The sequence below is a fragment of the Malaclemys terrapin genome, chromosome 16, assembly GCF_027887155.1.
Source record: "Malaclemys terrapin pileata isolate rMalTer1 chromosome 16, rMalTer1.hap1, whole genome shotgun sequence".
Classification (NCBI taxonomy): domain Eukaryota; kingdom Metazoa; phylum Chordata; order Testudines; family Emydidae; genus Malaclemys; species Malaclemys terrapin.
The window spans coordinates 17,827,137-18,980,569 of NC_071520.1; the positions used below are offsets into that span (position 1 = coordinate 17,827,137).

Here is a 1,153,433-nt window from a genome sequence, read left to right on the forward strand (position 1 = left end):
CTATCTTACTCTAGAAACAGAGTAATTGTTTTGTATGTTTATCCTGAATGAAGGGCAGCTATTGCGCCCCCCAGCTTCAATGAGGTTTCACCCAACCCCCAATATACATAACATTAAAACATAAGATATTTTAGGCCCCAATCCTGCAAACACACATGTACTTTACACACATGAGCAGTTCCAGTGAGCGCAGTTTGACTACCCACATTCAGAAAGTTAATCATGAGCATTAACAGAATTAGATAGATAGTTTGCAATAAAAAAATGTCTTTGCTTATCAGTATTTTAGTAAAGCAACAGAGAATAGGAAAGTTGGCGTGTTCGTCACTAGAAAAGACTCTTCAACCTAGCTACCGATAGGTGATGAGAGCAACTCCCTTTCTTAGCGCCTAATAATGAGGTGGCTCCATTCTTTCAACCATTATCTCCCATGAGGTGGGAGGGAGCATCTCGTCTCTCCCCCACCCCTTCAGGAGGCCTTTCCCAGCATCTCTCACCCCTTGATGGAACACACTTCTGTCTGTTGTTCTTGAGCTCAGTTGCAGGAGCTTTCTCTTTTCTTTGAGCCAGGGTAAGGAGCACTGAGCAGAATAGATCAGGCAATGTGGTTGCTGCCTGTTTCCTTTCAGGCCACAACATTAATTTTGGCAACCACCTAGGGCACACATCAGCTCAGTCTAGATAAGGTAAATTTGGGCTCTTTCCCTCCTTGCAGTAATTTTCTTTGTTAATGTAGGATTTCTTTTGAATGCTGGGTTACATAAGAGCATAAGAACGGCCATACTGGGTCAGACCAAAGGTCCATCTAGCCCAGTATCCTGTCTACCGACAGTGGCCAATGCCCGGTGCTTCAGAGGGAATGAACAGAACAGATAATCATCAAGTGATCCATTCCCTGTTGCCCATTCCCAGCTTCTAGCAAACAAAGGCTAGGGACACCATCCCTGCCCATCCTGGCTAAAAGCCACTGATCGGCCTATCTTCCATGAATTTATCTGGTTCTTTTTTGAACCCTGTTATTAGGGTTATCAACTGCTGTCACTGATTATCATGGAAGACTGATGGTGAAAAAAATCTACCCTCTTATCAAGCACATCTCCCTGCCAATGCAGGATTGTTCCCCATAGTACACTTTCCAGAGTCTTGTCCAGTTGTAAATGTCCCAGGCACTGGGCTTCCATTACATTCCTAAGAAGTTGTTCCTTAGCCTAATGTCAATATCTGTCACAAAGATTTCCTGGATAGTTGGCCTACATTTTCTTTCTTAATTTCATCCCATTACTTCTAGTAAAAAGATCTGTTTACTTCAAATTTCATATAAAATTGCTTTCATCCTTCCTATTTTTGTGCTGCAGCAGTGCCTACAATTTCCACTTGGGTCCACATTAGACTGGGAGCTATATACATGCATAATAATGGACAGTCTCTGTCCTGAAGAACTTGCTGTGTGATTTGAAACAAGATGCAACAAGTGAGTTTAACAAAGAAAAGAAAAGAAAAGAAAAGAAAAGAAAAGAAAAGAAAAGAAAAGAAGGGAGGATGAGAGTAGAAAAAGAGGATCATATGGTTGGATAGTTAAGAAATTGCACACTTCTTGGTTCCAAATCATAAAAAAAAGTCCTAAATGAGGTATTGCTGATGGACACACACCTCACTACAGTGGCTGGATGGTCTCTTCTAAGCAATACAGTAAACTGGGGCCTGAGGAAGGATTTGAAGGAGGGTAGAGTAGTTGTCTTCAGACTAGTTCAGGAAAGGGATTCAGGGATATCCTCTATAGTGGACAAGGTCACAAATACAATACTGTATTGATGGGGGACCATAAGAGTACCTAAATAAACTAGACTTAAGTCCAAGGAATAGCAGCTTCCTCCAATTCCCGTAACTTTTTCTAGAGTAGATGGATGGTAAGATGGAAAAGACCTAATATATATAGAAATTGTTCCATTTCAGATTAATTGGTTTTCTGCTTTCTTACCAGTAGATCATTTTATTCTGTAGATGTCTAACAAACACATGATGGACCAATTTTATATAAAATCAGCAGAACTACAATTCTCAGTGCTCTGTCCCAGATGCTTATAAGCCCTGTAATCTAATTCCTTTTGTGAGGTGTGTCCACCAAGTAGGAACTGCAGTCTGTCTGTGTGCAAATATTTAACAAACAATTTGTAAACCATAAAAGTGGGCTTACATGCTTGAATAAGAAAATGCTCAGCAAACTTGAGCCTGGATTAACAAATAAATTCTCAATGAATTTGAGAAGAGCCTTTGAGAAACTGAAGATATGGGAATTTGTTTCAAATTCTTTGGGAGTGATCTCTGATGGATGTCTGTCCACAAAAGATGTCAAGGAACTTATGGTGGGAAAAACTCAAACATCTAGTTCTTTGATTTATCTATTTTTGTAAGAATGTAAAAGAATTGTTGCCTTCCTCCAGAGAACTCAAAGTAACAAAAATTAAGACCTGGAGGTAGGCACTAAGGTAGCATTCCAGTTTCAGTATTTGCCAGTGTCTGCCTATTGGCTTTGAGCCGTCTTCTCTGAGACAGTTAATTGCTTGAGTAAAGCTCTGACTAGTTCAGATTTTACGTTTTGGTCTGTCATGTGGCACTGAGAACCCCGGCCACAAAAATAACCATTTGCTTGGAGACAATACATATTGTCACAATTAAACAGTACACAGTAGCATGTAGCTGCAATGAACTTAACAGTCTATTAAAACAGGAAGAGAATTTTTCATATGGAAAAATATTTATTAGTAATATAGGTTGTACCAACATACTCTGACAAGTTAGCTGTTTAAAAAGCTAGGGGAAGTCCAGGGCTCGTACAAAACAGGAGTCAAAGTGCAGAGATTCCTCAAAATCAGAAGTGGAAAAGACCTGTTGGGTCACTTCGTTCATTTCTCTGTGCTACTGCAGCATGTCTCCTTGTGACATCAAATTCAAGGCGTGAGCTCCCAGTGCTGACAGGGGCTGGCATCCTCTAGAGACCAGATATTTAGTTCCTGAAAGAGGGAACATTTCAAATCATTTTCAAATGAACCTGAATAGGCAAAGTTTAATGTGATATTGACAGGCTACTCTGTGGATTGTGTTCAGCGATCCTCAGACAGAGACAGTCATGCTGCAGAGCCTATGAGGGTGGGGACAGATGGAAAATTGAGATTCTGCAGGAGTCCCACTACTAAAGAACATAGACTGCATGCAATAGCTCACTCTTACAATATTTAGGCAGTTACCAGGTAACTGGTATGATGCTACCATACAAGTAATGCAGTGGTTTTTGGGTACTTGAAATAGCTCCCCTTAGCAGCCCCAATAATTGGAGAAACACCTGCTCCCTCATTAAAATTCCAATGGTACACAGCTGCATCTTCCTCTAGCACTCCCCAGGGTCCAATTGTTTTGTATATGTAACATTCATAGTATTTTAATCACAAATGGATTAATCTTTAGAGCACTCTTATCGGGTAGTTAACTATCCCAGTGGTTCATTCTATCTGTTCAAAATTGCAAATTTATTATTTAATCTGATAACTCGGAGTCTGAGCCTCATACTGCAAGGTGCCAAGAGTGGTCTGCAGGATGTTAGGCATGTGTTAGATGCCCAATGTGTTAGATAAGACTTTGGAAAGTCAATAGGACTTTGTATATATTTCTATGTCCAAGTGAATGAACAATGGGAATAAAAGGCCTAGATTCCTACTGTGACTCGGGAAGCTGTTAGAACTGGCAGAGAGCGCAGGGGGTTCATAGGGTTTTACAGGGATCCCCTGGGTCAGATATATGCATAATAGTTTACCAAAGGGTGGCATGTGAAAGCTCTACCGAGAGACAGTAGCCCACTGGTCATCATAATTATTGTGAAATGTATGTAAACACAATATTTAAGGAGTGATGTGTCTATACTAAAAATTATGTTCCTACGGTCTTGGAATTAAGGCAGATCACCAGGAGGTAACATACCTCGGATATGTTCTTTTCAGGGAGGAGGTAACAGATACTTATATCTCTGTCTGGTCATGTGTGTATTATGCATTGTCTGCCTCACAATGGAGACCTATCTGCAGACAGTGCCATGTGCCAGTCAAGAGATTGCAAAATCTGCCAGAAAGAAAATCTCCATGAAGAAACAAAACAGCAGGGTGGTGTCCTATTTATGAAAAAGACAAATAATGGAACTTGTATATCTTGGGAGGCAAAGGAACACACTGGGTCCTACACTAAGCAGGCAAGCTAAAAGTGTGTTTGTCTTATGAAAGGAGGCACTCAGACAGCCTGGCTGTTACACACTGCAATGATTTTGGGTGAGCAATATTCTACACAGATGAAAGTATTATGTTAATGATGTCTGGGCTCTAGGATGCATGTTATAATTTTGTTTTATATGTAATCATTTGTTTCCAATACTTCTACTTGCTATTTCTTGAAATCCTGTGCTTTGTTAAATAAATTTATACTTGATTTCACTATAAACATATCTAAGTGCTGTGTGTTAAGTGGAGCGGTGATCTGAGGGGGAACTGGTAAGCAGGGGTGTACTGTTTCTTTGGCAACAGCAAATCTGTGAATACTGCGAGTATCCAGTGGAAGAGGGGTGGGACACTCCAGGGTGATACTCGATGGGCTTGAGAGTTGGAGTGTGCCTATAGCTAACTTGTGTAGAGGGCCTCTGGGCCTGTGAGGCCTACAGGGAAGAACTTATGTTGCCTCTGGCAGTGGAGTTGGGAAGCTGACCCCTAGCAGGAACAAACAAGGCTTCCTCATGCAAAGGGCAGTGGTAGTGAGATGCCTCAGAGCCCTGGGTACCCCTGGGAAGCGTCACACCTACCGTCAGATTACATGTATCTATGTGGTGCAATAGATTGTTGCAGATTAAATGCATTTGTTAAAAGTCAGATTATCCTTTTAAATAACTATTTGATTTGCAGCACATTTGTGGATCATTTTTGTTCTTTGAGCAGGTATTGGTCTGAAGGTTTCCTCTTCGTATTTTCTAGAACAAATTCAGGCACTCTAGTTCTGCTTTTCTGCCATCTGATATGGTAGAGATCCTTGGTCTATAGAACCACAATAAATCACTTTAAAAGGAATTTCTGGTCAACTTTGTAGTGGGGAAGGAAACTATAGTTTCCCAATCCTGCATAAATTTTTATGTAAGTGTTTGGGGCTGCCTTTTATAGAAAAATACTTTATGAGACATAAGGTAACAATATAATATATATACAAGTGCAACTCACCAGGAACAGGATAGGAAGAAAATTCTTGAAATACCTCGGCAAGTTAAAATGTTAGTACAGTCTAACTACTTAGTTCATTAATGATGTGTCTCAATCATGAATATGGGGTAAATAAAATTTAAACCCAGTTATTGGACAAAACATGGTGCACAGGTCAAAGTCTTGTAAATTTACAATAGTAATATATGCAATTATTACTAAATTAATCCATTGAACATAATAGGGGTGTGGGACAGTAACCCATTTAGAGAGATTACAGATTACAAAAATTAGGAATGTGCATATAAGACCAGAGGAGCACGACACTCCAAATAATATCTATCTTTAGTAAAAGGTATTGACCTAGTCACAAAACTTTGAAGTATTCCTATTATAAGATATAAGGGTAGGAAATTGTTTTCTGGGAAATTGTTTCTCTAGCTGCCATTCAGTGGTCTTACCCCTCTGCAGAAAAATAAATTATAGTACCAAAATTTGGAACAACATATGGAGGAAACTCTGAATCCATAACATAGAGGGATGATGTGTGGCCCCTTGTGGGACATGCACTATAGCTTTACAATAGTCTTCTGACCTGTAGAAATATCACCAGAATGCCAGTGGAGGGCAGTCTCTTCCCAAAACCTATTCCAAGTGCTAATATGGTTTACTTTGTAAAACTTGATTACTTTATTCTGGAAAGCAACCTTCTAGCCTTAAAGAACCCTCACGTTTAACTGAATAGAACTAGTAAAGTGCATCCAAAGTGAATAAATATCTCTTCTTTGTACAGAGTAAACTGGTAACTTTTATGTGACATTTCTTGACTTAAATGTCAAGGGTGGGGTGGGTTGTAACTCACTGCAGTAATCTCAGTTGAAAACCTCTCTTCTTTACTTACTACTATTTGTCCTTTTCCCTATTACTTCAGGAACTGACCCTGCAAAAAACTAGGGAGGTGAGCAGTCCCATTAAGTTCAATAGGACTATTCACATGTGTTAGTCTTTGCAGGATTGCAGTCTAGATCTATAAACACGTTATTAAAACCATGTAAAGCATTTTAAGATATAATCTGTTTGAACATATTTGCACCATATCTTTATTTTGTATTTATACTCAAAATTGCACTAGTAAAGAAGGGAATGGGAGATCTTGCAAGTGATAGGCCCTGGATGATAAACAGTTTGTGTTTGGCCACAGTCATGATTCTCACAGGACAAAAGATCATAAATATTTCATTTTCCGCCCAGCTCCTCATCAAAAAAAGCTAAGTAAAATGCAATGGAAAAACTACATACCCCTCAGAGCCAGTAGGTGGCTCTCTCTGTGTACAATCCAATAGACATTGTGTGTATTGTCCAGTTACAGAAGTGGATTTGTTTTCCTAATTATTTTCTTAACAGAGATCTTGTTCTCTTACCACCAACAACACTATGTGCATGCTTCAGTCCCCTGAGCTTATTAGATTTATTTTCCCCTTACACATTCCTCTTATTTGCTTCTATTCAGTCTCCAAGACCCTTTCCCCTCATTATGTATTGGAAAGAAAAACCTGCCCTGACCACCCACAAAACACAAATGGTTAAGTAACTAACCAGCAGCCTGGCACATTGTATTAGCCTCAGGCATCCAGTTCCCCATCACATCTCAGTAAGGGGAAAATATTTATTTTGTACTAAATGTGGAAAATAAAAACCAATTCATTAAAATCTTTAGGAACTTCATCCTCAATGATCAATCATCAATCATTATGGCTGTTCTCATGAGTGCTTACATATCTGAAGAAGTATACTCGCAAAGTTCTTTCTCCATTCCGCAGGCCATAGGAATCATTTTTTTTTAACCATTATTTGGCCTCCCCTTCTAACAATAAAGAGTTTTTACATTTAGTTCTGTGAGTACTAGTCTACTGTTCATGATCATTCCAATCTCTTTTAAAAGTGAATTTCACAGTGGTGGGCCACTTGTTGAGCATATTTGGCTGTGTGTGTGTGTGTGTGTGTGTGTGTGTGTGTGTGTGTGTTGAGGCTGACAGTGCCATTGTTCCAGGCAAACATAGCTGCCATGGGAGCTCATGAACCTCCTAGGAAAGGTGGTTCCTTAGGTAATTCAGGACAGTCCTGTGAAGGGGTTTCACAATGAACATGGAAGCCTCCATTAAGACTCAGTAGTTAATGGGGAGCCAGTGCAGACAGCAGAGTACTTTTGTTACTAGGTACAGTGGGCTACAGTAGATAGGAGAAGAATTTTAGGACTTAATCTTATAAACTATTCTGAATGGAAAGCACTCTAGGGTCCCACTGTACATCTGGAGGTGCACTGACTTTACTCACATGGAAAAAGAAGAACAGGAGTACTTGTGGCACCTTAGAGACTAACAAATTTATTAGAGCATAAGCTTTCGTGGACTACAGCCCACTTCTTCGGATGCATATAGAATGGAACATATATTGAGGAGATATATATACACACATACAGAGAGCATAAACAGGTGGGAGTTGTCTTACCAACTCTGAGAGGCCAATTAATTAACCCTACGCTACCAGCACTCCCAGCTATCTTCGAGACACCACTGACTTCCTGAGGAAACTACAATCCATTGGTGATCTTCCAGAAAACACCATCCTGGCCACTGTGGACGTAGAAGCCCTCTACACCAATATTCCACACAAAGATGGACTACAAGCTATCAGGAACAGTATCCCTGATAATGTCACAGCTAACCTGGTGGCTGAACTTTGTGATTTTGTCCTCACCCACAACTATTTCACATTTGGGGACAATATATACCTTCAAGTCAGCGGCACTGCTATGGGTACCCGCATGGCCCCACAATATGCCAACATTTTTATGGCTGACTTAGAACAACGCTTCCTTAGCTCTCGTCCCCTAACGCCCCTACTCTACTTGCGCTACATTGATGACATCTTCATCATCTGGACCCATGGAAAAGAAGCCCTTGAGGAATTTCACCATGATTTCAATAATTTCCATCCTACCATCAACCTCAGCCTAGATCAATCCACACAAGCGGTCCATTTCCTGGACACTACTGTGCTAATAAGCGATGGTCACATCAATACCACCCTATACCGGAAACCTACTGACCGCTACACTTACCTACATGCCTCCAGCTTCCATCCAGGACACACCACACGATCCATTGTCTACAGCCAAGCTCTAAGATATAACCGCATTTGCTCCAATCCCTCGGATAGAGACAAGCACCTACAAGATCTCTATCAAGCATTCTTAAAACTACAATACCCACCTGCTGAAGTGAAAAAACAGATTGACAGAGCCAGACGAGTACCCAGAAGTCACCTCCTACAAGACAGGCCCAACAAAGAAAATAACAGAACACCACTAGCTGTCACCTTCAGCCCCCAACTAAAACCTCTCCAGCGCATCATCAGAGATCTACAACCTATCCTGAAAGATGATCCTTTACTCTCACAGATCTTGGGAGACAGACCTGTCCTCGCTTACAGACAACCCCCCAACCTAAAGCAAATACTCACCAGCAACCACACATCACTGAACAAAACCACTAACCCAGGAACCTATCCTTGTAACAAACCCCGATGCCAACTCTGTCCACATATCTATTCAAGTGACATCATCATAGGACCTAATCACATCAGCCATACCATCAGGGGCTCGTTCACCTGCACATCTACCAATGTGATATATGCCATCATGTGCCAGCAATGCCCCTCTGCCATGTACATTGGCCAAACCGGACAGTCTCTACGCAAAAGAATTAATGGACACAAATCTGACATCAGGAATCAAAATACTCAAAAACCAGTGGGAGAACACTTTAACCTGTCTGGTCATTCAGTGACAGACCTGCGGGTGGCTATATTACAACAGAAAAACTTCAAAAACAGACTCCAAAGAGAGACTGCTGAGCTAGAATTGATATGCAAACTAGACACAATCAACTCCGGCTTGAATAAGGACTGGGAATGGCTGAGCCATTACAAACATTGACTCTATCTCCCCTTGTAAGTATTCTCACACTTCTTATCACACTGTCTGTACTGGGCTAGCTTGATTATCACTTCAAAAGTTTTTTTTTTCTCTTAATTAATTGGCCTCTCAGAGTTGGTAAGACAACTCCCACCTGTTTATGCTCTCTGTATGTGTGTATATATATCTCCTCAATATATGTTCCATTCTATATGCATCCGAAGAAGTGGGCTGTAGTCCACGAAAGCTTATGCTCTAATAAATTTGTTAGTCTCTAAGGTGCCACAAGTACTCCTGTTCTTCTTTTTGCGGATACAGACTAACACGGCTGTTACTCTGAAACCTGTCATTTACTCACATGGGATAACTTGCAGTAGGAGTGCTAAGGAGGGTGTTCAAGTGTGGACATTGGGCATGCCAAGGATTTTCTTTGGCTAGAAAAAAAATTTACTCGGTTGTGTAGGAGGAGTTTATAAACTTGAACATAGAAAAGAAAATCTTCAGAGATTCACCAGTCCTACCTAGATGAAACTACTAACTTCAGATTTGTAATTCTGAGTATTTAGTAATTAGGAAGTTACAGTACAAAGTGCAGTGGAGACAGATCTGTGCTGCAGAGGGATGGTGGGAAGAGCAAAGAAATAATGAAGGGAATGGAGGAGTAGATGGGTCTGAATACAGCTTAAGCAAGAAACGAGAAAGCAAACGTTAGTGTGTGTGGTATAAGTTAGAGGTCTACTTTCTGAAACTACAGCACAGTCCACATGGCAGCCTATTCACCGTGAAAGGCTTATGGGTGCCTGCACTCAGATAACCCAGGGAAAGGAATCCAACTAACAAGGAAGTAAGATCCTTAAAAAAGAGCTAGACTTGGGCATGTTCTCCCTTTCCTTTAGATATTTTTTGTAATATTATTCCAGTCCTGTCAAAACGAAGAAAAATCACTCTTCTGATACCCCTTTTTGCTAGCCCTTGACTTACATGCTCAGCAACTGCACCTAAGCGTAAGCAAGCACTAGATAGAATTTCTTTTATTTACTTCTGTCACACTGAGCCTCATGTGGAAAATATATTCTTTGTTTGAGGGATTTTTGAAAGCTTAACATGTATTTATGTTGACAGCTGAGACTTAATCGTGAGTGTTAGAAAAGCAATGCATCTCAGTCCTATGCTATAAACAACAGACTATGCTTTGAGCAGGAGAGCTCTGTTGTAAAAAATATGCTGCAAGACTGCCAATTGACAGGGAGTGTATTTATCCAGAATAGGTCCTATATAGTAATACAATACATTGTAACTGACAGGTAACTCATGGGAACATTACACAGAAGGAGGAAGATCTAAAGTTCAGACATAAACCAACATGGATCTGGAACAAATGACTGACAACATCGTAGCTCATGAACCAAAATATCAGCTTCACAGAATCCTTCTAAAAATAAAACAGTGAAATAATAATTCTCTGCACGTAGAAGTCTTGCAATTGCCAATCTTAAGGCAGGCAGGCAGGCAAACCAATTTATCTATCAAGGTGTTTCTAATGTTCCCATCACCAGGATATCTGGGTACCAACAAATGCAAATCCCCACTCCTCCTCAGGGAGGCAACACAGTCTAGTAGAAGAATGAGCACAGATTAAACAGTCAGAGTTCTGATTCATAACTATGGCTCTGCCACTGACACTCTCCATGGCCTTGGGCAGCTCATGTCATTGTTCTTCCCAAATTCCCCTCATCTGCAAAACAGGGTGGGGGAATACTACAGCTACATCTCAGAGATGTTGTGATGGTTAAGTAGGTGGTGTCTGTACAGCTCTTTGGAACATGTCAGTGCTAAGTGCTAATTTTTCTTTTTTTTTTTTTATGATGGCACATCTCAAGCACAGAGATGTTAAGTAACTTGTCCCAGGTGACACAGCAAGTCAGAGTCGGAGCTAGGATTAGAACCCATATCTGCTGACACCAGTCCTGTGCCTAATTCAAGTCCCGCTAAAAGGATAGTCTCATTTAAAAAAAATATTTTTAAGAAATTACCTTTTTTATTTACACAGTGAAGGATTTGGGTATTTATGCAGAGAAAGAAATATAATGTCACGGGAGTACATTTTATATTAATACATTTTACTTTTATGATAAAGATAAATTAACTTTATTTGGCTCCTGTCCTACCTTGTGTACGGAACCTTGCACTCATGCAGAGCCCTGTTAACTTTATTGTCTATTCATTGCTCCATTGAGTCCACTCTTGTCTGAGGAACATATTTATTCTTGTTCTTCCAGGAACATAGGAATTGCCATACCAGACGAGACCAATGGTCCCTTTAGTCCAGAGTCCTATCTCCAATATTGACCAATACTAGAGCTTTCAGGGGAAAGTCCAAGAAACCTCCTACTGGACAGTTATGGAATAATGTTCCTATGGGTGGAAGCTTTTCCCCTAAAACCAGCTATTTAGTGCCTGGATCTCTGCAGTCTCCACATGCTGTTTCTTATAAGAAGGTAATTCAAAATACCAAAAAACAAAACAAAAAACAAAAAAGCCCACCACCACCACCACCAACAACCCACAAATTCTTCTAAGAGTTTAATTTCTAAGGAAATTTGTTTGAACTCTTTCTAGAGACAATTACCATCAACTCTAGCTATCAGCAAAAACAACGAGGTGTCCTTGTGGCACCTTAGAAACTAACAAATTTATTTGGGCATAAGCTTTCGTGGGCTAGAATCCACTTCATTAGATGCATGAAGTGGAAAATACAGGAGCAGGTATAAATACATGAAAGGATGGGAGATGCCTTACCAAGTGTGAAATCAGTCTAACAAGACAATTCACTTAACAACAGGATACCAAGGGAGGAAAGATAACTTTTGAAGTGGTAATGACAGTGGTCCATTTCAGACAGTTGACAAGAAGGTGTGAATAGCAGTAAGGGGAAACTAGTATTGGGGAAAATAGGTTTAGGTTTTGTAATGACCCAACCACTCCCAGTCTTTATTCAGGCCTAATCTGATGGTGTCCAGTTTGCAAATTAATTCCAGTTCTGCAGTTTCACATTGGAGTCTGTTTCTGAGGTTTTTTTGTTGAAGAATTGCCACTTTTAGGTCTGTTATTGAGTGACCAGAGAGATTGAAGTGTTCTCCTATGGGTTTTTGAATGTTATGATTCCTGATGTCAGATTTGTGTCTATTTATTCTTTTGCGTAGAGACTGTCCAGTTAACTCTCTCCTAGGGGGTGGAGAATCTTTGGCTCTATGGAGATGTCTACACTGTAAATGAAGGTGTGATTATAGCACGGTTAGGCTTACTTATGCTAACTTTAATCTAGATATCACAGATAATAATAGCAGTGTAGATGGCATGGACTTCAGATTGCCCAAGCAACCAGAGTACAAGCCTGCCAGGAATATTAGGTACGTACTCTGGTTGCTAGCCAGTGCTGAAGTCCATGCCACCACGTCTACACTGCTACTGCTACTTGTGCTAGCTACATTAGTGGCTCTTATGTACCCTGTCTGCATTATGGGAGCAAGGAGAAAATACAGTGGAAAACAGAAAATAATTACCTCAAACATAAAAACACTATATGTTTTAAAACTCTCCTCTGCTGTGATGCCTACAACAAATTTGACAATGGTTATGCAGCTGGTGTGTGATAACACTGCTTTTCAGGCAGTTTTATCTTATTGTTTCTTTGTGCTCCACATATCTATTCTGTTGTATCTGCCTGTTGCCTCTTGTTTTATACTTGACTGTAAGCTTCTGGAGGCAGGAACTGACTTTTTACTTTGTGTAGCATCTAGCACAATAGGATTCTGGTCTATCATCCGGGTCCCTAGATCCTAGTGCAATGTTACTACTGCTGCTAGGTGTTTGGTGGAAGACTATTTTATATTCTCTTTTTTTAAGAAAACATAGGGGTGTGGTGGTGTAATGGAAAAGTTTGTGCTTGCTTGATTCTCCTATTCCTCAAAGAGCTTGCCATCGTATTCCACTTCAGAGAGCAGGGAAGGAGCAGAACATCAGCAATCCGAGATCTACACAACCCCCTTGTTAGTAGATTATTCCCATATACAGAAATTGGGCAGCACTTGTAGGGTCAGAGGAGTCTCTGCCCAACAGCAACAATGACCTACCAGAAAAATACCTTTCCCTGCTAAGCCCCAGGGTCCATAGGCACCCCCTCCCCTAACAGGCTCTCAGCGCACCAGGATTTGGTTTGGCTGGGGTGGCTGTACCTACTCTTAAGTATGTTTTATTGACAAATCAGAATTTGTTAGTGCTCTCCCTAGGGTGACCAGATATCCTGATTTTATAGGGACAGTCCCAAGTGTAGGGGCTTTGTCTTATATAGGTGCCTATTACCCCCTACCCCGTCTGCAATTTTCACACTTGCTATCTGATTGCCCTAGCTCCCCCACCCCTGAACTGTCAATCAGTTAAATTACCCCCAAAGAACCGCGTGTGTACCAAGGGGGGGGGGGGGGCAGGAGAACATCCGTGCATCTCTCTCTCTCTCCCTCTCCCACATACATGATACCCTCCTCCCTGCTTTCAACCCTAGTAGCCCCCTGTGAGTCTCCCCCAGAGCTGGAAAAATCAGGCTCGGTTTCTCACAGGCTGAAATTCCGCTTCGTTTCCATCCTGCTGCTTTGGGGGGCACAGGGCAATGTGTGGGGAGGAAAACGCAAGACCTCTCTCTCTTGCCCCAAACACCACCCCCTTCCAGCCTTCCCCCCTCCACCTCCTCTGCTGCAGGTGACTCCCTGGAGGAGAGGGGGAGGGGGAGAAGTACAGCGCAGGAGGAGGGAGGGAGTTGAGGAGTGGGACAGAGGCAGGGAGGAAAAGGAGGGAGGTCCAGGCTTGGGGGGGGGGGGGTAGGTATTAGGAACAGCTGCTCCAGCCTCCGCTCGCTGCAGCCAACGCACAACACGCAACAGCAGCAGCGCACAGAGCATCAGGATCCAGCCAGCATGGATAAAACTTTCGCCCAGTACAGCTCGGGGTGGCTGTTCCTGACAGCAGCGGCGCTCTGCCTATGGGGTGCCAAAGGCAAGGTAAACGGGGCTGGTCCTCCCCTCTCCCCTAGGGGCCTGCCCTGCTCCCCGCTCCCCCAGGCTTTGGGGGTACACCTGCGGCTCTGTGGCTGCTGGGGCGGGAGCGGGTCTGGGGTTGGAGCAGGGGCTGATTTCGCTGGACGGGGCGGGTGTGGGTAGGTGCTGTTGCCCGGGCATGTCTGGCTGGTGTTGTTGTTAAAGGGGCTAGATGGGTTATTGGTGGCTCTGGGAGGAGGGAAATGCTTTGATGTGTAAATGGAGCCCATGGGTGGGAGGGGGGGGGGAAGCCGCTGCCGCTTTGTCAAGGCTTTGTCACCGATGGGGGATATTTAACGTATTCCCTTTCTGTAAGGCTAGGTCTACACTACCTGCCTGAATCGGCGGGTAGAAATCGATCTCTCGGGGATCGAATTATTGCGTCTCGTCGGGACACGACAATCGATCCCCGAATCGACGCTCTTACTCCACCAGCGGAGGTGGGAGTAAGCGCCGTCGACGGGCAGCCGCGGAGGTCGATTTTGCCGCCGTCCTCACAGCGGGGTAAGTCGGCTCTGATAGGTCGAATTCAGCTACGCGAATAGCGTAGCTGAATTTGCGTATCTTAAATCGACCCCCTCCCCGTAGTGAAGACCTGCCCTAATGTAATAACACCAGCCTCTTCCCCCAGCCCACCCCATCTGACTGCCTCGCCTCGGTGCTAAACTGCGCTGGGGTGTGCGAAAAGTTCCTTTTTTTCTTTTAATTAAGTTGGAAGTGCTTGACCACATCTCAGATCTAATAGGCTTTTCACACCTTGCAGCCAGTGCAGTCCTTGGAAAGCCCGATTAGTGCTCAGTAGGAGGGACTGGTAAGATGACAGTGAACTGCTGGAGCCAATTAATTAGTTCTGAAACTGACCGAGAGCTCCTGGCTCTTGGCTGTGTCTTGAGAGGCCCTTGGAGACAAAAGTCATGCCACGTACAAGCTCCCAGGGCTCTCAAGCTAATGATCAAACTACATATTAGAAAATCATAGAATACAGGGTTGGAAGGGACCTTGGGAGGTCATCTAGTCCAACCCCCTGCTCAAACCAGGACCAATCCCCAGACAGATTTTTGTCCCAGATCCCTAAATGGCCCCCTCAAGGATTTCCAAGAGCTGCACTACTCACCCTAATCCTTTGGAATGGCATCAAGAGTTGTTATCCCCATTGTAGAGATGGGGGACCTGAGGTAGAGAGGCTGTAGGTTATCCCCGGTCACAGGAGTGTGACAGAGCCAGAACTAGAACGCTGGTGTTCTGACTCCAAGCGCTCATGCTGCTGAGGTGGGGGTGCCACACAGGAGAGCCATTTGTGGCTTTCTGAAGCTGAGAGCAAGCAGAGGGCTAGCTCACCTCTCAACCACCCTAGGAGCCAATCTGCCAACCCGGGATTGCCAGTGCAGTACAAAGGGGTCATAGCAGGGCTCAGCACTGAGCCTAAAGACTTGTTTCAACCACTGTACTACACAATTGTACTTCTTTTTCTGGTTAATTTTAAAAATATTTTGATGTCTCTGTTTGCTTGTGTTACTGTAGTGCCCAAAACATGCTTGGTGCTCTAGAGAAAAATAGAAAGCAAAAGTCCTTGTCCCAAAGACTTTACCTATTATGTGGCTTGCTTTTCAAACTGTGTATTCTCTACTGTGAATACTATCATTCTCAACAATTCATTGTTTTATATTCAAATTTGCCCAGGCCCACATCTAGCTTGTAATATCTTGCTTTCATGTCTGAATTATTGACCTCAGAAATGCCGAGTGGTGAAATTTGAGATAGTAGAGAGCACAATGTATACGAAGGTAACGTAATCCCTTACTGTAATGTATCTTGTACTCATTTTTGTATTTATATCCCATATTTGTGCCTTAGCAGGCTGAAGAGTGCAGGAAACAGTAAGGGTTTGTTTACATAAGGTAGGGTATGAATTTAAACTGCTATAGTTACACCTGTATAATTCCCCATCAGGAGTTATTCTAAAATAAGAGTGCCTCTTTCCAGTTTAGTTTGTCACTTTGGATGGGTTTAAGTGAACTGCAAAAAGTCACTTGTATTTTGGAATAAGTGTGTCCACATGCAGAAATTATAGTGGTTTCATTATAACTAGAATAATAGTAAGTATAACTAGAAAAATCTCCCAGGTACACAAGCCTTAAGGCTGAGGATTCAGATATTTCATACAGTTTCCCCTTATCTATAGTTTGGAGATGACTTGAGGAGAAGGATTACTAGTTTATGATAATATATTGTGTATAAAATAGGCCAGAAAAAATAATTTGGCTAATGCAGACTCTGGATTGTGAGGGTATTACACACACACACACACACACACACACACACACACACACACACACACACACACACACACACACAGTTACCAAAAAAATAGCCCCAAACATATAAAAGCAATAACATGAAATGAAGTTTACAATAGAAATAACGGAACCTAACCAGTAGAATTAACCTACCCTTTGATTTAGTGCTTTATAAAGCCCTTGAGACATATGGGTAGCCTGGTGTAATCACTTGCCTTGCTATCTATTATTACTTCCCTAATTGTGTGCATAAAATCCAGAATATGAACAGGGTTTAAACAATGTGACTGGCTATGTGTGGCACCTCCCCTAAAGGGACACTGGGATATATTAAATAGGTAGGGCCAGAAAAGCATCAGTTCTCTGGTTCCTTGGGGGAGCTTGAATATGTACATATCCTTTTCCAATGTACAGTCATTTGCACAAGAAATGGTCACTAACCATTTTGATGAAATAATAGGCAATCCTGGTCCCACTGAAGTCAACAAGACTTTTGCCCTTGACTTCAGTAGGAGCAGGAATAGTGTGGAATCTTCATCCTCTGTCCCAACCACTTTGTTATAAGAAAAGTTGCATGTAAAGCTCTGTCTTCACTACTTAAAAAAATTCTGCTTTTTAAATTTAGGATAACTAACACATGTTAGCTAGCCCGCTGTAAAATCCCAGTAGAGATAAGGCACCTTAATTTTACCACAGGATTGACCTTGCCTGGTTAACCATGGGTGGGAGGGTATAGCATTGACTCACCTAACAGATGCTTTGTCTCTACACTCTCTAATAGGATTTTATAGCAAGATAACTAATGTATGGTAGTTATTGTTCTGTAAAAATTAATTGGATACTCATATGGAATTGCATCATTTACTAAACAAGGTACATAGTTTATTATCTGTTTTGTTAATGTGGATGCATACCTCTCTGGTCCAACTGCATGCTTCTCTTAATGAGCTGCATAATTCACTAGTTGTCTGATTTTTTTTTTTACATATTTCTGAACTAGTTTGGCATTGTAATTTCTTCCATATATTAGATGGAATTAGTGTTAGCTGAGTTACATGCTTCTGCGTGTGGGTGGGGCATGGAAGAATGTTTGTATATTTTGGTAGATGGAAAACAGCTTTGCTGATCAACTTCCATTGTTCACACGCTTTGAAATCTAGCAGTTTGATTTCCTTTCAGGTGTTTAACCTAGCTATGTACTGATTTTTAAAGAAGCCCCCTTTTTAATGGCAGCACACTGAATCCAGTTGCAGCTTCCTGCATAGATATTACATCTTGTGAAGTCAACTTACCTTTTTTGATCGCATATAGTCTGTAAATTTGCATGACAGTACAGGATAATTTTCTTCAGAACAATAGCTATGCATCTATTCAAGTCTCACTAACCTCAGCTGGCATCCTGTAATGGAATCTCAGCACAGGCCTTTGAAAACTGTCTTGCAGCATGTGTGTATGTGAGATAGCTGAGCTTGCTTGGTATTATCAAGGATTGTGCTATGGTCCTCAAACAGGAAGTCTCATTGTTTTTTATCCTTTTTGGTTGGATTCGGATTCTTAAAGAGTGGGACTTGTAGATTTCCTCTAGGCTGATGGTTCAAATCCAATTCAGGTTAGCAGAGAGAAAAACTCTTTCCATCTGGAAACTGTATAATATCCTGCAAGAAATGAATTGTTGTTAGGTGGCGTCTAGTTCACATCATTAAAAATTATGACCAAAATTGATACTAACTGGTCCCCATGTTGGTTTCAGTACAGAGGTCAAGGATTGTGTGGGCCAGAGAGACTGAACTGCCCTTTCACCCTTGGAGGTGCTCTGTCCAGGTCAAAGTTGAGGCACATTGGCAAACCCATGTGGAGAAACTTAGACTGTTTGAAGCCTGTATCTGATTTGTGGATACATAGAATTCTGTCTCCAGGAATGTGAACCAAGCACTACATTAACAAGAAAAAAATAAGTTAAAGATCAAATGAAGGATAAACTGAAGACGTGGTGGAGATTGTTGTTCCTGTTTGTCTACAGCAAGTGGAACAAGATCTGAAGATCAATGGATTGTTTATCCTGGAGAAAATATAACTTTGAAGCCAAACAGATAGCAGGGCAGTCAAAATTCCTATTCTGTGTGAAGTACAGTTCTGGTAATAAAATCCTGAAAGAGAAGATCTCTATTTATCCAAACATAAACCCTCCTATGATATACTGCTATTCGCTTGCTGCATTCAAAAAGAGTGTTTAATTAAAAAAAAAAAAAAAAGTGAAAGCGGTCTTCTGCTATCCCAGACTCTCTAGCTAGGGACTTGATCCCGCCCCCATTGAAACCAGTGGGAATTTTGCCGTAGTCTTCAGTGGGAGCAGAATCCTTCCCAAGACCAGTCAAGTATGAAAAAGTTCAACTACTAAAATATGCACCCCAATTAGCAAAGAATGTGGCCTGATTAGTAAAGTGTATGAAATTTCAGCTATTAAAGTCTGCAGCTGATCAACAAAGCGTGCTCGACAATTGGCAATGGATCCGGAATCTCAACTACTGAACTACAGCATCCTGCCAGATCAACCAAGCATGCATCTGAATTAGTAAATTATGCAACTGGAGCAGCAAAATATTCACCTTAGACAGTAGAGTATATAAAACCTGAAACACTTAAAAGAATGCACAATAGTTAAAGTTTATTGCAATGCAACCACTGCAGTAGGAAAAATAGGTAGCTCATTCAAGTATCTCCTGATGTGTCCTGTACTCCAGGAATGCCCCTAGCTAAAATAACAGCTAACTATTGGATAGTGGAAGTGATAAAGAATAGGGCTACTACTACTAATCTGGTTTTCAGCCAGGTGTATTCTGTTCTGCCTTGTATTTAGCTGTGATACTGAGTACATTTCCCAGACCTGAGAAGAGCTCTGTAAGCTCTCTCACCGACAGAAGTTGTTCCAATAAAAGATATTACTTCACCCACCTTGTCTCTCTAGGTGTATGCTGAGTTATTTTAGTGACACTTTAACTGGCTTTTCAGTTTCATATAATTATTACTTTATTAGTCACTGCATGAGTACAGAGAACTTTAGAAATACACAAAAGACTGGTTGCCAGCTGAGACAAGACATCTTCAAAGAGGCTAAAGATTTCACTAGCAATGAGCTTAAGGACCATTAATCTCTCCATTATCTGTGCAACTGTGTAGTAGGAATAGAATATTATAAAGTTTAAATAAAACTGGTAATATTTTTACTGCAGTAGCTTTCCTCTTTGTTTACAATACTCTCAAATCTGCTAGCATTGCATTGGCTCGTATTTGCTGCATGGAGTATTGGGATACCCAGCCTATCTTGGTAGCTAACATACAGGTCTGGAGTATTGTCCTGCTTCCCAAATCCACAGGGGGAATTCCATAACATCCTAAAGCCAGAAACTTGATTACCCCAATCTTAGTGTGTACATATAATTAATTTAATAAAATATTCTAGCTACAGTATTTGATTCTGATCTCCTGTAGTTGCTTCTTAAATTTTAAATTTTCCTCTCAACTCCTTGTAAATTAAATCACTTATTTTTGCATATACACAACGAATGTGGGTTGTCTTGATTAATCAAAATGTATGGTTTCAAAGTCCCTATTAACGACTTGTTTATATTTGGAAGTCAATTTTTCTATACTGTCCATCTTCAGGAATGGAATGTGTAACACTTGTTTTGTTGTGGCAGTGGTAACTTTTACTATACTGTTCACTTCTGTACACCACAAATTTGGACCATTATTTCATTTGTTATATAATCTCTGCTTTTTTTAACCCACTCCAACTGATATATACAACTGGTTTGCAATGAACTTCTTATTTACAAAATTTCTGCTTCATTTCCAGGTCAGTTCAATGAATGATCCCATTTAGTTCTTTTTTCCTGTCTAAAATATTTCCTACTGAGTCCAAATCAGTGCCCTTAAAACATAATTGATTTAGGTCATTGAACTCTTATTTTTCATTCATGTTAGTCTGCATCTTGCCACTGGTCTGACTGGTATTTCAATTAGAATAATATAGGGAGGTTTTCTCTTAGAGGATAAAGTTCATGTGGAGGTTCTGAAGAAATAAGACCCTGGAGTTTGCATGCCTAGTTCCTGGCACTTTTATGTGTGAGAGAATATTTTGAGTCTAGTTCTTTCTCTTTAACATCTCACTGATCAACAATGTGATCCAAAAACGTTTTAAGCATTGAAGAGGCAGAAAATGGGAAAGACTTGCAAAGTTGACTTCAAGTCTTGCATATCACACGGGACTCTCTTTAGAGTTGGACCATGATTTTTTTTTTCCCACCAAGACCCTGATGTAGATCAAGAGGCCAAGGAATGTAACTTAGCAGTGGAGGAATCATGAAATTATATGGAATCACTTACATTATAGAAGTTAATGGGGTCCTGCGCCACTGGAGATACAAACTGTCCTTGGGATGAAAACTGTAACCAAAGTCCTTTCTGACTCTCTGGTAGTTGTCCAGCTTGAAGCAAATGATCCCATAGCACTATCTGAAAAGAGAAGGGGACTCTTTCTCTTCTCCTGTGGTAACCAAGAAATAATAGTAGTGTGTGGTTTTTTTTTTCTTCTTCTTTCACATGACAGACATGGGGGCATTAAGGTTTTTGTTTTGCCTTTAAAATATTGGGTGCCAAATACTACCAGAAGATGGATACCAAACACTGGCCTAAATGGAACAATGACTAGGTCTAGCATAGCACCTCCTAGAATCACAGAATGTAAGGCTGGTGGGGACCTCGAGAAATCCTCTAGTCCATCCCATCCCCTCCCATGCTGAGGCAGAACAAAGTACCTCGACCAACCCTGAAAGGTGTTTATCAAATCTGTTCTGAAAAGCCTCCAATGACTGGGATTCCACAACCTCCGTTGGTGACCTATTCCAGTACTTAATTATCCTTAAAGTTAGGAAAAACTTTCTAATAGCTAATCTAAATCTCCTTGCTACAGATTAAGTCAATTACTTCTTGTTCTACTTTCAGTGGCCATGAAGACCAGTTGATCACCATCCTTTTTAGAATATTCCTTAACATACTTGAAGACTGTTCTCAGATCCCCCCTCCTATGTCTTTTTCCATGTTGAGCATACCTTATTTGCCTATATGATTGCTCTGCTACTATGGTTTAACTTGTGAATTTTTAAAGCCCTGTAGGAATTTTTTTCAAAGCTAAAATGCTGCAGTAGTACATGGCTCTGCATTGGCTCCTTAGGACTATGAACACTAAACATTAAATGTCAATTTTACTGATATTGCTGCCTATAATTAGTACTTGAGTCTTAATTAGATGGGAGGAAGGGGTTAGGCTGTGCCTTGAGTATGAAAGGTGCTAATAGAACAAAATTATTTTCTGCTTGGACAAGTCCTTGAATATTACTGGTGGGTCTATAGCATCTTGAGTTATGTGTAGACTAGTTATACAAAAGTTATCCTGTCAAATTATTTACTAGTACCTTCATCTCTTGAAATCACTTAGACTCCATCTGAGAACACCTTAATCCTTGTTAAAGCTTGTAGTAGTGAATTGTCTAGTCTAGCATTCTGCAATAAGGTGCATCCCTACTCATTCCATCCCCAATAAAACATACATGAAACATAGTGAGAAGTGATCCAAGTGGTGTGTGTGTGTGTGGTGGGGGCGCATGGATCAGCATTCACGTTGCAGTCCCCGTCAGTACCCGGCCCAAGCCAGGGAAGCTAATGATCCAACCAGCGGACCAAATTTGGTGATAAATCCTGGTCATGTGCCACCTGAGGCACATTGCACATATGCTAAGAAGAAGAAGAAGAAGTGTGAGACGAAAAAGCCACGTTCCCTTTGTGTGCTTCTTTTCTTTCTAGGAGCCAGTTCCAAAGCCCACTGAAGTCAATTACAGTCCTCTCCTGGATGTCAGTGAGTTGGGATCAGGCTGTAGGTGCTGCTGACTATTGTTAGTAGAGGGACACTGAAGAAGTGGGGCACTCAGCCCTGCATCTGTACTCAGTGTTAGGTGGAGACCTTTAATGGCAGAACAGTCATTAATACTTTGCTTTCACGGCACCTTTATTTTAGGATTTCAAAGAGCTTTACAAATATCTAATTAAACTAAGAGAAGCCCATAGTTTTGGGGAGCATGTGGATCACCATTACTTCTTAAGTATAAGGTGTGGGTGGGAATCAAAGCTCCAAACAAAGGCAAGTTAATTAGATGCAAGAAATTGATGAATCAGCCATAACCTGTTACTCTGTCTGCATTTTCATCCAATTTTCTTCTCATTCTTTTTATTAGCTACCAGATTGCAACATCAGACCAAAAGGGAACATGGGTCTCCATTCAGAGCTAATGCAGAGTTAAGGGTGTCTTTCTAAAGTGGACTGATTGAAGATAAGTAAGGGACTGGCAATTTACCTGATGGGCAAGAGCCCTCCTGGGTTAATTGCCTGTACATGTTCCACTTAGCAGGGCTCCGAGCTGCTTCGGTTACCAAACTCTTCAGCCCAGAGTGATAGTTCAGGCCCTTTTAAAGGGATAATTTTCAGGGTTTGCATAATATGTGGGACCTCAAGCTGCTGGAACTGAGGATCAAGCCATGAGTTGCTAGTCCTCTGGTCTGCTGCCAACAGCATAGGTCTGTGCATATGTGTGGTGGGGAGAGGGTATCTGACTGACTGGGAGTTGTGTTTTCAAATGGAGTTAAGACCTGCCTGTTTGAGTTTCAGGGCCCCATGTAGCTGTTTGTTTTTAAGGCTGGCCTTGACGATATCAAGCCTGGTAGGCTGAAGGTTTTGACTTGCTTCTAAAAGTAACAGTAACTTATTCCAAGGTTCCTGGTAACTTGAAAGGGAGAGAAGAAAGGGCATCTGCAAAGCAGATTTATTAGGAAAAATAAACTGCTCTCTGGTTGGGACCCTATAATAACAAATTCAATGTCAGTTTTTCCTCTGGCTGCAGTGCCCCTGAGGCTTCCTCATTTTCCATCTCTCTCTCTCCCTACCCCCGCCCAAAATAGTCTGTCCTTGTGTCTAAGCTGTAAAGTGAAATTTACAAGCATCCTGCTCTCTGAAGTCCTGGCAGAGCAGGAGTCTTGTAAATTTCCCTTTACAGCACACACAAGAAGCGATTAGCCCAGGCACAGTGAGGTAGAGAAAAGAGCTGTCATTTATACTCCCACCATCTGAACTATAACAGATTTTTGGATACCTAGTGAATTTTCAAATGTAGTTATAAACAAAACATTATTTCCAAAATTGTGTTTGAAAGTATTAAAGAATCATTATAAATGTCCTCTCTGTAAGGGCCCCTCATCCCTATTTCCTTACCTTGAACTTGTTTCCTTGAATGACAACAAGAGTATCTGAGGGGGCACAGTAATGATTCTGTGGTGCAAGTGGTGAGATGGAATGTTTGCAGATGAGCTTTCACATGTGGAATGTTTTCTTCTCCATATGGTTTTACAACATAAACACCCAACATGTGAAACCTCCAAAGTGCCGTGATGAGGAACAATCGCTTCATGTGGTTGAAAAAGAAATCCAAGCTCAAACCAGCCTTTATTGATTTGCAAGGCACTTTTATGTGTGTATAGCTGTGGATTATTTTTTAAAGCTCAAAACCTTTTTTGGCCATGAAACAGAGTGGGTGGGTGTTTTGTTGACTATGTGGTAAAGGCTTGAAAGAGACTTACCCAGGTAGTCTGTTTCTGCTTTGATAATTTTTTTTATTTTAAATTTTGGACAGTGGAGAAGTATGTGGATTAGTGATTTGAATTTTCTTTTAAGAAATGACTTCCATAACAAAAAACTACTTTTTAAAAACAAACAAACAAACAACCTATCCAAATGTATCTTCGTGGACATACACAGCATATATTGACCTATACTGGACTACAAACAAGATTCTTTTACTGCAACTCTATAGGTTTTGGTTGGTGTACATTTTTCTTTGTTGCTGAGAAGTTCAAACACATTCTGACCATGTTCCCTTACTCTTTAATTTGAGCTGCTTTGGCCTGTTCAGTTTCTAGAAAATGAAAACCAGATTGACCTTCTGAGAGTTCCTTCTCCACCCCCACCAATTTCCACCAGCCATATCGTTTACTATTACATTTTTCTATGGTGTGTTGTATAAATTTTGTTAATTGGAGCTCAGTCTAGTAGGAAAAGAACCTATATTGACCTATTAAAGCCCTGAAGCAAATGATCATGGCATCTTGAACTCTTCATTACAACAGTTTACTTTTGTTATTTATGGTGCTCCCATCAAATTCATGATTATTTGCCTGAGGAGACTCTTTAAATGATGCCTTTGTTTCTCTTTCTGAGGCATTAATTTTTTTTATTTTTTCCGAATGAGAGCACTTGGCATTGCATTTGCTTCAAAAAGTGGGGAAAAACAGGATGGCGGCTTTGTATGAAGGTAGGATCTTGTTTGATATGGCATTTTGCATCCAAACCACAGAACCTCTCTAAAGAAAGCAATGCACACTTCAGCAATTCCCAGCCCTAATAGGGTTTGAACCTATTGCATTTACGGTCACACAAGAACTAGTTTTCCCAAGGATCAGCCATTAATTTTGGGACTTAGAAAAAAATCTATGAGAAGACAACAGTTGTTTTTGTGAACTCCACCTCTCCATGGTGTCTGTTATCTTACGTATATTGTAGCTTCTTTATAGCTGTCAAAAGTTTGTGTAAAGATGAGAGGAAAAAACAGTGAGCAAAGACTATTTGCATCTGCACTGAACTTATTGTATGACCCTGGAAGTTTATACCATAGGGTAACACTAGTTTGTGTGAGCTACTAATGAGAGACAGATTTCTGCTTTTAATACAGATCTTGTTTGCTAGTTAAAAGTCCTGTCCTCCCCCACCCTCTAAGAATGGATTTGGAAATTCTGCTTCTAATGTAATACATTAATCCAGAAGTGGGAAAGACCCACTGCACCAAGGGTTCTCAACATCCTTTTTCTTCCTGGATAGATTTAGGAAGAGGAGTGGATTCTGAACCTTCAAATTGTAACATGGGGTTGCAGTATGGAGGAAAAGTTGAGAACCACAGATCTAGTCCACTTCTCTGCCAGTGCAGAACTCTTATCTATATTGTACACTTGTACTAGTGTTTTCTCTAGTTTATAAATGTTTCCAGTATTGGGGCTTCCACACTTGCCTTGGGAGACTATTCAACAACCTAATAGCTCTCACTGCAGGAATATTCTGCTAATATCCAGTCTAAACTTTGTCTCTTAACTTCATCCCATTACTACCTGTTGTACCATCAAGTATTTATATAGATTGCAGTAGTGCACATAATGAGCTAGTCTCTTTCCAAACACAGAGGGAAAACTTTGGTTCCTGTCACAAAGGCCAACAAAACAAAATGGTAGAATGTTTCCCCAGCCCCTTGTCTTTTTGCTTAGCGAAACTATATGTATTTAATCTCCCATCCATCTCAATTTTTGTTGCTCTTCTCAGAACTATTTCCAATTTGTCAGTTTCTCCCCTATAACAAAGGGATCCAGAAATGACCAGTATTCCAGGCATGGTCTCACCAATAGGTCTACTGTTGCCCCCTCCAGGGTGCTTCAGATTTGTCTACATAGGGAAATCTGCCAGCATAACTATACTGGTATAATTATAGTGCTATGACTCCCTGTAAGGACCCTCTTATTCTGGAATAAGAATGCCTTTTCCTGGTTTAGCTTACATCATTTTTTGAAGGGGTTTAAGGTAAACCCGGAAAAAGCATTCTTATACTGGAACGGGAGTGTTTATGTGGAGTTATAGCAGTAAAATTAGGTCAGTAAATCTCCCTTTATTTGCTGGGTCTTCTCCTTTCTGCTCTTGCTCTTAGCTAGAGGGTAAAGGCTGTATAGTAAAGTGAAAGCTACTATATTGTTGAGCTGTCTTGGTGAAGAATAGGAGTTTTGTTAGATGCATATGAAAAGGTCTATATATATATAGGACAATCCCGAAGAAGTAAAACATCGTTGCATTTTGCTATGGTTGCTGAAGTTGCTTTTATGAAAGATTCAGGGTGCCTCCATTTTTGGGAGCCCATCGTGATACCTTGGTTCTTATATTCAAAGCAATGAGCATCTACATGTCCTACTAAAGTAAATAAGACCTACAGGTGCTCATCCTCTCTAAAAATCAGGCCCAAGGTGTCTAAAATTGGCAGCCAAAATCTGTGACTATTCCTGAAAATTCTGCCCAAATATCATGTTTATATAGTAGTTTACAGTCAAGACCCATCTCTAAATGATGCTAGAGATGCTGAAGTTTTGGTTCCTCATCTGAGCTTCTCCAAATAACATAGATGTTCAGTTCTGGGATTTTGGTTTAGTGTATCTGTACTTGCACTGTACACAAATACAAATTGTGATGTGAAATGTTGTACAGATGCTGATTATGTTGCTGTTAAAGAGCTGCTGATTATATCATGGACAGCTGTAGTGTTCAGTGAGTAACTGTTCGAAAATAGCCTCTGTTTGTGCGTCTGGGAACAAGCATTTGTTTGTAAGCTGGAAAACGCTTACAGATAAATGAAAACCAGTTCTGTTGTTCTCTGTAGAAGCCGGAGAGCCTTGTTGTTCTGCCTGATGGTCGTCGGCGTGCCCATGTTTATTCTGTAATTTCTTCCTCCAGAGAAAATCGAATGTGGGGGAGAGGAGGGACAGTGACTTCATGGTACAATTATGCAATCTGCTTGAGACTAGGTATCAAAATACATTAGTCTGCAGCTGTGAAGCTGGCCAGGTGGTGGGGGGATACCAAGGGCCTCTGTAATGAGACTGCTGATCTTATCGTGCCTCTGCTGCGGCTGCTTTGATTGATGCATACTTGGGGGGATGGCCTGCCTAACAGTCCAGCAGGCTGGTGAAGAACATGTGACTGCTTCCACATCTACAGCCAGTTGTGCAGACCCGCTGTAACGGGGCTCACTCACCACTCTGGCGCCTCCTGCCTGGCTGTATTGAGAATTCGCTCTGTGTGTTAGTGCGCCCTCTTCGGGTCATGCCTTGCTGCCATCACTCTTGCTCTAGGACCCACATCTCTCCAAGGACCGCAGTGTCCTCTTCAGCGACACAGCCCTCCGGCCATGCCACACACTGTGCTCCCCCATTCCAGGGGACCTGCAGTCTGCTGTTCAGCCACTTCCCTTAGTGGCTACTGCAGCAAATTGTCTGGCCACTTCCTCCTGGCCCCAGCATCCTTTTTGCCCTTGCCTCAGGGCCACCACCTGCAAACCCCAGCAGCCAGCCAGGAGCTGTCTCTCGCTCCCCCGGTCCCTGCTAGCAGCACTGCTCTATCCAGGGTGCTAGCAGTTCTCTCAGCCCTCCAGAGACACAGTCCTTTCTCCCTGGGCTCCCAGCAGAGAACTGAACTCCTGTTTTGTGGTTCGTGTGCATTCTGTATAAAAGTAGTGTCATGTTACAACCTTCTAGCAAGAAGGTTTATTATCTAATTTGTTTGTATGCTGTGAAACAAAGAGTCCAAAATGCAGCCTGGTATCAGAAGGGCTATACTGCAATAAAGTAGTGTCATGTTACAACCTTCTAGCAAGAAGGTTTATTATCTAATTTGTTTGTATGCTGTGAAACAAAGAGTCCAAAATGCAGCCTAGTATCAGAAGGGCCTTTGTTTGTGGATGTCTCCCCTGACTGAGAGACAGTACTCGCAGGCTTATGCAGTAAAATGTAAGTGTCTCCTAAGCCCTCCAGAATTATGAATTCAGCTTCACAGTCTCCCTGTGAGGTGTGTAAATAGTATCCCTATTTTACAGATGGAAAGATTGAGGCACAGAGAGGTTAAGTGCCTGCCTAAACTTACACAGCAAATTAGTAGCAGGTTTTAGACTGGACCCCAGGAGTACAGACATCTAGTTCTTTGCTCTACCCACTAGACTTTAGTCCTTCCCTTCCTTTACTCTAAATAATCTTATTGCCCTCCTTGACTTTGGTAGCAACAGGCTTTTATAATCTTCCCTTACTTAGGAGTCCTACTTGCATTTTTCATTCTCCTGTAAACTGGAGAAAATATAGTAGAAAGTTTAGTGATACACAAGAAAACAGGGTCCTGTAAAGCTGTCAGGTGTGTGCCAGGAAGGATTATGAAGAGACTTGGACCCTTTCCTAGAAATGGGATTTTCAGAGTGGAAATGTCACATCCCATAATCACTTTCTTGTAGTGGAACTGCTGTTCCCTACCAAAATAACAAGAGCATCTGTTCAAAAATGCAGTGTTGGTTTTTCCTCAAATCCCAAAGGAAAATGTTACCCATTGCTGAAAACACATGTCCGCAATAGGCACAGATGAATGGGAGCTGGAAATGGCTTTAACTGCAGTCTGTAGACAGCACTAAAGTCTGTTCATCCCTGCTTCAGAAACCCAAGATTGAATCCTGTGAGCAGCAGTGTGGGTGAATTTACTAGTGTAGCAGGAAGAAGAACTGTGTGTATGTCCCTGATCAAATAAAATGTGGAGTGCTGTGGTTTGAAACTGACAAGAATTTTTCCAAGGCCAGTCCAACTAAATCCTAGTTGAGAATCTGAAAAGGAATGAGACCTCTTTCCCTGCCTCTACCAGAGCAGCAATTCATTATTTATAGCCAGATAGTCGCATATCCTGACAAACATCTGTGGATAGGCATTAATCTGTCTCTTATCCCAGGGAGTCTCAGCCTTTTTCTTTCTGAGCCCCCTCCTCTCCCAACATGCTATAAAAACTAGTGCCACAACAACTGTTTTTCTGCATATAAAAGCCAGGGCCAGCGTTAGAGGGTAGCAAGCAGGACAACTGCCCGGGCCCCACACCACCAGGGCGCCCACAAAACTACGTTGCTCAGGCTTCGGCTTAAGACTCAGGTGGCAGGGTTCAGGGCCCCAGGAGTCAGCCCTGCACAGCGGCACTTTGGCTTTCTGCCCCGGGCTCCAGCAAGTCTAACATTGGCCCTGCTTAGTGCGCTCCCCTGAAACCTGCTTGTGGCCCCTCAGGAGGCCCCAAACCCTTGGTTGAGAACCACTGTCTTATCCAACCTATAAAGGTTTCTACATTTAACACCTCCCTGTCTCAGAAATGGACTATCCGACACCTCCCACATGTGACACAGAGTTTGAATGCAATGTGATATTATAAGTTGTTAGGGACAGGGCTCTTGTTATCTTCATGCCTATCTGTAAAGCACCGAGGGCACCATAGTGTCATACACAGTGGTAACAACATGGTTCGCTACTTTTTTAGGATCGAGTCTGTATTACCTTTGCCTGTAATACATCTAACATCAAATGTCCTACACCCATGAGCAGTCACCTTTTTAAAAATAATAAAGTGTAAGGCCTATGGCTCGATGCTCCAGAGGGGAAAAAGCTCTCTACTTCCTCTATGACAAGTGCTGCTGAATAGAGCTTCACGTACATAGCCAGCTACTCACAATTCTCTTAGTGACACTGGTTAGTGGCCATAATAATATGTGAACATAGATTTTGCAGAGGGTAGTGGGCTCCTAAGGAGAGGAAAGAGCTCATTCCCAGGCATCCAGGATTCTGCTCAAAAGTCTCAGGTGCTCTTGGCTCCTCTCCAGCAGGGACTCCACAGTGAGGGACAACAGAGCACAGCCGCAGAGCTGAGTGGATTCTGGCAAGGCTCTGCTCACCCAGCACCTTATATAAAGCTGAATCACTAAACTGGGTTAGGTAATGGCACTTCCGCGTGAGACTAGCAAGCTGCTTCCTTGGTACTGGAGAGAGGCCTACAAAGAGACACGTGGGTTATTGACTCACTGATCCAAACCATGAGTGGGATTTGGTAGATGGGTGAGATGGTACCTGTGGGACATTGTCATGAGCAGGTGGGAAGGCAGTTAAATGAACAATTGTCGAAGTTACTGGGAAAGGGAGTGGGTTTTACTCTTTATTTGCTGTTGTGTTTTAAATATATATTTTGTTGTTGTGTTTTCCCAATTTTACGACTGTTCCCTTTCCCCAGTAAAGATTTTGTTTGTTTGAATCTACACAGACCCTAAATACTTGCCAGTGGGGAAGTTCTACCTGTTAAGGGCACCCAGGAGGGTGTTTAGTTTTCCCAGATTTCTGGGTGGGGGCTTGGGCTGGCTTAGTTATTTATCAAGAAAGACCTTGGATTGGTGTTTCCCAAACTTGGGATGCCGCTTGTGTAGGGAAAGCCCCTGGCGGGCCGGGCCGGTTTGTTTACCTGCTGCGTCCGCAGGTCTGGCCGATCGCGGCTCCCACTGGCCACGGTTCGCTGCTCCAGGCCAATGGGGGATGCAGGAAGCGGCGGCCAGTACGTCCCTCGGCCTGGCTCCAGAAACCAGAGGGAGCTTGTCCACACTTAAAACTTCAAGCCGCTGCAATGTAAACACCTCCCATTGGCATAGGTAATCCCCCTCTCTGAAAGGTGGTACGTAGGCCAAAGGAAGATTCTTCCATCGACCTAACACGGTATATGCAGGTACTTACATTGGCTTAACTATATCATGCAAGAGTGTGGATTTTTCACACCTCTGAGAAACCTAATTTTCTGTGTAGACATGGTCTGAGACTCTCCAGCTGTTTCTACACTAACTTCTTGGTGTAGATATAGGCCACTAGATTGGGGTTTAAAGACATAGAAGACCAACCTGGTGAGAGTGTAATGCAAGACATGCTAGAGACTTTGTGTTTTGGTCTTGGTGTGGCACAATCTGGGACCTGAGAAGCATCCTAAAGCTCAGACTTCTTCAGCCTAGAAATCCCTATGAGAAAAGGACATTGGGTTTCAGCTGGGAACCACACTATACTTTTGGGAGAGTTGCAGCTAATGCCAGGTCAGCAAGAAAGACCTCTACAAACAATGAACACATTTTTTTCTTATTTTGTAAATGTCAAAGTTCTGTGTTTGTTTCCAGTTTTGGCTGAAGGTTCAGGCCACACATCATTTCATTCCAGTTGGTTGGTTTTGTTCTAATAGTCCAGTGAGTTCCAGAGATCCTTAATTCAGAATGAACTCCCTCTGCTCCAAGAGGGAGGGATCTCTAATCAAGACACTGCACCTTGCTCTGCACAGTTTGAGTCATCCCAGAATTTATTGGTAGACCTGAGATTTGTAAAGAGGTCCCTGAGGGAGAATGAAAGGAGAGGGAGCTGGTGAGGTGGTCTTAAGTCCTGCCAACACTTTCAAACCTGTGATTTTAAAATTGAACATTTAAAGAAAATTGTGCGGGGGTGGGGGAGAAGTGTTTAAGACAGTGTGCTGAGCATCTGCAGCGTCTATGGGAGCTGGAGGTTCCCATACCTCAAGTGAGGTGCCTAAAGTTAGCCATCAAAGCTTGAAAACCTTGGCCCCCAAGATAGGTTTTTCTGACAGCAGTCGATCCTAATTGCACCCTCCTATGGCACTTCTTGAGCTAGCTGCAGTATGAGTAAGGCTCCAATAGATCTCTGAAAAGGTATCGTATTGAGATAGGATCAGGCTGCTGTTCCTGGAAGAGGCACTTTTAAAAACAACAACAATAAAAACCCCCATGCAATATTCCCTGCCCTCACTGTGGAAAAATTACCAAAATTTCAAAGAAGTGACGCCTCCTCCAGAAAAGGATAGGACAGCACAGGGTAATAGCTGAATTTCTGAGTTGGACCTTAAGAATATTGTGTACCTCAGTCTGTGCATGTGTATCTTCTCTTTGCCCCTTCCTACCCCTAATGTTAAGTCTTCTTTGTACGCTGTTCAAAACAAAGCAATGAAAATCATTGCCTTGAAGGGGAGGTAATAACACACCATTATGAAAAGTTAGAGGGAGTGATCAGTATTAGAGCTATATTCCTCCCCCTATGAAATTTAGATGGGTCGAGGTTTGAGAAGGGGGTTCATTTATTTAGCTTATTCAGGGCCAGAACTGAGAGTGACATTTCAGTCTATTTGCTCAGTCTGAAACTGGGAACTGGGAACAAACAACAGAAAGGTGAGACCTTTGCTGTAAAGCTAGAATGTATGTGGTAGCACTTCTATGGCCTAAAGGAAAAAATAGTTTTTTGGGACTTCCAGGTTTTTGGTTGCATGGCAAAGACTAGATTATCATTATCAACAGCTTGGATTGCCTCATATGTGTTTGTTTAAAACTGTAGTAGATTGTGTGTCTTGTTTTCTCTATGGGGAATTTCATTCTGCTTCTTGGTGCTTTTCCAAGGGAGCTGATATTTCCTGGGTGAGTAAATATAAAAGAAAACAAACTACATTGGATAGGTCCCAAGCTGGTGAATCTGAAATTCTGAATGTGAGGAGTTACACAAACCTCAAGATGACAGGATGAGGGGACTCTCTTGTCTCTTCCTCCCTCCCTCTTTAAAATAAATATTTTTGGATCCTGCCTGCAGTGCTGGGACAACTGTGCAGCGAGGCTGCTGCAGATAGCAGCCCCCTGTGTCTAATGTAGATAAGGAAAACAGGTTGGCACCTTTCTTTTGAATTGTGCTCAAACATGGTTCTTGCTAGAAATGAGCTAATAGCTTACCTTCCTTTATGTCTCCCCCTCGTCAGCTGGATTTCCCTTTGGAACTTACACCTTAAATAAATGCGCTTCTTTGCACATCCCTCCCTCTTACTAGGTATATGCTACAGGGCCCTCTTGTTATTCCTTCTGTGTCCACTGCACTACCTCATGCCAGCCGTTTTCTCTCTTGTGGGTGGGCAGAGCTCATGTTCCCAAGCTCCTTCACCCTGCCTCCTTTTGATTGACCTTGTTTGTAAGCCAAAGGTTGTCACCCAGTGCCGGCTGAGGACATCTTAAAGGGTCCATTCCCTTTAGCTAAGTGGAGGCTGCTGGCCCACTTGCAGGTTTTTGCAAGTATTTCTTGCAGGTTTGCATGGTGCTGTGGATGTCTCATGGAAGGAGAGAATGTGAGGTTGGTGGTGGCACTAATCCCAGGCCCTTTCAAAGGGTTTTAGTTATGTGGTTCCCATTAACATCAACGGGAGTGGTTCAGCTAGAGTCCCACGCGGCGCCTGGAAATGTAGGCATTAATAATCTCAGATTGAACTATCTGCTACAGAGAATATGAAATACGCTTTGTCGTCATGAGTTAGAGATGAGTGACCAGGCACAAACCACTTGGTCTTTTGCTTCACTCTGACACTTGTCTGCTTCGTGATCATTCAGAACTTGTGAAAATGGAAAGTGTTCATACGGTCTGCTGCATTATACTGGCCCAGAAAGGGCTTCTGCACAGTTCTGTCAGAACCATAGTTACTATACACAACTACATTGATGTCAACTGCTCATTTTGGGCCTCTGTCTGAACAAGAACTGCAGGATTTGGCCTATGAGTAGTAAAGTTATAGAAATCACAGTAGAGTTTTGTTTATAGTAATTTATTTCTTCTAGAGATCATTCAGCTTAGTCAAATCTTACTTTCCATAAGCCATTTCCGACTGTTGCATGGCATTTTTGCTTATTCTCACTGATCACTGGGGCAATTTTGATTTTAGGAACTGGATTGGAATTTTTGGGGTAAAAAAATAAGTAAATTCCAAAGTTAGGGGAAAAATTCACAGCAATGTTGAAGAGCCATTTGAGTTCAGGTAAAAAAGTTATGGCTTGTGGGTGTGTCAGTTAGAGATAATACTAATAATTGGAGTGACCTGGCTTCCACATGAAAAATGCCTAGCGGGATTCATTCTGTCTTAGCAAGATGGAGATTTGGCTTCTGTACATTTCTGATGCATGCATCTCTCTCTAGTGACTTATTTTACTAGAGCTATCGAAGCCTGAGTGTTGTACAAATTGATCTTAAGGTAGGGAATTCTACTATAATATGCTTCATTGACTGACAATAGTTTTCTTGCTGGTGTGATGCAAGTGTAGGGTAGATGATATTTGCAGCTCTCATTCAAATGGAGAACAGTGGTGGTGTCTTATTAGCCCCATTCAGTGACTTGTGGCACCCCTGAAAGCATTGTTCTGGTGGGAATCACTAGGTGGCACTGCTGCACATAGTTTTACAAGTTATTTACTAGCATGAGCACAGCTTCCAGTCTTTGAAGAAACATTGACTGTCAGAGCTGTTGAAGAACAGCTGACTTTACTCTCTACCTAAGTCCCTTTAAGTAGAGGTCATTCTTGGGGCAGAGTTGCACCCTGGGAATCTGACACTGTTATTCAGACTGAGATTTCTGAAAGAGATTGATTATTTGTCATTTGTGACCACCTCTGTTCCAGGACTGGTGTAACTAAATCAGATTACATGGAGAAGACACACAGACTCTGTGTCACTGATTTTTCTCCTGCAATGGGAAACACACACCCCCATTCATGTCTCTGAAATTTGTGGCAGTTTGGCAGATGGGCAGCTATTGTACATTCAGGACTTAGTTCTCTGTTTCTTTGACATTTTATCTCCTTTTCCAATGCGACTTAAGCACTGAGGTATGAGCAGTATACCTTGTGTTAGGTTTTTGTTCTGTAATAGCTTTAACAGTTTGGAGCAATCCTACATCTTCAGAATGTAGGACAGTCAATTGGGAGGATTCCTCTAGTCCAGACAATGTTATTAGAGTGGCTTATTCAAGGCAGCAGGGTGTTAGATTTGTTCTATCTCATATTACACAAAACTGTATCCAGTTGTAGAGTCCATATGAATCCTTACACCTGTGTCTATAACTCAAAACAAAGGCCTCAACCTCCTCATTCCTCTTGGGCCAAAAGTCAGTAAGCCACTCTTGAGCAGCCCAGAATAAGACCTTATACATGTATGATGGAGAAAGATGGATTTATTTATTTTTTAGTAAGGGAAGAGATTTCTGCTTCCAAGGGGTCTCTATAAAGTGGAATAGGGAAATACATCATCATGGAGTCTTAGGACACTGCCATCGCAACCGGTGGTTTACTTCTACCCAAGAAACATGGAGTCCTGATAATACCATTTGTAGAAGACTGCACTCAGCACTGGATTGCCTCCTCACAGCTGGATGTGGCATAGTAGGTTCTCCTTTTTTAGCACCCTCTACCCACAGCTGTTCCGGCCTTGCAGTGCTATGTCTCTTTTCTCATGACTCAGCCCTTTGCCCAGGACATGTTCAGTGCCACCCCTTCCAGAGGGGCAGAAAGTCCAACAGAAACATCAGATCCCTCCATTTGGTCTGTTGCCCTCAGTTATAGGCCCAGTGGTCCATACACTCCTTGAGGGCTGTCAAAAGTCTTTGCCCCCTTATGTCAAGGGTTTCACACTACCTTCTCTGGGTGGCAGGTAGGCGAACTGAGGCCTGCCCTCTGCATTGAGTTCCAGTCCAGGGACTCTAGGAAAGGCCATCAGGGTTCACTTCACCAGACTCCTTACTGCCACTTTCCTACCAAGCCTTTCCTTGGGCTGTCTCCTCACCCGTCAAGGAACTTCTTTGTTCCCTACAGCGCTCTTCACTTGCTACTACCAGGAAAGCCCCTTCTGCACTAAACTTCCTCTGCTTATAGCACCACAAAGCCTCTGCCCAGCTGGGTTTCATCATTAATTAGGTCTGGCAGACCCTCCAGGTGCACCCAGGTGGGTTAATTAGCCTCTCCAGCCCACATTTATACTTTCATCACCTGTGTGGGATAGCTGTCTGAGATTGGGAGGTAAGCAGGGTAATACCTGACCACAGTGAACTGGGAATTGGCCATTCAATGGAGTTTTAAAAACAATTGAGAGTCCTAGTCAAACTTACAAGCAGTGAACAACCCATGACACTCTGGTAGCCTTCTCTATGATTGTGTTTATTGATGCTCTATACCTCTATCATGGTATGGGGTATCTTCATATTCTCCTTTTCTCTGTCCTCCTTTCATTTCTTTCTCTATTTACAGGATCTCCAATAACTGGAGCCTAGAAACCATCAAACCATTCACTGACCCCTGATGCCTTCTCTTCTCCTCACCTCATCCCTTGGAACCTTCATCTGTCTGAGCAGGTCATTCAGTTTCATGTGCTGGTGGGGATAAGCACTCCCAATTGTGACCTTTCCATGCTCATTGTGTTAAGGTATCTTTTGATGGCACGTTGTTGCAATAGTGCTCCTTCTGTATAAAATTCTTCATGATATCTCAGAAGACTGATGTGAGAGCCCCCTGCCCAGTCTCTGACCATCTGTTAAAATCTTCTTATGAGATGCAGAAGATTAGCCTTCCCCATGATTTATCTGAGTGATGTTGGCATATTTTACCACTTTAAAAAAATTCCTATAATTTGGAAAGATTAAAAATAAAATGTGTCAAACAAATTCTCTGCCTAAATGCATGTTTCCGCAAGTCTATGAATCTATACATTGGTAAATGTGGTGAAAATCTGAATAGATGATATTCAGCCTCTGTAACAGATGACTCAAATTCACTGGATGTTTTTTCAATCATTCAATTGTGGATTATAAATTCATCAGTCCTGTCTCTTCTTCAGGAATCTTTTTTTCTCAGCTGTCTTGCATATTCTGTCTCTTGTTGTCCTTCCTCTGGGATAAAGTTTTGAATCCAAACTCTCAAGCTATAATAAATAAATGATTGCACAATTGAGGTGACCGTTCTAGCCTAATTTTGCAATTTGCAGTATACAATTCACCCACCCTTGCTCTCTTTGAGAGAAGCATTTTACCTGCTGGCATTCAGCAGTCTTTCAGCTAGATATTGGAGCCAACTGGCAATCCTCTGGTGGTTCTGGGAATCAAAAGGAATCTGTCTGGTCATCTGCTTTTGAATCTGAGATTTCACGGACGGGGGTTTCTACTAAGGAGATATACATAATCCACCCAGAATGGCACATGCAAGCCAAAACTAAGGATAGAAAAAGGGATGAACTTGTCAAAAGTGCTGGATGGACTGTACTGGACTGAAAGTCCTGGATCTGTTGAACTGTTATAGCATAAGTAACAGTGTGCAAGGCTCCCCCTGCCACCTTTTTGGGGTCAGAAGACACCTGTGAACCAGGCCATTTGTAGTGGTGGTTCTGGTGATGACCAAGTTGTTCAGCAGAACCTGGACGGAGACCATTAGCTCACTTCACATAGACACACAGCAACTTCCAGTCACTGTGAACTTGAGTAGACTTAGGCCAGTGCTCTTACCCCCCATCACATCCAAGGTAAATACTATTTGCTTCTAGCAATTTTCATACAAGTTTCATATACATTTAAATAAAAAATAAATTCATGTCAGAGCTCTACTAAAGAATGTCCAACTCAGGTGACACTTGTAGAACACTCCAGTGACTGGGATGTAAGAAGAATGATTTTGTTTCCAAATTAACACATGACTTTTCCCATGTAAATAACTTTACAGTAATAAAAGTTCGAACAGAAGACCAGGCCTGCAGAGGTAAATCTGCATGATTTTGACTTCCTTCTAATGTAGAACATAGAAGCCCTCTTCCATTACCCAACAAAGGAAACCATACTATACACTCTGTTGCCTTGTCTTCACTAGGTAAAAAGGTGTGTTCTTAACTTGAATTAGCTAATTTGAGTTAAACTCATAGTGAAGACAAGGCTCTCAGACAGGTTATCAGGTAAAATTAGAGCAGTAGTGGGCAACCTGTGGCCCATCAGGGTAATCTGATTCTGGGCCGCAAGACATTTTGACATGCTGGCCGCTGCTTCCCACAGCTCCCATTGGCCAGGAACGGTGAACTATGGCCACTGTGAGCTGCGGGGGGCCGAGCCTGTGGATGGTCAACGTCAGCAAAACGTCTCGCAGACGGCAATCAGATTACCCTGATGGGCTGCAGGTTGCCCACCACTGAATTAGAGACTATCAGACCGTAGGCTTTAACTCTACTAGGCTCTCCTATAGTTTCTAACTCCACCTGTTAACCTGCATGTGAACTGCCCTGTCTTCAGTAGGATTTTACCTCAAGTTAGCTAACTTAGGTTAAGAATGCACCTCCCAAGTGAAGACAAGGCCTGCATGTGTATGCAGGAATTGTAGTTTCTTTACCATTTGAGTATGAAACACAGTGTTTGACAGTGAATTATAGTCTCCTGATAAGATGGAGATGTGAAGAATTTAATTTCCATAGATAAACTAATTACCGGTACTTGAGACTTGATGCTTTAACCTAACTCATGCCCCCAAAACACCAAAATGGCCTGTTGCTTATTTCATTAGACCTAGGATAACAACGGTTATCTAAATCTGGCCATGCAGTAATTTAATTCCAGCATAAAATAGTCTCTCTCTCTCGTCCCCACCTGCCACCCCTACTCCCCTCTGCCAAAAAAATGGAAAGCATCTGCAGAAAATCACTTATTCATGTTCTGGAAATCTGCAAAGGAGAGCAAATCTGGCCACTGTTTGAGGACATTTAATAATTCTTTGAGTTTCAAAGCAATTCTTTTTTAATTTTAATGAACCCAGGGAGGGAGAAAGAGAATAAAAATCTGGACTGTTTTGACCTCATGGCTATATACAGACTTGTCTGTTGTTCTGCCAAGCTTCTTTTGTGTTTTAACAGATAACAGACCAAGATGACTAACGATTTTAAATAAAAAAAAATCCTTTTTCTCCAACTAACACTGGTGAACACATGGCTCCTAGACAGGGGCTGGTGACCTAATTATTTATGGATTTTCTTCCTTTAAAGAATATTGCCCAAGGCAGAGGTGTGATTTACTTTCCCCGTGTCTATGGAGGAATCTTGCATGAAAGTTCTGTGAAAGAGCAGTCTCTTCACCTTCTCTCAAGTGCAAGCACTGATACTATGAAAGCTTTTGCCATCTGAAACTTGTGTCATGTAAAGAAAGGGAGACTGGGCATGCAACATACACGTCCAAAAAGTGATCATATGTTTTAAATATTAATGCTCCAAATGGTGAATGTAGAAGATTGGCTTTTTAAAAGCTTTATGAATTTTAATTTCCTAAGGGATGTTCTATGTCAACCAACTGAAGATGGATACTTTAAGATAGTAGATGTAAAAGGCCTAGACCTCTGAATACTATCTCCTTAGTTTACAGCACTAACATACATCCATTTTAAAAAAGGTGATTTTTAAATTTTAATTTGCTTTTTATTTGTCTGTCTGTTTCCCTCCAGGTATATTATTCCTGTGGTGCAGTATTGGACTCCATGGAAAGAGGTCTTATTTTATCACCAGGCTTTCCAAATAACTACTACCCAGGGACACACTGTGTGTGGCAGTTTTTCATTCCTGTTAGAACCCATCTTATCCTGGAAATTCTTGACTTTGATGTATTTGAGAGCTCAAATGAAACTCCAGACCCTTGGGATGGCTTTTTTTCTTCTTCTAAAAGAAAAAATTTGGAGATGTTTCCTACTGAAGAAAACTCTGACCTTCCCATCACTCTTGCTCCTACAAAATCCTCTGTTCTGGCGGGGATGTCAAAGGCAACCCAGAAACATAGCAGCCCAGGAGCTCAGTCAAAGGGTCTTGCTGGCCGCTACGATGGATTCCCAGTAACTACCTCCAAAAAAGAAGAATACAAACGAACATCTGAAGAAAAACAGTTCAGACAGATGGAAGAACCCAAAGAAATAGCTAAGGCTCAGCCAGATGGACTGCCATTCACTGTGGCTGGCAATACCACTACGCAGCGGCAAAATATCAGTGGCCTAGAGATGAACAGAGATTTGAAAGGGAAAGTCCTGCTTGCCCACCTCACTGCTAGAAGGAGAGATGAGGTCATGGGAGAGAGTCAGACTCTCTCCACAACAGTCTTACCAAAAGAAAGCTCCACCACCCAGCAGTCTTCAGCAGATGTGTGTCCCCATGATGTCTTGTATGTTTCTGACCTCATCACATTTTCCTCTCGCTTCTGTGGGGCAAACTTGCCTTTAAACAAGACCCTGGTCTTCAATTCATCTCTGGAGATGGTGGAGGTGATTATGGAGCTGATCACGACCACAGATCGTGGGAGGGGCTTTGCGATGCTCTTTGAATATAAGAACATCACAGAACCTAATGCCATGGATGTGGTGAGGCAGGATGGAATGGAAAACACGATGATGCTGGCAATAATAACTGGAATTGTCTTCTTTGCACTTGTTCTTCTGTCTACCCTCTGCATAACTTGCAGGTAAGATATTTTTAATGATCTAAGCTCCTGAAACTAAGCCTGCCATGAAATCTGGAGTATAACTGATGCCATGGTGAAAAGGACAGTGAGGGTTTTTTTTCTACTTTATTTAATTCAGAATCAAACCTGATTAGATAAATTGTCCACCAGAATAAAATCTGGCTAAATTCCACTCTGATGTATTTGTTAATACTACATATAATTTACTATTATTATTTGGTAGTATGTTATGTCTCAAAAAAATGATGGTCTTGGCTTTGAATTCTTTTGGCAGCTGACTTGCAATGTCCGTTTTGATATGTTTTAATGGGGTCACCAGGGGTGGCATTAGATTTGCTAGGGCGGGAGCTGAAGCCAGAGCCCCCCTGTCCAGAGCTGAAGCCAAAGCCCAAGGGCTTTAGCCCTGGGTGGCAGGGCTCAGGTGACAAGCCCCCCTGCCAGGGGCTGAAGCCTTTGGACTTTGGCTTTGTCCCCCTGGCCGAGGTGGTGGGGCTTGGGCTTTGGCGGGGCTTGGATGGGCTCAGGTTTCGGTCCCCTCTCCTGGGGTTGTGTAGTAATTTTTGTTGTCAGAAGTGGGTTGCGGAGCAATGAAGTTTGAGAACCCCTGCTTTATATGTGTCCTTCAAACCTTTTACCCATCCCTCCTCCATCAAGTAGGCGGGACACTAGTGTTGCCCTATAACAAGCAGCATATTCTAGTGGTCTAATGTTGTTCCATGCCCTGCAGGATAATGTTTCTTCTTTTGCTGCATATTGAAGTTGAAAAATCAAGTCTTATTTCTGCTTTTCCACAAAATCTCTTCATTCAAAAACTTTTTTTCTTAACAAATTGAAAATGAAACAATATTTCTATATGATTTCCCCCCTACCCCCCAATCAAACTTAGCTGAAACCTAGCTGTTTTTGCCAGACATTTTGATTGTGACAGAAGAACTTTCAACAAACTGTACTCCATGTACAGATCCTCTGCAGCAACAGAATCCAGTTTTCCAGGGCAGCATTCAACTCTTTTAACCAACATTTTTTCCCCTTCCCTTGCAATCTCCTCCCTGATTCATGAGGCTATATCTTCCAATGTCTGCAACAAATGAAGCAGGGGTGCTACAGGCAACAGCCGCCTTTACTGAACACCCCTGAATCATCACCAGAGCAAGCCTATCCTGAGCACTGACTGATGCAGCAATCTATGTAAAAAACTGTTATTCACTCATGTAATTAAAAATTGTATCATCATCATGCATATGACCCAGGGGGCAAAATTACAGTTGTACGGGCTTCCTTAATTCTGGCATTTCCTAACTTTTGAGTGCTTGACTTCACAACATTTAATGTTCTTTTAACCTTTTGTGTGTGTCTGTGTGTGTAATGTCTCCTCAAGGTTGCAAAATTTTCGAACAGCTCTTGGTAATATTCAAGAATATTTTGATAAGACTTATTTTTCTTGTGGTCCTGTTGGAAGGTAAATCCCTGGACATGCTGAATAGATACAAAGTATATTCTATAACCAAGGTGGTTAGGTTTAAACATAATTTTCTCTGCTATACATGGAAGTTCCTGACTTCAAAATCCAGCTGTTATTTTGTATTGCTTAGCAAACTAAACCTTGCAAAACTTTAAGAGTTAAACACGTGTTTGTATCTAACCATTGTCCTTCTTGATGGACCCTGATAAATAGATAATTTGGATTACGAAGTTTTGCCTGCTCTAAAATGGTTCAAATCTGATGGAAAATATCTACTAGATTCTAAATATTTTTTATTTTTAAGCTCTTGCCAATTTTTTTTTGTAAATGCTTCCTCTGCTATAGTAACAGTTATGGCCAAATCCTGCTCATAGTGGGCCAGATTCTAATACTCTTTCATGTTGAGTAGCATGTTACTACTCAAATACTCCCAGTAATTTCAGTGGAATGTCTCATAGCACAAAGTAATACTCAACACAAATGGGGGTGTTGCAAACCATGAATTTGGCTTCCAGCCCACTTAAAAACACCAAGCCCATTTTGAAAGGCAACCTTACTTTTAAAGTTGCTACGGATATTGTTTTGCTGATAAGAGGCAGGATTTGTTTTAATTGGCTTTTACAACCGGGATGTTTTTAAAATGGGGAACTAGTTGGGTGTTAACACATGGACTAGAATTGCAGGAAATGATTGTCCCTGGTAGCTTGACTCCTGGATCTTTGCATTGGTGTGGTTTCAGGGAAGATTACCTGCTTTAAGTTAGGCTGCATGTTTGTATTGCGTTTTTGGGTTTTTTTAAAGGCCATTTCCTATCCCGCTTGCGTATACTCATGTGCAAGCCTCCCTGTCTTTCCAGGGATAGGTTATTTTGGGCATATGTTGATTTCTTGCCAAACTTGTATGCATGAGTGAAACGCGATGCTTGTGAAAGTGAAGGCCCCACTGTGCTGAGTAAGCCAGTTTATATAGTACTGGCAGATGCTACGTTAGTTTTTTTCTTGCTGTTCTGTCTATGCACCTCCAGGCTATTAGTCTGAGACCTCTTTTGATAAGAGCTTGCCAATGCTACTCAACTGTGTTGGCTTATGCAGACTAGGAGTAAAATTAGGTGATATCCATTAACCACATCAAAAATTTGCCTCAGAATGAGACCATCAAACTCACTTCTAATTTTGTGTGGCCTAAGTAAGGATTTGAATTCAGAGATGCATTAGCCCCCTCTTGTCCTCCTTGCAGGAAACCTTAATTAGTCAAATCTAGGAGAGAGGCGCTGACTCCAGATCAAGTATGGGAGAATAAGGAAGGAGAATGCTCTCACTGTAAAGTTTGGGGAAAGGTCAGATCTGGATCCATTACGAAGGTGGCTTTGAAATTCAGAGTCCTACCTGGGCCCATTACAGGGAGAAGTGCCTGCTCTGAAGTACAGATATGGGTTATAGGGATTTGATCTGGGATTTGAGTTCAGGCCTGCCTATCTTCTATAATGAAGCTGGCCACAGCATTACATCAGGAGTGCTGGAACAATTTGTATAGTGGGGGTGCTAAGAGCCATTGAACCCAACTGTAAACCCTGTATATGATGGAGACCACTACAAGCCAGAACCCCTACTTCCAGCACCTATGCATTACGTAGAGCATAAGAAGTTCAAAATTAAGGACAAAGGGGGCACTTGCTGAAATGACACCAATGTCCAGTGGAGCCCATGACGGCAGGTCCTGTCCCCTGAGAACATCCCGTGAGTCAGAGAGTACTCTAGGAGGAATGAAGATACTCTAATGAGGCAGTACATTCAGCAACAGGTCCAGTTCTCTGAGGAATAACACTTGCTAAGACTGGAATGTGCTGTTGCAGAGGAAACCTCAACAGAAGATACTAATAATAACCTTCAGACTGTTTGCTAAACTTGTCCTCCACCTCCCTTTCTCTCCATTCCACCTGCTCCTCTGATATCTGAGCAAGTTGAAGCTTAGCTGTGCTATGCTTCCCCCCCACTCCTCCTCCTTTTTTTTTTTTTTTTTTTTTTTTTTTTTTTTTTTAAGCTGCCCCTGTTGCTCAGCTAGAAGTAGCAGCTCTGCCTCGCCAGTGGTAGAAATGGCACAGGACAGGCCTGGCACCCAGCACCATCTAATAAATGGAGTCATCCTGGGCAGGCATTGCGGTTTATTCCATTGAGCCAAAGTGAAGCTCTCTGGGGAGACTCCAAGTTTCTGCCACACTGTTGCTTTTGTTTAGTGTTTGGGGAGGGAATGAAAGCATCAGTTGTTAGATGGCCAATAATTCTAATTACTTTTGGCCATGAGGCCTGGCTTGAGTAACAGAGGTTTTTATTTTCTTTCCCAAGCCCCCAAGAACAAGAGACACGTTCACCTTATTTAATTTTAATCATGCCCAGTGCAATCAGACTTTTACTCGATGGTTGCAACTCATGGGGAAGAGACATTTTACATCTTCGCACCCTGCCAAGGAACTGATTCTTATTACAATCCCTCAGTTTACAAGAATTTCACGTGAAGGGAAGCCTCTTATTTCCAAACACCCCCCTCCCCTATACATTAATTTAAAAGTTAATACCCTCCCTGTATTTCCACTTGGTGGGCAGAAATGATGTAGCAATGTTTCATCCAACACAAGACCCAAAGAATAGTGAGTGGGCAGGATATAGAGCAGGACTGACCAACTGGTTGCCAGGTGGCAATTCTTACTGCTGTAATACATTTCTGGGGAATCTGACTGACCTCTGAGAGTGTGCTAAAAACAGACTGGTTATCTGCTAATTGCTGCAGCTCCATGCTGAGTACTGTACAGACTCCAAGAAGCCCCTCGCTCCTTGCCTGCATGCCTCAATGCCCTCCATCTTTGTTTAGCCCATAGCCCTGCACATTAGTTCTTTCCATTTAAATGGAGCTGTTGCTACTTCAGCAAAGTCTTGCTGGGCTGGAAAAAAGTTGCCTTTGTCAAAAGCTTCCACCCCCAATTTTTCAGCTAAAAACTTCAATTCAGAAATGTCATTGTGGTGCCTCACATGAGCTGAAATCTGGGGGCATGGGGCACCCATTCTCCTTTGTGGATGGGGCTGCCTGTCCAGACTAAGTCTACCATGATACACCATGGTCTCCCTGTATGCTGAGCTGCTGCAGTGCATCATGGGAGTCGTAATTTCACTGGATACCCAGGCCCAAAAACAAGAATGGGGGTATAAGGATCTGTGGCAGCATTTCTGAATTGAAAAAAATTTCTTCTGGAAGTTTTTGACTTTTGGTCAAAAGATGACTTTTTTCAGGTGTTCATTTTATTTTATTCTCCCCTTTTAAAAAAAGAGAGTTTGCACAGAAACACTTCAGCCAGCTCTAGTTAGTATTTTGCCCGTGATACATAAGTACTTTAAGTCTTGGGAAGCACAGTGGCACTCATTTTCTTAGTTACCTGCTGGATACCCAGTTCCCAGCCTTGTACCTCAGGAATATACCATCTTGCACTGCTCAAGACGAGCAGCGCAAATTTATTGATTGGTTCACCACTTCAACAATGGAAAGTGGATATACACTGGCCTTTGTACCCTGAGCAGATTTGTCCCACACTTCATACAAACTCACTGTTAAAAATAAACAAATGTATTGACTATAAAAGGTAGATTTTAAGTGATATTAAGTGATAGGCAAAAAGTCAGAAAAGCAAATATAACTATGCAGTCTAAACTCTCAACCCTATTAGACTGAGCAACATCTAAATTACGCAGTTTCTCACCCCACTGGATATTGCAGTTAATAATACACAGATTTCAGCTTTGAAACCTGGGCCTGTCTCCTTTGTTGGAGTCTTGTCTTCTTCTACTCAGTGCCTTTGTTGCTTGCAGCATAGGTGGGGACAGGAGAAAGGGCCCAGTATGTGTCCACTGTCTGTTTTATACCTTCAGTCCATGTGTTTGGAAAACAAGTCCAGGCATGTCTGGGGCATTGTTGAGTTTCCAGGCAAGGTTGAACAATTCCCCTGGTGTGGCCTCATGCGGGTGAGTCATTGCATTGTAGCTCCCTTGCTAGACAATGGTTGTTGACGGGTTGACTGACACCCCGTCCGGGCGTTGGTTACTTTCTTTGCCGAGCTAATATCTTGCTGATGCCCCAACTTACAGCATGTTTTAGTGACAACCATACCACATAATTCTCATAACTTCATACACACATAACTACATATATGGATAGAGAAATGACTTTCAGCAGATCATAACCTTTCCCCTGATACCTTACAAGGCATGCTTTATATGAAAGATCACGATTATATAAAAATGAGGAATATGGGGGTTCCAGGACACTCCCCCCAAGGTATAGAATGTCACACCAGCCAAGTAACTGAGATTTTTGTATTCAGTATTAATATATGCCTTTTACTCAACATTATGCAAGAGAATACTAATAAACTGTGAGTTGTTCTAAATTTACTTATATTCATTTGCATCCCACTGAATATTATTATATATATGAATTTTAAGAGGCCATAACTCAAGAGACCCATATAGGTGACTTCCTTTGGATCTTGGAGGGGTTTTTTTGTGGGGGGAGAAGGGGAGTTGTTTTAAAATCATGGTGGATGTTCAAAAACACTCCAAGTAATGTAATCCTGATAATGCTAACCAGATTGGGTTGTTCATGGTTGTAGAAGGGTGGACTCACTGCTAGAGCATCTCCTTATGGCTGGGTTTGGCACAGCATCTCTCTCCTGTTGAGTGACTCTTACCAATAGTTGCAGTGGTCTGAGTCTTTTCATGACTTGGCCCTCCACCCAAGTAACATTCAGTCCTATCCCATTCAGGGTAAATAAAAAGTCCAATAAACTAAATTCTCCACCCCATCTGAGCTCACGCCTCAGCTGGGTCATCACCGCTTCCCCAGGTTCTGTAAGGTTGTCTGCCACTCTAATGCAGACCAACACTGCTCAGGGCTTTTTCCCTGATGGCCTGACTCCAAATTCTACAGTCTGTCTCCCTTTCTGCATCACCTTTCTCAGTGGTCGGTAGGGAAACCCAGGCTTTCCTTCTACTCTGAGTTCTAGTCCAGGGACCCTGGAATCAGCAGGTAAAATCTGCTCTCTTAGACTTCACTGTCTCCCTGGACTTCTTCCTACCTTGACCTGCCTTCAGACCCTTTCCCTCATCTCTTCCCTGGGTTTATAGTATATCTGCTTCTCTCTAATTGCTTCCTTTGCTCTCCAGCAGTTAGAAAGTGACTGCAGAGTTCTCACTCTGTCTCTCTAAAGCCCCTGTGTGCTCTAGGCTTCTTTCTTTATATAAATCACCCATTTCCTTACCCAGCTGGTACTCATCTTTAATTGGGCCTCGCCCACCCCACCCTCTTAGTCCCACATTAACCCTTTCATCACATGGTGTGGAGTAAACACCCATCACACTGGCCCATGTTCATGGTTATAGAAGAGTGTCCCAGGTTTTGATTTTTGAAGGTGAATGTTGCTTCACACGCTCTCTTCATCCTAGTTTCCAGCCTGTCTAGAGAGAGATATTCCAATCAATACCCAGTGAAGACAAGTTCATTCTTCTGGGAGGCTTTAATGCCAGAGTTGGAAAAGATAGTGAGGCTTGGAGCGCTGTAATAAAGACCAATGGAGTCAGAAAAATGAAAAATGGTCTCCTCCGACTCTGCAAGTGGGCTACTCATGAGCTCGTTGTCACCAGCCCAACCTTCAGGCAAGCTAACAAATACAAAACTTCTTTGGTGCATGCAAGATGAAAGCACTGGCACCTATACAGCAAAGGGCTATTAAGTTCACCAGAGCAATGCAAGGGGCAAACTGTTGGACTGACCACAGGATGATTAGAGCCATTTTTAATTTACATGCTGTTGCCCCTCAGTGAAATAATGCTGAACAGATTAAACCAAAATTGAACATAGCAAAGCCATTTCTCCAAGAAAAGCTGAGGGAAAACTTAGAGGAAAAAATGGATGGCATTTTACATCATCACCCAAGATTGCACTTCACATATGGACTATATTCAAATTAGCCATTCTTCAAGCCCCAGAAGAAACTCTAGGTAAAAATGAATGTTGGCCCCAGGATTGGTTTGGTGAAAATGACAATGAAATCAAAAAGATCCTCAAGGAAAAGAATGCTGGGTTTCTGTCTTGGCAAAATAACAACAAATCAGCATCAAAGGAAAATAAATTCAAGTATTTGCAAGAGATGGCTCAAGGACAGCTTTGTGTCCTACACGATAAATGATTGGAAGAGAAAGCAGAAGAAATGCTGATACTAACAACACAAAAATGTTTTATGATTCCCTGAAGGAATCAAATTTGAATCATGAAAAACAGGAACAGCTCCACTAACAAGTTCAAATGGATCTACCTTAATCAAGGACAAAAGATTGAAAGATGGGTGTAGCACTTTACTGAGCTACTCAACTGTTAGGGGGCTTATTCCTTTACCCTCTCACTTCCCTGGTCCTTCTCCCATGAACAGAGAGCAACGATACCCGAAGTCCAAAGGTGCAAACAACTCAATGTTTATTGGGGTGAACTTCCAGCAAGCATGATTCCAATTTCCTTCCTCAGTGTCCCCCTTCCCAGCTCTGACACCACAGAGCCTTGCCTGTGTCCCTGTTCCCATTCCCTGTTCCCATTAGCGAAACTTGATTTCAATTCCCACTCCCCCATTCTCTGTTCCCATTCCCCCCTTACTTCCTGATTGACTGCAGACTATATAGTAAAACTTGAGTTCTGCTTAGCTATACCTTAACCCAAGGGTCCCCAACGCAGTGCCCGTGGGCACCATGGCGCCCGCCGGAGCGTCTAAGTGCGCCCGCATACTGGCTGGCGGACGAGCATCTACTGAAATGCCGCCGAGAAGCAGTGTCATCCAGAGGCGTCACCGCCGAAATGCCGCCAATTTTTGGCGGCATTTCGGCGGCAATGCCTCTGGATGCTGCTGCTTCTCAGCAGCATTTTGGTGGCGACACCTATTGACGTTGCTGCTTGTTGGCGGCATTTCGGCGGATGCTCGTCTGCTGCCACGGTCCTCCTTGGCTCGTTGTCTGGTGCCTGCCAGACGAAAAAGGTTGGGGACCACTGCCTTAACCAATCATTTTACTGAAATTTAACTCACCAATCCTAACATATTGTAACATGATTATTTAACCAATTATATCCCATCACCTTAATTGGTTTACACCCAACAAAATTAATTATACAGCAGACAGAAACAATCACAGAACCAAACAGAGATTATACAGACAAACAATAGGGAAATGGAGACTACAGTGATAGAACAATACAGAAATAAGGATTTCACATCCCAGCTATTAATAAGTGAGTTCTTGCCAGACAGGATGCTATCAAACTAAGTTTCTTTTTACATGTTCTAGGCTCTTCCCTTTCTCTGAAGGTGATAGGAATATCAGGACAGGATTATAATCCTAACAGCCCAATAGCACCTTATTTCAATGTGACTAGTTTGGAATGTAAGAATGTGACCATACACTTCCCAGTTTATGGCTGGCCTCTGCTATTTAGCCGAAGGCCTTAGCCTAAGAACAGGTTCAGACTGTCACAGTAAGAGAAAGCCCTTACACAGCTTAGTGATAAGAATACACCTAAATTCTTAAAGTATAGGCCTTTGCAGACAGGTCTGAATATCTATAGCCTAACATGAACCATCTCTCTAACTATCAAGCTATAGGCGCTAAAGGAACTGACCCAGCACTCCATAGATGAAGAAATTGCACAGCCATCTACCATTGAGGAAATGCAATAAGCTATCAAACAAATGAAGTCAGGTAAATCCCTGGCAAAGAGAATATACCAGCTGAAATCTTTAAACTTGCAGGCCCCAAAACTGTCAACTCTCTATATGAAATCAATAAGGATAACTAGGAAGCCAAGGAAATTCCACAGGATTGTAAAGATGTAGTCAAAAATAAAAACGCAAAATAAATGCAAAAACGGTGACAGTGGTAACTACCAGAGTATCTCCTAGCTATGAGACCTGGCTCATATTTTGCTCAATTGGGTAGTAAAAACAGTGTTGGAGAAGTTTCTACCAGAGACCCAATGTGGATTTAGATCAGGTCAGAGCAACACAGACCTGATTTTCATTGTGAGACAGATTCAGAAAAAATGTATTGAACAAAACATAGACCTGTATGCTGTCTTCACTGATCTAAAAAAAGCATTTGACACTGTGAGCAGAAATGGGCTCTGGAAAATTTTAGAAAAGTTTGGCAGACCTATCAAATTATTTAATATCGTACATCAATTCCATGAAGAAATGACTGGTCAGGTAATCTCAGATGGTGCCATTCTAAACCACTTCCCATATCTAATGGGGTGAAACAAGGCTGTGTGCTGGCACTGTCCCCTTTTGTTCTCTTCTTTGTAGCTTTTCTGAATTATACAATGGACAAGCTTCAAAAGGGCATCTACATAATGTACAGAACTGATGGGAAACTCTTTAGTCTCTAAAGGCTTACTGGAAGGACAAAAGTTCTTGAGGAACTACTATGTGAAGTCCTTTCTGAAGATGACTGTGCTCTACTTAGTCATAGTGAAAGTGACCTATAGTTTATCTTTGGCAGGTTTTTCAGAGGCAACTAAATAGTTTAGACTTACTATGAGCCTTGAAAAAACTGAAGTCCTCTTCCAACCAGCTCCATCAACAATTACTACCGAGCCAAACATCACCATCGATGGTATAGAACTAAAGATTGTCAACCAATTTATACACCTTGGCAATACCAAGTGACAGTTCACTGGATCAAGAAATGGCAAATAAATATGAAAGGCAAACAGGCCTTTGAAAGACTTTTTTCCATAGGATACTCAGCCAATGCACCATCAAACAGTCAAGAAAACTGATGATATACAATGCAGTGGTGACAGCAGCCTATTTAAAATGGGTGTGAAACATGGACAGTTTACTGCAGACACACTAAACAACTTGAAAAAATTTCACATGTGCTATCTTGGCTCAATCCTGAAGGTCCACTGGCGAGACAAAGTCTCAACAATTAACATTCTTGAAAAGATCAAAAACAACCAGCATTGAGGCACTGATCATGAAAGCTCATCTTAGATGGACAGGTCATATTATCAGAATGGGCTATGATAGAGTCCCAAAAAAGTTTTCTGTGATGAATTGAAACTCTGAAAGCCTGGGGGAGAGGGGAGGATGTCAATGAAAACACTTCAGACATCCTTAAGCAGAATTTCACCTCATGCAGCATAAATATTGATAACTTTGAAGACATAGCCAGGGACAGATCTGACTAGAAAGCAAGTGTCAATAAACACTTTGAAGAAGACAGCCATGAAAAATGGATTGATTGAAAAAAGAGCCAAGCTTCATGTAAAATCTTCAGTGGGAACCTGCATATTCCTGTGTGATATCACATTGATCTTGTCCTCACAGATCGGACTATACAGGCACATGGGAACATGTGATACTGCCGTGACAACGGGCACCCATGCCATTCCGAGCACTTTTTTTTTTCCCTTGTAAGACTTTTTAAAGGTGCTGGGTTGAGGAAGAATGTCCCCCTACTTCCATGAGTTCATCTGAGAAACCAAAGTAAGATACGTGGCATGTGATATGTGATGTAATGGTATGAAGTGGGTATGGGGGGGTGGAACTCTTCTGGATTGCATCCTTGGCTGCAAACTTTCTGGACATACACTGCTTCCCCTTTAGTCTCGGTGGGGATAACAATTGCTCCCTAGCACACAGGCATTGATACAAAAAAAGCTGTAAAGGCTCATGGATAGAAGTGCTATGCACAGTTGTTCTGTTGTGTTTTTTCCTATTAAAATGAACACGGATGAGGACTTTCCTCCTATGGAAAACTAATACATGGGCTTGTTGCTGTCTTTTCCTCAGGCAGAAAATGTGCCCCAAAAGGAACCCTTCCAATGTACACAGTGACCAGGAGGTTAGTGCTAATGTTTTTGGTGATTTTGTTTCTCTTGCACATTGGCTGTTACACTGTCTGTCTGTAGATGTTTACTGGGGCATGTTCTGAGTTGTAGAATGGGATCCAGAACTCCGCCATAGATATCAATGAGCTCCAACTTGTGGTGCCAACTCGAGAGAATGAAAACAACAATCACACTGTCAGCCGGGACCAAGCTGGTAAGCTGGAGAGTATGTTGTTTCAACCCATAGCTCCTTGCCCATTAAGTCAAGTCAGTCTCTCTCCCTGAATCTTCCTCTTCAGCTGTGTTTGTGGAGATGCAGTGCGAGCTGTCACATATTAGAAAGTGTTTGGTGTGGAATTACCCCCTTTTGCCCTCCCTCTTGCTGGTAGAGTAATTCCCTGGCAAGGAATACTCGTAAGTGTCATTTCTGAACTCTGCCAACAGAAACTGTCATATCCAGTGGCACAGTGCATACACTTGGTTAGCAGGGCAAATGTGGTTTTGGTTCATTCTATCATATTGCTGGCTTAAAAACACCTGTGAAATCTTCAAGAGTTGTGTTTTTTTCTCCCTACCATCCTCCCCTTTGTGTCACCTGGAGAGCATGGCTGTCTAAGCACTGGGTTTGGAACACTCAGATTCCCTGGAGCAGTCACAGGTCCAAAGTTTTTTTCATATTAACGTGGCTAAAATTGCTCTGATCCAGCGTGAGCCATCTACAGAACCCCAGGGAGTGACAGTAGTAAGTACTGGGATGCTTTGACTACAACTCATAGGTCCTTCATGGCTGGTAAAAGTCAATACAGAAGTACTGGGTCTAATGTCGGTGGAGATTGTCCATCAACGTTTCCCTCCAGAGAGACAAAGTGGCTGAGGTAATACTGTTTATGGGACCAACTTGTGTTGGTGAGAGAGACAAGCTTACACAGAGCTCTTCTTCAGGTCTGGGAAACATACTCCAAGTATCTCTGGCTATGGCTACACTGGAGCTTTACAGCGCTGCAACTTTCTCGCTCGGGGTGTGAAAAAACACCCCCCTGAGCGCAGTAAGTTACAGCGCTGTAAAGCGCCAGTGTAGACAGTGCGCGGCTCCCAGCGCTGTAAGCTAATCCCCTCGTGGAGGTGGAGTACCTGCAGCGCTGGGAGAGCTCTGTTCCAGCGCTGGTGCGCAACCACACTCGCACTTCAAAGCGCTGCCGTGGGAGCGCTCTCGCAGCAGTGCTTTGACGTTTCGAGTGTCGCCACGGTCACAGCTAAATACAAAGTGGGATAGATTGTTTAGCATAAGTAGTTAACACATATTTCAAGGGACCATTCAATGTGAAATAGCCCACTTATGGTCCCTTGAAATATGTGTTAACTACTTGTGCTGAGTTGAGTTTGTCAGGCCTGTCAGGAGCTGCTGTTACAGACCAGTGAACCCTTTGCCAACTGGCACCAAGCCACCTGTGTGTCACAGAAGTTCTTGTGAGATCCCAGCTCAAAATCCCAACTCTGTGCTGACAATCTTGCTAACAGTTTCCAATCTCCCTTTGTTGGGAAAGGTCACTGAGAGGATTGTGGCCAGACAGCTCTGGCAGTCCCCAAAGCTCTTTGACCCTGATCAGTGAGGTATAACATGAACACAACTTTGGGGGTTCTTCAAAGTTTAGGATTTGAGTTCGGGGAGGGAAGGTTATCAGGGGTGGAGGCCAGAACTGCCTTCTTATCGCCATAGAATATCCTACTTGCCACCCAGAGATGTTTATATGCATATAAAAATGAGATGGGTTGAGCCAGCCTGCAAAGTTTTGATCCAGAGCTGAACTTTTCCCAAGGGTGGCTGGATTTACAACTTTGATTTGGTCCCATCTCTAAAAGGCTTTGGTTTTAAGTCCTTCTGGTTTCCTAGCCAAATTTCAGCCTATTAGGACAAGGCAAGTGGTTGAATGGTTGCATTTTTTTTCAGATCTGTGTGGCAGCCAAGGGCTGATTTTTTTTTAGGCTGGGTTAGAATGGGAAGAGGAAGGTGGGCTATTTGCCCAGCCTAAACAAAAAGAGACCGTCACTTAAAAAAATCTTTCTATGTCTTTCCTTCCCTTAGTCACTTCCTCTGGAGGCAGCACAGAACACTCTTCTCGGCATACTGACCCAGACGTGCCCTCTTCTATGTCTGCCGTGACCACTGAAACGGGGAGCGATGAAGTATTTATTATTTCAGCCGGCCCTGGTGCCAGTGGGTTGAGTTTTACCACATACAGAGTACAGGTAGACACACAGATTTCTAGTAGTTGGAGGAAGGAACTGAGAGTCAAAACTCCCAGATTCCATTCCTGAATCTGTCACTAACTTGCTGTGGGCAAGTCATATAACCACACAGTTCCTCAATCCGTCAGTAATATTATTTACCTACCTTGCAGCACTGTTGTTGTTGTGGTTGATTTGTGTTACTGTAGCTCCTACGTTGTGAAGCTTAATAAATGTTTGCCAATAAATTGGGTGCTTTATGTGTCAGGGCTCTTTACAAATGTTTATTTTTTAATTTTATTTTTAAAATTTAAATACTGTAACATGGCTTCCCTAGGGTTTTTTTTTTTTTTTTTTTTGGAGGGGGTGGGATGGGGGGGGGGTTATCTTAGCTTACTCCCTTGAAGCGCTTAGTGATGTTTCTTTAGAAACACATGTGGTTCAAAAATCCTTTTGCTTGCATTTCCCTTGAGCACCCAGGGTGGTGATTAACATATGTTTTTGTAATCGTTCTGGAGTCAACACTTGCTATCTAAGTGTAGAAGCATGGAATAGTGCAAAGGCATACCAGTCCTTCATGTAGCTCATGTGACTTTATCCCTGGGGTACAAAGTATTGGGTGTCTGCATCCCTGGCCTTGATTGGAGGCCAGTGAGGTCCGCTAGGATACAATATCAATTAGGATTTTCCTAGAGTCTTAATAATGTACATGGACCTCTATAGAATTATGTCCATTAATGAAAAACAGCCAGCCTATAGAACAGTGAAAACTTAAATGAATATGGGCCACTGCTATTTTTCTTAAACTAGCTTTCTATATGATGGGCAGTGATTTATTATCTAAGACTAATTAAAAATGTTCTAATGCTCTAATTCAGTGTTTCTTAATCTTTTAAATATCAGGGAACAGCTTCCTGCCTCCCTCCCTACCCTGTGTCAGGAAGATCTCAGGGACAAGCCCCGGTCCACAGAGCAGTCGTTGAGAAACACCGCTCTAATCTACCATTCTGTAGCTGCATTAAATCTTAAAATATTTAAGGTGTAAAAGAGAAGAAATAGTTTGCATAGGCAGAAGTCAAATTTTTTCAAAGTTTTGCATAGCTTTAAAATTCTTACATTATCTAACATCTCCTTTCCACCTGCATCATCATCTGTGGCACGATTTCACAGAGGTGGATAGGAAGATAGAGTGGAAATTGGCAAGATTTGTGCTTTCTCGCCAAGCATGACTCTGTTGGTCAGAGCTCTATCAGGTGCTGATGAGATGAAACCTCAGTTTGTTGTGGATTGATGGAAAATCCATATGCTCTTTCATCCCATTTAAAAAAAAATGATGAGCATCCACAAATCCCATAGAAATCATTGAGCTGTGAATGCTCACCTTTCAAAATCAGGCTATTATTTCCTCCCCTCTCCACCCCGCAGCTGCTAGAAGAGATATAAAATGTGAAAATAATATTACGCTTGATCTTGGACAGAAGGCTTAGAAGGAGCGATCTGATGTTACTGCTAAGAAGTGCTTCCCACAGCGTGTTGTTAGCTAGGTAGCTAAAGAATCTGGATTAGGGCTTTATGGATCCATACTTGTTGCCTGATAATGGTGGTAGGCCTGGATAGGAAGAGGCTACGAAATCCTTCTAAATGCTAGATTTTCAGCATGTTTGAGACCCATCCTCTCTGTTTTGGAAGAAAAATGTACCTACGAAATGGCTTGCAGCAGGCCCATATCTAAACAGCGGTACTTCAAACAAGCTGATTTGCACCCTCATTCTAGGAGTTAGAAGTGCAGCTACTCAGGTTTGCACTCACGATTGAAATGCACCCGCTGCACATTGTTGGGGGTACAAATTGCATCTGCAGAAAGGAGGCGGTCCTGAAAAATGTCCTCTCTAATCCTCATTTATATTGCTCTGAATAGGTGGGCTCCTACTCTGTCTTCCCCTCTCTAATATGGTTTGCATGTGCTAGCTTCTGTAGGACAGCCTAGGCAAATGGTGCATGTTGTTATCCACTGGTATGCAGCTACTTTCTTGGCTCTTACTCTGACATTATCCTAATGTTTATGGAGGTGTGAAAGCTTGAGCCTTTACAGTAGACAAGGATTCCAGACTCACTCACCTCAACCGAAATGCTTGTCTAGACAAAGTGAATCGTAAGAAGCTTTACACAAAGATTATCTAAATCCTTTTACTGAGACATAGTAGTTGGCCAGCAGCTCCCAAGCCTCCCACTGAGTGTGAGCCTGAGTTTTGCTGGGGAGGGGCCAATAATAGGTTATTTTAAACACACACCCCAGAAGCTAATCCGCTGTTGGGAGTCAAGGGTACATCCAGGCAATGTGCTGGGGGAGCAAACAAACTTCTCTGCTGTGTCTCAGTATTTTTGTTAAGATGTAGGGAGGGTAGAGGAACTACTCTGCAGGCCCTGAGGGAGAGAACTGATAAAGAGTGGAGAAAATGAATCCTGTACATGTGTTCCAGGGGAAAATATAGGGCATGTAGACAACTTCTATAGAAAATGGAAACCATGTGACTGCTTTATTTATATAACCACTTTTAGCCCTATGCCAATTGCCTTCACTCCACCATCCCTTCTCATGCATTGTACTCTCTAGAATCTTATTTGTTTAATTCTGCCTATAAACTGAGTAGATCTTACAATGTGGATCTGCCCCCCTCTATTGGCTAGACCAGTGTTTCTCAACCTTTTTGATACCAGGGACTGGCTTGCTGTCTTCCTAAAATGTGTCAGGGTGGGGATATCTCAGAGACCAGTGCCAAACATTGGGGAAGACTACAGAAGCCTTTGTCTAAAAAACTTAAGACTTTTAGCTCAGGTCATTAAGGTTCATGGTTTTAGATCAAGAGACCTGTGAGAACCAAAGACTGATTGAGGGGAGCTGGTCAGGCCTTTAGGTTGACTAGTTGATATCCATCAGGTCCTCAAAGGTTCTGGACTCGCACTGCTTAATGAAAGAAATCCAACTCCATATTTTTTTTGTATAAATCTTATTAAAACTCTTAATAATGACATCAATAAAACACAGTGCCAAAGCTAAGCTGATATTACTCATATTAAAATGAAAATAAAGCAATGCAACTACCAACAAATTAGTCTTATTATAGAAATTAGATTATTATAGAAATAATCAGTCCTTAAAAGGTCTGAGGAGGATTCTGAGAAGGTGGCTGTTTGGTAACTATCCCCATGGAGAGATGTAAACAAGCCCTAATGTGTTTGCTTGAGAGGACTGTGGGAGTCTCTCTGGTATGTAAGGGTTTTCTAGCTGAGTGGGGGATATTTTGAAACTGGCTAATAAAGGTAAAACTTTTCTTGTGTGGGCAGGGCGAGGCAATGGTGAACCTGGTGGGTTTAATGCTTTCTGTTCTGGCATACTTTAAGCAGGTGCTGTACAAGCTGCCCACTGACCTATCTTGTCCCAAGGAAAGATGTGTTTAAAGAACCAGAGTCACTTTCACAGATAGCTCAGTGTTTCTAAGTGCCACTAGGGCCTTTGCATGTAAAGTACTTTTGAGACCTTTGGCTGAAGACGTTGGAAAATTTCTCTATTTTTCAGGACAAAAACCTAAAGAGAAGTGTCACAAGTCCAGCTTCTGTGTCAGACTGGCTGACTTCTGATCATGTGGCTCCAGGAGCAGGTACTGTGGATAAAGGGAACACACAGGCAGAGAACCATCATCCAAGGCAACGGACATGGAGTGCCCGCACATTTCATGACTTACTGACTCCATTACCTCAGTTACAGAAAAAATGGTATAGCTGGAGCACTAACAGCCCCTTCACTAAACTGGTAGACAGCAGTGTAAGTATCCACAAGAAGGGAAGGTGTGGGATTCAGGCATCATGCTCCTAACATTAAAGACTACTTCCAAAGGGGCACTTTGTGCAATATAAAGACCCACCTACTTTTTGATGTGAACTCCTCGTCCCGCTCTTCTGCCTTTCCCTTGTGCATGTGTTGAGCATGTCAGCTGAAAAGGTCCAAGGCCGTGAATGTGTGTGTGCACACATGTGAGAGAGATGGAGACTGTTAGTTCACATTACCATAATATACTTCATCTGGGGCTTGATTCTGCAGCACTGAGAAGCTGCAACTCCCGGGGCTAAGCATCTGGATAAAGGATTATTTTCCCTTAAACTTACAAATTATTTCTTCAGAATGGATCATCTTGAGTCATTCTGCATAATTTTTATGGTTATATTTTAGGTTTCTTTTAATTGACATGTAAGTATTGTACTGCAAAGAATCCATAGACCCATAATAACTAGCTGTCTCTCTGATTGACTCTGCAGATGTCAAACCAAGAGTGCTTGTTAGAAAGTTAACATGATGCTTCCGTATATTCCCATGCACAAAGTTCTGCTTTTTGGGAAGGGAAGGAAGCATGTAGCCTCTTGATCATGACAAGTGCACTATGGAATTTCAATTCTAAATTCCCTAAGGTTTAAAGTTTTCTAGACTGCTGCTTTTCAAAGTATGTTTATTAACTTTATTATTATTTTGGTAGGGTCTTTCTACAGCCACAAGAAACCAGTGTGTAACAACCAGAAAAGTAATTTCAGCTACTGAGATAGAGGGAATCTCAGATATTGTTTATTCTGACTCGTCCACCAGCACCGCATCATACCCGCTAACCCAATCTGCGCAAAGGCAGGGGAAACTGAGCTCCTCTAGCTTGAAGAAATCCAGGTTTGGGAACCCTTACTTTGGGTTTTTAACCAGCTCCCCTGATTGCAAAGAGGTGAGGCCCTTGGATCCCTCAAGACACGTGGGGGTGACACCTCCACTTGATAACCAAAGCCATGGCCCCGCTGGCCTCAAAAGCAACTTAATCAACTGTTCGAAAACCAAGGAGCTCTCAATAGAAATGGACAAATCCAAACCAGCTTTTGTTATTTCTGAAGAAGGGGATGACCAGCAGCCTCTGGTCCTCGCAGAGCACTTTAGTCAGTGTAGAGATACTCTGTCTGAGCAAAATGTTGTATATGCTTCAGTGAAGGCTAAGCCTGATAAACAACCAGTGGTCTTGACTGTTCAAGGAGACAGCTCAGCCAGGCCTCCCAATTTCACATTGGATCTCCCCATTTGGGAAAAGTCTCCCAATTTATATAGCAATCACATGAAGACTGATAGCTCTTCCAAGGGCCAGTGCAGCTTGCCTAGTGCAGATACCAATACACTTGAGTCACCATGGAATTTTGATTCCTTAACTGCTCATACACTCTGTCCAACATCGGTTCAATGAGGCTTCCAGAGCGACTAAAGGAATGTGTCTGTGAGAACAGATGCAATAAGGACCATAGCTGTTCACTTTTCTGCTGGAGAAGCAGCTGCTGTGCCTATGGAGGGTAGCAAGTGTGGACAGAGGCAACTTTTTTTTCTTCCCATCAGCAGATTGGAGTTATGGGAAAGCACAAAACAAAGTCATCTTTTCTCATGCTCAGTTGGGCCTAATAACGTGCACGATATGGTCTTGTTCTCAGTTCCATTCTTCCACATGGAATTTTAATTGTGGCTTATGGAAGAGTGATAAAGTGACTCCTCTAAAAAGGTGTCTACTACTGAGTAACTGTGTTCTGGTACACTACAGGAAAATAAATGATCTGAGGGATTACTTTATGGCACATGGTGTGGAATGTAGACCAGTCCTCAGGGACACTGTAGTGTCACTTTGTTCTTTGCTACATGTTATGAACCAAATTCTGCTCTCAGGTACTCTTGCGTAATCCCTACTGATGTCAACTGAAATTGCCTCCAGCTATCCAAGAGTAGAATTTGGACTTGCATGTTTATGTGTGTGTATAGTTAAATAGTTACCAACTATTTATATATATAAAAAGTAAAATGTTTTAAATAGTTGGTAACCTCTCCACTTTAGTACAAAGTCTTGTTCATATCAGTCTTTGCTGTTTCCTTAGCATTAAAGGGCACGAGTAGACCTTAGTCTAACACTTTAGAGAGGTAAAAGCACAATATGAGAGCACACTCAGCCTGATGCTATCAAAATAATTAATACTAATTTCCAATATTAACGCTGTTAAACTTTCTACACTCTTGGCTAGCACTGTGTAGGTCTGAAGAATTAAGGGAGCACCCCTCATGGCAATAGGAGGGTGTATACAAAAAATACTATTCACTAGCAATAAAGTCTTCAGCATCCTGATGCTTGCAGCTGCTATTGTTTTAATACCGTAACAACCAGCTATTGCTGGTAATGCACACTGACTGCAGAATTACTTCCTTTAGCAGGCAAGCTTTAAAAAAAAACAAAAAACAAGCAAACTAAGTGGGGCAGACTTCATAGCCCTCTTTTGAAATGAACTCCTTAGTAGCTATGCCACACTGATTACAAATCCAGCGCATGAAATGGATGACTGAACCAAAGGGAAGTCTGGTAATTCGATTGCCTTTAATAACCCAATCCATATTTTAATTGCCTCCCACTGTTATTTTCCTGTCTTAGCAAGAAATGTCTCCATACTTACCCCGCAACTAAAAGCATTTCACTTTCCTAATTGAAAGAATTGTGTCACATGGAGCTATGTGACTGCAGCTGGTTTAAGCTGTTCTAAAAATGGATAGAGGGCTCCAAATATGTGATAAACAGATGCCAAAGGTGGGAAAAATCTTCATGCAGTCTACTCTGTGTCCACTACACTAGGAGTCAAATGAGTGATCTTAATATTTCTATGCCCAGACATCTAAGCCTGCCTCTTGAAATAGTTAACCCCAGTTTAGCCCTGATTTATTTAAGATTTCACCTGCTACTCCAGCTTCCATCTACCACCTATTAATGTCTGAGCTGTACAACACATGGTCTTAGTTTTGCCTAGCATGTTTTATGTGTAGAAATAGAAGCATTGCATCTAGTAATGGTTCAGGAGGAAAAGAGAGTATCCCATAGTAACTTATTTTTTTTAAACAGAACTACACAAGCAGGTTTCTGTTAATTCTTATTACTGCCAGCCTGCATCGAGCTGAATTTTAAAGTATAAAATTCTGGCTTCAGCTTTTTAAAATTAATGTTACAAGAACTAAAGGGAAGAGCTAATATATTTAGAGAAATCTGCAGTGCTCTATATATTTTAATTAACTCTTTCCCTATGTATTGAGTTTCACATGTAACACTTACATTGTAATGCAGAGTCATTATGCTTTGTTGTTTTTAGACTTCAACTTGCAAAATAAATATCAAAGTATTTAAAAAATTACTTTTGGAAAACGCTTAAGTGACCAGTTATCTTTGGTAATTGCTTGGGTGAGGAGTGGGAGAATGAAGGTTTTTTTTTCCAATGAGTGTTTGTTAATGTATGAATTTCTTTAGTTGAATAAACTGTCTTGGCACTATTGCTTGCTTTTTGTGTTGTAAGACTGAACTGAATGACTTGTGCTCCACTGAGTAACTGGGAACTACTATACTGCCTCAGACAGAGGGAATATGGCTAGAAGTGGGAGCTGAACAAATTCAGACTAGAAATAGGGCATACTTTGGACAGTGAGAGCACTTAACCATTGGGACAGTTTATCAAGAGTCATGGTGGATTTTCCATCTCTGGCAATTTTTTAAGCAAGACTGGATGTTTTTACTAAAAATAATGATCTCAGAATTATTTTGGGGAAGTTCTATGGCCTGTGTGATACAGGAGGTCAGACTAGATGATCACAATGGTCCCTTCTGACCTTGGAATCTATGAATATCTATGCTAGTATCATGTCTTCAACAGGACCAGAGCCTGTAGAGAAATCAGCAAGAACTATTATGATGAATCATACTTGCATAATGTGCTCATCACAGAAGCTTTTCCCCAGCCCCCTTGAGTTAATGCCCTGATGCAAGAGGATTTATATCCTTACATCTTGTTTATCCAATTACATTACTTAAGATGAGGTTATTGCCCACATTCTCCACACTGACTTCCTGTCCTAGCTATCCTTGTAGCCAAAGAGTAGACAGTCTGCCTTCTCCTAAGCCTTTCACCACAGCTAGCAAAGAGGGAAAGTGTCACACTTGCATCTTGCTGTATAAAATATACCCCTCATGTTTATTGAGAGCATGTGCTACCTCCATAATACCTCCTACAATGGTACACAGCCAGGGGCAGCTCCAGGCACCAGCACACCAAGCGCGTGCTTGGGGCGGCAAGCCGCGGGGGGCGGCCTGCCAGTCACCATGAGGGCGACAGTCAGGCGGCCTTCGACGGCATGCCTGCGGGAGGTCCGCCAGTCCCGCGGTTTCGGCGGCAATTCGGCGGCGGGTACACCAAAGGCGGGGGACCGGTGGACCTCCCACAGGCATGCCGCCAAATCTGTGTTAGCAGCAGACCTCCCGCAGGCATGCCGCCAAAGCCTACCTGACTGCCGTGCTTGGGGTGGCAAAATACATAGAGCCACCCCTGTACACAGCCACTAACCGCCTGGGAACAGACTAGGGTGGGATGCAGGGCAGGTCTCCAGCATGGACAGTATACATACTAGACTTTCCCTTTCTTGAAGATTGTGATACAAGTTTAAATATATATTTATTTTCAGACTAGCTGTAGCTGCTGCTGCAAACTTTAGAATTGCCAGACACCCTATTACAGTGGGATATAGAAAAAAAAAGCTAGAATAGGAAACAGTTCCACAATATACAGATTCTTATATTAAACTTGGTTTCAAAAGAATGGCTGCATCTTTGCTTTCCTACTAAAAACCAAACCCACTGTTATTGGACTGTAGGATTTCCCTCAGGCAACATTCCCACATGTTTCTGTTGAAAAACTATTTGAACATCACAGGGGTAGCACTTAACTAGAAAAGTATGCATGTTGCTGGTGGAGGAAAGTTGTATAGTGTTCTCCGCTGTACCTATGAACGAGGATTAGTAAAAGACAAAAGTCTACATGGAACACAGACTGAAGAGTTTGTGTACGATATACATAACTTGGCCCTTCCTCTTACCAACTCTAAAAAAAATTAGTCTTTGACAGCTCACTTAGACAGATGTTACTCCACTTTGTAAATGAGGAAACCGAGGCACAGCAAGGACAAGGAAGTGGCAGAGGCGGGCTAAAACAAAGGTGCCTGCCCCAAAAACTAGCTTCCAGATCCTTATGGTAGATTACCTCTGACATAGCTACAGCTAGCCTATTCTAAAAGCATACATGTCTGCTTTGCAAAGCTGCCTGTTCTATTCATATTCTTATGCTGCACCCATCAGCATGGTATCTGAAAGTGTATCAGACTAGACACAAAACACCAGAAGCATCCAAACTCTCACTCAGCTGAGCAAACTAACAGCATACAGCGCAGCTAGGCAAGACAGAAAAAAAAAAAAGAGAAAATTAATGCACTTTTAAAAGAAATTCTTACAAAAGCATTATTAAAGTCCTATATTTTAAAAAAAGGCCAGGGTTCAAAAACGCACTCAACTATTGTATTTAAACCTGTCCCGTCACCCATTTTACTTTTAAAACAAGCTCATCAGTTTGCAGTTGTAATTAATGTTCTTATTTATATAGAACTCTTCTTAGGTACAGTAGGTTAAAAGCTGCTAACAGGAAGAGGGAAGTAATTTAACAATTATGTGGAAAAAAGTATCAAGAGATTATGAATCTAAAACCTTGAAAAGCACAATAGAACCTCAGTTCCGAACACCTCAGGAATGGAGAATCTTCATAACTCTGAAATGTTCATAACTCTGAACAAAACATTATGGTTGTGCTTTCAAAAGTTTACAACTGAACATTGACTTAATACAGCTTTGAAACTTTACTATGCAGAAGAAAAATGTTGCTTTTAACCATCTTAATTTAAATGAAACAAGCACCGAAAGTTTCCTTACTTTGTCAATCCCTGCCCCCTTGTTTTTAGTAGTTTTCATTTAACACAGTACTGAACTGCATTTCCTTTTTGGGGGGGGTCTCTGCTGCTACCTGATTGTGTGCTTCCGGTTCAAAATGAGGTGTGTGGTTGACTGGTCAGTTCATAACACTGATTTCATAACTTGGGGATTCTACTGTAGTGTGTAAAACTGGATATGAAAGCCTTTCTATATTTCACTTCATATTTGATTAGAAATATCTTTGGGCTGTGTTATAGCTATAGTGTCTGTATCAGAAACGCAGTAAGATGGTAGTTCATGAGACTGAGGTATTCCGTCCACCTTTCCCCCTCACCCACAATGTTAGCTAATTGGTAGTAACAGGATTTCAAAAGAAGGCATGGGCCCAGTTTTGCTCATTGGTAGTAAGAGCAAGCTAGCATCAGTTCTTTGAAGCGACCCTACCACCATATAGCAGAACCAGGTTGCAGGGCACTGGTTTTCTTCAGAAGCAATCAACTACTCATAGGTAGCTAAAATGGCAAGGAGAAGTTTAAGGGAATTAAACACCAAGCAGGGTCAAATATGCGGTTATTGGTGTACTAAAACTTGAAGATTTAGATTTGTGTTTTAAACAAGCATTTAATACTTATATCCACTACAGTTAGTATGTAGAATTTTTAATACAGGGAGCTGGTTGGGCAGGAAGATGCAGTCAGTTTGTTAGCAGAAACCTACTTTCCTTTCAGTCATTTTATAAAATCCAGTCAATTAACCAATGTTAATTTTGTTGCTTATATTTGCTTCCTCCCCCCCACCCCAGGTAGAAAAACAGTTTGCAGCAAGATGGTTGTCTGGCCTGATCTCACTTATCAAAACATTTGAAATATTCTAATAAATTCACACAGTTTGTTAAAAAGCTAGAATGAATTGTCTGGATAAAATGTAAACAATTAAAGGGGAGAGAAAGGTGACGAGACCCAAGCCAATGGAGTCACTTAACCCATCCAAGCAGTTGTAACATCAACATTGAAAGGAATAGCTGACTGGGAGATTAAAATTTCAAAAAACATTCATGGCCTTTCTGGAAATGTATGATGTTAAATCTCGTATGGCACCCTTAGAAAATGAATTACAAAAAATGCTATAGCAACTAATGAGCTTAGGGATGAAATTACCTCATTGAAAGTCAGAGCAGCCAACCATAAAAAAAAAAAAAACATGATCTGAAATATAGATTTAGAAACAATCTTTGCATATTAGGCATTGCCAAAGGAAATAACTTAGTTAGTTTTCTTCAGAAGCTGGTCCCTGACATTGTAATTGGGGCCTCTGTTCCCAAACTTGATACAGAAAGACTGTCAGACAAAAAAGGCGGGAAAATAACTCAGGCAAAAAAAGTGGGGAAACTACCCAGACACATGCTCTGAACTGCTGAAATACAACGATACTGAAAGCAGGGAATAAGCAAACAGTCCTTGTGCTGCATATTCCCCCCCTCCCCCCCTCAAGAGGACAGACAGCATGAAGTAACACCTCTTTCCAGAAAAGTTTTGTCAGGAAGCATAAATAAAAGATTTGATTGTGGTTTGGTGGTGATCCTCTTCTCACAGAGCGAACTCCTCCAATTCCCACTTCAAAAAGAAAAAAAATTCAAAAGGACTAGTTTAAGCCATCTAAACTAAAGCCTCCATTTAAAAGTTGAAAACTACTGCACTAACAGTTACAGTGTGTGTTTTTACTAGTATAGCCATCTCACTATTTATTACTCATAGCCAAAGACAACCTCATTGACTTTAAGGGGAGCACGATCTCACCTTAGGTGTAAATTACTGAGGCCTAGATGGCTCAGAGAACTGTAATGGAAGCTACCCACTCACTGACTGAAGTCCAGCCCACAGTAAGGATGACCAAGAGTAACAATGACTGCAAGTGCTTCGTGGACAGATGTGAACACTGTAAAACCTAAAATTTAATGCTGCTCTTTTCTTTCACTCCACTTCACAAGCTACTCCCTCCACAATGGATAAGCAGTAAAGCACAGCTGCTTGCATGATGCTACAGCTGTTCAAGTGACAGGACTTCACTCTGGAAAGACCAAAAATTGACTGCTTCCTTTTAAATTGTGTTAGATACAAGACAGTCTATGCTAAAATAAAGTACACAGTACTTAAACCCACCAATGCTGGTAGAACATCCAAAGCAGTTACAGGTCTGAATGTCTACAAGTCCCTTGTTCTTACAGCTCACAGAGCAGGATTATACTTTCACTTTATATTGCTTAAAGTTTGGGTTTTAATGTTTTTTCAATTTAGTTTGAAGACTGACTGACAGCTGGCTTAAAAAACAGCAGTAAGGATTAGCTACAACATTAAAGGATTTCAATTTCCATCTTAGTGTGAGAACTGTAAGAATTCAGAAATCTTAAGATCCTAACTCATAAAAACTTGAAACTATAACAAGTTTGACTGGCTTTACTATTTTCACCAAATAGTCAAATGAAGTCTGGTATGAATAAAAGTTTTTCCAAGTTGGTAAGTATGCAACTTTCTACAGCAGACTTAACTTCTCCATCTGTAGTAGCCATTCAGAATCTTTACATGTGTACATATAAACTAGACTATCTATACTGGCTTCTAATACTGCAATATTCATTTTCTGTAGCCTGCTGTTAAACCTTATTCTAATACGGTCAGCAGTTTTAGAAAGACAGTGATCACAGCAATACAACTGAACATTAGAAGGTGATGTGTACAATATCATCTATGCACAGTTTGTGGTGAGGAGAGATTGAACAGCACAGATTAAATGGAAACAGACAGCTTCAGTGGGTAATTTTTTTAATAACTTTTTAATCCAGGAAATCACAAAAAGAATTGGAAGAACTGCATTCCACCTTCTTTATAAAAGAACCTTCTCACAGAAGGAGACTGTATCTTATTCACCACTACATTAAACCCTATCATAATCACCCTTGTTTTCACAACATCTATTCTACAAGGTTCCATGCTCAGCTCCCAAATGTCTCTTATAAAGAGGGTGGGGGTATGCTTTAGACAGGTTAAAAATATGGTGCACCTTTACAGTATTTAAACAATTACACCAAGTATAGTTTATACAGTTATCACATTATCTAAATATCACCTGGCAACCATACATTTTAAAAGGACTAATGTATAAGAGTATGTAATACCCATGACAGATGCTCTTAGTTACTTAAGAGCATATAAAGATCAGGATTTATTCACCCTCCCCATTTGCAAGTTAATCTCTCAGCTCTTCCAAGTACAATATAATCACAAAAAACTTCTCATTCCATTGCACTACTTCAACCCCCTATGCATAGAAAGGCATATTTATTCTCTATTGGGGAGGGGGGAAGAGAGGGGTACATAAAAGGTATATAAGGAACCTCTACTATACAGGTAGTTTGGATGTCAAGTACTTGAGAATGTTGTAGATTTTTAACATGTCACATAATATGTCACATATGTCCCAACAGCTTGTGCAGGTGCAAGAGAAGTTGTACATAGGGTTGTAGACGTTATTCTTACTCCACAAAAATTCAGCACATTTGGGACTTGAACATTAGCATAGTGACAAGCCTATGCTAAAAGCCAATGTGGGGCATGGAAAGTACTGAGTGAGAACGCAAATCACATTTCTACATGTAATGTGCAAAGGCTCTCTTTCCACAAATACATGCAATTTGCTTACATGCACAGCCAGAGTTGAAATTGAGACCAAACAGCTGGGAATGGCTGTCCTGAGAAGATATAGTAACCATTAAAAAAATCAATCTTTCTAAACATAAAATATGAATACAGATGCAACAGAACATTGTTAGTAATAATAAAAGGTAGACAGAAAGTTTTGTTAACAAGTTTCAAGTATTATTCCAGATCTGATTTCAACCCTACTCACAGGAGGAAATGCCCAGAGATTAGGAAGAGAAGTCCACACCCAAGTGTACTTTTAACAGCATTATGGATATTACCAACAGACCCATCACTGCTGCAGCTACTTTTAAAATTAAAATATGAACAGAAATCCATTATTTTTAATTAGCATTTATATTAACATGTGCAGTATTGTATTTTTTTAATTAATTGACTAACAGATACAATGTGCTACATCATCCTGTTTGGCTATAACACATAGCATAGAGTGGTTTTTTTTATGTTGACGTATAAATCTTGCTTGCAAAAGAAGGCATACGTAAAACATGATATATACAGAGGTAACTTTGTACTCTTTCTGCCCATTCTACTTTGCTCTCCTGGGTATGATACTTATGAAAAGCTGGTCCAAGTCAAGCATGTGAATGTTAGTTGACAGATGACTAGGAAATATTTATGACTACATCACATTTTTATGATGCTCAGGAAATGTTCTGAACATAATTAAGCAAAAAACAGATGAGTGAAAAATTAAGTCTACATACTCAACGTTAGAGACACCAGTGTTCCCCTTAAAATCTCTCCCACATCAAAAGAATTTCTCCATATTGCTAAAGTTCATCTGTGGTGGACCTTTTCATAGGTAACATTTGTTCTTTCTTGTAAATCTGTTATATTCTGTAGAACTGGCAGCTTTTCTATGCTTTTACCGATGTGCACACGTTAGAGCACAGCTGCAAGATAAAAACTACATGCCTAGCTAACGTACGACATCACACCAAAAAATAAATTTAAAAAATTGCACCAACTTGTCTTACTGTCTGCTCTATGTCAATAATGGTTTAGTTTGATATAAAATTGCTAAACAGTTATTAAAAGCAGAAGCTTATTCATAAGCAATTACTATCCCAAATTTGAGTCTGATTTGTAAATGTTTGTGCAACTGTTTGAGTTATTTAATTCTAATGGTAAAAAAACATCAATATTACTAAACTAAAAAAAAAATGTTTTCCTTTATAGCGTTCCTGCAAAGCACTGTTCTGATTTGGAGCTGTAAGCTGAAGCTGTTGTTTGTTTAATGAATAGGGAAAAAAAATTAATAAAAAACCATTCTGATGGAATGTATACCAGATCACCGTACTGTTTTGTGAAAGTGAACTTTAATAGATTTCCATCCTAACTGCAATGCTAATGACAAGATAGCAGTGGACAAGTCTGAACATGTGCTGAGTTTCCTCCTTTGATATTAAGTTACCGGTACAGAGCATTTCCATTTTAATTTAAAGGTTTCTCTTATTTTCAGACACATTTAGTGCAAATACACTCCTTACTGATTATTGTTAGGACCTCCAATGTATGGCTGCTATTACTTGATTTAAGTATAGTGAAATAGTAACACTGTAATAATGAGGATGGAATGCAATGCTTGTCAGATTTTCTTTCAAAAGGTTCTCGCTTACTCATATATAAACTGTTAAACTCTACAAATTAAAAAGGTCACACCAGAGTACCTGATGAAAAAGTTATTAACTCCCTGCTGTGAGGGAATAATGAAAATCCCCTGAAAACATTTCCTATGTGATCAGTATTTCGGGCTTTCATCCCCTCTCTAAAGACTACAAATATTCAGACAGCTTCAATTTCAGAAAGTTCAGTTCTTGAAACGTGTTTGTTCACAAATGTGATTGAATTTCCTGAAATAAAAACAAAAAAGTTTAAAATTGCTCTCAGAAGTACACCACCATGAAAGAGTCAAACCTGCTTTAGGATATTTTAAAGTCAAACAAAAGTTTAAAGCAGCACATATACATGTTAATGCTATCAGAACCTGAAGACAATGAGGCCTGTTATTTTAGGTTGACTCCTATCCTCCATAAAGTTTTTCATAATGGAATTCTCAGTATTTCTACTACCCAACAACTGTTAATTACATTATGTACTCTGAAAACCTGTTAACTGTATTCCTCTCTACCACTGCATACTATAAATCTAGGAGTCAATTAAGACAGGACACATAAGCAGAAGTAATCTTGCCCTGACAGACACTGGTAATTTTCAGCAGTCAGCATTAGGAGTCTCACTGGGAACTGAAGTTATTAGACAACCTTCAGGACATATTAACCTGGCTAAATAATAAATTTCAACATAAACATTCTTTGATTTCTGAGATCCAAGATGAGTTTGGAATCTCTTTCTGGAAATAAAGGAGAATGGAAAACTTTCCCACTTTAGGGAGGAAGGCTGCATCTTCCCAAGTGACTTGGGTTCCATGGAAGTGACATACTGATCATCCTGGATTAGACAGGTAACACAGAATTCTATAAATGTACTACTTTCTTACTGTCAAGTATTTGTCTGTTCTTGTGTTCTCCCTGATGGGTTCAGTGCCCCAACATGTATTTAAGGCACAAGTTGAGAGTTGAGCGTGTAGATGTTTGCAGGAGATGAGTAGAAGGCCTGAGGCTCTCAGCCCTCTTATTTAATAAGAATCTGGTCTCAAACCCACACCAGTTAGCAGACTAGCTCTGCCTCATGCAGAAGGTGTGTGGTGTGTAAGAGTGGTGTGTCAGGACTGTTTTGTTTCATGGGTTTCTGGAACTAGAAGCTTGTCCAAAGTTCTATGTACAGCTAACGCTTGAAGAAAGAGCACTGAATTATCACTAAAGCTTCCTTCAATTCCTATTCCAGAGGGATACAAAAAACCCAACTTCAATCTGAATAGGAAAGTCTGGCAGTTGTTTTGACACTGAATCAGCTCCCAAGTGCATCAAAATGCCCCCTAGCAACAACAATGCAGCCCAGTGCTACAGATAACTCTCGCAGATGTACATCAAAGCACCTAAACTAAATCTATAAGAAAGAGAAAGAAAATTAGTTTGTGGAGTTTATTCTGCAAAATCTTTACCCTTGGAAGAGATTGGCAGATGAATATTTTTTAATATCTTTCTAATGATCTGGCTGTATAAGCTGCACAGATGGATGATTTTCAGACCACAGTAGTCTGAATTAAAGGAAAATTATGATAACTGCATAGTCTTCTCAGAGAATTAGGTAGATAGAGCAGGATCTTCCGCTCATTAAAGCAATCTCTCAATAGAGGGAAAGTGACAGCTCCTCTTTAGGCACTGAGAACATGGATCATTATTCATAAAGTGAGGAACAGTATTTCTGCCTACCCTCAGCCTGCTTAATGGAGTCAATCAATTCTGAGCTAAGCAAGCTGTTAAGTCCTTTAACTTTTGGCCAAATTTAGGCTTGGAGTGAGTGCAACTCCTTTGAATAGAGTGGAGCTACACTAGTTTACGCTAGGTCTGAATCCAGCCCTTTGTGGGGAAAACAGATCTTTTTAATTCTATAGATAGGCATTTCTAACTTCTAGTTAGTTCTCGTGCATGATCACGTACCTTGAGAAGCCGGAGACTGTCCTCCGCTAACTAACTGACTGGAGTCTCTTTTTCTAACAAAAGAAGATACGACCAAGAAATTCCCACCCAGCTGCCTAGTGTTTAAAGGAATCAAACCCTTCTTTTTAAATATATCACACATGCAGTCTTATGCAAATCACCCACTGGCAGCTGCATAGGTCTGTCTTTCACACGTGGATTTGGAGTCTATACTCCCTAGAATTGTTATACACTTGAAAAGCGAAGGATCCTCCTCCTGTCTTCAAGCTTAGTTCTTTATTTTCACCAGGAGCCCAAGCTGAACTAATCCAGGGAATGAAACTCTTGGAACCACTCTGGCGACAAAGAATGGCAGGCCACATCAGACTCCTAAAGCTACAGGTTCTCAACCGGTTTCGAACAGGGAAATGTCAGATAACCACTTTCAACAAGAGTAATCTTGTCCTCAGATGCATCCCAGTATCCTTGGAATCCCATGGCACTTCAAAATAGGGACCAGAATAGGGTTTATGTAGTGCATCTGAGGAGAGCCCAGGCACAAAGAACTTAGAAAGTCTGATTCAGTGGTAAGTGATGACTAGGCTTGGGAAGTCAGGATCAAAAGTGTGCCAAACTTGGCTATTTCATATCACAGGTGCTTGTGTGACCTGTTTCCTTTGTTTCTACATGGATGGAACTCTAACTTCGAGTTTCAGGTTTGTACAAAATCTCTACATATCATGTGGTTTCTACCTGGAACCATAAATCAGAGCAGGCTCACTTGAAACTGGACCAACAGATGTTCCATGGTCCATGAACCTAGGAATAAATTTCAATTCTGGAAGAGAAACCAGAAAAATCATGCAGTTTTGGTTTGTGCTGCAAAAATAGTTTCTCAGAGTTCTAGACAGGACCCACCACTTGAGAACTACTCCATTAAGCCTGATTTTTTTTTTAATATAGTTTTAAGTTCAATCTTAAAAAGAAAAACAAAACAAAAAACCACCAACTCACATAGCATGGTGTGCTTTAACCTGAGTCCGGCAATTGCGCCCCCAGTAACAATCAGGACGTGATGTGACAGTCACTATAAAATAAACCACCATAATATCACATTTATTGCATAAAGTAATGAATAAAGATGTAGCAGATGACAAAAGTCAATGTAGCTGAAATACATTAGGATCCACTGCAGTAAATGGCTTTGCTTAGGTGTTGCTGGGGTCAGAAAAGACCTCTTGCAAGAAACTGCTTTAAGTAATATCAGTTTCCTGTCATTTTTACAAAATACATATTGAAGCACAGAAAAACCCATCATGCATTGGGGGCAAACATGGACCAGCCCTCTGCATAATGACTTGATCCTGCACCATTGAAGCCACTTGGAGTTTTGCCACTGACTTCAGTGGAAACAGGATCGGGCCTTAAATACATAAGACATCATGCACCAGTTACAGTTTAGATATACGTCAAAACAGAATATGTAGTGATTATTTTTGTTTCTGTAGTTTTGCCACAGCTATAATGAATGTATAGCTGAGCAGTCAAACATGCCTCCCTAAGCAGATAAAATGTTACTTATAAAAATTAAACATACTAGGCTGGCCCGTCTGCCCCATGCTGTGTTGAAACTCGCAACATACTTAGCGGATAATTGAGTGGAGAAGCTGTTGCTAACAACAAGGACTGTTTGGAAAAAAAAGAGTTGCAGTGCATAACTGAGTTAAAAGTAGACTCATAGACTCATAGACTTTAAGGTCAGAAGGGACCATTATGATCATCTGGTCTGACCCCCTGCATGCTGCAGGCCACAAAACCCTTCCCTGGACTCTGCCGTTGAAGTCCCCAATCCTGTGTTTTAGTGACTTCAATCGGCAGAGACCCTCCTGCTAGTGATCCCTGCCCCATGCTGCGGAGGAAGGCGAAAAACCTCCAGAGGCTCAGCCAATCTACCCTGAAGGAAAATTCCTTCCCGACCCCAAATATGGCGATCAGTAAGACCCCGAGCATGTAGGCAAGAGTCTCCAGCCTGACCCCTGTTGGCCATTATACTATTTACGTACCATTGAGTGGTTAGATTAATGGAAGGGCTCATCTGCCCCCAACAGACTGTGGACACATTGGAATTGAAGGAGATACAATTGCCCCTACTATCTTATAATGAAGCTCTATACTGCTCAGCAGTTTTAGAATGCAGGTTGGAAGGAACTCTTGTAACCAACTAATAACATGAGCCAATATAGTCAGATATCATTCAGAAAATATCAGCACCTGATTTGCATTTAAATGTGCAAAGAATTTATGATAGCTAAATTATAGTCAACAGCGAGTTGTTCTTATATATTATGCTTTAATTCTGAAGTATTTTAGTATGCCCTTTAGTCCTCATAAATATTAAATTTTTTTTAAAGTAACAAGCCATATTGGAGGCGAAGAATCCCCAATGAAGGTTTTGGCACTAGCCGCTCTTTGAACTGGTAACACACAAGCTTTATAACAACTCGTGAGTAAGGCAACCAATGTAAGACCTCACTCCTGCAAAGGGAACCACTGACTGCCTGCAACAGGACTACACCTAGGTGAAAGGACCTGCCTGGGAGGATCCATTTAACTGAAAGAGGTTTGACCCTGAGTTCCCAGGCCTGCACAGTCACGGACCAAATTAATTTTTCCCCATTCCTCACCTGGCAATTCAGCAGCAGGAATATTCTGCCTATACTGGTAGGCGAGCTCTCGGAAGCTGCGGAGGCCACAACAATAACAAAGCACTGTGTTCCCAGTAATTCTGTAATCTGGAGAACAAGCCAGTTTGTACACAGCATTAACTTAAGTCTCATTTAATCTAACGTCTCAAAAAAATGCAGTGACCGCTCTGAGCATGTACACAGACAGCTTAGGAAAGCAGGATAGGTTTAGCACAATCCACTATTACTTATTGAAATGCATGCCACTCAAAATAAACATAAGAATGAAGAGACTTACCTGACAGCATAAAAACTTCTCTTTGAAGAGCTAAGAGACTTTCATTTAACATGTTTTTCCATGTAAAACCCCTGAATGCCAGGTAATCCTGAAACATGGAATTTAAAAATGTGTATTTAGAAGAGGCTAAGAGATATCAATGTAACAAAAATGTAAGTCTAAATAGGTTTTCAAAATGCATTTCATTGTATATTTTTAATCCAAATTATTGATATTTCTTTAACCCGACTACCAACATTACCATTGTCAGATCACCGATACTTATAGTCAATACTCTATGTTCACCATGACCCTTCTCCTGCAAAGACTAATGTAGGTATTTAGCTTTAAGCATTCAAGTAGTCCCACTGCAAGTAAGCGTGTGTGTAAGACTTCACAGGATTGAAGCTTAATCATGCTAGGCAAGGTCCTGGTCCATTAGAGTCAATGGCAAAATTTCCATTGACTTCAGCAGGGCCAGGATTTTACCCAGTGTCCTTAGCTAAAGACAACATGGATCATGGTCAGGTACATAATATTTGGCATATACTTTAAGTTAAAATTAACTTGAGTGGAGGAAAAAATTGTAATAAGCGTAATTTTCTTTGCAGATTTTTTTCCATTATTAAGCTTTTGGACATTACACTTTTTATAGACCTTAGGAACCGGTTTTCTTAGCAAGTCATCATTGATATGTATAAAGCTGTAACACCGGTTTGCTAGATGCATCTGAATTCCAGAAGGTGTCTTTCAGTCATTTAATTTCAACGTGATTTCTCTGGTGTTTAATCATTGCTACACCTGCGCCAGAAGTGCAAGTTGGAGAAATAAATCTCCACGATTATGGAAAAGTAATTTTTCAGCTTGTTTTGGGGAGAAAGAGCAGGGGGAGGGGAGTGCTCAGGATAGCTTGGAGGGAATTCTAGTTCAAATCGTTACACTTCCTCTGGTACAGAAATTGAAATGGCTAAAAGATGACCCAGAAATAAATACAATACTTCCGGCTGGCCATTTGCTCAATGAGGTAAGTTTTACACTTGGTCGGCTCTGCTGAAAGCTGAAGAACTATTTAGTTTGCCTTTCAGAGACCCACTGTTGGCACACCTAAAACTGCCAACCAGGACACAGCCCTATTGTAAAGATCACCACATGCAACATTGCTAGTGAACACCTTTCCCCCACCCTTACAGAAAGGATGTTTAGTAACATCAGTTTAGTGCTGGTGCAGAGCAGATGATACCACAGTGAGACACTGAGCCAAAATCCATCATCCAGGAACTGAGTACACTTTAGGCTTAACAGACCACAATATAAAATCCCTATGTGTATGTGTGTGTACAGGTATGTATACATAAACACACACTGGATAGTAATTACACTCTACTGGATGAACACTCTGTCTAAATCCTTAAATATGTATTTATACACAATCTAAGCATGTAGATTATTTCATGCCACTGGCCTGCTGGGTGACTTTGGGAAAGCCACTTCATCTTACTATTCCCATTTTACAGATGGGGAAACTATCACACTACATCAGAGCAAGGTATTATTATATACAGTAGAAGCCTGACTCATTAACAGCTCAGAGCAGTTACTGTCCATTGTGTCTTCTCCTGCACTCTTCTCAAAGAGATGTACCAACATGAAAGACTGAACACATTCTTGATGTCTTTATTCAGTCTTCTAAACTCACTCTGTCTTTGAAAAGAATATTTGCCTGAGTAAGAGTTAATGGATTAGGCTAATGGTGTTAAAATGACGCTGAGTTTGGGAGTGAGGATGGAGTGATTAAATGTAAAACAAAATATAACTCATGGAATTTGAGATAAAGATAATGTTAGTTGTGCCTAGACACTACCTGCATCTCCAGATAGTGAATGAACAAACATCACTCAATTGCTGCTGGACCTACCCACAATGGGATGGAAAAAAGGAGAAGAGTGTCTCCTTCTGGATTTCTTGCTTTAAACACCTGGTATGTCACAGTCTCAGTGTTGCATGTTCTCATGCTCATATCCAACATATAGTGATTTTTAAACATACCTTTAGAATATCCGACTCATAATGATTGTTGTTTAGGATTCCATCTAAACACTTGTCACCAAGATTTATTTCTGTTAAGAAGAGGAGAAATTATCTTTGTTTTGCAATTTCTAAATAAGTTTTTCTTATTCTCTAACAAAGATGGACTTTTATGAACACAGTATATGAGTTTATGCAAACACATATTGAAGCATATCATGTAACATCCCAACTTTAGGAACTGATCCAAGATTAGGTACTAAGCAGTCCACAGGAGCCACTGTTGCTCAGTACCAATTAACAATACAATAACCCATTAATTGTGACTTCTACTACCAATTTTAAAGGTATAGTCTAAAAGTTTTTGAAGTGGGTAAGTGTCTTCTCTAACATCTTAAGATCTGGCTCTCAATGTTCTTATGTTGATTTGTATGTTTTTCTCCTTAGTCTGAAATGTTGCAAGATTCTCTTTAATACCCAAGGTGCTATTTATAGTCACAAAAGTAATTTGATCGCTTGATCTGATAGGACGTCAGTGTTAAAGCATGTCAAAGCTAAGGATTATACATTTAAAGGGTTACATGTATTTGGAACATGACAACATAGATTCCCCTCTCTTTTTCTGTGCCATGACTGTGATTGAGCTAAAGCCTAATTTGAACTACAACATTACATTTACATTAGAAAATTAAGCTTGGTAAAATCCAAGTAACCGAGACACTATTGTATGCAAAGTAATTATAGCTGATACAGTGATTCTCCTGCCATACCACAGAATGGTGCCAAGCAGCCAAAACATGCCATCCGAGTGCAGCCCCAGTACAAGTGACAGAACGGCTGTAGACAAACTGTGCCTGTGAACACAAAGAAAAGCCACAATCAACCCAAGGCAGTCACCACTGTCTGGGTATTTTGGTCTTACAAAGCAGCATAACAACCCAAAGCTCATAGGGCTTTACACAAAACACTGCTCCGCTGTACAACTAACCTGACATAAATGGTGGCTATATGAGAAATGTTACAATACAAAAAAAAAAAAAAAAAAAAACAGTCAGCTAATGCATTTTGCTGTATCACTATGACAAAGATATACAAGTCTTTCCATCCACACTATTGTTGAAAAATGCTAATATATTTCAAAACAATTTGCATTAATTGTGCTTAGAGTAGAGATATAGGAGAACAACCTCCCTCTCTTAATTAAACCCCACAGAAGCAGGAAAACCCTCTCTTGTAACAGCACATGATCTGCTATAGTTAGAATGTCTTTCAAATAGACCTAGGATGAGCAATCAGAATTACATTTGTTTTTAGGATAATAAAGTTTACTCACATTGCTGAGGGGCAATATTGGGATTCTGTTCACGCTCTGCTCTTCGGTCTGGCATTGGTTGAAAACAGCACGTGCATATTACATGACTTCCTTGAGAAGGACAAACATACTCCTGGACAGCTAGATTGAAAAAAATAAACCCCCAAAGAATTATATAATATGGAATCACAGTACCAATGAGTGTTAGACACACACATCAGCATCCAAAGAGCAGAGGAACTTGATACTTAAGCAATATCACTAAAGTTTTTAGAAGGCTATAAGAAAAATAGGGAAATTGGCATTAAGGCTTCTAAACAATATACCTTTTTACACTATTAAACTACAAGACTTTTATTTAATACAGGGAAATAGCTTAAGAAAGTAAAAGAACCAATTGCTCCTAAACAGTGTATTTTGGGCAATACAGCTGTAAGTTTTCTCCTAGTTTTCTGCTTGTACATTTCTCTCTCATCACACATATACATGCAGACTCTAGAGTTGACAAGTCAAAGCCAATGAATGATTTTTTCAATCCGCTTTGAAACAGCAGGAGAAAAAGCTTGAAAACCTTTTGATACCACTTTGATTTTGATGAAACCTTCACAATTTTATCCACCACCAGCAAAATCAAGACTGTCAACCCACAAGATGAAGAATGGAGAACAATTATTTCAGATGACCCTCATCAGTTGATGTTCTACAACTTATTCCCCTCCCTGGGAAATCCAACTAAACCCTAGTAGTTAGTGGATTATTTATTACCCCGAGTAGAGTCATCTACACTCACCCTGTAAGCACTACAAATCCTGTAAGCTTTTGAACCTACACCACTGATAACTCCAATATGGAGTGTTGTAAATCTGCTTTTGTAGTAAGGGTTTGACTTTTGCTGAAATTCACACAGACACAGATTATTCTATACTCCCACAAGGGTGACAGAAAATGGTTCGACTCAGCTATAATGTATAGCTATTTAAAGACAGAGCACATAGTATTTGTTAAATAAATAGGAAAGGCTTGACTTATCCCCCAGTAACCCAGGAAAGTCATCTTCACATCTCAAGACTCTAGGGAAGATGCTGACTTTCACAACACCCCAAGAACGTGTCCTTTCCTCATAAGTGACATGTGTTTCTTAGTGTCCCAGTACCATGTTAACAACAAGCTTTTCATCACACTGACTTGCAGGAAAGTTAGCAGACGTTGATGGTGCATCTCCCAATGCTTGCAATCCTCCTGCTTCCCCCTCTTGGCCTGGGCAAGGAAGTGGCGGAATGGAGTGTCGCCGATATCCTGGGCACTGTCTGCACACTATATAAGGCTGACTGAAAGGAAAGACACAATCAGGTTATTGGATTTTATATGTATAGTTTCCAGAGTGGATTCAACTAGCTATTTGTTTCTGGTTTTATGAAGTGTTAGCCTAAGCCCAGTAGATAAAATCTGGATATGGAAGCTTACGAGTTCAGCAACACAGATCACGTGAAACTAAGTATTGAACTCCTAGTTCCTTTCAAAGTAGAAAGGGTAAAATAAAAAGACACAATTATTTCAGAAGCATTTAAAGTTTTTTAGTTCCAGAAGTGAGAGCAAGTAGCCCTAGATGATTGTTATTTACACTGAGCCCACAAGTGAGCTGACGCTTTCCAAGACCTACAAATGACACAATGCTTGCCTTGGCTTCCAGTCCAAGAAGCCGTAGGATGGGAGGAAAAGGAGGACAAAAAGTTACAACAGTATGTGGTGATTTAGGGCCAGATCCACCATTCTGTTCCACTCCATCCCCTTGGCACCAGAAACTTGGCTTAGCCAACCAGCTGGAAATCCTCCTCATATCTGGGAATCCTTCAGGAAAGCACTCGCTGCTCAACTTCACCCACTACTGGACCTCTGGTGGAGAGGGAATGCCCGGGGCAGAAGGCAGCATGGCTGGAGCTGTTCACTGATGATCTTGGGCTACTTTAGCTTGTGCCATGACCTGGATCAGCTCCCTGCTGCCTTTATAAATAGCACTTTACCTATCGGTTTTGAGATTATTATAGAGGTTCCAAAACTGAACTTGAAAACAAAAATTAAATCAAAACCGAATCCGGACAATGATCATGAAAACATACTGCCAGGGCTTCAAAATGAAGGACGCAATAAAGATTAAACCCCAGTTTTGCAAATGGCTGCAGATAACAACACAGTACTCTAGCCTGGTTTGAGACTGCCAGCACTCAGACCCAAACAAAAGCTAAGCCAATGCACATACCTGATATCTGAGGATTCACTATCTACATCCGACAGTTCCAGCAGATCCTCAGAACTTCCTTCTTCATCTGAAAATGACCTTCGCACCTTAGGCTGCAGCATGTCTTGAGTGATTTTGTTTCTGGCATCCATACTACGTACATCCTCTTCATTGCGACACTTATCTGCAAAAGAAACACAAATATGAACATGAAGAAAGAGATAGCTGTAAATCATCAAATCGACTACTCCAGAGCAAAATCATCTCCATCACCTTGCAAGTTTTTAAACCATGTACATAGTATTTATGAATATGTGACTACAGTATTTGTAGCTATGCAATACATCCTAGAATGTTCACGTAGCTGACATTTTATAAAGTCACAAGCACAAGACTGAAGCCTGGAATTCGTAATTCTAGTTCCAGCTCTGCCAATGGCAGTGTATGACCTTGGATAAGTCAGTTAGGATGAAATTTTCAGGAGTGGGTGCTTAAAGTTAAACAATTAAATCCAAATTTGAGCATCTTAGTGGTTTGTTTTTTCAGAAGTATCGAACTTCAGGAAGCCTCATCTCTCAATGCCTCTCTTTGACAATACCTCCCTCCCTCTCATAATGAATTTAGCTTCACATTTGTTAAGTGCCTTCAGGTCTAGTATTATAAAAAGGTTCCTGTAATAAATTGCTTCCAATTCTCAAGTATTTGAATATTACACTTTATTCTGACATACTAACTGGCTGTTGGTTCTTTTTCTCTTATGGCAACATGAGAGCAACAGGCAAAATAGTAGGAAAGGCACAGAAGGTTTGATGGGTAAAGATCTTTTTCTCTGTTTATACACCTATTTCACACTTAATATCTGAAACATGCTGTATATGTAAGTATATTAAATACACTTCCAACTTGCCTGGATGTTGGATTAGATAGGCTTCAACCAAGTTATTCAGTATATGGTTCTTACAGATACGTTCAACTGGACAACGGCAAGTTGGACAGAGAGAAGACCGTTCCATCCACCCTGAGTAGCAGGCAGCACAGAAGGTGTGCATGCAGGGCTGCAAGCTGGAAACACAAACAGGTTTACATCAGAAGGACAATGAGAAATCTCAAGACTCAAAACAGGCCTTTTACATAAGCTTTAAATACAAAAGTATTTAAAAAGCATGGTCCTTTGATATCTGTTTAGATAATCAAGAAATATCAAATAACTTTATGTAATGATTTGTATGGAAGTCTGTTTTTCCACAGTGAAGATCTGTTTCACAAGAGGCCAGGACTACACAGGAGATTTGAATTGGTGACCACATTTCCATTACCAATCAGCTGACAGATGTTTAGCAGTCTATTGGATATTAGTGGATAATCTCAGGATTTACTAGATTGTAGAAAGCATATCTACAATATAAAGTAACTCACATTCACAATTAGCGTCATATTATTGTAAGTCTTGTCAGAGACCAAGGATTTAATATAGACTGGAGCTGGAATCACTCTACTCTCTTCATCCACACTTCCCGGACTGCTGTGCTATTAATCTAGCACCTTTGATTACTGAAGGACACTGCTTCATTTTTTAAATTAACTTTAATAATTGTTCAATTACTTATAATCCCCTATCATTTTGAGCCTTTTCCAAATATATACTTGAGGCAAAGATGCTCACCTTTCCCATATCGAGATGGGAAAGCATCCATTAAAAACCACACACTTCAACTCGCATCTCATGTTCAGTTTGATCTGCTTTTCTGGCTAAGCTACCTGATACACTCCACTTCACTTCACTTCGGCTGGATAGTAGTTTTCCCATCATAAAATGGTAATGTTGATTAAAGAAGAGTCAAAGCCTTGTTTAACCGGCCACTGGCCAAGTGAACTAGAATTCATCATGAGATTTGCTATACCAGATTGACTCAATGGTCCATTAAATCCTGTATCATGCCTCTGACTGTGGTCTATGCCCAAGGCTTTGTAGGATGGTGAACACTTCTACCATTTAAGCTTCTTTGAAAGTCCCAGCCTAAAGCAGCTAGCAAATTGTTCAATACTGTACGGTGGGGGAAGTGTACATGTTGAAATCCTGGTATATACACTGCATAAAAAGAGAAAATCTTACCAACTCTCAAGAGAAACTAATAGTTTACAAAAGACAAACCTCCACTACCCCAAACAGCAGTTATTGCATTCTTTGTATTAAGTCCCATGTAATTACAGAAGCTTCTTTTTAACTATAAGTACCTGACACAGTCATGCAGCAATTCCTGGCAGATAATGCAAGTGAGTGTTTCTTCCATTTTGTCTGGTTTCACATTTGTTGTTTTTGCACCTTCAGATCCAGCTTTAATTATACATTGATTTGGAGCAGTCATCTGAAGGTATGGACTAGCATTCTCATCTGCAGAGAAGATATATCTCAGTGTTATAACAATCGATTACATTGACCATGGATGTCAGAGCCTGCCTATTTAATGTTACTCAATTAAGCCAAAAAGCTAAGCATTATGATTCATATCTGCTTCCATCACTAGTGTTGTCACAAAGCTGATGTCCTTGCTTTGCAGACGGATCTCTGCACAGTCTTACAGCCACAGCCATTATTTTCACTGAGCCAGCAACAGAATACCAGGAAGCCTGGAGAAGGTCTGAAATCAGCAGTATTTGGTCCCTTTAAGTCAGCGGTTCTCAAACTTTTGTACTGGTGACCCCTTTCACATAGCAAGCCTCTGAGTGCGACCTCCCCACCCCAATAAAATTAAAAAACACTTTATATATTTAACACCATTATAAATGCTGGCTGCAAAGTGGGGTTTGGGATGGAGGCTGACACTTCGTGACCCCCTGAGGGGTCCCGACCCCCAGTTTGAGAACCCCTGCTTTAAGTCATACTTTGCGAAAAGTAAACATATTTGCCCTCATGTAATAGAAGCCCGAGGGCACGTGTTTTTAAAAACCAGATTGCAATACCTATATTATATCTATATAGATATATATTATTCAGAACACAATAAGGTTTTATATACCATTTAAACAAATCCTTTAAAGCCCTTCTAGGTTATAGGAGTGCATTTTGGACTCATTTCACTTCAGCAGAGAAAAAAGTAATAATAGTCTTAAACTTTCATAAGATATAGTTAGAGTCTTGGATTCTAATCTAGACTGAACCCACTGAACTGCCTACTGAGCCCTGGTAAGTCATTTCAGATCCCTGTGTTTCACTTAACCCAAATGGAATTCTGTGAAAAATTAACAAGCCACCCATGTACGTAATTGGAAGCTTCTGATTCCATTACAGAGTGAGTGTCAGTCTTCTTTCAAATCATTTTAACAAAAGATTAAATAGAAGACTACATCTTATGTCACATAATACTGTAATATACTAGCCTCCTTTTATTTTCTTCTTTGCAGGCTCCAAGTCCTCCTCCTCTTCCCTTTGAGGCTCTGATGTAGAACTTTCATTTTTTTCTTTATCAATGATATTTGAAGTGACAGTGGAAGTTTCACTATTTGCATACAGCTGTCCTTGTTCTTCATGTGATGCTCCAGGACACCTAGGTTCTAGAGTGGGGAAAGCAGGCACAGGAATGAAAACAGAGGACTGTGATCCTGTAAAATGAAAGCAGAGATTATTAACAGATGTGTACAAAGAGGGAACACTGAAGAAAAGCTATATTTCCCCGGACACATGCCCATCCCAATTCAAAGATCATTTGAATGAGAAAAGGCCATGTCAAACAACAAGTGTGCTGGCATGGTTTGCACGATTATATGGTATATCATCTGTCCTAGTTTTCCTAATATACCTGATTATTTGGAGAATCTGTAAAGAAACTGGTACAGAATCTGTAAACACTCCCCATCTAAATAGAAGTGCTTATAATTCATTCATAAAAAATATGCTCCAGGCCAGTACTTAGTAATAAAGATTCAGTCTTGGAGTGATTTTATTCTCTCTCTCTCTCTCACATGCGCACACACACTCAGCCCCCCCCTCCTTCCACATATGCAGCCTACCACAGAAGTGGTTGAAGAGTCTGGAGCACAAATACTACGCAGAGTACATCAAGGCTAAGGCACATTTTGAACAATACTTAGGAAGGAGCCAGTATGGGCAGGCAGGGCCAGATTTGCGATCGGATGTTGCAGTATTTGAAGCGTTTAAGCAATCTGGGGATGGAGTAAGGTCATGAAACAGGATGCAGTATAGGTGCACAAAAGATTGAGGGTACGTTGAAGGTCAGGAGGCAGCCTGCCGTGATCATGTAATTTGGTAAATTGGAACGACAGCATGAGTGGATTTTCACTTGGTTAAACTGGGTGGCAGGTGGGTAGCTGGAAAGAATCCCCAGAGGAACTGGGGATCACTGCTGGGAACATCATTTACATCTTCTAAATAATTGTCTTTTGTCCTATTTGTCAGATTAAATGATCAATGTGGTCCCTTCTAACCTTAAAAATCTCTGAATGGGAGAAAGTGGACTGGTGAATGGCAGCAGCAACAGTGAGGATTAGAATGCATGCAAATATTCAGTTGTAGTTAGCTTTGTGATGTGATCTGTATAGTTTCAATAAGTTTACATGCCAGCTTGGTGAGGGGAAAAAAATCCCCAACAGCTGCATCTAAGTTCCATGGTGAAGGCTGCAAAATTAAAACACTTAATGATTGAAATGCATCATCTGTGTCCTTGAATACACACAATTCTCACAATTGCCTCTCTGAGCCACTAGGACTAAGCCTATGATTTTCTTATGGAACAAGTTATTAAATTAACTACCGATCAGGTGCTTTGACTTGAACTTTTGCAGGGATTTTGATCATTATCATTTTATCCTCTACAGTAAGAGATTCATTTCTTAGGATTCAACAGAAGAGTCATAATTTCTGAGGCACCAAGCTTACAAACACTGCACACAATACCTTACCAGATGTTGAAGGATTATCCTGCTCAGCAGATGCCCGCTCGATAAGAGAGGTAGAAGAAGCATTAAAGAGGTTAGATGTAGAAGTAGATGGCTGTGGTTCCTCATAGCAAGACTGAGTGGCTGGCAGTGATGAGGTAATTTGGGTTCCATCATCACTTCTTCCTATATGTGAGGTATCTTTGGTCAGATGGCAAGTATTTTCTACATTAGCTTCTGTAACAGAAAAGGGAGTGGAAAGAATATCTCTCTGATAGGCAACCTCAAAAGGTCATGGCTTCAACAGAGTCAATTAACAGGATTTGAAGGAATCAAGCTCTCTTAAAACAGCTACAATTAGTCACAACCACTCATCTCCCTTTCTTTAGTCTTGAACTAATAGTTTTACTTACCTACTGGTTCTTGTGTTACATCTTGTTTTGCATTGAAGGATTCATAGAGATAAGCAACATCTGAAAGGAGAGAAAATGGCAGAAATTTTATTATAAAAGTGTTTTTATTTCTCTCCCTCTTACTCTCACCAACTCCTACCCACAGGTGGCTGCTTCTCATACGTTTCCTACAATGGAGAGGGCAAACAGGAGATTTCTGTTATAGCCAACGTTAATGCTGCTACTTAGGAGGTAATTAGGAACAGAACAGCTAGATCTATTCTTCTCAGACCAAGCCGAATGGCTGTGTGTGAAATTTAGCTTGTGCCAACCATAGAAATTGAGGCTTAAACACTTCCTAACTATAAATTCTGCTGTGTCAAGATAAGCTGTGACTACTCTTACTAATACAACTGTACTGAATGTTCTCTGCAGAAGGCTGAGAGGTGAGCTCTAACTGTTCATAAGTTCAATTTTTTATATAATTTTCCTTAGAGTTTATTGTAAAAAAGTTTAAAGTTAACAATCAAATTCCATACAACAGTTTAAGCCACTACCCAAATGCTATTCACCGACTAATCCAAAACCTACTTATGAAGCAAATCAGAGCAAATTCTTTTCTTCCCCAGCCTATGGGAACCCTCCAGCTTCCTGACAGAACTCCACAGATCCCATTGTGTCTCCTTGCTTTTTATCCTCAACCATTTAGGTCCTTCCAACACCCTCTACATTTGCACTGTGATCAATCTTACTAGCAAAGAACTATGCAGGATTCTTTTTAGACTGTTTCAGAATTGCTTAAATAAGACAACTATACGTGCCAAAGCTAAGCTCACTCTCAGTCCTTCAAGGCACAGGGGATGAAAAAAAATCAGGACTCAGAACATTAACTGAATGATAGGTACTAAGGCACTAAGCAGCCCTGTTCAAATACATTTTAACTAAAAAAAATTAATACCTCAGAACATCTCAATCTATCGTGGAACAACGGGATAAATGAATTCCTCAACTAGTATTGACTGCTACAGTGAAATCCCCAAAAGAGGATCAACAAAAGAGATAGTGGATATAAAGATACAGATTTAGAGTGTGTGCACATGTGTCATTGCTTTCCTGTAAAACTGACATCACAAATTGATAAATCCAGATTCTAAAAACTGATGGTGAGGTTACAAAAGGGAATTCAGGTTCCAACAGTTACATGCATCTAAAATAAACTGTGGACAAACAGCTTATAAATTTTCCTGTCGTGGCATAGTTGCAAACATAAATTCTAAGACATTTAGACTTTCTTACACTTTAGACAAATCTGAGGCACCAAATTCATCAGGGGCTTCAGTTTTATCTGGGGTTTTAATACCACACTCATCACAGTGGTATTTATCTCTTCATAATAATTCCTGATCATATGACAGTGTAATAACTCATTACACTCCCAATCTGCTCACTATAAAATTTCATTTCAGAGATTTACATTCCTGTTTTGGACGTAGTAGCTAAAATGTAGTATTTAAAATACCTATACCTTTAATCTATTATAAAGGAAACTTCAGAAAACTGAACATTTTTTTACTGAAGTAACAAATGCTAAATACTTTATAACTAATTTCATGGCACTGGGTTGGACCCAGGAGATCCGGCTTCTATTTCTGGCTCTGCTAATGACATACTGCATGACCTTTAGCTTGTCTCGCCACCTCTCTTTGCCTCCATTTCTCCTCCAAGCCTTCATCTATCTTGCCTCATTAGACTGTAGGTTTCGTAGGGCAGGGGCTATTTCCTACTATGTGTTTATAGAGTATCTAGCAGAATGAGGCCCCAATTTCAACCAATGACTATAGGCGCTACCATAATACAAATAAGAGAGGATGATGACGATGGCTAGAGAAGGCCCCCAGAATCATGAAAAAGTTTGGTTTTAATATTAAAAAGTGACTTGCTCTAGCATTCACTGAGTAGCTCTATTCTCACCATCTGATATTCCCTTGTATCCCTTATGACTAGCCAACGCCATTTAAAAAAAAAAAAAAAGATATCTGCTTACTGTTTTCTGGCTCATTCTTCCTGTAAACAACATAGATCACATCCCCAGTCTGCAAAGAGCATGTCTGCTTCTTAACCACTTTCAGTTTATTAATTACTGTTCCATTAGTGCTGCAAAGAGAAAGATCGTTATTTAGCCCAAATGCTTTCATAATTATCATGGGGGTTTATTGGGAGAGGAAGAAGGGGGGGGGGGGGAGATTAGCAGAGAAAATCGTTGGTACCCACCCCCCACCTCCAAAAAAAAAAAAAAAAAAAAAAAATGTAGCCAAGATTAAGAGAAGCCAGATAACTGAATGGGAAAAATCTGCCGTGCAGGCCTGTTCTGTAGAGTTGCTGAGGACTTCATTGCTAGTTTGTGGCTCCTGGTAAGGAAACATGTGGCTAATAGACAGACAGACAGACAATGATCCCTTACATTTGGAGAATGGCTCAAAATAATTAGAGAATTGCTCCCTATGGAATGAGCTCAGCTAAGATAAACGGAAGACAGAAAGGGACAGAAGTAGTAGAACATCTCAGGCATCTATCTGAAAGTGCTAAATTGTAGTGTTGGGATTAACATTGATAGGAAGGACTCTCTTATAAACTGTTTATGGGGTGGAAGACCCCATTTTCTGTACAACTAGGGACCTCATGCTGGCCTCTCTCTCCTTCCTCCTCCTCTCAGATGTTGAAAGTTTAAAATGCCAAAGGTTGCAGATGGTAAATGATTCTGGTCATTGATGACTCTAGTCAGCTATTTTATTCTTATCTGAGTTAGAAAATGAATTGCTGGTACGACTTCTATAGACCTTTAAAAAAAAAAAAAAAAAGAAGTTTGCAACATCATACTCTCAAGCTACTACCTGTAGATTACTGACAAAAGGAAGTATCTATTTTTCCAATTATGTTTACCTCAACTATTTTGGGTTGACAACTTTCCAGTCACACAAAACCGAAGACCCCTGCCCTGCCCCTCCTCCGAGGCCCCACCCTGCTCACTTCATTTCCCCTCCTTCCATCACTCGCTCTCCCCCACCCTCACTCACTCGCTCATTTTCAGCGGACAGGGGAAGGTCCCTTTTCAATCGGGTGTTCTGGTTGAAAACCAGACATCTGGCAACCCTAAGAAAGTTAATAGGGGGAAAGAACATGTACATGCAGTTACATGGAGTTAAAAGCCAAGCTAGATGGAATCATTTTGAAGTGGAAACAAACTTCAAAAAACCACCAGCTACTGACTAAATATCTAATTATATTGATCTTCACTCATTCTTTTTGGGATGTACCACTTTATACAGTCGCTATAAGTGTTTTAAAATCAAGTCAAATTACACTGAAATGAGTAATTTCAGCTCTGTTGCAATATGAGCATTTTTTAAATGCCTCATAGAACTAAAGGAGTTCAGATTTCTGCCATCCAAGAACCTCAGCAACTAATACCATATGTATAAAGATGCCCAACGAACATTGGGGCTTTTTTGTTGTTGTCTATGCCAACCTTTGGTACTATAAATCTTTACTGCCATCTTGTGGCTGAATTTAGTTACTCACCCAGACCACAGCCCAGATTTTCCCAAACGTACGTACCATAGTTAATTTTCCACCATGAAATAAAATCTGGAAACAAATCCCATCCTTCTCGTCTCATTATTTACCCTTTTAAACAAAAACGGCTCCTATTACCCCCTACCCTGTCCTTATTTTTTACACTTGCTATCTGGTCACCCTAAGGAGAAATCACTTTTGAGGTAGCACTAAGTGATTTCTCAGTCAAGAAATATATTTCTTCCCTCTCATCAGATGTACTTTTACAGTGTACATGGAGAAGTCAACCAACACAGTGCAAACTGCAAAAAATGCTGTTTTGAAGGTCCCCGGCAGAGGGGAGGAAAAACGTTGGACTCTTTTCCTTCTTTGCTCCTTTATAAAAACAATTTTTTTTTTTAAAGAGGGTAGAAAATTGAAATAAATATTTTCTCCTTGTCTTTTTACATTAGAAATACAGATCCTGTCTAGGCAGGAAGACTCTGATGACCGGAGAAACAGCAAAGTGCATCACCAAAGTCAAGAGAATGAAAGTTGAGCAATTAGGAGGGGAAGGGAATTTTAGTCAAACTGTTAAAAAAAACCATTTTTGATTTGTTATTATTTACCCATGTTAAATGACAAAAATATTTTGAATCAAGGAAACCATTGTTAAAGATTCAAAAAACTGACTAAACTTCTTCAATCAAGTGTTACTGCTCACAATGACCTTTGAGACCTGCTGGAGGTCCGCCAGCAAAACTCCAGAAAAAACAAACACAAAAACCCCCAAATCTTTTGGGCCTTCTTCATTATAGTAAAACAGCAAAAAAAAAAGGGGAAATGCCCAATTTTTAAAGAAACCTTACAAGTCTCCTTTAAGTAATGCAGAAGAATTTTCAGGGATTATTTTATACAATGACAATTGCACTAATTTGGATTACAGTTATATCATGGGCTGGCTACTCATGCAAAATATCAAAGGGAACAACTCTGCTTGCAACATTACCCATCTGGACAAGTTTCAACAGGAGGACACAACCACTACTCTAATGAAATAAGAGTCATAGCTAAGTGTTTAAGCAGTGGTCTATGTGCGCTATGATCAGGGACGGCTCTGGTTTTTTGGCCGCCCCAAGCAAAAAAACAAACAAACAAACCAAAACAAAACAGGGGGGGAGAAACAGCTCAATCTGACAAAATAAAGAAGGTCTTTTAGTGATCTTCAGGAGGTTTCTGGCCCCAAGACTTATTGCCATAATGAGGGCAAATATATGAACTTAAAAAAATTTCAATACAAAGGGTTTTATAAGTACCTTTAACATAATTATTAAGCAGTTACTGTCAAATCCCAAGATGGGCATAAGGGACTTTACTGTGTTTTAGTTAAATGCTTATTAGAAAAATGTGCACTCTTGGATATCAAACAGTGAAGTTTGCTACTGGGAGGGAAAAAAATGCCAAAACTGCTGCCAAATCAACACCAAGGGTTGAATCCCACACACATTTCCATGCAGGTGAATCTCTGTGCTCCTGCAGAGTTCCATTGACTTGAACAAAGCTCTGACTACACCAGTCATTTGGAGAATCAGGGCCCAAAGCATCATCCTTAAAGCCAAATGAGGAAATTGGTAGGGCAGCAGATGAGCAATCTTTGGGCAAAGTTTCTCCCCGTCCAGCAGCACAGAGATTCATTCGTTTAATAGAAAGAGAAAGAAAAAAGTCACATCGCTCAAAGAAAAGCACCCAAGATTTTGCTAAGCACTAAAGAAAACTGAATGTGGTTAAAATTAGATCTTAGCCAATAATATAGGAAATTGTAACATTCCTTTGTGTGTCATATCCAGTTTCAGGGCTCTAACCAGGGAAGTCTAACATACACTTTGTGGAGTGTCAGGCTATCACAAAATGGATATTTTACATACTAACATGGAAAATGGCTAAATTTATGTATTTATGAGGCATTACAAATCATTGCACTCTAAGTGAAGAAGAAAGTAAGTCTAACAGACATTCCTTGTGATTCAGTACTAAACCAATGCCAACCTGCTATATTGTTTTGGAGGGAGATGAGAAGGAAACTCTGCTATCAGAGGTATAATTTGGATGAAATGTGAATCCAGGTCATAAAAGATCCCTCATCACTTTTCTTAAGACTAGAGATATAAATCTCTGTATCCTGACCCAATTCCCGTTTGGGTAGGGTGTAGTGGTGCAAGTTATCCCATACTATTCTGTCAATGTGCCTCTTGGCTTTGGAAGGGCCAATCCTCAAGTTAAGAGTGTAATTTGGAAAAAGAACAGGAGTACTTGAGGCACCTTAGAGACTAACAAATTTATTTGAGCATAAGCTTTCGTGGGCTACAGCCCACTTCTTCAGATGCATAGACTGGAACATATATTGAGGAGATATATATACACATACAGAGAGCATGAAAAGGTGGGAGTTGTCTTACCAACTCTGAGAGGCCAATTAAGTAAAAAGGAAAAAAAACTTTTGAAGTGATAATCAAGATAGCCCAGTACAGACAGTTTGATAAGAAGTGTGAGAATACTTACACACAAAAACTGCCCAATGGAGGACAGGGAAAGGTCCTTCAACTCATGAGATTGAGGTCAACTTTTGCATTTGAATTTTTGTTTTTAAGAAAGAATTAATTGCTTTTCCCTGGGACAAGCCAACTGTTCCGTGAATGTAACTGATTAAGTCATCTAATACAGTATTATTTCTTCTAGTAAACACTAAGGGCTTGTCTACACTAGCAACTTACAGCGCTGCAACTTTCTTGCTCAGGGGTGTGAAAAAGCCACACCCCTGAGTGCAGCACATTTCAGCGCTATAAAGCGCTAGTGTAGACAGTGCACCAGCGCTGGTAACTATGCCCCTCATGGAGCTGGGTTTTTCAGAGTGCTGTGAGAGCTCTCTCAAAGCACTGCGCCGCAACCACACAAGCCAGTGCCAGTGCCAACTAGCCCTAAGAGACTAACCAAGGCACTTTCTGGGGAGAAAAAGAAGGAACCAGCTCTTGAAGCAGATTCTACTGAGCCAGACAGGTATCAACACTTGCTCTCTTACCTGTTTATTCAAGTAGTTGTAAAGTTCTCAATTCATCACCTCGCAGGGTGAGGAGAAGTCTAAATGCTTTCTAAACTGTGTCAGGATTGCTCTGTCTCCAATAACTCAGCATGTCAGCAAACAGGTATGGAGCTAATGCCACATACTGTTTGATATTTTATGATTTATCTGCAATACAGGAAGAGAGTGTACCCACCTGAACTGCCCCAAACCAGCTGCCTCCCGCAATGTATTTGTTTTCAACAGAAAAATCTGAGCTTGACCAGAGCAATGTTTCTAGAACTGCCTTCCCCTTTACAGTAGGCTCACAATAACAATTCTGAGTAATGGAACACAGTTCAGCAGGTTTTCAAACCTAGCCAATTATAACAGTAAATGGGGGAATGACAGTGTTATCTACATGAGCTTCATGCCCTTGTTGGCTCTTGAGCTTAGGTTTATATCTTCTTACAGCCAGTTTGACTCTATGAAGCTCAGCTGATATTGACAGCAGGCCTTGAATATCAGAGGTCTCAGACAAATTCTGAGAGAAGAGAAGCTTAATCTTCTACAAGTAGTAGGACTGTCTCCCTATTCCATGTGTGGTTAAAGTGCTTTACGTCAACTCTCACTCATGCACAGACAGAATATATAAAAGGCCTTTTTCCTTTTTGTCAGATATGTGAAAATATAACCTGCCATGTTCTCAATTGCAGAAGAGAGGCATTACTTAGGGTTGCAGCCTTTCTGTGGGGCTAACAGTGCATCTAGCCCCACCCTTCCACAAACTACACTCTTGCGATGTTGACAGCAAAGTTTTATTTAGCTCAGCTACTCTCTTCTACTGGCTGCCCCTTTTTGTTAGCTAGCCATCTGAGCTCTCCTACTCCATGACTGTCTGGAGAGCAAGCCGTATATGTGTGTGTGTAGGAGCCGGCATGTGAGTAGAGGGGTCAGAGGAAATTTATATTATGGCAGGAGGGTAGGAAGAGAAGACTTGGACTTTGTCTACACTAGCACTTTTGTCAGTCAGGGGTGTGAAAAAAACATCCCCCGACGAACATAAGTTTCACCTACAAAGCACCGCTGTGGAAAGCGCTATGTCAGTGGGAGACACTCTCCTGCCGACATAGCTACTGCCACTTCTTGGGGGTGGCTTAATTATGCCAGTGGGAGAGCTCTCTCCCGTCCGCATAGAGCAGCTACACGGGAGACTTTAGCCTTAGAAGAGGAAACTGCCGACTAGGCCCCTCCATACATCCTGCGACAGGCAAGAAAGATTATACATCCCAACTAACTTAAACAACGCCACAATAACTACGTGGGTGAAACCAGTAAATCACTACATTCTTCAGTAGTGATTAGAAAATGATACAAGACAAAAACATCCTATTACCTGTGGGTAAACATTTTTCACAAAGCGATCACTCTATATCTGACCTATCAGTCCTCCTCCTCAAAGGAAACCTGAACAATAACACTTTCAAAAGATAAGCCTGGGAGCTTAAATGCATTACTCTGCTAGACACTAAAAATCATGGACTGAACAGAGAGAGTGGATTTATGGCTCATTACAACAAGCTGTAAAGCACTAACCCCCTCTTTTTGTTCTATGACTATAGAGGTGTCAATGGGCCATTCTACCTTGAACAGTCTCTTACAATATATGCTAATTACTTATGCCAAACAATCTGTTCCACCTTGCATTTAACTGTGATGCTGAGAGTACCTTTCCCAGACCTGAAGAGCTCTGTGTATCTCAAAACTTGTCTCTCACCAACAGCAGTTGGTCCAATTAAAGATATTGCCTCATCCATCTTGTCTCTCCAATATCCTGGGACCAACATGGCTAGAACAACACTGCATAAGCTCTCATCAGCATTCTTGTAACCCAGCAGGAAATAACCTCTCCCAGAAGAGCAAGTTTGTTGGCTCTGATCGTTCAAAAACTTATGTGCTGAACTTTATGCACTATGGAGTAGTTCCATTGACTTCATTGGGATTGCTCATCGTGAGCTAAGTTAAGCACATACATGAGTCTTTCCAGGATTAGGGCCTTTAAGCATTATATCACTACATAATACTCCCTGAAATACTGATTAGAGGAAAGAAGTAAAAAAAAAAATTCTGATAGACAAATGACTAATGGCAACATCAAGAGCTACAATGTTGTATTGAGCGATTTCAATTATTTAATTGAGTTTATTGACTTATATTTTTACTTATTAGGCCCCTCTCTCCTCTCCACCTGAAATGCTTGAGGAGACAAAATAATTTCGAAACATAATACAATAGGCATAAGTATGTATACGGTGCTCATTACTATAGATCCAAAAGGGAGCTCAAACTATAAATAAAGCCAAAATCCAGACAACCCTTCAAGCCCCAAAGGTCCTATGAAATACAAGCTACCTTCAGAGATATTTTAAACACCAAAAGGAATAACAAATATGAATCTCTATTCCTATCCACTACACGTTTTTAAAGTTATCAGTGCAAATGTATTTCCTCCCCAACCCAAGGAGCTGGGGATGGAGGTAGGGAAGAGAGCTAGTATAACGAATGAGTGTGCCATATACTAATTCACTATGAACAGTTTTTAAAAACTCCTAAAGTCACTGATAATTTTTTTCACAATGCTATAATTGCAATCACATAATAAGACACACAGTATACAAAACTACCAGGCACTCCCCACCATCAGTCTGTTTTTCATCCAGTAAGCTACGCATTCCGTGGGGGAGAGAGAGGAGATGTTTTAGGGATTGTTGGAAAAAATTAACACTTAAAAATAAGAGACTTACTCTGTGATATGTACAGCTAACTCCTTTCATGAGCACTAAACAGAATTTTACTCCAGCAAACCAGTAATAAAAGTTTAAAGCAGGGCTAACCTGGTATCCTCCAATGATACTTGTCCAGATTCTTCATCCACTGTAATCTTACAGTGATCTCCAGACACCAGTTTGTTGCCAGGAAAGGACAAGTCACAACCTTAAAGAGAAAATGTTTATGATCAATATGTTTATAAATATCTCATGAATATTTACACAGGCAGATCCCATCACAGAGACTGATCAGTCCACTTACAACTCTTCTTTTAAAAACAAGATTTTCTTACATGTGTTAGCACCATTTTTAGATTATTAAAGGCAGAAAATTTAAAATCTAGTGCAGTTCACTGCCATTAGGCAGGAGTATTAATGATTTGGGGGATGATGGGAACCTGCCCACCCATTCTAGGGTTCTGAGCAACCATCACCATTTTGACACTACCTTAATCCCTCCTTCCCAACCATATTCAAGGCTTCACACATAAGACACTATTCCATCTTGCAACAACACTTCCCTTGTAAGAGGGGCCATAATAAGGAACATGATTCATATCCTCCCATTCATAGCCTGGTCCTGGATTACTTCCCAGCACATTCAATCCTCCCTAGACAGGGCAGAGAGACATCTGGGTGTAGTAGATCAAGAAATAAATAAGTCACCCACCACACCCCCTGATAATAGTTTACTGCTATTTTTCCACAACTGATGTCCATGGGACAACTAACAGCTACAGAGTAGAACTTGTGCTGCACAACTTCATGATCGTGTGATTCTTGCTGAAAGTGACTAGAACTCCGTAGTTTCACTCAGAAGTAGTTCAGCACTTCCGCACTGGTGTACCCCATCTACTCTTTGCGGCTCTTGGAATATAGTGTAAGGGCCAGGAAGAAGAGGGGAACGGCATGGACTAAATGAGTTTTTCCAGAACCTCACATATTTTTCTAATAGGATAATGGTGCCAACAATATTTTGCTGAGGAGTAGATGGCAAATTTTGGTTATGTATTTTTCTAACTGAACACTTTAGTAATCTAACTGTTAAATGATTATGAGAGCAATTCAGCAGGCAAAAGTCAATCTTTATCTGCCATGTAGGCCCACTGAAATTCAACTAGAAGATTTCCTAGTGTGGACATCTTGTTTGTTACTAGTCATATTTAGCAATACAGTCATCAAAAAGGGCAATAAATATATGGTACTGAATTTAACAGACAAAAGATACTTAGATTTTCCCTATAATATGGTCCATGAATTCCATTTTGACTGACCATATAGAGTCTATAAACTATAATATAGTTTCATTGATGCTGGGTGCTACAACATGATATGCACTGAGTTGATGGATAGGCAACCTAAAGTTAGTGCCAGATGGCACAGTGCAAGGTTAAGTGAATAATTTGCCTTAAACATGGAATTCCCTTAAAATAAAATCAAATAGTCAACACTTTTAGACACAGAAACACTTGCATTTCAAATCAACTCTCATAGAAATTATTTTAATATGTTCGCAACCGTCATGCAGCCAGAAGAATTAAGGCTTTTTGGATTGTAGGTGTGTGTTAAAGTGTGAAAATGTTGCATTGCAGATCCTCCCCCCCACACACACTTTTTTTTTTTTTTTAAATCACAAGAGCTAAAGGAAAGAGTGGTGACAAAATGGGTATGACATGACAAAACTTGGTTTGAAATGCAGTGCTTTTTTATTTGCACAGAAACAATCAGGGAAATCATCAAGACAAATTCACGGGATTGGGTGTTTGTGATATCACCAGGAACCCCATTAAAAAAGAAAGCCAAAGACAGGGAGAGAGCACAACTTTTTTCTCTCATGGAAATGCTAGAGTAGAGAACAAGGGATTTTGTGGCAAGCATTGAGGTGGGCCTCTTCTATCCTACCTCCACCTTATCCTCCCACCAGATACTAACATACCTGTCATGTTTCAGAGTCCATCTTCATATATTTTTAAGGCCAGAATGACCACTATGATCACCTAGTCCGACCTCTTGCAAATCACACACCATCTTACCTTTTTTCCGCCCAATTGTCCATTCTCTTTTCAGCAGTAAGACATGGGGCTCTGCTTCATCAGCACCTAACCGGATCAGCTTCCCCCAAGGCTGTTGCTGCTGGTTTTGGTCTCCTCCTTCAGAATGCTCCATTTGGATTCACATCTGATTTTAAAAAAAAATAATCACAAGACACACGAGAAAAGTTTCACTTGGAAACAGTACAGTTTCTCTCCCCAGCCCTCCTACCTTTCTCCCCCATCTGTTCTTCCTCTCGCAGCTTTCACTACCGATTATCTTTCTCTTTCCCCGCCTTCTCTCCTCGCCCCATCCCTCTCCCCCTTCTTGTCTGTTCTCTGTCCCAAGCCATCACTTCCCCTCTCATCTCTTTATTTCCAGACCGACCTCTCCCTCCCTCGCAGCAGCAGCAGCCGCCCCTCAGACACCTGCACACACACCAGCCCCAGCTCTCCTGCATTGCTCTAGTGTGTGGGCTGAAGTCCCTGCAGTCTACTCCCCGCTCCTTCCCTCTCTAGGGCAAGCAGGGCCCCCCTCGGAGCCTGGCCCTCCCAGGCCTCTCACAGCCCTGAGGGTGAGACATACAGGAGCCAGGCTGGGGCTGCTGCCAGGGCCCCGTCCTTCCTCTCCTCCCTCCCCAACGTCCCTCCCGCTCACCGCCCTTCCCCCAGCCCAGGGGGACTTGGGGGGTTCGCAGCGATCCACTCCCCCCGCGCCAGCCTCTTACACCCAGTCCTGCCGCGCAGGCTGCTGCTGTCAACAGACATTGCCAGCCATCAGCTGATCAGGCTCTGGGCGGGGCCTCGAGTTCCCCCACGCCTCCTATTGGAGACCAGAGCAGGGTAATCATAGAGAACCCAGAGGGCGGGGAGGCACGGAAAGAAAAGGCTTCCGCTCCCACCACAGAGCTGGCCGCGCTAGAGCGCCGCTTTCCTCCGCGCTGGGCAGCCATCTTGGATTGGGGAAGCCAACCGACTATTGAGGCGGAGGAAGAACGCGCGGCGGCCATCTTAGAGGTGGGCACCAGTGGCGAGGGTGTGTCGGGCATTTTGGATTTGGGCACTGTTCCCTTTTGAGGTAATATATTAATCACAGAGCACGCTGGCGCCCATCTTTGTCATGGGCAAAATGAATGTCCTATAACAATTGCCCTCAAAGAGTAATAATGCTGTAATAACAGACATCGACCTCTGTTATCTGTGATACCTTCATTTCTGTTAAATATCGAGTAATTAAGCTACAGTTAATTTGACTACAGCAAAATCAATAGAGTTTAGCTGACACAGAATGAACCAGCAGCGCTGCCTTCCCAGGGAATTGCTCCAGCTATAATGCTGCGCCGAAAGGGAAAAACTAAATATTGATTTTGGGCCCAGTCTTTCTAGTTTTAAATACTTGAGAGATACTTAAATCCAAGCATGGGGTGGGACTCAGAAATACATAGTTGGCAGTATTGCCAGCTCCAAATATTAGAAAAGCATGAGTCAGGCGTGTCGTTCCTCCTCCCTCCCCGCTACAGTTGCCAGTTTTGGTTGGACGTATTCCTGGAGGTTTCATCATATGACATAATCTATAATTAAAGATTGATCTTTAATTCCTGGAGACTCAAGGAAAATCCTGGAGGGCGGGTAACCCAAATTCCCCCCACCCCCAAGTCATGCCCAGTTTTAAAATATGTTTTAAATATAATAATACATTTGCGGTTCTTTGTTTGCTTTTTGGTATGGTCAGGCAGGGGGCATGGCCGGGGCTGGGTGAGGGCAGGGCCGGCGCAACACATTAGGTGAGCTAGGCGGTCGCCTAGGGCGCTACAATTTGGGGGGCGGCGACCGTGGCAGTATTTCAGCGGCAGGACCTTCTGCTGCCTCTGTGGGGGGCGGCATTTCAGGGTGGGCTCTTCCGCCGCGTAGGGCAGCAGAAAATCTGGCGGCGCTCCTGGGTGAGGGGGAGCGAGCTTGTTCATGCAGCCCTGCCGGAGAGCTCCTGCCAGCAGGAAAGGCAAAGTAGCCCCCTGTGGCTTGGAAGGAGCTCAGTCGGCAGCCTGCTGCTTCCGCTCCCTCCCGCCCGTGTCTCCCTGTGCTGCAAGAACACACTGTCAGGTATCCAGTTAACACTGGTGACCGGACACTAAAAATCCGGTTACCATGGGAAGATCTGACTTGGGTGTAGTTTGAGCAGGCATTGTCCCCGCCCCCAGTACCCTCCACCCCTGATTTCCCCAAAGCTCTGCTTAGCTGTCAGGGAGGGAAGAAGCTCCCTCTATCCCTCTCCTGGGCTGAGGCTGGCAGGCAGCTCCAGGATGCTGCCTCCTGGATCCTAGTGCCCATAACCGTCATCTTCTATGTGTGCTGGGTCCCGTTTCTGGACAACTGGTGAGTGCCTGGGGGTGGCAGGGCAAGGGAGTGGCAGGGGAAGAGGCAGTACCAGAGCGGTAGGGTGAGAAGCTTGCACAGAACCTGCCCACATTCTGTCCAGCTCCAGCAAGAACTCTTGCTTCTCCCATGTATAAGTAATGAATTCCCACACATCTGTAGAGAAAACAAAACAAAACATCTCATTTTGGATACCAGTACTTTAACTTTTATAGTACTTTCCATCGAGGGTCTTCAGATTGATGATGCACTGTGTTCAATACTGTATTGAACTGTTCTAAAAATCAAAGAAATTAAATTTTTTTCTTGGATGTATTTTTCTGTACTGGGATGCACAGGCAACCATGTTCTTTCCTTATGCTCAGCCTAGTTCCACAGGCCAGTGCATCTCTGTACTTTTAAGGGGCTGCAAAAGCACTGGAGGAAGCTCAACACACAATGTTGTCCGTTTCTCCCTCCCCTCTCCCTCAAGGATTTTAAATCCACTTCTTAGCAGGCTATGATAGAAATACTGGCTGAATAAGCAAAAGGCAGGTTCTGTCTATTTGCTGGTTCTCCAGCAGTTCAATCCATCATAAAAGCACCTCACATTTGATTTCTTTTGAGTTTCATTCCAAATACTTAAAGCTAAATAAACCTGAAGTAGTCCTCATTTTTCTGCCCCAATTCAAACTAACTTCTTTCCCAAGTGGAAAATGTTGGGTAAGCATTGAAGTGTGTGATTTGAGAAGGGAATGAGAACACAGGCCAATTTCTGCTGACAGTTACACCTGTGTAGCCTTATTGACTTCAGGGAGAACAGATTTTTGCACAAGAATAGATTTTGGTCCCTTATGCTTTTTCACACCTGGTATAGCAGAATCTCATTCACTTTCCTCCCCTAAACTTTGAGCATTTTAAGAAAGAAAGAAAAAAAAAAAAAAAAAAAAGGTCTGCTTGATTTACACATGCAAACAAAACAGGAAGCTCTCCCTTCATTCTACACCAGCCTTAAACAAACACTAGACCTGATGTAACAAGGGTATCACTACAGCAGCCTTGGTTGGACTGTTCTTTTGAAAGCTCCTTAATGGTTCTTTCAAGATGCTGATTTTCAAGTAAGTCTTTTTGTTCAGGGGGGAAGAGAACACAACAGGGAATAGCTCTGTTTTGTCAACTGATAGTCATTCAAAAGCTGAAAGCCTTTAGATTACGTTTGTTTAATATTTGTACAGTGATTTTGAAGAGCTAACATAGTACAGAAGTGCTAATTTTGATGACTGGGCAACCATCTAAAGATCCGTGTCACTTCTACATGTTACCTTTTTCTTACAGAAAGCTTAAAACAAACAAATGCAAACCATAGGGGGCTGGTGCACACAGATCTCATGCTTTAAAAACCTCATGTCAGAGCTGCTTATCACACATTCTAGAATAGATAATACTTAGTCCTGCCATGAGTGCAGGGGACCGACTAGATGACCTCTCGAACTCTAATTGTGGAAGAGTTTGGTGACAGAATGGCCTAATGTGGTGAATCACTGGAGATTAACTACACAAACTGGGTGTGACGTTATTGATATAATCTGGGACCATATAGATCATTGTTGCAACCAAGGTCCTGTAGTGGCACGCAAATCTTGTATAAAGGGGGTCAAATGGGGTGTCTAAGACAAGGTTATGGTTTACTGGTTATGATTATGCTGTCTATATGTGTGTATCAATTTTGTAGTTGGAGTTATGAATATTGGCTCTATACTGTCTGTATTTCAAATTTATGCTATGCTGCTGGGTGACATCCCAGACAAGCTGGTGTTAGCTCTGCCTAGCCTGCTTGATGGCCCATTAAGGACCATCAGCTATACAATGGACCCATTGAGAGAAGGCAAATATGCCTTGAGACTCAGCAAAGTATGCAGGAACTTGCCCATGTGACTCCAGACTCCATTTTGCTGTAATTTTCCACAGTAAGAACAAAGAGGTGTTCTTACACCTGGAAAAGACTATATAAGGCTGATGCCTCATCTCCATCTGGTCTTCAATCCTGCTTCATACCTCTGGAGGAACTTTGCTACAAGCTGAAGCTTTGAACAAAGGACTGAGGACCCATCCCAGCGGGGGATGTATTCCAGAGACTTGATTTGAACCTGCAGTTTATTCTATCGCTGCTGCAAGCCTGAACCAAGAACTTTGCCATTACTGTATGTAATTGATTCCATTTAACCAATTCTAACTCTCATCTCTATCTTTTTCCTTTTATGAATAAACCTTTAGATTTTAGATTCTAAAGGATTGGCAACAGCGTGATTTGTGGGTAAGATCTGATTTGTATATTGACCTGGATCTGGGGCTTGGTCCTTTGGGATCAGGAGAACCTTTTTCTTTTACTTGGGTATTGGTTTTCATAACCATTTGTCCCCATAACGAGTGGCACTGGTGGTAATACTGGGAAACTGGAGTGTCTAAAGAGATTGCTTCTGAGACTTGCGGTTAGCCAGTGGGGTGAGACCGAAGTCCTCTTAGTCTGGCTGGTTTGGTTTGCCTTAGAGGTGGAAAAAACCCCAGCCTTGGGCTGTAACTGCCCTGTTTGAGCAATTTGTCTTGAGTTGGCACTCTCAGTGTACATCTACACTACAGGGGGGAGTCGATTTAAGGTACGCAAATTCAGCTACGTGAATAGCGTAGCTGAATTCGACGTATCGCAGCCGACTTACCCCACTGTGAGGACGGCGGCAAAATCGACTTCTGCGGCTTTCTGTCGACGGCGCTTACTCCCACCTCCGCTGGTGGAGTAAGAGCGCCGATTTGGGGATCGATTGTCGCGTCCCAACGGGACGCGATAAATCGATCCCCGAGAGGTCGATTTCTACCCGCCGATTCAGGCGGGTAGTGTAGACCTAGCCCCTGTTGGGTTCCGCCAGAACTGCATTGTCACACTGGGTATCATTCCACAAATAATATTTTGGTTCAATGTGAAAACAGTAATTCATTGTCCTCAGCCAGTGCAACAGTGGGAGGCAGCTTTCAGAGCAAGACAGCCTAAAATGCAATGCCACCCAATGTAATTTTCCCACTACTACTTCCTCTACTTCAGTGGATTTTACACCTCAGTGGTTTTCTTTTACATAATAAAAGCTGGCTGCCTCCCAGACTGCAGTCAGAGTGAGGCAGGGTATGTGGTGTAGAGGCCATGGCTTGGTGGACACATACCTGCAGGGCTTGGCTTTGCACTGTGCCATGTGGAGAGCTGAGGGTAGAAGCACAAGGCTGAAAGAGGTGAGCAGGATGGAGAATGTTGCAGTGTTCATCCTCATACAGATGAGCCATCCACTACTTCGGAGGAAGGAGGCCTAAGAGAAGGACAGCATAGCGTCCCTCATGCTACCTCTTACTCTGAAGTATCTGTTTGAAGAATTGAGCGTAGTGAGAATAGAATAAACTTGTTAATTTTACATAAATATATAAATACATATGTAGATAAATGTTTGATGACTTCATAATTTTTTTTTGCAATATTTAATTCATACTTAGGCCCTTCCCTCCCATTAGCCTTAGGCCCCTCATAACCTTAATCTGGCCCTAGTGACCACACAGGTTTTGACTCCTGCCTGGGTTCTGTCGGAACTTCATCAAAATAGAACAATCCCTGCAGAAGGTTTCTGTTTTGATAAACTGGCAAATTCTGACAAAAAAACATGTTCAGTCAGAATTCTTCCAACTGGATCTAGTATTCACACAAGTTGGCACTTTAAGAGCAATTATTGCAAGACTCATGAAAGTTGGCAACGCTGAAGCAGCTAGATGGCTGTACCCACAAGAGTCATTCTTTGATTTCAACAGGGATGCTCAGGTGAATAAACATTGCAGGACTGGGCCCCAGATTTACAAGCCAGACTGTGTTCCTGGTCAGGTGCATACTGGGCTCTTTTGAAGTCATTGTTGTACAGGACTCAGTTTTGGAAGCCTCCCTCCCATCTGAGCACCCTTGCTCACGTGTGTTTGCACCCTTGCTCACGTGTGTTTACAGACTTGGATTCTTAGGGGGATCCTGGGAGTTTTAGGTGTGCAAGGAGGGATTTCAGTCTGTCATTTATTAGGGCCTGAACCTGTGAGGTGATCAGCCTCTATCAAAGTGTACATAGTACCCACAGCAGCATCACTCTTGGCACAACACATTGAAGGACTGAGCCCTAATACACCACACACAGGCAAAATTCTCACTGGCACCTTCCCACTCCCGCTGGCTATATGGATGAAAGAGGACTTCAGAGGGACTACTCACATGGGCAAAGTTATTCAGGTGCATAAGTGTTTTCAGGACCAAGGACCATAATCAGCATTTAGAGTACAAAGTCTTTATTGACACACATTTACCATGTAGCCTTAGTATTTCTGAGCCTTGAGTCATGAAAGTCAGCTTGCATCACTCAGAAAGGATTTGTTTATAAATGTAATCCTTCTGCCCATCAGAGTTGGCAGCAACAAGGGCCAGGTTCAGTATCTAGAGGTTCTGTTTCAATAACACCATGCAAAACCAGCTCAAGCCCCCAGCCAGTGACCTGGGACAATTACATACCCCCCCCCCCCCCGGGCGCCTCTAAAAGGCAATACCTCCCCTCTCGCAAGCACAGAGTCTGAGTGTAGCAAAAGCCTTTTAATAAAGGAGGCAAATAATTTGGCATTATGTTAGGGAAACACCACAAACAGGATTCATAACACAAACCATGAGCAAAAGACCCACCCCCAAGTAAGTTTGGCAGTGTCCTTTTCCCCTCAGAGTCTTAAGTCCAGCAACCCAACAATCACCCCACCCACAGTTTCTGTCCTTGGTCAGTGCAGCCCCAGAGTGGTTCTTGAATCCAGCAACCCAAAAGTCACTCCTCCCACAGTTTCTGTCCTTGGTCAGTGCAGCCCCCAGAGTTCAGAACTTCATCTGCAGAGTTTACCTCCCAACCTCGGTGGAAGTGGGGAGAAGGTATGAGGGCATCTTTGCCACACCTCTCTGTAAGGTTCTGCTGCAGTCTTCACCACCAGCTGCTCCTCTCCACCATCCACTCCTATCTACTAGCCACTCACCAACTTGTCTTCAGGGCCCCCCCACTTAACCCAGCACTCAGTGATTTCAGCTCTGCAGCACCTAACAAGTCCCCTAACTGAGTCAAAATTAGCTCTATTATTACACCATGGAGAAAGGAGGAATCAAATTGGTGTTGGGGGACCCTCAGAAAGGACCAACACTACCAAATACACATGCCTATCCTCCCCTTCTCTCAATTCACCAGGCTTTGGAACCCATGTCCCTTGCCTAGCGAGTGCTACTTAGTTGAGGGCAAGTCTCTCCGTCATAAAATGCCAAGTACAGTTCTACTGTCCTTGATTCACATAACCAGGATAACAACAGTTTATTACTCCTGCCCCAATAACAAAGAGACTGGGGATCCCACAGCAGCCAAAGTGACCATTTGGGCAAGCAGTCCATCATGCTAGGCAGGGTGGGTGTGCCCATGCAAACGAGATCAGCCCCTGACGTGCTTTTCCACAGCTCACCACCAGATGTCAGGGTAGAGCTCATTCTGACTCTGCTTACATCAACTTCAAGCTTACTTTGGACTTAGTCCTTACTGCAGGCTGGTGCCTTTAACACTTGTTATCTCTGCGTAACAGAAGAAAATGCCAGCATATCCTGTACATGTTAACTACCTGAAGGGGATACAGCTAGAAGCACTATATCCAAATCTTTTTTGTAAACAATAGCATTAGTAGAGGGAGAAAGTTGTTTCTTTGTATTGTGGCTTTGAGAAAACACATTTTCCAAATGTTCCTGCAGAGAGATCCCCGACTATCACACTAAGGAATTACTGCACCTTGGTGATAGCACAGAGCAAGTGGTTTCATTCAACTCCTACAGCATCTATGCAGAAAGATGGCAAGTGAAATGTACAGCTAGCTTAGTGAGTCACGTGTTTATGGGAGATTCAATTAAAATTAAATTATACAACAAATTAGGTTTTAAATGCTATGCTGCGTAGCCAGACAGATAAATAATAATTAGAGATGTACTGATTCAGCACTATGTGCATTTGAACACTACACTACCATTATTGCTTTTCATGTATGTTGACACTACTTCCACTCCCTCACACACACCATGAGCTGTTCCTTATGGAACCCCAAATATCTTATCCTTCCCCATATCTACAACACTCCCCATATCTAGCCATCATCATCTAGCCATGGTGGAATGGATAGAACTCCTTCTAGAGCTCATCCACCGAACTATTCAATCAATCAGTAATGGCTCTTGAGGGATTTGTGTCACTCTCTTGCTCTTTCCGGTGGCAGGAAGTCAAGATATTATTGAATTTCAGTCTCTAAATCTTTTGTTGGTTGCATGTGCATATAAAATTCTGAAGTGAAGGAAGCTGAAGATTAGTTCTTTGCTTTTCTCTTCCCCTTCTCTTTTTGCTGTTGATCAATACACAGCTCAGACAAATTGGAAAGGACTTTGAAGGCAGCAGCTCACACCCCAATGCACACATCATATATTTATTATTTATAGTGCAGTAGCACCTGGAGGCATTTGAGAGTTCTATCCCGAGATCATGAGTGAGGCTTAATTTTACTTAGAAATTGCATCTCTCGCGATAAATTCATGAGAGTTGGCATGTCTGGGTTACTGGGGAAGGAACCATGCTGTTGGAGCAAAAAAGGGAGGCAACAACGTGGAGCAACTGCCATGTCACACAGAATATTTGCCCATAGTCCCTCCCTGCAACCTCCAAACTCTTTCATCCCCTTATCTTCTGTATGTTGCGGCAAACTACTCCTGCCTTGCCATGTTTCAGCACATTTTCCCCTCCCATAATTCTTTTTTATGCGTTTGGGGGGTGATGTAATCTTAAAAGTACATTTCATAACCATAATAACAGAAATAAGAGTTTATAGTTTATGTATATATTTAAAAAAACTGACAAGACACAGGTCTATGCCCAAATATCAATCATACATAAGCCAAAGATTATTCAATTACTGCTCACACTTTACAGGTCAGAGTGACTGTATACAACACTGAAGTGTGGAGTACCCAGGGTGACAAACCCTTTATATATGTAATCAGGCATTTGAAGCCTGCCACTGCACAATGACCTTTTTAAACCACCAGTTGCACGTTTGCCATCATGTCGCCCATTATGATCTCATCCGCCACGCCAGGATGTTAGGGAGGAAAACTCTGAGGAGAGGAATGGATAGCTGTTATAATCCCCAACCAGTCCCTCGTCGCCAGCCTCACAATCTGCCCGCCTGGTTTTGACCTGCTCTATTGCCAATGGTGCCTGTTGAACAGGTTCCGGACAGGGCAAGGTCTCTGTGCAGCAAACCAGTATCGTTGGGGCCTTCGTGACAACCCTTTGTGCAGCTGCGGCACGACACAGACGATGACGCACATTGTCGATGAATGCCTGCTGACTAGGTTCAGCGGTGGCCTAGAAGAACTGCATCATGCCACTGAAGATGCTATCACTTGGCTAGATGACTATGCAAACGCTAAAAACATTAGTTCCTTCCTGAAGTTACTATCGCCAACTTTATTAAGTTATATTCAAAGTGGATTTTTTAAAAATGTTTACAATTTTTTCACTGTTTATGCCCTTTATTTATTTTTCTTTCTACTTGGAAATGAAAATAAGTGAAGTCAGTTTTGCTTTTCTTTAGAGTCACTTTCAAGATCTCAATGCTGCAGTCTTTGGCTTGCAAACACTGTGTGAGAATGCTTGTCTAAAAACAAATGTTTCCATTGGGATTACAAAGTAATAATGAAAACACTTCTATTGGTCTTAGTTTTTTTGTATGTTTCCCCCACAGAGGCCATTCCTAACTCACATTAGCTGTCTTCCTCACAAAGTAAATTTTAATCATGTGCACAAGGGTTGTAGACTGATCCTTACATCTTGGGACAAATTTGAGTTTGACCAGCTCTCTTTAAAGATACTTCTTTCAATTTACATGTGATATACCATATTTTCCTTATATGAAATGACATTACATAAATTCCCCAGCACTTCCCTAGTCAGATTCTTAGATTTATATCTTTTGTCTAGAGGGAGGAAAACTAGCATTTATTATTTGACGATTAAGAAAGACACATAGAAAGATTACATTATTATTTCTACAAACCTTCACCTCCATTGAGAATTGGGAGATTTATAATTTGGTTTAAGAACGGTTAGCACTTGGGTTTTTTTTTTAATTGCTTTTCTTTAAATGTTTTTGAACATTGTTCTTATGAAAGGTGCCAAATTGATAACACTGGAGTGTAAAATTCCGTATTTATCCACACAACAGGCATGGCCACTGTCCATGCCATACTGTCAACATACTTCCCCGCCAATGCATCCCTCAAATCTGAGTTAAAGGGATTGACACTAGAATTCAGATAATTTACAGCCCATTCAGTCCTTTGCCTCTTTTGAGACTGCAAAAGGAGTGCCAATTTGTACCACTGCTAATTTTAGATACTTCCCCTGCTGGGTTAAGTTAGGTTGGGTTGCCTCACTTGGCAGGTAGCTTAAGGATGGCAGTGTAGAAGACAAGAGTCCATCCTGGATTTTAGGAGAAAAGGACTTTGTTTGTGGGAAAAGGCTGAAATTGTAGTGAAATTGGCTAAATAGGGTCCTAAATTCACCCTTGCTTATGAATAATGGTAACGGTTTAAATGCAAAAACAAAAAATATAAAATACATTGGATTCATAGCTCTTGTTCTAAAGAAAATCAGGGCAGCCAATAGTGCCACATTTTCCCATAGGTCTAAGAGGTGTGTTTGGACTGATAGTACACGCAGCCCAAAGTAAGCATGCTGGTTATACAAGTCACTTCAGTGCAGTGAAGGAATTCATCTACCCCAGGGAGAAGAGCCCTATTGACTAGAATAAGAGACTGCTTCAAACAATGAATGAATGAATGAATGTTTTTCTCCAAATCTCTCAACTCTTTCTACTTAGTAAGACAAGCCATTTAAAAAATGATAAAATGCAGTTTATAGCTGCTTGCCGATTAAGGAGCAGGAGAAAGATTTAAGAAGATTGTTGGGGAAAATATATAATATATTACATTACTCATATCTTACTTTTATCTGCACACAAATTAACATAATTTCTCAGTCCAAACAGCCTGGATTCTTTATCCATCATCATTTAAAAGTACTCCTGAAAGAGTAGTTAGTTATCTTCTTGTACTTGATAGTAATATCTCTCTGCTGGAAAATTATTTAAGTGGAAAACTTCTAGTAGACTCCTATATTAAAAGAAAAAAACATATACTTATCTCATCTTTCTCACATTCAAACGACAGTTCTCATCTTACTCACAGAGGTTAGCAGTGAAAACCAACATAATTAGATCATAACGAAGGATCTGATTCTGTCATGGAGGTCACAGAGATCACGGATTCCATGACTTTAATGGACCTCTGTGACTTCTTCGGCTTCAGCCTCTTGCAACAGCAGAGCTGGAGCAACTGTCAGCCCCCATCCCCAGAAGCAACAGAGAGACTGGAGCAGTGGCCAGCAGTCAGCCCCTGGGGCTAGAGCAGCAGCTGGTTAGCCCCCACTGCAGGAACAGTGGCTGGGGCCAGAGCAGCCCCCAGGGCAAGCGCAGCCCCTGGGGCAAGAGCAGCAGGGTGCTCTAACTGTTAGTCCCCCCACTCAGGATATTTTTAGTAAAAGTCACAGACAAGTCATGGGCTTCTATTCATTTTTGTTTTTTGCCCACAACTTGTTCGTGAATATACTAAAAACACCCATGACAAAATCTTAACCTTCACCATAACATAATGTGAACTGTGAAGGTAACTGAATAGACTGTCAGCATTCAGACACCTGCGTAGGTTTAATTAAGAAAATCTTGGACCAGATGGAGTACCCTGCACTGCAACCTAGGAGATATGGCCACAATTCTAACAATTGCACTGCTGGATGCTCATTTTATGTGAATTGGTGGAATTCCATTGAAATCAGTGAAGTCACACCAATTTTCACCAGCTAAGAATATTGCCTCTTGTCTCTTGCTGTCTGGACTGGCAAGAGTTGGAAGTACTGTAGAGACAGCAGCATATGATCTTACCAACTGAAGCCTTGCAACACTAACTGTGACCCCTCTGGCCAATTTAGGAGCTGTGCCAATGCACTCCATGGGGATCCTATACACATCTTCCAGTGGTAAAAATGATGAGAATAGGGTTTCCACCTGTCCAGGGTTTCCCAGGATTGTCCCTTTTTTGAGGTAGCAATCCCAGGAAATCTGTAAGTGTGCTCAATACATGATGCCATATGTTTAGTTTTGTGGTCTCAGGATTCCCGGCTGTCCTAGTTTTTTATACCTCAGAAATGGCAAACCTAGCTGATAGTGGTCTTACATTTTTCTTCACAGGATTTTGTTTCCTCCACATAACAGTGAGAAGGGAAGCTGTCTTTCCATTCAGGAACCACGCCCAGCACAGATGCCATCTCAGTTACCAGTGACAAGTGTTACAAGACTTTGCAATGCATTGTGCTATTGATAGAGTGATTAAAATGTTTCCTTTTTACTGAGTAAGAAGAGTAAGAAGGCTGGAAGAAGAGACCTATTCAGGATCAGAATCTATTCGAGCTGTATCCTCTCCACACTGTTGTACGCTTAAAAGAATGAGGAGTACTTGTGGCACCTTAGAGACTAACAAATTTATTTGGTCAGAAGCTTTCGTGGGCTTTTCGTGTACAGTTGTGAAACATGGAACTCTACTGCTCAGACTGGGCAAAGCTGGAGGCTTTTCCACACAAAATGCCAGCGCCGTATATTGGGCATAAAGTGGAATGACTTCATTTGTAATGCAGATGTTTATGGTCACTCTGGTCTACAGACTATTGGGGACATTGGCCGCAGATGGTGTCTTATGCTTTTCGTACATATCACGAGAATGCCACAAGACGGTCTGGCGAATGCCATTTTCCGAGTGGCTTGTAACATCCGGGATAAAATTCTACCAACCGAGGGGTGAAGGCGGCCCAGAGGCAGACGTCCTATCACATGGGTTCATCAAGTCTTTCTGATGTTGGACTCCTGGGCTGTCAAGCCCTTGCGTCCACACAGGAACGGACCAAATGGCGAATGATCATTACAGCCAACTGTTCGGCAAAGCATTGAAGAAGAAGAAGAGACTGCTAGAGAAACAGGGCAAGATGGACTGATTTAGTGCTACTAAATAAAAGCAGTGCCTCCTCGCAAGTTGCAGGTATAGATCCATGAGCACCCATGGGCTGGAGCAGCTGGCCTAGTGGAAATACAACGAAGATGTTTGTCTTGCATTAGTGTTTGAGTTAATCTATAGTGATCTAAAAAATTGTCATGGACACTGAACTAGGGGCCTGAGAGGATAACGGAGTGGGATACCACCATAAGAACGGCGATACTGGGTCAGACCAATGGTCCATCTAGCCCAGTATCCTGTCTTCCGACAGTGGCCAATGCAAGTGCCCCAGAGGGAATGAACAGAACAGGTAAACATCAAGTGATCCATTCCCTGTTGCCCAGCTTCTGGCAAACAGAGGCTAGGGACACCATCCCTGCCCATCCTGGCTAATAGGTCCATCAATGGCTATCCTCCATGAACTTATCTAGTTCGTTTTTTAACCTTGTTATAGTCTTGGCCTTCACAACATCCTCTGGCAAGGAGTTCCATGGGTTGACTGTGTGGTGTGTGAAAAAATACTTACTTTTGTTTGTTTTAAACCTGCTACCTATTAATTTCATTTGGTGACCCCTAGTTCTTGTGTTATGAGAAGGAGTAAATGACACTTCCTTATTTACTTTCTCCACACCAGTCATGATTTTATAGACCTCAATCATATCCCCCCTTAGTCATCTCTTTGCCAAGTTGAAAAGTCCCAGTCTAATTAATCTCTCCTCATATGGCAGCTGTTCGCTACCCCTAACATTTTTGTTTCCCTTTTCTGAACCTTTTCCAATTCCAATATATCTTTTTTGAGATGGGGTGACCACATCAGCAGGCAGCATTCAAGATGTGGGCGTACCATGGATTTATATAGAGGCAATATGATATTTTATGTCTTATCCTTTTCTTAATGATTCCAAACATTGTTTGCTTTTTTGACTGACGCTGCACACTGAGAGGATGTTTCCTGAGAACTATCCATAGTGACTCCAAGATCTCTTTCTTGTGTGGTAACAGCTAATTTAGACCCCGTCATTTTATATGTATAGTTGGGATTATGTTTTGCAATGTACATTATTTTGCATTTATCAATATTGAATTTCGTCTGCCATTTTGTTGCCCAGTCACCCAGTTTTGAAAGATCCTTTTGTAGCTCTTCACAGTCTGCTTGGGACTTAACTATCGCAAGTAGTTTTGTATCACCTGCAATTTTTGCCACCTCACTGTTTATCCCTTTTTCCAGATAATTTATGAATATGTTGAATCGGATTGGTTCCAGTACAGAACCCTGGGGGACACCACTATTTACTGCTCTCCATTCTGAAAACTGACCATTTATTCCTACCCTTTGTTTCCTATCTTTTAACCAGTTACCAATCTATGAGAGGACCTTCCCTCTTATCCCATGACAACTTACTTTGCTTAAGAGTCTTTGGTGAGGGCCCTTGTCAAAGGCTTTCTGAAAATCTAAATACACTATATCCACTGGATCACCCTTGTCCACATGCTTGTTGAGTCTCCTCAAAGAATTCTAGTAGATTGGTGAGGCATGATTTCCCTTTACAAAAACCATGTTGACTTTTCCTCAACAAATTATGTTCATCTATGTGTCTGACAATTTTGTTCTTTACTATAGTTTCAACCAGTTTGCCTGGTACTGAAGTCAGACTTACTGACCTGTAATTGCTGGGATGACCTCTGGAGCCCTTTTTAAAAATTGGCATCACATTAGCTATCATCCAGTCATTTGGTATAGAAGCTGATTTAAATGATAGGTTACGAACTACAGTTAGTAGTTCTGCAATTTCACATTTGAGTTCCTTCAGCATTCTTGGGTGAATACCATCTGGTCCTGGTGACTTATTACTGTTTAGTTTATCAATTTGTTCCAAAACCTCCTTTAATGGTACCTCAATATGTGACAGTTCCTCAGATTTGTCACCTAAAAAGAATGTCTCATGTTTGGGAATCTCCCTCACATCCTCAGCAATGAAAACCGATGCAAAGAATTCATTTAGTTTCTCCACAATGGCCTTATCATCCTTGAGTGCTCCTTTAGCATCTCAATCGTCCAGTGGCCCCACTGGTTGTTTAGCATGCTTCCTGCTTCTGAAGTACTTAAAATTTTTTTGTACTATTACTTTTTGAGTCTTTGGCTAGTTGTTCTTCAAATTCTTTTTTGGCCTTCCTACTTATATTTTTACATTTCATTTGCCAGAGTTTATGCTCCTTTCTATTTTCCTCACTAGGATTTAACTTCCACTTTTTAAAGGATGTCTTTTTGTCTCTCACTGCTTCTTTTACTTTGTTGTTTAGCCACGGTGGCATTTTAATTTCTGTTTCACTAACTTCCTCATTTCTGTGTAGTCTCCCTTTCTGAAATTAAATGCTGCTGTGGTGTTTTCCCCGCCACAGGGATGTTCAATTTAATTATATTATGGTCACTATTACCACGTGGTCCAGCTATATTCATCTCTTGGACCAGATCCTGTGCTTCACTTAGGACTAAATCAAGAATTGCCTCTTCTCTTGTGGGTTCCAGGTCTAGCTGCTCCATCAGTACTTAATTCATAGGAGTTAACAAAAAAAAGTTGATAAAATGCCCTAAATTGCATCATCTTTAAACTAAAAAGCCCTTCAGAATGGATACAGAGATTAAGGAAATGTCTTACTCCATTATTGGCTTCTTCAAATGTCAAGTTCTAGAAACCCCATTGCAATTTTTTTAAGCATAGTTAGGTGATATAAGCTCATGTTCTTCACTGATTTGGATTGGGCTGTCTCTAGGAGAAGACAGGAAGCAGGTTTCTATGTCTAGTGCAAAGTTAAGGATTCCAGTGCTGCTCTGTCTGGTTTATTGCTGAGACAAGGTGGGTGAGGTAATATATTTTATTTAACCAACTTCTGTTGGTGAGAGAGACAAGCTTTTGAGCTACACAGAGTTCTTCCTCAGGTCTGGGAAAGTTACTTAGAGTGTCACAACCAAACACAAGATCAGACATAGGTTAGCTTAGTTTATTGGTGTCAGGGAACTAGGAGACCCATCAGCCCTGGAGGATGGAGACTCAGAAGCCTTTTTGGATTGTTTATAAATCCCTGCTCTGGACATTAAAAGAAAACTGACCATAATTCAGGAGCCTGTGGCTTTCAGGGATAGTAAGATGGGAGGTTTCCTATAAAAGCCCAAATTGAAAATCTAGAGGTATCAGCTGATGGGCAATACACATTCATTACACAGAATACCAAGCTCTGTAAACCTCTTGGGGGTATGTGACACCCCCCAGGATGCAATCTGGACTGTGGAACTACTGTGACCCCTTTAACTCTCCTCCCTGCCCCAGGCTGTCTCCTCCACTGGTATGCTAGTGAACAGCAGACGCCTCCAGGCTCTGTTCAGTCAGCCATCAACGTGCAGAAACATACCCAGCAAAGTACATGAATGCTCTCCCCAGCCACTCATGAACTATATACAGGAAGACACCAGGAAATCTCCCTCGCAGCCCCAGCCTTGCAAGCTCATTAATTAGGTCACCACTCCATCAAAGGATAGTGGACATGCACCAGACTTTGTAACCTGAGTAGAATTCCCAAACTTCAATCAAAAACACACTGGCTTAGATAAAACATTAAAATAAGTTTATTAATTACAGAAAGCTAGGTTTTAAGTGGCATAGACATAAAAGTTCAGATTTGGTTACAAAAAGAAATAAAAGATAAAATCACAGTCTAATGCCTAAACTTTATCAAGCTAAGTCAAATTTGAAGCAGTAAGGTTTCTCTGGCCCAAAAATCAACAGTCTAAGCTAACTGGAGAGCTTTTCCAGTTAGAACCACTCTCCCCAGTTCAAATGTTTCTTTGTCTTCCAAATGATCTTGTTGCCTTCAGTGTAGGTGGGGGAGGAAAGGTGAGATGGTGATGTCATTGTCCCTTATTTTATACTCTCCTCCAGGTGCTGGAAAGTTCCTTGCTATGTCACGGAGGTTAGGCAGCCTCACGGTGTATGTGCTCCAGCAACTGTCTTTCATGTGAATTGTAAATCTGTTGTTTACAACTCCAGTGCTGGCAAATGGCCAGTGATGGTCACTTAACACCTGGCTGGGTGTTGGCCACTCCTTTGTTGTTACTGAAGAGCTAGTCTGTGGGCGTTTCCCAGACTCACAACATGTTTCAGTAACCAAAATATATCAAAATCTCATAACTTCATATACAAGGATTTAGATAAGAGGAATCAGGGAACGAGGTTTTTAAACCTGGCCTTAGTCTGCGGGAAAGATTTTGGTGACACTGACTTGGAGTAAGATTATTATAAAGCCACAGAAAATGTATCACTAGATCACTTTAAAAAGCTTACAGAGATTTATCCTGCTAATGAATTTTCTGGAATTCTACCAAATTCCAAATTTGGTACTAATAGCTACCAAAGCATCTTAGGTAATAGTAAAGCACCAGAGGTTAACTCGACATCTTCATGTGTTACTTGTACATGTCTGTTAAATGTAGGTAATTTGAAACATGATGAGACCAGAAGAATGAAGTATTGAAGATTATGATATTACATCAATAAATTTAACAGAGAGCTTTGTTGGTCATCTCATGACATCATCATCCATCATGGCAGCATGTGCTGAGGTGTAATAATAGAATTAATCTTGACCTGTCTCCAGTGGTAGCATGTGGTCAATAGCTATAGCATGAGAACTCCCTGTGTGTTGAAATAACATAATACTCATGAAGCAAAACTGCTGCAGTTTCTGAAAGATGAGAATGGAAGGGAATGCAGGAGACACATCCTTGTTTAGCTAAGGGCTTGGCTACATTTGCGAGTTAGAGCGCATTAAAGCAGCCCTGGGCACCCTAGCTCACTACCCGTCCACACTGGCAAGGCACATAGAGCGCTCTGACTCCAGGGCTAGAGCGCTCCTGGTACTCCACCTAGGTGAGAAGATTAACACTTGGTGCACATTGGCTGAAACGCCCGGGCGTCAATGTGAATGAGGTGTTGCATTACTGCACTCTGATCAGCCTCCTGAAACGTCCCATAATCCCCTTAAGTCAAGTGGCCATTCTTGCCATTGTTTTGTAATAGCTGCAGGAATGCGGATATGCCCTTTGAAAGCTCCGTTTCTGACAGCCAGCATGCTTATCTGCTCAGAGACAAAGCAACCATTACTATGGAATGCTGTGTGAGAGAGAGGCGGGGGAGAGAGGCGGGTCTGCTGCTGTCTGAACTTACAAGACAGCATGCTGACATGTTCTCAGCCCCCCAAAAACCCACTCTCTCTCCCCCCACATACACACAACACACTCCCTGTCACACTCCACCCCACCCCCCACCCCCCATTTGAAAAGCACATTGCAGCCACTTGCATGCTGGGATAACTACCACAATCCACTGCTCTCTGTGGCCATTGCAAGAGCTGCTAATGTGGTCACGCCAGTGCACTTGCAGCTGTCAGTGTGGACAGATTGCAGCGCTTTCCCTACCGCGCTCTACGAAGGCTTATTTAACTCAAAGCACTCTACATCTGCAAGTGTAGTCATGCCCTTATACATTTTTGTATGTGGATTAGGGTTAAAACTGTCTCAGAGAATACAAATGAAAGGAGTCAAGGAATGGCCCATCTCAATGCTAACTAAAGTAATCCTGACTAGGAGTCACTTGTGTGCAACAGGTTTACAGATAGATGTGGTCCTGGAACAGACTGGTCATTTCAGGCTCTGAATCCTTACTAAGCTTAAAAATAAGATCAGGATGATTAAACAAAAAGGCATTTATTTTAAGAGATTGGCTGGAAATAAACTTATGTCTGTGCTAATTTTTCTTTTGGCAGAACCAATTCATTCTTGGCCTTCACAAGATAGTCTTTTACATTTGATTTAAAATTGGATTTGGGCCTCTGGGGATATCTTATGTCAGCCTCTCTAATATAGTATCTGCAGGAAGACAGAGATAAAAAGTCACTTTCACTTAAAGGCAGAGTATCTTTTCTCCGGAATCTAATCTGGATTTTCACATTCTCATTCCTCTTGTACTTTAGATCACTGTATCTACTTTTCTTAAGTCACATTAGACAGGGCAAGTGACCCCTCTTTGTTTACAGTTAGGGTCAGTGACACAGCTGGGCGGGGGGGAGGCAAACTCATACTTGACAGTATCTGCTCTTAAAATGATCAAGGTTGCCAGGCAAGTTTAAGACCTGCATGTGAAGAGCAGGAACTCTGAGGGTCATTGTAAAATATGCCAGTGTTCCAATTTAGCAGGGACCTATGACAGGAATATTCTTCCACACAGGGCCGGCTCTAGGCACCAGCAAAACAAGCTGGTGCTTGGGGCGGCCGGAGCACATTTTTAGGGGCGGCATTCTGGCGTGGGCCATGCCGCCCCTAAAAATGTGCCCCGGCCGCCCTAACTCACCTCCGCTGCTGCCGCTCGCACGCCGCTGCTCGCCCTCCCTCCCAGGCTCTCAAACCCAGGAGGGAGGGGGAGATCCCAAGCGGCCGCGGCGTACGAAACAGCTGATTCGTGCGCCGCTGCTCCTCCTCCCTCCCAGGTTTGAGAGCCTGGAAGGGAGGGGGAGACCCTGAGTGGCCGGGGCACACGCGCTGCTTCTCCCCCTCCCTCCTAGGCTTGAGAGCCTGGGGGGAGGAGGCAGGACTGGGGATTTGGGGAAGGGGCGGAGTTGAGGCGGGGCCGAGGCGGGGCCAGGGGGTGGGGTAAGAAAAAAACGGTGGCGGGGGCGGCCAAAATTGATTTTGCTTGGGGCGGCAAAAATCCTAGAGCCGGCCCTGCTTCCACACCTAGAGAAATGGTAAAAGTAGGATACACAGAGAGATCCATTGAAATTCACTTCGCTATAAGTGACCAACTACTAGCATTTCAGCAGAAAATGCCAAGAAACCTGCTCAGCAAATACAGAATGCATCTTCCTATTTCCTGATTAGGCCAGGAAAATTTATTACATCCGTGCTCTGTGCTGGCTGCCAGTTACTACCTACAAAACCCTACATGACCTAATGTGTGTGTCTGTCTCTCTCTTTCTGACCCATCACACTCGGTGCTCATTTGGCACATATGGGTTCATCAACGCAAATGCAAGGCTCAGTGGGGAGCTAGGACATTAGCATACAACAGGCCCCTGGTGGGGGAAAAAAACACACAAGGGGGCTGAATCAAAGTTGTCTGGGCAACCTTAATTCTAGATGTTCCTGATCTGAACCCCTGACTTTACAACAATAATGTCCTTTTACCAGTTTTTTTTAAATGAAGTATTATACGTATATTCTGTTATTTTAGTACAACTGAGGTTACTCATACTTCCTACCAGTACAAACATAAGTGGCTTCTCTCATCATTTAAGCAAAATGGCTTTTGTATAACCTTACTTAAGCATCACTTGGCAAAGATGGTGACAGCAAGTGCACTTGGCTAGAAAAGTTCAGACTTTATTTCTGTAAAGTATACGGAGTAGATTAATAATATAGCACAGGGTTTTAAGTGGGGGGTGCAGGCTTTCCAATCCACACAGTTATTCAGCACTTCTTCATGCTTCAAACATGAGTACTAGCAGCTACACCATCTATCGTGTTCTGTTCTTGGCACTAAATTCTATGTTTGTATGGTATGATACTAGACCAGTTCTACAACCCAAGATGCCTCCCCTTCATGCATCATCACAAAACCTATCAAAATGACTGCTAAACAGGACTGCATTTCCCAGCCCACATTGCTCTCAGAGAGAGGCTGGGTAGGCACAAATCTAACTGAGTTTCACAGCAACTTACACAGTAGTTCAGGAAACACCAGCAAAACTTTAGGGAACTGCGCACCCTCATTCATTTAGCAGCTAAAATCATGACCTGTATCAGCAGCATAAAGCACATTTTGTCCCATATCTCAGTAATAATCATACCATACAAACATAGAATTTAGTGCCAAGAACAGAACACGATAGATGGTGTAGGCATTCTCCTGTACTTTTCATACAGTAGTCCTTCATCTCCCTGAAACCATAAAGAGAATCCTCCCTTACAGGCAGGCTATGCTACAACCTAGGGTGGCAAAAGCATAAAAAACCTTTTCCGTGAGGCAGTTTTCTCCTCTGCTTACATCAAGGTCCAGCCTATACATTCATGTTCTCATTTTCTCTCTGCTATCTGAGCAGACACTGTCCAATATCACATCCCTCCCTGCAGCAGCTTCCTCCCACCGAGTCCCTGGTAAATAGCTGATTGAACAAAGCTGGTTCGGCCTAGGCGGCAGCTAGATCAGGCAGAGCCAGCTGAATGCAATTTCAGTGTACCCAGAGTGGAGACCAAATCACTTCTTCTCCAGAAAGGAAAATGGGGATAGGAGATATGGATTCAAGTACTTTCTCTGAATCAGGCATTGAGAACCTTTGAAAATCCAGAAAGGGAAAAAAGAAACCGCCCTTTTCCATAGTGGTCACCTTTGAGTGTGTATCTGGAGGGATCAAATGAGTTTGAGTGGACATTTATGCAGGCTGGGTCAAGGGAATGGAGGTGCATGCCTGAGGGGAAATATTGGAAAGAAATGAACAATTGCATAAGTTTGTAGGGGTAGAGAGTGTGAATAGTGTGAGAAAAAATAGAGAGGAAGAAAAGAAAGGGGAGAAGGGAAAGATTGGGATTTAAAAAAAATCCCAGTGAGGAAAAAGAAAAGGAAAGAGCCGGAAAGATGGAAGAGTGATACAAGAAAATAACCAAGTGGCAGAAAAAGAAGGCAGAAGAGATACTCCAACATGTGCAGTCACCAGAAAAAGGAACCACTGGAGACATAGTAAGTTTTTTAAACTGTTAACAGAAAGTTTACCGATGATGTGTTAAATTAAACCTGTAGAAAGTACAGTACACCACGGGATGGGTTATAAAAGATGGAAGGTGAGGGGAAGACAGGGGCTCAGATGCATTTTATCCACCTGAATGTCTCTGATAGGCTTTCTATGGAATATGAATGCTCAGTTTAGAGATGCTCTTACTGCAGAAAATTCTCATTGCCTTGGGCTCTGCTTTCCGTGTAGTTGCAGAAATATCGCATAGTAGTTTAGATGCTGAGATTTTCTACAGGGCAAATGCTGAAGAGACTGGTAACTAGAGAACAGATGTTCACTGGCTTGTGTGCTTGGCTGAATGTTAATATGTTCTGCACAGCACTAGTAAATAAGCCTTCTGCATTCACCACAAAGAACCATGAACTTAATGAGCCAAATTCACCCCCAGTGTAAATCTATGGGCTTACATGGCGTTACCTTGCGGAAGAATTTGACCCATGATGTGCAGCATAGCATCTGGGCTTAAACTCTTGTAGGTAAATTGAAATCTTTTATACAAGATGCGAAAATTAATGCTAAAATTAAAACCTGTCTCTTTCCAAAAGTGAGGTACAGCTCCTGTTACGTCACAGCAGATCTGCACCAGATAGATTTCACTGAGATATGGATATATATGAATACAGTTGCTCTAATGACTAAGATAATGTCTTGGCTCCTGTGTTAGTAAAAGGATGTTGCTTATTAGAGGGAATCTAATTCAATGGACTCCATCCTGCCAGGCAGCAGGAATTTAAGGGCTGAATTGTAGCGGAGATGCTCTTTCAGCTCCAATTATATCTTCTTGATGTACATGTAAACTCCCCTTGTTTGTACATTAGAGTCAGAATCTGACCATTAGAATCTGTTTATTTCAGGTTTTTGGGTGACTGAGGGTTCAGAGGAGAGGTGCCTTCTGATTATGACCGGAGGAGATTTTTTGTTCAAGTTTGTCTGATATCTATAGATTGCAGATTGGGATTTGCTGCTAGCAATTTATTTTATTTTATTTTAAATGTAAATGTACCTAGAGGCTTGGGAAATGGGTGTTTTTCTTTATAAATATGAATAAACTGATGATCATGGTGTTTGCATAAAGGACCACAGTGAAAGATGGCGAAGATCTACACTTCATATGGTACAAGCTAAATACCATGCTGTATTTTCAGGCTGCTCAGCATAGTTTTATAAAGTATTAACACTTCCAGCCAAGCGCATCTATTATCAGTTTCTTTACCAAGTGGTGTTGCATCCTTCCTCAGTTACAGCTGTGAGAAAGTGGTTTTGTTCAAATGGACAACAACCTAATAGATTCTCTTATCTCTCATCTTTCTTTTGCAAGCAGATACTCCAATGATACAAGTGGTTTATCAATGGGCTTGTGTAGCTATGAAGGGGACACTTTTCTGGGAGCCCTTTTGTTAAACTATTAGCAGCATATAGTTAGTCCAATGATTACTGACAAAAAGTATTGTAAATGGAGTAGCCTTGACTTTCTGGTAGTAGATAGGGTGGGAGTCAGGAGAGCTGAACTGCTGTGTGACCTTGGGCAAATCACTTCACCTACCTATGCCTCTGTTTCCCCTCCCATGCTTGGTCTTTCACTAATTAGATTGTAAACTCTTGGAAACAAGGATTGTCTCTTGATGAGTATATGTACAGTGCCAAGCAAAATGGGGTTCCTGGTCTCATTTGAGGCTTCTAGGTGCTACTTTAATACAAATAATAATACTCAGTACACTTTGTACTGGTAGGAAGTCCTTGGAAAGAACTTGAAAAGCATTTGTTAGTAGGGGTCTTTCTATATAGCTACAGTATCTATTATGTCAAAAGCCTTTCCGTATACAATCTATACATCTGGATCATGACATCACTAGTGTAATGTTGTCACATCTAGGGAGGAAGGTAACTGTTCAAAACTGCCCAGCAATATAACTAAGCTTGGCAGAATCCAGGTTTTTATATAATTGTGACAGATAATTAATATTGATTTTTAAAATTTTTACAGTTGTACAAAATTATGGGTTTTAAGCATTTTTTTAGATGATCAGTTTAAATTTTCACAGTTGGGGAAATTATGGAGGGGTCAGACAATTATTTAATGAGTAGATGCTGAGATTCAAAAAGTTAAAGTTTTATAACAAACGCAGACTGTCATACCTCAATTTTAGCTTTAAATCAAACTCTAATAAGTTCTCAAGCAGCATTTTTCTTACTTTGCCAATTTGTAAATTTCTGTTATCAATGGAACTATTTTTTTATTGGTTGGTGTGAATTGATGAATGTTGATTTCACCACAATTACTGATAACTGAAAATCTAATCTTTCCAATTCTAAATATAATACAATATTCTCAGGGACAAAATATCAGAAATCTATATTTAGTTGGGAAGTACAAAGCAAACTTAGTCAGGTAGGCAGAAAGCAATTAATTCAGTTTTGCAAAATTCCATTTGCCCTCTTCCCTCAGGCAAATTATATTTGGCCAGGCTGAATTAACTGATCTGGAATCTGACCAACATAGTAAGGTTAACACCCTGATTCTTACTGAGAATGTCAAGAGGTTATCAAAAACCCTTGCTGCACCTAGATATTCCTTAAGTCTCTTACCCAAGTATTCACCTTGCTTAGTATATCGGACAAAACAGCACATAGGCTGCCAGCCATGTAGGTACTGGTGGTAGTTCAGAAAGCTCTAAGGCACTATATAAATATTAGGTCCTTTTTAATAATTAATTGGGGGACTGTAACAGCAGGTTATACCTTTTTTGGAGATGGTCATTAGTAATTATTTTAAAAGCTCATACAAAGCAAATTACCTGAGGCCCAAGTGTCTCTGGAGTTTGTGATAGATTCTTCCAGAAGGGACTCTGGAGTATTTCATGTTTCAGTTAGTGTTGCTGGGGTTTGTAGAAATCAGGGCAAGATTTGCTTCTTCCTCTGGTACTGTTGTGGTAGAAGGAACTTGTGAATTGCAAAGTCAGAGAAGATTCTTAAGTTATGAGATCCCAAACTGTTGCTTATATTGCATGTGCCTAAAGTACAATTTATACTACAGGTATACCTAAATTAGGGGGACCAAGCTACTGCACAGTTGTTGCCTGACCTAGGTAAGCTACTGTAGTGTAAATGGGCACCTAATCATGTTCCTCATAACTGCGTTAAAACCTTGGCTTTAGCCCAGATATTAGATTCCTCTCTACAATTATGGGTTTTGAGCTGTTTCTTCTGTCTCATTTTCATTTGGATGTGTGAACAGAGCTTTGTTCAGAGGCCAGATGTTGACATAGTTGTGAAGTAAAGACCATTGAGTTGTTCTCAGGCTGGAAGAGCTGGTTGCAAAGCATGATTGTTTAAGCCTTCAGTTTGCTCCTTTGGCACTAGATGGCACTGTTGCTCTTTAGCAGTACTTGAAAATGACAATTCTCTCTCAGAAAGGTTGGTACAAGCGGATAGCTTGGAGATTTCAGTTAGTGGTTTGTGCATTGCTGCTGTTATCTTTAAGCTTACCGCCCCCCCCCATCCAACTCCCTCCACCCGCACTCTTGTAAACTCTTTGTAAGCCCTCCGGCTGTTTTATAGATAAAATGTGAAAAGAAAAACCACGGCGATCTCTCCAGTGGCTTTCATTATCGCACCTCTCTAACAACTGCAGAATTCGCCTTTCGTTTCAAATTGGATTTCACTGATCTTTGGAAAATAAAGCTGCAGCCTCCAGACTGACAACTGGACTGATGTGTCTTAACAATGAGTTATAACACACATTCCAGTAAATGAAGAACGTAAGAAGAGTGGCACATCTGCTTGCAGTCAAAACCTCCCACTGCTGGAGAGTTGCAGCAGGCAATGGAGCTGGTGCAGGCCTGGAAAACTCATTTGTATACAATGAAACTTGTTTACATTGTGCTAGTGCCCAAACTGTGCTAGGTGTGGTGCAGACAGATGATTTCAGGAATTCAATCACTTTGTATGAAGAACAGGTCATCTGTTCTCCAAAATTACAGCACTGGGATGATTTAGTTGGGGTTGGTTCTGTTTTGAACAAGGGATTGGACTAGATGACCTCCTGAGGTCTCTTCCAGCCCTAATCTTCTATCAGGGTCAGCTTTAAGCCCATTCGGCCGATTCCCTGGAATGGGGCCCCATGCCTAAGAAGGCCCCGCAACGTCCGGGGCTGTCGGCGGAGCGGAGGAAAAAAAAAAAAAAAAATAGATGCGTCCTGCTTCTCCCCCCTCTCTCCAGCGCTTGTGCTGCCATACAGCTGATCAGCACAAGCCTGAGAGGGAGGGGTGAGGAGGAGGAATGCGGCATGCTTGGGGAAGACGCGGGGCCAGGGCGGGGATTTGGGGAGGGATCCAATGGGGCAGGGAGAGGGCGGGGATTTGGGGGAGGGATCTACTGGGGCAGGGAAGGGGCGGAGTCGGGGCGGGGGAGGGGGCGCAAGACAATTTGCGTCCCATCGTGGGGCCCTGCACCTGCTAAAGCCGGCCCGGTCTTCTATGATTCACTTACTCTTTGAATGTGGAAAAAACGTTGAGAATTTACAAGTCAATCTGTTAATTAGCTTTGGTTAAAATTAATTTATAAAATGGGCCCTTAGGGCGCTAAATTTCTTACGTCTTTTGTCTTGCGCAGGCATTTGTCGGTCTATCCCAAAAATTGGCAGACAGTTAAGCCTTGGTTAAATAGTGTGACATGGATAGATTTTGAAAAGCCTTCTAGGATTAATGATAAGACTAGACCTAGGCCATCTAGTCCATTGGCCCTTTCCAATGCAGGATTGTTAATATCATTACATAGTTTTGATTTTAGTTCAGTTTTAAAACTCCTAAACACTGGGACTGCTGTTGGGGGGGGGGGGGGAGTTCTAGAGCCTAGTAGAGCTTACAGTGAGACAATGTACCTGCCATTCAAATTAAAGTTTCCTTTTCTTAATTTCATCCAGTTTATGCTAATTAAATAATCTGTAGCACCCAAAATAATGCCTCTCACTTGGAGGCGTGTTAAACCCTTCCAAATATTTGCAGGCCTTATCTTCCTCTTTAGTTTTCACTTAAGCCAAATTGTACACACTATGCTCTGCTGTCTTCCTCTTTCCCCAATGAGCTAATCATTGCAGCCCCATAATAATTTTGTTTCACTTCTTAGAACTCTCTCCAGTTTATCTATATCATCCTGGTAAGTGCCCAGAACTAGCTATAGTTTACTAGCGAGAGCTCATACCAGAGCTGTATAGAAAAGGAGCATGCAGCCTAACATTGTGTACTTGTCCTTTCAGCGGCCCTATTACATTGGGGACTCATGTATCATTTGCTGTCCACTCATGCCTCGATCTCCTTTAGTTACTGCCTTCCAGATTTCTCCCTCGAGTTGAACATCTGTGTTTTGGATAATTTTCCTCCAGATGCACTAGCTTGCAGTTTTTCCATGCTGAATCTCATTGTTGTTTTCTGCTCATAATTCTAAACTCTCACGATCGCTTTGTAGTATTCCTCTGATGTGTTCAAAGGGTCCCAATTCAGTATTATCTGCAAATTTCATCACTGTCCTGGTTTACCCCTTGTGGTAGAACATACATGAAAACTAGAAGCAAGCCAAATGCTGATTCTCATGATACATTGTTGGACACCTACTGCCTTTTAACATGTCCTTTGTTTATAGTCCTTCCGACATTCTTCTATGTGGATTATGTGCACATATCCAAGCAAATTGAATTAATGTTGTTCTTAAGTGCTGTAAAACCCATATGGTTTTTATCAATTGTGGTTATGTTATCTTCTGGATGATAAAAGAATTTTCTCTATCATTTTACAAGAGAGAGGAGTTAAGCTTATGGTAACTCCCACAGTCACACTTTCCTGTTTGAAGAGCTGTACCATATTTACTTTTCTTCCATTTTTTGTTTCCTTCCACCTCCCTAGTTTTGCAGGATTCAACTGCATGGTAAGGAGAATATTTGTTAAATGTTGTGCTATTAAATCCATGCCCCAGCACCGTGAATATGCCTGTGAAAGGGCAAGTAGATTTGATTTCAAAGCATAACTTTGCAAAAACTTCTGTGATTTACAATTACACATTTAAAACTGGATTAAATGAGCTTTAAGTGAATTTAGCTTTGTATCCTGGGGCTTATCTGTACATGAAACCTGTGGGGTAGGAATGTGTGTTTGAAGATGCACAAAAAAGGGTTCCCATGACATCCCCTTGCCAACATTACTGCATTTTACACAAAATCCCTTCAACCCTAGCTTCCTAGTGGTTAGTATTGCACAACACCTCTTGAGGGAGTGGTGGGGCTGGAGTCTAGGGCTATGTCTACACTGCTGTGTGGCCGTTCTTTGTCCCGGCAACAAAATAAAATCAACCCGAATGAGGGGTAGTCGCTTCATTGCTGGGACAGCATCTCCCACCAACGAAGCGCTGTCCACACCGGCGCTTTTTGTCGTTAACATTTTTGTTGTGGCGGGGGGGGGGGGGTTTTCCACACACATTGCTGGAGGAGGGAGAGGACTGTAAGCTCAAGGGAACAAGATCTCATAGTAATTAGACTGCTGCTAGGTGGTCTGTAGTGGCTTGATCTACTGTCCATTAAAGCCACCCATTGACTTCAGTGGGTTTAGATCAGTCTAGAAGTGAGAGAGAAACCAAAGATGGGAATGCATAGCTAAGCATCATATTGGCATGATGTTCTTGTTTGAGCCCAAATTGCCTTGGGATATTTCTATTCTCTGACCCTCACAAATTCCCCCTCTATTTTTACCCAGCAGGAATGTAAGGCACTTGGAATTCATTAATAATCATTGCAGATGACCATGTCTAATGCTTAACTACTTTTTTTTTTTTTTTTTGCACCACCCACAAATGCTGTGCTGGAGCACAACCCCCTAGTGCACTCTATTGCATGCTGCATGAGGATTTGTAAGATATGGGCTTGAAAATCTCCTTCATTCAGAGTCACAGTTTAGCATTCCTGGTGGACAGACAGAGAGGAGAGCATTTCCATCAAAGATCCCCACTCTCACAGCTCCCCTTCCATACTACTCCAACTGTGTGGATTAAACTGTGTTACAGCTTTGTGTGTTTTGGCATCCTCCCCATTCATCATTGCACTGATAACTGATAGAGACAGTATTAGTTAAAGAACCGACTGCTGCAGTACCAAAATAAACAGGAGATGAAAGATAAGGCAGAGTCTCCTCGGTGCATACTAACCTTAAATAAAGGTCTGTTTGATAATTCTGCTGTTTTGACGTGCTAAATAGATCTGTCTTAATGTCCTAGTGGATAATAAATCAAACATACATCCCAATGATGTCATGCCAAGATTATCAAGATTGGCAGCCGGCAAAGGGGGGAGGATACCCCACAAAGAAGTTGTGCATGGAGAATGTTCTCAAGTCATCTGTTGTGGCAGGCAGCAAGCCTGTCTTCACAGCCTGTTCCTCTGTCAACATGCATTTTAAATCTCATCCAGTGATGCTTCCAGGCAGGCTGACGGTTCTTTCAAAGTCACCTTCCCCTTGTTGTAAATAACGTTTCTCTCGGTTGTTTGTATGGAGATGGAGGTCTTTCAGGTACAGGGTTTGCAACTCTCCACATGGCAGAGCCCACTCCCCATTCCTTCCAGTTCTAGGGGAGCTCTCTTCAAAGATAGCCTTGAAGCGACAGAGGGAAAGGAGCTGCAGACGTTGTTCAGATGGTATTACTACCTAGGGTGCATGCATTAGCCAAGCTGCATTTGTTGAACACTTTCTCTCTTTTAAATTGTCCTTCAGGAAGCTCCTTGTGACCTAATTATGCCTGCAGTTGTATCACTTAACTTGTCCCGCACTACAAGTGGCACGTGGAAGCAGGGAGCTCTGAGCACACATGCTCGCAGAACTTAACTAATAGAGAATGACAGGAGTTGGTGAGGGGTTTTTGTTTTAGAATAAGAAATCTCCTGGAGTGTTACTGATCCTCTAGAGGTACCATTAGCTCATGATAACCAAACCTTTGAAATGGCTTTATTGTCTTAATAATACAGTGGTGAAAGAAAATAGGGAATATGCCACATTTATTATTTATGCTGGTAAAATATGAACATTGGCAATTAGAATCTTTAAACCATGGGTTCAGCAGAACTACATTGCTCATTTATTCCTGTTTGGAATATCCATCATGGCATCGGAATGCCCCTGGTGTCCATGTCTGACCACACAAGCTTGCTAAAACAGTAAGCTTATCCTATAAAATACTGCAAAGCAGCAGGCCATCCGAATATATATATTGAAGGATGGAGACATAGTTTAACTGTAGGGACGGATGGGCTTTCCCTATTGTGGGTGATGTTGGAAATGAATGGTGCTTTACGCTGTCTGATCTAATCTTACCTTAGGAAAAAAATTCTGCCTTGGTTAAGAGCACACAGCATCTCTGTGTTGCATAGTCATGCTGTGGCATCTGCTGTGTGCATCTGATCTGAACATGCTGCTTCCCTGCACACTTAATTGGTAAAATTGCCACCTATTGTTTATAAAAAACACAGAACAAACAATTCTGGTCCCTGAGACTGTAGCAGCAGTCTCTCTCTCTCTCTCTCTCTCTTTCCCCTGAGGTGTGGTTGGGAATCATGCTCTGCCAACACAAGGCAGCATGGCGGAGATGCATGTTGAAACGTATGCATCATGACATCTACATCTGGATGGAGTATTCCACATTGAAATTTAAGGAGAACATGCAGCTAGTGAGAGAGAGCACTGTATTTTACAAGTCCTTTCCACACCGCTACATTCTACCCCCAGAGTGTACTTTTCTTTTATTCTTGGTGCCTAGAGTGTGGCCGGGGGCAGGGGGGAGGAGGAGGGGAGGAAAAGAAGCTTTCACAACAGAGGAAAATGGAAGGTGAGAAGGAGAAAGTTAAGGCATACATAAAATAAATTTGCCAAGCCATCATATGACCACACTGCTTTCACTCCAATGGAAGCTATTTCAGTAATCTGCCTGACAGCCCACTTTCTCATTCTGTGTGATCCATCCATTAGGTTGCAAATTTTTGGATCACTTTATCTTAGGAAGTGGGCAATAAGAGTAGGGTTAGCTGGATGTTGTATCTGCAGTAACTGTCAACGGAGACTGGAGGGGAGAGTGAGAACAAGTGAACTTTTATTAATAGATTTATTCAATCCAATTTTAATTGGACTTGCAGAACAGATGAAGTGCCAACGTTTGAGGATCACACACACAACATGCAAGGGTGTCCTACACTAAGTATGCTCCTTGTCTTGAGCTGTGATGATTGATACTTGTGCGCTTTGACTAGTCTAGGCAGTTCTACTTGAGTTGTCAGAGAATCTACCCCAATCGATCCCCTTCTGCATGATATTCAATTACAAAATGTTACATTATCAAACTCACTTATTGCTCAATAGTGTGTGTGATGCTAGTGCCTCTTGCATCCCTATATGCCCCACCTGGAGTTTACCTCAACTAGCTATGTGGAGGTAAAAAGTATCTGCACCTTGTCTCAGTAGGATTTTACATTAAGATAACTAATGATGTAAAACACACTTAGCCACTCTGGGCTGCGAGGGAGATAAGTCAGTGGATGAACACACAGTGTTACTAATTTAACAAAACACAATATTAGCATGAGTATGTATAGGGTTAGTATGTCTGAAATCTTTCTCCAACATGAAAGATCCCCCTTTAAAAGGCCAAAATGCAAAACAAAAGGGCTGTTGTGCTGTGATTCATATTATGCTGAGGGTTAAGGGTGCAATTTGTTTTAGGGCAGAGGGCCAGCTCACAGGCCTCTACATCAATTAAGCCCATAACATGGAGTGTAAATGGAGACATAGGTGGTGCAGAGACCATTGCATAGGCCCATTGCACTGGAGTAAGTTTCTCTACAATTTCAGTATAATTAATACTAATGTGTTAGGCTGGGCTGTTGGTATCCTGACCACTGTTGGGCAATAACAAACCCACCCCGTGACTGGTAGTGTGGAGGCACACTCCAGCTGACTATGGGAAATATACAAAGCCCTGTGCTTTTGCACAGAGGAGTGGTGCTGGGTTATAGCTGTTGGGCATATGAACTGCCTCAGAACAGAAGGGAGATGTAGCACATGCTGTCACTCATGATATTTCTGCAAAAGCTCTGTTTAAGTCTGAATTTCTTTTAAAATCTAAACCCAGTAACACTTGCTGAGATCATTAGCTGGCAGCCCGAGGCAGCTAAGAGTTTATGGTTGCTTCAAAAATGAATTCCCCTCATTGGTTCTAGTTGAATCCAAACCCTTGAAATATCTAGTGTGCCCTTGTCTCTCTCTCATATAATTTTATACCTGTTGGCACGTCTTTCATTTGGATCCATGTGCTCCCACTGGAGACTTGATTCAAACTGTTTATTAATCCACAGTAATGCACAGAAGGTGTTCACAATGCATCCTGGATCTCCACATTTACAACCTGTCCCCAGGTATTCATATTACACGGGCAAAAGGAAAAAGTCAATCTCCTTCCCAGTGCTGATATTCTCTCCGTGAATGAATAAACCGAGTCAGTTTCTTTCGAGCGAGTTTAAGGCCTCTTGGCCCTGTACATCCCTCCTTGGTGAAAGTATGTGTGACCCCAGTTGGGCTGTCAGTAGGATTTGAACTTGGTACCTTCAGCACTAAAAGCATGAGACTCTACCACTGCATTAAAGAATTAAGAACTGTAGCTAGCATCTGTAGGAGATTCATTAATTTCCTGTGTGAGCTAGCCACTAGAGTAGGGTTACCATATTTTGTGCCTCCTAATGGAGGACACTCCCGGGGGGCCTGGCCCCGCCCCCAGCCCCGCCCACGCCCCCGCCCCAACTCCGCCCCCTCCCAAAGTCTCCGCCCCCTCCCCTGCTTGAAGCCTGAAGCAGGTAAGGGAAGGGGGGGGGGGGGGGAGAAGGAGGCGCGGCCCAGGCTGGCCCCCGGCGGCTCCAGCCTGGGTCGGCTCGGGCCCTGGCCGACCACCCCCGGCGCACCCCCCGGCTCCCAGCCCCGCGGCCCGGCTCCCGGCTCCCCGACCCCGGCCCGGCTCCCAGCCCCGCGGCCCGGCTCCCGGCTCCCCGACCCCGGCCCGGCTCCCAGCCCCGCGGCCCGGCTCCCGGCTCCCCGACCCCGGCCCGGCTCCCAGCCCCGCGGCCCGGCTCCCAGCCCCGCGGCCCGGCTCCCGGCTCCCCGACCCCGGCCCGGCTCCCAGCCCCGCGGCCCGGCTCCCGGCTCCCCGACCCCGGCCCGGCTCCCAGCCCCGCGGGCCCGGCCCCCGGCTCCCAGCCCCGCGGGCCCGGCCCCCGGCTCCCAGCCCCGCGGGCCCGGCCCCCGGCTCCCAGCCCCGCGGGCCCGGCCCCCGGCTCCCAGCCCCGCGGGCCCGGCCCCCGGCTCCCAGCCCCGCGGGCCCGGCCCCGCGGGCCCGGACCGGCCCAGCACTGCGACCCCGGCCCGGCTCCCGGCCGGGCACCATGCCCCCGGCCCCGCACAAAGAGGCCCCGGCCGAGCCTCCCGATTTTCCCGGACATGCCCGGCTTTGGGGGATTTCCCCCCGGACGGGGATTTGAGCCCCCAAAAGCCGGACATGTCCGGGAAAATCCGGACGTATGGTAACCCTACACTAGAGCAACCAGGAATTTTTAGCTGCCCTCAGACTGCCAGCTATGATCTCAGCAAGTGTTACTGGGTTTAGAGGGGGACAAAGCCTACACTTAGTGCAGGCTACACAAGTGTGACTAGAATTTACAGATGAGTGCAAAGTTAAGTGCTGAGCAACAGTAAATCTCATATGTCCTTGCTTTCAAGAATGCAAGGTAAGAGAGTTGGGGGCATGGACAGAGAATTGATTTAAGCGCAATCCTCAGCATGCAAAACAAGCCACTTAAGTATGTTTCCCTTTTAAGCATTGCCTACTAGTTAATGCAGGCCTGGGGTCCCTGCTACTCCTTATCTTGCTTATCACTTTCTGCCTTGTATATACACGTGCAACATTCTGTGCCTGCATTACTCAGGATCAAGCCCTGGGATCTCACAAGCGTGGAACAACAAGAGTGTGTGGAGAGAGCTGGGTAACCCCTCTACATAAAACACTCATACAAGCTGCCTGTGCAGCATCCACAGTTCCCCATAGTCCTGACTTCTTCAGGACCCTCTGCTGTTCCAGGCTTAGGCCCTTCCTCAGCAGTAGTCATTGTATAACAAATAGTTAGGGTAGAAGCTACGCAGCACTTTAAATCTTCTAAACTATATGCTCCAAATGAAATAAATAGGAAAAGGCCCCAGCAAGATTAGACCTATTAACAAAAGGCCAAATTTTGGTGGCTGAGGGTGCAGAAGAGAGCAGGGATTCTCTCCTGACCAATGTCCTTGTGCAGGATGTGTCTGTAGTGTGGCTGTGTGCTTTCTTTGGGCACAAAGCAGAATGGGAGGGTTGCCTGTTGGTGATCCGGCCAGGGTTAATAGGCCAAAGATGATATGTTAGTGTTGGCTGGAGTTATGTTTGGGGCCCTACCCTACCCACCAGCTAAAGACAGTCAGGCAGTGCTGGAGGAGTTCATGCCATATATTTTGTAGTAAATACCTTTTCCTGAGTACACACCACCCTCCTGCCCCAGGTGCTCCTAGAGGAGTTATGCTTATGCAGGCTGAGTGCCTTCCCTCTACTATTGCTCATTTTCCACAGCTGCTTACAGCCCAGTGACTGAGCCATAATTTATCCCTGAGCATCTCTATGAGCTGATACACTTAGCTTGCCACTGCTCATAAATTATAGGCAGGATGTGCCTCTGCCGGCCCTGTCACCCTCTGACTTTTTTTCTCTGAGGGCAGGTCTGCCTCTGACTGCTGCATTTTAATTCAGACTGTCAGATAACCAGTGGTGATCCCCCAAAACCTAGGCACCTTGCCCATCAGCTCTAGTCTGGACACCCCAGAACAGGATTCCACTGTGTTAGGGGAAATGCTTCTGACTCCTCTCTCACATGTTTCTGGAGGAGAAGGAAAGTGTAGTTTGGATCAGAGCACTGCAGCTTTATCAGTGTAGGCGTTCTGCTCCATGTGGCATAACAGCCTCGAGTCCTTTTAAACCTTGACATAAATATGTAGTGATAAGATAAGCCTGGTTATCCTGTACCGGTTATTCCAGATAAGATAAAGCCTTTTATGCTTTAAAACAGGACTCAAAGTTTCTGCCTTTTTTTTTTTAATTTTTTATTTTATTTTGGGCAACCTCCAGAAATGGTTTTGTTTACAAGGGGAATGGTCGTGTGGGAGCAACAGGGCTTATAAACATGGCTTTCAAAACCTACACAAAGCCTCTTGTTCTCAGACCAAACAGAATTAATCTGGTGGATGGCCCATTTCAATCTCAAAGAGCTGTTGGGCTAGTAAGAGGCAACATTATTGCAGTGCATGGGTTTGCCTACGGTTAGTTTGCTAGAACTCTGTGCACACTGTTAGTATTTCAGTGATTACAGAGGCCAGTTCTAGGATAGTTAACTACCATATTATGCAGGCACTGGTTGAGACTCCATAATTAAGGCTGAGTTTCATTTTGCACTTAAAGGAAGGATTCACCCTCTTTGTTGTGTATGAAAAATACAGTGTCTCCTCACCAAACTTAAACATTTAGCCTTTGAGTAGAGGATGAATTTTCTGAGAACATACAGGAAGCCCATCAGAGTTAATTTTAAATGGGTCCTTTACAAAATTTAGCATGTTAATTTTTGTTCCAAATGATCTTAAACAGAATAACGCAGACTGCAAATTTTCCATATAGTTAAAATAAATTAATCTTGTGCCTAGGCTATATCTGAAGAAATTAAGTAAGTTTGTTAATGGTGGCTGTACCTAATTGCTATGATTATATAGCAGCTAGACAGGCTCAAGTAACTCTTACATTTGGCCATTCTGACATCTGAGAACTCAACCAATTGTCCTCCTTCTATAGCTAATTTGCATGTTAGTTGTAAAAAGTCAGTGGTACAACTGCAAGATATCTCAGTGATAGATTACTTGGTCCAGCTGTCCCTGCTCTTGAAGAAATATTCCAGGCCTGCATACTAGCTTGAGCATCGGTGTGTGAAAGGCTCCCCGTGGCACTGTTGTGTCAGTACTGAGACAGCACTGCTGGAGGAACTGAGACACAAATGCAAAGGAAAATCCTTAAAGCACAGAGCCATTTGGACTCTGGGACTGGGTTCTCCCTGCCTCCTCTTTACCTAGGCAGACTGGTGTTGGCATAGCCTTCTAAACCAGTAAGTTAATTGCAAAATAAATTCCAGATCCACCAGTACACTTTCTGCCTGCTTTGCACCTGTAACTTGCTAGTGAATGTGTGTTACCCGTCCTCTCTGTGCCCAATCTATAGAGGATGGGAATCTGTGACCGCCCCAAATAGAGCGCATTGGCTCTTTAGCTTGAGCTGAAGAGGATCATGGTTTTAGTTCTGAAGGTCCCTTGTCCATTGACCAAGCTGGCAGCTGTCACACTCAGTGTTCCAGTGAGGCAAAGTGGCCATAAATCCAATTTAACTGGCTAGTGTGCTCTGGCTGTTTGGGCTGCAATGGTGTACCACGGAAGCTGCTGTACAGTAATGCAACAAACAGGGAATGGAGGGGGGGGTGTCCTTAAAAATTAGTTTAATCTAAAATCTAGGATTACAAATGTTAAATGCTTTAATCACAATTCTATGATTACTGCAGGATGCTGTCACAGGGTAGCATTATGATGGTTCTGGGTGCCTTAGCTGTTCATTTCTTATCTCAGTATGTCTGAGTTTTGTTCTTTAAGCACAACCTAAAGTCTGGATTTACAATGCTTGGTTTTAGGATAACTACAGCATCCCTGAAACTACTTTCACTCTTTAGTTACTGATATGTACTCTCAAGCTTAACCCCCTCTGAATGTAGGGGTTTTGTTTGTGTGGTGTTATTTGGTCTGGGAATAGGACTATGGTATTGATATTACTGTAATTGAGCGTGGCTGAATCCTTTGTCTTGGTCTGCAGCGGATTCCTGTGTGTGAGAGAATCAACAGGGAATGTGGCACTGCGTAGTGTCCTGCAGTATGTTTGGCAACTGCGCACTCTAGCATGGAGCTCAGACCTTTCATTGCACACACGAGCAAGTGGACTTCTTGCCAACTGCAAACATTTTGGTGCCCATTTCACAAGTGAGCAGAGGCTGACAGTAACAGCTATGCTGGGGACAGTGTGTGGGGTACATGGCACACAAGAAGGCGGCTAAAGCTTAAAATACCACAGTCATATGTTACAGTTCTTAACTGCCACAAATGTGTTTGAAATGCACTGAATAGAGTTAGAAATGATCTTGTTGATCACTCTAAGTTCACTCTAAAATTTTATGTTTTGTAGCAAAATGTAACCCTTCGCTTTTCCTGTTACTTATAAGGAGTATTGTGGACAGAGCAGGTAACTTCTAGGGTGTATTTTTCCAAATCTGTCACTGATTTGGGTCCTGGCTCCACTGTGACCAGTCCACTGGAGTTGCATCATAGACTCTCGATCAGGGGATCACATATGGGTGTCAGGAAGTTGTGACCATCCTACCCTTCTAATATTGCTAGATTGAAAAGGTTGAGAGCCACTGAATTATAGCAAAATAGTGCCAGGTGCAGTTCAAACAATATTTGGTCTCTCCAATACAGATGGGACCAACTGGGTCTTAATGGTGTTACTAACTATCATGATGGCCCTGGCCCTGCAGAGTCCAAGGTTGCCACACAACTCAGGAATATTGTTAGTGCTGAATCCCACCTGTGCAGATGATGCTTAGTCACATATAACACAATTATTTTGTAACCAGGTCCCCCAACATGGTGTTTTCCTATAAGGTAGATGAGACCTGGCAAGTCATTTAGGCAAAAGTTTTCAAACTTAAGTGCCTGTAGAAGAGGACTCAGCACAGGTGAGCCCTCTCATTGCTGAGGGTACATCTACACTACAGCGGGGAGTCGATTTAAGATACGCAAATTCAGCTACGTGAATAGCGTAGCTGAATTCGACATATTGCAGCCGACTTACCCCGTTGTGAGGATGGCGGCAAAATCGACTTCTGCCGCTTTTTGTCGGCGGCGCTTACTACCACCTCCGCTGGTGGAGTTAGAGCGCCGATTTGGGGATCGATTGTCGCGTCCCAACGGGACGCAATAAATCGATCCCCGAGAGGTCGATTTCTACCCGCCGATTCAGGCGGGTAGTATAGACCAGACCTAAGTGTGGCTTAGCAGTTTTCCTCTTTAGCATCCCCTGCTGACCTTTGCTCTGGTGCTGGGTGGTCTGCCTTTTCCCATGACTTGACCCCCCAGCCCAGTCATGTCAAAGTCTCTCCCCTTCCAGGGCACTCCAAGTCCACATAAAACAATACCCAAAGTTCCAGTCTCCTCTGCCCCCTTTTCTGGGTGTTACTAAGACCCATGGTTCCTCACCCCAGACATTCAATGTATACCACTCAAAGAAATCCTTACTCAAGTACTTGTTACCACACTCAACTCCCAGTACTTTACTGAACCTGTCCTGAGTTGGCCACAGTGAGAACCCCTCTTCTCCCAACCTCTTGGTAGGTCTCAGTTCTGTATTGAGCCCCCTTTCAGGCCTGTTGCAGTGAGAATCACCATCTCCTGTAGCCTTTGCCTTTTAACTGTCTGTACCCAGGATTTTCCCTGCCTCTAGCAGCCTTCCTTGACACCCTCAGCTTCCCAAGTTTCCTCTCCAGATCCCATTCCTCTTCTTCATCAGAGCTTCCCGCTTAATGTCTCAAGCTCAGCTTAATGTCTGCAAAGTTCTTTCTTACTCATTTCATAGCATGGCTTCTTCCTGGCTCCGGCTTCAAGCTTCTCTCAGCTTTTAGCTCGAGAGAGAACTCCCAGCTACCTCTCATCAGGTTCTCCTTTCTGGGCCACTGCCACTGCCTTTTACTCCTTCCTCTATGAAGATCCAGCTGGGTTAGATTACCAGTTATTCCTGATACCCCTCCAGGTGCCACTCAATGGCCTAATTGGGCTCAAGCTCATGTTAATCCCTGGTTAATCACTGCACAGGGTTTATACACTCCATTACAGTGCCTCATGTTAGACAGCTATATGCTCACCTAACTGATGAGATAGCACCCACAGCTCTCGTTAACTCTGAAAATCAGGCCACTTTTATTTAGGATGCTAAATGTGGCCTTAGCCTTGATGCATCCAGATTGCAACAGATTGGCCTTAGCTTCTCTGTGGCTCAGTTAACCTCCTTATAAAATAAAGATATCTTCCTTGCAGGGATGCTAAATGATCTAATGTTGGGATGTCATGTTATCCTCAAATTAAAAGGCACAGTGTACAGTCAAAGTATTAATATTACTGCAAGATATTACAGAGTGTTTATAATCTCTGAATCCCATTAAAGGATTTATGTCCCCGTTTACAAGTGACCCTCTTTCCCACAGTTGTGGAAGTCTGGCTGGCCATCTTCCATGTTGTTCTGACCACTCAGACTATGTTGACAATTGAGGACTTTAAGGGGCAATCTCCCACCATCCAGTGTAGGTCTCGATGACCCAATGGTAAAAATGCAGGCTGTCACTGTGGGCTAGCACTAGTGGAACTACACCAATGTTACAATAGTGTGGGAGGCTCAGACTTCCTTAAAATCCTTCAAGGCTATAGTATCCGGGGATGTGTGAGGGGAGAAATATTCCTGGAAATTCCCATCGTAAACTTTTGATAAAAGTTCCTTATACCCCTGAAGCTAATAGTCATAACAAGCACAACTCTTGTTTTGTTGTATTTGAAGGGAATTTGGCCAAAAGGTAAAAGTTACTTTTCTGTGTAATTAAATAGAGTAGATTTGGCTACAAAGAGTAATCAGCTGATCAGACAATGGAAAAATGTCTTAAATGGAGGATGGTCAGAGAGACCAGGTTCAAACGTGGAAAACAATGTCATGATTCCAAACCTATTTAATGAGCAGTTAACAATGTGTATCTGAGATAGAGAGTATCTGAGGTGAGTTCAACAGGACAAAACAAGATCATCTCATCCATTGGACACTTGAGGGACATGCCATATATTCCCATTTGACAGAGTTCAGGTCAGCACATATACACAAGATCCCATCAATAATCTTTTTTGACTTGCACAATTCGCGTTCTCCAGTTTTCATCCATTGTTGTTTTGTTTAACGAACTCAAGTCATGCAAACTAAGAAGTAAAATGTTGAAGTAGGATTGGAAGAGTTTTGCTGAACTTTGCCATTTTCCTCCTAAATAAAACACACATTTGGAAATCAGGCTCCGATCCCATGCCACTGAAGGCAATTCCAAGTTTAACATTTGTGACTGAACTTGGTTAAAACAATTGTGAACCTACTTTTCATAGGGCTTTGTTGATCAGCAGGCTAGGGTCAACTCATTACTAGATTTTGATTTTAAAATCAGCTTCAGTCCAGGTAGTGATCCAGACTACAGCACTTAAGCACAACTAACACTGGCCAATCAATCTGCGTTACAACCTGGTCCGGCTCCATGGTTTAAATGTAGTCATTTCTATAGTGCAGAGAAAGCATTTGGTCATACACGTTTTAATGATTGCTGCACTGGGAGGGCGTTACCAATACAGTAGAAATGGCTACAGCAACCAGTTTGAGTAGCACAATAATCTAGATAAGAAGATTCCAGGATAGTCACTCTAAAGCCTAGAATGTCTGTAGAGTCAGGGTATGTCTACACTTACCCGGGATTCACGCTGCGGCAATCGATCCACTGGGGGTTGATTTTAATGGGTCTAGTGAAGACCCACTAAATCAACTGCTGATCGATCTCCCGTTGACTCCGTTACTCCACTGGAACAAGAAGTGTAAGGTAAGTCGACAGGAGAGTTTCTCCCGTCGACCCAGTGCGGCGTAGACACCGCAATAAGTTGACCTAAGCTACGTCGACTCCAGCTACGTTATTCACGTATCTGGAGTTGCATAACTTAGGTCGACTTAACCCCGTAGTGTAGACCTGCCCTCAGTATGAGGCAATGGAAACAGCCATAAGCATGGTTGAGACAGAGCTCCTTTGATTCAGAATATCACCAGGCTTGAATAATCACTGGGTTTCACAATCTGTTACCGTCCAATTTAAGTTCTCAGCCATTTTGACTTTACAAATTACACCCATGAGACGTACAGCTAGAGTGAGTCACGTATCTATGCCATGCCAATAGTTTTAGACCATTGGTGGTGCTACCTCTGATTTCACAATCACCACTCTTACTCTACAGAGAATTTGCATGCAACAAGTGTCATTAATTGTAAGAGAGACTGCACAGAGGGTGGATTACTTGGCTCAACTGCCCCAGTTCTTCAAAGCCACCCAAAGCAAGACAAATCTCCCTGCAGCCTCCCTCAAACGGTGGAAATGCCCCCCCTCTCTTGTTTGGTGGGGCCCACAGTCTCTACAAGGATTGGGAACTTCCTGAGCAGAAGATGGAAAGGAAGATAGGGCCTGCCAGTGCTCTGGCTGCTGCTGGTACATGTGGGGTGGACCCCTGAAGAACAATGCTCTATGCTGTTACACGTGCCTAAAACCACCTGTGACTGTTCACAGATTAGCTAGGAGGGGGGTACATAGTTATATACACTACTGGCTGTTCAAGAGCTCACAGCCATTTTAGAGTGGGAAGTAAAGAAAAACACTGAGTTTGCAGGGGTGGGATTCAGTATGGCCATGAGTAATTAAAAATGGAAGTTGAGCCAGGACACTGAGTTTAACACACCCCTACAGAAAGATTAAGTGTGGGGCGTGGGAGGAGACTGGCAACAATTCAGCATCTGTACTTTGCTACAATAAAAACTTGCCATAATAATAAAAAAAACCCAACCTTGTAGCTTCATTGCCTGTTGGCCTACACAATGATAAATTGGGCGTGAGAGGTGTGCCAGTGTTTAATCTGCGAGTAAGACAAAAAAAATGGGGCACTGTGCAGTCTGTACATGATACTCATCACTCTGGGGTTCTGTCCAATAAACCATTTATACCTCCATATTCACATACGATGCCAGAAGGGGATTGCATGAGGCAAATGCACGGACTGCACCAGCAGCAAACAAACTGAACTACTTTTAGAAGAACCCAACTTAGCCAAGCACTTTTGCTGACGGGGATCAGCAGCCCTGCAGCTGCAAGAGCAAATATGAAAGGAATGGGGGAGGTTAGGAGGGAGAGGAAAAAGAGGCAGAAGGTATTTTGGGGGCTCTGCAGAACATGTAAAGAGAAATCTTTGGGATTCAGGTGCGTAGGGGGAGCAGGGTTACCTTCCACTTGTTCCTAATTACAAAAGCAGTTAGGAAATTTTTAATTAACTTTAACTGCGAATGATTTGATGTGAGTTGGAGGAAACATTTTTGGAATTCATTTTACTGTAACCAATTTAAGAAGCTTGATTGTGTCTAGAAAGCACAAACTTAAATCAACAGCATAAGACATCTAAAAAAGCCCCTTTCAAGTCTGGATCCCTTAAATACCTCTACCAGTTATTCAGATTTTATACCCATTTTAGTGTTTGATAACTAGCTACATTTTAAAAGCGTCCATTTTATCAAACACTCTAATGACCGTGCTAATTATTTTCAGATGGATTTTTAAAAAAAATTTAAAATGTACTTTAAGAACGTCTGCCTTTTAGCATGTGGGCTCCCTGTAATGCTCCATACGCCCCAACCAAACACTCCCTAACCCAAGAGCATAAACTAGAAACCACAGCCACTGCTCCTGCCAGAAAATCATTGCACACCACTTTAAAACTTTAGGTCCATGGAGTAATAGAGGTGGAAGACATTAAAATGAGAAAATATCCTTGAAATTTCACCCATGTCCTATAACTTACAAACTAATAACAAATAACTAATAAATTTGTTAGTCTCTAAGGTGCCACAAGTACTCCTGTTCTTCCTATAACTTACAGGATTCCATATATACAGAGACAGCTTATCCAGCATCTATATTGTATCTTATAAACAATTTTAGGACTAGCAGTCTGACTTACATTTGCTTTTGATCACATCTTTGCAAAACAGTGCTAGAGAGCAGGACCTCTGCTTGCTCCCATTTTTGCTTACTGTTGAACACAAATTCTGCTGTTAGAGGAAAACACCTAACCATCCCATGAACTGGATCGAAGGGAGTCTATTCCCTGTAAGATATGCTCATGTAATACCTATTAACCTATGAAGGGAAAGGTAGTCTACTTGATCCTGACTTGTTATTCCCCAACTTCAAAGGACATACCTGAAAGGGAGCAGATGCCTGGCTAGTGTCCCATTGTAAGAATGTTATGACCATTATTTGCAGGCCTTTGCAGCCAATACCAGCCATCAGTGGTAGAAGATGCGTGGCTGGAGCCTCCTTATCTGTCTAGCTATTTTTATATGGTGCTTATCACCTTAGGATTCAAGTAGCATAAATGCAGAGAGGGGCCCCTGATCCTACAAACTGTTCTACATGGGGCCTGTGTCTACCTGGAGCCCCACCCTGCTTGGGCACAGGGTTTTGCCCTTGCAGAGCAGTATGCACGATTGGGACTTAAAGACAGACAAGCTTCAGGTTGATATTGGTCCAGAGGATTGGAAAAAGTTACCAAGATGTTCACAAGGGAGCTCTAGCCTCACAGCTGCTCCTCCCTTTGGTAGGCATGTTCAGTTTAACAGAGACCTGGAAATGCACAGGTTTTGGGAAAGAAGTGTTCTTGGTCTCCTTTTTCTTATTGCCTGTAAAATGGCAGGAGACTTTCAAAGCAACACCAAATCCTGTTTAGTTTTTAATTTTCTTTTTTAAAGAAAAGTTTCTTGTCTAGATGCAGCCCTTTTCACCTTAACTTTCCATCACACCACATAAAACTCTTGTATATTTTGGCACTCAACAAGAAATAAGCTTTTTTTTCTCCTTTTCTTTTTTGAACACAAAACAGGAGCTCGCGTGCGCTCTCTCTCAGCTTTGGAATGTAGTTCTGCACAAACACGGAATGTGCAAATAATGGAGCAAGAAAACAGCATTAAATTTTGTAGACAATCAAATTTATTCTATGCACAGCAGCTAGTTTCTCTTGCCCTCTGCCGAAGTAAAGATTTACTAGTGTTCTGGGAAGGGATATAGAACCAAACACCTCCCTACAAAATCCAGCACAAACAGCTTGGAAATGACCCTGTGCTACATCACTTCCTGAAAAGGTCTATTTCACTCCTACATGATGGTGCAGGCAAATTGATAGGCCCCCAAACGAATCTACCCTGAGAAGTCAATGTAAGGGTTCTGGATTTTTGTGATCACAGGGTTGGGCGCGCATACGAGCATGTGCCCAGGAAGGTGTGCCTCTGTTCTTATGAATCATCTAATCAAAGGCCCTGTCTGCATTAAGGAATTGTTACCTAACTACAATGTAGTTAAATTCCATAATGTAGGCAGGACCTGAGGCATTTCTTAAGATCCCATCACCTTAGTATATTGGCATCAGGTAAGCCGGTTATGTTAACTAAATTCTTGTTTGTAGTCCCATTGATGTAGTATTTGATAGGAATGGAATGGAATGGAAGGATACTGTGACATGCACATCTCACACAGGCCTGTGGCTGCAATAAACCATGTGTTTGGGTTGATTGGTGGTGGGTTGTCTCCCTGTTGAGAGCTGGGATTTCAGTCTGACTTTGAAAGAAGATTGTTCTTTTAAATATCTCTCAAACAAAGATCAGATTCCCTTTTAAGGCAGGTTAATTTTGGGGTGTATCAACCTTGATAGTGTTTTCTGCAATCCTAAGAACAATAGTAAGAAGCTCTTGCAAAGTAGCATGTAGAATTGAGATGTGTATATGGACCATTTCAGCAGGGAAAACCTGTCTCTCCTTTCCTGCAGAGAAGTCTGGTTCAGAGCCTACGATACTCTGGCATCCCAGAGGGAAGAAGGAAAAAAAACCACACAAGAATTTAAGAGCAAGGGGAATCTACCTGCAACGGGAATGGGTACTATTGAAAATAAGGAAGTGAGGATAAAAAAATAAAATAAAATAAAATCAACCATACCTTCTTAGGGAACGTGCACACACAGTGACCCTATTGGGCTTGCCTGCCCATCTTCAGGCTCCTCTGCTAGGTCCTTGCACCCTGCTAATATATTGTATGTAATGTTCCAAGCATAGTGAATATTGCTGTTCCATTAAGGCACTGTTTTTAATGAGGCACAACGTTTATGTCCCAAGGAAGCTTCCTGGAACCTAACCTTATTCTCCTCCCTTCCTCTTAGCCTCCCTCCCTCAAAGATTGTTGCCTCCAGCAAGGAGGGTTTGATTGGGCTCCCTTTGGAGCTCATTAGCACTGTTGTTTCAGCCAGGCAATAGGACTAAGAGAGAAATGTGCAGCATTCGCTCCCCACCCAGGACTCAGCCTGCTGCCCAGGTAGTGAACACCCAAACTCAGATGCCCTGCATAGCTATACACTAGACAGCCAGCCCTAAACAGAATGCTGCCTACTACTGATTTTTATAGACCCCTAAATGTCCCAATATGTAGGCAGGATGCCAAACTTAATGGAACAGTAGTAGCTAGGAGGGCAAATCCTATGTTTGCAAGCATTATATAAATGCAAAGCTAACACTAATTAAGCTTCACAATAACCCAGTGAAGTAGGTGGTGTTATCCCTGTTTTACAGTTGAGGAAATTGAGGCATGGAGTAATTAGTTTTCTCATAGTCACTATTGCAGCCGGGAACCAGAATCCAGGCATCTGGACTTCTAGTCCCCTCTAACACCTAAAATCACTCTTGTAAAAAGAGGGCATCTCACTAGCTGGGCTGGAGTTTCCACCATAGGGTTGGCGGTTGGCCTAGTACAAGCCACAGACTCTTAGTCCTAGTAGTGGTCCCACCCTTGTGTCCTTGCTTACTTTACTTCAGGGGAAGGGAGGGAAAACAAAAGTTCAGGTCAATACAAACCAAGCCCCTGCAGGGGTTGATAACCAGGCCAAACAAAAAATGCCTGAGGCACCACCTTGTTTCGGGTGTGCCTGGGTAGCAGCTTTGTTGGAGTTTTTGGGTAGCTGCGTCAGCCCCTCCCTACCTTACCCTGGGATGGTTGAACTCCTCCTAGAGCTGGCAGGCTTCTAGCAGAAAGGATCCTCTGGCTGTTCTAGGATCTACTCTAGTTGCTCCCTTCTCAGTGTTTCCTTTCTTGGGTACTGCTGCTTCCTCCTTTTAAAACCTACCTTTCTACCATGCCTGATTGACAGGCCGAGGGGTGGGGTGCACACAGCCTCCCAGCCTGTTAGGGTGGCATTTGTACACCCCATTACAGCTCTTAGATTCCAAGACATACTGAAATAATTGTCACAGGAATTGGGTAAGGTAGGCAACTGAAGAAGTCTTCTTCCAGGTGTTTAACTCCTTAAGCAAATACATTCTAACTTCTGCATCTCTTGTTCAGGCAGCAAGAGTGTATGTGTCTGAGACTGGCTGCTTAAAAGCCAATACATTTTTTTCCCCCTGCAGTAAGGATATTTTCTATATAAAATGTCAAAGAGAAAACATCACCAAATTTGTTTCTTCTTGCAGCAAGTGGCATCCACTGATGGGTCCTTACTATGTGATAGCTGAATTCGTACCTGCATCCCAATCCTGTGTCCATTTGTCACTAAAAGACCCAAGATAGAATGCCAAAACTCCCATAGACTTCAGTGAGGATAGGACTGTGTTCTTCGGAGTTAATTGCACCAGCTCAGTGTTTAACCTGAAACATCCCAAGGCCTGTTATTAATCATGGATCCAATCCTGATATATAGGGTATATGAACTAGGCTCTCAACTGCACTCTTGAAAGTGCCAATAAGAATTAGCCATTCCTATATATGGTGCTAAGTAAAATCTGTTGTGTCCTGTTACATAGAATAAAAATTGGAATCTCTGAGCATGAGGATTGTTCAGAAGCATAAAAGAAAGACTTAAAACTGTCACTCTCAGGTGTAAATGGCTCATTAAAGCCTTTCTTTGGAGTGCAATGATGAGGGGGAATTGCTCTTCTCTGATGAGAGATTGTGTTTTCTTCTCTAGGAGAATGCTGCTCTCTTCCTCCCCCCAATTTAATAATGCACTAAATTGGTGGGCCTGTTAGCAAGTGATTCAAGTCAACTTCAGTATCTATTTGCAATCACATGTGCTTGGAGAAGCCCACTTATGCCTCTATTTGAGAGACCAGAGGAAAGTTAGAAGAGATGAATGTATTACTGCACCCCATTAGCACTCTAGAAAACGCATTGAAATGAATCCCTGATGGCTGAATGTACAAGATTTATATAATGAAATACCATTTAAAAAAAAAATCAGGGCTCTCATTCAAGCAAAGTTGCTCAGGCTAAGTGTACAACCTGTACTCCACCCTCAACTAAATTACTCTCTTAGCAACTGAGGGTAGGGATTGGGAATGTATCCAGGGATAGGAGGGTGGAGGAGAGCTAGGGCAATAGCAGATGGTGGTTTCCCACATGAAAAGGAGGACAAGGGACTCCTTGGTTGTGCCCCAGACAAGGCAGAGATCAAAGATGAGACAGCCAGATTCCCCAAGATTTGACTTTTTCTGTAGAGGGTTCAGTAATTTGTGCTTTCCAACCTGTAGTTCTGGAGCTGATGCAATAATCACCATGCATTATTGCAATTTTTTGTACCCCTCCCCCCCCCCCCAACAAAAAAAAGAGAACTGTGTTGTCTGAACTGGCCTGGGGAAGATGGTTACCAGATGCTGAGCGCACCTTGTTTTTATTTATTCTGTCTAGCACATGAAATTTACAGAAAGGCAATAATTACTGAAAACGTTGCACATGAGACCTATCTTATTCTCTTTACAGAAATAATAGGAGCCAGGTGGGGGAAAAAGAGGGAAAAGTGTGAAAGCAGCCATTTAGAAAGGTAAGGGGAAGTGGCCTGTTGTCCCTCCTTGTGCTACAATCCCATGTAATTTCATAAGCTAAGCAGTGTGGGTCTGTTTCAGTATTTGCATAGGAGATCTGCAAGGAGCACTATCGCTATGCTGTAGATTAGAAAGTGGTAGTGATGACTCAGCAGCATGCACTCTTCCCTCCGATTTGCTGTTGAACCAGTGACCCAGCATGTAGTGTGTGTCTGTCTGTCTCTCTCTGAAGTCCTGGTCATGAGTGCGTAGCGCCAGGGTTCTCAAACTGGGAGTCGGGACCTCTCAGGGGGTTGCGAGCTGTCAACCTCCACCCCAAACCCCACTTTGCCTCCAGCATTTCTAGGGGTTAAATATATAAAAAGTGTTTTTTAATTTTTAAGGGGTGGGGAGTCACCAGAGGCTTGCTATGTGAAAGGGGTCACCAGTAAAAAAAAGTTTGAGAGCCACTGGTGTAGAGCTTTTTATCAGGTGGTGGTGGAGCTTGTCCTTGGTGACCTGGCCAAATTTCTTCTTGGGATAATGTCCTTCTGCTTAGCTAAAATATACCCAGAACTTTCAACTGGATACAATGGGTTTTTTCCCTTCACTTCCTGTCTCAAAACTGTTGCGTAGTATAAAGATCAATTCAACAACTGCTGCATCTCAGGGTGTGCTGAAATGCACTCTGGATATCCCTTCCCTATCTCACAGGGTATTGTGAGACTCTTAAAATTAAATCATGGATGGAAAGGTGGTGGAATCTCCATCCTTAGAGGTTTTTAAGGCCCATCTTGACAAAGCCTTGGCTGGGATGATTTAGTTGGTGTTGGTCCTGCCTTGAGCAGGGGGTTGGACTGGATGACCTCCTGAGGTCTCTTCCAACCTTTATCTTCTATGATTCTATGAAAGCCCAATAGAAGTGGCAAGTATTAATACTTGTTCCCTACTTCATAGACATTTATCATGCAGTTCTGTGTTGTCAGGAGGCATAGGGCCTAATTTAACATGTGCTGGACTTTGGCTACTCTGCTGCTAAAGTAGAGGCAGAAGCAGACTAAGGGCTCCATTCAAATCAAAATGGGTTTTCTGGTCATGGTTCCTCTCTGGCACTTCCTGTTTAGGAGCCAAAGCTTGCAGGGTATTGTTCCCACAGAGACAAGGTCTTTAGCAAAACTTCGTGACTGGTGCAGAGTAAGAAGTCAAAGTCCTACCTCTGTATATTTTACACACACACACTGATGTAAGAGAATGCAACTGAGCATTTTCAGAGAAGAAGTCAATATTTATACCTGGGGGCGAATCCTCAGAAGCAGATTGGTGGTTACACTGGTGCTGGATTAACCTCTTTTTAAAAAAAATTACGATTGGCTTCTACAGTGCTCATTATTTGGCTGCCTGGAATCGTATATAGAGGAGGGAGGGAAAAAATCATGCTGTTCATCTCTGCAAGATAGGACCAGCCACACCACTAACTAGTCCGACCCTCCAACCCTAAATGTGTGGTGCAGCCAAGTCATTTTCAGGTTGCATTAGGAGAATATCATTTATAGACTCATAGACTTTAAAGTCAGAAGAGAGCATCGTGATCATCTAGTCTGACCTCCTGCACATTGCAGGCCACAGAACCTCACCCACCCATAGGCCCACAACCTCTGGCTGAGTTACTGAAGTCCTCAAATCATGGTTTAAAGATTTAAAGTGACAGAGAATTCACCGTTTACACTAGTTTAAACCTGCAAGTGACCCATGCCCCATGCTGCAGAGGAAGGTGAAAAAAAACCCCAGGGTCTCTGCCAATCTGACCCGGAGGGAAATTCCTTCCCAACCCCAAAAATGGCAGTCAGTTAGACCCTGAGCATGTGGGCAAGACCCTCCAGGCAGATACCTGGGAAAGCGTTCTCTGTAGTAACTCAGAGCCCGCCCCAACCTGTGTCCCGTCTCCGGCCATTGGGGATCTGGCAGTTGCCGATAGGCCACATGCCATTGTAGGCAGTCCCATCATACCATCCCCTCTATAAATTTATCAAGCTCAGTCTTGAAGCCAGTTAGATTTTTTGCCCCCACTTCTCTCCTTGGAAGACTGTTCCAGAACTTCACTTCTCTGATGGTTAGAAATCTTCATCTAATTTTGAACCTAAACTTGTTGATGGCCAGTTTATATCAATTTTTTCTTGTGTCTACATTGACGCTTAACTTAAATGACTCCTCTCCCTCCCTCTGATGTATTTATAGAAAGCAATCAGTCTTCTTTTGGGTAGGTTCAACAAGCCAAGCTCTTTAGCTGTCATAAGGTAGGTTTTCCATTCCTCGGATCATTCTAGTAGTCTTTCTCTGCACCTTTCAGTTTGAATTCATCTTTCTTAAACACTGGACACCAGAATTGCACACAGTATTCCAGATGAGGTCTCATCAGTGCCTTGGATAATGGTACTAATTCTTCCCTGTCTCTACTGGAAATACCTTGCCTGATGCATCCTGGGACTGCATTAGTCTTTTTCATGGCACATCACATTGACGGCTTATAGTCATCCTGCAACCAATAGACCCAGGTCTTCTCCTCCTCTGTCACTTCCAACCAATAAGTCCCTAGGTTATAGCAAAAATTCTTGTTGTTAGTTCCTAAATGCATGACCGTGCACTATTAAATTTCATCCCTTTTCTATTCCTCCAGTTTACAAGGTCATCCAGATCTTCTTGATGATATTCCGGTCCTCCTCTGTATTGGCAATACCTCCCAACTTTTTGTCACAAGCACATTTTATTAGCACAATCCCACTTTTTGTGCCAAGGTCAATAATAAAAATGTTAAATAAGATTGCTCCCAAGACCGATCCCTGAGGAACTCCACTAGTAACCTCCCTCAAGCCTGACAGTTCACCTTTCAGCATGAACTGTTGTAGTCTTCCCTGTAACCAGTTCCTTATCCACCTTTCAGTTCTCATATTAATCCCCATCTTTTCCAATTTAACTAATGATTTCCCATGTGGAACTGTATCAAATGCCTTACTGAAATCCAGGTCGATTAGATCTACTGCATTTCCTTTGTCCATTTCTGCACCACTTAATTTTTGTGCCTAGAATCCTAAAGCCCTGATTCTCTAGAGCGTCAGCACAGGTCCTTATTTTTGTGCCTGTAAGTAATAGTTGGTGCATTTTATAGTACTTGGACCTCTATCTGATCTTCAGACAAAATCAGTTATTTAAACATTCTTGGGGTTCTAAAGTGCCTGCAGTTACTTGTGGATATAAGAATTGGAGGCCTTCTGGAAAATAGGTTTGGATTTTTTAAAATATTCCTCCTTTTCTTTTAAATTGAAACTCCCCTCTGCAGGAACACTTCCCCATATTCATATGCTCTAAAGGAGGCCAAACGCTTGTTAGACACCTGCGACATGGGTAAAATGGCTGTGCACAAAAGTTTCACCAGAGGGAAATGTGTTCCTTGGAGTGAGTAATTGGTTTGTCAGACAGTACAATGGCTTCCCCCTTCTGTAAATACACAGCATTCATTAAGGTGGGTGGCTGCCTTTTTTTTTTTTTTTTTTAAAGTATGGAAAAGTCTGTCCAAGTCCAGTAATGTTAGAGGTCTCACCTGTAGAGACTGGCTTATACAGTAGCAGAGTGAGGAAAATGGTAGTTATTTGACAGGACGTCTCAAGGCTAAAATGCATAAAACACAGCAGATTGCAGCTGCCTTTGTCACCTTTAATATGAAGATCCCAGCATGCGTTTCTCCACTCTGATCTACACAAAAGTTGCTCAGCTCAAGATAGGGGCTTATGTCATGTCCATGGTAACATGTGTCTCTATTAAAGATGAGGGTCACAGGTGACCACCTGACTTGAGACAGAACATTGCCTGATGAGACCTGTAGTCTCAGAGAGCCACACCTAAATTCTAAACGTGTGAGTGCCTTGTAGAACTCCGCATGCAAACAAGCCTCATGCTGGACAACCTGGTTTTGTAATGGCAGTTTCTGTGCAGAGCTATAGTCTTTGTTTGCCTCTTCTCTCCTAAATTCCTAATCTCCCTGAGTGCTGTTCTCCTCCAGTATATTCCATCAAGTGTTTCTAATATCTAATTGCATATGACTGATGAGCCTGAACTACACGACAGTGTTGCCAAGAACCACTTTTTAGAGCCTGCTCAGCCAGTCATAACACACTGCATGACTGTTAAGAGTTTATAGTTTGTGTACATAACACCCTCTGAGTACTGGAGCGTGGTTTATCCAAATAGAAAAGAATGGAGATGAATGAATGAATGTAGGAATGACTTTTGGCCAGGAAATACTTTAATTTTAATTAGGGGAAAGGGGGTGAGAGGGGCATGTGGTGTCTTTCTTCTCTCACAAAAGACAAGACTAATGAGTTTACAGCTGTGGGCTCGACCTCAGAGCATCCCACATAATGCTAGCGCTGAAATGTTTTGATTTGTTAGAAGTGTGATGTTAGACCTGATAACCTTACATTAAAAACAGTGAAATAAAGGGAAACATCTGACTAGGGAGGAATCCATTTTTTTCTTTGTTTATCCCCCCCCCCCTTCCCTTTCAGCTGCCTTCATAGAGAAACAAGTTCAGACAGCTGCCGAGCCCATTCACGCAGGCCCCATCTCTTTGCAGAAAGATTGGTCTATTACTGTAGTTTTCCCGCATCACCATAGCTTTCTCTCACCTCTCCACTGAGTGCCCATTTCAGGAAATAAGCGATGGAGCCAATTGATCACCACCACTGCTATTAAAACGGGGGGCTCCCAGTCCTGAGAGTCACATTAAGGGACCCGTATCGCACTGTGAATGAGGACTTGTCAGATCTAGGCATTTTGTTCAATAGCCTGTTTGTGCAAGAGCATTCCCATCACCATTAAGAAAGTGATAATCATTGTTTAGAAATGATGATTTCTCCCTCCGCAGGGCAACAAAATGTTTAAATCCTTATTGCCATCTGTGTTATTCCTGATCAGTCTCAGTAAATCGGGTCTGTAGAGAAAGGATGTTTTGAGAAAGACTGAAGCAAAATAGGTCAGCCTTCTTGATGTCACTGGCTCTTTCCTGCTAAGTAGTGAACATATACATTCCTTCATCTTTCTCTTATTAGTAATGTAAGTATAGAACCTCTTCTTATTGCCTACTGTCTTGTACTCCTGCTTAGCAATTTGTCCATGTTTCCACTTTTTATAGTATTCCTTTTTGATTTTCAGGTATTTAAAGAGCTCCTCTTACTGTTCTTCCTATCGTTTCTTGGCATTGGGATAGTTTAAAGTTGTACCTTTTAATATATAGTCTCTGAGAAAGTGTTAGCTCTTCTGAACTCCTTTGTCTCTTGGGTTTTCTTCCCATGGGACCTTACCTACCAGTTCTCTGAGTTGGTTAAACTCTGCTTTTTTGAAGTCCATTGTCCTTATTCTGCTGTTCTCACTCTTTTCTTTCCTTAGAATAATGAAATATATCATTTCATGGTCACTTTCCCAAGTGGCATTCTATCTTCTCATTCACAACTAATTCCTCCTTGTTAGTCTGAATCAAGTCTAAAATGGGTGCCTCCCCCAAATTATTTCCTTCTCCTTCTGCAACAAGAATTTGTCCCCAATACATTCCAAGAACGTATTGAACATTTTGTGTTTCACTGTATTACTTTTCCAACAGAGGTCTGGGTAGTTAAGTCCAGTGGCGTAGCCAGGGTTGCTGCCAAGGAGGAGCAGTGGAGAAAAAAGGTGCATGTCCTTCGGCGGCATTTCGGCGGCCTTGCACATGCGCTGAAATGCCACCGAAAGACGGAGCGGCGCATGCGCAGGGCCGCTGAAAAATAATTATTTCCGCGGCCCTGTCCATGTGCCAAAATGCCGCCAAAAGATGGAGCGGCGCATGCGCAAGGCCACCGAAAGACGGAGCGCCACACCACTGAAATCACGGACGAGTGGAAAAGGCGCCACTTGGGGAATTCTGGGCTCGGGGGGAGCAGGCACTCCCTCTGTTCCCCCCCTAGCTATGCTACTGGTTAAGTCCCCCATTACTATCAGGTCTTGTGTTTGGGCTATTTGTTGTTTGTTCTATAAATGCCTCATCCACCTCCTCTTCCTGGTTTGGTGGTCCATAGTAGACCTTTATGATGACATTGCCCCTGTTTTTGTCACCCCTTTTTATTTTTACCCAGTGACTTTCAACTGGTCCGCTTCTAACCTCCTTCTGGACCTCAAATGTATAAATTCTTGGTGTACAATGCAATACCTCCTCCCTTTTGAACCTGTCCTTCCTGAACAAGCTATACCCTTCAATATCAATATTCTAGACATGCGATTTATCCCACCAAGTCTTTTTGTGATGCTAATAACATTTTGCATGTGTACTAAGACATCCAGTTCTTCCTGCTTATTCCCCACACTCCTTGCATTTGTCTATCAACATCTAATAAATTGAATAAATTCCCCCACTGTTTTCCCTTGTTCCTCCTTTGCCCTTATTGTAATTTTCCCTCCCCCACCTCCAACTTCCTGACTTCGGTGTAGGTCACCGTTTTTTATACTTGCCTGTGGGCTTTTGTCACCTGACCTCTTTGAACCTAATTTAAAGTCCTCCTCTCTAGGTAAGATGCTCTTCCCCTTCTTTGTCAGGTGGACTGCCATCTCTTCCCACCAGTCCTCCTTCACAAAACAGCATCTGTGTTCCCACCAGTCAGATTTTGAAGCTCTCTTTTTACATTGTGAAGTTGTTCTGAGCCATTGTGGCTGTCAAGCCAGTCTCCCACTCTGGTGATCAACACCACCGGGCCTGCTGAGTCGACAGCCAGCCAGGCTGAAACAATAGAGCAAGTTAATGGAGCAAAATAACCATCAGTGTTTCCCATTAAAAGTAATTTTTTATATAGTGGCTGTAATTTTCTCCCAGCTCACTCAAACACCTCACAGAATAAACAGTTTCTGTATTATCCCCTTGTAAATGAGACCACAGGATCATAAACTTTAATTTGTTGCTTTTGGCTGCTCTCAGGTTTGGCAGACAATTAAACCAATTCATTAGTGAGTTCAGAGGCACATTTTTGGCCATGCCTTGCTTCAAGGGCTATGTGAGGTAATCCAATGAGCTCATCCACTGCAGGGTGCAAAAAATGTCCACTATCTTTGTCACATGATGCCTCAATACTGTATAATTTCCTAGATGCATTCTGGGTGGTTTTTTTGCCCTTCACATTGGTTTGCAACATCCAGAAGATGCATTGCTGTTGGAGGCTGGGTAGCCCACTGGCCTGATGTGTTGGACAAAGTCTATGTTGATCAGTAGGATGAATATCACTTGTGATAGATGGGGCTTAAGGTTTCATTTAGGGAGTGGGCCAATAAACTGCCCCAGAACAGTTCACACCTGAGGTTTGGGGAATTCTGATTTGTATATGAGCTTTAGAGCTCTCTCCACAAGATGTAAATAATTCATCAACAATTCCTTGGATGTCCAAACTAATTTCAGAATCTCCAATTCCAGATGGAGAATCAAGGCTAGACTGTCAACCCAGCTAGATTGTCTCTCTGATTTTAACCTTTTGTTGCTATCAGTTTAATATATAATGAGGATAGAGGTTGCTTTTAAAACAAAAAACTTAATATTATTTTTATAAAGGCAATAGGGCCCAGATCTGACCAGTCTTAAAACTGCAATCTGTTGGGGATGCGCTCTGGATATTTTTAATTTCTCAGAAACTGTAGTGTTGTTTTTAAATAGCTCCTAGTTTTGTAACCTCTACAAACTCCCCATGGTTTTGTTCTTCTCCCTCCTGACTGTAGCTGCATTTTACTTTTCTCAGAGCAGTGATGTCCATCAGCATTCTCATTAGTTTAAGAAGGCAGATGATCTCTTTAGTGGTCTCTGGGGTAAGTATGAACATTTATGAGGGGCGAAACCTCTTTGATTGTGTCTCTCTCATATTTCTTTGCTGACACAGAGAAATTACCACATGGCTTCCTGTATCTGACTGGATTAATTCATTTGGGACAAGTGCATGCTTAATTTGTCCCAGAGCTTGCCAGGGCTGAGCCCTGGCACCTCTAGGGGTTTGGCATTTCATAGCCTCGGCACCTCTGGGCTTGTCACATCAGCTATGAATGTAAAAAGAATTGCTTGAGTCCCAGCACCTAATTGTTTGAGCCCTGGCAACTCTTTCATTACAAATTACACACTGGTTAAGTGCTAGCTGTGGTAGCCCTTACACAAGGTGTTGGATACATTCTTAGATGCAGGTGTGGCATTATTAGCAGATAGTAAATACTGGGAGAGGAAGGAAATAACCTTACTTTCAGGAAGGGGCCTGAAATGCTTTAGGTCAGTTTTCCTCCAATTTTCCTTCTACAAACCAGATGCTCTTAAACATCATCTTCCTCCCCCTCCAAGAAGGATAATGCCCCACTGCCTGGTTCTCTAACCCAACAAACCACCAAGAAAGGTTTTGTGGTCCACAGAGCCCAGGCTGAGATCCACTCTAGAAGAAAGTATCTTACGTGATGTGTGTTAGGCATGAGAAAGGAGTTGACCTCATGCTACAACAGAAAAAAAGTTCCAGGATCTCAACTCCCATCTAGTCATAAAGAAAGGGGGGTCATGCCCCCCTGAGACCTGGTTACAACTCACCCAGCTTCCAGAATTTATGGCTTCTTTGCTGAGATCATTTAAGCCCAATTCTCTCCCAAGGCAAGATTTTTTGTGTGTGCAAAGCCTTCTCTGAGTATAGTACTTAAGAAAAGAGTTTTCAAGGGAAAATAAAATTGCACCCAATATAAACACTATGAATGAAATGTTTTGAGCAATGAAACCAAACAGCATATCAAACTCCATTTTTCTGACTGGTGTCTTGAGCTTGTACTGGCTTAGCATACAAAAAGTTTTCCTGTAATTTTTACTTTAAGTGAAGGGGTTGTCAAGAGCAAAGCTGGGAAACGTCTTTCAGGAGTTGGCGCTCCAGCTCTCTCTTCCTTAGCTTGTAATCCTTGTGACATTTGTCAGGAGGCTGCTCACCACCACAGTAACATGGATCCCACAGGGTGGAGGAGGGAGATCCAAACCCTTCTCTGTCATCTACTTGAAACTGCTGACAAAGCAAAAGTTTCAAGTAGCAAAGCAAAAACCAAGAAGCCTTGTTTATAGAGAGCGAGCTCCCTCCGTTTTGAGCACAACTAGTGCAATCAAAAACGTGTCCCACCATTCTCAGTAAGAAGCAAAGTAAACAGACATGACAGGTGTGGGTGAAGATCCTCTTTTTCATTGGTTATGTAAACACTGAGATACAGCCTAGGCTATTCTCATGTGAACACTTCAGGTAGCTCACAATTGAGAAGAGAGGACTAAGTCTTTACCTGACCTCTGTTGTGTGTGGCAGGGGATGTGTAAATAGACATTTCTTAATTTAGGAAAAGAATGAGAGTTTTGTGGATAAAATGTAGACCTGTGCCTGGGGAAATCTGGGTTCAATTTCCCATGCTGCCACCGCCTTCCTGTATGACCTTGGGCAAGTCACCTTGCTCCAACTTTTCCAGGTAGGGTGCCTAACCGTGAACAAATAGAAGTGGCCTTGTTTCTGAACTGATTTCAGTGGGCATTCAACACCTGAAAATCTGGCAACCTATTAGGTGCCTACATTTGTTTCCCCCTGCTGCAAAATGGGGATGATATTTACTTCATAAGTGCTTAGAGATCTAGGAAAGAAAAATGCTACATAGAGCTAGATATTGCTATAAGGGTAACTTTACATTATTTGCTTATCGTCAGAGGCTCCAGTTTGAAAATGTTCTTGATCTCAGTGTGTAACAGTGTTCCTGGTATTTGTAAAATGCAGATGAGATGACCAGGCTCCTGCTTCCAGATGGAAAATGGAGGGATAGGGGGTGAGAGGAAGGAAAAGTGTGGTTTTCTCCCAATTATTCTGTTGGGGCAGGTGAAGAGAGTAGAGGGGAAGCCACCTTCTCCCACCCTGAAACCCTGCAGGTGCTCTGTGCCACCTCATCAGCTGTGGAGCTCCCTAACCTCCGTGCAGCTCCATTATCTTTGCTGGAGGAAGGCTGCTTTCTCTCAAAGTTGCATGGCTTTGGCCTGGCTTTTGTAAAGTTCTCTTGCAGACTAGCCACTTGAAGGAACTCATGAAAACTACAGGGTGGTCAAGTGCATGTGTGAATAGAAGATCTGTCTCTGGGCCAGTCACACGTTGACACCCAACCCTCTTCAAAACTCTTAGTAAGCACCCCTTACTTCCACTCCAGTTCTTGAACTAGTTGTTCCCTGCATGTACATTTGGATCCACAGGTGGATAGCAGGTGTGGGGAGGGACACCCCTTCACCCCTTATTCCTAAGGAACTACCTCCATTCACATGGATCCAACTATCGACTTTCTGCTGCAGGTTGCCTTGAAAGGCTTGGGGGAGGGGAGGGGGGAAATCCTGTGGATTATGCTCAGACCACCGTTTGGCTTTTCATTATGTTCAGCAATGGTAGTCTTTAATTTAGGCTTGTAAATTAGGCTTCTAAATCTGTAATTTATAGAGTCCCCTGGCCCTCAGGCTTTTATTTCTTCTATTTCATGTAATACAGTGTTACCAGAAATGGCATATTCCAGATAAAATATTGATTTCTGTGGCATCTAAGTAGGGATGATGGCACTTCAGTGCTCTGATATCTTTCAGGAGGAGCAGAAAGGAGCTAACTCGGTATGGAGTGTTACCTTGGCCTTCAAGAACTCTGTTAAAAGTGGAATCCATCACCTACCATATTGTTCCTTAGGAGGGAGGTGGATGTTGATGCTATTTGAGAACTAATATCAGGGCTAATAGCTCCAGAAAACGTGTGTGTATCTGATAAAGCCACTTGCCAAAATCTGACTTACCTTTATTTCCCAGGTTAAACGCCTCCCGACCACAAAGAGAAATCTACCTTTAAGAACCCAAGTAAGTGAGGTGATAGTGCAAGGGGATAATCAATTTCACCTAAGAAATTTGGATACCAGATCTTGATTCATGGGTGGGCAAGCATCTACCAGCATAAAGCACTATCGAGATCCCATGCACAATAATAAGGAATAACAATACAGCAATCAAAAATCCTCACTGCCTGTGCTCCATGCATTCTGCTGAGAATTCAAAGCAAGTGTCCTATCAGCAGCTCTTTCTGTGAAGCATTGACAGTGATATAACATCTGTCACAAAGCAAGCGGTTGCTTTCCAAATCAGGGGCTGGAATTAGCTGCATGAATTCATTGAAGATCATGGGAATGTCAAGCATTTCCTTTCGTATTAAGCTTCACTCTGGCAAGGGGAAGGATTACTCTACTTCCAGCAGGTGAGGCTTGGGGGATGCTCATGTAGCTATTTCTGGCTCAAGATAATATACAATTTGTCCCTCTCTTTGAGGGCAATCGAGAATAAAAAGGGATTGCTTCCTTCAATGAGTGGCTGCAAAGCCTCTCAAAATTAATGCAAAAGGTAGATTCTACATAGCTGCCACCCCTCCCTCAAAGTTACATGTATTTTAGTTTTATTACTGAATCTGCCCAGGCATAAACAACAGGGGATGAATCACTTGATGATTACCTGTTCTGTCTGTTCCCTCTAAAGCACCTGGATTGGCTACTGTCAGAAGACAGGATACTGGGCTAGATGGACCATTGGTCTGACCCAGAATGGCTGTTCTTATGTTCTTAAGTACTCACTGCCAGATGAGCCAGGGAGATAGCTTTAGTGTTCTGGATGGAAGGCAAGTGTGTATGAAGGAGGCTGCGGGAATCAAGGCAGGGGATAACTAGAGGATGGACCAGTGCTTTTTTTAATTTTTATTTCTTTCAGCAGTCGGCACAAAGGAAGAGCCAGATTTTTAAAATGTGAAAAGTGGTTTCAAGCTTTGAAGAGAGTCTGGGTATGTGGGGCGAAGGGAGAAATACAAAACATGATCCCAAGTGTAGGAGCCTAAATTATGGGAATAAAATGGTAGTGTGTGCAGCTATGGAGAGAGGAAGAATTAAGGTGCTTTTGTTAGGTCATGTTTGTATTCAGCCATCCATCCAGGATGACCTCGCAGAGAGACAGTTGGATATGTGGCATTGCGCAGAGACAGAGTTGAGCCATCAGCAGAAAGTCGATAGTTGGATCTATGTGAATGGAGGTAGTTCCTTAGGAATAAGGGGTGAAGGAAGGAAGAACAGATCCCTTTCACAAATGCATTAATTACTAGAAGAAATAGTGCGTGTGAGACTATGTATTTGCTGGCTACACCTGAATGCATTAGAAACCTCAAGGCCAGCACAACAGACTATATACTTAGTTTATTTTGGGTTTAGCTAAAGGCTCCGCCCGAGTGCCAGCTACTTCTCAGGAAAGCTATTACAGCTAACTGACTTTATCGGAGCGTTTTAAGTTTCCCTGCCCTTTGCTCAATAGAATTCTACAGGCCAACTCTGCTACGGAGATTATTTTCCCTGAGAACTTAGAAGCTAATGTGGTCTGATTCAAGCAAACGACCTAGATTGGAACATCTGAATTCACATGCTGTCTAGTATAGCGGAATAGGGGTGGGTTCATACAGTATTGTAACATCTATAGTCTTGTGGCTTTGGCAAGATGAACTTTTCTAAAGGAGCTATCAGAGTTCCTCTTTTTTGTTGTTCAGTCTAAGTTGATGAAAATGTGCTCTTGATTTCCCTTTGTCCCTTTTTTTCCCTAGAACAGGCATCCACTTTTGTCTGACTCAAGGAGTCTGACTCATAATTTGTTCATTTTCCCCCCTGCTGGTTCAGACATGAGGTTGACCTAGGAGATGGATGTAAGACTCTCCGATCAAAAGCCTGACATGATTCTTGAGTGCTGGGGTCTCCCTTTCCTTCTGAAACTGTTTGGACATTCCATTTCTGCTTATTTTGGCTTCTCTAATTTCTTTCCTTTGCTCCTTCTGTAAACTAATGAATGATAATGAGGCCCAAAGATGATGCTGTACATATTCAAAATCTGAGAATTCCTGCTATGACAGCCTGGACAACTGAGGGGTTCTAGAGGGTGTAGCTACACTACACTTTTTTTGTTTTAATCTTTGAAGTTAATGTGGATGCTTCCAAGATGTTTGTTCTTTAGCTGAGGGATCAGCAGATTTGCCTTATTGTCAAATTATTTAATGCTTATTTTTTTGCCATGTAAATTTGAGGATTCCAACAATCCCCTATTTAGGAATTAGCTTTAGCCTATAATCCACTGTCTCCACCCAACCAGTCAGATGGATATTCAGTACAGTTTTTCATTATTTGACCATTCAATTAAAAAAAAAAAGATGCCTATAACTGTTTATGAACAGAAGATAGTACATTCATAATTATAAACCTCATGCCAGGAAGCCAACTGTATTCCAGTCGGTACATAAACGCTCCTGGTGTCTCAGATAAAAGGAGAGTTAATGTAGACAAGAGCTTATTTCCCTCTCCTTGTTCTTTCTGTAAATAGACCTTCCAGTGAAAGCAATGAGATTGCTGAATTCCACGCACTTCCTTCAGAAGTTGCCAATACCACTGCTATTTTTCCACGAAGTTCCACCTCTACCAGCGAGTGGGGGAAAATCTCCCAGATGACGGCTGAAAATGGAAGAATCAAAAGTGAGGGTGGGAAACTGAAAGAGCATAAATGAAGCAGAAGTTTTTAACAACCAGAAAGATCTGTGTAGTACTCCCCTCTAGTAAGAGAAGGCTCAGCTGGGGTAGCTAAAGGAGTAAAGCTGAGTTAATTTCTCTGTTTAGTGTAATAATATGATTAATCATGATGAACTGTTTTGCTATGGAAGTTGATGAACAGTACTGTATAATTCCATAGGAATTCCATTGTGATGCCGCATTAATGAACCATTGCTGTTACACTTTCACATAATGCTTCACAATACAGTAAACGGCAAATCACAGACTTCCTTTGCTGTTGTGACAGATTGAATACCATTCATGATGAATTCTTCTGGCACTCACGAGGGTGCAATATGTAATTCTTTAGGAATTCCATTGTAGCTGGCCACTAAATTAATGCCCACTTATTAAGTATTACATGTTACTGTACAGTAGGCTTTTAACTGGATTGCATACAATCTTGTTGACATTTCTGAGCATTCAAAAGATATAGCTATACAATCTTTTTAATGGACACTAAGGTTGTAACATGCTGAGTTTGCCTCGGGCTCTACTGTAAAAGTGTTGTCAAACAAGATGGCCCATTGCACAATGGTGGTGGAAGAGAATTTCAATGCCAACATTATCCATGAGCCAAGATTACTAATAGCTCTTTGTGCTGAGGCCAACACACTTTTCACTTCCACCATGTGTTATACATTTCTCCAATTTCTGGTGGGGTAGCAGGTGCTGATTTTTAATGCCTATTTTATTTTGTCTCCTTTCACATCAGCCTAAAGACCATGCTTTTTTTTTTTTTTTTTTACACTGAGTAATTTAGTCACACACAAACTTAAAAACAGAAGCTGTAACAGGCTGTTAAAACAGCCTTGCCCACTGTTAAATAAGTTAGTTATTGATAGGAAGGAGGTAAGGGGAATTCAGAGTGCCCCCACTCCCTGCAGATGTCTGCTATCAGCCTAAGGGGGAAATACATGAAATGCATGTGATGAACCGACCTTCGGGGCTGTAACCTTCCTATTCTCCCCATAGCTATGCCAGCAGCATTGTTCTTTAAGCAAGCTGATGCACAGAGGGTGCCCATGAAACTACTACATTTTTACTCCCCCCCCCCCCCTCCACTCCAAAAGGTGGCATAAACCTGTATGTGCTACAGAGACATCTATAACTTGTAGTTACGGTTTTTGTAGGAGGAAGTGCCACTCTTTGCACAGGGTAAAACTTGAGCTGCTTCATATGCCATTTATTCTAGCAGCTGTCAAAGTTCTTAGTTCTGATACCTTTGATATTGTGTCTGAAGTGCTAAGAGCTAAATCCTTGGCGAATGGGCAAGGTTCTTAGGGTAAGGGGATGCTAATCAAGGAAAGATTTTTAAACAAACCCCTCAACCTCTTCATCACACGGTGGCTGGGCCATCAAAGCACCTGAAGCACTATTGGTATTAAAGGGCTCAGCACATCTGTCGATAAACCATTAGCTTCAAAGTCAAGAGGACTAGCTATGACACACAAACACTCAACTACCTTTTTTCATCCAAAATCAATGTTGTATTTATCTTCATTGATCTACAAGGAAACTGAATGTTTAAAATTACAGGGGTGCAGGGGGGAGGTTGGGAGGGGGAGGGAGGGAAACGAGATACAGAGTCAAGGAAAGAAAATAGTAACAGATGGCTGAATTAACTAGAGAGTAAAAGCCCAGGATATATAAAACATGGATACTGAAAAATAAAATAAAGGATGGGGAAATGGTACAGCAAGTAAAACATGGCAAAATTTACATATGAATGAAAAGTAAAATTTGAAATAAAAATAAAAATCATTCCAAAAAGCCAGTTCAAGGCAGAACCACACTGCAACAAACATTTGCTTATGGTCTTCATGTAATAGAGATAATACATCAGAATTTCTTTTTTTAAAATCAACCATTAGACTTTTTTGCACTCCTAAAATTCTACTTTGTCTTGTATACAGATTCCAATAAGAACACTGCACAATTAGCACAAGGGGTCCACGGAAAATTGTCCTTGCTTGCCAGCGAGCCTGCCCACAACACAAAAAAAAAAAAAAAGAGAGAAAAAAAAAAAAAAAAGAGGAAAAAAGAAAAAAAAATTAAAGGGTCTGCCGCATGGGTACTGTGCCAGTTCCATCTGTTTTTGCCATCTTGAAAAGTAGGAAACCAAAATCTCCTCCCAGGAGCGTCTCTTCCTTGGTGAACTGTCCCTTGTGTTTGTACAAAAAAAATGCAGTCTTTTTTTTTTTTTTGTTAAACACAAGCATCCTTCTTTCTGTTCACATGCCATTTCCATTCTGTCTCCAGAGTTGCAAGTTGTTTTGTTTTTTCGGGTGTTTTTTTTTTTTTTTTTTAAATCTTCCTCCCCCCAACATCCACTAAGACCTGCCTCCAAGTTCTTGCATAGTTGAAGTATATATGCTGCACTTAGCTTTCTGAGTGTGTATTTCTGACTGTGACAAGAATGAGTTGTAACCATGTTAACAAATAACCAGAGTGGTTCTAGAAACCTTTTTTTTATAAAGTCTACCTATGTTAAGAATTTAATATTGGTGTACATTTATATTAACAGAATATTTACAGTTTGTTTTCTTTGTTTGTTTTGTTTAAAACAAGAAGTCAAAAAAAATTCCTCTTAAATTTCTGCATAATATTATAAGGCAAAAAACAAACAGTTTTGTACATTATTATTATTAATAATAATATTTTAATATATATCTGTAACTTCGGTTCCAAAGTACCAAGATAAGTGATCGATTGGCCTCAGTTAGGGAACCTCACAGTGGACTGTAAGAAACTACAGTATTTCCATAAATAATACTTTAAGAAACCCTGGGTAATTTTCTTAAGGATCTGAGGCATTTTAAATGCAAATTTAACTAAAAGCAAAATTTCTCTTTTTTTAAGTGAATAAAGAGCACAGAATTAAAAAAAATACAAATCCATTAAAAATGTTTCTCACATTTGGGAAAAAATGTACAAACTTGATATTTTTAATAACTAATTTTAGCACAGAAACAAAAAAAAAATCAATACCTATATATATTAAATTCCCATTCTTAGCAACCTTCTTGTTGGAAAGTTTGAAACCCCATACCCCATTATTTATGGAACTGTGCTTAACTTCTATAAATTTTACATTAAAAAAAAAAAAAAAAAGGTTACAGCAGTGCATTTTGTAAAAGATTTTTGTTGTTCTATATACAGCCAAGTTTAAAATTCACCCTGTTGGGGACTATCGTGCCTCTACTTCTTTGGGGTTCCTAGAGGGGGAATAGTCCCTGGACTCTGAGTTTGTGAGTGGGGTAGTCCTGCGTGGGGAGGCAGGTCTAGTACTGCTTGCTGGTACCAAAGGGGGCGGGGCACTCAACGCTGCGGTTGGTGGGTTCCTATTTAAAATTCCATTGTGCATGGCAGTGGATGGACTGAGTCTGGGGTAATGCATCCCGCTTAAGTGAGGCATGAACGATGGCATGTGTGCCAGATGACTTTCGATAGGGGACGAGTGCAGGTGGTGCATTCTGGCACGTTCAAGTTCTTCCCGTAAGTGCAAGCGCTCCCTCTCCTCCACTTGCCGCAACCGCTCCTGCTCTCGGCGGGCTTCAAGAAGGTTTTCATGGTTATAGTCGTGCGGTTCTCTGTCTCTGTAAGAACGCTCATGGTCATAAAATCCAGAGGTGGTAGGGAACCTGTGGATGGGATCTGTCCGGAGCTGGAAGTCCATTCGACGATGCAAGTCTAAGCTCCGGTAGGCATCTCGCAGTGGGTCCCTCACTGGGTCCCAAGAAAATCCAGGATGTGGCAGTCTCTCTCTTCCTGACAAAGGATTCATGCCCATGAGAGGGGTCATCATTCTGCTGCGGTCTAGAACATTCATGTTGTTCATCTGGTGAACGCTACTCATGGAGAGAGGCATTGTGGCGGCCATAGAATGGGGCAATGGTAATCCATGCAAAGAAGGTGGTGGCGGATGTTCCACTGTTCTGGAATGCTGTGAAGGTTCAGATCCCACCACCAGCACATCACTGTCCTCCTTGCGCTCCTCTTTGACCTTGATGTCATTTTTAATCTTCTGGAGGTCACTTGGAAGCTCTGGCTTTCTCTCTATATCTTTGTTCATTAAATTGCTAAGTTTCAAGCTCTCGCTTAGTGCAGGTTTGCTGTAGGGAGATACAGACTGAATTACTGGCTTCGTGTTGTCCTCAGAGGGTCTCTTATCATGGCTTGGAGTTTCCTTCACGGGGGAACGGCTCTCTTTTATCTTGTGTTCTGTTATGGGTGGCTCTCTCAGTCGGTCAGGGTGCTCTCTCTCTGGTTCTTTGGACCTTTCCCTTTCACCAATGCTAACCTGCCTGATGGGATCGCTGGAGGTCTGACTGTTGCTGCGGATGAGGTTGCTGATCTGATGGGTCACAGGAGCTGATGCCGGTGAGGATCTATTTGAATGTCTGTTTTTATCCATGAGATCCCTGTGTAAAGAGAAAATACCTTATTGTTGGTGAGTGCTTGTTTACAACAAACACCTACACCAACAATGAACAGAACTATATTCTAGTCAATAAAGTATATGTTACTATTAAAATTGTGAGCCAACATAGACCTTCTGAAAATGAGGGACTAACAGCTTTGGCTAGCAGCAGGTATAGTAGCGTTCAATGCTGAGCACTATCTTGCAGCCGGCTAGTCCAGCTATGGACTGCACATGAGCACTTGTTTGGTGACTTGCAAAATGGAACATGAATATGAGAACACCAAAGTCACCTTTCACAGGTGACCTTATCTCAATTTAAACTTTAGTCTCCTTAAAAGACAGGCTAGTGGAGGGCCAAAAGGGTCAATAGATTATTTAAAAAATATTTTTCTAGACTGTGCCAGCCATTGATCATTATGCTATCAATCAATAAATACAATTTATTACCTAAGGATATTAGAAAATTAATGGCTAAGATCTGCTTGAGTTACCTCGATGGCTGCACTGATGCCATGTGACATGGATCTAAGACAGACACTGCATCTGTTGGCAACTTAGCCTTGAGTTCTATGCACATTTACTCTAAATACTTCATAAAACAAATCCATCTTCAACTCTCCTATCTTGGGGCTTGAGCAGCCTGGACATGAGGTAACATTTTTCTTAGGGAGCAGCAGATCTGCTTTTTAGTTCAGTTTAACTGAGCTCAGTGTTGCAATTTCAGCAGTTATAGAAGCTGATAAGAAAAAATGCCAGGCACAGGAGATATATGCACATGAAACTGATTGATCAGACTGCCTTTCAAGAAGGGCTGCTGTGAGGCACAGACAGTTCAATGCACTGGTGCTGCCTAAATGAGGCAGGTCTCTCACAAGCAGGGATGATATCCAATGTTTAGAGTGGGAATGGGAGGCAGGAGAGTGGGGTTGTATTCCCAGCTGTGCCACAGATGTGTTGTTTGACCTTGGGCAAATCAATTAACCTCACTGTACCTCAGTTTCCCCTATCTCTAAAAGGGGAGGAAGGCAAGTAATGCTCACCCTTTTCAAAGCACTTCGTGATCTTTGGGTAAAAGGTACGCTAACCGCAAAGTATGAGACAACTGAGAAACTTAATGGTGCCCAAGCTTTTTGTTGGGTTACTGTCATGGGCTGAATGACTCTTGGTGAAAACTAGTAGGTGCTGTTGGAGTTTTGTGAACATTTATCTCCATTTGTTTATTTTTCAGGGCACTGAATTTTGGCAAACCTTTGGTATTGGTTCAGCAAAAGGTATTAGATGCTGTGGTAGACAGACCTGGTGATGTTTTTAGGTCAGTTAAGCTGATTTACTAATGGCCTGCCTACATTACGGACCCTATGGCACACCCCCATAGTGTAGACATAGCCTACACGGACAGAAAGGGCTTTTCTATTGGAGTAGGAACACCGCCTCCCCAAATGATGGTAGCTACATTGACACAAACATTCTTTCGCAACATAGCAGCCTCTGCAGTGGGGATTAGGTTGATTTAGATGTGTCAATCATGGGTGTGTTTCTTTCAAACCTTGGACCAACGTAGTTGTTGGCCTAATTTTAAAGTTTAAGCAAATTAAACCCCTTTCTCGATGGTCTCACTCTGAAGTAAAGTGAACTTTGTTCGCTTTAGTGAAGTGAATTAAGCTAACGTGACCTAATGCCACTTTACTTTGAAATGAATGTCCAGATAGGGGTTTAATGCCCTTTAACTAACGCACTTTGAAATTCATACCTTTAGTTAATTTGTCTTAATTTCTTCCCATGCAGACAAGCTCTAAGTTTATATGCAAAGGGGTTCTTCTTTCCCCTTACAAAAAGGTGTGTCTGTAAATTGTATCAAAGACTATAACTCTATGCTATTTAGGATTCTGGGACAATTACTCCTATACAATCTTCCTGACTTTGGTGCATGGGAGTAAGAGGTCAGAATTTAACCTCGCCACTGGTGAGATCAGATCACAGTATCACAATGCAGTTTGCAAACCTTTATCTGAGATGTTTTGAAAGACAGAAAACACTGTAGCCCACAGCAGCTTTCATTCACCATGCCTGTGTATGAGAGCTGTCTAATGAGAGACACTTTGGGAATAGAGTCTACCTGACAAATGGCCTAGTGGCAGGAGAGGACGGACTGGTTCACTACGTTGCCACAGAGAGTATTGCCAAAACATGCCTATGGCAGTGCGGAGTGGAGCAGAAGGCCTGTTGACAGCTTCAGAGAGGATTTGCTCACATCACTCAGCAGCAGATTTACAATTATACCGAAATCAAGGCCACTGGAGGGGGAGTTGAAGATTAAGGGGTACAAGAAAGTGCCCAATGCGTGCCTGCCACGTACCTCTCTTTCTCTCTGTTGTCTTTATTCAGTGAAAGATCCCTCTTCTCTGACTCCCGCTCCCGGTCTCTGTCGTGGTTGGTTACTGAGGAGCTTCGTTCGGAATCCCCTGGTTTAGGCCACTGTGGAGGTGTCGGGAAGGAAGGTGGGGTTCGATGGAGTCTATTCCATGGCTCGTGGGGATTATTAAAGCTCTGTAGGTTTGGACCGTCTTTGTGAGCAAATATGCTGTTGTGAGCTAGAACAGTGGGGGGCAAAAGGGAACAGATTTTTTTCTTTCTTTTGAACAAGAGTTAAAAAATAATTCACACCAAATTATCCCAAATAAATTCTGTGAAGTGCCAATTATAACCATAACTATCTTTTCAAGGCTTCTCATTTTGGGGTCAGGGAAAGCTCTTAGCAGGAAGTTTCAACCACCTCTGATAACTGGTGAAAGACACAGCAGCTCTTAAGACTGTTTGCGGGGGAAGCTTTAACTACAGATCTGAGTAACTCCTGTAAGGTAATGAGACCATTAACGCCACGAGAGATGCTTCAGAATTGCCCAGCTTCTCTTTCTCTCCCCGCCACCATGGGATCCATCACAACCAGTACTCACTAGCTCCGTCACTGACATAAACTAAAAGGTTGCAGGTAGTTACAGAAAATCAGCTGCCTGCAGTGAGGACTCAGGGCCCTATTTGTTAAGGAAAGCATAGGTGATGTGTAGCTGTATTTTTTATTTTTTTTAAACGGAGCTTGTCCGTGGTTCACACGCTCCTTTTAGTATGATCAGTCACTTGATTTTTGTCCACCAATCCAGAATTCATCCCGTTCTGCATGAGATGCACATGCATGCTCCCCTACGTGTGTCTGCCAAGCATGCCTCACCTGCCAGTAATGTACTTTTAAAGGAAAATCCTTCTATATGTGGAACTTAACATTCAAACCATGGGCATTGGCGGGAGGGGGTAAGTCTGCACAGTGATTTAGGAGAGATATCAATGGCTGTTGTACTGCAAGTCTTCGCTGTTGAAGGGTGTCACTTCACACGCCAGTAGGGTAGCAGAGCTCAGTGGAGTTTCACGGCTCTGGCACCTCTAAGAGCACACAAGGCAACAATCTTGAGCGGTGAAGAGATGCAGAAGCACAGCTACTGATAACACGCGACATGCAGAAAAGCTCCCACTGCAGAGACCTGGAAATCTTAGGTGCAGTGTTTTCAGATAGGATAATGGAGGTTAGGAAATGACTTTTTTAAAAACTACCACCAACTGCTGTAAATATTAGCATGTGGCTTTTTTGGAAGGGATGTTTGTCTGCAGTAACCCAGCCAGTACTTACTCAGAGCATGACTGCCTAATCCTCCAAAGGCATTGCTGCCTAAGTTCCCAAGGCCGCTGAAGGTGCTTGACCTGCTAAATGGATCTGGAAAGGCAAACAGGGATTTAGCAGGCATTTAGCCAAGAATGTTGGAGAATGAAACGCACCCCTCCCCTTTTGAATGCTCTGAATCCAAGTAGGATTAGGTCAGACTTTAAGCTGATCCTCCTTATTGCAAGGTTCTTTGCACAGAAAATTCCCAGCATGTTAAAAAATGGAGAAGGGATTCAGTGCTTACTACACAAACAGATGCTGTCAACTTTTGTATGCCAGTCAGAGGGGAGCTAGAAGTTAAGTTCTAATAGCTGAAATTGGGGTGGCAGCTACTAAGCTACACGTGGCAGTGAAGAGCTGTAAACTGTCTTCTGGCATGAGTGGGCCTTGCAAATAACCTTTTCAGGACATAAGACGACTCTGATACACTTTTTGCTCTCCAGCTCCTTTCGGAGCCTACTCTAGGTTCTGCGCCATGTCACAGCGTAGACATCAATATAAAATAAAGCTCTGACAAAACCCAGCAGCCCTGGTATAGAATAACAAAAGGCTCCTGCATTAGTAACCCTACACCTGAGAAAGGGTGAGGCCAGACACAAACACCACACTGCTGCTAGCTGATATTTCGGCAGCATTAGCCAGTTAGTGGAGGAACTAACCACAAAACCATTCTAGCAAGCAGGGGGTTGACGGCTTATTATGACAATGCTTTTTGATACAGATGAACTTTCTTTGCTCACTACTATTATATTTCAGTTGCCTTGAAACGGGAACTGCAGGCACTTTGGTGAATGGCCTGAGAGGTTGTCTTGTTTCACTATCGCTTTTGTATGCACCTCTGTATTGTCTGCTGTGTAACCTTTTCACAGACATAATCCTAAGCGAATCACTACAGACATCCATCCCTATAGCAACTATACACCTGGGACTTTTGCACTAAAATTCCTTGTACAGAGCCTCTAGTCACAGTGACACTGGGAGGGCTAGTGTAGACTAGGGGCTATTGAGTGTGAGCCACCTGGTGTTTTAGACCTGCTCTGAGTCAGGTTAGATGAGCGGTTGGCTAAAATGCCAGAGAGGGTCTGTACTACCGCTACAATTAGGGTGGTAACCATAGTTGGGAAATGTTAGAGAGAAAAGGCTGGTGTAGAGTCAGCCTCGGAGGATTGTTTATCCTCACTCACTAGTGTGAAAGGAAACCACAGTCATAAGGCCTTGCTAAGCCAGAGCACTAAGTTACCTCACCATAAGCAACGACTTTCCCTCTGCCCCGTGGGTGCTCAAACTCCCCCGCACCCCGGCCCTGCCCCACCCTCACCCCACCCCAATTCCACCCCCGAGCGTACTACATCCCCATGCCTCCCCCTCCCTCCCAGAAAGTCCTAAGTGCCGCTGTTAGGTGGTGGGCAGGAAGCGCTGGGAGGCGGAGGAGCAGGGATACGGCACGCTCGGGGGAGGAGGAGGCAAGGAGGGGGTGGAGGTGGGGGGAGCTTGGCTGCCGGTGGGTGCTGAGCACCTGCTAATTTTTCCCCGTGGGTGCTGCAGCCCCACAGCACCCATGGAGTCGGCGCCTATGTCCCTCACCACACTGCTACCATTAAATTCTGACCAGACCTAAAACACCTTAAATAACATACAAGAGCTGGGTGAACACTACAAAGTTTTCCACAAATACATCAATTAGAATTTTTACGCTAATTGACTCTGTGTTTGCACCCTACTCTTGTTATGAATATTAGAGTGACTCGTTTGCAGAAACAGTGAATTTTAATTGAGTGTTGGAGAAAATTCAAAGAAAACAGGTTCCCATGGGGTTTTTGCCCTGGAAATTGAATTCAAACAGGTCATCATAGGGCATATTCTGTTCACTGACTGGATGAGAGTAAGGGCTTGACAACACATGACAGTTGGTACAGAATAAGGTAGGATGTGAATTTAAAGTGGAATGGCCATTCCTGAATAACTCTGATTCTGAAATACAAATGCCTTTTTTCCCCAAATTATCTTAATCCACTTTGGAAGCGGATTACGCAAAATACAGAAAGACACACTTATTCCTGAATAACTCCACGTGTAGAAAAACCCTTATTACCAAAACTAACCAACACAGCTTGAACGTTGAGTGATATCATGAACTGCTCGTGAGCACTATGTCGAACAAGAAAAACTAATTTTGTGTATAATTTAGAATGAAGAAATTTTAGAAAATCAGGGTCTGCTTACAGCCAATTAGGGAACAGAAAAGCAAGCAAAATGTATTGGACAACTGTTCATCCAGCTCTAATAAAAAACCCAGCCAAGAACTTAATAGGTGGGAAGGGATGTGGGAGAAACATTTTAAATTATGCTTTGTTTGAGATATATTTTGCCAATGATTGGAAGTGCTAAATTATCCTTTTTCTTTTGATCACCTTTTGATAAGCCTCCTAATTTCTAAGTATTTATCCATCTAATAGCACAAATTCTTATAGTTTCTTTCACCACACACACATTTAACTACAGAATGGAATAAACCTTTACATCTAAGATGTAAGTGAGCGTGCACAGTGGCTTATCACTCATGGAGTTCCACCTTTCTGAGACTCTCCATCCATTGGCAGTGGAGGGATCTACTAAGCCTGCTGACCTTAGGAAGTAATTTGGAGGTGGAAAAACAAAGGGTATGTTGGGGGAAGATTCCTACATAGCTTCTGTTTCCTGTGGGGGGGTTAAGCCTCCCCCCCGCCCAGTCTCTGAGACACTGCTGATCCATGGAGTCAGGGAATGAATTAAATAGAACAATAAATGTGAAAGCAATGTTTACTTACACTTACCTGCCAAATGGCTAGTAGGCAGGAAGCTGCTGTGATGAGGCGAGGGTCCAAAAGGGGTGGTGGCTGGATGTGCAGCACCTGTGACAACAAGGGAGTGATATGTTTTTAGTCCAGCGATGGGTAAGTGTTTAATATGAAAAGCTGAAGCTCCTGTCCATCAGGTAGATAACAAAGGTATGGGACATACTTAAGCACCACAGAGGTGGCATCTGAAACCTAGCAACGGGTAGAATTTCTTTCCCTAAATCAGGGCAAGAGAAAGGGTGAATGTAAGATCATGCATCAAAACGTACTAACTCTCTGTAAAACTCTGATCTTGATGCCTTTTTATAAAAGATTCATGTAGCATGGTCATTTATTTCACTGCATTTAAATTGGGCTGGGTCACCCAAGGTCACAGAGCAAGACAGAGACCATTCTGAAGTGGGACCGCTGCTGGCAAGGATGCATGTGAAGCAGCTCTTTGTGACGGGCACATCAGGAACACAACACCAATCATCCCTATCCCAGGGTATTTTCCCTGAGGTTCCCTGAATGCATGGTGTGTTGCATTTTGAGACTGGCATTAAATCACATGAGGTCGCCCTGCCCATTTGTTGTCGAGTTTGGTGACATTCACTGCCAGCTGTGGAGCACCACGCCAGACTTTGCTGAGTTGCTGGGATTCAAGACTTCTGGGGCCTTGTCTATGGTAGAAAATCTTCCCTAAAATTTCCCATCATGGCTAATGGTTAATTCAGCTCAACTGGTGGTCTCAGTGGTGGGAAACCTAGCTTATATAAAGGCCTGGGTGGCTGCCAGCATTTTAAACACTAGGTTGGGTAGACCAGCTCCATGCAGGGATAGATGACACGCTGTTTAAAATGCTGGTGACCAGTTGGAGGCCCTGCCTGTGCTAATATTCCCCTTATTGCAGCTGAAATGCTGGGAAATTCTTAAGACAGTGGTTTAATGTAAATATACCCTCCTGCCTTGCTCAAAGGAAACAAAAACATATCTACCTCTAAAAACAAGCTGCCCCCATCTCCACATTTTATTATGAACTAATGGGACTCCATCAGGCAATGACAGAACCGGCACTTTCTTGAGACCAGGCTTAGCTGTGCCCCAAATTGACCAAGAACTTAGTACAGCCTTCAGGTGCAGTGCTTTATTGCTTGCTTTTCTCAAGTTGCATTGTAAACGTAATCAGTAAAAAGTTAACTTTCCCACCTCCATTAAGACTGGAATAAGAAGTAGGGTCTGCTGCAGCACTTGCTACCAACATGGCCCCACAGGGATGTGGTACTACTAAGAGTTACAATGGGTAGTAATTAAGACTTCAGAGCAGAAACTGCTACTCAAACATGGCCAATCCTCACCACCCTAAAGTGAATATGACTCAGTCCAAACCAGGACATGGATGTACCTATACATTATCTGTGGCAGGAACTGGTGCACAGAAGGTCAGTGTTAAACAGAGTGATGTCCCAGGAACATGAGCAGACTTTAAAGCCCCAGAGAAAGACACGAGTCCCACACCAACTTGGCCACTGCAAACCTAAGCAGCCAGAAAATGAATTAAGGAAACTTAAGAGAGACCACAGCAACGAAACCTGAGGTTATCTATAAACATTCCAACTGCTCCACTGCTTCAAGATGGATGGAGACTGTCATCTATCTAATCCTTTAAGATTTCAGAAGATGTATAACGGATGGGAGATTTCTTCAAAGGAGATGGCTTACAAACTCAACTACATGGGCTGATAATAAAAAATCCTCTGGAGAAAGCCAGGAGCAGCACTGTGGGCTGTCAGGTAGTTATTAAATATAACGTCTGCCAGGCAGCTGAACATTCGTCCTGAAGACAGGTGGCCCTAAGATAACTTATGTCTCCCACGGTAACAAGGCAATGCAGCAGAACCAATGATTCACACCAACTACGCACTTGTTCAATCAGGTGAAAAGAATGCCTCAGATATTGTAGAGTAAAAGATTTATTTATCCCTATATTACTGCTGCAATGTTTGTTCACTCTGCTGTTCTCTGATAGCACACTTTACCTAGATTTACGGTGTGATGGCTGTTGTGATTAATATACTCACAGACTAGTTGCTCTAAGTTATTTATCTCCAGTTGAAGTAAAGGATTCTATTAATTTGCCTTCCTTAAACAAATCTATTCTATGCTACTTCTCTTCTTGCTTTCGTTAAGAGATAAGCTTGTCGTTATTAAATCATTAGAGATCTAGATATTTCTCAAGCATGTTTGCTTCCTTTCAAGAAATGTTAAAGATACTAACTGGACAGCACTTTTGCTGCAATAGACCATTTCTGTTTCTGACCGCAAACTGTACTATAATACAGACCTCCGCAGCAAAACCAGAGATCATGTGGGCATCTTTAAAAACAACAAGGGTTTGATTTGAAGATAGTGGGAGGAAAAGCAGCTCCTATAGTTAAAGTAATCATTATGTATACACATTCACACATAAAGACATCACCATAGGATCTGGGCACCTGTATAGACACATACATATGCAGTTTGGCATCATACAGCATAAAAATTGTATGATGGGCACATTGCTTACGTGCGGTGAAGTCACCAGTCACTCCTCCTTTGTAATTCACGTCCACAAATCATTGCAGACAGACAAACAGGTCCCAGTTATGCAGGTTGAAGGCTACCTAAAGCCAGTATTAGAATCTCAGCTTGATGCTGGATTAGTTTTCTTTTTAGGATTTTGGCAAAAATTCATGCTACTTTTAACCACATGAATTTTAATGGGGTTACACTGGGAATGAATTTGATTAAATTGGTCACAAATATACACAAGTGATACTGCAATCCTTTGCTCTTGGGGGAAATTCTGTGCCAAAAAATAAACATTTTTGCACACATTTTAAAATTCTGCAAATTTTTACATATTTTATTTGTCAAAATAAAACAATATAATCACACCAGTTTCAATTATTTTGGTAATTTATTTCAAAATACCTGTCAGCAAGTATGTCTGCAACAATACAGACAATAAAAAAAATTCCACCAGAAGTAGAGATAACGACACCTCTACGACAACCCAGTTCCTGTTTCTCTGTTATGCTTTTGTTGGGTGCCTCAGTCTGTGTCTCATGTGCCAGCTGGGCATATCTTGGGGGAAAACTACCCCACAGCCCCCAGACACCCCCAATCCCAGAAACATGCACCCCCCAGAGCCCAGAGATCCAGAGAGAGAAGCAGCCTGATGCTGGGTCCTGGGCTTGTATGCAGTTTCCTGCACGCCGCCTCCTTCTTTTAGTACGTGCTGGGAACCCCAGTTACCCGGAACCCTCCAGCTCTCACTTCCTCCTCCCCCCGCCCCAGGCAGTGTCCTGTATTTGCAAGCTAGAGAGCCAGGCTCTGCTGGGTCCAGCAGCCCCTAGTGGCGGCCAGCAGCTCTGCAGCACCAATTCTGCAGGGAAAAATGAAATTCTGCACAGAACATTAATTCTGCACAAATTCTGTATTGTGCAGTGGCACAGAATCCCCCCAGGAGTAATCCTAAAAATAGAGTAAGGTGAGGGAAGAAAAACACCATGTAAATTACCCACTAGTTAATTATATAAACTAAAATTATATATTGTCATCCTATCTAAGTGCACAACTTTCACTGACTGCAGCTAGAAACTGCATGCCTAGCTCTGAGGGCAGACAGATATATAACATACGGAAATAGTCAGAAGTGGGTTGGGGGAAAGAAGGACCGTAGGGGGAGAAGAGAGAGAGTATTCTGCAGCTGGAAATATTCCTGAATATAAAACAATAACCATACACAGTAGAACATCAGAGTTGCAGACTGTTTCAATCAGAGCTAGTAGGAAGAATTCAATGTGGATTATATCAATGTGAATTATATGGTGTTTTGGTTTAGGGGAAAAAAAAGATTTTAATAAAAAATTGTCAACATTGAATTTTTTTTGTTTTCTGTGAATTTTTGTAATCAATTGTTACTGAAACTTTCTGTTCTCAGAAAACTGTGTTTTTGACAGACAAAAAACAAAAATGTGGGGGAGTATAATACAGCATGGACAATTAAAAAAAAAAACAACAACAGAAAATGGATCCATTTCAAACCCTCTGCAATGGAAACAACTTTGAATTTTTTTGTAAAATCATTTTTTGAGCAGCTCCACAGAGCATGTTAATCCGGCGTGTGGAAAACTAAACTGAAAGCCAGCTAGATAGACTCAAATTCAAGAAGCAATTCCTATCGGAGTTTACTGTAATTTGTCATCATCTCTTGTCTTGTGGGGTAACGTAGTTCCCTCTGGATTAAAATATGAAGACCCAGCAGAACAGACGGCTCTGTTCTAAAAGCACAGTTTACCAATATTCTCTAATATTTTCAAACCATTATGAAGACTAACATTGTACTGCTTTAATTTTTGATACCTAATAGTAAAAGGGGAAAACATATGAAATCAATTTCTGCAAAAATGATAATTCTCTCCTTACCTGTCGTGGAAAACAGAGGCCTGGCAAGGTCTTGTGGGTAATGGAATCCTGGAAAAATTCCAGGGGCAGGAGGTCTGCTGAACAGGTCAAGTTTACCGCCTATGTCTAGCTTGTGGGGATCCAGCTGCATCTGCTGTCAAATGATACAAGAACAATCTCATTATACATTTCCTTTCTTTATGGGGGAAAAGAGAGCGTTCAGGCTCACTGCTGCTTAGTACTGCCAGGGAGAGTTAGTGAGTGTGACGGCAGTGTCTCTGGTCAGATACCGTAGTCATAGTCTGACAACATCTATAAGGCCATTTCACTCCACAGCTTCTGAGCTGCCTGCCTCATTCACATGAATAAGGTCTGAAGTGAGCTCTTAGCCCCACAGCATACACAGCGGAGCATGCAACATGATACACTAAGTGCACTGCACCCTAGGATCAGTCTGCAGTCTTGACCTGACAAAAAACATTCCACAGGCTGAAAGCTACAGACAGAACCAGAAGCCTTAAGAGTCGACAACAGAGTTCTGTGCTTTGTTGCTCCAGTTCAGAGAGAGCGAGAGAGAGACTTTCGCAGACTTTTCTACAGCTAGTAAGCGCCAAATGAAAGGGGTAGGGAGAGAGAAGAGATGTGGAGGAATGAAGAAAACTGCCTCTGAGACTCTGGATGAGATTCTTAACCTTCTCCTAGAGTATGCCAGGCTTCTAGCAAAGAGCCAGACGGATACATTGACAAACTTCACCTATGCTGAGAAAATAAGTCTTTTTCTAAATGTACAGCTGAAATGATATTTTCACTTACTAAAATTTACATTTGCCATTTTAATGGCATTAATTAAAAAGCTCCAAGTGAAAGTAGTAAATATTCATTATTAACTGGATAAAAACTACAGTGGGAGCCATGAAAAAAAAAATCACTAGAGATTGTTTTACTGTGGTATCTGCTATTCTAAGTGTAGGCACCTGGCATGGGGAATGTTGAGTTTGTAATGGCACCCAATGTACCTAATCTTGTTATCTCTTCAGTTTTTAAATTCCCTCCCATCCCCCCACAGAATCAAAGAAGAAAACCCATCCACCTCTAACACAGTAACTATCATTCTACTCGCCTGCTCTATGTTTTGTAAAATGTCCTTCACCGTATCGGTCATTTCATTCTGAATAGGATAATACTCCATATTCCACAGGAGGTACTAGTGCAGAAGGGAAATGATATTAAACATGTATGCTTCGTAAAAAGCTGGATCTTGGGCAAAATTACCCTCCCCCTCCCCCTCTTCTGAACTTCCTCTGGCTTCATACTTAATATCTGCTGTGTGTTTTTCCTACCATTCAACCCAATTTCCGTGCCCTCAGATAAACGTAACAGTTTCTGCCACAGATGTTAAAAGTTTGAAAGCCTTAGTTAATCTATACATCACAAGCTGAAGCATCATCACTAGTATTCTGCTTCCTACTCATTAGTCACTAGAATTTAGCTTATAATAAGCCAGAAGACTTGGCTTCATTGACTAAACTGGCTCTGTTACCTTTATCTTCTGCTGGTGATGGTAGATCTGCCAGGCAATCTGTACGTGAACTGCACACCACTTCCCAGGCTTCTGTAATCGAAAGGATAAGAATGTAGCTTACTTTAGCGCTTACGGTCTACGAATATCTGATATAACCACTTATTTCCCTTTCTTTAAAACAGTTAAAAATGAGAGAGACTAATTGCTAAGATGGCAGAGGGAGGTGATCAACATTTTTTGGTGTCCTGAAATTGATTGACATTTTTATTTATTTTTTAATAAAGGGGAATTGAGAAGCAAGGTGTAATATTTTTCTAGTTTCACTACTCCTATTGGGAGTGGTGGACATCAGCATTCAGAGTTGACACCCTGGGCTCAGAGAGCCATGCTTCGTTCTTTCTGACTTACATATCATCACCCTAAAAAGCCACAATAAATGGCATGAAGAATATTATTACGTCTATTAACTATACGTTTCACTTTATCACAGTTCCATGCAAAACAAGACTGGGTTTTAACCTGAATGATATTCCTCAGATGCAGCTGAGAGCTAACTATATTACATGTTTCTTCAAGTAAAGGATGAACATAAGACTTACGCTGTACATGTTAAGTTTCAAAAGCATGTGAACTGTACTTAATAAAAATGTACACCCTCCCCCTAACCCTTACTTACTCTTACTGGCGGTCTATAGGGGTCCGACACCTATGAAGAAAGCAGAAATAAAAATTAGAGATTTTTCTGAAACTGACCAATATATGGAAGGGTAGGGAACTTCCTTCCTCTGAACAAATGAAAACATAAAGGAAGGCATTGTTCTAGAGAAGTCCCTTGTGGCATAGGAATCCCCAAGCGGCTTAAGAGAGGAGTTTTATTAAAACTTGTGTCTTTCATTTCTTGCACCAAACACAACAGGATTTTATGATAGATAAAGCAGTTGCATGCCAGCAACCAGACAGTGCCAAGGTTTTTCAGAACCAAGTAATCCTCCTACAATAGAGTGCATTAAGAACTGCTTCTCTCTAAACAAGGCTAAGAGGAAAGAGCTTAAAGGGTTTCCCACTCCACTTCCGGTGGACTTTGTTTAAATGAGTCCATAAATCCCCCTGCATTGATGAACTGTTGGAGGTTATTGCCATAACAGCACATTCAATCTGCAAAGCTAGTTCTCTCTTGAATGGTATTCTCTTTATTATAAACAATCAAACTGTTTACTGGAATTAAAGGAAGAGTAAAAGAAAGGTTGCAAATTGTTGCTTTACCCCCGGAGTCTTCTGCAGAAGAGTGTGGTGGACTGTGCCAGGTCTACCTGCTACATCAATTGGATTTGAAGTCTAAAAGAAAAGAAAATAGCATGAGTGACACTGTACTGTACCAACAGCACACTTAATATTTCTAGCTGTAGTAAATGGCATTAATTAGTCAATGTTTGTACTGTGCTTTGACCTGCATATTGCTATATTAGTGCTAAATGTTCTCTCTCATTGGCTCCCAACTATGTTTAATCTTCATGTCATCTATTAGTATTTAGCAGTGGTCGCACCTGCAGACCCCCTGAGATCACAGCTCTATTGTGCTGGGTGCTGTACAATCACACAGTAAGAGAGTCCCCACCCCAAAGAGTGTACAGTCCAACTAGACAAAAGGTGGAAGAGGAAACAGAGGCATGGAGAGGTGAAGTGACATGCCCAAGGTCACACACCGCTTGTCAATATCATAGCCAGGAACAAAACCCAGGTTTCCTGAGTCCGTGTCTAGTGTTCTGTCCACTGTGTCAGCCTGCCTCTCTGAGCTGCTAGAAGACACAATGGCTAAAATGCAGACAGCCCACCTATACTAGCATTGCCATGGGTAGAAATGTACGGGTGGGCAATTTTATGAAAAAGAGCCTAGTGCAGACATAGCTTTAGAAGTAGGCATGGGTAAACCCTAGAATGAGCATAGTAGGTACTTTATAATAATACTTTCCCAACTTATTTTCAATTGTTTATTCTATTGTTTCCCCAAGGAGGATTAAACACTTGGGAGTGTAGAATCCCAGTTACTACTCCTCCATGCTGCCATTTGGATTTTCTCAGTTCTAGACTAGCTCACAGAACCCTCCCTTGGCTGGCTGCAAGAGAAGCCCAAGACCTGGAATTATACGTAAACAATCAATCTTTAACTCCCCAAACAACTTCACCTGTTGCCCCCAAAAAGCTGAGTGCAGAGAGCTTAGGGCTAATTCCCTGGTTGGCTGTTTTACTCAGAATTTAGGTCATGTGACTGTAGATTCCAAACAGCCAGATTTCAGGAGCAATCAGTAAACAGTTTTTTTTTTTTTTGGTTTGTTTGTTTAGTTTAATTTTCTCAGGTCAAGTTGTTAAAACTGTAATATTTATTTTAAAGACAATTCTGAATTGTCTAAGTGAAGAAGCACTCCACTGACAGACCTGCATTCAAAGGCTCCTAGGGTCTCTGTCAGCTGAGGTTTAGGGAGGAAACGAAAGTCACAGCTATGATACAGTCAAGAGTCTTGAGATCACAATGCATTAATGATGGAGTGTCATTCTGTCCTCCTTTCCCCTGAGGACAGATGTGAATGCTTCTCCCAGCAAAGGAAATTGAATACTTTTGACCTTTTCAAGTCCTTAGCTTGTGAGAATGGCTTTTGGGAAACTCACTGAGAAGTTTATAGTCAGCCTGGATTTATGTGAGTGGCTTTATACACCAGGCCTAAGGCAAGTGACATGAGAGGGATGGAGGGAGAAACATGGACAAAAGCAAACCCTTTGCTTTGTAGGACAGGGAATGCTGAATTCATTGTGCCAGAATCAAGCCACTGGTCTGTCCTAATTATCTAGCTTGGGAGGAAGGGGGGGAGAGGGAAAGGAGGTGACAGTATCTTGTGTGGCTTCACCTAGAGGCTCAGCTTCGGCTCCTCTAGGAGACTGGAAAAGAATGTGACAAGTTGAAGATCAATTTTTCATCTCATTCATGTCCCTCCAGATGTTAGCTTCCATGTAAATACAGCACAGGCCAGTGCCCACACCATGTTCCTGATTAACCACTGCAGCAGAATGTGATCTTGTGCAGTTTAACCTTGAACTAGTGAGTGTTCTATGTATTTATCTCTAAAATAAATTAAAATCTAGTTACAAAGTACTTGGAACTCCTTAGAAATGTGAAAAGCCTGTGCTCACTCCTTCCTTCTTATTGCAGAACAGTTTCTCTGTAGGTCTCACGGTATTTTACAGCAAGATGGTATTATAAAGTTTGGTAATGAAGATGGAAACCGGAAGAACACACTATCAGTGCATCAGAGGTTGTCTCATTACAGGCAGCCTTGTAGCAGAACGGTACTATCTTTTGATGACAGAGGTATTCTACAACAGTGATAGTTCAATAGGGTTTGTGCATCTCTTTCAGATGAGATGTAAAACTGAGGTCCTGACCACTTGTGGTCATTAGAGATCCTTTGGAGTTCTTCACAAGAATAGGAACATTAACCGTGGTGTTCTGGCCAAATTCCAAGCTAGGTAATTACATAATTCCTTCCTAAATTCCACCCCCTGCCCACCCTTCTGCCTGGATTTAACTGGAGAACTTATTCTTCCATTCCTGTACTTAATTTGTATAATCTTCTAGTTGAGATAGTGTAGAATCCATAATAAATGACCTATTTACAAAAAAAAAGGCTCACAGAGGCTTGATAAACCACTGAAAAGTTCCTTTAGCTTCCATTAAAATATCTTGTGAAGTCCTTAATCACAATGGTAAGTAGTTATTCACTCCCATCGACTTCATGTGAGTGACTGCTCATGTGAGTAACTGCTCACCAGTGCGAGTAAATGCACACCCTGGCCCCAAGTTTCTTGCTGATTTGTTGCAAAACTTATCTTCCCAATGCAAACAGTGCATAACTGACACAGTGCTGGTTCCTGAAGCCCTTTAATAAACAGTGATTCCGCAGATCACTGTTTCTTATCTCTCTGCAGAGATGTGTTTAGAAATGACAGGAGATCTATAAAACCACGTCACTTAGGAAGGTATAAACTCGCTTTATCACAACAAGACCGAGTGTCACTTTTATAAGAATGTCATCAATAATCTCTGTGTATTATGGATTTTTTTCTGTTAGAATGGATGTAAACATTTTCAGCACACTTTCTAAATTTAAAAAAAGAACGTTATGTTTGAAAAAAGTATGTGCCACGGAGTTTTTTTTAAAGTTAAAATGGTGAAATTTGCAAATTTGCAATCTGCACTAGTTATAATAATACTCTGCAGCTGTACTCTGTCTTTCATCCAAGCATCTGAAAGCACTTTACAGACATTAAATAAACCTCAGAAAACCACGGCATGGTAAGTATGTAATTATCCTCATTTTATAGATGAAGAAGTTGAGGCGCAGAGGGGTAAGTGACTTGCTGGAGGTCAGAAAGCGAATCAGTGGCAGAACTGGGAACTGAACACCTCACTCCTGTTCTACCCACTAAAAAGCATTCCTCTCTATTGTTCCTGTGCTTTGATAGTCAGTTTCATCCCCACAGCTGGCTGTTATCTAGCTGGGGGAGTGACCCCTGTGTATCAGTCTGTTTAATTTGCAAAGTGCTTTGGGATTCATCAGTCTGTATTAGAACTAAATAATTTATTTGACTCCGAGTTTCTACTTAGCTAGCTTTGACTTAATCTACACTACAAAATTATGTCAACCTAAGTTATGTTGGCATACAGCTGCCGCAGTAATTAAATCACTTTTGCATGTCCACACTATGCTCCTTGTGTCATTGGTGTGCGTCCTCATCAGCAGCGCTCGTACAGATTGTGCTGTCAGCATTGAGCACTGGGGGATGGCTTCTGAAAGCCAGTAACAGTCGATGTAAGCAATGCAGTGTCAGTGTCGATCTCATTACATCAACATTGACTCTACGCCTCTCACAGAGGTGGCATTATTAAGTCGGTGTAGCGGGGCAGTTATGTCGGCAAGAGTGAAATTTTAGTGTAGACACTTACATCGTTAGGTCGACGTAAGCTATCTTGCGTCGATCTAACGCTGTACTGTAGACCAGGCCTTAGACTTCCATGTGAACAACTGCACTCCTCTCTAAAGAACAATCCCTGGGCCCCAAAAGCATCTGAGCTAGTCAAAAAGGTTATTCATATAATCATCATGCGTACAATTCTGATTACAGTCTCCCACTGAAGAACAAAGCCTGTGCTAATGCAATAACAATAAATTTGTACCTTCGGTTGAAATGCTCCCTGAAGTGACCCAAAAGGTCCTGAATGTGGAAGCATTGGTGGCATTCCAGGCATTGCTGGAGGATAGGTTGGAAAGAACTACAAAAAAAGAAGACAAAATGAACAACAGCTGAGGCAGGAGCTAAGCCTGTCAAACATTGTTACAAAATTTTTAAAAGCCAAAATAAAACGTGAAAATTTGCAGATCCGATGCACTTTATTGTTAATTTCGAACAGGTTGGACTATACAATTTGCTGTATTTTTGAAACCGACAAAGGCTCACCTCCACCCCATTCTCTAGAAATGGTGAAAGCACTGTATTAAGATTTGCTTGGGCCTCCTGCTCTCCTGAACGCAGACTGTACACCAAATACCAAAAATGTATGCAGTTTTGGTGCTGTGGAGAAATGGGGAGCAGGATGAAGCCACTAGTCCCACTTTGGATATGTCTACACTGCAATTTTTAGCCCTGCAGCCGGAGCCCCATGAGCCCGAGTCAGTTGACCTGGGCCAGCCACTGCTGTGCCACGGGTCTTTCATTGCCATGTAGCTGTACCCTTTGTCTTGTGAAAGGACCATGTGCTCTTTGGCACTGCATTGTGTGAAGCTCTGATTGCACCGGGACTGCAGTAATCCACACTATGAGAAATCTATGTGCACTCCCCACCTTCCCAGGCACAGCAATTTAAAAGGAAAGTGAAGAAAACGCAGAAGACAAAGTTGAAAAGTACAAGATTTTACATTTACAAACAATTCAAACAAGAACAGGAAAACTTTATGGACAGATGAATCGAAACCGCCACCTGTATCAATTAAAGACATCTGAGCAATGCACTAGTAAGCGGAAGTATAAACAGTGGAACTGTCTCAAAATATCAGCACTCACGTTGGAATGTCGAAAGTAAGGGTTGTCTAATTTGGGAGCGTACTTGTCAAACTGGAAGTAAAAGAGAAAAGAAAAGTTGAGTTTGCGTTCCACAACACATAATGAACCCAGATTTCTACATACATAAGTGAATCATGGCCCCTTTGTACAGCATTTAACAGAACATGGGAGACTGACTATTCCACACTCATTCAGGAGGGAGTGACCAGTTCTCCCGAAGTTGATTAGTAGCGATAAAATTATAGCACCTGGTTGTGTACCAGCCCCCGAAGTACCTCTCTGAGTAACAAATTTCGCACAAATTGGTCCCCTCCTTATTATCAAGAGAGACCTCTGATTGGAACACTCGCTCCATCCAAAAAAATGTAGGGAAGTTGTTCCCAGATCCAAATCTGGCATCTCTACTTAATGAGCTGAATTGCAGCGCTAAGTTAGAATGCTGGGGAAGTTTGGATTCTAATCCAGATCTTACTTCTACAACGTTGGCCCAGCTCTAATTACCAAGCTAATACAAAAACAAAATATCTAGTGCAACCAGCAATTTCCCCCTCCCTGTTGTATGGGCAATGCCAATATGGTTAAGATAGCTTTTTGGAAAGGGCCCCAGGCATAGAAATCATTATATTAACCCCCCCCCCCTCCCAAAAAAGGAGAGGTTCAGTGCTCACGGGAGAAAGCCTGACTCTGAACGCCCCCATCACAGGGTTTTAACACCTCCACGCATGTGACCCGGGTCCCATATTTATTTTCACCAGCATTGGTCCTGAATATCTTTTGAAGAAAATAATGTATATGTTTCATCTTTGAACAATAAGTATTGTTGGGGACCAAGGAGGGCGAGGGACAGGGAGCAAGGACCCCCCCCCCTCAGAATGCTGTTCATTCGGCAAGTCAGCTGCTGTTACACGCTATCCTACGTGCAGGAGAGCAGATTTGTAATTTCATTAATTACAGTTATTACTGGAGCCATGTACCCGCCAGTGTAAATACCATAAATTACTAAACACATGCAGCTGGAGATTTCAACACTCCTCTCTGGCATTAGGGTTAATAAACCTTATTTAGTGAAATATAAGAAGATGTGAGTAAAATACAACAAAAGAGCCTTGCAAGCTGTTTTCACTAGAAAGTCTGACATCAACAGGGCGTGGGTGGGCGGGGAGGGAGCTGTCAGCGGGATCAGATATCAGGGTTCTCAAATAACACACCAGGTTTCAAGGAATGTTTAGAGGGTTGTTTTACACAGCAGAAGAAAAGAGAAGAAGGTATTTGCACATGGCTACGCTGTGCAAGCACCTGGGGCTCAATTTGGGGCGGGAGATATTGCTTTCATTGTTCTGTCGCTAAGCGGATTATCACCGAACAATGGCGTCCTGTAACTCACACCAAGGAAGAAAAACGAGAAATATTATTTCCCATGAATCCTTGATAGTTTTCTCCAAATGCTGCCTTTAATGGTTATTGCTCAATTTTGCCGGTCCTGGTCGAAGAGGACTCTGTACGTTTTAGATATGGCATGCAACCGAGGAAGAAAAAGCTGAAGCTTGCTTTTTCAACCTAACAAAATAATAATTGCCAGGGATGTACGGAGAGTGTGCTTAAAAGAACTGACAAAGCTGGTTTATGCCAGATACCCTTAGATTTTGTTAACAGCAGCAGAAAGCACGGTCAGTGACGAAATGACAAAGCTTATTCGATGGCCAGAAGGTTTTGTCCCATAAGAGCCAGCCCCATTTAAATTAGTGTTTGCTGACCAAATCAAATAATAAATACCCAGATTGTCTACAGGACACAGTGTGGGGAAGCAGAAAATAAAACAGACAGGACAACACTGAACTCAAACAGTGCAAGTACTGTGTTACAGTAAGAACAGCAAGCAGACCCGCATTATATGCTCCAGTATAGAGAGCCAAATATATCGTTCCACAAAACCTTTCTTGACATTTTAGTTTATATTAGAAACCTCTATTCTTCTGGCATCTCTGTGCATGTGTGTGCGGGTGTGTCAAGGAGCTGAGCCAGCTGATGCAGCTCCAAGGATGGGTTGTTAATCTAAACAAAAGTACAGAGCTGACAGTTTACCATGAAGGAGAGATAAAGAGGCCTGAGAACCACACAGTGTATCTGTTTATTGGTAGGAGCACAAGGGAACCGGGATGATAAATGTTCTTGGTTCTGAATGGGAAGGAGAGCATCCTTCAAGAATGGAGGGGCTTAATTAAGTCAGGAGCAGGGCTTCTTGGGGGATGGGAGAGAGAGAAGCCAGTCTGAAATAAAGAGGACTGATTTTGGTACGGTGGGTTATGCTTTTGCCCCAAGATTCTTTACTTATCCTCACATTTTGGGCTGGGGTACGCACCATGGGAGGTGCAGAGGGTGGCATGAGCGGCGTCTGGGGTAAGCTGGATGGAAAAGGAGTGAATGTGTGTTGGTGGGTGTGTTGGTGCTGGTGGGTATGTTGGTGCTGGTGAAACTCTGCCCTCAGCAATGGCACCGGGCCAAGAGAGGCACCGGCCCGGTCCGAACTCTGAACCAGAAACCGGTTGTTCAGCTCTTGCCTGAGCAGCTCATGATCTAGAGGAGAGAGAGAGAGAAAAAAAAAAAAAAAAAAAAAGACACAAAGGCCCATTGGCCTGTGAGTTTCACAAAGATATAGAAGAGAGTCAGATATTCACCTGGCATTCCCTGTTTCTGCAGGTCATGCTGTGGTGGTTTTCTACGTGAGGACTCATTGGTGGAGGTAAGAGAGATGCCTGTGACAAAGTACCAATCAGAATCCCCGAATGAGGCTGGCAATACATGATTGGTTGGTTGAATGATATCAACAGGCTGGTATCTAAAGACAAGAGAGAACACCATGAGTCATCACAGCAGAAAACACAGTGGGGCTTCATAAAGCATAAACAAGCTTGCCCCTCCCCGCTCCCCCAACCCAGCCATGAATACTGAGGTTAGGACACTTTAAAAGGGACATTATCAAATTAAAAAACAAAACTGGAATGACTCCCTTTCCTCCCAACCCACAACAGACTCCGCTTCCCTAGGCTACAACCCCACTTTACATTATCAATACTGGAAGAATTATAAACATCTCCCCTTTTTCTGTTTTTGGTGCATTAGCCTCAGCTGTGACAGTGAAAATAAACTAGTCAGTCTCACATCCAGCTTTTTCCTGCACTAGAAAAAGGCTGCAATGTTTGTGTTGGGAGCACTGCACAGGAGTATTGGTTGGTTTTAAAATAAGCAAGACAAACCTGTTCCCACTGAAATTAAAAAAAAGGTTGGGGAACATTTGCATTGGTCTTAAGTTTGTTAAATTCTCTTTTTTGGTCACATTTGACCTCTCGGTGTCCCTTTGAAAAAGGCACTTTAAAAACCACAGCAAAGGTGATGGGATGGAGAAATGACAGCATATAAACTTCACCATCCCTTCAAGGAAAACAATGGTTAATCCACAGAGATACACAAACGGTCTAACATGACTGGCTTCACTGGGTTCTCTGTGTGTGGGAAGCAGCCAGGTTAGTGCCTGATCACAAGACAGCATTTTTAAGTGGCTCTTTTTGCCAGGAGGCAACTCCACAGGCCTCACTTCAGCTGGCAGGATTTGATCCACAGTACAGTGAGGCTCAAACTCTGGGCTGTGGCTGAGTTTGCTGCCTTCACTTTACTCCCTGGCCTGGGAGGTGAAAAACAAAGCTCAGGAATCAAGCTGGGGCATACCAGGTGACTAATGGTAACCATCAACCAACCAACCAAGACGGGCTGAAAATTCCACCAAATTTACACATTTCATTGGTTGATTTGTATTTAAGCACATGGGCCTGTGAGTTCAGGCTGATGTTCCATAGTAGCGCCCACGGGCTTGGACATAACTCCCCTCCTTTTGATATAACCAGTGGGGGGAGCATGAACTGTGCACCCGAGAACACTTGGGCTGAGGACTCGGAAGCCTGAGATATCTGTTCCAAATAATGTACCAATTCTGGGAGAGGTTCAACACCTTTAATACTATATTTCTAAACATTCCATCTTTTTTATCAGATAGTAATTGACATTTCTCTCTCCTCCGCCTCCAGTTTATTTTCCCATGCGAAAACTGGGGGGGAAGAGAGGGGGAGAAGAAGGAGGAGACACATTTCATTTCACTGGGTCAAGATCTGAAGAAGGTTGCAGCTGCTATAAAAAGAAAAATGTTCTATCAGCTGATACAGGGTCTCCCTTCAGTATCAATATGGGAGGGTAACTGGCCCTTGGTCCCCAGATGGGGACAGATTTTCAACAGCGCTAAGCACTCTATGTGCTGAGCTCTTCTGAAAATCAGGCCCTTAGCCCAGCATGACATATTTTTTATTCAGTGTAATAGTTGTCTCCCCCTTTCTTAGCTAGCACCACTTTTGCAAAGAGACCCTGACACAGTGATTGATCCCGTGAGGCACAGAGTATCGTCCGCTCCCATTCATTCCAACACAAGGAGCCTAGGGCACTCTGCATTTTGCAGGATCAGGCCCATAATAAGGAAAACAACATTAGTTACAAAAAGGCCCTCCTAGAATGGAATAAATGTTTATAGCTTTTAAATTGCATTGAAAAACTAGTTTCTTGATAGGGCACTTGTAAGTGACACCTTAGCTAGGTGTCTGATGTTTCTTAGTTGTAATTAATTTGGGCCATGCATAGGTCATGAGCTAGATTTTTTGTTGTTGAGGCACTATGGGTGAAACTCACAAGGTCTATGTCCCCTGAAATCTTCAATGCCGGATTAACATGGCCCTCTGCAAAGGAATGAATTTCACCCACTATGAAAATTTCATGAGTTTACCCTGAAATATTTGAGGTGGTCTGGATATGGGTGGGAGGTAATAGGGAGTGGAATCAGTTTTAGCAGATTTGTCTCTCTTAATTTCCTATGAAGTTTCTTTATGCATTTGAAACGTGCTTCCTTTTCCATGATGTGTGTGTGATATTAGCATTATCCCAAATTTATAACTTCTGCATCTGAAAAGTCTATGAAGTGGTTTCCATGGAACAAATGGCTTTAGATGAAACAGGTTCAACAATATTCAATTTGTAATGAATAACTCAATTAAACCTTTATCTTTTTGTTTTTGGAAGGGGGAATGAACAGGATTCATCTCAGATTTTAAATCAGATTTACCATTAATCCAGGAGATTCCTGATTATTTCTTATTTAAATTTTGTCTAGAATTGTAGAGAGCAAGTGGGGAGATAATACCTTTTATTGGACCAACATCTTTTTGGTGAAAGAGACAAACTTTTGAGCTTACACAGAGCTCTTCTTTGGGTCTTTTAGAATTATGGAAGATACTGAAATGTTATAAATCATCTGCAGTAAATAGAATACTGAGAGCAAGTATCCTCTTCATCTGCTATGTGCTATGGTAAGTATGTCTGACAGGCATACTATAGTTATTCATTCTTTCCATTGCAGGAGCACCTGAGAGCCCCAGCTCTGGATCAGGACTCCATTGTGCTAGGTGCTGTACACACACAGAACAGCTGCTGTCCTAATATCAAGAATGCTGATAACACACACACACACGCTGCTGAAGAGACTTGTATCCTGATGTTCCATTGGTTTCAAGAAAACATCCCATTTAAGATGCAGCAGAATCACAGAGAGGGGAAAATGAACCTTTTGACGTTCTAGTTCACCTGCAAGGGTCAAATGTTCAAAAGTACCCATAAGTGACGTAGGTTCCTAAGTCACTTTTTAAAATGGGACTTAAGAACTAAGCCTCGTTGAAAGTCAATGGGAATTTGGCTGTTAAATGCTAAATAACTTTTGAAAATAGGACTTAGACGCCTAAGTCATTGTAGGATACTTTAAAAAAATTTATCCTAAGAGTCTAGGAGCAAGTGCAATATCTTTTTAAAGCACCATTTACATGCTACAAGAATATTAAATAAGAATAATAGATTAACACATGGGCAGAAATGGAGAGAAACAAAATAAAACTACTTGTAATATTCAAGACTTTGGTACTTGAATGTAAAGAACCTACAAGTGAGATTTTCTTTGGATGAGCACTAAAATATACTGCAAATAACTATAATTAAAATCTAACCTCTTTAAAGACAATGTAGTTTGTTGAAAATAAAATACATTATTTTTTTTAAATCTGGGCATGACTCAAAGAAACTGGATATCTCTGTTAGCATCAAGATAATCCACTTCATGTTTTTTTTGGAAGGAGGGATAAAAGAGAGCTGGCAGCTGTAAGTGCCTCAATATCCAATTTCTTTAAGAGACTTGAAGTCAGTCTGGTGGATCTGTGGTTGGCTCCAGACTTTAGCCCTATACCGCAACTTTGCCTTTGTCAGTAAAAGAATAGACACTGAAGAGTCTGGAGGAGGAGCAGGTTGGCACGCATTAAGAAGCTTTCTAAAAGAGACTATCACACAGTGGGGATACAAGCAGTGTCCCAGTTGCAAATTGGGCTTTAGAGAGTGGGATCAGGACTAGCTATTTGTGCCTATCAGTGATGCCTGTTACAATGGGTTTAGCCACACAATAACACAGCTAGCTATCAGGGCCGGCTCCAGGCACCAAGCTTACCAAGCAGGTGCTTGGGACGGCCACTCCGGAGAGGGGTGGCACGTGCGGCAATTCCTGCTCGGAGCGAAGAACCTTCCGCCGAATTGCCGCCGCAGATCGCGATTGCGGCTTTTTGTTTTTGTTTGGCTGCTTGGGGCGGCCAAAACCCTGGAGCCGGCCCTGCTAGCTATGCAGTCACTTGTATTACCACTAAGTCCCTAGCACCCAATAATTAGTGTCTCCTGCGTGTGAGTACACTTATGGCTGGGATAGGGAGAGAAGAACACAAACGGCTGCCATTTTGTTTTGCTAATGTTGTTAGTACCCCCTAAAACTCAAAAGGGAGGACAGAAAGCTTTGGCTAGCATATATCAGGGTCAGCCATGGAGCTCCTGACAAGCAACTCGTGTGGGGGTCACTAGTAAGTTATCTACTCAAGCTTTGGGTTTCCAGAGAAAAAGATGCTAGTAGAAGCATATCATTTCCTTGTTACAATGATATGCACAGACCTAACTTATTAGCATCACTGACATGCAAATACTGGAAGCCAACGTGAACTCTGCCTCCCTGCCTAGGAACTTGAGCAGAAGTGCCAAAGGGCAGCGGTTACTTTAAATTTAAAGGGACAAAAGCAAGCAGGTCTTTTTCTAGATGGGGAAAAGAAAGAAGAACCCAAAGGGCCCATGGTTCCCTCTGAGTGTCTCTTCTAACCTGGTGCTTTTATTGAGTGCACACGTGCGACCAGGGCCGGCTCTGGCTTTTTTGCCGCCCTAGGCAAAAAACCCTCCCGCTGCCCCCTCCCCGCCCCCCGGTGGGGAGAGCAGCAGGGGAGGGCGGCAAGCCCGGCCGTGGGCCCGCTCTCCTCGGCCAGCCGGAGCGCCGGGGGGAGGGTGGTGAGCCCGGCCGGGGCCCCGCTCTCCCGACCGGCCGGAGCGCCGAGAGCCCGGCCGCGGCCCCGCTCTCCCTGGGTGAGCACCGCCCCCCTCCAGGTGCCGCCCCAAGCACATGCTTGGTAGGCTGGTGCCTGGAGCCAGCCCTGTGTGTGACCAAGCAACATGACACCATACTAAGGACAACACAGCTGGTAGGAGTTTGAACCTAGCACTCCAGAGTTGATTGGCAAACCCACTGCATCACTTATTTGTTAGTAGCAGAGCTCTTGTCTTTTGTTAACAAAGTATTATATACGAGCAGGCCACTTCATCTTGCTCTTACTGAAGTCAATAGTGAAAACTCCACTTGAGTTCACGGGTGGATGCAGGACTAGCTTGTCAGTGACAACATTCTAATTTCCTCCTCTCAGGATCTGTCTGCACTATGGCCAAATTCAGATTGTAAGTCTCTTTGCCTTAAACAGGGGAAGAAGAATAAATCCCCACTGTGATGCCCAGTGTGTCCCCAGTCATGTGGCTGAATTTCTAGACAGGGCCAGGTCCTTGAAAGCAGGCATCTACTAGGAAAGACCTGGTTGGGATCCAGAATATTTTGGTCTAATGTTGTTTTGAGAGTTCATTTGGGGGCAATTCTCATTTCCACCCCTTTAAAAGAGTTATTCTAAATAATGGGATATTGAGCCCCTGAAAATGAAAGCGGGATGCCAAGTCATCAGAGTTTCTGGCAGTAGATCTTCCATCTCCTTACTCTCGTTAACTGGCTTTATAGGAAACAGAAGGGTACATTTTTGTCAGTCCTTGTCCTCATTAATCCCTGTTGAGTTAGTTATAGAGTCAAATGCCAGATCAAAAGGAGGCCCAGCAAGTCAGAGTTTCAGGGAAGTCTCCATCTGCCAGGCTCTCCCACAGGAACAGCTACAGGCTAATGGAGGAACTATCAACGGGGCATTTAGAGCGGAAGTGACAATAGGGACGGAGGGGGGAACAAAGTAAACTTCTCAAAAAGACTGCAAAAATAACAATAAAAAGTCTAACGGCAGAGCTCGGAGACTTTAACAGTGGGGAGGGGGATGTCTCACTTGCCAATCTATTTTATTATTCTGCCGCTCACCAGAAAAAATGTATTCAACTAAGGTCTAAACTGCAGCTTCTTCCAATGCAGGGGTTGAGTACCAGTCCTTATTAAATAAATAAATAAAGGCACAGCTCAGCATATCTGGCAAAACCTAAGTGATGGTGGAAATGTATGATTGGACAATCTGCTCCCTCTAGGAAGTAACTAATTTTTAGCAAACCATCCTAAAGCTTATTACAAAGAGCACGTGCTCCCCTCCCCATGCTGGGTAACAAAGGCAGCAGCAAAAACACAGACTGCAACGTGTTTAAATGAGAACATAAATTTAGGCTGGGAGTTTCGAGAGTGCCTAAGGGATCGTGATGCCCAAATCCAGTTGGGAGCCCAACTCCCTTAAGCTCCATGGAAAATCCCAGCTTAAATAGTTTATATTCAGATTCACCTCCTCTCCCCCTCTTCCTTTTGTCAGAGAATGAGGAACATACAGCACTTGTCCTGCAGGTTAACTTAGGCCACAGCATGCAGGGCCAATTTAGTGTCTCTCACCTGTAATAATACTACTCTTGACTATTTCAGGAGATGTTTGCATTGGTTTTTTTTTTGCTTGCACACCCCCTAACCCCACTGTAAATACTGTGCATGCACAGGAGACCAGCCCTGGTGAAAAGAAGAGGACCTACCTGCAGGGTGTCCTGGTATCACAAGGCTGTTGGTGGGTAACGCTGGTGGTGGTGGTAGCGTGGGTGGGGTGGCGAACATGGCCGGATGGTGCTGGTGTTGGGTCTGCGATCTGAGAGGGAAGTGCGAGGTAGCAAGATTAGAGATGGAGAGGGGCAGGGCTGGGCCGGAAGAGTGGTGAGGAGGGATCTGGGGGGAAAGGGGAAGGTGTTTGGGGAGGCTGATGCTTGTTGCACTGCTGGCGCTGCTGCTCCTGCTGTGGGGAGAGAAAAGTGGAGACGAGAGAAAAAAAGTGTGTTACAATACAAGAGTCATAATGGCACAGTGTCCGAGACAGCCAGGCTCTATAACAATGCACAGAGGCATGAAACCACGGCCCTTTATGCCCATTTTGGGGAGCCGTCGAGGTGGGAGTTAAAGATCTCAATGACCTTTCCCAACAGGGCAGGGTATGGCTCGGGTTCTTCTGGGTGACACTCCCTTTCATGACTGAACAGGTGGCAGCTCCAGAGCTGTGTGTGAGCTGACTGAGGTGCTGTAATGGCAGCTGTATTTGCACCTTTATTTAGCCTGTGATGACCTTCCAATGGCAACACATTCCCTTGTGATCACAAGGCTCGGTGACGGTTACTCTGTATGTTCCGAGTGCCTTGGTATGAGCTATGGCAATCATATTATGCCTGCCCTGCATTCTGTACAGTGGTATTGCACATAATCAATATGATATATCAGTATATATTGTATTATTTTAATTATGTTATTTTTAAAAGATTTTTATTATTCTGTTGCACAGCACCTTAAGAGCTTTGTTGGGGGTGGTGGAAGGGTAATGTCAATGCAATTATTATTATTTACCCTATTCTCCCACAATACCCATGTCTTGCGATTATCTAAGCACTCTGAGATACTTGTGTGTTTGTTTGAATAGTGCCAATGTGATGTTGTTATTAAATATTTATATTGCGGTAGCACTTAAAGGCCACAACCAGGGAGGGGCCCCACTGTGCGAGGTGCTAGACAAACTGGTCGTAAATGACAGTCCTGTATCTTGTTCTTTATGCAGCTAAAAGGTTACAAAATGATGCAAACATTGTTCACTGAATTAATCTAATTCAACAGGCTGATTTGAGGGGAATGGTGTGTTTTTTGCACCATCAAAGGGACTGTCCATGTCCCTGTTTATTCCTGTAACATTGACTCCTCTCTCGCCGAGCTCACCCCCATTTTATTTCTACTCAAGAAATATGAATCTTTACATCTTACCTACTGGATGAAAATTATTTGAAGGACAAACTGAGTCTCATGCTAGCCCTACAGCTATGGTGAACATATTACTTTGCAATATCTTTTTTGCTCTATACCGAGAGTCGTACTCTGAGGCTGCTGTTAGGTGATGCATCCTCAGTTTGAACCGTGCTTCCTGCAAAAAGGTCCAAATGGGACATGGAATTTGTTTTTTTTCCAATACCCCATATCCCACTAGCTCTGGTGAACCAATTAAACTGCACCAATGTCATATGAACACACGTGTCCATGCCAAATCCAAAGACTGCCTATGGGTTTACAATTGGAGTCCACCGGGGCGGGAAATGGTTTTGTTCAAACTCAAACTGTTTCCCAATTACTAAATCCTTTGCTGACCTGTTCTGATGGGAAAAATTGCAAATGCATTGGAAGCCGGACCTAGAAAGTTTTGCACCACAGCCATACAACCCCTGTTGGTTGGGGAAGCTCCAGTCACAATCTCTTTCATGCAGCTACCCAACACAGCTGGAAATACATGGCTATGTGGTGTTGGCCTAGAGGAATACAATACCTCTCCCAAGCAGAGCACCTTTCCCAGGAAATGAGAAAGCCTATGGCCTATTCTACAGAGATGTTAATACCTTTTCAATTAACTGTACCCTGGAAGTAGGGTTTGAGTGCTTCACAAAGAAGCAATGCAAGCACCCCTTTCCCCTACCTGATATTGAGTCCGTTCTGGGCCACCTGGTGATGCACTTGGTAGCTGAGAGGGGGAGGGATGTGACTCTGAGGCTGGGTCCGAAGCTCAGGTATGAGCTGAGGCTGAGACTGTGGTCGAGGCTGAGGTTGTGACTGTGGTCGAGGCTGTGGCTGGGGTGTGAGCCTTGGCGGTGCTGGTGCAGAGATCACTGGCTCCTTCTTCAACAGCGGGCTTGCCCTGGCGCTCGACGTGGGCGCAGAAGAAGTGGAAGTCACAACAGCAGCAACTGGCTGGGGGCTGGGAATAGGCAGCACGAAGGGCACGTCGGTGCTCAGTTCCCGGCTGCGCTCTAGCCCTGACACCTTTGGGATGGTTGCTGCTTTAGCTTCAGGTTTATCATTCAAGGTTGGACCTTACACAAAAAGAAGAAGAAGAATTACATACTGAAGCATCCCTGTTTATTTTCCAATTTTGCAGAATATTTGCTTGGTAAGAACAAAGTCATATTTAGCTTGTGGGAGTATCATCACAACACGATGGTATGTTCGTCTGTCAGTCTGTCCAGTACATGGCCCTTGTTCAAGTGTGTCTAAAAGATCAAAGTGTTGTCTAGGGGGTGCTTGACGCAAAACACATATAACCTTACTACGACTACAGAACACTAAATACAGCAGGAATGCTTCTCAAGTTACTGCTAATGCATTTCCCACCAAATTTAATTTCCTGGAATAGATGATAAATCCACAACCGTAAATCCGATCACAAGAGTTTTGGTTCATTTATTTTCTCCATGGTCTTTCAGGGTAACCTGCCTGGCATATCTTGCCATTCATAGCTATGGGGATGGTAATTAATCACTGACAAGAGCATGCTTTAACACCCATCAGCATGCTTTCTGAGATGAATACCAAGGCCTTTTATGAGAGAGAAGATGTCACAATGATTGTTCATTGGATGCACATTCACATATGAAGATGGAACATAAGCAGCCTTGGAAAACCTACAATGGGCACAGTAGGGCAGCGCTGTTCACCCTAAATGTTCTGTGGATATCAAAGAACATACTAACTGCTGTAACATATGCCAAAATCATAAGTAATACGGTAATGAATGGCTAATAGGTACCAATCAAAATGAGTTTCTTTAATGTGTTAAATTCCTCACAGATTTTTTCCAAGTAAAATGCTGAGTCTTCATTTTTCCAATGAAGTTTGAAGCTCAAGCCAGTAGAAGGGATTAAATAGCAGCAACAACAACAAAAAATCAGACCAAGGACTACAAAAAAAAAGACCTAAAATAAGAAGAGAAACCACATGCAACATGCTGAACACTCAATTCCCAGAGATAACTCCCTTTTAACATTATGTACATATTCCTGAAGTGCAGGAACGCTCCATAATTCATCTCAAGAGGAGCCTTCCATTGACTGAGTCTGTCGTTCATTTGCTTCTCCAACACACATGCATCCCATTAGATGTATAAGTGTTAGGTTTACTGTACATGTTTTTATATCAAAATAATTTTAGGGTTTTATTTATTATAATCTTCAGCCTACCCAAGTGTCGGAGAGAATACGACAGAGAAACATGTGAGAAAGGAACATGGACACTCACCTACGCATGCTCCCAACACTAACATGGACAAATTCCACTTATGAAATTACCTTAACTCTTAACCTTAAAAAGGGCCGGGTAGCACTGAAATATATTCATGATGTATGAAGTGTGGGAACAGCAGCACACAACATGCAGCAATTTCTGCATTACTTATTCTACTCTGTGTCTGATTCATCAGTGTCTGGCTTCAGTGACTTCACTGGAGTTACACTGGCATGAAACCAGAAGGAGGCAGTATTGAATCAAGCTCTCTGCTTCCCTGTAATATGCCAAATCATTTTGTATTTTTAAAACATACATCCAATGGCAGGGTGATGTCAAATTATTTTCCTCCTTTCTTTGGTAAAAGCCAATTTCACACACACAGACCTCCAGAATACAGTGGGAGAAAGGCACTGAAATAAACAAGCTATTTTCATGACCTTGGGAAGAGTTGTGACTGTGTAACGCACGAGTGGCAGAAATGAGTGGGAATTCCAAAGAAATTCCAGTGCTTTGAGTGGATCAAATGGTAGTTCAACCCCCTGTCAGTTGATCCCCATTCTGAGACAATCTAGAGATGTCCCAAATCAATTACTATATAAAGTTTTATACATAGTCAGTTTCACTGTATTTTTCAGATGTGATTTGGTTTATGGACTTAAAGATAATGAATGGTAAATAGATTTTATTGTAGTTAATACTTAAAGTGATTGTAATTATTTCTGAAAATCTAACAGTTCATCGATTTTTATTAATACATCTAAATCCAATGGGTGACATCCTGGCTAAATTTAAGTCAATGGGAGTTTTGCCACTGATATCAACATGCCACTCAATATGCTTTTCAAAGGAAGCATATTCACAATTATAGATCCCATGGTTATCTAGAAGCATCCCATAAAAAATACTCAGGTTCCATTCCTTACCATAGGTTCTAAGAAATCCTATTAGCTCATTCCATCCAATAGGCCTATTCAGAGTTAAACTTTAGACAGTGTAATTACAGGCAATATAGACTAATGAACACATTGGCACCATAAAAGTTAAAACAGCTGCGTTAAAAAATAAATCAATTGGATCCAAAACAAATCAATGAGGTGTTATATTAAAAGCAGCTGTCCGACCAGTTTTATATACAACTATTGATTCCCTGTGGTTCCAGCATTAGCTCTCGTTTGCAAGTTTCTCAAAGCAAAAGCCTATAGTTCCTTGCTGACTGAAATGACCAATCAGCTGTAGAATATAGCGGGCCACATGTCTAATTCTTACTGGAAACTCACATCTCTCAAATTGCAACACTGAAATGCTTCTCTGTGTTCAGTTTTTGACTGATAACAATTCGAGACCTAATGAAAACACTAGGATACATATTTGTTTGCAGCAGGAAAGCACCAGGCATGAGAGAGGAGACTCTCCTTCCCCTCACCCCTATGTCAAGTACGAACATATAAGTATTTAGAAAGGAAAGATCTGGTGTGAGTTACAGAGAGAAACCCATATAGATGGGTCTAATAGAATTGGTTATCACCATTCCCATTTTTTAATAACTGCAGTCAGAGGTGACAGTAAGGCAGTACGGTATGATACGGTGTACCAGCAAGACCCGGTACGCCGTGCCGGACTGGACCGGCTTCTCCGGCAGTGATTTAAAGGGCCCAAGAAAATTCCTGGCCAAAACTCCCCCTTCCATTCTTGATCTACATGTGTGTTCATGTACATTTAGGTGGCACAGTAGAACTAAATCAGCTTTGTTCCAACTTCATTGAGCTCTACTAGAAAACTGTGTTTTTATTCTTGTAAGTGATTTCATTGTCCATCCAGAACAATATCCAGACCTTCAGAGCTTTCCTCCGCAAAACACCTAAAAGACCTTCCACCTCACGCTCTCTTGGCTAAGAGATTTTTTACCTCTTCTACACAAGTTGCCTTCACTTGATCAGAGATGACTGCTGTTCACATGTGGAATTGTTCCTTGGGCCTGTTATATCTTCTTTCAGACTTTCTGCAAGGGGTCACATACCTCAGCCCCCTCTGATCATACAGACCTGCATAACCAAGCCCACCCGGCCTCCCATAACAAGACCTGGATTCACCATAGCACACTGGAACATTCTAGCAACAAAAATGTGTTTATTTTTACCAAGTCCTAGAGTAGTTAATTTTCATGCTTAATGATAACAGGCTGAGCCAATTTGCCTAAGACTTGACAGTCAGCTCCAATAACTCAAGCTTAATTAAAGCTGAACGCATGTCAGTTCAGCTCTTCCTTTCACAGGAAATCTGACATTTACAATGATTCATGTTTCAGCCATGCTATGTAAAGGCTGGAACGCATCTGCCATTCCCCACCGTGCACAACGTTACCTCTTTTCAGTATGCCAACTTTGTTTATTTTCTAACCACGCACACGGGACTTCTGCCACGAAGAGCGTTTTCTTCTGTTAATAAGACAGTTAAACACACCTTGCTTCTTGTGGGGTGAGTGGAGAAAAAGAGGAGGACGACACGATTGAAACTGGTCTAACGAAGGAAATAAAAATACTCTCATTTTCAGTAACTCTTGTCTGCCTGATTACCTGCAACTGTTACTTGCAATGTTGCAAAATATCAACAGTTTGCTAACCTCACTATTCAGATTTGACTTGGCTAAGAAGAAAATGTCTGTATTTTTAAACAGTAGTGAGGGCTTATGCTATTGCTTTCAGGAAATCTGTGAGCACATACAGGATTATCGATTTAAGATTCAAAAGTCCTAGAGGGACAGTCGACCAACACACACAACTGATTGTGCAGTGGAAAGTAAATTCCTGAAGGGTTTATCTGAGCCCAAATGAACCTGCTGCACACACTTGATGTAAAATCTGATTGGATTTAAAATCTATTATGAGAATAAATTTTTTTTTAAAATTGCCTCTCCACCCAACCCCACTTGTTGGTATACACCATTACAGACTAAATACAATACAAAAAGTCCCAAACACAAATTAAACCTGTTCTATTACAGGAATTTGCTTTCAAGCTGATTAAGTGTTGCTCAAGTGCAGGGGATTAAATCTGCAAAGTCTGCTTTGAGGACTCCAACAGGTGGCTGCTGTTATACAAACAGTACTTCGGGCAATAGCATTTCCAGACCGGCTGCCCTGCCTCTTGCTCTTTGTGGCTGCGGAACTTGTCAGCACATATATGATATGACTGGAAATTATCTCATCTCGTTTGCGCATCTTTCCTTTGTTTCTTGAAATAAGAAAGTGGTGTCATTTGGACGCGCTCTCTAGCCCTCTGCACTTGCTTTCTATGTGTTCCAAACAAAGATGGTGGGATAACGTGAGAGAGAAGTCTCCAATCCTCTCCATTCCAGGGCATTTTATAAAAAAAATCCAACAGCAACCTATTTTAACCTAACCGCACACCCATCACTCCACTCCCATCATTCCTGTAGAGCACAGACCTAACCCATGCTATTACTAATCCTGAACCATACAAACACCATGGTTACTGTAACTGAAGCAAGCAATGTGTGGAAGCATAGCAACCAGAGTTAATGGGACATAGATATTGAAATGAGTTCATGAGCCACAGAGGTGAGCTTTTGAACTCATTGAATTAGGAATCAGTCAAGTAAAAACAAGATTTTCAGCAACTGGAATGAACAAAGAAAATATCCAAAGGACGAGCTTATTTAATCAAGCTACACCACAATTTTTAATTAGTGCTTTGTATGTGTACAGCATTATGTATGGTGGATATGTAACATCATCAGCATAAATATATACTTATAAGTGTGTGGTGTGGTGGTGCAACGCATTTTGCTTTGGCGTTGGGACACAATACAGTAGCTGATGTTTGTAAAGTGCGTAGAAGGTAAGAAGAGCTATGTAAGTGATAGCTCTGGATAATGAAGTGACTTTTGCTCTTGTTTCTATATTTCCCCCCCAAGGCTACTGAAGATAGCACTAATTAAAATACCAGACATACCATGGATTAACCTGCTTGGTCTGTATATTTCAGGCTACCAGAGCAAATGTATGGAAGTTGTCCAACTTAAATGGCCCTTCATATATCTCTAATAACAGCAACTCACTGTTAAGAAAATAAAGACTTGCAACTTGTATCTAAAAATACAGATTTTTTTTCTTAATGGTATCACATATGGAAAATGTATTTAATATAGAAATATAAGCAAGGATTATGAGCCAATAACAGAGAAGTGACCTGTAGGAAAACTGCACACTACTACTCAGGTACTAAGTCTATGCAGTAACAAAACCTATATGCTCTCGCACCTTGAGATAACATCTCATCTTTTTCATAATATCATTGAGTTTAACTGAGGAAACGTGTCCTCATGGTTACAGCACAAAGTTATGAGTCAAGAGATCTGGGTGCAGTATGATTAACTTTGTGACTAACTCACTGTGTTACTGTGAGCACCCTCTCTATGCCTCAGGCTTTCCAGCTGTAAAAATGGGGTGATCTTGTTTTCCCTCAGTGGGGCCATGCAGATTAATTCATTAATGCTGATCCTTGGATGGGAGGCGCCATAGAATGTGAATCGTTACTATCACGATGCAAAGACTAAATCTCCCCTGTGACTCTAATGATCTGCTCCACAGGCTAGTTGGTGTATCCCATGCCATTATGCAAAGAGTGTTCTTCCAAGGTGCATGCTCTTCTGAACACAACAGAGTGAACGTTCAACAGATAATAATATGAAAGTCTTTTCTCATAGGGGAAAATGGGCCAAATATAAGCACAAATCGCCATGCCTTGCTTTGAGCTTGCATCACTGGAACGAAGGCGCGAGGGAAGCTTTTTTGTTGTTGTCACTGATTCCCAAAGTTCATCTCTGGTGAATGAGTTTTGCTGCTGTCTTTCAATAGGAAGTTCCTTTTGCAATCAAGCTGGATTCAGCCCCTATCACTCAGTTCATTTGTACAGAGCTGTCTGTCAAGTCAAATCGTCTTGCAACAATCTAAAACACCCTCAGAACAGCTGCCACTATCAATTACTCTTGCAGACAGCCTTGACTATCAGGAAAAGAACTGGAGCGAGCACTTGCCAGTTTTAATAAACTGTGTTGCCCAAGTCATTTAACCTGCTAGATTGCTGTATGCTGGGGCTGTAACAAGCCTTCAGCTTCTCAAACTGGAAGAAAGCAACAGTGGCAAAAAGCCGTCAGCTCAGTCCTCAGAATTAACTTTCAAGCGTACCGTTTTTTCTGAAGCACCCAAGTTTAAAAGCAAGATCATTTAAAGTCATTTGCAGTATGGTATGATAAGGAAAGCATCTCAAAGTCTTAACACAGAGCTGATGACTCTCAAGTGTGAGAGTAGCGATTCTCCAACATTTTCATTCAAAACTGGATAGACCACCTCCCTCAGGAGCATAACAGTTTTCCTTGCCTACATAGTCACTGCATTACCAGCACGGAAATACTAACTCAGCAAAGTGGTTTAGGAAATAGTGAATATCATATGCACTATATACACTGCAATCTAGTCTAATTTCCTGATAGGTTTTACCTTCTTAACAGCGAACAATTAAATGCCCGTGCATGCTGAATTTATTCCATTAGCATTATCAGATTATTAGTTATGTGAAAGATTTCCTTGAGAAATATTTATATCAAATCAAACCATTTTCTGCTGAATATTTTTGCTTCCTAACCAGCTGTGTGGATTTTGGGAAAAACTTCCAGAACAAAGGAGTATTTCTTTTTCTTTTCAGAAATGGTTTCTAACAGCATTAAGATCTATGGACTTGATGCTGATTTGCTGCTTTATGGTTCTTTAATGGGGTGTTTTATTCCTGGATATTTCAAGCTTGTGGTGCTATATCCAGGCATGTTAGTTGCAAGCATGCATGACGACACTCTGAAGCTGCAAAAGCTGACTGGAAATGGGCACCAAACGTAAGGATTGAGGCCAGGGCATAAAGAACAAGGAACATCATTCAAATCCTCAGAAAAGTAAGTCACACTGCACTTTCATAGTAAAGTCGCTTTTGGCACGGATTCAATGCAAAGCTGAAGCTGTATTTGCAGCCCAGGCACCTACTGCGAATGCTGGGGTTGTAATGAGATTGGAAGTTTCATGCTGTCTTTTAATCCAGGACTATAACACTGGATCAAACACTGCAAGGTTAAATCCCTTCAGTCCTGCTCCTAAGCGGATGCCGGCTAGCTGAAAAGCAATGACGTAAGGGGCATTTTACTGCCCTGACCACAAAACAATACAAGCATCTTGTGTTTACTAGGTAAGGGTTTTTTGCAGCGGATACTGTATTGTAGGAACAATCTTACTTTGAAGTGATAGACAAGAAGCAGGATATATAGGTTATTAAGGAGCCTACCAAATCCCAAGCAAACAAATATTCACCTCAAACCCAAGCATTCACCTAAATAAGTTGAAGCTTTTAAAAAGACAAAAACCCTGCTGTATTGTATATCAAGGAATCTTGTGGTTTTAATTAGTCTAGCAAGTGCAAATAACAAACTATCAGCTGCTACACTATATGGGAAAACGTACTACTTTTGCTGTTTGAAATCCATATTGATTCCCATCTGGCCCTGTGAGTGAGTTATTAATCACTCCAATTAAATCATGAACACAGGTCTTTACACTGAAATTAAACCCCCACCAATAGATCAATAGCTCAAACCTCCAAGAGCAATTCCTGTTCGGCATACTAGAACAGCTTGTTATCTAGAGCTCCTTTCAGGCCTCAGTTCTCTAAATTGTATCTTTCACATGCCGTTCATATGTATATAATATGAAGTATTATTTTCAAAACAGACATCTGTTTAGGATCACCTAATCTCTCTCGCATCCCAGAAGAAAGCAGATTTGCCAAGGTCACATTGGAAACATGATTACACTTTTTCACAATTTGTTATTATAGCAAAGCCCTGATAAGATTGAGCTATTGAAGTTCACACTGGTTTAATTTCAAGAGGTTAAATGCCAAATCCTTTTCTTATTGCTACAAGGAAAGGATCTGCCAGGTTATAGAATATCCTGTTTAGACAGACACTGCATGTGCAGCTAGCACAGGTATAAACAGCGGTGCGGACAGTGAGGCCCTGCCTAGACAAGCAGAGTAGCATAGTGTGCCCTGAACTCTAAGGTATATATCCTACAAGGCTCTCTCTCTGTATGCCCAACAGCGCCTCCCAGGTCTAAAATACTATTTTTAGCCCCATAGTGTCCCAACTGCCTCCTTACTGCTGGAGCCTTTCCCCGCTCCACACCGCAGCGAGTGTAGATGCAGCCTGCCTTTCACTGCAGCGTGTAGTTACATGTACCCTTCATGTCACCGCAAGTGTAGACAAGGTCTGAGAAAGAGCACTCATAGACCAAGAAAAAGAACTCTGTCAAACGGTCTCTTTTATGCTGGGAATGGGGCAAGATTTCCAGAACCCTTCCCGTATCCAGCCAACCAGGCACAGGGTCAAGGCCATTCCACTTTCTTTGACCAGGAAGATCACTGATGCTTCTTTCCTCTCTGGCACCTCTGCCCAAAAGAGGTAACAGTGCTGAAACATACAAACCTACTTTCTTACTCCCTCTACCTGCTCATCATCTCGTATTGCTCCTGATTTGTTATAATTTCTCCATGCCACTCTGGTTCCTGTCCAAATCTGGTTTGACAGATCCAAGAGAGAGAGCCCACAAGGGGGAAGAAAAAGTAATGTGACATTCCTCATTGGCGACAGCCAGCCATTCGCAGCCTGAAGGTTACTATACGAACTCGTTTTGATTAGTTTCATGGCTTGGGTCCATCGCCACTTAATTAACTGCCAATAGCTTTCCTAATGAAGGATGATAGATTGAGCAACTCAGGGGCCTCCTGGAAGGGATGCGCCAATAAGAATCATGCACCCATGCAGCAATATTGCTCTCACCTGAAAATGGACAGGGCAACTAAGTAGTGAGGCACAGCAATCTGTGTGTCTTAGCATGGATGGTTCCTCTTTTCATGCCATTCCGGGTAAGCGCAGTTTTACAAGGGAGAGAGTTTATTGATCTCACTGCCACACAGAGAACTGAAAGAACAAGGCAGGTATCTTTTCCCCCAGAAGGTTGGCGGTGGAGAACAGAGCTGGGAAGATCAAATAAGGCTATTATCTCTTTTCCAGAATGTGGCATGCACTATGCATATGAAATGTCAGTTCATGCTTCAGCTTATTGTACACCATCATCACAGTGTGTATTGTACACAACACCACAATGCTTATGGAAGTGCCCATCCCCTTGTACCTGGGCTGTATTGAGAACAATGGTCATTCATAGGAGCAAATTCTGTGTTCTGAGATGGCTAGTCTATCATTTCTTAAACCCATTAGAAACCTACAGCAAAACAGAGGACTTTAATATGTAAGGCCAAATTCTGCCTTCAGATGCATGTACATGGCTCCAAATGGGCTTAAATCCAAGGGAAGAGTTTTGCCCTACATAAGTAACCAAAATGTCAAAGCAAAGAGCACCCTCTCTCCTTTCCATGCCCGGGTGATCATGAGTTCACCAAATGGGATATTGTTTTATACTGTTCCATTTAGATCTTAAATAATGAATGAGTTAGCTGTAATACAGTGACTCAGTAGGCAAACTGAGTACCCATTATGCATCCCAGATCACACTCAAGCGAAGGATAAGAACTAGTTATGTGTAGGAAACCAATGTTTTCAGTTTGCAGAAATCGTAGGAATCTTTTCTTCTGGTGGGGAGTGGAGGGAGGGCTCAACACACTATGAGTTTCAACTTGATACAGACCCAGCGTTCAAAAAGAAACTCAGTTAAAGCGGTACGTACTGCTGGGTGTTGAGTTGATACATGTGAAATCAATGACTTGCATGCAATTTCCACCTGGAATGTAACTGGACCCAGGTTTGCTTGAAACTGGGTGCAGTGGACCTGGCTTAAATTGTGAGTTTATCAAAATCTGAAACTAGGGGTAAAATGTTCCAAAGCACCTAAATGACAAAGGCGCCTACATTCAATTTTCAAAAGGGATTTATGCATGTGCAGGAGCCTGCTCTTCAGTGAAACTTAGGCCCCTAAGTCACGTAAGTGCTTTGGAAAATTTTACCCAGGGTGAGTTTGACCTGGTTATAGGGCCTTTATTACTAAGAAGATTTTCACTGCTCTAATTAAGACAGATCCTTGAACAGGTCAAGAGGATTATTTCCTACCTTTTTAAAGAAAATGATATGGAATGCCATGGAATCATTAATTTCTACCTGGTTACTCACCAGAGATGGGCAGAAGGGCTCTCACTTTAAGATCTAACAGGAAGAACGCGATCAGTGGAGAATCCCAGCTTTCACCACAATAATGCAGCATTACTCCCCTACTGATTTACCTTCAGTCTGAATACATCGATATTCAGTACAGGACTTGAGTCCACAAACTCTCCTCCTTCTCCTGGCTGTTCATGCAGCGATTTCAAAATGCAGCGCCTGAAGCTGCAGCATCAGCTCTACAGCAATGAATTGTGACACTGCCAATGCTGGATCGCGACATCGCTGAATGAACTGGGCAGGAGGTGGCGGCTCGCCCTGCTGGGAAGCAATGATGGGAAAGGAAATACAGGGGAGGGACAAGGCAATTTAAAAGACTTTCGGTAAAATATTCTTCAAATAAACAATACAGGATCACTACCACCCCTTTACAATTCCTCAAAGATTTGGATAAATTGTGCCTATATTTATGCTGGGCATTTATTTTCAAGTTAAATAACCACCATCTAATCCTGGACCCCAACATTTCTCCAGGAAAAAAAAATATACAAGGAGCAAGGCATGTTTGCTCAGCTGTGTAACAGCACCTGAAGCTGAAAGCAGCCTCTGTGCAGTGCTCCCCAGTTTACCATTCGGGAGCTGCTTTTTTTCTGTAAATGCAAATGTATGATAGTTAAAAATGAACTGTTTTACACCTTATCAATTGTTCAGCAGAGAGCAAAGTTTTAACAGTTTGTTCTGTAGGGTAAGGACAAGGTCCCGCTCTGGGTGGGTGAGCAAAGTGAGCAAAACCAGCTTCTCTCTCCACTGTAAGTGACAGGGCAGGTTCTCTCTTTGATGCACAAGACATGGCTGGAGAGACACCTAGCCAGCACTGTAAACCCCAAGCATGAGGTTGGCTTAAAAATCATGAGATCTTCTAAGAATATTGTATTTGGGGCTCTTTTTCTTTACTTTATGGTTTCTGGGCCTTTTGGGTTCACCCCGCTCATCTTTACAAAGTTCTACACAACCAAGAAGGCTACAAACTTACTTTCCCTTTAACATGAAAGCAGAGATTCTCCTGTATTCACATGGCTGCTTTAAGAACACCACCGAACATTGCAGGATTCATTGTGAAATTACGTGAGTTGGCAACGTTGCCTTGCTAATGTAATAACAGTAATACTTAGCTAGTATATAGCCCCTGGTTTTGTAAGGAGATGTGGTCTGCCAGCCTGGGGGCTTGTCCATCCCCATCCCCATAAGCCTCAATTGGCTAGTGTGCATGCTGCAGTCAGCGACCTGCACTAGCTGGAGCACGTGTTTGCTTTTAAAGGCAATGCAATGCAATGCATGCAGGGTACCTCTAGTGTAAGCTGAGTGACACCACTGTTTCACTCTGTTCTCCCCACACATGGATAACTCTAAAACAAGGATGAGATTTTGCCCTGAATATGCTGCATTCATTTATCATTGCAATGGCTTTAGGCAAGTATTTATTTCTAACCTCACAGCCCACAATGCATTGCCTTAATTAGATTTGATTAATTCAAAATGATTGTGCCTGATTCTATAAATTGCACTGGACCATGCCTAGATATTTCTTGTGTTTATGCACCATGTGATAGAGGCTTTTTTTTCAACTAAAGTACACAGTAAATTATGAAGGATAAAGCAATTCACGCTGGAGAAATGGAATAGGCCATTACATGGAGATCATGAATACCCAGAATTATTACAATTAATGATAACAAAAATGTTGTGGAAAGATATCAAATCCCACTTCAGGACAATCTCTAGCTATTATAGATCAGGAACAGACCAATTCTGGGGGGCAGATTCTCCTATGTCTGTCTACTATGGGGCTTTTAGTCCTTCCTCTGAGGCATCTTGTGCTGGCCCCTGCCAGAGATAAGATACTGACTAGATGGAGTTGGGGTCTGATCTAGTATGGCAATTCTATGTACCAAAAAGACACTGTAGAACATTTGACAATTATTTCTTAAAGAGCCAGTGTCAAAGTTGACAGGCCCAAAATTTAGTCTGCCTTGAAATTAATTTGTTTTAAAACAATCCTCTTGATTACAAAAACGAGAGCAGCAATGCTGCTGAGATGCCGACCTTTCAGCTCACCTCAGTAATCCAGTCTGCGTAATCTTGATCTGCTTCCTTTAGCTAATGAGGGCAACATGCATGTCACACATGAAAGACTGATATTCTAAGAGGGTCATTAGTAGAGACTTCTTGTGGTACTTCACTGTACATAGAGAGGAGGAGATGTACTGGCAGGGAAAATTTTGATTAGGGAATGCAAGTGGTTTCAGTTACTAGTTCTATCACTGGTATATCTTTCTGTCAAGTTTGTCTTTAGCCCAGTGGAAATTCCAATTAAAATGCTCACTTGTTTCCTGCTGATCCTTAGTTAGCCAACAAGGTTTTGGTACAATTCAGTATATCTACAGCATTGGGCTACTCGCCCTCCAAGCTTAAAACAAGAGCCCACTAAAACCCAACAAAGACCATCAGAAACCGAGAAACTAGTAGGAAAGTTCTAATGGGAATTTCTACTAGGGAGGGTCCTGTATTATGTTATGATACTACTAAAGCTAACTAAACAATGGCATTCAAAGTGACACTGCACAAAGTCTGCCTGGGAAAATGGCATCCAAAATGTGAGCTTACTTCTCATAACGAGGAACAGTTCAGAGGGACGTACATAGAGTAAACTTCTGAGTGAACTTTAAGCTTCTGGTATGGAAGAGTGCACGCACTAGTGAGGAAAGCTTACCTATGGAGCTGTGATAAGGCTAATAGGCTACATTAATTGGTGATTTCCCATGTGCCTTGTCTCTATCAGAATTCCTGTTCCAGCACATTGCACTTTTGTCTAGGGGACTCCGTGCTGAATTCTGTAGTTTCTATTCTCAAAGAAAACAAGAGTGTGACAATTGTTTCTAACGGGTTTAAATCTGCAGTGGTCTTTGTTGGATATCAGGGGATTGCAGAAAAAGACCTGTATTGTGTTTGCATGCTATCATTGCCAGGGAACTCAGAACAAGAAGGCAAAAGGGGAGCTGTCAGGAAGGAAAGGAAAGGTTTAGGTTTAGGAATCATCTTGATTTGGAAAAGGGATATAAGCTCAGTAACTTGCCTGACTTTCTTAATCAATGATATGCAGGGACTTTATGGCTTTGGTTATAGCTGGTATTGTGAAAATGGGAAACTGTGCTGGAAGGCGACTTTGTCTTTGCCAAACAGGAACCAAAAGGAGTGATTTATCATGTAGAAATTAGCAAAATCCTGTCTTATTTGCTTGCTAAGCCAGCCCTCATGGTTCGATAATTGCTGTCACGTTAGTGCTAATATATTTATAATTTGGGAAAACACTGCTTGAGATTCAGCAGTAGCTGAGAGTGACACATTTCCCTTCCAGAGCTGCCAAGCGCACTCACCGTACCCCCATCCCTGCACAGACTCAGTTGCAGCCAAGCTGCATTCAGTCATTCCCCTCACTCAGATTTAATAAGAGCCACACAATTCTCCTCCCTATATTCAGTAGCAGCCAAACACCACTTGTTTGGCTGTTAACGAATCTGTGACCATCATCTGTCTGTGCCTTCTCTGATGCGGTGGTAGCTCTTCCTCTACCTCTCATTATATTTGGGGATGTAGATTGTTCTGTGTGAACCAAAGCCATAACATCTCTGCATATCATAACTGCACTGTGATAACCCAGCTTTAGACCCTATCGGACTCACGTCCTAAGAAAATTGGGATATTGAGAGAAATAGACTGAATACATACAACATTTCAAGTTGCATCAAGGATAATTAAAATATTTAAGGGACAAGCTGCACATTGTTAATCACGGAGCATTTATTTGAATGGTGTGTGCCCTTTGGATTTGGTCCCTATGGCAACCAAATATTCGCTCCAAAAGGATGTGCTGGAAGGAACATGTCAAGAGCTGCCTCAACATTTTAGTTCACTGAGTAAGCAATGAATAAATGCAGCTATTGACAAGCAGAGCAGAAGCAGAAAAGGTTTGTAAACAGCATTAGGAAGCCACAGATGGCCTTTTGCTATCTAAGTCTGCAACGGGTACATTTTCCCTTTAAAAGCATCTGCCACGAAGATTAACAAGATGCTATTGTGTTGTGTGCCGGGTGTTGTGCCACATGTACCGGCTGCAGATAACATGTACTCTGTGGTGCTTGAGCTTACTTTCAGTTTCTAACAGCTAAATCCTGATGGATTGTGATCACATGCTGGAATTCTCCCTTTTGGCACATGCTGGTTGGAGAGCTTCTTCAGGAAAATCTGCCCTTTTCCATTCACTTGTTCCCATCTTTGCTGGCCCTGCACGAGACCAACCTTTGAAATAGCTCCAAAGCATCCTCATAAAAGGAAGAGGAGTATGGTGCAGTGACAGAAAGAGGCACCTATTCTTGGTTTATATCCAGCATTGTGGTAGCACCCAAAGTCTCTCATCATGATCAAAGCCTAGTGCATACATAGGAGACACATTATAGGCAGTTTGGAGAGCTCCTTCCATATGGCCCCTTTTATGCAGGGTGGTGTACTCAAGGGGCTATGGTAATGCTGGAAATACTGCCACCAGAAAGCAGCACAGTACAAGAGACCCTATATATTCCACAGCCACGGAGTTATCCCTTGATGCAGAGTCACACTCCTGAATCTCAGCTTCCATTAAAAAAAAGTTTCCAGCCTTTATGGGTCTTGAGCAAAACCTCAAAAATGTCAACATAACTGATGCCCTGAAGCTGGCCTGAATCTACAGAGAGCCTGAAACAATAACTCTAAGAGCAGCGAACTGCCTCATTTATCTCAAATACGCTCTTCTCCACACTAATCTCTGCTGTCTTGCCTTGAGGCCAGATTCCATAGTAGCAGCTCTTACAGGGACCTCTGGACTGCAAGCTCTACAGGAACTGCTGGTTTGGGATTGATTCCTATTCTGGGGGTACTTAAAAGCATTTGGAGGATATCTGTGCTGTTTGTGTGGATGAAGAGCATTTGTTTTCTAACCACTGTTAATGACCCGCTGGGGTCATTAAATGGAATATTCACTGGCTAACCCACGGTACTGAACCCCTGACTTATTTGGCTTTCCTTTTCAATGGCTGACAGGAGACGGGAGAGATTCCAGAAGACTGGAAAAGGGCAAATATAGTGCCCATCTATAAAAAGGGAAATAAAAACAACCCAGGTAACTACAGACCAGTTAGTTTAACTTCTGTGCCAGGGAAGATAATGGAGCAAGTAATTAAGGAAATCATCTGCAAACACTTGGAAGGTGGTAAGGTGATAGGGAACAGCCAGCATGGATTTGTGAAGAACAAATCATGTCAAACCAATCTGATAGCTTTCTTTGATAGGATAACGAGCCTTGTGGATAAGGGTGAAGCGGTGGATGTGGTATACCTAGACTTTAGTAAGGCATTTGATACGGTCTCGCATGATATTCTTATCGATAAACTAGGCAAATACAAATTAGATGGGGCTACTATAGGGTGGGTGCATAACTGGCTGGATAACCGTACTCAGAGAGTTGTTATTAATGGTTCCCAATCCTGCTGGAAAGGCGTAACGAGTGGGGTTCCGCAGGGGTCTGTTTTGGGACCGGCTCTGTTCAATATCTTCATCAACGACTTAGATATTGGCATAGAAAGTACGCTTATTAAGTTTGCGGATGATACCAAACTGGGAGGGATTGCAACTACTTTGGAGGACAGGGTCATAATTCAAAATGATCTGGACAAATTGGAGAAATGGGCTGAGGTAAACAGGATGAAGTTTAACAAAGACAAATGCAAAGTGCTCCACTTAGGAAGGAAAAATCAATTTCACACATACAGAATGGGAAAAGACTGTCTAGGAAGGAGTACGGCAGAAAGGGATCTAGGGGTTATAGTGGACCACAAGCTAAATATGAGTCAACAGTGTGATGCTGTTGCAAAAAAAGCAAACATGATTCTGGGATGCATTAACAGGTGTGTTGTGAGCAAGACACGAGAAGTCATTCTTCCGCTCTACTCTGCTCTGGTTAGGCCTCAGCTGGAGTATTGTGTCCAGTTCTGGGCACCGCATTTTAAAAAAGATGTGGAGAAATTGGAAAGGGTCCAAAGAAGAGCAACAAGAATGATTAAAGGTCTTGAGAACATGACCTATGAAGGAAGGCTGAAAGAACTGGGTTTGTTTAGTTTGGAAAAGAGAAGACTGAGAGGGGACATGATAGCAGTTTTCAGGTATCTAAAAGGGTGTCATAAGGAGGAGGGAGAGAACTTGTTCACCTTAGCCTCTAAGGATAGAACCAGAAACAATGGGTTTAAACTGCAGCAAGGGAGGTCTAGGTTGGACATTAGGAAAAAGTTCCTAACTGTCAGGGTGGTTAAACACTGGAACAAATTGCCTAGGGAGGTTGTGGAATCTCCGTCTCTGGAGATATTTAAGAGTAGGTTAGATAAATGTCTATCAGGGATGGTCTAGACAGTATTTGGTCCTGCCATGCGGGCAGGGGACTGGACTCGATGACCTCTCGAGGTCCCTTCCAGTCCTATAATCTATTAATCTATAAATGGCTGTTGCCGGAACGCACTTCGCCCAACTAATCCCTGAAATTAGCAAACAGCAGTCTTAAAAATGTCAATAATCTCTCTCCTATTTCAAACTACACATTCTGAACTGTAATTAGGCAGGAGCTCAATGATACTAACCATGTTCCCAACTGGTAAACCAAGTAAAAATACAGTACATTAGTGAACACTGTAAATAGAGGTTTCTAGCTAAAGTATAATCATAGCGAGCACTTCAACTTAAATTGATGCATAGTTATTTATTTAATTATGGGTGAAAGGAAGGAACAGGAAACCAGTTGTTCTGGCCCCTTAAGCCTTTTCCAAGATAATAATTTCAGAGTAATTTGAAAGTTTGCTCTCAGCTGTTTGCCTTGTGAACGAAGAGACTATTATTGGTATAAACCCTCCCACTGTCACACACATGTTTTCCTAACCCTACAAAAACTTAGATGGTCTCATGGTAGGCAGCTGCTCTGATTTCAACAAGGATGCTGCATCCTGGATTCTTGCACCCTGTGAGAAAACGAATGGAGTCACTGTACAATCACAGATTGTAAGCCAATGTCAGCACCCAAGACAGCAGTTTTCACTCACTGTGTCTCCATTTTTTTTTTTTTAAGGTAGTTTTCTCTGAAGTGAAGGTGGAACTGACATTCATGTACTCCAACCTATCCTGAGACTGGGAAGAACTAATTCTTCAGAAATATCCCAGGCAGGAATCAAATCCAAATCGCAAACATAGAAGCGAGCGCTAGAATTACTGAGCCATCTCATCTCTTATGGCCGATCCTTGCGCTCCAATTTTAGGATTCATTTGGCGATATACTGCAAAAGTGCTGCCCTCTAAATTAGTAAGGGTTCTTAGGTAATAAACATTTGTGATGGTTAAAAAACCACCACACAATTAGACACAATTTACTGTATAGTCTCCACCTAGGATAGGCCCAGATATAGAACAACAGTGGTGTTACAGTCAGGCATGACTTGTATTGGTAGAACTTTTCTATGGAAATCTAACAGTGTATTGCTTGTACTGTGACTGCCTCTGGCCAGTTCCTCATATTCTTAAAGTTTAAGTTCACTTAATCACATTAAAAAGATTTAAGAGCGACTGCCTGCATTAATTTAAATGGAGATTAAACCCTAAATACTAGGCATCAGGATTCCTTTGTGTGAAATACACATGCACTAATGAACCCAAAAGGGTTAATAACGCCAGCGACTATGAATAAAATGCTTTCTCGCTCGGTCCAGATTCATGGTGCCATTGTGCATGTGGTTTTGTTTTGCAGATGATACTGAAGGTTGCTTGTGGTTTGCTCCAGCAAATAAAATCTAAGCCATTCTTCTGACTCCTAATAAGGGGCAGAGTATTAGTTTAGTATTAGGGCCCTACCAAATTCATGGTCCGTTTTGATCAATTTCACGGTCATAGGATTTTAAAAATCTGAAATTTCATTATTTCAGCTATTTAAATCTGAAATTTCATGATGTTATAACTGTAGGGGTCCTGACCCAGACAGGAGTGGGGTTTTTTTGTGAGCAAGGTTATTGTAGGGGGGAGTTGAGGTATTGTTACCCTGTGCTGCTGCTGGCACTGCCTTCAGAGTTGGGCAGCTGGAGAGCGGCTCTCCGGCCGCCCAGCTCTAAAGGCAGCAGCACAGAAGTAAGGGTGGCATCGTATGGCATTGCCATCTTTACTTCTGCACTGCTGCTGGTGGGGTGCTGCCTTCAGCGCTGGGCAGCCAGCCAACAGCTGCCACTCTCCGGGTGCCCAGCTCTGAAGTCAGTGCAGAAGTAAGGGTGGCAATGCTGCCACCCTCCTAAAATACTCTTGGTAACCCCCCTGCAACTCCCTTTTGGGTCAGGATCCCCTATTTGAGAAACACTGGTCTCCTCTGTGAAAACTGTATAATATATATAGGGTAAAAGCACACAAAAGACCAGATTTCACGGTCCGTGACGGGTTTTCATGGCCATGAATTTGGTAGGGCCCTACTTGTTATATTAGCCAATTGAAAAGCAGCAAGGAAAACTATAAAATAATTAATTTGTGAGATCTGGTATTTATTCCCTTCTTTTCTTTAATATTTGCATTCTCAGGCTTCTGTAACAGAATATCCCCAGACTTAGCCTAAACTCCCAAGTGCTCTCAGAGATCGTTGGGTGGAAAGAACCATTCTGCAGCAGCTGTCATGTACTGGACACTTATTATTACTATTTATTTTTATTAAAATCAAGACTGGTCCCCCATTGTGGTAGGTGACGTATATACACAGGATAAAACAGTCCCAGCCTGGCTTTTACAATCTAAAAAGAGACAAGATAAAGGGTGGAAGAAAGGAAGTATCATTGTTGCTGTTTTACAGGTGGGGCATTGAGGCAGAGAGAGATTAAATGACTTGTCACAAGGTCACACAGTAGAATTCAACCCAGGGTCTAAAACACTGCCTTAACTGCTAGACAGTTCTCCCTCTCCTTCCATATTAATGCAGAACAAGACATTCCCTGTTTACCAGTGTTGGATGCTCAGTGTGTGTCAGTTTAAGGTCCCTTTCCCTCTTAGTATTAGGCATCCACTCTGCCCCCCACCTTCATTTTATAAAATACCAGCACAGACATTTAAATGTTCAAGGGTAATTCGAATGCAGCATTCATGCCTTGGGCATTTTTACGCTCTACAAGCAAAGAAACAAAAGGGCCTCATTTAATACCTCTCTATAGTATTTTGTTCTTGCTCTTCCCTCATGAATCCAAAACACCAATCCTTCTTGGTATAATGCGCTGCATCTCCTTTTTTCCCTTTCTTTCTTTGTAAGACCAAGACTGGCTTTTCAAACAAACCTCACTGAGCAATTGGAACAGGTGGCAGAGTCCTTTAAAGGGCAGAAAAATCATCTTTAATAAAAAAAGGGGAGGAATTCTCATTCCTGCAGCTCTATTAAGAACCAGGGGGAGTAATTCCGGACGCTAGGCACATCTGTCGCTTCTATGTGCTTCAGCAGACCCCTCAGCGCAGGAACTGTGAAGCTGCAGGGCTGAGAGAATAAACTCCCTTCATGCAGCTGCACTCTCTGCTTCTCAGAGACTTCTCAGCTTGCACACTGATGTGGAGTTTTATGAAATCAGTATCAGCTCCAAATCATGATGGGATATGGATGGTCCCCATCTTCTCCAATAGGTCCTTTTATCCAGAAGGCCTGAGATTTAATTTTACAGAAGCTTCAGAAGTTTCTAGGGGCTTGTCCACATACAAAAGCAGTATCGCTTTAACTATACTTTCATCAACATAGCTTTGTCTTTGCCAGGGGTTAGGTTGGCAAAGTTATGTCAGTCAGGGGTGTAGTTTTTTCTCACCCCGACCAATGTTGCTATGCCAACATAAATTTTCCGCATTAACAAGGCTTAAGAACTGTGAGCAGGCCAGGCCTAAGAAACATTTCTTGAGGTTTTATTTTATTGCTTTTTTAAAAATCTATCTCTGCTTTTCCGGTCCTCCTTTCAGGAGGGAAGCAACCCAATATAACGAAGCAAACAACTTAGTATAATCTATAGCATTACGATTAACATGTGAAGACGTTTAATTAGGAAATAACCTCTGGGGCACAGCTGCAGCTGGGTTTGCTATGATGAACTTCAAGACTGAACGTTTCCTAAAGATGGGGAGAGAACTGTCGCATTTTAATAGGCTAGCCCCAACTCCTTCCCCAAGCTATAGCTATGGTACAGAAGTATCTCTCTTCTTTACTGCCAGCGTAGCACTTCCAAGAAAAGAAAGAAGACACGAGGGAAAGTAATGGCCAAGACCAAAGATCAAGAACTAAAAGGACTCCTGCCAAACCCCAAACAACGTTTTATGATCCTTCTATGCAGGGAGCAAGAATATGTGTAGGGAGTAAGATATGTTCCCTATCCTAGCCAAGTGTGAGGGCACCCAAGCCTCTACTAGGAATACTTGAGAGAATCCAGGTTGTTGTCCAGCTCCTGGGCCAAGAGCAAATGTTAGAATGCAGACTTATCTGAATGTGATCTCCTATGATGTGGCCACTGTAGTTGTTTGTTCAAGAGTTAAAAGGAAGCAATATTTCCTCCTATGAAATGAAACCTGGAAAGGACTCCAGTCTCTCCCCTTTTTCATGATGGGTTTCTCTCCACAGGGGAGGGACTTGAATTTCCTCCAAATGCAACTTCCTTTTCCTGCAGAGGTAATTCATAAAGAAAAGGGTTTGAAGGAAACCGCCACACATAGCTTCCAGCTCACAGGCCTTTTAGAAATATGCAACATCCCTCAAGCATTTCATTTTTTGCCCCACTGCAGCCTGCCATGAAGTGGTTCAACACACATGCACAAATGCCAACTGCTCCATTACTCTTACATGCTTCTGATAAGCACCTTTCGGGATCCAGCCCTAAATTAGTATCACTATAATCCAGAAACAAAAGAACGTCAGTTTACAGAGGAAGGGTAGAAAATCTGTGGCATGTTCGTACCCAGTGGTCTGATATTTCATGTCAATAATTTCCCTGAGACAAGCCCAGAACTATAGTGGCACAAACCCACCTCATTAACCTAGGTTTAAGACAATAGAGTAAATAAGCCTCAATCTCATGTGTGTTTGGTATATTTATCATCTTGGGGCTGAATGGAATTTGTCTCAGAGGTGCTTAGCACCCAAAGCTGGGGCTAGACTTTCAAAAGGGCTCAGCTCTCATTCAGACACACAAATGAAGCGGTCCCACTTCTAAACATGCTCAGAGCCCCCAGCAGCTCCCATTGTTTCAATAAACATTAATAATACCATATAGTGCAATTCAGGGCTCTATTTTATTAATCCTTTACGGTACCATATAACTCATCCTTGTGGCTGTGATCTAGTGAAGTACCAATTTAACATCTGATCGGTCTTCTCTTGAGGGGGATAAAGCTTAAAATATCTAATGGGCCCTTTTCCATTTCTTTTACTACTATGATCCTATGACAACAGAAATATTAACAGGTGAAGGCATTGGAAACAAATACAACATATTCTGCGACATCTGCCAATCCAAAACTTTTACGGAACACAAGGCTGAAGGAAGAATGGTCTAGGGACAGTCACGGAACAGTGAACTGGGAATCAGAAGATCTGGCTTCCCCACTCCCCTAAGATCACAAACAAGTTGCAGCCTGTTTCCCCATCTGAAAAATGCAGATACTAAGCCTTACTGACCTTTCTAAAGTGCTTTGAGATTCTCAGGTGCTGTAAGTGCCAAGTATTATTAATCAGTGAGATTTTCAAAGGCACAAAGGGCAGTTAGTTGCCCAACTCCTACTGAAAAGCCAGTGGGACATGGGTACCTGACTTTTATTTGGGCTTTGGAAAATCTCCCACATAAAGTTTAAGAGATAGGCTTAGCCCTGTTCTACAAACAAGCAAGGTAACTCCATTCACTTCACTGTCATCTTCACCGGTGTACCCTGGGAGCTTTTCATAAGCAGATGCAGGGATGACAGGCATTTGTTGTTTGATTGAATACGCCCCATTAGTACATTGGAAAGTAATCAGCTATACCCATTACTGGCTTGTTCAGTCTCTTATGGCTTCTTGTATCCCAGGCGCATGGCAAGAGGAAAGCCTCTTTAATAGCTTCCCTTCCTCTTCTCCTGCATTTGTCTTTGGCCCAGAGACAATTTCCTGCTTTAAAATGTGATGCATACAAAGAAATAGCACTTCAATGCAACCTGAATGTTAGAATCCATAGATAGAAGAAAATGGAGCTTTACTGGAGGGGGAAGGAGAGGATTGTATTATGCAGAAAACCAAGCCCTGCAATCCCATGTTCCTCTCTGAAATCCAAAGAGAATAGATGAGCAGCATATCTGAAATTAATTACTGTAAAATCCAACTGGACTGTTGTCCCTGCCTCCATCTCCCCCTCTCCAAAAGCCTTCACTGAACTTTCTGTGCTGTGTGTATATTTTCTTAAAGTCACCAGGGCCAAAACAGTACAGCTGAAGTCAAAGAAAGTGCAGAGAAGTTTTTGTGTGTGGGTACAATAGTTCCTTAAGAGCATGCCCTCCCTCTCCCCCCGTCTCTAATGAAGGTTTGGTGTCTGTCCACAAAAAACAAACATCAATCAGGCAACAGGCTGTTCCTTTCCCCCAGTTGCTGGTCTGAAATAACAGTCATCCCCCCGCTGGGCTGAGAACACCACTTCCCTGTCCAGCACACATACGGAAGAATAGAGGAGGGAAGAAAACTCGCTCTTAGGTGCCAGAATACACTGTGAGCTGTGCTTTTTGGAGCCAGAGAAAACTTTGGCACACAACAGCTTTTGCTTTCCTCCATCCCATTGGGCACATTAATTATTTAATAGTCGGCTTGCGAATGGAGGGGGAGGGGGGTAGAGGAACACAAAGATCTCTCACCTTCTCCCCACCTAGCAGAATGTGTGTATGTGTCTCACTATCAGACAAGACAGAAGGCTGCTTAGAGCTTTCTGACAAGGACCCCCTTGTTGGCTTGTGACAACAGCAGCTTTTGACAGCATGCGACAGCATCTGGAGCAAACGAGTTACGGAGCAGGGAAAAAACAACTGCCCTGTGTGTGCTCCCTAAGGAAGCCAACATTTTTATGCATTATAATTGGAGGGGGGCTGGTGTGTTTATCCTGGGTTTCAATGTACTTGGAAGTGGCGATGCAACCCCACGGCTTATGGTTTGCAATAGTGGTCATCTGCGTCAAAAAGTTATTTAACGTGTTTTGCAGCAGTGTCATGTAACATTTTTGGGAGTGTGTGGAGAGGGGAGGTAATTAAGTCTAATTTGGACACAGATGACTCGCAGATGTTAAGAATCTTTTGGATCAACAGCTCTTCTGGCACCATGGAATCCATAACCTTGATTGCTAGCTGAGTAAGAAAGAGCTGGCAGCTCCTGCCTGTGTGTAGGAGAATCATAGCGCTGCCAGTCAATACTTCAGCGACGACAAAATCAGAGCAATCATATTAAAATATGGGAGGGGGGAAATTCAAATAGAATCTGAGCCTTTCCCCTTTGCAGAACTTCTAATACTGCCTGATGGGAAAACCCTCCCAAATCACAACGCACCAACTCTGTTTATTTAAAATTAACACACTGTGGTGGGAGAGTCTGGTCATGAGCACGGTAGGGTAAGCCTGCCAGCAGCAACAGAAGCAGACTCAGCGAGAAGCAGCTTGACACAGGGGCACCTGGGTGGCATGTTTAGTAAAGGCCCACAGGAAATGATGCAGAAAAAGAAGGTTATCGTAGCTGCCTCCATTCAGTGACGGAAATGTTTGCAGCAGGCATGGGTTTGAACCAAAAACCTGGATCCAATGCTCCCGAATTACTGGGGCTGCTGGGGTGTTTCCAAATTCAGATTTTGCAGTACGGGCGGATCTGAAAGCAATATAGGTCCCTGAAGAAAAAGTGAGCAGCGCAAACAATTCAGTACTTTTAGCTGCACCAGGGCTCACCTCCAGACCTTAGTGTAATTTAAAGCAGCTCTAAATTACGCCTGGCTGCAGTGCCCTGCAATGAGCCTTTATGCTGCTGGAATGGCATGAAGGGGCCAGAGTGTGGGACAGGATCTGGCCTCTAACACAGAAGCCTTCCAACCAAAATGTCCAGTGTGCCCGCAGAATTGGTTATAAAAAGTATCAAATAATCTACTTTACCGTGTCCATTCAATCAATCAGTACAGATTTTAACTATCACATTCTAGCTGTCTGTTTCGGGTTTCTATCTAGCTTTAATCACTGGTTCAATACTAAAAATAACAACGTTCAATGTTCACACAATTGTTACGCTCATTCAATCAGGATGCTTTGTAGGACCCCCACCCCTGGAGCCCATCACTAGTTTTTGGAGAAGGCCAGCCACATAAAAGGTCAACTGAACAAAGCCAGCCCTTCAATTTGGAAGCCAAGCCCCATAGAACAGAAAGAACTAAAATGCTGCCTACTTGCCTGGATGAGGTTGGCCCTCTCCTATCAAACGTGCTTTGTGGACAGGTTCCCAGAGTGCAGGTTTATTTATAGCAGCTTGGCGTACAAATAGCAACCCATTGCAAAGCCTGTTGAACTTTAATCTCAATCTAATTTGGTTGGTGCTGCCTGCTTCTAAATTTCTTCCTCATCTGTCCCAAACCAAGTCACAGGAGAAAGGAATCAAGTGCCAGAACGGACAAGCCGTCCCCTTTAGGAGACACTGTCAGGCTGCCATGAGCAGGAAATACAGTCCCTCAGTACTGGATCATCAGTGAATGCAAACAGATGCATACGCAGTGAGCAGAGACTACAGCAGCAGATGCAGTTTCATAGATGTCTGGCTACCACCAAAACCATGTGAGCTGAGATCTAAATAGCCTTCCTTATGCAAAATGAAAGAGAGAATGAAACTGAAGGAAACTGGCAATTACATAATTTTACTTCTTTTCCAGCCCACTCACCTGTCATTGGGTGGCTCTGGGCTTGCACATGAAAGATACAAGCAGCAAGATGCATGCATACACAAAGCCGTTTTCATTTAATTAGATAAAAATTCCAATGTTAATGCCTGGATGGATTGGACCAGCACAGCTGGCTTTTTCAGGGGTCCTGGAACATGTGAACTATCACTACACAATATCTTAAAAATACAGTTTTTCACCATGCTGAAAACCTCCCCTTAATTCCAGTAGTGCAACTACTACAAACAAGGTTACTTTCAGCACCGACGGCTGGGGAGGAGTGGGAAGGGGGTTATAAAACCAACAGTGGGAGTAATGATATGATGTTTTAAAAATAACATTTCTTTAACCCAACCAAGATGCAGGGACTGTGATGGGGGCCTATCATTTAACAATACTAGTAAATGTACTTTTTCTATCTGAGCTTTCTTTGATTTGTAGCTCACCCTGCTCTTACATTTCAACAGAGCAAAAAGTTAATGCCCATTTCACTGGAGAAAGAGATCCACAAGTCTATTTCCTTATGGATAAGCCCTATAGCCTTTATTAGTGATTAAACCAATAGGTTTCTTCAGAAACATAATAAGGGGTCTATAAAAATTAGTCTAAAAACCCTTAAATTGAATGAAGGATGAGAAACTTTCCACAAGCTTTGGAACCATCCTACAGAATCCCATAGCAGGAATATGATTCTCTAATAAGCTCTACAAAACAGTTTTTAAAACCCTTATAGAAAGTTTATATTCCTATTAATTTCTGTAGGACTTTTCCATAAAGTGCATTAAAATGAATGGGGCTGGAGATAGAGAGTTAAATGCTAAACAGCACAAACACTGGCCAAGTTTAGAAACAGTCATTGTGAAGAACAGGGCAAAAAACAAACAAAAAAATACCAGGTCAAATTCCAGTCTCAGCTATACTGCTATAAATCCAAGTGAGGTCAACGGCATTACTATGGGTTTACACTGGAGTAACTGAAAACAGATTCTAGCCCACAGTCCACAGGAAAAGTCCAAGTTCTGAGTGGTGGGGAGGGGAGGGAAGACCTGGTGCTGCAATTCATCTGACCAGCTGAGGAACAGCATTAAAAGGTTCTGCAGGGAACAGTGTCCAGCCCTTGTTAACCAGAACGGGGCGGCTGGGGGAGAGGGAGAGGACGACAGAGAGAGAGGGAGAGTGTGTGCGTGTCTAGGATAACTTAAAGGAGAAATAAAGTGGCAGGAACCTTCAAGGCTTGAAGGATGCCCCCTCAATATTGCCTCATTCTCTCGAGATAGGACAGGCCAGGCTGCTGTTCGTGATTCAGAGATTTACACATTTCAAATGAAGCTAATATGAAAATCAATTACCGAAACATACAGCATGTCAACTCCAGAACTGCTGTGGAGAATGAACTATTACTGCTTGCCACACAGATTGATCAGGATAGCAAGCATCCTACTCACCAACCTCATGCCCTGTGCCTCCCCAGATTAGGAGGGGGCCTTAAATCTCCAGGGGGAAGGGGCGAAGCAGCAGCTTGCTAATGGTATTCTCTGCTCATGATGAAGACCCTGTTGCTGGAGGTCGGTGACTCACGGGGAATTACAGACCACACCAGCTTTGTGCACAAAAGAGCAACCAGATCCATTTGCAATTAAAGAACACACGGTGGTCTCATTGATCACTTTCATTGATTGCTCAGAGGGAAACGCAGGATGACCTCAGGGTCAGTTCCAGCTTCCCCCATGCACCCACCTCCTTACCCTCCTGCTGACTTGTCAAATTACTTGCCAATTGTCGGTCTGGCCTCTGCTATGCTAGTGACCTGCAGGAAGCACACAGTTACTGTGTCTGCAGGATTCCCTAATGAGCTATTATACAACCCAGGACAGCTTAATATTGGTCACCTGTCAAACTGCTTCTCCCAAATAGAAGTATGAAGCATGAGGGTGGAGGGGAACAGAGAAAGGAACATCAGAGAGCTATAAAAAGATCATAAACACATGGTGCAGCACGCAGAGAGAATGCACACACATTGTATCAAGGCAGTACAGAAGGATGACACTATTTTACTAGGAACAGATCTGAATTGGATCAGGATTTTCCTCAGAAGGCCAAAATCATCCATACCCGACACATTGGTTCCAGACAGTCTCACCCTGATTAGGCACTAGTTAATGTAAAGGGGCATGGTGGATTTAGACCCAACATTTAGTTTTCTGGTTAACAAAAGCTTTACAAAATTTAATACAAATAGTGTTTTCAAAGTTAAAAAAAATATCATGGAAAAAATTATTAAAATGGATATTGTGTTTGGGTGGCAGTGCTTGGATTTAAACATTAGCACCCTATTAATAGGTCAGAATCAGAACGGGAAATCAACTGGGAACAATAGCGGAAACTGACCTGTTTGGTTTTTCATTGCCCCACCAGAGAGAAATGCAAGAAGTAACCAAACAGAGGAAAGGATGCAAAGAATACCTGATTTTTAAAAAAATCTTTTAGTTTCAGTAATTTGTTACTAGTAGCCAGTAGGAATTATTTTTTTAAATGTATGATTTATAATCTGATGGTCTCTTTAGCTACTTTTACATGAACTCGGAAAGTTAAAATGTGCCTAGTGAATCACTACAGTTTATGTATGAATATGCCAGTTATATTTTCTTTGCTGTTAAAAGTTTTTTTATTTTAAATAAAAACTATAATTAAAGAAAATAAACCATCCTTTTCATAACATTTATACAACCAGACTTTGTTTATTTTATTTTTCTTGGTAAGGCTCTGCGTGCAGTTAGCTCGCCATAATAGTAAACAAAGCTGCATTTAAAATTTAAAATATTTAAGGAAATGAACAAATCCTGCGGAGGAAGGGCAGTCGAGCAAATAGACTTTTACATTACCCTAGGCAATTGTGTGTGCGCGCATGTGTATGTGTCTCTCTGTCTCTACTCCAAAAATATATCCATGGCTTGTATGCTTTAAATCAAAAAGCAATTTCAGTCTGTAATACTCAAATAAATAATTAAACACGTTTTATCTCTCACAGTATTGCTTCTATTCATTCTAATCCCACTGACAGGAACACAGCTACAGACCCCCATAACCTTAAAACAGCAAAACAACACACATGACACCAACCAGCAGGCCTAGAAATGTTTGTAATTCAACTTTTCATCTCTTGGCTGTAGCCCGACAGTACAAAGGAAGCTTTATCCTGACAGACTACAGTGGAGGTGGCTGTCTTAAGTGACCAGGGGATGGGGGTGGGGAGAAATGGTACTAGCAGAATCTGCCTACTTGTGTTAGACAACAGTAAATTTGTGTCGATATTAAAATCGTAAATTGCCCTTCTTCGTAGCCCACTCGCCTGATGATATTTCTGGATGATGTAAGTCGAGCTTTACTAAGCTAATTGAACAGTGGCGGTTGGAAAATGGTCTCTTCCATGTTATTGTGACATTTTCCTTGGACCCACTATAGAGAGAGATCACAGTGTAGACAGCTATTAAATAAGCCTTACATACACCCCCCCCACCTCCGCGCAGATGCATTATCAGTTATAAAGAGACTGCAGAGTGCCTTCCAGCGCCTGAGCAATGCAAGGATTCCTGTAGAACCCCACTTTTAACGGCTGTTATTCTTACTCTGTTTTCAAAAAATGTAACTAAGTAGCTCTGACCTGTGGGATTGTCATGGTTACCTAGATGGTTTTTGAAAAAACAAGAGTCCTCCTTCTTTCTAGACCACTATATATTATATATGCATGCACATTCAAGGAAGCCCGATTGTAGGGTGACCAGAGAGCAATTGTGAAAAATCGGGACGGGGGTGGGGGGTAATAGGAGCCTATAAAAGAAAAAGACCCAAAAATCAGGACAGTGCCTATAAAATTGGGACATCTGGTCACCCTACCCGATAGCTAATGTATTAATTAATCCAAGGAGTGGTTAGATTAGATTAGAAATTTTAGAGAAGGAAAGAGGCAGGAGGCCACAGATGGTTCAGGTCCTGGATCCAATTATATCCCAGATCCTGGTGTGTCCCCAGTATTGCCACCCCAAAGCATTCAAAAATCGTAAGATGGGCTTAAAAATGAGGTTTTCAAAGATAATACATATGAGGTTCTTTTTAACTTCCATCTGGTTTTTGACTGTTTGGTGGAGTGTCACATTATCAAACTTTTCTTTATAACCAAGCAAGCTAGAAACTATTTTTAAAAATCAAAATAGTGTCTCATGTAATCACATGACTCCAGGAGCCGGGGCTTTAAAAACACCAAATAATGTGAGATTTGTGACAAAAGAGTTGAGAATACTGGTGGGGAGGGGCTTTATGAGCAGTCTGGCCATCTAGTGCATATTAAGAGCTATACTACTAGTAATGCTTCTGTTAAAAGATTTCCTTCCTTGCCTGTGATTAAAGTGGCCTCTCATTTGCAGATGTGGCTCTAAATCATCATCTTTAAATTCAGTCTGCAAACATCATTGGACTAGGTTTAACAGGCATCATAGAAAAAAATGCTGACTCTGGAATTTCATCAAAGCCTGGGTACATTACAAAATAGGAAACAGGAAGTTGGAGGAATCAGTGGCAGAGCCCTTAGTATCTGTATTCTTGGCTCTTCCATTGAATTGGTGTATGACCATGAACAAGTTTACTACACTTCTCTGGGCCTCCGTTTACACACACATACACACACACACACACACACAATTCTGCTACTTACCTCCCTGAAAAGGGTATTGGGAGACTTACTTAATGCCTATAGATCACATCAAGATCTTCTGGTGAAAAGCTCTATAGTGTATTATTACTATTACCTAGTAGCACCTAGAGATGCCAAGTGAGATTGGGGCCCCAATGGAAAAGGCTTTATATAATCACATAATAAGAGACAGTCTCTGTCCCAAAGAGTTTACAACAAAAACAAAACGAAAAGTGGGAGCAGAAAGAGATGAAGTGACTTGTTCAAGGTCACACAGCATATCAGTGGCAAAGCTGGGATAGAACCCAGGTCTCCTGAGTCCCAGTTCAGTGCCTTATCCATTAGATAACAACGCCTCACAACGGTGTAAAGCATCTTACTTCAAGAGCAGCCCTGCTAGGGCTGGTTTCCAATTCACTGGCTCACACAGACTCTCTCAGCAAAGAAACCATCTGTTTCCAACCCTGGTCCCTCACCCCACCCCAGCTCCCACCCCCTCTTGCAATAATAAGCATCAGTTTTTAACAGCATGTCCTACTCTGGAGATTTTGTATTTCTAGCTTCTAAAATGATTTAGTGTGACAGTTTAGTGCAGAAGGAAAAAAAACAAGAAAAGAAAAGAGAAGAGAAAAAGGAGAGACAGTCCCCTTAAGGCAACAATATTATGCAGCACTGATCTCAGAGGAACAGGGGTTCTTTTTTCTGGTTCAGATGCGCTCGTCAGGACTCTGAGTTGTCTTTTAACAAGAAATCTCTCTTGCTGGCCCATGGCACACTTCTGTGGTCAAGAGGACAAAATATAAAAGAAGGAAACTTCAAAGAATTATAAATTGCATTAATCCACGGGGGCGGGTGGTCGTGGTGCATCCCAGGGCTGACAATTATGGCCTGCGTGCCAAGCAACCCTCTTGTCAAAGGGTTAAGGCACAGACTGTATGCTTTAGAGCTTTGGGGACACGTACAGTTCACGATGAAAGAGAGCACTTCAGAGTTCTATGCCTATATGTTCAATGAAAAGTTAGAGTGTATGGTAAGCATTTTTTTAACTCGAGGAAAAAAATGGATAAAAGAAAAACAAAACCAAAACCAAAGCGATTTTTACTTATTATTACAGTGAGAACAATGCTTTATATACTATACTCTCCATAAAACCTCTCAACAAAGAATCTCAAAGCACTTTATGAACATTAATTAATTAAGTCTACCAACATGCTGGTGTGGCAAGTATTATCCCTCATTTTGTAGATGTGGAAACTGAGGCACAGATGTTAAGTGATCACCCAGCAAGCACGTAGCACAGCTGGACAAAGATCTTAGGAACGTGGCTTCCCAGTCAGGTACTCTATGCGTCAGACAACATTGCCTGCCTAATTCAAAGTTTGGGCCTGCGCCCAGCAGATGTTGAGCACCCACAGCTCATATTGACTTCCTAGCCATCCCTGATGCCTGTTCCGGGCCCTGTCCAAAGTTGTGGTGCTACGGTCAGTCTGGTTCCTCGTGGATAGGTGGTCATCTTACAAAACCACATCTGGCAACCTTGCTGGAAGCTTTGGAAGAGGTGCCAAGGATTCAGTGGACAATGACACTGAATTCCCATTTCGCTTCTACAAGTTATTGCTCCAGGTCAGGACTGAAGCACATTGGCAGAAGTTAGTATGGAGAGCTTGCACTGAAGCTGCCCATGCGCCGCTTGCGCTGGGGATAGAGGATTTCACTCTTCAGGACCATTAACCTGGAACCTTTCACCAGTATTAAATCCACTGAAGAAACATCTATTTTAAGAAGCCCATTCATACTGCAGTACTCCCAGTGGCTGAGGAAGGAGCTAGGTTCAAGAGAGAACTCAGATCTCCACAAATTTTCTCAGCATTAGGATCTCGGTTTCAAGGCTTTTGGTAATAAAAGCTCTCCTTGTTCCTCTGGCACCTTACTGGTTATCTCACTGAAAGAAATGGCACAGGGCTGGCACTGCATGGACTGGTACCACTGGGGATCACCAAGAAGAAAAGCCTTTAGGATATCTGCACATAGCATGGGGCATAATCATTTCCTTCCAATGAAATGGGAACAGGGGACTTGCCTAAAAGTGAATCAGTAGTTGCAGTGAGTGCACCAGGATAGCCTTAAAAAACTCAACACCCCAAATGTCAATACACCAGCCAGATTGAGGTCCCTTTAGGTGTTTAATGGGCAAATGCTACTCTGGCCTGCTGCAGGCTGACAGACAAATCTGAATTTGTATCAGAAGCTCTTGATCTTTTTCCTCTTTTCAGTCTCTCCTATCCCTCTGGCTAGCATGGAGCTTTGATCTAGCTTGCCTTTGGCACTTCGGTTTTTCAGGTTCCTCCAAGCTCCCCCCCTCCCCCCCCCCCCGACTGGCTGGGAGAACCCTGCATGAAAAAAACAGGGTATCAGAACAAATGGGCCTCAATGCTTTTTATTTTTAATTACTATTTTCTTGTATAGGGTGTTTAATCTCTCTCTCGCTCTCTCTCCAGGAAGCTCAAAGTCCTCTAATTCAGTCTATTTCACAGCTGTGACCACTGAGGTCACTTTGGGTCAAGACACCTCCTCTCCCCTGCATAATGGCAAATGTTCCAGGGAAGCTGTCTGCTGCATAGTACATCTGTTGTCACACATCAACTTGTGTCAAAAGAGGGGCACAGCAGCAATGGCCTTCTGTTGTAAGGAGGTGAAGACAAATGTAACACAGGGAACATTAAACAAAAGATTCAGCATCTAAGACCTTTTGAGAAGGTAAGCAGCGTGGTAAAAAGTTACATTTTACAACTATTCCAGACATGGAAAAGTAAAAGTTGCCCACCTTAATACTTCATTGCATTGTTAATCTGTTGGTAAACTAGAATGATATTAATAAATTCACTGCACCAAATGCATCCTTCATGTAATTCTATAAAAGTCAATGGTGTTACACCAAGAATGAATCTGACATACCGTGTTTAACACCCCGCCCCCCAAAAAACAACAGTCATGGAAAAAAGGCCAACAATGCAGACAACATAGAACTTGCTAACTAAGAAATTAACCTCTACAGAATTCTGGATGATTGTCAAGAAGAAAAAATGGAATGATAATATACTAAAATAAAAACTTTACTGAGAATTTATAAGCAGTGAGTGCATAAAGTGGTCTGAAAAAAGAGGGCGCTCTCCCATAATTTGAGCAGCACAAGCTTTGGCAAAACAATGCTTGAAGTGCATCCCCTCAGTGATGTGGCTTGATTTTTAATTATTGCTTTTTGCTGGACCTGTAATCCCTTGCAATGCCCCCTTCCCCCCAACTGAAGCACAGATTTTCAAAGAAGGGCACAATGTGAATGACAGCAAAAGTGTGTACTCGTTACACCATTTATGCGTGCAAATCAGGAAACTGTGTATTTAACTAATCATTTGCCTGCAAAATTGCTGACACCTTTGAAAACTTAGGACTTAAGTCAATTTTGGTATCTTATTAATGGAGTTTGAAATGTCAGTCCTTGAAGGTCACCTTCTCTCTCCCCATATGGCATCACAAAGGCTTCATCATTTAACAGTGCCTTTAATTTGCATATGTGTGAGATAAAACTCTGGTGTAATCACATAGCAGGACTTGTAAAATTAACCAGCGTCCGAATTTAGTGCCGTTCAAGCTTCTCCATATAGATCTACCAATGCTACTCAGCCTGGCCTTGCAATACAACTGCTATGCTATGCCATGCCAATCCTAAGGTAGTCCTGAGCAGAGTCTGCCCACACAGTCTCAGTCTTTGGCAAACAGCATGGTAGACATGTGTCTACTCCAAGATCTATGCAGAAGCTAAAGATGAGCCACAAAATTCATATCTGGATTGAAACTTTCCCAAAGCCTGGTGATATCTGGATCCATGGCAAACTAAAACGGTAATAATTTTCAGCTGCAGTGATGTAAACACCAGTGAGTAGATGACTCCAAGCTGTCAAGTTCACTGCCATCGGCACATGATGGACAGCAATCTGAAAACTCATGTTGCCGAGTGGCTCTGAGATATCAAGGTGAAAAAAACCATCAGACTTCAATTAACTGCAGGAGCCAAAAAGCTGCTAATACTTGAATGTAATCCTCTAGACTAGATCACTGGGCCACATTTTCACTCGTGCTCCTGGAGTTTTGTTTTGTTTTTGAGAGCGAGCGAGCTCTATGGGATTTGGGCTTACCAAGATTTGGCACCTAAGGTACGCAATAGGGTGGAGAGATGACAAATGGTGTCTGTCCCCCTTCCCCGCAGTCCTTTGCTATTTTTTTCTGATGGAACTGCATAATTTTGTGAAAACATCTGCAAACGTACTAATGTCACACACTCACCATCAGTTTTCACATTTACCATTTAAAGTTTGCAGGACTTGGAAGGAAAGAATTTCTAGCACTTACAGCCTCTAAAAAAGCTGGCCCAGTGGTGCCTGGAACCAGCCTGAGACACACACAACAAGTAATAACCAAAAAGCCTTTCCTTGGCTAACTCCTATTCCTATACAGTAGTGAGGTAAACGAATCCCCTCTTGGTCCTCTTGAAATAACCTTTTCACGCTATAATTTCTTATTAATGAGCCTCATTTTCCCCCTACAAGGCATTTGTGTCTCCCTAGTAGTCATTATTGCTCTGAAATGGTTTTTATTCTGTAGTTCAATACAAGGAACACTGCAGAATAGCGTTACTTACTGGCAGTGTATACAAAGCCATAATGTCAGCCTTCTTGCACGACAGAGCAGAGCCATTCATAGCATAATGCTTTCAATTGTACACAACACTCTTCTCTACAAGGCTGTTCCTTAAATATTTTTTGTCCACAGCATTCAACCAAGAGTGAGATTATCCAAAAGAAGCTGAGCAACAAGCCAGAGTAGCCTTGTATTACCGACAGACAGTAAAGGGAGGGCGTGGTATATTTAAAAGTGTATTACTACAATTCCCAAAGGAAATCTGAACAGGCCACGTCTCTTAGCAACACCCAGTGTGGATCACAGGTAACTCTCATTAATACTAATGGAAGCTATGGGTTAGAATCCTGCAATATACTGAGCACCTTAAACTTCACTTTGGAGGATTGAGACCTATAGATATAAATGTTCTGTACGCTGGTGGGTGAAAAGATATTTGAATCCTTGAGAGAATAATATAGATACACAAATATTTCTTAGGGTTTTTTTAAAAAAATGAAGATTTGCTTGTGGCAGCTCTGCTATAGTTAAAGTTGATTCCTGCTTCATCAACAAGCCCTCTCGTTAAGACATTTGCTACAAATCTACCATCTGGAAGGGGAAAAAAACCCAGCCTCATCCTAATACAAGGTGGCTGTGAAAATTAACATAACCATTGCAATCCTGTGACAATGTGAGGTTGTTCTTTTTGACAACACTACGGGGCAAGATTGCAGTCACTGGCTTCCTGTTAAATTCAATTCCTGTTACACACACAAGGTTTTTGGTAGTTTCATACACTGAAGGAGTTTCTTGTTCTAACGGTAAGATAAGAAAAGGAAAGTGTTTTTCCAAAGCACCTACCTTTATTTGCTGCAGGGGAAAACAGCTTCTCGGAGCCTAAAGAAGCCTGAAAACAAAACAGAAAGAGGGTTACTGATTCTGAAAAGAGAATATAGGAGTCTCTACCAAAAATACACAGTCCTTACAGAACGAATCAATCATCATAACTGCAGTTACACACTGCACCTGGAGGGTGCAATGTTGTGCTATTTAAGAATAAGCAGGAGTCTTGAGCAGAGGAAAGAAAAGCACATAAAAGCACTGTCCTGTTCTCACTCAAGTACATCCTCCTGTCTCTTTTATTCAGGCACCCATACAACACACAAGCTATTTTATTCATGATTCTTCATATGAAAATACAAATGAATTGGCTATCAAGCTGAAGTAACAACATTTCAAAGTCTCTCTTGTTGAAAATAAACCTCTTCTCTTACTGAATACACAAATGGTAGTTGTGTAGTGACAGTGCAAGCTACAGCTATATTCATCTGCACAAATAGAGGTGTTACATATATCATACCAAATCACAGACACAGCTGCTATGCAAGGAGCTGGTTATGAAACAAAGCAACTTCTTTCTATAGGAAGCCTGTCGCTTCGTAAACGGGGCTGCGTTATACTATTTGAACTTCATCATACTGTACTTGTGCTCCTCACAGCTCTGGGAAGTAGTTAAGAAATCCAATTAACCTAAACCTTGTAAACAGCTTCATGATAATCGGGGTCACTGTGTTGCAACCAGGATGATAATGACAGACATTTAAAAAACCCTTCATGGTAAATAAAGCTTTTATTAGCTAATTTGATGACTTTTTTTCCAGCTATCAAAGTACGTCTACTTCAGCATAAGCAAATTTATCGTTTATCACTAGCTGATTATTATCTGGTCAATAAAGGGTCCATAGAGAATGACAAGCTAATTTTTGGACAGGTGGGCATTATCAACATGTTACTAATCTCAGTGTGATAATTATCAATATCTTCTCCAAGTTTGCATCAAACTGAATAAAAATGTGATAGAGAGAGAAAAAAGCTGGAGAAGCTAAATATATATAAATATATAAAAAAAACCAACCCCAACACTGCTTTAAAAAATAATTAATTCAACTCAGGGCTGAACTAAGTTGATTTTCTTTTTGATTTTACTCTAAGGTGCCCTGGGAGGTTTGCATGATAAGTGTGCTATGACGCTGCTATTTTAGACAGCGATTTAGAAAGAGACAGTAAAAATGCAGGAAGATCCGCAGCAGATATACATCTCTACCCCGATATAACGCTGTCCTTGGGAGCCAAAAAATCTTACTGTGTTATAGGTGAAACTGCGTTATATCGAACTTGCTTTGATCCGCCGGAGTGCACAGCCCCCCCCCCCGGAGCGCTGCTTTACAGCACTATATCTGGATTTGTGTTATATCGGGGGAGAGGTGTAATAAGAAAGAAGAAAGAGTCATCTCTACCACTATTATTTCTAAGGAACACAAAATCACAATCTGGAGTGATCATATTGAATGCTATAAAAAATAGAGAGGGAAGACAACATGAAATAATGCTGAAGTTGAGACATCAACCCACAAAATAAGCAAGGAAATTCTGACTTGAGCTTGCCTCTTCAGTCTTGGTGTGTATGGTCACGGCATACCTTCTATCAAAATGATCCAAGATGATGGACCAAATTCTTCCTTGAATTACACTTGTATCACCTTTGCTGCATGGGTGAAGCTGAGGGCAGAATTTACTCCTTGACTTTGGCTAGTTATTTACTGCTACACAGTAATGCTGCAATGGCAGCTGTGTATAAAATAGTTTAGAGCCATCTCTGAATTTATTATCCATAGACCTTCTTCCATATATTGTCAAACAACATCCACCACCATCAGACAGAAAATAGGAATGCATCTGAATCAAAACCCTGCATCTACACACGAGGATGTTTGAAATTTGGGCTGAATATTGTAGCTCAGTCACTTCTCCTAAAACCAACAACTTACATACATCTGTGATTTGGCCTCAAAGCGCTTCATAAACTTTAGGCAACATCATGATCCCTGGAGGTGGGTAAATAATATTACCCCACTTTACAGATAGGGAAACTGACAAAAAGAAGCCACTGACTTGCAGCAAGTCGGCACCAGAGCCAGGAATCTTGAAGCTCAAGTCCCTGCTCCAACCATAAGGATGGCACCTTTCCACAGAATTCAGCAAAGAACGATGATACGGACTCTCACTGTCGCCAGAAAATCATCAGCTAAAGAGCTCATCAATATAGTTTAAAATGACGCCAGAATTTAAGAGAAACAAGCAAGAAATTTCAGGGTTAAAGAGCAAATATAAGACCTGTGGATTAAGACAGGGAGAATGACACAGAAAAACAAGCTTTAACATTCAAGAGTCAGCATTTACAGAACAGGGTTTTCAGCATCACAGCCACAGTTTATAGACATAAACCTTCATACCTAGTGTTTACATTAAGTTTGCATGAATTTATAGAGAGCTTTGTCTCCAGATCAGTACTGTTTTTGGCTTAAGGGCCGTTTCTGAAACGCCTCCACTACAGTTTATTCAAGGAATTACTCTAAAGTCAGTGAGGAAGTTGGGGAAGGCAGACATGAGACAGAATTTGAATACATCATTCAATTCCATTACTCACCCTTTAAAGAAAATGGACACAAAAAACCTATGGATTTGAGCAAGTCACTAATGAGTGCAAAAATCTAGCAAACCAAAGCATATGCTAAAGCAATTGCCCTCCCACATTTTCTGCTGTTTCAAGCAATTAATTTGCATATGTTTCAGAAGGAATTTAAAAAAAAAAAAAAAAAAAAGCGGAATTCCTCCCCTGAGAGCAATTCAGCCAGTTAAGAGCCCTTTACATGGATGGCTCAAGCCATTCAGGAATTCATGTGTGCGAGTGTTTGGTTTAGGAGCATGAAGCTAAGGGATTTCCTTTCTTCCTCTCCCTGCCCACCTGAAGCAAAGTCTTAGGAACGGGGGAGGACAGTCACAGGGTTACAGAGCAAAATGATTTGTGTACCCCTGGAGTCTTTTGCTCCTTACAAGATTTTATTTTCATCACTGGATGATGCAGGCAGACATTCTCAGCCTGAAGCCTACAGACTGAAGACACTTTTAGTCTTGCTTGTGCATTTGGTGCTTGTCCTCCTCTTAACTACTCTTCTCTTTCATTTGCACTGGATACAGCACAGCCAGAGGAAGATATGTTTTATTAAAGCTGTCGCTTTGGTAAGACCTCTTTCTCTAGGAGATAGAGTGCTCTATATTTTTCATGTGTTGCACACTTTTTCCCTGACTCTTTTTCCCCAAAATAAGCATGCACGTGCGCAAACACACAATTTCACAGGATAGTAAAGCGTCTTCAAGGTGGTTCACACAGCTGAATCACATAAAACTTTTTAAGATCCTTCCAGCCTCCATTTTAAGGGAGCATGCAGATTTGTACCATGCCTTTTTTTGGGGGGTGTGGGTGGAGTAGAGGGGCCTTATTCATCAGGGTTGCTGACAACTGCCAATTCACCGCTACTGTTTTGATTTTATTTCCTTCTTCCCCTCCAACGTCCTACTTTCCCCAGTTCTAAAGAGGAAAAGCATCCACCCAGCTCTGTGGCTTAACTTTAAATGGTGTTGAAACTACTACACATATAACTACTCTTCCTCCCCCACCCCACCCAGAAATAAAAAAAGAAAACCCATGCACTGTTTCCTCATTGTATTGCTCCTTGTGCACACAAACTAATAGCAAACAGAACACATTGTGTCTCACATTTTCATCTCCTGCTAACAGAAGCCCCAGCAAAGGCAGTTTTTGCTTTAATAATGGAAGGTGGAAACCACAAATGACGCAGCGCACCCTTTCTCCCTAAAGACAAATACTGAGGTATAATAAAATCCATGCCTCATTTATCCAGATTCCTGCTAACACAGGACATCTGAAAGGTGTAGCCCTTTTACAGATTAATAATTTAAGGATTATATATAACAAAGAACAATAACATCGCACAAAAGATAGCACAATAAAACTATGTCAGGCCTCCCAGTAGTTACTGATTTTTCACCCCAGCCTAAAAAAATTGTTAACAGGGAATCAATCATTGCTTGGCATTGAAAATAAAGGCCATATAGATCTTCCTGGAGCAGAAAACACCAGTTTCCCAATCCAGAATTGATTCATCAGACAACATAGCTCTGCTATACACGGCCCCAGTCCTGCCGCTTCAAGCATCTGACTACAAGGCACTTTTCTGCTAGCTAGCTCCAATTTTTGGGTTCACAAAGAGCAAAACTGTATGGTGACAAGGGCCAGGTGGATTGGTTCTGTATACGTAAAGAACCAAATCTTTGCCCCACACTCAGCCCCATTTCCCTTTGGGGGAGAGAAGAAAGAAGGTTGTAAAATGTAGCTTAATTTTCATTTTTGGAAAGGCTGCACACCTTCTGTTGCAGCTACAATCCAATCTCAAGAAAGGCTATTCTCACAACAATACTCACCCAGCTGAAACCAACGAGTGCTAGAAATCTCACAAAAAAGGCCTCTTCTTGGGAGGCTTCCAAACTAAAAAGGATGGATATGTTCCGAGAAGCCTCCAGAGCAGACCTGCAAGGCTTTGGAGGTTCACCAATTACTAGGCTGTCTTTTATTGCTTTTCATCCTTCTCTTGCTCTCTTTCCTCTGATTTTACCCACCTCTTCTGAGCTGCTGTGGCTGCTATGTGGCTTGTTCAGTGGAGAATTTCACCATATGTGGGTGGCTAACGCTTTTGCTCAATGCAAGTTGTTTCTGGAAGTCCCTTTTTCCTGCTTTATACCAAATTCCTTCCTTCAGTGCTAGGAGCAGACAACTAACTAGTTTTTCTAAAGTAAATGGAAATTGATACACATGGGAAGATGCAAAAGTAGCCTGGGGTTCCCCCAAACCGCCCAGTAAACAAGGAAGCATCAAACACAGGAAAGGGTACAGAAGAAATGTAATGATCTATGGACAGCATTGCATATATTTTGAGGGGACATGTAACATTTGAAGAAGCTGTTAGAACTTTGAATCTTTCAATAACAGCATCAGCATCTGACAAACTTCTGATGCATTAAGACAACAAATAAAATAAACAGAATAAAGTCAGCTAGAAAAACGATGAGAACTGCAAGTTGATCATTTCGCACAACATCACAAGAGAAACCAATCTGAGGTGCGAAGCATGTGACTGATCTTTTCTTGAAATCTTCTAGGAAGCATTATTGCTGATGGGGACAGGGCTAATTAACTGACCAACAGGGAATATTAGACAGCTGTGCTGAGGGATTAAGCAAGAAGAAACAGGATACACTACACACACTCCAGCTATCTTTTGCTTTTTGATCATCCTTGGACTGTGAAGACACTGTCCCCATGTGACCTTTACATAGAATTTATGGTCTAGATTTTGAAAAGGGCTCAGCACCCAACAGCTCCCACTTGGGGACCTAAATAATGGGAACCACTGGGCATGGGGCACTTCTGAAAATCTTTTTTAGGTGCCTAAATGGGAAATAAGCTCTTCTGAACGTGTAACTCCAGTTGCTGAAATGGAGGAGAACTTTTGAAAATCTGGCCACTCATCTCCAAGCCAAAGGCTGGATCTATTTAAATGCCAAGCTCACTAATAATAAATGATAACCCTTAAGCAAGAAAGGACTCCAGATTTGGGCAATACTGGCAAAACAATGAATTGTGCTGATCTATCTAAAACACAAAACAAAAACTTTTGCTGTGCTGCAGTCATCTGATAACACATTGTGGTGAAATCTGCACTATGAACTACACTCAACAGGCAACTCCTTGATAAAGTGACCGCCTTAAAATAGCCTAAAGGTTTCCAGTACAATTCTGACCTTTCATTAAAGACCTTTGTATGAGCAACTGATAGGTGTTGGGCACTGGGGGTGCAGGTTCACTTTAACAGAGGTTTCACTAGTAATAGGAAGCTTCTTGGACTATATTCTGTTCCTGCCAAATGTCAGGCAAAGCCCCAATGTCAAGTGAATTGACATAAGTAGTGTATGCACTCCGTAATATTGCTGTCATGGAAAAGGGCACTTCACAGCACACCTTTTTTCTATTCAAAAAAGCATCACCTCTGCCCCTTTTCCACTTGAACGTTTTTATTTCTCAGTAGCCCCAGAACTTCAGTGAGCATGGATTTCTTGTGTTTACCTTCTTTGTCCTTGGCCCAGCATCCTCAATGTTGGCACAGTTCTGGGACTAGTCAGCTGCACTAGGCTGTGGGGAGCCTGAAAGCACAGGACATGGGGCAGTTCACTGCTGCACTGCACTGTGTATACCACATACCATGTCCATACCAGTGCGAAGTGGACCTGATCAGAATAGCAAGGTAACATTTTACACCCAGGTTGCACTTACGTACACGAGTGCATAAGCTGCAGGACTATGGTGAATCAAGCCCATCATTTTCAAATTTAGGTCCTATATTTATGGCTATTTTTTCACCCTACTCTCTTGGCAACAGAATGGTGTGTTGTATAGAAAAACAAAACAACATTTTTGAATCCAGAGCACTTTCCCCACCACTTTACAATCATTTTGAAGGAGGTTAAATTATTTTGGATTAATCAGTAACTGTAATTGTACAACACGTGCCACTCAGATCTCTCGGTTGCACAGACATGCCCTCCTTTCCGTGCTGGAAGAGAAGTCTTTGCTGACATGATGCTCTGGAAGCAGCAGGATGCCTGACCTACAAGCATGTCTGTTATCAGAGCCTCAGGGCAGAGGCCTGCTAACTCCTCTTCCCTCCCTGCTCCCTTCTGTCGTCTCCCCCACAAACCCACCCCCTAGAGAGCATCTACAGCCTACTGTTTCCCTTTCCTATTCCCTCTATTAGCCATGCTTTGTGATTCAGCTTCCTCTCAGCAATTGCTACCTCCAGGAGGAAAAGGCCAAACTCCTCCTCCTCCCCAGCCTCGCTCCACAGCACTAGCTTTGTCTCTGGACAATATAAGTAAATAAATAAATGCATTTTTTTAAAAGGTCAGAAAGTTCATGGGGCCTCGACAAGACTGGTCCTGCAGCTGTGGAAGGCCCCTTAAGCTGTTCTCAGAGACACTGAGCAGAGAGAAGCATTTCCAGCTGTCCTTGTTAAACACAGCCCAGAAGCTTCACGTTACCTTTTAGCCTGCGTGTCCTTAGTTACTTTAAATGAAATTGCACTATGGGGTAATAGTCTCTCTCATCTCAGTACTCTTCTCGCTGAGACTACCTCTAAAAGTGCTGCTGGGGCTCATCACAGTTTTACACTCCTCTTTTCCTTTCCTAATTGGCACGGGTATTTTCTTTATCACGTGCCCATCCACTGTGTCTTTCAGATCTTCCACACCAAAGACATGCCAGATAATCAGCGGAAAAGCCAATAGTTCCGGAGGTGAAACAGAAATTGCTTTCTTTTCTCCTCCAACTCTTTCTAGTAGGAAATTATTTTAAATTGTGATAAATGGCAAGATTACACTTGGCTCTTCTTTAGGCTCTCTTCTTAATTCCTTCCCAGTGGCTAAGAGCACCCGCTTTGTCTCTGGACAATATTTGTCTATGAATTATAAGAAGGGGAGAGCAACAGAGGGTCCTGTGGGTGCCACAGGACCCGCCGTTGCTTTTTACAGATGCAGACTAACATGGCTACCCCTCTGATACTTGACAATAAGGGGAGAGTTTTCTGGACATCTCATTTGACCAGGTTGTGTCCTCTCCCTGTAGATTAGTGATGGGAAAGACTCACTATGTTAAGGTCAGCTAATCCGCCCCACAGCCAGTGCAGAAATATTCTTTCTGGTGCATTTTTCCAGTGTTCTGCCCAGCCTACTTTGAAACATCTCAAATTATAGTGCTTTCAAACCTTCTCCCGAAAGGCTACTGTACTCCATGACAAGAGCTCACTATCAGGAAGGTTTTTCTGATATTCAGCCTGTATTTGCAGTCAAAATTTTATTGCATGACCCCCATGATGCTGATATATAGCCATAGAGTTGGCTATTGTTTCAGCTTTCATTACAAAATATAGGAGGAAACTTGTCTATAACTAGGAACGGTTGGGAACATTGTAATAACACACCACTACACTAGTTTGTATTATTGTCATTACAGCTTGCAACTATCCAGCCAGGCTATCATTTGGTCGGGACACAGATTTTATTTGCGTTAAATCAAAGGAATGGAAAGTTCTCTCTGTAGAATTACCTAAAACTTCTTATAATTCAAAGGCTGCATCACGGAGAGGAGCAATGGGGGGAGGGCAGGAAATGTCTTGCAAATGACAGGTGGCAGACTGTTGTTAGATACCCACCAAATTACTCTGCTGCTCCCAGGGCTGAGTTGGCATTTCATTATCCCAGCTCTTCTGGAAGGATGCAGACATAAATTCACACCTCATGTCCTGGTTTCCATCAAACTGAGTAAGAATGCAAATGCTGGCACCGATGGGGAATGCCAAGCAAGGTTTGGCACACTAGAATAAACTCCTAACTGTGGTCCTTGCCAGCTACCTGCATTTATCATTGTAATGGCCTGCCAGACAGGACTTGGCAACCAAGGGAAAAAACGGGTGGGAGGGGGAAGAAGAGGAAGGGCCAGATCTACACTGCCAAGCAATTCATTTCTGTACCTCATGCCATCATTGTAAGGGCAACTTTAATTTTATTTTCCTCTTTTAACCAATTATGGGTCACCCAAATCCCGCCTGGAACCTTCAGCAACACAAACTGCTGCAAATCACATTCCGGAGGCCAAGAGGATTTTGCAAGACATCTGATTTCATAGAAAGGTTACGGTCTGAGAACGGCTGCAATTCAAAAAGGCTCCAAGTAACAATCTGCATTGGCAGGCAACGAAGGAACAGCTTCTGTGATCTGTCACATGTTGTCATCTGTCCTCAGATAACAGGAGTATTATCAATGAGGTCTACAATGGAAGAGTTATTGGGATTCAGATGAACTAAAGAGCTGAAACAAATTCAATAAAATATTCCTCCCCTCAATTTTTAGGAATATATCCTTGATTACATAAAAAATAAAATTAATATATGTTAAATCAATGGGACTGTTTGACTGTAATCACCCTCGCCTCATAAGCAAAGTAAATGCTTCTCATTTTGTCCTTGACTCACTCCAACTTGCCTAGTTATCTTACGTGGAATGGAAGATCATGCCTAGCTCCTTCAGAGATTGCGGCAATACTTCATGGTTCTGAATTTTCTGGCTTTTGAAGTTAGAGGAAAAGTTATCTTTACATGGTTTGTGTAGAGGCTGGACACATACTCACATATAGTCTGGCATTTTATATACGTGCACTCACACATACATTATCTATATTTCAGGAACACACAACCTTACTTATTGGTACCCCCTCAGATATTTTGAATTCCCTTTGCATCCAGCCACTTTGTGCAAGTTACACTTCCTGCTAAACAGTCTCATACTGAGTTAACGCCAAATCCACATCTAAAGAATCAGGCTAACTGCAGTAAAAATTGGTTAGTGGAATTTGTGTGATGCATGAAAGGATTTGTGTAGTTCTACTAGCCATTATCATGGTGTATGAAATGTTCATACCTTAAGACACACATACTTCTGGCAGAAGCTCCATTGTCTTTTACATTTGTGAGATCTGATTGTTATCTGGCTTATTCTGGGTTAGGAGGTCATGGAGTTTATAAGGGGAAAGGTTATTGAAATCTGCTATATTATCTGCACCATCCCAAAAGGAGCTTCTTTGCAGAAGGCTCTTGTTGTTTCTAATTCACTGCTCCAAAATATTTCTTGGCTGTATCCCAGGGCTGTAGCCTTATCTGCCCATCCCCCATGGCAGACGTACAGCAGCTGTTGAGGCTTATCACGGCTGCCTGTCCACCGAGTTTACAAATTAACACCCTATCGAGGCTGCACAAGGGCTGATTAATCAGAGAGAGGCAGTCTGAGGGCCTTTATCACGTTAAGCGGCTGCTGGGAGAGAAGTCACAAATCTCTCTGGAGGCCAGAGATGCCTTACAAATGAAAGAGCAGGGGGAGGAAGAGAAGGAAGATGCAATAGTAAGGGAAGCAGATATTTTAGAGATAGTGATGGCGGAGGCAATGGATTAGGGGGAGGGGGTGGGCTGGAGGGGAACACCAGTACATTATGACAGCTAAAAAAAGATAATTAACAGCCTATACCTCATGATTCTAGCTTTCCCTCTCCAGGCTATAATTTAGCCTATTGCTCCTTTGCTCCAGAGGACAATAAACATTTATTATGTTAAACACATAACTGTGCTGCACAAAAGCACCGTTCTTTCTGGGGTCCACTCCTTTCACAGCTGTTCAAACCAAAGAAAGGGGCATTTAAAAGGGGGGTGGGGGAGGCGCCACTTGTGTATAGAAAATAATTCAGTTTGGTCACAAAAAGTGTGTCCAATGTTGAGGCAGGTTGGGTGGGTTTCTAGACAACTGTGAGCATGTCCCAGACAATCCTCCAGGGATGAAGAACGCTAACCCTTAAGAGGGTGATCTGACATTGCATTTTGCCTTTGATACAGGAGGTTTTTCAGACTGAGCAGAGATCCTGAGTTGCTAAGCTCAGGCCCATAGCTGAACTTTCCCTCAAATTTGTGGTGTTCAGATTCAGTTTTTGGTTTGGCCCACTCTCGACATAAAAGCCCAGTGACAACATTCAGACCCATCCCTATAATTAAAATACAGTGGCCCAATTTTCAAACACGGATGACCCAACAGGATGCTGAAATCCCACGCTGCACGGTTCGTGGCTTAAGAGACAAAACTCCTTTCCCCTTGGGGTTTGCCCATTTCCATATCTGTACATTTCATTCAGGGCAAAGAGAATACGCGCTTCATCAGTGCTTAACATATACACAATGCATTCTTGGAACCATGCTGGAAGCTATGTTCTGGACATACGCTAAGCCCCCTTGCCAAGCACAAAGGGTACATCTTTATAAAGGTGTGACCAGAGTGCTGGGATGAACACCCACCATGTTCCTTTCTCGCTCTTGGAGTTGCTGGCAGCAGCTGCAACCATGAACTGCAGTGAGAGAGTCACTCAGGTAGCTTTTGCTGCATATGTAATTTTTCCTTCTTTTCATTTCAGCAACTTCTAAGCATTCCTAGTTAAGAGGTTTATTGGGAAGTTCCCAATCCCACCAACAGAGCGTGTAGAAGAGATTCTTATTACAATGAGCATACTATGACACCATAAATCATACTAGAGTAGTGCTGGCCCTACCCATTCTGAGCATTTCATTTATTGTGTCCTGGCAGAGGGCTGGAACAGTGGCAGATCTGATTATTCTAAGTGGCCAGTGGTTACAGGTCTTTTCTTTCTTTACATCAAAGTTACTGGTAGCGCGTTCAGTAGCCCCCATCTCCATCCCTGTCCTAAAACAATACCAACACTCTAAAATCACCAGTTAGGCTCCCACAAATCAATGAGTTTGGTTCAAAAACCATGAGATTTTAAAAATAAAATGTTGGATTCAATTTCCCTTTATTTTCCTCAGAGTTTTGAGCCTTTAGGGAGTATATTTTCAAGCTTTTCTCTATAACCATGAGGGCTAGGAACTTATATTTAAAAAAAAAAAAAAAAGTGAGTTGAGATTCTCATGCAATAACATGACTCCAGGAGTTGTGACTTTAAGAAAAACAAAAAATAATATCATAAGTCATGATAAAATCGTGAGACGTGGCAACGCTGATTTTCCTGGGTCCTTTTTATTAAACAAACAAACCAACAAAAACCAAAACCCAAATAATTTCTGGATGAGAAATTTCTTTCAGCACTGCAGACTCCTGCAGATTTAACACCAATGGGATAATTTTGATGAGCAACCCCCTTCATCTTGTTCTAAGGATCTGTAAGGTCAGCATGCATTAAGTCCCTTGACCATTTTGAACCTCAAGGCTAGGTATTTCCAAACAATACAGGATGAAGCAAAACAAAAAGGAAACGAGGACTGTATATTGCAGTGAAATATATAGAACAAAATAAAGAGCATGAGCAGCTATCTTCTCATCCTCTTTAACCCATATGCAGAACCAGCCTGCTTACGTTGCTACCGATTACTGTAGGAATCAAGATTTATATGTAATGAACTAAGCTAACTGGGAGTGGGAAGGGGAGAGCCGGTTGTGATTAGCAGCACAGGAAAAAGAAGACAGCGTCTCTGCTCTAGAGCTCTCTCTCTCTCTGCCATAAGGAGAAGCCAGGTGTGTAAAGATCTCTAACAGTTCTGCTCCACAAACTGAAAAGAAAATGGATTTCGGCGACGCTGGACCACCATGCTTGGTATTCAGAAGACCCTTGGGTAATTAAACTAATAAGCCACAAAACCACTGCTACCTCCCGTCACACCAATCAGATAACATTGGCTCTACACGTGAATACAGCAGAAACTATTCAATATGTAAACAATATGTATGTTTTAATCTTGAAACATGGTGAAACAGCACAACCAGTCTCTCTCTCAGTTATTTTATGAGATACCTATATAAATTTTATCATCTACCATGCAGGTCAATAAGCAACAGACATTTCACTTCCTGGTATGTTACTCAGTCTCTAAAGCCTTTGTTCTAAATGCTGCAGTCTCTTTCACCAACAGAAGTTGGTCCAATAAAAGATATTACCTTACCCACCTTGCCTCGTTAATATCCCAGGACCAACACAGCTACAACACTACAGTTCAAACACACAAATATCCTGGCCACTAGAGGCACTTGGATATAACAGGGACAGGACTGGGATTAAAAACCTACTAGAAAAGACCGAAAAGATTAGAAACTCCTGAAAAAGAGCAAAGGCCAGAAAATGTACAGTAGCTCCCTCCATATCAAAACTGTGTAGGCAAACGGGAAGGTGCACAGACTATGTGCCTGGATAAGAGAAATCACCCTCCTCAAGAAGGTCAGGGCAGAGACATGATACAGTGATCTGAATAGACAGGGAGTCCCGAACTCCTGAGTCCTAGTTCAGGCTTTGACTTTGACTACTCCTTGGCCAAGGCCTGAAAGATCTCTACCTCAGTCTTTCTATCTGGAATTTGGATTAAATATTTAGCTACTTCTCTGGAACGTCAGGAGGATTCATTACTGTTTGTGAGCCTTTCTGGAGACAAAAAGCCCTGCATCAGTGGTAAACATTTTTATAATTGGAAGTGTGTTATCAGTGTCATACTGGGATTCAGAGAGTAGCAGTTTGGAAGGCTGTCTCTTTGGAGTTACGGTTGCAAAGCACAACTGAGTGAAGTACAATGTGTGTAGGAGTACAAGGAGGAGGACACAGGCACCGTGCACTTCTCAATGTGCTAAATAACAGGAACTGGGAAGGTACTGCCCATGACAATTCGATTAAATATGGAATTTCCTGACTTCATCTTTTGGATAGGATAGAGGATTGAGGGGAGGGGAGATGACTTTTTCTCCTTCTCTTTAAAGCAGACATATATAATCTGTCTTCTCCAATTAGGCATGCTTTGCAACAAGTGTGGTGGATCCATTTATTTTTGTACTGTAATAATGCAGATAAATCCAACTTTGGCTCCAATCCCATTGCTTTCAGAGCTGGGGCTCCGCATTTCCAATTCCTGCCCTTATTTTTTTTTCCCCTTCTGCTGCAAAATGTCACCAATTTACTTTAGCCTGGGGGCCCATTTTGAGTTTTACCGCTAATATACGAGAAATGCATTTTTCAAGCTGTTACCACTTAACTGTACTGATATCAGCCACTCAAGGGACACAATATTGTTTACACATCCTGCTCTATGGAATAAGCATGGATGCCAAAACTCTGCCTGGGCTGTGAAGGAGACGTTTACTCTCTGTTTTATGAGATTTCCTCGATTTGTGGCTGTCTCAACGGTCGTAAAAACAGCTGTAAATCAAAAGAGCACCACAAAATTGCAATAACAACTGTCGAACTCAGCTCTAAAGAGCATAACTCCCAGCAACAGAAGGTGGAAGGCTTTTTGCTGATTTAATACCAGGTGTGAGGGAGCCCTGGCAGGTCTGTGTATAGCGCAGTGTCTCTTAAATGATACCCACGCTTATCTGCATGCCAGCTCAGATGGAATGTGCATCACTTTCTCTCCTCTTTCTTTAAAAAAACAAACAAAAAAAACCTAACACCAGGAGTTCTCTTTAGAAAGGCTTTTCAAATACCATGGAGAATGCTTAAATAAATAACTGCTAAACACATAACCCTGTTTAAAGCATTAAAAAAGGGAAAGTCAACCCAGTGTCCAAACATGATTGTGCTTTGAACTGTGGATGCCTTGCAAAATGGCAATAGCTTTAGCAGATCACTTCAGCCACCACATGGTACAGGCCAGTTCCATGGCTACTGGCTTATCCTAGAGGGCCCCAAATTCTTGTACAGCCTTGATGCCCAGTTCTTGGGGCGCGGAGGGAGAAAGAGGAGGGTTGGTGTGAGGTGAGTTATTAACTGTCTTCAGGGAGCTGACTCTAGCTAAGATGGTTCCAAACCAGACAGCTCCATTTTGCTCCATTTGACAGTTTCTGGTGAGAACCAGCCAAAGGAGCGGACGCATAGGTCTGGAAGCTACTGTTACTGCTACATTGGTGGCTTATTTCCAAACCAGATGTGGGAGGGATTTTCTCCCAGTGGCGGAAGCAAGCCTCCTGTATTTTATTCTTGCCCCCTTCCAATTCCTTCCTCATCAAATTTAAGCGCCTCATCCTTGCCTTCAAGGACCTAAACCAGCAGTTCTCAAACTGAGGGTTGCGACCCTGTTTTAAAGGGGTCTCCAGGGCTGGCGTTAGACTGGCTGGGGCCCGGGGCCAAAGCCCGAACCCCACCACCTGAGGCCCAAGCCTAAGCTCCACTGCCAGGCGGTAGGGCTCAGGTTATAGGCCCCCTGCCCAGGGATGAAGCCCTTGGGCTTGGCCTCTCTGCCCGGGGTGGTAGGGCTAAGGCTTTGGCCCCCCAGCCCGGGGTGGGGGGGCTCAGGCAGGCTCAGGCTTCGGTCCCCCCTTCTGGGGTCATGTAGTAATTTTTGTTGTCAGAAGGGGGTTGCGGTGCAGTGAATTTTAAAAGCCCCTGACCTAAACTATACTTAGTCCCCTCCCCGCTTTCACTCTCCACATCCCCTATTCTCACCTCTTCTCCCCCCAACACACACACACATCCAGCAAGTCTAACAACCAATCCCTTTTATTGCCTTCTCATCTCCATGTGCTCAGTTGCCATGGTAATGAACTGAGGCATAAAACTCTAGGTAGATAAATTAGCTTGGCCTCCTCCTGCACAGCATCCAAAGCATGAAACCCCTTACTGGCCTCTACCCACCAGGCCTTCATCCTCTCTTCCTTCAAGTGTCTCCTTAAATCAAACTTCTTTCATGAGGCCTAAACAATCTAACCCTCCTCTTAGCAGCTGAAAGTGTCTGTATGTGCATATGCCAGACTACACAAAGAAAGGCAGAAGGAAAGTGAAGAAAAATCAGATGACGCCTTATAGTGCCTGCATTGATATCCTTCACAACTATCTTGTCATCCTACCAGCACTCCACCTCCGGTGTTTGTTTACATCCCTCATGCATATTGTTTTAACCTGCTTGCAAAATCTTTATTGCAGGGGTCATGTGTTCTCTCTCTGTAAAGCTATATACACACAAAGTGCAAAAGAATTAATACTCTTTCTGACTTTGCAGTTGACTTACTGTGTCAAATCACAACAACTGGGATTTTCAAAGGAGCCTAAAGGGAGTTAGGTGCTCAAATCCCACTAAATTTCCTTTAAAGGAGTCTTTTCAACTCCTTTGAAAACCCTAGTCCCTCACTTCCCCATGCCCCAGTTTATCCATCTGTAAAATGGATAAAAATAATACCTGCTTCACAGGGGTGTTGTGAGGGGGTCAAATGATTTAGTGTTTGAAGATACAAAGATGAGAGATACTACAGAAGAGTAAAAGTGAGAGAGATTAGAAATTAACACATTGCATATTGGTGTTATACTGCAAGTGGTAGCTGGGGAGGCAATATGTTCCTGCCAATTTTACTTCTAATACATTTCCAAGGAGATGGACACAAAGATTTATTTGGTGCCTATTTTTTGGGGGAGGGTGGAGATGGGGGAGGCAAGAAGCCCTCTCAGACCTTTCCTTCATTTGAGCTCTCTCCTCTGCTATATTACGCATCACATGACACCAGTGACAATTCCTCCTTTGTCATAATGCTGAACGAAGCATAATTCCAGCTTCTAAGGGGTTTGCTCACCTGAAAATATCAGCTGCACCTTCCACTGCCACTGTTTAACATGTGACAGCCTGGCATGGCCTTGTCTCCTTCTTCAAGAACCACTGATTTATTTTTAAACATGGTGTATATTTTAAATACCACTTGTGGTTTTACATCTGCTCCTTTGCGCCTTTTTTCAGCAATGGGGTATATAAAAAAAAGGTCTTTTGCTTCCAATAGGCTACTCATCTCTCTTTGGCAGATACATTGCTGTCGCCACCACTGCTTCTTCCCACCAAGAGTTGAGGGAGGAGAATATACAACTAGGAACTGGGACACCAAGGGTGGGGAGTAAGAGAGAACTTCTGACATAGAGCACTTCAGAACTCCTGGCCCAAAGGGAATCAAGGGAGGGATAGCCACTTAATTCTCTCCAAATGTCGTGCTGCTCATGTCTATAGAACAGACATAAGGACAAATGCCTTCATTTGGAAGTAGCCAGATTTGGAGGCTCTGAAGCATCTCATTAATCTTCCTGGGAAATCAAATGCTGCCTTCCCTCCGGGAGTTAAAGTAGACGAAGCTGACCATATCCTAATCTGCCCCCAGACTGCCACACAGATGGGGGGAGCTGATTGATACAGCCTCCTGAATGGGTGTATGCAAGTGTAACACTCTGGAGCTTGGTCTCTTTTCCATCCGTAATAGATTGAAATACCACTCTACGCATCTCTTTTAGTTTTTTGATGTCTATCATTGAATCTTCTCAGCTTGCCTCACATTACAGGCTGTCCCCTCCCCCTTATCACTGTCTTCAAGAACATTGTAGTGCCCATGAATACTCCAGATTGACTAAACTGGAAAGTGAAGTTATCTTTTTAATCTACAGAACAGGAACAACACAGGCGGTGGAAAACCAAGTTTCTTCACAATAACCGTCAATTCCCCAACACCCCACAATCCAGTGCAGCAGGGAACTCCTCTAATCTGAGAGGACAGTTTAATTTCCATGGCCCACTTACTCTAGAGGGAAAAGACTCTACGACCCTCCTTTCTTCTAGTCTCTTTGCTGGTAGTATCCACTCCCCAGACTCCTGACTTTAGAAAACTGTCCATAGGTTGAATGGTCTTTTGCTTCCAATAGGCTACTCATCTCTGTAATAAACACTTCCTTTACCTGTGATGCCTGCTGCATTTCCTGTGTCAATCCAACTCAAAAGAAAACTGACCAAAGAAAGAAGGCCCTAAACCTTTAAGAATTATGTTACCGGCAAGTTCAAGTGGGAAAGCCTTCTATATTCTTTAACGCAGACATGATATGGAGAATATCACGCTATGCTTTAAAAAGCTGTGTGAGATGGATGTTCTGGATATAGGAATTATAGTAGACAAAGCAAGGTTTATGGGGTGGATATTTGACCAATTACACCCAGACTGCTCTTCCCAAACATAGTGATTTATTTCCTTTGTACCACACCCACCGTGATTGTCTGGGTGTGGATACAAAAATTAAAAAACAAAACCAAAAACAGTCTATATTTCCAATGCCACGCACCAGCCACAAAAAAAGACTATTCCTCCATGCAGTGGCCATAAGCAACTCCGCTAGCCATCAACCCAAATCCCTAACCAACCAGTTTAAACAGATGCACCTCATACTGTGTTCTAAAGCCTGCCACCTTTGGGTCTGGTGAGCCTCCAGAGAGTGAATTCTAGAGAGGGAGCCCTCCACTGCTGCCACTCCCACGATTTCAAGACAAGGGAATCCCCACCTAATGACAATTGCCATGACAGGGCACAGGGGTTCTCTTATTTCTGTGTAAGGCATTTTGCTCTTCACACAGCTTTACCTGGCTGAGCCAAACACACCTTGTAAACTTATGATAAGGCTCAATTTCCAGGAGCGTTTCTAACTCCATGTACTTCCGACACAGCTTGAAAAATGCAGGGTGCCTGCCCATCAGTTTGTTGTCTTTAAAAGTAAATATACCACGTATTCTAAAATGCTCTGCAATGTTTGCACTTGGCCTGTTAATAGTGTCAGTGACCTGGCTTTGCTCTTCTCCCTTTGTGCTGATGTCAGAGGCAGACAGGCTCATATGAGTCAGCAGCTAATGCTTTCCATGCTCAGCCACCTCTTGGAAAATGTCCAGAGTACTCACAGGCGTGGCTTTCCAAAGCGCCGAGTCAGCTGTAGAGCAGAAGAAACCTGACCCAGCAGCATCAGCATGCTTGGTGCACATGTCCAGCCTGCAGTTTTGCACAGGTGATGCCCACGCTAAGGGACAGAACAGCAAGATGTACATGGTCTCCGTTTAGCAGACTGGATGCACTCGTTTGCTGACATATCAATAATGTTGACAAGCAATTAAGGGGTTAACTTCTATTTAAACAATAACATCTTCAGAAGTTGGATAGTCCCTGGGAAGTGTGAAAGCTGCTCAGCTCTGACTGTTTTATCCCGGTTGATTTTCTTGTGGCCTCTGTTAATGGTAAAGGGCTGAAGTTTATGCCCTTTTCCATATGTATCTACAGAAGCTGTACAATACCTAAAGCCACATTTAGCTGCAGTTTCCTGAGCTGAAGAAGGTGCAAGTGCATGTGGTTAGGCTTTGAGACCTCAGCACAGACGAGACCCTCCCTATCTGCTCAGTAAAGAGATGAAAAGGATGTAATGAAACTAAAGGGCTTAACAATCCTTCACGTTAAAACACACCAACTAACACCTTCCCAAAAATGATATCCATGTACGGGACGCAGAGGGATTTGGGTAATGAATCTCCACCGACATTTTAAAATGCACAGCAGACTTTCAGAGAGCACCCCCATTCAGGAAAGAACTTAAGCCGATGCTTAGCTTTAAACGTGATTAAATCATACTGAAGCCCAAGATGCTTAAGTGTTTTCCAGAATTGGGTTCTTGTTTTCTACTTCTATTAAAAATAAAATTAAGGAGGAGAAGTCTCCAAACTAAAACCCCAGATCTGAACAGTACAAAGTTTAGGAAAATTCTGATCTGGGTTTGAATTTCTGTGGTTTCAGCTCAACTGTAATATAAACTAGAAGTGTTGACTTTGGCAACAGAAGGGAGGAGGAAAGAAATCTGGAGAACCACAATGGACTAATCTGCTATGTTTTATCAAAATCCTAGTCCAAATTTATCCAACACAAATGTGTACGCTTTACATTTTAAAACAAAATAATTTCATAGTTGGCCATGAAACCATTAAAGACAAGGATACCATTCAAAGGATTCTACCTATATACATGGAAGTCATGATTCTACGCTGGGCTTTTGCTGTGTTCAAGATGTAATCCTAGGAGGAGGAGGAAATTAAAAGCATAAAGCAGTAGACATGTGTGCATTCCTGATGTTGGTAATCATGACTGTTATATTAAATCAAATGTCTTGCTCATTACATTGCAGTTTTTTCTATTTTTCTGGTGAGGGGGAGGAAAAAATCATTATACTACACATTTTAAAATAATTTGTATAAAGTTGTAGCTACCTCCAGTAATAGGGAGGGAATCCATTTGTAGGGGTTTTGGAACTTACATTGGACCCAAAGAAACCCAGCACAGTAGCTTGGCAGACTCAAGGATCACAAACACAAACTACTACTAACTACTGTAATACGAAGTCAGGCTTGCTTCCAAACTAATGACCTCCATAACTCAGTGTTCCCTCTGGAATTCTAGATAGCGTCAAGTAAAAATCAAAACCCATTTCTGCTTTCCTAAAATAATGCCAGACACACCTTGACAAAGTTGGCGCAGTGCAGCAAACCCACCTGTTTCTCAGTGTTGGACAGAGTGCAGAAAATAGGATTCGTCTTTTCCCATTTGCCTCCCCTTCCCATTCCTGCTCCCCACTCACATGCTTTCTGATTCCTTCCCCCCTTCTTCCCTGGCTGGTGACTGATTGTTGGTCTTAGAGCAAATGGAAGATGGAATCAGGACTGCTATTCCTTGTGCACTCCAATGGTTTCAGTCATACCCCTGCATCTCCTGACTAGCTTAGCAAGAACGCTAAGTAGAAGGTACAGCAATTTTGTATCTAATGAGCAAAAGCCACTTTTTTAACTCATTTAAAATATATTTGTATTGGATATTTCACAATATAGACACATGCACGAGCAAAGGGGAGGAAGAAGGGAAAACAATCTAAGCCTTTATTTGGTTGGTTTCAGACCAAACAGATGGAGTGAACCTGATTTCTGCTGATTATCCCTACAAAGCACTAGAACTCTGTAGAGGAAACCCACTGGTGGTGGTGTTAGGTTTGTTTGTTTCTTTAAACACATTCATAATCCAATTTTGCAGTCTGGCTCTTTTGGAAAATATGGTTTTGTAAAAGATCACATACAACTATACAAGACAAGCTGGACTGGCCTTCAGTACAATAAAGCAACTGTTTGGGGCTTCATGTTTTATGGGATTCATTGCATCCTGCTCTTGTTGTCTGGAGCAGAAATGGAAAAAAAGAGGTCTCTCTCGATCTAGAATACCCTTCCATCAATGGGACCAGACAGCAAGGCAATTCACTGCTCAGCAGCTTTGGGCACATATTAAGGCTGCCTCTGAATAGATACATGCAATGAACGTTCTTCTTGTTATCTGTAACTTTTTTTCCCACTTGACTGTAAACTCTTCAGGGCAGGGATTGCCTTTAATTTGTGTCTTGAACAAGAAAAGCACATCGGAGCTTAACAAATAATAGTGACACCTTTGCTTGTGTCCTTAAGATTTTTCTTTTTAAGTAACTTTATAAATCAATTATGGTTTAAATTGTTGATAACAAGCACACACACCAAAGAATAACAATGCTATTCCGTTCTATTCTATAAGACACTAAGGCTTCTCAAAGAACAGTCCACCAATGTTCTTTACCTTGCGAAACAACATTTTCCCCTAGCCTCGTTCTCGGAAAAAGCTGAACAGTTTTGGTTGAAACTTTACTACAAAAATATTCAGCCTGAGGAAGAGATCCGGTATGCAAAGTTTCAACCCAAACAGGTAAGGTTTGGCAAAGCAACTGAAAATAGGTCTTATAATGGGAAGCATTCGGCAACCCTAAAAATATGTGGTGTTACCAGCTCCGTTTATAACAAATACAACGTTAACTACAACTTTCACTACCGCTCTACCATAAATTGTATTATTTCTATATATTTTTCTCTATGTAATAAACATCTCATTTGGACATATTTTTCATTTTCAGTACAAAAAATGAGACAGGTGGTAGAAGATAGTGGAATTTGATATAAGCAAGGTGGGATTTTTTTTCATTTATTCCCTACAGTGATTCTTATCCTCACTGACCTGGGGGGTGGTTTTATTTTATTTATTTATTTTTTTTGATAGCACAGTGCTAGCTAATAAATACAAATACAAGCATAATCACTTGTATACATCTATCATCAAAGAGCCCTTCTTGTCTTCACTTCCCACAAAGTTGATTAATGATTGTGTGTTTAACACATACATTATACGTGTGTGTGGGGGGGGGGGTTAGAGCCACATCCCTTGGATATATTTACATACATTTACATATGCACATAAAGAAAGCAGAGAGGAAGGCATGAAAAATCTGTTTTTGTAAGTCCTCCTCCTCACCCTCCTTTCTAAAAATATAAAAGACAGGAAGGCTCCACCTCGGGCGTCAGTCACATTTCAGCAAGATGATCTGATGGCCAGAGAAAAACAAGATAAAATATGCACTGAAACTGGCAGCGCCAACCAGATTTGAAATTTGTAATAATTCTCTATGATCAGCTACATTATTAGTGAATGTAAATTAACATCAACATTAACTTTTAAGAGAAAGAAAAGGGGTTAAGATTTAAAAGCACTGTTGGTCTGTACTATCAGCTTACACAGCTCCTAGAACCATAGTTAAGCAGGCAATTAAACCAGATAATTAGCCCAATTAAGTTTCCCCTTTGTGTAAAAAAGAAAAAAAAAATCTATCTTGTCATATCCATCAATACTGGAGGCTTTGGGGACACAGGAGAGCGTTGCCCCCGGAGACTGGGAAACTGACATCTTGTCTACTCAATACCCAAGGTAATCACAAATCAACCAGAGCAGGAAATGGGCCCAATCCTTGACTCCAGCTGAGAATGGCTTGGTGCAGATGGGGATAAGAGAGGAAATACTCTCTTTGCACAGTACGGGGCCATCCAGGGGCTTGGGTGTTTCCCTGTGTAAAACAGAGCAGCCTGAGGGCTTCATTGAGTACGCTGGGACAGCTGGGGATCATCACTCGGTCAAAAGGCAATTCCAGCATGCTCTTTGTATTGGTAGCTAGGAGGGCGTGGCCTAGCAGCTGGTAGTATGGCTCTCTGCTATTCAAGGAGCTCTTAATCTTCCAGCGATCCACCATGCTGAGTTTTTAGGCATCTTTGCAAGATACAGATTTAATACTGTTCTATAGCAGGGGCTCTAGCAGCATGCTGCACACAATAACATCTTGCACTACTCTATGTGGACCACTAGGGTTGTGTCCACAGTAGCTTTGCACTGATTGAGTTCCCCCAGGAGCAGAAAGTGGCAGGCCTGCAGGTGAAGACGAGACTCAAAGCAGCTGCAAACATCACAGTGATTAAAACGTACTTGGCCACCAGCAGCTTGGCAATCACCATTAATACTGTGGGGCTGAAGCAATGGTGTGAAATGTCAGAAGAGAAATCTAGGGAGAGTGGGACTAGTTGGGGTTCTCAAAAAGAAGAACAGGAGTACTTGTGGCACCTTAGAGACTAACAAATTTATTAGAGCATAAGCTTTCGTGGACTACAGCCCACTTCTATACGGTGGCTTTAAGGGGTCACACAATTACTAGGGTACTTTTTTGTGCAATCTCCTACAACACGGTTTGATTTTATCTGTGACCTTTGTGGGTTAGGCAACCCCGCACTAGTGCATGAGAACCAGACAATGAAACCCAGATCATCAAGCTGAGTGAAGTGCAAACAGGAAATAAACAGCACAAATGGTGGAAAAGTAAATTAGATTCATAAAATGCTTCAAGTCTAAAGAAGCTAAACTGTTATTAGCAACACAGGTAAGGACTAATTTATTTATTAAAAAAACATGTGCTTCATCCACTTTTGAGGTAAGTGGGTTTTTTTTTTTTTTTTTAAAGCCCCACCTCCTGGATTTCTGTGCTTCTGTGAGAATTTCAGCTTATCTTTCAGAAAGGTTCTAGCCCTCATGGTTGCAGGGGAAAGTCAGAAAACATAAACCTAAAGACTCAAAAGCCAGACGGCAAATAAAAAGAACCCCAAATGTATTATATTTTACAATCTCAGATTTTTGGGGCCAGGCTCCTAATTTTTGAACGGTTGGGGTTAGCAATACCGTTTACCTCAACAATGATCATTTTATAAAGCAAAGAGAGAGAATGAAGGAAAGAAGAGTCACAGTCTTCCACCCCTGGCTCTCCTTTTTTAAATATGAATGAGAAAATGGCATTCAAAATGCAGAGATCTACCTCAACATTAAAATAAAGGTTACGGTTTGCCTTAAACCCACAAAATGGGGAAATTCACAACACAACAGGGAGTGGTAGCCTGGATTGAAATTCAGATGAGTTAATGTGTACAATTGTCTCTTTCCTGCCCTTTTCCTTTACTGTCCAATACCATCAGCTCTGTACACCATGCTGTTTCGGAGCACTTCAGAATTCTTTTGAAGCACCAGGCCCTGAACTGAAATGGATGAGGATCATTGCCACAAACACCTCATAACGTAAATCTGCTAGAGCCATTCTGATGTATTAAATCAATTTGCAGTGACCAGAAGCAGTCCAGGAGGGAATTAATGACATGATATATGGCATCATATCCTTTCAGGGGTGCTAGGCCGCATCATACCAGTGCCAATTGTGGACTGATCCATCCCATTATGGATATTTTGGTTTTCACATTTTGTCACAGTGACATCTTGCTACAGATATTTTTTTCTTGAAAGGTCTTTAGATGGATATTTTGGCCTCACTTGTGCATACACCTTTAAAATCGTGGGTTTATAATTCCAAAATGAACCCGCAACTAATGAGGAAGAAATACTACCCCGCCAAAACATTACTTGTTCATCTCCTAGCGTAGTGATCTTGTATCCCATCCCCATTAGTGCATGCCTTCTTATAAACCTAACATCTTAATCAGAGAGAGAACAATGAAGTAGCCCTGTCCTCCTTCCCGAATCCCAGGCTCATTGATATTCACTGCATCTATCTAGCCTCTGACACAGAGTTCTTCTGAGAGACTTGGGTCTATATCCAAGTTCTGATACAGAAGAGGGAAAGGAATTACCACAGTTAGAAGTGTAACTGTTCAGCTGGGATGTTAACCTCAGCTCCCTTCCACCGCTCTTTGGCAGGTGTCCAGGTGGAAGTTACAGTGGTATTTTTTAAAAATACGTAATACTGCACAATATTGACTCACTCAATAAAATGGGTTCCAGTGACAAAACTATTGCTCGGTGCAAAATGGCTGCTCCGTTTTCCTGCACACATTTGGGTGCATTTGGCGTTTGAAAACTGCCACAGTAAAATCCAGTTCTATCTTCAGCGGTTTTGGATTTACATTATTTTATTTTCAAACTAATAAAATGAGGAAGACAGTCACCCTGAGACTGTTCAGCAACACACAGCTGGAGGTGATCAGCAGTCACTACGGAATGCCTCACCCACAGGTCCACTCCAGCTAGAAAGTGACAACAGGCAGACTTGTGCAATGGCCTTATGAGAATGAAGAAACCGACAAACTGAATATGGAAAACTGAACACACTGTATGCCAGTTTAGGCACAGAGACACTATGGAACCAAAATCAAAAAGCCAGAGAGAAACTCATAACTACTGTGACAAAGTTCCTCCTCTATCTTGGTGGGTCCTGCTCTTATTGGCAGATTTTCTTGCCTCAGAGATTCACCATGTGGATTGGGGAACAGCCCAGAGACCTTCTCTTCTGGAAGAACCCACAGTCCAGGTCAATTGGGAGGTTTGGGGGGAACCCGGGCCTGCCCTGTACTCTGGGTTCCAGCCCAGGGCCCTGTGGACTGCAGCTGTCTATACTGCCTCCTGTAACAGCTGCATGACAGCTACAACTCCCTGGGCTACTTCCCCATGGCCTCCTCCAAACATCTTCCTTAATCTCACCACAGGACCTTTCTCCTGGTGTCTGATAACGCTTGTGCTCCTCAGTCCTCCAGCAGCACACTCTCTCACTCTCAGCTCCTTGCACCTCTTGCTCCCAGCTCCTCACACTCGCACCACAAACTGAAGTGAGCTCCTTTTAAAACCCAGGTGCCCTGATTAGCCTGCCTTAATTGATTCTAGCAGCTTCTTCTTAATTGGCTCCAGGTGTCCTAATTAGCCTGCCTGCCTGAACTGGTTCTAGAAGATTCCTGATTACTCTACTGCAACCCCTGCTCTGGTCACTCAGGGAACAGAAAACTACTCATCCAGTGACCAGTATATTTGCCCTCTACCAGACTCCTGTACCCCACTGGTCTGGGTCTGTCACACTACCTACAATGTGCGCAACAAAGGACGCTCCAGAAGTTGATGGACTTACTGATTGAAACACCTGCTACTGTTATTGAACCTGAGTCAAGACAAGATGACTGCCCCAGTTCAAGAGAAATGGAAATTTCAAGCTCTCTTAAAATACAAATGCAATGAGAACATGAGGAGTAAATGTGAGACCATAAAATACCATTTGACATGAACATTTCACTTTGAAATTTCAAGGCAACTGATACCTTTCACATTTAATCATGCCAAAGCATAAAGGCAGAGGTGAAAGTAAGCCGGTCCGGTCCAGTCCGGCGTACCGGTAAGAGCCAGTACACCGTGCCGGATCGCACCAGCTTCCGCGGCGGGGATTTAAAGGGCTGTGGGTGGCCGGGCTGGGGACGGGATTTAAAGGGCCCGGAGCTCCACGGTGGCCGGAGCCCCAGAACCTTTAATTTGCCCCTGAGCCCCGGGGGCTCCCAGCCACCTCTGCAGCTGGGAGCCTCAGGCTGATTTAAAGGCCCTGGGGCTCCCAGCCACAGCCCCAGGGCCTTTAAATCTTGAGAGGCCCTGCCTCTTCCGGCTCAGGCCACGCCTCTTCTGGATGAGGCCACGCCCCCTTAGGACTCCTGCAGTACCGGTAAGTCCTGTAAATTACTCTCACCCCTGCACTTTCACTCAGTGAAAGGCTACTTTCACTCAGCATTCTGATCAGAAGCGGAGTAGGATGGCAGCCATCTCTGAACTGTTCCTCTTGTTGGGAGGAGGTGGTAGAGACAGAGTGAGAAAATATCTTCGTATTTACACATGTATACATTTCTTTTTGTGATGAGGATGAGAAAGGATAGGAAAGAGGTGCAAACAGAAGGGAAAAAAGGAAGGAGATGCAGCAAATGATGGAAGAAAGAAGTGTCTATGGTTTGTGAATACTTTACCTTGGATAGCGAAAGAGTCTTCTGTTAAATGCATAGAATGTGGGTAGGCCACACCTACGGATACAACCATGCGGATGAACCACAAGGTAACTCACAGAAAGGTGTATTTAACCCTGCACCTGATGCCTGTCCCTGTGCTTCACGGGGATATGCCAATGAATACAGAAATAGCATGCAGCTATGCTGCAGGGACATACTTGCCAGTGTGGTGTGTCCCCCGCCTTCAAATGCATTAGCCAAAGCCTTAACGAACGTGACTAAGAGGTGGCTCTGGCCTGCACAAAGACTGAAGTTTGCCAAATGGAAGCGTATTAGCATATCAGTTGGGAGCAGCAGCAACTGAGTCAGCCTTCTCCATTCATTGCAGGGTGCCACAGATCACAGCAAATTCCAGTGTATGAGTTCATGTGTGTAATATATCAAATTAAATCAATGGTAGTACAGGGGGAATAAAGTGCTACTTCCACCAATGCATATCTTTGTGCATAAAGTAGAAGATGAGTCAAGGTTTATCACAACCTACAGGAAAATGGAGTATGCTACACATTCCAAGTTTCACCTGCTCAACTGTGATTCCCAAACTTAAATAATTCTCTCATTTTTCTCTGAAAATATTGCTTGCTCTACTTCTAGGGCTACCAAGGCAATGACAAAAATACATCCAAACCCCAACATTAATGTAGTAAAATCGCATACAAGAAGATGCAGTAAAAACCATCATCCCCTATATTGTAACTACATAGAAAACCAGCCAACAAACCTGCCATAACATTTCAAGAGTATATATATGGGAACCTTAAACGTTTTGTAAAGTTTGGTTCAGATAAACATCCAGAAATTTCTATGCTTATTCTGATATAGAGGTCTCTGGTTGGTCTTCCAGCCCTCCAACCAACACAACTCTTAAGGACTGGGGAAAGAGCTGCTTAAAATATACCTTCAGAATGAAAAGTTAGAAATCCTGTCTGAGACTGCAAAAGCTGCTTTAAGGTACCTGGATGACCCATTCCTACTGGGTAAAACTTAGCCATTATCTAATCCCCTTTCCTCCAATAGCAAAAAGCATCAAATTAAGGATAACAACGCTCCTAAAATATTTCTCCTTTGACTGTAAGCTCTTTGGGGCAGAGATTGTCTTTTTTCTCTGTGTTTTTACAGCACCTAGCACAACGAAGTCCTGCTCCATGACTTGGGCTCCTAGGTGCTATGGGACAAATGATAGTAATTATTCAAATTCTTAAAATTGATGGAGCATTCTACCTCCGACCATTCCTCCTAGCAGATATCTCCAAGAAAATCTGAATTTGAGGCTAAAATTTCACCTAAACTTTAAAATCACAACAAGAGGTATAGGAAATATTTAACTGGAATATCGATGCATCTTTAGTTTTATTAATATTCTGGAGATGCTATTGTTCTGGCATTTTGAATAATGCCACAATTTAACATCAATGTGTCTGTAGTGGTGTGTTTCACGCACTCATGGAGGATACACACAATGCCATCATTGGTGAGGCAAGAGTGCATGTCCTGGATTTGGAAATTGCATTGCAACTGATGCAACGATCATGTCACTGAATTGCACCGCTTAGAATTTTTAATTTTTTAATGTCTGAAGAGATTAAAATGAGAACTGGCAGTATGTGCAAGGGATACTGCACTTTGAATGTGTTATCTATAGTGATCCAGGCTTCCCAGAGCTTCAGCTGAAGCTGGAAGGAGCAGGCTTTTCGCCACGGAAGAAACTACATTACATTGCTCCCTAGGAAATGAAACAAAACAATAAAGGACGGTTAATCTCTTCTCTAATTCTGCTCTGTGGGACAACTCCTTCAGCAAGCAGCGCCTGGCTGTATCTACCTGGGAGGGGGTCATTTTCCTTCGGCTTCCTCTTCTGCTTCCCTCTATCCCTGGGAGCGCTCTGTCTCCCTGCTGCATCTTTCAATGGCTTTATCAGAGCTTGCACCAACTCAAGCGTGAAAAGTAGCTCTGGGCCCAGCAGGGAGAGGTGGGGGAGTGTGTATCTGTGTGTGTTTTAGTAGGGAGAGGGGGAGACGAGGGAGGAAATGTTATTCTGTCTTTTGTCTTTTCAACAATTTCTTTTTAATGCAACTTGCAGAGCAGCCTATAATTAGGGGGCTTGTGGAGCAGGCTTAAACTCAGGAGTAACCCTTCTAACGACCTCAGCAATGGATAATCAGGTGCGCGGCTGTGGGGCACAGCACGCCTCCCCACCCGCCGTGCATCTCGGCCTCGTAATTAGAAGCCTCCACACTCCGCTGCATAAAGGCAGATTGCAAGGACAGCGTGAAGTCCTTGTTTGAAGCTGGGGGCACAAAGATTGCAGTGCCTGTGATGGATAGAGACAAAGCCTCCAACACTGGAAAGCTTTCAACAGCCTCAGAATACTTGCAGCATTTCTGATGGACGTTTTAAGGCTTTCTTTGAGCCGTGAGGTTTATTCTCTTGCACTCCTCTTAAAATTCCTTCACAGCCCTGCAAGTGAGGGGCACAGATGTAACCATTGTTTACACAAACCCTCTGATATTTCCAATATTTTAACCAGGAAAACATATTTTTCCTCCACCTTCAATTTTTATTACCCCTCATTCCTAACGAGAGGGAAGATGACTGTGCAATTAGAGATAACAGAAACATCTTGGCATAGTGACATATTGTAATCCTAAGGATGTGAGAATCAACCCCGCAGAAAAGTTCCCAAGGGGCACAAACCAAAGCCCGTATGGTATTGTTACCAGACTTTGTTCATACTGGTTTGAAACTGTGGCAGCAGCAACCATAAATAAACGTGGCTGCTGTTAGCACAGTTTCCCTAACCACTCTGGACCTCAAATTAGGATAATGCACAAAAAGTAAAGAAAGTCCCCTTTTAAAAACACATGAAAAATCTCCTTTACTGATCAGAACCTATTTTTATATGTACTTATATGTGTGCAAACATACATGGCTATGACGACTTACGTGACAAAATACAGAGGCTACAGGGAGAGGGGAGAAAACAGGGAAACCCAGGGGTGAAGAAACTGAAAGAGCAGTGCTAGAGGAGGGGGCAATAGTGGTAGTGAACTGTGTGATGTATTCTCTTGGGCTTTGTCTACACTGGCACTTTCGTCGCTAAAATATCTGTCGCTCAGGGGTGTGAAAAAACACCCCTCTGAATGACAAAAGTTTTAGCGATGAAAAGCGCTGGTATGGACAGCACTTCGTCGGTGGGAGCTGTGCTCCCGGCGATTAACCTACCACCCCTCATTGGAGGTGGTTTTACTTTGTCACCGGGAGAGAGCTCTCCTGGCGATAAAGAGCAGCCACACAGCGCACCTGACGACGCCGTGGCTGCAGTGGCACAACCGCACCATTGTAAGGTGTGCAGTGTACACATAGCCTTAGAAAACGCTCTTCGACTAGCAGCATTAGGCTCTCTATTTTATTCTATTCTGTTGAGCCTTTCCACAAAACTATTTTCATGTTCTGGTAAAGTCCGCATCTCAGGCCTCAGCCACACCTGGTTTGCTAGTTTCTAAAGTCCTTGGATTTGCCTCTCAAAGCAGCTCCGGTTCTCCCCAATTGCTCTGGGGCTCCTGATGCTCACAGCCAGAAGTAGAGCAACAAAGCATCTGGGGAGAAAACCAGGCAGCTCGAGAAGAGCCGAGCAATACTGCAGAAAAGAGCAAAGCCAAAAGGGGGGTGGTGGTAATAAATAAATAAAATAATAATAATAAATGCAAGGAGCAAAATCGTTAGAGCTGCTCACAGCTCTGTAGCAGAGGTTGGCTGTTTCCATAGGGATTAGCCCCTTGGAAAAACTATGGGGGGAGGCTATCATCCCTTCTGAACGTACTTAGTGGAATAAAATAGCTGTTTTTCTCAGCATGTAAATGACATTTACAGGAACTGGGAAGGCAAATAACATGGAAAGTGTCTCCAGTAGAATCTTGGGTGGCTCTACTGCAAGGCTGCAATTTGTCCGTCCCGCCGCCCGCTTTTGAATACACATTTGTAAATATTTAAAGCCTTGGAAGATCATTAACAGACTATTAGAACCACCAGCAAAGGAACCCTAACTTGGACTCACTAATGTGTCTCATTCCTGAATAATGAAAGGGCAAAAGTATCCACAGACGCCTATCTGGCTATAACTGAAAACGCTATCACAGGAGAAACTGCAATTTGAGTCGTCTCTCCTACCTACCCCCCTTCCACACCACCACCACTAATACTGTACAGTACAAGCGAGTCATTCTCAATTCTATTTCCCATTTCGCCTTCTCTGCACTCTCCCCTCTGCTTGGAAGCACAGTAATTTCATAAATGCCACACTGTCCAACAGGAAAGCAAATTACTGACAAACTCTACAAGGTTTCCTATTTAAAAAAACGCTGTAGCCTCTTTGAACAAGGAGCCGCAGAACCACTTGGGACAGGAATATTTTCTACATTGAATCCAAAATGATCCATGGCCCTTGTGAAATCTGAAAACTTAAAAACACCCCACTCACAAAGAGCAAATAGCCATGGACGGAGAGGGATGCAGTATAGAAAACAACACATCCTACACATATTCAAAATTACAGCTCTCCGGGGACACATTTACCCTGGTTCCATTCACCTCACCACGAAGTTCCTATTATTCTCCTATCCTTCCCCAACTCACCAGGCCCTTTATTGTTCACAAAGAAAAATGTCAAATTAAAACTGCAACATGGAACTTTTTTTTGAAACAACTGGCACTACAGAGCATCCCTGGTTTAATGATATCCTATTCTCTCTCCTTTCCTTTTGTTGGTGTTTGTCACTTTTGACACCTGATTAATTACTTATTTCTTTTTATTAGGTAATGACTTTGTGGTGCTAATATTCTCTCTCCTGCCCCCCTCCCCTCCGCCAAACCAGGCTATGTTTTCACTGTAAAAAAAGAAAGAAAAGTGTGTGTTTAAATCAAGAGAGCTAACCTGAGACAACTCACTTGATGTAAAATCCTAGTGGATAGAAGGCAGAGGTAGGTATTACCTCAATGTAACTAGCCCAGCTCAACCCTAAATTCCGCACCCCCCCCCCAACCCTGGGAATGACCTTGATTAGCTAAATTGAAGGTAAAAACTATTGGTACCGTGGCTTCCCTAGGATTTTATATTAAGAAAGCTATCTCAAGTTAGCTGTCTTGATGGAAATACTCTCTCCCCCCCCCCCCCCCCCCCCCAGGGAAGACATAGGCTATGTCTACACTCCACAGCTTTTAGCAACACAGCTGTGCTGCTACAGCCGTACTGCTAAAAGGGGCACAGTGTAGCCGCTGTTTGTCGGCAGGAGAGAGTTCACTATCATGAACAAATAATTAATTATTACAATGCAGTGGCCACTGTACAGAAACATAAAATCCAAGCCATAAGTCTAGCTTTTATGCAGGGATGCGTTTACACGTCAGAATGAAGTAGCATAACTTCACCATAATGCAAATCTGCTTGCTCTATGCTGTAGCAAGGTGTGTATTTACTTGCATGGAATCTTTTCCTAAGAGCTTACTGGAAAACAGAAATATAAATAAAAATAAGGAGAATGGAAGGAGGGAAGCTTTAATGAGTTTCTGAAGTTTTTAAAGTGTTATGCAGATCCTTGGCATTTGGAAATGTACCATAAAATGGACCCATCTCTATTTCTCTTCAGTTATCATGCACATTCCTGTTGCAGAGATAGTTGCCTCAAACTACTTCATACATGCCTGAAATTACTTAAGAAAACATCTCTGATAGCACTTCTCTTTCAGCCCAATTTAGAGCCATCACAAATAGTTTTCTACAGCTTTCATCTTGGGAGGACACACACTGAATTCTATTATCCTGGTGTGAATTCACAGCAATTCCACCCAGGCACTGTATTTTCTGAACACCCTAAGAAAGGACCGGATTTTCAGAGACACCTTCTGTTGTAAACTATTATGCGGAATTCGATGATACTGGACAAGGAGTTTAATAAAGAGGAAGCAAAAGATTCCAGAAGGCTCTTCTGCTACGGAAGTCATGTTATCATTGCCTCCTTCATTGTGATTAACTCCTTGACATCCTCCTCCCATGACAACTGGGGAAGGACAGACTGAACTTGGTGATTAATTTACCAGCATACCTCCCTCTTCCCGAACCCACCCTCCTCCTGCCCCAGTTCTGTATACAGCCACATTTTCTCTGCAAGAGCCAATGTTTGAGGCATTTTGTGTCCTTTTGCTAGTCACCACATTAACAACATTTGAGTTTAAACACATCCCCCCAACTTTTGTGCTGGGAACGGACTCCCCTGAGACCTCATTCAAATGATGCTGATTAGACAATCTCATAATTCCAGGCATGGAACAGGGAGGAAGGGTACCGTCTTAGTAATAGGAAACACTAGATAAAGCAACATTAAATCACTTTCTTGCAGTCATGTTCCTGCGATTTTTAATATTTGACGCTGCTGGAGAAGCTCATGTGGCCAACTGGGGGTAGTGCAGTACATTTTAAAAAAGGAAGGAGGGAAAACCCTCAGAAAGGAAATAGGAGTGAAAAATCTATCGGTGTTCTCCAGGCTTATGCCGAGCCAAGAGCCCTGTTCTAAAAAAGCTGTAACTTCCCAGTCATCCGCTCTGCCGGACACTCTGGGGACCCCAGCACAGCAAACTACAATTTCTAGTAAATATATCCCAGGGACACAATTAGTTTTTCAGCTGGGGGCATGATAAATTGGTCATGCATAATTCAAGGCCAGAGCAGGCTGGAATATAAACTGCTCCATGGCGGCTTCCAACTCCCCGACAGAAGAATGCAAATAGGCTGGCTGGCACAGAGGTTGATGGACGCTGCTAACACTGCTGGTTTCATTTTACATCTTTGCTTGTTCCTGTGTCCATCAGCATGCACAACAACCACCATTTTAGCCTCTCCTGGCTATTATACTTTCACAGCGATATATCCATCACTGTCCAAATATCTTTTGGGATTGTACATTGTTGTGATAACATACATTGTTATCACAACAAATGCAGAGCAGTGCCTGCCCTTCTCTGCTTTATTTTTCACATCCAGATAGAAAGAGGTAAAGTCTCAACATACAACTGAGGGCCAGGGTCTTCTGTGTTCTATTCTCAACTCTGACATTAGCCCATGGGCAAGTCACTTAACCTTTGCTTCAATTCCCCTATCCATAAAATGGAGTGAGAATTACAACCACATGTTTGTGGGGATTAGTTTATGCTTGTAGAATGCATTCAAATGGCATTTGTGCTATAGGTTTGTCAAAAATTATGGAGGAGACTGAAGGTACACTTCCTAGATGATGATGGGGCAGAAAGGAGTTTTTGTAGGTGGCTGCTGGGTTCCTGTTAAAGTGATTATCTTAATGCTGCTAAGATTTAATGGTATTGTTAGTGTATATTAGGGTGCCTAAAAGTACAGGATATGTGCGTCTTAGATATTTCAATCTAAAGAAATAAATGAAATAATCAGTCTTAAGTGACCACCCCCACGGAACAGGAAAAACATATTGCCTAGCAGAAGTTGATCTAACGACAGGTGAAACAAAATGGCACTGGAAACTTTGAGGATACTTTAAAATGACATCTTGAGAGCAAAGGTTTTTAATGCAGCTTCACGGTCTACCCTGTGTACTTGGGTCATGAGCGCATGACATATCCATTGGAAATCTCTTACATAAAGTAATTGAAGTGGAGATTCATTTTATGATGCAGGACAACAATTAAATGTTTTTCATTCTACTTCATGAGCCACAGAGTTTTACTAACTCCAAGATGCAAAATTCTAAAGACAATTTACCAGTTTAGTTGCCATATTTCTCTCTTTCAGGAATGGAATAAGCATTTTGGCCCACTCTGCAGAAGACATTTTAAAAAAGTATGTCATGCTTAAATTTGTGTTCGTTCTGGAAAGATTTTGAGGGAGGAAATAAAGGCTTATTTTGTTACATTTTTGGAAATAGATATGCAGACAGTGCAGCCCATTAATTTTCTGCAGGATCATTTCCCCCACATGTTCAAATAGGTTGTTTTGGTTTTTGCTGAATCTTTAATGAAAATAACCCAGAAACTATTATTATTATTTTAAACAATACAATTTTTTTCTGAACATGGCTGCATCTTTCCTGGGAGAAGCTGGGATTCCCTAGAAGGCCAGCCTCACTGGTGGAGAAATCCTGACATAGGAATATGGGGTATCAATAAAGCAGGTGCTAAAGTTACCTTCATGAGACAGAATGTCCCCATCAGACACAACTGATGTAGTGCTACAAGACTCAAGGGAATCCTGAATCCTATCAAATCAAGATAGATTTGTTGTCCTTAGTATAGTCATGTCATATTTGATTTTCAAAATTCCTCATGTACACCTCTACCCCGATATAATGCTGTCCTCAGGAGCCAAAAAATCTTACGTTATAGGTGAAACCGCGTTATATCGAACTTGCTTTGATCCACTGGAATGAGCAGCCACGCCCCCCTGGAGCACTGCTTTACCGCGATATATCTGAATTCGTGTTATATCGGGGTAGAGGTGTAGTGCTTTTCTGTATCTACATGGAGCTGACTTGGCTGTCTCTCTCAAACCCTGGAGCCATGGCCCTCCATTCTTTTGGCATGATGACCTAGGAGCTGGTCTCACAGGAGAATGACATACATGAAGTGAGAATAGTTTGATTTTCTCACTCCATATTCATTAGGTATTTAAATATCTAAGGAACTACCGTTATAGTAGTCGTAGAAATTTACACTTACAAATCACATACATTATTACACGATACTTCTACATTTCTACCTAAGCTTCAGGCCTTCTAGAATGTTCTTCTCTACACCTGAGAACATGGAAAGAGCATCTTTCCCTTCTAATTTCGAATTCAAGTTGATAACTTACTTCTTTCAATAATCCTTCCTACCACCTTCTGATCAATAACCTGCATAGCCTCCAGTGACATGGAGTATCTGGCGTTTATTTGTCTTAGGCCTTGTCTACATGAGAAAGCAGCATTGGTCTTTAAGCCAGATTTGTTACATTGGGGCAAACCTTTTATTTTGGTTTAAGAGGGACTTATTTTGGTTGAGTTTAAACCAGTGTTTCTGAGCTGGTGGGCCGTGATTCCCAGGGGAGAGGTCACAAAAAGCAACCAGGGAGACCAAGAGTCACTGAAAACTGTATTTGCAATCTAAAGCAAAGAAAATCTTGCTCCCCAACTCACTGTTCTTCAAAGTCAAGTATTCTCGGTCAACTGCTCAAAACACTCACAACAATAAATTATATGAGCTTATCCTTAACAATACTTTTATAGTATACATAAGGGGGAGCATAATTTTTTTTTTTACTTAGAATAAGGGGTTGCCCAAAAGTTGAAAAATACTGGCTTAGCACAATTCCTAAATGACTTATGCTAAGCCTGGTGCAAACCAAAATAAGAATGTCCACACAGCCTTTTCTGCTGGTTTAACTAAAGCAGTTTAAATCACAACTTTCTTATAGAAAGGTGTTATTAGAGCAAAGAGCACATCTTTTCCTAGGGCCTGTTCCTGCAAATACTTAAACTACTGAGCATGAGTTATGTCATAGGCACATGAGTAATTTTACTTATGAAGTTAATGTTTTTGCAGGACCAGGATCTCTGTCTGCATTTTTGACATAGCAGTCCTTTAAAATATATATATATATCCTTTGACCTTTGTAAACTTTGTGTGTGAGAGCTGGTGGATGAACTGATGCAATTTCATTGAGAACCCTAAATGCTGCCAAGTTAAACTCTGGGCTGCATGAGAGGCTATTAGACAGCAGGAGCTGAGCAACACCACTGCAGCTACACAAAAGAACCAGACCAGTGAACTCTCAACAAGTGCTTTAATTCCTCTGGGGTGGTAAGTACCCTCCTTTCCACAAATTAAAATCTTTTAACAGCATTTGGAGAGTTAAGCAGGGTTTAGCAACGGTCAACTGTGTCCTGATCAGCCCACTGTTATGATTGCACAAAGCCTGGTTTAATTTTATTCTCACTTCAGTGACAAGCTGAATTTTATGTATCAGAGGGGTAGCCATGTTAGTCTGGATCTGTAAAAAGCAACAAAAAGTCCTGTGGCACCTTATAGACTAATAGATGTATTGGAGCAGAAGCTTTCGTGGGTGAATACCCACTTCGTATTTCGTGTATTGGGGGGGGGGGGGACAAAGTCGGTGAAAGGTTTTTTTTTTTTTTTTTTAAATAAATATATTTCCACAACTTTTGATCTTTTCACCATTTTGATCTCATGACTTCTCAATTTTTAAAAATTTATTTTCCAGTTTATACAGTCCAAATAGTTGTTCTGGCCTGTCTCGGAGTTGTAGGTTGGGGGATGCGTGAGTTTCATGACAATTCTAACTTTCTAGTCTGGGGAAAATGCTGTAGGGGTATGCGGGCATGTGGATGGAGAGAATATGTATGGGTTTAGTAGACTGGACTTGTTTAAATGTCCCTGTGATGAAGAGTATGTGTGTGTGTGTTGTACTTTTAAGGAGGATGGGAAGCAGGTCTCTTACTCACAGCTTTACATACATGGTAAACAAAAACACACACTTCCACACCCAGAAAGCTATCCTGACAGTGCAGTGTGTGTGTGTGTGTGTGTGTGTGTGTGTGTGTAAGGAGCATGTGTCAGTGTAATACGTGTGTCTGATTTATACATACAAACATAAATACGCATACACGCATACTATAGATTTATGTGTATATGCACACACACGGAGTACATTGTATAACAATGAAAAGCATTTTAAGAAAAGTCATGGGGAATCATATTGAAAAGAGAAAGACATGAGTGTAAAGCTCAAAATAAATAAATACATAAATAAAATCACTGTCCCACCTATTTTTTTGAACTCCCAAATGACAATCTCTCTAGACGCAGAAAGAAAAAAAACCATTTAAAATCACAAGCAAAAATATTACTGCAAATTAAGACAATGTCAGATAAGGCACATAAACCCCCTAATCCTCCATTAAAAGAAAAGCTGGCCTGTCCCCATCCCCTCATGGAAAAAAAAAAGGAGTAAGTAGGTCGAGTTATAGGGCCTGAAGGCCAGCAATCCTTGGCTCTGGCTGGACCAAGTTGGAGAAGATAATTTTTGAGTCAAGGACCCTCTGCGGAGAATACACTTCTGTTAGTCCTAAAAATCTAGAGGTGGTCAGCAACAGTGTTCCAGATGTTCTCAACTGGTAAGGTAAAGCATGAGGAAACAGGCTGCTCCAAAATGCGAGGGCAAAACAACTTCCCTGTTGGATAAACAATATAGAAGAAATTCCATAGATAAATTTATTTATATCTCCAGGCTTTTCTACACTGTGGGACAATGTGAACTACGGGGATGAAATTTCTAGAGCACACTAATGTGTTGCGCATTAATTGGCCTGTGTAGACCCTGCTGGTAGGCACTAAAGGTTCCCTAGTGCGCTTTAACGCAGTGCTCATTAAAGTGCACCAGGGAACCTTTAGTGTGTATCAGCAGGATCTACACAGCCCAATTAATGCACGAAGTTAATGCACTTCAGAAGTCACACCCCTGAAGTGCAAATTGCCCCACCATGTAGACAGGTCCTCTGCATCAAGAGATGTAGCCACATACATATATTGTGTGTGGACATATCCAGAGTGAAGGAGGGAGTATTCTATAGAAGTACAGTACACAAACAACACACTCTTGCACAGAGATTTTAAAAAAATATTTAAACAAATCATATTCACAGCACACCACAAGCGCAGCCCCATGGGCAAATTTACAAGACTGGAAAATGAGAACTGCAGTTTTGTCAAAAATATCAAAAAAACGGAGGCAGCCACCAAGCCAAAATCATCCCCTAGCTGAGGCTGAAACAGTAATTACTTCCTGGATTCTCACTGCGGACCATTAGGAGCATATTAGATATAATACACCCCCACATGTTTAAAAAAGGCAATAGGAACTTCCCCTCCAGAATATTAAAAGTAACAAAGTTTTTTTTTTTTTTTAAATTTATTAACAAACACTAATCTCAGATCATTAGCCAACTTGGCAACGGACCAGAGAAAATTTATAGCCGACGTGTTGCAACATCAGCTTTCATCCAGAAATGCTAATTTCAGTAAAATGAATAGTGTGTGGGCTTTTCATACTGCTTTGCATTTGGCTCCTCACAACCCTGTTTAAAGCCTGGGAACCGGCCATATAGTTAAACTGCACAGATGTTCAACAATCTGTACTTGTGTTAATTACCCTAATGTGAGCAGAAACTCAACAGATCCCTGCTAATGAAGGAGAAAGTTTTCCAGTGTGACTACCGTATGTTTCATTGTCACTGTATTACTAAGCTTCCCCCTCCCCCCACAACACCCCCTCTATTCTCTCCAGCTCCTTTGCATTCACATTGCCCGCCTACCTCGGTGTGCATGAATTAGACCAACTAATGACTGCGTTCTCGCAACATGGCAGACGCCATTAGGCTGATCGGAGGTGCGGCGGCTGAATTTTAACAGGCGATTTTAAACAAGGTAAGGGAAACAGATTTATCAGGCTCCTGAGTGTCTCATCCCCACCCATCTTCCATACCTCTGCCCTCGTCACTGCTGAAAAAGCACCAGTATGATGCAAATATGCTTCCCACACTGTAAAACATAAGCATATAAAGTGATGAAAATCAATATTGCTGGGTGGTATTACTGAAGATGGAAGCCTGACATCCAGTTATATCTGGGAGGATAGACTAACAAGCCAGCTTTGTAGTGAGGGTGAAGTATATTCTTGTGGCTGTGTGCAATTCTGTGCTGGCAGTCAGCACTGTAGCTATAATATGCCTTGGGAGATCTCATCTGCTAAGCCTGCTGCTCCCATATTAAGAGGCTTGAGTCACTGAATTTCATAATGGTTGGGAATTACAAGAGCGGTAGCGTGTGCACATGGGTATGGGAAGGGAAGATAGGGCTTCTAAAGAATGAGTTTTACACACACACACACAGTATCAGCTTTACTAATATCAATGAAACAATGCTGCATCCCCACTTAACCCAGCATTAAAACACACTCGACCTCTAAAGGACTGTTTCTCCCACTGAGGATCTCACTTCTCTTCCTGCTTCTTTTCCCCAGCTCCCAGTTGCAATCATCACCTTCTATGATTTCTTCTAAAGCAATCAGCTCAGCAAGCAGAAGGCCTGGGAGGCTATATAAGGGGAACTTGCTTTCACCCTGAAAGCACCAGGTCACCTCTAGGCTGAGTTAGATCATCTCACAGGTGCTGCGCCACTTGACCATTAAGCCAGGTTTAATGTTAAATTGCATTACAGGTGTGAAGAGACTGACTTACCTTGCTGGACCTGACCATGCCAGCCTGGTCCTTCCTTCCTAATCCACCTTCCTAGATGCAGCAGCTTGGTCAACAGAATAATTCTTCCATTGACCTAGCGCTGTCTACACCAGAGATTAGGTCGACATAACTATGTCTCTGAGCTGGATGGATTTTTCACACCCCGGCGAGACGTAACTATGCCAATGTAAGTTCCCAGTGTAGACCAGCCCTTAGTTCCTACCTTGTACTCTTCATGCTAGGAAAGCTTCTTGTGTTTTTCACAGAGCCAAGAATTTGTAAACTCACAGTCAACAAGCATTTCCCTTTGGAGATGCAGCTGCTCCTTTGGATAACTCAGCTACCTTGCCACGTACTTCACATGCTAACTTTCAACAACAGCGCTCCTTGTTTTGGGTAAGTGTACTTCCAATTCTCTGCTTGCAGAAGCTCGAATTCACGTTCAAAAACGATATTAGTCATGAAGTGTGCAGAAGGGGAGAAAGAAGCACCACATGAAAAGGTGGGGAAAAGGTAGGGGGAGGGAGCTGGCATAACCTAGAAAAGAGTTGAAAATTATTTAGAGAGCACTTGGGCTCTTTTCTGCCTACCTCTTCATCATTAGCACTGGAAGCAACACAGCTGTCTAATGGCAACTTCAGGCGCCCATGGGCCAGCGAAGCGACATTTTCCACACTTAAATAACACCGAGCTGATTTAATTACTGCACTTAATAGTAACAAAAGATGTCTCAATTTAATCTTCAAACGGCCCTCCAAGATCAAAACACAGCTGGCTGGATAACAAGATGGCCTAGGCCAGCAAACAAGGAGGGCCAATTTGTTCAAGAGCCACATCCACTCCTTAGCATAAAAGGCCAAGGAACACTTGCGCTGCTGAACAAATCAAAGACAGCTCCACTCCTTCCCCCTCCTCTCCCCTCCCTCCTTCCCACTTTTGTTATATAGAAAAAGACAGCGGATTCATTGGTGAAGAAATGCAACATGATAAAAGAACAAATGATGTCTGTGAGAGAAAAAAAGAATTAAGAACCAAATTTTTAAGAGGTTTGTTTTTATAATCCTCAGAGATTATTAAGAAAGAGTGAATCAGATTAAAATTGCACAGGGACAAAGGAAAGTCTCTACCTCTATTATTTTCCTTTCTGTGCTGGACAGAAGGAGACAGCTCATTAATGAAAGCCCTCAGGATATGCCTCTTGTAAGGAACTCCCAAGTGTGTGTGTGCGCGCGTGCGTGTGTTGGGGGGAGGGGAGGTTGTTGGGGGGTTTTTTGTGCACGTCTGTTTGGGGTTTAAAGAAGAGAGAGAACTTTGGATAAAATAACCATTTACCTCTCTGAAATTTTCCAATAATCCCTAATAGGGGGTGGCCTTTATTAAGAGGGAAGTGTTTTTGTGAAATGCTTTTCTTTTCATTAGTTTTTAAGCCAAGTTCTCCTGCTGATCTATTAACCCTGTGACACAGTGGTTAGTTCTCTCTACTCCCTCTTCAGGAACATTAAGACTCTGTGCAGTTTCCATCAGGTTGTGTCTACACTACGGACCTTACAGCGCCACAGCTGTACCGCTGCAGCTGCGCTGCTGTAAGGTCTCCTGTGTAGTTGCCCTGTGCCGGCAGGAGAAAGCTCTCCTGCCAGCATAATTAAACCATGCCTAATGAGCGGCGGTAGCTATGTCAGCGGGAGAGCATCTCCCGCTGACATAGTGCAGTCCCCACTGGCGCTTTGGTCAGCGAAACTTTTGTTCATCGGGGTGTGTTTTTTCACACCTCTGACCGACAAAAGTTTTACCGACGAAAGTGCTAGTGTACACGTAGCCTTAGAGTTTAGCACAGAAGCATTCTGAAAGGTTAACTATGAAAACTAACTTGCCAGCCATTGCAACATTCCTGCAAGCATCTGAACAACAACAACAAAAGCCCAAACACACTTTTATTTACTCATGATGTAGTTTTTCCAAAAGACCCATCTAACAACTGCAGGTAACTAGACACATCTGGCCCAGTTTTTTTATCTCACTTACGCTGGTATAAACTGATAGTAATTCTAGTGCAGTCAACTCCACTGATGTCAATCTGTTGACTTCTGTGGAGTTCCTCTGGATTTACACCATTACAAGGGAGATTACAGTCTGGTCCATTTGTAGGTTCTTCTCTGAATGGAGAGTTGTGACTGTGTGAGTTTACACGCCCACTCTTTCCCAGGCTTTGTCTACATTAGGCTTTCTTCCTTAAAATTTCCCACTGTTGCAGCAACAGTGGGACCTCTTGTGTAAGACAATGCTGGCCACCAGCGTTTTAGCCACTGTGTCATCTAGAACTCTTCTGAGCAGGGTTAGACGAGATGATGGTTAAAATGCTGGCAGACACCTGTCTCTTTATGTAAATTAGTACTGCCACCACAGCTAATTCTGATGGAGTTGTGCAAATTATGCACCAAATCCTACTGTTCATGGAAGTACCTGCAACTCCCAGTAACTCTGATGGGAGCTGCATGTGTTGCATCCAAGGGAAGAAATGGGACTTTTAAAACCCAGTGGATAGCCACCACGTTGGTATGAGTGAGCATTACACAGTTTTTAATTTATACTACAACCTTGTTTCAGAATTGTGTTCAGACCTTGCTAGGGGATGCATGATTCCGTTTAGAGTGGCTGAGCCATCTGACTTTGCTTGCAGAGCGGAAATGTGGGTGCTCCAATACAGTTTTCAAATTGATTTAATTTAATATGCTTAAGCCAAATGTGCAACCATTTCCCCAGTCAGTATGAGCTCTGTGCTAGCGTGGAGATGCCTTTGAGAGGTCCTGCAGCTGAAGTTCAAACAAGCTAACTTTTACAAATCTGTTTTGTTTTTAAAATGACAAAGATGGGTGGATCATGGGCAACTTCTTTAATTATAATTTACAAGTGCAATCAACTAGAAAATAACTCCCCTGCTTGCTAGCAAACGTATTCAAAGACTGAAAACCAGCTTTGCTCAGTGGACACTGGCACGCAAAGAAACTTTGGTTCAGTTTTAAACACCAAAGCATCAAGGGGTGAAATTCTGTCCCCATTGCAGTCAGCAGCAAAACTCCCATTAACTTCAATGGGGCCAGGGTGTTTGAGCCTGTTTAGACAATTCATTAACTATTATTTCAAAGACACACCTTTTCGTGGGATTCCCAAAGGCCTTTTGAATTTTGACTTAAATGCTTGGATTATTTTTACAATTCCAGTTATGGGTTCTTTGTTCGGAGGGAGTTAAGCAACACAAAGCACACAGAAAGAGAACAATGGATGGTATTACCATGCATGATTTGCCTTAAAAAAAAATCCTCTCTCTTTTCACAAAGTTATAGATCCAATTTCAGTCTTTATTATTACTTTGCCATTTAAGAAAGTGGCTCTTCATTTTAATAAAGGAAATGGAGCTTCATATTTCATCAAGTGCTAAAATACTCCCAGTAATACAGGAGGCAAAAAAAATAAACCAAACCAAACAAACAGGGAAAGGCTGTTTTGTTAGATCCTCTTGCTGCCCCAAGTTCAAAGGGAGAGGAACAAAATCATATTTTCCACACTTAGAAAACCCTATTCATTTTTGGGATTGATCCAATTGATGCTAGGCTGGATAGCACAAGTGCACCTAATCACATCTAGTGAGAACATGGGAAGACTGTTTCGCTCCTTACGAGAACCCAAGAGAATGCCTCATCAAAGCCATATTATGTTTCACTCCCCACCAAACTCATGAAACTCCTAGGCCAAATTCAGAGCAACACTTAACTTAGATGCCAAGTAAGTGCGTGTAAGTCAGTCTGAGTCTAAACTGCCTTAGACTCCTGATCTTGCGCCATTGAGATCCATAAGACTTTTGCCATTGACTTCAACAGGAGCAGGTTTTTAAATTACATGCTGAATAGCCTGAACACAGCGTAAGAAGTGTGCATGTGTGTGTACCTACCCTTTTCCACATCCAGCTCCTAGTAGCTTTTTCTGCTACCTTCCTCTTTTCTGACTCCGTACTGTATAAGTTATACTGATTTAAGACTTCCTTGGACCCTGTAATTTACACCACTGTAGGCATCAGCTCTGAAATTGGCCCTCTGTATCCACTGACAAAATACAGCATCTACCTCGAACTCTCTCCCTATGAGTCACTCCATCTCTTGTTACAATCTTTGTGTTTACCTTAGCATATGACTAACTCTACTCTCTTCCCCTCCTTACTGCATCATCATAACGAGTTCTGCAGCAACAGCCATACTGGCAACTTTATTGCCCTTTACTGTACAGTTGGCTTTGTTAAGCATTTTGGCTCCCTGGTCTACTTCTCTCTTTAAAGGATTTTGTGGTGTATCTAAAAAGATTGCCCTAAAAAATTAACTGTATCATATTTGATGTTGAGGGGGACAAGTTAAATCCAATCTCTGAATCAAAACTAAATAAACAAAAGATTCAGAGAGTGTTGTGAAGTTTACCTTTGAAAAAATTATTATTAAAGGCCTGCATTGCCACAACAGTTCACTGTTACAGTGAAGTTACTGTATTCACTTCAAAATGGAAATTCTAATTAGTTTTGTTGGCTGGAACTTCTGATATATGGCAGTTTAAACAGCATTACTGAAATTGCATTTCTTGTCTAAGCTGACCAACAGCTCTATTACTTGACAGCTTTTTCTATTAGGCCCTGTCTACACGCCTGCTGGAGCCAAATTAACAAGATCCATGTTTACACATGGTTCTTGCTGGCATGGAGTGAACACGGTTTTGTAAAATGGTTTATAACACCACTCCATCCCTGTGCATTCTGGCCAGGGAAACCAAGGTAGTTGCAACCTGAGACCACACATCATGTTTAAACATGGATCAAATGCTAGCATGGGCAGGGATTTACAACATGCACTGAGTGGCAGATCTTTTTGTTTAGAATTCTTGTTTATGGCATCCATGCTGCAAAACATGATATTGCATTAAGCAGATCCTCGCAAAACCAGGCAGCTCTGCTGTGGAGGCCATGGGGAGAGCTAAGAAAAATCTTAGGAGGCTCTCAGGCCTACACTGCGCAGTGGAAGACACATTCACCTGTTTCTGAATTCTCAATTCAATGCTGGCAAATGCAAAGTTTCCAGTTGCAAATGCTCGGTCTTTTAAACCAGAAAAATTATAGTCGCCCTGACAATGCTGTTTCTTAATAGCAGTCTCTGAAAATCATGCCCTTTTAAGGCATCTCAAGCTGGGCACCCAAGAGCAAGTCACTTTTGAAAGACCTGGCCGAGGATCCTGTTATAACAGGACATGATTATGAAGGGTGCCTTTTGTGTTATTTTCTATGCTTGGAAAAGACACTCAATCAAGGCTCACTAAGTGCTCTCTCCTACATTCCAAAACATCCACCTGAACTGTACATGCAGCTTGTTTGTGTCTTTGCCTTTCCAAGCTCTTGGGGGCAGGGACTAAGTTATGTTTTGAACACTAATACCTGGCCCTGGCTATATTATAGGACTTGGTCACCTATAGATCTCAAACAATTTTGAATACAAAGATAAGTTGTGTTATCCCCATTTTACAGATGGGAAGACTGAGGCACAGAGAGCTGAAGTGACTTGCCCTGCATCACATGGCAGGCCAGTGGCACAGCTAACAGAACCCAGGTCTCTTGACTCTCAGGTCCACTGGATAATGCTGCTTGTGTCTTTTTACAGATGCACAAAGCTGTGTAGTAGATCTCTGGTTAGTGTAAAGCGAGACAATGTGCTAATTCTGAGATTTTTTAAAATACATTACATTCTGAATCTTGCTAAAAGTAAAAATAATAGTAAATAATAGTAAATGGAGCTTGTAGCCACATAGGAGAGAGATTTATACTGAAACACCAGAATCTTGAAAATCGGGAGGACATTTCCAGACAAATTTCAAACCAGATCAAAAAGAAAAAGAAAAAGGAAAAAAAAAGAATTCAATACAAAAAAAAAAAAAAAAGCAAAAGAGCTTCTTAAACTGCCATTTAAATCTCTCAATTCTCTTGCATGCTATTTCTAGGAAAGGGTTTTAGCTGTGATGAAGGGAGTTGTGAGACACGGAAGCACGATATGCTATGTTTTCATGATTCTTTTCATGTAGCAGAGAGTAAAATCCTTGCCCTTCTCTCTCTCCTTGGGCCATTCAGCTTTCCCAGGTAATGTAAAGCCATTCTCGCACCGGGTGGCCCTACTCTCCCAGGATCTTAATGTTTAATTGTCACAAATCAATTCCAGCCTCGATCCTCACACTGCTATTCCTCCCCTCCCCCTGTCCCTCCTTCTTTAAACTGATCGTAGCCTGGGATCCTTTCATGTTGCTCAATTCATCTTCGGACACACTGCCAAGATAACAAAGAGGTGGCAACACGCACTGCTTGTTGCAACCACTCTGATGAGTCGACACCTTGCCAGAAGGCTGGTCTAAAAATTGTAATTGTATATGTGTGCGTTCATGCCTCCTATTTTATTTTATATTTTTGTTCAGCTGGAATTAATCAAGAATGATAAACACTGTTTGTCTCCCGGAAGCAGCAATGGGGGAGATGAAATATGCCTTTTAAGCTTATCAGCTTCAGTGCCACTGACGAGAAAGCTGGCTTCTAAGCCCTGGGATAATGGGCGTCCTTTCAGGAAGGTATCAGAGGTCTCAGGAGGGGAGACAACACAATGGTGTGACCTTCAGCTAATAAAGCCAACCCTAGAGTCCAAAGAAGCTTGGGGAATATTGACAAAAGTTCATATTTACAACAGCCTGGATTCCTTCTAGACACCATTACCAATTTAGACAGCCAAAGCCAACACACACACACACACAAAGCCCATCTCTTTTCCTCTCTCCCTTTCTCCCCCATGCTAGCTGCAAAAATGAGTTGGAGCATGGCAATTCTTCACTAACAAGGCACTGAAATCACAACCCTCCCTCTCCCCCATCAACATCTTTTATAATGGAGTTATTTTTTTGACACAAAATAAAATAAAAATTTGCTTTCCACCTCACTACATGGTATTGTCCTCTACATAAGAGGGGGAAAGAGGGCCCCTGTAATGGATTCTCAGTGCACCATCGTATCAGCATGTCTGCTGATATGTTTATAATGATCTAAAGAAAAGACAGCCAACTTATTTTAAAACAAGAACAATTTTTTTTAAAATGGGCTCTAGCAATAAATGCAATCACCATTAGAATTAAGAAGCCAAAGCTCTTGGGGGCAGGGACTGACTTTTGTTCTGTATTTGAACAGTGTCGAGCACAGTCGGGTCCAGATTCATGACTGGGTCTCCTTAGTGCTACTGCAATTCAAATAACTAATATTAATAATAATACAGACCTTGTCCACGCTGAAGATGGAACTGTGCTAGCCTGGCTGTTTCTGGCATCTCTCTAAAATTTCACAACAGCACGAGGGATTTCGATTCTGTTCCACCACCGTGAAAAACATGTTACCCTAACTGTTCTATTGATACTCTCTACTCCCCTAACAATCAGGTAGCCTGCCAAAGTTTTATCTTTGATCTCATAATTATCATAGAAGCTGTGACCAAGTCCATTCACCTGCAAATCCAGAACCTTATTCCCTTGATAAAGGATCTACCAGACATTAAAACCAATATAAAATTAATCTTAGCCATTTTTTAATTTCAGCATATCACCAGTAAAAGAGAGAGAAAATAAAAGCCACTTAAACATCTTTCCAAATATTTTTCTATCACAAAGGTGACTTTATATCTCTGGTGGTCTCATTAACAGCTTCAATATGTAATAGGAGACATCACTACACAAGTGTCTGGAAGATGGAAGAAGAAAACTCATGACAGCTCCACAGAGCTAATAAAATGGCTCATTTCTATTTCTTTCCTTCCCAGATGGGATCTATTTAATTAACATCTACACAAATAACACTTCTTCTCTGTTTACTATGGACTGGACAGCTCACAAATAGTCTTCCAAATCCCTCTAGTCATTGCATGGTAACCTCTGTATAGTCTCCTTAGCCATTCAATATACACTTGTTCTCAAGAGAGTTCAGGAGATAGAGCTGGGCTGTATTAAAAGCGGCCCAATTATACATTTATGCTGTGTTTATTGTTGTCCCACAAACAAGGTGACTGGTTGCATGAAGACTCCAATAGAAGATGGCATACGTGGGCGCTAGAGAGCTCAGGGGATCGATAATTGGAGAAAAAAATACCATTTAAAGTCACTGTTTCAAATCTGGCCTGGTTCTATACTGGCGTAGCATAAATCTAGTTCCCAGCAGATAGTTATCCATATCCCCAGCGTAGAAGCGCTGGCAATGCTGTAGTTGCACTGGCACTCGAAACAATGACCAGATTAGCTGCCCTCCATCCTCACTCTCAACATTTGCTCCAGAATTATTTGTACTGTTGACAAACAGAGGTGAGGTGACAAAATCCACGATAATACTAATTTAGGAGGAGCCGCACATACCAGTGAGGATGGAGAAGTAATACCAAGAAAGCTAGCAAGTCAAACATCAGGAGAAAAATAAAATCATATTCATCTTGGTAAAATGCAAGTTTAAATAGCTGGGAAAAAATAATCCAAAGCCATTATATTCAATGTGAAGAAGAAACTTGGAAGAGTGAGATGTATTAGGTTGTGGAATAGTCTCCTGTGTGAAGCAGGGAGTATTTCCTTGGGACGATTAGAACCGGACTGGAGAAGGCACTAGATGATTATGATATAGCAGACAACCCTGCATTAGTAGGGGGATAAACTGAATGGCCTTTGAGGTCTTTTAAATTAATAACTTCTATGACTGAAAGGAGATGTTGCAGCAGCTGGTATAAAGGATTCAGACCCCACTCCACACACTTGTCAATGTCACCTCATTATACATTGCTCCAAATATGAGGTCTTTTTTCTTTTTATACCGCTCCTATTACTGAGGCACTACGCCATATTCCTCCCTCTCCCCAGGTTTTAGAACCAAATTGTTTATTTTATTTATTTTTAGGGCTTGCTGTCATGGGTGGGACAATGGTGGAAAGGATGAAATGCTGCCAGAGCAAGTGCTATCACCACTGTGAAGACAAAGTAGACCTGGCCTTTGGATATCACAAGGATACCGTTCTGCCAGTGCTCTGCAAGCAGTGTATCTAGACCTACATCTTTGTTAGGATACGGACAGCCAGCATGTGCACATGGTTTATTTCAGCACTAAACGAGAGTCCCATGCTACCCAGGAAATACACCTCCCAAATAATGTGGCACAATTACAAAATGCAGCAATATCTAAGTCATCTTTGAGACAAGAAAGGAAATAGTTTAGGATTCAGGGATTGTTAAGAATAATGGATTTAATATCGGCCAAGACCAAGCTTGGAATCCAGAGGCAACTATTTCCCTCAGAGTTTCTCCTGACTGACTGCTAGGCATTTTACTAAAGATTTCTCTTGTGCAACTGCCTGACTAAAATACAGCACACCCTTACCATAAAGCCCTTTGTTACAACATCTTTGCTATAAAGCTGTAAAACCTTGGCTCCCAAGTACATTAAATCCTTATAAACCTGCCTTCATTTTAACCGTGCAATATTTCAACACACAAAGCGTTTCTTCTGAAAGATAGCACTTTAATGAGGAGAGGGGTAAAATATATAAACCAAACCTCATTATAGCCTAATTTCTGGGAGATAAGCAAGCTGTTATAAAACGAAGCCATGGCAATCGCATTTCATACGTCTTGACGGTTTAACTCTCTTAAAGAGCCCTGGCCACATTGAGGATGAGGTTTTTTTTTTTTTTTTTTTTAATGTATTGGGCCACAACCAGAATTTCGCTCTGCTGTCAGCTACGTATTATGTGTTTTGTATACGGTCACAAATTGTGATGTCAAACACTACTGAAGCTTAACAAAATGACCTGTCCACTGGAAGTTAGGAGGCTGATTACAAGTTATTATAGACACACATACCCTTAAGCCTTGTCCACATGCGGCTTTAACTATGCTGGTACAGTTAAAGTGGCAACTCCCCCCTGAGTATATACACAATTATATCAGTATAAAAGGTCAGTGAAGTAAAATAAACTTTGTCAGGTATAAAGTGCCCTTATACCAGTATAACTGTGTCTATGCTAGGGCTTTTACTGGCATAACTATATTGGCTAAAACTAACCCCCTCAAATCACACACTTTGTTGACAATACTTATACCAGTAACATTTTTAAAGTTTTAGGCCTTAGACTGTGAGCTTCTCCAGCCAGAGACTGTCTCTTCTAGAATGTCTGGATCGTGCCTAGCACATGGATTCTCAATGTGAGGCTCATAAACAGGCGTTAAGGAATATGACCATCCTGCCCTTTTCTTATTGCTAAGTGGAAGGAGATGGAGGAGGGAGTGCCAATGTGAGAAAGGTTGAACATACTGCGAGTGCTACCACGGACCAATACATAATAATAAATATCTAGGCATTTGAATATTAGACAGCTGTGCTAATTATATACACACCCCTCCATCTTGATAACCAACAAGAATGGTGAAAAGACAGAAAAAAAGTCTACGACCTTTTAAAAATGGGTTTCTGGCATATTAGGATGGTTATAAAAATGTTTACTGAATGTGGAAGTTTTTTTTTTTTTTTAAATAGGAAAATTCAATTATTTTCCATAAAACATCAAAAAGAAAAAAACAACTGAGCAAGCAAACATAATAGGACAAAATCTTCTTTCAGAGAATGAGCTATTTGCCTACCACAAAGAACACCATGAACTAGAATGGTTTAGAGGACTCCAACCTTTTTGCAGTCTTAATTTAATCAAGAAACCATCATTGATTATAATTCTTCTAGCCCAGCCTGCTGGCTCTCACAGCTGAAAAGAAAGCTTAGCAATGATTAGGTATTTACTACAATCGATAAAGAAAATAGTGAAAGATTAGTGTAAAGGTAACTGGAGAGGAGAATGGCTTAAAAAAAACCACACAGCCAGGAAAGGCACTTCATTCTGTCTTTGATTTGCAAAGTCCATTTATCATCAGAAAATGGGAACGTTAGTTGAGGCACAATCAGAAAATTAAACCAAACAAACAATGAAACCCATGAGGTTCTTTTGCTCCTGGATGTTCTGTTTTGGACAGTAATGTAAGAGGATCAGAATTTCGGCAAAGTATAGTCTTGGCTGCTATCACATGATCTGGGTCAACAGCAGGGTGAAACCCTGCCACTGTTACTATAACCAGGTTAAGATAATTATTTCCCCTTATCTCCTTGCTATAGCTCATAATAAATGAAATTCTGGACTGAAGGGAACATATTTTTCCTGACTGATCATTAATACAGGTTTCAGCACTAAATACACAGCTCTCTCTACTGTAACAGACAAGTTTTTGCAATTGCAGATTTTAGAGAAGACCTCCTAGGGGGACATAAGACCCCCAATACTCGAGCTATAGAATTAGAAGCAATAACCTGGCTTTGAATCCAGTCCCCATATACTTTCCCATCTTCAAATTTTACTGACAAGATTATCTCTTCAAAGCCTACAGTGAAGGAACAAGAGATTTTTTTCCCCCTTAAGTCACACAAGACTTATCCAGCTCATAATGACATTGCCACAGGAAAAGACTGTGGGTTGGACAAGTTTGAATCAGTCTGTCAGTGAAACTGACAAAAAAAATCACAGAAAGCCTAGTGTTAAAGTACACTAGCATGTGTCTTCTATTAACTCAACGTTTCTGTTTACTTTCATAAATTTTTCCCCTTAACCATACAATTAAATTGGTAAAAACTATTATTGGGTGCAGACACCACTTCATTTTACAGCATTCCATTTTCGTTTGTTAATGACGGAGAAATTGGAGTTTTGGAAGGCTGACCTGGGGCACGTGACAAGCCTGTAACAAGGCCCTGAGCTAACAAGTTAGCCTTTAGCTGCCATGGAACTGTCAACAGAGCACTGGCTTGGAGACAGACAGAAAGAAAGAGCAAAAGACAGAGAAAAAGACCAATTCAGCTGAGAGAAACCAAGCTAAATCAGTCCCAAGTGCTCATGTTGGAGAGACTTGATCTCATACCTTGCTTGTTATCAAGCCACTCCTGATACGAGGCAGCTCCAGTTCCGTTGAGGTCTACAGACAAAACAAAAAGTTTCATTCATATCAAACACAAATAGTAGAAACCTTGTTTAAATGGCAACCTTCCTGGAGCAGTATATTATCTGTGCATGGCCCTAGTGGTTTAAATAGGCAGTGCTGTTTCGCATCAACCCAGGGTGGCGAGTTTCTTTGTCCTTAGGAGTAAGTGCATGGCACTGTTCCTCCAACTCTGCCCATCTGGTTCCATGCTGGTGAGGGGCTAGGGGATGGAAATACTGAAGGAGAGAAGAGGGGTAGGGAAATGCCATACTGGGTAGGTTCCCCAACCAAAGGAACACTGGCATACAAAATTTGTACAGAGTGTCCCTTTAAGGCCCACAAACATAATAAATCAGTGGTTCTCAAACAGTGGTCTGGAGAACACTTGCTTATAGTTTGTGGAAAGATGGCTGGTCCCAGGGTGCTGACTCTCCTTTTGGTTTCTAGCCACTGTGTCACATTAAAGAAACTAAAAATACATTACCATATTTTCCTAACATTACTTTTCCCCATAAGCAATTGCTGTAGTTGCCAAAGACGTTATTTGATCATCAGTGGGAGGGGAGATGGTCCATGAGACACTTCTCTATTAAGAGCTGCCTCACACAATGAAAAAAAATGGTGGAATCTCTGTTATTAACTGCAGTAACAACCAATCTTTGAAATAATCATTATTAGCAAGGTTCTAAAGGCGCTCCTATATCAGCATGCAAAGTGACAGAACCCCTGTATACATGGGGATTTTGACTATATTTAATAACATGGTTTAAACTCCTTTATAGCAGAACCAGGTTCCAACATCGCTTGGACATAGTGTGAACAGATTCAAGTAGGGTTAAAAAACCCGATATCTTTTTCCACCTGGACATAAAATTGTTTGGCATTCACGCCAGCAATCTAAACCATATTATAATCCAATTCAGCCACAATATAGTTTGGATAGTCCTTAAAGCAAGGTTGTAAAACACACCCAAAAAACCTGTGTAAATTAAGGTTTTTTTGAGGCCTGTATGCACTGGACACCTAGTTACTAAATATAGATAGTAACAAGGTTGAGTCCAGACATGGTGCACAGCAGGATTCCTCACAGTGTGAATGCTCCATGTTTAAATCTTGCTCATGAGCAGGACTGTAACATGATTATCAGGCTGTAGCTGGGATTTAACTCAGCTCTGCTGTGCAAATGGGGCCATCTAAGCATGTCAATTGTCTCAACCTGGTTACGCTTAATGTGGCTCTCCCTGCATTGGTGACAGGACCTCCACTAGCATAGTTTTAACTGTAGTCATTAAATGATTGCATACATAGGATTTGACGTTAACACCCCATTCATCCCTACTATTTCAGTCTAGTTGTCGGTAGATACACAAGACAGCAGTGGGCAAATCTGTTTATGAAGACAACCTTCACCGTGCAGAAGGAATAGGAGGGCTGCGCTCCTAGACAATGATTCTCAAACATCAATTACATTTCTGTCCCTACAAAATTGGAACAGCTCCTTAAAAACATAACGCTCTGCTATTCCTTGTGTGTATTGCAAGTGCAATTCCACAAAAGCTGGCCTTGTATCTTTGCTTAGCAAACAGCTGGCAATGGCTCCTGGCGCACACACAGAGATTCAGACTGGATTTATAAGGTTTCACATTCAGCAATACTATTTAATGAACAAAAAGGAAAAATTTAAAGTTGCCCCAATGTTTATGTTGTGTAAATCTGAGATAATAGATCTTCTCCCTAATCCTAATGAGGTCTTCCCATTAAAATCTTTATTAGCTTCTAGCTCAGCATATTGCCAAAAGGCTCGTCACAGTTTCCCTATCGCTCAGTACCAAGATCTGCTTTAACTTTTACAAATAGCTCTGAGATATTTCCTAGCTTATCAGCATTGCCAAGCAGGCTGTCTTATCATTACTATTGCAGATAAAATAAATGAGCTCGGGATGATATGAATAATGGCATTTTCTGTAGGCTGGTTTCCCATTACATTTTCAACAGATTGTAGATTTAAACTTGAGCACACAAAAAAAGGAGAGGGAGAGGATTTATTTTAAAATTTACCTTTGTTGCCTTAGTGTCTAGCATGTATTTTTAAGCTCACATGAAAAGAGCAGGCAATTAATTTTGAAAGGAACTAGAAAAGCCTCAATTCTCCTTCTCTGAAAATCCCCAAATGCACAATTACTTCTGGGACGTTTCTTCAGCTGCATTTGGTGGATAGTGGCAAGGACAACACTGCACACTGCCTAATGAAGCCATCTTCATTAGTATCTTCCTTTCTCTAGCTGCTACGTGTATCAATCAGACTGGGAATTGAAATCACAAAAAGCAACAGAATTGTATCTGAATAAAAAGACTGGGCGACAGAGGTCTCCATAGCCTTCTTGTGTCTGATTAGACTGTGCACATGTGGCATATTAATAGTACAGAGAGAGTTTAACACATCAAAAACTAGGGCAATAAAGAGACCAGAAAGCTGAAAGACCAATACATCTCTCAGTTTTCATGCCAACAAGCAGGGAGGTCATATTCTGATAACCACTTTTCGTCTGGAAATCACTACAGGGTTAAATGCTTTCCCGTTCCCCAAATTTCTAGCCCTGTCACAGCATCAAGGTTATCTATTATTGGCAGTGACAGGTGAAAATTAATCTCCTAATTATTTCTTGCTGCATAATCTGCACTGAAGAAGTAACATAAAAGGATTACAGTGCACCATCTATGGAAGACTTTTCTAGGGAACCAATCATATAGTGGGATAGGAGGCAGGTGTTAAAGAGGTATTTGAGAAAGATTTCCAACTATTCCGCAGACAAACTACATTACAGCTTTATTACCTAGAGCTTTGGAGTGAGGATCCACTTGTAGGTGACTTAATGGCACAGTCTTTATTCTGTTGTTGATTACTTAGGGAAGAATAATGATTTGTACATAACGTGTCTTCTGGGCAGGAGGGCGTTGTGTATCAAGTGCTAGAAAACTATTACAGCAAGCATAACTAGTCACTGCAGGAGTGTAGTCCAAGTAGAGATTTAATTTTCCCCACAGAAGCACTATGAAATTACCAGCCTTTGGCTGCAAATAACCATCCTTTCTCCCACACCACTTAATACAAGATAAAAATTCTTGTAGCTACTTGGAACTACAATCTAAGTCAATGATGAGATGAGGCTGGTAAAGGTTTGCCAGCCACATTTTCAATAATGCATAAATGATCCTTTGTAACACGCTTTACACAAAAACACAAACTAAACTGTGTGCTTTTAAACGTAAACATTTTTTTAAAAATCTTCACTTTACAAGCTAGACAGGAACATCTTTGACTTCAATGTAAAAATCTCAGTTTTCTTGAAATGATGGAGTTACAGTAAACTCCATCACTTCAACTCACTTTGCATGTGCACAAAAGCAGGCTTTATTTTTAAAAGACCAAATGTTGTATTAAGCTTTAGCCTTTTCAAAGCAGCCTTAAAAGCAGAACAGGGGGGTTTTTTTAGCTTACTTTCTTTGTATTGCAATTTATGCCCTAATAAAAATACTCATATTTAAATAAGGAAACAAACAAACAAACAGCACCTTTTTACAACCATCAAGAAACATTATAATGTAATCTTTTGACTTCTCCACGTTGGTGACACATGACTGTGGTTCTGATTACCATTCCTAAGCATTGTCAAGTTCCTTCTCCAGCTGATAACACTAAGATTTCGAACCTCTCTGATGGTGGTGGTGTACTTCTTGACCTTTCCTACAGGCTTCAGAAACTGCAGTAAGTCCTTCGTGTAACCTCTCAATGTTGAAGCCTGGCACTAATTTGCATCTTTTCAGAAAAACCAAATCCTGTCCCAGCTTGGAAAAGAATGTATTGATACAACAAGCATAACCGCACTAATTTAAGTTTGAATCACCTAACTTAGGACATGATAGGTAGTTCTGAACAGACTGTTGGCACTTTAAAGAAACACAAAATAAAACTATCATAGTATAGTAAAGTTATCAGCTCCTTGAAACTGGGAGTCATGCCTGAATGAAATATTGTACTGTACTTTAATAACCACAAGGTGGCATACAAAATATGAAAAAACATTATCAATAAAGTGTTGTAAGCAGGGTCTGGACTTGAAATAAGACAACTGTGACTTTATTTCTAGTAAAAATTGTTTAACTACACAAATCACATAATGACCAAAATCACCACTAGGGGTCACTATACTGCCTTCACTGCTTAGAATTAGCAAGGTAACATTGGTGGTTGTTTTTGAAATAAAAATAACACTTTAATGTGTTTTTATCTGCAGGAAAAATACCTGTTACTTTTTTTAAAAAACAAGCTATTTAAAAACCTATTGGAATTGCCAGTATGAGTAGAGATGTTAAATTAACACTCAAATGAAAGGACTTCCCCATTAGCTATAGAGTATCAGGGGGTAGCCGTGTTAGTCTGTATCTACAAAAACAACAAAGAGTCTGGTGGCACCTTAAAGACTAACAGATTTATTTGGGCATAAGCTTTCGTGAGTAAAAACCTCACTTCTTCGGATGCATAGAATGAAAGCTACAGATGCAGGCATTATATCATTATTGCATCCGAAGAAGTGAGGTTTTTACTCACGAAAGCTTATGCCCAAATAAATCTGTTAGTCTTTAAGGTGCCACCAGACTCTTTGTTATTAGCTATAGAGTTCTTCTGATTCTTCATTCTGTTGATCTGCAGATTTAAAAAACTTTAAATCCACATGTAATAGCATATATAACATTATGATAGTCTAGATTTTCAGGTTCCAAGAGTTAAAAGCTCTATTTAGAATCTGAATATAAACATCTTGAACTGGTGAGAATGGGGAAAGGTAGAAATGAATAATTTCCCTGTTAAAGCAATTGGCAGTGAAACTTTAAAAATATTTAATTATTTTAACAATTATTTTATTCCATGGGTGAAATTCAAGTCTTTGGAGGTCCTGACTACTAGGAGTCTGAAAACACACATCCAGCTAACTAGGCGTATTAAATCAAACAAGATTATGCATACATATGTTTGATTTAAAGATGTATTAAAATTTTGTCCCTATATGGGTAAAACCATTTGAGTTTACATTACTAAGGTTAGAGATTATCTTTTCATTCAGATCGATCTAACTCACATAAACAGAAATAACTTAATGAGGGCTGTAATAGAAGTAGAACCTTTTAATGTTTAATCTTTGGCATTAAATATGTCACACAAAATTAATGACTGTCGTTTCATATTTTTTGAAACTTTTAATTTCTTAGTAAGTTACCAAACCTCTGTAAATGTAATTACTAAAAAGAGAGATACCCCCCCCAAAAAATCACAAAGTAATATGCCAATTTTACTATCTCTGCCAATTTTTTACAGTATTGTGTCCTGTTTACAGAAGTCTGAAGTGTAAATTATTATGCACAGGCATTTCAGGAATATGCTCCATAGCAACTTCATTATGTGATGTACAAATTCTCCCAAGGGATACTATGTAATGGCAATTTCTCCTTCCTCTCCCTAAGGATTATATTTCTCATTACATCTCCTGGTAATTGATCAGCCTAGGAAACAATTTCTGGTAAATCCATACGTTTCCCTACCTGGTTCACTGTTTCCATCCCATACTCAGCATCACAAAAGATTGCAAGAAACAATAAAATATTCTTCTATTTGTGATACCAAAGTGTTTTCCCTAATTTACCAGTAATATCTGTTGACCAATGCTATTTGGTGAGAGAGAACACATTCTGGTAAACAGCATGTCAGACTGACTTCAAGTCATTTTGTAATTTCACACAGTCATTGAAGTTAACCAGGATGTGTATTCTATTCTGATTATACAAGTAATTTAACTTTGAAAGAATCTTCTGTGACTACTTAAAATCTGTGAGAGAGAGTGTGACCAATTTCTGCCTCATATCCAGATTGTATTATGGGTCATTCAATGCGAGGATGCTGAAAAGCAAGCCTATTTAAGGTATAAAACGAAGTATACACCTATGCTTTCGCAATGTATTATACAGCAAATGTTAGCTCACTAAGGAATTAATTCCTTCAAGTGTAATTTTTGTCAACATATACTCCACTAAATCTCCTGCAGTTCTTTTGGTTAGGAAATAATCTAATATTTCCATTCTTTACCAAAGTTCAGTACTTCACCTCATATTCAACCTATGTACAAATTCAAGGTCAGCAAATACCAATTCATATTAAATACCTATAGGTTAGCAACAGACTTCTAAAGTATACACTGACACCTTTCCTACATTAGGGTACTGGACTTATTTGTCTTGCTGCTATTATGTTGGGCAAACATGTACTACCAGTTCTAATGGATTGTCTCTCTTTATGCAACGCCAGCTGATAGAATAACATGGGAATATATTTTGCTCATTTCATTCACTGCTGTTCATTTACAAAAATAGACTCAGCGTCCCTTGCAAAAATAAGTCTTACAATTTCACTTAATGTAATCCACCTTTAAAATAACATTTTTTAGAAATAATGGGGCAGCTGTTTTAGAGAACCGATGTTAATGCAGGACATTCTTCAAAAGAACATGAAAAAGTGTATCATTTATAAGAAGTTAATGCTGTGTGTTGAAATCAAGCTTCCCTTCCTTGCAAGTCTGCATGTGGGGAAAATCGGATTTATACATATACATAAACCACTGAAGTAAACTCTGATCAGGGATGACCAGAGATTTAACTCCTTAGGAATAAGAACAGGAAGGTTCTGTTTCCATGTAATACCTTAACAGTCTTTTCCAGTTGAGCTAGACTTACTTTCAGGGGTGGATAATGAAGCAAATAAATCCAGCAGGTATTGTGGAGGGTAGACCAGCTGAGGAGTCTTGTGTTAGACAATCTCCAGGACCCAAAGCAATCATTAAGAACAGTAAGTAACTTAGATATCTAGACATATTTGTTCTACACGATGAAGTCAAAAGGATCTCTGATACTATAATCTTTCAGGAAATAAGGACATGTATAGAGGCTAATTATTTATCAGCCTGATGATATACATACACAACTCTTCTGTAAGATTTTGCCATTAGTTCAGAGTTTAAAAATGAATTCAAATACCCTTTTTTCCAAATTCCTTTTTCAAGACTGGTAATCTTTGATTACCCACTGATTTCATCCCTAAAAAATTGATAATTTTTAAAGATTCAATCCTGAATTTTTAATTGGATTAAATATTTCTTTCCTATTAAGTAGATGGTGGGTAAAAGTAGACACACTGACAATAACATCCATCCAAGCAGTCAACTCAAACCCTGTATTTCAATTTTGCCAACACAATTCATTAGGCTTTCGAATGCTGTTGGGGTGTTTGTTCAGCCAAATGACACCATGTTAAAATGGACAGATTCTTAAAGACCATTTTTAACTTCTTATCCTTTGTGACGAAGGAATTTTAACTGCACTGAATGAGTTAACTATCGGCTACTTTATACAGTTAAAATTTCTAACAGAAGTTTAACTTTATTTTTGTTATAATTAATTAACAGTATTCTTGGACAAATATATCTGCTACATAGTATTCTGGGACAAGGACAAAACTGCCAAGAAAATACCCAAAAGAGAGAAGCTGTGGATATTGTACTGAAGTGTTCTACATATGTATGAACAGATTTGGTTTGGGTGGGTGGAATAAATAGGAGGTCATTTTGAGATCATGTTACTACTTTCATTCCTTCCTTACTTGCATATGAGGGCGTTTATATGACACTTTAATAGGTTCAGTTTCCCTGGTTAGTTATGCTTGGAATTGTTGATTCTAAGAAGTTTCTCAGTCATTATGCACGCCTTCCTTTGAGATGTTGAAGATCCCTTGTAAATTACAAGAAGGTGTGTGCCTTGGGGCTCTGCTAATATTACTTTATTGCTTGGATTTAATATGGTTCTCTACTTATGTGTTGTTTTAACCATTCCTGTTTTACATGGGCTATGTGTGGAACCCTCAACATTTACCTTCCTTTCCCTGTTGTACATCCTTCTGCAGACAGGGAAACTAGGCAGTGAAACACATGCACCCCTTTCCTTCTTGTACACAATCACTACATCTGCAAGAGAAATCTCCTCCCCTGTCCCTTCTGTGAAGGCAAAGTTTCAGATGTTGTATCATTCCCAGATCCCTGATTCCGGCAGCCCTGGTCTGGAAATACAGCCCTGTGTTTGCTGATGAAGGCAACAATTCACTATTTATTATTTCCCCCTTCTTAAACTGAGGGGGAATATGTGGTTTGCACAGAAGGAGCGTGCAAAACAGATTGAAAAACAGGCTGCCTATGAAAAAGCTATTCACTTCCCAGCACATCTCAGAAGGCTCTTCCATGCTAAATCTGGTTTAAACATTAAAAAAAAATAGCCCTCCATAAATCTGCATTGAGGATTTTTTGTTTTTGTCTGTTTGTTTCAAAGCAGCCGGACGCAGTTTCTCATTATTTGTGCTTTTACAACGGATGCATCTGGAAAATTCACTCAAAGAAAAGAAAAAGAAACCCCATGGAAAACAGTAGGACATAATGAGAAGGACAAAACCTGTGATAAGATTCAGAAAATTAAACAACCTCGTCGATTTCACTGAAAGAGACAAAACAACACACACACACACACACACACAACCAACCACCATGCACCAGGCGGAAAACAGGGCGATTTCCTTCTCCTGTCTGACCGCAAAGCCACTTAACTCATCATCTCCTGGGGCAAGGGGAAAAATATTTCTAACCCTACTCACCCTCCCAGACAAGGGTGCAAAAACGAAACAATGCATGACGCCTACATGCTCTGAACTGGCCCTAGAGCGAAGACTGGGGTAGGGGCAAAGGGGTGGGGAGGGGGACAATGCATCTTCCCCAACCTTCCCCCCCAAAATGTGCTTTTACTTACCCCAGCTGCAACGCTGCCCGAGAGCCGCTACAATACAATCACAAGCACAGTTGGGCAACTTCAGGAAGAAGCGATAATCCACAATGCGAAAAAGGAATAGATATATGTATATACACATACACACATGTGTGTGTAAACACACACCCCAGGGGTGTTCGGGCGGGAATCCAGATCAGTCTTAATCCATAGACAAAATGCGCTGATCCGCTCCGGCCGGTGCTACAGGGGGGAGGCGAGCCTTGCTCTGTTTGCACAAAGAAGCATAAAAAAAAAAAGAGGGAGATGCCCTAGGATCCCGTCTCCCCCGCACAGCCTCCGCTCTCTGCAGCCGCCGCGTCTTCCCTGTCCTCGCTGCAATCCTGGCCCCGGGAGCGGAGCGCTTCGGTGCCAAGCAGGGATTCCGTGCGCGGGGGTGCAAAAGGAAAGGGGGCAAAGCCGCTTTTTTATTATTTATTTCCTGTCCCGTCGTCGTCCCCCGCCCCCCGCAAAAAATCGGAGATTTTTTTTTAAACTCAAAGTTTGTGCCCCCCCCTTCCCCGACTGTTGGGGGGGTTGTTTGATTTCCCTCCCCCCCCACCCCTCGCTTGTATCCAGAAACTCAGCTCAGGAGCCGAAGCGGGCACATGGTCCTGACCCAGACAGCGGCGCTCATTGCAAAACCAGCCCGGTTCCGATCGGCATCAGCAGGCGGCGAAGGAGCGGGGGGGCGAGGAGAGAAGAACCCGGGCGCCCCCCGCGCATCTAGGGACTCCCCGCGGCTGGAGATTTCTTCCGCTCCTTCTTGCTGGCCGTCAGGTCCTGGGAGCCATTCTTCCCACGCATGGAAGGGCCAGGGACCCCGGACAAGCAGCGGCAGCAGCCCCCTGGCGGAGGCGGCGGCGCCCGGGCAAGCAGAACCCGCGCTGGCTTCTCCTCCGGCGAGCGCTGCTTCGGCGACGCCGCTCCGGAGGCAACTGCGAGCGGCTCGGTGGCAGCACTCGCTGTGGTGGCAGCGCAGCGCAGCAGGAGCCAGGCTAGACTAATCCAGGCACGAGAGACAGATCTCGCCTTCCCAGCGCCGGCTGGGGCACTCAGCCGCCCTCCTGCGAGGCGGGCTGTGCATAGAAACCTTCCCCCCCACTCGCAGCCGCTTCGTCCTCCCCTTCTCCCCCAGCCCCCTCCCCAGGAGAGCAGGGGGGGTTGTCCTCCGCAGAGCTGGAAGGGGAAAGCGTTTTGCAACCTCGATTGCCCAAATGGCACCGGGGGACACTGGATAAATTCGGATCAAGAGGAGAGAGGGGAAATAAAAAATAAAAAATCAAGGGGATTTCTAAGGACTTATGGTCCCCTTGAAATGAAGGTTCCGTTGATAAATGAATGGTAATCGGGATATTAAATATATAATCATTGCATGATTGATATATTTTAATAAACGGTTACTCAACTGTTAAGAGTCTGATAGGCAGGTTGCTTATAACCAACAGCAATGCTTATAACTGCCGGTAACACTTACTATTCATGTCTGCAACATCTATTAAACATTTATTAACCCTTTCTCAGTGGAAAGTGTGACATAACTAACAGCCATTGGGGGATGTAACCCCATTTTGGAAGAGAGTATATATGAAGGGGTTTCAGATCTCTGAGGTTCAGACCATGGAAGTTATAAGTAACTAGATAGATATCGTACTCAAAAAAAGATGACAGTCATTATTATATATTATAAAGGGGTGTATTATAACCCTTTCCCCTACCCTTCACCTGTCCTACTTCATTATAAGATCTTCAGGGCAGGGACATTTACTCCTCCCTGTTTGTACAATGGCTAGCACAATAGGGCCAGATCTTGGTTTGTCCCTACCATAATAAACATGATTAATAACTAATAGAGATGTTATCTCCAGTATCTGCCAAATTCTGTCTTGTGTAATTATGTACTCACACCTAAATTCATCCTGCAGTTTCACTCTGTGGATTACACTGAGAGTGCCTTGAGGCAGGAATGGTATCTGTCTAATGCTTTATAGAGAACACTCTTGGAATACCAGACTATTTTATACTTCTACCCTAAAACTATTGTTATGCACATTAAAGGAATAGCTGTGTTCCACCCTAGAACTGGCTGCATTTCAGTGCTGGAGGAAGTGTTCTTTACATATAATGTGAATAGTGGAGTGCTCTGAGAGCCTTCTGGTTCAAATGTAGTAAATATATGTAAATTACTGGTATACTATTACATCATTAGGTGTGCGCATTTTATAAGTATTAGTATATTATATTTCTGTGTATAATTATTGTGACTATTATATTATTACATCATTATGTATGATTGTAGATACAATAAGATGCAACATTTCCAGGGATTTCTATTGACATTTAGAAATTCACAGATCATTATTATTATTATTAAACCAAATGGAACAAAGGATTGCGCATACAGATTATGGGACCCTAGATGCATGAAGTTTCATTATTTCTTGTGATTCTTAGCTAGGTTGGCTTGTCTCCTTCCCCCTTCTTAAGTAAAGACTCTCTGCTATGCTGGGGTTAATTTTTAAAAGCATCAGATGCAGATGAGCTAACTAACATAAGCTGCAAAGAAACCTGTTGGACAAGGATTTTCAAACCTGGCTGATAAGATGGAACCACAGAAAGAATATACACTTCAGGCCATATCTTGATACTGTTCCACACACAGAACACCCACATGCAGAGCACTCATTGAAGTCAAAGGGAGATTTGCATAAAAATAGATGGCAGAATATGGCCCTGGACCAACATCCTGATATTGAATCTGTGGTTTTCTTGTGCAACCTGGCTCCACTGCAGGTAATAATCACAGACAGGTTCTCAAATTCTGCTGCTTGTGCTGCGGGGCAGTAAAAGCGTCTCAACCCCTTACCCCGACCCTAGGTCACTAGGGTTCCTGAATTTATGGTACAGTTTCTCATGAAAGAGCAGATGTTGGAGAGAATATACATCTGTATCTTTTCAGCAAGAGAACTGGATGCCAATCAGGGTTAATTTGGGATACATTTACAAGAGTGCACAGCATGACCTGAGGTACCTCTTTATTGCCCTGCTACAGGCCTGCTAAATAGATTGGCCTACTACTACACATTAAACCTGCATGAACTTACAAATTCCAAGTTAATTTTACAGGAAGACACAGGGATAGAAAAAGGAAGAAACTTGATGTCACAAATGACATCCAGATGTGAGAACATTGTAAATAAATATCAAAAAGCTCTTCCTCCTTACTTATATTTCTTAAGGGAAAATACAGGGGAAAAGACTTATTTCTGAATTTTTAAATATAAATCATCAGTAAGGAATCTGATGATCCTGTTGTCCCTGTGCACACCAATGCCTACTGACTTTAATGGGAATTATGCATACATAAAAACACATGGATCTGGTCCCAAGTACATATCACACTATCATCCCATACACCCAACTTGTGATAAAACGGGGTATGTGTCTGAATGGTAGGGAAGTAATTAAGTATGAAGAACAAAAGTTTAATTCTAATAACTCAGGTCAAGAGCACTGAAAATTGCACTACCAAAAAGGATGTATATAAAAATGTAGATTTAGATAAAATCTCTACAGCTATTACAAATTTCTGAGTGAAATCAATACACAAACAGTGGTGCCTCTAAAACTCGTCAGTTGCCTTAAAACAGCTAAATAACGATATGCAGTTAGACTGCCTTGGTATTTGCAGCATTAAAGGTATTTCCTTATATCAACTATACCAGTACAGTACAAGTGCAAATTCTGGAGACCATGAGGCAACCTCATCATCATCAGAAAAGCTGGTGAGTTTTAAGGCCCCTCCTAAAAATTGGGGAGGGGGCAGGAGGAGGTGTGTAGTAACGGGCAAAATAGGGAAAGATCCACTGTGAAGGATCTGCAGATTTTCCCTTTGTAGTCTCCTGACTGCCGAGAGGAAAAAATGAGAGAGAAAACTGGTTTAAAATGAGAAGGTAGGAATGTGAAGTAGAAGCAGAAGGCAGTAGAATCCACATATCACTTTTCCACAAAGAAAGGGGGATTGAAGGATAAGTGGTGCATACAGGTTGCAACCCCAGAGATTTATTTAGCATTCTCAGATCAGCCCCTAATGTACAAATCCAGATGATAAAATTGGGTGGTATTTGCTTAACCTTCCACCTCAAAGCAGGGTGGTCAGGCATCAGGTTGGAGGTGCAGTGTGAAAACTGAGCTGAGATGAAGACATGTACTGTTGTTTGTTTTCTTCATACAACATTGCCCTTCCAGGAATACCTTTTACTTATAGTAGCAAAGTATCAGACTAACTAGACCACATGAGGGACTTCATACCATGCCTGTTATAATTTCCAAGGTGCTCATATATGATATCGAGGAGCGGGTATACATGATCAGCTAGATATTAGATGGCTATGACGATCATTTTTACTCAGATTGATCTGACACGGGCTTCAGCCTACAACAGCACGGCCTGCATCAAGACTGCTGAATCTGAGCCCTCAATTCTAAAAATGACACTCGTCCTAAATAGAAAACATTTTCCATAGAAAAGACTCTATCACACTAAAATAGTTCCTTTAAAGATAGCATGCAGCCTGTATTTTGGGGCTAAAAGCTTCCAGGGGTTGACATTCAGAGTACTGACTATAGAAAGAGAAAGCACTTAACCACAGTGTTACATAAAGACGCCATATCATGAGGAAATCAGGACTTTACATCTTTCTGTTTTACAGTCATTGGCAGGGGAGGGGTAGGAAAACACTCAGGAAGGGCCAGGTTCAATTTAAAACAACAGCAGCAGCAACAAACCAACCTCTGTCTACCTTCTGCACTGTGTGAGCCCCTCACATGAGCTTCTGCTGTGCTGAAGCGAGAGTGAGGTTTTATTGGATCTTTTACAGAATCTGTCTCTAAGCTTGTAACTGTGCTATGCATTCTCATCAGAGCCTAAAAATATAAATGAAGTGACACATAGATGTGCAGTTAACTTGTTAAAATATGCACTAATTATTTTATTTTAAAAAATTTGTACTCTGGTAGAGCAAAAAAAAGTCATTGGAGTTCCGGAATGCTATATAAATACCTGAAGTTATCAGTGCTGCTACTACAAGGCATACCATGGCCCTGAGTTCCTGAGCGTGCAACCTCAGCTCCCAGGCCTAGTGTTTTCTGGTTTTGTGTAGTTGCTTTCTTAGGCTTAAAAATATACATGTAGCAAATCCATTTTAGCATTAGAGTATCATACTACATTCAAAATGTATAGCAGCCAGGCAGCTTAATTTCAACATAGAACACTCAGTTGCCAAATGGGAAATGGGGGGAGGACCTGAAACTGTCTAAACAAAAGATTTTTTCCCCACTGCGCTTTAAAACCTTCATAAGCAGGCACTCAGCCTCAGGGCATCCAAAGCTATGGCTCCAATTAAAGAGAACAAGGATACGGGAGGTGGTACCTCCAGTTTGATTGCTCTTGCCTGGGGTAGCTAAGTCTCAAGATGAAAGAGTGTTCCCTCTAACTCCCAACAAAACAATTACAACACATTTGTTTTTAAGACTATATTTCTTTAGCCTTTCCACTCACAATTTTTGTTATTATAAACTAGCCAGGATAGGAATAGATATCCTTGTCATTCTCTAAATGTCCTTGTAATTCCTCATGAACTTATATCTCTGCAGATGAAAAGATTCCAAATGATATGAAGAAATGTATCTGAAATATATTTAGATTATTTGCAGTTAATTATGATAGAAAAAAATCTTCATCTGTACATACCGCCAGATACTAGAGTGAAAGTCCCAAGGGTAAATTCTGTTATCTTGGAATAATGGAGGCAGAACTAGATGTTGTATCTAACATTTCAGCATATCATATGCAGTGCAATGAAACCTGTATTTATGACCACCTGCTATTCATGGTCACCTGAATAAGTCAGCCCCTGCAATATTTATCATTTCCATACTAGCTCACACTCTCGCAAGCAGTCACATGCCTACTGTGTTTCCAGCTACCCTTAGACCTGCCCAACTGTGCAACCTGCATTGCACCCAACCTGCTAATGGTGGCCAAAAAGGGAACAGTCTTCGAGATAAGGGATTTGTCTTTAGACATGAAAAACACTAGCTACAATTGTTTAACATCCAACCTGGGAATGGACAATTAGAGTATATTAGGCCATTTTAATTTTTATGTTATTGGATGAGCCTAAGTGAAAGTGAGCTGGATGGTCCCTTTTTATTTTTTCTTGGTCACACTGTATAAAGCAACAGTTAAAAAAACCCTGGAATGTCAAGAAAGGCCATTATTAACACATTAATCATGATTGAAGGGAAAATGCCCCAACTTCGTCTTATTTTGTTAAAATTTTAGCAAGATAAGTACACATGCAAAAACAAAAGAAAACCCCAACTTCCCTCTAACAATGACAATGGAATTAATGGCTTATTGGGCCTTCCAAGAACATAATCATTTCCCCCCCCCCACCCCCCCGATAATCAACACAAACATATGTGAATGTTTAATAATGATCAGTCATTCTAAAATATCAAACCCTAAACTGCACTTTTTGCAATTAGTACAAAACATTCTGGAAGAGATGTCCCTTGACCAGATTATTGTCCTCCTTCTCATCACTGTTATAACAAAGAGAAAATGTAGAATGTGAGAATATCTAAGAGATTCTATTAGACTGAACACACAACATTCTGGTTGTACACCTGGGAGTGACTAAGCAACAGATTAGTTACTGGTGTTATTATACATAAGAGGTGAGGTGGTGTGTAATATCCCATGCTATTCTATTCTATTAAACAACAATGTGTACGGGGAGCTTGGGTACAAAAATATCAGATGTGACAAGATATTAAAACACAGTATGGCATAGCACAAGAAAGATAAAGGACTATGTATAGGCTCTGTAGGAGTGTTTCTGCTGGATTGCGTAATTGGTTCTACAGCCTCTTCATCTTAAACTATAGAGCATGGGTATCTTTATGCGTTGCATAAGTAACATATACAACTTTAAACATCAAAAATTGCCTTTTGCATTCGGGTTTGGCATAAGGAAATATGTACTGCAAAAGCCAAGATATTAACAGAAGCCCCTCCTCAGTTCTTTGTTGCCAAAATGACATATTTCAAAATCAAGCTGAGCATGCTAATGATCTGTAAGGTATTTTAAAACTGAAACATCAAAGGCAATCTTTTAATTTGGAGGAAAGTCTTTAGGACAGATTTACCTACTTGCACCCAATAATGTTGGTTGTGAATTTGCTAAGGAATTACTTTATGCACGTTTCATTTTGCAGAACCTGCTGGTTGTGACTAATATTTTCTCTAAACAAAACTAAAAATGTATACAACAAATGGAAACTGACTTTCTTTTTAATATGTATACCTCAAAAAAGTATTTTATCTAACTGTATAGAAAGTGTGAGGGTTAAGATCCTGTGATTTCTACAAATTTCCACTTTAAACCAATATTGTGAGCGTGTACTAAAAGGGTCTGAATGGGCTGGTAATTTTGAAAGTGCTATTTTGGCATCGTAATATATCTGCATTCCTTTTAAGGATGTTTTTGTTAAAATACAAAATACAGACTATTTACAAAAAGTCTGAGCTGAAATCTACAGTTTGTGAAGCCATAATTTGTGGTTGCAATTGTGGTTAATTTAACAAAGAAAGTCTTTTGGTTCCCAGTGTACCATACTTACTATTTTTCATAAACTATTGGAGCAAAGCAACTTCATCATGTCAGATATATGATGATCCAGCAATGTTGTATTTTCCCAACTCCTATTTTGTGGTATACCATACTATATGCACAGGAATGCTACATAATTTATTCTGGAGCACAACCCTGTAATTATTGCTGGCAAACTACTAATTACATACCACCATCAAATCTAACAATTTTCCCAACAGCAGCAACAACAAAAAAATTACTTTAATGTGGAATGCACCAAATACATGTGTGTGTGTTTTGTTTTTAAATATATATATGGTGTTGATGTTTATAATTCATGGTACCTGAAACAGTTTTATTAATGACAGACTTACACATTTTATAGTATAAAGCCATTTAGTGTTGTGCTGTAGTAGAATTAGGTCTGAGTTGTAAAGTTTGATTTTGAATGTGAATTTCTTCAGTGTTTGTGGGAAGTGAATGTCAGATCTGGCATTTTGGTTTGGTCTATTATAGGGTCAGGGTGTGAGCCACAAAGTTTGGATCTAGATCTGAACTTTTCCAAAATTCACGTGCGTTGAACCTGGGGTTTTGGTATGGGTCCATCTCAAGAGATATTAATACCTTATACAACTATGGGCCCAATCCTGCAGTCAGTACCAAATGGAGTAATTAGCATCTTGGGAGAATCCGATCACCTAGTAGGGAATTTGGCCCTATGTCTATCTTAAGGTATTTTAAAATTTATGCCATGATTTACTTTGCAGAACCTCATGATTTTGACTATAATTGTAACCAGAAAAAAAAAAAAGTGTGTGACAGAGCCATTCAGAACATAAGCCCTCTTCTGAGTAACATTTACAGGATCCGACCCATAAATTGTACAGCTTGGGGTCCTTTGTTCTTTTGCTGTATATTCCCATACCATTACCGCCTGAAAGCAGGAGAAAGGCAAGGGCAGAAATGTTGCAGAAATACAGTTTAAGCCGTGAACACTATTACTTTGGACTTATCTTGTCTAACATGCTCAGACATCATAATACATGTTTGCACATCGCAGGACTGCTTGTGGACTTGGTACAGTATTTCTAAAGGAGACACTATGCAGTCTCACAGGGCTAATGCAGTATAAACACTATGGGCTAAATTCTCCACTGTAGCCAACCTCTAGGTAGTGCAGGGGAAAGGAGAGGGGGACCCAAGAGGGAGCAAAGTACTGATCTCTGAGTCTACAACATTCAATCTCAGCATCTATTAGAGCAGCCTAGGGGCTGCTTTAAGTTAAGTGATGGGTATAAGCGACCTAAGGCCAGAGGACGATAGGCATATAATAATGGAGCTCAACTATATCCTCTACAATAGGGCAGGCAGAAGGAGTGTATAAAAGGTGCAGGAGCCAATTTCTTCAGCTTTATACCAGCAGAGAGTTCAGGGAACCTAGGGCCACCCGTGGCTAGAATCCATCTCCTTTGTGCTGCCCAAGTGACACAAAAGAGGCAGAGGCTAAACTAGAATCAGGCACTATGTCATCTAAGGCTCATTATGTTTCTTTACTTGCAGAAACTGTTTGTGTTTCTTTGTTAGTGTTGTTTTGTCAGGTGGAGGAAAAGGGAGGGGAGAACAGCACCATTAATTCTATTTTCTTAATGAGCATTTACCTGTTGGGTGACCCTTAATGATTAAAAAATGGTGTATTTATGACTAGTTGACAATCAAAATAGCTGAGGGATTTCTCTTTCTAAATTTGACACAGTTTAGGTATGCAGTATCTTTAAGGACAACTTACTTCTCATATCTTCCATTTCAAAACTAAAACACACAGAAAAGGACTGCAGAGCAAGATCCACTCCTGCTTATTTCAAGGTATGAAATAATATAAGAAGCTCCTTACGCACTTTGATAATAAAGTGTGAAATTGACCAGCCAGGGGCACTTCTAAAAGATGTCAGAAGAAATCACACTGGAGTACAGTAATCTTAAACCATAAACGGTAGCACAGGGCACTCATTGCTCAACACAGGCAAACTTGCACAGAGCTGCAATATCTGGCACAATTCTGGCAGAGCATGGATTATTTGCTTAAGCTTCTGGCATTTACTCCTCAGTGTCCTTAGCAGCTTTAACAACAATAAAGCATGTTTTGCATGCCAAGCAAGCAGGCTGATCTTAGTCATGGCTTTGGTCAAATACAAGCAGTTGTCTGACAAAAAAGCACTGCAGCTAAAAATGAAATGAATTCATTCATTTTTAAAATGCTAACAAAATTCTCTGTTTTCAAATTCAGTATTGTATTTAAAGCCTGACATTCCTTGGGAACTCCCTACAACATTCATCTCACCGTGAATTCTTTTTCACTAACAATCCTTTTTTAAAATTTCGCAGATACAAAACAGGGATGGTTTAATACAAATATTTGACAGGTATGAGATTCAGTTGGTATGAATAACTCTGGGAAAGGAGATTTTCTTCCATGAGTCTACTTATAGGTTTGCTGCTATCAGAGTCAAGGATTAGTCAGCTAACGTGGCATCTTTGTAAGATGCATTTCCTTCCTCCCCCCCCAGCTAAAACAGCTTAGCTACTTCATGCATCAGAATCTGCAAAGGTTAACCAGATTCTCATGTCAACAATAGCGTCTCCTATTTATTCATTTATAGTTCTGCTTTCAATGTCAACCTGGAATCCGTACACAAAGGAACAAGCACCTTAACCTGGCATGCCTCTAAAATATTTCTGCATCAAACGGATACATTATTATTAGCTAAATAAATAACACAACAAACTGCCAGGTGAACCAGCCCATCGAATCCATTTACAACTTCTGCATGTGTTTTCTTCTTCAGCATATAGACATTACAAGGATTAAATAGCAATGGAAAGTTATAGCTTTAGACATACTCTGTCTCAGGACCAACCACAGCACTATCTTTTCCACAAGGATTACTAAGGCTACACCCCCACACAGCTGTCAGTCCCTCAGGGCTGTAATTCAGCTATCCTTCTCTTACTCTATCCATCACATTTACACAAATCCCCAAGGTGGACTGCCTCTAAATGTCTTTACCTTGTGCATTATCCTGGGGCTTAACAATCCAATATTGGTGCAGCCAAGGATAATTACTCTCCACTGATGATAAAACACCCTGAATCCTGTCAGGCATGGCAATTTGCATCTTACAGTGCCAAGGATCAATAGCTACAACAATGGAGTGAAACCTGATTAGACGCTGTGTGCCTCTCAATGAAAAGGGAAGAGCTGATTGTTTTGCAGGGTTGAAGTCCTGGTTAAGAGAGAGCAAGAGGTTTCTCATTACAACACTGCCTCCAAAACCTACTTTACCTTTGGAAACTTTTACAGCAGAAAATACAGATCCAAGGAGAAAGTAGGTGAACTAACAACTTCATTCACATCATTCCTAGCAAATATTTAGTAGTAAAGTTGTGGATGTTGTAGTTTATTGGTAATTTATTTATGCAGGAAAATACAGGGGACCTGTATTCATCTGGGGTTGGGTAAGGTCTTGCTTTTCCACTCAGTTTTACAGATGGGTTGATTTAACAAAGAGGTCAAGCAACAAGCCCCAAGTCTTGTAGTGCTTCCGTGACCCAACTGGGATTAAAATCGTGGACCCAGGAATGGAGGGAGATAGGTCCTTCTTAAATTGTTCTTCCGTCACTACGGGACCCAGTAAAGAGTTCCAACACTGTTGGAAAAGGTAAAAGAAATGTAATTTATATTTGTTTAAGGAAAATTTCTAAATCTCATGATCAGTTTATGGGAGCATGAGGGGCGGGAGAGTGAGTTGGAAAAATTCTCCTAGCAATCCTCTGGTGTCACCATGGAAGAGCTCAGGGAAGAAGAATTGTATGTGTGTGCGCATGCTTGCCATGTCTAATCTTCTACATGTCCATTGAAATTCTTGGCCTCTCCTTCTGGGATGCCAGCAGGGTACAGGTGTGCAGGTAGTAGGGTGACCAGACTGCAAGTGTGAAAAATCGGGATGGGGGTGGGAGGTAATAGGAGCCTATATAAGAAAAAGACCCAAAAATCGGGACTGTCCCTATAAAATCGGGACATCTGGTCATCCTAGCGGGTAGGTTTTTGTGAATGATATTACGTACCAGGAAGTGGGCTGTAACTAACCCATTTTATACATGACGACAAACCCCCATGAGTTTCTAATCCAGATTTAAACCAGTAACCTGGAATTGAAAAGCTTAGTATCCCCCTTACTAATCACATGTGCCATTCAGTTCCCAACCAGACACATACTTCTTTCCTGTGTATATACATTTATACTTTTCTCCCAGATTATGGTGCTGGAAATCCCCTTTCATCAGTCTCCTCGGAAATACTATAAGTGCAGCTTCTACAAAAGGAGAGCAGTTCTCACACAAGGCAACAGAGCCGGATAGACATCCAAATGAACCAGCAAGGCTGGTTCCTTTACAACAGCACTCTGAGTCTATCACATCCTGGGAATCCATCACTCATCATGAAGAAAGGGACATTATTATGGCTTTCCATCTGTCAGTTCAAAGTGAAATGTAACTTTGTATTGGTCTCTCCACTCTGCAGCCAGGCATGGAAGATTTAGAGCTTGCTGCTATATTTTTGAAATGGGAAATTGGAATGAAGTTGCTGAGTCATGAGAACAGGGGGCAATCTCACCAGCCATTTCTCTCTGGGGAAAACCACTAATCCTCCTCGATGCACCTGGGTGCAATTGATTCTTCAGAATTCCAACGCACTTAAACAATCTCAAACTGTCAAAGGTGCATTGATTTGTTCTGTAGCTGAGAACAGAATGGATATAATGGAGATGATTTTTTAAAGTGATGATTGCTATGGGAGGGTGAAGATAAAACTGTATTAAATAAGCAGCCATTAGATCTTAAAACCAAACAGCTCAGTCATCCACTTCTGCCCTCTAAAAGGAAGACCATAACACCATCACAGGCATCTAACACAGGTGAGCAGAAATATAATGAATTCACAGGGTCTAATAAACCTGAAGGAAATGGGCTTAAAATAGACTTGTGGTAATATTGAATCCTCTTGCAGAACAGTGCACTCAAGGACTCTGCTCTCATCAGAATGACATTATGTATGGTTGAAAAAAACAGAGGGAGAACATAAATAGAGGGTCCTCAAAAACAGATGCAGTGGGGCCTGAATCCCAACCAAAAGTGTCCTATTAAAAACAATGATGGTGAACCCTTAATAACAAATATAAGTTAGCATGGCTGCTATTCAGAGTTTGTCTGGAAAACTTCTGGTCAAAGTTGTTTGTTTCCATACAATTGGATTGGGAGGTGAAGAGGGTTGGGATAAAGGCCTATTTTCCTATCATTTCATCACATCATTCCTTATATGAGCACCCTGCTGACCAGCCTTCTCCCAGGGCTCCTGGTCTATTAACACCATGCTGTTCCTAATTGTAAATTTGAACAGGAGTAACACAAAGTTGTCAGCAGGGGCTTCAGTGATCAGAAGCTGCACTGCCAATTCTCACTATTTTTCCTGAGTGTCAAACAAATGTTTACTGATAAAGGGCCTAACACGGAGATATGCTGAGAATCCTCAACTCCTTTTGGCCTAGTGGGAGTTAAGGGTTGTCAGCATACTGCAAAACTGGGCCCCAAAATCTTTAACATTGGTGGACTCCAATCAGTCAATATTTATTTGGGCTGGGATTTTCCAGAGCCTATAGGAGTTAGGCACTCAACTTCCACAGAAGTTCAGTGGCAATTAGCTCTAATCCCTAAAATGTTAGCCTTAGTTGTAAAGGGCCTAATAAGTGCCAGTCTAATGGACGGAGCAAAGAACAGGGAGCCAGGAATTCTAATGCTGGCTTTGCTACTGATTTGATGTGCAAGTGCCTTTGGACAAGTCACCTACTCCTTTGCGCCACCATAACTTCATCTGCAAAAGGGGGGATGATAATAATACCTACTTTATCATAGGGCAAGATGGTATTCACATTGATTAGTTAATATTTACAAAGTTCCTTGAAGATGCTAAGTACTATTACTCAACAAGTATGTCTTGAAGCGAACATTAAAGGCAGTAAAGGCTATGCACACTTTTCCCATTGCCACAACCAGAGAATACAATATATTTGTAATACAGACTTACATCTTAAAAAGGGATTTTCACACTGGGGCCATTTTGAAAAGAGTAGCCATTTATGCTGCCTGCAAAGCTAAAGCCTTGCAATTACTGAGGAGATATCTTTTGGAATGAAAACTTTATTTCCCTGCAGCCCGGCCTCGACCTCTGCTTGACCCAACAGTGAAGTCATGATCCTGTATTTACGAGATCACCGTCAGCTGCCATGGAAATGTCATGCACTGATGTGATGTCATAATTCAGCCATATGACTCCGGCGCAAGAGCAAATAGGAGGAGCAGATGGGCTGTGAAGTACATAACCCTGGCTTAATACCAAACATATCTGATAATTAGCAGAAGTGATTCCACCATTACAGGAAAAGATGTGAAAGGTAAATGGATTTGGTCTAATATAGGATATATTTTAAAGCTTCCTCCAGCCTGAAAGTCCCTTTTCAATACCACATATATTGCATTTTTCTTAAAGCAGCCTCTGTGGGATTCCAGTATATTGGCTAATAGGAAGAATGGTCATAAGCAGTTTTAATGCGGCTGGGAAGGCAGAGTACAATACTTACATAACAGAACAAGCAATGTGCCAAAGAGCCGTATGATAAGGAAGAAATGTGTTTTCGATCAAGGAAAACCAGTTTAATGCACTTACTGGGAACACAGTATTTTACACAGACACTTCTTCATTGGCCATGTGAATTTAAGGAACCCTCCTGCTGGTTACTCAAGATTCTTTGCAGACAATCAGGCCAGAAGCAAAACGTTATAAATTCTTAAGGTACTGTACTCAGTGAGATTTACATCCTATTTTATACAGACCAAAAACAAGAACAGAAAAGATACCATGTAAGCATCTGAACAACCATACAACAAATGCCATTTCAAGCATCATTTATTATGCTGCCTTTCACAGACTTTTACAAGCCTCAATATGGTTAGCAATTCCAGCTGACTCGTAAAGCGGTTTTAAAATTCATCATTGAAAAGAATGTTTATCTCTGTGTTTTCTCCAGTTCGGGAGTAAAATTATACTCTTAAAACCTGGGGATGGTGTGTCTTTAATTTTGTTTAGAACAGAAAATAACTGTGATATGAAAGATTTAATGAGGTTAGAAATCTAAAAGGAAATGGAGTGGGAATAGATTATCAAGAGAAATAAAGCCAGCCGCTGGAGAGTACACTAATATTAAATATTAGGTTTCTAAACCAAATATATATAATCCATTTAGGGACTTAATGGTGGTTCTCAGAAGCACATTTATCTACAGCTTATGGTTCAACAACCAATATTATAACTCCATTTGTCATTGTTAGGCTAGGGGAATGGATGTCAGGGAGGCGAGGGTCAGCAGAGAGGGAAGAGCTCATTCTGAACAGAAGAGACACAGCCACCGTATGTTACAGAATTATGCTGTAAGGGGTGGAATGGGACTCCTGACTTTTGGATCCAGAGTGAAAAAAGTCACTGTGGGGCAGGGGGTATCCCCTTAAAAAAAAACACAACAAAAACGTTCTTTCCTCCAAGATGTTTTTTTTTTTTCCCCCCTACAAGAACTAAGGTCACCATTTACCACATGGATTTGCCTTAAGTTAGGCTTCTAAATCCATATTTAGGCTCTAATTTGGCAAGATGTTTAAGCATATGTTTCAGTAAGTATGCCAGTAGTTCCAGTGATTTCTATGGGACTACTCATATGCTTAAAATTAGCTACACTCTTAAGTACCTTGCTGAAGTGGGGCCTCAGATGCCTAAGTACACATGGTCTGAGCACCTTTGAAAATAAAGCCAAACTTCCTCAATAAGGATTTAGAAACCTGACTTTAGGCAGCCAGGTTCAAAAAAATATATAGGGAGGGCAAATAGTCTTAGCTTGACTTGCGTATATTAACACCTACATAGGGATCCTTGCTTTGGTGATTGACACAATACTCCTCTTGTCTCTTCTCGCTGCCACTCAGAGTCCCTCTGTCATACAGAGGTTCATTCCTGGGTAGTGCAAGGTAGAATGAATAGTGACAAGGAAGTTTGCTCTTAGCAACTCCAGTCATCTTAAAGCAGCCCCTGAAGCTGTAGAAAAATCTTTCATGCTGAAGAGAAAATGAGAAATTAAGAGATGAAATGATAAAAAACAAAAACAAAAATTCACATTCCCTCTCCATTTTCACATAAAAGACAGCAGAAAAAAAGTCTAATTTCAATTAGCAATTAGCTAATTGTCAACACGAGGGGAGATGTACATATTAATTAAAACAAGAATTCCATAATGCTAGTTCCAGGTTTATCCAAATAACAATTATGGACTACCATATTAATGATGCAGAAGAGAGACGCAGTTACATTTTTCATCTATAACTGAGATTATTTTATTTCCCATTTTATATCACTTTACTATTTTATTAACTCTACTTTTTAATTTTGTTTTTAAGAATGCCGCCCCTCACAGAGTCCCTTACACAAATCAGCAATTCCTCTTAACTTCTAAATAAGGGCAGGTCTTACCAGCTACAGAATCCACTACCACTGAATGTAATCGGTAACTCATTGAAGACTCCATCAGTTTTTTTTTTTTTTTTTGAGTGGGGGATATGGAGGAGAAAGTTACAATAGGGAGTGAAAGTTTGTTCCCCTTTTGTTTAAAAACAGATGACAATAAGGACTCCAAAAACTTCCCTCTTTTCATCAGGAAAAAGTACATTTTGGACTCTTTCTTCCTCGCCTGGAATCGTGGAATGCGTATAGGGTGTCACCAAGAGCCAGTGGAGCTTACCTAAGTACCAAATAGGCCAAAGCTGAAAAGCAAAGCAGGACAAATAGAGAGTATATCAGCCCATTTTGGAGAATACTTTTCTGCCGCCACCAGCAGCAGTAGTAAATAATCTAAATACTATTCATGCTAATACTTTTTTATTACCAGTGAAGTTTCCTGGGGTCTAATGCCACACCATAAACTGTCATATGTTGAGCTGCCACTCTAATCCTGTGCTGAGTATTAATGTGTGGTCAGAACTAGCACTGTTGATATTATCAGAGTGAAGCGACTGCATGAGTCAGAGATTCATCCTGTGATCCATATCACCAAATTTCTTTCCATCGCCTACGTTAGCAGTAGTGTGCATCTCTGTCACTCAAGAAAAACTGGTTTTGGCACGACAAGTAATTTTAATTCTGATGAGGCCTGATTCAAAGACTTCCTTTAATTTCAGTTAGCATTGAATATGGCCCCAGTTCAGCAGAGCACCTAAAAGCATGCTCTACTTTAACAGCAGTCAATGGGACGTAAGCATGTGCTTAAAGTTAAGCACTTGCTTAGGTGCTTAGCAGCCATAAAACCAAGTGGATGGGGCTCTCAACAGAGATCTAAAAACTGACCCAAGAATATTTTTTAGTATTTCCAAGATCAAGGGATTGGTTTGCAAGGCAGAAATCTTGGTAACATAATAAACAACACTATTTGTTTAAACATTCATTACTTTTTAAACTGCCTCCCTAGCAGCTACTGTCCCTGTGATTTTCACTAAAAATCAAGACATATGGCTATTTTAGCATCAAACTAAAAAATTAAAAACAAGAATACAAAGCATAACGGAATAAGTTACATGTATTCCCATTAGTATAATGCAGCCCTATTAGCAATGTTTTGAACCTGCCACACAAGATAGAGAAACAGCTACAAGTATTCAATGGAGTTATTCAATCCAAATTTGTGTAAGGGCACTGTGTCAAAATGTCTTGCAATAACAACATTACTGGAGCTGTTGATACTGGAAGAGTCTGCTACAGCTGTCTGCAGATCCATATGGAGATATTGCAAGGTCCAGAACTCCTTTAGAGTGTTAATTCTCAAAATTTTATCACAAGTCTTATGACACTTGATGCTTTATTGGAGACTTCCTTTCTCCAATATGCTCATTAGTCAGTGAAGATGGTATTAACAAAAATCAAATAACTAAACAGCTGGACTAAAATTCCTCTTTCTTCTTAATTGCTCAACTCTCCGTCTCTTGAAGTCATAATTTTGTGAGTTCTCCAGTAACTAAAAAGTCTTTCAAACAAGACAAGACCTGAATTTCTAATTTAAAAAAGCAGTTTTTTTAAAACCAACCATCCCTCCCCATCATGCAAACTTTCAGACTTACTTTATACATTAAAAAAAAAGTACAAAAGCCCAATGTGTTTTTGTTTGCAGATCACTTTGAAACTACCACAGACAGGCAACATGATTTTCTACTGTCACAAGTATTGTAATTCATGCAGTTTCTATTGGTCACAAGTATTGTAATTCACAAAGTTTGAGAAAGTCCTGGATACTGAATCCATCCCAAATACAGATATCAAGATTAATGCCAGCAAAGCATCAAATTCCTTATAATCAGCATATGCTTTAAGTAGATCTAAATTCCTTTTCAGTGCTGTTTTATTCAATTTGTTGCATCAGACCTGGTTGTTTTCAGGTCAGATACCAGCCGCCATTTGGGTAACTGAACACCTACTTAATTCCAATCAGAAGTATGCAATGGTAATGCATAGCGATAAAAGCCCTTTTATTTTCTGTTATTTTTCCCTAATTTGTTTTCATCTTTCAGCTGCCTGAAAATTCTGTAAGGGATCTCAAGGCCTTTTAGGCAGCAGTAGAGGCCTTTTAAAGCAGGATAGTATTAACATTTCTTCCTGCATCTCAGTCAGCTAGTAACATACTGATAAATCACCCACACCATGCTCAAAACTGGCTGAACCCACAAGTCAGAGCAGGTACTCTGTACCACCTATTTCTAAAGTTGTAACTCTGGCTTAATAATTTGCACACTGCCTTTACCATATGCCAAATATTTTTTGACAAATAGATTAGGTTGAACCTAAGGTAGTAGCTTCCACCAAGGTCCTGAACATCTTTTAAAGAAAAGAAAAGAAATTATGGATTCTGTTGTGATGACGCAGCCCCTAAAAGATGTTTCAGGGTCACCAGCTACCTTATATAGGCAACATCTGGCAAAATCATACTGCATCAAAGAGGGAATCGCTGGTACACATGTTAAAACTGTCTGCAAAAACCAGATGAAAACTACAGTATTCCAGATTCCATCCAAAAATAGTGTCTTTTCATCAAGACAAAAGAAACAGAGTGATGCTTTGGCGAACAATAATGGAAACTTCCATTCTCAAGTAGTGATATATTAATATTTTTGCTCACTTTCAGATGCATGGACAGAATAGTTTTCTGTGTTAAGAGTTCATTATAGTTTCAGCCCTCCTACTGAACTGTTTCCTCTGAAATCAGAGGTAAGATTAAACCTGTTGTAGCAGAGTGCTTTATAATGGCTCTGACAGACATTGTTTTTCCTAGGCCTCACATCTGGGAGTTAACCAGCAGGGCACTTGAAACCAACCAGGTCAGCTCTTTAGTTGAGTTTTGTGTCTAATCAGCCGGGAAGGCTGAGGCCTCAGGTCACACATGGAAATCACTAGAGCTATTTAAGTCGCCAGAGGTTATTAATAAATCTCCCACTATTTCCTTAAGTAAATAATTGGAGGCCCATCTTTCAAACAAGTTATGTCTGGCCATGTTATGGTACCAATTTTATCCTTCCTTTTTTCCTCTCACCAAGCAGGAAGAACAAATCTCTGGTGACAACAATGGCAAAACTGTGAATTATAAACATCCATGTGTCTCTCATTTGAACGCCTCCTCGAGTTTCCTTGACAGCTGGGAGTGAGAGAGAGGCTCTTAGGCTTTCACTAGAGCCCTCGCCACTGAAGCTGCTCTCAGAAACACAGACTTTGTGGGAAAGCCATTCAGCTGTTTCTTAGGAGGAAGCTTTAAGTACTGGGTGAAATATGAGCCACTCTATTTCTATTAGGTGCTTTTAGGTAGCCGAGTTCAGATTCTTTTAGGCTCCCATCAAGAAAACAGGAAAGGAACCTGACTATGAAGCAGTGCTGGAGCCAAAGCTCAGGGATTTCAGGAAAGAAAAAAGTGTTGAGGGACAGACAAGTTTCCGACTCTGACTCTTCACTTCAGAGGCCATGTGCAAACACTGAACCCTGACTGTGCAGAGAGCCCCAAACACTGGCCCCGACATAAGCAGGCTTTGAATTCAATAGGAGAGGCAATTGCTCTTGCTGAAGCTGAATTTGCCTCAGAATCACAGTAACGAGCACTGTCCTATTGGAGACCATAACTTATTTCTTCTGCATCCGTCAGTCTTTCAAATTCAGAAATAAAGGATTGCTTTATTTTCATTGTAATAGTACCAATTCTTGATAGCAACGTGTATGTGTGTGGATACACACGCTTTCACTATATGTAGATATTTACACATATATTCATCTATACTTAGCACCAAGAGCGAATCTAGCAGCACTTCTCTATTGACACAAAATGAGGGGAATTCAAGGCAGGGTCAAGGCGATCACTGTAGTGCACTCTACTGCAGAGATTCTGTGCAGCGTCAGGTGGCAGGGCAGCCCAGGCAAGGTTGCTATAATTTAGAGCAGCTTCCTAGGCTAAGTTATGCTGCGGGTTGTTTTGACCCCCAACAAACCCAGAATCCCATGTGAGCAAACATGGCATAAAGTCAGTTTTGCCTTGCCCCTACCTGCCGTGCTGCACCCGTGTGTGCTGGGCCTCTTGGGGATGCAACACAGCCGCTCTCCCAAGTTCTTTAGGGTATTAAAATTAGGATATAGTTGGTTTCCCCCAAACATCGTTAAGAAGCCACATCACCACCACTACCAGAGTGGTGGTGTTCACTGTTACAGAGTTACAAGCTCATTGTTTTTGCCTGAGCTTCGTTCAAGATATGGAACAAAGTCTCTGCCAGTGTCAAAAAATTGTGGATGCTTTAAATAATGACAAATGTGAATTTTACACACACACCCCTAATCATTGCTCCTACTTTCAAGTCTGCTCATCCAATTTTAAATCAAAAACATAGACACATGTTCTGAATGATGCATCAGTCAAAACAGCAGGTTTACAGTCATTACATCACCTATCCGATTGGAAACTGATGGGAAAAACCCTACCATGAACTGGGTTATTTTGGATATCTTCATAAAAGAGATTTAAAAATCCCAACTACATGTTAGGGCTCAGAAATATTAAAAATACCTGATTATGTACCTGACTGAACTGAATGGTAAATTACATATTGTATGAAAGTAATATGATGTCCTAAGTGAAAGGCCTGGATTCAGTTCCAGCTTTATAACTCATTTAATGAACTCAACCTTAAGTATCGCCTGTGAAGCCCTGGAGTTGATAGCTAACCTACAGAATTGATTCAAAGGTATTTTTGCTAGTCCATTTTCTATTTTCTCTCATATACTATGGGAGAGTTTTATCAACGGATGTAAAAAGGTGTTCCTCCATTGATCTAGGGAGCTATGACCAATTTAAACAAGTTAGGGATCTGGCCCTATGTTACATATATACACACACACAAACACATACACACACGTGATTAACCTATCCCCCTGTAAGTGCTCACAGAAGGGGGTGTGGGGAAGATATAGGAAACCTTACAAAGGAGTCTCAAACTATATTAGCTCTTCTCCAGCTGCTCCACAGAACTTGGTGGGTACTTTGGGCTTTCCTTCCACATGACAACCCCACCCCCACCCTATGTGTGGATCCCCAACCCTACAGAGGTAAGCCAGTAAGGTATGAGGTAGGAAGAAAGCAATGCTGCTGAGGAGGCACCTGATACTGCACCCCTATCTTTACTTAGGGGTGCAGTATCAGGAGAGGTCCACATGGATGGAACCGTCCGAAAGGCTAAAACTGGCTAGACGATCTGGCTTGAGGATACCCTAATGAAGAGAATAATAATAAAATAATTTCTCTAAAATCACAGTATCACTCAAGTGAAAAAACCAAGTGGAGCCATGAGTGAATCATAATACCATTCCAGATAAGCAAAAGCCTGAAGAATTAGGGCCCCAAATCAAAGCAAAACTCCCATTATCTTCAGTGGGACCAGGATCGGCCTGCATTTCCACTCTGGAGAGGTTTTCCCCTTTCAGTTCAATGAGCTTTTTCTATTCCCATTCACAGACAACTACTGTTCTTGGTAACACCAGCTAAGATAACGTCCAAAACTCTGGGTGCTAGTCTCCCACTTGCAAGAGCACATTTTCAATTGCTAGATTCCTATCGACAGTCGTACCTAATTCCCTACATGTTGTGCTGAAAACTTACCATGCAAGTACCACATGAACTGTATTTACATACATATACATATACATTTACAGAATCACATGTACTATATTTCTGAGTGGAAGATGACTATGTTCCTTATAGTGAGGTGGAAGTGTCTGTATGGGCTGCATGTTTTTGTGGGTAACACAAATACAATCTGAAGTTAATGGTCCAAAACATGTCCTTGAACTCATTGCGAGTTGTGTGCTCATAGCCAAAAGCATAATTTAAGAGAGAGTGTCTAGCATGCAGCTTATTGCTCAAGTGCTGAAGAATGGATCTGTTTGGAACTTGACTATTTTTACATGTACTGAACCATTTTTTCTTTGCAAGATTCAGATTCTAAAGATCTTGTCCTCTGTAGTTTTCATTCATGACCTCATAAATAAAAATATTAGGCACAAAGTAACAACTGTTCATCTTGTAGTTTCCAAGTCCACTGGCTGATGTGTCTAATGTGCATAAATGGGTGGTGGATCACCTCCTTCCCTATGGGACATTACCCTCCATTTGCTAGTTGACAAATTATTTTAATTTACATATTGATCTACTTTCCCTCACTCCTTTACCCTTCGCCTGCAGTTTAATGTCGTGAAACTGAATATTTGTCTTTTAAGGAGAGACTTTCTCTTGCAGCATAATTGCTTTATTTGACTTTCAACTGTTCAGAAAGGGCAATTTTGGGCCATTTCTAAAAGGGCTATTGAGTTAATGGGATATAACTTCAGCTCTGAATCCCAGAGCAGAGTGCAAGTTTGCACTGCTGCTACGTACACAGCACCTTGTTGTGGCTATTGTGGATGTTGTGGACTTCACAGTCAATCCAGTAGCTTTCATGAGCATTAACTTCAATATAAACCCTCCCCACAAATAAACAAAGAACCACAACAATAACAACACTCTCATACATTACATCAGTGGTATCTCCATCTCTTTTAGATGCAATGGAAATCTTTATGCTCACACTCAGCCAGGCCTGGGGAAAATTCCACTGGCAGATGTGAGGAATCCCAAGACAGGTTGGTGCATTTCCCGGGTTACTGGCAGCTGAGCTTTGTTTGAAAAGCAACATATTGAGTCTGTGTGCATGTGAATGGGGAGGGGCGGGCGGGGGTTAAGCAGGAAATGGGGAAAAGGTGAAGGCAGCCCAGCTCCTCGGCACCCATGCTGTCACTGAGGCAGCACAGATGTGGGAACTTGAGGGAGAGGCTTGCCAATCCTTCTGGAAGGAGAAAAATTGCTACAGATGGCAACTGCCAGCAGGGGAACGAAGAGCAAAAATAGAGGAATTCATGACAGAAATTACCGAGAGAGAGAGAGACGATTTCTAATGCAGTCATTTTATCTTTTTATTTACAGGAAATCCTGAAATCAAATAGCCACAAACAGAATGGGCCAGATACTGCAAATGAGTGTAGCTCCACTGAAGTCAACAGAGCTACATCATTTACACCAGCTGAGAATTTGGCCCAACTACCCTAAGCACAAAGTGGAATAAGGCCTCTAAGCCCCATGACATTAGCATGTGCCTTTTCTTTCCCCATGGCAGAAGATGCCAGATGAAGATATTTGCTATTCCATCCGCTCAGAGGCAAAAATAGAGGGAGAAAGAAAAGAAAAAAGCATGCAGACACACTCAAAATGAGTTACTACGGCTGGTCACTCAATCCTTTCAGCCCTGCCAACACTTTCCTGTGATTAGTAAGTAAATCGGACAAGGTCTGCGTTTGTTCACAGCTTATTGACAGAACTGTATCGATAAAGCAATATCCAACAAGAGGTTGTAAGGGGGGGGGGGGGGGGAGAGAGAATCTCATTTTACTTTCTCAAGTCTTTATTGCACAAAGGTATTTTTCCTGGATGAATTAATTTTCTAGAAACTAAAGTGTGAATTTTCTCAGACTGCAGCGCTTATATTATTGCTTAATAATTATTTATTGACTGGGTAGACATTAAACATCGAAGAATAAAAATACGCCTCAAAAACTTATTCCTATAGATTTTTAACCTGACACTGCAGGGACATTTTGTGTTGAGTTCTTAAGAGTGCTGAGAAGTGTGTCTTTGCAGATTTTCTTTCTTCTGGGGAACCTCTGTGGGCTACTGATGGGGCCATCCTCCGATATTTTCCATCCTTTCCCAATCCCTTCCCCCTAAACCCTGGAGACCTTGAGTCATGCCACTACCCTCTGGAGGAGAAAGACTGAATGGGATTCCCTTTGGAACCTGTTAGTGCCACATAGCAGCAGAGAGAAATAATCCCCAGACAGTTGCAATGCATGGATTTTCAGAGGTCTTAGGTTTGGATTCACTATAAGAAACTAAGAAGGGACGGAATTAAAAGTGAAGACTTTTATATTAAAAATTATATAATAAAGCATATTATATTAAAAATACACAAATTATTAAAGCCTAATTGGAGTGTTTTAGGCCCTGTTGAACTTTATGAGTCTGATAAAGCCAAAGTGTCAATAAAATGCAGCACTCTCATGACTGAATGAAAATGAGGGGAAACAGGCTCAGGACCTATCTTGGGATAGCCACACATCGACAGGCAAAATAGTGGCACACAGTACAGGCGAGGGACTGGGTAAAAGAGATGCCACTGCATGAATCTATATGCATTTCCATTTGGCCATATAATACAGTGGCACTTATGACCAAGGCAGAAGGTTAGTTGCTAGTGGAAATTTCTGAAGAAGAGAACTTTTTGGGAGGCAAGGAGCAGAAAATGGTGGGACCCAAATTCATGCCATTGTAGTGGGGAATGGAACGTTATAATCAAAACAGAGTGATTGGGAAAATACCATTATCAGTTAAGTTAGATCATCATCAGTGTGGATGACATATTTCAAAAATTTATCTAAGCTTCCCGTCAGTACAAATCCACAGACTCCATTCCAGCCTGCTCTATTTATTAGAACATTCTTTCTCCTTGCAACAAAAATAAACAAAAAATAAACAAACCCACAAGCACTGTCAACAAAAATTGCACAAGCTCTAAAAACACAATACTTTACAAATAACTAATTTTACAAAAATGGGTTGAAAACAACAGTTCGGTATACAAACATCTTCAGAAGCTAATCTCACTTACTGTAAACAGGCCTGCATATGTTAAAATAAAGCCTCCAAAATTTATTAAAGCAGAGAATAAAATGGGGAAGAAACAAATTACAACTCTAACTGAAAATCAGGCAGAAGCAACCTAGTGCTAGGAAGAAGCTAATAAAATATACCTTAAGGAGTGTCACATTTATTACTAATAATGAGTAATCACACAAGTGCTTTATTATATAATTCTATAAAAAAGTTTTTTTGAGCAGACGAGAGAAAGAAGTTGAATTTGGACGCAGCTGTTTTGTGGACTGACTGTAGGACCAGGAGCTAGGAAGTCCTAAGTTCTAAACCTGGCTTTGACACGGATAATTTCTGTGGTTTGGGCAAATCATACCATGTCTTCCTTATTATCACCATTTTACTGATGGGGAAACCAATACCTATGTACTGACCTTGCAGGTGTATTGAGGGAATTAGTTAATGTTTGTGCCGAACTCTAAAGAGGCGGGGCCACTTTCACAACTGTATTACTCCAGTTTTATGCCAGTGTAACTCCAATTCAGTTCAAACACAAAACTGAAGTAATGCAGTGAGGATATCAATCCTGAGAAGAGCATTATTATTATTTAGAAACCTTTTGTTGCAAGTGTTCAGTGGTTAGTTTTTGAAATGCCATGTGGGAAAGATAAGCTCAGTTCCAACCCATAGTCCCTTGCTTTCTTGGCTGGCACACAGTCCTCTGGCTGATTTACCAGGACAGGAAACAGGTTCCAAAGAGTCCCATTCACTCTCTCTTAGAAAGTAGCTATGGTAACATACAACTCAAGGTGTGACTCAGAGCCTCTGAGATTCCATAACTCCTGTTTTAGTCCATTGGGGTTGAAGACCCTCAATTCTCAGGACTTGTCTACACAGGAAAAAAGGCCACAGTAACTGGTGCATACTAGCTACTCTGCACTAACTTCCCGTGTGCACTTACTGTGCACTCGGGGTACCTTTGTATACATTAGCTTAATGCACTTTGGAAGCGTAGTAATCTAAACAGGCTGAGGGCATCTCAGTGTGTAGTAAGTGTCCACACAGGGAGTTAGGGTGGAATAGCACTTTAAATTCACACCTTAGCTTACTGAACATTAGCTTCCCCCAGTGTAACTGTAAACAAAGAATCTGGGTCCATGTGGCTGGGTGTTGGAGACAATTTGTCTCTGTAGCTGGACGTTGGGGATTATTACGTTCTCTAAGGAATGTGATTTCATTCCATGATCACATCAGCCCCACAGCAAACCTTGCAATTCATGACGATTTTTTAATAGAGTTAGTCAAGTGTTGTATTACAATAAAATTATCTGTAATATAGTCCACTGTGGTACACATCATTAGGTTGAAGAGTGAGAGAGAAAACAAGCTGATAGGTACAGGATGGCAGCAGCAAAACCATTCACTCCTTCTCTGGAGAAGCCATTTTTGAGCAATATAAATCATTACCCTCTTATTACCAGCCTATCAGCATTCAGAATCCCTCAACATTTTCTAGTTAGAGTGGTACCGCCTCATGCTTCTCTGAGAAAGACAGGAAACACGGACTGGCTGATTAGTGAGTGGAAATGAGTTTCTTTTTTCCTGAAGGAATGGTATGCTCCATTCTGGTATTCCTTATTCTTATAGAAAACAGTGAAAGCACAGTGGGATTAGGAAGACTGACTGTGCCACAGATATGCTGTGTGATACTTGATAAGAAACTTAGTACAATTTTTTTTTAAGTTGTCCACTAATTTTGGGTGCCCATCCTGAGACATCTAGGGCCTGATTTTCAAAGGAGCCAAGCACCGACAACTCCTACTGAAATCAATGGCAGAGATGAGGACTCTGCAAATCTGAAAAGCAGACTCACTGTGATCTAAAGCAGGGCACCCAAAAATTCAGGCACCCAGAATGTCTGGGTGTCAACAGAGCTATGACAATTTACACCAGCTCAAGATGTACCCCATTGAGACACAAATTTCTCTCTACAGCCTTAAGCATAGCTTAATAAAGCTAAAACTACTAATATGAGACATCTATTTGAAGGGAATGATTGCCAAAGCTGGAGATGAATCATTTAGGGTACGTCCAGACTACCTGCCGATTCGACGGGTAGTAATCGATCTATCGGGGATCGATATATCACGTCTCGTCTAGACGTGATACATCGATCCCCAAACACGCTCCTGTCGACTCCGGAACTCCACCAGGGCAAGCAGCGATAGCGGAGTCGATGGGGGAGCCGCGGCCATCGATCCCTCGCCGTGAGGACCCAAGGTAAGTCGAAATAAGATATGTCGACTTCAGCTATGCTATTCCCATAGCTGAAGTTGCGTATCTTACATCAACACCCCGCCCAGTGTAGACCAGCCCTTAGACTGGTACTATAGGGGTCTAATGAGGAACTGAATTGGGAACAGGACAATTCAGACTTCATGGGCCTGATTCACATTTACACAAATGGCAACAAAGGAGTGATTTTGTCAGTATAGCTTATACCAGTTCCTAAACAAAATGCCTTTTTTTGCTGGTATATCTACATCTACACTAGGACTTTTCCCAGCACAACTATGGTGTGTGTGTGTGTGTGTGTGTGTGTGTGTGTAAACTTGTAAGTGTAAACCACACCTAATATAGATATATACATCAAAATATAAGGGTCTAATAATGGAAAGTGCTTGGCCACCTCCACCTTAATTATACACATGGCTGTCAGCTCTTCCTACAACAATCAATATACACTAACCAGCATATGTAACACTATTACCCAAAATACTAACTTGGGAGGGGGGGGAAGAGAAGGAATATATTATATATATAAAAATGTTCCTTTAGTCTCACAAATACATCTGAAGCTATCAAACACCCACACAGAAGAGGGTTATATTTCCCTGCCACATGCACTGGTTTAGAACTGAACTGGAGATGGATACCAAAATGATCCTTTTTATCATCCCTAGAGAGAGTGCAACATTTGTAAAACGAGAGAAAGATTTTTTTTCTCCCCCGTCTTTCCCAAAGAAAGCATTGGCTCTCTTCCACTTCCAATTTCACCATGGCTGCACACGACTAAACATCAATTTTGACACTTATGTGGAGTGGTGCTCTCCTCAAGCTTCGGTCAGCTGGCTCCCCTGCCTGACTTGTCGAGAGATTGTAAAATCATTAATGGTGTATTTTACACCGCATATTTTTTTAAAACCGTAATTACCAGAAAAATTATTCTCCTCTTATTCTAGATTTTTTTTTTAATAAGACACGTGCTCACCTTCCGATAGCAGTCAAAATGAGGTCAGTAATTCGAACATATGTGGATGTGTGCGCTTTCTCCTCCCACCAGAAATGACAAAGCAGAGTTTGGCAAGGCAATAAAGGAACGGCTACAAATCAGCCAGGATTATCTGACTTCCTTTAAGAAAGCTATAAATTGTTTACAGCAGCATTGGTCTTTAATGGCAGAAGGGGCCGGGGGGTGAGGGAAAGAAGAGGAATGCTTTAATCTGACCATTTCAACACGTTGCCAAAGTCCTTTCCTGTAGTTCACAATTAAACAAACAAACAAACAACAAAGCTTCTAACTTATGTCGGCTGGACATTTTATTTTCAGGGGAAAAAAGATGCCTCCCATTCCCTCACTTCTCCCCCACACAAATGGACTGGGATGTAGAGAGTGAGCATAAGTTCTAAAACATTTAAGTGTTTGAAAAAAAAATGTTTCCAAAGATTTTCATACGTGGAAATCTCAAGAGAAACTGGACAGAGACTTGGATAATACACAGCAGCTCCTTCAAAATTTAATGCAGTGGTTCTCAACCAGGGGGCCACAAGCAGATTTCAGGGGATCCACCAAGCAGGGCTGGCATTAGACTTGCTGGGGCCCAGGGCAGAAAGCCAAAGCCCCAACGCATGGGGCTGAAGGCCGGGACTTTGAGCACCGCTACCCGCGGCTGAAGCTGAAGCCTGAGCAACTTAGCTTCCTGGGGTCCCCTGTGCCGTAGGGCCCCAGGCATTTGCTCTGCTTGCTGCCTCCTAACGCTGGTCCTGGCTTTTATATGCAGGAAAACAGTTGTTGTGGCACAAGTGGGCTGTGGAGTTTTTATAGTATGTTGGAGGGCCTCAGAAAGAAAAAGGTTGAGAATCCCTGGTTTAATGCATGGGGAGATGGAACCATTAGGATTCCAGTTGCAGCAGGACTTTTTATCACCTCTGGATTTAGGCACAACTGTCCCCAGTAACGCATAGGCAAAGGGAAAATAAGGATGAGGAGTGGGTTTTCTGCAATTGTTGACATGATGAGAAACAATTCAGTCCTTTTAGACTGCCTAAAATTTTCTGAACATGAAAAGACAACAGAGCATTTCAATAATTCTAGAGATTGAGCAAAGATGCAAAATTTAGATGTGGATCTCAAATCTCCCTTGCTAATACAAGTTCAAAGTTGTTTGGATCTGGAATTTTGTTACTATCTATTTGAGAGATAAGAGCCAATTGTGAAATTTAGACCCATACCCGGATTTTTGACTCCAAATATCCCCAAAGGGAGCTCACAGCCAGAGTTCTGGTTTGTGTCAATCCTTACCATATTTTTGTACCTTTTGTTCCTGAAGGCCATTCAAAAACAAGATCAACCATTACTGTATATAGCACAAAAAATACAGAAGTCTAGATTGGCTGGAACTGCAATTCCCAAATTCCTGTCATGTAGTACCGCTCATCAACAGGATACATCTCAGTGCTTGTCTACACTACAAAATTAAGTCAACCTAAGATAGGTCGACGTACAGCCACTGCACTAATGACTGCTTTTTTTCATGTCTACACTACCCTCCTTCTGCTAGTGGTGTGCGTCCTCACCAAGCTCATAGCTGGAGCCCCCCGTCTCGAGCTGTGAGCCCTGTGCAAGGCTGACAGCCAATGGGCGATGTAAGTAACATAGTGCCTACATGGACACTGCATTGCCCTAACTACATCGACCTAGGCGCTATGCCCTTCATGGAAGTGAAGTTATTAGGTCGGTATAGTGGGTGACTTACATCAGCAGGAGCAACACTATAGTGTAGATTACAAAGTTGCTTTATGTCGACCTATCTCTGTAGTGTAGACCAGGCCTGAGACTTACCGAATGGATGCTGTTACCTGAAATGCCATCCCCAGACATGGTACATCATTTCCAAGCTGCTAAGTAATTCTTGGGTCACATCCCTTATGGAGGATGTGTGCCTATAATAAGAATGAGGTAAAAATTATGACAGAGTTCATGTTATTCAGGCAGCTCTGTCATAATTTTTACCTCATTCTTATTATAGGCACACAGGAACAGCAAAATACCCATCCTAAGCTACTGGCTTTTGAGAACTGGAATGTTTCCTTTGTCCTCACATTTTCATCTTGCTTTTTCATAGGTGCATTTGCTTCCCAGGATGAAAATAAATAATGAACCATCTTCTTTAATTGTTATTAATTAATTATTAATTATTATTATTTAGTAGTACCTGCGAGCCCATGTCTTGGGCTAGGACCCCATTGTGTTAAACACTGTACACAGAACAGAAAGACAGTCCCTGCCCTAAAATGCTTACAGACTCTTTTTCTTGTACCACTCTATTTGATATAATGCACAAAGCCAAGTCAAAGTTAGTTTTCCTATTATTGTCAGGCAGATTGCCAGCAAAGGTCATGAGATACCAGTCTCACTTTTGGGGAAAAATGTACATTAGTTAATGATTATTTACACAACCACATCCATCATGAACATCATTTTCAGACTTTTCTATGCCAAAACTAGATCTCTGTGAAACTTGTGTAATGAACCTTGTTAGCAGGTGTTGATCCTACTGTGAAAGAGTTCTGTGGACTCACAGACGCTATCTGCTTATTTCCTCACCCGGATGTAAGGAAAGTAGGAGGGGCTCTCTAGATGGAGGGAGGATCCAGGGTGTGGGCTGAGGAGTCTGGATAGAGGAACTCTAGGAGCATTCAAGCTTGGGGAAGGGTTAAGCCGAACTTTATTATTTTATTGTTAATTTCTATGTTAAGAAAGCCAAGGAAGAGGCTGAGTTTGGATTCTATATAGCATGTGCATCGTACTGGAACACAGGGAGGAAAGGATACCTGCTCACATTTGCATTTTGGCAAGGCAAAAGTTGGCTAGCTTAAATGAATTTCATTTTGCGTTTGTTTGAAACCCCACACTCAGGGGAATGAAGTGAAACTAAAACAGATGACGTGAATAAAAAGCACAGTTTTAAGAGTAATATGCCCACCTTTACTGAAAAGCCTCTCTTTAATAATTAAGGTTGGAAAATGGCTGGTATTTTCCCAGGGACTGATGAGGAAGGTATAGAAAGGACGCTGTAAGTAAACAGCACAAAAACAAAGAATGAAGGAAGGAGAGTCCTTTGTGGACAGTTTTAATCTAACTCTCAGTTTTGTGTCTGGAGCCTAGCTTTTGAGGGGCTAATTAGAAATGCAATAGATAGATCTCCTCAGCTCTCCTCAAACCCTCATAGCAGCTCCAGTATCACACGCGGGGGAAGCTGTGTTTGCTAGGTAGGCAAACGATTTTCTTGTAAAATTTGTATAGCTCTTAGCATGGCTCATTTTCTCCTTGAACCTTGACTATTGCTGCAGCTCCTCCTTCAGAGTGAAATAGAACACCCTTCAGTGTCTTAATGATTCTTTAACTACAGCAGTTAGAAAAACAGAGTGCAGAAGGCAGGATATATACAGCTAGAGAGCCTTAGCTCTAATTACAGCACCTTGCTGTTCTGACCAGGTATGTAACCCATTCCTGAACTCACCAGCTTCCTTCTCCTGCAATTTACTATCCAAAAAGAGAGAGAAAGGCAGCTGCAACCAGATGCTGCAAAACAATAAAATACTAACAATGAAGTAAATAAGTGTCTTTTTTTCCCCCTTACTGCTCAAGAACATGTAAGACAGTTGGGGAGGAAAAAAATCCTTCTCCAAGTAATTGAGTCTGCACTCTTGTATCAGACATTCAATGCTAATTTGGAGTCCTGTCTTATCGCATTACAGCCAAACACAGGGCCCCTTATATCAAGTGCAACAAAATAGCTACACTCGGCATTATTAATGAAGTAGATGGATTAATTTCCTATTTATGAGAAGCTAACCAACTGGCTAGCTTGCTGACAGCACTATTAATGATCCTTAATGCCCCACAGGCGGTAATGGGTCCCGCTGGGAGATCTAGGAGCTCTGCAATTTGTATTGAGGATTTAGACATAAAAAAAAAAAAAAGCAGCACTCCTGGGAGCAGGCAGTTGATCAGCAGGCGCCCCAGCGGAACACAGCAGACAAATAATAAATGACAGCCTTGCGATTAAATCAAACCTTCTACTTTAAGTGTTAAAGTGTCTGACTGTCACTAACAATCTAGTGCTTGTTAAAGCCTCCCGGGGCCCCCAGGAACAGACGCAGTGAGCTGGAAGGTAAAGAGAGAGGGAGAGGGGAAAAAAACCCAGCAGCAGGAGCCTTGCTGTCTTGACAAGTGAAGCTACATTAAGGCAGAAATTTAGAGAACTAAAGTACCTTGTGCTCTGGTTTTAAAGGTACCGCAAACCTGTAGAGTAGATCTCTGCTACCATGCATAAGCTTTTAAAGAAAGTTTTTGCTTGTGAACAAAACAGTCTGAAGCCTATCTAATTCAAGCTTGCTCAGAGCCGAGCAAGGCTGCTTACAAACAGGGCTCTCAACCTAGGGCTAATAGGACCAGCTGAGATGACACCATGCTTTGGGAAAAATGAATGGCCTTGTTTACTGGTACCTGGGAATTCTGGTTTCAATTAATTTGTCTGCACATTCAGCTGAGAAACCAGAGGATTGTGCTTTTAAATTCAATAAGGTCAAGGTATGAACAAAAAAATCCCAAAGGCAGCATGCATTTCATTCACTTGGTGTTCCCAATAAATACAGGCCTTATAACTCAGCCGTCCTTTTACTTAGTTTCCTTGCAGTCTTGATCAGATCTCATCCCAGGGCAGGACTATGGTTTGCACACATATAAACCTCTCTCCTCTGAAGATCTGGGTTCAGACTTAAATTAGAGATAGGCAAGCAGGCCAGGAAAAGATAAGAAGTGGACTGAGCCTTTGCCTATCTGAGTCATGATTCCTTAGTGATATTGATTCTCTGATGATCAGAGATATTAAATCCAACCCTATATCTGATTGGGAAAATGATCTCTCTTCCTCTTTGTGTCATGCCTTCTCCATGCAATGCCACACACACCTTCCTGCCTTTTTGTCACCTTCCTCTCTCCGTCCTTGGAATCCTTCAGTAGGTTCCCCCTATCCATCCACTGGCAACCTCCCTCTGACCTTTGAAGACCCCATCATAAGTCACAGCAGTTCCTCTACTGATCTCCAGCCACCACTTCACATAGAAACTGATGTGTGAAGCACTGGTATGTGCAAAAGAGTAATTCAGCACCAGATAATGCCCACTTGGCTTGGCCCGATAGACACTTCAGAGTTAAAGGAAGCGCCAGATGGAGCAAAATAGCTGTGGTTCATTGGAAGGTTGCAGGAGTCAGGGGGTAGTGTATTGGGGGAGGAGAATATGGAAGGAGTGTGGTCCAAAAGAGAGGGAATCGGACTGGGAGTCAGGAGACCTACTAAAAACTTTTTCTGACTCATTGCGCAACATGGGGCAAATCATTGCACCTCTCTGTGCATCACTTATCCCACATATAAAGTGGTGATAATAATATTTGTCTTTCTTTGTAAAGCATGTGAAGATGTACAGTACAGAGGAAGAGTGCTATATCATTTATCTAGAACAAACAAAAAAGGCATCTACGCCAGATCTTGGTGTCCTTCACAAGTATTTAAAAACACAAGAGCTAAGTAGCATTGTTGTTATTACTGGAGGATCACAGGGAGGGGACGAGAGTTAGCACTCCGGAGGCCTCAATCGTTTGGATAGACACCCAAGCATTAAGGATGCTTCTCCAGACAGAACAGAAATGTCACATTTCCAGAGGTTTTCTTATCACCAGTGTAGATGAAGGCACAGGTGGAAAGCATTTGCTGGCCTCAGCCTTGCCTCTGGAGGACACTTGTCTACATCACAAAGCCACTATATTTGGTCCAGAGAGGCCCAGAATTGGAACACAAAGGGATATTTGCAGAGGACACTTGCACCTGCTTAAACAGATGAGGGTGAATTCCATTAAATATCATTAAGTTCCTGTTTAAAAAGCAGAGAACTAACTTCCTTCCTCCAAGAAAGGAGGGATTTTTCATTTTCAATGACCAGAACTGCATATATTTAAGGTGAATCGTATAACATTGGAAGTTTTATACAAGATACATTTAGATTTTCAAAGATGTTTATGAAAAAAAGTTATGTTTTCAAAACATATGTCATTTAATACAGAACATCAATACATGGTAAGCCCTATCCCCATTTTACAGATGGGGAAGTTAAGGCAGAGAGGTGACTGTCTTGTCTAAGGCCACTCAGTACATGAATGGAGGAAATGTGCTCCTTGTTTCCTTTCTTATGCTCAATCCACTGTTATTGATATTATGGTAATTTCTGAATGCTCTAACCAACATTGGGTCCCCACTGCCCTAGGTAATGTACAAACACATGGGAAAGGATAGGCCGTACATGGAAGAGCTTACAGTCTAAAGAGACAAGACAGACAAAGGGGGGAAGGGAAAGGGTGACATCAAGAGATGAAGTGACTTGTCCAAGATCACACAGTAGGTGAGTGGCAGAAGAGAATCCAAGTCTGCTGAGTCCCACTCCAGTGCTCTTTTCCACTGGATCATAGCAACTCCTCCCTAAAACACTGCATCTCTCTCATCATCACTGGAATGCTGGAAATAGGATAACGGTCCTGAATCAAAGCCCATCAAAGTCAATGGGACTATTTCTGCTGACTTCAACGGGTTGGGATCAGTCCCAACACTTTTTTTTTTCTTTTGGATGGGGGCAAGGGGGGAGGAGGAGTTACAAAACTGAAATTATGATAAGGGACAACTGTTTTCAGCCTGACCCTGAAATGCTCAGAATTCGTTTCCAAGAGAATCTGATGTCCTTGCACTCAATTTTAGAGAAAATACTGTTGACAGCAGCTTGTGTCAGCCCTACAATGCCCAAGGAGGTGACCTACCTCTTGGCAGACATAAGGAAAGCACGACTGCATTGTGAGTGGCAGGCAATACCTGGCCCTGTATTCTTTGAGGCGGTACCATTTACGGCGTATTATCTTATTATTGTGAGGCAGGTTGGTAAAACCACAAACAGCTATCTCAGCTCACATATATTAATTTATTAGAAATCACTCCACTGCATTTTTTTGGTCAGAGTTAGTATTTTTTCCTCTCTTTTTAAACATATTCTTTCAACAACAACAACAACAAAATGTCTACTGAAAAACTACCCATCGAGACTTCCACTGTGTGGAAAACACACCGGCCAATGAGAATTTCTTCACTGTATCAGAGCTTCAAGAAAGGACATGTAATGAAAAAAAGAGTGCCTGGGAACTTTGGCAGACCCTGGATACTGATTGGCTGGTGAGGAGGTAGTGTCTTATAGCTATTTATTTATCGTTCAGTTCATACAGGATGCTTCCATTGTAGCCTCTGGGTGCAGACACATCAATTTTAAAGTATCACAAGTTAAAGAATAACCAGTCTGACAAAGAGTCAACTCAAAGACAACTCTACATACAGGGGAAGCTTACTGCACTCAATCCATCCCCTCCTCCGCTCCTCAGGCAAAAAGTCTCGGTAGATAGATAGGTCGTGCAATGTGCCCTCGAGGTCCACAAAACCAAGCTCTGAGAATGAATATATATGAAAGAGAGAGAGAGAGAGTGTGTGTGTGTGTGTGTGAATGTGTGTGTGTGAGAGAGAGAGAAATTCCAGACTTGAGCTGCTGCCCTGCCCTCCCCTCCCCGCAAATGCTTTGCCATAGGTCAAGTCTGGGAGCTATAAGCAAAAGTGTCTCAGCTGATCTGAACTGCTGAGATGGAGTCTCTACCATTTGCCAGCACCCACATCATATATCAATTTATAGATCACCTAGAATTGAACCCCCAACCATATTAATAGAGGCATGAAGAGCACTTCCAACTGAACATGGGGAGTGATGGGCTCCGAAGGGAGTTCTGTCCATCTAGAAGATCACTCTGATGCAGGACTTTATCTAGAAGACCCTTCGAAAATGAGGATTTTTTTCTGGAAGCTTCAAAAGCTAATCGTGAGCCTCAGACAATAGTCATGCAGCCAACATCTACATTAAAGGTAACAGGAATGTGATGTTCCCCCTCATTAGATTACAAATGACTGCTGCTTGGGTCCTTTTCTTTGGACCCTGTCTTGCTCCAAGACTCCGCCACCCTAGGGTGACCAGACAGCAAGTGTGAAAAATTGGGACAGGAGGTGGGCGGTAATAGGCTTCTATATAAGAAAAAGACTCAAATATCGGGACTATCCCTATAAAAGCAGGACATCTGGTCACCCTACGCCACCCTGCCAGAGGAGCCGGTGGTCAGAAGTCCTGGATAAGAATATGATACATACTTATCAAAAAAATACTGCCCTTTCAAAAGTCTGCATTGATTGTGTATGCGCATGTCTAACTGCCACTGAACAGAACATGGGGTGGGGGAAGCAGATGTTGAACAAAGGACAATTTGGTGCGTTGGGTTTCTGAACCCACCTCCAACTCCTCCTTGCAATGGACTGTCCAACACATAAATCACTGGGTTAAGCAAAGCCCAACCACACATATTCCTCGGATGAGCATGAACCAGCAGACAACAAAGGGGGGTGATGTACATGTGCGTGAGTGTAGCAAAGCCAGCAGTGACTGTGAAGGGGAAAATGCCCACTATCAGGCATCTTCCTCCCATCCACTGAGCAGAATTAAAGCACGTTGCTATTTTCTTCTGCCTGTGCTCTTCTGTCTCTCTTGAATACTCATATTAAAATTCAGTCCTGAGCCTTGTTTGTTTGATCGTGCTTCTCCTCCCCCAGCCTTTCCACATCCCCCATCCTCACACTGGTGTGGAAGGGGAAAATAACAGTGACAGCCCCCTCGGGAAAGCCGATAGGCCCTAGCAAAGTGCACCGCGAAAATGAACACGCCTGCTCACTCATCACATTTAGCATTCGTTCTGCCACTCGCTGTCAAATTAAAACGCGGCCAACAACTCATTTCTCCTGCTCTCACAGTTACAAATTAGTCCATTAAGCTGTCTGCAGCAAGCCTTTTTTCCTCTTCCCAGTAATGGCCTCCGAGAATTCCTTCATAATCGCCAAGTTCTCCTGGGATGCCCATGGAAAGCAGATGGAGAAGCTCCTGGGTAATACATGGCACTTTTTAATGACACAACATGCTCTGTTATTTATTTATTTATTTATTGTCCCTGCCCCCTCCCCGCTCCTCCTCCCCCTCTTTATTCTGCCAGGATGATTTAGAATTTTAAAAAAGCAGAGAAGAGGAAGAGGAGTGACAGAATAAGGGACTGTGCTACTGTGCAAAAGCTGCAGGCTAGAGGGATGAAAAAAAAATCCAGTGTTTTAACACCCTAATTAAAACATCTTAATTGATGTATCTTTATTAGAAAATTAGACCTTCCACTGGAAGCTTAGAAATCTGAAAAGATAGACACGATCGAGTCCTTTTGTAGCTGATGGATCTGCTTCGCTTAAAATCTCATCTTCCACACCCGAACAGTATACAAAAGAGAACTTCCTCTCTCCAGATTGTCTGAAAGAGAATCGTTCATGACAGAACAAGTTGCTTAATGCAGAATCCCCTCTCTTAAGGGATGTTCTGGAGAGCCAAAAGGACTTGAGTGTTATTAGCAAGTAAAGGGCTTGGATCAGCTGGGAGCAGCTTCTATTTTATTTATTTATTTATTAATTAAGAAGACTGCCTTAGAGTGATAGCAGTGTGCCCATTTAGATGGCATGGGAGAGAGGGAGCTGACTGTAGCATTGGCTAAGGCACTAAACACTCCCCCCCTCCCCCAATACACACAATGGATATCACTTAATAGACGATCTTACCCTAGAACACTGCTGTGCCTAGATGCAGGGCATTCTGATTAAGATCAGCATTTACGCACATTGATGATGCACAGAGAAAATGATACTGATCAAGTATAGCAAACTGCATTCTCATTAGTGCTTTCAATTAAAAAGCCTTGCCGCAGGTAAGGGAGCAATTAGGGCAATTCCCCAGCCCTACAGGAAAATTCTTTTCCATCCCACCTGACACTGCAAATGCTAAGTTCCTAGAGATGCCATCAGAGAGCTGTAGTTCTTAGTGTCTGGTCCAAAGCCCATTGAACTCAGTGGAAGCACTTCCTCCCATTGACTTCTATGGCCTTTGGATCAGGCCCTTGGTGCACAAAGTCAGGGTCCATAATGTAGTAAAAGGGCTGCTCTTCTCTAATGTCTGCACTGGCCAGAGGCAAAGCTAGAAAAGGGGAAGTCATAGGACACTGCAAGGTGGCAGAATGACATAACCAAATAAGGTAGGAACGGATTGGATTCTGAATCTCCTGCCCAGGGGACACAGCCATGCATGGTAGCACGCTCAAGTCATTTAATTATTTGTTTTAAATTTAGCAACCCCAGTATGGAAATGAAGAACCCTGGCTATAAAGATACTAGGAGATAAGGGGCTCGCTCATTCAAAGGATTGGTAATGGACTACAGAGTCTCTCTCTTCTAGGTTACTTGTTCAAATCCAGTCCAGGCTGTTACCATCTTATTGTTAGTTGGAAGCCTACATGAAATCAGTTTAAATTAATGGAGATATCCTATCTCCTAGAACTGGAAGGGACCTTGAAAGGTCATCGAGTCCAGCCCCATGCCTTCACTAGCAAGACCAAGTACTGATTTTACCCCAGATCCCTAAGTGGCCCCCTCAAGGATTGAACTCATAACCCTGGGTTTAGCAGGCCAATGCTCAAACCACTGAGCTATCCCTCCAGTCTCAACCCAGTGCCCTGTGAGCCGGTGGCCCTATCATAAAACCCATCACCAGAAGTGGCGCTCCTGTCCTAATTTTTTGGCAGTCACAGCAGAAAAAGCCAGATCTGAGTGGGCATAGAGACTTACGCTATGTCTACATGATACCTTATGCCGGTATAATTTATGTCGTTCAGGGGTGTGAATAAACCACCTCCCTGAGTGACATAAGTTATATCAACGTAAGCGCCAGTATGGACAGTGTTACGTCAGCAGGAGAGTGTCCTCCACCAGCATGGCTACTGCCACTCGCAGAGGTAGTTTTATTATGCTGATGGAAGAGCTCGCTCCTGTCAGCATACAGCATCTTCACCAGATGCACGGTAGTGGCCCTTAAATACAAGTGGCATCCCTAAGAGGTGGTCCTTCCGATTCAGGGTCTGGGCAAACAGCTGGGGCAGTGAAGGAAGGCTTGTACTGCCACGGCTACACTTGTTCTGTCTTGAAAATAGGACTTCAGCTTCCAAGCAATCAGCTCTCTTTCAAGAGCAATACGTTCATGTGGAAGCTTAAAACATACATAGAAGTTGAGGGAGGAAGAAGTCAAATATTTTGTAATTTTGCTGCTGGAAGAATCTCTATGAGGAATCTCTCTCTTTAAATAACATTATCAAATTATTTCAGAATTAGTGGTTCTGCTTTAACCAAGGCCCTAAGTGGACATGTTTTTCGATTGCAGAGCAAACCAGCAGTGGGAGTGAAGGACTCCAGGCTGCTTTCATTTGAGTTTAGAAATAGCAGAGATAGTGTCACATCAACATAAAGCTGAATAGTAATTATCCCACACTGTGCTTTACTATTCAAAACCAAAGGCGGAAAGGTCTACATGCATGAAGCTATTGGAATAGAAGGGATTATCAACGGTACTGCCAGCCTCAAACGTTCAAAAACCATGAGTGAACCTCCTAATCCGGGGATTGGTTTAGCAAATCATGAGATTTTGCATGTAAATAAATAAATAACCTCCTCCCCCCGCATTTGCATTCTGATTTTTCATTCCTTACAGTGCACTCAGGTAATGTTTCCACATTTTTCTGTGCAACCATAAGGGCTAGAAGCATGTTGTTGTTTTTTAAAGGAAGCGGAAATTCTCACCTAAACACAGGATTCCAGGAGCTGGAACTTTAAAAAAAAATCCTACGAAATATCACAAGACTCATGATAAAATTGCAAGAGTTGGCAATTCTGCTTAGTATAAGCTAAGCCTGTGGATAAATATCTTATACTCTTTCTTCTCCCTCTTTCTCTCCACACCTCCTTTCCGTCCCCTCTCTGTCTACCTTCTTTCCACTCAGAAATTAGTGACTCAGGTGCCATCTTGCAGATCTCACCACCATCTTGCTGTAAGTGACAGGCGTACTCTATGCTAACACCTTCCTGGTGAACAGCCATGGAATTTATTCTTAGACATGCAGTGATAAAGCCATTGTCATGGCCACCCACACTATCATAGAGTTCTAAAGGGAAACAGGAGGAGGGGGGAGGCAGGGGAGCTTCCAGCCCCACCCCACTGTTTTAAGGCTGGATTGTGTGCTGAAGGGCAGCGGAGTAGGTTTTGACTATGGGGAGCTGTGTTTTTTTATATACATACACACATACACACACACACACACACACACACACACATTACGGGGAAGACAAAAATACCCAACAGCCTGGAAGTGAAGAAAAATTGGCTGTCTCTGCAAACCTTGTGGCCAAGCTGGAAAGACAGAGGCGTGATTGAAATTTTTGTTTAAAGAAAACCCACTCCAAGTGTCAGAAATGTCCAAAAAATGCAAACCTCTCCGTAAACACAGAGGAGGTAGTGTGCATAAAAAAAAAGTCTTTCATGAAATAATTTATTACACTGACAAGAAAATAGGCAATTTCCTTGGAAAGGTAGATGGCGTCTATTCCTATTGAGAGGAGGGGGGCAAAGGAGGGAAGGCTTAGAACTGTTGACCACTGCAGACTTGGATTTTCCTGCTACTGTTTGCTTATTTATCTTTCCCCCAAAGCATAAAGATGTTTTGATTGTACCACTTACGATATATTTATAGGAAATGTTAAAAAAATATAAAAAACCCTCCTTGAAATTTTCCATATTGTTCTTTCCAGTAAATGCAGTGAAAGGAAAGGAGGAACTTTTATCTTCGCTGCCTTCTCTGACCCTAGACAGAGATAATGTCTAGAATAGGGGCCGGCAACCTTTCAGAAGCGGTGTGCTGAGTCTTCATTTATTCACTCTAATTTAAGGTTTCGCGTGCCAGTCATACATTTAAACATTTTTAGAAGGTCTCTTTCTATAAGTCTATAACAGGGGTCGGCAACATTTGGCACACGGCTCGCCAGGGTAAGCACACTGGCGGGCCGGGCCAGTTTATTTACCTGCTGACGCAGCAGGTTCAGCCGCGGTTTGCCGTCCCGGGCCAATGGGGGTGGCGAGAAGCGGTGAGGGCGAGGGATGTGCTGGCCATGGCTTCCTGCCGCCCCCATTGGCCCGGGACGGCAAACCGCGGCCAGTGGGGGCTGCGATCGGCCAAACCTGCCGCGTCAGCAGGTAAATAAACTGGCCCGGCCTGCCAGGGTGCTTACCCTGGCGAGCCGAGTGCCAAACGTTGCCGACCCCGGTCTATAATATATAACTAAACTATTGTTTTATGTAAAGTAAATAAGGTTTTTAAAATGTTTAAGAAGCTTCATTTAAAATTAAATTAAAATGCAGAGCTCCCCAGCCCGGTGGCCAGACCCAGGCAGTCTGAGTGCCACTGAAAATTGGCTCGCATGCCGCCTTTGGCACATGTGCCATAGGTTGCCTACCCCTGGTCTAGAAGAAATTGACTAGTTGTGCCAGAAGTAACACATTTCTTAATGGAGGAAAAGGAAAAGGTGTGGGAGGGGAAGGGACAAGGTTTGAAGATGTGTTATCAGAAGACCAGCCATCCCGCTGTGGGCTGTGAGACTGGTGGAGTTCACAGGCTAAAGAAGAAAAGATTTGGTCAGTATGGGTATAAAAGATCTCCAAGGAAACCAGATGGGTTTCAGGAAGGGTTACTGGGAACTCTTCTCTCTGTGATGTTGCTGTACTGATGCCCCAACATTGAGAGAGAAGGGCATGTGTTATTGGAGATGCTACAGGAAATTATCAAAAGCCTAAATCAATGGAATTTAAGTTTCTAGGACACTCAGACTATGCCTACACTACAGGGCCTATGCTGGCATAGCCATGTCAGCACAGCTATGCCAGCATAGCCCCCTAGTGTAGATGCAGGGTACGTCAACAGAAGGAGTTTTTCTGTCAGCGCAAAAGGAACACTACTTCCCCAAACCTGATAGATATGCTAAGAGACGCATTCTTCTGTCAGAATAGTTGTCTACACTAGGGGTTAGACAAGAATAAAATCACACCCGTTAACCAACATAGTTATGCCAATGTAGGTTTTAAGTGTGCGTGGCGTGCTTTTGAAAATTGTACCTGCTGTCTTTTGAATTACATGCAAAATCAAGATCCTCCTAGCTAGTTGAAATCTTTCACCTTCAGCAAGAGTTGGGTTGCTAAGGCCTGTGACTTGGTCCAACAAGAGTAACTACATTACCTTTACACTGAGCTACCTAATTTGCATGTGTATCCACGGTAAGTGTGCATGCAAATGTGGTCATGTATTTGCATACACATTTTTGCAAATGGATCTCTACTCTGTTTATTTAAAATGTTCCCCCAAAATAATATTGAACATGTGTGTACTTAAAACATATACACAGTATGTGTGTGTATAAAAATATTTACATGTATACGTACACTACATTTATAAAAAACACTTCAGTATTGGATTGCTAGGACCAAAAACTCTACAGCTTACAATTTTACTGCAGAGTTTGGAGCAACTGCTGAGAAATACGTAAGATTTTTGAACCGTGCATATACGAGAGACTGTATAGACTGAAGTTGGCCTCTGGTTTCCTTAAACCATTTTAAAGCCAATATTTTTGCTCCCATGAAGGAATCCTGGGCTACTTATTTTCCATCTTCGTAAAAGTGGTCAGATCAATAGTTCTGTGTATGTTACTTGGAAACATGTCACAACAGCTTTGAAAACCTCTTTCCCCTTTGTCTGAAATCGATTTCTGTAATATGCAAATATTAAGAGAAAGGAAGCTTTAAGTTTCCTCTTAGGATCCTTTGTGAATCCTTCAGAATCCAGACACCATTAGGATGGAAAATTAAAACCCTGCCAGCAGTTTACCGTCTCCCCGAGCGCCAGTCGTTCTGTGATCGTAACACTTTGCTCCAAGCCATGAAATTCTAAAATTTGCATATTCTTCTCTTCAGGATTGTTTCAGCAAAAAGATAAACAATAGTGGAACTGGCTGCCCATTAAAATAACCATCTTGTCTTACAACCTTGCTCTCTCTGAAAACGACAAAGGAAAAGCAGGATTTCCATGGCTCCTATGTGCTAGGGAAAAGATAACACCATTCAGTCTTGTTTTAGATGTTACCACACACCCTATTTTTAGTTAACATGCAGGATCAGGAAAATCAAACTTGTGTTATAGTCTTTGAAAAGAAGCAAAGAGAAGTGCTATTCATTAGTCTTTTGTGAGATTTTTTTTTTGCAGCACAGCTTGAGCCCTGAAGCTTTTATTAAAAAAAAAAAAAAAAAAAAAAAAAAAAAAACCTGTAAACCTCCCCCCACCCCCAAGCAGTGTACAAAAATGGGGGGAGTAGAGAAGGTTTAACAAGCACCAAGTCATAGATTTTAAGCCGCTGCTAAAAATTTATGGATGTTTGGATCTTTGCCACACAGAACAGATTGGCAAGCTGATCAGAATCGCAGCAGGCTGCCTAATGAGTCCCACACAATTTTTCACCCCATATTTTTCCAATAAAAAAGCAGTTAAATACCAACCGCAGCCACAGCAGAGCCTGCCATCTGGCTGCTTTTTTCTCCAGCCATCATTAAAATGGTTCTTGGCAGTTTACACCTCGCTTTTTTCTGTACAGATGTGGAACGAATTTTCTGACAACCCTTGGATGAAACAGGGGACTTTATTGAGCTTTACAGATTAACTGCCTAACTTCTGGTCCTAATTTTAAGTGTCTTAGCACACCAGCGGCCTCATTTTAAGTGAGCTAATTGTAAGTATCTGAGCCCCACCGGCAACATTGGGCAAGTCACACTGAGATTTTAAATGAGCATTGAAAGGGGCTGTGTAACCAGTACTACCACCATGCTTGGGAAAGACTGGCCCATGCTGTGAGCTCATGAGAGATTCAGAAAATATAAGGATAGTGTTCAAAAGTATCTACAGAGGAAAGTGAAGAATTATGGTTGAAACTGATCTATTCCATCCAAATGAGCATAAGCAGCTTGCAGCCAAGTTTTGTTGTTATTGTGGTTGTTTTTTGTGCTGTCTTTGTACTGCTATCTCCATGCAGCAGTTTTTCAAGACAAGAAGTAACAGGACACCAAATTAGTGGTTATTCCATGGACCCTTTGGAACAGTGGAACCAGTGACTAAAGTTGGATTCCAGAATGCACAGGAAGGTATTTTAGGCAAGGGGGAAAGCTTGGCTTAAAACCACTTGGCTTAAAAAAAAAAAATGAAGGACTTGGGAGGAATTTTTATAAAATCTACTTGCTCTTGGCAAGGACCTTATGTATGTGGTCATGGAAATGGCCCCATAATTGTACTCCAGAAATTAAGTTTTCATTCAAAATACTGAGCTTATTATAGCCTTCAAGGTGGTGAAAATAACCTTCATAATGTAAACTAATGCTGTGATGTCTGCCTGAGTATGGAGACAGCCTGAAACAATAGCTCTGAGAAGAGCATGTTCCAATTCTTCTCAATGGGTGTTAACTCTGATATCTACTGATGATACCTTATATACTAATATAGTTAGCTAAGTCACTGCTGATCATTTTAGCAGAAACACCCAACTAATGTACATCTCCATTGTTACTGGATATAGTGGCAGATATTGGGCGGTGGAGCAGTTAACTGCTGTCAAGGATTGACGAGATGGGAAGTTCAACACTCGTGCTCTAATTTCAAAGTCACCTCCACCCCTGACCAAAAAGGCGTAGAAAAAGTAGACATGGATACCTTTCCCACTGTGCAAAAATGTCAACTGCTAGCAAGATGCCAACCAAAAATGACTTCCACCCCTTCCTGAGAGCCAAAGGCCCCAAATGTCCCCTTCCCAGCTGCCTAAATCACCAGCTTCATCCAAACAGTAGTGATGCACTTTCCATACACAATTCTGCAATACACTGGAAGTCTGGGGGCAACATAAAATGAACTGACATTAATATCAAAATACATGTAAAATAAAACAACAATTATGTATGTTTAGGGATAATTGTTGGTGGGGAGCAGCACATCATACTGGAGTTTGAAATGGTATAATTTGGGTCTAATGTGTAGTGGGGGATAAAGAGCTGTGCTTATAGCAAAACAAATTACAAAACAAACAAACGTGACAGAATAACTTAGTGTCTTGTTCCATATTTAGTAAATTTTGTTCCTAAGAAATGTGTGAGAGATTTTTTTTTATGTATATAGTGACATTTGCACTTTTTTTATATAAACATTTTTACAGTATTTTGTTACCCCAGAACACACCAGCTAATAGCCAAATCCCTAAAGCTGCTAACAATCAAATCTGGCTCGAGTTGCCTCTGAATAACTTCTATTTCTTCAATGCTTTTGCACAGCAGGATGGCTAATAAACAACTGAGCAGTAAAACTACAAGTTATCCAATACTGCCTCTGTCGTCTCCAGTTCAGGACCAGCTATAATATGATGTGGAAATATATCCATTGGCCAACCAGCCTCTGGGAATTCTTATGTTTCATGTCGGTTTGTCTTTATTTGGGTTATTTTGGGATATCCACAAAAATGAGTCCCAATTCCCTATCCCTTGCTCTCCACCTCCCCACAATCACACACTCTAGCAAGCAAAACATTCTGGCTGCTCAAATGTGGTCAGGGAATAAACTATTGCAAGGGAAAAAAACTAGCTTAATCTTAATGGTTTCCATCCAAATGATTTAGCCCAAAGGCTTTCCTTCATACAAGTCTAACACAATAGGATTTATAGAACTTGCTTGTGCTCTCTCACATTCTATCTATCCCTGTCAAGAGTTCTCAGCCCACAGAGGAGATAGTAGGGTAGCTGGGAACTTACTCTGAATCCAATTTTAATTTTATTATCATTTTCTTTAGGAATTAACTCCATCTAAGGTCTGGTAGATTACCAGTGTATTGTAAATAGCCTTATGTTTTACTGACTCCTTTATAACTAAGGTCCCAGCACTGCAACGTGGAATTCTGCAGCTGCAGGATCAGCCAGAGGGGCAGTTTCTCTCAAGCAAGTTTAATTGTACTTTCCGTATGGCAGGGCTGATGGAAAAACTGAAGGGAGAATTTTCAAGTGACTCTACTAGGTTACAGAGTTAGATAACAGGTGCCTCCTCATTCAGCACCCAAACATAGATACAGTTGACTTGAGAGCTGTGGAAATCCACCCCTGGCTAAAGAACATCCTAAAATTCATATTATTGGGTTCCAGGGCTGCTCCAGCATTGCAGCTTGTTTTCTTTTTCTGCTCAGTACTGCTACTTCTTTATGATTACTGTGTTACCTTTATGGATAACACTATTAGAGTGGTACCCAATACCAGTGCTGCTATTCTTATAGGTCTCTCAGTGGTCTCTTGTTCCCTACTATTTATAAGGTTATAACTAGGCTGTAAAATTTTTGCTCTGGGCTAAAATTTGGTATATCAGATCTTGCTCTTAAAAAGATTTTTTCCTCTACGCTATAAAAATAAAATCTCTATTGAAAGATAAAACACCACAAAAAAGAATTCAAGAAAACAAACATGGTTCACCATTATTTGGCAAGTCCATAATCTTTAGAAAAAATCCTAAAGAAACATACTTTCTTACAAAGAAAAAAGGCTTTGTTCTTGTAACTGTGAGAAAACCACTTGAGTCCAAGTGATGTCCACAGGAAAGGAAAATAAACAGCCCCGGGAGCTCTGGGGATGCAAATAGGAGATGTGGACCCAGAGGGAGCTGGGCATAGGACACACTTCTATTTGGAAGCTGTGATACTCTAGAAATCCTGCCCCCTTTAAAGTCCATGAGAGTTTTGCCACTGACTTTAGTGAGGCCAGGATATCAACCTGTATCTGGATGGGAGGCAGAAGTGTGTAGTGTTTTTCAGTGGACAGCAATTTCAAGTGCTGACAAGTTGGTTAAAGCAGGGTAGATATTTTCTTTTTGATTCTGTTGTTCTGAATAGTGTCAATGTAGCAGGACCATTCTGGATACAAGAGATATCTTGGGTTACTCGAAAAGGGTACATATGCAGCTCTGTGGCTCACTCCCATGAACTGAGTTCATCCGTTTTCTGATGTTCTTTACTGTTTTAGAATTTACATCCAAAGCCTAGTTTCTCCTGGAAAATGGCCTCACCCTAGATCTAATCCATTGACTTTGGGGCCAGGGGAATTATTTTGGCATGTGAACAGGGGAGGTCATACACTGTGATGTACTTGAGAACAACTGCCACAGAAAGAGTTTTGTCTTGCCACCAAGCATTTTGTTTTGCTGAATGCCCTTTGAATTCAGACCAGCATTTTAAACTGGGGTCTCCAAAGTTAGGATCCTAAATCCATTTTTAGGTCCCTGCTTAAAAGTGGCCTGATGTTCCAGTTATTGGGCTCAACAGAGAGGTAACTGGGTGAAATTCTGTGGCTTGTGTTATACAGGCGTCAGACTAGTTACTTAGATTCTGGCCTTAGTATCTATGCATTCCAAGTTGCCAAGTGCTCATGCTGTGTGTTTTCTGCACCACTGAACATCAGGCCATTTTTATTCAGGTGCCTAACTTATGGGGCCCAAGTTTGAAACAGCTGGTTTTAATCTATAATGTTGATCAGGTTTCACTGGGTATTTGCTGTTTGTTCTCAGTTATCAACATTTGAAAATTAACTACTGTGTACAGACAATAACTTCCTAATGTTACTGAATACATGCTACTGTATTCACATTGTAAAGATTCCACATCCTTGTTCTGATGCAAGACTTAGGTATAAGACCATTACGGTGCTGTATTAAAAGCCTAAATATATACTGACACATATTTTTGCATTTACACAATGAGCTGTCAAAAGCACACTGCAACCACCCTCACACAGCCATTACAATTTGTCACATTGGGCTCCATGTGCCACACCAGAATCATATTAATTTATTCACTTAACTAGTGTTGTGAAAGGAAAAGGAAACCGATGGAACAGCAGCAAAATCTACGTGCAAAGATTTGACTTCAACCCTCAGAAACAAGTCAGGACAAATCAGAGACGAGATCAGAAGTCAACTTTGAATTCACTGACTTTTGCCCTCAAAGGATAGAACGGACGTCTTCAGAGAGTGGGTAATTGTGAGTACTGTGAAATAAGTTTGAGGCTGCTTCATATGTGCACGTATGGGGGAAAAGCAGCAGCAAAGAGACGTGCAACTGTTATACCTCACTTTGGCATCCCTACAGATCTCCATGGGTCCCTCCAGACACAGTCCCAGAGGGTGTCACCAGCATGTTTTACCATGTCTGGTCTCCCCATATCTTTCACACATTACCCCTCTCATTGCAGCAAATCCTGACTGACCACCCTTCCCCATGGCCTGTAGGGCCCTAACCACAGCAGAACCCAAATGTGTGCACCAGTTACTAGAAACCTCTGCAGAGGGTCTGCACTAGGGTTACCATCCGTCCGGGTTTCCCCGGACATGTCCGGCTTTTTCAGCGTTAAATGGCCGTCCAGGGGGGATTTCTAATCAAGTAGAAATGTCCGGGATTTCCCCCTTCCCCTCATGCAGAGTGCGGCTCGGCTGATTGGATGGCGGGGCCTGACTGAAAGCTGCTCGCAGCCACTGGGGCCTCTAGCAGCCAGAGTCCCTCCCCCTCCCCCTCCTCCCCTGCAGAGCAGTACAGAACGGTGTTTGAGTCCACGTGGAGCCCGCAGCTCTCCCTCTGCCGGGTGAGCAGGGCAGGCGGGGGGGGTGCAGAGGCTGCAGGGCGAGTGGGGAGCAGGGGGCACAGAGGCTGCAGGGGTGGGGGAGGTGCAGAGGCTGCAGGGCAAGGAGGAGCAGGCCAGGGGCATAGAGGCTGCAGGGGCAGGGCAGGCAGGGGGCGCAGAGGCTGCAGGGCAAGTGGGGAGCAGGGGGCACAGAGGCTGCAGGGGTGGGGGAGGTGCAGAGGCTGCAGGGCAAGGAGGAGCAGGCCAGGGGCATAGAGGCTGCAGGGGCAGGGCAGGCAGGGGGCGCAGAGGCTGCAGGGCAAGTGGGGAGCAGGGGGCACAGAGGCTGCAGGGGTGGGGGAAGTGCAGAGGCTGCAGAGCAAGGAGGAGCAGGGCAGGCAGGGGCATAGAGGCTGCGGGGCAGGGGGTGCAGGGCAGGCGGGGGGGTGCAGGGATTGCAGGGCGAGTGGGGAACAGGGGTCACAGAGGCTGCAGGGGCGGGAGGGGTGCAGAGGCTGCAGGGCGAGTGGGGAGCAGGGAAGCACTTAGCAACCCCCAATCAAGATCAGAGCAGGAGGGAGGAGGGGGAATGCGGGGTGCTCAGAGGAGGGGGCAGAGTTGGGGCAGGGACTTTGGGGAAGGGGTTGGAGAAGGGGCGGGGTTGGGGCGGGGCCAGGAGCGGAGTTGGGGCAGGGCTGGGGGCGGGACCGGGGCCCCGTGGAGTGTCCTCTTTTTTAAATGTTTGAATATGGTAACCCTAGTCTGCATCCCCTATACCTCTCTGAAAGAGGCACGGCCAGTGGATTCATTTTTACAGGGATTAACCATCCATACCACCACACCTCACCCTTCCCCTGAACAAGGGGCGTTTGTAGTGTAGCTAAGGAGGGAAGGTTCACAGGTGGTCCTTCCACTCCAACTTGCAGCAAGGCTTTTGTCCTCATGTGACCTTTGCAGGCTCTCTCAAGTGCAGAGGCCCACAGGCAGGAGTAACTTGCATGGGGCCAGCAGATGGTTCAGAATATGGTGCACATTAACACACTCTTTCTGCATGCCTGTCTCTGCCACAAAAATGAACAGGGCTGGGATTTAGTCTCTATACAGTCTCCAAAACCTAGGTCACAACATGATGAGTCCAATGCAACTGAGAAATCTTTACTGTCATTACAAGCTATGCAAGTATTGCCAAAGATTAAAAAAACACACACACACTTCAGTCTTAGTTTTATATTGCTTTAGTTCTGTGGGTTTAAAGAGAGGCACTCTAATGTTTTCCTGAACTGTTCTTTTCATTATAACAGTGAATGATTCTAATACAAATTGCTTCAGTTATGATGCAGGAAAATGTTACACACATGCAGGATTATGGGCTATGTTATCCTGCAACTTGCCAAAAACACCTTTCTAAGAAGAAATCATTCTCCCTCTAGGTTTGTTTCCTGGTAAATAATCAATCAATTAGCTAATCTGCCCAAGAGGTCTCTTTCTCTCTGTTTTTTCCATTAAACAGAAGTGTAAACAAATATATATAGCATTCCTAAGATAAATGCAGCAATGGATGTTTTCTCACCTGATATTATCAGGTACTCTTTAACTACACTCAGGAGTTTCTTGTGAACTGAGCTGGGCAGACATTCTTTTCCTGGTGGGACATATGCCTTTATAGAACTGCCTTTTAGAGAATTCCCCCAAATATTTTTGGAATAGCATTTTTATTACTCAACCTACCCATGTACAGTGTGCCTTCAGCATTGGGATTTTATTTTTCCCAAATACCGAGCATATGCACATTGAGATTTTTTTGGAGGCTTTTAACTTGACCAGATTTGGTTGAATTTTCACAGGGATGGCAAAAAAGCAGATTTCTGACACCAGGGCCATCCACTGCCAAATTTCAAGTCCCTGCTCCAAAGCATGGCAACACCAGAGCTTCTGAACAAAACAGTTGCAAGATTTTTTTTTATTTTTTACCATGGGCAAAGCAATGTTCTTTCTCCTAATCTCATTCTTGGAAATGGCTGAACACTTTTAGCTAAAACTTTCCAAAAAAAATTCACCCAGAGGCAGACATTTAGCATGGAAAATTTCAGCCTGAACAGTTTAAGGTTGGCAAAGTTATAAGCAGCTGCCATCAGGGTCTTATATAATGGGAGGCATCAGGCAAACTTAACTCTATGAAGCACTACCAGCTCCATCTATAAGTACAGTAATGCACTCACGTATGTCAGGTCTATACGCCGTTGTCATGAAGCTGTTTTTCAGGAGTTAAGAATAATATATGTTATTGTGAGATGTGATGTGTATTGTGAAGGATTGTGAAGCTGAAATGCAAGAAGGCATAATCTTACAACTAAAGAGCTTTATGGTAGGGGGACACAGATTAGATCATGAGTACTCTAGAGAATTTAAAGACTTGCCCATTATTCACAGAGATCTGGAATCACTTTCCAGACATTTTGGGTGATTGCAATACAATCTTTACCTAGACTATTAAAGGATCTGTCCAATTAAAATACATAAATTCCCACCCATCAGATCTACAGATACAAAGCACTAAATAAGAGCAATGTATTGTTATCCTCACCACTGTTAATCTTTGTAGGGATTTTCACATGATAGATATTTCCTTATCTAAATTTAAACATAACTCAAGGATCTATAAGTCCAAAATAACAAAAATTATATATATCAAACAAATGAGGTAAGTTACGAAGACAGAAAAATGAGCAGTGTTTGGAAAGGTGTGTGTTATGTACAATTTTCTCTAGGGAACTGGCCAAAAGTTAAGAAATTATAAGCAAGAGAATCAGTTTAGTATTACACTTAATCCTTCTAGAAACCCCAAGGATGTAGTCAGCATAATGTATTACCGATCATATTGATATAAACTTTTGAAACATATTAGAGGCAGCATGACCTAGTAGATTGAGCATGTGGCTGCAAAACGGGATTCCAGCATTCTAATCCTGGCTTGGACACTGACTCCTGGAACCTTAGTAGATCACGTAAGGCCCAACTCTGCTATTCAAACTCATGCTGAGAGGTACCCAACAACCGTAATGATAAATGGGGCTACTAGCATAATAGGGTGTGTCTCATGTTCTATGAATATCTATGGCCTGTGTTATACGGAAGTCAAACTAGATGATCACATTCACAATGGTCCCTTCTGGCTTCAGAATCTATGGGAGTAAGCCATCTTGATTTCTCTTCCAGACCCATTGAAGGCAATGGGAGTTTCACCATTGATTTCAAGGGGACCAGAATTTAACCCTACCTATTTCCCTTTCATAAAACTAGGATCATACTTACAGACCTCATAGAGGACTGTAAGGGTACATTAATGTTTGTTCAGAATTCTGAATATTGACAATGGTATGTGTCATGTATTATTTATGTGTATTAATTAAAATGCTTTGGTTGAAATTTACAATCCAGTTCGTTAGACAGAATCACATAAACCCACTCAGTCTGTGGTACTAACTCACACACTTGTCACTAGTCAGACCCTAAATCTAGTCACAGACTAAAAAAGTCACACCTCTTTCCTACAGAGAACTACTGTTTGCTTAGATGTTAACATTTATTTCACATCATTCTCGGAGTCTGCTCCTGCTCTGCTGACTTCAATGATGCAGGATCAAAGCATTAGTTTCTAGATACTCCACAAAATCATCATGTAAGGCAGTGAATATTTTTACTCTCTATCAGAAAACAATGGATGATGTCTTTTTAGTCACTCAGGGACAGATCTTCAGCAGGTGTAAATTACCAGGTAGGCCTAATTTATATCACTCGAGGATCTGTTCCTCTGGTATCTCCATTGGGTTCTCTCTTAAAATTTCCTATCAGTGCAATATAATTGGTACAGGTCCCACAGGGGTAACAATAACAAGAAATCTGGTGCAGCCATGGTACCATCATGTTGTTTAATTCTGATCAGAGCAAACCTGGGTGATATGGTGGTAAAAAAGGTTGGTAGCTGCCAGTGTCTCATCTACACTAGAGTTCCCAATGCTGGAGCTGCCAACAATGAGAACTTTTAAAGAAAAGGTATAGACAAGGCCAATGATGCAAGTATGTTCTCTTGGATTGAAGTCAGAACTTTGAATGTTATCTGCTGCAGACACTGGACAGATATTTACCATAATATGGGGAATTATTATTACCCCTTGAGCTAGAAATGTGAACTCTAGTTTAGCAATAACGCCATTAGCCTCCGGCTTCATTATTATGTCTCAGTGTTGCAATTCATGGAGCAATAACTTTTCAGCAACTCCAGTCCCTGTTGGTATAAATTTATATCCCCAGCATGCCAGTGAGAATAATAACCTACCAATAAAACCTATTATTTCTCTCATAAGACTAACTTCCAAAGTGAGAAAATGTCCTGCTATTGTCATATTTCTGATTTCACATGTTAGCTTCACTCTGTGTGTGTGCGTGCGCATGTGTGTGTATTTTTTACATAATATATAATGGAGAAAAGAAAATTAACACTACTAATATTGGCCCCTGAGGTAAACTTCCTGTTGGGTCTGTAACTTTTAATATTTACATTAACATTCTACTTGTTACATAACTATGAGAAAATCTTGGTTCATGACTGGCTGAGAACACTAATGTGACAAGTCATCACATTTCCAAAGCCTAAGGCCAAGTCTTTCAAAAGCAACTAGGCCTAGAATTGTAAAGGTATTTATGCTCCTAACTCTCATTGAAATCAATGGAAGTTAGGTGCCCAAATACCTTTAAAAACCCAGGCCCTAGTGATTTTGGGTGCCTCCATTTTCGAGTCTCCAACCTGACACACCTTCAAGGAGCATGTATTTCAGAGAGCAAGTGCTCAGCACTTTTTGTGACTCAGGTCCCTTTGATGTGTCTCAAGTTGGGCACCTCAAAGTGGAGACTCCACAAATCAATGATCATTTTAAAAAATCTTGGTTAATATTTACGTCATAGTAAATATAAAGTATACAACAATTACCTCCCTATATCTCTGCAGAGGGTGATGTCTATTCAATGTTTCTCGTATACGTGTTTTTCTCTAGGTATATATTGGCACATTCTATACATTTTGTCTATCTATACTGAACATTTTTAAATGAACAGGTAAACAAACCATCAAGGCCAGTTTTCATATTCCTTTGTTTATTTATAATGTTCATTTCCAGCCCTTTAATTTTGGTACAAAATACCTGCTCACTGGTTCTAATACAACACAAGGCAGTTCTCATGTACTTTACAAGTATATCAGTAAAATACTGTATCCCACCCAACAGGTTTTCAAAATAGCCAGGCACTTTAACTGGCAACACACATATATAGGCTAGGGGAACATAAGGGGTGGGGCAGTAAAAGAAAGAGGGCTTTAAAAAAAAAAAAAGATATTTATTTGACATAAAGCAGCCTTCCCAGCCATTATCAATAATCACTGTTCCAACTGTCTGATGCATATACTGGCCTGCTCTGCTACATGAAGTGGCTCTCTGCTGGAAGAGGCATTAATTATGAGCAGGCAAGAAGAAACTTCTGTGACGGTGATGGCTGCTCCATTGGATGATTCTCCCTGTGCTAAGCTTGTTTTCATTAACTTTCTAAATAAATGATAAAAGGCCTGGGACACAGGCAATGGGAAGACAAAACCATAATCACTGGATTTTCTGGCTGACTTCCTATATGCAGATGAGGAAGCATCATTTAGATCTGTATGCGCGCCTACGCAGATTTCCTGTCATAACTCAACCAGCTCAACCATCAGTATAAATATTAGTCCACTTGGAGCTTGAAGTTTTGGCTACTTTTATGATGGTGAGGTTTAAAACAAAAAAAAAAAGAAAAACTTCTCATGGTATGAGGTTTCATATTAGGCCTGTGACTTAACAAAATAAGATAATGAGGACAGAGAAACCAATGGCAGAAAGACTGTGTCTGTTCTCATATTGGTATAGTGCTGCCAATCCTCATGGTTTTATTGCAAGTCTCACCATAGCTGCTGTTTCTCGTAAAGCCCCAGCTCCTAGAGTCATGTGATTAAGTTGGAATCTCAGCTTTCATTAAAAAAAAAAAAAAGTTTCTAGCCTTCCTGGCCATGTAGAAAAACTTGAAAATATGACCCCCTAAAGGCTCAATCACCAGAAGACAAATAAAAATATCCCTGGTTCAATATTTTCTAAAATGTCATGGTTTTTGAACCCAATCTCATGATTTTTGGAGCCTGACTCAGAATTTTTTTTAGGAGTCAGCTATACTGCTGGTGTAAATCTGGAGCAGCTCCACTCACATCAATGAAATTAAACAATTTAAAAATGTTATTATAAGGGAGAAAAGAATCAGGCTAAGAGAAGTGACAGCTGTGATTACTCATGCAGACTGTGCATTAGGAATGGTCAAAGGCTCTTTTTTTTTTTTTTACAAAAAACTTTGGTTCCGTTTTTATTTGTACTGAATTAGGGAAAACTTAGCCCATATTTGCTCCAAGTAGCCTGGTTAGCCCAAAATTCTTCAACGCTATTAGAACACAATATTAATAATATCAGTGGATGGTTGAGACTCAGTTAATCTGAGAGAAATTTATGCCAGCTGTTGTAGGAGGCTTCAGTCATTCAAATGCAAGGTAGATTTCCCCCCCACATGATCATACCTGGATAGGGATGTAGTAGAAGTAAACATGACCTTTTGTTGAAAAGTCCTATCCTGCCCCCAGATTTCATTGCTCAGAAGATCATTCCTATCTTGCTGACACAGGGAACAGCGACTAGCAAGAATGGTTTTAAAGGTTAAACAACTGAACCGTCTGTCATGTTTTTTAAAAAAAATAGGCAGACAAGAGCACTACAAATCAAGCGAAATGACCTCTCAGCAGAAGCAGAGGGCAAAGGTGTACACAGCATTATCCTGTTTGGAACACAATACACAGAAACTCTGTTCACACTAGGATTCTGTAGAGAAAACAATTGTCTTAATCACAACCCCTTCGAGCTAGCAACTTTCAGGCACTGGTTTTGTATCAGGAAATGCCAGATCTTGGCAGCAAACATGTTACCAATATGTCTGATAAAACAACAGCGTTCTCTGTATGTGTATTATCTCCAAGGCCTGAAGAAAACAGAAGCTAAAAATCTCAAATGTTCTCTTCCGAAAAGAGGCACAAAAGCTATGGACTGTCTTTCTCAGGTATTTTGTGTTGTATTACTTCCCTGACCAGCATTGCTCCTTTAAGAAGATCAAAGCAGTACACCTTGCACGAAGAGGGTTTAAATAGGGACTCCAACTAATTGCAGCAAGTAAGCTGAGGCCACAAGCATTCGCGGAACACTCCAAAGTCTTCCCCTCTTCTCACTCACATCCCTCCATCTTTACTCCCCCAAATAGTTGAAAACATCCAGGTGACTACGTAAGGGAGAGGCCTTTTCTAGTGGCCTGAGCACAGGATTGGGAGCCAAGGCCTCCTGAATTCTAATCTCATCTTTGACAGTGACTCTCCTCAACTTAACTTCCCTATGCCTCATTTTTTCCATCCTTAAGAATGGGTATAATGAGAAACAGAATGAGCCGTTTACCAGTATATGTATACCAGTATACTAGACCAGCAAAGCACACCTTGTGTGGCCGCAGCTTATATCGGCAAAGCTGCACTTTTACTGGTATAGCTTATTCCACCACCTTATCCCCTACTGACTGAAACAAGCTATTCTGATGAAAGTGCTGTTTTGCTAGTATAATTGCATCTACACGAGGGGCTTTTCCTGGCACACCTATGCGGCCATAAACCTCTTCTCTTCACCCCCTGACCAACACAGCTGTGCTGGCTGAAATCTGTAATGTAGACATAGCCTTCCCTACTCCCCGGGGTTTTGCGATAATGTAACAGAGGGTAAATTGTGATAAAAGTGAGCAGGATCACTCAGCCAAATCACGATCCTCCATTTGGAAACCATGTCTCATGCCCCATATTCCTCGACTCATTGTATCTCTGTTTAGATTGTAAATTCTTTTGAACTCCTGGACAATCATTGCGCTGTTATGGAAGAGGATGCAGTCTCTGGTCTCCTTTACGGTTATCGGGGTGTGCTCTGTTCTGCAGAGGCTAGATTCACGTTCCTTGAACACTCACCCATGGGCCAGGCACAGTCTTGCCTCTGATGCTGAAGAAAGCTTTGAAATGAAAAGCTCTCTGTATTATCATTGTGGAGAGGATGGCGTTCTACTTCCCGTCAAGTACAGCTCAGCAGTTGCAGATAGATGGCATTAGAAGTGGGCCTTGGATGTTCTATATTTCACTTAATTGTGAGAGGGCTGACACCAGGGCTTGGCATGGAGTGATAAAAAAGGATGCAGTCTGATTTGGCAAATTAGCCCCTGGTATGATGCAGTTGCCATATGTACTAGGTGCCAAATTTCAAATGGAGCAGAGTACCCTGACCCTGACCTTTGGCTCAGAATGCTAAGTTCAGTCTCCAGGGAGCCTTTCTAGCCTGAAGCATGTTTTAGAGCTGTGAAGAGAATAACTGTATTCACTTGGGGGTTATTTACAGCAGAACATTTGTATTCACTTATGCTGAAATCTAAGGAGGGCTTTGGGGAAGTCTCAGCTTGTCATTCATTCCAAGAACAGATTTTGTGACTCTTCTTATACAGGTGTCTGGGACCTGTGTAAATCTACCCTGGCTGACCACAAATACCTGATGATGCATTTATTTTAAAAAGCAGGATGCTAACTCTCATTCCACTAATCTGCAGTACCCAGGATCTGACACCCTCTCTCCCACTGCTTACCAATGATTTAATAGTAGCTTTGCAATGTTTCTGTTACCAACACTTCACTATTTGTAATAGACATACTCCAGAACATTTACTAATTTACAAGTAGTATCATAAATAATTTAAACTATACTTGAAATGAATGAAGCACATTTTTTTCATCCCTGCTATGCATAGCTGTGCTATGCTGGTTGTTTGCTTACTAATTAAAAAATGTAATTGTTCGCAATGGGTCATTAGAGCAAATTAGTGAGGTTAGACTAGAGAATTAAATATAGGCTAATTTCAACTGTAATCTTGGTAACGGTAATGTATAATCAGTGTATCTGTTCTATTCAGGTTCTCATACTGCCCCCATAACTGTGGTGTCTGCACACCTGCCATAACTTCAAAGCCAACACCACCTGGCGTCGGATTTGAACTCAAGGCCTTTTGCACTTCATACTGGAACCAGTTCCCCTAAAATGTACTAACCACTTCGCAGATGCTCAGTCAATGTGATCCGCAGTTTATCTAAAATTGATATTGGCTCTAGATTTCCAGGATGACCCTACAGGGGTTTCTTCTGTAACCTATGCTATACTTTCAGCTCCAACTGTCCCACTCGCAAACAGATTCACCAAATAAACTTTTCAGTGCTTGAATTCCTGGCCAGAGAGTGAATCCTCTGCTCATGCTCAATTTGAAACAGACTCTCCTTCTAGGGGTGCAAAACTTTTGCCTGGAAATATGTCAAGTCAGGACCTTGGCCTGTATTCACTGACCTCTGATGTCAGCGATTAGATAATACATGAATGGAAGTGCTTTCAACAGTGCTATTGTATGCTGAGAAACATAATAAAGAGCGCACATCGTGGCAATCCTAAACATATAAAATTCCCTAGAGTGGGGTTACCATATCTCATAAATAAAAAAAGAGGACCCTCCACGGGCCCTGGCCCCGCCCATTTCCCCCACCCCTAGCCCCGCCCCAACTCCACCCCTTCCCCACCCTAACTCCGCCCCCTCCTCCCTTCCACTCCCAGCCAGGGGGAAAGGGCTGCCCCAGTGCTACCGGCTTCAGGGTTTGCCGGGCAGCCCCCAGACCCTGCGCCCCCAACTGGCGCTTCCCCAGCCGGGCACTTCCCCTCCCGGGCTCAGGTGGCGCAGGGTCCGGAGGCACGGGGGCTGCCCGAAGCCGGTAGCTCTCGGGCAGCCCGGCTCTTAAACAGAGCCAAAGAGGAGCAGAGCCTCCAGCCGCGGCGGCTCTGCTCCTCCCCGACTCTTCGGCTTTGTTTAAGAGCCGGGCTGCCCGAGCGCTACCGGCTTCGGGCAGCCCCCGTGCAGCCCGGCTCTTAAACAGAGCCGAAGAGTCGGGGAGGAGCAGAGCCGCCATTTTCCCGGACATGTTCGGCTTTTTGGCAATTCCCCCCGGACGGGGGTTTGACTGCCGAAAAGCCGGACATGTCCGGGAAAAAGAGGACGTATGGCAACCCTACCCTAGAGGGATTATCCTGTGAGAGAAAATGTCTTTGGTATGTCCCTGTTTTTCACACTGGTCTCACTGACTTAGGGGTTGGATAATGCACGGCAACCTACCCACCCAAAAAACAAATCCCACCCACACCGCAGGGCTACACAAAACTTTCCATTTCACTCCATAGAAAAATGCTATAGCCTCCATAGGCTCTTGTACAGTTCCTGATATTCAAGGATCAGTACTAAATAACCCTCATTTTCTCTTCTAAGGTGCTTTTCATGCCATGCATTATAACCCTAAATCTTTTACAAAAATGAGCAAGCCCAACATCTTCAGTGTTTAAGAGAAAGACCGATCATACTAAACAGATTTGTGTTTAGATTTAAAAGCAGAAGTTGGTACCACATTTAAAAAATGAACCAGTAACAGAAGGGAATTTCTAGATGCAACGGGAAATGACAGCCAAATACTCCAAACTCAAAATTACAGTCTTGTACCAACAGCCAAGATTTTCCATATTAGGCAAATTGGCATCTCAACTTTCCAGCCCTATTATGTTAGCTTGTAAGATATGTGTTAGACTGTAAGCTTTTTGGAATGGAGATTCTGTTTGTCTATGCTTTGCAAAGCACTATGTGCATTTCTAGCACTATATAAATGTCTCAGATAATGCATGCAAATTATTCTACTTCCTTGAAGCCAGATTATATGCAAATTCCACAGTACAAGTGAGAAATGCATATCCACAGCAAGATCAGAGTCTATTGCAAATGGACATAGGATCAATTCTGTAACATTGGTGAAAAAGATACTATGCTAGCTTTATTAGTTAATTTTTTTTTTTTTACTTGCAGCAGTTAAAGGAAATCCCATAGCGCTTGTGCTACTTACACTCAGTTCTGGTCATGCTTCTGATGCAAGTCAGTCCTGGTTTGCACTCATTTTCCCACATTCGATAGCAAATAAGATTATATGGCTGCCCCTTGCTTTATTTCTAGTTTTAACACCCTAACTTCTTTCACTTCTCTGCTTCTTTCTAATGTCTTATCCCCACCTTCTAAACATAAAGTAGATATCAACAGAGAGTTCTGCCCACGGAAGAGCTCTGACTGCTGCATGCTAGATGAGCAAAAGCTATCCCCGCTGCATCCATGCTTGATTTCATCACCGTCTATAGGGTCTTCTACATCACTGCATAGCGCAAGCCCCAGCCCTTATCCAAGCACTTGCCGTGCAAGTTCAGATCACAAAGTTATTCCAGGAAGCTCCCTCCATGCATCATCTCCAACCTTTCCAATAAGAGGGTAGCTGCTGTGCAGAATGACCCTTTCCTGTGGTTTCCTGAGAGTTGGAAACGCAACATCTATTTAATTGTTTTTGCCATCAGAAGCCATACCCCAGAAACAGAGTTGGAAACATTACAGCTGCCTTTCTGAAACAGCTAATCTGCACAGGAATCCCAGAAATCAAATCAGGCCAATGGGTTCACTTCAATTTCCCCATTTGTGTACTGAAGGCCACCAGACAAGGATTACCTAGGATGATTTAATTACATGCAAAAACAGCTGCAAAGCTTTGTGGGGTATCTTGAGGGTTTTAGTTCTGGGGGTTAAGGGACGGAAGAAATTAGACACAGACAGGTTGGGTTAGTTTGGGATGGTCTCTGATGACTAAGAGGGCTGTTGTCACACACTTTTTTTTTTTTTTTTTTTTTAATAGCAGCACAGGGTCAAGGATTGATACACACAAAGTTAATGGCGAGAAAGAGTCAGACACAGTGATCCCGTCCTAGTTGGAAAGCTATCAAGAGTAAGCTGGTACAAGAAACGTTAACTTTGTTGCGTCTGATGAAGTGGGTATTCACCCACGAAAGCTTATGCTCTAATACGTCTGTTAGTCTAGGTGCCACAGGACTCTTTCTCGCTTTTTACAGATCCAGACTAACATGGCTACCCCTCTGATACTTGACACAAAGTTAATGTTTCTTGTACCAGCTTACTCCTGATAGCTTTCCAACTAGGACAGGATCACCGTGTCTGACTGGCAATACAAGACGGCAATATACTTTCTCCAGATCTGTGTTCACTGGCATATAAAGGAAGACTTCACATTCTTCTATGTTAAATGATGCCTGTGGCAGAGGAGGGCACCGGGGCGGGGGATGGGAGATGTGGCATGTTCTTGGTGACACCGGATAAACTCTTGGCCCCACTGAACTTGGTGAGAATGTGGCAATTGACGTCAATAGGCCAGGATTTCACCCATTGTCTTTTGATAGGTGTGTCTGGAGAATGGCAGATATCACCTTCCAATGAAACTCAGCACCTTCACTCTCATGGGGCCTGATCCTATGAGATACTACTGGGTGCCCTCAAGTCCTATTTGCTGAGCTTCCACTGGAAGTGAGGAGACTCAGCACCTTGCAAGAAGGCTCTGGGGTACCACCCCCAACGGTGGTGGGGGAAATATCTCTCATAATACCAATTTCCATTAACCGTGATAAGAGCTCATCAATGCTGTCTGCAAACTGTTTGATTGAACAGCCTTCCATTTAGGACTGTACCAAACAAATCTCATTCAGAAATTACAGTCCATGTGGTTTTTGTTTGGTTTTGTTTTTCCTTGAATTTTATTTCTGGAATATTTTTGCTTTGTAAGGTCATTTTCTTGCATAGCATGCAATATCTAATTATTTGTGGCCTTTTTTTTTTAAACTGACATTTTTCCCAAGCTTACGGCTACAAGATGCTTATTCAAACCATCCTTTTTGCTTCGTTGAGGGCTCTAGTGCTGCTAAAACAAAAACAAAAATATAAAAATGAAAGGTATACTTAGCTGGAACAGACACCTTTTTGTCCTATGCATGTGTGCACACGCAGACACACATTTATTTTACTCTCTCCTTTATGGTGTTTCCTATCTGAAGAACACTCCACAAAAAGACGTGAAGACAACCTTTTGTTGCTTGGATTTTAAAAGGAACCTGTGGGAGTTAGGTACCCCAAATCCCACAAAATGTCAACAGGACTGGATGCCTAACATCCTTTGCCTCCTTTGAAATTCCCAGCCTTACTGAACTAAGGAAAAAGAAAACCTTGCCTAAAAGCAAGAATCCACTAATTAAAGAGAAATGGCTTATTTGTCTTGGGTCCTGAAGCCACAGTCCTCTATGTCTGAAAACACAAGTTTCTCACCGTCTCTCCCCTAGGGCTGTGACCTAAGCAACTTAAATGCTTCACAGATTTTGGTCAAAATCTGCTCCTTATTTACCAGATTGCAATGTGCAAGCAATTACTGAATGGGTCACATTTATTGAATAAAAGCACTTAGGCATTATGTTTACAAAGGCTCAGAAACATTAAAATCCAGTGAAAAACAATTATTTTTACAGAATACATCTGCAAGCAATATGGAGTCATTTTGTTTTTGTAAATTTCTCCGTAACAGATTTATAGCTGGTGTGGAAAATGTTCACATCACGTCAGTGAGTTATTTTGAAATGCCAAACTTAATAAATGAAAAATTATTGCAAATAATATTGCAGCCCTACCAAAAAAGCAGCCAAAATGCCAGTGGTTTCCTGACTAGTCAAACCTCTTAAGGTTGGCAGGACTCTTCAGACTAATCAGGAAGAGTTAGACAAATAATTATTTTATTACTGAAACTGTCAAATAAATCAAGATCTGGTCAGCAACTGTTTCTGATCCCTGCATTCTGGCTGACTTGCTTTTCCATAAAACTTAGGCTAACTGTGATCTGGGGGGGAAAAGGGGGGGGTGTCTGTAGAACAAATATAGGCTTTTAAGCCTCCAAACAAAACTCTCTCCAAACTTAGGCCAGCATTTTTCTTGGCTTCTCCAAGTTTGTGCTCTGGAATATGGCTCAGAGAGGACCAGAAATGCTTTATAACCCACCAGATTCAATCAACGCTGTTACTCTTAGAGGAACTGTGGAGTTCAGTTCACAAAGGGTAACATGAGCATAACGTTTAAAAGGACATTGTCTATTGAATTAGGCATCAAACTTGACCTCCTTTATCACTTGATTCTTCTGGGATCTTCAGGCAAGGTTGTTTTCCCCAAGAATGCCTACTCTTTGGGTAGGCAAAATGAATAGGAGCTTTGCTTGAGTTACAAGTGCTGAGCAGGCCCATAACAAGGGTCACCACCGGTCCTGAATTGGGTTGGGACTGTCCCGAAATGCAAAGTTCAAGTCCCAATCCTGGGCTGAATGACTACGGGACAGCATTTGTCCCAGATTCCCTGTGGTGCCAGTCCACGCTGCCCAAGGCTCAGGGGCAGCACCAGCCTCTTCCCAGTGTGTGTGTGTGGGGGGGGGGGGGGTCAGGACTGAGGTGGACTTCAGGAGCTCCCCCGCCCCAACACCATGAGGCCCTGCCCCTGCTCTTCCTCTTCCCCCTAGGCCCTGCCCCTTGGCCAGGCCAGAGCCGGGGTAAGAGTTGCCTAGCCCCGGAACCTCCATCTGCCCTGGGCGGCATGCCCCGGGGGGACGGGGGCGGCTCTTGGGTCCCACGGTCACCTGCCCACAGCAGGTGGAGGGTCCAGGGCGACCCACAGTGGCCCAGGCTACCTGGGCGGTTCTTACCACGGCCTGGCTCTGGCTTCCGGCCTGGCCGGGGGCAGGGCCTGGGGGGGGGGGAGAAGAGGAGGAGCAGGGGCTGGGGGGAAGAGGAAGGGTGGAGTAGGGGCACCTGCATGTGTTCCGCTTTTGCCTTTTGAAAAGGTGGTCACCCAGCCATAACGGCGGATTGCAGAATAGAGGAATTTAAGAAAGCTAACCACACCAAAGTGTTGGACGTGCTATGCACCTTACTCTAAACAAATTTGTGCATGCAGTGAAGTTTCAGCTGAGCAAGAACGAAGGCCCCAGTTTAGCAAAGCATTTAACTGTCTTTTTAAATCCATTTTCATTCAGCATAGCACTTAAGCACATGCTTAAATTTAGACATGTTGGACTTAAGCATGTGCTTAAGTACTTTGCTGAATAGGGAAATCCAGATTGCTAAATCAGAGTCTAATTAAGGACATCAGGGTTTGGCCCTGTGTCCTACCCTGCCCAATCCAATCCAGACTGTGTCATTTATCTGCACTACACAATTTTGGTTTGAACGTGAACCAGCATTTGTGGAAAACCTTGAAATTAAGGCCTAGCAACTGCCACACTAGGGTTTATAACTGTGTTTGGAACCATTTTTAATTATGGTTATAACACAGATTATGTACACAAACCAAACAGGTGAGAACTGTGTTTAGAAATTGTAAGATCACCTAGGCAAAGACTGTCTCTGTCTTTGTGCACCCTCTTGCACAAAGCACGTTGACAGCAATGAAAAAACAATCAACAATACTACTAATAATGCTAAAGATTTGCAAAGAGGATGAATAGGGTAAGGTTTTGGGCAAGGAAGATGGTTTAAAAACATCCCTTTCCACACAGGACAGTGACACTGTGCTAAAACCATGCTATCCACAGGTGCTTGACAACTATTTGCAAATACAATTGTAGCTAGAGCAGCACTGTTCTTAATAGGAATCAACTTTTAATACAGATCAGTTTTAGGTCTAATTGACTTCACAGTGTCTCTATAAATAACTATCTATTCATCTAGCTAGCAGGCAGTCTACTCTCCTTGCACCTGTCTCAGTATGGAAAGACAGCACTACAGGCATCATCCTTTTCTCCCCCCACACCACACAGTTTCTTCTTCCACCTGCCACTTCATAAAATGTTGACAGTTAGCGATTCTCTATTATTGGTGACAACATTGTTGTTACAGAGAGAAAGCTTGCAGTGTCAGCAGTTTGCCTCCTGAAAATCAACTTTCAGGAGGGAGGGTGAAGGAAGGCCAGAGAGGAGGAACAGAGAGAAAAAACAGAGAGATTTCAGGTTTACATAAATCTCTCTTTAGTCATTAGTAATTGCTTAGCAGACAAAACTGTCACTAGCTCAAGGAAAGGAAAGTGCCCTTTGCTTAAATAAAATGTTGATAAGTGTGAAAACTAAGGTGAATTATATAAAGCTGTTTTTTAGGATGGACTTCTAGTGTGACCAGCTGAGGAGAGAAGTGGAAAGATCCAGTTCCAAGAGATCATCCAGGAAAGCTAGTGAAAAACCCAAATTTTTTAAGCTGGGGGTTAGGATACAATCATTAATTGCCTTGTGCACACTCCGCCTATCATATAGTTATAGGATGCTCACTCTTTCCACTTGGAGTAGTGCTAATTATTTACAATTATTCTAGGACATATAGGAAAGAAATATCTATACTAAATTGCTATTTAAGGGAATTTGGATCTGAGTAAATGAAACTCGGGGTAATGCTTTATTGCATTTCAGCTGTGTATAAGCTAATGTTAAACAAGAATGGAGGGTTCATGCTTTATCGTATTCAAGTAAATATTAAAAGAATCCATAATGATTGATTGCATGACCAAAATGAAGGGCTATCTCCCAGCACATGTCTAAGGCCTGGTCCCCACTAAGTCCCCAAATCGGACTAAGGTACGCAAATTCAGCTACGTTAATAACGTAGCTGAATTCGAAATACCTTAGTCCGAACTTACCGCGGTCCAGACGCGGCAGGAAGTCTCCCCCCGTCGATGCCGCGTACTCCTCTCGGCGAGCTGGAGTACCGGCGCCGACTGTGAGCACTTCCGGGATCGATCCGGGATCGATGTATCGCGTCTTAACCAGACGCGATAAATCGATCCCAGAACATCGATGGCGTGCCGCCGGACCAGCCGGTAAGTGAAGACTAGGCCTAAGTGTACAGGACACTAGCGCTCCAGATAATCATCCCTTAGGTTTACAGTGAATTATTTAATTTTGGGTAGCATTACAGCAAAGCCCATCCATCCAAAATGAACTTACAGTACAATAAAATCTCTACCCCTCCTCATTTACATTGCAATACATGTACTTGTTATGTAGAGTGTACAAGAGGCAGCACAGTGTAAGGATTGGAGCAGGAGATTGAGAGTCAGGAGCTCCTGTCTCTATTTCTAATTGCTTTTGCGGACTGGAGCAAGACACTTTACCTTAATTTCCCCATCTGTAGGATGGGAACCATACCTCTAATTACATGGATATTGAAAGGCTGAATCGATGTTTGTGTAGTGATCTGAAGATATGCATTATGAAGAATAAATATCTTACTTTTACACACAGTATTTCCCCCTTCCTTCCTCATTCTCATATATCAGGGGTTCTCAAACTGGGGCTCGGGACCCCTCAGGGGGTCTCAAGGTTATTACATGGGGGGGTCATGAGCTGTCAGCCTCCATCCCAAACCCTGCTTTGCAGCCAGCATTTATAATGGTGTTAAATATATTTTCAAGTGTTTTTAATTTATAAGGGGGGGGGTCCCACTCAGAGGCTTGCTATGTGAAAGGGGTCACCAGTACAAAAGTTTGAGAACCACTGTCATATATATTAGATGGGGTGGGGTGGGGTGGCCAAAGGGGTAGGTGAAAACAAGTTTTTACTCATCCACTTAAAGCACACTGCCCTTCCATCTGCTTTACACTGTACATCATCACCTACTGTCCTAGCTGGAGATGATTTTCGAGTACTTAAACTGTTGATGGCTGTTGGTAATGATGTATGAAGCAGAAACAAAGCCAGAGTTTCAAAGAATCGTGGAGACTTCAAAAGGCTGAGAAGAACTAGTAATATGATTTTGACTAAATACAGATACATGCAACAAGAAGCTGCCACTTCTACCAAATGAGCTCTCCTTCTGGAGCAACCTTTTAATTTCTTGCAGTTGCACAAATGATCTCTTCTAGCACTGTGTGTTAGAGTTCAAAGGAGACAGCGATCAGAACAGTATCTTGATACTCTCGCCACGTTAAAGCATTTAAGAGAATAAGCTTCAAGGTCTCAGCAAGAACAAGACTTTCAATGTAACAAGAAAAACATGAGTTTAAACAAAACAAATCCAAAATGTATTCCGGTTTAGCTAAAGTTAATTAATTAATTAATTAATTTTCAAGGAATGCCTGTCACTCTTAAAGAGAATAAATATATACAAGGCAAATGTCCAAAGATTAGTTTTGGCTAAGACAGTTTGTAATAAGAGTGTAATAATAATACTAGTAGAGGAAGTGGTTACATCCTGGGACTGAGTCAGGAGACCTGGGCTTCTAGTCCCAACTCTGCCACTAGTTCATTGTATGACCACAGGCAAATCACTTATTTTCTCTGAACCTCAGCATTTTCACCTGTAAAATGATAACAATAATGCTTACTCATCTTTTAGCACACTTTGAGATCTCTGGATGAAAAATGTTATATAAGCACAAATTATTATTACTGTGCGTTATTTGTATTCCAGTAGTGACTAGAACATGCTAAGTTGCCTCCATACACAGAGCAGGACATCATCTCTGCTCTGAAGAGCTCACAGGAAGAAAAGAAGCCCCATAAAACAGAATAAATTAACATAAATATCAGCTATCCCCAAATGCACATCAGCCTAGCTATGATCTTTTGTAGCCCTCATGGCAGAAGTGGGTCTTGAGAAGAGATTTGAAGGAGGAACCTCTCAGCTCCCAGCCGCCGTGGGTGGAGGAGGAACCTCTCAGCTCCCAGCCACCAAGGTGGCAGGGGAACCATGCAGACGCAGTAGCAAAAGTCACAGACAGGTCACAGCTTCCATGAATTTCTGTTTATTGCCCATATCCTGTTCATAACTTTTACTAAAAATAACCACGGCAAAATTTTGGTCTTAGCAATAACATCAGAAGACAGTGGTGGGAGAGGAGGATCAAAAGGAAGACAGGCTGGCAGCGCTGTCAGAGTGGAAGGGTGGTGCATTAGAACAAAAAGGGATTGGTGGGCAGAGGCAGAGCTGGGAGGGGCCCTGAAAAGGAGGACAAGAAACTAGCATTTTATGGAAAAGACGGTGCCAGTGGAGGGACTCAAAGAAGGCTGGAGGAGGGTCCTCTATTGTGTGGCTATAACCTGCCCTCGCAGGGGGGCAAGCTCAATGATCATTCTAATAGGCCTTCCTCATTAATAACTACTAGAATCCTAAGAACAGGCAATTCTGTTTCCTTCCCCTGCCCCTTTCACTTGGGTTCCGTGGGGATTGGAGGGACGATGAGGGACAGACAAAAGTTCAGGCTAAGGGAATAAGAGACTCATGGTCACGTATTAACCATAGTCTGATTGTCCAGGATACGCAGTGGTGCATATCATATATCACAGGGCAGGCTTCAGCAATTAGTATAAATAAATAGTTCAGAAAGCATATTTATATCCAGAACTAAGAGATTGCTAAGGTTTTGAGAGCTGCAGACACTACAAATTAAACTTAGATCTATTGATATTACCAACCTGGTTTATATAGGAATGGGAACCCTTTCAATTTCAGCCTATTGCTTTTCTATTTATAATATTCCAGCTAGCTACACCTGCTTGATTATCTTTAAAAATACTTCTCAGGTTGATTCCATTAAATAACAAATGAAGATCTTTAAAGCGAACGTGGCCCTTTCCCCTGAACTAGTATTTATGGACAAGAACATTTGGGGCTGATCTTTCTTGTTGAGCAGCACATCTAAGACTAAGACTTAAATCACCTGAATGATGCATTGACAATAATTAGCCTGCTAACGCAAAGTCTTACTCACATAAGTAGTCCCACTGAGGTCAATAGGACCAGTCAAGTGACTAATGACGACTGGCCTGATTTTTAGAACTGCTGAGCAGCTAGAGTTGTGGATGTTCAGAACTTCTGAAAACCAGGCTCTACTTGCACAGATAAAGATTTGCACAATCAAGTCCCACGGATGTTGTTATTTTGAATGTTAAGTTTAATATTCTTGGAATTCCCTTCCAATGTTACTTAGACTGAGGCCTCAGTGTTGACTATTGACAGGCAAATGAAAATATAAGATTTGGTGATTGTGCTCAGACTATAGGGATTAGACCTACATTTTTTGCATTCGTGTCCTTCACTATTGAGATATTTGGGGAGGGGATTTTGCTCTTTGATTTGGGGACTGGCTGTGTCAGATACTGGACAGGCACAGAATGTGGTGGGTATCCTGACAGGACACCGAGGCTGATGAAAATCTTGTAGGAAGAACGAAGCTGAATAAAAATGAATTGGAAAAGATTCAAATCTGTGCAAACTACTTGCCCATAGTCTGAATGCTACTGATCCAACAAGACGGAAACCTGAGGCAGGTACCGGATAAATCAGCTCTGTGTTGTTGACCCTACAATACTACAGAGGAATCGAAATGCCAAAAGCTATAAGCATTGAACACATATCTATCTTTTTCCTCATACAGGAAGATTCCAACCTATCCCAGGCATTTTTAAAGCCTAATTTTCACTGTAGCTCAATTATGAAAGCCCTTCAGCAAATTTTTAGGGCTTTTCCAATCAATGAAGACAGAGTGGGAAAATAAGAAAAATCCTTCATGGAAAAGGGATTCTGCTTAGTCTTTGGAACTTTTTTTTAATTAAAAAGACATGTTTCTGTCTCTCATCCGCATGAATCCAAGGAACATTTCTAATAGTTTTCAGCTCTTTTGCCATCTTATATTGTACATATTGCATCTGGTTTTACAGCTACATTGGCAAAATACCGTTTACCTGGACAACTGAATCATTACCAAGATATATAGCAATTGCTAAAGAATATTTCCACAGTTAAAAAATCAGAGGAAATTATACATTTTAGGGAAATTCATCCCAGCTGTTTGAAGTGCAGGAAAGGTGAGCAAACCTTTGTAAATCCATCAGGCCTTCCTTCCCCAGCCACCCCAATCTAAAAGCCTTAAAATGCAAATGACTTTGTCCTTGGATGTGATCTTGATTGTAAAGATTTTGTTTTGTTTCTTTCCTCCCTACCAAAGACAGAAGGGATAGTGAGTGAGTCTTTAAACTCTCAGTTCTTAAGGCTGTTAATATTTCACATTGCCAGCAGGGAAAGGAATTAAAACTGCCAGCAGCTATCCAGATAGATTTAAAAATCCCCTTCCCTTCCTCCCTCCCTCCTTTTTTCTTTCTGCATCCCTTGGCTTCAGAGAATATTTTCCCCGCAAATTGGTTTTAAATTAAAGGAGGTGATGAAAGCAATGTGCCGTCTCAGCATTTTCCCAGGTGCACTTAATCTAATTTCATTAAGGAGATCAGGACAGATGATCGCTACAGTCGAAACATTAAGTCTGTCCATTTTTGTATAAAAAACCATTAAGTCTGTCAAAGTGTCGGCGGGTGGGCTGTTTATTATTGGAAATGAAGGCGCGCTTTGCTTCCCCAATAAACTGTCAGGAGCAGTAAACCACAAATTAAGTCAGCTGCTGCCAAAGATTTAGGCAAAGATCTCCAACTAATTTCGACACAGGTGTGAGAAAGGCCAGGGAAACAGAGCCCTTAAGTAGGTCTGTGAGGTTTGGGAACCATGTTTTTTGTGTATATTTGCTATGATTTTTTGACAAACTTCAAGCCAATGCAGTGCAAATATTGGGATGGGACATCATCACTCACTCACTCATGCCCGTCACCCCAGTCGGGGTATGGGCCGCCAACCACAGATCTCCAGAGTCCTTTATCCTGGGCCATTTGCTCTAGCTGGTTCCAGGTATAGCCCATTTTTTTGCTATCAGCCTGAAGGTCGCGTCGCCAGGTGTTTCTTGGACGGCCTCTTTTCCGCTTGCCTTGGGGGTTCCACCGCAATGCCTGTCTAGTGATGTTGGTTGGCTGCTTGCGTAGTGTGTGTCCTATCCAACCCCACCTTCTCCTTCTAATTTCTTCCTCTGCTGGAAGTTGATGGGTCCTCTCCAAGAGGTAGATGTTGCTGATGGTGTCTGGCCAGCGGATCTGGAGAATCCTTCTAAGGCAACTATTTATGAAGGTCTGGATCCTCCTGGTGGTTGTTTTAACTATCCTCCAGGTTTCAGCTCCATACAATAAGACTGATTTCACGTTGGAATTGAACAGTCTAATCTTTGTTGCCAAAGACAGCTCTCTAGAGCTCCAGATGTTCTTGAGCTGTAAGAAAGCTGCTCTTGCCTTACCAATCCTTGCTTTGATGTCTGCGTCCGTGCCACCCTGTTGGTCGATGATACTGCCTAGGTAGGTGAAGGTCTGCACTTCTTCCAGAGGGATTCCATTCAGTGTGACTGGGTCATTACTGATGGAGTTAATCTTGAGGATCTTGGTCTTGTCCTTGTGGATGTTGAGGCCAACCTGTGATGACATGGCTGCCACTACGTTGGTCTTCTCTTGCATCTGCTGTTTGCGATGCGAAAGGAGTGCAAGGTCATCGGCAAAATCCAGGTCATCAAGCTGGGTCCACAACATCCACTGGATTCCGTTCCTACGCTCATAAGTGGATGTCTTCATAATCCAATCAATGACAAGGAGAAAGAGAAATGGTGACAACAAGCATCCTTGTCTGACTCCGGTTCGCACCTGGAAGCTGTTTGTAAGCTGCCCTCCATGGATCACTCTACAGTGTATGCCATCATATAAGTTCTTAATCAGGTTGACCACCTTTGCTGGGATGCCATAGTGCCGAAGGAGCTTCCAGAGAGTCTCTCGATCCACGCTATCGAATGCTTTTTCATAGTCAACAAAGTTGATGTACAATGAGGAGTTCCACTCCATAGACTGCTCGACTATGATGCGAAGCGTTGCTATCTGGTCCGTGCATGATCTATTTTGCCGGAAACCTGCTTGCTCATCTCGTAGCTGTGGGTCAACGGCATCCTTCATTCTCTCTAAGAGAACTCGGTTGAAGACCTTCCCTGGCACCGACAGAAGTATGATTCCTCTGTAGTTGGCACAATTGCTGAGGTCTCCTTTCTTGGGGATTTTAATAAGATATCCCTCTTTCCTCTTTTCATGGGACATCATGGGGTATGGTAAAACTGAGTCATTGGTTCAATATGGTTTTAAACTTCCAGATGACAAATGGCTGTAAATTGGCATTGGGCACTGGTAAGCACTGCAGAGCTTCAAATGCTGAGTTTACCACCACTTTTACCTATACTGCATCCTGCTCAGACCCATCATCTTATTCTTAAGCAGAAGTGAACTCATAAAAACTTAATTCAGCCATTTCTCCCTTTTAAATGTTTTTGCAACTGTCAATACACCCGGGAGTCACGATGCATGGGTAATAATAAAAATATCACACAAAATTAAAGGAAACCCAACAAAACAGAGAAAGTACAGCAAACTTCTTTAAAAGCACAGAAAAAAGAGTGAAGCTTTCAAATTGAGTTTTCAGGTATTACGAAGCTCAACGTAATCTATTTGTTCAGAAGGACATCTTGTTTCTAGTCAAAAAATGCAGTTTGGTAAAGAGAGTCAGGATATTATGAAATGTCATTAAAGTTCTTTACTTTTTAAGTTAAATTTTCTTTATAGTATATACAGAATAATTCATGCTCCCTGATAGAGTGCATGATTGTTGCAATTCTATCAAGAGCTTTTTACTCATCTTGTAAACCACAAGGGAGCAGTTGAAACAGCATCTGACAAGCAGAATCTACCAGCCAACAGGTATGTTCATCCTGCATTTTGGTTCGGGGGAGTGGTGACACATGAATTCTCAATCCAGGAGAGGCAAATGTAACCTCTTGACTTCAACACTGACCCATGCACCAGGCCCCGGAGTACAAGGGCTGATACAATAGAGTGCAATGACTCAGCTCTTTGTGCATTCCTAGTCTTTAAGCTGCTCCAGTAGACAGAACGTAACACACCTAGAACTCATTTCTGGACAAAGTAATCAAGAAGCTAGAAAAAAAAGAAGTCTCCAGCATCTGTAACTTCTGTTTTTGTGAGATAAGGTTCTGTAGTTCTGACAGCCTCGCCTGGACTCGTGTGAAATGCACTTTGCAGTCTGGAGCTTTCTGGTTATTTGTGCCCCAGAATATTTTTAATGGGAAGCCAAAGAACTGAGGATGCATCAGACATTGGACAAAGGAAGACCCGCGTGGAGAATGAAAGCTTAAGACGCAGTCAGTCAACCTGAAGAGAGGGTTAGGTTTGGGTCTGGGAACTGACAGAGATTTGGATGGGTATTTACATTGCCCACCCCTTTTGCTATTAAACATTTTCAGCTGATTATGGAGGGGCACCGATGAGCTACAAAGTGAGTTCTCCATCCAGTGTTCCTTCAGTCCAGTGATGCTGAACATCAATGACAGAGTGGAAATTAATGGGGGAAATGGGGAAAAAAAACATTCACAAAGGTTTATCTGAAGAGACTGTGATTACATGTTGGGAATATTTTTGCTCCAAGAAGCATTTCAAAAATGACCTTTGCAAGACTCTTACATCACCCATACTTGTATTAGCTCTCTATGTACTGTGTACATCTGAAGACTTTGGGCAGTGCTGACATTGTACACTATTTGGAGCAAGGACTGTAAGCTGTCATATATTTATAAGGTGCTGAACGCATTGTCAGTGCCCAGTAAATAACAGGAGCAGAGTGAAGTAGAATTTGAAGAACTAAATTATGGTGTGTGAATAAGGTCTAACAAATGGGCTACAAAGGAGCCTGAAGCAAACTTACTGTGCTTTTGCAAAGAGCACTGTGAAAACACCATTTTGGCAACTCCACCAATGCTCTTTGTAATTTTCACTTCAAGCTCAGATATTACTTACTTGAAGCTCTCCTACCAGAGCTAGAATACAAAACTGAATTGCAGCATAAACACACAGCGAACATTTAATTAACTTGGAAACACAATGTCATTTTTTCTATGTCTTATTTAGCACCACATTAAATGAAGAAATGCCTGATATCTAACCCTTGATTTGGAGAGCTTGCTTATACCCAGGGTCCATACAATTAAACTGACAACCCATAATTTTACACACAGCAGACAGAAGCCCAAGAATGAAAGAACATGAACGCTGAATTACTTCGAAAGAAAGAAATCGGCTTTTTTTTAAAAAAAAAAAACCACGGTCGTGAACATTGTTATTAAAAAAAAAGCAGAACAACATTTTGGTGTAATGAGCAGAGCTTACTCATTCCCTTGTTTTATGCAACTTGACTTTTGGCTTTCTGCAGAACGCCGTTTAACAGAGCACATTACCAAGCTGCTAGCCACTTTTCATAGTGATGCTAAAGCAGGTAAGAGACAATAAGTGGAACTGTTGATGGTTTATATTACTCTATTATGTTAATGTTCACTAAAGTATGCCATAAGCTCTCTCATTACATGTGTATAAACCAATTCTCTGTGGTGTTATTCCTGTGTTAAATGCTATAACTACATAAATCTTGAATTAATGGAGACTTTATAGTTCCTGAAAATGAAGGGTAATTGCTATCTGTTAATGCTGTTGTTGCTATTAAAGGAGTATATATTTTCTGTAACAATGTTTATGGACCATGAGCCTCACATAGCAGCTACTGCACAGTTTGGAACATAGTGTAAAACCGTTACCAGACAAACTCCCCTCCTCTTCCCGCAACACCCCCCCCCCCCCAAAAAAAAAGTGATATACTCTCCACAGCTACCACAAACTACCCTGTAATTCTCCTAACAATGGCAGAGTCCAAATCCATGCCCTTCAGTGAACATAAGGCAGAAGTAATGGGTTTCATGTTACCGTCTCTGGGAATGCATGGTTGGCAGAGCTCTTAGTTTGTCTCAGTGGTAGAAAAGCTCAGTTTATTGTTTCATTTAAAAAAAACCCAAAAACAGTTCTTAGAAAGGATGGAAAGTGGGTGCAAGAAAGTATCTTCCCATTCGCTTCCCTGGAGAGTTCTGTGGTGAAACAGAAGCTTGAGGCAACGGTTGGTGGAAATTCGCAGCACTCTCCCTCAGAAAGTGCAAGGGGCAGATTAGTTCCTGGCTTGATTAGTATACCTACCTGAAGTCTCTGTGCTTTTAAAAACAGCAGAGTCATCATTTGAAGCACTGTCACAATCTGCCATCAGACTGCACCTCATGCAACTATAAATATCACTCTTCCGTTCTGGTTCATCTTCTTTATAATTAACTGTGCTCTAACTTGATTACCCTATGCCACTGCCCTCTAGAGTACTGGATGTGACTGCATAAAAGTAAAAACTATGAAGTGTCTGCTTATAGCTACTAATACAGGGAAGAAAAATGACAAATGTTGCTCTAACATATGCATTTTTAAAATGTTGGGTGCTGTAACAACCTATATATCTATGGGCTAAATAAATAAGGGATAAGCAATAGGCAGTGGATAGAATATGGAACTGGGAGTCGGAAGACTTGAGTTTTATTCCCAGCTGATGCCACGGACTCTGTGTAATTGTGGACAATTTCTCCCCCCTCCCATTTCCCCACCAATAAAATGGGATTGCAGCTGCTACTAACCCACCTTAGTGAAGTGATTTGAGATCTACAAATGAAAAATGCTATGTAAGCGCAAAGTATTTTATTATTAAATGCTGCCCTGCATTTAATTAGCGCTCAAAGGGTATGTGTGTATGTATTATATATAAAGATGGCACAGAGAGCTTCTTGCTGAGCAAGCAGCAAGATAGGATCTCTCTGTAGCACTTTAAAATGCTAAGAAAGGTGCAGAGTCCATACCTCTTATCCCTTAGAGAGTGTGGTGTGTGGGCTAGAGCATATGTCTAGCCCTACAACTGGCTGCAAAGGGCAGGAAATGTTATTAGAGGGCATACTTTGCTAATGTTCTGAGGAGTAGAAATACTCCCCAAGTCCCCAGTGTAATCTCTCAGGCTACAATAAGGAATTCTTTGTTGAGGCCACTCAGGCCAGCATTTTGATAGCTCCTTGTTGCATCAGCTAGGGCAGGATTAAGATCTATACCCAACAGTTGTCCACTTATGTATAACATCAGATGTAAACAGAGCCTGATTCTCCATGTGCTCCATGAATTTAGTGGGAATTCCACATGAAGGGCATTTGCACTATAAGGCCCATTGGAAAGACTGAAATCCCTCCACTTCAGCCATAATGGTGCTGATACTTACGTGCTACATGCACGTGTCTTTGCGGACACAAAAGGCAACTTTACTTAATGCCAGAGACCCACTTAATGAAACTGATGTCTTGCCTCATGTCTTTACAGATCAGAGAAAAGAGATAAAAAAAGACAATTGCTCTCTCTCCCTTTTTGGTACAGAAAGTACTTTGATTAGGTAGGATTTACTAAAAGGAGGGGGTAGTTGGAACATGTATGAGACTGGATGGTCCAATTACAGATATATATGAAATGCTATAACAATGGTATGGGATGCTACAATGGTCTTTCATTTGCTGTAAAGGACAGTAAGTTACCAGCCAAACACAATGCCGCTTCCTCTAAAGGTAACCTCAGATCCCACATTCTGAAAGCTAATCAATGTTGTTCAGATTTCAATTTCTTCACTACAAGGTGAAGTCAAACCTAATCTAACAAACGTCAGTCTCAGGCTAGCTGGGTCTACCAGTGTAATTTAGATAATCATTAATAGCATAGCTGTATAATAAAACTACATGTCACTTACAACTTCATCTGAGGTTTGACTGGCAGATCTTTTAAACTGTTTTCTAAATGATTGCCTTTACTTTCTCTGATTGGGCAGTATAAGAAATGTTTTAACCCTTTGGTACCCAAGCTTTGGGGGAGTAAATTCAACCTGTTTCTCTGCCAAAAACCACCCTCTGTTGTTATTTATCCTTATGTGGAAGACAGTCTTAGAAACATATGCTGCAAAAACAAAATGTTTGCTGAAAATGTCCACTGTATGTTTCAATCAAGAGCCATGATTAAAATATTCCTCTTTAAGATTTTTTGCCAAAATGTATCTGTTGTTTCATTCAGGGAAAATTAGATATTTGAGTGGACTTTTAAAAGAATACAATGAAAAAATGAAGGACAGCAGACATTTTCCTGGTTTTAAACCCATGCCAAAAAACAAACAAACAACCCTCATAAAATTTAGTTAGCATTAGCTTTCAATGCTGCATCTTGAATTCACTTCTTCCTATGGTTACAGGCAGTTGTGCTGCCAAACAGGATATGGAACTTCAGAACTCAGCCTTTACATTTGTAATGCTGACCCAGTGGAATCTGTGCATATTGTTGGTTCTCATGCATGGATATAAGGGACTGGCAAAACAAAGAATAGAACAGGTTTGATGAAGGCTTAACCTGAGACTACTATCTGCTAAAACAGATGGCTATGGGGACGCTGAATATTTTAAATGCTTGATGTTCAAAAGCATGTTGCAGTTGCTGCTTCCAGTAGGGGTTGTCTGTTTTCATTGCAAAGGTGATGGTCAAGCACAAGAATGAAGGTCAAGGGGATGAAACAAGAAGTCCCTGTACATATACCAAAACATATTCCTATAGCCTCTCACTGTCTAACATCTGTATCAAACAAAAAGGTCAGAAAAATCATTGCTGCGTGATAAATATGCATGCAACATGACAAAATACTCCCTGACAGTTACCTATCCTCACAGACAGTGCAGTACCAGTTGTCCATCTTCTAAACCCATTACAAAACTGACATGTTCAAAGGTTATTATAAATAAAATATTGGCTCTAGAGGAGTCATCAGGGAAGTCTTTCTCCAACACAAAAAGATAGTGCCAACACAGTGGCTTGCATCCTACTAAACCCTGGCACATTAATCAAGAAGGGGTATTGTGTTAGCAACAGAAAGCTCGGCTGCATGTCTAAGCTTAGGGCAAAGGCTGAGACTATCATCTTGTGAAGCGGATACAAGTTACTGATATTTCTAAATTTGACATGAAGGCTAAAGGAAAATATTATGTTATTGTTAGATTCATTTTTATTTTTCTCGTAGGGGAATTTCCAAGCTAGTGAAGCATATGGAAAAAGGGAATTCAGTCTTACCTTATCGTCAATATCACTCTCGCTGTCACACTGCAGATTAGAGAAAGAGAGAGAGAAAAGGCTTCATGAAATATCTGTATATAAATGAAACTCCTGCATCATCATCTACAATCTTTCAGGTGGCTGCTTAATAGATATTTCAATGAACAGAGAGTACACTTTCATTGTATGCATTTTACATTGCCAACATAAATAAAAAATGCAAAGAAATAGCAATTTCCTCTTTTTTTAATAAAAATACAATGTGCTCATAGTTGAATTAGATGTTCACACACAAAGTGGGCTTTAATCAAATGAGACAATCAGCTATGTGTTGCAATAACCACTGGATGTCACATGGATATTTCAACACAAATCTTGCCCTCTTTTCATCCAAAACTCTGGAAATGTATAGACACAGCTGTGGATGCCTCTAGTTTGATAACTGTGAAGGTGGCAACAATTTCTAAATCAGATTAGTGGCACCTGTAATGGTAATTTAAAATATATATATAATAAATTATTTTAAATAGTGTAGCTTAAAATGAGATTGCGAACCCAAGTCGAAAAGTGTTTATTTAAGGAGTTACAGAGTGAACTCTTTTACCGTTTCTGAAAAAGGAATATTTCATTTTCATTGCACAAGTGATGGCAAGATAACTTGAGCTCTGAATGTTTAGGGGTGTATGGATTTCATTGGCCACAGGTCAGAAAGATTTACATTCGCAAGATAGAAATAAACCCACACAGAGTGGAAATGTCTAGCTGTTGTGGGGCTTCTGGTTCCACTGGAATTTTAGTTCACCATGCATGGATATTGCAGCGCACATTTGCAAACGGAGGTTAGGATGGGAATCCATGTTGTGAAACGCCTTATTGGGGCTCAACAAGCTCAGACCATGCACCACAAGTATGGAAACTGGCGGTGAGAAATTTGCACATTTGTATTACCGAAGAAAGAAAAGGAAACCTTTTCTTAGGTCATCTAGTCCCCATCTTCTAATCTCCAGAGAGGGAGGATTGTTTCTTACTGTAGAACAGTTTAATTGGAACGTTGTGAAACTGTCATGCAGTTATGCTGTGACACTCTTGCCTTTCTGTGGTTTGCCTTAGAAATTACATAGAAATCTCTCCTTCCTTTTGGCATATGAAGTGGTCATCCCCAAGTGCCAGAAGGATCTTATGACTTTGTATTCTTTGATAAGTACAAAGCACAGAATGAACTTTGGCATTCGTCGGTCATGATTCTATAGTTAAGATTGCCCCGGGTTTCCACTCTAAAGCTTATTCTCACCTAACTTTTTGCAGTAATAATATTCCCATCTAAAAATTTATGTAGATCATGGATAGGGGAGGGGAGTGGGGAGCAGTCAATTTTTTGGCTGTTATTTCATCAAACATTTTCAAATGCTTCAAAAGTCTTTAAAAAAATGACATGCCCCACCCCTTCTTCAAATTGTAACGGCCTCTCCTGGTTTTCAGCCTCCTTTCACTGACAAATGCCACAGTTTTAATTAATAACCATGTAAAAGAAGCAGTGAGAGATAAAAAGACTTCCTTTAAAAAGTGGAAGTCAAATCCTAGTGAGGCAAATAGAAAGGAGCATAAACGCTGCCAAATTAAGTGCAAGAATGTAATAAGAAAAGCCAAAGAGGAGTCTGAAGAATGGCTAGCCAAAAACTCCAAAGGTAATAACAAAATGTTTTTTAAGTACATCAGAAGCAGGAAGCCTGCTAAACAACCAGTGGGGCCTCTTGATGATCGAGATACAAAAGGAGTGCTTAAAGATGATAAAGTCATTGCAGAGAAACTAAATGGATTCTTTGCTTCAGTCTTTACGGCTGAGGATGTTAGGGAGATTCCCAAACCTGAGCTGGCTTTTGTAGGTGACAAATCTGAGGAACTGTCATGGATTGAAGTGTCACGAGAGGAGGTTTTGGAATTAATTGATAAACGTAACATTAACAAGTCACCGGGACCAGATGGCATTCACCCAAGAGTTCTGAAAGAACTCAAATGTGAAGTTGCGGAACTGTTAACTAAGGTTTGTAACCTGTCCTTTAAATCGGCTTCTGTACCCAATAACTGGAAGTTAGCTAATGTAACGCCAATATTTAAAAAGGGCTCTAGAGGTGATCCTGGCAATTACAGACCGGTAAGTCTAATGTCTGTACCGGGCAAATTAGTCGAAACAATAGTTAAGAATAAAATTGTCCGACACATAGAAAAATATAAACTGTTGAGCAATAGTCAACATGGTTTCTGTAAAGGGAAATCGTGTCTTACTAATCTATTAGAATTCTTTGAAGGGGTCAACAAACATGTGGACAAGGGGGATCCAGTGGACACAGTGTACTTAGATTTCCAGAAAGCCTTTGACAAGGTCCCTCACCAAAGGCTCTTATGTAAATTAAGCTGCCATGGGATAAAAGGGAAGGTCCTTTCATGGATTGAGAACTGGTTAAAAGACAGGGAACAAAGGGTAGGAATTAATGGTAAATTCTCAGAATGGAGAGGGGTAACTAGTGGTGTTCCCCAAGGGTCAGTCCTCGGACCAATCCTATTCAACTTATTCATAAATGATCTGGAGAAAGGGGTAAACAGTGAGGTGGCAAAGTTTGCAGATGATATTAAACTGCTAAAGATAGTTAAGTCCAAAGCAGACAGTGAAGAACTTCAAAAAGATCTCACAAAACTAAGTGATTGGGCAACAAAATGGCAAATAGCAACAGAGGGTCCTGTGGCACCTTTGAGACTAACAGAAGTATTGGGAGCATAAGCTTTCGTGGGTAAGAACCTCACTTCTTCAGATGCAAGTACCGCGCCAGGCAGGCGCCACTCCAGCGGTCGTGGGGGGCGCTCCCCCCTACGGGTACTGCTAGGGGAAAAACTTCTGGCATAGGTGCATGTGGCGAGCACGCACACCTATTGTGGAATACACATGAGCAATCACTCGAAGAAGAAGAGCTAAATACATTTGTTCCATGTTATATACAGTGCACTCCATTTATAAGAATCACTGATATAAGAATCAACCACATATAGTGATCAAAACCACTTGAACAAAATCATTCCTAAACTAACTAAAATACACTGCTTGTAAGAATCAACTGCTTATAAGAATCAAATCATCCAGGACTAATGTGATTCTTATAAAAGGAGTACACTTGTATAAAGTAGCAAATATTTAATAATGGGCTCTTCAGTTTAGCAGAAAAAGTTACAACTTGATCCAATGACTGGAAGTTGAAGCTAGACAAATTTAGACTGGAAATAAGGTATACATTTTCAACAGTAGGAGTAATTAACCATGGAAATAATTTACCAGCAGTCCTGGTGGATTCTCTATCACTGAGCATTTTTAAATCACATTGGATTTTCTCTAAAATATATGCTCTAGAATTATGTTTGGAAAGTTCTATGGCCTGTGTTATACAGGAGGTCAGACTATATAATCCCTTCTGGCCTTGGAATCTATGGAAAATACTGCAAGAATAAAGGATGTAAAATTCCTGTGATGTTGCGATAGCCATGCATGCCTAAACTGAAATTCTGGAAAGAGACAATCATAAAACTGCAACAAACTCCGAGATATGCAACCCTGTTCTCTTCAAGAGCTGTGCTTATAGAACCAAATGTCACAAGGTAGGCTGCACTACATTTGTACTTTGCATATCTTCCAACATCAGCTTATCAAATCACTACCACTGTCAGGGTGATCTTCAGAAACCACTGGAAGCCAATGCCTATTGGACAGCTCTTGTGCTACACATTAAGCACACCGTTAAATGTTTTGCTAGACTGAAGCCTAAATTCTCAGTGACAGAACCTTCGAAGATGCTGTTGCCTCCTACTTTGACCTTCTACTTTTCAGCATGTTTAAAACTTCACTAAAGAATAACTTTATGCAGACTGGTCCTTAGCAAATAATTTCCCACATGCCCTACTTTTCAACTTATGTTGCTAAGTTTCCTGAAATGCGTGAAATAAACAAATAAATAGAAGGGGTTAGTGTCACTTCTGGAGACCTAGGGTTTCCACATCATGTTTGAAGGTCAAAAGACAACATCACTTTGTTACAGACTCTCATCCTCGTGCCTAGCCCTGGTGGATGTTTGTTGACCTCAGAAAGACTCTCAAAACAAAGCTGTGCACAATTGGCAGGTATCTGTTCTGGTGAGGCCCAGGCCTAAGACAGAAGGGGCACCACACCTCGTGATTAAAGTGCATTGGCAGCACACTATGTGTAGGCACCTGCCTGAACTTGAACTTGGCTCAACACAGTACTGACAAAGCAATAAATCATCAAAAAGCTTAAGAGAAAAAGAAAAGGGAGATAGAGTCAGAGCAGTAAGCTAATTATTGTCTCTATAAATACACTATTTAGGGAGACTGGATGATTTAGGGGATTTCATCTCCAACTGAGTGGTCAAAATCCAGCCTAAGTCAGTAGTGACCAAAAGTCAGTATCATCTAACAGCTGTTTGGAACTCAATATGAAATAGATTAGGTTAGTCCAGTTCCTATAGTGGAAGGGGTCCATGGCCCCAAACCACCATCATGGTTGAAACTACCACTTGTGGTCTCTCTGGCCTGGTCTACACTAGAAAATTAGGTCGGTTTAACTACACCGGTCAGGAGTGCGAAAAATCCACATCCCTGAGCAAGGTAGTTAAGCTCACTTAAGACCCTGTATAGACAGAGCTAAGCTGATGGAAGAAGTCTTCCATCGACCTAGCTACTACCTCTCAGGGAAGTGGATTACCTGCGCTGATGGAAGAACTCCTCCCATTGATGTAGGTAGTGTCTACACTGAGGCCTAGTCTACACTGGGGGGGGAGGGGGAGGGGAGAGAAATGATCTAAGATACGCAACTTCAGCTACGAGAATGGCGTAGCTGAAGTCAACGTATCTTAGATTGACTTACCTCCCGTCCTCACAGCGCGGGATCGACAGCCGTGGTTCCCCCGTTGACTCCGCTTCCGCCTCTCGCCCTGATGGAGGTTCCGGAGTCGATGGGGAGTGCGTTCGGGGATCGATTTATCACGTCTAGACGAGACGCGATAAATCGATCCCCGATAGACCGATCGCTACCTGCCGATCCAGCGGGTAATGTAGACGTACCCTATAGCACTACAGTGGTGCTGCTGCAGCGGCACAACTGTGTTTTAGGTGTACACAAGCTATAGATTGAATAGACCAAAAAGATTGAATTATCTTTTCACACTTAAGCCCCTGTCTACACGACACTGTGGCTATCATTTTGACTGCTGTGTCACTTAGACTTGCACTGAGATGGGATTAGTAGATTCATCGGTTTTAAAGACAGAAGAGACTAATATGACCATATAGTCTGACCTCCTGCATAACACAGGCCAGAAAATTTTACCTAATGCTGCCTGCATTAGGTAAAATAGACCAATAACTTGTGGTTGAACTATGGCCTATCTTTTAGAAAGACACCCAAGTGATAGATAAATGACTCAGTGGCTAAAGCGGTGGCAACAGCTGGAGGTTTCTACTCATATGAGCTGACCCCTACTGTGGATTAAGTGGGGCAAGCAACGGAGGGAATTTTTTAGAAAATTTCCCTCCTTTAAATAGGGCCCAAACAGTAACCAACTTGAAACAAGTTTGAAGTAAATCTGAGAGGTAGTGGGAGAGAGGTTGCACTGTTGATATCCTATGTTGTACTGGTTCTGTAAATGTGGGACTTTCCAGGCTACCAACCGACCACCTTGCAACAGCTCTAAATGTAATTTAAAAATTATACATACAAACTAATCAAGTAATTTCAACTTCTTGTTTAATAATTCTGTATCTCACAAGCATTAATAGAAATTCTTGCTGAGACTTATTCAAAAGAACCCAGTTGTGCCACTTGATATAAATTCTAATTAACTAAATTCTAATTAACCAAACCCAGAAAAGTCTTATTTTATTTTAAAATAATTCTTAAACACTTCTTTAAAGTTGATATATTTTTGCCTATTAGTCATGCCAAGATATTTCACAGATTTGTAACATAAATGTTAACCTTTCTAAACATGGGAGTTCAGTTCAAATGTCTTTGAAAGCAGATTATTTTTTTAAATAATTTTGGAATGTTAATATCCATTAGTATCCAAATCTAATGTGATTTCTAGTAGTTATGGGTATTTGTGGCTTTTGAAGATTCAAGGTGGTCTCTCTATTTACAACTGAGTAGAGTATAATATCAAAAAAATTGAAAAAGGCACTGTAGAAAACTAAAAAAGTCTTCCCTGTGCTTTAAGGGGAAAAAGGTTTAAGGGAAACTTGCTTGCTTAATACAGATCTGGTAAACTCACACAGACATAATGAGTATAAAAATCCATTACAGATGGATTGCATTACTAAAAGGTGCAGAACTGCCTTATTTAGATGCCTAATTTTGCCCTGTGCGATACACAACTTTGCCTGACGTAGATAAGTGAACTCTGTACAAAGCAAGTGAACCATCAAAACTGCACTCTAAATTTTATAAACAGACATACAAATGAAACAAACATTTGCTATCTGAGGATAAATTTTTCAATTCAGAATCTGAAAATACGCTATAATTAATTATTTTAAAAACAAAAAGGAAAGCAAAGATTTTCAATTAATTTTAATTTACATTTTCCTTAGTTTAAACACTAAGGCTCCCATCCTGCAATTGAAAAAAACAGTGAAGTACCATGTGGGTGAAACTCCGTTTTCAAATTTGGCTCCATCCGCATGAATCCAAATGCAAGATGTTGCCTTTAAATGGACTATTTTGGACAGCAAGCAACAACTACTTCATTTATCTTATGGACCAGATGAGAGGCTAGATTTCTTTTCCAATCTCTTCCAATCCTGCATAGATTTAAACGTACATAAGCTTTACTCATATGAGTAGACCCACTGACTTCACTGCAACTATTCAAGTCAGCAAATGTACACAGGTTCTTAGTCTTTGCTGGAATTGGGCTCTAATCTCTTGTTTCTACAAAGAAACAAGCCCAGAGCGCTATGTATGTTAACCTTTGAATCAAACCTGCTAATAGAGCTAAAAGAATGCTCTACAGCGTGCGAGAAATAATTATCATTATTGGTGTATAATTTGGACTACTGATCAATATAGAATGACCTGGAAAATGGAGAGTGTAAAAACAAGCTCAAGCGCTGGAAAATGGAAGGTGTGCAACAAGCCCAAACAGATTTTCCTCCGACTCCCACCCATTCTCAAAGGAAATCAATGGCCAGCTCCAGTGAAAAGCCAAGCTACAATATTTATTAAGTGCATGGGGTTTTTCTTTAACAATTTAAAGAAACGTACATTCATGTACACATAAAGAAACAGGAACTCTCAGGCTGCTGAATGTGCAAGAGTGACACAAAGAAAGAAGCAACTATAGCAAAAACAATTCTGCCTGGGGAAATACATGAAAAACAAAACCAATGTCATCTCTTCCTGCTCCACCCTCCTAAAAAAGTAGATTTCAATAGATCAGTTTAGTTTCTGTGGTAACACACTTCAGTATCCTTATGCTCCCCACTGTAAAAGAAAGGCCTTGGGTCAAAAGAGAAAGACTGATTTCTGTTGAGAGGAGGTTTAGATGAATAATTAAGTAATAGGAGAAACTTCAAGTTGACCCACAGGATTCTCAGGGACCTATAGAGAAAAGGCTGTTCTGGGATGATGGGAGGGATTCCAGAAGTACTCTCAAAAGAACTAGCAAACTAAGATGGTGTAAGTCACCAACCAGTTTCCACACAAACTTTGCCTAAGGAATGTCAACTGCAGAGGAATAAAAAAAAAAAAAAAAAAAAAAAAGCAGCTCTCCACAGTTTTACCTCCCACGCAGCTGTTGTCAATGGGACAAAAGCCCTTGTCAAAATACAAAGTTAAAGAAATGTAAAGAATGGCAACTGTTGACAGCTATGGGGGCTCATTGAAAGACAAAAGCTTCAATTACCTGGATATTCCTAGAGGCCTGTTAACACTCCTGGTCTATAAGCAAAACTGTAAACAGCCCATTGTACTGTGTTCATACAGGCTTGTAAAGGGATTATATGCTGAGTTTTGCCAATTGCCTCTTAATTCCACCAAGAATGTTTGCAAAGCAGACCCTAATTGCCCCAGAGTTTGTAAACAGTTTCCTCCAACACAAGCTTGAGTCAGAACCCTTCCTGCGAGGGAAAGTTAACAAAAAAGAAAAATACAGTGGAACTGGCTCAATCTGCCACATAGAGGCCATACGTGCTTCCCATCCTCCTGCCCTAAATGAGGCTGAAGTGAACTTTCTAGTAGGAGGAGATAGGCAAACAAACGGATTGCAGTCAGGGCACAGAAGAACTGCTGGGAGGAGACTGCAAAACCAGCTGTTAAATCAACAGGGAAAGAGGACTTGATCACAAGCTCATTGACTGCTATGGTGCAAGATCAGATTCAGGATGAGGCAGAGGTTGCTACGGAGGGTAAAAGTGGTGGTTTTCTACCTTCAACACATGTAATCCCAGAATTCCCTATGCATTATTATCTGCCCCCACTATCTTGCCTCCTGTCTGAGCAATCAGAGACAAGACAACTCTAGAGAGTGCAGGCTCACAGCCCTCCTCTTCTGTGGCTGTTGTGCAAGTGGTGGTGGTTTCAGGCAGGGAATAGTTTCAGTATGCCATCCCCTATGCTTCCTGCCTCACAGTTCAAGACCTGGAGTTAGGGTTGGCTGAGGCTATGAGCCCAGCGAGAGGTGAATATGGCGGCTCCTGTGATGGGAGAGGGCATAAAAGGACAAGGTGGGCTGGGTCCTTGTGAGATTTCCAACCTCAACAGGACTTCCAGGGAATACTGGGAGTCTGGAGGGACTTGGCATGAGATTTGGAGCTCTAAAGGGAGCTCTGTACTCAGAGCCACTTCCTGTTTCCCAGTGGAGACAGCCAAACTGATGCTCGCAGGTGCCCAGTGCACAAATTTGCTGATTTAGGCTCCAAAAAAAGGGGGTAACAATAGGAATGGCCCCGCCCCCAGCCCCGCCCCAACTCCGCCCCCTCCCCTGCTTCCTGCGAATATTTGATTCGCGGGAAGCCTGAAGCAGGTAAAGGGGGTGTGGGGGGAGGAGGCGCGGCCCAGTCTGCCCCCCCGGCCTCTCCAGCCTGGGTCGGCTCGGGCCCTGGGGTGCCGGCCCCGGCCCCCGGCCGAGCACCCCCGGCCCGGGCCCAGCACCGCCGGTCCCCGGCCCGGCCGAGCACCCCCGGCCCAGGCCCAGCACCGCCGGTCCCCGGCTCCCGGCACCCCCGGCCCCCGGCGCCCCCAGGCCCCGGCACCGCCGGTGCTCGGGCCCGCCGGCGCCCGGCACCGCCGGCCCCCGGCAGCGCCCCGCCGGTCCCAATTTTCCCGGACATGTCCGGCTTTTTGGGATTTCCCCCCAGACGGGGATTTGGAGCCCAAAAAGCCGGACATGTCCGGGAAAATCTGGATGTATAGTAACCCTAGAAAAAGGGACTAAGGCTCTTAAGAAGCAAGAGCAAGTATATCGATGGAGTAACCCCTAGTGCAGACACAGTCCTACTGGAAAAAATACAGGATTTTGCCAGTAATAAGCTGCGTCCACACTATAGTGTACCTGCACTAGCAAAATGCTCCTAGTGTAGACCTGGCTTAATTTTCATACTGGTGTGACATAACCAGACTAGAAAGGTGTGCACCACAGTTTAGGATGCTGTTTACTGATAAGTTTTCTCTGTGTGTGTGTGTGCACGTTTGTCCATCAGTTGAAGACTGGAATGGAGGATAAAAAAAAAAATCGATCAGATTTGGTCAGAAAACAGCCCAAAATAATAAAACCAAAAACCTTTAACTGCACCTTTTGTAGATTTTCACTCACTGGTCTATTTAACAAACACTGTCTTCTTGAATTGAATATGTTTTTTGCGGGGGAGTGGGGAAACATTATCCCTAGGACGATGCATGGATGTCTCTGCCTTAAAACAAATAGAGCACAGTCCTGATACTCCTGATTCGAACAGCACAACGAGTAGTAATGTTTTCTGCATCCACTTGTACATAGCTCACACACCCACTCAGACAGTACCAAAAGATGGCCACAATATTGTGCGGTTATTATTTACAACCATATATTATCTCATTTCCTTTTAATGGCCAGCTTGCTGGAAACTTCAGGCTCAAAACCTTGCATTGTTTAAAAGCAAAATAAAATACTATATATTTTTAAAGACTCCTCCCCCCTTGTTCCCTCCTCCTCACCCCTCAAAATTAATTCTCCAGAGCTGCAGGGAGATGCTTATGGCAATGGTTGTGAATGCACGTGTAGGGGTGTTGTTTCCTATTAAGTTTGGCATCAGATTCAAGTCTACAGGGGCTTGCTTAAGATGATAGGAAGAGGGAGTTTTATCATGAGCCAAGCTGACAGAAAAGCCTGCTAATGGGACTTGAGGCATACACGCGAAAGAAAGTGCCAAAACATTAAGCTACCGCCAAGTGTCAGAGGGCCACTGATTTATTGCAGCAATTTTGCCACTGTGTCCTTCTTTATAAGGTCCCATAAGTCCTTCCTGCTGGCAAGAAAGCCTGAGCTGCTGCAGCTAGGGGAGAAGTTTAGATCCACAGCACAGAGACTGGCCAAGAGAAAGGAGGGGGGATGGAAAGAAGGAGGAAATCGAATGTTGACTTGAACTTGCCCCAGGCAGGAATGAGTCCTCTTAGGTCCACTGGCTCCTTGACAGTTTGATGAAATGACTCAGGGCCTCCCTATGGCTAGACCAGCTTAGGCTTCTGAGTACCAGGGTAGAGCTGTAAGAAACGGATTGAGCCTCAGGGCAGCAATTTTTTTCCCCTTCTCTCCTCAGCATTTGGCTAGGGGAAAGGGAGGTTATGAGCACTACAGATGTATGTGCTGAGCCTTTGTCTATGTGCATGTAGGAGGGAAGGGGGTGGGGGGAGAAGAACAGCACGAGTGTATTAGTAGTGGCAGCCAAGGGTAGCCCTGAGCACTATAACTAATTTTGAGGGGCAATGATGCATCGTATGGTCTGTCTGCTGTTTGGTCTGAGGGGGCCCCTGTTGTGAAGCAGCAATCAAGAGGACATTTTGTTAAGTGACCAACAGCTGTCATTTGCAAGCTGAGAGGAGAGAAGGAAGGGGTGGGGGGGGGTGAACATTGTACCTTGGAGGCAGAGCACATTAATCCACCAATCTGCCTCAGGTTTAACTCTAAAAATGCTTAGTGCCTCCTCCACTCTATTACCCTTCCTGAAAGATGCATTCCTCTCATGAGGCGTGGATCTGTTAGACAGTGAGAGCTTCCTTACCTCTCTGGGTCAAGGAACCAAGGCTAAAATACTGTGTAAGTCTCTTTTCATTCCAAAAATCAAGTTGATCTGCTGCAGCTTAGGGTCAATCCCTCAAGGACTGTTTCCCCCCCCCCCCTTTCCTTTTCCTTAGCACTCAAATTAATCAAGGAAGCCCCTGACACTTAGTCATTTCATGCTGTACAACATAAAAGACAGTCCCCTGATGATCCATGCTAGGATCTATTAAAAGGGCTGGGGTGTGGGGAGGAGGAGGGAGAGTGCTAAGAAAGAGGGGAGAAGAGAAAAGGGGGGAGGGAAAAAACCTCAACCTTTTTGATTTTTTAGGATAAAAGCTGGAGGACTTTGTTACAAATTCTAGCCTACATCAAAATACCTTAAATAATTCAAAGAACATGTTAAAGGGAAGAAACTGAATGTTGCTCTGATGTTCAGTTGCTGCAACGCAGAATATTACCCAAAACACCACAGCCTGTTAAGGGAGAGAGCAGCCTTGAGCATTTCAGTTCTTTAGAAAAATGTCAGAACCTGTAAAAATCATAATTTCCAGCAACTATTTTTTTTTTTTTGCATGATGTAAACTCAGTGAGACTGAAATGTAGGTTTCTGACAAGCTGTTAACAAGACAACTTTAGAAATCTGTCTGGAGCTCTCAGGGAGATGGCTGCCATTTCATTGCTTCGAAGAAGTTCATGACATGACAAGCAAAAATCAGGGAACAGAGACCTAAAAACCACGGTGTAATTTTCATTTGCTTCTGTCGTGAAAGAATTCAGGCAGAAATATTAGAAGGCTGCACAACTAAAAAAGCCAGCGACTGGAAAATCATTGCTTGGGTTTGACAAGCACATCTTTTTATGCTGAAAATGGATTTTTTTCCTCTCTTACGTGAAATAATTTTGTTTAAAAAAGGATTGACTCCAAATTATTTCATGAGCTCCTCAAGGATTCTAAGAGCTGCCGGTTCATACTGTCTAAAAATGATCTGGTTAATATGAAACTTTTTCTACCTTTAGGGAAATATAAAAGATGGTGCTACCTTTTCTTATGGCACACTGCAAGCGTCTGCTTTACTCTAGAGTAACCCGAAGGACACTGCTGTAATAGAAGGGCGTTTAATAAAAACAAATTCACATAAATAAAGAATCCAAGCACCCAATGTCATCCAAACACTAGAGCTCACACCTCACTCAAGGGAATCTTTCTAGCTAACCAAGCTGGAATCACAAAATACAGAACTGAGTTAAAGAAGGTCTGGGGGTTCATCACACATCTGGCATCAGGCCTTAGTATACCAGTCAACAGGCCCCCTATGACTCTTTGGAGGAACTAAACGGTCTCTTTTCCAGACAAGTGGGAAACCTACATGGTAGAATCTGTGATCATGAAAGGGAGACCAAAGGTGAGAATCTGGCTCAAAATCTCTTTCTATGTAAAACTGATAATCTGAAAGAGTTTTCTCACATTGGATTAGCTCCATAAATGTCAGGACACCAGGCGATGCATCTTACTTATGTTTTGTGTTCCTTAATTCAACTTTCTAGGTACAGGTAACATACTCTTTCAGCCAAAGATGTGGATCTAGCTCTGGCATCCAAAATTGAAAAGTTAGTCTTAGTTCAATTCTTAACAACAGTGTTACAAGTATGGACCTATAAGTATGGACCTTATAGCATAAGTGCTGAGATCCATGCACTGACAATTTGACAAATTTTCCCCTCCGTTACAGTGCTTTGACATTATAGTGATAGATGCTTTAGGGAACCCTAAGACAGACATTTACACATTTTCAACTCCGTGGTTAATTACAGCCTGCACTGACATGAAGATAAAGTGCATGATCCAGTAGATCATTTCTATCTCTACCATCTATGATTCTACGACTGATATAAATGGAGTACCTACCTTTGGTTTAACTAAGGGCCAGAATTTGGCCCAGTATTTACACAGACCAGGCAAATAATGAACTGAAGTTTTTTCATCCCTTCTTCTTTCAATTCTTTTCTACACAGCTCAATGGTGCAAATCTAAGGCTGCTTTTGGATAATTGAAAGGACAGTGCACACAAAGTTGAATGGCTGACACTGCATTTCACCAATTTACAATGCGGAGGGAACTCTGACAAGAAAAGAAGTCTGGTTTGTCCCTCTTCAGAGGCAATGACAAGTTCTTTTCATTCCCCACTTACTATGGCATTGTGTGGCCTGTCAGTCATTTTCTTTTCATTAGGCAGACGCTTTGGGAGACATCACAGTGTCAGTGCTCTACATGGGCTTTCACTGAGAAGCTAGAGAAAGATCCATTACTTCTTTTTTATTCCGTAGTTTTAAAATGTGACTAACCTCACCCGCTTCTAACAGGTGGCTCATCCTATCCCTCCTTCCAAACAGCCTGCTTGTTTGGGCATTCCTAGCCCCTTGGTTCTGCCCAAATTAGCTTTATGAGACTGTGGTTCCCCAATATCCTCACACTCCAAGATGGCTCCTTAGAGGAGAGAGTAAAATGGAGAGAGAATTTTCAATTACTCTGCCAGCCCCATCATCCCATCCTAGCAGCTGGGGTATTCTGTGTATAATATTCAACAGCGACCCAGATGTTAACATGAAGAAACACTAGTCCTTGTCTGCAACCAGGAAGTAGAGTCAGGCAAACCGCAAATATTAACTCAAAAAGCAAACTATTTGCAATGGTGAAGGGTGAAGACAATTGTGGTTTGACTACATAAGCCTTACTAAATTTAAAGAGGGAGGTTGGGTTATTTTGCATTTGACAAAAAGTCATTACATCACTTCATTATATTGTAATCCCTCATCGAAACCATAGCTATCTGTCCAGATCTCTCAAGCTTATTGTAAATATTTTTTTTTTAATTGGGCCTTATCTAGTCCAGGTGTACATTTAAATGCTATATCCGTGTCACAATAGGATAACAAAAGGAGCAAAAAGCACTAAAACACTAAGAAATAACAAAGGTTTGTTAAATATGCCTCTTCTATGACTGGAATACATTTAGATATTCTTAGCTCTCCTGCGGTATTGCATGTAACTCTGTTTGGGAATTTCATTTACCTATATATTTGGTGGAAAACATGCATGGCTGTCTTTATTAGTTGGCAGGAAGCTGGTATAGGAAATTTCAGCAAGGAATGCAGTAGATAAAGTGCTTTTTAATCCATTAATATCATACTTCATAAAACTGACCCTTCCAGAATGAACAGCAACTTGTGGCTATGGAACGTGTTGTGCTTTGTTATGACTAAGTCATGGGAATATTTATTTTATTTTACTTTACAAATAAAGAGTTGCATTTGTCCCATTTGATCCTCCTGTCGACTTAACTCCTTTGCAAGCCATTGCTTCTCCCCCTCCAGACACATTCTTGAAAAAGTAGAGCTACTGGTTTTCACATGGTGGCAATGAAACCACAGAATGGGCTACACACCAACACATGCACCCAGCCACACATATGCACAATGTGTGTTCCAAGGCATGGGAGGAGTTAAAAGAAACTGGGCCAAGACTGTTTTTAAAGAACTTGTGCCCAACATTTTCAAACCTGGATGTCTAAAGTTCGGCACCTAATTCCAAAAAAGGTGTATTTTAGGTACCCAACTTTGGGTATCCAAATTTGAAAATGTTGGGCACAAGTTCTTTAACAACTTTATAGGTATGGCCATCTTAGGACAAGTGGTGACACCAAACAGAGCTTGCAAATTGCATACAAGATAATCTATTCCCATGGTTATATACATTATTTTTAGCATAATGTTCAATTTGGAATTTGGACCTGAAACTTAATCAAAGGGAGAAGGACCTACAGCATTCCCTATTTGTCTTAAATCAGGAAAACAAAATACATTATATAATAATTTCAGCGGATGCCCTAATGTAAGGTGACTCAGATACATGGTTCTGTTAAGGCCTTTTAACTGTCCAAAAGGAAAGTCTTCGGTGCTGTCACATGTATGATTTAGAGTACTTATGTATAATTAACATTATAATCAATGTTATGTAATCCCATTGCTATTTAACTCATAAAAGACTGTTTGCTGTTGTTGATAATAAAGGATAAACCTTATAATAACTACCAGTCATGTCTGCATGATCATCATCATTCAATCTGGTTAATGATTTTACACAACCAGGGAATCATCGACAGAAGCCCATTTCCTCTGTGAGGCAGCCATCAGCATATGTGCTAGAACACTTCAACCACGGTTGTTGAGGGAAGGAAAGCCTGGCCTCCTTGATTGTACTAGTAGGGGTGAATTATTGGAACGGCCTTCCGAGGGAAACGGTGGGGGCGACGGACCTGTCTGGTTTTAAGATTAAGTTAGATAAATTTATGGAGGGAATGGTTTAATGGTAAAACATAGTAGTCAAGGAAAACCAAACAATGGTAGGTAAATCGTATAATGGCTGACAGGGGTCAGGCTGGTGACTCTTGCCTATATGCTCGGGGTCTGACTGATCGCCATTTTTGGGGTCGGGAAGGAATTTTCCTCCAGGGCAGATTGGCCGAGCCTCTGGAGGTTTTTCGCCTTCCTCCGCAGCATGGGGCAGGGATCTCTAGCAGGAGGGTCTCTGCCGATTGAAGTCACCTAAAACAGGATTGGGGACTTCAACAGCAGAGTCCAGGGAAGGGGTAGGGACGGTTTTATGGCCTGCAGCATGCAGGGGGTCAGACTAGATGATCATAATGGTCCCTTCTGACCTTAAAGTCTATGAGTCTATGAGTCTATGAGGTGGTACAGGCCCGGGGCAAAAAAATTACAAAGATGGCAGCTGAAGAACATTTTAAATCCAAGGTGTAAAGGGAACAGAAAGTTTAGATGCATACAATGCAACTCTTCAACAGTCAATTTTGAACGGACTTCTTCCTTTCACTTCATCCAGCCCTCAAAGCTGTAGAGATAGATAAGTCACAGAGGTGAAGGAAACCATTGCTTGGAGTGTTCACATGTGTATTTTTACTGAATGTTATGCAATGAAGTAACGGAGGACTGGGCCCCTGTTATTAACCAGCTTTTGCCTTGAACCATTGAAAGACAAACTTGAAAATTATAGGTTTCACTTTAGATTAGAAATTTTGGGTGCTTATCTGAAATGTTGAATACTCTCCATCATCTCACCTCATCCATTTTTTCACTTCCCGTTCAGTAACCCTTGGTTACCCAACTTGCTCTTACCAACCTTCAAATCCTCAATGCCCCACCCAAAGTTAATCTACGGAAGTGTCTACCTACCTTTGCATTCCATTTGCATCAGCTGGAAAGGTAGTCTGGCCTGCACTGACCTGAAAGATGAAGTTTGGAGCCTCTGGAAAATTCTGAAGGAGTCTAACGTGGATTTGAAACCCTCCACAACTGACCCTTCAGAAACACTTAAAATTAGTTTGGGGTCAACCCACTTTTTGTTGTTGTTTGCAAATTTAATATTTTTATTTATTTTTACATACATTTTTCCTTCAGAGCAAATGTCTGCTTGGATGGATTGTTGGATGTTAACAGCTGGGTCTCTGCAAGCAAACTGACAACAACGAATGCGAGCCCCAACTGTTTGATAAGCCTTTCCTCAGTAGTGATAACTTTCCCCAGGACTAACTCACAACGGGATGGTTGAAAAGAAGGAACACCTCAAGAGGAGGAGAAGTAGGCGAAGAACAGTAGATTAAAGAACAAAGATAACAAAAAACAACCCCCTCCCCCATTGTGGGCTAGCAATGAGATGGGACTACAAATATAGCCCTACTTCCATGCTCATTGCTACCTTTAATTGCTATTCAGCATAATTACCACACCTTAGAAACACCTATGATTAGATTAGATGGAACAAACTAGTATGTATTAGTCATGAAGCCAAAAAACATTCCATTAAGGAAATTGATTTCAGTTGCAAAAAAATTAGTATAAGCAAGAGTGAATATAAAAATCTAATTGAAAAACTGGAAAATACTTTCATGCTGTCAATTTTAACCACTCTCTACTTAGTATATTGAAGTTAAGAATACAGGCCTTGCTGCTGCGATGCATGGGAGGTACAATAGTGCTGGGAGTAAATTTTGTACCTGTTGTGATTTTCGTCATATTGCATTTTGGTACCCCAGGGCCATTACATCTGCTGAAAATGGCTCGCAGCCACAAGCAGCAGTAAAATGCATCAATAGCAACTCACAACAATAGCATTATTAATGCATGTCACTACCACACATGTAAGAACAGGAGGAGTTTTCATCGACTGCAGCGTAATTAGATGCCTTTAAATTTGCTTTAAAGCCTTTTAATGAAGCTACACTGTGGGAAGATTCTCCTCAGCCTTCACATTAAATGTTTGCACAGGTAACTAAAAAGCCCAGGGGCTTCTGGCAAGCTTTTTTGGAATACATGCAGAGAACGGCAGGAACTGAATGTAGTCTCCCCCAAGTACATTTTCATTTTAAATCACACCTAGCACACTTTTGTTTATGCAGCAGAAATACCATTTAAAGCAAACCAGTTTGTTGGCCCAGCTGGTTAATGAAAAATTGTCACAACTACAAAAACAAATCTTTGTTTTCAATTTTCAGTAAGCAGAGCTTTAAAAGAACAAGCTGCTCTTAAAACCATGACAATTTTTTTTCCTACCAAAAAAAAAAAAATTCCTTCCTAGCAACTGCAATTATGATACTTTCATGTCAAATGAATTATATTACTGAAAATAAATCTTTCTAAGATGCACAAGAGGGTTATCTGGCTCCAGTCAGACTTATGCATTACTGGTTTTATATGTTGTACTCTACTTGATTAATATAGGTAATCAAATTATATTGCCTTCCACTGTGCTCTCAAATTCAAGGCTATAATGTTTTCAATGACAAAGTTCATAGAGTTGTATAAAAATGTACCTCATGCTGTACCAGCCCTTTACTGCTGTAGTAAAACACCATTTTCAATTTAGTAATAAGTGATATAAAACAGAGTGTCTTGATTGGCAGGGTCGTATTCATCATGCAGTGCCCTTTGATGCAGCATACTTCAGAATGGAAACGTAAGGAAAGACTCTACCACAATATCGGACACTAATCCCTTTTTCTGGAATTTTTCTAAAAGCAGCACTGATTTCTTCCCGCAAGAATGTATAGAGGGCTATAGAAGGGCAGACTCAGAGAAGTACATTCATTTAATTGAGTTCCCATCATATAAAAAGCAACAGAGTCCTGTGGCACCTTTAAGACTAACAGATGATGTATTGAAGCATAAGCTTTCGTGGGTGAATGCCCACTTCGTCGGATGCCGGCTACCCCTCTGATACTTGACACCATATAAAGGTTTTCCTGCGTTGTAGCCAATCCTGTAACATTGCTTCCTACCTTGAATGGTAAATAACAAAAAAAGGAGGAAGTGTGGCACAGTGGATAGTGCTCAGTCAGGAAACATGGGTTTTGTGGCTGTGCGACTGACTTGCTGTTTGGTCATAAGCTAGTTGCCTAGGCCTACATTTTTAAGAGATTAGAGATTTTGGCTGTTCAGCATGAAACATTGTCTGAAAATGAGGCCCCTTTAGAATCACAGAATATCAGGGTTTGAAGGAACCACAGGAGGTCATCTAGTCCAACCCCCTGCTCAAAGCAGGACCTAATCCCAACTAAATCATCCCAGCCATAGCTTTGTCAAGCCTTTAAGGTAAGTGCTAAGCTCTTTGTGAACATTAGGCCCCTTTAAGGTGCCTTAAGTTGGGTAGTCAAAAACGTAGACACCCAAAATCACTAGTCATTTCTGAACATGTAGGCCCTAATCTTTCTGTGCCTCATTTTTCCCATCTGTAAAATACTGATAATAATATTTACCTATATTTGTTAAGTACTTTGAGTGCTATAGAGAAAAAGCATATTTAACAAAAATATTATTATGAGTAATACCACAGGCTGAGTTATACAACCACTTCATGGGGTACTAGATTATGTTTTTCTGCTAATTGATGTCTTTTCTAAACATGTATATTGAACAAATGATTACACCAGGAAAGACAACTCTTAGAGTCAGGAATTAGTAATGTTATCCCAGGTTTGTTTCCTTGGCAACTTCACATTTCAAAATCTAACCCAAGGCAAAATATAGGCAACATATCCTTCTCAAATCATACCCTGATAATCTTGTGATTAAAAGCATCACCATAATGTGGCCTTGCCATAAAATGGAGAATTAACAACTCTATATTAAATGATCCACTGATGTTGAATAAAATGAAAGTAGCCTTACAAGAATATTTAACACTTAATGAGAGGCTCTGTATTAGAATAGGTTTAATCTAGGATGCAGCTATAGATGTCATAAGAAGGAATTTATCAGCATTGCTTCCACTAAAACAGAAATGCAAAATTGCTGAAATGAATTAGAAACAGATTAAAAAACTAGGACTTAAACATAAAAGAGACTGAGTTGATGCCACCCTCAGAGAGCTAATTTGAGATACAGGAGAACTTAATTCGCCTTTAACGGAGGAATCATAGTGTTTGATGTTATTAAAGAGAAGCCTGCATTATGAAGAAGGAAAGAAAGGCAGATAGTCTTTTGCCTTGTCAATTAAAAATGAAAACCCAACCAGAATATCAGAGGCAGACTCAAAGACCCAATAGAATAAATTTACTGTTGCCTTAGGGACCATCAGAGTATCCTATGTGGGACTCTAAAAACAACTAAGCGCTGTGTAAAACATCACCAGTTTAGAACATGCTTGCCTATGTTGCACAAATTTAATGCCTGTTGAGATGGATAACTCAGTATTAAAAAAATATACACGGCAATTGAGCAAATGCTTGGAGCTTGTGAAAAATATGAAATCAGATGAAGCCTCTTGAGTACCCTCTAGACAGTTTGGTCAGAATCTATACAGAAAGAGCTCTCTCCCACCATGATAAGGCTCCCCAGGATCAGCTACACTATGGCCATACAATGAAGAATAAGTCAATGTATCATCTCTCCTATTACGCAAGAAGAATCTCATATTTTCCATGTGTATTACATAGCCCAATTTCTTTCATACACCAAGGAGAGTCAGCTCCTTTATAAGTGAAGCTTTCATCTAGCAGACTAGATACAAATATTCACAGAGTTTAAGGTAAATAGGGAGAATTATGTAGTCTAGTTTGCCCTCCTCTATATATCACTGGCCATTACATTTCACCCAGTTACCTCTGTATTAAGCCCAATAACCTGTGTTTGACTAAAGCATATCTGCAAGAAAGCCTCCGGTCTTGATTTGAAGACATTAAGAGATGGAGATTCTAACACATCCCTTGGTAATTTGTTCCAATAGTTAATCACTCTCACTATTAAAAATTGTGAGTTATGGTTAACAATTCTGGTTATGCAAAGGACAAACTGAGTTGATCAAAGATGAGTTTTTTGTTGACAGCCTCTGTGAGTGTACTCAATATCTACTCTGTTTGATCCAATGAAATCATCTATGACTTACTATTACTACTTGCTAAAAAGGTGTTTGACTGTGTTGAGTGGCCCTTCTTTGAAATACTGCATCTAAAAAAATCTGCTTCAATCCCAATTTTCATCAATAGACAATCATCTAAGTACTTGTTTCCGAATTAATGAAAGACTTATAAAGAGCTTTGATCTTGATGGAGGAACCCATCAAGAGTTCCCATTTATCTCGCTACGTGCATGCTTTGATACTCAAGGCTCATGATCACTGCATCAGTGAATGTCCTGATGTTGCCATAAATACAGTTAATGAAGCTGTGCTGCATACATATAGCTATCCCTGCTATATATTTCTTCTTTCCTTGTAGCCACTCCTCAGTCACAGATATTATAAGGTATACCTGTAGTGTAAGTTAATAACATCATTTCTATTAATCTGATTCTTACAAAAGTGCATTACAATACCTAATACTGAAAAGTCAAGTTGTTCTACCTGCACTGTAAGTATACCGAAGCTAAAAGAGGAAGCGTTGTTAGAATACAGGACTATGAGCCAGGACTCAGGAGTTCTATTCTTGGCATTGCCACTGACTTGCTTTGTAATCTCTTCCTGGCTCAGTTTTCCTAAATGTTAAATGGGTGTTGTAATACACACAGAGTTCTCTCCCGCAGGCATGTTGTGGGAATTAACTTTTGTGAACCTTAGCTGAAAAATCCTATAGAAGTGCAAAACATTATTAATATTTATATTTTGCTTTTTCAAAAGATTTTGCTTGAGGTGAGTTTTCTCCCTCTACTTCTGCAACTTTATTATTAGCTGAAAAGCTTTTATTAAGCCTCCATGCATCCCCTTTTTTAAATTGAAGATTCCAAATACATAATGAGATATGGTTACATTCGAACATTACTAATAATTATATATTAGAACAAAATAATGGAAAATCAGTTGCTTTTTTAAAACTTATCTGCCAAGCCCAAGGTCAGTGATCTGCATCTTCCCTCATGAAAGAGGATCTGACAAACTCCTACAATGAAGCATTTTTCTGCGCTCCCTGTATTGATTTAGGTGCACAGGATGCCATGAAACACAGTACCTGGCAGGTAAAGTCAATGTGGAGCTCATATTTTATTTTAAAATGTATGTATATTTGCAACCCGTCAATGCATGCATACATTCTTGTTGTTACTGGGAACCTTAAAGAGGTTTCTTCAATTAGGTGCAAAAGTTTTTAGTGCACCTTCTAAAACGTAGCAAATGAATAAAATGTGTATTGTAAGTGGAAGACATCTTAATGCAGTTTAAACTGGCTGTCTGTCTAAAGTTGATTTTTGTATTTGTTTCTTTTAAAACACAGAATTACCTTTTTTTTATTTGTAAGGGAAACATTCTCTCCTCAATATGCCAGGTGTTCTGCTACAAAAGTTTTAAACATTGTGACAAGAGCACACCTCTAAATCTTTTTTGCTCAGATTTTAGAAAGCTTCCTTAATCAATTAAAACTGTATGGAGAGGTAACAAGTTACCAGCATGGACGTTTTTAAGCAAATTAGAGCATGCAATATTAGACTAGACTAATAACTCCACTAATCCGGTGAGCATGCCCAGTGTGAAATATTTGTTCTTAGAATCCTCAGCAATCTCAGGCTGAGCTGGGTGCTAGTGCAGCTAATACATGTTCTGAGCCTTCCCCATGAGCCTGGATTTATTAATTATCACAGGAATGAGGTTTTACACATTATCCAATAGAGATATCCATCAGAAGTTTTGGTATTACTAAGGCTCTCATCCTGCAATAAGGTCCACATAGTTGGAGGTATCTGCCCCTATAGTGCAGGATCAGGGTCCAAATTTTCAGCAGCACTTAATGGGCGGAGGCTCTTTAGCTAATTCCTCTTTCTTCTATTGCTCATCGTCCCCCCAAATAAAAATAAACCTAGTGTGGTATTAGACTGTGAGGTTAGATCATGCTTGAATCCAGTGCACTTACAACAGGATTACATTTATACAGATAATCTTAACATAGAGGCATTATACTTTCATTGCACCTTATCAGTTTCTTATTATTTTGTTTGGAAAAGGATAGAGAGGAAAGATGGATTCAAATGAATTAAATAGTCCCAACAGAAAAGAAGAATGATTGATTCTGGGGCAATATGGCATGTTTTTCCCCCCTGCAAGCATAAATAAAACCTATGGTCCTTAGCAATTCCAAAATGCCCATAATAGCAGAAATCAGTATCAGTATGCAAAATGAGTCCATCAGGCTAATCATCATTGGCTTTGGATATGTTGCCTTAGGAACTACCTTATTGAAGAATGTGATAAACAACAGTACCAAAAGGGTAAGATGAGGAGAGAAGGACAATTTATTACTGGGTAACTGTTTTTTTCTAAAGAAGATCAGCATACCAAAGAACTTGGATTCGTCTTTCAAAGAGATATGCCCAGTAACGTGAAAGGTTGTAATATACGCTACATGAGAGAGAATACATAAATCACTATAAAATTCAGCATGATTAATATATGATTAGCTAATGTTTGTACAATGCTTTGAAGATGTACAGTGCTAATTAGAATTTCTAGATTGGTCTGGTTTATGCCCCACTGCAATCCAGATCAGGAAATAAAAAAAAATGCAGAAATTTATACAGACTGCCCAAAGATTGAAGAACCCATGAGACATTATTAAACATTCTAAAATTAAAGTGGATAAATAAATAAAAATAAGAGAGAGAGAGAGGGCGGGGGGGGGGGGGGGGGAGAAGTTAGGGCATTACTGAAATTAGTTAGGAAATTAAAAAAACCCAAAGCTGATAATACTGACAGATGCTCTGATCCAACTCCCAGTAAAGCCAACAAAAAAGACTCCTATTAACTGCAACTGGAGTTTGATGGAGGCTTCTAACTCAAAGTACATATAGTAGAAATGGAGAAGCTTAATGCCCGGATTCCGGATAGCCCTTAAGGATGTGCTTAATTTTAAGTCCAGGCTTAAAACCCACTGACTTTAGTGGAATTTATGCAAATACTTAAGCAAATTCCTGAATTGTGGCCTAAGGGACAAGACAACAATATTAATTTTGTTCTGTTTTACAGTGTTCAGTGGAGAAGATGCAAGCAATGGCTGTGGTATAGATGGAGATGCCGGGGAAGTGGAGAGAAAGAGAGAAGGAAATCCACTTTAGTCTTCATCTTCAAATCAGAATCCAAATCTGAGACATGAAAAGAAGAACAAAAGTGTAATGAGGGGACATGGATAATGTGTACTGTTCAGTGACAGAAGCTTCCAATGCAGCAGCAGACGAAAAGGTAAGATAGTAACTGTACAAACAAATAATGAAGCGCATGAAAAAGAGAAGATAGAAAGACACAAGTATGTGTATGAAAGAGTTGAATAAGTAAAGTCATTTATGGTAAAAATTCAGTCTGTATACAATGATTCGCATGTGACCAATACACAGTGCAGAACAGAAATAGAATGACATCCAACAGAGTGATGTTGACTCTGCTACCGATCTGGCCTTTTCCTGCTTAATTAAAGCTGCTGAACACTTGAGCTGGAAAACTGTAATCCCCATTAAAGTGTCATTTTAGCTGTAGGTGATCAGACCTTTCAAGCTAAACTAAGTAATTATGCTAGCAGGAATTGTGCGTAGTATTAATGCTACCATAGGAAAGGCATAAATGTGCAGGCAGGAGCACCATCAATAGAGAATCCTAGTACAGAGTAACACTACTTAACACACAAGGAAAAAAAGTAGTTTCAGCTGTAGGTACATCTTCAGTACCACTAGGCCAGTACTTACAGAGTACTGAGTGCCACGCAGAGAAGGGTAATATAGCTCTCCTGTTGTGTACTTGAGCATAAATACAATAGATTGGATAGACTGGCATCTGGGAATAAGGAATGCATATAATGGTAATTCACACCTAGGTAAATCATGAGTTTGCTATAACCATCAAGTTTAAATGTAGCAGTAGAGAAGGCTCAAAGCAATGAAACACCCATCACGTGAATGTGTACGTAAATTATCATCAAGGCACAGAAATGCAGGTAGTGGTCTATAAAATTTAAGTTGGCTTTATACTGCTCTACGTTCTAAGGAAGAAGAAACGTGACCCATGAAAATCTTAGCAATACAGAAAGTGTGGAGATTTATTACTGGGTAACTGTTGTTTTTTTCCTAAAGAAGATCAGCATACCAAAGAACAAAGATCATTTTAGAGAATACATTTACATTTAGAGCTTAGCAAATTCCTTTATGAACCAACTTCAAAAAGACTATTCAGCGGCACAGGAAGATGGGGGTACATCATAGATGCCTGTTGATTAGAAGGCATGCTGTAATGAAGCTGAAGCCATATTTAACCACTCATCCTAGAATGCTTGAGTTACTGAAAAGAAGTTAAACAGAAGAAAGCCAAAACAAAGCAAACCTTCTAATTAGTGTTAAAATGAAACAAAGACACTTTCTTATTAAGTAGGTTGTACATTTTTCCATCCTGTGTTCTTCCAAAGATGACTAGGACAATTACTCACACAAAGCATAAAAAAAGATGCAATTCCGAGCTATTTACAACTCTTTTCCAATTGTTTTTTTAAAACCAGCATCTGCAGCAATACATATTTGTAGCAAGTATTTAGAATAAAATATTTCACAAAGTACTTCAGCACTTCTTTGAGTATTTAATTTATCTGACATAAAAGAACAAGAGTATAGCATTTTTCAGTAAGTGGATGTAAAATACGCATTGCATGGATCCCTATAATTAAAAAAACAGCAAATCATTGTCATTAATGCACAAGCAAGATCATAAATGAATACATTATTAAGTCCTACTGAATTAATGTTTAACTGCAATAGAGTTGAAATTGAATGAGGCAATTAATCAGAGTAAGAACTGGGAAAAAAAAAAAAAGCTGCATCTGTCTCACTTTGAATACATTCAGCTGAACGACCTTCAAAACAGTACTGTCAATCAAAGCATGCCGCCCACTGATTTGACAGTCCTGGTGCCACCACAGAGGGAAAGTTTAGTCAGTGTAACAGATACAAGCTTTCACTCTGAGTCACTTCGGGGGTACATGTCACCCTAAGGGAATAGAACATTGTCTCTCAGGGGTCTCATCTCTATCTGAGCTTTCATGATTTTATGAGAAGATCATGCCAGTTACAAATGTGAACTACATCTGCTCAAAGATTCAAGAAAATGAAACTGAGGGAGCTGACATATATTAATTATAAGTTTTAGAGGCTTAATGCTCTTCACCATCTACAGTAACTGAAAAAATTCTGTTCAGAAGCTTTTGTTCCAGGGATTGTTCTTTGATCATCCAAAATATGCTAAATTCCTTTCTTCCTTGTCAATCTTAAATTCCATAGTGGAATTTTCTTTAATGGGATAATTAAACTCTCTGAGATTCCTGATTGCTCTAAAAGTCCAACATACTCTTATTTCAATTTATTTTAAAGTTGCCCTATTTAGATTAATAAATTGTAAAATACTATTAATGACCCTTGTGCTAGCTAAAGCCTTTAACCATTCTCCACATGTAATAGTAAATATTTTAAAATATTATGATAAATCTTCTGTTCCACTGTACTACTAGCTGAAGCAGAGAGACAGTCTTTGGGACTTTTCTTCCATATGCAATTATGAAAGCTAAACTATACTTAAAACTTTTGAAATTCTATTGGTATTTTTGTTTCAAATTCTTAAGCAATAATTATCAATTTGATACAGATTTTGTTTTGTTTTGTTGGTTAAAGCAAATGAGCTGCAACTCTTTCAAGTTGTAATTGTTTCCCCCTACAATGAATTGCTGGAGAGACTGGCATGAAGGTAATCAGCATATTCATTTCCTTTCTTAACTGCATTGAGGTTTAGGTTTAGGACTTGCCATTGAAAATGTCTGCTCTGGGGTTTGTTGGTGAATTAATAATGATTAAAACTGTAGATAAGTTTGCCAGACATTTGAACTGTGGTTATCAAGTTCCTATACTCCTACATTCATACCAATAGTCCATTAAACACCTTGTATTATCTTTGCAGTGTACAGTAATTTGACATTTTGTATAGTAATAGCTTACTTCAGCAAAAAGGCATGCAGAATAGAATTACCTCTCTATTTCCCCCTTAACACTAGCAATTACATTTTCTTTTTCTTTTCTTTTGTGGCGCATAAAGCAGGTGGTGTCACCAATGCCAGCTGATTTACTCTGGGGGGCCAACATGGATGTCTCTATGATACAGTGCCCTTACTCATATTGCCTAAATACATCAGACGGGGACTGCAATGTCTCATAAGATACCAACGCACTCATGTCACTGTAATGGTATATGCTCTATTCTGTGTCTCTGTTTTGTATCTCTGATGCCTCCCTCGCATAGACTGCCGTAGTCTGATGGCCTAGAATAACACTCAGGTTACGCCCGCACTACAAGCTAGGGATGTGATTTCCCAGCTCACGTACACATACTTGCACGAGCCTTATGAGTACGAGTATGGGTATAAATGGTAGTATAGCCATGGTAGGACAGGCAGCAGCAACATGGCTTAGCCATACCAAGTGCGTTCCAACAGGGTGCATGCAGGTTTATACTTAGCACGGCTAAGCTGTGCTGCAGCTGCCCGTGTTACTCCGGCTACACTACTATTTATACTCACGCTAGCGCTCATTGAGCCAGTGTATGTCTACAGAAACGGGGAATCCCACCCATAGCTCAGACGTAGCCTATGCGTAGAACTCAAATATATAACATAGGAAAAATCAAAGAAGAGGAACACAATGGAGACAATCTTCATTGTCACAGATTCTGAAACATCACATAAAATTCACTTGGAAAGGTATGATGTTGCCAGTACTCTCCGTGCAGCAGAGGGAACTATTGCAGATGAAGAATATCCAAGCCATAGGTTGGCATATGGAGACATTTTTGCATCATTGCAAAAATATCATCTACTATCCAAATGCTTGATATGCAAGATAGTGAGTAAACTCAACTCCCGTTGAAGTGAATGGGAGTTGAGGACACTCAGGACAGAATTTCTGGAAGGATTCACCAATCACAATTAGGGCCAGATTTTCAAAAGAGCTCAGAATGTTCCATGCAGAGCTCTTTTCAGAATGTTCGTCCTTAAGCATCACAACAGCTCGACTTAGTGCAGTGAGTCTGCTATAAATATGGGTTTGAGGGGAACAGGAAGATTAGTGTCAATGACTGATGGGTTTCCTTGATCTTTTACAGCTCAGGGACCTGATCCAAAGCCCACTGAAGTCAACAGAAAGTCTCAGTTGACTTGGGATCAGACCTTGGCGCATATGACTTCCTGAACAAGAGAAAGTCCTTAGTGCAGTCCTCTTGAAAACAGTAAGGCTAAGATTTCAAAGCTGCCCACGGAGTTTGGATGCTCTATTCCCACTCAGCTGAATAGAGAATTTTAACATCAAGAGAGTGGCCCCTATTAATTTTAGTAACTGTGGATGCAAAAGCAAAGATGACGACATGACGTGATGTATGAGTGACGTCATATTTCAAGTTGATAAATAAAACCATATTTGTTCTATATAAATAGTTATATTGTCCTAATGAACAAGTATCTAGGCACCATTTTATGTAAGAATTATGTTAAAGCAATAATAGAACTGAAATTATTATATCCAATTGCTATTAGGACCCAAATGTGTGACTCTCTTCACATATGCAGGAGGCATGTTGGTGTGGATAATCATAGCATGGCAAATTCAGAAAGCAATAGGAACAGAAGTTTTGATCTTCATAAAATCTATTGAAAAGCTGCCAATAACTGACTCTCTAAAGCAACAACATGGGTTAAAAGGGACCCAGTCTTAACAAGGAGAATAATTCACTCTATTTAATGTAGAAAGACAGAGAGATATAAAGTGACCTATTGTGTGCCTTCAGTCCAAGCCAGTCGTATTTATTAATGAGTGGTCATGCTATGCACACTGAACATGTAGCTCTTTAGATCTCATAGCAAAGACACAGAGTGAAATGGATTCAAAACTAGAAAGTATTTCAGTGGGGAACTTCAGATTGTGTCTCTTGAGAAAAGCAATTCCCAAAATAATCTAACTCTCCTGTCCTATGAGATTCACATCAGATAAAGATTCTTTCACTTTAAGGACAATGGAAATTCGCTTTTCCACTGAAGGGCTTAAAAAAAAAAAAAGCTTTAGAAGTTATTCCCCCAGATATATTTCCAGTGCAACAATATTTTGTCAGGATGCTGGCCTCTGAGAGCTAGACATATGTTTCTGGGTAAGCCTGTGTGTGTCCATTCAGCCCTTTTCTAATATACAACTGTATAATCTAAAAGTAAACTTGAAAACCTCATCGGAATTGTCTAACGACAGAGGATGCAGTTTTCGATTAAAACTTCATAATGGAAGAGCACAGTAAAAAGGAGCCATTGCTATGTATTAGTGATTCCACTTGGGTTGCTCAGTACAAGATAGAGCACTCTTTAATAAAGTGATGTGGAAATCACACAAGCAAAGGTTTTCCCCGGTATCATGATAAAATAGCTAATCAGCACCTGAATGCAAACGAAAGCATTAACAATACCAACTAATTGCAAGCATGGCTAATTGACCCAATTCATAAGGAGGAGGACTTAGGGCTCCTACTCCCACTGAAGTTAATGGCAGACGATTTGTTTACTTCAGTGGGGATGGGATTGGGTCCTATGAAGAAGGGGGGGGGGGAGGAGAATAAGAAAGAAGACAGCATGAAGGAGGAAGAAACAGGAGCAAGAGAGGGGAGAATTCACTAACACACAAATCCACAAGATAAAAATCAACAAAGCAATTAAGCTTCAACAAAAACAAGACAGGTTTTTTTTTTTTTTTTTTTTTTTTTTTACAATGTGAATGTTAATTACTGTGCTTTACAGCAGAGATAACAAGAGGATTTTAATGCCTAGCATTTTTCAAACAACGACATGAAAAATTCATGAGCAGGGGAGACCTTGGTTTTGAGCTTCAGTTTTCTTGTCAAATATTTCAGCTCCGGAGGTCTTTGGGAAGGTTACACACCAATATTCAAGTCTAAAAGATGCCTGTCAATTGGAAGTAAAAGCAACAGGAATTTTATAAGCTGCATGTGACCCTGCCAATGGTATTTTCACTGGCCAACAGCATCTTGGTAATGGTTACTCATCCCAGTTTAAAAAAAAAAAGAACCAAAGAGCCAATCTTACAGGGAGTTGAGCACCCTCAGCTCCAATATGTCCACATTTATTATGAATAGCTTGTTTTACGCTAGGAATAAATGTCATAAAATCAACATGAAAATTCGAATACAGGTTATTTTCTATGGCTGAGATTCACCCTTGTGCAGAGGGCCAACAAAAAGTCTTTAGTATAACTTAGACAGTACACAGGAGTTTTGCCAGGCCCTGGCACTGGACTGAACTTCACCCTACATGAGGGTTGGGTGAAGATCTTGCCAAGTTTGGCCCAGAAGCTGATATAAATTAAAGAATCTACTATTCTATATTAGTCATATACATGCTGCTTGCTTTAGGTCAGTCCTGCATTTATTGAAACTCAGGTAAGATTTTTTTTTTAAGGGTTAGAAAAAATTATTTGCTGTGTGTTGACACCTAGGTCAAGGATAGATCCAGTGCCAGAAAAGTAATGCCATTTAGCTGGCTAACAAGAAATAAGAATAAGACAAAAGCTTTTGGATCTTGTGAAATTCCTTCCCCTGCCTCATCAAAACCACTACAGCAGCAAAAGGAATTTGATGAGCTCTTCAAAGCCTGAACACTCGACATATTCTTTCTTTCCTTGTTTAACAACACAGAACCCTTACGTGTGTTACTAAAAATGATTCCTCAAATCAAAATCTTCACTCCACTCTTGCCCCAAGCCTTTAAAAAGGATTTATTTAACTTCAAAACTGCCAGATCTCTTGGAATATAGATGCTTATATAAAGATAATACTGTATACTAAATGCATTGCATGCATAATGTGTGCATCCAATTCTTAACTTAAGCCTTTATCCTGCAGTGATCTCGGTACAGGTGCAGGGATTCACCCACACAGAGCTCATTGCAAGATCAGGACCTTAGCTGGTTAATCCAAAAATTGCCTCAAATTCACTGCTTCAAAAATATTGGTAATCTAGCCTTTTTAGTAAAATAACACGAAGAGCTGATTTACTTGATAATTAAATTCCTAGAGTTAGACAAGAACCTACAAATAAAAAACAACCCACTTGCCAATACCAGACAGATCAGTGAATGGACCCAAAAGGTTAAATGGCTTGATTCTGTCTTGAAGTGCTACTGTAGAAGTAAGCTATTAACTAGAGCATGACATAGAAATCCCTAGCAATGTGTCACGAAGCATATTGATGTATTGCATATCTGTGCTTAGTTCAGAATGCTTAATTTCATTAACACGCTGCTACTGTTTGTGGTGTAAGACTCCTGGAGAGGTTCTCTCTCGGTGTCAGGATCACCAATCCTAAAGGTCCAAAAATCATGAATCAGCCCCCCACCCCCACCCGCAGGAGTCAGATTAGTTTAAAAATAATGAGATTAAAAATAAATAAATCTGGGGGTTGTTTTATTTCCCTTCTGGTTTTTGAGTCTTATAGATTCGTGTCATGTGTTCAAGTTTCTCCTTGCAATCATCAGGAGAAGAGCATTATATATATTAACAAAAAAAATGAAGAATTTCACATAATCATTTGTTTCCAGGAGCTGGCGCTTTAAGGTAAAACACAAAACATCCTGAGAGTTAGCAACATGGTAGTATTTAAGAACATTTTCCAATAATGGAATTTCTTTTATTAAATATTTATTTAAAATATTAGATACTGTATGTGGAAGGGAGACTGCAGTGTACTTGCTGGAGCAGGAGGCTCTGCAAACTCTCATACCTTAATTAGATGAGTGGGGAAATAATGTTTAATAAATGCTTCCTTTTCCCAAAAAGTGAATTGGTCATTGAAATTAAATAGGTGTTTAAAAAACCCCCAAAGATAAAGAGTTTTAAAACACTAACTAATCATCCTTCCACTCACAATAGGTCAGAATTGCACTGTCATGGCTCTTGTGATACCGCCATTTCATTAGTTCTTCCTAGCTAGATGGGACCTGATTTTCACACCACAAGCAGAGAAAAAAACCCTTTAATTCCCCCCGCCCCCAAAGAAAAAGCTTTCAGCCCTTCTTTATGTATCATAAAGAAGCAGAATAAGACATAAGCATGTTTTCCCCCTCCTTTGTAGGTCACCTCTGATTAATATGGTCCCAGATACTGAAAGATAGTTGCTGGTAGGTATAGAAAACACGTTAACCAAGGGAGAAGAAAGTGCGTGAGCTGGTTTCACCAACTCCTTATCTCAGGCCAATGACAAAGTAAAAGCAAGTGCATTTAACCCCAACATGTTTCTCTTAAGTACCCATACTAGACATTTTCTGTCATTCTAACCACTGTATGCTTTCAGCTAACCACACTTTCTGCTCTCACATTGCAACATTGAGCCTCTTGGAGTTCAAACACAGCATTTGTAACCAACCACTCTAAGCTCTTCTGAGTGCAACAAGCCTGAGTATTGTTCCCCCCACCTGTTCTTATCCATGGGCCATCCCCTGTTTGCATGCAGGCATACACATGAAATCTCATGCTATTTGGAACACAATTTTTTGTTCCATATGACATTTTACAGAGAAGGGGCTTGGCTGCAAAATTATGGCGATAGAGTCTCATCTGCAATCCACACGTGTGGGGTGCAACTGAGTGGAGATGGGTCAGAGGCAAAGTAGTTATTTGTGGTTCACGGATACTGAGGATGTTTCTATGCTGGTCTGTTCCCTGGTGTAAAATTTTACCAGCTACCTATAGCTGCCAAATGCCATTGCACCACAGGGGGTCCATCTATCTATTTTAGGTACTTCTAAAGCCCACATTAATGCAGTCTCTGAGGACCTTGCAATCTTTAGTTTATTTATTTTCAGGTGCGGAAGGGAAGTGCTATTATCCCATTTTACAGATAAGGAACTGAGGTCCAGAGACATTAAATGGCTTGGCGCAAGGTCTCGCTAGAAGTTTATGGTGGAACAGGGTACTGAATCCGGATCTCCCAAGTCCCAGGCTAATGTCCTAACCACTGGACCATCTTTCTTTCAGATCTCTAAAGTGCAGCAATGCTCTGGCCACACACTCTTTACCCTGCCATATGCTTTATGAGAGGGAGGTGGTGTAGGAGGTAGCATTCCCCCATGTTGAGGGAATCCTCCATTGGAGGGATCTGCTGGTTTGATGGCCCCTTTGTGCTGGTGGACTGGCACAAATGGGGCACAGAGTAGTACAGAATTTTGCTCTAGATCTGGATCAAATCTCTCAATATGAGTGGTTTTGATCCAGTGTTCCAGTCTGAGCCCATTTCTAGCATATATGGACTCAAGCAGTCTTCCCAGTGGGTATATTGTTTAATGCCATACTCCTGGGTTTTGTCTCACCTCTTGTTTTACGAAGCTTTTCCCCCTTTCTACACACCCATAAATATCACTGTATGAGCGTTTTCATTCTGTAAAGTTGCACTGCACAATTCTCAGAGAAAAGATCTTCCCTGATGTAAAAAGCAGAAGCATTATGAAAATCATTTCTCCCCTCCCTCCCCATTTTATCTTGCAAAGTGTTTCATCTGTTCTCCACCCTGTACTACAGATTTCTCCATAACAAGAAATATTATCCCCAAAGCCAGAATATAAAGCCCCTACATACCTCTGGGACAACTTCCCTTATACAGGTTTGGGAGTATCAGAGCAGAATGCAGACAGTCTTATTTCCAGCTAGTTACAAATGATAGCGTTAGCTTGAACAGCAATGCTCATGAGTCAACCCTATACTGACATTGGTTGCACATCTATTGGTAAAGGCTCACAATGAGGTTATTGAGATCCAGGCCAACTTCCTTCTGAAATGAGTCACTGCTTTTCCACGAGTCACTTTCAGTTTTAGTTAGTTAGTGTGAACCTTCTCTGACCATTTTTCAACCTCCTGGCTCCTAAAGACTTTATACAAATTACTCTCTCTCTCTTCTCCTGTCTGTACTTTCCTCACTTTTATTCTCCACATTGGTTGTGGATACTGTTTTTCATTTCAGTTTATTCTACTAGGCAATGGCAAATGGAGTCTGTTTCGACAGAAAATGGCAAACCTTTTGGTGTTCTTAGCCTTGATACACCAGTTACGCTAAGAGTAATTAATCTGCTCTCAGGGTAAACAACTAAAGAGAATGGGGAGAAATGCCCCCACTGAGTTTCTAATCAGTGTTTTAAACAAACTGGAACAAATTCTAGCTTGACCCTACATCTTGCACAGTCACACCGAGGACAGTGGTTATAACAAGTGTGAATCAGGACAAAATTCTGTCCCCAGCTTCTAGCACAAAACTGACCACCTCTCACTAATGAGTGGGACGCAGCACACATGTGAATCATTGCAGTATTACAAACCACAGGCTCAACTCTAATGTCAGGTAGGAAAGCAGCTAAACGTGAGTCAACATAACTACAGAGATGACCAAATCCTTTGCTCCTTTCTTTTACCAGAAATATCATAAACACCCAGCTCTCTGAGGGAAGACAGAGGCCTAATTGCAACCAGTAGATTACATTTATACAATGTGTCTTGTGGTGTTAGATGGATACTCATTGGAATTCAAGAGTTTGGGTAAAAAAACTTCTGAAGTTTTCTTGGAAGTCTGAGCTCTCAAAAAGGTAAACAGGAGACCTTGCCAAGATACTGCAGTTGAAGATGAAGATGGTGTAAAGTCGGCCACTTATAAGGAGAATTAAAAAGTAGGCATAAGAGTAAAACTTCCGTGGTACAAAATAGCACAGTGTCCCCTGCACACACCCAGAGAACATTTGTTTATGCTGATAAATCTTAAAATTGTTTCCAAACACATTTGTTTTTCAGGTTTGTACCTTTTTTTAATATGAAAAGGCCCCAAAGGAGAGGCAAGAACTCAGAAGGGAAAATTTCTGCTTCAAAAGAACCATTTTTCAGATCTGACTGAAGAATGCTACTGGGTACACACACGTAATATTGACTTGGACTAGTGGTTCTCAACCCAGCTCCCTCTGTATTGTGTGGGCTTCATCCACACAATATATATACTATCTGTAGGGCCCAGAGGACGTCACAGGAGCCACAGCTGTGTGTGGATTGGGCCACAAGTGGCCTGCGTGTTGAGAACCACTGACGTGGACAATAAGAAGCAGTTTGAAGGGTCAGAGTAAGAGAAGATTAAAGCACATCTATTTCTAGGATACAAAGATATTTGATTCAATTCATCATTCATTTAGTAGGTTTATTTTCCTTTTCCTAATTAAATTGCCCTAGTATCTATTCCTGATGTTTTAAAGATCTGGGTTAAAAAAAACAAATTTGGCTCAAGTTGCAATGCAAATGAGATTTGTGATCATGGCTTAGTCCCTTAGTGGATGTTTGTCAACATCCCAAAAACATTACACAATTTGGCGCTGTTTAGCATGATTGGCAAGCCTGGACCTGGAACAGCAGGGGAGTTTCAGGTCAGGATTGAGGTGCCTTGGCAGAGCTATGACTGGGAGACTTGTATAGCACCTGCATGCACTATGTCTGGCTACAGTTAGTTCTTTCATGCTCTCACTTTCATGAGAACCAAACTTCACCCTCCTACTCGTCCACCACAAAAAGGAAACGCTCTAGATACAGTAGAACTTATCACTGCTGAGGGCTATGATTAAACAAAACAGCCAGAGCAACTAAAAACTGGGGAAACCAGCCTGGTGGCAAACCTGTGCCATTTTGATTTTGAAATCACTGTATCCTCCATGGTATGTTTATTTGCCCAGGAAAACAACCCAGTTGCAGTGGCTGATGATCATAACTTTACCCTGTTTTCCAGCTGGCCTAAACGAGAGACAGAGAACTGAAGTGATTTAACCCAAGGTCATTCAGTGGGTTAGTGACTCATCTGAGATTTAAACCCAGGTATTTATTGCTCATTAGTCTTATATTTCAACCACAGTTTTTTCTTTTGACTATTCCTGCTTTCATTTCAACTGGTTTTCACTGCATGAAATTGGAAACAAAGTTTAAACTACACTGTTTTTTGGTGACATTGATACAAATGGAAAGGTCACCTTGCAAAAAATATTTTTTTCACATTACAGCTAAACTATTGCCTGGCTAGCCATTGGCTAAATAAGGTTGCCAACTGAATTATTCTTGATAGTGCAAGACATGGAACATTTTTCCTCTTTTCCCTTGACCCTCTCGTTCTATTTTGTTTGTTTCCCCATCCTCTAAACTGGTTTCCTACATTTCTTATGAAAAACGTGCAGAATTCTTGCAGCATAGAGAAGAGATTCTATTGTAATCAAGTACAATAGCTATAATCAATAAATGGAGCATCTGCCTTGGGACTGCTGAGTGTAACATCTATGGAATCTTTGAGTGTATAAGCTTCAATGACTTGTCATAGGCTGTGACATTAGCAGTGGGAACAGAGCTGCTTTTGCAACTCAGAGGTAATGAGAGGAGGAAGTAGTGTCTTGGCAATTTAAAGAAAGACAGAAAGAAACACTAGGAACAAACTACATTTTCTTTTCAACATGCTTCTAAAATAAAAACAACTCCAGAGATATATTTCACTTGAAACCCAGAAGAGGGAACATCTCTATAGTAAGTTCAATCATTTTAGTTTACCCACACATTTAGATGCTTGATAGAGATTAGCTTACTGTGATCTTAGAGCTCTCAACATGCAGGGAATAGACAGGAAGAATGAATTAACTTGGCAAGCTTGTTTAATGTTATAGCCTTATGCATGTCAAGTCGTGCTTTGTAGGCGGAGAGTAAAGAGTTCCATTCAAGCGCCTTTGATGAAGGTTTTCTCCAAAATAAAGCAATCAGTTAAAAGTCTGTATTTGCATGTATCGTTTTTCATTAGGTTCACATTAAAAAAAAATCCACCTTAGATACATGAATTGGTATCATTAAGCACTGTAGTTTACAGAAAGCTGTGCTTGAGAGAACTTCGTGCTGTTGAGGGTAGTAATGCATTCATCTGAAAAACACGATTGGTCAAAAGAACAATGCTCACCTGTAGCTAAATAGCTATTTCCACTTCAGGCACTGTACAATGTGTTCTTTGCTGTGCACCCTCTGCCATTGTGCAAGAAAAATCTTGTTACAATGCAGCTGGAATAGTCTGATCAGCTTCTATTCCAATGGTCCAAACCAAGGACATTTCCACCATCCGAGGGCCTATTATGTGAAATGAGCTGATGGTCTCCATCCAGCTCCGAGTGCACAAGTGCGAAGAACACAACAAATATCATCATTACCACTAGCACCTTTGATATCAGTCTCAGCAAAGAGGTGGAGGATGGTAAGAGCCTGAAGAATGGATCTATTTATTCCCTAGAGTAGGCTCCATCTGATTAACTGAGGCCTTGGCTACACTGACAATTCACAGCGCTGCACTTGCTGCGCTCAGGGGTGTGAAAAAACACACCCCCGAGCGCAGCAAGTGCGGCGCTGTAAAGCGTCAGTGTAATCAGCGCCTGCAGCGCTGCAAGCTATTCCCCTCGCAGAGGTGGAGTACTTGCAGCGCTGCGAGCGGCGTGACTACACTTGTGCTTCACAGCGCTGCCGCGGCAGCGCTATGAATCCGCGAGTGTAGCCAAGGCCTGAGGCATGTTGGTGGGGGAGTAGGGTAGGATTGTCCTACTGCCTATGCTGTATCTGACATGTGGATAAATGGAGGACTTTTGTCACAAGGGCTATAAATCTGACAACTTTCATGAGCACTGCATTCATTAAAAATACTTTTCAGAAACTGTAAGTAAACTTGTAATACTTTGAACTTATATATAGGGACTTTTAGCCAAAGATCCCAAATTGCTTTATAGAAGTGGGTATTATCCCACAGCTGGGGACACCGGCTAATGATGCTCAAAGAGATAAAGTGACTTGACCAAGGTCACAGAAAGACAGTAACAGAAGTGGGAACAGAACCCAAGCAACTTTAGGTGAAATTTTGTGCTGCAACTGTCAGGTGGGCCAACACAGAACTCATATCCTGGAAGGGGTGGGGTGACTTTAAAGCTTTGCAGCCCCCGGCATAATATGAATAGTCCTGGGGGGCTGTCTAAAGTTACAGCAGCCTATTCATGACTGCTTATTGGCAACAGCAGTGCCCCAAATCTCTGCACTGATATGTGGTATGGACCTATTCCCTGGCATGCTCATACTACCCTGACACTCCATCCCCTTCACCAGGATTTGTGAAAGGGCCCTCAGAAGATAATTTATGGCAGTGGGGTAATTCTCCCCGACCAGATTTGAAGCGTTAAGAGCCCTTTTATGCCACCCTGGCCTCACTCCCCAGCTTACAGAGGCTTGATGATGATGAGAGAGACAATCTCACACTTTTTAGTTCTAAGTCTCCTTCTCTAAACAGTAGACAGTGCTGCTCCCACATAGACATATCCCTCACTCCCACAGACCACTGTATATTAGTATGAATGAAATTATGATCATGTATTATTACAGCATTACAATAGTGACTAGATGCCCCAGATAGATTCAAGAATTCATTGTGTTTGGTGTTCTACAGTCTCCACCCCAGGGCGCTTATATGCTTCTGTAGTGCCAATGGAGTCTGGCATACGTGTGACTGTTTCAGTGTTTGAGTCTTTGACTATGCCTCATTTCCCTACTTTTTCTGCTTTTGGCAGATGTTCCATTAATAGCCTGATCCTGCCATGTGACAGAGCCTTGGAAGCTCTGTGCATGGCTAGAAGCTGAAACCTTCTTGGCATGCATCAGGATAGTAATCCATCTTTTAGGGTCATATTAAAAAACCCATAGAAATGAAATCTGTTCCTATCTCATTGAGTGCAGTGAAAGTTCATGGGGAGACACATTTCTTGCCTTGCCTGAACTATGAGCCAAATTTCAAAGCAAAGCTGTTGGGTTTTTTTTTTATTGTTATTGGCATCACAGAGCTAGAATTGCTAGTGGAGGTGGCTGTCTTGCTAAATCATTAGATCATTTGTGACCCAAGTAATATGGGAATCCATTTTAAGTGATAACGATCCATTTTCCCATCCTTTTTAATACTTGTTTAACAATCACAGTAAGCAGGCAAAAAAGTAAAATATTAAAATGGGCAGAGATGTACTACCCTGCTCTTATGAGAGCAAACAAATAAAATTAAGCACATAAGCAGGCAAACCAAGGTTTTGCATGTGCAAAAATTGGCCATTGAAAACCGTGTACGCTAAATCTGCATTCTGATTTAGAGAGGCTGAGTTGAGTCCCATTTGAAAATCTGGCCTAACATCATATGGTGAAAACTCTTGAAGATCATGATCAATGGCCTAATTTATTTTAAGTTAAATAAGAGTGTCCTGTAAAAGGCTGGCACGTTCTGATTTTCACACAGGAATGTACTTTTTAAAGCACATCTTTAAATTGTATGACAGGTGTCATTCCCCTTAATGACACTTAGTCATGAGAATGGCTGAATTTTAAAACTGGCTGTAGCACGTGAAACTTCAGAAGCAGAACAAGAATGTCAATCAAGGGATATATCCTGCAGTCATCTCTCTATCTTTGTCATGACTGCCCTTGCCCTATTTTCGAAGGAAGGCAAAGAACTGGAATCTATTATTTAGATTAAATCCTACAACTCTGTTCTAACATTCATGTCTCTCTCCAGGGAAATAATTCTCAAAACCATGCCAACCAGTTGGAGTTTTTTAAACACACTCTGCCTTGAGGTTCCAAACTGACTATTTTTATACATTGGATGGTTTAAGCGGGTCATAGACTCTGTCTTAGTAACAGATTGAAAGGAACCAAACAGAAGGCATACAGCTGAACTCATTATTATATTTAAAATGTTTCAGGATCCTCAAAAACAGATTAAGTAATGCAATAATAAAACTCTCAGTGAAACTGTGCAATAAAATCCATCAACAGAGGAGATAGGTAATATAATCTCTTTAGAAAAAAATCCTCTGCTCTATGCTTGAATTACCTTGTGCACCACAAGATAGAGGATTTAGACTATGGCAACGGATTGAAATCTCTCTTCAGGGACATCCTTCTCATAATTGTACATTCATGCCTCTCTCCCCAGTAGTAGCCTAAATACAATTTACCGTTGCACACATTTTTATAGGGTTTCTGCAAAACCGCCACTTTATTACCACCCCGGTTATAAGGGGCCCCACAGCAATTCCTGAGGGTTCACTAACTGAGCAAGATATTAAGCACGAATAAAAAGAATCAAAAAGTCTATCTACAATTTATAGTTCTTTATAAAGGACCTTGGGGAACTGCAATTTGAAGGTGAAAAGTAAATGGAAAGCAGATTTAGGCTGGAAAATTCCATATGATCAATGGGAAGACTTATGGGGAATTATCCAGAGAGGTTTTTAAGGTGTGCTGGAGTTAAAAATATACAACTTCAAATTATACACAAGCCACATAAACACCCCAAGGTGGATTCATTTCATTAATAAGGTCTATTCGGAGCTTGATAACAGCTGCTTTCTATATGCAAATGTTGTGAAAGCAACCCTATTTTAGACCATCCGTCACAAGAAGGGAAGGTAATAAGCAGATATGAAAAATTCTCAGGAGGACATTAGTACCTAATAGTTTCCTAGCTTGGCTAGAAGACCTTGAGCTTAGCAGTCAGGAAATCTGGGCTCTACCCCAGCTCTGCCACTAACCCTCCATGTGACCATGGGCAAGTCACTTAACCCACTGTGCCTCTGTTTCCCTGTTGGTAAAATGAGATAATATGAATTCATTAACATATGTTAAATATTGTGAGATAGTAGCATGAAAGGTGTTATACAAATTAAAATTGGTAGTGTTATTAATTTTCGTAATGCATGGTAGGCTACTGCATTCAGCTGAATATCTGATTAAAAAGTAACACAGACTAAGAAATAAGATAGGAACTTGTTTATAGTAGTTACTAGGAATAAATAAATTTAAATGAATTAATAAATGAACACAAGATACTAACTAGGCAATGTTGTGAGCATTTAGAAGGCAAAAGATCTGTAAGAGGTTATTCAGAATGGACACGAGTTGCAAGATTTAGACCCAAAATTTCCCAAAATTCGGGGTGCTTGCATTGTGTATTAAATTCTCCATCACTTGGAGTCTTTAAATGAAGACTGGGTGTTTTTCTAACAGACAGTTCAGCCATAAGTTATTGTTTGGCTGGATGCAGGACTCACTGGGTAACATTCTATGGCCTGTGCAGAAGATCAGACTAGATCAGTGGTTTTCAACCTGGGGTCCTCTGACTCCTGGGGGTCCACAGACTATGTCTAAGATTTCCAAAGGAGTCCGCACCTCCATTTGAAAATTTTTAGGGATCCACAAATTAAAAAAGGTTGAAAACCATTGGACTAGATGATCATTGGCTTTAGAACATAAGCGTCAAATTCCCTGCTGTCATAATTACAATGACCTCAGTGGAATGATACCAGCAGGGAACGTGTCTCCATGAATCCATGAAACAAGTAATGATTCTCTCCCCAAATTCTGTTCATTTCCATCCTAGAGCAGCTTGGTATAAGAAGTAGGCATACTTTAGCTTTGTGATTATGTGTGGTGGAGGGATGGGGCATTAGACAGAGGGTGAACTTTCTAGTATTGGTGAGAGGTAACACATTTGGTATTGGATCTTCCGCAATGCCTGAAGACCATCACACTATTCCCTGAACCTACGGTACGGTATCTCACTTGAGTCTGAAACAATGACATATGGTAATTGACCTTCTTTTCATCAACTTTTGATTCAATTACATCAGATAACTATAGTAATGAGCACCAGGTGAGGAAATCTGTGTTTCATTTTAATCCTGGAGGAGACCTAGATAAAATGATAGGCTTTATTTGACACTGAATCAAACTAGGATGAGAGACCTTGGGTGTTGTGTTTCCTGCGCCCTCATAATGTTTTTATTATTTCTCCTCTCTACCATGATGCTAAGTCTAAAAATAATGTAAGTGCAGCGTTCACCCAGAACACTGACTTGGGGAAGATAGTGCTCTCCTGAATGTGCTATGACCTTGCTTGTGTCAGCACTCTGGACAGTACTTGAGAAGTACACCCTAGATCTAAAGTGATGTCACAATTTTGACCCTTCACATTGGACCTTAATAAACAACACTCTGAGGCTAAGTGTCCTCAGATGCTCAGAAGAAAGAGTTGGAACAATGGGATGTCTTTAAAGCCCATTTATTATTGACTATTGCTGAGGAAAGGTAGCTAGTAGCACTAGACTAGGACTCAGGAGATGTGGGTTAGATTCCTGGCTCTGCCGAAAACATCCTGTGTGACCTTAGGCAACTTAATCCAACAGTTCCCCATCTGCAAAATGGGAATCTTGATACTGCTTGTTCCCTGCCCTTTGTCCACCTTGTCCATTAAGGATGTAAGGTCTAATGCAGGGACTAATCTTTTCCTATGCGTTCAGCGCATCACGCAACAGGACATTTATCTCAATTGAGGCAAGTAGGTGATACTGTAATATAAATAATAATAGTAGTTAACCGTCTTGATGTATTATGGAGGTATATAAGCGTGTCTCTCTCTCTCTTCCCCGCCCCCCCAAATTGGGGCTTCAGTAATGCTTTAAAGGACAATTTACAGACACACAGACCTTATTCACTGGGATGAACACAAACCTCTTTTCCTCCAGACTGTTTCAATCCATTCATTAAAGTTTATTCTACACTTTAAAGAAAGTTACTGGAATTTCTAAACTGCATTAAAATTAATCCTTTGATTCTTTACAGTCGCCTTTTGGAGTGCTTCTTTTTGTTCCAAGCCATCACTTATAGCAGCTTTCATAACCAGTAGGCAAGGCAATCAAACACATCCTTCCTGTTTGCAGTTTTTACTGTACTTTACACAAACAAAAAGTGCAGAACAGTCCAAAGGACAGCCCATGTGTCTGAGAAAGAACAGGGGAAAAGTAAATGTTAGTAATAGCTCCAAACAGAGACAAGAAGCTGAATAGAGACACCTGAGCTTGCCGATGGAGCTGCAAATGGTATCATGTCAGGTGACCTGGTAACACTCTAGCTGTCCAGTGACACTGCTAAAGCACAGATCCACTGTGAAGTCTGGGCTGAAATATAAGAGCAGTGACCTTCAAAACAAGGGATCAGTATAGCACTATGTTATGGTTGCTAGAGGCCCCAACCACAGTGGCAGGCTCAGTACCGATAACTATTTTACAACAAACATACATAATGTCTTATTGAAACAGGCAAGTCTCATGGCCTCCCAGCCTGCCATACCATTAATTCATGTGGCTCATCTAACACTCCATTTCCCACAAACTTTAAACAAAGGACTCTTTCCTAAAGGCAGGTCAGCACATTTGATGAGCTAACTTTTGAGGCATTGATCAGACCTGAGAGAATACAGGGAAATGCTTAGTGGCCAGTCATACCCTTCCTGTATCTTCACTGTGGTTCGTTGCTAATTCACCTATTTCTGTAGCAGAAACTTTGTGGAACTGATTGAAAAACATTCTTTTCCATAAACTCAGACAGAAAACACTGGACTACTTATATGTGAGGAATCCAGGGTGGTTCCAGGAACCCTGATTATCTTTAGTAAATCTGTTCCTCATCAGAATTTAAACCGACATGTTCTCACCCTTCTAAGGTGCCCTATTTCCTGCTGAAACAATACTAAGAATTGTTGTTTTCTAGTCTGTAGCAGTGTTTTCATAGAACAATGATGCTCAATCTCCATGGTCTTTTGTATAACTAGAAAATTTACCAATTTTTCAGTAACCATGTAGCCGGAGTAGACCGGGCTCAGGTGTTCTTACCACATCTAACACACAAAATCCCCATGCTCTAACACAGTGATAAAATAAGCCCTGTCTACCATTAGCACTTCAACTTTTGTTAGAACTAATGCACTTAAAAATTAGCACAAAACGTTGTAGTGTACACGAACCCTTGGAAAAAGAGAAGCTGGGATGGTTACCTGCAAATGCTTGAGTTTGCTTTACTGTGCGTCCAAAGAGTTTACAGCCCAAAGCCAGATGATGGGTGGGAGAAGAAATAGAGACAAGGAGAAGCATAGAGAAGTTGTTTGCCACAGGGTATCCAGCAGTTTCAGTGGAAGAGCTAGGAACAGAACCATGGTCTCCTCACTCACACTTCAATGGCCTTTCAACTGGACCATGATACCACTCGTATTTTCTATTATTCTCACAGATTAGTGTATATACTCCATATTCAGCACTGCCACTCTGTGGTCAAGGCTCATGCTCTGTAGCCTTGGACAAGTTGCTTTGTACCTCGTTTTACCCATTTATAAAATGGGGATAATACCATCAACTTTGTGGGGGTGTAGGAAGGCTAAACTAACATGTGTGTAAGGCCTTTGGCTGCAAGTAGAAGTGCAAAACTATGTTCTTCCTAACAGTAGAGGTGTAACTTTAAAATTAACCTCCAAACCATCATCTAATCGCTAAAGACACGTTTTGCCCTATTTATGAGGTGGGACTGGCACATTGAATATGGAAAATAATGGTTAAAACTTCTTTGCTGCAATTAGGGGAATAATAATAATAGGGAATGAATCCATGAAACATTGAAAAGCTACCATGAATAAAGGACAGCCCTTTCCCCGAGCATGCTGCAACTAGAACATAATGCAGCCTAGCTGCTTTTTGGTGTTTACTGCTTGAATGACTAATGTTCAGAAAGCTTCCCTTCACTGTGCCGAGTCCTGATTGATTTCAGATCCATGCTATCCAGGTCAATAAAGAGGAGAATTTCTCTATTACCACAATGATTCATGAAAGTGATTACTCCAACTTTGACATGTCTTTAAAAAAAAAATCAGTGTGCAGTGATGTACCTGTCAAATGTGTTTCCGAACCTTCTGGGGAGGGCCACTCACTGAGGTAAGCGGTAACCTGCCTCTCATCGCTGCTGCAGAATACCAGAATTTGGTCTGTGAAACGGAGCTGGCAAACTTGGAGAGGTGTCACATATATTAAAGGGAGAAGCTTGGAAGAACAGCATTGACAATACTTCCATTCCTTGTGTAAGTGATAGGAGTTAATCAAGCATAGACACAAGACATGCACATACCGAACCCAATCCTCAGGCCCAGGCATACTCGTTGCAGTGCAGGATCTTGGGCCTGGCTGGACGCAGGGCCGCTCTAAGGTACACCGATTGGTAATAACTACAAGCTGGAGTGTATCAGACTCCCACTCTCTTTCCTGGCCACACCTGCTCCTACCCCAAGGGCTCTGAGTGGCAGCTGTAGAGAGCCAGCTATCCCATGAGCTTCCTCAGCTTCCCTCTTAGGTGTATAGATAGGGGTTGTAGCAAAAAGACCATAGCAGGGGCTTGAATCTGGCACCCTGTGTTTGTGTAGAAGCTGGAGGAATGTGTGCTGGCATAATTTCAGGTATTGCAGCTCTTCCATCACATCATTCCAAATACCAGTAATAATGAAACTTCTGAACTGCCTTCTGAAGATCTCAAAAAGCTTTAAAAAGTGCCTAATCCCCAAATACCCCTTTGAGCGAGGCACGGTTATCTCCATTTTACAGATGAAAAAAAAAAAAAACTCAGAATGTGAGAGAATGAGAGAGAAGTAGCTTGTCCAAGCTGTCGCAGTGAGTGGTAGAACCCACAATAGGGCCCACGCCTCCTGACGCCCAAGGGGTGCCTACCGTGCAGCTGGAAGGTGCGCGCCGAGCGTGGGTCGATGTACATGCACTAGCTCTGCTCGAGCCAGCACACTAAAAATAGTAGCGTGGCTACAATGGCAGGGCAGCAGCTCAGGCAAGCTGAGCAAGTACAGACCTGGGCCCTTGGATGGGCTTGTATTTTGGCAGGTAGCCTGAGCCACCACTAGTGCTGCAGCAGCTACGCTGCTAATTTTAGCGTACTAGCTTGAGCAAAGCTAGCACATGTATGCCTACCAGAGCTGGCAACCACACCCTCCAGCTGCAGTGTAGATGTACCATCAGTTCCCTGCTCTACTGACTAGAATATGCTCCCTCCATTTTAGCGGATATTACATACAAATATCCTAATCAGCAGTCTCTACAATGAGGACTCATTATATCTAAGGCCAACTCCACACTACAAAGTTTTGTCAATATAGCTGTGTAGGTCAGGGTGTGAAAAAAACCCCACATCCCCTAGTCAGCACAGCTAGGCCAGCAACCCCTCAGCGTAGATGCAGCAATACTGACAGAAAAGTGCTTCTGTTGACACAGCTAACGTCATTTGGGGAGGTGGTGTTACTTTGTTGGTAGAAAAACTGTTCCTGTTAGCACAAACACCGGGGGCACTGCCAGAATACCTATACCAGCAAAGAATCTGTAGTGTAGACAGGACCTGAGAAAATCCCATAGTGATCTTCCAGGGCAAATTCTGGACCTTTGTCTACTATTTCAGCTGCATACATTTAAAGGGCTAAAGCAGTGGTTTTCAACGTGCAGTCTGCAGACTATGTCTAAGGGGTCCGCGAAAGGTTGTTGTTACCATAGAACAGTGGTTTTCAAACTGTGGAGGGGTCTGGCATCTCCATTTGAAATTATTTTTAGGAGTCAGCAAATGAAAAAAGGTTGAAAATCACTGGGCTAGAGCAAAACTCTCTCTCATTTGGTAACAGAGATTCCATCCCCCTCCACCCCGCACTTTTTTTTTTTTTTAATATAGGAAAAACATTAGCTATGAGGTTATGCATTACTGTGATACATTTGGTTTTGAAGCACTGAGTGGCTTTTAGAATTTGGCATTCTGAACTTCTAAGAAGGAAGAATGTTACTCTCATGACAAACTTTGAAGTCTATTTCCTGAATGCGTTAACTGTTTACTCTCTCTCTCTCTCTCCTGGACACTTTAAGTTCCATTTAAGTAAACACAGCACTAACCCCTACAATTCGTATCATTCAGGTGTCAAATAACATTCCAAATGCAGGACATCAATGTAACAATATTTTAAATACAGAGACAGAGCCTGAGAAAGTAGTGGGACTAAGGCTTTAATGCAAACACTCAACATCCTACTTTTAAATGAGACTTTCAGCTCATTTTATGGTAATCTGGCAACTTTAATTGCCCAGGTATGTACGTCACAGGAATCACCAGTAATTACCAATCATTCACCTTTCTTCCAAAGCTCTTTGGCACACATAGGTCTGGATTTGGATTATTATTCAAACAGTGAGTATTTTAGTTTTAACATCTGTACTTTCATTCTCAGATTTATATCAAACCCTTTCTTCTGGGCTATAAACTACAATCTCAAACAAGAACCTTAGGAAATAAATCTCTTGTTGAATTCTATATCCTTTTAATTGGTTTTCACATCCAAGGGCCAAAATTTGCTCTCAATTACATGAATGCACGGCCACTGATATCAGCAGAGGCTACAGAACAGAATTTCTGCTCTGTATCTCTCTCTCTTGAAAATAAGAAGCAAGGGATACCCCTCTAACCCTTCCTTATTCAAAGTATTTCTTTTTCATAGAAAAAGAACAAAAGTAAGTTCTTTGTATTATGCTACAGAGTCATACAAAAGAGCTTTAAATATATTTTTCCTTATCTGCAGGGCTGGGAAGGGCTTATACGCAAAATTACCACTCAACGATGGCAACAAAAAAAAGTGTGGCAAATATTTTTCATCAGATAAAATTAAGGCATTTTTTAACCCCTTTCTTTACTTGGAAGGGAACAAAATCTCTGACAAGTGTCAGTTTCAGTTTGATGAAAACTGCAAATTTAAAAGTTGTTAGTGTCAGCAAATAAACGTGAACACATTTTTTGCCAATGAGTCAATAGCTTTTTGTGTTGAGCATAATTTAAAAAAAGATACTACAGCTTTACCGCCTTTCTTTGCACTAAGTCATATTTAAAGCAATGATCAAGTTTCTCAGTTCCTCCTTCAAGCCAAACCCCTGCTTCTTCTTTTTATCCTTCTAAGAAGCAGAGGAACAAAAGTTGCAAAGCCCCACTGAAAAGAACTGGCTTTTGCATAACTACAGCTTCATGAGAAACAAGGTTGCGTAACTAGTCCACAGAAGCCTGAATGACAATGCAATCCAAGTAGGGTTTCAAAACAGGATGCTAATGTCTAGGGTATGTCTACATTGCAAAATGAAGGTGTGATAGTAGCCTGGGCAACAATACCAGTGTAGACATGGTAAAACAGGCTTCAGCATGGGCTAGCAACCAGAGTTCATATCCAGGGTCCCTAGAGGGCTTGTACTCTGATTACTAGCTCGTGCTGAACCTCGTGCCACGTCTAGATTAGCACAAGTAACAATAGCAGTTAGATTAAAGCTAGCACGGGTATGTCTACCTTCACTTTGCAGTGTAGATATAAGAGGGGTAGGAATTAGCACTGAAGAAAAGATCTAAGAAAACCCTCATATGTGAAACTATTCCCTTTCTCTTCCCTGTGTTTCACTAGGCAAGAATCCCTCAGAAGATGCATCATGTATACAAGGGTCCCCCTCCTCAAGTGCCTCAATTTTAAAATCTGTTTCCTTTATGTTTGTATTTTCTCCAATTTTTTTTCCTCTAGTGAAGCAGGAAAAAAAAATGCTAAAACTCTATATTCTCTCTCTTTTTTTTTTTAAATCCCAGAGCTCTTCTCCTTTGAGTTCCTGCTCACTTTGACCACTGCAAGCTCTGAGGAAGACACTATCAGTCATTCAAATAGGAGCCTATAAAAAATAAAACCTGGAAATACCAATCTTCTTGCTTGGTGGGTCCAGTGGTGTTGTTAAACCACAGACATTGGCAAAGCAATTACTAGCTAGTCACAGTAGATTCTACCACTGCTGGGTAAGAAGCAATTTACTGACAATGGGACTTTACTCCCTCTCGCCAAGGGGTGCACTTAACAAGAACCTTTGGCTAGAAATTAAAGCCAGACAAGTTCAAATTAGAAATAAAGCACACAGTTTTAATAATGAGTGTAATGAACCAAGAAAAGTGATTGAGTCTCCGTCACTTGATGTCTTCAAATCAAGATTGGATTCCTTTCTGGAAGGTAAGTTTTAGTCAAACACACATTACTGGCTTCAATACAGGAGCAACTCTGCGGCCTGTGTTCTACAGGAGGTCAGGACGAGATGATCTAATGATCCATTCTCACCTTAAACATTCTTCAAAGAATATTCTGGACGTAGCTGCATTGGCTTAAAATATACTAAAGCTTTTAGCCAGATGAATCAGGTTTTGATCACCCAAAGTTTCTCTGCTAACTTTTTATTCTGCGAAAACATGGCTCCTTCCAGAATAGGGCTCACTGACTCTGTGGCTCAAAAAGCTTAGAGATTTTAACCCCAGGTAACTGCATCCTGTAATTACACACCATGCATTTGTATCATGCAACTGAAATTGTTGCTTTGTTTTTGTTTAAAAGGTTAAATATCTGTGAAGTTAAAGGAGGGTGGAAACAAGCCACTAAAAAGGACATGAAAGTGTGAGGTTTGGATTCTTGCACTTGCCAAGCTCTGCTCAAGTTGTTTTTTTAAACACCCTTCATCTTGCCTTTAGCTAGAGGCAGCCACATAGACAATATTCCTGGCATACAAGACTGGAGGGCTGTTGCCTCCTGAAACCACCACTGGCACTGATGCTGGCAGATGCCTGGTTAACAATGTTTAACAGTGTCCTTTGCAAGGTAGTGGACTCCTTCCCCTTAATGACTAATTACTGCATGTCGGGCTCTGCTGTGCTAAGACTTTGCTGGCCTGTGGCCTAGACTCTGCACTTGCTTCCTGGCTGCCATTTGGCATGTTTTCACAATTTCTGTTTTAACTCTTTTCCTTTCTTACAACATTTTCCAGCCTGGGAAATTGAATATGAGACTGACCCCCCTGAGCTTGGCTGACACCATGGAAATTTACCAGCTTGGAGATCCCGGTATGTGTGAATTTGAGATTTCCATTCACCTCCACCTATGGAACTGTCAGGTTCTGCTCAGGTTGGGGAGGATAAGAAAGTGTCCACACTGTTATGCTACCTACACTTTCCAGAATTCAACTCAGGGAACAGGGATTGCTGTTTTGTAAGAATCTGGCTATTTTACCCACACAGTGACAGCAGTATATATACAGTGCGGAACAAGGGAAATAAATAGAAGGAGAAAGAGTATTCAAGAAAAAGAAGATGGGCTCACAACCCCACCCAATAACTCCATTAAACTAAGGCCTTGCCTACACTTGCAAGTTACAGTGTTGTAAAGCCTCCCCCAGCGCTGTAACTCACTCCCCGTTCACACTGGCAGGGCACTTACAGCGCTGTATCTCCTTGGGTACACCGCTGCAGGTATTCCACATCTCCGAGAGGAATAACAGCTGCAGCGGAGTGGCTACAACTCACGGGTGTGAGTGTAAACGCTTGCAGCGCTGTACTAATCACCTTGTCAAGTGGCCAATCCTCTCCATTGTTGTGACCGGCTGCAGGAATGCAGAAGTGCCGGTTTCAAAGCTCGGACCACAGAGAAAAGCAAACAGATTGCAGCTTGCTTTGAGTGAGTGAATGAATGAGCAGGGGGCCGGGAGTTCGGAACTTGCAAAATAGAGAGCTGACATGCTCCAAAAAGCACTCTTTCTCCCCCAACACTCCCTGTCACAATCCACCCCACCCCCCCGTTTTGAAAAGCACGTTGCAGCCACATGAATGCTGGGATAGCTGTCCATAATGCACCGCTCCCAACACAGCTGCAAATATCAGAAGGGTAGCCGTTTTAGTCTGAATCTGTAAAAAGCAACAGAGGGTCCTGTGGCACCTTTAAGACTAACAGAAGTATTGGGAGCATAAGCTTTCGTGGGCTACAGACAACTCCCACCTGTTCATGCTCTCTGTATGTGTGTGTATATATCTCCTCAATATATGTTCCATTCTATATGCATTCGAAGAAGTGGGCTGTAGCTCACGAAAGCTTATGCTCCCAATACTTCTGTTAGTCTTAAAGGTGCCACAGGACCCTCTGTTGCTTTTTACAGCTGCAAATGTTACAAGTGTGGCCACACCACTGCACTGGCAGCTGTCAGTGTGGACAGACTGCAGCGCTTTTCCCTACTCAGCTGCACAAAGACAGGTTTACCTCACAGCGCTGTACAGCTGCAAGTGTAGCCAAGGCCTAAAATTCTTTGTCTGGGCCTTACAGAGGTGAGTGATCCTCACAGACATCTTTGGATAGCACTTGTGTGTCCCTAATGCCCTAACTATTGAATGAAATAATTTTAGGAAGAAAAAAATATGCACCCCATCTTCCAGAATGCCACATGCTGAGACACAGAAGTGCCATAATTAAACCCTAGAGCCACCGGCATAATTCTCAGTTGCTATCCACAATACAGTGTGCTTGGAAATCATTCATAGGAACCATCCCAAAATGGTTTTAACTTATCATGCACTTTGGGAGATCCCTATGCAAAGGGGGAAAAAAACCACTAAATTGAGACTGTCACTGTATCACTAGAATAATGAAGCACATTTGGCCATGATACTAACCATTTGATATTGTATGGTTAAAATGATCTCTTTATCTATATACATAACTTACTGATTTGAAGGGAGAGTTTATTATTGAACATAAATCTCTTTGGTCTTTCCAGTTAATTGGAAAACAAAATTATGGTGTTTTCAAGCTAGGCCCTATGGTTTACTACACCTAAATGATAATATAACTGAATGGTTTTTTGAATTAATTTAAGATCAAATTCCTCCATAGGAAAGCAATTCCTATTGTCTTAATTCAATCAGCAGTTGCAGTTAGACCAAAGTGTCCAGTTACACCAATGCAATTAGATTTCCTATTATTTCAGGATTTATTGTTTCATTTTGGATTCTTTTTTCTTCTCCATCCCTCCCGCGCGCGCCCCCCTCTGCACCCCGACCACCTGCGCCATTGGTTCAACTCCTGCTGGTCCCTGAAGTATTTTGTGGTCGACCCACATGGATTGTGTTTTGGAGAAGAATTTGTCAGTGCCGCAAGGAAAGGCTTGGACAAACCTTTAGGTAGAAGGAAGGTATAAAAAGGTACCTTCAAAATTGTAATTTAGTCAGGAAAAGTTGGCACATCTACTGCAGACCACAGCACTTTCATAACACACAGATTCAGAATCAGTGCAGTTGGGCGTCAGTTATAGGGACTGGGGACACTAGAAGGAAGTATAAGCTCCTTTGACCTCCTCCAGCCCCCCACAATCCTTTAGTATATATAGAGGCTACAAATACTGTCTTACTCCCAGTACGATTCTTTAAGTTCCTCTACACAGCCTAATAACAACCATATTTCTTTAAGTGCTTTACAGACTATTCTGCTTTTACCAGACTATCAAAATGATCCACCGCATTTCTGTTCTTGAAAGGTAATGCTGAGGGGACTAAGAAACTGTTACCTTTTTTTTTTTTTTTTTTTTTTAAACTCCAGACTTGAAATTTGTTGATAAAAAGGAGCTTGACTCCGTGCAAAAGTCATTGTGGCCTGAGAAGTTTGGGAATAGATTTGTAGGAGTCAATTCTAAATCTCAATTCCAGTTTCTGGCTTCGAGAGAGAGAGAGCAAGCATCCAGCCCCCACCATGAAAACAGTTGGGTGAAGACTAAATGAAGAAATATACCACATAATGGACAGATCAACTCCTTGCGTTCTGGTGGTAAAAGTGGAGCTCAGCCTGGGTATTCCAAACATTGGATAGTCTGTTATAGAAGTGTTGCAGTGGCACAAGACATCTGCAAACCCCACTCACCAGAAGGGCTGGAGCCTGCCAATGCATTCCCAGCTGGAGCTGTTTCCCTAGGGTAGAACTCTTTGGGGGGAGGTGTTGGTAGTACCATTGCCTGCTGTCCCCTGGGGGAACGAATGCCTCCTCCACACAGAAAGCTGCAATTTATACCCCTTACATCCAAAGAGGTGAGTCTGACCAAATATTAACTGAACATGCATGCATCCAAACCCACACTCATTAAGAGCAAAGCATTCGCCTTATTGTGCTGTTGCGATCAACTGACGAGATACTGCATTTCAGGAATGGGAAAGCATTGAAACTGATAAAGCAAATGCTTCCTTTTCAAAATAAGCCATATTTTGTGTGTTTCATACTGTTTGTGTGTGGGACAGATGAGACAGAAGGATTTTACAACAAATGATTTAATGCTCTTTTTCTCAAAAAACAAACAAAAAACACCCTACTAGCAAACACCCAGGAGTAACCCTACAATGCAGTAACAAACACGATGGAAGAGAAAACATTTTCAATAAGGAAACACATTTTCATTTTTAAGCTGCTAGGGGTTCTTCTAAACACCAGTGAGAAAAACAATTACAGGAGAAGTAAAATACTAGTGAAGGTGTTCTTTTTCTTTATTATTAATGGTCAGTCATTGATCATTAGATATTCTGACATTGGCTCCCAAGCCTAGTTGTATTAAGGTGAAAGCATAATACTAGCTTAGGGCAGATGAACACAATGTTGGACGGAACACAATGCTGAATACTGCAAAAGTATATGGCGTGATCCCTTTATGGAAAAGACCTATACGTAACCAGCACAGTTCTATGGAATTTGAATAGGTTTCTATAGAAATGACTATAAAAACCAACAGAATTCAACAGCTGATAGTCTTTTTTATAGTTTTAATTAAACCACCCTAAAGGATTCTATGGCAGGGATATACTTTATTAAATTCCACAAGATGGTTTCAAACACCTACAGAAAAGTGATCATTTTCTATTAAACTTCCACAGGACTTTTCCATCATGCTTGATTGTATTATATTTACTTATTTAAACTTTCATGGTGCTTACTACAAGCTTTAAGAACCTGATCCTATGGAAGTTTTCCACTGACTTTGATGGGCTTTGGATCAGGCGCCAACTGCATTACATTTATTTTTAAAGTACAATAAACACTGACAAATAAACCTCCTGGAAACCTTCCCAGCCCTGGTATTAGGCCCTTCACAGCATGTGACTCATTACGTAATACAACTTCATAGCCTACCAACCATTAACGACTTGTTTATGGCTTCTAACATTCTCTCCTCTTCTCAGACCTCCACAATCATCCTTCCCTAGAAATGGCTGAGAAACAGACGACTCCCGTAGTACGTCCAAAAAAAATCCAGACTCTGGAGAACAAAGGAGGGAAATGAGTTCCAGATCCAAGGACCCTTCACTTAAAATATCCTCCTTCCAGTCCACTCCCATTAATACCTGCTTGTGAGCCACAGAAAACAACAACAATTGCCATGCTATATTTGTCTCCTTATGCAACTGAGGTCAGTGATAATTCCAAGAGCAGCTGATACTCAATGAATAAGACGCTGAAGTTACAGCCTCATTTCTGGTTAACAGTCCAGTTTTATTCCAACTTTACAACATTTCTCAGATCAAGCAGCTCACATTTTTCACAGTGAATGGGTCGGGGTCCATCTGACGTTGCCAAATCATCCACTCCAACCCTGTCTGTCTAGTTTCTTATTGGTCCAAGAGTTAATGAGACTGAGCTAACAGACTGCAGCAGGTCAACATGCTAAACTGACGTTCTGATGCTCCTTCCACATCTGCCTGACTTTAAGCTTTTTCTTTCTGTTTCCTTTCCGGATTATGTGCAACTTGCACTGGCGTTCAGGAATACCTCTTGCTTTGGCTGCCTCGACTCTTTCTGGCATGCACGTGGACCCTGAGGGAGTCTAGCTGAGGCTGGCTAAGTCACACGTTTGCCCTTTACTGAACATTAAAAAGAAAGCAGAACCTATGCCATTTTGATGTTTCTATTAATACAGAGCACAAGAAAGCTCAGGTTCTAAACATAAAGATGGCAGGAAACCATGACATTTCTAGCGCTCGATATATATAGTACAGTAGCAGAAAGGTTTGCCAGTGGGAAAATAAGGGTGCTAATCACTACTTTATGCATTGCAAGCGTCTTTAATTTGAAGTACGCTAACAATGCAATTTGGTGCATTTTACTGTCAGGTTCTTGCATTCCTGAATTACCCATTGAATGACCTTTACTTATGGTTATTTTCACCCATTGAACTATAACGGCTCAGCACACAATGCAAACATATGCTGTTGGAGACTCATCCTTGCTAAGTGATACATCAGATGGGATGGGAGCGAGGGTGGCGGTCTTCTCTACATCCCTCCAGTGCCTCTAGTAATGGCAGAAAGCATTGGGGAATTATAACCTTTCTGCCTACATAATGTCACATGCAGTATGATCTTCAGTGGGTAGCAGGAGGGGAACAACATCAACATTACTATGAATCTTAAACATTTTCTTTTGATTCGTTTCATTTCCGGAATGTCCGGCAACAGAAACTAAGGCCCTTGAACAATGGTTCACTGTTTTAAAAATTTTGTTCTGCCAGAGTGACCTTTGCAGGAAATCTAGGGAAAAAGAAAAGAGCAGGTTCTTCCCTTCCTAGGGAGGATTGTGAACCATCTCCCAATTGCACTCCTGAGCGTGAATCAATTTTCGTTCAGTCGATAACTAGCGCAAAGGTTCTAACCTTCATTTGTGCTCCAAATACTCAATCGGGGATGTAGAACACATACCAATTAAGCAATTCAGCTAAAATAAGAAGGCCGTGAACCAACATCGTTGCTGCAGCTGCCCCTGAGGGATCGAGGGTTATCAGCTTGGGGAAAAGGTAATTTATTGAGCTTAATACTCTGCGAAATGTTCTCATGATAATAAGATTGTAAGATCGTTTTAATATCTGAAGTCATGTTGAAAAGGTCATTTCTCATCTTTTACGCCTACCTAAGTCATGTAAATTAGAGCTACTCAAACAGAGTTGAGGATTTTTGCAGCCTAAGTTTTTCTATTCTTTCATCTGAAGGATTGGGAAAAGGCTAGCAATCACAGATGAGGATAGTCTGGACACAATCAACCAAATCCTCAGCTGGTGCAAATTAATGTGACTCCATGAATTTGAGTGCAACAATAGTGACTTACACCCCACCCGGAGATCTGGGGTGAAATCCTGATCCTACTGAAGTCAATGGAAGTTTTGCTACGGACTTCAATAGGACCAGGATTTCAGCCCTGTTCCTGTAGATTTTTTTTTTCATTTTATTATGGTTAGAATTTTTTTTAAATGTTCTGATTTGAAAACTATATTCTTTATTAAAATAATTAAAAATGCTGTATATATCCTGGAGGGAAGGGGAGAATAGTTAAGTTACCCAGTCTGACGAAAGTTTTATTACTAGGAAAATGGGGCATTGGCAGTTCCATAAGCAAAGCATTCTCCTTTTTTTCCAGATTTTTTCCATGGGGGACAGTTAATTTGGTGAGTGTTTTTTTTTTTTTTTTTTTTGGAAAAGAAGCACTTTCTGGGCAGAAACTTTGTTAGCTTCATTCTCCACATAGCTCTGCCAACATTCCTACATCACACCTTGCAGTTGCCCCTGTTATGCTAACGTCGAGCCTTGCTTTGGCAGAGAACCAGAGTCATGCCAAGATGTGATGTTTTTGTGATCCATACAATTATCCAATGGGGACTGAACTGAGATCACTAAACTCATCTCACTTATGTCCCTAACCCATTTTTGAACCCAGGTCTCCAAAAGTGAAAAAATATTACACACCTAGGCCCTTAGTTTTGTTTATTTTTTTTGATGCCTCAAGTACATTATAACATGAAGTCTGATTTTAATCAGAGTAGAATGTCAAATACTGCATTAGATTTCATGGCAGTCTGAAAGAAGATTGTCTTTCCTTTTTCATTCTCTCCTTACTGGCTAACTCATCTTCTTCTCCTCTATGTTCTGCTATTTTTTTGATACGACTCCTCTCAATTCTAGTCTCAATTCTTGTCAAATTCTCCTCTCCTTCAAGCCTCTCCTTAAAACCTATTTCCTCAAAAAATTCTTTTTACCTAGTTCTCCATACCAATTATCTATCCACTCCCCGTCCCATCTGTCTCGTATTTCAGGTTATAACTTTTTTGTGGGCAAAATAAGTCTCTCTCTATGTCTGGCAAAGTGCTGCAAAGGTGCTATATAAATGATTAATTATAATGATAATGACAGGAGTAATTTAATGTACTGTAAAGTGAAGGCACAAGAGAGTTGGTCACCCAATGTGTTCACCAAACTAGCATTTTTAAAATGCACATCCAACTCTACACAAAAAGTTTTCTGCTGCCACAATGATGTATTTTCAGATTTGTTGATTTGTGTGTGTGTGTGTGTGTGTGTGTGTGTGTGTGTGAATTTTCCAACCATTCATCAGCTTGAACTTCTCCCATGGCCTTTATCATCCATTACAGTCCCTCTGAAAAACTCTCTGAAAGAGACAGACTGAAACAGCTGCCAAACCACTTCTTAGTCATTGGCTCTCAGAGTCTGGGACTCTCTGAAGAGGGTTGCAATGAAAACATGCCAAGACCGTCACCCTTATTATTATTATACTAGAAATAATGACTGTGATAACTGATAACACAGGGTCAGATTGCTCTGGCCTGCAGGAAAAACAAGAGTTCCGTCCCACAACTTCATGGACTTTAGGTGATTCACTGGATGCAAAACGCGCTGGAAGGTTATCTGGCAGCCCAACTATTGGAATTATATTGCCAAGGGCTCTTGTGCTGAAATTACCCCCCACTTAGACAGGAGGTTCCAAACAAAAGTTATTGCAGCCTCTCAGGAACACTGTCTTATCATAACTCACTTTCTCCTTTAAGACCACTTTTCCTAACGCAAGTCTAAGGGCCATGTCGTATCTGTGGGAAAGTCAATGGGAGTCTCATTGCTCCTAGCTGAGGGCAGGAATTGGCCCTTATTGCGTGAACAGTAAATATATAACAATAGTATCAACAATACAACTAGAGAAGGACCTTGAGTCCGTTTGTGATACTGTGCTTTCAAGTGAAGTATTTTGCACTTTGAAGCAGCACAAACCCCTCCCCCCAAAAAAACAGAGGCACAGAGAAAAGTAAGGGGTATAAAGGTATCCCAAGCACCCATGGGAAATTTTTTATTTATGACTGGCCACTGAAGATAAAGGCTGGAAACTGTGTGTGTGTCTCTGTGTGTGTAAGTCAAGTCTTCAAAAAATGAGCAGAACTGATGTGACCGTGAAACAATAAATCAAGTTTGCTTCACTTCTGCAATAGTCCGCTTTAAAAATTCACACCGCATTCTGGATAAGCGTGGATGTGTGTTTTTCACTTGTGGAGCAGGGGAGACACAGAGGCAGGCTGTGGTTACCTTAACAGGAAACCTGCCATCTATTTTCTGTAGCGTGTGCCAAATAATGCAGCCTGCATGTTAATGGATGATAAATTGTTATTTGGTAGAAAGACATATTTCTCACACAGCTTAAAATATGTTCATAAAAAAAGCTGAAACTTGTTAATTCCAGGCATTTATATCTTCAGCCAATTTTAAAAATTCCAGTCAGTTTCTGAGAAGCCAATATTTCATTGCTGACTGGAAAAATGTCTGCAAGGGGGAAGAAACCCTAGACGTATATGAATAGTAAAAATTTCACAATACTTTTCTTCACTTCTCCAAAAAGTATATGTAATGCTGTTCAAGAAAAGTTAAGGGTACAAGATTACATGAAAAAAAAAAAAGAAGAATTGTGACTGAGGTGTATAAAGTCAGCACATCGGAGATAATTTTGCAGAGTATGTAACAAAAGTTGTCAGAACTGAAACCAAGGGATATCAAGCATTTTAACTTATCTTCTTTAAAGAGGTAGGTGTGTGTGTGTGTGTGTGTGTGTGTGTGTGTGTGTGTGTGTGTGTGTGTGTGTGTGTGTGTGTGTGTGTGTGTGTGTGTGTGTGTGTGTCTGTATTTTTCCTCAAATTCATTTTATTTCATTTTCTCATGTTCTATTCTTCTCTCTCTCTCTCTGCAGGGCCCTCAAAAAAAAAAAAAAGTATTTGTCTTTGGTTTTATAGTTGATCTGATACTATGTGATGGGTGACCAACTTCCACATTAAATCAATAGCAACAGTCAAGTTTCTAGTGAACTTTTAGGAGTCTCTGGTGCATCTCCCTTTCTGGGGTGAAAGCTCTGCTTCAGGTTGGGTTTTTGTTTTTGATTGAATGTCTTGGTTTGAAGAAACCCAAGGTTAGTAAGATGCATGGCAACTCAAGGTTTTCCAGCCAGTGTCATTTCAGCAGATCAATTTCAGCTGTGGCTTTTGCTTCAACCATAAGGATGTACGTTGTTCCACATTTGAACAATATTTTAAAATCTAGAAATCTGCTGCTGCTCCAATTCTACTTCCCTACCTAACTGCTAGTTCCGGGTATCATACACCAATATCGCAAAGAACAGCAGCTTCACTTTGGCTCGCTTGTTGCATACTGAGCCACGCTGTTGGCTGTTATATTTGAAATGCCAGCACACCCACAGAAAAATATCTATAGGAAACTATCCCCAGGAGGCTGTCCATCAAAGATGTGTGACAGAGAGAACTGAATGGCTTGTTCGCTCACAGACCGTTGGTTATCTGATGATGTTAAAGAGACAGAGCAGCCAAGAAAGTGGATCATCGTAGAAGTCATATGTGGAGCATAACTTCGGGTGGAATCTGCAGGATGTGTATGTACAGGGTAACATGAAAGAGGTAGTTTAACTTCATGTATCTTAAAAAGATCAAATATTTCCAATTCAAAGTTCTTGTACGTATCAAACTTTACAGAGGTTTCCTTTATCAGCTCGCTAAGAAAATGTCTTTGTGGTTCAGTACCATTCTTTGTAAAACCTCAATTGCATTGCAATGAAAGATGTCTAATGTTATGGTAGTTTTATTTACCATATCAACATCTGACCACAAATGCCAAATATAAAAATTATTAGATTTCACCTTACTGTGTTTTGTACTTTATTATGGGCCACACCCTAAAGTTCTTACTCAAGCTTTCCTCAGGCAAATATTTTACTGACTTTGGTTTGGGACAACATTGACTTTGGAATGAATTCTTACTTCACTAGTGTAAATCCAGAGTTAACTCCACTGACTTCACCAGTGAAAATGTGAGCAGGATGTGGCCTTATATATGATACACGAGCAATATTCCACAGATCACTGATGTTCCTTTTTAAATCCAACCCCTAAAGCAAGAAGAATAAAAATAAATGCTTATCCTTCTGTTCCCCTTCCTCTACTGCTCAGAAGGTCTCGGATCCAATTACCACACCATTAAACCATAAAGTTCAGCACTGCAAGGAAGAACACAATGAAGCACCTCCAGAATATTGTTACGACCACTCTTCAGAGATGAGGCCTCAATGCCCAATTAAGGATGTTGGTGTTTTTGAGTAGTGTAGGCAACGGCAATCTTTGCGACATTCAAAGACCAAAAGCAACACTGGCAGGGGGTTAGGCGTGTGGTGACCCGCCGTGGGTGTGTGTGAAGTAAGCCAATAAGTATTGGATACAAGCAGGCTTTAAATCTCATTTTTTCTGTACCAGTATTAATTATTACTATTCTTAAAAAAAAAAAAAAAACCACACACACACACACACACACACACACAAAAAAAAACAAAAGTTAGGACAAATGTTATCTGATTAGCACATCCATCTGCAGGGCTGTCTCTTCTCCAAAGACCACAGAGGTCCTGTGTGTTTCCATGTAAATGTAGACCCTGGTAAAATAAACTTGTTTTCACTGTATACCATGCTGCTGGGGGTTTCGGTAGACTGCTCTATGCTGTGGAACTAAAATTAATACACCTCTACCCCGATATAATGCGACCCGATATAACATGAATTCTGATATAACGCAGTAAAGCAGTGCTCCGGGGAGTGGGAGGGGGGACGGGACGGGGCTGCGCACTCCAGCAGATCAAAGCAAGTTTGATATAACGCGGTTTCACCTATAACACAGTAAGTTCTTTTGGCTCCTGAGGACAGCGTTATATCAGGGTAGAGGTGTACATGGGAGATGGAAAAGGAGGGAAAGGATAAAAAAATAATCCCTTCCCCTTAGCATGTCCTGCCTAATAGTGACTCAGCCTTAAGCCCCAATCATGAAAGTCATCCATGCGTTTGGATCCCTATTCTTACTGGGAACCCCACGGAACACGACGGGGTTTGGTGAGGGTTCTACGATCTGCCCATATGGAACAATATGCAGGATTAGGACCTTGGGGAAACCATTGGATTAATGAGGTAAATTCTGGGTGCTTTTTGAATGTGTGTTGGGATTTGTATTCACCCCTCCCCCATCAACCTGATGCAGTCACCAGAAAAAAGAATTATAATAAAAGGTTGATTAATTATGTGCAATAACTGGGACAGCATATCATGAAAATTCCATTCTTGTTTACTCAGCTAATTCACTTTTTATGAGTGTTTAGGCTTTAAAGCAAAACAAAGCACTAATTACCCAATTAACGAGCAATTAAGTTACTGCAGCCTAATAGCCTGTACAGTGGCTGCCTTTATGAGTCTGATGGTGAGTTAGAGACCCATTAAACAAATTTATACACAGCTGTAGCAAAAACTACATTTCCAGAGATGTTACATTACATGCTAATATTTTCACAGCCCTGAATCATCATTCGCTTGTTTTAGAAATGGAGGCTTAGTTAGCAGAGTTCTGATAAAAGGAGGGATTATCTTATATTTTTGTTATAGCAATTCCCATGAGAAGGGGAGGAAGGGGTACTATATTGGAAGTTATGTTAGCACATCAGGTAGTTTATAACTCAGCTGTACAACATTTACTCTGGCTTAAAAATTTTCCTGTTGTGCCTCGACTGTGGACAGATCTTCAAAGAGTGGGTCATCTCAGCTCTGACAAAGATAGTACCAAGACATCACAGGATGACAGTTAAGGGCAGAGCTTGAAATTTCACTCTGAACTTCTTTTCTCTTGAGAGTTTAGGTCAAACAAATAACATTACTTATTTAATGTTAGTTAATTTTTTTACATCAACAAGGGAAACATCTATGTCTGTAACTTTATTTCCACAAAGTAACATTTTAAAAGTCTAATTTTAATCTCAGTTGCAGAAAATTATTACATTATGTATTTTTCCAAGCAAGATTTACTGAAACACAAAATCAGATTTTTTTTGAGGGGAAGAAGGGGGTACCCTGGCACAGGCAGGTTTCCATTTACCTCAATTTACCGGATAAACCTAAGATCAGCTTCCCACGGACATGAGTATATGCACTTAAAATGGGTAGCCTTCACTAGGAAAAAAATCCAAAAACATACTTGTGTGTACATGTTTAAAAATATGGATCCAATCTTGCAAACATGACAAAGCACCCTGAATAATTCCAGTGAATTCTGGAGTAGGCAATACACACTGGAGCACATAGTTGTAGGCTTACGCCCAAGTGGCTTGATATTTAAAAGTGCTGAGAATCACCTGGCGCGGCGGCTGCTCAGAACTTCTGAAAAATCAGGACCCAAATGTGTATCTGTACCCGAAAGTACCTGTTGGGCCAGACTCTCAGTTGTGTACATTCCCATAGCTCCGCTGACTTCCATGGAAGTCCATACTTCAATTTACAGCTGAGGATCTGGACCACTGTGTATATATATATATGCATTTGTTAATAAACTAAAAGCAATAGGGATGTCTCATTTGCACAGCGAATAAACAAAGTTTTCTCCACGCCTTTCAGTGAAAACATAAGCAAGCAGTGAGCTTTCTTCTAGGATAGATGGCTGCATAGAGGAGTGGATGAAAGTGGTTTTTGCAAGGAATTTAATCTGTCTGATAAAGCAGCAGACAGCGACACAAAACCACACCTGTCCCCATTTACAGCCATCTGTAATCAGTCTAACCTATACTCCGAGCATGCAAAAGTAAATGGGTCAGCAAGATGAAAAATGATGAAGACAAACTCAAAGTCAACATAAACAAGATGCAAAGTGACTACGATCTTACTCAAAAAAGTGGCATTTTTTAAAAGGATGAGTACACTGCAGTAGCAAACACGTTCCCAGAATCATCATCCAGCTCCACTCATCTACAAGTCACCCAAATAGCATCTGGTTCAGTTCAAGCGATTTCTCCCACTCCTCCATTCCCCCTCCCACACACACTTTTTTTTTTTTTTTTGGTCTTACTTGGCCTGTTCTGTATTGTTCTGATTTTTTTTCTAAAGTCATTTCAAAGAGTGAGTGTCAGATATCAAGCCAAATATCCTTTTTCTCATTAGCGTTTTTCCCGTGCAGACCTTCAAATGCGGTAATAATTAATGAGTCTGTGTCAGAAAATGAATAAAAGATGGCTCAGATGCTTCACTGTTCAGGGCTGACCTTTAGCGGAGTCTACTGTATTAATATATTCTTGTGTTGTCAGACTCAAAGAGCTAACTGCCTTATGAATTATTTATCAACACAAAAAGTCTTAACCAGAAACAGTGTTAACATTAATTTCTAACCCTCTGTGTCACAGCAAAGCCTGCCTGCACTGCATAATTGAATTTTAGTTTTAGACAAGCAATCAAAGCACAAGTCACTGTTGTTGTAAGTGTGGCTGCCTATGATAACGAGAGGAACGGATGCTCTTTCTGCACATCTGGTGCATTACGGGCGGCTCAGGTTTCTGTGAGCGTGAAGCCAGACTGGAGACAAATGTGGAATGCGTTTGCAGCTGAAAAGGCTTGCTTCTTTCTCTTCTACGCTGTTCTCTCGCCGTAACAACACTAGATGCTGTACTAATTATTACACGGCTACTGATGTTTCTAAAAGGACGTGGTATGGAAATTCATGAGGGCTTCTAACGCTTATAACATTCGGTGGGCAGACTTGACATAATACACCTAAATTGTGGGACCCTAGATTATGCAGATTGCCCAAAGGCTACAGTAGTTTTATCTATCCTTTTATCCCTCCATCTCGGAGATGGGATTTGACCACACCATTTACTCTCTCCTGGAACCTGGCTGTTCCCCATTTGGATGATTTTACAAAGTCTAGTCAGTAGCAACCTTTGGAGAAATGGATTACAACAGTGATTCCCAACCACTTTTGAGTAACTGCCAAATCAAATCACAGATTAGGTTTAACATGTACCTTGTTTACCTGATGAAAAGATTAGCTGTAAGAGCTCAGAATCATACTTGCAGCAGGTGTGAGCCGGAGTGATGCACTTGGGCACAGTACAAAGGTGTAGCATTATGTGAGCAGGATGGAAAGCATTTTATATACCATTGGAATACAGCAGCTTCATTTCCCACCCCCAGCAGAATCTATAAGTTTATTTTTTCAGTTCACATTTAATGGCTTTATTGGGTTTGTAGGTCTTTGAAGACACTAGACCTGCAATTTTCAAAGGAGTCAAAGAAGGTCCTAAATCAGTGAGATTTGGACACTTAGCTCCCTTAGGCTCCTTTGAAAATCCCAGCCTAAAATATTGTGACAAATCAGTGCTAAGCAATGGATTCACTACTCTTCTCCCCCATCCCAGAGGATCACAGATCGGCAGGAGCAGGGAGAGCAGACCCAAATCCTCTCTCCTGAGGAAGGGGATGGAAACTCTTTCATAAGCTGGGTCCCAAGAAGGGAATTCTCCCTGGGGTTCCAGCAGGAGATATACTGGGAGCTCTGATAAGGAGACTGGGTGAGAACCAGAGAGCCCAGCACGGGAACAGGTTGCAGCTGGCAGAAACTGCAGCAGCAGAACAGAGATTTGAACAGAGCCTGTGCGGAAGCAGCAAGAAATGAGGTAGGGGGTCCTGCAGTTAAGAAGCGGAACAGAGAGGGAACCTGAAGGTGAAGCTCAGAAGCATAAAAGCAGCAGCCCTCCCAGTCTCTTAAAAGGGCAGTAACATGAAATAAGCCAACATGCCCCAGGCACAGGGTTTGAGCCTGGGGGAAGGGTCAATCAATCTGACATGACTGCAAGCCAGGACAAAGTGAAAGGGGTGAGCAGGCTGCTGAGCACAAAGGAGCAGGTGCAAAGCAAAGATCAGGAGAAATGGCTGGATGGGGTTATAGCCTAATTGTCGCCTACAGTGGCATAGGGGCAAGGGGTAACCACTACATCTGGATGACAGGAGGACAATGTGAAAGGATCGCCAATGCAACCATGAATGAAGGGAGCCCAGCAGAATTAGCCGCCTATAAGCACCAGCTTGCAACACTTGTCTCTGAAACTCATGGTACACCTGACGCCAAGTATCTGAGAAAGTTTGCTCTGCCTCAGCACTCCCGTGACCACATTGTGTGGGGCCCAATTACACTACAGCTGCGAGGGTCTGAGATTGTAGGAATCAACCCTGGGAGCATGGTATCTTTGATCAAAGTCTGTAGAGTTAAAACCACATCAGCAAAATTAGAATCAGGCCCCCATGCCTTCCTATTGCAGTACATGAATTGTGAATTATGAAGGTTGAGCTTCCGCAAACATGCCAAAGGGATCTGGGTACCCAGTTAAAATGAATGGAAATTGGGTGACTAACTCCCATAGGCAGCTTTGAAAAACTCAGCCAAGAAGCACAGCATTTGAGTCAGTGACAGGTGCATTAACCCTTAGGTGACTCACCCATGTCACGTGACTGGGATTTGGTAATAAAATCCCTACTTTTACCCACACTCCTGCAGGTCACACCTTTATAACAAGAAAGAGTTGACTATGAATGATTTAATCTGAAATACCAAGCACAGAGTTTTGCGAGTGCTAGACTGTGTGGTTCTGGCTTTTTTGCGTAAGACTGTCAGCCAAATTTCAATGGAAGAAGATGACTATATTTTTCATTGCTCTGCCTGCCCCTGGTTAAGAATAATTTTTTATGGGATCTAGAATCTTCTGAGCAGAAGGGTTTCTGAAACTTTCTTTTGTGTTGTTTTTATTTTTACTCTGGAGGCTGAAATGGCAGAAGTCAGTTTTTGCCAACCAGATACTTTTCCTTGGTACCTATTTGTATATTAAAGCTAAAGTTGTCTATCTTAGCATAGTGAAAAGCAGTTCTTGAAAATCACCTCACATCCTCCCTGTAATATGTTACTAATACACCTCAATAACAAGCACAGCAACACTCTGCCTGCTTTCTTATGACCTGCTAACCTGGCACATCCAACTGTTCTCTAGTGACTACCCAGATCAAAACCTTTATAAGATCTGCAAGGTTGAGACAAATAATTTGACAAGATCTTAATTTATCACAAGTCTTCCTTTAAAGTTGGTATTTATTAATTTTTTCCCCAAACACACCACAGGTCAGTGACAACTAGCTCCCAATTGCACACGCTTACTGCTGCACTATACAAAATGACTGCATTGGAAGCCAAAGAGTTTATATACAAGCCAAATAAATGAGGTTTAAGAATGACTGATATGCTGAGATTGACTTTTGCCCTCACTGAAGGCTCATGGAAGGTACATTCCACCCTTCATACACTGCAAAATTGGCCAACGGATAAAAATAGCGTATTGGTTTATAGCTGTTTCGCAGATGCAGTGACCTGCTTCATATCCCATTGTTCTCAATGTCCCAAACTCTCCCCGTCGGTTGTGTAAAATATATGTTACAATTGGGGATATTTTTTTAGTCTCCCACTTCAATATACCAGACTAGGCTAGTAAAAAATGAGACGGTCATGCTCTTTTAAAATAACACAACACCCACCCTGGCAGTTATGACATAACCCGGCAGATTTTTCTTGTTACTTTGCTGTTTTAAGTGCCTCACTCAATGTGAATCCAATTACTGAGGCCTTTGTTTTCTCTAACAAAGGGACTGTGTTTCGGGGCTCTGTCTCATCTGGCTTTAATCATCTCTCAGGAGGGGAGCTCAGTAACAACCATCTTGGGATACCTTTTATGACAGCTTTAGGAAGGCACATGGAAGAAAGGGGTGGTTTGAAGAAAGTAGAGAAGAAGGAGACTTTTTTCCCCTCTTTTCTTTTGACAAGTGCATGAGCCTTCCACAGAGGTCCAGTAAACCTGTACATGACATACCCTGGCCACTGATGGAAACTATATTTAAAAATCCCCTAAGTCTTCAGAAAAAGCAGCTCTAGATCTTCACTGGCCTATGTGTCTGAAAATCACAATCTTCACGACTAGTAGTGATGGTGCCAAGTGGACAGCACATTCAGTTGTGTTTTCTTTTCCCTTTAAGGCCTAGTCTTCACCAGACTTTTCCCCATAAAACTTCCCAGTAGTGCAGCTCACACATCAAATCTAAAGGACAAAGTTTCTGAAATCAGTAGGAAACAAATAAATAGAAGTGAATGCATCAACATCAGGGGAGGGGAATTTAGGCTGTTGGAATGATATTCAAATTCTCTTTCCCACTCCATCCCAGCAGGCACTCTTGATTGCTCAAGTTATGCTTTAAAAGTAACCATTTCAATACCAGACTAGTAACCAAGGCCAGGATCTTTCCTATTCCACTCCCAAAGGTTACATTTAAAAGGGAAAGTAGACCCAACCTGAAAAACTTCCCCTAAAGCACTCCTGCCTTGCTACAGGTCAGTGAAAGAGTGGTGGGATAATTATTTCAATGCCACAACTAACCTATATTTTGTAAAGTTTACAAGAAGTTTTGGTAATCTCCACAGTGCCCAAAGCAGTATTATCTAGCACTCTTTATTTATCTTCCTGGATTAGACTTAAATAGCTACCCACTGATTCATCATTTTTCAATGTTGTTCCATCTTTACCAGGTTTATAACTCTTTAGCAATGTTGTGAGTTGGTTTATGATGTTTCTGAGCTACTGAACAGAGAAGAGTAGCTGGGGTTTCTTTTCTATTGCACTCAACAGGCAGAGAAGCCTGCATAGTAACCTTTCCTTCGGAAATCTGTCCATAACCACCACAATCATGTAGCATCTTCTGATGACTGGCCACATGTCTTGTCGAAGGCTCTCTGTCAGTACGTATTGCAGCTTCTCAAGGGCTCCCCCCTTTCCCACCAAAAATCAGCTACAAGGTCAAAAGTCTAATTTAGCATAATGCTGATAGCAGAGACTAGAGAATTTTGTCATGTTTCATACAACTACCTAGTGTTCAAGGCATCTCTGATGTTCCCTAAACCCACAAAAAAATAGTATAAATAAATACATAAAAATAAATGCCCAATGGGAGTTTCTCCTCTTTCTTCAAATATAGTTCCTCCATTGACCACCCAGTCTCCACTACATCTCCTACAGGTAAGTTCTGGCCCAACAGACCAAAGTATTTCAGAATGAAAACCCATCTTTCCCCTTTGTATTCAGCTTCATACTCATATCAGTTTTGCATTTGAGTTTGATTATCATCTCAGGATCAATATGAATATTCACAAAACACACAGGGAAGATTTTTTGCTGCTTCGCTTCCTATTTTGCTGTGTATCTTCTGAATGATTCCTATTTGGGCCTGAATACAATGCACAGATTTTCACTACATCCAACAGCACACTTGACACCTCCATACAAATCACCATAGTTACTGTATTAGACCAATCTGGGCAATGACCCAGCCACTATGATTTACCATTACAGTAACTATCATACATTTCACATTGATTTACTAAGTCCTTATACAAGCCCGGAAACTAGATTGTATATTGGGAGTTGCTGGAGAAAGCCAAGCATAATTAATTGTTTTGATCCACTAAGAACAACATGCCAGTTTAGAGAATTATACAGGCTTTAGATCAGGTCCCAAGAAATTATTGGTAGTGAATCCACAGTTAAGATTGCAGGAGCCATTCCTCTGTAAACCTAATTTTACCCATTAAAAATTTCCACACTGCTGCGTTATATTTTGGAAAATTTAAAGGACATTGATTAAGACACAGGGTGTGCAAATTAATGTATCCCTTAAAAAAAAAAAAATCGCCTTGCCTTTTTTTGCTCTCATCTACCTTAAAAGCAGTTTGCTCCTACAAGTTTAAATAGGCAGTACTGTTAATCTTCCATAAGAATAAGTGGATATGACATGTCTGAAAAGTTTGGATTAGAAATAAACATATAAACCTTTGAAATCAATCCTTTCTAATTACATGAGCTCATCGCAGAAGATTTTATAAACTACACTGGATGCTTGAGAAGATCCTAATGTGCACCAGGGGTTTCTATATCTGATGATGTTCACTGGTATGAGCTGATACATGAAAAATGACATGCAGGCACTAAATAATATCATCATAATTATGGTTAGGCCTTTGCTTGGGAGCCGAACTCCAGAGCACCAGAGTTTGAGAGACAGCATACCCCATTCTCCTTAGAGTGAATGAAGTGGCTGCTAAAGAAATCGGCAGGGTTTATATACTTTTGTGCTGCGGAAGCCCACACAAGACCTGAAACATTTAATCTGGAGACTTATGTGACCTTTTGCAGAATTGAAGCCAGAAGTTTTGGTGTGTGTGTGGGGGGGGAGGGGGGGCGGGGGGGGAGTTAAATCTAATTTGGGTTCAAATGGTTAACTTGTATGACAAATCACAAAACAAGACAAGATTATCATGGGGACTCTATGGCTCAGGGGGTTGATAACGAGATACAGAGTGTTTCACCTATGACTAATCAGCTTGAATCCAGCCTGAGTCAATAGCGGCTCACAGTGACTGTACTACCAACTGATGGCTTTTGAGTGGCCCGAGTGAAATGACTTTGGCGGTTTCCTTCCAGTTCCCAGCAGACGGGTGTCCACACCGTAAAGGAATCACAGCTGGAGCTATGGAGACTGAACTACTCTCTCATTCTTAAGAGACGGGTCCTCCAGACAGCATATGGCAGGGGCAAAGTACTGGGGGGATTGCACTGCCTGTGCCACATGATAAACAGAGGGCTTCAGGCTGTATGATTGCCACTCCTGGCACCTTTCACCATCACTAAATTCACATAAAAAATTAAAGAGAAAATGATCAATTATTGCTGAGAAGCATTTGGCCTTACATAAAACCCATGTCAAAGAGGAAGGCAAGGTGCTTTCTGGTTTTTTTTTACTCTTATTTCCTTCCCCACCCCCACCTCCTTTTAATAAAGAAAATCACTTTTCTTTGTCACTGTTTTAATGATTCCCAGAGCATTTCTTAGCACAGACATAAATCTGGAAATCAGCTCTCAGAAGGAATGAGTTTTCTCTTCTCTAAATCATAAAAGTATGCCGAGCTCTTTGTAAATTCCCACAACAATGTAATTGTGGTTCTCCCATCATTGCATAGAATGTTTTTGGTGGCTTGTTTACAAGCTAAATAAATAGCTGCACAAAACATCTGGAACCACAATATGTCTTTTAAAAGGCTGTTTTCAGAAGAGCTTCAAGTCTCAATTTTTACTGGTCTCGATTCTTTCTGATCTAATTGGGGTATATTAATAGACATCATGGAAACATTTGCTTAAAATATGATTAAAAGCTCACAATCCCTCATGCAGAGAACTAAAACCACTAGTGCTTTACAGCATGACTGCATTGATCTTTCTGTACAATAAAAAAGAAAGCACAACTTTCTCGGGTACTGGATGGCCCAACTCTTCAAGAAGCTAGGAAGTAACTTGAGATTCTTCTTTGCAGGAAGCACTGTGATTCAATAACTGGTGCCAGGTCAGGTATAAATGTTTTAGGGACTAATTCTGAAAATAACTCAGGTAAAATTCCCACTGTAATCAATGGGAATTTTGCTAGGTAAACCGTACTGATTTCAGAAATGGGTCTGCTGTATACATGACATGCTGCTGGTGACATAGGGCCAAGTGCAGCGCTCATGGTCTTCAATAGGAGATGGATTGACCTCTTGGGTGGTGGCACAGGCTTCAATATGGACTGTTCAAGCATGCCACGAGTACAGTATATATTCATGTTTGTAGTCCATGTGGGAGCTTGCATCACTGTGACAATACTGCTAATTTTAGCCATGGGAGCATGAGTATACCAAGTGCAGGCATGTCTATCTGTGCTACAATCACACCTTGGATTGCAGTGTAGGAGAACATTGTTTAAGGGTCAAAGAGTGCTTTAAGTAATTGAAAGGTGGTGTTAGGATTACCTAGCATAATATGTACGTATTTTTTATTGTGGTTGATGGGGAGGGATAGATTGGGTTTGAGTATGGGAATTATGTACAGGTACAAGGGATTACAGCAATTAATGTATTTCTTAAGATGAAATGTACAGAGGTTTGTCACATTCATACAAGATTTCTGCTTCTAGTAAGCACTGATGGTGTTTCAGGTTTTCCAGCTGCTATGTTTTCACGCTGAGGGCAGTGTAATAATTTTTTCTTCAGATGTATTCAGTGCCAGGAGAAGACAACATTTATAAGGTTGGTTAAGGGGCTTATGAAAGATCAAAATTTTAAAAGCCTGCAGCACTCCAACCATGTTTAAACACCCAATTTTCCTCAAGCTTTAAATCTAACTAATCAAATGACAATCCAGAGACTTAACTGTGAAATGAATTAATAGTCCTCAGTGCAGATTCTAGTGCATAAATATTCATACCAGAGACATGGCCATTCTATCCAGCACTTACAGGTACCTTCAACAGGGGGATCATGGATGCATTGGAGCATGGCAAGTAGACTACTCTCCCACCCTAAAAAAGTGGTCACTACGTCATGGATGAGGCAGGTTATTAAGTTACCAGGGCATTGCTGTAGTCCATTTTTTAGCTAAAAAAATCTTCAGACCTGTCCGAGCTGTATCTTTTGCCAGCAGTAAATTTGCTTTAAAATATAAGTTATTTTAAGAAGGCTTAAAAACCTCTGCTGAACTCCTGTGTTTTATTCTTCAAAGTTAATTTTGTATGCAGGCGATTAAAACAGAATAAAATTAATGGATCCTGTTAATGGGGAGTCTCTGTCAGGCAAAAAAGACAGGACAACACCCTCTAATTCCCTCACCACTTGGATGCAGATGTGTTTGGGTCAGCAAGCACATTTCAAAAAGGCAAATGAACACTGAATATCTAATTTTGAAATTGCATTTGTGAAACAGGATTTCCTGGGACAATGGAACCTGTAACGCCCCAAAGTTATTCATAGCCCAGAATTAGCTTATGCCATCTGGGTGAACAGTTCATACCAACGTTTAAGGCCCTAATCTGCAAATGACAGTGTGTGGGCAGACTGCTGCACCTGTGCGGGACCTACTGAGTTCAGCCAACCAGGCTCAGTGAAAGTACAGCAGTTTACAGGATCATGACCTTGCACATAACATGAAAGTCGCTATCTGAACCAGTCGTTTCATGTACTAAGGTCACTTAGATTCCTGGAGGAAGTTTTAAGTGTGTTTCCAAGTCTCCCTACTTCTGAGCAGTTCACTGCATACGTAAACCCTGAATCTGGTTGCCATATACTAATGAAGCAGCTATTGCCTTGCAATACCTCCTAGGGAGAGAGTGAGGAGGGGCCATGAATGCTGTTGCTTCCCATCTGTATATCTGCTTAAAGACTGTAAAATAAATTAATGGCGAAATCTAAAACATAATGATAAGGATTCCCCACTGAACAGGTGTTTTTTCCATCCACGAAATTACAAGTTGCCAGGAAAAGACATGGGCCCAGCTCAGTTTTATTTCAGTCTCAGCTCCTTCCATTAAAATAATAACAGGCTTTATGTTCCTGAAGCTGTAATTAAACAAGTGCTTTAGGAGGAAGACCTAAAGCTTGTTGTACTGGAAACAAAAGGGAAGCATGAGCAGCACGCTCTGATTGGCTGCTTCTGATTCACTTTCTCTCCCTCTCCTTGCCTCCTAGTGTGACTCTCTAAATCAAGCTCTGATTTTACACTGCTGTTTTGGGGTTGGTGTTTTTTTTTTTAAATGGAGAATATATATTTATCATTGAGATACATGTTCTGACTCGACTTTGAAAGCTAGAGACGCATTAGTTCTTCAAAGAGCCCATATACCGGCCACTGAATTGCCCAGATTTTTTAAAATATTGTACACGTTCATTTGCCATCAGTGTCTAATAGTGACATTCACAACAACTACTTATGATATTGATCTTTATTTTAATGACTCAAAACATAAATGGCAAATACCACTCTAAAATGTCTCCTATTTTGTATTGTGAGGATGACAGAAACCAAGTGTCTCTGTATTTACAATACAAAATAAGCACTAGCAAATATAAAACAGTTCAAGAGGGAAAACAGACTGCTGTTTGATCCAAATTTAAATCAATTATATCTATTATAGAATCCAGGACTTACAAAAGAAATAAGCTGCCTTTACTGAGACAAAATTCGTTTAACCTGTCTGTAACCCCAATAAATAAAAGGGTTTCAACATGCATTTATAGACGAGTAGGAATGTAAACTAAAGATGTGCTATAATTTATGATTTTGTGTTTTAAAAGATCATTAAAGAAGCTGGGGAAGAAAAGAAGATGATTTTGAGTCTCTTGCTCATCTACCCTCAATTTATATTTTTCTGGGTGCTACCATAACAAATATTGATCAGTAATATAGTGGTTAAAGCTAAACATGGGTCACTAACTGAAGGTGACTAATAACCAGTTATGCTATATGCTTTACTTGTGTATGATAAAATAAAACAGGATAGATTAAAGACATTTATGACTGAGTAAACTTTATTAACATTCACAGTTGACATACAGTCAAAATCAGCAAGGCTGCCAGTTATCAAAACCAGATGATGATTTAATAATATATTTGAAACTGAAAATAATAGAGTAAAAATGGAGTAAACTTCCTAACTGTCAGGGTGGTTAAGCACTGGAATAAATTGCTGAGGGAGGTTGTGGAATCTCCATCATTGGAGATTTTTAAGAGCAGATTAGACAAACACCTGTCAGGGATGGTCTAATACTTAGTCCCGCCATGAATGCAGGGGACTAGATTAGATGAACTCTCGAGGTCCCTTCCAGCCCTACAATGCTATGATTCTAAAATAAGCAACTCTAGGAGAGACTTTGCAAAATGAGAGCCTAGGGCTATGGAGGCACAAGGGACTCTGCAGACAAGGACTGCCAGCTTGATCCACCATCCAGTACCCATCTGGTCGTCTTCTAACAATTAATATTCTATGTGTGAATGGGTTGTACCCTATAGAAGGGCCACATCACTATAAAACTACATGAGAAAGTCACATGACACATCCATCCAAGTGCTGTATCATTGGCATAAGACAGCTTACATTCTTACTCCCTCCTTATGGACTACACTGGGACCTGTTACTCCATTGGTGAGCAGTTACTCACCTCATTAGTCTCACTGTGCTACTAACGGCTCACCAATGGGAGTAAGGAGATCACAATCTGCCCTGTAAGGAGTGTGAGAAAAGTTATAAAGAGTCTTGTATCAAAGAACAGATTTCAATCTGTCATTAAATTAGGAGGCGTCCACCTGACAAAAAGGGGATCAGAAAAAGCAATAAAAGATTTTTATTGCCCAAACAGAAGAGAGCTTACAGTGTCCAATTAGGAAAGAAACATGCTTCAAGAGACGGCTTTAACTTTGTATATTTCTGAAAATACAGGTACAACTGACCCTTGCATGTGGTCTTACAAGAATAACATTTTTTTAACATCTTCTTCATTGTCCCAATAAGAATCACCCCATTAATGACAGACATGAATGTCCTCTTGTTCCACCTCCCACCCCCCTTGAAGAGGTGTTTATTGTCAGAAGTACACAGGAAATCTCATTCTCTACCCTGAAGTTCCCCTTTGTCTTATTGTAGCCCAGAAATTTGTTGAACTGCCATTATCATAAAGCCCTTCTGTGTGTAATCTCAAATCCAAGAATCAAGTGACTTCAAATTTTAATTAATAAAAGTATTTTCTTGTTACTGGATACTACTAAACCATTTAGTAAATGAATGTGGCTTCATTATAAGATCCTTCTGATTTAAACTCTGGTCACTTCTAAACAAGATTAATAATTGGTTTCATCTTGATTAATTTTGAGAGAAAACAGATGGGGAAAAAACCATCCGGGAAAAACAGGAGAGAAAAATTAAATATCATTGTAGTACTTGTTTTGTTTCAAGGGTCTGCAGTCGCATAGTATAGCTCTAGTGACATAGTATAGCTATTACAGTAGTAGTAGTAGTAACCTTTCTACCCAGTAGTTCCATATTTTGGGTACTGTACCTGATATCCCACACATCAAATGAAGATCTCAAGTATATTCTTTGCTAAGAGTGCTCACTGACAAACAGTCGCAGAAGATGTGGAGACAATTCCAAAACATCAGGGGCTGGATCCTACAAGGCACTAAGCACTCTGATCCCGATCCTGGAAAGTACTTAACATTTGCTCAACATGAAGCATGTGAGCATGAAGCATTGGCTCATTATTACTAGAGCTGGTTGAAAATTTTCAATTTGCAAAAACTTAGACCAAAAAAGTTAAACAATTTTCAATTTTTTTTTTTTTTGGCTCCTAGAGAGGATGGACTTCTCAGAGACACAAAATTTTGAAGAAAACATAGAAAACGTTTTGTGAAAAAAATATTTTGCATTTTTCAACTATAACAACAGAAGAAAAACCCATAAGAACGGTCATACTGAGTCAGACCAATGGTCCATCTAGCCCAGTACCCTGCCTTCTGACAGTGGCCAGTGCCAGATGCCTCAAAGAACGGAGCAAACCTCAAGTGATCCATCCCTGTGGTCCAGTCCCAGCACCTGGCAGTCAGAGGCTCCACTTATTACCAATGCATAGTGCTCCAACAGTGCGGAATGCAGGAATGGATGACATAGTGGTAAATATACCCATGCCTTAAGTTCAATAGAGCCACTGGTGCTAATGCAGGTGGAGTGCTTCCTTCTTTGGTACTAATGGACTTGAAAATTTCTAGTGTGGATTCACCCCTAACACCTAGAGGTCTATTATGAGCTATCTTGGATGGCAGTACAAATATCCTCCTTTCTAGCCATTGAGTCCACAGAAGCTAAAGTGTTTCTAAATGTTGGCTCTAGGTACACATGTCCTTTAAGTGCAATACATACGTACAGCAACTGGCCCAAGCAGGAAACTGACAGAAGAAAAAAGTACCTCCCAGGACTTGAAGAAGAGCTCTGTGTAGCGTAGCTCAACTGCCTGTGTCTTTCACCAACTGGCAGTTGATTCAATAAAGGACATTACCCTCACTCACCTTGTCTCTATAAAGAAGGAAGATACACATGCTTAAGCAAAATGCTGATGAAACAAACCTTAGGTAGGTACCAAATCTCTGACTATTGTAGTTAGAGAGCAGCCAGGGAGTTATCACAACTTTGAAACAAACTACATACTGGTATTTCCTTAAAGATACAGTGCATGAGAGCCGCCCCTCCCTCCTCATTGTATATTAATTGTTCCTTAAGTTGTTTCCTAACAGATATCTACATGGCAACACCATGTTTTGGTTTTATCTCACAGATTGGAGATTAGGCTTCAAATTAAAATGGAAAGGCTGCGTTCCAAATTTCAAGACGCGAGGTATAAATAAAATATAGTTAATTAGCAGTGTGGTGATAGGTGCCCGCATAACAAAGATGAATTGCTGCATTTTTGTGCCCTGGTATAATAGTGTGTCTACTGCAACATAACAGGAATACCTCACATCAGTGTGAAGCACAGTACTCTAAAATAAGCCACTGACATGGGGTATTTGCTTATCAGAAGATGTTATGATAGGGTAAATGTAGATGAGGGTACTGTGTGTTGATAAATGCATTTGACATCACAGAAGAAAATGTAACCTCAAGAGGCTGACTGCGAATTCATCAAAGGTTCATGCAAGTTTCAAGCCACAGCGTACAACATGGAAACGCAGAGCAGGCTCTTGTCAAATAGGAGGAGATCTATTCAGACTCTGTAATTTAGTGTTGTCTTTTTCAATAAAAGTTAAAGATAGTTGGAAGCTCAAGGTACATAAATGCTGGAATTTATATCTTGGCTAGAGACAGGCACATGATATACAGTACAATGGGAAGGCCACCACAATTAGTCTACACTGTGCCTACTTCCAGGATTATTGTGTTAAAGGGCGATGAGGGTAGGAAGGGAATTGTAGGTGGGGAATGATGGAGATCAGAGTCTGTCCTTGGAATAATTTACATCCTTGGGGGAAAAAAATCACTCACATCTGGAGGGAGCTTCCCTTTGAAAATGCTCTCTCATACGCAGGAGATTGGAGGAATGTTGATAAAAAAATTCATCTTTTTGGAGATGTGTTTTGCTGCTGCAGGATTATAACTCTTTTCTTTTGCTGTCTGCAACACTTTATTAAGCTGTCCTGACTGCCTCCTGGGACAGTGTTGTGCACACATATTGCGGGCAGATTTTTTCTGTTCTGGAACTTGCAAAGAGGACAGGATGTAAGATTTTTAGAAGCACTAGTGAAAAGGAGAAAGAAACAGTCGGAGATACAGGCACAGGAGTTTGCCCATTAATTAGAAAAAAAATAATAATTTGCCCTACAATAGAGTCCTACAATGAGTTCAGAGCACTTTAGGAATGTTGGTAATATTTTGATTTTACATAGGGGTAAACCGGCAGAGATGTTAAGTGACTTGCCCAAGGTCACACAGCAAACTCAGTTGGCAGAACTGAAAAAAAGTATGGGATCCTATAAGTAAAAACTGTATCGTAATGCATATGCACAACGGACTGAATTAAGATTTCATGGGTAACCTCAACTCTGGCATTTCCTAACTTCTGAATTTGCAATCTTACTGTTCTTGTAATATAGTTGTTATGTGTAATTTCCTTGGTTTTAAAAAAAAGCAAACTGAAAAAACAAATTCCATTATGTGGAATCTCACTAACTCCACCATGATTCCTCAGCATGGTTAGAGTCTTTAGATCCATAGCACAAATTTCTGTCACCTAAGCTAACAGCCCCTATAGCCCCAGGATGGAGCATACTCAACACAGATGGAATCTTCAAAGAATGTAGCCACCAAACTAACCAGTTGAGTCACTACTGAGCATGTGCATATTAAGATTTTCAGGAGCTCATAAATTGGTCAAAATTAGGTGGGTTTTCATAGGGAAAGCAAAAGGTACAACAATGACACTAGAGAGACGACCACCAAATTTAAAGTCCCAGCTTCACAGCATGTAGGCATTAGAGCTTCTCAAAGAAATGGCTATAAGCATTTTTTTACAACTTTTTTCCCAGACTTGTTCTGAGAAAAGGCCAAACTCAAATATGTAAGATGGAAATTTCAGCCCATGGAAATTTCAGCCCAAACAGGTGAAGTTTGGCAAAGTTATAAGCAACCAAAACCAGAGTCTTCTAAAGTATTAGGCAACTCTAACTACAGGCAGTGCTACCTGCAGTGACTCTAATAAGTAACTTCAGTACAGACCATGCACAGTAACAACGGGAGAAGGAGATGATAAAATGACAGACAGGGTATTTTCATATGCAAACAGGCTTCTTACTATACAAATGAGGTACTCACTGTGCATGCACAATTAGCTCTTCTGTATTCATGAACAGATGACTTCCACATGTACTGTAGAGGCATTTTTGGAGGCCCTTGGAAAATTTGGCCCAATATGTAGAAACTTTTATTTTGCCTACTGTTTGATTGAAATATCTACTGGCTTAAGAGAGAACCACTGAGTTACTTACTAAAATGGAGGAGAAAAGAATGCTAAGACACAAACCTCAAAATGAAGTGGTGGAGATGTTACCCTGGAATTTGACATTCCTCCATGTACCCCAGAACTTGACAGTACTGAAGTCAGCCATTTTGTATGTTCAGTCACGGTCAGACAAAAACCAAACATCACATAGCTAGGAATAATTTTAGGCCTTTGTAAAACAAAGTCAGACAACTGCACACTTGCAGTTTACTAATCAGAATCGGAGAATGGGACAGAAAACTACGGGAAAAAGTGAATAAATAGCGACCTTGGTTTTAAGTGCCCCTGACATATTGTTGTCCTAGCTAAAATGTTTTAAAATAATAAGTAGTTTGTTAAAATTAAAAAATTAGTAATCCAGTAGAGATTATTATGCAAACCCAAGAAGAATCACTGTAGTTTATTTGCTTCGTTAAAGTTAGCTATAAAAAAATTAAGTAAAAGTAAATACTTCGGAGCAGTCCGAGGAAGTTTTCTTAAGGCAAAGAGCTGACATTTAAACTCCCAATCAGCTGGATGGTAAGAGGGCCCCTGGAAGCCAGGCTGGTGATCACTCGAAACCACCTCAGACTGTGGGTAACTATATCTGGGATGTCCTAAACCTACTGCGCATGAGTGTGTGCTTAATATCTAATAAACAGTAGTGTTAAATAAGAGCACGCTTGCTTGTATCAATCATTTATCGGATGGAAGCGCTGTGTTCCCATTGATTTATTCCTGACACTGCCTGGAGAAAAACAGTTAAATTACCTCTGTTTTGGGTTTTGAAAATTCTGGGTAACAGACATACTCTGGACTGGTTGAACTAGATTTGCTTTTGCTTTCCTCCACTTTACCTAAAAGTAAGGTGCCAGTAGAAGAACATAAGAACGGCCATACTGGGTCAGACCAAAGTTCTATCTAGCCCAGTATCCTGTCTTCCGACAGTGGCCAATGCCAAGTGCCCCAGAGGGAATGAACAGAACAGGTAATCACCAAGTGATCCATCCCCTGTCACCCATTCCTAGCTTCTGGCAAACAGAGTTATTGGATCATGTTTTCATAACCTTTGACAGACAAGGCTGTTAATGCGATCTCAGCAATAGATAAAGTCAGACCAGGATAAAGCTGCAGCTGCCAAATTTAAGAGGAAGTTATTGCATAATCACGTTCAATGCCAAAAAGCTCAGGATCTAGTTGGCAGGGCTCCAAATGGAAGAGTTGATGTGGCTAAACATTTATCATCAGGAACTGGAGATGAGAAGCAAGGTGGGCTATGTACTGAGCAGAGGACTATGATATCCTGGGCCTGATTCACAGTTTTGATAAGGCCTCTTTATACAACTCTGGCTGTGTAAAGAGGCCTTATAGGGTACATCGACTCAGCCCCTGGCAGCAAGCCTCCCAGCTCAGGTCAACAGACTTGGGCTAACGGGGCATGTGCTAATGCTCTACAAATAGTTGTGTAGACAGCGCTTTAAACGTGTGGCTTGGGCTGGAGCCCAGGTTCTGAAGCCTCCCACCCCCCAGCCTTCCGTTGAGTCCAAGCTCCAGCCCAAGCCACAACATCGAAGCGCCGTCTACGTAGCTATTTTTAGAGCGCAAGTTCAAGCCCCGCTATCCCAAGTCTGTCACTTTGGACTCGGAGGCTCGCTGTAGTGGGCTGTCTAGACATACCCATCGTGTAACTGAGAATTCAGGGCCCCGGAGGTCTAATCCTGGCTCTCCTAGTGATGTGCTGCATGTCTTTGAGTACGTCAATTTCTCCATTTCTCATTCCTCCCTCTTCCATCAGTAAAATGGGAATTCCCTACCTACCAAGGGCCAAAGGGATTTGTTAATGTTTATAAAATGCTTTGAAATTGTAAATTGACCCCCACCCCTTCAAAAGCAAATAGGAAATTAGGCTGTCAGAAAGTCTTATTGACTTCAAACCAAAACCTCATTTCAGTGTTTTTTTTTTTTTTTAAAAGATGTTTCAGTGTTGGTTTTTTTTTTAAGATGCTCCTGCCAAAATGTCTCTCAGTTCACATGAAATCTAAGGGAAGTGGGTGCTCATTTATCATGTGTTATTATTAAAAATATCCAATATATAATCTGTTCTTCAAATTGTGCTCTGTTGAAACAGTCCAATAGTCATATTAACAAGGTGAATTGAAGAGGAGAACAGTATAGTTAGTACCTGTCATTTTAGTAAATGCAGCTGTTTGTACTTATAATATATAGGTACAGGACCCAGCGTTCTAAAATATACTATTTAAGAGCCTCACATTTTAGAGGGTGATGCCTTGAACTATAATATTACAAAGTAGCATTACACAAGATGTCACAATACATAAAAAGTAGAGTTCTTAAATATTTAAGAATAATTTCAGGTACTGTTTGCGGTAGGTTGTCTTTAAAGAACTCAGATTTACTATGCTACGGTATGAGGGCAGGACAGTGGGGGAGAAAAAGAAATTTGTAGAAGGTCACATCAGTGCAATGACATTATGAAAGACAGCATGTCCAATAAATTGTGAATAGAATTTTTATAAGCTGGGATTCGGTGTCTTTGCTTTTTATTGACTCACGAGTATCAAATAGTAAAATACATCTAAATAATATGTATTATGTGGCTTTATATTTATCACAGGGCTCTTCTAAAAGAATGTACACTGCTCCGATTCTGCTGTCATGACACACATTATCATTTGAAAAACCTGGTAAAAGGGGAGCCCTTCTATGTGTAGTTCGGCATGCTTTATTCTCCATTTACTTCACAGCTACTGCACATTGTTAGGGTGTTGTGTTGTATCCCCATGCAGGAGTCTCAGGTTTACGAATCTGTCTGCCTAGGAACATGGCTACACTAGAGAGCTTACAGCAATGCAGCTGTAAATTCTCTGTATGGCTGCTCTAAGCTGACGGAAGACAGGCTCTCCCGTCAGCTTAATTACTCCAGCCCCGGTGAGCAGCAGTAGCTATGTCGGTGGGAGCAGCTCTCCCACTGCCAATATAGCGCAGTCCACACTGGTGCTTACGCTGGTGTAACCTATGTCGCTCAGGGGTGTGGGTTAGTCACATCCCTGAGTGAAGCAAGTTATGCTGACATAAGCTGTAGTGTAGACATAGCCTAGGTCAGAGGTTCCCAAAGTTTTCATATTGCGAACCCCCTTCCAGATCTACCAGCTGCCCACAAACCCCTACCCTTTTCATCACTAATACTTTGTGTGCTCTTCTTAACACTACCTGTCTTTAGCCATCTATCCATATTTCAGTTACGTACAGATGTGATGTAGACAAAAAAAACTTGATTAGGTTCTGAGCTTAGTTGGATTGGACAGGTGCTGGACAACTGAACCCATGTTGTACGGTGATCGGAGGTGAGGGCTCTGTATGTCAGCGTCTCCGTGTATCTGTGTTCTCACTGGTACATCCTGAAGTAAATTAACTACAGTATTTTATATAAAATTCCCAGAGTTTTAAAGCATTGTCTGAGTAACCCATTATGAAAATGCAATCAATAAAATAATAAAAAAAACCCCAACATTACACAATTTCTCCCACATATCCCCCAGAGATGTTTGGGAACCCCTGGTTTAGATTCTTGTACCATGATCTGCCATAGTACCATATATGAGCACATGCGTGAGCCAATTAGGACTGACATCACAAAAGGGTAGGGGTACTGTCTGCTTTGTGGAGGACAGGTGGTGGTGGTGGGGGAGAAGTTTGGGTGTGTAACTGTGTGAGCACATCCTGAAATGACTATCAGCACTAACAATCACCTCTGAGAAAGATGCACGTTGCCCTCCTTCCACCAGGAAGTTGGATGTCCTACATACACCCTAATTTCTACATGAATTTACAAATCATCTGCTTCTATTTATGAACTGGCACTGATGGATCTCCTTAATCTGATACAGTTTCATGCATGTAAAACTAGACTTCCTTTACTCCTCACTAGTTCTTTGATTCCCTTGAGAATTGCAGCATGAGAGTCACCAACCAGCTTCACCCTCGGACCTCTTCCAGGCAGCATAAGAGAGAAGTTGCTATCAGGCAGTGGATTATGCTTGGAGGCATGGTCCTTACCTAGTTAGCTAAAAGGAGTTAGCTAAATACAGATGCAGGTTTCCTATTACAGGAGCCAACACAGATCCTTACATAACACCCCCAATTAAAGGTATATACTGTAGAGTACTGTGATCCATCAGCACGTGAGCAGCTGAGGAGGAAATCAGGACATACTGTGGAATGTATTATTTTAGATCCCAAAAATGTCAGCGTCAGGAAATGCCCAGAATTTTCCAATGCTTGTGAGAATTCTTTGGTTAAAAAAAAAAGGGAAAATAACATTTTAACTATGAAGTTTAAAAAAGGCTCCCTAGACTTCTCAATTTCTCACTTAACTTGTTCCTCACTTCCTCATCACTTTGCACTTTCAGGCCAGAGTCTTCCCCGCACTGCATTTTGAGGTTCTGAAAAAGGCATTAATTTTTTTTCTGCTTCAAGCACTTTCTTTAAACGATCACTGAATCATGAAATATCCAGTCTCTGCCAATCTTTGGGTAACCTAGCTGTTGCGTTCCCACCAGATTTGCTTATCAAAGGTCAAAAACCTTGTGCTGCTGCTGCTAACAGCAGTAGTTCCATGCATGCAAGATATTGTTCTGACAAACTTCTGTAATACAGAACTGCTGTTTGAAGTTAACTTCACTGCATCAATTTAGGGATGGGCAACAATACAATCATCTTCCACGTGAAAATGGTTGTACTACAAATGCCTGCATTTTCGTATAACCTTTACTAGGGCAGAAGTTTTTTTTCCTAGTTACAGCTCAGGACTCAGAACCAGGGATTCTGGAGTCTGTTCCCAGCTCTGCCACTGACTCAATGTGTGACCCTGGTCAAATCACTTACCTTCTCTAAATTGGGAAAAATTATTATATACCTTTCTAGTTAAGGAATTAAGAACACTCAAACACTCTCCCCTCCACCCCTATTACATGTGTATATCTGATATATGTTTGTGTATATACGTACATAAACATACACACAATTGATAAGTAAAAGATGGAGAAGTAGTCTGAATATGGCTTTTGTTTGCATTCACAAATCTTCTTAAGAAGTAGCCAGTAAGGCAAGTAAACTAATCAGTCCACAGCTAGCATTAAGTCTAAAACAATCTCCAGCAGAAATGTGATTAATCCATGCATGACATCTTAAAGGTCAAAGCTAGAATGCAGTGCTTCTTGACTGCAAAGAAAGAACTGACTTATTTTTATCTCTTCTTTAAAAATTACAGCAGCCATGAAGTGGCTCAAGGAGCAGAATAATGAACGTCATAAACCTGCCTCATAAAAATGGCATTCATGCAGTAATATAGCAGGTCAGATGAGCAGGGAACATTTCATTAAAAATTCCCCTTCTTGCCTACCCAAGAGAGACTTAAAACTAATCATATAAAATGGCTGAGTGACACCATTAACGAGCATTAATATTTTAAAGCTTTAATAGTACAACAGAGCTAGGCTGTTATATCAAAATTATACAACCTTATTAGACAGTGCACTTGGCTGTACTGTACTTGAACTGTCAGTATCCCTCATTGAAAATATTAAGGTGGCCAAGGTCCACGGCACAAATACTTTAGATGTTGTTTGTCCATGCTTTGGAGGCATGATTGTTTCCTGACCAGTTGCACATGCGCTGAAAACCTTTAAACTTCTAGAAGCAGGTTGATTTATTCTATCAGTAGCAAAAAGGGGGTAAGAAATGATTATTCCCAGATTATTTGGGTTCGGGATTACTGGTTTCAAAAGCTAGTACAGATCAGAATTCTGATTTTAAGCAACCTGAATTATAGTGCTACACAGAATTAGTGAAACCATGAGGACGACTGGGGGAGGAAGGATAGTAAATGTGTTTTCCAATTTTAGATATATATATATATATATATTAAAATCAATATAGAGCAGAATAACAGCTAGCCAAGTATACATAGCTTCCTTACAAAAAGAGAAATCCTTTTTTAATATGGATCCATTTATGTACCACAGATACAGAGGGTGAAACAGAAGCAAAGAGGTTAAGTTACTTGCCCAACATCTTGCAGCAAAGATGCTTTAGAAAGCTTGCAAGGAACTGATGAAGTTGGAGAAGACAGTGAGCTGCCTATTTTAGTTTCAGTCATAGAGCTCTGATTTAGGAAGCAAAAGTAAGAACCATCCATACCTTTCTCCCTCTGGACAAAAATTAATCACGTACACAACACCAAACCAACAATATGCTGGGTTTCAAATTAAGTGAAACATTTTATCTCAGGATCCATTTGACATACCTGAACTAAAAGCTTCACTGCAGATCATCTGCAGTCATATGCAATCACAGTGAGAGTTAGAATCACTTAGTTATTAAATAAACAACAGTACTTCTAATGAGCAGACATTATTTCCAGCCTTTCCTTTTAGCAAAATGAGATCTCAATCATAATTTTCTAGAAATTAAATGCATGAAACAGAAATTGGAGGGAGATGTAGTCAAGTAAAGTATAATAGACTGTGCTTTATAGTATTCTTTGTAGCCAGCATAGTTCCCTCCAGTTAAGACATATCTAAACATTGCTGCTTCATATGGTGCAAAACTGCAATAGAAAACTGAGGATCTTACAACTCCTGTTCCTGTCTAGTATAATATTGAAGGATGTTCGCTCATCTTGATAACATTCTACCTCAACACACATGCACAAAATACAACTTTCACTGTTTCCAGGCACCGGTCTTCCCTTAAACACTTATGATCTGTAGGACAGGGTAACGATTTGGGAGACCTGTCCATGTACAATTTATGAGGGGGAGGGGGGAGAGATAGCTCAGTGGTTTGAGCATTGCCCTGCTAAACCCAGGGCTGTGAGTTCAATCCTTGAGGGGGGCCATTTAGGAAACTGGGATAAAAATCTGTCTGGGGATTGGTCCTGCTTTGAGCAGGGGGATGGACTAGATGACCTCCTGAGGTCCCTTTCAACCCTGAGATTCTATGATTCTATTCTATGAATTCCAGTTTGATTTGATGTACTCTCCGTATGTTTAGGCCTTAGGGCGGTCTTCTGTTGTAGTGTTGCATTATGCTTCCTGTGTTAAGAACAGGAGGAATGTGTGGGCCTGGATGTGTGCCTCTGATGTTGTTAAGGTTCAACAACAGCTGCATAGGCCCTGCCCTAGGAAAACAATGGTTACCTCAGAGTATGGCCAAAGCTGCAATAAAGCAGTTTTTCAAGTCTGGACTCCAAGTGGGTGGTAACCAAGTAACAGACCACCTGATGGGGGACCTTGATCATCTGATAGATGGGAGGGCTTGAGGCTGACTAGGAGAATCACATGACAGAGGGGACTGGAAGTTATAAAAGTACTTGGTCTGCTTGGAGCAGCATGCTCTCTCTCACCAACTAGAAAAGGAAAAGAAGTCTGTGGGCAGATGAGTTAAGTCCAGGACAGGGGATCTGGAACTATGAAATGATACTGACTGAATGCCAAAGAATGCTCAAGAGTGGTGAGGAAAATTAAGGGCTTGTCTACATGAGGACATTCAGGCAAGTGAAAACCCCCATGTAGACACACTCATTCAGAAAATGGCCTTAGTATAGACAAGACTTGATGCATAGAATGGCTCTTATTTTGCAAGGATGTGTACATCTTGTGCTGTCTAAAAGAGAAGCATGATTGGGTTAGAAATCCCTCTGCAAAATCTGTATATTATTGGCTTCAACTATCATGTGTCCCTGAAGGGTTAAACAGTAAATCACAGTACCCATCGTAGAGGGTGTGCTTAAGCTACTCTCAGGGGTCTGGGACTTGTGGGGGGTGGGGGGGTGTCAACACAGACCTACGGGCATAAGACAGGTGAACTGCAGGGTCCCACTTCCGAGAAGGGATGCCAGACAGAGTCAATGTCCAGGGAATGAGCCTAGTGGCCAAAGAAAGAGACCGTGCTGGAGCCTAATTCAGACGCAGGAGAGATTAAGGCTCACAGACCTAGCAGGTAGGTTCAAACACAACAGACTGCTGAGTGTCCAGCAGGGGGTGCTCAACTGGGGCCGTGACAGACAATAATTAGCCAACGCTGACAATATAATGTACACTGTAAAGTTTGCAAACTACATCTTTAGTAGGCGTCCTTAAGGAACATCTGAAAGCTCAGCAAAGTTATCATAAGACCACCTCTTAATTACCTTGGCATTATAATGAATGTTCCTCATATATGCACCCAGCTGTTTTGTTTCCTCTACAATAGAGACAGGGGTGAATTGCTCAATAACTGCCTGAGTGATAAGACATTGGTATTCTTAAGACTGAAGAGATAATGCTGATGACTCTGGGCTATTTCCCTCTCTCTAAATGCTACAATTTTAGTGACCAATTTAAGAAGGGATTGCTCAAAGAAGAGAGTGATGGTAGAACTCAGCTCGATACTGGTTACTTAGACAACAGTGAATTGATGCTGTGATTTTGGAGAGGAAGAGAGATTTAAGTAAAATGCACTAATTTAGCGAAGATAAGAGCATTAAATGCTAGAGGTGCCATACGCTTCCCTATAACACCATAGCTTTCTGAGTATTGTAGATGAGGTTGTAGACACAGATAAATCTTAATATCCCAGATATATAAATGCTAGTGGGATTTGGTAGCTAACTTTTCCTGGCTACTGGCTCTTTGCTTTGTTGGCAATGCAAAAACCCAGGGCAATCTTATCTGATACAATAAAAGGTGCCATGTCCTTTGATGTGCTAAGCATAAATGGTGTAGTATAGTAGACCCTACCCTCTTCAATATATTGTTTATGGATGATTTGAGGATTTCAGTAATCCAGCCAGAGGTCTGGGGTCTGTTGCAGTAGTGGGTGGGTGAGGTTCTGTGGCCTGCGATGGAGGTCAGACTAGATGATCACAATGGTCCCTTCTGGCCTTAAAGTCTGTGAATCTAATAAGCAAGTTAGCAGAACAACATTTTTATGCGCTCTCCAGATTGGGTTGTGAGCCTCCTTTTGTACTCTGCCTCCCAAAGGTTTTCCCATCATTTCCCAGTGCATTAAAGTGAGAGGTGAACTCTATTGTTTTTCCCTTGCTCAATCTAGGAACGTCATAATTCCATGATCCTCTAGTAATACCTTGGTCTGTAAGGAATCACAGCCATTGAGACCTGTAAGACAGCCATCTCCTCCCAGGAACACCTACTATTTCCCCCCAGGAATGAACATTGTAGTCTTTTTATACAATAACCGCCTACTTTTACCACTTAAAACTTAACAAGTGGTTTGGGGACACTATTCTCAAACCTCTGAAAAAGCTTTGTGAAGATGAAAAGTCACACTCTTTCCCAACAGGCTGAGGGCTGCAATATCTAGATATCTAAAGGACTTTAGCAATATGGGACAAAAATAGCCATTTCCTTTCTTTTTGAGCTATGTTGCATTTAACAGATCAGTTCCTGAGGTGATACAGCTTTACATGTCATCGTAGGAACACCACACTGTGCAGCTGCCCACAGAATGCCCACGATTTGTTTTGATTCTTTCTTACATGCTTTTCATCTACAATTAGTTCCCCAAAAGGAAGCTCATCTCTGCTATCAATAAATATTTGGAGGTTTGATAAATAAGGCCATGGTAATAGAGTATATTAAAATCTAAAAGTTATTTCCATTTGGCGGTGGATTAATTTTAATAGTAAATCTCCCTATGACCTTTTTGTAACTTAAAAGATCTGCCACCATTCTCTTTTCACAGTAGCATCAGAACATCTCTCACCTTAAAAAAAACTGATTGCCATTGTTAGCACCAAGTCTTAATATACCTTGAACATATAATAAAATCCTTTGAATACACAGAAAACCTCATGCACTCCATGCAGCTTTCATTCTATTAGCTTCACTTCCTTTTGTTGATTATTCAGAGCTCTTAAGCTGTGATCAGAAAACTCAGCAAGATATGGCAAGGACAACCTCCTCTACTTCGCGCCCCCCCCCCCTCTAAAAAGTGCAAAGAAGCAGAATAGAAATGTCCACATTGCACAAATTTATCATTGACCCACGTGCAGTGACTACAGCTCAGGTCTGGCAAGGGAATGATTTTAAAAAAAGATTAAGCTATTTGACATTGTGCCACCTGCGAGGAGACTTGGGACTGAATTAGGGTGGCTAGGCTCTGGGCCAGAGGAGGATGGGTACAGGGAGAGAAGAAGTCAACAGATTTCAGCACATCTGCCAGCTGGCTAAATAGCCAAACAGGCAATCAGGAGCAAAAATCATACATGCACAGCAATAAGAGTTATCCAGGCAAAAGAATGAAACTGGGAATTCCATGGCTGAGACTGGGAGTAAGGTGGGTAACTGTGGAAAAAGAAGGAAATGTATATCCTCATCCACATCCTTAGAAAGGCTTTATCATTGAAATACTAAATCCAGATTGGCCTAGAAGTTAAATATTTGATGACCTGGAAAATTACTATGGATCTTGGCCAGTACAATGGAGGCCAATTAAATATGCTTGTTAGAAGAATGGAACTAATCAAAGACCCTGTTTTCCAGGTACCAAAACAAAACATATAGCATCCAATTCTCACTTACACTGAGGCACTTTTACTCTGTGCTGGCAGTCTAGAGGGGCCTTAACATGGGCGTAAATGTATGTCATTTACTTAGCATAAATGAGAATCAGATCTATGCTGCACAGAAATGCATTGCGGTTCCTTTAATAAAAAGGTACTTGTCACAGTCATAGGATACTAGACTAGGTGGACCACTGGTATCAGATAATTCCTATATCCCTGTTTTAAAATGAATATTTGATTTAAAAAAGAAAACTGGGGGGGGGGGGGGAGAAGGGGGAGAAGTACCAAAACACTTAACTGAACATTGACTAGACAAAAACTAGGGGTTCAGATTATTAGCTGGCGTAAATCAACAAAGACCCAGAGCTCTGCCTACTACAAAATGTAAGGATGTGGCCATAGAGCTGTCAAAAAAACAACCACCACCCAAACCTTTAAATTAATAACTGCAAAAGGAATAAAACTGCAAAAAAGAATATAGGGTTTGGGCCTCATCAGCAGCATCTTCTGAACATACTTCTGTGACAAGTTTGCAAAATTCTATTCAAGCTTTCAGTCCAGGGCAAATAACTTCTTTTGACATAGGAGTAACATACCTTCAGTATTTTTGCATTATTAGCAAACACCTTGGTAAAGTGCGGAAGAATAGATTTCTATGCCTGGGTCAGTACATGTTAATGGCAACTTTGCAACACCATTCTATGCTATATTTGTGTTTCAGCTTTACTCTCGTGATTTTCATTTCAATGCATCAGCAGATTATTTTAATTACCATTTTAGTCAACACCCTTCAAAAGAAGGAACAAAAATTTCAAATCACATGCTGTGACCCTCAGAGCCCCTAAACAAAACTGGCAGAGGGCCCACCATACTATAATTCATATCAGGCCTGACACATACACCATCCCCAACACACTGTTGGCATAATATATATCTAAAAGGGGTTTTATGTATTATATGTAAACAGGTGATCCCGAAAATCATATACATGTTGTGTCCAAAAGTTGTGTGTGTGTGTGCGCGCGCGCGTACGCGCTGCAAATATGTTCTTAAAATGTGTTTGGGCAGCAGTTTATATACCAAGTCTAGACAAAGGAATGTGGATTTTCCTATCCAACCAGTTTGATTACAGGCAGGAGACAATGAAAGTACATTTAATGTGTAAGGTAAACAAAGCTAATGAGCGAAGGAGACAACTTAGTAAATATATCGCAGGTCAGAGTATGCACCCCAGGATGCCTTCCTGGCTCTTGAGTCAGAAACTCAAGTAACCAAAGTAAGACTTTGGGTAGTATAAGGGGAACAAAAAGACACGTTCATCACTTAAAGAACAAAGAGGCCAGAGCTCTTGGAATCTGTGAAAGGTGGATCCTTCAACCACATGGGTTGAAGTCTCTGGGAACTGACTATGGGTGAGAAATTGCCTGAGATCAAGATTGTAATCCATTAAGATTCAGGTATTAGAAAGTGTGTTTTTTGCTTTTAACTATACCTGTCTCCTTTTCTCTTGCTTAGTATCACTTAAATCTGTTTTTATTATAAAATCATCTCAGAGCTGTATACTAAAGTGACTTCAGCTAACCTAGCAGGCTGGTGTGTACAACTCTGTCTTTTAGGAGGCAGCAAATTTAACAATTTCTGTGAGTGTCACAGTGAGAGAGACTGGACACTTCAGTGAGATCTCTCTGGGGAACTTGGGAACTGGCTTCATTAACTGCTGCCTGCAAGGCAAAGTTTAGACTAGCAGTGTCTTGCTGGTGAAGCAGACAGACTGGTGTGTCAGAGAGATAACACGCAGTCTAATCTCCAGCAAAGCTGACTCTTGTTAACGTAGAGGGGTAACATGGTGGCTTACAGTTCTGGGTGTCCTGAGCAGAACATCAAACACACATTAGTTTAAAAATGGGCTAGTGGGGGTTCATGGACAGCAAATAGCTATGTTTTGCAATGCAATATGAGGGTAAAAAAGGCAATGTGATTTTGGGCTGTTTCTGGAGACCAGTCACAGTGACATGACCAGACATCATATTACAGAGTAGAATGGATATTATCCCCTATACAGCATTTATGAGACCTCACAAAGAACATCATGATCAGTAATGAGCTCTTCAGTATTTGAAAGATGTTACTAAACTGAAAGGAACCAAGAAAAGAGCAACCAAAATAACCAAGGGGCTGTAATGATTGACTTATGAGTAGAGATAGAAATAAGTATGTCTAAATAGGACTAAATATGTCTGTCTTAGCCAAATGACAACTAAGAGGGGATGGAATGCCAGGAATCAGAAGTATCTGAAATATGTAAGTACCAAGAACAAAGATGAACTGTGTAGGGTTTACTTGTGTGTGTACCTACTGTAGAAGAAAAGGGGTATATTAAGTCAAAGAAAATTCAGTGTGCGTATTAGAAAGTTTCCTACCTGTAATAGTCAGACTGTGCAATGGCTCCCAACAGAAATGCTAGAACCACGTCTGCTCGGGTCATTGAAAGGCAGATTGCAAATGCACTAGATTATAGGGAACAATTCTGCATTTGCAAAGGGATGGACGAAATGGGTTAAGACAATCTGTCTTTTCCATCTCTATTTTCCACAATCATTTGACATTTAAATTTGATCTGCATGTAAATAATTTCTTTTCCATTTAGAAAATAAAAATATCATATGAAACAGACTTTTAAATTTGTGTCTGTCTGAGAATTCTGATTCCCTCATACTTGGCAAAAGAAGGAAGATGCAGAAGAGAAGAGGAGCCATTGGGAAGTAAGCTGATAGTAATTCCACATTAAATGCCAAAAGAAACATAACTGGCAAGGTCATTTGGAAGCATAGAGGTTGAGAGGTATCTCTGACAACTGAAATTGTGATAGAAATATGTAGTCATTTGTCATACCGGGAGTACAACCCACAATCACTTTAGAAGTTCCTTTTTTCCCCAGTACTGTCACTTGACTGAAAATTAATGTAAGACCTGCAGGGAACAAGTATCCATTATTATAATGTAACTATGGGTATTTGAGATGGAATTACAGAGCAGGTGCATGGTTATCTTTGAGTTGTCAAAAAAACCCACAACCACAACACCTGAAATTCAGCAGTCAAGGGCAACATGTCTGGTTTTGACAGGAAGGTTTGTGAACTCCTGCAATCCTTGCCCAATGTTATCAACGGCTATGTGGTATGTGGGCTTCTCCCCACACTTCTTTCTACCTCCATATTGCATCTAATTCTTGGAACTGCAATAATTGACTGTTCTCTACAGAGATCACAAGTTCCTCCCACTCCTGGCCAGAGGTTGGCAAGAAAGGAAAAGGGGAAGCAGGGGAGATGTAGATGAGAGGGAAACCACAATCCCAGTAGCATGAATGGCAGGGCTTTGCTTGTGCTTGCATACTTCAGGGACTAGCAACAAAAACAGATTTTATTCTTGAGGGCAAGAATACAGTGGTGTGAAATAGCCTTAAAACTCAAGGAGCAGAAGGCTTATTACACTCGCCGGACTAACACAAAATAAACACGTTTCAAATGGTGTCATATCCAGGTCAGCCGCTCTTGTGTTTCAAAATATTTGGATACAGAAAAAACTTCACCTTTTCTCCCATACTGTTAAGACTATCTGAAGAAACCTATAGATTAAGTGTGATATACAACAGTACAGAGAAAAAGATTTAATTATGTCATATTCCTACTGATGTTCAACTGAGTTCAATTTGTCTCGTTCCCAGTGAAAGTCTGCATTTCAAACCATGTATCTGGAAAAGCATCCCAGTCCTCTCTATTTTCCAATTTCACCTTTGCTTCTGCTGCTGTGTTCTTTAAAAGGAGAAAACATTAAGATGATTCCAGTTGTCTAATCTACATGGATGGGATTGTTAAAACTGGTGCCGAACTGTTCACTTTCCACAATAATTATTTACAATGCAGACCCAACTTCTTAGGATATAGCCTTAGTGTTTCTATGAAGATGGGAGGGGATAGCAATATATCTGCCAAGCCAGGCAGAAAGAGCTTGTCCTTTTTATTCATAAAGAATTTTGCATTTCTTACTGTATTGCTCCAGTTTAATGAAACAAGTGATTGCAAGCTCCCAAAAAGCACGTCAGTTCTGTGCAAGGACATGAAAAGCCTTCCAGCCTTTTACACAATGTATTTCTTTATCTAATAAATCAAGTCAGGCCTTTTTGACTAAAGCAATGCTCCTCATGAAGGAGTGAAGAACCGCCTCATTTGACAATGCAAGGAAAAAGAAAAAAAAACTAATGGGGGAGCCAGCTTCATTTCAAGGTGACACTAAGCAGAGAAAGCAAGGAGAAGTAGCAGATTGGTATTCTGCAAGACTCCAAGCAAGCATTGGACATAAGATTCCTCTGAATTGAGGGAGTCTCACTCCATTAATTCAAAAACCGATTGAGGTGGAGGGAAAGTAGAGCAATATGCATTATGTATTTGTTACAAAACTATTGTGTCAAAGCAATATTTAGTGGTAAATTATGGCACTATCAGGAGTAGGATGCCACATACATAAATCAATTTGTCTGCTATGCTGTGTGACAAAAAGATAAGAGCTCATCAGTACCATTATTTCACTAGGCTAGAGGAGGGGTGGGGGAAGAGCAGAAGGGGGAACCAAACACAGCCATTGATTGTAAGTGACAAAATGAGGAAGGCCTTGAGCTTTGACAAGCACCGTTAAGATGCTATCTCTAAGTTAAAACAAAACCTCCGCTAAAGGAAGGTTGCACAGTACAAACAAACTCTCCTCTCTCCTACAGGAGGGGGAAGCAGACAGACTAATCATTTATTTTTCCAAGGTCAGCTTGAAAAATTGCAAAGATTGAAACAATAATATTTTCTCTGGCAGAAGAGAAACAAAACAAAACAAAAAAACAAAAAAAGAAAGAAGAAGAAGAAGTAGGGCTTATTAGAATAAAGGGAAGTACAAATGGCACAGAGCTAAATGGTAATTATGGCTTTATGGAAATATCCTGTTAATTACTAGGTCATTTCTTTTTGTTTGTTTTACAATTGAGTTGTCAATTTGCAGCTAATTTAGGCCATGCCAGCCTAATAGCTATTTACAGTTCACACAATTGCCTACATGGGAGGAGCAAGTGGCCTGCAGGCATCACATGCCACTTGGGGGGGGGACGGGACGGGCGGGGGAAGACGGGGAAGACCATCATTCAGCAAGCGCAAGTTTCCAATTGAAACAACCCCACAGGCACCTGGGATACATGCACAACAATAGTAAACAGAGCAAGGGGAGAAAGAAAGAAAGAAAGAAGTGGCTTCTCTGCTTAGTTTAGTATTCATTCTGTGATAGTACAGTGGAACAACATGTCCTCCAGTCAGGCCTGCCCTGTGATTAGAGGAGCTCAGTAAAGACCATAATTATTCCTCTTTTTTAAAACCCTGGGCAATTCTGATGCTGGTGTTATCTGTTTCTTAACTGCAGCTGTCCACAAAAGTCTGAGCTTGTAACCTGAAAACTGAAGTGCCAAAAACCAAATAAAACACCACAATCAAATGTACTTTCTTATCCCACAGTGTCAATACTCTGACTCCTATCCAGAAGCGTACTGGAGTTTCATCATGAGGCGTCTATGAAGGCCCTTTCAGCCACAAGTTGCAGACGCTAGATGTGATGCTGGCAGGCCAGGTGCCTGTGTCTCAACTGGACACTAAAAGATACATAGCTGCAATCTCTCCGGCTCACTTGTGGGTGAATATTGATAAAATAGGCATTAGAATTAGAAGGAAGTGTTCAGACTCTATTGAATGCTTGTGAGTTGCTGCATGCAGTAGTCTTGCTTGTAATATGTGGTTCAATATTGTAATGTAATATTTGAGTAGTTGAATTGTGAGCCTCTGGGATTGTATGAATCACCATACAGGAGTGGGACATTAATTAGGGTGAGGAGCTGCTCTTCTACAGAAATTGTTACAATCCGTTCAAAAGAGGAGACCCATCAATATTAGACAGGATATGGGGGGTTCTTACAAGTGTAAACTCCCCACATCTAGACTGAGGAAAAGTCAACAAAAGGACTAAAGACTCTTATTGCTGTTCTGTTCTCCTCCATGTGAAGATGAGTCATGCTAGTGGACTCCTCCCATCAGCTGAGTTTGAAGCTCAGAGCACATGGAAGAAGGGGGATAAAAACCCCAGACAAAATGAACTAAGTTTCTATATGCCACCTCTGGGGAGAGGGTGTTTCTAGGCATAAGGAAGAGATCCCCAGCTCCTTACCCCAAAAGGTCAAATAGAGCTCATTGATTATAGAAACCTCTATTACCTTTTGAAATCTAAGACTAACTCATATAGTTTACTATAGGATTGTCTACAAGCATTGTCTTTGGTGTGAGACTGAAAGCACAACTGACTGGGGGGTATATGATTGGTCCTTTGGAATCAGAAGTAACCTGAATATTGCTGTGATTCTTGTTGTAAGGGGCATCTGTCATAGAGCTATGGGCACCTGGGTGGCAAGACAAACCAGAGTTAGGGTTGCCACCTGTCCAGGTTTTACCCGGACAGTTCAGTTTTTGGCTTCTGTGTCTGGGTGCTATTTACGGTTGCCAGGTGCCCGATTTTTGACTAGTAAGGCCGGTCAAAAAGGAAACCTGGGAGTGGCCGGTCAGAAGCCCAGTTACGACGGGACGGGGAAGGTACTGGGTCATTAACCTGCACCAGTCCCTACTCAGCCAGGGCCGCCTCCTATATACAGGCCCTTTGTCAGGCTGCAGCAGCTCCCATTCCAGCCCTGGAGCAGAGGGAGCCCAGCTGTGTGGGGGAGGGAGTGGAGACAATCCAGCGAGTGATGGGGAGGGGAGAAGAGCAGCAAGTGATGGGGGAGGGTTCTGGGGGGAAGAGGTGGGGCAGTGGGCAGGGCCTCGGCAATTAGAAAGATGGCAACCCTAACCAGCATATCCAAGGGGATTGTCTGTGATTCCATGTTACGGCTTTTAAAGTGCACACTTGGTGCATCTGGTTGGTGAAATTTAAGTTTCGAACTCTCAACCAATTTGGGGGTTGTGCCGTTGTTTTTAACAGTCTGCCCTGAGGTTAGTACTCATGTTATTGCAGCGCCATTAGTAGCGTTACACTAGACTCATCACTTAGTACACTAACAGAAGACATTTCTATGCCATGGTGATGGGTGCGATATAAGAACCTGAATAGAATGGAATAGAAAATAGAAGAGAATAGAAAACAGAATTTTTAGTTTTGGGGGAGGAGGAACAGAAATACAGAAGAGCAGATGTAAATCAGCATCTGTGAACTCAGAACCAAGAATATAAATATAGAGCATTTCCAAATAAAATTGACTGATCGAGACTTCATATGAGTTTGGAAAAACTCTGATAGGATGCAAAGTTTATAGCAGCAGAATGAAGCACATGTAAAATACCGGTGGGAATTGCCACACTGCAAATATAAGAGTTAGGGATCTTTCTATACGGCTTTGACAGACAATATGTACACAAGCCATTTATAATCAACCATTTGTAGTACAAAATCACCACACTGACTAATATTAGCTGATTTCCACAGGTTTGTTTTTTTATGTTTGTAGAAACAAACCTTCAAGCACTTCTATTTTGTTTTGTTTTAAAAACATGTGACCCATTGAAATATTTCAGAGGATAAGATGGTTACCATGTGCCCATGCAATTACTAAGATTTCATCTGACCTTTAGCAAAAATGATACTTTCCTGGTTTCAAAACCAAAGATTAAATGTCTGGTGCTGAACTACAGGAGGTGACTCCAACATTTGTTTCTAAGGTTCACTTTTCAATTTTTTAAGGGAGAGAGGAAACTCTTTTGGTGCCTCTAGCTGGATCTGGATGGCAGTATCTTGTAAAATTAGCATTCCTGCATTGTGCACTTGATAAACGGGAATCAGAGAGCTTTATTATTGGTATAAGTCAAGACAAAGTCAGGCAGGTTACTGCCCAGATAGTCTAGTCTCAGCAACAGTTCAGACAATGATGGTGAGTTGTTATAACAACTACAAATGAAAGCAATGAAAGGCAATGGGGGTGAAATAAATCACACACAATCAATCTCAGAGAGATTATCAAACACTTTATGAAATTATCGGTTTGCAACAGTATAAACAATTTTAAGTCAATTTATAAAAAAAAATCCCAGAAGGCAATCAAGTAAATCAGGTAATTATATCTTGTAAGGGGAGATAACATCAGGAAAATTAGCAACACTTCTGCACATAAATCAGAGGAAGGAAAACCGTCACACTTCATTTACTCATTATCATGTCCCATATATTTCATAGAGGGGGCAAGGGTTGGCCTGGGTGATATTGGCTGCTGGGTGCATTCTCTATGTTTATGGAAACTGGATGAGGTCATCCTATCCAACACAGTTGATCAACCCAAAGAGGCAAATCTGCAATGATTTGATTTGATGTAATGTTTTGAATATTAAAACTGGAGATGGACCTGAACCAGAATTAAAACCCGTCCCCACTGAACTCTGAGGTAGTTCGGATACAGATCTAAATGCTATGACTCAGGCTTTCCTAGTCTAAAATGGTTAAACGCCCGGGACTTGGGAGAAGTTGGTATTCTGATTTGATTCCAGACCTGAATTTGAACACTTGAGGCCACAGTGTCCCCTGTGAAAGAAAGATGAGACAGAACTCGGCTGTAATAAGCACAAATGGATTTTGTTACTGAGGGTGTTGGCTCCAGCCAGGGCCCAGTATTTCTTTCTGCCTCTCTACAGCATCTGAACTAAAAGTCTATGCTGCTTACTGTCACTATACAGAGTTTCCCTAAATCCTGGCCTGGATTAGCTATCACAAGATGGACTGCTGACTGGATTTATGGGGCTCATTTCTACTTAAAAAGATTTGGACACAGATACACTTGGACATATGCTTTTGTACTCTATCTATCATAATTTCATCTGCCTTGAAATGGGAACTGCAAGCATTTTTATAAGCAGATTGAACCGTAACTTCTAAGTAACACTTGTGATGTGTCATTTTGTAACTTCTATCAGCAGTCAATCACTGCAAGTATTGCTATGACTCCTGTAGTAATAGGGTCCTAGGGGAATTATTGTTTCTCTTTTCTCCAGAAATGGAAGAACACCAATGTCAAAAAGGCTTAAATTCATCAGTACATCCTATTCAGCAAAGCTCTCAAGTACATGCTTATACTAAGGCCTGGTCTACACTATAACGTTAGATAGCAGCCACCTGCCATTGATCTAGCTGCACATGGGTCTACATTTAAATTTGTCTCCCATCAATGTAAGCACCCTCTTACAATAATGCAGTAACATCACCTCCCCGAGCTACACTGAGCTGTGGTCGATGTAATGAGGTCAACTGAGTAACTTCTGTTGACCCTAACAGTCCTCCAGCAGCTGTCCCACAATGCCTGACACTGACCGCTCTGATCACAATTGTGATCTCCACTGCCCAGGGGTCTCGGAGACCAGAAGGCCCCACTCCTCTTTAACCGCTGCAAATTTCTGACATGCTTTTCTTGATTATCCAGCTTGGCAAACACTCCTAGATCTCCATTGTTGTGTGCAACGGCCCAACTGACCATACCAGCTATATGCTCCAGACGCACTCTGGTTTGGAGCAGACAAGATGATGATCTCCTGTGCCTGTGGGGAGAAGAGTACAGGTACGGACCAGCCATTGAAATGTGGATATCTATGAGCAGATTGTATGGGTCCAGCTAGGCTGCAAGCCAGAACCTGTCTGAGATTCCACCACAGTCCAGTCAGTCCTGGGAATTGAGCACAGGTGAACCAAATGCAGAGGAAGGAACCTTGGGTAAGTGTGTAATTGTATTTCTCATTACAATGATGTATTGACCAGACCCCTGAGATAACAGTACACAGCTATCAACTTTTCATTAATTTAGTCAGACTAGAGAAGGTAGCATTGGTCATCTGCTTTTGAGGCCTCTCTAGAATTTGGCAGGGGTGGGGTGGGGAGGTCATGGGGAGCAGTTTGTTTGTTTACATAGGGATGTCCCTTGAATCCTCCTGAGAGAGCTCGATGAAACGGTCATGGAGGTACTTTGCAATCCTCCCCTGACAGTTTCTATGAATGGCAGCCTTATTTCTTCCTCTGCAGTAGAACTCTTTCCTGCGCCAGACAGCAATAACTTCAGGCACCATTGCAATACTACCATGCAGGCTAGCAGCACACGAGCATGGACAGCTTCGGGATGCCAGCAGCAGCTGTGCTCTCTGTGCCTGTGTTACCCTCAGGAGTGAGACAATAGCTAAAATCACCACCGGCTGCAGAAAATGGTGCCAGTATTCAGTGCCATTGCCCTACACTAATTATTTCATGCAGCCGAGCAATTCCCTCCTCATTTCCCTCACCCCTGGTGGGCCATGCTCACCGTGGTTGGTGCCGAGAGTGGCGCTGTGCACAAACACTGTGAAGCAGAAGTGTCAATAAGCATGTCTTGTTTAAAACTACAGGGGAGCAAGGGAAGGGAATTCTGAATCTTAACTTTTGCTTACTGTTGTGACTATACTGACAATGGTACCTCTGCATATTTTATCTGCAGCTACTCCCATTGTGGCCTTGAAGGGATCCCCCTCCATACCTGCAGAACACCTATGCCAGATAAGGAGGAGAAAGAGGAGGACTAGGGATGAGATCCTGCAAGGCAGGACTGCATCAGACTGTGAACAAAGGGCCGGGAGACATTGCAGACAGCCTGGAGATGGAAAGAGCAGAAAGGAGAAAGGCCCAAGCATCCTAGCGGGAAAAGGAGAGGGAGATGCACCAGGACATAATGGAGCTTCTCCAGCAGCAAACACAGATGCTGCAGACTCTTGTGGGCCTACAGGTTCAATAATCCCGGGCTTGCCTCCCTTTGCAGTCTCTGGAAAACTCCATTACAGCACCTCCCTAACTACCCGGCATTAGGGGTTGCATCTCTAGCCCTACCATTCCACTCTGGGACATTAAGGACAACCACAGCTTCACATATGCTGACCCATGAAAGCCACAGTTGCTGTATGTGTAGGTAAAATGGACGTGAATGTTCTTTCCCCTTGTTAAGTTCTGTTCCAATAATTTATTAAGTTTTTAATGTATTTGCTTTTAAATTGTACAGATTTTTCTTTGCACTGATTTTGTTACTGAATAAAATTCCATTATTTGGAAAATAATTCATCTTTATTAGTTCACAACACATGCTACAGAGTGCCTAGCAGTTCAGAAAGCAACCAATTACTTGTTACTGTACAGTGGGACAACTCATAGGCTCAGTGACAAACGGTGTAATAATCATAAATGTACAGCAAGCACCACAAAATTAATAGGTGCACTGACAGTACACCAAGCACCACACGATTCCTAACGGATCCCAAAACAGCAGGGCAAGGTAGAGCACAGTACACCACAACATATGACTGTGGCTTACCGTTAAAGTGCTTCTTTCAAAGCCTCCCTGAGCCATGTAGTTCAGCGTTGAGTTTTTCTAATAATCCTTGTGTCTGGCAGTTCAAACTCAGCAGATAGCCGTTCCACCTCCACCTTGGTGGCAACTTTCCCCCCTTTACTTCACAGATATTATGCAGGACACAGCAAGCACTTATATCATTGGGATGTTTTTTCACTGCAATCCAATCTTGTGAGTAAACAACTGCAGCGTCTCTTCAATCTTCCAAAAGTGCATTTTACTCTCCTTCTGCACCTGCTGAATCTTCCCTCGGTGCTGTTGAGGGGGCTGGAGTGTGGCTTCCTGAGCCAGGGGAGCAAGGGGAAGCTGGGTCCCCCAAGGTCATGATTAGCATTTCAAGATCACCAATGGTAATCTGCTGTTCAGGAAAGAAAGTCCCTGCTTGCAGCTTTCTGAACAGTCCTATGATCTTAAAGATGCCTACATTCTTCCATGACCAGTCAACAGTGATGTAGATGAAGCTTCGCGGTGATCCACCAAGGCTTGCATAACCTCAGAGAAGGTAGCCCTTTCTGTTTATGTATTCTGTGGCAAGGTGGTCTGGTGCCAAAATAGGGATAGCCATGCTGCTATTGCTCCACCACAGTTTGGGAACCCCACTGCTGCAAATCCATCCACTATGTCCTGCACATTGCCAAGACTCACAGTCCAGCATAGGAGGAGATGATTAATGGCCCTGCACACTTGCATGACAGGGGCCCCCATCGTCGATTTTCCAATTCCAAAATGATTTTGTAGTGACTTGTTCCAATCTGGCATTGCAAGGTTCCACAGTGCAATTCTGGTGTTCCTGGGCTTAGGGGAGCTCGGCACACAGATACAGGAATGTGGTCTTGCACATCCAAAAGTTCTGCAGCCCAAGACTGTATTACAATGTGCTCTTCCCAGTCAGTGCTCATTTCTGAGGCCCAGAAGTAGCAATCCATCATCTGCAGCTGTTCTATGAATACTATCAGCAACCTTGAGCTAGTACTCATTTTCTCCCACAGCAATCTGTCCTCCAAGAAATTTCTGTATGCAGCGTTGTTGTAGCCATATGTCAGTCCCAGGATATTAGATAGACAAGGTGGGTGAGGTAATATTTATTGGACCAACTTCTGTTGGTGAGAGGCACAAGCTTTCGAGCCACACAGAGCTCTCCTTCATCTACCTTGTCTAAGAAATTGTCACATACCATAGAATCATAGAATTTCAGGGTTGGAAGGGACCTCATCTAGTCCAACCCCCTGGACCAATCCCCAAATGGCCCCCTCAAGGATTGAACTCACAACCTTGGGTTTAGCAGGTCAATGCTCAACCACTGAGCTATCCCACTCCCGCTGCTCTGCAAACATGGGAGGATTGTGCATCCTGTGCTTGCAACATGTATGACCACAGTGCAGAGCTGTGCAGGCTCCATGATTCTGTCAGAGATGGTGGACAGCGATGAGGGTCACACAGGTTCATGTGTCATGTTTTAAACAAGACATGAAAATTATGGGATGTAGATGACATTATGGGATGGCGACAGTTGCACGCTGGGAAGTTGACTCCTCCGCGCCCAGTCACTCCCCTGTATAACTTGTTTCTGCCCCACCAGGCATTGCCAAAACTTCCCAAAAGACTGCGGGTGGTCGCACTTTGCACACTGGGATACTTTTCTATGGTGCATCGACACAAGCACTCCTGGTGAGTACACAGAGAGCCAATGCAAGTAGCTAAGCGTGCAGGTGCACAAGGGATATACAACTGCAGCAGCTTTATGTTGACATAACTTGCATTGACAAAAGTTTATTGTGTAGACATGGCCTTCAGAACATTTTAAGTTCCACTGGAGTTAATAGGACTTAAGCAAGTGCTTGGAGTTAAGGATATTAAGCATTTGGGGGGAGGGATAGCGCAGTGGTTTGAGCATTGGCCTGCTAAACTCAGGGTTGTGAGTTCAATCCTTGAGGGGGCCATTTAGGGATCTGGGGCAAAAATCTGATTGGTCTTGCTTTGAGCCAGGGTTGGACTAGATGACCTTCTGAAGTCCCTGACATTCTATGTGCTTTAGCTGTATGGGGAAGAAGCTAAGTACATGCTTAAATGCTTTGCTGAACTGGTATCAAGCTTGTATTAAATCAGGGCCCTGGCTCTTTCTAATCGGATGCCAATGAATCATGCAGAAGAAAGGAGGTCTATCCAAGTCCTGTATCCTTTCTTAGGATACAAAAGACTTGCCCTACTTCCTGTTGCAAGTAAAACACATAAACTGATGTCAGTGGGGAATCTCTCATTGCCAAAGCATCTCAAAGATATTATGGCAGATAAGCCTTTTAGTAGTTAATATTCATCCCTAGCCACATTCCTACTTTATAGATTATCATTTCTCTTTAATAAAGGAAAAACCCTAAATCCCCCAGCTTCAGCTGGAGATGGATTTTCATTTATTTGGTCGCAAGAAACCAAATTAAGAAAATTACTTTCTAACTAATTTTATAGTGCTAAAGAACATCTGATGATATGCTGGGGGAAAGCTTCAAGCTTTCTGAAAGAAGCTGTTAAGAAGTGAGTAATAATTGGAAATGTACTGTGAATAAATCTTGGCAAAATTAAACTGCATTTAAGTATGTACTATAAAACCAGGTCAAACGGCAAATGTCCTGTGTCATTTAGCACGGGGAAATGTATTGTGTTAAAACTTCAAACAGAATAATTACTGTTTCCAAGCCCTAAATACAGGTAACCATTCCTTTCCTTGCATACACAAAATCCTGGTGTAAGAGTATTATATTTATCAGTCACTCCTGATTCTCTGGAGAGAAATGTCCAGATTTGCAGATGGCACAATATGATGCTGGTAGACATTGTTCAGCTTTACAATATGTTCGCTAATACAACATAAAACACAGTAATAATATGCTTTATCAAATCTTTGCAACTTCCTTTGGTATTTGCTGAGATAGCATTAAATCATATTAATTTCCCCCCGACCCCTCCGTGTTTATGCATGCTGGACTGGATCCTCAACTACTGGATGGAGCCAATGGAGCTATGCCATTTATACCAGCTAAGGATCTAGTTCATTGTGTATAAACAAATTCATAGAAATTCCAATGTCATGGAGCATTCATGACAGTCACTCAGAGCGCATTTGGGTTATAGTCAGGTGTGTGTTACAAACCCAATTATTTAAGGCTAATTATCTGTCCACAGTGTCTTACGGACAATGGGGGAAAGCCAGCCCTTCCTTGTAGTTAATGGGAAAAATCGCATTTTGTCAATGGAGCCAGGGTTTCACCTGATATTTCTAAGGCACTTATGGACAGTATACTGTTTTTTGTTTAATAAAGCAACCCATATTCTAAAGTGAATATAGTAAAATCACTATTGGTTCCTATCCTTCCGAGATGAACGAACAGCCGTCTGTTATAAAAATGAATTCCATCTGATCATAACCCAAATGCATCGTGAGCTATCATCGCTCTAAGGACTTTGACAAAGTACATGAACATAATGGAAAGTCTGCAAAAATGTGATAATCAACTGTATATATAAGTAAATCAATCCAGGAGATGGGCCAGATACTCAGCAGATGTAAATTGACACCGTTCTGTTGAAGTCAATGGACTGTGCCAGTTTTCTTCAGGTGAGGATCTGGTCTACTGGTCTCTGAACTTAAAGCTAAACCTGAGACATGAAGTATAATTTACGAGCAGAATGGTGCAGAATGGTGGGAAGAAGCAGTGAACAATCCTGCCCACCCCCCGCTCGCCTTTTTTTTTTTTTTTAAGCAAGTCACCCAGCAGACTAGTAGGAAAGGATAAACAGGTCACATAATGAGAACATTCTTCATAATAAATTTCTCTCTAAGTTGCGGGGAGAGGAGCAGACGGAAGCTAGGGCCAGTTGGATGACCTAGCAATACTGCGCATATGACAAACTGAGTGTAATTCTGGTCCCAGAAGGAGAACTGAGGAGGATTCAGGAACTCTCACAGAACTAACAATGATGTGGCTGATAAAGGGGAAACATTTGGAAGGATCCTTCCCAGTCTACCTCTCTGCTTATATAGCCCCCTATCTCTCCATAATAGCTAAGCACCTCACATACATTAATTTATCCCAACAACACTTCAGTAAGGCAGAGAAGTACTATTATGCCCATTTTAATGATGGGGAACTGAGGCATTGAGAGATGAAGTGACTTGCCCAAGGTCACTCAGGAAGTTCTGTGGCAAAGCCAAGAATTCAACCCAGATGATCCGAGTCTCAGTCCAGCATCTTAACCACAGGACCATCCTTCCTCTTGGAAGTCCTCAGTCAGAAGAATGGTGACTCTGACATGAGGATGTTGGAAAAGGAAAAGCAAGGGAGGAAGGAGGCAAGAGAAGAAAATTGCCCAGCAGTGTAAGCAGCCCTCAGTATTTCTGTGGAAATGACTCTACAAGCTGGGAATTGTGCTTCATTCACAATGGTAACATAGGCTACATCCAGGAAGAGTTGCAAACCACATAGGCAAGTTCCTTGGAGGCTCCAACTGAAAATGCATCAGACTTGGGTCTGCAGGCACCACAACCCAACAGTGCTCTATTTGGGGTGGGGGTGAGGGTAGGGATGTGGAAAATTCCACAGATGTAGCTCTGTGCTTCAGCATGCAACAAAAATATCATAATTTAGCATGAAAGGCGAAGGGCACTTCCTGAGGAAAACATCAGGAGGAAGGAACTTTTCTTTTTTACAACCTTAAACAGAAGCATACTGTCCTTTTATGGGATTAAACAGCAAATATCTGCTAGCAGATACGTATTAAATGCTGCTAGTTTTTCCTTCGCTGTATGTTGCATTTATTACTGTGTGGTTAAAAACAAAATCCCTGCTGATTTAAACCCTTTCAAGTAATGTTTGTTATGTTTCCTGCTGTTAATATTTGCCTCGTAATACTTTGCTACAGAAGTTAGGTAAACCTGTCACGGAATGCATTTAACAGTCCCCCTGGAGGCTAGCCCTGAACACCGCCTGCTCTGTTACAGAAATTTGTGGGTCCCGACAAGCTACTAGTATGTTTTTTATTTAACCACGGGAAAAGGAACATAGGACTTGCTGTAGCAGACCAGTCCAATGGTGCATCAACTCTGATAACCCAGGATTGTGGCCTTTGTCTGATAGTTCAGGGGAAGGTGAATACCTTCCACTATACATATGTGCTTAATCCCTACTGAAGCCCTCTTATTTCCACCTGTTTATGTCCCACACTTGCTTGTTCTGTAACACAGTCTCCATCATTCTGACCAAGGAGAACTGGCTGGAATTCCCTTTCTGGGACATATTTTTGGGCTACAGCTATTGTATTGCCATTTTTACATTTATTTGCCAATAGTACAGCCATATTCTGTCATTGTTAACTTTGAGGTACTGAAAGGAAAAAGTTCAATGCTACTATCATTTTGTGTAATGTTTCTCGGCTGTACTTGGAAATACATTTTTCCGAACAGAAGGAGAAAGAATGAGTTATCTGAAGAGAATGTATAAAAGGTTTAGGGTAGACTGATTGAGCAGCATCGCTCACAAAGAGATTGCAGGTCTTTTAGGGAAAGCTGGGAAGAAGCATCAAAATCTGAAAATTGTGTTTTCACTTCTACATCACATTATATCATTCTGAATGCAGACAGGTTTGTGGAAACAGAATGTTCTGTTAATACAGCTAGTTTACAGGACATTGACAGTACCACGGAGCACTTGATATCAAGGATGAATTTTTTTTTACTCATTTCATCATTACTTCAAACCTAAAGTGAGATTTCAATTTTCAGTTCGAGATGATAGACTATTATCAAGAAATGTACAATTGAAGGGACTCTTTCCACCTCTATGAAGGTGATGAGTCAGCGAAACTGTGAACCAAAACTGCCAAATTTCCCACAGCGCTACACCTTTACTAATCCCAAGACCCAACCACTCATTGAGCCAAAAGAAGATATCAACTCAACATGAGATGCTAAAAAGAATTTCTTAATATATCTCTACCCCGATATAACGCGACCCGATATAACATGAATTCGGATATAACGAGGTAAAGCAGTGCTCCAGGGGGGCAGGCCTGCGCACTCCAGCGGATCAAAGCAAGTTTGATATAACGTGGTTTCACCTATAACACGGTAAGATTTTTTGGCTCCTGAGGACAGCGTTATATTGGGGTAGAGGTGTATCTAGGAAAGGTCAGGGTCCCTTCTGGCCTTAAACACTATACATATGATCATCTCTCTTCTTTCTTGCATACTTTTATCAGCACAGAAATAGGAACCAATGTTGACATTTAAATGATCATAATTAGGTTTCAAAGTTAACACATCATTCAGACAAGTAGGCTGCAGTGTATACCTTTCAGAGCCATTGTTTCAGGTTGTGAGTCACAGAATGAAAGTGTTGGTGAACCACCCCATTACATGAATGATGACAGTGACATGGGTTATTAAAATACCAGATTATATTCACTCTGGGTCCACCATGCAGATATTAAGGGTATATGCACAGATTCAGTTCTTCTCTAACGTTTCCCCCCAACTCTTTTACACTCCCTCTATTTTGACATCTTCTCGGAGCTTCCAGCCCCAGTGGTCAAATTGGGCTAAAAAGTGTTTCAAATGAGTGATGATTTTTACGTAAAGCAAAAAAGAGTCATACTGGCAACATTAATACCTCTAGAAGAGAGAGAGCAAGCCTGCAGGCTGGCTTTGGTCTAATATAGCATTCATCTTCCTGGGTGAGGATGAGAAAACAGATGTCCCAAATGATGTCTCCTAATCAGAGAGGCTAACCACATGCAGCGCTTCCACTGAAACCAGTGGGAGTTTTGAGTGCAGATCAATTGGAAAAAAAAAAAAAACCAGGCAGGTTTCTCTGTATGTTTTTTCCTGTTTGGATGACGAAGGCAGCATCTCATGGTCAGTACACAGGACAGTGATTTAGGACACCAGTGGCCGGATTTTCAGAGCTGTTTAGTACCCTAGAAACCAGCTAAAGTCAATGGGAGGTACAGGTGCTTAGAACCTCTGCAAATCAGGTCACAAGGGATCTATTTTTTGCTCTGCTAGTCAATCGCTGTAATTTTGGGCAAATATACACGACTGTATATGCAAAATTTCCATCCAGGAGGTGCAAGGGGACACAGGCAATTTTCCAGCAGTATGTAAGGTGCGTAAATGCCCATTTTACACACCCAAGTGAAAATATGAGCATTGAAAGGAGAATATGTTGTGTTACCAGGTTTGAAATTAGTGTTTCTGAGGGAGCACTGCTCATCCCTCGGTCGATGAGGTAACTATAGCTATTCAATGGACGAGAACAGCTAAGCAATCCTTTTTCACAATCCAAAAGCTGGTCAGATAGCTCAGGTTTCCCTCTCACACTTCTTTATTCTGGGGGGAAAACATCCTCACACCCCCATTAACATCCACACCCTCCTGCTCCTTAAGCAGCCGCCCCTGTACAGACTGTTTGCCATCAAGAAAAGGAATAGTCTGCTACATCTCTCTTTGCAAGGATGATGATACAGCATACTCCCCTATCTTAACTATATGCTACTGCTTTATACTGTAAAAAAGAACTATCTATTGACTTCCAGTGACTGTTAATAATGCTCATGAGAAAGGCATCTCATAATTTATTCATGAAGATGCTGGTTGTGAATGCTCACTCTTGGGATGAAACGTGGTACCTTCAGAGGCAGCATGAAGGGATTCGCTGAGGGTGGGGAGAAGTGCTAGAGTTGCCCATCAGTCGTCTTTCAGCCTTGTGTGGAAGAGGCACAACACAAATTTTATCCAAGCTTTCTCACTCACAAAGCCCTCGCGCCTCCCACGCCTCCAGAAAAGTTGTCGGATTATGCTGCTCTTTTTTCTTCTCCTTTCCTCTGCTAGGAAGTTAATTCCACCGGGATCCTATAATTCAGTGCCAGGGGGAAAATCCTGATCTCTTGGAAATGAAAGTTTAGCATGGTCACATGGGGATGCCAAGCTTCTAGAGAAGTAGGCTGTGTTTTTCCTCTCTCTCTTTTTCTCCAGCCTTGAATTAAAAGATGTCAACAGCTTTGCCCTGTTCACTGGCAATGTACAGCTGTTACTCCAATTAAATACACCTCTACCCCGATATAACACGACTCAATATAACACGAACTTGGATATAATGTGGTAAAGCCGTGCTCCAGAGGGGCAGGGCTGCGCACTCTGGCGGATCAAAGCAAGTTCAATATAACACGGTTTCACCTATAACGCCGTAAGATTGTTTGGCTCCCGAGGACAGCGTTATATCGGGGTAGAGGTGTATTTAAAATTGAAACACTGACTATTAGGAATCCTAGTCTACACATGCCTGCATCCATACCCCTGGCTCATAATCTCAATCTATCTTCAGTAAAGATCCATTTAACTGGACTGTAGGTAGGTGTGATGCTACACCCCATATTCTTCATAGAAATATTGTTACAATATGAATATGGCATAATTAATACATGTTTTATACAAGATGGGTCTTGTGAGGTATCATTGGAAAGGCTATGCTTTACTGAAGGTGTTTATCCAATTGGTACGCATGTATCGTCTATGTTTCTGAAGTTAGAAATATTGACTATGTAACAATTACTGTGTGTGTTCTTGGGGGGAACACCCACCAGACAGTAGACAATCAGCCTGGATGGGCCATTTAAGAAGGACAAACGAAGATACTAATCTCCCACCTTCCTGAGAAGCTTCCTAGGATGCTGCTTTGACACTGCAAGGTCAGGTGATAATGTCACCTGATATGGAATACCATCTTGGCCACTGCTGGTATTTTTCCACTGGAAACAAAGGATTCCCACCTTATGTAAATCCTATCTAAGGCTGGGAAATGAGTCAATCAGGGCTCTTCTCCATTGTCTCCCCGCCCAAGGAGAAAGATTGCAGAAAGCACCTGAAGAGACAAAGGGACTAAGCTGGGAAAGGCAAGGGCTGAGTCCAGGCAGAGACAGGGGTCTAGCCTGTGAAGAGAAATAGCTGGAACTCTAAGCTGCAGAAATTCTGCAACCTGCCTAAAACAACATTCAGGGTGAGAAATTACTATTTGTAACCTGTTTCTTTAGTGAATTAAGCTTAGGTTGCATGTTTTGTTTTATTTGCTCAGTAATCTGCTTTGTTCTGTTTGCTATCCCTTATAATCACTTAAAATTTACCTTTTGTAGTTAATAAACTTATTTCTTGTTTATACCAAAACCCAGTTTGTGCAATTCATATCTCGGGGGAGGCGCAAAAAGCTGTGCATATCTCCCTCCACATTGAGGGAGGGGGCAATTTTTATGAGCTTTCGTGGTATAGATCTCTCTATACAGCGCAAGACAATATTATTTTGGATTTACACTCCAAAGGAGGTGTGCATGTGAGTGCTGGGTAAATTCCCGAGCTGAATCCTCCCACACAGAGCTAATTTCAGTCTGTGTCTGCAGCTGGGTGTGGCCTTACTGTGTGTGTACCAGAGAAGGCTTCAGGTCCTGGCACTGCAAGGACAGGGTGAGGAAGCCCAGGCTGGTGGAACGGGCAGGCTCAGTGGAACCCCAGCACACTAAGTGGCATCCCGGACAGGGGGTCCAACCCGTCACAGTAGGGTACCATAACACTCCTAAGTGGCACATGTGCTTATTTTTTATAGTGCACCTCAGCCCTTTGTTCCAGCTACTGGGGCATTTAGTAAAAGGTGGATGCCCTCTGATGTGCTGCTACTGTTGCTTGTACTGTGTCATTTGTGTAACTGCAATACAAAGAAGCAGTGACAGCAAGGATGTTCCATCTGGAAGATGGACTATTGAAGTAACACCTCTGTCTGGTGCACAGAATTGGGAGGAGGCAACTGTATTTTAGTCTAATTTAATTTTTCATTTCTAGAGTGCCTCATGCAGCCTAGTGACTGAAACACCACTGATCATGGCAGACCTTTCACCTTTGAACTGCAGCACTAAATCATGCCATGTCATGGGATTGCTTCCCTAAGCAATCATGTGTTTTGCCATGATCCAAAGCCACCACATCTTGAGGCAACAAACTGGTTCACTATATCAAGATATCTCAATCTGCTGATTCTCAGAAATATAACTGAGTCTCTAACCATCTTTCAAAAAGCTGAAGGATGTGGGAAAGACCCAAGACAAAACATGCATTTTAGGATGGGTGACAACCCTAATTAAACAAGGGATTGGCTGAGTCATTTCCCTCTTGGTGTTATTAAAACAGGAAAAATGTAGCAATTATAGTAATTTTCATTTATCTACCACCTTTTATCCAGCACCTCCAAGGAGGGTAGGCATAGTTTATCCCCATTTGCAGATGAGAAAACTAAGGTAACAGAGAAGTTAAGTGAACACAGGGCCTGATAGTAAATACCCTGGAAGGCTTTGCTCAGAGGCTTGCAGGGTTGAGCAGATAGTCTGTGGGAACTCTGCCATTTACTTCAATGGGGGGAGGATTTCACTGCAAGCCTGCTCACTCTCAGCCACCTGTTCTGACCACACTACCTTCCTCTAACACCTTCTCTTCTTCCACGGCAGGTTATGCTGCCCTTCTCATGCTACCTGCTTTCCACCCACAGTGTCCTCAAAACTCCTAGTTTAGGGGTTCCATGACATTTCTGTTACTGGTGGGGGAGTGAAAAGATGAGGCTGAAATTTAGACTCTGACCAACACCACATCAAGTCATTTTAAAGATTTGTGAATTACTGTAATGCATCTGTGAACGTGGTCTGCGAGCAGAAGAAAATTCACAAGTGACAAATGTGTGATGAATGCTGTCATGTCCATTTTCAATTCTGAATGCCACCACTGCACAGCCAGATCTCCCCATCCTAAAGAGTAGGGCCAAATTCTGCCTTTAATCACAATGCATGCAAGTTGATGGCCCATAATCTCAAACTGATGTATGCACCTCTCTCGTAATTACTTACAAATGAGAGATGTTTATTTTAGTAAGGAATATAGCCATCCATTTTGGAAAGAAACACATTCTCCTTTCAACAACCAGAGATGCAGGCAACTCCTGACATTTATGGTTTGGGTTCAGGTTTGAGCTTGTGGCTTTTCTAACTCCCTCCCTCCAACATCTAATAGTCTGTTTATCCTCAGCTCACCTCGTCCCTCCCCGACAACCCATTAGTACCCAGCTCTCTCCACTCTGTCTCTTTTAAATCATGCAGAATTTTTTTGGCATTCATCTCAGTGTAGTACATAATTCCACAGGAATTCCATTGTCATTTAGCATTAATTTAATGTCCACTTACTATATAAGTGTTATGATGAAATAATACACTATTCTTGTATGAGAAGATTACGTTAAGAAACTGATTGTATAATAAAGATGTTACTTTGAAAGGTACTTCCTATTGTTAGGCCTCTTTAGACTCTTTAGCACCGAAGTGCTGCTTGTTTTGACAAGCAACTGAAAATTCTGTTTATTGCTTTAACGGCAACGTTTTAGCTGTCATTTTGTCAGGAAAAAATGTTCTGTAGCTAAAAACACACAGCTTCAAGGAATGATTTGGACATACCTATGCTCCTTTTTCTATTTTTTAAAAAATGTGAAAATAGCTTGCCAGTCTAATTTGCTTGCCCTATCTGCTACAGTGCTTCACAGCACACTACACAGGGACAGACACTGTTATATGTTCGAAGAGAATAATTTGCAGTTCTCACAATTTTATTTTAACTTAAAAAAAATTCTAGCAAAACTAGAAATTCCCAATGTCACCCTTAAAAATGCTTAATATATTTGCATTTGATATACTAAAGAGATAACTTTAGGAAGATAATCTATTCATAATATTGCTACAAGATAATGATCTTCCGATGCTAGACATAGTGAAGCCAAGAAGCTCATTTTCAAAGCAGCAGACACCAACCCTGTGACAATGCTATATAACAACCACTTTATCTTTTATTATGCCATATGACTGGAGGGAGAAATTGACCTCTCAGATCTACACAGCAAACCTGAGACTCCAATGTTGTGCTCTCTCAATATATCAACTCTGTTTGGCTTTGGCAGGTGATCCACGCACGGAAAGAGAGCAGAATAAGAAACCCACCATCACCTACCCAGATCTGAGAGCAGAATGTTCCCCTCAATCATTTTCTCCAGTGAATGGTGGTGCAATGGAGCGTCCCACTCAGTCAGTCAATAGAAATTTGGCACAAGGAAGGGCTGTATGATTTGGCTTGGTATCATTTGTGCACGGGACAGGGCTTACAGCAAAAGACTAATTTGGTTCCTAGAGCACAGCATTATTTACAGTCTGGCTTATAGCACATTAAGTCCCTGTCTATACTGGCCAGAAAACCAAGTTGGCACCTTTATAGCAATACCCAGATTGAGAGGTTTGTTAGAAAGGTGCTAACTATTTCCCTGGGCAGTTTGGACAGTGATAAAAAGACTGAAGATTGTAGTCAGACAGTATTGATCAGAAGGTCAAAGCCAACCACTGGGGCCTATTTTTGGTATGTTCCTGGGCACTACCACAATCAATCAATCAACAACTACAATTAACAAGGGACTAACCCAAAGACACTGCCTTAAATAGGAACAACACAGGGAGCTTTAAAATGTTTTTTCATCTGCTTGTTTTAATTTGCAAAGTATAGACGAGTATGTATTTGACAACAATACATTGGGTTTTTAGGTTTGGGTTTTTTTTTCCAGATTTTGTTAATTATGAGGATAGTTTTGATGCTAAGAGAGACGTAATGGAAAGGTCATCTTTCTATAATAAGAAATGGAGGTTAGTGAATTTAAAAGCTGATGTTTTCCTGAAAACTTCAGGATCTTGTTGGCTGGCTGGTACTCTGCTGAGCCAATACTTTGGGGTGAATTTTCAGAGCGGCATGAGAAGATTTAGCCTCATGTCTCCCATTAATGTTGATAATCACACAGCTAACTTGCCACAGCATTTATCTGACTATTTACTCCGTTGTGCCTCATTCAGCCTGGGCTTATTGATATCTGGTTTAAGCCCCTTGGCTAAGTTTTATTTGTAAACACAGCTCCAGAAGTGCAGACAACAGGGAGCAAATGCTGCAGCATGGACCTTATAAATCACACCTGATGCATCTAAAAGTCCAGATAGGATTGGACTGCCTGGTTGAGTGGGAACTTATGGCTATTAAATAACAGTGCACATACCTACAGAATCACTGGAAAAAAATGGAGGTAGCATCAAATTGTCATCAATAGGGGGACCTGGCTACTAAGTGAAGATGGGATTTCAGCCTTCAGAGAAATTAGACTAATTTTTCTCTTTCTGAGGATCATTGTTTCATAAGTAATGTTATGGTGCTTTAACTTAATGAAGCCAATGGTGTGAATAATTAAAATTAGATGATGAAAGAGAAATCAAACAACGCTTCCCACCCCCCAACCTTGAAGGAGCTGTATGATCTTAATGGAAAACTAAACAGATGGGGGAAAAAAAAGTATTTTATGCTGAGATAAAAATTATTTCTGCTGGCTATAGGCTGTATAATAACTAACCAGATTTAAACAAGGCAATGCAGTTTGCATTAGGGTACAGCATCTACTTCGTTGCTCTCTCTTTCTGCAACACTCCAGAACGCCTTTCTGACAATAAAAGGAAGTATTGGAAAATGAAGTGTCTGTAACATTACTAACAAAACTGATAATGACAGAGAACATATGCTTAATTAGCTTAGAAGAAAGTTGTGTGAACAGTGCTGGTGAGTAGGCAGTTGTCTGAACAATTAAATCTAGGGAATTCATTAACCAAGTCACTGCCAAAACTTATGTAAAATGTCAGACATCCAATAACACCACTCGGCACTTATAATATGCTTTTTACATCTTCTGAGCACTTTGCAAGCATTGAGTAATTAATCCTTATGCCAGGCAGGGCACTAAAAATCATTACTCCAATTTTATAGATGGGGAAACTGAGGCAGAGTGGTGTAGTTACTTGCTCAACACCACAGTGTGTCTCAGAGCCAGATTAGTCTTATTGTTTCTAGGCTCCCACACCTGCACTCTGCCATACCTCCGTTTCCCTGACCCACCAAATATATGGAGTGGAAATCAAGCATTCTACTGGGAATTTAAAATCCTCTCCATGTTGTTGCCAGTGCAAAACTGCTAGATATGCCAGTCCCACACTCTGCTGACCCTGCACTGCCAGCTAGTCACTGATAGGAAGCAGACTTAATGAATGCCAGATCTAGGTGTCTAGGGGAAACGAAGGAGATCAGAGAGTTTAGACAGCAGCAGCATTTGGTAAGGAAGGGCCAAATCATGCCTTCAGGTACTCTTTCACAACTCCTACTCGCTTCCACTGGAGCTGCTGTTGGAATATAGCATCCATCCATGAGCAGAACTTGGTCCAAATTGTTTCAGTTAGCAACAACATTTAATGATGAGAGACCGCTAAGATACTCAAAATGGAAGGAGTGGAGGTGGGAGGGAACAGCAATGATGAAAGAGGAGAAGACACAGGACGGGGTAGCAGAAATGGGGGGAGAGGAGACACCTATCGCACATTGTTCTTTCCTCCCTAATGACAGATGCCTTTTCTCTTTGGAAAGAAAGCAGGATCTCAGAGATGGAAGAGTCATAACTAATTTGGTCCGAAGAAATGTGTGGAGGTACTGTATGAGGATTCAGCTACCCAATGGAAGTGTGCACAACGTATGAACCCATTTCCTCTGCTAATTTGACTTCTGACAATCTAAGCTAGTTGTCTGACTTTCCTCACTGTGATTTGTAAGGATCTATTTTATGGACAGGAACAGTGATTAGTTGATTCCTACAATAACCAAAAGTACATGAGAATTTAAATAGTTACCGGTAGTTAAAAAATGGAAAAGACTTAATGAGAAAATATTAATATCACACTCTAAAAGTAGAGGCCACAGTAATTTTGAGCTGTTTTTACAATTTTAAATACATCAGGTGCTTGAACATATTGCTTTATTGGGATGTTAAAAAGTTATATGATTTTAATGGTACAGGAAAGAATACAGTCTCAGGGAATGAATACCAAAGTCCTTAAATCCTTAGCAAGTGTCTTTAAAGCAGATAATTTCTAAATGTATCAGACTATTACTCATGGTAATTTTATTTCTATTGAATATGCTAAGAGCTACTGCTCAAGGACAGGCATTTATTGAAAGCAGGTCGCCGAGGCGTTGCATCAAAATGTAATAACACTCTGTGTAAATGAAAACAAAAACCATTAAGGTTTTCAACTGGGGAATTTCAAAATCTAATACACACCCATCTGGCAGCTGTGATTTAACCTACCCTGGTGCAGAGGTCTCATTACTACATCGAAAGGGGAAATTTGGAGAAGATTGGAATCTGCTTACAAGCATTCAGGTGACCGATGTTCAACCACCCTGCACTTGGGAAGCGGGTGGCTGGCTGGCTGGCTGCAAATTATACCATTGCTTTTAAAATTTCAGAGGGAGAGAGAAAACTGAATGGTTCAGCTACCACATGAAGGTGAACCTCAGGCTTATTTGCTTGATACCAATATAAAACCAAGTGCTGTGCTATACACACAAGTAGTGCTTTTTCCATCAAAGTGAAAATTTACAGTCTCTGAAACAATATATGAGATACAGTTGTTAGGTATCAGCTTATAACTTTTATGGGTAATGATCCCTACAGTATTTAAATGTGACCCAGCAGATATCACAAAAGAGAATGGGGGTGGGGAAGACTACTGAAAGTCAATTGCTTATGTGTTACTTAGCTTTTTTTGCACAGGAGGTGGTGTAGGAGGATGATTATTTTTTAGAAAGACCACATGGGGATGTGTGGGGAGAGAGAAATATGCACTCTCACACCCATTTGGAGGTTTGATAAGAGGGAGGGTGAGCTGGATATAAAATGCGTGAGCAAATCTCAGATACCCTTGTAATTGATGCAACGTAAGAACTGAGCAGAATTCTCAAAGGACCATTCAACATGGAGAAGGCAAAGCTCTACACTGAATTTAGGTGATCACTGAATTGAATCATATGGAAAGAGAAGCAGAATTTGAGTGGCAGCAGGGTCCAGCGGGAAAGAGGTTGAGCTGGAAATTGGGAGATCTGCATTCTGCTCCCAGTTCTACCACTTACCTACTGTATGACTTTGGGTAAATCACTGCCTCTGTTTCTCCCAATACCAATTATCTATTAGAAGGTAAGCGCCTGTCTCTGCCTGTGTGCTTGTACAGTGCCGAGCATGATGGTGCATCATTCTTGGTTCAGGACCCATGGCTACTCTCCAACACACAAAAATATTAGCAACAATTAAAAGCATGATTAGTATATAGATTGGCCACCTTCCTCCAAAGCCACTCTGTAATCCAACTGCATTAATTCTAGTTTTAGCTGGATTTAAGTTTAAGTTTCTTTAGACCGGAGGTCCTCAAATGGGGGAACATGGAATATATTCTTGGGCAGGGGGAGTGTGAGAAATGTTTTTTTTTTTTTTTTTTTTTTGAGCGGGGGACTTACTGCACACATTTTACCCACATCAATGAATAACTAGCAAAGCTGATTCCTCCAGACATATCAGGTCCTCAGATGGCACTGTGCATTTGACTCTAGTTGGTGCTGTGCATTTTGACGGATTTCAGTTATGCTTGCATAGCATTATACAAAGTTGTTGCCATCTGTATGTTAATCCATTTGCTACGACATGGTGTGCACATTTAATTGTAAGCAACGACCACAATCACAGTTTTGCTTTTGCTCTTATTATAAAGAATCATTGCCTTTGTCTGAATAAATGCTTTACTGTTTTTAATATTTAGTGAGAGTTGCATGTTGATTTTTTTGATCAGTATGTACTTGTATGGCGGGGGGGGGGGGGGGCGCCATAAACTACGACAGACACAAAGAAGGGAGCGCAATCAAATACATCTGAGAACCACTGCTCTAGACCGTCTCTGTAAAGTTATAATGTTCTTAATTCTAATCCTGACAGGCAAAACCGATACAATGTGTCTTATAACACCTCTGTACAGTATAAACATATTGTCCAGGTAGATTGCTTACATATGTCCCCGTATATTGTGTATTTCAAAGGTGTCCTTATAGTTTGTTCCATAAATGCTTTTCAGTGTGGCAGGGCATGATTCTGATTTCTGTCACGCTGCTGTAAATCTGTTGTAATTCCATAATCTAGCCCTTATCATTTTTAATTAATAGAACTGCCACTGGGGTATATTTACCATATATTTCCTATAGCCCATGAGATGAGAATTATAGTGATGTTGTCCAATGCTCTCTCTAATCTTATATGCATTCATTAGTGGCTTAAGGAAAATGATCAGACTGTCCAATCAACGTAGAAGATCATTCATGAGCCATCATTTACATGTTATCCCTTTTTGCTATAGTGTGATTTTCACTTGGCCCCAGGGTAATACGCTATCAGTATTAGCATTTTTCCTTGTAAATTAATCAGAATCACCTAGCAAATAATTACAAACCTCTCTTCCAAATCTATCATCTTCAAGTTTAAATGTTGGCAGCTGGTAGGCTGGAGGGCATATTTTATTCCAGGTATTGTATTAATTGATGATTTCTCAAATTATAAACTGAGAACCTTGTATTATTGTTGAACCTCTAATTTTTTTCACTGTCCTTATTAGTGCTCATGGTAGGTAAATGTCTGGCAGCAACGAAATCAGATTTTTAAATATTTAGCCCATTTTGATTCTGGTACTAGAATTACAAGCTCCCTTCTTACTAGTCCACTAATATTCAAAGTTTCCCTGTAACACTTGATCTCTTCTAAGAGCTAAGCATTAATTTATTCTTCAGGCTGCTTCCTTTGGCTAGAATTGAACACTCTTCCCAAGCAGTCCAATGACATGCATGATAATTTTAGGATATGAATACTTTGGCTTGGAAACTTAGTTTTTCTCTGAATTGGTACACTCGAGTTGAGAGAACAAGTCTTCATTCATTTGGACAGCTTATCAATGAGAACGCAATCCTGGGTTTTTCAGAATCTCAGACAACAGGGATCTCCTGGATTGTTCAGTCCGAAGTATCAAACCATGCCTTGAACACAAACTTGGAGTCTTCTAAGGCGTTGTCCGGCTAAACCAAAGAATGTATGCAGTTTTGTTGTAGCTGTATTGGTACCAGGATATTAGAGAGACAAGGTGGGTGAGGTAATATTTTTTATTGGACCAACTTCTCTTTGTCAGTGAAAAGTTTTCGAGCTTACACAGAGCTCTTCTGTGTAAAATCAAAAGCTTGTCTCTTTCACGAACAGAAGTTGGTCCAATAAAATACATTATCTCGCCCTCCTTGTTTCTCTAACCCAAAGAGCTGGGTTAGCACCTTTCTTAGAAGAAATGTGTTAAAACAGGTTCACTCCAAAGCCTTGTCTATTCTGTCAAGTTCTAAACCTAATCCAGTATGTCTCCATTACCCTTATTCTTCCCAGCAAGTGCATGTATCAGAGGAAAAATATTATATGCTGGCTAGTGTTAAATACTTTGGGAGGCAGCATTGTTTAGAGCTTGGAAATATCCACTGTATTCTAAACATCATGAAAAAAGAGCCCAACAATTGTCCCGTTTATACACAATAAGATCCTATTTTTAAACATTATTATTACTGTTATTCTATCCACTGATGGAATAGACCTCTTGTGGAGATTCTGTAAATACCTCTCTATAAATCATGACCATACAACAAAGCACTGGGAGATAATTTATAACCTCTTATTATTTTTCTTTATGACTTCTTTGCTATCACTTACACATGGAAAACAGAGCTCAAGCAACAGCAGACAAACCTACATCTGATTTTCCTTCTCAGAGAGAGAGGAAAAAACAAACAACCCCAAAACACAGCCAGACATATCAAAGAGCTTCTTTTTCCTGGGTGGCGGAAATAAGACACCATATTATCAGTATGGATATAGATTTCCTATGACCTGCTATCAATATTGTACATTGAAATCCAAAATTCATACAATAGGTAAGAAAAAGCTTAGTAAACAGCGATCAAATGTTTTTCCTTTCCTGTCTCAGGAAGCAATCAATGCATATAAGACAGAACAATTGACCTGACCACGATGAGAACAGAAAACTTTGTTCTTTCTTTTCTTTCGAGGAAGAGCTGTTTTCTGTCAGCAAGTAGTGACCAACAAAATTAAACCAGAACAATCCAATTAAGTACAAGAGAGAAAATGTATAACAAGGAGAAAATGTCTGACGAGGTAAGTACTTTAAATTGATGAGAATACATAATATGTTAGGACTAAAATCTAGTGCCAATATTTTACAACCTCAATGGCATATTCACATTAATAGAAGAGACTATGGACTCAATCTAGTAAAGAACATGATTAACTTTAAGCATATGAGCAGTCCCATTAGCCAAGATTTTCAGAAACGACTAGTGATTTTGGGTGTCTCAACTTTTGGGTCCCCAATTTGAGACACTTTTAAACTTTTTTTAAAAGGGCCTGATTTTGAGAAAGTGCTGAACACTTCCACCCCTGAAAATCAGCCCCTTTTCGGGTGCCTCCAAAAACGGAGGCAACCAAAATCACTAACCAATTCTGAAAATCTTGGGCATTGATTTTAATGGGATGGCTCACATACAAGAAGTTAAGCATACTGTGCTGGATAAGGGCCTATGCATCAGAGGGCAGATAAGTGGCTGACGGGGGGACGGAGGGGAGGGGCAGGAATAAATTCCGAAAATGTGGCCCGGAATAATGACCTCTTAAATCACTTATCCAGAATCCCTGCTCTAAAGGTATGGAGAGGGGGTTTTCTTAGAACAGGGACAGTTTGGCGAGCCTTTTGTGGTGAAGTTCAGTTTTCTGGGACTTCTTCAGTGGGTAGCTAAAACTCAATGTTGTATTATCAATTAATGCAATTCCAATTGTCTCCTGCACAATCATCATTGATCAGGATGCCTTGGGTAATGCTTAAATGAAAACAAAGGAAGTTCTCAGTCAAAAAGCAAGAATTTTATTCCCTTAAAAATAAATTAATCCCTAGGAACACAAGCAGGCATCTTTAATTATACCTACAAAAAGGAAGAGTTGCACCTTAATACAATAATTAAAGGGTTAATTATATGCACTATAAAAATAAGTTTTATGATTTACAGTGCACACCCAATCCTTATAATCTGGTCATAAATAAATGTGCTGGCAATAAGGAAAGCTGCAGGCAGGAGAGCAACTCACCATCTTTAATGGGCAGTTATATGACATGCTGCTAGTACATTGGCAGTAAATCAGCAGAAACATCTTTTATAGAGTTCTGGTTTTTATGATGTCATTAACTTTCCTCCTTATACTTAAGGGATAATGAAATAAAGTCATGAGGAGGGATCAAAGGATGAGCCCATATTGTGTAGTTTGAAACAGCCACAGGGGAATTAGCTTTGCCCACTCATTCTTGCGGACATTTCCATGGTGGAGAAAGGAGCAAGGGGTGGAGATGGTAAGAAAAACCACAGATTTTTGGCAAACTCTGAATAGCACACAGTAATGAGCTGTTTTATGAGAAAAGCTCTTTAAACAACAGTTTGTGGTTTCAAAACACTGCAATTTAGGAAGAATTTAAACACATAAGGTGACAGGATCAATCTGAGATTCAAAGCATTTTTGCCACAGACGCTGCATTTTAAACTGAAGGTTAGCACACCCATCTTGTAAAGATGCCATGGGCATTAGGATAGTTTCTATCCACTGCCACCAATCTCTTAAACAGAACTAGAGATACAGACATGGGCATCTAGCAATCAGTAAGGCAAAATATGGCATACATTAACCAATAGGCTGGCTGAACTAAGCCACTAAGACTAGAAAGAAAAAAAAGGCAGTTGTATCCATTTAGGCCAGCGTAGGAATTTGAATCTCACAGTATGGGAGGCAGGTCTTGTCTGCAAATACAGTGATCTGTATTGAAATAAGATCCCCTATCTGGTAGTAGCCGTTATGATAAAAAATTACTCCTTCCGTGATCCCACATCAAACATCATGTTTCTTTTCTCATCCAGACTAAATATCAGAATTACAGCATGCAAGATTTTTTTGTTTTTAAATATTAGGGTGGAATTTTCAGAAGTGGTCAGCAGTGTTAGATCAACACTGAATGGCTTTGAAAAGTTTACTCAAAGCACAGCGGAACCCTCTTACACTGAAGTCTAGCTGTCACTGGATAACAGGAGAGAGAACTGACACTGTTTTCACATTTCAAGACATTTCATTTAGAAATGAGCCCAAAATGAAGTTCAGAACTGCATCCTGTTTGTCCCAAACTTTGGAAGTATTTTGACTGCAGGTTTTGGTTTGGACCCAAACTCATTATGTATGTGAACTCATTATCAGCAAGGACTCCATCTGAGTATACAGCCATGAATCTTCCATTGGTTAGAACACCAGTATTTAAAACGGGATAGTCTTTTGCTTTGTTTTACTAGCCTGCTGATGGAACGGTGCCACCAACATTACTTGTCTGCAAGAGGTCTGCTAGGGGGAGCTCAGAAAATGTGCTTTAATTAAAAACTTTTATTTCTAACTGCAGTTCATATCTAGAAAGAAAAGCTTCACGCTTTTTTAAGGACCAGACCAAGATACATACATTATTACATATGAGGTGTGTTATTTGGTTGCCTATCTGCCTCACACAACTCCCACCCGCCAAAGTAAAACCAAACTGGTAGCCTGTGATTGACACTACACTGTAGAACATTTTGTAGTGTAGTTGGTTCATGGGCGATAAAAGTTTGTTAGATACTGGGGCTTGGATCAGTTTCTAATGTACCAGTCTATTCACAAAGCACATCCAAATTTGAATAGTAGACTAAGCACAACTTTTCCATCCTCCACCTTCAATGAACAAGTGTGAACCATGAAAGCTCATCTGTAGCACTAACAACAGCGTCACACCCACTATAATCTAGTTAAATTACCAGGAAGGTGTCTTTCTGGTGTCAGACATGCCTTTCCTTACATTAGTCGGTTTAATTTTGAATAGTAAAAATGTAATCTTATTCAATGGCTGATGACCACTTACTCACATTGCATGGAATTCAGGACATGATCCAAAACTCACTGAAGTCAATGGAAAGACTCCCTTTGACTTCAGTGGTCTCTGGCTCATGCCCTAAGGTAACGAGCCACAATAAGATATGCTGGAGGGTAGGAATAGGGTTTGAGTGACCTAGGCAAATTGGAGGATTTGGCCAAAAGAAATCTGATGCAGTTCAACAAGGACCAGTGCAGAATCCTGCACTTAGGATGGAAGAATCCCATGCACTGCTACAGGCTGGGGACTGACTAGTTAAGCGGCAGTTCTGCAGAAAAGGACCTGGGGATTACAGTGGATGAGAAGCTGGATATGAGTCAACAATGTGCCTTTGTGGCAAAAAGGCTAACGGCATATTGGGATGCATTAGGAGCATTGCCAGCATATTGAGGGAAGTGATTATTCCCCTCTATTCAGCACTGGTGAGGCCACATCTGGAGTACTGTGTCCAGTGTGGGGCCCCCCACTACAGAAAGGATGTGGACAAATTGGAGAGAGTCCAGCAGAGGACAATGAAAATGATTAGGGGGCTGGGGGACTTACGAGGCGAGGCTGATGGAGCTGATCTTATTTAGTCTTCAGAAGAGAAGAGTGAGGGGGGATATGATAGCAGCCTTCAACTATCTGAAGGGGGGTCCCAAAGAGGATGGAGCTAGTGGTGGCAGATGACAGAACAAGAAGCAATGGTCTCAAGTTGCACCGGTGGATGTCTAGGTTGGATATTAGGGAAAACTATTTCACTAGGAGGGTGGTGAAGCACTGGAATGGGTTACCTAGGGAGGTGGTGGAATCTTAATCTATAGAAGTTTTTAAGGCCCAGCTTGACAAAGCCCTGTCCGGGATGATTTATTTGGCGTTGGTCCTGGTTGAGCAGGGGGTTGGACTAGATGACCTCCTGAGGTCTCTTCCAAGCCTAATCTTCTATGATTCTATGATAATTGGTCCACTCTTCAAATGGTCTGGTGGCTAGCTGACTTGTGTGCTGACTGGAGGGATATACGTTTGGATTGACCAAATCCTTTTCCACTTACTCACACAAGTGATCCAATTCCTTCACTAGGACTATTTCAAAGAGTAATATGAGGAAGACTAGGCCCACAGTACATGAGCAATCTGCATTAAAACTACAGATTCCACAGTAGGATTGACATTATCAACAGAGTGAATAAAATGAAACAATTCTAGCTTTAAAGCATTAATTGAGAGCTTTGCCACTATGACATTTGGTTAGCCAAGCCTGGTAGGCTCGAATCATGTCTTGACCTATTGGTCATTCATTACTACTTACTGTGCCTGTATCCAATTATTTAAAAGGAACAGTTGTGCTTTTTGCTGACCAAAAACATCAGGTGTTGGCAGTTCTTTGACACACTAAGTTTATGCAACCTGGTCTCTTCCTCCCTCCCCCACCATAGTAGATACCACTTGTTTTACATAACTGGTTAGAAGGTTTAGGCATTGAAATGAATAAGGGGAAGTTAATGATCCCATCTTGGAGATTTGCATGTGTACATGGTAAGCTCTAGGTCAGCGCATCTGACTGCAAACAAGGTGGTGAATTATTACAAAAAAAATCCATCAGCAGCTACGGTTACATATCACATAAGCAAATGTTCAATGAAATATGAGCAATATCCTATAGCAAGTTTCAGAAATGTACTTGGTTGTAGTTTAGACTCTTGAAGCTATTCTGCCACATTATCAGAAGGCTTGCACCACAGCAGACCCACTCCACACACCGCTCCATTCAAATCGAAACTGTCTTTGTATGAAACATGCACAAAGTAGTTCAACGGAAGAGTATCCAATCCTACTTCCCATGTACTGAGAATGACCTAAACCAATGGGCTCGTCTGTCTCTTGCTGCTTCCCATCTTTCTTGGTACTACAGTTTCCTTGAATGCTCAACCCTGACAAAATAGTATCACTCAAGGAAGGAGGGTTTAGTGGTGTTATTAAAAGGAGGGAGGAGGTAATCTTATTCACTATAACTCTCCTTCAAAATAAGGAATTGAGTCATTATGATGCTTCTTGTAGGGCTTTATGCATTCAAACTTCTCTAAATGAGGGACTGCACCATGCATTGAACATAACCATATAGATGATTGTATACCATTACCTAAAATTGAACTGAGTCTGTTCAACCTACACTGCACTCCAATTTGTCACAGGAAATAGTTTTCCCAGCCCATTCACATAATGAATGTAGATATGAAGTTAATACCAAGGAAGGTAAGCACCCTAAGGGTTATTTAAGCTTAGCCTTCTCTGTCATTCCCTTCATTATTTCTTAGGCAGGATTGCACAGTGGGTTTGTTTTTTAAAGGAAAAAAGGGATGGGGGGGGGGGAGGAGGAGGGTAACCAGCAAAATCTAATGCCAACGTTTACTGTGACCTTGCTGTCAAGAAAGATTGTGATAAAATGTAAAACATTTCATATTTTTTGTTTTTGGAGAATGACACTGGAAGACCTAGACACTGATTATATATTTTTCTGTAATGCTGATGTCACTCTCTTACTTTAAGAGGAAACTCAATATAGAATTAATCTGATAAAGTGCAAAATATAGCTTTGAAAGGAAGGCTCCATAAAGCAGGCAAATAAGCCTCCCAATAACATGCACAGCAGACTGTTGGGAGATCTGGGGTGAAATCAATTGAAATCAAAGGTAAACTTCCCATTAAACTCAACAGGGCCAGAATTTCACCCCCTGGATTCTAGTCCTTAACACTACCTTATAACCGAATTAGACCCCCAATTACTTAGCTTTTCTAGGTACTTCTGAAGCGTCTCATTTTCCTTTCTGGTCTTGATTTACCTAAATAATTTAGAATTAGCTGCACTTTTGACCACCTCATAGTTAAATTCTCCAGATCATTAATAAGTGTTACTAAATACAGGTCCTAGTCAGGATCCTTCCATGCTGGAAACTGTATTTACCTCCTTCTATGTTGACCACGTATTCCAACACTTTGTTTTCTATCTTTGCCAGTTTCTAAACCATAACAGAACTTTACCCCGCTCATCCCACGACCAGTGAGTTTTCTTAACAGCCTTTTGTGAGGGACTTTATCAAAGGCCTTTTGGAAGTCCAAATAAATTATTTTTTCTCACTCCCTTTCTTTAGAGAAGCCAGGCTGGTTTGCTCCCATCATATCATGCTTCTTTAAATGTTTCTTAACTTTATCTTAATTATTGTTTCAAGCAATTAACCTGATATCAGCCTGTGCACTTTTTATTAGAATAGATACAACAAGGACTACCCTGCAGACCTGTGGTATAACAGCAGATTTTAATGACAGATTACCTATTTTAGTAGGCTCTGGGAGGGAGTTTGGGGGCAGGAGGGGATACGGGGTGCTGGCTCAGGGCTGGGGCAGGGGTGCAGGAGGAGTGCAGGCTCTGGGAGGGAGTTTGGGTGCAGGAGGGAGCTCTGGGCTGAGGCAGAGTGTTGGAGTGCAAGAGGAAGTACAGGACGCTGGCTCTGGGAGGGGGCTCAGGGCTGGGGCAGGGGTTTGGGGTGCAGGCTCCAGGAGGGGGCTCAGGACTGGGGCAGGGCTTTGAGGTGCAGGAGGGGCATGGGCTCCCCATGGGCAGCACTGACCTCAGGCGGCTCCCGGTCAGCGGGGCTAAGGCAGGCTCCCTGCCTACCCCAGCCCGCTCCTAGAAGTGGCCATCAAGATCCTTACAGCCCCGTGGGGGAGGGGAGGGGACATGTGGCTCTGCATGCTACCCCTTCCTGCAGGCACCGTCCCCGCAGCTCCCATTGGCCACAGTTCCCTGTTCCCGACTGATGGGAGCTGTGGGGGCGGTGCCTGCAGGCAGGAGGAGCATGCAGAGACCCCCTGCCATATCTCCCCAGGGGCCACAGGGACGTGCTGGTAGCTCTGGGAGCAGCGTGGGGCCAGGACAGGCAAGGAGCCTGTCTTAGCCCCGCTGTGCTGCCGTACTTTTAGTGGCCGGAGATCGCGATCGACTGTCAGAGGCTCCAGGATCGACCAGTCGATCGTGATCTACCAGTTGGTGACCACCTTGTCACCTTCAGCCCCCAACTAAAACCTCTCCAGCGCATCATCAAAGATCTACAACCTATCCTGAAAGATGATCCCCCACTCTCACAGATCTTGGGAGACAGACCTATCTTCGCTTACAGACAACCCCCCAACCTGAAGCAAATACTGACCAGCAACCATACACCACTGAACAAAAACAATGACCCAGGAACCTATCCTTGCAACAAAGCCTGATGCCAACTCTGTCCACCTATCTATTCAAATGACATCATCATAGGACCTAATCACATCAGCCATGCCATCAGGGGCTCGTTCACCTGCACATCTACCAATGTGATATATGCCATCATGTGCCAGCAATGCCCCTCTGCCATGTACATTGGCCAAACCGGACAGTCTCTACACAAAAAAATAAATGGACACAAATCTGACATCAGGAATCATAACATTCAAAAACCAGTAGAACACTTTAACCTGTCTGGTCACTCAATAACAGACCTGAGGGTGGCAATTTTGCAACAGAAAAGCTTCAAAAACAGACTCCAATGAGAAACTGCTGAACTCGAATTGATGTGCAAACTAGATACAATCAACTTAGGCTTGAATAGAGACTGGGAATGGCTGAGCCATTACAAACATTGAATCTATCTCCCCATGTAAGTATTCTCACACTTCTTATCAAACTGTCTGTACTGGGCTATCCTGATTATCACTTCAAAAGTTTTTTCTCTTACTTAATTGTCCTCTCAGAGTTGGTTAGACAACTCCCACCTGTTCATGCTCTCTGTATGTGTATATATATCTCCTCAATATATGTTCCATTCTATGCATCCAAAGAAGTGGGCTGTAGCCCACGAAAGCTTATGCTCAAATAAATTTGTTAGTCTCTAAGGTGCCACAAGTACTCCTGTTCTTTTTGCGGATACAGACTAACACGGCTGCTACTCTGAAACCTGAGTAATGTATTGTAAATATTATAGGCCCATGGAATTAGCATGCAAAGATGTACATGCAGAAAACAATCCTGACTTAGGTTTAATATTTGGCTTTTCCACTGAGGTTTTTATTGTGACTTACGGCCTTATGTTACCTTTGATATCTATCCTTGCACCTCCTATTCACACAAGTATGCCGCAAAGATGGCAATATTGCTTACAAAATGCTGCTTATCAAAAGATGCCACCATCTCCCAGTTATTGAATCTGCCATGTAGCCAATTTATATGTGCAATAGTCTCTTCTCTGAAGTATCACTAACTTGTAAGAAAAAAAACAAACATGACTGCCAGCCTCCAAGTATCACAATTTCTTATGGCTTTGCTGTGGAACCTTACGACAGGATGAAGAATTAGCTGTGCCATGAAGAAAATTTGCTACTGTCAAAGTTATTTAGTTATTCAGAGTTACAAATATGATTTGCTGCTACCAAAAATCAACTGGGCTGTATTAAAATTGTAATTTGATACCTGGATATAAATCTCTTTAATAAAAGTGCGGTGCGGATGATGTTATCTATATAGAGAGATTAATCTCTATTTAAATGCATATAAATTCAGGCAAAATGAAAGATAGGCAGAGAGGATTCCTACAAAGTCTTGGGTTGTTGCTGCTGCTGAGTTTTGGGGGATTTTTTGGGGGGGGGGGGTTCCTCCCCTTACTCCTAGTGAAACGCTCTGTTTTCTGCAACCTATTTGAACATACTTTGCAGTTAAGCATGAAATTGTATTTATTATTCTCACTCTGAACTTTCCACAGCGTCTCTTTCATCAGTTAAATTCCCCCTTTTGAAACAAACATCTATTTGAACAAAAACAGTCTTTAAAAAAATCAAAGCGTTTTCAGTGAAATGAAGTTTTCTGGACTGAATTACCCAGCCTACACCATAGTATGCTCAGCCACTGGAAATTATTTAGAAACAACCAAAGTATAGGGCCAAAGGCCCGAGGCCTTTATCTGGGCCACATGATTGATGTGTTGTGGGCCCTGATGTGGTTAACAGTGATTTTTATCTGTTGCTAGCAGCAACAGTCAGGGTCTCAGCATGAGGCCAGCAGCAGGCCTCATTGCTGAAGCAGGCCCGCACACAGGGACAGACAAATAGTCTTTTCAGCTGGACAGGTCTCATGGGGGGTTTTGACATAAAGGGTCCTTTGGAAAGGCTGGAATTGTCAGTCCTTTGATGGCCCCATGCTGGGCCATTAGCTTCTGTTACTAATTTGCTGTTCATGTGAGAGGGCAGAGCTACGTGAACACCTGCAAACGGCTCTGGTGCATTGTGGGAAGGATTTTATAGGGAGAGCGAAGGAATAAAGGATGAGGCATAACCCCTCCATCTAAAGGGCAGATGACACAGACTATTATCATTCTAAACCATCAAAAAGACAACTCTGAAATAACATCAAGGGGCCTAACTCAAACCTGAAAAAGCAAAGAAAGCAAGAACATTCAGAGTTAACGAGAGGCCATCCCTTCATTCAGCATGCCTAGGTTTTGCAGGAATTGTCAAGCAGTAGGTAATCTTATATTCTGGAATAGTGAGGTAGAATGGAGTTTGTTAAAGAGAGAATTTCAGCATAAATCATTGCTTTGCTTTCTGCGCTTTTGTGATTCTACCCCTCCAAAAATGTATTAAAATATAATGGGAAAAAATGCTGTTTTACAGTCAAAATGATAGCTGACAGACCTTAGACTGTAACAGTACTAGAAGGGCTAGCTATCTTAATTCAGAAAATTTTAGACTCAGGATAAAATTTGTAGCAAATCTCTATGGTACATTCTATACTCATTCAGGATTCTCGCTCATGATGGTGGAAACTGCACATGCAGAACATACAATAACGATCTACAGGGCACATTGGGCAGGAGTATCCTGCCCCTAGCATGCAGATTATGGATACAGCGATTCATGAAAAGCACTTTTAGAAATCCTGAGTTAACCTTCTTAAACATGGATTATTGAAGTCTTTCCAAAACATACATCATGGACTCCATGTTACTTGCCATGGGGTAAATTTCACCTCAAGCAATGGGGTAGCGTGAGGGCTATGCACCACTTAAACACTCAGAATAGGATTTAAGAGGTGAACAGATTTTCTGCTGGCACTCCACACAGTGGTGAATTTCACCCCTGGAGAACTGTAAAGGCTCTGAGTCATAAGCTACTTGGTTAACTTCTTAAATCCACAGATTCATGCATCCCTAACACTATCGAATATCAATATTTTTGCACCTTTCACCTGAGAATGTCACAGAGCACTATAAACATAATTTGACTAAATAAATTATAACGCCCAGCTCTTATTTAGCACTTTTCACCAACAGCTCTCAAAGCACTTTACAAATGAGGTCAGCATCATTATTTCCAATTTCCACAGAAAGGGGAAATGACCTGCCCGAGATCACTCAAACAGACCAGTGCAGAGTCAGGAATAGAACCCAAGTCTCTGGAATCCCAGTCTAGTTCTGTATTCACTAGGTCTAACAGCACATCCTAAGGGTCTTCCCAATCCCACAGAAGAGTTAACTGAGGCACAACCACCTTAAATATCTTGCCCAGAATCACAGAGCAAGATTATGGCAGAGTTGGGAATGGAACTCAGACCACCTGATTCCTAGTCCTGTGTTTTAAAACACAAGACCGTGCTTCCTCTTCTGGTTAACATACAGGATGTTGGAATTATAACCATTAAAGATTGTAGCTTTGAAGAAAAAAGAAGCCGCTTTTGAGTAATATTTATTAAGTGAGCAAAAGAAGCACAGACTGTAAAATCATTAACTGGTTTGCACCGTTCTGGATTCAAATGGCTATAGAGCAAGTTGGCTGTCAGGCTGAGTTACAGGCAAGAGAAAATTCTTCAGTCAAGTTATAAAATCGGTGTGTATAATGGAGTCATTGACAGCTCTCATATTATAGTGGGGTTAGCAGACAGCATTTGAATAAAAACACATGGTAATAAGGGAACCGACAGAATGCCCAAAATAATCCTGATTTTTACTTTATTTAAAAACCTATGTAACAAATTGCCCCATTTCGACAAGTTATTCTAATGAACATACAATTGCCACTTCCACCCAGGGGATGTTTTGACTAAATACCTAGAACAACCTCACTGTAAGACTTTACATGAAAAGTTACTCATTATTATTAGTGGTATTTCTGTTACAACAGAGCCGAGAGGTTTCAAATAAGATTAGATTGTGCTAGGAATTGTACAAGCACAGAATAAGAGACAGAGCTGCCAGAGATCCCCTTTCTATAGCGAATCAGAGAATGTTAAGGTCACATGGCTACGCATGCCTGAAACAGGGAAGACCAGTGTTAAGGCTTCATGCACAAATTTCAGTCTGGTCCTTCATGATGCAATCTTTAATTACATGCTTCCATCAGCCCCAAGCAATCAAAACTCATAAGTCAGGGCCACCAAAAAAGTATGAGATTGGTTGAAAATCACAAGTCTTAAAATAATAATAATACATTTGTGTTCTTTTTATGTGCCTTCTGGTTTTACAGCCCCACGGTTCCCATTTTCAACCTTTCCTCCACAACCACAAGGGCTAGAAATTTGTTGTGGGTTTTTCCCTCCCCTTTCTTTTAAATGAAAAGGAAGATTCTGATAAAATCACTTGCCACCAGGAGCTGGGGCTTTATGGAAAATACCAAATATTACAAGAGTTGTAGTAAGATTGCAAACGTTGGCAACACAACTGTCCTTGTACTCCTACTGAGACAGATAGATGTGGCACGTTCTGGACTTATTTGGGACCTCTATAACTCCTCATTGCTGGTCACCTGCAGACGTGTGAAGAAATCCTGCTACTATCCTATCCATCTCCCTGCACAAAGGGATGAAAAGTGGCCTGCAGAGTAGTGGAGGTAGAAAGGAGGCTTAGGAAACTGCTCGCCAAAGAGGGCGATGGGAAGAACATGGAACAGACACACACCTATGATTTATCAAAATATGAAGCAGTAGACTCAGTGCCCTGTTGAGGACATTCCCCGCTCTGTTTTTGCCATTCACAACACATTTTAAATGCAAGTGAATGGAACTGCCAGATGTCACGCCTACCATTCACATTTTGCACCATTTGCACCCTTCGTACCATGTCCCAGAGATTACAATCTGTGCTGCTGGCCCAGAAGCATACTACACAGACAGCTGGCAGGCAGAGCAGCGAGAAGCTTTGTTTCTGCGTATTTACACATGATTTTACCCAATTCCTCTGCTACTTACTCTCCCTAGTTCTCCAGTAATTTCCTTATCTGTACACTGTGAAAACAAAAGCTGCCTTCCACGAATTTTCATTGCAGAACTGCCATCCCTCTGCCAACAAGCTGGTTTTGATTTCTGACCCAATCACCTGAACAGGATTGTTAAACAATTAGATCTTGTGGCACAATAACATGTCATAGTACTTTGGGCCAACAAGATGGGTAGAGTGCGTATACCATATTTTAAAGCATACCAGCTCCCTGGTTCCTATGTGCCATTTTAGTCTCAGGTTCATTTGCATTACACTTCATGCCATTTTATGCATGCTTGACTATGTATACCTCAATCAAACTAGGATGCTTAAATTAACTTCCTGTATTACATACCTCATTCAGATCTCCAATAGTTACTCAAAGGTTTAGGGCACTGAATTCCAGTACATTGTAAGGTCATCTGGATTTCAGTACTATGTTCCAAAGGCCACGACCATTTCAAATCATGCCAGCTAACCAAACAGCTGAATGATGGGAGGTATTTTTCTTTGTTAAAATTTCTTCAGACAACCAAAAGCTTGCGTGTTTCCTAAATATACTTTAAAAACTAAGCAAGTTTACAGAGAAGCTGATTTCTGACAGGCTAAAACACACACAATACTTTTGTTCTTTAAGCCAATCATAATGCAGCTAGTCAGTGATGCAGAGACTAATTGCTAGTCTAAAGCGTTAACATTCTTCAGAAGAAATTATCAACTCTACATTGGCCTTTTCAGAAATAAAGTCACTGAAATAAAACACTGCTGCACAATCAGTTTCTCTTGGTTTTGAAAATAAACGTCTTGGTTTTTATTTTCCACATAAGTGCTTTGACTTTTTTTTTTTTTTTTTTTTTTTTTTTTTGGGGTGCATGTCAGGAGACACACAAAAATTCTGTGACACTGTGAGGGTTTGTTTTATTTAGATTCCACTATGGTCCCTACATAATCCCTTAGTCTATATGCCTGTTCCACCCCTCCAGCCTTCTCTCTCTCTGCTTAGGACCAAAACTATATTTTATTGCAAGATCATAACCATCTTCTTCTCCAGCATCTGATGCAAGAAATAATGCAGACAATCTCTCTCTCTATATGTATATATTTAGATGCTCTGTAAAGTTATCAGTATCTGGCTAGCTCTTAACCAAAAAATTGTCCAGGGACCTGTTGTGTCTTCTCAAATGTCCTTGAAATACTAATCAATTCTTGCCTTATCTTCTCACATTGCACAACATGAAGTCTTTATTGGAAACAGCATCTTTCATTTCCCTGCAATTTTCTGTAAACAGGAGAGATCCATTTGGAGATAATGAGACTGATTTTGGCATGCCCAGCCAAGCTTTATTTTTTAAGACAAATATTTGAAGAAAACATGTGTGCTGAGAAATGTTGGTGTGTGTTTGTTCTGAATTATAAGTATAGAAATAAAGATACAGTCTGTTCCAAAGCAATTAAATACAAAAGGAATCATATGTAGATGGTACAAACATGATGCAGCCAAGCTTGAAAGGAAAGATTTAAATAAGGAGCGCATGAGTATCAAACAATAGCACCAATCCAGAGAGGTTGCTGGAAAAAGAGTGCCAAACACATGAGACTGCAGCACTTCGCTTTGGAAACAGGACAGATGGCCTCCCTCTCCCTTCAGCAGGGGACAACATTTTTTTGGTTTTCATCAAATGCTAAACATCACCAGGCAGAAACCAAAAAATTGTCATCCTGATTCCATCGCTTCTGGGTCATTAGCATTTTCACACACGATACTCCCCATCCAGCAAGAGCAGCCAATTTTAAAAAACCCCTTTTTTGCCCCTCTGAAAAATTCTCTTTTGAGTGACAAGGCCCTTCGTTCTAAAGACTAAATTTAAAAATTGAGTTTCCAAGATTTGCATACTGCACCTTCTGAGGAAATGCATGGAATGAACGATGGTTCAATTCAAATGTCTATGGACTGCAATTTGAAAGATGCTTTCAATGCTTTTTCTGATCAAATGACTTGCACTTAGACTGTAAACTCTTCAGGATGGTGATGTGCCTTTCTGTGTGTGTGAACAGCCTAACACATTGTGAGTGTTACCAGAATTAAAAAAAAAAGAAAAAAACAACCTAATAGCTTAGAAAATGCTACAGGACGGTGACATTTGCTTGTTGTCACATAAGCTGTTCCGTAAGTGTTGCATCCTACTACTCCACTACTTGGTCCTCAAAATGTTTCATCCTATGGACCATACTTGGGGACAACTTCCTGAAGACTGACTGAGCAGCTCAGGCTATTTCTGACATGGTTAGTCTTCTATGGCTTACAGGAGACACGGTCAGCCACTGGTCTCCTGTTATCAGGGACAGAAAAACACCATTTAGTTTGTATGTAAGCTTCTAATCATTGGCATTTCCTTCTAACCTCTCCAACCACACACCCTTTCGCCCGAAAGGCATATACTCTGGACAGGCAGTCTCCATAACATCTGTAAAACCCACTGACATTACCAGATGAGCAGCAGTTTAGTCATGTGCTAAATATTTTTCCTTTTTAAAAAAACACAACAAAATCAACACAATAAGCTTCTAGACATTTGATTACAAAATATATGTATATGACAGATATCAACAAGCCTACAGGAAGATTCCTCCTTCAGTATTCAATGCAGCCTCAATAAATATTTCAAGGTTTCAAATAGATGCTTTGCAATAGCACAGTTTTCATTTGCACAAGTGCCGGAAGGAAGCATTCAAAGCAGGCTTAAAGCAAAAACACAGTATTTTCCTGTAAAACTTTAATTGGGAAACTGACACTATATAATCTGTACATCATTGCCTCCGAGCTGTTGTTAAAAAATTAAAGCTGTATCAAAAGAACTGCTTTGTTAAATTAACACGTTATGCATACCAGACATAATCTGTGCCAGGAAAGGAAATAGCTATGAGTCAGAAACCCATTGATTGTTATGGTTGTCATTGCAAGTGTCTGAGCTGTGCAATGAGAGCAGACAAAGCAGAAGGATACATCCCATCCCATATATATGTATCTTAAAAAAAAAAAAAAAAAGTGTGTGTGTTTGGTTTTTTGGGTGAAACCCAGTAGCAAATAAATAAACAAATGATGCTCTGTTATTACAATCAACATGATTATAAATCATAGATCACATCATGAGATCCCACAATAAAGTAATACCACCCAGCTCTTGTACAGTGCTTTTTAATCAGTAGATCTCAAAGCACTACACAGAGGAAGTGTCATTGTCCCTATTTTACAGGTGGGGAAACTTACGCACAGATCAGTTAAGTAACTTGCCCAAGGTCACCCAGCGAGCTCTCTCCCTTTGAAACAGAACATTGTCCATTTTACCTCAGAGATTTGGAGCAGAGTAGAGGCCTTTCATTATCCAGTTGGAGATGTCACATTACACCATTCCTCTGTTTGGTGCATAATGCCTTTATGCTTTATAGTGACCCGATATTCTGTTGTCCAATCTGCATAGTCAGACTTGGACAATGGACTTTCCCACCAGGTGGGATGGATAGAGAAGCATCCAGTGTCCCTAGCAGCCTGAATGATGTTCCCATTTTCTGTATTCTAATCCCCAAAGGCCAATGCCACGGCTAATACCCTCTGAGTTAGGCCTAGACCAAACTCATCTGAGAAGCCACCAATGCAGCTTATTAATAAGCCCCAGGAATAGAAGCTGCTGAACTATTTGGGTTATTCCTTCCACCTGAAGCAGTGGGCAAAGGGAGCTCTGACAGGTCTACGGAGCAAGATTCCAGAGACAGAAGGAAAGCACTACCATCAGGGCACTGAGCATGCCCACCGGGCAGGTTGGTTTGTTTTTTTAAAGGGAGCAAGGAGGTTAAGAGGCATAAGGGGCCTGTCACATGCTGTACTTTCATAGCTAAGCCATGCACATCCAGGATTTACTGAAGTGATAAAAGGACATTGTCAAGTGCTTTCCTGTTCCCAACTTCATAGCACAACTTTAAACCGTGGCTGCTCACATTTAAAAATATTCACTGGAATGTTCAAAGTTTGCCGAAGGCAATTAGGCATACAACTTCCATTTAATTTCAGTGACACTGACTGGGTGGGCCTATCTCCCTTGGGCATCTCTGAAAATTCCATCCATAGGCTACAGACAGCAGTGCGGGATTCTCATCTGTTAATTCAAAATCAAAAATTCAGTTGACATCTGGTGGCATACATTGGGGTATGTAACAAATCCACAAGCTATCAACAAGAGAGATCAGTAGACGAATCAACTATACTTGGGGAGATGAGAGTAGAATCCCCATTCTTCCATTCTAAAAGCACAGTCCTATCATTTGAGCTAAAGGAGAGCTTCTTCAGCTAGCAGGAGCAGGTGTTTTACCCATCTGTGGGCACCATCGCACACACAAAGCCCTTATACTACAGGTGGAGTTTACAGCCCAGATTGTCAAAAGGGACTGGTGATTTTGCATGCCTCAGCTTTTGAATGTTCAACCTGGGAATCTTTAAGAGGCTTGATTTTCAGAATACACGGAGCATGCTCCCTCTAAAAATCAGGGCCCTTTGATGTGTCTCAAGTCGGTTGATTGAAAAACTGAAGCACCCAAAATCACTTTTGAAAGGCTTAGCCATAATGTTTCTCAGGGCACGTCTTCAACAGCAGCGCGTTAACATGGCTTGTGTAGTTGCAGCACAGCTCACTGGGAGAGCTCTAAAAGACCTACCTCCATGAGGGGCATTGCACCAGCGCTGGGAGTGCAGCTCCCAGCACTGGGAGTGCAGCTCCCAGCACTGGTGCACTGTCTATACTGGCACGTTACAGCACTGAAACTTGCAGGGCTCAGGAGGGTGTTTTTTCACTCCCCTGAGCAAGAAAGTTGCAGTGCTGTAAAGTGTCAGTGTAGACAAGCCCTAAGATATGGTGGTTTCTTTATAGCTTTGTTTAATGTGACAGTTTGTCAAACGTATTTTCTGACTGCAAATCTTAAGACGCTACTGTAGTCCACAGTGGTGAAGATGGGTTAACAGTTTTAAGCCATTTAAGATAAGTAAAATTTCCCCTTACGTTGTAAACTCTTCAGGTGGTTACAGGCAACAGCTTCTGCTTTTTTTGATGTCTTCTCAGAAAAGAGCACACACAATTTTATCAGCCTCTGGGGTGACCATCAGATAACCAAGCTATTCCTGTCTGAACCACTCAACACATCTCAACCTTCCTGTCACTGGAAATCCACAAAACAACCAGGGGACCTGTCTTAACCACATAGCTCACAGCTTAACTGATTAAGTAGGTGGGAACTGATGCCAGCTCAGCTCAAAGTGTCTTTTTCTGCTAACCAAAAGCTGGCCACAAGCTGTACAGAGGATTGACCGCAGATATTGCACCGATAATGAAACAGTTTTGGTGAAGTTACAACTTCCTGTTTGAGTGCTCTTAGGCTTGGTCTACACTAAACCCCCAAATCGAACTAAGGTACGCAACTTCAGCTACGTGAATAACGTAGCTGAAGTCGACATACCTTAGTTCGAACTTACCGCCGTCCAGACGCGGCAGGCAGGCTCCCCCGTCGACTCCGCGTACTCCTCGTGGCGAGCAGGATTACCGGAGTCGACGGGGAGCACTTCTGAGTTCGATTTATCGCGTCCAGACTAGACGCGATAAATCGAACCCAGAAGTTCGATTGCCTGCCGCCGAACCAGCGCAGTAAGTATAGACAAGCCCTTACAATCACGTTGCCTCCGAGTGAATCGTGAGCAGGAAACGGACTCAGTTAGTTAAATAAGCTGTCAGGTTCCTCATATGACATACATACTGTGTGGTGTTGTCAACAGGAACTATTTACCATTTCCCCCCCACACCCCAGCCTTCTAGAAATTAACTAAGTTAGGGCTCCAAAGAGAATGCCAGCAATTCCTTAAGGGTGTGTATGTGTCAATGTTGGAACACATCTGTGGCTTCTTAAGGAGTTCATGGTTGTCACTTCTGTGGCACTTCATGGTCACTTCAAATGACACTAACACTCAAGAATCTGCACCATTTTCTCTACAAACGCAGCCTCCTACGACTTGGGTGGAAATCTTGTAAGGATCTTCGGCTTGCTAAGAAAAGCTGGGTGAATAGTGGGAAAAAAATGTTCTGTGAATTGGAAAATGAGGTTTGATCTGACACTGACCGTGACCCTTGGATGTGTGCGTCTATCAAACACTCGAGTGCTCAAGTTTTGCTAGCGAGAATACTCAGAAAAAAGAGACTCTTAAGCATGAATATTCTCTGAAAGTGAATTTCAAACTGTAGTTGATTGTCTCATTTCAAATTCGCATTGTGTTGGTTAATCATCTGAGGGCCTGAACCAATGCCAAGTGAAGACAAAAAAAGGATTCCCACTGCATTGTTCCAGGCCTTAAATCTCCTAGTCACGACACAGGAACAATGTGACACCCTTTAGGTACACCACCAGCACAGCCCCATTTCCGAAGTTCTAACGATGAATTGTCACAGTGAGCGGTTCACAGAGGAAAAATCAGTTCACCAACAAATTCATGAATAATTTTGAAAGATTAATAAATCATGTTTTGCAAACAGAAAGAGGTGAAAGTCTATAAACAACCTGTATTAAAATTATATGTCATTAATGATTTACTCAGCTCTAGCTGTTAGTGGTATAGGGCCTATGAGACACAGTTGAGCAGTTTTGATCCATTGCAATAGGGGGCAATGGTATTTATATACACACACACAGTTTAGCCAGCTCATTACACCATTTTTCCTTCACTCCTTATCACGTGCCTTTAGTTACTAGCGCCATAATGCATCATAATATAAAGTAACGTATGCAGTACTGTAGCAGCTTACATCTACAAGGCTCAGGGTGCCACACCTTGGCTAAAGGGATATTGAACTAATTATAAAGTTTTAAAAATTCATCGATTAATAAATATTAAGGCAAGAAGAGATTATGATCAGCTAGTCCAACCACTTGCATAACCCGGCCAAAGAACCTCACCCAGTAATTTCTACATCAAGCCCATAACTTCTGTTTGAACAAAACTTTGCTCTGTATATGCAACGTGACTTCAGCTGGCATTTCTAGACGCCTGGAGCCTATGCACTCCTGACATGTTCCTCAAGGGCTACAAATGTTGTGAAGTTTCCCGAAAAAAAAAAAAATATATGTAGCCCGTGAATCTGTCATCCTCCAAAAACTCCTTAAAATACTATGAGTCTGGGCCACAAATACTCCATATGTTTTTGGGTAAGTCAATATACAGATTGAAGAGGGGTATAGGACCACGCACTATCCATCATACAACACAGGGAGGGATAGATGACAGTGAAGAAAAGAAATTTAAAAGTTAGATTAGGTTTCTCTGGAAACCATCAATTGTGACGTCACATGTCATGTGAATTTCCAGCCAGTTTATTGTTCTAGTTGCAGAATTCTGGGTAAATCACAACTAACTTGGACTGTATCTGGAAGGCTTCCATAAAATAGTGAACTTCCTTAAAACCTAGCCGAGATGTGATGAAAACATGAACAAACAGCTCATCAGCATTCTCCCCCCATGCCCTCCAAAAGAAAAGAAAAGAAAAAGAAAAGAAAGCGCTGGCTACTGCAGTACTAATTGGAATTTTTGTTGTGTAACTTAAGTGGTAATCAAAAGCAAGTTTGTGCTCGAAACTGACCTCCAGGTTACAAACCCCCTCCAGCAAGTTATAAAATGTCATTAACATGTACGAACCAGAAGAACTCTGGGGGTGATTAAAAGAAGCTCTGGGTGCCTATATCAATGCCAGGAGGAGATTACTAAACCAGGATAAAGTAGCAGAAAATTCACACAAAAACAAAATAGGGTTAAGATTGCTGAAAGTAGTTTTACAAGACCTCAATGCTCCTGAGTTCCTATTCTGTGATAGTCTGAAAAGATGACAAAGCAGATGCAGTAAGAGACTTATGATCACACCTACAGCCAGTACCAGTGGAAAACTAAACCGATATTAGCCACTTTAAACTGGCAGTTAAAAATTCCCTCAAGAAATCAGCCTGGCACCACTAGAATATTTTAATATGGGATTAAGAACAGCCAGCTTTATAGCATGGCAATTACTATACTTCTAGATCATGCAACCGAAATGTACACTAGAGTCATTCACCATAATGAATAGCCAGGTCAAAAGGCAAAACATTTTGCTTTATAGGTCACCATATTGCATTGCAGGGGTCTCCCAGCCACGAGTGACTCACATCAGATGCAATACCTAAGCAAAAGGGAATGATATAAATTTCTGCCCTTACCCTGAATTTTCTGGCTTTCGCGAGATGAAGTCAGTCCCTGTGTGTTATTTAAGGAGGAGTCATTTATGGTTCCATTTATTTATTTGCCATAAAACAGAGAAGGGCAGCTGGGTGTTATTTCAGTTTCTAAGAAGTTGCCAACCAAGTCACACCGTGTGTATCTGGAATTAACCACCAGGAAATGGGAAGCTGGATCTCTAAGAAGGTGGCAAGTGAAAACACTAGTATTGTGCAAACAGCATCCTGAACAGCTGACATGGATTTCTGCCTTTATACTCTAGCAAAAAAGTGCACATGGTGGAAAAAATCCAATCCCCACAGTCAACTCCCCCACTACCTCTTCTTCCCTCACACCCAAGGGCTGAAAGATCCCCTTCCTACCCATTCAGAGCAAGGCAGACCATGAATCTTGGTCCACTTCTGGGGATCTCAGGCTGCTGTTCTCTTACTGAAGCCAGTGAGACTGAGCTGCATGCTTACACCACCCTTCTTTTAAAGCTGAAAGCAGTGTAATTTCTGTACTCAAGTTCATCCCCTGGTGAATGGAGTGTTGCCTTCCTCCTGAAGATGCAACTGCATATATATCAAGGTATTGTACATTTTAAATGGCTTGTTAAATTGCAGCCAGCCTGCAACTGTAGGGGGAAAAAATCCCAGCCTATGTAGTACACTAGATTTTTTTTTTTTTTTTTTTTTTTTGCAATTTGCAGCTTTTGTAACACTGTGTGAAATCTTTAAGGTGTTATTAGAAACCTTCCAAGGTGTGAGATACGACTCAGGCTTATTGTCTTGTTAACGGCAAAGCAGCACCTTGTTTTCTGTTAGGAATATGATGGAGCTGGTCAGGGAAATTTGCCTCTGGCCTTTAACAAACAAACAAATATAAATATATCAATCGGGGGTGGGATGGAGCAGGAAGGACGGAGTCAGACCAGGTGAAACTTCACCTACATATTGCAGTGCAGACAAGAATTAAACAGCAGTTTTCCACTACAGACTATTTTGTGGCTGGTGTTTAATGAATGGAAAAACACAACCATAGACCTATTTGGGGACTAGCTAACAAAAATTGTGTGCATGTGGGAGAGAGAGGTAACCAGTTAAAACATCTTTATATATTAATATGTCAGCTTACATTCTCTTAGGCAAACACAGTATATGCACGGGTTACTGGACCACTTTCCCCTCCCCCACTGTCGCTAATTCCATTGCTAATTAGACCAACATAACACATCATTTTCTCTTTCTTTTGCTTTTGTGCGAGTGTTTTGGGTTAACATCACTGTTATTTCCTCTGCTGCTTCTCTTCACTCAGTGGTTTTGGGTGTAGGTTTTAATAAAAGCATGTAAGATATGAGATAAAACAAGCCGATAAATTCCGCCTCCCCCATGTTAATTTCTTCAGATGAGCCCACCACAGCATGAAGTGTAATAAACAGGCCATCTCCGCTTTTGTATAGTCCACAGGAACTGGGTATATAAAACTTTTGTCTGTGTGGTCATAGCTCACACACAATCCTGTGACAGAATGAAATAAAAAATGTAAATGCCCCACTCTCCCATAAAACGACACCACTGCCTAGTGCAACATTAGCATCAGAGAAGCATGCTAGATCCTGATTGAGATGAATTGCTGGTCTGTTTTTTTGTTTGTTTTTAAAACAGAAAGGGAAGTAAGGAAAGACTGGAAATGGAGAAGAAGAGAGCATAGGACAAACAATGTGCAGACGAAGACAATGAAGCGTGCTGACCTATTACATAAGAAAAGCTATACGATGCACACAACATAACCGCCGTAGGCCATTCTTAATCATAAAGGTCCAGAAATGAAGACCAGATCTCCTCAAAACCCTCTGCCTTTCCTCTTCAGCAGTATGTAATCCTTTCCAGGCTAGCGAATTCAAGATGGATTTAGGACAGCTCTTTATTCCAGTATGCAGGGCTGTGGGCAGCTAGGCTATCCTATGCAGAAGTGCTTAATGGGGGAACTTTCTGGAGATGTGTTTGTATAACAATTATGGCTTTCTAGTCAGACTAGAGATAGGATTCCCACCACCCCATTGGGGGGAGAGGGGAAGGGTTAAAAATGTTGTAAAAATCAGAGATGAGTCCTTTGACCCGTCCCTCAAGGGGATCTCAGAGTCTTGCCGTGTCAGCTGGCTGCACTTGCATTAATGCTTGTCGGTTTATGTAAATCAACGTCATCCAATTATGCTCATGTCTTATAAACAAAGGGGTGCCCTTGTGTATCTGTTATGTTGTCAATATGGCTGCTCTGCGAGCCTCACAATCAGACCCTCTGCCAATGCCACTGACTCAGACAGACTGAAATTTAGCCAGCAAGGGCCCTTTGTGCTTATTTACGGCTGTGGAGATGAGTGAAAATTTATGGGACTTTTCATCATAATTAAAAGCAGAATGTCATTTAATAGGAAACAGATTCTAAGAGAAGGGAACTTTTAAAGGAAATGTGTTAGTAAAGTCCATGCACATCCCTATTTGTACAATTCAAGTATTTGAGTATATTTACTTTTTTTTCTGGCTTAGGTTTTCCATGGGGCTTTTCAAAGACTCCAAAAGCCTTTCATGTGCCCAAAATGCTATGTGTGCTAATTTTCCAGCAGCATTTAAGTTCCCAGATTGTGGAAGTATCACAAAAAGACAAGGGGCCAGATCCTCAGTGGATTTAAGTCAACATACTTCCACTGAATTCAACTTGACTCAAGATCTCACATGGCACAATGAATTAAAAGTGAAGTCCATACAACAAAATCAGAGCATTTATTTGGCAACAAGGGCTTGTTTGAGCTAATCCCAACACAAGGATAACCAGGTTCATGCAGAATAAAATGGGTGTGTCTAGAAACCTAATAAAGGGAAACTGTCAGACTTTTTTAGAGTCAGATTGATGTGTGGTTATAGTCCTGGACCTTGAAGATTCCTCCTGTGCTCCAGGATGCGGGAGTCTCATTTATTAATTTTTAAAAACAGGAACTCAGAGTTAGCCTATGGAATTAAACCTGCAGGGTAGAAAATTCACTGTAGGACAGGAGGGATTTTATAGCAGTGCGCACACACCGCACAAAACTTATAAAAGAATAGTTTTGGCACAGTCTTTCTTTGCCATCCCCAATGAGATCTTTTTCATCCCTATTAGAGTCTCAAGTATTCCTTCCCACTTTAACACACAGCATCCCTAGGTAACAGGTACTATTCTTCCAGGTGAGGAGAACCGGACAGGAGTGTGTTGAGAACCCCATCAACACTTCTCTCTAACTGACTGGGGCACTTTCCCATTCTTGTCCAGCCCCTTTTTGGCTGAATGAACTATTTCCATTGTATTTTCATCCCAAGGAGCAAGAGCCCCATCCTGGATGTCTAACCTGGCATCTCCCTCCTCTATCTATCTTATAGTACGTTGATCACCAGGGCATGTGCCCTGAAAACAGGGAAAGCAGCAAGCCTAGACGACATCCAAACAGCAGATCAAAAATTTCAACTCACACACACGGAAGTGGCTCCAGACTATGTTCAATACTGGTCTCAACCAGCTCAAGAGACCGAAAATCTGGCAACAAGCCAAGGCAGGGGGCCTTTTTGAAGCCTGGTAAGGAACCATCTGATCTTTAAAAAAAAAAAAAATCCTTTTGACCTAGCTCCTGTGTGATATTTTAAAGTTGTTGGAGAGACTACAGTTACACCAGTTATTGAACCACTTTTTAATCAACAAAATGGCTGGCGTTCGACCGGGCTCGTCATGCACTGAACAGCTTCTGAATTGGACACAATATATCAAAGATGGATATACAAGGGGACTGATGACAAGAGCCGTGTTTGTTGATCTCTCAGCTGCCTATGAAGCAGTCAATCATTGTGGATTCCTTGCCAAGGTACTAATGGCAACGAAGGACCACCACTTCACAAAACGAATACAGACCATGCTGGAGAACAGACAATCCTTCGTGAACTTTTGTGGCAAACGAAGACGATGGCAACAACAGAATGTGGCCTCCCACAAGGTAGTGTCTTAGCACCTACATTAGTCAACATCTACACAAATGACCAGCCAAGCTATCCCGGCACGAGGTGCTTTATCTGCACACAGATGATCTGTGCATCACCACACAGAACGACGAGTTTGACATATTAGAGAATACTCCGGTGAATTCACTTAACATAAGTACTATGCAGCCAACCAAGTGCATGCAAACCCAGCAAAGATGTAAGTCAGTGCATGCCATTTAAAAAACCAAGCGGTCAAATGCGAACTCAACAATGGCTGGCTTGGGACGAAACTTACTTGTTACATAAATCCCTCAGTATTCCTCTCCATCACACTTTCCTTTAGAGCCAACATTGAGAAAACTAAAGCCAAGAATGGCATATAAAACAACTCTCTCAGCAACCTGGTTACTTCAAAGTGGGGTGCAGACCCCTCCACTCTGTGATCAACTGCATTGGCACTTTGCTACTTCTCTGCTGATCCCCCCATGCAAAAAAAGTTAAACCCTCGACTTACCTCTGCCTGTTGCAATATTACAAGATGCCTTAAGTCTGCCCACATCAACAGCCTCTATAGCCTCGCAGATATTGCTCCTCCTGATAAACGCTGGAAAGTTGCTAGGAGAGTCGAGTGTACAAGGCAATGCACAGATCCAAGACATCCGCTATGTGATGTAACACTGATGCTGAGTCAACTGAAGTCACAACAAAGTTTTCTCACCACCATTAAATCCCTAACATTGTCACTCAAACAGACAAGGGTTCAGCTATAGCAAACAAAAGTAGGGAATGACCCGGGTAACCTATGGACTCCAATTCCCACCTGTCAAGCACCTACCACCCGCTGCAGATCAGCCCTGACTACATGCCGTTACCTTAAATCAACTCCACGCTGGAGCTGGCTGGTCTAGAGATGTAATGATCAAGTGGGACTACATCATTGGTCCCAATTCCTGTGAGTGCAGCAGATAGGAAATGTTTCATAATTTGAGGCTATGATGCCAGCTGCTTGAGCACAAATGCTCTTTCAGTGACCTGGCAAAGGGCAACAATTGGCCAATCACATGTGCCCGGATGTGGCGGGAAGAATATGAGGACGTGACAAGACAACGACCGTGGGATGTGAGAACATAGCATTGCAAAGTACTGTATCAAGGCCAGTCTCCAGGGATTTCATTTCTGAACAGTAGAAAGCATATCAAGAGAAGTTCTGAATGTGGCTATAATAAAGAGTATCCCCTCTAGGCTGAGGCATTAAGAGCACCTGATGAGTAGTAACTAGCTGGAATATCATTATGAATTTAGTGGCTTCTTCAGTCCCTTCGGGACTAAGTTTATTTGCCCAGTTTTATTTATTTATTACCTGATTTAGGGCTCAATTCTGTAAAATGCAGTGCACCCTCAACTTTCACTGACTTCAATGCAAGTTGAAAGTGCCCAGCACCTTGCGGGATTGAGCCCATAATTCTTATTACAACACAATTTGGGCTTTAACACTGATCTAACATTTCCAGCTAATAAGCTGTTGGAGAGAGAAACCAGAAGAGAAATAAAAAACAACAACATTCAGCAAAAGCCTGACATGAACAAAAGAGCCTCGCAGAATGATCAGAAGTTGACCAATTTGACTGTAATGGACAGTCAGAATGAGTCAAATCCAGGACCTAAAACTGGGAATATCCTGCTTCTGAGCTTTGGAAAGCCAAGGATCAAACACAGACAGATAAGATTATCCTAGCAAAGCTTAATGGTTGAGATAGAGTAGAGAGTAGGACGCAGTCTCTTAGACAACTGGATCCAGAGGGCTTTAAAGATGGTTACTAAAACCCGTTCTCAAAACCTCAATACAATTTGACAGGAATGACTCTACACTCAGGAAGGGTCCACAGCAGAGTTGCAGAGGTGTTCAATAGCAAGCATCAGGTGTATTGGTGGACATGTGCATTCAGGAAAATTGCAAGTGGTTGCCTATATTATGCTTGGCTCTAACTTTGTCTGTATAAATACTTCACTTTTATGAGAAGTCACACCACGGTGGGAAGGTGCACTAATCACTATGAGTTTGGATGCCCCAAAGAGAGAAAGAATCATCTCAAGATCTCTCTGTAAGCCTTATGTGTTTAAGACATACCTTGATATACATAATCTTCAAATATAAATTATTTGGGACACTGGCTTCCACTGACTCAGACAGACTGAAATGTAGACAGCAAGGGCCCTTTGTGCTTATTTACAAATAAACAAAAAAAAAAAAAAAAAAAAAAAAAGGGTAAAATTCACTAAATTTGATGGGCTGCCAGGAATTTGACTAGGCTGCAGAGAGTTGATATTTTACAGCAGCATAGAGTAAAAATCAGCTGCATTTGTTGCCAAGTACATGTTATTGTTATTAGTTTAAAAAAAAATCTTATTTCAGGACCAAAAAAAAACAAAAAACGAAGAGCTCCATCGTCAACACTTTGTTCCAGTGGATACCCAGAGACAATTTGGTTCACTGAACCTGGATCTGCCATGTGCTTTTAAGTTTGTTCTCTGCATTTTATTCCCTTCCATTTCATAAGAGAAACAGCTATACAGATGTTCTATAAACAAGCTACATGATTTATCTGAAGATTTTTTATTACCATGTATTCCCACTTCTGCCCCTTCCCCTTTGTACAAAAATGAGCCAAGCACAACTTTAGCTTAGACTTATCTGTACGCAATGCTCTACATTTCAAACAGTTGAGGCATTTTAGCTGTGTTCATATAGTCCATGTAATTTGTTATTGTATTCATTGTTACTAGTTCCTAAACACACTGTGTCAAACAAATGTATAACTATAAAGAATACATTTTTAAAATGCTCCACAGCACAACCTTAGTGAAATCTAGAAACTGGACACACAATCAGTGAAGCATTCCCAGAATTTCCAAGACTACAAGTAAAATGTACGAAAGAGGATTTGCCTCTTTTAAGTTGTTACCCAAAATATCTGTTTTTTTTCTGCTGGCAAGAAACACATTTCTGGCTCAGAATCAGGGCCGGCTCTAGGCACCAGCAAAACAAGCTGGTGCTTGGGGCGGCACATTTTTAGGGGCGGCATGGCCGGCGCCAGAATGCGCCCCTAAAAATGTGCCCCGGCCGCCCTAGCTCACCTCCGCTGCTGCTGCCGCTCGCGCACTGCTACTCGCCCTCCCTCCCAGGCTCTCAAACCTGGGAGGGAGGGGGAGATCCCGAGCTGCCGCGGCGCGCGAAACAGCTGATTTGCGCACCGCTGCTCCCCCTCCCTCCCAGGCTTGAAAGCTTGAAAGCCTGGGAGGGAGGGGGAGACTCCGAGTGGCTGCGGCAGGGGCGCCGCTTCTCCCCCTCCCTCCTTCCCTCCTAGCATAATACCTTATCACATACTTGCTAAAATAAAGAAATGGAGAGTAAGTTATTACCCTCCAAAAACATGCTACCATTCCATTTCTCAACACAGAGAAAATACACATTTGACGTGCAACAGAAAAAGGGCATAAAAAACTCATGCTAGACTGCTTATGAGATAAACAGCTTGCTAATCCACACATCTACATATGTTGCATAACCCTGTTGTCCCAGGTAAAATTAATCCTTGTTTGAAACTTTATGCTGACCAGTAAATTCATAACAAACATGTTATAGTCAATGAATTTCACCGTTTTTCTGATCACCAGTTATCTGTGAACAAACTGTGAAATTATATACCAAGCAATTTCCATCAGTAGTTCTGTGGTCAAAATGTTCAAATTTAGGAGTAAAAACTCAGTCAGTGGGAGTTGCTGAGCTGTTCAGCAAATGAAAATTAGGTCTCTTGTATAGGAGCTTAAATTCATTTTTCTACCTAACTTTAGGCTCTGAATTTGAAAATGTTGCGATTGGACACATAGCTTACATAGCATTCTGTTTCCTGACTGGATGAGCTTAAAACTTTGAATAAGGTTTTTGGCAAATGCTCATGATTTTGGATTTCAAATTCTCTTCTTACCAGTAAATATTTCCTTACAAACTTGGTGATCATATGAGCATTCCTAACAGTAAACTCATCTGCAAGGATAGCTGAAAAAAGCAAACATGAAAGGGTGCAGATTCAAAGCGAGTTCATTTAAAAAAAAGCAAACCCTAATATGTAACGTACAAAACAGTTTATGATATGTGAAACCCAGAGCAACTACCCTGCATAGTAACTACATACCATTTTGTAAGTGACAATTTTCAACAACAAAAGCCATCACAGATATCAAGAGAATAGGACACAAGTAAAAGAAACTGTGCCTTACTCTTGTAAACGCTATTTTTTAAACATGCTTTCACCATGTCTGGCAAACAGGCTCTTTGATATAAACAGAGGGCCGTGCCAAAATACTGATTTAGTGCTTAATATACAGCTAGTTCCCTGTGAAAATGAAACCTTTGCAATATATTAAGGACAACTCCTAGCTTGGCCAGTCTTGTTGAGTCAGTGGTTAGAATGTCTTAGTGCCACCTGGGAGAGTCAGGTTCCAAGCTAAGTTTGGGCCAACGGGATCTTGGCAGTGTTAGAAGCTATAGTCTTGGCCTTATGTTGGATCAATTTAGAACAGCATGATAGTCTTAAGGGAAATGGTCAGCCTCAACAGCTGGTACGTGGTGAGGCAGAAGGCAATTTAAGAGATAAAATGACAACCCAGAAGGAAAAGCAACTCCAGCTCAGGCTACTCATGATCTCAAAACTGCTCAGGGATGCTAAGAGCTCTCCCCTCCCTTGAGAAGGTCTGGGTTGGGTAAATGAGACAGAACAAAACCAGTTTTCAGACAAGGAGCTAAATAATTTCTGAAGATCAGTTATTAAAGAAAAAAAATAGATTTATTTTCAGTCAGCAACAGACAAAATTACCCAATGATGTATTGGTTTAGGGGCTTCTGAACAATCCTTTGGCCTTTTTCCATTCAGATTTTATGACCAGTGGGAAATTGTTTAATTCCCAGACATAAAATTTGTGAAGGTGATTCATTATTATTTATATAATGCCATAGGCATGCATGGCACTTTACAGAAGACATAGCCCAAAGAGTTTTCAGTCTAGATGGATCCAGCCCTTCATATGTATGGGAGATTGCTCTATTTTCCACACGTACATTTGAGTCTTCATGCTAGAGCAAAAGATCTCATGCAGCAAGTGAGTTAAGCAATGATACTCACCTGAGATACAATAAATATTTTGATTGCAAGATATTTGAGATGCATGTCAACATCAGCTGACGTCACCAAAATATTATTTGTAAAGCCTTTAGACTCCAAATCATGAGATACTATCATGCCAATGCACTTCACACTGCCATTGTGCCTCTGTCACAAGAGTATGTGTGTGATGCTGTCACTCTGAAACTGGGACAGATCTTACAGCTTCCCAATGTTAATGTGTACATCACACCAGCTGGACACGCACAGGTTCCATCACATTACTCAGATAATCTCTTTCTCTCCCCCTCGTGTCAAATGGACAAATGTACAACATACATCATTAAAAAGAATCATTCTCAATTACTTTAAAAGGCTCTGTGTCAGGTTGTTATATCAACCTCATAAACAATATGTAACAACCTGCCCCCCTTTTTAAACTATATTGTTAAAAGGAAGCAGCGGTGGCTCTTGATATAAGACACACATTCCGTGTCATTCACCTAGAAGATAAAACTTACATCGTGATGAACTTGCAACAGGAGTGCCTACTGCCAGTTAGTATATGTAGGGATTGTTAAATGGGTTAACACACTTCTAATTCAGATCATCATACAACTTCACTTACAACCTCTGCACCAGTAATCAGAGAACACATGACTTGATAGGAGACCAGCAATGTCATTACATGCATCTGAATGCCATACATTTCTCCTAAGAGTTGTGTGTAATACAAATCCAGGACTTTAGTGATGTCTTCAATAAACGTATACCTGTGTGTCTCTTGTCTCATATAAATTCCATACAATACACTTGTAGGCCCGATTTTCAGGTGGATGAGTGCAAGGCACATGTACAAACGAGTGCATCACATCTACACGGAAAAATACCATTGTTGTGCATACAAATCACTTCAAGTATCTGCACATACAAATGGCCAGTTAAAAACCATTGTGGAACTGCATCTGCATGCATCTACTTTTGAACCTCAGGGCCTATAACATTGCCTATAATTATGGCATCCTGGTTTACTGGAGGCAAAAACAATCATGCTACCCGGTTTTCAAATCAAGTAAGATTTATTCTGTTCTGATCAATTATACAGCACAGTGTCTGCCAGCAAGAGAATTTAACATTTGTTTGGTTTGGTTTTGGGTGGAATATTTTCAAAGGCACAAAGGGGTAGTTAGAAAATCAATGGGAGACAGGCATCTATCTTAGAAAATCTCCTCCTTTTTATTTCTTAAATTTTCATTACCTGATTGACTAGTCAAAAGTAGTTGGGGGGTGGAGGGGTGGGGGAACATGAAGAAAACAAAATTCCAGAGACCTGAAAATAGGCAATTCAGCGTTCTCTCTTGTGCAGAAGGTTTCTCTTGCTAGAAACACAAGACAGTGCTTTGCTCAAAGCTTATTTTTCATGTTTTGTATTCCCTTAGTGTCAGTGGATATGCAACAGGTAATATAAACCTCTGCAATCAACAGCAACAATAGTGAAAGAATTAGCTGTAAAATGACTTACGGAATAGCCTCTTCCTGAAAGCGATTGAGCAGAACTCTGTAGGAGGAAACAATATGCCACAATAAGTAATGCGAGAGATTATGTGTAATGTAATATAAGTAACATTGTGAGATTTCCCCCCCAACCCAATTTTTTGGGGGGAAACTTTACAACTAAGCACCTCTTCAGTTATTTCCTGGCATTCTCCATGTTGCTGCCCCAGTCACTTTGTAACAGTCAAAGAGCATTTACAGGTGCTGGCTCAAAGGCTATTTTAATACTTAAATTGTGACAAACTATATTGTGTGTGTGTGGGGGGGGGGGTTATTTGGGGTTCAATAGCTCTTTTCAATTGAGGTGGAGTCTCTCACATTTATTCATAATGTGGCCCACATCTTAGCAGAAGCCCCGATTCAAGAATGTAATCAGGAAGTGCTTAAATTCATCCCTATCCAGTACAGAATTTAAGGTTATGTCTACACTACAGCTTATGTCGGTGTAACTTATGTCGCTCAGGGGGGTGATTTATACACACACACACACACACACACACACACACACACACACACACCAAGTGACATAAGTTACACCGACATAAGCGATGGTGTGGACAGCTTCTCCCACCGACATAGCGACTGCCACTCACGGGGGCTGGAGTAGTTAAGCCGACAAAAGGTGGGTGCAGCTGCGCCCTGTAAACACTCTAGTGTAGCCATGCCCTAAGTTTGACTTCAAAGGGTATTTCTACACTGCAATCAAAGGTGTGACAGCAGCAAGTGCAGACTAGGGTGACCAGATGTCCCAATTTTATAGGGACATTCTCGATATTTGGGGCTTTGTCTTATATAGGTGCCAATTACCCCCTGCCACCTCCTGTCCCGATTTTTCACCCTTGCTATCTGGTCATCCTTGTGCAGACATATTCAAGGTAGCTTTGATCTAGCTCGTGTGAATTACAATAACAGAGAAGTTTGGCAGCACAGGTTAGCCCAGGGATCTCAAACTCAGATGACCCCTAGGGCCGCATGAGAACTAGTGCATTGGCCCGAGGGCCGCATCACTGAACTCCCCCCACCCCTGCCGTTGCCTCTGGCCCCGCCCCCACTCCACTCCTTCCAATTAGGCCCCGCCCCTGCCCCACCCCTTCCCTGCCCCATTCCAATCCCTTCCCTGAAGTCCCCACCCCAACGCTGCCCCCAGGGGGTGCAGAAAGGGTGCAGGGTGCAGCGGGGGCTGAGGGCAGGGAGTTGAGGTGCAAGAGGTGTGCAGGGTGCTCAGGGCAGGGAGTTGGTGTGAGGGGTGCAGCAGGGGGTCGGGTGCAGGGTGCAGCAGGTGGCTCAGGGCAGGGAGTGCAGGAGGGGTGCGGGATGTGGCAGGGGGCTCAGGGCAGAGAGTTGGGGTGTGGGATGTGGCAGGGGGTTCAGGGCAGGGAGTTGGGGTGCAGGCGGGGTGTGGGATGTGGCAGGGGGCTCAGGGCAGGGAGTTGGGGGTCCACAAGGGGATCAAGGTGTGAGCTCCAGCCTGGTGCCGCTTACCTAGAGCAGCTCCGGGGTGGCAGCGGCGCTCACTGGGGCCAGGGCAGGCTCCCTGCCTTCCTTGGCCCCGGCTCCGTGCTGCTCCGTTCCAGGAAGCAGCTGGAACCGTGTCCCTGCAGCCCCTGGGGTAGGCGGAGGGGCTCAGGCTTCTCTGCTTGTGCGGCTCTTGCTGCTCTTCTAGGTACCTCCCACAAAGCTCTCATTGGCCGCGGTTCCCTGTTTCCAGCCCATGGGAGCTGTGGGGGGCGGTGCCTGGAAGGAGGCAATGCCGGAGCCCTCTGCCTCCCTCCCCCTTCTCCCGGCCCAAAGGGGCATGCTGCCTGCTGCTTCAGAGAGCAGCGCAGCGCTTGCAGCATCAGGAGGCAATCCCACGGGTAGGCAAAGGGACGGGGAGTGGCGTGGGGAGCTTGGCGGGCCGCATGCGGCCCGCAGGCCACATGTTTGAGACCCCTGGGTTAGCCTCTGATTGCAGTGTAGACATACCTCAAGGGACTTAAGCAGACACTTGGGCCACGTCTACACTTCAGATTTAATGAAAAATCCACACCCCTAAGTGATGTAGTTACACCGACCTAACCCCCAGTGTAGACAGCGCTATGTCGGCGGGAGAGCTTGTCCTGTCGACCTAATCCACCTCTTTGAGAGGTCGTAGCTAACTACGCCAATGGGAGAAACTCTCCCATTGGCATAGGAGTGTCTTCACTTAAGCGTTACAGCTGAATTGATGCACCATTTTAAGTGTAGACCTGCCCTTGGGAATCTTGAATTGGGGCCAGACAGATTGTCTCATGGACCACCTCCCCTTCCACTTAAGATCATGCAGCCAGACCTCTCCTCCCGCTCACAACCGAGCAAACCCCCTCTACGCCGGCCAGTGATTGTACAAACCACCTCCTCTTCCCATTCTTCATTGTGATAGCTCCCTTGTGATAACTGCACTTGCATGGAACAGCAATACTGGGAATGCTCTGATCTATCTTAAGCAGCTTTCGGAAGTCCTGTCCCTTTTGAGTACAATTAAACCTTACTGTAAATTCGCTCTTCATTTCATCTCCCTCCTCCCATCTGCTCTAATCCACCCGCTTCCCCTGCCCATACTTCTCCATGTCTCGGAGCCCCTACTCTCCTCTCCCCTGCACACGCTACTCTGCCACTTGATTCCCTTTCTCCTCTGCTTCACTGGACAGACTGCCCAGCCACCTGGTCCTTTTCTCCCTCTGGATATGTTGTTGAGCTGTCTCATTGCCTGTTTCGGTGGACTTTACTCTCCCTCTGTGGCTGATACCTCTACTCCTCCTCTTTTGTAACACTGAACCCTAATAGAGGCAACTAGGCTGGTTCCTTCTTCTTGTTCCCAGCTGCTGCTCCAGGCCTCCAGGCTCCTGCTAGAAGCAGCTGGAAGCCAAGAAAAGGAACAAACACCATGTGATCAGCCAGTCCTCCAGCAATTGGCATGGTCTGAGGAGGCTTTACAAGATAGCTATGTTTTATTAACCCCCTTTTACACGCAGGGTACACCCAGTTATACAAAGGTTAAGAGAACTGCCCAACATGACAGAGCAGTTAGTGGAAGAGCTCAAGATAGAATCCAGGAGTCATAGTTGCCCATTTCTGAGATAATCTAATGGTCCCAGATGCCTTGATATAGCTTAGATGTGGAGTAGAAAAGCATGAGAGAAAACCCACCCATTCTGTCCCAAGTCCAGCTTGTTGAAGGTTTAACTTGAGGACTTGCTTGTCACACTGCAGCTATGACGGGAATCATTTACCACATTACCAGAAGGTTACAAAGCACCGACATCCTGCGTTTTTAATGCTAGGTGACTGCAAAATTGTAATCAGTGGTGATCCCCACTTCCCTCTGTAATTTAACAACTACTACTCTGTATTACCACTCCACATGCTTACTAACAGAAGCCACGCAACTCAGATATCCCCAGATCCTAGGCTTCCAAGCTGCATACGAACAGTGAAGCTTTGACTGAGAGCTCTCTGACAGCAGTAACATAAATTAAATTGTTTACAATGTTTAGGCTTTAGCCTGTCACATATTACACACATCTGACCTCTGCCTCTAAACATTACTAAGGGTTCAGGGTTATAAATAAGTCTTTTAATATAAAGTGGCTGGAAATAAAGCTACTGAGTGATGAAATGAAGGGCAGTAGCATTTATGGGATTTCTGAGCTGCTACCAAAAACAAACAAACAAACACACACACACACACCCCAACAACCCCCCAATACTAATAAACTAAAAACCAGGGAACTCATCATAATGTTAATAACATCACCCCATTTGCAGAAAGATATTCAGCAGATAAATTACATTACCTGTTCTGCCAATTTGATAGCTTGCCCATATAGTCAACATATCAAACATAAAAAATAAGGCATACAAAGAACTGAGAAGGAGGCAACATATTTGCTCAGTAGGGAGGTGAGGGAGGGGGGCTGTATTAACTCTCTTGACCTTTCAGTTTAAATACAGACACTGACAAGGAGTTTAGCAAAACGGAAGAACAGGAGGTTTCATTACCAGCTCCCTTATGGGATTTTAAATGCAGCTCAGAGCATCCTTTGTTTTAAAAAGACAAAAGCAGCAATCAGTGCATAATATGTTGTACCTGAAATAATGATGATCGAATGCCACTTCGTTGACATTTTTCACAGCTAAAAAGCTCACTGTTACAAAGATACTTCCTCCCCCGCTCCAAATTTAATATTAACATTTCCTGGACCAGAAAAAGGATATTTTTCTGTTATAGACTTTTCACTGCATATATAAAGCTAGTCATTGGTAACACTTTGGATCTAATTCTTAACATCCCTTCCAACATCTCATATATTTTTTAGACTCATGTGAGTCCAAGAGCCCCGCTTCCACAGCAGTTTGCATGGACGTCCCCTAATATAGGCCTGACTTTTGTTGTTTTCTGGGAGAACCAGGAACATTCTAAGTTCTTTAAAAACAATCCATATCCAACTGCGGCATTCAGAACCTCTAAAAGCCCCAAATGATAAGTGCCGTGAGAGTACCAGAGTAATATCCATGCATTTTGATCTGCATTCCTAGAATGAGATTCTTTTGATTTTACCTCAGGATAATCCATTTAAACACACCGACAGGCCCCAATCCTGAAGCCTTTACTCAACCCTTATGTAATGAATCATCGCTGCATACACAAAGACATGACTGTCAGCAGAAACAGAACTGGGAGTACCAGTTTCAAGAATATAGGCCTCCCCCACTCAAATCAAAGCGAATCATTTTATCTTGTTTTAGTTTTGTTTTTACCAAATAAGCATTTCCCCTGGTTTGCAACCCAAATGACATAATGCTGCACTACTGTGCTGCCTGAAAATGAAAGAGACGTGATGTTTTGGTGTGAATTTCATTGGGCAAGCTCTGAGAAACACAAAGTAGTAAACAAACGGTACAAATAACAAGTCATTTGTGAAACAACTAGCAGCGCAAACTTCTTCATATTGCCCACTAAACTGTGTCTACCCTGCTCTAGAGGGGTGACATCTAAGACGCAAGAGGGTAATTCGTGTCCAGTTAATCCTATGCCTGTCTGCCAATGAGGGTGCCAATTAGCATTAATTGTGATAGGATGACACTTTAATACGGGCACCTGTCCATAAGGAACAGAGATGCAAGCAATAATTCTTTCCATGTAGGTCACAAACAAGGTGTCAAATGCCTTCCAGTGATTTTCCAACCTCGAATGGAGTTGAACCATTGACTTTGGGTACACTGAAAACAGTGTACACTGAAAAACAAACCTCCACTGCAGTGAGTCTCAGGTAGGCTCCTGCTACGTGGTTAAAAATAACAACATAGATGTTCCCACTCAAGCTGGAGCCTGAGCTCTGAGACCCACCCCGTCCTCAACAGGCTTCAGAGCTCCAGCCCAGGCCCGAACATCCACACTGCAATTGTTAGCCCTGTCGCGCATACGCCCTGACCCCGTGAGCCTAAGTCAGTTGATCCGTGCTCAGACTTGCTGCCCTGGGTTGTGTTTTTTGCAGTGTAGATGTACCCATTAGATTTGAAAGGCTTTATTATCCGCTTACCAATACTCTCGAGCCATCCTGTCACTCTAATTTTGTTTTCAAAAGTTATTTTATTCCTGACAAACACTGCATTGCTTGTAATTTGGGGTGGGGGAGAATCATGACAAAACTATGATTGTGCCAAAGATCTTTAGCTGGATTTTAAGAACTTCTATTAAGAGTTACTCTCTCTCTAGCAATACAAATGTCTTCATCCCACTGTATTTTGATTAAGCAAAAGAGATATCTCCTTTGATAGTTTGGGTAATAGAGTCATGACATAGATTAAAAATTGGGGTCAGAAAAGCTTAATACCAAATAGAGTTAATCTGTCCTTTTTATCTATGAAATTTGCATAGTCCCCATCACTATAGTATCTGAGCAGCTCACAATCTTTAATGTACTTATCCTCAGAACACTTCTGTGAGGAATGGAAGTGCTCTTATTCCCATTCTACAGATGGGGAACTGAGGCACAGAAAGGCTAAGGCCCAAATACACATGAGAGACTTGGAGGTTGTGACACTGAGTGTCGCCCAACTCTTAGAACTCCTAGAAAATCACAGGAACACTGCTATCCACAAAGCCAGAGTTGGACGCCTAGGCTCCTATAGAATGGATGGGGAGAGACAGTAATCTTAGAATGAGATCCACAAAACGAGGGATCCACAAAATTAGGGCCAAAGCTAGCCAATGGCAGATGCCAACAAGATCGGTGTGTGCTAAGGCCTGCCCCTCTTTCAGAGTTCAGTGCCTAAGTCCAGTGCCTATCTCTGCTAGCGATTCATGAACTGGGAGACGATGGGCATTGGGCCACCTAAGTTGCATACAGGCCCCAATCCACTAGACATGCTCAGGGGGCTTCTAACTCCATATCAAACTGCCAGGTAGAAGGAAACCTCCCTTGTAACCTTTAGCCTAGTGAATAGGGTATTCACCCGGGATGTGGATACCCTGGATTCAATTCCCCATTCCGCCTGAGGAAAAGAAGGCATCTGCCACCTTGAATGTGAGTGCTCTAACCACCAGGCTATGGAATATTCTCATATGGGTCTCCCTCAGTCTCTCCTATTAAAGTTGTTCCACTTAATTAAATAATTTAATAATTAAATATTAATTGGGCCAGAGATAGAGCTTGAATGACTCAATAGTCTAGTGGTTAGAGCACTCACCCGAGAGGTGGCAGATCCCTGTTCAAATCCCTCCTACCCCACCACCCCCAGCCTCGGAGCAGGCCCACCAGATCAGGCCCTGCATGCAACTTAGGTGGCCGAATGCCTATCTTTCCCAGTTTGAGAGTCCCTTTGGGGCTTCGGCAGGAGACAGATGTCTGGGTGCCTAGAGGGAGGCAGCATTGTGCACGCTCAGAGACAAGAACATAGGCACTTAGGGAGCTGTTACTGCAAAAACTCAGCCGCTGAGTGACTTTAGGATTAGGCGGCAGCTGAGCAGGAATTTTGTGGATCACAGTGGCACCTAAGTACCTTTGTGGAGCCCAGTCTAAGTCACTTGCCCAAAGTGATACTGGAAGTCCATGACAGAGCAGGGAACTGAACCTGGATCTCCTAACTCCTAGGCTAGTGCCCTAATCTCTGAACTATCCTTCTCCTCTCTGGAACACAGGTCCAAATTTATCTTCCCCACAGTCCATACAGCATGATGTTGTTAGCCAGCACTGAGAAGAATTAATAAATAATCCTGATAAAACTAATTTTTGGTTTAATTTCTATTCAGGGAAACTTACCTCAGACGGCCCCATGCCATTTATCCAATTTTATAGGCAGGATGAGTTGAGATACAAGGAGGCAAAATTCTCCATCTATCCATCCAGGCATTTATAACACTCTTATCACCATCATGTTAGTTCAACTTCAGCCTTTAAATACTGGTGGGATCTAGTATTTCTATTTCCCAGGATGGGCTTTAAAAACCAGACCTCACTCTTTGGATGGGAGGGAGGGGACAACAGAGGCCGGGAATAAGCCTGTAGTTTAACCAGGAGCATCTTTATGCAATTAGTCACACCCCTCTCTGTGCTAATGCAATGAGGTCAATTGACTTGCCAAACGTCAGACAGTGCGTCAAGTATTCATTCAGATTAGAAACCAGGACCTGCCTGGATAACCACACCACAATGTGATTTCTGGATGTTATGCAAAACTTGATTCATCTTCTCTCTTTAATTTTCCCATTTTATATGCTCATATAAACAAAGGGGTTTCAATGTTTGCAACAGTTAAAAACTAAACGGATTTCTTAATGGATACAAAATTATGTAAGTTCTAAATTTCTGTAATTGGCTTGACAAGCCTTTAGGAAAAAGAGAGCCTCCTATGAAAGAGGATATTAGAATCCCAGCACTAGCAGCCACAGAAAGGACAAGGAAAGAGAACTGAGGACTAGTGATGGTCAGATGGATCCTAGAAAGCCATTTGCCATGGAAAAACACAGAATTTGCATTTTTACAGAGAATCTTTAGTTTTTACATTTTGTGAAAAAAATAAACACATATACAGTTATCCGATCTAAATGGTCCCGGGGCTGGATAGGATAATAAAACATTCGGATAATCAGGAGAATGGGCAGGGATCTGCTGTCAGCTCTGGGTAGCAGGGCTCTGGCTCTCAACTTACAATACATCATTGTGTTCAACTGATACCTATATATACAGTGTGGCTAGAGAAACTAAAGTTCAGCGCAGGGGTCGGCAACCTCTGGCACGCAGCTCGCCAGGGTAAGCACCCTGGCGGGCCGGGTCAGTTTGTTTACCTGCTGCATTGGCAGGTTCGGCCTATCACGGCTCCCACTGGCCACGGTTCGCCGTCCCAGGCCAATGGGGGTGGCGGGAAGCCACGGCCAGCACATCCCTTGCCCGTGCTGACCCCTGGTTGCCGACCCCTGGTTCAGCGTTTCATTTTAATCGCAGAAAAATGCGGATTTGTTTTTTTTAAAAATCGGAGAATTTTGCTTTTTTTTATCATGGAAACTAGGATCCCTGGTGATGTGTGAACCTTACTTCATATACTGCATTCTGGGCAATAACATGAGATGACTGTTTCTAAAACTAAACTGGTTTTTATTGAGAGAACTATTTAGAAATGCTACAACTGCAACTGGCATTCAAGCCATGTGCAAACAGACTGGATTTTTGGTGCCTCCTACAAAACTCTGCCCTCCTGAAACCTGGGCTCCTCCCTCCATATTCAACGCAGGCTGCTGCAAATCTCACTACAGGTTCAGCTTGGGTAACAAGTGTCACCAACTCTCACAATTTTTGCAATGTTTGAGGCTTTGTTTAGAGCCCCAGCACCTACAAACAACTCATTATATAAGAATCTAAACTTACATTTGTTTTAAAAGAAGCAAGTTTCTAGTACTCATACTTGCAGAGAAAAGCTTGAAAATGTGACTCAAAAGCATCCTCGAGGGTCAAAAACCAAGAAGCAACATTAAATAACCCCAAATTTACTATTTTGGGTTAAAATCATGATTTTTAAGCCAATCTCATCATTTATGGGGTCATGGTTTGATAACTTTTGGGGTTACCAGTACAGAGTACCCACCTCCCAAATAACACCACTCCACTCTTATCTAGCATTTCTCAAAGAGCACTATACAAATCAGTATAATTCATCCTCATATCACCCTACAAAAGCCAGTCAGTAAAATGTGTTTCCCCATTTCACACATGGGGAAACTTCAGCTGAGAAATCTGGGCCCTGAGCACCCAGCAGTTTTCACTGAGTTCAACTGGAGCTATAGGGTATGTCTACATTGCAAAGAAAAACCCACGGCACCAAGTCTTAGAGGCCAGGTCCATTGATTTGGGCTCGTGGGGTTCAGGCTGTGGGGCTAAAAGTAGCAGTGTAGACGTTCCCCCTTGGGCTAGAGCCTGGCCTCTGAAATTGGACGAGCTGGGAGGGTCTCAGAGCCCGGGCTCCAGCCCGAGTGGGAATGTCTATGCTGCTATTTTTAGCCCAAGCCTCACGAGCCTAAGTCAGTTGACCTGGCCTCTGAGACTTGGCACCACAAGTTTTCCTTTACAGTGCAGACACACCCTTAGATGGTAAGCCCTTCTCAAAGTCAGGCCCAAGATGACTTGGCCCAGGCCACGCAGGAAGTCAGCGGAAGAACTGCGACTCTGCTTCAGAAGTTCTCAATTCCGAGGCTTGGGCTAACATTGTAAGGTCACACTTCCCCCTGTAATAAAAGACCCTCTCCCTTCTCTTCTCTCCCAACTCAGCTAAATCCTCTTTCCTTTTCATGACCTTGCTTTCACCCCTGTTAACTCTTGCTCCTCCTTTACTATACTCCTGTCCATAGCTCTGTCAGTGAGTCTCTGCTCAGCATACAGTCATGGTGAGGGGCTTCTAAATTGGTTCTCTCGTGACCATTATCCATAGGCAGGCCTTGGCTGGTAGGCATCTGTGCATACATCCATTTCAGCACTGTTGCTCTCCCTCTGGGGCCAGATCAATAGTCAATCAAGAAAACATGAGGATGCTAAAAAAAATTTCAGATGCTATGCAACTTTCCATACACAACTCTGCCAACATACTTCTATCTCAACTGACGATACCTTCTGTTATTCCTGTCCTCCCACATAAGCTTTGTTAATGCATCCAACTCCTGACTTGCACTGTCCTCTGCTAGCCATTCCTCAGCCCCACAACAGCATGTAAATGCACCTCCAACTTGACTTGCAATTTCTCCTACTATTAAATTACAACTAGCACTATTTATTTGTATTACAACAGCATCCAGCAGCCCCATTCAGGATCAGGACCCTATTGTGTCAGCGGCTGTATAAATGTGAAATAAGGGAGAACATCTGCCCCAAAGAGCTTACTGTTTAAATATTGGAAGTTTACGCTTCTGATGGAGCTCCTCCAATGCACCATCTTCCTAGGCCACATCACCTTTGCTATTCCATTCCTGAGCCCCAAAGAGCACTATCAATGCATCTTATTCCTCACCTGTAAGCACACTACACTATTTCTCTTCCAAACCCCTTCCTCCATCCCGAGCTAAGACTGTGAACTAACATGTGCCAAACTATGTGATGGTTTTGTGAAGTGGACAAATAAGGGTGGAGACCACAGGATTCTTTTATGCTTCTGATGTTTGATCATTGTCCTGGGAAAGGACTTAAGCCCTAGGCATACCCAATAGATCACCAGCTTGGCATACAGTATTGCACTTGCTATTACACCTGAAGCTGCTTTCATCCATCTGCCCCAGCAGTGGGCAGTGTAGTACAAAGTGTAGGAACATGAAGGGGAGAAAAACAATAAGCCTGATAGAACACAAAGAAGAGCAGTTCACAATACATGTGCAGCTGGAAAATCACTAGGGCTTTATTGTACACCTCTACTGGAGAAAGGATTTCACATCTAGACTATGTAATATGTTAAACACTGATCCAAAAACGGATCCAAAAACATTCAAGGAAGGGGGCGGTGGGGGGAATGGACTCCGCATTTCTGCTTTTTTGACCCAGGGATTTCTGTTTGCTTGTTACATTGTAAAAATGTTTTCAAAGCAGGCAGCTGGGAGAAAAGAGAGAAAAAGCCCAAAATGACTTACTACAGGGGCTTGTATTTTTGTGCACGGCCTAAAGTCAATCTCCTGAAAAAGAGAGTTTTGTCTCTAAAGTGGCCAGCACCTCTTGCAACATATTTCCTAATCAGCTAGTATTTATGGTCGATATTTTATATTTCCAATTTCCCCCTAAGGGCTCATGAGAAAGCAGCACACCTGCCAACCTTTTCAGCTGGGCCAATAATTGCCAATTTGCTCTTTGCCTTAGTATATCACTCAATTTAGCCCTTGCTGTGCCCTGCATACATCCTCATTCATCTAGGTGCCCCCATGACAATTAGAGTGTTAGCTTCAGCTAACTAGGGCAACTATTCTACTAGGGTTGGAAGACAATTATTAGTCTATTTTCCCATCTTGTGGCAACAAAATTGAGAATCCATGACAATTACATTCAGCAATTCTGTCCTCTGCTGCCTCCTCCTCTCCCTCTCCCCACCTTGCGAATATTTCAAATTATCACAGCTCTACTAGCACATTCAAATTTTCCACGTTCACAGGGAGTGAGGGTTCTATTTAAATGATAATGAGGGACGATCCATTCAATTTAGTGAGGGAGAAAATCCATTAAAATTCAGGCAGTTCTTAAGCTGATGGGTCAAGAAAAAGATAAAACCTTTTTTAAAGCCATTATACAAAGGTCCGTGTGGATTTTTTACACTGTTTGGGACATCAGAAAAGATTAGGACAATTACAGAAGGGAGGGGGAGCAAAACCCAAACCTCCCAGTTTTACTTGGGTCAACACAACAAGCAGCAATGGGGCTTATCTGTCTCTTAGTTCTTTGCTAACTTTCAATTACCTTACTATGAAAGATAGCAGAAAAAAATCCTGTTTTGGAAAGCAGCTGTTGACTTTGTGTTCTAAAGGAACCTGATAGGACACCAAGAACATGTGTTGCAGAGACCTTTGCTTTGTAATAAATTAAAAGGGAATTTACCGTTGACCATTCCAAGTACAAACAAGTGTAAATTCTCATCCTTCCCCGCCCCTTTAAAAAAGAATTATTTGTCATGCAAACATTGGTTAAAACTTCGTTTTCCCATAATAGGCTTATCATATCGATGAGAAACCAGTCCCAGCAAATCAAACCTTTGCAGTCAGAGATAATTTCACTAGTGTAATGTAATTTCACTAGTGTAATGTAATTTCATATACATTTTCCCCTCAACGATCTATAATAAAGGGCACTCCCAGCAACATCTGGAAAGATGCACTGTACAACACAGAGTGTTACTGGTATACTATAAAGCTTTAGTGCTCTTTCCACAAGGAAATTTCACTGTGCCAAAGCAGAGTGTGTGTGAGAAAGGGGGTGTGCATGGGTGTGTGTGTGTGTGTGTGTGTGTGTGTGTGTGTGTGTGTGTGTGTGTGTGTGTGTGTGTGAGAGAGAGAGAGAGAGAGAGAGAGAGAGAGAGAGAGAGAGAGACTCAGTCAATCACGTCACTTCAGTTTCCTATAGGGTGTAATTATTTCATGACAGACCAGGCCACCTCTTGCCTTCATGGTCCATCAGAGACTAAAGACATGCATTAATGTAAATAAAACACATCTTACTGGCACCCCATTAAATAAGTCATCTCAAGAAACAATTCATACAGAGAAACTAAGTTGCTCCTAATAGCACCTCCTAAATGCAGAACTGCACTGAAGTGAGAGAGGAGCAGCCAAGGAATGCCACAAAGGAATGTGCGTGATGGCCCTACAGTGCTCCCAGAGCAGTAACTTTAACGCATACATCCTTCTGCACACCTGCTGTGCCACAGTATAGCAGCCAAATCTGCTAGCACCTGCTTCATTTACTCTGGTTGTTGCTACAAGTTAATAGGGATGGAGGTGGGAGAAGAAGGCATTACAAAGCAGGCATCACAAGACTGTTTTGAGCCCAAACACACTGAGAAACAGCAGGACAGCTAGTCAGACTGAGCAAGCAATGGGCCAGATGCCTGAGGCAGCATGATATGTCAGCAAGAAAAAGTAACCGCTCTAGGACAATTGCGTTTCACAGCCTCAATTTGTAATCCCTCCAGCAGCCCCTAAGGGGGAAGAAAATAAAACCCCTTCCCTTTACATCTTTAGTGCACGATGGGGGTTTAATCCTCTGAGTGCCACACATAAGGGGTCAAGTCAGTTCAATTGCACACCATCCATTTGAAGGATACGCCAGGAGATGCATCTATAGAGCCATATGGGGGCCTTATCAGATGGACAGTAGAATCCTATGTTAATCCACACTCCTCATAGCATGCACACAAAAAATCTTGGGTCTTCTTCCCCACTTCTCTGCAAAAGTGTACCAGCAGATTGCAACAGTGCAGCCTTTGAAGGCTTACTTTGTAACTGTTACTAAATAGGCTACCAGACATTTACTACCTTGTGATGAATTGTTGTGAAGAGTAAATTAAAACTGAACTGCAATCATCAAATAACGAACAAAGTGCATTTTGTGATTCATCAACCTCGCTCTTCAAACAATGTAATTAGTCACTAACTGGAAAAATTCCATCATTTGTAATGGGTCGCTGGGTCATTAGAGCAACATAAGTGAGGTTCTACTGTATGCTCCTACCCATAGGCACCATGGCTGGAAGTCTCCAAGGAGCCTGGAAGAGTTGAACACCCGACTCACACTGAATTTCCTTGGATGAATAACTCCCTGTGAGAAGCCTACGGAGTTAGACACCCAATAAAATTCAATGAAGGTCAAATTCTTTAGGCTCTCATGCCGTAACATTGTGGGCAGGAGCGGCAGGTTTGTATAATTTTTGGAGGTGCCCAGAATGGGTCCAAATCCGCGCCCCCACCCCCGCCCCCCGCGCCTTGTAAGCTGATTTTAAAAAAAAATGTAAAAATGTGCAGGCTCTGGGGTAGGCTGGGGATGAGGGGTGGGGGCTTGGGCAGAGGGCTGGGGTGGGGGCTGTAGGGTAGGGCTGGGAATGAGAGGTTCACGGTGCAGGAGGGGGCTCAGGATGGGGCAGACGGTTGGGGTGTGAGGGGGTGCAGACTCTGGGGTGGGGTGGGACCAGGGATGAGGAGTTTGGGGTGCAGGCAGGCTGCTCCTGGCTGGGGCAGCACTCACCTCGCACCACTATCACTGCACATGCTCCTAGGGCCCCTCTCAGGTCCAGGAAGTTCCTTCGCCTCCCCTGTGGTGGGTGCAGGGGGAGGGGGGTTGCCATCACCTGTGCACCTCCTCCCCTGCTGCTGCCCCTCACTGTAGCTGGGGGATGGGGCTGCCTCTTGCCCAGCGTGGGGCAGGAGCAGTGACTGCTGGTGGGGGGCCCCCCTGTGCTGGTGGAGGGTCCCGCCGGAAAAGGGAAGGGTCCGTCCATCCGAGGCGGAAGGGCAGGGTCAGCCTGCCCTGGCACTAGTGGAGAGGGGGGGCGCTAGGACCCTGCGGAGGCAGTTGATGCCAGGAGCCGGCAGAGCAAGCACAGCACGGAGCTGCAAGGCGCAGCTGCCCAGGGCACAGGCAGGGACGCTCGGGGGAGGCGTGCAGGGGCGGCAGGCGGGGCTGGGAGAGAGAACCAGCCCCGAACATTGGTGGAGCCGGGCCTCCGTTGCTCTGAATATTGCTGGCGCCCGGGCACCACGGGCCCATATAACTTGCCGCCCTGATGGTGGGTGGGAAGAGAAAATAGCTCTCTCCCCACCTACAATGTTATAGGCGCCTCCAAGAACCTGTGACACTGGCTAACCAGTTGCCATCTAAATACTTTGACCTAAACTACTCAAAGCAATTGGTAGGTCTGAATCTTTTATTCTCTCCCCCCCCCCCCCCCCAGCTGTATTGAGCAGCATCAGTGTTACCAGCTGCCTCAGATCACATACTTGTCAAGAGTGACTAGAGGAAGAGAATCATGGAAAAAAAAAAAAAAAGACTATTACTGTCCAAACACACACAGTCAAAAACACACACACAAGATGATTTGCCCTTAAGGGATTTCCCCCCCCTTTTTCTTCTCCAGTGTGCTCAGATTCTTTATCCTAGAAGCAAATCACAGGGACAGCTTTTTTTTTTTTTTTTTTTCCCTTCCTCCCACCATGTAGGCTGTTTACAGCACCCCATTCACACTCAAAACATGTAGAGAGAATTTTCCCCCGTCACATTTCCCTGTCAGAGCTGTCAAGCCGAATCCCGCTTTAATCTGCCAGAAGCACTTTTCTGCTGACATTTTTAATAAATACTTTCAGCTTTTAAACACATTTGTGGGAGCCATTTTTCCCCTCTTTCTTTTTTCCCCCCTTCTTCTCCTGTAGAATGGGCTCTGAAAGCCTTAATGGCAAATACATTACACTTATCAAAGGCTTTTTTCCCCCTCCTTCCTTTTGCATCCTGAAGCAGAGGTAGTGTTTTCAATTTTAAAGCTAAATTAACTGTCCAATTGAATTTGGCTGGTGTGAGCCGTTTTCTGTGACAGGTTTTAGTTATGAAGCATATTTTACATTAATAGAACTCAACATGAAAACTGCTCGCCCTGGGATTTCTGTGGCTTGCCATTGAAATGTTAAATTTAATATTTCAGACATGCTTGTGCCAGCGTTTGATTATTGTTCTTCATTTAAATCTCTCCTAACGGGAAAGGTCCTAATTAGTAAAAAATCATGTTTTAATGAAGGCGAAATGCTAATTGCTAACACAAAAAGCCTTCACATAAAATTATCCCAGCACTGCCATTGATTTCTTGGTGACTAAAAAGCCCATTTGTGTGTTTACACACGAAGGCACCATTTACTTTTGTTTTATCATAACATTTCACTCAACATAGAGTTGAGTTTCCTGAGAGAAAGGCAGCTCTCCACCACCACTCAAAAAATGCTCATCTTTCAGAGGCAGGAAGCATAACAATAGGTGAGCCAGCTTTGCATCCACCATAATTCTATGCAGAAGCTAAAAACAAAAGCATCGGTAAAAAGCTTTTTACACAACTTTTTTCTTTAAAAAAATCTCAAGCCATCTTTCCCCTCAGGAATAACAATTCCATTTTGTTTTCCCATCTCTGATCTTTCACTTATCATATTATTTGCACCATGATTATAGTGTTTGCAAGGCAGCTCAACCACTTATGCCATAACATTCAATCATGACATAAAAAAAAGTTATTACACAGTGACCTCTGGATGCCAACATTTGTTCAGCGAGATTTATGAAAAGCCATGTCAGCAGCGGGAATTGCTGCAATGAAGCAGCGCTTGATTCTGGTACTTACATCACTGAGACGGTCCCTCGAGCTGCTCCGCTGAGAGCTTGTGGCCTCCCTGATGCTGTCTTCTTCGCTATTTCTGCCACTTCTGCTTGCAGGGACCTTCATCTACAGGGAGCAAACGAAAAACAAATAGAGGATTTTCAGGCACTGCTGCATCAACTGTTCCTGAGGTCACCAAACGCAGTTTCTCAAATGTGTTCACACCTATAATTTCACTGCAGTGTGGAGAAGATGCTCTTGAGTTCATGAGACTTTTCCAAAGGGTGGCTTACCCACTTGTTTCTGCATCCCTTTCTGTTAGCATTCAAGGAACAGGTGAATTTAGCACTCAGGGAAGTGGGACAGGCTGAGCCAAGTAGCTCTGATCAGGTAGACAATAGGCAAATTTCCCTCACAATCTACTACTAATGCACCTCAATTCAGACCTCAACCACTTCCATATTGAACATACTCCTAACTGTGTGGAATTATTATTAATATACACATGTCTAAGGCTCCCATCCCCATACTGAGCTACCATTACTTGTTTAGAAGTACATCGGGGTCTCAAAAGAAACAAAGCTCCCCTCACCTCCCTAATAGAGTGAAACTGCTTATTTATGTGGAATAAAATTTACTGTGTGATATATTACTGTGGAGTCTCCAGTCAGTATGCAGTAACATTATGTAATAAAATAAGTCATAGTTCTGTACTGAGACAGATCAACTCATTTCTCGAAAATCTACTATTACCTCACAAACTTCAATGTATTTTTCCTGACAATGTATGTATTTAGCCCTCTGAGGTAGGGAAATGCTTTTATCCTCATTTTACAGATCAGCAACTGAGTCAGAGAGAGGCTTATGGGCCAGATTTTTAAAGGTATTTAGACACCAAACAGGATTTTCAAAAAAGCATCTAGACACCTAAACCTCTTGGATTTCAATGTGTGTTAGGTGCCTAGATGCTTTTGAAAATCACACTAGGAACCTAAATGCCTCTTAGGGATGTCTGGCAGAGCAGGAAATTGAACATAGGTCTCCTAAATCCTAGACTAGTTCCCTAACCACTGGGCTATCCTTCCATCCTCATCACCTTTTCACTTGTGATCTGTCATTCACTGCCACATTCCTGGGATCATCTACTAACAAATTATTCTGTTAATTTCCTTGTGAAATACTGGGTGGAAGGAAGTGTTTAATTTATTAATAGGTTCTATTCATATCAGTCTGCTTCTATTTAAATTACACTATTTAAAATGTTGGTTTGTACAAATTGGTACTTTTAATGGCCATAAAATGCCCTTGTTTCCCTGGGTGCAATTTCATTGCATAATCTGCGATTCAATGGCCAGAGACATTCGCTGGTGGTTCCAGCACACGTTAGCACCTTCCGAGGGCATCGTCACTCCATGCCCATGGAGACAGCGCCCTTCAGTACAACACTCAGGTGCTTCAGTGCACACACTCAAGAGTGAAATGCTCTAGTACACCCTGTACAAAGCCCCCATTCAACGCTTGGTACTGTGGCAGTTAAAATGCCTCGGTTTCTTCTCAATGAATGTGCAGGGCACTATTCCCAGACTGAGGCCAACTACCGAGCTAGTCTGGAGAATATAATACTGCTTAGCTTCAGAGAGGGTCCCGTGCAGGGTTGAGATTACAGCACATCTGGACACGTCCAAAGGCGGAGGAGAAGAGGAGAGAGAGAGAGAGAGAGAGAGAGAGAGAGAGTGTGTGTAAAAGAGTCCACCATTCCCAATGTTACTAATTCCTTAATCTCAAACTCAAATATTCACCAGAAACACATAACAAGACTAAAACCTCCGAAGTTAAAGGTCTCACCCAGCCTGTTACTGAAGAGAACACAATCTTTCTTGAGCAGTAGTATGTCCCCCTGTTCCCTCACCTGACCTGTTTCCCTTTAATAAACTTTGGAGGAAAGAAACTACACCTACACATAGGAACAAATTGAGACAATTTGACCTGACAAGGTCTTGCACGGGCAAACAAATTAGCAGCATCACCGCTGCCATTAACCTTTCCGAGTAAATATCAATTATTAAACTTGCTGTACTACCTCTGTCCCCCGTTTGCTGCTGTGAATTAAGAGGGTCATCAGCCTTTTTGACAGATCTTGTTCATTTACACCTGCTGCCTGCCAGCAGGGGAGCCCACACACCCGCAGCCTGAGTGCTGAGCCAAGCTGCTTTAATTCATCAGTAATTACCCTAATGAGCCACATGCAGGACTGAACTAGGAGGACAAGGAGTTCTGCTAAATGGATGCATCGGTTTCATGGGCACTTTCTGCAGATCTGGAGATTAGTGAACTGGTCCAAAGCTTGTTTCTTGAAGTTGCTCCTGGCTTGACTGCTTGATTTTTAATCAGTTTCTCTGGATGTTGCTGTTTCAGCTATAAAAATTCCCTCTGGCTGTATCCTTGAGTTGAGTCTTACTTTGCAAACTGACATCCCTTTGAATGGTCCTAGCCCTAGGAGACCATGAAATCTTTGCACAAAAGCCCCAAATGTAACAAAGCCAGAGGATGCACACTTTCACCCTGTTTTGTTGCTTCACAATGGGTCTTCGGCAGGATCTGAACCTGGACTTTCCACACTGTAGCACAGACTTGCGCCATTTGGTCACAAGAAGTAATTTAGGCTACGTCTACACAGCTCAGTGCTCTAAGATGCACTGTGTAGTCGCTCTATCGCCAGGCGAGAGCGCTAACAGCAATAAAACAAAACCACCCCAAACAAGGGGTGGTAGCTTAGCGCTGTCTACACTAGCGCTTTTCAGTGCTAAAACTTTTGTCGCTCGGGGTGTGTGTGTGTTTTTTTTACACCCCAAGCAACAAAAGTTTTAGCACTGGAAGTGTCAGCGTAGACACAGCCTTCGTTGACTGGCAGCAATAGTAAGCTGCTATGCCCTAGTGCAGTGGTTCTCAACCAGGGATCCAGGGCCCCCTGGGGGACCACAAGCAGGTTTCAGGGAGGCCACCAAGCAGGGCCAGTGTTAGACTCGCTGGGACCCAGTGCACAAAGATTAAGTCCCATTGTATGGGGCTGAAGCCCGGGGCCCTGAGCCCTTCCACCTGGGACTGAAGTCGAAGCCTGAGTAACTTAGCTTCCTGGGGGCCCCTGTGGAATGGGGCCCCAGGCAGTTGTCCTGCTTGCTACCCCCTAATGCCGTTCCTGGCTTTTATATGCAGAAAACTAGTTGTTGTAGCACAGGAGGGCTGTAGAGTTTTTTTATAGCATGGGGGGGGGGGCGCGCCTCGGAAAGAAAAAGAGTGAGAACTCCTGCCCTAGTGGAGCATCCAATAGTGCCAATGTTTCACACAGACACTACTGTAACATCAACCGCTTTTTGTATTTTTAAAATGTGAACAAAACCAGAGTCTAGACGTGCAGGATAATTTATGCATGGAAAACTTGAAAATTTCATTTCCACCTGAAAATACTGTGAGTAACAGTAGCCGTCACCTTCAGCCCCCATTTAAAACCTCTCCAGCACAACATCAAGGATCTACAACCTATTCTGAAGGATGATCCCTCACTCTCACAGATCTTGGGAGGCAGGCCAGTCCTCGCTTACAGACAGCCCCCCAACCTGAAGCAAATACTCACCAGCAACCACACACCACACAACAAAAACACTAACCCAGGAACCTATCCTTTCAACAAAGCCCGTTGCCAACTCTGTCCACATATCTATTCAAGGGACACCATCATAGGACCTAATCACATCAGCCATGCCATCAGGGGCTCATTCACCTGCACATCTACCAATGTGATATATGCCATCATGTGCCAGCAATGTCCCTCTGCCATGTACATTGGCCAAACCGGACAGTCTCTACGCAAAAGAATAAATGGACACAAATCAGACGTCAAGAATTATAACATTAAAAAATCAGTCGGAGAACACTTCAACCTCCCTGGTCACTCAATTACAGACCTAAAAGTCGCAATTCTTCAACAAAAAAACTTCAAAAACAGATTCCAACGAGAAACTGCAGAACCGGAATTAATTTGCAAACTGGACACCATTAAATTAGGCTTGAATAAAGACTGGGAGCGGATGGGTCATTACACAAAGTAAAAACTATTTCCCCACACTAATTTTCCCCCTACTATTACTCACACCTTCTTGTCAACTGTTGGAAATGGGCCATCCTGATTAGCACTACAAAAGGTTTTTTTTCTCCTGCTGATAATAGCCCATCTTAATTGATTAGTCTTGTTAGAGTTGGTAAGGCAACACCCATTTTTTCATGTTCTCTGTGTGTGTGTATATATATATATCTTCCCACTGAATTTTCCACTGCATGCAGCCGATGAAGTGGGTTTTAGCCCACGAAAGCTTATGGCCAAATAAATTTGTTAGTCTCTAAGGTGCCACAAGTACTCCTCGTTCTTTTTGCTGAGAGAGACTAATACGGCTACCACTCTGTAACCTGTCCTTACTACTGTTACAGGAAGGCCTTAGAATTATTAGAAACAAGAGAATAAAAGGAAAAAAACTATTTTTTCAGTTTATTGACTTGGTGAATTTGACAGCACTTTAGATAGCCCTTTTTTCCATTTTGCTGATGGCGCACACCTTCTCTAGGCCCTGCAATATGGTGTTTCCAGTAAAAGTAGTAACAAAGCTGAAACAGAAACTAAAGAAGCAGCAGGCAGCAGTGTACCAGGTCTGAGTCTATTTGATAGTTGATTTTGGGCCTGCCCCAAGCACCATTCTAAGCACGAGGGGAGCATGAAAAACAAAAACTAAAAAAATTAAAAACAAACATCAAGTCAATCTTGAAAGAGCGCTCTTTTAGGACATTCTCTTTTGTTTTAAATAGTCAATTAAAAAAATTCAGGTTGACAATGTCCCTTTAGGAAAGTTAAACCAAAACAGAGCAGCAATGCAAACAAGGGGGCAACTCACAAGGGTTGATAATTAGACTTGGCAAAATGTGATTTTTTTTATACTTTTGATGGATAACATTTATTTTTCAGATTTTTTTTTTTTTTAGATTTTTACTGATTGCAAATGTTCACAGTTATGCAAAATTATGGGTTCTAAGCAGGGCCGGCTCTGGCTTTTTTGCCGCCCCAAGCAAAAATGAAAACAACAAAAAAACCCGCGGTCGCGCCCGAAGCAGCAAAAAACAAAAACAAAAAACAAAAAAACCTGCGGGGCTGCCGGAGCCAGGATGCAGGGGGACTCCCCGCACTGCAGACGTGCCCCGGCTAGCGGGGGGGGGGGAGGGGGGGAAGGGGGGCGGGCGAGGGGAGGGGAGGGGGAGGGAGCGGGGAGAGAGAGAGAGAGAAGGGGGGCAGCCAAGGCTTCAGCGGGGCGCTCACCACGCAGCCCCGACCGCCGCGCCGCCTGCCGGGAGGGCTCCGTGCTGCTCCGGTCGGCGGGGAGGGAAGGACGCGGGCTGCCCTGCTGGGCTTGCTACAGACCTGGCACTGGCTGGGACAGACGGAGCGTGCAGCCTGCTTCCAGCAGGGCACTCCCCTCCTCCGCGCCGTCGCCCCCTACAGGGCGTCAGGCTCGGCAAACCAACCAACCAACCAAAAAAAAGCGGCCGTGCTGCCCTAGGATTGGGCAGAATGCTGCCCCATAGAATCTGCCGCCCCAAGCACGAGCTTGCTCGGCTGGTGCCTGGAGCCGGCCCTGGTTCTAAGCATTTTTAAAATTTTTAACTATTTACATTTCACAGTTGCAGAAATTATGGGGCGGGTCAGATAGTTATTTCATTACAGTAGTTGCTGAGATTCAACAAGTTAAAAAGCTTTATAACAACACAAACTGTCAATACCACATGTCAAAATATACAAATAAAAATTGTAAAATCAAACTCCATTACGTTCTGAAGCAGCATTTTCTGACTTTGCCAACCTGTAAATTTCAATCATTATTGATAGAATATTTTTCCATCAGTTTTGTGAGTACGGCGAAACTAACGTTTATCAACATTTATCAATAAAAATCTAACCCTTCCAAGAATATTGATAATTTACCTCCTCCAAGGGCCAAATTCCACTCTTATCTAGGTCCCAAATCAGCAACATGTTTTAAGTCCATCCATATTTAGCAAAACTTAAGTACACATTTAATGCTTTGCTCAATCAGGGCATGAATCCTACCGAAGGTTTGTCTGAAGGCAGAATTTGTCCCCACCACTGCTTAGAACCCAGTGTTCCTCAGAAAATGGACAAATGCTGCCTTCTCCTTGACACACAACCTATCAAAGAACATGCACATTATGGTGCAAAGCTGGCAGTTAGTGGTCCCCGACATCTCTATAGTTCAGTGCAATTCTCACCATCAACCAAAGGCCCAGCTTTCATAATATGAGTAATAATCAAACAGCCTTTTCTGCTTAGGGGCTGGTTTGGCAGGAGAAAGAGCGGGGGGAATATATGGCTAGATATGAAAGGCCACAATCAGTCGGCATGCTCCAGGTGCTCATGAACAATCCCGAACCACATTCAGAGCCAAGAATTATGAATCTCATGCCATTGGACAACACGTAGCATGATTAAATACCATAACTCATTCCAGCAATAACTTCAGCTCTCATTATATTCCACTTCTGTTTTTCTCTACTGTTCCTGCCTCCTCCCCCCCCCCCCCCCTTGCTTCTTTTTTCTGCGGGGAAAAAATGTGCATGGACAGAATGGGGTCTTCCTTCTACAAAAGGGCTTTTTTCATGATCACTGTTCTAGCTCCCAGACCCTGCTTTTTAATCATAATAGATCAGTCCACTCTCCATTTACTTACTCTTTTCCGATGTCATAGAAAAGCACATTTTAATTTGGTGCCCCTATTTTCAAATCACAGGCATGTTGCCCCTGCTTGTTATTAATAAATACACTTTGATTTATCAGAAGCTCCGTTTGAGTGCCACAGGGAGCCTGGGGCAAAAGGAGACAAATTCTTTTCTTAAGTTGTTCTGAAAGGTGCTGGGCTTTCCGACCCTCACCCCCATTAACCTAGCAAAGCTAGTTCGCTCCTACTGGGAGCTCCATGGCTTGCACAGCGGCAAACTCGGACTGATCTTGTGCCATCTCGATATATTTGTTCATTATCTTGCGCGCACACAGAAGCATTTGGAAATGTACTCAGGGCACAGGCCAAATTGAATCATCTGCCTTCATTTTCCACACGATCTGAAGCTACAGCTGCTACAACAGGCTGTGGGATTTTTTTTTTTTCCCATTCCCTAACAGTTTTTATCTCTCTTAAAGCCACAGCCGTCTGGTTTTTAACTCCTTGTCATTTTTGGTTTTGTGAGAAGTTTTGTTTTGTTTTTTTTAGAAAGGCCTCTGTAGACACAGTCTCTAATTTTACTCAGGCTTGATTTAGGGGCTGCACCATGGAAGCAGTAGAGAAAGCAATGCCCTTGGGGGAACAGCATAATTAATATTCATCTTCTATGGTGGCTCAGATGGATCTATTAATCCATTAATCCTCTTGCCTCTGTTATTGGGCAAGAACCTGGTAGAGATGGCAGCTGCCCATCCTGTGTACTGACTATGAGCACGTAGATATACTGGGAGACAGAGAAAGGGGCTGTCTTTTTGTCCTGTTCATACAGCACAGTAGGATCCTGGTGGTCCATGTCCGGGGCTCCTTGGTGCCATGATAATACAAAAAAATAATATTGAAAACGCTCTTCCAAATCCAAACTAGAATGACAGATGGAGCTCCACATAGTGTTCCACCATGTTGTGTCCTCTGGGAAACACAAAGGTAACCTGTGGGAATAGTTTGATTTCTTAAAAGTTCTGACAAATCAACTTTGAGTTGGGTTGTGTAAAAGGACAAATCAACTATAGTCAACAAAATTCAGATGAACTCCATTTTCCTACCAATTTAGCGGCAAAACTTAAGTCGGCAGAGGCAGCTCAAAGAAAAGCAGACACTTTTCTCTTGATATACACCCAACTTGAAAAGTTCGGAGCCAACCTTCTGGATCTGGAGTTCTGGGGGCAGACCTGTCTCTACAGTTCACATATCTATGCCATACTGCTGCTGAATGGATTAGGCGTTAATAATAGACAGCCTTATAAACTAGCCTGCCAAGAGATCCATTTCCAGTGTTTCTGGAGGGGCAGTCCAGAGACTAAGCATTCTTTGCAGTTATGTTTCATACTGCCAGAGATTATGTCTAACCTGAGGCTACCAGAGCTGGTAAGAATGGCTATTCCTTCCAAAAACTTATTGAGATTGGAAAGTCCTTATTTCAAGACCTGTCCCTTTTCCAACACACACACACACACACACACACACACACACACACACACACACACACACCCCAAACTCCAAAGGACAATGATATGTAAGGGCTTGTCAACATGAGCAAAAAGCCTGGAATAGCTAGAGCTGAATAGTTATTCCGCACTAGCCCCCTGTGTGGACACTCTTATTATGCACTCAGAGTGCCTTCGTGTGGTTTAGATTAATCCACTTTGAAAGTGGATTAACCTAAACCACAAACAGGTCCTTTTAGTGCAGAATAAATGTCCACTCAGGGATGTGCGCGGAATAGTTCACACCCTCGCTATTTTGCACTAACGTCCCTGGGTAGACAAGCCCTTAACTATACTTTTGGGAGAAGTTCTTTCCTTGCATTCTCTTCCATTTTAATATCAATGCACAGCTAAGCTAATGCTTCTCCTTGGTAAACTACATCAGTAATAGCAATCTTCTGCACTAGGAGACAACAAACTGGCTTAATAAATATAAATGGACAATTTAATTAAAATATATTGGAGATTAGGAAAAAAGTACTCTGTGGATAAAACTGTGTTAAGGGATTGCACTTAAAGCTAGTTCAGTGTATTTTAAGCAGGCAACAATAAGTGGCAGTGATATATACTGTTCAGAGGTCTACTACCGATTATTAAAGAGCATGATGAAATTATTTAAGTATTTTCCAGAAGGGAAAAAAATGGTCACTGAGTTGCCTCTTGTTTTAGTGCTTGAAACAAAACAAACCATTTGGCTTCAAAAATGCACTTCTTTAAACTTGAAAAAGCCCATGTATCAAAACAAGGTGGAATCAGCTAAACACATTACTTCTGACTTGTTTCCTTGAAAATCCAGCCTTAATGCATTCTAACTGAATTTATCTATCCCAAGCATACCTCATAATGAGATCAACTGGGAAAAATATCAGGCTTGTTTGTATATTTTATACTTGCTCTAACTTGGCAGTTTGGAGATTATGTATTCCCCAGGTCCCTCCTTAAATCGTTTCACACGCTGCAATTTGATTTTCTTTGCTTGCCCTTTTCCACAATTTTTTGATACATTTTATTGAGTTCTGGCTCAGAGGGAAACATTCCCTTTGAATTAAGGGTGCAATCATTTTTTCTCTAAATAAGGACATATGGCCTAGAAAGCAACGTTATGGTACAAGGATTTTATGATTGAAGTAAGACTCCTTTTAAAAAAACGACAATAGCATCAGGTTAGATTAGCCTAGTTTTTCTAATTGGATGGCACTGCTGTGGATCCTGTGATAGGCTACTTTAGGAATAACTAATTTTTAGAATGACACGTCAATCTTTACTTACTGTGATGAGAAAATTATGTCAATGGCGGTAAACTGTGATTTACAAGGACATTTTTACTTATCTCTACATTCATTCCAGGGAGAAGCATTGTCTAAGGTTTAGAACACGGGATTGTGACACCCCCGAAAAATAAATGTACATCTTGTACTTTAATTTACCAATCTGTAAAATGGAGAATAATATTTACCTACCACAGAGGGGAATTGTGAGGCTTAATTAATGTTTGTAAAGTAACCTGAGATTGTCTGATCCAAAGGTGCTACAGAAGTGCAAAGAATAATAAATGATGATACTGCTACTACTAATAATAATAATTAAAAAGAAACAAAACACAAAAAGTAGTACTGATGCAATGTTAAGTTCACAAGACCCCAAGCACACAAAAGTCAGGAAATTCCAAAAGTTTGTATACAACGTTAACTTAGCCACATTTGTTTATAAAAGAACAAGATGTTGCAACCTTAACAATAGTACTAGTTTTTGTACATTCAGTTTCCTTGGTTTCTTTGTTAAAAAAAAAGATGAAACAATCAGCAGCTATTCATTTTGTGCAGACTACTGACTCTGAAGTCTTTGCCAGTGGAGCTGATAGGTTCATGGACCTATCCCTAAAGTCAGATCACCATCCTGCTATGAGCTCCTCCTCATCCAGTTCCAGGCCTATTCCTAACCCTCTGTCAAGACCTTCACATTTTGCAATCTGCTAACACTGTGCTACTATGCTGGGCTAGCCTTAAGTATGAGCAATGGAAGCAGTGACTGGCAGCCCCAAACATTCCATGGGCCCTACACAGACTTTGCAACTCATGGGCTAGCTCTCCCTTCTAGACGTATGAGCAAAAAAAGAGGAACTCTCATCTTGATTTCCCCTTCAGGCATTGTACTTGGAAGTGAATTGTGTTCCAGTGCCCTTGGGACCTCTGATGGTATGCCTACACCGCAATTAAAAACCTGCATTGACACTGCAATTAGACACCCGGGACTGGCCCATGCCAGTTGACTCAGGTTCACAGGGCTTGGGGTAAGGGACTGTTTAATTGTGATACAGACATCTGGGCTTGGGCTGGAGCCCAGGCTCTAGGACTCTGCAAGGTGGGAGACTTCCAGAGCCTGAGCCCGAATCAGCTGGCATGGGCCAGTCCCGGGTAGCTAAGTGCAATGTAGACATACTCTGAGTGGCTTCTTTGATTGATGGCTTGCAGAACGAAAGGCCATAACTGTCAGTAGAGGTCAACCTTTCTACATGGAACCAATTCATTGAAGCAGGAGCAAAGATTTTCACAAGCTCCTAGCTGGAGGAAAGCCTTTATAGTGAAATAGAGCCTAGAACGCTTTTGTACAATGGGCTATGCCATCTTTATTGGGAGGCTTACTGTAAATCCAGGAGCTGATACTTATTTTGGAAGAGAGTTGATGCTTAAATGGTCACAACTGCCTGACTTTACAGCTGCCACCCGGCTAATAGCAAACTGCACTCTGTATGCCCCTATCTATGCTTGGCAGATGATATTAGACAGCTGGGAAAATCTGGATTTGACATACATCAATGATGAAGTGTATCAATGTAGATCTGCTTTGGTTACAGCTAGCTAGCGTGAGAGTGAGCCTCATGGAGGGTAAATAGCTGAGCTCTCAGTCATTCCTAACCAATGTAGCTAAACTCTATCTCCACAAAGGGGTACACAGAAAGTATCTAAAGGTTTCTCTACTCTGTATGGAGAGTCAGATAGAACAGGTGTTCTCAACCTTTTTCTTTCTGAGGCCCCCCCAACATGCTATAAAAAACTCCAGGGCTCAGCTGTGCCATAACAACTAGTTTTCTGTATATAAAAGCCAGGACCGGCATCAGGGGCTAGCAAGTAGGGCAATTGCCAGGGGCCTCCAGGAAGCTAAGTTACTCAGGCTTTGACTTCAGTCCCAGGTGAAAGGGCTCAGGGCCCTGGGCTTCAGCCCCATGCGGTGGGACTTCATTTTTCTGCCCTGGGCCCCAGCGAGTCTAACACTGGCCCTGCTTGGCGGACCCCCTGAAACCTGCTCATGGCCCCGGGCCCCTGGTTGAGAACCACTGAGATAGAAGAGGTAACATGCAATTTTGTGACTCACAGAGTACATCGCAAACACAGACATGTAACAAACCAGTGGTCACTGCAAATAATAATTTGTTATATCCTATTGTGAAGACAAACATATAAGCAATGGTGGGAGGAAAGAAAAGACTTTTTGCACTCACTAAGTGAAGAAATCTTTTAAACCTTGCCAGTAATAAAAAACTTATTGGAGCACATTTGGCTGTGTTTAGCAAGATTAAAAGAACCTGTAGCCACACAACCACCAGAACACAGTGACAAGAGAAACGGGCTACGAGGCTGACAGATAACAATATTGCAACTGGATAGACTAGAAACTTATAATGATCAGTGCTAAAAAGGCAGTTTCTGATAATTGCTGGGACTCTCAGTCAGAAGTCGGATGCTTTAACTACATCCTAATTTAGCTATTTGTCAGGAAATGAATAATGGCCAATAAATACTTCAGGAGAGAGTTCAAAGTCCTTAGCAAGTTACTAGATAAGATTCGTAGCCCTGACTTGCACACTAATCTGGTTTGGATATATGACTCTCAATCATAAAGGGCTACTCAGTCCATGTTTGATGACAAGTAGATCTGGTACACGCTGGATAAACTTTAACAAATTTGTATGGTTGCAAGGATAAACTGAATATTCTTATAAGAGAGATCCATGGCCCAATACCATCAATACTGGTGCTTCTGATCATACTGAAATTAGCACGGATTCGGCTGGAGTCAATGGAGTAAATTAGGTTGAGTTTACACAATGCTTTTAAGCATTATGTAGGAGGCGATCAGAAGAGATTTAACATTGTTGTCATATACACATATAGATACCATCTATTAAAGGATAATATCAACAGCTGTTCTGTTCAAAGCAACAATAAATTTGATATACATATTAAATTGTCCAAAGCTGCAAGAGATGTCTCATAATATGCTAGGAAATTCAACCAAAAAAAAACTATCCTTCAGTTTACTGGTGCATTTCTCTCCTACAAAACTCATTCATCAAAAATGAGGAGTCCTGAGTGAAAGGTGAAAGAACTGAAATTATGGAAATTAACTTTAGAAAAGGAAGACACTGAAACCTGGACCTGGACGTTCATAATGAGGCAGAAAACAAGAGTGTCCAATAGATATTTCTGTTCTATATTTGGAAACAAGCCAGATGATGTACTCGTATCATAAGTCCTTTCTAGACCATTAGTAACTGAGGAGGAGGTTAAACAACATCTACTAGGAATAAACATTTTTAAATCAGCAGGCCTAGATAACTTGCACTCTAGAGTCCTAAAAGAGTTGTCTGAGGAGATCTCTGCCCAATGATGTTGTTCCCCTCCCCAACATCCACCCCCAATAAATCGTGGAATAAAAGGAAAATTCCATAAGACTGGAAAAGCGCTAATGTGCCAATATTCAAAAAGGACAAGTAGGCTGACCAGGGTACCTATAGGTAAACTCCGGTTAGCCTAACATCAGTCCTGGGGGAGGGGAGACGGAGAAGGGGAGAGGAGGAAAAGCAATAAATACATACATACATACATACAAACAAGAGTTGATACAGGATTCAAATGATAAAGAATTAAAGGATAGGAATATAATTAACGACAGTCAACATGATTTTATGGAAAATAGGTCTTGTCAAACAACCGTGATTTCATTCTTTGTTGAGATAACAAATTTGGATCATAAAGGTAACTGCACAGATGTATACATTTAGACTTTTGTAATGCAGCTGACTTAGTACCACACAACATTGTAATTAAAAAATTAGCACTATACAATATCAACAGAGTATATGTTAAATGGGGTAAGAACTCGCCAACTGACGGATCTCAAAAAGTAGCTGTCAATGGGGAAATCATCAGCAAATGGGAACTTTTCTAGTGGGGTTCCCTGGGAATCCGTACTGGGCTAAATACCTTTCAATGTTTTCGTTAATAGTCTGGAAGTAAATATCAAATCACGGATGGTAAAACTTGCAAATGACAAAGATTGGTGGACTAGTAAAGAATGAGATCTGGATCATTTGGTAACTTGGGCCCATTCAAATCAAATGTATTTTAATATAGCCAAATACGAAGTTGTATATCTAATCTAGGAATAAGGAATGCAGGCCATACCCGCAGAATGGCGGGGAGTCTATCCTGGAAAATAGTCACAAAATGTAGGGTTCATAGATGACCAATTCAACATCTGCTTTGCGATGTTGTAGCAAAAAGAGCTAATGGGATCTTTGAATGTATGACAAAGGAGTAGCCAGTAGGATTAGCTCAGTGGTTTGAGCATTGGCCTGCTAAACCCAGGGTTGTGAGTTCAATCCTTGAGGGGGCCACTTAGGGATCTGGGGCAAAATCAGTACTTGGTCCTGCTAGTGAAGGCAGGGGGCTGGACTTGAAGACCTTTCGGGGTCCCTTCCAGCTCTATGAGAGAAGTATATCTCCATATTAGGGCGGTGATTTCAAGTCTGTGCATGGCCCTGGTGGGACCAACACTGGAATAGTGCATCCAGTTCTGGTATCCAGATTTTAAAAGGGATCCTGCAAAAAATGGAGAGATTGTAGAAAAGGGCCACAAATGATTTGGGGGTTGGAGAAAATGCCTTTCTACTGAGAGGCTTAAAAGCTCAATATGTTTAGCTTGTCCTAAAGATTGAGAGGTGACTTGATTACAGTGTATAAGTACCTTCCTGGGGAGAATATACTGAGTACTTCAGGGCTCTTTAATCTAGTGCAAAAAGGTATAACAAGAATCAGTGGCTGGAAGCCAAAGACAGACAAATTCAAATTGGAAGTGAGGCACGATATTTCAGCAGTGAAACTAGACTGATTAACCATTGCAACAAACTTCTAAGGGGAGTGGTGCATTCTCCATATCTTGGTGTCTTCAGATCAACACTAGATGCCTTTCTGGAAGATATGACTAGGGCTTATAGGTGCTACAGTAAAACAAATCATAAAAAAAAATAATAGGCTTTAGTCAAACAAGTTATTAGGCTCAATACAGGGATGTCTGGATGAAATTTAATGGCCTGTAATATACAGGTCAGACTAGATGATCTAGTAGTCCCTGATGGGCTTAAATTTATGAATCTGACACTGGATCTGAAGGAAAGATCATAAGCCAGGAAGGACATCTATAATTTGAGCTTTGTGTAAGAAGTTATTGACCCAGATGTTGGAGACATTACCTAGGAAAGTGACAACAAGCCTGACCCAAGAACATACAGGATCATAGACTTATAGGCACTGACCTTGAAAACACTCACATGCATGGAGTTACTCATGTGTGTGAGTAATTCCATGGATACCTCACAGCTTTGAAAAGACAGGCATAATAAGCATTTGCAGAATTGGTGCCAGAGATGTTAGATATGGAAAATGGATCATCCACCTCATCTCCCCACCAGGAAGAAAGGCACTGTTCCTTACAGGGCAATTTCCTAGCACTTTGTCCAATCTCAATTTAAAGCCCCAAGCAATTGGGCTTCTATCACTTCTTCAGGAAATTATTTCACAGCCTAAAATAAATGACACTGTCAAGAGTTTTTCCTTATATTATACCTATATTCATTTATTCAAGCTATGTCTTCCTATGTATCATACTAAATAATCTCTCTTTACTTGATATTTACAACCTTAGAATATTTTTGTAGACTTATGGTCTCCTGCCCACACCCTACAGGCCAGATATCACTTAGCCAGGATATACATATAAACAGTAACTCTATCTTCCCTCCTAAATCAATCCCTTCAGATCACTTGATGATTTTTATTGCTGTTATCTGAGCTCCCTTCAACATGTGGATTTGGTGTGCACAAACGAATGCAATATTCAGGTACACTTACGTGAGAGAGAGTCCATGCTCCATGTTGTGCTGCTTTGTTATGCAGCCCAAAAGAGCACTGGCCTTTTTTTCAACAGTCAACACACATCACTGCATTGAGGATTCTCGCTCTCTTTGAGTGTGTGTGTTTTGGATTCATTTTCTCTACAAGTAATCCTAGAGGGTTAATAGTTTCTGCCATGTTCGCACTTGGTGATACGGTCAAAGGGGAAGACAAACTTGGCTAACGGTGTCACAATCTATGATGTACGAGACTAGCAAGGTGCCAGGCACGGCCACAAGCACAACAGTAAAACTTTCCCATTTGCAATAGCAAGAAATGGCAACTATAGACAGATTTAGGAGACTAATTTTGACTGTAGTCCTTGAACCCTCCAGCCACTTCTGGGATGGAGCACAGTAATAATACAGGGGTCCCATCAGAAAGAGAGTCAACATTTGCTAATAGTTATCAAAATCTGATACACTGCATAATTTCCCTATACTTAGAACCGGAATAAACAGTGGTGTTTCAGACACCATGGTGTGGTCAATGTTAATTATTTAATGATGGCCTATGAACATGACAGGTTCTTTTTAATCGCTCACAGCAGCAAGAAGAGTCACATTCACTTCTCTGTGCATTTCACTCAAGCATCCTCAGGTACCTCAAGTGAAAAAGACATGTGCTTCATAGTATGTCCAGTTTTTATTACATGTGTTATGCGTGTGGACAGTCATATATTGTTCATATTAATTCATGAGTCACTACCACCCCACATAAGTCTGACATATAAAACACATGCTATTGATATAGCGCCCTCGTGCAAGGTACCTATGAGGCTCATGCAGCCAGTAATTTAAAATGAACACGTTAACATCTCAATTTAAAAGACTTAAGAAAGAATATCACCATCCAGGTACCAATGACCCCACCAAAAGTACAGCCTGTCAGCAGGTGGAGTTTCCATCTGGCTCTGAATGCATCCGACACACATTGGGCTCAATTTTCCACTGAGCAAAGAGCTCAAATGCAGCAGAGCGCGGGGGCTGGCAGGAACCAAATCACACCTCCAGATGCTTTGCTGCCCAGCCCTGGAATAAGTTTAAGCTGTAGCGGGGCAGTTTACACTTAAGCAGCTGGTGGAGGACCTTCCACCAGCAGGGAATCAGATGTTACGTTACACTCCACCATGCTCCCTTCCCTCCCCAGCCCTGCCTCCTTCCCTTTCCCTGAAATAACCTCTAAGTAATCTCCCCTTCCCTCCCCAACCCTAAAGCACCCCTTACATCCAGCAGCACAGCTCCAACATAGGAGCTGGCAGCAGATGACAGAACTGACATAGAAGGCAACAGAGCCACAATTTCATCAACTGGCGAAGGCTCGCCCTACACAGAGCCAATTCCCCTTCACGGGGAATCTTTGGCCACTGAAAGCTGCAGTGCAATGTGAATGTAACAGGGTGGAGCATCAAGCCACCTGTATTTTTATTTTAAATTTACCCATCCCGCTCCTCCAACTCACTCCAGGATTTGCTTTTATCAGTAACTCAAACACCGCCAAAGCCAAATACCTCAACCTAAACTCTTTCCCTAAGCTTGGTTGGTCCTAGACTTTTTCAACAGAGATCTTTCTTTCCTTTCCCAGTTTCCTATACCCTGATGTCCAGAACGCGGTTAATGCACCACTCCTGCCCAGTACTGGGATTACAATGGCGCCGATGGTGCTGTGACACTGGGCCCACACTCAGAAGGGGCCCAAACTGTGGCCTCGCCCCCGCCCACGCTCCACTCTGAGGCCCTACTCCCGCTCGGCCTTTCCTCTGGAGGCCCGGCCTGCCGCTCACTCCTCTCTGCTCCCCCTCCCTCCTGTGCAAGCAAGGCCTTCGAGGGAAGATGACAAAGGGGGGCAGGACCTCAGGGTGGAGCATGGGTGGAGGGGGACAGGGACACAGTCCTGGCCCTATGGCTCACAAAAGGTTAATCCATTCCTGCACCTGTCACAATGCGTGCCAACAGGAATCAGTCGGCATTTCCCTGCTAAGTTCCACCACCTGCTCACAGGGGTCAATAGATGGGCCCTGACAACGAAGTGAAACAAACGGATTCAAAATTAGGGTTACCATACGTCCGGATTTTCCCGGACATGTCCGGCTTTTGGGGGCTCAAATCCCCGTCCGGGGGGAAATCCCCAAAAGCCGGGCATGTCCGGGAAAATCGGGAGGCTCGGCCGGGGCCTCTTTGTGCGGGGCCGGGGGCATGGTGCCGGGCCGGGCCCGCGGGGCTGGGAGCCGGGCCGGGGTCGGGGAGCCGGGAGCCGCGGGGCTGGGAGCCGGGTCGGGGAGCCGGTCCGGGGTCGGGGAGCCGGGAGCCGCCGGCCCGCGGGGCTGGGAGCTGGGCCGGGGTCGGGGAGCCGGGCCCGTGGGGCTGGGAGCCGGGCTGGGGTCGGGGAGCCGGGAGCCGCGGGGCTGGGAGCCGGGAGCCGGGCCGGGCCCGCGGGGCTGGGAGCCGGGAGCCGCCGGCCCGCGGGGCTGGGAGCCGGGTCGGGGTCGGGGAGCCGGGAGCCGGGCCGGGCCCGCGGGGCTGGGAGCCGCCGGCCCGCGGGGCTGGGAGCCGGGTCGGGTTCGGGGAGCCGGGTCGGGGTCGGGGAGCCGGGAGCCGGGCCGGGCCCACGGGGCTGGGAGCCGGGAGCCGCCGGCCCGCGGGGCTGGGAGCCGGGCCGGGGTCGGGGAGCCGGGCCCGCGGAGCCGGGAGCCGCGGGGCTGGGAGCCGGGTCGGGGAGCCGGGCCGGGGTCGGGGAGCTGGGAGCCGGGCCGGGCCCGCGGGGCTGGGAGCCGGGAGCCGCCGGCCCGCGGGGCTGGGAGCCGGGCTGGGGTCGGGGAGCCGGGAGCCGCGGGGCTGGGAGCCGGGTCGGGGAGCCGGGCCGGGCCCGCGGGGCTGGGAGCCGGGAGCCGCTGGCCCGCGGGGCTGGGAGCCGGGTCGGGGAGCCGGGCCGGGGTCGGGGAGCTGGGAGCCGCCGGCCCGCGGGGCTGGGAGCCGGGTCGGGGTCGGGGAGCCGGGCCGGGGTCGGGGAGCTGGGAGCCGGCCCGTGGCGCTGGGAGCTGGGAGCCGGGAGCCGGCCCGCGGCGCTGGGAGCCAGGCCGGGGTCGGGGGGCTGGGAGCCGGGGGTGGTCGGCCAGGGCCCGAGCCGACCCAGGCTGGAGCCGCCAGGGGCCAGCCTGGGCCGCGCCTCCTCCCCCCCCCACTTCCCCTTACCTGCTTCAGGCTTCAAGCAGGGGAGGGGGAGGAGACTTTGGGAGGGGGCGGAGTTGGGGCAGGGGCGTGGGCGGGGTTGGGGGCGGGGCCGGGGCCCCCGGGAGTGTCCTCCATTAGGAGGCACAAAATATGGTAACCCTATTCAAAATCATTTCCTAGAATCTGCATTTGAACTCAGGTGCTCAGAAGCATTTCTGAAGCACGGAGAACATCTTTGCTCTCTGCTTGTTGACTCAAAATTGTGATCTCCCATTATGATCAGTCAAAACATTACAGAGTGTTGCCGTGGAAACTTCCTGAAAGGTTATAGGTCCCACTCTACTATTAAAGATGCAGTGATCAGGAAAAAATGTGTTAGAACTATCATAATAAGCAAAGTTAGCTCCACAAGGAAACATACAAACAATTTCCCTAGAATACCTGAGGGACATCCTGTTTACTCTTAGGCATCCTGAAAAAAAATAAAAAAATCACAAGACTAATTAAAGCCAAAGCAGTTCAGGTGAAGCCCCTTGATAATTTTCTGCCCTGAATAACTAAAAAGGATGACAATTATTTCAGTTAATCATCACTGTGTTTTGCTTTGAGATTAACATTCATAGCTAAGGAATAGGAAACACATTTTCAGAAGACAGTGCTGTGATTAGGACAAGCACAGAGCTCTGTGGAATAGTTGTTTGTCACTTAATATATACAAGGGATATGCTGAATTACCCAAAGACACAGTGAAGTAAACAAAGCAGAAAAAGCTTGATGGAGGTGAACTGCAATTCCACGCTTTAAGGGGAAGGGTTTTCTTTTATCTATATAATACAGGGGTTCTCAAACTGGGGGTCACGAGCCATCAACACCCAGCTTTGCATCCAGCATTTATAATGGTTTTAAATATATAAAAAAGTGTTTTTAATTTATAAGGGGGGGGGGTCGCACTCAAAGGCTTGCTATGTGAAAGGGGTCACCAGTAAAAAAGTTTGAGAGACACTGATAGGATATATATATTGTGCCACCTCTCAATGGGGGAATCAGACAACCATATCTACATACAGTGCTTTGCAGATTTGCATCCTTATTTGCCACAGAAGAGCAGTTCTGCACCGGTTTGCATTACAGCTGCATTGTAAAGGAAAGTTTTAAAAATGTAATAGAACAGAAATGGTCCCAAACTAACACCCCCAGCTCAAAATCAGAACTAGGATCTGGATTTTGTGGTACGTTCTCTGTATTGTTATAATGGCCAAACCAAAATATTGATTCTGAACACCCCCTCCAGACTTGTGTGTGTTCAAAACTTTGTGGTTCAAGCTTAGCTAGCAAAATTTATCTCCCTCGCCTCACAAAGGCCCATGATCTAACCACAGTCACGGGTCTCCTTTTGACAGAGGGAGTTGCTTCTCCATTCCAATGGCCATGACAGCCAGTAGGTGCCACTGGGATCCAGTAATCTCTCTGTAGAGAGGAGGTCCTAACCTCTCCCGGAGTGTACGGTGCACCCTAAGGTGCAAGTTGCTATGAATCACCCAGAATGTTTTTAAATTTTATAAGAATGTCACAGTGGAAGGATTGTTGAGTCCTCCAACACTCACTTGACCACAGAAAGCAAGAGGAAGTAGGCCATGCAACCACACCTCAAATAGGAAAATTAGTGGCAGAGAAACACGGTCTGGACGTGGCAGCAGAAGGTGCTGCTTCATTTCTGAAGACAGACGACAGGAAAGAGGGTGAGCTGTGCGCAGGGAAGGACCGTGGGGCTTTAAACATTCCAATAGCTCAACCATGCGTTGAATAAGAACCCAAACTTTGCTACTGCTTCAGACAAACTTACAGACCATTTCAGAGTATACAGGCACAGGTTATTTTGTGTGTAAGGACTTGTCAACATGAAAAAGTTGCACAGGTTTAACTAGAGGTGTGACTGTAAAGAGATTTAGTTAAATTGACGCAAACCCTTATGTGGACACTCTAAAGCCTGGTCTATACTAGGGATGGGATCGATCTAAGTTACAGAACTTCAGCTACGTGAATAACGTAGCTGAAGTTGACGTAGTTAAATCTACTTACCACAGTGTCTTCACTGTGGTAAGTAGATTTAACTACGTCAACTTCAGCTATGTTATTCACTGTGGTAGGTCGACTGCTGACACTCCCCTGTCGACTCCGTCTACACTTCTCGTTCCAGTGGAGTACCGGAGTCAATGGGAGAGCGCTCAGTGGTCGATTTATGGCGTCTTCAATAGACTCCATAAATCGACCCTTGCTGAATCGATCGCTCTGGAGGTAAGTGTAAACATGCCCTTAGTTTGTTTTAAAGCAAGTTTATTTCAATTCAGTTTTAACTGATCAGTTTAAGCTACACCAAAATCAGTTTAAACTAAACCACTCAATCCAAAATGAGTGTCTATAAAAGGAGTTGCACCAGTTTTTACTAAATGAATTTATAGAACTATTAAGTTGAATTGGTGCAACTTTAACATGTAGACAAGGCTTTAGATATAGCAAAACCACACGTTCCTTGTTATGTATTTATTGCTGTTTCTAATTTTTCTCTCCCCCCATCCCCCGGGTATCCGTTTTAAAAAATTGCTTGTTGGATGAGTGTAGAAAACTACAAATAGGGTCACTTTTACTGACTAATGTATTAAACAATAACTGCTTTGTGCGTTTAAGCACCTTCCCTCAGAGGATCTCCAAATGCTTTTGTTAACATCAATTAAGCTTCACAATAACTCTATGGAAGTATAGCAGATAAGTACGATTATCCCAGTTTCCCAGATGAGGTCCAAGGTCTTGCAGGCAAGCTATGGCAGAGCTGGGATTAGGACCCGGATCTGCTGGAGAAGAGAATTATACCTAAAAGCATCTGTTATGATGCAGCTCTTAACAGTAACCATCCTGGGTCTTAACCAATCATTCCTCCTTGCTGACATGCAGTAAAATGTTTCTTAGAAGGTCTTTTGTTTATTTGTTTTACAATATGTTGTTAACTGAGTGCAATGTACGGAGGAAGGAAAAAGCAATGCTTTTTAAGAGACTGACATTTCAAAGACACCACCTGTAAACCTGGTGACACCAGCTGAAAATGCTTAAATATTTAAATTGATGGAGGAATCCATAGTTGGTTTGAAAAGTGAGACAAGATAGTACGACTTTTTTCTTTATGTGCACTCATTACACATGCACTCATTACACAATTTAAAAATAACACACCACTTTTTCGTGGGAGAAATGGGGGAATAAGAAAAATATCTGATGTCCAAGTTGATAATCATGGCTACCTTCACATGCAGTACTGGGGCCAGGAGTGCTTCAAAATGGACTTTCAGAACAGTTATAAGAAAACTGCATAAACTAAAAGCCTGATCCAAAGTCCCTCAAAGTTAATGGAAAGACTAGCTGGATGAGATAATATATTTTATTGGACCAACTTCTGTTCATGAGAAAAACAAGCTTTTGAGGTTACACAGAGCTCTTGTTCAGGTCCAATAAAAGATATTACGTCACTAATATCCTGGGACCAACATGGCTACAACAACACTGCATACAATGGAAAGACTGCCAATGACTTTAGAGGGCTTTGGATCAGTACACAGAGGGTCAGAAAAGAAAAACAGGAACAACCCACAAGAACAATAATTAAATTAACCAAGTCAGATACCTTAACAGAACTAGCTGTTAACAGATACCTTAACAGAATAGCAGCAGGAAAAGAATTTATGAGATCTGTAATGTCCCTTTAACTACTGCCCGTGGATAAACAGACAGAGGAAATGCAAGAAAGAAAGAATGAAAGAAAGAGAAAAACTTCCCACCCTCAAAAAATTATGATGCAGGATTTCAACTCTGTTATTGGAGATTTAGTCTTACATGGACATCTTTGCAGAATGCCAATGATGTAATCTTGGACGTCTGTAAATCTATTCCACAGAAAATATCTATCTAATACTACCTGCACATACTGTAAACACCCCTTTCTGCTAAAATGTTCTAGATTAAAAGAAACAATCTGACTCAATGAACCAACAGTGCTGTCTGCGCAAAACAAAGCAATTAACCTCTGAGTTTACAAGGAAATGTGTTAGCACAACAGATGTATGTGCATGTATTTCGACCCTTTGGTAAAAGGCATGGTTTGAGGGCCAGATGTTTTTGTTCATGCCTAAAAAGAATCCAGCTGCATCAAGCTGTGAAAATGTCTTCTGATCTGTCAAAACTAGAAGAGAAAAGAACAGAACCTAAGTTTGAAAAAGAAGCCTGTTTTCCACTGGGATTTTACCACCATCTGCATTTTAAAAGCTTTAGTATTACTTGAAGTCCTCTGCAAAAGTTTGCAACTCAATAGGCCAAGCACATTAAAACAACATGCAAATAAGATTTAAAGGCGTTCAGAAAACAAGTAGTAAAAGGCTGGTTTTTGCACCTTGTTCTTTAAAAAAAATCACTTACAATTTATTTTTAAAACCCATTACTGCACACTTTTTCTTGTAATATCCTGCCATAGTGATGCTTAGTACTACTATAGGAAAGGAACACGATTACATATCTGGCTGGCAGGGTCTACTTTAAAAACATTGGACCCGATTAGTCTGTCACTCTGACTGGATTTTAAACCAGTATAACTCCACTGACTTCAAAAGAAATTAGTGCAGAATTACACTGAGATGAGACCAAAATCAAGCACATTTTTTCCCCACAAACAATCCATGAAAAAGGAACCACAATAATAACTAACTAGCAGCAAAACCTGGAAATGTCTGGCAAGACAGTCGTTTACAAACGTGGCCATCTCTGACGAGGGCTGGCTCACATCAGCAGGGCAATGAATTGCTCTGCATATTACCAGCGGATCCCTAAGCAATGTTTCAAACTGGGGTGAGGAAAACGCATGAACGTCACTGGCACTAACTGTGGCATCCTTCCTGGCAGGCAGTCCCTGCAGATCGGTCAAGCAATGAACAGGCACTGATTGAATGACCCTCTTGTTTCCGAACGGTGGTTCCCTCCAGGATCGGGCTGGGGGCATAGGAGTAAGGTGAAAATATTCTTTTGAGGGGGGAGGGCTGAGCAATCAGGCTCCTGGCTCTGCAGGAAAGGACTCTTTAGGGGCACAGGGTGGGCCCATTCCCAGCCCAAGCATGTGCAGGAGGGGTGCGCTCTCTGGACCTGCTCTCCAGTGTGTATGTGGGGGCTGCTATGCAGCCTCCATCTTGGGCTGGTGCAGAGGGGAGGACCCCAGGGCACAAGGGGGTTTAAGAGCAACCCCGCCCCGCAATCACCTGTGGCAACAGTGGCTCCAATCCCACATGGTTGCCCACTCCGGCCCACTGGCTCTCTCCACTTGGAGAAGCATGCCACAGTGTGACGTACAGGCAGGCCCTTCCCTCCTCCTCCTTCTCCCCCCTTGGCCCTAGTACCACGAGACGCAGAGCTTATTCTGAGCCGCAATCACGGGGGGCAGATGTTGAGCTGGTAGATAGCTTTTTGGTGCCTGAGGGGAGTGGACTGAGCCCCTCTAGCCCTAGCCACCTACCACCTACAGCTTGAGTGTTTTGGAAGAGGGAGTAGGGAAGCTTGCACTACTACCGCCCATGCTGTACCCATTCAGTGCCTATAGGTTTATACTGTTTCTTTTTATAAGCACTAAGCCCGAGATTTTCAAAAAGGAGCCTACGAGAGGAGTTAGGTTCCTAATGCCTAAGGGAGTTGGGGACATAGGCCCAGATCCTCAAAAGGTATTTAGGCATCCACCTCCAATTGACAACACTGAGGATCTGGGCCCTAATTCTTCCAGTCACCTTTAAAAATCTCAAATCTTACTAAGAAATCCACCTAATTGAAACAATCAAAATACATTTTACCTAGAGGAAAGAACTTTGTATCTAACCTGGGAACATCTAAAATTGGATGAATGTACAGTTTTAAATCTTGATCTTTGATTAGAGTCCCCTTTCCATGTTTATATGTTAGCATTCAAACATCTGCGCTCCCTTCCAGGTGCACTGTGCAGATTTTCCACTGACAGGGTTATCTGTTTCGTGGGGAATTATGCCAGGAGGGCTACAATGAAAATCACTGTAGAATTGTTTTGAAAAAAGGATGCCTCACATGGACAATTTCAATTTCAGATAAGCTGACAGAAGATTTGCAGGTTCTAAATTATTAATCAGCACCCCATAGCACTGCACCAGTACTACATTTAGTTTGTCACAAGCTGTAAAATCTGGATTTGAGAATTTACTTTGGGGGAGGAGGTGTAAGGGACCTTAACAGCTGATCTAACTAGTCTGGATGCATTTACAAATGGGGCGATGCTACTTTCTTTTCTCGGAGATGGAAAGGGGAAAAAGATGCCAGAGAAAATGACTGCCCTTTCACATTCCATCCACTAATGCAAAAGGTACCTAACTCCTCCCATGACGACAATTGCTATTACACAGGTTTCTCCAGCAAAGGAAGAATGTAATTATAATAACCACTTTGCACAATGCAACAACTGCTAATCATACATAATCACACAGTGAGTGCCTCGATTCACATCAGGCTAGTTTTAAGCATCATTTTGCTTGACCTATCAAGTTAATATGTTCCTGCGAAAATCTGCAGGGCTAAACTTGCAAATCAGTGCCTGGGAAAATCAATGGGTGAAATCCTTGTAAATGATTTGAAAATGTAATCCAAAGCTTTTAACAAACAGGTATGTTTACTCTGTAAAACAGATAACTCTGTAGATGCACAAACAATATTTTACCTTATATTTTGAAAAAGAACAACTTTCCATGGCAATAGAATCCGCTACTGCCAAATTGACCAATAAATTCCCAGGGCACAACCAGCAGTAGTAAAGTTCTGCGACTACTCTAAGTTGTGGCTTGGCAGTGCTTTCCTGTAATGCATCCCCATAGCTCAGGCCCTTAAAATGCAGTTCTCCTGTAACAAAGCAATCCAGACGGCTTCTGTTTTTCAGTATTCAGAATGGATAACTGAGAAGAGAGAACCCTCCAGGCCCAGTTGGCTTTGTCACATTTGGTGCACTAGTGGATGCCTGAACAGCTGTTTATGTACTCAACTTTGAAGCCCTCAAGTGCGGAAGGTTCAACATTTGATTGTTTTAGCGCAGTCAGCTGCAGGCAGATTCTTTGCCATATCCTCCTGAGTGTGTGTGGGGGAGTGAGAGCATGTACAGGTGCACATGCACACGCAAACATGCATGTTCCGAGGGGCCAGAAAAATACACTGTAGTGTGACAGGCCCAGGACCCAGGTATGCATGGCAGCTACTGCTGAGGACATGCATTAAAATCCTCTTTCCTTCCCTATGCTGTTTACATCTTTATTACAAAGAATTGTCATTCAGGCAGTCTCACAGTCTTTGCCTGAAAGTGTTAAATTTCTGCCGTAAGTATTTTTTCAGTGTGGCCAACAAAATAAAAATAAAGGGATACATTGTTCCTCCTGTTGCATTACACTAAAACAGCCGCTTCCTCTCGCTGGAGATTCATCAAGAACTTCCTCCAGTGCTGCCCTGCTTTTCTTTCAGACCTAGTCAGAAGGAAAATTATCAGCAGCCTGATGAGGAAGTGCTAAATTTTTCATTACCATCTTTCTCCTGAGATTTGGAGTTTAATAATTTGTACTGTATAAAATTTCACATATGGGAAAACATTGCATCACACAGCCTCTCCAGATGCTTTTTCTGCTGCTAATCATGTGAACCCCACGGCTAAAGGAGAGGATTTAGGGCATAATTAAAGCTTTATATTTTAAAAGTACTACGTGCAAAGCACAATTTTATTTTTAAGAAAAACATGCCACATTTGTAAGTTCCAATTTCACTGAAAATCAGTTTTCAAACAAGCTCTGTGACCAGGCCTCTTTGTTCCTGATACACCATGAAACTACATATTTGGAACTACATAGGAAGTTTATGGTGCTATGAAAGTACTATACTTCTGATTAGCCTCTATGAACGTTCTTTAGTTTCTTGCAATGACTCCAAGAGTGTTGTTGTTTAGGCAATGGACATTTACAAGAGACCCTTGACATCATCCTCTCTGGCATTCATCATGTATTTTTGGCAGAGAAATCACTCAGATTGGTCACATGAGCTTGGAAGTTCTTAATATTTTAGCTACAGCCTTAAATATAGCCAAGTGGTCTAGTTTTGTTGGTGCTACACTAAGGCCTCCTATTCACTCCCCTCCCTGTGAGGAAATTCGAAGCTCTTGCAGTTGAGAGTTAGGCCTAGTCTTCACTTACCGGCTGGTCCGGAGGCACGCCATCGATGTTCTGGGATCGATTTATCGCGTCTGGTTAAGACGCGATAAATCGATCCCGGATCGATCCCGGAAGTGCTCACAATCGACGCCGGTACTCCAGCTCGCCGAGAGGAGTACGCGGCGTCGACGGGGGGAGACTTCCGGCCGCGTCTGGACCACGGTAAGTCCGGAGTAAGGTACTTCGAATTCAGCTACGTTATTAACGTAGCTGAATTTGCGTACCTTAGTCCGAAGTCCGGACTAAGTGTAGACCAGCCCTTAGAATGGAGATTAGTTCTTGTAATCTTCCCACCACGCAAAGTTTTTTTCTAAAAAAAAAATTCTGGATGGAGAGCAGTCCTATGATGAAGGCCAGCACAAGTCTTATACATCTTCTAGTCCCATTTAAGCCTTTTCTGAAGATTTAGTGGTGGGCAGGTTTTGTGCTGTTCCCTTGTATAGAGAATAACTCCATCTTGTAATCTACTTACTGTACTTCCTTATTCTAACTTGCTAAGTGTCATGCCATTTTTTATCCCCATACATTTTCCTCTGGATCTTTTACGATCCAACTGTCCTCTTACTTTCTCTCCACTGCTTTACTGGTCTCAGAGCTGCAATGCTTACTGCTCTACCTTATTATTCTTTATATAATTAAATAAAAGTATATAGTGCTTCAAGGAAGTCCAAAAAAGACTCTGCCCCTCTCCTAAAAAGTTTGCAATCTATCCCAAACCTAAAAGAAGATGGGGGAATAGTTTAGGTGCAGGAAAGTGTGGATTTATCACTGCAGGAAAGATTAATATCGGAAGCTATCATGGAAGAAATTAATTTGGAAGGGGGTTGATGGAAAAGAAGTTGGACACTTGTCCAAGCCTAGAAGGCAACATGAAAGAAACAAAAAGCAAAGAGTGCAAATAGGAGATGAAGGGATCAGTGATAAGAAACAATCAGGAGTGAGGAGGACAGTGGGAAAAATGAAAGTGGAGATTTAGGCAGGTGAGAGATTATGCAGAGCATAAAAGGTGGGAAAGCTTGACTTTGATGGAGGAAGAGCCATCAAAAAGGATCCAAGAGAGGGTGGAGGTGGTCAGAGTGATAGGAGAAAGAGTACTTTACTTGGACTGAAGAAGTCGACGAGACCTGAAATGGATGGAGGCCAGAGAAGTAGTAATAAAATCAGGAGGACACAGCACATGGAAAAGGATTTTAGTGTAACAAAGGGAGAGATTTGTGATGTTACAGTGGAAAGAGAGGACTTTGAGAATGTCTAAGTGGTGAAGAAAGAAGGAGACTGTTAGAATGGCTGAGGTTGTAATGACTACATGACTGGTGGCATCAAGAGTATCTTGAAGATTAACTATTAAAACAGTTCATAAAATAATACAATTATAAGTACATATCCCTTAGAGCAGTGGTTCCCAAACTTGGTTCACGGCTTGTTCAGGGTAAGCCCCTGGCAGGCCGTGAGACGCTTTGTTTACCTGAGCGTCCACGGGTACGGCTGCTCGCAGCTCCCAGTGGCCGGGGTTCGCCATTCCCGGCCAATGGGAGCTGCGGGAAGCGGTAGCTGGGCCCACGCTGCTTCCTGCAGCTCAGGTACCTGTGGATGCTCAGGTAAACAAAGCGTCTAGCGGCCCAACAGGGCTTACCCTGAACAAGCTGTGAACCAAGTTTGGGAACCAGTGCCTTAGAGGGAAAAGATACAGGGATCAAGTCCCCAAGATGCCACTTACAATGTAAAGAGTTCTTCCCTGATAGAAAAATCCTCCCAGATAAATCCTACAAAAAATAAAAAAAGAAGAAGACTGTCTTCACAATGCGGCTTTAATTAAACCCAACTTTCCTTCACCTGCTCAAGAGGCCCACAGACTGCTTTTGAGTGAAATGCCTTGGTACTAGGATGGACTTGAGATTTCCCATGGAGAGAGCAGGTGAGAAAAGGGATTTTAAAAGTGTAGTAAAAATTCACAGCACTCTTTGGTGCACCTCAGAGCAGAGATCCCAATTTTACCATCTACTGTGACTATGCAACACCATGCAGGTTGAAAAGCTGACAAGCAATGATATCATGTAGGATGGTGGGAAAATTGTGGTACCATGGATACATATTTATTCAGTTGTTGGGCTCTCCAATATACTGGCAAACATATCAAATGACCTAGAAGAAAGAAATAACGACCTTGAAAGTGAAAGCTTATTTCTGATTTTATCCACCTTTAATATCACAGCTTAAACTAAATCAACCATGCATTTTAAGATCTATATTGTATCCTTTCAAATCGCTGTCCAAATCTATTTGAGAATGCTGAAGTCTTGAAATGTTATTTGTTGGAGTACAGAGCTTATGGCAGGTCAGAATTTTACTTGCCTTTGAAATGATTATGTACATTACTTAAGCCTGTAATTCAGCTAAGGGATCGAGAGCTCTCAAAGTATAATGGAACTTTTAGTGACCAGGAGATTGAGATAAACTTGGGGGATGTATGCTAAATACTGAGTTGAGTATGAATAAAGGGGAGTTTTAGAAAATCCAATTAACTACTAGGCAATCTTAACCATACATCAGAGGCAAAAGGTAGATAAGGATTATTTAAATATTTGGAATGAAACAACATCCTGGTCTTAAATATATAATCTTTATGTACATGATTGTTTTAATTTTTTAAAACTCATCAAGGTACTAGTGACCAGGAGCAGTGGTAGTTAGTGCAGGGGTAGCTGACTACAGAAGATGGTGATCTTGAGTAGATTGTCTATCACTAGTTTGGTTGTTCTAAATAACCAACTTTACATAAAATCCATGTGTGGAAAAGCGTATTTGGCAAAGCCTATAGCTTAGAAGGAACAGATTTGTCCATTGTTATAAAGTCCATGGTGGTGACACCCCGTTCACCAATCTGCTTATATGATCTGTAACAGGATACCCAGTAAAAATGAGACCTGCTGGTAGGAAGGATAATCTTGTGGGTAAGACATAGGACTGAGAAACCAGAGTCCTAGGTTCTATTCCAAGCCCTGACCTTGGGCAAATCACTTATCTCTTTGTCACAATCATCTGATTTGTGAAATGGGGATAAGTAATATTTTGTGAGGTTATGATGGTTGATTCATTAATGTTTGTAAAATGCTTGTAAAATGTTTAGAGGTCCTCAGCATAGAAGGTTCTATACAAGTTCAAAAGATCATTATTTTGCCCACGGGATATTCTTGGTGCGTAGCAAGAGACAGAAAAACCTATATATTCATTGAACAGGAAGGGGTAAAGCTGTTAGGCCTGAGAGCTAATGGATAAAGTATGGTATCAGAATTCCTGCCAGAAGAAACTCAAAGTTCTGATTTTGAGGGAAGAATTTGTATTAATCTACAGTAGATAAGAAACACAGGAAATAAATCTATAAGTCAGAGCTTACTAATGGGTATTATTTCTCAGATAATAGCAAGTTAATGCTATCTAGTTGGGCAACTAAACCACTCCATACTTGATAACAGCATAAACAAGATAAAGGCATAAGCCCAGGGGTGGGATAGCTCAGTGGTTTGAGCATTGGCCTGCTAAACCTAGGGTTGTGAGTTCAATCCTTAAGGGAGCCACTTAGGGATCTGAGGCAAAATCAGTACTTGGTCCTGCTAGTGAAGGCAGGGGCTGGACTTGATGACCTTTCAGGGTCCCTTCCAGTTCTAGGAGATAGGATATCTCCATTTTGTGGGGGAGGTCTAGGTTGGATATTAGGAAACACTATTTCACTAGGAGAGGGGTGAAGCACTGGAATGCGTTACCTAAGGAGGTGGTGGAATCTCCTTCCTTGGAGGTTTTTAAGGCCCGGCTTGACAAAGCCCTGGCTGGAATGATTTAGTTGGGAATTGGTCCTGCTTTGAGCAGGGGGTTGGACTAGATGACCTCCTGAGGTCCCTTCCAACCCTGATATTCTAGGATTCCCTCCATATCACGAGGTTACTTGTGCATTTATAACATTGCCATGCTTCTGCTGGCATTGCCTTTATGAATCCCTACTCCGTACCAGCTTGACCAAACTCTGTGGCCCATGAACTGCTTCCCCCAAAAGACACATTTTCCTGCTCTAAATTCATTAATAAAAGCTCTAATCACTGTGTCACAGATCTCAAACTTTGTAAACCAGTCAGCTTGAACTAATTTCAGTGCTTGCACATTATTTCTACATTTATTGGTTGAGCTCTGTAGAGAAAATGCCAGAATTAAGCCTTACATCAAGGCCAGACTTTAGAGAAGAAATGAGGGGAAAATGCAGTGGTACTGTCTTTAATGCAGAATCCTCATGGATACACATTCACCCACCAACCCACCCCAACCTCAATGTTTTTATTGTATACAAGTATTTATTAGAGGCTGACTCCTGATCCCATTGAAGTCAATGGGAACTTTACTATTCAGTGGGTACAGGATTTGGCACTAAAGGAGGAGTTACATAAAGGAAAACTGACTTTTGCTTAACAGTCCCATTCCCTTGTTCAGCCTCTCTTTGAAGAATCCACAGACTACACCAACTGGATCACAAGTAGTGGAGTTATATCATATGACAACAAGCTGCCACGAGGCTTGTTGAACGATGCCAATATTTTTTTAACTTATTTAATTACCGGTACTTAATCTGTTCACAAAATATAAAGAAAAACAAGCTGGCAAGGAAACCAGCCTTAGCTGATTATTTTAATATTGCGTAACTCTTTTCCCTCAGGGAATTTCACATGTAGCAATCAAAGCCCTTAAGATTCAGTGACTTATTAAATAACATTTTATGGAGACAGTTGTGCTTCCCCAGCTCTCACTCCCACTATTGATTACAATGTCACCTGCTTTGCTAGAGAGTATGCAGGTGTTTTGATAAATGGACTGAGTGCTTGCCCAGGCCTACTTAAATTTTGAAAGCCCATCTTTATCCTTCGGCAGTAAAGGCTATTTTGGCGTTTCTGAGAAAAAAAACTCTGTTCAGCAAATCACATTAGACATCCCTTAAACACAGAATATGCACACAGGTAGAAATAGGGCACTAATGAGAACATTTCTAATTCTTTCACTGGTGGAAGCATTCAAGTGTGTCAAAATATTTAGCTATATGTTAACTCTGTCTCTCCCTTCTCTTCCCTTCCCTCCCTACCACCCTACCCCCGGTTACTTCCAGATCTTGCATTTATGGTACAGAGTTGGGTAAGATTGGTGAAAAATCATATGAAAGACAAATAAAAACGACAATAACCCCCCACCTTTGACTTAATTTAAAGGGATGTGGTTGTTTTAATTGTAACGTCCTTGGGGCTACATAAAACAACATAAGATAACATAAAATGACCATACTGGGTCAGACTAATGATCCATCTACCCCAGTATCCTGTCTTCCAACAGAGGCTGGTGCCAGGTGCTTCGGAGGAAATGAACAAAACAGGGAAATTTATCAAGTGATCCATCTCCTGTTGCCCATTCCCAGCTTCTGGCAATGAGAAGTTTAGGGACAACCAGAAACAATGGGGCTATGTTCCTAACCATCTTGGCTATCCGCCACAACTGTCTTTTATATTTGTGTGTGTGTGCGCATGTACAGTGTCTACCATAATGGGACCTTGATAGGGGAATTTAGACACTAACACAAAACAAATAATAAATAATATTAACCGTTTAAAACTGTTGAGTCCCAAGATCTGCTCTATATTTTTTTTACTTATCTTTTAGCAAAGTTCATGTAATCACTTCATTTTCTGTGCATGATTTAAAACAAATTATCTTCTTCCTCTTAAAATACCTACTCCAGCCAAGCTGGTATGGTTGAGCCAACCTACAATAATAACCCAGTGCACGCACATTAGGGCAGATCAGAAGTACATCAGAAACAGGAAGTCTGGTCAAAACAAGAGCCAAAACAATCAGTGGGGCCACTGGACTATCAAAGTGTTAGAGGAGAACTCAAGGAAGACAAAGCCATGGAAGAGAAGCAAAATTAATTATTTGCATTAGTCTTCATTGCAGAAGATGTCCGCAAAATTCCCACACCTGAGCCATTCTTTTTGGGTCAAAAATCTGAGGAACTGTCTCAGATTCAGGTGTCAATAGAGTTGGTTTCAGAACAAATTGAGAAATTAAACAGTAATAGGTCATCAGGACCAGATGGTATTCACCAAGAGTTCTGAAGGAACTTACATATGAAATTGCAGAACTACTAACTGTGGTGTCTAACCTATGACTTAAATCAGCTCCTGTACCAGATGACTGGAGGACAGCTAATGTAACATCGATTTCTAAAAAAAGGCTCAATGGGCGATCCTGGCCATTACAGTACAGTAAGCTTAACTTCAGTATCAGGCAAATTGGCTGAAACTATAATATAGAACAGAATTATCAGACATATAGATTAACATGGTATGTTGGGGATGAGTCAACATAGCTTTTGTACAGGGAAGTCATGCCTCACCAATGTATTTGGATTCTTTTGAGGGTGTCAACAAACATGTGGACAAGGGTGAGCCCGTTAATATAGTATACTTGAACTTTCAGAAAGCCTTGGAGAAGGTCTTGCACTAAAGTCTCTTAAGCAAAGTAACCCATCATGGTATAAGAAGGAAGGCCCTCTCATGGATCAACTGGATAAAAGATAGGAAACCAAGGGTAGGAAAGAATGGTAAGTTTTCACAATGGAGAGGTGTAAACAGCAGTGTCCTCCAAGGATCTGTACCGGGACCAGTGCTGTTCAACATATTCATGAATGATCTGGGAAAAGGGGCAAACAGGGAGGCGGCAAAGTTTGAAGATGATATTAAATGACTCAAGATAGTCCAAAACTGACGCTGAAAAGATACAAAGGGATCTCACAAAACTGGGTGACGGGGTTACCTATTTGAACTTGCCATCTTTCTCCCACTGTCCGAAACCAATGACATTTTGGGCCAGGGAATAAGCTCTTTCCTTGCTGGAATTTCACACCAAGTGGTTTTACACACTTGATGTGGCTTTAATCAGCCATTAGTGAATCACTTTAACTGGATATTTTACCCTTGCTTGCTTTATAGGCTGCATTTTAGGCAGCCTATAAAGGAAAATGGTTTAACAAATAGAAAACATAAATGATCTAAAGCTGAGCTTTTCCTCCCCCTTTCAATGAATAAGTTGCTAAAAACATCAAACGCTCGGTGCCAATTTGTAAGATTTAATGACTATTCGGACTATTAAATGAATAGACAATGCCCCAAAGCTGCTCATTTAGGATGCTGCAATTGTAATAAAATTAGCTGCCTGTCCAATGAAAGATCAGAACCCTGGGCTGGTGCTGTGTAATTGAAGTTTACAACTTTATTGGAGGTTCTTTGCATCTCTCTCTTGCTTTGTGAAGCTTAATGGCTGGTGGCCTAACTTAATTACAAATTGGAAAGGAAGACTGTATGAATATGACACCATTCTGCTAGGCTGAAATGTAGCAGCTTTTTCAAGGCAAATTTTACCTGTTCTCATCTTAATTTGCCTGGTTGGTGGGTCTTAATCAAATGGAACAAATGGGCTTTCAAATTTAGAGTGAAAACAGAAAATTGGGGGCCAGTGTCCGAGTGCCCTTAATGCCCAGTGAAACCTTTGAGAGTCAAGAGCATTCCACACATACCAGGAAGTGTTGTAAACTTGCAGGATCCGGCACAGAGTTAGTAATAGTGGCCAGATCGTCCCCATCTGTGGAGGCGGGAGGGGAACAGAAAAGGCCTCAGAGGAGGCAAATCTCAGAGAATCCCCTAACAGATATCGACCCTCTCAATATCCCTGTGGCCTGCTCCCAAGCATTGTCGATCCCCAGAAATCAATGGGAGGCCATGTCCATCTACAAGAGGGCCTATGCCTCCACTTGTGGCCTTATCAGCTTCCTGGCTGTGGGAAGCCATGTTACCAAGGTTTCCTCAGGCTGGGGCTGTCCCTGAATCCTTGGGTAAAAGAGGAAGGTGGGATGGTCTTCAGAAAAATATGTATATGTAAATAATCACAGACACAAAGATTTGAATAAACCTGGGGGAAGTGACGGCTAGAAAAGAACTGGATAATGTAGTCAAGAAAGGAAAGCAGGAAATGATGAGAGCCCAGAAAATAGCTTTAGCTGTGTAGAGACAGCAAAAAGTGAGTGAAGGAGGGTACCTTGAGAAAGAGAAAGGAAGGGGAGGAGGACGATGCACTGAGACACTCAAGAAAAAAAAAGTAGGAGAACTAAGAAAAGGAGCGAGTCATGAAAGACGAGGAAAGACATGATTCCAAGGAGGGTATGACTGAAGGCTTCAAAGGAAAGTCAGAAGTTGAGGAGGAGGAGGAAGATGAAGAAAAGGGCCCTTGGATTTGACTACAAAGTCATTAGCAATCTCTGAGAGAACAATTTCATTGGAGTAGAAAGAGTGAAAACCAGACTGAAGGGCAGCTATAGAGGAGTGGAACTTGAAGTGAAATTTGTTGATGGCACATTCAATTTGGTGAGTTCATAGGTCACTGATTCACAGTGATCTGTATCACTTGGTAAACTGGGTACAAGCAAACAATATGCATTTTAACATGGCTAAATGTAAACGCATACATCTAGGAACAAAGAATGCAGGCTGTACTTACAGGATGGGGAACGATATCCTGGGAAGCAATGACTATGAAAAAGATTTGGGGATCATGCTGAACATGAGCTCCCAGTGTGACTCTGTAGCTAAAAGAGCTAATAAAATCCTGGGATGCATGAACAGGAGAATCTTGAGTAGAAGTAGAGAGAGGCTATTTTACCTCTGTATTTGGCACTGATGCAACCACTGCTGGAATACTGTGTTCATTGCTGGTGCCAGCAATGTTGAGGATGATGGGCGATCACTCGTTACCGAGTAGGATTATCTTCCATGAGAGTTACGGGTCCTCAGGTGCCCAATAAGGCCAATCCTTGAACCACAAGTTCTATTACATTGAGGGCAGATGTTTTCAGGCTCAGCAGGAGGCTGTTGACCACGACTGGAGAGCAGTCTGTCCTTCCTCCTGTGCCTCTTGTTCTCTTCGGCTTGTCGGCGAGCAAGTTCAAAATGCAGGGGACCATCACGTAGGACTTCACTCCATTTTAAGCGATCCTGGGCAAGTGTCCCCCAGGTATCAATGTCAATTTTTTTAGGTTGTCCTTCAGCAAGTCCTTATAATGCTTCCATTGTCCACCCACGTTGCGGTACCCTTCTTTCAGCTGAGAGAACAGGACCTGTTTTGGGAGGCGATGGTCTGGCATTCGGACAACGTGACCAGTCCAGCAGAATTGCTGACGGATGATCATTGCCTCGATACTGGTGGTCTTTGCCTCTTCCAGAACACCAATACTGGTGTGCCTGTCTTCCCATTTGATCTTCAGAATCTTACAAAGGCAGCGTTGATGGTGCCTCTCAAGGACTTTCAAGTGATGTCTATAGGTTGTCCAAGTTTTGGACCCATACAACGTTGGGAGAATAATGGCTTGATAAACAAGAAGCTTGGTGACGGTTCGAATGTCGTGATCTTCGAAGAGAAAAAGCTACACTGGCACAGCTCAGACGATGTTGAATTTCTGCATCAATATCTGCCTAGGATGAAAGATGACTTCCAAGGTAGAGGAAATGATCGACATTCTCCAGTGCCACTCCATTGATTTTGATAGATGGGGCATGTAATACCTCATTTGGAGAGGGCTGATAGAGTACTTTAGTCTTCTTGATAATAAGAGTGAGACCACGACATGCGTAAGCATCGGCAAACACATTCAAGATAGTTTGAAGATCTTTCTCAGAGCGGGCAAGGATTGCGTTGTCATCAGCATACTGAAGTTCCAGAATAAATGTTGTGGAAATCTTACTCTTGGCTTTCAGCCTGCTAAGCCTGAAAAGCTTTCCATCCATTCTGTAAGTGATTTCAATGCCAGCTGTAAACTTCCCAGCAATTAGGTAAAGAATGACAACCGCAAACATGGTTGGAGCAATGATACAGGCCTGTTTGACTCCTGTTTGTACTTTGAAAGGTTCTCTCTGGGAGCCAGTGCTGCTCAGAACAGTCACTTTCATGTTATCATGAAGCAATTTTAGGACATTGATGTATTTAATCAGGACATCCAATCTTAGCAAGTACAGTCCAAAGGGCACAGCGATTCACTCAGTCGAAGACTTTAGTTAGATCGATAAAAGCCATGTACGGTGGTCGGTTTTGCTCCTGACACTTTTCTTGCAGCTGCCGTGTTATGAAGATCATATCCGCAGTTCCACAACATGGTCCGAAACCACTCTGGTAAAATTTCTTCTGACGGGGCAGAAGGTGGGTTGCAAGGATCCGTGCCAGAACTTTGCCTGCAGTGGCTAGGAGGGAAATACCACGATAATTTCCACAATCCACTTTATCCCCTTTCTTGAAGAGGGTGACAATCAAGGCGGGGTAGAAAAGAGCTCCTGGCTGCATGCATCTCTGACCTCTGGGTCCCCCTGCCCCCTCCACATCCTCATCCAAGATTTCCTCCTCCTGGCTTGGTCCACTCTCAACTGGCACACGAGCCACCAAAGTATCCACAGTGGCCTTCGCAGTGGAGGTGAGGTAATCACCAACTAGCTCGTCCAGCTCTTTGTAGAACCGGCAGCTCGTGAGCACAGCACCAAAGCGACGGTTTGCCTCTCGCACCTTCTGGTAGGTGTTCCGCAGCTCCTTCATTTTGACCCTGCAGTGTGTCCTGGTCATGGCTCCTTTCGGTCATGCACCGTGAAATCTGTCCGTAGGTATAATTCTTATGGCTGGAGCACAGCTGGGACTGGACAACCTCCTCTCCCCAAATGCTGATGAGGTCCAGCAGCTCGGCATTGCTCCAAGGTGGGGGATTGCCTGGTGCATGGAGCCTGCATGGTCACCTGGAAAGATACGCTGAGACCACTGCACACGTCACTGAGCAAACAGGAGGGGGACTTTCAAAAAGGAATTTAAGGGATGGGGCTCACGGTCACCTGAGGGCAGAGCAATAGAGTTCAAACCAATGACCAGAGAGGCGAGAACAGGCATTGTGGGACACCTCCCAGAGGCCAATAGCAGCGCTGTAATCAACCAGGGTGTCTACAGTGGCACCGTGGCACTGTACCCCGGTGCAGAAAGCTGTATGCCTCTTGTCAGGGTGTTGTCTTTTTTAAACAGAGCTGCAACTGCACAGTGTCTGTGCACTAAGTGGCTTGGCAGCATGTACATCTCAGGAGTTACAATGCAGAAAGCTGCTTTACTGCGCAGAAACTTGCCAGTGTAGACAAGGCCTAATTAACCACTGGAACAATTTACCAAGGGTCATGGTGGATTCTCCATCACTGACCATTTTTAAATTAAGACTAGATATTTTTCTAAAAGATCTGCTGTAGGAATTATTTCGGGGAAGTTCTATGGCTTTTATTATACCAGAGGTCAGACTTGATATCACAATGGCCCCTTCTCTGGCCTTGGAATCTACGAATCAGCGAAGGGGTAAGGATGGGAGTAGGGTCAAGGGTGGGGTATTTTTAAGGATGGGGGAAAACATAACATGTTTGTATTGTGAATGGAGGGAACTTGATGGAAGTGAGTGGTTAAGGTGAGAGTGAGGAACATAGTGAGAATGGGGGTAAGGGAGATCAGAAGACCAAAGGGAATTGGGTTGCTAGGGCAAGAACAGGGATAGAGCAGAAAAGTGAGCGTCACAGCACCAGTGACTGAGGAGAAAACAATAGGGGGCAAGGGAGAGGTCACATTGATTGTTGTTGATTATCTCTTGGAGAAAGTCAGTAACATCCCCTGCAGAATGGGAGGAGGGTGAGGAGGGGAGGGATTTAGTAGGGATCAGAGATGGTGAATATGCAAACTTTTACATTTAATTTTCAATGTTACAATATTAACCCGAAGAAAAAGATGATTGGTAGGTGCCAAGTACAACACTGTGGGGAGAAAAGAAGCCCTGGGAAAGTAAGTCTTCTAAAAGATAAGCTGATGTGTGTTTACTATAAACAAAACCATCACTGCCAGCTCACATACACAAACACACATGCTGCAATGTGGTCCATTAACAGTCAGTTTGGTCCACTGATTAAAAAGAAAATTTAATCCATCTATTGGAACACAAAGACAGAATAAATATCCTTATCGTTCCATTTACTGTAAATACTACTTAAGGGCAAGTCAAATATTAGCTATGTTCAGAACAGCATCATAACAAAACAGCCACTGTTAACATTATGGTCCCAAACGGTGTTATTCTTAATTAACATCTGACATATATCTGCTTTTGCAATCACCCATTACTGATTAAATGACAAGGCACAATGTCAGATACATAATCTGATTGGTTGGTGCTCAGTTACCACGGTGTTACATTTTGAAATTGCCTGTGAATTGATTTCTTTTATTGAATTAATAAGTGTTATCATACTATACAGAAGGTAAAATTGCTACTGAATGTGAGTGATAACATATAATTACAGAAAATCAAATCCTCATCTGCATAGCCAAGCCAGGTGTCAACATTTTAATTGTTGTTAGGGAAGTACATTAACACTACAGAGTGATGGGGAGGGGAGGGTAGAGGGGGAAGACAGCAAGCTTAGAAAGCAAGAGAAATGTATTACATTAGAAAACAGATTTGGTTGGGGGTGATAAAAACCTCGAGGGTCAACGACCCGTTGAGAGTGCAGGAACCCTGTATTTAATTTTTCACTTTATATGAAATCCTCACATGCTAGAACACCTGATTGCCATACAGTCCTGCCTATCCTTGCAGAGATAAGAAGCATTGCATTTTGGGGAGAAAAGTCTCTCTCAGAGTTCAGATCTCCTAGGATCATTATGTAAACTTAAAATACTTAATTCACATCCACTTACAAATTTTTCACACCTTTCCCCCATTTCTGCTTCTCTTATGGAAAGATAGCAGCATTATGAAGTCCATGCTAGATGATTAAGAATTCTTTTTCTAATCATTTCTACGTCCCTTGAAATGTTTTCCTCGATGTTCACCCTATGGCTTGATCCGCACAGAAGCTGAACCGATTTAACTAAATTGGTTTCTAAATTGATGTTGTTAAACTGGTGCAAATCCCTTGCATGGACACTCCCAAGTCAGTTATTGCTCATATTGATTTACATTAAGTTGGTCTATATTAGCTGCTCTTAAACCTATTTAAGATGGGTAATGACACCAATTTAGAAACCGATTTAGTTAAATTGGTGACATTTCAGTGCGTCAACCAGGTCTGTTGAGTCTCAGTCTCCTCTCCCTCCCATGAAGAGGTGCCGCTACCACCCTGCAACCCTCACAATGACCAGGGCACCTGGAATGAGTGTGGGTACACTGTACTTTCCTCCTGTCCCCATGTAGGGCCCAACCACTCTCCTCGTGGCTGTGGGCTAGGAAACCCAAGCCATCGCTGCCCCTTAATCAGAATTGCAGCGACTCCAGCTCCCTGTCACTGAAGCCTCTCTGCAAACTGCTTCTCTGTCATCTCATTAATTCAGAAATACCATCTGCCTTTGTCTTCCAGGTGCTTGTCTCCAGCCTCTTTCTTTTTTTCTTTCATCACTCCCTTTCCCAGTCTCTTCCTTTGCGCTCTCCCTTTGGATACTATCATTCATTTTCCTTCTGAAGAATTGACAGATCATAGAATCATAGAATCATAGAATATCAGAGTTGGAAGGGACCTCAAGAGGTCATCTAGTCCAACCCCCTGCTCAAAGCAGGACCAATTCCCAGCTAAATCATCCCAGCCAGGGCTTTGTCAAGCCGGGCCTTAAAAACCTCCAAGGAAGGAGACTCCACCACCTCCCTAGGTAACGCATTCCAGTGTTTCACCACCCTCCTAGTGAAATAGTTTTTCCTGATATCCAACCTGGACCTCCCCCACCGCAACTTGAGACCATTGCTCCAGATAGGTTCACAATCAAGTGAATTATTATTCACTAGATTTTCCTTGCTGAAAGGAGCAGGTAGAACTCCCAGGTACAGATTTTGGTCTTGCCCACTAATTCCATTACTTAGAGCAAGGAATTTCCTAGGCAGAATGCAGGCTACTTACCCAGAGCGGTGCACAAAGGGCACTTGCTATAAAAGCTTTGTCTAGAGGCCAGACTGCCCTTTTATAGCACCACATGCCAGATGCTAATTTGCTGAACATCTGCTCAAGAGCTGTTTCTCATCTTTTTCTTTTGTTCTGGGGAAAGAGAGCAAGTAGTAAAGCGGTTCTGTTTCGAAGCAGAGGGAGTGGCTAAACTGTGCTATTCTGCCCAGTTGGCAAGCCTGCTTAGCCTCAGGATGGCATATACAACTTTGAAAACTTCTCTTTCTAATGTAATGTACTCCTAAATTTTTGTTTAACTGCAGGAGGGACCTTCTTCCTTCTCCATGAATTGCATCTCTCAACATACTTAAGCTCTGACCAAGATGAGACCTCTCATCTTCCCCTATTCTGGGATTATGATTTTTCCTCATTACAATGAATCCTGGAATAAAAATAGTAAGGCGCCACTAATGACCGATTTCTCCCTGGCCAGAGTGGTTGTATTTACCACTTGTATCAAGCAGCAGTGGATACCAATAGAGCGTAATGTGCAGACCCCAACAGACTGCTGCAGCCACATGCCCCAACTACATTGGCTCATGGGGAAAGTGTCCTGCGGCTCCTTATGTACTTGGGTTTCCCATCCAGGATGAATGACAGGCTGTTGCCAACCCACTGGTTAGTTGTAAGAAGATTACCATGCAGCTTGTGCTTTGATATCATGTGATAAAAGACAAGGCAACTTAGAAGTTAACTGGTCTTGTCTTTGCATCTTAAAAACTGTGGGCTCATCTTTTAATCATTTAATGTGATCCTGTATGTGGAACCACAATGACAGACAGCAAATGAGACAGGCATTTGCAACATGATAAAGAAGCAAAACTGGACAAAGCCGTGTTTTGATTGAATGTACACAAAGGCATCATGGCATGCAAAACAGAGAATAGTTCTTTTCTACAGAGCTCTGCTGTGAATGCACTTGTAATGCAAGGCACCTTGTTACCAGTTAGGTGCTGACAAACCGAAGGGCGTTCACAGATGAGTAATAAAAAATATTTCAGGGGCTGACTTAGGAGGAAAATTCATAAGTTTGTGTATGCATAGCTTGGCTAAGCAGTGACTAAGAGTGGAGGAGGGCGCAGTAACGGCTCACACATATCTGAGAGGTGTAAATACCAAGGAGAGAGGGGAATTATTTAAAGTGGCAGAAACAGGCGTAACTAGGAGCAATGGGCTACAAGTAAGTAATGTAAAAATAAGGCTAAAACTGAAAGGGGGAAAACTTCCTGGCAGCAAGATATATTAAGCTGTGAAATAATCTCTTCGGGGAAGTGGCAGAAACCTCACTGGAAGGAGCATTTGGGGCGGGGGGGGGGGGGGGGAGGGATATCATACAGAACAATCCTGCATTGTACTGGATGATCTTTTGTTATCGTTCAAATTTATGTTACTACAACATGGACACTCTCAAAGGGAAAATCAGCCAATTGGATTTCTTTTCTGAACAGCTTGCTTTAAGTTGTTTACTGTTCACTTGAAGTCATCAGTGTTGGGAAATTTGCTGTGTTTAATTAATGGATTATTTATTTATGCTGATTGCCTATTTTAGAAATACATTTCTAAAAAAACTGACTGGAGCTAGCTCAGCTGTCCAATGGCAGCATACTCCATTTGTATGTTACAAACAAGAGTTCTGGGCTCGGGCCATTGTACTACAGAGGCACCATCACTCAGCCTTTTAGGGACAGAGGGCGGTTTCTCACTCTCAAGCTCAGCCAGCTGTTGGAATACTACTGACTCTGGAGGAAGGTGCCTCCAATTCTCCTTCGCTGAAAGGAACACCGAGGCTCTGACTAAACTACAGTTTAAATCAACAGGAATTATGTTGTGCAGGGCTGTGAATTAGCCACAACCCCAGAGCAACATAAATTATGCCGACTTAAGCCCCAGTGTGGACAGCGCTACATCGGCGGGAGAGCTTTTCCCACCGACATCGCTACCGCTGCTCGGGGGGGCTGGAGTAATTAAGCCGACAGGAGAGCTCTCTCCCATTGGTTTAGAGTGGCTACACTAGAGACTTACAGTGGCAAAGCTGCTCCGATACGCTCTAGTGTAGCCATAACCTGAGTGGTCTGGTGATGGTGGTGAGGTACCTGGCAGGTAAGGGGAAAGATTTATTAAACTAGCATTGTAGTATAATAGCAGTTCTACATGTTGCAACATGCAGGGTATGCGTTTTGTTCCTGGTCTAGATCTATTTTTTCTGAGTGATGAAGGCAGTGCCACTAAGTATCTACCATCTGTCCTGTGCAGTTCCCTGCGATGGAAATATGACACAGCATTGGCTGCTTTTAGAGGGGTCCTGAATCAAGCCCTAATTGCTGCTATGCTGTGTGGCTTCAGAGGGTAAGAGTTAGGGAAGAATCCTGGAGGTCAGTTCCCCTTCTCCCCCAAAATGAATCCAAATATATTAAAATCAACTATTTTAAAAACAACGCCTTTCAGTAAATATTTGTGTTTTTACTACAGTAATTACCTTGGATTCTGCTATTTGTAAATGCAGCTAGATATTCCAGATCGTATTGCTTTCTTGCTGAGATGCTTTTTTCCAGCAATAACCTCCTCCCTTTGTAGACTGCTGAAACTGACCTGGACATCTGCTTAATTTGCAGACTACAGCTCCTGTCAGACAGACACAACCTCCCTTTAGACTTGAATTATTCTTTCCCAAATTTTCAGTTTATTAAGCCCATTAGGGACTTCTTTTCTTCTCCTCTAGGAAACATGCTCTCCCTTGTGTCATTTATTTAACAAAATGATTTATGCCAAGAGGGCTGTCAACTGCCTGAGCTTCCTATACCTGTCAATTGCTTTTGCTTACTACACCTAGAAGTGATTCTCCTTCTAGTCCCTCCTGTCTGTGTGATTACTAATAAAGCACTTACCCCTGTTGTGTAGCAAACATGTGCGCCTCTCTGTGCTCTCTCTTGGGTACCGATATGGCCTCCATTACTGTAGTATCTGAGCGCCTGGCAATCTGTAATGTATTTATCCTCATAGCACTTCTCTAAGTTAGCCAGTGCTATTATCCCCATTTTACCAATGGGGATTTGGGGCACAGTGGAACTAAGTCTTTGTAGAGGAGCAGGGAACTGAACTTGAGTCCCAGGCTAGCACCCTACCACTGGAATATCTTGCCCCCTATTTCCCAGACTGCCTAGTACATAAACTTAGGAACCCAAAACTAAGGAGTTTTAAGGGTTTTTACCTTCCATTCATTCCAAACCCTCCTCTTTATGCGCTGTATCACCTTCCCTCACAGCAGCAGAGACTGAAGCACTCAAACTATGGATGAGAAGGCAAATATCTGCAAGGCTGCATTCATTAATGGTTATTTACAAATGGTAAAGTATATATGAAAACATGGTGCACAATGCATGCTGCAACTCCTTATGAGAGACAAGGTGGGTACGGTAATATATTTCAGCAGACCAACTTCTTTTGGTGAGAGAGACCAGCTTTCAAGTCATATAGAGTTCTTCTTCAGGTCTCTTTCCCCAACAGACATTGATCCAATAAAATATATTACCTCACCCACCTTGTCTTTCTGATATCCTGGGATCAACAAGGCTGTAACAATACTGCATGCAACTCCTCATGTGCAGTCTGCACTGAAAGCGTCACCTCCATGCTACCTCCCATTCACAACTGATTCATGAGAATGAGGTTCCTCTTATTCCTTAGCACTATTACTTAGCACTATCAGCCAGATTTCACAGACAACAATAAAAAAAATACATATATATTCATCCAATAACTTGAGCGCCAAGACAAGCAAGGAGCAAAGCTGTGGGCCAACTCTAATACCAGAGAACTTGGCAGGCAACACTCTTTCCAACTTATTGTATATTTTTGTCCAAACTTTCCATCCTTCTATCCCCATCTCCAATTTTTTTTTTTTTTTTTTTGGACAGACAATAGCATCGACTTGGAGAGTGACAAATGGCTACAATTGTTAAGTGTTTGCCCTTGATAACTCAGACCTCTTTCTGCTCTGTCACCACCTCACCCCCATCCCAATTCTTTCCCATATCACTCTGCACACCTCCATCAGTTACAAGCTCTGGCAAAGCTGAAAAACCTGTTGCTGCTGTTTCTCTTTCAAACCTTAAAGCCAACTGGCAAACCAGAATTTAACCTCACAGCTGCTGACTACAGTTGGAGCCACACACTCTGGCCAAATAAAATATTGCCTTTTAAACATCATTTCTGCTTGGCATGTAGCACACTGGGAAAATGCAGAGCAATTTGCACTTTAGGCTAAGTACTAGCCCTACGTCAAGAGCACTTTGATGCCCCCAATTTGGATCTGACAGGCTTAATGTTTCTTGGAAATAGGCAGCAGTGTAAGAGGCTCCTGCACTAATAATAACTGATGTATGAAAATTGAAAAAAACTAATTGGATCGAATGTTTGGTAGAATTCTGTGTACACTCTCCCTAAAAAAAAGTTAAGATACGGCAAGAAGAGATTGATGTGGGCTAATTGTGATGACTTTTTTTTTTTTTTTTTTTTTTTTTAAACACAAGACAGTGGCTTCACTTAGTCTTTTAAACTAAATCTAGCAATACTATTTCTAGGGAAAAAGAAAACCATAGGAAAGAACGGTTACTTACCTTCTGTAACTGTTGTTCTTCGAGATGTGTTGTTCACGTCCATTACACATTAGGTGTGCGCGCGCCGCGTGCACGGACGTCGGAAACTTTTTCCCTTAGCGGCTCCCGTCGGGCCGGCGGGGCCCCCACCTTCCCGCCAGAGCGGCGCCCCGCTCCAGGGTATATATATCCCTGCCGACCCGACCCCTCCGGTTCCTTCTTGCCGGAGACTCCGACAAAGGGGAAGGAGGGTGGGAAAGTGTAATGGACGTGAACAACACATCTCGAAGAACAACAGTTACAGAAGGTAAGTAACCGTTCTTTCTTCTTCGAGTGATTGTTCACGTCCATTACACATTAGGTGATTCCCAAGCTTACCATTGGAGAAGGGTAGGAGTCAAGGTACAACTGACTGTAACACAGCCCGGCCGACCATCGCATCCTCTCTGGTCTGATGATGGATCGCGTAATGGGCTGTGAACGTGTGTATGGACGACCAGGTGGCTGCCTTACAGATCTCCTGGATCGGGACCTGCGCCAAGTAGGCCATTGAGGATGCTTGGGCTCTAGTCGAATGGGCCCGGATATCCGGGGCCGGAACATTGGCGAGCTCATAACAAGTGCGTATGCAATGCACAATCCATGCCGACAAGCGCTGTGTCGAGATAGGCAAGCCTTTCATACGTTCCGCAATCGCAATGAACAGCTGGGGTGTTCTGCGGAACGACCTGGTCCGCTCCAGGTAAAATGCCAACGCCCTTCGGACATCCAGGGTATGTAGGCTGCGGTGGTGAGGGTCCGTATGGGGTTTTGGGAAAAACACCGGGAGGCAAATGTCTTGCCCCATGTGAAACTGTGACACCACCTTTGGGAGGAATTTGGGGTGCGGCCTAAGTTGCACCTTATCTTTATGGAACACCGTATAGGGTGGTTCCGACGAGAGGGCCCTCAATTCTGATACCCTTCTGGCCGACATGATGGCCACGAGAAACGCCACCCTCCACGAGAGGTGCGTGAGGGAGCAAGTGGCCAGGGGCTCAAAGGGAGGACTCATGAGTCTATTTAGGACTAGGTTCAGAGACCACGTCGGAACCGGCGGGCGTAAGTAGGGAAACACCCTTTCCAGCCCCTTGAGGAATCTGGCCACTGTGGGGTTGGAGAATACTGACACTCCCAACTCTCCCGGATGGAAAGCCGAAATAGCGGCTAAGTGAACTCTAATAGAGGCGGGCGCAAGCCCTTGATTCTTGAGGTGCAGTAAATAGTCCAAGATGGACGGAACCGAGGCCTGTAAAGGCTGTATGCGTTGAGGCTCACACCAGTGGGAGAACCTTTTCCACTTCGCCAGGTATGTTGCCCTTGTAGAGGGCTTCCTACTATTAAGGAGGATTTGCTGAACCTGGTGAGAGCACCTGTGCTCTGCATCGTTCAGCCAGAGAGATACCATGCCGTGAGATGAAGCGAAGACAGGTTCGGGTGGAGTAGGCGACCTTTGTCTTGCGTGACTAGGTTGCGATGGAGGGGAAGGGTGATTGGATCGGCTACGGACAGTTCCAGCAGGGACGTGAACCAATGCTGGCGAGGCCAGGCTGGGGCAATAAGTATAATCGTTGCCCTGTCCCTGCGGGTCTTGAGAAGAACCTTGTGTATAAGTGGAAATGGAGGGAAGGCATATTTTAGGCTCCCTCCCCATGGGATCATGAAAGCATCCGCTAATGATCCCGGGCTGAGGTTCTGGAACGAGCAGAACTGAGGGCATTGGCTGTTGTCCCTGGTGGCGAATAGATCCACCCGGGGAAACCCCCACTTCCGGAAGATCGAATGCAGGACGTCTCCTCTCAGTGTCCATTCCTGCATTCGATAGGATCGGCTGAGGCGGTCTGCTAAGCCGTTCTGAATTCCCGGAAGATACGTCGCGATGAGGTGTATCGCATGGGCTATACAGAAGTTCCATAATTGGAGTGCCTCACGACAGAGGGGAGAAGACCGGGACCCGCCCTGCTTGTTTATATAGAACATGGCGGTAGTGTTGTCCGTCAGGACTGCCACGCTGTGACCTTTTAGGAAGGCGTGGAAGGTCTGGCAGGCGAGGCGAACCGCTCTTAGCTCCTTCAGATTGATGTGAAGCAGCTTGTCCTCTCCGGACCACAGCCCTTGGGTCCGCAGTTCCCCCAGGTGCGCCCCCCAGCCTATGTCTGATGCGTCTGTCACTAACGTCAGAGTGGGTTGTGGGGCAGCAAAGGGGATCCCTTCGCATACCTGCTGGCGATCAAGCCACCAGCGTAGTGAGCTGAGCACCTGGTTCGGGATCGTGACTACTTGATCCAATGGGTCTCTGTTGGGGCGATGCGTGTGGGCGAACCACAACTGTAAAGGCCGGAGTCTCAGCCGGGCATGTCTGACCACGTGCGTGCAAGCTGCCATATGCCCCAGAAGCTGCATGCAACACCTTGCCGTTGTCGTGGGAAATTTTTGGACCGAGCTTACGGCCCCGTGAATTGACATGAACCGTGCCTCTGGTAAACTCGCTCGCGCGGTTACCGAGTCCAGGGTAGCACCTATGAAGTCCAGCCTCTGTGTGGGGATTAACGTGGATTTCGGCACGTTGACCCGGAGGCCGAGCTTGTCGAACGTCTGCAAGGCCAGCGTCACGTGAGATCGGACCTCGGCCTCCGACCTGCCCGCGAGTAGCCAATCGTCCAGGTACGGGAACACACGCATCCTTCTTTTTCGAAGGAAGGCTGCTACCACGGACATGCACTTTGTAAACACCCGTGGAGCTGACGCCAGGCCGAAGGGCAGGACAGTAAATTGGAAATGGCGCTGTCCGACAACGAAGCGCAGAAAACGCCTGTGGGCCGGATTGATTGCGATGTGAAAATAGGCATCTTTCATATCGAAGGCAGCATACCAATCCCCCGGATCCAGGGATGGGATAATAGTTCCAAGGGAGACCATACGGAAGCGCGCTTTGATCAGAAACCTGTTTAGATCGCGCAGGTCCAAGATAGGACGGAGGCCTCCTTTCGCCTTGGGGATCAGGAAGTATCTGGAATAGAATCCTTTTCCCCTTAGGTCCAGAGGGACCTCTTCTACTGCTCCTGCAGCGAGAAGGGTCTGTACCTCCTGTATGAGGAGTTGCTCGTGAGAAGGGTCCCTGAAGAGGGACGGGGAAGGGGGATGGTAGGGAGGGGGCGAGGAAAACTGGAGGGTATAGCCCGCCTTCACTGTGCGCAGGACCCAGCGGTCCGATGTTATGCGCGACCAGGCCCGGTAGAATTGGGACAGACGGTCCTTGAAACCCAAAGGAGGATCCGGTATATGAAGTGGTAGGCTGTCCTCGGGCGCAGCTTCAAAAGCCTGGTTTATTTCCCGGCTGCGGCTTGCCCTGGCCGTGATTCTGGCCCTGGTTAGGCGTATTGTTACGTCTCCACCTGTTATCCCTGCCTCGACGGCGGTAAGGCTCGTGTCGGGGCCGAGGGTGGTAATGCCTTTGCGGCGGTTGGGGTTTGAAGGGCTTACGCTGCGTTACCGGCGTGTGCATACCCAACGACTTAAGGTTCGCTCGTGAGTCCTTAAGGCTATGTAGCCTGGCGTCCGTCTGCTCGGAAAACAAGCCCGAACCTTCAAACGGGAGGTCCTGCAGCGTGGTCTGCACCTCCGGCGGGAGGCCTGAAGCCTGCAACCACGCCGAACGCCTCATCACGACTCCCGACGCGATTGTTCTAGCCGCAGCGTCGGCTGAGTCCAGTGCGGCCTGTAAAGAGGTCTTGGCCACTGCCATTCCCTCGTCCACCAGGGCCGTGAACTCCGGATGCGCGTCCGGTGGGAGGGATTCCTTGAACTTGGCGACTGATGCCCAAGAGTTAAAATTATGCCTGTTTAGAATCGCCTGCTGATTGGCGATCCTCAGTTGCAGGCCCCCCGATGAATAGACTTTCCTCCCGAATAGGTCCAATCTCTTAGCTTCCTTGCCCTTGGGGGCAGGAGCTTGCTGGCCATGTCGCTCCCTTTCGTTGACCGCCGAGACCACCAGCGAACAGGGGGACGGATGTAGAAAGAGGAAGTCAAACCCTCTAGATGGGGCGAAGTATTTCCTCTCCACTCCCCTTGCAGTTGGCGCACTGGAGGCCGGTGTTTGCCACACCGTCTTATAGTTGGACTGTACTGTCCGTATAATCGGGAGAGCGACTCTGGAGGGGCCCTGTGGGCTCAGGATATCGACCATGGGGTCGTCCTGCTCTATGGTCTCCTCCGCTTGCAAGCCCAGATTGAGGGCTACCCGGCGAAGCAGGTCTTGGTGTGCCCGATGGTCAATCGGGGGAGGGCCGGACACCAGTGTGCCCGCTACCGCCTCATCTGGCGAGGAGGAAGAGGTCGGGGCCTTCTGCCCATCCTCATTGTCCTGCAATCCGGCATCAGCCAATTGCTCCTCTGCGGCCTGACCCGCCGCGTGGGATTGGGACGGTACCGTACTCGGTGCCGAGTCCACTCCTTCCCGCTCCGGTGGTCTAGAGACCGTTGCCTCCCTATACGATGGCGGACGGTGCCGCGGGGAGCGGGATCAGTACCGGGATGGCCCGGGTCTCGAGGCTCCCGATGGGGGCTCTTGTTGGTGGTAGGCCCAGGGTGTCCAGAATGGCCATTGGCTCGGCTGGCCCCATTGTGACTGACCGTAGTCCCTGCTGGCTCGTGACCTATGGGCATAGCCGCCGTATCGGTCTGAGTCAGTCCCCGAGACCACGGACGGTGACCTGGAAGGCCACGGTGGGGCCGTGGGACGGTGCCGGTCCGGTATTGGGGAGTAGCGCCTCCGCGACCAGGACCTGGAATGGCGCCTCGTCGACCTGGACCTGGAACGGTACCGGTGATCGCGGGACCGGGAACGGCTACGGCTGGTCGGCCTCGGGTAACGAGCCGCCGATGCTTCGCGGTGCCGACTCGTGCTTGGTTGCTGAGTCGGTGCCGGCCGTTTGTTGAAGCCCGACTGCTGCGGTGCTTCTTGCGCCGGGGGCAACCGGGAGTCCACCGAGGCGGAGCTCGACCGGGACCGGTCCCTGGAACGGTGACAAGACGGCGACCGTGGTGGGCGCACCATCGCCGGCTTGCCTCTGCGCGGCAGCATAGGCGGGGCGCCTTCAGCGCGTGCCGGGGCCTCGACGGACAAGGCAATGAGGTCCTTAGCTGCCTCAAACGTGTCCGGAGTGGAGGGCTGTTCCACCAGTTCCTCCAGCCCTGCATCCTCGCTCGACGCGCTCATCCCGGGGCTCGACGGGCCCTTCGGCGCCGGAGCCACTACCGGGGTCCGTGATGAGGCCGTGTCGGCCTTAGGGGCACTCGAGGTCTTTACCGGTGCCGCCTTCTTGTGCGGGGAGCGGCCTCGGGCCTTAGGTTGGCCCTTCACTTTTGCCGGCGAAGACGATTGGCGTCGTGCACTTCCCCGCTGGGTCGGTGCCGCAGTCTTCGGGTGACCCGCCGGCGCCGGTTCCCGCACCGAAGCCGGGGCGCTCCGCGCGGAGGCAGACGGTGCCGTCGAAGTGGAGGGCTGTAACGCCGTCTCCATGAGCAGCTGCTTAAGGCGAAAGTCCCTCTCTTTTTTAGTTCTGGGCTTAAAGGCCTTGCAGATTTTGCAGCGCTCCTTCTGGTGAGCCTCCCCCAGGCAACGAAGACACGAAGCGTGGGGGTCGCTCAATGGCATGGGCCTGCGGCACGTGGCACAGGCCTTAAAACCCTGGGCGTGTGGCATAGCCCACCGCCCGGGGCCAGTGCCGGGGCTGAACAAACAACCCCAGCAGGAACTTTAAGTACTCTAATGAGCCGTTAACTACTGGTTAAACACTACACAACTAACTGATAACTGCTAGATAACTCTAATGTGCTAAGGGACACTCTCAGACGAGAGACAGAGTTGTTCCAACGCCGCCACGGACGGTAAGAAGGAACTGGAGGGGTCGGGTCGGCAGGGATATATATACCCTGGAGCGGGGCGCCGCTCTGGCGGGAAGGTGGGGGCCCCGCCGGCCCGACGGGAGCCGCTAAGGGAAAAAGTTTCCGACGTCCGTGCACGCGGCGCGCGCACACCTAATGTGTAATGGACGTGAACAATCACTCGAAGAAGAAAGGGAAGTTCTTTTCTTACGTCTGTGGTTGTCTGGCCTGAAACAAGCACAGCCTCATAAACGCCTGAGTTCTGTTGCTCCTAAACCCCATATCTATAAGTTGTAAAACCTGAGACAGGGAGCATCAGGATTGTCTCATGCTGAGAGTAAGTGCAAAGCAGGTCCCAATGAAGGGAATGGTTGGGTCATTATACTAATTGAATTTTTTTTCCCCCCATGTTAAGTTCTCCTCACACCTTCTATGGGTCATCTCGATGATCACTTCAAAGTTTTTTCTTCTGCTGCTACTGATAGCTCTTCTCAATTGATTGGCCTCTTACAATTGATATGCGTACTTCCACCTTTTCATGTTCTCTGAATGTATAAATATCTTCTGTCTGTGTGTTCCACTCTATGCATCTGAAGAAGTGAGCGGTAGCCCACGAAAGCTTATGATGAAATAAATTTGTTAGTCTCTAAGGTGCCACAAGTACTCCTGTTCTTTTAATGAAGTAATGGGAGTTTTCCCACTGTATTTAATGGAAATTGGATTGGGAGTGTTGAGATAACTTTGTTGCGGACACATCCCAATTGTTGGCCCCGGAGTCAATGGGGACGACCCTGGAGAGAGACATATGTTTATTGTTTACAGTTATTCCCTCCTGGCCCCATAATTTGAAACTGAGCCTTCAAATCAATTATTGAAGCTGTTTCTCTGTTGTGTTTGGTGGTGTGAGGAGACAAGACTCAAGTGAAAGCGACACACTCGCACCACATTTGCTCAACATTTTCAGGGTTAAATAAGCTGCACATAACTCATGGGCTCTCTTGAAAGGTTGGCTGCAACCTTCTGACATAAAATATGGCTTTACTAAGCCAAAAAGGATAAAACAGAGATACCTTCATATTTAAAGGAGGAACAGTGAAGGATTTCATATTTTAATAAGATACAGATGCCGACCACTGAATGAATCATTCTGTCCATAATTAAAGATTCTTCTGATGTCTGAAGATACTTCCTGTCATGAAAACTCCTGGACATGATTTCATCCCCATCCTAAATCTGATTTCAGGCTGAAGGACGGGGATCCAAACTCTGATGTCACCCCAGACACCACTTACATTCCCCAACTCCCTTCTGAAGGATTTGGAATTATTTTCTGTCTATTCCCATTTTTTTTTTCTTTAAACAGATTCTTGAACACCCTCAGTGCTACACAGGAGGTGAGGAAAATCAAAGATAGACCAAAACTCTTTAGAAAAATTTTAGGGCAACGTGGATTAGAAAGGCAAAACTCATGCCTCAATAACTCAGTTCCTCTCTCTACACCAGACCCTCTGCTTTCCCCCCTCCAAAAAATTATGAAATTATGTTTATAATAGCAGTGATTCAAATTATGCTCCAAATATTTTAATTCCAAAAATATGATCTAGGGAACGTTCAGACTCCAGACTTCAGACTCCTCAAAGTTAAGAAGAGAGTTCAGACTTGAACCTCTATTAGAGGAGGACTTGAACCAACATTTTGGAGATATTTGAAATAATTGTCATAAGAATGGCCATACTGGGTCAGACCAATGGTCCACCTAGCCCAGTATCCAGTCTTCTGACAGGTGCTTCAGAAGGAATGAACAGAACAGGCAATCATTGAGTGATCCATCCCGTCCTCCACTCCTAGCTTTTGGCGATCAGAAGGTAGAAACACTCGGAGTAGGGGGTTGCATTCCTGACCATCTCAGATAATAGCCATTGATGGACCTATCCTCCACAAACGTATCTAGTTCTTTTTTGAACCTCATTATAGTTTTGGCCTTCACATCATCTCCCCAGATCAATTTCCACAGGTTGATTGTGTGTTGTGTGAAGTAATACATCCTTTTGTTAGTTTTAATATTAATTTCATTGTGTGACCCCTGGCTTTAGTGTTATGAGAAGGAGTAAATAACACTTCCTTATTCACTTTCGCCACCCCACTCACGATTTTATAGACCTTTATCCTATCCCCTTTTCTAAGCTGAAAAATCCCAGTCTTTTAAATCTCTCCTCATACAGAAGCTGTTACATACCCTTAATCATTTTTGTTGCCCTTCTCTGTATTTTTTCCAATTCTAATATATCTTTTTTAGAGATGGGGTGACCAAAACTGTGTGCAGTATTCAAGGTGTGGACATACCATGGATTTATATAGTGGCATTATGGTATTTTCTGTCCTATTATCTATCCCTTTCCTAATTGTTCCTAACATTCTGTTAGCTTTTCTGATCTGCCACTGCACACAGAGTGAATGTTCTCAGAGAACTATCCACAATGGCTCCAAGATCTCTTTCTTGAGTGGTAAGAGCTAATGTAGACCTCATCATTTTGTATATATAGTTGGGATTATGTTTTCTACTGTGTATTACTTTGCATTTATCAACACTGAATTTCATCTGCCATTTTGTTGCCCAGTCATCCGGTTTTGTGAGAGCCTGTTGTAACTCATCACAGTCCGCTTTGGACTCAACTATCTTGAGCAGACAATACAAAGTTACTAATTTTGCTATCTCACTGGTTATCCCCTTTTCCATGAATATGTTGAACAGCACTGGTCCCAGTACAGACCGCTGGGGGGATACCACCATTTACATCTCTCCGTTCTAAAAACCGCTCATTTATTCCTACCTTTTGTTTTCTGTCTTATCCAGTTACTGATCCATGAGAGAACCTTCCCTCTAATTCCATGACTGCTTCCTTTGCTTAAGAGCCTTGGGTGAGGGATGTTATCAAAGGCTTTCTCAAAGTCCAAGTACACTATAAGCACTGGATCAGTCTTGTCCACATTTCCCTTTACAAAAGCCATGTTGACTCTTCCCCAACAAATCATGCTCATGTATGTGTTTGATAATTCTGTTCTTTATTATAGTTTCAACCAATTTTCCTGGTACTGAAGTTAGGCTTACTGGCCTGTAATTGCCAGAATTACTTCTGGATCCTTTTTTAAAAACTGATATCACGTTAGCTGTCCTCCAGTCATCTAGTTCAGGAGCTGGTTTAAGTGACAGGTTACATACCACAGCTACCGGTAGTAGTTCTGCAATTTATATTTGCGTTCCTTCAGAACTCTTGGGTGAACACCATCTGGTCCTGGTGACCTATTACTGTTTAATTTATCAATTTGTTCCAAAAAGTCTAGATTCAAATACCCCGAAGAGGCACAGTCAGTGAGAGGGGAGATGCTGGAAGAGCGCACTCTGGTCTTCCTCTTGTTTTTGTTTGCTTCTTCATTACCACTGCTCTCTAGTTGCTGCAGTGCCTCTAATGGGCCCAGAAAGGAGAATAAATCTTTTCTTTGGACAAAAACAAAACCTGGAGACAGTTTTGTTGCAGAAAATTGCATGCAAGAACCCATTTGAAATAGAGTAATTTAATAGATTCTCTTCCATGCAGCAGGGAGATCTGGAACTGTCTTAATGCAGCTCCTGAACCAGAACAAAACTGGTGAGGTCTTCAAGGGATGGGCTGCTCCCTGCTGACTGCTGGGTCCGGCCATACCCACAAAGCTTCCAAGAGGCTATGGATCCATTGTAGCAGATCAGCAGAGCTTAGCACTCTGAAGAAAACAGAGTGTTATTTTGTCATCCCTATGTTGATATTTCCTCATGTCCAGCAAGAGCTCCCAGGACCTTACAATTCTACTTAACAGTTCGTACAAAGCATGTCTTACATATGGAAGCAGTAAAAGCAGACAGTGAAAGTGAGTCAGTAACGCCTCTTTAGATGTGATGGGATTATCTCAGCAGGCAGCCACCATTCATGACATCACTTGCAACACCCAAAATATGATGGCATTTCTACAGGAATTAGACATAACACAACCTAATGGGTAGGGGGGGGAAAATCAAACACCATATATCTTCCCTGAAGCAGTAATCTAAGTCTATCCAGAAAGCAAGGAATTTTCAGACACAAAATTCAGACCTGTTCACAGCATTGTTACGCTGTATTTAAGTGGGGATCTGTAACCTTAGGACATTTCATTTGGGCTTTTGGTCCCCATTACTTACATGTACAGTATAGTCAGAAAACTAAAATTTCAACAGCACATGTAATCCCGGAGACAAAAATGCTGTTACAATAAAATAGCCCAGATAAAATTTTAGCTCCATTAATCAAATGTGCAGTGTGGACTTGAAAACTTACGGCCTGTTTCTGCTCTCATATATACTGGTGTGCATCTGGAGTGACCCTACTGAAGTCTGTGCCATTACCTGGTGTGACAGCTGTATCAAGCTTTAGTTTTTAAATCCAAACTGCAGAGACATTAATGAGAAAGGAAAATTTCCTAACAAAATGCCCCACGCAAATTGTCCTGTAATAAAATCTCCCCCAATAAAATGTGGCAGAGCAATTTATGCACAACAAAAAACAGCACAGACCCTTCGGGAAGGCCACTGTCATTCTCCAGGATACCCAAGTGCTCTGGTTTAGTGTCTTCAGAAAAGGCTGCAGAATCCTCCTTGCTGCTGGCCCAAGATATAATGAAGGATTTAAGTGCAGGCTGTAAAATTCTATGTGCTGTCCTGGATAATTTATACCTTTCCAAATGATGCCTCTCCATTCCTTAAATATGAGAGATCAGCCTCGAGGGGGTAGCCCTGACCCCAGTCCATTCAACATCCTCCCTCTGCTCAGGGGATACTTATATCCTACTGCCATGCTTTGCTGCACAGTAGCAGTCAATTGCAAAAGAGAGGCACCCAGGAAAGTAAGAAAGAAAGAACAAATATTTTAACAGCTACCTCCTAATACACAGAGTGGGAAGGAGGAAGACAAGAACACAAGAGAGACAACTAGAACAATATCAGTCCTAACATGTGGTTAGATAGATATGTGTTATCTGGGGTTTGCCAGCCAACTCCTGTGTGTGCAAGATCACAGTGCCCTGGTTAACTCTGCTTGCTTTGTTGTTTCCAAAAATGCCCTAAAAGCATTCATTCTGGAAATCATAGCCAATCAGCTTTTATGATGGCATGTTATCAATGAATGTCATAACTTGTTATACCCTGTTCTAACGGGGGCATTATTCAAAAACAGAATCACGGCATACCCAGAGCTGCCTTCACACTTACTTCTAGGCGGCATGAGATTTGAAGCAGGATAGGCTACCAGCATAGATGGCTTATGCTTACCCTGGGGTGCAGTTAGGTCAATGTCGAGCACTTTTGAAAATCCTACCCAGTGATTAGCTGCTTTCAGAGCAGGCTTAATGTCTATTGCTGTGGGGTTACTAGAACCAAACCTCATAAAGGATCTGGTGCTGGAATAGCATATTAATGGAGCTTCAGTGAGAATATATTCTGAGGATGATAGGTGGTTTGCATACTTCAGCATGGTGTGGAGTCAAACTGTGGCAACTTCAGTTTTTCCCCTTGCCCCTCACAATAATTAAAGTTAATTTACCTCTGCGCCATGCAGGTCTGGATAAATTGGGTTAATACTGTTTAATCCAATTTAATAAACTCGTGTACATTAAAAAAAGATATTCTGAAGCAGGAGGCGGGATCATTTAGACTCACATTTGGCCCATGGAAAGCTGCTGCTTTATTGTAAAGAAATGCAATGTATTAAATATATTGAGTATAGTATAGATGGGATACTTTCAACATTTGTAGAGTTATAAATGGAAAGAGGGCACCTGTGCCGCCAAAAATTCATGCATCTATCAAAGATGGTATGCTGTACTGGCACCAGGAAGAAAGGAGCAGTGTCTGAAGAAGAGGAACCATCTATCCCCAATGCTGGGAGGCTCAATGGCCACTAAGAAGAGAAGATATAGGGTGGTCAGGGATTTCCTGACAGAGGCATCCATCTGCCAACCTGACCGGACGTGCTGGTAGGTGTGCTGCCTTCATGGCACCCACATCTGAGTCATCACAAATAGGATGCAGAGGGTTCTATCCCTCTGACCATTACCTTATGCTGCTCATCCATATGGGCACTAATGATACTGCCAAATATGACCCTGAGCAGGACCCTGGGAGCAAGGGTGAAGGGATTGGGGGCACAGATGATGTTCTTCTCTGTCTTCCTGGTTGGGGGCAAGGGCCTAGGCAGGGGGACATGCATCCTGGAGATAAATGCAAGACTGTGCAGATGCTGTTGATTGGAAGGCTTTGGCTTCCTTGACCATGAGATGTTGTTTCAGAAAGGAGGGCTGCTGAGAAGAGGTGGTGTCTGACAAAGACGTTGAAGAGCATCTTGAGTCACTGACTGACCAACATAGTGAGGAGGGCTTTAAACTAAGTTCAAGGGAGCAGGAGACAAAAGCCCACAGGTAGGCTTAAAAAAAGACAACAACAACAGAGGTCTAGATGTTGGGGGGAAATGGAAAATTACAATAGGGTCATAGAAGCGACAACAGGGAAAACAGTGGGAGATCTTAACATCTTAGATGTCTGCATACAAATGCAAGGAGTATGAAGCATACAAAGAAACAACTGGAAGTCTTAGTACATAAGCTAAATTATGACTAATTGTCATCACTGAGACTTGGTGGGATAAATCTCATGTCTGGAATATTGGAATAGAAAGGCATAACTTGTTCAAAAGGACAGGCAGAGAAAAAAAGAAGGTGTTGCATTATATATCAGGAAGATGCACGTTTATTCTGAGGTCCAGAAGGAGGCAAAAGGCAGATCAATTGGAAGTCTCTATATGAAGACAAAAGGGGAAAAAAACCCAGGGGCAATGTCATGGTAGGGGTATACTATAGATCACCAGATCAGGAGGAGGAGGTGGATGAAGCATTTCTAGAACAAGCAGAAATATACAAAACACAAGACCTGGCAGTAATGGGAGACTCTCAACTACTCAGACATCTGTTGAAAAAGTCACCTTGTCATCTTGATCAATCGGTCCATCAGCCCTCACAGAGAGACCACTGATCACAACACGCCGTTCATGTTGTTCTAGTCAGTTCTTTAGCCGCTGACCCGCTGGCATCGGACACCCAATCGGCATAGCATGCCGCAGCCCAGAACCCCTGAGCTCAAGTGATCTGCTAGCCTTAGCCTCACAAGTAGCTGGGATTACCGGTCCACACCACATCACCCGACACTGGAAAAGTAATACAGCAAAATACAAAATTTCTAATAAGTTCTTGGAATGTACTGGGGACAACTTTTTGCTTCGGAAAATGGAGAAAGTAATCAAGGGGACTTCCATTTTAGACTTGATCCTGACCAACGGGCAGGAATTGGTTGTGAATCTGAGAGCAACTTGGGTGAAATGATATATTTCATGAGTCTAAGTAAAGGAAAGAGTGATAACTGCATAAGGAAAATGGACTTCAAAAGAAGCAAAAACTTTAACAAACTCAGAGAACTGGTAGGTAATGTAAGGGAAAATCATGTTCAGGAGAGCTGGCAGTTTATCAACAAAAAATATTAAAGGCACAACTGCAAACTATCCCAGTGCAAAGGAAATTTGGAAGTGGACAGGTGAGGACCCAGATGAATAAAGAATGATAAACATAATACCTATCTTTAAAAAGGAAAACAAAGCCAACCTGGGGAATTTTAGACCAGAGAGCCTAACTTTGATACCTGGAAAGATACTGGAACAAATTATTAAACAATCAATTTGTAAGTACCTAGAAGACAACAGGCTAATAAGTAATACCCAACATGGAATTGTCAAGAACAAATATGTCAAGCCAACCTAATTTCCTTCTTTGACAGAGTTACTGGCCTCGTAGATAAGGAGGAAGCTGTAGACATGCCTTATCTTGATTTAAGTAAAGCTTGTGACACAGTCCCACATGACATTCTCTTAAGCAAAGCAGAGAACTGTGGTTTAGATGCAATTACTATAAAGTGGTAGCACAACTGGATGAAAGACCTTACTAAAAGAGTTGTAATCAATGATTTGCTGTTAAACTGAGGGGATGTATTTAGTAGGGTCCCACAGTACTATCTGATGTTTTCATTAATGACTTGGATAATGGAGTGAAGAGTATGCTTATAAAATGTGCAGATGACCGACCCCCCCCGCTCAAAGGGATTGCAAGCACTTTGGAAGAAAGGGTTAGAATTAAAAATGACCTTGAAAAATTAGAAAAGTGGTCTGAAATCAACAAGATAAAATTCAATAAAGAACGTGCACTTAGGAAGGAAAAATCAAATGCACAACTACAAAATGAGAATACTGTATTAGGCAGCAGTACTGCTGAAAGGATCTGGGAAGTTAAAATGGGTCACAAATTAAATGAGTCAGCAATGTGATGCAGTTGCAAAAGAGGTTAATATTTTGGGGCATATAAACAGGAGTGTCCTATGTAAGACATAGAAAGTGACTGTCCTGTTTACTTAGCACTGGTGAGGCCTCAGCTAGAGTAGTGTGTCCAGTTCTGGGCTCCACACTTTCAGCAAGATGTGGATAAACTGAAGAGAGTCTTTAAGAGAGCTACAAAAAATGATAAAGGTTTAGAAAATCGAATATATGAGGAAAAGTTAAAAAAATTGGGCATGTTTAATTTTGAGAAAAGAAGATAGAGGGGACCTCATGCATTTTCAACTATGTGAAGGACTGTTATCAAGAGAACGGTTATCAATTGTTCTCCTTATCCACTGAGGTGGGACAAAACGTAATAGGCTTAATCTGCAATAAAGAAGATTTAGGTTAAACAATAGGGGGAAAATTTCTAACTATAAGAATAGTTAAGCTATTCCAGTAGGCTTCCACTGGAGGTCATGGAATCTCTGTCCCTGGAAGTTTTTAAGAACAGGTTAGACAAACAGGGATGGTCTAAGTTTATTTGGTCCCGCCTCAGCACACGGGACAGGGCTGGACTGGATAACCTCTTAAGGTCCCTTCCAGTCAGACATTTCTATTATTTTATGATCATAGGAGGGCCTCTCTTTTACCCACCCACAGGATTCACCTGAACAATTGCAGTTTTTAGTGCATTCTATCACTTATCTGAAAGACAAGCAGAATTCTTTCCTTCCTCCATCATCTCTTTCACCTAAGAGCCAAATTCTACCCTTATTTACATCTCTGAAACCCTATGGCAGGCCGGAATTGGCCCCAAATATTTGAATACTCCTAATATATTGGCCCATACAGAATACAACCTCTCCTCCCTTATTTTAAATTGGCTCTTTGCAACAGCGTGAAATACCTTAACTGCCTAAATTAATTCATATTTGGGTGGCCAGTTTATTTTTTGTTTCCATTTATGGTGATTTTCCGCAGTTAAAATTAAACAATCGATGACAGTTCATTACCCTTTCTCCAAATTCACTGAATCATTTAATATAATTTCTAGAAACAGATTTGTGGTTCTCACACACACACACACACACACACAGGCAAAATAAAGATGACAGTACATTTGAACGAGGAAGCAATAAAAGAATGATAGTAATAAAGAATAAAAATGCTGTATCAGGTTGTCATGGGAACCTGCATTCAAGGACTCCAGGTAACATTGTAAAACATGCCACTGAGCATAAAGCAGCTAAACAGGTTAAAAGGTTATTTATAACATTGCAACATGTCGTGCAGTGCCCTCTGGTGAGTGCGCAAGACAGGCATGTCTGGGATTAAAAATAAGGCTTTATTCAGCAATTTTAGGGCAACAAATCTTTCTATATTGAATGCATCTTTAACAAGAGAAATGTCAACTTTATAATTATGCAAATAAAAAGAAGCTTGAGAAAGACAAAGTTGCTGCAGAACCACAGGGAGCTCCAAGCAACATACAAGAATATATTCTCTTCAGTCCCCAAACTGTCATTGCTCCATGCCCAGAAATTTCCATTGGAATCAGCAGGATTTCTGCATGTCGGGCAACTGCAGAATCAGGCCCTTCCTTAATCATAATTGTTTATACTGGAGTGCAAAATAGGGGAAAATATGGAGAAACTGCTAAATACTGCAAGAACTACAGCCGTTAGGTTTCCTCTTTACAAAGTATTATAAAAGCAAAAATTATTTTAAACTGCCCTTTGTTATGTGTTTTCCTTCTTCATATGCATGAATACCCAGGAGATTGTCTTGCGTGTCCTGAGAAAGCAGTCATTTCACACTATTACATAAAGATAACCTACGGTAAAGAGGATGATATAATATTGACCAGATTAAAGATCTGCATATGAAATACAACTGAGTGTAGTACTGCATTAGAACGCTAGACAAAAGTGGAGCTTTTTGACTGGCTGATTGCTGTTTTTATACTGCCCGCTCTAACCTTCTCTCATTTTATGTACACGTTCCATTTTAAAACAGAAATAGGACACATGGCCAGTGTCTTTGTGATAAATTAATGTGTGTCTTGAATGGTTAACATTACTTGCCCTTTGAACTCTGCCTTGAGGCATATAACAAACATCCAGAAATATGCCTCTTGTCATGTCTTATTAGTTAATTAAGATCTGAAGGCGCTGCTATCAATATCTTCTCAGCAGAGGAATTTTTTGTTTTTAAGCACACACTCTACTTAACAATAGCCCTTAGTGGAAATATAATTAACAGAATATTTGAATAAATACACCATTAACATTTCATATAGATTGTCGTCTTAAAAACTAAACCAAAGATAGACACAATTTACTTTCCTGATCCTGTTATATTTAAAGCACTGGAAATAATGGCCCACACTGATTTGGGAAGCGAGAGGGGGTGCTTAAAAATTATACTATTTCATTATATGACTTGGCAGGACCAATTTTTAAATGGATAAACCCAGATGACTTAATGCAATGTTAAGCAGTGATTTTGTTTTGTTGTATAGTCCGAACACATCCAGTCAGCTAAAATCATCGTTATATGTTCTAGACACTTTGACCGTAATTACATGGCTAGCAACATACTATCTTGCACTTAATTAAATAGCATAAAATACTGATTTATTATTTTTATTTAGGGAAAAAACTTGCAAAAAGACCCTAGTATCTTTAAGCCTGACTTCCCTACTTTTCCCCTATGATGTTAGAAAAAAGTCAATTCAGTTCTCCCCCCACTAAGTGGCACCAATGCACCACAAACCACAATGAAAACATCTGTATGGGCAGTTTAAAATATTCTTCTGCCTCCTTGAGCCTTGCCCACTGAATGTGAAATAAAGCAAGCACAGCATTATGTGATTAAATGCTTTCAGACAGCGGCTACTGACTTCAACCGGTGATTGAACACCCATAAGGAGTCTGAATTCCAAGTCTTTTAACGTATTTTTTCCACAGCAGAAAGAAGCTTCTGTATGAAAGACATTTAACTCTTTGGTGTAAGCATTCACCCAACATTAAGCAGTAATTAATTTTCCATAAAGGAAATTCACAGTTTACACTGAGTTAAGAAAAAGCAAATGGGTAGACCAACGTTAATTGTAAAGTCCATATTCTCATCAAGCCCCCACAACAATGCCAAAACTCATCCTAGCAAACTTTGCACTTCCTAAATTCGCCATCACCCAACTCAGCATTGACCATTATTGCAGCACCTTTCCTATAGACAGACCAGAATCAGTCCTTTAAGGACATGCGCTGCTACTTTTATTCCTATGTGAGAAGTCAGGGAACAATGTGAAGTATTAAAGAGTTGTAACTTCATTAAGACATTAGCTTCCTATTATTCCCTGAATACCTCTGAATACCTTTCATTTAAAAGAAAAAACATTGAGAACATGCAAAGCAGTCTGCCAAGCCTAGCTTGGATTGCATGTTTACCATACATAGTCTGCACTGCATGCACCCAAAGCCTGGATTGATTTACGAGCATTGTAAACTTTCTTTTGGCAAGTCCTTGCAAATGCCTCTTGTTTGTGTAGATAACAAGATTTAATGACTCCCAAATTCTTGATAGAGCTATCTCAACTTTTCTCAGAACTCTGCTTGCAAGGCTCTTAGATATCATTGTGACTGATGTGGTAAAAGGTCCTACACAGATTAGATCATTGGTTTTTTCGTTTGGAAGGTGATAAGGGGTTAAAGGCTGCCTAGCCATTCCCTAACTCACTTACCTTCCCTTTGGTTTGCTTACTCCTACTAGAGTGGGGCCTTGCCTGCCTGGCCAGGAATTAGGACTGGGATTCTCAAAGTTAGGCACCAATGGGAGTTGGGTACCTAATCCCCTTGAAGATCCCAGCCTAAATTTAGAGCAGAGATGGCAGGAAACACGACCTCTGCATGTTTCATAGCCATGCTATTTCCTCAAGCCATTTCCACACCAAAAAAGTGCATTTGCCTGACAGAGAATAGCACCAACCTTGCAAAGCAGCATGTCCAATTCCACCCACACTATCCATTTCTGCTGCCTCTTAGGGCCTTGGGTCTAGTCACAAAAGTGAGATTTCCTCTACAGCACAATGCCCAGTATTAAAGTACTCACAGGGGTGCCGGAACAATTTGTATAGTGGGGGTGATGAGAGCCATTGAGCCAAACTGTATACCCTGTATATGATGGAAACCACTTCAAGCCAGGGGGTGCTGTTGCACCCCCAGCACTCCTATTTCCAGCACCTATGAGTACTAATGTCACTTCACACTGTTCCCAACTTCTGCTGTTGCATGAAGCCAGCAATCAAGATTAAGAGGCAAACTGATATCCTGTGCATGGTAGAGCATAGTGCTAGCTGTGGCAATACCATTTAGCCTCTCAAACACAATTTTAGTACAGTGTCTATAGATTCTGAATAGGGAGAGGAGTTGGAAGACTATCTATTCTAACCCACACCCAGTGCTTAATTTGTAGCAGGGCTTGCCAGGGCTGACCCCTGGCACCCTGGCAGTTCATAGCCCCGACACCTCTGGAATGTAAAAACTTTGCTTGAGCCCCAACACCTCTTTCATTACAAATTAAGCACTGCCCAAGCCCCCTTGTAGTTGGAACAATTGGCTACAGAAAACCTAGCACACATTTAGGTTTAGATCTACTTGTTTCCTGTTTTTCCCAACACAAGAACAGAAAGTAAAAAATGAATGGTGAGCAATTGCATTAATCAGCATTACTCGAGGAAAGTACAAATTGGACCACAGAACAAAGGAAAATACGACAAAAAGATTCGGTGGTGCGCATGTGCCTGTTCTACGTGAAAGCAAACCGTTTAAAAATGGTTCACCTTGAGACAGCAGCTTCCGAAAATCTCTCTCACACTCACTGTTTGAAAAAGAAACGATGCTGGTCCTTCAATAAAAGCACAAACCAAACACACAGGTTAACCAAATTCCTATGGCCCTTTGGTTCTAGCCCAGACAGCCATGTGGTCTCAAGATCAAAGTATCAGCTACCTCCAGGAGAAGAGCTGAAACTTAAAAGCTACAAGATGGAATCAGTAAGAATGCAAGTATAATAGTGTCAGAGCTGTAACAATTTCATGGAAGCTGACAAGCGACTGAATCACTAGGGTTTCAGACAAGAGTTTCATGATGATGGTGGTTTGGGGTGACTGATTCTTAGAGGGGAAAAAAACTACTACATATTTCCATTAAGGTGGAATTGCTTCTACAACAGCTGTTTCTATGGATAAGTTATCCTTACTGGTAACCTATGGTGTTTTCACCAAGAGGCATACCACCCAGCAGGTCAAATTTACAGGTGATAATGAAGTGCTGCTTTGAATAGTGCCAGAAAACACTTTAAAGTCATAGCAAGTAGGAGGTGGGGGTTGGCTTCTAAATTCTTTCTTTACCCACAGCTAGTTCACATTTCCAGCAGGAGAAAGTGGATCTGAAGCAGCTCAATTCCCCATGCTGTAGTTCCTTTGTAGATGAGCCCTCTTTGACCAGCTGATCCCAGCACTTAAAAGTAACATCAGGAATGAATTAATGGTGACCTCCCTAATCAAAGAGGGTGGCCATCAGCCACCATAACCTGGCCCATGGCTGTGATTCCCCCTCCTTAAGCCCACCCACTATATAGGCTGGCCATGAAGAAACAACCTTACTTTGCACACAAGAATTGTAGGAGTACACAATCTCAGGGATACCCAGAACTGCAATCAAGGGGAAAACTACAGTTGTCCCTTTGTCCCTAGAGGAAAAAGAAACACTTTTCAAAGCTGCATCTAAGACAAAGTGTGCAAATCTCATCTATTCAGGCACAGTTCTAGCTTTCCAATAGCCTGAATTCACACACAGAGACTTCCCTGCTCCTGAAATACAACAGACACTCTGTGCAGAAGGCAAGCTTATATCCTGGACATCAGATCACTGTCTACGCTTGTTGATTTGCCTCCTAATCCTTCACTTCATCAGTGTAATATCCAGCAGCTGATTATTTTGTTGTTTGTAGTAGGCTGAAGTAATTAAGCCTAACCCTATTCCTGTGGGAGTCTCACAGAAGGTTAGTGATCCACAGGCATGACATGCTGTTATTTATAACTGATTAAGTCCTATTTATCTCCATTTAGATGTTGCAGGCGATGGGAAAGATCCCAATACACATCTGTGACTGATTAGAAATACCAGCTGAATATGGTAGCTTAAAGTTCCCCTTTGTGGTGGGGAAGAGGAGAGGGAGAGAGAGCAGAATAACTAATTCCTTTCCATATCCAAAGTAAGGAGTACAGCTTAGTCATGGTTTTCAATAGTAGGGTTGTATAGATCCTTTGTTATGAAGCCTGAAATCACATGAATCTCAGCTGCTTTGGGGCTCATGTTACAATGGGGAAAGTATGCAGTGGTGGTGTAGCCACGTTGGTCCTAGGATATTAGAGAAACAAGGAGGGTGAGGTAATGTGGGACCAACTTCTGTGGGTGAGAGAGACAAGCTTTTGAGTGACTAAGGAGAAGGCTTGGTCCCTGATTGACTTTGTCTACTCACATGACTGGAAGGGGCATTCAGGTGAAATGTGATTCTCTCCCCTCCCCTTCCCCCCAGCAGAAAGCTTTATTTAGCAGAGCCCTGCAATTCTGTTAGCCAAAAGCTTGGGGGGTGGGAGGGAGAGAGAGTACCTAAATACAATGTCAAGCCACTCTAGAAAAACCTGTGATGGTTAAAAATTTTCATATAAAGAACTTATCTTTGCACAAGCAGGCAGGGAAGGATAGTGGGAAAATTTCTGCTCCTTTTCTGCCTTTGGCAAGAATTCCAACACTTCTTCATTCATGTTTGGTAAAGCCCCTCAAAATCCTGGGATGAAAGGCACTATTTAAGTGCTAAGAATTTGATTATTATTCAGAAAGCTACACACACAGTGAAGGCCTAATAAAGTTCTGTATGGTAACTTGGGTAATTTATTCTTAATAAGTGCATGTGTAACCCACACACCTCCTGGGTGTGGTGTTCTGTCCCATCTAGTGGCACCGAGACCACTTAGCTAGCCCTATAGAGCAGACTCATTAATCTCTCTCTAACATACATATGGCTTTTAGCTCATGCAGTAGAGGCTCATGCACTAACCTCCAGAGGCCCCAGGTTCGATCCCACATGCCAATGACTGGGGTCTGTCGGTGTTACACATGGGCAAAAAACAAAGTCTCTTCATATATCAATAAAATATATATATATATATATACACACACACACACACAGATGCAGATTACATCTACATCAGTAAGAGAGCCAACAGAGTGGCTCAAGAGACCCCCTGAACAAAAAGGCCACCATCCATTTCTTCAGAAGGAGGTGAAATGTTACAGTATTCACCAGAAAAACTTCTGCATTTAATTAAAGTCATTGCAGTATTTGCAGTTTTGGGTATAGAGAAGGAAACGGAATGACTAGTAAATGGAAATACTTTAATGATGAACACTGTATTCAGGGCCGGCTCCAGGCACCAGCTCACCAAGCTTGTGCTTGGGGCAGCACCTGGAGGGGGGCAGCGCGGTGCTCCGGCTCTGGCCACCGGGGAGAGCGGGGCCACGGCCGGGGCTCGCCGCCGGGGAGAGCGGGGCCACGGCCGGGGCTCGCCGCCGGGGAGAGCGGAGCCCCGGGCGGGCTAGCCGCCCTCCCCCCGGCGCTCTGGGCCGCCGGGGACAGCGGAGCCGCGGCGGGCTCGCCGCCCTCCCCCCGGCGCTCTGGGCCGCCGGGGACAGCGGAGCCGCGGCGGGCTCGCCGCCCTCCCCCCGGCGCTCTGGGCCGCCGGGGACAGCGGAGCCGCGGCGGGCTCGCCGCCCTCCCCCCAGCACTCTGGCCGCCGGGGAGAGCGGAGGCCCGGCCGGGGCTCGCTGCCCTCCCCCCGGGGCTCCGGCCGCCCTCCCCTGCCGCGCTGGGGGGTGGGGGCGGCCGGAGGCTTTTTTTCCTGGGGCAGCAAAAGAGCCAGAGCCGGCCCTGACTGTATTAGGAATCCAAAGCCATATTCCAGGGGCAGAGACAGCATGACTTTCCCCTCAGCGCCACTGATATCGTAACTGGCAGGTCTACTGTCATTTCCCTACTTCCCATCAAATGTCAGAGCAGAGTTTTATAAGGAACCAGCAGGCAGACGTCAATGCCCCCAGCTACTGTAAACATAAAGAATGATCTCAGTTAAAGCACCAAGACAGCAGCAGTCGGACCTAGTGCGGCCTTTTGTGCCCTCCTTCCTTAGAACTGCAACCCTCCAGAACATAGGGTTACCATACGTCCGGATTTTCCCGGACATGTCCGGCTTTTGGGGGTTCAAATCCCCGTCCGGGGGGAAATCCCCAAAAGCCGGGCATGTCCGGGAAAATCGGGAGGGAGGGATGGAGGGCTCGGGCGGGGCCTCTTTGGCCGGGCCGGTGCGGGGCGGGGCCGGGGGCATGGTGCCGGGCCAGGCGCGGGGCCGGGCGGGGAGCCGGGGGCGCGGTGCCGGGCCGGGAGCCGGGCGGTGCACCGGGCTGCGGGCCGGGGTAGCGGGGGGGTGCGCGGGGCCGCGAGCCGGGCCGGGGTAGCGGGGGGGTGCGCGGGGCCGCGAGCCGGGGTAGCGGGGGGGGGTGCGCCGGGCCGGGCGGGGAGCCGGTCCGGGGTAGCGGGGGGATGCGCGGGGCCGCGAGCCGGTCCGGGGTAGCGGGGGGGGGGTGCGCCGGGCCGCGGGGCCGGGCGGGGAGCCGGTCCGGGGTAGCGGGGGGGGGGGTGCGCCGGGCCGCGGGGCCGGGCGGGGAGCCGGTCCAGGGTAGCGGGGGGGTGCGCCGGGCCGCGTGGCCGGGCGGGGAGCCGGTCCGGGGTAGCGGGGGGGTGCGCCTGGCCGCGGGGCCGGGCGGGGAGCCGGTCCGGGGTAGCGGGGGGTGCGCCGGGCCGCGGGGCCGGGCGGGGAGCCGGTCCGGGGTAGCGGGGGGGTGCGCCGGGCCGCGGGGCTGGGCGGGGAGCCGGGGGTGCGCGGGGCCGCGGGCCGGTCCGGGGTCGCGGGGCCGGGCCGCTGGGGGGTGCGCGGGGCCGGGAGCCGGTCCGGGATAGCGGGGGGGGTGCGCTGGGCCGCCGGGGGCCGGCAGTGCTGGGCGGGCTGGGGGTGGTCGGCCGGGGCTGGCACCCCAGGGCCCGAGCCGACCCAGGCTGGCGCCGCCGGGGGGCCAGCCTGGGCCGCGCCTGCTCCCCCCACACCCCCCCTTACCAGCTTCAGGCTTCCCGCGAATTTAATATTCGCGGGAAGCAGGGGAGGGGGCGGAGACTTTGGGGAGGGGGCGGAGTTGGGGAGGGGGCATGGGCGGGGCTGGGGGCGGGGCCGAGGCCCCGTGGAGTGTCCTCCATTTGGAGGCACAAAATATGGTAACCCTACAGAACAGTGATACTCAGACCGAGGCTTGTGAGCCGCAAGTGGCTCTTTAATGTGTCTCCTTGTGGATGTTTGCAGCACATGATATTAAAACAGTGTGTGATTTAAGGATTAACCAATCGGGATGTCTTTATTATTACTAACCAATTGTAATTGATAAAATAATAATAACTGGTTAGTCATTTGGGGGTCAGAAATATTTCCTGTCACACTGTTTAAATATGAAACCATAGTACTATAGTAAATGAAACAATGAATTCACACAATTGTGGCTCGTTTGGGTAATGCCGATCTCTAATTTGGCTCTTGAACCACTGAGGTCTAAGTATCACACTGCTCCATAAGTTGTTTCCTGGGTTTGGGAGTGGTGGGGACAGCAGGCCTACCTCCTGATTCCCCAGAGATGGAAGGAGCATGCCAGCCATTTTCCCCCCTCCTCCCAAAGAGCTCAGGTGGGAGCATAGGTGCTGGAACTAGGGGTTCAGGGGAGTGCCGTTGCACTCCCTGGCTTGAAGTGGTTTCTATTACAAGCAGGGTTTACACAGTTTGGTTCAATGGCTCTCGGCACCCCCACTATAAAAATGGTTCCAATACCACTTGATGGGAGGAAGCAGCATGTCAAACATCTGACTCCTGAAGACAACTGATGCGAGCAGTATAAAAGCCACAAGGATCTGACTTGAAGCTTTCGGTGGAAACTGTATGAAACTTGATGGATTCGTCTCTTTTTGTAACTGTGCGAAACCCCAGCCGATCTGGTTGAGTTTCACATTGAACTTCATTTCAAATGAACCTAAAACTCACAATGAAACTCAGCGGGTGTAAAGTGAAACCTCCAAGTTTGACACAGATCTAATCTCTAGATCTTTATGGCTTCAGAGCTTCAATAACCTTGCCTCAAAACAGCAGTCAGAATGTAGAGGTGGGAGCATAATGAAACAATCTACCTTGAAACCTGGGAGCTAAGGAGCAGAACCTTCATACAACAGCTATTACAAGGAATGGGGCAGTACTTCGGATAGCTAGCATTTGCTTATTGCGAACCAGAGGACTGCGTAAATCATTGTAGGGCTCGGTTCACAAGCCGAGCCTGCAGTTTGGCCTGCAGAAGGTAAAAGCAAGGCAACACCTGCAGATTCTCTTGGCAGATGCAGGAGTTTCCTGGAGCTCCCATTCCCAATCTCTCAAAAGGCCAAAGGAGGCTGGTTTGCTGGCTTCACAACTATATGATAAACCCAGTCCCAGCATGGGCTGAGGTTCACACATGCATCAAATCTTAAACTAAGGCTCAGTTTGAGTGGGTTTGAGACAAATATTTACATATTTCATGCGAGCAAGGCAATATTCCCAATGCTTGTGATTTTACTGCTAGCCTCTCAATATTTGGTGTTATTCTTAAAGACTCAGCTCCTGGAGTCACGTGAATATATGAAACACTGAGCTTTCATTTATAAAAAAGTAAGTTTCTAGACCTTATGATTGTGTTGAACAACTTGCAAATGTGACCCGTGCGCACCTTGTAGGTTCAAAAACCAGAAGGCAAATAAAAGTAATGCAAAAATATAGTACTTATTACCAATCCCAAGATTTTTAAGCCAATCTCATGATTTTGGGTAGCTGACTCATAATTGCTTGGGAGCAGCAAATACTGGAGAGCATTGGTCTCACGGTTTATGCACTAGATTGGGACTCAGGGGCTCCCCATTCAATTCCATGTTCTTCCATTGACCTGGGGCAAGTAATTTATGGCCAGATTTTTAAAGCTATTTAGGTGCCTAACTTCCACTCATTACATTTTGATTTAGGCAACTAAATACCTTTAAAAATCTGCCCCTTAGTCTCCTTGTGCTTCAGTTCAGCATCTATAAAAGGGAATACGGATATTTCCCTTTCTCCCACCTTTTATCTGTCTTATCTATCTAAATGGTAATTTCTTTCCGGAGAGAGACTGTTTATACAGTTCATAAGAACGGCCATACTGGGTCAGACTGAAGGTCCATCTAGCCCAATATCCTGTCTTCTGGCAGTGGCCAACACCAGGTGCTTCAGAGGAAATGAACAGAACAGGTAATCACTAAGCGATCGATCCTCTGTACCTCACAACATGGGGCCCTGACATTAGTAGGGGTGCCTAAGTGCTACCATATATTAAGAATAAGAACACAACTCTAGTCTTTCCTTCAGTATCTCAAAACTTATCAATACCTAACATCAGGAAACATACATCCCATGGACAAACCCTGCTCACGATTCAAAAGTATTGAGTAATACATACCCTATTATCATCAAATGAAGCAAAACTTTTGGCATCAATGATCTTGCAAAACTGTACCACCATAATGTTTTGAGACATAACAGGTATACAAAACTATCAACCTCTTCTAAGCAATCTACACCACACTACTAACTCTCCATGCTTATGATTTCATCAGACTAAATCTTCCAGGAGTTGCAAGCATGGGGTATGTAATCTTTAAAAAAGAACCAACAAAAAATCTCTCCGATATACTGTAGGTAAACAAAGCACTTTGGAAGATACACAGCTCTTGCTTTTCAGGTCAAAATCCAACATATGAAAAAAAGCTCCAACAAAACAAAGTCTGATCTCTCCAAGCCAAATTAATTCCCACTGGCACAGAGTTAATATGTCTCAGACTGTCAGACCGCTTTGGACCAGTATTTTGCTCCGGGCCTTGTGGAAAGATTTCACTGTGATGGGAACAGGAACAGTACAATATAATATGATCACAGTCTCATCAAGTGGAAGATGACTCGCTCGTTGTTTGTTTTAAACTTCTCACTGGAAGGTGGAATAGGGAATACATAACACTCAGTCCCATATGCAATTTGCTGGAATCCAGCTAGCCACATGAAAGATTATGCCAAAGAGGGGGGTGAAGGGGGAGGGACATTGAGTTTGAAAAGCCAACCTGATGGGTGGACCCAATGGACAAGATTCTCCTGACTTGCATCACTTGACACGTCACTGATTCCAATGGGAACTCAATGAGGTATATATCAGAACAGACTCGACCCATTCTTTTATTAAAAAGAAAAAAAAAAAAAAAAAAAAAAGGAAGAGAGAGAAATTAACTTTCAAGATGCTATTAAAGGTTTGTCTGCCTCCAAAGTTTTCCCTTAAAATTTCTCACCTTTGCAGCTCTAGGGTAGACAAGGTATCAATGGCTTCTTAAACACCAGGATGATCAGGTAGTACTGCTCTGAGCAGAATTAGATGGTTAAAACAGTAGTGGCCTACCTATCACTGCTACCATCATTGCTAGCACCAGTGGATCTGAACCCAGTAACGGTGGGAAATTTTAAAGGGAAAAGTATCAACTTGGTGTTACAACACAGAGGAATGGGGCTAGTTTGTTTACAGCAACAAAACTGATCTCTACAATTGTACTGGAGGTACACCACTGTCCTTTCCAGGAATTAGATCTACTCTGCAATGTGTCACAGATACCATATAATGATAATAGCTAATGGACATTCTCTTTTAGAAAGCTACTGCTTTTGAGTAGGAGAATCTGAGTTTTATCCCTACTCCAAGTGCTGTAGGTATGCAGCACGATGATAACAGTGGCCAAAGACTTTCAGTTTGTTTTCTTTAAAGTCCCCTTAAAATAGAAAGATGTGTAACTATTCCAGTTGCAAAGTTTGCTCTTTTCCTCTTGACTATGTTATAATTTGTCCTGTTCACCCTTTCATTGGACTAGCTAGAAAAATGTTCGTAGACACTGAGCTTTCGAATTCAGTCTGATCCCGCCTGGAGAGTATAAAATAGAAGCTCGGCAAAGAACAGCAATGGGAATGCAAAAGGCTGTCATTTTTGAACAGGCACAAAGTTTAAGGTTATTTACTATTAACATTGACTTTTTTAGCTCTTTATTTGTGTATCCCAAATCTGTTCCTATGATTTTGTACATTCCGCATTGCTCCAAGTTCTATTAAATTTCTCCACTTTCTCATTTCCGATGATTAATATGAACAGGGGTTTTAATAGTATTCTGAAAAATTGAGCAATATTGATGTATTTTTTTCTTACCTCTAGAAAGATCAGAGAAGCTGTTTGCACAATTTACTCAAAGAAAAACAGACCCCAACACAGGGCAATATTGCAGTCCCATCTAAGTCTTAATTCCAAATTAAATATATATTGCCATTGGGTCAGGTAAGTCTAGCTGACAAAAATATCCACCACAGATTTCTATAGCCTTATTTTTGTCCTGTTCTACCTATGTAATAGTTAGCAAAGAATAAAGATAAAGGAGAGTTACCCGTTTTACCTTACAAAGGAGTCATGAAATTTTATCAGATGGAGCACAAAACTACTCACTTGCTCTTTGCCACAGTGACTGTGACTGGAGAGAATTTTATAACTTAATATTTTACTCACCAGTTACAAAATGTATTTGCTGTGGGTGAGTTGAATTTTGCAAGAAATTTGTATTCTTACAAGTACAAATACAGCCCTGCAAAGATTCCAAACTGCTAAGCCTTTGGTATCCTTTTTGTTTCCGACACACTGATACAGTGCAATTAAGTCAAATCAGATTGCAAGAGGCGCAGAAGTACCTTGTTTGTCTTCTTCCCATCAACATCCACTTCCCCTCTTCAGCACAGGTCACCTTGTCTATGTACTACATGTGCCATATCCATACAGGACTCCAGAGGGGTGTTGTTTTAAAAAACAATAATAAAATTCCAGAATACTTGAAGAGAAAAAAGAACAAGACGTGCAAGCGGGACAACCTCAGCCTTAGTTCTTCTGCAGCTGACTGAGCCCCTAACAAGTGCCAGCGGTTTCAAAAGAGCTGTAATCTGTAGAATGTTATCAAGGTTTTTATCACACTCGGGTACTTATCTAAGCCAAACAATCACTAGAACAGCAGTTGATAAGGCATCCTGACAAGGTAATTTCAGCAATTAAAACTCCACCGCTACAGCCATCATATGCGGAGAATATTTTAACACTCTTTACACTTTAACCTCTAACCTCACTCTCTTCCTCTGTTCTTTCCAAACACGTGGTCAATTTATTTTCCTCTGTCTCTCTCTCGCTTTACAACAGCATGCACTTCCTGCTGTCATTTACATTACAGGCAGGTGCCCTTTGAGCTCTCCCCTCTGGTGTGTGCAATTCATTTACTGATACCATTTTGCTTAATCAAAGGCATTATTTCCTCACTGAATTCAAGTGGCAGCCTTTCCTGTTTTAGTAGATTCACCATGAGAAGCAGCAGAAGCCACCACATACTGCAGTGTGGAAAAGAAAAAAACAATCAATGGTCGTCAACATGACCTGGGATCTTACTCAGTCCTGATGTAAATGGGCATAACTCAATGGAATTGTCTTTGGAATATAACTCGGTGGAATTTACACCTAAGGAATTTCACCCACGTATCACAGAGCAGAATTTGCTCAGAAACTTTTGGCTTCATCACTTCCCTTTTAATCCCTTCACATCACAGGAAAGTCAGACGAATATTTGCACTGCAGTAGCAGAGTGTCTTTTTCTCAGTCTTAAACAAGCCTCTTCTAGCTGCAGGCATCATCAAGCAAGGATACAGCTGTGCTCGTCACAGATTTCTGCTACCAAGCCAGGCTTTGTATTACTACATTTAAAAAAACATTTTGTTGCCAAATGTAGCTGGCAACTAGTCTATAAAAAAACAGAAGCTACTTGTCAACCAGACAGAAATGTTAGTGGCTTGATACTATTTCCTTTCAGACACTGCCTGGGCCTCCTTCCAAATTATTTTGCTCTTGTACGTGGGTCTAAGCGAAGGTGGGAGGCTAATGTAGCTTTATGCCACCATTATGCTCCCAATATTCTGGCCCTGTGCAGTGCCCTGCCTGGCCTCTAGTGCAAACAGGGCAGTTTCTAGTCTGCTCTAACTTCGCTTTTCATGACTTTCTATTGCTCCTGGGGCACAGAGACAGGCTGTTATGCAGTGAACTCTGGCCACACCTCATCACCCCACCAATCTGCTGCTACACCAAAGGCTAGGAGCAAGACCAGAGAAGAATCCTATGCCAGTTCAACACAGGCCAAGGAGGCTCTCTGCACAGGGCCTAGTCTCAGGGGGCTATTTCTGCTCACTTTAAGGCTACTTTATACTGCTATACATTCTATTAAACCACAACTGACTGCACCACAGTCATAGGTTGCAGTCTCCATGTGCAACAACCATTAAACAACATGCACTACATTCCCCCCCCCCCCCCCCCCAAGTTTGCACAGTTAGAATTAGGAACCAAGAATGCAAGATTTGTTGGCATATTTTCACGTTAAAAAAAGAAAAATTGGCACCTGCAAAAAACAAGCAATCACTTCAGCTGAGAATGGTGTCATGGAATTTTCCTGTTTCAAAAACTTTCTTCAATCAAGAGACAGAACCAGATGCAGAAAAACATTTTTCTTAATAAATCACTTTGTGCCTGGCATGTGAAATGCAAAGTAATCTGTTTAAATTACAACAGTTAATGTGGTTATAAAAATAAGAGGATGCCTTCATATTTTTTAATCAGAAAAATATATCCTGAATTTCAGGAAAAATTACCCAGCTCAACTAGCAATGTTAGTGTCTATAAATACAACATAGTCTCTTCCTGGGATCAAATATGCTCTTTCCTTTCCATTATCTTCAAAGGCTGGTAGTTTCCTGGTTTCTGTTTGGATCAGATGGGGATGTCATATTGTATCCCAATTTCACTTTAAATGGGATGGGAAGATTCATCTTGTGTTTCTTTTTAGATTCAGCTCTTATTCTCACAAATGCACACGTGCACAAGACAACCCACTCTTTCTTGTTCAATCTCCTCCACCTATTCTACAGATAGCAATGCAGATGTTTTCAAGTTTCAGGCATGGTTGTCCAAATATCAAAGGCCCATGCAACAAGTCAGTGAGCAGCACAAATTGTACCTTCAAATGCAAAGTTGTAATTACACAACCAATCACTTGCTTGTTCATTCAATTACTCAATGCATATATTTCTGACGTGCAAATAATTATTTTCATTACAGTTAGTTGCTTCCACATTAATATATTAGTTGCTTGCACAGAGATGAAGGATGATCCAGTGATTAGAGCACTGTTCTGGGACTTGAGAGATCTGGGTTCAATTCCAAGCTCTGCCACAGACTTCCTGCATGATCTTGGGCAAGTCACTTAGGGCTTGTCTACCCAGTGCAGCAATGCATACTATGAGGTGTGTGATTTCTAAAGAACATTACTGTGTTGCACGCTAAATGGTCTGTGTAGAACCAGGGCCGGCTCCAGGCACCAGCTGAGCAAGCAGGTGCTTGGGGTGGCCAAGGAGAAGGGGCAGCACGTCGGGCTCTTCGGCAGCAATTCGGCAGAGGGTCTCTGTCCCTCTCGGAGGGAAGGACCTGCTGCCGAATTGCCGCCAAAGAAGAAAGCGGCGCGGTGGAGCTGCCGCCGATCACGACTCCCCCCACCGCCGCTTGGGGCAGCAAAAACCCTGGAGCCAGCTCCGTGTAGAACCTGCTGGTGCGCAGTAAAAATTCCCTAGTGCACTTTAATGTAGTACTGTTTGAAACAATGCTTTGCTAAAGTGCACTAGGGATCTTTCAGTGCACACCAGCAGGGTCTACACAGAACAATTCGTATGCAACATGTCAGTGCTCTTTCGAAATCACACGCCCCACAGTATGCTCCATGTAGCCGTGCCCTTAATCTCTCTCTGTCTCAGTTCCCAGTCTGTTAAGTGGAAATAATGATACATCGTGTCCTCACAAGGCTGTTGTGAAGATAAATACATTAAAGAATGTGATGCGCTCAGCTACTACAGTACGGTAGTGTAGCTATGTACTACAATCTCTCTCACTACGTAAGCTGGACGGTCATTTATTCCCTAACTGAAAGTCCTGTGGTATTAATAAATGTAATTCGTCTTGTGGTTATTAGAAATTCTAAAGCTATTTCAAACCTGAACTGAAAGATATAATTTTTTTAACCTAGCATTTAATTAGTGATTTCATCTTCCCATGTGATTGAATCTTTGATTGTAAAGTGTGGCAAGATACTATTTATGTGAATGGAGTTACAGTTGATCAGGGAGTATATGGAATTATATTGTTTTTTCCGGTTATTGGGATTGGATTCACTAATCAAATTGGTCCAAAAAAGGTGGCTATTGGCAAGGAATGAGCATCTCTCCCAGGTACCAAAGTAGTTCCAAAATGGCAGTGCTCCCCTCCCCCCCCCCCAACAGGAATGGACTATGCTTTTCAATCCCCTTTCTTCCCCCATCACCAGACAGCAAACCAGCCCCTTAAAAACACAATTATGATGTATGTATTCAGTTTTTAGAGCACCCAACTCTGCCATAAACTGTCACTCTAGACATTTATGATGGGCCATAAACACATATTTATCACATGACACCTGCACCGTGCAGTCCAATAGTGCAATATTCCTTATCAAATCAGCTGCTTATCAGGGTTACACCTTGCTGTCTCCTCCTTGTAACCTCTGCTCCAACACCACCACACATGGCTTCAATTAAAGCTACATTGTTCAGACTCTCTAGACCTACTTACTAGTGCCTGCCCTTGAAACCAAATCCCTGTTAGCAAAGCACATTGAAATGATCACTGCTGAACTTGACAAATACCCTGTTGGTCTAGCTTTTGATTTTCTTGCCTGCTGTAGTGCTTGCACCCAGACCCTGTGTAGAGCAATGTGTCAGCATGGAAGTGTTTACATTTAGGGCATGTCTACACTTCCTTGCTGGATCGATCGCTCTGGAGGTGTCAATTTATCGCGTCTAGTGAAGACGCGATAAATGGACCGCTGAGCGCTCTCCCATCGACTCCAGTACTCCACCGGAGCGAGAGGCGCAGACGGAGTTGACGGGGGACTGCGGTAAGTCGATCTAAGTACGTCGATGTTAGCTACGTTATACACGTAGCTAAAGTAACTTAGATGGATTTCCTCCCCCCAACCGCCCCAGTGTAGACCAGGCCTAAGTGTCTATTCAACATCTGTTTACAAGCAGCTTTCTGCATTTTAGCAACAAGCTGAAGGTCAAATCGACTCACAACTGAACGCAATATGCTTGCTTAAAAATAATAAGAATTGCAGGGTGTACTGGACAGAATTTAAATATGATTCAAGTGACTGTTCAGTCATGACGGTCTTTGTTCTTGGGTGTTAGACACTGCTTCCATTAACCAAATTAATGTACTCAAGCAAGAACAAAAACATTAGGAGAGAACTCCTCCTATTTGCCTTGACCTCCTCCTTTTAAGAGGAGACTTGGACCTTTTCCTACCATTATTGTATATTGCACATTAAAAAAAAAGAAAGCAGGCTTTGACCAACAGAAGAACTCCTGGTACACACAATACAAAAGCAAGTGAAGTGAATTAACCTGGTATTTGAGCAATTCAAGGAATAAAGTTCACTTCAAAAAGTACATTTGCTATTTGTGCCTATATGGAATATTCCCTTTCACTGACGGCGCTTGATGTGCCAGAGTAATAGGATACCTCATTCTTTTACTCACTAACTGAAAAAAAATATCTGACAAACAATAATTTCGCTTTATGAATTATGCATGTGATCCAACTTCTATTGATGCTAAAACTTCCATGCTTTACAATAGTGCCACTGTGAACTACATTGTCCAATTCAATCCACATTCCTTACCATGCAACACTTGTGAAACATAGTTTATTTCAAAATGTCTAATTCAGAGAGATGATGTAAAAAAGTGACCTACAAGTGGAGGTTTTTCCCACCTTCCTAATTCAACAAGATCCAAGAATGAAATTTTCCAGGTTTGTAATTTGCCATTAATCTCAAACGCATTTTGTTGAGATGAATCAGCTGGAGCACGAATGTTCATTTTTACTTGCAGATAATATTAATAAAAACATACAAAAAGTCACTTCCTCTTTGAGACATTCTCTCTCCCTCTAGCATTCTGTTGTCACACAGTCAATCAAGTATGCTGGCCAAGAACTCTGAATAAAGCCATGTCTATATGTACAGCACTGCAGCGGGGCAGCTGTACCGACACAGCGCATCTGGTGAAAAGCCCACCTCCATGAGTGGCGGCAGGAGAAGCTTTCCTGACGATATAGGGCTGCGCACACAATGGCTTATATCGGTGTAACTTCTGTTGCTCAGGAGGATGGAATATTCACACCCCTGAGTGACATAAGTTTTGCCAACAAAGGTGTAGTGTAGAAATAGCCTAAACTCATTTTGGGCCACTCCTGTTTTCTAAACCTACGGGCTCATCTACATAGGGAAGTTATTTTAGAACTAGGAATGTTTTTGAATTTAAAGCCTAATAATTATTCTGGAAGAAGAGACCACATGGGAAGCTATTCTGGTCAATTTCCCTGTGTAGAGGAGACCTAAGACGGCTGCTGGATATATCGTGCATGTGATGCTAGGTCTGTCCCTGGAGAGCAGGCTTCTATTCAAGCTTTTGTTTCCATACTCTCTTCCTTTATTGTATTGTGAGGTTCTGCTGAGATGAAGATGAATACTCTGGCTCCAAAAGCACTTTCCTATTGATTAGCTATATTATTGCTTTTATCATCAAAGTCTTTACAAATAGCTATTTGCCTATTATTATGATAATATTGTCAGCTCCTTTGTCTGGTGGGAAGAGCACTGAGAGGCTTTCATACATTTTTACCATTGATATAGAAACCTGCACTGTCTTTATGCAAATAGTTTATCTACGTTTGCTGCTATCATCTGGCCAGGTTAAATTCAGCTTTAATAAAATGCACTTGTAACTCTGTGAACTCATAAACACAAGCCCTCCATGATAAGCAAGCAATAAAAACCTCTCCTTTATTGGCAACAAGGTAATTCATACTTCTAATATATCTGTTATTTCTGTACTAAGATTATTTTACTGCAGCAAATTGAATTCCCCCATGAGGGTAATAAAAAAAATAAAAGAAAAATGCATCAAAGACAATGGAGCAAAATCAGAGATTCTATAAGCGAGAAAGGATGGAAAAGAGCAAATTTTGAAGGAACTGAAATTAACAGAGATGTTACAAATAGGGAGAACCCATAATAAAATAAAATTGTGTGTGTCGCCTGGTTAGTTAGGAAAATTATTTAACACAAATAGATAATACTAAGTATTCCGACAGTGCATTTCATCCAAGTACATCAAAGCAGTTTACAAACATCAAACAGTTGTCATTTACAAGAAATGCCCTCCCTACCCCCCACAGGTATTATGCCCATTTTGTAAAAAAGGAACCTGACACAGAGAGAGTTTAAGAGAGTTGCTCAGAGTCATACATTTAATCAGTTCCAAAGCTAGATCCAGGCCCCAGAAATCCTGATTTCCATTTGTGTGCTGTAACTACTAGAAAATGCTTCCTTTTCCTAGAGTACATTTTCAATGTAATCATTCACTGGTGTGTATATATATACAAATACCCCCCGCAACTGGCAGAGGATGAAAGTTCATCAATAGCTTTGAGAATTTAAACCTCTTGCGCAAAGATTCAGAAGGAAGGTTAACTATCTACTGCATATTAAGTCAACTGAGAATCAGAATAACTTATTCTTCCCATTTGCAGTCTCATGTTTCTGAAGCCTGCAAACAATCTTGCTAACACAGATTTAGTATTCATATCATCATAGCATAATCACTAACCAGTACTTCCCCTCATGTTTTGTACCATGCAATATTTCTTGATCAATAGGGATGTGATTCCCAAATTGGTAGAGGATTCAGAAATATGGTTTGCATTTTATTCCTATGGAAGACTGTCAGGCCTGCATTATGGAGGAGCTAATCTTCTGCAAGGAGGAGAATGTAAACTAGTTCATTTCATTTTATTGGCCAAATATACATACCTGATACTTAAGTAATGCAGTATAATGCAGGTTTATTACATTATTCATGAGACACTGGAATACAGGTGAAGTAGTTCTGCTCTAGGTATATCCAATACAACCTAAAACATTTATTCTCAGGAAAGAATTCTACAGCTGTTGAATGGCTTATGTGAAATGTGCTAGTTCTCTCGTCCAATTCCAGGCAGATAGATGCCTGATGTCACAAAAACTAACATCACAATCAGTACTAACGGTCACCTTCATTGGCAATCGTATCAAAATTCAAGGAGTGAATGTGTCACAGAGACTCAACTTACCCTTTCACCTCCATCTGTCATTACTTTTATTGAGTATTTATATTACGGTAGTGCCCAAACGCCGCAATCGGGACTGAAGCCCCATTGTGCCAAGCCCTATATTAATATGAAAAGAGACAAATCCCTGCCTGAAGGGCTTGCTATCTAGACAGACCAAGGGCAGGGGATGGGAACATAGCATACAATCTCATGTGTATGGTGAAGACTTGTCACCATTTTGTTTGTTAAATGTATTGGCGTTGTGTTTCAAACTGGGGTTTGATGTAGGGAGTAGGAAAAGAAAGGAAAGGATCTGAAAGTGGGTTTATCATCAAGATAGGTTACTTGATCAGCTATGTAGGGCTGGGCTAAAAATCATTGTAATAAATAATAATAATAATAGTAGTAGTAATAAATAATAACCACCACCCTTCACATAGGCTTGAGGAAGCCCAAACTAATCTGTGCTGCTGGTAGCACATGGCATATGGATTACTGTGGTTTGCAGCCACAGAGGAGATCAACAGTTCTTGAAGGGAAAGTTGTTTTGAACGGGCAAATATGAGAGAATGGCTTCTTGGGAACACAGGAATTGCTGTAGTGGAGCAGAGTGGGTATCCAAATCTTTTAGAAGGTAAAAAACGGAAGTCATCTGGGGAACCATTAGCAGGGCCACATCTCACACACTTCTTGTCTGACAGGTCTATTTCTATGCAATGGTGTTATAATCATGCTGGTCCCAGGAAATTAGAGAGACGAGGTTGGTGAGGTAATATCTTTTACTGGACCAACTTCTGTTGCTAAGAAATACAAGCTTTCGACCTTACATAGAGCTCTTCTTTAGGTCACTATTTCTACACTGGTTTCTACTTCTGGGTCTCCCTGGCTTAGCCCAGGCATGGTTTTGTCATCCTAGGACTGTCAATAAAAGGGTTTTATTTGGACTGATGGATTTATTTGAAAATCTCAATTTCCCACCCAGTCTAGAAGATTTGGATTCCTCCTCAGCACAACATTATTTTTTTTTTTTGTTTTTAAAATGTAAAGATCCAAGGGAGAAAAAAATGGTGGGGAGGTGAAAAAGGAAACCTGAATCATCAAGGAAAAACGGGAGTCTTTCCATCATCCCCTGAACCACAGTCACACTGAGAATCAGGATCAAGAACTTTTTTTTTTTAAAACGCATATTCATGAAGCCAGGGCCAGAATCATTTGCATGCAACCTCCATCTTCAGGTCAGCTCCCAACAGCTTACAGCCACAGTTTGCCTAGTTTGTATTTACTAGCTTCCAGGACAAGCCCATGGTTCCTGAATGTACTGTAGGTCAACCTCCTACATAGCCAGATTCCATGACCCACTAGGTTTACATAGCTGGCTCAGGAAGCAAAATATATTTTCTGTTAGACTATGGGATTGTTGTGTTTTTTAGTAGCATGAGAATGAGAAATTTAGTATGGGACTCCTTGAAGAAAGAGGTACAGTACAAGTTTGTGCAGGTTAATTATTAATACTTACAACTTGTAATCTTCAAAGCCCTTTACAAACATTTAACTAAAGTTCTCACAGCACCCTTGTGAGCAATGAAGGGAGGCAGCATAAGAACCAGTATTTTAACTCAGGAGTCCTACACAGCTCCCAGACCCATGGTCAGACCAGACCTCCTAACTTCAAGGTCTTTCAGTGTAGTCTGTATCCCTTTAAATCTTGTTTAGGAAAGTGGAAGCCATATCACATTATGAGCAGCCTTCACTACTGTGATCTGAAAAACAAAGCTCCAGGCTCCAAGAAAAAACAGAAGACTGACCTTTGACATTTTTTTTTCACGCTTAACAGACAGTAAATAGGAAGCAAAATGATATCATGCACCAAGGAAGTGTAAATTATTTTATGATACAGCAGGTTATTCAATTTAAAATCATGACTATTAAAGAGACTGATAAGAGAGGTAAAAACTCAGGGACATTTCTATCTTATATCTTATCTGTTCTAGTGTAATATTAACCAACTTGATTCACCATATTCCAGTTACTTTGTGATCTTTCCACAGTTGAGAATCATTAGGGAATGTCAAGTACCCAGAACTTTGTTCGATTGTATTCCACACAATACAATCTCGTTTTTGATCAGGTACCTAATTACAGTAGCAGCAGTACGGAGATGATGTAAATCTTTTATGCCTTTAAGAAAGATGCCTTGGGTAAAAATAAAAGCTGGGCATTGTGAGCACATTTATGTCCTCCAGTGTAGTCAACATACCTTTTATACCTCTAGGCACATGTTAGCAAACTGCATTTTAATATATTCTGACATCTCCCTTTCCAATTGTCTTACATGTGCAGTAGGCATTAAGTCATGCTAGAAGTCTGAAGGAATGGTTTAATTCCCACAAAGGATTATGTCTCACTCATCACATAGATAGATTAATCCAGGACACAGTCACTCACACACGTGTTCAGAAAAAAGTAACCCTAGAACTTTTACCCACATCAACGTACAGTGTTTTAATTGCAAGAGTCACATTTGTTATGGCTTGTATTGCCTGACAACTAGGAATTCATAACTCCACATGTTGTCAAAATATGGGTGGTAAAGCCTACAAACAATGGAGGAATATTACATAAGGACATCCTCATAACACAAGCCTGAAGTCGCACACCCACAGCCTGTAATTGTGTTAGATCTCAAACTATGGAGGGTTAGGACTGGTTGTACTTGGCTGAAAAAGCTCCAAGCAATACACAAGTGGTGCAGATTTTATTTTATTTTATTTTTTGGGGGGTATGACTTATTCTCTTCCCATATAAGGCCCTATACTGCGAAGACTTAGTCACATGAGTAATCCTGTTGACTTCAACAGCGCTGCTTATGTGCACAGAATTAGACACGTGCATACATCTTTGCTGCCTTGGGGCCTAAGCAAATACTGAATGAATGCCTGAGGGGCCTGGTTTTAAGGTGCATTATGTGCTTGGAGGTTGCTATTTGTGGCTAGAGAAGAAATGGCATCGTTTTTTGCAATGGTGGAGGTGTTATGTTAAAGGTGAAACTCAAAACAAATAAAATATAAACTGTGGTTTTGCCCTTTGTTTTGCGCCTCTATGATGTAAGGAGCCAGATCTTCAGCTGGTGTAAACGGTCATAGCTCCTTTTAGAGAAGCTGACCTTAAAAATGGCCTCAACATTGTTATTCTGCTTTTGTTCTGGGTTTTTTTTGACTGGGACGGGAGAGGAGACTTCGATCATGACTAGAGCTAGTCTAACTGTGCTGTTTCACAAAAGCCAAAACAATATGTGAAGATGTATCCATTTCAGTGACTTTTTCCAGCAAGAAGGTGTCTGAGGTCCACAGTTCTCTGATCACATCTCACGAGAGAGAGAGAGAGAGAAAGAGACCCAAATCGAAAATCCCAGCTTTCCAATCCACAAACTGCTGTTTCGACACAAGTCTGCTTCATGAAAAAATCTGAATGGTTTTGGTTTTGTTCCACTGTGGAACAAAAACAAATTCCAGAACCTCAAAAGTTTCTGAAATCACATCACATCACCGGAGGCTGAAAATGTTGCTGCAGCTCTCCTCAGCTGGGGACTATGTATCTACCTATATATGCTAAAACAATCTCTCAACCAAATAATGAAATGCAGTTATCTCTCCAGTTTACTGCTGCAACTGTTAAACTGTGCACAGCAAAATCAACTATATCTATATATGTCTCCATGTTTCATAATTCATTTGAGTATCCTGAACTCTACCAAAGTGGGTCGATTGTCGTGTGTGTGTGTGACAGGGTCTGTATCCTGTTTTGAAGGAAAAAAAACCCTTCATAATATATTTCAATGAGTGATCACCTGAATTCTCTCCCCCGAATTATCAAGCGACTGTAAGGAAGCAGTCAGTAAAGTCTGACCATGTCAGCTCTGTACGGTTGACACATGCTGACAAAGCATGCCTGGAGCAAAGGGCTGTAAATAAGACAGTAAGACAGATTTTCTAGCTCAGGAAAAGAAAAGGGGGGTGGACGAATCCCTAGGCTTTCACAAATGGTAAAAGGACAACAGCTTTAAAGATGGAAATATCCAAGCATTCAGCACAAGAAGCCAGATGGTGTTTTTTTCCACTTACCAAGGCCTGGAAGAGTCATCTGAGCTAGAAGTCGAAGACAGACAAGCAATAGTAGTCACGCAATCTATTAGCACCTGGCAGACAGACTCTGCCATTTAATAAACCCGTAACAATAAGCTTGAAAACCACTGCTAAAGATAGCTGAACAATTACAAGGAGCAAATCAGGACAGTGCATTTTCACATGGTCCTACCCTGTTTTCTTTCAGGTGGAAAAAGGATCTGGTACAAAAAAGACCAAAAGCAGCAAGGGAAAGGCCAAGACCTTGACTATAGTAGGAATTTTTTCTCTTGAGCTTTCTCTTAAGCTCTTCTGGGCAGGGACTGCCACTGACTAGGTCTGTATAGCACCTAGAACAATGAGGCCCTTGAGCTGCTGCATTATAAATGTTAATGAATATCAATGTTAATATCACTTCCCACCCTTGCATCCCCTGTTCAGCTCCACTGACGGTAACAAAGGTAGGAGCACCAGTGCAGACATGGTGAGGGGACAGGGACAGAGGGTGGGGTGGTCTGGGGTGAACAGGGCCAGAAAGGGACAGGTGTGGGAGGGAAGAAGCAGGAACTGAAGGAGTACAGAGGTGTGGGGGAGGGACGAGGGACAGGAGGGGGTACAGCTGGGAAAGTCTAATGAGATGGAGCAGAAGATGGATAATGGGATGGGAAGCAACGGCATAATGAGGGAGGCTGCTCCAGCGTCTCCCAGCCCCAACCACCACCTTCTGCCAGGCTGCCTCACACCTCCTGCCTGTGGACTCCCTGCCACTGACTGCTTCTTGTTGTCATTAGCTTCTCCAAGCACAGCTCCCATCCCCCTTCTCCCCCACACAATTATCTCCAAGCTGCCCCTGCCTCCAGCCCCACCCCCACCCCCCACCTGCCTAAAGCTCTGGGAGGGAGTTTGGGTGCAGGCGGGGGTTTGGCGCACAGGCTCTGGGAGGAACTTTTGGTGCAGGAGGGGTGCTGGGTGCGGGAAGGAGTTTGGGTGCTGGGTGCGGGCTCTGGGCTGGGATAGGGGGTTGGGGTGTAGGAGGGGGTGTGGAAGGGAGTTTGGGGTGCTGGGTCTCAGCTGGGCCAGAGGGTTGGGGTGCAGAGTGTGGGGCTGGGTCAGGGATGAAGAGTTTGGGGTGCAGCAGGCAGGCTGCCCCAGGGTTGGGATGGGGGGCAAGAGAGGACGACTCCCCTCAGCCCTCCCTCTGCAGTCAGCAGCGAGCTCCCCAGGACCCGCCTCCCCAGCACAACACTCCCCCAAGACCCCCCAGGCTGCTGCTCAGGAGGTTCAGCCAGGAGACGCTCCCCCCCCCAACTCGGAGTCGCCTGCTGGGGGGAGGGACTGCCATGTGCCTCCTTCCCCCTCCCTCCGCAGCAGCTGCCTCAGCCTGCCCCTGGTGCCCTTCCCTGGCAGCGGCAACGGATGGTGAGGGAGCACAGCGCGAAGCTGCAGGGGGCAGCCGCCCGCTGCCCAGGGCAGGCAGGGGTGCGCGGGGGTGGTAGACAGTGGAATGGTCACCTAAAAAAAGGTAACTTTAGGACAAATTAAACTTGCTTTAATGGAGGAGGAGCTGCTGCTTATTTGTTGGCACTCCCCACCCCAATCCCCACACACGACACTCTCGGTCTATGCTGTTTACAGTATATTCTCTCCCTGGGTGCACATTTATTAGGACAGGCCTTGCCTACATCAGAAAGGGTTTGCCGGTATAATGAAGACAGGTATAGCGCTTTTGCTGGCGTAGCTGAAACCAGTTCCCCAAATGAAATATAACAAACTTTTTGCTTTTGGCGGCCCAGCAGTGTTTGGCTAAGGGGCTTATTTTTTTTTCACACTTATAACCGACAGTTATAACAGCAACACTTTTTAAATATAGCTCCAGCCGCAGGATCTCCTCTTACTGCTTGAAGCCTATGCTGCAACCTATACTGCACTAATCTTGCCAGATCACTTTGAAGTTTAGTTCTGTTCTCCTCTGGGCTTGCTATTCCGCCTGCAGCGTGGGTGCTGCCAGCCAGTTAGATCAGGGTTGAATTTCTACAAAAGCAGCACCCAACAAAGAATGGCGCTCTTCAGTGTATTTCAGTTCCCATGCAACAACCAAACATGTGAAGCCAGACAAAGGTGCTCAGCGCAGAGATGCCAGAGAGCTCTGCCTGAAGTGTGACACATGCACAGGATGGTAGAGGCACTTCTAGTTTCAATTGTTCATGCTTCACAATTACTGTGGAAATTTAACAGGTCACCTTGAAGGGTCTCCAGGAACCATAGTTTGAGGCCACTGATTTATAATAACTGCTAGTTGTTACTTCTGCAATACTTAATGGGATGCAAGTTTGGTCACAACCAAACTAAGTGGGGACTTTTGGTTTGAGGCTCAGGCTTCTGGGAGGATTTCCCTGACCCTAAGGACTGTTCCCAAGATTGCCACAACTTTTCAGCCTCACTTCGGCCGTGAATGCCACAGAGAACTCTGACTACTATCACTTTGATACTTATGGTGCTCACAGAACCGAGCAGGAAGAGAGAATTCTAGGCTGGTCACAAAGAAAACAGCTGTGGAGCGTCTGCATCTCGCCACTGCGTGGATTCACCAAAAGCTGCGGATATTATTTTCCTGACTGAAAAATCAAATGTAAATGTATCTGATCTCCATCTCCCCGCCCCCAACCTTCACACCCTACTAAATGGTACAGAGAAACCCAAGAAGGGAAGCCAGCAGTGAGCAAATACATAGGCTCTATTTACCATCGAAGGCAGGACTTAAGTTCTAATCTGCCAAAGTTATTTTCTGTACTTCTGCTCCATATGTAGACTGAACCTTAACCTGTATAATAGCCTCAGAAGGAATTCCTTACCTTTCACAAGTACAGGGTGCACATGCTGTCTCTAGTGGTGGAGAAAGGACATGGGAAGAATTTTAAAACTGCCCTTTCAGAAAGATCAGCAGTAAAAATATCCAGCTTTCCTCTTCTGCTCCTCAACATCCAAAAGATGTACTCCTGACAGGGATCCATCTTCCCATCCCAGAAGGTCCTCACCCTGAGGAGTGGGCTGTAGGTGGATGGGTGGCCGAAGGCAGTAATTTTGGGGTGAAAGCACACAGCATGATCTAGTGGTCTGTGCACAAGGCTGGAAAATAGGTTGATCTCCTAAATTTTAATACAAGCCACAGCGCCGACTGCCTTTGCAGTCCTGGGAAAGTAACCCACCCACCCTGTGCCTTGGTTTCCCTGGTGTAAAATGGTTATAATGCTTACTTGTCTCAGCAGGATGTGGTGAAGGTCAGTTAATTAATGCCTACGATTTTCTTTGAGGATGAAAAGTGCTACAATGAGCACTGAAAAATTCTTTTGCTATTGCTTTTATAAGAAGCTGCTGAATAAGCAAGTCTTAAAACCTAAGTGAATCCTGCTGGCCCACAGAAAGCAATGACCTAGCTACATATATGAGAACGCTTTCAGGTTCAATCAAAACATCTTCCGAATACATCCTTCAAGCAACCTGATGTACTGTACTTGGTAATTTCTACACAGAAGGAAGAGTACATGAAGCCAAAAGAGATTTTAGCTTCAGAAATAACTTGCAAGATCTAGATAGAATGGATTCACACTTATATTAAGAAACCAGATGACTCATTTGTGGCAGCAGATAATGAATAGCACTTGCAGCTATCTGATGGACCGGTATAACCCTCACCACAGTAAACTGCTGTGCTCTTAACTCAAGTCAATTAACTCAAAGAAAATACTAACGAAGACAAGTTGTAGTTTTCACATGAGTTAGCAGGTCACATTATGGGAGAGCATATAGGCTTTAACGTGACTTGCTAACTTGTGTGAAAAATCACCATTTCACTATTTATCTCAAGTTAATTAACTTGAGGTAAGAACACTTTTCCCCCCCCTCAGGGAAGACAAAACCTGTAAGATGTCTTAACAGAACAAATCACCTAGTGACAAAGTGGCTAGGGATTCGAATCCTATGCTGTATTTGTGTTGTATACATTGGACTAGAGTCAAGGACCAGTGGATGGAGGCACATCCTCTATGTTATTTTCCAGTAAATGTAGAGATGGTGCTGGAGGGACTGTCCTGGAGATCTAAATCATCTATTTACCCACATAAGTCCAGCACAAACAATGGAGATGTGAGCATCCCTTGTGTCCCAATGAGTTTCAGCACTGGCATGACGGACCAGTTCTTGGGGTGAGAGGACAGTTCAGGGCTCTGTGCTGAATTAATCATTGGCTTCTCTACTGAGACTGCCAACAAGCAGAGCCAAGTATGATTATAGATGCTGGCACACTGGGCACTGGACTGAGTCCACCAACCCATTTCATACAAGTCACTGCACAGCTGTCAGACAGTAACAAGTTTTGGTCATCACCAAGCAGGGCAGGACTGGAGCCAGTTACCTAGGTAATAGAATGCAGAAACATTTATGTCTACCTCCTGCACCATCCATTTCCTCCATATCAGACAAAATGGCTGATAGTTTTGGAGGTTAAATTTGAAATAGATAATTAAAAATTAGACCTGTAAATCTGTATGCAAATTTCTCCCAATTATTTTCTCCAACAGACTGTGTGTAAAATGTCCTGCAATTTTGTTTACAATAGAAAACTAAATAGTCTGAAGTTATGTGTACATTGCAATGTAAGCCCAGGGTTCAAATTCAGGCACAAGTCCAGCCCCCCTTGCATCTAAACACAAATTGCACTAACCCAAACTCAGGGTCAGCTGACTTGAGTCCCACTAATCCTAGGCTTAGTAGACATACCCTTGCAGTGTAGACGTACCCATAACATCTTGCATGCCTGACCAGCATATAGGAGAGTAGCTACAGGATTTCTTGGCTTAAAATATGCAGTGGATGGACCATCGTAGGCTTACATAGCTTAAGATAGTAATGAAAGTCTGTAAGGGTATGTCTCTACTACAATTAAACACTTGCGGCTGGCCCACGTTAGCTGACTCAAGTTCACGGGGCTCAGACTACGGGGCTGTAAAACTATCATGTAGACATTCGGGCTCGGGCTGGAGTCCGGGCGCTGGGACCCCAAACATCTCCACAGTTTTATGTCCCTGAAGCATGAGCCCCACAAACCCAAGTCAGCTAACGTGGGCCAGCCGTGGGTGTTTAATCATAGTGTAGACATACCCTAAGTGGCTGAAAGATAATGACAACGAAGTATTAAGACCAAAATTGTCTTGGGTATTTCAAAAGATTTGTTTAGTGCTCTGTGTAGTTGCATATGTCTTCCTTTCTCTGTGACATCTTAAATCAATGTAGAAAAATGCTAGACTGCATTTCTCAAAAACAGACTGGTAAAAACTGAATCCAGCTTGTTCTAAAGCTGTTCAGAATATATACCACAACCCAATCCATTGAGCAACTCCATCTGAAGAAGATAGCTGCCAGTAAATTATTAATGCAGGAAGCCAGAGTATTTTCAAAGCAAATACAGAGATTTTCATCCAACTGAGCTTTAGAGTGCAAATGTTAATCTTTTAAACATAACCTCATTTCTACTGTACAGCATGCTAAAAGGTGATTCTTTGACAAGGAAGAATGCGGAATGTCAGCTTTTCATAGGTAACCAAACTGATACAGCACACTGTGTATGTTTATCTTCCTATATTTTGATACACTTTTAAACTATTAATATGCAAGTTAAAATATCCTGGAAGTTCTGAAAACATTTCAATAGGGAGATTAAAAACAATCAAATATGGGGCTGTACTCAGGCTGGTCTATTAGTAATAGGGACAAGGTATCAAAAGGCTTAAAATTATTATTTTTCTACATCCCATATTTGCTATTTATAGTTTTTATAATAGTGTTTTTTCCTTAATAAGATTCTAACATTTTAAGTCATTTCATTACAAAACCAAGCAGCTAATTTGTAGTTACTGGAATTCTGATGTGTACCAATTAAGGAATTTAATAGTTTACGCTTAAATAATATATGTTCGATAAAACAACCTGCACAGCAACATGTCTGACACCAAGTCAATTTACTTGGACAGCATCTGCTACACTGAATATAAAAAAGACATGATCATTTAAAAAAAAAAAAAAGACAGCACCATGAAAAAGTTAAAAAAAAACCCAACCAATCAACCAACCAACCAACCCCCTCCCCCCCCTTCCCGGATACTAATTTTCAGTCTTTTATCACCAACTATCCGAATGCCCCCCCAAGCACAAACACTGAAGATTAAGTCAGGATAAAATGTAACCCTAATTTGCTGCCTTTAAAATAAATTGGGAGTCCTCTGCCTCAGAAGCAGGTCTCGGTTTGGCAACCCATCACTTTAAATAGACTGATTTTATAACTCCGTCGTTCTTAAGGCTCTATCCACACTGCAAATATAACTGTGTTCAGGAGCCTGGTAACACCACATTAGTCCATAACCTGATTATAAAGATGGTCCTAATTTGCAGCATAGACTGGACCTTAACCATGGGATAACCATGCTGTAAACTGCCATGGTTGTATTCGCTGAGTAGCCAGGGCCTCAGAAATGCCAATGGAAGTTCTATTTTCACTGGTACTCCGTTTTATTAATAACAATGACTGACCTCTCTGGGCCCAGTCCTGCAGAGCGCTGAGCTCCTTCAACTCCTTTTGACTCTGTGGGACTGGTGGATGCTTGCAGGTCTCTGAAAATGGCAGGATCTGGCCCCTATCTTACCTAGCAACAATTCAGAGCATTTTACCGGCCACAAGAGCAGAGGAATTGGATCCAAAGTTCACTGGGTCACGCACTGACTTCAGCAGGCTTTGAGTCAGATTCTGAGCCTACAGTACCTGCTGATCAGAAGCGAGCAGGGCAGAATCTATTCTTCAGAAACGTTAGGCTTGACACCACGTTACCTCGCAAGCAATGACACGTCCCTTTAAAGAGAGACACTTTTCACGATGGACTCGATGATCTAGCTCCTATTCATAATAGGCCTGGTCCAAAGCCCACTTCAGTCAGTGAACCAACTCCCTTTGACTTCAAAGGGCTTGGATCAAGCCCTAAATAAACTACAAAATGCCACAAGGTAAGTAACATATATATCTGGGTGGTGCTCCTGTTATTATTATTATTTTCTTGTTAAAGTTCAACACTGTTATGCCACGAGCTCAGAGACAAGACAGTTGAGACAAAATGACTCCCCACACATCTTAAAACCTTATGAACTCTTTCTCTTTCACTGCAATCAGCCTAATTACACTCACGTAGAAGTCTAATTACACTTCTGCCTTAGCTACCAGTGAAGTGTTTCTTGGGTTATTCCTGAGCAGCCTACAATTAAATGAGTCTCATCCATTAAGTGACACTTAGTGTGTGTAGTCTTAGTGCTCCAATTATGTACCTCAAATCAGTCCCTGAAAATCCTCCTTGCTGCCAAAGATATCCCTGTGAAAAATTAAGGATACTGGAGGTGACTTTGGTTGAAAAACATCACCCGTGTTTAAAATGACTGCTCTTATGCAAGGCCCTGCATTTCATTTAAATTTGTGCTGCTTGAGATGCAAACAAGACTGATTTCACTATACGGGTGTGTTATTCATTCATTAACCATTCTGCATGAAATCCATTTCTAAATGATTTCACTAAAGTTCATAAACCATTTTAAAACTCAGAAACTCATGAAAAGGGAAATGATCCAGCAGTTACAAACCTTGATCTAAAAGCCTGATGGAAATAATTTTGTCTATTTAAACAGCATACAAAATTGGATTCAATCCTAAAATCATTACATGTTCTTTTTTAATTAAAACTTACGCAGAAAGCGTTCTGTTTTCATAAACAGAGAAAATGTTTTCTTAGTTTACTACTGTAGTAACTTATAACTAACATTTGGTAACAAATAGTAAATGAGGCAGATGGTCAAAATGTGGAAGTCTTTTTCTCCACTGTCAGATAGACAGATGAGTTACTATCCAGCAGCTGAAATTAACTAGTGCTTGGATTCCCAGCTGCTGCTGATGGCCAAGTATCTTCCACCATTTCTAAGAAGGCATTAGATCGAAGTAAACAACAAGAGTTCTTTGTATAGTGCCTACCAAAACAGGTCCTGCTCCTTGACTAGGGCTCACAGGCACTGCAGTAACACAATATATAATTATAATAAAAGTGGCATTTTAAAACATTCCCCTTCATTCATTCAGGGCTAGATTCTGAGTTGAACTGTGCAGTTGCACATGGGCATAATGGGGAATAAGAACCTCCCTGGGTATGTCTACAAAGCAACTAGAAACCCACAGCTGACCAGTGCTATCTGACTTGGGCTCACGGGATTGTTTCATTGCTGAGTAGACTTCCAGGCTCAGGCTGGAGCCTGGGCACTAGTACCCTGTGAGGTGAGAGGGTCCCAGAATCCAGACTCCAGCCTCAGCTTGAATGTCTACACGGCAATGAAACAGCCCCGCAGCCCAAGCCCCACAGGCCAGCCACAGGTGCTTACGTGCCGTGTAGACATATGTCTCTGCATGAGCTACCCAGAACCTGAGACTGGGCATAAGGACAGTAAGCTTTGTCCCTGCATTAGCTACTCCTCCAATTCCTTTCTAGAGCAGGTGAATAGGGAGGTATAGGAAGAAGATGAAGCCTTAACTCTCTCCCATACCAAAATAAACTATACCAGTATAAGGCATGTTTATATTGGTATAACTGTGTCCATAGCAGGGGTGTTTTGCAATTTTACCTACACTGAGATAATTAAATGACATATTTTACATGCATAACCCCTTGACCATGAACATAGCTCTTTCATTATATACATGCATGCACACACAGAGCAGGAGGTTACCCACGTGCAAATAAGGGTAGAATATGTCCCACTCAATGAAGCTGAAGTGAAGGGTTGTGTTTCCATGTGATACACACAGCTGCAGCTCAGAACACAGTTTTATTTGTATAATTTACTTAAACTATGTCTAAATATCAAAGGTTTCTAGAAAAAACCCCCCACCACAACCCTAAATACCACTTCTTACATATTACATAAATGTTTTTTGTGAGAATATCAAAGCAATGGCAAAACCAAAGCATGCGTGGAAAATAAGTTCTCAGACAGAGCAAACACATATTATTTTGAAACCACGACAAGCTATTACAGCAACCATGTAATATCTCTTACCATAGTCATTTTTGCCTGCTGGACACCATGTAATGCAATAACAATTGCCCACAGTGCTATTACTGAATAAGCATATTCTGATTGGCCTATTTTTTTTTAAACTTATTTGCCTGGGTCAATAAAAGAGTTGTTTAAAATCATGCTGCGTTTTCAGAAATGAAACAGCTCCTGACAAGTCAATTTCTTTGAGTAACTCACAAGTAACTGGACAGCCAAGCACTAATCTGACTACCACCAATTCTGTTTTGTGAACTATTTCATTTTTAATTTTACACACCGGGAGAAGTCCTGTTGAAACCAAGGTGCATACATTTATGCTTGTGAGTAAGTTTTTCCAGGATCAAGGCCTCAGGCAACAATAATATCAGTTTCAATGCAATTTCAAAAACCCACCAGGAATGGGATTTTCCTCAGCTGTGCTCACAGTCTTAGAGGCTGACCCAACATCCAGAGAAAGAGTCCTGTTGACTTCAGCAGGTGTTGGATCATGCCCTCAGACACCAAAATATATAGAAAGAGATTGCTTTGCCTTTAGTGTGAGGTGCTCATGCTCCTTTTATGAGGATTTATATTCCTTTTTGTGTATGCTCAATGATGGCATCAGAAACTTTCAGACTGAGCTTAATGGATCTATCAGATCACAGAGCTGGTGTAAATTCACTGGGTAATGGCCTGTGCGATAGAATAATCTGAGAAATATAATTGTCTGATAGAAGCCAGGGAACTGCTGAGTGTAGAATACAGGAGACTATTAGTTTGTAAACTGTAGTAAGTAAGTATTGGATTTGAGGTTTCATACTATTGAATACCTGGTGCAATACCCTCTCTGCTTTGCGGCTTGCATTTGATTTGCCTTTTCTCCCTGCCTACGCTGCATCATTCTGTTTATCTTTGTAAAATGTCCTCTGCAATGTTATCCAGAATGCTAGCTTATCACATTATTGGAGTCTTTTTTTTTTTTAAGATGCCTTTGAGAAGGAATGATTACCACTTTAGTAGTCTCTTTATTCTAATGCTGCATACAACCATCTAAAACAAAGAGAACCAAAAATTTACATTTCAATGTTACAGCAGCAGTCTTAGCACTAAACAGCTAGGGTTATTTTCCCAGGTTTGGACAGGTATTATAAATCATCTCTCTAAATAACAACTTTGGGTGATCTTGGGTCACATGATGACATCTTCATAAAACTCACAACTGGTTGCAAATGTCAACCAGGGTTCTCAAGCACCGCTACCTCTGCTTGACCTCACGTTAAACTAGATGTCCATTTAGCAGCTAGTCTGCCTGCTGAAGTCTCAAGGAGCAGTACTACTAACAAGAGTACATGAACCTTAAGTCACCTGAGGCAACTTTCCAATGAAGAGAAGCCACATGAAGCCTCACAGCGCAGTTTGAAATGAGGTTACTCTATCAGTAGGCAAAACGCCTTCAGAGAGATTTTTCTGATGCTTAATAGCGCTGATTTAAAGTAAGTTATTTGCATCAAAATTAAGTGAGAGCACAAGTTCCTTAGCATATTAATAGCATTCTTGAGCTCCTGTCTCTCTTTAATAAACAGCAGCCATGGAAGGGTTTAAGTGACTTGTTTTAACTGCCCATAAGTAGTCTTGACAGGGAGAATCCTGCCTCTGAAGATGTGCTTAAACACTTTAGGCAGGTCGGAGGGAAAGAGCTTTACTCTCTGAAGCACAGCACTTTGCAAATCTGAACGCTGTTAATCTTTGAACATTAACAAATGTGAGCTCAACCTGCAGGAGATCAAACTGCTGATTGCGGTGGTTATTACTAGTATTTCAAAAGCAAACCGAGGGCACTACATTAGGCAAGTTCACCAAGGACAAGTGCCTGTATGTAAAATAAATATATATATATATATATATATTACAGTATTACAAAAGCATCCGTTGTTGTTGGCATATTGTAACTGTATTGATCCAGGATATTAGAGACACAAGGTGGGTGAGCTTATATCTTTTATTGGACCAACACGTGTTAACTTGGGGTGGGCAAACTTTTTGGCCCGAGGGCCACATCTGGGAATAGAAATTGTATGGCGGGCCATGAATGCTCAGAAAATTGGGGTTGTGGTGCGGGAGTGGATGAGGGCTCTGGGGTGGGGCCAGAAATGAGGAGTTCAGGATGCAGGAGGGGGCGGAGGAATGGGGTGTGGGGGAGGGAATGAAGAGTTTGGGGTGTAGGATGCATCCCCTTTTGTGAAACATTGCCAGTTGTCTTCACTTTTCTTTGGGTTTTGTAACTAAACAACCACAGCCCTATAAATTCCAAACTTCTCTCTCTCTCTCACACGCACACTCACACGTTCTGATAGCATCTCAGATGTAGGGAACTTCAGGAATTTTTAAATTAAGCACACAAACCCCTATTCCTCTAATTAGCCATAATCCAAAGAAGATCTGTAAAGGGCGAAGGGGAGGCAAACAGGCTTGCACGCAAGGGGTGGGAGAAATGTGGTTGTGCAGGGGGGCTGGGGTAAAAGGCCCATTGTGCCTAAATGCTGAGTCTTGGCTCTTCAAAGGCCCTCCAAGTGCTGGCTTGGTTCCCCACCACACTGCAGCATCCATACCACGGGAAGCACCAGACCCTGGCAGGGAGACACCACATTCCCCCAGCATTGCTGACCGTTCTTCCATGAATCAAGCAGAGTGTCTCTGCTCCAAGATGTCTGCTGATCAAGGGCCCCTATGGCACTGCTGCTGCACTGGGGAGCAGAGGCCGCAGTGTCAGAGGAACCCTGCAAGTGTTGATGCCTCAGTGCAGAGGAACCAACTCCTACACCCCATCTGCCCACACAACTCAGATTCCCTCTCACATTATCACCTGTTCCCCCAAACACCCCTCTTCCCATCTCTCCTGCTCCCCATGGCTCCAGTCACCCACTGGTTCCTCAAACATCCCTGTTCTCTCCTCCGCTCACCCAGAGCACCAGCAGTGCCATGAGGAGCCTAGTGCAAGTGAGCGGACAGGTAAGGTGAGCAAGGAGGGGTGGGCAGGCATGTGGGGGACATGTGGGTGTGTGCAGTGGGACTGGGGGGAATCTATGCAGACATGGTGCTGTTGGAGGAGCAAGGCTGCATGGAGGAAAAGTGAGGCTTGAGGAGGAGGAATATTTACAGTGTGTCAAACCACTGGTGTTTCATCAGAGAGGAACTGTCCCAATTTTCCTACTCGGAGGGAAAAAAACATTTTAGAGGTGAGGGGAAAAAAAAGAAAAACGAGGGAGCTACGGGCAGGATTTGCTCTCATCAAATTCCTCTTATAAATGACAGGAAAACAGACTTGCGTCCCAAGGGAGTATGCTGACAGGGTGTATACACTAGGAAATACTGAAGCTCTCCCAAGAATGCTTCCCTTCCTACCAGTTATCTAGACTGAAGAAGTTTGAGATATGTACCTGAATGACGAGAAAGACAGAACCTCTGAACCTTCAGAGGGTCCTGTCCCCCCCATCCCTGGCTCCGGAGCTCAGCCCTGAGCCAATGCCTCAGCGTTGTGTAAGGTCTGCCCGTGCTGTCTGAGCGGCAACCTTTCAGGTTAGGTCCTGCCTAATGGGGCCATTACTAACCCCACGCCTCCTTTTACCAATCCGGGGGTGTGCTAGTGTGACTAGGCCTTGGGGGACAACTGCAAAGAGCAGCCAGCCAGACTCCACCCCGTAGGCCAAGGAGCAGCCAAAACGGTAGAGTGCTCTGACTTCGTGTGCTGACTGACTGCTCCAGACTGCCCTTCCCTTACAGTCTCTTCACCTCAGCTTCCCTCCACACCTGCCTCCCCCCTCCATCCTGTCCCTAACCTGCCCCCAACCCTTCCCAACTCAACTTCCTGCCCCCAAAAAAGGAATCCTGGAACTAACAAGATGTTTGCTGCCATCACATTGCCCACTCTGCTTGTGCATTCTAGCCCTTCCCCTTCCCTGTTTCTCTCCTATTTCAACAATATTGGTTCATTGTTTCCTTGAGCTTCCCTGTCTATCTCCAATATCCATCGATTGTCTCCTGTTTTATACTTGGCTTGTAAACTCTTTGGGGCAGGGAGTGTCCTGTTCTGGGTTTGTACAGCGCCTAGCACCATAGGGGGCTGGTCCAAACTACAGGATTCAGAATACATTACATGATTGGCACTGGAGGGAATCTCACATGCTGCCAATGAGCCTTCCCTTTAAAGACAAACTCTTAGGGAGCCAAGCTGCCTGCCCTGATAAGCAATGATGAACCTCTTTCACCAATGCCTCACCTTTCTTACTCTGGTGCCGTCTACACTATAGAGCCTATGCCATCATAGCTAAGCTAGCAGAGTCCCGCAGCATAGATGTATGCTGGCAGGAGTTCTTCTGCCAGCAGAGCTATACCACCCGCCCAAATGACCTTAGGTCAACTGACAGAAACACTCTGCCAGCATAGTTGTGTCTACACTGAGAGGTGTGTCACCACAACTACGTTGGGTGAGATTTTTTTCATGCTCCTCGTCAACATAGCTATGCTGGTGTAACTTTGTAGCGTTGACCTGGCCTCCAACTCCTAAAGGTTAATTGTGCAGCCTCCTTCCTCCTACAGACAGTCAGATTGGATCTCCCTTGGCCCTGGAAATGTTTCAAATGGAGGAAAGGCACATTAAGAATCTATGTGCATGCAGTTACACAGACCTACTCTGTTTGCTCACAAATACAGCAGTGTCCCCTGCAATATGCTGTCAAGAGCTTTGTCCAGTCTAGTTTTACATGATCAAAAATCCAGGTTAACACCACTGCTTTTCTGAGCCTGTCCCTCAGTCTCATAGATCTCACTGTGAGAAAAGCCACCATCCCTTTCCCCCTACAAACCTGTTATATTGCCTCACAACAAAGATTACAAGGTGTCTTGAGATGATAAACCCCCAGGAGGATTTGGCAAGTGCAGTTGTTTGTACAGGAAAAGATGCTATTTCATTGACAGAGAGGAGACCACATTTCTCTTCCTCTCAAAATAAAACAGCTCCAAGAACAAACAAAATAAAATCTTATTTACATTTTGTGTCTTATTAGAAAAAACCTCTGCCAAAAACAAACGCACACACACAAAAAAAAAGAAAAAATAATGAGGAACACTTCAATAGCTTTAGTTTTCTTTAAACAAAAAGTTATTCGTGTAGTGCAAAAGGAAGCATCTTCTCACTGGGGAAAATCAAATGATTAGAAAAATAAGACATTTCTTGCTAACAACCAGCAGATCCTCACTTTAGCAGGAACCTAGGAGAGAGAAGAAAGGAGAGGTGGCATTGCTAAATTCATCCCTGGTATAATAACCCCATTGAAACCAAGGGATGAATTTAACTCAGAAGTTTCTCCTCTTGATGGAAATGGAGTTGCTAGATACATAGCATGCTTTCACTTGGCTGGTCCTTGCTAACTCACAACAAATATACAAGCAACAAGAAAGCAACAAAGAAGAGTGGAATGCAATTTATCTGACTTTTGCTCCTATCCCATATAGCATTATGATACCTCAGAGATAATGGCGAAAGCATGCAGGCACAGTGGAGTTTGGAGCAACATGTGCTGTGCTCTGCCCTGATACACATTAGGTGCTATGCAGTGTGGTAACCCTGTTAGTCTCGGGATAGTAGAGAGAAAAGAAGATGGAAGTAGGGGCAGAGTGAGTGGTCCTACCGGGGAAATGCCAAGGAACAGCCAAGCTCAGGAGACAGCTTATGCTGAGTTGTGTTTTGCTGCTGCTATTTAAGTTACCAGTAAAGGAGAACACCAGAAAAGGGGTAGTTTGGATTATGGAGTGAGTGTGTACTGTCTCCTTAGAGCAGGATGGAGGTTCCACCTGCTTCCATCTTGTTAATGAGACAAATTAGCAAAATACATCACTTTATAGGACTCATTTCACATGTCTGACCCACCGTTTGCTACTCCCCTAAGCTGGATTCCCCCCCGATTTACCCATTATGCACATACAGTGAACTAATGGATCAATCCCTGAAATTCATCCTCAATTGCTACAGCGTTATGGCTGCTGTGAGCTGCTTTTCCAGATGAGAGGCCCCAAAGAAACTAAGTTGTTCTTTATATACCCCAAACTTTAAGTTGTGCACCACCACCCCCGTCCACTGAGTGCAAACACCAGCGTTGATGTCTCCACTGCCATTTGAAACACCATTTACCTTTCCAGAGAAAGCCAAAACATGCATTAAGAAACTGAAGCCAGCTCAATCATTCTGTCATGTTTCAGAGAGTCAATGGCAGCCTACACTGTGCAGTGCCATTTATTTCCCCATGAGACCTCCCACTTCCCTTTCTGGACATGAGTCCAGCTACCTGACCAAACGTGCAGTTAACCTACAATTCAATGTGCTAAGATGCTAAAGCCAGGGCTCATCAACTGGTTTTCTGTCTTGGGAGACAGCAGTCAGAACACAGGGCTGGCATTACCCACAGATCACTGCTTTGTTTCTCCACTTTTGCAAAGGAAACGTGAGTTCTCAGTGAATCATTTCTCTCAGGCATGCAGTCACACAATATCTAGAAAAATATTTTAATGGAGCAGGAAGAAACACTTGGAGATTTTAGGCCACTCTATGCCAAAAAGCCTATCATTAGCAGGTGCCTTTCTACAGCCGCCCTTTATGCTGGTATAAGCCTCTCCATTACAAGATTACTATATCCTGCCTCTCAACTAAAATCAAATCCCACTGAAAACATTACAGTCACAGCAAAACGTTCTTCCTTGCTAATGCACCAAGCACATAGCTCTTGGAAATAAGCCTTCTATTATGATATAGGGGTTTGTTTTTTAGCTTACTCTTCTCCAATTCCCTTTTATTACCTGGAAGGGGATGGAATTATATCTGCTTGACTCGAAATCGATTAGTCCTGTGCTAGAAGTAAAAAACCCATTAGGGCAGCATTCAGGCGTGGAGAGGCAGGAAGGAGGCTTGAGTGGATTAGGGATAACTATGAAAAGGGGCATTTAGATTGGATAGATACCATGCTTCCTAAAGAAACCAATTATAAAAGCCCCACTTTAGTGTCAGTTGTGTTTATTCTCTTCCTGCAGTACATTTCCCTGTTCCTGTGATTCCAAAAAGAACACATTCTGAGTTTGAGGCTCCATATGTTGTTCAACATTTATACATTTATTTGTGCTTGTTTTGTTCATCCTCTCAAGTATTCTTCTGTTTTTTCTAACCTGGCTGCCAACCATCATAAATATAATGGGAAGGAATCATGTCCACAAATAAACTTCACCTACCAGAGACACTAAAACAAGACACCACCCCACCATATATTGTGCATATTTTCATCATATGATCTTCCCCTCTTCTTTCTGATGTAATTTATCAGTATTATATTGTCAATATTATCAGTAGGCTTCAGAGGCAACAGCACACTGAGATGAACAGGGGCAATTCACACCTTTCAGAGCTCTTGTTTCAGGCAGTATGCACAAAGAACATTTGGTACCAACTCATCCTCAAAAGGATGTACCTAAATATGGTGGAACTACTACACATATCACAATGCCATTATTTTGTAATAAACATGAAACCCGCTTGAAATATATCTGGTTGTGTTACAAACTTGAAGCAATGGTTGGGTTTGCTAAAAGACTCACATAGGTTTACAAACTATTTAGAGAACATGGGCAGAGTTTTGGATGCTAGAAAGGGGTTTCTGGTTTCAGGTGCAAACCATGAAAAATTCAGTAAGTTCAGGCTGACAAGCCTATACTGTTTTGGTGAACTCTGCTCTGAAAATTTCGGTTCACTCAAACAAACTCCAGCTCAGTAGGTGCAAATCCACATGAACATCAACAAGTAGAGTTTGCATGACCCTCTTCTAGCTGAAATCACTGTGAGCTGCAGATATGGTGAGTTTGCTAGGGCAATCAATATTTAAATATTCCATCTTAAATAAAACTGTCTTCCCACCCCCAACTGTAGGCAGAATGATCAAAGGACTCCTAAGGACAATTAGAGGAAGAAAAACTGCTCACCAAAGTCAACCACTACCAATAAAAGGAAACTCGGGACACGAGCTTCACTTCCCCTTTGAAAAAATGTTCTCTTACAAATCCCTGGAGATTTGAAAGTTCCTTTCATAACCCTGAGGATTATTTCCCTCTCTTTCCTGTCCAGCCCTTCCTTCATAACTCATCAATACCATGCCTTACGCCACTGGATGGATCAGGATTCTGAACTGAAAAGCTGCCTCTGTTCCAAAGGACGGAGATAGCACATTGCTGCTATATTTTTAAGCTATGATTTTATTTATTTATTTTTACTGACCTTCATTCTATTTTTTCTTTTCCCATTATTAATCCATTTAAAATATTTTTTCCTCAAATGAATTAGCAGCTAAATACTAACTCCCACCCAATCAAAACACTCCTGAATTTTGGGGACATTAGCTCTGTTAGCCAAGTGTTTAAAATGATCATATTAAAATGGCCTTTTATTTCCTTAGCAGTACTTTATGGAGTTGTTTGAAAGGGACATATAGTATTTGCAACTCCTCTTTAGGAACACAAATCCAATTCAGAACTAGATCTCTTGCAAAGAGGAAATCAGACAGCACTGAACTATCCTGTTGACAAGAGAAAATGTCATTAGCTGACAAGGCATGTGGGTTTTTTTTTTTTGCTGCAGATGACAAATTTATTATTATTATTATTATTTAACTAGGTTGCAAATATAATACTCTAATGCAATATTGAGAACACTGAAGAAACAGAATAATATAGAATCACAGAAATGTAGGGCTGAAAGGGACCTCGAAAAGTTATCAGCTCCAGTCACCTGCACTGAGGCAGGACCAAGTAAACCTAGACCATCCTTGACAGGCATTTGTCCAACCTGTCCTTAAAAACCTCCAATGAAGGGGACTCTAAAATCTCCATTGGAAGCCTGTGCCAGAGTTTACCTACCTTTATAGTTAGAAAGGTTTTCTTAATATCGAACCTAAATCTCCCTCGCTGCAGATTAAGCCTATTATTTCTTGTTCTATCTTCAATGGACATGGAGAACATTTGACCTCTTTATGATTTATGAGTCCTCTTTATAACAACAATGAACATATTTTAAGACTTATTGGGTCCATCCCTCAGTCTTCTTTTCTCAAGACTAAACATGCCTGGTTTTTTTAACCTTTCCTTATGGGTCAGATTTTCTAAACCTTTTTAATCATTTTTGTTGCTATCCTCTGGACTCTCTCTAATTTATCCCCATCTTTCCTAAAGTATGGCACCCAGAAGTGGACACAATACTCCAGCCGAGGTCTCACCAATGCCACGTAGAGTGGGACAGTTACCTCCCGTGTCTTCACATCCCACTCCTGTTAATACACCCCAGAATTATATCAGCCTGATCTTTTTCAGCACTATGACCCCTAGCCAGTTGCTCCCCATTTTGTAGTTATGCCTTTGATTTCTCCTTCCTAAGTCAAATTAACACTATTAGAAGTTAGCTATATTGAAAAATGAATGGTTGGAGCCTCACTATTATATTTTTTCCTCACTCTTGCCCTATGAATTTTCACTTCTCTTTAGAGGATTGATAGCGCTGAATAACAAAGCCCCGCATTCATCCATTCATTAGGTACGTGAGTGTCTTGTGACAGTGCAAGGGTCACCTTTAGAGACTGCTCTATCCCTAGGCCCATTCAGTGCTGGATCTGCCAAAGAGGACCAACTAGTTCTAATTTTACTGGTGGTTCTGTGTGGATAGCCATCAGCTAGGAACGGAAGTAAGGCCACCAGCGCGTTACTATCATACTTGTTGCATTCAAAGCTGAGTGGAGCCCACATTTTGCTTACAAATATTAATTCTTCAGATGACAAGAAGTGATAGGCTCGGGCCATGAAGCGGGCATCTAGATGGGGATCTGAACTTTCCTAGAGTTCCAAAGGGCTTGTACCTAGCGTTCCAGTTTGAGAACAACTCTTCTTACAAGGAGAAAAGAAATGTATTATTGTTAGGAAAGCTGGACATCTAGCACATCCTGTGATCCCTGCATTAATGAAATGTCTGAATATTTTATCTGCAGATTTTTCTTCTGTTCACACCCTAGTATTTCCCCCTTCTCCTGCACCCTATCTTGTCCTTTTCTTCAAATTTCAGTGGTCTGTATTCCAAGTGAAGGGCTTAATTCTAAAGCTGTTCCACAGGCCGAACTCCCGTACAAATGGGAGTGACTGTAGACCCAAGTACTGGTGAATCAGCTGACATAGGTAACACTATTAACTAATCAACCAGACTTACAGCTGACAATAACAGCATCTTCAGATTCAAAAGCTAGGCGGTGCCTGGATTCATGCTCTCTAGCCCAGCAAGCATGAGGCCCCATTGGAGCAGTGTAGACCGTGACATTACTGGTGCATTTTCTATCAGAGTCATTCACATTACATGGGAATAGCTCATTCACAGCTACTGAAGACGTAAGCATCCAATCTCCCTCTCCTCTTTGCCATGTGTTTGCCTGAAAAACACGATGTTATTGGACAGCTAATATTAATGCCCGGATTCATATCCTTCATACATCATTATGGTGACTGCAGACTTACATTCTCTGCTCACACGGGACAGACTGGTGACTGCTCAGTCATGCTATCAATGTGGCTATATTGCCACTCACACACAATATTTAGATCTAATAAAAATCACAACCACCCCCACCCCATGCCAATTGACAAGTTTCATATTGTAATCCCGACTGGGCACGGAAAAGGCAACTGCAGAAAGGATCTTGGATTTCAGCCAGCCCCTTCCCCAGCGAGTCAAGATAATTAAGCGTTTAGCTATTGACTGGAAATGCTCCCTTATGTAAGGATTGCCCAGCAGATGGCACTTTTGATTCACAGACCACTTTCAGCTGTATTTTCTCCTATTCTTCTTTGTGGCGCTGGAGAAGCTGGAGCAGAGGTGGTGCTGTATGCTTAAAAATGAAGACATTGTTGCTTTAGTCTACTCTCTCCCTGTCCCCCCCAACCAAATTTTATTAAGTTCTCATCTTTAATTCATGTCTGCAGCAGAGCTGATGTCACTTTTTTGCTATAACAAAAATCCACAAAGCGCAAGCCAGGCAGGCAGTGGTATCTCACCTACTCTTGGTTCTCTATTTTTATTTCCTGTTTCAATGATTTGTTAGCATTTCAACAACATGAAAGCCTATTCCGGCAGAAACAGGATTACAGCACTTAGAAGGGAAAGAAAACAAACTACCTCTTAGATCATGAAGTCTATCCCACCGCAAGGGCAGGATACAGCCCAGAGACATATCACATATTCAACTCCCCAGTCATCTGTAGCAAAATTGCTGGGTGTTGGTGACATAGTGAAATAAACAGTTTAGCAACCGTTAAGGTGAATTCCCTTTTGGGAGGCTGACACCTAACACTGTTGCTTTCACTCTGGGCACAAAATGTGAGAGTGAGAACATGGGAGAGGGAAAGACGACAGTGTGGTGGATGAGCTTTGGGGTAAATTTCCAGCAGGAGCCATCGGAATTTGAGTCAGACCAGATCCTGAAGCTGAATTGTCAAGAGTTCATAATTTACACTGCTATATTCCCAGGAGAGGAACGATAGTCTTGTGGTTAAGGCACAAGGGGTGGGATGTTAGAGATCTGGGCTCCACTCCCGATTCTGCCACAGACTTCCTATGCATCAAATCATTTAATATATCTGTGCTTTATTTCCCCACCTGTAAAATGGGGATAATAATGATACTTCCTTTCTCCCAACTTTTGTCTGTCTTGTCTATTTGGATTGCAAGTTCTTCAGGGAATGGATTGTCTCTAAGTGTTTGTACAGTGCTTAGCATGACAGAGATTCAACTATAGCAGCAGGAGGAGGTTTGCCCATTAGTACTGATCGCTGGTTAAGATCAAAAGAAGGTAAACTGGAGACAAGATAAGAATTTGTCATACTGAGTTATGGTGAACCAGTAAATAACGACCCCACCCAGAGAGAGGGAAGGAGTAAGGTAGGAGTAAAACTGAGGTAACTATATCGAGGTTACAAAGAGAGTAAGAGATTGTGATGAGGAGATACACAAGGCCCTGTGTCTGTCACCACTTTAGTATGCAAGTTTAATGGCAGTGTAAAGGTCTAGAGGCTAGAACACAGAGCTGGGAGAGCATGTCTGGGTTCAAGTTCTCATTCTGTCACTCAAACACCTTGTCTCTTTAATATCCTGGGACTAACAATGTTACAACCACACTGCATACTGCTGTGCTCTGTAGAGTAATCATTTAGCCTTTTGCCTCAGTTTCCTCATCTATAAAATGCGTATAGTAATACTTCCCAACCCCCAAAGGGGTGTTTGGAAACTTCATTAATTAATGTTTGCTAAGCACTTTGAGAGCCTAAGATGCAAAGTATTAAACCATATCCCTCTGTCCACATCCCAATTCAGGTCTAACGAGCCAGAAGTGCATATATAGGAATGTTTAAACCTAAGGAACAAGAAAAGCAAAGAGGTAGGGAAAAAATAAAAAAGCAATTTACTGAATAAATAAAATAGTTGGGTGCCCTACTGCCAGATTATGTAATATCATCCTATGGAGCTGTGGGCATACTACACAGTTTGCATTCAACTGTGGGTCTCACAAGTGCGGCTTATTCAACGGGAGTCTCATTCCAGGGTCATTTTAACAGAGTTTCCCGTTGAGACTCTACAGGAGATGCACATAACTCTTCATTGGTCATGCAGTCATTGGGATAATATTCCTGATTTTACACCTCTTTGTGAGGCACTCCAGTGTGGAGCTCCATAGAAAAACCTAAAATTGCCTCTAATTGCCATCCTCCCTGTGATACTTCCCACTAGTATGTTTCTAGTCACTCCCTTATTTTTAATCCACTAAATGCTGTAACTATCACTATCAATTTTGAGGGATATAAGACATAAAAGACAACCGGAATAGCATGGAAGGGATTCATGCCTTCTCCTGCATAAATCCCTCAACCGCTACCTTACAGGTTAAAAAAAAATGTTAGTAGCAATTTGCTCTGTGTTTAAATATAGGTGGCTGGCCTTGTTTCATAAAACAAAGTCACACAAGATCAAAGGCGGCCAGCGCCATGTAGGAGCTTGTCTGGTGTTGCAGGATTAGTTTTGGTGCAGCACATGAAACACTGTTTGGATGGACAGCACGAGCCTACAGGCTAGAAAGGAGTTGAGACTCTGCTGTGTTAAATTGAGGGTATATATCATCTGTATAGGTAAGGGGAATGGAAAGGAAAGCTATTACCAATACAAAAAACAAAACAAAAAAGAACCACATTGACTGTGCTCTTACTCAAAGAAATGAGGTTTCACCAAAACTCTGGTTTGCTACGTTTCTGATCCAGGAGCCTCTTTTGCACCATGGTGCATTTTTATCACACCTTTCCTGCACAGTGCATTACAAACACTGATTAGCTAATCTAATCGGGGGAGTGGCTGGGACATACAATCAACTACAATTTTTCATCTCCCTGTGGTGAGGAAAAAAAATCTAATTTAAACCCATATTACCACAGCCCAGCAAATCTGACCTCTACTCTACTCAAGAGACCTATCCCAAAAGAAACAAAGTAAGAATTAGCTTACTATTGCTTTTCTCTAGGTAGAGACAGGCTCTAGAGCAGAGGTTCCCAAACTTTTCTTATTGCGTAGCCCCTTCCAGCTCTACCAGCTGCCCCCTGTACCCCTACCCTTCTCATAACTGAGATTTTGTGCCTTCTTCTTAACGCTACCGGTCTTCAGCCATCTGCCCATATTTCACTGTTATGTACAGATATAGTTACAGTGAGATGTATATAACAAAAAAAAAAACAACCCAACAATCCTGACTCAGTTCCGAGCTCACTTAGACTGGACAATTGCTGGGTAACTGAACCCACACTGTAAGGTGATTTGGAGGTGAGAGCTCTGTACGTCAGTATCTCTGTGTTCTCTTTGGTACATCTTGAAGGAAATTAACTACTGTATTTTATGTAACAAATTCCCACAGAGTTTTAAACCTTTGTCTGAACAGCCTATTGTGAAAATGCGATAAATAAAATAATAAATAAATAAACCCCTCCATTATACAATTTCTCCTGCGTACCCCCCTGCGATGTCTCATGTACCCCCGGGGGTACAGTACCACAGTTTGGGAATCCCTGTTCTAGAGTGATCTGAGTGGGGCAGTGCCTGCAGCCACACCCCAGGCACTCACCTCTATGAATGAAGACACCTGCTTACGTATAGTAGGACTAGCTTGAATTCCCAGTCACACCGTGCCCATGCACAGATCCATGCTACAGAACTAGGGACTCGAAACAAAGCCCACTGAAAAATCAATAGAAATCCACTCCCATTGACTTCAGTGGGCTTAGGTCAGGCATTAAGATACTTCCCTCGTAAGAAAAGGGTCTTTGAAATCCAGTTTATCCTTGAGTCTTTGTACCTGAACACAAATATTCATGCAGGCCTTCACTTTATCTACCCCCTATTCGCTCAATAACCCAGTGAGTCACTTAAGTATTGAGAACAAATTGATGCACAGAAATTAAATGTAAAAGTTCAACTCTCACATCTGATGGCAAGTCCCACTATACTGGGTGGTGTTTTCCTTAAAGCCCCAGCTCCTGCAGTCATGTGATTATGTGAGAACCTCATCTTTAAACAAAAGTAAGTTTCTAGCCCACAGAGTTATGGGAAAACCCCAAAAACAAGAAAGGCCCCCAAACAAGAAGGCAAATAAGAACCCAAAATTAATTATTTGAAGCCAATCTCATGATTTTGGGGGTCCTGACTCACGATTTTTGAATGCATGGGACTAACAATGTTGTAAATAATTATCCCAAGGATACACAGAGAGTCTATTTCAGACTCAGTAACAGAGCCCAAGAGTCTCACTGCTGTAAACACCGGACACACTGCCTCCCAGACCCTTATTTCTAGAGTAATAGATTCAGTCAGAGGTGAACAGTGCATATTTGGACCAAAGTAGCATTCAAAGATATATTTATAGCTTTACAAGAAGCCCAGGCTGTGGGCGCTCACTGGCATGAGATCATCAAACACTTCCCAGGGGTTGTTAAATGTCATATTTTACATAGCTGAGCTAAAAGAACTGGTTTTGTTAGTAATAATTTTACAAGACTGACTAAACAAATACATTGCCCTTATCCACACAATCCTTTAGAGCGACTCTGTCTCCTCTGGGGGAATGGAAGTTAACTGGAAGCACGTTTATACAGACTGAATTTTTTTTCAAATGTTATAACAATGGGTGGAGTGGTCATGTTATGTAAGAAAACAAAGAGCAAAACAATTAGTAACAAGGAAAGATATTATCATCATAGGGTTTATTTTCCCTACCAAACCCATTGGGCAGGACTTCCTTTCATGCTAGGGTGTTACTAGTTTTATTGGAACTACATGTTATTACTATCTGTCCTACTCATACAAGTTTTAGTAACTTTTAAACTAACACAAGAAAATCATTCATACATCCTTGCAAAACTGTCATGACATTTTCATAGCTTAGGCACAAAAAAGCCACTGAAACTCAACGGGACTTGTGCATGTAAGCCACTTAGGCACTTTTGAACATCCCTCCCCAAACATAAATTATATGTCCTTTACTCTAATTTCTGATTCGGAACAAACAAAAGGCCAGATCCTCGGTTAATGTAAATCACTGTAGTTTCACTGAAGTCAGTGGAGCTATGCAATTTACACCAGCTTAGAATGCAACCCTACATTTTTAATTAACCCAGCCAAAAAAACATTATCCACCCTGTGCAGGTAAGAGGAGAATTTTGTAAGGCTCAAATAAGTGTAATATTAAGGCTGAAGTTTTAAACTCACCAAAGCCAAAAAGTTCAGAGTTAAAGTTTTAAGCATACTAGCAATTCTATAGCTTGCAGGTAAGCCTTCCAATAGGATATTTCAATTACCTGACTATTCAATCTCTTTGCAAATATTTTACACAAGCCAAAACCGGATGCCTAAAGTTAGGCCTAGAGCAGTATCCAACCCCAAATATTCAAAAATCGTTAAGTCCATGATTTGTAAGCCCAAATCATGAGTTTTGGCTTAAAAATCACAGGAGTTTAAAAAATAATACATCCCGGTTATTTTTATTTCTCTTCTGGTTGTCTCCAGGGTTCATATTTTCAAGGTTTTCTTTGCAGCAGAGAGAACTAAAAACTATGTTATCTTTTTCTGCATGAAAGCTGAGATTCTCTTGTAATCACATATTTCCAAGGGCGGGACTTTAAGAAGAAAAACACAAAATATCATGAGATTTGCAATAAAAATCCCTAGACTTGGCAACACTGGGGCCTGATCCAAATTCCAATTAAATCAGTGGGAGTCTTTCCATTTAATTCAATGGGCTTTTGATCAAGCCCATGAAAAACTGCAGATTCTTGGCTACTTTGAAAAATCAGGCCACCAGCTTAGGAACATGTAGATAACAAAATAATATTAATTCTTAGTATATATATAGACTTTTTCAGTTGTTGATTTCCAAATACTTTACCAAAGAGGTTCAATATAATTATCCAAAATGTATACATCAGGAAACTGAGGCATAGAGAAGTAAAGTGACTTGCCCAAGACAAAGTCAAATGCAAAGCTGGGAGTAGAATTCAGGTACCCTGGCACCTGGTAACTTATGGTATGTCTACATTTAAAACAGTAGTGCACCACAGCTGCACCACTGTAGCACCAAGTGTAGACTCTACCTATGTCGCGAGTAACCCACTTCCCCAACAAGCAGTGGCTATGTTGACAGAAGAACTCTTCCATCACTTAGTATGGTCTACAAGGGGACTTAGGTTGGATTAGCTACACCACTCGGGAGTGAGGAGTTTCCTAGTTTTCTAGTGTAGACCAGGCCTCAAGTCCAGTGCCCAACTCACTGGACTACACTGACTCCATGATGTAGAAGAGTAACACGCCATGAGTGACTTTAGATATGGGATAAAATTACCGAGCAAATTACAAGTAAGCAGCTCTGAGCAGAGCCTCAAACAACATAGTAAATATGTCTTTATTGCTTCACTCTGCCTTCCTTCAATGTGCTGAGTGTTAAAGCACCCTGCCTCTCCCATGTGTCTGGTTTTGTTGTTTTCATTGTTCCAGTACCAATTTAGTAGAAGGAAACTACATCCAACTTCTACCTCAGGCAAGACTGCAGAATCCCAAAGACCTCAGCCTTGGTCGCCTTACATAGGCTTCCACAGCAAGGAGGATGAAGAGACGGTTTCTTTTTGTGGACCTGAAAAAGTTAGCAGCAGTCCTGATCTCCTGCTGAAGAAACCGCGCCAGGACCTAGGTTCCTATGAGCTCTTGCTTATTTTCTGCACTGGTGATGATAGATTATATAAAACCACACGCTGGGCATGGACTGGCAGTCTCTCTCTCTCTCTCTCTCTTTTTCCAAACATCTTGTTTCAGTCTCTGTATTAGACTGCCAGTGCCTTGTTTCAGAGTGCTTGTTGCACTAAGAGCACATATTCATCATCCTCAATACATTCCACTGTCCCACTGCAGGACTGCAATTTTAAAAGGCATTCCCACACTGTGCATCTAGGCAAGAAAAGTACCCTTATGTTTCCAGCATACTGGAAATGAGATGGCATGTTGTGCTAAACATTTTTCATATATAATCCCACAGAAAAATGCTTGTTTAATGTCCACTAAGAGACTGGGAATTTAAATACAAGCTAGGAAATTCTGAGCAAAGGTCAGTGAATACACCTTATCTCTGCACTACATCTACCCATTTACCTCCCTCCTAATATTAATTTGTATAGCAGTACCACCTCAGAGCCCCAGGACCCCATGGTGTCAGGTGCTGTACAAACACAGAACAAACAGACACTCCAGCTGGTAACCTCCATGTGTACTCTCTACACATTTTCTGAAGATCAGAGCTGCATGAAAGGTTTACAAAGAATCTAAATCCACAAAGGTAAAGATTTTTCTTTGATTTTTAAATCTCTCTCTAAATGCTTGTATAGATAGGTCCTTTGTGAGTGTGTGAGGGATCTGGTCTTTCCAAAGTGCATTTTCAATAAATCCCTAAATAACCGAGCAACCCAGAGGAAACTCCCAAATGCAGTAACGGCAATATTGCTCTGGCAATTACCAAGGTTTCTACGTCTTGCATATTCCTTTAAAATATTCCAGTTTTGCATAGGATAACTAGCTAAGGTTACTGCTGTATAGTATATACAGAAAAGAATTCCCAGAGAACACTCTGACTATGATGGCAGCATTATCTATTTAGCAAAAGCAAAAACCTGTCAGATTGAGAGAAAGAATCATGTGAGAGAATACCATGTACAGCGTCTAGCCTAAACTACAGTGCAGAAAGGCCAGGCATTAATGTCAGTTTTAGGTCTAGTCTACATTTACACATTAGGTCAGCATATGGTGCAAGGGGAAAAATCCACACCCCTGAGCGCCGTAAGCTAAATCCATCTAACCCACAGTGTAGATGCAGCTAGGTCAACGGAAGAATGCTTCCATAACCTAACTACTGTTGCTTAGGGAGGTGGAGTTCCTACAACTATAGAAAACCCCCTTCCATCGCTGTAGGAAGTGTCTTCCCAGTGCCATAGGTGTGCTGCCCATAGCGTAGACATGGCCTTAGTTACATTCAGTTGTTGAAAAGAAAAAAAGCATTATGAATTTCTTGTTCCTTAGATGTCTTGCCTAAATGCTTTAAAGTAGCCCCAGAGGACTGTGCTCTTGGGTCTAAATCCCATAGGAAATTATTCTTTGTGGTGGATGCTCTCCCCTTGGGGCCTGTCTGTGTGTTTTGCTTTGATGTAATCTTCCCACCTTGGTTTTCAAATGTAATGCTATCCACATTATTACAGCTCTTTGATATCCTCAAATGGCACTTATGCACGCTGTCATATTTTCAACTCTTCCAGACAGGGTTTGAATGGCGCTGACTGCTTGTGGTTCATACAGTAAATATTTAGTTAAGCCAACACAGAAATGGCTAAATGAGTCCAAGTCAGTGGCAGGCAATGCACAGAAAACGCTTAGGCCATTTGCTCTTTCCAAGTAAAATGTGTTTGTGATGTGTGAGAGCATGTGTTCTAATACTGACAGAACTGAAACAATAGAATCATAAAATGCGATGACTGTCGGGATCTGATGACATCCTGTACATTCAGCGCTTGTTGTTACTCCCTTTTTTTCTCTTCTAATTTATGTCCTAGGAAAGCGTGCCAGATTTTACATAAGTTGTCAGTAAGGCTCCTGATTCCAGTCCAATTTTACCAATGCTGTGCTGGGTCTCAACACTGCCTATATACTTTGTCTCAGGGTTAAAACAAAAACTGATGATCTCTTTGTGACAGTGTACCCCATAAGGCTTTATGGGGAGGGGGTGCTTATAAACGTATGTATGACATAACTGGAATATGTTTTGTGCTGGCTGTGCCATGTAACATATCTCCGTAAAGGTTATGGTCTACTATATCTATTCATCCTATTTGTACATATATATCATTTTCTACTCGAGGTTAAGAATATGGGCTGTATGCTTGCCTGATTTCTAAGTAAGCTTTGTGAGACATTTGGTCAGCTTCTTTAGGAAGGAATTCACCAGGTTAAGTACCTGATCAGGAGACACTTAGGGAACAATGCATCTTGGAATGCTCCAATCCACATGAGAAGTCTTCCTGGAGACATGCAAGATGCCATGTGGACAATGGCGTCGGCCTGCAAAGACTGAGTCATGCAGGGGCATGTGACTTGCCCAGGTGTCTCCAAAACTCCATCTTAGAGATGGACTTTGCAGAGGAGGGAGGAGGGGGGTCTCCACCCACAAGAGAGAGTAGGGTTACCATTCGTCCGGATTTACCCGGACATGTCCTCCTTTTTGTGCTAAAAATAGAGTCCGGGGGGAATTTGTAAAGCACTCACAATGTCCGGGATTTCCCCCCTCCCCCGGAGCGGCTGGGAGGGCTGCAGGGAAGTCCCGGGCTGGACTCCGGAGCAGCTGGAGAGGAGCTCCGCCCTGCATTCTGAGCAAGTGTCTCAGCACAAAGTGCAGCCCTCCCCTTTTGCAACTGGGAGCGGTTACTGCCATGCAGCGTAGCAAAACGGGAGCGAGAGCACTTTGTGCTGATACAAGGGCAGCTCTCTCCTGCAACCCGGTCCGGGCCAGGGACCGGGTTTTGTTGTGCTGCGGAGCTCAGCCACGTGTCCGGCTCGCACAGAGCCCAACACCCTGTTCTGAGCAGCAGGGTAAGGGGGGCAGGAGAAGGGGCAGGGAGGTTCTGGAGGGGGCAGTCAAGAAACGGGGGGGGGCTTTTTGGGGGGAGTGGAGAAAGTTTTGGGCAGTCAGGGTACAGGTAGGGGGTAGGGTCCTGGTGGGCAGTTGGGGGGGGGGTCTTAGGAGGGGGCAGTTAGGGGACAAGGAACAGGGAGTCTTAGGTAGGGGGTGGGGTTCTGGAGGGCAGTTAGGAGCAGGGGTCCCAGGAGGGGGCAGTCAGGGGACAAGGAGCGGGGGGGTAGGGGGCTGGGAGTTCTGGGGGGGAGCTGTCAGGGGGCAGGAGTGGGGAGAGGGATCGGAGCAGTCAGGGGACAGGGAGCAGAAGGGTTTAGATGGGTTGGGAGTTCTGGGGGGGGCTGTCAGGGGGCAGGAGTGCGGAGAGGGATCGGAGCAGTCGGGACAGGGAGCAGAGGGGTTTAGATGGGTTGGGAGTTCTGGGGGGGGGGGCTGTCAGGGGGTGGGGAGTGGTTGGATGGGGCATGGGAGTCCCAGGGGTCTGTCTGGGGGTGGGGGTGTGGATAAAGGTTGGGGCAGTCAGGGGACAAGAGGCAGGGAGGCTTAGATAGTCCTGGGGGGCAGTTAGGGGCAGGGGTCCCAGGAGGGGGTAGTCAGGGGACAAGGAACGGGGGGAGGGTTGAGAGGTCAGGGGGGGCGGGAAGTGGGAGGGGCTAGGGCGGGGCTTCTCCCGTCCTCTTTTTTGCTCGCTGAAATATGGTAACCCTAAGAGAGAGTCTATTTAAACCCAGGGGAGACCCCTCCATTTTGTCTTCAGCTGGCTAAAGAAGGAGCCTCTCCACCCCCCCCCAGGATACTTGAAGGAGACTGAAACAAAGGACAGTAACTGCAGGGGGTGTGAGTGATTGCTGGACCCAGGCTAAAAGGAGATTAGCCTGTAAAAGGGAGCACTCTGGAACTGGTGAGGAAATTATCTGTATTCAGTTTGATTAGGCATAGATTCGCGCATTTTATTTTATTTTGCTTGGTGACTTACTTTGTTCTGTCTGTTACTACTTTGAACCACTTAAATCCTACTGTCTGTATTTAATAAAATCACTTTTTATTTAGTAATTTACTCAGAGTATGTATTAATACCTGGGGGAGCAAACAACTGTGCATATCTCTCTATCAGTGTTATAGAGGGCGAACAATTTATGAATTTGCCCTGCATAAGCTTTATGCAGGGCAAAACGGATTTATCTGGGTTTAGACCCCATTGGGAGTTGGGCATCTGAGTGCTAAAGACAAGCACGCTACTGCGAGCTGTTTTCAGGTAAACTTGCAGCTTTGGGACAAGTGATTCAGACCCTGGGTCTGTGTCTGGAGCCAGACGGGAGTGTCTGGCTCAGCAAGACAGGGTGCTGGAGTCCTGAGCTGGCAGGGAAAACAGAAGCAGGGGTAGTCTTTGCACATCGGGTGGCAGCTCCCAAGGGGGTTTCTGTGATCCAACCCGTCACACTCTTAGAGAGATTAGACCCCAACTTGGGGTTCCCTCCGATTCCCCAGCCAGCCCAAGGCTGAAAAACCCCCAGCAGTCTCACTCCTCCTCCCCTCCCGGCTTCTCCTCCAGCCTTTGTCCAGTTTCCCGGGCAAAGGTGTCACCTGGCCCAGCCCCCCCTCCCGGCTCAGGTATTATCCCTCAAGAAAAGTTATCCCCTGCTATTCCATCCCCAATGCAGACAGTTCCAGTAAAACTAGACGACATTCCTAAGTCAATCCGCCCTGCTCCCTACTGCGTCACATCTCTCACGAGACATGAATTTTCATTGCTACTGCCTATCTCACTTACAATTAGAACAGGGGTTTATGGTTTCCTTTCTAGCTCGTCATCCTCACCCAGCCCTTGTAACAGGTTTAGATTCTCCTCATGCAGAGTGAGAATCTGACCATAAAGACATTCCTCTCTTTGGGTGTTATCTTTTGCTGATTCTAAGGCAAATTTAAATCTTAGACAAGTTTGAACTTTACTAAACTTCCTACAAACACACACAGGACAACTTCAGCACCCCAGCATGCTCATACAGCAGAGGCCCTTAAACACCATAAATCAGCATTTACCCACAGTTTCCCTGCACTGCTATCTGACTTACAGCAGTTCTCTCAGGCGTAGGAAAAGACTCTGACACCACCAAGTGGGAACTGTAGCTGACTGCTCTACCATGGTTTCCTTCTAGAAAATTATCTCCTCATTGTAAAGTGGTCTATAATACTGCTTTGCACCCTCTGAACACAGTGCTCCTCATCTTAAAAAAAAAAAAAAAAAATCAAAGCACTTTGTAGCCATGTATTGGTTAAACCTCATAACACATCTTTAAACTTCCGCACCTTTGAAAAGTGCTGTAAGATTCATAAACCTTGGGACCATAAAGGACCATTATGATCATCTAGTCGGACCTCCTGCATAACACAGGTCAAAGAACTTTACCCAAGAACTTCTACCTATAACTTCTGTTTGAGCTATAGCATATCTTTTAGAAAGATACCCAGTCTTGACTTATATACACACAAGGGACAGAGAATCAACCCTATGCTGAATTAAGCTGTTCCAATAGTTAATTACCCTCACTGTTAAGAATGGGTGCCTTATTTCTAGTCTGAATTCGTCCAGCTTCTGAATCTCTGGATGAAAAGTGTTAGATGGTCACTATGTATCATCACTACCATTATTGCTACTGTATGCAGATGTCAAAAAATAATTTGGACAGAATTTGAGCAAATTGTTTGTGGGGAGGGAGAACACTGTCCAGGAAGAAATGTTTAATTCCTTTGAGCACCAAATCAGGACTGAAGCTGTAAAAGTGAATTTTGGTGTAATTATCCTAAGACCATTCCAGTGTGGGCAACTCCTCTAGCTGCAAGTAGGGTGAAGCAACTCTACATTGTCTGCCAGACTGTCAAAATGGTGGTGAAATGTGAGGAGGTTTTACTTCATTTTCCACCGAGTGGCAGTAAATTGAAGCAGTGCAGCTGCATTCTGCTCATGCTTAGGAGGAGGAACAATTTGAAGCTCACATCTATGCAACAGCTATTAAGAGAGTGGAGTAGAAAAGAGGAGGTCAAAAATTGACCTACAGTGCAGATCTGGCTGACGATATTAACTTTAGGAAAGGCACAGCATGTTTATTTTGCAAACAGATCTTCGCTTGGGCATTATAAAAGAACAAATCAGCAGCTCGCTGTTAGACAACACCGTAACTCGAAACAGAGCACAAGCATTGTGAAGAGAGAACACATGGCCAACTCTCAGAATTTTATTGCGAGTCTTGTGATATTTGGTGGTTTTCTTAATTCCTCAGCGCCTGGAATCATGATGTGGTGAGCATCTCAGCTTTTCCATTAACCCCTCCCCCCCAAACAAACCCTTAAGTTTCTAGCCCTTGTGGTGGCAAAGAAAAGCTTGAAAACTTGATCCTTACAAACTCAAAAATTGGAAAAAAATTTAAAGAAGCAAAATTCATTATTTTTAAATCTCTTGTGATGGGGGGGAGGGGCTGATGCCTGGTTTTTGAATGCCTGGGGTTAGTACTACTGATGAACTAATGCACATTGCTTGTGGTGCTTATTGCTATATTAAACAGTAAGCTGCACAGTGGTTTCTTTTATTAAAAATTTCTGGCTGTTTGCAAAACAAACTGAGGAATTCTCAAAGGTAATGGGCCCAAACCTGCTCTTACGTCACAGTGACTTCAATAAAGTTGTGCACATATCCGATTGACATTTATATAAGTGAGAGGAGGCTCACAATCAACAGTTTTATATGAGGTGGAATACCTTTTAACCTACAATCTTTGCCTGAATATTCCCAGTGCCCTTTGACTGTTTTATAATGGGAATTATTCATTGCAAGTTTATTTCCCTGAAATACATTCCAGCATCATTTTTCTAGAATATCACATTTTAAAATACATTTTCCAAAGAAGACCCTGTAAGGAGAGCACAAACGGGTTTAGGGCATGCACATTCTATTGCTTCTACATGCAAGCAATTTGTGCAAGTAAAGTTACATAGATACAAACAGAGGTTATGTCAGACATCTTTGACAATCTGCCTTTGTAGATCAGAGGCAGAAACAAGATGGCAAGACAGAAACAAGTTTTAACTATTGCTTGTTTTTCCCATGCAGCACTCTATATTCTATATTCAAAGACCCTTCTGTTAAGTTGAGAGCATAAAGGAAAGTCTGTGGTGAAGTAAATTCAGCCCAGTACCCAGGTCAGGTTTTTTTTTTTTTTTTTTTTTAATTTAAGTGGTAATGGAAAGTGCACCATTTATATTAATCTTCCCATTTATATGAAACTCACAGGATACTCTCACTCATCAGGGGAACGAAGCAAACATTGGCAGGACTCAAAGGAATCATAACAACAAAAATTGCAGGTTCATGGTAATAGTGGACAGAATAATCTCTATGCCTGTTGCCTCCATTTCCCCACCCCATTGGACACATAACGGCACAGCCCTGTTCCTTTCAACTCTACTGAAATTAAACAAACTTCACTGAATGAATGAAATACAACATACCGGGATAAAAAATACCTCTGCATTGACCAATATACCTCCAACAAGATCTATTTACTTTAAGCCTTGAGTTGGGACTGTATCATCAAAATAATTTATAATCTCTCTCCTCAGGGTTCTATGACCATTAAGCTTTATAATTTCTCCATTTTATGTCTAGTAGAATTTGCACATGAACATTTAGCTGGATCTGGAAGCAAACCAAAAATTTTCAAGTGATAGCAAGAACTAAACATTTCTAAAACACAGCCAGTACACAAAAATAATCAGACCACAAAAAGAAAGACAAAAACCATGACAAGGGCATACTAGGAAATGTCCAGCTTTATTTTAGACTTTCTCCATAGCTTGCCACACTTTTGAAGGTTATGATTCAAAAGATGGATATGGGGCCAGATTCTCCGCTAGTGTAAACTGTCATTGTGCCACTGTCAACAACTGAAAATATGATCAACTTCTTCTAAATTGAAGAAGTCTTGCCTTTATAGGCATTATTTTGCCTTATTTTACCCATTTACTTACAGCAGTGACACATACACACACAACGTACAAAACTGTACTAGAGCCAAATGATTTAGGGATGGGAGGAAGAGCACATGATGTTCAAAATTCCTGCTACAAGTTACAGTTAACACCATTCCATCTGGCACTAGAGAAATTAGCAGAAGCCTTCTTAAACCATTTGCATTGGCCAACAGTTTCCTCTCTCCATTTTTTACTTTGCCTACGTCTGGGGAAAAGTTCCTGTGCTAAGATCCCCTGAGGTCTGGATAGAACGCACCATGTATGATTTCTAATGGGAATTCCAAAAAAATGCACAGTGTGTTTGTTCTCCTCTTTGGGTTTATACTAAGCTTGCATCTGGTCCTGAAGTTTTTTTTTGCTGTAAGATGGCTACCTTTACATCTGCTATTGTGTGGCCAGGGAGGTTGAAGTGTTCTCCTACAGGTTTTTGTAACCTGTAGGAGAACAGGTAAAGGTAAAGGTAGCCATCTTACAGCAAAAAAAACTTCAGGACCAGACTCCAAAGAGAAGCTGCTGAGCTCCAGTTCATTTGCAAATTTGACACCATCAGATCAGGATTAAACAAAGACTGTGAATGGCTATCCAACAGAAGCAGTTTCTCCTCTCTTGGTGTTCACACCTCAACTGCTAGCAGAGCACCTCACCCTCCCTGATTGAACTAACCTTGTTATCTCCATACTGATTTATACCTGCCTCTGGAGATTTCCATTACTTGCATCTGAAGAAGTGAGGTTCTTACCCACGAAAGGTTCTTACCCACCTTATGCTCCCAGTACTTCTGTTAGTGTTAAAGGTGGCACAGGACCCTCTGTTGCTTTTTACAGATTCAGACTAACACGGCTACCCCTCTGATACTAATCACAAACAAGTTCTCTGCATTGTCCTATTGGTGCATATTGACTCCTATGTATCTACAAATTAGCATTGCAATGATCCATTAAATACTGCATTAACAAAGTGGAAGGGGATTCTTAATGGATAGGAGAGATGGACAGGAGCAGGCTCTGAGAGCTTTTTCAGCAAACGCCCTGGTTTACTATTTACTATCCCGTCAGGTGAATGCACTATGTATTTGTATCTCTCAGCCTGCCTAGACTCTGCCTAGGAAAGATATTAATAGACATCAATAATTCAGCAGAACAGAGCAAGAAGCCATTTGACATTGGACCACTCGAATTTTTGTCAAGCTTAAAAAGATACTGGAGAAGATATATTTTTGTTTTGTTTGTTTTATGGGAGTATATTCATTTCAGCATCGCTTCCTCATGCAGGATTGGACCTAGAGACCGTGTGCCATGCTACTGTAAGCTTTTGAGGGAGAAACAGGATGTCTGGTGGTTCTCTGCTTTGCTAGGCAAGAATGGGGGGTAGGATAGAGGAATTTATGTAACAGGAAGGTCTCAGATCTTTCATTAACTAGGCCATGGATCTGGTTCACGGTTGGGTTTATATGAGAGTGGGACAGATACTGTACTCCAGTAAGTCAGACAATGACTGTGGTTAGCAGATGTTTAGACCTCAAGGTAGATATCCCTTCCCGCCGCAGAAAAAGACCTGAGCTTTCTGGGTAGCGATGTATGAGTTTGTTAGCGCTGCCCCTAAGAACCCCACTTCAGACCTTTTTTCTCCTGGTCAGCTCAGATTACTGCTCTAATCCCCAAGAATCCTGCTCTGATAATGTAACACTGACAGACCCTGCTTGTCGGTGGGCAGGATCGAACCTGGGGCCTCTCGAGCTTAGTGCATGAGCCTCTACACAGCATGAGCTAAAAGCCAACTGGCTCTTAGCTAAAGCTGTAACAAACTCATTAATCTCTTTTCCACCCCACCATCAACTTCAGTCTAGACCAGTCCACACAAGAGATCCACTTCCTGGACACTACCGTGCAAATAAATGATGGTCACATAAATACCACCCTATACCGGAAACCTACTGACCGCTATACGTACCTACATGCCTCCAGCTTCCATCCAAGACACATCACACGATCCATTGTCTACAGCCAAGCCCTAAGATACAATCGAATTTGCTCCAACCCCTCAGACAGAGACAAACACCTACCAGATCTTTATCAAGCATTCATAAAACTACAATATCCACCTGGGGAAGTGAGGAAACAGATTGACAGAGCAAGATGGGTACCCAGAAATCACCTACTATACAGGACAGGCCCAACAAGGACAATAACAGAACACCACAGGCCAACACATACAGTCCCCAGCTAAAACCTCCCCAGCGCATTATCCACGATCTACAACCTATCCTGGAAAATGATCCCCCACTCTCATAGACATTGGGAGGCAGGCCAGTCCTCGCTTACAGACAACCCCCGAACCTGAAGCAAATACTCACCAGCAACTACACACCACACCACAGAAACACCAACCCAGGAACCAATCCCTGTAGCAAACCTCGTTGCCTACTCTGTCCCCATATCTACTTTGGCGACACCATCAGAGGACCCAACCACATCAGCCACACCATCAAGGGCTCATTCACCTGCACATCCACTAATGTTATATATGCCATCATGTGCCAGCAATGCTCCTCTACCATGTACATTGGCCAAACCGGACAGTCCCTCCGCAAAAGAATAAACGGACACAAATCGGACATCAGGAATGGTAACATACATAAGCCAGTAAGTGAACACTTCAATCTCCCTGGTCATTCTATTACAGATTTAAAAGTCACTATCATTGAACAAAAAAACTTCAGAAACAGACTTCAAAGAGAAACAGCAGAACTAAAATTCATTTGCAAATTCAACACCATTAATCTGGGCTTGAAAAGGGACTGGGAGTGGCTGGCTCATTACAGAAGCAGCTTTTCCTCTCCTGGAATTGACACCTCCTCATCTATTATTGGGAGTGGACTACATCCACCCTGATTGAATTGGCCCTGTCAACACTGGTTCTCCACTTGCGAAGTAACTCCCTGCTCTCCATGTGTCAGTATATAATGCCTGCATCTGTAACTTTCACTCTATGCATCTGAAGAAGTGAGGTTTTTACTCACGAAAGCTTATGCCCAAATAAATCTGTTAGTCTTTAAAGTGCCACCAGACTCCTTGTTGTTTTCATTAATCTCTCTCTCTCAGTGGTCTCAGTGCCACTAGATGGGACAGAACACCACACCCAGGAGGTGTGTGGCTTACACTAACATGTTTTTTTTTTTTTTTTTTTTTAATGGAAACTGCTTTTAAGCAGGAAAACCAAAGTACAGACATATCTTAACAATGCAAAAGGTAAGTGAGCAGTTAACTGACCTACAATAATGGGAACATTCTTAGCACTTCACCCTTTTGCTGCCTGTGTGTTCTCAGCCCAACACCACACATCATTTGACTCAGCCTCAGTTTGGCCCAGAGAAAAATTAATTACAATCTAATAGGATTCAAATTGGTACAAGGTATCCCATCATTAGAGAACAAGAAAAAGTAGAGTGGCACTACATTAGCTGGTTAGCAAAGGGCTTCAGTCAATGCAGTGGAACAGGCTACAGTATCACAGAGAGATGATGAACTGATATCTCAATAACTGTAATTTATTATTCAGTGCACTGAACTAGCATATGAAACAGTTGGCATGGACAAAACCCAAGTAGTGTTTGTGGAAGAATTACTTTCCTTTTGCAAGGTCTAACTTAAAATAATTTTGCACTGAAATGGAGATGGGTTATAGTCTAATCCAGGCAGCAGTTACATAGACCAGAGGATTAAAGAGTAAATCAGCAACAGACTTGGAAACAGAAGGCTCTGGGTTTCAAATGTCAGCTAAGCCTCTCCCTTACTGTGCAACCTTTGACAAGTCACTTGACCTCCTGGTGCTTCAATCAAGCCAGCTTGAGAACTGGGTAAGAAGCAAGATCCCATTATAAGTCAAATACTACAACTGAGCTGAGAAGTCTTAGATAAACTGTAACCTCTTGAACATTAACATTACATTTGAAATTAACGTTTGCATTACTAAAATCAGACTGCACCATGGTTATTTAAAAATCGTGTGTGAATGGAACAGTTAGGCTTTATGTTGATGTACCCCCCCCCCCCCCCCCCCCCCGCACACACACACACACGCGAGCAAAGCCAGAGTAACTGGGTGTTGTGTGGGGAAACTCTGTGGGACTTGGAGGGATAGAATTTAACCCCATCAACCCACTGAAGCCAGCCCGCCCCCCTCCCCACCATTCCAGGCTTTGAGCTGGAATAGTGACAGCTACCCATCCAATCCCCTTCGGGCAAGTTTTTAGGCTACAGCAACCCCACGTGCACTGATCTGGTGGTCTCTCACCTGGCTCACCCCCAAATCATGCCCTCCGCTTCAGGGACACAATTGCAGAAGCCTTCTGGGCAGCCACTCGGCCCATCACTGCCCTCAACAGGGAACCATTAATTAACGGAGATATCCCATCTCCTAGAACTGGAAGGGACCTTGAAAGGTCATCGAGTCCAGCCCCCTGCCTTCACTAGCAGGACCAAGTACTGATTTTTGCCCCAGATCCCTAAGGGGCCCCCCTCAAGGATTGAACTCACAACCCTGGGTTTAGCAGCTCAAACCACTGAGCTATCCCTCCCCCCCTATAGAGCTAGCTAAAGTGAAGTGGAGGGCCTTGTGGGAGGCCGTTGTGCTGGAGTGAATGTCAACTACCCTGTAGAGCTAGCGTGGCTGAGGATTATATTTTTTCCCCACCAATCCATGCAAACAGTCCATCCCGTGGGGTAGTGGAGCAGATGCACTGCTACGCTGGAATCTATGAGCTGGGTTTCACGAAATGGAGTTGAAAGCCTGTCATTGTTACCTAGGAAATCAGGATTATTATGGTTAAACCAGGTTGCTATTTATGTTGTAACTATCTGAAACCTAAATGTCTGGCTTGGGACTCACTCCTTCCAACACACACATCTTGAGACCGTTTAAGCAGCAGCACTGAAAGGCGCTGAATGATGGTGGTAGAGGGTGCAAATGGTTGTAGCAGAACATGGCAGCGAGCATATTCTGGGATGTAGCAGTGAGAAAACACGGGATGGACTCCTAGAATAGACAATTACTGGTGAAACTTCCCAATGTTTACTTTTTTGTGGGCTTATTTTACCCTTTTATCCCCCAAACCCACCTGCAATACACAAGCTGATCTTATTCCAGATGCATCTTTTAAATTGGTAGAATTAATGAGTACATCTGTATGAGCACAAGCCTCTTCAGCCAGGAAATTTCTATCTCTTTGAATCAAAAGCAGTACACAGTGCAGACAAATCCTGCTGCTGGGCTGAAAAACGGCACGAATGTGTACTGAGTTACTGAAAATGTTTTTCTTGGCAAGCTGGTGCTTTGACAGCCCTTTTTACTTCATTGCAAACAGCTTTATGTAGTTCTCACTCTCTAAGATGCGTGACCAAGTGGAGCTGTTTCAAAGTAATAGATACCTGAGTCCTTCCTCAAGTATATGAAAGTGGAGTTAGTCTTTCCTGAAGCTTCCTGAGAAACTGGTTACTAAAGACAGACGACCATAAATTATACACCCAGAGTGTTTCCAATCAACCGATCTCCCTAGGAAACCTTGGAGGTTTGTAATTAAGAAAACAAAATGCTTTGACTGAAAATCCGGCCAACCGAGTGTGGTATCAAGATCCTTCCTCTGGGTATACACTGCAGAACACCTACAGTATTACACCTAGTTCGCAACCATAAGTTAATTCTGGAGATATCTTTAGGATTAAACTCCCTTCAGTGTTGCTACAGTTCTGTGCAAAGTATTTTACAGCTGCCATCGCTAGAGGGCCCTCAGCACCTCAAATCAGACTCTCAGAACATGGCAGCTATAATCTTTCTAACCAGATGGAGCCGCCACTACTACAGCAACTGAAGTCCTTCTCTCGCTCCTCAAGTTGTATCACCTCGGATCTCCCTGCACGGTAACAGTATTACCACCATTCAGCTTTCATGGCGTCCTTTTTATCTGCATATCGCAAGATTTTTATAAAAGACAAAACCATCATTACCCCCTTTTACAGATGGGGAAACTGAGGCACTGGGCGATGACATGACTTGACTTGGTCACCCAGTAATCCAGTGGCAGAGCTGGGTATCACAAGGCATTTTACCACTATGACCCAGGCCCAAGCCTTGCTAGAAACAAGGATGCAAACTCTCAGGTATACAGAATTTTTTTTTTTTAAAAAAGGCAGAATAGTTTTATTAGCTAAATTTGCTAGCCAGGAGACCTTGTTATAAACCACAGTTTGCCTTTCCTCAGCTATCTCCAGAGTCCCTACATTTTTTACGTATTTTGACAAAATGTTTATTTAAATTTTTTGGAAGGGGTGGTAGTGGTGGTTTTTAAATCAGTTTACATTTTTGCAATAGCCAGAAACAAAGGAAAGCTTAGTTATTAATTGAAACTGCAATTACACTACAAGTCAAGATTCATATCCAATTCAGAAATAAAAATCACATCTTGTAAAATTAATTTCTTATTGACTGCCAGAGAGAAATGACAGGAAAGGAGGGCACCAATAATCTACAGCTGCAATATAACATACAATTAGCTTTCCCTCTCAGTAGATTTAAATTAACATTAGAAATCTCTCTGATTTTGGGGAAGGTAGAGGGAGAAACAGATGACTCACTGACTAATACTGATTAAAATCTAATCCTGCCAAAACCACAGTAAGCTACTGTAAACACCTATTAGCAATTAACTAAAAAAGATGTCTTCTTTGCTTGACTGTATTGACACTGGAATGTCCTTCAAAGTATTAGCAGTCTGCATCTTAAAAGGACTTAGGGGCGAAAAAACAACAAAAATCTTGTCCAGACTAGTTTGCTCTACCAGATACCTTTTAAAACAATTACAGAAATATCCCATAGGTCCTTTGAATTGCAGGAAATACCTGACCAATTTAAACCACATGGGATCTGAATAAAAAGCAGAATGGATGAAATGAAATAAGTGTCTTGTCCCCTCCGTCCCGAAAAGTCATAAATGCTTTTCTACAGGACTGTAAGGTAATGGAAAAACCCAGCATCACCAGTGCAAATTCAAGCTACTATGACTATTTAAAAACAAAATATCTTTTGAAAATGAGTCTGAACACTGAATAGAAGACTCAGGTGTGATAGTGCTTCAGAAAGAAGCCTCTCGAATTACCAGAAATCGTATTAAAAGCACAAATCTTGCAGCAGCTTGCACATTTCTCTCGCTGGGAACACTATCAGAATGAAGGGAATGCATTTGCTGTCTTCCTCTTGGTATCAGCATGAAAACCTTGTATGGAATTACAGGGCCAGTGCTCAAGGTGGGATTTTCAAAAGAGTCTAAAGGCTTGTCTACACTTACAGTGCTGAGAGGCGATAGCTACGGTCGACATAGCACGCTGTACACGGGGGGTTAGGTTGGTATAATTGCATCGCTCAAGGGTGTGGATTTTCCATACCCCTGAGCACCAAAGCTATACCAATATAAGTTGGTAATGGAGGCCAACACCAGGTCTACACTACAGACCTATATCGGTACAACCAGAGCCAGTGCAACCACTAGGCGAACTAGGCGGCCGCCTAGGGCGCCTCGTGGTTGAGGGCGCCTAAAAGCCCACTCAGGCGAGGAGGTGGAGTGGAAGTGAGCTGGGGCGGGGGGCGCGGGGAGGGCCAACCGCAGTAACGGGGGGTGGGGGCGCACAGGGGAACTGCTCCCCACCCCAGATCACCTCCACTCTGCCTCCTCTGCTGAGCACACAGCCCCCGCTTTAATTCTCCTCCAATCGGCACCGCAAGCCTGGGAGGCAAGGAGAATTAGAGCGGCGTCGGCGTGCTCAGCGGAGGCGGCGGAGCGGAGGTGAGCTGGGACAGGCTCCCTGGGCGGGGTTGGCTGCAGAGCGGGGAGGCTCCCCGGCGGAGGGCCACGGCAGGCTCCCCAGGTGGCGGGATGGGTTAGCTGCCACAGGGGGGGCTCCTCTGGTGGGGGGTGGGCGTGGTTAGCTGCCACAGGGAGGCGGGGGGGGTTGGGTTAGCTGGGTGGGGGGGTGGCGCAAGGTGGAAGTTTCACCTAGGGCGCGAAATTTCCTTGCACTGGCCCTGGGTACAACTAAGTCGCTCAGGGGTGTGAAAAATTCACAACCCGAGCGACATAGTTATACTGACCTCACAACCCATGTAGACAGCATTTTGTTGACGGGAGAGCTTCTCCCATTGGCGTAGGAGTATCTTCACTTAAGGACTACCGCAGAACAGCCGCACTGGTGCAGCTGTGCCAATGCAAGTTTGAAGTGGAGACCTGCCCCAAGCCTCAGTGACTCAGGAGCACAAGTTCTGCTGAAAGCTTCTAAATCACTTAAAGCCATAATATAAAAGGTATTTAGGCACCCAAGGACACAAACAGGCACCTAGAGGAATTTGCAATACTGCCTAGCTCCTAGCTTCCACTGAAATGAGAGTTAGATGCCTAGGCACTGTGAAATGCCCACTAGGTGCCCATCTGCATATTTGGGCACACCAGTAACTGGCCAGATTTTAAATACTGCCCAGCAAATTGTGGGCATGTGGGATGCTGAGCTCCCTTGTATGCATACTAGACCTTGGGCCAGATTCGCAATCTCCAGAATGCTCTTGCTTTGTTTGGAAGTGAAATTAGCACAAATACGGAACTGATACAAAGTATCCAGGGTCTCTGTCATTGCCTAGTGAATGACATGATCGTCACATTGTTTAAAGATTTTATTTCTGCAATTAAAATAACTTCAAAAGACCTAATTTTCCTGGTGCCCTCTGTTTCAATAAACAATAATAACCAGTTATTTGTAAAGTTTACCTACAACCAATTTTGTATCTCTTCTGCCTTTGGCTTTGCCTTAGGCTTAAACCTATTTTATCAGGTGACCCAGACAACATTTCAGTTCACACACTGAAATAAAATAAAATAAAATACTCCCCCCCCCGCCACAAGTCTTTTTTTTCTCTGGGACAATGCAGACTTTTTGTTACATCTGCTATTACAACATGCCTATAACAATGTTCTCTAACAAGCAGCCCAAGGGTCAAATGTGTCCCTTGATCAATTCACCAGAGGTCCCTGGTGCTGCTGCAGGTAGACTGTGTCTGAAAAAAATCCCTTTATTCTCTCTGCTTCACTGGAAAAATATGCGGTTGCTGAGACACTCTTTTCTTCTTCTAGTCTCAACAATTCAGGTAAACAGGGAGCAGCTATGCTGGTTGGCATGGCACTGAAACCATTATGGCTCCAGCATGTGTATGAGCCTATAATAAATAAAAGAAACATTGGTTTGCCAAACAGCCTGGCTTTGAGTATGACTCAGTGATAAGGAAAGGAACCAGTCAATCCACTGCAAGCTGGAGGTAAGCAAGGACAAACATAAGACACTCTGGATCAGCAATTACTTTTTATGGCTTTTTTTCCCCTCCACACTTGATTTTAACAAACCCAGTCACGGCTAGCACCAGAGCAGTCCGACTGGTAGTAGCACTGGGGTAGACAGGCTACCAGCTGTTTAACCACCATGTTAAAACTCTGGTGGTCTGTTCTGCTCTACGGCCTAGTCTATAGCACTAAATAACAACTACACCCAGCAAAAGCATTCCTTGTGGCTTCTGATACAGTTGGACTTGCTAGAGAAACTGCTACAACGACATTCACATTCAAGCAGCAGGGAAGGAGTTAATGCCAGAGGCCAACAAAGTTAAGTGCAAATCTTACTCATGCTTGATTGCATGATTTCTATTTCATATGTTGTGATTTATTTTCAGCTCCAGGTGTGGATTTTAGCCACACAGCTCACATTAGCATTAGTGGAGCTGCCCTCTAAAGCCTGCTGACTTCGAGTTGGACCATAACCTAGCATGCCTCCAGTGATTAAGACAAGCCTGAGTACTCCTGGGAGCTCCTTTGCCTTCCCAGGGGATATTTGCCATGCACCAGTTCCCCTTGCTCCTGACTAATACATGACAATACCTACAAGCACGGACTGAGCAGACCCTTTCAAAAGAGAGTAAGCTCGGAAAGTGACCTTTAATGGGGCTGAATAAAGACTGAGCTGTCTTTTATTCATGCATGGCTTCAATGCTTCTGTTCCTTCCACACCCTGCCCCCTTGGCAGGATTTGGAGCAGGGTCTTGGCACAGACAAGTTACAAACCTCCAAGGTACACAAACTGACAAGCCTCATTCTTTATTCTGTGTGATAATTGGCCAGGACTCTTATTTTGATAAATCAAGCCATGTCTACACTGGAGATTCCAGCCAGTGGTGGCTGGGCACTGGTGTTGCTGCAACACTGCAAACCCCTAGGGTACACAGGTAACGTCTTGAAACTGGGGTAAGCAGCAATGATGCAAATCACAGCTTATACGGGCAGTTTTGCCTGTCTACATTAGGGGTTTGCAGTGGTGCAGCGACACTGATGGATAGTCTGCAATGGATGCAACTGGGGCAAACTGCCCAGTGTAGACCACAGCGCTATTCATATGAGAAAGCTGGGGATTTGGCTTGCTTGGTGCTGCAGTGGGATTGCCACTCCCCAAGCATATGGGGAGCAGGGAGGCAGTTGTGTGTGACAGAGTTAGTGTGCTTGTTAGTGCGCAAGAGAGGGCATAGCAAACTGCAAAGCTATTCTCAGAGCTTTCTTTCTACCCCCTACTACAGCGATTCTCACCTTTTGCATACCAGGATACTCCCATCTAGCCAAGACCTGCTTCCTATTTAATAATATAAGGGAAGAGGAAAGGTGTCATAACTTCCCAGCCCCTGCGAGTTGCAACTTCCAGGACAAGAACCCACACTGCTGGACAAATGTAGGAGAAGCATTCATAAGTGGCCTCTTTCAAATCCATTAGTCGCTAAGATCCTGGGGTTGGGGAACAAGAACCACACATAGGTCAAGACACATGGCATATGCAATAAGAGAAAAAAAATTACAGGTGCCAGCAACAATTATTGCTCAGAGGTAGCGGGTGTTCCTAGACACTCAAACTGGTGCAGCCCTGCATGCTGAAGGCAACCCAGTGAGTGCCCTTGCATACAGCAGGAGAAGCACTGCATAATGAGACCTACACTCTCCACCTGTTCCACTCCCGTATGAAGACGGCTGTAGTCATTTTATGAAAATTAGGCAAGCCCCTTAAGTGCTTGGTGACTTGCCCACTGCAAATCACATCTAGGCAATGCTGCACATTGCACAACAAATCTTTTCACTTCAAACACTTGGAAAACACATGAGCAAATATACAACAAACCATGGACTGGAAATTCATGTGACCATCTGCGTATCTCAGGGTACGTCTATACTACCCGCCGGATTGGCGGGTAGTGATTGATCTATCAGGGATCGATTTATTGCATCTAGGGATAGACGCGATAAATCCGGGACTCCACCACGGCGAGAGGTGGAAACAGAGTCGACGGGGGAGCGGCAGCCGTTGATCCCGTGCCGCGAGGATGTGAAGTAAGTTATTCTAAGTCTATCTAAGATGCGTCGACTTCAGCTTCGTTATTCTCGTAGCTGAAGTTGTGTATCTTAGATCGATCCCCCCCCTCTCCCCCCGGTAGTGTAGACCAGGCCTCAGAGAGAGCATGCTTATCACTGCACGTCCCTGCAACTATTTTAACCTGCCTCTCCAAGCCAGAGAGTAAAACTGCTGATGACAGTGCCATGACAGTGACAAACAGACAGGCTGAAGTTCAGAACCAAATTGTTATTCCCCTCAGCTAGGCAGTCACGCACCAGAAACGCCTCATGTAAACACTTCTTTGTCAAACACTCAATTATAAACTTGAGCCACAAGGAAAGCAAGAGAGGAGAAAGGGGGGAAAAAACAAAATGACAGGCAGTCTTTACGCCATCCCATTCCTCTGACCGGTGCCAGGGACCATATTGTCAACCACGGATTGCAACAGAGTATGAATACATGATGGGGAAAAAACATTGAAGATTTTGTTTTTAAGAGCAGGTTAGTGCTTATGTGAATCTACTTCCTATTCCCTCCCATAGCAAAAGATGGTGTTTAAGGTTTATTCTTAGGTGCTGTGTGGTGAGCAAAGACCAAAATGGTTTTTACTTTTGTCCTCATGTACTGGAAAGAAAAATAAAACATCAGGTACAAATCTAAAGTAACTAACTAAATAAAGTCAGTCACTAAGAGACGGGATGCCTGTAACCTGACTGGGATTCCCTTGGTATTATTCTGTCAGCACCATGAAAAACCATTTATGAATAGAAACTGCTCCGTATAAATGAGGGGAAAAAATCAGCATACAGTGTTTTAAAAACAATGTCACTGTCTTTCCCTCCACAGTAGTACCCCTATCCGATACTAGCTGAACTATCTCAGCTTGATGTCCCAACAGAGATTTCAACTCCAGACACGTGACTGACAACACAGCTAACAAATGTCATGACAAATTACAACTAGTGACTGACAATCACATGCCAATTACCAGAATCTATAGAAATATAATGTTATGGGCTCCAACACCCCCTTTTACACAGCTGCAATACTACCTGCAGTATAGAGGAATCAGAAGAATTAATTAATTAATTCCAATGCTTCAGACTGTCTATAGCATTCAGAAGGTTAGCAATGCATTACTCCATGCTTGGGTTTCTTGATGGACATCAGGCCACAGAGTTTGGTAGGTGAGGTTTGCTCTTACAGGCAATTTATCTTCTACTTGCTGCTCATTGTCCAAGGGTCAGGAAGGGGCCAGAAGAGGAAAGATTAGAGAAATCTAAATGGAATTCAGGTTATCCTTCAGCATTCTCCTGCACAGGCTGTACAGCGGATGAAGGATGGAGCTCTTTAGTCACTCATTCCCCTGCTCTGGAATCAAACTACTGACCTGCCACCATGGAGAAAGTGGAGCCTGAGAGGAGAGTTCAAATAGCAGGATTTGCTAGCTAACCCTTAGCTGCCCTGATGTCTGAAGCTCCCACTTCGGGTGCTAATATAATTCCGGACTCAGCACCAAGCAGCTAACATGGGCACTGTGCTGTGTTATCTGAACCACCTCTAATCAGAGAGAAACAATGGAAAAAGATGATGCTACTAAAAGCCTGTGTAACCCACACACCTCTTGGGTGCGATGTTCTGTCCCATCTAGTGGCACCAAGACCACTTATAAAATGAGTCTGCTCTACACCCTTAGCTAACAGCCAGTTGACTTTTAGTTCATGCACTAAGCTCCACAGGTTCCAGGTTCAATCGTGCCCACCGACAACCGGGGTCTGTCGGTGTTACACCTGTGCACATTTTTCAACAGGGTGACTGAAGAACGAAGCAGGCCAACTCCCATTAACAGTGGGGTTTATATGACCCATTCCTAGCACTTAGCACTTGAAATATTCTTCTTGGTGGGATTTATTTTTATGAACAAATTAATTCCAAAGTCTAACCTGTTTAAAAAAAAAAGTCTGAAAATCAATTTAGAACTTTAAAAGCGAAGAGGCCGTATTCAAGTGATTGTTTCTTTGGGCATATTTCATCTCTCAGTTACAAATATGTACACATGACTATCCCTTAGGAGTCCATCCACCAGCAAGTTTGGAATAGCTTACAGGCTTTCAAACTCCCTGATGATTTTATTTTAGTTTTTTAAACTTCCTCTATTAGATAAAACTGCAGAGGAAATACCAAGGGCTTCATATGCTGCCTGAGCCAAATAAATAACCCTCAGGCATCACCCCTACAACTACAAGTAACCTGGCTTGACGGACCACAGAACAAGGAGTGCTTATTTTACCTAAGAGATGTCTTCAAATCAAAGATGTGCTTACTCAAGCTGTGCATATTCTCAACAGTTCATGTAAACCATCAATCAGTTAGCAGTATGAAAATCAGCTCCCCGAGGAATCAATGCAGAGAAAAAGAGAGAGACAGGGAGGGGGTGTTTGCAAGACAGCCTGAGGCTGCACTTTGTGAGGATAGTGCCACTGCAAGATGGAAAACAACATCTTCTTTGATATGCTTCCACAAGAAAACCCAACTGAATTGGACAAACATCATTAAAAGGCTTTACCCAAGAACTGGCAACCACCATCGCTTCTGCCGTAACTCATGATGCACTGATTCAGACATGTTAAACCTTCACATTCCTCACAGAGTTTTGTGGAAATTGGGATCACTGGTTAGGAACAAACAAGTACAGTTTGTTCTGCCTGTTTGAAATAACTCTCAGTTCTTTAGAAATATATATTTAATGCTCTCTCAGCAGTGACCCATATAGGGCTGTATCTTTATTGTTTGTTTCCTGAGTTCAGATTAGAGCAGGATAGATGGATCAGTTATCCCAGTGAACAGCACGGTATAAAAACCTAGACAGACTATATTGCCTGGTTGGTGTTGATTATGTTTGTGTTGCAGACAAAAGAACCTGAGATCAGCCTGAATGAAGGCTACTCATGAATTAAAGAGCCAAACTTTATCCATGATTGTTCTGAGGCTTTGTTTTTTCCTGAAGAAATTATGTGCAAAGCCCAAGAAAGTATAAGAACAGAGCAGTTACAATTAGCTATCCCTAAGGAATTTCAACTCTGGTACATAAAAGAGTTCACTTAAAGCTATCTAAATGAGGTTGAGGGCCAGTGAATGAAGGTGCAAATCTGCACTAGAATCTTCCTCCCTGCCAAGCCAGAACTAGGGTGCAACCAGCCATGCAGCCGCTGCACATTTACTCCTGCAGCTTCCAGGTTGCAATAGCACCTGCTGTCGGCAGCGCGTCCACTCTGCAAGAGCTTTGGCTGGTGATCGTTCATGAACCAGCTGGCAGCATGCAGTGTCACTGGAGCTGGTGGAATCATGGTGGTCCTTTTGCATTAAGGAAGCATGCCTAGTATTGAATGGGAAGAGATGGAAGAGAACAACACAGATGTAATGACCGCTTTTCCCTTCCTTTCATTTCAAAGTGCTACTTCTGAGCCTCTGTCTTCCCCCACTCCCAAAGCAAATACAAATAAAAGAAAGATTTTGAAAAGAAAAAAAAGTAGTACTTTTACATTGCACTAGCCAATTAAATACAAGACAGACAGATATAAGCAGTTATAGCTTTCTGTAAATTACTTCATGTAATTAAATCCACTTCTCTAAATTACAAACCATTTAGCTCTTCTTTTATAACAATGTAAGCAATGACCACCAACCACCTTTTTATAGAGTCTGATGCCATAAAAGTTGTTAGCGATGAAATTTCCTTTATATCTCTTAATTTCAAATAAGCTATTGTAATGAGATCCATTCACATCTACTTAGCAAACAACTACATATTCTGCTCCAAGACTGAGGCTGTATTTAACCTGTCATGATCTATCTGTGGTCTCTGCTGATCAGCTAATGACTAGACAGAGGAGTTAAAGGTGACCTGAAAAGGAATTTGTGCCCTCTCTCTCTCTCTCTCTCTATATATATATATATCTATACACACACACACACACACACACACAGGGCCGCCCAGAGGGGGGAGCAACTGGGGCAATTTGCCCCAGGCTCCACAGGGGTCCCCATGAGAATGTAGTATTCTATAGTATTCCAACTTTTTTTAATGGAAGGGGCCCCCAAAATTGCTTTCCCCCGGGCACCCTGAATCCTCTGGACAGCCCTGCACACACACACAAGGCTTCACAAGTTGTTTTCCCACCAGTTCTATTTTCTATTTGGTTTTTTTACTTTGGAAATCTCAGGAATGTCAAGTCAGATCTTCCTTGGTGTTGTCGGAGGCCTTGCTGGGAGTCTCAGGAGACAGATGTTCTGAGGAAGGGATGTTCGGAGAGGAATGCTGAATCTGATATCTTTTCTCCCAAGCGTTCAGCTCACCAATGCCTGGGTACTTTTCCTTTAGGTTATTACACTCACCACTGCTGTGTGTGAACCATTTTTATTTGACATATGAGGAAACAGCGATTAAGGCCTTGCCTACGCTAGGAATCATTTTTTTAAAGTTGCTGCCATTGGTTGAGCTCCACCACAAGTAACACTAGGAGCACTAAAATAGACAAGGTGTTGGTGGCTGCCGGCATCTTAACTCCCGGGGTTTCCTTCACACGTTAATAAAATGCCAGGGACCATCTGGAATCCTCTCTACACTAGTGCGAATACTGATACTGCTGCTGGTGGAGTTGAACTGGTGGGAGCAATGGTGGGAGTTTTTGAGCAGGGGAGGGAGGGGAATCCAACACTGCAGGCACAGCCTAATTGGCTGATCCGGAACCTACTGAAGTCACTGGTGACATCTTGAGAGCAGAGTGGAGCTCAGGCTCCACAGGAAACCTGGGAATGGAACTCAAGTCTCATGATCCTCAGTTCTATTTCTAATGGCCAGGTAATCCTTCCTCTCGGTGTACATCATGCCAGATGCAACGCAGGGCCCAGAGGATGGGTAGGTGGTGGTTTAAAATTGGATTGGATCTGGAGAAATACACAGGACCCCACTTCGCAGAAGAAACCCTCGCGAACAACAGGTAACTCAAAATTCCTTCCGATTTGAGCTTCCAATTCTAATTGGAAACATTCCAAATTTTGAATATATTCTAACCTGAGTGTCCTGGCTACATGCCAACTCACATAACCGCACTGTGCCTCTTTAAATTCCCCTGATAGTTTCTCCTCACTCCAACCCCCCACCCCACACACACTATTTGTCCTGATGTGTAGTGTTACAGAAATCTGTTAAAACAGTTGCTGCGTTCCACAGAAGAGGTGGCTGCATTTCAGCAACAGATGAAGTTGTCCACTGTCTATGTTATGGGGATATTAGAAAGCTTAATTGCTTAAGGTCTGTAATGCACTTAGAGATATATCAGACAAGCAAAGCCTTACCATCTAGCTCTCTCTCTCTCTCTCTAATGTACAGTAGGGTTATCCTCCACACAGACTTCAAGTATCTTTAAAACCACTGGGTAAATTCTTTTAAAGTAACAGCACATCTTTATAGTAGCCAGATTTGAGTTGGAAAATAAACACACAGTATTTATTTACAATAGATTTTTTTTTTGTTTACTGCTGCCACTGCTGCGCTATGCCCATTGTTTCCCTGCACTTTGATGCAGAAAACAGAATACAAAGTGCATAACCAGGACTTAAAGCAGATTTTTAAATTAGTTCCTAACAGTGCAAACAGATTGCTATTGATGGAAATGAGCCTGATTTTAGGCCTTGGATTAGCAAACCTAATGACTAACTACTGTATTGCCCATTTCAGTACTTTGTGCTGCGCCTCCCCAGTGGTTCCGCAGGCAGCTGTGAACTCTCCGTATTCGCAGATTACTATGAGAGAATAAGGGAAGACCATCTGTGTCTTCGTAGTGTAGCAGCTCTCAGCCTGAACTAAGGACCACCGATGAAAATCCCCCTGTGACAGGGTCCCTTGCTCTGCATCCTCATTAAGGGCTTTGAAGTCAATGGGACTGTTCACATGCTTAAACGTAATCACGGTCAGTCTTTTGCTGCATTGGGATCAGAGTTCTCAGCACCTAACAGGATCAATCCCTAAGTGCTTTTTCCTCATCTTGGCACAAGCTTAAGGGAATCAAGGTTGCAAACTCAGTCAACAACCCTGGATATTTCCAGGCATCTTAATCAAAGCGTAAAATCTTTCTTTTACTAATAAGTATCCAATTAATGGTGTAACTCTTAAAAGTAATCACATATGCATATTAAAAGATTTGCTGCCAACTAGATTTAAGCCCAAAATTTAGATTTATATACTTGCAACAACCAACAAAAGACCAAAACGTGGACCTGATTTTAGAAGCTCTAATAATACAAACAGAAATGTTTGATTAAAAGAGGCTACCAGAACAGTTTTTCATTTGTTTTGTTTTTAAATGTTCTGCGAAAACAAACAGAATCTGCTAAATAAAAAGTTGAAGCCACCAAGAAACAAAGAAACTGATCTGACTAATTCTACTGTTCAAATGCAGTGAAATGAAGAAAACAAAACTGAAACGTTCTGTGCTGTACGGGTTGTTAATTATATTCTTAATTTTTATCAACAGTACAAAAAGGCGTAGGGAATAAAGTCTGAGCACAAAGCATATTGTCAACACAATTTTTATCTGACCATTTTATCTGTTTGCACGTATCATGTCAAAGGCCTGGTGGTGATACAGAGAGTCTTTCACCTCTAGCTCTTCTATTCAAATCTACCCCAAGTCAGTTGTGACTGGAAGTGGCTACCATCTGATGGCTATTTAGTAGCCTATTAATTAACGTGCATGGGATATTAAGGTGATGAGCACTACAAAAAGCCTGTAAGTAATTTAAACAAGTAAACAAATAAAAATACACCTCTACCTCAATATAACGCTGTCCTCGCGTTATAGGTGAAATTGTGTTATATCAAACTTGCTTTGATCCGCCGCAGTGCACAGCCCCGCTCCCCCGGAGCGCTGCTTTACCGCGTTATATCCGAATTCGTGTCATATCGGGTCACGTTATATCAGGGTAGAGGTGTTCATGTGAAACTCATTCGGAGACTCCACCCCAGCAAGAGCCCCATGACAACCCGCATTAATTATCATGCTAGTTCTGCGATCTCATTCCACATCGACTGGGACATGGAGACTAACTCCTTTCCCCCCAGGTTCCCCAAAGACAGGGTTAAGTCACACTGGTGACTCAGCATCAGGAAGTCTGCACTCTCATATGCCATGCTGCATCTCCTCTGTGGATAATATGCATCCGAAGAAGTGGGCTGTAGTCCACGAAAGCTTATGCTCTAATAAATCTGTTAGTCTCTAAGGTGCCACGAGTACTCCTGTTCTTTTTGCGGATATAGACTAACACGGCTGCTACTCTGAAAAATGGGGATTTCAGCTTCCTAGATGGTCCCAACCCAACCCCACTCATAAGCACTACACCCACACCAAGATGTGAATCTCTAGTCAGCTTCTTGTGACGCTTTCTCACCCACTTTAAATGGTGGGAGTAAAAGAGAAGGAAGAGGTGAAAAATGGTAATCTCCATGCTGAATGGCTGCTTGCTTTATAGTATCCCATTGTCACTACAGCAGCATATAAACAAACATTCAACACAATACGCTACTTCTGACTCGCCTGGCCACAGCGCTTGTGGCTAGCTAACTTTTAGCAGCACCAACTCTTTTCTATTAACTTGTTTTTGGCAGTGTGATGCAGTAGCACAAAAGACCAGCACAACTCTGGGCTGCATACAGAGTGCCACTGGGTCACGATGCTTGGCACAACAGCAGCTACATTAACTGCACTCAGTTCTGGGCACTTCATTTCCAGACAGAGACTAGAAAGCTGGAAGGATTTCAGCAGAAAAAGAAAGCAGCAAAAAGTGTCAGAGGGATAGACAGACGGATTTAGAAGGAAAAGAAAAATATACATAGTTCGGCTAAGGGACAGCTAAGGAGATAACAGAATAAAAATCCTTTAGGGCACTGCAAGGGGGTATAACCTAGACTAACAAAACAAAAAATAAAGATGGACAGTTTTCAGATTAAAAAATATCAGGAATCTTTCTTAGAGGAGATCTCTTCTCTTGGGTTATGGAACAGCCTCTCAAGATGAGTAATGCAAGCCGCAATGGTGACCACGTTTCTCATGCTTCACCCAATCTTATTTTAAAATATAGTGTAGGGGAGGAACCGGCACTCGCAGAGGGATGAGCTAGATGGCTTGACAGATCTTATTAATTTCCAGCATCTTTGGTTGTAGTGCAGAGGACTTCCCCACGCCTATAAGCAGGGATACAGATGGATGTGGTTTGAGAGAGAGCAGAAGCTGGGAAGAAAAGAAAATAGAAACAAGTTTTCTTTTTGTGGGTGGAGCTGCCTGTATCCAGCTTTTGGGGAAGAAGGTGCTGCTGTGTGAGGGCTCTAGCCCCGTTCAAAGTTTGGCGTATTTTTGGACAATCCCTCATTTCTTTAGCTATCCCTGATGCTGTAGTATGCTTCCCAAAGACGACTTCATCACCAGTCAGAGAGCAACAGTTCTGACACAGCTGTCTTAAACCAACATAAACAACAAGGAGTCCGGTGGCACCTTAAAAACTAAACAGATTTATTTGGGCATAAGCTTTCGCGGGTAAAAAAACACTTCTTACCCACGAAAGCTTAGGCCCAAATGAATCTGTTAGTCTTTAAGGTACCATCAGACTCCCTGTTGTTTTTGTGGATACAGACTAACACAGCTATCCCCAATACTTAAACCAACATGTTGATGCATCATACCTGCTATGAATGCAGTAGCAAAAAAACTTCGAGGGGGGGGGTGGGGAAAGAAGGCGACAGAGCAGACTAGAACAAATCCACAGCCATGTAAATCTTTGGCTAATTATCTATAACTACGTCATAAAAAATGCCCACAATGCCCTGCATTCTCTTATATGGTTACTGGATGTGAAAGCTTTTAAAGGATGTAAAAGCTTTTAAACCACTTCACACATGGTTGGAGCAATGGTCTGGAAAGAATAGATTATCTCTACCAGCTCCCCTTTCTCTATATCCCAAAGTGAGAAAAGAAGAAAATAATCAGAGGTAAATAGGAATTTGGACATTTACTTTGCTGAAAAAAGAGTGAAGTATTAATCTAATTTCCTAAACAAACCAGACAACCTGGCACTCAAATCAGCTTACCACTTTGCACCTCTCTACAAGGATTAGCAGAGTGCCATAATTATAATGCCCAATTTGATTTATTAAAGGAGGCTTCACAGAAAGGATGACAATTCAATAGCTTAGTAGAGAGAAGGGATGAGAGAGAGTGTGAGGCTTCAAGTAGAGCAGCAGTGTCTTAAATAAAAACATTCGTCAATACAATTAGTGTTAGTTAGAGTAAATTTACCAAATTAGGGGCGAGCACAGACTGGAACCTCAGATGCTAACCATCCCAAAAACCTGGGAAAATTTAGATCAACCCCATTATTTCTAGAGTGGACTTGAAACATAACAGCCCTGAACTTGGAGGATATTAGACCTGGGCGTGAATTTCATGGCTATAAAAAACGTGCAAAAGAAAGCAGGGTTATAAAAAAAGCATAATTGAATATAAATTTCAAAAAGCTTGTGCTAAGAGAGAAATGGTTTTACCTGTTACACCTGAGTACAGCACAGTTCATCTAATCGAGTCATTAACAACCAGGAAGACTACAGATGATATCTGCAATAAGCACTTATCTCTATAGCCTTAAATACTGGTGTGCACCATATTGAGAATACACTGAACTCTGAACATGACTTGCTCCAACAGGCTAATTGTGCTTTAATGGGTCACTCATCACAGGTTTTGTTTTACTCTCTCCATGTAACCTCCCCGCCCTCGACAGAAGCTTGTTACTTCTACCTGCAGAGAAGCAGGAGAGACTATGCAGACAATAAGAACAGGAGTACTTGTGGCACCTTAGAGACTAACAAATTTATTAGAGCATAAGCTTTCGTGGGCTACTGCCCACTTCTTCGGATGCATATAGAATGGAACATATATTGAGGAGATACATATACACACATACAGAGAGCATGAACAGGTGGGAGTTGTCTTACCAACTCTGAGAGGCCAATTAAGCAAGAGAAAAAAAACTTTTGAAGTGATAATCAAGATAGCCCTGTACAGACAGTTTGATAAGAAGTGTGAGAATACTTACAAGGGGAGATAGATTCAATGTTTGTAATGGCTCAGCCATTCCCAGTCCTTATTCAATCCTAAATTGATTGTATCTAGTTTGATTGAATAAATTTGTTAGTCTCTAAGGTGCCACAAGTACTCCTGTTCTTTTTTGCGAATACAGACTAATACGGCTGCTACTCTGAAACCTGTCATTATGCAGATAATGAACCAAGAAAAGATGTAGAAATAATGGGGGAGGGGAGGGTTTGGAATATGAGAAATGCTACTGTAGCCAGAAGAAAATACAGGTAACTTTTGATATGTCTTCATTATTCATGATGTACTGAGGGAAATTAAGTATTAGGCAAATTCAGGCAGCAGAATGTAATTACTCAAACTGGAATTGGGCCAGGACACCAAGGTCTTTTACCCTTGTGGTTGCTAGGAAAGTGTCATGAGATCCTTAGGGGCCACAAGTGTTGGAAACTTTGGTTTTACATTTCATCTAAAAGATGGCAACTCCAACAGTACATTCTCCAGTACATCGTGCAGGGGCATTGGTTCATTACTGACTCAGAGGGATGAGTGATACCCACTGAATCACTGCCTCATTCCCTGCAGCATTTTGGATAAATGCCTAGTGGATTTCAGGTATGAGTGAATTTACCTAAACAACCATGAACTGATAGAATTTTAGATTAGGTCTCAAAGAACAGTCTGGTTTATGCAGTTTTAACCCGCGAGTGAATATTTTCTAAGCTGCCACCCAAATGAATGTTTAGCAGAAACATCTCTGCAGCATGAATATGGTTCGACTGAAGAGACCAGTAAAAGAGAGCTAGCTTTGGCCATAACATCACAGTTTTTGCACTCCTTTTCTACAAACATCTGAACAAAGTGTTTTAATGGCACAAGTATTCACAGAAAGCAGATTTCAAATGTAAAATGCATGTATCTATGGAAAATGAAGTTTAAATTCACACATTAAGCATTTGCATTGGACACGACTACATGCTTACCCAACTGGGGAATCAAAACAATACTATGTGACTAATCTGAGCAATCATAAATAAGTCACTCAGCTCAAATTTTATATATGAATGAATCCTGGAAACAAAGCGTTTGTGATAACTTCGGAGAGTTTTCAAAATCTCCAAAAAAAAACCCCAAACCATTGCCAATCTGACTGGAGGAAATTGATTTGCAACCAAAATGTCCACAAGCAGAAAAATGAAGCTAGATTTGTCAGATAAGTCATTTATTGTGAATATTTTCCTCATCCCTAATAACAATCCATTTTCAAAATCAAAACACAAACAGAAAAGACGCCAGAGTAATTAACCATCAGAACAGATTGCAAGGTAAACTCTCTGCAGGGCCGCCCAGAGGATTCATGGGGTCTGGGGCAAAGCAATTTCGGGGGCCTCTTCCATAGAAAAAAGTTGCAATACTATAGAACACTATATTCTCGTGGGGGCCCGTGCCCCACTTTCCCCTCCCCCCCCCCCACCCCGAGCGGCCCTGACTCTCTGTCACTAAGGCCATGTCTACATTAGCACTTATGTTGGCAAAACTCTTGTCACTCAGGGGTGTGAAAACACACACACACACACACACACCCCCCCCAGAGGAACATAAGTGCTAGTGTATCTTGCCGATATAGCTACCACCGCTCATTAAGCTGGTTTTAGTATGTTAACAGGAGAGCTCTGTCCTGTCAGCACAACGCAGCTACACGAGCTGCATCAATACGACTGTGCCGCTGTAAGCTTGTAAGTGTAGACATGACCTTAGAGTCTAAGGGCTTGTCTTCACTACCCGCCTGGATCGGCGGGTAGAAATCGATCTCTCGGGGATCGAATTATCGCGTCTCGTTGGGACGCGACAATCGATCCCCGAATCGACGCGCGTGCTCCACCAGCCCAGGTAGGAGTAAGCGCCATCGATGGGGGAGCTGCGGCGGTCGATTTGCCGCCATACTCACAGCGGGGTAAGTCGGCTCGGATACGTCGAATTCAGCTAGTGTAGCTGAATTTGCGTATCTTAAATCGATCCCCCCCCCCGCACACACACACAGTGTAGACCTAGCCTAACTCAAGATTCAGTGCAGTGTCTTTCTAAAAGATATGCTTAAGTTCAACCACAAGTTACTGGGCTCAACGCAGAAACCACTGGATAAAGTTCTGTGGCGTGTGTAATGTGGGAGATCAGATTCCATGACCATAATGATCCTTAAAAATCTATAATTCAATTAAAAATACTTACAATGACCACAGAATCTAAACTTTTGTTGTCATCTGAGACACATGCAAAATCCCCACCCATAAAAGGGAAGGCTTGTCCTGCTTATTTGAATAAGCTCCTTTCTCTCTATGAGCTGACAGGTGAAAACATTATCTACTACAGTACAGTTGAAAATACTTTTTAATTGCACATATACTTCTTAGCTTGGTAAGGACAAATATGTTGGTCACCCTGCTAATTTCCATTTGGCGCTAGGTAACAGGTACTTAGCAAGTGCTTGCTCTTAGATATACTCTGCTGTCCTATGTGGATTTCAAACCCCTAACAAATCTCCCAGTTGAGCTGCAGTAAGTGATAAACGGCCTGCCAACCCCTCGTGCCTTTCCTTCTTCACCTCCCTGGCTATAAAAACCACACACACTGGTTCAGACAAGAGCTTTTGAGGCCATGTTCCTCATGCTTGTGGCATTCAAGGTGACTATGATAGCTAGACCACCACTACTAGAGCGTATTAATGCATCGCCTGGTTTCAAATGCACAAGGAAGGTGTATGTGGCATGGGAAGGAAGGGACAAACCCTTTCTTCTGTCTCTATTTTCATTTCTTAACTCCTATAATGCTCCCCTCAGTCTTAATTCACTGTTTGGCAGGATGCAGAGGAACTTGATTCATGATGTGTACGTTGGTGTCACGTTTGCCAAGCCCCAGATATGCATTAACAACCCTGCATTCCCCAATCCTAGGCACCAGTAGAGATGACAGTTGGATCACACCAATGGAGATGACTGGATCACAGTCTAACATGCACACTGCGTTTGTGTCACTTACTGTGTGAGTTACCACACTTTGCTGGAGATGCAGAACTACAGGGTAGTTTGCCTCTCTCACGGTGCACTTGGTTTTTCATTTTAACCAATGGAATTTCCTACCACTCGTGTCTATTCACTTGACTAGAATCCATGCAGGAGACATTACAGCGCCTAGTACAATTAGCCAGGAGATTTTTAAACAGACGCATTAACAGCTTCCACCCAGGAGAAAGAAGACAACAACCTATACTAGGACACAGTCACTTCAGAGGCAAAAGAATTCCCCTACCTGCTTGGATATCTTCAAGGGGTGTTTCTTCTTCACCCTTTCTTTGCCTCGTTCAGTCTCTCTCTCAGAGCTCCCGGCATCATTATGGCCATTTTCACTGGGCTCAGCGGACACGTAGTTTTCGGATTCTCGTGGTTTCTTTCCTGGATGCCTCTCCCATTTTTCCTTTCGCTCCTGAGGCTTTAATGACATGTCCTTCTGTGGAGAGGAAAAAAATAAAAAGTAAAACCTTTAAGCTCTTTGCGGTAAGGACTAGAATTTACTATATGTTTGCACAGCACCTAGCGCAATGGGATCCAACCTGCCCTTAGGTTCTAAAGCAATCTAAATGTCAAATAAAAAAATAAAATAGGACTTTCTTTTAAGAGAGAAGCTGAAAATGAGCAATCTATTCCTATGCAATACAAACAAATATTACATTCAAGTGGATGAATTTTCTCCAGGCTATGTGGGAAACAACTTCAGAGAACTAGTTATGACAACGGGTTCCCTACTGACTAATTCAAAAGCCACACTTCATTCATAAGCACCCAAACATCTCAGAAGCAAGCTCTGTAAGGTTTGCTCGGCGCTAACGGTTCTGTATCATAGCCAGTGACATATTAACCTCTGAATTGAATAAGGCATAGAGGCCCTGATTCAGAAAAGCACCCTTGTTGGGGAAAGAAGTTTGCCAAATGCATATGTGCTTTCCTGAATAGGGATGCTAAAGTCAAAGGGATTTAAATGTGTGGTTCAAGTTAAGCAAGTGCGTAAGTGCCTTCCTGAATCAGAGCCAGAATGCATACTTTGAAGGTAAAACACTGAAGACACTGGTATGGTGTGTAATAAAACAAAGTCAACATAGAAATATCAAGAGCAGAAAAAAGGATACATTACAGTACATTTGTGAAGAACATAATTTAGTGGGGTTAAAGAAAAAGGCAACTTCAAAGAATGTAATAAAGTTGACTATGGGAAAAAAAATATGCAAAAACACATGGAAAAATGTACTGCAAAGAACCGGCTATTACAAGAAACTACATACAAAAATACTCCATAGTTGTGGCTATCTAATTCTAGACAGCTAGATTTTTGCCACACCTTTTGTGAAACCACCCAAGCGTCGAAGACTAAACTCTCTCAAATGCTTTGCAGACTCACCATCCTTATTAATTTTTCATATGAGCTAACTGAATGAGATTAGGAGATGCATTAAAACCTCTACTAATCATGACTTGTCAACTTCAGGCAGCTAAACTTTGCTTCTTTTTAAATCCTCGGCCACCCCTTCTGACTCAGTCACAATCACTTCATCAACATTCATATCCTGTGTGAATGGAGTTCACAATAGCGCGCCCATTCATTTTGGCCTACACACACCTTCAATGCAGCAAGAGTTACATCAGCCTCCCATGTGTTGAAACCCAAAGCACCACACCAAAGGATGCACTGGGAATTGGGACAAAATGCCCTGCTGGCTGCTCTACACTATTTTTTCCCCACTTTTAATGTGCAGATTGGGCTTCTAAGTATGCATCATGCTGTTTCCATTTCAAATCATTCACTACTTACAGTTTTCTTTCCTTCTGCAGTTAGATGATGCACTGACATTCTAGTGAGATGCATAAACATAGGAGTTTGAATCTGGTTCATAACAACAAAAAAAAGTGGGGGGAGGGGACCAGTGGGACAACTAATTTTCTATCCTCAGCTAAGTCGACACTCAACTGTTACACAGCCAAATCACTGTATAGTTTAGCATAAGGTTGTTTAAGGGGCTAGCAGCATCTCCTTAACACACACACACACACACACACACACACACACACACTAAAGAGCACGTTGTAAAGAATCAGCAATGTCCCTTAGAAGTGCAGAGCAAAATGGACTCTGGTACTGCCTGCTAAACCTGTAAATAGGGAGAGAGCCACAGGAAAATGGTTGTTCTCTGTAAATGCTAAAATTAGGAACTTATCTGGGGTTTTCAGTTTGAAGATCTCTCTCTAAAGCAACAGTTTGCGGTGCCACTTAGAGAAGGTCACAGCCTCTCACTTGCCGGGATGTTGCTAAGACAGAAAATGACTTTTAAGCTCTGATAACTAATCGGAAAGTAACATAACTGGAAATTACAATGCCCTGCTAGTCAACTGATGCTCAAATAGCCATGTAAAATAGTAAACAAAAACCACTGGAAACTTGTCTGGTTCCAACTTTTAGTATGAATTTATGGGAAGATTTTGTAAGGCATTAATGGCAGTTAGGCACTGCCATTAAAATCCCCCCCCCCCCCCCCCCCCCATGTTCAGATCATATTCACTGACAAGTTCTGTTAGGTTTACAAAACTTTCCCGTACACTTAGACTGGTGTCATGTCATGAATGGTTTCATGCAAAGTTCACTGCTTGGAAGTTCACAGTTTTGTTTGGAGATTTGAGGTTTGTTCCATCACAGAAGTGAGAGTGAAATGAATTCAGGGGATGCCAGCACAACTGGATCAAAGCCAAAGAAATAATACATTTGCTTCTAGCACCCCTAGCCTCAAAGTATTTTACAAACGTTAATGAATGAAGATGCTCAACGCCCTGTGATTAAAGTTATTACTTATATTTTCCTCATAAGGAAATTGACTTTTAAAGGGATTGAGTAGCTCGCCCAAAGTCTCAGAGCACATGTGGCAGAGCCAAGGAAAGACCTCAGACCTCTCAGCCACAAGCCAGGACTACAGGCCCACTCTTCCTCCCTGAGAATATTTGTGCATAACCTGGGAACTGAAACTGTGTGCAAAGGATTGTGGGATTTGGGTCACAGGACCATTTCCAGCTATTGTGTGCCACAGAACATAAAACTATATGGGGTTGGGGATTGTGCAGAAGGGAACAAGTGCCCATGGGGAGACCTGAGGGATCCCCATCTCTGCCTCCCCCCATTCTCCACTGTCCCACTGCATCCCAGCTTACCAGCCCCCAATGAGGAGTCTCTGTCCCTCATAGTGTGACAGTGTATCCCATAAGGCTTTATGGGGGGGGTGTGCTTATAAATGTATGTATGACATAACTGGAATATGTTTTGTGCTGCCTGTGTCATGTAATATATCTCCGTAAAGGTTATGGTCTACTATATCTATTCATCCTATCTGTACACATATATCATTTTCTACTTGAGGTTAAGAATATGGGCTGTATACTTGCTTGGTTTCTAAGTAAGCTTTGTGAGGCATTTGATCAGTTTCTTTAGGAAGGAATTTGCAAGGTTAAGTACTTGATCAGGAAGCACCTGGGGAACAATGCATCTTGGAATGCTCCAATCCATATAAGAAGTCTTCCTGGAGACATTCAAGATACCATGTGGACAATGGCTTCGGCCTGTAAAGACTGAGTCATGCAGGGACATGTGACTTGCCCAGGTGACTCCAAAACTCCATCTTGAAGCTGGACTTTGCATAGGAGGGAGGAGGGGAGTCTCCAGCCACAAGAGAAAGTCTATTTAAACTTGTGGGAGACCCTTCCATTTGGTCTTCAGCTGGCTAAAGAAGGAGCCTCTCCAACCCTCGCCCCCTCCCCCCAGGATACTTGAAGGAAACTGGAACAAAGGACTGTAACTACAGGGGGTGTGAGTGATTGCTGGACCCAGGCTAAAAGGAGATTAGCCTGTAAAAGGGAGCATTCTGGAACTGGTGAGGAACTTATCTGTATTTAGTTTGATTAGACATAGATTTGCACATTTTATTTTATTTTGCTTGGTGACTTACTTTGTTCTGTCTGTTACTACTTGGAACCACTTAAATCCTACTTTATGTATTTAATAAAATCACTTTCTTTTTATTAATTAACTCAGAGTATGTATTAATACCTGGGGGAGCAAACAACTGTGCATATCTCTCTATCAGTGTTATAGAGGGCGAACAATCTATGAGTTTGCCCTGTATAAGCTTTATACAGGGTAAAACGGATTTATTTGGGTTTAGACCCCATTGGGAGTTGGGCATCTGAGTGCTATAGACAAGCACACTTCTATGAGCTGTTTTCAGGTAAACTTGCAGCTTTGGGACAAGTGATTCAGACCCTGGGTCTGTGTTGCAGCAGACGGGAGTGTTTGGCTCAGCAAGACAGGGTGCTGGAGTCCTGAGCTGGCAGGGAAAACAGGAGCAGAGGTAGTCTTGGTACATCAGGTGGCAGCTCCCAAGGGGGTTTCTGTGATCCAACCCGTCACGGGTTGGAGATTGTGAGGAAGGGGACAAGTGCCCATGGGGAGACCTGAGTGATCCCCATCTCTGCCTCCCCCCAGTCCCCGCAGTTCCACTGCATCCCAGCTTACCAGCCCCCAATGAGGAGTCTCTGTCCCTCATAGCACCACTTTTACTTTCCCCTACCCGCTACACTGGAGAGAGCTGGTGGGTGTCCTTTCTTTCTCACCCACTTGGCCCAGCTACATGGGGAAGGCAGCTCATCATCCTTGCCTGGTTTGCAACTGGCAGGAGGAAAGCTGGATTCTTGCCTCTGTCCCCCTCCCCGTGCTGGCTGAGTCTAGCACTGTGTTTGTGCTGGTGAGTAGAGAGCTCTGATCTCCACTCGGCAGCCTCACAGAGGAAGCAGGAGGAAGCACTGCTTGAGATCAGCCTTCTCGTCCACCATTGCTTCTCCTGTGCGCATTGGAGAGGAGGGGCCTGCCCAGCTATAACCTTTCCCTCAGGGTTCACAATGCACAGGCTGAGAAACCCTGCTGCACAGGAAGACACAAGCCCTGTCCAGAAGAGTTTATCATTTATCACTCTGGAAAAACCTGCCCCCCACCATGGTGCCCGGGCCATGGCAGGGGCACAGACAGAGCTTTTCCGGTCTTGGGGCCACAGCGGGGCGGACAGGAGCGAACAGGGGCGAGGCCTCGGGAGAAGAGGCGGAACAGGGGTGGGACAGAACGGGGGTGGGGCCGTGGGCGGAACGGGGCAGAGCTGTGGGGGAAGGGGTGGAATGGGGTGGCACCGAGAGCTCAATCCCAGCTGATGCTGAGCTCTCAGCCCCTCTTGTGGCCCCGACCGAGCTCTCAAACCCCCACCCCAACCAGGGCCACGGGGCAGGGGCTGAGAGCAGCGAGCCGGGGCGGGGCCTCGGCTGAAAGAGGCAGGGCAGGGGACTAGCGTCCCGAGGCAGAAGCTTCACCCACCGCCCACGATTATCGCAGCGCCTGGTGCATACTAAATGTACACTGGATCTCCACAATGGACTCTATGCAAAGATGCACTTTCATTCTACTGCTAGTAAGCAGTGCTTCTCGGTGGCTGCAGCACACAATACCAATGTTCCATGGTCTGCAGTGGTTGCCTATTGGCTTCTGGATTGAATTTCAGGTGCTGGCTTGGATCCAGAATATAGATTCTCAATCGCTTGGGACATTCCCACCTGAGAAGTTACCTCTCGCCTTGTGCCACACTGCGGCCACCATGAGAAGGAGCTGGTGATAAAATATTACACACACATGGCTCTTGGGTTTGGAACCAGACCCTTCCTCCCTGGTCTAAAAGAGCTCATGTCTATTAACCTCCATGTCATGCTGCAAGGCGCATCTATTTGCTCTGGCTGTTGCAGAGAGACGTCTTGATGGGGTTCAGGGCTACCTGAAGGAGAGTTGTTCTGCCGGGGAGTGAGTTTTGCTGGTTATTGTGGCGGGGGTGGGTGGGTGGAGGAAGTAACCTATTTACTATTTCTGTTCCTGTAAATGTGTGTGAGGGGTGCTGAGGGATTTGGATTCTATATAAATCTACATACATATATAGGCTAATGCTTCACTGTATATGCCATTTTATTATATCCTTATGACAATTAAATGGGGGCGGGAGGGCAAACACACTGGAGATTTAGGCACAGCAGACACGTGTTCTCTGTTTGATCAGGAAAGAACAATCAGCCCTAGAGGTCCTTGGCTCTGAAACTCACATCCACAGCTTTCCGGGGGCCAGAGTTATCACCGCATGTTTGCTCAACCCAGGCTCAAACTTTCCCTTAATCCTCCTACTTTATCCTGCACGTTGAGATTTCAGAGAGTGTAAGAAGGGCGGGGGCTAGAAATATCCATCACATGAGAGGACTCTCTGGGAGCCGGAGGAGAAATAAAAGCAATCCAGTTAGAGAAAAAACATCCAGCATGCTGTGGTAGAGAAGACAGAATGATTCTTAGTTTTAACTAAAGAGAAATGCCCTTACCTTTCAAACAGCATTTAACACTGCTAGGGCCAGGCCTATACTGCAAAGTTTTGGCAGCATAACTATGATAGCTAGGAGTGAAGAAAAAACCCCCCACCTTCCTAGAGGTATAATAGCTAATGTTGTTTGGGGGGGAGGTGATGAAGCTACGCGGGCAGAAGAATTCCATCTGCCAGCTTTCACTGCATTTACACAAGGAAGCTGCCAGCATAACTATACTGGCCAAGGTTCTATAGTGTAGAAAAGTCCTCGCTTTCATAGATGGCAAAGTTAAAGTCCTGCATGGTTCACCTAACTCTGAGGTAGAGATGGGAGGAGGTTGCAAATATTAAAAGCAAAGCCAATAGCTAATTACATTCCATTATCATCAGAATGCCTCCCCACCCCCAGTTCCTAAGACAACAGTTCCCAAACTTTTTGACTGCACAACCCCATTTTGAGAAGTATTGATTCCCACGACCCTATAATGACATCACTAGACTCACAACTACAGGCTGAATCAAATGCTGTGCCTCCACAGGCCTCCAACAAAAATACGGGCTTTACAAAATGGCCTCCTCCATGCTGCATGACCTCATACGTATGGTGCATGGCATTTTGTAGAGCAGGTCTGGATGTGTTTGAATTTGGGTTGTCTATTCAATTGGGATCGCGACCCACCTGCTGATGACATGACCCCACTTGGGGTTGAGACCCACAGTTTGGGAACCACTTCCTTAAGAGATCATGTAGACACATTTATCAAAAGGGAAAGGGGCCTGCAGGATCTCTCTCCACCATCACCTCCCAGGCTCTGCATTACAGCAGCTATTGCTTTGGCTGGGGAACACGGAACATTGGCTCCATCGGTCAAAGAAGAGTGATTACTTGAGAGAAATGTGAAAAACTGCTCCCTTTTACAACGGAGCCTATTTATGTCTATACAGTGTCCCCACAGCCTGGCAGACCAGGGAGCAAAGAACTGGTCACCAGCCCTAAGCGCCACATGTCCTTCTGTTAGGGTTGTCACTCAACTAGTCAGCCAGTCTGTCAGGTCTGTTTTTGAAAAATGCTGGGGGAACTACTGGTCCCCAGATATGAATTATATCACTGTCTCTCTTAGGTATTTCTAATGCTGCTATCTCTGTGGAAACTAAGCACTGTATTACAATATACACTGCATGTTACTCATTATTGTTATGACTTAGTATTTATGAGCTTTCTAAGTGTACAGAGCACTTTACAAATGCATAGAAGATGAGGTCTCTACCAAGAGAAGCCTACAATCCATTTCAGATGGATAAAAGTAATACAGGAGCTATCCATTCAAATGGAAAATATTGGCAAGGAGATTTACATGAGGCTATATGAAAGCAGGGCCCTTGGCAGACAAGACGGGAGAGATTGTTCCAAGAACAGCCGCCAACATAAAAGATGATGTGAAGCCAACAGGGAGAGGAGATGAAGGGAGTAATAAGGACAGAGCAAGGGGGAGGAATGTAAGGTATGAGGGGGAGGTAACTAAAACAGAGATTTAGCCTGGAGTGTGATTATGTAGAGCCTTGAAGGTGGGGACAATGAGCTGAAGCTTGGTGTGATAAAAGAGAAAATGAATGAAGGGAATGAAGATGGAAGTAATATGTTTAGAGCAGTAAAAGAGGAAGAGATTTTTGAAAGCCCTGCTTCGGACAGACTGCAAGGGTGGGGAAATCAGTGAGGACCAAGGCAGGGAGTTAGGCATAGCATCAGCTCATCGAAAAGCTGATTGAGCAAGGCTCAGGCTATGTCTACACTTGCAGAGTTTCTGTGCAGTCAGTTTTAATGGTGATAGTGAACCAGTGAAAGAACAGTGCCGGTTTGTGTACTTCCACAGGTGTCAGAGAGTTTGCAGCACTTCCATCGCGGATGAGAGCAGTGAACTGAGGGCAGCTATCCCACAGTGCAGCTCTCTCCAGTTTGACAATGGGTCTTGTGGGAAGGGAGTGGGAAGGGGGGTGATCGCAGGGCATCCTGGGTCCCTGCACAGCCTCCTCTCCCCAAACACTGATCAGCCCCAGTAGCTCAGCATTGCTCCAAGCAAGGGATCGTTTGCTCCGTGGAGCCAGCATTGTCACCTGGCCAGATAAGTGAGCACTTGCCAAGAAAACAGGAAGGGGAGTTTCAAAATTCCCAGGGCTTTACAGGGGGAGGAGTGGACGTCTGTTTACCTGGCATCAGAGCTGCTGGCCAGAGTGGTCACCTAGGCATTGTGGGATATCCTCCGGAGGCTAAAAGATGTGTAAACAGGAAGAACGTGTCTTCACTTGCACATCACCGGTAAGAGCTGTACGCCTCTCGTGGAGGTGGTTTTCTTTTTGCGGTGAAACTCAGACGTTTCACCGCAAAAAGTCACTGGCAAGTGTAGATGCTCCCATGGTTTTTGTGCGAAAAAGGGACTTTTTCGCTTTAAATGGAAAGTGTAGACATGCCCTCAGACTCACAAAACTCAAAACCCCATCAGGACAATTTGGGAGGCAGACTGTTGGACTCCCCAGCCGCAGGCTGCAATGTTCGGGGGGGGAGGGGAATTCTCACCTTTCCTTTAATATAACACACATTTGTTTGTTTTACTTTCCAGCCCTCTCTTCTCCCCTACTGTGAACTTGACTGAAAGTGTAACTCAAACCTTTGACCTTTCAGTCAATGCAACTAAAGCTTTAAAGGAGATTTGAAAAGGCTCTCTCACTTTGACCCTCAATTCAGGCAATGCAATCAATATCAATTAAAATGAATGCAAGTGAAATCCTTGCTTGTTTAACCCTAGACTACAATTCCACCCTGCCAGATGACATAGTCCAGACTAATTCAGGTCTTACTTTCTATGTGGGTGACGTTGGCTGTGACCCTGTCAAATGTCTGGCTCGAGAATACGACGACTGCCTGATAGACAACCTTGGAAAGGTTAAGCCATTTGAAGCTGCCAGTGGTTTGCAGGTTTATGATGCATGCTTTAGCTTAAAAACCATAGAAATCAGCATAATGAAAATAGTTATATTTATTACCAGAGACTGGGTTCCTATTTACCAGTGGGAAGCTGAAGAGCAAACTGTCATGTACTCTACTGAGCAGCCATGTGTTGCGTTTTCTGCATGTATGCAGTCTCCAAGCACACCCCCTAGCAGATTAGCATGCCACTGTAGTTTCCTGGAAATAATTCAGTCACAGACAAGGTCTTGGAAACCGTATTCCCCCTCCCCTGGGGCCTAAATAGCATTCAGCTCCTCTAAATGCCCCTTTCCGCTCACCCCTCAGGTAGGGTGACCAGGGGTGGGGGGTAATTGGCACCTATATAAGAAAAAGCCCCAAATATCAGGACTGTCCCTATAAAATCGGGACATCTGGTCACCCTACCCTCAGGTGTAGGGTTCACAGTTATCCTTCCTGGGACCGTGGCCTCCCTGGTCTGCCGACTCTTCCCTCAGGTTCAGCAGTTTCACAGCACTCCTGCCTGGGGCTGTGCCCTGGCTGAGTTCTCCCTCGCAGGCCTGGTCTACACCTAAAACTTTGGTCGACTTAGCTACCTTGTGGGGTGTGAAAAACCTCTTCTGTCGCTGTAGCAAGTGTCTACAGCGTATAGCTGCAGTGCTGCAACTGTGCCACTGTAGCCCTTACAGTATAGGGACAGCCTTAACAGCCCCCTCCCTTGACTGGGATTGGGGCCTCCTTTTTAGTTACTCACCCAGTCAACCAATTACTCTCTTCACGCTGTCCAGGTGGTTCTAATAACCCCAAACACAAGAGAGGGGGGGACTCACCCAGCCCATTCTGTAAGACTCCTAATCCTGGATCCTTAAAGGAATTTGGTCAGGATTTTCCTATACCTCCCTCCTCCTGGCCATTGACTATTCCCCAGTACTATCTTCCTCTCTCCCAATGACTACTTCAGTTATTAGTTTATTTTTGCTTCATCTGCCTGCCCTGGACACATGGAATAGTGTAACTGGCCTCTCAAGCTACCTCCTATGGCCTTAAAGGGCCAATACCTATTACATTTTCCAAGAATTAACCCATTTCCTGCTGACAATGAAGATATGCCAGGAAGGTACAGCAGCTATGAAGTGTTTTTTTGCCCTATGATAATGGTACCTTCCAGGCAAAACATATACAAGATAATGTAGGTTAAGAAGTTCAATATAGCGATTCAATAAACTTTTCTTTATAACTGGCCTGAACTCACAATATTTATTAAATTAGTGCAAGTGTCTCCAAATTAATCTGAAGATTTAGTCTGGCCTATTCTATTCCGATTCTTATATCGCACACCGGACCCTTGTGTTTGAGTATTTATTAGTAGTTCATTAATCATGTGACTGGCATTTGTCACAAATGCTTCTTTTTTTGTTTTCTCCCTTCTTCTCTGACTAAGCAGCATACTTGTAGCATTACCAAGTACCTGAAACTAGGAGAATTTTTTTTCTTAAATACAGCAACTTCTGTGGAAGATAAAAATCAAACCCATCTCTGCAGCAGCAACTGTATTTGTTGTAGAACTTCTGCTCATGTGTACGTGTGTGCATGTGAGTTTTTGCCCATATTTTGGCACAAACATTCCTAAAATCACTTACTGATGAGATGGCTGAAAAATCCGTTGTTTTCTGCCCCATTCTGCAGGTCCCTCAATACAGGAAACAATTTCTCATAATGCGGGGGAGAGTGTATTTTTTTTTCTTCCTTTTGATTCCCTGCAGGATTTCAGAGCCTGTGAATGCCTCACTGAGAGGAATTGCACACATCTTCCCTGCTACCTACTGACAGGCACACTATACAGCTATTAAAACTCCCACAGGTGCTCGCTGTCCATCAGAAAGGAAATGATCCCATTTTAAGCCATCAGTAATTCCTCTAGTGATGGCAGTAAATGCCCGACGAGCACTCACAGAATTACTGTCAGTGGAAAGTGTGTCAGAGAGCAAGGGAGCTTAAATGATTGAAGGGAAGCCAGGGCACCATTTTCAGGTAGATGAAATGAGGCATCTTGTGAGACCAGCCTGCCCAGCTTTCACAGTCTATAGAGTGCTGAAAGAGATCTCCATTCACCAGGCACCACAAGGCCAACCTACTCAGTTTCCACAATAAAAGCATGTTTGGGACAGTGCTGCTTTCAACCACCACCATGAGATCAGCCTGCCTGGTTTATGCGGCGTACAAAGGATGCACAGAGGAGCCTGCGTTTGTTGACAGTGCCTGCTTCAACTCATTTCAGCTGCACTGCCATTTCGTACGAACTCTGAGAATGAACACAAGAACGGCCGTACTGGGTCAGACCAAAGGTCCATCTAGCCCAGTATCCTGTCTACCAACAGTGGCCAATGCCAGGTGCCCCAGAGGGAGTGAACCTAACAGGTAATGATCAAGTGAAGAGAGCGCTCCCTGGAGGTCTCAATGATGAGAGGAGGTGGAATTTTATTTCTGCGTGAATCCAGCCCTTGTGGAAAAATGCCAGGTCAGCAGCTTTGAAGGACAATTCCACAAGGTAGGCACAGCCATGGAAGCATCATGTCAAGCTTCCCCCACAGTGCCCCATCAACTTGCCATAGAGGGACCACCTTCAGCAATGAAAAAATGGTTCGTTTGCCATTTGCAGGCAAAGGTGCCAATTGTGATTATGGTCTTGTCCACTGAAAACTGGACAGAAGCCATCAACTCATATCATGTAGGCCATTGATTATCAGATGGTAACTTTCTGTCCCTACTGACCATGCACCAGCAATCTAAATGCTCTATATATTCCATTATCAACACCGCTGAGTGACCATCCATTCCTCTCCTCTGTCCCTCACCATTCACCTCCCTTCTGTATATTAATAATATTTTGTGCTCTCTAGCACCTGCCAGCAGGGGATCCCTCAGTATTTTACAAACAACAGAATAAGCCTCAGAGAGCCCATATGCTATTCTCATTTTACAGGCAGGGAACCAGGCCCACAGAGGTGAAAGGGCTTGTTCAGGGTCAGCAATCGAACCCAGGAGTCCTATACTTTTGCACCATGAAGACAAGAAATAATAAGTAATACACATGACAGCTTGGGGCTGCATTATTCTCAGGCAGTAACTTCATGACTCACCAGCCAGCCTTCTCTCGTCTAGAAGCGGCAGGATTGGAAGAAAAGGAAGTTCACTGTTTAAAATTCAGGGGGAGAGGAGGGGTCAGGGAAGAAGATTCATCACCCTTCCCTTCTTGCAGAGGCAGTTCACAACCCAAGTGCTCCAGCGTCAGCACGTGGGGCCCAGAAAATCATGAGGCTAGCCCTGAGCTGCCCAAGGAGGAGAGGGCCAGGTACTCTTTTGGCACAAGCAGGTCTGTCAGCTGGACATTCCTATCCTCACAAATGATCAGCTTATACCAGTCAGGAAAGAGAAAGCAGGAGGATGCTATTGAATTACAGATGCCTGCAGCACGTTTGCTACTATTGCCCAGCACTTGTAAACATATTTGTCTATTCGTTTAAAATTAATGGCAAAATGAAAAAAAGCTCTTTGTCAATGCAATTCTTTGGCCCTGTTAAAAGATGGAGGCCATGCATTTATGAACTGGATTCTGAAAGTCTGGCTGAGATGACTGCAAACTAAGCAGACTTTATTACAACCTGTGGCTGAATTTTCAAAAGCTGATACCTAAAGTAGGTTCCTAAAGCCATATCTAGGCCTGATGACCTGATCTTCAAAAGTGCGAAACATCCATCATCTCCCATTGACGTCTTAACTGTATTGATTCCAATGTAAGCTGAAACATACTCAACACTTTTAAAAATCAGGCCACTTAATTAGGTGCATAGCTATGGATTTAGGAGAATAATGTGAGGGTTTTCTGTTTGTTTGTGGATGGTTGGGTTGTTTTTAAATCTTGGCCTATGGTTTTGTTTAACAATTCAAAGCTTCATCCTGCGAAAAACCAAACTCAAAATTAAAACGTATTACCCAGTAATAGTGCTTTTAAAATGTAACCATGAAAAATAATAATTCCCCTAAGAACACACCACATAAGGAAAGAATGACTCTGCAGACAATTAAAGCTATTTTAGTTGCAAACTAAAACACCAGAGGGAATTTTACTATCCCTGCTTTGCCCTCGGCACTGGACTATAGCATAGGGAAAAGTTGCACTATTTATGGAAATCGGGGACAACAAATGCATTATGTTAAAAACAAAGATTTCACCGCAACTGTTTTCAGTTCAGCTACCCTATGTGTGTATAAAAAGGATTAAGCAATTTATCCTCTGGTAATTTCTTTTGACTGGAAAGCAGGGAAATTATTTTCGGATCCATCCACTGATAAGAAATATATAAAGAAATCCATCTGCAAAAAGCACCTGTCCAAGACACTTCACTCTCCGATATGATCTGAACCTCACAGAATGAAGTTCTAATGCTTCACTGGAGAACAGTCAACATGCCAGTGGTGGTCATGGCATTTAATAAGAGTAGAATACTTTTGGCTCTTTTATTATTTGATGAGCTCCCTTCCAGAACAGTGAGAAATAAGGAATAAAAGGTACTAACAAAACAAGACATGGCAAGAAAGTTTATCCTATGGGAATGACTGACAGGATAAATATCACCCTGTTCTTGGGATGCCTTGTGTGCTCTGAATATTTTCCAAACTTCATGTATGTTACTGAAGACCAAACTTTGCAGTTCTAAAATGAGTTTTCAGAGAGTGATTCCATCTGCTGAAAAGACTGACAGATATTTTCATGTTATATTGAATGGTGTCTGTGGTGTTATATTGAACATGCGGCTCTAGCTGCACCCTTCCTCCTAGCAAAAATGGAGGCCAATGTTTGTATACCTACTCTTGTCCTTTCTACTGCACAGCACTGAATTGGTTCCAACTAAAACAAAGGCTGGCTGTAGGTCTAACGCGATCATCTCTGCCATCAGCTGTTTTCTCCCATGTATAGAGCATTGGTGCATGGGATGTATTTGAGTGCAATAACTCTATAAATGGTTGCTAGAATAAATAATCTTCATCCAAATGTTGCCAAATATCCAAGTGGTTCCAAAGGACAATTCCAAACACCCTAATAGCCATGTCAGAATGAGTTATTCATTCATATCTCAAACAATCATTGATAAAAGGGAGAAATATACCAGGATAGTCAACAATTTTCATGTATTATATGTTATAATACATTTCATTCAGAAACCATAAAGGTCATTAATAGATTGTCACATGTTTGCAGACAGCAGCAATTTCAAACTATGCAATTTTAAAATTGCATGTCAGTCGCTCAACTTCCAGCTGTTATCTCAACATTAGATGATGAACACAAAGCAAAGGTTACACCATCATTTAAACCAGCTTATGTACTGCATCTGATAACACAGACCATTTATTAAATTCTAATTACACATATATTACTTTTACAACTCTTATTAAAATAACAGGGAACACAAGGGCAAAGCCATTTAAAAAAAAAGATCAACAATTTAGAGAAAGTGGCAATGAAGGTTATTCTTTTTAATGTGGCAAATCTGCAGTGAGTTGTTGTTTCTATCCACTTCATCTCAAATCTCCACTGATTTACGATAGTCTCTCTCAAAAACACAACTGCATCTTGTTAACACCATGCCAGCTGGTGCCCCGTACAGCTTTCAGCCTCAATTTTGTTTAAGTGCTTTATAGATGCTTAACATATAGACATTGACGTCTGCTTAAAATGATGGTCTGATTAGAGAATTAAAATGTTTGGTGCCCATCCAATGCACTCACTGAGGATGCTCGTAACAAGCTTTCAGACACAGAACAGACGTAAAATTAAGGACTTCCACTGAAGTCTAGGAATTTCTTCAGAGGTTAAGTGTGATGATCTCCACTAAATCTTTAGAGGACATCAGGTCAATCTACACTGGTTTCTATGGATTCATAGATTCTAAGGATAGGATTTTAAGGTTTTTATGATCCGCCAGACTAACCTCCTGCACAACACAAACCAAGGAACATAATCCACAACAGCTTTGATTACGGCAGTGGTTCTCAAACTTTTGTACTGGTGACCCCTTTCAAATAGTAAGCCTCTGAGTGTGACTCCCCTTTATAAATTAAACACACCTTTTTTATATATTTAACACCAGTATAAATGCTGGATGCAAAGTGGGGTTTGGGGTGGAGGCTGATAGCTCGCGACCCCCCCCCCCCATGTAATAACCTCACAACCCCCTGAGGGGTCCCGACCCCCAGTTTGAGAACCCCTGGATTATGGGGAGTTTTGGAAAGCATTCCAACCAAAGTATAGCCCTATTCAAACAAACACAAAACACCTGCATCACCAGACTCCCTCTCTCATCCCCAGTCCGGGGAGGTACTGAGAACCACCAAATCCACCTTATTTATTCTGACTCCGGTTGTCAGTTGCACAGCATGTGACTTCAACCGGAGACGAAGCAGTTCAGCCTCAAGAACGGGCTTTGAAGCAGGATAGATCAGCAACATCCTTTTGTACAGCAGAGGCATCCTGCAGTGACAGCAGTGCTATCTTGGCAGCGTAATGCCTCTCTAATTCCTAGTGCCTCCTTTGCCAGAAATGAATTTCACACGGGGAAATTCCATGTTTCAGCGTTAAAGAATTTCAGCGGAGAACAGCAAAGCCTAGAGGATTTCCACTGAAATTTGATGGGATTTGGGTGCCAAACTCTCTTAGGCTCCTTTGAAAACACCACCATCATTCTCATTTCCATCCCTCTGCCCCCTTTTTTTATGTGAGTGAGAGTGTGCAAACAGAGGGCAGGGGGTGGTGCTTTGCGGAGGACATGCTACTGTGGGATCAATAAGAGACGCCCCATCCATCTTAGCATACTAGGTCCTGCCAGTTTGTAGCACGCAATATGGGCAAGAACTAATTAATGGGTATTTTCATTAATGTTCTTGATAGGACTAAAATTAGGGCTCTTAGTGGTCAGCCTTACCAGACATTAAGGAAAGAGCAACAGGCAAATACCCTGCAGAACTGTAAACAATTAAGGCTCTACAGTGAACAACAACAAAAGCAGCTCTGGAAGGAGGAACATGTGCAGAATTAAAATGATGTGGTTCACTTACCCAAGCATGTAAAATAAGGCCTCAGGCACACTTCGCTGACAAGGCAATAACTGATTGTCGAGAAAGACATTGGTAGAGCAGGTGCAATCAATCACTCCTGCCTGCAGTCTCACCAAAACCAGTGTGAACTGTGCAATTTTTCTTCTGCTCTGCTGCCCCCTTTTCATAGCAGGGTCTTGGTCTGAGCAAGGACTGCTGAACAGGGGCCCTTTGCAATCTACTGTCTTCGTCTCCTCAACCTTCACTATTTCAATAATTAGTTTTTCCTTTTGTTCTGTTTTCAGTCCCATAAGTGGTGGTAGCTTTACTATCTGCACTTACAGCCCCCCAACCAGAAAGGAGGCCCCTATCTATTTTTTAATCCTTTCTGAAATAATTCCCTAACAATGAGAGAGTGAGGAGTTAGAACATGGAGCTTTCAAAGCCTCAGTGAGGCCAACTGCCCCACACAATGGAGGAAGCCCATCATGTTTTATTTGCCTCAAAGGCAACAACTACAATTAAGAATCATTCAGTCAGAAAGAAAGAGGTTAAGGCAGAACAGATTCAGGTAGGATGACTGGAGAACAGACTTCAGTAGAGAGATGATCAGTTTCTAAACAGCAGCACCACAGCTGACAGTAAGCACTTCTCCAAGAGCTAACTCCTTACTCATGCAGATAACCCAAATTATCAAGACCAACTACAATATGGGGCCATCTAGTGGCTCTCGATGTTACAATAATGTGAGCAAAAGAGCCAAGAACTCTCGGGTTCTAATCCTGCTTCTGCCACTGACATAGTGCCAAATGCTTATCTGCTTTTTACAGACCCAGAGGCGAACAGTTGCAGGACACACCTCCCTGAGATGTTGTGATGATTAACATCTGTAAAGTGCTTCCAAGGTGAAAAGAACTATCAACATACTTAGTACTGTTTATTAACAAAGGTCTCCCACTGCCATCCTACTGGTTATCCACAACCTTCTTTTCTCCTAGTCTATTAATGTGGCACATTACATCTGCACTAAACAATGTAGCCTCATCTTGTGCATGGCTGATGCTTAAATTTGCCTCCCCAGACAGGTTGCTGGAGGAGGATCTATATAAGTGGCACAGCAAGAGCTCTCCTTCCAATCTCCATCTCAGGAGCCTGTTGCTAAGCAACTAAGTGTCTCATATCTGCAATATACATCCTTTGCCACCAGCCCAGAGAGCGGGTTCTGAGTGTATTCCAAATACAGGACCCCTATAGGGCAGAGCTTCTGTTTTGTGGATCTTAATAATACTAATAATTTTATGCATAAAGCACTCCCTGCCAAGGAGCTCAGGGAGCCATATGATGGTAAAGACAGTAAGGTCAAATAAAAGGCAATATTAAGAACAAAAATCTCCACAAACAAACTGAGGGGGAGAGTGGAAAAATTCCACTCATCAGGGCCAAGAGTGACCACAATGAAGAATACATTTGAAAAAGAAGAGTTCCCCCCCCCATGTGTGTTTGAAAGGAGAGAAGGAAAAAGGTTGCTTTATTTAGTGGGCTCAAGTCCCATGCCATAGGTCCATCTGAGCTAAAGCATGACCGCCTGCCAGTGTAGGTGCAATGGTGGGTCCCCTAAAGATGGGACGCCCTGAGAGGACAAATACAACCCTTTGTGAAGAAACGAAAGCAAAGGTCTCCTCTATGGTGGCAGCCAGAGCCGATGCTGTTAAAGGCGTTAAAAAACAGCCAGGCCAACTTAAAAATCAATCCACCCTTTTACAGGCAGCCAATTTGGAGAACACAGGGCCGGCATAATAAATCTGCATGTTAAGGAATTCCTCTCTCAGTCTCTCTCCACACCTAATAGATTTACCATCCAAGCATTAATCTGTTATTCATATAAATGATGAGGTTTCTGGCTTTTAAATTTCATTAGAGAAAGTTTTCCTCTAGCCAAAAAGTAAAGGGGGGAAGAGCAGAGGAAGACATTTAATTAATAAATAAATAATAAATAATAATAATGATACCTAGTTTTTTAATTCAGAGATCAAAAAGTGCTTTACAAAGGAGGTCAGTAACATTATCCCAATTTTGCACATGGGGAACCTGAGGCAGAGAGGTGACCTGAATTGCCCAAGGTCACCCAACAAGCCAGCTGTGTTCTATTCCTGAGCCTCAGTCCCACGTGCTGTCCATTAAGCGACTTCCCAAGAAAAAACCCCAGCCGAACCAGGTAGGAGCTTACTTTCCTGACATTAGGAAGGATCATTTGTGGTAGATGTGGGGTTTTCTATGGTGTATGGCAAATACAAGCCTTGATGTTAGCTGTGAAAGAGGGAGCAGGAAGGGGTTGTCTGACTTCATCCTGTAAGTTCATAACTTACAAGGCCAAAGCTAAAATGGTCATGATGACAGTGAAAAACAACATCGCTCTATAAAGTCAAACTGGTTGTTACCAAGAGAGCAAGAACTGGCAGGCTTTCTTCGCTTCTGTGTTTGGACACATACCCTGGCCTTCCTAACTTGCTGCTCAGGATATTGCCCAAACCCAGGACCATCTGGCCAGCATGTGAGTGGGGCAGGGAACAGAGTCTTGATGACGGCTAAATGACATCAGTACAACATTGAGTACTCTACCTTTCTTTCAAGAGAGTGCAAAGTTGGACCAGTGCTGGGAAAGCAAAGAGGCTGGATAAGTGACTCCAGGCATGATGAGGCTGAGAGAGGCAGGATGAAAACTTCTCATATGGGCATGGGTTCTGGACAAACATTTGCTTTGTGTGCAGAAACAATCACCCATGCCGCAAAGATGTGAAATGATTTTCCTAGTACAGATGCCAAGTGTGGGGTTTCACACTCCCTTCCCCAGCCTGACAGCTAATCTCTGAATTCAAAAGCATGATTTTTGTACTTCTGTTTCTGCATTCACTCTTCCACACCCCAGCTCTCGCTTCACAACACAATCAAAACCGATATGGGCTCTCATTTTTCCCTACACCCTGCATAGACCTTTAATCTTGCTTCCCAGCTGTGGACTGAACCTTTCCTTCTCGCATTCCAGCTAGATGACCACAATGCACAACCTCTTCTAACGTCATTTTCAAGCAATCTACAGGGGACTTGGCAGAAGAGTGCTAATACAGCAGTGTAGTAGGCAACCTCTGTAGAGCCCTACAACCCAATCTGAAACTGAAGGGACCTGATTACAAAAGTGTCAGGCCTGGGTCAGGAAAAACCACCAGATCCTCTCAGACTAGGGTCGGCTCCACTCCTGCACACGAGATCAGTGCAGCAGCATCTGCATGCCCTGAGCTTGCCGGTCACCCCCACCTCACTACACTGCAGCACACCTCACTCTGTAGCATGCACACACAGCATACCACGGGCAGTGAATGGCAGCCACAGGGCATGCGGCCACTGCCAGCACCAACCCTATGTATTACAAAGGCAGGAGACGCCGGCGCTGACTCAGGTTCTGGGGGAAAAGGTCCAGGTTGGTCAGAAAATGACTCGACAACTCACGTTGGGTGGGCTTGGGTCCAGCATGGGACTAAAATGAGGACCAAGCAGACCCCAAATCTCTGTTTTAGAGAACAAATGTGATGGCATGTATCATATCTAGAGCCTGATTCTCTGCTCACCTACGCTGGTTTCACATTGCTGTAACTCCATCGACTTAGAGAGTCGCCTCCGATTCACATTGGTGGTAGAGAGAAGAATCAGGCTCTTTGTCTCTGCCAGCTTGGGAAGTGGGAATCCCTGAGACTGTACAATGTGTCATCCCACTAGGGACCCAGCATAAGAATCCAGGCAGAGAAAGAATCCTCCATTGGAAAATACCCAGACCCAACTTGGCCATGGGTTCATAACCACTGCTGCAGAAACCCCTGGGAATTTTGTTTTTGCATTTGCTGTTCCTCAAATGAGGGGAAAAGAACCAAAGGAATTTTAACTAAAATAAAATAAAAAGAAACAACAGTCTATTTCAAATTAAAAGACAGAGACAAGTTAAAATCCAGAATTGAAATTCCCTTTTAAAATGAGTTAAAAGCGGCTTCTGGGATACCTCAATGCCCCTAGATCCTCCTGCTGATTTTGGCTTTACAATGCCCCTTTTTCCCCCCGTGTGAAAGACACCGGGGGAAATGGGCTGACTACAGGGGAAACCGTGGAAGTGACTCTATACAAAATACTATCAAATGCACACAGTGAACAAGCTGAGAGATAATTTCCTCCCCCTTTAGTTTCCTTCACTATAGGGTATGTCTATGCTGAAGCCAGGAAGTATAATCCCCACTTTAGGTAGACATACACATGTTAGCACTTACCAGCTAGCATATTAAAAATAGCAACGTGGTTGTGTCAGCACAGGCAGCAGCTTGGGCTAGTCCCTGGGTACAATCCCGTCCATCGCCCCTGCTGCCACAGCCAAACTGCAATTTTTAGTGCACTAGCTCTATCAGCGTTGGCACATGTACATCTACCTGAGCTGGGAATTATACCTCCCAGCTGGTTCCCCTCGTAGTGATAAGAGGCGTTACTTGTTATGACAGCAAGCAATTTGTAGATAGGAGTGTGAGTTCTAAGTTGACTGTCACTGTCTGTCTCTGTCTCACACACACATATTGTGTGGAGAGGGAAAACGGGGAGACGCCCACCTTTCAATGACTGCAGCACAGAGGATGCCCATGTACCATCCAGTGCACTTTTATTTGAAAACAGGGCTGCCTATAGCTTTCCTGATGGCCACCTTCTCTGCTGAGGCATTGACAGCACTACACAGGTTTCTGACTGACTTCACTTCCTAGCTGGCTTTAACAGCGCATACAGCACCATACATAGGAGTCTTTTTAAAAAACAAACCAACTAACCCTACATAAGCTTTCGTGGACTACAGCCCACTTCTTCTAATAAATGTGTTAGTCTCTAAGGTGCCACAAGTACTCCTGTTCTTCTTTTTGCGGATACAGACTCACACGGCTGTTACTCTGAAACTTAACCCGACATACTATTTTCTTTCCATTCAGAAGTTCTTACTGAAGTGAAACAGAAGGAGACTTTTCCCAGGACAAGGGAGGAAGAGGGACAAAGAGGTTCAAATTAATGAGAATCCTTGGCAATCAAGGAAGAAAGACAATCTGGGAGCTGTGGAAGATTAAAATGTCATCTTTGTTTAGAGCTAACTACCTTCTGCTATCTTTATACATCATGTGAAATTCATTGCGCCCTCCCCCAGAAGATTTTGTTATGAAGTTACTTTACGCTGGTTTCTAAACTCCTCAATGAGCCAGTCATGAAAATCTAATTTATAACGTGTTTAAACATTCAAAGTTTCTCAGCTACCAAAAAAAAAAAAACTTTCTACAGAGGATTAGACTGGTGTTTTCTTTAAACCACACAGTGACTAGAAGAGGCATGCTACAAAGGCAAAGAAAAACAACAAGGGATTAGTCTGGATTTTTTCTTTAAACAGCTCAGGTGTACAAAAACAATCATTTATAGTGCTACAGTTTTTTAAATAAACCAAGGGGTAGCTATACTTATGGTGGAAGTGAACAAGTAATTATCTTTTTAAATGGGATGATCTCTAATGGACTGTTCATGGGACTGAGGACTCAGGAGACCAGGGATTCTTTCCCAGCTGTGATCTTGTAGTCTCTAAGGTGCCACAAGTACTCCTGTTCTTTTTCCCAGCTGTGATCTTGCTCACCTAATTTTTCAGTGCCTCGGTTACCCCATATGTAAAGAAGGGGGATACACCTCAAGAACTGCAGACAATATAATAAAACCCTTGTTTTTATTTATGGCTTTCCATCCATAGAGATCAAAGCACTTTATAAGGAGGTAAGTATCCTTTTCGCCATTTCACAGGTGGGGAAACTGAGGTGAAGCAACTTGCCTGACGTCACAGACAGGAATAGACCCCAGGCCTTCTGAGCTCCTCTCCCACTGGCTCATACTGCCTGTCTTAGGGAGGAAACATACACAGTTTCTCTTCTTTCCTGAAGAAAACACACACTGGAATAAACAGGTCAAGAGGCTGAAATACTGCTCCCCATGGCAGAATGTCCCATGAAGTTGCGAGACCTCTTCGTCAACCACCTCTGGACGCTGGCCAAGGTGGCTATCTATTGTACCAAGAGAAGGATGCTGGATGGGGAGGTGCTGTGCAACTGTGGGGTCTATTTCCGCTCCTCCCTTTGATCACACATCCGGTCAGAGTTCCTCTGGGCCATGTCTGCTGCCTCCTTAGACACCTTTGAGGAGCAGTGGGTGCTGTCTGGGGGTTTCTGCTCAGTGACCCCTCCTGGATGGGGGAATCTGCCCTATGTAGATGCATTTCCTTTGGAGTCTCCTGCTATTTCCAACAGCTTTGCTCTCTGCATGCCCTTTCCTTTGTTAAGGTCCCCTTATCTAATCATACTTTATGGTACTTTACACTATCACGGGTTTGGCATCTCAAACATCTGAAAGAAAAATAGACTGCACAAGCATGCTGATTAAGATTAAGGTGCTAATTGTTGTAGTTGCCTGGTAAGGAGGTGAGAGAACAGGGAGACTGGAGCAGTAGTGTATTCCCAACTCTGCTACTGACCTTCTGTGTGACCTCGGGCACAGATCTGTGGGTGCTTCTACATCACACAGGGCAGCCCTGACAGACATGGGTTTGCAGTGCTCATCATGCCTAACGCTCTAAAATCAGCGGTGAAGACAGCACTCAAAGTTGAGGCTCAGGCTGGAGCTAGGGCTCTCAAGCCTTTGGAGCCACAATTCCAAAGTGTTGCCTACACCACTATTGTCGAGTCCGCTTCCGCCTCTCGCGAGCTGGAGTTCCGGAGTCGACGGGGAGCGTGTTCGGGGATTGATTTAGCCGGGTCAAGACGAGACACGATAAATCGATCCCTGATGGATCGATCTCTATCCGCCGATCCGGCGGGTAGCGAAGACCTGCCCTGGGAGACTCCCTGTCCCAGGCTATTTACACTGTAGAGAGACAAGTTGGTGAAAGACAAGCTTTCAAGCTACATAAAGCTCTTCTTCTAAACTTTCGGGAAGGGACTGTCTTTTTGTTCTATGTTTGTACAACACCTAGCAAAATGGAGCCTCCCCCAACCCATGACTGAGCTCTTACACACCATCACAATAGAAATAAATGGTTATAATAAATAATAATGCAAACAGACAACTTGAATTTCCCTTAAAGAATGTCATTTCTGGGATGAATGGAAAGATGCACAGGAAACTCATTTTTATGGATTTAGAATGGGGATCTGTGAAGCAAAGCTTAGCTGGCACAGAAATATTTTCAAAGTTTCGAGACATTTTTGATGTAATGAGAAATAAGGTTCTCATGACCCTGTTTGAATTGGCCTTTGGCTACCACCAGCCACGGCAAGAAGGGAGAATCCATGCTGCTGGGTCTTCAGGGATAATATAATGGACACCAACCGAAAAGCAGAATTAAGAGCTGGTCTACTCAGTTTTTGTAGACCTAAATAGGTATTAAAAACAATTTAGTTCAAATCAGTAAAAGCCCCTGCTGTGGAATTTATAGATTCCTTCCTTAACCTTTGACTGGATAGCCAAACTATCACCACCAGACAGTCTCTCCTGTGGTCCCTTCAGCTAAATCAAACCACCCACTGCAGTTCTACACAGCTAAAACAATGTAAATGGTTATGTGTAACCTTAATTACTCCCTGAATAACAATGAGGTGCTAATTCACAGAGTCTAATTACCCTTCATTTTTATGGAGCTGAATCATTAGTTCCCTAAGGGTATGTCTATACAGAACAAAAAAAGGTGTGTACTTAACTCGGGGTAGCTAACTCTGGTAAAAATAGCAGTGAAGGCACACCAACTTGAGTTAGCAGCTCAAGTTAAAGCCTTATAGGGGAGCCTAGAATTAAATTTGAGCAGCTAACCCAAGTTAAGAGCCCAGTTGCTGTGTTTTCACTGCTATTTCAACCGGAGCTAACTAAAGCAGGTCAGCTAATCTAAGGGCTTGTCTACACTACGCAGCTTTTAGCGACAAGGCTGTGTCGACACACTTGTCACTAAAAGTCAGCGTGTGTAAACACTCTGTTGGTATTTTGTCAGCACTTTGGCCAACAAAATACTTCACAGGAGAGCACTCCTGCCGACAAAGTCGCGTTCACGCTGCCGCTTGCGTTGTCAAAACGTTTGTCTTTCCTGGTGGGGCTTTTTAAAGTACCCGTGAAAGACAAAAGTTTTGCCGACAACTTCGCAGTGTAGACATACCTCAAGTGACTAACACACCTTTTTTCGTCCCCATCAATGTAGACATACCCCAAGGCACTGACACATATTGCTGTTCTTTGACATACCCTCCCAAGCTGGTTTCCTTGTCCTTAAATTAGATTACAATCATTTTGGAGAGTTGGAAGGCACAGTATTTAACATTTTATGGAAACATCTGCTGACAAAGCTGTTGAACATCCTTTCAGGAGAAAGGAAGAATGTTTATTTAGACTTGCTCTTGAAGGTTCCTGCTGCATTTTGATCCTCAGGCTCACTTAGTCCTTCCAAATAATTTAATGCATCTTGTGGAAGCAACGGTCTCCTAAAATAGTATAGCTATTGAGTGTAACTGAATTTGAAACTCCCTGTCAAAGCAATACTGCTATCTTAGCTCCTCCTGAGGCCTCAGACAATGAAGCTGAAAAGCACTTAAGAAAAAACTTTTTCCCATAAGCCAACATTTAAAGTTAACAAGGGAAGAAAGGGAAAATGGCTCAGTGGTTAGGAACCTAATCTTGGGTCTTGGAGACTTGGTTAAATTCCCCACTCAGCCATATACTTCCTGTGTGGCCTTAGGCAAGTCACTTAGCTTCTCTGTGCCTCAGTTCCCCATCTGTAAAATGGGAATAACAGTACTTCACAAGGGTGTTATGAGGATCTATATACATTAAGGATTGTGAGGTGCTCCGATACCATGGTAATCAGGGCCATAAAAGTACCCAAGATGGACAGACATTTGTAGCATATATCCTAGGGAAAATCTATTAACTGTTTTTCTATTAATAATTCACAACATGAAACCATCTGGACCTTCCCTAGAAGAAAGGAAGAGAATCAGAGATTCTGTGCTTTTTGACATTTGATCCCCAATAGTACAGTACAGAATAATACGTTCAGAAACAGATTTTGAATTTCTCTGGGTAGAAAGCATTACCATAGCTTGTCGTTACAGAGATTAAAGACAAGGAGGAAAGAAACATGAACTTTATGTTTTATGGTTGAATACCACGAGTTAAAACTAACCACACAAAAATGAAGGGGTTCATTTAGGGTTGTGCTGTTAACTAACAAGTCAGCAAAAAATGGTGTGTGTGTGTGTGGGGGGAATCAGTTCTATTTTAGATAATTTTGCACCTGCCAGATTTGAGGGTTCTCTTCTGCCCACAATTTTTGTCCCCTGAAGAAGGCACGTTTTGTGGGCAGCGACTTTGCCAGGCACATTATGAGTGCTATGAGAAACATAATAATGAAAAGGGCAATTGAGGATCCTCCGAGCTGGCTCTGCCTAGTTTGCTTGAATTCATGTACTATACCACTGCACTAGGATTACCTACTGTTGTAAAATGGTTTTCAGCTAACTTGGGTGTGTCATTTTCCCCTTATCCAATTTTAAACAGAACCAGCATCCACTGGATATTCAATTTTGCAGCTTTATTATTTATTATACTAGACCAATGGGCCCCAGTCAAGGAACTGTTGTGTTATAGGCACTGTAACACACAACAAAAAGGCAGTTTACTGCTTTGATATGGAAACCCCCTCAGTGGCCACTTCTGCACCCAGACTATCCTAGAATAAAATTCCCACAAGAAAACTGACTGTCACCTGAACTAAATTCTGAGACTTTCACGGTTCTATCCTGGGGGAAGGAGGGGAGAGGGCTCATTTTAACTTCGAAATGTTCTCATTTGCAATGCAAAAAAACAAGACATTTCTCAAACTTGTCTGCCTGATTTAATGAAATCACACCATTCCCCTGAAATCACAATGAAATCTGAAAACCTTAGAATTTGAGGAGTTCAAACAAAACATCTATGTGAGCTAACTTCCCTGACCTAGTTTGGAGTCTCAGGCCTTGTCCACACATAAAAAATTGTACTGCTTTAACTATAATCAGTACACTTAAAGTGGTACAACCCCCCACCTCCCCTATGGTGGACAGAGTTATAATGTAGAAATGGACTTACACTTATTCCTGTATTGTAAGGGATATGTGACAGGGAGGCTACTTCCTTCTGATGTAAGCTTATCCATGTTTCCCATTATGTTTACTTGCACAATGATGTACATGAGGAAATACTTCAATTTGTGGGGAAGAAGCTCATTGTAGAATGAAATCTTCACTCCCTTCAACTACTTTAGGTAACAAGGACCCTAGGAATTTTCTTCCCCAGCATCCTCCGACTCTACTTTAATAATGCTAAGAACTTGTCTTTGTCCAGGTAAAGTGATTATTCCAAGAAAAAAAAAGTTACTACTGATAAATATCTATAAACCAACAGGCAATTTAAAAAGAAGAGGTAGATTCTTTAGTCTATTCAATTCCTGCAAGAGATATGGGCCCCACTCTGAAGGATGAAGTTACGTGAGGCTTGACTGAAACAAGGATGATGCTGAATTCTTGTGTTTCTTAAATCAGATCGGATCCATTCTATGAGATCCGGCTGCATGAACTCCAAGGCTATTTAAACGCTTAATCGCTAAATGTCTACACATGTAGTTCTGACCAATCTGGTTCTCAGTAGGATTTATTTCAGTGGGAGGAAATTTGAGTTAGCGACTCACTCAACAATGCACCTTTTAAAGTTCCTGTCATCAATCAAATTGCAAGAACAAAAGTACATGATGTTCTAGGTGTCGTGGCCACTTACAGTACAATCATATGGGAAGATTTAATACAGGAGTACTCATAAAAGGACAACACACAACTTTAGCTCAGGATTTCTCTTTGTCACAGGTCAGATGGACTAACTAAGTTACCACTAACATGGAAGACCTAGAGTCAACCACAAAACCAGCTAACACATTTTTAAAGGTGTTAAACCCCATTTACAGTTTTGTTTACAAATGTATTAGTTAAAAAATGTTAGCGGATGTGTTTTTAAACAGAGCTTTATTTTCATAATCAAGACGGGATCATTGAGCGTTAAGACTCCTTTACATCAAAGCAAATGTAAGGCTGACATCAGGAAACAAAACAACCAGTATTTGCTGTATCCATCTGTTGATAGATTGATGTAAGCAGAGGCAGGATGTGTCCATTCTCATTCAACCTGGGGAGTGGCTCTATGATCAAGGTTGTTTCCGACTGTTCCCGGTATAGCAAGCAACCCCTATGGGAACTGTTGCAGGTCACCGTGCGTACGGAAACATTCCCAATCATCAGAAACAAATGTTTAAAATCCAGATTGTCAAGCTCCTAAAAAAACCCAGCTAGTGACACAAACCGAGCTTCAGGTCTCAAAAAAGAGATGCAAACACAAAAGCAGTTGGAACAAAGTACTATCATTTCAGGCCCTCTGTTGATGTGATCATTTTTAATAGTACATAGAACTGCAAGATACCTGCCAATTGTTATGTTTGGGAAGGATGTACATAGGCCTTAAGTGTTCTTCAATGCCACCAGTAAAGTCCCTTCAGTGTCTCACGCAGTTTGATTGAGAGAGAGAGAGAAGAGAGAGAGAGAGAGAGAGATCCCTATGTGCTAGAACAGAGGCTCTCATGTAGCAAAACTAAAGATCCAATACTGTATATAAAACAAGATTGTGCAAACACTATTAGACACAATAAAGGAGACTGCACTCCTTCCTAGAAGACCCTCAGTACAATCACTGCTGACAATATGTCTATCCTTTTAATTTTTGTAATTTATAGTGAAACTGGTGCTCACGAAAACAAGGGAGCCAGTATACTGGTTAGAGCGGGCTCCCTCTACCTGCAAAACTTTCCCCTAGTAGCTTTGCTAATTGAGTCACAGCCCTTTTTGGAGGGGAGGCTATCAAATGAGCTATACATTTTGCGATATGGACAAAAAGTCCACCAGGCATTGGTCTAAAACAAAACTCATTTCCTCGTAGGACTTAAGCCAACATTTGAATAAAGCTCTCCAGAGGCGAAAGGCTAATGCATTATAATTCACTGTGTGCAGTCTACTCCCCTCTATTGCTTCCCTATCGTGTACTGATTTCTACAGAGAAAAATGTGGATTTAATTTAAGTAAACAGCCCTGTTTTGTTTTGTTTTAAACTGGTGCTGCACAGTAGACTTCAAGATCTAGTAATTAGGACTCCTGGGTTCTATTTGCAAGTCTATCATTGATTTGTTGTTTGACTTTGGAAAGCCATACAACCAGCTATGCCTCAGTTTACCCATCTGCAAAACTCAAAGTGGTATTGAGAGACTTAGGATTAGTAAAGCACTTTGAAATCCATGGATGAAAGCTACTTTAGAAGCCCAGCACATTATTTTTTAACACTGACTGGAATAGTATCCGTTGCTAATAAAATCATGAATGAGATGTTTTTCAGGTCCTTTCAGGTTATAAAATGATATTTCCTTTGATTTTGAGGGAAATGGGGGTTGTTTATGATGGATAGCTGATAGTTAACATGGGAGTAACAGCTCATTATCATAAAATTTAGCATTTATATGCATTTTTCATGTGTAGACCTGCAGGTCCAGAAACATTTTTTTTCATCTTTCGTTTCTGTTGGGGAAATGGGGGTACAGAGAGATTAAATTACTTTGTCTCCACAGAGAGTTACCAGCAGAGCCAAACATAAAACCTAATTTCCCCTTGTTCCCATCCTTTGGACCACAGTACTCAAATACAGCTGCGCCCTTGCCAATGCAGTCATTTTCTTAGCAAAGGATTCTGTTGATAAAGTTTGCAAGTATTGTTTTCCATTTTCAAATAATGTTCAGTAATTTGTTAGTCGTGTTATAGCCACCATACAGAGGGCATAGATATTTGAGTAAAAGATATAAACTAGTTTTAAAGGAAAGCAAGACGATCTCAAGCCTTGAGATAGAGCCATCCCGTGACACAGCACTGGGGAGGTATGTGTTATAAGGCGCTGGTAAGGAGAAATTGAATGGAGGAGCAGGCCAAAGTTCTCTGCACGAGCTCAGTGTTTCCCAAGCTGTCAGTAATGAGGCTTTTTCTGTCACTTACCCACTCCCTCCCTCCCTCCCATCAGACACTGATAGAGTGCCTGTCACAGCCATAGCAAAGCCAAAGTCAGAGATGACAAATCACAGGGAATGTGTGTCAACACAATCAACTGGCCTGAAGACAGACAGCTGGTGCTCAAATTCCACCACAGACAATACTGCTCGTGAAATCATTCCAAGGTATTTTCAGCAACAACAGCTTCTCAACAGCAGCAATGAATGCTAAAAATAGCCAGCTGAAGACTAGGTCCAGCATTAGTAACAGGGCTAGCTAAATTTAAGTCACAACCCACTTTCTGACAAACCAGGAAAAAAAAAAAAATCAATGAGCAATGCAAGTATAAGGCTTGGAAATAAGTGGGGAGTTTGGTGTTTATGAAGATTAGAAGGATGCTCTAGCTGGTACTTTAAGACACTTAATTGGATTACAAAACACATATTTCATGAATTTCAGGCTCTCAGATGCCATGGGGAGTGGCGTTGAATGGGAACCTAGACAGACAGAATGGGGGATTTAAGAAAAAAAAAAAATAGAGTCAAACACCAAGTAATCTCAAATGATCATCCTCATCCATGCAAACAAAACAGACCAATCCTTCAAGGTGCTGGGTGCCCCATCGCCCATTGACCTTAGAACTGGACAAGACATTCCAGTAGTGGTTGTACCAGTGGCAAATACAGAGGTAAAATAATCCTTCTACCTCTACTCAATATTCCCCAGTTTATATATCCAAGGATCACTTTAGCCATTTTGGTCACAGAGTTGCAATGGGAGCTCGCGTTCATCTGATTATTCACCATGAATCCCAAGTCTCTTTCAGAGTCTCTGCTTCCCAGGGTACAGTCCCCAATCCTGTAAGTATTCTTTGACCTAGATGTAGGACCTTACATTTAGTAGACACATTGTTAGCCTGTGGCCAGTTTACCAAACAATCCAGATCGACCTGTATCAGTGACTTGTCTTCTTAATTATCCACAAATCGCCCAGTCCGAGTGTCATCATCATTTACTGATCAACTTTGCAATGGTTTTTTCCAGGTCATTGATAAAAACATTAACTAGTTTAGGGCCAAGAACTGATCTCCACAGAAGCCCACTAGAAACATACCCACTCAAATGATAATTTACACTTTGAGGCCTATCAAAATATAATCCTGTTTTTAATCCAGGTAATGTGGCTGCATTACAAAAATAATAAAGCTGGGAAAGTTGTGGTAAGATCCAGTGAGCTTCAAAACGTGCCGTGCCAAGCACCTAAGGGTGGCCACAGCAGATCGGAACAAATGTCAGAGGAAATACATTCACTGAAAACCACACTCTTAGTAGATAGACTAAATAAACCCAAATCTGGGATTGTGCCTTTGAGACATGTAGCATCTGGTGCTCTTACTCTGCCCAGTGGGGTATTCCAATCTTAATGTGATGGAATTAGATTATCTTTAATGTAAAGGGATCTAAGTGCAATGAGAACAATATACACGAAATGAGGTCTGCAGTATAGTTAAAATAATGCATAAGGCATGCCCCATTACTTACACAGTCTTAATCAGCCTTAGTTTGAATTGATCCCGCTCAACTATGCAGCCTTAAATCTCACCTGACTATCAAATGTTGCTAGGTAAAACCAGCTTTCTTCACTAAATTAAGCAGCTGAGCAAAATAGGGAGTGTAAACAGAATACTGATCTGCAATCTTCTAGATAATTTTCCTCTGGATTTTTTCATTGCGGGGCTTCTCCTCTGGCGGAAGTCATGAGACGAACTTCCTTTGCCACATCGCTGTCAACTGGTGGGTCAGCACTGCATCATCTCTGCCCAGCAGCAGGAATTCAGTCCCTTCTCTCCAGGGATGAGTTTTATTTCTCCAAATCAAAAACAGTTCAGCACAAAACAGATATAACAGGCTCCTTCCCCTGCAACAGAATATCCTGAACGAACCACGCTCTACTGAGCTACATGTTTGCCAGTAATGCAAGGACCACTTTCCCTGCAGGCTATCACTGGATTCCTGGCCTCAGACCCCTCACCTGGAAGGCAGCTGATTAGTCACAGGTGACGCTAAGCCCACCTCCTGTAAAGGGCCATCCTGCACCAGGCATACCTGTCACCAGGCTCTAACAAACCCACATGCTTTTGTAACCCTTAGTATATATGGAGGGGAGGTGGAGGGGGGAATAGCCCAATGGCAGAACTATGTGACAGGATTTCATAGATCAAAAGCAGTATAAAGTCTGGGCAAATAGATGGCCACTCATCTTTCTGAATATGGCTAGTTTCACACACATTTCTAATCACTGCTAAGCTACCAGTTCCAGCAACTTTAGCCCTAAAGTGCTCCAGATGAACACAAATTATATGGCTCTTGCCTTTAAAGTAACTTGGGACGAAAGCCATTCTAGGCTTTGGAAACAGTGGCTACTACCATAACTTTCACCCACAGGTCTAATGGCAGCCAGTGCCGAGAATAGGCCCTTGGCTACACTGGCAATTCACAGCGCTGCACTTGCTGCGCTCAGAGGTGTGAAAAAACACCCCCCTTGAGCGCAGCGAGTGCAGCACTCTAAAGCACCAGTGTAATCAGCGCCTGCAGCGCTGCACGCTCGCTCGCAGCACTGCAAGCTATTCCCCTCGGAGAGCTGTGAATCCGCGAGTGTAGCCAAGGCCTAGGTGTGATGTGTTTTCGCCACCCCACTTGGGAGGAAGACGCCTTGTTTTCTACATTAGCCAGATTTTCAAAAGGCATTCTAGTGTCAGCCCCCAGTACAGCCCATTATAATAGTCACACCTAGATGTAACACAGATGTGGATGATCCAGGAGAGCGAGAGAGAGACATATCCTTCTTTGTCTTAAGAGTTGAGGGTACAGGGGTATGTGTTGGTTTTGCTATTATTTGGAATAACTGATGATTGCATTTGAGCTCCCAACTGCATGTAATAAACTGTAATAACAAATGCAATTCTTTTAGATGCTTATATCAGGATGATTGCATTCTACAGCTGGGATTCAGCTAAGAAAATGTGTCTCTCTCTGAAATTGGTCAAGTAAGCTAACATGCTTGTAAATTTTACTCAATATTAAAGCAAATTACTTGATGAACAGCACCAGCAAAGCAAAACAATGCAACCACAAAAACTGTGGGGGGCCTTTGGCAGGGGACTGATAAGGCATACAAGAGACTGCACCAGGGGAAAGATAAGGCATACAAGAGAAATAAGTTCAAGCTGGCAGGAAATGTGAAGCCTTACTGAGGAAGTGTCCTCTGAGTGGTTTGCTTAGAAAAAAATTAAATCTCCCACCCTCAGACTGCCAGGGCAACAAGTACTTCCTTCATTCCGATGGGCCACAAAAGAACTCTCAAGAATAAGAGAAGAGCTCGTTGGTGAGAGAGACAGAACCTTTTCCTGAGTGATCTGCAATTATGGAATGAACTCCCACAGGAACTAAAGACTATCACAAACCTCAGCACTTTCTGCTTCAAGTGCAAGCCACATTTTTTTGATCTTTTTTAAAAACACACACATAACAGGTATATTTACCAAAAGAAAAAAAAAATATCACCCTGCCAAAACAAGACACACCGCATGCTTCTCCCTCTGGGAGAAGATGAGAGAACAAACAACACATGAAAGATGTGTAGTCATGCTGCTCAATGCACTACCAGAAGGCACTCAGACACTATAGTGATGAGCATGATATAAAAACCTATATAGAATAGAATACACGCTTTCAGGAAGCAGCGCTTTGGAGGATGTTGTTGCAGAAACATGATTCTCATTTACTCTTCAACAGCATGATAAACTGCAGGCCAAGTCACACACAGACTTCCCTAGCAGGGGCACAGGCTCACCAGTTTGTCAGACCAAACAGCAGATTCACCAGCAACGTGTGCGCTGCTTATGCAGTATCACAGAAACCTGCACCTCACGTTGCTATCACTGCTGGGTGCAACATGAGGCCTTCAAGGGAGAGGATCCTTTTCTTTGCCCTTGGTGAGCATAGTATGCGTAATCCAGTCCTCCAGGACTGACATGCACTGGGGAAACTGCCACAGGTTTTTACGATGGATCCCATCCTAGGAGAAGCTGTCACAGGCCACTTCCAGATGGAGCGTTGGGATCTCCCGATGGAATAGTTTGTTTTTGTTTTGCACACATTCTCCTAATCAGTACAGGTCTCTGATCACCTGCGAAGGTATTTCGCAGAAATTCTCACACAATCTGGTTGTTTTGCCATTTTCCTGTGGCTTGTGTCTACAACTCTCCACCAGGCAGCCTGCTGGCATTGGCTTACCCAAGACCCACAAAGTCCAGCTCTAGTGACATGTTTCAGAGTCCATTACAGACATCGGGAATCTGACATCAGGAATCATAACACTCAAAAACCAGTAGGAGAACACTTCAATCTCTCTGGTCACTCAATAACTCAATAACAGGCCTAAAAGTGGCAATTCCTCAACAAAAAAACTTCAAAAACAGACTCCAACGTGAAGCTGCAGAACTGGAATTAATTTGCAAACTGGACACCATCAGATTAGGCCTGAATAAAGACTGGGAGTGGTTGGGTCATTACAAAAACTAAACTTAATTTCCCCAATACCAATTTCTCCTTACTGTTAGGCCTGGTCCCCACTAAGTCCCCACTTCGGACTAAGGTACGCAAATTCAGCTACGTTAATAACGTAGCTGAATTCGAAGTACCTTAGTCCGAACTTACCGCGGGTCCAGACACGGCACGGAGGCTCCCCCGTCGATGCCGCGTACTCCTCTCGCCGAGCTGGAGTACCGGCGTCGACGGCAAGCACTTCCAGGATCGATCCCAGAACATCGATTGCCTGCCACCGGACCCTCCGGTAAGTGACGGCATACCCTTACTCACACCTTCTTGTCAACTGTCTGTAATGGGCCACTCTCTTACCACTTCAAAAGTTATTTTTCCTCCCTTGGTATCCTGCGGTTAATTGATTTATCTCGTTAGAATGACCTCACATTTGGTAAAGCAACCCCCATCCTTTCATGTATTTATACCTGCTCCTGTATTTTTCATTTCATGCATCTAATGAAGTGGGTTTTAGCCCACAAAAGCTTATGCCCAAATAAATGTGTTAGTCTCTAAGGTGCCACAAGGACTCCTCGTTGTTTCAGCTCTAGTGAGAGGCTCTGCCCATAAGGCCAGACTGGTGGAGTCCCAGAGCCGCTGATTGGTCTGATGGCCCCACTTAAGCCAGCAGCAGGAACAGGAAACTGTACAAACAACTGGGCTCCACCCTGCTCTGGACGGTGGTTCCTGCTCCCGCTTCCCCATCTTAATTTCCTGGCATCCCAACCCAGCTTGACTCCTGGCATTTGACTTGTGGCTCCTGACCTCAAGTTTGTCTCCTGCCTCTAATCCCTACTATCCTGACCCAGCCAGACTCTGGCTCCCGACTCATGGTTCTGATCTCCAATTTGTCTCCCTGCTTCAGGCCTCCCAGTATCCTCACTCAGCCAACTCTTCACTCCTGTCTCACGTCTGCAGACTCTGGCTCCAATTATTAGGTTTGGCCACCCACAATCAAGCCGTGACAAGCAAGTATTTTTCAGCAGTGACCTCATTTATCTGCCAAACCACTAGACCAGTCTCATGATGAAGCAAATGCTATCCCTTCAGAGTCTCCATCACAGGAAAAAACAACAACTTATTGACAGGCACGTGGAGGGGAAAGCTGCCTTTCCTTCCTTTTGTATGACTCTTCGGATGATAAGGTAGGCACTGCAGTTAACTTCAGGCCATCAGTACATCCAGTGGACATTGCCAGAAAACGTTAACACTTGGTTTAAAAAAAAAAACCTACATTTTTTGACCCTCAACTAGCCTATGGTGTATTTAAAACAACCACCACGTATTACATTCTTGATAACATGCTACCCTGAAACTTGATAACAAGACTTCACTTACCAATTTTCTCCAAATCGCACTGCATTAAGGAAGAAAATTACGGAGATAAAATAACAAGGAGTCTGGTGGCACCTTAAAGACTAACAGATTTATTTGGGCATAAGCTTTCGTGAGTAAAAACCTCACTTCTTCGGATGCATAGAGTGAAAGTACTTTCACTCTATGCATCCGATTCACTCTATGCATCCGAAGAAGTGAGGTTTTTACTCACGAAAGCTTATGCCCAAATAAATCTGTTAGTCTTTAAGGTGCCACCAGACTCCTTGTTGTTTTTGTAGATACAGACTAACACGGCTACCCCCTGATACTTGACACCATGCAAGGAGATAAAATAGTGTCAGTCATACGATTGTCTTTAGTCGGTCTGTCTATTTCTTCTCCAAACTATGGCCCCAGTTGGTCTGAATTACGCATTGTGGGGAGGGACTTGTAGAACGTGTCCGATTCTTGGGTATGGAGAATCCAGCAGAACAAACTTCTCTTTTCCACCTCCAGTTCTCATTCCGCTCCCACCAATAAAATTTGTCCAGGCTACATTTAGGGAACTTTGATTTTGGATTGGGGTCAAACGTACGTTTCTCTGTCATCTTCCACTCCAATCAGCAAATTGAAACCATTTTACGGCAATGGCTGCTCCCTCCCAGCTTCCCCTCCCCCACCCCGATACGCTGCAGGCATTGTATCCAGGGTGACGGGTGGATTGACAAGAAGATTGGTGCCGCCTCAGCCCACTAAACTCTTGAGTTTTATGGCCGCTTAATACATTTGTCAACCTGTTCAAAAAATAATGAACTGTAGCAAAGTTATCCCAGCCAGCAGTAACTTGTGCAAAAAAGAAAGCCTTTCTTTTTATTATTATTATTTAAAGATTTAATGGGAAAATGATAGACTGCCCCTTGGCTACAGTGCACTGGTTGCAAGGACCTAAATTCCCATGTTAGCAATTTGTACGGGTTTGTGATGCTTTCTAGTCTGTGTGAATGTGACCTGCATTTAAATGCAAGCAGCTGGTGTAGGCACACAGTGGAAAGTGTGGTTTTCAAGCACATAAAGACTGGCTCTGATTGGCAAGACGGTGTCCTGAGACCTGTGTGTGGTCAGTGTTTGAAAGTTTCAATAAGAGGAAGGGCTATTTTGGGGGAGGTTAAGGCAAGCAGACACATTGTGCTGCGAACTTTCAACTGTGCTGAGCTCAAATTAGCGTAATCCTGCGATAAAATGCTATTGAGACCATGCTTAGAGCGGTTGTTGGAGATACATGTTGAAAAGGGACTCCTTTTCTCTGAAGAAAATCTATGGAGTACTACTTATTTTTAAACAACTGTAAAAGTTTTCCCCCTGGCTGTGTAAGAGAAGGCTTAGATACGGCGACTCAAAGTAGCCCTTGCCAAGCTCAGACACAACTAATCGGGAATTGTTGGAGAGAGAGAGAGTGGTTTGGGTTTTTCATTTACCTGGTTGGGTACTATGAAAAGATGTAATTGCTGCTTACTTGCCATGGAGGCTGCTTGTTTGTGGTGGACGACAGTATGTACAAGTAATATCAAGGACAGATGTAGTATTTGGACAGACACCTCCCTTTCTTAAGCTACAGAAATCTAAAATAAAATACTATAAAAATGTCACTGCAAAAATCTCATTAAGCTGCCATGCAGACTTTTCCACTGTTATTACTGATCATATATATATATATATTTTTTTTTCATGTGGCCATTTCTTTTCTTCACAAACCAATCTGCTGCTTCTGCCCAACCAGAATTTGCTTCTTAAAATAATTAAAAAATAAAAACACAACATAACACTCTTTGGAGAAGCATTGCAATGCCAGTCCTTTACGCTGCAGAGTTCTGGACTCTTACTGCAGAATATTGTATTGCATTTTTAAATAAGGAGTGGTGATAATTTGATATCAGGGACATGGCAATCTTATGAGAGCGTGACCCTATTGACTAAGTTCCCATTTGTTTTCATGGGAGAGGCTCAAGGCCAGAATGAATAAGGTGAGAAGTATGCAAGGAAAACGGTTATGAAATGCCTTTAAAATGGACAACCAAAACATGCAGAAAAAGCAGGGGAGAACTCAGCAATTCCTGTGAGGTTGGCCCAAGCGAGTTCTAGATCTGGAGTCTTCCAAAATTTGGGGAGTTCAGAACTAAGATGTTGTTTGGGCTCATCTCTAGCTGTTTTTAGACAGCTTAAGAATTCCTCATCACATCCATATATACCCCCTCCCCCACTCACCTATATTGGGCATTTGACTGTTTGCATAGTCTTCTGGAAATCTCTGCCTGCCCGTTTAGCATCTTAGCTACTGCCAGGTGAATGACAGCTTAAACATGCTGTAAAGTCCAATACAGCAAGCAGTATTTCCACTAAAATGAGGAATTTCCAAGCATTGATTTATTCATTCAGGGCTAAGGTTTGAAGAAAGCATTTATGCGTGCAGTAGGGTACACACACAAAGTAGAAGAAAGATTTTTTATAAAGCCTTTCAAAGAAACCTAACAGTTAGAAATGTGGAATCATGCATGCCCAAATATGCTCATAAATGAGGGCCCAGTTGTACATGCAAACTAGCTGGGGACATACACCTGAATAGTAGGCAAACAGGGGTGCTGTTGAATATCACTTGAGCTTGTAGGGAAAAAAAGAACAAAAACAACTTTCCACCAAATCCTTTTTCAGCTGAAAAAGCATTTTAGACCAAATGAAAATGTTTGCAAAATATTTGGTTGGGAAAATGTCAAAAAACTTGCTTCCTTTTGGTTGGGGTGGAGGGAGAGAAACCCCATTCTCACTTTTTTACTCTTTCCCTGACCTTTCTTGTTCTCCTTGGGGAGGGAGTGAGGAAGTAAAGTGAGATAGAAAGGGGGTTCTCTCACCAAAATGAAGTAACGTATTTTAGAAAACTTTAAAAAGTTTTTTGACATTATTTATTACAACATGCACGCTTTTATAGAAACCTTTGAATTGAATAAAATATTTTAATTTGCTTCTGAAATTTCCTTGCAGGATATACTCAACTTTTCTACTTACAACCTGATATGCCTCCATTGTATATGGGATCTTGTTCAACTTTATGCAAAAAATGGCTTCTATTGCCTCTTTCCCAAGCCCTTAATTTAAATAAACAACAGCATGTATAACCAAAAATTTTACTAACAGCAAGCCTGTTCTTACTGAGTCTGAGCCAAACAATGTTAATTACCTTAAAATACCTACAATGTGCATTTTGTCCAAAATCTCTGTTTCACTCCTTAGCATAGGGGGCATTCTCTCTAAAAATATGATGATATTGCCCACCTGAATTAAACTGGTGGGAGTGTACCTGATATGGTTTTTGTTGAGATTTAACTTGTTTCTCTATTGACCTCCATTGTTTTTGTTTTTTATTACAGTTGTTTGCGTTCCTTGTGGTTGAAAAATAAATGTGATTCAAGGGGCAATTTGAAAGCAAAAAACAAAAATATTTTCCAAATGACCAAGTCAAATCACTCCTTCGGCAATCTGAATTTTGGGGGGTGGAGTTAGGATGGAGGAATAGAACAGACAGTACTTTTAAACTAATCACAATGACTTCTGCATATCTCAGCTATGTTTTGACCACCAATGATGTGCCTAATATGCTGAGTGACGCAGTTGCACGTTTACATGCAGTTCCCCAAACCCACAGTATTCCTCCTCCTCAAGAACGGTGCTTATGCACGGTGACAGGAAGAGCAACGGAAGGGACCATACTCGAGAATTCTGGGTCCTGAAATCCCGACAGTCAAGAGGACAATAGAATCAAATTACTTCATTTTAGGGTGAGGACAAGAGCACAATGTCTTTTGGCTACTGATGAGTTAATGGTCAGTGTTAAGCAGACTGGTAGCCAGAACAATATCACAAATCAGACCATCTTAGAATGTTAGATTTCCTTCCCCCCTTCTTTGAAAGTGATCCCTACCTACAGACAAACGTGCAATGAAAGACCCAGAAGGCACGTGCAGTTAGGCGCCGAATCAGTCTGGCAGAACACCAGGCCACCTTTTGTTTAAAAAATATATATATGTCCCAATCCTGCAACTTGTTCTCCATGTCCTGTGTCTGCACAGTGCCCCGTTCGTATCACTGGCTCAGTGCAGGAGTATGTCCAAGTAGAACCAGTTACAGGATTTGGGGGGTCTGAATCTTTAGCTTCCTATTTAAAAACAGAAAATGTAATGTAACAGAGTGTGAACGGCACAGAAGAAAGTGATCAACTTAGGAGGAAAACGTGCTGGCCTGGATGGAGAAAAAAAGAGGAAGGACCAAGACTACTGCTAGCTGATGTTGAACCCTGCGCCCCTACCCCAAAGCAAGAAAGCACTGAGGAGAAGGCCATTTTATTAGTGAGGAAAAGTTTCACATCCACCAATTCAAAGACTGGGCTATGCACAGCTTCAAAAGAAAGTAAGTCTGAGATTTTTGTGGTTCAAAGAGGGAATTCAAGAAGCTTGTGGCCTTTGACATCTCCATTTTCCTTTTTCCACATGTCCTGTCAGTGACGAATCATATTGCTTTTTCTTTCACAATACTCCTCCTGATTTGATCTTTTTGTCCACACAGATAAAATCTCTATCCAGGTTCTCCACATCTCCTATCTCACTACTGTAAATCCCTCCTTCTTAAAACACACATCATTACCCCCCATCTCCCTTCTTCTCCTCTCCACCTGCAGTCCACCCTGGACAAAGCTAAAAATCATCTTCCTAGTCCATCACTTTACCTGTGCCATCCTTGCAATTGCGGTATTTGCTTGACAAGAAACAAGGAAGCAGGGGGACATGTGAATAGCACTCAACATTTCCAAGGTAAGAAATTTGTCCTAGAAAAGTCAATGTACTTGCTGATGAAGGAAATGCAATGGAATCACTTATTCATTCATTGATTTATTCGTACTCCCGTTACCCAGGCCTGCCTTGGCAATAAGTTCTCTGATCTCAAAAAGCCTGGTTACTCTACTGATGGCAGTACATGTTCACTTTATCTTAAACCTGACAAGCCATGCTCCAGGGCATGTGTAAAAAGAATTAAATGCAAACAGTAAGTCCTCTGCAGGTTAAGAGACATGAAAGATAGTGCAAAGGGATTAAGGATTAAAGTGGGAACAGCCATAAGCAGGATGGAAGGTTCACTTATGCAGCTGGCTCCCACTAGCTAAATATTTATGAGCAAAGGGAGTAGATGATTGTAAGAATGTGGATGTGAGGGGGCGGATATGCAGGGAAAACACACAACTACTGAAGGTTTTTGCCTTATTGATTTTGTGGGAGATTTTCAAAGGCATCTAAGGGGTTTAGGAGCACAAATCCCATTGAAAGGCTCTAAAGGCATTTTCACTGCATTGTACATCTTCAAATAATAATCAACTAATAGAATGAGAAATGGACATGGTCAGAGAGCACTTTAACCCTGGGGCTTTGAAAAGAGTGAATCTGTTGGAGATGTGGGTAGAAGGAAAATCCTTCCAAAGCTGCTCATTCCCTGGAACCCACCACCTCTTTAGGCTGGAGTGCTTCCATGTCTGAGATGTATTGTCTCAAACTGTATCTCCAAGGTATCATCTCTTTTTGCACTCTGAAGAGCTGACTTTTACTGGTTAACAGAGATATGTATAGCAGAGATACTTAAGGGCTCCTGTTATCAGTTCAGTTCAGCCAACATGATTGGAGGGAAGGAATTTCCACATCCCATGCTGCTTCTGAATGAGACTAATAACCACCACTTTTTGCGCTCCCTTTTTCCCTTCAGTGGCTTACCCCCAATCTGGTTCCACCCTCTGTCTGCTCGTCCTTTGAAGGGGCTTTGCTGTTTCCACCTCAAAAATTTCAGCTCTCTGACACACCCTGCCACCTTTTGCAGTGGTTACCACAATATAGGCACAAAAAGTGATATATCAGCAGCCTCACTCAGTTATTCTCGTCTGTATTTTATCCCAACAAGTGTCTGTGGGTGGTCAAGAAGGAAACAAAACTTTGTAGAAAAGATCCCGAATTTCAGAGTTGCAGAACCTACAAAACTACCACTGACTTCAGTTGGAGTTGTAGGTGCTCTGTGACCTGATTTTTTTTCACAGGTGCTGATGTCCAGAACCTAGAGGAAACCAGTACTGGAGGGAAGACAGTGGCTAGTACTGGGTGCACGGAAAGTTAGGCAGATTAAGGACAAGGCTGGTAAAAAGGAAGGGTTTGCTGAGAAGAGAGGTTTAGTGAGGAAAAAGGACTATGTATAACAAACAAAAGAGACTCTGTTTCCTTGACTATGTGTGTCCCTATTTCACAATCTTGAATGATCCAGTACAAAGATGTGGTTTATTAAATATGAGCAAGTCACATGGCCAATATTACCAGGCGGCTCCCTCTCATTTGCTGAGTTGCCAGATGTGTTCATCCGTATCCACACTTCAAGACTGGGCAAACAGTTAAGAAACAAAGATCGTTTCTCATGTAAGTATCCTTGGAAATAAACAAAAAGCAAATGAAGCGAAGTGTAGAAAATATGTTGTTTCTAGATAGCAAAGCTTTCTACGGCTGGTCAGCAGCTCTTATAAAGGTAGGAAAGCAATAGCATAGAATCATAGGTCTGGAAGGAACCTTGAGAGCTCATCTAGTCCAGTCCCCTGCACTCATGGCAGGACTAAGTATTAACTAGACCATTCCTGACAGGTGTTTTTCTAACCTGCTCTTAAAAATCTTCAATGATGGAGATTCCACAACCTCCCTAGGAAATTTATTCCGGTGCTTAACCACCCTGACAGTTAGGAAGTTTTTCCTAATGTCCAATCTAAACCTCCCTTGCTGCAATTTAAGCCCATTGCTTCTTGTCATATCCTCTGAGGTTAAGAAAAACTATTTTTCTCCCTCCTCCTTGTAACAACCTTTTACGTACTTGAAAACTGTTATGTCCCCTCTTAGGCTACATCTACACTACGGGGGGGGGGGGAGTCGATTTAAGATACGCAAATTCAGCTACGCGAATAGCGTAGCTGAATTCGACGTATCGCAGCCGACTTACCCCGCTGTAGGGACGGCGGCAAAATCGACCTCTGCGGCTTCCCGTCGACGGCGCTTACCCCCACCTCCGCTGGTGGAGTAAGAGCGTCGATTCAGGGATCGATTGTCGCGTCCCTACGCGACGCAATAAATCGATCCCCGAGAGGTCGATTTCTACCCGCCGATTCAGGCGGGTAGTGTAGACCCAGCCTCAGTCTTCTCTTTTCCAGACTAAACAAACCCAATTTTTTCTATCTTCCCTCACAGGTCATGTTTTATAGCCCTTTAATCATTTTTGTCGCACTTTTCTGGATTCTCTCCAGTTTGTCTACATCCTTCCTGAAATGTGGAGCCCAGAACTGGACACAATAGTTAGTTGAGGCCTAATCTGCACGGAGTAGAGCAGAAGAATTATTTCTTGTGTCTTTCTTACAACACTCCTGCTAATACATCCCAGAATGATGTTCGCATTTTTTGCAACAGCGTTACACTGATGACTCATATTAAGTTTGTGGTCCACTATGACCCCCAGATCCCTTTCCGCAATACTCCTTCTTAGGCAGTCATTTCCCATTTTGTATGAGTGAAACTGATCGTTCCTTCCTAAATGGAGTACTTTCCATTTGTCCTTATTGAATATCATCCTATTTATTTCAGACTATTTCTCCAGTTTGTCCAGATCGTTTTGAATTTTAATCCTATCCTCCAAAACACTTACAACCCCTCTCAGCTTGGTATCATCCACAAACTTTATAAGTGTACTCTCTATGCCATTATCTAAATCATTGATGAAGATACTGAACAGAACCGGACCCAGAACTGATCCCCGCGGGACCCCACTCGTTATGCCCTTCCAGCATGACTGTGAACCACTGATAGCTACTCTCTGGAATGGTTTTCCAACCAGTTCTGCACCCACCTTATAGTAGCTCCATCTAGGTTGCATCTCCCTAGTTTGTTTATGAGAAGGGCTTGTGAGACAGTATCAAAAACTTTACTAAAGTCAAGTTTCAGAGTAGCAGTCGTGTTAGTCTGTATCCGCAAAAAGAACAGGAGTACTTGTGGCAGCTGTAACCCACGAAAGCTTATGCTCTAATAAATTTGTTAGTCTCTAAGGTGCCACAAGTACTCCTGTTCTTTTTACTAAAGTCAAGATATACCACTTCTACCACTTTCCCCCTATACAGAAGGCTTGTTACCTTGTCAAAGAAAGCTATCAAGTTGGTTTGACACGATTTGTTCTTGACAAATCCATGCTGACCGTTATTTATCACCTTATTATCTTCTAGATGTTTTCAAATTGATTGCTTAATTATTTGCTCCATTATCTTTCCAGCACAGAAGTTAAGCTGACTGGTCTGTAATTCCCTGGGTTGTCCTCATTTCCCTTTTTATATATTGGCACCGTATTTGCCCCTTTTCCAGTCTTCTGGAATCTCTTCCGTCTTCCTTGACTTTTCAAAGATAATCGCTAATGGCTCATATCTCCTCAGTCAGCTCCTTGAGTATTCTAGGATGCATTTCATCAGGCCCTGATGACTTGAAAACATCTAATTTGTCTACGTAATTTTTAACTTGTTCTTTCCCTATTTTAGCCTCTTCTAATCCTACCTCATTTTCACTGGTATTCATTATGTTAGACGTCCAATCACCACCAACCTTCTTGGTGAAAACCAAAGCAAAGAAGTTATTAAGCACCTTTGCCATTTCCACATTTTCTGTTATTGTTTTCGCCCGCTCATTGAGTAACAGGCCTACCCGGTCCTTGGTCTTCCTCTTGCTTCTAATGTATCTGTAGAATGTTTTTTTGTTACCCTTTATGTCTCTACCTAGTTTGATCTCGTTTTGTGGCTTGGCCGTTCTAATTTTGTCCCTACATACTTGTGTCTCCTTGATTTAGAACACAAACACACAATTGAGCATGACTTTGTTCAATCTTTGGTTGGAAGAATTGCAGGCAGAAGACCTAAAATCAAGGCTTTATAAATTGTTTGTTCCCAATCATGCCAACTTTCACTACTTCTCATATGATAGCAACTTTAACAAAGAAAACTCTTTTTATACTTTCCTAGCAGTCATACTGTTGCCAAGAACTGAGTGTGTAGCATGCGTCTTAAAATTTGAACTGTTTAGTTTCTCTCCATTTTGACGGGACCCATGCATGGAGATTGCAGGGCCAGGGAGGAAGAATTTACCATTCCCAATTTTTCTGGATACCAATACAGTAAGATTCTAAAAAGAAATGTATTTGCTAATATTTATAAGCCCAACTATTAGAGCATCAAAGGCTGTGGCATTATTATGCATCCTTATTTTCCAGAATGCCGATAAATATTTCCTCCAGTCAGCAATTGTGTATTACAAGATCTCAGTCTGGGAACAGTTTAAAAAGGCAAAAAGCTGAAAACAAATCTAGCCAGCCATTTTAAAGATAAAAATATACATGAATGGTTTAGACTTTTTGTGCTTGTTCTGTGCAATTGAAAATATCTTGGGTTTTATTTCAAATGCCATTTTTTAGTCAGTTCATTCATAGTATGTAGATGTCATTTGGGGTGACTGGGGAAAAATAATCCAAAACATCTGGCACCAATTAAGCCATCAGATCCACATGGACTGGTCTTTGCCACTGTGAAGAACTCCACTACTTTTAATTTGGGGGTGGGGGGTGGGGGAGGTCTGCTTCACTGGATCCAATTGCAGGACTGAGATGAATCTCGTTTCCCCTAAAAAAGCAGTTTACGGTTCACACACACTTTTTTTGTTGTTAAACAATAAAAATTTCATATCATTTTCAGGTCACAGAGCTAATATTCATCTTCAACTGCTGAATAATCCATGGATTTAAATGTCCCTAAATACACAGTGAAAAGATGGATTACACATTAGGCTAAAGTAATACACCCAAGTCCCTAAATACATATGTACACTGTAATGCATATTTTAAATAGTCTCGGTGTGTGAATTTAAATGGTAATATGCCTGTTAAAAAGTTTCAAACAACCTATTTACAAAGGAGCCATTACTACTGTGTAAATAATACATCATTTAAAAGAAACTCTCTGGGCTCGCATGAAAAGCTTTTTTTTTTTTTGGTCAGCATTAAAAGAATAAAGAAAATTAATACACATAAAACACAGACCATATTAGAGCTTCAATTTAAATGAGCCAAAGATTGAAAATTTCAATTAATGACTGAAATTCTCAGCCCAGCCGTATTATTCTAGTATTGCTGCACTGTTTGTTTGGAGATCCCGGAGGAAAAAAATATCCTAAGAGAAAGAGAGAGAGAGAGAGAGAACGAACTGTTTAAATTTGGAATGATCTAAAAGAAAAAATTGGAAGCCTCATTACCAAGAAGTACGTGTTCGTACATCCTCTCTTTCTTTCGTGTGCAGAAAACTCAAATCAGTATTTTCTATCTCTAACTCCTGGGATTCTGTGCACAATAGAAGGTGTTTAAATGGCCACTATCAAATTTTTAATGATTGTTTTAGGCTGCAATTTTCAGAGATACCCAACACCTGTTTTTGTAATGTTATAACTGTGCTGGTTAGGGGCGTGATTTTTTTCATGATATAATTATACCAATACAACCCTAGAGCAGACACAGGTCTGCTGATATAAAGGTGCTTTATACTGACTTGCATAGTTTATATATAGTGATAGAACTGTGTCCATGGGAGCAGGTCATTAAAGTGGTACAATGTTTGTGTGTAGACAAAGCCTAAGGGATAGGTGACCAATTCCAAATGGGATTTGGGTGTTTAACTTATTTAGGGTATGCTGCAAATCCCAGCCTTAAATTACTTAAACCTAGCAAGATCTCAATTCTGAAAAATGAAACCATGTGCCTGGTGGCAGATTTGTCTTTGGAAAACTTTACAACTTGCTTTCATATGTTACTTTTTGTATTTTCATTGTGAGAAGGAGACATCCTAGGCCGTGTTGTCTACTGCACAATTATGACAAAATCATCATTATGTACAGCTCTGGAAAGCAAACAGGCACTCTTTTGTTCACACCCCAGTTTGTATCACTGGATGATACACATGTGAGCAAAGGACACTGTACTGCCGATAATAAGCCTTATCACTGAAATGTAAGCGTGTTTCCTGTAGCTTTTTTGCTTTCAACTTGTACAGCCTCGTTTTCCTGATCTTACCTCCATGCTCACTTTCAATCCCTTCCCTTCCCTAACACACAAGACGATGTTCAGATTTTTCCCTCTCCTGATCCTGGCATGTTTCTGCCCACTTCCACCCAGCACGGACAAGAGGGAACTGGGAATCAAGGGCACAGGACAGGGAGGTGGCAGAGGTATCCAGGGTTTACGGAAGGAAGCTGGAACATGATCCTGCCCAGTCTCTCTGCAGTCACATAAAACTTCCACTGACTCCAATAGGAGCTCTGCTTGATTAAGGACTGCAGGACAGGCCCTGGAATCCCCAGCCAGCTCTGAACAAAAGCTATACACTTCTACTGGAGAAAAAAAAAATCATTCCTTTGGGCAGCCACCTGTGTTCCTCGCTGCTGCTGCTCTGCCAGCCTTTCATTGCTTCTTCCAGTTTCCTCTTGACACCCCCTTCTCTAGAGGTGGTTCAAAAAACATGACTCCTAGGACCACACGTAAGCTGGTCTGGCTCTCACCTACCTCCAAACAGCTGCGTGGTTACTGTAGTCAAAAAAGCTATCCCCCTCCTGACATGTTTTATTAGCTAAATGGTAATTCTATAAAAACACTATATGAATTCTAGCCTAAACCTTCTCCCTAGGTTTCACTACTCCTAAGTTTCTTTTCCTCTACACCTGTCTGTCCAACTTGCTGTTTCCTTCTGCCAGAGGTCTATTCCTGTTATGTTCACAGCATACACAGAGGGCAAAGTTAGATAAACACAAACACTCTTGCTGGAAGGTTGCAATGTAACACTACTTTACTGCTCAGTATTCATAATGCTTACAAACAAGAACCCAAAACCAGAGAGAGAAAAGGCAGGCTGCTCTGCTTCCTAAAACAGACAGGCACAACTCCCACCTGCCATACATACTAGGTGGAATCTAGCAAGCCACATCTCACCCCAAGTCAACATTAACCTACAGTTCCCTGTAGAGTTCAGACATCTGAGTACAGGAGAATCCAGCCACCTCTAATTTGTAACCATGCACATAACTAACCAATGATGTCATATTTCTCCCCTTAACAGTACATAATTGTGATGCTTCCCTGGGGTAACCAGCATTGACAGGCATCTCACCACCACCTGGTGTGAGCGTGAGGAATTTATGTCTGTGCCAGGGAGGATCAGCTCCTTGAAACCACCAGCCTCTGGCAACCCAATCACTGCCTTCCAGACCTCCGCAGTCCTCACCTCTCTGTACAGGTTAGCGATAGCTACACACCAGTTCCAAGTCCTCCGAGGGTTTCCAGGAGTGTCCAGCCCCTTATGCACAGAACACTCAGAATTACCAAACCTGCTATTCCCAAAGGAACACTGCACCACAGTTTACTAATTATAGCTTAGAACACAGCTCTGCTGAACAGTGAAAACCAGAAAAAGCTCATTGTAACAGAACAGAGATGCAAGTGATAGTGAGTAAGAATATTGGAAACAAATGGTTACGTATAAAACAAAATCATAACACACTTTCTAGAACGTGAACTTAACTAAATCATTACCCTCATGTCTGAAGAAGCTTATCCTACCAAAAGCTCTCTCCAGCATCTTCAGTCATGCCTGGTTGAGATCCCACTTCCATGAAACAAGCTCATTGTCGGTTTACTTCCTAGCTGAAGAACTCCAGGGTGTGTCTCTGCACCCCTAAATATACCAACACAGATTTTGATGTCCATTTCACCCCCACACCCCTGTTGACCTTTTCCTTTACTCTTTGAAGACTGCACAATCCTTCATTAGCATTTGGTTCAGAGCGTTGAGTGGAGGCCCATTGCAAACCAGACAACTCTGAATTTACATGTAAACAAACACTTGTCTGAAAGAAAATCGGTTTTTGAACTTTACTGGTGACCTGGCCCTAGAAACAGACCTTAAGAACATAATTTTCAGTGTATAATTTACGTAACTCCTTACACAACAGCCATACGTGCATTTTGCAATTATGCCGATGATCAGCGTGACACGGGCTTTTATTAGAAACCTTGCATGACCTCTTTTGGTGACCCAGCACATAAAATACAAAACCCGGGAATCTTGTAATCCTTTATGCACCCTATGTGCCAGCTGGCAACCAGAACTCCCTGGGTAACAATAATATTTACCCAAAGGGAAATAGACCACATTTAGATGTTTGGATAATTTAGACAGCCAATCCAAGATCTTATTTACAGATTTATTTTTTTACTTAAAATAATCTCTCTGCTCCTTATGAGGGAGATGTACCAAAACAAAACAAAAATCAAATAATGGAGCGTATTTGAGTGATGTGAAGTGGAGTGAGGGTAGGGTATACCTTATGCTGCGAGAATCGTTTCTATGATGCACCAGGAGAGGTGGTGGTTTCAGAGTGATGAATCTGCATTATTATTGTTTGTATTATAGTAGCACCTAGGAACCTCATTCAAGGACCTATTGTGCGAGGCACGGTGCAGGCAAGTAACAAAGACGACAGTCCCTGTCCCGGAGCATCCACAAGCTCTACATCAGAAAGGACGTAACAGGTGGATGAAACAGACCAACCGATTGAGAGGATGAGGATGAGGTGATGATAAAACAGAGTTCAGCAGAAAAAATAGAAGTCACAATACGTCACTTGCCTAACCAATGGCAGTATGAAGATATTCCAAGTACAGCATTTGTCTGTTTAAGCCTTTTTTATTGTCACCAGTTTTGTTTAAATCAATTTGTATTTTATATTAAAAAAAACCTAACAGGAACATTCATAATTAATCTAGCTGTATCAGGGTCGGATACGATCAAACCTCTGGAACTTGGGGATAATACCATGGCACAGAGAATTCATTTATTTTGATTTCTATGAAAAAGATGCCTATTTACAGCCCCAGGCAAATGCTGCAAAAAAGATGAAACCTACAGGGGGGAGGTGAGTAGAACTATTTTATAGAGCCCTTTAAACTGGAATGCAACTATGTCAGCAAAGGTGAGCTGCACTTTTAGATTAGATAAGCAACTGCTCCAGTCTTAGTCCTTGAAAGCTTGGCCTAAAACATTCTCCAATGATTCTTTCAGACAACACCTGTACCTAGCTTATACCACCTTTGGTTTAAACTGGTATAGGCCTAAGAAATAAATGTTTCACGGAGTGTTTGCTTCATTGAGAAAGCCAATTTGAAAACAGGAAACCTGTTGACCTATTAGCAAGATTTTTACAATTTGAGATAAAACCTCTTAGAACTGTAACATTTATAAGCCAAAATCTAATTTGATATTTGTACTGCAAGTTCTGTATACTGCACAATGTGCATTCCTTCCCATGATTACATCTGAAAATGCAGAAGACTTACAAAGTATATTTGTATATACATGCACATGCACATGATATGCTCTAGATAGCTTGAATATGAATCTGGCTCTATTTCTCTAATCTGTTACCCTTTAAAAGTAATAAGAAAGTTCATGTATTTAACTAAAAAACAACAATTTGGGTAAATGAACCAGAAAAAAAAAGAAACCAAAAAACTTTTAATGAGATTTCTAAATCCCTGTTTAATGGAGCTTCAGAGAGGGTTGGTTTTTTTGTTTGTTTGTTTGGTTTTTTAAAGAGGTGGGCTACTGAGTAGAGAGGAGTTTTGTTTTGCTTTTTACAGAAAGAACCATATTAATTTTTTGCTATTACAAATTACCTTCCAGAAAATTAAGAATCGCACACCACTGAAATTATTGCTAATTGAGCAGGTTAAAACTGAAACTACACAGCTCTTTCTTCTACAGCGCAAAGGGCCCAGAAGTTCTGTTTACTTTTTCATTTCAAGGCTGTTGTACTAAATCCCAGCCTCACAGCTCTTCTCCACCCTATCTCATCTCTTTTTTGTACTATAAAAAAGTGTATATTAGAGCTTTGCTTATATTGGCACATGCAGGCTGCCAAGGTTTTTCTTTCAAGACTAAATAGGAATTCAGATATTTACAAATACCTAATTCTTCTAGTGAAGAGTTCAAGAGTGGCTGTCCCACTACTAAGTCCAGACACCTCAACTTGCAAATCTCGTTGACTTAAAATGCTGTAGGGTTGGCCCAGAGAACTGCACTGCCATCTAGTAAATCCAGGTCTGATTTCTGCTTTCAGGTTGGCAAGCTCCTGGAGCGTTCAAGAGGCACTTTAGAACCATCTTCCCCCATTTGTGAGTTATTTCTTCGCTGATAAACACCAGTGTCTGTGGACATAGAGGAGTATTTCTGATTATCACTGCAATGCCAATTCTTGCACCAAGCTGTTTTATTGCTGAACATTCTGCACTTGTATGAAATCTTCCTGCAACTTCAAGCCAAGCTATTCTAGGGCCTGTATGTACTGGAAACTGGTATGAATTTCCATGACAGGCAAGGTACATGTTTCTTTCCTAGGTTAGGTGAAAAAGGAAGATGTAAGTTACCTGCTCAGAGGGAACTGATTTTTGTGGCAGACACTAAGGGTTCCTTGTCCCAATTTCTACAATAGTTAAGCACCAGGGATGTGAAGTCTAGTTTACGGTGGGAGAGAAGGTGCAACTAAAATTGTCCTGCCATTTTCTCTTCATCTTTTGTAGATGTTTGAGGAGTGGAGGTGCCAGGAAGGATAAAGAAGTTATGATATCCATAGAATCTTGAGCGCCATGGTCTTTTCTTCTCAAGCACAATTCCAATTCTTTTTCACCCACATACAGCCTGCACATCATTACTGTAATTAACCTGAACACCTTTCGGTTGAGGCTCCACTCCCCTTGATTTTTTGATCCTGCTCAACCAGTCTGCCCTCGGTATTTAGGATCCCTCTGATGTGCATTGCTTAGACAGATTTCATAACTCTGCCCAGGGAACTCAGAGCACTGTTCCCTGGTGTGAGTGGAAACTTACTGTACTTCCTACCTGCTGAGATGTTATCTAGCAGCATTAGGAGGTGCTAGCCCCACAGGGTGTTTGTGAAGTTTCCAAAGGGAGAAAGGACCTGGCTGCTTTGCTTTGATCATCAGCTACTCCTGGGGGTATTCTGCATAACTGTGCGTGCACAGAATTCATGGCCCACGCAGATTTCTTTGCTTCCCTGCAGAAAAATGACTTCTGATGGGGAAGCAAAGGGAAGCCACAAGAGCGGTCATGTACCCCTCCCCGGCGGTGCAGGCAGGTCAGCTTGGGCTCCTGGAGCAGCCGTTAAAGACAAAAATCACTGTCGGGATGGGAAGGCTGTGCAGTCATGCATGTGAGAGAAAGACACTCTGTCCCTCTTGCTCGCTTGTGGAGGGGCAGGGCTTTGGAGTGTTTCTGTGGAGGTAGGCGTGGGGCAGGCTCTGTCCCCTCAGGCAGAGCAGAATCTAGCAGCTTGCCTGCTTAGTGAATTGTTTCCATTGTTCTTAGAGAATTCCCCCAGGAGTATAAAACAGGTGTAAAAATGTTAAGGCTCCTTTAACATTGCCAGAAGTGGTTTAAAGGAGCCTTATTGTAAAGGACAGTGTGGTCTTATAAATGCTTATGGTGCCTTTCTGAAGATGGTCAGTAGCCAATATAAATTGTGAGTTTGAGTCCCTAGCTTGCTCTTCGGTTGCCTATAATGTAATACTGAGCATATGGCTGCATATATTTGTTGACTAATAACCAGAGGTAAAGGATCAATACTAGCTACCTTACTATTAGACAGAGGGGGTTGGGGATTTCCTCCAATGCTCCGCACTCCCATTATTCATCCATTGTACTTTCATTTAAATAAATTACCAAAATAATTGAAACCAGCATGATTGTATGTTATTTGACAAATAAAATATGCAGAATTTTAAAATACTGTGTGCAGAATTTTTAATATTTTGGCGCAGAATTCCCCCAGGAGTATGCTTCTGGCCCCCCAAGCGGAGTGCCCTCATCGGGAAGAAATGACGACACAAAGGTAATGCAGCCCTGGAAGAGACAATGGGAGGGGTCCCGGATGGTGAACAGATGGCCTTGAAGAGAGCCCCTCTATCTGCCTGCCAGTTTAGGAATTAGATCAGCTGACTTTGGGTCTGGTTGGCTAAGTGAGAACGAATCTCTACCAGGGCAAGAGATGTCCATGAGCTCTGGCGAAGGCAGCTCAGAAGCTGACGCTGCAGGAAAGGCTGCAGGGTCACGCTGCTGCTACTCAAAAAGCCCCTCAGGGTAGTCCTTGGGGTGGGGCTCTGATGCGCTCATTCCCAACCCAATCCTGGTTGAAGTCTGAGACTCCATTCATGTATTTTCCCAATTCCTTGAGCCCCTCCAGCCTTCTGATTAATGGTTCTCCCAAGTGCTGGCTCCAGAGCACTCCCAGCCCCCAACAAGTCTGAGGGCTGGTATAAGTTAGAAAACTAGATCGACCCAGCTACGTCGCTCAGGGGTGTGAAAAATCCACACCCCCTGAGCAATGTGGTTAAGCCAGACTAAGTCCCAGCACTAAGTAGCCAGCACAAGGTCAATGGCAAAATTCTTCTGTTGACCAAGTTATCGCCTCAGGAACCAAACATTAAGCTGCCATTTTTTCCTTCATTGCACGTAGATGCTCTTCTCTTTTTGGAATGGAGAGTACACACACAACTTGCTTGGTTTAGACCTCCTCTTATGATGCTTTTCTTTGTCTCCAGATAAGTATTTTTTTTTTAAGCAATAGCAATCTGTGACTAAAAAGATTTAGCAGAACACAATTTCTTTTGTTTTATTGCTTCATTCATTTTATTTATGTTCCAAGCTGTTGCTTTTTACCAGTTTGGAGCAAGAGAGACAGATACGGACAATAAGGGGGAAGAAAGAAACATGGTTGTACTTGAAAATGAGGTTTTGGACAAAATATGAGAGGTGAGTGTTAGAACCATATAAAACTATCAGCCTTATATTAACAACATAATGCAGTTTCAATAGGTAGCAATTCCAGGATAATATATATTGTAACATCAATCACAGAGGCCTACTCAACTATATGTTTAGAGCAGTGGTCCCCAAACCCTATGGGGGCAAAGAGGAACATCCGGGGGGGCACAGCAGGGCACAGGCCTGCCCCCACAAGGGGGAGGGAAGGGAACGCCATGCATCCCTGCTCTGCCCCCAGCTCTGCTACAGCCCCACCACCAGCCCCCTGCTTTCTGGCCCAGAGGGGCAAAGACAATTTCTATTACTGGTAAGGGGGAGAGCGAGAGGAAAAGTTTGGGCACCACTGGTTTAGCGGAACAATGCCTTTATTTTCCATGCTGTGGGTATGCATGTAAATTGTCACTTTTGGGGAGAGAAAGTCCATACCGTTTTTTTGTTGTTGATGGCAGTATACTTAGCATTATCCACTCTACCTCTCTTGAAAGCCCTCTATGTCCAGCATGTGTAAATGGAATTAGAAAGCATTCTTTCCAAGTGTCCCATTCCTAACGTTCTAATGCTGTAGATCTGCTCATCTGCAAACACAGCTCTTCAAAAAACGTGCCCCTTCCTCCCTTGTTACAGCATAGAAATACTCAGCTGGGTGGGCAGACATTATTTGAACACAAACACCCAGATCCTACCAACACTTCCACATGGGTTCAACTTTATTTCAGAGATCATCATCAGAGGTGCTTCTGCCCAGACAATCCGAAGCTAATGGCTAGTTCCCTGGGATTTTTCCTCAAAGTGCTATTTTTTAATCTTTCTGCTTCGCCTCTCTTAATAGCAATGTTCTTCTCCTAAGCAATTATAATGATGAAAATACCTTGCTGATGACCTAACATTTGTTAAAAAATAAAAACAATAGAACAGACCAACCAATACTGGCTGACAGTGAAGCTGTTACCATAGGATTTCTTCTTACCTTGTAAATTAGGCAAGTCGGTTCTTCATATGGCATTGCTGTAAGCATACACCAAGCAGAAAAAGAAAAAAAACCAACCCAACAACTGCCTACAAGAAATTAATGATTATGAGACCCCGTACAACACATCTGCTAATGACAAGATATTACTGCACAGGTTAATGAAAACCAAACACCAATTTAACATGCTAACCTCCGAGCAAATTGAGTTCAACTCATCAAGGACCCTCCAAAGAGCTACTTTGAACTAAGAGAGAAGACTGGAAAATCATTTGCACAAGATGGCAGATAATACCATTTAATGGCATCTGTGCTGGGGAATTATCCCAAGGAAATTAATGCATCATTTAGGGCCTTTTCCCTGAAGTATTTATAGTACACATGCAAGAGGCCAAATTCTACCCCGAGGCTTACGCACCATTAAAAACTAAGGGCCATAATAGATTTTTCTGCAGATATAAACCACCAGAATTTTAACAAACAGAAGTAACATCTAGGCTCTACCATAAAGTCAACGGATTTGACCATTATTCAACAATGCACCTGTACTGTATAATGTGCTACACAACTTTAAAAATTCTCTACTTCTGGATCTCCACATACTCTGAACAATACCATAAACTATTCAATAAACTCAGAATTGAACACTGCAGCAGTTAAAATTATACTTATCATTTGTAATTTATATAGTGGAAAGTTTGCTATGCATCCTGATTTGTCAACAAGTGCAGCATCCAATTAAAAGGTTTGGAATACGTCCAACATTTATAACAAGTCTAGGATTTATCAGATGCAAGATCCTAACATTACAACAATTTAATAGAACCTGGGCATATAATTTAGAGTTATATTTAAACAATAGCAAGTTATATAATACATTATCTTCATTTGTATCAAACACTGCAGTCTACACATTAGTCATGAGTCCTTGAGCAGGTTTTTCTTTCAATTAAGAGCTTTGAACTAGAAGGGAATGGCTGGCAACCCACGCATGTTTGCTCTGGCACTGCAACGACTACCATTGATTGGTGCAACAATTGGTAATAGTCTCAGTGGATCCTTACATACGAGGCACCTTTGGAATAACTGGCATGGCCATATTTCCTCCAGACTGGTCTCATTGTTGCCGCATAATTGTTCCAATGAAAGCCAGAGGAGCTGTCACCTAAAGGAACATTAAAGCAGTATGATGCTGGAAATGACCAGTGCAGAAACAAGGAGGAAACAATTCTCAAACATGACAAATTGGATTAATACAATAGAAGGCCACAATTCAGGAAAGCATCAGTGGACACTTGTTCACTAGGAACTGGATTAGACAAAAAAATATTTTAGACACTCCACCAGACAATCACCTCAATAACTTTTGGTCACTACTGACCAGGTCTGACCTCATTGCATTTTAAGTGCCTAGCCATAATATAATGTATTTATTTATTTTAAGCATCAGCCACTGAGGTTCATTTTGGAAAGGACTGTGATGCACTTGAACTATTATCACTCTCGCTTTCATCTCATTGCAACACCAGCAGCTTCTAAAGTACTTTCTTGATACTACCAAGCAACCTATGACAGGATGAATAAGGAAAAATAGTTAGTTCATATGGCGTTAAGAGCTGTTTTAATCCCTGGCTTACTTTATATTTCAGCTAGTCTAAGATTTTCAAAAAGGCCTAATGGAGTTAGATGAATTTCACTCTGAATTTGGATGTTGTGCTCCTTTGAAAACCCCAACCCATGTCTTTTTTGGCTGACTGAAAACTGCCCTGCAATATTTTCATTCCCCTTCTCCATATCCTTCCCAGTTCCCTTCACTCCAATCATAAGAAATGCCATTATGAAAGCTAACACTTGCCTGGTATTGAGAGCTTAAAAAATAAAAAAAAAAGGAAAATCAAACAATCTGAACAAAGATCCAGTTGAAATGTGTTTACAGTTAACAAAGGCTCGGACCTTTTATGAAACTATACCTTGCAGTTAAGGGATTTTATAATTAGACCATAATTACTCAGCCATATAATGTGTCAAATTATGGAGAATGATTATTTGTTAAACTACAGATAAAGACAAGAATGAATAAATCTGGAGCCACAGATAAAGCCAATTAAATGAAAAGTCTTCCCGTTAGCATTTACACTTCTGAGACTGCCTTTATTTCCTACGCTAGTTTACACACACAATTGCTGTGAGAACCTTTACACTATACACACAGTGTTAATCTCAGTAGTAAATAATGCAGTACAAGAAAAACTGCAAAGAGACACAGCTGTTCCTGACAACACTATCAGTGTAATTATTACTACTTGGCACACAGTTGGCTAGTTTGATATGAACAGGACAGAGGACATAGTGAAAAGGGGACACAAATTTCAGATAAAGCTGAAAGCTGTTCTGGGATTTCGCTTCTTATGGCTACATTTGCCAGGATTTTTTTAAACGGTGTCTCAAAAAAACCTCGTCCCAATCTACTAAACCTCGTCCCAATCTTACGTACAAGTTCACAAAGCACTCTATATTGGGGCATCTAGATAATTTTGTTGTTATTCACAATAGATTGCTGGCTATTGAAACATTTTACATTTTGTTTGGCATAAGTTGTAAACGCCTCTGTTTTGGGCTCTGGTCCTGATGGGCAGAATGCACCTAGATGGTAGTCTAATGGGCTATGTCTTCACGGGTCACAATGCAACACAGAAGTTTTAGTGAGAAACAGAAACAGACAGACAGTGAGAAACTAAAGTATTTGTGCTAACACAGAGCCACTAAATGAAGCCTCATACATAGGCACTAATGAAACAAAGAGGTTTTTAACTAATGAAAAAACAAGAGTAAAGCTTATACACTAGCCACTCTCTTCTCTTGAGCTGATGGGAAAAAAGTCTGCAGACTTCTCAGAAGCAAAGGATGTGAGTCAATACAAACTGAGGTATGATGTGAAAGCACAATAGATTAACCAGAAACATTCAACCATAGCATAGTTCCAGCTGCAGTCTCTAGTCATTTAATCACAAATCATCCTGCCACAACAGGTGCTTTGCTCTGGCCAGGAGCATAGCTGAACCTCTCAGTTAAAAAACATGGTCAACGATATAATCTGATTCATTAATTCAGCCAGCGCTAAATTATACTGTTTGTAATCTAGAGGAGAATGAAGGAAAAATCAAAGCAAATGGCTACCCAGTTTAGAACCCAGCCAGGTTATTATTCAGTACCACAGACACCTCCCTGACCCAGCCAGTGGCAATTAGCACTAAACCAGCTGGGACTGCACAAATGGAACTAGTAAGAATGACGGAACAGACAGAATGAGGCAGCAAAACAATAAAGAATGATAAAATAGACAGTTTTCAAAGGAGTCCCAAAGGAAGCAAGCTTCACATTTGCAAGGTATGCCAAAGAGTCATTTAAACTGCACCCTAAATCTTAAGAATGTCCCATCAATTGTTTTCTTTCCAAGGTAATTTGTAAATTCCAGCACTCTGAGAAGAACACCTCCTGGCTAGGACTACAGATTTTACTTGATTTCCCTCATGAATGCACTACCCTGGCTTTTTCCTACTTAGGAAAGATCATTGTGTCTGAGTGGAAACTCTCTGTTTTGTTGAATAATACCATGCTGTGCAGTGCTTTTGTGACTCACTAGGGAACAAGAGAAGCCAAACACATTTCACTTGTGACCTCAGCAGAATTGGACCCTAGGTTTCCTCTCCTGTCCCCCCATTCGTTTCACAGCGTTACAATCCTTGCCTTGATATACTGTAGCCCATGTACAATATTAAGAGTGACCTATAAAAAGAGCCTCATTACTCATTCAACGTAGAGAAAAATCGATTAAGGAATTAGGCAAACTATATAGAAAACCAAGTGGTGATAAATAAAGGATCTTCCATCTTAAGTGGTAATAATTAGGTTTTCCCTTCACAAGCAACTGAGGTCTAAGAAATATTATCATCACCACTCTTTTCTACTGCAATGTTCTAGTACTGATTTTTTTTTTTTTTTTTTTTTTTTTTTTAAAGAAGGCACCTTTCTAACTAACTCAAAATCAGAAAAATGAAAAATGTTAGAGCAATCAGTTGCCACTTTTATGGGGCCTGAAAATACTGTTCAGTGTTGTTATATAACATCAGCAGCACTGGTCACATAGAACCAAATTTAAATAAAACTAAGTCTGCAGGCAACATAGTCTACTGGTTAAAACGTGGGACGTGGAATCAAAAGAACAGGATTCTAGTCTGAGCTCGCAACCCCCTTGGCAAGTCACAGACTGTACCTCTTTCTCTAACTGTACAAGAGAAATATTAATACATACCCACCTTTGTAAAGTGCTGCAATATCTTTAGAAGAAAAACATTATATCAATATACCACGTATATAATGGGATAACCCTGGTGCTCTTCTCTGTTTAAAAAGAAGGTGCGTACTCAAGATTTACTACTGCAATGCATTTTTTGCAACTACTATCAGGCTGACATTAGAAACAATAACAAAACCACAAAGGAAACCAAAAAGAAATCAAAAACGATATTTACACAACATTCAGCAGATTAAAAACAGTGGGAAGCTTTGAAGAGAGATATTAAAAGCATATAAATAAATAAAAACGGACATTTAGGCAACATGGTGACACAAAACCAATACGAGGTAAGACATGGAAAGCTGAGCATACACCCCATCCTTAATGCTACTGTAAGAATGAACAATCATTTGGTTTAGTATGCATTACTAAAAATCAATCCCATAATTTTTAATGGATTAATTAGGGCCTGATGCAAAGCCCATCAACCTCAACAGAAAGACACCAATCGACTTCAATGCGCTTTGGAGAAGCAGAAGGAGGAGAAAATGGTTTTGCAGTCTCTCACTAAATATACAGGAGCCCAGTGTATCACAAATGAAACAATCCGGCAATATGCTAACTGCCAATAGCATCCTACAGCTTCAGGAATTCCAAAATTAAAAAACTTGTACTGGAAAATTAAAGCTACATTCAAGAACAGCACATTTCACATCGTGACAAATTTTGAGCTTCCTAGTATTTTATGGCTGCCACTACACTGTGCATCAGTCCATCCTGTATTTCAGGGTAGCAGCTGGGATCGAACTCACATACCCGCTTGTTGCAAAATCACAGGCTCCTACCTCCTGAAGTAGAGGGGAATCTCTAACAACTGTTAGCAGTATGGGGCCTGTGACACAAAGCTGAGTCGTTCTGATTGCTTCCACTACTGGGCAACGGAGTTTACACATATATTAGCCATCATACTAAAATACTAATATATTGTAACATAAGAAAAGGGCAGCTCATATTTTGATTTAGCCAATTAGCCCTGATAATATCCCTTTAACTATTCTTGCTTTTGTTCGTTTGTGTCAAACAATGATATTTAAAACAGAGATGCATATAAAAACAAGCATTAATATTACAAACACTAAATAATGACATTAGTATATCAGACATGCAGAATCATCAAGCATCAGAGGAGGTGATAATCTTGGAAATGTAACTTTTCTATTTAATACATACATATATTGTAAGCCAAAATAGTTCTGAGATTCACATGACATTTAGAGATTTTACTTAATGTCATTCATAGTGCTAGGAGATCAGACACTTTAATGTCTATTATGCAACTTGTGCCATATATACTATCAAATTCAACAGCACTGACTACATATACCAAGCCAAATTTATAGCAGCTAATTGCTAATTAGGGTTATTTCTGAAGCACTCCTGTTTGCACCACACCAGCTTTGCACATGGAGGGAAAACAAAAAAAAACAACCTGATTTACAAGGTTGGATTGAACTTTAAACGTTTTTATACAGCCAGATTTATTCATGTTACAATCACTAAATAGCTTTAGCAATTTGAGAGTGGAACAATAGTATTTAAATAGGCTACTGTTAAAATGGTCACTCCCAATCTCTTGCCAAGCGGTTATTAATGTGCAAAAATGCAGAGTAAATTGCAACAGTTTAGACAGACAACCCTCTATAATATCAATGGAAAAAGCGTGCGCTAGGTGCTTATGCCATGCACTGCACCAAAAAATAAACACTACTACTAATGCACACTGTTCATTTTCATAACCTAAGGCAAACATTTAATGCACTAGCTGCCAGTATTTGCAACAGTACATTACTATCAGCCTGGGGATTATTAGCCACTGAAGGAACAGCTGGCAATCTCCTCTCCAGCCACTTCCGATGTGTGATCCATCATTGATGGATGGATTCCAATAATTCACAGGGTCATGTCCAGATGTATTAAACGCCTATTTTTATATAAATGTAACCAAGCATTTATACCACACTGGTCAACATAGTATTTTAGAGCCTTTTCTCTGGGGATGCAAACTCCATCCCAGAATATAGAACTCCACTTTTAATGTCATCCAGTATTTTGCTACAGTGACCTATGACCCCTCAATGCCAACTGGCAAGGGGGTTACAAGAATATCCTAACTCTGGTATGTACATTCTGGTTCACCAAAGAATATAGTCTTAAATGAAAGCCAGGGTCATGCTGGACATTAATATCGTTGTGAAATGTAGGTACAGATACTGTGTGAGGAATTCTGTATGTATGCTGAAAATATGTTCCTAAAATCTGTATCAAGGCAGAGTTGACAAAGAGTTTCCTGATAGACAAAAGAGGCTTATTCACCTATCTCCCAATCGGCAGGTAAATTAAGTAATGGAAGCCAACACCATGGAAGCCCTATTTATATACCAAGTCAAGTGGGGGATGTAATATCAACAGGGAAGAAGCAGAACTCAGGGGAAAAACAAGTGATGGAGGGATTTTACTGTCCCTGAGGACAGACAATGAGCTTCAAGGATTAAAGTTGAACTCAAGGAGACACTCCTTTATCCTGCACTTAGGAAGTAAGCAGAAAGAACATGAAAATGGGATCTCAACCAGACTTGGTTGGTGAAAAAACAAAAACAAAAAAACCCAGAGGACATTTGGGGTGAAATGAACCTCTTTAGGCAGATGGTTAGCTGGTTAAGTTGAGCACCTAGAAATCATGTTATGATTTTGTTTTATATGTAACCCTTTTGATTCTATTATCCTTATTCACTCTCTGATGAAAAACTTATTGTTTTTACAATAAATATATCTCAGTGCCGTGTATTCTACTCGGAGCTGATCCTGAGTTGACTCATTCGAACTGTAGACTGTTCCTTTGGGGACAGCAGACCAGGTATTTCTGAGAGAGTTCAGTGGATACGGCACTGGGCACTATAGGGGAACACTTCATTGGGGCTCAGGGACTGGGGTGGCATACTGTTAACCTGCAAGGCAAAGTAAGGGATGGCATAGTTCAGAGGAGATTGTACGGCTGGCTACCAGGCTGGTAGGAGTGAGGAAGCGGACAACCACTTAAGCACAAGCAGGTCTCCCTCTCCCTGGAGGTATAAAGTAACAAGGTGACTCTCAGTGCTGGGTACCCTGAGAACCATCAGTTACTCCAATAAAAATTTGGCCGCCATTTTTGCTCTCTAGCTGCATTTAGCACCGATCTGAGTTTCTCCTGATGAAAAAGAATCCTTTTTGAATCTTGCCCTAAGGAAGCTAAAGATGGTGGAATGATATTTTTGCCTGCTACCTAGAAAAGGTTTAATGCTTTTGATGAGAAAAAAGGAGAAAATGTCCTATAAAACCCAGAGAACTGAGTTATAGGCAATAGATTTTATATGATATAGTGTACGGGCCATGAAGCTGTGATTTAAAACTATGAGATTAGACAAAGTTGAGAACAAAGAGAGGCTAAGAAATATATGGGGGAGAGAGATAATTCAATTAGATGAGCTGAAGTATTTTTCACTGAAATATTAGCAGAGTAACTGGAACCCAATCTGTCCATTGGGCATCAGTTGAGGACTAAATTACAAAGAAACAGGGGAAATTCACTGCTCTATTAACTCTTGAACTCCAGATGAGATATTCTGAATAGAAAGAGTGGTGAAGAAAGACTACTAACCTGGGTTCCAGGATGAGAATTTACCTAGAATATTCAATAGCTGATTAGGTCTGAATTGCTGTGAAAATGTTGAGAGAGAGAACCCCAAACAAACTCAGCTTTGGTTAGAGGAGACAAGGACCAAAATTCTTATTGTGAATAAAAGTGCTGAATTAAAGGAGATTGATTATAGCAAGAGTATATGAAGGATGAATAAGTTTCAACCAAAAAAATGTGACTTTAGATTTAATAGGTCTTGAATCATTACCTGATTTAAACTCACTTTTACTGTTATCTTTGAGTCGCCACTCTAATCATTAGTGGTATCAGCTGAGTGAGAGACACGTGAGAAATAATGCAGTTAATTTTAACTTTAGGAAACCAACTGTGTTGCCAAATATATTGCTAGTCTAAGCCAGACAGGAAGTGGTTTCATAAATCCAATGAGTTTTCCTAGCATATTTCCCAGAGAGAGAAGCAGCTGGTGTGAAATCTCAGAGAAAGCTTTGATTCCATGAACCAGGATCTAGGGAGTGCGGGGTAAGGGTGGTTATAAAAATATGTTTCATGTTTTTTCTGCATTTTTTCATGGATAGAGTTTTGGATCCCTGCTGAAAACCTGACTTCTAAATTCAGCCTTTTCCAGGTCACTAGAAAAGTTGTTCTTTTATTCATTATTATTATTTATATACACAATGATAGGACATACGAGACAGAGTCAAGGACCAAGACCCCACTGTGGCAGACACTGTACCAAGCACAGAACAAAAAGACAGTCCCTGCCCCAAACAGCTGATGATCCAATGTTTATTCTATACATGAACACAATTCCCAACAGCATTTTAACAAAAGACATATGTGCACCAAGAGAAGATAGTTTATAGTTGTGAGGTTTGTTCCCTCCCTTTCATTTAGTTCTAAGGAGATACAAACACAATCTCCGCCTGTCCTTCCCACCCAATACCTACAAATATGAAAGGGAAGGCTAAGCTAAGACTGTGGTGGTGAGCAGAAGAGGTATCTTTCCTTTATTGCAAAATATAACCTTTAGGCAGAAAAAAATGGTTTCTGAACCACTGCAGACTGAACATGTAGCAGATGATAAAATTGTTTATTATTTCAATCATGCACCTATCAAATTTTTAATGGCATTTGCATACACATAGCACAATACCATTGTGAGAATGCAACACTAAAAATATCCCCTCCACAAAGAAAAGGGAACTGTTCCCATTTAACTCATCCCCTGACAAAAGACCCGAGATAGGCTTTGAAGGCATGCCAGGAACATCAGCAAACTCAGGCTTTGTCTGGCGGACATTTCAAGCAGTACATTTTCAAGCTGATCTCAACTGTTGATCATGAGTATGAGAAGAGAACTCTAAGGTAGCCAGGCCTCAACCTATGAGCTTTATAGTCAAAATCACCACTTTGAACCGCACCAAAAAACAAAATGGAGGCTGGTGCAACCTGTGAAGGATCAGTGTAATACGCTCCCTGGGCCAGCAACCGCCTACAGCACCTTAAGTCTGAATGGTCTTTCTGTGCAATCCAAGTACAGCAATTTCAGTATGGAGGTGACAGATCACTGGGTTGAGTTCCCCATCTCCATCAGAAAAGGACACAGCCTTGTTGATTTCAGATCAATTCTTCAATTTCTGAAGGTTGTTTTGAATTCTAATTCTGTCTTTCAAAGTGCTTGCAAACCCTCCTTTCTTGCTGCTATCCACAAATTTTATAAGCATCCCCTCCACTGCATTATCCAAATCATTCATAAAAGTTACTGAGCAGTATCTGACGCAGGACAGACCCCTCCCCCTGTGGGAATCTCACTAGATACATCCTCCCAGTTTGTTAGCAAACCACTGATAGCTACTCTGAGTATGGTCGTTTAATCAGTTATGACCCCACTTTATAGTAATTTCATCTAGACCACATTTCCCTAGCTTACTTATGAGAATGTCATGTGAGTGTGTGTCAGAAACCTTTCTAAAATCAAGATATATCACACCTACTGTTTCCTCCTTGTCCACTAGGCCAGTAATCCTGTCAAAAGAGGGAACTGGTTTGACATGTTTTGTCCTTGACAAATCCATGTTGGCTATTACTTATTACCTTATTATCCTGTAGGTGCTCACAGATTGTTTAATAATTTATTCCAGTATCTTTCCAGGTATCAAAGTTAGGCTGACAGGTCTATAATTCTCCAGATCCATTTTGTTCCCCTGTTTAAAGAGAGGTACTGTGTTTGCTCTTCTCCAGTCCTCTGGGACCTCACCTGTCTTCCATAAAGTTCTCAAAGATCATTACTAACTGCTCTGAGATTGCTCCAGCTAGTTCCTTAAGTACCCTAGGATAAAATTCATCACCCTCTGCTGCCCTGAATACATGTAACTTACCTAAATATTCTTTAACCTGTTTTGTTTCTATTCTGGCTTGTGTTGCTTCCCGCTTGTTGTTAATATGAACTGTGTTAAATAGCTTGTCACAAGTAACCTTTTTAGTGAAGAATGAAGCAAAATAGGCATTAAACACCTCAGCCTCTCATTTGTCATCCTTCCCCGCTTCAACTCCTTTTCTCCATCTTTCTCTTGCTCCTAATGTATTTGAAGATTATTGCTTTTAATGTCCCTTGCCAGATGTAACTCCGGAATGCAGCCCTGGTTCTCAGCCCAACAAGGTGATCTGGCAGAGAGGCACTGATTGACGGCTAGCATTGGCTTCTGGGCTTGCACCAGCTGCCCCACCACACTGTGATGGGGAGCAGCACTGCAGATATTCCGCCCCCAGTACACACATACCCCACAACTATCCTCTGCAGAACCCCCAACTGTACCCTTCTCGAGCTCTCCCCACCCCATCCTGCTCCCTCCCTCAGTGTCCTCTCTTTGGGAACCTGAAATATGGTAACCCTATAGAGCCATATTGCCCTCCTACTATTCTTCCTATCTTTCCTGCGCACTGGGATAGTGTGTAGCTGGCCTTTAATACTGTCTCATGGAGAAACTGCCAACTCTCCTGAACTCTTATCCCCTCGAGTTCTTCCCAGGGGACTTTATCTATCAGTTCTCTGGATCTGTTAAAGTCTGCTTTTTCAAAATTCATAGTCTTTATTCTGTGGGTCTCTCCCCTTCCTTTCCTAAGGGCTTGTCTACACTGCCACTTTACAGTGCTGCAACTTTCTCGCTTGGGGGTGTGAAAAAACAGCCCCTCCGAGCGCTGCAAGTTTCGGCATATAGTGGCAGTGTAGGCAGTGCACCAGCGCTTTAACGTTGCTAGTGAAGACATGCTCTTAGAATCATGAAATTTATCATTTCATGATCATTTTCACCCAAATTGCCTTCCTTCTCCAAATGCGTAATTCCATGTTAGTCAGAATCAAGCCCAAAATGGCTGTCCCCTGGTTGCTTCCTCCACCTGCTGAAACAAGAATCTGTCCCTAGTATATTCCAAGAACATGTTGACAATTGCATGTTTTGCTGCATTACTTTTCCAACAGATGGCTGGGTAGTTAAGCCTTCCCTATTACTACCAGGCCTTGTGCTTTGGAGATTTGTGTTGTTTGTTCTAGAAATGACTCACCTACCTCCTCCTCCTGATTTGGTGGGCTATATGTTTGTAAACATTTGAACCAATTAAAAATATTCATAGAAAACCATACAAGTTCCTGCAGCTTGTGTATAAAGCTTTGGTGAAGTGAAGAGCAGAAACGCATTCCGACCCACTCCAATCTGGGAGGTCTGCTGATTCCCAATTACTACACAGCAATGTCAGGTGCTGCGTATTGGCAGGGGGGAAATAGAGGATTCTTTTCACTATTCATCGCACAATTTTCACCTCTCAGTTCGTGGTGGGGATTTAACGCACATAAAGCTCTGGTTCATCAAGAAGTGAATAGACCCTTTTGTTGCAGTCTATTACAGTTATAAAGATTCTGGCTGTTCTTCCCGTGCTGCCACCACCCCCTCTGCTAAAAGGAAAAAAAATTTTTTTTCAAAGCTTGCAGGAAAGTTAACTATGGGAATATCAACATTCAAAACATGGCCTGAAACCTGAACCACCAGGCTGCACCATAAAAAAAAAACCTCACTGCCCCCTTTTCAGGCCCTTACAACACCCACTTTTGAAGAGTTTTATTCAGGCAGCTGACATCCAGCATTCGCCTTCCACTGCAGATGTGCGGCCTGCTCACACAATAGGCGCCTGCAGCCCTGGCTTCCCTCCAGATCCCACTGTGTGACAGCAACAAAAGGCTACGCTGGAAGCCCTCAGCTACAGCACAGCTCTAAATGATTTAGTGACCACAGCATTCAGACCTTGGCAGCAGCTGCTGTTTTAAAGGGACAGCGCCTCCTCGGTTTACTCACGACTCCTGGATAGTTTATCTCCCACTGGATTGGAAAATCCCCTTCACAGTTAAAAGGGTCCCCACAATTCCTAAAATATTTAGGGTAGGGGCAGAGGGGGGAAGGCAAGGATTGTCACTATGTTGCCTCTCAATTTCCCCATGCGACACCAAAATGCTCTACACTCCTGTACAGTGTCTTCCATTCAACAATATCAAATGGCTCTGCAAACACTGATTAAACCTCACGTCACCCCAGCCAGGGAGAGCCATATTATCCTCATTTTACAGAGAGGGAAACTGAGGCACAGGAACCTGTTCCAGGACATGCAAGACATCTGAGCTAGACAGCCAACCCAGAACTCCTCAAGCCCCCTTATTTTTTTAAAAAATCATTAAATTGGACCGTATGCTCTGCAGTAGGAACAGAGTGCAAAAGGCTTTTCTGAAAAACTCTAAGATGAATGTTCATTCCCATCGGTCACAGCAGTGTGTAGGGGGAGTTACTTATTGAATATCACCAGTCTGCTCAGTGCTGTACAAACACAGGCATCGATCCTGTAATGTGACATCACCAGGCACCTTATGTTGCACAATCAAGACCATAGCAAGATGCAGTGCTTGCCTCAAGCAGTCTGGAGTCTAATTCACATGCATTTGGTGAAGACTTAGCAGTCCCCCTCATTTACTGTGCAGTTTGCTAGCACGTGCACAAATAGCTGGTGAGAATTCATATACGGATTAATGTATCCCTGTACAGCCCCAAACACAATTCATTACATTCATTTGTAAGATTTATTTTAATCGAATAGTTTCCTCCCAGGCTGCAGGAGAGCAGAGCTTTTATTATGAGACTTCTCGCATATTTCAGTGAGTTAATGAGTCAAAGCAATGGCATTTTTTCAGCCAGAGCAACAGTAAAAACAAAGATCACCCTGCCTCGGTGTTTTGGCTTTTCGATCTCCAAGCACTGGAAGTCAGCATTTTGCATTGGTGTTTTGGGGCAGGCAATTTACAACTCCCTCCTGAAACCTGACATTGGTACTGTTCAACCTCTATGTTTCTCACCTTTCAAAACTGAGGATTCAAAAAGAGCACAGGGAAGTATAGTCTGCAGCCACCGGCAGTCAAACAGGGGTTGGCCTATTGACCAAACAACAGAGAAGCAAGTCTAATGATTCATTCACAAAGGATGTCTATACGTACAGCGCTGCAATGGTACCAATACAGCTGCACCGCATGTGGTGAAGATGCCCTATGCTGAGTGCATAAATAAAACCCACTTCCATGAGCTGTGCACACAAATGCTTATGTTGGTGTAACTTATGTCACTCAGGGGGGTGGAATATTCACACCCTTAAGCGACATAAGTTTTGCCGACATTGGCTATGTCTACAGGACAGCCTAAAAGAAAGGAATAGGTAATTGTGCTATGCATCACCAATAACTTGGTGCCAGAAATATATACACCCATTTGAGTCAGTAACAGATTTATGCAAACAGTAGCTACCGTGCATCAAATACTCAAAATATTTTCTATCAGTAGGGCACTAAGGTGGATAAACACTCAGTTAATCTTCCTTCACCTTCTCTCCCCATATTCCAAAGCAATTTCCCCACTAGAAGAAGAGATTGGTGAAACAAAACAAAGAAAATCACTCAGTCAATACTGCTGCATGCTGTGTGCCATAGGCAGGTATAGTAGGCTTGTTAGGGATACACTGGAGGGAAAAAATACGAATTTTATCTCTCTACAGATCCTGAAATTAATTTTAAAAGGACTTTTTAAAACCATCCTTTCCTACTTATAGTCAAATGGTCAGAAGGAAAATAACGTACTATAATCAAAGCTCCCACTACCTGCTGCGAACCATGATTACTCCAATAAGTCATGTGGCTTCATCCATCCGCTCTACAGCCATCACAAGCAAAGGAAGTAAAGTCGTCCTTAGTGGGTCTGATTCTCAGCTGCTCCATTCCTGCACTCGGAGCAGAGAATGGGTGAGGGGACAAAGTCGTCTTTAAACCAACTTTGTATTTCTCACGTGCTGGGGCCATGATCTACCCAGCCCCCAGAGCAGTCTCAGGGCCTCCTATGGGCCCTGGGAAAGAGCAAATCACGGTAGTGCAGTGCCATATCCGATCTGCCTCCTATGCTGGGAGCAGGGCCAGCAGAGACAACATACTCCAGTTCTACACTAGCTGGAAAGGCTCCCTGCCCAGGCAGTAGTCTTGGAGGCCATTTCCACTCACTGAGGGTCACGCTATGCTGACAGAGTTATGTAAAGGAGCCCTGGTGTAACAGAGAAGAAGACCCAGTGAGAGGCAAGTACCACTAACCATTCAGGAGATCTGGCACTCTGAAATATTTCAGAGTGAAATGCACAGAACAAAAGAATAATTTCCCTCTCCCCAACTGGAGATAAGCCCTCTCCCAATTTACATCTCCTCCAGAAACAGATGCTGACTGCAGGTGATCTAGAGGCTAACCCGGAGGATGCATCTCTTTTCATTCACACAAACACAGGTCTGACAACTGGATCAGCAGAGTTTGAGCAAACCCAAGTCTCTATAGCACCAAACTGGAGACCAGGAAGATCTGATGAACATTCCAGTCTCTTGCTCACCCAAAGCAGGGACTGAAACTCGTAACGGTAGAGGATGGTACACTGCGTCATTTAGCAGCATATCTGTTAGTAGCTCTTGGCGCAGCACTGACTACGTTTAGAAGGAGCCCCTCCTTGGCTGGAAGGACCATGGCTTCAGTGCTGTGTCTGGACAGCGTAGTAATGGGGGTTATGGACAAGAGAATGCAAAAAAGTGTTCTTTGGATTACAGAGAATTTCTTATAGGAGAGCGTGGGTGTGTGTAAAATACAATTCATACCTATCCAAAGGGAACGGCAGCACTCTAACATGTGCCATCAGCCGAAGTCACTCACAGTAGCACGTGGAGATGATCTCGGGCAACCGTTCAAGCAGACTGGATCTATGCCAAGGAATGCTGTCGGCCCATTCAGGTTAGGATGTTAGCTGCCTACCAAAAGTTGAAGTTCTGGAACTCTAAATGGGCAGACGCTGTGGATTGGAGGTATGGCAATGCCTGGGATTAGAGTACAATGTGGGACAGAAGACAGGTTTATCTGGGATGACTGTACATAGCATCACAACACTGTCTCCTTCGATTTACTGATTGTTTCTGGCTGCAGAACCGCACTTCCTCAAGTACTGTGTGCACATGTTCGGGGGTGGGGGAGAGACAGAGGGTGGTGATATGGGGGCACATATCAACTTGAGACTGCACTTAAACATAGCAGGTGCTACAATAATTAAAAAAAAAAAGTGTGATGGTGCAGTCAATAGCCTGTACTAGTGTGTGCACAGCCTGGAAAGGGAAAGGTGGTCTGTGTAGATAATGTGCAGGACTGGGGAACCAGGACTCCTGAGATCTCCTCCCAGCCAGTGCCACTGACTCACCGCAGGACCTTGGGCAAATTCCTTAACCATTTTGTGCCTCAGTTCCCTCATCAGAACAGGGAGGATGATACTGAGCCACTTCATATTTGAATTTGGGGCGAGAGGCTTATTCCATCAAGGCTTATCAAGCACTTTGATCCCCTAAGGATGGAAGGCGCCACCCCTGTAATTGGTGTATGAAGTACTGAATTGTCACATTTACACCTGACAGGATCCTGATTGGCTACATGTGCTTTAAACAGCTTAACCCCAAACCACAACAGATGCCAAGAAAACAAACTCAGCCCCAACCCGCCACCCGGTCTCCAAAGTTGAAAAGAGCGAGAGGATTCCAAATGGCTGAACTAGGACAGGCAAATGTATTTTTAACAGATTCTGTTTCTATAAATATTACAAAGCTTTTTTGCTTTTTGGAGGCTGCTCTGTTCCCAGGGCTGCTGACATTACTGTGACACTTAGGAGGCCTGGGCATTGCCTCGCTGCCTTTCCTATGCCGGTTTTGTTCAAGGGATCAGAGAGACATAAGACGACACAGGAGCTGCTTATTCAAACTCTACTCACTCGCTGACCCACTGCTCATGCGGGAGTTGGGAGCACAAAGGGGCTCTCCATGTCAAGTGTGCAGGCTGCTGCTGTCTCCACGGCTGTGGAATGCATGTAAATGCAAAGGGACTTTAACCCTGAGGTGCCACCAGCAAGGGAAGAGGCAAGTTTGCTTAAGGAAGAGGTGGGTGGGTTTTTCAGGTTGGATCTTTCCACTTACACGTTCCACACAATGCAAAGACTGTCCTTCTCCACAATGGGATTCTGTTTTGGGTTTCTGGTCTCCTCTCTCTTTTTCAAGCTCCTCTCTCCCGTGCCCTCTCCCCCTCCCGTTCTCTCTCCACCAGAGACTCTTGCCAGCAAAGCTGCATGGCAGGCGTGCACCATGAATGGCACTCAACTGGCACACTCCCCAGATGCTGACATCACCTCTGCTAATGCCCTCGACCTCCACTGAGTTGGGATCCAAATCCTGCTTCTAAAACTCTGATCTTCTAATTTGCAGCCTGCTGCCTCCATCCCAGCTCTGGTTTAATCTGTATTGATTCCTTTATTAAGAGGTGGGACAGTAGTGCAGCAGGAGACTGCTTAGAAAGAGACTGTTTAGGAGAGGACCTCCTAGGCCAGATTACATAAAACAGCAGCGCACACCTAGGCTCATTTTAGCATTGGAAAGTAACCCCCCCTACCTTCCTCCCCTCCCCCCACGCATCTGCCTCTTGCCAAAACCTGAACCTCGATATCCCATCTGTTTACGAGCTAAAAAATATGCTTCCTGCATATTTAAGCGCATTTCAAATGCTCAGATAACACCATGGTCAGGGCCACAAGTACGGTGACAGACAGATGTAACACACTAACCTTTAAGGTATATTTTTTTAATACAAGTCAAGATGATGAATTTTTATGAGATATTTCAGCTTTTGGTTTAATTTGTGGTGAGCGACTGTGGAAACATCCTTGTTCCATTGCAACTAGAGCTATGCAAAATTAAGGACTCCCCCTGCCACACACACCCCTCATGATGTTTGATCATAAACGCAAGCTGACTAGATTCCTATCTTCCTCCAACCAGTAGAGAATGTTCATAAAGTACTGGTTCTTTTGCAAAGTCTGCAATGAAATGACCAATGCCCTGGATCCTGTACATGCCTATAAGGTGCTTAAACTTAATCACATGAGTAGTTCCATTAATCTCCTCATCTATTGCAGGATTGGGGACCAAGGTATCATATGCAATGTGAAGAGAGAGAGTGTTTTCCTTTGAACTTGAATCCTTCATAACAATGCAGAGCACGCTATACTTTTAAAATTCTTGCTCTTTCAAAAAAAATAATAATAAAAAGTTTTTTTAAACAATAGCTGTGTCTTTTCTGTTCACAGTAGAATTACTTCTCCTTCTGCAACCGGGGGGGGGGGGGGGGGAATATGTCCCACTGTGACAGTTTGGCTGGCACAAGCCAATGAAAATTGATTTGTTTGGATTCTTTAAAGATTTCTTCCCCCCCATCTGACATTTAATGTATCAGTTGACACAGTAAATGGATTTTGAGATTCACAAGGAGAAGAGAATCACCGTAAACGTGCATCCCTTAATAGGATTCTCCCAGAGAAATAACAACCCGCACCAAGCAGCTGCCTGTCAAGTTTTGTAATACAAGGAGACTTCAGAGCATGATAACTGTAGTTATTTAACCTTTTGTCAAAAAATCCAAAACCCCTGAATATCCAATAACAATAAGTGCAATCTATAAAGGCTTCAAGTCAACACACTTTTTATAAGCAGATTTGTAAGGTAATAAATTTTCTGTGACTTAACGATCAGTGTTGGCTATGAAAGCCAATGTTGTAATTCCCAATTGATTGTAGATGTTAATCTTGGGAGACTCTTGTTCTTATGCTGTGATTTATTAGGTGAATTAATGACAGATTGCACAGTTTAAAGCGGGCTGCTGTTTTACACAATATCTCAGGAAGCTCTGTCCAACTGAGTCACAGCAAAGAAGGGAGGAGGGGCTATTGTGCAAGGTGAAACTGCTTCAGATACCTGAGCTAATTGGTCACATATTGAACTTTGAAATGAAGCACCAATTGCCTAACAATTAACCCTATGACTGAACACTAGGAAAGATGAACCTCTGCCATGCTTAGGAATTACACCTAGTTCTGCATGTAATTCATCCACTTAAGAGAGCTCTGCTTTCCATGGAAACTAGTGTAAGATTTGCCCTGCCTGTCTGGGCTGGAGGCCTGGGGAATGATACCCTAACACAGTCTGTTTTCCTTCTCCCCCTTCTTTGTTGGTGTTACTGGTTGGCTGTCTAATCTTCCTGAGCCTTATTTTCAGTAACAACCATTGTATTAATCCGGAGAATACCAGAGACTTAAATCCATCCCAGTAACAACACAGACTACTTGGGTGAAATTCTCAGCCTCATTTTTCTCCTTTGTATTGCTTCAATAGCACAAAGACAACACGATCTGGTTGCAGCTGGTCAGTGGAGAACACCTCTGGCAGAAGGAAATTCTCAACTGGCATAAAGCCAAGCCAGCTCCTACATCAACTGCCATCTCAACAAGGGCGTGTGCTAGGGGAGAGATGGAGCAGAACAGAGGGCAAATCTCAGCTGGCAAATGGTTCCTAGGCTGCTCTAATTTATGCCAAGAACCAGAGCAGTTTGAGAATCTAGGAGCTATTACAGGCTCCCTGACATCCCCTATTCCTCTTCTACACTGAGTGCATCTTGATGCAGGAGAGATTCTGCCACAAATAAGCTTCTAACAAGTTGGAAGAATGACAGGCCTTTTGTTACACTATAGGTAATGAACTGTGATGCTGGGATGAACTCAGACCTTTTCCTGTCAACTGTGCCATCAAAATACAATGCAGAGTTGAGACCAGAAGTTGTGAATTTGCGGAAAAACTACTCAATTACAAAGAAGGAGTTTTAACTTTGGTGCAGCAGACCACGTTTCCTATAGCAAACAGCTTTGTCGTTTGCTTTTTAAAAGCCTGTCTCTGATGTTATCCTTCTGCTTTGCAGTGGATCTGAACTTGCTTGGCAAATGCATCTTCCTTTGGAGGTATTTCCCGCGCTGCAACTAAACGTGTTACCAGTTCCTGCTGAACCACTGCTTTAATGGAGAGTGGCTCTTTCCTCCTCCTTGTTCCTGATTAGCAACAGTATACGCTGTATTATACTAGGGCTCTAAAGGTGAGCGTAGTAGTTTAAAAAAGGAGACGGGGGATGGCTGAGCCTTGCATGGCTGCTTTATAACAGGTGTAATTCACCTCTAAAGAGTCATATCGAGTCCCTGGGTTCACTGCCGTGATCAGTTATAAAAATTGGCCCTCGCCATCTGCTGGTGGTCAAACTCCATGATGTGGCAATCAATTACAGCTGTTATCTAGTCCCAGTTTAGACAGATGTGCCTCTCTTTCACTGTACAGTAATTACTGGTTGGCTGCCAGCAGGCTTCACACTTCAGCTGTGATGCTAATTTGAAACAAAGAGGAAGAGACAAAGATGGAGAGACAGACAGACAGGGAAAGGGGAAAGCTAAAATGGCTTTGGTAGTTCGAGCCTCAATGGATTGAACATTTCTTTACAGACAATGGGAGGAATAAGGCAACTAGTCACCCAAGCAAGATAGAGCCAGTAGGGCACCATCCAAACACAAAATGCCCCTGACCGAGAGACAGGGAAAAACCTCATGTTTTATTTTATTGTTTTATTGTCTTAAGGTTGCAAAGTTTCTATACAAGTTAGAGGAAGCTCTACTTCTGCAAAAGCCAGTCTGGGGTTAGATCAACTATTGGTCTGCCCTGAATGACGTATCTAAAGAAACACCAAGAAACAGGATGACTGCTTTTGGAGAAAGGACCCAAGGACACAAGATTGTAGACATCTGCAGAGCAGCCAACTGTCTGTCATAAGACGAGCGTGGCCTGCCGAAAGCCTGGAGGGGCCTAGCTATCTGACAGAGAAAAGTCAACGATTTGAAAGTAAAACTGTAGAAATTAATTGCATCTGTCATAGCATTCTTTATCTTCACACTCTGCTACTGCCTAACTTGACTACATGATTTCTGCTGCTCTTAAAAACAGCTAAGAGTGGCCTGTTCTTCACATTTGCCTTAATGCTTATACACTGGTATTTCCCTTTATCCAACTCATCTCCTTGGCGTTTAGGTAACTCACTCACCATCATTCAAGCTTTGCCATACTTCCTTTGCTATCTTACCAAAGACAAATGCCACCCCTTTAAATCTGTTCCGTATAACTGACCAGAAACACAATCTGACTATGATCCTACAAAGCTTTTCCCTGCCTTCCTTTCACCTTGCTCCTGACTGCCAAGCCATAACTGCTGAAACTCCCCCTCCGCCCCCCACACTCATGCCCCTTTCAAAGACCGCCAAACCAGCTCCAGCAGACGATCGATTTGAGGCCATGACCACGGTGCTCTTTACATGTTGAACACCAGCGGTTCCCCCTACTCAAATTCCACCTAATGAATGAATCTCTGGAGTCAGTAGGTGCTGACCTCTGACCTCTATCTCCACCAGTGAGCACTTGTTAAATGTAAAGCAATCTCTCCAACTGTCACCAATGCTGAACAGGTCATTACTATGCCTAGTGATTGATTACATTTCCCTAAGTTGCATCCAGAAGGGAGGCAAATCCACATTCTATAAAAGGGGAGAAAGATCCAAGACTGACCCAGACAGCTGTGCAGAAACTAGACTTAAGTAGAAAGAGTCTCAGACCAAAACCCCAGGTTCAAAACTGCCCCATTTGTTGAGATGTCTGAAATCTGAATCTAGACTGGAATTCAAGCTGCTTTCAGAGTGCAGTACCCCAAAACGCCTTACACGTTTGAAATGCAATAGGACCTGCTTACAACAAACTCAGCTGGACTCAAACCCATTTATAGTAAAATGTAGAGAAAGTCTCATCTTGCTTTAGTGTTTTTGATGGACTTTTCATATCGCTCGCAGTGAGATTTCTCTCCAACATAAGCAAGTTCCAGGAAGCTAATCCTCCTGGAACACAGAAATTGTCATCTACCAGTTAAAAGCCTCATGCCACAGACCAGTCCCCTGCTGCTTTCTCTGCTCAGACTGAGGCTATGGCTACACTGGAGCTTTACAGCGCTGCAACTTTCTCGCTCAGGGGTGTGAAAAAACACCCCCCGGAGCGCAGCAAGTTACAGCGCTGTAAAGCGCCAGTGTAAACAGTGCCCCCAGCGCTGTAAGCTAATCCCCTCGGGGAGGTGGAGTACCTGCAGCGCTGGGAGAGCTATCTCCCACCGCTGGCATGCAACCACACTCGCACTTTCATTTTGCAGTGTCATCTCTGTGGTTCTTCCAACCCCACCACTTGGCCCATAGGAGACTTGATATTCCATGAACTGGAGTCACACCAGCCCTACCAGTCAGACTATTCAGCTGGCTTCAGAGATATTAGGGTCAAATAGCCAAAGGAGAAGAGCTTTCGATTAACCCTTTTCTGGTATCAGTCATGTCCCAGTAAGCTGCAATACACCATGAATAATGATGGGCTCAGAGATTCCTCCCCCCCCCCATCATTAATAATTATCTTGCACATCTTTGCCAGCAGCATTTCACAAAACAAGACTTCAAGACAAACTGCATTGGCTTTTGAACCATATCCCACAGCAAGAATAACCTTCAATTCTAATTAAAGGCTCCTTCACTCACAACACGGAAAGTCTATTACAGCTGCTTTGTCACACGGCATTATCATTTCCACTTACTTAGCACATCACTCAACAGACAGAGAAAGCAAGGCCCCTAGCCTAGCTCTCTCCAGGGCTGACTAGGCCTCGGGATGCTGAAAGTAATTAAGGCCTAACCAGCATAGAGGATTTTTTTTTTTTTTTGGGATGAAGCCCAGCTGCCAAAACTTTAATTCCTTTTTACAGGATCAGAGCTGAAATGTTTGAAATAATTTCTTAACCAAACAAAAGAGGCTGTTGAAAAGAATAACATTGTGACAGCTGCTGGGAAAGTCACTGATGGGTGAAAACGTTGGTCACACTGCAGATCCTGTTCCCTTCACTGGCTACGGGAAGGAAATCATTTTTATATCCTGAACAGAAGTGTGGGCTTTTTGTTTTTGCACTTTAAATAAATAAAAAAAAAATCATTCTAAAGTAGCCCAGGTTCAGAATGCTCCATTTCTTCTAAAGCTCCAAGTTTTGAGCCGGCTTTACATCAATGGATATTAGAAAGGAAGGACCGCCCAGGGGTTAGGGAGCTAGCTTTGCACTTGAGAGACCTGCTCTGCCATAAGCTTCCTGTGTGACTTTAGGCAGGTCACTTAGGGCAGGTCTGCACTTAAAACGCTGCATTGGTGCAGCTACACCGATGCAACTGCGCCGCTGTAGCACTTTAATGAAGATGCTCTCAGAGAGCTCTCCCATTGGCAGAGTTAATCCACCGCCCCGAGAGGCAGTAGCTTTGTTCCCGCCAACATAGCGCTGTCTACACAGGGGGGTTAGGTTGGTGTAAAGACGTCGCTCAAGGGTGTGGATTATTCACACCCTGAGCATCATAGTCATACTGATATAGGTGTGCAGTGTTCACCAGACTGGAGTGTCTCTCTGCTCCAGTTCCCCATCTGTAGAGTCAGTATAAACCTACCTTGCAGAGTGTTCTGAGGATAAATACATTGAAAGATCTTGAAATATTCAGATTCTGTGGTAATGGAAGCCATTTAAGTAACCTACATAGATATTAATGATCACATTAGCTAAAACGTGAATTGGGATACATTATTGGGTAAGATAATAAACTTGCATTAAATGGGTAATTCATTCTCCCCACACATTTATTTTAAAGTGATACGAGTCTCTTTCCAGCACTGGTATCCCTCACTCTCTCTTCAAGACAAAGGGCTTTGCCAATGATAAGCTTAATGATAGAACCATTTGCTTCCATCCATACAAATCCCTCCCTACAGACACTTCCCCAGAGCCAGAAATTAAATGGAATTTCAAATGAAATTAAGTTTAATTATGTATACTTAATGTCAGCTATGTGTTTTAAAAGAACCAGGTCTGTGCAACATCTGTTCAATAAAATACTCCATGGTGCTAAAGAAAATGTTTTAGTTACGAGTGAAAAATGCCAGTCCCTGTCTTTAGCTAGCCATCTGTAAAAGTACCCCAATATATACATATCCATCAATGATGATATACGTTTTTTTCACATTTTCTTGCCCATCATTCCCCAGTAGTGCTGGATGGAGGTCTGGAGGGAATTAACCTTCTTGCCCAAATTACCTGTCATCCTGAGCCACCGCTAGGGCAGGAAACAGCAACAGTGAGGAGTCTCCAAATAAGGACTTCCAGAGCACCAGTCCTGCTGCAGCAGCATCTTCAAAGGCTGTCTCAGGTGTAGCTCCTACCCTCTATCACTCCTGGGTGACAGACACAAAGACCCTAGAAGTCCTATGTTAAACGTGGCCAATCAGAGCCCAAAGATTCAGGGCAAGTATCTTCAGGAAGCAACTGACTGAGGCTGCAGGATGTGAAGAGAAGACTCTGGCCAGGCATATGACTGGATGGGTGATAAGAAACAGAAGAGGGTGGACTGTCTGGAGTGGGGCAAAGGAAATTAATTTGAAGGGGAAGTTGGGAAGCTACTGAGAATGAAAATCTGAGAGATGAGAGGCAGAGGGAAAAGGATTACGAGAAAAGGTAGCGAGGCGGAAGGAGGGATAGGTTTAAGGCTTGATCCAGACCCCACTTCAATGGGAGTCTTTCATTGACTTCAGTGACCTTTGGATGATGTCCACGGAGAGAGGAAGGGTAGGAAAATCTTTTGAATGGAGAAGTCTGAAGAAATACATAACACCATGAAAACGAAGGGGAATAATGTAAGGAAAAATAACCAGCCATGTATTAATGAACCAGAGAAGAAAACATATCTTGGGAGAACGGAGGATAAAGAAACAGTGAAAATCCATGTGATAAATCAATTATCCTCAGGGAAGGCTGAAAAAAAAAAAAAAAAAAAAAAGGCTGAGGAAGTGATGCAACCAGATACAGAAATGGGAGACAAAGGGAGAGAGAAAGAAAGAAAGAAAACTAAAAATGAGAGATACACCTAGTAAGTTAGCCTTCCATGTAAAATGGCCAAGAGACACTTTGATTGAAAACATGGTTGGGATGAGCCATATTGAAACAAGAACCAGAGGCCTTTTTGGGGAAGGGGCTGCAGAGGTTCTCCCAGAGGGTCTCCATCAGACCCAGATGAAAAATGCGAGAAAAAATATTTACACTTGTTCCCATTTTTATTGAAAAAACTTGAAATTTTGAAGGAAAATTAAATTTCAAATAATTCTGGCCAGCTCTTCCTCCAAGAAATGAACTTCAGCTATGTTAGTGAGTAAGGATGGTCCAGGGGTTAGGGTGCTGGGAAAACCTGGGTTCAAGTTCCTGTTCCTCCACATCCTTCCGCTTAGTCTGTCTCTCTCAGTTCCTCATCTGTAAAATGGGAATAACCACACTTCCCTACTGCACTGAGGTATTGTGAGAATAAACACATTAAAGCCTGTGAAGTGCTCAAATATTATGGTGATGGGGGTCATGTAAGTACAACACATAGATATATTAGCAAAAGAATACCTCATGTTCTATTGCATACCACTTTTACTTTCATTCCACTACCACTGGCTGAATTTCAAGTCCCTCCCCCCCAAACAAAAAGTTACCTTTGCCCCAGTCATCACTCACAATAACCGTGGGCCACAATTAAAAATATTCCAACACATTATGGGAGCTCATGAGAGTCCCTCAAATTGCGTTTGGCCTTGTACAGCTGTGGGACCAGAGTATTTAAAGAATCAGGCCTTAAGATATTCATGTGTGAACAGACACTCTGTTAGGATCAATAAGCTTCTCCTTTCTGATTCAGTTACTGGCACAGTCCTATGCAGTATAAACAAAATGTTTGCGATCGTCACAAGCACAGGGTTTGTGAATTGATCATAGGGAGCAGACTGCACACAAAGGAGAAAGATTCTATTTAAACAAGTATCTTAGAAACCCATAGTTACAGAAAAGGAAATAAGAAAATAGCGACAGCTTAATTGGGATTTGGTAAGATCAAAGTTTGCCTGAACACAGCAGCAGCCACTCTAAATTCTGCTGTTATGTCAGCAGGCGGCTGCGCAGATATCTCCTAGCTACCCCTGCTGAAACTCACTAAGGTGGGTGAACAAGTTTCACTTTCCCCTCCCAGCCCACAGGAGGGCAGCTGGGCCAGAAGGAAAGTGAAACGTTTAGTGGGTTTCACTTTGAAGTCCTGGTGTCTAGACATCACAGCAGATTGGGAAGGGAAGTGCCTGTAGGAAAGAGGCAAGGAAGGAGAAGCGAAGGAGGAGAAAGAAGAAAAAGGCCAGGAAAGGAAGACTATTGCCCCTCTCTCCTCCTAAATAATACACTCCACCTATTGCTCTCCTTCAGGTTTTAGAGTGGTAGCCGCGTTAGTCTGTATCAGCAAAATCAACGAGGAGTCCTTGTCTGCCAGAAACCACAAGTCCAGAGCAGGAAGCCAAAAACTAATCAGGGGATGATTATGTTTAACTCATACAACCCCCAATTCTTCTCTGTTCCTCATCCTGGCTGTGTGCATCAGGAAGAGCGGGGAGTGCCCAGCAGCCCAGCGACTGGGGAAAGAGAATGTGTTGGCAGTAAGCAACTCTCCCATGCTGCTAGCAGGGCTGGAAGGTGAGGAAGGATTGTGGGAAATTCTCTCCAGTCCCGTTCAGTCTCCAACGTCACCCAGAGGAAGTCTCCTGCCAGACTGTGGCTGAAATTTGGCAGTTCTGCTTCCTATGCATGCAACACAGATGGCAGGGCAGACACCTGCTGTTGCAAACAGCTTTGCCAGTGACTCATGGGGGAGCTGGTGGAGATGGGTCACCAAGATTAGACCTCATTTCATTGGAGTCTCAGCCTGCTCTCTGGAGAGAGCCAATGGAGATTTCAGAATCAGGACAAAGAAGATTTTTTTGTTTCATTATTGGGCCTGTCAATCTTGACAGGGTACCTTAAAGGGGGAAAAATACTCAAAATTACTTGGCCTGTTTAAAAAATATCTGATTCTTGCTGATTGATTGCTTGTCTACCTCCTGCTTTCCTGTCCATTCTCGTTGATTTAATTATATCTCACTTCACTGTTCACCAAGAAAACTAATGGTTACTGTAGAGGGGCTAACAGGCAAGTTGCAAAGTAATTTGCACAGCCATTTCCTGTTACGTTTTCTTAGAATATCCATATCCATTCCCCTGGCCTTGTTTTAAAAGCAAGATGAACCAGCAATACTGTTCTCTGACTGCATCAAAACGCTCAGCTATTAGGAACTATCGCCTTGCAGAATCACAAAGAAACAGTACCCCTTCTCCCCAGCTGCATTTTCCTTTCCACCACATTCCAGTGGTCCTGCAGCATGTGCGGCAAACTTTGCCAACTCACCCGAGCATACAGGAAATCTGTTGTGAACGACTGAGCGAGTAAGTGAATAAACACGATTTTAAAACGAAGGCTAATGCATCAATTGTTTGCCATGCATTTGACAAGTGTAATTTAATTTTAATTGTTTATGATAATGCTACATAGCATGCTAGAAAACATTGGGTCTATTCAGTAAAGTCCTAGCAATATTGATGGCAGTGGCTCAGTCATTGAGTCCTTTGCTAAGAAAGTAAAGGAGAAAGAGCACCATTTTGTGGGTATGAATTACAGGCTGTGCAGAGCAGTGCAGTAGAAAATAGGAAGGTTTTAGGGCAGTGGTTTTCAACCTTTTTTTCATTTGCAGATCCCTTTGGAAATCTTAGGCACAGTCTGCAGGTGTCCACAGAACATAAGTGAAAAACCACTATTTTAGGGGATGTAGAAAAACTTCCACTTACACACTTATGAACCCAGTCCTAGCAGGGCATTCTCTTGTTCTCACTAAGGCCTTGCTGATGCTGGGATTGCACCAACTGCTGTAGCTGCCCCAGTTTGAATCCCTAATGCTGAAATCCCAGAGTAGACAAGACAGTGTACTTTTATTCAGAAGAGATCTGCATATTATAGCAAGGTAAAGGTAAGTGCATTGCGTGTGCTTGATGAGCACCCAGTGTGCATGTGGTTTTAAACCAGCCTTGTGTGTTTATATTCTGCAGAAACCCAAACAAAGCTGATATACAAATAAAGCTAAATAGCTCTCTATTTACATTTGTTGATTTGGTTTTTGTCTCCATCAATACCTCCTGGAGCTAATTATGTAGTCAAAATCAATATGGGAGCGGGTCTTCTCAAGGTATTCAACACCCAAAAGGAACTGAAAATGCTTCAAGAAAAAAAAAATCACGTCTCACATTTTAAAGCTCCACAAATGGTTTCATGAGAGATTAAGAAGTGATGAAAAATATAAATACATATACAAATGCACTTAAATACTAGACCCTGCATACACCCTGGTGTGTCAGCTTGGATACCAAAGGGGAGGGATGCATTAATACTGAACACAGAACTGGGACTAAGCAGACCTGGGTTCTAGTCCAGCTCTGCCACTGAGGGCAAATCACGTCCCCGGTCTGTGCCTCAGTTTCCCCATCTGTAAAAATGATACGCTCCTCTTTTGCACTCTATTGATGAAAAACACTACATGAGAGCTAGGTATCATTAATTGGTTTGTTTGAGAGCTTTTTTGTCTGTTTTGATAGTCATATCAAAAGCAGTTGAGAAAGCCTTACATGCTGTGAATCTATACACTTTTTAGTGACCACTCACACATTTAAAAAAAAAAACACATTTTTAAAATCGTCTTTGATCAAAGCACATGAGAACAAAATTCAAGATAAAAGGAAAGAAAAACATGGCACAGAGATCTCTAGAGGCGCCTTAGTGGTTTTCATGACATTTCAGACATCACTTTATTCCCATCTATCTGAACACCAAAGGTCAATTTATTTAAATTGGTCAAAAAAACTAGTGGAAGGGGAGAAAGACCAGAGAGACCGAGACCGGTCTATTTCAAAGACATTTTCTAAAGTAAACTTTTCCATGTTTGGTAACAATTTAGCACACTTGGGGCTCTATTGCATTTGAAATTATAGCAACTACTCAGACATTTACCCAAAGGTCAGCTCTGACCTGTCAGTGCCCTGCCTCTGGGAATGAACCTTGCTATGTGACACTGTAACATCAATAAGGCTGCATTCCTGAAACAGGAAACAAGTTGTAATCTTGTAGGGGAACTTGTATGTACTTCTGTTAACACAAAAAGATCTATTGGCATTAAATATCCCAGTCTCTCATCCAGTAACAGATTCTCCCCTCCTCCCAACAGAAACATGTTTTCCACCTGTGAAAATTACAGATATATGCCCTGATCTTGTGAAGACTTTCATGCATGCTTAATTGTAAGCAGTGAAGTAGTCACACTGATTTTACTAGCTTAAGGTTAGGCATGAGTGCAAGTCCTCGCAGGTTCACAGGCTTATATTGTTTTTGTCTCTTGATCATTTAGTAAAAAACGCATCAGAGAAGCATTTTATGTTTTTGTTAAAATCTTAATCTGAAACCTATCAATAAGCTACGAGTCTGCTTTCTCTGGCTCTCTTCTTCTTACTTTCACCAACAGAATGGCTTCAGTCCACTTTACCTATAGGTGAGAGTCTGGAAATACAGGCCCATATTAGCACTTCAGCCCAAGGAACTCCTCTAACAACCAGAAGCAGCGAACGGTAAATCTCAAAATTTCCATCTCCATTGGAAGGAATCTCTTCTCCTGCAAAGGTGGCTCAAAGCAAAACCCTTGATCTGAATATTTCCATTTTGTGGGTCTAGGCCAATTTTTTTTGTTATTTTTAATAAATGGTCTCTAACTCTATATGACTAAAGCAACCCCCAGATCCAAACATTAGATTCAACAGCTATGGAAATCGAACATTCCTGCACCTCCACTCTAGTCACTGCTGACACTACCGCTGTCAACACATGATTTGTATCTACTTGGTTTTCACAGATATTACTCTGTATTTTACTGAAATGTTATGATGTTTTCACAAAGACACTAAAATTCTTTAAAGGTACAGGCCCACAGTTTTCTTTGCAATGCCAGTAAGTTCACAAAGTTAATTGTTAACAGGACACTGTTACCTAAACATAGTAGGTGTAGACTGTAGCATTCTGATTAGAAAAGCTGAGCCTAACCACAGAAAAAGGTTTTCAGCCAAAAGTTTATATGCACAAAATTGCAAGAAACTGAACACCAGCTGGTGGTTTAACTATCTTGAGCAACCTGCATTAAAGTAAAAAGGCCAATATTTTTCAGATGTGCCTATTGATTTTGGGTGTCCAATTTGAGACATTCCGATTTTCAAGGAATGCTAGGAACCCAACCTCTGACTATCAGGCTGCTAACATGCATCTCAAAGAGAGCACCCAAAAAAATTTGGGGAAAAAAATGACACAGAATCACTAGTCACTCTGGAAAATCCTAGCCAATATTCTAAAGTGCATTCCTACACAGCCTAAAAAGTGGCACCGTCAGCCCAGAGAAGAGCTGACAGTTAATTGGGGCAGGGAAACCACTCAAATAGTGAGAAATCTTGAGGACCAGAGACAATAGTGACTTAGTTCTATGCGAGCAAGGCTTGTGGTGGGGGGAGGGGAAGCAGAGCTCAATGTGGTTTGCAGAGTGTAACCGCCCTTTATCATCCATCTCATGAGCTGCCAGCCACCTTGGATTTTTTTTTTTTATTGCAGTGAGTAATGCTTAATTCTCACCAGATGTTCATTCATCAGTACCCACAGAGGTTTGCTTCAAAGCACAGAGGCTAATTTTTTTTTTTTAAATCAGAAACACATACCAGCAGCTCTGTGTTTACTCCCGGCTTCTCCCTGAATCGTGAGGTGAGGAGGAGGACGGGGCGGTGGAGGAAAGGTTCCTCTGGAAGGCATGGGCTTGTAGGAGAAAGGCACCCAAGATTCTGTAGAAATGGATCCAGAAGAAGAGCGCCCATTACGGAAACAAGCCCCTAATACTACCCTCCTTTTAAAACAAATATTCTTTCAAAGCCCCTGTGGGGTAGCCTAGCAAATATGAGCCAAACTTTTTTCCCCCTTTTGTTTTATAGGCAAGGCAGGCAAACACACAGTGTTTCCTTTGGAAGCAGGACCAGCTGGCTCAACTCTCCGAACATAAATTATTGAGCTTGCTTGGAAAAGCTGTGCAAGTCATACTATTATTTCAAATGATAACAAGGTGGCTGGGGACATTGCTGGCCAAGCTCTTGGGCTGTGCAGTGCTTTTATTTGTTAATGAACATTCAGGGTGGCTTGGCACTGGGGAACAAAAACCTGAGAATCATAACATGGCTCCGGGGAAGTCAGCTGATAAATGCTGGGAATAGTCATAAATAAGAGGAAAAAATATTTCAATCTGGGAATTCAAGTTTTATAAGTTCAGGACACTAGAGTGGACTCTGCCTGTTAGCAGTTGAAAGCCACAGTTTATTTGCTAGTTCAACTAAATTTATTTTCTTTTAGTACCAAACACTCATTTCAGACCTTTCTACAGGTAAAGCCAACTCATATTTCCAGCTCTCGCATGATCTTTGGGCAGTAACAGGAAGACACTCCAATAATCACAGATTTCCTCCTAGTGAGACATTAGGCCTAGCCACTACTTCCAGGGTAACTATGATGTGGCATATGCCCAATCCTGGCAAATAAAGGGCCAAAAGGGAGAATGACGGCCCAAATCAGGCCATTCTGTGGCACCTGGAGAGGAGACAGCTAATGAAGCATTAGACCCAGCTGGATTCAGACTGGATGGTCCCTGTAAAGGAAGGATGGGGTGTCTCTCTCCTGTTCTGGAAGGAGGAGACCCAGAAGACAGGAGGTGGGGGACTCTCCTCTGTTTGGGAAAAGGAACCACCAGGAAGCTACAGGAGTTGAGCTAGCCCTCTGGTAGGCCCTGGTAAAGGGGTAAGACCCATGAAGACTTTCCTCTAGTGTCTCAAGGGAACAACAAGGCATTAAGATGACCCAGGGAGTTTCCTGGAAGTAAGTGCCAGATGAGGGTTTTTATTATCACAGGCTAATGCAGGGGTGGGCAAACTTTTTGGCCCGAGGGCCACATCAGGGTTGTAAAACTGTATGGAGAGCCGGGTAGGGAAGGCTGCATCTCCCCAAACTATGTACCCCGCCCTCTATCCGACTCCCTCCCACGTCCTGCCCCCTGACTGCTCCCTCAGAACCCCTGACCCATCCAACCCCCCCATTCCCTGTCCCCTGACTGCCCTGACTCCCTATCCCCCCACCCCGACAGGCCCCCCCGGGACTCCCACGCCTATCCAATCCCCCTCCCCCGTTCCCCATCCTCTGATGAATCCTCTAGGAATACATCCAACCAAACCTGGCAACCCTATGGAGAGCACATTACACTAATCTGACCAAGTGACAAAAGGCACTGAGTACTATGATGAGGTCTTATCTTCAAGAAAAGAAAAAAATTTTGGCCAAGTGAAGATGATGTGAAATACACCATTGTTGCTAGCTGGATCTCCAGAATCTGCTCAGGATTTAATAAAACCCATAGGTTGCAAACTTGAGTAATGGCATTAATCTAGGAAGCAAGTCTCTCTATTTCTTTTGTTTTTTTGCAGCCAACTTGAGCCTGTTCTGCGTTGAGTCTCAGCCAATTTGCCCTCAATCAAATCCTGATCCTGACCAGACACTTGAGAGATGGTAAACTTGCATGATTTGGATGCAGATTTTGCAAATTACGCAAGCCTTTGTCTGAACTGAGATATAATTAATGTGGCGCTCCCTTTCCCCAGGATAACGTAGGTGGCTCAGAGTCAGTCTGCTTTTGTAATGAGTTCAGTGTACTCTAATCACAGGTGCCATGAAATGCTCACTATTTCAGCTGTTCAAACTTCTATTGCATTTCAGCACTTTTGTGCCTACTTTGTTTAATTATTTAATATCCCCATATTCATGAAGACTGTAGATGCAAGTAACAGGTTCCCTCTTAGAACTCAGGCGTATTCTATTACATATTATAGAATGAGCACTTCGAAAGCTGTTTTGCAAGACATAATTCCCATTCCTATGAGAAAGAAAAACCAACAGTGTCCCCCACACCCTCCGCCTTTAGTGCTCTAGCAGACTCTCGTGGAATCATGGGATCCCATGCTGACACCTCGATGAAATCAAGGATTTGGTGTGATAGAGCTATACACTAGAGAAGAGTTTTTGCTGACAGAGGGTAAACTCTATGGTCTGTACTGATACAATGAGATGCTGCTGGAAGACCTTTCCCTGACAGCCTATTCATTTAGATGGATTTTTGTGACAACCTCCCCAGAATGAATCCACAAACTATGCAAGCAACTACATTGCAGGGTAAGAAACTGACACTAGACATCATCTCATTCACTGTTAAAAAGTGTTTCAAGAAAGTAAACTCTTGCAATGAAGAGCTAAGTTTATACAGTCAGCATAGGTTAAAAGGAAAATAAAATATCTGATCAGGCATATTAATTGAAGATTATACTATAGACTGCACTTTATTGTGATAGTCACAATGCTTCTCCCTCAAGGGTAGAGTTGTTTTAAAAGAAAATTCTTTTTCTTTTTCTGCAGCAGCCCTTAAGGAAATTTACTGTACATTTGAAATTCCTGGCTTTTCTTGGTTTTTGTCACCACTGCATTTGGAGAAATATTCATTAGGATGCTGAATTACCTTGATGTTTGCCCCTTTTTGAATTCATGGGTTGTCTCTGAAAATACATAACATTTTCTTGGGTGGAGCTGCAGAAAAGTAAGAAGCAGCTACATATTGCTCCAACTATTCATGCTGTAGGTTACTCAGTGCTGGCATACATGTACTCTGGAAGACGGAGCGTGATAAGGCGTGATTAAGTCATTTTAATTAAACAAGTGCAATTATGTGTGTGGACACACCTCAATTTAAAAATATTTTAAATCAGATTTGCATGATCCTATGTTGGTTTGTAACCGAATTAAGCTGAACTGATTTAGAGTGCCTCCAGAGGGGCTGGAGGGTTGCACTCATTTAACTCAAATTGGTTTTCTAAACTGATTTACTAAACATCAGTGCAAAAACAGTGTAAACAAGGCCTAGTGATTTTGGAATACTTGGATGGTAAAAATACTGGCTTTTCATTACACACCTGTCACTTTGTAAGCAGTTACAATCTTATCCCCTGAGGGATGAGTGAAGTTAGAGGAAATGAAAAAGAGGAAATGTAGTGACTGAGCAAAATAGCTCTAGACCTTCTGTCATCTTCTGTCCCTTTTTGGGTTTCCAGCACAAGTTTACAGAGGAATACCCTGAAGAGAGACCAGAGCCAAAGTTGTTACAATATAGTAAACATAGCAAAAGTTCTCCATCACAGCTCATACTTCATGACTCCACAAAGGAATCTTCAAACGCCATTATTTCCTCCGACAACAAATCCTGATTGATCATGCGTAGTGTGCAACTCTTGGCAGGAACCCTGGCAGATTCTATAGAAAGCTATGAAGCGCTACACTTTAATCAATGCCTATACAAAAAACATCTTGTCAAGGATGTTCAAAACTGAGGGTCTCTTTACAATTGTGATCATTAATGGTAATCACTACCAAGATGGGAATTCCACCAGTACTACACATACTCTGTTGATTCTTTGCAAAAATAACTCTCTCTCATTTAAGGATTGAGTGAGGCATCTGCTCAGATTGATGGCCACTTTTAATCATCCTTACTTTACTCTCCTAAATAAATCTCTCAGTAACTCAAAACACACCATCTTTATCACTTCCTTTTTGAGGAGAGCAAGAAGCAATGAGACTTGGAACAGTCAAAATGTAAGACAGATGCTTAAGGTTGGTGATCTTTAATGTTCCTCGACTTTTCACTACACTGTAATTTTAAGAGCTAATTATGAAATTACTGTCTGTATTCAAAAGAATTCTTTCAAACCATGGTTTAAACTCTCTATAAACATCCTAAACCATACCCACTGATTCACAGAGAAATTGCACCAGGGGAAGAGTCACATGTTAGGAGTGGCCTTCTTGGATAATCTTTCTTTTCCCTACATTATCTATGTATCAGAAGTACAGTAGTTTGTGATAGTTCTTGGCCACTAGAGCTAAAATGAAACAGATGCCCATCCTGGTGTTTAATGTTAAAGTAGGCTTTACTACCCTAAACACAACATAGCAATGATGTATTATGCGGATATTGGTTTGCCTTCTTGATGTTTGTATTTTTGAAGTTAACTAAACTAAATCAAAATCTTCTATCTTAATTTTGAAACTGACAACATGAGTCTTGGCTCGTGTGAGCTTGCATTCTGTAGAGATACAACATGTGAGTTCTCGCCAAGACAGAAGGCAGTAAAATTCATGATCTGAAAAATAAATGAGAGGTTTGGCACTCTAAAAGGTAAGAGCTGGAGAAGCCCCGTGAAGACTTTTGACCTGTCTCTGACTTAATGTTGTGCCCGGTAGAGAACGGCAAATACTTAGTAATTAGTAATTAATTTGACTGATTTTCCATATTTTGCTTCTCATCAGCTGTCCAGTGTCTACAACAGATCCTATCTTATCTGTAGTTTGACATCTGCCAAATTATTTCTGCAAATAATTTTTAGTCTGTAGCTTACTCATGAGCAGTCCATTGTAATTATTCTAAAATCAAACTTTTTTTTTTAAATTAGAGACAGGTCACATGATAGATTTTGATCTCCTAGTTCAATGAGACTAGCTCTTAGAATCAAAGCTTCTGTGCAAATACTTGTGGGTACAAAGTTGAAGTTTGCTTTCTTCAAATATCCTCCGATACATCACTGTTTTGGCCCATAATGCTGCCAGGAAATCTACTCATTTGTTTGAATATTCATATTCACAGAAAGTAACTTCAAAGTGGTGTGAACACGGTCAAAGCAATTCATTTAAAAGCCCGAATTAGTATTTATATAGCGGAGATGCGGTTTAATCACACAACCCTCCTGGGTTTTATTCAACTTCTGGTCTAGCATGTTGCCCTGTGTTTTACAGTTTTGCAGCTCACAACAGTTGTATACTACTATGAAAAAAATCTACAGGATTAATAAGACTCCTGAGTCAGAATGGTAAATAACTTCTAACACCAACTATATAACACAACACAGAGAGGGGGAAATGTGGTTTCTTTATAGAAAAACACAAGTTCATTGTACACGCTGATTTTTAGTTGGAATCTATAAGGGGGAGGGGAAGAGCAGGAAGAAACAGTTCTAAATATGCTGAGTTTTCAGCTTCTGTGACTCTCTGTATGCAGAAAGATCAACCAAGTTTTTCAAATTATCAACAACCAGCAGGTCAGTCTGTAGCCATCTTGGGCATCTACAGCAGGAGGACTAGTTATAGGGTGGTAAGAACACCAAACGCTTCTCCTTAGAGCTAGTGGTAACACAAACACCTTTCTCCACTCAAACCCCTTTCTCCACTCAGGGCAGGGGTTCACAACAGAGACACTTTTTCCAATTGTCCTGGAAACTTGACACTTCCTACCATCAAATTCACTAAGCCCTGGTGACATCTCAGCCAACTGGGGACTCAAAGCTAACATAAAGTCTCTACAGCTTGAGCTAAAGAGCCAGGCTAGGTAGCTGAGGTGGTAACAGACTCACATCTGCTATAGAGCAGGTACAGAAGGTGACACATAATACATATAGACCAGTCAGTTCCATACTTCGTCTGCACAGAGAAAACTCGTCCTGAACGCCTGTGGCTCATGGCAGTTCAATTCACAGACAGCAGGAATTTTTAAACCAGGGACCTTCAGAGCTGAAAGCATGAGCTAAAGGTAGGGCTTGAGATAAAGAGTCAGGGTCTGTAAGGAGGGGTGGGGGCTTATAGACTTGCATGATCTGTGGATCAGGCAGAGAGGGGTATGTATAACACTGATTGGTGGGGGTTACATACACTTACTATAGTGTGCTTAGGTTTACATGTTAAGTAATATTATTCTGCATTACTCGACAATGCTTTGCAGTCTATGGATGACAGGAAGAGCAAACTAGTGAGAATATTTCTTACAATGCCTTAAGTGTTTTCAGTGACTCATGTGTTTTTCTTTCATGTGCAATCCTTTAGCTTTCCCTTGACTCTAGCATCAAACTGCCTGCTGGGACCAGCTTTACCTTAGATCCACAAATGTTACAATGTCTTTGTGGAAAGACACAGGTGAAAAACACTTTTGTCACAAACACTCAGGACTTTCAGCTGCTCGGTTCAGCAGTTGGTACCAGAAACAAAAAGAAGCTGCATTTAAATAAAATTCAGATTTTCCATATCATTCTAAAAGCTCAGAAATGAAAAGGCCTTTGTCTTGAAATGACTGGTTCTTGTTTACACTTTATACTTTGGTGTCTAATGCATTGAAGTCCTTGTGTTACAATAGGTCTGTTTCTACAGACCATGAATACAAAATGCAGATAAGGGAAGTTGTGGGGGGAAGTTCAAATGGAGGCAAAGAAAGAGATACAGCTACAGCAGACAAAATCCACATTTAGAGCACTGATTTGAAAGGAAAAAAGAAGAAAATGGAAATGGCTTATTGTTAAAAATACCAGCAAAACAGAAGGGCAAAAACAAAGGTAGCTGCATGAAAACAAGCAAAGGAGATTGTGCAACAGAAAAATAAATCAGCTAGAATACAGAAAACAAAAGGTGACCATACAGATAACAGCCAGCAAGGGAGAGAGGCCATGCAAATTAGAGAAAGCTTTTAGATTATCCCACTACTTTGTGCAAGTTTGACGCAAGAAAGATCCCTCAGCCACTTTCATTATTACCATTTTCTTTTGGGATCCATTAGCGCTCTGCAATCGCATTTCATCAGACCTACATAGGGTAGCTGTCGCACTCACACTGTGAAACAACTAGCTGTGTCAACAGAGATAAAGCTCACTTTTCACCCCTGTAAAGCTCTCACAAACACAGACTGGCAGAAGGGGGGGAAGTCGAAAACTCAGAAGCATATTAAAATACGTATTACAAGAGCACATTTGTACTCCTGTAATGTATAGAAGCCAAAAGTGGGCTTGGAATTTTGACATGTGGATTGAGAAAGAACTAAAGCTCAGTCAGGTATATTGCGTGTCATAAAATGAATAACAATACCACTAAGACCCAACTGACAGTAGGAAGAAGACAAAGAAAATCTATTGCTTCATTTTGTTTTCCTTCTGCCACCACAATAAATTTAAATAAACAAAACCAAGCCATCAAAAGCTAAGAATAATAGTATAATATATGATGAAAACCCACCAAATTCCAAACAAAACAGGAGGGAAAGGATTCAGCAGAGGGGCAAAAACAAGTGGTATTTATGTCTTTGAATAAACCCAGATTTCTTAGGTAGGCTGGCAGGTACACTTCTGCTGTTTTTATTACAGACAATAATGCAAAGATATCACTTTTTGGTCCGAATGTTCTTCTCCTACAGCAGCAGTTTCCAAACTGTGGGTTGCAACTGAAAGCATATCGGGGGCACAAGATGAAGGAAAACGAAGAAAATGCATGGAAGTTTCTAAACAAACAGCTCTTAAGGCAGCTAGGAAGGATCAACCTCTACAGAGCACTCTTTCAGAAGCACTATGCCTTCTAAGGCCATCTGGTGGGCCAGATATGGCCTCTAGACACCAGCTGCCCATTCCATTTTTGGTCCAATGGTCAGAGCCAACCCCTGAGATGGGGGCCCTGTGAAAGTCCACTGAGAACATATTGGTTAATCCAGGGCTGACTATCCACCCATAGTTTTCAAAGTAGACTGTTTTAGTGGAGTGGTTGTTTGTGGCAAGCCAAATTGAATACTAAATCCGGGAATTGGCAAGCATTAACACAAGTGAGTCCAACGGGGATCCCAGCCTGAAAAAAAGTTTGAGACCCACTGCCCTAGAGAGAACACAGACATTCAAGTTGGGCAACTCAGCAGCACTCCCACTGGGAGCTCTTTGGCTAGACAGCTGGTAGGATTTAGGAACAGGTAACTTGAGTCATCTTCCATGGAAGTCAGGGGGAATCTCTCCATTGACTTCAACAGGAGTTGAATTAGGGCCTTAAGGGAGGATATGATTCATACGACTTCTGGCAGAGGCAGCAAAAAGGAACTCTAGCTCTGTAACAGAAGTCTGAGAAATTCCCCATTTTCCTTGGTTTAAACTCGAATTCTTGTGGCCACACATAGCAATTGCCCTTCAAGCCAAAAAAGACTGGATGACACTCCCTTAAAATGCTATTACCACTGCTGCTGATGAATTGATTGAAAGGGTCGCTAATAACTAGTAAGACCCTTCCTTCCTTCCTTCCTGGGTCTGTACATTCTGCACCTCCATCTGATACAGATCTTGCTGGTCTGTGAAAGGAGGCCCCAAGACTAGGAATCAAACTCCTGTCTTCTGCAAGATAGAGAGCAGAGCACTACCAACACTACCAACTACCACTGGACTGACCAATCTAATTATATATTAAGTCCCAACGAGTCCCCTACCCCTTAAAACTAATTTGATAAAAACTAATTTTGCATTCAAACTTCCTTTTACCTCTTGAAGTTCTGTTCAGAATACAGACCCTGATCGATTTTTTTTTTTTTAAAAGAACAGTTAAGTACAAGCAGATTTCCCACCCGCATTGATTAGGGTGACTTAGCAAAATGTATACACTCTCCCAGTTTTTTATTTCTTTTCTCCTAGACCAAGGCTCCCTTAGGACATCAGTTTTCAGGACAATATCGTTAATAACGGGACAAGATATTGCATCAAAGCTGGCAGGGCTTCTCTGTTCTGAAGGTCCACCAGAGCTCATATTTGTTAAACTCCTGAGTATGCTGCTAAGCTCATCTTGTTTCTCTGTCTCCTAAGGAGCAGAGGGTGTCTGAGATGGATGTGTGTTTATGGATGTGTGTTTACATTGTAATTTTAATTTATGGAACACAGAGCACAGAATGGGCACCTACCTACAGTAAAAATTTAGACATTTAAATAACATCAACCTTCTCTTTGTTGCACCTATTTTAACGACTCCTTTTACACACAAAATAATTGCAGCTCTCAGGTTCTGCTACTTGGAATCAGCAGAAAGAAAAAATGTACTGAGCTTTTTATCTGATTTGGTTTGGGAGGATTTGGCATGAACCATTTGTGGACGGGTCAAAAAAAAAAAAAAGTTAATCTGATCACTCCAACTTTAGCCTATAACAACAAAAAAGCAGATTGTGGTTGTAACAACAGGAATTATAGAGCTAGAAACGTCAAACTGAAGGGAGCCCACACTGTAATTTACTTCTATTGCTTCTAAACTCCCCCCCGCCACCCCCAACGTATCCGCAACCACATTGGCCAGGAGGAGCTAAAACTCTGATCACATTTGTATGAACATGAACTAGAAAGGACTGCTTTTTCAGTTTCCTCTATATCACTGGGAGCACAGATTGAGATTTCTTACCTAAAAAGATAATTAATTTAATAAAATGTCAGATACATATGATGTCAATCAGCTACGTGGATTTACTTCCATTATTATACTTCAATTACCTGTGGTTTTATTGTCCACATAAGCAGTAATTTACTGAAGTGAAAACAACTGTGGTATTGTATTTTGGTATAACCGACCAGAAAATATCAGCTGACACTGGTTTGATATTTACTAATGTGTACAGTGTTAAAAGCCAAAAAAGTTTTTTGGAAAAAACAGTTTTTATACAGTATATAAGGTTAGCTATAGACATATGAAGTAAGTCTTCCACCTTTGAATTAAGATTTTTTTTTTTAAAGTCTTGTAAATTACATGAGTTTCCTCATAGAAAGGACTCTAATCTTTCACACTTCATGAGCCAGAAAAGATTTATAACTGGAGAGAATATCATAACAAACTTCCATTCCCAGAGATCCAAGTGCCAAACCTGTCTAATACTTGCAAACAATCTAACCTAGTAATGGAGATGATCAGACTTTGAGATATAAGGCCTGTTAATGAAACGATTCTCCTTTTAGCATAACACAGTTAATGATGGATAGCAATCTTATTTACCTGAAGAAAGAATCACCCACTGTCACAGCTGCAGTGTGTTCTGATTAACTGAATCTAGCAAGTATAATTTAGTTTGATCTTTTATAAAATGTCTGTTTTCAGTTTTATTTTCCTTATGTTTCTGTTGCTTACTTTTACACAAAAGTTAATAAAAAGCTTAGGTGCCCGACATAATTACAGATGGCAACTTTAATGAGTACTTGCAACTACAAAAAGCGTCAAAAAATGCAGTTCAGCTAAGGTGTGATTCAAAGCCCAGTGCAGTCAGTGGAAAGATTAAGACTTTGATCCTGCAAACACTTCCACACGTGCTCAGCTTTGAACAGATAAGTAGCCCCATTGACTTTAAGCATGTGAGTAGATCCATTGAATTTAAGCATAAGCGAAAATATTTGGATCAGCTCCTCAAACACCTAACATGAGCATCTTTCTCCACCTCATGACCCATCTATTTCCCTTCTCTTCTTTCTTTCATGGTCAACAAGAAAGCATTCTGAATAGATAAGCCTGTACAGTGTAGAACTAGCAGAGGGTAGTGAGTGACTACAACATTGATTGGATTTTAAAAACCACAAGATGGAGATTTGTATAAATCACATATGAATAATCACACCCCAGATGTAAGATCAGCTATATAGGAAGGGAGCTCAGAGCTGTTTAAACAGATGTGTGATGAGGCAATTCTCTACCATTAAGGTGAATTCCATATCCTTACTGTAGCACATTCATAATCACAAGGATGAAACTCCACTGGCAGAAAATTGAATCCCATGTGGAAATATAAAAAGAGCTGTGGGCACAAAATACTAAGAGCTCCGATGCTAGGAGCAAATGGCAATTCTGTTAACTATACTCTTCACATTCTCCACAGCAATACTGTCCTTCCCTTGACCCAGTGCTGTCCTTCAATACGGTCTTGGATTGCAAAAGCAGAAATAATGCCGGATTGCAAGGCAGCGAGCTTTATTCAGAATAAAGATATGGATTGCTTTCTGAATCTTGATTACCTCTTCCGACCACATCTGATTATTTTTAGCTTACAAAACTGAGACATTGGATGTTGTTGACATATTTTGCAGCCAGCCCCAACAGTCTTTCCTCGTAAATACACCGCCACTGAATCCCATCAGGCTGACAGGCAAGGCAAGTTTACTAGATCTAGTAATTATGTAAGTTTAATGTAGCAATTTAACTTAATATTGCCAGAATAAACATGGTCTATTAACTTCAGTTAGAGCTGTCTTCAAGTTCTCAAGACTATGAAGTTGTCATATTTTACAAAATAATTTATTAACACTATATAGTGTTTTTTTATTGTTTTTTTTAAAAGGGGTGTGTGAAGAGATCCTGTTTTATTTTTCAAGAGTATGATGAGTCGAGCCAGTTAAAAAACAACAATTTTCAGTGGATTTTTTTCAATGAAATTTTGAAGCTTTTTCAACCAGCTCTGGTATTGACAGGGTCCTTCAAAAAAAAAAATTTTTTTTTTAATCATCTGTTCACAGACCCATTTGGGTTCTTGGGATGTATGAAAACTCAACCAACTGACTGATATATATATCAATATTATAGAGGGTGGAAAGACAATGAATTGAACAAGGAAGGAAGTTTCTGTTAGAGCTGAGTGATGACATTTTCTGAGCATGTTCACTCAGACAAGACAAGTCCGTGTTCACTTTCTGTGAACATTCTAGCCAGTCAGTTCAATGGCAGCAAAGTTCATGGAATCAATGAATTTTGAGCAAGTTTTAAGAGAGTATGTGCAGAAGGTTAGTTTTAACTTTTAAACATAAGTATCCACAGAGGAAACCTGATTCTAGAAGCTGATGCATCCAGGGCTTGAGCCAATAAAGCACTTAAGCACCTGGAGAACTTTAAGAATATGAGTAGTTTCATTATCTTCAAAAGGACTATTCACATGCATGTGTTGACATTCTCTGCTGGTTCCAGGCTCCAAACAATGGACAAGCAACTTACGATGTCCAATCAAAACCTTGCTTTAAGTCTGAATATCAAATACTTCAAGAATCCAAGAATTATAATTTCTAATAACAGATCTGAGAAACCTCATGGAATTTAAATGGGAAGGAAGAGAGCAAAAATGACAGGGAACTGACAGTTCAAATCTAATTACCCAAAGGTCCTCTAAGATCACCTGAGTAGTTCATTTGCACCTGTCTCCAATTAGCAATTTCAAGACATTGACGTTTTAATTGTGATATGCTAATAACTAGCTTCGGTACTTCCCCCCCGTCCTCCTCTCCCCCCCAAAAAGACTTACTTTGTTTTTGGGAAAATAACTGACACATACCAAATGAGTCTGTTTTTCCCCAAAAAAATTTCTGTTCGCTCCACACACGTTTTTATTTACTAAAAATTCTTTGCTATACCTTGTGGCAATACTTTTCTTTTTGAGTAAGTGCTTGGAATGCTATTACAGCTACCATTACAGACACAGACAAGTTTGCTAAGGGAACATCCTTGTGAAGCAGCAGAACAGGGATTGGTACTTCCCAGCACAAATACAGACTTACATTTACACAAAACATATATTGTGTTTGTGAAGATAAAGAAGATGATGATTATGGAATCTAAACAGATGTATTTAGCTTTCCTCACATCATAGCTGGCACAGTGAATGATGGAGGGCACAGAAATAAGTGCCCTCTGGAAATAAAACAAAAAACCGTGTTTCTATTCAGCTACAAAAGTCTTTTATAACTGTGCTCTGATCTATACTAGGACAGTCTTCACAAGATTTCCCATTGTTGCTGTCTCCAATCGAGCTCCGCTAGTGGTAGCAACAGTGTGGAGAAGAAGCTAGTGGTCACATTGTGAGCACTGTGTCATATAGATCTTCTTTGGGAAGGGTTAAATGACAATGCTGGAAACACCAGTAGCTGCTGGCAGGCCTGCTATACATTAGTGCGTCCACTGTTGCTGCTATTGGTGGAGATCAACTGGTGGTACCAAGGGCGGGAAATTTTAGGGGGGGGGGGGAAGCTTTGTAGAGAGGCAGACACAAGTACAGAGCATATGCACAAATGGCACCTACCCCTACTAAGACACTATCAGTTGTTCCCAGAACCCAATGGATTTGTGAATGGAAACAAGGCACATGTATCAAGAAAATGACGAACCAGTGAAGCTGGAAATACAGACTAAAACAGCTTTGCTTTGTGAAGCCTGAAAGGTTACTATTATGTTCTTCTTTCTTCTCCTTTTAAAACAATGATCAAATGTGTTTGTGCATCCTATTACCCTATTCATTTGATTCTTCCACAACATTAAGCCTCTTTGAATATCCCTGACATAAATCAAATATGGGGTGGGCTTTCCTGAAGGTACATATTATTACTTGAAGAAAAGAGAGCTATTGCCTTTGATTTTTTTATGCTTTGAACATTTTTTTTTTTTTATGAGCCTCGCCATTAAAAACAAATACATGGTGAAGCTGCTCTCCATGCTAACGCTGTAGGGTTAGATAAAATGTTTGAGGACGATAAGAGTTTCTATCACACCACACCCTTGCGCTCTAAGGGAGTAAGCCAACTATATATGTTATCATTTCTAATATTTTTCATGGCAACAATATTAATTCTTTGCACTAATATAAAGCAACTGATTTCAATGCACTTCACAAACACTTAAGCCTCATAGCAACCAGATAGAGTAGAAGTTATTACAGACCAAGAGGTTAAAGTGACTTGTCCAATCTCATAAAGTGAGACTGCACCCTGGTACAGTTCCAACAGAGGGAAGGAGCTGTTCTATATAGAGGATCCAAGTATTTTTACCTCCCTGCATCATCTAACCCTTCCCAACATCAGGCAATACACCAGACCAGTATAGACTCCTGGATCCTGATTACACTACAACGTCCACTGCAGGTGGTCTACTGGTGGCAACTTATTGCTATGAAGGTTAATAGTACTGACAAGGTCCAAGTGCATGGCAGAGCCAAGTCTCAATGCACATTCTCATTGTAACCATTCTAGACCACAGTCCTTCCAAGCATCTTGACACGTGCCGGTACGATGAGTTGCTACCTGTATGTAATTTCTTATTATTGTCTATGGACTTCCTTAGGCTGACGTGGTCTCTTAAATCAACAGCAGCTGATGTAATCATCAACCACTAACCTCCTCATTGGGCAGTTTTGAAATACTCTTACTTTTTCTAAGCTCTCAGAGCATTTAGTACAATCCCGATTCACTGGTATTATTAATTATTTGTGTTACAATAGCAACGAGGAACCCCAGTCATAGGCCAGGATGCCATTGTGCTAGGTGCCGTACAAACAGAGGTGTCCTCTCACCTTTAAGGAGAAGGGTTATATATTAAAATTACCGAGAAACTTGATGGATTTATTCTATAGTAAGTTCCCATTGAACTCTGCTTCAGTTAGCACAAAAACACAAGAAAGAGGAGGAGATATAGAAACAAACTAATTTTAAAGAAAGTAAAAGCTGGATTTGTTCCCATCAGATATTTAAAGTTTATGCCAGTCTTGAAGCTGGAAATTACCACCATCAAATAAAATTGAAGTTGAGCATACTTTACACATGTACTGCAGTGCACGTCCAACAGACTGAATACAAACTATGGGCCATTAAGTTGGCGGCAGCAGCAGAGAACGAACGAACAAGTATGCTTTCAGAGCTCCTTTTAATTACTTTACAAGTATTAATCCTCATTAAGTGTTAATTAGAAGGTTAGTTGTTTTTTTGTTTTTTTTGTTTTTTGTTTTTTTTGAAGTGCAGTGGCAGTGTGTAAAACATTTCCCATCAACACTATTTCTCGGTGAAGTCTTTCACCTGTTATGTTCAGTGCAAGGCTGTTAAGATCTGTAGACACTTGGCTATAGAGAAACTTAACCATAGAGGGTGAGGAACACAAATGAAAAAAGGATCACAAAGAAGTTTATGTGGGAAAACTAAGCATTACCAAAAAGGCAATCTTACTTGAAAATGTGATTTCTGTGGATCCGATCCATCAACATGGGCCAAATGGTCAACCCCATCTTGAGCTCTTCATTCAAGTAGAATCCAGACAATAAGGATCAGGATTTTGGTACCACTACCCTCAGTTTTTCCCCATTCCCCTTATGAAACTTCTCAAGCTACGAAGTAAAAGATATGACTAAAGACTAAACAACTAATACCCAGGATCACTCTCTTAGCTGGTGACTGGAGTCACTATCACACCCCATTTTGGGGCAAATTTCTTATAGGCATCGGATCGACCTCTAGTTATGTGAATAAAATCAATTAAGAATGCAAATGCTAGGGTTTGGGGTGGGAGGTTTTCAAAGGTGCAAAAGGGCACTTAGGCAAACAACAATCACTGGATGCCAGTGGAGTGCCTAACTTCCATTCATGCCTTTGAAAATCTGCCCTGGCTCTATCTACTGGCTGATGCATGCACTTGTGTTAGCAACCAACTGTGCCCAAAACATTGGAGGCAGACTTAAAATCAAGCCCCTAATGGTTACAAATCACTCTTACAGATTCTTTAGCTTCACCTATATGGACCTGCATTCAAAAGATGCAGCCAAAATAATTCCTCTCTTATCTAATTGCATCCCAGCCTTTTAAAAATGAGTAAAGCTAAAATCCTGCAGAACAATTCTCATAGACTGAGCTGCAGGGCTAAAATCTGAAAATATCCCTTTCCAGACATCCCCCCCGCCCACCCTTAAGAGTTCAAACATAAGATCCATTGAAGCCAAGCCTTATTTAACTAAGTATCTTAAGAACGTTCTCTGAAAACACACATGCCCTGGAAAAGAAGGCTCTTAAGCAAGATTCCAAGGAAAGCTCTATCAATAAAAATCCCTTTCCAAGGCATGATTTACCAAGAACCTCATCACCCAAGTAGGGAGCTGGAACAAATATTAAAAAACAAAACAAACAAAAACAAAAAAAACACACCCCAAACAGGTATTTTAGATCCATAAAAACTTCTTGCGAGAAAGACAGAATCATAGAAAGGAACAAATAAGAAAGATAGTAAAATGGACCTTATCTACCGAACACAAGTGTCTGTTTCTTGCCACGGCACTTCATGTGACAAGGACAATCAAGTCAGGATCCCACTTATACCCAAAACCAGAGTGTGAACAAACTTCTGAAGGAGACAGACCTACACCAGTGATAGCGGAAAGGGCTTTGGATGTAGGTTGTAATACGAACTATAACTTTTAAGGGAGTTGGTCGGATACTAGAGAGATTAGCTCATCTACTACATACAGGGAATTTATTAACACAAAGCAGGTATGATCATTATACCACTCTCTGCATTTCCATGCATGTGCTACACATACACACACACACTTTCTCTGAAGTCTGAAACAACCTGCTTCTGTGAACAGATGCAAGTCTTGTAAAAGATTAATAAACACCACGAGCTATTTCGACTGCAGGGGGGAAAATATGCTAGTTAAATATTTCAGTACTTTCATCAAACATCTGGCCTCTACACTGAACTTGATAAAATGGCAAGGTAACGTCTCAAAGATTAACAGACATCTGCTCAGTTAAATCGATGAGTGCAGCGGAGTGCTGTTAAATGTGGAATGCAGCATCTTCGAAGGGTTACTTCGTGTACCGCTAGGAGCCTATGAAGATATCCCATTATTAGCCCATATTGGAAATGTATCTCTCTTAAAAGATAAGGGCACTTTTTTTTTTTTTTTTAATATAGAAACTGCTTTGGAACAATACATGTAAGTTACAACACAAATCTGCTTCACAAGGATAGCGAGCAAAGGATGAGAAAATAAATCTGGAGCTGTAGCTAATAGGATGTCCCACCCAGCCATCCTTTGCATACATTTGTTAAGGCAGCAAATGACAGAGACAGTTTAAATGCTAAACGAAGAAGGTTGTTTTGGAAAGGCCTGTGTAATGTATCTAGGGTTTTATTTCCCATTTTTAAAGTCTCGTAAGTTTCACAACAGTATTAAGCACACACACTTTTGTAGGGTATCCTTCCTACTAGCAGGACAATAAGAATTGTGCAGACTAAACTGCAGCTGTCCTGGGATTTGGTTTATAGGTCTAGACTAAAGCACATGCCAAGCAACGCACCCTTTTGGAGATCTCTCTGTTAGCACCTTTCCATTTATACCATGCACTCACAAACTCACCTACCCAATGCCCCACTATGACTCTCTCCTCCCTCCCACTCCTGGGCCCTGGAATGGCACCCTGCCCCATCATTTTTACTTGTTCTGAACACTTCTGTCCCCTGATACCAAAGACCTCCCCAGCTACCATGCTTGAGAAAAGAGACTTGCATCCCCTTAATCCCAAGTGCCTTCATCGTGGGCCAGCTACTAGATAAATCCATCCCTCCAGATGTGCTCTGTGGATTACGAAATTTCTACCACAGAGCCCCACCTATCTTATTGTACACAGGAGCTCACAGAATCCCGATTGGAAGAGTGTGGCATTTCTTAGACAACATCCACCGTAGATGCAGGTTTCATGACAGAGGCCGAAAATAATCTGGGGGTTTAAAAAACTGAGGGCCTTTAGGTGACACTCTATACACCTTGGGGGGCGCCCTATAATTCCCATATTCCCCATTTACATATAATTGTGATATCGCATGTAAAGCATGCCATGTGAGGTTTCATGGGAAAGGTTATGATCTGCTGAAAGCCATTGTTCCATCTAAATATGTGCATCATTAATGCATATAAAATAAGAATACTGTCGTGTGGTTTTCACTAAAATATGCTGTGGGTTTGGGAAGCACCCTGATACTAGCTCTCCAGAGACAATGACAAGGGAAGAGGTAACCAACGCTGGGTGGGTGCTGAACAGACATCACCAGCCATTGTCCAGCAGAGGAGATACAATTCAATGACTCACTTGTAGGAGACACACCAGGGTATTGCTTCATTTTGTGACTCAGCAATGCCCACCAGACATGCCTGGACTTGTGTCCTCCAAGCACATGGACTGAGGGTCTAAAACAGAACAGTGGCCACATGCTTGGCCTTTTCTCCTGTCCTCACCCATGCTGCAAGCAACAAGGACACTCAGAAGACTAAAGACTCCAACAGAGGAGACTGGCCCAGGTTTCAAGGGTGAAACCTGTGTACTATGAACTACAATATCCAGTGGGGTGAGAAAAACTGCTTAATCTAGATGTTGCCCAGTCTAATAGGGTTGAGAGTTTAGACTGCGTGTTTATATTTTGTTTTCTTTTGGTAACTAACTCTGACTTTTTGCCTATCACTTATAATCACGTAAAATCTATCTTTTTAGTCAATAAATTTGTTTTACAGTTTATCTTTACCAGTGCGTTTGCTCAGATTTATAAAGGCTGGTGTACATCCACTTTCCACTGATGAAGTGGTGACCCAATTAATAAACTTTCACTGCTCGTCTTGAGCTGTGCAAGACGGTATATGCCTGAGGTACAAAGCTAGGAGCTGGGGGGATTTGGCTGGTGCCTTTCTCTGTGTGATTCGTGAGTGGCTCTGGGACTATTCATGCAATATAGCCAGGTGTGGGGCTCCACATGTGGTTATGCTGAGTGATAATAGCGCCTGGAGGGGTTTGCTGCTTGTCACTAGCAAAGCATTGTGAGAGACAGCCTTGACTGGAGAGTTAAGGGCACAGCAGTCCCAGAGTGCCAGGCTGCACCCCAGGGATCCTGTAACACTTTAAATCTGCTAAATCATCTTTCATCAGGAAAGTGATTAATGTCATATCTTGGATGTCAAATGGGCTCACATTGCCAACAATTTGTCAAGAAAGTCATTGAGAAATGGTTCTGGATTTCCTAGTAAGTGATAGAGTAACAAGGAAGAAGTCACTCACTTCTATTTTTAAATGCACAGTGGGTTCAAATTAGTGATCTTGGGAATGCACCAAAATAGCATTGCTGTACAAAGGTGAAAGCACAAGGAACAACTTTGACATACGAAAAGGAAGCCTCAGGACACGGCACCTAGGCTAGCTTTACTCCAAAGGAAGGTAAATTCAAAAAGCACTGCATTATTAGGTGACAGATGTTGGGTCTCGAGGAAGCTGCAGTGGAACATAAGGTAGCAAAGAACTGGAGCCAAGAGGAGGGAGGAGAGACGTCTCCCGCTAGGTGTCAAATTATTTGCTGTGGGACAGGCATGACGTCTGCAATGCCATTCAAAGGCTGTGTCATGTTGCAGCTTTCCTTCTGGATAAGAAAGATATTCAAAGCCAAGGATTATGTGCATGAGCCATCATCATGAGGTACCGATTATGGAGTGGGAGTTAATAAAGTATTTCACTTAGGCTGGGAGCAGAGCAAGAATACAGTTACCCTAATAACAGTTTTCAACTCAGGAAGAATATGCCCATTTTTAACGATGCCTTGATAGTTTGTGGGAGGAAAAAAGAAAAGAAGTTTGAAAGCCAGTGACTCAGGCTAAAATTTTAAAATTTAGGTGATTAAAATTAGGCATAAAAATCCATAATGAGGCACCTAAATGAGTGTCCTGATTTTAAGATATCAATGGGACTTACAAGCACTCTAAGTATCAAATGTTAAAAGCTTAAAATATAAATGCATTGGTTTGATTTTCAGAGTTGCTAAGTACCAACCACTGCCATTATATTTAGTGCAGCTGTATGTAGTCAATGCCTCCGAGTATCAGGCCACCATGTGCCCAATTTTTTAGGGCCCCAAGTTTGAAAATGTGAGTCTAAACTCTGTTTGAGCTCCATGATCTCTTCTGGTTGTCTCAGGAATAGGAGAGTGTTTAGCTACAAAGCAGCCAAGCCACCAAGCTGGTACCAGCTGCCTACCTGAGTTTAAGAATATTGTTTGTTTTGTGGGTTCTGAGATAGTACTTGAGGCATTTGTTCCATGTAACCACAAGTTTCACACACTTCACTGAGAAAGGAGACTAAACCTGATCTCCTGTTGAGTGGTTCATCAGAGGGCTAATGTTTAATGGACCATTGGAAGCCAGTCACCTTGGGTTCTTCTGTTCCCACTGCATATTGTTTAATATTAAACAGTGAACAAGAAACCAAGCAAGGGCTACATTTATACCATAGAACTAGTGATCTGCTCAACTACTCCTATTCCACGCAAGTCACTTACCTTGGCGGCTGCAATGGTGTATAGGAAACTAGAAATCTAGAAAGGGCAGCTGCAACCCACATTAATACACCAGTGCAATGTGTGACTCTGTCAGGAGAATGACATGCATACATACATTATTTTTTCAAACCTCTCTACCCCATTAGGATCCTTAGTAACAACATGCACTCCACACCTGTGCACACAGGCTAAAGATCCCACTCGATACCTGACCTGCATTGAGAAGAGATCAGCAACAGGAAATCGCATCTCTACCATATAAATTAGCTTTGATCAGTGCTATTACAACGAATGCCAAAGGAATTAAGAACGGGGGAGAGGGGGGTAATAATAAAAGCACTTTCTCTACCAACAACATTCACATCTGGCTGCTCTGGTGAGTCAAGCTTTGTATTAGTAAGTCTTCCCCATGCCCATCACTGTCCGCCTGCTCTAACTTAACTACGTGTTCAAAGGCAGAATCACATGCACCAAAACCAGGTGTGTGGTTTTTCACGTAGTTTGGGGCGGAAACTAACAATATACGAGGCTACAACTGACTATTTTGCATGCACCCTTAACCAGGAAGTCTGCTGAGGCTTAAACTTTCACTTCATCATCTCAGTGTCAAATCCAGTGTGTTTCCTCAAACTTATCCTCAGCTGACTCTGAATGATGCTAGCTGGTCTCAGCTATGGCATGCTCCTAATACCCAAGGTAAGAGGTAAGAATGGGTATACGTAGAGAGGCAACCAAACCACATCTTCCAAAGGCTAGCTTGGTGACCAGACCAAACTTCAATAAGTTCAGGCTGGAACTTATTAGAAAGCACGTTTTTAAAACGGGAATTACATAAAAGGGCAGAGATGAGCCCTCCCTTAGCCAGTCTAACGACCAGCTTACAGGAGTGGGCAATATGGATTTGATATGGGGAGGAGAATGAGATTCAGTGATATATACAGGCAACAGGCAGCCAATACCCACGTGCTGACTGACACATGCAACACGCCAATGGTAGAAAACCTCACTCCTAATAAGGGGAAAGCTCAGGAGTCTTAAGTAAAAAGGTGATCTGCAAGGACTAAATAAAATAAAATTAATAAATAAATTAATGGAGATATCCCATCTCCTAGAACGGACCTTGAAAGGTCATTGAGTCCAGCCCCCTGCCTTCACTAGCAGGACCAAGTACTGATTTTGCCCCAGATCCCCAAGTGGCCCCCTCAAGGATTGAACTCACAACCCCGGGTTTAGCAGACCAATGCTCAAACCACTGAGCTATCCCTCCCCCCTATTCCCCAGCATTAAAGATTATAACAAATAAATATGACTAAAGACAAATACCCCTATTCCCCAGCATTAAGGATTATGTGCAGAATACGCCATTAAGCAGTGTGTGAGGGACCTGCCGCTCAAAACTCAATGACCACGATGCTTTCTTGCTTCTCTAAGGAGCCTTACAAGGAAAGTGCCTTCTTCAGCTGAGAAGCTCCTACAGAGCATGGGTCAAGGGCTCCTTCTTTTCAAAGTAGGGGCTGGATCCCAATGTATTAAGATCACTTGAAGCAGTGGCCTTCACACAGTCAGAGACAGGCAACGGAGAACTTTTGCCGCACAGAATTCTCCACTGGTATGCAGCTGTGCAAAAGGGTCTGCTACCTCCAGCCCCAGCCACCCAATGTACGGAGAAGAAAGAGGCATGTCAGGGGCAGGGCCTGGGTGATACAGGAAAGGGTCTGGCACAACAGAGTTTCACTAGGCAGAAGTCTGCACAAACTTACACGGCCAGACCATACACTCATGGCATAAATTGGGGCTGCCCCTGTGCAGTTCTAACTTCTGCTTGGGCTTGGCAGTTCTGAATCAGGGAACCACAACCACTTTCCTGCAGCTGCCACTCTTCACGCCTCTCATGCACAGCTCAAAAGTGGCTGAGTGTCAGGGCTTAGGATTTCATTCAAGAGCAGTGCAGAGACAAACAAGACTGGTTCCCTGACGCAGCTGAGGATATGCTGGAAGCAGGTACTCGGTGGGATTTTCAAAAGTACCAAGGTGCCTGATTCCTATGGAAATCCATGCGAGGTGCCTAGGTGCTTTGGAAAACCCCATTAGGCACCTATCTGCAGCTTTAGGTGCCTAAATACCTGTAAAAATATGGCCCTTTATTCATATGCAAAGATATCCCATTATGATGTTCCAATAGAAATAGCACGCAAAGTGAGCCGCTTTAATGTCTGAGCACCTCTCCTCCTGCTCAGAGGATGGTTATTGAATTTCCCAGAACATGTTCAGTTTACTGCACTGCAGTCTTCCTATATCCCACTGTCAATGCCAGCTGAACTCTGCTGCTGCTATCCTCTGGGGTCATGGTGCAAAGCCCGCTCAAGACAATGGAAAGCCTCCCATTGACGTCAGGGGGCTTTGGACCAGCCTGCTGGTGACCATGCCATTTAAAACATACATTTGTCTCAATATAGATCATCAAATAAGAGCCTGAAGGACAAGCAGGAACTAGTGCTCTCTTCTAACCCAGCCCGCAGCACAGCTCACATCACTGTCAAGCGCAGGTTTGTGTTGGTTTTCCAGCCTGGTGATATATTTCTGTTGGACGTGAAAATACAAGAGCGCTCTCTTTGCAGCACTAATACTTGAACATTTTCAGTTCTCACACATCAAACCTAGTTAAGCCCCTCAACAAACTAAAGTTCTGTGGTTTACCACAAGGAGCACTTGACAGGGTCGCTCCCGGACTGACACAACACTGCAGCGTTGTTGAGAGCACGTAGAACGTGGAGAGTGCAGACTGTTGTGCTCTTGCAGAGAGGCAAATAGCTCACGGCTTTCTCAGAATCCAAAGCACAGGCATTTAGCAGCATCACTTGATTCTTTTTTTTTAAAAATCCTTTGTGGAGATTCTCAGGAGAACAGAAATAAAACATTCAGAGCTTTTCTATTGCCTCTCCTTTTCATCCTGTTATGAGAAAGACAATATGTTTTAAAGGAAAGAGAGACTAGGTATACATGCAGACAGCGTCCTTTTCTGTTTGTATTAAACAGGAACTGATCAGATAACTCTCAGGTGCACTTCTACTACCAATATTAAAATCAGAAGGACCCAAATTTTCTCCTGGTAAGAAAGTAAGAATTCATCCATGTCCCTATTTCTGAAATATATTCAGTTTACTGTCCCACATAATACAAAAAACAAAAACATTGAAAGGCAGAACATTTAAAACTAATAAAGAAAAAACTATCACACAATGCAAAATTAGCCCAGGGAACTTACAGCCACAATAGATCACTGAGTCAAAGAGTTTAGCAGGTGTCCAAAAAGGATTGGACGGATAACAAGGGCATCAGAATTACAATAGCAAGGATTTTTAAACAAAACAAAAAAAACACCAAGAGTTTTAAAAGGGACATAAACCCACCTGCTTCAGAGCACAAGCCAACCTGTATCTTCTGGACAGTTGTAAGAAACTTTCTGTGTGGGAAAAGAACTCCCCCCATTCCCAATTAGTTTTATTTCCCCCTCAATGCCATGTGATAATAGCTACCCCTTCAGCCCGGTCATGCACAATCCTCCTTCACTCTCAGGGACTAACCTAGTTCTAGGGGCCTAAGACCTGCCTAACAGTTGCAGAATTCAAATTCAGGACAGGATCATAACTAATCTGAAACATTGCCGTTACTAAATTATTTCAATTTTAACTCAAGATTGGATGTTTTGCTAAAAGATCTGCTGTAGGAATAATCTTGGGGGAAGTTCTCTGACCTGTGTTACACAGGAGGTCAGACTAGATTACCACCATGGTCCCTTCTGCCAATGAAAAAGGCCTTCAACTATGGCACCCTACCCAACTGTCCCCCAGGTTAGGCCATGCGTACTTGAGCAGGAATAGTTAGGGGCCGTGCCAGGGGAATAAAAGGAAGAAGGGGTTTGAGGCAGAACGCAGTAAAACGTGGGGGAGAAGGAAAACACCACTCCCCTATGCAATTTTACTATAGCACCTGAAGACATATAACACTATCCGATACTAAGCATGCTGCTTCCATGGTATCTAGCATGCCACAATCCTGAAAGCTGAAGGAGCTTCAAAGACAATTACAAGTATCGGAGGGGTAGCCATGTTAGTCTGGATCCACAAAAACAACGAGGAGTCCGGTGGCACCTTAAAGACTAACATTTATTTGGGCATAAGCTTTCATGGATAAAAAAACACTTCTTCAGATGCAAAGCTTATGCCCAAATAAATCTGTTAGTCTTAAAGACAGTTACTCTTATTTAATTTTATTTTTAAAAAAGAGTTCTAATCAGAAGGTGATTGCAACCAGGTTACTGAGTCAGCAAGTGTAACTTCTACTGAGCAGCAATTTCACTCTAGGCTGAGCACTGCAAAAGTGCTACTTGCTGAAGAATGGATCCAGTCAGTGGTTCAGCAACTTCACTGCCATGAATGCCAGAAGGAGGAAGGGCAACTAATCCACTTGATCATCATCAACTCCTAGGCTTGGGGTATAGGGTGGAGTGGAGAAAAGCATTGCTAACCTTTCTGAAATGGGTAACTAAATCATGGAAGTCATCTAAGTACACAGAGGTACCAGGCTTTATCTGCAACAAGGGCTCAGGGTACTGAACAAGATGCCAGGGTTATGCAGAAATGTGTGGGGTCTGAGATACAATAAGTTATTATCTCCGTGTTTGGGAATCAAAGACAGTACGTGCAATGAAAAAATTTCCAGCAAACTTAGGTACAGTGTGAGGAAAGGATAGTCATAAAAAGTTCTGAAACCAGGTGCTTTGAGCTAATGGCCTCCATTATTAAGACTTCAAGAGGCAAACATAAAATAAAAATATCCATTTGAAAATAAATTTCTTGCTACAGATAAAAGGGCCCCAAGATGCAATTTCTCTCTACATTCCCATATCTTCTTCACAAAGTTTTATTTTTATGTCATGCATTGCTGTGTGTGAAACCCCATTAACGTGTTTTTACTGTTATAAATGGCACCTGAATTTAATATTGAAATGAACTGTTTTATCTTAGCTTAAACCAAGGGAAATGCTTATTAACTGTGATTTGGGGTGGAATAAAACCAAGCAAGATCTGGATTCACCTAAACTTTGTATCTTCAATGGCCCAAGGACAAGGTTCCTCCAGCCAAGCTCCCATCTCTACAAGGGCTCCTCAAATCCTTTTGCACCCTGGAGCCCTTGATCTTCCAGCTAAGCCCATTCCTCTCCCAAAGTCTTCATCTCATTTCCTTGGTATGACAATTCTAAATTTCCCCAGCCCAATCCATCTCAGCCTCCCCCATTCTGACTGGTCTTTCCTCTCACAGAATCCAGCCAGGGCACACTGAATCTTCCTTTTGCTCTGACTCAGGATCGAATCTGGGCTCCCTCCTACCCATGGGACTCAGTGCTTGGAATTCAGCCTGAATCCTCTGACTGCCCAGCAATTATACAGATGGGATGGAGCAGGTGAGGAGACTAAAGGGGGTAGCAGTGGGTACACATTTTCCAAACACCCTTACAAATGCAAAGTTTCCCACTGAAGTTTTGGGTGTCCCTCTTAAAGTAAGTGGATGTTTTGCTTGTATAATGGAATTGCAAGAACAGGCCCTTAAAAGAACTGTTCCATTAATATGCGTATGAGTGAGAGAGACAAAGACAGAGAGAACAGAACGCATGCGGGCATGTGTGTCCCCCCTCCCCACTCCTCCCTGCTCCTCATGAAGAAGTCAGGAGCAGTGGGGAAGGGGTAGTAATGTTACTGTCTCCATAAGTCTACCTGATGGAGGCTGGCAGGCTAGAATTCTATTTCAGGAAGGGGGAAAAAAGTTCACTGGCAAGTTTTCAGCAGTAAATATGATTCAGAAACAGAAATTTGATTAAAACTGTTTGCTTTCTGTCCAAATCTAGTTGGAGACAATGAATGGTGCTCTTCGTTATCCATCTATCTTCCCCACTTGTCCATTTTCCAGATGGCACTGCACTTCATAAGATGAGAAACAATAAGCAAAGAGTCAGTTGTGTAGCAAATCTGCTCACAGAGGGAGAGTAAAGATGGGGAGGGAAAGAATATTAATTTAGTGTTCATACAAGTTTTTTTATTTCAGTAAACCGTACAACACTGATGTTTCAGCTATATTTCTGGAAGGATTTTTCCTCTTAGTTTTTGTCTTGTTTTTTTCTGAAAAGATTTCAATGGGTTGCCATCCCCTTAATATTTGCATTTCTTTTATGGTGGTGCCTAGAGGCCACAACCGAGATCAAGATCCTATTTCCTTAGATACTGTAAAAACACACACACAGGAAGAGATATTCCCTGCCCAACAAGTTTACAATTTAAATAGACCAGACAGACATAGGGTGGGAGGAAAGGAGGAATTAACAAGCCAAGGTGCAAGGAATGTAAATCGCCCCTTCTCCCCCAATTCTCAGCTCAGCTCTGCAGAGATTTCCCAGAAAAAGAAACCGGGCTCCAGGCGTAGTTTGCTGAGAGGACTGTTAAAACAACATCTTTTGTGTATTAACAGAGAGAATTCAACGTGTAAATCAGTGAGACACAGACATGGAGCCCTATGGTGCCATTTTTACAGAGTCCCACTTCAGAGTATATCTGCACTTTAAGATTTGATAATGTGCCTAACAGCCTCTGTTGGTATTGTGCCAACAGCATATGTTGGAAGCTGATATGGATGTAAATACCAGCAACAATATATATATTAAAAGTAGCGAGAGAATAACAGGGCAGGGGAAACGAGGACCCTTGGGTAGGAAATATAGGGTTACCATATTTCAGCAAGCAAAAAAGAGGACGGGAGGAGCCCCGCCCTAGCCCCGCCCCCGTCCTGGCCCCGCCCCCGTCCTGCCCTAGCCCTGCCCCCACCCTGCCCCTCCCACTTCCCGCCCCCCCAGAACCCCCAACCCTCCCCCCGTTCCTTGTCCCCTGACTGCCCCCTCCTGGGACCCCTGTCCCTAACTGCCCCCCAGGACTCCACTCCCTATCTAAGCCTCCCTGCCTCTTGTCCCCTGACTGCCCCAACCCTTATCCACACCCCCACCCCCAGACAGACCCCTGGGACTCCCAAGCCCCATCCAACCACTCTCCACCCCCTGACAGCCCCCCCCAGAACTCCCAACCCATCTAAACCCCTCTGCTCCCTGTCCCCTGACTGCTCTGATCCCTCTCCCCACTCCTGCCCCCTGACAGCCCCCCCCAGAACTCCCAACCCATCTAAACCCCTCTGCTCCCTGTCCCCTGACTGCTCCGATCCCTCTCCCCACCCCTGCCCCCTGACAGCCCCCCCCAGAACTCCCAACCCATCTAAACCCCTCTGCTCCCTGTCCCCTGACTGCTCTGATCCCTCTCCCCACTCCTGCCCCCTGACAGCCCCCCCAGAACTCCCAACCCATCTAAACTCCTCTGCTCCCTGTCCCCTGACTGCTCTGATCCCTCTCCCCACTCCTGCCCCCTGACAGCTCCCCCCCAGAACTCCCAGCCCCCCACTCCACTCCTTGTCCCCTGACTGCCCCCTCCTGGGACCCCCTGCTCCTAACTGCCCTCCAGAACCCCACCCCCTACCTAAGACTCCTTGTTCCTTGTCCCCTAACTGCCCCCTCCTAAGACCCCCCCCAACTGCCCCCCAGGGCTGTATCCTGACTGCCCAAAACTTTCTCCACTCCCCCCCCAAAAGCCCCCCCCCATTTCTTGACTGCCCCCTCCAGAACCTCCCTGCCCCTTCGCCTGCCCCCCCTTACCCTGCTGCTCAGAACAGGGTGTTGGGCTCTGTGCGAGCGGAGCCCGACACCAAAACCCGGTCCCTGGCCCTGCACAACAAAACCCGGTCCCTGGCCCTGCACAGTGCTGCCGGACCGGGTTGCAGGGGAGAGCTGCCCCTGGCTCAGAATGCAGGGCGGATCCGGCTCCTCTACAGCTGCTCCTGAGTCCAGCCCGGGACTTCCCTGCAGCCCTCCCAGCCGCTCGCTCTGCCGGGGGAGGGGGGAAATCCCGGACATTGTGAGTGCTTTACAAATTCCCCCCGGACGCTATTTTTAGCACGAAAAGGAGGACATGTCCGGGTAAATCCGGACGAATGGTAACCCTAGGAAATAGAGCTTGGATAAATGTCTACAACAAAATTTAACCACAAATTTTAGTCAGATTCATTCTCATTCATTGCCAGGTCCTTAAGAGGTGTTCCATGATGAGTACATGACGAGATATAAAGACCATACAGACACAAAAGAAAGTTAATTTGCCCAAGTGTCAGAGCCAAGACTGGAATCGAAGACTCTCACCTCTCTCCTCTAACCACGATATACACCCTGTCGCCAGGGGCTCTAGAAGGAAAAAGGGGCAAAAAGAAAAAAGTGCTGCCACAGAGAGTTTAATTTGCTTAAGTGACCTACCCACAATTTCTCTTGTGACTATTATTGTTATGGTGACTCCCCAAATTGGATTTGGGGGCAGGAGTGGGGTTGTGGGGTCTCAGAGAGGAGAAAGGGCTCTTCCTTCGTGGCAGAGTTCATCTCCAATCTGCCAGGACTCAGCTCAACAGTCCTAAGTATTCTTGGTTCCCCTCCCATAAGAACTCTGTGAGGCCCTGCCCACTGAACACCTCAATAAAGCTGAATCCCTAAAGCTAGGTTAGGTGACGGTGCCTTCAGGCAGGACCAGGCAAGCAGTTTCCTGGGACAGGAGACAGAGCTGTAAAGAGACACTTGCACTACTGCTACTCCCTGATCCAAACCACGAGTGGTATCTAATGCATGAGCAAAGTCATACTGCCATGGGATTACCTGTGAGACATTCTTGTATCTGGATGGGAAGGGATTTAGATGGACAACTGCCAACATTACTGGAAAGAAGGGTGTTTTACTCTTTATTTACATACATAGTTCATTGATGGGTTTTCCCAAGTTTATGACTATGCTCCCTTTCCCCCCACTAAAGATTTCCTTGATTGTACAGTTTTGGAGCACTTGTGAGTGGGGAAGTCCTGCCTGTTAAGGGCACCTAGGGAGGATGCACTTAGTTTTCCCAAGTTTCTCTTCGGGGGGGGGGGGGGGGGGGGGAAGAGGTCAGGCCAGCTTAGTTATTTGTCAGGAGAGACCCTAGATATATTAAACCCAACCCTTCTGCTTCCATAGCCACCTGGCACAAGGGTTACAACATGACGATGCTGTCCCTCAAACTGAAAATGAATTCTGAATAAGCCTGGGATAAATATATGCTTCTGGGTGTAAGCCAGGCAAAACTCAATGGCTTCACAGGAAGGAGGAAAGATTCAATCAACCCAGCACTGGACTGGGACTTAGGACACCTAGGTTCTATTCCTGGCTCTGTCCTTCCCCTCTCTGTACCTCAGTTTCTCTAACTGTAAAATGGGGACAATGATATCATGACCTCCTTTGTAAAGTGCTTGGAGATCTATTGACAGGAAAGGCTAGTTATTGTGTCTTCAAAAACTGTCCATTTGCAATAGGTCTGCTGCAAGGTGTGGTAGGAATTGTCAAAAATTAAGTGATTTAATGGATTTTCTTTCTCCCACTCTCCCCCCTCCAAAAAAATATTTCAACCTGATTTCTCTGAAATCTGTCCTAGAATCAATAGCACTACTTTTTCTGCATAGTTACAGGCCGCCACATGTATCTGTGCTTCATCGGACACCTTTTGACCCAGTAAAAAGTCAGCTGGGGAAAACAAAAACAACAAACAATGAAACCACGAGACACCCTAGCCACCCCTCAAAATGATTAAGAAAAATTAGTGGTCTCAGGGAAACCTTCCTAAAATGCTACACGTAGCCTCAGAGCCTCCTGCTGTTGAATCTAATCCAATACCATACAATTTCATGACATTAAAAAACAAATGGAAGTGAAAACCAAAGTCAGAGAAAACTGGCAATCCCTGAAGTGAAAAATAGACTAAGTTAGGATAAGGCTAACTGCTTGTTTTCAGAGTAACTGAATCTTCTAGTACAGTTGTGCATTTTAAAATGCACAGCAAGAAGGAGCTTTGAGGTATTATCTATTGGACACAAAGGATCTACCGCGAGCTACGTTACCTTTTGTTCTTTTGCCCTGAGTTGTAAAATCAACATAGGTCAGGTCTGACAACAGCTGCAGAAAGGGAAAGGGAGCAGGCAGCATATCCTTTTGATCTAAAGGCTTTATGCTTTATTGTATCTTTTCTACTGGGTCAAAATAAACTGGTTTGACATAATACACTCCACACCTTAAATGCCAAGATCACCACTGTGCTATCAGATATTATTTAGTTATATCAGGTACTGCCTAGAGGCCACCCAAAATCAGGGCTTCATTGCATATAGTAGGAGATAGTCATGTGTCTGAAGAGTTTATAACCAAAACAGACAAAGGGTAGGAGAGAGAAAGTAACATTATCCCCAATTTACAGCTAGGTAATTGAGGCACTGAGAGATTAAGCAATTTCCCCAAGATCACTTGTAAAATGGCAGAGCTGGGAATTGAATCCAGATCTGTGCCCCAGCCCAACATTTTCACTGCATCCTTCCACTCAGTTAACTAGCCTAAAAGTACAGACAGCTCTCTGAATACTGCTGATCTTCAGCTTCCCAGAGATACCACTTCTGCCTTCACACTAACAAGGCATTAGTCTTCCTTAGATTTTCATATTAGTGTCAAGCAAAGGGGGGAACATTTTTTTACACTACTTATTTTTAATTAGCTCTGTACCCATTGCAGTTTCTCAGAGAGACACAAGGTTTTATAACAAGGAGCTTTGTAAATTATGCACCTTTTAGGGATAAAGTGAACCTGTGAGGCTTTTTAAAAAGTCAGCTAAGATCTGATGTTTTGCATACTGGAAATGCTGGAGAGATGTTTCAGTGGGATTTTCCCCCGCTCCCCTCCAGAGAATGAAAAGGAAAGACTCAGACAGCGACAAAACGGGAAAGAAGAAAGGGAAAGAGTCTGTATCAGATTGTCAATCTGCCAATAAATCCCAGAGCTCTCCTAATACCTTCAGTTCCCCAACATCTCAAACTGTTTAAAAACACTGATGTAGACTCTGAAGTATTCAAGGAGATGGAAGCTAAGCCAAAGGACTTTGTGCTTAGCTGCTAGGGGAGGAGTGAGGGGGTAGGAAACGAAAAACTCTCAGCCATAAAGATTTAATAGATTTCAGCACCAAAGTGCCTCCAATTTATTACGGTGCCTCTATAATTTATGGATTTGCACTTTAAACCAATACCAAGACTGTTGTGTGAATGTGTGTCTATGGGAGACTTTAGGGTAATTTAGGATAGGAAAGGAAGAATACCTCATCTAATTCATTGTTGCACAAAAGACAAGCTCAAAGGCCAATACCTCATGACCCTGTTGAGTTAGAGGAATGAGCACTTCATACGTTGGAAGAGGTAGGAACTCCTTTTTCGATGGAACACCACACATCACATGCTTCTATTCCCAGAAGTTCATAAAGTACTGGCCTTCAGAGTCGTGGGTGACCCTAGTTCCATTAAAGTCAAGGGAAGTTTTGACATGGATTTCCATGGGGCCGGCATTTCGCCCATAATGTTTTTATATACAGAAAAGCTATTTGCTCCCAGAGGCCCCATGAGGTCAGGACAACATTGTGCAAGAATATTTCTAGATTTTTTTCCCCTTTAACCATGTATTTCTCTCCCCCTCTGGGATTGGGCAGCTGGCCTCATGGTGAATAGGGCACCTGGCTTTGGCAAGTGGAAGGAATAATAGTCATCAATAATATTTTAAAATTCCCTAAATGCTTAAAAGTAATGCGTCCAAATTCATGTTTAAAAGTACTTTAAAAGAATGGCATTTTAGTTCCATAGCAATAATAATAATGCAATCTGGCCTCCAGAAACCAACCTGTAATAAAACTGAATTAACAACTTCCTCCCCCCCACTAACAGATTTGGCAAACACTCCTTAGTACTGATTTTTATTTTTTAAAGAGGGTGTTTGTTAAACTGGATTAAAGATGGCTGGAAAGGTAGCCTGCATTTCCCATTTCAATTGCCTCCAAAGTATCTCTCAGCATTTCTTTGTGTATATTAAGTAAGCTACTCATCATTTTGGTTTGCCATTGTTCAGTCATTTCATTTAGGAAGTCTCTCTGGATACTGCTTTTTCTTTTAATGTACAAAGAAAACATTCAGACCCTTATACTGCGATGGTCACAGACTATCTGCTTAGGGCACAGCAGAGGGCTCACACTACAGGGCCTTTATTTAAGTGAAGTATTTCAGGAGTTGATCATTCCATGAGCATGCCACAGTTACACTTTATGCTGCTCTAACTTTTTGGGCACTCAGGCAGTCAAACGCTCCAAGCAGGAAAGGCGACAGAGTTGATTAACCAGCTTAATGATCTGCATAAGAACATAAGAATGGCCATACTGGGTCAAACCAAAGGTCCATCCAGTCCAGTATCCTGTCTGCCGACAGTGGCCAATGCCAGATGCCCCAGAGGGAGTGAACCTAACAGGCAATGATCAAGTGATCTCTCTCCTGCCATCCATCTCCACCCTCTGACAAACAGAGGCTTGGGACACCATTCCTTACCCATCCTGGCTTATAGCCATTAATGGACTTAACCTCCACGAATTTATCTAGTTCTTTTCTAAACCCTGTTATAGTCCGAGCCTTCACAACCTCTTCAGGCAAGAAATTCCACAGGTTGACTGTGCACTATGTGAAGAAGAACTTCCTTTTATTTGTTTTAAACTTGCTGCCCATTAATTTCATTTGATGGTCCCTAGTTCTTATATTATGGGAACAACAACTTTTCCTTATTCCCTTTCTCCACACCACTCATGATTTTATATACCTCTATCATATCCCCCCTTAGACTCCAAGCTGAAAAGTCCTAGCCTCTTTAATCTCTCCTCATATGGGACCCGTTCCAAACCCCTAATCATTTTAGTTGCCCTTCTCTGAACCTTTTCTAATGCCAGTAAAGCTTTTTTGAGATGAGGAAACCACATCTGTACGCAGCATTCAAGATGTGGGCGTACCATGGATTTATATAACGGCAATGAGATATTCTCAGTCTTATTCTCTATCCCTTTTTAAATGATTCCTAACATCCTTTTTGCTTTTTGGACTGCCGCTGCACACTTCGTGGACATCTTCAAAGAACTATCCATGATGACTCCAAGGTCTCTTTCCTGATTAGTTCTAGCTAAATTAGCCCCCCATCTTATTGTATGTATAGTTGGGGTTATTTTTTCCAATGTGCATTACTTTACATTTATGCACATTAAATTTCATTTGCCATTTTGTTGCCCAATCACTTAGTTTTGTGAGATCTTTTTGAAGTTCTTCACAGTCTGCTTTGGTCTTAACTATCTTGAGCAGTTTAGTATCATCTGCAAACTTTGCCACCTCACTGTTTACCCCTTTCTCCAGATCATTTATGAATAAGTTGAATAGGATTAGTCCTAGGACTGACCTTTGAGGAACACAACTAGTTACCCTTCTCCATTCTGAAAATTTACCATTTATTCCTACCCTTTGTTCCCTGTCTTTTAACCAGTTCTCAATCCATGAAAGGATCTTCCCTCTTATCCCATGACAACTTAATTTACGTAAGAGCCTTTGGTGAGGGACCTTGTCAGAGGCTTTCTGGAAATCTAAGTACGCTATGTCCACTGGATCCCCCTTGTCCACATGTTTGTTGACCCCTTCAAAGAACTCTAATAGATTAGTAAGACATGATTTCCTTTTACAGAAACCATGTTGACTTTTGCCCAACAATTTATGTTCTTCTACGTATCTGACAATTTTATTCTTTACTATTGTTTCAACTAATTTGCCCGGTACTGACTTTAGACTTACTGGTCTGTAATTGCCGGGATCACCTCTAGAGCCCTTTTTAAATATTGGCGTTACATTAGCTATCTTCCAGTCATTGGGTACAGAAGCTGATTTAAAGGACAGGTTACAAACCATAGTTAATAGTTCCGCAATTTCACATTTGAGTTCTTTCAGAACTCTTGGGTGAATGCCATCTGGTCCCAGTGACTTGTTACTGTTAAGTTTATCAATTCCAAAATCTCCTCTAGTGACACTTCAATGTGTGACAATTCCTCATATTTGTCACCTACAAAGGACGGCTCAGTTTGGGAATCTCCCTAACATCCTCAGCTGTGAAGACTGAAGCAAAGAATTCATTTAGTTTCTCCGCAATGACTTTATCATCTTTAAGTGCTCCTTTTGTATCTCGATCGTCTAGGGGCCCCACTGGTTGTTTAGCAGGCTTCCTGCTACTGATGTACTTAAAAAAACATTTTGTTATTACCTTTGGAGTTTTTGGCTAGTAGTTCTTCAACTCCTTTTTGGCTTTTCATATTACATTTTTACACTTAATTCGGCACTGTTTATGCTTTCTATTTACCTCACTAGGATTTGACTTCCACTTTTTAAAAGATGCCTTTTTATCTCTCACTGCTTCTTTTACATGGTTGTTAAGCCACGGTGACTTTTTTTTTTTTTTTTTACTTCTTTTACTGTGTTTTTTTTAAATTTAGGATATACATTTAAGTTGGGCCTCTATTATGGTCTCTTTGAAAAGTGTCCATGCAGCTTGCAGGAATTTCACTCTAGTCACTGTACCTTTTAATTTCTGTTTAACTAACCTCCCCATTTTTGCATAGTTCCCCTTTCTGAAATTAAATGCCACAGTGTTAGGGTTACCATATTTTGTGCCTCCAAATGGAGAACACTCCAGGGGACCCCGGCCCCGCCCCCAGCCCCGCCCATGCCCCCGCCCCAAAGTCTCCGCCCCCTTCCCTGCTTCCCGCGAACATTTAATTCGCGGGAAGCCTGAAGCAGGTAAAGGGGGGGGGGGGGGAGGTGCGGCCTAGGCTGGCCCCCCCGCGGCTCCAGCCTGGGGTGCCGGCCCCGGCCGACCACCCCCGGCCCGCCCAGCACTGCCGGCCGGCCCCTGGCGGCCCGGCGCGCCCCCCGGCCCCGCGACCCCGGACCGGCTCCCGAACCGGCCCCCCGGCTCAGCGCACCCCCGCGGCTCGGCGCACCCCCCCGGCCCCGCGACCCCGGACCGGCTCCCGAACCGGCCCCCCGGCTCGGCGCACCCCCGCAGCCCGGCGCACCCCCCGGCCCGGCTCCCGAACCGGCCCCCCGGCTCGGCGCACCCCCGCACCCCCGCGACTCGGCGCGACCCCGGACCGGCTCCCGGACCGGCCCCCCGGCTCAGCGCACCCCCGGACCGGCTCCCGGACCGGCCCCCCGGCTCACCGCACCCCGCGGCTCCGCGCACCCCCCCGGCGCACCCCCGCGGACCGGCCCGGTGCACCCCCCAGCGGCCCGGCTCCGCGGCCCGGCGCGACCCCGGACCAGCTCCGCGGCCTGGCGCACCCCCGGCGGCCCGGCCCCGGACCGGCTCCCGGCACCGCACCCCCTGCTCCCCGCGCGCCCGGCCCGGCACCGCGCGCCTGGCCCTGGCTCCCGGCCCCGCGACCCCGGCCCCGGACGAGCCCTCCCTCCCTCCTGATTTTCCCGGACATGCCCGGCTTTTGGGGATTTCCGCCCGGACGGGGATTTGAGCCCCCAAAAGCCGGACATGTCCGGGAAAATCCGGACGTATGGTAACCCTACACAGTGTTGGGCTGTTCAAGGCCAGACTCCTTGCTATCTGCATACTCCTTGGCTTTGTTTACACGGTAATCAGTGTTGAAAAGTTTCACTGCAGGCTATTTTAAATTAAGTTTTAATGTATAAAGTATGGCATGAAATTGTAATTTTCCATGTACAGATTTTTATCATTTGGGGCTTAAAAGAGAGAAGTTTAGATTCTAATACAGGTACAATTTTAACAAGCAGAAGTGTATCACATTTGTCTGATGAGTCTCAGAGCAACCCTTAACTACCCTGGCCTTCTTGACAATGATAGATAGCATAATTCCAGGAAGTAAAATAATTATGGAGACAGATGAACAGACACCATGGAAACAGATAAAAGATCCTGTGTAACCATTAAAAGCAGTATTTCAAATATAACATTATTAAAACAAAGTCAATGTTATCTGCATAAAGGTCTCTCCGCCTATTAAAATTCATAAGGAACTGAAGTAATTCTATTCCACGTGGAATTTACCTCGATTTTATTTGTGCAGCCTTTTCAAAGCAATACTTTGACTTAAGACACCTGTGTTCTAAGATCTGTGTACTGAACAAAGCTGAACAAATAATTCATAGCAAATCATGTGCTCAATATATCGAGCTTTTTCCCTGCTAGTTGACATTCTGTGGACACATTGGAATTTCCTCGGTTTTAGTCATTATTTGACTTTTCTTGCAGTGGACTGGGAACTGTATTCTAAACACAGAGATTTGAGTTGTGTTGGTTAATTGTGATTGACCATGTAAGTCACATGGTACTGTTTCTGTTTCCTGACTGGATAACTGTAACTCTTTTAATCAAAAGTGTCTTAAAGAAGCTACTGGAACTTTGGCCTTTTCAAGCAGAGGTGGCATGTAAACAAGATAAGGGCATTTACATTTTTTTAAAACGTTTTCATTATTTATTTCTTTATCAAATGTATGGAAAGGGGCAGTTACCTCACACCTGAGAGCTCCTTGCCATGAACGGAAAGATCAATCAAATAATAAAAGCTAATCTACCAACAGCCTCCTAACAAAACTCTCCTTCCTTCACAAAACAGCAGCACTTATCCAGTCCTTCCCTCCTTCAAAAGCCTAACCACCAACCAAGCTTTGCAGTGTGCCCTTGAGATTAGCATACCTAGGCTGTTTCAGACAGGAAAATGACAAGTTCCAAAGCTGCCTCTCACAGTAAATGCTCTACTGCCAGCCCCCCTTCTTTTAAAAAGATGGGGTGTCGAGGGCATCAATAAGCCACACAGAGACCTCCCCCGAGGCCTTGACTATTGGCTGGGGGCAGAGCATAAATTTAATTTCATCAGATCTCATTCACACAAAGTGATTATGTTTGCACTCCTAGCTGGGTTAATTGCCTCTGCGTCAGGGCTCTGTCAAATGGTCTTGGGAACCATCTCTCCATGATGCATCATGCAAGCTAGCAAATTGCTTCCACAAGCATTCATGTGTGTAAAGCTCCATCAGTAAAATGTTTGCAGAAACTGAACAGTCAGAAAGGCTGCAAGCATGGCCAAAGTGAATCCATCTAAAGTGGAACCACTCTGGGACCGGGACTGTCTTAGCAGCTGTTTTCTGTATACTGCCTACCACAATGGGGCCCTGATACTTGCTTGAGATTCATAGGCCCTACCATAATAACAACTTCATTTTTAAAGTGTAAGAATACACCTGAGATTTTTATGATATTTGACCAGCTCCTCTATTAATTAGAAATAATTATGTTTCTGTTAAGATCTTTAAAGTTTGGATAAAGTACATTTCCTTTAAGGTGGAGTATTCTTGGAAATGCAGCAATGACTAAAATGAGGCAAGACAGAAGAAAAAGTAAACGGTTAACAACCAAAAGGCAAAATAAAAAATCCAGACAATACAATCAATCACTTTTTATGAAGAAAAAAAAAAGTAGTGTTTAAGATCAAATATAAAATGAGAGCCATAAGAGAAGGCATCTCCTTTCTGGAGAGAGAGTTTTATGCTGAGCTGCATGTTACACATCCACAAAGAATAAATAGACTAAATACAGCTTGGAGCCAAATTACTGCCACCTTAAAATGCAGTATATTTAGGAGCGCTCTAAGGACAGCCAGGTTGCTGTCAGTGCAGCTATGTTTAGGTTCTCCACTTTATACATCATTACCTCTGCACCAGTCAATGCCATCCATTTCTGAGCCGTCTGAAGCACATCTCGACATACCCGAAGCATGGTCTTGCCCCTTCACCGAAAATATTGGAAAATGGAGTGCCCTGACTGGTTAGTAACTTGAAGCATTCCATTCTCATATTTCATGCAGGGCTATTGACTTGTGGGATTGAATAGCTGCTCAGCGTTCTGATAATGGAAGACAGTCACTCATCTGTAGGTCATTGGTTCCTTTACATGTTGTTCTGGTCAGTAATGACAAATTTGTTATAGGATGGCTGCTCAATGAGCTATGTGGATTCGTTGAACTCAGTTCAGTTCCTTGTGGGACAGATGTCTGCTTTCCAAAAGCACTATCTTCACCAGCACCCTTGCTGATGGTCTCAGGAAATAGGCCAAGGACTGAGTGAATGGAGAATGAATTATCTTCTCATTCTTAGATTCAGATCAGAAACTAGGATTAAGACTACAGATTTGAGAAAGCAAGGAAACCCATTCTCTTCTCCCCCCCCCCCCCCCCTCGCTCCACAAAATATTAAATGGAAAAATTCTGTTTGGGTAAATTTTGAACAGCCATGAAAATTCAGTAGGGTATGTAAGGGTACCTGCAACATGTATGTCCCCCCAGAAGGGACATATCTGAGTGAGGTGAGAACTGGGACATCACCTTTACCTTTCTTCAGGCCAGCAAGCGCTGGTGAGACTGCTGGAGGGGGAAATGCAGCTACGTATTTTTCCAACTGTAGCAAGCCCCTCTGGTTCATGGCATCCTGCCCAGTGCACAGGAAGATCTATGCCTCCCATTTCCACCTCATAAAATACATATTGTGACATCCAGATCAGATGTTTTTCTTAAAAAAATAAATAAAATATGGCTTGTTCAACCACAAGCTATCAGGCTCAGGGCAAGAATTACTGGTTAAAATTCTATGGCCTGTATTACGCAGGAGGTCAGACTAGATGATCATAAAGGTCCATTCTAGCCTTAAAAAAAAAATGAATTGGAGAATAATTTAACCCAGTGAATCGCAATAAATAGTTTCCACAAAAATCTCTTGACAAAAGTCTCCGCATTTTATGTGCCCACAGCTGTGTGGATTATGTCACATACAACACTCACTAGAGAAAACCCCAATGCAGTAGAAGTCTTTGCTGTTCATGCTAATCCGGTATTTATAGGAAAAACCTTTGGTTTAAGCTCCCGCTGGCAGCTGAGCCCTGAGGCAAAGTGGAGTGCTGGAGCTCAGTGTGAGCTTTACCGAGCTCACCCAGACAGGCACTAAATCTGTGGCGCATCAGCTCATAAAACAGACATGGACCCGTTGTGTCACCGGCGAGAACCTCGCTGAAAGCTTAAACAATCTATGTTCCTTCGGAAAGAAAATGATCCATGTCTTAATTCAGCACCAACTGCGTACATTGGATGGGTGTCGTGTTGACTGGATGGGCATTGCTCAGATCCATGTATATCCCACAACCACACACGGACTGGTAGACTCAATTGCCACTTTTGTTTTTCCTAATGCATTCTCTCACTCACTCGGTAATACCTGGTTTCGACATCTGTTAAATAATTAAGGCCTATACACTGGATAAACACAGCTCGGGGAGCTTTTGTACCAGAGAACACAGCAGCAAAACTTTTTTGGAAGTAGGAGAAACATTCATGTTTGCAGGAAGAAGGTCTGTTACCATGGAGCTTATTTTGTTGCCCGACCCACTGAGAGACATTTGGCCTCAGGTGGGCTGCTTCTTGCCTTCACATCAACTCTTTAGACATGCAAGCTCTCTGTTACAGCACCACTGCAGGAAATGCTTATTGTTTTACATGTTTACAAACAACCTTTTCAGATCTTACCCTGCTGTCTCCTGAGGTGGTGTGTATTGTAATAAATTCACATTATGATGATTTAAACAGCTTTAGAGTGGCATGTTTTAGCGCCTTGATCCAATTGTCTGCCTCTCAAACTGTCAGTTTGTTCACCACAACTCCCCCATGGTGGAAGGCTGTTCCCCTTACATAAACATGCCGGAAGAGTTGTACTTTTGAGGAAAGAAATTAGTAGCAATGTCATTTAAGCTCATTACCAACAAGATTTTCTCCTGTTAAGACACAAGGAGACTGAACTACAACACAACAGCAGGAGATGCAAACTCAGAAGTGTTATAATGGAAGGCTTGAGACATAGTATTATACATGTGCATATAGCTGTTTATGTCTTTAGGTAACTGCCAAATACTCATTACTCATCCCAGACCATTCCGATTCCCAACCCATTACCAGTTATTTCCTTTCAGTACAGTATGCAGATGAATGACAGAAGAATTCAGCGCACACACCAAAAGACAGTGAACATATATGATGGATGTACAGAAGAGATCTTAAACCTCCATTGCTTAAAATAACATACTGCCTACATGAATGATGCCATTTTTGTAAAATACATTTATTTAAAGTATCTGAAAATATGCTTAGTGGGCCAAGAAATTACACAAGGTATTATTACAATTAGAGCATGAGCTCATGAATTTTTGCTATTGATATTTAGTGGTTTCTTATTCAGTTTTAATTAGCACATTCCAGGTAAGAAAATTACATCAACGCCCTGTTTTTAACACCAAATATTGACCTGTGGCTCCCATCCGTCACAGATATTAAGTGTAGCCAGTGACAAAGAACTGTTTCATACTGCATGTACAAACTGGCTGGTTTGCATCTAGTTTACGATTACAAACCCATTTCCCCACCCTAATTCCCAAACTCTATCTGAGCAACTACATACTACAGTAGCATAAATGGCAATATGCCGCATGAAGCTGTAGATGAGACTATTAGGACGCCCAACACCAAAAATGATTAAAAATATAGGTACGTACCCTAAGCTTCACTCGAACACTAATAATTCAGCATTTTAATTTAATGGATATGGTCAACTTAGAATGACCCACACATTTCTGTCTGGATTTTTTCCCCTCTCATTATTACAGCTAACACCTACAGTGAACAGGAAGACTGCAGTTGATACAGATTACAGAAAGAAAAAAAAGATTTTGCAGTTTGTTTACCTTGTGCATTGGACAGAACCTGAAGCCATGTGTACACTACAGTGCCACAGTTATCCCACAACAGCCCTGTAGCACAGCTGCACACTACAGCGATGGATAGGTTTTTCCCATCTCTTTATTAATCCCCATACCCCGGGTGACATTAGCTAGGTCGACGGAAGTATTCTTCTGTTGATCTAGCCATGTTTACACTGGGGGTTAAGGTTGGCATAGCTGCTCTGCTCAGGGGTGTGGCTTTTTTACACCCCTGAGCACTGTCGCTATGTCGGCCTATTTTAAAGGTAGACCACGGTCTTAGTTAGGCTCTACAGCTGGAACAGTGAAACTATTTCCCTTATTTGTGTGGGTCTTTCCCAGTGACAGAGAAGAAAATCAGTTTTAAAACAATAGGAAAACATTGCTGCAAAACACAAAATTGGCGGGGGGGGGGACGACACAGACCAGGTGTACTTGCCTGAATCTACTTTTAACTCTATTTTTCCTTTTTAAATTAACTAGATCTGTTTGATAGAGTGTCCTCTTACCCACAGATCTCTACTGTGAGGCCTGTTTGTAAGTGAAATGCATAAAGAGACCAGCTTCCCGTAATCTGTTAAAAAAAAAAAAGCGTTGAACTTTTTGACCTTTTCTCTTTCATATTTGCAAAGCTACAGCATGCAGGCAACCAACATATTGTGGCCTGCAGGTTATATATTCCATTAAGAACAAAATCACCATCTTCCTTCTACTGAGCAGTAGAAAACAGACAATGGTTGCTGTAAATTACTTACTAGTACTGTTCAAATAGCTTGTGTTCAAATAGTTTGTGTAGAAACTCAAAGCTGCCGCAAAGACCCCAGATTTGGGATGATCCTGTTTGCATACTTTCCCCCTTCAGTAAAGGGCTCTAGATTTGCCCAGCCTCTGCCTTGGATACAAATACTCCCTCTCTCTTGCCATATGTTAGGTCTCTTCTCCTCCAGCCAGGGAGGCCACCAGAAAGGCCCACTACCTTTGCCAATTTTTAGTAGGCGTTCAGCAGCAGGAGATGGGAATCCATCCTTGCTCTGCAGGCTTGGCTCTGTATATCCTCCCCATGACACTTAGAACTGGGTAGACGGGAAAGCTACAGAACTTTTAAGACATCCACTTATTTTGGATTCTCTCCTCAAGCATGGCTGCTAGGGAAGCCCCAGGAGCTCCCTAGCTAACCAAAGGTAAAGATTACTGAGTGCAATCGAATCCGTACAGTGAGACCAGGACTGCTTCTCAACCACCACTGCCTGCGTGTGTTGTGGGAAATGCTTATTATGCCTCTTCTGAATCACCACAGCTTGGTTACCGCAATGATTCCTTATAGCATTATACAGATCCTACTCAAGGTCTCAGTCTGGATCCTAAAAGCATTCAGTGGGATGGGCCAGAGCTATTTCAGGGGTCACCTCTCCTTCCAGGACCAGAATCAAGGGAGACCAATGAGGGCAGAATACAGAGCTTTCTACAGAGCCGGCAGCCCAGCTCTGAGCGGGGAGCCTGGAAACCTGGCGGGGGGGCCAGCCAAACTCTAGCTGGAGTCCCCCACCTGCCTGGGGTGACAGCCTAAGCCAAGGGTGGGCAAACTTTTTGGACTAAGGGCAACATCTGGGTATGGAAATTGTATACAGCAGCATGTCCCCCCCTCCGGCTCCTACACTGGCACAGCCAGATAGCTCTGCACGCTGCCCCGTCTGCAGGAGCCACCCCTGCAGCTTCCATTGGCCGCAGTTCCTGGCCAATGGGAACTGCGGGGGCTACGCTTGGGGCGGGGACAGCGTGTGGAGTCCCCTGGCTGCCCCTACACATAGGAGCCGGAGGGGGGACATGCTGCTGCTTCCAGGAGCCACGTGGAGCGGGGCAAGCTCCTAACCCCGCTCCCCGGTGGGAGCTTGAGGGCCAGATTAAAATGTCTGGAGGGCTGAATGCGGCCCTCGGGCCATAGTTTGCCTATCCCTGGCCTAAGCTGTGAGCTGGGTTTTCTTGTCAATTTCACTGCTCCAGGGAGGAGCTCTGAAATTGACAAGAATGACCAGGGACAGCCAATGTAAGTAACCTGCAATGTCTATAGGAACACTGCGTTGCCCTAACTACCCAATGGCGGTGGAGTAATGCGGTGTAGAACAGCACTTACATCAGCAAGAACAAGGCTGTAGTGTGGACACGGACATAATTAGGTCAACATAATTTCCCATATGTCAACCTAACTCTGTAATGTAAACCAGGCCGTAGGCAGCAGTTTTGGGATGCCCTTCCACAAGTGCTAAGAAAGCCCACTGAGAAGATCATCTTCCGGTCAAGTGTAAAGTTCAACTTCTTCCTATGGCTAAAAATAACTAGGATTATAAAAATCAATGTAGATGCATTATCTTACTTGGGGAAAACATGAAGAGCCCTGAAGCACAATCCTACAGTATCTTCACGGATAGAGCTCAGTAGAATGATGCCAATAACCCAGCACTCACCCCTTTTTCCCATTTCCCTTACCCCAGGCATACCAGAATCTGGGTCACCTCCCCTCGTGAAACAACCAGATCCTCTGATAATACTTCTCTGGAGAACTGTATTTAAAACATAGTTGGAGGCTCCATAGACAGGTCTTAAACACCATAGGGTTGGCAACTTTTTAATCGCACAAAACCGAACACACTTGCCCCACCCCTGCCCTGAGGCCCCGCCTCTGCCCCTTCAGCCCCGCCCCATTCACTCCATCCCCCCTCTCTCTGTCGTTCGGTCTCCCCCACCCTCACTCATTTTCACCAGTCTGGGACAGGGGGTTGGAGTATGAAAGGGAGTGAGGGCTCTGGCTGGGCTGCAGGCACTGGGGTGGGGTGGGGGACGAGAGGTTTGGGCTGTAGGAGGGGGCTTTGGGCTGGGGCCGACGAGTTCAGAGTGTGGGAGGGGGCTCTGGTCTGGGGAAGGGGTTTGGGGCGTAGGAGGGGGTGCGGGCTCCTGGAGGGATTTTTTGGTGCAAGAGGGGGCTCAGGGCTGGGGCGTGGGAGGGGTGTGTGGCCTCAGGGCTGGAGCAGGGCGTTGGGGTGCGGGCTCTGGGAGGGAGTTTGGGTGTGGGAGGGGGCTCAGGATGTGGGCAGTGCTTACCTCAGGTGGCTCCACGGAAGTGGCATGTATGTCCCTTCAGCCCTTAGCCAGGCAGCTCCGCGCGCTGCCCCCGCAGCTCCCACTAGCTGCGGTTCTCAGGCAATGGGAGCTGCAGAGCTGGCGCTCGGGGAGGAGGCAGCGCACAGAGCCGTTTTGGCTGCCCATGCCCCTAAGAGCTGGACTTGCCAGCTGCTTCCAGGAGCCGCACGGAGCCACGGCAGTAGCTCTGCCAACCACACTTTTAACGGTCCTGTCAATGGTGTTGATTGGAGAGGCCAGGGTCTCTTTTCGACTGGACATTCTGGTCAAAAAACGGATGCCTGGCAACCCTAGCTCATCACTGTGCCATGAAACAACTCAATAGACTTCTCCTGTAGCTATTTTTACATTGCTATTTTTAGCACCACTAAACGTTACTGCTATGCAGTACCAATAAAACTGCTAATTATGCTGAAGGAAACCAATCACAAACAGATAAAAGTAATTATAACTTGGCAAATACAAATCCCGGAGGATTTTTCCTCTCCCCTCATAAGCGATGACTTTATTGTTCACTCCTGTCAGAAGCACCAGGGCATGAAACCCAGAATCTAGCCATCTCTTCTCTTCTGGATCTGGACCCTTCTCCATTTTATCTATGGATTCAATTAGTAATATACAGACACTGTCAAGCTGTCCAGAAAAGCAGACATTAATTCTAAATGCACATGCCTTCATAATATTTGCATTACAAAGGCTTTTTTCCAGTGGAATGATGCACAAAAGGGAAAGTAATCTGAGGAGGTAAATCGTCTGTCCTCCTTGAAAATATTCAGATTTTTGACACTCTCAGCTCCTCTTTATCTTTTAAATGCTCTAGTTCTTTACTCGGTGCTTTGCCTCCATTACTCTGTGTCTCTGCATCTTTGGTAGACACTTTAAGCACATAAGGGACCAAGGCAAGCAGGAAAAGCAGCAGATGGGCTATATGAAGTACTATGTTGCAGTTGTCTTTGGCCACCCCCATTCACACAACAGTCCATATAGCCTCTCCAAGCACTGCAATTATCTAGGCTTTCCCCAGCTTGTGACCCCAAAGACAAGCATCTGTTGTCTTAGATCACTGCACCGCAGTGGCCTCAGACAATCAGTAACCTGTAGACAAGGGATTATTGGGTCAGGGACTATTGTTTAGTTCTGTGTTTGTACAGCACCCAGCACAACTGTGGACCTGGTCCATGACTGGGACTCATAGACAATACAACTATTTCAAATAAGTACTAGCTCACAAGTAGCTAAGAATTTGCTTCTTCCTAAGGCTAGACTATGCTCTAGGGCATTTGCATAGAGCTCTGTCCTTCGGCCACTGGGGCAGGAGACAAGGCCCCACTGCAACTGTCTCTCTCATGTATGCACTCCAAATGGACTATGATAGGCTCTAATTCTCATAAGAAATCTATCCATCAAGATGCGGCACAGAACACTGAAAAGTGTCCCAAGTGAGTAGGCCCTCATCTGTCCATAAAGAAACGAATACTGTCATCCACAATCTCAACAGACTAGTGCAAACACACCCCCTATACCCAGGACTCAGAACACATGGACAGGTTGGTGCCTGATGCATAGTCAAGCCCCTACTGAGGTGGATTAAAGAAGGATCCTTGACAACCCATCCAGTGATCTGAAAAAAGCCCAACACACAACAGTAAGTCAGTCAAAAAATTCCAAAAGGGATATAATGTAACCCTAGCGTCAAAGATATAATTGCAATGAATTTTACCCTTCTACTCCAGGATTGAATTCAAAGTGTAGAGGTTAAGAGGGGAAGATCAAGAAGCCTTTTTGAGAGAAGGTACTGGAAGGAAGATTCCGTTTGGGCAAGGGGGATTGAGGAGATTGGTAGGTGGGGTGTTTGTTTGTGTTGGGGGGTGGGGGGGGAAGGGTGGTCATTTAGTTCCTACTCATGTAGAATTTCCAGCAGGCATATTCCCCCTCTTCCTCATCTCTAGTCCCCAAAGCAGTCAAGATAATCAAGCAGTGGCAGAACTGGGAAGGATCCTAGTGCCTCATCACTGAACGCCCAAACTGGCCCATGAATTTGATGCAGCTGTTTAAAGCTCTCTGATCCAACTTCCACTCTTTTCAGCTATCTGAATGAGATCCTAACTATTTTAAGAAGTTCAAGTGCCGTAACTGCAGACTTAAAGTCTCTGTCTTTCATAAGCCAAGGCTCAGGAATGTCCTCCAGGGTGACGGACAACTTGCTTAAACAGAAAGGCTAGCTCTCACCGATACGAAATGGGGCACATTCTGGAGTTCCTTCAGGAGAGGCTGGCTCTCAGGACACTGAAACAGCAGAGAGCCATCCCTTTGCACTGGGAAGGTAGTCAAGGCCAGGATTACATAGTAAGCTCTCAAAATTTGCCATGCCTTTTATTCAGAACCTGTGTTTAACTAAGCCTTCCGTTTTGACAATTCACGGTTTAGTTTTTTAAGGCATTAAGTGTTCAGGTAATTCTCACAACACAGACCACAAAGCTCAACTTGCACTCAGCTTCCATTTCAATTAAAAAACTGCCTGTGGTGCTCTGCCCAATGCCGGTAAAGATCCACTGAGCAAACAGGATGGCACTTGCCACTTTGAGCTCCTGCAGTGAAGAATATTTTAATTAACAAGGTCAGGCAATACAGAAAGGCTTATATAGACCTGGATCAACTTATGTTTCAGATAAGCATCATGTTGGCAAAGGATTTGCCAGCTGAAATATATGCCAATCCAAGTCGAAACAAGTTTTTTTTCCTGTAACACCTTGTGCTACAGATGCAAAAAGATATGAACTAATATGAACTAAAATCCTGCTTTCTTGGGCTGACTGTGCTCCCTGTCTGAGTGTTATGAATCACTCCTCCCCTTTGGGAAAGATCCTGTCTTGGTAGCCAGACCTGGACAGCAATTTCAAAGCCTATAACATTCTCCTGTTTCTCTCTGTAATTCAAAGTTACCTCAATGATGCTGACAACAATTTTAACTCACTAGCACCATTGATATGGGGGTGTTGTGGGCCCCAATTGAGTGTTGAAAATGGGAAAAATCCAACTCACTATGTGCAAGAAAAAAAATGAATCAATTGTCACAAGCTGTCATGATTTCCCATTGTTAAGAGCTATTAGCACCAGGAAACACTCACCAGGGATTAAACCAGCAGTGCGTGTATAGTAGTTAACTGTTAAGCGAAGGTATACTGCCTGGTAACACATGGTGCGAGGCTGTAATTAATCATTAAGATGTGACAGGAAGTAGAATACTGTGAGATAATGCCAGAAATTGGATGCATTGCATACAAGGCCAAGTTGCTTATGCTAGTATATCCCACCTTCACATGACTCATTAATACAAAGTGTCCTTAAATTGTTTACTTGCTCTCTGATGGCAGGATTCTGAAGTATGCATCTGGGTTATTCGGAGGATAAAGTTACATAGATTTGAAAATTAAATACATATTCAGGGCTTGATCCTGGAAGATGCCCAATACCCACAACTATCAGCATCTTCGATGGATGATGTGGATGTAAAGTATCTCTTCAGGATTGGACCCAAAATGATGGATCTTCAACTGGACCCAAAATGATGGTGCCAAGTTACACCAATATAAACCCAAAGTAACTCCTCTGAAGTCAATGGAATTATTCCAGATTTACCCCCAACTTAATGAAGAGTGTATGGCAGTCTGTGTTAAAGCCAGGATGGAAGTATAGAGAGAGATGCTTTACCTGCTTCTTAGAAGTTTGTCTTAGACCTTTAGGGAAAAAAACCTCAGAGCCTCTGCAGTGATGCTGTCACACCACTTCTTCCAGTAATGCCCTGTAAAATGATTTCCACACTATCTGGGTTCCCCCACCACTGATTCCTTTCCTAATTTGCCTGAAAAGACCTAAAGGAAAAGCTCTACAGGTGACGTGAACCCTGCTCATGGTCCAACGTCCATGTTTTACAGAGCGCTGTACTACCAGCAAGATAAAAAAAGGGAGAAGCTACTGCCTCTTTTATCCTAGTCACTCCGACAGGCAATTAGTAAAGATCTACATTACATTACACAGTATTGCATGGACACAATTATTTATCAAGGGTATGGACAATAGCACTGATTGTTACAAGTTTGATTGATTAAACAGACAAATTGGCACAGTTTCCACTTGCCTGCTTACCATATGTTTCTTCTTAATCATCTGGTAAAGACTTTGTACTTCCTTGAGTAACCTAACAGGTGTTGAATCAAATCCTTAATGCTTTCAGTTCTCCCTTTTGAAGCAGATGGGTGAGAAGGAAGAATATTGCATTTCTAATCTCTCTGCCTCCCCCCTTCCCTGGCCTCACCAATAGCCTCAGGTTAAAAGTAGTAAAAGGAATTCTTTATTAATCACTAGACTCTTCTTTTGATGTGGAAAAGGTTCTTTATATTGAGGAGAGGAACTAAAGCTTTATATCACCAATGTGATTTTTTCACATTGCAAAATGGAGCAAGAAAGGCCCTTTTACCTGGCCACTTGTACACATTTCTGCAATGATAAAAACTTCCTCCCGCATCCAAAGGGGGCCATTTGTTTATTGTGCTCTGGCTGATGGTGAAATGAAAGCTACAATTACATCTCCGACTTGCAGGAAGCCATTGACAGCAACAGGCAGGGTGCCAAATCTGTAATTCTAGCACAAAGAGCAGAAACGCAGGTGTTTAACACCGAGAGGGCACTCTATTTTGAAAAACGCAACAACGCTTTGCCTAATTACGTCTTATCTGTTTAAAACTATAGGATAGTTTGATAACAATTAGAAGGGCCTCCCAGAAGGGCTGTTGGGATCAAAGCCCCTTTCTGCTCCTAAGTTTAACAAGGAAATTAACACTTTTGCCAAGCAATTTGCACACGCTGCCAGAGTTGTTTTAACTTGCTGTAATATTTTAGTTTTTAAATATGTACCTGCAGAGATTCTCCTTTTGCTCAATCATTCCCTTTTCCAGATGGAAGCTCCCAACCAGCGCCCCTCCCTTCTTCTATGTTCTCACTAACAGCCACCTCAGGGGGAATGGACTCCTACTTCTTACCCCATGAAAAGAACAACATTTTGGATGACTAAATCCACAGCCTCTTTTTGCATGAAGGCTGGAGATTTTTCAGAGCCTGCCTTAAGGGATCCAAACACTTCGTGTTCACTAAAATTAATGGGAACTGAGGCATCTATAGACAGTTTTGAAAATTCAAGCTGTCATCTCCTGCTGCATTTTCAATGGTGTTAGGAATCTTCTGGTTTTTTTAGCTGAGGAGTGGATACAGTCATGAGACTGCATAGTAGTAATGGTCAGGAACAGAGGGAGAGCGAACATAAAGACACAGGGAAAATATAGCACAAATTCAACAGATATATTTCCTAAAGAAACAAAATTACATAGCTCTTTAATTTATCGTGACATTTAAATATCTTCCTACACATGGCATGTTGCAAACATGTATTCACCAATTATTTCACTGGTTATTCTTTATAAAGGACATTTTCTATGCAGCCCACTTTGACCCTGGGGGCAATGGACGTAGTGGCTTTCTGGTTCTCCATACCATACCATGCCACCCTTACTTCTGTGCTGCTGCCCTCAGAGTTGGGTGGCCAGAGAGTGGTGGCCACTTACTGAGGGCCCAGCTCGGCCACCGCTCTCCAGCTGCCCAGCTCTGAAGGCCGCGCCACCGCCAGCAGCAGCGCAGAAGTAAGGGTAGCAGTAACGCAACCCCTCCTACAATAACCTTGTGATCCCCCCACAACTCCTTTTTGGGTCCAGACCCCTACAGTTACAACACCATGAAATTTCAGATTAAAATAGATGAAATCATGAAATTTACCATTTTAAAATTCCTATGACCGTGAAATCGAGCAAAATGGACCATGAATTTGGTAGGGCCCTGCTTATGTGTTTGTACAGAACTTAGCACAACAGAGACTGATCTCAGATGGGATGATGCTATGCTACAATGATGCCCATAAACAAATAATCATGACCTACTTTTGATAAGTAGTCATGGAAGATCCACTCCCTGGGTGAGGAGGTTATGTTCCCCCAGATTCTAGAACTTTCTCATTCCAGAGGCAGTTCTTAAATGTTATCCTTAATATTCTATATTCCTGCTGCGTCTACTGTTTCATTCCTGAGGAACCAAAATGTTAATTCTGTGCCCATTTCAGTACAAGCGACATAATGTCCACAGATTTTTCTCCATCCCCAGGTGGCAACCTTGTGCTGAAGCCATGCTATGGCTGTGCTAGCACTGTTCTCCTTACCAGGAGAATTTCACTGGTTATTACAGTGCAATAGAGGAGAAACACAACTATTGTGATATGGAAGTCTACAAACCAGAAAGTGGAAAGAAAACCTTGGATTTCAAAGACAGAGGACAAACCATTTATAATTCCAGCAACAGCGACGGGGCTCTGAACATGCAGATGTTTCACTTTCTCAAACCAGAAGCTAGCAAAAAGCATTTTATTTTTAGTGAAGCAACACGCTCCCTTTGTTCACTTCAGTAACTCAGGTTACATCACAGTAAGTGATCCATTGCAGCGCAATATAAAACTGCATAGTCAGAGAAAGAAGGTTCTGAGTCAATAAGACAGACATTTACTGTTCTGAGAAAAACTCTGACACGAAGGTTATATTCACCTGGAAAAGAATGTCAAGTATATTGGCATGCGTGTCCTTGCACCAAAATGGACGATAACCTTTCATTATCATTATCCATCTTTCAAAAGCCAGCCTCACATTTGTATAGGCCCTGAAAGGAACCACGGAGGCCTCTCACACAGTTTTTAATTAGAGCACATGCAGTGCACAGAGTTCTTGGGTTTTTAAACCAGAGAAGCCTTATGAATCGATTAGCAAGGCAGCAGCAGGTTAGGGAAATCCAGGGGCTCAGAATCATTATTTGTATTACAGCAGCACCTAAAGGTTTCCATCAAGATTTGCTGTGCTTGGTGCTGTGCGAAGATATAGTAAGAGACAGGCCCTACCTCAGAGATTTAAAACCTAAATAGACAAGGCAGATAAAGGTTGAGGGACAGTAATATCACCCCCATTTTAGAGCGAGAGAACTGAAGCACATAGAGATGAAGTGCTTTGCCTGAAGTCACACAGAAAATTTACAGTGGAGCTCAGAACTGAACCCAGAACGCCTCCGTCTCAATTCCTTCCCTTAACGAACATCTTTAATTTCTTAAAAAGTGAAAGATAAAATTACTTGACTTCAACTTAATGTTGTCCTTAGTTGGGAAGCTATCCACATTCCTGAATACAAATTCCATTCAGATGGGATCAGACCAGGGCAACTCTTGAGCTGTTTAACACAGGGTGTTGTGCTACAAGCGCTGAGTGTTTGTCTTCCTAAGAAGTGAATTTGTTCTAGAATGGACACCTTAAAACCCCCAGCAAACTAAATCTTATTTTGGAAGTGTTTATTATTATAAAGATATTAAATATATAATGAATGAAATCTGTATATTTAAAATAACTCTTCCTTGCCTTAAGAGCAAGTAGCAGCTATGAAGACACTGAAGTGTAACTGGGTTAAAAAAAAAAAACTAGATAAAAACGAACAGATCCATCAATGACTATTAATCAAGATAGTCAGGGGTGCAACCCCATGCTGGGGACAACCCTAAACCTCTGACTGCCAGAAGTTGGGAGGGGAAGACAGGGGTGGATCACTCCAAGTGCCCTGTTCTGTACACTGCCCCGAAACTCTGGAACTGACCACTGTTGGAGACAGGATAATGGACTAGAACAGGGGTTGGCAACTTCTGGCACACAGCTAACCAGGGTAAGCACCTTGGCGGGCCAGGCCAGTTTGTTTACCTGCCGCGTCCACAGGTTCGGCCGATCGCGACGCCCACTGGCCACGGTTCGCCACTCCAGGCCAATGGGGGCTGTGGGAAGCGGCGCAGGCCGAAGGAGGTGCTGGCCGCAGCTTCCCGCCGCTCCCATTGGCCTGGAGTTGTGAACCGCGGCCAGTGGGAGCCACAATCGGTCGAACCTGCGGACGCGGCAGGTAAACAAACTGGCCCGGCCTGCCAAGGTGCTTACCCTGGTGAGCTGCGTGCCAGAGGTTGCCGACCCCTGGACTAGATCGACCGTTGGTCTGATCCAGTCTGACAGTTCTCATATCCTTTGTATATATTAATCTAACATCATGCTTTAAAGCTAGAGATTCAGATTCAGATCCTGGCAGCACCTTGTATCAACCACACTGAGCCCTGAATTCGGAAGGGTCTTCTCAAGGTGGCTGGTTGGGCCTCTGGGAGAACTAAGCCCCTCCTGAGTCTAGCACATCACAAGCAAAGGATAGGGTGAAGACTATTTGTCTTCTTGGACAGGGCATTTCTAGAGCTGGTCAGAGAAATTTCAGCTGAGCCATATTCCATCAGAGTATGCAGTTCCATCGAAATCAGAACAAGGAAAACTCTGGGTGAGTTCAACGGAATTTCATTTTAGGGAAACAACTGAGTAAGTCCTGACAATATTGACATGCCCCATTTTGATACTGTTGGAATGAAATGTGTTAATATTTCATATTGAAATGACTATTTCAATTTTTAAAAATTTGTATTATAATATGGAATATACAAAATAAAACAACTGAAATAGAAACCAGATGTTTCAAATGACTACTTCCCCCACTCCCAAGTTTTCTGTCCCAAAATTTCAAAAAAAAAAAAAATTCAGTTTTTGTTCCAATTCAGATCAAAGCCAAACCTTAAAATCCTTTGAGAAATGGAACCACCGCAGTTCTAGTCATTTCTACTCACTCAAAGGTACTTACATAGCCCCCCATTACCATAGAATCTGGTCACCTCATAATCTTTAATGCGTTTCTCCTCATAGCAAGCCTGGAAGATAGATAACAGCACTTCCCTATTTTACAGATGGGGAACTGAGGCACAAAGAGGCTAAAGTGAAATGCAGGCAGAGCCGGCTCCAGGCACCAGGCAGGTGCTTGGGGCGGCCACTCCGGAGAGGGGCGGCAGGTTCAGCTATTCAGCGGACGGTCCCTCGCTCCCGCTCGGAGCGAAGGACCTCCCGCCGAATTGCCACCGCAGATCGCGATTGCGGCTTTTTTATTTTTTTTGCACCGCTTGGGGCCCTGGAGCCGGCCCTGAATGCAGGGCACACCCAAGGTGACCCACTGAACCATTAGTATCTTGTATGCAAAGATTAAAGCAAATTCCTGCTCTAAGAATGGCTTGGGTTAATATAAACCTCGCTCGTCACTTTTACAGGCAGTACAAAAGGTGCCACTGGAGAACATAATGGACAGAAAGAAGATAAAATTCAGGGAGATAAATCAGAAACAAGCATCCATTTGAGTCTCAGATGAAATAATTTAAGGTCTGATCTTTACACACACGAGTAATCCTGACCTGTAAGTAACATTTACTCTACTGGTCTTCTTGCATGTGTAAGGATTAAAAGATCAGGCTCTTAGACTTACAGGTTCAGCCAGGCTCTAGAAATGGGAAGTGTAGCAACACACGCAGTTTGACCTTTTCACCCTACAATTTAAATGAGTAAAGTTGCAACAGTGGAAATAAACAGCTCTATTGAATTCAGAGAGCAAGTAGGTTCTGACTTATTTCTCTCCTCTCCCAGGGTTAGGTACACCAAGTCCGTGCTAGCAAGAATCCTGACCAGTCAATTTTATCCAGCCTCTCACCTGGAAGAAGTTCAAACCAAATAAAGCCTTCTGTCCTGTATAATTTTATCCCTCTAGATAAGGGTGGAGGTCAGTGCACAGAGAAATGTGAGGAAACTTGAAAATGACAGTGGCTGCGGGCCCCACGGTTAAATCAAAAGCTTCAATTTCCAGGGCTGCCAGACTTAACCTTCCCGATTACTGAATACGTGCCAAAAAAAATAAAAAGTTTAGACAATCGCCATTTGTTAAGTCTTTAATCATTGGTAGAAGTTAAAGAGGCTCTGCACTAGAGGGATGGCCAATGACGTGCATGTGGAAGGAAGCTTAGATCAAAGGAGACAGCTCAGACCAGAGAGGTAAGCAAGATGGGAACGGTGATAAGAGTAATTAAAATCTGCAACAAATTGAGGGAAAGTCCAAATGAACAAGAAGGGATGCCCCAGAGAGCATCACCACAGGCGGAAAGAGCATCCCTCGGAAGTGCACAGCTCAGCGTAAGACAGGAAGGACTAACAATCAGCAGGACACTTGGAATCCTTCAGAGACTCCAGCAGAGCCACTCCTCATCAATGATGTATAGGACTGTAGTTACACGGAGGAAATATGACATCTCAGCTTTCCGCAAGAGACGAATAACTGCGACTTATGCATGCATTTGATTCCTATACTATCATCCCTCTGAAACAGCTTCCACTGGCTAATTCTGTGGTGAAAATCCCACTAACCAGCTCTAATCCATTTAAATGGTTAGAGAATTCTGCTGATCTTCTGTATCCTGTAAAATTCCAGTTTAATTCTGATTTGGCACTAGGATATTTTCAGTGGAGGAAAGAAGTTAAATGCTATTTGGATTGCCTAAGAAGTAGGTTTTGTTTTGTTTTAAGGTCACAATGCTCTCCATCTTGGGGAGTTCTCCTCCAAATATTAATAAAAGAGCCAAAATGTAGTGAAGAGGCTCCCTCCCCAATGAAGGTCTCCCTGGTCTAAAATGAGGGCTCCCACGTACTCAGCAATTCCACAACCATGGAATCTGATGCAGGATCCACCTCTTTTCTGAGCTCTGTACTTCAGAAACTAAACACATACAAAAGCGTTTATAGATACGGCAACTTAGATGCAAACGTAGCGTAAGCAGTGCAGTGATGTTTGCAGAAAACCCGAAACTGCCAATTTCAGCACCCCCATTATTGTCGTTTCACTATTGCTCATTATAGCATCCAGCAGTGTGCATTATCTCCCGCTATCTCTACCTGCCGCTCACATCTTCACAGATATGAAAAAAGCCTCAACTTCCCCCCTTTCAAAGCTTTCAACTTCTTCCAATAGCTTCCAGCAAAATGAGCATTTTCATTACAAAAATCGGTAGTTAACTGAAACTTACAAAGAGAGAGACTGTAAGAAATAGAATTTAATATCACATTATATACTGGGAGTGGGGGGGGGGAGGATAAGAGAACTAGTATCCACATTCATATTTAATTAATTAAAACCTCATAGTTCTAGTTTATCTGAAGGTGCCACAGAATCTCCAGTCATCAGAATGTCGCACAACACAGGGGTCATGGTGCAGAATTTAGCTCTAGTTTGCTATGGAGCACATAGGGCTCAGAGGTATCGGTGGAAAGCCGCCTCCTGTTTCTCCCTGAAAATCAAATTGAATATAAAAAAGGCTTGAAGGAAACCCTTTTAATGCCCCCTCTTTGCATCCTAAACATACGGGATCTTCATTAGTGCTGAGCACTCACAACCAGGACCAGACTTCAAAAACAAAAACACTCAGCAACCATTCAGGCACCAAATAAAGTTGACAGATTTTCATGAGCGCTCACAACCTAGAAGCTTCCACTGAAAACAACAGGAGCCAGTGGGTGCTGAGCTTTTGAAAATCTGGTCACTTCTTTAGGTGCCTAAATGGGTGTTGGCTCGTTTGGGAAAAAAAAAAAAATCAGCACTACAAAAAGACTCAACTACTCAAGTTTACACAACAGCTGAGACCCATGTCCCTTTCTCACTTGCCCCAATCAAAGGAAAGCTTTAAGAGCTTCTTGTCTGGTATCAATTCATCTCTGTATCCTTGCCCATCACAGATAGCGAGAAAAGCTAAATGTACAGAAGTTAACTGAAAACACACGGGATCAGCTAAGCTCGAACAGTCCTGGTCAATCAGAGAACTAAAGTATGGTTATACTTAGGTTTAACTCCAGGGAGCCCCATAGCTTATTTGTACATTTGATATCAAACCCACAGTGTTTTTCAGAATCAAAGAAAGAACAACTTACAGCCTTTGGTCTAATGAAAGTCAAATACTCAGTGTGTGTAGCTTGGTAAGGGGAAAGAAATACTCATAGGAAACTCACAAAACTCACTTTATACTTAGCTAAATAGCATACAATGTAGACAGTTCTTATGAAGCAAGAATTGCTGCTCCTGTACTTTGGCCACTAGCAGTTTAAATGCTGACTGCCAGAGTTATTCCCTAGGTTTGTTGACACAGCAAACGCTATCCAAATCTCATTTACAAACACAGTGCAGCAAGTTGTGTGATAAAACTATTAGTAATTAAACAAACAACCCAGCAATCTGCATGGGCAACTTAATCTTACGTTCTAGGAGTAACGGATAAATAAAGGATTTTTCTTCAGATGTACAGCTCCAGAAAGGCTACTTGCCGGCTGCCGTTCAGTTGTATGGGCTGGCATGCCAAAAAAAATGCACCTGTCATTAATAATATAATAAAATGTGGACTTTATAAGCCATATCTGTACTTTTGGAGCAGCTTCCAGTCATGTGTGTTGACTGTAAATCAACATAAATTATGTCACTCAGGGGTGTGAATTAGCCACACATACCCCAAGCAACATAACTCATGCTGACTTATACTTAGAGCAGCTACACTGGAAAGCTTACAGCGGTGCAGTGGCATCAGGGCAGCTACGCCCATGTAAGGTCTCCAGTGTAGCCCTGGTCTAAGTCTATTAATAGCAACATCAATATGGTAATAAGCCAAGTTGTTTTAATAGCTAAAATGTTTAAATGCTAAAAAGTCCGCCAAAATACATCCCACAGCAACAGCCCCTGGTCAATATAACTTTCTATTATCAGATTTATAAAAGCAATCATACTAATCTTACCAACTTTCACAATTTCCTCATGAGTAATACAATTTCAGTCCATGTAGGCGGCCAATCTTGCCACAAGGCAATCCTCGTGCAAACTCCAACCCTAACTAGGGACGTATATAATTAATTAAAGGGCTCGGGGGATGAGCAGGTGGAGGGGTACAATTAATCTGTTAGAATTCAGGGGTTTGGGAGAAGCTAGAAGCTTTGCACCATCAGGCAGCCAATGAGATCTCCTGCAGTGGGGGCCGAAATCACCATATTCAATAAATTTGTGGAAGTTGGCAAAGCTGATTATCTATCATGTACTGAAGATAAGCAACAGGGAGTGCAAAAATCAAAAGACCAACCCTCAAATACAATATGCATTTTTCAATATGATTTGGGGGCAAATCTCATGATTTTGGGAGATGCTTTTTACACTTTTGGGATTCCCAATGCTGATACTACCAAATTTGTCATGGTTAGAACTGGGCAAATAATTTGAAATTTTTTTTGACCAAGTTCATCTTCTCTGTTCATAAATTGCCCCTGCAGAGATTGCCAAATTCTTTAAATTAATTCAGCATTCAAAACTGTGTGGATTTCAAATCAGTGGCTAATTCTTGATCTGCAGATTGTTCATGCAAATATTTGAAATTGAGACGCTATTAAGGACCACTACTGCAAAACAGTATGCCTCATCGAAGCCAATGCAAAATGCAGGCCTTAGTTTCATGAGTCATATGGTGTTGTTTATCATTTCACTGAATGATGTAATTAACACCATAGAAGTTCTATAGAGAACTCTGAATTTAGAGTTCAGAATTCGCACCTTTGTTGGTTAGTTCTGCAATTTGAAATTTACTGTGGATGAATATTTAACCTTAAAGTTCACTGTTTGTGACTATTTGCACTAGTGAAACTGCTTTGGGGAAATAAATACAGAGCAAGTTAGTTTAAAAATTCTGAAATCTGTGATTTTAAGAAACAATCTCTCTGTTTTAGTCCTTTTATTATAGCAATGAATTTTAATAGGCCACAGTAACTGAAACAAAAGAAACCTTTGCTGTTATAAAGTATATTTAATATAATGCAGCTGGCCATATACTATATATCCCATTGATCCTTCCATTATGATGTGCATCTTCTTACTCAATGCATAAGTGAATACAGTAAAGGGTTGGTTAAATATCAGCAATCAAGCTACCACTTTGCAATGTTTCTAGGACTCCAATTTCGCCCAGTCAGGCTGAAGAGTCCATAACCCCATCAGTATGATTTACAGAAAGTAATGTCTACCTCTCCTCTGAGAATCAAAAGACATGACCAATGTCACTCACAGCATGAAGAGAAGAGTCTGAGGCATTTCTGACCTCCATTTCTTCATTTCTTTTAAGAAGTTCCGTGGAGTATTTTAAAGATACTGTGCTTCTAGTAAGCGTAATTCCGTGGCTACCTATTTAGCTTCCCCTCCGTAAGTCCAAGTCAGCGGAGTATACTTATTTCTGGCATAAAGGAAGGAGACTACTCCTCAGCAAAAATACAAAAGAACACATGAATTGGGGGGAGGGGAGGAGAGGAAAAGTGATGGTTTTAATGATCCTGAGAATAAATATAGGACCAAGTTTTAATGAAGCCTCCTATGCTTGCAAGATCTGTGCCTGCACCAAACTATCTTATATACTAGTTCTTACGCACTTCTCTTGAAGTGTGTGTAGGACAGCTCCCAGTCTGTAAAACGGAATTACAATTTCCTTTCTTCCACCCTTTGTGTCTTGACTGTAAGCCCTTTGGGACATGGATTCGCTTTTGCTAATCTATGTAACACAGCCCCCATCTCAGCTGGGATCTCTAGAAATTACTGTAATACCAAAATATAATAGTTATGGACCCAGTGTTTAGAAGTTCACATTTAGGGTCTACTTCTACTCTAAGAGCCATACATATTTAACTCAGAAAATCAAAATAAATTAGGAGATTTCAGGAGCTGCACAAGGTAAACATTAGCTCCCAGTGTTCTGACATCTGCAAAATGTACAGTTCATCAGACCTGCACTACCTCTGCACGGACCATGGTCTGTCTTAAAAAGGAACCAAGTGCTGGAATATAATGCTGAACACTGAAAGTCTTCATGTGCTACCACTGGACAATTCTGCCAGCATTGAACTCTCATGTGGAATAACAGCTACTTTGTGGGCAAGTCAAAAGGAATCTCTCTCTTCTCCCTTCTCCACCCCCACAATAAACATCTCTCATCTACAGCATATACTCCAAATCTAGTACTCGGGGACACTGGATGTATTGGTTGACACTGCCTGGGTTGTTTTGGATCCAGAAACTGAACTCATCCATATTACGGATTTTTTTCCTCTTCTCCAAGAATGATATAATTGACAATATTCATCTCAATATTTAATCATAAGTTCATTTAATAATGAATTCAAGAATGATTTAATTCTGGTTATTAATCCAAGTTAAAAAATACTGTTTGTTTTACTTACTCTTTGAGATGTTTGTGTGAGTCACTGAGTGAGTGCCCACAGGAAGTGGAGTCTGAGAGTAGATAGGACACCCTGTCTTATTAGTAAATAATAATGAATACATGGCATTTGAATCAGATACGAATGATCGTTACCTGCCGTTGAATGCACCGTACGTAAATTTGGCCTGCTCACTTTCAGATGTCATTGGCTCTCCTGAATGGAGTGGAAAATGCTTATGGAAAGGAAAGTTGCCACACTTCACAACATGTTGTCTTGCCTCTCAGTGAAGTAAAACACACGTTACGTGCTACCAAGTTCTACAACCACCACCACTTGGGTACATAATCTCTTGCAAGGAGTAAACATGACTTGACAGAGTCCAGCACTGGAATCACACAATATCTGGCTTATGTGTGGGTCCTCTGTTATTGTATGTGCATTCTAGTATTATCCATGGTGGAGAACTCTCATTATGCATTAGAAACTTGGGCCCAAATATTCAGAAGTGACTAATGATTTTGGGTATCCCAATGGGAGACACCTTAAAGGGGCCTGATTTTCAGGAAACACTCATACCCGCTCGCTGGAAATTAGCTCCCTTTGAGAGGTCTAAAGCTGGCCATGCAACAATCAAAGCAGCCAAAATCAAAAGCTGCTTTTGAAACTTAGCTCTTGGTCTTATACAGAGACTTAACTGACCTTCAAGTAACTTCACTCTTTTGGGAGCAGACTATTGTTTCCAATGGGTTATGTTTGGAGACCAGCCCCGGGGTCATTATAAAAAACTGCCTGGACCCAGATACAGGCGTGGGATAACGGCTAGATAATACCAAAATATTTTGGTACAAGTTCTTTTAACCTGGACACACTTTAGATTCTCCACTTTTCCTATCCCCCACCTCCTTCAAATGGGCAGAATTTAGCCCATGGGAACTATTCTTGTAATTTAAAAACCTCTTTGGAAAACTACCCGTTTTCACTGAATTCCTAACACATGACCTTTCTCCTCCCCCATTTCCAGTTGCGTCCCCTCCACTTTGAAACCAGTAGAAGAGTTTGCTATTTGTTTCTGGGAAAAGAAGCCTTTTTAATTTGAATAGAAGAACTTCAGAGCTGAAGTGTCCCAGGTTAAATTAAAGTATTTCCAGGGGAATTCTATGTAAGTGATAAGTTGCCTGTTAATAAATTGGTGCTTTAGGGAAGAAAATATCAATTAAGTTTCATAGCATGCACCCAGAAATTGACCTTGAAAGCTATTTGTAACTTAGATAATTTAAACTTGAAAATGTAGAGTCAAAACTTCTACTCTAATTGATTTTTACTTTGCTGAAGAATGGCACAACTCTGCAAAGACCCTAGTAAAATTAAGAGAATCAGTCTGAAAAAGAAATACCCCCAAATCCTGTTAAGAATTTAACTATGAGATTTGCGTGTGTATCCATGGTTGCGCTCCCTTTGGTTTTGGCCATTGCCTTTGGAGATATTAGTGGTTCTTTTCTCTTTCAGCCGTTTAATAAGGCTGAAACCATTAACCGTCACGAGAGACTTGCGCTATCATTTCCATAAGCATGCATTAGAATGTAAGAGTTCTAAGAGATGTAATCACTGCATTTCATTCCATTAGGCTTTGTGGAGTCCGTATTGGACTACTGGATCCTCCACAGTTAACAAGACAACCAGCATGTGTTGCCGTGGGGAGCTCAACAAACAGAGGCACTTCCTGGTGACTGCATTCTCTAGATGCTGCTTAAAGCATGGCTTTTTTTGTTTATGGCCTTACAAGACAGGCTTTAGGTCCAGTTCACTTAATATCCACATTACATATCATTTGTACTACTTCCCCTTCTCAAGGCACACTGGCCTGCATTTTCAGAAGAGCCCAGTGATTGAAGTTCCCAACCTGACACACCTCAAAAGGACCTGATTTTCAGAAAGTGCTGAGCACCTCCCCTCTAAAAATCAGGCTTCTTTCCGCTGTTTCGAGTTGAATCTTCAACAACTGAGGCACCCAAAAAATTACTAGTCACTTGTAAAAACATTAGGCCATTGTCTACACCACAGTATTTCAATACCAAAGAAAATATAATAATCATGGAACAGAATATACTAGAACACAGACTGGAAAGACAAGATGGGTGGAGGGAAAGCAACCATCGTAAATTTGTTGTGTAGAACAGAATGAGGAAAATTATAAAAGCACTTTACACCTGGAATTTGTGTTGCTCTTTAATTTAATGCATCTCCCATTGCAGTAGCAATTACAAGTGTTGCTGTAATTCAGGTTTTGTCAGCAACACGTCTGTTGAAATTATAAGGGTAATTTCTTATCTGCGGTAGTGTAGTTATCAAAGGCCTCCTATCTTGGCTCAGATTAGTGAGTTATCTGCTCCCCAATCAATGTGAGACAGGAACATAAATGTTTAATGGTACCCACTTTATCCAGGAAAATTAATAGTTTACAATCGCCCAAAAGATAATCCTCCAAATCTTTTGGGGTGCGTGGGTGGGGTTTTTTTGTTGTTTTTTTTGCCTGAATGAGGGCCGTACATGCCCTTAGTAAACACCTGAAGCAATACATGAGAATACTCACTATCCTCCCCACCACAAAAGCCTGGGTTGGATGTCTCAGTGGTTTGAGCACTGGCCTGCTAAACCCAGGGTTGTAAGTTCAAGGGGCCATTTAGGGAACTGGGGTAAAAAAACCTGTCTGGGGATTTGTCCTGCTTTGAGCAGAGGTTAGACTAGATGATCTCCTGAGGTCCCTTCCAACCCTGATATTCTATGATGTCCAAGCCACCAGATCAAGAAGGGGGCAGGAAGGAAAATGTGCTAGATTTCCTGAGCGGAGCTAAAAGAATCCAGCTTCTCTGGATGCTTTGCTAAAGCTTAGCTGGCGTTCCCTCAAGGATTCATGGAGTGTAAATAGTCACAGCAGGAATTAATGCCTGAAAGGCAGCCAAGCATGTTTTCCTCCTGAAATCTTTTCTGGGCTGTTGAGTCAGTAACACAGGTTTGAAATCCCGCCGGTGTTCCATGGGAGCTGAATTCAAACTCTTCTGTGCTGGGTGGTTGGAAGCAGGTGGAAGCAGCAATGTTAGTTTGCGAATACCTCGGATTCAAAGCGGGGAGGGGAGGAGAATCTTTACACGTCAGTTTCTTTTCTCTTAGAATTGATATCTGATGGTCCTACACAGGTGAGTTAGGTCCCCTTTGTCAGTGACTAGGACATGGGCGGTCAGGCCCAGTGCTTGGAGTCAGGAATCAGAGCCAGGGGCCAGAGGTCAAAGCCAAAGAAAGAAATTGGAGCAGAGGGTCAGGACTGGGTACCTAGAGAGAGGCATGCCAGGGGCAAAGCTGGAGCCAAGGCAGGGGCTATCACAGCCATAGGTGAATGCTCTGACACCTTTTATAACAGTGACTGGAAGCTGCTAGAGTTCCCAAACAGGTGGGATGATAACCGTATCTATCAAGCAATTAACCCTTGTACATGGAGTAATAATTTCCCTCCTCCTGCAGGCAAAGAAACAAAAAAACTTATTAAATTTCACACGTAAGCTGATCTAAACCAGCTCCAATATATACAGGAAGATACTATGGGGATGGTTAGATCACCACACACTAACCCTCAGATTAAAAATTAATAGGACTGAAAAATCTCTCTCATTTGATATTGCTCACTGACCCCACTTGTGAACATACGGATGTTGAGCTAGGTATCAGCTTTACAAACCCCTTCTGAGGAGCCCACGCTCTTCTAACCCTATGATATTATTTGGGAGGAATCTTTCTTGAAAGCCCTCAGACGTTCGGGAAGAGTTCAAATATTTGGTTCCTTTTATCAGCTTTGGAATGGTACTTTTATGTGCCCTCTTTCCTCTGCATTGCGAGAGGTTATGAACCGGAGGGCGAATCATTCTTGCAAATTCCCCAGGCCCTTTAAGAATTTGTGAAAGGTCCTTTTGTCCCCAAATTTGGGCTAGGATTTCTCTTTAACAGTGGAGGATGAGGACATAAGGAGAGGAGGCTCTTTGCTTTATGGTATGTATCCTACCAATACCTGCGCTACCTTTTCATTTCACCTGACAGTCATTTCACTGCACTACTAATGGCTACTACGGAACCTGCTCAAATGGTCAGGAAATGCCAGAAGACCACACTGATGGCTTGCATACACTTGAAGCGCCGCAGCGGCACACCCCTGAACAGCATAGCTGGGGTGACCTAATTTTTTAGCGCCGACCAGGCCACTCAGGAGCCTTTGCAAGAAGCACCAAATTGTTCCACTTCATCCTACATCCTCAGGGTGGCTGTATCTTTCTTAAGGCTCCATATAACGGGCTGAGATGAGTTGCTGTGGTTCAGTGATACGGACAGAATGGAATTAAGGGCTGATACCTGCCTGCTTATAGGGGATATAGCCAAGCCAGGAGAGGTGCTCCCAGGAGCAATTACAATATGTAAAAGCCTGATCGGCACACAGTTTGTGTGTTGTTTTAAATAGATCAGTTTAGGAACAGATATAGTTAAAGTGGTACAATCCCTTAGTATGGACACACAACCAAGATTCAGCAAGTATTTTCCCAGCCTGATGGACCCTCCGGTCTTTGTATTTGATGTGCTTTGCCCTTGGGGATGATATCAATCTTTCTACCAGCCCCCCAGACAGTTTGACACTCTCCTGGCGGGGTGAGGTTCCTTTAGGCCCTCCTTGCCTCTGCAACAGCGACCATGCAGAGAGATGCAGTCCTATTTTGCTGACTCACCCTGGCCGCCAGATCCAATGGCTCCCATCAGCTCCAATGCAGGAATGTAAAAGGTTGAAAGGCAAGAGGGACTCTAGTAGGGACAAATGATTCTCCTGCAGGGGAAAATGTTAGGAACAGCCAAGATCAAGCTAAGGTTTGTGTTTGCTGTTTTAACTTAGTTAGCAATAAAACAAATATCCTTTGAAGGTGTAACTTTGGAGACACCCTAATGTGTGTAATGTGTGGTAGAGCAGAAGGTATCATTCATCACCTCAGGCTAGAGTCCCAGGAGCATTTCCATCACACAGCTCCAGAAAAACTGATGCTGTTTTTGCTTCATTCCCTGGACCACAGACACTGAGCAGAGTTCATTCTCCAAGTGTACTTCTCTTTCCTTGAGGTATTGGGGGTGACTGCTAAGTATTGGCCATGTCTATTCTGTATTTGTACAGCAACTAGCACAATGGGGTCTTGGGCCATGACTACAGCAAGAGAAACAACAATCCCCAAGTGATGCATTGTGAAGGGTTCAGGGTTTTTTGTTTTTTTGTTTTTTAAACAAATCAGCTTATAGCTTCCCCATACCAAAATAGCCACCTTTGATCTATACTATCATCCCTTTTATTCTCAGCTTTCTACCTCCTCTCTCACTGGTTTTGCACATGGCTATATTTTAAGAAGCTGTCTACTACTGTATTCTTCTTCAGCTTTCGCAGGCATGGCGGTAAGGCTGGCTGGGTGTGGGGTGAAGGCCAATACCTTAAAATATATTATCATTTCATCATTGTTTCTATGTATATATTTCATTTGAATGTGGACCTGGAGAAAGTTTATTAGCTTACTGGAAATTACTTGTTATAATTTTTGTATTATTCTACCGCCAGGATAACACCTCTCCCTCTCAACCCTCCTATGCAAGTCATTAACTGGAGTCAGCCATTTAGCTCTGGCGTAGCAAACTTTTCCACTAGAAGCATGTCCAAGCTCCAGGAAAACATGCTACACATTAACAGTGTGATACTACTGCAGAGGAGACAGAAACAAAGAGATACGGTTTCCAAAATTAACTAAAGATCCCCCCCACCTTCCTTCTCTAAATTGGCAATATTTAATCTCATGTACCTACTGGTGTAAATCCATTGAACCACTGGACTGTAAATCTGACTTCACAGTTTGACTCTACGCTTCTATCTACCACAGTTTTCTGCAACGGAATTAAGATGAGACTTATATGACTAAAAGTGGAGAGAAAGAAGGTGTGCTCCAGAAAGCCAAGCATTATAAACCACTACTAGCCATAATTTTACATCCAAATAATTATGCATGGATATCAGAACAGAGATCAGATTAGGCATGCTACTACATGAGGAGATAGAAACCTTCAGTAGTTTCACCTTCAGTGTAATCCAACAGCTTTGCTGAATTACTGTAGTCTCATTTAGCAAACTGAGTCTAACTAGTAACGATGTGGGAGGTGTGATTAGCTTCAATTTTGCATTTTCCATTAATTATAGTTAACTCATGCGATTAACTCGAACAAATTAACCGTGATTTTAAAAATTCATCGCGATTAATCACAGATTTAATCGCACTGTTAAACAATAGACTACCGATTGAAATTTATTAAATATTTTGGATGTTTTTCTACATTTTCATATATAATGTATTATGTGTTGTAATTGAAATCGAAGTGTATATTATTTTTATTACAAATATTTGCTCTGTAAAAATGACAAACAAAAGAAATAGTATTTTTCAGTTCACCTCATACAAGTACTGTAGTGCAATCTCTTTGTCGTGAAAGTGCAATTTACAAATATAGATTTTTTTTTTGTTACATAACTGCACTCAAAAACAAAACAATGTAAAACATCAGAGCCTACGAGTCCACTTAGTCCTACTTCTTGTTCAGCCAATTGCTAAGAGAAACAAGTTTGTTTACATTTACAGAAGATAAAGTGAAAACAGGCATTTGCATGGCACTTTTGTAACTGGCACTGCAAGGTATTTACGTGCCAGGTATGTTAAACATTCATATTTCCCTTCATGCTTCGGCCACCATTCCAGAGAACATGCTTTGATGCTGATGGCGCTCATTAAAAAAATAATGTGTGAATTAAATTTGTAACTGAACTCCATGGGGGAGAATTGTATGTCCCCTGCTCTGTTTTACCCACATTCTTACATATATTTAATGTTATAGCTGTCTCGGATGATGACCCAGCACATGTTGTTCATTTTAAGAACACTTTCGCTGCAGATTTCACAAACCACAAAGAAGGTAACAATGTGAGATTTCTAAAGATAGCTACAGCACTCGACCCAAAGTTTAAGAATCTGAAGTGCCTTCCAAAATCTGAGAGGGACGAGATGTGGAGTATGCTTTCAGAAGTCTTAAAAGAGCAACACTCGGATGCGGAAACTACAGAATTCGAACCACCAAAAAAGAAAATCAACCGTCTGCTGGTGGCATCTGATTCAGATAATGAAAATAAACATGCATCGGTCCACACTGCCTTGGATTGTTATCGAGCAGAAACCGTCATCAGCATGGACACATCTCCCCTGGAAGGTGGTTGAAGCATGAAGGGACATATGAATCTTTAGTGCATCTGGCACGTAAATATCTTGTGACACCAGCTACAACAGTGCCATGAGAATACCTGTTCTCACTTTTTTTTTTTTTTTTTTTTTTACATAATTCTACATTTGTAAGTTCAACTTTCATGATAAAGAGATTGCATTACAGTACTTCATTTAGGTGAATTGAAAAATACTATTTCTTTTGGGGTTTTTTTATGGTGCAAATACTTGTAATCAAAAATAAATATAAAGTGAGCACTGTACCCTTTGTATTCTGTGTGATAAGTGAAATCAATATATTTGCAAATGTAGAAAACATCCAAAAATATTTATAATAAATGGTATTCTATGATTAACAGTGCGATTAATCGTATGATTAATTGCGATTAATTTTTTTAATTGCTTGACAGCCCTGCTTAGAATCAATTTAACCTTTGTTGGGAGCGACAGAGGATACAAAAAGCTAGCATACTGCCCAATACCAGGGTAGCTAAAGCACTGAAGAGATGCTCTCTCATGATTCTTTTCCCCTTTCCTCAGGACTATTTTGCAGTTCAGGCAATAAGGCAGGCAAACAATTTCTTGACAAATTAGGAAGTGAGCTTTGGAATGAATTCAGGAACTTTAGAAAACACTCGAGAAAGAGATTTAATTGCAAGTGCTTGGAACTCATTGACCTTGCAGACAAGTAAGAATGCCATTTCCCAAGGCATCAAATCTACATATTAAAGGGCAAAGGGAATAACTCTTGATAAGAAAAAAAGTTATATTTCAGTAATTTTCATCTCAGATAAATCTCCTGTGTAAAAATCTCAAGAGCCGTTTACATCCCAATCACCATCTGTGCATCACATTGAGAAATCCTTGCTGAAGACCTCAGAAGGGTCAGTTCTCCAGACTGCTTGGAAAGAATCATAGTCCTGTGATTAAGGCACTGGAGGGGGAGACTTCCCTGCACAGTGCTTAGCACAACGGGCCTCTGAGTGTTACTGTAATATAAATAATAGTTAGACTTGTACTTTTCTACTTAAGGTCATCAAAACCCTTTGCTCTCCACGCACATGCAAGATCATGTGTGTAGAGTTAACAGTTGCTTTCTTTCACCCCTATAGCTTAGTCACAAACAAAAAGACAAGTTCTTCCATTTTTAATGTTCCTCTTAGTTCCGAAGAAGGAAAACAAATGGGAAGAGTTTGATTCTTCCACAGAACAAGAAAAGGCAACAAGAAAACGAAAAGCTCTATTTTACCTAGAGCAGATGAAAAATGGCTGTTCTTATTCATTTCAACTCTGATAGTTCACATTCAATCCACTTTTTCTACTCAGCATGATGCTTAGACAAGGCAATATTTCAGTCTGCAATGCCCGCTTTTGAATTCTATGGCTGATGATCAAGTTAGCATTTTGCTCCTAGAGTAGCTGTCAGACCTTTCAGATCTAGGCTTTCCTGGCTTGTAACCTAGAGATGACAGGGGGGAAGGGATCCAGTGAGCGAAGCTCCTATTTCTCTAAAAATTGAATATCTGCTAAAGACAAAAAGCGACCTGCCTGATGAATATGAAATACATCTCTGACTTGGGTGAAGCGTTTGGGCCAAACTGTGCCATTTCTTCGAGCTTTTAATTCAGTCTTTTATGACCCCAGTATTATGAAGGGTAGTTAATGTAAACTATCTGTGAGCCTTACTTGACAGTCCTTTTCCTGACAATTTGAAGGCCATTAAAAAAAAAAAAGGCAGCTTTGTGTGTGTGTGAAATGTCTATTTTTCACAAATTCACTGTTGCTTTTATTTTAAACAAGCTGTAGCAAATCTATTATAAAGAGGCTAGAAGAATGGGAGGAATACTCAAAAAATCTGGCATATTTTGGTTCTTATATCTGTGCAAAGTCAATGTTAGTTTTTTATTTTTGCCAGAATACTCCAATTCTTATTGTACATTAATTCTACTAAAACATCATTAACCTTGTCCTCCCCTCTCTACCCCCAACTGCTAGTTGTATCCAACTGTTGTGTCATTATAGATTTACACTGTAAGCTTTTGGGACAAGAAGTGTCTTTTCATTTTACGTATGTACAGTGCACCTAGCACAACCGGGCCCTAATTAGGACCTCTAGATTCTACTGTACTAGAAGTAACCCCCCACCATTCTACGCCTATAACCCAGCTCTCAATAACACCCAAGCATAACTATGTACTTAGTAAACAGATTTCAATGTGACGTTTGCAAAAAACGTTCTGTTCACTGTCATTTTGAGCATAATAATTCCATTGCATTTTATCCCTCTGAACAGTAAAACTATTATATATAAAAGTGGCGCATTTTACTCAAGGTAAGTTTATATCAGCATTTAAAATGATTAATACCCTGATTTCCTTGCTAGGGATTTCTGTTGTACAAAAGAATACTAGTCACTTGCTATTCCTTTCTTAGCACAAACTGAAATGGCAGAGTATAACGCAGAAAGACAGTGAGGCGCAGGGAAAGGAGGAGACTGGATGATGGAGCTAGGATTCGGTATTAGGTGTTGCTAGGAAACGGCAATGGCCCGCCCTACACCAAGGACAGAACAAATTCTCACTCCTTGTTTTGTCTCATTAACAAGGTTTACATTAGCAACAGTGAAACGTGTCTCACTTTGACAGCTTACTAGAGAATTTAGGAATCATTCCAGAACTTTGTGAATAAGAAATCACCTAACAGTGTTAGCGTTCAGTTTCAAGCAAGGTTCCTCCTGTTTCCTGCTAATGAAAGAATAGAAAGGCGGTGGTTAGGCATTTCCAAGGAACCTATTCACCTTGTATCTAAAGCATGTGTGTTTCTGAAGTAAGAGAGGGAGTAAGGATTTAGGCCCTGATCGTAGGCATGCTTAACTTTATGCTGCCAATGATTTCTCACAAATGTGCATATTAGAGAAGATACAAAGGAAAATACTGATAACCTTATATACAGATCCCTTTCTTTTTCTGAGTTTAACTCAAAGATTGAGATCATGGATGATTCAGGGGTACATGCTGAAGATTCCAAATGACATTTTGAAGGTCTCAGAACACCAGTCCAATGGACAGAGCCCCAACTCCTGAGAATAATGTATATATATTATGGAAGTATCTAAGTGCACTAGGCAATGAACAAACACATAGAAAGAAACCGTTCCTACACATTCACAAGGGAAAATCCAAGGAAAAGTTTTAAAACAGCCAGAAAGAATAAGCACCTGGGAAAAAAAAAAAAATCTCAGAGTATCTCCCTATAGCTTCAATCAACATCACATCTAAGGGCCATGTTCATTACAACTTTAACCCTTCGTCCCCGCACCACACCTGCTGGCTTTCTGAACTTTTAGCCCAAGTTCCCTGCCAACCTTTATCTCCAATGCAGTGTTTTTTTCAGGCCCCTTGACCAGCGCTCATTCCCCTCTTGACTTCGGGAACATGAAATTGTTAAAAACGTATGTTGATAAAGGTTAAGGGCTTGTCTACACTTATGAAGGTGCCGCTATAGCACTTAGTGAAGATGCTACCTACACCCATGGGAGAGCTTGGTAGATCAAGCCTAAAGCAACACAGTAAGCTGTGAGGAGACTTTGGGAATTTCAGGCACCGGTGGCCAGCAGCTGTGTTTCTGTATCAGTGGAAACCCACCACAAACTTTTGCCACCATAGCCAGGGTCAGGGGTGATGTGCAGTGTGAACGGTGGCTGACGTAGCTGTGCTGGCAAAAGCCCATAATGCATATGCAGTTATACTTGCAAAACTGCACATTTATCGGTATAACTTATTTCCCTCCCAGGAATAAAGCTGGAATAAGCTTTGCCAGTGTAAGCTGTGTTCACAGTAGAAGCGCTACACTGGTAAAGCACTTCTAGCACAGACCTGGCCTTAGTACAAACTGCTCAATTCCATAATTAGCTAGTACAGTTTGCTTGGGTTTCAAGCAGGGGTAAACTCTGCTTATGCAAGTCACAGCTATGCTGGTCTATGTTAAGGGTTTTCGCATGTACACCAGTGCTGGCTACTAACGGATATAATCCCCTGTGTAGGCCAACTTTAAGCACATGCATGAAGAGGAAAGGGATGGAATTAAATCAAAATGTCCATTTCATATGAAATGACCATTAGTAATTCTTATCAATAACGTACGGCTAACTATACGTAAAGGGAACTGAAATAACGGATTTCTTTTGGCTGAGGTTATTTATTTTCCCCGGAGTTGAGATTTTCCTTACACTGGAGAGTTCTAATCTTTCCTTGATTTCCTTTATAAAACAAAACAAAAAAAAAACCCTTTCATCATTTGCTTCAGTGATGAGATATATTTTTAGTTCCTTTTTAAAACATTGCAGGCTGGTTGAAATGAAAGCTTGTTTTTTTGCTCCTTCTCACTAAATGGGAATGTAAAAAATGTACCATGGCTTTCTGGCAAAAGAGCCAATGCATCTCAATTTTGTGCTTACAAGAAATGTAAATGTTGTTATATTTCATATTTGAACTCTTATGCAGCTTCCAGCAAGGGCTCCGAAGCAGAACAAGTTGTACTCACTGATTAGTAGGAATAGAAAGAAAAAAACAAAAACACACCTCAGACATTCCCTACCAGTGGATGACCAGTTTCTCAATGATCCTGCCACACGGGAAGAAAACATTATCAATGTTTTAAAAACAAAAACAAAAAAAGAGCAAATCAAAAGACTATTGCTAGAATCTGCCCATTAACTCTAATTAGCAAGTATTTGTTGTCTGGATTTGAAACTTCCCAACTTGGTGTTAATTAACAGCAACAGTGCAGCAATAGGTATTAATAAAAACACCACACAGTGGTCTGAATAAACTTCCATTTAAAAATGTGTGCAGGAATCTGGTGGGGGATTTTTTCTTTGCTGCTTCAACCAAGAAAATACACATGGTAAGTAATATTAAGGGTGCTGCACTGAAGGTCAATACACACAAACTCCAATCTGCTTGATGCATTATTTAAATGACAATTAACTGAACTCCATGAACTCCTTTTTGGGGGAAAAAGTCTCTCTCCTATAATGTACAAGAAGGGTATCTGCTTAGATGAAACATCCCCACCATCACCACTTTGCAGGAAAGCCAACAAGGGAAAAAATTAACCAACTTTGGTTTTAACACTGCATCTGTTCCTATCCCACACTCTCCTGACTATCCTGCCATGCTACATCTGTAGCATCTTTAAGCTCCATTATGCCAATCACCATGGCAACATCCAACTATGGTGAAGATGCAAACCCACCAGGACATCAGTTCCAATAATTGGGTTACAAGGCTTTTTAGAGCATGAGTATAGAAAGTAATCAGACAGTAATTAATGGGACACCATAGGTGTAGGTTTCATATGCTTGTCCCGATTCTGTCCCCTCAATAAATGTGTAAAACATAATGCACTATCAAAATCCAAAATCCATTCAAGGTTTTGAATCTCATTTGCTTGCTAATTATCCTGAAAATCTAGGAAAGGGGAAATACAAAGAAATGTGCATCTGTTTCATTCCAGCAACAAACAGCATAACGTGATAAGTGAAATATTTGCAAGACAAAAACACCTCTTGATGAGTTCTTTGAACAAGGGGGAGAGAACCCCAGAAGTGAGATTTAATTTTCATTTCATTTTAAGATGCCAGAAGGGAGTAAACAAAAGAATGCAGTCATAAATATCAGTGCAGTTGGTAACAGCTTTAAAACAGGCTCCTTGTAATTAAGCTCCTCCTGGCATAGCTGCAAATGTGCTGGGGTTCAAGAACATACTAAGCCAGCACAGTATTTAGGCATGGTGCACAGTTTGAATTACAAATTTCATCTAGCTGGATTAAAGACACATGGGCCCAAATCTTAAAGAGGCTGTGTGCAACTCCAGGTTCCCATCTTGCTGCATCCTAGAAGCGAAATGACACTTTTAAAGGAGTCAATGAAACAAATTTTGACAGGCTGTTTAGAAATGTAGTTCTTCTCTTGCTGTCAGGAGATATAATGGCTCATTGCAGGAGTAGACGTACAGAGGTAAGAATTAGGGTGTGGGAGAAAAAGAAGGGCTTTCAAATTTCTCTCTGGGACTTCGGGCATTCAGAGGAGGGGCTTTCTATGCCTACATCCTGGAGCTAGGACAAGGCCCCTGCGCTTTCCTGCCCCCAAATAGGGCGTTGGTTTTAATTGTTTTGAGACCTTACCCTCACATAGTTTTGGAGCAGAGCAGAAAACCACCATTTAAATTAAGCCCATACACAGATTTAATTCTTACTTAAGACCTAAATACTTTTGATCCAATACTTTCTCCCACCGCTTCTAGACCAGCATTTGGAGGTTTGGGAATGTGTGCATTTTATGGGGTGAAATGAGGACGGCAGTCATTTATTTTACTCTGATTGTTTGATGTTGGGGGTTATAGCCACTGTCAAAGCCATCTCTTTGGATGCGAGCTTCTTTTTACATAATTAGAAATAAAATAAATAGCGACAGTGTAACACAGCACCTTTCACAGACAGAGCTGGAGCACAGGCCTGGGAGCCAGCCGACCTGGGTTTCTATTCCTGGCGCTACCACTTAGGGCTGGTCTACACTAAGGGGGGGGGGGAAATCGATCTAAGTTACACAACTTCAGCTATGTGAATAACGTAGCTGATGTCGACGTACTTAGATCTACTTACCACGGTGACTTCACTGCGGTATGTCGACGGGAGATGCTCTCCCATCGATTCCCCTAGTGCTCTTCATTGAGGTGGAGTACTGGAGTCCACACTAGAGTGGTCGATTTACCGCGTCTATATGAGACACGATAAGCCGACCCTCACTGGATTGATCACTGCCCGTCAATCTGGCCAGTAGTGTAGACAAGCCCTTACTCAGTGAATGACTTTAGGTAAGTCATACCTCTTGTATTAACAACGTCTACCTGTAAAATGGAAATAATCTACAGGGATGTTGTGATGTTTAGTTTATCAGGCACTCTGAGGTCCTTGAATGGTAAGGGCTAAAGAAGTGCAAGCTAATGTATTTCATTTGGGCATCCCTAAATGCCTTATAAACACCCACTGAATCTCAAAGCACTAGTGATATGTATAAGTTATTGTCCTGATTTTTCACCTGGGGAAGCTGAGGTACAATGAATGAGGTGACATGCTCACCAGATAGCTAATGGGAAACAACATAAGAGGTCCTGGCCCATCCCCTCCCACAATTGCAACAATATAATTTAATTACAATTGAAAAAAGGTACCAAACATACATATACATCCAACCACATAGAGCAGCTCTCACTGCGATCCAGAGAATTCCTTATTGCCAGGTCTCAGCCCGATCTGTAAGTGATCTAGTCGCAACAGCTGGCATTTTGTATGCTGAATTTAGCAATTAACTGCTGTATATTCAGAACATATTTCCCCCTGTATATTGTTGCTGTGGCTGCACTAAGAACCATGTGATAATGGAAGAATGAAAGCAATTGCAAATGGCTAAGAGCAAGCATTAATTATATTGATCAGACTGACATGGTACAGGTATACAATTATAACCCACATGGGCTGCTGATTTTATTTTCGGCATTTTTTCCTTCTTGTTTAGCTCAATACTGAAACAGACATTCTGGAGTCAAATGTCAAACTTCAGCTTACCTGAAATACCATGAATACCATGAAGAAAAAGCACAAGAAAAAAAAAAAAAAAAAAGCATTTGGGCACTAGTGATATTTACACATACTGCTGGGTCTATGTCTTAAAAGGTTATCTGTTTTTAAAATCAATTGTGCAGATTATACTAAAATGCTGTCCTAGACACAGCCAGATGCCCTTGTGCATCAGATCGCTGACTCAGAGAAGAGCAAGCAAGGATGGCTGCAAACCCAGGTTAAAAGAAATTACAGCCTCTAATCTGATAACAATTGAGTCCAGCTCAAGAGGAAAGGACGTAACCGTGCTGCAGCCAGACAGCATGGCAATCAAAATTTTTGACTTGTATTGAGAAAGATGACATGGGCTCCACAGATACCGGTCACTGTTGGCGTCTAATGGATTCTTGTACCTCTTTACCCTGCTACATTTCCCCATACTACCCCTTGGGGGGGGGGAGGGATAGCTCAGTGGTTTGAGCATTGGCCTGCTAAACCCAGGGTTGTGAGTTCAATCCTTGAGGGGGCCATTTAGGGAACTGGGGTAAAAATCGGTCTGGGGATTGGTCCTGCTTTGAGCAGGGGGTTCGACTAGATGACCTCCTGAGGTCCCTTCCAATCCTGATATTCTATGATTCTATGGCGAGAACACAGCCCACCAGTGCCAGGCTGGTCACATATGTGACACAGGGATGGGAGAAGTGATGGATAACACCACCTCTACAGCTGCACCCATGGCTCCATTCCCTCCTTTTCTCCACCTCAAGTGTATTTTCTGCTATAGGCAAATCTTCAAGGCGTTTTTTTAAAAATTCCCCACTTTCTTTCAGCTCACATTTGATGCATGTTAAATGTGAATACGAATTGACCCCAGTCTGTGCATATTTTGGGACAGAACAAACGAAGGCATAGTCTTTTCAGACCCAAATTCAAAGTATGGCCCTATTTAGTAGTATGTTTAAAATGTGCCTTGCCATAGCTTTGGATGCATACACAAGAGCTGCATTTAAAAAAAAAGTCAACACAACACACAATGCTCCCCCAACACACCAGGAGGAACATGATCCCCAGAGTCCCTAGGCAGGCAAAAATTTCACTTCAGTATTGATTGGCTCTTTGTTTTATCAGGCTACTGTCTGGCATTATCTATCCTGAGGATTTTAGGCAAATCTCCAACTGTTGCTCAAGCCCAGGCCTAGATCCACCAATGCTAGCACAGCGATGCGCTCACTTAAAATAATGTTTAAAATGTCACCATAGTGCTAGCATCACTGGAGCTGTCAAAGTGTCCCTCTTTCAGCGGCTACAGCTGACACGGCAAACAGGGATGCAGTGACCATCGCTCTACAAACTTTGCATTCTCCTCATGGGGCAACCTAGCAGGAGCAGATTTCCAAGTTTGGGGCATACGGTGGAAAAGAAAAAAAGTCTGCCAAAGGTCTACGCAAAAAGGAAAAAACCAAAAAAAAGAGAGAGGGCAAAGCCATTTACAACCTGTCACTGAATCAGAGCTGTAACCTGACCCTGGCGGTGTCTTGCTACTGAGAACATTAACTACAAACAGCTTCCATTTCAACAGCTCCTGCCAAAAATAAACAGTCCAGACTTTGCTGGCTGCTTGTTGGGGTTCTCTTTTTCTCTCAATGTTTTTCTTCTTGTAAAGACTACTGGGACACTGCCTAGGCTGCCTAATTGGAACACACTGCAACATTTCCTGTGACCAACTAGTTTCTTAGCTTATTTCCAGCTCACTATTTTTACCATGTGGAGCTGCCCTGATTAAAGCTAAACAGCTAGCAACTTGAGAATATTCCTGAACTGTTTACAGGTTACTATTCAAAAGATGGTTCACTTCAGCTTCTTGGCTCTGAGGCGGTCATCTATGGTGGTGCTGCCTAGTGGTTACGGCAGGTGTTGTACAACTTTTCTATAGTAAGAAGCCTCATCTTCATAGTGATATTGTCTTGTGGGCAATCTCCCCCCTACACACACACACACACCCACACCCTGATCACACAGGCCACTACCCCTGGCAGTCTCACATCAAACCTTGGAATTCCGGTGAGCAGAAGTTACATTCGGAAGGTATTTCATGGATCAACTGTCTTTTTCTAAAACGACGTATTGAATTAGCGTTATTCACACTGTCAAATGTTACTGCTTAATTACCTCCTTTCCACCCCTCATCTGGTGTCTTTTGTTCTTTACATATCATCAACATGAGACCTTACATGGGGGCAACTGGGTCCCAATTCACTATGTTTGCTCAATATACACAAACACGCCAGGCCTACATACACACTGCTTCTCTGACTCGTTTCAGATGACTTCAACATAGACAACTTACAAACGACAGAATATTACCCTATTCCTATATGCTACACCACCCCATCTGTTCTGTTCCATTGCTCTTCCCCTGCCCCCACCTTTCCATGCATCTCTGCCTGTTGGTCTACTCTCCCCATTACATATGCTTCCCAGGACCCTATGGCATGAGGCCCAGTCTCCTAATCTTTTTCTTGCCCTACTTCTCTAGAGATACTGCCCAGTTCATTTGTGCCACTCTCCCCAAACATTCCTCTTCAATTGGCATCTTAATTCCAGCGAGGGAAGAAGGGAAGCCTCCTGTTTCCTCTCTCCCTCTTACGTAGCAGTGGCTTTCAGTTAAGGCATCTATAGAGTCTCCTACTTCGTTCTTACAGGCCTCTGGGCTCGTCCTTGCAAGGGCTGTATAATCAACGGGAGAGAAAGAGCCAAGCACCATCTGACCAGCCAGATCTCTGTGGACCACAACCAAGTTTAGAGACCACTGGGCTCATGCACGAGATGGAACCTATGACACCTCGATTCTACTCCTGGCTATATTGAGTCAGTCATTCACTTGCCCTCTTCTAAGCCTCATTCCCCCCTCCCGCCCGCCCCCCATCTATAAAATGAGGCTGATAACTTATCCACCGTTACAGTGGTATCCGTTGTTTATAAAGCACTCTGATCTGCTCGGATGAAAGGCACTAAGTATTATCAGTGGAAGATGGCTAATGTTTATCATTCCTGAACACAACACACTTAGCAGGTGCCAATAAACCACTGAACTGCAAGCTGCTATAAACTCTTACACATCCCTCATCATGCAATAAAATACAGTTCAAGTGAAAATACTATTACAAAACTTGAGGGACCGTTGTATATGTTGACAGGCACTTAATATAATGGAGATGAGGGAGGCAGTGGGATTTAACCGTCACTTTCAGTGATGCCAATGTTGAGGAGCATATGACCGGCACTAAAAAAGTGCGCTTAAGAAACGAAAATACAATTGAAAGGGATGCAAATGATTTAAAATTCCATGGAAGCATATCGCGCCAACCTTCCTCTCTTTACACAGTTCCAGTGAATCGGGCTGCTCAGAACACAGATGGGAAAGGGAAAATTCTTGTCTAGCACGTTTCTGACCCAGCCATTGGGGGGGAAAGCACAATTTAAAGGTAAGGTTCTTTAAAACTGGGGTATTTTAATATGCTGTAGGAAGTTCTCTTCCCTTTCTGAGTTGTTCAGTTCTTTGAAACACAATTTTCTATGTTCTGTTACTGTACAAATAGTCTGACGCTCATGTGGAGTCCTGCCATTAAGACTGACAGTCACATTGAAATAGGTGATTCTTCTACTTGAAAGGTTACACATTAAAAAGAGAGAAATAAATGTCTTCAAATAGAGAATGCAACTCCAGACCATTTATTTATACTCATACCTTTTTTCCTGTGACTGACTGCTGCAGGCAGGGGCTAGGAAAGAAGAGGTTTAAGGCCCCAGTAATTAATTCTAAGTGGTTTTAAACTGGCTAGGGAACTGAGGTAGACAAGATGCAGTCTTGAGATCTAAGCCAAGCTGCAATGCCCTCCCCCACCCCCAGTTGCACTATATTCTAGAATATATTATTTACATTGTCATCATATGAAAAATATAAAGTGTTTTCGATTTTAAGAAATAAACCCAGAAGCCCCATTGTTCTACAGAATACAAACTTTCAAAAAAGGTGTTTCAGGCCAAATCTCAGCTGGATTTAGAAAGGGAGAAGCAGTGTAACAGAACCATGATTTCATATTAATAAATCATTTAATACAATTGCCATGAAAAAGGAGGGGAGGGCTTGTTAGCAGGAACCTCCCTGGAGTCACATGCATCACCTCCTACAAATACAGCTCCTTTAAAAAAATCAAATTAAAAAAATTTAACAGTAATGTCCCATTGGAGAACATTTATCATTCTGGGTTTTTTTTCCTCCTAACCTTCCTTTTTATTAAGACTTTATAAAAATATAATGAAACATGACAACCCACCATATGGCGCATAAACACACTTCCAGCCTCACCAAGTTAATTCAACAGGCTGTGCAACAACCATTCACCTCTCATGGGACAACACAGCCCCAGTCCCTTTCTTCTACTAATTAATTCAAGTCCCCCAAAAAGATGGACTATCTCCATGCCGGAGAACCATTTAGAACAAAGGGATCCCAAGATTCCGTGAAGTGCTTTCTGTATACACAGCAATCCTAGGAAACCCAAAACCTATGTATATTACAAGATAAACATCTTGATTAAAATGTGCACTGCAAGCAAGCTGATTGGCAAAAGAGTGGAACCAAAAAAAATCAACCCCAAACGGAAGGACTCAATGTTTAATTCCATTCTACACATGGAAGATCAACCAGACACGACTCGGGAAATTACTATTATCCTCCCCTCCAATGGCCTCAGATTGTGTCACTGGCTTCCTTCTATAGCATAGACTATACAGGGCCAAGGGATTCATCCTTTGATGCAGAATGATTTCAGAATCTCAACTTCCATTTAAAAAAAAAGAGTTTCTAGCCCAAAAGTTGCTGATATCACCTGGAATACATCAGCTGAGTGTAACTAAAGCAGCGTAATCGTGCTAAGTTTGAAGAGATCCTGAAACAATATCAGAGATAGGAACTGCCCCCATTCAACTCAATCATAAAGCCCTGGAATTTGCCACTTGGCTACAGACAGTATACAACATTTTGTGCTCCGTCTCCCTGCTGTTGCGTCTTGCTCCTCAGCTTTCCTCGCACAGGGGTATTAAATGGGATAACAGTGCAGGCTTCCTAAATTGTCCATGTAGCCAGGGACCTGGGAGATCCAGCAGCGTGAGCTAGGAAGCCAAGCTGCCTGGTGATCAGTTTTCAGAGTAGCCGCCGTGTGAGTCTGTATCCGCAAAAAGAACAGGAGTACTTGTGGCACCTTAGAGACTAACAAATTTATTTGAGCATAAGCTTTCGTGGGCTACTGCCCACTTCTTCGGATGCATACAGAGTGGAACATATGTGATATATGCCACCATGTGCCAGCAATGCCCCTCTGCCATGTACATTGGCCAAACCGGACAGTCTCTACGCAAAAGAATTAATGGACACAAATCTGACATCAGGAATCATAATACTCAAAAACCAGTGGGAGAACACTTTAACCTGTCTGGCCATTCTATGACAGACCTGCGGGTGGCTATCTTACAACAGAAAAACTTCAAAAACAGACTCCAAGGAGAGACTGCTGAGCTGGAATTGATATGCAAACTAGATACAATCAACTCAGGATTGAATAAGGACTGGGAATGGCTGAGCCATTACAAACATTGAATCTATCTCCCCTTGTAAGTATTCTCACACTTACTATCAAACTGTCTGTACTGGGCTAGCTTGATTATCACTTAAAAAAAAATTTTCTCTTACTTAATTGGCCTCTCAGAGTTGGTAAGACAACTCCCACCTGTTCATGCTCTCTGTATGTGTGTATATATATCTCCTCAATATACGTTCCTCTCTATATGCATCCGAAGAAGTGGGCAGTAGCCCACGAAAGCTTATGCTCTAATAAATTTGTTAGTCTCTAAGGTGCCACAAGTACTCCTTTTTTTTTTGGTGATCAGTGTAGCAGCTGAGGCATGAACCGTTGAAGGTGGCTACAAACTCCCTGCCATATATGGGGAAGGGGAGGGAAAAAGGAGGTTTTCAGCCAGGTTGCCTGGACAATACTGGACCCGGGCCACCTGGAGAACATAGTGGGGGGAAAAAAAACATAAAAAAAAAAAATCATTCTTGAAGACCAGTGGCACTATGAGCCACAGTTTAGTGTGGGTGTGTGCACATGCACTTTGGGATAGGGAGGATGAGAATTAACTTATTCTGTCTCCAAATAATCTCAACATTGTTGAGAAATTTAGGGGTTCTTGCCACAGAAGGCAGGGGATATTAGCACAAAGTTTGGTCCTGTTTTGTCAGAGTAGCCGTGCTCCTGAGAGCAGGTTGAGGCAGTGCACTCAACTGAGTCCAGAGACGGGAATTCTGCTCCCAGCTTTGCCGTTGACCTTGGGCAATGCACTTACCCTCTGTGGATCAGTTTCCCCGTCTGTAAAATGGGGATGGTGATACAGACCTTTTGTGAGGTGCTTTGAGATCCATGGATGAAAAAATGAGTCATCCCACCCCTGTTTCCAACCCACTTGAGCACACAGAATAGCCTTCCTGCCTCATTTACTCACCACTTCTCTATTCTGTGGTAGCATTTGTCAGTCTGAATTCAACACTGACACCCCCTGAGGGTGGTGCCGGCCACTTCAGCCTTGTGGTGAACCCCCTTTGAGCAAGATACATCCTCCCTCTTTTCACACTGGAGAAGCGACCAAGGGGCCTGAGACAAAGTCTCTACAAGAAAAGCCTCCTGAGGAGGGAACTCACTTCGGCTGCCTATTTGATGGGTTAATTGCGCTGTGGTGCACTTGCCCATTGAACAAGGAGGCTGAGCTCAGCCATTTGGGGTACGTTAATAGTCCAAATATCCATAAACAACTCATGATTTCAGCTGCCCAGCTTGATCAGCCTTAAAAGGGGCCCAATTTTCAGAGAGTGCTGAGAAGCAGCTCTCTGGCTATCAGGTCACTATATGACACCCCCAACTGGGCAGTCCAACAGAGGCTCTAAGGGCTACAACATACGCATGCACACCCCTTAGTAAGGGCAACTTTTACCTGGGCAAGCTGGTTGTGAACTGTTTGTACCATGTGGCAAAACTCAGGGCTTCCTCAACCCAGCCCTTTCCCATGACCATTGATAACAGAGCCGTTCAGCATTCCGTGCAGGCCAGGCAACCAAGAAGAGCTCTGTGTAAGCCTGACAGCTTGTCTCTCTCACCAACAGAAGTTGGTCCAATAAAGGGCATTACCTCACCCCCCCTGTCTCTCCAAGCAGTGATCCTTTCATTTCAGTTGTTTATCAGTTACACATGTACTAAAGGAATGACAAACATCCCTCTCCCCCTTCCCACACATACCCCATCTGTAATTTAACATAGGCGTATGGAGCGGATGATGGGCCTCCTTTCCCTGGCCTCCGCCCAAAAACGAAAAACAGAAATGCACTCTCAGGACTCACCCAGCCACTAGCCCCAGAGACCTACAGACCATGCACATGCAGGGCTTTCCCTGGTGTTCAATGGAACATTGCAATCACATGATAGACCCAGGGGCCCCTGGCTAATGTCTGCAGTGGTCCAATATGACCTGGAGCCTGCCATGTAGACAAGAAGGGTGAGAAATGATGGGCAGATATGTTTTGCTTTCCCAGGCAGAGCAAAAAAACCACCAGTGCTAAATCTCTGCATGGCTGCCATTCAGTTGCTCCCCAGCATTATGTAATGAATTGAAGCCTTCAAGGATCAAATCAGCCAAAAACTCTACCAAGGAAATAATGCAAAGCAACCAACCAGAGCAAATTAAAAACAAACAAGGAAAAACAAACAGAGACTGAGCATACAGTAGCTGCCACACTAGTAAAAAAAGTGTGTCCCTGACTCATTTTAATGAGGATGGGGCGATTGTTTTCATTTTCATTCTCATACATCCAGCAACAGCAACTTAAGGCAAAACACAACCAGATTCAATTTGTCACGCAACACCTGCAATCCACTAAAGCACAAAAACAAAAAACAAAAAAGCACAAAAACAAAAAACAAACTAAAAAAAATGTGCACAAAGAACACTGCTCAACTTCTAAATTGCAAACTACATTTCAGGATTGTTTAATTAAAGTCGTTTTTAGTTTTTGCACGAATGCAATCACCAAACATTGTCTCCCTGTCAGCATTTCAGGGGCAAACGTGTTGCTGCCAACAATAAGTACAAATCTGGCTGACATTGTTTTCCCTAAAAATAAACCATCCATGTTAAGTAGTTCAAGAACAAACTAAATAAAAGAAAAAAGGGTTGTTGGTTTTTTTGCAATAATTTTTTTTTCCCCCCAAACAAAAGATGGAAGATCCTGATTGAGGCGACACTGAACCAACATCACAGCCTGGTGTTTAGGAGACACTCTGCAGCTGGAGATGCAAACCTAGGTACGTCTACACTGCAGTGAAGCTGCAGCAGCACAAACCCACCCAGAACCCTAGATTACTGAGCCAGCCAGTCCAGCCCAGCCCAGCCAAAGCCTGGGCTGCAATGGCTGTGCTACTACAGGTACCTGAGCTAGCTAGATTAGGGAGGGAGGGATAGCTCAGTGGTTTAAGCATTAGCCTGCTAAACCCAGGGTTGGGAGCTCAATTCTTGAGGGGGCCACTTAGGGATCTAGGGCAAAATCAGTACTTGGTCCTGCTAGTGAAGGCAGGGGGCTGGACTTGATGACCTTTCAGGGTCCCTTCCAGTTCTCTGAGATAAGTATATCCCCATATATTATATTATAAAGCTAGTTCAGGTATGTCTACATGAGCTGCAATCACACCCCATGAGTTACAGTGTAAACATACCCTTAGGCACGAAATGTGAAACAGAGGTCATGGACACTTCTGATAATTAAGGAATCCTTTACCCCCCAACCCTTTCCCTATGCCTCCCCACTACCTTTTTTGTGGAAAGCCAGAAGAGGGATGTTAATGCCAAGGTCCTGGCCAAGTTCCATTCAGGGCAATTACTTTCTGCATTCCTGAATTCTCCCTGACGCATGTCTCTCAATCTGCCAGTAGCCAAACACGGGGCACAATGTGTGACAAAGACCCCAAATAATCATTCATGTAAGGAAACCTCTTTGTGATTCCTTTCTTTAGTGTGAATAATTTTCTATAATCACAGTTTCATGATTCTTTATTTCGGATTTAAATAATTTTGAACAATAAAAGTGAAACGACGGCACACGTTTCGGCATTGTAGGTGATTTTGGGACAAAAAATGAGCGACAGCCCTCTAAATGAAGGACAATGGAGAGATATACCATCCAGCTCCTATTGCATGTGGCATTTGTTCACTTCCTGTCCTAAATTGCTAGATGGGGCTATTAAACCACGTCATGCTCCACCCCAGAGGTGACAGCCCTTCAACGATGGGAGAATTAATTCCTACAGAGAAAAAGACTGCAGTGTTCTTCAATCCTTCTGGATAAGAAATATTATAAAAAATAGCTCATAAAACTATTACTCGAATCAGACAGAAGTGAAGGGAAGGGAAGAGATGACTATCTTTTGCTTAGAGTCAGGATTACTTACCAACTACATAATAGCATCTTGAATTTTTATTACTGGGTTACTGCTTCTTCAGGATCTTGATTCAGAGGTTGCATTTCCTTGCTCCCACTCCAGGCATTATATATTAAATGTTTTGCAGATTCATAACATTTTATTAGATGACATTAATATTAGTCAAACCGGATTTTATTTTTTATTGAGATTAGCTAATCCAAGGAGATGGTCACTGTCACAGTTTCTTCCGCCTTTTTATTACTAATAATGCACATGAATTTTTGCTGTTTCAAAAAAAACCCCACTAAATGCCTACAATGCAAATGCCAAAGTACGCAGCGCGCGTCTTCCAATATTACTAGCAAACAGAAGGCAAAAGATACTTCAAAAGTAGATCTGTGTCCAGGCTGGTTTAGGGATCATTATTTAAACTGAATGAAATACATACACACATGTTTTGACGTAATCTGGTCAATATTTTAAGTGAATCCATGAGTTCCAAGATCATTTTTCTGCTGAATTTCGCCTGGTTTCCGTTCAAAACAAAAACAAAACAAAACATATAAACCTATTGAGTTTTACATGCTTTCCACTTTAAATTGTTAAATCAGCCCAGATTTGGGGGGGGGGGGGGGGGAAAATCAGTGAATCTGGTCTGAGTTTGGGCTCTAATTAAACCCAAACCTAAATGGTTCCAATTTCATTACCTACTTTTTCTTTTAATACACTGGAGACACATTACCAATCTAGAGACACATTTTTTTCTGTTTGTTTTTAATACACCAATCCCCAGTATATTTGTCCATGCTTGATAGAGCAGAGTCAAATTCAATAACTTTATGTCTATTTCTGATCGTAAAAACAAAGCAAGTCACTAATGTTTACAAAAAATGCATTTATACCATTTAAAGTTTGGGCAACAAGCAAGAGAATGAACAGTGAAGTACAGAGATAGTCCAGTAATGACAAGTACTAGCCTGAGGGGGGTGTTTCTGCGAACACAGGACCACTGACTGCAAAAATCAATCTTGGAATCCTATTGAAAACTGTGGGCAGTATGACCCATAAAAAGGCACTGTTCTATAGGATAACAGTTAATTAAAACTAGCAATAAGTCATCTACATCAAGCATGATCCCCTGGTGCTTACAGTAATGAGACAATCATGAGGCAACTCAGGATCTAATCTGATGGATCTCCTTAAGTCTGGCACTTGCATGCCATAATTACACATCATTGGCAATGCAAATACTCTCCTCCTCCCCGCCCTCATTGGCTCAAATTATAAAGAACAGGTGCTTCCTTCTGAGGCTCACCTGAAGCGGCTCAGTAGAACAAAGCTGGTAGTTTTGCTGACCAACCAACTAGATCGTTGCCTATTCCTAACTCTGTATGCCACCTCTGCACCAGATACCCAGTTGTGTTACAGAACTAATGCTGGTCTCTCATTCGCCTCACCAGATCCGAGAAGTTTTCCTTCTCCTGTGGAGAGAATGCTAAGTCTGCGAAGAAAATAATTACTCCCCCCCCCCTCCCATATTTGCTCTCAAGAACAGGTCCCTCAATGCCAAAGCTGAGCTCATCACCCAGGCAAACTCTCATTACAGCCACCATTTTCCTTCTCCTCTGGCTCAGGCATTCTCTATATATCTCTATCAATATTCATTCCATATTGAATCAGAAAGATTCAGGAAACATGCAGTGCTAATGGTTTGGGTGGAAATCTCAGACCGAATTTAGGAGCCAGCCACATGCAGGACTGAGCAAGCTTGTCAGGCAAAGGATTAGTCTAGCACTTTACAGACATTCACACCACGATACAGGGGGTCACATTCTGCCACCCACTTGACCGTGCACATACCAGCCCATGCCTCCAGAACCCATCGTCAGTGCCCTCGGGAGACAAGATGGCCATTAGATTCTAAAAGACTAGTTCAGGAGCCCATCTCTGGAGCTCAGGCAAGGGTGGCTCTGGGTTCTAGTTCTGAAAATGTGGCGCTCGCTAGCAAATCCTTAATTTCTCTGGCTTTGCTTGCCCCATGCTAGTGGCAGACTTCGGGACAGACAGGGAGGAGGAAATGACTTACATTGCCCAAGAACGAGTCCTCTAACGTGCTACAGGGAAAACCTGCAAGACGGATGGTGAACCCAAGGTCTTGAGATAGAATGATGTGAAGTGGGAGGAAAAGGGGTCAAGGAAAGGTGAAAAGGAGGAAGGAGTTCCCTGAGTTCTGAAAAGGACACAGAAGAGAGATTCCTGGGGGTGGGGAGACTCATGTTTCAGTGATTAACTGTAAATCTTAACTATCCAGTTCCTCCCCTGAACTCCAGAGACGACATCTTGCCAGAGCTAGCTGTATTTTCCTTTTCCTCAATTCCCCAACCGCCCTTTTTCCATCCTAGTGCGCCAAAAAAACAGAGGTGGTAATGAAACTTCAATGCATCTGTACTCTAGCCAACTCCTTTTGGCACGTGTGTACGATCAGCATTATTCCTCCGCTGCTCGATCTTCTTCCCAAGTGCTCTCGGGGCGGTGGGGGAGAAGGGGAAGAGATATGGGTGCATCTATTAAGTACGTGTAAAAAGAAAGAACGAACGAAAGAAAAAGCAAGCCGTACATCCAACCTATTAAGTGTCATTAGGTTCTCCATGCACAGTAGCGAGTGGCTGGTTAACTGAACAAGCCGAATTGCTGAAGCCTTGAATTGCCTCTGACCTTGCAAGTGTCTGGAATGTGCAGAAACACGACTCACAAAATTAAATATATTGTCCTTTACACCACTTCTAGCAACCATCTCATCGCAAGCACATAAAAAACGTGAACAGAAACGTTAGCTATGTCAATGGCTCTTCTATTCTGTTTTGGTTTGTACACTGCATCCTCTTGTGTCAAATCTCCAGCTGACTTTTACACTGTATACACATTATGCCTTCTCAAACAATGGCACCTCTCTCAGCCTGTTCCAAACAGCCTTTAGTACACTGTGTGTCCTGTTGGACTAAGCTGGCACAAATACTGGCCTGGTGTAATTTGACCCACTCACAAGCTTCAGACAGTGCAAAGCTCACTGCTTTGCTTAAAACCAATTATTAAGCTAGCTTCAGCCTGCTTTGGCCAATTGCATTATTTATATACACACTTTGGAGTGAGCAAAGTCGTGAAACCAGTTTACCGGTAAATAGTGTGCCTACGTGTGTGTTAAAACATTTGTTTGTGGGTTTGTAAACTACTCTCTCCACTTAACTGAGCGCTATTAGTGAAGAGCTAAGGAAACAGATAGGGATGGCAAGAGACAAAGCATCTTCAAGTCATGCCAAAGCAGAGAGAAATAAACAAATATATTCAGAGGGGATCAGAGTTGATCACAAGCTACAAAAAGTTTTTGGATTTAGAATCAGACACTTGCCCAAAGTTAGACAAATACCCCAGATTCAAAGCCCCCTAAGCCCATCCTTTAACAAGGATGTACATCAGTCTATTTGTATTTGGAGATCTGTGCATCTCTGTGGCCATTAGACTGAAGACCACCTGTGATTACAGACTGAAGACCACCTGTGATTACTAACTTATGAGACATACATCTGTCTACTGCTACCTTATGCTGTCCTCCCCTCCATCATTTGCCTGTTTATTCACCTGTCGGCATATTGTCTACATCCTAGCTCTCTGGGGCTGGGAGTGCCTTTCTGATAGGGCCCCATTTTACAAACCTAATTCTTGCATCGGGTCCCTAGGCAATACTGCAATAGAAATAAGGATATTAAGGATTTAGGACTTGTAGAATGCTATAGGGTGAGCATGTCCCTCTCCTATCTCATGCAGGGCAAGGAACAGACACAGGGGTCAAGTACTTCTCACACTGTTAGGAAAGGAGGCAAAGTAGCTTAAAACACAGCCAAGGGTTTGGCTACAATTGTCAATTTTGACTGGACGCATTCCTGGAGGTTTCATCACACGACAATCTTTAATTAAAGATTAATCTTTAATTCCTGGAGACTCTAGGACAATCCTGGAGGGTTGGCAACCCTAGGTTTGGCCGAGCTGGCGCAGCACCATGCAGGGTGTTGAGCACAGGAAGAAAGATGGTCCAGTGGTTAGGGCATTCACCTAGGACAAGGGGCCACATGCGGACTGCCAACAGGCTTTTGAAAGGCCCGCAAACTCTTTTTATTTACTTATCATCATCATCGTTATTGCAATGTGAAAAATGTTTCTCTGGAGCCTGGTCCTTGACTATACCTTGCTCAAGAAATTTGGACCGTGACAAAAAATAATTGACTACTCTGACCTAGGTTTTGGGAGACCCTGGCTCGATTGCTTGCTCCACATAGACTTTTTATGAGTCCTTAGGCAAGTCACTCAGTCTCTGGGAAATGAGAATAGAGCACTGCCCTACCCTGACAATTTTTAATGGACTGGGATACTACAGGGACAGGAGTGACCATGATAGATCCCAAATATCTTCCTTAAGCCCGCACACCAGTAATGTAAGTTTAGGCCCCAGTCCTGCAGTTTACGGCATATGGGCAGATACTGCACCTCCACTGACTTTAGCCTTAGTCAAGGGACATCTGAAATATTATATTTGGTTCCAACACTGGATCTTCCTTCTAGAAAGTCTTATGGGAGATGGGTAACATTTTATATCAACAACAAAAGAATCTCTTCCGGGACTTTTTTCTGCTTAAGCCTTGCACAGCCTTGCTGGGTTTAAGAGGTATGTTTCTTCAGTTTCTTTCTTCATAGATTTAAAATAACCAGAAAAGGGGAGAGATGAAGTGAACATTTCTTTATTGTATGGTACACAGAAATTGTGTTAATCCTCTGCAGTCATCAAGCTCTAAATGTTTGCTTATTGTGTTTGCTTGCTTGCTTTTTTCTAAAACCCAGCGATGAAATTTTACAGGCATAACCATTATGAAACCTGTATAAAAAAAATACAATAAACTCAAGTCTTATTGTTTTTTCCCCTTTCTTCATTTGCTTTATGGTGTTGTTATTGTTTTCTCAACCTTGCAACATTTGGAGAAGACTGAGCCACATTATTGTTTCGTACTCTCTGGCATTGTTTCTGGAGCAATGTTACTGAAAAGAAATCTCTCTTTTGGGCAGGGACTGTCATAACCTTTGTTACTTGCACAGTGTGGAGTACATTGTCAGCACTAAGCAAATAAGTGACAATATGCCCTGTTAACACAGGGTAAATTATTCTTTATGAAGTCCTGCTGAACTTCATAGTATGCTATTTTACAGAGCACAGATGGTCCATGGGAAACTAGGAATTTCTCAACCACATTTTCTTTTCCAGATGCTGAGGTGAATATGATTTCTCTTGAAACAAGCTCCTTTTGCTTTCACTGAAGAGCTTATATTATTATACAATAGATCTCATCAATGCGGGAATGTTGATACACTGGCGTGCAGAGAAATGTTTTGCTCTGGGCCCAACTGAAAATAATAGCAGGATTGCTTATGTGGCTCAAAGGTGTTGCAAAGGTACCATTTTTATTACAGCTGAAAAGCACTGAGATCTAGCTTGGAACTTGCTCAAAATCCAGGAGCGTTTGGATGTAAAGTTTTGATTTAGGCCTACCTCTATTTTTCATTTACTGACCCCCAGAGATGGTCTGGAACAATAAATCCAAATTTCTTCAACCCACTCTCCGAATTCTGGTGGTGAAGGGACTAAATGGGAACGGGATGAAAGCCAGTCTTGATATAGGTTTTGTACATCAACAAACTGACAATGAGGTTTTGCAAAAACCAAACTACCAACAGGCTTGGCCAGTCTTTCAGAAACACTGTACTTGCAGTTAAGATGCAGGATTTCCAAATAAAAATACCACCCTCAGAACCTCGCCTCATCCCTAGCAAAATCTGAGTTCCTGTGACAGCTCACCCGCTGTGCCACATCTCTGCTGAGAGTCAGGACTTGGTCTGCACAAAGGAATGCTAATGCTGACTTGCTATTCACATCATATCACACTGAATTAGCTGCTGCATGTGTCACTCCACCAGCACAACACCATCATCCCAAACCAACTTCACTCCTTTCCAACCAATTCCCAAAAAAATTGTCATGGACTGCACCAATGCTAGAAAGGTCTCCCTCCCTCAGCACTAAATCTATAGCTACAAATGCCTTTAGCCATAGGGATGCAAAGGGTTCGGGGGGGTGGCACATATAGGAAGTACAGTGTTACCATTTCCTGCAGTTTGTTAATCAGCACAGTACAGCTGCAATACTGAACATGGGGATGACATGAAGGATTTAATGATCCATCGTGACGGAAAGTCTCTGGCATTTCTCAAGTACAATTGGATAAAGGCACAATGCATCCGATGAAGAGCTGCCCTATTGATTCTGCATATGAAGGAAGGAATTGGGCTCTTGTATTTAAGCCAGGAAATCACAAGCACACTTAAACCATGGTTTTCCAATTGTGGATCCAGCGAACATGTCAGGGTGGAAAGGAACACGTCAGTTTATTCATGCTAATGTAAAGATGATTGGTCTTGGCTGGTTGGCTCTGGAGGAAGTCTGAAGTAGTGTCCCAACAAATTAATCTGATTTAGAACATCCTCCGCCCCTGCCCCTCAAATACCCAATTAAAAAAAAAAAGCAAACAAAAAAAAAACGGAATTTCCTCCACTTCATTCAGCAGCAACAGACGGATCAGGAAACAAAGGCAGAATCAATCCATCAGAGCCTTCTTGAGATGAGAGATACATCGGCATTCGAGAGGAAATCATGCTCGCTCAGCTATAGATCTGATATGGATTGCACCATGAGGTGCTTCCTCACCCACAATGCTGACCACAAACCTTCCATACCAGAAAAAAACTCCACCACCTCACCCCCCCCCCTCACTTCTGTCCAACTGTCATTTCTGCTTAAATCTCACGTGACAAGAAAGGCAGCTCTGTGTGACTCTCCCTGGGCTTTTTCCACCTACGATGCACATGATGAGCAGAGATACAGAGAATTATTTTGAACACCTCTGAGAGGAAGAAGAAAATTCTAAAAAACACCAATGCACATAGTTCGCACTCCTGTGGTCTTTCCTATACTCAGACATACACTGCCTATCGGGGGTGCGAGGGGTCTCCCTGCACCTTTAATAAAATACACAGCAATGAAATCACGAAGGCGTAATTCTTTCCTCGCTAACCCATCAGTGCCTACCAGAGATATTTTTCACCTTCCTCTGAAGCAGCTGGTCCCTGGCCCCTAGCAGCAGCAGGACACCAGATTAGACAGCCCCTCATTTGAGCCAGCTTGGCTCTTCCTACGCTACGCATGGACATCTACAAAGACACCAGAATGATTCCAAGTCAGTAACATTTTAAACATGTCCTGAAAGCAGCCGAAAGGCAATGTTACCTTAACATACCCATCCTCCATTTATATTCCCATGTCATACCTTCCTACATGACTTCGGACTCGCTACTTCTCTCCCTTGGTTATGTAGCACTTCACACTTCCAAAAGAACATGTTACACTTAGACCCCACGAAAAGGAGCGGAATCTGTTCGATTTGTCAAACATTCTGTAAATCCAAAGAAAGCGAAACAACAAAAATCTCACCTCTCTCAAGCTGCCGCTGTACCACTATTATTTATTTGTATTAACCTAGCATAGAATCATAGAATATCAGGGTTGGAAGGGACCTCAGGAGGTCATCTAGTCCCACCCCCTGCTCAAAGCAGGACCAATCCCCAGACAGATTTTTACCCCAGTTCCCTAAATGGCCCCCTCAAGGATTGAACTCACAACCCTGGGTTTACCAGGCCAATGCTCAAACCACTGAGCTAGCATCTAGGAGCCCCACTCACAGACCAGGCCCTCCATTGTAGTAGGTGTTGTATAACCAGAACAAAAACTCATACCCCAATGAGCTTACAACCTAAGTAACTTCTCTGCCTCTTGAGGGAATGTTAAAACTCCTTATACCCCTCTACCCTGATATAACGCGACCCGATATAACACGAATTCGGATAGAACGCGGTAAAGCAGCGCTCCGGGGGGGGGGCGGGGCTGCGCACTCCTGTGGATCAAATCAATTCGATATAACGCGGTTTCACCTATAACGCGGTAAGATTTTTTGGCTCCCGAGGACAGCGTTATATTGGAGTAGAGATGTATTATTAAATGCAGACACCTACACCTTGATTTAAAGGGACTATGACAACTTGGATTCTGGTTAAAGCTAACAAATGTATAAGTAAGTATTAAACTCTTAGTTAACTGAATCCTGTGAGTTTTTGTTTTTGCTTCTGCCAGACAACTAGAGCTTTGGGGGCAATTCTCCCCTCTGGTTGGATGTAAACTGCATGAACAGCTGGGAAGACCACAGGTTGGAGATGATACACAGCTCCATAAAGCTCAATATGATTAAGTGAGAATGACATAAAAGCAATGGTAGTCTCTCCCTCCTCCCGGGAAATCAAAAGGAAGTCAAACGGCGACCCCCTGGCAACCTACTATTTTTAGAAGGTCTGAAAAGCCTTTGAGATTGTGCATGGATGCTTGGAGTCAGTAAAGCAATAATCATACAACAAAGCAGATTAAAAAATTGCTATTGATAAAGGGGCTCAAAAAATCCTGAACATATAAATACAATCTGCATTACCAAGTATAATCTGCATAACCAATTGTTTTAACTTCCTCTTGTGGCTGCCATGGAAAATTAAAGGCCAGATTTTTAAATCTGGTTACCAAGAGCACTAAGATATTCTTGCTGTTACAATTTTTTCTTACAGGTATTAAAACACTCTCCATCCCTGCTATGTTCCTTCAACACGTCCCTCCATTTCACTCAAAACACTTGTCAATCAAGCAAAAAAATTAGTCTCAAAAACACAACGCAGGACACATTTAAACACTATTCAAGAACAAAATTACATGCCATACACAGTAGTGCTTGTACTGCACTTGCCAGACCTCAGAAATATTAGATGCACAAACCCCAAGGGCAGCATGCACTGAAAGGAATCTTTGCTCTGGGCAGCTCTGTAAAATGCTCTCTCTCACATGCTTCAGAAATTCTGAATGCACCAGTGAGCAATGTGAAAGTTTACTTACTCTTAGGGGGAAGAGAATGAATTCAAAACTGTGTTACAAAACTGAAAAGGAAAGGAACAGTCACTGAAAATTATAAGCAATCTATTGCTTTCTTGTATTCTGTAACTTCAATTGACGAAGTTAATTATTGGATTTTATAAGCTAGTGCATGATAATATAGGATAACAAAGGGAGAAGAGAGAAAATAGTTGATATGTTGGTCAGAGATGTTCTGGCTCATGTAAGTAACATTCACGGTAACAAAAAACCTGGAGAAATGGCCCTTTTAACTGCACTGGTAGCTACAGATTGTTAATTTCTTTAAAAAAAAAATATCAGTCTCATTGTAAAGTTAAATAAAAGTGTGGTTTTAAGAAGTGCATGGAAAGCTCTGCTCCATGTAGCCATTTCTTAGCGAGTAAAATATATTGATTTCCTCCTTTTATCGCTGCAAATTAAAACCTGCTTGCAACGGGTAAAGCTGTGAGTTACATGGCCACTGCTGATACCCGTTTGTTTGTACTTCAGCTCCCAACTTTATCACAAACAAGCAAACATCATCCTTAAACCTCTTCAAGACAGAACATCATGCACTCCTATATTATTGCATCTCCTATCATAGGATTCCAGAGTGTTTTACAAATATATCAAGGAATAATGTCTCCCAGCCCCTGCGAGATCAACTATCCTCATTTTATAGATGGAGAAACTGAGGAAGAGAAATTAAATTACTTGCCCAAAGTCAAAGAGAAAGTCAGTGGCATATCCTGACTCTCCTACTCTCTGAACTCCTAGATTTCCTGACACCAAGTCCTGTTCTCTAGCCACTATGACAGGCTTCCGCAGCAATCATGCACACATTGCAGGGAGTTCTTGGTTTAATTTTACTTTGCAATAGCTCATGTCTCAGATTAAGGAAACCTACATAAACATCAATGTCCATTTTTCTCATGACACACATGAAGACTCACCCAACCTTTGATGGGTAATGGGACTTAACTGGTTTCGTTATTTTAAACACTTTGCCCAGAGTGCAGTTGTGAATACTTGAAACAAATCCATGGAAGCCAGGGACTTTACAGTTGTTAGTCTGCTACCCACCATACCTATTTGAAAAGTCATGATAGGTTCAAGGCTAGAACTCGGATCCTTCTGCTCCAAAAGGACAGGCAGAAGGAAAAACTGATAGCAACGGGGCTTATGACACAGGTAAACAGTTCTGATTCCATCCAGCAGGGAAGAGGGTATAGGAAGAGGAAGATTTGGACACACTCACAAGGTTATTAGTCCATGAAATAAGATAATTTGCTAATTGTGGTATCTCACTCAGTTGCCATGAAAATTAAGTGGTGCCCCTACAAGGGCTGGTCAAAAGTTTTCCATAAAAGCTATTTTTCTGCTGAAAGTTTTGAGTTTTTGTTGAAAACCGGAACATTTTCAGTTTTTAAATGGAAATTTAACATTTTCCATGGGGAGAAGAAAACATTGTCCAACTAGCTCTAATTCCAACATCCCTACTGTAGAAGAACATGTGAGACAAGGACTGGTGGAAAGAGCTACGGCTTAAAATAAACATTTAGAGAAAGCCACTGAACAGGAATTGAAGAGGTGCAGATTTTTTCAAAACCTATTTTCAGCCATTTATTAATATATCACCAAACCAGAGATTAAATTCATTATATTCAAAAAAGTTTAAAACACTGATTTTTCTTGAACATCTCAGTCTGCAATCCAGTTCATTAGTGCTACAGTGAGAAACTGCTAATGATTCAATAATATGCTCTCATACAAATCTATTGGGTTTTTTTAAAACTTTGGCACCTTCTTAATCTCAATCCCTCAACATGAAGGAAGTATTTCACTGGTTTAAATTTGGTACAGTAACAAACAAACTTGCATACAGATTAGCCAATTTATTTGCTATGATGTTACAAGATACTGTTTTATTAGTTTAATTTGTCTTATACACAGTGGAGACCAGGGTAACTACAGATGAACTACTGGAGAGAATATGTAAAAAATGCCTTTTTTTCCCCCTCACCCTCAGAAGAGTATCTAGCTATTGCCGCACTCACACGTACTGTTTTTAGCTTGCTCATATGAAGCAAATGAAGTTTAAAGGGCAATTGCTTGCAGGTACCCTTTAAACCTTATTTCACCCTTCAAAGGCAGTCCGTATCTGAGACTCTGCAAGGCCCACAGCATGTTATATTGGCACATAGTGCAGACAAAAGTAGAGCTTCTATTTAACAAATAAATAACTAGATAAAAGATAGTGAACTACTCAATTACACAAATTAAGAGTTCACCCGACTCTCTACTTGGACAATAAAATCTGTTCTTGGATTGAAATGTTTTCTTTTCCACTTTAACTGCCCTGCTACATTGAAAGTTAAATGAAAGATCAAATTAGATACATCCGGGATCTGAGTGAAATCCGTGCCCCACTGAAGCCAATGGGAGTTTTTGCCATTGGTGAAATCCTGTCCCACTGAAGTCACTCATCACTGCACACTATTTCAGTTTATTTTCCCTTCTTTTTCCCCAGCTCTCTCCTTTCTTTTATACCTCTTATGAAATACACTAAAGTTCCAGCGAGTTCCCAGCCCTTGAACAATGCGTTCTCCAACTGTACAGCAGAGACTACCAATAGAAATGAAATCTGTGTTGCTATTTCTACAGGTCTGAGACCACTTTGCACTGTCCCATCACATAAAAATAGGGCTGTCAAGGGATTAAAAAAAAATAATCATGCACTTAATTGTGCTGTTAAACAATAACGGAATACTATTTATTTAAATATTTTTGGATGTTTTCTACATTTTCAAATAAATATATTGATTTCAATTATAACAAAATACAAAGTGCACAGTGCTCACTTTATATTTTACAAATATTTGCACTGTAAAAAAACAAAATAAATTGTATTTTTCCATTCACCTAAGGCAAGTATTGTAGTGCAATCTCTTGATCATGAAAGTTGAACTTACAAAGGTAGAATTATGAACAAAAATGACTGCATTCAAAAATAAAACAATGTAAAACTTTAGCGCCTACAAGTGCACTCAGTCCTATTTCTTGCTCAGTCAATCACCCAGACCAAAAAGTTTGTTTATATTTGCATGAGATAGTGCTGCCCGCTTCTTGTTCTCCATGTCACCTGAAAGTGAGAACAGGTGTTCTCATGGCACTGTTGTAGCTGCGGTGTTGGGGGTCACCCTGCAATATAGCCAGGCTAGTCAGAGTCAATGTGTGACTGGCTGCAGCACACAGACATAGTTGGGAGTAACTTACATGCTGGAGGCTGTTTGTGAACAGTCCAGGACTGGAGGCAAAGCATGATAAAGGGCAACCCAGACTGGAGGTCAGGGATGACAATGCTACTTATTAGTCTGGATTGTACCCTAGGTATGTCACAGAGCCCAAATCTCAAAAGGGTCAAAGTATATATGCATTAATTTCTGCACCTAAATTGCAAGCAAAGTTACAATGAGTGCTCATGCAAGTTGGATAACTGAGTGGGCAAATAACATCCAGTTAGCCAGTTATTCTATCTGTATCACAGCCACTACATGTATATTTTTTCATTCACAATTCAACCATTAACTCTGAAAATAAGGCCTAATATTTGGGACGTAGCACAGTCTAGTAGATAGGACACTGGACTGGGAATTGGAAAACCCAGATTTTATTCCAGACTCTGCAACTGCTTTTTGACCTGGGGCAATTCATTTCTCTGCATCTGTTTCCACTCCCATTCCATGTGTTTTGTCTATTTAGATTGTAAACTCTTTAGGACCAATACTGTCACTTACTATGCCTTTGTACACAACTGGGCCACAATCTTAGTTGAGAACAACATTAGGTGTTATTTTAAAAGTAATATTTTCAAACACACCTCTAAGATCCAGTATTAAAAGTATGTCCAGTAGCAATGAGATAGCAAAGACTTCTCACAAATCCCAATTTTCAGGACTTCATCACTAACCTTCAAAACTCTGATCCAGTCTCCAACTTGATACAAATAGTTTCAGCCCACATCCTGCTGACCAACCTAATTACATAGAGTCTCTCATATCTTCTTTTCATATAGGCGGCAGGCTTGTTAAAAAATGCTATGGCTGGCTCTGCTTCTACCCTGAGGCCACCACAGGCTGCTCAGATACCACTGTGCTGGGCATCAACAGAAGAACCTAGACAGATAAGCAATGGATGATCTTATTTGGTCTGAAAGGTGCCATGCCTAGGGAAAAAGGAGAAGTCTATTGTCATCTCAGTTCTAGAAGGGAAAGGGGAGAATTTAACTGACTAAATCCTTTGTGTGAAGAGACTAGACCAGGGGTCGGCAACCTTTCAGAAGTGGTGTGCCGAGTCTTCATTTATTCATTCTAATTTAAGGTTTCGCGTGCCAGTCATATGTTTTAACGTTTTTAGAAGGTCTCTTTCTATAAGTCCATAATATATAACTAACCTTTTGTTGTATATAAAGTAAATAAGGTTTTTAAAATGTTTCAGAAGCTTCATTTAAAATTAAATTAAAATGCAGAGCCCCCCAGACCAGTGTCAGGACCCGGGCAGTGTGAGTGCCACTGAAAATCAGCCTGTGTGCTGCCTTCGGCACGCGTACGCCTGGACTAGACCTTGGAATTTCAGCCCATCCTCAAACACCAGCTCTCTACTGGGTATTTTTGTACTGTGTAGCTAAACCCTCAATATAGATGCACTGCACGAGCATGACTTATAAGTAAACCATGTTATAAACCAGAGCAGTCTGTGTACATTAGGGTTTTCCTGTGCTATATGGGTTTTGCTACGTTGGTGCTCATCTAGACAAGACCCGAATTCCCAAGTTTTGTTGATCTATGCTTGACTTGCAGCATTTTAACAGTGTGCACGTTACCATGTGAGAGTATGAATAAATAAGGGTTCTGTGTTTCAGTACCGCCAACCACTTAAATATGCAGCCTTTGCATGATCACGTGGGCAGAGGTTTCTGAATAGCTGCTTTTATACATGGTTTCAGAGAATACCTGTCTCTGAAAAATTCTCTCCCTCCCACCCCCAAAACCTCTCTCTTAAATTAAACCTTGGACCATCTGGGCCCTGTGCTGAGAGAGTTGTCAGTATTGTGAATTTCAGGTTGATTCTTCTTTTCTTTTAACTCTGTTACACTAGTCGCTGCTACAACCTTGCTCACATTCAACTGAAGCGACAGGAGTGGCGCAATTTAACCAGTTGGGGTTTTAATGGGTTTGTTTGTATTGGGAGGGGGGAATTCTTGCTTTCTTTGGGGACGTAAATACCAATTCTTATAGGGAGCATCCTTGTCCGTTTCTCTTCAGTGACCCCTTTCTTGAGAAGATCCAGTCCAGCAGAATTTGAGGAGGGCTAATTCTGAAGTAAAAGGGGACAAGGTAAAGTATTCATGGGTAAGATTCTCAAGTGGTGTAAATCAGACAGCTCCCCTGACAACCACAGCTACACCAATGTATACAGCCTGAGGATCTGGTTCCATCTTTCTTGTCATGTTTGTCAGTTCTTTTCTGGCACATCTACACACAACCTTGCTTTACTATAATAGGGGGTTCATTTTAACACAATAGCATCCTAAACACCATGAGACACATGGTATTGCATGCACAGGCAACACCAAAACAGCATCGCATCCTTATTTCAGAACTATGTTACAGCTCTGTTTTTACAGGACCGTTTAGAGCTTCAATGTAGGGTTTGGTGGGCTGCAGCACCACGAGAATGGTTATAACATTGGCCCATCCACAGCTACAGGGTACTTCCATAATATAACACGTTACCAGAACATGGAACATTTTACAATATAGATAGTGGATAATGAAGCTAAAAGACCTAAGTGCTTTTAGGTCTCTATTTCCCAAATCCAAAAGCCATTTCTAGAGGTCTATTTCTAGAGCCTCAATTCACTTCCCCCTCTTGCAAAGAAACTGCTTAGGGTTTCCATATTTAGATTCTTAGATCTCCTCAAGGATGTCATGCCAATAAGGTTTAATTCGGTCTCCCTTACCTCTCCAATCAAGGCTGCAAGTTCATGTGCTGAACGCTTTCCTTTCTAAACTCAGACCATGTGATATTATTTATTATTAGGGAGCCGGTGTCTCGTAGTGGCTAGAGCACTGGACTGTTTCTATTTCCAAGTCTGCCATTGGATGGTCTTGGGCAAGTCAATTCACTGTTCCGTGCCTCAGTTTCCCCATCAGTAAAATGGGGATAAGGATAGTAGCCTCCTTTGTAAAAGTGCTTTGAGATCTATTGATGGAAAATGCTGTATAAGACCCAGGTATTGTTTGTTTTATATCCCCATCTTTTCCTTGAGACATGGAGACACCTCAGATTTATGATTTTATACATTTTTCATCCCAACTATATCCATGTGCATAATAAAAGTACGTGCACAGTTAAGCATTGTATATGAAACATAAATGATGTTACATAATAGTTTGGGACAGAATGTGAAAGGAGAATATTGTATCCAAATGACACAGCAGAGAGAGTTCAGGCAAGACAGAATGGCTTGCAAATCATTTCAAGTATTATGAAATTATTCACTGAATCTGTAATTATAAGTTTCTATGCATCAATTCTGGGCACATTTTTAATGAAATGAGGGTCCAGGCAAAGTAATACTTGACTGTCCTTACACCCTCAAATTAAAGCAAAATCCCTACTTTTCAGATTCCTCCCCCGCACCCCTATTTTTGGCACATGTTCAGTTGCTTTGCTTCCCTCTGTCTGTACTGATGAATCTATAGGCACTGCTGGAAATGGGATTTGGTGTGCAGACTCAGATTAAAGAGAACCACATCTGGGCAGAGAGTGTATCCCCTGTGGCAACTCACTTTGTTGCACACAGAATCCAATGGCAGAATTCTGACAAGGTCAATAACTAGGGTGCCCAGGGAGGTTACATATTCATACTTAAATCTTCAATGTGTTGTAAGTTTATGCATTTTTCTTTATGTCAGCTAGGGCCATCCAACGAAATACTGTTGTTTTAGGAATTCCAAGGTTTATATAAATTACTTTAACACAGAATTTTTTTTTCCTCCAAAGCAATCCTAGTAAAAGCCCTCTCCAGCATGAACAGTCATCTACAGCGTCCACAACAAGGCAAGCACAGGAATTATCTGGGTTCCACCAGCCACTTAGTCTTAGACTCTGCAAGCAAAAGTGTTCTTTCTCAAGCTTACAATGTGCTTGCAATAGTGAAGGAGACATTGATCTGTGTGGCCTTTCCGCTCTCCTCTTTAGATCTACAATATATATTTCCTGCTTCTTTATAAAGCATCAGCAGAAAAAATAAAAATAAAAACGGAAACAAAGTAATAGGGGAAAACTCATCAACCCCCGCCAGCCAAAAGTTAGAAGTAGTTCAGACACCTCACTCACCATCAAAATCACCCAATCCATCTTGTTTTCTTGCTTTTGCTTTGAAAATAACAAAACAAAAACTGTGCAAAAGGCAGCAAGAACCACCTGTTTTCAGAGCAGTTAAATAGCATGCAAGATCTGTCCTTCCAAGAGGCTTCTTACACACCCCACAACCTCCCTCATCTCTCCCCAGCCTTGGAAATAATGCTGCCTGGCACCAGAAGTGGAAGGTTAATTATAATTATATATGATCATTCAGCACTGTTCAAGTGGATATTCTAATGTTAGAAGTCAACCTGAATATATGGCTACGAATAAAAGGTTTCACCCATCTTTTTGCAAACTCAGCTCACTCCTGACATCTCTATAACTGGTAATGCGGGAATAACCAAGCAGGGACCATAGATCAGGCACTTTATCTTAGCAAAACGGAATCTGTTTAATACAGAGCCATTTTTACAGCATGTTTCTCCTCTTACTAGCTTCCTCTTTTTTAAAGCATTTTGAATATGAGGGTCTCAAGGCTCCCAGTTGTCTAAGTAGCTAAATACTGAGCAGAGTAAAGGAGGACACTTCAAGGTGCAGGAAGTGGGAAGAGAACTGTAAACCTTGATAGCTAGGAGGTAGGTTTGCTTGTATTTCCCCTGCAAAGGCAAACAAGTTAAGCAGTGTGGACAGAGTGACTCCACAAAAGAGAAGAGAAACCAAGGTCAAAAGAAAATACACAAGCTGGGATGGGAGAGGGGGGGGAAAAAAATGAGACAGATGCAAAATAAGCATTCAAAAACCAGCAGGCTGTCTTGCGAACGCTAAATGTAAGCGCATGCAGGGAAAGAAGAGTTTACATCTTCCCCAATTTGTTACCATAACAGTTTTCCATTTTGCATGATTTTCATATAATCATCTCATCGCTCCTTATGATAATTCATTTCAGGTCCTGGCCCAATGCATGCGGTAAATTCCTACAATACCTGTATGAAGAAGACCCCAGGTTTGCAAGGTGCTACCAGGCAGATTTCAAATTCAGCTCCCTCCTACTAAAATTAGGACATATACAATAAGGCATGTATTTATTTCTATAATGCTTTCCAAGCAGGTGTGAACCTTTATCAGCCATAAAGTAATAATATCCAAACAGTATCCAACCATGGGTCAAAAGTATGTTTAGCTGAGCAAAATCGGTTTTTTAAAATCTGAATTTTTCAACAGCAAGAATGATTTAGCATTAAATACATTTTAATCACATGCCATTCTTTCCCACTTCTTACTCCAATCTGTAATGAAAACCACAGAACAATGACTACTTTCTGAACATTTTCTTTAATTTTTAAAAAAGTCAATAAATTAATACACTTGCAACACTTTGTGGATCCGTTCAATTTTCTTCATTACTATTTTTGATACTGACAATGAACTTTCTGTAAGGGTAATAAATATAAGTCCACTCTACTGAACTATAAAAACTCATGATTAAATTCCATCAGTGCCCAGAGGTTTTTAATAACAAAAAGGGTGTGTATTGAGGTCAATTGTTATATAATCCACGTGAGAAAAGGAGGACAAAAGCCTTTAACATCATAAAGGAGAAGTGACAACTAGGTTATGGCCTAAATATTAATTCTTTATTTATAGGAAAATGTTGGCATGATCACCAATTAGCAGAGGTTTATTTGTTGGGATTTAAACATTGTTAGGGCCTGAGAATTAGAAAGTGAAATGACCATAATCTAAAGTGGAACTGAGTAGCATTTCAATGTTCTGGCTGAATAAAACAGAAAAAGGTACAAAGACTAAATGGTTTAACATATAGATATTTAAAGTTCACTCATCTTTGAAGCCTGACTCTGTGTTTTATTAAAAAGGACTACAGTTTAAAAGAAAAAAATCAATATACTGGGACAAACATTTCACCCTTTAATGCAGCTGTAGCCCAAATTCTTACCTTCATGGAAACTTTTCCACCCTGGGGGTGGGGGGGGAGTGAGCATTCTTTATATTTGCATTTGGGGGTATAATTGAGAAGTGTGATAATTATGTGGAGTAAATTTGTGGGGCGGGGAAAATATCAGGCTAATTTCTACTCATTTTATCAGCTCGGGAACACATTACAGTACTCAACTTCAATCTACCAGTGTGGCGTTTACTTTTATAAAGGACTTGATCACCATGAAAAGAAAGACACAAAGCAACAAGAAAAGGCAAGGAAATCCAAGTATGTTACTGTTTCCGGGACCATAAAAAACTGTACTACTGCAAGCTGTCATCCTCTGAAGACACATCAATCTGTTTGTCTAATGCTGGGGGGGAAAACGCACTCATGTGACATTCTGCTTGTTGCAAGTGCAGTGAGGCCAACTGTACAGAAAGATTAACCCTTTCCTACCCAGAAAACTAGTAGAATGCTAAAAATGGCCATCCTCCTTTAAAACATACATATTCTGTTCACCTCTTTATTCTTATCTGCATGCTCTCTCAGATTTTGCTTGTGCTCTGAACCTAAGAAATTGAATACTATGAAATTACCCTCTTGTGAGTGTATTTGCTTCAGATATTTGTATATACATACATGATTGGGATTTTTACATAAGAGAGATAGGAAAACAATGGTTTTTTCCTCTCCAAATATATTGTTTCTGGAACAGGCATCTAATTTCTTGAGAATATTTTCTCCTGTTCAGTCGAGATCCATTTTGCCAATACACTTTTCCCCCTAATTAATCTGCATGGTAATAAATGGTCAAAAGGCTGAAAGGTTTAGTAGGGTCGAGAGAAACATACGGAAGTCAAGATGCTTTATCCAGTACTACAGCACACTCCATCCAAGGATCTCAATGAGCTGCACAAATATCTGTTAACCTCAGAAAACAACCCTGAGAGGCTGGAATTATCACCACCACTTTACGAATGAGAGTTAAATGACTCCCTCTCGTCTTCTATGCCCTTGGTGGGAAGAAATCAGTGGCAGAGTCTCCTGACTCCTACATCCAGTTCTTCCTGCTTCTGGCCAGACAGGAAATATGGGGGAAAAAATAAACATGAAACAAGCCAGCCTCTGGTATTTATGCTTAAAGTTCCAACTGAATATTTCCTGGACTTCTTGACACCTGGGCTTCAGTTTGGCTCAAGTCTTGGACATACATTGGACTCATTCATTTTACTGTATTCATATTCATAGAATATCAGGGTTGGAAGGGACCTCAGGTGGTCATCTAGTCCAACCCCCCAATATTGGTTTATTCCTAATGATCATTAAACAAATTGTTACTCCTTTATCCTCCTTTATCCACCAGCTGGTTCTACCTGCAAACCTCCAACTAGCTTTAAATAACTGTAAAAAGAAGAACAGGAGTACTTGTGGCACCTTAGAGACTAACAAATTTATTAGAGCATAAGCTTTCGTGGACTACAGCCCACTTCTTCGGATGCATATGCATATGCATCCGAAGAAGTGGGCTGTAGTCCACGAAAGCTTATGCTCTAATAAATTTGTTAGTCTCTAAGGTGCCACAAGTACTCCTGTTCTTCTTTTTGCGGATACAGACTAACACGGCTGTTACTCTGAAACTTTAAATAACTGTAGTAAGTGATAACAGTAAAACCTGCCAGTTGGTATATATGTGTGATAAGGAAAGAAGACAGCACTCTGTAAAGATTCAACTACTATTCAAGAATCCCAATAATCCAGTTGTAGATGGCTAGTTACATTATAGTTAAGAAAACACAAATGTCCTACTCCAGCACTGCAAAGGGTTTAGAGCAATTCTTCTCCTGTCCTTTTTAATCTGATTTTTTAAAAATACCAAAGAGAATACAAAGAAATATTCCAAATGTTGTCCTGAAGAATGAAAGAGCCATATCTTTGGGTGTGTTTATGCAGTGCCTGGCACAATGGAGCATTGGTCCCGATTGAGGGTCATAGTAACGTTCAACAGGTCATCACAGTTGTATCTGTCAGACCTCCACGTGGAAATAAAGCATCTGTAACTTAATCTGACAGGCTTCCAGTGATGCGCATAATTCCTAAGCCTAAGGACCCCATAACCATTTCCTTTCCCCCTCAAAATAAAATTCAGGGCCTCATATTTGTCAAATGCTTATTAACTAATCAAAATTCCACACTTCCCCTTTCTAAATTTTTCAGCTGTTGACTTGAGGGGTCTATCTGTCCTTGTCAGCTTTTATTTCAGTAGCTTGGGTGATATATGTTGACCAGGACATAGTGACTATCAGCTGAGAGAATAAATGTCTTAAGGGGGAGTCCAGGGCATCCTCACCTGGAAATCTGGGAATAAGTGCCTGTTTATGTGATGCTATCTAGCACATTCAGAGGTAAAAACAACAGACTCCTCTTCCAAATTATAGTAGCACATTTTTAAGATCAAGCAGGTCAACCCTAGCTGGGACTGTTTAAGAAATAGGATGGAGTTTCAGAAAGAAAAATTCCATACTTTCCCACCGCCACAAATTTTGGAGCACAGAGCAGATATTGGGGGAGAGGTCCTCTGGGAATTCCCCACAAACCTCCCTGAAGACTGGACCCCCGTATGCATGTGCTGGTCCTATATCTTCATCTAAAAACTGGACTACTGATCCAATGTAAAAATCTCTAATCAAGTCTTACCATTAGAACTTTTGTTACCAGCCCTAACTTCCTCATTTGGAATTAGCAGGAGCCTAACTCCGGCATAGCTAATACGGCCACCATAAGAACAAGTAGTTTTGTAATGAGATGAGACTTGCCTCAAAGCTGTATGAGAAATAAATGGCTAGAAACAGAAGCACAAAGATAACATCGAGTCCCCATTTTAGGAGGAGTAAACAAACGTGCTAGGAAATCTCACAAATTTAGTACTTATAATTTAGTACTTAGCAGTGAAGGAGGACGAAGCGTAGAACCCAAAAACATCTCCTCTGGAAATAGTTCACGTAAGTGGTTTATTTAAAAATACTGAGTTCAGAAATAACCCTTTGGCATCCTATTAAACAGTAACATGTTTAGGATTTTATTTGAAGACAATCTGTGGGGGAGCAGTACTGTATACACAGCAACCCACTCCCTACTGCTTATATTGCAGCATAAACGCTGGAGATGGCACTCATTTACTTCCCAAAAGCCACACCCCAAGCAGCAAAAGGAACTTTGCTTGATGTTAGGAAGCAAGGCTTTGGAAAACCTGTTTGCCTAGCAGATGCTGTGCAGCTCATCCCTTCCTTGCAGGAAGCCCATAGGAGAGAATACTTTATTAGCCTCAATCTTCCTGGAATCAGTGCTAATGTTTTCCCATGTAAACATGTTATTGCCTCAGCAAGTCTCAAAAATTGTTATATCTTTACTAAGACACTCAGAAGGGAAGAACTGATAGAAAATCTCCATAGAGATGGAAACTTGCAAAAGCAACCATGCTTAAGCTCTTAAGAAGTTTTACTATCCAGTACTGTTGGGACAGGTCTGCCAAATACACTTCCCCTCCCGCACACATACCACACCAGGGGGCTGCAGCCTGCGGGGAAAACATTAATAGGACGTGGATAAGTTTGTTTGATGTAATCAACAACATTCCCATGTGTGCCTTATAATGAATCTGCAGACATGTGTAGAGTTTGATGGATGAGCTGATAGCAAGCAAGTTATGGAATCCATCTGTCTGGAAAACCATTGTTATTTTCAGCTAAAATCACATTAGTAATATGAAATCACAACTTGCTATTTAGCTTTCAACCAGAATGTCAGGATAAATGGTATGCCTTTTTCCTGGAGAGACGTCTGCAAAAGGTGTTCGTTGCCTTTAATGGTCACTGTTGTACACAATAGCATGTACTGAACGGAATGAAAGATGTTTTGGGTTTGGGTTTTTTTTTTTTTTTAAATGTTCTGGGATCTTGGTAAGTTTGAGAAAAACAGAAGGGGACTGTATCTTGCTCTACAGGGCATTGGTCTCTCTTGAGATTTGAGCCACGTGAGAGAAATATCCGATGAACACAGGAGTGACGCCTGCTACGAGAAGACAGACTGTGGATCAGGAGTACTGGGGGGAAAAGCAGAGACCCACAAAAATTTCAGAACCTCGTCCTGGATGGATCGAATAGCCTGTTTCCTTGGCTCTAGGAAAAGAGGTACCAGGTGGCCAAGGAAGAGCCATATACTTCAGTCCATCTTTGTGCAGTACATGCTCTAGAATTTGTACACTGTATCAGCAAGAGATGGACTTTCTGAATTTGCTATAGTTCATGTGAGAGGGATGTAACAGAGACCGAGAGAAAAAAACCTTTGGGAGAATCAAGATTTTTCGGTGTGTAGCTCACACAGGAGGATTCAACCTTTGCTTGCAGCTTTTTCCAGAGCCTTATGAATTCAGATGAAGTAACATCGAAGTTCAAGATACTAGAATGATGAGCGAGAGGTGAGAAATAATAGACACACACACACCCAGTGACATGGCACTCCCTCCACTAAATGAGAAACATTTATCTGGAGCTGCAGAGCTATTCCAGCGTGTTCGGCGCTGTTCACACACATATCACAACATATCCCCTGACATAAGAAGTATTCCCTCACATTCTCCAGTATAAGGGACCGGTGATATATTGCTGAATAGCCACTGAAGTCAATGGAGCTATTCGCCAAATCACACGAGCTGAGAATCTGTCCTCCCCGTGTGGTAGCCAAGGATTATTATACAGAGTTTATACGTGCGTAAAGGGAAGCAAAGATATTAAATGACTTGCTCAAAAGCACAGAAAGGAAATTAGTGGCAGAGTCAGAAAAACAACCCAGATATCTAGATTTCCGGTCCCCCTGCTAACCACTAGACCACAACACTACTGTTACAGTGCAACATCACAATAAATGAATATTTTGTACTGTAGTTCATCATTAAGTGCATATTCTCAGCTTGGTAGTGAAAACAATTCATTTACGTTTTTAAAACACATTTCAATTACAGCTGAAAATAAACCTGAAAGATAGCGTTGTGACATAGCCACCTATAACACAAGCAATTCCCTCCTTCCCGCCCCCTCCAATTTCATTAAGCCCTCTTGATAAGAGCAATTATTGGGCTTTTAGACCCTGAAAAAGCAACTGGAAAAGATGGTGACAAATTTTGTCCCTCTCTTTATGCATGTGTTTTTTTTTAGTTTTGCCATGAGGTCTTTTATGTCTCTTTCAATAATCATATAATTATATGATTCCTAACGTACATGCTGGCAACACTTCAGGGGATTTTAGTCATTACAGGTGACAAAACTCTTCTTTCATATCTAATATGCATGAGGATTTATTTCTGTTTCATTCACAGAAGCTTTTGGTAATGCTCCAGATAGCCCCAAAAGCTAAAGATTCTGAGGATAGTTTGGTGGGGGACAAAGGGTTGAACACCTTTCATTAATACGTTGAATTGCATAGAAAACCAACTGCAGGGAACCTACATTGGAATGAAGTTTGTTTTTTTTTTAATTAATTGGCCCATCATTTTTCTCAGGCTTCATGTCCAACTATTTTCACATTCTTTATTTAATTTTACAATCTGAAAGAAATGTCAAGCATCCATCAAAAACGAAGGATGCTGCAATTATATTTCTCCCAATGGCTGCAAGTTATTAACAAGCTGTCAAAACACCATAATTATTTTATTTCAGGTTTGACTCATTCTATAAACACCTCTTAACTCCATACTATCTTTAGTGTCTTTCTCCCTGTGCATGAGGTCTGGATAGATTATATAAAAGAAACTGCACATCCAGCAAAACATCCACACAAAAATGCATTCATGATTCCAAGTCAAAGCTATAATCATATTTATTAGCCAAAACTTAGCAGCAGTCAAAGGATAAAACAGCCATCCCACAAAAAATGCTTTAGACTTGTAGTTAACAGTGTATAACAAAACCACTGCTGTTTAACCCGCAGTTTTAACAACAGTAGGGAGTAATGAAACTGCAGCCTTTCTGTAGGTCATAAGGCAATTACCGCAATCTTTTGAGTAGCCAGACAGTATCTAAATTATCCATATTTTACCCCTGCGTGGGCCACCCACCTCCTCTCAAGCTAAGTATGGTATTTCCTCATTACACAGGGGTTACTAGTTTGTGGATATGCATGGGGGAAAAACTACCCTGATACTAAATAAAAATAAATGAACTGTAGTCTCCTTGTTTGTCATCTATGGAGAAAGTTTGGTCGGGGGGGTACACAAGAGTTCTATGCTAACCAGTCACTAACACTAATTTTCATACTCAGCAGACTACAGGGTGCACCTGAACAGACCAAAGAGATTTCCTGCACACATCTCATTCGAAATTCGGACAGAAAACACCATCTCTCTGTAGCCCCTTTGCAAGGCACGTCCAGGCCATAACAGAACAAAATGAAGTACAGGCCTGTTGACAGTGACCCACAGTCCCCTAAAATAGAATGTTTGACTTCAAATTGCTATCTTTTCTGTGACGTGTGGCTTGTGGAACTGAACATAGCTCGTAAAAGATTGTAAAGCTTTTCACTGAACACAAAGAGATAGACAGGAATGGTGCCATCAGCCCATGTTTTGCAGCCAATGGCTCTGGGAATTCATTTTGATCCCTCCGATCCCCTTATCCATGCCAAGCACTGACCTTGCAGATGCAACTTTTGTTCAAGTTAGTCTCTTTCTGGCTTGGAGCAAAACAGAATTACAAATGAAACAGGCTATGTCTACCTTGAATGACACAGGAGAGCTGTACACATACTGTACCTGCTTTAGGTAACTATAGGGTCAACAGGGGTGCCTAAAGTTTTGCTTCCATGGCAGTTAATTTGAAATAATTAATGAACAATGTGAGGTGACTTATGCCAGCCTCTGCTGTTCCCAGCCCACTCCCACTCCTCTTCCTTCCTTCTCCTACGGTACCCAAAAGATTTGGTAGTTTTTCCACTGCTATTTTACTTCCCTGCATGCCGCTGCAGCTTTCCTTCCTTGCATTACTGTATGACCCCTGCCCCCAACAATGCTCTGCAGAGTCCATGACAGCCAGCCTCTCTGAGTCCTTGAAATCTTCTGCCTTCTCCTGCCCACACCCTTCCCCATACTCTCCACAGAGCTTGAAATATCTCCCTACCCAACATTCCCTGGACAGACTCAGCTTTGCTTGCATTGATGGGACCCCAATTCACGACCGGTACAGCATCACGGATAGTAACAACACTGGAAGTTGTAGCATAGAGAGATCCCAGACTGTTTTACCCATCTGTCAGCTAGCCCTGTTCAGAACAGGGTAAAGATCCCCGAGGCCTGTATACACTCCAGCTTTCACCATGCTAGAACAAACAGAGCTGTACTGGTGACGCATGACAGGTGCCACTGTTGCCCATGCAGACACAGCCTTGAAAGTTAAGTCACCCAAGACCGACTCTCATTTTAACATGAGCTGAATTTTTTTTTTTTTTTTTTCTTAAAAGCATTTTGGATTAATAGCATGAAGACTGATTCTCCTTTCAGCATTTGAATGGTATTAACAACAGCTCATTTGTTCTGGGAAAGAAACAACTTTTTAAAGAGATGGAAGGTACCCAGTAAAGCAGCACTCAGACGCCTCACGGTGTGTAAGTAGCACTGCTGAAACAGTGAAAGCTCCTCAAAGCCAAGCCAAGAAACTGTTAAATAGCAACTGCCACTTCACCTACATAAAACTCTTTCATATCTTTACTGTGATTAACTAGAGGCATTGAAGTGCAATGCATTGGAAACTGTTCTCACTTACAGCAAGATGTTCACATACAATAGAGACCAGGATGCAAGCCTTTCCTACTGGATTTCAAAGCTTTATTTAAAGAGTCAGAGCTTGATTTAAGAGCTCATCCCATGGTTTCCATTTTGCTGATACACAACTTGTTCTGAGCAACGCACAAATATTGACTGCCACACTAAGGATACCCGAACAAAGTTCCCCCGCTCCTAAATCACAGTGAGAAAGAATGATTTTTAGAAAAAGCTGAACAATCTTTCTACCACCATCTTTATCCAAAAGATTCACTTTAGAATCTACATGCATGCAACCACCACCAAATGCAGCAAACTCCACACACCCTACCATGGAGTAGGACGTAGAAATTTTGGTCAAAGACAGAAAGATAAATCCCTAAATTGAAATTCACTGGAATAAGCTATACCAATATAAGCATCTCCATGACAGTACAACTGTGACTACTACAGAGATGTATCACTTTAACTATATCAGTTTCTAAACGTATATAGTTAGCATGGTACAAAACATCTGTGTCGACCAATTACACAGAGCAAGCTGGAATTCAGTTTAAGAACATTTCAGGCTGAGAGGGCTAATATTGCTCTAAATACCCTCAGAATTTTGCATTATCCTTTTCCTGAACACATCATTATGAGAGAGACAGTCTCTCTCATTTCTTTGAGATAGCCAAGATAAATGGTAAAACTTGTCTTTCATTAGCATACAGGGAGAGACAATGGAGATTTTATTGGTTACTTCATTACAAGTCGAATGCACGTTAACTGGAACTAGCAAGATCTATTTTTTTTTTTAAAATGGGATGCTGTCAGGCATTTTTTTTAAATATATTTTATAAAACATCCTTACCTGAGCTGCACACATCACCTTAGACTATTAAATGCTAAATAATTTAAAATCACATTTACCTTTCACTATTTATACGGTTTAAATTTGATTTTTCCTTTGTTTGGAGGATGCAAATAGCCTGGTCAGTTGCATTTTTGTTTAAAGTCAATTCCAGTCAATTTTACATATGTTCTTTCGCACCAGGTAAAATACTGCAGTGTTCTTGTTGTAAACTCCGCAAGAGAACATTTGTAACTTTCTAAGGGAATTTTCTTTTAAAAGAAAATATGCATTGAAACTTTTCCATTGGTCTTAGGTTTTGTGAAAGGGACTGTCATATTGAATTTGCACCATTCACATAGCAAAGTGAAGAACTCAGTTTATCTGCCTCACAGGGATGAAGTGGACTCTGCAGCATTTTGTACCTTCTGTTTCAAAAAATATCAAAAATTTCAAAACCTGGTGCTCAGCTCAATAAGCCATCTCTTTCTCTGATGAACCTACAAATATGGTAAGCAGCACATACCCAGATAATATCATAAAACTAACATGATCCATATATGCACCACTGCTTTCATGGAGCAGTCACACTCCATTACAATACACAATCACTCCTGTTGAATGACTCACTCACATGTAACAATAGGTCTACTGATTTCACTGTGTATAGCTATGTGGTCAGGTCCACTGACGAGATACAGAGTCCCAGTAGGGACTGCAGAACTTGATTCTTACTCATTTCCAGCTCCAAATTATAATTAGGTTTGTACAGAGTCTAAGGGCTCGACTATGCTGCACTGCTGTAATGCTTAGTGAAGACGCTACCTATGCCAACAGGAGAGCGTCTCCTGTAGGCGTAGCTACTCTGCTTCCCCGAGAGGCTGTAACTACTTCAATAGGAGAAGCACTCCTGTCCATATAGCGCTGTCTACACTGGGAGTTCAGCTGGTATAACGGTGTCGCTTCAGGGTGTGGATTTTTCACACCCATCAGTGATATAGTTATACCAAAATAAGGTCATAGTGTAGATCAGGGCTAAAATTCCCCCTCTCTCAGTGGGACACGGCACTTGGACCTAGTCCTGTGACATTTGAGCTTACAATTGTGCCACCCTTACAACAACTGAGGTCTTTCCACTTACCGCATCTCACAGAGCAAAACTAACGTTTGACAATAGCACCCATGGGACTATTCAGAATGCATAGAGTTAAGTGCATGCTTAAGTCCTTCCAAAATTGGAGCCTTACGTTTTTTTTAAGATCCAATATTAAGTAGATACCCATTCCTTACAAAATGGAAGTACACAAAAGGACAAAATGCTTCCAGAGAGGAAGTTATAAATAATGCTACCATAGTAGACTGACTGTACCCATATTTCAGTTCACAAGTTTCAAGGGGAAAAAATAAAAATCTGCATTTCAGCCTGCAAACTTTATGTCAGCCGAATTTCTGATGGGCACCTTAAAAGCAGCCTATCAAGAAATAATAACAACAACATCTATGCTCTCTTTTGATTACTTTATGATATCTAAAAATTATTTGAAAGCATTCCACTTTCAAAGGGATTTTTTTCCTTGCTTGCTTTTTTAACTTCTTTACAGGTTGGGGCAGATGTTTATTGAGACCACTCATCCCTTAACTGAAGGGGCGGAAGTGTTAAATCTTTAACAAAGTCATCTCTTCTCCAAAGAATGGGTTAGTCAGTTGAGTTAAACGGGTGCTTATAACCCCTCTCCCAAACTGTAATAAGTTTGTTTAAAAATGTGTTCCCTTCTCTACTATTCACGCACATTTTACTAGCTCTATAGTGGCCTCAGAGTTTTTCCCAGGTGGACAAGACCTGTATTTCTAATGTAAAAAATAAGCAAAAGAAAAATTCTTTGGCCTCCTTTCACATCAGAAAGGAGCAAGAAGGCACAAGCTCATTATTCCACCATTACAGGTCATCTTTAGTTGATTTATATATTGCTCTAAGAACTGTCACAATGGGCTTGCACAGACCAAAATAAAAAAAGTTGCCAGTATCTGTTAAGTTTTAAAAAAATTCAAAGCTCATCTGACTAATAGTGTCAGACAGTGAAATTTTATCTGTGCCACCAACACACAATTCCCCTGAATGACATTTACTTTAGCTTGCAGTGATGTAAAATAGTTTTCATCTAAGAAGTCTAAGCACAGAATGGGGTTCCTCTGGAGTTGGGTGTTTAGCACTTGAGTTTTTCCAATTTGAAAGTAGTCCAAAAAAATCAGTTATCGAAATGGCAGAAACCAAACTGTCTTCTATGTCAAAACATTATATGTATGTTCCCAGAACTTGCGTTGGAATAGCATGCTGCATGGTAACATCCAAATGTGCTCATGTAATGCATCCCACTTTGCTTTTACAATTCCTATTCTCAGTAACGTCAAAGAAAACTACATATTACAGCAAGGCTAGATATGGGAATTCCAGAAGCAAAGTGGGTGTGCTGATTTCCATACCAATAGTCCAACTCTTCTTTCAGATCACAGCTAATTCATGGCAAGACTAGGGTCCACGTTCTGTCGGAAAAATTAAGCATTCGGGTGAGTTTCTGAGTGAACAGTAGGGTATTTTCTCTAAGTTCTTTAGAGAAACTATGCTAACTACAGCAGTCCACTTTTTACATATATTAACAATATCAGTTTTTGTTTTGTTTTGTTTTTTTAAAAAGATCCATGGAAGAGAAATTCTTATAATTAAAGTAGATTTTTAGTACTCATCTGCAAAAAGCAATTAACTGCCATAATTAACCTGCTTTTTTTAAATCTTGAAAAGTACACTGCTATGAAAACAGATAATCGAAGACTACTACTAAGTCTGCAGCTAAATCAAAAGTCTAAAGCATCTGAAGTGGAATCTTTAAAAGTACAAGATTTTTAAGGAACATAATTCCTCAAAAAACTGACTTTACAAATTGTCATTAGGCAATTAAGCACCAAGGTAAGTACTTTAAATGTTGGGAACCTGCCCTTTTAAACATGAGTGCTGCTTTATGGAAAAGACTTCATTACATCACATTTGAAAACATACATAAGATATGATCATAAATCAAAGGTTACACAGCTAAGTCAGTGGAACTAGCACAAACCTTTGGAACAGGAAGTTCAACGCACTGGTTTTATCATCATTAAAAGATCAGAGCAACAGCACAGTGTACAACACACTTGTGGAAACAGCCTTATCAAGACAGAAGTTGAAGGGAAGACCAAGCAATTACAGATTCTGCCCAGAAATTTTGCATCACTGCTATACTTTCCAACTTGCTAGTCCGAAGCACAACCCACAACAAGTAACTACCTGGTATCTCTGTTAGATCCCTTCAGAAAGGAAGGTGTGAGAAAACTAACACAATGTAAACCTCTTCAGGGTAGAGACGATCTACCGCTATGGCCCCAACCTTCCAAATACTTACCTCCGTGTAGCCTCATGACTTCAGTGGAACTACTAACTGGTGTAAAGTTAAGCACAAGTCTGTGTCTTTTCAGGACTCTGAGCTATGTTTGTGCAACACCTAACATAAAGGAGCCCTGATCCCAGCTGGGAGCTACCATAATATAAATACAAAATCTTAAATCTTTATTATAAGGTTCCACAGCTTTGTAAAGTTGATAATAAAAGCCAAAGAACACACAGTTATAACATTTACAAAAGCTTTGATTGAACAACTAGTCTCAAAGATCTCATTCATTTACATTCTGATGAAGTTCCCTTTTTAGCATTGTTTTTATACTTGAAAGGAACAAGTATGATCAGAGAGAGGAGCTCTTAAATACAGACTCATTCATCTGGTTTTTCTCACTGTGATTCACCAATCACCTTCAAGAATAATTAGCAACTTCATCTAAATATATAGCAAGAGAGAAATACTCACGTATACATATCTATTCATTTCAGGATGCGGTTCAAAATTCCCCTCTGTTTTTAAACATCCCCCCCAAGAATTTTCTTCATCCTCCTTCACAGATCACCTCTCACTTTTTCTCTCCCTGCTCATACATGACAGATCTCACAATCACATCACCACTGGTGCAAGAACCTTCTTCTCTGCTACATAGGCCATCTAAATAGCATTCCTGTCGTTTACAGTGTAGTTGTACCCGTGTTGGTCTCAGGATATTAGCGACAAGGTGGTCAGATAATATCTTATTGGACCAACTTCTGTTGGTGAAAGAGACAAGCTTTTGTGCCACAAGAACTCTGTGTGGCTCAAAAGCTTGTCTCTCTCACTTCCTGTAGCTGTCCATCTTATTCGGTCTCCTCACTGACTCTCCCTTTCAGATTAAAACATTTATTTCACTTGCTTTACCTGCTAGTTAAGTCCCTCTACTATTTCTTTTAAACTCTGAAATTCTGTTGATTTCTATTTAATAGTTTGTAAGATAAAGCTGCATTTTAACCTGGGTTTGAGTAGAGATTTGTATTGGGGGTGAAGAACATTTAAGTGCAGACGATGAGTTGGGGTCATTTCAGATTCTTATGCACAGAGAAGAACTGATGGTTTGCTACTGCTTTTTGTTTTGATTTTAGTTGGACTGATTTTTTTTTTTAACATTATCTGTTTTAAGTTCTCTCTTGAGTAAAGGATACTCAGAGCTTGGGATAGGTAATCTGTTCCTAAAATGAAGCCACAAGTAGATAGACACATGCAGAGTTGAGACAACATCATCAGGTACCAAATGCCACTGGCAGCATTCTGTAGTGGTTTAATGAAAATTCAAAGCGCTACTTCTTAAAAACTTAAAAAAATTAAAGGAAACATCATAAAGTAACAAACTCCCATATAGGCAACAGTAAAAGTAATTCCTGCTAGGTTCAGAGTGCTGGCATCTTCAGTTCAACGTACAGGAAGCGTATATATAGCACCCTACATTTACAGGAACATAAGGGTAGTGAGAATTTTTTTGAAGTGGGGAAGGGGATTTCACATTATTTGAGATAAAAAGAAAAAGAAAACCTTACACGTTACAGACTTTTCTACCATGAGGTTCTCTCTAACCATATAGCAATTTGATTTCCCAGGGGAAGCCCACAATTTAGCGAGCCTATTTAACCTAATCACAGGTCACTGTAAAACCAAATGAAAAACAACGCAAAGCAGCAATATGAGAAAGGATCATAATGAAGAACTGCCACATACACAAACAACTGCTCCTTTTTAGGCTTACAAATGAAAAAATTATAAGAAGGCTAACATATGCGTGCTCAATAAGAAATTTAACCTTTATTCTCTTCTTTCTCCTCAAATTGTATATAATGTTTATTTAAGCAGCCATCACAGAATAATTTTTGTAAAAACTTATGCACTGTAAAAGATGCTTCTCCTCAATACCAGTGGAAGACCACCTGTTGTAGTCAAGTACACTACAGAGTATTGCTTCTTAGTATTCTAAATGACCTTACAATTTCAGTAATTTATGTGGGCATATGTTACTTTAAAGCAATTTTGTCTTGCTAATCCCTTTTGCTTGCTGCTACATCAGAAATCTGCCAGGCATTATCTTTTGACAAAAGCAGCACTGCACTTTTGTAAGAAAAATTCTCACAATGCACAGTAAATGTGTGTGTATTACTGGAATTTATTAAATACACAGATCACTAGGGCTTTCAAAAGCACCTCACGTATGACACGTCTCCCAGTGCAACACATGAAAGAAACAAGTGAATTCTGCTTACACTATTTATTCTGACGAGCCAATTAAAATCTAAAATGAAGTTCGTGTACTCTCTTGCATGTTGATAAAGACTGCAGAAATTGATTGCTTCTGAAATCTCACTATGGATTCTGAGGGGACGTGTCCTATAAAGCATCTTTACCATAGCTCATGCCCAAAGCAAAAAGGTTTCCAGGGTTGTGGGGTGGTGTTTGTTGTTTTTTTTAAAATGTCACCCCTCTTCCTTTGTGTGCAATACTATTGCCCAGGTTAATGTTTGGTTGATTTGATGGCTAATCCGGCATCATGTGCAAACCATGAGACGCTCTTCCTCCCCCTTTTGCCCCTGGAGGGACTGTACCATCATTTGAATGATATTTCCCGATAATGTGCTCATCATGGCAGAAAATTTCCCAAAGAAAATGAATTTTACTTTCTTCACTGACAGCTTTGAGAAACTCAGTGGTTTAATTGGACCTATCTGCTGATGCGTGCTTGACAATGAGCATGCCCAGAAAAAAAAGAGACAGGTCTAGACCATCAGTTTTAAAGCAACACAAAGCTGGATAGTTTGCTCATTATCAACTCAGACAGATATTAGTTGGTTTAAGTGTTCAGATATTAAGATAATATCCCACAGCAGTTTCTGCTAAAGGCCCCATAAAACACCACCCATCAGTTTATCATAAATCTTTTCTTTTTTTAAACATTCAATATTGCTCAGCCGAGACTCGTCCAAATATTCTTTTTACATGTGTTAAGAGTCAGTTTCTCTGAACCAAAATTTTGCCAGCTCAGTCCCACTGTAGATTTACAGGGCATCATGCATTAGAAACATTTGTTCTCAGAACAGCTCCAGATACTTCTGCTGAGCAGGTTGTCCCCTTCCAAACACCATCACCATATGCCCTGCTAGTAATGACTTCCCAAGCAAAATACTCAGAGATTAGGGATAGAGAGGGGGAATTTAGGGCCCAAAGAGGTGGCAGTTTCTCTTAAGTGTAAAAGGATCGTCTTTAGGGTACAAAGAAGTTGGTTCTGATCATCAGCTACTTGTTACAACAGACTTTATAAACACACTGCTAAAGTGTGGGTGAGCAGAAAAATCCTGGTAGCCACAAGGCCACAAACTATGAGAGAAGGAGCCTGTGTTCTAAGAGATTTGGTCTGGAAATCAGACAGGCTCTTTGGGAAACCTTCTGACAAAATAAGATCTTGATATGTGGGTGTAAACATTAAGAATGCTGTCAAGTATCAGGGGGTAGCCGTGTTAGTCTGTATCTACAAAAACAACAAGGAGTCTGGTGGCACCTTAAAGACTAACAGATTTATTTGGGCATAAGCTTTCGTGAGTAAAAACCTCACTTCTTCGGATGCAACTTGCATCCGAAGAAGTGAGGTTTTTACTCACGAAAGCTTATGCCCAAATAAATCTGTTAGTCTTTAAGGTGCCACCAGACTCCTTGTTGTTTTTATTAAGAATGCTGTATTGATGTACGAGAGGGCCAGGGAAACATGTCTAGGATTTTAATTTACTGTAATCCTTGTTAAGATAGATACTAAAATGGCAGGAAATCCAAAGTATGAATAACCAAATACATTATTCAACGTGCTGTATTAAAAAATGTGGTAAAGTGAATGAGGACACTATTATTGCTCATATTTACTGAGAATATGATGAACTATTTTCTTTGATAAATGCCTTTTGATAGCGGTTTTCTCCTACCAACTCAAATTTTCCCATTACACACCCACAAAACAAAAATCAAAAGCCACACAAAGTGCTAGTTTGTCATTGCCCCTCTGAGAATATTAAGTTTCCTGCTCTGCTTAATTTAGCTCAGACAAGACAAGCAGTATTTGCTCAGCAAATATTGTTTGTAATAAGTTTGACAAGCAATATTTTTGCCAACCTATTAACGGCAGGAAAATATGTACAGTCAATAAGAGATGAAGAATTTGTTCAATTATTTCAAAAATTGGGAATTACAACCAGGGGATTATTATCCATTTAAACATCTCTGTTTCCACAAAATGTTAAACATTGGCCATTTGCTAACCGTCTCCTGAGAAAGATAAAGTAACATCTTGGCAACACAAATACAAACTTTAAAGGCCTAGAAAAAAATGGTTTAAGTATTGACTCTACAATTCACAACATCAGGTTATCGTCAATATACTATGATGCACAAATATGTTGCATTCCTCCCATCGGATATTTGTCAGCCAATTAAAATCCTAAACAAACGTTTAACTTGCCCTGATACTTGATATTAGTTGAAATGGAAAGTATAGGATTACCCACAAATACTGGCCTACAGCAACTTATGAATAGACATACAAGTACTCAAGAAAGATACTGGTGTTCACTTGCCATCCCTTTGACCACATACATACACAGCTCCCCCTCCATTTAAATTCCTCTAGGCTGACATCAGGATTAATGCACACAGGTAATTTACAAGAAGAAAGTTAATTGGTATTTACAATGTGGAACCTAGATTCAGCGCCTCTATAAAGGTCCCATGCTTCTTCAGGAGACAATACCACAGCTCTGGACCATGAAACACACAAATACAAGAGAACCCATCATTGTGATCTCTTACCTCCAAGGCTTCTAAGGTATTGAAGCTGCCTATAGCAAACCCATCAATTAAATCCTCTTCTTGGGAGCTCGATTCCCGTCTCCTGCGCCTCGGAGGTCTGACATTTCTGGCGGTGGACGCCTGGTTTGGGGGATTTGTACAGTTTTGGCTTGTATTTTCCTTGCCGGGGCTTTGCTCCTTTTCGGATGCCGAAGAAGGACTTTGATTTCGGGGATCCCTGGCATTAGCTTCCCTTCTCCTCACGCGGTCCCTTTGGGACCTTGATCTCCGGCTCTGCCTTATCTTCCCATCCATTTCCAAAACAGAAAAAGAAAAAGGGAAGGGGGAGATAAAAAAAAAAATCACCCCCCCTTCCTCACTCACCACTTCCCCTTCCCAACCCCCGAAGCCCTACAAATCCTCCTGTTCAGACCCTCCGATCCAGAGAGATTATAATCCACAGAGCAAGGCTGGGTAGTGGTGGTGGGAGGAGAGAGGGGGGAGATAAAAAAATTAAATCCACGGAATGACCTTGACAAAATCCCCCCTCCAAAAAAATAGGGTTAAAAAAAAAATCTCAGCCCCTCGGATTCACACCGGCGGCGGCAACAGCAGAAGACGGAGATCCAGGGGAGCTCGACCCGGCTCGGGATAATCCAGCGGCGGCGGCTCTGCGCCCCCTCCCCCGGGGCAGCGACCGGCTCCGGCCCCCGATCCGAACCGCCAGCAGCCACGGGGGGCGGGGGGTTGCAACAATATCACTCGCTCCGCAACTTTGTTGCAATGAAGAGAGAGAGAGAAAATCCCGGTGCAGCCCCCGCCGCCGCCTGCAACCCCTCCTGCCGGGCACGGCTCCCCGCCCCCGGCACGGCTCCCCGACTGCCCCCGCCCGCCGCCGGAGCACGCACACCCCCCTCCCCAGCCCGGCCGCCCCCCAGCGCAGCCCCAGCCCCTGGAAGCGTCTCAGTCTGCGCTCCCCGGATTCCGCCCCATTCTCCCCGAGCTGGGACGATTAGCACCGCCCGGCCGGCCGCGCATGAGCAGGGCTGCCAGCTGCGCGTCAGTCGCCGGCGCAGGCCCGGCCGTGCCCCGCCTCCCCCGCCGGGAGCCCCCCGCCCCCCCCCCCCAGCCCCGAACCCCGGGGACCGCCCCGCCCCCAGCCCCGCACCCCCGGAGTGCCCGCCTGCCCAGCCCCGAACCCCGGGGGGCTTCCCGTCAGACCAGAACCCCGGGAGTGCCCCCCACTCCTCAGACTAGAACCCCAGGGACCGCCCCGTCCCCAGCCCCGAACCCCGGGGGGCTTCCCCGTCAGACCAGAACCCTGGGGACTGCCCCCCACTCCTCAGCCCCGCACCCCCGGAGTGCCCGCCTGCCCAGCCCCGAACCCCGGGGGGCTTCCCCCCAGCCCCGAACCCCGGGACCACCCCGTTCCCAGCCCCGAACCCCGGGAGCTTCCCCGTCAGACCAGAACCCTGGGGACTGTCCCCCACTCCTCAGACTAGAACCCCGGGACCACCCCGCCCCCAGCCCCGAACCCCGGGGGGCTTCCCGTCAGACCAGAACCCCAGGAGCACCCCGCCGTCAGCCCCGAACCCCGGTGACCACCCACCTGACCAGCCCCGAACCCCGGGGGGCTTCCCCCCAGCCCCGAACCCCGGGAGCACCCCGCCCTCAGCCCCGAACCCCGGGGACCACCCACCTGACCAGCCCCGAACCCCGGGGGGCTTCCCCCCAGCCCCGAACCCCGGGAGCACCCCGCCCTCAGCCCCGCACCCCAGGGAGCTTCCCCGTCAGACCAGAACCCCGGGACCACCCTGCCCCCAGCCCCGAACCCCGGGGGGCTTCCCCCCAGCCCCGAACCCCGGGGACTGCCCGCCTGCCCAGCCCAGAACCCCGGGAACGCCCGCCTGCCCAGCCCCGAACCCCGGGAATGCCCCACCCCCAACCCCAAACCCCGGAGGGCTTCCCCCAGCTCAGAACCCCGGGGGGCTTCCCCCAGCCCAGAACCCCGGGAACGCCCGCCTCCCCAGCCCAGAACCCCGGGAACGCCCGCCTCCCCAGCCCAGAACGCCGAGGAGCTTCCCCGTCAGACCAGAACCCTGGGGAATGCCCCCCACTCCTCAGACCAGAACCCCGGGACCACCCTGCCCCCAACCCTGAACCCCAGGAATACCCCGCCCTCAGCCCCAAACCCCGAATCCTGGAGGGCTTCCCCCAGCCCAGAACCCCGGGAACGCCCCACTCCCAGCCCAGAACCCCGGGAACGCCCGCCTGCCCAGACTAGAACCCCGGGAACCATCCCGCCCCCAACCCAGAACCCTGGGGGGCTTTCCCCCAGCCCAGAACCCCAGGGACCGCCCCACCCCCAGCCCAGAACCCCCGGGGGGTTTCCCTCCAGCCAAGAATCCTGGGGACCGCCCTGCCCCCAGCCCAGAACCCCAGGAGGCTTCCCCCCCAACCCAGAACCCCGGGACCGCCCGCCTGCCCAGACCAAAGCCCCGGGGAGCTTTTCCCTCAGACCAGAACCCCGGGGACTGCCCCCCACTCCTCAGACCAGAACCCCAGGATCACCCTGCCCCCAGCCCAGCACCCCAAGGGGCTTCTCCCCCCAGCCCAGAACCCCGGGAGTACCCTGCCCTTAGCCCCGAATGCCGGGAGCGCCCGCCTGCCCAGATCAAAACCCTGGGGAGCTTCCCCCTCAGACCAGAACCCCGGGGACTGCCCCCAACTCCTCAGAGCGGGAGCTTCGCCTCCCACCCCTCAGTCAGAATCAGGAGACTTCCTCCTGCCATCCCCACAGCCCATAACCTGGGAACTCTCCAGCCCCAAACCCTGGGAACTTCCCCCCAGCCCTGAACCCCAGAAACTCCCCAGCCCTGAACCCCAGGGACCTTCCCACCTTGTCCAGAACCCCTAGGATCTTCCGCCAGCCCAGAACCCTGGGAGCTTCCACCGACTACGCTTCATCCCAGAACCCAGGAACTCCCCCGCCCAGAACCCAAGGGAGCTTCCCACCCTGCCCCTCAGCCCAGAACCCCAATGAACTCCCCCGCCCAGAACCCAAGGGAGCTTCCCACCCTGCCCCTCAGCCCAGAACCCCAATGAACTCCCCAGCCCAGAAGCTCCCACCACTACCACCCAGCCCAAATCCTTGGGAGCTTGCTCCATACCCAGCTTTCTCCAGCCTCCCACAGCCTAGCACTGCAGGAGTTTCCCCCTCAAACCCCATACTTCTCAGCCTAGAACCCACCAGCTCCCACGTGCTCCTCTAGACCAGAACAGCAGAAGTTTCTCCCCAGCTCATCCCTCCTCCCCCAGCCTCATTCCTGCAGAGCTATATCTCTCCCCTGACCCTGTCTGTCCTCTGCTCCCCTACTTAGGATGCCTCCATGTGCTCCTTACAGCTTCCCCCCCCCCACTGCTCCCCACTTGTTCTTTGTTCCCTCCACACGGTTCCTTCTGCCCACCTGCTCCCACCTTCCCCCTGTGACCCTCACACTCTGCTCCACCTGTGGTCCAGTGCTCCGCTTCTTCACCTCTCAACTTAACTCCCCCATTTTGCTGTTCTCTTAACCCCCTAGCTCCTGCCCCATTGCTTGGCTGTTGTCTATAACCAAATCCCCTCTCTCTTATGTGCTGACCCATAGACCCCCTTTCCTCCATCTTGTAACCTCTTTGGTACACCACACATACAGTTTTACCGCTGCTACCTCCAAGTTCCACCTGGGGCAACTCCTAGTCCCATTCCTAGGAGTAGTGGAATGAAATTATGAAAGGGAGACCAGAAGAGGAGTATTAGGAAAGACTTCATATCAGACAGGGGAAAAATCTGTGAGGAAGATCCCACACTAATGAGAAGAATGAGGCTGGTACCTGGATGTGGGACACCCCCTTGTAAGAGGCTGTGATTGGGGCCCATATTTCTCCCAGCTTTCCTCAAAAGTCCTCATATTCCATCCTACCCTAAGCACAGTAATGAAACAAGCTAGAAGCAGTGTGTCAATTCTCAGAAGTGGCGGCTGGTGGTCATTTCCTCTCCCCTACTCCTCCCCCTGCACAAGGCTATTAACATATAGCCACAACCTTGCCCTGGCCTGTTTAAATAACAAATACTACATAAAACGACTTTAAGGTCATCCTTTAAAAAAAAAATTAGAAATATTAAATAAAAGTAATTTAAAATAATGGGCAGAAGTGTTGTATTTAGTATTATGCTGCTTAATGCAAATAGGCATTTGTGCATTGTGCACTTCTATCATGCTTGTATTGGTGTCATCTGTGCCCTAATAAAAATCTTATAATCATTTATGTGCCAATTAAGCAAGGAAGATAGCTAAATCTAACAACTTCCTTTGGTAATTACAGGCTAGTGGAAGTTATCTGCTTTGGCTTTCCTAGACTGTACATTTCAGAAAGAGACTATTTCTCCCTCTTCTGTATCTTTTTAAAAAACTAAATCTGTAAAATTAGAGATCCTTGGCATTTTAAGGCTTAAATTGAGGCCTGCAGAGTGGTTATCAATAAAGGATCTCCATTTGAACGTAGCTAGTTGAATGAAGTTTAATAACTGTATTTGTTTTAAAAACACTTTTACAATGTATGAATGGATGAAGTTTAATAACTGTATTTGTTTTAAAAACACTTTTACAAACACTCCGTTTCCAGACCAGACCCTTTCATCAGAATCAAATCAGCTATTTTTACATATGCAATTCTGTGCCTCGCCCCTAGTTTAAAAAGCAATTTATATCTTGCTCTTGCAGAAGAGCATTGTCATGAAGAGATATAAGTAAGTGCAGGTGAATTGAACAGTTTGTCTGAGTAGTGGTGGTGACAATAATTCTATGGTTTTTAGAGCTACGATCATTAATATGCATTTCTAATTTGCTTCTGTTCACTTTTGCTGAGCAGCAAGGATGGTGAAAATTGCCTGTACATTAGTCCTTGTGACCAAAGTCATCATGATCCTCATCTCAGTTATGTGTTTACTAGTATTAGCTTGATGCTGCAGCAGGTTTCACTTGAGTTTGTCTTCTCAGGAAAATTGTGGAGAATTGATTTAACATTAACTTTAACAATTCAGCCGTGGTCAAAAAAATTGCAAGAAAACCTATCTACCTTCTGTAATATGTTTATCATGTTTATGGGAAACCCCCAATTTATATGTTCATCTATTTTTGTTTATAGGTACAGCATAAGTACTGACTAATGAAATTAACAAAATCAAACATCAAGACACCTAATTGACATAATATCTATAGATCGATTGTGCCTTTTCCCCCTACCACGTCAATTTAACATTTTCAATAGGAGACATATCTACAGTGATTTTCCCGCAGTCACATAATGATATTCATCATATTATAACTGGGTGAATGATAATGGATCAGAGGGAATGAAAACAGATGGATGTTAAAACAGACAATTCTGCACCAGGATCCTGGAAGCTCTCCACTACAGCCAGTCTGTTCATTCAGTTTTATAATTGTATTAGACATTCCAACAATAGGGAGGCCTTCTTCGTTAATTCTGAATTTACTGAAAAGAAACCTTTTGGGCTATAGCTCTTTTGGTACATAGACCACAAGAACCAAATTCACCATTGGTTTAAGGCGGTGAAACTCCATCAAATGGAGCTAATGTAGGAGATTTTAGAAGAAGGAAGACAGGGTCAATGAGGCAAGAAAAGAACCTTTGCGACTGCATTTTGGATAGACTGGAAACATTCAGATATCTTTGAGATAGAAACATCTGAAGCCTGGCTTTCACTGGGGAAATTTACACTGGTTCCATATAGGCATAGCCTATGATAGATAAACCTGTTAACATCAGCAGCACATTTGGACTGATTTTCCATTTTCAGTAATCACAGGACACTAGGTGTGTAACACAAGCCACACGAGTCAATGGATACTGATCCATGCCATGTGACAAGTGTACAACCTGGCCTACATCAGGTGACTAGGACAAGGAAAATAAGATCAAATATCTTAGCAGCTCTTTTTTATTACAATATTGATATTAACATTTTAATCATGTACTTATGGCTGCAGATTCTAAGGTTATGTATCAGAGGGGTAGCAGCTTTCGTGGGTAAGAACCTCACTTCTTCAGATGCAAGTTTTGGTGGTAAGCCACCTTTGCACTCCCCTGTCCTGAGAATCTACTTGAGTCCTGGTGAGGTTGCTCGACTTTACACCCTCGGCTTCCTGGGGCTTATAGTCATAGCATATAGTACCCCAGCCACACTCTAACTTCCTACACAGTGGGACTAGGAGCAGAGCTTGAGTTTAAAGCCTATTATGCTGTCAGAGAAGCATGAAGTGGCCTTGGTGTCATTGAGAATCTGGCCCAAAATCTGCAATTTCCCCTGCACTGTCTTTCTGTAACCTGCCCCCAACACTGCACAGTGGATCCATGTGGTCCCACTGTATTTAGAGATTGTTGTGTCCACCGGGGAGCTGGAATGCAGGGGATTTACCCTAAATGGTTTGGACAGATTAAATAAATACAAGACTGCATAAAGTAACGAAAAGACAATAGAAACTATAAGGTGCTACATTTCCGTATTCTTAGGATGTTAAATAAGCTGTTTTAGGTGACGTTTTGTTTACTACCTATTATGCTTGTCCAAAAATGAGCTGGTTTTAACTGGTTATTACCTTTGCCCTTAATATGAACTGCCTTTATCGCTTACTTCACCCTGGTCTTTTCCAGTGAAAATACATAATCACTGTCAAAGTACAAAGAATCATTACAAATAATTAGTTGCTTCCAATATAGCAGCCCAGCCTCATAAATCTTCCATCTTTGGCTATGGTGTTGGAGAGAGTCCTTAACTGCTACACTTTCAAGACTCTTTTAATCGACATGAAATTGTATTCAGAATTAAATTTGTTTTAACAGTTCTAAATCATCCCAATAAATCAATTTCAGCCCACCTGCTTCTTAAGGCTTCAAATATGATTTTTACCTCTGGGAGAAAAGCATCCACTTACAATGGGTGAACAAATGGTTAGATCTGACCTATTTTTGGTTTTACTAAATACTCACCTATTCCCACATGCTGACATCAGAGAGATATTGCACTTGGCAAATGGGGAAGTGGAAGGTAGAAATATAGCCCAGGCCATACTGGCTTAAGGGTTAATAGCTGCAGCAGTTCTCATATGCATCTAGGGTGACCAGACAGCAAGTGTGAAAAATCAGGACAGAGGGTGGGGGGTAATAGGAGCCTATATAAGAAAAAGCCCCAAATATCGGGATTGTCCCTATAAAATCGCGACATCTGGTCACCCTATGTGCATCTCTTCCTGATCCAGAGCCTGGTAAGGCACAACACACTCAACTTAGATGGTCAGTGAGCAGGGAGCACATAGTCACATGCAGACTTACCGGTGAACAAAGAATGAGCAAGGAAAATCTTCCAGCAAGAGGCATTCTCAAACACTACATGATGATGGTTTGGGTGTTAACTTCTCCCCAGCTGCTGGGTGGAGGGGTGGCCCATACATTGCCTGGTTGTCTTCAGAAGAGATAGTTTTTCCCTTCCCCGTCCTGGGTGGGAGAAGGTGAAGCTAATCGGTATTATATCTAGCTTTTATACAGTGCTTTTCATCCACAGAGCTCAAAATATGTTACAAAGAAAAGTCAATACCATTATCCCCCGTTTACAGATGTGATAATGGAGGACTAGATATGGAACCCAGGTCTCCCAAGTTCTAATCCAGTGCTGTATCCACTAGGCCATGCTTCCCATCCACATAACAAGGAGGTGAGGTGCACTCTGCTCTCCAAGATAATAAATGATAAAGCGACCTGGAACAGTTCACCACTTCCTGTCTGCTAAGCACCTTCTTTCCTCCCTCAGATCATCCAGGAGACTCCTTCATACCTAGTTCTCCTATCAAAAAAATCTCTCCGCACCCCCCTTCCGCAACCATTGTTCTGCATTTGGGTCTGGCTGGTGTCCCTCAGGCCCTAGTCCCAGAACAGGTTCCAGGTAGGCAGACACCTGCTCTTGCATGGAGCCCCATTGACTGGTGATGCTCTGCAAGGGCCACACAAGTCCATATACATGAAGCAGATTTTAGAAGACAAAACTCTTCAAGGTAGAGACCACATCTAATAGGTGTAAAGCACCATGTAGGTTTTCAGTGCTGCATAGATGATTAATACATTTTGCTTAGCTAGTGATGTCCAAATCTCCTTAGATTAGAACAATGCTGGGGTACACAGCCACCTTTTTCTTTAGCATGCAAAGTACACAGTACGGCGCTGAGACATTAGTGGGCAAATGAGAACCATCGTTTTTCTCTAACTGTATTGCAGCCTTTATAGGCGGTGGGAATTTTGCATGCATAAGGACAGCGTGATTGAGCTACTAGTTCACTGCAATACATACCCATCTCACTGTCTGTGAAAGTCCTCGAGATACAGTTTATTTGTTCTCTGAGCATAGTTATAAAAACAAAACCTCTACACAAACAGCAAACACTGTCAAATGGGAGCTATTTTTTTCAGGATCTTTCCACTCTATTCACTGATATGAAGCAAAAACAACAACAACAACAAAAAATCAGCAAAACAGAATTTAGAGTGGCTATTTCTGGCAACAGACATATTTCAGAACTCCCCCAACAGAGGCTGGTAGGGAGTGTGAACATAATTATCATGCGGTCAGCTGCTTATGATAAAATAAACAGGCACTAAAACATTTCTGCAAGTATTTTCTCCATTAATGTTTTGTTTCTTTAAAGCAACTGTAGGTGAGATATGTCTTAATTACAGTATCTGGAAATGAGAAGTTGAGCAGTAGCTAGGTAACTACTGATAAGGGCTTCTCTGCACTGTATGGGGGGTTTCAGCTGTCAGTACAACTGCCACCGTAGAAACCCCTAATGTAGACAGGCAAAAACACTGTGATACATGATTTGCACCAGGTCAGGTTACCGCTGCTTGAAGCCAGGATTAGCTGCACTAGTGTTAATCAGAATTTTGCCCTGTCTATAGCTGATGGCTGTAACAGGGACAAATCCCCAGAGTAGGCAGATTCTATGATATTCCTCCGTGAGCACATGCATGTTCTCTCCTGTCTCACACATTTGTGCATCCAAACTAACTTTTCAAAATGTATATTAAGAAGTGGATTCACCGCAAATAGTTGCGCATAGGATATATAGAACAAAATGCACTGCTTTTAATTGGCAAAAATCCCACACCATCTGTCTGGAAACATTTTTCAAAATCCAAGATGAATTGGAGAGGCTCATTGAGAGAAAGGGAGAAAAGAGTCCAAGGGATTACTCACATTTAGAAAACATGTATTGAGTACTGAAGTCTTCTCAACATACAGCACGATATTTTTCATGTGCGCCTCAGATAGATTATTGCCAACCTCTGGTCTGATTCACTGATTGCATTTCACTTTTGCACAGGAAGGAAGTTGTCTCAATTTATGGGGAGCAGAAAGTGTTTTGAAGGGTGGGGTATTGAATTTCAGAAAGCCTTTCATGAGACAGTAGCCTGCCACAATCTTGTGCCACAGGACTTCCCTTGGAAGCGTGCATTTCTCCCTCGTAAGTCTTTTGAATGGTTTTATACCACACATTTCAAGAGCGTTAAATCAATAATACTCTGTACCTTTTCTAACTTGAAATGCAAGCTCGGCAATGCAAGAGAGCAAGCTATGCAATTAACTGTTGTCCTTTTCAAACCAATTTCAGTGAATATTTATTGTTTACTGTATTCTATTTCCATGCCACCGGAATGTAACAGTGCAACTGAACACCACTGACTGGAACTATGAAATCATTACAGCCATGTCCCTCTCTTGGTCAAATCTCAAGAGGTGCTGAATACAGCAGTTACAGACATTCAGCACCTCAGAATTTAGCATTAACGTTTGATTGATTTATCATGCACCCCAGTTAAGAGAATGGAGAAAGGATTTATTTCTCCATCCTCACTTTCATCACTTGCTGCCTTTGCTAACACAATACACAAACCCTTCCTTGCAATAAAAGTTGTATGTTTAAAATGGAATTTCTCAACCCTGCACAAATGTATTCTTAAAGTAAGAGCTTTCTCAATTGGTGTGTGGTCAACATAAGAAGTGGGAAGACTATTTTGCGTGGCAAAATAAGTCATACATTACTATGTTTGTGTGGGAGTCTATTAAAAATGAACTATGCAATACTACAAGAAGTCACTAGATTGGCATTTGACTGCTAGAAACTCTGCAATGCAAGACGATGTCTCTTATTTTATACCCTGGGTTTCCCAGTAACCTATATATTCATGCTGATGTCTAAGCACCATGACAGTTCCTAAACTCATTAATTTTATGGAAACTATCCTAATATTCTACTTGAAAAAAATGGCATTAATTTACTGTAAATATATGAGAGTCTGGAGCTTCAGTAAAATGGTAACACTGTCAGATTCGCTCTCCCTTTTCTGCTATCTCAACATGAGGCTCTTATCACAGGTCACTTTAGATTCCAAGCTTGATTTGCAACTTTCCCCAGTTGTAATTGAAAACTGGAATTTCCTCCATCACTCTGCTTTATGGCTCTGAACCAGCACAGAGGTGCACTGTATGCTGCTAAATCCTATTAGTTCTGTTCCAGTGGAACTCAACCCACGGCTCTCAGACTGCACATGGCTCTCTGGGACCCAGCATGCAGCTCCCAGGAAGGGTTGGTCACTCCTGTTGCTAGACTGTCCATTTCAGGAGCAGCGAGTGACGCATGGATCACGGCATTCCCTGAAATGCTTGATACACATAAGGCAGCGCAGGGAGCATGGAGCAATGGAGCAGTAATGGAAATCTCTGCCCACTGGGATCATGCTTCCTTTCAGCAACCACAAGAAGGGGAAAGAAGAAATGCGCCAACACCCCTGCCCCTCCAATGTCAGGGGCTGGGGGAAAGAGAGGAAGAAACCTTCCTTCCAGCTTCTAAGGGGGAGATGAGAAAAGAGGAACCTGCTGTCATTACTTAGCAACCACAGAGAGGGTGGGGATGTGATGCTATTGCATTGTGACTCCACCTCAGTATGTAGTGATATCAAGTTGTTACAACGCAACATCACAAATATGATTTACAGAGCAACAATGGGACATCACCCCACAATTGAGATGCCATTGGTTGACAAAGGTGTTTCTTCAGTTGTCAGAAGCCAAGTACCACTGCTCTGGGAGATCAAATGCCAGTTCTCAGTCTATGGAAGCAATTCAGAGAAGTTTCTCAGGATTTTTGTGGCGGTGGGGGGGGGGGGGGGGGTTGTGTGTTGCTTAAGAGAAAGCAGGATTTCTCCTTATGACCAGTTTTTCTTTTCCCCCCAATTAATCTACACATCTATCTTAAATTTCCAGAGGAGAAATGTCTTGGAAAGAGCTACTGGCTCCTTTTATACCTACTCACCACATCTAGTCTTTTTCCTTGTATTGGAGGTTACCCAGTCTCCACAGAGGGACTCTTAGAGCAGCCAGATCTGGAAACTGCCAGGAATCACTTCTGGATGAGGCTCTGATAAGGATTCCAATTGCAGTTCTCAGAATAATGAGTGGGTCAACACAGTACAATAGTGATCTAGGGCAAAACCCACTTTGTTGTCAAAAGGGACTACTTGTGTGATCAAAGCAAGCAAGTCTTGGCCCTTTCATGAGCTGAGCTACCATGTTGACTTGGGGAGGGGGGAAAAATTCAGTAATATAGTAGGGAACTCTCCTGTGCTGCACATAGGAGAGCTTCCAGAGGATAAAAGCAAACAGTACATTATTTGTGTGCTCTTATCACGTTTCTCAGGGCATTATGTCAATGTTAATCAAGGTGAAATTACACTCAGTCATGTCTAAATGCAACCTAAGTTTATCCTGGTAATATTCAATCAGAGGTCAGCCACTCACCAGTCTTCTGACAGAAGCTCTGAGGTACCCTGCTGTTTCTCACCGCTTTAGTGCTGTCCTTATGCACGGGCACATAATTGACTAGTTGGAGTCCCAAGAGCTGATGCTGCCTCTACCCCTCCCAAGCCTAGATCCTTGTTCTAGTGAAAAGTGTGTCTGTGTATATGTGTGTATGTGAGAAAGACTTCTGGTGTAAGACTTCAGAGTTAACTATGCAGAAACTACTGCGTCTCCGTAATGTTACATCCCACCTTGTTTTCTAGATCCTCAAATCTAGAGGATCAAGACTATTGCGGTTAGACCAATAAAGGGCATTAACTAAAACAAAGATCTGTGCTTTGTCTGATTTAAAGGACAGAAAAAAAAATTCAGACAGGAAGTTTAGATCAGAGGGATGTTTATCTATCCAGGGACTTCGAAACACAACTCATCCAGCACTCTGAATTATGGTACAAATCTGAGTGAAAACTTGCTAACTGTCAATGTGAGACAATGCCTGATAATATCTACCACATCACACTAGGCCTTTCTTTTTAAAAGGGGGTCTTAAACTGACCCCCCATTTGTAGCTAGAAAGTACAATGCATGCTTCTACAGCTAGAATTTTAAGGAGCAGATTCAGCATGCTGCGATAGAACATTAAAATTCACTGTTTTATTCTGAAGCTGCCTTTTTGCCCTTGCACTCAGCTACCCTTTTTTTTTTTGGAAAAAGAGTCCTTTTTTATTGAAATTTTCATATACAAATATCAAGTGCTCTAGCAGCTAACTAAGGTCAGAACTGAAACCCGTTATATTTATTTTGTATGTGTGTTTTTAAATAGAGCCCTTTGAAAAACTGTAACAAGAACACTCACAGAATAAATGTAGTCCTCAGATTGACTCTGAATACTTGGAGCTATCTGTACAAGTACAGTTGTATTTTACCACGCTCTCAACAAACTAAATTGGAAAATATAGGGATTCCTTCTCTCCCATCAGTCCTTCTGGGCAGTAAAAAAGAACTTGTAATAATCAGGGCATTCTGTGAGAATGTAGATGAAAAACCAAACAGGTAGGTAGGTAGGTAGGTAGGTGCTTGCTTGCTTGCTTGCTTCAGGGTGGAAGGCTAGGGAGAAAAGCAGCCAGCCACTACAAAATGTCTTCCCCCAGGCTAGAGCGGCTCAGCTCTGTTAAATTTAAAGGGCTAGCCCCAGAAAGGCATGCTGGGGGAAAGAATCTACTATAAAAGGGTAGCACTACAGTAAGTCATGATAGTACTGACTAAAATTTCTGTGAAAGGGGCAGGTGTTTTATTAATACTGTGTTTAATGCCACATTTAGTTTGGCTATGCATGGTGCTGTAGGGCTCAAACTAAAGGTCTCTTATAGCTTATGCTAAAAGGTGTAGGAATTTGTGTTACCCTAGAACTTTACTTTTACCATTCATCATTTTCTTTCTTTTAAATGACCTGAGAGCTAGTGCACAAATCCAGAGGATTGTAGGTAGCATTTATTGTGAGGGCACATTTTTAATACTTTGCTAGACTAGTCTGGAGATGAGGGCCAATTTACCATTATACACACAAAGGTGTTTGTATAACTTAGTGGAGGGCCCCCTTGAACTTGTTGCGTGCTGCTCCCTCCAGCATTACTGGGTCACTTAACCGTCTGTGGTGCCCAGCTGCAGAGCTCAGTCATGCATTGCAGCAGTTAATGAGTTTCACCATTTTTTTTTCTGTCTGACCGCTGCCCAGAACAGATGCAAAGTGACACCTGACAGCCTAGGCAAAGCAGTGACAATGCTTCAAGACACTAATAATAGCTGTAGAGCTGCAGCCGTCTGCCTTCGTCCTTCTTTTTATTAGATTCCCTGGTTTAGAGAGGAAAGGCGATCACCCTGGCACAGTTTATCCTTGGAAACCCCCATTGCTGAGCTGTTTAATCACAAAACTCACTGCACAGTGGAGTCAACGTACTAGGGATGCTAGCACCATAATCTCTTTAAAGAACAGCTGATACCGCAACACTGAAAAAAAATCCTATTTAGAAACACTCCTTGGCAGAGGGTCTGAGCACTCAAAGGGTTCCATGGGGGTGAAGGTTGAAGGGGATGGATACTGGATCGTTAGCGGATCAGAGAAGCTGAGAACTCTCCAGAAAAACAGATTGGCCGTTCTGTGCAGAGATTTTCCGTATCTCTTGCCTTTTGCTTTGTTACTAGGGAAATCTGCATTGAAACAGAATCTGTGGGGATCCTCAAGACCCCAGTGAGGAAGTGACAATATTTTCTGTATTTCTATTTCCTGGTTCTTAAGGAAAATTTGCATTGGAAAAGAAATCTGTGGGGGATTCTTAGGGCTAAGCTATGATCAGAAGGGAATTCCAAGGAAAGGAAGAAAAATACATGGCCCAATTCTGATGTAAGTAGTCTTATTAATCCAGCTGGACAATTCAGATGGGTAAGGACTGCAGGGTTGAGCTCATATCCTCCAGAAATCAATGGCAAATGTGGGATTGGAACAGGGCCTTTGTTTTCTTAAGGGTTTATCAGCTGCTGCTGCTTATTCCCTGCCTGACTTCCTAATTCTCCAAGACATCATAGTATTAAAAACAGCAGTCAGCTGTGAGATCACAAACAACAGGCTCAGGCTTTAGGGTGTTTGGCTTTGTTCTGATAGTCTAGTATTATTATTATTAGGAAAAGAAGGGACAGAGAGGTTAAAAGAGTTGTCTAAAGGGTCATATTTTCAAAAGTGCTTAGGAGCCTAAGTCTTAATGTCAGTCCAAGATCCTCAAAGGTATTTAGGCACCTAACTCCCATTGAAATCAATGGAACTTAGGCACTTAAATATCTTTGAGGAGCTGAGCCTAAGTGACTTTTGAAAATGGGACAAGGTCACACACCAAGTCAGTGGTAGAGTCTGAATAGGACCCAAATCTCCTGTCTCCCAAACCAGTGTGCACCTGACCACACTTGAGGAGTAACGGAGAGAATTACCCCAGGCAGGAAATCCTACTTTCCTGAAACTGTATTAAGTTTTAAGAACAAGAGGGGCAAAACAAAACAAACAGGAGAAAACGCTACAAGGAAGTAGAGACAGACTAGTTTTTCAGTAGAATGGAGATGAAACATGGGCAGCATTTAAGGGCCCTATTTTGCCCTCATATGGCTCAGATGTCTTTGCAATTGTATTTTCTCTGCAAATGTCAATGCAGTGAATAAGTGGTTAGAATGTAGTAAACATGCTGGGCAACTTGAAAAATTAGTCAGTGAGGGGGCTGACAGAGAAAATGGTCTTATCCTGTAAGAGAAGTGGGGAGGGAACGCAAAAAGAAGGAATTACTGTCCTCAGTAAGCTAGTATTTTCCTCTCCAAGAGTGCTTGAAATCTTAGAACAACTGATCATGCACAGTGATCGTAGTATTGTTAACTAACATATATACGGCAGGTTAGCCAAGTTCTCACTTGCTTTGCCAATATTGCAGGGGACACCATTTCACAGTTATAACTGTTAACAGTTATACTGTTCCTGATTAAATATTGCACAAAAACATTTTTTCTCTAACAGTAGTTATGAAGGTTCTTGTGACCTTTAAAAATTATGCCTCTTCTGACTCTTGCAATGGAAATTGCTTCTCTCCATTCATGTCCTCTGTCCCCAGTTTCCAGGGCAGTGGTGAACTACGGATTCTTGTTTCTTAGCCATTATATTCTGGTAGAATTACCCCCCAGCACTCCAGCATCTGGTATCAATTATTCTTTAACGGAGAGGACTGAACCTTCTGCCTTACAGTCATCTGAAGATGCCGAGTCTGTTTCATTACCCATGAGTGTGCACTGGCACCAGAAGGAAATGAAGGCGCTTTAGGAGCATGAGGGCCATAGGCATAGGACAGGCTGAGTTTCCTGGGCATACCCCTTGATGACAGAACATTGTGTATTACCTTTGTGTGTCAAAGGAATCATCATGACGCTATTAAACATCCACTTTAAATTGCACCTTTTGATCAAACTCTATCCAAAGGGAGCATCACTGTATAGTTTTTATATATATACTTTGGAGATCACAACCCTGTCAGCATCAGAAAGGTCTCGGGAGACAAAGGGGAAAAGAATGACACACCCATTAAAGTTGGCTGAGAGTCCTATCCTATGGTATCTTATCAATTCCTATCTGATAAGCACGCACGCCTTTGAAGCTCTTTGCAAAGTCATAAATAAGGACAAAGCAAAATAGACAGATTTGCTCCAGCCTGCCTCCTGGACCATATCTCTCCTGGCTACCATCTGTGCTACCGTGCTTGTCTAGCTCCATCCTGTATCAAGCCTTCTTACTGCTGGTGTGAGCACCTTCTCTTGCTGCTCAGCAGATCCTGCTGTCTGGAGAAGCCTTCATGCATTTGTCTGCCTTATCCACTCTGTGTCTGATTTCCAGTCTGAGCTGAAAATGTAGCTTTATTTCTCTAGTCTCAAGTCCTGAATGTCTCTATCCTTCTGCCCTTATATATCTTATAACTATATTTTTAAGCTGTACTATATGAGGGCTGCTGTACCAAACAAGAGTTGTGTTGCATTGCGAACGGTACAGATGCCCAGGAAAAAAATATTTTTTCCATAAGAACAAAGTGCAAATCATTAAAAAAAAAATTACGTTTTGCAAACTTCGAGTTAGACGCAAGAGATGGTTTGGGGAGTAGGTGCTGATGCAGGAGGAGAAGTTTAGCTTTCATCAGGTCCCTTAATCCCACAGGTTATTAGAAGAGAAGCTAAATAGTACCAGCTTTTACAGGGCTCGTTGGGCCACGTTTTCAGCCAGTGTAAATCAGAGCGGTTCCAATGACTGCAACAGAGCTATGCTGATTGACACCTGCTGGGGATGGGGCCCTTTGTGTGATCTTTTTTCATTTACTGGTAGCCAGAGCGTTAAAAATAAGCCTATTAACGCCCAGCTCAGATTATCCATGAACTCTTCCATTGTAATACTATCCCACGCTATTCTGAATTGTGATATATTATCCAGGGTGTGGGTTATCTCCTGCCTGGTCTTCATCACTGTAGGACTGAGCACCTCAATCTTTTATTGCAAATAACCTCCTAACACTCCTCTTAGTAGAAGAGTATTATCATCATCACCCCTACGGCATAGATGGGAAACTGAGGCACAGAGATTAACTGACTTGCGTAAGGTTGCAGAGTGGCCTGTGGCAGAGCAGGAACTAGCACTGTAACTTCCCTAGACCAAGGCTAATGTCCTAACTAGTGGCCCATCCTTTCATTCTCTCAACATACCCCCAGAGCACACGTGGATGCTCTCAGAAGGAGTGAAAGCATTTGCAGACCCAAAAGAAGACAGGACCCCAGATCTCATTAGCATTCATTGGGAGCTGGGTTCAAACACTCTTAGGCACCTTTGGAAACAGCCTAAAATCTGACATGGACATTCCTGCGCTTTGGGACATTGCTACCAAATATGACCAACTTACCTTCCACCCACACACTTTCCACCCAGTCATCGGAGACATCCTTTTTTAAACAAGAGGCGATTGAGTACCATGGCAATTTTCTTTTTACTGCTGCGCGTATGGAAGTGTAATCTGCTGTACGCTAACAAAGGGACCAATGCTCTACGTGAATTGCCTCATCTGAGCATTTATTCATTTAATGCCATTTGTCTTCCAAATCAAGTTTAAATAAGTTGGCTACATAGTTTTGAAATGATGCTTTTGCAGCCTCATCACCTTTGCCGGGTCTATAAATGGGTCTGTGAAATTCACTGTTTGTCAGGTCATTGGAAAAGAATATTGTAATTATATACAATTAGCTTATCTACATGGAAAGTTATTTACAATGTCATGCAGTTTTCTCCCATTTAATTAATGGGCTTACTCTTTGCAGGCCAATTTGCCCCCTTCTCTCCATTTGGGCGGGGGGGAAGAGGGGGAGGAAGGCATAATTCTCTCCTTGAGGGAAGTAAAACATTTTCAACATTAAATACAGCTATGCGAGAATTGCAACAAATCTGTGGCTACATAGTTGTTACGAGGGCCATTGAGAACTTCGCAGCAGCATTAAGGCTGGAACTCCCATCCTCTTGCTCTGAAAGCACCAGAAGTGGGTATTTGAGATGGAGGAGAATCTCCACTGGATGATAACGTTTTAGAGCCAATGACACGATTAACCCATTCTGTTTCACTGAGTGGAGGGCAGAGTTGCCGTTAATTACTGTATTTGTCTACAATACCTCTGTGCATTTAATGAACAGGATTGATTTATTTTAGCGATAATACGCTTTAACCTTTTAATGGTGTCGCTTTGCTAAAGAAAAGAAAAAAAAAACAGCCTAAGCAAACCAGAAAATCCACACGATTTCCAGAAGTTCTCAAACCTTTACATTGTTTCCCTGAATAACTTGCAAAGAGTTTGCACTGTAATGAAGTGAAAATATATTAAGTCGCTAACTAAAGCAAGGACCGAGAAAAATGATGAGAGTGGCAAGTCTGACCGGCAAAATCAATGCGGCTGAATCAAAGTGATTTTTGTCGACCACCTTCTTGTGTGGCTCAGGTAAGGTTACGCTGCAAAGACACTATTGAAGCACGGGCACTGCCTGTGGTCAGCGATGTAACTCTCAAGTTGCAAAGACACGGCCAGTTTGAATTTTCAAACCAAGTGCCAGAAGACAGGTGGATTGCAGGCCAAAATGGCCAGACAAGAAGCCCCCCCCGCTCTCCGCTCCACAGAATAGGATTAAGCAGGATTAAATCCTGAAATAATCATACTGTACTGAGTACTGGATGCCGCCACAGCAGACTCAATAAAACTCAGCAGGACACTTGACATTGTATATTTCCAAGCAGCAAGTCATAAATCTCCATGTGTGTGTAATCCTCCGCGCCCTGAGTCTGACAGAAACAGAAACACTGCACAATTGCAGGTGCTGGTAAGGGGAATAAAGCACAGGCCACTGCCTTGCCTTGTGGGCACAGATTCCTGCTAAGGAAAATGGAAAGCAACTTGAATGATGTATGTAATTATACTTGAATCATACTTTACTAAACATGTCTCATTTGCAGGGCTATGTAATTACTGAGAGTCCCCAAAGCCTGAGATTAAAAGCAGCTCTTTCTATATATATATATATATAACAATAGTTGCCTACATATAATTATACTATCTAGAGGCTGCTATAACAGGCCCCAGATCAGCAGTCCATCCCTAGTCATCAAAGCACTTAAGCATGTACTTACTGCATGCACTTAAGTGCTTTGCTAAACAGGGATGGATTTAAGCACATGCTTAACTAATTTGCTGAATTAGAGTTGGAATGAATGCAGCGTTTTTGGTGTCACCACTCACAGAAGAGTACTCTGCTTAATACTAACCCCAGTGTATTGAGGGCAAACGCCAAAGAGAAGGAGGTGGAGAAGATTCTACCATCATATCCATACCTGGTGAACCGGACTCCTACTAAGTGTTCCCTTATCGTGTGTTGCACACTCACCGGTGTCAACGGGAACCTTGGGTGTGTAGGGCAATCAGAATCAGGGCCGGCTCCAGGCACCAGCAGAGCAAGCACGTGCCTGGGGTGGCACATGCTAAGGGGCGGCATTCCATCCATTCTTGGGGTGGCACCGTCCGGGCGGCCTTTCTTTTCTTTTGCTTCGGCAGTTCGGGCGGTAGTCCGAGCAGTTTTTTTTTTTTTGCTTGGGGTGGCAAAAATGGTAGAGCCCGCCCTGATCAGAATACCACAGTCCTGATTATAGAGATGGTTCCAGCCTGGGGCCATTTATCCTATCAACCATAGGGCTTGGATCAAATTGGATCTGGTTCTGAACCACTCCTGGTTAGGGGTTAGACTTTTGCATAATGAAGATGACTCCTTCTGTCTCTAGTTTTGCTCATATCTAGCTTAACCGGGGATGTGAGCATGAGGCAGCCACTTGCTGGGGCCATTAATACAGGCTAAAGGTCTAGCGGATTCTCTGCTTTCCAACTGGAAAATGGTGGACAAACCTGTGATCATTACTTAAAGATCTCCAGGCTGTAATGGGTAACAGCTGATATTATAATTAATCTCAAACCGCAGCGGGGAAAAAAGTGTCTTTGTTCAAAATGTGGCCTTATGCCTTTCACCATGCTCTTGGAAAACATTCTCAGGGCTGACACCTCAACTACAGCTTCCTATTTTAAACATATTCTCTGGTAACAATCAATTATGATCTTATCAGGCACATGATCACAATAAACATGGTAACCAGATGCAACACAAACCGGATGGTGGGCTGATTCTGTACCTCAAAATCACACGGCTGTAGATAACATCACACATCTTTCCATTCTGGGGGAGGGGAGGAGAACCTGAGAAAATATTCCCCCATGAACCACTGCAAAATAATTGACACCAGAGTCAGTTCATAGCCATGATCAAGCTAAAGTTATCACACACCCATAATAAATGGTGTTATGGTCTTCCTGGTCAATACCGATATCTAATAGTTTCTAGTTACATCAAATAAGGGTGTGGGAGAATTATCTTTTCACAACTGCTGACATTTCCCATCTGCAATGCGACTGCCATTTTTAGTAGCTCCATTCAGTGTGTGTTTGTATCACGTTCAGATGCTTATTAGCCATATTGTAATGTCTAACCAGAGAGGGGAGCATGGAAATCTAGGGCCGGACTCTTCATTACCCTATACCTTAACCAGTGCCAAGTGAATGCAAATGCTCACCAGGGGCTTGATCCAAAGCCAACAGAAGTCAGTGAAAAGACTCCTATTGAGTTCAATGGGGCTTGAACCAGGCCTCAGATCTCAAGCGCAGGGTTTTACAGCCCACTTTGCACGTATTGTGCACAGATGAAAATTCAGAGCAACAGAGAATCAAACTCCTATGGCTCAAACCTTAGAACTGTGGGTTTCTTCTCAGTTCAGACCAGAAAACAGCTGCACTACTGACCTGGCTATACAACACGAATAGTCCTCGAAGAGAGTGCATGAAAATTTGTGCAGAGCTCTGCATGTTCATCCGAACTATCCTTCTTTCCCTGTTCCCTTTGAGAATGCTGGGAAGCAGATGTAACCAACAAAGAATGCACTCCTGGATGTGGTTGTCATTTTAGGGAGAATAAATTAAAAGGACGTACGTGGGAATCTGAAAGGCGCTATTTGGAGCCCAGATGAATTGCTCTCCAACACAAAGAAGAATGTGTCAATGCTAGTCAGGATGAAATGGCCTTGTTTCAAGAATGGGAAAAGCTAAACACTCACCCAGTAAAGGTTACACTCCTACTGCTATGGAAATCTATATCTATGTCTTCACTAGAGAATCAACCTCTGAAATGCTGCAGCACAGGTCAGACCTGGGGAGCATGTACACCAGGGTTTGCTCTACAGAACAGGTCAGGTCACACTGATGATTAACTCAACCTTGCAAAACTGTCAGGAAAATTCTGCAGCCCAGGCAGAAATCTGCTTGCCTGCCCTTTACCAGGAAGACTTATGCTATATGACTAACAATGCTTTACTCACCTCTCAGAAAAATACTTATCCCTGTCATGCACAGAAGCAGAGTTTTGCAAGGCTAGATTAAGGTGAGTTTATTTCCCCACCTTCTCTCCAATGAGGATTTCTGTACTTTATTTCAGCTTTACAGTCTTTGCACTGTTGCGCCAGTAAAGCTGTCAGATAATTCCAGTTTAGTTCAGGAAAGGGGCTGGGACTCAGATCCTGCTGGGACCAAGCCCTGGGGCTTAGATCCTGCTCACTGTGCCCTCCATTCATCCCACACCGGTCTCCACAACCGCTACTCAGTAGAGGCTCCATGCAGTGTTGTGCAGCAGAGGAAGCAGCTTCCTGTTTCTCGGAAGAGGCTGTGTAGGCTTTTATGCCACCCTCTTCCTCCTGATTGTATATGGTTTCTGAAGGCCCTGGAAGTGGCGGTGGGGTTGGACACAGGAGAAGGTGCTGAGTACAGCAGCGTCCTAGTTGTTAGGGTTCCATGTTAGGGTTACTGACTCCCAGGGAAGATGAGGGAAGGCTGAAGAGAATGGCTCCCTGTCGTATGGAGTCAGGGAGAGGTGTCAGGGCTTATCATCCTCAAAATTTGCATCTACAATGGTGACCAGGAATGGGGAGCCCCCCAGTTGACCCAGTCCCCCAGCCTGTATGTCTATATGAATCCCCATAAAGTAGCCTGGGATGGTAGAGACCTTCTCCCCTCCACCATATAACTGAGAGGTAAAGTCTGAATCTAGCCTCATCCCATGGCCCCTCAACTCAACCCCAAAGGAAGACCCCATTGCATCCCTAAGGCATCCCTAAAGTAGTAAGTCCTACTTCCCTTCTGGCTCCAGCTGCTGGGAGAGTGACCAGCAATGAATAAGGAGCAGTCCTGCTCAGGGTTTTGGAGATCATGCACTGCCTACCCTCTGCGCGACTCCTGGCTGTTTATATCTCCCTTATGCTCTGGGTCAAAAGAGATTGACCTATATGCAGCTTTCTGAGGTGTGCAAGCCCCAGAATATCATTCATCTTAGGGCCCTTCAAATCCAGCTTCTGACTAAACACTAATGGTTAACTCTAGCCCTACAATTTTAAATGCAGCCCAGAGACACTCAAGCCAGGTGTCTTCCATTAATGTCAGTGGGAATGGCAAGGCTAAAACCCTGCATGCAGTTTTAGAAACATAAGGGTTGGTATTAGGAGGGAACAGCTGTTGGATTTCATCATGGGCAATTAGCGCTGGACTTTAACCTGAACTAAATATCACAGGGGAAAGAAAAAAAGCCCATCAGACCACAAGTATCTGAACCCACAGAAGGGCCAAAAACCATTTTCAAGTTTTCAGTCTCTCAGCCTTGCAAAGAGGCAGGGTAGGATAATGGCTGGAGGGATGAAAGAGGAATTAACAGCTGGGGGTTCCATTCCTGGTTCTCTCATTGACTTTCTGTGTGATTTAAGACAAATCGCTTCATCTCTCTGTTTTTCCTCCCAGCCTTTGCTTGCCTGGACGCTTTGCACTGTACGCCCTGCATGGCAAAGGCTGGCTTTTACTATTTGTATGTACTGTGCCCAACAGAAAGGGGCCCTGCTTTTGGCCGCAGCCTTTAAGTGCTACTGTAATACAAATAAATAATAAGAACAAAAGCCACACCAACGAGAACGAGGCATTTGTGTCCTGGGAAGCAATGACAAGTATCACAGATGACATAAGCAGGTGATTAGGAGTGGATGAAAAATGGATTCTTATGGGAAAACTAAGGAAATTTTTTGCTTGTATTGTTAATATCCCCTTTAAGGTTTTTTTTTTTTAAAGACTAAGTTCTACATAAGATGGTTTTATCAAGTGATGGGATAATCAAACCCAAGCAGTGAATGGATGTGTATTTGTGAGGGTAACTGTTTTTTGAAGGTAAATAAGCGCTGGATGTTTAGGGATACTCTCTACCTCTGGCCCCTCCTTACCCCCCATGTCATGTGGAATAATTTCCCACACAGCCACATGGGGGTTCTCTTTTTAGCTGGCGGTTGTAAACCCATAGCGCTATGTTAGATTTTTGATCACTGGCAAAGGTCCGTGATTGATTTTCACACATTAATTTTGACGGCAATAGGTTCTACACACTGAGATGCAGAGAAGAAGGGGGGAAAATCCTTTTAATCTCTTCTCATGTGAAAGCTGGTCCATACCCCTAATCATTTGTGTTGCCCTTCTGTGTACCTTTTCCAATTCTAATATATCTTTTTTGCGATGAGGCAACCAGAACTACGTGTAGTATTCAAGGTGTGGGCATACCATGGATTTATATAGTGGCATGATAGTATTTTCTGTCTCATTATCTATCCCTTTCCTAGTGGTTCCTAATACATCTTGTTTATTTAGACTAGAAGCTCCTTAGGTCACTCTTTTATTGTTTGTTTATTCAGTGCCTAGCAGCACAATGGGGTCCTCATCACAGCGGCGGCCTCTAGGGGCTGTAATAATATAAATAAAAAAAACATAAAATCTGTGACCTTTATTTGCTAGGACTGTACCGAATGGATATCCACACAGAATAGACTGAAGTCCCCAAATCCTCTATCACCACCTATGGGGGTGGTTGGTATTTAAAAAATACTGGGGGGAAAAATTGGGCAAAATGAAAAGAGAAAGACAAGTGGGCCAGTTTTGCGCACATTGAAATGAAAACACCCTAAACATTTTTTATTTTTTTTACAAAAATCATTTTTCATTTTTCAGCCAGTTCTTCACCACGACCCTCGCAGTGCGAGAGCCCCAGGGCTGGTGACATATCCTGTGCAGTGACAGGGAGCACAACCACCAGCCAGGGAGCTGACTTCCCAGTACAGCGGAACCTCAGCGTTAGGAACTGACCAGTTAACCACACAGCCCGTTTGAAACTGGAAGTACACAATTAGGCAGCAGCAGAGACACCCCCCCGCCCCACAAGCAACTACAGTACAGTCCTGTGTTAAACATAAACTACTAAAAATAAAAAAGAAAAGCAGCATTTTTCTTCTGCATATTAAAGTTTCAAAGCTGTATGAAGTCAATGTTCAGTTGTCAACTTTTGAAAGCACAATCACAATATTTTGTTCAGAGTGACGAACATTTGAGAGTTATGAACAACGTCCATTCCTGAGGTGTTCGTAACTCTGAGGTTCTACTGTACAACTTTTTATGAATCACTGAATTATGAAATGATTTAAAGGACTGGAAAATATAGCAGATAAGCCTGAGACCCAAGTGACAGCTACTACACAAAACTGAAGCGCTATCCTCTGAGTAAGCTTTTAAATATCTGCAAATACTGGCTAATGTTGAATGGACTGCGGACTATTTTTTCATTTACCTAACAGACATTGTCATTATCAATGATATTTCTCTCCACAGCCTGTAATGGCTTGCCTTAGAAATGGAGTCCAGCCTGGCTTATCGAAAGCTTCTCAGTAAACAAAGTAAGGATGCGTTTTATTTCTTAAAAAGTCACACGGGCAGTTTAAAAAGTCATCCTATATCTCCCAAACAGCAACGTTGATAAACCACACATCCCAGTGAGTCAATGGAAGTGCGCTCGGTCTAGTTTACAATCACAGCACAATAAAATACCCTGAACATAAATAGCAAGAAATCAATTTTCTTTAGAAAAAAAGTAAAATAAAGAACATTAAATGATCATTTGGTTAGATAACTGCAGTTTACTCTGTGGTATAACTGTCAGCCTGCTACTGCATAATAATGGAATTAATGCAGAGGGGGTATGGTTTAGAAGTCTGCTTTTTTACAGTGACAATAACTCCCTTGTTTTCTCTAGTGAGTACATGTTTATATTCTAATTTTGTCTCTGCAGGCTACACACAGCCTTAAACTTGCATAAGCGATTTGCAAGCAGCTTGCTTGTCAAGAACAAACACTAGTCAAAAGACATGCGTGACTTATTGACCCCAAGTTCACTGAGCCTTCTTTTTAATGCTTCTGCACCAGTAAGGGATCGGTTCCCGGTAAAATTAAAATTCCCAGATGAGAGAAGAAACATCACATAGAGCGAGTGAAGGTTTTCCGAATACATATCCATTAGAGAACTTTAACAGAGCTGAATTAGAACAATGAGATTATGAAAAAGCAAATGTTTGAAAGACAGGAAACGAAACGGTATGCATCCGAAGAAGTGGGCAGTAGCCCACGAAAGCTTATGCTCTAATATATTTGTTAGTCTCTAAGGTGCCACAAGTACTCCTGTTCTTTTTGCGGATACAGACTAACACGGCTGCTACTCTGAAACCTACTAAGAAACTAAATGAAGGTCAAAGTTGATAAAAACCAGACATCTGAAAATATGGAATTTCATGTTTACATTTCCACCGACAGCCTCCTTATTTGCCAGGTTATTCATCTGAAGATGCAGGTATATGGCCAGCATGTGTTAGCTATGAAAATAACTATCTTATAGGGTATTATTGTTATTGGTCTTGTGGTAATGTCTAGGAACCTTAGCCAAGAACCAGGCCTCCATGGTGCTGCAGACACAAAATAAAAAGTCTCTTTCTGTCGCAAAGACCTCAGTTTCTGTGTGGGTATATGTTAAGTCCTTTATGATACTGTGTCTGATCAATGTCAGGTGGTAAATAGGATAATATTATGGGGTGTTATAATATATTTTGGGGGATGCATAGGTAGATTTGTCTGTCTAGCACAAAATGGAATGGTTTGCCTTAAACTAATTAAGACTCTTTTATTATGTCTCTGATTAAGCAAGTCACTTAAACAGGCACTTTAATGCTGGAAGAATTGTTGCCTGTATTTATATATAGCACCTAGAAAATGGGGCTTGGCTGATCTAAGGCCTCTAGATGCTACCATAATACCAATATCATAATAAATAATAATAGATTTGACATAGAGTTGTTCCTAAAATGTATATGAAGAAAGAGAGAGGACATGGAATGATACTTGCTGTTGGGATATGGGCTGTTGAAGTGGAGGATGGTTTGTGTTTGGGTCGATGTCTTGTATTTAATGGATGAGGATCGCTTTGTAGAGCTATATTTACAATAGAATATGTGGGTTTTGTATTGGAAATCTGGCAGCAGGATGGCAGTGTGGTAGCTTGGTGTAAAGGGAGTGTTGGTAGATCATAAGATACATGTGGAGAAGGGTGAGAGTCACAGTAGTTATGTTAGTCTGTATCAGCAAAAACAATGAGGAGTCCTTGTGGCACCTTAGAGACTAACACATTTCTTGGGGCATAAGCTTTCGTGGGCTAGAAGCCTCTTCATCAGATGCATGGAGTGGAAAATACAGGAGCAGGTATAAATACATGAAAGGATGGGAGTTGCCTTACCAAGTGTGAGGCCAGTTTAACGAGACAATTCACTTAACTGCAGGATACCCAGGGAGGAAAAATAACTTTTTGAAGTGGTAGTTATGAATTTCCAGAATTCCAAAGGATTTGTTTTTTACTGTAGCATTCATTTGGAATTTTCTGGCTTTCACATATTTGTTTTTTTTATAACTACGACGTTATAAAAGTTTTTTTTTAATTAAAAACATTTTATATGTGTTTCCTAAATCTATCATAAAGGTTTTTGTGCAGTCTTATATGATGGAAAGCTAGTTACGGCTTTAACTATAGAGTTCGTCTTGCAGCTTTATATCCAAGAAATAACCAAGAATGCAAGATTTGTTTTTTGAGAAAGGACATGTAACATAAAAAGCTCATATAACTCTTATCTCTGACTGTGAAACAGAATTGTTTTCTTGCTATACAGCACAGATATAGATCTGTGTTTTGTAAGTGTTTTATATATGCTTGCAGTAAAAAAAATTATCTGTCAACATTGAATTTAAGAATTATGGAAAGCTGGTTAATATTTTACCAATGGTGGCTTCAAAGTTCCATTTTCTCCCTTATATTCAGCCTGCTTCTTAATTTAGAAGTATTCACTGGTCAAAGAAACTTGGGCAACTGAAAACTTATTTTGCTTACCCTGAAAACCAAAAAAGTTCACGTTGATGGTACTGCTACATAATGTCTGATGCGTGCCACGCAGAACAAAGTCTTTGCAGTGTTCACACCAAAGCAGCTCTTGCTCAAACGGTTTTAGTAAGTAGGTGGAGAATCTTTACAGTGTATTTTGAAATGTGGGATAAAGTCCAAGACATATTATTTTTTCCCCTTTAGCTGAATAAGGATAATGCTGAAGCTGTGAAGAATCTCTAAGCTTACAGTAGCGGAAGAGTCTATCCCTTTAACACAGAATCACTTACAATGACTAGCTCATGGCCAATTTAGAAGTGAGAGTATGAAAAACCATTTAAAAACCTTTAAAACTGTCAACTTTCCCTGAAAGGGGATTCTTTGGATGTTGTCAGCAAAGCAACCTAATTGAAAGTACTTTCCTTTTCATTTTCAAGTCTTCAGAGTTACAGTTTATTTTAGATACATATTTATTTTTCTATTTCTTTTTTCCACGTTCTACCACAGTTACCGAAAATGACAGCTTTTTTTGTCAGTTACAAGGCATGTGGTATCCTAGAGAAAGTGTAGCTTTATGTTAATGGCACTAAACTATCAGATCACTTCATTTTAAAGAGGCACCTTCACTTCACCAGAAAATAATTGATATTTGTATGACCTGAAGAAGGCTTAAATAGTTCTCTTGAAGCTGGATAGAGCAGAAAGTGTCCCATGAAGATATTCAGCATGAAATTCTGGCAATATTGTGAAACAATATCATGCCGTTCAGAGTCTATTGGTTCTTGATCACATTCACAGAAATAACTCGCAGAGTTTTCTTTGTGTAGTTATGCAATGGGCTTGGAGAGCATACTTAAAATTTAGCACACCCTGAAGTGTTTTCCTGCATTTGGGCCTCAGTTAGTAAGGGGCCACTTAATGTGAGCATGGGACTGGAAATCAGGAGACCTGTGTTTTCATCCCACTTCTGTCACTGATTTGCTACATGACCTTGGGAGTAAACGACTTCATCTCTCTGTGCCTCAGTTGCCCCATCTATAAAACAGGGATACCCACCTTTGTAAAGTACTTTGACATCTCTGGATGAAAAGGCTCCATGTAAATGCATAGTATTAGTTCATTATTACTGTTACTGTTTGTTTTCCCTCGAGAGACTGCATTAGAAATGATTAAACCACATTCGCCCCCATCCTGCAAAATTAAAATAAATGGTGAGAGTCGTTAAAAGCTTAGGATATTCAGAATGGGGCTGACGTCTACTATGCTGGATCTAGGTATTTCAGCCCCTATGCTAGGCAGAAGTAAGATCTGATGTTCTGTTGTTTGAAGACTCCATGCAAACTTGGTGGTGGTGGTGGTGGTGTGATTAAGACACTAGCCTGGAATTCAGCAAACCTAGGTTCAAAAGCTGCATGACCTTGGGTAATAGCTTTTATTGGAACAACTTTTTAATGTCCTGGGACTGACAACAGCACTGCATACATGATATTGGGTATGTCGTTTAATTTCTCTACTGCAATTTCTCATCTATAAAATGGGGATGATAAACCTTTCTTTCTCCCACCCTTTGTCTATTAAACAATAAGATCTTCAGAGAACGGACAGCCTAGCACAATACAGCCCCATTCTTGGTTGGAGTCCCTAAGTGCTACTGTAATATAAATAATAATAGCTTCAGGAACACTAGGTAGGTGAGAGGTGAAGTGTCATGCTCAATTGTGAATGGCACTGTGAGGGTTAATCAGATCCCTGGAGCCCCATATGCCATCATACCAAAGGCCAAGGTATATCTAGAATGCCTAGTGAAGGCAGGAATTTTGTGATTTGTCACACATAGTGAAGGGGTCACTCTTAGTGCTAAACGAAGGACAGCATCAGAAAGTGTGGAGCTGTCACAGTGACAGTAAACCCAGTGTTATGCGCAGAGCAATGTGTGCTTTCTGGAAATGAAGATTCTTTTACATCTTGAGCTGGATTATGCAAGGAGAGTGTCCTTGTTAATACAAGTGCAGGGGAAATCGCATGAGTTGTTCAAAATACCAACACAGAAGAGGCTGTAACTGCTACTATCGTTTACCTTTGGGAATATTGTCAGCCCCAGATTTTTTCCAGAGGATGCTGCATCAGGTTTTGAGCGGATTGCCAGGATACTACTACTACCTCAGTGACATTGCAGTGATTGGCAAGAGTGAACGGGGGTGCGCAAAGAAACTAGCTGGGATCTACAGTGTTTGTGGTACCAAAGTGCTCCAGCTGCAAAAGGAGGCTTTCCATTAGCTTCCTAACCAGACAGTGGGGGTCATGTAAGGTCAAGAGTCACCTCAGTGTTCCCTAAACCTGTTAATAAGTTATTATGCAACGTAACTGGTAAAAATCACACCACTGCCTATGCATTACGAAAGCATCTGCCTAGCTCTATATACACAACATTATGATACAAGCCTCAGGGCATCTCTTAGCCTTTTCTAAACAAAAGTCTTCTCTGAAAACCTTAGTCATGCAAGTTAGTGGCGTGAAATAATCTTTTCAGCATAAAACTGGGAGTTTTGCATCTGAAGCCCCAAGGAGCTTTGTCTTGTCTTGCAAAGTTGTTGTGCTTCACAGACCTAATCACCCCTAGTAATTTGGGAGCAATTGGTTTCTCAGTTTGCAGGTTGCTCAGGAGGCATGTTGCAATCCCACAGAGGCTGTGCCTTGGTTACTCCTCAAGTCCCTTTGGCACGTATAGCTTAGCCACTGTTATCCAGCCTCTCCCAAAGATCTCGTTATTTGGCATGAGATATAAAAAAAACTAAAAAGCAAGCATATAATGGCTAGGTCACTATACTGTCTCTAAAAATAAGTAAAAGGAGAGGGGTACCACCAAAAGACAAAGCTGTGAAGAGAGACTGAGGTGGTGTGTTCCCAGTGGGTTCGTTTCCCATACATTAGACAATTTTACGTAAGAACTCCCAGGTACTGTGATGGGAGCTTTAGAAATGCAGCCAATAATTGAGGAGTATGCAATTATCAGACTGTGATGCATTTTTGTTATCTGTGTACTATGCCTTTAAACAGATGATCCTTTCCCTTCATGCAACATTCAGCAGTCATTTTCATTCTCAAAGTTCAATGCAGACTGTCAGAGAAGACACACATGCACACTGTACTCTCTCCCATGGAGACTTTACTTTTGTTCTTTCTTGTTTTGTTATTGTAATCAAAAAGAAGGGTAGTTCTGGCTGAAAGTATCTGTTCTACATGTATGGAAAAACAAATAATTATAATTAGAATAAGAAAAAAATGTTGGTTTTCCATATCAGCTATGTGCTCATCCTTCTAATGTCAGTATAGGGCTTCAGCTGGTTTGATTAGTGCTTTGTAGAATCCCTGGGTGTAGAGAGGTCACAGATGGCAACTTTTGGAGTTGCAGACAGCATTAAACAGTTGTCATAATATAGGCCCTGATCTGGACTGACCCTTGTACCTGCACAAAGTTCTATTGGCTTCCCCATGCAGCAGAAGGGCCTTGTCACTTGGTGGTGGGATTCCTCTGTGGCAGGAGGCTCATCCAAAGAGAGCTGGAGAAATCCCCCTGGCTGGCTGGGAAAGGAAAGAGCTCAGATAGTCGAGTCTCCCTGCTCCACATGGTCACTGGTAAGCCTTGGTTTTTTTCCTTAATTATAGCCTCTCAGTGCAAAACTAAAAAATAATGTTCAACTACTCTTGTGCATAATGGCTGTTGCTTTCTCCCCACTCCTGCTTGCTATTCTGTATGTTGATTTTAGTTCTCAGTAGCCATCTATCTTCCAGGAAGGGTGAAAAACAAGCTTTCATTCTCCCCTCCCCCCTTCTTGAAGCGAAACAATATTATTTGGCTTCTACTTTAATATGTAAAGATTTATACTCGCTGTTACCAGAATTCCAGTCCCTTCCCCACCACCTCCAAGCTTAGTCAAACCCCAAATGCATGGGGGTTTAGAAAGTGTTTTAAAGACTTCTTGCCTCACTGTTTATGATGCTCGGCTGTGGTGCCTTCAGATTATCACAGCATGGGTAAAATAATATTCACTTCCTTGCCTACATCCTATTACTGCACCCCAGAAAGCCCCATCACTTAGTCTGATTACTCAGGGGGAAAGTGAATGACACACAACCCTCTGAAACTAATAAAAACTGTTGTGGAGAGATTAAAAAGGTACCTTAATTCATTTTGACATGACTTCTGGTTTGCTGGTACTCGTTGACTTGAATAGTTATTAATCCATGATTTGCAATTGGGTGCACATACCCCTCCAAAAAAACCTCAAAACAACCCCAAACCGAAAACCAACCCCCTCCACACACGCACAATTTACTCTGAACTTCTTGTTGTTAAATATTATGCTGCCTCAGGAATGAAGCAGTGGAACTGTGTTCCTAGCTGGAATATTTAAGGGGAATAGTGGGACAAGATTACACTACTGGTGAATTTATAACAATATGGCAAGTCAATACTCGCACAAAGGTTATTCCTCTAGCTAACTTGTACATTTTTACACACACACACACACACACACACACACACACACACACACACACACACACACACACACACACACACACACACACACACACTTACTTTCCAGTCCCTTATGTGCTTTACAATCCCTAACACTCTCTCCTTCAGAGCACTGTGGGGGAGGATAGAAACCTCTTAGCATTATTGCCTGGCTTTTTCTAACAAAGAACAAGAAAAAGACTCTCATCAAGCATGAATAGAAGCAGTGACAGGCTGTTGGGACTAGAATGAACCCACCCTCCCTGTACTGTGATATTTCTGTTTTCACTTGTCATTATCAATATAGTCTCAGTTCTCTTTTTTTCCCTCCCCCTCCTGCAACTCGTAAAAGATTTCCTCATTCTTTCCTAGTAGCTGAAACAAATCTTGCTGTAGTTTTTAGCTTCCTTCTACAGGGCTAATTTACTCACTGTGGTTATACTGTGGTCGCCGAATGCTAGTTATATTGAAGGGACTGCTCCCTTATCAAAATAAAAAGAAATCCATTTGATATTAAAAAAAAATTCTCTCTGACCTTTCAGAAACATTTTTCTTCACCCTCCCACCCCCCGAATCCTAGGAACACAGTCACCTGTAGGAAGGGAGCTTTCCAATAGCGTATATTAGGTTATCTGGTTAATAAACACTTCCAGTCTGAATGTCAGTGGTTAAAATAGCTAGGGGCCAAAAGGTACCATTTGGAGTCCTAACTCTGACCAGATTCCATCTCAAGCCAATATTCCTATTGGAGAGGGAGGGAATTTGTTTTTGTTGGGCTCTAATTCCCTTAAGAGCTGTTGCAAATCACACCTCAAATCAGTAGGAGTTTTATTGAGTACGGATCAGGGCCGGCTCCAGGCACCAGCCGACCAAGCACGTGCTTGGGGTGGCACCTTTTAAGGGGCGGCCAACGTTGGGGTGGCGGGGGGTGCTCGCGGTGTTTTTTTTGTTTTGTTTGGTGGGGCGGCGCTCAAGCGGCTTTTTTTTGTTTCGGTGGCGTGGCGCTGGGGGGGCAGGGGCTTCGGCGGCGCGGTGCTGGGAGGGGGTGGAGCTTTGGGGGGTTGGGTGGCCCGGCCCAGCGCACTGGGGGTTTGGGTGGCCCGGCCCAGCGCTCCGGGGGGGAGGGGCGGGGGTTTGGGCGGCCCGGCAAGGCACTGGGGAGGGCGGGGCTTTGGGCAGCCCAGCGAGGCGTTGGGGGTGGGGGGGTCGGTGGCGCTCGGGGGGGTGTGCTGTTACGGCGGGGCAGCGCTCTTCTTTTTTGCCTGGGGCGGCAAAAAAGTTAGAGCTGGCCCTCGTACGGATGGTATTGAGTATAGAAGGCTCTTGAACAGTAAACGGGGGTACGGGTTTTTTTTTCAAATCCCAGTGCAGATTATTACAGGTCATTTTTCAGATTTTAAGACTCTGGCCAGCTTCGGTTCTCATTTGGCCCTTTGTATTTCTGCATACGTTGTGCACACTGTGTTAAATAGTAATAATAATTAGTACTTTTTATAGCACTTTCCAGGCAAGGATCTCAAAATGCTTTACAGTCCTCACAACATGTCTAAGAAGTAGCATCTTGGTTTATACCAAAACAAGAAGATTTGTGTGAAGGTAAATAAGGACTTGAAATGGTCAGTATTTTGCTTTTGAATCCATAAACCTTGTTGTCACTCCAGCAGACGTGTGTGTGTGTGTGTGTGTGTGTGTGTGTGTGTGTGTGTGTGTGAAAGAGGGGGAAATTAAAGGATTTTTACCCTATTTATGCCCATTCCAGAATGCAACCTTAACTATGAAGTAGTAACAAGTGCCTTCACACCACCCATTCTACAGGTGGATGGAGAGATCTTAAGTCGCTTGCCCAAGATTCCACAAGTCACAGTCAGAGCCAAGAATAGACCTTGGGAGACCTAACTCCTAGCCAGTTGCTTTAAGCATCAGTTGCAGTAGCCAATCCCCTCTTTCTAAAATCGCATAGTATCTGTCAGATATGGACTTCAAGATATCTGGCGGATGACAGCAATGGGATTGATTGAATGTGCCATCTAGCTTAGCCCTCTGCCTGAGCAGGGTTCTCCCCTGGGTTTTATTATCCAATGTATTCAATCCTCTCTAGAGTCAGGGATTCCATCTCCTCACTCATAGAAAGATTTTTCTAATGTGTAAGCTAAGTTTTTTCCATTCCCGGCTTTCAAGCCATCGAGCCTTTTTGCCACAAATTTTTCAGCCCCTGCAGCTAGTTCCCCACCTCCTCACAAGTCCTTGAGAATGGCATAAACCGGGAATGATGGCTTCAGACTGTACAAGGAAAAATGATGTGAGGTTCCCGTTTGGGAGCTAATCCGGTAGTCAGCAGAAAGGCTCCCGTTGACTTCAACAGCTGCTGGGCCGGGCCTTAAGAGAACTGCACTGTGGAACCGTTGTTTATAAGCTGGAGTAAGAGCAATTTCAAATGAGTCAGATGCCTGGAGGTTTGCAAGTCTCCATGACACGCTGATTGCTGCTACAGCAGTGTGAAAGTTTTGTAATGAAACCATGTGAGACCTACCAGGCTTCACTGCAAACCCAACACCAGAGCTAAATTCATGGAGATTCACAAATCTTTCAAGAGAAACTTGGGCAGTTTTTGGTTTCAGACAGGGCCAGTGTAACCACTAGGTGAACTAGGCGGACGCGTAGGGCGCCAAGATTTGGGGGCACCAAAAAGTGGTGTCCGGCATCCCGGGAGTCAACTGAGCAGGGCAGGGTGGGGAGCAAGGCCTACATAACATACCCACCCCCGCGCAGGACAGTCAGTGGGAGCCTGCGGTGGAGCAAGGAGGAAACAGCCGGCCAAGCGTGGTGACCAGCGCGGCTAGGGTGACCAGACAGCAAGTGTGAAAAATCAGGACGGGGGTGGGAGGTAATAGGAACATGTGTAAGAAAAAGACCCAAAAATCGGGACTGTCCCTATAAATCAGGACATCTGGTCACCCTAAGCGCGGCCGAGGGATGGACGGAGCCATTGAGGGAGGCAGGAGTCCTGAGCTCAGATGAGCTTCGCCCTCCAATGCCCTGCGCCTGGGGTCAGGCGCAGCCACCTCCTGGGGCGAGGGAAAGTGAAACTAAACCCCACAGTGCGACGGAGGGGAAAGGGCTGGCACAGATGCCGCTTCCAAACACCGACCCCCCCCCCCAGTGGCACTGTGCCAATGTAGGGAGCTGGCCCTGATCCCCAGGAAGATCCTCACCTGCTCCCTGGGAGAGCCCGGCTCTGCCCTCCTTGCCCCTGGGTCCCCCCCCCCGGAGGGTGAAGTACTCAGAGCCTGGGAACGTTTAGAGAACTTGCGAGCTGGGGGCATTCCCAGCCTCCTCCTTGCTCATAGGTTCCCCTGGGCCAGAAGGGACCATTGTGACCAACTCCTCTGACCCCCTTTATTAATTCTAATGAACAATGCCACATGATGCAGTATTCATTTTTGAAAGTTTATAATAAGCGATGCTCCAGGGGGAGCGGAGGGGGGGTGCAAGGTGGAAGTTTTGCCTAAGGCGCAAAATATCCTTGCATCGGCCTTGGAGATGAGTCTTGCAATGATCTTATGGGTTCCTTCGTGCACTGAGCACAAAATGCCCTGAGCCCAAGGTGAACCCCTCCATGTGAACTAAAAGGGATGTGCTTTGCACAGCTGCACATGCAACCCAGGTTTTGGCAAGGCTGGGTGTGCAGTTGCCATTGATATCCCAGTAATAATGCTGTTGCAATCACCAGCCAATTGACCTAAAAATCATCCGCAATTTGTCCATTCCAGCTGGGAAGCAAGAAAGACAGTCAAAGTTCTGCTCTGAAAAGTGATTAAAAATGGCATCGTGGGGTTCCATGTTTACTGTGCCTCAGTGACTCCAGCAATTGGAACTGAGGACCTGATCTTAACCATGTACTAGGAAAGTCAATGCTTCTCACTGTGCTTAGTCCTATTGCAGTCAACAGGATGACTCATGATGGTAAGTGCTATGCTGAAGAAGGCTACTCTACGGCTTTATAGTGAGTGTTGCAGAATCAGGCTGTTAACCAAAAACTTTGTCAATGAGCAAGGTATACTAGAATCCAGCTACCTGTCCTAGAGCTGTGTTCGCTATGCAGCACTGTCAAGGATAAAAGAGGAGTATTTGATACTGAAGTCAGCGGGGCTGATACTAAATTTTCACAGGGAGCAGACTGGTTGCGTGAAAAAGCTGTTAGGAAGAAGGATAGGCTTGCAGGTAAGCCACAGGGCTAGGACTCAGCAGATCTAGTTTCCGGTCTTGGCTCTACTACAGACTCCTTAGGCAAGTCAGTTCTCCATCTGTAAAATGGGGATGGGAGCACTTCATGTCTCTGCCTTTTGTTTTTCTTGTACTGTACACTCTCGCTCTCCCTTTCTATGTTTATATACAGTGCATAGCCCAAGGGGGCCTCGAGCTGTTACTCTAATGCTCACGCTAGTTTTCTACATAGTCACTTACAAAAGCAGGCATCTTGACTTCTTTCACATCAGGGACATGTGCCCTCAAAGCCTCTCTCTGGTGCTCATATGCACACGTCTGAAGTGACCAATGCCCTGAACACGTTTCCAGCTTAGTGAGTTATCTATAAATCTGCCAAGAGGGAACCAAGGAGCCAGAACCATTCTGCAGAGCAGCGATCCTGTGCGTCTCTAGTCAAGTGGAAATGCGGTAGCTAGCAACTCCATCATGTGCTTACAAGGGAGAGGGATTGAGAGTGGAAGATTTTTAAGGTCAGCATCATCCATTCAAGGCAAGAATAGAAGATCTGACCTTTTTCAAATGGTAAGCTTTGTCAGTGGTCCCACTGGGAGTTTTACCCAGGTGGCAGCTTAAATGTCACTTGTGGTAAACCAAGGGATTGGAATCAGTTAAACCTTTTATTTCCCCTCACAGGGCAGCATTCGGAGCTTCTAATGAGGCTACATATTTTCTTAAAAATGAAAAAGTAGATTAATTCCCTATTCTTCTACATAGCAACCCTATTACCCCTATTTTATAAACACTTTAGATTCTGGAGGTTTCTGTTTTTCTATCGATGCACAAGGATTTCTATATAACTCCAGTTAACACTCAAGCATTAATTTAGTGGCATAAATCCCCTGTGTTTATTGATGGGAGAATAGACCCCCTATGGGGATTACATTGCTTCCAACACATTCGATTCCAGTTGAATACCTGCAGTGTAAATTGATCCAAGTGTGCTGTCCTCTTAAATTTTAGTCATCTTGGCCCATTGCATCACTTACTGTGTTTATATTTCAGCGCAGCAGTACAAAGCTAAAATGAAATGGCTGCACACGAGGACCCAATCCTGCCCTCATTGAAATCAGTCATGAGTCTCTTCTCACTCACACAGGTGGTTACACCAGCAGAACTCCATAGAGCTACTCCTGATTTACACTGGAGTGAGTGAGAGGAAAATCAAGTTCCATGGGAGTTAAAGGAGCTCAGCACCTCACAGATTCAGGCCCATGTATTGCATGAGCAGATTTAATACCAGTGTTAAAAGCAAATGGGAAACAATTAAATTACAACATCTTTCCTTTGGGTTTGGTCACGAGGCTGCATTACTAATGATTTTTCTTTGGATTACAAACCAGGGTGATGTAGTCCGGGCTGGAGTAGTAAACGCTCCCTTGCATTTGAAAGAAGCTGATTTCCTAAAACTGAGTGGTCTGCCAGGAGCATGCTTTCCCTGCATACAAAGAGTGCGTGCGAAGAGACTCGGGGTTTGGTCAGCAGCGGCTGCATCTGAAATCATGAATGCCGAAACAAGTTCTTTGGAAATCATTCTTGCTATCTCCATGTAAGTTTGCATGGTGTTTAGCAGACTGTTGAAATATACAGATTCCTGTCCAAAATCTGAGGACCAGAGCAGGGTGTGTAGGTGTTGCTCAATGACCAAACAAAGGTGGAGATATGACCTAGCGTGAGGCTAGGATGTAGACAGCAAGGAGCGTTTCACCCTCGGCTCTGTCAGTCTCAGTATCCCAATGGAATCACAGCTGTTGCTTCTAGTTGCTGAGTTGGATGCTGTCTCTGAGGTTTGGCCTGTTAAGGGCTTTAAAAACTAGGGTCAGGAACTTGAAACTGCTCTGCAGTCTGTTAAGGAGTCCGTTAAAAGAGCAGAGCATGTTTGCTGTGTGTGAAACAAGGGTAGTGGATTCAGTTCAGTTCCAAGTGGACCAGTGTTCACAGCACAAAACCACCCGAGGCCAGAACTGGAAGCGCTGGCAGTTTCAGCAGAGAGGCTAAACCACGGAGACTGAGAGCACGCTGCTCGCTGCCTTGAGTTACGCAGGCTGAGGCATGTGTGCAATGCTTGCACCGCTGCTGTCCATGCTATACTGGCTTTGTGAACTTCCATTTCCCAGTGGTGTCAATACAATACCTTTCAATGCAGCAACTGTCCCATTTAAAAAAAAATAGAGATGGGAACATTTATTTTAATTCTAACAACACTATTCCCGCCAACAGGTCATTCCTGAGGCCCAAAATAGCTTCCTTATCTCGAAGTGCTGATTTCTGGCCTTTTACTTGCTCCCATGTATCCTCCTCACACAGTTCTTTTGCACCACAGAATGGATGTGCTGGCTGCATGACACTGGTCACCAAACCATTAGAACCAACAAAACACCCATCGGTCTACGGCTGAGATTTGACTGATGTGAATTCCAAATGTGATTGTGAAGATTCATTCCATTTTCACCCCTGGAATGTATAGTTGAACAACAGGCTCCTCGGTGCAACGCACACTGATGTGCTATTCTTCTGCACAGCAGCATCAAAGGAAAAATGCAAAGGAACTTCTGTGGCTAAGGGGAGATGCATGGAAGAAAGATTATTTTTCAGCTTTTGATGCTCAGTTAGCAGAGGCCTCCATATTCTTTGCTGGTGGCGTCACTGTAGCCATAGGAGAGAGGACGAGCTTGGGACACTGTGAATCTTCACAAGCCCAGATGAGGATAATCATCTGGAAATCCCTGCATCCCATCTGTGTAAAACAATGCGCAAATAATGAACAATAAACCCTGCCACTGATTTTTATGGCATCAGAATCAGGAAAGGGATTTCCTGCTAGAGGGAAAGCTTCAAGTGCAAAAGGAGAGTCTGTTCGCCACCACTGCCCCATTCCTAGGCACAAAAAGAAAAGCAAGAGAAATTAATAGAAATACATAAAAGAATGGAAAGTGGGATTTTCTTTGCAACCGCCACAATAACTATGTTTGAAGATTGTTAGGTGGGGAGGGGAACCTGCCTCCTTAAGGCTGTTTTTGCTTCAGTACATTAGGAAAGTTCTTCAAGAACAACAAGATCTGTGTGAAAATGTGACCCCTGAAATGCTGCCAGTTCCACTGAAAGGAATTGAGCTGCCAAGCCAGTGCTGGCCAGGCAAGTTCCAGATGCCTGGAGCAAGCTTTCTCTTACCCAAAGGTTCCAGGTTTTCAAGCTGTCTTAGAGAACAGTCTGTAAAATAGGCTTGTACAGTCTGTCCTCCTTTTGAGTTTTTTGTTCTCTGGGCCAGCTTGTCCTCTCAGTTACAACTCCACTGACATCACTGGGGATCACACTGGTGCCAGAGGAACATTTATTATTATTTGTATCACAGTACTGCCTTGGAGCCCGAGTCCTGGACCAAGCCTCTGTTGTGCGAGGTGCTGTCTAAACACAGAACAAAAGGACGGCGCCTTCCCCCAAAAGCTTACAACCGAAGCCCCCTGCGTTCTCCACAAACATGTTCTGTGCTTCTCCATCCAGATCCGAGGCTTTATGACTCCCCGTGGTGGAGGCAGCGGAGAGTGTGTGTGTGTGTGGGGGGGCTACATTCCTGCAGGTGAAATACCAGTTAAGGGTAATGCAAATGAGAGGATGGTGTGCTTCCTTTTGCATTCACATTACACAAAAATCTGAGATCCCAGACATGAGCAAAGGCAGAACAGAGCTGAGTCTTTAATCTTTAAAACCTATTTACATGATTAAAAGGATCCTGCCTGGAGAAAAGCAACTCTGGCTATTTATATCTCCATTCTTTCCCCCACTCCCCTTTTTATTTATTTTTTATTTTTTGCTTCCAGAAAATACTGCAGTCTTTGTACATCTGAAAGGCCACGACTAGCTGCCATTAATTTTAATGCTAAATCCTCATCAGCATTTCAAAACATTATGAAAACCTCTAAGCAACTGTCTTCTGCTAGCTTGAAAATATTGCAGGCAGCAATCTAAATAATGTTATAAGTGCCACAGTAAGTACAAGAGCACATGCTGGAAAGAAAAGAAGAAAAATAAAAGGCTTCAGACCATCAGGAATGTGTCAGTTCTAGAGAGAAGTCATAAATGGATTGCAAGGTTCCATAGGTGGTGCGTCTGATTGAGCTGCGCCTCACTTACACAGAACGTACCAAATTTTAAATGCTGCTGTTTGCAGAAGCCATCTATTCCATGAACAAGTGCATACACAACTTACATTTATTCAGTGTCATTTAGGCAAGCAGAGGTAATCAAATGCAGTGGGATTTGGCCAGGGCACTGATATTAAAACTCTCTTAAGCTTTGCTTTCAAAGAGGATGGAAGCCAGTCAAAGTGAAATCAGTGTACATTCGTCAAGCAAATTTATGACCCGGATTCAAGAGAGCATTCCTTAGTCAGGAAAGCATTAGATCCATGCTTAACTTTAAATACATGTTTAGGACTTGAGTATATGCTTAATGTTAAGCATTGTGCTTAAGTGATTTCCTGAACAGGGATGTGCTTCAGCAGGTGATCGAGTGCTTTCTTGAACTAGGGACTAAAAATTCCATATGTGTTTAGTTCTTTAAGGTCCACATTAAGCAGCACACTTAAGCACAGGCTTAACTTTGGCTTCAATGGGACTTAAGGATGTGCTTAAAGTTAAGCAAGTGCTCTACTGAGTCAGGGCCTAAAACTGGCTCTATTTTGTGACTGGGATTTTTGTGGAACCTGTTCGAACATTATAATTAAAATGTAAACCCCATGCCAACTCGGGGGTTGGTGAGAGAAGGTGGAACTGTTTCAATATTGTTTTAAGGATATGAATTTCATAGGAACTATGGCCCAAATTGTAATCTCAGATATATCCATGTAAAACTGGAATGACTTCATTGCAGTCGTCTGGTCGGCATTTGGCCCCAGTGAGTCGATGTTGTTCGGTCAGTGTTTTTATTGAATTGGACAGCTGGAGAAATGTTGCTGTGAACACTTATTTACATTGTGCTAGTGCCCAGAGTGTTCCGTGAGCTGTACAAGCACAGAAAGTAGGATTTTTTTAAAACTCAGCATTAGACTAACTCTGCTTCCACTGTAGTCAATGGAAGTTGTATCGTTTCAACCAGAGAAGAAATTGGCCAAAGCTGAGTGCTCTTTGTAGGTGCAGGCATTTGCCTCTGGGCACATAGAGCAGGTTGAAATGTGGTGTTGGTTATTTTTGTTTAAATTTTCCTTCGCAACAATTTTCATTTTTTGCTTCGATTTTCTGATTTATTTAATGACACTGAAAATTTTCATTTCCCTCTCTGCCTCCCTCTACCGCCTCCTACGTTAAAACAGGCAGGAAGTTGCAAACCTAAAAAACAGTTAAAAAATTCAGAAAAATTCCATGAGAAAATGAAAAATTGTAATTTCTCTCCAAGTTTTCCATGGAAGATGCTGATCATTTTTCAACCAGCGCTAGGCAGCACATTGCAAGCTAGGAGCTATGGTTCTCTGCACAAGAATGTGAGCGCAGACTAACAAGCTCTGTTGCAGCTGGAATTAGCTCCCCCCCCCTCCCATTTCCTTTGAAAAAACATATTCAGAAGAAACTGAACCCTGAGCTGAATAACTTTCACCTGCTCCTGAACTTCCTCTCTTTCTGACTAAACATTAGGTTTAAGTATCATCAGCACAGTGACCCCTGAAGAATACATCAGAATGCACTTGAGGTCAGAAAAGCATGTCTTTTATTTATTCAAGTATTTGAAAAAAATACCCACTAGACTCGACGCTTGCAATAAATCACCGTGAGGGTTAGTTGAAGGCTGGAGGTGCGAGCTACATTTTTCATCGCAGCTCCTCGTAGCCAAGGTGCGTTGTCAAGGCTATTTAACCTTGGAAAAGCTCTTCCACTGTACAGCTCTCCGTGGTGGTGTCATTAAAGTTGATGGGTATAACTGACCACAAAGGCTAGCACTCTGGCTCCTACCTGATTTTTCCCAAGTGTTTGTGCAGTGTGGTTATCCTGACCACACAGCGGACTAATCAGCATTCTAGCTGACAAATACTGTCATGGCTAAGTGGGAGATGGTGCTTCTGCTAAAACAAGCAGTGAGCCTGGGGGCACATCATGCTCAGAGAGTAGTGTTAAGGATTAATATTAATGCACTCCCCACTCAATAGGGGCCTTATCCAGAGCCCACTGAAGTCAAGAAGTGTCTCTCTACTGCCTTCTGTGGATTTGGATCAGGCCTCAAAGGTGTTTTAGCATTTTTTTTCCCATCCAGTGTCCATTATATTAAAAACCATTGTAATTGTTTTTAATTATTGACACCAATGTTTAGTGTAAAAAGCATACGCTTTGTCCAGCATAATTCCCCCACCCATTGCAATAATCTCTTTCGAATTCCCACCATATCACGAGCTAAAACACTCCCCAACTCCTTCACCCTTTTGCCCCAAACTTACTCCTGAAGGCCTCTGGAATTACAGACCTGGCTTCTTCCCCCACCCCCAAAGGAGTGAGGAGAAACACAAACCCATGTTAAACTTGGATGTGCTTCCACCACTTCCTCTTCTTCTCCAGGCCACACTTCCTCTCTGCATGCCTCAGTGCCCCCAGCTCCTTCCAGATTGCATGCACCAACTCCTCCAGAGAAGCCCCTGACAGGGGGTTCATTTGCTGTCACAAATGACACCACCTCTCACTTTGCCTTCTAGAGGAACTTACATAGGGCCGTGCTGATGAGATAGAGGGTCTCCCCCTCCCATTGTGTAAAAATCCCCATATCCGCATTATCCCCTTGCTTGGCCTAAAATAACTGGTACTTTCAACACTCTGGCTAATCTCACCTGCACCTTCTGGGCCCACAGGCATTCCTCCAACAGATGCTTCACCTCTGGCCACAGCTGTTGCCTGGGACACACCCAGTCTTGGGTTTTCTGAATCATTAACATTGCTGCAGGTCTTGTAACACTGCCATCTTCCACACCTATGTCCTCAGTGCTCTGATACTATTCACATTCAATGTCCTCACCATTAGAGTCAACAGGTCATGGGATTCTCCCACACAATCAGAAGATGCCACCAGCAGTGCTCAAAAAAGGATGTTCGATAGGCCTCCCCCTAGAATCAGGCATTTATCCCTCCACATCTTCATTGTCTCAAATCTCCCTCCTGCATTCACCCTTCAATTCATAGCAAGCTCCCTCTCTTCTTACTCTATGCTTTCTTATTAGCTCTTCTCAGCTGTTTATGTTTCCCTGTCCCCATGGCTTGTGAATACAGATCCTTCCCACTGGCTGGGGACTAAGTGAACTGGTGCGATTCCACCACTGGACATGACTGATCAATAATGACCAAGCCAGATGTCCCCACCAGCTCCCTTCCCCCTTTCTCTTGAGGGAACTCTTGTTCCCCAGTCAGGGAGATTATTCTGTGTTTGCCCAGTTGATCAGCCTTCTCCAACCCCACTTGTTCCTCCTCCTCCTCCTCTTCTATGTCCGGTCTGATTCGTCCCAACCTGCTCGCTTTCCTCTGCTCCATGTCCACATTCACATCTCTCCTGCATGCTGCCATCAAACCAACCTCCATATAAGTAGCATCCACCTTCACTACCAGCCCCATACGAGGCGCTCTCCTAGTGGCACTTGGGGTGCTGCTCACTGCACCCCAGGCCTCTGCTGTTCCTCTGGCACTGCAAACTCACTGAGTAACCGGGAGGGAGTTAATTAGGCAGGGAAGCACCTGGGCATGATGAAAGGAAGATATTTACAGGGGGTGGCGTGGCCAGGCTCAAGAACAGAGGCTCCTGGGGAGGGGAACAGGCCCCAGAATGCCGGAAGAGACAGCACCTAAGGAGAGGCTATTCTGAGGAAGCGTTGTTGCAATTTGACCTCTGTGGGAACCTTGATCCAAGAGGAGAGACCCTTCTCCGGCTGATGACAAGAGGCCCTGGCTCCAGAAGAGGGTTCTGGGTCAAGAGGGCCTTGCTGATAAGCAACCTGGATAAGAGTGGGATTAATGGACTAAAGTTAACTGAGCCTAGGGTGACCAGACAGCAAATGTGAAAAATCGGGATGGGGGTGGGGGGTAATAGGAGCCTATATAAGAAAAAGACCCCAAAATTGGGACTGTCCCTATAAAATCTGGTCATCCTAACTCACCCCCTTCCCCCTCCAGCTAGAGATGCAGTGGTGGAGGCCTACTAGCCTAACGTTCCACCTGTCGGTTAAATAAACTAGGCCCCCGAAAGGGGCACTGTTCAATGCACATACATCTCATTGGACTTATTGAAGCCCACTAGCTTTTTGTTGTAACACCTCCTAGTTTGACAGTAGCCCTTGTAACATTAAATGGTTAATGTTTCAGATGGCGGGGCGGGGGGTGGGGAGAAGGGGACCCACCCAGGAGGACACATTAGGGATACATAAACAAGGTAGTTGTGTGATCCTTAGTGAAACAGTACTGTTAGAAAATATTCCCAGCAGATATTTGGACAGCCTTGGGTACAACTGCAAAACCAACATTTCAACATAGGAAGATACATATTCATAATGGATTGCAATTTACCAAAATACACAGAGGGCCTCAGCTTTGTCAGTGTGCATTTGTTCTGTTAGAAATACATCTCCCTGAAAGCCAGATGTCAAAACTAGCAGTAGAACTTTTGCAATGCAGGGAGAGAGGCTGACATCTCAGAGCTGGTAGTCCAGTGGTGTTCATGGCATCAGAGAGCCTTTGTGTTATTAAGTACAGGGGAATCACATCAGCTGTTTGTTTTTGATTATCAATGGTGTGAAATCAGTACATTGTGGTTTGGGGCAACAATTTGCAATCAGTGCGGAGGTGAGATCTTGGATTCTTCCCCTTTTCTTTCTCCTTGTGCTTCACTTGTTCCCATCTGGTAAAATTTCAGGAAACTGTAACTTATGTTTGAATTCCGGAGTCAATGTCTGAGGAGTGCAATGGGGGATTGATGTGTTAGGGGCAGGCACTTGGAATGCTATTGGATGTTTCTGAATAGCTACTGAAGCAGGCAAAATCTTTTCATATTATCATGGTTTTGAATGTGTTTTTTCTTCCCAGTGGTTTCAGCTGCTTTGTTTGTTTGTTTGTTTGTTTATCTTTAACTTTATGGACCCAATGTCGCCCTTGTGTTTTATCTCATCTCTTTCGCTGTGCTCATGTTTAGATGCCAGCTATTGATCCAGTGCATTGATTAGCTTGACTAAGGGGGGAGAGATAGCTCAGTGGTTTGAGCATTGGCCTGCTTAAACCCAGGCTTGTGAGCTCAATCCTTGAGAGGGCCACTTAGGGATCTGGGGGCAAAATCAGTACTTGGTCCTGCTAGTGAAGGCAGGGGCTGGACTTGATGACCTTTCAAGGTCCCTTCCAGTTCTAGGAGATAGGATATCTCAATAAATGTGCATGGATGTAAGCCCGTACCAAACTAACGGCCCAATCCTGCATGGCACAATGTGCTTATTGCAAATTGCCAGGCAGCCTCATCTTCTACTGGCTTGCCAAGATGTTTAGTTACTGACCTAAGCGTGAGTCATGTTCACTCAGAGCCTCACAGGTTTGTCTCCTAACATATTCCCTAAGGGGTAGGTTGTGCCTTAAAGGACATTCATAAGTAGTGGGTGGTGTGGAGCTGCAGCAAGGGGAGATAAGAGAGGGAATGTGGGGAGGGAACAGTGCCTCTCTGAGCATCCTGCTGCACCAGAGGAGTGCATTGGCTGCAGCATCCTGTAAGAATATGGAGCTTGCTTCCCCTGGGTCAATAGAAATAGGAATGTGGCTATGGGCCCACTTCATTCCTGTCCCCTTTGGGGGTGATGATGTCATCTGTGGAGCGCAGGGACTGTAAGTGTCCTTGACCCTTGTGTGGGGCACATGGATGGGGTCCCTTGTAAAGGGGTTCCCTCCCCTTTAAGTACTCAAGGGCCATAGCTAAATCCCAGCCCAAAGCCTACAGAAACCAAGACACTCAAGACAGACTCTAGAGTTCCATGGAAATCTCTGCCGAATACTACTGAGTCTCCTACTCCAGCATATGTCCCTCATGCTACCCAGGAAGTGGCTCATATCTTCGGATGATTGCAGGATGATACTAGGGACTGGGGAAGTCGCTAGTAGTCTAAGACTATGGTTTATTTTATTTACTTATACGCCTTTCTATGGCTCGCCTCACTAACAGCTGAGCACACACAAAGCAATTTAACTGCCAGGAGCTAGGGAAGTGATATCCCTATTTTAAAGTTGAGGAAACAGATATAAAAGGATTAGGTGACTTGCCCCAGGAACATCTTGGCAGAACTGGGAATGGATTTCATTCATTGTCCGGAATTTCATTCTAGTCCCTTAAACACAAGGCCCAATGTGCTCCTGTAGAGCACCTGAAAGCTAGATAGCTAGTTATCGCCGTTGACCTCAAAGCATTGAGGGGCCTTGCTGACACCAGACAAATTTTCCTAAAGTTTGCTACTGTTGGTGCAGTCCCACCATTGGCAGCAACAGCTGGATTGATGGTGTAGAAATGAGGTCTTTGAGACCTACCTACCCTGAGCAGACTTAGATGATGACATGATAGTTACAATGCCTGCGCCTGTTCTACTCTAGAGCTCCCATAGGTTCATGGCAGTAGCTAAGGTGGGAAAAAGGCTGGTGTAGACACCTTCTCAAGGCTTGGATTCAGAAATCCAGTATGGCCTAGTGGATAGAGCTCTGGACTGGAACTCAGTTTTATCCCCTGCTCTGGCCTGGTGGGTGACCTTGGACAAGTCACATCACTGCTCTGTGCCTCAGTTTCCCCCCCCCTGTAGACTGGAGATAATGATAGTGGCCTCCTTTGTGAAGTGTTTTGAGCTCTACGGATGAAAAGCACCATAGAAGAGCTAGGTATTATTATATTAATCCTCAGCAAAGCACGTAAACATGTGCTTAAATTTAGGTAGGTTCTTAAGTACTTAGATTTTAAGCTCTTGGGTCAGGGACCATCTTCTTCTCCTGGGTTTGTACAGCCCCTAGCAACATGGGGTCCTGGGCCATGACTCGGCCTCCTCAGGTGCTAGGGTAATTCAAATAAGTGCTTTGCTGGATAAGGAGAGACTTCACGTGTATCAATGGTTTGCTGAGCTGGAGCCCTAGAAAGGAAGGATTCCTTAGGTGAGTCACAATGTATAAATATCTCTGGCATGAGCGTAACTAAGGCTGCCGTGCTGTCACCCAGCAGAGTCAGCAATAAGAAGGCTTTCTGAATTAGAGAAAATCTTGGCTATACTTAAAATGTGGCTGTGATAGCAAAACGTACAAAATGTTCTTTGAAAAAGCAGCTGTGACTATTTTATCTTTCTCTGAAAAGATAAGTAATTGTGAGAATGTTTTTTTTCTTTTTTTTTTTTTAAATCAGGTTTAAACAGCAATTTCCTTTCCGGCACAGGAGGTATTTAAACATCCGTACCTTGAACTGGTTAAAAAGAACTGTAGCTTAAGATTTACATTGAACTGAACAATAAATCATAATGAAACTGATTGAAGGCAGGAGTTATGATGGGAACAATTCCGCAAACCAGTAAGTCCAAGCTGGTACTTTGGTATCAAAAAGGGAAGTTTGCATTTGTATGAAGCTTAATTACTGGGGCCAGAAAGGTCTAGTGGTTAAATCTAGGGTGGCAGTTGTTTTTTTACATGAGAAGGAATATGAATGTTTAATGTTGTGTTGCCTTGTTTTACTGGAGGAAGTCCTGGGGGTGCCAGATATGTAATGTGATCTCTCACACTTTAACGGAAGGACTTGGGAGGTTGGATCTTTAACAAAGAAACCCTTTCTCCTTAACAAAAAACCCCAAAAGAACAAGGGTAACTTCTCCCCCTGCCCCACACTTTGTATGTCACTTAAAGAAAACAAAATCTTCGAACCACCACACATCCGAGCGGACACATGCCTGTTCACGGGCCTGATCATGAGAGATGCAGAGGACCTGCCTCTCCCACTGAAGTCAATGGGAGGTGCAGGTGTGCAGCAGCTCTTAGGATCAAGCCCTTTACAGAGTAACTCGCTGTAATCATCTTTCACTCTGAGTCCAATACTGTTTTACAATCAAGGTTAACTATGAGACGCTGACTGTTTAAGTGCTAATGAGTCTAACGGGCTGTGTGCCAGTCTCATTTTTGCAGGCTGTTGTGTGAGAAGATCTAGCAGTCACCTAGGTAGGCTGACTTTGGATTGTTATTTTTAATTCCATTCTGCACCACGCAAACACAAAGAAAATGACTTTGGTCCACCGTGTGCCTCCAAGTTGCTGGCTGAGTATTGTTAATTTAACCCTTGCTCATTGGTGGCACTTATGTTTGGAGTACTATCCACACCGCTGCTACTGTAATCAGTCTCTAACCTCCACAGCAGACATGCCAAACTCGCGGGGTGTGTGTGTGCAGAAATTGGGCTTGTTTTTGGCTTAATTGGCTTGTGAGTTGCTTGTTGGTTAGTTTTTGGCTTGTAGCTTGTTGCTCATTTGGCTTGTAGCTTTTTTTGATTGGCTCCAGGCAAGGGGCAAGGCGAGGGGAGAGTCAGGGGTGCACAGCGGGCCCACCACAGTCCCAGATTGCACGCCGGGGGATCTAGTCACATAAAGTGTTGGGTTCTTAGGGATTGGCTTGTTTTGGCCTTGTTTTGAAATGGGATTAGCTTGATTTTTGGCTCATTGTGAAAATCGGGGGGCTTATTTACCGCGTGAAAGTTGGCAACTGTGCTCCACCGTGGGGTCTCAAGGGTCTAAATCCTTATCTTCATGCAGGTAGTGACAACCCCCTCGTGTTACGTTTTGTAAACACTGATTTGTGACCTCTCCTGTGGTTTAACTTGAAGCACGCAAGTAAAGTACAAATGACACTGGTCAAGTGACTCAATTACAAAGAGTCTCTCTAGAAACGGATGTTAAATGGATAGGACACTGCACACTTCACTAGGGTTTTCCATCAAGGAGGTGTTAGAGGAAATAATAGGGTCTAGGGCAGTGGTGGGCAAACTACGGCCCGCGGGACCCTCCTGACTGGCCCCTGAGCTCCCAGCTCGGGAGGCTAGCCCCTGGCCCCTCCCCCGCTGTTTTCCCTCTCCCGCAGCCTCAGCTCACTGCGCCGTCGGCGCAATGCTCTGGGCGGTGGGGCGGTGAGCTCGTGGGGCAGCGCAGCTGCAAAGCCCAGCCTGACCCGGTGCTCTGTGCTGCGCGGCTGCCTGTCCTGGTGCAGCCACACCACCAGCCACCGGTGCTCTGTGCTGCGTGGTGCGTGGCCACTGGTGCTCCAAGTAGCGCGGTAAGGGGGCAGGGAGCAGTGGGGGTTGGATAGAGGGCAGGGGAGTTCGGGGTGGTGGTTGGGGGTGGGAGTGTGGATAGAGGTCGGGGCGGTCAGAGGGCGGGGAACAGGGGGGTTGAATGGGGGCAGGGATCGCAGGGGGGCAGTCAGGAAGGAGGGGGGTTGGATGGGGCGGCGGGGGTTCTGGGGGCAGTCAGGGGACAGGAAGCAGGGGGGTTGGATAGGGGGTGGGGGCCGGGCTATGCCCCCCCCCCCCCAACTGGCCCTCCATATAATTTCTAAAACCAGATGCAGCCCTCAGGCCAAAATGTTTGCCTGCCCTGGTCTAGGTCCTAGTTCTATTAGTTCAATGTCCCTACTGATAGAAAAGGAGAGGGGAAAGAATTCCTTATTTCCTGATTTTTAGCAAATAGAAAGAAGTACAGGGAGAAAGGAATGAGCAGGATATTATTTATTTGTCTTGCGCTGGTGTCTAGAAGCCCAGTCATGGACCAGGACCCTATTATGCTAGGCGCTGTACAAATCCAGAACAAAAAAGACAGTCCCTGCCCCAAAGAGCTTAAAATCTAATAGCCAGGAAAGAATAATAATGTAAAAGTATGTTACATAAATAGGCAGCCCTCTCCCATCGATCCCTCCCCTTCTTAGCTAGCCCTTTCCTAAATTGCCCTTGTTATTCATATTGGTTCAGCTAAATATATTGTTCCGCTCTTCTTCTTTGTAATGTCATGATTCTCATTGCACCATATGTGTTTTTATCTCCGCAAACAATAAAAACCTTTGAAACAAAACCGGCCGTGACACAGAGACTAATTTAAAATACAAAAGTTTGTAAACATTTGTAATGTAAGCCTTGTAAGCCCCAGGCAGCTGAGTGTGGTAGCGGGATTGTACGTCCTCATCTGCATTGTTTTCAGTTTGATTAAGGATAAAGGGGATCGCTAATGGTATACAAAGGAACACAAGCACGCTGTAAAACAAATGGTTATCTCACGAAATGAGGCACAACCTGCAGGATGAATAACTTCAGGGATAAAGACTCAGGTCCAGATCCACAATCCAGGCATTGATGTCAGTGGAAGTTAGGAGCCTAAATGTCTTGGGGCCTGAGTGCTGTAAGCTTCTGTCCCGTAGAAAACTGTATGGAGGGAGCAGGGAGCTGTGGAAAGATGCCTGAGGAAGAAGGTTCTGTCTAAACAGCAATTTCCTTTCTGGGACAGGAGGTATTTAAACATCCATACCTTGAACTGGTTAAAAAGAGTGTACTGATAATGCAGTTTTGTAGCTTCTGATTTACATTGAACTGACCTGCCATAGAGCAGGCGGTGGATGCCGTCCAAAGGCCTGCTCTAAAACCCCCACAGCTATGCTGAGGGATGTAGAGTGCTTGCAAAGGCCAGAACTGTAGGTCTCTGAAGCAAAGTGCAGGGTCAGGGGAAGCGGGTCATAGGGTGGCTGGCCCCAGTAAATGAAGCAGATCCAGCATCCTTGTGCCAGTTTGGCCAATTCAGAGGGTGGGCCAGCACCTGGGGCTGTCAAGGATCAAGGAGAATCTGACAGGGAGGTGGGGAGGACTGGTGAGAGAGGGACCTGGCAGTCAGAAGGACGAAGTCTCTGCAGGCTCTCCCGGGAAAGCAGGAGGAATTATGAGGAAGCCAGTGGAGAGACTAGCTGAGGTTCCTGAATCAAAGCCAGGACTGGGAGGTTGACAAGGGCTGAGAGGGAGGAGCCAGTGGAAGGGTGAGCCTGCTGACTGAAAGCCAGTTCTAGGATGCTGAAAAGGGCTGAGGGCTAGGAGCCAGTGGAGGGGCGAGCCTGGTGACCTTCCTGAGCCACTGGCAGAGAAGGCAGGAGAGAGCTGAGGGCTCAGGCCAGCAGAGGGAGGTGCTTGCTGGCCCTTGGAGCCTGAGAGCTGAAGCTGGAGGGCCAGAGAGGGCTGAGGTCTGGAGTGAGGTATGGTGAGGGGTGTCTGAGCTTGGGGCATGGTGCTGGGTGCTAAGGTACTTGAGGTACGATCTGGACTAGGGTGCTGAGACTTGTTTTGTTATGGCTTATGTGCAGTGGGCTTTCTTCTGTAACAAAGTAACCCCACAAGGGCTATTTGTACTAAGTTTGAATTTGTGGACTATTTCTGAGAACTCTGAAAGAAGGAAACGGAGGCAAATGTGCTTCAGTCGGGCCTGCTCTATTATGGCGGGTGGTTTCCTTTAAACTAAACCTCTTTAAAACTTCCGACTTGTTCCTCTCCAAAGATGCGATCAATTGTAGGAACCCTAGTGAACAAAAGACTCCAAGCAGTTGCCAGAATCTTAGCCACCTTGTCATCTAGACTTGCTCCCTTTTCTCCTGGGGAGCTTGGTTTCAGGACAGATTTTTAGCACAGCACATATAACATCCTGCAGGGCCCTATGATTTTCCTTGACTTCTTTTACCTGGCTGCTCACCACTGATTCTGTGAGACCTACGGATGATACGCCCCCATGACACTGCGCATTGCCACAGAGTGGGTGGAGGAAAGCAGGCCACCTAGACAATTATCCACTGTGCAAGGGGGTTTCACCTTTTTTTTTTTTTGAATTGTCTGTTTCAAACTATTCACCGCTGCATTATACAGTGGAGGGAAGCATATTGCCCATGGAAAGAAGAGTGAAGTGCAATTGGGAATACAGTTGGTATCCTGAGTCAGCAACGGAAAATCCACCAGAGAGGTGGTGACTTGCCTGGGATGAGAGAGAAGGATGAGGTGTGTGGAGAACAGCCTGGGGGATGGGTGGGAACAGGAGGAATGACTCTGACTCTGAATATGCTGTTTGAGGAGGAGAGAAGAGCTGTTTTGCTTTGCATGGTTTATGGGCCTGGACATGGCCCCTAATTGTGCCGATCATGTAACCCGTCTAGAGACCCAGTTGAAAGACTTGAAGACACAGAGCCCCTCTTGGGTGCCTGGCTCTCCCTGCATTTCTTCCTTTACCTGCCTTGCATTGTGGAAGTCCAGGAGGGTCAGGCTGAGGACACAGCTTCCTGCCGATACCTTCCTTGCTGCTTGTGGAGTCGCCTGGAAGGGGCTGCCAGGTGAAGACAATGGAATTGTGTCACTTACACCAACTGGAGTCCTGGCCCACAATTCTGACTCAGGAGAACAGACTTAGAGATCAGCTCCCACTGAGTGCCTTGGGGGCGGCACAGGTGTGACTGGTAAATCAGCATAGCTCCACTCAAGTCAACAGAGCTACACTGATTTACACCAGCAGAAGATTTGACCCAAAAGGAGGCCTGGCCAGGGCTGGGGATGTGGCCTCCATGGCACTGCTCAGGAATCTTGGGTTGAGATCTGCTCCCGGGCTTGTCTCCAACGTATGGCCGCATAGCCGGCTGGCTGGCCCTCGGTACTTTTAACGTTCAATAATTGTTTTTAAAAGGGTTATAAACACGAGCAGGTGTTGCAATGCCCAAAGCATCGCTAACATCTTTGTTTCATTTCCTTGAAAGCCTTTTTGAAACTGAAATGCATTTTTTTTTATTCCCTCTAGATAAATTTTCTGTACGATTGGGGAAACCATATCTCCTAACTCCACTGAATGCTTCTAACATGGTAGTGCTTAGTACGACTTCTGGCATATTGATGTTGGCTCTCCAACTAGACAACGTGCCAAGCTGTCCTGGGGGGCCTTAATTATCGCAACTTCAGGCTGGTGTTGCCTGCCTACGGCACAATCCCACAGCCTAGAATGAACCCTGAAAACACTTAATTAAATGACATTCCACAATAGATTAATGTGTCAGAAACTCAAGATCCAGAAAAAGGATATTGCAGGAGGAGCAGCAGCAGCAGCAGATGCTCTTTCCCTTCAGGATAACATCCTGACAATCTCTTTCAACTTGAGCATCTTCAAAAAGCAGCAGTGTGAGATCAATGTAGGATAGTCATTTGGCTTTTTGGTTTGTCCACATAGTGATGCGTAGAGACCTTGTTCTGGACCAGATCCTCTGTGATCATGAACTTCATTGTAGCTTTGCTGATTTGCTCCACCTGAGGATGCGTTCCTGATCGGTCACCAGTTATAACCGCGCAACTCCCAATGCGCTCAAAGGGAGTTGAGTGGCTTTAACTAAGGCAGTATTTGGCCCCATATTTTTCACCTATAATCATGGGTGAATTGTGGCCTGATCTTGAAGTATGCTCATGTGAGTAAGAATTGCAGGGTAAATCTCCAGCTAGTGTAAATCGGTATCATTCCATAGGCTTCACATGGAGTTAAGCCAATTGATAGTAACACTGGATCTGGCCCTGTCAGCATAGGGATTTGCAGGGTTGGATCCTTCAACCATCTTTTTCCAAAGTGACCAGTGATTTTGTGTGCCTCAGTTTTTTGGATGCCCAACTTGAGACATGGGCTCGATTGTCCAACGTGTGAGCACCCAGAGCTCCAGCTGAGTTTCTGCTCAGCCCTTCTGAAATTCAGGGCCAACATGTCTCTGAGACAGTACCAAAAATCAGGGCCCACTTTTGAAAAACCCTAAATCCAACCCCCATCTAGCAGGCAGGTGGCTACAAGGCATTGCACTGTGTGCAATATGCAGCATCAAGCTGCATTAGAAACCCCCTGGGGAGCCAAAGTCTAAGTACTTTGCAACTACAAAAGCTCTGACTAAAATGCTGTAAATATTACATTGTACAGACTGGCACTGAAATCTTCACAACGCTGTTCAGAGCAAGGAAATGACAGTGAGTGGCACACATGCAGCACACACAGAGCAAATCTCTTACAAGGGCCAATTTGTAAAGGCAGTTATCACTAATATTGTGTTCTATCATATTATTCTTCAATTATTTGCTCCAACAGCTCTCTTGTCTTGGCTTAATAAGCCGGTTCTGCAGAAGCTATCCGGGATTGATTTCCTTTCTGCAAAGAGAAGTGGATCATGGTTGGATTTCGTGACATTTCTGCAGGCTTAGCTTGTTTGTTTGTGCTTTTTCCCCCCCAGTCCTGTGACATATTTTAGGCAATTAAACTATAGGATGGAAATTAATGTAATGCTTGTGTTAATGTCGGAGCAGGCACCGGGGGAAAAATACACAAAAGGAAAGCCATGCTAACCAGATCAGTGACATTGGTTGCTGGCAAGGTGACTTGTCAGTTTAGTGGCTCTGGTTAAGAATTAGAATCCACCAAAGGGGGGAAGGAGGAGGGGGTGTTGCTAGGCAGCGCAGTGGGTAAATGCATTAGCCTCATACCTCTAGAGACCTTAGGTTTAAGTATTTCTTATCTTACAAGTGAAAGGAGTTTAGTGGTTCCAGCCTAATCCCTAGTGCATATTTTGTCCACATTATAAAATGTACCACATGATATGACACAACTGGCAACCTCTGGCGTGCGGAGAGACAAGGGGTTCTTATCTGATAGCAGAGGCAATGTGGATTATTCCTAACCTGTGGCGGCTGAGCAGTTTGAGGGAGCCTTATGCACTGGTTCCTTATCTCTATAATGGAGAGGATAATATCGCCTATCTTCCCCTTCTGTCTTGTCCGTTAGACTGTAAGCTCTGTGGGGGCAGAGACTCTCTTATTATAGCCCCGACCCTGCAAACACTTATGCATACGTTTAATTTTACTACCATTGATTTCAATGGAGCCACTCGCACTAATGAAGTTAAGCATGTAAGTGTTTGCAGTATCAAGCCCTACGGGTTTGTATAATACATAACACAATGGGGTCCTGATCCTGACTGGGGCTTATAGGCATTAGCGGAACACTACTACTGGTCTCCTGCCTGAATGATGCAAGACTTGCTCTAGTAATTGGGCCTATAATTTGACCTTAATTGTGAGCTTAATAGTGAAAAAGACCATAAAATATCACACTCGCCATAATAAATAAATTTTGATGATGGGTGGGTGGGGGGAAGGTCGAAAAGGGAGACAGGCTGAATTCGTACAAACAAAACGGCCTATTGATATAATTCAAGGACTGTGTTAAGATCATGCCCGAGCGGGTGGCATGTCCCAACCCTGGATGGGAGGCACAGCCCCCCACCCCCACCCCCAGACCAGAGTGCGGGACCAGAAACCAGTGAAATGCTGGTGGGTGAGTGGGCAGCTGGCCCTCCGCAGCCCCAGAATGCCAGGCGGGTGAGCGGGCCACGCGTGCCAGCCCTGGACAGGTGGCACAGCCTGCCCGCCAGCCCCAGAGAGGCACAAGGGCGGGCAGCATTTTCCCTCCCAGCACGCTGTGTGGGTGGCATGGCCTTTCCTCAGCCCTGGAGCGCAGGCTGACCCCCATTAGCGCCCCAGCCTGGGACCCCGTCCACAGGGGGGAAGAGCCTCCCACAGCACAGCCCAGGAAGCAGAAAAGGGCCTTGGGGTGGAGCATGGGCGGGGCCATGCAAGGATGTTTGGGGAGGCACAGCCTCTCACTGCCTTCGATACCCGCTGCCCATGCACTGGACCAAAATAGGTGTGTTGGTGAACAAAATAATGAGGGGTTTGGTTAGTCCACCCATCACTTCCTCTTTGGGGTCCACAAAAAGAGACTCTGGGGGTGAAAATTGGGGGAAGCAAACAAAAGAATTGCTGATTGAAAGAAGGAACAAGCTTCACCTTCATGGTTGCCACCCCATTGTGTCCTGGGACCCTGGAATCTACCGTAGCACATCAGACAGTCTTCATTCTGATCCTGAGAGAGGTCCTGACTAGACTGGGCCAGAAAAGGGACTTAGATGACATCGCCACCTCCACCAGCTCTGGATAAAGCCTGAACACTCACCTTATTTTTTCTTTCCTGTTCCTCTTCTTTTGCCTTCTGTCTAACAAGAGTCTGACTTAGCTGGCAAAGACTGTATATTTTGCAACACTGCTATAGGCCTATGATAAGAGAAACAGATAAAAGCACTGCCCAAGACTGCCTGATGCTGGTACAAGTTTACCAAATCATTGAGTGGCTAATAAGATCATGTTCCATGCCTGTGTTTCTCCAGCAATGAGGTTGCAAGTGAAAGTCAACACCAGAAACAGAAGCTGCATTTGTTGTTCTTTTCTATCCCCTTTTATTTTTGTCTTCTAGGAAATGGGATCAGACTTTAACAAGGGTAACAAGCCTTGTGGATAGGAGGAAGCTGTAGATATGGTATATCTTGACTTTAGTAAAGCTTTTGATACTGTCTCTCATAACCTTCTCATAAACAAACTAGGGAAATACAACTGAGATGGAACTACTATAAGGTGGGTGCAAAACTGGTTGGCAAAACTGTTCCCAGAGAGTAGTTATCAGTGGTTCACAGTCCAGCTAGAAGGGCATATCACGTGGGGTCCCACAGGGATCAGTTCTGGGTCTGGTTCTGTTCAATATCTTCATCGATGATTTAGATAATGGCCTAGAGAGTACACTTATAAAATTTGCAGATGATACCCAACTGGGAAGGTTTGCAAGTACTTTGGAGGATAGGATTAAAATTCAAAATGATCTGGACAAACTGGAGAAGCGGTCTGAAGTAAATAGGATGAAATTCAATAAGGACACATGCAAAGTACCTCTTAAGAAGGAACGATCAGTTGTACACAAACAAAATGGGAAATGACTGCCCAGGAAAGTGCTGCGGAAAGGGATCTCGGGGTCATAGTGGATCACAAGCTAAATATGAGTCAACAGTGTGACACTGTTGCAAAAAAGCAACCATCAATTGGGGATGTATTTGCAGGAGTGTTATAAGCAAGACACAAGAAGTAATTCTGCTGTTCTACTTTGTGCTGATTAGGGCTTAACTGGAGAATTGTGTCCAGTTCTGTGTGCCCCATTTCAGGAAAGATGTGGACAAACTGGAGAAAGTCCAGAGAAGAGAAACAAAAATGATAAAAGGTCTAGAACACATGACCTCTGAGGAAAGAGTGAAAAAATTGTGTTTGTTTAGTCTGGAAAAGAGAAGACTGAGGGGGGACATGATAAGAGTTTTCAAGTACATAAAAGGTTGTTAAAAGGAGGAGAGAGAAAAATTATTTTTCTTAACCTCTGAGGATATGACAAGAAGCAATGGGCTTAAATTGCAGCAAGGGAGGTTTAGGTTGGACATTAGGAAAAACTTCCTAACTGTCAGGGTAGTTAAGCACTGGAATAAATTGCCTAGGGAGGATGTGGAATCTCCATCATTGGAGATTTTTAAGATCAGGTTGGACAAACACCTGTCAGGGATGGTCTAGATAATACTTCTTCCTGCCTTGAGTGCTGGGGACTGGAATAGACGAACTCTCAAGGTCCCATCCAATTCTACAATTCTGTGATTTAACAGCAACAACAACTCCAGCCCATCTCAACTGACTCATCCCATTTTCCCCAAAAGGACAGTTATTACAATCTTTAATACCATCCACAAGGCTGTCAAATGGGGGGAGATTCTTTCTAAAAACTCTCTCCAGCTAAAGGGAAAGGGAGCAAGGGATGTTAGAATGAAAGTCTTACTTACTACTTTACATTTCAAATGCTCTGTTTCTTTCCTTTCTCTCTGTCTTTAATCAAAGGTTAAAACAATGTTAATAAGGTTTGCCACGGTACTAAGCAGGCTGAGGTCTCTGTATATCAAACCTTGTTTAATGTTGGACAGTTACGGGGTCATGTTAACACCTTTGACTCTGGCCCCATTTGTTCCATCTAAATTAGTACAACAGACCCTACCTAGTGTTAAGTATTCCCCAACATTAAAATGTATCAGGTTCTTCAGCCACAACTTTTTGTTTGCAGATCTAAAGTAGAATAGATTAAAAAACAAGCGAGATCTTACAGTAAAAGCCCAGTTGTAGACATTCTACGGGATGGAAAAATTGCTGCTGATGCAGCTGTCAAAGATTTTTATGTACCTACAGATAGTTTGCACATAAGACGAGGCAGGAGCCCACAGGTCTGCACTGATTCCCTTTTATAGCTTTGTATTTAGTAAAAAAGTAGTAGCTATAGATTCATTTTCTTTGCTCTGTATTTATTATTGCTCCTCTGGAATGGAAACAGCAAGCGCTTTGCTAAATCGATAGAAAGATTGTCTGGCTTCAGTCTGAAGGCTCTATCCTGTGAGGTACAGAGCACCTTCAGCTTCCATTGACTTCTATGAGGAGTCCAGTGTGGTCCTCAAATGGCAGGATGGTAGCCCTCTGCTCCTCAGTGAAGTAGAAAGTCAACCTCTCTGGCAGCACTTGGGTAAAACCTGCAGCCCTTACTCAGGGCTATATGGTGGGACTCTTGCTCAGTTGGTGAATACTTCCTCACAGGAGTTAGATCCACTGAAACTACATATGAAAATACAGCTATGAGTAAGGGGTTGCACCAAACTAGCCCTCAGTGACTTCACAGAAAGCTTTGCTTAAGTAAGAGCTCCTAGGCTAGGCCTGTGTGTACCACATGGAGTACAAAAGCCCACACCACCCCAATTTTAAGGCTCCTTCAGACTGCCAGAGTCGTGTAAAAGGCCCTCAGACCCAAACTGTACCCTCAGAGTTGCTTTTTTAGGAGTCACTGAGAGTTCACATGTTTCCAAAGGGAAGAATTAGGTCCTGAAGACTTTCATTTCATGTGTGTACTTTCAAAAGATTGCAGGTGAAATTTCAACAAGCCGGAGACGTGTCTAGCACAAAATAATTGATTGAATCTTAATCAAATCCGACTGTTCTTGTGCAGGGACAAAAATAAGGTCTCTTAAAGCAGGGCAGCCACTTACATTGTAGCAGATGTTTCTTTTTATTGTTGGAAAAACAAATCTTTATTAAATACCAAAGAAAGCCCCAGAAATCCGGGAAGGCTGTTGATTCCATGCTGAGGACACCTCTTCCTCTCAAGCCAGACAGTCTTATTTCTTCTAAGTTGTTTTGTTTTTCCTGCTGATCCTTCTATGGTGTTTCCATGACATAAAGGCAAAAGGGAAGATGAATATTTAATAATGGAAACAACCTGATAGTTTAAACTTGAAAACAGAACACGGGGAGTGTAGCAAACACTCTAACAAAATACCTTTCACACCAGCAATTCCTTCTCACTGGCGGATTTTGATAAAAAAGAGATGCTAGTGATGGTTCGTGAAGATTTTCCACAATTAGCAGCAAGCCAAGATAGCTGGGCATGACATAGCTGATGTCTGGGATAGTCTTCTTTGGGAACATGTCTGGAGCCAAACAACACATTTTTATGGCCTGTGAATTGTGGAGAGACAACTTGGGTAGAATATATTTTCTGCATTGAAATGGAAACAAGTCTGTCTGGGCTATCTGGAGAATGCTAGGTGTAATAAGTGATTTTTTTTCATTAGGGCTACTAATGGCATTTTCTGCTTTTAAAAACAACCACCCTCCATCAATTAATAAACAGAAGATTGTGACTGACTAAACAGAAGGGTGTGCAAATCGACATTGGTTTTTCATTTTAACCAGTTAATGTCCATAGATATAGTATTTATTCGTAGAAACACTCCAAAGGCACTGTCAGAGCAATAGTATAGGAACGGGCAAGGGTGCTTAGCTGCAGCTGACTTATGCATGTTAAATACTGTACAAGGCATATGGATGAATGCTGAACAGGAAGGTGAGTGATCACAACCTTTCTTTGATGTATACAATAATTTTCTAAGCAAAAGCTAAACAGAAGACACACCTACAGACTTGGAATGGGGTGCTTGGGTAACTTGCTCTGTCCTCAGAGAAGATCCCACAGGATCATGCATGGTTTTGTTATTGTTCTTGAAATATTATAAAATGCTTGATTGCAATAACTAGTTCATTATTCCTGTGTTTGCCAATTATAGAGTGATGCTGGGAGCTTGCCTGCACAATGCAAATCATAGATTACATGCAAATCCATCTGTAGTCCTGTCTGCATATCTAAGGGGGGATATGATAGAGGTCTATAAAATCATGACTGGTGTGGAGAAAGTAAATAAGGAAGTGTTATTTACTCCTTCTCATAACACATGAACTAGGAGTCCCCAAATGAAATTAATAGTCAACAGGTTTAAAACAAACAAAAGGAAGTATTTCTTCACATAATGCCCTGTCAACCCGTAGAGCTCCTTGCCAGATGATGTTGTGAAGGCCAAGACTGTAACAGGGTTAAAAAAAGAACTATATAAATTCATAGAGGATAGGTCCATCAATGGCTATTAACCAGGATGGGCAGGGATGGTGTCCCAGGCCAAGACTGTAACAGGGTTAAAAAAAGAACTATATAAATTCATAGAGGATAGGTCCATCAATGGCTATTAACCAGGATGGGCAGGGATGGTGTCCCTAGCCTCTGTTTGCCAGAAGCTGGGAATGGGCGACAGGGAATGGATCACTTGATGATTACCTGTTCTGTTCATTCCCTCTGGGACACCTGGCATTGGCCACTGTCGGAAGACAGGATCCTGGGCTAGATGGACCGCTGGTCTGACCTAGCATGTCTGTTCTTATGTTCTTATCAGAACTAGGCTAGTGCCAGTCATATTTAAACACATTTGTTGCTAGAGAAATTCTAGCTCAGTTTGTCTCATGTGGATTCTGCCCTCGGTTTGTAGCGGTGTGTCTCCCATTCCTTTAATCCAAACTACCACCCCAGGCAGAATTCCAAAGAAATGAGAAATATTAGACCCATGTCCTGGGCTATATACCACATGCCCTAGTCTGTGTCTACATTTAGGATTTTCAGCTATGTTTGACACATGTCAGACAAGGTTCTTCCCCTTTGAAAGTTGATGACCCTGTTGTCCCACTGGTATAGATGGATTGATCTCACTGAACAAAGCAAATTCAGTCAGCAGTTCTTTAAGATGCATTTCTCACTCTTCGTTAAAATTAGAGAGAAGACCAAGCCAATCCCCTGGATCCAGTCACCCCTGAATCCAGTCGTCCCGTATCCTTTACCAGATAAACTTACAAATTCCTGATATGCTCCCAGGAGATGCATTACAGGTAGAGGTGGAAATGGGGATTTCTATGGGGATTAGCTAATTTAGGTTTTATTGTTTTTATTACCTTTTTAAGTTGGGTGCAAGCACCTCCAACAGGATAGATACAAAGACCTTTGTGTAGCAGGAGCTTGTTTAATATCTTATCTTGGAATCTGGATCCTAACTTTGAATCTTGGGCCCATCACTAGTTGGAATAGGTGTGGAACCTGGTCATAGGTGCTTGCAAAACTGGTACACCTGAGTTCAGTGTTGGCTGGGAGAAGCCAGGATTGATTGACCTCTGTACTGCTGCTTAGCAAGCATGGTTCTCGGAAAGCAATTCCCATCTCTGCTGGTCAGGGAATTCTACACTAGAACCTTGCTAGCTACAACTGTTCTTAAACATGGCTGCAGCTACCGCCATTCTGATTCTGTTGCAGACAAGAAATTACATCTCTGCCTCAAGATACTGATTCTAGCTCTTTACTTGACTGCGACAGAGTAGCTTTCCACTCAATCTTTTCTAAATCCCACAGAATCCTAAGGATCTTTTCAAAAGTAACTGGACATCCTTTCCTGTATGACGTGTGACAGCACTTCCAGATACTGTCTGTGCGTGCGTGCATGTATGTATTCTATGGGAACACTGTGATTTAATAAATGCCAAAACAAACAACAGGTGTCCGTGTTATTTTGCAGTAGGTACTCCTCAAATATCAGACTTTGGCAGCTCAGACACTTCCTTACAAAAGGAATCTTTTTACTCCAAAGGCTCTTTGAAACTTGTATGGCGTATTTATGTTTAAGAATGCAGAGAAATCGCCTTAGATAAAAATAGCGTTTTAAATGCATCACAGGGACCTCATTCGACTACTTTACAGTCGCATGTAACAAAAGTATGGATCAGTATCAGATTTAAGAACAACTGGAGAGGGCACATGATGACTCAGATAACTCATAATAGCCTTTCTCCCCTAGGGACTTGTCTGTACTGGGGAATTTTGCACTGGTGTAGTTATACCAATGTCACAGCACCAGAACAAACCTCTGGTGCAGAAATGTGGCACCAATACACAAAGTGTTTACACCAGTGCAGCTTATCTTTTTCTGAAAACAGAATAATATGATTTAGTGTAAGCCACTTTTTACACCAGTGCAAAGTGCGTACACTAGGGATTTGCACTGTTGAAGCTATATCAGTGCACCTACAATGGTGCAAAAGTACCTCGCGTTGACAAATCTCTGACTGTAGTGCAATGCCTGGGGCTGATGCTGCAGCCTTCTCCGAGGCATCCCTCCACTGACTAGCCATTTTGCCTGCACTGTGACTGAACGATCAGGCTGTCCACACTGGTGGGAAGTGACTGAAATTATTACCATCTGCTGGCTTTTTTGTGACCCATGTGAACGTGGGAGGTGGTCTCAGTCTAGTCCCAAGTATTGTCCCACAACACAGCACTGTTTTCGTAGCAGAACGGTAGGTCAATAGAGAGTGGCCTGCTCCATCTCTATTAAAGGGGGTCCCTCTAAGGATGGGGTGATGTGGGGAAATTTGCATTGCTTCTTCCCATGATGTATCCATTTTGTGGATACATAATGAACTCAGACTGGGGTTTTCAAAGGAACCTAAATGAGTGGGGTGCCTAACTCCCATAGTCTCCTCTGAAAATGAAGGCCTCAGGTTCCAGAGCTGTCAATCTGGCAGCTATCATGAGCACTTAAATGGATTTTAGAAGAAGCAAAGAAAGATCAGCTGAGAGCTGTAACTGCTCTAAGGCGGAACTGAAACAATAGCTTGTGGCTGTCTGAATCAGTTCCTTTCTTTCACGAATTTGACTCAGAGCTGAATATTTCAGAACCTCAAACAGAAAGGGGTTGTTTCAATTTTAGTTCTAATAATGGACAAAGGTTAAAGCAGCTGGGACGGGAAACGAAAGAAAGGGGAGGTTCTAATTTCTTTGAACCACTTCACCTACTTATCTCAGGAGAACGGTGACTGTTTTCCTCTCAGCGAATAGAATAGGGGTGGGCAAACTTTTTAGCCCGAGGGCCACATTGGCGTGTGAAACTGTATGGAGGACTGGGTAGGGAAGGCTGTGCCCCGCTCCCGATCCACCCCCTCCCAGTTTCTGCCCCCTGACTGTCCCCCTCAGCACCCTCCACCCATCCAACCCTCCCTTTTCCTTGTCCCCTGACACCCGCTCCCAGGACCCCCACCCCTAACTGCCCCCCGGGACCCCACCCCCTATCCAATTCCCCCTGTCCCTTGAGTGCCCCAACCCCTATCCACACCTCTGCCCCCTGACAGGTCCCCTGGGACCCCACCCCCTATCCAATCCCCCCTGTTCCCAGTCCCCTGCCCCCCCAAACCTCTGCCCCATCCAACCACCCCCTGCTCCCTGTCCCCTGACTGCCCCCCAGGACCCTCTTCCCCATATCCAACCCCCTGGCCCCGGCCCTGGCCCCCTTACCATGCCTCAGAGCAGCATGTCTGGGGCTGCACCTCCCGGCCGGAGCCAGACACGCTGCCGTGCTGCCCTGCATGAGCACTCAGCCCTGCCGCCCAGAGCGCTGCCTGCGCGGCAGCATGGCTGCAGGGAGGTGGAACAGCGGGGGAGGGGCCAGGGGCTAGCTGCCTGGCCAGGAGCTCAGGGGCCGGGCAGGACGGTCCCGTGGGCCGGATGTGGCCCGCGGGCCGTAGTTTGCACACTTCTGGTGTAGATAAGTCAGAAGCCGTCCCACAATGCCCCACTCTGACAGTTAAATCGGTGCAAGAGTGCCTGGTGAGGATGTGCACCGCTCACACAAGGTGCACAGTGTGGACATACAAAAGCAGTTTAATTTCTGTAATGGCTGTAAGTCAACATAACCTAAGTTGACTTAATTTTGCCCTAACAGGGAAATCTCTCTTTAAGAGATCTATTCGGGGTGGGTAGAAATGAGTTGTGTCTGGGTCATTGTTGCTGGGCAAATGCACAATTAGCACTCCACACTCAGAAGTTTCTGGAACGGGGTGTGGAAATTTTGGGTATGTGCAATAGAGTCCCTGTTGCTGGGTTCAGATTCCACAAGGGCAAGTAGTGAGGGCAGATGCTTTATAAAAGGCCACGTGCCCTGTGTGGGTTGGAAGAAGCTGAGCTCTCGGAGTAGAAAACAGGCTGTTTCCTCTAACTCTGAACCATTTTGCAGCAGATTAGTGATGTTGTTAACCCTCCAGCAGGGAAGCCCTGGCAGTGTTAATTGTAAAAAGGGGAAATTGGGAAGAAAAACTAATTTCTTTCATTTTAATTGTATGCTTGGAATGGACTGTTTTATTGAAATTGTCTCAACGCATATGATTCACCAACTTTGCTCTTATTTGAATGTGATGATGGGGAAAGAGTCACTTATATTTGGCTATTCTCAGTTTGTATTTTTCTTGTAAAAGGTTTTTTTAAATCTATATACTTAAACGGAGATGTTGGTTAATTGGTTAGCTGATTAGCTAACTGAGTGATTTCAGCCGAGGAGGAGGAAGAGACTGCATGGATTCCAGGTGAAGATTTCTACAAGCCCGTGGTGGGAAGATGTTGTTGCAGTGCTTTTGACTCAGCAGACAGTATAGATTTTGGTGATCAAAGACTGTCACTGAGAGTCAAACTCAACCTAAGCTTTTGGGACCTCTTGAGTTTTTTCTCACTGGGTTTCTGTGTGGACTCTGTATTGGATTTACTTTCTTTTCTTTAGGCATAACTGTGACGATAATGTGTGTGGCTTATAAAGTAGCCAGGTTAGGTTGTAGAAATGAAGTAGTTATATTTCTTTATCTTTATAAAGTTGATACTTCTGAGTTAAGTTCATTCCTTTTGTTCTTTTTGGGGAGAGGTTGACCCTGTGCAATCCTTGCTGAAAAGCCTTAGTGACTGAAATCTGGGTCTCCAGGTGCTTTTCTGTGGGAGTTGTGGGTTTTTAGGCAGTGGTGAAGGGCAGTGAAGTAAACGCTAGCCCACGCAAAGATTACACTACCACACATTAAAAGTTCTCTAGTGTGATTTGATCTACTCTGCTTTGAAATGGGAGTATGTCCATGAGCAGTAGGGAACTCTCAGTGCATGGTAACAGGGTCCACATGGTGGATAGTTAGTGTGCAGTATGCTAGTATTCTGTAGATTTACACACATGCTGGCCATGCACAAACGACGTGTCTAGACAAGCCCTTACAGTACTGATGCTCTCAGTGCTGTGTCTGAGTCATCCTCATCCCTGTTACACTCATATTATTGTAAGAAGTTCCTTTCTGGCCACAGAAGTCAGTTTTGGTGACGTCAGCCATTGCTCTCAGTGAAGAAAGCAGAGGGGTAAGGGGCAGCAGATTCAGTGTTCGTATAGCATCACTGACCATACATCCCTACAATGAACATTGGCTGGGTCATAAAGGAGCCTGTTACTTCACAATGAAGATGGCACCCAGCCTGGAAGTGCCATAGAAGATCTGGAGTTGGGGTGGGGACTTTCCAGAGAGAAACTGGCCATAAAGCCTCAATAACTAATACAAACCCCTTTCTTTCCCCATGTGCACCCCAGTGAGAATTTACTCTTTAAAATTACATTAACAGAGATTTCTGTGTTAATTGTTTTATTAGTCCCACTTCTATAGTGCCTTCTGGCTGGAGCTCAGTGCATTTTGCAAGCATTTATTTAATAAGTCTCACAACCCTCCTGTGACGGAGACATTACTAACAATATTTTACTAATGGGTAAACTGAGGCAAGTGACTTATCCAGGGTCACAAATAAAGTCAGTGGGAGGTTTGCATTAGTGGTTAGGCAACTGGTGGGCTGTGACTGCTCCTTATCACATTGTTCATAATGGTCTCATTGCTACCTTGTGATCCCACCTCAGTTTGTTGTATGCATCTGTTATCTAATATTTAGATTCTAAATTCGGTGGGGCAGGGACTGTCTTCATTATGTCTGTGTACAGTGCTGAGCACAATGGGACTGGAGCACTACCACAATCAGGGCTGGCGCTTCCATTTAGGCGACCTAGGCGATCGCCTAGGGCGCCAGGATTTGGGAGGGTGGCATTTTGCTGCCCTTGGCGGCAATTTGGCGGTGGGGGGTCCTTCCGCGCTCTGGGTCTTCGGCGGCAATTCTGCGGCGGGTCCTTCGCTCGCTCCGGGACCCGCCGCCGAAGTGCCCCGAAGACCAGGAGCCCGGAAGGACCCCCCCGCCCCAGAATTGCCGACGACGACCGGGAGTGCGGAAGGACCCCCGCCTAGGGCGTCAAAAATCCTGGTGCCGCTCCTGACCACAATACAAATAATAAATAATAATTAGAAATGGAACCCACAAGTCCAGGCTCACAGCAATTAGATCTAACCACTAGTCACACTACCTTTCCTTTTCTAACTATCTAATTAATGCTTTTTGCTCAGAGGATAGTTCTCTCTACTCAGGCAAAGAAAACATTTCTGAGGGTATGAGAGATCCCTGGAGTCCTTGAAAATAAGATTTTTTTTATGTATTCCCCACACCCTAAACATTTGTTTAAATAACCAGACAAACACACACATGGCAGAAATCTCTAACTCTTTCTGTTGCCAAGATATACGATGATGTGTAAATCAATGCACCTGTTGACTGGGTTTGGAGTAATGAGAGATTAACACAAGAACTCCCACAATGCACTTAAACATGCTGTTAACGTCAAAGACTAGTTGGGACAATTAAAATACTAGCATTAGTATCTGAAGTATTGAGCATGTCATCCAAAAAACACAGATAGGAGCTATAGAATAGACAGGTGAGAGAAAAGTACTTGTAGAACACTTTAGGGTTCTTAATCTCCCAAACAGTATAAATAAATAACTTTTCAATATTTAGTTAGAGAAATTCATATACTACTCTTTAGGGAGCCATAGTTATTAAATATTTCACATGTATCTTTTGCTGTCTGTCTCTATTATGTTCATCTTAAGTATTCCACACATTTTTCCATAGCTTTGGCTCAGAAATCATCTTTAGCTCTGCTGAGCAGACATGACAGAGGCTTTGTTCTGTTCTCAGCTGTGCTAGTATAGGGCTAGATTCTGACCTCAGGAATGTCCCTTAGCGAAGGGTGGTGTGTAAGAGGCAACAACCCATGAATAGCCCAGGGAGCAACATGACTCAGATATGTCTCAAGAGTCGCAATCCTTCTGCTTGTTCCTTTGGAGATGGGTAGTAAAGTACTGCTGACCAATACCTACAGAGAATTACTATGCAATACTACTTCCTCCCCTACTGACTCAGCTCCCTTGGCCAGTGAGTGGGTGCATGTGTGAAGCCAACGTCTGCTCTGATGAAGGAGAAAACAAGTGATTAGTCATGCTTACTCCATTGCTTTCCCACCCGTGGTCTGGGTAGCCTGTGAAGAGGTGCAAGGGGGTTATTATTCCTTTGCATGGGCCTGTCAGAGGAGAGCCCTTGCTCTGAGGGTAGAAATAAAAACAAATATCCACAGAAGAGAGGCAGCATAGGAAATAAGTTCAAGCTTCGTTCCCCTGAGCCTCAACCCCGCCCCTGAAGGAATTTCTTTTAGGATTCTCAGGCCAAGGGTGGCTGTTGTGATGGTGTTTTCCTTCTTGCATGGACCTTTCCAACTAGGCAATGGACAGTTCATGGAACTGGTTTCACACAACAGCAAGCAAATGGTTAACAGCGGTTGGCCACTGCCAGTTTAAGGCTCTCTGTGTCTGGTTACCAATTTGGGCAGCTATTCAGTCTCCTTAAATGCTATCACTTTTAACATGTTTCAGTGCAGGTCTTGCATGGTTTTCTGCATGGTGAAATAAGGTCTGCCCCTAGCAAGCACAGTGCTTAGAGCACATCAGCTAGGTGAGGAGAAACCAATCAAAGTGCAAGAGTAGATCCATCTGCAATTAGGGGTGGTGAGGTGTATGGGCCCGCGGTGCCCAGGCTCCAGGAATATTCAGGTGAGGCTATGGTCAGGGGCAGCAGGCTGCAGCAGGGGAGGAGGCCACATGTGATGGCAGTCCCCTCTTCCCCCGGCACCCACCACAGGGGAGGTGAGGGGCCTGCCTGGCCCCTAGGAGCATATGCAGTGACGGTGCCAGGTGAGTGTGCTGCCACGGGGGAGAAGGGGGCCTCCCCCCCCAGAGCTCACTGCTGCTGGCAGGAAGAGGGCTGGGGGACTGTGGAGTCATCCTCTCTGGCCCTAGCCCCGGGGCAGCCTGCCTGCACCCCAAACTCCTCAGCCCTGCCCCACCGCAGAACCCACACCTCCAGCCAGAGCCCTAACCCTAACCCTCTGCCCCACCCTGAGCCCCCTCCTGCACTGTGAGTCCCTCATCCCCGTCCGCAGCCCTCACCCCCCCCCGCAACCCTCTGTCCTAGCCCTGAGCCCCTTTCACACCGCAAACCCCTCATCCCCAGCCCCACCCTCAGGGCCGACTCTAGGGACCAGCAAACCAAGCACGTGCTTGGGGCGGCAGAATTCCAGGGGCGGCGTTCCAGGTTGTTGTTTGGTTTTTTTGCTTCTGCAGTTGCGCTCTCAGAGTTTTGTTTTTTTTGCTTGGGGCGGCAAAAAACCTAGAGCCGGCCCTGCCCACCCCAGAGCCCACACCCCCAGCCAGAGCCCTCACCTCCCCCACACACCATCCCTCTGCCCTAGCCCTGAGCCCCCTTCTACACCCCAAACACTTCATCCCCAGCCCCACCCCACCACCCCAGAGCCCTCATCCCCGCCCCGCACACCCCCACACTGTGCAATATATGGAAACTGTTAAACACTTACTGTTTCCAGTCCATTCTTACATTATTTTAAAAATATATATATATCAGCTTAAAAGGCAGGTCAGGGGCGGGACTTGGACCCATTCTGGGCACCACCAAAAATTATACAAACCTGCCACCCCTGTCTGCAATGGAAGGCAGCAGATGAAATGGAGTAAGGCTCAGGGATCCTGTGAAAGGTACAATGGCACCATGGTATGGAGGGCAAAGGAAGGTCCCCAGGAGTCAGTGCAGGGTTCAGAGAGTGGTGAGACAGATGGCATCTTGGCATACGACTGGGTGCCTAGGACCTATTCCTAGTGTAATTCAGCTGTTTTTATGCTTCAGCATCTTCTTTTTTTTTAAAAGTAGAGAGGAAGGGAGAGCCATAAGAGATCTGGTGGGAACATCTGTATTTCCCAATATGTGCAGGGAGCAGACACACTACAAGGAATCAGCAGAAGCATTGTTAGTAGCTACCGAGCAGGCTTGGTAGCTGCTTGAAGCTAGTATAGACACCACCATTAAGGGTAGCCAATCAGCGCTCAAGAGGTGGGGCTGGGGATTGGAGAAAGGTTTATAGTGGGTTTAGCCAGAGGGTGGACAGTAACTTAAATGTGAGTCCTGTTAGGGTCTTAAGCCTATTACATCTTGGCTCCAGGTGAGTCTCATTCCAGTCTCTATTTCATAGGGAAGTCCTTGTAAAAATAACATATGATCCACTGGGGTGCATTTTATAGGCCTAGAGGGAGCACTGAGTGGGGATTTTTGTCATCATTTAGAGCAGTGTTTCCCAAAGTTGGAGATGTAACCTCCTACCCCATAGCATGGGGGTATGTGTGTGTGTGTGTGACAGACCAGCCGAGAATGGGGGCATGGAACAGTGGTAGTGAAAGTTTCCTGTGTGCTGCCCTGCTAACAGGGTTGAGCAAATGGTCTTTTTGGTTTTTTTTTTAATGTTGACTCCGCTATTAAAAGTTTGGGAACTGCTGCCGTAGAGGCTGCTGAGGCTACGGATGTTAGATTTAGCTATTAGCCCGTTGTTTAAATTGCGATTCTCTCCTAACTAATGGGGCCCAGAACAGAAGCAAAGCTCAATCGGAAGAGGTCTGTAAATCTCTTATCTGATTTACCTGGGATTATAGGGGGGAGGGGTAGTGCCCTTTAGAGTGGGACTGGAGCCTAGTAGAAATCTAGGGGCTGGACATTTTATGTGCTGATGTCTCCGATCTGTGACATTTTAGTGACAAGCAAGAATGTCTGTCTGACCAAACTGTGAAGAGTGAGACATCCATTTGCAGAGGACTGAGTACTGCTAGCTAAAAGGATTCAGAGTGTGCTGGCAAGACAGAAATGTTTGGATATGACCTGACACTGCACTTTTCATGCTGGTTACAACTGAAGACGTCAGGTGGCACACATTACATGGGAGGCTATCGTATAAGCTAGGCAATTGGCTTTTAAGAAGGTCAGGGGAGTAAACACGCACACACACACTGACCTGGTCTAAAATAAAGGAGGGTGACTATTCTGCTGAAAGCTGTAAACTGATAGACATTGCACGTGCAGTAAACAGTATCTGAAATGCTAGGTGGGAGAAATACATTGGTTTAAAAAAAGCATTTCTAGCACTATGTAAAATACATTTGTCTGTCTGACAAAGAATATACTAAGCAGTCGTGCAGTATTCTTTCTCTCAAGGCAGCGCAGTGGCTTCCTGCTTTGTGTTTAAGTGGTCACGGGTTCAAATCTTAGCTAGTCCCTCACAGATGTGGTAAAAATTCTCTGCTCTGCTGCATGCTTATGAACTTGGGCAAGTCACTTAGGTCTCTGTATTCCGCATTTGTAAAATGTGGGTTAATAGCATTGCCCTACCTCCCAAGGGTGTTCTGAATATAAGTACAGTAAAAACTGTGAGGTGCTCAGACCCTGTGGTAATATCTTAAATAAGGAGAAGGTGAGAGGTGGAACTAATACTAAGAACTAAATTCAGGGTTAAACAGTCCTGGGTTTGCTCTGAAAAGCCACAGCCCTAGCTAGTTAAGCAGAAGCCCTGAAAAGGGAGAGTAAAAGCAGTTGTAATTAGCGCTGATATCCCAATTAAATTAGCTTTGCCACAGGCTCCCAGAGTCACCTTACAGTGTGTTTTATATTTGACACGTTTTATTGTCAGATGTACTCAGCACCTGTGACTCCCATTGACTTCAGCGCTCTGAAAACCAGGCCATGTCATTAGGGGCCTCACTTTAGGCCAGCAGGTATGAACAAGTAGGCCTTAGTCTGGAGTGCTTCAGTCTGCCCACCTGTGAGTCGGGAATAGTAATATTTCTCTATCAATCAGGGTGACTAAAGCTTCATTAAGATTTGTGAGGTGCTCAGATACAAGAGTGAAAATGATTGTAGAAATGCCTTTAAATTAGAGCTGGTCAAAAAATGTCAGTTTTCATGGGAAATTAAAAAAAAAAAAAAGGGGGAAGAAATAATTAATAGAGAAGGGAAAAAATTGTTCTTTTAGAAAGTAGTTTTTGATTAAAATGTTCAGATTTTGTTAAAAATAAATCAGTTTCTGATTACAAATCCTGAACATGTTTGCTGCAAAATGAAAACATTTCACAAGAAAACAAGCAAGGAAACAAAAAAATGCGTATGGTTTTTGGTTTTTTCAACTGGAAAAACTGGACCAAAATGAAAATGTTGTGGAAAATATTCATTTTAATCGAGAGGCCATCTGTTGTCTAATGGCTTGATGGGAAAAAAATTCAACCAGCTTTACTTAAATATTTATCTTTTGATATCACAGAAGACAATGAGACAACCATGTACGACCAGAACAAGGAACAAAATGACTTATCGTGGGGAAAGCATCTGATTGCAGGTGTTTATTGTCTTTCATCTCCATTTAGGAAGGATACAAGCCCAAAATATGGGTATGTTAGAGTACAGGAAATCTTTTCAAAAGAGCATCAGTAAGGGACAGGTTTTTTTATAGTGCTTAATGGGATTTTCAAAGGTGTCTAAGCAGGTAGGTGCCTTATCTTCCATGAAGTAGGTGCCTATCCTGCTTAGATGCTTTTGAAAATTCCTATGTGAATCTTTAGGAATTCTTTGAAAATCTGGCCTATACTGACTAGGGATCTGAAACACAAGTCCTGGTTGTGCAAGGTGTTCTGATGGGCAGACCCTGGGGCCTGCATAGAATCTTGCTGCTGTCAAGGCTTCACAGTGATACATGGGTCTGTCCGGTGAGCTCATTAAAGGATCAGGGCTTTGCTTATTTTAAAAAGTTTTATCCGTCACTTTTTTTACAATAGTCTTTGTTTGTAGTGAAAGGAAAAATGCAGTCTGTGACTGACTGATTATTGCTAAGTACTCACTGTGATTGAAAGGTTTGCTTCTGACAGAATACAAAGAGCAATAGGGAGAGGGAGCAATATTATAGTATGCTTTTTGCTACTGATGTTGGAATTGTGTGGCATATTCTTGCCTTTGTATGGCAAAAATAAGGGCATGTTTGTACATGTTTGTGTTTTTTTGCATCCTGGTTTGTTTTGTGTGAGAAGAAACAGCTCTGAAAGTTGAAAAGAGCGACCGAAATGAAGAAAGAGGCTGATTATGTAGTTAAACCACAAGACGAGATGCCAGAGAGGCATTGTGGTCTAGTGGGGTGAACACCCCACTGTGACTCAGCAGCTGTGGCTTCAATTCTTGGCTCTGCCACTGACCTGATGTGTGACTTGGTCAAGTCACTTAGACAGACAAAGGGTGGGAGGGCAAAGAGAGTCTGTCTGTTTCTCTCTCTTTTTGTTAAGACAATAAGCTCTTCTGGGCAGGGGTGGCCTCTTACTATGAGTTTGAATGGTATCTAGCATAATGAGACCCTAGTGCTGGTTGGGGCCTTTAGGGGTAAAATAATTGATAATAAATCAGTAGATCTGAGCTCTGGCCCTGCTTTAGCTAGGTGCTGAAACGTTAAGTGTGTGAGCAGTCTGATTTCCACGGCACTACTCTCATGCTTAAGGTTGCTGAATTGGAGCCTATGTTCCTTGCTCCACTACAACCTTTGGGTAGGTTATTCATGTAAAACCATGACATTGGGTGCCTGCCCTGCAGCACTTATTCACAGGACAAGGGTTTCTCCTAGTCCCAAATAGCTGGTAATGGTGCATGAAGGCACAGACATATCAGGAGACCAGATCCATGTCTCAAGCAGCCTGTGGTCACTGTCAGGCCTAGTGCTGACTAGTATGGGTAACGCCACTGATTTCCATTGGACTATTCAGGGTACTTCGTACTACACGTGTTACTAAACACTGGCAGGCTTTAGCCAAAGTGTCCATTCCTGGCCCCATCAAAATAAGTGGAAATTTTGTCATTAATTTGAATGGGAACAGGCTTGGGCCCCCCAAAAGGCAAATAATGATGTCAGCAAAGAATAGATCAATGTGGTGCCAGAGCAGAGCATTTTCAGCTAGACAGGTCTGAAGTTAAACACATTTTTAAGGTTGAGCAAGAAGCACAAGTAGAGAGCCCTGTCGTGTGGGTTAGCGATGGGGAGTTGGGCACATGGGTGTGGAGGAAGGTTTTGAAGGCGAGGGGGGAAGGTGTCGAATTTTTTTTCATTAAGGCTCAGATTTCTATTGCATCTTCGATTGGGCAATGATCATATACATTGTAACCCTTTGGTTTTGAGAGCGGAAATAGCTGTAAGTGGATTTCACAGCATTTGGTGCCGAATTCATGTAACTCAGCCAAATAGATATTGATATAATCACTATTAATTTGTATCACAGTAGCTCCTATAGGCCTCAACAGTGATTGGGACTGTGTTGTGTTAGGTGCTGCACAAATACAAAGTAAGAGATGGTCCGAGTTCACATGCTAAATAGACAAAACTGTCAAAAGGTGGGAGGGGAAACTGCTGCAGACTGATGCGAAGATGACTTTTTCACACCCCTGACCAGCATAGTTATGCCGGCAGAAGTCTTTAGTGTAGACCTGACTTATTCTCTCAATCTTTTTTTTTTTTTCTTTTTTTTCAGTAGCACAAAATGAATTTCTCAAAAGTTAAATGACTAAGTAAACAAATATGGAGCTATTTATTTGCGATGGTTATAGAAGTGCTGAGGTTTAATAGGGAATTTTATATTCACTGTTCACATCTGCAATCCTGCTGTGCTGGGGGAAAAAAAGACTATTTCTTTTATTTGTTCCAGCCTACCCAATAAATTAGGATGCTAATAATTCCGCTCTCAAGTTACCCCTCTGCAAAGAGTCCCAAGACAGCAGAGTCACTGTTCTCTCCAGTCCCCACACAGCAGAGTCATGACATCAGCACGGTAAACACTGGGTATTAGAAAAACAAACTTTTTGTTTCTAGGAGGAGGGGGGAAAAAAAGACATTAGCAAATGTTGTCTTCCTTCAGAACGAAAATAACACTGAGCATCGCAAGCTGAAGATGCAGCTGCGGTTCGGAGGCTTTTATTTATTTATTTATTTATTTAATCTTCTGCTGGGAGTTCAAACAATGTGTCAGTGTGATAGGCTGTCTTTTGCAGAGAGCGGCTTCTCTCTTTTTATTCTTTTTCTTTTCTTGAGGCATTTTAGTCATTCCTTCGAGAACACATAGCTCATTTGGATAAAAGCCTCTGCGGTGACATCCGGATCCCAAATGCACAAAGTTGTTTGTTTCAAAGGAATAATCTGGGAGAATTTATCGAACTGACAACCCCCCATGCCTCCCTTGTAAATTAATGAAATGGATGTTCTATGGCACTCGTTAAAAAGTAATAAATCCTATCGCTCTCCCTTTCCTTGCTTCGAAGGTGTTTTTAAAGACATGTTTTAGTCCGGAAGGTAGAAATGCTTCAGAAACTCTGTCTGCTCCCCTTTGAATCTTCATTCTCAGATGCAAGGTACTCAATTTTAGACAGGAGCCAATGTGGTTTGACAAACTGCCCTGGGAACATGGGCATGACTAGAGGTTTAGGATTTTGGTCCTAATTGTGAATTGAGGGTTAGAGCTGACACCCAATGAGATTCTTTCAACTGATTTCCATGGAAGCTGGATTGGGCCCTAGGGCCGGAGTTACAAATGTATTTAGATGCCAAAAGATGCAGATAGGAGCCTAGAGGGATTTATGTCTTAGGCACCTAACCTACTTAGGTGTTTTTGTAAATCATACTAGGTGCCTAAATTTGCTTCTCGTTATAAAATTACTCTGCACTTAATGGTAGCTGAATACCTCAGAATGCTGTGTAACTCCTGATTAAATAAGCTTTGTAGTATCCCTTTGGAATTGGTAAATGCTTTTTACCCCATTTTGCCAGGATGGGGTTAAGCTACATGCTTAATCTTGCATAGTAAATCAGTGGCAGAATTGCAAATAGAATTCAGGAGTCTAGCTCTAACACTATACCACACTCTTTCCTTCATGACTTAAATTACTAGCTTTAATGAGGGGTAGTGCAAAACCACACAGCCCTGACTAATGCCCACTAAGTGCTGACCTTCAGCAATCCTGTTCTCTCTGTGGTACTATTGTGGTATGCACAAATGGGAAGTAGGATGGGACCACCAAACTCACTGCACTCATGATGGCAGCCTGGGTTTGAACCTGGAGGTGAGAGGCTAATACACTAACTCACAAAGCCCCTAAAGCCTGATATTTTGGGGGCCCACTCTGCTTCCAAAACAGTGGGCAGTTGCATGTTGCCTTTCCCTTTACCGGAAATGGTACTGCCAGGAAGAGCACTATCATGCCAAATGAGCTGGGTTAGGGTTGCCGTATCCAAAGACTGTCGCCCCAATTAGTGGGGAATGCGCTGATTAGCCGTCCTGTGCACTGTCCACTCGGTCACACCCAGCACTTGCTCATCCCAGACTGACAGGGAGCCATGGACTGGGGAAGCATTGGAATGGCTCACCCTGTGAGCACGCTGCAATCAGAGGTGTGATTGCAGCTTTGGGAGGTGTAATCGCACTAGTTTTAATCTAGTTACCATAGTAGGAATAGCAGCGGTGCTGTCTGTATAAGCCTGCCGGGACCCTGGGTATGCTAGCCTGTGCAATGGCATCGTCACTACTATTTACTTCATGTGGTGGGGTCCAGGTAGTGGCGGATTAATGCATGGGCCCCAGCCAATTTGGGGACCTCCACCAGAGCACCAGAACCTGTGAAGAAGTGTGTGTGTGGGGGGCACACCGGTGCTGGAACTTTGGCCCCACCCCCTGCTTCTCTTCCCTCTGGGGCCACGTCCGCTGCTCCTCCTCTTTCCCCCCTGGAAGCCAGAGCCGGACTGTGGTAAGAACCGCCCAAGGAGCCACTGTGGGGATCCCTGGATCCTTCACGTGCCCTGAGCAGGGGGCTATGGTGCCCAAGAGCAGCCCCTGACCCGTGTCCCCACCACTGGGGCATGCCGCTCATGTCAGGTGGAGGGTCCAGGGCTCCCCACAGTAGCCTGGGCTCCCGGGGTAGCTCTTACCACAGCCTGGCTCCAGTTTCTGGCCTAACCAGGGGGAGAGGAGGTGCAGGGGGCAGGGCTCTGTGGCGAGCAGGCGGCTATGGCCCACTTCAGCCCCCCACCGAGAAGAGGCTGGCATTGTTAGCAGGGGCTTCACGATGGGGGAGCTGATCACCCATCAGCAGGCATGGCCCTCCCACTTTTAAAAGTGTGTGTGTGGGGGGAGGCATGGCTCCCCTGGCGCTCCCAGTTCTGGTGCTCCTAGGGTGTGGGGGGCCCAAATGTTCTTTGTGCCCAGGGCCCCAGTTCATTTTAATCTGCCTCTGGGTCCAGGTGGCTCCTTACTAGCCAGGGCAGCAGAATCTTTTTGTGGAGCAACAGGGAGTGAGGAAGAAGAGAATGAAAGGGGAAAATGGAGAGCTAGTGGGGGAAAGTGCTTGAGTGAAACAGCCCTCTGCCCTGGTTTGCTGACCACCTATTGTTGTTCTCAGGTCATCTATTCTGTAACCTGTTCTCCCCTAGCTCTAATTACTCATGGAAAGGTCTGGTAACCTTGGGGGAATATATGCAACTATCCTCCGCTTTGTCCATGTGTCGATGGCCAATATCTCAGTCTAGCAATAAGTAAAAAATAATCGTTTATCTGAAAAGGTTTCAGAACTTCCTTTTAAAAAAATAACAGGAATAATAAATCTTATAATTGCTATTGACATTTCTAGAATTGGAATTGGTCAGACAGTAGGTGGTGCTCTTAATTTTATGTCCGTATTGGACCAACACCCCACATGATTTAAAAAACAAACAAACAAACAAAAAATCATGCCCCCAACGTAACATTTGCAAATGCTCACATTGTTCACAAAGGCTGTATCTGATATCCCTTTCCCCTCTGCAACACAAACCTCTGTGTGTTTTCTCTAGTTAGATAGTGAGCTCTTTGGGGCAAGGAGTGTCTCTAATTCTGTTTGGACAGTCCCTAATGGAATGGGGCATTGATGTTGATTTGGGTCCCTAGGCACTACCACAATACAAATAATAATAATAATTAATAATAAAACTTGGCCAGTAGCCCTGATGGCTGATTCATCAGCCCCTGAAATAGCATCATGGGCCATTTATGCCCTAGGGATGTCTTGTAAATATTTCCCATCTGTAGATTTTTTTGGTGCTAGCAGTTGGGAGCCCTGGTCTGGATGGTATGCCAGCTTCCATAGGCATTTTTAACATTGTCAATTAGACCTGTTGAGAACAGGGCTAAATGCCATGATGGCTAAAACAGATGGTGGCCCCTCTGTATATCAGGATTAAGGCTGCGAGTTTGTTACGGAAGTCACGGATTCAGTGACTTTCCGTGACTTCTGCAGCGGCCAGTGTGGCTGGCTCCGGGGTTGCCCGAGCAGCTCAGGCAGCCCCTGGGCAAGTCGCATTGACTGCTGCTGGGGTAGTCTCGGTCCACCCCACCCCCCCAGCCGCAGAAGGAATTTGGGTTGGGGGCTCAGGGCTGCAGGGTGGGGTGTAGGAGAGCGTGAGAGCTCTGTGCGGCGCTTACCTTGGGCCCTTCCTGGAAGCAGTGACATGTCCCTCCCTCAGCTCCTAGCTCTCTGCGCTGCCTCTGCCCACAGGCACCACCTCTGCAGCTCCCATTGGCCATGGTTCCCGGCCAATGGGAGCTGCAGGGCTGGCAGCGCATGGAGCTAGGAGCTTAGGGAGGTACAGGTCATCACTTCTGAGAAGCCAGGTAGGGAGCCTGCCAACTCCCCCCCCCCCCCCCCCCAGCGCTAGTGGAGGTCCTGGGCAACTCCCACCTGAGCACCTGCGGCGCGCCCTGGGCCACCCGCCAAGCACCCGTGCCCGCCCCCCCAGCATCCCCTGGTTCACCTGTGCAGCCCCTGCCGCCCCCCCCCAAGCACCCGCAGCACTTCCAAGATTTAGTCAGGGGTATAGTACAAGTCATGGACAGGTCACGGGCAGTGAATTTTTGTTTACCGCCTGTGACCTCTCCATGACTTTTACTAAAAATACCTGTGATTAAAATGTAGCCGTATGCCATGTAGCCATTCATGATCAATGGAACGGGAGTCAGAGGGCAGTTGTATTAATTTAGATGCACTAAATTGGCAAAGGTGTTAACATAACCCAGTCACTGTCCAACATTAAACAGTGTTAAACAAGATCTGGGGTTTGGTATAGAGAGACCTCAGCCTACTTAGTACCATGGGAAGCACACCATTAAAAATATTTTAACCCTTTATTAAATATACACAAAAGAAGGGAAAATAGTTAAAGCATTTGAAATGTGAAGTATTAAGTAAGGCCTTCATTTTAATAACGTTTCTTGTTCCCTTTCCCTTTAGCTGGAGAGAGTTTATGAAGGGAAAAATCCCCCTGTTTGACAGTCTCTTAGATGGTATCAAAGCTGGTAATACCTGTCCTTTTGGATAAAAGAGAAGAAATTAGTTGAGATGAGCTGTAGCTGTTGTTGTTACTGCTGCTGTTAAAGTCCGATCCAATTTCATCCCAGCTGGTGGCTGGGATTCAGTTGGAGCCAGCAGAGGTGGCCCGGTCTGGTCAGGCCATCCCTTAGGAATAGGAAGATGAAGGTCCGGGGTCCGAGGAGATGGGTGTGGTATCTATGATAGTGAAGCTTGTGTCAGTAGCCTGTCTGTTCTTCTATATTCTCCTCCCAATGTCTTTTTTTTTTTTTTTTTTTTTTAAGGACCCACAAAGGGAGTGATGGGTGAAATAGCCCATCCCCTCATTATTTTGTCCACCAGCTAGGCCTAATAGCCAACACACCAATTTCGGTTCGTTAATTTCCCGTTTCACATCCTCTGTTTTTTACCAAGCATGATTTCAACATAATCCTTAAATTACATCAATATGGCCTTTTTGGTTTGGACTAACTTAGTTCCTCTGTCTGGTTCTCTTGCACCTGTTTATAACATTCATTATTGAAAACAGCTTGACCTATTTTCCATCAACATTTGTTGTTGTATCATCTTATACACTTTTTTACAATTAGGCTTGCAGTTAGGGTGAATTTGTCAGCCCAATTATCACAACAGGGCACATCTTCCCTGGAGGGACTGTTATTGAGGGGACAGCAGGGGAACAGGGAATGGGTGGAGTAACTCAGACACATGGACAGAGCAGTGCACATCCAGCTTCATTCATTGCTAATGAAACATAATGGCAGCATCAGAGCTGTGAGTTCATTGAAGTAAAGTAGCTGACGGCGTGAGCCAAGAACCGTGATGGGAAAACTGAAAGCCCGCTTTGCAAGAGATGGACATTGTGTTCACCAACAACGGACCCCAGTCTGCTTCAGAAGAATTCAAAGAATGTGCACGCAGATGGGCATTTGACCACCACACCACCTCCTCACCATGCCCGTAGAATTAAGAAGGTGGAGTCAGCTGTGAAAACAGCTAAGAGACCATTACACAAGGCTCTTTCCTATGGTTCAGACCCCATACACACAGGGGGGCCAAAACAGTCCAGCACAAGCACTGGTGGGACAAAGGTCCAAAACCCTGTTACCAATGAGGGATGGGGATGGGGACACCACTGAGAGTGCCAACCATCAGAGAAAGCAGGCGCTAGAGTACAACAGCTGAGCCAAGAGCCTTGGGTGTGAGGGATCCAGCCATTAGAGAGAGACCAGGAGTTGTGAATGTGCAGTGGCACCTAGGTCAGATGAGATGAGTACACAAAAGGGACAAGTGATCCGAAGGAAGAGGAGATGCCTAGGAGCCAGCAGACACAACATCCACAGGGAGCCAACAAAGATCATCACGGAATGGAGAGGCAGAGAGCCATCCGGAGGCCAAACACACAGGGAGACTCCAGAGAGAGTGAGTGTTAGCTAGAGACAGGTTGGGAGTGGGGGGGTGGAGAGAGAGAGACAGAGTTCATTCCTGGTGTGGTCACCTGTAGAGGAGATCAAGCTATATCATGCTATATAACTCAGCTATGTGCTAGCAACCTCTGGCCAAAGGGACACTGGGTAGGGATCTGGGCGTCATTTTTTGTTTGTTTGTTTTAAATGTTTATATTAAAATGTTCTGTAAAATAGGGAAGATGTATCTGTGAAACTGGAGTCAGAGAGCCATGTTCCCCAGAGAGCCTCTTATTGAGGGAACAGGTGGGAGTTAGGCTGGGAGCAACTCAGCCGCATATTACACTTGTTCAGCTTCACTATTACTAATGAAACCCTCTGCAGTAGGGCTCCCAATGTGACTTACACCATGGGTGGGGAGCCAATGTTAGCAATAGTGGGAAATATTTAGAAAATTTCCCTAGTGTAGGCAGGGACTAGGCCACAGGGAAGACTAATAGCCTTCCGGTTAAGGCATAGGACTGACTGGTTGACTTTATCTTACCAGGGCTTGTGAGGCTCCATTCATCAGTGAGTACTTTGAGATCTGTGAATGCAAGGTGCTACTGAAGTGCAAAACATTATTATTTTAAAGCAGCAGGGTTTAGCTTTCTCTCCTTCTGTACTTCTTGCTTCAGGCTTGAAATGCACCTTATTTGACTGAACTGTGCACTGCAAGATGGGCTGCAGGAAACAGAAAGGCTTAAGTGTATTTAACTTGTATCAGAAATGGATAGAAACAAGGATTGGGAAGATGCCGTTGATGTGCATTTAAGCTCTTCCTTTGAAACCACAAATGCTGATTTCTTTCTTTCTTTTTTCCTTTAAGTCATCTCGCATTATCCCTGCAAAAAGTAGTTTGTGGCATTTCCCAAGAATCAAATAGAATTAAGGACTAGCTGTAAATACCTTAAAGATAAAGGGTGGATTCTGATGCCTGGCCCAAGGGAGTCATTGCAGAGTGCTGTGGGTTTCTTCCATTTATTCTTCTCTCACAGTGTCTTGCAAGGCATGATTGTGTGAGTATGGGAGGGGGCAGGAGGGAAAGGAAAAATGCAGACCAATTTTCATGCAATAGAACATGTTGTTACAGATTAGCCCACAGTGAGTGCAACAGGATAGCAGGATCCTTATTGAATAAATGAGATTAGGTGGTAGAAGTAGGGTGAATTTCTTATCATTGCACATGGGTTATTTGATAATTGCATTTTAAGTCTTCCCAGTGAAAAATGCATTTAGCATGGAGGGGAAAAAATGTACTTTAAAAAACAAACTCAAATGGAAGGGATTGTACTAAATATCTGACTCTTCCTACCAATTAGCTTTTGAATGCTAAAGCCACACCATGGCAAGTACCAAAAACTGAGTGTGCTCTCAACAGTTGAGATGTCTCCACCAGGGCCAGCTCTAGGTTTTTTGCTGCCCCAAGCAAAAACATTTTTGGCTGCCCCCCCCCCAAGCCCACCAGTGCCCCCCCCCCCCGCACTCCCTGCCGCCCCAGCACTGGGCTCTCTCTTCCCCCCCCTGCACCCCCTGCCACCCCAGCACTGGGCTCCCCCCCAAACGTGGGATCCGCTACCAGCACACGGCGGCCAAGCCCTGGCCCAGCTGTGACTCTGTCCCCATGCGGGTGGAACTGCTGGGCGGTGCGGAGTGGAAGGACTTCCAGGTGGCAGTGCGGCTGCGGGGCGGCGCGGAGAACACGGCCCCTCCCTGGGCTTTGCGGCGCTGCGGGTGGCCAAGGTGGATCAGTTTGTGCTCACTGCTCTCACCCCTGACATGCTGGCAGCCGAGGACCTGTAGAGCCCCCCGGACCTGCTGCTCTTCAGCCTCACCGCGCCCTGGCCCAGCCCCGGCGGGCGGGAAGGCGAGGATCTCCGGCTGCGGGGCTACCTGCTCAGCACCGACGAGCCCAGCCAGCCACTCACCTCTTCACACACTCCGGGAGCCCCTCTCGCTGCTGCCACAGCCCGGACTTGGCTCCAGGGGACCCCGCTTCCCTCCCTCCCCGGCTCCTCACACACTCTGGGCAGGGCTGCCCAGAGAATTCAGGGGGCCTGGGGCGAAGCAATTTTGGGGGCCCCTTCCATTAAAAAAAAGTTGCAATACTATAGTAACATTTATTTGGAAATGTAAAAAATAACTAGTGAAATAGATTCAAAAATTAATTTGTAATAATTTGAAAATACACTAAATACATTATTTAAAAACATTAAATGCTTTAATGGTATGTCTACATTTGCAATTACATAATGGGCTGTCGCTGGGTGATGGTGATGGTTGGTGCCAATGGGCTGTCGCTGCCTAGGAATGGTGCTGCTGTTGCCCAGGGCTGGGTGGGGAGCTGGGCTCTGGGTTGGGGGGTACCTGGCTCACAGGGGCTGGGCTCAGGGCTGTGGGGAGATAGGGTCAGAGGGGTGTCCAGCTCAGAGGGGCTGGGCTCGGCGCTGGGGGTCAGGGCTGTGGGGGATGGGGTCAGGGGGTGTCTGGCTCAGAGGGGCGGGGCTTGGAGCTGGGGGTCAGGGTTGTGGGGGATGGGGTCAGGGGGTACCCGGCTTAGAGGGGCTGAGCTCAGAGCTGGGGGTCAGGGCTGTGGGGGATGGGGTCTCGGGTGCCCCGGCCCCTTACCATGCCGCTTACCCCTCTCCCAAACATCGCTGCAGCCGCCTGGTGTCTCCAGCGGGGCCTGAGTTCCCGCCGCTCGGCCGCAGCTTGCAGCCCCGCCCCCTTACCGTCTGAGATGCCGGGGGATGGGGGAAGACGGAGGCGGGGGGAGCCTTGGAGTCACATACCCGCTTCTCTCCCTCCGCACTCCTCACACACTCCGGGAGCCCCTCTAGCCACCGCCGCAGCCTGGGCTGCAGCGGCCGCGAGAGGGGCTCCCGGAGTGGGGGGGTGGGAAGGGAAGGGAAGCGGCGCCCGGGGTGCAGGGAGGGAGATGGGGTCCTGCTGCCGCGCCGAGTCTCCCCAGGGCAGTGCTGTACAGGGTGTCGCCAGGCTGGGCAGGGGACGCGGTTCCCAGCTCCCGCAGGCAGGGCGAGTGGCTGGGCCAGGGCCGGCTCCTGGCAATGCCGCCCCAAGCAAAAAAATAAAAAATAAAAAAGGGAGGCCAGAATGCCGCCTCTTAGAAAGTGCCGCCCCAAGCACGTGCTTGGAGGGCTGGTGCCTAGAGCCGGCCCTGGTCTCCACTGAAGGTAGGCTTTGTGTGTATCCATGATTTTTTTTTTTTTTTTTTTTTTTCAAAAAAAGAAAAGACAACTAAGCAAATAAAATAGAAACTATCACCTTTCTTACTCAATTTTACCCATCGTTAGAAAAACTCCTACATATTCAAGATTGTCACTCAGGGTACATCTACACTGCAGCTGGGAGTGTGCTTCCCAGCGCGAGTGGCCAGACACATGCTAGCTTTGCATGAGCTTGTGTGGTAAAGATACCAGCGTAACTCAGGGATAGGATGCGTGGTGGCTTGGGCTAGCTGCCTGAGTATCTACCCAGGGGGTACGGGTGGGTTTGTACTCAGGTGGCTAGCGAGTGTGTTTCTATCTACTCGGGCTGGGAAGTACGCTCCCAATCGCAGTGTAGACATACCCTAAGAGAGGTTAAGACATAGGGTTGGGACCCAGGAGTCCTGAGTTCAATACCCTCTTCTGCCATAGACCGTGTTTCTGCACCTCAATTTCCCAGCAGCAAATTGAGGATAACATTTTTCTCCCACCCTTTGTCTGTCTCGTCTATCTCCATTGTAAGCTTGTTGGGTCAGGGGCTGTCCTTATGATGTGCACAAATAGTGCCGAGCACAATAGGCCCCTGATCTTCTTGGAGGTGCTACTGCAATGCAAATAATAATAATAATAATCAGTGCTGGGCCGTTGACAAGGATGAACCTATCTATCTAAGAACGTAAAGGCTATAACAGGGTTCCAAAAAGAATTAGATAAATTCATGGAGGTTACGTCCATCAGTGGCTATTAGCCAGGATGGGTAGAGATGGTGTCTTTAGCCTCTGTTTGCCAGAAGCTGGGAATGGGCAACAGAGGATGGATCACTTGATTACCTGTTCTGTTCATTTCCCTCTGAAGCACCTGCCATTGGACACTGTCGGAAAACAGGAAACTGGGCCAGATGGACCTTTGGTCTGACCCAATATGGCCGTTCTTATAAATATCCTCCATCATCCACGTGCAATATCCTGGACAAACCTCATTGAAATAATTTTAAGAATCTTATGAACTCATTGGATTAAAAATGCAAATGTTTATGGGTCAATTGTGGTATTGTGTGTAACTTGTCTAGAAGACCTGATTTATTTAAACCTTGGGAAGTCTTGTGAGCTTCAGAGGACTATTTGAAACAATGGGCCAAGACAAGAACGAACTTTTAAAGTTAAATTGGTTTTGCAGGAAATCTCTAGGGGGAGGTGTATGCAATTACACCTACTCTGGTTATGCAAGAACTCAGCCTTTTAAAGCTTCCTTTTGAGCCACCTTTTGTCTGCTGATTACCTGTTAGGAGGAGGACATGTAAAAAAAACCCCAAACTCTATAAAGAAAGGCCTTACAGACTGACATTCTTTTTTTTTTTTTGAGCAAAAGGAGTGATACATAGGTCAGGTCAGGAAAACTCCTGTGTGGGAACTGAAGGACTGTTCACTTAGGCAGTCTGTCTTTGCTGGGGAATTCACAGTGTAGGCAGGGAGCTGTGTAGCCTGGAAATACCTGTCATATCTCTGCCCAAGAGAGGTGATAGCTGAGAAGCTGGGGACCTTGAGTGGGTACCCTTGTTGGAGCGTAGAGCAGGAATACAGGCGCAGTAGCCCTGAACTGAGACAACCCATCGTATCTGAACATCCTGCCAATATTCACATATTTATCCTCGTAATACCTCTGAGAGTTAGGGAAATATGACTATTCCTATTTTACAGATGGAGACTGAGACACGGAGAATTTTTCATCCTGGGGGCCTAAAGATAGACTCCTACATTCATTGTTAGCCTCTAAATAGCAGTAGCCTGATGATTCAGGGTACTGAACACCACTTCTACTGACTTCTGTAGCATTTATGGATACTCAGCACTTCTGAAAATCAGGCAACCTTTAATTAAGAGCCGAAAGCTGGATTTCAAACCCTGGTTGTAGATAGATACACAGGCTAACGTTTTCAAACTCAAGTCACTTGCCTGTAGTCACACAGGAATACTAGCAGAGCCAGGAATTAAATCCACATCTCTGGTTTAATACTGTCAACCCCTTAGTGTGTACTCTTGCTCCCCAATATGTGAATCAGAACTGCTCAGCTGTGCATCCTTGGCCCTCTAGCTCTAAGAGGGATTCTCTTTCAGCGCATGCAGTAGGGGCTGGGGCTTTGGAGCTGAAAATGGTGAATTCTATCCTGACTTGCCATGAAGTTCTGAGTAGCCAGCATATCCTACACTCTGATTAACATGGATGCAATTACTTCTCACAAAAATGTGGCTTTTTGGCCTGGTCTAAGCTGACTGGAGAAAGCACCTTAATCCACATTAGCCTGAATCAGTTCAGCTAACTGATGCTCCTCACCCCACCCCCGTAGCCAGGTCCTAAAATGCTGATGCAAAAAACATGCTAGCTTTCCTTGCCAATAAAATCAGCAGGATGATGATCATCACAGTCACATGGTCCATGTCCTTTGATCTGAAATTTGTCATAGTGCATTACGGTTCAGAAAACGTTGACTCTGTCTTTCAGCTGGAGTATTAAAGCTGACGACAGACGCCAGCTCTTGCAGCTCCGTTGAGGTCTCTGGAGTGAGCAGGAATGTGAACAGTCACATTTTGTCTGCTAATAAAAAAAATTCCCAACATACTCTTCAGAAAACTTCTTTAATGGTGGTGTATCCAGCTGTAAAGATCTACTCTGGCTCTCAGCAATGATCAGCAGACAGGATCGGGTCAATCACTAAATTAGCAATGCTGCCACAGATTTCCTTTGTGACCTCGGGGAAGTCTCTTAGGCTGGTATTTCCAAAAGAATCTTTGTCAGTTAAGTGCCCAAATCCCAGTGATATTCAATGGGAGCTGGGTGCCTAATTCCCTTATCTTCCTTTGTACCTCCACTTCCCATCTGTACAATAGGGAAGATACTTCTTCCTTTGTCTTGTCTATTTAGATTAGGGCAGGGGCTGTCTCTGTGGCTGTGTACAGCACCTAGCGCAACAGGGCACCAGTGTAGGTTCTAGTACTAAAAAGAATAGAGATCTATTAGGTAACTGAAAACCATTTCAAGAGAAGTGGCTTGAGATGCTTATAAGCTGAATTGGCAAAGCATTAAGAAAGCATATTGCAAATAGGACTTTGCCATCTCTGTCATCTATAAGAAAGTGTTTTGCTTGATATCCCTTGAGAGGGCACCTGGATCATACCCCTCCCCCATCTCAGTCTCTCCCCAGGGATATCAGTCAGGAAAGTGGCAGGTGAGAACTGCCTGATGAGGAAGGGAGAGACTCAGGGAGAAACAGAGCAGAGGAAAGCTAGTGCTGAGAGCCAGTGGGAAGGACAAAGGGTAAAGTATAGTTGTTGGTGAGGACTGGCTGGAACTGGGGAACCCCTGCCGAGTTATGAGACAGCATGTGCAGAGGCCACTATGAACAAGGGGAAGAACCTGCCTCATTGGGGAAACCCAAGCCCAAAAAAAGAGGGTTGATCTTGGAAGGGAGAATCACAGGAGTTGAAATAGGATTCACAGGCATGGAGGTCTGGGTGAATGGAACCCTCAGGGGAGTTCTCTCTCAGGAAACCCAACTTGGGGCTCCTGGAGAAAAGTCATGGGAGAAAAAAATGAATCTGGGAGCTCTCAGACAGCTGGCTTAGAGAATGGAGTCCTGGAACAATAGCAGAAAGAATCTGGGACAGACTGGAGCTGGACGCTCAGGAAGGGGGTGCTTGAGGTAGGGGACACCTCATTACAGAGGGCTAGGGGAAAAGAGCATTTCACACTGATCAACAGCCACCTCTCTAGCTGACAGGCCCTTTAATGCAGTGGCATTTGGTTCTTCTCTGCATGAAGGATAGTGGGGACAGAGGGTTGGGGATTCAGATACATGGTGAAGAATCTCTAAAGATGACCTGCAATGGAGTTATTAAACTATTGGCATTGTGCCATTTTTAGCTTCTCTACAATATATAAAGAAGGTCTGAAAGAAGTTTGTTTTAGGTTTTCTCACTTTTTTTTATTCTTTTTTAAAATTTATTTTAAGAGTATCGATCCATACCCCTGAACGACGCCATTAAACCAACCTAACCTCCAGTGTAGACAAGGACTCCCGTCAACGATCCTACCTAGGTGGAGTACCGACGCTAGCTGCAGAACCCCTCCTGTCGGAGTAAGTAGCATCTTCACTGAGTGCTGCAGCTCAAATTGTAGATAAGCCCTGAGATTCTCCAGCCACATGTGCTGTGAGCTCCTGCACTCTGGCTATCCTGTCTCTCATTGGTAATCAGGCTTTGGGGATACGTATGTGTTTACACAATCAGACTAAAAATTGCTTCCCTTCCCCATTGCTCCTTTTACGGGCCTGGCCTTCACAAGGAGAAAAAAGTGTGCTCTTAACCTGTGTTAGCTCACTGAAGATTAGTCTCTAACTTGATGTGCTAACTCATGTGAAAACTACAACCTGCCAGTGTTGTCTAGGATTTTACCTCAAATTAAAAACATGTTGTTTTGGGTTTTTTTTTTTTTTTGGTCTTGTTCTTTTTTTCTTTTTCTGGTGATGTCACAAAGCCTTTAGCTCTTCAGTCACCAGAGAGACTTCCAAGATAGACAAGATGTGTGTTTCCAATGTTCTAATGTAGACAAACGAAAGCATGGGGGGGGGGGGGAAGCACTTTTGGACAAAAGCTTTTCTGGCCTTCTCTATTACAAAGAAACCAAAAAGGGCAGAAGCCTATGGTTCTTCCTCCCCCACCCTTCCTCCAACCCTTAGTTGGTCACCTTTAAGGACCAGGCAGGAACTCTGAGTACCTCAGAAAACCATATAACTTATGTTAACTCTGTAGTGGATGTGGACATGCTACTTCATTCTGAGAAAATAACCTTCAGACAATGAGTTAGTTGTGGCCTTTGTCCTTCAGCTTTGCAGTTAGTGCTTGTGTCAAGCAGCGCCCCTAAGGCATCATTTGATTAAATATTATAATGTTGTCTCCTTTGGAGTAAGAGAATCCTTTTTCTTCTTAGGCTCATTCCTTCGTTATATTGAGATTGATAGCCTGTTTCAAAGGATAATCTATGACACGATGATGTAATGCTATATGATGAAATTGGAGCTCTATTCCTGAATCTTGTCCTTCAGCCCACTCTTGCACACACAGAGACCTCAAGATATTAAACCAACAAAAAGTGTCCAAACACAACTCAGCTACAATGATATACACTGCTAGAAACTCTCTCCTGTGCTATGTTTCCTAACCTTGGTCACTTGGATGCTGTGACAGAATGAACTATGTAGCGCCACTGAGGCAGATTTATAGAATGTCTAACTATCTGCAATCCATATATCTTGTATTTTTCCCCTGGAATATTTATACTGTAAAACTCTGCTTTCCAAGCAGTTTGTCTTTTAGTATCTTGAACTTTACACTTTTTTGATGGCAACAGAGAGATAGAATTGAGACATAGCCCTACATTAACATGAACTAGGTACCTTTTCGAGCAGGGTTTCTTAACCTGTGGGTCGGGACCCAAAATTGGGTTGCCAGAATGTTTCAAAGGGTCGTGTAGCAGCTCCTGTCCCATGGGACTGGCTGGGCTCATCTCCCTGCTCCAGGCACTGCAACCTCTGGGGTCCCAGTGCCACTCCGGTTTGGCCCAGCCATCATGCTGACGGGAGTCTGGGTAGGCCAAATTTGAGAGAGTGGCACTACAACCCTATGAGCCAGGTCACAACTCCACTCACACACATTTGGTCCATTTAGGGGGTGATGCCAGACCTGAGCGGCATTGCAACCCTGGAGGTTGCAATGCCTGGTGCGGAGAGCCAAGCCCTACCAGCCCCACAGCACAGGAGCTGCCACTGTGGGGTGAATGCTGGGCAGGACCCAATCCCCCTGGGATGGCAGGAGCCAACTGAAACCACCCCAAGGCCTCCACCCTCAGACTATTTACTGGGTCGTGACAGGCCATAAACATTTACAAGTGGGTCCTGAGCCCAGAAAGGTTGAGAACCACTGCTTTAGAGTGTGCCAGAAGGGGCAGTTAAAAAGCAACACCATGGAAGGCTTTATAAATCGCACACGTTGCAAGCACTGTATAGACAAGCCCTAAATTGATCTATTTAAATTGGTGCAAATTCCTTGTATGGACACTCTTAAATCAGTTTAAGAGTGTCTGATATTGATTTTAACTTAATTTGGTTTGTTACTGAAGTAAGCAAAATCATTGTAGTTAAATTGGTGCAATTTCTGTGTATTGACTGGGCCACAGAAAAGTTTTCATAAGTGACTTGCAAAGGGAGGGAAAAGACTGAGTATAGACCCTTTTTTTTGGTCTTCTTGATGTCCCTTTCATTTGCTATCTACAATCCTAAATCTAAATCAACCTAAACTTTGGGCTGTTTGGAATAAGGATCTCAATTTTATGGTTTTGTCCCACTTTTAATTACCTTTAACTTTTCGCCCAGATCCTCACAGAGGGAACCTTGGATAGATCATCCAAAGGACTGGTAGGAAGGGTGGTAGTCATTAAGGCACTGACTAGCCTATGACTTAAGAAACCTGGGACATGAGTATCCCTCCTCTGCCACTGACTTCCTGTATGACCTTGGGCAAATCATGTAGCCTCCAGTCACCATCTGTAAAATACTTCCCTACCTTAAAAGATTGTGAAGTTCTTAAATCCTACCATAATGGGGAGCCATAGAAGTACCTTAGTTAGATCCTGGCAGCATTTTTGCATGGCAGAATTTATAAACTCCCTGTCAAAATAGATCTGTAGCATCTCCACTGAATGTATGAGAGATTGGAGCAGCCTCTTTCGTTGCGTCCACCATGAATAAGGTTCATGCAGAGATTCACAAATGAGAGCAAGCTGCCACTTCCACTCATTAGGGCTCTATCTTGGTAAAATTGAAGCCAATGAGAATTTTGCCTTTGACCTCACTGTAACCAGTATTTAGCTGCTAACGGAATGTGTCGCCTTCTCATACATTATGTTATGAGTAGTAATTTCTCTCTGCCCTTTCAACACAGCTTAGTTCAGTGCACTATTATTATAACCATCTGAGTTTAGCCACTAAATTTTATTTATTATAACAGCTAACATCAATTATGGATCCGTGGCTAGTCATCAGAGCTTTGTATTGATTCCCTTGCAAGTCTGGCCTCCTGAGCAGTGGGAAGCAGCAGCCTACTTACTCCATTAGCCTAACAATGCTTCCCTGTTTCTCTATTGTCGCTAGGCATGTAGTGCATAGCAGCTGATCAATGGTTCCTAATGGGCTTGCACAAAGAGGCTAGCCTAGGTGTCACTTAATACCCCTCTTGCTTTTTTACAGCCTCCTTCAGCAGGAGAAATTCAAGTGTCCCCATTGTAATGTACACGGAGCAGATCCACCTTTGCATGAGAATTTGATTTCATCCTGTTTTTTGGCAGATTTTGTTCCCCCTCCCTAATCTTCTTCCTGAAACGTTCTGTAGAATAAAGCTGCTCTTGCACATATCTTTCATTACCATGCATGTCTCATGCAAAATCTCATTTTCATTCAAGAAGAAAAAGGTCTGTCAGCTTGTTTAACTGTGCAGAAAACACCAAACAAGAAATAAAGCCCAATTAAGAATAACGGGAGGAAAGAGGCTCAATCTAACAGTGTTTTTTTTTTTTTTTTTAAGTCAGTGGCTTAGTCAGTTCCATTTGTATGTCCGCGCAAGCAGGCCATACAAATGCACCAGCCCTGGAACAAAAAATGACAATGAAGTCCAGTGGCTAGAGCACTAGACTGGTCCTTGGGAGACCTGGCTTCTATTTCTACACCATCACTGATCTTGCTGAATGACCCTGGCCCCATCTCTGCACCTGTTTCCCCTCCCAACCTTTGCCTGTCTAATCTAATTAGATTATTCGCTCTTTGAGGCAGGGCCTGTCTCTTGCTATGTGTTTGCACAGCACTTAGCATAATAGAGTCCTGATTGCTTGCAGTTGGGATCTTCAGGAGCTACTGTAATACAAGCAATACAGAAAATGCTAATATTCTCAGTGCCTGTAAACCTATTCCTCGCCCTCAGCTGTTAGAATTTTACTAGGCTGTTATATAACAGTAGCATCCTGGCCTGCCTCTAAACACAAGGCTGGAGGAATAGCTCCCTTGTCAGCATGCTTTGGCGATCCTAAGGACTGGATTCTGCCATCCTCACTCAGGCCAAGTAGTATCTTACGCTGTGAGTAGTTTCACTGAAAACAACAGGACTGTTTGTGGAGTAAGCAAGGCTGGCTTTAGGGATGGTTGCTGTGGGTGACCATCCAGGGTGCCATGCTTCGGGGGGGTGGGGAGCGCTATCAAGAGAGTCACAATAACAGAGTTCTGCCACACCCCCATTCCGTCCTCAGCCCTGTTCACTTCACAGCTGTGGCCCATCTCCAGCCCGTCTTTCCCCATCCCCTGCAATACCTGCACCTCCTCCCCCATCCCCTGCTCCTCCCTCATCTCCAGCTCCAGTTCACCCCATCCCCTGCTCCGCCCCCAACCAAGCTCCACCCCCAACCCAGATCCACCCCCCAAATCCTGTCCCACCCCCAGCCTTGTCCAGGGCATTATTTTAGGTAAGGCCGGCCCTGGGAGTAAGAAAGTAGTTGACCTGACCGAAGGTGACAGAATTTGGCCCTAACTTTTGGAGATGTAACCATGGAAAAAGTCAGGATTGTTTAGGGACCTGACTAAACTGCCCCGTAGCCCATGAAAGCTTATGCTCAAATAAATTTGTTAGTCTCTAAGGTGCCACAAGTACTCCTGTTCTTTTTGCGGATACAGACTAACACGGCTGCTACTCTGAAACTTGTTGATGACTGTGGGTGGTACTGGAGGCCAGCCCTATATGCTCCTTCTCCTCATTCTGTAGCATGAAAGGATGGAGTTTGTAACCACTGGATGAATCCCTTCAAGAATCTAAGTGGCATGCTCCCAGCTGGAGATATAAATGATACAAAACATAAGGGGCTTGATTCAATCCAGGTTGCCATGCCCTTGATAAATCCTTCTGGAGTGGGGATGCAGTGGCACATTTTCTAGTGACTTTCCCAGGTCTCTTAAAGTTACCTCAGGCTTACCTGGATTGAGTGCTGATGCCAGCCAGATCTGACTCCCATCCCAGTCTCATTCAGGCATTGAATGTTCAGCATCTCATATTGGGTTGGATGAAGTAGAAGGAGATAGGGCTGGGTGTCATCAGCATTCTGAAAGCACCAAGGGCCATACCTCTTCCCTAGCCCCATCTACATATTGAACAGAGGAGACTAGCTTGTAATAGAACATATAACACAAGCTGAACTGGCTGAATATATTATACAGTATAATTTAGCCATTCAACTATGGGATCCCCAAATGCTTTACCTATACTAATGGATTAAGCCTCACAATACACCCTGGAGGTAAATATTATTACCCTCTGGCAGACTTGGGGCTGCTCATTTATGAATATTGTATGTTGACTTGGCTATTGGGACATTTACTGCATGAATATATTAGTTTAGTTTGATTGGGATGTGTACCCCACACAGGCGCTGAATGGGTTAATATGGGCTTGAGAAACCAATGAGCAGACTGGGGCTGTACCTGGAGAGTAGGACAGGCTTCATTAGAAATGGTGCCCTGCAAGGGGGAAACTGGTTGTACTTACAAAGGCAGGGAGTTTAGAGCAAAAGGGGGTTGGAAAGAGAAACTCTGAAGTCACTCTGTGGGATGAGAAAATCGAGAGACCTAGAGGGCTAAGCAAGGGGGAAGATTAAGTCCTGGAATCCTCCCCTGAGTAGAGGAGGCTGGCAAGCAGTCTGGAGTGATGTCCTGCAGCCACTGGAATGGAGCAGGCTGTGGTGGAAGGCCCTGACTAAAGTGCAGAAAGCCGACTTGCAGGGAGGCAGCCCTGCAAAGCATTTAATTGAGAAGAAAGTAAGGTCAGGCCCAAGTGGGTTTTTGTTTATACTTTTAGTTTGTATGAAGTGGGAGTGGGAGAATTGTGAAATTCCACCCCAGGACAGGTACAGGCATGAGACTTGGCACCGAGGCGGTGCACTCGGAGACCACAAAGGAGACAGAGGTGCAGCTAGCCCCCTGTAACTGTGACACTCTCAGTTTACGGACAGGGGATCTGAGGCACAGAGAGATGCTCAAGGTCACCTAGTAGGTCAGCAGCAGAACCAGGGATAGAACTCAGGTCTCCTCACTCCCAGTCTAGTGCTAGATCCAAAAGACCAGCCACCACTTCCTAAAACACACACACTGCTATGGAAAAGGACTTGATTGGACTTGCACCTCTCCAGTAGCCACTCTCTCAGTTGTTTACAAAGTGGCAGCCATGCTCTTTCTCATCCAGTGGTTGAGCAGTTAGCTTTTCAGCAGATGTCACAGTGCTGACCCCAAATGGTGACTTCATGGTTTAAGGTTACTCACCCTCTGCTTTCCCACTCCCACGAGGAGATAACCACCTCAAACCATAGTTCCTCTTTCTGGTGCATTAAGAGTTGGAAACTTGCCATTCATCACAGCTGCAGATTTGAACCTGAGTGATGATGCTGGGAAGTGAACCATGGCGGGGTGTGTGTGTGTGTGTGTGTGTGTGTGTTGGAGAGCAGCATGTTCTGCATTTACCTTTCCCTGGCTGTGTGCATATGAATTGATTATAAAATGGATAATGTTCAAATACTTTCTTGTGGGTTAGAAGGTTTGGCATGCAGGACATAGTAGCACTTCACTAGAACTAAGTCCCAACCCTGGGGTTTGCTCACTCTTTGAACCGTCAATGGCAAATGTAGACAATCCATAATAACATAAGCCTTTAACCCATCCTTTATGAGATGCTCATATGTAGGGAATTATTGTTCAACATTAACTCCATCATTCAAAAGCAGTGGCTCTCAGGAGAAAGTCAGAAGCTTTAATTTGCTGTAAATTATTTGTGAAATTTTCAGATTTATGTTTTTGTTGGTTGTGCCCTCAGCCCCTCCAAATCCTGCAGCTGTGGCCCTGCCGCTGTGCTGCTGTAGTGTAGATACTTGCTACAAAGGGGCTTTTCCATCACTGTAGTTAATCCACTCCCCCAAGCGGTCTTAGCGAGGTGGAGGGAAGAATTCTTCCATCAACCTAATGGTATCCATGGCATAAGTAGGCTTAACTATGTCTCTTGGGCGTGAATTTTTCACACCCCTGACGTAGCTTGGTTGACCTAAGTTTTATGTGAAGACCAGGCCTAAATTTCTTCCATTTTTTTTCTTTATACAGTCCCACTTCCCATGATGGGGCCTGGGTTAATGAATATGACTTGTCAATACACTGAGTAAATTATTTCAGGCCCTTGTGTTATCTGGCATGTGATATGCTTTAGACTGCTAATATTTTATTGGCTTGAAGTCCTGGTGGCAGCATGGGCTTGTATGGTTTCCTGTTTGAGGGGGAAACTGCTGTGAAGAAAGACCCCTCCTGCAGATACACTGTCCTCTCAAACTGAAACATGTAGATGTACAGGTTCTTATGAGATGGCAACGTTCGCATTATCGCTAGCTGGCAGCCATTCTGAGCTCTGGTTCCTTATTGTAGAAGAAACCAGTATCTCACCCTGGGTCATTAGAGATGCTTGAATAGCAAAAGACCCATTGCCCAAGACTTTATTATAAAGCCACAGGCCTCGATTCTCCAGCAGAGCCAAGGAGTGCTTGGTGCAAGTTTGGAGAGGGGTTATGCAAAGGGGTTCCCTTTCTATCTCTTTGACTCTGTGGCTGGAACCAGGTGGTGGTCTGGTTCCTGGTATACTTGAAAACAGACTAGAAGCAGTGTGGCCTACTAAAGCACTGCACTGGGACTCAGAAGATCTGAGGTCTCTAGTCCTGGCTCTGCCTCTGTCCTGGCTGGGTGACCTTGGGCAAATCACTTCCCTTCTCTGTGCCTTAGTTTCCCCATTTTGTAAAAGGAGTATAATGATACTGACCTCCTTTGTAAAGTACTTCGAGATCTACCAATGAAAAACTCTGTAAAAAAGCTAGGTATAAGATGCATAAATGGTGTGGGAATCTCTTTCTTTCTCCCGTGTGTGTGTGCGCGCGCATAGCATATGTATGTTGCCTATTGACAGCAGTATGTGTCATAATGCCAGGTGCAGCGTGGCTGTGTACATGGATTTTAAACCGTGGGGCAACCCTCTTAATGAGGGCAGACTAAGAGCATCAACGGAAAGGTTCCTACTTCGCATTAATGTAGTTCTCTTCAAACAGGATTACATTAATGCTAAGTGGAACCTTTTCGTTCGTGCTCACAGCATCCACACAGGGGAGTTATGTTGCAGCATGTTGGAGTGCACTGGTATCCACACCCTGGTAGTCCAAACTGTGGGGCAGTGTAGACTTGCCCTAAGCGGTTGGACTGTTTGTTTTCAAACTGAGCATGGGCTGTCCCTCCTCCCCGTCTGGCAGCAGCATTCAGCTTGCGTAATTTTGAGTGACAGCAGATCAAAGAATTACATTACAGCTTGTCTCTACAACCTGTGTACATCTGTGTTAGGTTTTTGTTAAATCAATAAACAGGATGTTGAAGGAGAAAATACTTTGAGGCTGTTTATGTCTTTGTACTTCATGTCAGGCTGGCTTGGACAATAACAAGAAGTTTGGATGATAACAAGAATATCAGGACAACTAGTTAATTTTTGTCAAATCAGAGATATGTGGGAGACCCAAAACTCTGAGGTCTCATGCTTTGTTTTCAATGGCATTTCACGTTTCCAAGGAAGGTGAGTGCCATGTGAATTCCTTTTGAACAGTAGTTCGAATACAAGATCTCTATCACAGGGCTTGGGAAACAGTAGCAAGAAAGAGAACTAAGGCTATATCTACACTGCACCCCTTACAACGGCGTGACTGTGCCACTACGATGGCGCCATTGTAAGGTACACAGTGTAGCCGCTCTTTGTCGCCAGTAGAGAGCTCTCCTGATGAAACCACCCCTAATGAGGGGCGGTAGCTTTGGTGGCAGGAGAGCTTTTTGTCGTTAAAACGTTTGTCATTAGGTGGGGTGTTTTTTTCACACTCAGAGTGTCAAAAGTTCTAATGATGAAAGTGTAGTGTAGACATAGTCTAAAGAAAAATCACTTTGCATGTTCCAACCGGCTAACCAATTACCTATGGAAATGCACTTGAGACTTTTCCACAGTAACTGGATTTCAGCTGTTGTCTCAGCTTATGTGATCTAAAGCCATGAAAGTTAAAATGTTTCATTGAAATGCTTTTGAAACAGTCACTGGCACCTACAGATTGTGGTTACCTTTTAAAAAGTGAAACCTGCAAGTTAGAACTCTGCTAAATGCAGTTTAAATACACAGTCGCCCCCCTGAAACTCCATCCAGCAGGATGGAGTTCATCCAGACGGTCTCTGCCCATAAGCATTCTCGTGACAGGAATGCTGTAGGCCTGCTTATGCCCTTATGCCTCTGTAACAATGTTGGCTTTGGTGCAGTTGTTCCTGATTCAAAGCTCACTGAAGTCCATAGGACACTTTCCATTGACTTCAGTGGAATGTTGATTGTCCCCTAACTCCTGTGTAAGTAAAATCGGAGATGGGCCCAAAGGAATTGATTTTTCTCTGAGAAAACCCACTGTATTAGAGCCAGTGTCTGTTTTACCAGACAGATCATAAGGGTGTCAAATCATCCACTCTTCCAGTGGGGCCTGCCTATCACATCCCATTACATGTAAAGAGTCTTTAGGGACCTGATAAGGGGATCCTTTCCTGTAAACTTGGTGCCAAGGCATTGCCACTTGGGAAGGGAACTCTGGTTTCAGCTGTGATAGAAAGTAGGTGTCATGTCTTGAGACACAGGGAAGTTATTTCTCTTCCTTTGGGACCCCAGCTCTGTTTTACCATAATGTATTTTATGGCTACCTTCAGAAACCTCTCACAGTGCCTGATTATGACTTTTCTCACTCTGGTGTAAATAGGATTGCCAGTGGTGGGACATATTCCTGGAGGTTTCATCACAGGATATAATCTTCAATTAAAGATTAATCTTTAATTCCTGGAGACTCCAGGACAATCCTGAAGGGTTGGCAACCCTGGAAATCACTAGTATCTGCCTCTCATATGAAGTTAATGGAGTAGTACAGGTTTAAAACAAATAGGTAGGTAGATGGTAGCTACTGCGAAGTATGGCAGTGCCGCTGTTCTGCTCTTTAAAGAGCCGATAATGTGCTTGGTGCTGAACAGAAGAGAGGAAGACAATGTCACGATCACAAGGAGCTTCCTTGAAATATTAATTTTGTGGGCATTTGCCAATAGGCATATCCGATACACCCTCTGCCCCCTTCTTTGTGATCTGTGCAGGTTGCAGGTAAGCATCTAAGTCTTACTATTCATACAAAAGCCTTAACGCAGCAGTAGCATACAGGGAGGGATTCGCCATTGTTACGTGTCTTGTAACGGCAGCTGAGATGGGCAGGGCTAGAACTGAGCTCAGCTGGATATCAGATGACCAGTTTAGATTTGGATGAAATTTAGCAAGTTTGGATTTGGAGGCACATTCATGAATTTTGTGGCAATAAGAAATCAAAACCCATCCCTTGTACAAGTGATACAGCTAGACTAGTGTGCCTATTAAAAGATGGGGGTCTAAATCTGATAAGACTTGCATCAGGGCAATCCAGGCATAACCATATTGAAATCAATGTAGGTTAAATGGTGTGAATGTAATTGTAATTGGGACTTCACAGTTCAGCTATACCTGAAAATAAAATACAACCCCAAATTCAAGAGGCTTCTGTAGTAACACTATAGAATTTGACAGTGAAGAAGATCCTTTCTATAGGTTTTTTAAAAATTCTCTCATGGAATATCATAGCAGGGGTATACATACAAAATTCTATAGTATTTTTTAAAATTTTTAAATAACCTATCCGATAGAAAGATTACAACTTTTTTTTTTTTAAAGCAGGATTGCCCGTAAAATAACTGTTGTTCTTATGACTAAGACACACCTCATAATTCAAGAATTAAAAAAGAGGAATGTTGGATTTCTCTATCATATTTGCTAAATATTCTGCAATTGAAGTCAAAATATATTGCTTTATGATCTACCATAAGGCAACTGCACAGGTAGCTCAGAACTGCTTCTCTTCCCCAAACATTGTGTTGGTGAAAGACAACAGCCAGATTTAGAAACAATTGTTTGCTAAGTTACCCACAGACATTCATCTGGAAGATTCAGGTCCTTCTGCCCTTTGGAAGGAGCATAAAGCAAACAAGGCCCTGCCAACTGCCACGTTATTTTGAGGGAGTTAAACTGAGGAAAATAAATCTGCTACGCCATCTGAAGCAACTAGTTCTGTGAGTTTATAAATGCTCCAATTGAGTGTCTTGACACAGCAGTCAGATACAGTTATTTTTCCCTTGACCTCCTGATACTGGAGCGCAGGCTGAAACCGCTAGTTAAGCACGTCCGTCTCCTGTTGTAGCATTCACGCTCCAGCGCACCGCCTAATCAAGTGTAATATATCTCTGGGTAAAACACACACAGTGCTTTTCACAGCTATTTAAACACAAAACAGACCCAGTGCATTCGGTACATACAGAAGCCACACAGAATCGCTGTTCCTATGGTTAAAAGTAAGTGCTATGGGCTGGGGGATACTGGAGGGAAGGGAAAATGATTTTATTGTCAGGCAGGAATAAGAGGCCTGCTTAACTCCCTCACAAACTGTCACTAAAAGCATTGGGACTGCTGATTTTAGGGCAGTGGTTAAGGCAATGGACTGGGACACAGGCGAGCTAGGTTCAATTCTGGACTACATCAGTGACTTCTTTTGACCTTGTGCAAGTCTTTTAATCTCTGTGCCTTGGTTTCCAATCTATAAAATTGGGTTAATAATTCTTCCCTATCCATTCATATTTGTGAGGAGTTCATAGGCAACAGGACTGAGAGCCATTGAACTTATTTTAATTATAAGGTTTTCAGTGTTGCCAACTCTCCTGGTTTTGTTATGAGTCTCATGATAATTGTCTTCTTTAAAGCCCCAGCTCCTGGAGTCAGTCGATTTGTGATGATTTCAGCCTTCATTCTTAAAGAAAAAAGTAAGTTTCTAGCCTTTGTGATGACCCCCCCCACCCTAAAGGCTCAAAAAGAAGAGAAGGCAAATAAAAAAAACCACCAAATCTATTATCTTTACATAATCTCATGATTTTAAAGCCAATCTCATGCTTTTTGGTGAGCCTGACTCACGATTTTTGAACATTTGGGGTTGGCAACATTGAGTTTTTCTATCTGAAGGAATAATTGGATCCCTAATGTATGCCACTCGCACAGGAGTGATTCTGGTTTCTCAAGGGCAATCTTTGGTTGCAGACCTAGCAAGTCTTGCTGACTTGTGACTAACTCCTTCATTCTGGCTTCATTTTTGTGTCTTACACCTTGGCTTGAAGAAAACTGTAATGTGTTTTCATGAAGTGTTGTAAATGACATTTTTGTCTTCAGTTATGTCATTGTCATCTTAACATATATCAGTAAAGTGTAAAATATAGTGTCAAAGTGGCAATAATTGATGGGCAGAGACATGCAAACACTATGTGAGGAGTCCCACTGAATCTGACTGGACTACCCCATGTGAGTTATCAATAAAAGGAAGAAAACATCTTAACTCTGGATTGGAGTGGATATAATCCATGTTTTTTGGAGTTGAGAAATGATAGTTAAGAAACGCTAATTTGCCTAGCATTCTTTACAACAGTACCATTATAGGGCTACAGCTAGCCAACTTTCCAGAAGCTTTGTGCTAGACTGACCCCTACCTCCCATTTGTCTGAGCAGCCTAGGATGTTGCTGATGATTCTTGGATGTATGTTGCTAAAATTTTGTAATGCAATGTTTGTATTTGAGAACTGCAAACAGATTAAGACCATAATATACTATATTAATATGCTTTACCATTCCAGATTAGGGTGTAATATATCCTACCATTCAATGAGACTAAGTACCTATTTCTCTTTAGCCCCTTTGAAAAACCTAGCCTTAACCTCTGTGCCTCCATTTCCTCAACTGTACAATGGAACTAATCCATACTTTTCTATCTCACGGGAATGAGGTGAGTACAGGCGAGTTGCATCTTACGGGGGGGTTAGGTTCCAAAGTCCGTGCATAAGGCAGAAATCGTGTATAGTCAAAATTACCCTTGAAAATCCCTTAAATCGCCCATTAAGTATAGTACAGTATACTGTACATGGTTTTGTGTATACTGTACAACCCTGCACAGCAGGGGTTGGCAATCTGCGGCACGTGTGCCAAAGGTGGCATGCAAGATGGATGGAACCCTGGGCAGGCAGCAGACTGAGCGGGCCGGTACCCCAGCTGGCAGGGGCTGGCGGAAGGAACCCTCAGCCCGCTTCCGGTCTGGGGTTCCATCCACCAGCCCCGCTCAGCCCGCTGCCGGCCTGGATGGATGGAACCCCGGGCGGGCAGGGGGCTGAGTGGGTTGGCGGCCGGGATCCCACCTGCCAGGGGCCAGTGGCCGGAACCCCAGACTGGCAACCGGCTGAGCGGTCCCGGTCGCTTGCGCCGCTCAGCCCGCTGCCAATCTGGGGTTCTGGCCGCCGGCCCCTGTAAATGTAAAATGTATTATTGGCATGCCAAACCTTAAATTAATGAAGACTTGGCACGCCGCTTCTCAAAGGTTGCCGACCCCTGCACTAGAATCACACTCAGCGTGCCAAGATGCTCACACTATGGGTATGTCTATGCTGCCCGCCAGATCGGCGGGCAGCAATCGATTCAGCAGGGATCGATTTATCGTGTCTAGTCTAGACATGATAAATCGACCCCAGAGTGCTCTCCCGTCAACTCCTGTACTCCTCCACCACGAGAGACACGCAGGAACTGAGACCGACTGAGGGAACAGCAGATTCACGTCTCCCATCTCATGCTCACTCCAGGGCATACGCTCATTGAGTGGAATAGTGGGCGGAATTGTTATTTTGCTCCCGAGCGCATATAGTTGAATTCGCGTAAATTAAATGCACGTACGATGCGACTTGCCTATATTAGTTAATGTTTATAAACTGCTCTTATGATAACATTTAGTGCCTACATGCAACAATATTCTTGTTCTTATTAACATCCAGTGCATGCTCAAATAACAACTCTGTGATAGTATATTAACTGTACTGAGAAATACGGTGTAAAAACAATTCTTTGCACTTAGAGCACCTTCCATTTGAGAACATCAAAGTATGACGCAAACATTGACTGACTGATTCTCACAAGGCCTGTGTTTCATGGATGGAGACCATGAGGTGACTACTTTGCATCCACTGAAGAAAATGACAATTGAAAGCACTGTTGCTGAGTGTGTGTACTGTGTGTACTGTGCAGGGCCGGCTCTAGGCACCAGCAAAACAAGCTGGTGCTTGGGGCAGCACATTTTTAGGGGCGGCATGGCCGGTGCCAGAATGCTGCCCCTAAAAATGTGCCCTGGCCACCTTAGCTCACCTCCGCGGCTGCTGCCACGGCACGCGAAACAGCTGATTCGCGCGCCGCTACTCACCCTCCCTCCCAGGCTCTCAAGCCTGGGAGGGAGGGGGAGATCCCGAGCAGCCGTTTCACGCGCCGCTGCTCCCACTCCGTCCCAGGCTTGAGAACCTGGGAGGGAGGGGGAGAAGCGGCGCCCGCGCCGCGGCCACTCGGAGTCTCCCCCTCCCTCCCAGGCTCTCAAACCTGGGAGGGGGGGGAGACTCAGAGTGGCCGCGGCGCAGGTGCCGCTTTTCCCTCTCCCTCCCTCTCTCCTAGGCTTGAGAGCCTGGGGGGAGGAGGCAGGGCTGGGGATTTGGGGAAGGGGCGGAATTGAGGCGGGGCCGGGGGTGGGGTAATTAAAGAAGCGGGGGGGGGGGCAAAATTGTTTTTGCTTTGGGCGGCAAAAATCCTAGAGCCGGCCCTGGTACTGTGGAAACGAGTGCAACCGTGCACCCAGTCAAAGTGATTCAGTAGCATTCCTATGTTTCATGGAAGATAGTAGGCTCTAGTAGTCAAGCTGTCAGGAGTGGCTCATAAATGTGGGTGCCAACCCCAGGGCAGACTGTTGCAAACCAGAGCACAAACCCCCAACTGGTTGTGTTTTAGAATTAGATTTCACCAACCAAGTATCGAGTGTGAACTCCTCAAGTACTATAACAGCCTTGAGGAGTTCACACTCGATACTATAGCATGGTGTCACGGACAGTCCCCTTGGACAATCTGGTCTATTTTGCCACCTGGGCAAACTTACCTTTGTGATAGATGGTCCCTTACACCAAAAATCACACCAGTATTCGGGTTACTCCCAGTCCCAAAGGACCAGTCAATTACCCCAGGTCAGTTGGACCTTAGATCGCTCACCAAAGACAATGCCTGTAGCCAATCCTGTAATAAACCAACTAAAGATTTATTAACTAGAAAGAAGAAGTAAGCATTATTTACAAGGTTAAAGAAGGGAAACCTACACACACAAATAAGTTACAGTCTCAGGTTTCAAAAGGTAATAGAATGTGCTGTAATATGCAAACTCTAGATGTCCTTTAGGGCTAACCCAAGCTAAGCAGCTTTGGGATTTCTTGCTTATGCTTAGAAATATTGCCCTCTCCAAATACCAAGCAGTATAGTGATTCAGTTCCTTCTGGTCAGGGACTTTTTATTCCCTTCCCTCAGAGTTCAAACTGTGATGGGAGGAGGGTTTGTGCACTTCCCCTCTTCATGGGTGCAGGGAGCGGGGGGGGGGGGAAGCAATCAACAAAGTCTTTTATCCACAGATATTCCACAATCATTCGTCTGGTGTCTATGGGCCTTCTTTTGTTGGTCAGCAGATGACTCCTCTTGTGGTAAACTAGTATTTCACAGAATCATAGAATATCAGGGTTGGAAGGGACCTCAGGAGGTCATCTAGTCCAACCCCCTGCTCAAAACAGGACCAATTCCCAATTAAATCATCCCAGCCAGGGCTTTGTCAAGCCAGGCCTTAAAAACCTCTAAGGAAGGAGATTCCACCACCTCCCTAGGTAACCCATTCCAGTGCCATTTCAACTTGGTAATGCTTCTCTCCTGACCGGGCTAGGGGTGGGGAGGTATGTTTCCAGTTTCATAGTGAACACTTTTATAGCTACAAAGCAAACACTTAACTATTACCCTATAACATGGGATACAGATATTATAAGTGAGATTATGAAATGCTTGTGAGTTACTGCATGTATTAAAGTCCAAACGCTAAACACATCTCTATAAATCTAAACCCTGTTTTAACAATACTAACACACAGGTGAGCCAGACTGATTTCCAGCTATGCATTATCAATGTTCAGTGAGACCTAGGGGCTCATGAGCTGGCACCTGGTCTGCCAGAATCATACTAGTAATGGAAGACGGCAGGATTATTTAACTGTAGAAAGAATTAATGTTCATGAAAGGGGAGTGAGATGGAGAGTGAAAACCTCTGTTTATCCACAGGGCTGGAACATTACAGACACTGCAGGGGAACTGTCCTGCAACTATCTCCCCAATGTGACACAGCCAGGATTTAGAGAGATCCCCTCCAGACATCATGTCCTTCAAGTCATGGGCACCAGGTTTGTATAATTTTTGGTGGTGCCCAGAACGAGTCCAGCACAGCCGTCCAGTCCATAGGACGGACCGGGGCAACTGCCCCAACCCCGCACTTTGGAACTGGGGTGGGAAGGGGCGGTGCCTTGGGGGGAAAGGGTGGAGTGGGGGAGGGGCGGGAAGAGGCAGAGCAGGGTGGGCTGGGGCTGGGTCAATTGCTGCTGCAGTGCTAGGCTGCCCGCTAACCCCCCAGGCCGCCCTGGACCCTGCGTCCCCCTGAAGCGCGGGGCCCGGGGAAGTTGCCTTGGTCCGTCCGATGGACGGGACAGCTCTGAAAATAGCAGCCCAAACATTGGTGGAGCCGGGCCCACCTTCCTGAATATTGGTGGAGCATGGGCACCACGGGCCCATATAACTCCCCGCCTATGCTTCAGGTCCTTACTTCTGAACTTAAACTGCCATGACAGGAGACAATGGAGCTGCTGATTGGGGAGATTATACCACTTCTGTGATAAAGAGAATTGTACAATGTAAACTCATCCTTGCATGTCGGATTGCTATCTGAAGCCATGTGATAGCTTTTCCTCTCCTCCAAGCAATCTGCTAAAGCTATGTACACACTACAGCTTATGTCGGTATAAGCTACATCACCCAGGGATGTGAATAAGCCACCTCCCCCCCCCAAGCGACGTAAATTACACCAACCTAAGCGCCAATGTGAACAGCTCTAAGTCAGTGGGAGAGCGTCTCGTGCTGACATAGCTCCCACCACTCGCAGGGGCTGGAGTAATTAAGTCGATGGCAGAGCTGTCTCCCATTGGCTTAGGGAGTCTGCCGTGCTCCAGCAGCGCAGCTGCACGTTCTGTAGCGTAGCCATAGCTTTAGTCAGAATGCATCGGTCACTGCGAACTAGTTCCGGTGTTAACAGCAAGGGAAAAATACTGACTGTAATAATAATAGAAAAAACCGTGACCCTTCCTAACGAGAAGAGATAATTGGATGCCATTCTAAAACTGTACACTGAAGCAATAGCCGCAGACACAGCAACTGTGTTACTTCATTAGTACAGAATGCTCTAGCACTGTGCCATGTCTCTTCATTTAGAAGCGGCAGCCTCTCTTTTAAACTTAATTATTTCCCCCTGAAGCTTTAAATCCAAAGTGGCTTCTCAGCAAGGGGTACCTGCTATTATATTTAATTTCTTTTTCCTCTATGGCTTGCCAGGTAAGGTTACATCTAGTGATGATATTTATTTTTTATAAGGGTAAACATGTACCTCTTTTTGCCTTTCCTTCCCCAACCCGCTCTTGTGGGTAAAGGGTCTGAGGATCATCATGTAATGGACTGAGATATTTAAAATTAATGAGGATGAGGCATCAGCGTTTGGTATCTTTATTGCAAGCGTACATGTACTGTAATAAACATCCGATTACCTCACTTAGCCCCGAGGAGCAGGACTTTCACCATGGCCATTAGGACTGTTATTCAAGAGCTGTGCATTGCTTGGCATCTCTCTGTTTACCCCTCCTCCCCTCCGCCGTTGAAAATGTCAGTCATTTAGTGCTGACTTCTGATCCCTAGTTGGAAATATTTATGAAATGTGGAAATTTGGGGTGCAAAGGTGGAGGAAGGGATGTTCCTGAATCTCTTGCTAATCTCTTCCCATCAGAAACTGTTCCTTCTCTGCACATCTGAGTCTTCAATTAAATTCCATACTTTTCTATTAGCATTCTCTTAAATATGGTATTGGAAGTTGTAATACTACCTCCAGTCTGAAGATGGCACCATTTTTGACTATCCGTAGCATAACAAAAACTAATGGATGTTGAATCTGAGTTTAATTTTCTCCATGAAGAAGCCAAGTTTAATAATCAATAGAATCAATCAGTACTTTCCATCTGATATATTTTTATCTGTTAGCCAATTTAATAGTTGAACAATTTTCTTTTTTAAAGTCAGTGTGGCTTTAAATATAAGTTCTGATATCATAGTTGTAGCATATATATATATATATATATATATATATATATATATATATATATATATATATACACATTGCTCGGGTGATCCAGGATTAACAAATGATGGATGAGCATTGTCAACAAATGTCAACAGTATATTACACAAGGTTCAATTTAGGTAGCTGGATTTATTAATTACCGTATTTTCCGGCGTATAAGACGACTGGGCGTATAAGACGACCCCCAACTTTTCCAGTTAAAATATAGAGTTTGGGATATACTCGCCGTATAAGACTACCCCTCTTCCAACGCACACCAAAAAAAATTAAAAAAACATCAGATTTGATTTCAATATGGTAATTTTAATTCAAATGCTTATGACATGCAGGTACTTAGCAGGAAAACTGTCACTTATAAACATAAGGCTGTTTGTCATCAAACATGTAAACATAAAACAGTGCAAGTGGATTAAACTTTTCCTAATTCACTCTAAAGCTGAAAGGAAGGATAAGACAATAAACCCATGGGAGCTGCCATGCTGTTTGTTTTCTAAGCTGTCAACCAAACTGGAACTGATGATGATAGGAGGAAGATAACAAACAAGAGAGAGAGAGCAAGTGCCGGGCAAGTCCCTGGCGAGTTAGCAACGCCCATCATAACTGCAAGCTACGGTATTTTTACAGGTTTTGCTGGCGTGACAGTTTCCCTTTAAAAGCCTTCAAAATCCTCCTGTTCGTCATCTGATATCATAAGTACATCAATGACATCTTGTGATACATTTGTAAGGCAGTCATCGTATGGATAGAATTCCGTATCAGATGGTGTGGTCTCAGCTTCGGCTTCCTCTTCATCTTGCCACAAGTAGTCGTCCTCCATACCATGTAATGAATTTGATATGCCACACTTCTTGAAAGACTTGATTACTGTTTCTGCATCAATATCATTCCAGGCTTTTATGACAAACTTGCACAAAACATCCAACTGTGGAGCACGCATGTTTCCTCCTTTTGTGAATGACTTTTCGCCGCTAACCATCCATTCATTCCACTGTTCTTGAATGCGATCTTTAAATGGCTTGTTTAGGCACACATCCAGTGGCTGTACCAACGATGTCAATCCTGCAGGAATAACTGCCGCATCTGTGTTTAGTCTTGCAAGCATTTGCTTGGTGCTGGGAGTTAAATGAGCCCTGAACATATTCCACACCAGTAGACTACATTTTTGAATAAGTCCACCTGGTCGCCTGCTCCATACATTATCAAGCCATAGCTTTACCCCTTCTTCATCCATCCAGCCTTTTTCATTCACATGTACAAAACAACCAACAGGGAACTTGAATTTCGGCATTGTTTTTCTTTTAAAAATAATCATTGGTCTCAGTTTGGCGCCATCAGCTGTGCATCCTAGTACCACTGTAAAACTGGACTTCTCATGTCCTGTTGTTTTAATTAAAATTGTTTTTTCACCTTTTTGATGGACAGTTTTATTTCCAACCATATCAAAATTCATTGGAGTTTCATCCATATTTCCAATACTACTTAACGCATAGCCATGTTTAGTGCGCTGTTGTATTACATATCGATGGAAACTATTTACTTTGCTATCAAGATCTGCAGGTAATTTTGGAGCAATTTTCATCTTTTGCCTCAGTACCATATTATGCCTTCCCATGAATCTAGTACACCAGGATACAGTGGCCTTAAATCTGTTGCTGTGATCTGGGTTAGATTTGGCCCACTGAAGTGCAAACAAATGTATTTTATTTCGTGTCACTACATAACCGTTTTGGCGATGCTCATTCACCATGTCTGCTACATGTTTTTCGAGTTCTGGCCAATGTGGAGTGCCTCTTCTTAATGCACACTTACCCCTTGGCATACTCTTTAATGCTTTTTCATTTGCTTTCCAGTCCCGAACCATCTTTTCTGTTACTCCATATTGTCTTGCAGCAGCGCAGTTATTATGTTCCATGGCAAAGTTTACAACTTTAAGTTTGAAACTGGCTTCATATTTCTTTCTTCTTGCTGGTGGAGCCATGATGGGTTTTTGACTGTTGGACATTTGTATACTGTACTGTATGTACTGGTGCTATACTGTATGAACAGGTACAGATACTGGTGCTGTACTGTATGTGGTACCCAGTATACAACAACCAGCCAATCACGGCAAGCGATTGGCTGGTTGTTGTATACAAAGCCTGCTTGGATTGGTCAGCTCTCCCTGCCTGCCCAGCCCTCCCTGTCTCCAAGACTATCAGAGCGGTAGCGCAAACACGCCTCTTTCACCCGTCTGGCCCGCCCTTGTATCCTATTACCTCCTTCTCTGCCTCTCAGATCTCGCACATGCGCGCCTGCGCCGCTTCACTGCAGTCCTCAGGAGCGAGATCTGAGAGGCAGAGAAGGAGGTACGGTAATAGGATACAAGGGCGGGCCAGATGGGTGAAAGAGGCGTGTTTTTCTGGGCACAGCGCCGCTCTAGCTCTTTTTTCCATACCCCGGGCGTCCCGGACGCCTGCAGCTTGCTCCGCCCTTCACTTACACCTTCCCGGTGAGGCGCCCCCTCACCTCGTCATCGGGCGGGGATGCGGCCGCGGCCGTTTTTGAGCTCCCCCCACCATATGCGGCGACCGCAGATTTTCCAGTCTGGCTCGGAAGTTTCAGCACCCGCCCTATAAGACGACACCCGGCGTATAAGACGACCCCCGACTTTTGAGAAGATTTTCCTGGGTTAAAAAGTAGTCTTATACGCCAGAAAATACAGTAATTTATTTATTCCTGCTGTGTGTCACTAATAGGAGTCCTCTTAATTTTAGGATGTATTATAGCAGCATGTGTCTGAGCTGCTATATAGCAGGGTTGACATTTCTATAATTAACACTGTTTTTCATGTTCTCTTAATTCAGATGTATTAATTTGCATTGGACTTGGAATATGGCAAAGAAATCAGGTCACTGGTATTTTTAAAACCAGCAAACTTCCTTCGATTATATCGGACTATATCTGTGTCTATATTTATTATTTTTAGTTAGTGACCTGAAAAATGAGTGAAGATATGATTTTGCATAGCACGAGCTTTACCTTTTTCAGTGAAAGGGCTATAAATGTGGCCTCTGACCCTGTGGTAAAACTGGGGGAGAAAACATTTAGAAGCAACTTTGATGTAATTAAAAAAAAAATAGACACAAAGCATAGTATTTTCCAAAGTGACTAGGTGTGATTTTATGTGGAAGGTGCCCCCACACTACAGTGATAGGTGACTGTCTGCGGGTTTTATACTGCCACCCCAAGTGTTTTTGAGACTCCCACTCTAAGTCCCTGAAATCAGATGCAGGCAGATGGACTGTTATGCTCAGAGGGAACTCCATTGACTTGAGCAGGTATCTGTGTGGATCTAGTTGCAGGATCCAAAGTTGTGCAGCAGTTATTTTTCATGAGTCTTTAAAGCTGTGTCTTGTCTTATATTTGACCTAAATGCTGCCCTCACTTGTACCCTGTGCATCCCGCTTGGAGCCTATGAGGTTTGTCAGGATGTGTCGAGGCTGACTCCCCACTCTGGCATTTGGAGTGCAGAAGGTGTGGGCCCGCAAGGATTCTAAAAATTAATACCAGCTGCTCCAGGCTTGTTATTAAACTCCCAAGGTTACAGCTTCTCTCTGACCTTGGATGGGTAGATGCTGCCACCACCCAAGTGCAGAACCCCTTTGAGAACCCAGGAAGGCGCACTTGGGAATTCCTTCCTGTGGGGACCCTCAAGCCCTTTCACCCCCCCCCTCTGGGGAAGCACTGAGAAAGGGGGTGGGGGGAGAAGAAATCAGCTGTTGCCACCAGCTAATTAAACAACATGTGCACAAATCTCTTAAGACACAAAAATCCAATTCTGTTCTTAAAAAAGATAAATTTTATTAATACAATTTAAAAAAGAAAATACATCTGGGATCTCAGGCTATTGCTAGGTTTTTAAAAAAGCAACTACAAGGATTAAGCATCAAGAATAGTTTTCCTGAGGTCAGGGCCGGCTCCAGGCACCAGTGTAGGAAGCACATTTACAGCAAAATGCAAAGAGAAAAGAGTGGGTTTTTAAAAAAATCTTTGGAAGTGTACCTAGATAAGCCAGGAGATACGCTTGTCTTTTGTACAACAAGGAAAAAAAAACACACTAGGGACTGTTTCTGTACTGTCCTTGGCCTTTTCTTCAGCCTTTGTCTTCCTTCTGTATCTTGTGCTGTTGAATTAATGTGCTATGAACTCTGAATGCTAAAGCGATCTATTTGTTTTAATTAGCTTCCTAATAACTTCTGGACAGTGATCGAACATAATTGCGGGAACTCTACTGTTTACTTCTCAAAGTGGAAGGCATTAGTAGGATGCCTGCTGATGTATCAGAGCCCTGCTTTATTTGCTAAACAGCTTCCAGAAGATGTGGAGTTAGCAGAGGGGGAGGAAGGCAGCATCAAAATCCAGCCCACCCATAGGCTCTCATGCATGCAAAGTTCCTGTGTTCCTTTAGATGGGTCTGATTATTTGTAGCCCTTTCACACCTTCAGAAGCAGTCACCCACACAAGTGGTATTTCTGGTCCATCTGGAAGCAAGACTTGCTGGAGATGCAGGCGGTATGGCCTGTGCTTACAAGGCCAACCAGAAATACTATTGCCTTTGTTATGCAGGAGGCCAGACTAGATTATCATAATGGTCCCTTGTGTCCCATAAAAGCTGTGAAAGAAATCGCTTTTGCAGACTCACATCAGATAAGAATTTGGGGGTGCTTAAACTGGGCGGGCCCGCCAGACTTTTGAACATTTCCTTTTCGGTACCAGCAAGAAGCATAAGGCAGGAAGCTTGGGACCTAGGAAGGTGAGGAACTCAGCTCTATTTGAAGATATGAAGATATGAACGTGGTGGGGGCCTCAGTGGGTTTTTGAGCACCCTAGATTGAGGTGGAAAACTTCTTATCTTAGGTCTTTAAAGACGTGGAAGATTGAATGCATGTCTCACTTTGCAGCAGCTTGCTGTGCATATTGTTTGGTAGAATGACTTCCTGAACGATGTTAAAACATTCATTTATTTGAGGGGAGATTAAAGGTGGATAGTCACCTAGTCACAGGATAGCCCAAGACCGTGCACTGTGCATCGCTGAGCACTAGGCCATGTGGCCTATAGCTTAATTGTTGCAGGCAAAGGGCAGGGAGAGGAGGAGAAGCAGCAGCTTACAGGGTTTGTGGCCCCTCTACAGGACACCCTGCCTTGATTTACAAATCTTTACTTCTGTTACATAAAAACTGGGATGGAGATGGCTGCTGGTCAACCTTTTTCTCAACAATGTTGACAACATCTCTATTTCCCCTCAATAAAAACATTACCTGTTTTGGGGTGAAATGTGCCCCACTCTGGTGCAACCAGGAAGTGTCTGCGCCAGCCTAAGTTGGACCGGGCTCAGCTGATTTGCAGTTATATGGATCCAAGTGCCACGGTTCCTTACATGCATAAGGTTTAGGCTGGAGTAAAGATCACGCCGTGGCTTTGCAGGCAGGTGCCGCAGCAGCTCCATGTCTTGGGTCCATGTCGGGTGAGTAGGAGGAGGTATTGTGCTTCACCAAAACCACTGCACTTCACCTACACAAAGTGCTATGACTCCAATTTGATGCACATGAAGTGAATGTTGCTCTTGAAGTATAGCGCTTCTGGAACAGAATGATGCTGAATGAAAGTCAGTGAGCCCATTATTGGAAAGAACACAAAATTCACAGGCTTTTCGTTTCCTCAGTAATGTGGCTTAGAAAGGTGGTAAGAAATGTGCATGGAAGACCACAGCAATATGGCTGGAGATTGGTGAACAGGCACCATCCGCTGAAGGTTATTTTTCCATCAGTTGCTGTCAGGTCTCTTCAATCAATACTGGAAGCTGGGTGGACAGGGCCTGTATGGGCTAGAGATGAGTGCACTGGACATGGATTCAGGAGACCTAGGTTCTATTCTTGACTCTGCCTCTGACTGCTGGATGACTTTGGGCAAATCACTTCCCATCTATGTGCCTTATTTGTAACATGGGGATAACGATACTGATGTACTTTGTAGAGCACTTTGAGATCTACTGAAAAACACTGTATAAGAGCTAGGTATTATTACAGGGTTAAAATACTCTGGGAAGAACAGACATCAAGAAATTGCATCTCAGAGAATTAAGAGAAGGGTTGATTTTTCAAAGGTTCTCAGCATTGGCCTAATTCTGCTGTCACTGAAGTCAAAGGTGAAACTCCCATTGAAGTCAGTAATACCAGACTTGGTCAATGCTGAGCACTTCTGAAAAATCCATACCTCTGGGATATGGGGTTGATGTGCATGGGTTAAAGAGCATTAGGAGGTCTTGGCAGGCTCCAGGTCTCTCTCTGTTTTTTTTTTTTTTTTTTTTCTGAACTGGCCCCTTCTTGTCCTTTTATATTGCAGTAGAACCTGGAGACTCCAACCAAGATTGGTGCCCTGTTGTGCTAGCAGCTGTACAAACACATAGTGAGAGACAGTCTTCGTCCCAAAGAGCTGACAGTCTAAACAGACAAAACTACTTTTAGTGGCCCTGTTCTTAAGTAGTGTGAGAAACAGATTCAGAAGCAAAAGGTCTGCAGAAAAAGAGAGTCACAGAGTAAAACCTGCCTATTCTTCCTAGTAGTCCTTGAGAAAGAGTCTAGGTCTTCATTTTGAGGGGCAGGGGAGGGGGAGAGAAAGCTCTTAATGAAGACAGAGCACAGGTAGTTTTTACTACCTTGGGTTTATCTCCACCTGTGCCTGGTCTGCACTAGGACTTTACACAGTGGTGCAAGTAGAAATAATTTCTTGCTGGTATGCTGCACTCATGGGAAGGACACAAGGGGGGGGCACGTGATCTCCCCATGTGACTCCTCCCAGGGCCCCCGTGCCCTCCCCGTCCCCTCTCCATGATCCACATCCATCCCACGTTAGCTGGGGGAGGGAGGGCTCTGTCGTCCTCCTGCTGCCCCAGAGACTTCTGCTGTACAGACCCCCCGGCAGGAACCGCAGTGGCAAAAGGAGCAGAATGTGCAGCTCCTCCAGCACGGCTGCTGTACCGCCCCCAGCCCTTCCACACAGCTGAGTCGTCCTGCCTGGAGTCTGTACAGCAGCCACGCCAGAGGAGCTGCACGTTCTGCCCCCAGCCCTGTCCTCTGGTGGGGCTGCTGTGCAGACCCCAGGCAGGACGACTCAGGAGACGCAGCTGCATGGAAGGGCTGCGGGTGGGGCTGGGGATGGGCTCCTCTGTGTCTTTCTGGTATGCCATACCAGCTATAAATATCTTACCGGGACGGCATACTGGACTGGACCACTGTACTTGTACCGCTGACTTTACATGGAGAGAGCTCTCTCGATGTAAAAACACACCTTTTTGGCAGTGAAGACATAGCCAGGGAACACTTTGTGCTTAGTGTTACATGACTGATCTAAAATAGGACAAACGCTTTTCACCAGTAGCACGAAGCCTCTCTTGCATGTGCACATGCAAACTGTGACTAATAACAGCCCACTGATAAAAGAACAAGCAGCCTAGATCTGAAAATCAAGGTAAACGTTTTAAACACTGGGGACTTTTTTTTTTTTTTTTTAGGTTTTTCTTTTTTGGGGTTTTGCTGGTACATTCAGGAAGTCCCATGAATACCCACGCAATCCAGTAACACACATCATTTCATGCCTTATTATGCCTCCTATGAAAGAATGTTACCGAATAAACAATCCTGCATTTCTTTGAAATGTGTCAGAAAACACCACCCAAAACAAACACAAAATCTGTAGTCTGTTGGATTGATTTGTACTGTCTAGCACATCTCTTCCCAACTTATCTGTTCATTAATGTTTTGGCATTCCATGAAAAATTGGAGCCCTTTTGCTGTCACATACAATACACTTCAAAAGTAGCTGCATTTAGCCACTTTGGATTGTGAACAGACACTGACAATAAGCAGAACAATTCCTGTTGAAATGACATGCAGAGGGAGAGCTGGTCCAAAATAGGGAGGGCACCTGGGGGAAATATTTCATAGCCTTTGGAAGAGTGAAAGAGAGAAACAAAATATTGGCATGATCACAACACACTGTCCACTGCAAGAAATGGGGGGAAATAGATGCATCAGCTCAGTGTAATAAAAATGGCAGACAACCTGCCTACTCATTCATATCTGGTGGTTTCCAAGAGTTGATGTTTTTCTGCATCCTGGTAAGCTTTTTGATTTGTTTCCATCTGTTCAGTATAGATCCCTTTTTGCAGTTTACTTAAAACACAAATACCCTTTATGAATCTCTACAGATGGTTTTCAAAGACTTCTAGAAAGACAAAGATAACATCAAGAAAATCTTGTGTGTTTGCCTTGGGGGGGAAAAATGGGACAGTCACTTTGCCTTACAGCTGCAAGCCACGTCAAATCAGACACTTTTTGATACGTTTCCTTTTCTGTCTGAAGTATACATCTGAAAGACAGCGTCGCTTCTTTCAGTCAATGTGCAGTTTTAGTTAGTTGAGGCGCTCTCTTTCTCAGCTTCTAAAAAAGATGCTTATTTGCATCCTAGAATGAAGACAACAGTTTTTTTTTCTTAATTCAGTGTGTGTGCCTTAGTCAAAAGCTAATTGTGTGTGTCTATTTATCTTAAGCTACTTTCGACAGTTCTGTAGGGCTGGATGGGTACTAGAAGAATTAAGCCAGTGTTTTCAAAAGTGCTCTCTGATTTTTGGGTGCCCAACTCAAGTTTCATTTCCCCCCACCCCCAGCTGGGGGACTGGCAGATCTAGAGCTCCTATTAACTTCAGCGGAAGCAGTGAATATTCAGCACTTCTGAGAGTTAGACCCGAGGCATCTCATGTTGGACATCCAAAATCAGAGGCTGCTTTTGGAAATATTAGGCAGAGCCTGTGCAGAGTCCATAACTTAGACTTGCTCTTGAGTGCCTCCTGTAGGTGTGCGTTGAAGTAGTACAGGGGTAGGCAACCTATGGCACGCGTGCCGAAGGTGGCACGCAAGCTGATTTTCAGTGGCACTCGCACTGCCCAGGTCCTGGCCACCAGTCCGGGGGGCTCTGCATTTTAATTTCATTTTAAATGAAGTTTCTTAAACATTTTAAAAACCTTATTTACTTTATATACAACAATAGTTTAGTTATATATTATAGACTTATAGAAAGATCTTCTAAAAACGTTCAAATGTCTGACTGGCACGCGAAACCTTAAATTAGAGTGAATAAATGAAGACTCGGCACACCGCTTTTGAAAGGTTGCCAACCCCTGAAGTAGTAGCTCCACCACCCTGGGAGAGGGTGGTGTGGTGGTCTCCCGTCTGCACAGAGCCCAGGGCCGCCCAGAGGATTCAGGGGGCCTGGGGTCTTTGGCGGCGGTGGCCCCCCGTCGCCGAAGACTCAGCGCTTCGGTGGCGGAAGGACCCCCCACCGCGGGTCTTCGGGGCACTTCAGCAGCGAGTCCTGGAGCGGAAGGACCCCCCGCCGCCAAATTGCCACTGAAGACCCAGAGCGGAAGAAGCTCCGGGGGCCCAGGACCCCCGGAGCGAGTGAAGGACCCCGCTCCAGGGGCCCCGAAAAACTCTTTGCCTGGGGTGGCAAAAAAGCCAGAGCTGGCCCTGGTCAAGACCTGTATTTTAAGCATGAAAAATGATCTCTGGTTCTCCCTAACTAGTGTATGTGCAGCTACTACTCTTATTCATACAAATGTCTGATCCTTTTTCCAGGGCTGACTCCAGGCACCAGCCCACCAAGCATGTGTTTGGGGCGGCACCTGGAGGGGGGCAGCGCGGCGCTCCGGCCCGAGAGCGGGGCCGCGACTGGGCTCGCCGCCCTACTCCCGGCACTCTGGCCGCCGGGGAGAGCGGAGCCGTGGCGGGCTCGCTGCCCTCCCCCCGGCGCTCCGGCCGGTCGGGGAGAGCGGGGCCCCGGACGGGCTCTCCGCCCTCCTCCTGGCGCTCCGGCCTCCAGCGGAGCCGTGGTGGGCTCGCCGCCCTCCCCCCCCGGCACTCCGGCCGGTCGGGGAGAGCGGGCCCGCGGCCGGGCTCGGCGCCCTCCCCTGCCGTGCTCCCCGCGGGCGGCAAAAAAGCCAGAGTCGGGCCTGCCTTTTTCTGAACTTTTCTTAGCGATTCACCTAATTAATAGTCTAAGGCAGCATGCACATATCTAAGGCAGATTTCTCCAGTTCAGCCATACTCTTGGAAAACAATAACAGTTGGCTAGGTCTACTTCCTTGTGACTGGTGTCAATGTCACAAAAGTACCACCTGAGTCGGCACAGGTTGGCATCCAGATTCAGCGGAGAGACCAATGACTGAACAGTAACAGAAGTCCAATCCTCTCACACCAAGAAAGGTCCTCACTAGCTCAGAGATGAAGCAGAACAGTGTGAGGAAAGGAATGCTGTCACTGTCTGCTTGTCACTGCTTCTGAGGATAAATTGGGAGCAGCTGGACCAGAGACTCAGCTACCATAAATTCGCATAGCTCCATTGACTCCTAGGGAGTGTCTTAGCTTCCATCTCCAATGTCAATAGAGCATAAGGAATGAGCTCTTCCATGTTTAATATACCAGTGCTCTTTCAGAAGTACCACAAGAAACAAGAAATTTGGGGACTAACTGATATTCCTGCTGCTGCTAATTTGTGCTTTGGATTCCTCATTTCACAAACGATGGTGAAACGCGTTTTGTGAAACGCAGAAGCACTATTCTTTCAGTGCAGCTGGGTCCCCATCCAAAATCAATTGAAGTCAATGGGAGTCTTCTCGCTGACTTCAGTGGGCATTGAATTGGGCCCTTGAAGATTAGCTTCAAATGGAATCAAAGCTTCATCAGAAATCTGCACATTTGTATTGCAGATCAGGAGCTTGCAAAAAGGAGATGTTCAGATTAAATGTACAGAATGTAACTCATTACTAGGTTGATTATATATACACAATTAATAAAGGCGTGACACAAGCTGGCTTTGGACTTCATGAGCAAAGTCAAGGTGTGTAGTGTTTGCCCAATTAAAAAAATAAAACCTGAAGATTACAGCAACCAGAATGAGCTGTTATATGAGTAATGACTAGCTGAACAGGCAGGTGCATGCATAAAAACATGTGCAGATTGCCCTACTTAACTAAAGAAAGGTTTAGGGCATAGTCATCAATTTACACAGAAGTTTCACAAATTTGTGGCACACCATTGTGATGCCTTCTCAGAAAAGCAGCAGCATCACCAAAACTCTTCTTATCTTGTGCATTACAAATGTCTACAGAAATGCAGGTAGGTTCATCGAGTCTGAGGGAAGGAAAAAGATAAATGGAAGGTCATAAAATGAGTACACTAGGTTTGTGAGCCCAGTGAACCTAAGGACCTAAATTAGGCCCCCAAATTCCACACCCGCCTGCTGAAGATGGTTTTAGAAGCTTGAAAGGGATATTTTAGTGTGTCAGTGTCCAAAAATGGAACGAGGTCTCCTAGCTTAAGCCCTAAACACCTTTGTGGCACTTGGGGAAGTTGATGGTGTCTCTGTACTTCTCATGATCAGCTGATGAGGCACCAGAGTTTGAAAATTGCTTCCCCCATTGAGCATGTGGGGAAGAGAAAGGCTGGTCTTGTGGCAGAGCTGGGGACTGAGACTCGCAGGATGTGGGTTCCATTTCCAGCTCTGCTACAGTCTCTCTGTGTGCTTTGGGCAAATTGTTTAATCTCTCTGTAACGTGTGCGCATTAATACTTCCTTTCTCCTCCCCTTTGGCTGTCTTGTCTGTGTGGATTGTAAGCTCTTTGGGGCAGGGTCTCTTAACTTGTGTGTATGTACCGTGTCTAGCATGATGGGGCCCCAGTTTTGACTGCGTCTTAGTGCTACTATGATGCAGAAAAAAGCTATGGAACAGATTTTCCCTTACTGTCAAGATGAGTAAGAACATGCGCATAACACGTGGATAGGTATGATGTTATTAAAGGACGTTTCGGGGGGAATTTAGGACTCAAGTGTATTGCCAGTCAGCCTGACATGCTGAACTTGCAAATTAAACAGGCTTACTCTTTAAAGCTTTCTTTGGGCGTCAGGATTTATGTGGTGTTGCGAGATTTTACAACCATATAAATGAAACATTTTAAGATGGATGTCTGTGGTCTAGGGATTAAGAATCTGCCTAGGTATAGACAATTTAATAATTAGACTGCACTGGAATTTGTATTTCCAAAGCTTGACTCACCACTTAGGCTGGCTGGGAGATGCCAGCAGAAGACCATTTTAGTTTAGCACTGAGCATTTATGCATTGAAAACGATAACCATATAGGATTACTTTGCATCCAGGCTGTGAGTTTGTAAAACAAATGGTTGTTGCAAAATTTTAAACTGCTAGAGCTGAGCGCATAATTTGCTATGAATAATTTATCTGATGAAACTAGAATCTCTCTCTGCTCAAGGAATATCCACATGTAGGCAGTGATTTCCTTGAGTTTATTTGTTCTGGATGGTATCTGATGAATTTTTTCCCAACTTTATTACTAGCATACTATTTATATTACAGTTGTGTTTAAGGGCCCCAACAGATATTAGGGCTCCATTGTGCTAGGCTCTGTACATTCACCTGGTGAGAGAGAGAGTCTGTATTCTGAAGAGCTAACTCTGTAAGTAGGCATGATAGACAAAGGGAAACAAAGACACAGATAACAACAGCGTCTTGCCCAAGGTCATCCAGTTGGTCAATGGCAGAAATGGGAATAGAACCCAGCTCTTCTGAGTCTCATTCCATTTCCCCTAGACACTAGACATATGATTGATTCTGAGCAGTTCTTTGCATACTGTCACTTCGAGTTGTGTTGGATAAGTCACATAGTAATGTTTCTGTTCTGCAGCTGCATGAATGTCTAAGTGCAACCTGTACAAGAAGAGTGTTCCCCTCTAATAGCTGGTTCACATAAGAGTAGAAAAGTGTACTACAGCTGTAAGCTGAAGTTGCTACTTTTACACTCAAGTGGTAGAGGCTCATGCTTTCAACACTGAAGGTCATGGGATCTGAGGGTCTTTATGCAAACACCTCTGGTAGTAGTCCTCATGCACATGGATCAAACACTTAGTTTCCATAAACACTTATGAGTATCAACTGACATTTGCTTTCCATGAACATTCATCTCAAAGCAAAGGGTGAGAGTGTGGCTGAAACAAATCCATTACAAAATTAGACTCATTAGTTACAGATTTAATTTTATTGTTTTTGTGGAACAGCCACCCTATGAAACTTCCATTTTTCAATTGTTTCAGTGTTTAGAGCAGTGGTGGGCAACCTGCGGGTTGCCCACCACTGGTTTAGAGAGACTCAAACCAAGCCCTTGGATCCTAAACTCTGCTGAACTGCTGGACTCCACAGCTTCGGCCGATCTCTAATTTAGAAGAATCAAAGCGTTCACCTCCAGAGAATGTCACCTCCAATTTAGGTTGACATAGCTATGGTGGTCAGGCTGTGACAAATCTCTTCCCCCTCAACTTCCCCCCCGAGGGCCAAAGCTGTGCCAGCCTAACCCCCAGTATAGATGGAGCTAGGTTGACAGAAAATGCTTCTATCAACCGAACGACGGTTGTTTGGAGAGGTGGTGTTTGTACAACTATGGAAAAACACCTTCCATTGTTGTAGCTATGCCACTCTGATAGAACTTGTAGAGTTGTTGGTAGTTCAGTTAGCAGAAAGGACCAGATTATGTTGTCGGAGGAATGTAAGTAAGAGACGGCCGGACTCTTTGACAAGTCATTGGCCAGTTCTTTGTTAAAGCACTTGGAGTGCGCGGACTCTGCTCATCCTGGAGTCTCCGTGCTCACATTAGTTTTACAGAAGAGGAAGAAAAGAGGGAGTTGCTAAGTTGGGTTCTGATCCTGCAATGAGTTCTGCATGTCAGATCCCTGAGGCCTCAATACAGCCTCTGATTTTAATGGGGCTGGGTATAGGCTCCTTGGAGGGGCAGAGTCTTGACTGTGGTATATGTAATCTTCCATAGATGATGTCTTGGAGTTGACCTTGTAATTCCAGGCACCCTTATTTGCCTAGATATTATATGTATGTATTTAATTCCTAGTTAAGGGAATCACTGTCAGGATTGGAGAAAGCTTCCAACAGATAGGTTAAAATAGCCATTAAAATTAAGGCAATCTGAGCCCCCTGCTTTATTCTTGACTTTGACTGTACTTGCCTGTAGCTTAACCCTGTACCGTGTTCTTTGTAGAGGGCACATTTCATTGCTGCTGTTCAGTTTCAACTTCTAAAGGGTTTTGATGAAGTTCAGTTATGACCCTGGCTGCAACATACCATTATGATGCTATTAGTAATGTGGTGGAGGTGTTCTCATAATTAATTGCATTTGAACGCACAGTTTAATTCATGGGACAGACCACAGTATCGCCCCCCCAGTCACAGAATGACAGGCACCTGGCTGCCATTGACTAGGTGGATGACCTTGGGTTTTCATGTCGCCTTATTTCAGTTTTCCCCTCTGTAACATCGTGTTGCCTCATGGTGCTTTGGGGGTCTCTGGATGAAAAGTGCTACCATGTATAAATGCTGAGTGTGGATATCTCCACAAGTTTGTGCACAGCACTGTGTGCATGTGCTATGGGGGGGTGACTTTTTTGTGTTGATCAATTGCTTTTAGAATAGTGCCCAGTGGCCCCACTCAAGTTAGGGCTCTATTGTGCTGGTTGCTATGCAGCCATAAGAGTCCCCACCCTGCAGCGCTTATAAACTAAATTAGGATAAGACCTAACAAGTGAGCTTCGCAAATAAATGGAGGGACAGGGGAAGGAGAGACCAGGGGAACAGGGATGGGAACACATGGCTGTAGAGACTGGCTCTTAACACACGTTGCAGGTTTCAAAGCTTTTCCAGGCTATAAATGAACATGGAAGGTGGCACACTGGGTCACACCCCAAGTTCATGTAGTCCAGTATCCTTTCTCCCCTAGTGGCCAGTATCAGATGCTTCAGAGGGAGGTGTAAGAGTCCCACAGTAGGCAGACCAAAGGTATCTCTGGTGTCAGTAATCCTGGCTGGCCTCCTGCTTGTTTATTAACAGTTGGCAGTTTACTAGAAGAGAGAAAACAGAACTGGGATCTCGAGGGGGGAATTTGCAAGAAAGAAGGATAGTGGCTTAACTGACTACTTCAGGAAGGGCTTCCTTGCACAAGAGGCAGCATGGAACAGTGGTGCTTCTGGGAGATGTGGATCAAGGTTGGTCTCACTGGGGGGTGAGGCAGAGGGTAGGTGAGGTGTTTGGGGAGGTAACTTGAGAGCAGGGCGGTGCTACCATTTAGGCCAACTAGGCGGTTGCCTAAGGTGCCAAGATTTGGGGGTGCCAAAAAGTGGCGCCCCCCATTTTTTTTTTTTTTTTTTTTTAACAGCGGCCTCTGCGCTGGGAGGGAGAGGGAGTCTGAGCCGCCACCAGCAGCCGAGGGGAACCCCTGGGTCAGAGCTGCCGCACGGCTCCCCGGTGGGGTGGGGTGCAGTGCTGCCACGGGGGGGGGGTGCCTCAGGGCAGGGGGGGAGTTGCCGTGGGGGCACCTCAGAGTGGAGGGCGGGGAGCTGCCACAGGGCAGGGGGGGGGCCCAAGGTGGAAGTTTCGCCTAGGGCGCGAAACTTCCTTGCACTGGCCCTGCTTGAGAGCCTCTCCCTGCTTAGGCTACAAGAGAAAGGAGGGCATTGGAGAGAAGGACACAATGCTTGTATTTGGTATGGTGTGGCGGGGGAGTCTGTGGAGGGACTCAGGGAGCAGGTGACATTCTCAGGATAGGCTAGGAAGAGGATTTTAGCAGCAGTGTTCTTAACGGACCTAAAGGGAGCGATGTGTGTGTTGGGAAGACCAGAGAAGAGGAGGTTATTGTACATAGGAGAGAAGGTGATGAGGGAAGTACAGGTATTTTAGTTGTGTAGAGGGAGAGGAAGGACTATGTCTTAGGCATACAATAGAGGAAGAGTAGCAGGATTTGGATGTAGGATGTGCATGTTCAGAGGACAGACTCAAAAGGTGTGTGAGTTACCTGGGAGCATGGTAATAGTGCTGATGAGGACAGAATACAGGGAAAATGAAGAGCTCGAGGGAGAAGGAAGGCTTGGCCATGTTAAGAGTTAACTGATGGTAAGACATCCACAAAGAACATGTGGGGGAGAAGCGGAAAGCTGAGCATTTAGTTTTTGCCTTTTCAAGCTTAGCAAAGGTTATGGGGCACCAAAGTGAACACTCACGCGCACATCCCAACATGTGAAATGGCATAATATTGAAAATCTAGCCCTAGTTGTTGTGATGCTTGGGGAAACCTCACAGCATAATGGGAAGCAAGTCACTTATCCACACAGCACGATGGGAAGCATGTCATTTATCCAGAATGTAAAATTTCTCAGTCTCATTTTAGAAACTACCTAACAGTTTCCTGCAAACCTTGGGTTCTCAGCCTGCGGGTCATGACCTCAAGGAGGTTGTGAGCGCCATCCTGTTTCTTCATCACTAGATGGGAGGGGTCCTGGAACTCTTTTCTGTTGTAAGGGGTGGAGGTGTCACTGTGGAAAAGGTTGAGACCCACTCTTGTGCAGAAACTGGGGCAGATATCCTCCTGAGCTGCAGTGTCAATGAATCAGAAATTTTTAAAAGTAAAAATTGATGAGTGGTATAAAAGTTCACAATTGGCCGGGGGGGGGAGGGGGGGAGGGAGGGAAGGGGGGATGTGTGGTGAGTGTATGTGTTTTATAACAGTAATAAAATACCTTTGAAAGAAGTGTTTTAAAATCTTCCAACAATCCACCAGCTGTTTGCAATTTTGTTCAACTACTAGAAATGAAATGCTGTATAATACACTGCCGTAAGGAATTTTGCTCCTTCAAATGTCCTTCTGAATCTTGACATTGTTGAATAAACCAATCATCTTCTGCTGAAAAATCTTTAGCTGAACAATGATTTCTACATCTGGGTCCCCATCTGTTACTAAACACCCTAATAACCTTTCACAATCAGAGCATTCTCCTGTTCTGTGTATGAGCTCAGGCATTATCTATCCCTGCTACTTAGACTTCCCAGTACCAGAGCTCTATCTTAAGCTCTGGAGCTATTTGTTGCAGGTCACTGGGTATTTCTTATATGAATGTTTTGGTGAGATCAAGTTGGGACAAATACAGCCACTGCAGTTAATCCCTTGTAAAGCAAACAAACCACAGGCAAAGCTTTGATTCCTGATTGGTTGTTTTGCCTCTGGCAGTTTACCGGTAGTTCACTGTAGCTGCAGGATTGCATATCCTATTCAAATCCTATTTGGGAATGGGATGTAACCAAATTTGGGATGCCCTCTGTGGCATCCACTTGCACTGAAATTGGGGTTCATGGTCAGACAGTCTGAGCCTCATCCCAAATTTATGCAAGCTCAGCAAACATCAGCTTATTTGCACAGGTGGAATGCTGTTGAACTTCCGTTTACAGTAGGGCCTCAGAGTTGTGAACACCAGAGTTACAAAATGACTGGTCAACCACACACCTCATTTGGAGCTGGAAGTATGCAATCAGGCAGCAGCAGAGACACACACGCAAAGCAAATACAGGACAGTTCTGTGTTAAATGTAAACTACTAAAAAAACCAGGTAAAGAAACTGTTTCTGTGCTTGTTTCAATTAAATTAAGATGGTTAAAAGCAGCATTTTTCTTCTGCAGAGTAAAGTTTCAAAGCGGTACTAAATCAATGTTCAGTTGTAAACGTTTGAAAACACAACCATAACGTTTTGTTCAGGGTTACAAACATTTCAGATTTACCAACACCCTCAATTCCAGAGGTGTTTGTAAATCTGAGGTTCTACTGTACTTAGCTGTCCTACGATCACACCCTGTCCCACTCATGCCCAGTCATGCAGGGAAACTTGCAAAGAAGTTTATGGGCTTTGTCTGCCAAAGGTCCCCAGAATCTGACTCTGCGATATGGGCCAGAGATATTACCTTGCCCCGACTATACAAGGGGATCATTCCAGCTAAGCTGTTTCATTACCCTGGAACAGGTACTTGTGGGGGAGGACTGCATTTGGGAGACATCCTTTGGGAAAATGGTTGATCTCCACACTCAGGGGGTCATGGGACTGGCTGAACAACAGGCTGGGGATTATATGAACCTTCAGACTGGCAACTGAGGCTACTTTCTTGTTATAAACTCTAAACCTTGACGAAAAAACCCTGCTGTGACAGCAGACCCATTCCTGCCCCCACCCCACCTCACCTCACCGAGTCATTCCCCCAGCTCGTAGGTGCTGGCTGTTTAGTTTGGTGTATAGTTGTTGTCTCTGTCCATGCAGTATGTAAGGCCCTTGGCAGTCACACGTTGGGTATATCCATGGGGCAGCTCTGGCTTGTGCCTTCCTTGCTTAGAAGCTGTGGGGGCTGGTGCAGTTGCTGGAGCAGACTGAGTGCAGCCCTAAGGTGCATCCCTAGATCAGAGAGCCCATGGGTATGGAGTCACCCCCTGCCTCCTATGTCTCACACTTGGCCTGCCCGAGAAGGCTCACAGGGCCAGAAAGACCGCATGGAGGCCCTGTGCAATAGGGGAGATGGGAAAGTTATTCCCTGGGACTTCCAAGCCTCTTGTCTAGACCATGCAATAGAATCCTTTTCTGTCTCAGCCTCCCCAAACCAGCTCCCTTCACCAAGCTATGCAGCCAAGCTTGTTTTCTCCCTTGTATGGTATGGTACTCTCTTGGTGAGCTGCCATCTGTGTCCCGGTGGTGTTTCCCAGATCATGGAGGGTTTTTTTTTTTTACAGGCATTTCCAGAAAGGCAGGGTATTGTTGTCTCTCCAGGAAATGTTTTGCTGTTTACACTAGATAGACAAGCAGGTTTCTGGCTCACTGCTTCAGAGAACACTACAGCTGTTTTCTTATGGTCCTCAACAATAACCATAATGGCTGAGACCTGTCTAGTGTAGTCCGTCTGCAGTCTCTCTAGCACCTTACCTGCACTTGTTTTGTTGTTGTTGTGGGGTTTTTTTGCACTGCTTCAGTGTCAAATGTGACTTGCACCAGTGCAGCTTGCTTTGATTTGAACCTGGGGTCAGGTGCACCAGTATGTATCTGCACGAGGGGCTTACATTGTGTGACCCATCTGCCCCATTCCCTTAAACAAATCAACCTCCCCTTCCCCCCGCCCCCCAAAAAAACCCTCCCTCTCAACAACCCAATGAGGACAAGTCTTAGGATGACAATCACAAGCAAGTTACTGAAATCAAGCTTATCTACTAGAATAACCAATTGTTTCCCTCTATTAAAGGGATGCTGTCTACTTGTCTAGACCTAACATTTTTGGGGCAGGAACCTGGAATTTTAAAAAGGGTTTAATAAAACATATTGGGCCTGATTCAGTATAACTGTCAGTCTTCCATGGGAGTTCTGTGTCTGAGTAAGGACTGATGCCGGATCAGGCCCAATATGCCAGTCTCATTTTTTTTAAAATGAATTCAATTGAAAACAGTTTAGGCTGAAATTCAGCAGTTGAGCATTTGAGTCTCTGACTCCTTTGTGTTCCTTTCAGAATCCCATCTCTGTATTTTTAAATGGGAGGGTCCCCATACAGTATTGGAAACCACCCTTCTTTAGTAAAATGTTGATGATGCAAGCATAATACTGTTTTCAGATTGTTTGAAATTGAATCAGTGGTGTGTTTTGCTAATGTTTCGTTCAAGTCACACTCCTTGCTTTAGGAGTCACATCATGTGAAACATGTAGACATGCAGATTTGGAGTTCAACACGTTGGTGCAGTGAATGATCCTGACGATCATCACTTCAGTCCACTCTAGGTCTCTCTGAAGTCACTTGACAAATGCAAAAGCAGTCATATGTGAATTTAAACCAGGGGAGAAATGAATGGCAAAGGCACACAAAAATCGTGAATGACTAAAAGCAGTAGTAGGAATATATAATATAAACCATCTGATAAAGGAGCAGTGTAGAATTACTTAGAGGGCAAATTAAAAATGAGACAAATCTGTGGCTACATGGAACTGTAAAATTGTTACTATGTAAAACTCATGGCTATGCTGAACTTCATGGTGATAATTGGAATAGAACTCTGATCCTCCTGCCTAGTTCCATCACTTGAGCTAAAGCATAGGCCCTTTTCACTCAAGCAGAAGAATCTCCATTAGCTTTTGGTTGATAGACTTCATAGATTCTTCTTTCTGACCTAAATCTTATTTGTGTTTAGGTGAATAAGCAAAATAATGTAATGTGTTTGTCTAACCAACAAATGGCTATTTTTGGGGTGTGAATTGCAGAAAAATTTTGTCAGGAGGCTCTACCGAGGATGATATTATAACTCAAACACAAGTGGTACAAACTAGATAGAGGTATAACATTGAGTGGACAGTGCTGCAACTAAAGTGGAATAGACTATCCAGTACTAGTGTAACCCTTCTGCTCATCTAAGTTGGCAGCAACAAGGGCCGGGTTCTGTATCTAGGGGTTCCATTTCAATAACGCAATGCAAAACCGGCTCGAGCCTCCACCCAGTGACCTGGGACAATTACATACCACGCCCTGGGCGCCTCTAATACTTCCCCTCTCGCAAGCACGGAGTCTGAGTGTAGCAGAAAATGTTTAATAACACGAGGTAAACGACATCAGCATTAAATTGGAAAAAACACCACAAACAGGATTCATAACACAAACCATGAGCAAAAGACCCACCCCAGCAAATTGGGTCGTGTCCTTTCCCTTTGGTTCTTCAATCCAGCAACCCAAAAATCACCCAGAGTCCAACACCCCCAAAGTCTCTTGGATCCAGCAACCACCCAAAGTCCCAAAAGTCCAACAACCCCCAAAGTCTCTGTCCCTGGTCAGTGCAGTCCCAGAGTAAAAGGGGGGCATGCAGGGTGTTAAGGGGCACCTTACGTGATCCGAGGCCGACTGGCCGTCTCTCTGTGGGGTTCCGCCGCAGCCTTCACCACGAGCCAGTCCACTTCCTGCCGCCCCACGAACTGCTCTGCTCTACGAGTTGCTCCACTCCACTCACCGACCTGTGAGCTGCTCCAGCCGTCCCCGCAAATGGCTCCGCTCACCGACCTGTGAGCCACTCCAGTCATCCCCGCAAACGGCTCCACTCACCGTTCCTTGGGCCGCTCCAACCATCCCCGCAAGGCTCCGCGCCGCTCCTCTAGCCGTCCCCACAAACTGCTCTGCCAGCCGCTTAACAATATGGCTTCAGGCTCCCCCACTAGTTAACACAGCACTCAGCTCTAGTAACTTTAGCTCTTTTGTGATTTCAGCTCATAGTAGGGGAGCCCCAGTGCTAGAGCACCATTAGCTCAAAGTGAATTCAGCTCAGCAGTCTGTAACTAGACTCCTAATGGAATCAAAGTTAGCTCTGACATTTGACAGTGGAGAAAGGAGATGGTGCAATTGGTGTTTCAGGCCCTCTAAAGAGGGGCATACCATCAGGTACAAATCTATCTCCATCCTCTCTCAATTCACTGGGTTGTGGAACCCATGTCCCTTGTCTAGCGAGAGCTACTTAGGTGATGGTGAGACCCTCTTTCATAAAACAGTTTAATTGTCCTTGATTCACATAATCAGGGTAACAACACTTTATTCCTCCTGCCCCAATAACAGAGAAACTGGGGATCCCACCCCATTCAAAGTAACCACTATCAGTTGCTGTTGTCTCATGCCAGGCGGGTGGGTGTGCCTATGCAAACAAGATCAGCCCCTGGAGTTCTTTTCCACACTCGCCATAATTCATCACCAGATGTCAGGGTAGAGCTCATCCTGACTCTGCTTACACTAGAATACTGAGGACCATCATTCATGTGGCTTCTAAGAAACTGAAGATTTATACAGAGCAGTAATTTGCAGACATCAGCGCAATGGTTGTGTCCATATTCGGGGTGTGCGTGTGCATTTTTAAAAAGTGTTAAATAATGTGGGTTAAATAACGGGCCTTAAAAATACACTTTCCCCCCTAGCCAACACAAAGTCTACGATGACCCCCTAACTTCAATGTAAATTCCTTTGAGGGCTACAGAACAGAATAAGAAACAAGCTGAAAATCAGTGCAGGAGATGTAAACTCAGGTACTTCATCCCATTACGCCAATAAGCTTGTACCATCTATTTAGCTTCCAACATCATCTTATCTCCTTTTTGCCCCTACTAAGTCAGGGTATGAACTGACGATGGGCAAAGGAAAAGCAAACTTTACAATTAATTGAAAATACAGGCTATGAGCAAAGAACAGGAGAGAATGGAAATTTCTCCTTCTAAATGTTTGCTGTTCATGTTCTCTCTATGTATGTGACAAATACATTGGCTTGGTCCTCTAGTTAATGCAACAAATTGGCACAGCACTACTCCTGTGGTTAATTTTAAATGCAACAAGATCATGCTACAGTACTTTGACACATTTCTAAGAGCAACAGCATGACATTGTTGACACTGAACGTTTAACTAAGGGCATCAGTTGCCAAACTCAAATGTAAAACGAGTGGGATAACAACAGCAGCATTTTAGAAACTTCATTCAAGGGAGTATTTAAAATTTTATCAGGTCTAACTGGTATGACAGTTATTTGCAAATGTGGAAAGTATCCAATCTCCACTACTTACCCACAAGCTTCAATGCGCAAGTCAAGTACAGCAGAGTCCCCTGAGGCAGGAAAAACCCAGAGGAACAGTGTCTGAGTGCATATGTAAACAAAGAAACATCTGTCCTATGAGTATTATGGTACCTAATTGAACTAGTTCAAGGATTTATCTCTTGTTTTCCCTTTAAGCTTAAGCACAATTATTGGGCCGTTAATGTTTGTAAAATGTTGGAAAGGTATTTTAGAGCAGATGATTTTTATCTTTTCAATCAGATGCTGACCATAAAATAAAACTCTCTCTCTTGTAAATAACAGCCAGGCTAATCAGTGGATAATTGTTTGTCTATAAGGAAACAGTCAGAGAGTTCATCTTGCAAACAGTTATGCCATGTCTATACTAGACAGTTGTACAGTTTTAACTATAGGCTGGTATAGTTACAGAAGTACTTGTCCCCCAATGTGGACACAGTTATATTGGTATAAAAGAGCTTTATACTGCACTTTTATAGATAGAGATATACTGGTATAGTTATTCCTCTTCCATGCAGGAATAAGACACCTTTAAACAAGTAAAACTATGTCCACACTGGCTTTTACTGGCATAACTATTTTGGAAACACCCCTAGCAGAAATAATATACTAATAAACCTTTCTAGTGTAGATCAGGCCTATTACCCACACTTAATTTAATTACCCTGAGTCATGCCACTTAAATCAACAGGATTACTTACAGACAAAGTTCATGGTTTTTGAAGTTTCAAATTTTTGGAAATTTTTTTTTTTTGCAGGAAAACTTTTGATGTAACTCTTTCAGCAACTTCACCTCCCATTTTTAAATCAGCTGTAGCATTAGTCCAAATATTTGCAATGTTGATGAAATGTCAAGTCTCAAAATGGTGTTGACATTTTTAAATTTTCAAAATGACCAAAATAGGAGGAAGGGTGTATGGGTGTGTGAGAGACAGAAATAGTTCCACCCTCCCCATTTTTAGGCAACTCTACATCCAGGAGCAATCTTAGGCACATGTCATTGGTATTTGCAGGTCTGGGGCCAAAGTGCTCAGCTGTGGTTTAAAAAACAAAACAAACTCCCCCCACCCCTTGAAAGCCCCGCCACCAAAGCCCCAATGCCCCAAATCCCTTTTTATTCTGTTTGTCCATCTCCTGACACAATGGGATCCAAACCCTGACTGGGGCTCCTGGGGGCTACTGCTTTACATATATTCAAAATAAGAATAGGTTCCTCTAGTTAAGTGTGGCTAATAAAGTTGAAAAACACCCTTTGAAAAATGATTAGGTAGTTAATAAAGTATGTCAACTTGAAAATATGCATGCTTTATGTGATGACTGGAGATAGTTTATCATATTATGAGTGACACATCCATTTATAAATATTTATTCTCTCCAGTGGTACTGATAAATCTTTTGAGCCTATAAGCACATTGATACAGACATAGCAATATCATTTGTCTTTCCAATGCATTTTATTTATTATTGACTAATTGCCTGCCAGATTGTAAATATGATAGAGGTGGCATTGTGTTTTGATTAACTGTATGTTAAAGTACCCAGAGGAATTTAGATCCAGCCCTGAGCAAAGCCATCCAAGGCAATAAATTGTATATTTTGAAATCAGCTATGCAGTGTGGAGCCGCAGCCCTAGTTAAACAAGCTGAGCAAAGGTATTTCCAGAGCAGTTTATTTTGATTAATGGGTTCCCAAAAGCCTCTTGCTGCTGTTTACAATGGATTTGCTGTAATATTTACAATAAACTGGGGTTAGTCAAGAGAGTTTTAATACACATCAGCAGGTTACTTACACTTCGCAAACCAAGAGCAAAAAGAATAGTGCAAAGTTAAAACACTAAATGGTTTGTTTGTCCTTTACCTCTGTAGGACCTTTCTGATCTATACAATATAATTTTCTCTTTCCTTCTCCCTCACATGCACTGGCCTCAGACATTTCCTTAATGTTTAGAAGTATTTTAATGCAATTTGATCCAGCCATGTGACAACTGGAGATAGTTTATCACATTACAGCTGACACATCCATTTATAAATATTTATTCTCCTTCATGGCACTGATAAATTGGTTGAGCCTATAAGGGCACGGCTAGAGGCTCAGTAACACTTCCACTTGTCTCTTCCACAATGTGGGTTTGTTATTGGCAAACACTGGGCAGACTGGAACTACAATTAGGATGGGAGTATTTGTTGATTCACTATCAAAATACTCAAAATTAGGATGTGCAGGACCGTGTTAACCGGCTGTTATGAAATCATACCAAGCAATGAACTTTGAAGTTCTCTACAGCGCAACAGATCTAGTCAAAGCAAAACCAAATATCAGAAAATGATCTTGGGCTCTGTTTAGAACTGCATATGTGCATGTACACACGCATGTATTTAAGCCTCTTGCTTTCACATCTTCAACTCCAAAAGCTCTAACTTCCCCTACTTTCTCCCTGCCCTTACCTGGATACAAGTTCCACAGCTGAACTAAGAGGAAGGATGACCTTGTGGTTAAAGCACGGGACTAGCAGCCATGAGATACGGGTTCTGGTCCTTGATCTATCAGACTCACTGTGTGACCTTAGGTAAGTTGCATAAGATGGCTGGAGCTCAGTTCCCCATCTGAAACATGGGCATAAAACCTTTTTCCTCTTTCTTGCCCATTTTGATTGTAAGCTCTCCGGGGGGGAAAAACTGTCTCTTATTACGTATTTGTACATCCCCTTGCACAATGGAGACCTGGTTTCAGTTGGGGTCTATTAAGGCTACTGCAATCCAGACAATAATGATGTAGGCAGATAATTTTGCCTCACGAATGGACTTTAGCTTTGGCCTTTTATATAGCTTGCACATGCGGTTAATGCTAGCAGGAATTGACTGTTTTATCACACATATCTCTGTATGAGTGAGATGTCTGCCAGTTGATGATTCCCAGCAGCATATATACTTGCACGCTATCTCTCTCTTTTTATTGAATGAGTTTGTCAGGCCATATTTATGCAACATGTAATTTGACAGGAACTCTATTGTAATTAGTACTGATTAACACCCACTGATCACTGTCTCTAATGTTATTTAGCTAATCGTATCTTGGGCATTTTTAACAAACTTATTACACACATCTACTTTACTCAAGTAGGTGAAATATCAGAAAGTATCCCCCTGGAGTGGATTGGGGCTAGGGAAACATGGAAGAGGGGGTGCTGCCTTTGTGGCATCATTTCCCCAGCCCCTCGAGCCACACAAAAGATCTTTCTCACCCCACCAGCCCCAAAGGGCTCATTATCTGATCCACTGTCCACCCTCCCACCTTGAAATTTGGAACCCTGCTCCCCTCTGGGGGTGGTCCATGGTATCTCCTGTGTGCTGTTCATCCACCCAGTGGCAGAATGCTGAGTGGGAGATGTGAGCATAGTGGCACAGGACCCTCCATGCAGTTTTGGGAATCCAGGGGTATTGGAAGCAGAACCCTTGCTACTTCCATGTAGGTCAGGGAAACAGAACAATTGCTGAACCAGGATGAAACTTGGTGAATGGGAACTGATAGCCCTTAGAGGGGAATGCTAGGGCCTTACCTCACTCTTTGGGCGCTGTTTAAATTTCAAGCATTACAGAGCAACATGGCATATCTAGGGGTGATCCATCCCCAGGATAGTATCTTGAAAATCCCTGCAATCTGGTATATTCCAAAGGCAAAAATAAGCATAGGAATCAGGGATAACTATCATCCATGATGGGCATAATTTTGTGGTGTCTAGACAGGAGAATGACCTTCACCAGAGGCCAGAAAGAATCTTCGTTTGCCTCCTATTTGCCTGACCACGCTTTTTCTTTTTTGACATCTGTAAAGAAATGGAGTGCCATTGTCCAGTATTCTTGCAACAGCTTTTCCTCCACGGATGCAGGATAATCTGACGGCCTTTGATTTCAGTTGTGTGCATTACAGTGGCTATGCATGTAATTAATTAATTGATTTTTGCTGCCAGTCCCCTAATTAACACTAAATAAAAAATCATGCTGGGGTTAAAAGCTGTTGTTAGCTTTAAAGGTTGGAGGCAAGAGTTCCCACTATTCAGGGCTGGTGTCCATTCCACAGGACGTTTGGGTTAGATTCCCCGTTGTGCTTTTAATTCCTAATCAATTGTAAATTAATTTGGTTCTTAACCTAGAATTTAGCCATGAACCATCTATGCTGAACAACTGTTATTGTCCTGGGGTCTTTACAGGGCTATAATGGTTACAACACAGTAAGGTCCAAACTGTTATAGAACGGTCAGGGTACAATTCTGTTATAACAAAATCCCTTGAGACAAAGACTTATAGTGTAGATACGCCCTAAAACTTGCTGCTCAGTACGGTTACTGTAAATGCCATGTTTGCTCATTATTGTAGCTGACAATTACCATGTGGTCCTGTTACTGAATATTTGTACAGCGCTTTGAAGATGTAAAGTGCTAAGTAATATTATGTGTCGCCTAATGACAGCTTACTAACAAAAGGAAAGGTGTTTTTTGTCCATTAGCTTTTATTAGACAAAGCAATTGCAAAAGACCAGGCAGTTGTTGAAAATAATGTTTCATGTGCTGATGAATGTGCCATCTGAGCAACCTAACTGACTCATGGGAATATGAAAGTTAAAATACCTCAAAGGCACACGCTGAGGCTCTGTAAAGATGGCCAAATAACTATAACAATTAGGGCTCCTGCTTTCTGAGAAGTCATGAAGCCTTTGAACATTTCCCCCATGAAACTGACTTGAAAAAATTTAAAGTGACTTATTTATTTTATTTTAAATCTGCTTTGACTTCCATGTCCCTTTGGCTGCCTCTGTCACCTTCAGCACTTTCATTTGTTTGACTCTTGTGGTAAGATCTTGGACTGTTTCTAAAATCTCAAAGGAGAGAGCATTCCAAACTATCTGTGCAACCCATGATAAACAATGAAATTCATAAGATTCATTAACAATACATTGACAGATTGGAGACATTAGACTCTACACATCACAGTTAATGGGTGGATGACAACTGAAAGACAGTTTATAAGGTAGAAGGTGTGTTAATAGTGGAACCCAAGTACTTCAGAGACTAGTCAATTTATTATTCCGGGGCAAATGTGATAATTTTATGAGAGTAAATTATCCCTGGACAGCTGGAGCCAAATCTACACAAAACCCTACCAAAACAAAACACTCCACTGCACGCTCAATTCAATCTCTGGGGAGATGGCGAAATAGAGAATGAATCACACTGACAGATGTTAGTCAAGTTGCTTACTGCGTTACTGGAAGATACTCAGATACACAGTGATGAGGGTGGGATAAGAACTTACATACAATAGAATACATTGAGGATGTCCCATAGTCAGCCCAGTAGAATACAATAGCCTTCCTACCCACACCTAGAACAAATATTCTTATAGTACTTAAAGAAGAACACATGCAGGACTGGGACTCCCTGGTGTCAGGTGCTCTACAAACACACAGGAATATCCACCCGTTCCCCAAAGAACTCTCGCTCTACGGTCCTGATCCAAAGACAATGATGTCTGTGGGAGTCTTTCCACTGAATTCAATGAGCCCTAATGCCACAATCTTTCAAGCATATGCTTAGTTTTGCAGGACTGGAGCCAAAGAGATTAGTACATAATACCATCCTTGTAGAGCAGTGTAGGTGTAAATGAATAAGATATTATCTCATCCCTATTTTTTTCCCCCCTTTCCACCCCATGTGAAGAAACGGTGCAGGCTGAGCAGGTACTTGGGGAATGCCTATTCCCAGAAAACATTACTATAGTGACCATTTATGCTTAATGAATAGTCTTGGCAGAATTCAATGTTTATGATGTTGATGGATAATATCAATGTCTGAGTTTAAGCTTTTTTTTTTTAGATTTGTACCAAAGTCTAAATCACTGGATTTTGCATCAAGGACTGGGGCATGGGTGGCCAAGTCTAGTGGGTAGAGCCAGAGTCAAGCTCCTGGAATCCGAGCCCAGGGTCAGAGCTGGGATCAGAAACCGAGCAGGGCAGGAGTTAGGCAGGTACGGGGCTGGAGCAAGTTCTGGGAATAAGGCAGGCACAGGAGCTATCGCCGCTGCAAGCATAAGCCTTGAGCAGCCACTGGCCAAGTGCTACTGCTGGGCTTAGGTCTGGAGTAGTCCTGGCAATGCTGCTCAGCTAATCAGGCAATCTGGCCGATTAGGGGTTTCAGCTGCGGTTAGCTAGCTGATTCCAGGCCCACCTGCAGATCCTCATTCTTGAGATTTTGACTCTGAGGCCTGGTCTACACTAGGAGGTTATGTCGAATTTAGCAGCATTAAATCGAATTAACCCTGGACCCGTCCACACAATGAAGCTATTTAGTTCGACATAGAGGTCTCTTTTAAATCGATTTCTGTACTCCTCCCCGACGAGGGGAGTAGCGCTAAATTCGACATGGCCATGTTGAATTAGGGTAGCTGTGGATGGAATTCGACGCTAATAGCTCCGGGAGCTATCCCACAGTGCACCACTCTGTTGACGCTCTGGACAGCAGTCCGAGCTCGGATGTTCTGACCAGCAACACAGGAAAAGCTCTCGGAAAATTTGAATTCCTTTTCCTGTCTGGCCAGTTTGAATCTCATTTCCTGTTTGGACATCGTGGCGAGCTCAGCAGCACTGGCAACGATGCAGAGCTCTCCAGCAGAGGTGACCATGCAATCGCAGAATAGAAAGAGGGCCCCAGCATGGACTGATCAGGAAGTCTTGGATCTGATCGCTGTGTGGGGCGATAAGACCGTGCTTTTGGAGCTGCGATCGAAAAAATGGAATGCGAAGATCTACGAGAAGATCTCCAAAGCCATGATGGAGAGAGGATACAGCCAGGATGCAATGCAGTGCCATGTGAAAATCAAGGAGCTGAGACAAGGCTACCAGAAGACCAAAGCGGCAAATGGACGCTCCGGATCCCAGCCCCAGACATGCCATTTCTACGAGGCACTGCATTCCATTCTAGGTGCGGCCGCCACCACTACCCCGCCAGTGACCGTGGACTCTGACGATGGGGTATTGTCGACGGCCGCTTCCTCGGAGATGTTCGCAGACGGGGAAGATGAGGAAGGAGATGAGGAGGATGAGGCAGTCGACAGCGCAAACAACGCTGATTTCCCCGACAGCCAGGATCTCTTCATCACCCTCACGGAGATCCCTTACCGACCCTCCCAAGGCGTTAACCCTGACCCTGAATCAGGGGAAGGATCAGTCGGTAAGTGTGTTAAACATGTAAACATTTATTTTGATCAGAACAGGGATGGAATATTAACAATGGGTTTTTCATGATTACTTTGCCCTAGGCACTTTACTTTTTAGTCCTTGCCAGTGCAACTACTGCAAAAGTATCTCAAAATGTCCGGTTTTGCATGATTATTTTGCCCTAAGCGCTCTACTTTTTAGTCCTTGCCAGTGCAGCTACTGGAAAATTGTGTCAATATGTCCAGGGATAGAGCAGAAATCCTCCTGGGACATCTCCATGAAGTTCTCCTGGAGGTAATTTGAAAGCCTTTGCATTAGGTTCCTGGGGAGAGCGGCCTTATTGCGTCCTCGATGGTAGGAAACTTTTCCGCGCCAGGCTAGCAGCAAGTACTCTGGGATCAGTTTCTCGCACAGCATGGCCGCATACGGCCCCGGTTTTTGCTGGCATTCACGCAGCATGCGGTCTTTCTCTGTGTCCGAGATCCTCATCAGAGTGATATCACTCATGGTGACCTGCTTTAAATTAGGGGAATGTTAGTATTGGGACTGATTGCCTGTTCCTTTACATAACTGTAACCGGCGGTTTACAGCCACGCGGTGGAGGCGGGACAGGGGCAGAGTTCATGCTGGCCGGATTGCCGGCAGCAGGAACTGGCCAACGCTAGGGGCACTGCTTTGAACGTGAAAGGAGGGCACTGCTCTAAATTAAGCTTTCAGCAGCCAAAAGTCTACGGCTTACCATGTCCGCCTGCTAGCTGAATTCCGCTGTCCTGCCCTGCTTGTGTGATCTGTACTCCAAGACCCCAGGCACTGAATGCGAAGGCCGAAAATTCTACCATGTGATGTTCACAGAGAAAGACTATGTTCATTGTTCACAAAAATGTATCTTTGTGAGGAATTCACTCCCTTTTTCCCATCCCACAGCTGCGAGTGTCTCCCGACCTACCCCGGCATCCCCCTCCCAGAGGCTGGCGCAGACTAGGCGCCGAAAGAGAAGGACACAGGATGAGATGTTCTCTGAACTTAACCAGCAGGCGACTCAAACACTCCTTGGACTAATGAGGGAGCAAACGGACACGCTCCGGCGCCTTGTAGATGTTCTGCAGGACCGGAGGCAGGAGGACAGAGCCCCGCTGCAGTCTATCTCTAACCGCCCTCCCCCGCCACAATGTCCCATCCCCCCCTCACCCAAAGTCCCAAGAAGGAAGGGCCGTGAAAACAGTCACTCCACCTCTGCAGACTGCTCAAGTACCAGACGGCTCTCATTCCCAAAGTTTTGATAAGTCCTTTCCTTCACTCCAAAAGCACCTCACCCAAGCCCTTGTCCCAGTGTCATTCCCTAACTGTGTAGTTGTTAATAAAAAATACGTTTCTGTTCATTACTGTTTCTGTCATGTTCTTTTAGAGGAGAGTGTGTTTGAAGGGGGAGAAGGGGGTTGGTAATTGAGAGAACAGTCACCTTTACCAGGGTACAGACACGGGGGCAGGTTCAGCAGCAGGTCACACACACATTGCAGTCACTAGACAGCCTGGTCAGTCTGGGAGGTGGTTTTCATGTTCTGTGTGTGGGGGCTATGTGAGTTTGTGGCGGGGGAGGGCGGTTACAGATCTTATGCAGCGGTCCTTAGCCTGGATGACAGAGCCACGCAGCAGGGAATCTGTAACCGTCCTCCCCCGCCACAAACTCACATAGCCCCCACACACAGAGTTCCGAAAAGGAGAGGTGGCAACAACCAGTCCACCACTGCGGACTGCTCTAGGAGCAGGAGCCTGTCATTCCTTGAGTTTAGAAGCGTCCTTTCCATCACTACACCCGCTCCCCACCACAGTCTGTGTCCCAGTTTCAATCCTTTACCACGAAACCCGTGATAAAGAAAACGGTGTTAATGAACAAAGTTCCATTTATTTTATTTTTAAAGGTGTGTTGGAAGGGGGGCAACGGGGTGAAGTGGGTATGTAACTGGAGAGGATAGTCAAAATTAAGTGGGTAACCAAACGGGGGCGGGTTCAGCTTCTTTTTAAACAAACTTAATAGTCACAGGTTACCCTGCTCACTGTGGAACCTAGCTTTCAAAGCCTCCTGGATGCACAGCGCGTCCCCCTGGGCTCTTCTAATCGCCCGGCTGTCTGGCTGGGCGTAATCAGCAGCCAGGCGATGTGCCTCAACTTCCCACCCCGCCATAAACGTCTCCCCCTTGCTCTCACAGAGATTGTGGAGCACACAGCAAGCTGCAATAACAATGGGGATATTGGTTTCGCTGAGATCAGAGCGAGTCAGTAAGCTTCTCCATCTCCCCTTGAGACGTCCAAAAGCACACTCCACCACCATTCTGCACTTGCTCAGCCGGTAGTTGAAGAGTTCTTTTTCACTGTCCAGGGCACCTGTATAGGGCTTCATGAGCCAGGGCATTAGCGGGTAGGCTGAGTCACCGAGGATCACTATAGGCATCTCCACATCCCCAACAGTTATTTTGTGGTCCGAGAAGTAAATACCTTCCTGCAGCCGTCTAAACAGACGAGAGTTCCTGAAAACATGAGCGTCATGAACCTTACCGGGCCATCCGACGTTGATGTTGGTAAAACGTCCCCTATGGTCCACCAGTGCTTGCAGCACCATTGAAAAGTAGCCCTTTCTGTTAATGTACTGGCTGGCCTGGTGCTCCGGTCCCAGGATAGGGATGTGAGTTCCATCTATAGCCCCACTGCAGTTTGGGAATCCCATCGCGGTGAAGCCATCTATGATGACCTGCACGTTTCCCAGGGTCACTACCTTTGAGAGCAATAGCTCAACGATTGCGTTTGCTACTTGCATCACAGCAACCCCCACGGTAGATTTGCCCACGCCAAAGTGGTTCGCGACTGACCGGTAGCTGTCTGGCGTTGCAGGCTTCCAGAGGGCTATGGCCACTCGCTTCTGGACAGTCAGGGCTGCTTGCATCCGGGTGTCCTTGCGCTTCAGGGCAGGGGACAGCAACTCACAAAGTTCCAGGAAAGTTCCCTTACGCATGCGAAAGTTTTGCAGCCACTGTGATTCATCCCAGACCTACAGCACTATGCGGTCCCACCAGTCCGTGCTTGTTTCCTGGGCCCAGAATCGCTGTTCCACAGCATCAACATGACCCATTGCCACCATGATGTCCACGGCACGGGGTCCCGTGCTTTGCAACAGGTCTGTGCCACTCTCAGACTTAATGTCCTGACCGCGCTGCCGTAGCCTCCTCGTCCGATTTCTCAGCATCTGCCTCTGAAAAAGGTGGATGATAAGGTGCGAGGTATTGACAACGGCCATAACTGCAGCGATGGTCGCAGCGGGCTCCATGCTCGCAGTGCTGTGGCGTCCGCGCTGTCACTCACCAGAAAAGTGCGCGAACTGATTGCCCGTTGGTGCTTTCAGGGAAGGAGGGCGGGCGTGACGGTTGAATGACGACAGTTACCCAAAACCACCCTCGACACATTTTTTTCCCCAGCAGGCATTGGGGGCTCAACCCAGAATTCCAATGGGCAGCGGGGACTGCGGGAAGTGTGGGATAGCTGCCCACAGTGCACCGCTTCCAATGTCGACGCTTGCCCCGTTAGTGTGGACTCACAAAGTTGAATTACTGTTCTTAGTGTGGATACACACGTTCGACTTTGTAATATCGGTTACACTAATTCGATTTAAGTAAAATCGAACTACTCTCATAGTGTAGACGTACCCTAAGTTATAATGCAGCATTTTTCTTACTTTGCCTATCTGTAAATTTTAATGATTATCGATGGAAATACTTTTTCATCCGTTTGTGGCATACAGTGAGATAGATATTTACTGGCATTTACCAATATAAATCTAACCCTTCCAATCCTATTAATAAAATACTCACATATGTGAGCCCGGGAATCAACTGTAGGGAGCTTTATCCTGAGAAACATCTGCTTCTATGGTGTGGTGATTTTTAAAACCACATGTGTTGATATGGGCTTGTGGGAATCAAATTATACTTGTGCTTTTAGTGAGGAAACCAGAAATCTATTTTCCACAGACTGAACAAGAATTCAGGTCTGGAACTAGGAATTTTGGGAGGCTGTAGTGAGACTGTTATATCTCTTCAGCTTCTCCTTTTCTTCTGATTTATTTGTGTCTCATTACAGTCCTGTCTAAAGGCCCCAGCTGAGGTCATGACACATTGTACTGGGCATTGTACATATTAAGAGACAGCCCTTGGTCCAAAGGGTTTATATTCTAAAGAGATAAGATGGCCAGAGAGTGGGAGGAAAGAGAGAAAATTATTCTCAGTTGGCAGATGGAGATATCAGGCAGGGAAACTAAGGGCTTGTCTACACATGAAAATTGATCTGGAATAAGGTAGGTTTTGAATTTAAAGCGGATTTACTCTTACCAACTAACTCCATTTGTGCTCTATGTGATGCTTTTATTCTGGAATAAATTTAAATTAATTAACCCTAATCCACTTCCAGAGAAGATAAGAATAGAGAAGAAAGTAGAATGATTTAATCTGGAAAAAGGGACTTTTATTCCAAACGAAGGCTATATTTACACTAGAAACCTTATGGTGGCACTGCGGTACTGATGCAGCTGCGCCGCTGTAAGATCTCCTGTGTAGCCGCTCTATGCTGATGGGAGAGAGCTCTCCCGTTGACATAATTGAACCACCCACAACGAGCAGCTGCCCACACCGGTGCTTCTGTTGGTGTAATTTATGTCGCTCATGGGGGGTGTTTTTTCACACCCCTGAGTGACAAAATTTATACAAGCAAAAGTGCTAGTGTAGACATAGCCTCAGAGCATCCAGACAGGGAACTAATCAGGAACAAGTAATCTGGAATAAAGGCCTGTGGAGACAAGCCCTATGTGACTTGCCCAAGATCACACAGGAGGTTTGTGGCAGCAATGGCCACGGAACTCAGGTTGTGAATACCACTGTCATGATTCCTAAAGCCATCCTGCCTTTCCCCCTAGAATTCCCTCAACTCAGTCCCATCCATTCCTTCCTTTTCCTCATAAAGGTGAACTGCAAAACAAACATGAAAATCCAGGTAAGTCTCAGTTGGAATCACAGACTTTCCTAAACAGGAGGCTTTTTGTGAAAGAAAACTACGATAAAATCCCCAAAGAGATCGATAAGATGAAAAATGATCTTAGCATGGATTTCAATGGAGTGAACTTCCCACCATGCTGTTGGGGAGCATCCAGCATAGGGCACAAATGTTAACTAATCTTTTAAATTTTTTTTCTTTGTACTGCTTTGGGATATAATGTATCCCAGAATGCATCTCTGTGACATCACAAAAGCTATGGGTAGCAATGAGACTTCTGACATTTGTGATTATAAAGATATGTTCACCTGAAGTATATTATTCAGCCAGTAGATGTATCTGTATGCTGTACAGAATTCCAGAGAAGGTGTGGTCACTGGTAAACAAAAGAGACAAAGCTGGGCCTGAAATTCTGTGGAAGTTTGTCTGTGTTTTTCTCCTTACAAAAGACTTCTCTTTAAGAAGATCTGTGATTCCATATATCATGACAGTGATGGTGCATTCTGGGATATCTTTAGTGAACAAAGACAAAGGCCCTTCCCCAAGCAGAGTTTTTACCACCCAAAATGGAGAAGTGTCAGAGACTCCATGAAGTCCACTAGGGACTTCTCTAAAGCTATCACTTTTAAGGGGAAGCTGCTCAGATACTAGTACTGGGGTAGAGCTTTCTATTTTCGATATTTAGGATTTTATCTTTAGCTTTTAGTAATTTTTTTCTCTTGGGGCAGTAGAGGTTTATTGAGTAGAAGGGGGTTTTTGTGAATGTCACCCTTATAGTGGAAAGGCTTTAAGACTAGGAGACAGGAGCAGGTCCACAATCACATTTTGAATTTGGGTGTGTCCTGCTCACTAGCATCAAGGGGAGTCTCACTAACATAGACCTCAGATATGGAAGGAATGGATTATACTTTTCCCCAAGAGGTGGTAGCAGAATCATTCTTGCTGGAACATGGAATCCCCAACACTGCCTTGATCAGTGAATATAAGATAGGCCCATAATTCTTCTCTGCCTGACTCTCCATTGCCTTACACCTTGTGCCGTTATTTACATTGTCCAAAAAGAGTGGTAATTATCCAAATTTTTGTATTTTACACCCACTGGGCACACTCATTGCGTGGGTATAAAAGACGACATGTTGCTGGTCATGGGAAAATCAGGCCTACAGAGGCCAGTCCTATTTCTTTGTCCCTTATGTCGTCTGTGTCTAGCTACTTGCATGGCTGAGCGATACAGTCTGGAGAGAGAGGAGAAAATTCATTCTCTTCAAGCAAAGTAAATAACAAAATACATTTGATCCAGTCCACCTGTCGTACGGTGGCACGGTCCCTTTCAGGAGGAAGAAGCCAATGCACCTGTGACTTATCAGCTGCCTCCTAATTGCATTTAAGGCAAGGGACCTGGCCCTATAATGGGTCAGTCAGGAAAAGAGCAGGTGAGAGCTGCTTGGGAGTGAGCAGGTGAGAGTTCCTGGAGCGCAGGAGACTGCAGGAGGTCCCCGAAGGGAGCTCTAGGCTGTTCTTGGGGGAAGGCTGAAGGCAGGAAAGCAAAAAGAGGGGTTCGCTGGCTGACCTCCCCAAACAAGACAAGCAGGGCCAGAGGGCTGAAGGCCAGCGATCTGCAGCCAAGTGTGGAGAGAGCTGAAGGCAGGGGAACAGCGGAGGGCTAATGGATATCTGCTGACATCTCCATGCTGGAGAGCTGAAGCCAGAGGGCTGGAGAGGGCTAATAGAATAGGGGAAGTGAGGGATGCTCCTCTGGGTGGGGAGGGGAGGCTGAACTACTAGCAGAGAAGGTGTGGGGAGGGCCTGCTGGGAAGCGCGTAGTTACACTCCAGCTGTCCTGGTAAAAGGGCAGGAAAGGACTGAAGAAGAGTTTGGATGTGGCAGAAATTGCTGGGGTGTGGTATGCAGGGTGTCATGTCATGGGATCTCTAAGGACTATATGCACTGGGGGTGATAAATTGACTGTTCTTTATGGACTTTGGTATGGACTATATGCCTTATATTTTTGTACTAAACTGGCCCCAAGGAGGGATGATATTAGGCAAGAGAGCTGTTTGTTGAGTTACTAGGGACTCTGAAATAGGGAAACTGAGGCAGGCATATCTGTTCTACAGCCTGTTGCTGCTGGAGGGTGGTCCACACAGAAGCATCTTATACCATCACGTGTCATAAATTAAAAAATATATATAGAGAGAGTTGTTTATTAGACTTAGATCATAAGGGCTTTGTGTCTTTCTGTGTGTCCATACAGCACCTAGCACAATGAGACTCCACTCCCAACTGGGGCCAGTTGGCATTACCTCTGCACCAAGAATAATCCCAACATACTAAACTCTGCCTTCTTTGGTATTGTGACAGACAGAGATGTCCCTAAAAGGGTGCGGGGCCTGGGACACACACACCCCGCCCCAGGTCCCACCCCTGCTCACCTCTTCCAACCCCTGCCCCTTTCTGGCTTCTGCCTCTCCCCCAAGTGATGCCAGGAGCCGGCAGGACAGGGCGGAGTGGGCTGGGGTCGTTGCTGCCACTTCCCGCCGGTGAGTGTGGGCCCGATCCCTGCTGCCAGCGCCAGGCTCCCTGCTAGTCCCCCGAGCCAGCCTGGCCCCACGCACCCAAACCCCACCCTCCCTGGGCCGGCTTAGCGCCCTCCCACACAACTCGCATACAGAGCTGTCCCTAGGGTACGGCAATTCGGGGTGGCCGCTGCAGGGCCCCCGAGAGCGCGGGGATCAGGGCAGCTGCCTCGATTCGCCATACCCTAGGGATGGCTCTGGTGACAAATATAGCAAATACCAACAATATCTTTGGGAGATCTTATTGAATTAAGTTTAAGTATTTTTGGGGTCATTATATTAATGAATGGTTCATGTATTACTGAGGGCCGGGATTGTATGTAACCTCTCGAAGGGGGAGATGGGGCCTGGATAATCAATATTGAACAATGTGCCAGACAAGAATAGACTTTTGGGACAATACTTGTGAAGTGGATTTCCTGGGAAAGACCTATGGAGAGGTTAATGCAAATTCCCACCTGTGGTTATGCAAATACCCTTCCTTTTGAAGTAATGGCCTGAGGGAGAGGGTCTTTGCTGACTTACCTGTTCCCAAAGACTGGACATGGAAGGCCACAACTGTCAGATTCAGAACCAGTCTGTTATGAACCTGTAACCCTGGGGAAAACCCAGTTGTGGATTTTAAAGGACTGACACCCACTGGAATTTGAGGTTGGAGTTGAGGTGACCTTTTAGATTTTAGATTTAGATCTGGTAAGCTTTTTAGCCTGGGTGTGGGCTCCTTTATTGCTTTTAATATATTTTCTCTATAATGTTTTCACCTTAGGAATAAATGTATTTGCTTAGAAGAGCTGTGTGGTAGATAACTTGTAACTGATGGCCATTTCAGTTGTTCATAGCCTTCGGGGAGAAAACTGAACGCAGGCGCTGGCCTGTTTAGGCAGTCTGGCTTGCTAGGGATATCACAGTATAGGCAGGGAACTGTGCAGCTTGGAAAAACCCTGGTCAGGAGAGGAAGAGACGGTGACAGCTGGGAGCTGAAAACCTTTCAGTGGGTGTTCTTGGTGGACCACACAAGGAGAATACAGATGCAGTTGCCTTGAACTGTGACAGGTATCAAGTCACTGTTTTGGTTTTACGACCTGGTCATGCTTTGCTTTGCCAGGCATATATTGTGCTCAGGATCTTGCCAGCTTTTAGCCTTGGCCACACAAATACATAATGCAGATGATAAAAGCCAGTGTAACAGAGAAAAGGGTCCCAGTGATAATACAAACCATGACAAAATAAGAAGGAAGCAGATGGTTAGGTATTAAACTGCAGTAATAAAATAACATCTGGTGGAATATCATACGCACACGCACTGATGCCCATCTGAAGAGTGTGCTGACTTAAGTAATATGCTTCTCATTTTGGTGCAATTAACACCAAAATTTGCATAGCAAACAGTGGCAAAGCACACAGAAACTCCTTTTGAAAAATGCAATGCTAATGCAAGTTGCTTCTCGGAGGAGATTGGCTGTAGTGGAGCTGATGGGCTTCTGTTCTGTGGTGTAAAGCAATTAATGAGTCATATGCTCCTGCTGGCCAGAGAGCCCATTATTCTATTTACATTCAGTCTGGCAGATGTATTTGTTTGCAGGGCTGAAAATTAAAAGATAAAAAGGGAGCAGCATCTGATCAAGTGGAACACCACTACACTCATGCCATATAGAGAATGAATCTGTGCTTCCGCAGTGCGGATTGGGTAGCTCCATAAAACCAAATGCAGACAGATTTGTCTGATTCAAATCCTTTTGCAAAATCTTCTTCCATCTGAAATAGGAAAAGTTAAACCTTAGGGCTGGGATTTTTGAAGGATGCTGAGGAAGGCGGGGAGCTGGTTGCCTGAAATAGTGGTACAGATTATGCTGAAGTCAATTAGGATATGTTTGTCAGAAGACCAGACTTACCTACAAACCCAGCCCTGGCCCTGGCCTGACCAGGCTGTTAATAGGAAGGCTGTAATGGTCATTGGGCACTTACAATTCTCAGTGAATGGGGCTCAGAATATGGCCCCTAGTGAGCAGCATTTCCCTCCATATTGAAACTGCAAATTGTATTTGAAATGAGGGATTTTTCTTTTTTTTTATGGGAATCTGCATTAAGGAGCCTCCTGCTGGCAGCTTCCAGGCTCCATAAAAAGTGAGGCATTATCATTTGTGACACTGGTAATGCAAGGGAGGAGCCCAGTGTCAGAGATCAGACGCCTCTTCCCATCTTGCTTTGATGAAAAGAGCATGAATATTACATGGGAAAGGACTCCCTTGGCTAGAAGAAATAGAAAGAAAGCTGGTGTATAATTACCCGTGCCCAGGCCCCCATGCTACTGGTGTGGACATGTTACTCTCTAGCAGTGTCACCTTCAGCCAGCAGTTTGGAGATGCCTATTTTAATGGCATGCTTCATTAAAAAATAGCATTTGCCGCTTATACCATAGAGGAGGTATTTCTGAATGTCACACGGAGAGAGCTCTTTTGCTTTTCATTGCTTGTGCTATCCACCCGCTACTTCATTTTCACAACCACGTTTTCTGCTGCCAGTGTCATAAACTTCAGTATACTGAAATGATATCATAGCTCTTAAAAGCCTAAAGCTGTGCCAGGATGACTGAGGGGCTTTGCCTTCCTCAACTACTACTAAGTAGCATGTTCATGCCCTTCTCAGAGACTCAGTAGAAGGCTGAAACAAGTATCTGCTAAAGCAGACAGTGAGTCCATCATGAGAAGACCACAAAAATGATAGCAGGAAGCAGAAACAGGATTGCCAGTGTGGTGCCCCTTGTGGAATAAAAGCGACACAGGGCTTTGTAGCAAACTCAGGGCCAGATTTCCAGGTGCTCAGTACCCAATCAACTCCCACTGTAACACTTAATGGCCAGATTTTCAAAAGAGCCGAGCACCCAACTCGAACAAACTGAGCTCTTGGAAAGCAAGGCTGCTTCTTTTATTGGGGTAGTTGGTCACAGACAGGACCTGGTAGTTATTCCTGGGTCTCTTATTTAGAGAGGAAGGATAGTCCAGTGGCTAAGACACTAAACTGAGACTTTTGAGAGCTTGATTCAATTCCCTGCTCTGCCACAGACTTCCTGAGTGACTTTGGCTATGTTGCTTAATCGCTCTGTGTCTCTGTTCTGTGGCTGTAAAATGTGGAAGGTAATACCTCCCTACCTCACTGGGTTACGGGAAGGTGCTCAGATATTACAATAAAGAGGACCAGAAAAGTACCTAAAATAGATATAATTAATAGATCTCATCCTGACTAAACACAGCTGATGTCTAATATCACCACACAGTTCCTGATGTCGGGGCCTGCACTAAGCAGTCATGGAAAAAGCCACTGCCTCCCCCACATCTGCCTGTCACATAGACTGTAGGAGCGATCCACGTTTTGAGCAGCTGCCCTGATTTCTATGCTTCAGGAGAGCGGGGAGAGAGGGTGGCTTGAAGCTGCAGCAGTACGTCAGCGTTCTGTCAGTAACGGGTAAAGAGTGAGTTTGGAGACGGCTGGTGGAAGGAAGTACATAGTATTTTGTGATCACTGCCTTCTGTTTTCGCAACATGTTTTTTTTGCCGTTTCCTGACATGTGATGCGGATGACAGCTGTTTGGTTAGGTTGTACAGAGCGTTTAAGCAGGCAGGGAGTGTGTAAGGTTCAAAGGAAAGTGGAAGTGGTTTTCATTTTGTTTGCTGATGGATGCACTGTAAGGGCCCGATCCTGCTTCTATTGATGCTGATGATGACATTCCTAGTGAATGCAGTGAAAGAAAGGAGTACGAACAGGCCCCCAAAGTTCTTTCCGTTCCTTAACAGGCCTGGGTTATTTTATTCTATGCCTTTTGGGACAGGGGCCATCTTTGATAAGAACTTGTACAATAGCTAGCACAGTGGGGCTCTACTCTCAATTGGAGCCCCTACATAATACCATCAGACATGTAATTAACAACGAGTCTCAGGTACCAAGTGCAGCCTTTTGATTCAAATGGTGCCAACTTTTCCTCATACACCTCCTACTTGATAATGGTATTTTATGGTAACTTTTAGGGGGCTTGGGGGTTATAACCATCATCTTCTAGTGAATGATTTACCCAGGGCAGCAAAAGATCAACGCCATTTCTCAGGGAATCTCAAACCTAGAAGTGTATGTAGGAATCGAGAGGGTCTGGAGACCTTTGAATACTAGTATCACTGTAGCACCTAGGATCCCTAGTCATGGACCAGGACTCCATCGTGCTAGGATGTCCTTTGCACAGTCCTTTGCAGTAGCTATTTGTTTTGTATTCCATTTTCAAAAGGTAGCAGCCTTAATCCGATGTGTTCTTTCCTTAGCATTTTCTTGGATGAGTTGGTCTCTGTCTCCTGAGAACTAGGGGGATGAAGTGCACTTTGGGCCTGGGTTGGTCCCTGTTAAAGTCTATGGCAATCTTTTCATTGGATCGAGCGCTTTGACTCCAGGGAGCACATTCCATTGCAGCATTATGGGAGCTAAGTCTGTCATGCGCCTTTATTACTTAGGGTTGACAATGGAGTTTTGATCTCTGTGGAAATGCATCCTTGAGCCTGAGGTTTGAAGGTACTCCCAAATCCCCCACCCCCACGGAAAGATTGAAAAAATTCGGTTTGTTTAGTTTGGAGAAGAGAAGACTGAGCGGGGACATAACAGTTTTCAAGTACATCAAAGATTGTTGCAAGGAGGAGGGTGAAAAATTGTTCTTGTTCTCCTCTGAGGATAGGAGCAATGGGCTTAAACTGCAAAGGAGGTTTAGGTTGGACATTAGGAAAAACTGCCTAGTTGTCAGGGTAGTTAAGCACTGGAAAAAATTGCCTAGGGAGGCTGTGAAATCTCCATCATTGGAGGTTTTTAAGAACAGGTTAGACAAACACCTGTCAGGAGTGGTCTAGTTATTACTTAATCCTGCCTTGAACGCAGGGGACTGGACTAGATGATCTATTGAGGTCCCTTCCAGTCCTAAACTTCTATGATTCAATGACAACACTACTCTGACCAGATCCGGTCATCTGTGGAGTAACTCCATCCAAGTCAATGAAGTTATATCAGGGATGATCCTGGCTGAGTGGGCCCATGAGTCAGTGAGCTCTTTTGGTCACTGAGGCCCACGTTTGATATGTATTCTTTATTGCGCTAGGGTTTTACTAGCTTTAAAGCACTTTATTTCCATGTGAAATGTGGACCTGGCCGTTGCTGGGATTTAGTGAGGAGAGGAGTATGTGATGAATTGGGTGGCATTTGAACAAAAATTGCCTGCTTGCTATAGCTAGTTGTACCTTGCCTATGGATTTCCCTGAGCTGGTTCCTGAATGTGGCTTAATTTCCTATGTGTCTGCTTGTATGCTGCTTGTATACCCTCTCCTCTGTCTCTCTCAATGGGATCCCAATGCCTATCTTCTCAATAGTAATAATAGTAATAGTTGCAATATATTTAATAGCTTCCCACTGCCAGCCTTTCTCAGCCTTCTCGGTAGATTCCCCAAAGTATTAGATGTATAATACATTTCCCTGTTAGAAATCAGACCTTGCTAGTACCTCCTCCTCCCTGGCAGCCTCCTTGGGATTGTTTGAATTATTGGTGTGTGCAGAGTATTCAAGGTTACCGAGAGAGACTGTTTCCTTTCTTTTTTTCATGTGTGTGTGAAGCAGAAGGCTTTCAGATCAGTTTTTAACCCTTCCAGGTACTACTCAAGGGTGCTCCGAAATTAACCTCCTCCCAAAAAGAGCAATGATTGAATGCTCCATCTTGTCCCTAACTCTAGTAGCCGATGACAGTCTAAACTCAAATGGAGAGGCTGGTAGAGGAACGAAAAGAAAAGAAATGTTCTTTGTCTGGAGAGGTGGCTTTGGCAGGAACTTTCTGCCTCTGGTAGGAGAGTCAGGATCCCTGATTGCAAAGTGATTAGGAGCTGTTTGTGAAAACTTTTTTGTCAATCAACCTATGGTGAGTTAGCGAAGCTAATCAGTGCTGGTTGGAACAGTTCTGCTGTCTTATCTCCTCCTTCTCCTGATGCTGGTTAACCCAAACTCTCAGATGACCTGCCCTGAGAACAGAAGAAGGACTGAGGGACAGGAAGGCCATGGCACTTGGGTTCTGGGAATTTCCTAAAATAGAATTACATGAGGGAGAAAGGACAATGATTGCCAGGTAGGTGACAGATACGGGGAGCTAGCTGCATCCTAGAAAAAAAAAAGCTGGAATGTAAAGTTTTATTCTGACCTCTGGGGAGGAATAAAGAAGACAGCAGTCTTAACATATGTGAGGTGAACAATGAATGGCTCCTTCAGAGACTCTAGGACCTAGCTGTGTGCAAGTGCTGTTTTCCCAATGATTGTTTTGGCAGGGTCTTGGTCTGTATAGTGGGTCTGAGTAGTAAAATGTGGCTGGGCTAACTGAGGCTGTTCCAGGACCATTATCACCTGCTAAGTCTTCTGCAGGGCTTGGAAGGAAGAGTGTGCTGGCAATGAGCAGTAATAGTAGAAAGACCTAGAGTCAGACCAATGTGTGAAACCAGGGCTGCGCTTGGACTCAGCTTTTATAGAGATCCTGATTGTACGATATTATCACTAGCTGGTATTTCCAATCCTAGCAGCACTCCCCACAGGCCAGAGACAGTTCTTCTCTTTTAGCAGAGGAGGCCCCATCTCGACACTAATTTCTGTTCAAACAATCTATGATCACTGTCATGTTCTCTCCAGTCTCTCTTTTCATCTGAAGATCTTAGGGTCTTTGAGTGTGTAGGACCAACTCCCTCTGTGTTTTCCAAAGGAGTGAGGAGGAGGCAGGGGCATGGCACTATGTCCCTTCTCTTGACTCCTCGTCAGTGGCCCACTGAATGCTAGGGTTAGAACAGGGTTGTCAGCAGCACCAACTCATGCAGTCTGCCTGCTCTTCCCTAAGGCCTAGTTCCTTCCAAACATTCCCCCTTCTCCCTTGAGTTGGGTCAGCTCTGCATTGTTGCTGAAACAGGACTGTGCCGCAGCATTTGTCTTACCTGCGAAGTTCATTTGAATTATAACTTGACTGTTGCCCTTGACTTGAGTCCAGTCCACACACAAAGTCCCTTCACTCGAGTGCGGTGGTGTTTTAACTCAAGTTGGGTGGCTCAACAGGGTATAGCCTAAAACTCAAGTGAGAACAACTCATCAACTGCTACCATGACCATTCTGTTGTGTGGACGCAGGTTAGCGCCACTTGAGCATTGCTAGTCCTTCGATGCTCGGAAAGAGCAGACCGTGTCTCCTGCAATTCACTGGGGAAGAATTCATAGAGTGGCTCAGCTCACTGCCGTGCACGGAGCTGTTGGCTGTACCCCCAGGAGCCTTAGCATCACACACGAGTGAGTGCAGTGCCAGTGTGGACATAGCAGCTCAACTGGTATTTCACAGTGAGGCCACTCTCACTTGAGCTAGGCCAACTCAAGAGGAGTAAGTTGAGTGCAGATAACTTGAGTTAACTCTGCAGTGAAGACATGCCCGGAATGGCACAATTTAACCCTGAAACCCTAATCTCTTCAGGGCAGGGGCCATATGATTCATCTGATAGGATATATAAATAAATAATAATCTCCGAGCACTTGGCAAACCTAAATTAAGAGCTTCCCAGTAGCCCATGCAGGAGGGATTGTGTACAGAGGAGTGACTGAACCACAGAAAGTCCAATGGGACTTGCCCCAGTGGGAAAAATGAGTCAATGGCAGAAATGGGAAGAGAACCCCAGGAGTCCTGACTCCAAATTGCCTGGAGCTGGTCATGTAACAGTCACACATTCATTGCTTTGCTTGATTTCTAGACAGACCTTTTACATTTGGCTGAACACACTTAGACATCAATTATTTTTTTTTTAAGAGGAGAGTGCAAAGCCCAAAAGCCTGGAGCTCACAAGGACTTATTTATGAACTGCATTTGATGGGATGGGGTGACCCAGAACACAGGAAATTAAATTGCCTTCTGGAACAGGCTCTGGGAAACCTACCGGTCAGAGCACAAACAGCTGTAACAAGTGGGCCATTTCCTCTCTAGGATCTATTTGAATCAACAAGATAGACCTCTTCATCTTCTAGCCAAAACTTCATGGCAGCAGCAACTGTGTTATGTCATCTTCCTATTAACATGTCTCTGTTAATTGGGGAATTGATTGATTGCCGGGGCTTGTGTTTCTCACTATTGCTTCCCATCATGCTGGAAAAGCTAATACATCCTTTCCTGAGAGGAGAACGATGCCATGTCAGCTATAGTCTAGTTTCCCAGCTGCTGCAAAAAGGCATAGAGTGTAGATAAATATTTTACTACGTTGAAAAGGTGAGAGAAGCCACCTGGCACATGCTGGGGGGTTGCGGTAAATTAGTGTTTGAGTGGCGTTGGATACCTTCTTCTTCAAGTTACATGTCTGATGCAAAGGTTGTCGACCACCACCTTTTGCAGTTGCAACAAAGTTCTAAAACTTCCCCTCTCCTTTGGATACCAGTCCATCTGACGATGTCTCTGGTGGTAACTGGCTCTCCTCCTTTCTCTTCGTGATTTGCCTGTGACCATGCCTGATAACACGAGTGCAGGAAGCAAGTTGCTATGTGTGCACAAAAGAATGCTATTCTTTTACTTAGGATTTCAAATAATTGTGCTTTTTTTTTAAATTCACCCATCTTATCATCACCTCATCGTTCACAGTTTTGGTTATCCAACTAATTTTAACATTCTTCTAGAATACCAAAACTCGAGTGCTCCGAGTCTCCCCTCCGTTGGACTAACAATAATGCTTTGCACTTAGAGCACTGCCTTTCCAATGCATTTAACAAGTAGGAATTAATTTAGCTTTCCTACAAGGTACAGAACTATTACTCTTAGTTACTAACTACTACTATTACTAGTCATGCCCTAAGCCCCACCTGAACATTGCAGCTTTATTTTACAGATCAGGGGTCGTGATTAAAGGGCTTTGAGACTTTGGTAATGTGGGCTCTATAAGTACCTGGATAGATAGAAAGTGACTATTCTTTCATAATGTGGCTCTGACTTTGGGTTCCTTGGTTGTTTATACACACCTTTAGCTACGTTAAAGGGGCCTGATTTGCGGAAGAGCTGAACACCGAGTATTGCATTGAAGTCCATGGCACATGCTGGTATTCAGTACTTCTGAAATTCAGGCCCTAGTGGTCTAAAGGTGGGCCCCTAAAAATCCGGTGGGCATCTCAGATCAGTAGTGTGAACCAGAGCCAGGAATAGACAGCCGGAGTCCAGATGCCTACTCCTGTGTCTTAGCCATTGAGCCTTCTTTTTCCCTTGTGCAAATCATGTCCTAAGCCACACCCGAATGTTGCCTTTGGTAGCCGTGACTGACCTCACTTTAGTCCCATTTGCGCACTGCACAAAATCACTCCAGCCCATAACGTATTGCACTTCAGCACGACCGAGCACTTCTGCTGAGCCAGAGCTCGAAGAGCTGGGAATTCTGCAAGTCAGGACTGCGCTGCCTGAACTAGTTCCAGCTCTAGCCAGAGACTCCTGGACTTTCATTAGTGCCATATTCACTCCCGTGAGTTAATCAATGAAATGGAAAAACTGCAAAAAGGAATATATAAGGACTGACTTTTCTATTGGTGGGACATAATGGGCCTGATTGTTACAAGCACTAGGAACCTAATTGCGTGTCTGATTGCACGTGCAGTTACTGTAGCGTGACCAGATGTCCCGATTTTATAGGGACAGTCCTGATTTTGGGGGCTTTTTCTTATATGCTCCCCACCCCCGTCCCAATTTTTTACACTTGCTGTCTGGTCACCCTAAGTTACTGTGAGTGAAAATTGGATAACTGTGCATGTAGCAGCCAGCTTTGGTAGTCTGCACATGCAGTTACTTGATTTGTGTTCAAGTGCACATGTATTCTGTGTGGACAGTTGTGAGCTTGTCTTAAAGAACAGGCCCAATATGTCTGACCGGCCATGGGGAAAGTCTACTTTCCTTCATGCCACTGTTGTTTCTCCACAGGGTGCCTTTGCTTTAAAAGCTCAAGGAGAGGCAGTGGTGATAAGATATACCACAGGTTACCTTTTTATACTGGTTTCAGAGTAGCAGCCGTGTTAGTCTGTATCCGCAAAAAGAACAGGAGTACTTGTGGCACCTTAGAGACCAACAAATTTATTAGAGCATAAGCTTTCGTGGACTACAGCCCACTTCTTTATGTATCCGAAGAAGTGGGCTTTTTACACTGGTGGCAATAAACTATGTAATCATACTCATTCTCACCTAGCACTTACCTTCCATAGATCTCAAAGGCTTGATTCAGCACTCATTGGAGATACTTCCAATGACTTCTCTGGCACTTTAGAAAGGGAGGTGAGCATTATTATCCCAGCTTTAACATAAGGGGAAACCAAGGCAAACATAGGATAAATGGCTTGCCCATGGTTACACGAGTTGGAGTCAAAGCTGACAAAAGTGCCCAAGTCTCTGGACTCCTGATCCTATATCCAATTGTCTATTCTAAACATTAAGTAGAATAACAATATAGACATCCATCTGCTCTTAAATTCAGCCCATCAGAAATCTCTCTATTAGATCCACTGGCTTAGGGCTGAATTCTGATACTTTTATGCACATTGAATAACACTCTTAAACATTAATTACAATAAAGAAATATACTGAACAGATCTTCTCCTGGAATGAGGAATGGAGACTTCTCAACTGTGGCTATTTCACTGACTTGGGAAGCTGCAGGAGTGTTCTTTTTGTCTTCTCTCCAGCTATTTGAATACGGTCCTTAAACTGAGGCTCACAAAGATGGGGACATTGTGCCTTTAACCTTTGAACTGCCAGTTACCTTCCCCTCTCTTGCACAGAAGATAATGCGAGACGGTGCTGAAGCGGCATAACTAATAGAGCTTCTGTCTGGGTTTGTCAGGCACCTCTCCTCTGATGTTGTAAGACAGTGGGCTCCCTGCTGTGCACAATAGCTGGCTGCCAGTTCCAGTCTGTTAACAGTTTATAGAGCGAGCTTTCCTTCCACCCACTGCAAATTCTTCCTCTCACTTTCTCTTTTTGTGCCTGGAGGAAGCTCTCCAGACAGCCTGCTGAGCGGCTCAGCACATTTCTCAAAGAGGGGAGGGGGGAGCCTAAAATTAACTGGGGAAAAGGGGAGGAGCTGAGACCAAGATGCCTTCCTTGCTAGCCACTGCTGCACCCTGCTTTTCACTTACCGAAACCCTGAAGACTCATCTTTCCAGCCAGCGATGACATCTGCGGCTGGGGTTTTAACAGATTTAATGTTGTTTTCCAGTACGTTTCTTCTCATGATAGACCTTATTGATTGAATTAAACTGAGCCACAAGGGTTATCTCTGTCCTCAGGCCAGATAGCTAGCTACATCCCAATGGCTGTATTTTCCGTCTCCATGCAGATGGTGCTTTGTTCCCCCACAACTTCTATCCCACGTACAGTTGGGCATATTTAATGCCTAAAAGTGGAAATAGAACATATTTAAATGAATAGCAACTGACTTCCCAGCCCTGGATGGAGCAAAACCATCAATGAAGGAAAGGTTGATTATAGGCAGAGCTGAGCAAATACTTTTGTGATGAATAATGTCTTTGAGCCTCAGTCTCTTTGCAATTTCCCCTCTGTATTGTTATTCACTGAAAATGCTTGGCAAATGGTGCTTGATTTATAGATTGTGAGAGCCGCTTGTTGTGAGCCTTTGATATCTGAAATTTTGAGCAGGGTTGAGTTTTGATCGCACATGCGGGCGGGTCACTTTCCCTGCCTGGATGAGCATAAGGTGTAGAATCAGGTTTCCGTTGTTCCTACTCGGAGAGTTAGTGGTTCCTGGGGCTTTGCACTGGCATGAATTTCACTCACCAGCAACAGCAGGCTTTGAAAAGCTGGGGGGGCCAATGCTGTTATTTTGTTCTACAGCAGCTTCTAGCGCCCCCAACCAAGATGAGGGCCATGTTGTGCAAGGTGCGGAATAGACATATGGAAACAGACAGCAGATGTGTTAAAAACTGAATTTACCATAAGCACATGAGTCACCGAACTCTTTCGGAGGCAGATGGAGCCATCCTGCTAACCATATTCAAATGTTAAAAAGCCCCCACCCGTTCCAAGTGTGTAATATAATGTATCAGTTCACTGTTTCGCCTGAGTTTCTAAAGCAATCGGCAGTCCTGCTGCTTGAGACTGCTTGTCTATGCGGGGATGCAGATTTCCCCCCAGTTACAATTACGACTAGTTATGGCTCCCTGATTTTCAGCCAGCCCCAGCAGCCCTGATGAAAGTTGCAGCGGCCCAACTGTCAAGCTGAGAGTTGCCATAGAAAAGCTCAATGTCAGGCGATATCTACGCTACGGATGCTATAGTGGTATAGCTATGTGCTGTAGCTAGGCCACTATAGCCCCGTTGGGTAGATGCAGACTACAGTGACGGAAGGGGTATTTCCGTTACCATGGGAATTCCAACTCCCTGAGTGGTAACTAGCATTCTTCATCCCCCATAGCTGGGTCTACACTGGAGGTTAGATCAGCATAACTACAGTGCTCAAGGGATGGGTTTTTCATACTCCTGGGCAATGTAGCTATGTCCGCCTAAGTTGTTAAGTGCAGATCAGGGCTAAAGAGCTGTATGCCAGAAGCCATTGGCAGTGCACTGTAACAACGCTGATTGGTGCCAGAAAACCTATGAACAGTGCTTCATGCTGTTAAGTCTCCGCTACGGGCACTCGATCTATTAATGATCTACATCTGTACAGACATTGCTTTTGTACTGCCCTCTGCTCTGCCCCTTCCCTGATCTTGTCCTGCCACAGGAGCTGGGGGAACGTTGGCGTAGGAGCCCAGTCTGCTGATTTGATGCCAGTTTAGAGCTCCTTTCCATGCGAGAAATTCTCAAAGGGTGATCTGTGTCCAGATTACTTTCCCTTTTCACCTGAACAGCACTTAAGGGACAGAACTGCAGTAGGGCCAACTTCAAATGATCAGAAATCATCAGTCTGGTCCCAATAAGGTGACCAGATAGCAAGTGTGAAAAATCGGGACGGGGGTGGGGAGTAATAGGACCCCCTATTAAAAAAAAGCCCCAAATATCAGGGCTGTCCCTATAAAATCAGAACATCTGGTCACCCTAGGTCCCAAAAATATGAGATTTAAAAATAAAAAGTTGGGTTCTCTTTCTTTGCCTGCTGGTTTCTGAGCATTTAGGCTGCACTCATGTCTCCTCCACAAGGTGCAGCCGTGAGGGCTAGAATTTTTTTTAATGCAATCTCTTGACTCCAGCAGCTGGAGCTTTAAGAAGAACTCCAAATGTTGCAAAACTTGCCATACAATTGTGAGAGTTGGCAACATTGGAACTAGGGCAGAGAATGTGCCCCAACACCTTGTGAGAATTTGATCACTTGCAAGTGAGCAACTTGTTTGTTGTTGCAGTAATAGGTAATCCACTATTTATAGTGTCCTAGATAAGGCCAAAAGAGACCACTTGATCATCCTGTCTGACCTCCTGAATAACACAAGCCCTAGGACTTGCTTGTAAATACACCTTATTGCAAAAGGGAGTCCTGGGTAGAGTAGTTGTCTATCTGCAAGTTCTATTACTGTTCACCTGACTTGTAGAAATGTGCTAGTTTAATACTCTTCGCATCTGAGTTCAGCCTTTTCTGGTCCAATTTACCGGACTTCCACCCATGGAAGAACCAGTTGTTTGCTTTGATTCACTCTGCTTCGTGCAGGGAAGTGCAAGATTCAGTTGGATTCATGGCAGAACTTAAAAAAAACTTGCCGAAGGTTTTGCACGATTAACCTGTGACAGGCATGCCAGCTAACAGCTGGGGCTGACTGAATAAACTATTAGAGGATGAAAAGGAGAAGGAAAAGCATTTCCTGAGTACTGCCTCCCTCTGAAAATGTTCCTGGCAACAAAGAACCAAGGAGGTGTCTAGATGAAAGGGTAAGGGATATTTGTGTGGGTTTAGGGTTAGATTTTCAGTAGATCTTAGCACATTTGGGGCTAAAATCCTTTGCAAATCTGGCCCAATTTTAATGTTCAGACTGGATTCAGAAATTAGACTTCAGGTGCACAGCTGCTGGAACTAGCGGTGCGGTGGGTGCTGCAGCACCCCCTGCCTTGAAGTGGTTCCCATCATATACAGGGTTTACAGTTATACAGCTCTCAGCACCCCCACTAGCTAAATTGTTCTGGCACCCCTGTTCAGGGAGTAAGGACATCCAGCAAAGATTGTTCCCTCCATATGCTCTTGCGTATTCTTCCTCCATTGGTTCACTGTCAACTGCTGTGTTAGTATCACCACCATGCTGTTAATTTGGAATGAAATTCACCCCGGTGCAATGACCCCCTGCAAAGCTCTGGGCATGTCTGAAACCCCAAGCACAAATCAGCCCCACCTCCAATGGTCCTGGTGTAGTTCCTCCGTGCAAGGGAAGAAGTGGATGCTGTGCATCCCCATGTGCAGCCCAGAGCCACTTTCCTTGGAGGATTCATGCTTTGCAGTGCACACGGGGTGGGGTGAGCGTGGAGATGTGCAGGGCCAGAGGGTTTCTGTAGGGCACACTCTAATTTCTCCACATTTCCTTCCCTCCTCCAGGCATTTTCCTAGAGCTCAGCCAGTGGAATGTAGCACTGGTGGGGTGAGATAGATTTGCCTCTTAATGCAGGATGTTCATTTTGCATGTGGGCCTTCTGCACTGATGTGAATTTGATTCTGGAAGATTAACGATAATGAAGGAGAGTTTAGCTCCCAGGCACCATCTGGTTTTCAACAATTCCTTCCCTTTACCCAATTCTCCAGCTGGGAACATGGGCCCACTGAGGTCAAGGGAGGTGCCCAAGGAGGACAAGCGAGGTACTGAAGGTCACTGAGTGTGTGTGGCAGTGGATCAAGGAAAGTTGGAAGCCAAGTTTCACCTGGCTCCCCATCCTGGGCATGGTACTTTCTTAAAGTGACATTCGTTATGATCTGAACTAAGATATTGTAGCTTTCCCTATCCCTCCATTAACAGGTCACTCATTTTTTTTCCATTGATGTATTTTGATCTCCTGAGATGTATTTTTCCCCTCCCATTTCCTACACACTTTAGCCTGAGCTTGAACTTATGTGAAGAAATGACCTCTCTTTCAGGCACTTGATTGCATTTTAAACTTTAATAGCTTCTTACCATCTTCCTAAGAAGTGCTCTGTTCAACTAAAGGCCTGGGGATTGCACTCAGGTTTAGGGAGGAGATGGGCTCAACTGAGATAGAAGATGATAGAAGAGTGCATCCTCTTTCTCTCTCTCTCTATCAAACTTTCTTCTGCATAACACATTCATTTTAGAAGGAAAAAAGTGTAGCTTTAATATAAAAAAACGGATCTGGGTTTTAGGGTCATCTCATAAGACGCTTACTGGCATTATGCAACTATAAAAATATCTATTCACCGTTGATGAGAAAGGTATGATGAAGCTAATGTTAATCAAGAGGTATTTTAATAGCGTGCAGTGATTTCCCAAGAGCCGTTAGTAATACAGTTTTATGACGAATCAGGGAGAAAGTGAAACATACCCACAAAACACTACTCTACTCAGTCACACTTCCTTTTCTGAACTAGAGAGAAACATTGGATTTCACAGTGTGTGCACGTGTGTATATATTTATAGTGCTGGCAACAGAAAACAGAGCAATCAGGACTACTTTGGTTGTTATACGCTGAATATATTTTTGGAATTTCAACATTGTAATTTTGTGAGTTTAATTGATTGTTTCCTTTTGGCATTTTTTAAAATAGATGGCAGCTGTTGTATTAAAGGAAGGCAGCCATGGTGCCTGCCATGTGAACTGAAAGTAGGGTGACCAGACAGCAAATGTGAAAAATTGGGACAGGGGGTGGGGGATAATAGGAGCTTATATAAGAAAATGACCCAAAAATCAGGACTATCCCTATCAAATCAGGACATCTGGTCACCTTAACTGAAAGGTTGTGTGACAAGAACGATTTTTTACAATGATCCCAGGACTGAGAGGTAAAACAAAAACAAAATTACTTCCAGGTTATGTGGCATGTGAGTTGTTAGCTCTTGTTTGGAGGGCCAATTGGCATTGATTTTCATACCATGTGGCAGCAGTAATTTAGAGGAGGGGGCGGGGTGCACCTACAGGGCTGAGAAATTTTGTGTCTTCAAAAATAGAGCCTTTTAGGTCATATAATCTGCTGATGGAAGATTGTGTCGTATTACTCAAACAACAAGCTTGGGGGACGTCTGGTTTGGGCTTCTTACTAGGATAGGCTTCAGCAGTGAAGATTGGACCCACACCTAACTTTCTCAAGGTTTAAAGGGAGAGGGAGAGTTTGGATCAAGGGTTCTGTTCTGGGTCCATTCCTCATACATTTACTAGTGCTAGCAAAACTTTCTGTGGAGACTGTTCCATAATCTAATAAAACTCCTAACAGCAAGATCTTCTCAATATTTAACCTACATTTTCCTTTTGGCCAATTTCATTGCCTCATCCCTAGTTATACTGCTCTTAATACATCTTGCCTGGCTTCTGGGGGCTTTTGGGGGTGATCAGTCCTGTCAAACAGCCCCCTCTCCTATAACAGCATCGTTCCACTTAACCAGATTAGTCATCTGCCAGCCCTAGCAATAATGAAGCATGTTGTGCTCTCAGTGGGATCTAGAGAGGATGCTTTCTGCAGAATGAATGGAGCAGTCATTGGCTGTGAAGTGAGGAAAACGGATGAGTTGGAACTCAGCAGAAATACCCCACTGATTCCAGCTGTCCAACAGCTGCCCCACTGATTCCAGGCAGCACTGGAGTTCCAAGGGTGGGCTTTAGGCGGGGTGTCGAGTGGCAGACTGTTGCTGAGGTTGGAATCCAATCTGTGATTCATAAAATTCCACGGTGGCAGGTAGACTCCCCTCCTCCTGTCCAAAAAAGCTCAAGGTCACTTCTAAGCAACAGCTGCCTTCACTTAGAGCCATGAGTGAGATGAAGGGGGTTCCAGGTTGTATCAACAGCCTACCACTATTTTCCCTGTTACAACTGTTGTTTAATTGTATTAATCACCTAGCATATTGTATAGGCTCTTTGGTATAAAGCCAAAATGTAGGCTGAGGGAGGTGGAGTGGAGAAGCAAAGGATATTCTATCTAGCAGACAGCCACACCTGCAAAAGTAATAAAGTAGTTCAGGGTTAGTGGCAGTGAAGCAAATTATTTCTCTGTGACCTCTGGGGTCTCCCGCCTGCTTCCTCTGCTGTTTGAATTTGCATTGTATAGTAATGAATGCATTATTCATTCCCACTCATGAGGGAGAGCGCAGAGCATATATTTACAACAATATGGCAGCGAAAAAGGAGGTTGCTATATAAGATAACAGTCCTTGGGGTGGTAAATGTGAGACAAATTTGCAGTGGGGACTGAGAAATCTGCATGTTGGGTTTTTTAAAACTTATTTTTGACAAATTTCTTGAGCCTTTAACTCTGATGAAACTTACTGACAGAGTCTCAAGACGCTACAGTATTGTAACTGAAAAATCCAGCTGGTGGCAAAACTCATCAGCTGGGTCTTTTTTCAGTATTTAACAAAACCAAGAAGCCATTCAGGGCTCTATAGATCGGTGCAGTAGCTGACAGCCCTGCTGGTAGAATGAGGCCAAAGGGGATTCATTTTCAAGCCACAGTTTGAGAAAGTGGATAAGCAGTTTGCATCTTAGCAGGGCTGTCTGTACATCCCAAAACTAAGACTTTAAAATCAGTTTAGGCCCCACAAAAAATGTCACTCTCTCCAGCCCAACATAATTGCCAATTAACAATTACCAGCCTGCCTGTGTTAGCCACTCATTCTGGCTTGTCCAAACATTAACCAGGTAATCTCTTTCCCAAAGAATCCCTCCCCCCATTCTTCCTCCCTCTTCCTGGGTTTCCAGGAGAAATCTCTGTTCTGACAGGCAAGTGCTTAGAAGAGCTGTATTTGGTTCCAGCTGATGTCCTTCTGGCTCCTTAGTGCTAACTCCCACATTAATCCCTCCCTTACTGCCTGGCTGCATGCGGTGTATAAACTCCATCGGAGTGCTGTTTGCCCACTCGTCCATACTGTTAATGGAGATGTTAAAGCATCTCACCCTGCAGCGCTTACTCGTAGTGAGTATCTTGTGAAAGAGGTCCCATAAGGGCTGTGAAAACACAGGAGTTAATACCTAACCCCGTGGCAGCCTAGAAGGCGCTTTCATTTAATACGTGGCTTATTGATGGATCCCCATGGAATAGGTCATTTGGGGAAGGGAAATGTTTGGCTGGAGCGTCAGGACAGGTGCTTTTCATAAGAAAAATTCTCTGGTGTATTAATATTCCTGCAAATAAGTCTCTTTCGGAAGTGCAGTCTGAAATACCCTCCCCTCGCCCTCTGCATGCCGCACGCTGTTCAATGGGTCTAACTTGGAAGGTTTGAAGGGTGGAGTCAACTTCTGGGCTGAAAAGTCCCAAACCAAATGTCACATCACGTAGGGTGACCAGATGTCCCGATTTTATAGGGACAGTCCTGATATTTGGGGCTTTTTCTTATATAGTCGCCAATTACCCCCCACCCCCGTCCCGATTTTTCACACTTGCTATCTGGTCACCCTAGCATCACGAGATATGTGCCATGTGATGTTGCCATCATTGTATCGTCACTTGAGGCATTATTGCATGACGGGAGTCTTGTGGAAAGATAACGTGGACCCGTTTCACGTGGGAGTTAAGCAAAGCTAGGTAACTAAACTCAGTGTTTGACATTTGATACACTATTGGTAGCTGGCTCAGCAAAGCTCACTGCAGCACCAGGCACTCTGTTCTGCATGAGCCTTTTGGTTTTGGGCGGTTGCTTTTGCATGGTGAAAACCGTTCCCTTACAAGTTGTGGTGAAAGTCTGTTGACAGCCTGACCCCTCAGTGACCTTGCTGTGTGCTTCCTTCTGGCACTGTCACTGTAAAAGTTTGGAGAGAGGCTAGCCTTCTGCTTAAGGTCCTGAGCTAGGACTCAGGTGTAGGTCTGAATTCAATTTCTGGCTGTGCCGTAGATTGCTTGTGTGACCGTGAGAAGGTTTTCATTTAATCTCCTTATGCCTCAGTTCCCATCTGTAGCATAGAGACAATAATGCTTCATTTCTCCCACCTTCTGTTTGTCTTGTCTCTTTAGATTGCAAGGGTTTGTCTACACTAAGGAGCCTACGTCAGAATAGCTATGCCTACTGCAGTCTAATGTTGACGATTCTTGTGACTACTGTGAGTTTTGTGATACTTTGTTTTTCTCCCAGCTTCTTGAGTGAACTGATGACAGGAGAACCTCATCTCATTTTTTTTTTAAATGTAAGTTTCTATCCCTCATGGCTGTGGAGGGAAGCTTGAAAACATGACACCCTAATGGCTCAAAAACCAGATGATCAGTAAAAAGCATCCAACATGTATTTTTTAAATACCTCATTTTTTTTTAAAGCCAAGCTCACATTTTGTTTTTTTTCAGAGGCTCAACTCATGATTTATTTTATTTTTTTTAATGATTGGTGCTGGCAGTGTTACAAACATGAAGAAACTTAATTTTTCTTTGTAAATGAAAGCTGAGAGATTCATGTTGTCATCTGACTTCAGGAGGTGGGGCTTTAATAAAGCACCAAATGTCATGAGATTAGTGAGAAGTGTGAGAGTTAACACTGACATACACCACCTAGCCCAGTGGGGCCTGAACTCAGTGCTTCTGGAAGCTACCGGATTACAAATAAATAATAATATAGGTGATTTCGTCTGGCCAATCATGAGCGAGGCTAGGAGACACCTGCTCTGTGAGCGTGAATATGAATAAACATTTACCTTTTGTCACCTAACCTTGGATCCCTGGTGGGTCCATTTATCTTCTGACACAACAGAAATATCAGCTGCCAGCAAGTGGATTGTGGGGAAAACAATCTGCATTTTTATAAAAGTTTTAAAAACATTTAGAGCCAAGAACGGCTAAAAATCTTAGCTGTCAGCTGCCCTCTTTGGGTGCTCCAAACAACCCCAGGAGTTTAAAACAAGAATGTATCAGTGCTGGACAATTAAGGAGCTACACGTGTATCCCTCAAACCCAGTCTCCACCTCTTCCTATTCAATTTCTAGTCTAGACTGTTTAAAAATATCGATGCTATGGGGAAAGGACTCTTGTGAGACAATGTGCTGTTTTGGAGATTACACTGATTTGTTGCATGTTGCGGCATGATAACAGGGAAGGCTACAGCAAGCTCCAATATGTAATAAACCGTGAAAACCTAAATTGCATACAATTAAACCTTTGATGGCGGTGGTTAGGATTTCAGAGTGCAACATGCCGCTGTCTTTTTGACATTAGGCCTAAGAGCGAAAGTGCCAGACTCAATGGCTCCAAGGGGTTAATTATACAGTATGGGTGAAAACAGTGCTAGGATGCTTGTATAATAATCATATAGCTGCATGACAACCCTGGGAGACTCCCTGAATGCTGCTGCCAATTTACAATGCTCACCTGGGGCGAGACAGGAAAAGGCTTGTCATTACCTCCCCCTCTCCAGTTTGTTGTTTTTCCTATTTGCAGCATCAATTTGCTTGTCAAGGAAGCTGACAGCTGCAAAGTGGAGAGCCTACCTGATCACTGAAATTGCAAGGTCAGGAAAAATTTAACCCATCTGGTTTGGTGGCAATTTACCTTGCACACCATTACAATGCAAATAAAGATCAGGGAAATCAGGTGGTTGGCTGGCTGATGTTTTCAGGCAACTCATTTATAGGGAAGATAAACCAGTGAGTTAAATTGGGCAACATGGACTAAACATAGAGGGTGCCTAAAGCATAGGGTGTCTGGCAGAACCCTAGATTAGTGGGGTAGCCGTGATTCTGCAATGCAGAAGAGAGAATCTAGATTTCCTGCTGCCGGCTCTCAGTCAGGGAGATCTTTTATTCAGGGGAAATGCATGGCCTCACATCACTCATCAATTGATGGACTGCCAGAGACTGGTTAATGAAGGGAATTTCACACAGGTTTCCTTGGAAGCATAGCAACTGTGGTACAGAGCTGCCAGGGCTTGGGGCAGGGATAAGGCATAAAATGGGTCAGGTCTCTGTGTGGGCCTGGAATGGTGTTGGAATTATGCCAGGGCCTGTCTAGGCCTAGCTGTATCTGTTCAAGTACTTTGGGCATAGAGCAAGGATGCGATGGGAGGGACCCAGTTTAAATGGTGCATGAAGATCCCAGAACATGCCTCTGAAATGTATACGGTGCCTTGTCTTGGAGGGAGAGCTAAATGAGTCCTGTGATAGAATATCAAACGTAATGAAAGTTTCCCTCAGCGTCTGCCAGCTGAATTCCAGTGTGGAGGCTGAGAATGGGCAGTGGGAAAGAGACAAGAGCTGGCTTAAGCAAGGGGAGCTGCAAAAGGTTCAGAGAGAAGTTAGAAACTGGCAGGTAAGATTCCATAAAAGGAAAATGTACCGGATTTGGCTGACTTCTGTTTGTTAAAGAAACATAATTCATAAACTCAATTAACTTCAGAGGAGCTGGTCTAGATTTACACTAGTGGTGGCAGGGGACCAGGCTCCATATTTTCATTCTCTCCTGACAGCAGCTGTAACCAGACCAAGCCGTGGGGATTCTTGGCAACTTTTCTTCTACCTCCTTCCTCTTCTGCTCGGATTGAATCTGTCTCATAACTAGAACAGTGTAATGATACTGGTATAATTTATGCTGGTAGATGTCCCCACATAGACAAGCCCTGAGTGTAACCAATACTGGTTTGAGTCTGCAAAATGTCCTAAGCAATGACCCCTTGAGGTGTAAACTGCCTCATGGACCCTGTCATTGTGTGGCCCTGGAATTTTTCGGAGTTTCCCACAGAATTCAACATTTTTGCTGCAGAATCAGGCACCCAGCATTTTGTCTTCCATCTCCCTGCTGCTGCCTCTTGTTTTGCACCTTTCCCTATAAGGGGGAATCCATTGGATTACAGTGTTTGCTCCCTTCTTTGTTCTTTAGAACCGGCCAGGGAAGAGGTCAGAGAGCCAGAGCTAAAGTGCAGTTTGCAGCAAGGGAGCCAGGGGAGTTGGAAGTGCAGCAGGGCTGAAATGAGGGGTGCTTACCATGGAATTTGTGTCAGGGGGTTTGTGGGGCCCACTAATAACTGCTGTATTTGAAGGAGACAAACCATGAAACCCAGTTATCATGGAGTACAATAAGCAAAGTGAAGTTTTCATTATGGAGAGCGTGAACGCCCACTGAAATGCACGGAAGCAATTTGGGACTTCCAGTCTATTTTGGAGTTTCACAGCAGAGTTTAATCTAAGCAGGTTTTTCTGTTTTTTCTTCATCAGAAGGAAATGTGTGTGTCAGAGTTCAGGGCATCTGCACCTGGATTCTTACTCTGTACTCCTGCTCGGTACTCAGCTCCTCAGCCTTCACCTCTCGTGGGTAGAGACCACGTCTCTCTTGTTCCTGGCTGGGTTATTTTCAGGCTGCATAATTCTCTGTCTACAATATTCCCAGCAAGCCAGTCTGCCTAAAAGACCAGCATCTGCACTTTGCTTTCTATTTGTGGGCTATGAACACCTAAAAATGCCAGCAGTTAAAAGTTACTATACAGCCCTTTCTAACCAAGCACAATTATTCTTAAGGTGAAAGCCAGTGCTTAATTTGTAATGAAAGAGGTGCCGGAGCTCAAGCAATGTTTTTGCATTCATAACTGATTCAGCAAGCCCAGAGGTGCCGGGGCTATGAACTGCCAAGCCTAGAGGTGCCAGGGCTCAGTCCTGGCAAGCCCGGGCACAAATTAAGCACTGGTGAAAGCATTACAGAGAAAACATTCAAAACGGTAAAAGAACCTATAAGCTTACCAGAGACCAACCCCCCAGTTCCAATCTCAGGCTCTGGTAGGAGTCTGTCCTTCGTAAGAATGGCCATACAGTCAAACCAATGGTTCATCTAGTACAGTATCCAACAGTGGCTGGTGCCAGATGCCTCAGAGGGAATGAACGGAGCAATTGAGTGATTCCTGTTGTCTAATCCCAGCTTCTGGTAGTTTGAGTTCTAGGAACACCAAGAGCCTGGGATTGCGTCCCTGACTATCTTGGCTAATAACTATGAATTTATCTAATTCTTTTTTTGGTGACCCCCTCCTCAGGGCATTGTTTCCAAATGCTGGGCTTTTGCATAACTGGAGGGGGGGGGGGTACATTAACATTCACCTCCCTCTAGAGATTCCCCAGGCAAACCACTTGACACTGTTTGTCCCAAAAATCCATTCTTGTCTGGCACAGTTCAATACAGTCCTTTCAAGTTCCTAACACTTCCCAGGGCTCACATCACATATCCTCCCCCTAGAGAGGTGCCATACAGTCCTGGCCCACAATAATATATAACCTTTGCATTTAGTACAATGAACTCCTAATTTACTTAAATTTAATTCAACAAGTTTTGTTCAAGGATGTTGAAGGAAATGTCCATATCCGTCCCAGTATGTTGCTGTAGTTATAGATGTGGTATACAGGCGACTCACACTATTGAATGAAATATGAGACATCATAGTATTCGCCAGTATTGCCCTGGTGGTGTCTGTAACCTCCTTGAATCTGTGCTGCAACTGGTGGAATTTACCAACTCTGCTGCCTAAACCAGTGGAGGTTGTAAACTCCTTGAATTCAGGTGCTTTGGCTGACAGTTCAGACTCTGCAGTCTGTACCAACAGACGGATCTGAGCCATTCAGCTGTCAGTTTACAAACTCTTCCACCTGTACAGATGTTGGTAACCTTTCTGTACATGAGTGATTTGGCTGATGAAGCTTACAGGCACTATCTATGCCAGTGGTGTCTGTGCTTTCCTTAAATCCAAGTGGATCAAATGCAAATTCCACTGGCTACTCAGGAAGACTAGGTATTAATCTCCTTGAAACAGAGCTGTTCAGCTAATTGAGTTGAGACGTGCTACTAGCATGTCCCTGCACCTGCACAGCTACTAAACTGTGACAGACCTTAGGCAAAGTTTGTCTGTTGTGACCTGATGAAGTATGTGAATGTTTTAAAACAATGTAGTAAATAAGGATCTGACCTTATCCAAAGGAATCCTGGGCACTGATTCTAGCCAAGGACTCACAAATAAAACAAATTTGAAGTTTCTAGGTCTAGCAGGTTCTGAGACGTGGCCCTACAACAAATCATTAGAGGAATTTTTCAAATTCCCTGTCTCACGAGCACATTGTCTGATGTGCCACAAATTTTGCCAATACATTTTCCTCTGATTACAGACCATATATTTTGAAATCTCAGCAAAAAAGACTCTTCCCCCACCCCTCTCCCTCCCAAAAAAGCTAATGAGATTTTCTGGAAGAATATCCATATCATGTATACCACATTGAGCCGAGCTTTTCAACTATGAGGAGAGCTAGAGAGCTTATGTTATCTGCTGGCTTCCTAGATCTACGGTTTATACATATAATGGAACACTAGCTACAGTTTTGATTGTGGCTTCCCAATTGCTCTAAATGTAGGGTGACCAGATGTCCGGATTTTATAGGAACAGTCCCGATTTTTGGGTCTCTCTCATATATAGGCTCCTATTATCCCCCAGCCCCATCCCGATTTTTCACACTTGCTGTGTGGTCACCCTATCTAAATTGCACCATCTGGAAACAGCCCCAAGAGGTTGTCTGGTAGCAGAGGGTTGGCGGTGTATCCATGCCTCCTACACTGCGGGTGAGTGGGGTGGGCTTTAGAAAAAAGGTGTAGAAACTGCTAAACTAATCCTTCACTATCTAGGGATTCCCCCCCATCCTGGGCAAAATCCTTCGTTTCACTACCATTAAACTGGATTCGTGGCTGCTTTGCATCAGCAGACAAGCACAAAGAAGCAAGGAGATGAAAAAGCAGAATCTGGCCTGTTAGCTGAACCCAGCTATAACTGGTCACGTGGCCCATTGCAGTGAATGAATTTGCATTGCGGTAATGAACAGGAAAATTTACCTTAATACAAACAAGCACTGTGGAGACTTCTCTAGCTGGCTCTGCCAATTCTGCTCAGTGCTGGCTTGAAACACCCTGCTATTCCAGTCCCATGTCTTCCCTGTGCAAGGACTTCCAATTATGCTGCCCTGTGCATCAAGTGCCGAGCCCTGGTTTCACGATGTGCTCAAACGGCGAAGAGGATGATCACCAACTTCTTTTTCCCCTTGTTAAACGGTAGCAAGATTTAAATGCCAGTGTCTCAAGGTGAGAGACTGGGTCTTGTCTATACGGTGATTTAGTGTGCAGCAAACTTGGCATGAGTCTACGGCGCTCTAGTTTGCTGCCTACTAAATGTCCATGTGGGCCGTGCTGCTGTGCACTGGACCTTCTGTAGTGATCTTTGATCTCATTCTGCAGTAGATCAAAGGGCACTGTGGAACTTTTGGTGTGCAGTAGCAGAGTCCACCCAGCCATTAAGGTGGAGTGATTGGAGAGCTGTCGATTCACATCCCAGCATGTCACACACTCCAATTGCTGTATAGACAAGCCCTAGGGGGTAGAGTCCCATCTCATGTATACCAGTGTGAGTCAGTAGAGTTAGTCCAGGTCTACAGCAGCGTAACAGAGATCAAAATTTGGTCATGGTGTATTCCCACATTGCATCACCTAATCCAGAGGAATAGTTCTGTCAGTGATGCAGGCGTAAGGAATTTTAATGGAGCAAGCATGTATTGCTAACATATCGATTAGAAGTCTTGGTTAGGTGCATTAAAACAACACTTGATTCTGGATTGCGCTATTTTCAAGTACTTTATTATGGGCAAGTCAGATAAAACAGGAAGTTAGATTGTAATTATTTGTAGGCTCTTCTATTTCATGAACTAACTCCAAATTAAACTGAAGGAGAACCAACCCAGGGAAGGGTGAGAAAACAGCAAACAGGGAATCAAGGTTCCTTGTTGTCATTCTCCATAATTTTTACTCATGCTAATTAATCTCAGGGCATTTTGACTCTCCTCAGCAAACACAGGTTTAGGAGATTTGTTAAATTTGTATTCCTGCTTCACAGATGCAGATTAAGCAGCGCTCTTTCCCCTCCCCCCATATGTACAATTTTAAAGACAAACCTTTTCTCTCCCAGTGTCCATATTCAAATTTGTAAGGGAATTATTAAGTAATTTATTTTATGATGTTTTAGAGATTAAAATAATTACTTAATAACAGACTAGAAGAAGGATTTTGCACGTCTCATTCTTCATTGCTAAAATAACAGGGTTTTTCACCCCGGACTCTTCCCATTCTTGGCTGTCTTGCTTTATTGCTAAGAAATTACAATACAGAATTGTTTGCCAATCTGTGTGAAAAGAGCGAGAGATTCTGCTGACTCCTCTCAAAAAACTCATGTATAACCTATGAAGTAGGGAACTTTTATGGTCAGAGGTTTTGCCACTGACTTCAGTGAGATCAGATTTGGGTCCACATATCTGTATATATGGGATACCTGTAGTAAAATTTCTAAAAGAAATCCTTAAGCAAATATCTCCCTGTAGATTGCAAGCTGGGGAGGACTTCAAAATAATCTTATTTCAGATCTTAATATTCTCTTAAAGTATTTCAAAGTCAACATTTCGAAAGGACCAGAATGTAATTGACTTTAGGAAATGTTTTCATCTGCATTAAATTATTTCAGCAATCAGGTTAACACTCAAATTGAAATCTCATCCTTCCTCATTACATAGATCTAATCAATATCATTAATTTAGAAGTTGGGGAATGTCTTCATTAATATATCTGATTGAGTATGTTTTTAAGTGTCATTGAGTTATTATGACTGTCTTGTCACAAAATAATAGCTGCTTTTAATTTATTTTTCAGAACTCTTATGTATTATGCTAAGCAATGCCAACTTTATTATCGGCACTAAAAATTCTGTATAAACAATCTCCACTTAAAACATTTTTCACCAGACTTTATTTTGTCCAGCTGCTCTCTAATACTGTCATCGCAGTCTATATATAAGCAAACTCTAGATAACTCTGCAGTGGTTTAACACATGGCCATTGTTAGTGTAGATTCTCCGCTATTAGTTGAGCCAAAGTGCTAGTATGAGTTACTGATGTTGACCTATGTAGTGTAAGTATGGAATAGACAGGATAATGCTTTGAATGCAGAATCAAGAACAATGAGCGGGAATTCTATGTGTTGGAGCTTGATATTTTGGAGAACATAGGGCTAGAATATGAAATCTCTCACTCATATTGGCAAGCAGTTAGTCATAGGAATAGACCTGCTGACGTCAATATGTGTAAGAGGTTCACAATCGGGCCTAGATCACAGGGATCATGTACCCACCACTGAAATGCAACCACTGCAGAACAGGAAGTGAAGAATACCATGTCCACTTGAGGTTAAAGGGGAGTTTTAAGGGTGTAACTATCCACAATGGAATTTGGCTCAGACATCAGGGTTAATATCTCAACTCATGGATAAAGTTCTAGGGAATCTTTAATCACCTAACGTGGTCAGAAGTGTGGTTACGTTTCATCTAGTTGATGATGCCTCCAACAGCACAGGGGCCTCTAATATCCTGCTGGGGTTAGTGTGTACTTCGAAGGAAAACTGACACCTTTCTGCAACACCTATGTGCTTTGGAGGGCTTTCATCCAAGGACCAACATTGCTTAGCTTGTGAGTCGACGAGTTGGCAATACAAGATGCAGGGGCTAAAGGCACATAGACCAGTCTGTGTATGATGTAAATCTACTTAAAAAAATACTCTATGGATGCAAATAGAAGGGAGAGTTTGACCTTTGTAGACAGTATATTAAAGTTTCTTTTAGACGTAACTATTTAGAACAGGAAACCCCACCAATAGTACACATGGTCTGTTTGTCTCTGAAGTGTGAAACACCTTTATTCTGGAATGGGTCCTTCAGAGCTCAAGTCCAGAACGAAGTGAAGGCTGAGCAATTTAAGCCAGTGGCTCTGCTAACTTTTGAAATGTTCCAGCCATCAAGTATCCAGGCAAGTGTGAGCAAAACGGGTTGATGTCATGAGGTGTGACGGCTGATGATGGAAATTGTCCTCAGATACTCAGAGGCGGAGTCAGATTTCCCCAGGCCTAGCGCTCAGTTCAGGGGAAGCCTGCCAAGAACACCCTCCCTCCAGGCCACTCTGTAGTTGCTGTTGCAGTAGTTCCTCAATCTCTGTTCTATGGCCAGTACACTCCCTTTCAATGGGAAGATCCACTGTCCAACTCCGGCATCTGCCAACCCCGTGTCCTGTTCCTAACCCCCATTTCTATGGCACTGTAGAATGAGAATAGCCCCATGGGTATAGGTCTTTTGTGTGGGCTCCTGGCCTTTTGCAACACCACATCCACTGCCAGCAAGCCCTCTACACCCTCCAAGGAGAGGGCAGGAGTTGCTTGTTAGATTGGCAATTTATTGTCCCTCGTCCTGAGTTCTTATTGAAGGTAAGGTCCATGTCATTGTTTTCTTTCTCTGGCATCCTCTTCCAGCCTGGATAATTCCTGACATCAAGCTCAGAAGCTTTTCCAATGCATAGAAAATGAATTGTTTGGCAGTGAGCACTGGGGATCTATTTTTTATTACTTCTGTTTTTTGAAACAGCCTTCCCATATCTCACTGCCTCATCAACGTTTCAGCTCCTTTCAAATCCTGGCACACAACATACCTTTCTTTCTCCACTTACACCTCCTTAATTTCTCTCTCCCTCACCATTATTGGTAATTTTGCTCTGTAATAGTGTTATTTAGCTCTGTAAAGTGGATATGGTTTGCCTGAAAGATGCCAGACAAAGTAAATCTGTGGTGACACTAGATTGGATAGTGGGTGATGAAGCTGATTGTGTGAAACAGCAGAATCTTCACTAAGCTTTTTCCAGGAGCCTGACCCTTGACACTCGTGACAGCTAAGATGTTCAGTGTATAGTAGCAGGTGCCCAGCATGTCACAGGATCACACCTCACATTCCTGGTCAGAATAGCACACAGATTCACTGATCATATAAATTCTGGGTGGGTGTGGGGTGGGGAGCCAAGGGGGAAAAGAAAAATAAAGGAAACTGATGAACGTTAGGAAGGAATGGAAGTAGAGAGAAGGGTATTGTTTGCAGGAAATGATCTGAACCCTATCAGGGAAACTGAGTTACTGCAGATGGCGAGATCCAAGAAAAGGAAGCTTTAAACTGGTCAAGCTGATCAGACCACTCTTGCTGTGGAAGGGAGAGAGCAGGATGCTGATGGTGGCACTGAAGGGTGCTGTCACACCTCTTAGCTCTCAAATCTGTGGCATTTGCAAAGACTTTGCCTTCAGATACGGAGATGTTACTTTACTTCCTCCATATACATGTCCAGGAGTTGCTTTTGGAGCAGGCTTTGTGTCGGGTGGTGGTACTTAAAACAGTATCTTCATGGAAACGTTAGCAATCCTAGCGTAGTGATAAAAAACCCAACTGGTGCTGCTAATTTTCACTGCAAACCCACGCAAAAAAATGCATTTGGTTAGAAATGGTTTGTGCAATTTCTACAGTGCAATATTATTCTATTGCTGTCCTGAAAATGTATTTAATCTCCCTTGTACTGGAGTTCTACCACACTATCCCCAAGAATTACTTCTACCCAGTGACACCACACCGTAATGATCCTGACTGCTACAGCTTACAGCACTGTACCTTCTTCCAATCCCACCCCTCAACCTCTCCCCCTGAATCTCCCTCCTCATCCCAGGGTAGCCGTGGCACCCATCCTCTTCAAATTGCATTGTCGGTGAGGCTTGCAAATGCCAGCCAGCCCACTACTGAAAAATCTATGTCCTTGCTGTGATGGGACAGGAAAGCTGTACTGCCACTGTAGTGCTTTCCAGGATCTGCACAGTTGGCTTCTTCTTTCCCTGTGGATATATGGGATGGATGGAGTCTGCAAGCCAACTTTGCAAAGATGCAAACCCCTCCCTTTGGAATGGTAAAAATTCAAAAGGAACTCTGCAAGGAGACCTTTGCAGAGATGTGAGTGAAGGACTTTCTGCTGTAGGGAGACTTCTGGCTACTCTTTTTAATACAACAGATGAAAACCCAGACCCAAATATGGATTTTGTAACATGGCCCTGTCCCTTGCTGTAGAGCTTCATCTTTCTGTCATTGTGGTCTGTTCAGGGTCTGCTAAGCTCTTCCACATGGAAATTTAGAGCATGATAGGCTTCATCACGCAGGGAAAAGCTTCTCCTTTCTATAATGACATTTTGAGGTCTTTGGAACATAGTTTCTACTGGGCTTGTGCCCCATACACAACCTTAATTAACCCTCGGCGCACTCCAGTGAGGTAGCTAAGTGCTTTACAGATGGGAAAAACGAGGATCAAACATTTGAAATCAGTTGTCCGTGGTCAGAGCTGTCCAAGGTCAGTGTCACAGCCAGGCATAGAACCCACTGCACATGGCTTCCAGTCCTGCACTCTAACAACTTACCAACAACAACAAAAAAAAGTACTCCGTGTCTGCATGAACTGTTTTGACTGCATGACCTTTAAAGAGGACCCCAGCTGCATGCTCTTACAGTGCCTTCATCAGCTCAAACTAACAATAAAAATGCTTCTCTTTCATGACCCAGATGGAGGAACATCTGATATTCTTAAGTTTCTCATGATAAACTTGCCGAAGTGTCTGTCCCACGCCATCTCCTGATGATGATTCAGATGTGTCTGGGCTCTTCTGTGATAATGATGAATACTCTGGTGTTAACAGTTCAGGATCTTCATATGAAGTTCCGTTGAACTAACTCTGTGACAGTCTAATTTTCTGACTCATCTTTGCTGAGTCACTTTCAATTTTTTATCTCCTTTTTAAGGGAAACTGTGGTTCAGTATTTTTTTCATTTTACATATCCCCAAGTTTAACAATTTTTTTGTTCATGATTTTTTATTATTATTAGCATATTCGTAATACCAAGGATAGTGGGTTAGATGGACCATTGGTCTTATTTGATATGGTAATTCCTATGTTTCTATTTCTGTGGCCAATAATAGCTGAATCAGAGGCAGATATAAAACCCACTGAGTGGAAAATTATGTGCTAATGTGTCCATGGGGCAATTTCTTCCCAACTCCAGGCGGTTATTTTATGCCCCAAATCACAAGAGATTATATCTCTTTATACACTTTTATTTTCTATACTGTAACTGCAGGTTTTCTGGTTCATATTATGTGAATCCTGCTAAGAATTTTACTTCTATAATACCTTGTGTTAATAAGTTCCTCTGGCTAATGTATGTATATTTTTAAAAGGCCGGTGATGCTCTATTAACCATTTTAAATTGACTATCCAGAATTGTGTAAGAAATGCAAGTGACTGCTTAGGACCTCTGAGCCTTGTACTGACTCTGCAGTAGGGTACACTACTGATCTCCCCCTCAAGTGACTGAATGGGAGGGGGAAGGAAATCCCTCACTAGCAGGGCTGGTGCAAGGAAGTTTTGCGCCCTAGGCGAAACGTCCACCTTGCGCCCCCACCCCAGCCCTGCGGCAGCTCCCCGCCACCCCCCTGCCCTGAGGCGCCCCCCCCCCCCCGCGGCAGCTCCCTCCCCAGGGAGCCGTGCGGCAGCTCCCCACCCCAGCTCACCTCTGCTCCGCCTCCTCCCCGAGCACGCCGCCCCTGATCTAATTTTCCTCCCCTCCCAGGCTTGCAGCGCCAAACACTTGATTGGCACTGAAAGCCTGGGAGGTGGGAGAAGTGGAGCGGCGACTGCGCACTTGGGGAGGGGGCGTAGGAACGCTGTAAAAAAAAATTGGGGGACCCACTTTTTGGCACCCCCAAATCTTGGCGCCCTAGGCAACTGCCTAGTTTGCCTTAATGGTAGCACCAGCCCTGCTCACCAGGTCCTTCTCCCCGAACAGTTTGAGGCTCTGATTTTGTGTGAGGTCTTGTTGCTATCCAAAGTCCATTGAAGTTAGTGGAAAGGATTCCTTGATTCAAGGAGTTGCAGATTAGCACTGGGGTTACTTTTAGAAGAAATTGTAGAATGGCCTTTTTTGGTTTCATTTCATATTTCTTTTAGACCAAAGACGTTGTCTGAACAGTTTTCTTTCTGAAAACATTTTGAGGCATGGTTGGTTGGTAGGCTGAAGCTCAAACTCCCAGTGGGTTTTTGGCTGGGCTATGGTGGGTTAGTTCTGCTGTTGCTCTGGGTTAGTCCAATTAGCAGAGGAGCTGTAATATTTTAATCTGGTATTTAATGCTACATTTTCACGAGTGAAGGGCTTTGAGTCTGGGGTAGGTGTTGAGAAAAAACAAAATAAATAAGTAAATAGCACAGGGAGATGCTAAATTCTGCCCTGGCTTAAAAAGCTGGTGCAACCCCCCCAGAATAAAATGGGGTGTCACCTTGTGTGAGTCAGGGCAGAACTGGGCCCTATGATAGCCATTTTGGCATTAGTTTGAGATGGGTGGAGGGAACAGCATAATGATTCTGCCTGAGATTTTTAAAGGCGCGTAAGTGACCTGGGTGCCCCAAACCCATTCCAGGAGTCCATTCGCTCTGACTGCTGTAAATCAGGTTGAACTCTGCTACAGTCAATGGTGATCTATGCCAGTGGTACAAGTCAGAGCAGACTCTGGCCTTCAGCTCCAAGAGGGCACCTGATGCTGCTGTCAGCTAATGAAAATGCAGCATCCTCCCTATCAGCCAGGGTTTTAATGATTTTAAAGAGCCATTTAGGTTTGGCTGTAAAGCACAGCACAGTTGCACCATGAGTAATGCTCGCTGGTTTCTCCCCTAACTGCACTGATATGGTAATACTCATACAGCGCCTGGCTACCTGCCAAAAGCAGCAGCAGCACAGCTTTTCTTTCCTGGCTAATCGCTGATAAAACAGGAAGACCTTGATCATCCCTCTTGACATGAATAACGATGTTATCTCCTGTGATGTATGACACCGAGCCAGATAATGGCCTCTGGCCTGCCTGTTTTCTCATGAGATGTAAAATACAATGATCATGTTACAAGGGGGAGATAAAGTGGCACAATCTTCACTAGTTCAAATAACTAATTGAAGCAGGAACTAGTGGAAATGGCTTCCTTTGTTCCCTCGCCATTGTTGATATAACAGTGCTTATAATGAAAGCCGAGACTGTTGCCCTCTTTCTCTTTTCTTTTCCTCTCTATTTTTTTTTCTTTAAACACAAGAAACAGCGTCTCTCTCTCTCTCTCTTCCACCGCTGAGAGCCCTGGTGAATTCAAGCAACCAGGTCCTGTTTTCAAGCAACATTCCTGCATGTCATCATCAGAAGGATGAAATCAATAAGTAGTTCTCCTTCTTTGTTTCCCCAGAGGACTTTAGAGAATGGCAGGGTTTGATACCCAGGCTCTCCAAACCATAATTACGCTTCTTTTTTATGAAAGCGACAAACCTAATTACATGGCTGGGGCGGTCACTAGGGGCGTGTTGATATTTCAGCGTGGGCACAGCACTCATCATGATTAAGTCAGTGTTTTGTGTTTTGTTTTGAAAAGGCACAGCGGAAATGGCAGGAGGGGTAATTGTATGGGCTGGGAGAAGGAGTGACACTATGTAATATCCAGTACGTCGTCATTAAAGTAGGGAGGAGACCTGATTGATTCTCACTGGCCAGGGACTGAGCATCAAAAGGGATGGTGCAATGTGGCGTCTTTTCTAACAGCAGGGACAAACTAATTTCTGTCAACCAAGATTGGCTTCAGAAACCAACCCAAAAACAAAACAATCCAACTCTTGTTTTTTTTCTTCTATTACCATTGCACCAGTTTACTATTTTTCTGATTATTTAGCAATATGAATATTTTATCATAGTAATGCCTAAAGGCGCACACCAAGTTTGGGGCCTCCACTGTGCTAGGCACTGACTAGACAAACAGTGAGAACAAGTCCCTGCCCTGAAGAGCTTACAATCAAAATAGCCAAGACAGGCTAAGTATGGAAGGAAACAAAGGCATAAAGAGGGTAAGGGACTTACCCAAGGTCACACACCAGTCTAGTGGCAGAGCTGTGATTGGACTCCAAGTGTTCTGCTCCCAATCCAGTGGTGCCACCTTGTGCCTATCCGACCTGCTAAGTCTCATGCATTAATATGTTTGCCTCAGCAAAGCCATCTAGTCTGCCAAGTCAGCCAGCTCTCTTCTTCACTACACACTGCTAAGGCAAATGGGACCCAGTACTGCAAGGTGCTGAGTGCCCTCAACTTCCATTGACTTTAGGGGCAGTTGAGAGCCCTCAGCCCACTCCTACAGAATTGGGCCCATGCAGCTTTCGCTAACTGACTTCCTCTGTTAGTTGGAAACTCTCTTCATCTGAAAGCATCTGGGTCTCACGGGACATTTGGATAAATAAAATAATATTTTATCTATTATCATAGAGAGTATGGCTAGGGATGACTCAAGGGGCTGGCAATGAAAGACCATGGAGTTTTCACTTCCAGGTTCCAGGTCAGTTGGGACCAAGAACTCGAACCATTTGACAGCCAATTTGGTGGCCTATTTGAGAGGAAGTTGTTTGTCTTGGCCCAGTGTCCACACCGCACAAACAATTGCCACATTTGTTACTGCGTGGCAAAGCTCTTGTTGGTTGTCTCCTCAGACAGGCCAGGGACTGACTGAGGCCAAGGCATCCCTAGTGATGAAGGCAAGTCTCTAGCCAATTGGCAAGGTGGTGTCAGGGCTCTTGGGTTCTATTTATGGCTCTGCTACCAATGTCTCACTCAGTGGTCTTGAGCAACTTGCTTCACCTCTGTCATGTCTCAGCTTCCCCATCTACACAATGAGTATTACAGTGTTTACTTGACCCACAAATGTATGGTGGGTCTTAATTATGTAATTTAATTTGAGAAGAGCTTTTTGAGATCCCTACATGAAAGTTGCTATGTAATGTCCTGGTCCTGCTAACACTCACATGCTCTACTTAAAGCATCCAGGTAGACCCATTACCGTCAATGGGATGGTTTGTGTGCTTAAAGTAAAACATATGCAGACGTATATGCGGAGCCTGAATACAAAGTTTTATGAGCCACTATACTGCCACTGTGCAAAGCAATTACTATATTAACTTTGTAAGAAGAGTAACTTACAAAACAGTTACTGATTCTACAGCAATTTGAATAGATGCCAAAACCTAGCCAATAATTAGTGATAATCTTCAACATCCAGCATTTGTGGAATTTCTCAGTGCACAATTCACAATATAGCTGGTTCTAGAACTGTCCTGCTAGCAGGATTGGGAAAGTTGTTTTTTAAACATGTTGTTTAACATCAGCTGTTAGAATCCCAGTTTAAAACCTTTCAGGTGTAAATACAGAGCTTAAAAGCTTTTCCACAGCTCCACCCCCAAGAATGAGTTTAATCCTTTTAACAAAGCTCTGATCTGACAGTTTATTTCGCTCTAGGCTTTAGCTTTAGTGGTTGCAGCCAAAACCTGACAAGTTCTTCTTGTTAATTCTGAATGTATTACCCTGTGACAAATGTATCTTCCACTTATATGTGACACTGAGAATGAAATGCATATGATCAAATTTCCTATAGCTGCAGTGGGTTAGCTGTTAAGAACATCTCCATATCCTTGCAACGTAACAATTGATCCAAACCCATTCTTTTTTAGCAGTGGCCAGGTTTAGGAAGCTCGGGATGGGCCGCAATCTGCCACCATAGTCTGTAAAGATTAGAGAGGCTAAAAATAAACCTGTCACATCCCTTGGACGTTTTCCTGGTGAAATGCAGAAAGATGTATCACTTGAATGCAAAATAAATTCAGATGGAATTTTTTATACCATATTTTTATAGGGACAGATGGAGAAACTGTCTTCCTTGGTTTTTCACACTGCCTAAACCCAGTGCTAGTATTGCTGAGGCCGCTGTGCTATTCTCCAAAGCTTGCCCCTGAAGGCTATTCTTGGATGATAGACTAAAAACTTTACTGATTTCTGCAATACAAAGCCTGGTATCAGAAAACTCCTAATTCGAATACATTTGCTAATGTGTTATCAGCTAATTCTGCCAACTGTCTCTGATGTACTCAGTCCCTCTCAGCTCAGAGAATATTTGCATGTTGACTAGTTTCCGTGAATGCATTCTTTTGATCATTTTTAATTACGCAGCTGTAGCTCTAAGTGTATGGTCTGGTATTGCAATGGACTGGGAATCCGATGATCAGGGCTCAATATACTGCTCTGACACAGACTCCCTGTGTGAATTTGGGCATCTCCCCCGCTGTGCAATGGGGATAATAGTACTCTCTTTCTTCCACCTTTTATCTGTCATGTCTATTTAGATTATAAAATCTTTGGAACAGAGACCAGAACCCAAGTCTCCTGGTTCCCACCTCTAGCCACAAGGTCATGCTGCCTTCCACTTATTTACCATGTATTTTCTCCCTGCTCACATACATTCTTGTGCATTTTTAGCGGGTATGAAATGTTCCTCTGAAGATCTGTGACCTCTGTGTGTGGCAGAGACTATTGGTGACCCGTTTCACACAGCAAGCCTGTGAGTGTGCTTCCCTTATAAATTAAAAACACATTTTTTAAATTTAACAGTATTATAAATGCGGGAGGCAAAGCGGGGCTCGGGGTGGAGGCTGACAGCTCGCGATCCCCCAAGTAATAACATCGCGACCCCCTGAGGGGTCACGACCCCCAGTTTGAGAACCCTTGGTCTATGCACTAAGGATACTTTGGGTATGTCTACACACACTGTGATTAAAAAAACCCGTGGCACTGAGTCTCAGAGCGCAGGTCAGCTGACTCGGGCTCGTGGGGCTCTGGCTGTGGGGCTGAAAATGTCAATGTAGCTGCTCAGACTGGAGCTTAGGCTCTGAGACCCTCCCTCATCACGGGGTCTCAGAGCCTGGGGTCCAGCCTGAGCCCAAACGTCTACACTGCAATCTTCTAGATGTGCAGCCTGAGCCCTGCCAGGCCAAGTCAGCTGGCCCAGGCCAGCCGCAGCCATGCTGTAGATGTACTCTTTGTCATCTAGCCCTAGTGAGAGCAGGTCTAATTGACATGGTGCTAAAAAACTGCGGTGGCAGCAGATGTGATTCTCCATTAGGGCTTTGGGTGTTCTTACCACCAGGGCAGCTTAAACACTGTTAGCAATGGTGGGAAAGTTTTGCAAAATCTCCTTAGTGTAGACAAGGCTTTGGTATGCACATAGATGAGCCTTGCCACTGTGCTGAGAGAATGATCAAGGTCCTAGGCGCCTCTGTACCACCAAGTGGATATACAGTATCTGGACTGAGGTTCCCATTTCACTACACAGAGGCAATCAAACATCTACTAGATGGTATAGACCAGAGCTGGCAGGTCCCCAGCAGATAGAGCAGATGCAGTCTCCTTAGTTTTTTCACTAGCTTGCAGGAGGAGACATAAAGAACAGAGGAAGAAAGGAAAGAGCTGACTCAGAGAGAAGCCAATATGACTGGTCTAAATAAAATGGCTCCTCTTTGGGTCAGGTCACTTTTTCCTTCTCTCTACTGCAGGGGTGGGCAAACTTTTTGGCTTGAGGGCCACATCGGGGAATAGAAATTGTATGATAGGCCATGAGTGCTCACAAAATTGGGATTGTGGTATGGGAGGGGGTGAGTGCTCTGATTGGGGGTGTGGGCTCTGGGGTGGGGCTGGGGATGAGAGATTTGGGATGCAGGAAGGTGCTCCGGGCTGGGATCGAGGGTTTGGAGGGTGGGAGAGGGATCAGGGCGGGAGCGTGGGGAGCGACTCAGGTGTGCAGGCTTCGAGCGGCGCTTACCTCAAGCGGCTCCTGGAAACAGTGGCATGTCCCTTCTCCAGCTCCTATGCGGAGGCGTGGCCAGGCGGCTCTGCACGCTACCCCATCCGCAGGCACCGCCCCTGCAGCTCCCATTGGAGCGCTTAGGAGCCGGAGTGGGACCATACCACGGCTTATGCCGTGGCTTCCAGGAGCCCCATGGTGCGGCCCCCAACCCTGCGTCCCGGATGGAGTGCTGGAGCAGGACTGAGCCGTGTGGTGCGGCCCCTGACCCAGCGCCCCAGTGGGAGCTCGTGGGCTGGTTTAAAACGGCTCGCGGGCCGTATGCGGCCTGCAGGCCGTAGTTTGCCCACCCCTGCTCTACTGTGTCCTCACTCTGCACATTGGCCCTGATTGTGCCTTGGTGTTGCCTGTCCTGTCCTCTGCAGAACTCACGTGTCTGGGGAATCTCCCTCCCCTCAAAGGCAGTAATTTCTGCTCAGCTGGGATCAAACCCAGCCCCTTGCCCTCAAGGCTCCTTGTTTCCTTCTCCGCTAGAAAGCACAAACTACTTTACCTGACACCGACAACCTCCCAATGCTTTCATGTATCAGAGGGGTAGCCGTGTTAGTCTGAATCTGTAAAAAGCAACAGAGGGTCCTGTGGCACCTTTAAGACTAACAGAAGTATTGGGAGCATAAGGTTCGTGGGTAAGAACCTCACTTCTTCAATGCTTTTATGTTACTGCCACCGGGTGGGCATGTGGAAAGAGACCCTCCTGGGTGTCTCTGCAGTAGCTGGCCCTGATGCCCCTGCCTTGGAACCAGTCTAAAGGGGAAGCTTGTATAGTCCAGCATTTCTCCGTGTACACAGGTTTGTTATTATAGGATTGCTTATGCAGACGGCACTCCTGGTCCTTCTTCATTTTTAAAAGCAACTGTGTCTGCGGAGTGTTTATGGTGGGACCACCCTTGCTCCCATTCCCTCAACACATATAAGAAAGCACAAGGATTGTACCCATGACTAGCCTGTTGACTGGGTCCATTTTAACAGTGACAGCGTTCGCTGTAGTCAAAGATGTCAAGGTGAAAAAGAAAGTCAGTTTCCTATTAAATTAGCCTGGCTCTTTCTCTGTGAAAGTGGAATTTTAATAGAAGTGCTTTATAAATGGATGAGTTCAGGGGGAAGTGGATTTGTGGTAAAGCCAGAACTTTATAGGGAAATTTTCCCTCATAAAGGGCCACAAAAGATGTTTACAGGACTAAACTCAGCCTATCCAGGAACTTGCTTTTTCTAGACAGCGATCCTTTCCCCATAAAACGTGAATTAAGGTTGCCAAATATGTTGGTGCCCTTTTTTAAAAAAAAAAAAATATATATATATATCACTCTCAAAAGCAGTGGGAGGCTTAGTTCCTGTCCAGCTTTATGGGCCATTTACAAGTAAGCATTCCCCAAAGTATTTCATGGTGAAATAAAAAAATAAATGGCACTGAAAAGTTTTACAACACAATGCACAAACGATTGTGGTAGAGTTAAAACACACACTGTTTCCTCACCCGTGCAGCAGAATTAAAATAGAATGTAAATGTGTCTAAAAATGATTATTATGACTTTTATAGGGCTTTACATTTCCAAGCCTTAACTTAACCTTACAGCTACCCAGGGAGGGAGGCAGCTATTATCCCTAATCATAGATGAGGAAATTTAGATCCAGAGAGGAGATCCCCAGCTGGTGCAAATTGTCACGGCTCTGTTGACTGCAATGGAGGTCTGACAATGTACATCACCTGAAGATCTGCCCCAGAGCTTCCATTTATAAAAGGCAAGCATGTACTTTCAGTCTGAATGATTTTCCTTATAGACTAAAAATAACTAGGCTGCCTTAATTCTGTCTACAAAAAATGACAGCCAGCAGAGAGGAAGGATGGTCTAGTGGTTGGAGTGCTAGTCTGGGTCCTGGGAGACCTGGATTCAATTCCTCCTTTGCCACACATATCCTCTGAGAGTCACTTAATATTTCCATGCCTCAGTTCCTTATCTGCAAAATGGCAAACATAGTAATTCCTTATTAGAGCTAGGTGATTTTTTGTGTGTGTGTGTGTGTGGGGGGGGGGTCAAACTATTTATTTTTCAGCAAAAAATGTAGATTTGGCAACACTGAAATATTTCATGACTTTGTGTTCGGTTAACTGAATGGGTTGTGGGTTTTTTTTTTTTTTTTTTTAAACCACCCTGGTTCAAAACAGCTTTTTGTTTTGAAATTTCGTTCCGTTTTATTTAGAAAAAAAATCAAAGACATTCAGCAATCAAAATGAAATATTTCATTCAAGCCTCATTTTTGGGTCAACCTGGTATTTGTTTTTGTTTTTGAATTGCCAATGAACTGAAAATATGTTCTTTACACACATCTATTCCTGACCTCAAAGAGGTAAATACATTAATGATTACAAGGTGCTCGGATACTAAGGTGATAAGGACCATATAAATAGCACAGATAGACTTGTAGAGATGTACGGGTGCTGCACGTACAAAGGGATAATAGTTTAGATAACAATTTTGATAGTCTTTTTAAAACTGAAAAATGTTGAATCCCTCTCCCTGGATCCTTTTCAAATCCTGCAAAACTCTTAAAAATGTTGATTTTTTTTTTTTGGGGAGGAGGGGGGTGAATTTTAATTTTAATTTTTGAACCAGTTTTAGAACTTACGCATTTTAGTTTTCAGTCTCCTCCTCAATCAATGCTGCTTCTCTTCTACTTCTGAAAGATATTCTAGTTACTTTTTTCCTCTATAGATTTCTGCCCCCCTCCAGGTGAAGCCAAGATAATGATGTCTTGCCACTGATTAAATTGATATAGATGTCAGGTATGGAAGACATGGCTCATCAGATATTAACTATACAGGTGTTTCAAGGATTTCCTGTGTAATTTATACGCTAGATGGATTAGTATAAATCAATGATAAGAATAAAGCTTGGAGAATTGTGCTTTAAGAATAGATTCCCACAGAAAGAGGGCTGGTTACATTCAGGAAGCACTCCTCCCCCTTCACTGAAGAGGTTAGAGTGTGTTTCCTGAGTGATGCCTCCAAAGCTTTGCACCCTCACTCCCTCAAAAGACTCCTCCATTCCCATCTGATATGGCAGCTAACGAGACAATATTATGGAGAGGTCAGCATGTTGCAGAGCACAGTCTTTCCTTCCAGAATGCAGGTTACAAATCCAGCAGAAAATATGCCAAGTTCTTATTTAAAAAAACCCTTGAAGGAAAGGAGTGGAGGATGAGTGTGGTTTGAGGGGGAGGTTTGGGGAAGGGCAGAGATGCATGCAACATCCAGTAAAGGCTTGTGAGAAATAGCTCTTTGTCTAATTTAAGGCTTGGCATTCTCATCCTTAGAATCTGGAGAGAACCTCATGCATCATCAGTAGCTGCTATTTTGCTGCAGTACTAAAATGTCTAATCAGATTCACTTTAGCTGTCTGTTAAATCCATCTTGCACTTGAGGGAAAGGATGCTCTGGAATTTAGGACACTGGGCTAGGGACTCATGAGATCTGGGTATATTTCCTGCCTTGGCCACAGACTTCTTCTGTGACCTTGGGCAAGTTGCTTAGACTCAGTATATCTCTTACTTGGGAGTGGCTCCTGACTCTCCTGCTGTCCCTACACAAAATCCTCTCATTCGAGTTTGGTGGTGCTTTAAACCTGGGCTAGCTGGCCCAGCCGGGAGCATAGGCTAGAGCTCAGATGTGTGCTGCTTTCCCTCAGGTTGGTAACCTGCCTACACTGCTGGGAGGATGCAGGCTAAATCATTGTGTGCTGCTAGTCCTCCAGTGCCTTCCCTCATTTACTCCCATTAGCCCAGAAGGGGAGACAAGTTCTCCCACAACTCACTGGGAAAGAATCATAGAGCAGCTCTGCTTACTGCAGCACAAAGGACCATAGGATATGCTCCCAGAAAGCCTATGACACACATGGGTGGGTGAATGGAGCCCCAGTGAGGACGCAGTAACTCAGTGTGGCTGTTCACACCTGAGCTAGAATGACCTTGGTGCTCAGACCTGGATGCCGATCACTTCTGTTAACTCTGCAGGGAAGACATACCCTTCAGGGCTTTGGAGCTGTGCTCCAGCTCCAGGCAAAAACCTGCAGCTCCACTGCTCCGGGCTCTACTCCAAAGCCCTGCTTAATAGCTGTGCCTCAGTTCCTCATCTGTAAAATGCCGGTGACAATACTTCCTTTCTTCCATGTTGTCTATTTAGGTTGTACGCTCTTTGGGGTAGGGGCTGTCTCTCACTATGTGTTTGGACAATGCCCAGCACAACGGGACCTTGATCTCACTTATAGCTTCCAGATGTCATCACAATATGTAGTTGTATCTGGGCCGGTGGAGAACTGCTGATGTCAGCAAGGGGCAGAAAGTGAGGGGCTGCCCTATCTATAGTGACATCAAACCTAAAGATAGATGCGGGAATCTGCTGGTAAAGGGGAACACTGGGGCTGCTCTGGAGATACATGGGGGAAGAGAAGTTCCTGGGAAGAGACTGAAGGATGTTCAGCTCAAAAAGCTCTGAGCCCCAATCTATCTAATTACTCTTCTGGTCCCCAAATCAGAGGATGATGTTATTGAGGGAATGTCCCCTACAGCCACTTAATCTAGTATGACAGTATATCAGTAAAGGGTCATTACAATTATTGCATAACCTATGTAACCTAACCATTGATCACAACTCCCCTAAAGAAATATGGGCCTGATTTTGGGCTATTGAAGTATTTGGGAGTTTTTCCATTCACTTCAATGGGAGTAGGATCCGGCTTCTGTGTTTATTTGCTTTCTTTCGAAGTCTGCTGAAAGGGCCCTGTTCAATGGGGCCCTGAAAGCTTAGGTTGTGCCTAGACCTTGTGCTTGCATAACCCACTTGTGTGTTACATGTGACCTTTTGTGCCCAAACGGGGAATATGAGTCTGTTGTAGCCTTAGTGAGGGAGCTTTAGCTGAAGCTGTGGGAGCTCATGTTGTTAGCTTTCAAGGTTCTTGGTTTAATCCCCAGTATGGCCACCATCACACTGGTCCTCTCCACTGCGAATTGCACCCAAGGAGTGCTTTATAGAGAATTGCAAAGATCATTCCCCTTTGATTACTATTTTGCTTAATATCTCTTCATCCAACCGAATGTCTGGTCTTAGTATCACTCAGTAGAAAAATAATGGAACAACAGGGTCTGAAAGAGTAAAGGTGGCCTTACTGCTCCCCACTAAAGTAGGTTCTTTTGTGGCGAGTGGCTTGGAATTGCACTTCAGATGGGGAGAAAAAAAAATAGGAAGTAAATTGTGTTCTCCTGTAGGAACAGGATATAACATTTGGAGAGGGATCAAGTGGTTCAGCGTTTCATAAAAAGCCTCTCCACAGGGGAGCATCTCAAGTCCCTGCTTAATACCTTTCCCCTTTTGTTCTAAGCTAGAGGGCAGGGGGAATATTTCCTTCTGATGAGAAATGTTGTGTCCAAAATAAATGCTTGGAGGGGGAACAACTGTGGTGAGTTTATCTTGCTGGAACTTGCTGAACATTCGCTATTTACACATAGCATCCATCTCTGGGAGATTGCTGATAGGCATACTTCACAGCTAGAGCAATGGGGAATTAGAACCCCACTGAAATCTTTATATCCTGATGCTTGATTTACCAAGCCAGGAGTTTTATCTGAGGAGTTAAATGGCAGATTGTCTCCTTGGGAAGGGAGAGAAATAGACCCGACTCCCCAACAGCCAAACAGCGGATGTTCTTCAAAATAGTTCCCTTCTCTCTTTCTCTCTCAGACACAAACATACTGACTGAGTGGTAGCTGCTTAGGGGACTGAACTGTGTTTCACATCACAGCATTGCTTAGTTATAGTATGCAAGTGATAAATATTAAAAATCATATCTATTTACTGCCCTTGATGATTTTTGAGCACCTAGCTCTTCCTGACTCTCCTTTGCTAAATGCCGGGCAACTTCATCACTGTTGCTGGGGTAGGAGGAGGTGGAGGAGGGTTGAAGGAAAATGGAGGAAGGAAAATAAAAGAGGAGACAGAAGACCTGATTTTCCTCTCAGGTGCCCTGGTTTTATATTGGTGTAAATCAGGAATAACTCAGCTGAACCAATGGATTTACACTTGTTGCCTGGAATGTCACAGCAAAATAGAAGCCCTGGGGGAGTGAGATGGTGAAGCAAAAAAAAGGATGGTCTTGTGGATAAGCCACTCACTCCAGACACCGCAGATATTTCTTCATGTCCTATGTCTGTCACAGACTTCCTGGATTAATACTTTTGCACACAACCCATAGTTAGGCTGTGGAACTCACTGGCACAAGAAGTTGTTGAGGCCAATAATTTAGCAAGATTCAAAGAGGAATTGGACAATTATGTCAACATTAAGAATCTCCTGAGTTGTCATCGTTAAAGGTAACAATTTTGGAAGGGATATTAAACCAAGTGCTTCAGGGTTAAGCCACAGTTTAACTATTAGAGACCAGGATGAGACCTAATGTGTGGGCAGATTATCCCACATCTGCTACTGAAGGATTCCTACACCTTCCACTGAAGCATCTAGTGCTGGCCACTGGTGGAGACAGATCATGAGACTAGCGGCACCTTGGGTCTGATCCACTCTGGTAGTAGCTGTGTTCCTATACACTTGGCAAGTCATTTAGGGCTGGACCTATGCCCATTGATGAGAACAGACTTTCTTTGGATCAGTCCTATAAGACAATCATTCCCGATCTGTAAAATGGGGATAATAGCATTTCCTTTCTTCACAGGGGTGTTGTGAGGATAAATATATTAGTGGTTGTGGGGCGCTCAGATGCTACAGTAATCAGTGCTACATGAATACCTGGGGAGACAGGGAAAGATACTGAACTTCTACTCTGAATCATCAAAAGAATTTTTGTATTTGGGTTTAAAAAACAAAACCAAAGATTTTTCTGCCTATTTTTACCATCCACTCCCACATGCTTAGTTTTTGTTAAAGTGCTAATTTTTCAAACCTCTATAAATGCAGCATTCTGTTTTAGGGGCATGTCTGAGTGGTTCTCCTAATCCTGACAGGCTTAGCTAATATTTGCTGTGATGCTATATCAGTTCTGGTTCAAAGTCATACTATCACACAACAGGACATGGCTTTCGAATAAGCCTCTGGGATAAACAGATCTGTAAACCAACCAGACATCTCTACAATTTTGCATAACAATGCTGAATGGGGAACATTCATCCCCTTTCTAATACCTGTAACACTATTATTTTGATTTGAGGGTTATTTAAGACAGGGATATTCTTTTAATAGAAGCCTTGATATGCCTTAAAACACAAGTATCAGCTGACAAGCTAAAAGAAAAATAATGAATAGCATAGAAACACAAAAAGCATTGTATTTTATAAGTGAGTAACTGGATTCCTTTAATTTTTAATTTATTCTGGGTCACATGAAAATACTTCTAAAATATGTTTTAATTTTCCAACTCTGAATAAGACATATCCTCTAACAGGGAGGGATGGGAGGCAAACCTACTAAAGAGTTTTAATTAAGTAAAACCAGTAGTATCACCCAGGGAGCAATTACTATCTTTTATTTTTACTCGGGTTGCGTATAGTCAAAGACATTCAGAATACCCTGGCCAGAAATCTGTCCCTGGAAACCCATGGAACTCAACAAGGAGCTCTGTTGCTCAAGGGTTTTTTCAGGGGGCTTCTATATGCATATTGGGTGCACAAGATGCTGCTTTATATCCAAGAGATACTTGGGTTATGAAGGTTTGCAGGTCACAGGTGGTATCCAGAACACCACCGCCTTATATCAGAAAACAAGTGATGCTGAGAGGCACTTAGTGGTTTGTGGCCTGATTCTGACACCCTTACTAAATGAGTAATTCCTATGATACAAGCACACTAGTCAAGGTGAGCAGGGGAGTCAACACTGGGCCTTAATGAATCCATGCAGGAAGCTTGACTTCATTCTCCAGATCCCACATGGGCTGCTGCTGTTCTGTGAAGATCTGTGGGACTCTAGTGAGCTTGCCAGCCCCTACGCATTGTTAGGTAGGAGAGAAGTCTTTTTTTCCAAAGAGAAAACGGGACACTGTGCAGGGCTGATGAGCCCTGCCTCCCACTCCCATGCGGAGTTGGCATCGCCACTTGCCCCCTGCATGTTCTTCCACACCCTACTTTTTTGACAAAAGTGGGCATTGGTTCCATTTGCTGTTGCCAAAAATAGTCTGGATGGCTGGGGCAGGGCTTAAAAAAGGGACTTAAAAAATGGGACATATGGTCACCTTAGAGAGAGGTCTTTCTTCTCCCCATGTTGATTGACACTAGCTCCTCCGTCACAGCAATCTTGAAAGAGATTCTGTATGGAAGCAAAGGGCTAATTCCTGTCCTCTTACCCCTGTGCAACCTGACTGGAACAAAGGGGATGGCGTGAATGTAAACTGAAGGCACAGCTTGGCCCAACGCTCAGAAGAAGTGCAAATGTAATCGAGAGCCTGGTGCGTGCCCTTGAATGTGAAGAGGAAGGTTGCTTCCCTTCTTCTGCAGCAGAAAGCCTGGTGATTTTTTGCTGCTTTTTACAGCCCACGCTTGAGTCCTCTCCCTGCCAAACTTTTCACCACAGCTGCTGCTGCTTTTCTAATTTAAAGACCAGATTCACTGGAAATAAATGAGTATCGTGTTTTAGCAAGCTTGCTAGTGAATAGCTTGACTGGCATGTAAATTGGGCTTTGTGAGTGTCTCAGGTTTGTACATACATGTGGTATAGAAGGCAATAGATTTGTCCTGCTGAACTGAGCTCTCAGATGGCTTTGCCCTTGACAATTCCCCACAATACCTCTGTCAGGAAACAACTGTTCTATTGATTCTCTACTACCTACACCCACACAGTCTGATTCTGTAGCCTTTGCTCTGATGGGTAGGCCTCAATCATGTAAGTGGAGCTGATTAGAGTTGGTCAGAAAATGGCAAGTATTTTTCAAAGGAAATTAAAAAAAGTTTTTCATTTTGAATGAAATTTCCCACAAATACTTGTTTCTCAACTTAACATTGAAAACTAATTTTTTGTTTTGTTTTTTGAAGATCACTTAGTTTAGTTTTCATTAACTTAAAAAGATTACAGAAAAAAATGGTTTCCAGATTTTAATTAAAAAAAAAAAGTCAGTAAATGAAATTTTGTTGTGCAAAAAGCTTCATTTTTGACAAAAATCTGGCTTCCCATCAAAATTACTTTTCCGTGAAAATTTTTTGACCAGTTCTAGTGCTGATAAACTCATGGGACCAGATGTATAGATAAGGACTACTCGTCTGAGTAAGAGTTGCAAGATCAGGCTTTAGGCGAGTAATTTACTCCCTCTCACCTGCTCATGGAAATACTGCCTTTAAAAGTCTTGCCATTGAGACCTGCAGAAGGTTTTATACACTGCAGTACATAAATGATGGAAGTTAATTTTATATTAATACCATCTCAGTCATCATTGCACTTAATGCCTGGGAAAACCAAGACTTTTCAGGCTTTTGCCAGGAGTTGAGATCATGGTTCTTGACTTAGTTTTTTGGCACTGATACGCAGGTGCTAATCACTTCCATACTGCTAAGCTGTAATTCTCTGGCCTCTTCAATAAAACATACCACCTCTTCACAGTGCCCTCTTATATGTGCTGCTTTACAAGGAAAACTATAACTAACAATTAAACCAGCATGCAATGTATTATTATTTTCTTCGTTTATTGAAGATTGTTTTATGGGGCAGCATATTAACTGAAAAGCCTGAAGGTATACGTTCAGTTGTTTCTTGTCCTTAAATAGTTCATGTTTATGCACAAATATAAATATGACACTTGTCGATAATTAGGTTGCAAACGGTTCTGTAGCATAATTGTAGCATGAGCCCTGCATCGTTGAAGCTTCAAAGTAATTTCAGGTTTCTAGAATTACAGTGCTAGTGGACTGTAATAATTTCCAAATGTTCTGGAATTGGTTTTAAAATGGGTCTGCAACATTCATTTATGATAAGCCTCAAAGATCTAGATTCTGGAAAAAAAATGACATCTATGTGTGGACTGGGACATGCTATTTCTTTTCGGTAGAAGACTATCAAGGAAATTTTCACAGATGGGATGTACATAATGCTAGATTTACATTGTAAATGCTTACTAAGTCTGAATTCAGTGGCATGGGATTTTTGCTATTGGGCCAGAGAAGAGGGAGAGACAGATGATGTCAGAATTTCAAAAATGGAAACCTTTTTATAACCATTTTGAAAGAGTTTTTGATTTAAAAAAAATGAAAGAAAATGTCAGAAAAAGGCAGCAACTGTTTTTCAAAATAATGAAGTGTTCACGCTGTTGACAACTTTTAGTTTAAAATTATCATGTTTGAAAAAAGGCTATTTTTCACACAACCCTCCCCCCACCACCACAAAGAAACCAAAACCCCCAAAGAAATCAAACAACAAAACAAAACACATACCCTTTTCATTCAAGAAATTTAACCACTTTAAATTTTCCACATTTTTACAGGTGGGAAACCGAGGCACAGAGAGATTAAGGACCAGATTTTCAAAGGTATTTGGGCATCTAAAAATGGAGACAGGTGCCTACAGAGACTACCAAAGGGGCCTAAGCAGGTTAGCGCCTAACTCCCACTTTGAAACCTACTTAACTTCTATTCTATTCTATAAGGGTTCTTATTCTGTGATCATCACCATAGTATGAGTGCCTTCCAGCACTAGATTAAGCAAAGTGACTTAGATCGGTCATGTGATGTCTGTTCTCATCCTCTCCTCAGAGGAGAAGTGTGTTCAGCAGATTCTCTTGTTTTGGTAGGGTTTTAGGGTATTTTTAAAATATGTAAATTATATTAGAGAAGGCAGGTCAAAGAAACATGCCTGTACTTTGAGTGGAAAGTGGTGAGGTTTGTAATGGTCTTTAGTTCCTGGCGAAGTTCATTTAAGAGTCTTGGACTGGCCCCTGGGAAAGATGTGTCTTCTCAACAGATGAGCTTCACCCTTACTGTAAAGTTCTATTGTGCCAGAGGAGCATAGTTATCAGCCATGGTGTTCATCCCTGAGCTTCAGATGATCTTTTAGCTGCTGTGGAGCACCTGCCCGTACTAGAGTTGAAGCAGAGGTAGCAAAATCCATGTTGTTGTCACTAGCAATGTTCCACCAGGGTTTCTGGTTGGGATTTAGATTGAGATCTAGATTTTGCAGATGATTTCGTTATAGTGGATATCGTCTTGGATGGAATGAAAAGAAGCATAAAAGCGGAAGTTGCCAAAGTGACACTTTGCATCAATGCACAGAAGCCCAAGATTATGGAGACAGGAGAGAATGCTGTCAACCCTGGTGGCTGTGTGGCTGGTGGAGAAGAGTATGAAAGAGTTGATGACTTCATCTATGTTGGAAGTACAATATCTGCTAATAGCCAACTCACTAAAGAGGTAAAGGCATTGGTAAAGTCAGTGGAACAGTCTCCATTTGTCAAATACCTGGAAGAGTAAGAAGATGCAGCTACACACTAAAATGAGATTGGACAATGCTGTTGTTCTTCCAACACTATTGTATGTCTCAGAAACGTAGCAGATGGTGGAAATACACAATAGGAAGCTGAATGCATTCCCCCAGTATTGTTTAAGGAGAATCTTGGGAATTCAATGGAGAGGTCGTGCAACCAATGTGGAAGTGCTGCACCACATGAGTCAGCAGACTGCAAACTCAATAATTAGACTGAGATGGCTACAGTAGTTTGGTCATGTCATCAGGCTAACCTGTGGCAGCAGCACAGGGTGCATCCTAGACTGGATTGCACCTGGCCGGAAGAGAAGGCCTGGAGGACAAAGAATGACCTATCACAGGCTGATCAAAAAGGATGCTGCTATCATGGAGACAATTTACTAAGGAGCCAAACATCTTGGTTTGGACAGACAGCAGTGGGGAAAGGGGTTGTCTCATGTGCCACTAGGCAAAGGAAATTCTAAGTCTTAGCTGTCTGGAATTTCTTCTTATAACACTGTTAGCATAAAATCAGGTTAGGGCTTGATCTTGCTTGGGCACTCTGACCTGGATCCAGCAAAGCAGTTAAGCGCATGCTTATTTTAACCAGTCCCATTCAAGTCAAGAAAACTCACATGCTTAAAGTTTATGAATGTATTTAAGTGGTTTGCTGGATCAGGTTTAACACTTTGCAGGTTTAGGCCCCGATAGAACAGTTGGCAGCAGGGCCATAGGGAAATCATGGCATCCATGTCTCGCCTGGCTTTTTCAGGGTATAGGGATGATTTATTTATTTATTTGATTTAAGGTGTGTGGGGTGGTGGGAGAGGAAGGGCTCTCCGATGCTCTGAATATTGTTTTGGTTATGGTGGAACCAGTTTTCTGAAGCTGCATGACGCCAGGTGCATGAGGACGATAGTTCTATGCAAAATTATAGGGGGCAGCAAATCCTAAAGGCTAGGTTGTCCCTGGCTTGTGCATGGATGCACCGAGGGAACAGGGTGCTAGAAGCCTTTACCTCCTCCCTGCATGCCCATGCAAGAATCACGGAAAATCAATCCCTGCCCTCTGTGTCATCTCCTGCTTGGAGCTGGTCCTGATCTTAGCCCTACATATGTGCATTTATTTACAGAGAACCAATTTTTTATCTGAGGCCAAAAAGACACAAGAATCTCATTTAAAAAAAAAACGAACAAAGAATTTTGTTTTCATGCAGCAGATCCAAACTTTCAAAGAGTTTGTGTGATCTTGTTTATTGTCAGAGAGATTGATTGTTCAAGCCAGTGTTAGAAAATACTCTTTTAGAATGAAGTAATGGCCCATTACAAACCAGCTCAGGAATGCTTTAGAGTTTTCTGGGGTTTTTTTTAGCTAGATCGGGAGGATAGAGTGTGAGGCACTAAGTTTAGCATTTCAGAACATCTGGAACAGCTCCTCTGTTTATTTTTTAATGTGTTTTTCATGGGATTGTTCAAACAGACACATGGTTTGATGGCAAAGTGAATGCAGGCATAGAGTTTGGAGGGGGCACATGGCCAAAAGTTCTTAACCAGAATCAAGTGACACAGTCAGTCTGGTTTCTCCTTAGGTCCCGTGGATTCAGAAAAAGATCTCTCTTGGCTACACCCTTTCCTTCTCTCTGCCAAGCACTGTTAAATGTGGAGCAGGCAAAGGAAATACTAAATTACAGAACACCTAATCTTTATCCTTTAGTCTAATCTGAAATGAGTCTCCCAGATCTCATAAACTAGAAATGAGAACACGTAAGCTAATGGACAACAACCACAAAACTCTCTAGGACCATTTCTCAGGGAAAGGCTTGGGGGAGGGGGGAAGAGGTACATCATATAATACCTTTTCAGATCCAATCATTAAGGAAGGATGATATCCTTCTGATGGGCTAGATTGTGGCTTGGACTGCATTCCTGTGCACAAGTAAGGTTTAGCAGGATAAAGCACCTGATCGGCTTTGATTGGCTTTGAAGAAATCAGTCCCTTTGTTAAAGTAGAAAAGCATGTACTAAGAGAGAGGCAAGGTGGGTGAGGTAGTATCTTTTATCAGACCAGCTTTTGTTGGTGAGAGGGACAAGCTTTCAAACTTACTCAGAGCTCTTCTTCAGCGCTGTCCTCCAAGCGTCTGCTGACCTCTGGAACTTGGAGCAGCAGCAACCTTCAATTTCAGACTTTGAGGAATGGTTCCCATTGATCAGATCTAATCAATGCATTTCTGACCCTTCTATTGATGTCGGGGCAAAGCCCCAGCTAGGACTCTATCAAGGTGAGATAGAAACAAACTGATTGTGCCCCAGGAGGCAATCTTCTCACTTTACCCACTGACACGGTGCAAGGTATTGCCCCTTCAGCCATCCAACAGGAGTGTCCTTTCACTCTGCCATGCCACCCTCCTTCACCAAACTACATTTTAGACACACGCAAAGCTGTCTGCAGGATGCCAACATGAGTTTATATGGGGGCTATTGGTGCAAGGAGCAAACATACTCAAACCCTTCTGGCCAGAAACTGAGGTTCCAAAGGATGGAAGAGAATAGGGTAGAGGAAGGGTGGTGCAGGAATCAGGGGGTGTTAAACTGAAACTCGAACCTGGCCTCAATTCCCTGCTCTGCCACAGACTTCCTGTGTGACTTCGGGCAACTCATTTAGGGTATGCCTACAACTAGCAGCAGCCCATGGCAGTAAGTCAGTGTTGACAGACTTACGCTGGTGCTATGGCACTAAAAATAGCTGTGTATTTGTGGCTTGGGCTCTGAAACCCATCACCCCCCCCCCCCCCCCAAGGCTTCAGAGCCCAAGCTCCAGCCCGAGCTGAAACTTCCACACAGCTACTTTTAGTGCCACGTGAGCCTGCGTCACGCCGGGCTCTGAGACTCTCTGCTGCTCACTGTGTAGACGCACCCTGTGTCTTTGTGCCTCCATTCCCTATCTGTAAAATGGGGATCATAGTACTACAGGAGGGTCAGACTAGATTATCACAATGGTTCCTTCTGGCTTCATAATCTATTAATCTAAATTTGAGGCCTGGGATTGGTAGCTTCGGCATGTTCTGGATCGTGTATCTCACGTTCCATCATTGAGTCATTTATTAGCTTCTGGCTGATTGGTTGGTTTCCAGCTGCACAGAATAAGGGAGCATCAGGCCTTTTTTGTATCCTGGGCCCAAAATTCTGCTCTCATTTAACCAATGCAACCCAGGTAAAGCCCATGCAGTTGCACAGGTGTAAAAGGCAGAATTTGGCCCATCACATATAAACAGATTTGGTGCATTTTCGGAAGGCTCAAATGTGATGTAGATCTCAGGCAAAATTTTCAGAAGCACCTAAATCCAGGGCCGGCTCTAGGATTTTTGCCGCCCCAAGCAGAAACAATTTTGGCTGCCCCCTCCTGCCGTTTTTTCTTACCCCATCCCCGGCGCCCTGCCTCAGCTCCGCCCCTTCCCCAAATCCCCAGCCCTGCCTCCTCCCCCCAGGCTCTCAAGTGTAGGAGGGAGGGGGAGCAGCGGCGCGCGAATCAGCTGTTTTGCGTGCTACAGCGCGCGAGCGGCAGCAGCGGAGGTGAGCTAGGGTGGTCGGGGCACATTTTTATGGGCGGCATTCTGGCGCCGGCCATGCCGCCCCTAAAAATGTGCCGCCCCAAGCACCAGCTTGTTTTGCTGGTGCCTAGAGCCGGCCCAGCCTAAATCGCATTTTCAAATGTAGTTTTAGGCACTGAGGAGCCTCATTGAAAGTCAATTGGCCTTAGGCTCCTAAATCACATGGGCCAAGATCATCAAATGTTTTTGAATATCTTTGACGATCTGGTTCTTAGGCACGCTTGAAAAAAATGTTACCCCTCATCTTATGGTCTCTAAGGGATTCGCAAAACAAAACAAAAGCAAAAAACCTTCAGTCCAGCAGCATGTTGTGCTGTAGCCGTTACATCTGAGAGATGAGGCTGTTGAAGTCTCCTCAGCTTGGGAAGTGGATTAATTCTTTGATGGATGGAATGACGTTTTTAACGGAGAAGAGGGCTGATGGAAGGAAGGGGCTGCACTGCTTACGCTCCGTGTATTCCCTTCGAAGCCCTGCTCCTCAGGAAGGCCTGCAGTAGCATCTAGACCTGCCAGTGGCTGACTGAAGTGGCTGATGGTTGGCAGCAACAAGGGATCGAATGCCAAGGCAGGCACTGAATGCAGAGAACATTTCGTCGTAGCTTCCCACGAAGAGCTTCATTTGGCTCTAAAATGCCAGTCTCCAGGCTTTTGAGGTGGTGATTTTGTGTGAATGTGCCTGTGGAGCTTCCTAACAGTGTCAAGCTGGGATCTGCTGGAGACTAGAATCTTGGAAACCTTCTACTGTGGGAAACTGTCTACAAGTGACTTTAATGTTTAATAATGGACTGACTGTACCCAAAGAAGAGACAGAAGGAAACCCAACCAACCCCTCAGCTCGCTCTTTGAAAGTGAGGATAAAATGGAGGGGAGGGTTCTTGTTTGTTTTTGTGGTAAAGAGGCACTCAGACTGCCTTATTACTGTATTTAATCATGACAGATGAAAATCTCTGGCTCCATCTTTCTGGATTTATCTGTTATGTGGCAGGTTTTTTTCTTATTGCCTAGAAGGACTGAATAAATTGCATCATTATTTGTGTTTTCAATTTGGACCTGAGGAGGGATTAGAACATCAGCGGACTCTGGAGGCTGAACTCATCCTCTCTAAACTGGAGACCCCGGCATGGGATGTGGGGTGTGCCTGCAATTAAGTCCCACTTGCAGTCTCGGAGTGCCGTGCTGGGCAGTAGCTTCTTGGAACTCTGCTAGTTCACCACATGGGAATGGGTCAATATTAGGTTTAGATGGCAGTCTTGTGCAATGCAGGTCAATGACCGAGTTTAGCTGGGAAACTGTGAGTGGGTGTGGGGCTGTAATTGTGGGCCTATGTCGTCTGCCTGCGAATGGGAAGGGATATTCACCACGATTCCTCACATCGGGGAGGCAGCTGGAGGCAGCTTAGCTTGGGAGAGACCTGTATGTGTGTTTTCCTGTCTTGTCTTCCCTGCTCTGCACCACAGACAAGGCTGAGCTTGTGGTTTAGGGCAATGGACTAGGACATTTGGGTTCATTTTTCAGTTCTGTCCCAGCCATCCTGTGTGACCTTTGGAAAGCCACTTAATCTTGGGAGGCTGCGTGCTCCAGTGGGCAGGGCACTGAACTGGGAGTCAGCCTTGGAGTCAGTTCCTGCCTCTGCCACCGATCAGCTGCATGGCCTTAGGCATGTCACTTTACCCCCCGGTGCCTCTGTTTTCCCTTCCTGCCCTTTGTCTATCTTATCTAAATGGTAAGCTCTTTGGGGCAGGGACTGTCTCTTATGATATGCTTATATAGGGCCTCGCCCAATGGGGCCCTGATATTGATTAGGGGCCCTTTGGCATCATCATAATGTAATTAAATAATAATCTTCTGTCTTCTTTCCCTCCTCCATTAATTTGGTTATGGCAGGAAAGCTTTACCGATGAGGGGTGTCTTGCAGCACACCCAAAAGGTTGCCACAACAACACTGCATGCGTGCTGAACATGGTCAGAGGGTTGGATTAGGGTGACCTCTTCTGGCAGAGGCTGAACCCCCTGAATTGAGACTGGTTTGCCTCCAGCTCTCTCACCCTTAACCCGGGTTTTCTGAGGGCTTGTCCACACGGGGACGTGTTTGTTGGTATATCTTTGTCCCAGAAGAGCACAGTGATCTTCATAGTTGGCTAGTGGGGTTTGAAGACATGGCAGGGAGTGGGATGAGCAGGGGCCTGTGCCGTGTTGCCAGTCACCGTCAGATGCCACCCAGATACAGAGAGAGAGAGAGAGAGATCCATGCTGGAGGCGAAGAATGCCTATGTTGCAAATGGGATTTCGAAGGGGAATTCAAAGAAGTATTTCCCCCTGAGCTAGAAGAGAGGTAGTAGCAGCACAACTTTCTGCCAGCATTTGGTGGCTAGAGGTGGGAGAAAGAGGACAGCTGTATTCTGGCAGAAGGGCCTGGATTCTCCATTGCCTTGCACCCAGTGTCATCACCTGTGCAAAGCGAGAGTAAGATGCTGGCATCCTGCCTGGGTAGCATATTCCCACCCACTTTGCACTTTGTAGCTGAGACCGTGATCAGGGCAGGGGAATATAGATCCATTTCAGGGCTAAGTGGCTGTTACCATTCACACACACTGGTGACTGTGGTGTCCACAAGGTGTGAGTTTGTGGCAGTCAGGCTTGGTGTCCCCACACAGATAGCCCTGGTTTCAGCGGGTCTCCTGTGATCTGCAGGAGCCGTAGGCTGAATTCCTGTTCAGCCCCATTTCTCCCTCTCCCAACCCCCAGAAACAATGGGTCAAAACTCATGGAGTTTGCACTCCCCTGCCTACGAAAAACCCGCATATAGGGGACAAATTTGTCCTAAGTGTTTACTGTAAGCAGTCAAATGGTCCCATCTATACATATAGCAAATAAGACACCAGAGATTAGTTATGCCAGTTTCTGGCTTTGTTATATAAGGATAGTAGAGTGACCTGGTTTAAAGTGGCAATTCCAAAGGGATGTTATTGATTTGGGAGGGTTTTCAAACTGAGTCAAGTTCATATGATGCAGCATAAGTGATTCTGTGGGCTGGGGAACCCTTTTCGTTGAAGAGTGTCAGATGTTTCCTGGTGCCACAAGGTGGCTGGCCCTTTCAAAGGAATTGTACTCAGCCTTAGCTGGATCAACTACCTACCAGGTGAGACTGCTCAGCCAGGGGCCAGGTGGTTATAAAAGCCGTCAAGTGGGCCAGTTGGAGAATGGGGAGAGAGAGGTACCTAGAATCAGTAGGTTCTGATTGGAAGCGAGGATGATGTAGCAGGGTGATTCCTAGGCAAGCGGCTGGTCGAGTGGGAACCTGCAGGGAATATAGATAGATGGTTCCAGAAGACACTGGATTGAGGGGAAGGAACAACTGATGTGCTGAATTTGTGGTGTTTGGAAGAAACAAAGCTGAAGTCATGAAAAAGATCTTAAACCAGACTAGGTGAGGTGTTAATGTTCCCTGGGCTAGGGACACTGGCGGGGGCAGCCTACATCTTGCGTCGAATGCAATCAAGATCTTATTCACCAGACGTGTGGGTGTTAACATGGACAGTTTGAGCCTACGAAAGATTATAGACGCTTTCATGTGTCAGTCAAAATATCCTTGAGAGAGAAATGTCACATTCTTCCTGTGAGTTACTGGCGCTTGTGTTTTGTCAAACACATGGCTTGTTTAAAATAAATCTAACAATATAAAAAAGAATATAAAATATCAGGAAGTTGGCTGGTTGTTTTTTAAGTGATGCCTACAATACATTTTGCCTTTAGGGAATTTAAAATGAATGTGCTTCATGTGAAAAATGATAGCTGTAGAAAGTGAGGATAGTTCAAGTACAGGATGGGGCGTGGCTGTATTAGCTCTTTCCCATCCGGCCCTGCAGAATACCTCATTTCTGTTTGGGAAGGGCTAGCTCTGGGACTAAGGATGAGTCTCCACAGTGAGTGGCAGCCTGCCTCAGTGAGTCTCGCAGCCTGGCTCAACAGATTTGGGCTTGTGCTATGGCGCTAAAAATAGCGGTGTAGACATTTGGGCTCAGGTTCTGAAGCTGAGGGACAGGGGTGGGGCTCAGAGCCCAAACGATTACACTGCTCTTTTTAGCCCCACAGTGTGAGCAGGGCTCTGAGGCTGGATGCTATGGACTGCTGCTTGCTCTGTAGATGAACCCTAGGATGGTAGAGGGGTCTTTACTTCCGTTCAATACTTAGTTTTGCTATTGAGGTTGATGATGATTATGGTAACATTCCTTGCTCGTAAGTAGTGTTTTTCATCCCTTGATCTTACAGCACTTTCCAAAGAGGATAGTAGCACTTTCCTCATTTTACAGATGGGGGGAAACTGAGGCACAGAGCAGCGACATGACTTGGCCAAGGTCATCTAGTAGATCGGTGGCAGAGCTGGGAATAGAAACCAAATTTCCTGCATCTCAGTGTGGCATAGTGCTTTTGCTGATATAGCTTATACCTTCTCGCCAAACGAAATAAGTAATAGGAGCAAAATTGTTTGTCTTTGCTGGTATAACAGTGTCTACAAGGGCTTTAACCTGTATAGACATGTATGAAAACCACTACACGCTCCCATTCAGTGTAGAGCTCAGGTCTCGTCTCTATGGCCAGCTACTAGCATAGCTGCACCAGGGCAAACCTCCGTTTTAAACAAGGAGGCCCACAATTTTGCATTGGTGGAGTTCCTCCCCTGGGCCCTGCCCCCAGTTTAAAGCTGATCCTCTGGTGCAAGCTGTGTCTTTGCTTGTCTGCACGTGGGTTTTGCACCTGCCTAGCTGCATGATGGATGGATGTTTCCAGGGCAAACACAGATAAGACTAAGGGAAAAGAAAAATTGCCTCCTATTTTCCAGAAGAGATTTTGATTGCTTGTCATTTTGGAGCCTGGTCAGTATCTCCAAGACACAGGCAGAAGGAGAAGAAGCTGAAATCAGGTAGATTCCAAACTGTAGTTTCATGAGCCTAATGTTTCCCACTTGAACTTAACCCTGACTCAAATTGATTGTTAAATCGGGAAGCGTGGGTGTAGATCATTCCATTATAATCCCCACAAATTGCTTTGTAATCGAAAGCTTTTGTTCCAGTGTCAAGTGGCTAAGCAGCAAGTAAGAAGATCTATTTTACAAGACCAGACAAGATCTGACAGACAGCGGAAACGAAACTTTCAACAAATATAACAATCAACATGAGAGAACCAAAAGGTCCTCATTAAGCACTGCTGTTTTTAATTAATTGGTCCTTCAGATTTACTTCTTTAAAGCTGCTAACAGCCGTAAGCCTTTCCTAGATTAATTACAAAAGACGAGCAAATCACAATAATTAGTTTAGCCTCAGGCTGTAGCTAGGCCTCTGACCTACGTGTATAGGTTTCCTCCATGCAGCCTCGACAGAGGGGAGTGATTTGCACTCGAGTCGTGTCTCTGAATCAGAATTTCTGGCAGGAAGCAATTCTTTTTCTTTGCCGGTTGTTGCTGTTGTTGTTGAAAAGTATAATTTTCCCTCCCCTAATGTATTCTTGTCACTTAGTTTGAAATGATCCCTCTGCTTTAACGACTCCCTCTTGGGCTGGAAAGACTCCTACACCAACAACTGCTCAGTCAGGGATGATGACTTTCGAGGCTTGTAATTCGTGGCTTATGGGGCTCACAGAGTCGGTGAAGAATTGCCGTATCATTAAAAATGAATCATGCTGCTCTCCTAGGGATTTACCAGCTTCCCAGGATGCACGTTAATGTGAATCCATCACCCCTCCCTCACTTCAGAGGACCAATAAGTCAATGCTACAATACAGGGAGGAATTACCAGGAGGAGTATATAGACAGTGATTCTTTGTGTGCTGCGTGTATGAGATACGTAGCTTGTCGTTACACCAGGGGGCTGAGAGTTAGGATGCCTGTGTCTTCCACACTCTTGCTGTTTAACCTGGTGCAAATTGCTATGGCTAGCTCAATACCCTCACGCTTGTGGAGTAATCCCATAATCCATGGCTGGTCCCATTTGGTTTCAATGGGACTCCTTATGGAATGAAGTACTATTCCATAGGGGCATGGAGCTCAGAATCTCACCTTAAATTTGAGGCCCTCGTTTACCCATCTGTAAAATGCTACAGTACCTTCCGTCAGGGACTTGAGTCTTCACTAACTCGTCTTTGTAAATTGTTTTGAGGTCCATGGAGGACAGGTAAATACATTTGAAATTGTTATTCGTGTTACCTATGTAGCATTGATTAAATTGTGACATCCGTGTTGTTAATGTATAGTTTTCCCTCTGATTTTATTGATAATGAAAATCATTGGATAGCAAAGTATAAATATGTCATTTCTTAGTGGCTGCTGGGACAGGCAAGGTTAGCAAAGCCAAAGTTTCCTCCAGGCTTGTCTACCCTGGAGAGCTGCACCCCAGTGTAGACAGTGGCTTAGGAAACCGAAATAAAAATGAAATATGATTATAATGAAGAGAACTCAAAAGCGGGACAAACCCTGGACCCCGCTTCCTGGTGAGAGCTCGAGGGCCAGATTAAAATGTCTGGAGGGCCGGATGTGGCCCCCGGGCAGTAGTTTGCCCACCCCTGTCCTAGGCTCTTTATTCTAACACTTGGGATGTGTGCTAGGAGAAAACCTTCTCTTTAAAACAACAACAACAACAACAAAACCCTTGCTATTTTCTGAAAGCAGAAGGGTGCAGTTGGAATCTGGGGGTGGGGGGAGATTACTCCTTTATTCTAATTTCTGGCTGCCATTTCTTTGCCCCCTTTAAACATTCTTCTTTCAGTCTCTCTCAGCAGTCAGTCCCACCACCTTAATCTCCCACCAAGAGAACAGGGCAGGGTGATAAGCTGCCTCTGGAGCCAGTGCTATTGCAACAATTATTCAGCAGCTGTTGCCCTTTGCAGCTGAGCAGAGATTACCATCTTTATCCTTTGGAAAGCTATCTTCATGCCTCCTTAATGCATCCTGGCCCGTGGACCTGGCTGAATTACCAAACTGGTATAGCCCCAGGCTTTTTCATGCTCTTTCTTTGGAACCTATCCTTGAAAACAAGTTCATTTTTTTCCCTACGCTACCTCATTGGATTCGTCTCTCTGTTCCCCTAATGGTAAAACACCCATTCACTTCAAAGGGAGCAGGATGTGCTCCTGTGTTTATAAAGTCCTGTGAGAACATTAGCAATAGAGCACAGATGGCTAATATTAATGCCATTAGGTGCTATGCTATATGACTGCTAATACCACATAAATTAATAAGCAATATTAATACCTAATTTGACTGCAGTTAAAAATACTAGGAAAAAATCACTGTCTGCAAATATGCCCATGAAGTTTTAAAAGAATTTGCTTATATGCTTCTTGTGTTCACTTTCATGCAGCTGTAGTTTTCAGGCTGCCGGTTTTAAATTTGGCCTCAAGTACTGGCACTAGAAAGTTGTGCAGTGGTCCAATCAGATTCCAGAATCAGTTCCCTGTGATTATTTTTGTTGTTGTTTGGCCTTTTTAGCTGTACCGCCCTTCCTCTCGTAGCTACGTGGTGTTCAGGAAACCTGAGCTGGATCTGCTGTCAGGCATAGTCATGGACTAGGGAGTGTTCATTCCTATGAGCAACAGACAGTTTAGAGCAGGTGCCGGAACTACAGGTGCTGGGGGTGCAGAAGCGTCCCCGGCTTGAAGTGGTTTCCATCAGATTCTGGGTTTACAGTTGGGTTCAATGGCTTTCAGCACTCCCACTATAAAAGTTGTTCCAACACCCCTGGGTTAGAAACAGGTACAGATTTCCCAAGTTTAGCTGCTAGTGTATTAATGGAGGGTAATGGATGCTGGCTCTCCAGGATCTCACTTTGCATTCTCTCGTGACCTGTTTGTTTCTTTTTCAAACCAAAAGCTATTTGATTTCTGTAACTGTGCTGGTTCTGGGTAACTCGTCCATTCCTGGTGAATTCCAAGGGCTGTCTCTCTCATCTCAAAGGGGTCTTTCTTTATCAGCGTGCTGTAGATTTAAAAAATTTTACTTCTAAATTTGTTTTCCTGCTTGAGATTGAGAAGTCTGAAAAAGCCTGCAGGTGAAGCTAAACAATCTGACTCTTTACTATCCACATGGTCCACAGCACTGAAAACAATTATTGACAAGGCTTTGCACATTGGCATGATGTTCTGGGCTCCAAAACCCCTTATCAAACATTCATGGCTTGGCCCTGCATAGGAAGCGCAGCCTTACATGGAGAGGTGGAGTGGGATCTTGTTGCTGTAGTCTTAGACCCTTTGGGCCTCAGACGGGCATTATGCCTCCCGCGGCTTCCTAAGGGCACAGCTGCTGCACCAACCTCTTAATGGGTGCAGTGTGTGCTGCTTCTGAGCCTTGCAAGCAGAGATGGCCCAGGTGGAGCGCAGCATGGGAACCATTGCCCCATCTGCTCCCATGCTCTTGGGGGTGGTAAGTGCAAGGACTGTACTTCTGCTTTGCTCCTGGGCGGAGATACTAGGGTTGGTGGAGGGAAAGGATGAGGATTTTTGTACTCTCTGCTCCTTGTGCATTGTATTTGGCCTTTGCACACACAATCTCAGTAAGTATAATAAGCATTAGACCCATGTTAAAGATACCGTGAAGAGATTAAGTGACTTGACCTAGGGTGGCACAAATCAGTAGCGAAGCTCCGAATAGAACACAAGATCCTTGGTACCTACTCACCCATTTTGACCACCAAAACTGTACACTAGAGACTGAAAGAGTTCTCATAGTCATGTGATGGCTGCCATCTCGGCTGACACACCGCAGATTGAAATTGGATCACCAGAACTAAAAGAACGAGCGGCTACAGCTTAAACTAAAGAGAGAAGATTCTGTAGCCCGGGACTTTAATGGACTCAGCCTCTGCAGTTCAGCACAGGGGGACCCACAACACACACAGCAATGGGTTACCTCTCTCCAAGAGGCAGATATTTCCCCAGCAACCTATTTTTTGAGAAAATAAATGGACCTGTTTTTTTTTGCGGGGGGGAGACAGAGGGATCATTTGTCACCTTCTTCGGTTCTATTAATTGATCTTTACACTGTATCAGTTAATATAAAGGTGTACAGAGGGGTAGTGTGGGGCTGGGGGTAAAAGATAAGATGAAGCTGTGACTGAACAGAAAAAAATAATGACCCCCAAAATTTCATAGGCAAGAGCTTTACGTGTGAGGAGATAAAAGCCTGATACTGGTATCAAATGGAGATGACATTTCTGCACAGTTTTATAAAAAAAAAAAATGGAGATAAAACAAAACGGTAACCTAGCAGCAAGGCTGGGAAGTTGCAATTGACACAAAGAGAAAAAAATATTTTAGCATTTTCCAAAACAGCAACTGAAAAACAGCTAGAATCAGTGGCCCAGATTCGGATTTCATTTACAGCAGGGTAAATCTGGAATAACTCCGTTGACTTTAATGGAGTCACTGCAGATTGATGTGCGTGTCAGAGAGAGCAGAAGATGGCTCCTTTTGGGCCAAATGTGAGAGCATTGTCTCTGAGCATTAAATGATAGTGACTTCACCCCCTATAAGAAATTGGCGGTGGTGGTGAGAGGGGAACAAAACCCCGGCTTCATTTCCTGTTATGTTTGAGGTTTCTGACCACTGCTGAAAACCACAGTTCATTACGGGAAGTTTTAGCGGTCTGTGTCTGTCGACACATTAAATCAGCCAAGTCGCACAATCAAAAATGCTTCCAGTGGAGCAAAAGTCCAACACAACCATCTCCCCTTACCAGGGTCTTCAACCCTGTCTCTGGGCCCTTTAAATCCCATGCTTTACTGGGGCTCCTAAGTGAGCCTTATCCCCTTCCCAGGGCTTAGGTCACTTTTCTAGTGGCTGGTGGTGGAACCTGGGTCCGTCCACTACTTTGGGTCCCAAACCAGGGACTCTATACTCAGCAGCCATGTACCGCTGCCTCCAGTTTCTTGTACTAGAGGGAGAGTTGTCTAAGTAAGGGTGGGGTGGAATTCAGAACCCCTATTCCTGGCTCTGTTACTAATTCATTTTGTGACGTTAGACAAGTTATTTCTCCTTTCTTCCTGTTTTCCCCTCTGTAAAATTGGGCAAATGCCACCCGCTGCAATGATTGTAAAGTGCTTGGAGATCCTTGGAGTTAAAGCACAGTAAGAACAAGATAGGGTTAGAACAAGTACAGCGAAGGCAGCCACGGTGCAAACTTCTCTGAACTGCTGTCCCATCAAGCCCAGATCTGCACTGACTGCTCTCTGCGGGGACAAGAGGTGAATTCATTCTTTGTGCAAAACTTAGCCTCTCTGCAGAGCTTGTTAATAGAGATGCCAAGTGTGAGAGAACTTAAACGTCTTTAGTATTGTCCACTAGGACTGACGCTCCATCAGCTTATTTCACATAAGCCCCAAAAGACGGATCAGACAGCAGTGGCTGGCAGCAATATCAGCTGTCCTTGAACTGCAGCTGAAAGGATTGCCACCCCCTCTCAGTCACGTAGCCCGTGAGGGGAAGCTTGCAGAATAGGCCGTCACTTCTGGCTAATCTGTGCGTGGTCCAGTCATATCTCCTCTTTTATCTCCTCTTTCATCAGACACTTCAACTTTATCAGCCAAGTTCATCAGCAAGAAATTAAAAAGTGTGGTAGTAGCTACATCTAGGTGCACCTATATTCCTTTACTGTAAGAGGAGACACTTAGCATGTTCTAGAGGTGAACAGTGGCAGTTCCCTCCCTCCATGCCCTCGATGGTATCAGCCAATAGTGTAAATTTCAGAGTCAACTGTCCATTTCACATTTAAATCATCTGTAAAGACGAGCTTCTGATAGCAACACACAAAGCAGACAGGAATGGATTAGATTCAAGACAGACAGGGTGGGAACCTGCATTAATCGAGCCACAGCTTGCTTGTGCTGTCATTCAAATGCTGCTACACCTCTACCCCGATATAACGTGACCCGATATAACACGAATTCGATATAACACGGTAAAGCAGCACTCTGGGGGGGGGGGGGGAGGGGGCTGCGCACTCCGGCGAATCAAAGCAAGGACGATATAACGCGGTTTCACCTATAACGCGGTAAGATTTTTTTGGCTCCCGAGGACAGTGCTATATCAGGGTAGAGGTGTACTTTGTACTCTCTGATCATTGCTGCTCTCATCAACTTGGCTCTGAATGCCCTGGACATACACAGGCAGTGGCAAAAAGAGAACCCTAAGGAAGAAATGGAGCGGTGGAGGAAAGAGAGAGACCAGGACAAAACAACCTTTATTTCTGAAGCAGGAACACACATGCGTGCCCCCACCGTTCTTTTTCTCCAAAAATTCTCCTGGTGGGCTCTGAGTTATTAGTCTTTAGGGAAAGTGCATGTTCTAGGAACCTAGCCTCTCAGAACCATTCAAAATAGCACAGTGGACCAAAGCAAGTTTTACTTTAACTCCAGCAAATCATATAGAAATGTATCCATTAAAAAAGAAAAAAGAATTTGCTCCATTGTCTTCCATTATAAAGAGACGTTTGAACTAAGCCAATATATATTATACCTTTTCCCCAAGTCCCCATGTACTCTGAACAGACATCTCAGAGCTGTTTTGTAAGGGGTAAACTCATGATTTAGAGGAAAAACACTCCAAGTCTTGAAGACTTTTGTCTTTAGCAGAAATTTAAGCAAGGGATTTATTATGGCAGCTTGTTTATTTCCAAACAATATATTCTAATTTGCTTGCCACAAATGGCCACACAAGAATTTTCAAGAGTTTCAGCTAATTTACTCTGGAATAAGGAGTACACAAATAATGAACCTGATTCACACCGGGGGGTATCACATTTGGCATGCTCAATAGTTCTGATAATTTTTCAGATAGGGGATATAAGCAGCATACATATAGAAGCAGCTCTTTTCTATATGTCTCACTTATGGGTTCAAGTGGTTCACCTCCAACATCTCAGTGCAAGAATCTGGTATAAAAACAGTTTTGGGTCAAAGGCTGTAAAAATAAAGAACTTTGGGTCTGAACCAAAGCCCATAGACGTTAACGGAGCCTTTCTAGTGGCTTCAGTTGGCTGTGGATGAGTATTAGCTATATGAAAGAGCCATTCTTTTGTATCACCTTCACCATTTCCCCCAGTTTTATTCCCACTCCCATGGTAGTCATTGTGTGGAAAGCTGTGTTGCCCTCTGCCTTCAGTGCCAACACAGCCCTGCCAATTAGCAGGCAGGGCATGTTACAAAGTAATATGGCTGCCACCCTGAGTCTCTCTCTATGGCGACTGAGTATATCCCCTCAAGAATGCACTCTAGCTCCACAGGCCTAGGGCTCAGGTTAAGTGTTTTAAAATAAGGGAGGCGTAAAACGAACGGTCAGCATATTTCAATGTGCTGGTGAGATTCATTAATTGCATGGCAAGAATTACACCTCAGCATCCCCCTCAACTCAGCCAGCTGCTCAAAAACTGGGTTAGTAAGGGAATTAATAGGCATTGTGATTATTTCTGAGCCCCGCATATGCTACCTGGACATTGTCCTTTGTGATATTCAGGCTTATAGTTCCTGGTTTAGGCACATGGAAATCCAATCCCAGGGCTGTTTTGTGATGGCAGATAAATGAGAGTTGGACTAAATGGTCAAACAATTCTGTTATGTAACTGTTTTTCCTTTTTAAATGGCAGTGGTTAATCTACATTAGAGGAAGACAACCGCTTCAGTCTTTGGGAAAGACAGAGGGGCCATATTTTCAACCCCTAGCTGCCCACGGTACTTTGCTTTGGTCTTTTCCCTTTATAAAGGAACAACACAAGATTCTTACATTTAATGCATCTCTTGAAAATACACCAGACTAAAACGCCCCATAAATTTTCAGCTGAAACTTGTCCCGTCCTTGGGTTTCATGCCAGACAACATGTTGCTATGCCACAGGCTGCCAAGGAATCTAAGTACTCCAAGTGCATGGACACTAAAGATGCCACACAGAAGGCGCTGCATGCTTGCTGTGTTTTTCCATAGCAACAAATACGCCTGATTACAGCACATTCATATGCTCTATATAATGAGCATCCCATAGGAAATTTATAACCTTGCATCCTGCATCATAATTAGACATCAGACCCGGGCAACTGAAATGAATTCCCCAGGCATAGCATATCAGATGCATTCAGTGATGAGAGGATGGTGGGGAGAGGGGAAACGGGGAGAAAGAGAGGGAAAAAAAAACAGACAGCTCCTCTAAATGTAATGATTAGAACTGGCGGGTGCAAACATTTGTTTCTGAACTTTGTGACTATTTCTGAAATATTTATGCGGTTCCTCTTGGCAGTGCTTCTCTGTGTATTTTTCCATTTTCCAGCCTAATTTCTCTTCTGCTCCCCTTTGGTGGGGAGAAATTTAAACCAGCAGCATTTAGACTTCAGTTGCACAGGCGAAGCGTGTTCTCCTGGAGGGTTTCTATCGTGGCTTGGTCCAATTGTTACTGATGTTTCATTTATGATATTCTTAACTACTTCAGACAAATTCAGCGGTGCTCTAATGGAAAACTAAAATACACAGGCATACATTCAACCAGGCAAATTTAATAAAGGATTTTTATTCACCTGACAAATGTAATCAATTTTCACCAAATAGGACTACATTTGGCCTTCAGGCTAGGAGTTCAGTGTGCATGCAGTGCGTATCTCTTACCGAGTTCAGGAGACTGAGGTTCTTGGCTGGTGCTGGGTCAAAAACAGGGCCGGCTCCAGGCAACAGCTTGCCAAGCAAGTGCTTGGGGCGGCCACTCTGGAGAGGGGCGACAGGTCCAGCTGTTCGGCGGCAATTTGGTGGACGGTCCCTCGTTCTCGCTGGGAGTGAAGGACCTCCCGCCGAATTGCCGCCGCAGATCGTGATTGCGGCTTTTTTTTTTTTTGCACCACTTGGGGCGGCAAAAACCCTGGAGCCGGCCCTGGTCAAAAATTACCTGTTACGGCCAGGTCAAAAGCCATTTTCTAACATAGTGATGTTATATTGATGTGGCTTCTTAAGCAATGGTATCTGTCTACGTACTTATATCAGCCTACAACACCACAGTAAGATTAACTCTTCCTTATGGGAACCACTATTTCACCATGAAAAATCTGTCATTCTCCTCCATAACCCATGGCACTCGAGCTTATGGGACAAATTCTACCCTCAATACATAAGTACATCTCCAATTCAGATCAATACAAGTTGTAACCACGTATCTGAGTGCAGAGTAGGGTGACCAGATGTCCCAATTTTATAGGGACAGTCCCAATATTTGGGGCTTTGCCTTATATAGGTGCCTATTAACTCCCAACCCCTGTCCTGATTTTTCACCCTTGCTATCTGGTCACCTAGTGCAGAGTTTGGTTGCTCCAATTTTGTCTGGATCCCTGAAAGACAAACAGTAATAAATACGAATTCTAAACCATGTAAGTATAATGTACTGGTCAGAGTGTGTTATGCCTCCAATATATGCCATCTAGAACAGTGCCAAGAGAATATTCTCTCTGGCATTGATGAATTCAAGGTAAGAAAAGTGAAGAAACTGTGTACATGAGAAATTTTTCATACCCAGGTTTATTACATTGCATCACTTGCAAGTTTTGCCAGGAGATAGGTGTACAGTAAGAATAAATATATATATTTATTCAACACATACTGTAAAGCATACGAGCCAGTTTCATTTTCAAAAGACTCAGCTCTTCTGATATTAGGCACGGCAATTTATGTTTCAATGGAATTAAAACTAGTAATTAGCTTAGTTAAAAAGGGTTCACAAAGGTTCACTAGGCTTCTGGTTCCCAATTGCTGTATAAAAAAAAATGCTACATTATCCCCATGTAATGACTCTAAACACTGTTGTAATAGTACTGTAAACGTGTAATGTTACAGACCATTACAGTCAAACAATGCTGGGTTTTTTTCCTTCACGAGGGAAACACCAGACTTACTAAAGCTGGATTTTTTTCAGTTAGCCACAAACCGACTTCTAATTTTGTGCATGCAATTCACAGTCATTGCACACCTCTTGAGAGTGCACCTCGGCCAGTTGTGACTACCGCTGGTTGGGAATTTTTCAAACTGTTCTCACGTTGAAAAATACTGGTGCACCAAAAGTGAAACTGTTCTCAAGAAAGGGTCGGTGTTGATGAAATTTTTGACTTGAAAACATTTTGGGAAAAAAAAGTTTCAAAATTGTTGAACCATCCGATTTTGACATTTTCAGTATGGAAAATTCTGGTTTGCTGATCACCTTTCATTTCGAAATTTAAGCTAAAATAAATTAAAAATTAGAAATAAAAAGTGGTCAGAATGAAACAAAACATTTACATTAGCCTAGTGCCATTTTTTTTTTTGGTTAGTTTGGGAAAAATAGAGACTTCAACTTTTGTTTCCCTCCTTGTGCCTCAGTTTCCCCAGGTGTAAAATTGGGATGAGGATACTGACCTTCTTTGTAAAGCACTTTGAGATCAACTGTTGAAAAGTACTATTTAAAAGCTAGGTATTGTCATTGTTAGACTAGCAAGAAGGAGCTACGTATTGAAGTTCACCTTGGGCTACACAGTGTCTAGGCCACTGGCTCTCAAACTTTTTTACTGGTGACCCCTTTCACATAGCAAGCCTCGGAGTGCGACGCCCCTTATAAATTAAAAACACTTTTTTATATATTTAACACCGTTATAAAAGCTGGAGGCAAAGCGGGGTTTGGGGTGAAGGCCGACAGCTCGCAACCCCCCATGTAATAACCTCGTGACTCCCTGAGGGGGGTTTGAGAACCCGTGGTCTAGGCCCAGCCCTAATAAATCAAGCACTTAGGTGATTGAGGCTTAGAGTTTACATGAGTGAGTGGACGCTTGGCATTCTGGGAGAGAGCTCGAGGGCTCAGCAGGCCAGGGAGAGCTTGGAAATATTTTCTCCACCTTCTGAAGCTTACCGTGTGAGCAGCTTGCTCTGCAGGAAGCTTTGACTTTTATGGCTGAAGCTGATTCCATGGGGCCAAGGGAGACTGCTTGCTGCCTCTCTTCTGGGAGGCACCTGGGGAGCCCAGGTGTCCAGGGGCTATAATGTGAGGCATGGGACTTCACTCCGAGAAGGCCAGACACCGAAAACGCTTATGGGGAAATGTAGGAAACCAGCTAGGGATAGCTCTTTATGGGGGGAGAACAATTAAAGGAGCCCAAACTGGAGAAGCCGGGAGCATTCTCACCAGTGTGCCTTTATGGGGAGAGGAGTGGAATACGTATTGCCCCCTCAAAGTACATTTCAGACTCTGGCCAGGCCTGTTCAGTTTGGGTCTTAACCTTCCCCTCTAGCTGTGGATGTTTAAATTCTCTTTCTCCTAAGCTCTGAGGGGGAAAATGTACTAGGGATGAACAGACTGAGAAGCTGCCAAGTTCCACATCAACACCACATGTCTGCCCTAGCACAATTCGGGAGAAGGACGTTAAAGGAGGGCGCCGATAGCGAACATGGTTACTTGTTCCATGCCAAAGCCATAGTCACTGTTAACTTGTGTGGACCAGCAATGTGCCAGCCCAGCCGTAAGGCCTGCATCCACACTGCAGATGGTTGTGTTTGCAGCACTCTTGCTTTAGCCTTGCCCCTCTCTTGGGCCAGCCAGTGTGAGTGCAAAGCACCACCCCAGCAGAGGGAGAAGTTTTTGTGCGAAGATGGGACTCTGATTAGGGGCAATGCCTCTGAGCCTCCATTTGGGGGCTCAGGCAAATCTCATTTGAATGGCTCCCTGTCTGACAACCTTTCCTGTCCCCCGCCTTTTGTTCTGGGTATCCTGCTCCACTCCTTTGGCAGCAACAGCCACTCTCTTATGGTGCCTGCCAGATTTGACCTGGGGCAGGTAGTGGTGTAGCTGACACCCTAATCCATTGGCCTCTGAATCGGGTACCTGCCTCTTTCTGGCTCTGTTTTTCTCCCCACCGTTTGGGACTGGCATTGTTAGTTACTCACTCGAATCATGTTCATTTGATCCTCTAATGGATGCCCATGCAGATAACATGTTAATTTATTAGTTCAGCTCAACTGGGCTGCAGAATGAAAAATTATCACAGGAGTTTTTTAATAGGATTCAGAGGGATTTTATAGGTCTCCAGGCACTTTTAGAATGAATAAGAAAACCCAGAGTATTATTTTGTTAACCCACATAATTCTATCCTGCCTAATGAGGGCTGGAGCTAATCTATAGAGCTCTACCCTGGGATGTGAATTATTGGAGCAGGTAAACACTGCTAAATACTGTAGTGCATCTCTGAGTTTTGGTTGCATTGTCACCATGAGTTTCCATTCTCTGACTCCGATACACTAGTTATAAAGTTCAGGGCAGGGATCCTCATTTAAAAATAAACTGCTTGCTTGATGAGGAAAAGGCATTCAATTACCCCCCTTTCCCTCTCTGATTATTAGAGGTTTTGTGATCAATGCAAACATTGTTTGTGGGATAACAGTTATCACACAGTGATGCCATTAATTTTAAATGCCTAGAAACTAGTTTTCTAGAGGAGACTCTTAGAAATTACCAAGCGGGGACACACTGGTTATTTGTGGTGCCCACAGCGATTTTGCACAATCATTCTAAGGGCTCATTTCAGACAAAGTGTTACATTCTCCCCTCACACCTAAGGAAGACCTTATTGTTTCATTCCGCACCCCTGAGTCATGCATCTGGAAGCCAGATCAGACTCCAGAGCTTGCTTTGGCTGGTCCTTCAGGGGACAGAAAACAAGGAACACAGGGACTCAACCCAATTTAAAAGAGACCAAGGTACCCTTATCCATGTGTGGAAGAAATATTTATTCTTGAATCTTACTTTGTTGTTGACAGTGAGATCATCAATGGGACATCCCCTTAAAAGGCAGTAAGCGAGGGATCAGAAATACAGGGCTACAGTCATTACACCAGCTGAAGATCTGGCCCCTATTTGTGAAATCATTATAACCTCTGTCCTTGTCCGTGTTATCTCAGTTTAGCTCTTGCCACTAAAAACAAAGTATTGCAAAAGTCAATCTTGTTAATAGTTTATTTAGCTGTTCTTTCCCCTGGTGTGGGTTATGCTGTAGCTCAGCAGGGACTGAGTTAAAAACAAGATAAAGAAACCCCGGTGATGAGAATAGCTTGGGGGAATGTATCTGAATTACCAGAACATCTTGGTGCCAGGCCAGAGCGGAGTAAACTCCAAATTGTTAGTTTCACAGTGTGTACATGTGATAACCAACGGGGCAGGCCAAACCAGATAAATGTAGAGTTCATTATTACACTTACAAAGTTAACATATGGCAGCACGAGTAATGCTCCATCCAGTTATCATATCCATTTTCCCCCACAACTGCTGCTCACACAACATGTAGCTTAGCTAAATTTTGAAAAGCACAAACACATTCTTCTTTCAGACCCTGGAGGTGGGTTTGTTGAACTAAATGGCCCAGTCATCCTTTCTGTCCCATTGGGCAGTTATTTGAGTGATCTGTGGTGGCGGAACATCAGCCATGACAGAAGTTGAGGAGTACTGGGTGACCCCCTGCCAGGAAGAGATGCCTTTTCAGGATGTAAGCTATTTATAAGCATTTAGCTGCACTAAATGAGCTGGACAGAAGGTGAGGAAGATCTGACACAGAGGAATAGTAAATTCACTCATGTTTATTTAAACTGTAAGTTTCTGAAGCTGGATTGAGCCCGAGGATACATTGGTTATTAATGAATTCTCCCAATGCCTCTTTGAGCCAAACTCCAAATCCCCATATCTCCTCCTATGTGGGACGCTGCACCTTTTCTACACCATCTCTTCGCCCAGAATATACTTTCTGATGCAGTGTGCCATGCACCATATTCTTGTTCTTCTTCATATCACTCTGCAAGACTTGCCTCTCAGCTGGCCTATCAACTCTGACCACACTTAGGGTTTGAATCTACCTATATTATTGTAGCCCACACTTATGCATTGTGGCTCTGTTTCCCTCTAGTGGCTAGACTACATAGGCTCATGAGACCGATACAGCCTTACAGTAGCAGCCAGACGTCCCAGTCAGGGATCAGGGCCCTGTTGTGCTGGGTGCTGTACAAATACAGAACAAAAGCATGGTTCGTGCTCCAGAGAACTTACAATCTAAAAGTAAAACGAGACAACAGACCTGGAGAGTGCAGGGTAACAGAAAGATGACTGTGATAGTATCTAATATCCTGGCACCAACACAGCTCCAACACCTTTGCATATGATTATGATAGTTGTGATAAGCAGCATTCACAGCACATTAGCTGCCTAACCATCCTTGGTACGTATATATAGTACTTATTGCCCCAAGTGGCATAGTGCCTCAAAAACGCGAATGGGCTTATCTTCCCAACCCCCGTGTGATGTAGGAAAATATTTTTACGGTTGGGGAACCGAGGCACAGAGAGATTAAGTGACTTGCCCAGGGTCACAAAGGAAGCCTGTGGAGGAGCTGGGAAGTGGATTTCGCTCTCCTGCATCCCAGTCCAATGCTTCATCCACAAGGCTATTATCCTTCCTTCCCTGATCTCAGTTATGTTGGATCTGCAGAAGTGTAATCCCATTGGCTACAGCGCACTCACACCTAATCATTCACACCAATGTGAATGAGGTCAGAATTTGGCCCTTGACATTAAAACAGCAAGCACACTGCAAGGAAAAAATAAAGTCTTTCATACAACCAGAAACTAAGAAGACTCCTGCACAGCAAAGAGAGAGACTGTGATTTTGTAGTTTCCCATGCCCCGCCCCTCCTGGTTGGTCACCATCCCTCACTGTGTTCTGTCTCAGGGGGAGTGTTATTGTGTAGACTCAAACTGTTTCTGCCTGTTTTATGCAGTACGAGGAGGGCTCTAGCCCTTTCTGCCGACTCCTTCTATGGGTGTCATAAAGTATTGCTGGACTTGGTCTATCTGTTCATTTGTTTGCATCTCCCTGCTAGACAACGGAAAGGGGAATGCGGTGGCGGAGCTGTCATGCATATTAGTTATGATTCTATCAGCCCCACTTTTATGAGCTCATGATTCAAGAGTCTGGCGTGGAGGATGGAAATGCTTGAAGGCTTATTTTGTTGAAAACCCTACGTAGCGTATCCGCTGACGACTCCCCTTTGTTTCAGTAATTTAAAACTAGACAGAGAGAGCACTTGAGGGAGCATAGGGTGCAATCGTGCACTGGAGGGGGTTGGACAAGGTGACCTAATAGGTGATTAGCTGCTCTAATTTCTATGATTTATACATATATTCAGGTAGGCTTGCTTCCCCTCCACTGTATGTTGCCTTTAATAATCTATACAAAAAGTGTCTATGCAGCCAGGTATGAAGCTCAGAAGAACACACAGCCATGGAATGATTTCCTAATTGGCATCATGCACAGTCCTCTACATATTGGAATGCATGCATTTAATAGAGAGAGAGAGAGAGAGTGTGTGTGTGTGTGTGTGTGTGTGGGGCTTGGGGAAACAGATACTTGTTTAGTGCTAACTCTGGCTACCCTAAAAGATGCAGTGCACATATGAGCAATACATTACATCCACCATTTGTATTTGTTTATCCATCAGCCCCTAGGGGCAGTTAAAATAAGTAACAATAACAAACTTATATGAAACCCCAGGTCTTTCCTATATGCTTACTCACTTATACAAGCCTTTCAGCAGTACTCTGGCCACAAGTGACTTGCAAGTATTCTGGTGCAGGAATCGTTTATTTCTGGCATTGTGAAGGGTTGACCGTTCTTGCCCATTTTTGGTGTCCTGCCCATCCCAAGCATTTATTGGCATTTCACGAAATCACCCACGTGTCTATCAGTCAGGATTGTCCCACCCTCTTGATGGAATCTAGGGCTCAGTCTAGTCTCTGATGAAACCAATAGATAAGACTCCCATGGGTTTCTATGGGGGCTGGATTACTTAGTCTGTCTTGCAGAGAATGGAGGAGGAAATCTATGCCATGGTTGGCAGTGCAGGCTACAGGAGGCGATACCAACATGCAAAGCTACTTGAAGTACAAGTAGTTTTCTCACTTCATGATGAACTTGAAATTTGGGACTATTTCCATGAAAAGTCTCCCGCAGTTAGGAAAGGCATTTTCAGCTAAATAGGATGGTTTTATAGTGCAAGTGGGCAAAACATTTTGGGGCAAAAAATTGCCACGCATTAAAAACCTGTTAAAATGTGTGCTTTGGTGTGATTGTGATGTGAAAACTGCCATTGGGAAACGTTTTTCAGTGAAACTTTTTTTTTTTTTAATTGCAGATTCAATTCGGCCAAAACTTTTTGTGAATTCATGTTGAGTTTGCAGAATTGTTTGTCAAAAAAACCCCCAAAAAAACAGCCAACCAACACCCCCCACCCCAAAACTCCCAAATCAAAATGTTTCATTTTGACATTTACTAAATGAAATATTCTGATTTTTTTTCAAGTCGAAATGACTTTTTGTTTAAAAAAGTAATTAAAATTTATTTAAAAAATTAAAATGGAAATAAAAATCCAAAATTGAAATGAAAGGTGGGGGAGGGGGAAGGGGTCAAAAGAAATATTCAATTCAAGCAGAAATGAGTTGATTTTGGGGGTGGGGGTGCTAAAACATTTGAAAAAAAATCATTTTGGATCCAAAGCAAGATTATTTTTTATTATAGTACAAATTATTATAATATTTGTCTGCGCCCAAAGCAACACATTTTAATAACAATAAAATGAAAGAGCGAACTTGGTGAATTTCAGCCAGCTTTAATGTGCCCTCTGCTTTACTCGTTGAGGTGGGACATCTGCCATTTTTATTCATGTTAATAATAAAAGCTCTTTGCGGCAGGGGCCATCTCTTTGTGTACAATGCTTAACACAGTGGCATTAGATCCATAGTAAGAGAACTGTCCCAATCCAGCCCTGCTACTAGGCACTGTTCTAGCTAAGCCGACGTCAGCTGCTACTTCGGTTACCGAAAGTGACGTTTCTGTGTTTGCTTCCTTTGTTACTGCTGTTCGTAAAAGGGGACCGTGCACAAGGCCAGGGGCTAAACTATCACAATCTGAGTCTGCAAATAGCAGGGAGTGGAAGCCTGGCATCTAAGCAACTAAACTAATGGAGCAGAAGGTCACTAAATGTTACTGAGTCCTGTTGGTTGCCACCCACCTCAAAAGCACATCCCAGTCAGCCCTAGCAAGTGGGAAGCAACCCTGTAGTGTTTGACTGTCAGGAATGAAGTTGAAGGGGATGGAACTGAAACAGGAAAAAGAGGAATCTGAGAGAGGCTATTAAAGAAAAGGGCAAGGTTCCTTAACGTACTGTACTAAGCAGTGGCCTGACCCAAGGTCACGGGACTGATCCAAACCCTACTGAATTCAATAGAAACTCTCCCACTGACTTTATTGGGCTTTGGATCCGGGCCCAAATGCAGGAATCTTGTTAACTTTTATTCCAGGACAAAACATCTTTCACTTTCTTCCAGACCAGTTTAGAACAGGGACAACCTCCAGGAGAGGTCTGACAGCCAGGTTTGTCTGTGTAAGCAAACATTGGGCCCTAAAATCAGTAAATATGCTCCTAAAATACACACTGTAAATCAGAAACCACAGTGGTTCCAGTAAAACAATCTGGTTGTCAAAGGAGGCTGGAAAGAATTACAATTCAACACTGGGCCCTGATCTCTTGGTGCCTTGCACTTTGTATTGCCATTGACACTAGTGCAAAATGTGTGTCAAATGCTATTGGAATAAGAATAGCAGCACTTTACACTCACTTTGCATAGGTGTCGACACAAGTTACAGGGCAATAGAAAACCAGGCCCTTAAATTAGAGGGAAGGTTGTCTGAGGTTTCTCAAGACTACTCTGGCTTAGACAGCAGGGGGTCCTAGTGCATAGATCACTGGACAAGGTCTCAGGAGACCTGGATTCTCTTCCCAGTTTTGCCACTGCCCTGCTGCATGACCTTGGTCAACTCCTTTCACCTCTCTGAGCCTCAGTTTCCCCATCTGTAAACTGGGGATAGTGATGACCTCCTTTGTAAAGCACTTTGAGATGAAAAGCACTGTAGAAGAACTAGTTATTACTATTATTATTATTACCTGTTTGAGTAAGGCAAGCAGCTATTTGGCTCTCACCGGAAGAAAGCACTTTGGATTGCAGTCTCACTGGATACATTTTAGTATTTAGAGTGACCACAAGTCCCGATTTTATAGGGACGGTCCCGATTTTTGAGTCTTTTTCCTATATAGGCTCCTATTACCCCCCACCCCGTCCCGATTTTTCACATTTGCTGTCTGATCATCTATTAGTATTGGGTTCCTTCACTGATCCTCCCCCCATTCTGATTTTGCAGATAACTTCATAGAGGAGCAAGAGAAGAAGGGCTGTAGGTGAAGAAGACTTGACTGAGAGAGATCACCAGGCAGGTGTCCAATTTATTGAAAAATATCCCTCCAGTGTTTATGCAAGAATCATGTTTGTTTGTTCTTTTTTTCATTCACTGCCTGCCGAATGTTTCAGCCTTATCGTGAGGCTCCAAGGTATGCCAGTTCTAATCCGTGACTCCGAGCTAACTGCTATCAAAAGACAAATTGGGCGAGATTCCAGCAGCGTGCATTGTTGATAGTCCAATAAGGAATCAATAATACAGTTAGTTACCATGAAGCTTACAGACTACTGTTGTGGTGGCAACCAAGTATTAAAGAAGCTATTGGATATCTAACTGGAAAACTCTCAGACAGACCTATTATTTATTTGTTTGTAGCACCAAGGAGCTCTAGTGATGGACTAGTATCCCATTGTGCTAGGCACTGTACAAACATAGACAACAAAAACAAATCTGTCTGAGCCCCAAGGAGCTTACATTCAAAGTAGTAATAATAAATATTTATACTATGGGAGTGTCCAAATGGGCTTGGGCTCCATTGTGCAGGGCATTGTACAGAAAGAGACAATACCTGCCCTGAATTTACAATCCAAAGACATCAACAGACAAAAGGGAGGCAATGTGGATACAGAATAAAAGGAAGTGGATGTGGTGAAGAATTGACACCGTGTTGTTGACTAGTTATGTCTTTTGAATTTTTTTTTTAATTGGGGTTAGAGGTGGGGAGGAAGGGAGTAGGAAAAGGGTAGGAAGAGGATTTTTAGGGCTTGGGAAGTAAAAAGATGCTGCGTTAGTTCCAAATAAAATATTGAAAGATGTAACCTCGAATCCCACGTTACTGACTTTTTGCGTAGATTCTAGGGTTCCCGGTCTATGATCCCTGTGTGCAGAGGAGTGGGACGACATGAAGGGAAATACATGAGAATCCATCAAATTTTCTTGCCTTGGGGAGATAAAAGAAATTAAGATGCCATCAATGGGACTTCCAAATGTTTTAAGGAGCTGCCTTGCTATTCCTGGGATAGGGTGCTAAATTCTGCTTGGCTGTTGTACATGGATACATAAAAACCTTAGGGCAATAGCAGGGCCTCTGGATTTCAACCACAATCTACTCTTGAGAGTGGGCCATAGGGTAGGTCAAGATTTGTGGGAAAGGAACATTCCCTTCTTCCCTGCGAGTGTTCTTTCTATCAGCTGGCCTGCCCTCCATGCATGTTCCGGCTCACACTCCTTATCCAAGGTAGGGTTCCAAAGGGGCCTGAGGTTATGATAGATGCTCATTATACATAGTCTAAGAAGACCAAAGGCAAAATGAAGCCTCTTCACAGAATTTTGCTGTCTCTCTTCTGTGAAGGAGGCATAGGGACTGAATGACCAGAGCAAGCCATTGACCAGATTCTGCTCTCCTTTACGGTGACTTCAATGGAGCAATACCAATTTAAGCCCACTAAGAATCTGGCCCATTATTTGTAATGTGGGTTGATCAGAGTTGAGGATCATCATTGGGGCAGTACACACAGCTACTCTGCCAGTGCTGTACCAATGACGTGGCGCTGCAGATGGCTACACACTGCCCAGGGCTGTCAATCTGACAACTTTCTCCAGCACTCACCAGACCACATGAATCAAGTGGCATTTTCTTCCTGTAGTGTGAAAATAATGAAATGTGAATCTCAGCATTGGTAGAAATTAGCCTAAATGATACACCTGAATCAGCAGTTTATTTGACAACATAACTGCAGATTGATGACAACCCATTTTTAAAAAAAATAATGACATGTTGATTATATGTTAGCATTGCCAAGGATAAAAAAAACACTCTAGAAAAATGGGTACAGCCTGGAGTTTTGCAAACATTCCCTAGTGGCAAAGGGCTAAAGTCTTCTATTATGAAATACTGGACAAGAGAACACTTCTTATGTTGTGAGTATGTCCCAGTGCCAGGAATAGGATGTTTCCGAGTGCAGCTTCTTCACAGCACCATAAAGATTGGAGTGAGGGGGAGGAAGAGCAAAAGGACCTTTAAAGAGAAATGTGTGAACTATTACTGACGTGATTAATCCAACTGGGCAGTTGCAACATGTATACTAGTGCTTTGGAAATAATAGAGTGGCTTCATAAATGGCTAGTTTTTAGACATGAAGGTGTGCAATCAAATTGCAGGATAAATTAAAATAAACATAAAAGCCCCCACCCACCCCCGACTTTACTGCATAATGAAATGGAGAGAACTATAACTTGTCCCTTCAGTGGATACACAGGGCAATGTCTGCAAGGGAAAAAAATATAATATACATAATGGAGCAGATTCTCTGTTCCATCTGAATTGCTTTTGAGTGTGGTTGCTAGCATAAGGTATCTATGAAGCTGTTGTAGCTGGTTCTGGGAAGATCATCCCAGTGTAAGAGGATTGTCAGGGGCAGAGGGCCAAAGAAGTGGTCTTTCCACAGCCACAGTAGTGGGTGTGGTCATGGAGAAAGGTGAACGTCTTCCCTGATGGTTGTAATGTCTCCTTGGGGCCATTGGAAGCTAGTTACATTGGCCCCAAGGAGACGGGGAATGGACATAGGTAAGTAAAGACAGCCCTTGTTCGGGGGGGCCAAAGATGGTGGTGTCAATGTTCAGCTGCGTGCGTGTGTTCTCTCTGCATGCTGTACTGACTCTAGTCAGACAGCCCGTATTGAACTGCCCAATAAATCCACAGACTTGGTTTTCTAGTGAAGGTGTCGACGAAGCATGGTGCTAATGCCCCGGCTCAACGGTTATTGGTAAACTAACACACGTATGCCCGTGACAATGGATGCAGCTCAATCATGGCGGGACTTTCCACTGCTCCCTCGGTTGGACAAAGACACTCTCTCTGAGATACATCTTTATACACAAATACAAACAAATTACATATTGCCCCGACGTATTAGGGTGCCACCCTCTAACGTATTAGGGTGCCACCCATTGCCTTGTTCCTGTAGGTTCGATTAAAACATCTCTATTTATCATGCTGTCATCCTGACCTTATCCTTAAGATGGGTCAGCATGTTTCTGTTATCTTTGGGGAATGTGTTTATCGGGGTGTTCTGGTACCAGCCTTCTGGAATGTGCTTGCGTGAGTGCTTTATGCCTCGCATCTCTTTGGAATATGCGCTTTTGCAATATCAGCCCTATGCTTGCCAAATTCTGTGAGCAGGACCTGCCTCTTGCTCACAACTTAACTTTGCTTTATATCAGCAGTTTTGACTATTTTAGCCCAAGCCTCAGGCCTCATACCAGGCCTCTGATACGTGGGCTTATGTTTCAGGGCCTCTTCCTAATACAGATGGTTTGAAGTTGATACACATTTGGCACTGTATATTCACCATATGTCTGATAGAATGAATGTAAAAATAGGGTATTCTTTTGCCTGGCCCATTGCAGGCAGCTGCTTCTTTTTGCCTTTTAAGTGTATGGATGTTATTGACAGCACCTTACATCTGCTCTTAACCATTTCTCCTTGATTCAATAAGCATCCATTGGAAGTGGCCCCAAATCCATCAGGCCCACATCATATTAACCCAGTCCTTAAGGACACTGTGACACTCTGTACCACAAAGCAGCACCTGGAAACCCCGTATTCTCCACTGTCCTAGAATTATGATATGTTTAGTAAAGTATGCCTTGTGAGGTATCATTTTAAATGCCTTGATCTGTTGAACATTAATATCTTGTTGGATTGTATGTGCTATCATTGTATGTGAAGTTATGAAGTTTTGCTATGTGTGTGTTACTGAAATACATTGTGAGGTTGGGAACACCCACAACCAGCCTTTCAGGTACAATAATGGAGTAGCCAGACATCAGTTAATGGCTCATCAGCACCCAAAGAATCCACTATCCCAGGAACTGTATACAATGGAGACTTCTCAGAGAGAACACATAGACAATGGAGACTGTTTGGCCAGTGGGGACTGCCTGATTCCCCACGTCAAACAATCTTTCCAGTAAGCTGGAAGAAACTATAAAAGAGAGGAAACGACATCATCACTGGGCCTCTACCCCACCCCCAATGCAACACCTGGAAGAAACGTCTGGAGGACAAAGACTTGGAACTGGAGGAGGGTGGTCCCATGTTGGAAGGCAGCCTGTGTATTGAGGATCTGTGGCCTGTTTGTACCATCTATCCTGGGGAGACAGTGCTTGATTCAAATCCAGTTTAGTTCGTAGAACTCAGACTGCGAATTTTGTTTCTTACGAAACCAACTCTGATTTCTATGCCTGCTACTTATGATCTTTCTGTAGTTAATAAATCTCTTTTCTATTTGACCTCAAACAGTGTGTTTTGTTTGGAGTGCTTGGGCAATCTCAGCTGAGTTTACAAAGGCTAGTAGTGTGTGTACTCTCCACACTGAGGGAGTGGCGGACTGGGTAATGAACTTACACTGGCCAGGTTTCTGACCAATGCAAGATGTACAGTTCTTAGGTGCAAGGCTGGGGACCTGGCGGGAATTGGCTGGAGCCTCTCTATTGTTGGTTCATGAGTGACTAAAGCTATGTCTACACTGGCACTTTTCTCGTTAAAACTTTTCTCCCTCAGGAGCGTGAAAAGACACCCCCCCGAATGACCGACATTTTAACGACAAAAAGTGCCGGCGTGAGACACGCTCCCGCCGACGAAGCTACCACCCCTCATTGGAGGTGGTTTTATTTTGTCGCTGGGAGAGCTCTCTCCTGGCGATAAAGAGCGGCTACACAGTACAACTTACAATGGTGCGGCTGCAGCGGCACGGACGCTCTGTTGTAAGGTGCGCAGTGTAGACCTAGCCTGAGAAAACACACATGTAACTCAGTTGGGGGTGTCCTTGCCTATGGATGTCTGTAAGTGCAGTACCTGCCAGAGGTTTGTGGCTTGACACAGCATCACAGAGTGAGAGGGATCCCCCAGGCTGGTGGGACAGAGGGCTCAGTGGTCCCACAGTCCAGATTGCACCCCGGGAACCCCATCACAGACACCGATTAACCTTATTACAAATGCTGGAAAAACAGTTAAGACTGCAGCAATGCTATTGTCAGCTGCACAGTTTTAGAGCTTAACTGTAGTATTCTTTAGGGTTTTTTAATTATTATTATTAATTATTATTATGAAAGAAAATGTTTTTCTTAGCTCTTGTGGGCCAGATATTTGCCCGGTGTAAATGGTTTACTGCCAGTGTTTTCAGTTTACAGCAGCTGAGGGTTTGGCCCACTGTACATAGAATAGAGTTGAGATTTTATCTTCCTGAGTTAGAAGATGATTTAATTGCTTATGATGGACAAGATGTGGAAAACTTCTGAAAGAGAACCGAGTGCCTTTAATTCCCAGGGGGCATCTCCCGGACTTAGGCCCATTATAATGGCTAGAACTTTGCTTCCTATATTGGCAGATATACAGACCTTTCTGCTCCCCTTTGGTTTTTAGAACCTGGGCGGGCATTTATTCATATATCTATTTCTCAGTAACCGGAGGCTGAACTAGAGTGAATGTTCATAGAAGTTTCAATAAAACAGCATAAGGTCAACTGCTGTTTAAATCCACACCATCAGCTCGGCTGTTGCATTTTACGGAGCTGTGAGTCCTGGTGCCAAAGGGCAACATGTAAATTGAACTGTTGTTTTGAAGCATGTAAGGTAATAAATGGTGCTGTCAGTTGTTTTCACCCGAATGACAGATGTATTCTCTGCAGAATGGATGCCATGCATGGCTATTATTGCAAAAATTTCACTATGTACCGGTTGCCTGCTGTTTAACAAATAAAGCCCGAGTCAAATCATTTTAGTTTGTGCCCTAGTATCTCTGGCTTAATGGCAGTTTTACTGAAGACGTGTGTAATTTCCCAGTGCTCCTGATGGATCCTCAGATTGAGTGCCTCGGTGAAGCACATTCACAATGCAGTCCCACGCGTCCTGAAGGAACACTGCTTATCCTGCTGTTTTCTAGTGGTCCAGGGTAAAAATATTCCATTTCTGCCACTAACCATGAGGTTTCTGTTTCCCAGTGGCTATGGTGAAATTCTAGCTCCTGGCAAAAATTGTTAAGCTTTGCAAATTAATTGCTTGTGGAAATTTGCCATATTTTAGAGAACAATAATGACATGCTCTTACATCTCTATCGCAGTTTCTCCCCAGGAGGATACCAAAAGGGCTATATAAGCCATGGGTCCAATGTTACAGTCCTTACAAAACCCATTTTGAAGTCAAGCTGGTCTCTTTTCTATAAGAATCACTTTTCCTGACAAGAAATTGCAGCAGCTGGTTAACAGTTCACCACAAAATACAAAGCCTATTACTTTCCCAAGCCTTTGGATTCAGCAAAGCACTTAAGCATGTGTTTACTGTTAAGCCTATGTCCCATTGTAACAATCACCATTGCAAACCTTTTAACCTTTTATTAAACAATGATGGGGCAGGGATTAGAAAACAGCATTCAAACCTTAAAAACTTAAGTAAGACTTTCAGTTTAACAAAAAAAGATTCCATTGTAGGCGGTCTTAAGTTGCTGTAGAAATTCAGTTCTGTTTTTATTTTTAAAACAAAAGCGCACGGATACAACTACGGGGAGCAGAAGGAATATCAAAGCTAGAAAATGCATTTTCTGTCACTGAGGCTTTTTTGACTTGCAGCTAACTACTGAAAAATCACAGGAAGAAACCATGGTGTAATTAGCCACTCTGAGACATAGGTCTGCGCACAGTTTTTATGCCAATATGTCAGTTCGGGGAGTGATTTTTCTACCAAAATAGCTATACCGTTACAATCCCTAATGTGGACATGGTTACACCAGTCTAAATGGGCCTAAATACTGATGTAGCTTATTCCCCTTCCTGTGGGACTCAGAAAAATGAAAGCTCAGTGGTATGATGGGAGATTCCAGGGTCCCATGGGGCAATACTTATCCCAGCAGCTGGGATATCACTCCATTGTGGTGCTCTGTCTGCAAGCTGTCATTAGCCAGCTTAGGAAACTTGCCAAGCAACCCCCAGAAAAGCAATTCCCCCCAAAAGTGCTGGCAACTCGTGCCACTGAAGTTAACCAATCACATCCAGTAATTTCTATCCTGGTCTGTTGCAATAGCGATTTTGTGACCTCACTGGGAGCCTTGAAAAATCAGTCCTTTGAATCTTTTTGTCTGTAACTTAACTTTGTTTTTATAAACAACTTCGTACAACAAGTCAAGACAGCCTCTTGTCACCTTTCCCCCACTTTGGACAATGGAGAGGCTGGGCCTTTGTCATAACTCTCCCCTCTACTGGGAACATGAATCTGCTGTTCAAAGGGATCCATAGGAATGCATAAGAACAGGTCACTCAGAGAGTTTGTATTGGCTGCCTGGATTCATTGCTTTCTGAAGCAACATAGCTTCAAATAACTGGCACCCCACGCAAAGGAGAGAATTACAGACCTGCCCTGAACAAAGGACCTGGGGAAGCTGACAGTTTAATTGGTTGATTGGCTATGCAGGGATCCTTTTCAGTACCTCTTTACCCCAGGTAGGGAAGTGTTTAAAGAAGATAAGCTGTCTGAGTGATTAACCAAGGGAGAAGGCCAGATGCTTACCACTGCAGCTGACAATTGTGAAACTCGTGACACCGGTACCTGTGTCTTACTCCCAGCCCCTGCCGCCGTATAGATTGGGTTAAATCACAGCCAGTTCTGACGCAAGTTGGCTAAGCTGCAAAGCATTTGTCTGAGCAGTGGGGCTGCACTTATATTTACAGTGAAATATTATCCCTTCATGGTTAACAACGAACTGCGAACCTGCTCATTGTGGAAGCCGTTTGGCATAATTAGCCGGTTAAAGAAGTCTGCCTATTGATTAACTGAACTAAATGACCCATAATTAACAGCCCGACTGCCGAGCTAATCTATCTGGTGTTATTTTCCTTTCCCTTCAAACCTTGGCACCTATTAGTCCTTTCGTTAGTATGGGGTAGGTAGGTGAAGAGTCCACATCATCTGGTAATTGAGTTACCGTGCCCCCGTGGGGCTTTAAAAGGCACACTGATGTGTTATAAAAGGCCTGCTGGCGTGCTGGTTTATTCTCTTGGCCTGCAGAGGTATTAGAGCTGGTCATGCTGACTCCATGCATATTTCTTTTCTTTTAAATTTACCACTTCCAGTGAGCTGGAACACCTGCTCTGAGCCATCTCAGACTCTGGGGAAATTCAGATACAGACCTGAACTTGGCAGCTTAGGCCTGGTAATGATATGCTTATTTGAAGTATATTATTTAACCACTAGATGTCTCTGCGTGCTGAATACAGTTCCAGATAGGGTCTGATCCCTGGTAATCAAGGGAGACAAAGCTGGAGCTCGAGTTATGAGGAAGCCTGTTTACTTGCGGCTGTAGCTTTTTCTTTAATAAAAGCCTCCTGTTTAAGAGTGTTTGATTCTATAGATCACGACAGGGACCAGCTCCATAAAATTGATCCAAACAGGAATCTAACCATAGCACTTTGGGTGAATTCTTAATCAGACCTGTATATCATTGCCCATTCCCATCGCGTGTTTCAGGTCCTTTAAGGCTTTCTCTTTTCCTCCCAAATGCCCCATTAAACCTTTATATAATGTCAAAGTGGGTTAATTGCTCTGTTATCCTTTTGAAATGCAATTCAATATAAACTAGAAATAATGGATCACAGTATCATTTGCACTCTGTTGTGAGTTCTACCAGCACTTGCAATGCTAGCTGGTGCCACCACTGTACCAGTCTGGTTTTCTGACTCTTTTAATTAGGTTACAGCTTGTTTCAAATCGATGGGAAGAAAGTGACTATATTTAAACAAACAAAGGAACAAACAACACCAACAAAACACACACACAAATAAACAAGAGAGAGAGAATCTGGCAAGGTCAGCTCTGAACAGTAGCACAGCTAGTTCTTAAGAAACATCTCTCCAGTGCTATCTCTGCTAAGCTCAGACCTGAAGAAGTGCCCACTGAAGCCAATATAAATACTTTCATGGACTTTAGTAGGTGTTGGATCAGGCCCGTAGACCCCTCCTCCTTTTTGCTACAGGAAAAAGCTTTCATGGGCATGTACTTCAGCACAGGAAGAGGATTCATTTTCCAGGTCCATTCCTTTCACCTGCAGAAATTTGAACCACCCACGATTAAACCTGTTGGCCTTAGCTTCTTGCTCTGCTGATGCCCTCAGCTGTGACCAGGAAGGAGCCTTCACCTGTGTGACCAAGAGGGCTACAGTAAGACAAGACCTAGAGTCAGATCCCCCCAGCCCTGACACACACACTCTGGTCCCTTTACACTGCATAAGTGGCATAAAAGGGCTCTAAAAGCTCCAGGCCCAGGAAGGGGAGATTTATCCTGGCATACATGGGGGGGACGGGACCCCCTTGTAAGCCTTACCATAAGGTACGTAGGGGCAGGAGGTGTGTGCAGCCCATAGGGCTGCGGAAAGTCCAGGTAGTGTTGTGGCTCCTGTAACTGAGACAGGCCCCCAGGGCTGGCCATGCTATGCCACTGGCTGAGAACGGCCCAGTACTGGGAGGGGCACACAAGTGGTTTAAAGCAATCATAGCCACCCCTTCCTTCTGGGCTGGGTCTCTTAAGAGGAGTAGCCCAACATCTTTCCCCTAGACTCCATCTTGGTTTAGCTTAAGGCCTCTTTTCATCAATAGTGACTTCTGGGTTGGGGAGGCCTTCTTTACACTCCGACAAAGCCCAGTTAGGGCTCAAGTCTCCATCCGTTCAGAGCTCTGGATTACATTTCCCTGGTGCGACATACCTTTGTGCCACTTCCAAGCTGTGCCCAAGGATATCTGATTTACGCTCTACACAAATGCCTAAATGAGGTGGGGGTGTGGCTTGAACTGCAGGGAGCAACGTTATAGAGATCTCATTCTCCACTGGAGTCCATAACACTAGTGGGAGCTGGTGGAGAATCAATTTCCTGCCATTTCCCCATGAGATTCATTTTATTTCATCCAACCCCCTCCTCTCTTCTTCTTTCTGTCTGTCCTAACCTTTACCTTTTAATACATTATGCCTTTTTATCCCATTAATATTTTGACATCATGATCTGCCAGGACAGTTCAATAATAAAAAGTCTGATGATCACCCACGAGGCCACCCAGATCTTGATATTTCAGATGCGTCTAATTGAACTCCAGAGAGAGGCTGTGGGCTGTTTCCTCATCTCATCTGCATAATGGCTGTGATGTCAGGTGTCCCCAGCCCGCCCTCAGTGTGGGAAATCCCACTAGAGGCTCTTGGGTTTGTCCCAGCATATAAAGCTGCTCAGAGACCAGTGAATGAGTTCTTTGTAGCGATGCGAGCGAGTTGCATGAAATCACACTGGGGCTTTGCTGTGGGCCTTCTCGCCCTCATTAACTCACGTGTACGCTCTAAAACACTTCAGTTAGCTTGGAAAAAAAAAGGCATTGAACAAGCTCTTTAATGAAAGGCAGGGAGTTTAAATGCCAGCTTTGGCTGGCTCCCAAGGCAGGATAAAGGCTCCTCAGCTCAAATGTCAGCAGGAGGAGATGAAATCCATTCCCCTCCTTCCCCTCCAACTCCCTGTAACAGTGGAATTTCTCACCATATTTGGTGCTCCCTGTACTTACAGATGCTCTCAGTTCTGGAACCTAATGATTTCCGTTCCAGATATTAAACTCACTCTCTCTCTCTCTCTGGGATTACTTCATAGGCTAGACTAGAGAACTCCCACTATTCCTCGGCATACAGTGTCTTCTTTGAGAGGCACCAGAGGGCTTTTCCTCATGGCTGTCTTTTTAGAGTGGCTCACAAGCATTATAAGGACGTTTCTCTTGCTGCACCCCTGAGAGCAGGGCCAGTGCAAGGAAGTTTCGTGCCCTAGGCGAAACTTCCACCTTGCGCACCCCCCTTCCCCCCAGCCCTGCAGCAGCTCCCCGCCCCCCCTCCGCCCTGAGGTGCCCCCCCCGTGGCAGCTCCCCCTCTCTGCCCTTAGGCCCCCCCGCACGGCAGTTCCCTCCCGGGAGCTGTGCAGCAGCTCCCCACCCCAGCTCACCTCTGCTCCGCCTCCTCCCTGAGCACACAGCCCCCACTCTAATTCTCCTCCCCTCCCAGGCTTGCAGTGCGAAACAGCTGATTGGTGCTGCAAGCCTGGGAGGCGGGAGAAGTGGAGCCGCCACCGCGCTCTTGGGGAGGGGGCGTAGGAATGCTATAAAAAAAAATTGGGGGCACCGCTTTTTGGCACCCCCAAATCTTGGTGCCCTAGGCAACCGCCTAGTTTGCCTAAATGGTAGCACCAGCCCTGCCTGAGAGAGAACATTTCTCCCTCCCCACTTACAGATGGGGAATTGAAGCAGAGACACTTGTCCAAGGTCACCCAGGCAGTCTAGGGCAGAGGCAGAAACAAAACTCAATTCTCTTGACTCTCAGTGCAGTACCTTTACCACACACCCATGCTGTCCAATGCCATTGATTTAAATGGGCCTGTACTACTATCACGGAGAGGAGAATTTGACCGAGACTGACTAGAAGCAAGAATCCCTGTTTCCAAGCTGACAGCCTTTCCTGCAATTAAAACAAGATCCAAAACTAGGCAAAAATGTGTAATGGCTCTTAGTTTGGAGTGTAGGCACTACATTACCAGTAGCTCTCTCATTGGTTTTCAGAGGCAAACACTGAGTATGAAAGGCTGTGTTCTCGCTCTGTAATTTATGTTATTAAAGTGGGCTATGAATGCATCAGTTCTTACCAGGTGATGTTATACCTTATGTAGCATATTATAGCATGCAGATATTCTTAAGAGTGCCCCACTTGCATAATATAGTTTTAATAGGTATAACAAGGCCATTAGAGCAGCATTAGACTTGAACTTGAATTTAGTAATTTGCAGGAAACAATTCTTCTCTGACTCTCTCCACACGTCAGGAACAATTATTGGGGCCCACTGTGAATGCGCAAAATGTTATTGCTGTTGTTTAAATCCCATCAGATGGATTTTGGTACAAACACTCTACAGTGATGAAGATGGCATGAAAACCTGGATTAAGATAGACATCTGACTCCATCAGATGATCACTGCTGTATTTCTCATTGAACATTGCATTTTACCTGTCTCAGGGCTGCCAATGCTTGTGCAAGGCTTCCTGAAATAACCAGGATGAAAAGCTGCACAAATCACTCATGCAATTCATCCGTTTGGTCAGTCAGTGCCTTAATTTACACATGGGTTAATGCTACTTGATGTACCTTGTAGCTCCTCTTTAGGAGTTCATGCACAGATGCAGACTTTGCACTGCTTTCCTCCTGGTGAAAAGAAATTGATTGCACACCATACAACATGAATGCTCCACTTCTACTGTTCTCTTAGGACTACTCCTGTTTGAAGCGTGCCTGGTGTTTAGGGAGGAACTCACCTCACTGAACCCTGGTCTACCTGGTCTACACTACAGAGTTAGGTCCTTGTAAGGCAGCTTATGTCGACCTAACTCGGTAAGTGTCTACCCTAAATTTTTGCTCCCGCCAACGTAACTCACTCGCTCCACCGACATCATAACTCCACCTCTGTGAGAGGCGTAGCACTTCAATCAATGTGGTTAGATCGACACAGTGTCAGTATAGACACTGCGTTGCTTATATCAACTGTTGTTGTCTTTCAGACGCCATCCCACAATGCCCCACGCTGACGGTTCAAATGGTGCAAGCACTCCTGGGGAGGATGCTCACTGCTGACTCAAGGAGCAAAGTGTAGACACGCACAAGTGATGTAATTATTGTATTAGATTGCCAATTTTGGTTGGACGTGTTCTTGGAGGTTTAATCACATGACATAATCGGTTACGCCAACATAAGTTAGGTCAACTTAATTTTGTAGTGTAGACGTGTCCTGAATAAAAGTGAGCCTTGTGAGCCGAGTACATATATCTATCTCCATTGTTTCCCGAAGGTCTCATTTAACACCCTGCAAACGCTCCCCAGCTTTTCTATTCTTGCTCAAATGAGTGCTGGCAGATTGCACCTTTGCGTCCCAAGAGGCGTTGCTCATACATGTTATTAGGGCTCTTGTGAAATCGCTGCTTGCGTTTGAAAAGCGTTTCCAGACATCAGGTGCAAAAGGGGGTGAGGGAATCAGGATGCGAAATATGTCAGGAGAACCAGGCTTTACACTCCTCCAAGCCAAATTCCTTCTCTTGATTTTCATGTTGTTTTAACCCCTCTGTTGCTAGATCTGTCCTCTACTGTGCCATCATTTTAAACCAATTTAATGCTGAGATCAGTACTATTGCTGTTTACTATTTATTCATTATTTGTTTGCTGCCAGCCATGTTGTCTGCACGGTATAATCAGGGCTGGCTCTGGCTTTTTTGCCGCCCCAGGCAAAAAAGCCTCCGGCCGCCCCCAGCGCAGCAGGGGAGGGCGGCCGGAGCCCCGGGGGGAGGGCAGCGAGCCCCGGGGCTCCGCTCTCCCCGGCGGCCAGAGCGCCGGGGGGAGGGCGGCGAGTCCCAGTCGGGGCTCCGCTGTCCCCGGCGGCCAGAGTGCCGGGGGGAGGGCGGCGAGTCCCGGTCGGGGCTCCTCTCTCCCCGGCGGCGAGCCCTCCACGGCTCTGCTGTCCCCGGTGGCCAGAGCGCCGTGGGGAGGGCGGCGAGTCCCGGTCAGGGCTCCGCTCTCCCCGGCGGCCAGAGCGCCAGGTGGAGGGCGGTGAGTCCCGGTCGGGGCTCCTCTCTCCCCGGCAGCGAGCCCACCGCGGCTCCGCTGTCCCCGGCGGCCAGAGCGCTGGGGGGAGGGCGGCGAGCCCGCCACGGCTCCACTGTCCCCAGCGGCCAGAGCCGGAGCACTGCGCCGCCCCCCTCCAGGTGCCGCCCCAAGCACAAGCAGAAAAATAAAGAAATTGCTTACCAATAAAAGTTTGATATACACAGAGAAGACAGGCCACAGTATTTTGGGCTGGATTACAGCAGATGTTTTCACACATCCCTGCACTTTTGAGTACAGGTAGTTTGTAGTTTTGTTTGGGACAAGAAGCAAAACTGACAAAGTATTGTGATCTTGCTGCTTTTTATGACCTGGCCATATTGGACATTTTACAAAATTTTCAAACCAAAGAAGTTAAAGAACAGAGCCTCACATACCGTTTGAAGCTCACCTTCAGTGCTAACTTTGATAGGAGTCAATGCAAGCATATAGAGGATTATTATCAATTACTTGTATCACTAGCGTGCCAACTGCGATCAAGGCTCCATGGCGCTAGGTGCTAATGAGCAACACTTTGTCCCTCAGAAAGCTCACATTCTAAATAGACACAACAGAAAACGTGGAGAAAAAGGCTTGTTTCCCCCATTTAATAGATGGAGCTTGATGGCATGGAGAGATTAAGTGTGTTACAAAGTCTGCAGCAAAACCATGAAATGAACCCAGGTCCCAGGCCAGTACTTTAACCACAGCATATCTCCCTCTTCATGGGCTCGTGGTCCTCCTCTGGGGTGCACCAGCCATTGCTGGCCTCCATAGTGTTTGTTGCTGGTGATAAACTTGCCCCACAATGCCTGCAGTCACAGTCACGCAACAGCCAATAAGTATGGTGCTGCTGCTAGGTTGCTACGCTAGCTAAACACGTGTAGGGTTGTCAACCCTCCAGGATTGCCCTGGAGTCTCCAGAAATGAAATATTAATCTTTCATGCGAGATTATATGATGTGATGAAACCTCCAGGAATACGTCTGACCACAATTGGCAACCCTAAGCACCTGCTCTGCCCATACAATAAAACGCCGCTGGCTGATATCAGTATTTTCCGTCGGAATGTTTCAGTCCCTGGAATGTTTCAAAAGTCTCAGAACTCAGCTTATTTAAGAGGGACCATTAGGAGCAAGAGGGGTGAGGGAAATGTGTCAGGAGATCCAGGCCTTACTCCTGCCAGCCAAATTCCTTCAACAGCTGGAGCTCTAGCTGCTGCTGTTCATAAAAGGCAAATGACTTCTCAGATTTATTAGTTACCTGCAGGTGTAATTTATCAATTCCAGGCTGGGCCTGGCACAGACAACTGGGGAGAGGCCTGTGCCTTTGATTAATGTGCTAGCCCTCAGAATAGTGGCAGGCATTTTACTGGGGTTTCATTCTCACACATTCTTAAAAATAACGAGAAGCGCATTCGGCAAGCGCTTTCGGGGCATGGGGTGCCAAAGCGCTGTCATTCCCTAAAGCTTTGATATTGTTATGCTGGGTTAAACCTCAGTGAAGCTGGGGGGCATAGGTGCTGACATAGGGCTGGAGCACCCATGGAAAAAAATTTGCGGGTGCTCAGCACCCACTGGCAGCCAGCTCCCCCTTCCCCCCCCAGCACCTCCCGCTTGCCAGCGGCCCTGCTGATCAACTCCTCCCTCTCCCTCCCAACACCTCCTGCCGCCGCGATCAGCTTGTCAGCGGCCTGCAGGAGGCATTGTGGGGGGAGGGGAAGAAGCGGGGACAGGGCGTGCTTGCGGGGAAGGGGAGAGACTGGGCAGGAAGGGGCAGGGGTGGGGCCTTGCGGGAAGGGGAGGAGAGGGGGCGGGAAGAGGCTGGGTGGGTGTTGAGCATCCCCGGGGAAAGGAGGAAGCTTGTGGTTGGTGAGCATAATTGCTGGCCTTCATTCAGGATTGTGTGTGAAAAACAATTAAGCTCCTTGGTGGACTAGATAGCTGAAACAATCGTAGTTACCGCCCATGTAAATTCCTTCTGGAATCTGAGCCATGCAAGCAGAGGGATTTAGGGGTGGGTTGGGGGGTGAGTATTGTTTCGATGGAGCTGTCGGTGTGTGTGGGAATGAGCCAGCGAACGAGAGAGAGAAGCAACAGATACATCAGAGAAGGAAGCCCCCGACACAGCCAGAGGCGCACTTGGACCATGACCCTGAGGAAAAGCTAAAAGAGAGAAGAGTTGGGCAAAGTACTGGCTGGAACGAGTCGGAAATCTGAGCAAAGAAACTGCCTCCTGCTGATTGATCCTTTCTGTGGTTAGGGAAACGGGACTTCGCGTACATTCTTAGTAAATAAATAAGATCGCATTAAAACCCCCCAACAACTATGACCCCAGTCTATGTTTGTACAGCGTTTAGTATAATGGGATCCTGGTCCATGACTAAGGTTGCTAGGTGCTATGGTAGGCAAATAAATAATAGTAATAATAATAATCAATTTCTCCTACTAATGGAAACAACCCACCAGGGCCCAATTATTGGCTAACCACTTGGTCAGAGAGGGGAGCTGTATGTACATCATACAGGTGTCTTCTGGAAGTGGGGGCAGGGAGCGTAAAACCAGCGCCTTTGACAAGGAGCATTGGAGACTGAGCCAAAATGATATTTGAACCCTTTGCTTTGTATTTCCCCTCTCCCTCGCTCCTTAGCTACGCTGATGTTTTCTATGGCGGTGAAGCTCGCTGTGGTCATAGCAAAACAATTCAGGCTGAAATCAACACAAGTGAAAATGGTTGCTAGGACCTGATTGGGCTAGCAGGCCAAGCCTGGTCACATGCCCAGTTCAAAGGGACGTCCAGGAGTTGCTTTGCATGTTCCTGTCCCTCCTACTGAGTAAGGTTCCACCTGCACTCATCCTACCCAGGGCAATGTGAGAGTGTGAGTAGATGGGGAACATAAGCTAAGGACTAGTAGCTATGTTGTGAAGTCAGTGTCTATGTGGGGACTTCCAGGTAATAACTTGCTATGTGTAGGTAACATATGGTAGGAGGTGTGGGCTTTGAGTTGTGTTTTTAACAAGGAATTTGGAGGGGGTTTGAGGCAGGCAAAGGGTCCCATATGGCTTGTGAAGGAAGGGGTAGCAAAGGACAGGCCTCAGAGAGGGGGCCAGAATTGGCATGTGAGAAAGAATCAATGGGGGACATATGGAGAGAGAGAAACTCATGGACTTTGATGGGTGTGTTGTCATGAAGGCTGCTGCAGATGAGTAGAGAGATTTTCTAATGGATACAGAAATGAACGGCAGGCCAGTGGAAATAACTTAGGGCGGGAAGGATGTGATTGTGTTTGCATATATGGGTGAGGGATGCATACATGGGAGCTTTAGGAATCGCAGGAGTGAGTGTATATTACCTCAGAGTGAGTGCCAAAGTCATTCAAGGATGGGGGCTATGTTGTGGAGGCAAGGGTGGTTAGATTTATCATACAGCCGGTATTAGTAGCATGATTTATTTGTATTGCGGTAGCACCCAGGAGCCCCAGTCATGGACCAGGACCCCATTGTGCTGGTGATGAATGGCTCAGAGGTTATAGTTCTGTGAAGCACATGGGAGATCAGAGAGGGGATTGACAAACTAGAGACATGACTGTGATATTCCCCAGGATACAATTTGGACAGTGGAACAGATGTGTCCTCTCAATCCTCCAACCTGTGGTGCCTTCCCCACTGCTTTGCTGTGAGAACAACCACTCCTGGCCTGTTCACATACAGCCTCTACCATGCAAAATCACTCCCAGCTGAATGATATGAGTGCTTCTCGCCAGCCACTCCTGAATTATGTGACACCAGCAAATTCTCAGTCCCAGGCTTGTCACCAGAAGTGGGCATCTTGTACTGCCCAGCTAAGTTCCCTCTAAGCCACGCAGCAGCCTATTAAGTGCCGCACAGATGCTCAGGGCTGTGGCGGGGAGAGATGCCTCTCTCCCAGCCCTGAACCTGCCACAACAGGGAGAGATGCCTCTCCCCGCCAGCCCCAGCCCAGCCCCGGACCTGCCGCAGACGGGGGAGAGCCTCTCCTTCCCCAGCCCAGCCCCAGACCTGCGGAGGCCGGGGAAGAGGCGCCCGTCCCCCGGCCCCAATCCTGGACCTGCCGCAGCCAGGGGAGAGGCGTCACACATCACCTCCATATTGGTGCACATAACAACATTCATTCAGCACATGAGTGGGAAAAATTAGAAGGAACACTGCTGCCCAGGCCAGGTCTTTCCTTCTGCACAGTACAAGCTCATAGAAAGTCCGTCATTTCATTAATAGAAAATAATATGCACACACTCTGTTATCGGAATTTGAGGTTTCAAACACTTCAATCCGAATACACACGGGTTTAGACAAAACAACAGAACAAGTTTATTAACTACAGAAAGATAGCTTTTAAGTGATTACAAGTAATGAGGCATAAAAGTCAGAATTGGTTACAAAGAAATAAAGGGTAATAATGCAGACTAATACCTAATTTAACAAGCGAATTGAATTCAAAGCAAAGGTTTTTCTCACCACATGCTTTTCCTGGCTGAGCTTCTTCAGCCAGGACCACTCCCCCAGTTCACTGATGCTTCCTTTGTCTTTCAAACTTTGTTGATGCAATGAGTAGAGATGAGGGGAGAGAGGTGATTTGTGTCTTCCATTCTCATTTTGATATCTTTCCCTCTTCTTCAAGAGCCATCTCCAGCTGGGATTCAGGTGACAGCCAGTCTGCTTACACAGAACCCCTCAGCTGTTCCATTGCCAACATGTCAATTTCTCACTCCCATCCTTCTTTCTGCTAAAGAATGGCTGCTTACCCAGGTGGTAGCACATCTGATTATGTTGACACCTGGCTGAGCTGCTGGCCATCCGTTTGTCTGTGAGGAACTGGTTTGGGCTGCTTTTCTAAACTTGGAGCATGTCTCAGCAATGTCATACAGTAAAAGCTTATAACTTTACGTACAATGTTGCTACACACATTTTACCAGGACAATAATGTTCAGTAGATTATGGGTTTTCAAATGATTCCTCACAAGGCATACTTTGTATAACATTTATCATAGTTTTGTAAAAGTGGTGATCATAAGGGTACAGTCTGTCACGATGATTGAGGGCACTTCTCAGCTACCAACACTTTACAACAAAAGCTACTTAATATGAAGGCCTGAGTGTTTGTCTGAAAAAGTATCATAACACAAAGATTTAAAATCATATATGTTTTTACCACCCATGACAAAGCATTGTCTGTCTAAATCACTTGGGAGCTTTTTGAAAATCCCACTCAAAGACCTGAAAGAATAGACCAGGTATTGGCAATGTTTGGCACACGGCCCGTCAGGGAAATCTGCTGGCGGGCTGGGATGGTTTGTTTACCTGCAGCGTCCACAGGTTCGGCCCATCGCAGCTCCCACTGGCCGTGGTTCACTGTTCCAGGCCAATGGGGACTGCAGGAAGTGGCGGTCAGCACATCCCTTGGCCCATGCCGCTTCCTGCAGCCCCCATTGGCCTGGAACGGCGAACCGTGGCCGGTGGGAGCTGTGATTGGCCGAACATGCAGGTAAACAAACTGTCCAGGCCCGCCAGTGGATTTCCCTGACGGGTTGCACGCCGAAGGTTGCCGATCCCTGGAGTAGACTGTACACCAGGGTTGAATCATAGAATATCAGGGTTGGAAGGGACCTCAGGAGGTCATCTAGTCCAACCCCCTGCTCAAAGGGGGACCAATCCCCAATTTTTACCCCAGATCCCTAAATGGCCCCCTCAAGGATTGAACTCACAACCCTAGGTTTAGTAGGCTAATGCTCAAACCACTGAGCGATCCATCCCTCTGAGAGAGGGTCAATCACCATACCCCACAACCAGCGCAGGGATTCTTCACAAGAAATCCATTCCATTCAGATTTCCTATTACTGTAGCCGCCTTCTCAGAAACAGAATGTTTAGCAAGCTAGAATTCCAAAGCTGAGCTTGAAAACATTAGTGAGCAAGGGGTTTGTCTAAAGAGCAGTGCAGATGTGCAGGAGTTAATTTGCTTGCCCGCCCACTGGCTGAAAACAGTATGTGTGAAGACATGAGTCCAGGGCTAATTCTGCCCTACAGCACTGAGATCTTGGCTTTTATTCCTTTGGAAGAGGACTGTCACCAGAGCAGCATAGCCTGGAGATTCCCGCCCCCCACCCCTCCTTTGCATAGCCTCCCCAGCTAAGCCACAGTTGAAAATTAACCCGAGAGTTAGCCATTTGTAAACCCAGCTGACAGGAAATTGTTGGCTTTGTGCTGAAGAAGTCATTACCTTAAGCTTTATTGCTGTGTGCGGAGTTTACTTATGACAAAGTAAATGTGCAGAGATGTCTGTAAAGAGTGCTGGGATATTGTAGTGTTAACAGCTCCATGGTAAGCCATCAATCAGCAAAACAGTATGTAAGAAAGCATTAAAAGCTGCTGTTGTAAACACACGCGCACAGATCAGTCACTTGCTGGCGTGCAAACCGCACACCCTCTTTGACAGCACGGCAAAGCTGCAGATTGTTGTATAATTAGTTCCCTGGTCTGACGTGTTGAGAAACGAGCACTTTGCGTATGTTTCTACATCAATGAGTGATGCATGCCTGGAAGTGTGGGGAAGACATCATTAAGGATATGCTGGACCTGTAGAGTTGTGGACTGTGGGCTGGATTCTGTCCTCACGTCTGGCACAGTAGTTAATTGGCATAATGCCACCAAAGTCAATGGAGCGTCAAACTGATTTGCACCAGCTGAGGATCTGGCCCACTGCCTTGCTTGATTTCCACAGGAGTAAGGCCCTGTGTAAACACAAAAGCTGTACCACTTTACCTAAACTGGCATAGTTAAACAATGCAACCTCCCGCAGGGTGTACACAGTTATACCAGTATAAATGTGCTTCTACCTGTATAGCTTATTCCCCTATGGGAATAAGAAACCTTTATACCGCTATAATTGTGTCTACACTAGAGGTTGTACGGGTATAAGTATTTCAATCAAAAGTCACACCCCTCACAGAAATAGTTATCCTGCTCCTAAATCAGGCCTAAGTGAAATGAAAATCAGGCCGCTGTATTTCTACCTTACTGAAGTTCTGTACAAAAGAGAAATGAGTTGAAAAACACTGAGTTAAGACTATTGACACTTGTACCCTGTAGTTTCATGTCTTGGGCCCAATCCTCCAATGTCTGGCACCTTCTATTGCCATTGAGCTGCGCAAAGCAGGTGTAAAATGTTACTTCTGGCATAAGTGACTAGACACGGTGCAAGGTGCTGGAGAGTCAGGTCCCTTGTAGTTATAAGTTAACAGTGGGGAAAAACTCTGCCCTAGTTCCCTTCCAGTTCAGACCAACAGCGCTTTGCTCTGAAGCTTTTGAGACAGCTGGGGATCTGATGGCCATTTATCTTGACACCAGCTACTGGCCTCCCTTTGCTTGAATAACTAGTTTCGGGGAGCAATACACATCACCTTCCTTTCTACATCATGTATTGCCTTTTATTCGGTCCTCAAAGGCTTTTGATCTTGTTCTGATCCCACCCAGCTAACCTGAAAAAATCTGGGAGATAAAAGCCCCAGGTTTCCAGCAGAGTGATGGGTAATTCAGCAGAACAAAGAGGGTTCAGGTTTCCAATTAGCAATCCCATTGAACACAGAGGTAGAAAAAGAGAGATCTGCCCTGTTGGATCAGACCAATGATCCATCTGGGGTGTCTACACTGCAAATTAAGGTGTAATTGTAGTGCCGGTAGGCATACCCCTGCTAGCTTTAATCTAGCCAGGGAGGGTAGCAGTAATCGTGAAGATGTAGTGACACGGGCTTCAGCCTGGGCTAGCCACTCGAGTGTGTACGCAGGTTCCCTAGCCTGTGCCATCACATCTACACAGCTAGAGCTGCCCACATAGAGGAAAGCTAGCCTACCCATGCTATAAGCACACATTAATAGGTGCTGTAAATGTTCCCCTAGTGTTATCCTCTGCCTCTGGCAATGGCCAACACTTAATGCTTCGGAGGTGGGCAGACTAGGTAATCATAATGGTCCCTTCTGGCCTTAAAGTCTCTGGAAAAAAAAACCCTATGATGTTAGAAACCCCATAGATTGTTTATCCCCTGGGAAAAAAGTTTTTCACTTCCACTGAGGCACCTAAGTCAAGGCTAGGTTTTCAAAAGGGCTCAGCACCCAACATCTGCCAGATCTTCAAAACACTCCATCTCCCTGTCTGTGCCCAACGTGCTGCGTTCTCTGGCTCTTATGTAGGTGGCTAAATGGCAGCTGAGCTCTGTTGAAAAGATAGCCACTATGGGTAGGATAAGCTATTTTTATCTTTGGAAGTGGGAGATACGACGCTTGCTTTCTTTCTTACGTGGGGGCTCCGCCCTGTCAGTCAAAATCCCACTTCACCCTCAATTACAATTGCTAATAATGTTTATTATCAAGAGAGAGTAATACCTTGTTATGCAATACAATGAATGCAGCACAGCAGAACACAGAAAAAAATGTAAGGTGGCATGTCTCCTTGCAACAGAACTACTTCATGGACTGGGTGAGTTTCCAGGAGAGGAGATGAGGGGGGTGCTAAACATTAGCTGCAAGGCTGTTCCAGACACACAGTATAGTGTGAAAAAAGGGCACAGAGGTAAGATGGAGAAAGGGGACATCAGGAGAGATGCTTGGGCAGGCAGAAGACTGTGAAGTGGGTACAGAAGCAGATAAGATAAGAGTTGCCCCCCTTAACAATGTGCATCAGCATTGACTCAGAGAATCCACCTCGAGGGTTGAGCAGCTGACAACCTCCACATCCAGTCAATCCGGGGTCCTTCTGATGAGCCTGCCAATTAGGGTCTTGTCATGAGGTGAACACTGCCCACTAAGAACTGGACAGGAACGCTGACTCATTCCACATCTCAGATCCAACAGCCATCAGACGGTAACAAGGTTCAGTCCCTTTTAATGTGGGATGAATTGACCCCCAGGATTTAGCTGGGGAAGCTCCTCTGAGTCATTTAGTCCCTGGGCTGGCTCCCACCTGATAGTGGTGACAGAGGAGCAGTTACACAGGAGAACACCCTGCTACAAAGTTATTATTTATACCCCACGACAAACAGGCATGATGCTTTACAGAGCACAATACAAAGCCAGGCTGCCACAGTGAGAAATTTACTATAGGGAAAACCAATCACACCAGAAGGAAGCCAACTGTGGTTTCAGTCTGTGTGTTTCGTCAGCCTTCGTCCCTAGCAAATGCATGCACTTGCCTGCCATCCCTGCTTTTCTGGAATATATAATGTATAATTTCCTTTCTCCAGTAGAGAGTTCAGCTGTGATACTTACTCAAGCACTCAGAAACTCATCTGGCATAGCTGTCAAACTGCTCACAAAGGTTGTTGCATCTAATTCAACGGCTCCGAGTCCCAGCTGTTCCACACTCTGAGTGAGCCGCTTGCTGTCCGACAACCTTTATCCTTCACTGAGGCTCCAGTCTCTGAGGGGAGAAAAATTATTTCCTCCCAAAGCTCCTCACATCGCTCAGAGTCCCTTCCACACCTCTGCGTCCTTCCATGTTCATGTCCTTCTCATTGACTTTGAGGGACTTTTCTTCAGGCCCCCTAAAGATTTTAGACAGGCCCCTCTCCCTGCTTCTTCCCCAATGCACACACCAAGTAGCTGCTTGTCCGCGTTGGAAAGCATGATTGGATTCCATAAGGGAGAAGACACCCACAGAATGTCTTTGTAATAAAACCCTGTCTGAGAAAAGAATAGGGTCAGAGTTGCGTTGGGGCCCGAGGGCCTACCTAGGGCTGCTGAGAAATAAAACATTGTTTGGTTAACTTGTCTAATGGGCTGATCGTGATGTTCTGAGGGGTTTCCTTTTTTCCTCTCACCCAAAGCCTGAGAAAATGCCTGTGGCAAAAATTTTGTCTGTATTCTTTGTTTTTCTCTTTCTTCTGGCAGCGCGGTTTATAAATAAATAGTCTCTTCCCCCCCCCAGATCACTGACACGGCACCAGTCTTGTTAAAATAACATCACATTTATGGGCATTGGATCAGGCCCACAGTGGTGGTGGTGGTTGGTGGGGTTTTGTTCCTTTGTTCCTTTAATAGTGCTAAGTTGCAGGAAGCAAAATCACCTTGCAGAATTTTCATCTCTTCTTCCCTTCTGCATTTGGCTGAAAGCCAAGTTCATCTATGGCTCTTCCAACCCCCAACACCCTGGGGGTTCAAGGGGCTTAGATTCTGAGTTCCACAATGCTCTCAGGTGTTACTAAGCCCAGCTCCAAAGGATAATGAGAAGAGATGGAAAAAGGCAGGACTCTATGAGCTATGCTTTCTCTTTAGCAAGGGTCTATGGCCACCTACCAGCAGGCTAAGAAAATACTTAGCACAATGGAACAAACAGTGCTGGCGGAGAGACTACAAGGCTGAATCTCTTGCAACATTTGCAAAAGACTTATGTAAGAAGGACTAGGTAAGCCGTGTAATTGTCTTCAAGAAACAGTGGTCCCCCTGTAGTGTTCTGCAAGAGAGAGGAAAGAAGAGATATGCATTGGCATAAGGAAAAAGCCATGGGCACAGAACTAGGTTTAAATAACTGCAGGATAAAGATGAATCCAGTCTGACAACATTCAGAAGGGAGAAAGGGCAAATGCTTCTGACACGTGGGCAGAATCATACCTGGAGTAAGTCTGGTGGAAGCTACAGGAATGGGGCAAAATGGCACCTCAGTTCAAGATTAATATGTGATGGGCAAAGCTAGAGAGGAGTAAAAGGAATTGCAAAAAGAGGCAGAGACACAGCATGAGCTAACCAGACATGTCCAAAAAACAAGTTACATGATGCTCAAACAGGGACCAACCTGCTAGCTATGCTTCAAATCCATACTAGAGAAAAGAAACAGGATCTTTCGTGCCAATGGTTCTTTTTGTGTTAAAACCACAGACTAAAAGATTAACTATCCTGTGAGTCAATGGGGGTCCTATTGGAACAGAAGTGAACACAGGAAAAGGAGCTATATTGTTGCAACTATTGTTCTACCCTGCACCAGTGTCTAATGGATTAGGGTTTGATGATCACCTTTCATGCACAGCCACATGGAAAAGGGAAATGCAAATCAAATCTGGTTCAGGATTCATTCTCTTGTCAGAAAATGGGTTAGTAAGGCAGAGGTGGACTCACACACACATGGAGGAAAGCTAATACCAAACCATCATTCTCTGCTAACCCCAGATTCCCATGCACTGTTGGCACGGCTGGTCCAGTAGCTATGTTGCCCTTGGTCCCCATGCCACACCTGTGTTGTGTGGGGTTCACGGAGTGTGCAATGGAATTTATAATGCTCTGCTGAGCAGCGCTTCTGCATGACATTTGGCTGAATTGGGAGGAGAACATGTCACATAGAGCAATGCTGTCCGCCTACCCACCAGCCCCCCAACCATGCTTGCTGGTGCTTGCAAGGAGGGGCTTCTTCCACACGCTCGAGCTCTAGGATGCATTGGATCTGTTTCCCTTCAGCGCCACCATCACACAAAGGAGGGGAGGATCTGGTCAGAGCAGCTAGTGAGAAATATATTGGTGCCTGTGCTGATGAAATTGTGCCTTAGATCTTGCTGTTTGGAATCTCTTTGTTGTGTTCTCTCACGCATTTTATTGAGGATATCAAAGAAGGTGCCTCCTGACACAGCAGAGACCTGGGCAAGCCCTTTTATTTCCTGCTGATAAGAGGAGTCAACAGTCAGGGGGCTGTCAGAGGGGAAAGACCAGCCTCATAGAGGCGGGTAGGGTGCCTCTTGCAGAGTAGAGGGGAAATCTGGGGGCAGACTCCAGGCTGGAATCAGGAATTTGGCATAGCTTCAGCAGGGCCAGTCATGCGCACAAGAAAGATGAGGTACAGGCAAGGGGAGAGGCCCAATCTCATTAGAGATCAACACATGCTGGGGGCCAAATTCTGCCTTCGCTCACTACCCCATTGAAAGAAGGACAGAATCTGACCCTCTGCAGGCAGCCAGGCTCCTCATTGCTCCCCGAGTCTCCCCGAGTGAGAAGAGGCTAAGGAGACGGTGGCTCGTGTCTGTTCGCCGTCAATTAGGGCTGGGTGTTTCCCACACAGGGTTTATTTTTCTGGCGCTGTTAGTCAGTGTGTGGAAATGATGTGCTCTGAGTGGGGTTAGACTCTGCTCCCCAAGCACAGGGGGCAAGTGAGACACCCCCCCTTCCACGGCACCGTGGAAGGGCTCGTGGTGCCATTCTCTCTGCTCATGGGGAGCACAGGGACTGCTCACCACTGCTCTCACTGGGGAGCAGAGCACCATAAAGAAGGCAGGAGTGAGCGGAGCTGGGACCACAGTCCTCCTGCCAGTCCATAGAGCAAGACTGGTGGGCCCAGGGAAGCTATCTGCTGTACCCTCCTGAGGCCTGGTCTGTCAGGGCGGTTCCCAAAGCTGAGATCATATTCTCTGGGGGGAGCTCTGTTTTGTCAGCCTGGGTAGCCACCGCAGGCAGTGTTTGTCAGGAGGGCTGACAAGAACCCTGGCAATGAGTGGTGCTGAAGTGGGGAAGATGAAGATTTGCAGCATGGTCCGATTTCTTCCTGAGACGCACGTCACCTCTGTCCCCTTCCCACTCGTCTCTAAGGTGCGGTGCCCACCAGAGAACATGGCAGTTCTGCTGTCCCAGAGGAAGAGACTACAAGTGACTCTGGCTTCCTAAAGAACACCTCCCTTGCCTGAAGCACTGAGATCCAGACATTTGCAACTGATGCCAGCGAAATTCTTGCAGTCTGACCTTACGGTGACCCCCAAGTGGCTCTCTTTCATTCCTTGGCTGACTCTATCACTCGCAGAAGCCGCAGAAGCCGGAAAAGGACTGGAACATATGTCTACAATGGCTGTTACAGTCTGGCAAACTGCATTAGGAATAAAACAACACAGCAGCAGAAGGGGCGGAGTGGCCACAAGGAAGGAGGGAATAAGGGCTAAGAAATTGCTAAGGGAGTCTGCCAGTGAGGCAAGAAAACCCATCTCTCCTGCTGGATCTTTGCGGCATGGTAGCTCCTCGGGGCCTCAGTATTTTTGTTGCCAGGACTGGGTGGTTGTGAGATGCTTAAGCAGTGCGGGGAAAAAAATCTTCCCTTCTCTGCCTGTGTGGTTTGAAATGCAGAGCAGCTATCTGGGCTGATAGTCAGCTTCTCATTAGTGCATTCTCTCCCGCCTGCTCGGCTTGTCCTTTGAAGCAAGTGCCATAAATGGCGCATGATATTAATCATCTCTTGTGAATCAGAGACCTGCTGGCATGATGGGACTAGCTTCCTCTCCCCTGGGATGCATGATGTTTTAGAGGCAGGCCCTAAAGCCTTTCGGCGTATGTTTACCATGCAGCTGCGAGCGGGCCTCCATGCGCAGGGAGACAGACGTGCACTAGCAGGCCTTGAGCTAGTGCGCTAAAAATAACCTTGTGGATGCTGTTGGCTTGTGCTGGAGACAACCCCACCACCAGGCTTGAATCCTGAGCTCCAGCCTAAACCACAAACTCCACAAGGTTATTTTTAGCGCCTTACCTCAAGCCCCGCTAGCCTGGGTCTGTCTCCCCGGGCTGCGAGGATCGCTCTCAGCTGCCGTGCAGACTTACCCTAGCATACCAAGCTCTTGTGATCGCTGCAAAAGCAGAGACATGTTGTTCCTAGCAAAGGGACATGGTGCTGCACTGCATTCAACCAATCACTTTTGGGTAGCCAGGCTGAATTCCAGTGCCTCCTGCTGGGGGCTGAGTGCTCTCACCTCCCCTTGGTGACAGTGAGAGTGTGTGTGTGGGGGTACTAGTTGTCTTGTCATTAACCAGAGGTCATTTCTTTGTTATGAAACAATGCAACAGGTCAATGCTGTAAACCATCGTGGCCCAACAGGCCCAGAACTAAATGATACCAACAAGAGCTGATTCTGTATTTTAACGTTAAATGAGTATGTAAAATGCGGTGGGTGGGACATGTGGCCCGACTCAGAGACAACAAATGGACCGCAGCTATATCTGAGTGGTATCTGCGAGAACTGAAATGGCCACATGGGCGGCCTCCAAAGAGGTGGGATGATTTCCTAACAAGGAGATATGGACAAGCATGGCGAAGGATGGCCAGAGCGAGAAGAGATGGGAAGACGTGTTGTGATCGGCTAAGTCTTAACTGACGAAGGACCGACGGTCTACGCAGTATGTAAAAATGCAAATCCACTGTCCAGCTGACTCTCCATGAATATCTGCTCAGATCTACACCTGGTGTAAATCAGCAGAGTTATGCTGACTTACACCAGCTGAGGATCTGAGCCCTACTGCAAAGAGCCTGTGCAGGAGGCAGCTCTTGTTCAGCAAGATTTCAGGTTTGGGTTTCCATTTCTTTTGGAATCGCTTGGTTTTACTCTGCAGTGAGGAACCCCCGTTTGGCTTTGGGTGAAATGTTTAATATGACATCGCACTCAAGGCTGGTTAACTAATTGGCAGCGTGAATCAGTGCAATAGTTTTGCTTTTTTTAAACTCACCAAACGTTTTGTTTCAGTCTACAGATGTTTGGGTGTATATACCAGCTAAACTGTACAACAGTCAGGGTTTCGGCCGTTGCTTACCTGCTCATAATAACACTTAACTCTTATACAGTGATTTTCATCCATGAATCTTTAGCACTGTACAAAGAAGGGCAAGTGCCATTGTCACCAATTTACAGATGGGAAAACTGAGCCACAGAGCAGTTAAATGATGTAGCCAAGGTCACACATCAGTTTTGTGGCAGAGCCGGGAATCCCCTCCAGTGCCCTGTCTGGTGGACAGCACTGCCCCTCTAAGGGATATTGATTGTGGCTTTATAGTAGTAAGAAATGTTTTGAGTTGGACTATCCGGTATTCTTCCTAGTGCTCCATATTCAGCCTATTATTTTAAAATTACAGAGTTCTGTTGAAACGAATGGAAAACACTGTCCCGCCAGCTGCCGAAGGGCTTTGGGTCTCATTCTCCTTTCATGTACACGAGTGCAAAGCAGGAGGGACTCCACTGAAGTAAGTTGAATTAAAGTAGTCCAAAACCCGGGTAAAGTTTTGGAGAAGCCGGAGTTCTGTGTATTCGAATGACACTTGATGATATTGCCTAACATTGTGTGCAAAACCTTATACCAGGTTCACAGCAGTCTTCATAGCTCCCTTTTATCCATACAATCCCCACGTTAGGCCTAGGAGGTTTTGAACCTCAGCCTGTGGCGTTGCTAAGTAATAGACACCATCATGCTGCCACCCTGCAGTCAGTAAGCATAGTTTGCACTCCATTACCTGTTGTGGACATAGATCATGGGTCAGTCTTGCCTCAAGGGGTTTGACTGACAGCAGTTTCATGGCTCCTGATTGGCTCCCCAGCCTATATAAACCCAAGGGACATTCCAGGAAGTATCCGGACAGCAGTGAGAATTTCCTGCAGCTGCTATGGTCATTTTTTGTTCCCTGCTTTTCAACTCCTGGCTTTGACCTCACCTCCTGGACTCAGACTCCAAACCTTGGTATTGACCCCAGTCTGGACCTTGACTATGAACTCCTCTGCTACTCTCAGCCTCAGGTTAGACTCTGCTCTCACCCTTGGTTCTGAATGCCCTTGTCAGACTCCTGACATCCTGCTTAGTTCACAGAACTATTGGTGTTTAAAGAAGTCCCTTCACTGCCACGAAAAGATGAAGGGAACAAAATGAAAACCATTTAAACTATTGCTAAAGAAGCTGAACTCAATCTACCAGTGTAAAGAAACTCCGAATCAAGGCCTTTGGTATGGCTACCTCTGAAGAGATATTACTAAGTATTTTGTTTGTATGATCCTCTACCAGAAGAGCCTGGGAAGAATGAATGAAAAAGTCAATGGTACACCTCAGACGAATGCTGTAAAGTGAGTCGGATTAACCCCTAGATTGTAAATTGTTCAAAGTATGCAGCGTCACTCACTCTATGAGCTGGAGGCTCAGCTGCAATGAAGCTTACCCTGGTGTCAAAAGGGCATTCACTTGCCTAGTACTAATCATAGCTTTGACAGTTTATGATAGGGATTTGCAATGGTGCAGCCCCATCATGGTGATGCCTGAAATTGGGGCTAATTCACAGTATAGATGAGGCCTAAACTTAAAGTGTAGGCTCTTTGGGACAGGGATCATGTTTTTGCATGTGTTATGTACAGCACCTAGCACGAATTAAGCAATGTATAAATAACAATGAGAAAGTTTCCTAATATTTTATTTTTTTGCAGCCGAGCTCTAAATACACAAAAATTAATATCCCATGAGTTGCAGTGTCTAGGCCAGTGACTTTCAACTTGTGGCTCCTGGACCCCTTGGTGCCCGTACAGTATGTCTAAGGGGTCAGCGAAAGGTTGTTTTCAACCTGTGGTCGGCAGACTATATCTAAGATTTTCAAAGGGGTATGCACCTCCATTTGAAATTTTGTAGGGGTCCACGAATGGAAAAAGGTTGAAAACTGCTGATCTAAACAAAATGCATTTGCATTAAGTGGCTTTTAATTCTAACTCTTTACCATCGTTTTTATGCCTTGCCTGTGTGTAGTTCATTTCCTCTAGTGCAACAGCAAGACGCACACATGCAGCGGAAACTGAGCAAGCCAATAAAAATTATGTGACACAGGGGAAAAGGATAAGGCTACAAACAATCACTGTTTTGGCTGATAAAGCCTGCTTCAGGAAACATGTATGTTTCAATAGTCTGCCATTTCACTGGGTCAGGGTCAATGATGCAGCAAGGAAAGGAAGAGTCTATGCACAAAAGACCCTGTATCCATCCATCTATTGCAGTATCGGAGTACCATCTTTTTAATGTATTAATCTTCACAATGGCCCCTGGGAGGCAGGAAGTGCTGTTGTCACAATTTTAGTAGGTCACACTGGAAGTCTGAGCTCCTCTCCCAAGTCCCGCCAGGCTGTTGCCTTAATCGCTAGCTCAGGTGCTTTTGAAAATGTACCCCATATTCTAGATCCCATTGTCTACTAGCCAAGAGAGGCAGCGTGGTCTAGTGACTAGACTTGGGAGTTGGGGAAATCTGGGTTCTGTTCTCAGCTCTGCCACTGAGCTGCTGTCTGACCATGCATGAGTCATCTCACATTCTCCCCCCCTCCCTGCTTTGTCTGTTTGGGTTATTTATACCAGTGGTTTTCAAACTTTTTTTCTGGGGACACAGTTGAAGAAAATTGATGCCTGCGACCCAACAGAGCTGGGGATAAGGGGTTTGTGGTGCAGGAGGGGCTCTGCATTTTTGGGGGGGAGGGGCTCAGAGCTGGTGCAGGAGGTTGGGGTGCAGGAGGGGGTCTGGGCTGGGGGTGCAGGCTCTGAGATGGGGCTAGGGATGAGGGGTTTAGGGTGCAGTAAGCGGTTCTGGATTTGGGGGGGCTCAGGGCTGGGGCAGGGGATTGGGGTGGGGACTTACCTCTGGTAGATCCTGGTCAGTGGTGCAGCCAAGGTTTTCCTAGCACCATAGACCGCGTTGCGCCCTGGAAGCGGCCAGCAGCAGGTCCACCTCCTAGGCGGAGGCGCGCACAGCTCTCACTCGCTGGCACGCCCCCTCTCTCCCCGGCCCTCCTGCCTAGAAGCCGGACCCACTGCTGGCCCCTTCCGGGGCGCAGCGTGGTGTCAGAGCAGGTAGGCAGTAGCCTGCTGAGGTGGACTGCAGCAGCTTTTTAACAATGACAGTTTGGGACAGGAAGTGAAGCAGAGTAAGTATACCCAATTGAAAGTGCAAACGATAATGCTTGGAATTAGATTGATGGCAATCATAAAGAGTTTATTGAAGTTGAACTGCTTGTAAAGGTTAGCAGCTGTTCTGGATGGCAGATGTGCCCCTTTTAAACACTCTTCACCGTCTATAAACGTTCTGCTTTCTTGGTTTCAGTATCAGTTTGGAGCAGGTGAGTTTGGCATGTGTGGTTACACGAAACAGAAGTACTACAGCCTAGCAGTCAGAGCCAGGGAAATGAGTAAACGTCAATGAGGTGATTCCTTTCATAGAGTTAGGGCAAGATCCTGATGGGATTGGCTTTGGCTCAGGCTATGAAAACCCCAAACCAGCACAAAGATCATGTGGAATCAGTACAGCGTCAGGCATTTCTGAGTTCAAATCTTCATGCTGCCAATGACTCACTGGGTGGCTTTAAGCAAACACTGTGCCTTTCTGTGCAGTTTCTAGCTCTATAAAATGAGGACGATAATACTTACCAGACCTGGTTGAAACTTTTTTGATGAGAAATGGGGTTTCGATTACAACAAAACATTGTGTGGGAAAACTTTATTTTTCTCAGCTTATGTTTTGTTTTTGCTGAAATTTTGAAATGAAATTTAATTTATTTTTTTTTAAATTGTAGGGAAAATCCTTTTTTTTTTTTTTTTTTTTTTTTTTAAATGTTTTATTTCTGGAGAATGGAAATGCAAAATGCAGTTTTTTTCACTCTTTAACTTTCCCTCCCTTTTTCAGGGAATATTTTAAAAAAATAGTAGGTATGTCTCAATTAAAATGAAATCAAATTTTGAAACAATTATTCAAACTGGAACATTTTGTTTCCAATTTTTTTTCATCAGAATCTGAAAAGTTTTGTGGAAAAAAATTGAAGCAAATTAAAAAAAAACCTTAGGCCTCGTCGAGTGTGATTTTTCTTAACTGAAATAGTTATACCAGTGTAACTCCTGGTGTGGATGTAGTTATACAAATATAAAGGTGGCTTATATCAATTTAGCTTATTCCCTTTCTAGTATCAGAATTGCTATACCTATCTTTATATGATATAACGGTGTCCGCACTAGGGGGCGTTGGTCTGCTTTAACTATAGTGGTATAGATACAGCTTTTGTGTATAGACAAAGCCATAATTTGGGGTTTTTTTTTTTTTAAACTATTGTGAAACATAATTACTTCCCTCTCTCCCCCCACGCTGCTTTAGTACCCTCCCACTTCCCTGGCAGCGGTGTTGTGAAGGTTAATGAGTTAATGTCAGTACAGGGCTTCGAAGGTATAAAATACTGTACAAATGCTATGGACAGACAGGGTTTTCATCACAAGCAAGTCTCTGACAATACACCTCAGTTCTGACCGTGCTACTCCAGGTTTGCACTTCTACTGTGCTAAACTAATCCTTTAACAATAGCTAGGGGCTACTTTATCTTCCCAGTCAGGTGTAGATTATGTTGTGACAGTAGCCAGATCAAACAAAGAATTGAGAGGAGATCTGAGGATACAGTAAGGAAGAGATGAGCAACAGCCCATGCCTACGTGCTGAGAAAATGCACACAGCTTGTCTATCCTGAATGCACGGAATAGTTGACAGAAATTGTGAGCCTCCTTACTCTCCAGCTGGCTACCCCCTCAAACCCTGCATCTTAAAATGTTTTCACTGATTACATCCCAGTCAGGAAGATCTTTTAAATAGTAGGTACCTGGAGACCTGCTAAATACAATTACGTAAAATGCTGGTCTTTTAGGCATCAAAGATTACTGATATTGCCACAACACAGCTCTGTGTTTAACCTCAAACGTACAGCACACATGGTCTCCAAAGGGTTTAAAGGTTTGTGTGGAGTCAAAGACCTGCACTGCAGTGAGGCGCCTTGATGAGAAAGGGAGACGTATAGCTTCTCTGAAGCCATGTAAGCTGCTACTGCAGTTCAAAGGGCTTACAACAGAGCTTGCCCATGCTCCTAGTGGGGTATAATGTGCACGAAAGGAAACTCTTGATGTTAATAGGCTGGGATCCCTTTTTTGCCATTTGGGTAATGCGTACCCGCTGTCCTGTCACTTTAAAGTTCCATGGCAGCGCCCCCTCCCTTGGCAAGGCATGGCAACACTGATAGACACTGCACAGAACAAATCAAGGAGGCAATCAGGAAACTGTACATTGGATGCTGTTGTTAGAGATGGGTCCAAGACCCAAACTTTGCTCCTGCACCTGAATTTCCAGTTTGGGGATGTCTGGATTTGGGTTTTAGGTTTAGGCCCATCTCTAGTTATTGGCAGAATTGGGTTCTCTAAATTAGGTCCTGAGGATTGAAAACGGGGCATCCCATGCCATATAACCACATAGGATTTATGGGCTTCATTCTACAGCCAGTGTCACCCATGGTCCCCACTGATGGAACCGCTGGTGGGGGTGTAAGGCTCCTGCTCTCTCATGGGGCGTGCGGTATGCCACAGCAGCTCCAAATGTGGCAGGGCTGCCCACAAAAGGGGTTTGGCCGGGGGCCTGAGGTGTACTGCCTCAGCCAGTTTCCTAGACAGCCTCAGCTGGTGGGGCTTTCGTAGCGCCATGACTGCAAGATAAAGCTGCCCCACCTCTGAGAGCAAACCCCACCTAGCCTTTCCCACTGGGGTTAACCTCCCCCAGGGCTGCATGCAGTGCCTCCCACTAACATGGGGGGTAAAGGGAAATGGACAGGGCTGACACTAGCTGGAGAGACTGCATGTCAGGCTGAATTGGCTGCCCCCCCTCGCCCCCCAGCAGTCTTTGCCTGCTGTCAGAACGTTATGCAGCCCTGGCTGTAATCCAAAGCTGCCTCCCTTGAGAGAGTGGGCTCAGAGTAAGACGTGCCTGCGGTTGTATAAGTGGCCATTCAGCCGGTAGCAAGCCAAGTGGCTCTCCATCATCAAATGGAGTCACAGGCAGCTACATAAGAACCAAATGCATTTGTGACACAAAAAGATATGGGACCAATGTTTAATGGCCCACTAGAGATGGGCCCAGATGCAAACCACACGGCCCAGTTCTGATACAGGAAGCTGCCACTGACATGGACAGGGGAGAATAGGGCCCTTAGACCCAGCTGGAGATGCATCAGCAAAAGCCTCACTCATTTTGACTAGCCTGGGTTCTGTTGCTAGTGCTGCCCCCCGCCCATGGGCTGTGCACGGGGATACTTGTGTAGAGGCGTCTTTTGGTTTTCAAATCACCACCTGACCCACGGAGAAGTGACACCTCATTAGGATGCCTTTCTCAAACTTCCACCTGCAACTGAGAGTCACAGATTGAACTAGTGAGACAGATCAGATTGCTTAAAGGCTTGTTCTGTACCGTGGCAGCAACTGCTGAGCTGAGGAACTACAGCAAAATGAGATGCCAAACTATAAGGTCAAAATAAATACCCTGGGCTGCTTACCAATATACAGTGAATTATAGTCACCGAGTCTCAGTATCCCAGATAAGAACCGAGGCCATCAGGAAGCGCCAAGCCCCCAGGTCTGCATGCTGCTATGTCAGGACAGAGTCGATTTCTATTGAAACCCATGCAAGTATTGTAACAGGTGATGCTACTTGTAGTGACATAGCATCGGAAATCCCCAACATGCAATTGCTGCAAGAAGGTCACAGCTCAGTCGGAACAGCACATTAAACATTAAATGCTCCATTTATACGCACTAGTGGCGTCATGCCAAGATGAATTTGAAATGATTAAATCTCCAGCCGTGTCGGTTCCTTTCACCGCAACATAAAACATTTTGCTTCGCTAGTCAGTGCAATAATGTTTTGCTGGGGACAACAGACTTGGGCTCCGAGTGGCTGGCATTTCAGCAATTTGTCATTAAAATGCATCTCTCACCAAGACGCGCTAGTGAGGCTTCCAGAGGTTCGAGCTGCCACTTGGCTAAGATGCACGGCAATTTCCACTGGCCAGATGACTCACCTCAGCCTCTCTCATCACCCGAGCGAGACAAAGGCAATTGGAAGGGAGAGGAAGAAAATAACAAATTTGTTGACCACGTTGTAAATCCAAAGACGCGGCGGTCACAGGCTTCGGTTCATTCATGCAGGAACTATTGTAAATGAAACCAGATTGCTCGGATTCAGTATCTGTCGAGGAGGAAATCTTTTTCTACTAGAATGCACCTGCTAGGCAGAAAGAGAAAATTAAAGGGACTGAATTTCTTAATATTAGCAGAAGGCTATTTTTTCCCCCAAAACAGGACATTTAAGCATCTAATAAGACCCCAAAAATGTAAAAAAATAAATGGAAGATAAATCAGAAGATCAAGAATTTCTGGATCTGATGAAAGGCAGAACTTGTCCTTTGATCATCTTCTATGGAATCATTCTTCAGACATTGAATCCATGTGGATTGAGTTCTGCTGTCTTTCCTCAGTCTCTCATTAATGTCGCTATGATTAGTCAAGAAAGAAATTTTAGTAGTACACATTCTCTCTGTCTCTGTCTGTCTCTCTGTCTCTCTCTTTCTTCTAAATAGCAGAAGCACAAATATTCTGCTCTTTGGGTGGCACCAAGGGAATAGAGACTGCATGCAACCCACTTGCTGGTCTGAGGGACCCCTCAGAAGGCATAGAGATGGTGCAGCTGGCCCTTTTGCTACTCTCCATTCAGTTCCCCGGTGCAGACAAGCAAGTGTCGAAGCTTGGAGTGGTAGGGGGTGAGTGTGGCCAGAATGCACTGTGCTTGAGCATCTCCAGCTGTTGAATGATCCCGTAGGAATCTCTGCCAGCTGACACAGGTGACAGCAACCCTCGGGTTGCTCTAATCTGGGCCTGGGGCTATGGCCAGGCAGAGAATCAAGGCTGCTCTCCCACTGTTGTGCTGAGTAGAAGCTAGATGCAGTGAAGATTCCAGCCCAGAGTGTATAGCCCTGGCTAGCACCAATCATAAGCATTTTAGCTACTATGCAAACTTCTCCACACTTCACCTCAGTCCTAAATCTTCCAGTCCTTTGCCCAATCAGGCCTAACTAGACACTCGTTAAGAAGTGTAGATGCCAAATTGCTCCCAAATGATGCAAAATGCCTAATGCTGAGTGTGGCACATGCACACACTAAAGTATATGTAAATCCTCTTCAGGCATTTTGCATAGTTGCCTAAAATTTTAGGCCATTAAGGACCACACAAACAGGCTCAGATTTTCAGAAAGAGCTGAGCAGCCAATTTGCAGCCAACCTGCTGAGTTCTTAAGTGCGTCCACTTGCTTTGTGATGTGACTAAAGGTGCAGTAGGGGGTTGTGCTTCACACGTGACACAAAGGAGAGTTGAGCCTAGACCTAAAGTTTAGAAATAGGAGGGAAATACTCTCCGACAGTAGGGGGCATTGTAGTATGATAGGATGCTATGTATAGGGTAATGTCTAGAGATCTCTGCATTGATGAGAGTGCAAAGTCTATGTGGAGGAAGGAATAAAGCCTTAGCGTTGCCCTGTTTTGGTTCTTTTTATGCATGGTCACTAAACAAGAAGCAGTCTCTCCACGCACTTTGAGATCTCGCAGGCGTCTCGGAAACTGCATCCATCTTTCAGTTTCCTATTTGTTAATACTGCTAGAGGCTTTGAAAAAGTCCCCGCTGACCTCATCCCTGTTGATCACAGATTTGAGAGCCCTGTTGTGAAGGAATTTTAAATTTCCAGCCTCTGGCTGTTTAACAACTTTGAACTTCAAAAGCATTAAGAGCCTTCTCCTTTTAAATACACTTTGCACTTAAAAAAATATTTTGGTTCCTCATTATTGTGCACTTCCCCTATAATTACGTGTGTTTGTGTATGTAGTGCAAACGCTTATTCCTTGCATCATGTGTACTAACAGCCATGCACCTGGAGTGTCATGTTTAATTCATGAAATCCCTGAGTGATAAGCAAAGTCCATCTTTGATCTTTATAGGAGTTCTTTATTGCATAGAATCATAGTATCATAGGGCTGGAAAGGACCTCGAGAGCGTCTACGGGCAGATTTTATTCAGTATAAGAAGTTAGATGTAAAACAGATGCTGTTAAACATAAGCAAGTCACTTGAGCCCAAAGCCCAGTACACAATGATGCCTATATGATTGATTTGATTTCCTCCACCCCAGCACTTCCCTTCCCTTATTCTTTCCATTTAGCTGATCCCCTCTTCAGTAACACCCCACCCCATACAAAATTGTGGAACAAATATGACATTTGCTGCCATCCCATTGTTCATTCTGCTTGTGTGTTCTACTCCTTCCACCACCCTGTGTGGGTATTGTGAGTTCTTTGGATCAGGGACGGTCTGTTACTGTGTTTTGTACAGCACCTGTTATAATTAGGTCCCGTTCTTGGTAAGCCTTTAGACACTACCGTAATAAACATGATTATTACGGAGGATGATAATCAAATTAGAAGGGATTCTCCGGTGTGCTGCAGCCCCTGTACACCATAACAATGGAGCTGGTGGGAAAACTCTTGTCAAAACAGTTTTCCCCGTTGGAAAATGCCATTTCAACTAAACCAATTCCTCCCCCTCCCCCTCCAATGTGTGTCAATTTTGACCCAATTTCCTGGGGGGGGGGGGGGAAGAAATCCCATTTCTAAAATGGGGAAAAAATCATTTTGGAAGATTTAATTTTGGAAATTTTTTCAAAATTTCATTTCATTTTGAAATTTGTTTATTTCCAGTTCTTTATGATTTTGACATGTTGTTAGTCATAGTAGTGCACTGTATGTGTCATGACAAGACCTTCTATTATGCACTGCCAACACTGACATTTAGATTATGATGCTATCCGTCTATTTCTTTAAAACTATCCCCTGAAGCAATTTAGTGAGACAGAAGAGTCTGAGGGTGGAGCTACAAAGACAGGAAGTATGCTAGCTACTGTACATGGGCACAGTTTCATGGATCTGTCCCAGAGTTTTTTATTTTCTTCTTGCTATATGTCATTTCAATTTAATGAGTGTTTAGGTCAGGCTTCATAGGGAGAAAGTGCCCATCCTTTCCCTCAGTCTTTGGGGAGCTTCAACACGAACCAAGATAGTGTTCAAAACTACCTCAAATTGTGCCCAATAGAGTGTGTCCATTTCTTCAATCAGTCAGTTTCGCAGGATGGGAGAGAAAACAGTGATGTCTCACCACTCACATCCAGCAGGAATAACTACTGCCACTTATATTAGCTGGTTGTCAAAAGTTTTATCAAGGAACAAACCTGGTAGGAGCAAGAGCATTTAAAATGGTGTCCAGAGACCACCATCTAGGGTAGAATCAAGTTTGATATTATGAGCCAACCCAAGCTAGGAAAAATGCAGGGAATCATGCAAGTGCTGTGTAAGAACGTTGCATGAAATATACAGGAGGGCTCCTAGGTAGGGTCCTTTCACATGTCTTGCATTTGAGATTTAATAAATGATGAGCTATGCATAACCCTTGCACCTTTGACAACAGGATGTGATGTGCACGAGCACAACACTGACCTTTTTTTACTAAAGTTTCTATGTCAAACAAGTGTCATTTCCTGATTATGTAAGACCAGGCATTGTAGCTGTTTCATCTTGAACTGCAGCATTGTGTCCCACTGGCTTCAACTTGTACAGCATCCGAAGAAAAAAATATAATCACTGGATGAAACTGAGCGCAAACTCACCACCAGTCTTTTCCCCCACTTTCAGGAAGAGGTTAAGTAAATATCCACTGCAGATCTTTCTTTAACCTCATACTTCCCTGCAACACTGCAGAAATAATAACTTTACCCAGGTTCCAGATTGACTATGGAGTTTTGGGCTTGTCTTAGTTTGTCTCTGTACCAAAGAACTTTTTAGCTGGGCTAATCTCTTCCTGCCAATTTTGAAAATGTTTTCAATCCGAAGTGTTGCTGGCTTCATTGTGTATCATTAATTCTCCAGCATGGGGATGGATCAGAGTTGTGTACTAAAGGAAGCTATTGCCTGTGGTTTCCTTGTTTCATTTGTTGCAGAAGTTGGAAGGTTTTTAGTGAAACTTTGGTTTTGTTTTCAGGTCAATTTCTGTTATTTTTCTGCAGTAATTTAGGAGTGGCGGGGCTGGGGGAAGAGTGAAGAAGAGTATTTATTTTTTCTTATCCACAACATCACATCATTGGGGAGGGAGGAGGAATCTCTCAAATCTCTCTACTAAGTCTGGATTTCATATATAACACTTCACTCAGCTCCCATCAGCATATCCAATACAAAGCTCTGTCTTCAAGAGGTTATTAATACCTAATGGATCACCACATTTGTACCACTTTCCTCTACCCATCACCATGTATGTTTCACTCTTTTGCCCTACTGTTTATCTTCCATACAGATAGAAGGACAATGTAGGAAACTCATTATAGGTCTGAGCAAAAAGAATTAGACTGTTTTTTCTCTTGTTGATTGATGGTCTTTGTCATGTTAGCTGACCCCCATAAGAGAGGCTCATGCATCTGGAAACATATAAATATCCAAAGTATAAGTCTGGATCTGTGCACAGGCTCTCTCTGCCTGAGAGATTTATGTATCTTCTAAATTTTCAAGAAAGCCCCTCTTCAGATGCAATACTGAAACAGAAGCCAAGGCATAAAACCTTGTGAATTATATGGTTTGAATTCCTTGGAGAGATCATGGTTTTTCAGTACCCCTGGTTTTCAAGCTCATCCACAAAATCCATAATTATTTCCAACTTCCATTCATTCTGTCTGAGTCAAAGATCTATTTCAGTCCTGTCATCCTGTACACTTGAGATTCATGTCACCACTTTGGTAGTTCTCCAGTCTGACCATTCCCCTGAGCTCATTTCACTGCAGGTATCCCCCTAGACACCCTTCCCTCCTCCTCATTCCTCTGATGTGCAAGGCCCTTTAGAATATCAAAATCTGTGCCTGAATCTAGCTCCAGATGGCTGTGGCTGAAAGTCAATACCGTCTGCTGACTGCTCAGCAGGGCAAACAAAATCTTGGTGATTTCTGAGACATCTAGCGCCAACTGGACAAAGACCATCACACATTTGTTGGCAGTTTCACATTTGGAAAAATGGATATTTTATTTTGAAATGAAATCTTTGTTTCAAAATTTATTAATATAAAAAGGGGAAAATATTTTTGCTATTTTTTGTATTTTATGTCACTAGTAAGTAGTGCATAATCTGACATGCACTACCTACTACTGACATGTCATATTATCCTAGAAAAAGATTCCAGGCTAACACAAGAATATTGAAAACAACTGCTCCTCTAATTAGTACACTGTGTGCTTCTCTTCTTGGTCCAAGCATCAAACTTATTCATTACAATGCGAACGGGAGACTCTTTGATTCCGAAAATAAGATGTTTCTATTAGTACTAAGTAGCAGCTGTCCTTAATGATTTTAAAATAAGAATAAAATTATATAAAATATTATATAAAATCGCATAACCTCTGTACATTAAGACAAGAATACGCCTTGCGGAAAAATCCCAGCTTGGCCAGATTGCAAGCCTTTGATACTAGACTGTACCATAACCTCTTTGGGGAAAGGATTGTCTATTGTGCATCAAGCACATAGTCCATACTTATTGAATAGTCAAACATCTCCTTATTTGTTACTGCGTCAGGTGACCCATCCATCAGTTTGTTTGCACAGGCTCTGTATACCAAAATCCTTTGAACCAAAATTCAGAGTTGGTATAAGCAGGTTCTATTCCATAGGCTATGATGTTAAGGGTAAAAAGTGATCAGCTCTGTGTAAGAAACAAGAGGGCAATCTCCGTACTGCAGAATATGGCTGTTCTGTTATAAAGAATGGATGGCATTTTGGTTTGTTTGTGGTTGCACATTCTTACAAATAAAGTATTAAGAAGAAAAACCTGTTGTGTCAAGCTTTCACTTACATAATCCAACCTGCAGATGGGAACAAATATAGCTGAGTCCTCCTGGACAATTTGTTTTCAGGATATTTTAAGGGGCTATTTCTCTCTCTAGCTCTCACAAAGTATTGCCGTAAAGAATTAACATCCCTGTAGAAATGCACATTCTGTGAGGAATGGTTTAAATACGCTTATTCATTGCTCAGAAAAATAGCATTTTCTGGCCCCAGATCTATCACATTGCATGGTAAATTATACTCCTAGGAATCTCAGCCACCTACCTGCACTTAAGTACATGCCACACAGGAGTTAATGCAGCAGATTTGTATGTATGTATGTATTTGTAAAATATTTAAGCTGCCTGAAAGTGCATCCACAGGAAGTTACGCTTACAGGGTTACATAAGTGCCGTACAGAGCTGTCACTGTTTAAGGTTGGGCAGCAATCAGGCATTCGATGGGCTAGATTGTATATAACTCTGCAGGGCGTTAGGGTAACTCCTTTAAGGGCTAACTGGCTCTGAGTACATCGCAGGCTGGAGCTGGTAGGTGGGGCAGAACAGGGACTGGGTGGAGGCTTTGGTCCATTTCCCCATGACATGCTGGCAAGCACAGCTGACCCATCATGGGGGATGTTGTCCTTTGTTGCTGGTATAGGCTAGCAGCAAACTACTGCTTCCGCCACAGCAGAGCATTGTCTGAGCATCCGTTTTTCCTGAGTTTGTGTAGCTTCTACCTCTCCCCAGGCTCAGGGCTGTCCCTAATGCCCCTATGTCAGGTACTGAGGTGAAGCCTTTCAGACTAAAGGACTTGTTTACTTTTGGTTACGACTAGCGAGGGGCCAAGTTGAAAAGGTTCACTTAAGGGGAACCACTTTCCCGTAACCCTGGCACTCACTGTGTTTGGGGGAGGCCCTCCTTCTCCCAGCCCTCACCCGTAGCAACTGTCTTCATGGGACTCTGAAGAAAGAGGAAAGATGGTCTTGTGAGTAAGGGACTAGGCCTGGGCTGCTGCTGCAGATCTGGGTTCTCTTCCCAGATCTGGGTTCTCTTCCCTGCTCTGCCACTGACTTCCTGTGTGACTGTGGGCAAGTCATGTGACATTTCGGTGCCTTGGTTTCCCCAGTGTAAAAGGGGGATGCTGCCTACCTGCCTGTCACAGGGTGGCTGGTCCCTTAAGTGGACAGGGGCCTCAGCCCCACCTGTGACAAGATCAACACACCTCCCCAGGTGGGAAATGCCTTTGGCTAGGTGAATATGCAGGCCAGGCCTAGGGATTTAAAGGAGAGGGTTGAGGGGGAGCCAGTGACGGTCTAACAAGGCAGGGCTGGGGGTGCCAGGCAGGCTAGAAGTCTGGGAAGTAGCAGCAAGTGAGTGTTGCAGGGAGCAAGGCTGGCCCCTGTGGGGAGTACAGGGGCTGTTCGGATAACCCAGCTCCAGGGAGGGGAGCTGGGGACCCCGGACTGGAGAGGAGAGAGACTGAACTGTGACATAGCTCCAGGAAGGAGGGGCTGAGGACTGGTTCCCAGAGAGACTGGTAGGATGACAGCCTTGCTCTGGGAAGGAGGGCTGAGCACTCCTGATTCAAGGAGAGAGCTACTTGAACTGTGGAAGTGGTGGGTGGAGGGGCCAGCTGGGCGTAGTTGGCATGAAGTACTACATGGATATGACCGAGGACTGTGGGCTCCCATGACTGGAGTGTGGGGGTGAGGGGAAGGGTTGGGACCTGGAGGGTCACTGTGTGGACTAAATAAACTGGGACCCCTCCAGAAGGGGAATATTGGTTTAAAATTATATGGACTAGGTGGCATTTTGAGGAGCCCTGTGAGAGTGGAAACTGAGACAGGGTGCTGCAGAGCCATTCCAGGCTGAGTGGGCACTCAGGAAGCAGCAGCTGTATTACACTCCCACACAGGAATGTTGTGAGGTTAAATCAGCCAATGTATGGGAGTTGCTCCGATACTAAAGGGATAGATTGCCTTCCAAGCCGCCATGCCTGCCTTCTCCTGCTGACCTGGTACTGCTAGGCTCTGGCACCTTGAAATTCAGTCTTCACATACGAAGGAATTTGAGGCCTCACAAATCTCGGAGCTTGTGAAAGTTCAGCCTGGGAAGCACTGGAGTCAGGGGCCCCAGCCACACACTTTGCTGGGCTTTGCAGCCCTGTGAGAGACTGGAAACCAGCTCAGGTGAGACAAGGAAGGGGAAGTCATTCCCTAGAACTCAAAGCGTATCTCAGTCACACCAACCTGGGGCGTGGCCGAGCCTGAGGGAGGATTTACAGGGGTGGGAGCAAGATGTGCCACCTTCCTGAGTGATGACCAGCTTCTCTCCATCTCCCACTCTAACCTCACTGAGGGGAGACTTTCTGCCTCTTCCCCTCCCCTTCCCCCCCCCCCCCGCCATTGTCTTTTCTCTTTCCAGATTAGAGAGACAAGATGGGTGAGGTAATATCTTCTATTGGACCAGCTTCTGCTGGGGAGAGAGACAAGCTTTCAAGCCACACAGAGTTCTTCTTCAGAAGTTGGTCCAATAGAAGATATTACCTCACCCAACTTGTCTCTCTAATAGCCTGGGACTGACATGGCTACAACGATATCGTGTATCCCTTTCCTGATTGCCACCCTCCCTTTCCCTGTGGTCTCTGCATCTTCCTCTCCTCCTCCCTTTTTTGCTGCTTGTTTCTTCTCCTTCTACCTAACCCTGCCCTCCCCCTTCCAAAGGTAGGTGGCCTAGAGCCAGGCACTTCTGCTTCTTGCTCTGCCAGCTGTCTCTGGGTCACTGGTTTCCTGCTCTTTTCCATTGTTCTCATGCTGCTCAGCTTGGAATCGCATAGCCCTGTGGGGCCTGATCCAGTGAAAAGTCTCCAGTTGACTTTAGTGGGCTGTGGATCAGGCCCCATGTCTGTGCAAGTGACACTCTCCGGCTGAGGGTGGGAGGCAGCACCAGCATTGGCCTTCTGTGCTCTAAGCCTGCTGCAGTCTAGACGGCCCACTCAGAAAGGCACCAAGACCTTCTCCAACAGTAACTCTGTCCCCAGGGGGGTTAAACCCATCTGAAGTTAGCACACATCCTCGCTCCAGCTTAGAAGTGCTTTCCAAAGGCACGCAGCTGTTTCACAAGTGCTCTGACACATATGAGCAATGGCTCTTGGCGCACACAGCTGCAGTCTGCTGGTGCAACAGCTTACAAAGAAGCAGAAAGCTCTGGTGCTGCTCCCTGCTGCAGAGGGCTAAATTAGACCTTTCAGGGTATAACATAGTCCTGAGCATTCTGCTCTGAACCTTCAATTTAGGATTGACTTATTTCCACAGGGCCAGCAGTTCTGTGAGGCTTTTCAGGCAGCTACGAAGGTAAGGTCTGTGTAGGTGCTCAGATAATTGTCTGAGGCATAGTATTAAAAAAATTAGATACAAGACCCCTTGCCCCAAAATCAGCAGCGTGCAGTCTAAATGGATCCGAAGCCCCAATTCACCAAAGCACATGTTTATCTTCCTTTGGCTTCAATGAGTCACACTCATAAGCATATGTTTAGAAGTGTTGCTGAATTAGCACCTCAGTGCCTACAGCTGGCGCGACTTGTCTGGCAAACTCATGTGAAAACTACAAACTGCCTGGTCTTCCATCGGATTTTACGTCAAAGTAGTTAAGTTAAGAATGCACGTTTTCCTAGTGAGAACAAAGCTACAGGAGTCTGACCCAGTTGATTAAATTGGTTTAAATTTACACCTTTAGTTAAACTGGTGCAACTTTTGCATGTAGACAAAGCCTTAAACTTTCACTCTGCAGCTATCATTGCACTATTTGAGTGCCTTATGTTTGGCTAACAATGCCTGCTAGCTGCCCTCTGACTACTCTGTGTGTGGGATGGGAGGACTTAACCTGTGACCCATTCCCCTCATTCCATAGGGCTGAAGTGTGGCCTGTGAGCCATCTGACAGGCATGACGGGGAGGGTGGGAGAAGGAGGAACACACTCCACTTCTTAGCATGAGGACCTAGGAGATTATACAATTGCTGCCAATTGTGAGAGCTTGCAGTCACCTTCCCCAGCAGGGGAGCATGATAAAACATGCTGCGATATGGATCTCTGGAGCAACGTTGGGCCACACGCTGGCCACAAGAAACCCTGGCTGATAATTTATGCCAGAGAGATGGATGAAATTGCACAGTTGGGTATGACAAGACAGGCTGAGAGCTGTCACAGTGAAGGACTGCCAGTGAACTATGATAAAACATTTCACAGGTCTCTCTTTTTTTCTCTTTCCCCTGAACCTCCCCTTGTCGAGTGAGGAGCAGATTCTTTTAGGTAGAAGAGAAAAATAAATAAATAAAAGGTGACTAGAAACGCAGTTGGAGTCAATAGTGCCTATACAATTCCCTTCTTTGCCAGTTTTGACTTCTAGGCCTTGTTTGTGCAGCAGCCATGGCTCTTAAATGAACCATGGCAGCTGTAAGCAAAATGGCCTAGTGTTTCCTAGGAAATCGTTCCCTCTCTGTGTTGTCCTTGGCGAGCGGATGGATGTGATCCAGGCTGGCTCCAGGGAAAAAAACCACGTTGAGCTACACATGCATCCTGGCATAGCAGGTGGTGGCTGACCGAGAAAATGAAAAATAGGAGGAATGACTGGGGAATGTGTCTGGCTCAGGGAGACTGTTCCGGCAGAATGAGCAGGCAGTCGGGAACTCTACTCGCTGCTTTTCCTCTTTTCCCATTTGTGAAAAAAGGAATGACAATGACAATTCCCTGCCGGGCTTACAGGCAGCACCGGATTAACCTTTTGTGGGCCTGTCAGCAAACATGGGGGCAATGGAGCATGGCACGGGGAGGTGGGTTCCTGGAGCTAGGGGCAGGCCAGGGGCATTGGCCATCGTTCTGCCCAGCTCAGTGCTAGGGCACTGTTTACAAACCGGCAGTTGCCAGACGCAGACTGGCCCGCCTGGCGCTGTGCTGCCAGCGTGCCCCTGCTGCGCCACCCCCGCTGCCCAACTCCCCCTTGATTCCCTATGCCCAGTGCCCCCTGGACCTGCCATTGCCAGTGCGCCCCCCCACAAATACACAGCATTCTGCATACCACCACACCTGCCCAGCACCCCACAGCCCCACCATAACTGCCCAGTACCCCCAACTACACAGCACCCCACGCAGACCCCCTCACTAGCACCCCAACACACAGATCTCCCCCACCCCCACTACCCAGTGCTCTTCCCCACATCCCCACCACCACAACTACACAGCGCCCCCACTGCCCAGCACCCTAACACACAGACCTCCCCAACAGACCTCCCCCACTGTCTAGCACCCCAAAACACACAAGCCTCCCCCAGTGGCCCCCACCCCCTCACAGCCCAGCACCCCCCTACACATATCCCTCAATGACCCACTTTCCAATGCCCTGCCCCCTGGCTGCACAGAGCAGGGCTCCCCCATCCCAGCACAGTGCTAGGGGACAAGGGCATCTAGTCCAATCCCCTGCTCAAAACAAAGTTTTACTTCCTGCTGTGAGCTGGAATGAGCCAGAGAACAGAAATTTTCATCTCCGTGCAGGCGACTCTTTAACCTCTGAGGATAAGACAAGAAGCAATGGGCTTAAATTGCAGAAAGGGTAGTTTAGGTTGGACATTAGGAAAAACTTCTTAACTGTTGGGGTGGTTAAGCACTGGATTTAATTGCTTAGGGAGGTTCTGGATTCTCCATCATTGGAGATTTTAAAGTGCAGGTTAGACAAACCTGTCAGGGATGGTCTAGACCAGTGCTTCTCAAAGGCGGGCCGCTGCTTGTTCAGGGAAAGCCCCTGGCAGTCTGGGCCAGTTTGTTTACCTACCGTGTCTGCAGGTTCAGTCGATCGCGGCTCCCACTGGCCGCGATTCGCCGCTCCAGGCCAATGGGGATGCGGGAAGCGGGGCAGGCTGAGGGAGGTGCTGGCCGCGGCTTCCCACTGCCCCCATTGGCCTGGAGCGGCGAACTGCAGCCAGTAGGAGACACAATTGGCCGAACCTGTGGACACGGCAGGTAAACCAGCCCAAACCACCAGGGGCTTTCCCTGAACAACGGTGGACCGGCTTTGAGAAGCACTGATCTAGACAATACTTAGTCCTGCCTTGAGTGCAGGGACTGGACTAGATGACCTCTTGAGGTCCCTTCCAGTTCTATGATTCTATGACAGCATCCAAGCAATCGGACAGCTCTGCCTTTGACTTGCTGGGTGACCTTGGGTGAGAGAGGAATAGATCAGCACCTGTTGGTATTTACTGGGTGATAGAACCATTCAACATATTCCGCCGTGCCTAATCTTAAAAGGGTGGAGTTTCAGCCTGAACTCTGAATTTACATTTTGGGTGTGTATGTCACTCTCTCCTTTAAGAGTGTAACAATGGGCAGGAAGGCTGACTGTGTGGCTAAGACCCTGGCCTGGAACTTGGGTGGCCTGGGTTCAAGTTCTAGCTTAGTCATAGACTTCTTATGTGATCATAGGGAAGTCATTTAATTTGCACTGTGCCTCGATCCCCATCTGGCAAAGGGGGATAATACCTCTTAGAGGTGTAGGGAGGATAAAATCCATTCATGACTGTGAGGCTGTGACGTATGACCAGAAAGGGTTAAGCATCCTGGAGGATAAATGACTCAAATTCAACCCTTAAAAACCTATGGGGAGATAATGTTTGTCTTTTTGTGTATTTACTCATATATTGGTAGAGGTCAACCATGTAATCACAGTCCCTGTCTATGCTGTATTCTGTTAATTCAGAGATCAAATGAACATTTTACCATTTAAATGAACTGTAAACATAAGAGATCTCTGTATTCATCTCTCTTTGACATGTATAGCCAATCATCTGCAAATGGCCTTATGTTAATCTGTGTGAATAATTACCAGGTAATGCTTAGGAAATGAGTGCCTATTGTTCATCAATGGACTTCGAGCTGCCAAAGAAGGCCTGAAACTGTATTAGGAATGGTTTGGTTCCTGATCCTGTCATCTCAGATCTGCTTGAGGCTTCATGCAGGGGAAGCCTAAGCCATAAGGACTGAGATCCCAGTCCTGACTGAACTGTCCTGAATATAAACATTGGACTATAACCTTTGAACTGTTTCTGAAAGACCCCTTTGCATCTACAAAGCTCTCCATCTCTGCTATAGATCTGAATCTCAAGGTTGACTCATGTCTGTATGTATGCTGATCTTTTAACCAATGCTCTCCCCCTTTTTCTTTTTTAATAAATTTTAGTTTAGTTAATAAGAATTGGCTGTAAGCGTATATTTGGGAAAGGTCTGGGATATTCATTAACCTGGGAGGTAATGTGTCCGATCCTTTGGGATTGGTAGAATCTTTTTTTATATGATGAAATAAGATTTTCAGAAATCCTCATCATACCTGACTTGGGTGTCTGGGTGGAGGCCTGAGGCTGGGTTACTTTAAGGGAACTGTGTTGTTGGCTTCTGAGTAACCAGTGAGGTATAATAGAAGTTGCTTTGTGCTGACTTGGTAAATCTAAGTATTGGAATATCCACCAGCTTTGGGGCTTGCCTGCTCCATTCTTTGCAGTTCACCCTCATTGAGTGACCTCAACTGGCTCCCCTGGGATTCTGGTCACAGAGGCACTCATTGCTATGGTGATAAGGATCTTTGAAGTACTGAGAGAGATTACAAAAACCTAGGTGCGTTACTCTCAGGGGTGAAAGTGGTCCGGTACAGTGTACTGGTAAGAAGCCGGTACTGGCCCATACGCAGCCCTCCTTAAAGCACTGCCGTGGAAGCGCTTTAACGCCGTTGCCCCTTTTGCCCCCCCGCCACTGACGGGAGGGGGGGAGGGAGGGCAAAAGGGGCAGCTGCCCCAGGACTGGTGATTTAAAAGGGCCTGGTTGCCACTGCTACCATGGCAGCGGCCGGAGCCCCGGGTCCTTTTAAATCACCGCTGGCACTCCGGGCGGCGGGGGCCAGACAGCATGGATGGGCTGGCTGAGGGAGGTTGACCCTGCCCCTTCTGCCTGAGGCCCTGCCCCTTCCAGGGGCCGGAGCCGGCCCCTGTACCAGTAAGAATTTAATATTACTTTCACCCCTGGTTACTCTAAGCATATGTTGATACAGCCTTTTAAAAATCTAAACATCTTGTTTTGCAGAAATTTGTGACAAATCTTACAGTAAAGTTGGAAGCAGTCAGAAAAGTTTGAATAACACCCCTAGGGAACTGTCTGATAGGCTAATGCCACACATGTCAGGGCAGTGAAATTTAACTAGTCAGGGAAACAACAGAAAATGACACTAAGGGTGTGTTTAGACTATCAGAAAAGGTAGGGTTTTTTTTTAAATGTTTATCTAATACATTTTAGTTATCATTTGAAAAAATTCTAGTGTAGACAGATTGCACCCTGACCAATGAGCATGTGTTAAACTGTCTACAGTTGGGTTTTAAAATGTTAATTAAAATGTGTTCGCTAGGGTGTTTTTTTTTTTTTTTTTTTTTTAAAGCACCCTCTACTCTTGTCTAGATGGGCCCTGGTCTCCATGATAGCATTGAACTCACTATGTTTGAAACCTCATCTGACTGCTTTATC

At 42.9% G+C, this 1,153,433-nt stretch overlaps 3 protein-coding genes and 1 long non-coding RNA gene across 16 annotated transcripts; 2 read left to right on the top strand and 2 right to left on the bottom strand.

The window, feature by feature from the left end:
* The first annotated feature begins 14,130 nt into the window (after nucleotides 1-14,130).
* On the top strand, nucleotides 14,131-61,603 carry LOC128824456 (uncharacterized). Of its 3 annotated transcripts, XM_054005957.1 has the most exons (8): nucleotides 14,168-14,255; nucleotides 36,418-36,592; nucleotides 39,631-40,631; nucleotides 51,971-52,022; nucleotides 52,120-52,222; nucleotides 54,092-54,255; nucleotides 57,812-58,057; nucleotides 58,764-61,603. In XM_054005957.1, exons 3-8 carry the CDS (start codon nucleotides 39,664-39,666, stop codon nucleotides 59,499-59,501), a joined length of 2,271 nt encoding a protein of 756 aa, XP_053861932.1. In that variant the 5' UTR covers nucleotides 14,168-14,255; nucleotides 36,418-36,592; nucleotides 39,631-39,663; the 3' UTR covers nucleotides 59,502-61,603. The 3 variants fall into 3 exon arrangements, with proteins under 3 accessions (XP_053861931.1, XP_053861933.1, XP_053861932.1); XM_054005956.1 differs by lacking the exon at nucleotides 36,418-36,592 and having other exon boundaries at nucleotides 14,131-14,255; XM_054005958.1 differs by lacking the exon at nucleotides 36,418-36,592 and having other exon boundaries at nucleotides 14,131-14,255; nucleotides 57,812-57,893; nucleotides 58,764-58,915.
* A 5,278-nt stretch (nucleotides 61,604-66,881) lies between these two features.
* CHFR (checkpoint with forkhead and ring finger domains) lies at nucleotides 66,882-97,415 on the bottom strand. 2 transcript variants are annotated; one of them, XM_054006461.1, is made up of 18 exons: nucleotides 97,353-97,415; nucleotides 96,628-96,772; nucleotides 94,661-94,760; nucleotides 87,204-87,313; nucleotides 85,181-85,240; nucleotides 84,792-85,004; nucleotides 83,253-83,426; nucleotides 82,110-82,266; nucleotides 80,782-80,936; nucleotides 79,896-80,058; nucleotides 78,824-78,966; nucleotides 77,660-77,779; nucleotides 77,097-77,180; nucleotides 76,348-76,418; nucleotides 74,323-74,410; nucleotides 74,025-74,132; nucleotides 72,355-72,427; nucleotides 66,882-69,651 (listed from the first exon to the last, which is right to left on the bottom strand). In XM_054006461.1, the coding sequence occupies exons 2-18, from the start codon at nucleotides 96,758-96,760 to the stop codon at nucleotides 69,609-69,611; spliced, it is 1,995 nt and encodes a 664-aa protein (XP_053862436.1). In that variant the 5' UTR covers nucleotides 96,761-96,772; nucleotides 97,353-97,415; the 3' UTR covers nucleotides 66,882-69,608. The 2 variants fall into 2 exon arrangements, with proteins under 2 accessions (XP_053862436.1, XP_053862437.1); XM_054006462.1 differs by having other exon boundaries at nucleotides 97,283-97,357.
* Nucleotides 97,416-160,468: 63,053 nt separating this feature from the next.
* On the bottom strand, nucleotides 160,469-884,819 carry FBRSL1 (fibrosin like 1). 10 transcript variants are annotated; one of them, XM_054006757.1, is made up of 21 exons: nucleotides 884,030-884,819; nucleotides 680,123-680,320; nucleotides 535,089-535,190; nucleotides 518,710-518,745; nucleotides 368,112-368,141; nucleotides 280,948-281,001; nucleotides 228,888-228,933; nucleotides 192,810-193,203; nucleotides 190,849-191,099; nucleotides 184,317-184,477; nucleotides 181,642-181,692; nucleotides 180,758-180,853; nucleotides 176,794-176,865; nucleotides 176,207-176,236; nucleotides 175,549-175,620; nucleotides 175,129-175,212; nucleotides 174,030-174,162; nucleotides 169,551-169,634; nucleotides 166,711-166,794; nucleotides 165,388-165,622; nucleotides 160,469-163,029 (listed from the first exon to the last, which is right to left on the bottom strand). In XM_054006757.1, the coding sequence occupies exons 1-21, from the start codon at nucleotides 884,321-884,323 to the stop codon at nucleotides 161,796-161,798; spliced, it is 3,741 nt and encodes a 1,246-aa protein (XP_053862732.1). In that variant the 5' UTR covers nucleotides 884,324-884,819; the 3' UTR covers nucleotides 160,469-161,795. The 10 variants fall into 10 exon arrangements, with proteins under 10 accessions (XP_053862732.1, XP_053862733.1, XP_053862731.1 ...); XM_054006758.1 differs by having other exon boundaries at nucleotides 169,557-169,634; nucleotides 190,849-191,102; XM_054006756.1 differs by having other exon boundaries at nucleotides 190,849-191,102.
* A 30,088-nt stretch (nucleotides 884,820-914,907) lies between these two features.
* On the top strand, nucleotides 914,908-1,104,084 carry LOC128824876 (uncharacterized). Its single transcript, XR_008442535.1, has 3 exons — nucleotides 914,908-915,015; nucleotides 971,654-971,779; nucleotides 1,103,641-1,104,084. It is a non-coding gene; the product is annotated as an uncharacterized LOC128824876 (long non-coding RNA).
* Nucleotides 1,104,085-1,153,433: the final 49,349 nt, after the last annotated feature.

What these genes read in the sequence shown, in the direction of transcription:
- LOC128824456 (XM_054005956.1), top strand. Translation starts at nt 14,172, where the DNA reads ATGGATAAAACTTTCGCCCAGTACAGCTCGGGGTGGCTGTTCCTGACA. An exon ending in ATGTACACAGTGACCAGGAG is followed by an intron (nt 52,023 to 52,119) that starts GTTAGTGCTAAT and finishes TCTGAGTTGTAG; the next exon opens with AATGGGATCCAGAACTCCGC. An exon ending in TTACCACATACAGAGTACAG is followed by an intron (nt 54,256 to 57,811) that starts GTAGACACACAG and finishes TCTATTTTTCAG; the next exon opens with GACAAAAACCTAAAGAGAAG.
- CHFR (XM_054006461.1), bottom strand. Translation starts at nt 96,760, where the DNA reads ATGGAGCATTCTGAAGGAGGAGACCAAAACCAGCAGCAACAGCCTTGG. An exon ending in TGTAACACAAGAACCAGTAG is followed by an intron (nt 85,005 to 85,180) that starts GTAAGTAAAACT and finishes TTTCTGTTACAG; the next exon opens with AAGCTAATGTAGAAAATACT. An exon ending in GGATAATCCTTCAACATCTG is followed by an intron (nt 83,427 to 84,791) that starts GTAAGGTATTGT and finishes TCCCCACTCTAG; the next exon opens with AACCTAGGTGTCCTGGAGCA.
- FBRSL1 (XM_054006756.1), bottom strand. Translation starts at nt 884,323, where the DNA reads ATGGATGGGAAGATAAGGCAGAGCCGGAGATCAAGGTCCCAAAGGGAC. An exon ending in AGAGTGATATTGACGATAAG is followed by an intron (nt 281,002 to 368,111) that starts GTAAGACTGAAT and finishes TTTTGTCTGTAG; the next exon opens with ACCTCAACGGAACTGGAGCT. An exon ending in TTTTACAAAACATAGAGCAG is followed by an intron (nt 174,163 to 175,128) that starts GCGAGTAGAATG and finishes ATCATTTGACAG; the next exon opens with CAGATGCAGCTGGATCCCCA.